Here is a 1153433-nt window from a genome sequence, read left to right as displayed (position 1 = left end):
ATCACACGGGGCTAATTTTTGTATTTTTAGTAGAGACAGGGTTTCACCATATTGGCCAGGCTGATCTCAAACTCCTGACCTAGTGATCCGCCTGCCTCGGCCTCCCAAAGTTCTGGAATTACAGGCATCAGCCACCACACCCAGCCTTTTTTCTTTTACCTATTCACTTATGAAAAGTATCTCTGATTTTTTATTTCAATTGTCCTACTTTTGCTATTATTTTTGGAAAGCTGTCGTTCACTTGGATTGTGTCTTGAATAAAGACAAGAATATTCAAAGTATATCTACACAGTAACTTATTTTATTTTGCAAAGTGATTATTTCTCAATTATGTAACAGTATGCAGGAAAAAAAGATAAAAGTAAACAAGCAAAATTTATAAACACTGATCATCTTTGGATGGGAGGGCTAAATGTAAACGTTTTCTTTTCAGGTTTTTTTTGCTTGTTTTTTTTGAGACAGGGTCTCCTTCTGTCACCCAGGCTGGAGTGCAGTGGCACAATGTCAGTTTACTGCAAGCTCCGCCTCCCAGGTTCAAGTGATTCTCTTGCCTCAGCCTCCCGAGTAGCTAGGATTACAGGCATGCGCCACCATGCCTGGATAATTTTGTATTTTTAGTAGAAATGGGGTTTCTCCATGTTAGGTTGGTCTCAAACTCTCAACCTCAGGTGATCCACCCGCCTCCGCCTCCCAAAGTGCTGGGATTACAGGCATGAGCTACCTCGCCCAGCCAAAACATCTTTTAATTGTTACAATTCCTACTCTACAGTAGTAATTAAAATGTCATTGTCTACTTATTCTCATGCTATCTTCCTTTATATATAATATCTTAAATTACAAGAATAACATTATGTAAAGGGTTTGCTTAATAATCCCATGAGCCTATAAGGTAATGTGCAGAAATTCTAATCCTGAAGCCACATCTAGCTCTTCATTACATTTCAAATATAAATACTAAAGCAAATATGTCATTTGTGCCTACAGTTCCAAACAAAACGCAACATGACATGAAAAGCCATTTTAAAAAAAACTATTTTTAAATAGCATAAAATAGTTATTTATTCAAGAACATCTATATGTAAGTACTCTTCCTCTATCATCCTATTTCCATCTATCTTATCCCTTCATCTATTTTCACCTTAATCTATTCTATATTAATTCTTGTATTTTGACCATTTTAATATATGTTTAAAAATACTTTAAGAACAAAAGTAAAAGCAAATTTTAAATAATAATCATATTCATTTTTAAAGGGGTTGATGGGAATTCTTATCTTTCTCTCCAAATAAATCACACAAACTCAATTAACATTGTTTTTGCTTATGATGCCTAGCCACCAACTGAATTTTTATTCCATGTAGGCCATGAGTCCTAATAAAATGTTTTGCATTAATAAATAAAAAACAAACCAGATTAAAACAGGATATACAACCCAAAAAAGAGACTAGCAGAAGAGTCACAGTAGTTTTATAGCCTCATTAGTAATTAAATTCAAAAATATATTTTGTTCTTTAACCTACAATGAATACTAGTAAAATTTCAGTATATTTTCTTTTGGTTTACAAAGTTAAAAGTCAACTCTCAGCCGGGCACAGTGGCTCACGCCTGTAATACCAGCACTTTGGGAGGCCAGGGCGGATCATGACGTCAGGAGATCGAGATCATCCTGGCTAACACGGTGAAACCCCGTCTCTACTAATGATACAAAAAATTAGCCAGGCATGGTGGCGGGCACCTGTAGTTAGGAGGCTGAGGCAGGAGAATGGCCTGAACCTGGGAGGCGGAGCTTGCAGTAAGCGGAGATCGCGCCACTGCACTCCAGCCTGGGTGACAGCACAAGACACCGTCTCAAACAAAAAAAGCCAACTCTCCAAAATACCTTACAGGCTGAGCACAGTGGCTCACACCTCTAATCCCAGCACTTTGGGAGGCCAAGGTGGGTGAATCACCTGAGGTCAGGAGTTCAAGACCAGCCTGGCTAACATGGCAAAACCCCATCTCTACTAAAAATACAAAAATTATCTGAGTGTGGTGGCATGCACCTGTAGTCCCAGCTACTAGGGACGCTGAGACAGGAGAATCGCTCGAACCCGGGAAGCAGAGGTTCAGTGAGCCAAGATCACGCCACTACACTCCAGCCTGGGCGACAGAGTTAAGACTCTGTCTCGAAATAAAATTAAAATAAAATAAAATAAAATAAAACAAAATACCTTACAATGTAAATACAAGCTTTTATTCTCTTGATGTACAATAGTAACTATTCTACTCAAGGAAAGCTTTGATTTTCATTAAAACTCTGTAATAGCCATTACTGGCTAAAATGACATGACTTTACCAGTTGTAGTTTTTCCTAAGAGATAGTGCCACTAAAATAGATAGAAAATTTATAAGAAATTATTGGTACATTATTTAGCTATTATCACTACCCACTATTGGATTATCAACTGAATCCAGGGAAAAGAATGGCTAATGTCATATCCTGGTTATGGAAGTTTTAAAACATGTTTATAAATTCTTTGACATTCTTCCCATCAAGAGGTGGGATCTATATCACCTCCCACTGAATCTGGACATATTTTAGCAACTCTTTTATAACTAAAAAGGATGAAGTGACACCATGTAACTTCCAAGACTAGCTCAGAAAAGGCTCTACAGCTTCTACTCTTGGGCTGTTGGCCTGGGAGAAGTCAGTACTATGTAAGATGTCCAACTTCAGACCACCATGCTGGAGAAACCACGTTATCATACTGATCAACAACCAGCTGAGTTCCCAGTGGATGGCCAGCATCAACTATCAGCCCTGTGAGTGAGCCATCTTAGATCTACATCTCATTGTGAAGCCCTCAGATGACTACGGCTGCAGCCAACAACTAACTGCAACCACATATGATAACCTAAGTGAGAACTGCCCAGATGCCATTCTCACGTTCCTATGTCATAAAATTGTGAGCAAAATAAAATCGTAATTTTAAGACATAAAGCTTTGGGCAAATTTGCTGCATAGCAATAGTAATGACAATCATGGTTTATCCACTTTATAGAAAGAACACTTACACCAGCAGATAGAAGAACTAGTGCCCAATTTCAACTCCACCACTAACTAGATGGCATTTACTAGCCTGAGTGAATCAGTTAATTCTATGGAATTCAGTTTTCTCATCCATAAATAAGACAAGATGAATTATATGGTCCCTTTATAGCTCAAGCATTCATATTTTTATAACCCTTGAATTGCTTGACACTAATTTTCATTTCGTTTTTATCACATGACTTATCTTTTTTTTTTTTTTTTTTTTTGACACGGAGTCTCACTCTGTCATCCAGGCTGAAGAGCAGTGGTGCGATCTCAGCTCTGAAACCTCTGCCTCCCAGGTTTCAAGGGGTTATCCTGTCTCAGCATCCTGAGTAGCTGGGATTACATGCATGTGCCAGCAAGCCCAGCTAATTTTTGTATTTTCAGTAGAGATGGGATTACCGCACCCAGCCGACTTTTCTAACTCAAGACTTGACAATAAGTTTAAAACCATAAAGCAAAACCTTTATATATATACACATATATGTATATATGGGTGTGTGCGTGTGTGTGTGTATTTGCCAGACTTGGTGGTGCACGCCTGTAGTCCCAGCTACTCAGGAGGCTGAGGTAAAAGGATTGCTTGAGCCCAGGAGGTGGACGCTGCAGTGAGCCACAATGGTACACCACTGCAGTGAGCCATGATGGTACCACTGCACTCTAGCCTGAGAGACAGAGCAAGACCCTATCTCAAAAAAAAAAAAAAAAAAAATACAGTAGATACTTTGGCTAAACAACTCTACTTCAAATTCTTAAGTTTTCAAATGCCTAAACGACCCCATATTTATCCCTTTGGAAAATGTGATCAATATATAAACTATAAAAAGTTTAGCTTTCTGGGGCGGTGCACGGTGGCTCACACCTGTAATCCCAGCACTTTGGGAGGTCGAGGTGGGCAGATCACCTGAGGTCAGGAGTTCAAGACCAACCTGACCAACATGGAGAAACCCCATCTCCACCAAAAATACAAAACTAGCCAGGCGTGGTTGTGCACGCCTGTAATCCCAGCTACTCGGGAGGCTGAGGCAGGAGAATCGCTTGAACCCAGGAGGCAGAGGTTGTGGTGAGCCAAGATCGCGCCACTGCACTCCAGCCTAGGCAACTAGAGGAAACCCATCTCAAAAAAAAAGCGACCGGGATGCCGTGGTTCACGCCAATCCCAGCATCTAGAGGTCGAGACGGCAGATCGACGAAAGTCAGGAGATCGAGACCATCCTGGCTTAACACAGTGAAACCCCATCTCTACTAAAAAAAAAAATACAAAAATCCGAAGGCCGGGCGCAGGTGCATGGCGCCGTAGTCCCAGCTACTCGAGGCTGAGGCAGGAGAATGGCATAAACCTGAGGCGATTTGCAGCATTGAGATCCCGCCACCGGGCACTCCAGCCTGGGAGACAGAGCGAGACTGCCTCAAAAAAAAAAAGCTTCCTTTTTTATTTGGTTTATTTATTTTTTTTTTGTAGAGACAGGGTCTCACCATCTTGCCCAGGCTGGTCAAGCAATCCTCCCACCTCAGCATCCCAAAGTGCTGGGATTACAGGCATGAGCCACCATGCCTGGCCAAATATTTTTAGACTACAAAAAAATATAATCAACCTAAATGTCCATCAATGGTAAACTGCATAAAGAAAATGCGGTACATATACACCATGGAATACTACATAGCCATAAAAAAGGACAAGATCATGGCCTCTGCAGGAACATGGATGGAGCAGGAAGCCATCATCCTTAGCAAACTAACACAGGAACAGAAAACCAAATACTGCATATTCTCACTTTAAGTGGGAGATAAACTATGAGAAAATATGGACACAAAGAGGGGAACAACAGACACTGAGGCCTACTTGAAGATGAAGGTGGGAGGAGAGAGAGGATCAGAAAAAAATAACTGTTGGGTATGAGGCTTAGTACCTGGGTGATGAAATATAAATAATCTGTACAACAAACCCCTGTGACACAAGTTTACCTATATAACAAACCTGCACATGTACCTCTGAACGTAAAAGTTAAAAAAGAAAAAAAAATTATTTTTTTAAATCAACGGCCAGGTAAGGTTGGTCACGCCTATAATCCCAGCACTTTGGTAGGCCAATGCAGGTGGATCACCTGAGGTCAGAAGTTCGAGACCAGCCTGACCAACATGGCAAAACCCCGTCTCTACTAAAAATACAAAAATTAGCCAGGCATGGTGGCAGATGCCTGTAATCCCAGCTACTCAGAAGGCTGAGGCAAGAGAATTGCTTAATACAGGAGGTGGAGGTCGCAGTGAGCCAAGATCTCACCATTGTACTCCAGCCTGGGCGACAAGAGTGAAACTCCATCTCAAAAAAAAAAAAAAATCAATAAATGAAAAGTTTAATAAATGTATGATTTAAAGGTCAAAGAGGCTGGGCACGGTGGCTCCTGCCTATAATCCCAGCACTTTGGGAGGCCCAGGCAGGCAGATCACTTGAGGTCAGGTGTTCAAGACCAGCCTGGCCAACATGGTGAAACCCCGTCTCTACTAAAAATACAAAAACAATTAGCCAGGAGTGGTGGACGGCACCTGTAATCCCAGCTACTCAGGAGGCTGAGGCAGGAGAATCACTTGAACCCAGGAGGCAGAGGTTGCAGTAAGCCAAGATCACGCCACTGCACTCCAGCCTGGGCAACGTAGCAAGACTCTATCTCAAAAAAATAAACAAATAAATAAAGGTCAAAGAGTCTCAGCTACTTAAATGTATCAAATATACATCACATGCTTTAAAAGTAAATCTTCTCAGCTATAACAAAAACAATGCATTATGAGAGACTAGGGGTTGAAATAAAGTATTTTAAAGTCGTTGACATCAAAAAGTATTTACCATGATATTCACACAGAGACATGATCATAATTAAGGAACAAATGGTTACATAAAGCATACTATACACAGAAGTTGCTGAAACAGAATCTAAGAGGAATGAACATGGATGAAGCAGGAGGTCATCATCCTTAGCCAACTAATGCAGGAACAGAAAACCAAGTACCATATATTCTCACTTTAAGTGGGAGATAAATGATGAGAAAATTATGGACATAAAGGGAGAAACAACAGACCCCACTGGGGCCTGCTTGAGGATGGAGGTGGGAAACAGAAGTGAGGACCTAAAACTAAAAAGGACAGATTAGAAGCAACAGTAATGAACAAAAAAGTGGCAATATTTCAAATTATCTGATATCATCCTAGAAATTATTTCTAGAAGAGATTCAAAAGCCCCTCAATACACACACGTGCACACACGAACACACACACACACACACAAGGATGTCCTTCTAGCACCCAACCATAAAATACAATGTTGTTGCAATGCAGTTGTGTACAATGGAAGTCTCCACGGGAAATTCAAATGCTAATCTGGAAAGTTTAGGCCAAGATAAAAATGAATGTTACTTCTTTCCTAGACAGAGGAGAAAGCATCTATGTTGAAGATCAGCTTTTTACATATCCAGAAATAAAATTCAATTCATGAAAATAAAGTAAAATTGTTGGCAAGCCTGTTGGATACGTAATGCTAGACATGCTAAAATAATATGATGGTTCTAACCTACCACATAAATACAAACTTAAGACCACAGATTTTTGTTGTTCTAAATCAAGTCAAGATGCTTATTTTAACAAAGTGCTCTGAACAATGCCCAAACCATTTCATTATGCAACAGCTGTCTAAAGTTCCTACTGGCTACAGATAGAAGACTCCCACCCAGGTGGCTTTAGCTAAAGAAGTGCCCATTCATTCATCCATTCATATTCAACTCCTAATCCAAGAACTCGCCTTTTAATAAAAGGCCATTTCACCTCCCCACAAAATGCCCTTAAAGCAGAAAAACAGTTTCAAACTACATGTCTATTATCAATTACTTCCTTCTTTGGCATACGAAGAATTAGCATTCTTACTCCCACCATTCCCCTCCCCTATCTTCAAAATGGAATTATTACAGTTTAGTTAAAATAATAATGTTTACATGTTTTTTGAAAGTCTATTTTAAATATCAGAAAGTTTTTCCCATTTGTCATTATAACAATATGATTCTCAGAAGTTATTTTGTTACAAAACAAAAGCAAAATTTATAAGCTAACCATTTACATAATTTTTTTAATGACTCCATTTTATTTCTTTAACACACATACAGTGTTTACAATATGCTGGGCACTATGGCTCTAAGTGCTTACATATATTAACTCATTCAATCCTCATAATATTCTCATGAAATAAGTACTATTATTATCTCCATTTCACAGATAAGGAAATTTAGACATGAAGAAGTTAAGACATTTGCCCAAGGTCACACTACTAATAGGTAAAGGAGCCACAATTCAAACCCAGGCAGTCTAATTCCAGAGTCAAACTCCTACACAGCATAATAAACTGCCTCTCCAATCTGATGAAAATTCTTGAAAATTACCCGAAATGAGACTCCACAAAATGTAACATTTTGTGAAAGCCTTTTTAGAGGGGAAAAACTGTAAAATTTAAATTTTATGGTATTAAATCAATTACAAGACTTCCATAACAGAAGCCATCCCTTTAAAAGGAGTATATTTGGCTTAGTTCACATTATATTATCAACTCAAAATGAATTTCCAAAAGAAAAAAGATACATATGTTTAAATGTAATTTTATTTTTTAGATTTTAATAATTAAATGTATTAGAAATATAAAATTTAAATTGTATAAGTAACAAGATTATAAGTAAATATATGTAACAGCAATTTTTCTCTTATAAATTATGTAATAAAATATAGAAATATAATAATGATTTATTATTCATATTATTAATAAAAACTATAAAAATTGAAATTTCAAATCGATGGTCTTTTTCCCAGCACATAATTTAAAAACAATCCTTGACAAGTAAAATGTAACTTTATTATGAGACTAGAAAAACAGTTTCATTTCATAGTCTTTTAATAAATTATCCTAAACTTAGCAAAATTTTCAAAAATAATTTCATTGTACATATGAAAACTATATGGGTAAATTTGGGGATAGCTTCTGAGGAGAAATCTCTACCTCTTTCTACCCACTTTTAAACTGTGAAAAAGAAAAATGAATTATAAAGAAGAAGTAAAAATCTAGTTATAGACCTTGTTCTGTCACTAAGTAACTGTGTGATCTAGGCTTCCCAGAAGCCATTCTCGGCTTCAGTGTCCTTGTCTATAGAATTAAAAACTTAAACTACATAATGCTTACAAATATATATAGTTTTAGAACTATAAAAAAGTAAAATTATAAAAAAGTATAAAATTATAAAATTATAAAAAAGTATAAAATTATACTTTTTTAAAAGTTTTGAACTTTAAATCTCACCTCATCTGAAGAATCTACTTGTCCCAAAGTTCCTGTTGCACCTACAAAACCTTTGGAGGAGAAGAAAAATAGTTGTCCTTCATAGTTGCTACATATTGCTTTATTTTCAAATTATTCTGAGAAATACAAATATCAAAAAGCCAAGTTTTGTTATGTTAGGACACTTCATTCTAACAGTTATCTTAGCAAAGTCCAACATTTATCTTTTTTATTTATTTATTTTTTTTTTTTTGAGACGGGAGTCTCGCTCTGTCTCCCAGGCTGGAGTACAGTGGCGCAATCTCACCTCACTGCAATCTCCACTTCTCAGATTCAAGCGATTCTCCTGCCTCAGCTTCCCAAGTAGCTGAGTTTACAGGCGTCTGCCACCATGCCCAGCTAATTTTTGTATTTTAGTAAAGACGGGGTTTCACCATGTTCGCCAGGCTGGTCTCAAAACTCCCAACCTCAGGCTCAGGTGATCCACCCACCTCGGCCTCCCAAACTGCTGGGATTATAGGCATGACCCTCCGTACCCAGCCTCCAACATTTATCTTAAATAAGTTTGGACCAAATACGTTGATACTTCAATAGGAATGATCCAGTGAAAACTAAGATTTAATACAGTGATTACAAATGGTGTTTCAGAAGGATCTCTTTTTAGTTTTAAACCATAGTTTACTAAAATATTGAGGGAGTAAAGTTCTGGGCTATCTTGAATAGCAACTGTACATTTTTCATGAGTTAGAACCAGAACCTTAATAAGCTAATCAAATTCCATTTAAGAAAAATGTATTCTCTTCTTTGGTCAATCTATTCTTTTTTGCCTCTAAATTTTTACTACTTTTATTATTTTTCTTAAAAAGAATAATACTGTTTTGGCTCAAAATAATTTTTTCAATAATGAGTAAAGTTTGAGAGGTTTTTTTGCTTTTAACACAGAAAAGTTACTACTGTTCAAATTAAATATTTAGACAAACCTTGAACTGCCAGAGAACTAGTACCAGCAGATTGTTCCTGCACACCATATACAAGCTTATCCTCAGGATATGTAAGTCCAGAGCTCTTTAAAGCTATAAGGTACTTTTCATGACTTTTCTTTACACAAGCATTTTCTCCAAGACCTAATGAAAACAAACTTCAAATCAGAAAAAAATATTCCATTCAAAATCTCAGTATGGTCTTTTCATTAACTAATATCTATAAATAGGTGAATATTCTAATGGAGTGGGAGCCCTAGAATGAATAATACAAGATAGCTTCAGATAACATTTTTGTGCTTATGTTTAGCACTAACAATCCCAGAATACACAGTCAAATAACGAAATCTATAAAGTAGGTGAGCATCTAAAATATCCAAGGGAATGTGGGGCACAAAAATTAGTAAGACATGATCCTAGCTTTCAAGGAACCTGAAAATTACAGTAAAGAAAGTCAGAAAGTTAATATGGTAGATAATAATTATGTAGCAGAATTCACATTTGGTTTGACAGTCTGTGCTCTCGTAATACCAAGCATGCAGTTATCCAAAGCAGAGTGCTTGGGAAGGGCGTATGAAATGTTTTGTGTAACAATATACCATTCAACAATTCCAAGTTTTGGAACTTAAAACTGTGTATTAGAAAATCCTAGGCCATACAACCCAAAAACTTAAAATATCAAAAGTGAAAACATAGACATGATGGTTGTTACTGTTAAAGAAAGGAGATCACTTAGCAGCCTTGTGTTTAAAGAAAGAGAGGTAGGGCTGGGCATGGTGGCCCACACCTGTGATCCCAGCACTTTGGGAGGCCAAGGCAGGCAGATCACCTGAGGTCAAGACTCAAGACCAGCCTGGCCAACGTGGTAAAACCCTGTCTCTAAAAAAATACAAAAATTAGCTCGGTGTGATGGTGGGTACCTGTAATCCCAGCTACTTGGGAGGCTGAGGCAAGAGAATCGCTTGAACCCAGGAGGCAGAGGTTGCAGTGGGCCGAGATCATGCCACTGCACTCCAGCCTGGGTGACAGAGCAAGACTCCGTCTCAAAAAAAAAAAAAAAGAGAGGTAGAGCATAATTATCTTATGTCGCACCAAAAGTTAGGAGACCTGGGTTCTAGTACCAACTCCAACATAAATTAATTGTGAGGTTTAAACAGGCTATTTCATTTTTCTGGGGCTCAATTTCCTCATCCATAAAACAAGAAGTTCTCTAAATAACTTCCAGCTTTAGCATTCTATGAAAATTCTACAATTTACCTTTAAGTTCTAAAAGACTCAATTTCTTATCATTATAGTAATGTATGTAAACTATAAATTTCTTCTAACATTTTACTCACCAGAAGTCAGATCTTTGTAGTTTTGTTGGTTTGTCAAAACCTGAGTAAGAACAGACCGCATTGCTCCTCCCATTTTAGTTAGGTCTTCTAAAAAGGAAATTTGAGGTTCCAAAAGTTGAAGGACCTTGTTAAGGTCCTTTTCTGATGGTCCATCAGCTGCTAAAATAAAAAAAGAAAAAAAATCAAATAAGGGTAATTTTCTTTAAAATATCTTACTAAAAATAACAGTATTCTTTTTAAATTACAATGGCTTAAATTATAGTATTTTATAATCAAAAAAGTCAATACAACAACTCTGTTTAGAAAATTGGTATCTGCCCAGCACCTAGCCAAGCAAGGGTAGACTTGTTCAGGAATTCAGTCCTTTGGAAAAAAGTAGATGGAAAAACACAGATGACCTCCTAAGGAATGAAGCACTTAATTTGTGTAAGAAGAATCTGAATACAAAAAATTAGCCGAGTGTAGTGGTGCGCGCCTGTAGTCCCAGCTACTCAGGAGTCTGAGGCGGGAGAATGGCTTAAGTCTGGAGGTGAAGGTTGCAGTGAACCGAGATCATGCCACTGTACTCCAGCTTGGGCGACAGAGTGATACCGTGTCTCAAAAACAAACAAAAAAAAGTAGCAGCATTCGATCTGTGGGCCCTATACTTCCACATATATAAATGTCATCATGAGATCATTTCAAAAAAAGATAATATTTAAGAAAAAGTTTAGATCACATCCTAAAATAAAACAAGATATAATTCAAATACATTGAGAGTAGTATAAGACTATTAGGACAAAATTATGTCAAATTTAAACCTGTATAACAAATAACCTATCCCCTATAATATTCCAAAAATACAGATACATGTTAGCTGAAGGGCAAGCAACTAAAATGAAAGATAACTTTTCATAAACATGAATAACTATTAAAAACAAAAAACAGGCAAATAGAGATGGAAAGAAAGAAAAGAAGCTTGGACAACAACTGAAAAAGAATATTAAAGATGAAAAATATAGAGAGGTTTTACAGAAGCCGAGGTCTAAAAGGAAGGAAATGAATAAAGAGATTTATAGCTTAACCATAATTGTTTTTAAAACAAAAACAAACAAATGAATAAAACCACACTTATAAAAGAGGTAATGGAGAACCTGTGTGCCCAGGAAAGGGGATGTCCATTTCATTCAACATTTATTCAGAATCTCAAAACCTACTTTCTCAGTGTAAAGTGAATGTCATATATTATCCAACTTTATATTCTCCCCAGTGACTTATATATTAATATAACAGATGTTTACTGTTCGCTGTAGGTTTTCAAGGGCTCTGAAACAAATTCTAATACAGATCTAAGGATTATAGGATAAATGAGAAACAGAATTGAAAGAAATTGGGAAACCACAAGATCTCTGAGCTTTCATTACCTTGGATTGGTTATTGCAAGTCTTTTCTTTAATTTCTTTAATTTTAAACAGTAATTTCTACACACAAACAGCTGAATTTTGGCTGGGCACGGTGGCTCACGCCTGTAATCCCAGCACTTTGGGAGGCCAAGGTGGTGGATCACCTTGTGAGACCAGCTTGGCAACACGGTAAAACTCCACCTCTACTAAAAATACAAAAACTCAGCCAGGCGTGGTGGCAGGCGCCTGTAATCCCAGCTATTTGGGAGGCTGAGGCAGGAGAATCACTTGAACCCGGGAGGTGGAGGTTGCAGTGAGCTGACATCACACCACTGCACTCCAGCCTGGGCAATAAGAGTGAAACTCCGTCTCAAAAAAAAAAAAAAGGCAGAATTTTTTTTGCACAGACAGAAATTAATGCTGAGCAGTGGTAGTAATATAAGGAAGAAACTTCCATGAACCTACATTCATGCAGGTCATCTTTAGATAAAAAATGCTTCCATTTTTCCCTTCATATTTTCAGATAACAAATAATTAAAAAGCTATGTACCTATGTTGTCTATGTTTTACAACTGTTATGTCAACAAAAATATAACACACTTTCGTGTGAAGTACTCTTGGATTAAACTAATGATAAGCTTTAAGGTTCTTATAACAAATAATTTCTATTTCTAAAATAGGACACCTGTAATACAAAACATAAATTCCCAAAAAAGTCTGCTAACTAGTATATAAGAAATAATGCAGAAGGCTATTTCAATAACCCAGCTAGTAACTGGTTCCTTCATTCCGAAGAGACAGTAATTTGGAACCAAATCAAAATAATATTTTTCTCTATATATTCTTTTTTCTTTTCTTTTTTTTTCTGGGGGGCGGGGTGGGGCACAGGGTCTCACTCTGTCACCCAGACTGGAGTGCAGCGATGTAATCATAGCTCACTGCAGTCTTGAGCTCCTGAGCTCAAGGGATCCTCCTGCCTCAGTCTCCCAAGTAGCTAGGACTACAGGCACGTGCCACCACCACACCTAGCTAACTTTTAAAAATGTTTGCAAAGACAGGGTCTCTATGTTGCCTAGCTGGTCTTGAACTCCTGGCTTCAAGCAATCCTCCTGCCTCAGCTCCCCAAAGTGCTGGGATTACAGGTATGAACCACCATGCCCAGCTTATTTTTCTGTATTTTAAGATATATTCTCTATTAAGTAGAAGTACTTAACAAAGGATTGTATGTTTTCGTTTTAAATGTACAAATAAGGAAGTATAATGGTTTGCTCACAATAAAGATAACAAGACACTTTTAGAAATGAGGATATTATATAACATACCCCTACACTTTAAGGATGGAGATAGAAGATGAAAATGTGTGCCACAGTTTCAAAATGAATATAAAGTTATTTATAGTACTAAATAATTTTAAAACTCTAAAAATAATGCAAAATGTAATCTCTTATAGAAAAGAAATGCAGGTTATCATTAGAAAGGTAAAAAAATCATAAAAAGTTAATAAATTTGATTCATACTACTAATGAATATCTATAATTCACAATGTCAGACTGAGAACTTTTAATAGATACCTAAATCCAAATATTTACCTAACTGAAGTATGTTAATCAAGATTGTGATTAAATCTTAAAAAGTAAGAAGAACACCTGTAATTTATTTTCTCTTTTAAATATTAACATGATGATTACATACCCATATATTCTACCAGTAATCTGGAAGTCAGCAATTTGACCCTATCATAAGTTACTATATAATATACATGAAGAAAAAATATATACAGACCTCTAAAAAAAAAGGTGATAAAACATTTTATCTTCTAAAATCTAAGTTAAATTCAAACATTTCCAGGAATTCTCAATTCTGATTTATCATATTATTGTAAATAAAGTCACATTAACCCCACAAAATGGTTACTTCCTCATCTGCAAAAGCTCAAATAAGTTTGATCAAAAACATTTATGACCCCAGAAGCAGAAAGCACGAAACTAGGTCAACTACAACGTATCTATAAGGTTATATAATTTATCTTTAGTGTGTTTCTATTCAGTCCGTATAGTCATCTCTTTTTAAATGTTAAGCAAAAAAATGGTATCTGAAAAAATTCACCTCATAATTAATGCTAAAAGTTCGTAAATTTATAATTTAAAAAGAGTACTAATAAGAAGTAGATTAAAACATACCTGGTTCATTATAGCCTTCTCTTAAGTACTGAATAAGACAAAATATAAATCTTGGAAGAACAAATTCAGACATCATCAGTAAGTCTTTAGGGACACAGGGAATATTTGAACTTGATTTAATTTGATGCCTTTTGCAAAACCTGTAATACGAAAAAGAAAAAAATTAACAGTAATGTCTAATCAGTTAAAAATATATTATTTCTATTTACAATATTCATAAATAGAATACAGGCCAGTAAATCCTTCTTTATGATTTTTAAGGTACCAGGTTAAAAGAATGTAATTTTAATCAGTGTTTATATAAAAATGGCACTCAGGTATATTTTTCCCAAGAAAAGACCATACTATTAATAGTTAAATTCCAACTAGAATACAAAAAGAAACTCTCATTACAGAGCACATTTTTAACTGAAATTTATTCCTTTCAAGTACCACTTTATGACCTCCACTCTTTTAAACCATTAAGTACAAGTTGATCACTTCCAAAGCATTTACATTTTTCCTATTTCTAACTTATTGCATTAATGAATAGGTAAGTGATACAAAAACTTGAAGTTTATTTTAAAAGTTTTTATGTTTAAGTGTATACATTCCTTCTAATCTTGTTTATATTCATTCTATTTTTCTTTTTCTTTTTCTCTTTGAGGAGTCTTAGTCTGTTGCCCAGGCTGGAGTGCAATGGCACAATCTAGGCTCACTGCAACCTCTGCTTCCCAGGTTCAAGCAATTCTCCCACCTCAGTCTCCCAAGTAGCTGGGACTACAGGTGTGCACCACCTCACCAGCTAAGTTTTTTTATTTTTAGTAGAGAGGGGGTTTCACCATGTTGGTTGGCCAGGCTGGTCTTGAACTCCTGACCTCAGGTGATCCGCCCACCTCAGCCCCACAAAGCACTGGGATTACAGGCCACTGCGCCTGGCCTATATTCATTTTCAAGTATGATTGGTATGCTCGAGCAAAAATGAAGTAAACTATTCTTTTTTTTTTTTTTCCCCTTAAAGACAGGGTCTTGCTTTGCCACCCACATGCATCCTAGAAGTCCTGAGCTCAAGCAATCCTCCCACCTCAACCTCAGGCATGCACCACTATGCCTGGCTAATTTTTTTTATTTTTACTTTTTGTAGAGACAGGGTCTTGCTACATTGCGAAGGCTGAAGTACAACTCTTGGCCTCTAGCAATCCTCCAGCCTTGACTTCCCAAAGTACTGGGATTGTGAGCCACTGTGCTCCACCCTGAAGAAAACTATTCTATAGTCAATATCCAAATAATCACAAATAAGTTATTCTGTGACCAAACATATAGTTACCACATTAAACATATAAAATGCCTAGAAATAAGTAGAAAGGAAGAGAAGCTATTTAAGCTGTAAAATATAAAAGATCTGAATGAACAGAGAAAAACCATATTCCTAAACAGAAAAATTGATTTTTTTTTTTAAAAGACAGTTTTGGCCAGGCACGGTGGCTCACGCCTGTAATCTCAGCACTCTAGGAGGCAGAAGCTGGTGCATCACCTGAGGTCAGGAGTTTGAGACCAGCCTGGTCAACAGGGTGAAACGCTGTCTCTACTAAAAACACAAAAATTAGCCAGGCATAGTGGCATGTGCCTGTAGTCCCAGCTACTCGGGAGGCTGAGGCAGGAGAATCGCTTGAACCCAGGAGGCAGAGGTTGCAGTGAGCCAAGACCATGTGACTGCACTCCAGCCTGGGTGACTGAGTGATGCTCTGTCTCAAAATGATAATAATAATAATAATAATAATAATAATAATTAAAGACAGTTTCCCCCAGACTTAATGCCATTAGATTTACATCCCAATGGAATTAATCACAAACTAATTCTAAAGTTCAAATGGAAAAGCGTATTTGTGAAAAATACTATTAAAGCCTAAAAAAAAAAAAAGGTTAATGGTAATGAACTAGACCTTAAAGCACAGTACAAAATTATTTTAATTAAAATTCTGTGGTAATGTGCCAACATCAATGGACCACAATGGGCCAGGCATGGTGGCTCATGCCTGTAATCCCAGCATGCTGGGAGGCCAAGGCAGAAGGATCACGTGAGGCCAGGAGTTCAAAACCAGCCTAGGTGACATACCAAGATCCAGTCTACCAAAAAAAACTTAAATAATTTAAAATGAACAACAATGAAGTCCAGAAAAAGAATATACAAATTTGTGATGAATGTGACATCTCAAATCAATATGGTGGGAAGAAGACTTAATAAACTACGTTAGGACAAAATTTACTATTATTTAAATGCAGGAAGCAAATTTGATTCCTATCTTATACTATATACAAAATATATTCCATATACATTAAAAATCGAATGTAAGCAATGGAGCCTGGAAGATAATTAAGTATTTTCCTACATTATCTGAGAATATAGAAAGCCTAAGTTAAGACTTAAAACCAAAAGCCACAAAAGAAAGAAAAGAAACTGACTATGCAAATCAAAAGTTTCTACACAGAAGACAGTAACAAACTGGAAAAAATATTTATAATATATAAATGAGATAAAAGATTAATATCTATGACTACAAACACTCAAAAATGGATAAGAAAAATAAAACAATTCAATAGAAAAATCAAGCAAGGTCATGAACAATTCACAAAACAAGTACCAAAGAGCCAATAAACAAATGGAAAGATGTTCCAGTTTTCTCTAATAAAGCAATGAATTTTATTAAAACAAAAAATGAATAACTGGAGAAACCATTTTGTGGTATCTAGTGAAATAACTGACTTATGCAATGGAGCCATTAGAGGAAAGCTTGAGGGGAAATTTTCATTACAGTTACTTACAGTTCATTACAGTTCTTTGGTTCATTATAGTTAATTTTATTAGGTGTGGTAACAATACTGTGGTTAAATAAGAAAAAGATCTAACTATCACATCCTTATCAATCTGCTGGGCGAGGTGGCTCACACCCGTAATCCCAACACTTTAGGAGGCTGAGGCAAGTGGACTGCTTGAGGTCAGGAGTTCGAGACCAGCCTGGCCAACATGGTGAAGCCCTGTCTCTACTAAAAAATCCAAAAAATTAGCTGGGCATGGTGGCACACGCCTGTAGTCCTAGCTACTCAGGAGGCTGAGGCAGGAGAATCACTTGAACCTGGGAGGCAGAGGTTGCAGTGAGCCAAGATCGTGCCACTGCACTCAAGCCTGGGTGACAGAGCAAGACTCCATCTCAAAAAAAAAAAAAAAAAAAAAATCAATCTTAGTATCATCAGAGGTTTAAAAACAAAACAAAACAAAACAAAAAAGCAGAGACACTGTGATGTGAGTAAAGCACACAACACCATTTATGAAATGTTCTTATCAAACAAATTGAACTTGAATGACACCATGTCTCCAGAACTAACATTCATTTACAAGAAGTATGAGAGATAAAGGAACATGTTAAATGACACCACAAAAAAGTAAATAGACAAATGGAGAATGTGAGACATTATACAGTACAACTGACCCAGTTTCTGTAACCTGTCAGTGACAGAGGGGAATAAAGGGGTATGAGGGCTACTCTAGGTTAAAAAGAGGCTTGAGACACCCAATAAGCACATGCAATATGTAAACCAATTCTAACACACCGACTCTGAAAGGAATTTTTGGAAGGCATTTTTTAGTCTTTCACAAAGGAAATTCCTTTCTGGGGGAATCTTATTATAAACTGGGTACTAGTTCATTACAGTTGATTTTATTAGTGTGATAATGCAATTGTGGTTATACAAGAAAATGTTCATGTTTATTTGATGATACAGGAATTATTTTATGTGGGTGTGACAATAACAGCACTGTGATTATCACTAAAAAGTGAATTCCTGGCTGGGTGCAGTGGCTCATGCCTGTAATCCCAGTACTTTGGGAGGCCAAGGCAGGCAGATCACTTGATGTCAGGAGTTCAAGACCAGCCTGGCCAATACAGCAAAGCCCTGTTTCTACTAAAAACACAAAACTTAGACAGGCGTGGTGGTGTGCACAAGAATCACTTGAACCCAGGAGGTGGAGACTGCAGTGAGCTGAGATCATGCGCCACTTCACTCCAGCCTGGATAACAGAATAAGACTGTGTCTTAAATAAAAATAAAAAATAAAAAAAAGTAAATTCCCTGTCTTTTAGACAGAGATAGGGACTTACAGATGAAATGCTCTAATATATGGGACCTTCAAAATAATCTGGTGAGATAAAGGGAAGTAGATGGGAGTATACCAAGAGCAGCTCTGAATTGCTACTTGTTGAAACTGAGAGATAAATGAGGTTTCATTATGCTATGTTCATGAAACAGAATATGGATCGATATCGAAGTCAATGAAGTACTCTCTTCTGATGTTTAAGGAATTCATTTAAAAGACTGTAATTTAAATTTGTCTTTCAGTCAAAAATGACAACAAGGGATTTTTCCCCTAATAAAAAGATCCTACTAGTTAGGCTCATTGTGCTGACTGCTTTTATATATGTTTTAAATTTTCTATACTAAAAAACTAAAAATCTTAAAAAGAAAAAAAAATTCCCTACTCTTTAAAGATGAATGCTGAAGCATGTCTGTGTAAAATAACATGATTTGGGGGACTTGTTTTAAAATACTTCCGAGAAAGGGAAAAAAGAGCAGTTGAAGCGAATGTGGCTAAAATCTTTAAAAATGTTGAGTCTGCATGATTAGCACAGGAAGGTTCAACGCCCTGTTTTTGCATATGTTTGGAAATTTTCATAATGTAAAAAGTTTTTCATCTTGCAGATCAGGAAAGATTCACTTTACTAATTCATTGAAAGCATGTTCAGAAATTTTTGTTGTACACATGAAGTGTAAACAGGTCGAGTTTTTGTTGGCACTTGACCATATCCATTAAAATTTTAAATGTTCATAACACAAGCTTAGCATTTCTATTTCTATGAATTTATTATACAGAAATACTCTGAAATATACTTACAAAGATGTTCATTATACCTGCATTTAGAATATAAAAAAGTTTAAAATGCATGCATTTAATCATAGAAGAAAAGTAAAACAAACTATGGCAGATCCATAACATACTTTGATTTTTACAAAAATGAGGTGGAATAATAAGTGCTAAAGTATAATTATATCTAAGATAAATGAAGTGAGAAATGAATTGTATAGAAGTATATACATTTAATCTCTTCTATAAATACAATTTTAGAGAAGGGGAAAGAAACGTTAATATATATAAGAAGAAAAATATTTTCAGAAATATATACCAAACTTTGCAGAAATTAACTGAGAGTATGATATGTTATACTTTCACTTACAATGTTAATTCTACCTATAATGTTTGAATTTTATATAACAAACATATATACAACCTTGTAATCAAAAGGAAAAATTTAAGCCCAAAACAAAAAATAAGTTATGCCATATATTTGGTTTTAGTTCCACAATTTAAAACATCATTGGTATTCTTTTTTGCTTCAAGGACCCTTTTGAGAATCTAATGAAAGTTACAACTCTTAAGAAAATACATACATAAATGCAAAATAAAAGTTAGCATGTTCACACTCTGCTGAAGTCTATCTACCCTTAAGGTAGGGCTTTTAATTGTTAGGTCAGCAGATGACAGAGCAGAGAGACGGATTTTCCTTGGTCCTCAAGGCAGACACACAGGCAGAGCCTGAGCAGCCTCCTCAGTTGCCTCTGTGTCCCATCCAAATACTATTTTCCATATCTGCCATATTATGATAAAGGGTAGGAAGCATCACACCTTAAGGTTCAAACCTTGATTTAAAAGAAAAAACGAATTTAAGAACTTCTTCCAGTCCAGGCACATTTGCTCACACCTGTAATCCCAGCACTTTGGGAGGCCGAGGTGGGCGACTGACTTGAGATCAGGAGTTCAAGACCAGCCTGGCCAACATGGTGAAACCCCGTCTGCACTAAAATTACAAAAATTAGCCAGACATGGTGGCATACACCTGTAATCCCAGCTATTCAGGAAGCTGAGGTAGAGAATCGCTTGAACTCAGGAGGCGGAGGTCGCAGTGAGCTGAGATCTCGCCACTGCACTCCAGCCTGGATGACAGAGCAAGGCTTCATCTCAAAAGAAAAAACAACAACAACAACGAAAAACTTCTTCCAGCTGGGACACACAATATCTAAATAAAATCAAGTACACTTTTTTAAAGCTATATTTCCATAAAAGCTTTTTTTTTTTTTTTTTTTTTTTTTGGAGACACAGTCTCAACTCTGTTGCCCAGGTTGGAGAAATCAAGTACCCTTTTTAAAAGCTATATTCACATAAAAGCTTTTTTTTCTTTTTTCTTTTCTTTGAGACACAGTCTCACTCTGTTGCCCACGCTGGAGTGCAGTGGCACAATACCGGCTCACTGCAACCCCCGCCTCCCAGGTTCAAGCAATTCTCCTGCATCAGCCTCCCAAGGAGCTGAGACTACAGGTGCCCGCCACCACACCCATCTAATTTTTTGTATTTTTAGTAGAGATGGGGTTTCGCCATGTTGGCCAGGCTGGTCTCAAACTCCTGACCTCACGTGATCCACCTGCCTTGGCCTCCCAAAGTGTTGGGATTACAGGCGTGAGCCACCGTGTCCTGCCTTTGTAAAAGCTTTTAAAGATAAAGGAGAACCTGGCCTGTGTGACAGATTAAAGAGCTAGCTGTGATCTAAGACAACTTAATTAAGAAGCCTGCAAGCATAAATGTGAAGGACAGAAAATGGATGAAACGAAAGCCAGGAGAGAAGAATAGGAAAACATAATTGGGCACAAAACTGAAGGATGTACTAAAAGAATTGACAGCTGGAAAGCAGAAAGAGAAAGGATTAGAAAGCACAGAAAGCTCTCCTTAGACACTTTGTGCAGGAAAGAAACCAATTCCAAAGAGCAACTGAGTAAAGAAAAATCTGAACACAGTATGAAGTAGCTAAGCCAAAGGAACAGTAAGAATGGTCTAAGTAATTTCGAGACTGAGGTTACAGAAGTGTATTAGAAGACTGGAGATTAAAAACTTAATGGTCAAAAAATTTAAAAAAAAAAAATCATACTCTGGCAACTAGTTTGAGTACGGCAGAACTGTCCAATGTGGATGTAACATACTGTAAGGCTGACGAACAATACTGGTTTTTGTAATTCAGGCTGAGCATGGTGTGGGGGACTGACCATTTAACATAGCAGATGCTCAATAAAGACTTGATAATACTCAGTTTGAGGCAGGAAGATTGCCTGAGCCCAGGAATTCATGACCAGCTTGGGCAATATAGCATGACCCTGTCTCTTTAAAAAATCTTTTTTAAAGTTACTATTAACATTTCATCAAGTCCTAGAAAAAGACTTGCTGGAACAAAGAATTAATTAACAGAACAAAAAAGAAATTTTTTTTTTTTTTGAGACAAAATCTCACTGTGTTGCCCAGGCTGGAGTGCCATGGCATGATCTCGGCTCACCGCAACCTCAGCCTCCCGGGTTCAAGCGATTCTCCTGCTACAGTGTCTGGAGTAGCTAGAATTACAGGCGTGTGCCATGATGCCTAGCTAATTTTTTTTGTTTGTTTTCTTGGGTTTTTTTGAGACAGAGTCTCGCACTGTCGCCCAGGCTGGAGTGCAGTGGCGCAATCTTGTTTCACTGCAAGCTCCGGCTCCTGGGTTCATGCCATTCTCCTGCCTTAGCCTCCCAAGTAGCTGGAACTACAGGCACCCACCACCACACCCAGCTAATTTTTTTGTACTTTTTTTAGTAGAGACAGCGTTTCACTGTGTTAGCCAGGATGGTCTCGATGTCCTGACCTCATGATCCACCTGCCTCGGCCTCCCAAAGTGCTAGGATTACAGGCGTGAGCCACCGTGCCGGCTTTTTTTTTTGTATTTTTAGTACAGACAGGGTTTCGCCATGTTGGCCAGGCTGGTCTCGAACTCCTGACCTCAAGTGATCTGCCTGCCTTGGCCTCCCAAAGTGCTGGGATTACAGGCGTGAGCCACTGCGCCTAGCCAGCAAAATTATTTTAAGGGCATCCAATTAAATAATAATCTCAGACCCATTTAATAATCCCAGTTGTTCAAATTTTTTTTGAAGAGCTACTACATGCCTGGAACCTGGGCCCTGGGAATATAGAGGCCTTGTCCTCATGCAGCTAACTTTCTGAGGGAGGAGGAAAGAGAGAAACAAGAAAATAAATATGGAAATATCTGATAGTAATAAATTCTACAAAATTATTTCTAGCCTGGGCAACACTGCAAAACCCCATCCCTACAAAAAATACAAACATTAGCCAGATGTGGTGGTGTGCACCTGTAATCCCAGCTACTCAGGAGGCTGACGTAGGAGGATCACTTGAACCTGGGCGCAGGAGGTTGCAGTAGAGATCGTCCCATTGTACTCCATTCTGGGTGACAGGGTAAGATCCTGTCTCAAAAAAAAAAGAAAAGAAAAAGTATTTGACAGCACCATATATAAAAAGTATCCATGAGACTCCTTTAGATTGGGTTTGTCAGGGAAGGTCTTTCTGAAGAGGTGATATTTAGGCTACAGGCCAAAATGACATGAAGAAGGTAGGCTAGACATGCAAAGCTCTGGGAGAGTTAAGGGAGAAAGTTTGCTATTTTTACTTTGTGTGTTTAGATTGTACCAATTCAACTATCAAGAAATTTACTTCATTTAGAACACCTAAATTGATCCTAAAATTCATGTCACTTCATCAGCAATGACTAAGCCTACAGGTAGAACCAATAAGTCAAGTAAGCTAACCAAAAGACACCAGTAAAATCAGTCAAAAGACCTGACAAATGAAACTGCATATAAACATGTATTAACAATCTCTCCCCAAATGAACAAGAGAAGGGCTTTCTAGACAACTGGTATAGCTCCAAATTAAAAATGAGGCAGGAAGTAATACATTCACATTAGCAGTTCAGAGGTCACAGATAACTTTCTTCAAGGAACCCAACAGATTTGCAAGATTAAGAAGGTTAAATAGTCCTTAGTGGGGAAGGATGTTACAGCAATAATAGAATGATCAAATAGAACTACAAAAATAGTAGACAAAATGACTTCTCTATATTTTGTTTGACATCATCTTTTTAAAATTTTTCACTGAAGCACACTGATAAAAAATTGCCTAAAAGGTAAGTACGCAACTCAACAAAATATCACTAAATGAACATACTCACGTAAACGCCAACGCCAATTCAAGATCAAGAAACACAACATTACCCCCCAGAAACTCTCCTTATGATTCTTCTGAAATCAAATTTAAATGACTAAAAGCAAACTTCCTGGACTGTGGGAGAAGTAGAGGAGAGAGGAAACAAAAGGGGGGGCGGTTCTGGTGCTCTCTTTGCAAGTTACTGATATTCGGTGGGGAGAAAGAGGGCAAGGAGAGGTCAATTCAAATAATGAAACCAAATTTTTCAAGAATTTGAAAAGTATGTGAGATAATAAGCTCCCCTACAGATGTTCTTGGGCAAGAACATGCCATTCTCAACTTACTACACACATTACACATTATTTTGCAACAAATTATACACATACACATTATTCTGCATATAATTTTGGATAATTCATGGAGATTCCTGGAGAGTCATACCACCCCCCCCAATGTTAAACGCCCTGATGATATAATCTGTGCCCTTTCATCTGGCAGGTGGGGAAATCTCAGAAACATTAAATGACATACCTAACTAAACTTTAACAAAATTATCAAAAGATATTTAGGATACAGGCCAAAATGACATAAAAGGCATACCATAAACATATATGATATCTACCTAAACGAATCTATATATTTAATATGATCCTGTGAAAATAACAGTAAGGAATAAACAAGCTGATTCTAAACTTTATACGGAAAAATAAACAAGAATCGCTAAGAAAATTTAAAAAAAACGAGTAATAAAAGTCAAGTAGCTTTATCAGAGATGAAAATTTATTTTAAAGTTAAAATCATCAGAAGTATTGATTCCAGCCTTTAGGAAGCTAACATTCTATAGGACAGAAATAGACAATGACGATGAATACAATTAAGTAAACTACAAAGCAGAGAAAGGGAGATCAGAAATTCAGTTCCAAATTCACCTATACATATTCCTGGGCCATTTTCCTAGATATATATTTCTACATCTCTCATAGGAAGGACTAAAGTACAGCTCCATCCTATGTCTAAAACTGCTAGATAAATGGTAAGAACTAAAAGAAAAAACTTTAAATTCCATCTACATGGGTTTAAATAGTATTTAGTGGACCCTAAAGTACCAGAAAAGCAAAAAAAAATTTTATGAAAACTAAAAATTTTAAATTACAGCATGCACATAAGATCAGAAAACTTGAAAATAAAAATAGAGATGTTGTAAACCTATTAAACTATTAAGACAGTAAATATACATTGAAACCTTGAAGCAGAAACAAAACAGTATGGTAATGGTACATGAAAAATAATATGGGTCCAGAAATAGAACCAAATACATGTGGAATTTATAATAAAGGCAAAATTCAAATCTATGCAGAAAACAGGGCTTAATCAGAGAAATGATACTGAGATATTTGGGTAAACCAGTCAAGTTGGGGTAGGCGGGAGGATCTTCCTCACATCTTATACCTCGATAATAAATTCTTAACATATCAAAAAGGTAAATGTAAAATGTGAAATCGTTAGAGTGCTAGACCCAACTTGGTGTGGGAAGAGTTACTTAGTAATTGTGTAGAAGAGACAGTTTAAGTATGACAAAATCTAAAAGTCACTAGATTTTGCTTATTAATTACATAAACACAAAAGATTAAAAAACATAAAATTAATAAACATAAAAATCGACAAGAAAAAATTTCTGTATAAAAATAAATGCCCATGGGCTTCTGTTTTTCTTTTTTTTTTTTTTTTTTTGAGACGGAGTCTCACTCTGTCACCCAGGATGGAGTGCAGTGGCCGGATCTCAGCTCACTGCAAGCTCCGCCTCCCAGGTTCACGCCATTCTCCGGCCTCAGCCTCCCAAGTAGCTGGGACTACAGGCGCCCGCCACCTCGCCCGGCTAGTTTTTTGTATTTAATAGAGACGGGGTTTCACCGTGTTTGCCAGGATGGTCTCGATCTCCTGACCTCGTGATCCGCCCGTCTCGGCCTCCCAAAGTGCTGGGATTACAGGCTTGAGCCACCGCGCCCGGCTGTTTTTCTTTCTTTTTTTTTTTTTTTGAGACAGAGTCTTGCTCTGTCATCTAGGCTGGAGTGCAGTGGCACGATCTCAGCTCACTGCAACCTCCGCCTCTCGGGTTCCAACGATTCTCCTGCCTCAGGCTCCCGAGTAGCTGGGATTACAGGTGCCTGCCACTACGCCCAGCTAATTTTTGTATTTTTAGTAGAGACAGGGTTTCACCATGTCGGTCAGGCTGGTCTCGAACTCCTGACCTCGTGATCTGCCTGCCTTGGCCTCCCAAAGTGCTGGGCTTACGGTCATAAGTCACCACACCCGGCCGGCATTTGTTTTTGAAAAGACGAGTAGGAAAAAAGGTTTGCAACTCATAACTGGTCAAAGAGTTTGTGATGGTTAATATTGAATATCAACTTGATTGGATACAAAGTATTGTTCCCGGGTGTATCTGTGAGGGTGTTATCCAAGGAGATTAACATTTGAGTCAGTGGACTGGGAGAGGCAGACCCACCCTCAATCTGGGTGGACAACATCTAATAAGCTGCCAGAGCAGCTAGAAAAAAGCAGGCAGGAGAAGATGGAAGACCAGACTTGCTGAATCTTCCAGACTTCATCTTTGTCCTGTGGTGGATGCTTCCCGCCCTTGAACATCAGACACCAAGTTCTTCAGCTTTTGGACTCTTCGACTTACACTGGTGGTTTGCCAAGGGCTCTCGGGCCTGTGGCCACACACTGAGGACTTCACAACAAACCATTGGAAAGTCCCTACTTTCGAGGTTCTGGGACTTGGACTGATCCACCACTGGCTTCCTTGCTCCTCAACTTGCAGATGGCCTATCGTGGGACTTTACCTTGTGATCGTGTGAGTCAATTCTCCTTAATAAACTCCATCTCATATATTCATATATCCTATTAGTTCTGTCCCTCTAGAGAACCCTGACTAATACAGGGCTATTTTTCCTAAGACAATCCAAGAGAAAATGAGAAAAAGAAATACCAATCGTTCTTAAACATATGAAAAGATGCTCAAGTCAGTCAATAAACACATTAAAACTATACTGAGGAATAAAAACAGACAAAAAAACTCACACTGAGAAAAAACTTGTCAAGATGGAGTAGCAAGGAGCAAATTTACTCCCTCATCTTAAACAATTAGAAAATTGGGGAGGATGCTGGGGGGGCGTGGGCAGGTAATGTATGGAACAATGGTTTTCAAACATTAGACAATAGGCAGTGCAAGACTATGACCCTTAAGAGAAAAGAAAGAAAAAGGTGAGCCCCAGACCTACACCTACTGCTCAGAGGCACTTTCCAAACTGCAACAAAAGGGAGGTGGAACCCAAAGAGAGCCCTGTGGCCTCAGTGAGTTGAGAAAACAGAGATAGAACTCAGGGATGTTAAGGTAGCTAGAATTTGAAGGACTGAAAGGGAGCTCTGGAGACATGCAAACAGACCCCCTAAGTCTTTGGCTGAGTGGAATTTTGGCTCTCGTAAGTGGAAACACTCAAGGCTAGGGTAAAAACAATCACAAAGGAATGGGCAAAAGAATTACCAAGAATGACACAGAGCTGGGAACAGTTCATGTTCCCAACAGCGAGAATGGCGAAACCTCAAAATATATGGGAATCACGTAGAATCTTCTGAAGGGCACTGTACTACCAGTGCAGATAAATTCACTCAAGACTAAAGGTTGCTCTGAACCCACACTAATATAGCTTAAAGATAAGCCCTGAGTCCAAGTAACTTATCTGCACTGCAGAACAAAATCCAAACCTAAGGAATACAACTTAATCCACAATCAACAACATAAAGTGCAGAAATTCTGGCGCACAATCAATGTTTTCTAGGCATGCAAAAACAAACAAAAAACAAAAACAGGAAAATATCACCCATAACCAGCAGAAAAATTAACAGACATAGACCCAAAAGTGATGGAGATAATGAGACTAACAAACCTATTTTCCATATGTTCAAGAAAAGAAAGGACAGAAACGAAAGCATAATGACGGAAATAGAAGATATAAAATAGAACTGTATCAAACTTGTAGATTAAAAAATAAGGCCAGGCGCAGTGGCTCACGCCTGTAATCCCAGCACTTTGGGAGGCCAAGGCGGGCAGATCACAAGGTCAGGAGATCGAGAACATCTTGGTCAATGTGGTGAAACCCCGTCTCTACTAAAAAAAATACAAAAATTAGTCGGGTGTGGTAGCGTGCCCCTGTAGTTCCAGCTACTCAGGAGCCTGAGGCAGAAAATCGCTTGAACCCAGGAGGCAGAGGTTGCAGTGAGCCAAGATCGCACCACTGCACTCCAGCCTGGGCAATAAGAGTGAAACTCCGTCCCAAAAATAAATAAATAAATAAAATATCGGCAGTGAAGAATACACCAGATAATTAACAGTAGAATGACACTAGAAAAAACAGATCAATGAATTTAATGACAGAGCAATAAAAATTATCGAAAATAAAACACAGAGACTAGAAAAGTAAACAGAACCTCAGTGAACTGTGGGATAATAACAAGGTGGTCTTGCATTATACTGGAATACCAAAAGAGAAGGAGGGGAGACAAAACAAATATCTAAAGAATTAGTGGCTGAAATTTTTCCAAATTCATTAAAAACTAAAATTGCATATCCAAAATACTCAAACCTCAAACAGAATAAATATTTTTTTAAGAGCCATGCTGAGGGCCGGGCGTGGTGTGTCACGCCTGTAATCCCAGCAGTTTGGGAAGCCGAGTCAGGTGGATCACAAGGTCAGGAGATCAAGACCATCCTGGCTGGCATGGTGAAACACCATCTCTACTAAAAATACAAAACATTAACCAGGCATGGTGGTGGTGGGGGCCTGTGGTCCCCACTATTCAGGAAGCTGAGGCAGGGGAATGGTGTGAACCCGGGAGGAGGAGTTTGCAGTGAAGCCGAGATTGCCTCACTGCACTCCAACCTGGACGACAGGGTGAGACTCCATCTCAAAAAAAAAAAAAAAAAAAAGCCATACTGAGGCACATGATAACTAAATAGCTGAAAACCAGTGATTAGGAGAAAATCATCAAAGTAACCAGAAGAAACTGACTGACTCATTATATACAAAGGAACAGATACAAATAACAGCAGACTTTTTGTAAAAAATTATGCAAGCCAGAACAAAACGGAGAGAGATTTAAAGTACTAAATGAAGCCAGGCACAGTGCCTCACACCTGTAATTCCAGCAATTTGCGAGGCCAAGGTGAGTGGCACTTGACTTCAGGAGCTCAAGACCAGCCTGGCCAACATAGTGAAACCCCGTCACTACTAAAAACACAAAAATTAGCTGGGCGTGGTAGAGGGTGCCTGTAATCCCAGCTACTCAGGAGGTTGAGGCAGGAGAAATCACTTGAAGCTGGGAGGCAAAAGTTGCAGTGAGCCGAGATCACACCATTGTATTCCAGCCTGGGTAACAGAGACTCCGTCCCAAAAATAAATAAATTTATTTCAAATAAAAGTACTAAATGAAAAAGTTATATGCAAAGAAACAACATTGAAAATCTAGAATTCTTAACACACAAAGAAAATACCCTTCAAAACTGAGGAAAAATAAACTCTTCAAGCTGGCATGGTGACTGACACATACCTACAGTCCCAGCTACTTGGGACGCCAAGACAGCCTAAAAAACATAGCAACACCCAGTCTCTTAAAAAATAAAAATAAAAAGGCTTTTCAAACAAAAGCTGGGACAATTCATTGCCATCATACCTGGTGATAAGAAATATTAAAGGAAGTTTTTCAAGCAGCCTTATGAAAAGCCCACATGGTTAGAAAATGACCCTCTTGTCAACAGCCATGTGAGTAACCCATCTTAGAAGTCGATCCTCCAGTCCCAACCAAGCCTTTGGAAGAGGCAGGCGAATCATCTGAAGGGTCAGCAGTTTGAGACCAGCCTGGCCAATGTGGCGAAGCCCTGTCTCTACTAAAAATACAAAAATTAGCTGGGCATGGTGACACATGCCTGTAAGTCCCAGCTACTCGGGAAGATGAGGCACAAGAATCACCTGAACCCAGGAGGCAGAGGTTACAGTGAGCCTAGATCGCGCCACTGCACTCTAGCCTGTACGACAGAACAAGACTCCGTCTAAAAAAAAAAAAAAAAAACTCACAATAAAATTATACTGGAAATCATTAACAAGATAGCTTTAAAAATTCCCCAAATTTAGAAATTAAATAAATAACATACCTCTAAATAACACACAGGTCAAAAAAGGAATAAAATTAGACTGAAACACCTTTTTTTCTACCTATCATATTTCCAAAGATCAAAAGTTTGATGACATACTTTGCTGGCCAGGTTGTAAAGTAATGGATACTCTCATACTGACGGAAGGAGTACAAATTAGCATATTATATATGAGAACAATTTGGCAAAAATTTATGAAAAGTATAAATTTACATTCATTTGACCCAATAATTAAATGGTGATTTAGAGCAGGATCTCTTAATTTTTCATCCTTTTCACCATACCCATGAAGACATTTTCTCAAACCAAAGTCCAAGAAAGAATCTGCACATTATTTCCAGATGAGTCAACCTGGAGGAAGATGTAGTCTAGCCAAAGTAACAAAAATTCTGTAATTCCCATAATTTTCAATGGTTTCAAGAAACAATTAAAATATCAAAATCAGCACTGATTCAAAAAATCCAGGCTGCATGGTCCTAAAACATTAAATGACAATGTTTTAATGAAATGACAATGTCATTCATTAAATGACAATGTTTTAATGAAAACGAGAAATCATCTTGGTTTAAGAATCTATTATATATAGTATTTTAATACCAGCATTAAGGATGAACCTTTTTAACCTCTTCCTAATCTCAACACATAATCCCTTAAATACTCTCTATTGCTTTTTTTAGTCTTAAAAAAACAACCACCAGGAAACTTCTTTACCCTGAGATTTTATAACTATATTAGCTTGAATTAATTTCAGATTAGAAATAAGGTAATACAAAATACTTATCAATACTTTATGTTGTATTTCATAAGGTGGATAGTGGTACCTGAATGTCCATTGTACTGAAATTCTTTAAACTGTACATATACATTTTATAAACTCTCTCCTGTGTATGTAAGTTTATAACATAAAAAAAACTTAAGATTTATCAATATAGAAACAAGTTAAAACTCCCACTCAATATTATTCTAAATAAATCCTAGTAAGGCATCACTTCCCACTTTCTCAATGACAAAAAAAGGGTTAACTCTAACTACCAGTGTTAAAGTTCCAGTTTACAAAAACCTAAACCTCTTTCTTTCAGAGTACCTAATTACAGGATGGGAAATTGAGTCCGTGATGAGAAATATAATTTCCAAAACCATGGTAATGCATTAACAGTTTCAGAGACAAAGAAGAACATCTACCTTACAGGTTTTCTTCCTATTGTCATTAAAAAACTATTTGCCAATATATATTTCTGACTAGAATTCTTTTTTTTTTTTTTTGAGGCGGAGTCTCACTCTGTCGCCCAGGCTGGAGTGCAGTGGCATGATCTCGGCTCACTGCAAGCTCCGCCTCCTGGGTTCATGCCATTCTCCTGCCTCAGCCTCCCGAGTAGCTGGGACTACAGGCGCCCGCCACCGTGCCCAGCTAATTTTTTGTATTTTTTTTAGTAGAGACAGGGTTTCACCGTGTTAGCCAAGATGGTCTCGATCTCCTGACCTCGTGATCCGCCCGCCTCGGCCTCCCAAAGTGCAGGGATTACAGGCGTGAGCCACCGCGCCCGGCCTAGAATTCTTTATATTATTAAGTATAATACATAGATAACATTCATAAACTTTTTTTTAATACTTTAAGTTCTGGGATACATGTGCAGAACGTGCAAGTTTTTTACATAGGTATACATGTGCCATGGTGGTTTGCTGCAGTCACCAATCCATCATCTAGGTTTTAAGCCCTGCATGCATTACGTATTTGTCCTAATGCTCTAGCTCCCCTTGTCCCCCACCCCGACAGGCCCCAGTGTGTGATGTTCCCCTCCCTGTGTCCATGTGTTCTCACTGTTCAACTCCCATTTATGAGTGAGAACATGCGGTGTTTGGTTTGCCCAAAGAAGTTCCAAGACTAAAATTTTTAAACAGCTTTCTCTTCTTCTCTCCCTCATTCACTTCCACACACATATGCACATATAAACAACAAACACAAATGCATGCAGATTTAAAAAACAAACAAACGAACAAAAAACTAAGTCCCTTTATAAAGAAAAAAAGGGGCCAGGCAGGATGGTTCACACCTATAATCCCAGCACTTTGGGAGGCTGAGGTGGATGGATCACCTGAGGTCAGGAGATCGAGACTGGCCTGGCCAACATGGTAAAACTCCATCTCTACTAAAAATACAAAAATTGCCAGGTGTGGTGACGTGTGCTTGTAGTCCCAGTGACTCGGGAGGCTGAGGCAGGAGAATCGCTTGAACCTGGGAGGCGGAGGCTGCAGTGAACCAAGATTGTGCCACGGCACTCTAGCCTGAGCAACAGAGTGAGACTCTGCCTCAAAAAAAAATAAAAAAGAAGAAGAAGAGGAAGAAGAAAAAGAGGAAGAGCAAAAAGAAGGAGGAGGAAAATAAAGAAAAAGTATTTACATTATAAGAAAGAACCTATACATCTTTGTAATTGCCTGACAAAAAGACCCTGCTCATAGCTTATCATAACCTGGTAAAAGATAAACCAGTCATTACCAGACAAAACTGAAAGTTCTAAATAATTGTCTGCCTCCTGCCCAGCTCTTCTCCATGAACCCTATTCACCTGTTCCCATCCTGGGTTCCGTATTACAGCTAAGGACAGCACCATTTACTCAAGCATTCATAAGTAACTATTCCCTCTCACCTTTCAAACTGGAATTCAAATAGTTACATGTTAGTTATATTTAGGCTATCATATGGTGTGTAAAGCCAAAACACAGCTATTTAAAAATTTACATTCATTCATTGTTTTGGTTCGAATGAGATCTCAAGTTAATTATTTAATTTAGTCATTATTCATACACACGTTTGCTAATTTTATTTGGTTGAGGAAAAAAAACATAAATTTCTATATCCATAAAAACCTATGGCTCTCTTAGAGGACTCCTTTTTTTTTTTTTTTTTTTTTTAGATGAAGTCTCACTCTGACACAGGCTGGAGTGAAGTAGTGCAATCTCAGTTCACTGTAACCTCCAACCCCTGGGTTCAAGTGATTCTCCTGCCTCTCAGCCTCCTGAATAGCTGGGATTACAGGCACCTGCCACCACGCCCAGCTAATTTTTTTTTTCCCGTATTTTTAGTAGAGACGGGGTTTCACCATGTTGGTCGACCTGGTCTCAAACCCCCGATCTCAAGTTATCTGCCCGCCTTGGCCTCCCAAAGTGCTGGGATTACAGGCGTGAGCCACCACACCCGGCCTCAATTTGTTCCTAAAGAGCCAGACAGTATTTTCTACTTTGAGGGCCATGCAGTCTGGTGTAATTACTCAATTCTGTTTTTGTAGAGTGAAAGCCACCATAGGCAATAAGTAAATAAATTAGTGTGGTACATTCCAATAACATTTTATTTACCAAAACAAGTTGCCAACCCTTGGGGAACAGTTTGCCAACCTCACGTTCCAAAAGGATCCAAAAGGATGTAGAGCCATAGAAAAGAAAACACAAAAGCCTACCTAATCTCAGTTATCAAATTAATCCATTATTCCATTCATCTATTAATCAAATGAGGTCAGTGCTCTTAAATTGTGAAGAAAGTGTATAAAACAGAAATCTGAGTCACTGTTCCAAAGGTCTTAAGGTATATCTCAACTATAAAATGAAGAATTGGTAGTAAAGGACCTCCAAATTATGCTCTAGCATTAAAATTCTATGTGCCCTTCTACAAATAGGCAGTCTAAATGCCCAGAGAGATTAAACTACATTGTCTTCTGATCATAAACAATTACCAGAAAAAAATAACCATGGAGGACAAAGTTGCAGGCATATGAAAACATCTCAAATGATGTCTTCACGTAAATGGTTCAGCAGTAAGCAAAAGAGGGGTTCACATTTCAAACCAATATTTATTCAGTGCACACTCCAATTCAGAAGACCTGGGCCCCAGCTCTGTCACTTAACTTTTTTTTTTTTTTTTGAGACGGAGCCTCTCTCTGTCACCAGGCTGGAGTGCAGTGGTGCGATCTCAGCTCACTGCAACCTCAGCTGCCCTGGTTCAAGTGATTCTCCTGCCTCAGCCTCCTGAGTCACTGGAACTACATGTGTGTGCCACCACACACAGCTAATTTTTGTATTTTTAGTAGAGACGGGGCTTCACCATGTTGGCCAGGATGGTCTTGATCTCTTGACCATGATCCGCTCGCCTCAGCCTCCCAAAGTTCTGGGATTATAGGCATGAGCTACCACGCCCAGACAACTTCCTACTCATTGAGTAAGATTGTCTATTATTTTAACTTCTCCAAAAAGTGAAGACAAGAATATCTACCCCAAACACTGTTGGGTAGAAAAGGGGTTTGTAAAAAGTAACACAAAATAGAAAATTAGCATCTGGGTGCAAAGGCTCATGCCTGTAATCCCAATGCTTTGGGAGGCTGAGGAAGGCGCATCACTTGACTGAGCTCAGAAGTTTGAGACCAACCTGGGCAACATGGTAAAACCCTGTGTAAACAAAAAATACAAAAATTAGCCGGACACGGTGGGACACACCTGTGGTCCTAGCTACTCAGGAGGCTGAGCTGGGATAATCACTTGAGCTTAGGAGGTCAAGGCTGCAGTGAGCCAAGATTATGCCACTGCACTGTAGCCTGTGCAACAGAACAAGACCCTGTCTCAAAAAAAAAAAAAAAAAAAAGGAAAAGAAAATGAGCAAGGTGGCAAATGTTAATAAAACCATATCAATAATTAAAACAAGTGTGAATAGTGTAAGCATACCTACTGAAAGACAAGGATTGTCAAAATGGATTCTTTAAAGCAAAATCCAAATTTAAGTTAAAAGTAGAAGAACAGAAATGTAACCAAGTACCCACATTTTTCTAAGAAAAAGAAAATATTTTTTATGTTTTTCTCTTCTTTTCTCCATGTTTCCCTGTTATCCATTTCCTACTCAGCCCTTTAAAATTCAATTATAACTTTTTACTTCCCCTTCACCTAACACTCCTTACAGGGCAAGTTCATCTAACTATGTGCTTAAAAGATCCAGAGCAGGACAGACGCGGTGGCCCATGCCTGTAATCCCACCACTTCGGGAGGAGGAGACGGGAGGATCCCTTGAATCAAGGAGTTGAAGACCAGCCTGGGCAATAAAGTAAGACTTCGTCTCTACAGAAACATTTTAAAATTGGCCAAGCATTGTGGCATGTGCCTCTAGTCCCAGCTACTTGGGAGGCTGAAGTGGGAGGACTGCTTGAGCCCAGGAGGGAGAGGTGCAATAAGCCAATACCATGGTGCTGCACTCCAGCCTGGGTAAAAGAGCAAGACCCTGTCTCAAAAAAAAAAAAGGGCCGGGCGCGGTGGTTCACACCGGTAATCCCAGCACTTTGGGAGGCTGAGGCGGATGGATCACGAGGTCAGGAGATTGAGACCATCCTAGCTAACACAGTGAAACCCCGTCTCTACTAAAAACAAAAAATTAGCCAGACGTGGTGGCAGGCGTCTGTAGTCCCAGCTATTTGGGAGGCTGAGGCAGGAGAATAACGTGAACTAGGAAGGCAGAACTTGCAATGAGCCCTAATCGCACCACTGCACTCCAGCCTGAGTGACAGAGCAAGACTCCATCTCCAAAAAAAAAAAAAAAAAGCTTTAGAACAGAACTCTCACCCACCAGGAGACTGCCTCAAGAGAAAACAGTTGACTTACAACCCAAAGGGTGTCCACTATGAAACTCTCTCCTACTGGAAGGCTGCCTCAAGAGACAATAGTCCAGCTACAACCCAAAGTATGCCCACTACAAAACTCTCTCCTACTTGGAGGGTTTTCAGCCACTTTTACAACTTAATCCTGTCCACAAAGGTGTCAGCACTCATCAGCTCCTTCTCCCACTAGATAATGCACCAAGCTAGCATGCAGATCCCCACCTGCTTCCTTCCTCTCTTGCATGCCACTTACATTAGGCCCCCTTTTAAAAGTGCTCACTTTCTGCTCCAAAAGCAAAGCAGCATCCTTAAAGCAGGAAGCTTTCTTCCCCTAAGCTACCCTTGGAATAAAAAGTTAATTTATACCAGACCTTGTTCTTGTTAACTGGATTCTGCAAGCAGCAAACAACTGAATCTGCATTTTGATTAGAGAGAGGGATATACCATCCAAATTCTATCTGACTTAACAACATCTGACCAACTGTATTTAAAAAAAAAAAACAAGCTAAAAGTTCCTAATTTAAAAATCAGGCCAGGCACTGTGGCTCATGCCTGTAATTCCAACACTTTGGGAGGTCAAGGTGGGCAGATCACTTGAGGTCAGGAGTTCAAGACCAGCCTGGCAAAAATGGTGAAACCCCATCTCTTTTAAAAATAGAAAAACTAGCCAGGTGTGTGTGGAGGAAAAGTTAAATATTAAATTTGAAACTCAATTGAACGTGGACACAAACAATGATCACCAAGTCCCAGAAGAGGTTGTGTGAGCCCCTTGAGGTGTTCATCCAGCACCATTTCGGAGAAATCTCTATTTCAATCTATTCCTATACATTAGTTATTGAAAACCGATGGACAATCACAGAAACAAGTTGACCTTGTTGTGTTCCTTAAGCCCAGTCATGCAGGGCACTCGTGACTGGGCCTCATGCCAAACAACTCATTACAAAAAAAGCTAGGGTCCCAGACTGCTCGGAAGCTTCATGAGAGACCTCTCCTCATCTGTGAACGGACAAGTGGCTGACTCTGGAGCCCAGGCTGTTGCTTGCAAGTCTGGTGAGTGTCCATATTCTGCAGCCCAGGCTGTTGGTGAGTGTCCGATTCTGGAGCCCAGGCCTACTCTGGAGTCCAAGGTGTTGCTTGCCAGTCTGGTGGTGAATCCTCCATAGTTTGGTGAGTGTAAATATATATGTATCTTTTCCCTTATCCCCTCCCCGTTGCAATTTGCTTATTATATCCATTTGCTTATATTATGTATTATATCTGCATTGCCATTTACATGGGATAAAGGTTGTTTACCCTTAAAGGGATTGTGTGTGTGTGTCTTTTCTTCTTCCCTTGCACATTTCCCACACAGAACAGTGTGGTAGTGGGCACCTGTAATCCCAGCTACTCGGGAGGCTGAGACAGGAAAATTGCTTGAACCCAGGAGGCAGAGGGTGAGCTGAGATCATGCCACTGCACTCCAGCCTGGGCAACAGAATGAGAGTCTTTGTCTCAAAAAAAAAAAAAAAATTTAAAAACTTGACATTACATGTTTTCAAGAAGATCTACTCATATATGTAACAGGTGTGGGGTCCTTCCCCAAAAGGAGATAGTCCTCTCCCAAAAATAGAGCAGAAAGCAATAGACTTTCTGGGAGCATATACATGAAAGAAAGTTCACTTTGGTAACTGCTCTAAGTGAACTTAAATATAAAAAAGTAAATATAACTGTAATGTAGAAGTTAATATTGCACTGTAAATATGTGCATAATTTAAAAAGTTTAAAATCTTATTTAAGTAATTTGTTCTCTGCAAGAGCAGACAGGCAATACCATTTTTTCTTCTATCTGTTATAATCAAAGCACTAGTTAACCCTAAAGGAAAAAAAAAAAACTATAATACTTTTATACTTACTTCAAAAATACTCTTTATTAACATAAGTAAATTAAATACAATCTGTATCTAAAACAAAAATAACGGGTCATTGTGTTAACCCCTTCATCTAAAGCAAACAAAAAACCAGATAAAATAAATGAACCAATGGTTTTCAAGATATTGGACATCAGGCAATGAAAGACAATAATCTGTGATAAATGGGAAGCAAGTGACATGGCAACAGGTGTCACAGCTTACTTCCTTGACACCTTCCAGGCCGCAGTAAAGGAAGGAGAATCAAAATGGGGCCAAACTCTGTGAAGTTGAGAAGACAGAAATAAGCATCTAGGAAAATCAATGCTACTTATAGTTTACAGGACAGAGTACTAAAAAGTAAAGAATTTCACACAGAAATAATCCCAGAAATCTACACAGAGTGCTCCTGAGTATTCGACTATTTGCCAGAGTACTAATTAGCACATAAATGTGTGGAAACTACCAAAGGCCAGGGATAAAAACATTTGAAAGGATGGGAAAACAGTACATGCTCACATATAAAGTTGAGAATGATGTCTGTTCCCATCAGCCAAACTGATGGAAAACTTGTAATTCAGGAGGCATTAGATAGATGACACAGGAGTATCTTTCCTCACTGGTGGAGAATAATGAGCACCAGACTAAGCACTTCTTCAGACTCAACAGATCATAAAAGCAAGACCTAAAAGGATCAAACTGTTTCCACAAAAATTGTACACCAAAGCAAAGTTTAAAAAATATTCATGGGCCGGGCACGATGGCTCATGCCTGTAATCCTAGCACTTTGGTAGGCCGAGATGGGCGGATCACGAGGCCAGGAGATCGAGATCATCCTGGCTAACATGATGAAACCCCGTCTCTACTAAAAAATACAAAAAACTAGCTGGGCGAGGTGGTGGGCGCCTGTAGTCCCAGCTACTCGGGAGGCTGAGGCAGGAGAATGGCGTAAACCCGGGAGGCGGAGCTTGCAGTGAGCTGAGATCCTGCCACTGCACTCCACCCTGGGTGACAGAACAAGACTCCGTCTCAAAAAAAAAAAAAAAAAATATTCATGGGCCGGGCACGGTGGCTCATGCCTGTAATATCAGCACTTTGGGAGGTCGAGGTGGGTGGATCACAAGGTCAAGAGATCGAGATCATCCTGGCCAACATGGTGAAGTCCCGTCTCTACCAAAAATACAAAAATTAGCTGGGCGTGGTGGCGCACACCTGTAGTCTCAGCTACTTGGGAGGCTGAGGCAGGAGAATCGCTTGAACCTGGGAGGTGGAGGTTGCAGTGAGCCGAGATGGCAACACTGCACTCCAGCCTGGCGACAGAGCAAGACTCCATCAAAAATAAATAAATGAATTAATGAATGAATGAATAAAAATATTCATAAAAAGACAAAATTTCAAGCACCCAACAAGGTAGAACTCACAATATGAGGCATCCAGTGTCTGGAACACAGTGAAGCTGGAAAACACAATCTGTAATCCCAGCATTTTAAGAAGCCGAGGAGGGCAGATCATCTGCGGTCAGGAGTTCGGGACCAGCCTGACCAATATGGTGAAACCTCGTCTCTACTAAAAATACAAAAATTAGCTGGGCTGTGGTGGCACACGCCTGTAATCTCAGCTACTCAGGAGGCTGAGGCAGGAGAATCACTTGAACCCAGGAGGCAAAGGTTGCAATGAGCCAAGATCGTGCCACTGCACTCCAGCGTGGGCAACAGAGGGAGACCCTGTCTCCAAAAAGAGAAAGTAACCCAGAACTAACACATTAGAATTACTAGACAAGAACATTAAAAAGTTTTTATAACAGTATTCCATAGTTCAAAAGTTTAGTAGAGGCCGGACACAGTGGCTCACACTTGTAATCCCAGCACTTTGGGAGTCCAGGGCAGGCGGATCACTTGAGGTCAGGAGCTCAAGACCAGCCTGGCCAATGAAGTGAAACCTCGTCTCTACTAAAAATCAAAATAGGCCGGGCACGGTGGCTCACGCCTGTAATCCCAGCATTTTGGGAGGCCGAGGTGGGCAGATCACGAGGTAAGGAGACCGAGACCATCCTGGCTAACACAGTGAAACCCTGTCTCTACTAAAACTTCAAAAACTTAGCCGGGCACGGTGGTGGGCGCCTGTAGTCCCAGCTACTCAGGAGGCTGAGGCAGGAGAATGGCGTGAACCTGGGAGGCGGAGCTTGCAGCGAGCCGAGATCACGCCACTGCACTCCAGCCTGGGCAACACGGCGAGACTCCGTCTCAAAAAAAATCAAATCAAATCAAATCAAAATAAAATAAAATAAAATAAAACTTAGCCGGGCATGGTGGCAGGTGCCTGTAATCCCAGCTACACAGAGGCTGATGCAGGATAATCACTTGAACCCGGGAGGCAGAGGTTGCAGTGAGCCAAGATGGTGCCACTGCACTCCAGCCTGGGCAATGGAGCAACGCTCCATCTCAGAAAAAAAAAAAGTTAAGTAGATATATGGAAGATATAAAAATAGACCCAAATTGAAATTCTAGGGATTAAAATTGCAATGTCTGAAATAAAAAAATACACTGGATAGGAAAAACAGCAGAATAGATATAGCAGAAAAAAGATTAGAGGGCCCAAAGATCTGGCAATATAAACAAAAATAAAACAGAAAAAAAGACTCCAAAAAATGAAAAAAGCATCAGTGAGCTATATTTTAAGCAGGCTACTGTACATGTAATTTGAGTCCACAAAAGCGGGGTAGGGTAAAAAATATATAAAGAAATCACGCACTTTGCAGATGCCACCAAGTGCCGCTGGGCACCCAGTACTACCAGCCATGGTCAACCCCACCTTGTTCTTCAACATTACTGTCAATGGCTTGCCCTTGAGCCCCATCTTCTTTGAGCTGTTTGCAGATGAGGTTCCAAAGACAGCAGAAAACTTTTGTGCTCTGAGCACTGGAGAGAAAGGACTTGGTTACAAGGGTTCCAGCTTTCACAGAATTATTTCAGGGTTTATGTGTCAGGGTGGTGACTACACAGGCCATAATGGCACTGACAACAAGTCAATCTACGGGGAGAAATTTGATGATGAGAACTTCATCCTGAAGCATAGAGGTCCTGGCATTTTGTCCATGGCAAATGCTAGACCCAACACAAATGGTTCCCAGTTCTTCATCTGTACTGCCAAGACTGAATGGTTGGATGGCAAGTATGTGGTCTTTGGCAAGACGAAAGAAGGCATGAATATTGTGGAGGCCATGGAGCACTTTGGGTCCAGGAATGGCAAGACCAGCAAGAAGATCACCATTGCTGACTGTGGACAACTCTAAAAAGTTTGACCTGTTTTATCTTAACCACTGGACCATTCCTTCTGCAGCTCAGGAGAGCACCCTCCACCCCATCTGCTTGCAGTATCCTAGAAGCTTTGTGCTCTCACTGCAGTTCCCTTTGGGTTCCGTGTTTTCCTTGTTCCCTTCCATGCCTAGCTGAACTGCAGAGTTATGCTTATGATTATGGAAAAAAAAACTAAATAACAAAAAAAGAAAAAGAAATCATGCTCAAATTTGGTGAAAATTATAAACTCACAAGTCTAAGAAGTTCAACAAACGCAAAAAAGATTTTAAAAATTACATTGAGGTGGCCGGGCGCGGTGGCTCAAGCCTGTAATCCCAGCACTTTGGGAGGCCGAGGCGGGTGGATCACGAGGTCAGGAGATCGAGACCATCCGGGCTAACATGGTGAAACCCCGTCTCTACTAAAAAAATACAAAAAACTAGCCGGGCGTGGTGGCGGGCGCCTGTAGTCCCAGCTACTCGGAGGCTGAGGCAGGAGAATGGCGTGAACCTGGGAGGCGGAGCTTGCAGTGAGCCTAGATCGCGCCACTGCACTCCAGCCTGGGTGACACAGCGCGAGACTCCGTCTCAAAAAAAAAAATAAAAAAAAAAAATAAAAAATAAAAAAAATAAAAAAATAAAAAATAAAAAAAAATTACATTGAGGCATATCATAACCAAATTGCTCAGAACATGGATAAAGAAAAACTCTGAAAAACAGTCACAGAAAAAGGCACGGTAAGTACAGAGGAGCAAAGATAAAGATGAGACTAGATTTCTCTTTGGAAACAATGCAAGCAAGAAGACACTGGAGCATCTTTACTCAAAGAGAAGCCTGGGCAATATAATGAGACCCCCCCATCTCTATAAAAAACAAAAATTTTTAAAAATTAACCAGGCATGGTGGAACACACCTGTAACCTTAATTATTAAAAACCTGAAGGCCAAGAGCGGTGGCTCACGCCTGTAATCCCAGCACTTTGGGAGGCCAAGGCGGGCGGATCCCCTGAGGTCAGGAATTCGAGACCAGCCTCAACATGGAGAAACCCTGTCTCTACTGAAAATACAAAATTAGCCGGGCATGGTGATGCACGCCTGTAATCCCAGCTACTCGGGAGGCTGAGGCAGGAGAATTGCTTGAACCTGGGAGGCGGAGGTTGCGGTGAGCCGAGATCGCGCCATTGCACTCCAGCCTAGGCAACAAGAGCGAAACTCTGTCTCAAAAAAAAAAAAAAAAAACCTGAGAGGCAGAGGCAGGTGGAACCTTTGAGCCAGGCGTGTGAGGTTACAGTAAGCTATGACTGTGCCACTGGACCCTAGCCTTGGAGACAGAGCGAGACCCTGTCTCTTAAAAAATAAATAGTAGCCAGGAGCGGTGGCTCACGCCTGTAATCCCTGCACTTTGGGAGGCCGAGACGGGCGGATCACGAGGTCAGGAGATCGAGACCATTCTGGCTAACATGGTGAAACCCCGTCTCTACTAAAAAAAAAATACAAAAAACTAGTCGGGCGAGGTGGCGGGCGCCTGTAGTCCCAGCTACTCGGGAGGCTGAGGCAGGAGAATGGCCTAAACCCGGGAGGCGGAGCTTGCAGTGAGCTGAGATCCGGCCACTGCACTCCAGCCTGGGCGACAGAGCAAGACTCTGTCTCCAAAAAAAAAAAAAAATTGTAAATAAAAATTTTTTAAAAATTTAAGTACTAAAAGAAAAATGTCCACTTAGAATCCTATACCCAAAGAAATTATCTTTCAAAAACACAGGCAAAAAAGGGGCAAAATAATGACATTTTCAGACGTATAAAAAAAGGAAGAATACATCACTAGCAAACCCACACTGCAGAAAAGTAAAGGCCTTCAAGCAGAAAGAAATACTAGAAAAAATAGAAACTTACATAAAGAAACAAAGAGCACTGGAAATCGTAAGTAGATGGGTAAGATTTTTTAGTTATTATTTAAATCTCTTTAAAATTGTTGACTGTGTAAATTAAAATAACACTATATTCAGGGGTTTATTGAATATATAAAAGTAAAATGTTTGACAACAATAGGATAATTGCTTAGAGGGAAATTTAAAAAGAAGCAAACTATTATAAGGTTTCTGTACTATACATAAAGTAGTATAAGTAGACTGTGATAATACTATAAACCATAAAGAGATCAGTAAAATAACAAAAGAATTACAGTTCATAAGCCAACAAATAAATGGAAACATTTTTAAAGTCTGAAAAAGGCATAAAAGAGAGAAAAAGCAAACAAAGAACAGATGGGATAAACAGGAAACGATGGACTTAAATTTAATAATATCAATAACTGTTTTAAATGTAAATGGTCTAAGTACCATTGCCAGAGATTTGAAGACTGGATTTTAAAAAAGCAAGGCCAAACAAGATCAACTGCCAGTACACACACGCACGCACACACACACACACACACACACACACACACGAAGAGTTTTCAAGAAAAGACACCAACAGTTTAAAAGAAAAAAAATTTGGCCAGGCATAGTAGCTCACGTCTATAATCTCAGCACTTTGAAAGGCCAAGGGGCCAGTGGATTGCATGAGTTCAGGAGTTTGAAACCAGCCTGGACAACTTGGCAAAACCCTGTCTCTATTAAAAAAAAAAAAAAAAAAAAAATTTGTCGGGTGTGGTGGCACACACCTATAGTCTCAGTTACTGAGGATGCTAAAGTGGGAGAATCACCTGAGCCCAGGAGGTCAAGACTGCAGTGAGCCAAGATTGTGCCACTGCACTCTAGCCTGAGTGACATGGTGAGATGCCGTCTCCAAAAAAAAACACTTCAAGATTTTTTGGGTTTTTTTTGAGACAGAGTCTTGCTCTGTCACCCAGGCTAGAGTGCAGTGGTGCAACCTCGGCTCACTGCAACCTCCACCTGCCGGGTTCAAGCGATTCTCCTGCCTCAGCCTCCCAAGCAGCTGGGATTACAGGCACATGCCACCACGTCTGACTAATTTTTGTCTTTTTAGTAGAGACAGTGTTTCACCATGTTGATCAGGCTGGTCTCGATCTCCTGACCTTGTGATCCGCCCACCTTGGCCTCCCAAAGTGCTGGGATTACAAGTGTGAACCACAGCACCCGGTCCCTAAAAAAAAAGAGTTTTAAAAATACACGCTATGTTGACAATAATCAAAAGAAATATGGGTGATGACATTAATATCAGACAAAATAGACTAAAGAATAAGGAATATTGCCAGGGATAAAGAGGACATGATATAATGATTAAAAAGTTAACTCACCACAAAGACATAACAATCCTAAGTGTATACCTAACAACAGAACTCCAAAATGCAAGCAGCAAAAACTGACAACTGCAAGGAAAAAGAGACAAATCCACAATTATATTTGGAGACTTCAACACCATTCCCAGTAATGAAGAGAACAAGCAGACAGAAAATCAGTAAGAACATAGAAGACCTGAACAACAATATCAACCAACTTGCCAAATTGACATTTATAAAACACTACACCCCACAACAGAATAATAAGCGCCTTTTTCTAGTGCACATGGAACATTCCAAGACAGACCACATTCTGAGCTATGAAAGAAACCTTAACTATTTTAAATAAACTGACGTCGTGTAAGTGTGCTATCTCACCATAATGGAATTAAATTAGAAATTACTGGCTGAGCACCATGGCTCACACTCGTACTCCTCGTACTCCCAGCATTCTTGGAGGCTGAGGCAGGTGGATCATTTGAGTCCAGCAGTTCAAGCCTAGCCTGTGCAACAAGGCAAAATACTGTCTCTACTAAAAATACAAAAATTATCTGGGCGTGGTGGTGTGCCTGTTGTCCCAGCCACTTGGCAGGCTGAGGCACAAGAATCACTTGAACCCGGGAGATGGAGGCTGGAGGCTGCAGTGAGCTGAGATGGTACACAACTGCATTCCAGCCTAGGTGACAGAGCAAGACCCCTGTCTCAAAAAAAAAAAAAAGAAGCAGAAGGAGAAGGAAAAGAAAATTACTAATATAGTCATAATCTTAAAAAAAAAAAAACTCAATATTTCTTTCTTTTTTTTTTTTGAAATGGGGTCTCACTACGTCACCCAGACTGGAATGCAGTGGCGCCATCCTGGCTCACTGCAGCCTCTATATGACAGACTCAAGAAACCCTACTGCCTCAGCTTTCTGAGTAGCTGGGACTACAGGCACATGCCACCATGCCTGGCTCATTTTTCTACTTTTTATAAAATGGGGTCTTACCATGTAGGCCAGGCTGGTCTCGAACTCCTGAGCTCAAGTGATTCACCACCCTCACCCTCCCAGAGCGCTGGGATTATAGGCAGAAGTCACCACTCCCAGCCTTAAAAAGCTCAAAACTTCTAAATGACCCATTGGCTAAAGAGAAGATCACAGAAAATAGAAGATATTTTGAACTACATAAAAATGAAAACATATCAAAAATGTGGGATGCCTGTACACTATGCTTAGAGGGAAATTTATTGCATTATAGCCTATTAGAAAAGAAGACACAAATCTAAGCTGCCACCTTAAGAAACCATAAAAAGACTAGAAAATTAAATTCAAACAAAACAAAGGAAGATAATAATGAAGAGCAGATATCAATGAAATTGAGAACAACAACAACAAAAAATCAGTAAAACCAAAAGCTGGTTCCTTGAAAAAGTAAAAAAAAGTGATAAAGAAATGAAAAAGCCAGCCAGGCGCAATGGCTCACGCCTGTAATACCAGCACTTTGGGAGGCCGAGGTGGCAGATCACCTGAGGTCATCAGGAGTTAGAGACCAGCCTGGACAACATGGTGAAATGCCATCTCTACCAAAAAATACAAAAAAATTAGTTAGACACAGTGGTGCACACCTGTAGTCCCAGCTACTGGGGAGGCTGAGGAGGAAGAATTGCTTGAACCCAGGAGGCTGCAGTAAGCCACGACTGCACCGCTGCACTCCATACTGGCCGACAGAGTAAGACCCTGTCTCAAAACATAAATAAATAAATAAATAAAATAAAATAAAGAGGAAAGGATATCACTACATACTTTATAGACATTGAGAAAATAAGGACAAATAGTACAAATTTCTCCTTATTTGTACCCATAAATTCAACAACTTAGATGAAATGGACAAACTTCATGAAAGATTCAAACTGTCAAAGCTCACACAAAGAAAAAAAAGTACTGAATAAATGACACAGGTCACTAAAGAAATTGAATATAGGGCCGGGTACGGTGGCTCACGCCTGTAATCCCAGCACTTTGGGAGGCTGAGGTGGGTGGATCGCCTGAGTTCAAGACCAGCCTGGCCAATGTGGTGAAACCCTGTCTCTATTAAAAATACAAAAATTAGCCAGGCATGGTGGCAGGCGCCCGTAATCCCCGCTACTCAGGAAGCTGAGGCAGGAGAATCAATTGAACCCGGGAGGCTGAGGCTGCAGCGAGCCAAGGTCGCGCCATTGCACTCCAGCCTGGGCAAAAAGCACAAAACTCAGTCTCAAAAAAAAAGAAAAAAGAAAAGAAATTGAATATGTGAAAACCTTATTCAACAAATATTACAATTAAGTTAAAAAGCTTCCAACAACAAATATTCCAAACCTAGATTGTTTTACCCACAAACTCTATCAAGATATTTAAAGGAGGAATAATGTCATATTCTATACAAACTCTTACAAAATAAAGAGGAGGGTGCCCTTCCCGACTCATTTATGAAGCCAGCTTTACCCCGATACCAAAATCAGACATATTGCAAAAGAAGTACAGTACAATATCCTTCTTGACTATAGATACAAAAATCCTCATGTCAAAATACAAGCAACTTAAATCCAGCAATCTATAAAAAGGATAATATATCATGACAATGTGGATTTTATCCCAGAAATGCAAGACTGGTTCAATATTCAATAATAATTCCATGTGTAATACTACATAGATGGTGTTACGGTTTGAATATGTGACCTCTCCAAAACTATGTTCATAACTGAATCCCCACTGTGGGGGTATTAAGAGGCAGGGCCTTTGGGGAAGTGATTAAGTCATTAGGGCTCTGCCCTCTCAGATGGATTAGTGCCTTATAAAAGGGCTGGAGAGAACTAGCTCAGGTCCCTTTTGCTTATCCACTCTTCTACCATATGAGGACACAAGATCTGCCCCTTTTGCCCTTTTCATCCCTTCCACCATGTGAGGATGCAGCAGAAGGCCCTCACCAGACCCCAAATATGAGTGCTTTGATCTTGGACTTCCCAGCCTTCAAACTGTAAGAAATAATTTATGTTCTTTATTACTCAGTCTCAAGTATTTTGTTATACTAGCACAGATGAACTAAGCCAGAAATTGATATGGAGAAGTGATGTTGTTGCTATAACAAATACCTGAAAATGTGGAACTGGGTAATAGGTAGAGGCTGGAGTAGTTTTGAAGTGAATGCTAGGAAAAGCTTAGATTGCCATAAAAGAAGCATTAAAGATAGTTCCAGTGAGGGCCCAAAGGAAGAATGAAATTTTGGTAGAAATATGAATAAAGGCCATTCTGATGATCTCTTAAGCAGAAATGAGGAATATCGTATCAAAAACTGGAGGAAAGACCATTCTTTTTACAAAATGGCAAAAAACAAATTGGCTGAATTATATCCATGTCCTACTACTTTGTGAAAGGCAAAATTTAAGAGCTATAAACTAGGATATTTAGCAGAAAAAAATCTCTAAGCAAAGTGTTTAGGATATTGCATGGCTCCTCTTGGCTGCTTATAGTAAAATCCAAAGAGAGACAATGATGTGAAGATGAAATTTATAATTGAGAAAGACACAGAATGTAAAGATTTGGAAAATTCTCAACCAGGCCAGGTAAAGAATAAAAAAGTATGCTTAGGAGAAAAAAATAAAGGGCGTGGCCAAGGTGTGACTATTTCATCAAGACAATGGAAGAATGACCCTAAAAGCTGTTGAGATCTTTGAGACAGCCATACCCATCACAGGCCCAGAATGCCGGGGCCTTGAGGGCAGAACTGTTTCAAGGGAGAGGTCCAGGGTACCTATGGAGCCTCAGGGCTTGCTGCACAGCACCAACTCAAGTCTCTGCTCCCTGCATTCCAATGCAGTGCCCCTTGCACCCCACCTGTAGTTCAAGTGGGCCCGGATGCTGCTAAGGCTGCCACTCCCAAAGGAACAAGCAGTAAGCAGCCTTCCCAAGTGTCCACATGTTGCTAAATTTCAAAGGATGTACCAGAGAGCCTGAGGCCCAGGCAGAGAACTGTCACAGGGCGAACTGTCACAGGGCAAGTCAGCAGCAGAGTCCACACGAGGGCAATGCCTAGTGGAGCCAGCGGTGGGGTCGGCGGGGGGCAGGTCCACCAGAGAGAGTCTCCACAAGGGCAATACCCAGTAGAGCTGTGGGGGCAGGGTTGGCCCCAAAACCCCAGAATCATAGTCACATAGTCACCAACCTGCAACTCTAGCCTAGGAGAGCCACAGGTACCTGATTCCAACTGGTAAGAGGTACAGTGTGGACTGCACCCAACAGAGGCTACAGGGGTGCAGCCACCAGCAGCCTTGTGACAGAGGAGGAGCACCATCATCTCAGTCAGACACTGCCACTTTCAGTTCCAGCTTCCTTTCTAGTCTCATGCATTTCAAGGAAATAACTTCTCTGCTAACTACAAGCAGCCAGAAAGAGCAGACAGTAAAATACAGATAAGACAGCTCAGGCCCAGAGGGAGGTGGGGGGAAAGTCTCTAGGGTAACTGCCAAACTTCACGTTCATACAAGAGGCCCCAGTAAAACAGTGGGTCTTAATAAGCACATTCCTTTCCCATCAGGTGAACTAAGATAGGGAAGCTAAAAGCAGACTCGGGGGTATGCCTGTAGTTGCAGAAAAATGTATGGGAAGACACACAACTCTCCTTCCCAGATAATCACAACAAAGACACACAGAAGCAGTCCAAGCCTCTGATAAACTCTCCCACCCTGAATCCTTAAAAACTCTCAGTCTGTAAGACACTGGGCCTAACTTGGCCAGAAGGCTCCCGTCAGGTTTGTTTTCTCTAAAATAAATCAGTCTTGACCGGCAAGCCACCTTTCGTGTTTCTTTCCTCTTTCTTTAATTCTTACACCTTGGGGACCCAACCCCCAACACAGTGTGTCCAGAAAGCAAGACAATTATTCTCAAGCCTTAGGATTTAATGTTGTTTGCCTTACTGAGTTTTGCACTTACTTGGGATCGGTCACTCCTCTCTTCTTGCCTATTCCTCCCTTCATAATGAAAACATCTGTGCTTGCCTCTCTCACCATTGCAGTATATGTGTGTGTTAGTGTGTGTGTGTGTTTTATCTGATGCATAATAGATGTACATAGTTTCTGAGTACATGTAATAATGTAATACATTCATATAATTTGTAAAGATCAAATCAATGTACTTGGAATACCACCACCTTAAATATTTGTCTTTTTATGCTACAGCCATTCAAATTCTTCTCTTCTAGCTATTTTGTAATTTACAATGGATTATTGTAAACTACTGTTACCCTACTGATCTATATAACATTAGGTCTTATTTCTTCCATCAAACCATGTATTTGTACCCACCAATTAACTTATCTTTATCCCCCTCCTCCTTTCTACCCTTCCCTCTGGTAACCACCAATCTACTCTCTATCTTCATGAGATCCACTTTTTTAGCTCCCACACATGAGTGAAAACATGTGGTATTTGTCTTTCCGCCCTCGGCTTATTTCACTTAACATAATAACCACCAGTCCCACCCACGTTGCTACAAATGACAAGATTTCATTTTTATGGCTGAATAATATTCCATTGTGCATATATGCCACATTTTCTTTATCCATTCTTCCATTGGTGGGCATTTAAGTTGATTCCATATTTTGGCTACTCTGAATAGTGCTGCAATAAACATGGAACTTCACGTCTCTTTTTCATATACTGATTTCCCTTTTTTGTTGATATATACCCAGTAGTGGAATTACTACTATGGTGATCTATTTTTAGTTTTCTGAGGAACCTCCATACTGTTCTCCATAGTGGCATTACTATTAATAATTTACATTCCCACCAACAGTGTAGACACTGTATTTTGAAAACAGGTAACTTGTTGGACTTCACAGGTTCACAGCTAGAGAGAAATCTGCCACAGGATGAAGCATATCTTTGAGTCTCACCATATCTGATTGAAATGATATTTAGATAAGAAAGACTCTCAACTTTAGACTTTTGAGCTGGTGCTAGAACAAGTTAAGACTTCTGGGGCTACTGGAATGGAATGAATATTTGTAGGTGACAAGGACATAAACTTTGTGCGGGCAAGGGGCAGAGGCAGAGCACCACAGTCTGAATGTGTGTCCCCTCCAAAATTCACATTGAAACTTAATCTCCATTGTGGTGGTATTAAAAGGCAGAAGTCTTTGGGGATGTGATTAAGTCCATTAGGGCTTTAACTTAAGCAAGTGCTGGAGGGAACTAGCTTAGGCCCCATTTGCCCTCTTCCCAGCTTCTGCCATGTGAGGATGCAATAAGAAAGCCTCACCAGACACACATACACACATACAAAGCCTTAATCTCGGACTTCCCAGCCTCCAGACTGGAAGAAATAAATTTCTGTTCTAAATTACTCAGTCTGGTATAATATCAGCACAGACTAAGATGGATGGCAATTTATGTATTCTACCATAAAGTATTCCATTAATGATTAAACTACAGTTAACTAATCTCATTGTTTCCATTTTTCCCTGTTTCAGTGTTACAATGAATATACTTGAACATGTATCTTTCTGCAACCTCCTCATATTTAATGTGATGCCAGTCAACATCTTAACAGAAGTTTTCCAAACAACTTGACAAGCTCCTGAAATTCAAATGAAAACAGGGACCAAGAACAGCCAAAAATCCTTTTGAAGAGTAGTAATACAGAAATCCTGCCATATCAAAATACATTTTAATGTTCTAAAAAAGTAGGATGGTATTGCTACAAGAGACATATCAATACAATAGAGAGCTTAGGATACACATAGGAGGTATGGTATGTGATAGAGGTGACACTATAGATCAATGGAGAAAAAAAATGTTCAATAAGTGAATCCTCATATTGAAAAAGATAAAATTAGATCTAATGATATGGTTTGGCTGTGTCCCCACCCAAAATCTCATCCTGAATTGTAATCCTCATAATCCCCATGTGTCAAGGGTAGGATGAGGTGGAGGTAACTGGATCATGGGGATAGTTTGCCCTATGTTGTTCTCATGATAGCGAGTGAGTTCTCACGAGATGTGATGGTTTTATAAGCATCTGGCATTTCCCCTGCTTGCTTCTTCTCCCTCCTGCTGCTGTGATGAGGTGCCTCCTACCATGATTATAAGTTTCCTGAGGCCTCCCCAGCCATGTTGAACTATGAGTCAATTAAACCTCTTTCCTTTATAAATCACCCAGTCTCTAGCAATTCTTTTTTCTTCTTTTTTTTTTTTTTTTTTTTTTTTGAGACAGAGTTTTCCTCCTGTTGCCCAGACTGGAGTGCAATAGCATGATCTCAGCTTACCGCAACTTCTGCCTCCTGGGTTCAAGCAATTCTCTTGCCTCAGCCTCCCAAGTAGCTGGGATTACAGCCATGTGCTACCACGCCTGGCTAATTTTGTATTTTTAGGAGAGACGGGGTTTCTCCATGTTGGTCAGGCTGGTCTCGAACTCCCAACCTCAGGTGATCCACCTGCCTCGGCTTCCCAAAGTGCTGGAATTACAGGCGTGAGCCAACACGCCCAGCCAGGCAGTTCTTTTTTTTTTTTTTTTTTTTTTTTTTTTGAGGCGGAGTCTTGCTCGGTAGCCCGGGCTGGAGTGCAGTGGCCGGATCTCAGCTCACTGCAAGCTCCGCCTCCCGGGTTTACGCCATTCTTCTGCCTCAGCCTCCCAAGTAGCTGGGACTACAGGCGCCCGCCACCTCGCCCGGCTAGTTTTTTTTTTGTATTTTTAGTAGAGACGGGGTTTCACGGTGTTAGCCAGGATGGTCTCGATCTCCTGACCTCGTGATCCGCCCGTCTCGGCCTCCCAAAGTGCTGGGATTACAGGCTTGAGCCACCGCGCCCGGCCCAGGCAGTTCTTTATAGCAGTGTGAAAACAGACTAATACAGACCTCAATCTCATACTACATGTAAAAATAAATTCCAGATAGACAAAAGACCTAAGTGTACAATGAAAAACCTTAAATCTTTTAGTAGAAAACATATAAGCATTTTTTAAAACCAGAGTGAAGATTTCTTTAACAAAATAAAAATAATACAAACTGTAGAAGAAAAACTACATTTTTAATTTAAAATCGTTTACAACAAAATTATGTATTTCAAGGTAAAAAGACACAAACTAGAAGATGAAATCAGGTATTTATACAACCAAAGGATCAGCATCTAGAGTACGTACAGCATTCTTAAAACTCAGTAAAACAGAAAAACAACAAAACAGGCAATATAAACCAGCAGTTCACCAGCGAAGATGCCCAAATGGCCCCAAAACATATGAAAAGATGTTCAACTTCACTACTCAAGAAAACATAAATTTTAAAAAGACGTCTGTATCCAACAGATTGGTAAATTATTATAAATTTATATATATAACAACAAGTGTTTTTTGGTTTTTTTTTTTTTAAGTTCTGAAGTACATGTGCAGGATGTACAGGTCACATAGGTAAATGTTTGCCGTGGTGGTTTGGTGCACCTATCAACCCGTCACCGAGGTATGAAGCCCAGCATGCATTAGCTATTTTTTCTGATGCTCTCCCTCTCCCTGTCCCCCACCCAACAGGCCCCAGTGTGTGTTGCTCCCCTCCCTGTGTCCACGTATTCTCATTAATACCAAGTTTCGATAAGCAGAAAAACAAGACCTCAAATTCCTGATGGGACAGGCATGGTGGCCCATGCCTGTAATCCCAGCACTCTGGAAGGCTGAGGCGGGAAGATCACCTGAGGTCAGGAGTTCGAGACCAGCCTGGCCAATATGGTAAAACCCCGTCTCTACTAAAAATACAAAAATTAGCTGGGCATGGTGGCAGCCCTCTGTAATCCCAGCTACTCAGGAGGCTGAGGTAGAAGAATTGCTTGAATTCAGGAGGCGGAGGTTGCAGTGAGCCGAGATCGCACCACGGCACTTCAGCCTAGGGGACAGAGTGAATCTCCATCTCAAAAAAAAAAAAAAAAAAAAAAAATATATATATATATATATATATATATATGTGGCACAGGAATTTCAGGAAAATGGTAACTTCTGGAGAGGGAAAGAGAAAGGAAGGGAGAGGTGGGTTGACCTTTCTTTGGGGTTTTGACTAAAAGCAGCTCTATAGCAAACATGGCAAAAGATTAACATCTATTCATCTCAATGGTAAGTACAAAGGTATCTGTTATATTACTTTTGTAATTTTCTGTAAATTCAAATTGTTTCATAATTGAAAATAGTTTTAACTGAGTTTTGTAATGATTAAAAAATTAGGCCAGGTGTGGTGGGTCACACCTGCAATCCCAGTACTACTTTGGGAGGCTGTGGCAGTTGAATTGCCTGAGGTCAGCAATTCCAGACCAGTCTGACCAATATGGTGAAACCCCACCTCCACTAAAAATACAAAAAATTAGCCAGGCGTGGTGGCATGCGCCTGTAGTTCCAGCTACTCAGGAGGTTGAGGCAGGAGAATCGCTTGAACCCAGGAGGCAGAGGTTGCAGTGAGCCGAGATCACGCCACTGCACTCCAGCCTGGTGACAGAGTGAGACTCCATCTCAAAACGAGCAAGCAAACAAACAAAAAAATATTTTAGGTGTAGTATTGGTATTGTGGTTTTGGGGGAGTTTTTTGTTTGTTTTTTGCTTTGTTTTCAAGAGATGAGGTCTCTTCATGTTGCTGAGGCTGGAGTGCAGTGACTATTCACAGGTCTGATCATAATGCACTGCAGCCTCTTACTCCCAGGCTCAAGCAATACTCCCATCTCAGCCTTGGGAATAGCTGGGACTATAGGTGTAAGCCACTATGCCTGACATTATTTTTTAATTGTGGTAAAATATAAATAACATAAAATTTACCATTTAAAACCATCTTAAATGTACAGTTTAGTGGCATTAAGTACATTCACATTGTTTTGCAACCATCACAACCATCGATCTCAAGGACGTTTTCATCTACCCAAACTGAAACTCTGTATCTGTTAAATAAATAAATAAATAAATAATTCCCCAGGCCGGGCATGGTGGCTCATGCCTGTAATCCCAGCACTTTGGGAGGCCGAGGCGGGCAGATCACGAGGTCAGGTGATCGAGACCATCCTGGCTAACGTGGTGAAACCCCGTCTCTACTAAAAATACAAAAAATTAGCTGGGCGTGGTGGCGGGCGCCTGTAGTCCCAGTTATTAGGGAGGCTGAGGCAGGAGAAAGGCGTGAACCCAGGAGGTAGAGCTTGCAGTGAGCCGATATCGTGCCACTGCACTCCAGCCTGGGCAACAGAGTGAGACTCAAAAAAATAATAAATGCCAGAGTGAGTCTCAAAAAAATAAATAAATAAATAAATAAATAACTCCCCAATCTCCCCTTCCCTTGGCCTCTGATAATCACTATTCTGCTTTCTGTCTGTATGAATTTGACTATTCCTGGCACTTCACATAAACAGAAGCATCTGTTCTTTTGTGATGGGCTTATTTCATTTGGCATAATGTCTCCAAGGTTTATCTACATTGTAACATTCTAACATGTCAGAATTTTATAATTTTTAAGGCTAAATATTTCATTTATGGACACTCCACATATTGTGTATCCATTCATCCGCTGATGGACACTTGAGTTATGTTTTAGAGTTCACATCTATTTACTCAGATGCATACTCAAATATTTTTAAATTAAATTATAAGGCATCTGATATTTGCTTCAAAATAGTCCTGGCTGGGAAGAAAGAGCAGTGGGACGGGGAGATAACAAATGAAACAAGAGGCCGGGCGCGGTGTCTCACGCCTGTAATCCCAGCACTTTGGGAGGCCAAGGCGGGCGGATCACGAGGTCAGGAGATTGAGACCACGGTGAACCCCGTCTCTACTAAAAATACAAAAAAATTAGCCGGGCACGGTGGCGGTCGCCTGTAGTCCCAGCTACTCGGGAGGCTGAAGCAGGAGAATGGCGTGAACCCAAGAGGCAGAGCTTGCAGAGAGCCGAGATCACGCCACGGTACTCCAGCCTGGGTGACAGAGCGAGACTCTGTCTCAAAAAAAAAAAAAAGAAACAAGATACCACTTTTCCTTATGAGAGCAGCAAAGATCAGAAACATTGATACCACCATATATACTGCCAGGATATGGGGAAACAAACTGTTTCATACATTGTTGGCAGGAATGTAAATTAATTTCTTTGGAGGGTTCTATCAAAGTTGAATTTGCACATTTCCTTCAACCAAGATATAACTTCTAGGAATTTATCCTCAAACATAAGCTCACACACATATGAAGAAGCGTATACAAGAATACTTGCTGCAACAATGTTTACAATAGCCCAAGTCTGGAAACAATTTAAATGTCTATCAGTAGGGAACTGACTGCAAAAATCACAGTACATTACAAAAACATGGAAATACAATGAAATACTATTTAACTTCAAAAATGAAGCAGTTCAACTTTCGAGATAGTGTCCATAAATATGTTAAGGGGAAAAAAGCAAGATACTAAAGAGAGTAACACTATTCAACCAGACATTCACATGGTTCAATTTCTGGCTACCACAGATCAAAAAACCTAAAAACCTTCCACAACACAGGCCAGGCACCACACTCTGGCCCATGCCTATAATCCCAGCCCTTTGAGAGGCTGAGGCAGATGGACTGCTTGAAGCCAGGAGTTCAAGATCAGCCTGGCCAACGTGGTGAAATATCATCTCTACAAAAAAAAACAAAAAAAAATGTAGCTGGGTGTAGTGGTGTGTCCCTATAGGGGACTTGGGAAGGTGAGGTGGGAAATCACTTGAGCCTGGGAGGTAGAGGCTGCAGTGAGCTGTGATGTCACACCACTGCACTCAAGCCTGGGAGACACTGCGAGAACCTGTCTCTAAAAAAAAAAAACTAGAAATGCTCGATAAATTATAACTAATGTCTTTTAAATACATAAGTAAGCTCAAAAGAAAGGGAAATTTCTTACTGAGGGGTAGGATGGAGAAAGGCACCTTTACTTTTTACTTTATCCACTTATGTTTATGTTATAATCAATGTGTATTACTTCCGAAATTAAAAAAAATGAAAGCACTCTGAAAAAAGTTGCTATGGATTTAATAATCAATACGACCTCACAAATAACTAAAGCAATGTAATCTGACAGCAACTTTTTGAGTATAGCAGCCACGTTTTTATCCAATTTAATTCAAAATTACTGACACCTACTAAGTACAAGAGACTGTGCTGGCCTCTGGCTAATAGCAAAATGAGGTCCTTATCTTTTAAGGAGCTTAGAATATGTGAGCAAGAACAAGCAAGGAGACAAAAATATCTGTAATATAGGACAGAACATGAAACTCCTCATTTTCTGCACCAAAATTTGAGAAATAAATGTTTAAAATCCCAGTTTCCGGTTAGTATCCCATCAACGCCCAAAACCAGCCAGTCAGACATTACAGTTGACCCTTGAACAACACTAGTTTGAACAGCAAGGGTTCCACTTATACAAGGATTTTTAAACCAAACATGGATCGAAAATACAGAATTCATGGGATCTGACACTCACATACATGAAGGGCAGACTTTTCTTACAAGCAGGATTTCAGTATACCCTGGAGAGTGGGTGGCAGGTGGGTATTCTGGAACCAGTCTCCAATATATACCATATACTGAGGAACGAGTGCATTTTAGACTTTCCATTACAGGCTATTTTGTTTTCTTTCATTTTGTTTTGAGTTAATCCACCCATAAAGCATTTTTTTTTTCCAGATGGAGTTTCACTCTTGTTGTTCAGGCTGGAGTGCAATGGCATGATCTTGGCTCACCGTAACCTCTGCCTCCCGGGCTCAAGCGATTCTCCTGTCTCAGCCTCCGGAGTAACTGGGATTACAGGCATGTGCCACCACGCCCAGATAATTTTGAATTTTTAGTAGAGATGGGGTTTCTCCATGTTGGTCAGGCTGGTCTTGAACTCCCAACTTAAGGTGATCTGCCCACCTTGGCCTCCCAAAGTGCTGGGATTACAGGTGTGGGCCACCGCACCCAGCCCCCATGAAGCATTTCTGACAATGACCGCATTGCATTTACTCACTAGTGGCAAAACTGTAGTTACGTATACAGCTGTTTTGTTTTTTTTGTTTTGTTTTTTTTCCTGAGACGGAGTCTCGCTCTGTCGCCCAGGCTGGAGTGCAGTGGCAAGATCTCAGCTCACTCTAAGCTCCACCTCCAAGGTTCATGCCATTCTCCTGCCTCAGCCTCCCGAATAGCTGGGACTACAAGCACCCACCACCACGCCCGGCTAATTTTTTGTATTTTTAGTAGAGACAGGGTTTCGCCATGTTAGCCAGGATGGTCTTGATCTCCTGACCTTGTGATCCGCCCACCTTGGCCTCCCAAAGTGTGGGATTGCAGGTGTGAGCCACTGCGCCCGGCCACATACAGTTATTAGTACACAGTTTCCATAGCCTTTGTGATCTCATCCCACAAATGAATCCTCAATTGTTTTCTTCCTTTGGTTTGTATATCTGCTAATACTGCCACATTGATTATACCAATAGTACTCAGTCAAAAATAACTAAATCCTCCCCATAGTTCTATAATTGCTAATTTGAAAATTAAATATAAATACAGCTGTGATGGATTCAAGATCCTTCTCCAACTCCAATCACTGAACATCCTACAGGCAACAGTCAGACACTTGTGAAAAGGATTATGGCACAGCAAGATGTATTCTCATTTACTAAGAGCACAAATACAGCAGAAGAAAAGGAATCCTTCTCTAAAAGTGACTGACCATGAAATTTACAAACTTTTATGGCAGTTAGAATAAAAACCCCAAAATCAACACACATTCAATCTTCGGCAACCTAAACGGGTTTTTAAAATATCAAAAACTTAGAAAAGTTCAAACATTCTGTTCATGCCAGGGTAGTCCAGCTTTGCCCATGAGAACACTGTTATAAGCTGTTGATGATTTCCAGTTCTAAAAAGGTTCCACAGGCAGTCTTTTAGGTTGCAAAGCTAGTCAACATCACCTATGTCTCTTGAGGCAGTAAATTAGTTGTATAGCCCAGAAAAATTACTCTATCCAATCCAAGCAGTTATAAAAAATTCAGAATAATCACATGGCCACCATACTGTTTATTGTTCAATCTTGCCCTTTATGAAACTGGACATGGCAACTGCTGACACATATAGGCAATGGTTCTGGTTTCAGACAGAGATAATAATAAATCTTTAAATATTATGTATCAACTCATAGAGGGTTGCCAGACTGGGAAAATAATACTTACCTATGAGACACCAGTAAAAGCAAATACCATGAGGTTAGGATGTTGACTATCTATAGCCTGGATACCCTAAAACTGTATGAATACCTTCAAAGAAACTCACTGACATATTTCTGGTAGTACACTGAAGCATCACAAGCAATCAAACTTGCATCTCATCCTCAATAATCTGATAATTACCACTGTATTCCAAAAGTCAGGAAAGAATCAATGTCATTTCCTACCTTCAGGTTCTCTGGAGGCTTTCCTAAATGCTAACCCAGTCCAAGAAATAAAAATGTCTATCAGTAAAGGATTGCTCCAACTCCTGTTCTGATGTGCTTCTTTAAAACAAAAACAAACAAAAAAGTTTAAAAAGAAAGAAACGAAGGCCCAAATAAGAATAACATATTAAGTAAAAAAAAAAAAAAAGAAAGAAAAGAAAAAAAAGATAAAACATAGAATTGAAAAGAAAAACCAGTAAGAATGCTATTTAGTAGAGGCAGTAAAGAGAAATGGTTGACTAGACCAGCTCTGGAGCCCTGGAGCCAGCGTGCCTAGCTTACCGCCAATGCAATCTTGAGCAAGTTTTTTTTTAACTCTGCCCTACTTCCCTCTTCTGTACAATGAAAATAATAAAAGTAACAATCTCAGAGTCAAAGAATAAGTTAAATCACGTAAAACAGCTAGAATTTGGCCACTTTTAACCAAACAGATAGATAAAAGTCCAAATTTTTACTACTACTCTGTTGATGAGGCTGTTGGAAAACAGGCAGTCTCATACAGTAATTAGTACTAAGCCTCAGGGGGGCAATTTGGAAAACACACGTTTGAGAATTTATCCCACTGACCCTCTTGACTAGGTGGGAAAAGACAGTTAATACCACGTTGTTAATTTTATACTGGAAAGTCAAATGCCCATGAAGAGACATTAAATCAAGAATGGCAAATTCACACACACACACACACAAAAAATTTAAAAAGAAATTTAAAAAAAGAATGGCAAATTCAAAACATGTAACACTATGCAGCAGTTTAAAAAAAAAAAAATTGAATGACGACACTGATTTTTTAATAAGAAAAATACATCTAAGATAACTAAAAAATGCAAGATGTAAAACAGTGGAAAGTATGCAACCCTTTGCACAAAAAGAGACTGAAAAACTAGGAAACATCCTTGCTTGTTCTGCACTAAGAGAAACTAAGCAGGAAGGAACTGGACAGATGGAAGACTAGATGGGAGAAAAATTTCCAACTCTGTGTGTGTGTGTGTGTGTGTGTGTATCTGCTTTATTAGCTATATATTTTATCTATTCAAATATAAAATTTTTAAAAGTACTTTTAAAGTGTCAGAAATACAGTTCAAGAACTCAAATGTTGGCCGGGCGCAGTGGCTCACGCCTGTAATCCCAGCACTTGTGAGGCCAAGGCAGGCAGATCACCTGAGGTCGGGAATTCGTGACTAGCCTGACCGACATGGAGAAACCCTGTCTCTACTAAAAAAAAAAAAAAAAATACAAAATTAGCCGGGCGTGGTGGTGCATGACTGTAATCCCAGCTACTTGGGAGGCTGAGGCAGGAGAATCGCTTGAACCCAGGGGGCGGAGGTTGCGGTGAGCCGAGATCGCGCCATTGCATTCCAGCCTGGGCAACAAGAGCGAAACTCCATCTTTAAAAAATAAGTAAATAAATAAATAAATAAAAACTCAAATGTTAGCTGCAATTATGTTATTATTATTAGCAAAATCAAAATACCTTCTTTCTGAAGACTTTTTCTTACTCCCTCTGGACAGAAACCTCCTCTCCCTCCTCTAGTTATCAAGTTATTGTTTAAGGAATTTATTACTTTCTACTCCAGTGCAAGTAGAGTAAGGGGTTGGTCAATGTTTCATTCATTTTTAATATCCAAGAAGCCTTGCTTGCACATAGTAGGTACAAACATTTTAGAGTAACAGTAACCTTACAAGTACTCCCAAAAAAAAGGTGACCATTTATAAAAAAGATTGTACTCTGTCATTAATCCTAAGACCTGAAAATTGAAGAAGTTTAATAACTGCTAGCAACTAGTAGTTGCTAATATTCTTTCAACTACTGCCTATCCAAAATCGCCCCTTTCACTTTTTCCTTTTTTCTCAGACTGTCCCTGACATTGACATCACGTTCCAAGCCAAGACTCTACATGTACTAACTCTCTGTAACTCACTGCAAACTCTGAAATGTCTTCTCTCATAAGTCCCAACATCTGACGTATCGCTCCTGTCAAAAGGGCATTTGTTGTCTCCTCTTAGATGTTCACATATCAGTGAGTGAATAAAGTGCCCTTAACTGGAGAAGACCTATCACTTGATTCCTAGTTCGCTCAGTATTTTGTTCGTTCTCCTGGTACGGCGGGTATTCTGTAACGGACTGCTCAGTAGCCCAATTCTAAATGTCATCCCAGCATACCAAATACTCCACTGACAGCTCAACAGTCACTTTTCATGCAGGCCCCTCCCCTTCCCTCCTCCCTCAACCCTCAAGAGCTCCTTCTCTCATACTGACAGACACACTGGCAGTTCAGAAGACCTTTTCCTCAAGCGTCCTTCCCTGCACGTACAAGACCACCTCCCCAGCTCTCATCATCCCGCGAGCCAATACAGTCCCCAATAACAACCCCTCCCAGCCAATCCAAATCACAACCTAAGTCTCTTCCCAAGAACCAGGCTTTATAGCCTTTGCCAACAAGTACACACTTGACAGCTCGACACGAGCTTCCCCAAAAATCCTTTCCCCCTCACTCCCCTCCTAACCCATACACTGGCTCTTTTCTCGCTATCATTTATCCACCCTGGCTTCCCCATAATTCACAGCCCGGTTTCCTAAACATGCTCTACGCTCTCCTCTCCCTGCTTTCTGCTCCCCACCCCCTTTCCACCGCTGACAGCTCAGTCACCTCCATCCCCCCGTGGCTGCACCCTCCCCCGCACCCTCCCCTTGACAGCTCAAGAGTGGGCTCCCGGCGCCCCGCTCCAGGCCCTCCCGCGACGTCCCCGGCCCAGGGTCGCCTCGCCCGCGGGGACGGCTCCACTCACCCGCTCTCCCGCATCACGTTGCTGTCCCCACAGTCGCAGGCGCCCCCGGCCTGGCTACGGAACATGTTGAAGTCGTGTCCGGTGTGGTCGCCCTGGTGGAAGCACTCGGCGCACAGCGACATGCAGGGCGAGATGCCGCACGTCCGGCAGCGGTAGGCCACGAAGTTGGCTGTCCAGACCAGGCCGCAGAGCGCCGCGGGATCGTAGGCCCGCACCGCCGCGCAGAACTCGTCGTAGCCGCCGCCGCCCGCCAGAAGGCACTTACACCACTCCAAGGCCTCCTCCTCGGCGGCCCCCGGACCGCCCCCGCCTCCGGCCGCCGCCGCGTCCTCGCCGCCGGCAGCCGCGGCCAGCGGCCGCTCGGCGCTCAGCACCCGCTCCAGCAGCGCCTGCAGCTCCTCAGCACCTGCGCGGTTGTCCGGCCGGCTGAGGGCCGCCTTGAGGTGCGCGGCGGTGGCCGCCTTGTCTAGGGCCAGCCCCGACGCGGGCAGCTCGGGCTGTGACGGCTGCTGGCCCCCGACGGCCGCCGCGGCCGCCGCCGCCATGATGAGAGCTCAGAATTTGGAGAGTCCAGGGCCAGCGGCTCCTCCAGGGAGAGTGAGGGAATAGACTGCTGCGATTGCTCGGCCCGCCCAACTCTCGCGATACCCGGAGCGTCCGCGCTCCTCCGCCCGCGGCCCCGCCCCTGCACACGCCCCCTCGGGCTGCAGAGCCTTCTCCCCGCCCTCCCGCCTGGGTGCCTCTGGACCAAGCTAGGCTCCCAACTTTCTAAGTTAAAAGCTACTGAAATAAAGGACTCACCTTATAGGAAGTCTTTAATAAGGGCAATTATTTCTATATTTGCATAGACTACAGGAATTATTCACATCATCTTTCAGATGTACTTTAAGCATCTGCATTTTGTGTAAGATGTACATTCCTATTGTTATCAAAGTCCAGCGGGCGACAGAGTGAGACCCCAACTTAAGGAAAACAAACTGTAGGAAGAGCAATCCAAAGAAAAACAGAAGGCCGGGCGCAGTGGCTCATAGCTGTAATCCCAGCACTTTGGGAGGCCGAGGCAGGCGGATTACTTGAGGTCAGGAGTTTGAGATGAGCCTGGCTGACATGGTGAAACCCTGTCTCTACTGAAAATACAAAAATTAGCCGGGCGTGGTGGCGCACGCCTGTAATACCAGCTACTCGGGAGGCTGAGGTAGGAGAATCGCTTGAACCCAGGAGGCAGAAGTTGTAGTGAGCCAAGATCACGTCACTGCACTCCAGCCTGGGAGACAAAGCGGGACTCCGTCTCAAAAAAACAACAACATCAAAGAAGAACAGGGGTGTTTCCAATCCATAACCGTGTGTTTGAAATGAATGAAACATAATTAAGACAGGTTATTTTACAGTCCTGGTCTTCTACATTAGTTAAGTATGTCACGATCATCATATAACAGTGATAAGTTAAATTTGCTCAATAATTTTATGAATCACTAAATTATAAACTAAATAAAACTTTATGTATCAACTTTACATGCTAAAACTTTGTATGCTTTAACTCATTTGATTCTCATAACAGAAAACTTTGAATTCTACCATTCCTAGGAAGTAGCAGCCTCAGACACTTCTCTACTTCGTCATCATCCATTCACTCTTTTTCTTCTTCCTTTAAAAATGCAAAGAGGTGTCCATCCACAGGCTTAAATACAGTCCTGCAATCCTTTTACTTAACCACTGGATCCTGCCTTCTCAGGATCCCAACTCTATCCAATATCCTCTTGTATTTTTAACACCTCTCTTTCTATTAGCTCAATTCTTGTCAGAATTTGTCTCCTCCTGTCTTAAAAATCGTTGAAAAAACAATAAAGCTTCCCCCATTACTAAGCATCAACCATTCTCTTCTTTTCGTAGGCCGCCTTTCTCTTTCTCTTTCTTTTTTTTTTTTTTTTTTTTTTTTTTTGAGACAGGGTCTCACTGTCAACCAGGCTGGAGTGCAGTGGTGCAATTTCAGATCACTGGAAGCTTTGCATCCCGGGTTCAAGCGATTTTCCCACCCCAGCCACCGGAGCAGCTGGGACCACAGGCTCGCGCCATCACACCCAGCTAATTTTTGTATTTTTAGTAGATACAGGGTCTCCTTACGTTGCCCAGGCTGGTCTCAAACTCCGGTCTCAAGCGATCCGCCCATCTCGGCCTCCCAAAATGCTGGGATTACAGGAGTGAGCCACCGCGTCCGGGGCCACGTTTAATTGTTCATATTTACTCTTTCTTCTTTCTAAACTTCCATTCACTCCACAATCTGCTACAACTTGGTTTCTGCTCCTACTTTATGAAGCCCGACCTCTTTCCATTTGACACCGCTACCTATTCTTTCGTTTCCACTCTTCTTTTTTTTTTTTTTTTTCTGAGACAGAGTCTTGCTCTGTCGCCCAGGCTGGAGTGCACTGCACGATCTCGGCTCACTGCAAGCTCCGCCTCCCGGGTTCACGCCATTCTCCTGCCTCAACCTCCCGAGTAGCTGGGACTACAAGGGCCCGCCACCACGCCCGGCCAATTTTTTTGTATTTTTAGTAGAGATAGGGTTTCACCGTGTTAGCCAGGATGGTCTCGATCTCCTGACCTCGTGATTCGCCTGCCTCGGCCTCCCAAAGTGCTGGGATTACAGGCGTGAGCCACCGCGCCCGGCCCATCCGCTATCTCTTCTTTGGGTTTCTTTGACATCACCACTTCTGTGAGAATTGCAAGTGGCACAAATGACCTAAAAATTGGGAAACAAAGTTACAATAAAGTAAGGCATGAGAATGGCGAAGGAGGTAAAGATGAATGGACATCGCTACTTTCTGAGCCGAGACTTGGGAAACAAGAAGAGTCACTCTGGGCCATACAACAAAGTGACTGTGACTTTCTCTTCCGCATCCCTTTCACTCTGTCTTTCCCCATCCTTTGAGGGCCCGCAGGTACTCATGGCAAACTAGAGAGTAACGAGCAGGCGATAGGCGGCGAGGACTGGCCGTGGGTCAGCGAGTAGCGCAGGCTTTGCAGGTGGAGGGGATGGGGTAATGAGGCCCCCAGGTGGCCAGCGGAACCCCGGCTCAGGACAAAAGTTGCAGCTCGGCGCCGGGCCGCTGGGCGGCGAACGCGTGCGCGCTTGCGGGTTGGCGCTTCCGGCCCCGGCCGAGGTGCGGGTCGCCCCAAGAGGTGTGTTGTCGTGGCGCGAGGGATCCTGGGGCTGCTCCAGCCACGCGCCGCCGCCGTCTCCTGGGGTGGTGTGGGTTACCCGGGAGGTGGGTCAGAGGCTCGTCCCGTGCCCTGCGTCCCGGCGTCTCCTTAGGGCGCGTCTTCGGGTCCGGCCAGCGGTGCTGAAAAGGGGGAGAAGGTTGGGGGTAGGGAGGAAACAAAATCCCAGTTCAATAGATTTCTCCGCAGATCCTGTGCCTGCAAACCCTACGAGTCCATACTTTAAAACAAAATGAAGAAATTAAGGCTTAAGGAACTAGAGAGTCGCCTGCAACAAGTGGATGGATTCGAAAAGCCCAAGCTACTTCTAGAACAGTATCCTACCAGGCCGCACATTGCAGGTAGGGCGGCTGGTTCACCACGCCCCTGCTTTCGGCGTTAGTCCAGTCTACTCTGTGATAAAAATAGAACAGTTATTTGGATACAGATAATGTCTAGAGAAATTTTGCCCAAAGATCACCTAGTTAGGTCTTCCTTGACACTGCAGCTTACAGCACGCCCTCCACACACACACTCACTATCGTTTTACTGTCTGGTTTTCTGCATATCCCTTAACACTGCCAAACAGTATTTTTAATGTGTTTTTTTCTCTTCTCACATTATAATCTCTTTGGGGACAAGGAATTTGTTAGTCTCGTTCATACTTGAGTTCCCAGTGCCTAGAAGAGTCGCTGGTATTATTTAGGAGCTCAGTAAACATTTACTAAATAAGGATCAATTTCCTATTGCTACTAATTGCCTAGGCAAGGAATCTTGTGCTATACTCTGCCCTAGAAATGAATACCAGAGTTGATAGTGGAAGGATAGTTTAACAAAATCAGAGTATGTGCTGTATAAAGATGAGCATGCATATTAATTTTAACAGATTTTCTGAGTATTAGTGTTGTTGCTTCATGCCAGACACTGATACTGGGAGTACAAGAGAGAATACAGGAAAACATATATTTATGTTACTCAAGTCATTGGGAAGCCTTAGGGGAAAAAAATTTATTATTACTATTTTATGAGATGGGGGTCTCACTCTGTCACCCAGGCTAAAGTGCAGTGGCATGATCACGGCAACTGCAGCCTTGACCTCCAGGACTCAAGTAATCCTCCTACCTAAGCCTCCTGAGTAGCTGGGACTACAGGCATGCACCATCACGCTGGCTAATATTTGTTATTTTTTGTAGAGACAGGGTCTTGCTATGTTGCCCAAGATGGTCTCAAACTCCTGGGCTGAAGTGATCCTCCCACCTTGGCCTCAAGAAGTGCTGAGATTACAGGCATGAGCCACTGAGCCTGGCCCCTTAGGAAAATTAATTTTCTGAGAGTACCTGCAAGGAGGAGTTTTTTCCAGTTCCAAAATAGTTGTTTCTAAGCTGCCAGTAAAAGTCAAGGAGGACACGTGTGTATTTACACTTAACTCCAAGATACTGTCATAATTCCAACCAAAAATTCACACAAAACTACTGTGTCTAGGTTAAGACCAGTTTTCTCAAATAATGACTTACTAGTCTTCTGACTGTAGGTTTTTTTAGTGGAATCCAATTTAAAATATAATAACAATCTGGCCAAGTATGGTGGCTCATCCCTATAATCCCAGCACTTTGGGAAACCAAGGCAAGAGGATGACTTGAGGCCAGGAGTTCAAGATCAGCCTGGGCAACACAGTGAGACCCCGGCTCTTAAAAATAAATAAATAGGCCGGGCGCGGTGGCTCACGCCTGTAATCCCAGCACTTTGGGAGGCCGAGGCAGGCGAATCACAAGGTCAGGAGATCAAGACCACGGTGAAACCCTGTCTCTACTAAAAATACAAAAAATGAGCCAGGCGAGGTGGCGGGCGCCTGTAGTCCCAGCTACTCGGGAGGCTGGGGCAGGAGAATGGCATGAACCCGGGAGGTGGAGCTTGCAGTGAGCCAGGATCGCGCCACTGCACTCCAGCTTGGGCGACAGAGCAAGACTCCGTCTCAAAAAAAAATAAAAATAAAAATAAATAAATAAATAAATAAATAAATAAATTAGCCGGGTGTAGTAGTATGCGCCTATAGTCCCAGCCGCTGTTACTAAGGCAGGAGAATTGCTTGAGCCCTGGAGTTTCAGGCTGCAGTGAGCTCTGATCCCACCACTGCACCCCAGCCTGGGTTATAGAGATAGACCCCATCTCTGAAAAAAACAACAACAAAAAAACCTCTGGATCCTTGGGTATCAATGGCCAGCAGTCCTTGCTGGGTTCAGATATCTTCAGGGAAATATCAGTGGTGGTGGTATTCATGTTTAACCTTCAGTATATCTAACACCCAGTAGTTCTATTATCAGGTCTCATTTGTAGATTATGAATATATATATATGTCTGTAGACCATGAGTTTACGTGTCTAAAGGCTACATTGCAGAGCTTATGGTGCTTGTGTTCTGGTGACAAACTTGCTACAGCAAAGTTCTGTGGTTGGGTGCAGTGGCTCATGTCTGTAATCCCAACACTTTGGGAGGCTGGGGTGGGAAAAATCGCTTAAGCCCTGGAGTTCGAGACCAGCATGGCAATATAGTGAGAACCTGTCTGTGTTTAAAAAAAAAAAAGAAAAGAAAAGAAAAAAAGGTTTTGTGTCTTTGTGATGCTAATGCTTGTTTGATAGTGGTTTCTAGTCTTATAGATTTCACAGATAAGTAAAATTTCAAAACAATTTAGGAAACTGATACAGAGTTGCTAAATTTATGTTGACAAGAAAGGATTTTTTTAAAACCTATTTACTCTTAATGTTCTTTCAAAAAAATATTTCAGCATCAAAGAAAGAACCAATATGAGTGTATGGCAATGTTCTTAACAAGCTGAGGAAAAACTAAACGTTTTGACTTTTTTTTCCATTTTACATCAGAGACTGGTCACAGTTTTGTCATTCTTGGCATTGCTAGCAGAGACTATTTTTTTTTTTTTTTTTTTTTTGAGACGGAGTCTCGCTCTGCTGCCCAGGCTGGAGTGCAGTGGCCGGATCTCAGCTCACTGCAAGCTCCGCCTCCCGGGTTCACGCCATTCTCCTGCCTCAGCCTCCCGAGTAGCTGGGACTACAGGCGCCCGCCACCTCGCCCGGCTAGTTTTTTTGTATTTTTTTTTTAGTAGAGACGGGGTTTCACCGTGTTAGCCAGGATGGTCTTGATCTCCTGACCTCGTGATCCGCCCGTCTCGGCCTCCCAAAGTGCTGGGATTACAGGCTTGAGCCACCGCGCCCGGCCGCAGAGACTATTTTTTGAGAACCACTGGTGGGTATTAGCTTCCTTTATGGTGCCTCTTACTACATACCAAATTATTACACCTTATCTTTTAAAAAAATAATCTGGAATGGCATTTAGGGGAAGACTGAGTAATGCACAAATAAGATTTTAGTCATCAGCTTGCTTACTTATTCTCTAATTTTTTTTTAATTTTTTAGCATGTATGCTCTATACAATCCATAACACGTATGATGACATTGAAAATAAAGTCGTTGCAGATCTAGGATGTGGTTGTGGAGTACTTAGCATTGGAACTGCAATGTTAGGAGCAGGGTAGGTAATGCAATATATGCTATTTGGGTATTGGGTGGCTTTAATAAGGAGCATCAATGGGATTAACTGAATTATATTTATGAGACTCCACAGAATGAGATATAGGGAGCAAAAATCTGATACTGAATACATTTTGAACCGGCAGAAGATCTAAACAAACTACAAAATATAAATAAAAATGGTAAAAGCAGCAGTTCCTTTTATACAAACCTGAGTTTCCAACCCCTGCCAGGTTTGGAAATTATGCTATTGAAAAGCAACACTTGACCAGGCACAGTGGCTCACGCCTGTAATCCCAACACTTTGGGAGGCCAAAGTGGGCAGATTACTTGAGCCCAGGAGTTTGAGACCAGCCTGGGCAACATGGTGGAACCCCATGTCTACAAAAGTACAAAAATTAGCTGGATGTGGTCCCAGCTACTTGGGAGGCTAAGGTGGGAGGATTGCTTGAGCCTAGGAGGTCGAGGCTGCAGTGCAAGATGGCATCACTACACTCACCTGGGTAGCACAGCAAGATCCTGTCTGAAAAAAGAAAAAAAAAAAAAAGAAGAAGAAGAAGAAAACACTCACTCTTACTTTGCTAATTGGGTTAGAAAGATACATGATTAAAAAGAAAAAAGCTAATTTTGGTTTTGTTTTTCCTTGGGAGCTATAAATCGCCACTCTTTGTGTGTGTTTTGTATTTATAGGTTGTGTGTTGGATTTGACATAGATGAAGATGCATTGGAAATATTTAATAGGAATGTGGAAGAGTTTGAGTTAACAAATATTGACATGGTTCAATGTGATGTGTGCTTATTATCTAACAGAATGTCCAAGTCATTCGATACAGTGATTATGAATCCTCCCTTTGGAACCAAAAATAATAAAGGTTTGTAACAAGAATCGGGTATATTGGTATATTTATAGAAAAGATTTTAAAGCTATTTTTAAGGCCAGGCGCAGTGGCTCAGGCGTGTAATACCAGTGCTTTGGGAGGCTGATACAGGAGGATCTTTTGGGGCCAGGAGTTGGTAGCCATCCTGGGCAACATAGTTAGACCCTGCCTCTACACACACACACACAAAAATTTTAATTTGCCAAGTGCGGTGGTGTGCCTATGGTCCTAGCTACTCAGAAGGCTGAGGTGGGAGGATCACCTGAGCTCAGGTATTGAAGGCTGCCATGAGCTATGAATGTGCCACTGCACTTCAGCCTTGGTAACAGCAAGACCCTGTCTAGAAAAAATAAAACAAAAATAAAAACCCTTTTTATCACTGACTGTTTCGGCTAAGTGATTTTATCACTCTTCATTAAATAAACCAAGGCTAAGTGATTTTATTACTCTTAAGTAAACCAATCTCTTACCTGTGTAATTCTTATAATTTAAATTTCAATTTGTTTAGTGCATGGCTAAGAAATTGAGTTTTTCAACTTTTGTTTTTACAGATTTGTATTAAGTAAACAAAGATAGTCATGTCATTTATTGTATATCTCCCATTTTCTTTCAGGAATAATTTGCCTAACCCTTATGAATGAATATGAAACATACAAAGAATTTTATACTTTTAGAACCGGTTTTTTAATGTCTTAACACACCCAAGGGTTTCTACATGTGCCCACCAGTAACAGTGACTCACTGTGGCTGTTAATTTTGTGGGTACTGTGGGCAAGGAGGTTAGGAAGTCAGTGAGGGTAGGAAAAAACATGCATAGTTTAAAAAGTACCCTGTCCCCACCAAGAGGATTCTGAATACTACTCTACGCGTTTCCTTCTCCCCTTTTTGAAAGTCATTAATGTTGGAATATAATACTAAATTTTTTACTTTATCCTTATTTAACCAAGACAGTGAAATTCTGGTTTTATCCTACCAACCTTAAAATAATATTTTGATAGTTTATTTGTACCCTTATTGCTGAAAGATTTCAAGGTGGCTATTTTGAAGTTTGGAAGAAAATGTTTCTAAATCCTACTAACTTAATCTTCTATTTTGATAGGTAAATAGGAGGTTTTTTTCTACTCTTCACAGGGACAGATATGGCTTTTCTAAAGACTGCTTTGGAAATGGCAAGAACAGCAGTATATTCCTTACACAAATCCTCAACTAGAGAAGTAAGTTCAAATCATCTGATACTCTGTGGCATTTATTTTTAAATTCATGACAGTGTTTTTAGGATTTGCTGTGAATACTAGATACCACAATATCTATTTCTCCTGACCTTTTTGACATATGAAACTTAGAACTAAATTTTCTGCTTAACCAGCTAGCATCTGATTGGCCTTTTTCTGAGCTATAAGACTTCTTTCCTCAAAGATTTTTTCAGACAGGAACTGTTGCCAGAAGAGATACTATAACTCAGGAGTAGAGAAGTGTGTTGTAACTAGGATTATGGTATGTTTTGGTTTATCTGAGTAAGTCTTAGTTGATCCCTTTTGCCCCATTGTCCCCGTGTGGCCTGATGTACTTAAGGGAGGCAATAAGGCCAGGTTTTCAGAACACTGAGCCTGGAGCTAAACAGATCTGAGTTCAGAAATCAGCTATTCTATTATTACTTTTGCAGCATGTAACACACGGAGAGGTATATAAGTTGTATTCCAGGAAACTGGGGGGAAGGGCAGTACATTTTTTTAGTGTCAGTATAACATGGTGGTTAGGAACGGAGATTCTGAAGCTAGACCAGACTTTCTGGGTTCAGATCCAAGCTCTGCTGCCTCCCAGCATTATCTTGGTCAAGGTAATTGAGCTTCATCATCAAGGTAATTGAGCTTTTGTCATCTGTACTATCCTCACCTGTATTCTAAGTGTAAGGGACTAAGAGTACCCAATAATTCATAAGAATTGTGAGGATTACATGAGTTAATATTTACAAAGCACTTATATCAGTGTCTGACATGTGTAATTGCTATGTGCTAGCTACTATTATTTAAATCATACATGTATTCAAAGATTTTAAAGTGATTTTGTAGGAAAAATAGTTAATTCATGTAAATACAGTGTATAAGAACTCAGTTGGAAATAATACATTCTAGTTACATGGTATCTGATAACCTTTTAAAAAGCATAAAATATAACAGCTAAAAAGAACTATACTGCTAACAATAAGTAGTGGTACATGTAGGCAAGCAACAGGACACAACATAGCTAGTAAATAAATCCTCACTATATATGAAAGCAAACACTAGTTAAACATTGGTATCCAAACGTGTGTCCCCAAGAACACCCTCAGGTTTGATGATTCACTAGGAAATCTCATAGGACTCAGCATATAGTCTTATTCATGGCTATGATGTATTACAGTGAAAAGATATAGAGCAAAATCAGCAAAGAGAAAGGTGCATTAGGCAGAGAATGGGGGAAACCACGAGCAAGCTTCCCAAGTCTTCTGCCAGTGGAATAACACAGGACACACTTAATTTTCCCAGAATGAATTATTGATAACACACGTGAAACATTGCCAACCAGGGAAGCTCATTAGAGACTCAGTGCCCAGGGCTTTTATTAGGGACTGATCATGTAGGCAATTCCCTTTCTGACACATACCCAAATTCTAGAATCCTAGTAGGAAAACAGGTGTTCAGCATAAACAGTGTTAGGCACAGTGAGACACTATTATTAAGGGAGTAGGGAGTGGGAACCTTCCCAAAATCTAAGTTCCTAATCTCCAGCCAAGGGCCAAACTTGTAAGCAGGCCTTTCTAAGGATAAGCAGCCAGGCCTGCTGTGAACTCTTTTCTGCACAGCTTGGCATAACATGAATTTTTTTTTAAATTATACTTTAAGTTCTAGGGAACATGTGCATAACATGCAGGTTACATAGGGATACATGTGCCATGTTGGTTTGCTGCACCCATCAACTCGTCATTTACATTAGTTATTTCTTCTAATGCTCTCTCTCCCCCAGCCCCCCACCCCCTAGCAGGCCCCGATGTGTGATGTTCTCCTCCCTGTGTCCATGTGTTCTCATTGTTCAACTCCCACTTACGAGTGAGAACATGTGGTGTTTGGTTTTCTGTCCTTGTGATAGTTTGCTGAGAATGATGGTTTCCAGCTTCAACCATGTCCCTGGAAAGGACATGAACTTATCCTTTTTTATGGCTGCATAGTATTCCATGGTGTATATGTGCCACACTTTCTTAATCCAGTCTATTATTGATGGACATTTGGGTTGGTTCCAAGTCTTTGTTATTGTGAATAGTGCCGCAGTAAACATAACGTGTGCATGTGTCTTTATGGTAGCATGATTTATAACCCTTTGGGTGTATACCCAGTAATGGGATTGCTGGGTCAAATGATATTTCTAGTTCTAGATCCTTGAGGAATCGCCACACTGTCTTCCACAATGGTTGAACTAATTTACACTCCCACCAACACTGTAAAAGTGTTCCTATTTCTCCACATCCTCTCCAACATCTGTTGTTTCCTGACTTTTTAATGATCGCCATTCTGACTGGTGTGAGATGGTATTTCATTGTGGTTTTGATTTGCATTTCTCTGATGACCAGTGATGATGAGCATTTTTTTCATGTGTCTGTTGGCTGCCTAAATGTCTTCTTTTGGGAAGTGTCTGTTCATATCCTTTGCCCACTTTTTGATGGTTTTTTTTTTTTTTCTTGTAAATTTGTTTCAGTTCTTTGTAGATTCTGGATATTAGCCCTGTGTCAGATGGATAGATTGCAAAAATTTTCTCCCATTCTGTAGGTTGCCTGGTTACTCTGATGATAGTTTTCTTTTGCTGTGCAGAAGCTCTTTAGTTTAATTAGATCCCATTTGTCAGTTTTGGCTTTTGTTGCCATTGCTTTTGGTGTTTTACTCATGAAATCTTTGCCCATGCCTATGTCCTGAATGGTATCGCCTACATTTTCTTCTAGAGCTTTTATGGTTTTGGGTCTTACATTTAAGTCTTTAATCCATCTTGAGTTAATGTTTGTATAAGGTGTAAGGAATGGATCCAATTTCAGCTTTCTACATATGGCTAGCCAGTTTTCCCAGCACCACTTATTAAATAGGGAATCCTTTTCCCTTTGCTTGTTTTTGTCAGGTTTGTCAAAGATCAGATGGTTGTAGATGTGTGGTGTCATTTCTGAGGCCTGTGTTCTGTTCCATTGGTCTATACATGTTTTGGTACCAGTACCATGCTATTTTGGTTACTGTAGCCTTGTATCATTTGAAGTCAGGTAGCGTGGTGCCTCCAGCTTTGTTCTTTTTGCTTAGGATTGTCTTGGCTATGTGGGCTCTTTTGGTTCCATATGAAATGTAAAGTAGTTTTTTCCAATTCTGTGAAGAAAGTCAGTGGTAGCTTGATGGGGATAGCATTAAATCTATAAATTATCTTGGGCAGTATGGCCATTTTCACGATATGGTGCTCTACACTTTCAGAGAAACTTCTCTAGTGACGAACTATAGAAATGATCCCTGAAAGTATAGTCTTGGCATAACATAGATTTTATAAAACTCAGTTTTACTGCATGAACTGAATTGCCCATGTACACAGATCTCTGCCAAATGGTTTCTAGGATACCTAGCTGTATATATTAATGAAATAATGCTACAGAAACCATATGAGAACATTACACATCTTTGATAGATTTCTGAAATAGTCATGCATCCTTTAACAACAGGGATATGTTCTGACAAATGTATTCTGAGAAATGCATCCTGAGGTGATTTCACCATTGTGCAGACATAGAGTGGACCACTGAGGCTCTGTGATTAGTGTATTGTTCCTAGGCTACAAACCTGTCAACCTGTTACTGTATTGAATACTACAGGTAACTGTAACACAATGGCATTGTTTTAAATCTAAACATATATAAATACCAAGAAGGTAATGTGTTGTGCTATGATGTCAAGATAGCTACATCACTAGGCAATAGCAATTTTTCAGCTCCATTTATGATTTTATGGGACTACCGAAATATATGCAGTCCCTAGATAACCCCAAATGGCATTATATGGTGCATGAGTAACTTTCTATCACTTGGATTTATTGTATGATTTGGTTCAGATTGTTAAATATATTGAAATTGATTTCTTATTTTCAGACTACTATCCATTCAATTGAAATTTTTATAAGGGTCTAGATTCTAATGAAATTTTAAGCTTAAAAACTCAATCTCAATTATTAGTAAAAAGCAATTTTAAAAAATCATTAAAAATCAGCTCATAACAACATATTGTTTATGTTCAGCATGTTCAAAAGAAAGCTGCAGAATGGAAAATCAAGATAGATGTTATAGCAGGTAAGACAAATCTCAATCCTAATATCCAAAAGGGCCAACATGCATTCGCCCAACCAAAACTTTCATGCAGGTGCTGAGAAGATCTACTATAAAGTATGCTTTGCAGTGTGGCAAAATGTGCATGATTGGTAATAGATTGGAAATGGAGTAAAAGCAGAGTGATCACTTAGCTTAAGACTGTCCTAATTTATGCAATTTACTGAAAATTTCTAATAGCACTCAGGTATTTGGTCACTCCAGACTCAGGCGGAACACTGTATAGCAGCACAATGGCTAAAAACATGGGCTTGGGGCCAGGCATGGTGGCTCACGCCTGTAATCCCAGCACTTTGGGAGGCGGAGGTGGGCAGATCACCTGAGGTTTAGAGTTCGAGACCAGCCTGGCCAACATGCTGAAACCCCATCTCTACTAAAACTACAAAAAGTTAGCCGGGCATGGTAGCGCACACCTGCAATCTCAGCTACTTGGGAGACTGAGGTGGGAGAATCGCTTGAGTCCCAGAGGCAGAGGTTGCAGTCAGCCGAGATTGTGCCACTGTTCTTCAGCCTGCATGACAGAGGAGACTCAGTCTCAAAAAACAAAAACAAAAACAAAACAAACAAACAAAAAAAAACGTGGGCTTGGATTTGGTCAGATCTTGGTTTGAAATTCATTCATGGAAAATGCTATCAGATTATTTCCGGATAATCTAATTTCTTTTTTTTTTTTTTTGGGGGGGAGACAGAGCCTTGCTCTGTTACCTAGGTTGGAGTGCAGTGGCAACCTCCACCTGCCGGGTTCAAGCGATGCTCTTGCCTCAGTCTCCCGAATAGCTGGAACTACAGGCGTGCACTACCATGTCCGGCTAATTTTTTTATCTTTAGTAGGGTTTCACCACACTGGCCAGGCTGGTCTTGAACTCCTGACCTCAGATGATCCTCCAGCCTCTGCCTCCCAAAGTGCTGGGATTACAGGTGTGAGCAACCGAGCCTGGCCTCTAATTCCATTCTCTAATTGCCCCTGGAATGAAATAACATTTATCTTTTTCTTCTAAATATCAACACTATGAGTAAATCATGTTTAATACATTTTTATTACTAAATTGGGTAATAGTCACAAACATCAAAACAGGAAAAGCATATAACTAGAAGCTAATTATAAGCTAAGCCCAAAATAAGAGTGCAATAAGGGAACATGTTTTTTCACAATAGACAATGAATTGCCACTGTAGTGTTAAACATACAGCTGGATATATTACTGTTCATAATAATAATGTAACATATACATCTGTTCATCTTCCTGTTATTTTCAGTGTTGCATTACTTAGACAGTTTTAGGGGTGTTTTTTTCTGTTTTTGTTTTTTGAGATGGAGTCTCCCTCTGTTGCCCAGGCTGGAGTGCAGCAGCAAGATCTTGGCTCACTGCAACCTCCACCTCCTGGGTTCAAGGGATTCTTCTCCTGGCTCAGCCTTCACGAGTGGGTGGGACTACAGGAGCACCACCACACCCAGCTTTTTTCTAATTATTTTTGGTAGAAACGAGGTTTCACCATGTTGGCCAGGCTGCTCTTGAACTCTTCACCTCAGCTCGTCTGCCCGCCTTGGCCTCCCAAAGTGCTGGGATTAGAGGCGTGAACCACCACACCCGGCCAGTTTTAGGTATTATATGCAGTATGGAACACCTTGGAACAGTCCCAGTAGTATACCGAGCCAGAGCCTTGCTCCTCCAAATGTGGTCCTCAGACCATCAGCATTAAAATCCCTGGGATTTCCTTGTTAGAAATAAAGAATTTCAGGCCGGGCGTGGTGGCTCACGTCTGTAATCCCAGCACTTTGGGAAGCTGAGGCGGGCAGATCACAAGGTCAGGAGATCAAGACCATCCTGGCTAACACAGTGAAATTCTGTCTCTATTAAAAAATACAAAAAAATTAGCCAGGCATGGTGGTGAGCACCTGTAGTCCCAGCTACTCTGGAGGCTGAGGCAGGAGAATGGCATAAACCTGGGAGGTGGAGCTTGCAGTGAGCCCAGATTGCGCCACTGCACTCCAGCCTGGGTGATAGAGCGAGACTCCATCTCAAAAAAAAAAAAAAAAAAAAATTTCAGGCTCCACCCAGACCTACTGAATTAGAATCTGCATTTCAACAAGATCCCCAGGTGATTTGATTGCACATTAAAACTTGAAAGCTGTGACATACAGGAATAGACTACTGCCATCCCTCTAAAATAGATCAGTAGTAAAGAGTTTGGAGAATCTACATTATTCTTTAGAAGGAAGAAATATGAAAAACTAGTTTTCGTTTTAGAGCTTAGGAGGAAAATGGGTACTTACTACAATTATTAAACTCTGGGTAAGAAAATTTTGAAATAAGCATGGTTATTATGAGATTAAGTTAGCTACAGACTATTAGGAAATTAAAAATAGAAAGGTGCCATCCTTTTCATAGGATTTACTTTTTGGTCCACTTTTTATCCTTCTAAACTCTTCACTTGTAACCTCAAATTTCAGTATAAATGGCCATAATAACAGAAATGCCAAGCTGCCATGGCCAATGCTGGGAATATAGCAAGTCACTACTTGGATAAGTTAAAGGTTCTAAAATGTTCAGTTTACCAGCACTTAATACTTTTCTTAGTTTTTTTTTTGTTGTTGTTGTTGTTGTTGTTTAGTCAAGGGTGGTAAATGCTTGGAAATATAATTTTATCCTTAGGTGGCTTTTGTTTTACAGAGCTTCGATATGACCTGCCAGCATCATACAAGTTTCATAAAAAGAAATCAGTAAGTCTCTTGATTTTGGCTGGTCTACATTCGGTATTGAAAAGTTTTCTGGGCCGGACGTGGTGGCTCATGCTTGTAATCCCAGCTACTCGGGAGGCTGAGGCAAGAGAATCGCTTGAACTCAGGAGGCGGAGGTTGCAGTGAGCTGAGATTGCCCCACTACACTCCAGCCTGTGCAACAGAGTGAGAGTCAGTCTCTAAAAAGAAAAAGAAAAAAAAAAAGAAAAGCTTTATGACAAGTAATTATTTCTAGTGTTATCATCAACTTTCCTGTGTAAATATAGAAAGACAGCCTACGAGACACCGTAAATGGCCTGTGGGAAGGGCCCATAGTCAACAGCTAATATTCTAGTTCTTTACAAAAAGAAAAAAAAAAAAACTGTTTTTGCTCTTTTCATATAGCATATATTTTATTAGTTTGTACTAATACATTCTCATATTACAAAGGCAATTTAATGGAAGAATCTTCCTTTTGATATTTGAATCATCTGAAATAACACAAACAGAACTATACATTCAAAGAAATCTCATTTGCATAACAAAAAGACAAGTTAAACAACAACAAAAAATTTTTCCTTTCTCACAGGTGGACATTGAAGTGGACCTAATTCGGTTTTCCTTTTAAAAGCCCCCGCAAACAAAAGTAGTTTAAAACCTATTTAAAATGAATAAAAAATTGGTTTACTAAACTACTGGTCTCCAGCACCATTTTCTGTTTTCTGTTGTTTGGATGCAGGTTCTTCTTTGTCTGTTTCTTCTCTTGCTCTTTTCACAGGTCCTATAACGTAACAATTAATTTTTGTTAAATTCAACATAAGTACTGCTCTATTTTAATACTGAGTACAATTACTAATAATGATACTGTTGAAAAAGATGCAACAACTTCCTTGCACCAATCAGAAAAGGCTTTTCTCTTAGTACAGACCTGACATCTAGATTCATCTTCCAAATATCCTGTCCCTGACTTATACAACAGCATAACCAAGGTAAATCATAATAATCCAAGAATGGCACTTATCCAGAAGTTGAAAAGCCAAATCCCTATTCTCTGGCAAATCATTTATTTATGAAAGTACAAATTTTCTCATGAAACTACCAAAGGACTTAGGAAAAAACTTACCAGTTGCACCATTTTCATCATGTTCATCATCACTAGCAAATTTCGTTTTCTTGCCCTGAAACTGTACTTTTCCTTTACCAGACCCAGGCTGGGCAGCTTTATTACCCTTTCCTTTTCCTTTAAATCTACGACCTGTAGAGACACAATTGAGCACTCTGTAAAGAATTTTTTTTTAAGTCTCTTGTCAATGTTTTTGAACACTGATTAAAGTTTTTGCTCAAGTAAATGGGTTCAACAACCAAACTGTTAAAGAAAAATCAGAATAAATGACCTTTTGACTTCCATTTGTTTAGGGATTCTTGTTGGTCTTCTATTATTTTTTTCAGTGCTTCTTTTTCCACCTCTCCTTCTAGTACTTCCCAAGTCACTTCTTTGTTCCTTAATTGTAGGTTACCATTATTTGCATCTTTGGCTTTACCCAAAGCTTCCTTGGCTTTTTCTTTAAATAGAATTATCCCCTATACCAGAGACAGAAAACAAAAGCCATAGCCTTAGTTTTTTAGTCGCACAATTAATTTCTTTGTTCAAAGTAATTTTTTCTACCCTGCAAACCTTCCATGCCTTTACCAGTTTGAATGAACTTTACTGAACAGTAGAAAAGGAATGCTACAGAAGTAAAACTGCAATAATCAATATGAACAGTTATTCATAGTATAATTCAGAAACTATCAGACATCACATATAGTGACAATAACAAAGTAAATGATCAAGTAGAAACTAGTTCAGTATAATTCAGAAAATATCAGACATCACATCTAGTGACAATAACAACAAACGATCAAGTAGAAACTAATTTAATAAACACAATTTTAAAAATTGCTTTCTACTAATTTTGTCTAAGTTTCTACAGATTTTCAAACTGACTGCTAAAAAGCATAGGAATGTTTCCAAACCTCTTTTGCTCCTCTGACGAAGTCTATCCATTTTATTTCACCATGATTTGAGAAAAGTATGTGTAAATCTTCTCTACAGGTCTGATCATCTAAATCACCTGAAAATTTCAGCAAGCATCCAATCTTTTCTTCTAGAGATTTCTATAAAAATATACAAAGCGATCAAAAAGTTTCTTAAAAGCAACAACAGACCATAAATGACTCACACCACATTATAGCTATACAAGAAAGAGCCTAGAAACCAAAATTCTATTTTAAAGTAGTTTCTCTGGCCTAGGCAGCAAGAGCGAAACTCCATCTCAAAAAAATAATAATAATAAATAAATAAAGTAGTTTCATAGTGTTGGTGTTTTCCTTTGTCATCCTTTATCCCAAAATGGCTTTCAATATTATTTGATCTCTTATACAACTGGCATTTAGTTATAAACTACATAAAATCTGGTTATTAAACTATCTTGGAAAATAATTCTAGGCAGTATTTATCATACTTTAAAAAATTTTTGGCCGGGCGCGGTGGCTCAAGCCTGTAATCCCAGCACTTTGCAGGTGCCGCAGGACGGTGGATCAATGCAGGTCAGGAGATCGCTAAGACCATCCTGGCGGTAACACGGTGAAACCCCGCCTCTACTAAAAATACAAAAAACTAGCCGGGCGAGATGGCTGGCGCCTGGGTCCCAGCTACTCGAAGCTGAGGCAGGAGAATGGCGCGGAAATTCGGGAGGCGATTTGCAGGAGCTGAGATCTGGCCATACTCCAGCCTGGCGGCAGAGCTGGTGACCCGCCCAAAAAAAAAAAAAACAAAAAACAAAAAATTCTTTTAGGCCAGTTGCAGTGGCTCATGCCTGTAATCCTAGCACTTTGGGAGGCCGAGGTAGGCGGATCACAAGGTCAGGAGATGGAGACCATCCTGGCTAACATGGTGAAACCCCGTCTCTACTAAAAAAAAAAATATACAAAAAATTGGCTGGGCATAGTGGCGGAAAAAAAAAGCCTGGTCGCAGGCCCAGGAGACTGAGGCAGGAGAATGGTGGAACTCCAGGGAGACGGAGCTTGCAGTGTGAGCCCAGATCGCCGCCCATCAGCCCAGCCTAAGGACAAAGCAAGATCGCCTCTAAAAAAGAAAAAAATTTTCAAAGCAGTCACATTATTTCCCCAACAAAAATTTTACCTGAGGCCGGGCGGTGGCTCAAGCCTGTAATCCCAGCACTTTGGAGGCCGAGACAGGCGATCACGCAGGTCAGGAGATCAAGACCATCCTGGTTAACATGGTGAACCCCGCCTCTACTAAAAATATGCAAAAACCTTAGCCGGGCGAGGTGGCAGGCTTCTGTAGTCCCAGCTACTCGGGAGGCTGAGGCAGCAGAATGGCGCAAACCCAGCAGGCGGAGCTGCTTGCAGTGAGCTGAGATCCCGCCATTGCACTCCAGCCTGGTGACAGAACGCAGACCACCAAAAAAAAAAAAAAAAAAAAAAAATTTTTACCTGTAACTTTCTAAATGGAAATACACATCACTATCTTATTAAGTCAAAATATTAGTGCTATGGTTAGTTTATCCGATTGAGGCCAAGACATGATCATTAAGGTTGAGACGAGATTATCCAGCATCGACGGTGAAACCCCCTCGTTCTACTTGTGGGTCATTAGACCATGCTGAGGGATGCAGTCCCAGCTGCTTGGCCGAGAGATGAGCGGACCTGTAGTGAGCTGAGCCTCAAGCTCACCAGCCGGGGCAACAGAGCCAGATTTTGGCGGCCAAATTCCGCGACAATTTTTGTTTGTTTGTTTTTTTTGAGATGGAGTCTGGCTCTGCTGCTCAGGCTGGAGTGCAGTGGCCAGATCTCAGCTCACTGCAAGCCCCGCCACCGGGTTCACGCCATTCTCCTGCCTCAGCCTCCCCGAGTAGCTGGGATCACAGGTCAGCCACCTCACCGCTAATTTTTTGTATTTTAGTAGAGAGGGGTTTCAACTGTTAGCCAGGATGGTCTCGGACCTCCCACCTCGCGGGATCCGGCCCGTCTCGGCCTCCCAAAGTGCTGGGATTACAAGCTTGAGCCACCGCGCCCGGCCTATGATTAGAATCTTTAGAAGTTATAGGACATTTTCTCATAAACATAAGTTCTAGGCATAAATGAACTTTTTCTGAATATTTCAAAATATATTTTCCTGTGTTTTATTATATTCTTTATTTTTAGACAGGGTCTCATTCTGTCACCCAGGCTGGAGTGCAGTGGCATGATCTTGGTTCACTGCAACCTCCACTTCCTGGGTTCAAGTGATTCTCCTGCCTCAGCCTCCCGAGCAGCTGGCATTACAGGCATACACCACCACGCCTGGCTAATTTTTGTATTTTTAGTAGAGGCGGGATTTCACCATATTGGCCAGGCTGGTCTCGAACTCCCAACCTCAGGTGATCCACCCACCTTGGCCTCCTAAAGTGCTGGGAATACAGGCGTGGGCCACTGCACCCGGCCTTTTCGTATTTTAGAACATATTTCCTATCCTTAGTGTTCTCTTTTCCCTCAATATAATACCTGTGCAATGACAACTATAGATAGCTTTGCTTACATATTTTCTTGAAAAAGTCCTCAGACTTAAAAGCTATTCATTTAACTATGAATTACAGATATACTAGATAGCAGTAATATATACTTACCATTTCAGCATCTTCTTCTAACTTTTGTTTTGCTTCTTGCTCTCTACAAATAAAAATATCATAATTATAACATACTTCCATTTACTATATAAGAAAATTAAGTCCTAATAAAGTTAACCAATCATGATCACTAAACTTACTTAACCAAAGCCAGAAGTCCTTAGGTTTTTTTGATCGTCCAATGCTAGACTGCAATGCAATTTGGCCCCGAAATTGTCAAGGCAGCTTAAGATCGCAATGTTTCACTAGCAAAGAGAAAGGTCTACTGCCACTATTTCAGAGCTCACCAACTATATTTCTGTCAGAGCATTAAGGAATTCAAAGTATGTCATGATTAGTTCAACATACTTACTGTTTAGCTCTTAATTTAGCTTCCACTTTGTTTTGTTTTCTTTCTTCATTTTTTTTGGCAAAGTAATCATCCCTAAAGAACACACAGTACAGAGACTAAGTTCACGAGAACAAAGTTAAGACTGCAGATTATTTTGAATAACTTAAGCCATGGCACAGCAATAAATGTTGCATACATTTACTATCAACATAATCATCAACTAAAAATTCAAAATATGCCAAGGAAGTTACTGTCATGTTGTTTTAAATAACAGCTTTACTAAGGAAAAATTCCATGTGCCACAAAATTCACTCTTTTAAAGTGTACCTTGAATGTTTTTTTAGTATATTCAGTTGTACAACCATCACTACTAATTTCAGAACATTTTCATGACCCCAAAAAGAAACCCCCTATCCATTAGCAATTTCATGTTGATTTTCATTTATCATTCATGTATAGGGGAAAAAAAGTGTATCAGAAGTCATGCAAATAATATTGCAGTTTTCTATAGTGTTAATTCCACAAAAGGAGAAAATTCTAAAATCCCCAAGATCCAAGAATAACAGCAATTATGAAAACCATGTTAAGTAATTTTTGAGGAATTAACACTGATACTATGACTGACACTATGACTGTGATCCATCACAGTGCATCTCTAAGTCAATCAGGTTTAGTATATACCATTTAGAAGACCGTAATGCACTAAAATACTAAAAATATTGGCCTTTCAGGGGATGCTACTTCCATGCTCCTTACCCTAGTGTGTCAATTCCATATAACTAAAAGGCCAGGAGAAACATCAGCAAAAAGACTTACTTGAAAAGTATTAGCAGATCTGTTTCTTTGTACTTCTGGTCAGGGGTCTCTACAAACTTCTTAGCAGATTCAATGCTATCAAACACAACAAAAATTGATCCCTATAAAAAGGAAGGAAAATATTTTTTAAGTTATTTCCCATATATTCTAAAACTAGAAAAAGTCTGTATTATCATACCTTAAATGCTTTATGCAATGTTCTTCTCATCTGAATATTTAGTACTTGACCTTTATCTTCTAACCATTCTTTTATGTCATCAAGAGTTGCATCAGTTGGGAAGCCTTTCTGTGAAGAGTGGGAAGTAATGTACAAATAACAAATAATGACTTCTCAGATAAACAATTGGAGAGAATTTGATTCATTTTATCTTGAAATGAACACAGGATATACCTATCTATCTCTATTTATCTTTGTTAATCACTTAACAGCCTTGTTTAGGAGCCACTACTCTCCAGTGCAATAAAAGTGATTCATCTGGTATTTGCTTCAAAATAATTCAGTTCAGGCAAAAATAAAACAAGATGATTTGCATGTTCTGTTAATAACTAGTAAAGCTGGTGATGGTACATTATTGAATCTATTTATATACATCTGACAGAACATGGCCAAAGAAACTATTTTAAAATATACTAAAGAAATTGCAGGCGGGTGGCTCAAGCCTGTAATCCCAGCACTTTGGGGAGGCGGGGAGCCCAGTGGATCGAGTCAGGAGGTTCCAGGACCATCCCTGGTAACACGGGTGAAACCCCGTCTCTCTACTAAAGAGAATACAAAAAAACTAGCGGGCCGAGGTGGCAGGGTGCTGTAGTCCCAGCTACTCAGGAGCTGAGGCAGGAGAATGCGTGAACCCGGGGCCCGGGCTTGCAGTGAGCGAGATCGGCCACTGCACTCCAGCCACTGCACTCCAGCCTGGGTGACAGGCAAGACTCCGTCTCAAGAAGGTTGCATTCAGGCCGGGCGTGGTGGCTCAAGCTGGCAATCCCAGCACTTTTGGGAGGCTAAAAGGCGGGTGGATCACGAGGTCAGAGGAGATCGAGGAACTATCACAGCTAGCATGGTAGAAACCCGTCTCTACTAAAAATACAAAAAACTAGCCAGAAGTGGTGGCGGGCACCTGTAATTATAGCTGGAGGGGATGAGAGGCAGGGGAGGGAATGCAAGCGTGAACACGGGAGGCCAGAGCTTGCAGTGAGCTGAGATCAACGCCACTGCACTCCAGCCTAAAAAGACACAATGAGACTCCGTCTCAAAAAAAGAAAAGAGTGCAATCAGAAGTTTAGCTACTTTAGTAAAGACAGCTAACATGCAGTTAGTGCTTAGAATATAAAGATTTGATCAATGGTGTATTTTTTTTCGATTTAAATTCTCACAACAGTTCTACAAGGTACAGAAAATATCCCGTTGCTGAGATGAAACTTAGGACATAGGCATGGAAGTCTGGCTCACGCACACCTGTAATCCCAGCACTTTGGGAGGTCAAGGTGAGTTAGTGCACTTTGCGCCCAGGAGATTGACAGCAGCCTGGGCAACACAGGAGACCCTGTCTCTACAAAAATGTTTAGCCACATGTAGTGGCATGGCCTGTAGTCCCAGCTACTCGGGAGGCTGAGGTGGGAGGATCACTTGAGCCCAGGTGGTCAAGACTTTAGAGTGGACCATAGTCAAACCACTGCATTTTAACATGAGCAACAGGATGAGATTCTATCTCAAAAACAAAACAAAAGAAACTTGGAAGTTAAGAATATTACAAAGGACATAAAAGTAATTAGTGAGGCTGCTTGATTCCATAGGCCCTTATTCTTCTGTACTTTACTTTCTTTTTTTTTTTTTTTTTTTGGGGCGGAGTCTTGCTCATCACCCAGGCTGGAGTGCTGTGGCGGATCTCTCGGCTCACCAAGCTCCATCCCGGGTTCCCATGCATTCTCCTGCCTCAGCCTCACGGCTGCTCCCGGACTGGCACTCCACTCGCCAGGCTAGTTTTTTTGTATTTTTAGTAGGGCGGGGTTTTACCCGTGTTAGCCAGGATGGTCGATCTCCTGACCTGCGTGATCCGCCGATCTGCCGGCCTCCCCAAAGTGCTGGGATTACAGGCAGGCCGCAGCCCGGCCTTCTGTACTTTACTTTCCGTGGAAATGTAAAGATGTTTAAAGTGCATCACAGGCCCACTTACAATACCAGAGCAGATCTATTTTTACATCATTTTATACTCATCAGTCACTTCAAGGTAGGGGTTTGCTTGGAGACCTTCTGATTTTAGTTTTATCTTCACTGATTTCCATAGGTTCTGCCTTTGTTTTGCTCAATGCTTCCACAATTACATTAAAGTCTATTTGTTAGGCGGTTCCAGCCTGAAGAGTACATATAAGGAAACTAAGACTCAGCACTCACTGTAAACAGAAGGCTACAAAGATTATTTTCCCAAAGCTTATTTACCTGTTGAATTTTTATCATTATCTCCAAAGGTACCCAGCCTTCATCCAGTTTTATCTATTTCCTTTAGAAACTTGTCCAGTAGCAGAGTGGAAGTGTGAGAAATAATACTGTAAGAGATAATTGTGCTTCAAGAACACTGTATAATATGAACTCCTAATCCACAACATTGCTCTACAATTACCACGTTCTGGCTGGCTTTAAAATACATGTATAAGTTACAAGGCAATAAACATTTTTCCCCACAAATATATGATAATAAAATGTTTACAAATACAAATTAGCAAAAGATAAAACTAAAATGTCAGTTATTTAGAGTAGTACAGTAGCAGATATGTCAATGAACTAGGAAGCCTTAAAGAAGAATATATTGGCGGTGGCTCAGCCGCCATGAAATCCCAGCACTTTGGGAGGCCCGAGGCCCGAGGATCCACCAAGGTCAGGGTCGAGACGCGGTGAGCGTCTCTGCTAAGAAATACAAAAATTAGCGGTAGCGGTTGTGGTATAGTCAGCCTCGGGAGGCTGAGGCAGGAGAATGCAGTGAACCAGGCCAGGCTACAGTGAGCCGAGATCGGCGCCCACTGCACTCAACCACAAGGCGACAAGCCCGAGACTCCGTCTCGAAAAAAAAAAAAAAAAAAAGAGGAATATATTTAAAGAGATTATATGAAAGAAACCTGCACAAATCGGTATGTAAAAGGCCAGATGGATTTAGTGCGGTGAAACCCGCGCCTGTAGTCCCAGCACTTTGGGAGGCCGAGAGTAGCGGATCACAAAGTCAGAGACAAGGACCACAGTGACACCCCGTCTCTACTAAAATACAAAAATTAGCGAGAGCTGTAGTGAGTAGAGCGCCTGTAGTCCCAGCTACTCAGGAGGCTGAGGCAGGAGAATGCGTGAACCAGGGCGGAGCTTACAGTGAGGCCGAGATCGGCACTCCCTGCACTCCAGCCCTGGAACCCACAGCCGAGACTCAAGTATAAAAGGAATGATTGGTTTCGTAGGGCTGCAGGTCATTGATTAATCACTCAGATTTTTTTTTTTTTTTTTTATTTTTGACGGAGAGTGCTCTCGGCTCAGGCTGGAGTGCAGTGGCATGAACTTCGGCTCCACTGCAACCTCCACTTCCCAGGTTCAAGTGATTCTCCTGCCTGCCCTCTAAGTAGCTGGGATTGTATGTGCTCCTGCAGCCAGCCAATTTGTTATTTTAGTAGAGACCCAGGGAGACTTCACCGTGGCCCAGCCAGACTCCTGATCTCAAGTGATCTGTCCGCACCGACCTCCCACAATGCTGGGACTACAGGCATGGAGTCCTACACCCTGGCTGCATCCTTTTAGAACAAAATAAGGGACCCAGGGGCCAGGCATGGTGAGCGCAGTCCCTGCACTTTGGGAGGAGGAGTCGAGATAGAGACCACCCTGGCCAAGATGGTGAAACCACATCTCTACTAAAACGCAAAGTGGCTGGTGTGGTAAGAGCTTGTAGTCTCAGCTACTCCAGGAGGCTGGGGCAGGAGAATTAAGCTTGAACCGGGAGGAGGGAGGTTGCAGTGAGCCAAGATCATGCCACCGTACTCCAGCCTGACAAGAGTGAGACTCCATCTCAAAAAAAAAAAAAAGTTGGCGGGGGGGGGGGGGCAGGAGTGCTGGTTCATGCCTAATCCCAGCACTTTAGGAGGCTGAGGTGGGTGCATCGCTCGAGTCTAGGAGTTCAAGACCAGTCTGGGCAACATGGCAAGATCCCATCTCTACCAAAAAAAAAAGGCCAGGCATGGGTGGTACGTGTCTCTAGTCCCAGCGCAGGAAGCTGAAGTGGGAGGATTGCTTAAGCCTGGCGGGTTGAAGCTGCAATCAGGCATAACTGTGCCACTGTACTCCAGCCTTGGAAACAGAGTAAGACGCTGCCTCAAAAAAAAAAAAAAAATTAAAGTAAACATTTATCAAATTTAACCATAGAGGTACTCTCAATATACACGCAAAGGAAAAACCCAAGAATGACTATTTGGAATGCCAGAAGTAACAAAAAAAGTAAAAGACAAATTTGTCAAGAATTCTTACAAACAAATAAGAAGGGTAAAAAGAGAACACCCTAATAGAAAATAGTTAAAAGGTATTTTATTGGCCTCGCATGGTGGCCCAAGCCCATAATCCCAGCACTTTGGGAGGCTGAGGCGGGTCAATTTCTTGAGGCCAGAAGTTTGAGACCAGACTGGCCAATGTGGTGAAACCCTGACTCTACTAAAAATACAAAAAATAGCTGCACATGGTGGTGCACACCTATAATCCCAACTACTCAAGTGGCTGAGGCACAAGATTAGTTTGAACTCAGGAGGTGGAGGTTGCAGTGAGCCGAGATCACTGCCACTATACTCCAGTCTGAGCGGAAAGCAATACTGTCTCTCTGTCTTAAATAAAAAAAAAAAAAAAAAAAAAAGACACTTTATTTTTCGGAGGTCGGGTCTTGCTTTGTTGCCCAGACTGGAGTGCAGTGGTGCAACCATAGCTCACTGCAGCCTGAAACTCCTGGGCTCAATTGATCTTCCGCCTCAGCCTTCCAAGTAACTAGGACAACAGGCACATGCCACCATGCCCAGCTAACGATTTTTTTTTAAATTATAAAAAATAGGCCAAGCGCAGTAGGCTCGTGCCTATAATCCCAGCACTTTGGGAGGCCAAAGCAGGCGGATCACTTGAGGTCAGAAGTTCAAAACCAGCCTGACCAACATGGTGAAACCCCGTCTCCACTAAAAATACAAAAATTAGCCGGACATGGTGGTGTGCACCTATAATCCCAGATACTTGGGAGGCTGAGGAATTGCGTGAACCTGGAAGGTGGAGGTTGCGGTGAGCTAAAATCACACCACTGCACTCTGCACTCCAGCCTGGGAGATAAGAATAAGACTCCATCTCAAAAAATAAATAAATAAACTACTGTAAACTAAAAAAAGTCCAACTTCATTTCATTATTAATCAAAGAAATACAATTTAAAGCAATGAGACAGCATTTTTCATCTAACAAACTGAAATTTGTTCTGAGAAAAAAATGAGACTACCTAGTATTGACTTGAACACAGAGAACTAGCCATGCAGGTAAGATGTAAACTGACAGGCCACCAGTGGTTTTTTTTTTTTTTTTTTTTCTTTTTTTTTTTTTTTTTTTTTTTTTTTTTTTGGGGTCTCAGCGCTAACAAAGCCCAGGCTGGAGTGCAGTCTTCCAGATCTCAGCTCCTGCAAGCTCCGCCTCCCGGGTTGCGCCATTCTCCTACCTCAGCTCCAGTGGGTGGGACTACAAGCGCCCACCACCTGGCCCGGCTTATTTTTTGTATTTTTAGTAGGAGCGGGGTTTCGCAATGTTAGCCAGGTTGGAGTGCCGATCTCCTGACCGCCAGGGCGTTACAGTCTCGGCCTCCCAAGAGTGCCCCAAGGATCCCCAGGCAGGCCACAGCGTGACCAGTACAGTGGTTTGTGAAATCCCTTGGGGCCAGGTAGCTGGCTCCTTCTAAGAATTTTACCTTGAAAAAAAATCAATAATAAAAATGTTTACTAAGATTTATATACAAGAGGCCGGGCGCGGTGGCTCAAGCCTGTAATCCCAGCACTTTGGGAGGCCGAAGTGGATCCTTAGGAATCAGGAGATCCCGAGGACCACGAGTAGAGCCCGTCTCTACTAAAAATGAAAAAATTAGCGAGAGCAGTGGGTAGAGGCGCCTGTAGTCAGCTGCTCAGGAGCAGAGACAGGAGAATGGCGTGAACTCCAGGAGGCCAGACTTACGGTGGGCAGGATGATGGCCGCCACTGCACTCCAGGCAGGCTGACAGGCATGAGACTCAAATCTCAAAAAAAAAAAAAAAAAAAAAAAGAGTTATATACAAGAATATTTGTCAAAAAATGATTACAGCTAAAAAAAATTAGAAGGATCCAGCCGTTTTAAAAGAGAGGAGAATGCCATCCTGGCTAACAGTGAAACCAAGTACTAAAAATACAAAAAACCTTGAGAGGTGGGCCCGGGGGCCTGTAGTCGGGCTACTTTCGGGAGGAGCTGAGGCAGGAGAATGGCAGGGAACCAGGGAGGCGGGCTGCAGTGAGCTGAGATCAGACCCACAACCTCAGCCTAGGTGACAGAGGCCGAGACTCGTCTCAAAAAAGAAGGAGGAATAGAAAAATTATTGATTACAAAACTTTTCTCACAAAAATGCATCCTATATATGTTTAGCGGGGGAAAGGGAAGGAAATAAAATTGTTAGAAATGTACCACTGTAGTGGGGATGTTTTTTAAAGGTAAGAAGGCACTATGCTTGTGTGGAGGCAGGGGATATATAGGAAAATCCTCTATTTTTTGCTTCCCTCAGATTTTGCCTGTAAACCTAGAACTGTTGTAAAAGATATAAAGTCCACTAAAAAATAAAAATTAATATGAGCATGAAACAAAGTGTCAAAGGCACCCCAATCACTTGATTACCTCAAGGAAGAGTAGAAGTTGAGGAGTTAGCAGGTTGTGGGAGGATATAGCCTTTTCTTACATCTTAGTATTGTTCCTAGAAATTATTAAACACAGAATGAGTAGTTTTTCTAAGGTCACTGCTCCCACATTATAGGAAATTAATATAAAAAGGAACATAGAGACATTTTAAATGCAGAGGTGCAGCTTAAAAAAGGCCCGAGTGGCAGTGGCTCAAACCTGTAATCCCAGCGCTTTGCTGGGAGGCCGAGGCAGGCGGATCAAAGATCCAGGGATTGAGACCATCCTGGCTAACAGTGAAACCCCGTCTCTACTAAAATGCGAAGGCAGCTTGTTGAGGTGCTTGGCAGAGCGCCTGTAGTCCCGGCTACTCCAGGAAGAGCTGAGGAGGCAGGAGAATGCATTAAAAGCCAGGGCCGGAGCTTGCAGTGAGGCGTGAGATCTGGCCCTGCACTCCAGCCCTAGAAGCTGACCTGTGAGAGACTCAAATCTCAAAAAAAAAAAGCAGTTCAGAGAATTACAGAAAAACCCACACCAAACAATATGATCTGAGGGATTCCTTAAAGAACATAAGTTTAAAGATAATTTCCTATGCAACCATTATTGATATTGTAAAGATTTAAAGGTTTTTTTCTTTTTGACTTTAACTGAACAAAGAACGATTTGCAAATCAGGAAGCCTCCCCAGCCAGAGTATGCTCACAAAGACTCTCAAGTTTCTTCCCCCTGACCCCCCAAAACAATATCTCGCTCTGTCATCCAGGCTTGAATGCAGTGGTATGATCACAGCCACTGCAGCCTCTACCTTCTGGGCTCCATCAATCCTCCCACCTCGGCTTCCCAAGTAGCTGGGACTACAGGCAAACCGCTAACACACTCAGCTAATTTTTAAAAATTTTTTGTAGAGATGGGGCCTCATCATGTTGCCCAGGCTGGTCTCTAACTCCTGGACTCAAGCCATCCTCCTGCCTCCGTACTGCAAAGGTACTGAGGATCACTTGAGGTTATTACGTTAACATAAACATAATACCTAAATTTGAAAAAATGCTAAGAGGGGTTTGAAAACAGATACTATATTAAAATTACTGGCCAGGCACAGTGGGTCACACTTGTAATCCCAGCACTTTGGGAGGCTGAGGTGGGCAGATCACCTGAGGTCTGGAGTTCGAGACCAACCTGGCCAACATGGTGAAACTCGTCTCTACTAAAAATACAAAAATTAGCCTGGTGTGGTGGCGTGCTCCTGTAGTCCCAGCTATTTGGCAGCTGAGGCAGGAGAATCATTTGAACCCAGGAGGCAGAGGCTACAGTGAGCCGAGACTGTTGTAGTGAGTCAGGATAGTGCCACTGCACTCCAGCCTGGCCAACAGAGTGAGACTCCAGCTCAAAAAAAAAAAAAAAAAAGATACTATATTAAAGTTACAATAGCTGAGAACTGACTGGGCAGAAAAAAACTACGAAGATCATCAAAAATATAGTGTTATTTAACAGGGAAGGTACTTTACCAAGGACTTTTATGTTACTTATGTGTCAGGCATTCTTCTAAGTACTTAACATTATATTCACTAATCCTCCAAACTACCTTATGAGGAGGGAACTACTATTATCCTCATTTTATATGGGACTAAGAAGCTAAAATTTTATATGAGACTATGAAACTAAAATTTTAAAAAGATTAAGTAACTCTAGTTTATAGTGTTACCTTTTGAAATGTTTGTACATCTTAAGTTTCACAACCTGGCTCCACCAGTATAAAACTGTATGCTATTATATGTTCATCTAAGAATCAAAGGCAAACCAAATGTTGAATATGTCCATATACTGAAATGAAATGTTCTTTCTGTATTTGTGTTGCGGTCCTACATTTTCTTTCAAGGAACTTGTTTTTGCAGTTTATAGCACAGGAATCATACCTCAATTTGATGACAGATTTTGGCCTCCAGGGCAGCCATCTTTTCATTATCACCATTTTCAGCCATTGTGGCTATCTGTAAAATTTCCCAAATTAGCATAAAGTTATTTTTTTATATAAAACTCAAGACTAGAAAGAGAATGTTTACAAAGTATTACTATCCCATTGTTTTCTTAAAAAATCAGGAATTTCTGTTTTCACAGGTTGTTTATTTACTCAATTCTCAAATATCTCAACGAAGCAACACTTTGGAATAAGTGATGAAAAAATCTAAAAACTATAAAAAACCTCTCTCTCTCTCAGTAAATCACTACCCCATCTTCTATAACAAGAAACTGTTTATCTCACTTGGCTGGTCAAGAAAGCTTTAGGGAAAAAAACTCCAATCACTTACTAACCATTTCCAGCTTTAAACAGATATCTGTCAGTATGTCACCATGGCTCGCTGTACATTTGTTTGGTTTGGTTCATTTTCTTCTTTCTTTTTTGGAGACGGAGTCTCGCTCTTGTTGCCCAGGCTGGAGTGCAATGGCGCGATCTCGACTCACTGCAATCTCCGCCTCCCAGGTTCAAGTGATTTTTTCGTCTTAGCCTCCTGAGTAGCTAGAATTACAGGCACCCGCCACCTCGCCTGACTAATTTTTGTATTTTTAGTAGAGACAGGGTTTCACCATGTTGGTCAGGTTGGTCTTGAATTCCTGACCTCAGGCGATCCACCCGCCTCGGCTTCCAAAAGTGCTGGGTTTACAGGCGTGAGCCACCGCGCCCGGCCTTATTTCTTTTAAAATGCAGTCACAACTGACTTACCCAAACCTTGTATTATAACTTTTAAGGTGAAAAACGTTACAGTTCCTTAGATACTCTATGCTAAGGAACACACGAAAACAAAAATGGGAGAATGTGGTCACACTAGCAAAACATTAAACTGGGGAGTATGCCTACTAATTTACTAATACATTGGATAGCCAGTTTCCTGTTTCGTATTCCTGACATTAGCATTGCAGGAAAAAAAGGAGGCTGTGCTATTGGTTTGCTAGAAATTACAAACCAAGTCTTCTAATTACAAAGTACTTGCCTCTAGGACTCTACTAAGTCACCCAGTCATCCCAATTGTACAAAAGTTACGTGAACAAATTATCAAGAATATTGCCATTAGTTGACTCTAGTTATGAACTGATGTAGGTACACTTCTTGGAAACATCGCCTGACACACTGCAATTGCATTCCCTACCCTGGATACACATAGGAAGCACTTGCAACGGGGTACTGCGTGATCCACATCCCCCTAGAGAAATTATTCAATTTCATGCATTGTCTTGTCTATCACAATTTACACTCCTAAGTTACCACAGTGATCTAGAGGCCCCTACAAAGCAAACGATGAAATAAAAGAACTATTTAGAACTTGCGGCCGGGCGCGGTGGCTCAAGCCTGTAATCCCAGCACTTTGGGAGGCGAGACGGGCGGATCACAAGGTCAGGAGATCGAGACCATTCTGGCTAACCGCTGAAACCCCGTCTCTACTAAAAATACAAAAATGGCTGGGAGGCCGGAGCAGTGGCTCAAAAAGCCTGTAATCCCAGCACTTTGGGAGGGGCGGACGGGCGGATCACGGTCAGGAGAATCGAGACCATCCTGGCTAACACGGTGAAACCCGTCTCTACTAAAAATACAAAAACTAGCCGAGGAAGTAGTGGCGGGCGCCTGTGGTCCCAGCTACTCGGAGGCTGAGGCAGGAGAGAATGGCGTGAACCCGGGAGCCAGAGCTTGCAGTGAGCTGAGATCCGGCCACACCTCCACAGCCTGGGCGACAGGGTGAACTCAGTCTCAAAAAGCCGGGCTGAGGTGACGGGCGCCTGTAGTCCCAGCAGCACTGGGGAGGCTGAGGCAGAATGGCGTGAACCAGGAGGCAGAGCTTGCAGTGAGCTGAGATCCGACCACTGCACTCAGCCTCAGGCGACAGAACTCCCTCAAAAACAAAAACTTGCAAAGTATATTTGGTCTAATTTTGGAAATGCGCTTCATCAGATAATTTTCCAGAATGCACGACTGTAAGTGAAATATTACCCACGTTTTCCCGTTTCACACCGAAACCTGATGTGAGCGATGAAGGCCCTAACAGACCAAGAGTGACACTGGGGTACATCTGCGGCCCAAAGTTCTTTGGCCTCCAGTCAGTCCCATAGGCTCCACAGAACCCTCCGACGTTTACCCGTAACCACCTCCGCAGAAACTTACAGAGATGGCCAGAAGCCTTCGGTGAGACTAGAACGCGGTGGAGGTAAGAAAAACCGAAAAGACGCAGTGGGGATGGGAGTAGCCACAGTCCCGTCTCTCAGCAACCGCGGAACTGCCTGGGCACCAGCCACGTGCGGGGAACCCCAGGATCCCGCATTCCTCGCGGGGGCGGCCTCGCCGCCGCCCGCGCCCCCGCCGCCGCCCGCGCCCCCTCCGCTCCGCCGCCTCCGGCTAAGGCCCACGCGGCGCTCGGCCTGAACGTGAGGAAGGCGAGGGAAGGACGGACGCCGCGAGAAGCAGTAAAGAACGGAAACGCGCAGTCGCGCACCAGCAAAGCGGGCCCTTATTGTAGCTTCTCATTAGCCACCAAGAATTGCTCACCTTTAAGGTTCCGGCCCACAGAGCCGCGCCACAGGCTCACACACAGCAACACCAACGACTCCACTTCCCAGCTCCGCCGGCCGGCCTAAAGCGCTCCAAGAAGATGGGGACCGTCCCAGCAGCCCTTGCGGCCTGGGTGGGCGGGGCCAAGGACGAGCTGGAGCGGTCCCTGTGCTCTGAGCATGCGCAGCTGCCGGGGCCTCCCAGGAACCCTGGAGTCCCCGCCCTCAATCGCAAACAGATTGGGTTAAAAAGTACCGCAGGGTATAGGGGAATGGCTGCTAGTTTGTGTTAGTATAAACATTTATTTTTAAGTATTTCTGGACGGCGTCTGTACCCCAGCCCTTCCTTTGGCCCTCCATTCATATGAAGTGTTTTGGGTTTCTTTTCAGATCTTTGGTTCCAAAGATGTGTGTGAATACACACACATATCGTGTTGTAGTAGTTCTCAAAAAAAAAAGGACAAGTGAAATTAAAAAAAAAAATCAAAGATCCATGTAATCTCAGTTTTGAAGACAGTACAGTACAGCGTGTAAAAACTGGGTGTCTGGAATCAGACTGCCTGCTTCAAATAATGGTCCTCCTCCTGCTGTGAAACTGTGATCTCGGGCAAGTTGTTCAACTTCTGTGTTCCTCAGGTATAAATAGGACCAATAATAAATACTACCTAGTGCATACAATTGCTGTAAGTATTCAACTTGATGCAATATTGTCAACCTAAAGGGAAAAACTGAGGCAAAATTAGTATAAGTAGACAGTTTATTTGAGCCAAGTTTGAGGACTGCCACGTGAGAGCATGGATTCAAATTGCTCTGAATATATGCCCTGATTAGCAGCCCTTACAAGTAGATTTTTAAAGAAAAAAGAAGAGGCAATTCCTAAGTTGTTTACCAATAATTTACATTACAATAACATAAGCTATTGATTGGCTATACATTGTTCTTTGTATCACAAATTCCAAGAACATGAAAATGGATGAAGCAGGTAGTAAGAAGCATAGTGACGTTAAACAATTGCCCCCCAAGCATGGTGATTAATATAGTTTGGTTCTCTGTCCCCACACAAATCTCATCTCAAATTGTAATCCGCATAATCCCCAAGTGTGGAGGGGAGGAACCACACACATGGTGGGAGGTGATTGGATCATGGGAATTGTCAGGCCTCTGAGCCCAAACCAAGCCGTCGCATCCCCTGTGACTTGCACGTATAGGCCCAGATGGCCTGAAGTAACTGAAGAATCACAAAAGAAGTGCAAATGCCCTGCCTCGCCTTAACAGATGACATTGCACCACAAAAGAAGTGAAAATGGTCGGTCCTTGCCTTAAGCGATGATATTATCTTGTGAAATTCCTTTTCCTGGCTCATCCTGGCTCAAAAAGCTCCCCCACTGAGCACCTTGTGACCCCCCCCCCACTCCTGCCCGCCAGAGAACAACCCCCCTTTGACTGTAATTTTCCTTTACCTACCCAAATCCTATAAAACGGCCCCACCCTTATCTCCCTTCGCTGACTCTCTTTGCGGACTCAGCCCGCCTGCACCCAGGTGAAATAAACAGCCATGTTGCTCACACAAAGCCTGTTTGGTGGTCTCTTCACACGGACCCACCTAACAGGGATGGTTTCCCCCATGCTGTTCTCCTGGTGGTTTTATAAGGCAGTTTTCCTTGCTCTTCCTTGCTCCCTCTCACCTGCCACTGTGTAAGACATGCCTCTTCCCCTTCCACCATGATTGTAAGTTTCCTGAGGTCTCACTAGACATGCGGAATTGTGAGTCAATTAAACCTCTTTTCTTTATGAATTAACCAGTCTTGGGTATGTCTTTATTGCAGTGTGAGACCTGACTAATACAGGGGCGTAGGGACATGACTGAAGTCCCAAACTCATCTCTCTCTGTGCCTGATAAATTCTGCATACCTCACATAGTTCAGACTGCTCTGGGCTCTTTTTCTTTTCTTAAGGTCAATGAGAAAAAACATATTTAACAGTGTTGTGCTCAGGAAGTTTAAATTCAAATTAATTAGATTATCTTTTATCCACTCAACGAATATTTAGTCTCTATTTTATGCCAGACACAATTGAAATCTTCATTCTTGTTTTGATCAAGTCAGTGAGAATACACGTATTTAACAGAACAAATAATATGAGTGTCAGGGTACTCTCATTCATCCATTCAGCAAACTATTTATTACATACCTGTTAATGTCCTGGTATGGAGGCTTAACACTGGGAATAGAAAGAAGAGCCAGACTCTGCCTAGAGACAGAGCTACCTAAACAAATATATCTGCTTCTTTATGCCCCACAACATCTAGGCAGAACTGCAGGTACAGCCTATTATCAGAAATCACACCTGCTAAAAACATTTATTTCATGTTCTCATCAGGTACCTGGTCCTTTGCTCTCCCTTTCTTGTCTTTTGTTTTGTTTTTCGTTTTCTTTCTTCTTCTTTTTTCTTTTTTTTTAGACAGTCTCCCTCTGTCGCCGAGGCTGGAATGCAGTGGCACCACCTCGGCTCAGGGCAACCTCTGCCTCCCAGATTCAAGTGATTCTCCTGCCTCAGCCTCCTGAGTAGCTGGGATTACAGGTGCCTGCCACCACACCTGGCTAATTTTTTTATTTTTAGTAGATTCAGGGCTTCGCTATGTTGGCCAGGCTGGCCAGGTTGGTTTCAAATTCCTGGACTCAGGTGATCCACCCGCCTCAGCCTCCTGAAGTACTGGGATTACAGGCATGAGCCACCGCGCCTGACCCTTTTCTTATCTTTTCTTTTTCTCCCTCATTCCCTTCCAGAAGCTGAGCTCCCTGCAGACACATCCTTTAAGGAAAATGAATTCCTGGGGGCAGACCAGGAAGCTTCACGTTTCATTTACAGTACCTAGGAAAGGACTCTCTCTCATACTGGTATCCATCTCTTATAGCATAACTTTGTAAGTCAGTGCACTAAAAGACCATCTTTCTGGGTATACATTTAGTACAATTATTTTAGAGAACAAATTGATAATATCTACTAAAGTTTAAGATGTGCATAGCTGATGGTGCAGAAAGTCCACTCTAAAGAATATACTCCCAGCCTGGCCAACATGGTGAAACCCCGTCTCTACTAAAAATACAAAAATTAGCCAGGCGCGTGCCTGTAATTCTAGCTACTTGGGAGGCTGAAGCAGAAGAATCGCTTGAACCTGGAAGGTGGAGGTTGCAGTGAGCTGAGATCGCGCCATTGCACTCCAGCCTGGGTGACGTGAGTAAGACTCCGTCTCAAAAAAATAAAAATAAAAATAATATACTCTAGAGCAATGCTCACATCTGTACACAAGGAAACATGTTCAAGAATATTCGGGCCGGGTGCAGTGGCTCATGTCTGTAATCCCAGCACTTTGGGAGGCTGAGGAGGGTGGATCACAAGGTCAAGAGTTTGAGACCAGCCTGGCCAACATGGTGAAACCCCGTCTCTACTACGAATACAAAAATTAGCCAGGTGTGGTGGTGCATGCCTGTAATTCCAGCTACTTGGGAGGCTGAGGCAGGAGAATGGCGTGAACCAGGGAGGCGGAGCTTGCAGTGAGTGGAGATGGTGCCACTGCACTCCTGCCTGGATGACAGAGCGAGACTCCGTCTCAAACAAAACAAAACAAAAAAATTAAAATTAAATTCACTAAAAACAAATGAGACAAGTTAAGTTTGGTGGGCCAAATCAGGTTAGCCCTCAGTTTCAGGTTAAAATGCTTATTAGACATCACGGTAAAGATGTCAAGTAGGCAGTTGGTATGAGTTTGGAGAAGTCAGGGTTAAAGATATAAATTTTGGAGCTATTAGTATATAGCAGACATTTTAAGTCATGTCATTATATGAGCTCTCCTAAAGAAAGTATAGATAACAAAGATGGGAGAATTCCAGACTGACCCCTCTAGCATTCCAGTTTTTTGGATAATGAATAAAAGAAGAGAAGCCTGTACAGCAGCTAGAATACGCAGACCCTGAGAGATGCTATGAAAATATGGCACCATAGAAGCTAAAGAGGGGAATGTTTCAAGGAAGGAGTGACCAACTGAGTACATATAGCTAAGAAGATGCTATGGATTGTGCATGGGTCATGAGGATGGATCCCTGATGAATGGCTTGGTTCCATTCTTGCAGTAGCCAGTAAGTTTCCCTTCTGATTGGTTCTCAGAGGAATGGGTTAGTTCCCATGAGAATGGGTTGTTATGAAACAATGGATTTTTATACCAGGGTGCCCCTCAGATTTGGTCTTTCTTCACACATGCCTGCTTCTCTTTGACCTTTTCCACCATGTTTGACTCAGCAGAAAAGCCCTTACCAAAAGCCAAGAAGATGCTGGTGGGTGTCATGCTTCTTGTACAGCCTGCAGAATTGTGAGCCAAATAAACGTCTTTTTAAAAAAATTATCCAGCCTTGGGTATTCATTTACAGCCAACACAAAACAGACTAAGACAGAAGATTTGCAGGCTGACTTAAACCATTTTTGTCACTGTGGCAGATACTGTTACTTATCTCTTAATATTGGCTCTCTCCTTCCTATATAATAATAATAAAATCACCTGTGGCTTTCAACAAAATGCATGGCCAATCAGAAATAAAAACTACATTTTTCCAGCCTTCCTTGAAGCTTAGTAAGACCATGTCTGGCCTGTGAGACATGAGCGGAAGTGATGTGTGCAACTTGCAGGTCATTCTTAAATGGAATGAGTTTATTCTCTTACCTCCTTTTATCTTTTCTTCAACTAGCTAGATGTGGAAGATGAGCAAAACTGGACCAAGCAAATGAAGGAAACACCATAGGTGTGGCAAAGCAGCAAGATAGAAGGAAGCCAAGTTCCAACATCCTGTAGTGCCATACCAACCCTGATGGCTTCATAGAATGGACTTATCATTTTAACCTGAACTTTAAATGCGAGAGTGAAAAATCCATGAAAAAGTATTCAAGGCAGATGATGACAATATTTTAGACTTTTGGTCAGGGCAAGTGAGAGAATTCATCACTAAGGGGCAGAAAACCCAACTAAATTGAAACTCCAGGCCAAGAGTACCACTCCGAAGGCTGCTAGGCTTGCTAAGTTGTTTTTTTTTTTTTTTTTTTTTTTTTTTTTGAGACGGAGTCTGGCTCTGTCACCCAGGCTGGAGTGCAGTGGCCGGATCTCAGCTCACTGCAAGCTCCGCCTCCCGGGTTCACGCCATTCTCCCGCCTCAGCCTCCCGAGTAGCTGGGACTACAGGCGCCTGCCACCTCGTCCGGCTAAGTTTTTGTATTTTTAGTAGAGACGGGGTTTCACCGTGTTAGCCAGGATGGTCTCGATCTACTGACCTCGTGATCCGCCCGTCTCGGCCTCCCAAAGTGCTGGGATTACAGGCTTGAGCCACCGCGCCCGGCCGCTTGCTAAGTTTTTCTATTTGTGTGTGTGTGCGTGCAAGATGAATATCAGGTTGCCTAAAAGCCAGAAATCTAGGGTCTCCCTGAATTTTGGGAATGGGTTGTAGGACTACTTTTGTGTTTTCTTGCTAATAGATGTTTGAATGTGAATCTTGTCTAAAGAAAATTTCCTTCATTGTAATAAGTCATCTGAAAGTGAGGTTGTTAAGGGGAGACCTAGAGCCCACCCCTATGTCCCCTATGTCTAAGAACTGGTGGCCTCCACTATCCCCTAAATTATCTAATAATTGTGAACAGCCAAATTTACTTGGGTCAGTTTGCTACATTTGGCAAGTGAACGAGGTCAGCATGCATGAAACCGTAAGTAGATCTTCTATAGAAGACAATACATGGAAGTTGATAAAACAGCACAGATTCTTTACCAAGACTTCATGCAAAATAAAATAGCTGTGATAGATAAAGAGAAAAGAAGGGCCTTTGGGGGCTAAACTTTTTAAAATTGAATTGTAACACACAAACTATAAGGTGCATGAATTTTAAGTGCTCAATGAAGTTTCACAAGTGAACACTACCTTGTAATTACCATCCAGATTGAGATATAGAACATTTCAGCACTCCAGAAAGTTCCTTTGTGCTCCTCTCCCAGTCAATATCCTCCTTAAAAGTAACTACCATTGATTAGCTTTGCCTGTTCTAGATCATGTAGTATGTATATATCTGGGTCTCAGTCAGTTTGGACAGCTATAACAAAATATCATAGACTGGGTGTCTTAAACAACAGAAATTTAGAAATTTATTGCTCACAGTTTTGGAGGCTGAGAAGTCCAAGATCAAGGTACTGGCCGGGCGCGGTGGCTCAAGCCTGTAATCCCAGCACTTTGGGAGGCCGAGACGGGCGGATCACGAGGTCAGGAGATCGAGACCATCCTGGCTAACACGGTGAAACCCCGTCTCTACTAAAAAATACAAAAAACTAGCCGGGCGAGGTGGCGGGCGCCTGTAGTCCCAGATACTCGGGAGGCTGAGGCAGGAGAATGGCATAAACCCGGGAGGTGGAGCTTGCAGTGAGCTGAGATCCGGCCACTGTACTCCAGCCTGGGCGACAGAGCAAGACTCTGTCTCAAAAAAAAAAAAAAAAAAAAAAAAAAAGATCAAGGTACTGTTAGATCTGGTGTCTCATGATGGCCTGATTCCTGGTTTGCAGATGGCCATCTTCTTCATGTATCCTTACAAGGTGAAAAGCAGAAAGGAAGTAAACTCTCCAGTCTCTAACATGTAGTATATGCACATACCACAACTGATTTATCCATTCTTCTGTTTCTTTTCCTTTTTTTGAGACAGAGTCTCACTCTGTCGCCCAGGCTAGAGTGCAGTGGTACAATCTCGGCTCACTGCAACCTCTGCCCCCCAGGTTCAAGTGATTCTCATGCCTCAGCATCCCGAGTAACTGGGATTACAGGTGCCTGCCACCATGCCTGACTAATTTTTGTACTGTTTTAAGTAGAGACAGGGTTTTGCCATGTTGGCCAGGCTGGTTTCAAACTTCTGACCTCAAGGGATCCACCCACCTCGGCCTCCCAAAGTGCTGGGATTACAGGCGTGAGCCAGGATGTCTGGCCCATTCTTCTGTTTCTGACCATTTGGTTGTTTCTAGTTTTTTGCTGTTATGAATAAAGCTATTCCGAACATTCTTATACCTGTCTTCTGCACTCATTTCTGTTAGGTGTATGCCTAAGAATGAAATTATGGGTCACAGGGCAGGCATGTGTTTAGCTCTAATATGTACCGCTAAACAGCTTTCCAAAGTGGTCATACCATTTTTCACTCACACCAGCAATGTAGTCGCTAAACATTCTGGACAATGCACTGTCATGTTTTAAAGCCAGGTATTATTTTTTATTTTAATTTTAATTTATACCTATATAGGGAGTACCAGTGCAGATTTCTTAACATGCACATATTACGTAGTGGTGGAGTCTGGGATTTTAGTGCACCCATCACCTAAATAGTGAACATTGTACCCGATAAGCAATTTTTCAGCTTTCACCCCTGCTCTCACCCTCCCACCTTTTGTAATCTCCAATGTCCATTATTCCACTCTAAGCAACATATAATATTAATATTAAAAGCTCATGCTTACAATAAGTAAACTACATAGTGAAGAGACTTCAAAATAAAGTTGGTAAATAAAAAGGCACACTTGAAAAGTTTCAGAAAGAATAGAACAATTCTTGTTTTGTTTCTGGTGTAGGAGGAAAGGGAAACAGACACATTAAAAGTATTCTTTCAGATGAAGGCTGCTGACAGTTGAAATAGTTAATTAACTTTGGCTTCTTTTCTCCCTAATCCAAAGCAGTCTTTTCTTTCATTGGCTTCTGAAAAGTTATTTAGTCTTCTGCCTACATGTAGAGGCAACACAGGAAGGCTTTCGCCAGTGCTGAGATGGCTGGGATCACTCAACTGGTCCACTAACTGGAATTAAAGTCAACAGTAGTAATAAGGGTTTCCAATGGTGCATGCCAGTAGTCCCAACCACTCGGGGGCATCCCTTGAGCTCAGGAGTTGGAAACCAGCCTGGACAACATGAGATAAACCGTCTCTTGAGGTGGGGGAAAAAAAAAAGGCCAGGTGCAGTAGCTCACACTTGTAATCCTAGAACTTTGGGAGGCCAAGGTGGGCAGATCACGAGGTCAGGAGTTCGAGACCAGTCTGACCAACATGGTGAAACCCAGTTGCTACTAAAAATACAAAAATTAGCCAGGCATGGTGGTGCGCACCTGTAATCCCAGCTACTCGGGAGGCTGAGGCAGGGGAATCCCTTGAACCTGGGAGGTGGAGGTTGCAGTGAGCCCAGATGGTGCCATTGCGCTCCAGCCTGGGCGACAGAGTGACTTCATCTAAAAATAAAAAATAAAAAAAAATTCTGAAGTCTTGGTTAACTTTATCTGTCATCCGGATAAAACCCCAGCGATTTATGATTTGGACAATTCTCTGGCATCTGTAGAGTGCCCGGCATCCTCAAAGTTTTCAGTAGCATCTCTCCAACTTACTCCCTTAAGACTTCTTTCCCACCAGAATGATCTGCCAGGAATTTGGTCAAATCGTACACCCATGTGCTTTAGATATGATTGTGCTTTGAATCTCCTCTAGGGCGCAGGGCGCAGCACTTCAGGGCCTTGTCCCACTGCTGGGCCATCTCGGTGGGCTGCGAGCCAGTCCCAGCACACTCAGCGGAGCCTTGCCAGCAGCGCGCGCCTCTCATCCAGCTCCGCCGGGGACATTCCCCGCCCGCACCAGGGACCCCTGCCAGAGGCGGGGCAGCCGGTCTGTCATTGTTTTTAATTTTGGCCACATGGTGGTGTAGTGGTATCTCATTGCGCCTTTAATTTGCATTTCCTTGATTTACAATGTTAAGCACCTTTTCAGATGCTCATTTGCCATTTGACGTCCTCCTTTGTGCAGGGCCTTGCCCATTTAAAGATTGTGAGAGTTGGCCAGAAGCGGTGGCTCACGACTGTAATCCCAGCACTTTGGGAGGTTAGGAGTTCGAGACTCAGTCCGGGCAACATAGTGAGATCCAGACCTTGAATCTACAAAAAATAATTTAAAAATTAGCCGGATGTGTCTCTTAAAAAAAAAAAAAAGTGTGTGTTTCTTAAAATTGATTTTTACCAATTTTATCAATTAGGATTTTTATAAATTAGGATTCTTCCAATTTTATCAATTAGGATTACCAATTTTATCAATTCTTCCAATTTTATCAATTAGGATTCTTTTTTTTTTTTTTTTTTTTTTTTTTTGAGACGGAGTCTCGCGCTGTGGCCCAGGCTGGAGTGCAGTGGCGCGATCTCGGCTCACTGCAAGCTCCGCCTCCCGGGTTCACGCTATTCTCCTGCCTCAGCCTCCTGAGTAGCTGGGACTACAGGCGCCCACCACCGCGCCCGGCTAATTTTTTGTATTTTTAGTAGAGACGGGGTTTCACTGTGGTCTCGATCTCCTAACCTTGTGATCCGCCCGCCTCGGCCTCCCAAAGTGCTGGGATTACAGGCGTGAGCCACCGCGCCCGGCTCAATTAGGATTCTTTAAATGAATCTGGATACAAAGGTTACGTCAGATGCAGGAATTGTGGATTTCTTCCCCCCAGTATATGGCTTTCACTCTCCTATTGGTGTCTTTGGATAATTAATGCTTTTTATGTTGCGTTTAAAAAATCATTGCCTAATCCAAATGCACAGAGATATTCTCCTCTAATTTCTTTTAGAATCTGTATTGTTTTATTTTCACATTTAGTTCTATGATTCATGTTAAATTAATTTGGGGGCATAATATAAGGCAGATGGCAAAATTCCTTTTTTTTCTATATGGATGAACGATAATTGCTCCAGCAACATTTGTTGAAAAGATTGTTACCACGTCTAATTCTAATTCTAGAATGGTTATCCAAATTTTTTTTTTTTTTTGAGACGGAGTCTCGCTCTGTCGCCCAGGCTGGAGTGCAGTGGCCGGATCTCAGCTCACTGCAAGCTCTGCCTCCCGGGTTCACGCCATTCTCCGGCCTCAGCCTCCCGAGTAGCTGGGACTACAGGCGCCCGCCACCTCGCCCGGCTAGTTTTTTGTATTTCTTAATAGAGACGGGGTTTCACCGTGTTAGCCAGGATGGTCTCGATCTCCTGACCTCGTGATCCGCCCGTCTCGGCCTCCCAAAGTGCTGGGATTACAGGCTTGAGCCACCGCGCCCGGCCCAAATTTTTAAAAAGACTTTTTTTTTTTTTTGAAACAAGGTCTAGCTCTGTTGCCCAGGTTGGAGTGCAGTGGTATGATCATGACTCCCTGCAGTCTGGAACTCCTGGGCTCAGGTGATCCTCCCATCTTAGCCTCCAGAGTAGCTGGGACTACAAGGCACACGCTACCACACACACCTGGCTAATTTTTAAATTCTTTTGTAGAGACAGGGTCTCACTATGTTGCTCAGGCTGGTCATGAACTGCTGGCCTCCCACCGTGGCCTTCCAAAGTGCTGGGATTACAGGTGTGAGCTACTGTGCCCTGCCTAGAATGAGATTTTTTAAAGAAATGAAAATAGCCCCATAAAAAAATCCAAGTATTAAGCAGATAGAAGATAATTCTCCTTTGATCATATCCACCTTAGGGGTAGGAAGACTATGCTGATCCCTTGAAAATAAAGACAGTAATTAAAAATGATTTTAGAGGAAGTTAAATGTACAGTGAAATTACTGCCTATATAAGGCTGATGTTACAAACTGTATCAGAGTCCCAGCAAAATTTTTTTTTTTTTTTTTTTTTGAGATGGGGTCTCAAACTCCTGGGCTCTATGGATCCTCCCTCCTCAGCCTCCTGACTATCTGGGATTACAGGTATGTGCTACCATGACCGTCTGGCAGCAGGAAAATGTAATAAACTACTTTTTACAAAGGTGTGGGAAGGGCATAAGTAAATTCTGAGGCATAGTGCGATACCCTAAGGTTAGTAATATTGAGGGCTCCATTACCACCCCAAGGGGAGGGTGGCAGAGCGAAAGGAGGAGCTAGTCTCTTGGGAGAAAGAGGACGGTAAGGAGAGGCCCCTGAGGATGCATCCAAGCCATGCCAACCCTGCAGGAATGGAGCCAGGGGAATGAAGGCTGGAGTGAATGCTCCCCTCCCCCACTCTGTTGTTAGTGCTCTCCTCTGCGTAGATCAGTCTCCTGGTGGAGAAGGAACTGGTGGAGAATGTATCTGGAGAGGAAAAAGAAGATGTAGCACACAAAACACAGGAAAACACTTAGTCCAAGAGGAGGAAGAGTGGATCTGTGTTACGTACTCAAGATCAGAGGTGGGTTTGCATGAAGCCAATAAGGTTTAAGCTTCAGGATCCCTCAATTATATTGGCCCTTTCCAAGGACCTGGGAGGGATCCTAATAATGTGTTCACAAGGTCATATAGTTTTGTTAAATTTGTAACAGATATTTTAACAAAAAGCATCAAACTGTTGTTCTTTCCATTTCAAATCTCCTTCCATTCCATTTAATGGTACTGAAGTGGCACAAGTGTTTTGAGTTTCTGTCTAAAAAGAAGTTGAATTGAGAATAAGCCACTATAAATGTAATTTGAGCAGACATTTTTAAACATTTTAATAAGACATGAAGAAGTTACAGTTCCTAGTTTATTAAAGAACTGAAAAAACTGAGATAAAATAATAGAATATGTAGCTAAAGTCATAAACATGAGTAACAAAATCAGTGGAGATTATTCTGTATTCAAGAAGCAAATTATAAGAAAGAAGATTTCGGCGAGGCAGCGATTGGCTCCAAGCCTGTAATCCCAGCTGGGAGGCCAGAGACAGGTGGAATCACCAAAGAGGTCAAGGAGATGAGACAAAATCCTGGCAAACAGTGAAACCAAATCTCTACTGGGCCAAAAACCCCAGCGAGTGAGGTGGTGTGGTAGCCTGTAATCCAGCTTCTACTCGGAGGCTGAGGCAGGAGATAAGGTGTAAACCAGGAGAAGTGAGGCTTGCAGTAGGCTGAGATCAGCCTGCACTCAGCCTGAGGCGACAAATGAGACTCCGTCTCAAAAAAATAAATAAAATAAATAAAAAGAAAAAGAAGTTTTCAAATCCATACCAATATGTTTGATTCATTAAAATACATTTTCAAAAAAGAAATTAATAAAGCTTCTTAGTTAATATGCTTAAATCCCAGTTAACAAAGTGGAGCAAATCAACAGAATATGTTAAGATTAAAAATTTTTTGATGACTTTAGAAAATAATGAGATTAGTAGGGTGTGGTAGCTCCTGCATAAATCACACTTACTTTAGGAGGCCGAGGTGGGTGAATCCACAAGGTCAGGAGTTCAAGACCAACAGCCAATATGTAAAGGCCAAAATCTCTACTAAAAATACAAAAAGTCAGGCTGGGAGTGGTGGGTGCTTGCCTGTAGTCCCAGCTACTTGGGAGAGCTGAGGCAGAAGAATGTCAGCAGACAGGAGGTGGAAGTTGCAGTGAGCTGAGAGACTGTGCCATGGCACTCCAGCCTGGGAGACAGGCAGGACTCCCATCTCAAAACTAAAAAAGAAAGAAAAGAAATCATAAGATACCATTTTTTTTTTTTTTTTTTGAGACAGATCTCACTCTGCCCAGGCTGGAGTGCCAGTAACAGATCTCCAGCTCACTGCTCCACTTACCTCCCAGGTCCTCATTCTCTGCCTCTCCAGCCTCGAGTAACTGGCACTACAGGCCGCCCTGGCTGCGGCTAGTTTTTGTATTTTTTAGTAGAGGCGAGGGGTTTTCCGTGTTGCCAGGATGGTCTGAGTCGCCGGCGCCATTGATCGCCCGTCTCGGCCTCCCAAAGTGCTGGGATTTTGCGACGCGCCCGGCCATAAAACATCATTTTGTGCGGGGCGGAGTCTGCGGCTCTGCTCGCCAGGCTTCTCCTGGAGATGCGATGGCCAGATCAACTCGCACCAGCTTCCACCTCCGGAGTTCCCGCTCATTCTCACCTCCCAGCCTCCGGTAACTGGGACCACCAGGCCATGCCACTTCGCCGGTATGAATTTGTATTTCTTAATAGAGATGGGGGTTTCGCGATGTTATCCAGGATAGTCTCGACCTCGTGATCCGCCTCTCGGCCTCCCAAGGGTCACTGAGATTGAGCAGGCTTTCCTAAATATCGGCCCAATCACATTGATGAGCTGTTTAATGGAGTGCTGGAGGTACACTTACATCCTGAAATCTTACCACCCACACGTGAAAAAGACTTACAAAAGTGTCCTCAAATTTGTAATACTCTTAGTATTTTTTCTTTATAAATTTTTTCTAGCCATGAGACCACCAGAGAACTCTTACATATTTATAAGACATCACCGATAACAACTTATTAAGCTGACACTTTTCTAAACAACCAGTAATTAAAAAAAAAAAAAAACTTTATAGAGGAATTCTAATTATTCTAGAAAAAAGTAAATTATCCTTTTACCTGCTCCATTGAAAATACCCTCTCTGTAAAAAATGTTACAAAATTGAAGAGTAATCAAAGTCTATGTGGCTAAAAAATGTAGGGAAAAAATATTATGGGACTGTTTCTGGCAGTTAATTATGTTCAAGTACTTTTTTGTCCTGGATTTTGTGATGCTTGTGCTATTTGCCTTTGTTGTGATTTACCTATTTATTCTAAATAAATATTTATTTATTTAGGAAATATTCATTTTCCTAATTTTTTTTTTTTTGAGATGGAGTCTCGTTCTATTACCCAGGCTGGAAGGCAGTGGCACAATCTCACTGCAACCTCTGCCTCCCAGGTTCAAGCAATTCTCTTGCCTCAGCCTCCTGCATAGCTGGGACTACAGGCACGTGCCACCACGCCCAGCTAATTTTTGTATTTTTGGTAGAGACAGGGTTTCACTATGTTGGCCAGGCTGGTCTTGAATTCCTGACCTCAGGTGATCAGCCCGCCTCAGAAAGTGTTGGGATAACAGGCGTGAGCCACCACGCCTGGCCTCCTGCCTAATTTTGTATTCATAATTTGGTATTATTTTTCCTAAAGAGTTCCCCTTCCCCCAAATTGCATTTAATGCCATGCCCCACAAATTCTGATGTGACCTTGTTCAGAATTCACACTAAAGAAACAGGGACTGGGCAAACTTCAACAGTAACAGCAATGGCAATGAAATTAGAACATGAAGCATTCTCCCTAAGGTAGCAGACTGGCGTACACGTTTGATATATATATGCAAGTCCAACACACACAAACACAAACACACATATGACAGGGTCTCACTCTGTCCATCCAGGCTGGAGTGCAATGGCACAATCACAGCTTGCTATAGCCTTAACTTCCTGAGCTCAAGTGACCCTCCCACCTCAGCTTCCTGAGTAGCAGGGACCACAGGTTTGGACCACCTCACCTGGCTAATTTTTGTATTTTTTTGTAGAGACAGGGTCTTGCCATGTTGCCCAAACTAGTCTCGAACACCTGGCCTCAACCAATCCTCCTGCCTCGGCCTCCCAAAGTGCTGGGATTACAAGTGTGAGCCACCATGTCAAACCAGGAATATTTAAAAGAATCTGCAAACCTCGTTAAGGAAAGAAGGGGGAAAAAGCAAAACCAGCTGAGATGGGTAAATTGTAGTCTGGAGGAAATCTGGCCCACACAATTTTGGCAGTAAATTGGTGGAAAATTATTCCAGAAGCAAATCTATTCTAAGAAATTCACTATGACGCAGAGGTCCCAGGAAAGCAGTGTGGAGACTGGAGCAGCACTGGAAGGCCTTTGGCACTTACTCTAAAGGCTAAGCTGCCACCATACTTTAAGGCAGCACCTCCTACTGGGAGGACAGCCTTAATCCATACATTGGGAAACATTACTGACAGCAAATAGTAGGAAAATCCCAGAGGAAATAATTCTACCCTCATCACTCAAAACAGAAATGAAGCAATACATTAACTTGAAAAATCCATGAGGAATTTTGAGAGAATCAGGGGTCCCAAAAGAAAAAATCAGATGAAGTATTGTAAAGATATTACTAATCAACCATTCATAGAATTTGGAAAGAATTCTTTTTTCTTTTTTTATGAAATGGAGTTTCGCTCTTGTTGCCCAAGCTGGAGTGCAATGGCGCGATCTTGGCTCACCACAACCTCCACCTCCTGGGTTCAAACGATTCTCCTGCCTCAGCCTCCTGAGTAGCTGGGATTACAGGCATGCACCACCATGCCCAGCTAATTTTTTTTGTATTTTTAGTAGAGAGGTTTCTCCTTGTTGGTCAGGCTGGTCTCAAACTCCCGGCCTCAGGTGGTCTACCACCTCAGCCTCCCAAAGTGCTGGGATTATAGGTGTGAGCCACTGTGCCTGGCCTGAAAATAATTCTTAAGGGGAGAGCTCAGAGGGTTGCAAGCTTTTTGGTTTCGAGTTTGGATTTTTTTTTTTTTTGGTCTGTTTTTTTGGTTGTTTTTTTGGTTTTGGGTTTTTTTTTTTTTTGCTTGCTTCTTTGTTTTCTTTTTATTATAGAAATTTTCAAGCATACTTCCAAAGTAAAAAGTGTAATATAAATAGTATAATAACCCTTTAAATAGCCATCATCCACCTTCCACATGCATCAGCACATGTTCAGTCTTATTTTATCTACATGCCAACCCACTTTCCCAAAGCCCTTACAAGACTATTTTAGAGCAAATGACAGACATCTTGATTTAATCTACAAAGTCTTATCTATGTACCTTTAAGAATAAGAACTCTTTTTAAAAATATATAACCATATGACAGGCGCAGTGGCTCACGTCTGTAATCCCAGCATTTTGGGAGGCCGAGGCAGGCGGATCACGAGGTCAGGAAATCGAGACCATCCTGGCTAACACAATGAAACCCCGTCTCTACTAAAAATACAAAAAATTAGCCGGGCGTGGTGGCGGGTTCCTGTAGTCCCAGCTACTCGGGAGGCTGAGGCAGGAGAATGGCGTGAACTCGGGAGGCAGAGCTTGCAGTGAGCAAAGATCATGCCACTGCACTCCAGCCCGGGCGACAGAGCAAGACTCCATCTCAAAAGAAAAAAAAAAAAAAAATATATATATATATATACACACACACACACACATATATATAACCATATTTACCATTATCATACCCAACAAATTAACAAAATTATTCAATGTCATCAAATATCCAGTCAGTATTTAAATTTTTTATTGTCTTATAAACATTTTTTAAGTTGCATTATTCAAATCAGGTTCCAAATGCTGTTCACATGTTGTCTTGTGATATGCAATGGCTCTTAAATTTCTTTCAACCTAGAGTTTCTTCTGTTTTTCTTGCCATTTATTTGTTGATGAAATCAAGTCATTTTCCCTAGAGAATTTGTTACATTCTAGATTTGATTAATCATATCCTGAGGTGTTATTTAACACATTTCTCCATCTTCTGTATTTCACATAAGCTGAAAATTAGGTCTAGAGGCTTGATAAGATTTAGGCTAGATATTTTTGGAAGAGTACTTCATAGGCGATGCTGTGTTCTTATTGCATCACATCTGTAAGTATATAATGTCTGTTTGCCTCTCTTTTTGGAATATTACAATTAATCGGTGGGTTCAAGTGTTGTCAGCCTGATCCATCATTATAAAGTTCCTCATCAGCCTCTCACCTAATGATTTCAGCAGCTATCAATAATCATTGCCTAGATCCATTATTTCATTCAAGTGTCAAAATAGTTAATAGTCTGTCATTTCTTCTGCATTCACTCACTGGAATTCCTCTATTAAAAAAAAAAAATTGGGGCCAGGCACCATGGCTCATACCTGTAATCCCAGCACTTTTGGAGGCAGAGGTGGGCAGATCATGAGATCAGGAGTTCGAGACCAGCCTGACCAAAATGGTGAAACCCTGTTTCTACTAAAAAAGACAAAAATCAGCCAGGCATGGTGGTGTGCACCTGTAATCCCAGCTACTCAGGAGGCTGAGGTAGGAGAATCGCTTGACCCGGGAGTCAGAAGTTGCAGTGAGCCAAGATTGCACCACTGCACTCTAGCCTGGGAGACAGAGCGAGACCCTGTCTCAAAAAAAAAAAAAAAAATTTGGCTGGGTGCAGTGGCTCGTACCTGTAATCCTAGCACTTTGGAAGGCCAAGACAGGTGGATTACTTGACTGCAGGAGTTCAAGACCAGCCTGGGCAACATAGTGAAACCTCCATCTCTACAAAAATACAAAAAAAAAGGAAAGAAAAAAGAAAAAAAGCTGAGCACGGTGGCAAGCATCTGTAGTTCCAGCTACCTGGGAGCTGAAATTAGGATCATTTAGACGGAATTTTAAGCGGTGGCCATGCTGAATGGGCCATCACATTTCACTCCAGCCTTGGTGAGAAAAGCAAGACCCTCATTAAAAAGGCCAGGCCTTGGGTAAGCTCAAGCCTATAATCAGCACTAGGAGGCCAGATAAATGAGATCTGAGTCAGGAGATCACTGAAACCAACCAGCTCGACGGGGCGTCTGCTGAACGGCAGGGCGATGGCAGACGGGCGGGACTTTGTTGAGATCAGTGCGCTCTGGAAAGGCTGGGGCGGGATACGTGCAAAGTACCCGCACGGTTTGGACGTGGCCGCTGAAAAGAAGATGATGCCAATTTTTCCACTTCCACTAATTTTTCGAATAATAGGATTTAGTTTCTCCGTTAAAGATATGAGTGGATTTGCTTCTAAGAATCAAGCAATTACTTCGCTTATAGCACTAAATAGCACCATCTAAGAAGTGGCGGGGTACAGGCCTGCTCAGCTGCTCAGTTCTCTCAGACAGTGATAGGTCTCAGCCAGTGGAGTAGGGCAGCAGACAATCAGGCACCATTGTAACAATTCATTCATTCTTGAGAAATCATCAAAATGAATAATCATTTATAGATGACAGATCCTAAGTGATAACTCTTCTTGAAAACCAAACATTTTTAGAAGAGTCAGCAAGGCAGAAAAATCAAAGGTTTTAGTAGTACATCTCCACTTGCAGTGGAGAAGTATATGGTGAAGTATAGTGACACTGGAAATAGGGCGCTAATTCGGGAATTTGGGGTAGCAGTAGCCAGAACCTCAGAATGAATCAGTGGAATCAATGTTTTTGGGGGGAGACATAAATTGGAAGAATGAAAAATTCAAGATTTTATGTTTGTTAGGGAGGCTAATTAGTAGTTTGCTAAAATGTTCTTCATAAAGTACCCAGCTCAGAATCAAGAGAGACCCATAGCCCTCATTTCCCTGCATATGCTGGAGGCTACTGACACCTACAAAAAGAAGCTAATAATTGAGAAGGGTCAAAGTGGGTCAGATCAGTTTGCACAAGACTCAGGCAAAATGAGGAAAAGGAAGTAATCTACTGAATTTGGCAACATGTAAGTCACAGATGACTTGATAACAGTAGTTTCAGTGATGTGATGAGGGTGGAAGCCCTGGAGTAGGTGGAACAGTGTGGGATTAACAATTCTTTCAAGAAGTGTTTCTATAAAGGGGAGCAAAGAAACAAGATGTTCCTGGAAGAGTATCTAAGGACAACTGAGGTTTATTTATTTTTAAAAATAGAGACGGGATCTTGCTATGTTGGCCAGGCTGGTCTTGAACTCCTGAGCTCAAGTATCCTCTCTCCTCCCTCCTTGTTGATGGCATCACAAAGGGAACTGAGGATCTTTGTTTGTTTGTTTGTTTGTTTTTGATACGGAGTCTCTGTCACCCAGCCTGGAGGTGCAGTGGCACAATCTCAGCTCTCTGCAGCCTCCGCCTCTCAGGTTCAAGCAATTCTACTGCCTCAGCCTCCTGAGTAGCTGGGATTACAGGTGCCTGCCACCACACCCGGCTAATTTTTGTATTTTATTTCAGACCAGGCTGGTCTTGAACTCCTGACCCCAAGTGATCTGCCTGCCTCGGCCTCCCAAAGTGCTGGGATTGCAGGTGTGAGCCACCACACCCAGCTGGAACTGAGGATCTTTTTAACAATAGGGTTTTTTAAAGGATGATGGTTTAAGGCTGGGCACGGTGACACGCACCTGTAATCCCAGCACTTTAGAAGGCCCAGGCGGGTGGATCACCTGAGGTCAGGAGTTCGAGACCAGCCTAACAAACATGGTAAAACCCTCTATTCTACTAAAAATACAAAAAATTAGCCATCTGTGGTGGCATGTGCCTGTAGTCCCAACTACTCAGGAGGCTGAGGCAGGAGAATCTCTTGAATCCTGGAGGTGGAGGCTTCATTGAGCAGAGATTGCACCACTGCATTCCAGCCTGGGTGACAGAGCAAGACTCCATCTCAAAAAAAAAAAAAAAAAAAAAAGAGGGTAACTTAAGAACTGCAAATTCCACATAATAAAGGGAGAAACTGGTGATCTATGAGAGCGGGGACAATTGCAAGAGTGATGTCCTTGAGAAAACAAGAGAAGATAGAATCCAGAGCATGACTGCTTTGATAGAGCAATGGCATTTGTATTATAACAAGTGGGAGAAGAGGAAATATTGACACAAGTGTTGAAAGATTTGGTGGTTAGAAGAATAGAGTTCCTGTTCAATTGCTTACGTTTTTTCAGTTATGTGAGAGTGGGGCCAATGAGGAAGGGTTTATGTTCTACAGTATTTATCTTAGAAAAAAAAAAAAAAGGGAAAGGGACAAAAAGGAAAGGAAAAAAAGAGGAAGGGTTGAAATTTTTAGGAAAAAAAAACATAAAATAGTTGACTCAGAGAATAAAATATTGATCTTACTAGGGAAACCTTTTAGGATTATGGAGCAGATAGAGAGTGTTTGTTTCAGCTTTGTGGTCATAAATTTAAGGCACTGTGCCAGTGTTCAGCTGCTCTGCTGCAGGCCCAGAGAAGTTATACTCAGCTGGGCAAGTGAGTATAAAAGAAGTACAATTGCTTTTCATAATGATGACCAGGACATCAAAGGTAGATAAGGGAGAGAATGAACACAGAATAGACATAACAGTTAAAAAAAAAAAAAAGCAGTGAGGTTGGTGGGTTGAGGACCCCAGGTGTCAGATGGGAGGCTATCTGGATAAAAATGAGGACCCAAGTCAGGATGAAGAGGGAGACAGTGAGCTAGGAGTCAAGTCTTCAGTGAATGAGGGGTGTGACTGGGAGATCATTAGAATGTAGACACACGGAGGTGGGGCTTTTGAAGAAGGAGGAATAGTTTGAAAGTCATGATGTGAGGCTGGGTGCCATGGCTCATGCCTGTAATCTCAGCACTTTGGGAGGCCAAGGCAGGTGGATCTCTTGAGGTCAGGAGTTCGAGACCAGCCTGGCCAAACATGGTGAAAGGTGAAACCCCGTTTCTGCTACAAAAAAAATACAAAATTATCCGGGTGTGGTGGCACATGCCTGTAATCCCAGCCGCATGGGAGGCTGAGCCAGGAGAATCGCTTGAACCAGGGAGGCAGAGGTTGCAGTGAACCAAGATTGCACCATTGTACTCTAGCCTGAGCAACAGAGTGATACTCTGTCTCAGAAAAAAAGAAAAGAAAGTGAAAAGAAGAAAAGCTGGTGTCTCACATTCTGGGCCAGAATTACACAGGATGTAAGAGGAAAAATTACTTCACTTAAAAAGACTACAGGGGAGCCAGTGTCCTCAGGAGACTGATGGATCATACTCAGTGAGGTCAAGAAGTCAGAAGAGACACTGATGAAAGAGGTTAAGGATATAGGGGAGCGTGTTCATCACTCATCTGGAACTCCGGGTTTCTAGAAGACACATAGGAAAGATTTTGGAGGGCGTGGAAGGGCGAGGGATTTTGGTCAGATTGGGAGCTGTGCTGAACAGAATGAGGGTGGGGAAGAGATGCTTCAGGAGACATGAGCTTCTGGTGACTGGGAAAGAGGGAGGTGAGGCATGATAGAATGGCTGGATGACTGGGAAAACAAGTCAAGTTCAAGTCATTTTCAGGTCTTAGTTCAGACTTCATTTCTTGTGGGAAGTTGTCCCTCTTGTACGCTCCAATAGTACGCCAGACTGCCCCAGTTATGGCACTTACTACTGCTTTTGCTTGGGAATTAAGACCTGTTGTGGCCTCCATTTTTTATTAGAACCAATCCTCAAGTGCTCCCCACACCCAGTGAGGACACTACATCATATCTAGGACCAACACACTAGGGTTCACGCAGTATAACCCCAGGCTTTCACAGCTCCAGGACCCCTGCTCCCACTGCAGGGACACATGCTGTCCCAACCCTAGAAGGCTGACACTCTGGCCAGAGGCTCTGGGCCTCACCTGGATGAGACCCCTCATACCACATCCAGCCACAGTGACAGCCTGGGGAGCTGCCGGGGAAACAGGAAACCTCCACACCCTCAAGGTGACTAATGAGCCATCACAGACAACACCGAGAGATTAAGATGCTGTGGCCTTCTACCCCAACCCCAAAACATGAGTGGCATTGTGGCATATGAGTAAACAAGGTCTAGCTTAGGCAGATTATAGAATTCCATACCAGAAATTTAAGGCACTGTTCCAGTATTTAGCTGCTCTGCTGCAGGCCCAGAGAAGGTCTGTAGTGAAACTGGAAAATCTTCTTTTTTTTTTTTTTTTTTTTTTTTTGAGACAGAGTCTCGCTCTGTTGCCCAGGCTGGAGTGCAGTGGCGCGATCTCGGCTCACTGCAAGCTCCGCCTCCCGGGTTCACGCCATTCTCCTGCCTCAGCCTCCCGAGTAGCTGGGACTACAGGCGCCTGCCACCTCACCCGGCTAGTTTTTTTTTTTTTTTTCTTAGTAGAGACGGGGTTTCACCGTATTAGCCAGGATGGTCTCGATCTCCCGACCTCGTGATCCGCCCGTCACGGCCTCCCAAAGTGCTGGGATTACAGGCTTGAGCCACCGCACCCGGCCGAGAAATCTTTTGTTGTATTTTAAAATCCTATTTAAAAAAGTAAGTGCCTGTAATCCCAGCACTTTGGGAGGCTGAGGCAGGTGGATCACCTGAGGTCAGGAGTTCGATATCAGCCTGACCAACATGGTGAAATCCCGTCTCTACTAAAACTACAAAAATCAGCTGGGCGTGGTGGCATGTGCCTGTAATCCCAGCTACTCAGGAGGTTGAAACAGGAGAATTGCTTGAACGCGGGAGGTGGAGTTTGCAGTGAGCTGAGATTGTGCACTACACTCCAGCCTGGGTGACACAGTGAGACTGCGTCTTAAAAACAAAACAAACAAACAAAATATATATATTTGAAAAGGCCTATTTCTACACTATTACATCTATTGGATTGAACATCCTCTAGTTTACTATAGGTCTTAGACTCTCTAACTTTATCTTGACTTTAGAGATAGTAATGGTTTTTACACTTTTTGTCTCCCTCACTAGACAGTCAGCTCTTTGAGGCCAAGAGTATATTCCCATAGCTTCTCTTAAAATAATACTCACTGTGCACAAATTGTCACCTTTTATTAAATGTATGTGTTCACTGTAAAAACAGAGCTAGACAATATAATGTAAGCTGAAAATCAGACCATGGAATCTGGCCTGAGTTTGGGGAATGGAGAGAATAAAGACTTGGATTTCATTCAAGTTGATTTTACTTTGGTTTAGTTTTGAATGAACTAAGAAGCAGAGCAAAGAATATAAACAAGATAGAGACGCAGGAGAATAAATGTGGCTTCCCATTGCCTCCCTTGTATGTCCCAGAATACATACAAAGTTTGCATTCTTGTCAATTCTGCACAGCGAGGTATCTACCAGGTCAAAGAGGCAGAGAATGACAGGCTCCCTGCCTTCTATATTCCCAGTTATATCAGCTCGGAAACAACTTATACTACCATATAAGGTGATCATTCTCAGACTCAGTGAACCATGCTATCCAGGTTCTGGGCCTTGAAATTCATCTGATGTCCACAGTCAGGCAGGTTCCCATTTTCTGTGGCTGCATGGCAGGGCCTAGGAATTTTTCACCTCATCTTCTTGTGTTTGTTTGTGGGCAGGCCTTGGAAAAACAACGAGAAATCCATATATAAAATGAAACCCACGTTATCACCAGATGGTGTAGAATAATTATGGTTGCTATCACATAGATTAACATTAATTCCTAACTGCACAAATATGTATGGTGTGCTTACCATGTGCTTCACCCGAAGATGCAAAAGTAAATAAAACTTAGGCTCTGCCCTCTGCCTCAGTACGCTTGTAGTCTAGTTAAATCCATCATGCTTTTCTGTCATGACCATGTTTTAAATAGAAGGTGGACAGCAAAGAAACAGGATACTCTGGCTGAAACTTTTTAAAAAAGTATATTATTGATTCCAGGTTGTTTAATAACCTTTTGATCTCTTTTGGTTTTCTCCCATCTCTCCTTTCTGTGCTGTTTCCCTTAAAATAACACTCAGTGTACACACTGTTTTCATTAAACGGGTGTGTTTATTCTAAAAACAGAGCTAAGAGTTATCAACAGGCAGATTCTTCCTGCTCAGGCCTCCTTAGTCTCTAAACAGTGCAGGACTTGCAGAAAATGCAAAGAGGTTTGTTCTGGTTCTCAGAGGCAGAGTGCTAGGAGGGCCAACTGACAGAAACAGAACTTAATCATTTTAGGATTTCAGGAGTATCACTGTAGAAGACCAAGGGTGAATGTAGGAGTCAGCCTGTAGACTCTGTACAATCCGAAATTCCAGCCTCATCTGAAGAAAATGAATCTGTTTTCACGAAAATTCACCTTTTGTATTTCTTATAAATGGGTAGTTTAATAAGTGTATGTATTTATTAATATAACTGATCCTTGATTTTGGAGACATAATATATTCTAAAAGAATTAATTTAGCCTAGGGAACATCCTCTTAGGTAATAAGTCTATAGATGGCTTCATAGTACACATGCCTCAGGGCCTTTGTACCTACTGTTTCCAAGGTTATAGCTTGCTTCCTTCAGGGCTCAGCACAAACATCATCTACTAGAGAGGTCATTGCTGACCACCTTATATTAGTAGTACCTCCCCCACAACAATTTTACTCCATCATCTTCATTCTGATTTTTCTTCATAAAACTTGTTACCAGCCAGCCATGGTGGCTCACGCCCATAATCCCAACACTTTAGGAGGCTGAGGTGGGTGGATCACGAGGTCAAAAGATCGAGGCCATCATGGCCAACCTGTTGAAACCCCATCTCTACAAAAAATACAAAAATTAGCTGGGCATGGTGGTGAGCGCCTGTAGTCCCAGCCACTTGGGAGGCTGAGGCAGGAGAATCACTTGACCCCGGGAGGTGGAGATTGCAGTGAGCGAAGATCACACCACTGTACTCCAGCCTGGGGACAGAGCAAAACTCCATCTCAAAAAAAACCAAAAAACAAAAAACAAAAACACTTGTTACCACCTGATATCTTATTATGGGAACAGCTAAGTTTTGTGGGGCCTGAAGTTTTTATAATGAGGGGGGCACTTTTTAAAGAAACAAAATATAAAAATTGCAATTAAAAAATTAAGTATGAAAGTGAATATTTATTAAGAATGTGAAAATAAATCATAAATTGCTAGTCTTGGAGCTCAGTTATTCCTTCTAAGATTTATTTAGGCAATTTACTAGAAATATTTATGTAAAACGATGTAGTTGTTGCAACCTGGCTTCCACTTGCCACCTAGAACATTCTATGGCCCTCAGCAATGACCAGCCCCGGCTGGGGTATCACAGTAAATCTGACTCTGCATATGACTCTGCATATTAAATATCAATTTGCTTGTTTGTTTATTGTCAGTCTGTATCAATGGAATGTCTTAAGCTTCTTGAGAACAAAGATTTAACCTTCTATGTTGCTTTATGCCCAGTGTCCACAACAGGAGTAGGCACAGAGGGGCATATATACATGCTTGTTTAATAAATTGTATCTCTCCCCAAAAATTAACTTGGAAAAAATAATCCTTCCTCCTCTCCCATTTTAGCCACTCTGTATTGTCATAGCTCTGTGTTATTGTCTTTTAGTACTATCACTTTAAAAATAGCTTATCTGCTTGTTTACTTTGTGTCTTTTTTTTGTTGTTGTTGTTTTTTGAGACAGAGTCTCGCTCTGTCACCCAGGCTAGAGTGCAGTGGCACAATATTGGCTCACTGCAACCTCCACCTCCCGGGTTTAGGGGATCTCATGTCTCAGCCTCCCAGGTAGCTGGGATCACAGGTGTGTGCCACCATGCTTGGCTAAGTTTTTGTATTTTTAGTAGAGACAGGGTTTCACCATGTTGGCCACGCTGGTCTGGAACTCCCGGCCTCAAGTGATCTGTCTGCCTCGGCCTCCCAAAGTGCTGGGATTACAGGCATGAGCTACTGCACCCAGCCTGCTTGTTTACTTGTTATCTGTGTCCCCTGCTAGAGTAGGCCATACTAAGAAAACAGAGTGTCTTGCTCCTATTCTCCCAGAGTTTAGAGCTGGGCACAGAGGAGGCTCTCAATAAGCATTTTTTGAGTAAATGAAAATAAGGCAAATAAAAAACTTTTCATGATGAAACTTGCCATGTACTGCAACTCTCCTTGTACCTCTGTTTTTATTCTATTTATTTGAAAGTTTCATTTAGGTACTCAATTACATGCTAATTTAATGAAACATAACTAAGTTTTTTAAAAAGTAAAATTATAATAATCACTTCACTTTACACTTTAGCTAAATAAGTACAAATGCATTTTGATTTGACAGAAAGATTAAGTAATTAATTTGTAACCGTCTACTAACAAGATTTGAAAGAGACAGGTACTTAATAGTACTTTCAGACACATGATTTCCACTCTGAATTTGCACTCACCCATGATTTCTGTGACTTTAGGGAGTATCAAATAGAAAATGCACCTACGTGACAGGTTTTCTTCCCTGGAGACAAAATAAAATAAATAAACCGACCAATTTCTTACATAATATTTCTGAAATATGCTATAAAGGTATTAGCAGATATTTAAATATTTCTCTTTTTCTTGCACAATTTATAGCATACTATACTCACAATTCTTGTTTTGTTTTGTGATTTTGTTTTTTTAATATATCTTGGAGCTTACTATTTTTTTTTTTTGGATGCATAGTAGTCCATTGTGCAACAGTGTCTTATTTAAATAATCCTCTATATGGACATTTAGATTGCTCTCAGTCTTTTGGTATTATAAACAATGCTACAATGATTAACCTTGTACACATGTAACGTCACACATATATAAGTATGTCTGTAGGATAAATCCGTAGATGTGTGTTTGGATCTTACAGCAATAAATGACACTCCTCATCCTCACCCAAATTCTAAGCCAATTAGGAAGTAAGACAAAAGAGGCAGACAGGTGTTTAAAACGTCACCTTCATTACTGATGACAGCTGATGTTGAAGCATGTGGCTTACATTTGAAGATAAGACAGTTTCCCAATTCTGGATCTCTTTCCATTTAATCATAGGCAATGTTCTTCAAACACAAGTCTCCCCATGCAGGTTTTAGGAAAATGATGGGCAGAATGAGGCCTTCCCCGCTTATTCTTTACAAATTTAACAATTAGAGGAGTCACCCCTCCTTTCTTAGGGAAAAGCAAATGAGGAGGAGAAGAGAGGCCAGCAGCATTAAACTAGGAGAGCTACTTCAGCCTGGAAGTACATATCAAGAAACATTCTCACCCTTAATATAAGTACAAAGTACTCTTATGTTCAAAACCATCTTCAATTTGTAATTTTAATATATTTTTCTCAGTTGTTCACCAGAAATGTGTCAATTTACACTCCTTCCATGAATATGCACCCAGGTATATAAGAAAAGTTAGCATAAGATAAATGTTTTTCAATTATCCTTGGTCTATTCATGTGTTACTACCTCAGAGGTTGTTCTTGAATTTTCTTTCATTATTTTGAAATATAACACAGCAGAATTTTATTTTATTTTTGAGATAGAGTCTCGCTCTGTTGCCCAGGCTATAGTAGAGTGGTGCGATCTTGGCTCACTGCAACCTCCGCCTCATGGGTTCAAGCGATTCTCCTGCCTCAGCCTCCCAAGTAGCTGGGACTACAGGCGTGCACCACTATGTCTGGCTAATTTTTATATTTTTAGTGGAGATGGCGTTTTGCCATGTAGGCCAGGCTGGTCTCGAACTCCTGACCTCAAGTGATCTGCTTGCCTTGGCCTTCCGAAGTGCTGGGATTACAGGTGTCAGCTACAGTGCCTGGCCCATAATTTTAATAATAGTGGCTTCATAGCATTTTAATGTCTGGCAGAGACTGTTAGTTGTCACAGTATCCATTGCTCCTATCTTCCTGTTTGAAACCAGACTTTCTGAGCTTTCACCCGGGCCTATGGCTGTCCATCTTTGTGTGAGTCGTTGTAGCACACATGCATATAATTGTAAGGACTTTGACTTCAGCTCTGAGTGAAATGTGGCGTCATCACAGGGATGTGAACAGAGGAGTGACGTGATCACCATGTCTTATAGACTAACCTGTAACCATCTGCTCATAAGGAAAATCTGGTATAAAGTGCAAGGCACTTCTCCAATCAAAGAACTGACTGCAAAGTAGCCACAAGACTGGAAGTAAAGCTGCTCTACAAGTTAGGGACACTAGGTCACTGGAGAGCTGGGTGAGTGGCTCTCCTTTCCCTCATCTTAAATTCTTCTAAATGTTTGGGGTTGTTTTGTTGTTGTTGTTGTTTTTGAGACAGGGTATCGCTCTGTCACCCAGGCTGGAGTGCAGTGGTGCGATCTTGGCTCACTGTAGCCTCAACCTCCTGGGCTCGGGTGATCGTCTCACCTCAGTCTCCCAAGTAGCTGGAACTACATGTACATGACATGACAGGTACATGTATATGACACTGTACAAAAAATTCCCGGCTAATTTTTTGTATTGTTTGTAGAGACAGGGTTTTGCCCCATTGTCCAGGCTGGTCTTGAAATCCTAGCCTCAAGCAATCCACCCATTTGGGTCTCCTAAAGTGCTGGGGCTAGAGCCATGAGCCACTGTGCCTGACCTAAATATTTGGTTTTTACAGACAAGAAAGGGGACAGAAACCGGAAGGAGACTGATGGTTTCCGATCCTGATTTTATGAGCCAGGATGCTGTGCTACTTCCACAGATGTTTTGTTATATTTTTGCAGTTGTTTTCTTATCAAACTTTGAGCTTCCTTATTGAAAAAAAATTTCAAAGTTTCATCTCATCCATTGTAATGGCCAATAACATATTTATTTATAATTTATGGAATAAAAGCACAGAGCTTCATAGAAGGCGGATATCACTATGGAAAGATGCCCAGTTAGAACTACTTTTCAATATATTACAGCTATGCAAGATGAAAAACTCAAATAGGGAATACAAAGCTACAAAACACACTTGAAGATTGTAGTTGTATCCAGCCAAGACCATAATGATAATTTCTGCTTGCTTTCTTTTATTTATTTCCTTTTTGTGTGTGTGTGTGAGAGAGAAGGTCTTGCTCTGTCACCCAGGCTGGAGTGCAGTGGCACAATCATAGCTTACAGCAGCCTATACCTCTTGAGCTCACGTAATCCTCCCACCTCAGCCCCCTGCGTAGCTAGGACCACAGGTGTGCACCATCATACCTGGCTAATGTTTAATTTTTTTTTTTTTCTTTTGAGGTAGAGTCTTGCTCGGCCACCCAGGCTTGAGTGCAATGGCGCAATCTCAGTTCACTGCAACCTCCGCCTCCCGGGTTCCAGCAATTCTCCTGCCTCAGCCTCCCGAGTAGCTGGGATTACAGGCATGCACCACCACACCCAGCTAATTTTTGTATTTTTAGTAGAGATGGGGTTTCCTCATGTTGGTCAGGCTGGTCTCGAACTCCTGACCTCAGGTGATCCACCCGCCTCAGCCTCCCAAAGAGCTGGGATTACAGGTGTGAGCCACTGAGCCCAGCCTACTAATTTTTTTTTAAGGATGGGATCTCATTATGTTGCCCAGCCTGGTGTCAAACTCCTGGCCTCAAGTAATCCTCCTGCCTTGGCCTCTCAAAATGCTGAGATTACAGGAATGAGCCACCACACCTAGCCAGTAATGATCATTTCTACTGGCCACAACTTTGGTTTAAATTTTCTTTTTTTGGCCGGGCGCGGTGGCTCAAGCCTGTAATCCCAGCATTTTGGGAGGCTGAGGCAGGAGAATGGCGTAAACCCGGGAGGCGGAGCTTGCAGTGAGCTGAGATCCGGCCACTGCACTCCAGCCTCCTGGGTTCACGCCATTCTCCCGCCTCAGCCTCCCGAGTAGCTGGGACCACAGGCGCCCGCCACCTCGCCCGGCTAATTTTTTTTGTATTTTTTAGTAGAGACGGGGTTTCACCGTGTTAGCCAGGATGGTCTCGATCTCCTGACCTTGTGATCCGCCCATCTCGGCCTCCCAAAGTGCTGGGATTACAGGCTTGAGCCACCGCGCCCGGCTGGTTTAAATTTTCTAGCAATTGTTTTATAATCACAAAAACAGAAAAATGCATTATAACAAAAAACTTGGAACTCATAAAAGTATTTGTTAATTGAACTACAAAAGTAAGCCATGGCAATAAGCAAAATGGGGGGATGTTTGTAACTCTGATCACAAGAAAGGTGGTCATTTTTAAAAACTATAAAGGGTTCCTACAAAACAAGAAGAAAATCTCAGCAATCCAAAGGGAAAACTTCTGAATGGAATAGGCACACACAAGATATGAAAGTTCACTCAAAAAGGAAAGACAGGCCGGGCATGGTGGCTCACACCTGTAATCCCAGCACTTTGGGAGGCAGAGGTGGGTGGATCACAAGGTCAGGAGATCAAGACCAACCTGGCTAACACGGTGAAACCCCGTCTCTACTAAAAATACAAAAAATTAGCCAGGCATGGCAGCAGGCGCCTGTAGTCTCAGCTACTAGGGAGGCTGAGGCAGGAGAACGGTGTGAACCCAGCAGGCGGAGCTTGCAGTGAGCCGAGATTGTGCCACTGCACTCCAGCCTGGGCGACAGAGTGAGACTCCGTCTAAAAAAAAAAAAAAAGAAAAGAAAGATAAGGATGCTGAGCAATGAGCAATGCATTCAAAATTAAACCAAAGTAAGATACCAGTGGCACAAACCAAACACTTTGCTGACACTGTGGGATAGCCTATGGCAAATTCATATATTGCTTATGAGGGTATAAATTAATACAACTTCTTTGGATTTTAATCTCTCAATAGCTCTAAAAATTTAAAAGAACCTATCCTTTGGCCTAGTGAATCCACTCTGAAAAATTATCTCACAGATACGGTTCCTGTGTATAGGTTAAATAAAAGACATTAATTCACCGAGCACTATTTATAAAAGCAAATGACTAAACAATCTATGAGTCCATCAATAAGATTCTGATGAAATTATGTTTCATCTATACATTGGAAAAGTATAGAGCAGTTAAAAAATAAGATAAATTTATTTGCACTGACATGTTCAAATCCTCTGCCACTGTAGATGAAAAATATAATCTGCATAACATGAATAGTACAATAATATTTATGAAAAAAGTATATTTGCTATATCTTTGATATGCATGTCTTGCATAGAAACGGTTTGTAAGGATGTAGACCCACTTTTTAACATTTCCTTTAAGAGGAATGGGTAAGAGGTTTAGATTTTTTTCCCACTTTTCATTCTATACTTCTTTCACAAGGAGAATGTATGCACATGTTACATTTATGGATAGAGAATAAAAACAATAACTAAGTTAAGTGTATCAGGTTCACAAAAGTCTTACCTGAAACTGCTACTGGGTGAACCCCAAGTAAGGTAATACCTGTCACTCAGGATATGTGGAATATCTATGGCATTTGTGTGTGAGAGAAACACCCAAATTCTCCCAATAAATTACAAGTCCCGTAGGATAGGCACGCATCTGATGGCCTTGAAGCAGCCTTCCTTGTGTTTGCTGAACCCCTGAGAATCCAGGCACGCCTCAAACACATTTCAGATTCGCTGGGCATCCGGGCCAGCCACGTGCTCCCAACGCCGCCTCTGCGTCCGGGCGTGCGGCCAGAGCTCGGACTCCCTGGAATGTCTCCAGGAAACCGTCGGGTGGGGCGGAGATCTGCTCCCCGCAGCGGCCTTTTCACCTGCTGTCCCGCCTGTGCTTCCTGGAAATGAGTTTCTGTTCCTCTAAGGTCGTGGGGCAGCCGGACCCGAGCCCGGGGCGAAGCGGGAGCTGGAGTAGGCGCCCAGGAAGAGGGACTGGGCGATTAGCCGGAGTCGGGTCGGGAGCCTGAGCGGAGTCGGTCAGAGTCGGAGGGGAAGCCGGAGCCGGGCCGCGGCAGCGGAGCTCAAAGTCTGGGTCCGGGTCGGTGGAGGTCCCAGTGTGGGACCAGTGAGCGAAGCGAGGCCGGGCTGGGAGTCAGGGCAGCCCTCGGAGCGGCGACCGTAGCTAGAGAAGGGGCCGCAGCCACCCGGCATGGGTTGGAAGGACGCACCCTTGCTGGGGCGAAACCCCGAATCCGTAGCCGTCTGCACGCGACTGCCACGCCGACCGCCTGAAGGGGCCACTGTCCCGCGCCTTCCAATGGCTGGGGTGGTGGTGGGCACCCCTCATCTTCCTCTGGCGCCCATGATGCTGCCGGCCGCGCTGGGCTCCGGCTCTCTTTACTTGCCTGAGGATGAAGATCTGGAGGAGCCGTGCGCCCCGGGGGTAGCCTGGCCAAGGCGGAGTGGGCTTCATGCAGGGCCATTTCACCACCACCAACTCCTACCGCTTCTCCAGGAGCTCCAAGGTCAATTTCGCCTTCATTTTGGTGGTCTCCAAAAGCGACTTATAGCCGGAACCAGACATCTTTGCCGAAGTCGGTAAATTGGGCAGTGTGATGCAGGCCCTGCAGGTCCCAAGGGGAGACGAAGCCAGATCCAGTACCAGCAGGTGTCCCTGAGTTACCAGCCGCTCTGTGTGCCCCCCAACCCGCTCCTGCATGCCTGGCAGGTGTACAAAACACTTGACCTGAGCAGCATCACCTTCCCCATCTACAAGCACAGCGGGCATCTCGTCTTCCTGACCAGCTTCTTCGGAGGACACATCTTGGGGGGCAGCCTGGGAATGGCCCAGTTACTTCTGTGGGTCAAAGCCATGCGGCTGCTGTACTACCTGAAGACCCAGCACCCGGAGGACAACGTGCAGAGCAAGCAGTGGCTCACCCATTTCCTCCACCCATTTAACAATTAACAACAGTCTTGGCCATGAAGAAAATTGAGGTACCTGGCGGTTCAGGTTTACAAGGAGGCCAAAAGAAGGTGGGAGGGATGAGGAAGACTTGCTCCGAGAACCGTAACAAAAGCACTGCATGACTACTTCAAGGGGTCCTTGCCTCAAAGCCAGGTTTGCTTTACTGTATCTAATTGGTACTTAATCCAGCTTTTGGTCCTTAACACCGACGGATGCCAGGAATCGTGAATTCTTGGTAACATTCAAGTCGATAACACAAATCCTGTGTCCACCAGATGGGGCTGTTCAGTACAGACACTGATCTTCCTGTTTAATTTTGGGGTTTGGTTTCTTAGAGTGCTTTGAAATTCTACTTTTAGTTGAAGTCTTCACTGGTTTTGGGGAGCCCCCAAAACTTGCTTGGAGCTCAATGAGTATTTTTTTTTTGGCAGGTGGTCCCACTTTACATTTCTTTCCAGACAACTGGAATTTGAGGCAACATCTATGACAGTGATCCCTTTGATTCACCTGGCATACATTCTAATCATACTGTTTGCAGTCACCTCATGCTATTGTTGCTGCAAGTTCCAGGTCAAAAGTATCATCTGTGAACCTCAAGAGCAGGAGGACTTGCCCACCCCACTCTCACGAAGATGAGGATCTTCAGGGTGATCAGCATGTCCTCGTCCATCCTGACCCTGCTCCACTCTGAGCCCAGCTGGCCACCCTGGAGTACACTTCTGAACCCTTCGGCAGCTCTAATAACTTCATAAACCAGTTGTATGCTCTCATTTTAGTGAGGCTGAGTAAATATTTGGATTCATGGGGTTTCTTAACTGTGTGTAATTCCTGCCCCAAACTTTCTTAGAGAAGTTTCTTCTTGTTCAAGAAGACAAAGCTTATGGGCTCCATTAGTTTGTCTTCCTAACTTCTTTTAAAAGCAGATATAAAAAGGAATAGACATGTTTTTAAACCAATAACTTCGTGTTAAAAATACTGGAAAATACTTTTCTATTTTGTGTGTGTGTTGATTGGACCTCCTAACATGTTGGACAAGCAAAAATGTTATATGGAAGAGTCTTTCTAAAAGCTGAACCTCTGAGAATAAATGCCTTGTACTAGGAATTGGGGAAGAGAAAAGCAGAAGAAGTTCTAACAAAGACCTTGTTTCAAAGATCTTCAGAAATTATGAAGGACACCTCTCTGAAAAGTACTCCAGTATGATGTTCCTTGAAATGGATGTGACTGTCAGGATGTCGCTTCAGTGTGTGAAGTCAAATGCATGCTAATCTTCCAGTTTTGTTTTGTTTGACACAGGGTTTCTGTCACCCAGGCTGGAGTGCAGTGGCACAATCTCAGCTCACTACAATCTCTGCCTCCAAGGCTTAAGCGATCCTCCCACCTCAGCTTCCCAAGTAGCTTGAACTACAGGTGTGCACCACCATGCCTGGCTAATTTTTGTATTTTTAATAGAGATGGGGTTTTGCCATATTGCCCAGGCTGGTCTCAAATTTCTGAGCTCAAGTGACCCACCCACCTTGGCATCCCAAAGTGCTGGGATTACAGGCATGTGCCACCATGCCCTTCCAATCTTACAATTTTTTAAAAAGAGACAAAAGGTGGTTGAATTTTCTGGAGTTAATAAGAAAAACTTGAAGCAACCATTAATCAATCAATCATGTTTTCTGAAAATATAACCAGCCATTGGCTATTTAGAACTCGTAATTTTTTTTTATTTACAAGAAGTATGGAGACTATACTGCCATCTGATTATAAATGACAATAAAATATTAATTCAAACTTTAAAATTTTTTATGAAGAACAAAATGCTCTAAACTTGCCTACTTTTAATGTATGTTTAGTATTTCTGGCTGGAATTCCATACCATTCTTTTCTTCTTACCAAAATATCAAGTCTCAGGTGGCAGCTTGCCAGTTTCAACCTCACCTTCTCATCTGCTTTCTGACTGAAATGTTTAAGAAATCCGGCCAGGCATGGTGGCTCACGCCTGTAATCCTAGCACTTTGGGAGGCCGAGGCAGGTGGGTCACTTGAGGTCAGGAGTTCAAAACCAGCCTAGTCAACATGGTGAAACCATGTCTCTACAAAAAATTAGCCAGGCGTGGTGGCGCATGCCTATAATCCCAGCTACTCGGCAAGCTGAGGCACAAGAATTGCTTGAGTCTGGGAGGCAGAGGTTGCAGTGAGCCGAGATCATACCACTGCACTCCAGCCTGGGTGACAGAGAGACTCTCTCAAAACTAACTAAATAAATCAATCTGGAATTATCAAAAATTCATACCCAAACTGCATGTTGGCATTGTTATTCTAAGAATGATATGTCTGTGTGAGGGAGGGAGGGAGGGAGAGAGAGAGAGATGTGGAATAAAGCAGTGAGTTATAATGTGATACCCCAGGTGACCTTGAGAACCAGAATACTTTCTGTGGGAAAAAGGGCTACCTATAGTTGTTAAGATGCTTTTACCATTTCCCTGACAATGCTAGAACCTTAAACATGTTAAATTCTAATACTCCTCTCCTGCTTTTATGTTATGTATTTTTTTTCTAATTTTTAGAATTATTTATAGTGAGCTATATCACCCAGGCTGGTCTCAAATTCCTGAGCTCATGCAATCCTCCTGCCTTGGCCTTTCAAAATGCTGGGATTACATGTGTGAGCCACCACACCCAACCTGTGTTATTATGTATTTTAATTTTAGGCCTAGCGACAATGAACAATTCAGTAGCAATAAGCATCCCTAGCATCCAGACTATAGACTTTAGTGAGACTAAAAGAAACTAGTGCTGCTTAAACAAATGGTTCATTCCAGGTTTCAGGGAGGAATTGTGCAAAATGGGCCAGGAGCATCTTGTTACACAAGGTAGCAAAGAAGCTATCAAAAACTATTAAGGTTTTAACTGAAGTAGTTGGAAACAATCTGCAGATGATTCCACTGGCTCAAGATAGAATAAATCATGCATGAATAAGAGTAACTGCAGTGGACTGGGGAAAAAAAAAAGTTTAATGATTTTAAAATGATTACTTTTTTTTTTTTTTGAGACAGAGTCTCCCTCTGTCGCCCAAGCTGGGGTGCAGTGGCTACGCCATTCTCCTGCCTCAGCCTCCTGAGTAGCTGGGACTACAGGCGCCAGCCACCTCGCCCAGCTAGTTTTTTTGTATTTTTTAGTAGAGACGGGGTTTCACCAAGTTAGCCAGGATGGTCTCGATCTCCTGACCTCGTGATCTGCCCGTCTCGGTCTCCCAAAGTGCTGGGATTACAGGCTTGAGCCACCGCACCCGGCCCTACATAATGTTTTCTTAAAAACCTACCCGGCCGGTAATGCCGGGCGCGGTGGCTCACGCCTGTAATCCCAGCACTTTGGGAGGCCAAGGTGGGCGGATCACAAGGTCATGAGATCGAGACCACGGTGAAACCCCGTCTCTACTAAAAATACAAAAGTCAACGGCGTGGTGGTGGTAGCCTGTAGTCCCAGCCGAGCTGAGGCAGAATGGCGTGAACTGAGGCGGAGCTTGCAGTGAGCCAAGATTGGCGCCACTGCACTCCCAGCCTGGGTGACAGAAGCCGAGACTCGTCTCAAAAAAAAAAACCTACCGGCCAGACACAGTGGCTCCAGCCTGTAATCCCAGCACTTTGGGAGGCCGAGGTGGGCAGATCACGAGGTCAGGAGATTGAGACCATCCTGGTCAACATGATGAAACCCCATTTGTACTAAAAAAATACAAAAATTACCTGGATGTGATGGCACATGCCTGTAATCCCAGCTACTCTGGAGGCTGAGGCACGAGAATCACTTGAACCCAGGAGGTGAAGTTGCAGTGAGCTGAGATCTTGCCACTGCACTCCAACCTGGCAACAGAAGCCGAGACTCCGCCTCAAAAAAGGAAAAGAAAATCATCCTAGATTATCCTGGTGGCCCTAAATCCAATGACAAGTGTCCTTATAAGAGTTAGGCAGAGGGAGATTTGACACAGATGGAAGAGGAGGAAACAATGTGACCAGGGAGCAGAGACTGGCGTGATGTGGCCACAAGTCAAGGAATGCCAGCAGCCACAGGATGCTGGAAAAGAATGGATTCTTCCCTAGGTCTCCCAGGGGTGCAGCCCTGCTGGCACCTTGATTTCAGACCTCTGGGCTCCAGAACTTTGAGAGAACACATTTCCGTTGCCATCTAGTTTAATTTTTTACAGCAGCCACAGGATGTTCATAATACAGGTGGATAATATCCAAGAGAAAGAAAATAATCCCCATAGTGAAGACAGAGGTTATCAATAAGGGTTTGGGAGGTACATGTGGAGGGTGTCTGGGGTAGTTGGCAGGTATTCTCTCCTGACATGGATGCCATTGCAAAGGTGGTGCCTTCTAATGAATTATGGCTATGCGTTTGTCTCATGTGGATTTCTGTATTCGTATCATATTTAACAGCAAAGTTTTCAAAAAATCATACAACTAGTAAAGCTCTTATCTCAAATGTCTGCCCATGCACAAGGAGGGCCTGTATTCTCTAGACAGGGAAGAAGGTATGACTCATTTCCTTGATGGTCAAGGTGTGAGGAGGGAAAAGCTATAAAGGGTTAGCGGTGGGCTGTGGAAACACACCTTCGGGAAACCATAAGTACCACTTTTATGTATTTATCTGTCCAGGAAAGACTAGAAACAGAGTTTGTCTGTGAACTTTCTTTTTTTGGGGAGGCGGAGTCACAAGCTCTGTCATAAGGCTGGAGTCGCGGTGCGTGGCGATCTCGGCTCACTGCAAGCTCCGCCTCGGGTTCACGCCATTCTCCTGCCTCAGCCTCCCCGAGTAGCTGGGACTACGGCCCTAGCAGCGCCCAGCTAATTTGTATTTTAGTAGAGCGGGGTTTCACCGTGGTCTCGATCTCCTGACTGCTGTGATCCGCCGCCCTGCCGGCCTCCCCAAAGTGCTGGGATTTTGGTCATGCAGCGGCCCTGTCTGTGAACTTTCAAATGAAAGATGTATTTCACAAGTCTCTCCTGAAAATGTTCAGATTATACATGCCCAGCCTGACTTTTAAATGCCAGTGAACAAAGGTTGGGGGGTGGTCAGTATCACTGACCTTTCTCCACAACCTCACCAGCATCTGTTATTTTTTCATTTTTTAGTAATAGCTATTCTAACTGGTGTGAGATGGTATCTCATTGTAGTTTTGATTTGCATTTCTCTAATGATCAGTGATACTGACCTTTTTCTCATATGCTTTTTGGCCATATATATGTCTTCTTTTGTAAAAGGACTGGTGTATCTTGGCCGGGCGCTGTGGCTCACACTTGTATTCTCAGCACTTGGGGAGGCCAAGGCGGGGGGATCACCTGAGGTCAGGAGTTCGACACCAGCCTGACCAACATGGAGAAACCCCATCTCTATAAAAATATAATATTAGCCGGGCGTGGTGGCGCATGCCTGTAGTCCCAGCTACTTGGGAGGCTGAGGCGGGAGAATCGCTTGAACCCAGGAGGCAGAGGTTGCGGTGAGCTGAGATCGCGCCACTGCACTCCAGTCTGACAACAAGAGCGAAACTCCATCTCAAAAAAATAAAAATAAAAAAAAAGAAGAAGAAAAAGGACTAGTATATAATGTTAGGTGATGCTTTATTACCTTCAATAAAAATGAAACTTCCTCTAATTTCTCGACAATAGAATTAATTTCATATTGAGTCTTTCAAATGTGAAGCATTGGTAAGTTGTGTTCTTTACTACTGTGATAGTTATTGAAGCTTTTTTTTTTTTTTTTGAGAGAGAGAGGGTCTCTGTCACCCAGGCTGGAGTGTGGTGGCATGATCATAGCTCACTGCAGCCCCAAACTCCTGGGCTCAAGTGATCCTCTCACCTCAACCTCTCAAGTAGCTAGGACTACAGGCATGTGCCACCACGCCCAGGTAATTTTTGGTATTTTTTTGTAGAGACAGAGTTGCACAGGCTGCTCTTAAATTCCTGGCCTCAAGTAATCCTCTAGCCTGGGCCTCCCAAAGTGCTGGGATTATAGGTGTGACCACTACACCTGGTCTAATAAAGTTTTAATATCAGTATTGATATTTTATAACTTTATAAATATTATTTTCTTACACTGCTCTATTTCTTAGCTGTTAAACAATAATTGCTATAGCTAAAACACCTTATGAAATACTTGATATTATGAAATACTCTGGTTGTCTTATATAGATTGACATTTAATAATAATTGGGCCAGTCACAGTGGCTCATGCCTATAATTCCAGCACTTTGGGAGGCCAAGGTGGGCAGATCACTTGAGGTCAGGAGTTTGAGACCAGCCTGGCCAACATGGTGAAATCCCATCTCTACTAAAAATACAAAAATTAGCTGAGGGTGTTGGGGTGCCTGTAATCCCAGATACTTGGGAGGCTGAGGCACAAGAATTGCTTGAACCCAGGAGGCAGAGGTTGCAGTGAGCTGAGATTGCGCCACTGCATTCCAGACTGGGCAACACAGTAAGACTTCGTCTCAAAATAATAATAATTGGCAAAGAAATTATATGAAAACAACTTTTTATTTTAGCCTCAAGAAAGATGAACTCTGAGGCCGGGCGCGGTGGCTCAAGCCTGTAATCCCAGCACTTTGGGAGGCCGAGACGGGCGGATCACGAGGTCAGGAGATCGAGACCATCCTGGCGAACACGGTGAAACCCCATCTCTACTAAAAAATACAAAAAAACTAGCCGGGCGAGGTGGCGGGCGCCTGTAGTCCCAGCTACTCGGGAGGCTGAGGCAGGAGAATGGCGTAAACCCGGGAGGCGGAGCTTGCAGTGAGCTGAGATCCGGCCACTGCACTCCAGCCGGGGCGACAGAGCAAGACTTCGTCTCAAAAAAAAAAAAAAAAAAAAAAAAAAGAAAGATGAACTCTGTATCACCTTGAGTCTTTCTCTCTCTCTCCTAGAAGCAAAACTTTTTTTTTTTTTTTTGCTAGAGGACACCCCACTAGAACCCATCTTCTAATATCTTAGAGGTTAGAACTGCTTCACATACATTCCTCCACCAAACACTAGCAAGGAGGATGGAATATCCATGACTGGCTTAGAATAATTAAGATTCAAGTTACATGGCCTCCTAATATGCAAAAAGACCTGGGGCTCTTGATAATCTACATATTTGACACAATTAGTCACTTGCCTTGCATTATATTTTGCTTCCAGCCCTTGGCTGAATGGTCTAATAGTCAATGACCCTGTTACCAACTTCCTTTTTTTCTAAACCTACTTTCCATCTTCTACTCCTAAGGAGTTCCTGACACCCATCGTTGTTTTTTTTTTTTTCTTTTTCTTTCTGTCAGAATCTCCTCTCAAATCAAATGGAATTGCGAAAGTCGGGATAAGACAATATATTACTATATGTGGTATGCAGAATAATGGCCCCCTAAAGATGTCTACATCTTGATCTTTGGCATCTATGTATCAGGTTACATGGAAAGGAGAATTAAGGCTCATAACACTGATACGGTGAAACCTGTACCACACTTCTATCCTGCAGAATTATAAAATAAATTTGTATTACTTTAAGTTACTAAATTTGTGGTAATTTCTTACAGAAGTGATAGAAAACACAATACACTTTCCAAAAAAATGTACATTTTAACAATGGACAAAGCCCTTCCTTGACTTAGCACAGTTTTGGTTGCAAGAGATAGAAACTTGATTCAAAACAAAAATGGATGTATTGGGTCACATCACCAAATTGTGGAAAAGACAGGAATGGAACTGTGTCAGGAAGGCCTAGAACCAAGACGTTAACATCATCCCCCATCCCTAGTCACTGGGCATCTGTATCTGTTCTCTTCATTCACACCACCTTAGTCCCAATAGCAGGGAACTTGGCCAACCACAGCTCTGGATCTGCCCCCATGACTCAAACACCTCCCATTAGGCCCCACCTCCAATCCGGGGTATCAAATATCAACATGAGGTTTGGAAGGGAAGAATTTCCAAACCATAGCATTCCACCCCTGGCCCCCAAAACTGATGTCCTTCTCACATGTAAAGTACAATCATCCATCTCAATGGTACCAAATGTCTTAAGTTGTTCCAGCACCAACTCAAAAGTCCAAAGTCTAAAATCTCATCTGAGATTCAAGACCAGTTCCTTTCAGCTATCAGCATGTAAAATAAAAAACAAGTTATTTAATTCCAAGATACAATGGTTATACAGGCATTCCCATGTCAGACATTCCCATGCCAAATGGGAGTAATCAGTGAAAAGAAAGGGGTACTAGGTCCCATGCATGTCCAAAACCCAGCAGGGCAGGCATTACATCTTAAAGCTCCAAAATAATCTCCTATGACTCCATGTCATGCAACCTGGGCACACTGGTGGGTCCTGAGGCCTCAAGCAGACCCTTCCCTGTGGCTATTCTGGGTGCAGCCCATGTGGCTGCTCTCATAAGGTGGAGTCAAATGCCAGAGGATTTCCAGGCTGAAGGTACACACTGCTGGTGGCTCTATCATTCTAGGGACTGGAGGGCAGTGCCCCTTCTGCAAATCCACTAGGCATTACTCTAGCAGAGGCTGGCTGTGAGGGGTCTGACTCTGCAGCAGGCTCTTGCTTGGGCACCCAGGCTTTTCAATAAACCCTCTGAAATCTAGGTGGAAGCCACATCTCTGCAGCTTTTGCATTCTGTGGGCCTGCAGAATTAATACCACGTGGACACCACCAAGGCTTCCACTTTGTGCCCTCTAGAGCAGCAGCACCAATCTTATCTGCGGCTCCTGGGGTCATTTGAGCCACAGTTGCTACAGCCTGGGAACAGCATCCTGAGGCAGTGAGGAGCAGTGGTGCCCTGGTCCTGTCCCCCAAAACCAATCTGTCCTCCTAATACCCCTAGGCCTGTGATGGGAGGGGTGGCTGCACAGCAGAAATTTCGATTTGTGAAACGCCTTTGTGGCCTTTTCCCCATTGTCTTGACTATTAATACCTAGATCCCTTTTTGTCACCCTAAACTCTTTAGCAACCTGTGGCTCCAGCTTGATCATATTCTTGGATTCCTCTTCTGAAAATGCTCTTTCCTTCTCTATTACATGACCAGGCTGAGAATTTTCCAATATTTTACACTCTGCTTTTAATTATAAATTCTGCCTTTAAGTCATTCCTTTGCTGCTGCAATTCAACATATGCTGTTAAAAGTAATCATGACACTTCTCGATTGCTTTGCTGCTTAGAAATTTCTCCTGTCAACTATGCTAGGTCATTACTCTTATGTTTGGTCTTCCACAAAGCCCTAGGGCATGGACACAATGCAGCCAAGTTCTTTGCTGTGCTGTAACATGGGTGATCTCTGCCTCACTTCCCAGTAAGTTCCTCATTTCCACCTGAGACCTTGTCAACATGGCCTTTACTGTCTATGTTTCTTTTTTAGTTTTTTAAAATTTTTTAGAAGTCCCCATTTGACATACTGTCTACATTTCTATCAGCATTTTGGTTATAACCAATTAATCAATCTGTAAGAAGTTCCAACCTCTTAGAATTTCCAATCTCTAAATTCCTCTTCTTTTTGTCTTCTTGTAACCAGGGGCCTTGGGTGTTAAAAATCACCCACTTTCTTCTTCTTCCTTCCTTCTCTAGACACTCCCTTTCAGCAATGCCTGCTTATCTAATTAGGCTCTTGCTCGAGAACTCCCAGAGGCTAACCTTGAAGCAAATCAAGGACGGAGCCCTCATTAAGGAATTCTCCCACTTGGAGGGAGTAACAACAATTAGTCCGCCACCATCAGGCCGAAGTCAAGATTTTGCCAACCAGACCTCTGGCCAGGCATTACCCAAGATAACCACTGGAACAAGACACACAGACCCTGCACCCTGCACCTCCACATGTCTCCAAGTTTCCCTTTAAAACCCTATGGTAAATTTTAAAACGTAAGATGGTACTTTCATTGCAGCACTATCCACAATAGCAAAGACATGGAATGAACCTAAATGCCCATCAATGATAGACTGGATAAAGAAAATGTGGTACATATACGCCCTGCAATACTATGCAGCCATAAAAAATGATATGTCCTTTGCAGGGACATGGATGAACCTGGAAGCCACTATCCTCAGCAAACTAATGCAGGAACAAAAAAAAAGCAAATACCACATGTTCTCAATTGTAAGTGGGAGCTGAATGATAAGAACACATGGACACATGGCGGGGGACAACACACTAGGGTCTGTGGAGATGGGGGTTGGGGGGAGGGAGAGCATCAGGAAGAACAGCTAATGGGCACTGGGCTTAATACCTAGGTGATAGAATGATCTGTGCAGCAAACTACCATGGCACACGTTTACCTATGTAACAAATCTGCACATCCTGCACGTGCACCCGGGAACTTAAAATAAAAGTTGAAGAAAAAAATAAAGATGGCACTTTCAAATGCTAGTTCACTATGTTCTTAAGTTTGCTGGCTCTCCAATTAAATCTGCTTTTCCTCCCACCAATCCTAGACTCTAATGTCTGGTGTTTGAGCGGCAGCAGCTGAACCTAAATCTGGTTACATTCTGAGCCCTCCAAACTCTTCCAACCTCAGTCCATTACCCAGTTCCAAAGCTGCTTCCACATGTTTAGGTATTGTTAAAGCAATACTCCACTCCTCAGTACCAATTTTCTGTCTTATGCCATTTTGCATTGTTATAAAAGAATACCAGAGATCAGTAATTTATTAAGAAAAAAAAGGTTTATTTAGGACGGGTGTGGTGGTTCATGCCAGCACATTGGGAGGCTGAAGCTGGTGGATCATGAGGTCAAGAGATCGAGACCAACCTGGCCAACATGGTGAAACCCCATTTCTACTAAAAATACAAAAATTAGCTGGGTGTGGTGGTGCGCACCTGTAGTCCCAGCTACTCCGGAGGCCGACGCAGAAGAATCACTTGAATCAGGGAGGTGGAGGTTGCAGTGAGCCGAGATTGTACCACTGCACTCCAGCCTGGTGACAGAGTAAGATTCCATCTCAAAAAAAAAAAAAAAAAAAAAGGAAAAGAAAAAGAAAAAAAGGGTTTATACAGCTCATGATTCTGATGGCTGCAAAGTCCAAGATTGGGCATCTGCATCTGATGAGGGCCTCACACCTGCTTCCACTCACAGTGGGAAAGCAAAGGGGAGCCTGTGTGTGCAGAGATCACATGGCAAGAAAAGGAAGAGAAAGGAAGGGAGGGGCCAGGCTCTTTTTAACAACCAGCTCTCATTGGAACAGAGAACTCACCACAAGGGAGGGGGTTAATCTATCCATGAGGGATCTGCCCCCATGACCCAATCACCTCTCATTAGGTCTCACCTCCAACACTGGGGAGCAAATTTCAGCATGAGACTTGGAGAGGTCAAACATCCAAACCATAGCATAGTCCAAGTGTAAGTGTCCCATCGAAAAAGAGTTAGGGCATCAGCACAGTCACAGCCTTTGGAAGAACTGCTCTAAGGAAGACAGAAGCCCCAAGCTGTGTCTACTGTGACCTAAGAACTGTAAGCCATATTTATAGTTTCAGACATTTTCAGACGAATCAAACAAGTGTTTTTTGTTGCTTTGCATATGTGAAGGGAGGGAGGATGGAGGGCTGACTGTTTACTACTGGCTGATCCGGCACCTAAACTGATCATATAAATGGCAATCTCCTCTGCAGTCTGTATTAGTCAGCTTGGGCTACCATAATGGGTGGCAAACAAGCAATTTTTTTTTTTTCTCACAGTTCTGGAGGCTGGAAGTTTGAGATCAGGGTGCCAATATGGTTGGGTTCTGGAGAGGGCTTGCTTCTGGCTTTTAGACAGCAAGGTGTCTTTTCTTTTTTTTTGAGACGGAGTCTCGCTCTGTCGCCCAGGCTGGAGTGCAGTGGCCGGATCTCAGCTCACTGCAAGCTCCGCCTCCCGGGTTCACGCCATTCTCCTGCCTCAGCCTCCTGAGTAGCTGGGACTACAGGCGCCCGCCACCTCGCCCGGCTAGTTTTTTGTATTTTTTAGTGGAGACGGGGTTTCACCGAGTTAGCCAGGATGGTCTCGATCTCCCGACCTCATGATCCGCCCGTCTCGGCCTCCCAAAGTGCTGGGATTACAGGCTTGAGCCACCGCGCCCGGCCCTGTCTTTTCTTATAATGACACTTATCCTGTTAAATCAAGGCCCTCTCCTCAGTACCTCATTTAACCTTAATTACTTCCACAAAGGCTGTATCTCCAAATATAATCACATTGAGTGTTAGGGCTTACAGATATTTATTTACATAAATGTGAAAACATAGGGCAATGTGCCTCTGAGCAAGTACCCTAGATGCTAATCCTCTTTCAGTTCCAGCTGAAACACTGAAAATAAAACCTATGAGAAATAACAACTTCTAAAATTTGGATAAACTCATCTTAATCCATGCTTAAAATAATCTCCATGATTTTCACTATTTTGTAAAATAATGTTTGACCTCCCAAAGCAATGGCTTGCATTTGATCTTAGTGAAAGACAAAAATACGTACATATATATGTATGTGTGCATATACACACACACACACACACATTTTTTTTTTTGTAGAGACAAGGTCTCACTCTGTTGCTCAGGATGGAGTACAGTGCGATCATGGCTCACTGTAACCTGAAACTCCTGAGCTCAAGGGATCCTCCCCACTCAGCCTCCTAAGTAGCTGGAACTACAGGCATGCACCATGCTGGGCTAATTTTTTTATTTTTTGTAGAGATAGCGTCTCCCTATGTTTCCCAGACTAGTGTTGAACTCCTGGCCTCAAGCAATTCTCCCACCCTGGCCTCCCAAAGTACTGGGATTACAGGCTAGGATTACTAAAGTGCTTGGCCTTAGTAAAATATTTTTCATCATACTGCAGTGACCTCAAATTTGAAAAAATTGACAGAAAGTTGTACACCTTTTTAATTCTTTCTGCTGTGCACAAATCCATAGCAAAAATGTTTTGTGTTTTTTTAACAGAAAACAGGAGCCTTTGACACAAAGTACAGCATTTTAAAAATTCAAAAAAAGGCCAGGTGCAGTGGCTCATGCCTGTAATCCTTGCACTTTGGGACGCCAAGACGGGTGGATCACCTGAGGTCAAGAGTTCAAGACCCGCCTCGCCAACATGGTGAAACCCTGTCTCTACTGAAAAAAAAAAAAAATTCAAAAAACAAACAGAAAATAGGAGCTGAAAATTAAATACCTCAGATCACAAACTATTTTCAAGATTCTTCAAGTACCTCCAGCATGCTTTTCTGTAAAAATAATCCATACCATCATCCTTGTATGCTGGACATACATATGAAATACTAGATCTTAAGAAGGCCAAGAATAAGATGCGGTCCATAATCTCTAACTTAGCCAAGAGATGCACAATCCACATATAAATGACCAATTCTTAAATGTGACAATGGGAGTCTTACTGTGGCTGAAACAGGAAAGACTTTCCAGAGAAGGCCGGACTTGACTCAGGAGCTGATAGGACCTAGATAAACTGGCAAAGGAGGGAAAGGTGACTGCAATTGTTCTCATCTATGCCATAAAGTGGATCTCTAAAGCACTACTGGGCAGCAAAATAGTTCTAGCATTAATTGCTAAATGTTATTCAGAGCAATAAAATAGTCTACAATTCAATTACAGATTGAACTAGTCTAATTCACTTGTTTTCATTAATTCAGACTATCCTTCAACCCAATGAGCCCAAATTCAAGCAGTCTTACTATGTACAGTGATTTATTTTTATTGAAAATACAAAGTAATATTAAAGAAAAGATTTAAATAAATAAAGTCATTCCATATCCGGCTACACTAACACAATCAATTTGTTTTGCATATTACCTTCCACATGCATAAAGATTTTACAAAGTCACAATCATAGTATGCATCCTATTTTGTATTGTCCTCATTTTACTTACCATATCAAGCATGTCCACGTTTCTACAGTCTTCCACATAATTATTTTAATGGCAGGATAATACTTCACTATTTTTATTATCGCACTTTCTTCTTTGACATGGAGATTTTTTTCCCCCAATTTTTGTTATTATAAAGAATGCAGACATAAACATCTTCATGCATTTATCTTTTTTCTGAATTAATTTTAAGGTTAAAAGTATAGAAGTAGAATTTATGGGGCAAAGGATATGGTCATTTTTACAGCCCTTGCTATATAGTACCATATTGTGTTTCCAAAGGCTTGTATCTATTTAAAATGTCATCTGAAATAAATGTATTAAAAATTTCCTTCTAAATTTTTTTTAAAAAAATCAGAAGTGCTAGGTAGTTTTAAACTTCAGTAAAGTTAAAAATAATCATTGTCTCTTTTTAAAAAATGAAGAATGTGGAATAGATGGTCTCACAGATAACTAATGGTTTAAAAGAATTAAGCAACACATCCCAACTATTCCGGTTATGGCACACATGGAAAGCAATGCTGTAGGCACACTGAGGAAAATGGACAAAGGTGGTTCTGGCCCAGAGGCTCTAGTCACTCAGGCCACCTCTGGATGTAGCAAGGGGTGAGGGGATCCGTATCTAGGCATATCTGTGATTTGCAGTGCCAGTGTGCATGGTTCAGGAAACTCAAAGAGAGGTTAAATGACTTAAGTCACAAAATCTAGTTAGTGAGTGGCAGCATTGGGAAATAAATGCAAATATCTTCTTGTCAATGTATTTTCTACTAATCACAACTGCTCTACATGCTTTCTGGCTCTAAAATTCAATCATATATGCAGACATGTATCTACATTTAAGAATAAAGAGGAATTCCTAACATGCTTGAACTAAAGACACCTAAACTAGCAATTCACATCAAAGCTGAAAATTAAAAACAGTCCTTAGCATAAACAAATATTTGACTATCTTCTCATCGATTTTTCAGACTTGCCATTCTTTTAAATTTAGTTTGTAAACTCTTTGAACAGTAACAATCTTTTGCACAGTATTTTGTATATCTCTGGTAGTCAGTAAATAGAGAATAATAACAATAAATTATCTACACTATAAAGGAAAAAACTAGACAAAGTAAATCCACATTCTAAATAATTCTAAAGGTGAAAAAAGTGTTGACTTTGTAGAGGTAGAGAAGATTCCCTCTTTAAATTTCAAATTCCTGCTAGCTAAATGGAATTTTTTTTTTTTTTTTTTTTTGGAGACAGGGTCTTGCCAGGCTGGTCTCCAACTCCTAGGCTCAAGTGATCCTCCTGCCTCAGCCTCCCAAAGTGCTGGGATTACAGGCATGAGCCACCATGCCCAGCCAGACATCTTAATATATGCTATCTACTATATTATAGGCTCTTGAGAAACATTTCACTCCACAGAATGGTTCTGATCTATCCCCAGTGTTGATGCTACCAAGAGGAAAAGATTCAGCACAAAGGTAGTTCACCTTTTACCAGATGTCAAATATTCCGTATTACCTTTGAAAAGCAGAGATTATAGGTATTAATCCCACTGATTCAACTGTGTATATACATAAGATTTTTCTTGACCATGAATCACCACATTTGGAAGTAGAGTGGGGTTAGGAATTACAATTTACTGATCCCCTATCATGTGCCAGACACAATTATCAGGTAAGGAACTTCAAACCCTGCATTTTTTTAAACTATACTCCAAAACAGTGATTGCTTGGTCATTTCTGCAGATTCAATCAGACATTATACACACAAACACACCCATGAGACCGCATGGCACTGGGAAGATTACCCACTATTTCCCACTTATTAAGATCTGGATCATATTTCTCAATGCTCTGAAGATACGTTCCCTTTGAGTAGGAGTATCCTCCAGTGACATAAATACATCCATTCATGATGACGGCACCGCACTCCATCCTCCTTTCCATCATGGGAGCTATCTCTCTCCATTCATTTTGTTCAGGGTCATAGCATTCTGTGATTGTAGTTTGTCCACCGACTAGATAGAGCTTATTTTCAAACGGAACTGAGCACAATCCATATTCTTTTAAAAAGAGAAAAAGAAAAGAGCAATTTTTTAAAGGATAACAAACCAAAGAGATTCCACAGTGTGGTAATGTAACAATCCTTTACAATTCAGCACACAAAAAATAGGGGAGTGGTGGCATTTTGATTCTGGCACGCAATACTGCAACACTGAGGCTGAAAATCATTCCCCGTCACCTAATTCAGATCGTCTGTTCCTGCCATGCTGCCATTATACTTCAGCTTGTCCTTAAGCTGGCTCCGTAGGAGGCCAGGGAGAAACTCACCTGACAGATCACCTTTCTGGGAATTTCCCAACACAGACACCTTTTACTTGACACCTATCTGTAAAAGATGGTAGCAGTAGAATCCTTATAGAAAGACACACTCGATAAGCGGTGGTGTCCCTTCAGGTCTTGGCAGCTGTCTCTTTAACCAGTGGCAGGCAATCTGGCACGCCTGCTGCCACAGGTGCCACATAGGGTGGCCTTGTATGCTTCTCACACTGCCAGTCCAGTTACGAACTCAAGAAGCTAAAGAAACACACCCAGACTTGTGAGGCATGACAGTCTATCATCCTTAGAAGCTGTGAAGGGCGCCCCCAGGCGGAGGGCTGCTGTGTGGGATCTGCGTCCTGGGGCTGGAAGTCTGTATATGGGGGGGTCCTCCTAGGCTGTTTTAGTGTTTTCCATTTTATCTCCCCCTCTACACCCAAACCTGCTGGGTCTTCAAAGCACCAGGATATCTCACAACTCTACTTCTTCCTTCTTCCCAGGGCTGTGACAAGAGTAAGGCTAGCGAGGTGCTTAGGGTGCAAAATGCAGGCAGGCAGAACTCTGTGAGTCATATGCACCACATGGCCTTACATTTTGTGCCTGAAACACCTCATTTGCCTCATCCTGGTCTCTGCCCTGTTTCTTCCACACCCCCGCTTTTATCACCACTCCTAGCCTGTCAGTTCACTCTCTGGGAATAACAGTCATAAAATTACACTTAAATACCCCTCGCCCCAAAGGAAGAGGAGGATTTGTCAGTGCATTCAAATTAAAGCAAGGAAAGATTTAGCGCACTATGGCTGAGCTGTTCCTTCTGCCTTGAAGTCTCTCCTCTCCCCAGGTCTCTGCACAGCTGCATCCTTCCTGTCATTCCGGTCTTATCTTACTCTCACCTCTTCAAAGGGCCTTCCCTGACCACCCAGCCTGAAGTGGCCAGTCAGGCGTCTCTACATCATCCTGTTTTAACTCTCTCCATAGCACTTCTCATTATCTGGAATGTTTCTTTTCTTTTCTTTTTTAGAGACAGGGTCTTGCTCTGTCACCCAGGTTGGAGAGCAATGGCATAATCATAGCTCAATATAGCCTCAAACTCCTGGGCTCAAGTAATCCTCCCATCTCAGCCTCTCAAGAAGCTGGGACTAGAGGTACACATCACCACAACTGGGTAATTTTTGTATTTTTGTAGAGATGGGGTCTCCCTTTGTTTCCCAGGCTGGTCTACAACTCCTGGCCTCAAGAGATCCTCCTCTACCTCAGCCTCTCAAAGTGCTGGGCTTACAGGTGTGAGCCACACCTGGCCAGGTGTGTTTCTTATCGTCTCTCTCTCCCTCCTGGCAGCACAGGAACTGTGTCCTGCCCACTAATCTATTCCTAACTGGAGAATGGGAACTGTCTGGCACCTTGTGAGAATTCAATAAACATTTGTTGAATAATGAATGAATTGTACTTTGTACACTTGTGTCCCAATGTGTCCTCACATTATAATGTAGAAGGAAAGCTTATAACAAGCAAGCCCCTCTTTAGAAAGAATAATACAATTAGAAATGTGATTTCCAGATGAGTGTGGTGGTGCACACCTGTAATCCTAGCTACTGGGGAGGCTGAGGCTGGAGGATTGCTTGAGCCCAGGAGTTCAAGGCCAGTCTGGACAACACAGTGAGACCCTGTCTCTAAAAAACAAACAAACAAAAAAGTGACTTCCTCTTTAGGAGTGGAAGACAACTTCTTATCAGTAAAGTTCTCCCTCAGTTTTTTTTTTTGAGACAGAGTCTCACTCTGTCTCCCAGGCTGGAGTGCAGTAGTGCAATCTCGGCTCACTGCAATCTCTGCTTCCCGGGTTCAAGTGATTCTCACGCTTCAGCCACCCAAAGTAGCTGGGATTACAGGTGTGCACTGTAGCTGGGATTACAGGTGCACGCCACCATGCCTGGCTAATTTTTGTATTTTTAGTAGAGATGGGGTTTTGCTATGTTGCTAGTTTTGAACAGGTGCTAGTTTTGAACTCCTGGACTCAAGCAATGCACTGAGATTACAGGTGTAAGTCACTGTGCCCGGCCCTCCCTAGATTCTGACAGTTAAGGAAAGTCTTAGAAGATTGCATTTTTGCTTTGCTTCCACATATTTTTCTCAAGTTACTGACATCTAAGAAAATAATTATCCTACTTCTTAAAAACTCATTTGTTACTTTCCAGTTATTTATATGTTGAATTTTTATAGGATTTACTTGTTTCAAGTACTTGTGAAACTGCTTCTATCAATTATATGAATTATATGAATCATTCAATTAATGGTTATTGTGAAAATTAATGATAGTTCAAAAATTTTATCATTTGGTAAAAGTGCTTCAACATCACTTACTAGGCTTTTCTTAAATTACTCAGTTTATCAAAACACCCCAATTTTTGATTCATATATTAAGAAAGCCATCTCAGTCTTTCTATAGCAGTGAAAATATTTAAAGTAAAGTGATTCCTAATGATTTTTTCTCTTTTACTCAAATGCAACACATGTTCTATTATTGTTGATAGGAACTTTTTCTTCCCGAGTTGTAACTGCTTTTTTTTCTTGTTGGTGAATCCCTCTAAGCCACTGAGGCTCCGGCACTGTGCCTTGCTCACTGTGCTCCTGGCACTGTGTATATAGCAGCATGTAGGATGCACACAGCAGATATGTTAGACGTGAATGAGTGAACAAATGAATAATCAAGAATGGGAGTGACGCCATCTATCACAGCTCAAAAGTTTGCACACAAGTATAAAACATCAACACACAGCAGTCTGTATTCAGTGTTAGATGAGTGATATGAACAAACAGCTAGAGGGATTCAGAGAAAACCACAACATCCATTTGAAATGATTTCAATTTTTTTTCCTAATATATTTTCTCATTGAAGAGCCTGTAAAGCTTATGTAGTCCAACTTCCTGATTTTACTGGAAAGTAAGGCCCAAGAGCTTAATCTACTTGCCGATGGCAAGGCAGGTAAATAAATGGCAGCGCCAGAAGTTCTCTCCCCACTTGACACAGCTCTCCACAGGTCCTTCTTTATCACATACTGCTTCCTCTCGGCTCTTCACACACTCTTCTTCCTCAGTTTATCCCTCAACTCTGCCCCTTTCCTAGGATTCTGCCCATAGCTGTATTGCTGGTCCTACCCTCCCAAGGCATTGTATTCATCCCCATACCCACAGCCACCATCCAAGCAAACAATCCCCAGATCTCTACATTCAGCTACCTCCCTCCTCCTCAGCTGCAGACCCACATTTCCCTTTGCGTGCTGGACAGCTCTTTTGGGTTATCCAACGATTCCTTCACTCTAAACTATAAAATTGAGCTCATCACTTCCCCTCTTCTCCCTTCCTGTCAGCTTCTCCTTCAGTACTCCCCATTCTCCCAGACAACCAGCCAGAGCCCCTGAGATGACGGTCAACTCCTTTCTCTCCCTCATCTCCTGTATACTGTCAGTCAAGGAAGCAATCAGCTGTTGAATCCATGACATTGATCACATCAGCCCCTCTTTTTACTCCTACCACTTCTTCAGGCTTTCAGCATTTCTCCCTTGGTTAAACACAATAGTCTTAGTAGATCCCCTTGCTGTCTTTCTCCCAATCTACCTAAAAGGAGTTCTCTTTTTAAAACCAGAGCTGGGCCAGGCTCAGTGGCTCAGGCCTGTAATCCCAGTCCTTTGGGAGGCTGAGGCAGGTGGATGACTTTAGGCCAGGAGTTCAAGACTAGCCTGGCCACCATGGTGAAACCTTGTCTCTACTTAAAAAAAAATACAAAAATTAGCCAGGCGTGGTGGCGCATGACTGTAATCCCAGCTACCTGGGAGGCTGAGACACAAGAGTTGCTGAACCCAAGATTGCACCACTGCACTCCAGCCTGGGCAACAGAGTGAGACTGTCTTAAAAACAAAACAAAACAAACAAAACAACAACAACAACAAAAAACAAACCTAGACCTGATCACACATCATTCTCTTGCTTGAAAACCTTTGATGATTCTGCATTTTAAAAATTACCCAGACTGAGCTGGGTGCGGTGCCTCACGCCTGTAATTCCAGCACTTTGGGAGGCTGAGGAAGGTGAATCACAAGGTCAGGAGTTCGAGACTGCCTGGCCAACATGGTGAAACCCCGTCTCTACTAAAAATACAAAAAATTAGGGCCGGGCGCGGTGGCTCACGCCTGTAATCCCAGCACTTTGGGAGGCCGAGGTGGGTGGATCACGAGGTCAGGGGTTCAAGACCAGCCTGACCAACATGGTGAAACCCCATCTCTACTAAAAATACAAAAATTAGCTTGGCGTGTTGGCGGGCGCCTGTAATCCCAGCTACTAAGGAGGCTGAGGCAGGAGAATTGCTTGAACCCAGGAGGCGGAGGTTGCAGTGAGCCGAGATCGCGCCACTGTACTCCAGCCTAGGCAAAAGAGCGAGACTCCATCTAAAAAAAAAAAACAAAAAAAAACAAAAAATTAGCCAGGCATAGTGGTGGCGCCTGTAATCTCAGCTACTCAGGAGGCTGAGGCAGGAGAATAGCTTGAACCTGGGATGTGGAGGTTACAGTGAGCCGAGATCACTCCACTCCACTACAGCCTGGGCAACAAAGCGAGACTCCATCTCAAAAAACAAACAAAAAAATTCCCCAGACTGCCATTCAAAGCTCTCCATGACATGCTCTCCAACTGAGCTCTCCCATCCGATCTCCCATTCTACCCTCTTACATTCCATTCATTCACGTCTACTCCCAGGTAATGGAATACACCTGAAACTTTCCTTTCCACTTTCCTCCACTGGACTGACTTCTTGCCAGAAAAACCCTTCCTCAAGAACTACCTTCCTTATCTGGGGCTATTCTTTAAGGCCCAGATCAAAACCACCCACCGTTGGAAGCATTCTAAGATGGTCAGATTTCCCTTAATTAGACTTACACTCTCTTTATTCTCAATTTCAATAGCACTTGTTTTTACAGAACTTAGCAGAGACTGCCCTGTATTTCCATTATGTATGTTTATTTGCTCCTGGATTCTGAGCTCCTATGGTAGTAGGAGCTTAATCATCTTATATAATTATCAGAATCCTACCCTTTCCAATGTAGGGTCTCAATAAATGTCACCTTGAACTCAATGTAACTACAGTCTCGTGTTTTCCAATTATACAAACTACCCCATTAAAGGGGTTAAGATAAAATATAATACTTATATTATCTTTAAAAAATAATAGTAGTCATTTCTTCTCAGTGTAAGTAATGTATCTCTATGGGGTCAACTCAAGGATGACATTTTAATTCCTCAGGAGGTGCTGCTAAAATCCATAAGAAACAAACCTTGCTATAATTCAGTGGATGCAGATACACAGCCCTCAAGAGCTTAAGGATTTAACAGACTAGCTAAGCGAAGCCACCCAGGAGCAAGAAAAACAATGGCACAGGACCCCTAGGTCAGTGACGTGAGAAGAATTGGAAGGACCGTGGTGAAACGGAGCACACAAGCCTCATTTAAGGGAACAGCTGCCCCCGGCTCCCGTGACTGCTGCCTAGAAGGAATACATCCAAGGCTGCCGAGTCTTCCCATTTCTCCTAAAGGACGGAAATCATGATTTTTATTTGAAATCTCCTAAATTTTAAACATTGGTAACAAGCCAGTTCAAAAATATTTTAAGGACTGTGAAAGCTAAATAGAACACATCATGCAAGGTACTGATTTAAAATCTGTTTTTTATGTTTTATCAGGAAAAAGTTCAACATAAATCAAAACTTTACACATGGATGTGTATTATATGTTACCATTGATTTATACTACAATTTAACATTTATTTTGGATTTTTAATTTGCCATGGCCTATTAATACTTTGGATTAAGTCCAAAGTGACACTGTTTCTCAGACTCCTTTTCATGTAGTTAATAAGCTATATGAAATCTGTTATGGGAAACTTATTTTTGAGGGAACCTCTTAATGACATATACATTAAGTTTATAATATAAATAACTGCCCTCTAATTTATGAATTCTGACTTTTCATACACTGGATTTTCTTTGTAAAGATAAGTCTATCCACAAAATAGGCAGAGTAACATCTAACTCCTAAGGTTAACATGAGGTTCAGGTGAGCTAATAGTGAAGTTCAAGCCAGACTGTCTAGGTTTGAACCTCAGTTCTAATAAGCACTAGCTGGCTAACCTTGGGCAATTTGTTTGATCTCTTTGTACCTCAGTGTCCTATAAAATGTGTTAAGAACAGTACCTAGCTCATGGAATTATTTTGAGGTTTAAACAGATTATACATGTAAAATAACTGGAATAGTTTGTGCCTGCCACACACCGACTAAATAAATGCTAGCTATTACTCACTATGAGTTGTTATTATTCCTTTCCATTATAACTCACTGATTACAGCAGAAAGTGGTGGGGAGTATGGGATGGTCCATTTGGGCTACTAGGAGGCAAAAGTTTACCCATTCCATGACGTCTTTGGAGCCAGGGAAGCCTGTGGCTAAAGTTTCTTCTCACGCAAAGCCTGGGCATATGGAGATGCAGCACCAGATTTAGGTGTGCTTCAGCTGAACCATCATATGGGATAGATGATGTATGGGCTGGAAGTAGCGGCCCTGGTTGAAAGCAGGACAGTCTGCTCCCTTAAGGAGAGGCAGACTGTTTAGTGGCTACAGCACAAGTTATGGAATCAGACCGCCAGATTTTGAATCCTGGTCCACCACTTTCAAACTGTGAAACTGTGACCTTGGAAAAGTTACTTATTGTTTCTAAGCCTCCATTTCCAGATATGTAAAACAGTGACAAACAATACCTGCCCACAGACTTGTAGTGAGAATCTGAGGTAAAACACATATGAAGTGCTTAGCCAGTGCCTGATCTATGGTAAGCATTACTAGTTCTCACAGATGGTTCCAGCTTGGAATTTCAACCACCCTCTCCACTGACCCACATGGAAGCCTGATGCTCTATGGAAAATGATTCAAGGTAACATGGTGGTATGATGATGTGAATCTTTCCTAATGAAAGTAACTTAAACCTATGGCATAACTGAAATAGACTAAAACCTGCGCTTCCCTCTGAGCTCTTCACAAAGAGACAAGTCAAAGAATAAAAGACATTCAAGAAGGCAGTCCATTCCTTATGGGCAGACAGCATGTTCCCTGTATGAGTGTTAAGGTAAGGCCAACATATGGCTCTGCACATTGTAGGAGTGAGTGCTTAATAGTAAGTGAAACCTAGAAAGAATATGCTTCTAAAACAGGAAACAATCTCTAGCTGAACTTCAATCACTGGGTACCCTTTCTGACTATTTGATAGAATGGTGCTTTTCAGCTACTTATGAACATTGTGTTTTATATAATTCATGTTGTAAATGAAAGATGGCACAGAAAGGAAAACACGAAAAAGAATTAAGTGGAAAAAATTTTTAAAGATGCTAACATTTTTGACCACATAGACTTATAATGTGCACTGTATAAAGATATCAGGGAGGCCGGGCGTGGTGGCTCACGCCTGTAATCCCAGTACTTTGGGAGGCTGAGGCGGGCGAATCACGAGGTCAGGAGATCAAGACCATCCTGGCGAACATGGTGAAACCCCGTCTCTACTAAAAATACAAAAAAATTAGCCAGGCGTGGTGGTGGGCGCCTGTAGTCCCAGCTTCTAGGGAGGCTGAGGCAGAAGAATGGCGTGAACCCAGGAGGCGGCGGAGCTTGCAGTGAGCCGAGATCGCGCCACTGCACTCCGCCTGGGCGACAGAGCAAGACTCCGTCTCAAAAAAAAAAAAAAAAATTAAGACATCAGGGAAAATATTTGTAGATGTGACCCAATCAGAATCTCATTGTGATTATTGTTGGGCGGATATATATGAATATTCTGAGACTTTTAATTCTGCCCATGTATAGTCTGTAATAAAATCAGCATTTTCTATTTCCAGCCCATTTTTAGCCATCGTATATGCTGATAAACTGCATCACAACATATACTATTTGAGATAGTATTTCTGTTACCTGGATGTGGACTGGAGGTGATGAGGCTCCATTCGTTGATGTCGGAATTGTAGCTCTGAACCTTGTCATAGGTGCAGCTTCCTCTGTAGCCACAGTGGCCACCAATGACGTAGATAACATCATGTAAGACACAGGCAGTAGCATTTCCCACACCTATGTATTAATTAAAATCACATCTTTAGATTGATCTTTTGTTCTTTTTTGCAGTGAACACTGGGCTAAATATATTGTTGTTTTTGTTATTACTGATGGTAAAATGCAAGGTACTGTGCTAAGTGCTATAAGGGACAAAAGAATAAAGAGAGAAGGCTCCTTGTGCTCTTAAGAGAGGGTGAGACGTGCACACAAATACAGCCATGCACCACGCATAATGACCTCCATAAAATTATAATGGAGTAGAAAACTTCCTATCACCTAGTGATATTGTTGTAGCTGTTTTAAAGACATGACATAGTAGGCCGGGCGCGGTGGCTCAAGCCTGTAATCCCAGCAATTTGGGAGGATGAGACGGGTGGATCACGAGGTCAGGAGATCAAGCCCATCCTGGCTAACCCAGTGAAACCCCATCTCTACTAAAAAATACAAAAAACTAACTGGGCGACATGGCGGGCACCTGTAGTCCCAGCTACTTGGGAGGCTGAGCCAGGAGAATGGCGTAAACCCGGGAGGCGGAGCTTGCAGTGAGCTGAGATCCGGCCACTGCACTCCAGCCTGGGCAACAGAGCCAGACTCTGTCTCAAAAAAAAAGAAAAAAAAAAAAGACATGACATAAAGCATTCTCATGTGTTTCTGGTGATGCTGGTGTAAATAAATCTACGCCTCTGGCAGGTCCTTCAAGAGGTATTCCAGAAGAAGGCGTTGTTATCATAGGAGAGGACGGCTCTATGCCTGTTTTCGCCCCTGGAAGCCTGCAAGTGGGACAAGATGTGGAGGTGGAAGATATCGTGATATTGATGATTCTGACACTGATGATCCTGACCCTGTAGAGGCCTCGGCTAATGTGTGTGTCTGTGTCTTACTTTTTAACAAAAAAGTTTAACAAGTAAAAAAAATCAATAAATAAGTTATATATATATAATATATATGAAAGCTTATAGAATAAGGATAAAGAAAATATTTTTGTAAGCTATACAAAGTCTACAGTAATGCCTGTAATTCCAGCAGTTTAGGAGGCTGAGGAGGGAGGATCACTTGAGCCCAGGAGGAGTTTGAGACCAGCCTGGACAACAAAGTGAGACCACATCTCTACAAAAAATAAAAAATTAGCCACGTGTGATGGCATATGCCTGTAGTTCCAGCTACTCAGGAGGCTGAGATGGGAGAATCGCTTGATCTCAGGAGGTCAAGGCTGCAGTGAGTTATGTTTGCATCACTGAAGTCCAGCCTAGGTGTCAGAGCAAGATCCTGTCTCAAAAAAAGTAAAAAGTAAAGACTACGGTAGTGTACAGTAATGTCCTAGGCCTTCACAATCCCTCCCCACTCACTCACTGACTCAACCAGAACAACCTCCAGTCCTGCAAGCTCCATTCGTGGTAATTGCCCTAAATAGGTCTACCATTTTTATCTTTTATACTGTATTTGTACTGTACCTTTTCTATGTTTAGATACACAAAGACTCACCATTGTGTTATATTGCTTAGAGTATTCAGTATAGTAACATGCTGTATAGGATTGAAGCCTAGGAGTAACAGGCTATCCCACACAGCCTAGGTGTGTGTTAGGCTGTACTATTAGTATGGTATAGCCTGTTGTGTAAGTATAATGTTCACATGATGAAATTGCCTAATCACACATTTCTCAGAACATATCCCCATTGTTGTTAAGTGGCACATGGCTGCAATTAGAACAGTAGGTATAAAATGGAAGAAACACAATTAAAAAGGGACAGATGAACTGCTGGGCATGGTCAGGGCAAGGAAATCCTGCATTTGACAAGGGAAATCACAGCAGGTGGTGGTGGTATTTGACCTGGGTGATGGTAGGAAGTTGGCAGGTATGGGTGAGAGGAGGCCATTCTAGACAGAGGGAAAAGCCAGTGCAAAGGCTTACTGGACAATGTCAAGTAGCCCAGTTTGACCAGGCCAGATGGCACACTGGGGGTTGTTACATGGGACTTTAAGGCTGGCATGGTAAGTTGAAGCCATATAGCAAAGGATACTGATGCCCAACAAAGAATCTGGATTTAATTCGGCCAGATTTTAAAGGTTTTTAAACAGAGTAATAGAGTGACTAACAAAGGAAGAACAGGTACCAGAAAGATCTAGTTACTGGCCAGGGTGGGCAGTCTCAAGGGCCTGATTTTGAAGGGGCTTTGGGTATGGAGGGAAGAGCATAGAGGAAAGAGACAGGTAAAACACACAGTCTTGATGACTGACTGAGGCAGAGGCAAACCAGACTGATTCTGAGGTCCTGAGCTGGGAAAACTGGAATCACTGATGCTAAAACAAGGAGGAGGAGGGGGAGGGAAGGCAAGGAGGGGAAGGAGGGGGAGGAGAAGGAGGAGGAGAAGGAAGGAGGAAGAAGGAGGAGGAGGGGGAGGGAGGAGGAGGGAGGGAGGGGGGGGAAAGGAGGAGGAGGAGGAGGAGGGGGAGGAAATGGGTTCAGAGGGACGACGAAAAAAGGAAGAAAGATGATGAGGATCATTTTAGTTGAAAATGTTGGTTTTGTCTTTCCACCAACTTTTACTTAGCACTATTTTGCAGGATACAGTTCAATCTTCTTGTACCTTTCTATTCCAAAATAAAAGTGGGTTTATAAGTAGAGCAGTTATAATGGAAAAAAATAAAGACTTAGGAGTTCCTAAACAGCCAAGTATGTATTTCCTCTCTGTACATTAGTGAACTTAATTTGGGTCTAGGACCAAAAAAGGAAATAAATTTTAAATTTGACTGTACCCAAATTAAGTTCATTACCAGAGAAAGCTGCTAATTCACTCCAAGTCTACAAAATAAAACGAACTGAAAAAAAAGTCATCCTTTCTACCGAAAAATGGGAATCTAAAAGTTCAGTATGGCTGGGTGTGGAGGCTCACACCTATAATCCCAGCACTTTGGGAGGCCAAGGTAGGAGAATCACTTGAGGCCAGGGGTTCAAGACCAGCCTGGGCAACATAGTGAGACCCCCCATTTCTATTTTTAAAAATTAAAAATAAAACTTTAAAAATTGTTTTAAAAAAGTTCTGTATGTGTCCACCCACCAAAACAAGTATTAGTCAAAACTGCACATAACTGGCAAAGTGTTACCTCTCCCTGGGATGACTAGATATAAACAAGAATCAAAGCTTTGAGTTCACAGTATAAAACTGGAATTTCAGACCCAGTTAGCAGGTGACGGAGGACTTTGAGGTATGAGGGTCTCCCTCTCCACTCAAGGTTAAGGCAAGCACACATATGGCTTTTCTTTCACAATAGACACACCATCGCAGCATATTTTTTTTCAGCAAGCACTGTTCTAAATATAAATTTAAAAAATTTCAGTAAAGCAATAAGCTTTCATTCTCAAAGAAATATACTCTGAACCCACCCTTGTAATCCCAGCACTTTGGGAGGCCAAGGTTGGGGAATCACTTGAGGTCAGGAGTTCAAGACCAGCCTGGCCAACATGGTGAAACCCCATCTCCACGAAAAATGCAAAAATTAGCTAGGTGTGGTGGCACATGCCTGTAATCCCAGCTACTCAGGAGGCTGAGGCAGGAGAATTGCTTGAACTTGGGAGGCAGAGGTTGCAGTGAGCCAAGATCACGTCACTGCACTCCAGCCTGGGAGACAGAGTGAGACTCCATCTCAAAAAAAAAAAAAAAAAAAAAAGAAAGAAATATACTCTGAACCACAAAACCACTGAAACTGTTACATCATCCTTAAAAAACAGAATCAGAAATGTATGCTAGTTTACAATAGCTGCTTAAATATATGGACTTTCCTTGTTTCTTCTGCAGAAGAGGAGTCAGGACATTCAGAGCCCTCCTGGAATGGCCAAGTAGTGGTGAGGCTCAGGCAAAGCCAAAAACCAGGGGAGCAACAGCACCGGGTTTTCCGCTACCTTCTCCCACCCTGGTGTGAGAGTGGTCACGACTTAACATGAAATGAATTTCTGCTCTATCAGAGCTGACATGTCCTTCAATACCGACATTCAGGACAATCATGCCTAACATTTATAGCATGCTTACTCTGTGTATAGCATGCTTACACTATTCTAGGCACTTCACAAGCATAGATTCATTTAATCCTCTCAGTGATCCGAGACTAGGTAATATTGTCATCCCCATTACACAGATGACAAAACGGGGGCACAGGGTGATTAAACAATTTGCCAGAGCTCATCAGCAAGTAAGAGGAAAGCAGGGATCTGGATGCAGGCAGTTTAGCTTCAGAGGCAGCACGCCTGATCCCAAGACTGTTCTGCCTCTCAGCTTCCTGCCTGTCATCCAAGGATCACACCAGGTCAGATTTCCAGACCAGGTCAAATTCCCACACTCTCACTAGCATTAAAAAAGAAACAGAAAAGCCTGGGAAGAAACATTTGGGACAAAATGATACAAATTTGGTAACAACCTACCAGTTGTTTTTGTACAGCTCCTCAGCACCAATGAATAAATACAATGAAATAAGATTCCGGTTCAACTTTTTTTCCAGTGGGAGAGAAGGAGAGCAAGGCTAACAAATCGCCAAACACAGAAGAAAATAGTGTTTATCGGCCGGGCGCGGTGGCTCAAGCCTGTAATCCCAGCACTTTGGGAGGCCGAGACGGGCGGATCACGAGGTCAGGAGATCGAGACCATCCTGGCTAACACGGTGAAACCCCGTCTCTACTAAAAAATACAAAAAAATAGCCGGGCGCGGTGGCGGGCGCCTGTAGTCGCAACTACTTGGGAGGCTGAGGCAGGAGAATGGTGTAGACTCGGGAGGCGGAGCTTGCAGTGGGCTGAGATCCGGCCACTGCACTCCAGCCTGGGCGGCAGAGCGAGACTCCGTCTCAAAAAAAAAAAAAAGAAAGAAAAAAAAGAAAATAGTGTTTATCAGACAGATACCGAGCCCCAGGGGTGTGCCAGGTTCTGTGGGCCACATGAGGGAGAGTATGGTGTCTGCCCCTCTCAGAGAGGACTGAATTGCAAAAGCAGAGGTTGTCTCTAGTTCCCGGAAGAATGTACTTTGTTACATCCTGTAGGGACCAAACCTTCCAAGGTTTCAATGAAGGACCTCTTCAAAGCTGATCAGCGTATTTTGAGAGGAAAAAAGTTGAACAGCAGAATTTTAAAGCAGAATTTAAAAGGGTGCAATTTTAAGAACACGAAAAAATGAAAAACTGTCCAGATTTGTCTCTTCATCTAGCCCTTGACTTGAATATAAATTCTCATAACTCTCAGACAAGTTGGGAACTATGCTATCCTGTTTTTATCTGGAACATTCTGTGCAGCATTATTTATATAATTCACTATAGTTCCTAGATAGCATCCAAAAGTGATAAATTCAAGAGAAGTGAGACTGCTGGCCTAGCCCCAAACATCTAAAAAATACAAAATAAACATAATCTCCACTTACCTTTAATCATGTTTGCAATAGGAATCCATTTCTCTTTTAATGGATCATAGAACTCAGCCTCCTCTGCTGGAGCCCCTTTTCTGTAACCACCTAAAGCATAGACACAGCCACCCAAGGTGACTGCACAGTGGTAATACCTGGCATTGAGCATTGGCAAACCTTCTGTCCATTCATCACTTTCACTGTTATAGATCCACACTGTGTCAAGAGCTTCTATGTTATCCGTCCTGTAGCCCCCAGTTACGTAAATGTTGGGTCCTAAACACGTAACACCATAGCTCTCCCTGGTATAATCTGGTATTTCTGCTCCCTGAATCCAAACATTTGTCAAAGGGTCCCATATGTGAACCTCTGATAAAGGATGCCAGTAATAGCCTCCAATTATATACATTGTGGCTGTGGATCTCTGGGAAATCTCTTTATGCATGGGATTCAAGGCATTGTATATTAGAGAGCGGATCTTATTTTCGGTTAGCAGGCAGCTTCTTTGAAGGCCTAAGGCTGTTTTTAAGTACACTGGATCTATATCAATGTTGATATAGCTCAGTAGATTATATAGGCATTCAATTCGATTTTCTACATCATGAGCAGTCCACTTAATAACTGGTTCTATGATAGCTTCTTCTTTCCAAACACTGAGATTCTTTCTGGACAAGATAAAGAGAAACTTTTCAAGGCTGATTTCCAGAAATTCTTCTTGTTGCCACACTTCCTTAAACTTTGAACACAGAATTCTTCGAGATTCCTTCTCGAGTTCTGGACACACATGAAATTCTGCAAAGGAGTGCATTCCAATACAATTATCAATATCCAAGTGCCTTACCAAAAACCGCTCACAAGCCTTCTTTACTGAAAGGAACTGTAGCAGATCTGCTGCCTCAAGCAGGCTTTGAACATTTCTTTTAGTTATTTCAATTTGGGAAGTGTATGCATAATTTACAAGGCCTTCCAGAATATCATGGTGGATGCCAGAGAGTTTTATTTTATTTTTAAATTTTTCTTTCATGTCAGCTGTGAACATTGCCTTAAAATAATTGCTGCAAGCAGCTAAAACGGCTCGGTGACAATGGAAGATTATGCCTGAAGGACACTGAAGGGTAATATCAGTAAATAATCCATCCAAGTAAAATGTTCTGAATGCATCCAGAAAATCCACTGGATGTGTTGAATCCTTGAAAAGATAAATATAATCGTCTTGTCCTTTTAGAGCCATGGCTGCAATAAATATGAAATAACAAATGTGTTTTCAATTTTGCACATTATCTCAAATAATCAATGCTAAATAACTGACTAGCATCGGATATACTCCAAAATTGGACTAAGTTCAGCATTCTAAATAATAAATGCAAAATGTGGACGGACAGTTTGATCATTTATATGGTGGTCAATTTAAATTCAGGGTAGCTCGGGGCTTGAAATGATGCCCCCGGATTTTTCAGTAGTCCTTTTGAGAGTACTGATTCGCTATTCCATTCACCGCAATCTACCCTGGCCTGGCGTTCAGGAGACCAGATCCCACACTAGGCAAGGAAAGTGTCCGAGGGTCACCCCACTCGAGGCCGGACCTCAGCTGTCTCGGCTCGGCCCCAATTCAACCTTTTCCCCGAGCTCGTCTCCCTTTCAAATCACATCGAAATGCCAAGAAAGGGATGATGGAAATATAAAAGGACAAGAAGAGGTCTCGGAAAAGGGAAATCCTGAGCCCTTTCGTTTAAGGAAGGAGAGAAAGGAAGGCGGCCCGGCGAAGCCCCTGCAGCCCGCGCCCCCTCCCCCGCGCCCGCCGCAGGGGTTTCCGCGCGCTGCGCGTCCCGCGCCTGGGCCCTGGCCCACGTTCCCGCCCGGAGACCGCCCCGCCCCGGGGCCAGGAGCGGGGCTGGACTCGAGGGCGCCGCATGCCGCCCGTGGGCCCGGTGCCCGCGTCCCTCTGCCTGGCGCTCCGTGCAGGTGTGGGAAGGACGCCGCAGGCAGCCCCAGCGCAACGCGTTCGGCCCGGCCAGGCGCCCGCGCGGCCATTGTCTATGCTCCTCTCCCGCGCGGCCTCCCTGCCAGCGCCCGGCCCCGCTCCCCGCGCCCGGCCCCGCTCGCTCCCTGCAGACCGGCCTCGGGCTGCGGGTCCGCACACCGCACCTACCTCCCGCCGGGGCTCGGGACGCGGCGCTGGCCCGCGGGCTAGCAGCGAGCGGGAGCCGGGACGCCTCCAGCCCCTCTGACCATCTTTGGAAGAGGCGCTCGGAGGCCGCCAGCTAGTGCCGCTCCACCCCACAAGCAGCTCCTATTTTGGTGTCCCGGTGGCTCCCCCGCCTCCACCCGAACAGCCCCCCGCGCGGCCTGGGCGCGAAGCCACTCGCGGGAACTCCCCGGTCGCCGGGCAGCTCAGCGAGCGGGGCGGGGCGTGCGGGCGTGCGCGCGGCTCGGCCCCTCCCCGGCGGCGCCCCCCACAGCAGGTGGGACGGCTTCCCCGGGAGACAGCTCGTGCCGCCGCCTTCCCCTTCCTTGGCTCGCTTGCTCTCCCGCGCGCTTTTTCACACCCGGTCGAGCGTCTTCTCTTAGATAACCTGAGTCCTGAATTATTAATAACACCATATATGAGTGTGTCTGTGCGCGCGCGCGCGTGTGCGTGTGTGTACACTCCCCTCCCTCAGTAGGCTTCACCAGCCCAGACCCAATTGTGAGGACAGGGAAGGGGGAAAGAGTGGAGAGAATGCGGCACAACTAAAGGTCAGTGATTGGAGGCGCCTTTGAAATGCCAGAAGCAGCCGGCCTTTCCCACAAACGCCATCCCACCCCCCGCAAAGCACTCAGGAGGGCGCCTTGGGGCTGGTGAGCACATCAGGGGTTAAGCTGAAGCTTTGAGAAAAACTTTGGGCAGCCGGGGCCAAGGCGAAGTCCAGTCGTGCTAGGATTCAGGTTACTGTATTTAGAGCATAGTAGCTGGAAGGAGCAGCCTTTCTGGTGGCGGCCAGTCTAGTCATGGATGTCTATGTGGTACACAAAGTTCATTTTCTTGTTCCAACTAAAGCCAGTATCAAATATTTTTGCATATCATTAATTCATTCGTTCGCAAGATTTTATTAAGTGCTTCGAGTGCCTGATATGGATAGGCACTAGTAGTGATAAGAGTTGACAGATGGTCCCTACCTCACAGGGACCTTCACCACCACCAGAGGACCACGTGTTTCCCAGAGTATGGGTCTCAGAAACAGAATACACATGAATGGCCAGATAGTATATGACAACAGAACTCTGAACCACATAAGAAGCCCAGGAAGCCAGACCACAACCTTGGTAGCAGCTGAACCAGAACAGTCAGGAAGTAGTCAACGACTGGCAATTGCCCAATATTTTTTTTTTTTTTTTTTTTTTTTTTTGAGACAGGGTCTTGCTATGTAATACCCAGGCTGGAATGTAGTGGCACGATCTTAGCTCACTGCAGCCTGGATCTCCTGGGCTCACGAGATCCTCTGCCTCAGCTTCCCAAGTACCTAGGATTACAGGTGTGCAATTTTTTTTTAATTTTTAAAATTTGTTTTTTTTGTTTTTGTTTTTGTTTTTTGAGACGGAGTCTCGCCTGTCGCCCGGGCTGGAGTGCAGGCTGGATCTCAGCTCACTGCAGCCTGCCTCCCGGGTTTACGCCGCCATTCTCCTGGCTCAGCCTCCCGAGTAGCTGGGACTACAGGCATTTCAGCCACTGCCGGCTATTAGCTTTTTGTATTTTTTAGTAGAGACGGGTTTCACTGTGTTAGCCAGGATGGTCTCGAACCTCTGACTCATCCCACCCGGCCTCCGCCTCCCAAAGTGCTGGGATTACAGGCTTGAGCCACCGCGCCCGGCATAATTTTTAAAATTTTTTTCATGACAGGGTCTCACTATGTTGCCCAGGCTGGTCTCAAACTCCTGGACTCAAGCGATCCTCCTGCCTGGGCCTTCCAATGTGCAACTTCCCTATTTTTACCCCTAGTTCCACCTCAGCACCAACCAGAGAATGCCAAATATTTTCTGCAAACCAACCACATAAAATACCCACGCTTCTAGTAGCCCACTTGCCACTTTCCCATGCCAACAACTTCCAATTAGAGCATACCTGGGGCTTTTCTTCACTTCTATAAACCTTCCCACTCCTCTGCCCCACCTTTGAGCCTCTGACAAAGTCAAGTGATGGTGACTGGGACTCCTTCTACAGCAAGCTCTGAATAAATAGCATCTATTTTGTTCTCCTGTGGGTGGGTTTTAGTTTAATTCCACAAATCAGATCATCTTAATTGAATTAAGATGGTTATGCAGCCCCCACAACTACCACACCCCACGCACAGACTTCTGTGGGGTGGAAACCTAGGGATCTGCATTCTAATCAGGGGCAGCAGGTGATTCTTATGGACAAATAAGAGAATGTGTTGGACCCAAAAGGAAGAAGGATGAAAGTTTAACATACGAACATCTGGTAAACAGTATAGTTAGAAAAGGAAAGCATATGAGATTTAGTTTCAGGTTTAAGGCTCATCTCTGCCACCTATCTAACACATAGCCTCTCACAAATTACTAACCTCCTCTGATCCTTAGTCTTCGGATCTGTAAAACACAGATAACGTGGATACTTTCTCAACCTAACCTAAGGTTACTGGAAAGACAAATTAATAATGAAGCACTTAGGACTTGATATATAAATGTTAGCTACTATAATGAAAGAATCTTTACACTTAATTCTGCATCTCAACCTTAATCTGGAAATTAGCCTCTTCTTAACATTTCTTCAGAAATTATGAACTTCGTAGTTAATAGTAATTATAGCTTGCCCTTCATAACTGATAGTGATACTGTTGTCACTGTTGCCATTCAAGGACACAATTGTGACTGATTGAAGGAGTCTTCTCTCCATTTTTGTCACTGAAGTGTAGAGATGGCTGTTTTTGTAGCTATAGTTACTGTTTGCCAAGTTTGATGTATAAAAAAATATAGCCTCCATCTAACTTAGAGTAAGGGCTTCTGGAATCGTAACTACATGTAATAATAAATGTTTCGTGAATAATAGAATTCACTACATTCTCATTTGTGCAGTTATTTCAGATTGCTGCATGAACCAATTAAAACTCTTGCTTTCATTGCCTGATGTTCCCTGGTTGTGAATTACTGCTTAAAAGTGTATATCAGTGTGTATTACATATTAGACTATTATACTGCTTCACTTTGCCTAGAGAAGAGCAGGTCCTGAAGGGTATTGCCTGGAATTGTTCCTCTTTACCATATTCTTATCAAAGAGACCATTGCAAATGCTGATAGATTTGATGCATTCAGAAACATATAATTAGCATTCATAAATCAAATAAATTAATGATACTGTTCAAGAAAACAGATGTGCCATCTGTGATTCCAAGTCTTAAAGAAATAAAGTGCTGCCATGGAAATGAGACATAAATGATTTGGCAGACACTAAGCTTGGCATGGAGTTAGATGACTTATTGACATCACACTTCAGCTTTCAAAGGACTCCTAGTTCTAAAAATAATGATTTTATTTATAATTTTTACCTTATTAGTATATCTTTCCACTAAGTACAGCCATGCCATTAAATGTTTGATATGCTGTGATATCATCATTAATGTGTGTAGATGATGGGCATAAATAGAACATTTTGTATACTTCATTTACATACCAGATTAAACAAGTTGCTGCCAAGTTAAAAAAAAAAAAAAGGCCAGGCCTGTTGGCTCACGCCTGTAATCCCAGCACTTTGGGAGACCGAGGCAGGCAGATCACGAGGTCAGGAGTTCAAGGCGATCCTGACCAACATGGTGAAACCCCATCTCTACTAAAAATACAAAAATTAGCCGGGTGTGGTGGTGTACACCTGTAATCCCAGCTACTCAGGAGGCTGAGGCAGGAGAATCTCTTGAACCCAGGAGGCGGAGGTTGCAGTGAGGCGAGATTGCGCCATTGCACTCCAGCCTGGGCGACAGAGTGACACTCCATCTCAAAACAAAAAACAATAGTAGGTAAAATGTATAAGGCTACCACATACAGCTTTGTAAATTGCGCACTGCACAATTCCAGCTCGTGCAACTTGAGTACAGTGTAAACACTGCTTTAAGGAGTTGTATACTACACAAGCAACACAGGTATCTGTGGCTGCCCTGCAGCTGATGTGTCTTGGTAAAACCTTTTTTGGTACGTTTCGTGTAAAATAAGAAAGTGAACATTCTAATAACTAGGCAACAATGCTTTTGCAAGTCAGAGGTTTCCAGTTCCTGGTTTTCAGCACAAGTGAAAGAGGATTTTTGGCAAATAATTTGGAAGGAATGACAAAATGAATGGCTTTACTATAATAAAGTTGCTTTTTTTTTTTTTTGAGACGGAGTCTTGCTCTGTCACCCAGGCTGGAGTGCAATGATATGATCTTGGCTCACTGCAACTGCTGCCTCCCAGGTTCAAGCGATTCTCCTTCCTTAGCCTCCCAAGTAGCTGGACTACAGGCGCGCACTACCACGCCCGGTTAATTTTTGTATTTTTAGTAGAGATGGGGTTTTGCCATGTTGGCCAGGTTGGTCTTGAACTCCTGACCTCGGGTGATCCACCGGCCTCAGCCTCCCAAAGTGCTGGGATTACAGGCGTGAGCCACCACACCCGGCCACTACGATAAATTTATCTCATTCTTACCTATTTGTCTCTGTGAACATGTTTTCTCAGCAATTATGTCTACAGAGGTGTTAAACAGGAACATCATTGATCCTAAATACTGTCTCATTCCAGCAGTAAGCACTACTTGACTTCATGCTCTAAATGATCATCAGATTGAAATAATTTTTGATAATTTTTTACTTTTGATTTAAACATATTTATGTTTAATCAATTACAATAATAATTATAATATTAATTAGGTCAGGATTTGTAAAATAGCCAAGGACATAAAACAATCAAGGACATACAAATTTTAATTTATAGACATTTTCATCACAGAGAAGGTTAAGAGATTAATAAAAGATATTCAGTATAAAATCATACAGAAAAGTCTTTCTTCGCCAGGTGTGGTGGCTCATGCCTGTAATCCCAGCACTTTGGGAGGCCAAGGAGGGTGGATCACGAAATCAGGTTATCGAGATCGTCCTGGCTAACGCGGTGAAACCCCGTGTCTACTAAAGATACAAAAAAATTACCCGGGCGTGGTGGCGGGCACTTGTAGTCCCAGCTACTCAGGAGGCTGAGGCAGGAGAATGGCATGAACCCGGGAGGCGGAGCTTGCAGTGAGCTGAGATTAAAAAAACAAACAAACAAACAAACAAAAGTCTTTCTTTTTTTATTGGACTGGCCAAAAATTCTTTCTTTGAATGTTTCCAATATGTACGAATTTTAGTTACCACGGTTTAAATAACACCTGTCCTCTGAGAACAAGGTTTCAAATTTCAGTTACTGAGGTAAATTAATTAACTCTGAGTAACTGCATAAAATACAAATTTGCTACTAGCTCTTCAGGTCCATGAATTACTACATTAACAGGTGCGCATCCTGATCGGTGACTAATCATGTATCTTCTTTCAAAGTCTGTCAGTGATTGGTCTCTGTGCATCTGTCAGTTCACACGCAGACAGCAAGGCTTGCAGTCGCATTGTCTCCTTGTCTGCCAGTAAAAAACCCATGTGACATTTTACAAAAATGGGTGATTAAGAAAGGGTATTGGCCAACAAGGATGAAAGTATGGCGTGGAAATAAAAAGTGACAATACTGAAAATAAAATGTGAAATAGCCGGGCATGGTGGCTTATGCCTGTAATTCCAGCACTTTGGGAGGCCGAGGCAGGCAGATCACCTGAGGCCAGGAATTCAAGACCAGCCTGGCCAACGTGGTGAAACCCCACTTTTACTAAAAATACAAAAACTAGCCAGGCGTGGTGGCGGGCGCCTGTAATCCTAGCTACTCAGGAGACTGAGGCAGGAGAATCGCTTGAACCTGGGAGGCGGAGGATGCAGTGAGCCGAGATCACGCCATTGCACTCCGGCCTGGGCTACAAGAGCAAAACTCCATCTAAAAAACATCAACCAAAAAGAAGTGAAATGAGTGTAATGAGGTTATAGAGGAAATAGTTGACCATGTTTACACTACCACCATTGGAGAGACTGCAGATATGCAGCCAGGGAACTTAGAGCAGGTGAACTCATGACATAAGTGAGTCACCTTATGTCTCAGAGGAAGTGATCCTGGCAAAAATCTTCACATTAAAGGAACTCTTGGAAATATTTCACCACATCGAAAATGCAAAGGATAACACACTGGAAGCTGATCCAAACGTAAAACTATGACAGTTTACCAAGGCGTAGAAAGATGAATACGCCAAATCATAAGTTCTATGACAAGAAGGGAAGAAACTAAGCAAACTACTATTGTTAAGTTTTTTTTTACAAAGAAACACAACACTTAATTATCAATGTTTCTGATGTTTTAAATTGCAGTATACTAAGTGAATATCAGTCTTACTATGTTCTTTATTTCCCTATACATTTATAACGAAGAGAGTTTATAATGTTCTGACAAAAAATTTTAAAGGTCATAGGACAATCATAATTTTTCCCATTGATTATTTAGATCACATTATACATTTTCAACTTGTACAGTTATTTTGAAGGTCCTGTATTATTGTGCAAAGTGAGGACTGCCTGTATTTTCCGAGGGACAACCTTCTCTAAGAGAAGTAGAATGGAAATATGAACTCAAGAAGAAAGAAGACTGAGAACTAAATTTAAAAAATGAGAAAATAAAAAACTTCCAACAGTTTTTTTTTTTTTTTTTTTTCCTGAACTCCTTGTCTCCTGATTCACAATACAGACCAGGCACAGGGCCTGGGCTGAGGTATATATGGGGTTGGTTTACTCTGCCTCCTCTTTCTATACAGTCAGTGTAAGAATACAGACTGTGGTAAGTACCAGGAAGCCAAAATTTCTCACTTTTAAAGAACAACTTGTTTATGTTTTTTTTTTTTTTTTTTTGAGACGGAGTCTTGCTGTGTCTCCCAGGCTGGAGTGCAGTGGCGCGACGTTGGCTCACTGCAAGCTCCGCCTCCCGGGTTCACACCATTCTCCCGCCTCAGCCTCCCGAGTAGCTGAGACTACAGGCGCCCGCCACCACGCCCGGCTAGTTTTTTGTATTTTTAGTAGAGACGGGGTTTCACCATGTTAGCCAGGTTAGTCTCGATCTCCTGACCTCGTGATCCACCCGCCTCGGCCTCCCAAAGTGCTGGGATTACAGGCTTGAGCCACCGCGCCCGGCCGTTTATGTATTTTTAAATGAATGACAGTGGTTTTGAATGGCTATATTTAGTTTTTACTGAATAGATTTAAAAGTATTATTTAACAGTCATTATTTATAACACGTTAGAAATTACAATCTTGGCAAATATTTAAACTGGTGATGAAAAGTTTCCAATATCAATCTAAAAATGAGGAAGTGAGTACATAATTTTTCAAACGTATTAGATTTGAAAGACCACTGATCTGTTCCCAAAACAGGAATTAGCCTATTACTACTTGGGGGAGTATTATTACTATTTAAAAGATAGCAGCTTATTTGGGACTATGTTTCTGTGCCACAGTTAGAGCTCAATTCCAGATAAAATTAATACAAGACAGAAGGATAATAAACTAGGGCTTTTTCCATTATAAGCAATGGAAAAAGAATACAAGTAAGAGCATTGGCTCAACTAACCCCAGAAAGACTGATACTATTATATAAGTCAGAGATTAAAGCTCGCCAAAGACTTCCTGTCTCATTCAGTAAAAGCCTACTTATAATAGGCTCCTGCATCCCCACACCCAGCTCTGCTTTGGCTCTCATCAGGAGGCAATGCCTCAGGGCTTTCTCCGTGCTTTGCTGCTACATATTCCTTTCGCCTGGACTGCTCTTTTCCCAGCTACAGCTACAGGACTGGCTCACTCACCTCCATTAGTTTTTTTTTTTTTTTTTTTTTTTTTTTTGAGATGGAGTCTTGCTGTGCCACCCAGGCTGGAGTGCAATGGTGTGATATCAGCTCACCGCAACCTCTGCCCCCCAGGTTCCAGCGATTCTCCTGCCTCAGCCTCCCGAGTAGCTGGGATTACAGGTACATGCCACCACTCTCAGCTAATTTTTGTATTTTAGTAGAGATGGGGTTTTGCCATGTTGGTCAGGCTGGTCTCCAACTTCTGACCTCAAGTGATCCGCCCACTATGGCCTCCCAAAGTGCTGGGATTGCAGGCGTGAGCCACTGCGCCCGGCCTTTTTAAAATTTTTGTGGGTTCATAGTAGGTGTGTATATTTATGGAATACATGAGATACTTTAATGCAGACATGCAATGTGTAATAATCACATCATGGTAAACGGAGTATCTGTCACCTCAAGCATTTATCCTTTGTGTCACAAACAATCCAATTATACTCTTTTAGTTATTTGAAAATGTATAATTATTATTGGCTATAGTCACCCTGTTGTGCTAGCAAATACTAGGTCTTATTTATTCTTTGAAACTACTTTTTGTACCAATTAAACATCCCCACAATCCCCCACTACCCTTCCCAGCCCCTGGTAAACTTCCTTCTACTTTCTATCTCCATGAGTTCAATTGTTTAAATTTTTAGCTCCCGCAAATAAGTGAGAACATGTGATGTTTGTCTTTCTGTGCCTGGCTTATTTCACTTAATATGACCTTCCAGTTCTATCCATGTTGTTGCAAATGACAGGATCTCGTTCTTTTTTATGGCTGAATAGTACTTCATTGTGTAAATGTACCACATTTTCTTTTTCCATTCATCTGTGGATGGACACTTAGGTTGCTTTCAAATTTTGGCTATGGTGAACAGTGCAACAAACATGAGAGTGCAGATATCTCTTTGATATACTGATTTCTTTCTTTTGGATATATACCCAGCAGCAGGATTGCTGGATCATATGGTAGCTCTATTTTTAAGAGTTTTTAAAGAAAGGGTCTTACTCTATCACCCAAGCTAGAGAGCAGTGGTAGGATTACAGCTAACTGCAGCCTCGACTATAGCCTCAGGCAATTCTCCCTGATTCTCCCACCTCAGCCTCTCAAGTAGCTGAAACTACAGGCATGCACCACCATACCTGGCTAATTTTTGTATTTTTAGTAGAGACGAGGTTTTGCCATGTTGGCCAGGCTGGTCTTGAACTCCTGGCCTCAAGTCATCCACCCACCTCGGCCTCCCAAAGTGTTGGGATTATAGGTGTGAGCCACCCCGCCCTGCCTAATTGTAGCTTTGATTTGTATTTCTCTGATGATCACCGATGTTGAGTACCTTTTCATATGCCTGTTTGCCATTTGTATGTCTTCTTTTGAGAGATGTCTATTCAGATCTTTCACTCATTTTTAAATCGAACAATTAAACTTTTTCCTATAGAGTTGTTTGTGTGCCTTATACATTCTGGTTATTGATCTCTTGTCAGATGGACAGTTTGCAAATATTCTCTCCCATTCTGTGGGATGTCTTTTCACTTTGTTGATTGTTTCCTTTGGTGTGCAGAAGCTTTTTAACTTGATGTGATCCCATTTGTCTATTTTTGCTTTAGTAGTCTGTGCTTGTGGGGTTCCATCAGGTTTTTGCTCAAATGCCACCTTCCCAGCAATTCCTTCTTTTACCAATGTGTTAAAAATGATTTTGCAGCCGGGTCTGGTGGCTCACACCTGTAATCCCAGTGCTTTGGGAAGTGGAGGTAGCCGGATCACCTGAGGTCAGAAGTTCAAGACCAGCCTGGCCAATATGGCGAAACCCCTTCTCTACTAACAAAATAAAAATGAGGCGGGCATTGTGGTGCACGCCTGTAATCCCAGCTACTAGGGAAGCTGAGGCAGGAGAATCACTTGAACCTGGGAGGTGGCGGTTGCAGTGAGCCAAGATTGCACCACTGCACTCCAGCCTGGGTAACAGAGCAAGACTCTGTCTAAAAAAAAAAAAAAAATTTCTACTACAATTTGCTGTTCTCTATTCCCCTTCCCTGCTTTATTTTAATCCATAGTACTTATTACCATTTATATTATGTATTTTGCTTATTGTGTTTCTCCCACTAGAATGTTAGCTCCATGAAAGCAGTGATTTTTGTGTTTTCCTCATTGCTATATATAGTTCATAACATGTAACAGATGCTCAAGAAATATCTGTTGTGGCTGGGCACGGTGGCTCACGCCTGTAATCCCAACATTTTGAGAGGCCGAGGCGGGCAGATCATGAGGTCAGGAGATTGAGACCATCCTGGCTAACATGGTCAAACCCCATCTCTACTAAAAATACAAAAAATTAGCCGGGCTTAAAGGCACGCACCTGTAATCCAAGCTACTCAGGAGGCTGAGACAGGAGAATCACTTGAACCCAGGAGGCCGAGGTTGCAGTGAGCCGAGATCGTGCCACTGCACTCCAGCCTGGTCAACAGAGCGAGACTCCATCCAAAAAAAAACAAAAAACAAAAAACAAAAACAAATATTTGTTGTGTAAATGAAAACTCAACTGGATTAAGAGTAAGACTCAAAGTTTCTTTAAAAACTTGCTCAAGGGCACATAGTTGTTTAAGAAATTGCAAAAGTGACTTAATCCACAGACACTGCCCTCCTGCAGCATATGGTCTAAAAGTTTTGTGCTGTTTTTCATTTTTCAAATTCAAAGCATCAGGTTTATCCATCCCTTCATTTTCATTCCTTCTGATATCACTCTTATCCAGGTCTTTATCACTTCTTATCTGGTTTACTGCAAGATGTTTCTATCTCAGTCTCAGTCTCTCTCCTTCTCCCCAAAGTTGTATACCATCTTTAATCCTCCCCAAACACCATTTTCCTCACATCACATCCATCCCCCACCCCGTTTTTTTTTTTTTCTTTTTTTTTGAGATGGAGTTTTGCTCTTATAGCCCAGGCTGGAGTGCAATGGCATGATCTCAGCCCACTGCAACTTCCACCTCCCAGGTTCAAGTGATTCTCCTGCCTCAGCCTCCCAAAGTGCTGGGATTACAGGTGTGTGCCACCACGACTGGCTAATTTTTGAATTTTAGTAGAGATGGGTTTCACCATGTTGGCCAGGCTGGTCTCAAACTCCTGACCTCAGGTGATCCTCCTGCCTCCACCTCCCAAAGTGCTGGGATTACAGGTGTGAGCCACCGCGCCTGGCCACATCACTTCCCTTTACTTGCTCATAAGAGCTACCAAGAAAACGTTGAAACTCCTCCAGTTGGGTTTCAACTTTTTACCTTGGTAAAGTAAAAAGTGGAATTGGCCAAATTCCACTTACAAAGCTTTATTCCACTACTTCCCAGTTTAAAACCTTAACTTCATCAGGCCATCCCCCTCATCACTACCTAATGAACAATCTGTGCTCACTCCCATTTCAGTTCATATTGTTCCCATCATCCGGAAAGTTCTGTGGAGTCCTTTTCATCTGTCCAAATGCTTCTTACCCTTTAAGGCAGGGGTGTCCAATCTTTTGGGTTCCCTGGGCCACACTGGAAGAAGAACTATCTTGGTCCACATAGAAAATACACTAATGCTTCACTAACACTAATGATAGCTGATGAGCTAAAAAAAAAAAAAAAAAGCAACAAAATCTCATATTTTAACAAAGTTTACAAACTTGTGTTGGGCCACATTCAAAGCCGTCCTGGGCCACATGCAGCCCATGGGCATGGGTTGGATAAGCTTGCTTTATGGCATGGACCACTGTCTACCTCTTTCATAAGGTTTCTCTTATTTCACAATTAACTGATTGATTACAAAACTCAATGCTTTGTAATCACCTTTTCCCCTCTGAAGTACTTTTGTTAGTGTGCTGATTACTAAGATGTTTATGAAGCATATCTTGGTATTATGTATTATGTATGTTCACATCCCAACTCTTCAATCAAATTGTAAATTCTTAGAAGGACATCATTCTTTGTAAGATATAATCCTACACTTACACTTCCACAAGTTATTTTGTTTTTTGCGCATAGTAGGTACCCAAAATATTTGTCGAATGAAGTATTTTTTTAATACCAAAAATTGTAGAATAAGATAGTGTTCTGGATTTAAATGTGAAAAGGGCTATGTTGTCAATAAATCCTCCAAAGAATATACTTTCATATTGAACTGAGGATAATAAAATATTGCTTAAACTTGGTGGTAAAATGAGTTGTGATGTTGTTACATGTCTTAGTCCTTTTTGGACTGCTATAAGAAAATACCTGGCCAGGTGTGGTGGCTCACGCCTGTAATCCCAGAACTTTGGGAGGCCGAAGTGGATGAATCACCTGAAGTCAGGAGTTCGAGACCAGCCTGGCCAACATGGTGAAACCCCATCTCTACTAAAAATACAAAAAAATTAGCCAGGGGTGGTGATGTGTGCCTGTAGTCCCAGCTACTTGGGAGGCTGAGGCAGGAGAATTGCTCGAACCTGGGAGGCAGAGGTTGCAGTGAGCCAAGATCATGCCACTGCAATACAGCCTGAGCAACAGAGCAAGATTCCATCTCAAAAAAAAAGAGGGGAGAGGAGAGGAGGGGAGGGCAGGGGCGGGAAGGGGAGGGGAGGCTAATTTATAAAGAACAGAAATTGATTTTGTCACCATTCTGGAGACTGGGAAGTCCAAGACCACGGTGCTGACAGGTTTGATTGTCTGGTGAGGCCTGCTTTCTGCTTCTAAGATGGCCCTTATTGCTGCACCCTTCAGAGGAAAGGAACACTGTATCCTCTCAAGGTGGAAGGCCATCCTTTACATGGTGGAGGCTAGCTTAGTGCTGTGTGAAACCTCTTTTGAAAGGGCCTTCATCCCATTCACGAGGGGAGAAGCCCTCGTGACCTAATCACCTCCTGAAAGCCCTACCTCTTAATAGTATCACATCAACCATTAAGTTTCAACACCTGAATTTTGGAGGGAATACATTCAAACCATAGCAGTATGTAATAAAATCCAGAGTACGACTGTAGAGTAGACAAAATGTGAATGAGCAAGATTTCCATTTTACACTGATTATAAATGTCCATGCAGCAACCAGTATTTAGTTTAATTGTAAATATTTTTTTGCTATTTGTTTAGCTACATGACTGAAAATTTATTATTTAGATATAAAAGAGAAACTGATTTTTTTGCTAAGTAACATCTTCCATAAACAATGGGAGTTTCGGAGAATTCTGTTTTGGGAAACATCCATGTTAATATTTTGTTTCCATATGAACCATCATCACACAGACATTATTTTGTACAATACAAACAAGTAGAATAGATTTAGCTTTTGGCTCAGAACATATTGTTCCACATGCCCTACAGAGTACATCTAAAACTCTATGTGACGAGACCAAATCTCTACAAAAAAATGAAAAGATTAGTCAGGCACTGTGGCACACATCTGTGGTCCTAGCTACACAGCAGGCTGAGGTGGGAAGATCACTTGAGCCCACGAGGTTGAGGCTGCAGTAAGCCGTGTTTGCATCACTGCACTCTTGCCTAAGTGACAGACAGAGATCCTGCCTTACAAGAAATCTATTTACAACGTAACTACTACACTGTCCACCTAAAAAAGAAAATCCAACAGGTTACACAAAATGAAAGGGTATTAGGTAAAAGGGTTTGGTCAATTCATTATTAACCACATGTCCTCTACAACTGTTCTCATCTGAAGATGTACTTTGGGGTTATTAGGTCAATAATGGACTCTTCTATCTTCTTAAAAAAAAAAAAAAGCATTATCCCGTATCGAGTAGCGAGGTTGCTATAAATTCCAACACCACTCACATTAACAGAGTCACTGCACCCCATCTCATGCTGTATCTCATCTGTACCTCATCTCATCAATCTATCAGCTGTCCCTTGAAGGAGTTTACAAGACTGTAAAGAGAAATATCTAATTCTTCTTCAGGGCTAGTTTCAACCAGGATCTAAAACATTCAAATGCTATAAAAGTAAATGGATATCAAATATAGCCTTAAAAAACAAGGAGAATAGTGATATGATTATAGCTTGTGCTACAAAAGATCTTTAAAAGCAGATTTAAGGCTGGGCATGGTGGCTTATGCCTGTAGTAATCCCAGCACTTTGGGAGGCCAAGATGGGTGGATCACCTGAGGTCAGGAGTTCGAGACCAGCCTGGCCAACATGGTGAAACCCCGTCTCTACTAAAAATACAAAAACTAGCCAGGCGTGGTGGCACATGTCTGTAATCCCAGCTACTCAGGAGGCTGAGGCAGGAGAATGCTTGAATCTGGGAGGCAAATGTTGCAGTCAGCCAAGATTACGCCACTGCACTCCAGCCTGGGTGACCGAACGAGACTCCATCTCAAAAAAAAAAAAAAAAAAAAAAAGCAGATTTAAGCGAATAGATGTATGCCACAACACATATATAGCACCTGGGTAGGAAAATAATCTAATGTGTACTTTACTTCTTGTGCTAGAAGTATCTAGCACAAGAAGTAAAATTAGGCATTACCAAAAAAATGTCTAACTTTTGTGAGTTAGGCATCAAAAATATTTGTTAAACACTCAAATGATGATTGCTATGCTGTGACAAGGCTATGGACTTGATAACAATTTTTTATAGGAAAGAGAAGCCATTATTTAATATATACATATAGTATGTACAATTGCTATAACTTCACTTGATCCACAAGTGGACTTTTAAGCATTAAGTGGTTCTGAAATAGGGGCAATTTTATTGTGCAGGAGATATGTGGCAGTATCTGGAGACATTTTTAGTTGTTATAACTTGAGGTGGGAGGAGCAACTGCCACTGGCATCTGCTATTGAGTAGAGGTCAGAGATGCTACTAAATATCCTACACTGCACAGGAAGCCCTTTCCCCATCCTCCTCCACCAAAGAAATTATCTGGCCTCAAATGCCTATAGCACTAAAGTTGAGAAATCCTGCATTCAGTCACATAGTATTCCGGGTCCTACTCTAACAGTTTATTTCTGTGTCTAGTACTTCCTCTTTGGAGTAGGCACAGGAGCTGGGGTAGGTTATTCTGTGGCAGGTAAGCTTGAAAGTCATCACATTTGGCTGCCTATTTAGACAGGGTGAGGTTGGACTCAATTTTAAGGGTTGAACTGACTTTCAGATTATTTCGGTGGTACCCAGACTTGACCTATGGGCCAGTCAAGACTGCTTTCAGGTTCTTAATGTCTTTATAGGAAATGGTGCTAGACTCAGCCCAATGAGTTAATCAAAGAGGCATCTAAGTATATGAAGCATCTGTAGTAGCAATGCACAATTTAGGTATGTCCTGTGAGCATTCCTGGAAAAAGGGTATACTACCTCGCTTATGGTAAACATACCTGATGCAATAATTGAAGCATACCGTGAGAATGCCCTCTATGGCAGACACACCTGAATGCAGGTGGAAGTTCCAAGCTATCTGGGAGTGGCCAACCTGGAGAGCCATTCCTTGTCTATGAGAAACATCTGAGTCCCCAGCTCCTCTCATGGAACTCGCCAGTACATTGAGGGCCTTCATTTTGGGTTAAATGGATGTTGCCAGGTGGAGGTTGTTAGGGGGAGGGTCCTAGCTGAAAATGGTACATAAACTGCATGTGTTTTGTAAGCAGTTGCAGTTCTTCTGCCCAGCCCGCCATCAATGGGTATGTAGATATCCTGTCTAGCCTCCCGCCACTGGACTCTGTCCCCTGTATGTAAGCCTCCTGTGAAACCCCATGTCTTGTTTGCTGGCTCTGGGTCTCTTCTGTCTCCCACACACAGTGCCATCACTATTAGGTTAACACGGGTCCAGCACAACACTCACCACAATTCTGTGGATTGCTAGTACTTAGGGTTGTGGGAAAGAGGTTATTTAAAAAACCTTTTAACAAAGCACATTTCATTGGAATATACTATGCTACTGAATGTGTGTTCCAGGGAGTAGCACCATCAACATAACCTGTGAATATGTTAGAAAGGCAGAATCTCCAGTCCCACCCCAGGCTTACTGGAAAAGAATTGGCATTTTAACACCATTCCCAGAGAAATGCTGTCCTAATACATTGATTGGGGGAGGGGGGGAAAGGAAGAGAGGAGAAGAAAATGAAAGAAGAAAATGAAAAGGATAATCAGTGACTTCACCCTTGCATACAGTACCATGTCTGGTTCAGGGACAATCTTGAAGGTCAGAGAGGACCTGTGAGTAGGTCAGAGGAGAGTTATGAAAATAAAAATAGGCCAGGCATGGTGGGTCATGCCTGTAATCCCAGCACTTTGGGAGGCTGAGGCGGGCGGATCACCTCAGGTCGGGAGTTTGAGACCAGCCCAACCAACATGGAGAAACCCTGTCTCCACTAAAAATACAAAAAATTAGCCAGGCATGGTGGTGCATGCCTGTAATCCCAGCTACTTGGGTGGTTGAGGCAGGAGAATCGTTTGAACCCCGGAGGCAGAGGTTGCGGTGAGCCAAGATCCTGCCAGATAAGGCAATTACCTCAAAGACAAGAAAACTAAGCAATACGTAAAGTTCAAGTCTACGATCTAATATGGTAAGAGATGGAAAACAAGGCTGTAAGAAATATGGCTGCGCCTTGCTCAAGGATAGGCCGAGGAAGGATGTTTACATCCTGTGTGACTCAGTGAGTTTAGAGCACAGGCGCATAACTCCACTTGTTATCACAGCCATGTAGTCATAACATGGGAAGGCCATTACTTGGCCTAAGCCACTATTGTCAGTAAAAGGTCTAATTGCCCTGTTGACACTGCGCAGGCGTGCTGGCACCCAGAGAAAGAGTCAGAGCTGTCTTTGCAGATAGCCATGCAGCTGCAGGTGTGGGGGCTGCCAAATAAAGCCATGTCTCATCTGCCTGCTGTCTCTCTAGTGTTCTTCGAGTTCCCTGCCCCACATCCGCCCACTCCCCTCAGCCCTCAGCTGGGGCTGGAACCTAACCCTGAGCATACTTGGTGTAGTTGGCGGGATGAGGTGAGGTCTCCCCAGAGGCTCCCGGGTTGGCTATGTGGCCGCAGCATGGGCTATACTACCCCGTGGCAGAGATGCTGCTTGGATGGGCCCCGTGGAAACGTGGGGGGCAGTGAATGGGTCTCCCACGAGTGTGGAGAAGCATCTGGAAGCTTACAGCACCAAGAAGGAATGACCTTCGCCAGCAGAGTCGGATGGGCGTTTCTGACTCAGTCAGAAACTGCGTTTCATGCTCAGTGCCTGCAGGACACAGCCTAGGTAAGGGACTTTCAGGCACAAGCTGAGTGCCTGGGAGCCCAAATGCACAGCTTGGAGCAAAACCCTGGGGAGGGGGTGAAGGACCTCCATGTGCAAGCAGGGTGCTTAGAGGCCCAGATAAACAACCTGGAACAGGAGTTAGCAACAGCTGTCAGCGCGACCTTCAGTCAGTCCTCCTGGCCGGACACTCCCGTTGGGTCTGATGCTGAGGAGGAGGAGGCTTCTCTACTGCGGGCTCGCCCTGTGATCCATCAGAAGATAGACCATGAGCAGGTGACGGGACCCCAGAGGAGAGCCCAGGGACCCCCCCCCCCCCCCCCCCCCCCCCCCCCACCCCGACCCCCCGGTTCCACCGCGGTGGAACACACCTCTTACAGTGTTTACCCTGACTGAGTTGCAGGAATTAGGTAACAGTGCCGGCAGTGTCCGAGGGAACTGACAGCATTTCTTGCTCTGCCTCTGAGAGGGAGAAGCTGGCTTCTATCACAACTCACCCCTCCCTTCATCAGCAGCTGCACTGTGCGGACAGTTAGCACAAGGGCAAGATGACCACACGTTAATCGAATGGCTAATGACAGCCATATGGACTGTTTGGAATGATGCCGGAAAGATACCAGAAACTGTGAGTAAATGGCAATCATACACTGGTTTGGTGCAGACACTCTGAGAGCTGGCTATGCAGCAGGCTGTTTGATCTAAACACCCGGGGGCCAGATGATGAACGCTTTACCTCGCACATGAGGGCTCTTGTGCTGGGCTCAGTGCCCCTGAGTGCTTTTGACTTTCTAGCTGCTGTTCTCACTCCACATGTGGGGCGCCGCATACATGAAGTGACGACTGCTACGGCAGCCCTGGGGGAGGCAGAAGGCATCGGCAGGACCAGGGAACCCATGCCATAAAGAAGGGGAAGGTGCCTCCTCCGCAGGTAACCATCCCACGTGATAAAAATGGGCCCAGCAGGTGACCTGCATGCAGACGTGGATTGATTTACTTGTAGCTGGGGTTGCTCCGGAGAAATCTGACAGGCAACCCAATAGAATGCTCTTGGCTCTGTGGAGGCAATTGTCCCCGGAGCAGCAATTCCGGAGACTGCCTAAGTGGGGGGTGAAGCAATGTTGTTCATCCTACTCCCGCCTGGACACTGCAACTCAAGGACTATTTGCAGACAGGCGGAGATGTGGAGCCTTTCTTGTTTGATTAAGGAACTGGCTGAGGTACCCAGCTCTGCGCGGGGAACCAGACAACCAGAGGCCGTATGTGGCGCTGGTAATCCACTGGACCCCACTAATGTACAGCGGGTCACAGCGGGTCCTAGTGCTGGTAGATACTGGTGCAGACTGCAGCCTCGTTTATGGGAACCCGGATAACTTTTCTGGCAGAGCTGCATTTATTACCAGCTATGAAAGCTGGTCAGTGAAAGTGAAACCTGTGTCTCTGCATCTTGGCATCAGTCGCTTGGCTCTCCACCTACACACTGTGTATGTCTCTCTCATACCTGAATATATTCTGGGAGTGGACATTTTGCATGGTCTGGACTTGCACACCATGGCTGGAGAATTCAGGTTCCAAGTTAGTGTAGTAAATCTGGTACTGCAGGGACATACACATCACCAGCCCCAAGCTCTGCCACAACCCTGACGGGTTACCTCCATTCATCAATACCGTTTGCCAGGGGGGCATACAGCGATAACTGAGACTATTCAGAAGTTAGAGGAGGTGCAAATAGTGTGTGGCACCCATAGCCCCTACAATTCCCTGGTGTGGCCAGTCAGAAAGCCTGCTGGAACTTGGCGAATGACAGCGGATTATGGGGAACTGAATAAAGTAACACCCTCTTGGCATGCAGCTGTACCCTCCATCACGGATTTGATGAACCGCTTGACAGCAGAACTGGGACAGTACCACTCTGTGATGAACTTGAATAATGCATTCTTCTCCACTGACATTGCTCCAGAGAGCCACGAACAGCTTGCCTTCACGGCAGGGTGACACTGGATTTTCATGGGATTGCTGCAGGGCTATATGCATACCCCCACCATGTGTCATGGTTTTATTGATGATGTTATATTAACCTCTGATTCTCTTTCAGATTTGGAGGCGACAACGCCCCTCTTGCCAGGGACTGGATGATGCGGTTGAGACAGCCGTCCTGGCTATCTCAAGCAGGCTATTTAGCAGGCACAAGCCCTATGGGTAGTTGACCAGAGGTGCCCATTTAAGCTAGATGTGCATGTGACCACAGATAGTTTTGGTTGGGGCCTATAGTAAATTAGGGCCTATAGCAGCACATGGAGTGCCTGAATATGCCGGTAGGCTTTTGGCCCCAACTATGGAGCTGAGCTTATCTTTATTGATAGAGAAGCAGTTAGTAATAGCAGAATAGGTTATGTTCATGGATAACAACCCCCTGGACTGGGAAGCAGTTAGTAACTGCATATGCTGCCCTTCGGGCTCATAAGAGCATGGCAAGACAGGCTACAGTCGTCGTGCAGATGACTTACCCAATAGCAGGATGGCTGCGTTCATGGGTAGCCACCCCTCCAGACTGGGACAGCACAGACTGGGACAGCACTTTATCAAAGTAGGGCGCCTACTTAGAGCAGTGAGGTACACTGAGTACAAGTCCCTTAGCAGCAGAGTTACAAGAGGGCTTAGGGTCTGTAGTCCTGATGCAAGATAAGGCCATGGGGCCTGAGGCACCCCCGGCCCCATTCCTGATAAGGCATAGTGTATATAGACAGGTTTAGCCAGAGTACTGCTGCTGCCTGGAGTGCTGCTGCAGTCCAGCCTAGTACTGACACTATATGGTTTGATATCAAGTGTGGGCAAAGTAGCTAATAAGTTGAACTCAGGGCAACATTGATGATGATCACCAAGGAGGTGACACCCATGATAATCTACACCAATGCTGGGCAGTTTATCAAGGCTTAACCTTGTGGTTTATTACCTGAAAGTTACAGAATTAGCTAGTTAGTCACCAGCCATGTAGGGCTAGGCCATGTGGCCAGATCTATGAGAGGAAGGATGACCCTCTCCAACCAGGTATGGGACAAACGGCAATCTGTTATTGCCTGCCCCAATGCCCCTAAAGGTAGGGAAACAAACAAAACCTGGTGTTAGTCATGGACTCTCCAAGCCCCTCATTGTAGATGTTTGGCTATCGTAGCCCCCTTAGGGGAGGGTCTGCAGTATGACTTATATGTTATTCCCTGGGTATTTAATGTGTGGCCTCCATGATTGACTGTTCATAGAGGAACGGCCAGGGAAGGAACCCTCTTCCGGTGGGGGGACATATGTACTGTCTGTGTGGCCTATTATGAGTTCCCCTGTGACTTTGGCATGGGTACAGGACCCAAAAGAACAAGGAGCTGATAAGGTGTGGTAGCGTCACCCAGGCAGAAGCCTTGGTGGCTGCATTGTTATCTAGAGATTAAAGTTGGCTTATATTTGGCCTAAGGGACGTGACTTACCCTTGTTAGTACCTGTGCTTACTCTGTCGTTTCAGCTGTAGGTTGGCATGCTCCAACTGCATTGTAGATTGGGCCCACACTTATGCCGAGGTGACCAATGTCTCCAACTGTTGGATCTGCACTGCCCTTCCAGCAGCAGCTGAGGATGGCTTGCCCTGGCACATGTATCCAGCTTCTGTGAAAAACTGGACATAGCTAGAAACTTGGGGTTCCACAGACAATGGCTGGGATGCAGCACAGCAGGATTTGGACAGGGGGTGTCGCAAAACCCATGGCAAGCCTGCCCCTTGGCTGACTCGTAGTGTCCGTGATGGGTGGGACTGGCTAATGGGAGAACATAGGGTACCCCCATTGCAGGTACCACGATGCATAGAGCAGCACAGGGGTAAAGTCATTGTGGGATGGTTGCCTGCTGAGGTTTGTGCAAACATAACATGTGTCACCACACCAAGGGTGTTGTGGAACAAGTGGCCTTACCACGGCTGGGCCCCAATGGACTTTGTGCTCCCTGGGAGTTTATGGGTCTGTGGGGACACCGAATTGCCATATCTACCAACCAATTGGACTGGACGTTTTAGCTGGGAGTGGCCTTCTGTGCCTGCCACTGTGCTTCCCACATTGCCTAGTTGCCCGAATAACTAGGAGGTGCTGCGTTCCCAGTTTTTGCCACCCCTGGTGGCTCCACCCCTTAGCAATAACTATTCCTGGAGCAGGTGTCATTACTGTAGAAATGCAAGTTACAGCCCTCGCAGAGCACACAGCTCAGGCCCTGAATTATACCCGAGTTGCTCTCCTTTTGCTAACTGATGAGGTCGATCAGATCAGGAAGGTGGTGCTGCAAAACCGGATGGCCTTAAACATAGTCACAGCTACCCAGGGTGGCACCTCTGCCCTTGGAGGGACACAATGTTGTACATTTATCCCTGACATCCACTAGAACATAATGGTAGCTTTACAAGGGGTGTCACAGGGGATTAAGGCGATTGAGGACCTTACTGATGATCCCCTGCAGAAATACTGCAGAGATAGTGTCTCTGGGCACTACCCTACCTATGTTGGGCTCTAATAATCATAAGTAACATAACAGGAATATTTATGATAGGTTGTTGTTCTCCGTATTGTTGTTGTGACCTATGAGTTCAGGGTGCTGCCCTATGTGCACGGATCCCCACTAAAAGAACTCCCTCAGTCCAGGGGGTGGAATGTAAGACCTGTTTATCAAATCTGTGTGGCCAAAACTTATGTATAAAGCCTGCGTGTGTATATCAAGCCTATGTACCCAAAGCTTATGCATATAACCTGTATCCAAGGCCTATGTCTCCCTTGGCCTAGGGGGTGGAGTGTAAGGAACATGGCTGTGCTTTGGTCAAGGATAGGCCAAGGTAGGATGTTTACATCCTGTGTGACTCAGTGGGTTTAGAGCGCAGGCGTATAACTCCACTTGTTATCATAGCCATGTAGCCATACATGGAAAGGCCATCACTTGGCTCTATGCCACTATTGTCTGTAAAATGTATGATTGCTCTGTTGACATTGTGCAGGTACACTGGGAGAGTCAGAGCTGTCCTTTGCAGACAGACAGGGGAAGCCAGGACACAGCTTGGCTCACTTGTGCCCAGAGAAACAGTTAAACTACTGACCCTGAAGCCAATGGAGAGCTGGCCATGCAGCTGCAGGCATGGGGGCTGCTGAACAAAGCCATGTCTCTGGCTGGGAGCAGTGGCTCACACCTGTAATCCCAACACTTTGGGAGGCTGACGTGGGTGGATTACCTGAGGTAGGGAGTTTGAGACCAGCCTGGCCAACATGGGGAAACCCCATCTCTACTGAAATTACAAATATCAGCCAGGCATGGTCGCGGGTGTCTGTAATCCCAGCTACTTGGGAGGCTGAGCAACAAGAATTGCTTGAACGTGGGAGGCGGACACAGCAGTGAGCTGAGATCGCGCCACTGCACTCCTGCCTGGGCAACAAGAGCAAGACTCCATCTCAAAAAAAAAAAAAAAAAAGCCATGTCTCATCTACCTGCTGTCTCTCTAGTGTTCTTCCAGCTCCCTGCCCCACATCCACCCAGTCACTCAGCCCTCAGCTGGGGCTGGAACCTGACACTGAGCATGACAAAGACTGACCCCCAAATGGTTTTAAATTACAGTAAAACAAAAACCTCCTTCTAAAGGCCTTAAAAATTGGATAATGACTTCGTTTCATTCAAAGAATAGATTTTAAAAGCCCCTTATAGCCATAGCCAGACCTAGAGACCACTCAAATCCATAATGATACTGGAATTATAGAATTTTAGAACTGGGGCCGGGCGCGGTGGCTCAAGCCTGTAATCCCAGCACATTGGGAGGCCGAGACGGGCGGATCACAAGGTCAGGAGATCGAGACCATCCTGGCTAACACAGTGAAACCCCGTCTCTACTAAAAAATGCAAAAAAACTAGCCGGGCGGGTTGGCGGGCGCCTGTAGTCCCAGCTACTCCGGAGACTGAGGTAGGAGAATGGCGTAAACCCGGGAGGCGGAGCTTGCAGTGAGCTGAGATCTGGCCACTGCACCCCATCCTGGGCGACAGAGCAAGACTCCGTCTCAAAAAAAAAAAAAAAAAAAAAAGAATTTTAGAACTGGAAGGTATTTAGGGGGATAAAAATTCATTAAGTCATTTTACAGAAAATAAAATGAGCTCCAGAGAAGTGAAATTATTTACGAAAGTCACACAGCTAATTGGCTGTTAGAGCTAGGACTAGAATTTAGTTCTCTTGACTCAAGATCACCTACTTTTGAAGTATCCTTTCATTACTTAGTTCTGTGACCTCGCTGAGATTTTCTTATATAAAAAATTGAAATATGTGAACATTTAAATTTTATTCTTAAATGCTATTAATACAGAGAAATACTCCTGCTATAATTTTAAGTGACAAAATAGTGTAACAATTGTTAAGAACAATCCACCTGTGTCAAAGAGACACATACACAAACACACATACAAGCTTGGAGAAAATTCTGAAAGGATTTGGTTGTCCTAGATTGTGGCATTATGGGCAATTAATTTGCAAATGTCACCCAGTGAAGAAGCAATGGGGCCTTTGGAAAGTATATAGCTCTTAGTTAAGCTTTTATCTGGAAGGTGCTGGAGAAGGTCTGGGCACAGAGCTGGTTGGCTCCACGGTTTTGTGACCTGTGCCATCACACAGGACCCCATGTTCAGAAGGACCCCACTCTTGCTTTAATGCTCTGCTGCCCATGTCTTGAAATTCTGAATAATTTTTTTGAACAAGGGATGCTGCATTTTCACTGTGTTCTGGGCCTCATGATTATGTAGTCAATCTTGTCTGGCAGCTCATCTCTGGCCCATTCACTGGTAGATGATTGTGGGGTGGTTATTTCTTTAAATTTGTTTTTCATTTTGTAAAAAATCATATTCATATTACTAAAAATTAAAAAATAGATTTGCAGAAAAATTAGATCACCCTTAGAACTCTCAAGGGCAGAGAAATTTTAACTAGTGTCTCTTCACACATCACAATGATCCTTGGTGTTTAATCAGAAGAATAAAAAACAATTCAGTACTTTATAGTATAAATTGCCAAACACATAATTACAAAAAAAGTATGGTTGTGAAATTAGGCTATCTATTCCTTGAGAGACGGAATTAGATACTAGTTTTCTATTGCCACAAATGTAGTAATTTAAAGCAAGAGTTTATTATCTCCCAGTTTCTGTAGGTCTGGCCATAATGTGACTGGGCTCTCTGCTCAGGGTCTCACCAAGTTATAATCAAGGTGTCAGCCTGGACTGTGTTTTTCATCTGAGGCTTGAGGTCCTCTTCCAAGATCAAGTGGCTGTTGGCAGAATTCATTTCCTTGCAGGACTGAGGTCCCAGTTTCCTTGCTGGCTGTCATCCAGGAACTGCTCTCAGCTCCTAGAGGTTGCCCACATTCCTTACCACATACCTGCATCCATCTTTAAGCCAGCAATGGCATATGCTTCAACTCTCTGACTTCCTCTTCTGCAACCAGCCAAGACAGCTCTTTGCTTTTAAAAGGCTCATCCGATTAGGTCAGGTCCACCTGGATAATTAGGTCAACTGTGCCATAAAACATAACCTAGTCAAGGTAGCAGATACATCAAATTTACAGTAACAGGGTGGTACAGCAGGGGGTAAGTCTTGGGGACCATTTTAGAATTCTGCCTACTACAACTGTGCTAAAGAGACTCATGTGACAAACAAGAGGTTTCTATACTCTACTTCTCTATCCAACCCTATCATGACTTTAATAGTCTTTTCAGCCAGGCACACTGATGTCAACCTATAATCCCAGCACTTTGGGAGGCTGAGGCAGGAGGATCGCTTCAGGTTAGCAGTTTGAGACTAGCCTGGGTAACATAGTGAGACCTTTGTCTCCACTAAATAAATAAATAAATAAATTGGGCAAATACAGGTGTGTCCCTGTATTCCCCCAGCTACTTGGGAGGCTGAGACTGGAAGATTGCTTAAGTCCAGGAGTTTGAGGTTGCAGTGAGCTGTGATAGAATCACAGCACTCCAGTCTGGGCTACAGAGACCCTGTCTCCAAAAAAAACACAAGTCTTTGCAATTCACATTTAACTCTAACATCTCTATTTTATAAGTGCGTGTTTAAGTGTAATAAAAACTGGCCATGACAAATTTGCTTATCTTTGGGGAAAAACAGAGATCCTTTTGTTTGCAAAGAAAAAGATTTAAAGAAAAATCTTGCATTCAAAAAGCCTAGTTAGTGTATATCAGTATGTTTATTTCATTAAGTTTAATACAACCTAATGAGATAAGCCATATATTCAATTTAAATGTTTACATTTAAAAATGAAGAACATATTATCTAGATACATATAATCAAGCATGAGATTTAGAAAATATTAACACAATGCAAACATTTGTCACAAATATGGGAATGTTAGCATCCTCCCTATATAAAGTACTCAGACAAAGAGATAAGCAGAACACAAGACCCTACAGATAAATGACCAAAGAACATGCCCAGACATTTAAAAAGAAGAAGTAGAAATGACTTAGTAAAAGTTGGATCTCAATGAACTCATATTTATTCGGTGTATAGGATGTGTGAGATGCTGGCATACAGCAAGTACAGGGCTGCTATTCAGCCAAAGGCACTGTTAGCGGGGTTTGTGGCCAGCATCCATTCTTATTAGTTGGTGCTTATTATCTGAGAGGTTGGTGCCTTGGTGCCTTATAGTGGTGTTAAATGTTTTGATTATCAGTGAATGTGTGTCAAATGCTTTATCACCTCGTAGTAGGTTAAATAATGGCCACAGAAAGACATCATGTTCTAATCCCTGAAACTTGTAAATGTTGCCTTGTAAGAAAAATGGGTTGCAGGTGTAATTAAGGATCTTAAAAATGAGGGGATTATCCTAGATTATCTGGGTGGGTCCTAAATGCAATCTTTATAAGAAAGCGGAAGAGGGGAATTTGATACAGAGAGAAGAGGAGAAAAGAATGTAACTATGAAGGCAGAGATTGGAGTGATGCAGCCACAAGCCAAAGGCCTGTGGCCACCAGAAGGTGGAAGAGGCAAGGAATGAATCCCCCCTAGGGCCTGTGAAGGACCATGGTCCTGCTGACATCTTGATTTCAGCTTAGTGAAACTGTTTTGGACTTTTGGTCTCCAAAACTGTGTTTTAAGTCACCCAGTTTGTAATGATTTGTTACAGCAGCCACAGTAAACTAATACAATACCATATTCAGTAAATCTTCACAATAATCTCAGGAGATAGGGACTTTTATTATCCCCACTTAAAATAAAACTGCAGTATTAAGAAGCTATTAATTTATTCGATTCAGAGCTAGAATTCAAATTCAGGTCTTTCTAATTCAGAGTGGAGGTCTTACCACTATGTTGCATTAGAAAATAAAAATGAGATTCCAGAATTACTCTTTCTGGAGGAAGTGGGACTGGACTAATCCTCCCACCATAAATAATTTAAAAAACTGAACAAAAGATACAAAATAACAGTTTTCAAGCATTGGTCAACAAGCAGTACAGAACTGTGGTCCTCGAGAGAGAAGAAACAAATGAGGAGAGCCTTATAATTGCCTCTACTTTTGCCTGGAGACACGTTCCAGCCCAAGGTGCAGGGAGGGGGGTGCCCCAAACAGACCACAGTAGTCTTGCTGAGTTGAAGGAATGGAGATCAGTTTGGGGAGGCAAAAGTGGCTGGAATTTGCAGGGAAGAGTACCAGAAAGGAAGAAGGTAAATCAAGAAAGATTCCAGAAATCTGCAAGGGAGGATGTCCCCTTGAGTCTGTGGTTGAATACTAAGCCATACTTGTGTGGATGAAACCCCATAAATCTGGGCAGAGAATGACCCTCGGAACTATAAGCTAAACAATTCCCAGGGCTCACACAAAGCTGGAAGACACCTGAGTCCCAATCAGCCCCAGAGAAGCACTGGTTTAATCAACTGGGGAGCAAAGAAGAAAAGAGAAAAGACAATATTTATGTTAAAAAGGCAGAAGAAAAAAAAGGATGGCTAGAGAGAAGAACAGATACGTGATGAAACAAGAAGAGTCAAATGTTAATGGTAGAATCTAGATAGTGGGTATATAGGCATTTGCTGTAAAATTAAAGGGTTAATAAAAGAATACTATGAAAAACATGCTCATAAATTTCACTACTTTGATCAAATGAACAAAGTCCTCAAGTGACACTAGTGGTTTTTAAACGTCCACACATTTTTTTGTCATTCACCCAAAGGTGGTGTCTAATTCTCCTCTTTTTCAGTGTGGGTCAGACTAGTGTTCTGCTTTAACAAACAGAATACGGCAGAAGTAATGGGGTGCCACTTCTGAGATAGGTAACAAAAGGCATCATAGTTTCTTCTTTTTTAATTTTTATTACTATTTTTTTGAGATGGAGTTTTGCCCTTGTCACCCAGGCTGGAGTACAGTGGCGCAATCTCCAGTCACTGACTGCAACCTCCGCCTTCTGGGTTCAAACGATTTTCCTGCCTCAGCCTCCCAAGTAGCTGGGATTACTGGCGCCTGTCACCATGCCTGGCTAATTTTTGTAATTTTAGTAGAGATAGGGTAGCACCATGTTGGCCAGGCTGGTCTCGAACTCCCTACCTCAGGTGATCCACCCACTTTGGCCTCCCAAAGTGCTGGGATTAAGGGCGTGAACCACCATGCCTGGCCTGTAGTTTCTTCTTTGCCCTTCCTCTTGGTTCACTCACTTGGCTAGAAAACAGCTACCTTTTTTTTTTTTAAAAAGGATACTTGATCAGCACTATGGAGAGGCCCATGTAGTTGGAAAATGAAGTCTTCTGCCAATCAGCAATACATTGGCCAATAGCCAATAAGGAAATGAGGCTTCTTGCCAAAAACCATGAGTAGGCCACCTTGGAAGCAGATACTCCAGCCCTAGTCAGGTTTTCATATGGCTTCAACCTCAGTTAACATCTTGACCCATTTTTGATCCTGACCCAGAACTACCCAGCTAAATGCTCCTGAATTCCTGATCCACAGAAACTGTGAGATAACTTTATTTTTCCAAGCTGTTAAGTTTTGAAGTAATTTATTATGTAGCAATAGATAATTAACACAGTCAAACTACCAAAGCTTACTCAAGAAAAGCTACACAATGGAGTAGTCCTATATCCATGAAAGAAATGGAATTTGTGGTTAAAATCTTTCAAAAGAGAAAACTCCAGGTCTGGATAGTTTCACTGTTGTATTCTATCAAGCATTTAAGAACGAAAGAAAAAAATGCCAGCTATTAGCTTAATTGTTGCTCCTTTCAAAGTAATAAAATTTATTTTGGCCGCTTTATACTTTTTCCATCTTTGGTTATCAGCAGTTTTACAACGGTGTAATTTCATGTGGTTTTCATTTTATTTATCCTGTTTGGGGTTTATGAGGGTTCTTGAATCTCAGGTTTGACGTCTTTCAATTTTGTTTTTTACAAATTTTAAAAATATATTTTTTGTATTCTTTGTTGGTTTTACCCAAGTCCTGCCTCAGGATCTATCTTTCGATTTTGTAAAGTTTTATTATTATTATTATTATTATTATTATTTTTTGAGACAGAGTCTCACTCTGTCCCCCAGGCTGGAGTGCAGTGGTGCAATCTGTGCTCACTGCAAGCTCTGCCTCCCGGGTTCACGCCATTCTCCTGCCTCAGCCTCCCGAGTAGCTGGGACTACAGGCGCCCACCACCATGCCCGGCTAATTTTTTGTATTTTTAGTAGAGACGGGGTTTCACCGTGTTAGCCAGGATGGTCTCCATCTCCTGACTTCGAGCCACCGCGTGCAGCCAATAATTATCTCTTAAACTACTGCTTATGTTTCATTTTCTTTCTCCTCTCTTGGGACATAATTTCCTCTGTTATATCTTCTTACTAAATCTATGTCTCAACTTTTGTATTTTTATTATTTTGTCTCTCTGCATCATTCTGGATTTTTTCTTGTAACTTGTGTTCATTCACCAATTCTTTCTTCAGCTATGCCTGTTCTGTCAATTCTATCCATCAAGCTCCTAATTTCAATCATGCTATTTTCAGTTCTAGTGTTTCCTTTAAAAATTTTTTTTAATTGACGCAAAATAATTGTACATATTTATGACATATATGGTGATATTTTGATACATTTACTGTATAGTGATTAGATCAGGGAAATCAGCATATTCTTCAACTCAAAGTATTTCTCATTTGTGTTGGGAACATTCAATATCCTCTATTTGGAAATATATATTATTATTAACGATAGTCATCCTACAGTGCAGAAGAATGCTAGAACTTATTTCTGCCATCTAGCTGTTTCATTTTGTGTTTAATATAATTTTCAATGCTTTGCCAAAATTCTTGTAAGTTTAATTTTTTTTTTTAAGCTTGTCTCTGAAAACTCCAATATCTGGAGGTCCCTACAGATGTTTAAATAGAAGCTTCTGCTGGTGTTCACTCATGTCTCTTTATGTGGCTACTTTTTATTGTGTGTTCTACAGTGCACCTGCAAAACTATTTGTACATTTTGAGGCCTAATTTGTTAGTTTTCTACATTGTATAACAATATTACCACAAATCTGGTGTCTTAAGAACAAGACACATTTATTATCTCACAAGTTCTGTGGGTCAGGAGTCCAAGCACAGATTTAGCTGGCTTCTTTTTGTTTCCTGGTCTCAAAAGGCTGCAATCAAGGTGTTAGCCAGAGCTGAGGTCTCAGCTAGGGCTCCACTGAACCAGGATTCACTTCCAAAATAACAAGGTTGTTGGCAATCTTCAGTTCCTAGCACACTACTGGAACAAGGATCTGTTTTCTTGCTGACTACTGGCTAGAGGCCACCCTTAGTTTCTTGACATGAGGCCCTCTCCAGTGGCTGGTTTACAGCATGGCAGCTTGCTTCTTCAAAGTCAACAAGAGTCTCTCAATAAGATGAATATTAGAATTTGGTGTAATCATGTCCATCTCATCATCTTTGTGGTAGTCTATGAATTAGAATCAAGTCACAGGAGTCTCCCTCCACACAAGGAATACCAGGGGACAGGGATCATAGTGGCCACCTTAGAGTCTGTCTGCTACACCTAGGATGTTAATTTCTTCCTGAAAAGCAAATGTAGATTTGCTTCTGCCATGCATCTGGGAGCTCTAAAATCTTAGATAACCTCAATCTAATTTCAGAAACTGAGGGTATTTGAAGCTGAGCTGCCATCCCTTTGAAGGCCTGCTTACTTCTGGACCATTGTTACTCCTAATGAGTAGCCATTTGGGATCCTCACCCCAAGTAAGGGAAAGGGTTTACCAGTGCAGGTCCCTTCTTCCTTGTCCCATGAGGTTATCAAAATGGCCTTCAACATCTGAGCAATCACTTACCACTTACAGAACTGGCCAACACAAGGGAAAACGGCTCCCCTAACAAAGTTTCTGTTTCCTTAGGAATTCTTCATTGTTGCCAGCTCGCTGATGTCTTCAACCAGGTGTTTTTAATTAATTTATTTTAAGTTTATCTTTTTTTTTTTTTTTTAAGAGATGGGGTCTCCCTATGTTGCTGAGGCTGTTCTCAAACTCCTGAGCTCACGTGATCCCCTCGCCTTGGCCTCCCAAAGTGCTGGGATTAAAGGTGTGAGCCAGGACACCCAGCCCAGATGTTTTTAAAATTTTGTTCAGCTGCCAGCTTTTATAGATATTCTCAGTGAAGATCTAGGACAAATTTCTTGGTCTACCATCATTGTAAATGAAAGCCTTTATTTTTATTTATTGTAGAGATGGGGTCTCCCTATATTGCCCAGGCTAGTCTTGAACTCCTGGCCTCAAGCGATCCTCCTACCTTGGCTTCCCAAACTGCTGGGATTACAGGTGTGAGCCATTGTGCTCAGCCTACTTTTTTATGTCCAGCATTTGGAGAGGGCCACATGGCAAGAAATTAAGTCAGCAGGAAAACAGATTCTTGTTCCAGTAGTTTGCTAGGAACTGAATACTGGCAACAACTCTTATTTTGGAAGTGAATCCTGCTTCAGTGGAGCCTCAGCTGAGACCTCAGCTCTGAACACATCTGAAACACAGATGTGTTTCAACATAATCTAACCTAAAGCAAAACAAAGATTTTTCAACCTAGAAAAAAGATTAGCGAGTAGTAATTATATTGAATATTTCTATTTCTGGAGCTTTCCATAATTTGGAAAATACAATATTATTAAATACTGCATTTATATGGCTAAAACATGAATCTAGAAATTAGCATGGACTTATAAAACATTTTAGATCAGTTGATATTTGCTAATATCCCTATATGAAAGTCTTAAATATTAAGTATTGCTGCAAATTATATATAGTATTGAATTGCTCAAAACGGCATTGCCAAATATAAACAACACACTGATTAAACTAGCTACTGTAGTTGTCTATGGTGCCAAGATATCAAGTTAGAATATTTGAAGGATATTAATAGTATAATAGTACTTCATTTCAAATGGAAAGTCTGAAATTGATGAAAACTTCAACAATAGATACTGCATCACTATCTTTAAAATACACTGGTTTGGGAGGATATTATATAAATTTGGCAGCCTTTTATTCTTATGTGAATAAAGCATCAGGCTTTATTTTTTCAGATCTGTAACTACAGGACATACTTTCAAAATAAGTATCTGGCTGGCCATGGTGGCTCATGCCTGTAATCCCAGCACTTTGGGAAGCCAAGGCAGGAGGATCACTTGAATCCAAGATTTTGAGATCTGTGCAAAGTAGTGAGACCTCATCTCCAACAAAAAATAACAAAACAGCTGGCATGGTGGCGTGAGCCTGTAGTCCTAGTTCCTCAGGAGGCTGAGGTGCGAGGATCACTTGAGTCCGGGAGGTTGGGGCTGCAGTGTGCGAAGATCAAGTCACTGCAATCCAGGCTAGGTGACAGAGACCTTGTCTCAAAAGAGGAGGAATATCTAAAAGAATAAAATATGCTTACTTGCTCGAGAAATAAATTTAAAAATATAACCTATCAACCACCTTTAGTGGAGACCACTAGCTGTACCTACCTCAATTCTGTACTTTTTCCCCCAGCTTTTCCTGGGCACGTGACTACCTGGAATGAAAGCTGTATTTTCCATCTTTCTTTGCTATTTACAAGTAAGGCATTATGACTAAATTTGGCCAATGATACTTCAATAGAAGTATTGGGTACAACTTCTGGGAAATTTCTTTAGACAGGGAATGTAACTTTCTCACTGCCCTCCTTGCTGGCCAGAGTGCTGCTGTGAGGGCTAGAGCTTCACCAGCAACCTTGGATCAAGGGTTGAATGCCAAGTGCTGAGGTTGGTAGACTAATACAGCAACTTGAAATACTTACCTCTGGAATTCTTTTATGTGAGAGGAAAAAAAAATTCTCTGTTTTTTTTAAGCCTCTGGTATTTGGGGTTTTAGTTTTATGCTGCTGAACCTAATCTTAAGTGATACACTTTTCAATTGCTGGCATATTAATCCTTTATTAGAAATTGTAAATGAGAAATTATATCAACACCTGAGGACCAAACTACAACAGAATATTCCATAGGCTCAAGATTTTGAGACATTCTGGAAAGAGTTTTCTGTAAGGTATATCCTTTCCGTGGCATGGCAACATCATCGTTCTTTAAAAAGGTGACTGGACAGACATCATTTCCACCATCACCAATATAAACAATTTGTGTATAATTCACTCCCTGTTGTAACTGTTTATCTACAAATTCTATCAAAACTACCTTTTTGCAAAGATTCTTTGGGCATCTATTGCAAGAATGAGTATGATAATTTTCCACAGTGAGATGACCACTGCTATTAAAAGCTGCTGGATTTGTAAACACTTTATCAAATACATCATGAAAACTGGCAGCTTTTAAAACCCAATCTATGAAGACCGAATTTGAATCTGAAATAATAATGCAGTCAAATTTATCCTTATTCTTTCTTATAAAGTTGAAGAGTTCCACCATCCCTGGAGTGAAAGGCAATGATGTCACTGCTCTTTTCATTTCATGTTCTCTTACACCTTTATCTCCCAAATACTTAAAGACTCTGCCCATAAATTCTGTCCAAAATCCTTTTTGATAAGAATCACGTAGTTCAATAGGAAGTTTTTTGTTGGGAGCACATTGTACAATCCAAGTGTCACTATTGTCATCTATGATCGTATTGTCAAAGTCAAAAACTAGCAAAATTTTCATGGTTCCAGAAGTAGATTTGGATTATCCTGAAAAAGAAAAAATATTATTCTCTAAACAAACTCTGTTTACATATCTAACTAAAACATTTATTTAATAAACATAACTAAATGTTAATATGTTAAAAGAAGGAATATAAACAAAGTGATTAAGCACTTCGAGACCACTACCTAACCACTTTTCTCTAAGAAGCAAAGTTCATATTTGAGTATTTTAAGTGGAAAACAAAATATATAAAAAGGACATTCATAGTATTATTGTGTTCCTGGGGGTGTGTTTCTTATAGAAGTTATAAGAAAGAAAAAAAAAAGGCATTCTTACTATGATCACATTATCAATCAAACCACACTTATTTTATTAGATTAAAATATTTACAATCCTCATATTAAATAATAGGTCATGTATAAAGGATTCTCTGTGTACTACCCAAAATCCTGAACAAATTTAACATAGCATGAAATCTTGCAAGATATAAAATAATTTTTTAAAAAAGGTATTTGCTAACAAAAACAAGTGGGGAAAGGAGTCCCTATTTAATAATGGTGCTAGGATAGCTGGCTAGCCATATGCAGAAAACTGAAACTGGACCCCTTCTTTACACCATATACAAAAATCAACTCAAGGTGGATTAAAGACTTAAGTGTAAAACCCAAACTATAAAAAAACCTAGAAGAAAATCTAGGTGATACCATTCGGGACACAGCACAGGCAAAGATTTCATGACAAAGATGCCAAAAGCAAATGCAACAAAAGCAAAAATTGACAAATGGTATCTAATTAAACTAAAGAGCTTCTGCACAGCAAAAGAAACTATCAACAGAGTAAACAGACAACTTAGAGAATGGGAGAAAATTTTTGCAATTTATCCATCTGACAAAGGTCTAATATCCAGCAATTATTATGAAGTTGAAAAATTATACCATCCCTGAAGTCAAAGGCATTGATGTCTCTGCTCTTTTCATTTTATATTACACCTTTAGCTCCCAAATATTTAAAGACTCTGCTCATAAAATCTGCCCACAATCCTTTTTGATAAGAATCATGTAGTTCCTTGTTAAGGAACTTAAACAAATTTACAAGAAAAAACAAACAGCCCCATTAAGAAGTGGGGAAAGGACACAAACAGACAATTCTTGAAAGAAGACAATACATGTGCCCAAGAAATATATGAAAGAAAAAAAAAGCTCAACATCACTGATCATTAGAGAAATGCAAACTAAAGCCACAATGAGATACCATCTTATACTAGTCAGAATGGCTATCATTAAAAAGTCAAAAAACAACCTGGCAAGGTTGTGGGGAAAAAGGAACGCTTTTACACTGTTGGTAGGAGTGTAAATTAGTTCAACCATCGTGGAAGATAGTGTGGTGATTCCTCAAAGACGTAGAGGCCGAAATACCACTTGACCCAGCAATCCCATTACTGGGTATATACCCAAAGGAATATAAATCATTCTATTATAAAGATACATGCATGCATATGTTCACTGCAGCACTGTTCACAATAGCAAAGACATGGAATCAACCTAAATGCCCGTCAATGATGGACTGCATAAACAAAATGTGGTACTTATACACCATGGAATATTATGCAGCTATAGAAAGGAATGAGATGATTTCCTTTACACGGACATGGATGGAGCTGGAAGCCATCATCTTCAGTGAACTAACACAGGAACAACAACAACAACAAAAACAAACACCACGTGCTCTCATTTATAAGTGGGAGCTGAATCATGAGAACACATGGAATGGAACAACATACACTGGGGCCTGTTGGAGGGTTGGGCGTAGGAGGAGGCAGAGCATCAGGAAAACAGCTAGTGGATGCTGGGCTTAATACCTAGGTGACGTGATGACCTGTGCAGCAGAGCATCATGGCACACGCTTACCTATGTAACAAATCTACATATCCTGCACATGTACCCCGAACTTAAAAGGTAGAAATAAAAAAAATTTTAAAAAGAAGGTATTTAGTTTAAAATCAATTTCTAAATGCCAATATTATAATTAAATAATTGCTGACACTCTATATGATAGTCTAAACAAACTACCTGAGAACTGAAGGCCAATTCTTCCGAACTAGAAGTAACTTGGTTAAGAGTTTTCACATGTTTATCTATATCTGCTCTAGATAGTTTAGCTCTGGGGTGCCAAATAATTTGAATACACCTGAGTAATCATATTGTTTGTGGTGTGACACTTATGTCTCTGTTTTCATTAGAAGATAATGAAAGTGATTAATTATAAATCTCAAGAGAAAAGGAAAGAATAAGCCGGTCAACTGATGGTAAGAATAAACATTATTTATAAAAAATAACTATATAGAATATCCAGAAAAGGATATAATTAATGTGTGTAAACAGATAATAATAATAATTTTGAGAGTCATTATATGTCAGGTACTGGCCTAAAAACTTTGCAGTATCATACCATTTAATTGTCATAACCCTATTAAGTAGGAATCATTATTATCCTCATCTTAAAGATGTATAAGCTGGATCTTAAAGTGGTTAGGTGTTAGTAAAGTGCCAGAGCTGGAATCTTAGGTTGATTTGATTCCAAACTTAATGCTTTTAAGTACCAAATTCTAGTGTTAAAAAATAGAATTAAAGGCCAGGCACTGTGGCTCACACCTGTAATCCCAGCACTTTGGGCGGCCGAGGCGGGCGGATCACGAGGTCAAGAGATCGAGACCATTCTGGCCAACATGGTGAAACCCCATCTCTACTAAAAGTACAAAAAAAAAATTAGCTGGGCATGGTGGTGCTCGCCTGTAGTCCCAGCTACTCAGGAGGCTGAGGCAGGAGAATTGCTTGAACCCAGGAGGCGGAGGTTGCCGTGAGCCAAGATCGCGCCACTGCACTCCAGCCTGGCGACAGAGCAAGACTCCGTCTCAAAAAAATAGAACATTTAATGACTACTCATTAGTTTAAAAATAAAATACTAAGTAGGTCATTTCGGCAGAAAGATATTTAATTACATAAAAACATTCATTAGTTTCAAAGTACACACTAACTGTAACACCACATCGGTGATACACTTTATAACCATTTTGAGGTTTCTACAAGAAATCCTAAAAAGACAAAGAACCCAAGCAATAAGAAAAAGATCAATTAAAAATGAAAAACATGGCATTTAGCCACACATATTCTCCAGTTTATAACAGTTGATACCCAGTAGTGAAGACAGAATAGAGCTCTTGACTCACATAAGACTAAGTATTCTATGTCTCTTAATTTAGAATATCTAGAGAATAATTAACCTACAGGGGTATCACCTGTTGTGTGAATGTGGCTGATACATAATATTTTGTCACTCTGGATCCTTGTATCACTAAATGCCTAATCCAGATGCTTCTGACTGGTTCCCTGAGATTTAAATGCAGAATTCACTTTCCTACAGAAACAATGTAATAAATAATAAGGCATAATTGACAATCACATTAGTACTGTAACTAGGCATGTTTTAAATTAAATATGCTTTTTGAGAATTCTGAATTTATAATTAAAACAAATTTCAAATGTAACTCACTGTTGGTTGAAAACTGCCTCAAGCCTAAACTTAATTAGCCACAAATTACTGAAATTCCTGAATTATTAGCCTCAAAATAGCATGAGACTGAGGTAACAGTTCCCCTGCTGATCTGAAAGTGCACTTTAAAAATTTCACCTTTGGCCGGGCGCGGTGGCTCAAGCCTGTAATCCTAGCACTTTGGGAGGCCGAGACGGGCGGATCACAAGGTCAGGAGATCGAGACCATCCTGGCTAACACGGTGAAACCCCGTCTCTACTAAAAAGTACAAAAAACTAGCCGGGCGAGGTGGCGAGCGCCTGTAGTCCCAGCTACTCGGGAGGCTGAGCCAGGAGAATGGCGTAAACCCGGGAGGCGGAGCTTGCAGTGAGCAGAGATCCGGCCACTGCACTCCAGCCTGGGTGACAGAGCGAGACTCCGTCTCAAAAAAAAAAAAAAAAAAAATTTCACCTTTTTCTATTAGTATTTTCTCACCATTCAACACAAACCTTTATAAAAATACTTACCCAACTTAGTATTTCCAAGACAATCTTACTTCAGCATTGGGATTAGGATAAACAATCACGACAATCTTCAGTCTTAAACACCAGCCAGTTGTTTTCAAACATTACTCCTATTCTATATACAGGCAACAGAGTCTTCTGGTTTGGAGCAAAATAATGGAAACTTCTTAACTCCTAAAATTAATAAAAGTATTTTAAAAGCTTTAACATTTGTATTTTCTAATTATGTTGTTTTTCTTATGTCAGGAAAGTATCTCTTGGCAATAGGAGAACAAAGTTTTGCTTTCCACTTGGTATTGACTTGGTGTCGAAAATAAGAAACGTTACGTGAAAATAAGTTTTTGTCCAGTGGATAAAATCATAGTGCTAAGCTGACTGAGATTTTTCAGAGTCCATTTTTTTTCTTTTTACTTGTTTAATAATAGAGGAATTCCACATTCTGTTGTCAATAGACATTTAGAGATTTAGTGCTGCATTAGAAATTAAAATGTCTCCAAAAATTAAGGATATGCACAAAGATTTAGTTTTAAGAATGTGAATCTATTTTGAAACCAATCTGTTAAAGTTCCAAAAAGAGTTAACGGTTCTCTTCAAAAGCACAATCTATGTCCATTTGGTATGTCTGCAATGTTTCCATAGTGTAACAATATCCTGTGTACTTTACACAATGAAAATTAGAAACTACACAGACATCCAAGAATTGGGAAATAATTAAATAAGATATGCATGTGACAGCATATAATAGAACATCCAGCCAGTAAAAGCTAAGATATTCAGTTCAAATTAAATAAGCAAGTCACAAAATAGTGTGTACAGTATAATCCTGTTTTTGTTTTAGAAAATGTTTACATGTGCAGTGGAATGGTTATGGTTGGTTCAACCGTAGTTCACACTTTTTCTACATTAATTTTGTAATAAAATTTTTTTTCTTCTCAGAATAATTTAAACTGTTTCAGATCAGAGTGCATATGCTACCTTATTAAATTTACAACAAAGAAAAAAAAGAGTGGTGGGTATAGGACAAACAACTCTAGATTGACTTGGATTGTGGTTGGAGTTGGAAGCTCGAGTCTGAAGTCAAATTATATCTGACCACCATGTCAAATTGGCAAGTAACTGACATCAAATCATGAGATTCAACACTTTTTGTAACCAATTTTGTTAAAATTCCAGAGAATTTTTGTTGGGGGACAATTCTCCCTGCGTCTCTGGTGGTTGTGCATGTCTTACTGACTGCTCTTTCCTCTATTGTTTCAAGGATGTTTGTACAGTGGACAGCCTTGAGAAACATGCTTATTTGTCCAAATGATAAAGATCTGGGTTCCCTAAGCTCAGGGCTGCTTTCCTGTAATTCGACATACTCTACATCTAGGTGACTTCTTGCCCACTTTGCATTATCCTGTGGGAACTGGGGCTTTAGGGAACTCAGGCAAAATTGCTGATATACTGGCTACTGCTGGGAGTAATTCATTCCTGAAACGAATAGTCTTCTGTCTTCCATGAAACTGCCAGGCTAAGTTAGCCTGCAAACAGGGTAAAATCTCTGTTCCTTCCCAGTTCTTGACACTTTGGCACTGCAAGCTCCGCCTCCCGGATTCACGCCATTCTCCTGCCTCAGCCTCCTGAGTAGCTGGGACTACAGGCGCCCCCCACCACGTCCGGCTAACTTTTTTTGTATTTTTGGTAGAGACAGGGTTTCACCGTGTTAGCCAGGATGGTCTCCGTCTCCTGACCTCGTGATCTGCCTGCCTCGGCCTCCCAAAGTGCTGGGCTTACAGGCGTGAGCCACCGCGCCTGGCCCCCAGTTCTTGACTTTTTAAGGTATGCTTCCAAAAACCTACCAGCGCTCTATGTGCACAAACTAATTTATGTCTACAAATATTTTCTTAATTATTCCATACTTACCAGCATTATTACGTGGAACATCTGATAGAAAACCTAAAGAAAAATAGCACGACTGTGTGTTAGGACGTTCGTTATTAAAAATCTTTTTGTTCTTTCACTTTGAGAGACTCCAGTTTGGTGCATTATGTGTACACATCAGAGCCAACTTGTTAGTAATGAAGTTATCTGTACATCAATGTATTAGAAAAGGATCTTTTGAAACCAAACGCGCAGCTACTCCTAACAGATTTCTGTGGTCCTGTATTTACCAAGAAATTTAAAATATCTCAAAGGTCCTAACATAAATGTTCTAAGCATATCATTAAGTTTTAACATTCCTATTTTTTAAAAACTTGGCCCCATCTAGTCCTGACCATGCCCCAGAAACCAAAGGATTAAAAAAACGGCGTTTATGTCAGCGAATCCGCGGGTTTTTATAGTTAAGGAAAGGCTTTGCTCCTCACATTCCACCCGCGAGGAGATCGGGGACACACACACCACGCCTAGGCCTCGCGCGCACACACCTGCCGGCTCCACCCCGAGGGTAGGCATTGGACCCAATCGGAGGTCGTTCCCCGTGGAGCGCGCAGCAGGGGAGGATGGGAGTAGCAGGCAGGGCGGGGGTCCACGGGCTTCTCACTGACCCAGGCCCGCCGTCGGCAGCCGCCCCGGCGCCTGTGACGCTCCTGCGGGTTCAGTCCTTTGGCCTCGCCCCACGCCTGCCGGCTGGGCAGCCCCACTCACAAGCCCAGCTCGCAGGCGCGGGCGCAGGCGCAGGCGCCTCTCTTGTCTAGCCCGACCGCCAACTGCAGCGCCTTCCTTGTTCCTCGGCGACGGCTGGCGTCACTTCCGGCGGCGTTGCCAAGCAACCGCGTGGTTCGAGTAACAAAGTCCACCGGCTGGAGTCCGCGGCGCATGGCGCTACAGTCACTTTTCCAGATCTGGGCGCACCGTGGACACCTCGTCAGAGATGCTGGTACGGTTTGGACGACGCTGTGGACAGGCGAAGGAAAGTACAGGTGAGCTACACTGACCTATCCAGGGACAGGGATTGTTTCTGGACCCTCGGCATGGAGTGAGAGGCGAGGATGCCGAATGAGGGCTTCAACTGCTTTTTGAAATGGACTCCATCAAGTCGAAAGCATCCTCAATAAGCATCTTTGGGCTCTGTGTAAAGTTAGGCCATCTTGCCCTCAGGTGAATGGATGAAGGAGGGAAACGGGGAGTGGAAGTGGGTGGGAGAATGTTTACAGAAATAGGGGTGGAGAAAAGATAGGAAATCAGAGACCCCCCACCCCCAGCTAACCTAAAACTGCGCAGTTGCAGCTCTGAGAGTCTGGGCTTTGTTAAATTTCCGGCACGCTTAAAGTTTGTTATTCACTGATTGAATTGGACTATCTCTTGGAAATATAAGTCCCCTCTTTAGAGTCTTGGCTCTGCTGCAAACTTGCTGATTGGTCTTTACTAAAAGTCTCTGAAGGAAATTCTCCATTTCCTCCTCTCTAAAGTAATATAAGGTATCTCTCTAAGTCAAATGCTTGCATAGAGTTAAAAAAAAATCGTGCGACATAAAGTATTGTAATTCAGATGACCTGTTATAACAATTTGATTTTGGAATAGAAATAGACTTCTAAAGAACTCTATCAATTCTAGCTACGACAGTTTCTAAAGTCTGTAAATTGGCAATTAATGTAGTCATGGTGACAACTAGAACTTTGGCAGTTTGAAGTATCTTCATGTCATTGCCCGAACTTCTGTAGCAATAGTGCCCCCTGCACCAGATGCAGAGTGAGAGCCAGTCATTCTTCACTAGTGGATATTTATGCAGTGGAGGTTTCATGAGGTTAGCAGCGGACTTTTGCCATGTAAAAGGAAAGAAACAGTATCAATATGGCAAGTATTGGAAAAGCACAATTACTCCCACATATTCACTTTCCTGCATATGCATTTCTGCACTACCTGGTTTAGATTTACCTAATAGTTGTTAAATAATGTTTTGTGTCAACTAGCTCACAAGCTTCCATCCGAGCCTCGCTGCTAAATTTTAATCTCCATTTTTAGGGGAAGGCTAAGTAGGAGAGGGTTTCAGAGATGTGTGCAACTATTTGTAAAACAAATACTTTATCAAGATTTAGTGGGGTGACATCAGCCAGAATAGTGAAATAGGATCTATGCCTGAAATCCTGTCCTCCATAAAATCAACAAGAACAGTGGCAAAAATAATCCGTATCGACTTTTTCAAAACACTGGAAATTAACCAAAGGCTTGCAACAATATGTGGAGTGTTTACTAAAGAAAAACAGCTGGATTTTTGTAACAACAGCGAGGTTTTTGGCATTTTAACTTGCCATAGTCCTATACTTTTCTCCTAGCCCGATGGCAGCCTAGATAACCACAGCAATCACAGTGAAAAATACTGACTTAACAACTTGTAGAGGGGACAAAACAGAATTTGACCCACTCCAAAGCCAGACAACTGTTATTATTCGACATGTCTCATAGTTCCTTGGAGAATCTCACTCATGAGGCTTATTGTTATTTAGTCTGACTTCAGACTCACCAAGTATGTTTGTCAAATGATCAGTGGCAATTTTAAATATCACAGCTATCAGAGGCAGTGCTATAGTTTTAATGTGTCCTCTAAAAAGCATATGTGGGAACTTAATCCCCAATGTAAAAATGTTGGGAGGTAGGGACTAATGAGAGGTGATTAGGCCATGAGAGCAGAGTAAAGGGATTAATGCCATTATCTGGGGAGTGGGTTCATTATAAAAGTGGGAAAGTTGGCCCTCTTCTCTCTCTCTCTCTCTCTCTCTCTCTGTGCGTGTGTGTCTGTTGCCCTCTCTTTGCCCTTTTGCCATGTAATGCCTTCCATCATGTTATGATGAGGCACGAAGGCCGCTGCCAGATGCTGGCACCTTGATACTGGCTTTCTCAGCCTCCAGAACCATAAGCCAATAAATATCTATTCTTTATGAATTACCCAGCCTAAGGTATTCTGTTATAACAGCATGAAACAGGCAGGCAGTGATACAGTTGGCAGGCAAACAACACGCTGACCAAAAAACTTAAAAGGATCAGCTGGAAAGTGATTATGTCCATAGGGGGTTTTGGAAAACTCCTGACATATTCCTGGGAATCTAGAAGGCCAAATGCATGCATAGAGCTACATACATGCCCAGGAAAGACCTGAAAATGCCTCTCACCTATGACTTACCTTCAGACTCTGTTTAAGAAAGAAGTAAAAGCTAAGATGGAGTTGTAAATTGCCTGCCCGAGCATTGAAGGCATGCCTTAATGCTCATAGACAGTCCCTTGGCAAAGACTGGGAGACTTGTCAGTTCCAGTCATCCAAAGATATATCTGTCTAGTTATTAGCTGACCACTAAGCAAACCAGAGACTCCAGTGACTCCAGTGGTCACATGTGACAAAGAATACAGACTACAGAATTGGTTCAGAGAAGTCATGAAACAACAACAGCAGGAATAAGAAACTTTGGGTGTATGTGGAGATCTGATTTCCAGAGTTGAAACATATATGTACGGTTTTTAATAAAAATTATGAAAGATGAAAATAAATAAAGTATGACCCAAACATAAGAAAAAGTTTCAGTAGAAAGTGTCTTTGAAATGGACTCCACCAAGTTGAAAGCATCCTCAATAATCATCTTTTGGCTCTGTGGAAGTTAGGCCATTTTGCCCTCAGGTGAGTGGGTGGAAGAGGGAAAGGGGCTGTGGAAGTGGCAGGGAGGATGTCTACAGAAGCAGGGGTGGAGAAAAGGTAGGAAATCAGAGACCCCCCCAACTGACCTAAAACTGTGCAGTTGCAGTTGTTGTAAGCCCAGATGTTGGGCTTACTAGATAAAAACTTTTGTAAATTTATAGCTATTGTAAATATATTTAAAGAACTCAAGCAAAAGTCTAAAGAACTATAGAAAAGTATTAAGAATGTTGTCTTACCAAATAGAGGATATCAATGAAGATTTTAAAAAATTATAAAAAGGAACTGAACAGAAATGTTGGAGTTGAAAAGCACAATAACTGAATTTAAAAATTCACTAGAGGGATCAAGAGCAGATTTGAACTTGTGGAAGAAATAATCAGTGAACTTGAAGATAAGCCAATTGAGATTATTCAGTCTCAGAATAGTGAGAAAGAAAAAAAGATAAAAGAATGAAGAAGCCGGGCGTGGTGGCTCATGCCTGTAATCCCAGCACTTTGAGAGGCTGAGACGGGCAGATCACGAGGTCAGGAGATCAAGACCATCCTGGTTAACACGGTGAAACCCCGTCTCTACTAAAAATACAAAAAAAAATTAGCCAGGCGTGGTGGTGCGTGCCTGTAGTCCCAGCTACTCAGAGGCTGAGGCAGGAGAATGGCGTGAACCCAGGAGGCAGAGCTTGCAGTGAGCCGAGATGGTGCCACTGCACTCCAGCCTGGGCGACAAAGCGAGACTCCATCTCAAAACAAAACAAAACAAAACAAAACAAAACAAAACAAAAAGAGTGAAGAAAAACGAGCAGATCTTCAGGGAAATGTAGGTCACCAGCAAATATGCCAACATAAATGTAACTTGAGTTCTGGAAGGAAAAGAGCAGGGAAAGGGGTAAAAACATTTGAAGAATTAATGGCTAAAAGCTTTCCAAATTTGATGAAAAGCATTACACATTCAAAAGGCTCAGTGATCCTCTAAGTATGGTAAACTCAACTCAAAGAGATCCACAGCTGTACACATCATGATCAAACTGTTGAAAGCTAGAGACAGAAAAAGTCTTGAAAGCACAAGAGAGAAATGACATTACATAAAAGGAATCCTCAATAAGATTAACAACAAATTTCTTATAAGAAATTATGGAGTCCAGGGGCAGCAGGCTGATATATTCAAAGTACTGAAAGGAAAAGTCTTCAAGAATTCTTTTTTTTTTTTTTTTTTTTTTTTTTTAGTTATGTTTTCTTCTTTTGCCCCTTGGTGGGTTGTTTGCGGTCTCTTTCACCTCTGCCTCCCAGGTTCAAGTGATTTTCCTGCCTCAGCCTCCTGAGTAGCTGGGATTACAGGCACCCACCACCACGCCTGGCTGATTTTTGTACTTTTAGTAGAGACGGGGTTTCACCATGTTGGCCAGGCGTGTCTCAAACTCCTGACCTCAGATGATCCCACCTTCAGTTATTAATTGAAAAAATTATCACAAAGAAAAACTGAGGACCAGATGGCTTCATTGGTTAATTCTAAATGTTTAATGAAATATTAACATAAATCCTTCAAAATCTTTTTAAAAAATAAAGAAGAGGAAGGAGCACTTTCCAACTCATTCTATAAGGGCAGTATTATCCTGATACCAACAGCAGACAAAGACATCACAAGAAAACTATAGATCATTATCTTTTATGAATAGAGATGCAAAAATCTTCAACATAGTTTTAGCACATCAGCTAGATGTGGCACACACCTCCCAGCTACTTGGGAGGCTGAGGTGGGAGGACCACTTGAGGCCAGGAATTTGAGGCTGTAATGTGCTATGGTCACACTTGTAAATAGCCACTGCACTCCAGCCTGGGCAATATAGCAAGACCCCATCTCAAAAAATAAGTTAATTAATTAAATAAAATACTAGCAAACCAAATCCAGCAACATATAAAAATTATTATATACCATGACCAAGTGGTATTTATCCCAGGAATGCAAGGTTGGCTTAAAAACAATTAATGTAGTACACTGTATAAATAGAATAAAGAACAAAACTACATGATTATCCTAATAGAAAAAACATTTGACAAGTCCAACATTCCATTTATGATAAAAACAACAAACTAGGAATAGAAAGGAATTTTCTTTTTTTTTTTTTTTTTTTTTTGAGACGGAGTCTCACGCTGTCGCCCAGGCTGGAGTGCAGTGGCCGCATCTCAGCTCACTGCAAGCTCCGCCTCCCGGGTTCACGCCATTCTCCGGCCTCAGCCTCCCGAGTAGCTGGGACTACAGGCGCTGCCACCTCGCCCGGCTATTTTTTGTATTTCTTAGTAGAGACGGGGTTTCACCGTGTTAGCCAGGATGGTCTCGATCTCCTGACCTCGTGATCCGCCCATCTCGGCCTCCCAAAGTGCTGGGATTACAGGCTTGAGCCACCGCGCCCGGCCGAAAGGAATTTTCTTAACCTGATAAAGGGGACCTATGAAAAGCCTATAGCTAACATCATAGTTAATGGTGATAGACTGAAAGCCTGATCAGGAAAAGACAAGTATGCCTGCTTTCATCACTTCTATTTAACATCATACTGGAAATTCTAGCCATGGCATTTAGGCAAGCAAAAGAGAAGGCCATCCAGATTGGAAAGGAAAAAATAAAACTTTCTATTTTCACAGATGACATGATATTCTATATTAAAAATCCTAAAGGATATTCTATACAATTATTAGATCTAATAAAGTTTAGTGGCATTGAAAGATGATCAATTTACAAAATTGTATTTCTTTACACTTGCAAAGAACAATCTGATAATAAATTTAAGAAAACAATTCCATTTACAATAGCACCAAAATACTTAGGAAAAGTTTTTCTAAGGAAAAATACTTAGGAATAAGCAAAAATTTATCTTTCAAAAAACTACAAAACGTTATTGAAAAAAGTTAGATGTAAATAAATGGAAAGACATCTTGATATGGTTTGGATGTGTCCCTGCCCAAATCTCAACTTGAATTCCCAGGTGTTATGGGCACATGGAGATAATTGAATCATGGGGGCTGGCCTTTCCTGTGCTATTCTTGTGATAGTAATTAAGTCTTATGAGATCAATGGGTTTATCAGGGATTTCCACTTTTGCTTCTTCCTCATTTTCTCTTGCCGCCACCACGTAAGAAGTGTCTTTCACCTCCTGCCATGATTCCGAGGCCTCCCCAGCCATGTGGAACTGTAGGTCTAATTAAACCTCTTTTTTCTCAGTCTTCAGTATGTCTTTATCAGCAGGGTGAAAATGGTTTAATATAGTAAATTGGTACCAGCAGAGTGGGGCATTGCTGGAAAGATAACTGAAAATGTGGAAGCGACTTTGGAACTGGGTAACAGGCAGAGATTGGAACAGTTTGAAGAGCTCAGAAGAAGACACGAAAATGTGGGAAAGTTTGGAACTTCCTAGAGACTTGTTGAATGACTTTGACCAAAATGCTGATAGCGATATGGACAGTGAAATCCAGGCTGAGGTGGTCTCAGATGGAGATAAGGAACTTTTTGGAAACTGGAGTAAAGGTGATTCTTACTATGTTTTAGCAAAAAGACTGGCGTCATTTTGCCCCTGCCCTAAAGATTTGTGGAACTTTGAGAAAGATGATATAGGGTATCTGGCAGAAGAAATTTCTAAGCAGCAAAGCATTCAAGAGGTGAGTTGAGTACTGTTAAGGGCATTCAGTTTTAAAAGGGAAACAGAGCACAAAAATTCAGAAAATTTATAGTCTGACTATGCAATAGAAAAGAAAAACCAATTTTCTGTGGAGAAATTCAAGCCAGCTGCAGAAATCTGCATAAGCATCAAGCAGCCTAATGTTAATCACCAAGACCATGGGGAAAATGTCTCCAGGCTATGTTGGAGACCTTCACAGCAGCCCCCTCCTGTCACAGGCCTAGAGGTCCAGGAGGAAAAAGTGGTTTTATGATCTGGGCCCAAGGTCCCTGTGCTGTGTGCAGCCTATAGACTTGGTGCCCTGTGTCCCAGCTGCTCCAGCCATGGCTGAAAGGGGCCAATGTAGAGCTCATGCTGTGGCTTCAGAGGGTGGAAGCCCCAAGCTTTGGCAGCTTCCACATGGTGTTGAGCCTGTGGGTGTGCAGAAGTCAAGAATTGAGGTTTGGGAACCTCCACCTAGATTTCAGAAGATATATGGAAATGCCTGGATGCCCAGGCAGAAGTTTGCTGCAGAGGCAGGGCCCTCATGGAGAACCTCTGCTAGGGCAGTGAAGAAGGGAATTGTGGGGTCGGAGCTCCCACATAGAGTCCCTACTGGGACATTATCTAGTGGAGCTGTGAGAAGAGGGCCACCATCCTCCAGACCCCAACATGGTAGATCCACTGACAGTTTGCACCATCCACCTGGAAAAGCCACAGACACTCAGTGCCAGTTCATGAAAGCAGCCAGGAAGGAGGCTGTACCCTGCAAAGCCACAGGGGCAGAGCTACCAAAGACCATGGAAACCCACTTTTGCATCAGTGTGACCTGAATGTGAGACCTAGAGTCAAAGGAGATCATTTTGGAGCTTTAAAATTGTATTGCCCTGCTGGATTTTGGACTTGCATGGGTCCTGTAGCCCCTTTGTTTTGGCCAGTGTCTCCCATTTGGAATGGCTGTATTTGCCTAATACCTGTACCCCCATTGTATCTAGGAAGTAACTAGCTTGCTTTTGATTTTACAGGCTCATAGGCAGAAGGGACTTGCCTTGTCTCAGATGAGACTTTGGACTATGGACTTTTGGGTTAATGCTGAAATGAGTTAAGACTTTGGGGGACTGTTGTGAAGCCATGATTGGTTTTGAAATGTGAGGATATGAGATTTAGAGGGGCCAGGGGCAGAATGATATGGTTTGGCTGTGTCCCCACCCAAATCTCAACTTGAATTGTATCTCCCAGAATTCCTACATGTTGTGGGAGGGACCCAGGGAGAGGTAATTGAATCATGGGGACTGGTCTTTACCATGCCATTCTTATAATAGTGAATACGTCTCATGAGATCTGATGGGATTATCAGGGGTTTCCACTTTTGCTTCTTCCTCATTTTCTCTTGCTGCCACCATGTAAGAAGTGCCTTTTGCCTCTCGCCATGATTCTGAGGCCTCCCCAGCCATGTGGAACTGTAAGTCCAACTAAACCTTTTTTTCTCCCTAGTCTTGGGTATGTCTTTATCAGCAGCATGAAAATAGACTAACACACATCTCATGTTAATGGGCTGGGAGATTTAGTATTGTTAATATGGTTTGAATATTTGTCCCCTTCAAAACTCATGTTGAAAATTAATTCCCAAAATGGTAGTATTGAGAGGTGGAGCCTTTAAGAAGTGATTGGGTCATGAGGGATCTGCCCTCATGAATGGAGTAGAAACGGGGTCTTGCTGTGAATGGATTAATGGCTTATGCTGGAAGTGGGACTCTTGGCTTCATAAGAAGAGGAAGAGAGATCTCAGCTAGCATCCTCAGCCCCCTTGCCATATGATGCCCTGCACTACTTCCAGACTCTGCAGAGAGACTTCACCAGCAAGAAAGCCCTCAACAAATGCAGCCCCTCAACCTTGTGCTTCTCAGCCTCTATAATTGTGAGAAATAAAATCATTTTCTTTACAAATTATCTAGTTTCAGATATTCTGATATAGCAACAGAAAATGGACTAAGACAGATGGCAACATCATGTCTTTTTTGGCAACAACAACAAAAAAGAAATAATGAAATAAACCCATACATCTATACTAAATGGGTTTTGACAAGAATGTTAATGCAATGGGGAAAGAGTAGAATTTTTAACAAATGGTGCCGGGATAAGTGGACATCTATATACAAAATAATGAATTTCGACTCCCAAATTAATATACACCTCACACTACATACAAATATTAGTTTGAAATGAATTATATAACTAAATATAAAAGCTAGAACTATAAAACTATTAGAAGAAAACTTATATATACATCTTTATTACCTTGGATTAGGCAACAATTTCTTAGATGTGACACCAAAAGCACAATCAACCCAAGAAAAATAGATTTGGCCTTCATCAAAATTAAAAACTTCAGTATGAATACATCAAAGAACACTATCTTTTTTTTTTTTTTTTTTTTGAGACGGAGTCTCGCTCTGCCGCCCAGGCTGGAGTGCAGTGGCCAGATCTCAGCTCACTGCAAGCTCCGCCTCCCGGGTTCACGCCATTCTCCTGCCTCAGCCTCCCGAGTAGCTGGGACTACAGGCGCCCGCCACCTCGCCCGGCTAGTTTTTTTGTATTTTTTTTTAGTAGAGATGGGGTTTCACCGTGTTAACCAGGATGGTCTCGATCTCTTGACCTCGTGATCCGCCCGTCTCGGCCTCCCAAAGTGCTGGGATTACAGGCTTGAGCCACCGCGCCCGGCCACAGAACACTATCAAAAAGTGCAAATACATCTACCAAATGGGAGAAGATATTTGCAAATTATATATATGCTAAGAATCTATAATCCAGATTATAAAGAATTCTTACAACTCAACAATAAAAAGCCCATTTTTAAAAAGGGACAAATGATTTGAACTTATATTTCTCCAAACAAGATGTACAAACAGCCAATAAGCACATTAAATGATGCTCAACTTCATTACCCATTATAGAAATACAAATCAACACCACAGTGAGAAACTACTTCCTACCCATTAGGATGAAAGAAAAAAATAAAGGGACAGTATTTTGGGAAGGATGCAGAGAAATTGAAACCTTCATATGTTGTTAGTGGAAATGTAAAATAGCATAGTGACTTTGAAAAACAATCTGGCACTTTCTCAAAATGTTAAATATGGAGGTATAATTCTGTTCCTAAGCATAACCAAAGATAATGAAAAACATATATCCACACAAAAACATGTGAATGTTCGTAGCAGAATTATTCATAGTAGTCAAAAGGTGGAAACACCCCTAATGTCCATCAACTGATAATGGATAAGCAAAATGTGCTACATCTATAGAATGGAATATTACTCACCATAAAAAGGAATTAGGGCCAGGCGTGGTGGCTCACACCTGTAATCCCAGCACTTTGGGAGGCCAAGGCAGGTGGATCACTTGATGCCATGAGTTTGAGACCAGCCTGGCCAACACGGTGAAACCCCATGTCTACTAAAAATACAAAAAAATTTAGTTGGGTGTGGTGGTGCACGACCGTAGTCCCAGCTACCTGGGAGGCTTGGCAGGAGAATTGCTTGAGCCTGGGAGATGGAGGTTGCAGTGAGCCGAGATTGTGCCACCGCACTCCAATCTGGGCAATGGAGACAGACTCATCTCAACAACAACAACAACAACAAAAAGGAATCAAGTATGGATACATTCTACAATGTGAATGAAACTTGAAAACATTTGAGTAAAAGAGGCCAGATATAAAAGGCCACATATTGTATGATTCCATGCACATGAAATGTCTCGAATAGGCAAATTCATAGAGCCAGAAAGTAGATTAGTGGTTGCCAGGAGCTATGAGGACGAGAGGACTGCTAATGCATAGAGTGTCCTTCTGGAGTGATGAAAATGTTCTGAATTAGATATTAGTGATAGTTGCCCAGCTTTGAGAATAGAGTAAAAACCATCGAATGCTACTGTTTGCAGTGGTGGATTTTTATGTGTATTATAACTCAATAAAAAGGTGATCTAATCCATGGAAAATGTGTCAATATGGCAGGCAGGTGGACTGATTTTAGACACTTTTAGGTAACTTGCCACTGCTTTTGTCCCCTCTCTCCTGCTTGCGAGTCTGCCTATTTATATTCTGTCTCTGTCCATCTGTCTCTGTCTTTCATGTCCCTTCATTCAACTGTGGTCTGCCCTTCTTCAACTTCTCTAACAGCCTCTACTGACATTGTATGAGAGCTACTGTGGGGTAGAAATCTTGGAAGTAAGATTGCCCTCTAAGAACTAAATTTTACATCAACCAGTGGATTAAAGTGGGGATATATGAAACCATCTATAGCTCTGATCTCAACCAGGGCTCTCCTGATCTTCAAAGATATGGGGAACTTGCCCCAACTTCAGTGGCCTGAGATAGTAAAAAGCCTTTCCCAAGCTTTCTGTGGGCTTTCTTTTTTCTTTGTGGTTACCCAACTCTATTCCTGCATTTGTGGTGGTTCTCTTTGTTTGTTCCTGTATCAGAGTCCATCAAAAGATATACTTGAATAAAATATCCTGTGAACACAGTTACTCTACTAAAGATTTGAGATGTCAAAGAGGAGGGGTCACACTTTGCACTGCATAGCTTTCTGACATCCTGCTCTCCTGCCACCACTGCCAAGGCCCACTTACCACTGTATACTTTGTGGGGAGCAGCTCCTGCCAGAATGGACCATGTACTATATTGACCCTCTTTAGAATTTTAGTGAATTAAATTTAGAATGACTCTTGGGTCAGACAAAGATATTAACATGCCTAGCAATTTGTTAATCAAAGGGCAGATGGTTTAACTTAGAGGCCATTGTTTGGTTAGCTTCTGATTGCAAGTAACACAAGCCAAATTGAGCTGGTTTAGGCAAAATAAAGGAAATTTGTTACAAGGCTGTAAAAATGTATTGGTCATGACTCTTAAGTAGAACAGTGTTCTGAATCAAGTTACACCGCAATCCCCAGATATGGGAGACACAATATTCTCCTTTTTATTGTAACTACTGTGAATTAGATTAGTCATTTGCAACTAAAGAATCATGATGATACTCTTTGCAACTAAAGATAGTACTATTTGCAACTAAAGAGTCATGATAAAGTCAGCTTTGTTTGGTTTTATTCTGCATGCAGAGGTTTGGTATGTGGTAGGCAAGATAGTGCCTGTGGTTGTAAACTCACAACCACAGAGGTAGTCACCAAGTTCTCACCCCTACTTGCCTTAATTTAAACCCCAAGAAGACTTTAATTGGTCCTAACGGCTTTTCTTTCAGTATCTTTCTCTTTCTGGAACTATGTGTTTTTCTTGCTTCTGCCTTTCTCTCTACTTGTTTCATTCTTCTCATACTAATAGTAAAAATAATAATAGCTAATATTTGTTGAGAACATATTATGTACCAGATGCTAGTCTTAAATTCTTTACATCCAGTAGATACTGTTAATGACCCCATTTTGCAATTAAGGAAACAGATTCAGAAGGGTTAAATAATTTTATCTAGATTCATATAGTTAACATATGGTGTGTTCAGAAAAAGTTCAGGTAGTCTGACTCCAGAATCCACACTCTTACCCACTCTGCTATCCTACCTTTGTTATGCCTATGGCCACCCATCATTGTTCAAATGCCTATCCTATTTTGGTGAATTTCCTTCCTTTGATGCCCTACCTCCTTAAGATAGAAGACAAAATTCACTTTTTGAGCTACCGATACAATTAGAGGGCAAGCATGGGACAAAGACTCATCCAATCAATTTTATATATGCCAGATTTATATTCTGAAGAGAGTAATATAAGGAATCAAACAGCATGTTGAAACTGTGTGTGTGTGTGTGTGTGTGTGTGTGTGTAGAAAATGGCAACAAAAGTGTACCAATTTCAGAGGCAACAGTGGTGAAGATTCAAGTATTCCAGTATATGGTTTCCAGTGGGGCAAGTTGTAAATGGGGCAAGTCGAGATGCCTACACAAAGCCAGTTGCCATGGGCCCTCACTGGAATCCCATGTTGTGGTTTGTATGATGTTTTGTATATACAGCTTATAAGGATGACTATGGCTCTCTAGTAGATTGAGTCCATTACTTAATGCCCCTTAATTAATTCCTTTTCTTTTCTGCCTAAACTAGTTAGAGTAAGTTTGGCTGTTAATAATTAAGAAACTTGATTGATTAAAAGGGTAGGACCATTTTTCCAAGGAGATCTGTTATGAGTTCCACTGTGTCATTTAAGATGCTTTAAATTCATATAATTGAACACCCAACTCAATCATCTTCAAAAATAAGGACCTTTTTTTCACTTTATAACAGGAATGCCAGGCTTCAGGTTGAGTTGATTAGCAGAATAATGAGATTATCATTGCCTCAGATTCTCCTGTTGTTTCTTCTTTGCAGTAACAGCTTCTTTGCAGTAATAGCTTCATTCAAGGCTGGTTTCTCTTGTGGTTGTAGCTGTTTATCTGTCTGTCTTTCTTCCTTATTCATACTTAGCTTGAGAGTCTTTTGGATGTCTCTCCCAGAAGAACAAGGAAGAACTTTTCTAAAAGTTGCAAGTAAACCTTTTGTCCTGTTTCTTTGCTTTTTAGAGAAATAGTGATTGACAATGGAGATACAAGTGTTCTTAAACCAATTCGGCCCACCCTGGAACTATAGTGAGTTCTCCAAATTATGTTGCTGCTGCTCAGTGGGAAGAGGTTGAATAGAGTCAGTCATAATGCCTACAACCCCAAAAGATGAACACCCACAAAGTTATCCATTTATAAACTGCCACTTTGTTAACTTTGAAAAATGCTTTTATAACAAGCTGTTGGGATAGGTATTACTAGGAGATCTCTATTTTAAAGATGAGGGTACTGGCCGGGCGCGGTGGCTCAAGCCTGTAATCCCAGCACTTTGGGAGGCCGAGACGGGCGGATCACGAGGTCAGGAGATCGAGACCATCCTGGCTGACACGGTGAAACCCCATCTCTACTAAAAAATACAAAAAAACTAGCCGGGCGAGGTGGCGGGCGCCTGTAGTCCCAGCTACTCGGGAGGCTGAGGCAGGAGAATGGCATGAACCCGGGAGGCGGAGCTTGCAGTGAGCCAAGATCACGCCACTGCACTCCAGCCTGGGCGGCAGAGCGAGACTCTGTCTCAAAAAAAAAAACAACAACAAACAAACAAATAAAGATGAGGGTACTGAGATTCCAAAAAGTTAAATGACTTGCCCAAGTTTACACAGTAAGGAAGTGATTAAAGTAGTCAAATATATGCCTTCTGATTTCAAGGCCTTGTATTTTTTTTTTTTTTTCACTTAATCATAGCTGTTCTTGGGATAACAAGAGTAAATTAAGTATTTGAAATAATTTCCAGTTATCATGCCACTATTAGAACTTCTGAGACAAATATCACTTAAACTGTTCCTGTAAGTCTTTAATAATCATTTTTTACAATTTATTAGAAATAAGAAACTCTGAAGAAGATCAAGTTCTCTATCCGCCTCTTCTGCCTAGCAAAGTAGATCTCCAGCAGGTCACCATAATTCCACACAATGAGTGGAAAAGGATTCAAGATAGCCTTGACAGGTTGACAAGAGAAGCAGCATGCCTCCGTGCAGAAAGAAAGGCAAAGAAAGAAATGCATTTGCGATCTCAAGAGGTGGTAAAACACTGGACTAATACATATGCAGTAAGTATTAACCACCCAGGAGTACACATGCACTGAAGACTTACTCTTGTTTCTTAGTACTCTTATGCTTCTTTTTATAATTTTTTTTACATGTAAAATTTCATAAAAATGCATCAAAACACACTTTCAACAGTGTTATTTAGGTATAAGTGATATACAATGAATTGGACATATTTGAAATGTACAATCCTATAATTTTGACATATGTATAAACCCCCAAAACCATCATTACTATTAGGATAATGAACATGTCCTTCACCTCAAAATTTCCTCATGACCTGTTTTATTCCCTCTCCTTCCTCCCTGCTCCTCTTCTGGATCCTTAGGTAACCACTGATCTGCTTCCTATTACAGATTTCATTCAACACAATTACTTTGAGATTCATTCATGTTGTGGGTATCAATTGTTAATTTTTATTGCTGAATAGTATTCCATTGTATGGATATACCACAGTTTGTTTATTTGGTTAGTTTTTGATGGTTGACATCAATGAAATGTTGACATTTGAGCTGTTTCTTTCCCTTTTTGGCTATTACAAACAAAGCTACTATGAACATTCATGTATAAGTCTAGGTATGGACATATACTTCCATTTCTCTTAGTAAATATCTTCATGTAGAATAGCTGTTTTTTATGATAAGTGTATATTTAACTTTGTAAGAAAATTCCAAACTGTTATCCAAAGTAGTTGTAATTTTGCATTCCCAATAGTAATCTTTGAGAGTTCTATTTCCTCTCCATTCTCAACAACACTTGGTATAGTTGGTCTTTTTAATTATAAACATTTTAATAGGTGTGAAATATCTCATTATAGTTTTAATTTGAATTTCTCTAAGTAAAAATGATATTGAATGTCTCTTCCTGAACTTATTTTCTACCAGTATATCTTCTTTAGTGATGTATCCATTCAAATATTTTTCCCATTTAAAAATTAGTTTTATTATTGAGCTTAGATAATTTTTAAACTATATTCCAAATACAAATTCATGATTAGGTATTTGACTTGAAAATACTTTCTCCCACTCTATATCTTGACTTTTCATTTCCTTACTGTGTCTTTTGAAAAGCAAAAGTTTTTACTTTTAGTGAAGTATGGTTTATCAATTTTTCTTGTATATATCATTATTTTAGTGGCTTATCCAAGAAATATCTACCTAATCTAATATCACAAAGATTTTCTCCTATGTTTTCTTTTAGAAGTTTAAAAATTTTAGATTTCACCAAATACTTTATGTTCTCACTTATAAGTGGGAGGTAAATATTGAGTACACATGGACACAAAGAAGAGAACAGTAGACACTGGCACCTTTTTTGTTTTGTTTTGTTTTGAGATGGAGTCTTGCTCTGTTGCCCAGGCTGGAGTGCAGTGGCGTGATCTCCGCTCACTGCAAGCTCCGCCTCCCAGGTTCACGCCATTCTCCTGCCTCAGCCTCCCGAGTATGTGGGACTTCAGGTACCCGCCACAACACCCTGTTAATTTTTTGTGTTTTTTTTTAGTAGAGATAGGTTTTCACCATGTTAGCCAGGATGGTCTTGATCTCCTGACCTCATGATCAGGATTGGCCTTCCAAAGTGCTGGGATTACATGCGTGAGCCACTGCACCCAGTCAACACTGGCACCTGCTTAAGGATGGAGGAGGGTGGGAGGAAGATGACGATTGGATATTATGCTGATTACCTGGGTGACAAAATTATCTGCACACCAAATCCTCATGACATGCGATTTACCTGTGTAACAAAACTGCACATGTAACGCTTGAACCTAAAATAAAAGTTGGAAAGAAATATATATTTTTTGGTTTCCTGTATAGGTCTATGAACCATTTTAAATATATGTTTATATGCAGTGAGATATTGATTTTTTTTTGTTTTTGTGTATGAAGATCCAATTGTTCTTGCATAATTTATTGAAAATACTATTCTTTATCCACTACATTGCCTTTGCACTTTTCTTGAAAATCCACTTGCGTATATATATTCAGGCGACATTTCTGCACTATCTATTCTGTTTTATTGCTCTATTTATCTGTGTTTACTCCAATAATACACTGTCTTGATAACTGCAGATTTAATAACAGGTCTTGAAATCAGTTCCTTTTCAAAGCTGTTTTGGCTATTCTAGGTCCTTTGTACATCCTTATGATTTTTTTAATTTTAATTTTTTATTTTTAAAAAATTTTTTTGAAACGGAATCTCACTCTGTCACCTAGTCTGGAGTGCAGTGGCACGATCTTGGCTCACTGCAACCTCCACCTCCCGGATTCAAGCAGTTCTCCTGCCTCAGCGTCCTGAGTAGCTGGGACTACAGGCCCGCACCATCATGCCCGACTAATTTTTGTATTTTTAATAGAGACGGGGTTTCACCATGTTGGCCGGGATGGTCTCGAACTCCTGACCTCAAGTGATCTGCCAGCCTCAGCCTCCCCAAGTGCCTGGCTGTTATGAATTTTAGAATCTGCTTGTCAATTCATGTAAAAAAGCCAGCTGGAATTTTGATTGGGATAGTGTTGAATCTCTAGATCAATTTGGAGATAATTATATTTTGACAATATTGAATCTTCTGAACCATGAACATACTCTCTCTATTTGTTTAAGGCTTAATTTCTTTTTTCTTTTTTTTTGAGATGGAGTTTTGCTCTTGTTGCCCACGCTGCAGTGTAATGGCGAGGTCTCTGCTCACTGCAACCTCCGCCTTCCGGGTTCAAGCAATTCTCCTGGCTCAGCCTCCTGAGTAGCTGAGATTACAGGCATGCGCCACAATGCCTATCTAATTTTGTATTTTTAGTAAAGACGGGGTTTCTTCATGTTGGTCAGGCTGGTCTCGAACTCCCAACCTCAGGTGATCCACCAACCTCGGTCTCCCAAAGTACTGGGATTACAGGCGTGAGCCACCGTGCCCAGCCTAAGTCTTAGTTTCTGTCAGCAGTGTTTTATAGTGTTCAGTATATAGGTTTTATACATCTTTTGTTGGATTTATCCCTAAATATTTTGTATTTTTAATATTATGGTAAATGGTGTTTTTAAAAGTTTCAATCTGCTATTGTTAGCTTTAGAAATACAGTAAATGTTTCCTGTATTGATCTGGTATCCTGCAACATGGCTAATCTCACTTATTAGTTCTAGTCTCTTCTTGGTAGATTCCATCAGATTTCCTACATAGACAATCATGGCGTCAGAGAATAAAGACAGTTTTAATTCTTTTTTTTTCCCAATCTGAATGCCTATTTCTTTTTCTTGACTTACTGCACTGGCTAGAAGCTCCAATATAATATTGAATAAATGTAGTGAAGGTAGATATTCTTATTCCTGACTTTGGGGGAAAAGTACTCGTTCTTTCACCTTTAACTGTGATGCTAAGTGTATGGTTTTTGTAGATGTCCCTAATCAAGTTGAAGTTGCCTTCCGTATCGAAATTGTTGAGTGTTTTGGTTCTTTTAAAATCAGAAATGGATGTTAGACTTTTTAAAGTACTTTTTTGATGTCTATTGAGATTATCATGAGGTTCTTATTTTCTAGTCTGTTAAAATTGTGAATTACATTGATTGATTTTTAAATATTCAACCAAGCTTTCATTACTAGGATAAAACCCCATTGGTCATAATGTATTATCCTTTTGATGGATTTAATTTGCTAAAATGTTATTAATTTTTGTATCTATGTTCATGAGGGATATATTGGTCCATAGTTTTCTCGAAATATCTTTATCTAGTTTGATTATCAGAGTAGTACTGTTTACTGTTATGACGCAGGATTGCACAGAAAGCCAGAGTACTGGAAACTGTGAAGAACCAAGGCAGCTCCTCATCATTTGCCTCTGATTTGTCTATCTGCCTGCCTCTTCCTCTCTCTGGAACTGCATAGTGCTTTTGCTGTGCCCTGCCCCGTGCATCTGCTAGCTTCCCTCTACCTGAGGGTTACAGTAGCCCAGTTTAGTTCCATATGCATGAATGGGAAACTTCTTTGAAATGGGGAGGTGTCCCCTGACTCCTTTTATTATCTTGCCTGGGGAGAAATGCTGGGAAAAGGTAATCCCTCCCTCCACCCTACTTTCCTCCATTGTTTGAGGCACTGAGAGGCAGGGTTATGTTTGTTTTATGATAGAATTATTAAAACTACAGATAGGCGTAAACTCAGTCTAGAGAGTTCTCACTGTTTTTTTTCTTTTTAACATTGCATGTTTCCTTACTTTGTTGCAGTATGCATTATTTATCTTTGGGAAAGGACATAGAAAACTTACAGTACCTTGCTTTAGAAATGATGGTCGGCCGGGCGCGGTGGCTCAAGCCTGTAATCCCAGCACTTTGGGAGGCCGAGGCGGGTGGATCACGAGGTCAGGAGATCGAGACTATCCTGGCTAACATGGTGAAACCCCGTCTCTACTAAAAATACAAAAAACTAGCCGGGCGTGGTGGCGGGCGCCTGTAGTCTCAGCTACTTGGGAGGCTGAGGCGGGAGAATGGCGTGAACCCGGGAGGCGGAGCTTGCAGTGAGGAGATCACCCCACTGCACTCCAGCCTGGGAGACACAGCGAGACTCCGTCTCAAAAAAAAAAAAAAAAAAAAAAAAAGAAATGATGGTCATAATTTATTAATTCTCTTTTTTTTTTCCTCAAAAAGGGAAGAATTATATGATGACTAATATATGTAACATACGACATTCTGAAAAAGGCAAAACTATAGGGAAAGAAAACAGATCAGTGGTTGCAAGGGCCTACAGGTAGAGGGAGTGGTTGACTATAATGAGACATGATGGGATTCTTTGGGAGGATGGAACTATTTGTAAGTGACTGTATGCATTTGTAAACTCTACACTAAAAGGGCACATGTAAATTATAATATAGAAAACCTGATTTGAAAAAGGTCCCTGGTACATAAAGGGATAGGGGATGGGGATATATCCTTTTTTTTTTTTTAATACAGAAGTAGCACATATACTGCTTTAACTCTCCATGGGTATTAAAGATGAATAATAAATGATGATTCATCTTACCAGTAGCAAGACTGTCTTGCTACTAAACCCGTAGTAGTAAAAACTATGATATAGACACAGAGGTTGACAAAATAATAGGTCAGAAGAGAGAACTTAGAAACAAACCCACGTTATATATAGGAACTTGACATATGACAAAAATATCATTGCAAATAGGAAAGGAAAGGAAAGATGGGAATTCAACAACTGATACTGGGATAATTGGCATATGAAAGAGATTAAATTACATATTTTTTTTTTTTTTTTTTTGAGACGGAGTCTCCCTCTGTCGCCCAGGCTGGAGTGCAGTGGCGCAATCTCGGCTCACTGCAAGCTCCGCCTCCCGGGTTCACGCCATTCTCCTGCCTCAGCCTCCCAAGTAGCTGGGACTACAGGCGCCCGCCACTGCGCCCGGCTAATTTTTTCTATTTTTAGTAGAGACGGGGTTTCACCATGGTCTCGATCTCCTGACCTTGTGATCCGCCCGCCTCGGCCTTCCAAAGTGCTGGGATTACAGGCGTGAGCCACCGCGCCCGGCCCCTAAATTACATCTTAATAGTACAGAATACAGAAAAATGGATTTCAGCCAGACTAAATACCTAAATTTAAAAGGCAAAACACTAAAACTTTTAACATAAATTATAGAATATCTTCAGGATATCAAAGTAAATAAAGTTTTCTTAAGACATAGGAAATAGAACCAATAAGGAAAAGGAAGACCTCATATGACATGAGGAATGGAGGCCTCAGAGTTATAGAAGAACATATAAAATATACAACTATTGGTTTTTTAAAGGAGCAAAAGTAGTAAGATATATATTTATTGTGTAACTGTAGAGAGGAACGTTGGAAGTAAACAAAAGAAACTAATAGCAGTTATCTTAGAATGAGAGGAGATTGCAGATGGGTTGGAAGGTGATATAGTTTGGATGTGTGTCCCCATTCAGATATCATATTGAAATGTAATTCCCAATGTTGGAGGTGGGGCCTGGTGGGAGGTGATTGGATCATGGGGGCAGATTTCTCATGAATGGTTTAGCACCATCCCCATTGGTACTATCCTCGAAATAGTGACTGTGTTCTCGTGAGATCTGGTCGTTTAAAAGTGTGTAGCACCTCCTTCCTCCACTCTTGTTTCTCCTCCGGCCATGACATGCCTGTTCCCCATTTGCCTTCCACCACGATTGTAAGTTTCCTGAGGCCTCTCCAGAAGCTGAGCAGATGCCAACATCATCCTTCCTGTACAGCCTACAGAACTGTGAGCTAATTAAATCTCTTTTCTTTATAAGTTACCCAGTCTCTGGTATTTCTTTATGGAAATGTGAGAACAGATTAATACAAAAGGAGAAGTTCATATGCCTCTATAATATTTTGGGATTTTGAACCATGTAATGTGTTATCTACCTAAAAGAGTCAGTCTAAAAAATAAGCTCATAAATGTAGCCTCATATTTTATTTATTAATAAAATATTATAAATACAATAAAAACAATAAAAGCTCAAATTATAATATGTTAAATTGTAGTAAAATTAAATTGAAAAATGAAAACAAAAGATTGTGTTTGTCTTTTTACAGGGGATGAAAGAACAGAAACTTGAAGCCAAAAAAAAGCGTGATGAAGAAATAGAGGCAGAAAGACAAATTCTTGATCTGGAAGAAGAAATACATAAACAAGGAAAAAGAAAAAAGGCCATCGAAAATGCAAAGCAATGTCAATTTTACCAGACAGAAAGAGTGAAAAACTTTCATGTACTACTTGGGTTTTCTTGTATTTTTATATATATTTAACATATCTATACATAATTAGGCATCATTTTCTTAAAGTACTTTAATTTTTCTTTTGTAGTCAGGACTTCTTCTTAGTAGAGTTATGAAAGAACGTGATGCCCAGGTTGAATTCCGAAAGAGTAAGATAAAATCAGATAAAAAATGGGAGGAACAATTGAAACTCAACATTGAAAAAGCTTTTAAAGAAGAACAAGAAAAAGCAGAAAAACGACACAGAGAAAGGGTGGCTCTTGCCAAAGATCATCTAAAACAGTATGTATACATAAAATACCTTTTTGTACCTTTCTCTTTTTTTTCATAATGGATGTAGCTTTTTTCTGATTATAAAAGTAATACATGCTAAAATAATTAGTCAGTAGAAAAAGTACAAAAAGGAGGTTAAAAATCACTATCACTTTCTTACCCAGAGATTGTATATTGGTTATTATTGTCATAATAATGCAACATAATACACAACCATGCAATCTAGTGGCATACAAAAAAAAACATGTTTACTTCTCATGCATCTGGGGGTTGGCTGATCTAGGCTGGAATCAGGTAAGCAGCTTTTCTTCAAGCTGTAGGACTGGCTGGGTTTGTTTATTGTTGTGGAGAGGATTCTGATCCGCTTCATGTGTATACATTCTGAGGTTCAGGATGAAGCAGCCAAATGGGGCAACTTTTCACATGGTATTGACAGAGATGCAAGAGAGCGAGCCCAACCTTGCAAGAACACAGCTAAACCCAAAGTCAATGGACAAGAAAGTATACTTGACCTTCCATCAGTCTAAAGCAAGTCACATGGCCAGCCCCAAAAACAATAATGGAACAGAGAAGTAAACTTCCATTAAAGTGAGGCAGGAAGGGGAAGGGAGTGAATCTTTTCTGAACGATAAATCTAAACTACCATAGGAGGTTACTATTATTGTTTTGGTATATAGCCATGTAGAGTTTTTTTATGAAGGATTCATCAGGCTTATTGAAATATAATTTGCATTCAGTAAAATTCACCCTTTAAAAAGTATAGCTGCATAACTACCACTCAAATCAAGATATAGAACATTTCCATCACCCCCAAAATTTCCCTCATGCCCCTTTGCTGTATAAGTTCTATCCCCTGCTCCTAGCCTCTGGAAGTCATTGATCTAGTGATAGACTTTTTTTTCTGAACGTATATACTCACGTTTTATAAAATGACATTTGAATTAGCAATATTGCCTTATTACATGCTTTTTTCATGTACCTGCATGTCATATGTATAATTATTTATCAAAATCACATTATGTCTAAATGACACAGACATCAGTTCTCAGAATATATATATTGCCAAATTGTGTATTTTTCAATTCAGTCCTTAGTAACAAGGGAAGAAAAACCTTTGGATTTATTGTAATTTTTTTCTTTGGCAGTGTAGAGATCTAAACGTTTGTACAAGTTAGGGATAAAGCCATTGGCAGAGGGAGGCAAGTATTTGACCAGTGAATCACTTGTGTTTGAGAAATCTCTTGTTATATTGCAGCTCAGAGGTGGCAGTCAGATTTCCAGCAAGCTACCTGGCAAGTGCTAACACCTTTACAGGCTGTCTATCCTCCTATAGCCTTTGTATCTAGGCTGTGTTTGGGCCACAGCATGTTTTTTCCTTGTAGTATTTGTCAGTAGGTTAGAGATTCAAGCTGATGTAGGATTTATTTTAGTTATTTCTTTGGCATATCTTCAGTGCAGTCTCAGAAATGTTCATCAAGCTCTGATATCAGCATAAATTCCTTTATTTACTTCTCATGGTGGGCTTTGTCCTTGTGGATGGTGACCAAGTGTTACCTGTCCTCACTGTACTCTCAACTGTTCTATTTTCCTTTGAGATGTCTTGAAAATTCAGTTATGTGGATAAGACTAATGGTATAGAATTTATATTGGTTGCATTGTGGGGAATTAGGAGAGGAAGGATGTTGTGATGGTTAATATTAGATGTCAACTTGATTGGATTGAAGGATGCCTAGATGGCTGGTAAAGTATCATTTCTGGGTATGTCTGCAAGGGTGTCACCAGAGGAGATAGATGTTTGAGTCAGGTGGTCTGGGAGAAGAAGACCCACCCTCAATGTGGGTGGGAACCATCCAGTCAGCTGCCAGCACAGCTAGAACAAAGCAGGCAGAAGAAGGTGGGCTAATCTTGCTTGCTGAGCCTTCTGGCTTCCTCCATTATCGGTGCCAGATGCTTCCTTCTGCTTTTCCTGCCCTTGGACGTCAGATCCCAGGTTCTTCCATCATTAGACTCTGGGACTTGCACCAGTGGCTTGCTGGGGGCTCTCGGGCCTTTGGCCACAGACTGAAGGCTGCACTGTGAGCTTCCCTGGTTTTGAGGCTTTTGGACTCCGACTGAACACTACTGGTTTCTCTCTTCCTCAGTTTGCAGACAGCCTATTGTGGGACTTCGCCTTGTAATAGTGTGAGCTAATTCTCCCAAATAAACTCACACATACACACACACCCTCTTGGTTCTGTTTCTCTGGAGAACCCATGACTAATAGAGATGTTCAACATGTGAACCTGGGTTGCCAATTTGTTTCCAAAGTCCTACAGCTTAAATTTAATAAGAAACATTCAAGTCTGTAATTGAAAACAACATAGGAAATTATAAATGTATTATTATATATTTAAGTATATGAGTTTACAAACTTATCACCAAGCTGTATTCTGTTGAATGTTTATTCGTGTATGGGTTTTATAGAATTCAGAATGCGTGTTACTTTAAAATACTGTTAGGAATAGTGATGAACCTATAAAAAACCTCTTTAAACCAATAGAAATGGAATAATAGCACTGGCGTTTACCTGAGTTGGGAAGAGGAGCATGTAGCAAAAAAGAGATGCAAAGGAGAATTCCTTTCCCCTTTCTTGAATAAGAGTTTATTCAGGAGCAAAATTTCAAAATAGGCTATTTATTCATTCGTTAGGATATTCCTTCCTTCATTAATTCATACAACATTTATTGAACAACCTCCATTTGCCAGTCACTATTCTACTCATTGAGAATACAAAGATGAATATGATACAATCTTCTTAAGAAGTTCATGGCTGGGCGTGGTGGCTCATGCCTCCCAATCCCGGCACTTTGGGAGGCCAAGGTGGGTTGATCACTTGAGGTCAGGAGTTCGAGACCAGCCTGACCAACATGGTGAAACCCTGTCTCTACTAAAAAAATACAAAATTAGCCAGGCATGGTGGTGCACACCTGTAATCCCAGCTAGTCAGGAGGCTGAGGCAGGCGAATTGCTTGAACCTGGGAGGTGAAGGTTGCAGTGAGCCGAGATTGTGCCATTGCGCTCCAGCCTGGGCAACAAGAGCGAAACTCCATCTCAAAAAAAAAAAAAAAGTTCAGAATCTGGGAGCAGAGAGCACAGAAATGGAACAAATAATTAGAATATAATGATAAATATTATTTTGGCAAATATGTGTAGAGAGTGTGTGGAAGTGTGTAAAATGAGTATCTGACCCAGTCTAGAGAAGGCTTTTCAGAAGAAACTGGCTCCTGCACCTAATTGCAAAGAATAAATAGTAATAAGTCATGCTAAGAGTGGGCTGTAGAGGTATTTGAAGCACAAGTGAAGGCCCAGAGTGGGATAGAATATGGTGGATTTGGAGAACTCCAAGTAGTCAAGATGGCTGTAGTATAAAAGATGAAAGATAAGGTTGGAGGCCGGGCGCGGTGGCTCAAGCCTGTAATCCCAGCACTTTGGGAGGCCGAGGCGGGTGGATCACGAGGTCAGGAGATCGAGACCATCCTGGCTAACATGGTGAAACCCCGTCTCTACTAAAAATACAAAAAACTAGCCGGGCGTGGTGGCGGGCGCCTGTAGTCCCAGCTACTCGGAGGCTGAGGCGGGAGAATGGCGTGAACCCGGGAGGTGGAGCTTGCAGTGAGCCGAGATCGCGCCACTGCACTCCAACCTGGGCAACAGAGCGAGACTCCGTCTCAAAAAAAAAAAAAAAAAAAAAAGAAAGATAAGGTTGGAGAGATAGGCTGGGATCAGCTCATGGTGTCTTTTGTAGGTCCTGTGCCTTAAGGCCTGCCAGAATTTGGAATGACTGTCTTCTTTGGGCAAAGACCATATTTTAATTATTTTTATCACAAAGAAATGGAAATTGCAGAATACCAAAGGGCAAGTCTCTTTTTGTGTGCCCTGTTAATTGTATTACCAAGTGCTACCTTGTGGTGATTTAAAATATTTCCACACATTCTTTGATACTCCTTCCTTCAGAGGATGGAGCCCAATTTATTTCCCTCTTAAGTGTGGCTATACATAGTAACTCATTTCCAAGAAATAGAATGTGTCAGAAATAATGGTGTGTGACATCTAAGCTTAGGATACCAAAGGCATTGTGGCTTTCTCCTTGCCGTCTCCCATGGATTGCTCATTGGGGAATCTAACTGCCGTGGTGTAAGGATACTCAAGCAGATCAATGGAGAGGTCCATGTGGCAAGGACCTGACGTGTCCTGACACCAAATATGTGAAAGTGGATTCTCCAGCTTCCTTTAAGCCCTTGGATGACTACTACTTCAACTGGCATCTTGACTACAACATTAGTTGAGAACCATCCAACTAACTCACTCTCAGGTTCCTGACTCTCAGGAATGGTATGAGATAATAAGTGTTTATTGTTTTAAGCTGTTAAGTTTTAGAGTAATTAGTTATTCAGGAATAGAAAATTGAAACACATTGCACAGCTGCTGGCCCTGTGCCTGAAAGTAAAAATTCTCACATACTTTCTAAACAATCTATAAACTCCAGACCTGGGAAGCCTATGCTACTGTGGGGCTTTGACTAGTATAAGAGTCTTTGTGTGACTCATAGCCCAGTGGGTATGATGGGGATATGACACATAAGATACCACAGTGACACCAAAATCCCAAAATAGAGGGATTTTGACCAGGAATCTTATACATAATTATTAAAAAGAAACTTAACGCCATAGCTATAGACACTGTATAGGTCTTCTTTCTTCTATATATAGGTAAGCCTTTCTCTAGAAACAGACACATAGACTTTGCTTAAGAAAAAAACTCACTAATTACTCTCTGTTAATCCCATCAGCTTCACACACAAAGAAAGAAAAAATGGTCATAGGATAGTTTGCATCACTTTTCCCTGGATAAAGATTATTTAGGGAAAGAGTAGAAAGAGAGAAGAGGGCTTAAATGATCTCATCCATTTTGCAGATGTAAGTACCATCCTAAATCTGATAGCTCTAGTCTAGACCATCCCTTTGAACCCCAGCTTCACATATCCAGCTGCTTCCATGGTATCTCCATTTCAATGTCTCATAGTATCTCAAACTTAAAATGTCTACACAGAATTATTGATTTCCAGTGGCATCTTTATCCAACCAGTTTTTCAAACCAGAAATCTAAGAATTCACCTTGATTCCTCATTTTTCTTTATCTTCCACGTCAGATCTCTCAGCAATTCATTTTGATTTTTTCTCCAAAACAAATCATGAATTTAGTTTATCATATAAGATGGCAAACTTAATTGAGGAATATTGTGTGTGTTCTGACTAGTTTATCATCTAGTCCAGGCCACCCTCATATAGTCCATGGGTTATTGTATTAGACTCTTAATTGGCCTCACATTATTTATTTGCCAAATTCTTCTTTACTTATCATCCAGAGATATTTTATCAAGATGAAAATTGATCATATTATTATTCTACCTTAAGCACTTCAATGGCTTTCCATTCAACTTAAAATAAAATGGAAATTTGACATTCCCTGCAAGGCTCTGTATGATCTGGCCTGCCTACTTCTCAACCTCCTCTCCTACCATTCCGTCCTCTTAGTTATGATGCCTCCATTACACTGATCTTCCAGGGCCTGGAGCATCTACCAAACCCTTGCTTGCCTCATGTTTTCTCTACTGTCTGCAATTTTACCCGTCCATTCTTCATCTGTGGACCTCTTACCAGCTCAGAGAGGCCTTCTTGTCTTAGAGTTCAACTTTGTTGAAAGTTATCTAAGTACCTCAATTATGACTCTTTTACTTAGTCTCTTATTTTTTAAAAAACACTACAATTTGTAATTACATTGTCTATTTATAGGCATACCGTGTTTGTGCTTTGCTTTATTGTACTTTGCAGCTATTGTGTTTTTTTTTTACAAATCGAAGGTTTGTGGCAACCCTGCATTGAGCGAATTTATCAGCACCATTTGTTCAGCAGCATGTCACTTTATGTCTCTGTGTCTCATTTTGGTAATTCTCGCAGTATTTCAAATTCCTCAATATTACTATATCTATTATGGTGATCTGTGATCTGTGATCTTTGATGTTACTATTGTAATGTTTTGAGGTGCCACGAACTGCACCCATATAAGATGGCAAACTTAATTGAGGAATATTGTGTGTGTTCTGACTGCTCTACCAAGCACTGTTCCCCTATCTCTCTCTCTTTCCTTGGGCCTCCTTATTCCCTGAGACACAACAATATTGAAATCAGGCCAATTAATAACCTTATAATGGCCTCTAAGTGTTCAAATGAAAGGAAGAGGTGCACACCTCTCATTTGAAGTCAAAAGCTAGAAATGATTAAGCTTAGTGAGGAAGACATGTCAAAAGCCAAAACAGGCTGAAAGCTGAATCTCTTCCACCAAACAGCCAAGCTGTGAATGCAAAGGAAAAGTTCTTGAAAGAAATTAAAAGTGCTACTCTAGTGAGCACACAAATGATAAGAAAGCCAAACAGCCTTATTGCTGATATGGAGAAAATTCTAGTGGTTTGGATAGAAGCTCAAACCAGCCCTGACATTCCCTTAAGCCAAAGCCTAATCCAGAACAAGGTCCTAACTCTCTTCAAGTCTGTGATGGCTGGAGAGGTACAGACACTGCAGAAGAAAAACTTGAAGCTAGCAGAAGTTGGTTCATGAGGTTTGAGGAAAGAAGCTGCCTCCATGACATAAATGTACAAGGTGAAGCATCAAGTGCTGATGTAAAAGCTGCAACAAGTTATCCAGAAGATTTGGCTAAAATCATTGATGAAGGTGATAATAGATTTCCAGTGTAGATGAAGCAGTCTTACATTGGAAGAAAATCCCATCTAAGACTTTCATAGCTAGAAGAGAAATCAATGCCTGGCTTCAAAGCTTCAAAGGGCAGACTGACTCACTTGTTAGCAGCTAATGTAGCTGGTGACTTTAAGCTGAAGCCAATGCTCATTTACCATTCTAAAAATCCTAGGACCCTTAAGAATTATGTTAAATCTTCTCTGCCTGGGCTCTGGAAATGGAACTACAAAGCTAAGATGACATCACTTGTGTTTACAGCAAGGCTTACTGAATATTTTAAGCCCACTATTGACATCTACGGCTCACAAAATAATATTCCTTTCAAAATATTACTGACCATTGACAATGCACCTGGTCATTGTCAGTGATCAGTAATAAGAGCTCTGATGGAGATATACAGGAGATTAATGTTGTTTTCATGGCTGTTAACATAACATCCATTCTGCAGCCCATGGATCAAGAAGTAATTTAGGCTTTCAAGTCTTACTATTAAAGAAATGCATTTCAGAAGACTATAGCTGCCATAGATAACGTTTCCTCTAATGGATCTGGGGAAAGTAAATTGAAAACCTTCTGGAAAGGATTCACCATTCCAGTTGCTATTAAGAACATTTGGGCCAGGTGCAGTGGCTCATGCCTGTAATCCCAGCACTTTGGGAGGCTGAGGTGGGTGGATCACCTGTGGTCAGGAGTTCGAGACCAGCCTGGCCAACATGGTCAAACCCTGTCTCTACTAAAAATATAAAAATTAGCCAGGCATGGTGGTGGGCATCTGTAATCCCAGCTACTCGGGAGGCTGAGGCAGGAGAATCTCTTGAACCTGGGGGGCAGAGGTTGCAGTGAGCTGAGATTACGCCGTTGCACTCCAGCCTGGGCAATAAGAGTGAAACTCCATCTCAAAAAAAAAAAAAAAAAAGAACATTTGTGATTCATGGAAGAAAGTTAAAATATCAACTTTAATAAGAGTTTGGAAGAAGTTGATTTCAGCCTTCATGGATGACTTTGAGGGGTTCAAGACTTCAGTGGAGAAAGTAACTGCAGATGTGGTGTCAATAGCAAGAGAACTAGAATTAGAAGTGGAGCCTGAAGATGTGAGTGAATTGCTTCAATCTCATGATAAAACTTGAATGGATGAGAAGCTGATTCTTATGGATGAGCAAAGAAAGTGGTTTCTTGAGATGGCATCTGCTGTGGGTGAAGATGCTGTGAAAACCATTCAAATGACAGCAAAGGATTTAGGATATTATATAAACTTAGTTGATAAAGCAGCAGCAGGTTGAGAGGATTGACTCTAATTTTGAAAGAAGTCCTACTGTGGGTTAAATGCCCTCCAACAGCATTACATACTACAGGGAAACCTTCTGTGAAGAGTCAATCAATATGGCAGACTTCATTGTTGTCTTATTTTTTTTTCTGTTTTCTTTTCTTTTTCCCTTCCTTTCCTTTTCTTTTCTTTTCTTTTCTTTTTGACAGAGTCTCACTCTGTCGCCCAGGTTGGAGTGCAGTGGTGCAATCTCGGCTCACTGCAAGCTCCGCCTCCTGGGTTCACTCCATTCTCCTGCCTCAGCCTCCCGAGTAGCTGGGACTACAGGCGCCCGCCACCATGCCTGGCTAATTTTTTGTATTTTTAGTAGATACGGGGTTTCACCGTGTTGGCCAGGGTGGTCTCGATCTCCTGACCTCATAATCTGCCCGCCTTGGCCTCCCAAAGTGCTGGGATTACAGGCGTGAGTCACTGCGCCCAGCCCATTGTTGTCTTATTTTAAATAAATTGCCACAGCCACTTCAGCCTTCAAAAACCACCACCCTGATCAGTCAGCACCCATCAACGTCAAGGCAAGACCCTCTGTTAGCAGAAAGATTCTGACTTCTTGAAGGCTGAGATGGTTGTTAGCATGTTTTAGCAATAAAGTATTTTTTAATTAAGATGTATACATTTTCTAGACATGATGCTATTGTATACTTAATAGACTACAGTATAGTGTAAACATAACTTTTATATGCAATGGGAAACTAAAACATTTGAATGGCTTACTTTATTGAGATATTCATTTTATTGCAGCAGTTTGGAACCAAACCCACAATATCTCTGAGGTATGCCTGTACTTTGTTTGTTTTTGCTTGTCTCCCTCACTAGAATGAGTGAGCCATATCTGTTTTATCATTGTAGTAGAAATTCAATAAATAGTAGGTAAATGAATGAGAGGTCTAAGGATTAGAGAAGAGTTAGGTATAATTCTTAAGTCCCTAGCATAGGTAACTGAAAAGATGGTGGTACTGTTCACCAAAATAAAGAAAAGAGACCAAAAGGGTCAGTTTAGAAGAGAAGGATGATGAATTTGGTTTTAGATGTAGAGAAGGTAAAGTACCTATGTAATAGCCAGGTGATGATGCCTAATGGGTTGTCTCTATAAGAATCAAGGTAGGCTGGGCATGGTGGCTCATGCCTATCATCCTAGCAGTTTGGGAGGTCAAGCAGGGAGGATCACTTGAGCCCAGGAGTTCAAAGACCATCCTGGTTAACATAGTGAGACCCCTGTGGAGTCCTAATTGGAGAAAAGTAGTCGGGCTGGTGGGAGCGAGAAAAAGCAAAACAGAAGATGCAGATAAGCTACAAGCCTGCCTTTTTTCCTGGTTCAGGACACACAGCCCTTCTGCACAAATAATTCACAATCTTCCTGTGCTTAACTACCACCAGCCACCTGCAAGTAAGCTCACTGCAACCTTGGTGTTATCAGTACTGCATAAAGCCCTCCTCAGCATACAGCATAAACACTATCCTATAAAATCTCCAGCAAGCCTTGTTTCCTCACCGCCAGCCTCTCTCTTGCAGGCTGCTTATTGCCTCACTGGCAATGTATTTTTATACTTTTTCTAATAAGGCTGCCTTTCTTTATCTACAATTGTCTTGGCAAATTCTTTTACCCCCATGCTAATACCCAGATAGCCATCTTTCCCCTGCAACAACTCTCTCTCTCTCATTCTCTCTCAAAAAAAAAAAAAAAAAGCTAGAATTAGCTGGGTGTGGTGGTACACACCTGTAGTTCCAGCTTGGGAGGCTGACACAGAAGGATCACTTGAACCCAGGAGTTTGAGGTTGCAGTGAGCTATGAGGTTGCAGTGAGCTATGATTGCAACACTACACTCCAGCCTGGATGACAGAGTGAGACCCTGTCTCAAAAAACAATTTTTAAAAATGAAAGAATCAAACTTGTCTATTGTAATAGAGAGAGAGAGAGAGAGAACTCGGTTTGGATGTTTGACTACTGACTTCGTTTTTAGGCCTCACTCTCACTTCCCTTTTGGCCCTACATCTGTACAGGCTGATAAGAAGGGTCCTGGAACTCTCCTCCTCCTCTTTTGGCACCAGTACTTAATTTAAATCCCTCCTGCTCAGAAACTTTTCCTCAGTCCCACCTCTTAGCCATTAATAAAGGCCCCAAACCCACTCCCTCTGCTTTGTCCAAAGCAATCAAGACCTACTTGTGCCTGCCCAGCTCTTCCCAGGAGTCCCTCGTGTGAGTAATACTTTCTACCAAGTTTTCTTGGGATGTAATGTCATCAGTCTGGACATCTGAACCAAATTTTGGGTCTTTCCTGCTTTTACAGGAGAACTGTGCAACATCTGTGTAAGCCCAAGAATCAGATCTGTGCTAGATAAGTACAGATTTGGAACCTTCAGAATGTGAATCAAGGATAGCAAGGAGCCGACTCAAGGAGAGCAAGGCGTTGACATATTCAGCTCTAATTTCCTGGTAGAGGCTGCCCAATGCATTGTTTGAGAAGGACCAAGGATCAACAGGAAAGAGTTTTGTGTTGGTGGCTGACATCTGCTTTGGGAATGGGAGTTGGAAGTAATGATATGAATGTTATGTATTTCTTCCTTGAACTAGAGGATCTCAAATTTACTTCAGCAAGTTAACTTTGCATTAAGCCAAATTAATGGCATATGGATGACAAGTCTATTCAAACTACCCAAACTAAGGAGAAAGTCTCTTTTGACAGCGAATTAAATTTTTAATTATTGTAAATTATTGTGTGAGTCACTGGCAATATATTATATTTTAACTGACATTAGAGACATTTTTGTTATTCTTAGAATAGGTAATTTTTTTGCTGAAATGACAAATTATCCAATGGATGCATAGTTATAATGTTAGTAATTTCCAGATTTGCTAAGAAATGCTAAGGTTGAAAAATTTTAAAGTATCTTGTTTTCCCTTAAAAGTAGCAATTTAAAAATTTCAAAAGCTTCTGTTTTTAGAATTGGATAAATCTCTTTTTATAATGTTCTTCAAATCTTTCTTTTTTTTGAGACAGAGTCTTGCTCTCACCCAGGCCAGGGTGCAGTGGTGTGATCTCAGCTCTCTGCAACCTCTGCCACCCAGGTTCAAGCGATTTCCTTTCTCAGCCTCCCAAGTAACTGGGTGTACGGGTGGGCACCACCACATCTGGCTAAATTTTTTTTTTTTTGGTAGAGATGGGGTTTCATTATGTTGGCCAGGCTGGTCTCAAACTCCTGACCTCAGGTGATCTGCCCACCTTGGCCTCCCAAAGTGCTGGGATTACAGCGTGAGCCACTGCGCCCAGCCTTGAGTTTTGTTTTTTTTTTTTTAGGGCAATCATAAACCTGGTTTAGCATTGACCAACAGTGATCTTTTTATTACCTCCTCCTAAAGAGAGTGACTCTGACTCTAAAGCTTATTATTCTGCACAGATGAATCAAGTAGGAATCTCCTGTCCTGAATTGGCTTAACAGTAACAAAGTAAACTTGTTGGCTCACTTAACTGTATAGTCCTCCATGGCATAGGGGAAGGGAATTTTCCCTTCCCTAAAGCTGAGTGAGGGGACTCCAGTAAAAAATGTTTTCTCGATTGGGTGCATATGAAAGAAAGGTTGGCTAGGTACATTGGCTCATGCCTGTAATCCCAACACTTTGGGAGGCTGAGGCAGGAGGATTGCTTCAGGCCAGGAGTTTGAGACCAGCCTGGACAACATAGCAAGACCCCATTTCTATAGAAGAAAAATTTTTAAAGAAAGAAAGGTTTATTCCTTAGTCATTCATCTATTTAGGTGGGTTGTTGACCTACCCTGTGCCTACCTTTTCAGGAAAAAAGAGAGAGAGAGAGAGAGAGAGCGCAGATAGAGTAGTGAGAAAGCCTGTATATTGTTGATTGGCTAACAAGGATGCATGGATTTTCCATGGGCAAGGAGACAACTTGGACTTGTGCTGTCTTGCCAGTATGCAGAGGTTTGGCTGCCGGATGAGAGGCCTTTGAGACCTGGAGTCTTTACTAAACTACTTAGAGTGGGAGCTCCTGGTAGTGATGGTGGTGGGGTTTAGGGGTGAGTTGAAGAGATGGAGCTGGAGCTAAATCACTCAGATCAGGGCTCTGCAGTGAGGAGGACCCTCAGGGATCTCTGAGGAACTCACACATAAGTTTGGAAAGACAGCCAGGGAGGCTCACCACTCAGAAGAAATTATCAGCTAGTCAGTATTGGCTACAGAAAGAATTACAACGCAAGTGGTCAGTGGAGTAAGGAGACCGTTCTTCCTCTCATTCCATCAAACTGCATTCCTTGAGAGGCTAGACCCACAGCTTATGTAGCATCATCTAGGGCTGAAGTTGGGAAGCACTAGGGATTAGGAACCTTTCTGTAAAATAATGTCACTATTTCTTCTTACTGTCATCCCATTAACTGGTTCTTTCTAAAGGAAAAGAACTTACTTGGGTGAAAAATGAAATAAATTTTGAGGCAAGGAAAGTATTGCCAATTCTAGGTTAACCAAGATTGGATTAGTTTTAATCACTGCTGTTTAATGTCTGTTCTTTTCCCCCAAAGAAATTCACAACTTCCTTGCAGCTTCAGCTCATTCCAGGTTGGAACTGAATTCATTTCTTAAAAATATAGCCTATTTTTCTGCTTTGTTCTCAATTATAATTATGTTTTTGCTTTAGAATAAAGGAACATGAGGAAGAAGAAGAAAGAAGGAAAAAGCATGAAGAAAAAGATGCCGAAGAAATAAAGCGACAGAATGCATTATATGAAATTGAAATGAGAAAAAAACTAGAAAAGAAAAGAGAAGAGATGCATGAAAGCAGGAGACGGTTTCTTGTAAGTTGAAAGTGCAAAAGTTCCAAAAAGGTTCAAAGTCAAATGCCCAACTTTTAAAATTAATACATAATATATTTGTACATGTTTATAGAGTACATGTGGTATTTTGATCCATACATACGTTATGTAATGATCAAATAAGGGAATTTAGGTTATCTGTCACCTTGAACATTTATCATTTCTTTGTGTTGGGAACATTTCAAATCTTCTAATTATTTTGAAATGTACAATATATTGTTGTTAACTATAGTCCCCCCACTATGCTATCAAACACTAAAACTTATTCCTTATATCTAAAACTTTGTACATCCCCACTGTGTCTCCACGTCCTTACCAGCTTCTGATAGAATAACTGTCATTCTAGTCTCTGCCTCCACTAGATCACTTTTTAGCTCACACATAATGAGTGAGAACATAGTATATTTGTCTTTCTGTGCCTGCAAATGCCTAACTTTTAATATTAAAAAAAGAAGTGGGGTAGAAAAGGAGTTGCTATTAAGTTGGGTTTCTAAGGGAATGTATACTTTTGGGATAGCTATATTTGCTGTGGTTTTATATGCATGTGCTCTCATGCACGAACAAGAAAGAGAGAAGAGAAAATGATATTTTAAAACAATGAATTTATTTTCTTAAGAGTTGTGGGGAATGAATGGGGTGATTTATGTTTGGGGTCTGTTGTGCCATTAATATGTGCTCCACAAACGGTAATATTTTTGTCACAGTTCACCACAGGGGCATGTTTGGAGGGTCTCCTAGTCGTAGTGTCACTGCCCTCTAGCTCCAGGCCTGGGGCTTTCCCTAGCACTGCTGAGGAGCCGTCTGTGCAGGTCAGCCCCTCGAGGGCAGAGGAGAGGGGCCGAGTAATTGGAGGTTCAAGAGGAGGATAAAAGAATAAGGATAGAGTTATGAGCAGTGCCTGAAAATGCCCAGCCTACAGAGTCTTTGAGAAGGAAATTTATAATTAGGTGAATGTGGTATTGAAAGATGCAAATGGCATCTTGGAGGACTTGCAGTCATACAGAGGAGATGACCATAAAATACAAGAGGCAATCCAGCAGCCAGCAGATGAGAAGTTGGAAGAGAAGGCATGGGGTGCATTTGTTCCACTGGGAGGCAAATTAAAGAAATCTTATGAATTGTCTCAGCAGTAAGAAGCAGCATTAAAATGTCTTCAGAGAGCCTTGACAAGTACCCCATGTTCTCCCACCCAGCATCTAGTGCAAAAATAGCCTTTTGCTGAAGAGTTTGCAGAAATTCTTCATTTCACACTCTGGTTTGATGAACTCAGGATGACAAATCCTGCTATACAGAATGATTTCAGCTATTATAGAAGAGCACTGAGTTGTATAAGGATTAATAATGTATCATCAGGCCGAGCACAGTGAGTGGCTCATGCCTATAATCCTAGCACTTTGGAAGGCTAAGGCAGGCAGATCTCTTTGAGCTCAGGAGTTCGAGACCAGCCTGGCCAACATGGTGAAACCCTGTCTCTACAAAAAATACAAAAATTAGCCAGGCATGGTAGTGCACTCCTGTGGTCCCAGCTACTCAGGAGGCTGAGGCTGGAGGATTGCTTGAGCCCAGAAGTAGAGGCCGCAGTGAGTCAAGATCATGCCACTGCACTCCAGCCTGGGTAATAGAGCAAGACTCTGTCTCAAAAAAATATATATATATATACACACACACACATATGTGTATATGTGTGTGTGTGTGTGTATATCAAATAACCTAATGAGGCATCTTAAAGAACTAGAAAAGCAAGAGCAAACCAAACCCAAAATCCCAAGACACAACCCAAGTGCAAAATTAGTAGAAGAAAATAAATAATAAAGATCAGAGCAGAAATAAATGAAATTGAAGCAAAAAAAAAAAAAATACGAAAGAGCAATGAAATGAAAATGTGGTGGTTTTGTTTTGTTTTGTTTTGTTTTTGAGACGGAGTCTTGCTCTGTCTACCAGGTTGGAGTGCAGTGGTGTGATCTCAGCTCACTGCAACCTCCGCCTCCTGGGTTCAAGCGATTCTTCTGCCTCAGCCTCCTGAGTAGCTGGGATTACAGGCACGCACCATCATGCTCGGCTAATTTTTCAATTTTTTTAGTAGAGACAAGATTTCACCATGTTGGCCAGGCTGATCTTGGACTCCTGACCTCATGATCTGCTCGCCTAGGCCTCCCAAAGTGCTGGGATTACAGGCATGAGCCACCGTACTCGGCCTGAAACTTTTTTTTTTTTTTTAAAGATAAACAAAATTTACAAACCTCTAGCCAGATTAACTAAGAGAAAAAGAGAAGACCTGAATGAAAAAACTCAGAGATGAAAACTAAGACATTACAGCTGATGCTGCAGAAATTCAAAGGATCATTAGAGGCTACTACGAACAACTATATGTCAATAAATTGGACAATCAAGAATACATGGGTAAGTTCCTAGACACATACAACCTACTGAGATTGAACCATGAAGAAATCCAAAACCTGAACAGACCAATAACAAGGGATGAGACTGAAGCCATAATAAAAAGTCTTCCAGTAAAGAAAAGCCTGGGACCCAATGGCTTCACTGCTGTATTCTACCAAACCTCCAAAGAAGGACTAATGCCAATCCTACTTAGACTATTCTGAGAAATAGAGGAGGAATACTTTCACACTTAAAACATACCTTTAAAAGGAATACTTTCACACTCATTCTGTGATGCCAGTATTACCCTGATACCAAAACCAGACAAAGATACATCTAAAAAAGAATACTACAGGCCAGTGTCTCTGATGAATGTTGATACAAAAATCCTCAACAAAATACTAGCAAACTGAATTCAACAATACATTAGTAAGATAATTCATCATGACGAAGTGGGATTTATCCCTGGGATGCAAGGATGGTTCAACATATGGAAATCAATCAATGTGATATATAAACAGAATGAAGGACAAAACCAAATGATCATTTCAATTGATGCTGAAAAAGCATTTGAAAAAATTCACCACTCTTTCATGATAAAAATCCCCACAAAACTGGGGATAGAAGGAACATACTTCAACATAATTAAAGGCATATATGACAGACCCACAGCTAGAACCATACTGAATGGGGAAAATTTGAAAGCCTTTTCTCTATGATCTGGAACACAACAAGGATGTCCAGTGTCACCACTGTTATTCAACAATGTACTGAAAGTCCTAGCTAAAGCAATCAGATAAGAGAATGAAACAAAAGGCATCCAAAATAGAAAGTAAGAAGTCAAATTATCCCTGTTTGCAGATGACATGATCTTATATTTGGAAGGCCCTAAAGACTGTTCCAAAAATGTATTAGAGCTGATGAGCAAATTCAGTAAAGTTGCAGGACACAAAATCAACACATAAAAATCAGTAACATTTCTGTATGCCAACAGCAAACAATCTGAAAAAGAAATCAAGAAAGTAATCCCATTTACACAGCTACAAATAAAATAAAATGCCTAGGAATTAATCAAAGAAGTGAAAGATCTCTACCATGAAAACTATAAAACACTGATGCAAGAAATTGAAGAAGACACAAAAAATGGAAAGATATTCTATGTTCATGGATTGGAAGAATCAATGCTATTCAAATGTCCATAGTACTGAAAGCAGACTACAGAGTCAGTGCAATCCCTGTCAAAATACCAATGACATTCTTCACAGAAATAGAAAAAAAAAACAATCCTAAAGTTTATATGGAACCACAAAAGACCCAGAATAGCTAAAGCTATCCTGAGCAAAAGAGTGAAACTGGAGGAACCACATTGCCTGACTTCAAATTATACTACAGAGATATAGTAGCCAAAACACCATGGTACCAGCATGAGAAAAGATACACAGACCAATGGAACAGAATACAGAACCCAGAAATAAATTTATACACCTACAGTGAACTCATTTTCTTATTTTTAAATTTTTGTTTATTTTAAAATTATTTTTGAGATGGAGCTTGCTCTGTTGCCCAGGCTGGAGTGCAGGGGTGTGATCTTGGTTTAACTCTGCCTCCCAAGTTCAGGTGATTCTCTTGCCTCAGCCTCCCAAATAGCTGGGATTAAGGCACCCACCACCATGCCTGGCTAATTTTTGTATTTTTCAGTAGAGATGGGATTTCACCATGTTGGCCATGGCTCGTCTCAAACTCCTACCTCAAGAGATCCGCCTGCCTTTGTCTCCCAAAGTGCTGGGAATACAAATGTGAGCAACCATGCCTGATCCCTACAATGAACTCATTTTCGACAAAGGTGCCAAGAACATATGTAGGAGAAAAGACAGTCTCTTCAGTAAATGGTGCTGGGTAAACTGGATATCCATATGCAAAAGAATGAAACTAGACCCCTATCTCTCACCATACACAAAAATCAAATTAGGATAGGCACAGTGGCTCACACCTATAATTCCAGCACTTTGAGAGGCCAAGGCAGGAGGATCACTGGAGGCCAGGAACTTGAGACCAGCCTGGGCAACATAGCAAGACCCTACCTTTCTCTCTCTCTCTCTCTCTCTCTCTCTCTCTCTCTCTATATATATATATATATATATATATTTGATTAAAAATCAAATCAAAGTGGATTAAAGACTTAAATCTAAGACCTCACACTATGAAACTACTAGAAGAAAACCTTGAAGAAACTCTTTAGGACATTGGACTGGACAAAGATTTCTTGAGTAATACCCTATAAGCACAGGCAACTAAAGCAAAAAGGGACAAACTGGATCATATCAAGTTAAAAAGCTTCTGCACAGCAAAGGAAACAAAATAGTGAAGAGACAACCCACAGAATGGGAGACAGTATTTGCAAATTATCCATCTGACAAGAGATTGATAACCAGAATATGTAAGGAGCTCAAACAACTCAATAGGAAAAACAAATCTAATAATCTGATTTTTAAATGGGCAAAGATCTGAATAGACATTTCTCAAAAGAAGACATACAAATGGCTAAAAGGTTGATATAGTTTGGCTCTGTGTCCCCACCCAAATCTCATGTTGAATTGTAATTCCCAATGTTCAGGGAGGGACCTGCTGGGATGTGATTGGATCATGGGGGTGGATTTTCCCCTTGCTGTTCTCATGATAGTAAGTTCTCATGAGATCGGGTTGTTTAAAAGTGTGTAGCACTTTCCCCTTTACTCTCTCTCCTGCTGCCATGTAAAGATGTGCCTTGCCTCCCCTTTGCCTTCTGCCATGATTGTAAGTTTCCTGAGCCCTTCCCAGCCATGCTTTCTGTACAGCCTGTGGAACTGTGAATCAGTTAAACCTCTTTTCTTTATAAATTACCCAGTCTCAGGTAGTTCTTTATAGCATTGTAAGAACGGACTAATACAGAAAATTGGTACTGAGAGTGGGGCATTGCTATAAAGATACCTGAAAATATGGAAGTGACGTTGGAACTGGGTAAGAGACAGAGGTTGAAGCAGGAGCTCAGAAGAAGACAGGAAGATGAGAGAAAGTTTAGACCTTCCTACAGACTTGTTGAATGGTTGTAACCAAAATGCTGATAGTCATGTGGACAATGAAGTCCAGGCTAAGGTGGTATTAGATGCAGATGAGGAACTTATTGGGAAATGGAGTAAAGGTCACTCTTACTACGCTTTAGTAAAGAGACTAGCAGCCTTGAGTCCCTGCTTTAGAGATCTAGAGCAGGAATGCTTTTTACAGCACCCAAGTCACCCCTTGAATGCTTTGCTTCTTAGAATTTTTTTCTGCCAGATACCCTAAATCATCTCTCTCAAATTCAAAGTTCCACAGATCTCCAGGGCAGGGGCAAAATGCCACCGGTCTCTTTGCTAAAACATAACAAGAGTCATGTTTGCTCCATTTCCCAACAAGTTCTTCATCTCCATCTGAGACCACCTCAGCCTGGATCTTATTGTCCATATCGCTATCAGGTTTTTGGTCAAAGCCATTCAACACGTCTCTAGGAAGTTCCAAACTTTCCCATATTTTCTTGTCTTCTTCTGAGCCCTGCAAACTGTTTCAACCTCTGCCTGTTACTCAGTTCCAAAGTCACTTCCATATTTTCGGGTATCTTTTCAGCAATGCCCCACTCTGCTGGTACCAATTTACTGTATTGGTGAATTTTCACACAGCTAATAAAGACATATCTGAGACTGGACAATTTACAAAAGAAAGAGGTTTAATTGGATTTACAGTTCCACATGGCTGGGGAAGCCTTACAATCATGGTGGAAGGCAAGGAGGAGCAAGTCATGTCTTACATGGATGGCAGCACGCAAAGAGAGAGAGCTTGTGTGGGAGAACTCCTCTTTATAAAACCTTCAGATCTCATGATACTTATTCATTATCATGAGAGCAGTATGGAGGAAACTGCCCCTGTGATTCAATTATCTCTCACTGGCTCTCTCCCACAACATGTGGGAATTATGGAAGTACAATTCAAGAGAAGATTTGGGTGGGGACACAGAGTTAAACCATGTCAGCCACTGTCCTACAGACCCCAGAATGGTAGATCCATTGACATCTTGCACCGTGCGCCTGGAAAAGCCTCAGGCATTCAACACCAGTCCATGAAAGCAGCTGTACCCTGCAGAGACACAGGGGTGGAACTGCCCAAGGCCATGGGAGCCCACCCCTTGCATCAACATGCCCTGGATATGAGACATGGAGTCAAAGAAGATTATTTAGGAACTTTAAGATTTAATAACTACCAATGACCATACTGCCCAAGGTAATTAATAGATTCAATGCCATCCCCATCAAGTTACCAATGACTTTCTTCACAGAATTGGAAAAAACTAAAGTTCATATGGAAGCAAAAAAGAGCTTGCATTGCCAAGACAATCCTAAGCCAAAAGAACAAAGCTGGAGGCATCACGCTACCTGACTTCAAACTATACTACAAGGCTACAGTAACCAAAACAGCATAGTACTGGTACCAAAACAGAGATATAGACCAATGGAACAGAACAGAGCCCTCAGAAATAATACCACACATCTACAACCATCTGATCTTTGACAAACCTGACAAAAACAAGAAATGGGGAAAGGATTCCCTATTTAATAAATGGTGCTGGGAAAACTGGCTAGCCATATGTAGAAAGCTGAAACTGGATCCCTTCCTTACACCTTATACAAAAATTAATTCAAGATGGATTAAAGACTTAAATGTTAGACCTAAAACCATACAAACCCTAGAATAAAACCTAGGCAATACCATTCAGGACATAGGCATGGGCAAGGACTTCATGACTAAAACACCAAAAGCAATGGCAACAAAAGCCAAAATTGACAGATGGGATCTAATTAAACTAAACAGCTTCTGCACAGCAAAAGAAACTACCATCAAGGCCGGGCACGGTGGCTCAAGCCTGTAATCCCAGCACTTTGGGAGGCCGAGACGGGCGGATCACAAGGTCAGGAGATCGAGACCATCCTGGCTAACACGGTGAAACCCCGTCTCTACTAAAAAATACGAAAAACTAGCCGGGCGCAGTGGCGGGCGCCTGTAGTCCCAGCTACTCGGGAGGCTGAGGCAGGAGAATGGCGTGAACCCGGGAGGCGGAGCTTGCAGTGAGCTGAGATCCGGCCACTGCACTCCAGCCTGGGCGGCAGAGCGAGACTCCGTCTCAAAAAAAAAAAAAAAAAAAAAAAAAAAAAGAAACTACCATCAGAGTGAACAGGCAACCTACAGAATGGGAGAAAATTTTTACAATCTACCCATCTGACAAAGGGCTAATATCCAGAATCTACAAAGAACTTAAACAAATTTACAAGAAAAAAAATCAAATAACCCCATCAAAAAGTGGGAAAAGGATATGAACAGACATTTCTCAAGACATTTATGTAGCCAACAGACACATGAAAAAATGTTCATCATCACTGGCCATCAGAGAAGTGCAAATCAAAACCACAATGAGATACCATCTCACACCAGTTAGAATGGCGATCATTGAAAAATCAGGAAACAACAGGTGCTGGAGATGATGTGAAGAAATAGGAATGCTTTTACACCGTTGGTGGGACTGTAAACTAGTTCAACCATTGTGGAAGACAGTGTGGCGATTCCTCAAGGATCTAGGACTAGAAATACCATTTGACCCAGCCATCCCATTACTGGGCATATACCCAAAGGATTATAAATCATACGGCTATAAAGACACATGCACACATATGTTTATTGTGGCACTACTCACAATAGCAAAGACTTGGCACCAACCCAAATGTCCATCAATGATAGACTGGATTAAGAAAATGTGGCACATATACACCATGGAATACTATCAGCCATAAAAAAGGATAAGTTCGTGTCCTTTGTAGGGACATGGATGAAGCTGGAAACCATCATTCTCAGCAAACTATCACAAGGACAGAAAACCAAGCACCACATATTCTCACTTATAGGTGGGAATTGATCAATGAGAACACTTGGATACAGGGTGGGGAACATCACACACCGACAGGGACCTGTCGTGGGGTGAGGGGAGGGGAGAGAGATAGCATTAGGAGATATACCTAATGTAAATGACGAGTTAATGGGTGCAGCACACCAACATGGCACATGTATACATATGTAATAAATCTGCACGTTGTGCACATGTACCCTCGAACTTAAAGTATAATTAAAAAAAAAAAGATTTAATAACTGCCCTGCTGGGTTTTGGACTTGCATGCAGCCTGTAGCTCCTTTGTTTTGGCCAATTTCTCCATTTTGGAACAGGAGCATTTACCCAATGCCTGTATCCCCGTTGTATCTTGAAATTAATTAACTTGTTTTTTATTTTATGGCCTCATAGGTGGGAGAGACTTGCTTGTCTCAGATGAGACTTTGGACTTGAACTTTTGAGCTAATGCTGGAATGAGTGGAGACTTTTGGGGACTGTTGGGAAGGCATAATTGGTTTTGAAATATGAGAAGGACATGAGATTTGGGAGAGGTTAAGAGCAGAATGATATGGTTTGGTTCTGTGTCGCCACCTAAATCCCTTGTTGAATTATGATCCCGAATGTTGGCGGTGGGTCCTGATGGGAAGTGATTAGATCACGGGGAGTGGTTTCTAATGGTTTAACACCATCCTCCTAGTGCTGTCTTGTGAGTGAATTCTTATGAGATTTGATTGTTTAAAAGTGGGTAGCACTTCCCCCTTCACACTCTCTCTGTCTTGCCATCATATGAAGACATGCTCACTTCCTCTTTGCCTTATGCCATGATTGTTATTTCCTGAGGCCTCCCGGCCATGATTCCTGTACAATCTGTGGAACTGTGAGCCTATTAAACCTCTTTTCTTCATAAATACCCAGTTTCAGGTAGTTCTTTATAATAATTTGAGAATGGACTAATATAGTAGGTATCATAAGACTCTATGATTAAGTATATTCAGTGGGAGCATTTGCCAAAACTTTCAAACTTGATGTGAAAGTTTGTATCAAAGTTCTTTTTTTTTAAAGCCTAATCTGGTAGACAAAGGTAACATATCTTCCTGATTTTTTATTTATTTTCTTTTTTGAGATAGGGTCTTGCTCTGTTGCCCAGGCTGGAGTGCAGTGGCACGATCACAGCTCACTGAAGCCTCGACTTCCCAGGTTTAAGTGATTCTCCCACCTTAGCATTCTGAGTAGATGGGACTAGTCATACACCACTATGCCTGGTTACTTTTTAAAATTTTTTTATAGAGATGGGGTGTTTCCTAGGCTGGTCTCCAACTCCTGAGCTCAAGCGGTCCTCCTGCCTTGGCCTCCCATGGTTCTGGGATTATTGATGTGAGCTACCGCAACTGGCCTGTATCGAAGTTCTTAAGGACCAACCTCCTAATAGTGTAGGATATCTTCTAAATGCTCTCTGGTACACAATAAAACATTTGAATGATCAGACTAACTCCAAGCAAATTAAATCCATGCTGCAGTAACAGTTCAGGAATAAGCACCTGTTATAGACAGAAGACAGTATTCTGCACTGACTGAGAATACAATTTTTTAGTGATTGCAATTACCATGTCATTTTTCTTGCTTTTATGTATTCCTCTGTTCCTCTTCCCTCCTTTAAGATCATGTTCATGTTCTTAAGACTTCATCTCTATGCCCAAATTAGTAAAATTATACTCTAAAGAGATACTGTCCTTTCAAACAGGTCACCTACAGCAGCTAATTATTGGGGTCTCTACTGAGAAAAATTCTGTGACTTTTTTTTTTTGAGACGGAGTCTCGCTCTGTCACCCAGGCTGGAGTGCAATGGCCGGATCTCAGCTCACTGCAAGCTCCGCCTCCCGGGTTCCCGCCATTCTCCTGCCTCAGCCTCCCAAGTAGCTGGGACTACAGGCGCCTGCCACCTCGCCCGGCTAGTTTTTTGTATTTTTTAGTAGAGACGGGGTTTCACCATGTTAGCCAGGATGGTCTCGATCTTGTGACCTCGTGATCCGCCCGTCTCGGCCTCCCAAAGTGCTGGGATTACAGGCTTGAGCCACCGCGCCCGGCCAATTCTGTGACTTTTAACTAAATATTTTCAAATGTGAATTTTGGGGAAACTAATATTTATTTGCTTCTCCTACATGGCAAAACTGCCAGTTCTGCTATTTGAAAACCCCCAATGACTTTATTTTCTACCATCACTTTTTTCATGTGCTGCCAAAATGAAAATGTTTAAATTAAGTGTGTTGTACAAATGGTAGCCAACACAAACTGGTTTTTTTTTTTTAATTTGTAAGAGTTTAAAGTTTTAATTTTACATTTTGACCTTTTTTGTAAGGGTGTATGTTATGTGTTTAACCTTTGTTAACATTAAAAACTGTGATGTGTGCGTAGAATATTACTTTCTAGGGCTAAATCTCTGATTTCCTGAATCTTACGTCTTTTTCTTTCTTGATTTACTCCCTCATCTTGCTAAAATACACCTTGGAGTAGCTTCCTTAAGAAAGGGTGTATGAGAGGTAAAATGTTTTAATTATCTGAAAAGTTTATTTTATTTTTTAATCATTTTTATTTATTTTATTATTTTTTAAGGACCAGTATGATAGTATGAAAAGCTTATCTTTTAAAGTCATGCATGATTTATAGTTTGATTGGTTATAGAATTCTCGGTTCAGAATTCAGAATTTTGTATTCACTGTTCTATATTCCTTTGGCATCCAGTATTGCTATTGAAAAGTATGATGCCATTGATGATCTTCATCTGACATATGCAATTATTTTTACTTTTCTTTCTTTCTTTTTTCTTTTCTTTTTTTTTTTTTTTTTTTTGAGACTGTTTCACCCTGCCTCCCTGGCTGGAGTGCAGTGGCATGATCTTGGCTTACTGCTGCAACCTCCGCCTCCTGGGCTTAAGCACTTCTTGTGCCTCAGCCTCCCGAGTAGCTGGGATTACAGACATGTGCCACATACCTGGCTAATTTTTGTACTTTTAGTAGAGACAGGGTTTCGCCATGTTGGCTAGGCTGGTCTCGAACTCTTGGCCTCAAGTGATCTGTCTGCCTTGGCTTCCTGAAGTGCTGTGATTACAAGGGTGAGCCACTATGCCTGGCCATTTTGCTTTTTTTCTTTTTCTTCTTTCTGTCTTTCTGAATGGTTTTAGGGTCCTGTCTTTATCTCTTGTGCTCCAAAATTTTATAGTGATGTGCCTTGAATTATGTGCCTTCATTCATTTTTCTGGGCACTCAGTTGATGCTTTTATTCTGTAAACTCATATTTCTTTCATCCTGAGAACTTTTATTGTTTTATTTCTTAGATAATTTTGTCCCCTTCCATTTTATCTTTCTGTTCTAGAATCCCTCTGATAGACATTGGATTTTTTGAAATAATGCTGTAATTTCTAAGAATCTTTTCTCATTAGTTAAGATAAGGCTTAAATGCATATGATAGAAAACCGCAAATAATATACAGGTTTAAAGTGCAGGGGTGTGTGGTAACGGCAGCTATAGAGTTAACAGGGACTAAGACACCACCTTCTCTTTTTTTTACTCTGTTACTCTTTTTTTTTTTTTTTTTTTTTGAGATGGAGTCTTATTCTGTCACCCAGGCTGAAGTACAGTGGCATGATCTCAGCTCACTGCAACCTCTGCCTCCCAGGTTCAAGCAATTCTTCCTGCTTCAGCCTCCCAAGTAGCTGGGATTACAGGCACCCACCACCATACCCCACTAATTTCTGTATTTTTAGTAGAGATGGGTTTTCAGCATGTTGGCCAGGCTGGTCTTGAACTCCTGACCTCAAGTGATCCGCCTGCCTTGGCCTCCCAAAGTGCTGGGATTATAGGTGTGAGCCACCACACCCAGTCTACTCTGTTATTCTTTGTACATAGATGGCATCTGTCCTCAAGTTTGCCTAATGGCCCTGAATAGCTGCTGGAGTTTCAGCCCTCATGTCCACATTCTAGATAGCAAGAAGGAAGAAAGGATGAAGGTAAAAAGGGAGTACTCTATTTCCTATCTCCTTCTCCTCCTTCTCCTCATCCTCCTCCTTCTCTACCTCCTCCTCCTTCTCTACCTCCTCCTCTTTCTTCTTCTTTCTTCTTCTTTCTTCCTCCTTTTCTTTTCTTCTTCCTCTCTTCTCCTTCTCTTCCTCCTTCTCCTCCTCCTCCTCCTTCTTCTTCTTCCTCTTCCTTTTCCTCTTTTTGAGACAGGGTCTCACTCTGTCTCCCAGGCTGGAGTGCAGTGGCACGATGTTGGCTCACTGCAGCCTTGACCTCCTGGGCTTAAGTGATCCTCCCACTTCATCCTGCCTGGTAGCTGGGACTACAGGCATGTGCTGCCATACCTGTCTAATTTTTTTGGTCTTTTTTGTACAGATGGGTTCTGGTACATTGCCCAGGCTGTTCTCCTTTTAAGGAATTTTCCAAGAAGTCCCACTTAACAGTTTTCCCTGAATCTCATTGATCATAATTTTGTTACACCTGGCTGATAAGAAAGCTGGATGTATAGTCTTTTAGCTGAGCATATTTCTACCCTGAATAAAATCTGGGTCCTGCTGCTAATGAAGCACAGAAGAAATAATCTTTGGTAAGCAACTAATTGTTTCTGCCATTTTCTTTTTGTTCTACTGAGTTTCAACTTTGTATTCTAAGTCTTCTGTTGATTTTTTTAATTTTAGCTATGAAAATTTCAATTCCTAAGACTTTTACTTGAAATGTTGTTGTTTTCATTAAAATCTAATTCTTGGATAATGGGTGGAATACTTTTTATGTCTCCAAGTAGGCTTGGAGTAGCAGAGACCTAGTTTTTAATGCTAACTCTGCCATTTACTGGCTATATAACCTTGAGCTTAAGCTTTCAATATTGAAAAATGAGAATTAACTTTGTGTTAATCAACTCTATATTTTTTCATATTATAAAAAGTCTTTGTGAATATTAGAATAAACTTGGAGAAAACAGTAAAATAAAACTTGTAAGGAATTATCCAAAACAATCACTTTTAACAGTTTGCTGTTTGCTTTAGTTTTTCATGTTGATCATATTGACCAATATATCTCCTAACCAGATTATAGGCTTGTAAAATTAACCCATAAAATAGGAGATTAGTTAAGAGTGCTGGGCACATAGTAGACCCTGAGGTATAAATATATTGGAGGATTAAGAACTTTTACTTTGAATTGGTTTCTACTTATATAATAACAGAATATGCCAGGCACGGTGGCTCGTGCCTGTAGCCCCAGCTACTCTCGAGGCTGAGGTGGGAGTTTCCCTTGAGCCCCAGAGTTCAAGGCTTTCATGAGCTATGATCGTGCCACTGCACCTTGGGCAACAGACACCCTGTCTAAATAACAGAATATACTAATATATCTATATATTCAGGCTATTGTGCTCAACGGCATCTGTTTTTATGATGGCTAACTCAGGCAGAGCTCATAGAACGTATGCTAATATGAACAGATTTTTACTTTTTGTTGTAAATACTAGTGACCTACTTTAAAAATTTGTTAGAATACATATCTTTATTTTCATATATGTATGCAAAAGCAAAGTCTGGACAAGAAACTAGCAATAGTGATTTGAGTCTGGAGGGAGGATTAGGAAGAGACATAGTGGATGGAGTGGAAGGACGCTCGCTACACTGTGTATGTAAAAAGCATTTTTGGTTTTTGAACCATATGACTATTCAAACATTAAATGAACTTTATATATATTTGGTGTATTTTTTCTTATTATACAATTATTTTTAATTGCATACTTTAAAGACATGAAATATTTGAAGAGACATACAGAAAATCATTAATAAGATATAAAAGTTACCTATTATCTCATACCCCAGAGGTAACTACTGTTAACATTTGACACATTTCTTCCAGTCATTTATACATTATAAAGTTGTACTTACATGTATTTGTGAAATTGGAATATACTATGTAATGTTACATATTCTGCTTTCCCCCACCTACATATTGATTATATTATTTGAATCACATCTCATGCAACTGAGAGTATGATTTAACTATATTCTCCATGATTATTCTCTATGATTGAATATTTAGAGGTTGTTTCCATTTTTTGGCTATCATAAGTAACTTTGAGATAAAGTGCATGGCACTTAAACCTTTATGCACTTCTCTGGTCATCTCTTTGGGATAAAATTTCCAGGAGAGAAATCACTGGGTCAGAAGCTGTGACCATTTGACAGGTTCTTGTTAGCTGTTGATATGTTGAAAGATATTTTTCTTTGTGATAAGTTAATACATACAGTTTTTCCCCCAAGGAACATATGCAGGATAAACATATTATCAAAGCTGTAGAACAGCAGCAGCAAGAGGAAGAAGATGAAAAGATTAGAAAATTTATCAAAGCAAAAAAGTGTCTTATACAAATGGGGAAAGAAAAAGAAGCTGAAACACACAGGTAGGCTTTAATAATGTGTATAATAAAGTACTATCTGAAATTATTATGATTTTATGACTATTATGACAGTAGTCTTTAGGAACAGAGGTCTTATTTTATATATGACTAGAGCATTCAGTGATCTGATTTCAGTTTGGGATGTGGGTATGAGGACATCATCTTGTAGATGGTCAGAAATGCTGATCTGCTGTTCCAGAGGAGTATGAGCTGAAGATGGCTTTGTGAGCCATTGGTATATAAGTGGCAGTTGGAGTTGTGGATACAGATGAGCTCACCTAGGGTGGGTAGGTAAGAAATGAAGGTGGCAGAGTCCCTAGGGAACTCCATTTAAAAGTCAAATGGAAAAAGAAGATAGTGTGAAGACCAACGAATAGTTTCCAGAGATTGGAGAAAAACCAGGGAAACATCAGGGAGAAGAGTCTCAGTAAGAAGGGAGCGGTCATCAGTGTTAGGTCAGTAATGGGATTAAGTATAATTTTTAAAATGAAGTATTCATCCAATTTAGAGGACATTGCTTATGTTAGTGATCAGTTTGGTATGGGATGTAGAGATAAGAGTAGGAGGCCAGATTGCAGTATAGGGGGTTTCTGTCTAAATCATGCTTTCCCCTTGTGCAGAATCCTCTGATGGCTTCACAACTCACTTAGCCTTTACAATGGCCCATAAGGCTCTCCACCTACCCAAATTTCCATCTTCCCAGCTCATCCCTCCCAGCCTTATCCCTTAGACCTCTTCTCTTACTATTCTCTCCTCTCCTACTTCTCACCTGTACTGGACTTGCCTCTGCCTACTCTAGGGAATGCTCACCTCCAGAGAGCACGTAACTTGCTTTCTTAACTCTGTCAGATCTGTACTTAAATATTACCTTGTCACTGAGGCTTTCTCTGACTACCTTATTTAAAATTATACCACCTCCCCAATTGCTTGTCAGTTTACTTGCTTTTCCCACCCTCGTTGCTTGATATATAGCACTATATACATTTTTTAAATTATTTATTTTGTTTACTGTCCCTCTCCTCCAGCAATCATGAAAGCCCCATGAGGACACAGATTTTTATTTTTATTAAACCTTTTTTTTTAGAGATGAGGTCTTGCTGTGTTGCCCAGGGTGGAGGACAATGACTATTCACAGGTGTGATCACAGTGCCCTGTAGCCTCAACCTCATAGCCTCAAGGGATCCTTCTATCTTAGCCTCTTGAGTAGCTGGGATTAAAGGTGCGCGCCACCATGCCCAACTTTTTTGTTCACTGTTAGGTCTGTCCCCAGCACCTGGAATGGTGTCAGGAGCATAGTAAGCAATCAATAAAACTGTTTAAAATACTGTTTTTTGGAATTCTACCTGAAAGGTCACCTTTTCTCTGAAAGCTTTCCTTTTTTCTCCTTTGTCCATATCATTTTCTAGCTTTCTCATGGCATTTATTACCCTTTGTCTTGGATAGTTATAAAGACATTCGCATAAATGTTTTTTCTCCACTTTAAATTGTAATTTCCTTGGAGTATGCACTGTATCCTCTCTCATCATTTCTCACATGCTGCTTTGCCAATTCACTCAGTAAGTGAATTTGTCACAACAAAATTATTTTTTATACAATTTCATAAATTAAAATGCCCCAATTTATTTAACAAAATTTATTTATTATTATAATGTACCAGGCACATGCTTTGCTCTTCACTAGAGAGAGGACCCATTCAATTTCTGACCTGAGGAATCTCATAGTGAATTTGAGAGGCCAAAGTAGGAGGATTGCTTGAGTCCAGGAGTTTGAGACCAGCCTGGCCAGCATAGCAAAATCCTGTCTCTTAAAAAAAAAAAAAAAAAAAAGGAACCTTAAAGTGTAAAGGGAGAAATTTAAACAGATCAAGTCAAAAAAGTGCTGTGAATAAATTTCAGACAGAATATTGTGAGGGGATGGATATTTAGGATTTTGATAACTTTAATTATTAGATTATTTCTTTGATTTTATTTAAATAAAGGCCTTTTATAGCCTCAGCCTCCAATGATAGAGTAAGCAGGGTAGTCTGATAAAATATTGAAATATTTTCTGTGGCCAGGTGCAGTGGCTCACGCCTGTAATCCCAGCACTTTGGTAGGCTGAGGCAGGTGGATCACTTGAGGTCAAGAGTTCAAGACTAGCCTGGGCACATGGTGAAACCCCCTCTCTACTAAAAATACAAAAACTAGCTGGGTTGAGGCAGGAGAATCGCTTGACCCCAGGAGGCGGAGGTTGCAGTGAGCTGAGATTGTGCTACTGCACTCCAGCCTGGGTGACAGTGAGACTCTATCTCAAAAAAAATTTTTTTAAATTTTTTTTTTAATAGAGTCTCACTCTGTCACTCAGGCTGGAATACAGTGGTGCACAGTTCACTGCCACCTTGAACCCCTGGGCTCAAGCAATCCTCCTGCCTCAGCCTCCTGAGTAGCTGGGACTACAGGTCCGTGCCACTGCCTTGGCTAAGACTTTTTTTTCTTTTTTTTTTGAGACAGAGTCTCGCTCTGTCGCCCAGGCTGGAGTGCAGTGGTGTGATCTCAGCTCACTGCAACCTACACCTCCTGGGTTCAAGCGATTCTCCTGCCTCAGCCCCCTGAGTAGCTGGGATTACAGGCGTGTGCCACCACGCCCGGCTAATTTTTGTATTTTTAGGAGACAGGGTTTCACCATGTTGGTCAGGCTGGTCTCGAACTCCTGACCTCATGATCCACTCGCCTCGGCCTCCCAAAGTGCTGGGATTACAGGCATGAGCCACCGTGCCCAACTTAAAAAATTTGTCTGTAGAAATGGGGTCTTGCCATCTTGCCCAGGCTGGTCTCTTAACTCCTGGGCTCTAGCGATCCTCCCACCTCAGCCTCGCAAAGTGTTGGGATTATAGGCATGAGCTACCACACCTGGCCTAAAATATTTTTCAATGTAGGTAATTTTAAGATCTTATTTCGGCCGGGCGCGGTGGCTCAAGCCTGTAATCCCAGCACTTTGGGAGGCCGAGGCGGGTGGATCACGAGGTCAGGAGATCGAGACCATCCTGGCTAACACAGTGAAACCCCGTCTCTACTAAAAATACAAAAACTTAGCGAGGCTGAGGTGGTGAGCCTGTAGTCCCAGCTACTCGGGAGGCTGAAGCAGGAAGAATGGGGCGTGAACCGGGAGGTGGGCTTGCAGTGAGCTGAGATCCGGCCACTGCACTCCAGCCTGGGTGACAGAAGCGAAGACTCGTCTCAAAAAAAAAAAAAAAAAAAAAAGATCTTATTTCTTACACACATACACACACACACACACACACACAGAGAGAGAGAAAAGAGAGAGAGAGAGAGAGATGTATTATACATATTACTCTCTTTGGATTTTAGAATATATGTACTTTATAGTTAAAAAATAATTCCCAGTTAAAATAATCAATGTATGTAAGGAGCAATGGGGCTCCTGTTAGTTTTGTAAGAGATGACAGGTTATCTCAGACTCCCTAATTAAGTTATGTTGGCTCCACTGGACATCTGTTCATGAAGATTTGACAAGTATGGTTATTTTGTTACAGGCTTATGGAGAAACGAAGAGAAAGAATACATAACTTCCTGAGTGAACTATTGAAAGAGAAACTTGACAATGAAGATATGATTATTGCTAGAGATATTGCAGAAGCTGAGGCTGAATGGGAAAAAAGAGAAAGAGAAAAAGATGAAAAAAACAAAGCAGAATTAAAAACAATTGCAGAATATAGAGCCATTGTGGTAAACAATTCAATTATGAAAATAAAAATAGAAAGACAAAGTTAGGACCTTTCTACTATGTTTCCCATCCCATCTGCCTCTCTAACCAAAAACTAGCCAAGATATTAAAAACAATATATTACTTATCTTCCTGTATTTTTGAAATTGGACAATGTTTACTTCCTAACAAAGATGACATGACAGTCAGTTACAAATGAGATATTTATAGATGCAAAGTAATAATCTCTCCTGTTTCAGAACCATCTGAAACACAAAGGTTATTTATGTGGTATACTTTTCATTTGTATGTTTTAAAGACAAACCATGTAAAAATTATACATTTGTTTAATATTTCAAAACTTATATCTTACATGACTGTCATAACATTTAATTTGGATAGCTGATAGTTTATACACATAGGAGCAATTTTTTTTTTTTGAGACGGAGTTTCACTCTTGTTGCCCAGGCTGGAGTGCAATGGCGCAATCTTGGCTCACCGTAACTTCCGCCTTCTGGGTTCAAGCAATTTTCCTGCCTCAGTCTCCATAGTAGTAGGGATTACAGGCATGCACCACCATGCCTGGCTAATTTTGTATTTTCAGTAGAGACAGGGTTTCTCCATGTTGGTCAGGCTGGTCTCAAACTCCCGACCTCCCGAGGTGATCTGCCCACCTTGGCCTCCCAAAGTGCTGGGATTACAGGCGTGAGCCACCACGCATGACTGGAGCAATTAATTTTTTACTTACGTATTTCCCTTCCTTGAGAAGATCTTTTTTCTTTTCCTGTATTTTCTTTTTCAAGCCAATAAAGATTGTCCTGTATCACTTGGGTGTTTTCTGATATTCAGGAAATAGAGCAAAACCAAAGTAAACTGGCCTCATGGCCAGAAAAGTGCATGCACTTTTCTGCTCCTGTATTGCTCCTGGCTGACTCTCCTCTGCTTCAACTCTCTGACTCTATGCCTTTTCAGACGGGAATGGTTGCTATAACTGGTTTTAATTTGTTTCCTTTGCCTTAAACGTCTAGATGAAAAATAAAGAGGAAGAAGAAAGACAAAGAAAAATAGAGGCTAAAGAACAATTGCTGGCTGTCATGAAAGCAGATCAAATTTTCTGGGAACATGAAAAGGAGAAAAAATACAAAGCTGATAAAGAACACCGAGAGGTTCAAGACGCCCATATTCAGCAAATGGTAATTATTCCTGAATGTTTATACTTATATTAGCAATAAGTATATAATACAGAATTCATGCTAGTTTTCTATCTCCCAAGCAGTTTATTTTGTCAGATAAGAAAAAAATGGTCATTATGGTTATGGCTCAATAAAATATATTAAAAATGTAGGGTTAGTTTCTGTTTTTATCTCCAGTGAAGTTCCCATGCGAGTTTTATCTTTTAGATGAATGTTTATCCTTCTTTAGTGTCTGTTATACTTTAGTAAATATTAAAGAAAATACAAATGCATGTGGCAGGCCATAATGCTCATCTTCGTTTTACTTTTTTCCCATATCTCAAAGACTATGTTGATTGGGATCTCATAGGTTTCAGATTTGAGGTGAATGGAGATATCAGATTTTAGAAGATATGTAGAGGACCTAGCATCCAATCATTTGCAACTAAAACCTGTTTTTGAAATGGCTGTACCATTTTCCATTCCTACCAGCAATGTATGCGAGCACAACTTACTCCACATACTCATCAACACTTGATATTGTCATCCCCTAATTTTAACTATTCTAGTATAGTGATATCTTATGGCCTTATTTTACATTTCTCTAATGACCAAAGATAATGGACATCTTTTCACATCCTTGCTAGCCATCTGTATACCTTCTTTTGTGAAGTGTCTATTTAAGAGTGTTGCCAATTTTTAATTGGGTTTTCTTAGTGCTGAGTTTTTTAAAATTGATTTTTATTGTGGTAAAACATAACATAAAAAAGTACCATTTTAAGCATGGTTAAGGGTACGGTTCAGAGGCATTGAGTACATTCACATTGACCACTCTACATCTCCAGAGTTTTTCATCATCCTGTACTAAAACTATACACGTTAAACAGTAACTCCCCATCCCCTCTTTTCTCCAGTCTGGGTAACCTCTGTTCTACTTTCTATCTCAATGAATTTGATTATTCTAGGTATCTCATAAATGGAATCAGACAATATTTGTCCTTTTCTGTTTGGTTTTCACTTTTTTTTTTTTTTTTGAGACAGAGTTTTGCTCCACTGCCCAGGCTGGAGTGCAGTGGCGTGATCTCGGCTCACTGCAACCTCTGCCTCCAGCGTTCAAGCAATTCTCCTGTCTCAGTCTCTCAAGTATCTGGGATTACAGGTGCCCACCACTACGTCAGGCTAATTTTTGTATTTTTAGTAGAGACGGGGTTCCACCATGTTGGCCAGGCTGGTCTCAAACTCCTGACCTCAAGTGCCCGCCTTGGCCTCCCAAAGTGCTAGGACTCCAAGTGTGATCCACTGCACCTGGCCTCCATTTTTGAATTGGATTTTTTGCTGTTGGGTTTTAGAGGTTTTGAAAATATTCTGTATATTAATCTCTTATCAGATAACATGATCTGCAAATGTCTTCTCCCATCCCATGAGTTACCTTTTCACTCTGTTGATAATATCTTTGAGATGTAAAAGTTTTTGTTTTTTTTTTTTTTTTTTTTTTTTTGAGACGGAGTCTCACTGTGTCTCCCAGGCTGGAGTGCAGTGGCGCGATCTCGGCTCACTGCAAGCTCCGCCCTCCGGGTTCACGTCATTCTCTCGCCTCAGCCTCCCAAGTAGCTGGGACTACAGGCGCCCGCTACCACGCCCGGCTAGTTTTTTGTATTTTTAGTAGAGACGGGGTTTCACCATGTTAGCCAGGATAGTCTCGATCTCCTGACCTTGTGATCCACCCGCCTCGGCCTCCCAAAGTGCTGGGATTACAGGCTTGAGCCACCGCGCCCGGCCGAGATGTAAAAGTTTTAAATTTTTGGCCGGGTGCCAAAATAGTTTGTTTCAATCATGATCAAATAAGATCAGTATTTGGAATCCTTCTGATTTACTTGTTGAAGTCTTTAAGAAGTTTTCTTGATCAAATACTTGGTTCCTGTTAGGTACAATTTTTATAAATACTTGATTTTTTTTTTTTTTGCCTTATTTTCCAGTTTTCAGGATAGTTAATTAGCTATTGTCTTCCAAATGTACTTGGAAAGTACTTTTACCTTCATCTATTAGCATTTTTAGGATTTTATTTTATTTTATTTTTTTTTTTTTTTTGAGATGGAGTCTCGCGCTGTCGCCCGGGCTGGAGTGCAGTGGCGCGATCTCGGCTCACTGCAAGCTCCGCTTCCCGGGTTCACGCCATTCTCCTGCCTCAGCCTCCTGAGTAGCTGGGACTACAGGCGCCCACCACCGCGCCCGGCTAATTTTTTGTATTTTTAGTAGAGACGGGGTTTCACTGTGGTCTCGATCTCCTGACCTTGTGATCCGCCCGCCTCGGCCTCCCAAAGTGCTGGGATTACAGGCTTGAGCCACCGCGCCCGGCCGCATTTTTAGGATTTTAAACTTAATTTTTTGGAACTTTTTCTTTATAAACTTATGTTTATGCTTAATGCATATCAAATGTGAGGTACCAATCATATGTTCCATCATAGTAATTCTTTCCTTCCATTGTCACTTCCTTTCTGTGCTTCAAATGGTTCTTTCTGTTCCCTCAATATTTTTCTACATTTACTAAATTAACTTATCCAAATTGCTGCTTATTAAGTTCCCAAATATTAGCATTTTACCTTTGATGAGAGATAGATTTTGGCCTTTTTTTGACCTTTTCTCCAATCTTTTTTTTTTTTTTTTTTTTTTTGAGATGGAGTCTAGCTCTGTGGCCCAGGCTGGAGTGCAGTGGCCGGATCTCAGCTCACTGCAAGCTCCGCCTCCCGGGTTTACGCCATTCTCCTGCCTCAGCCTCCCGAGTAGCTGGGACTACAGGCGCCCGCCACCTCGCCCGGCTAGTTTTTTGTATTTTTTAGTAGAGACAGGGTTTCACCGTGTTAGCCAGGATGGTCTCGATCTCCTGACCTCGTGATCCGCCCGTCTCGGCCTCCCAAAGTGCTGGGATTACAGGCTTGAGCCACCGCGCCCGGCCCCTTTTCTCCAATCTTATTGTCATTTTCTACTTTTTAAAACTCTGGTATTTTATCCCCAATTTCACAAATAGTATGTAAACTGAATTTTGAATTGCAGCACCCAATAATGAAAAATTTGATATTTCACATTAAATATGGTTGCTCTGTTCCATCAAAAATTTAAATTTATCGTAGATATCAGGTTTGGGCTACTGTTTTATGCCAACATTTTGGATTTTGAGAAATATTTTTATGAATATTAAATATATTCCTAAGTAGACAAAGTAACTTATTTTAAAAAATAAAGTCAACATTTCTTAAAGTGCCACAGAGAATACAAATGAAAAGTTGCCAACCAGAGCATCACAGAAAAGCCATAAAAAGAATCCCATCCAATGTAAATTAATATAAACAATTAAAAGACAAAATTTGTATAAAATATTGGTAAACTGGCTTTTGACAAATTGCCTACTTATTCCACTCAGTGCCTTCTCAACCTCCCTTGATAAATGTCACTCATTGTTCCAGTTTAAAATTTTTGGGAAATAATGTAAATGGTTTTAGTCCAGATATTCACTGCTGATTTAATCTTATGTGGCTGGGAACATGGTATATTGGGCTGACCCAGCACAGTAGAGTTGAATGAATTCCTCCAAAATAGCGGATGGTTAGAGACAATGGTGGCTGTGCATTCTAAACCACTAAAGTTCACATCTTGTAAGTGGTTGAAACAGGATTCTAAACTCTGTTACCTGAGTTTTATCTAAATTTCATGTTTCGCTATGTCACTGTGTTATTTGCAAATGTATCACATTAGGCTATTAATAAAGGTTTCATTGAGCCACTACTTTGAGCATGATAGGAAAGTTTCTGAAATACATGATAGTATATAGTTGTTAAATCAGAACTTGTAAAATATCAATGAGTTTAGAAAATTATACCTACATTTTCAAATGCTACCTATATTTAGAAAGTTCATGTTCTTAACCAATATTAAGTTATATTTCCTTTCTTTTCCAAATAGGCCAAAAATAAGTTTAATGCAAAGCAAGCAAAACAAGCAGAATTAGATTATTGCAGACTTACTGAAGCTCTTGTGGCTGAAAAGGAGAAAGAATTTCAGGACTATGCCAGAGAGGTAATTGAACTTGAATCGGAAACAACAAATAAATTTATTTACCCTCTTGTAAAAGCTGTACAGGAAGGACCTGGAGGTGGCCGTGGACCAGTGCTTGTGGATAGAGGTGGATTAAGACCCAGCTATCAGGCAAATGATATTACTGGAGTCCAGCTCCCTTTTTATAACTCTCAGGGACCAAAATATAATTTTCAGAAGTCAAAGAGAAGGTTAGGTTTTACATGGTAGAAAAAAATTATTTTTAACATTGAGAAGACTAAGTTGTAGCATATATGAGCTTCAAATGTAAATGGATTTCTGTTAATAAAGCTGTTCTTCATCTAAGTACAATTATGTCTGATTTAATTGATCATTCTCAGTATTTCTTTTGGGTATATATAAAACCCCAATTTTGAGATTCCTAACTGTGGTAAATTACACAAGTAAAATTTACTTTTTAAATGTACATTCAGTGGTATTAAGTACATTCAAAATATTGTATAGCCATGACCATTGTGTAGTTACAGAATTTTTCAGTGCTCTGACTGGAAACCCCAGACCCATTCATTAAGCAGTGACTCCCCATTCCCCTTCCCCACAGCCCCTGGTAACTGTTTATATGCTTTGCCTATACTGGGTATTTTGAATAAACAGAATCATACCGTGGCCTTTTGTGTCTGGCTTGTTTCACTTAGCATATTTTCAAGGTTCATCCATGTTGTGCCATTTATCAGTACCTCATTTCAGTTTATGGCTGAATAATATTTCTCCTTGATATATTTCTTTTCTCCTCAGCAGAAATTCATATGCTTATTTGTTTTGTCCTTCTGTGGTTAGTATCAGATAACATTAGCAGCATTACTACACTAACAATAGGATTATTGAATGAAGTTTAAGACTTCTTTGTGGTTTATTTTATGGAGTATATCTTATTAGACATGTACACATTATAATATTTTGAGGTCACTTAAAATAATTCTACATGTAGTTGTGCCAACTTGAGACAAGACGACAAAACTTGTCTTGCTTCCAAAGAGACAGAGCAGATTAGCAGTTACCAGGGGCTGTGGGGGAGGGGAATGGGGAGTGACTGCTTCATGAGTAGGGAGTTTCCAGGTGGAGCGCCAGAAACTTCTGGAACTAGATAATGGTCATGGCTACACAATACTGTGAATGTACTCAGTACTACTGAATTTTGTGTGATTTTTGTGAACTGCATTCCCTCATTTTTTTTTTTCCATTTCTTATTGAGGTAAAAAACACAGAACACATAGTTTAATGTCTTAATCATTTCTAAGTATATAATTCAGTAGTGTTAAGTATATTCATATTGCTGAACAATCTGCCGAATTTTTCCATCTTGCACAATTGAAACTATGTATAAACAACTAGTCTCCATTTCCCCCTCCCCTCAGCTACTGGGAAACATCATTCTACTTTGTTTCTGTGAATTTCGACCACTACAGTATAAGTCCTTTTGTGACTATTTCATTTAGTGAACGGTCCTCAAGGTTCATCCATGTTATAGTTTGTCAGTTTTCTTCCTTTTTAAAGCTGAATACTCCATTGTATGTATATCACATTTTGTTTATTCATTCCTTCATGAATGGACACTTGGGTTGCTTCCACCTCTTGGCTATTGTGAATAATGCTCCTTTAATCGTGGATGTACAAATAACTCTAAGATCCTTTCCATTCTTTTGGACATATACCCAGAAGTAGAATTGTTGAATCATATAATTCTAAATTTTTTGAAACTCATACTTTCCTTTATAGCAGCTGAACCATTTTGCATTTCCAACAGTGCACGAAGTGCACATCCTCACTACCATGTTTTTTTGACGGTAGACATCCTGAGTGACTTTGAGGTATTATTTCATTGTGATGGTGATTTTGATTTGCATTCCCTAAGGATTAGTAACATCGAATGTTTTTTCATATGCTTGCTGGCCATTTGTCTATCATCATCTTTGGAGAAATGTCTATTCAAGTCCTTTCCCCATTTTTTTCATGTTATTTGTTTTGTTGTTTAGTTGTAGTTATTGTGTATTCTAGATTGATCCCTTATCAGATAAATGATTTGCAAATACTTTTCCTTCCTTAGGTTGCCATTTCACTGTTGTGTCCTTTGCTTATTTCTCTTTAAAAGCAAATACACATGTATTTTACTCTTAACACAAAATAACTTTGTTCTTTTCACTTAATATATCCTGGAGACACAACACAGCAGATATAAATATCTTCATTTCTTTTCCAACTGGCATAGTATTCTCTTGGAAGGGTGTACCTGTTTATTCAACCAGTAGTATACCAATAGATGTTTGTGTGGTTTCCAGTCTTCTGCTATTACAAATTCTGTAATTAACAGCTGCCTTTTTTTCCCCCCCCCCATATTTTTGTCGGTTAACCTTTGAGATAGATTCCTACAAATGGGAATGCTGGGTAAAGGTGTAAATTGTTCAGTGTATCATTCTCTAAGAGACCAAGTCTTGAGCAAACATTACTTATGTCATGAGCCTCTTGGAATCTGATAAAACTTGGTGGCTTTTTCAGCAGTAAGGTACACACACACATATACTCTACAATTCTGCATATAGTTTTAAGGACTTCCACAATGACCTCTAATACACTGCACAGCACAGTGACTAACATACATCCAACATTGTGGCTCAGTATATCTGGGTTATACTTTTTTAAAATGGTAGATTCTGTGGGCAACCATCATTCTGAGTTACTGTTTGTGGGTTTATGGACCTCAGGTTTTACGAACTGTTTTAAAGGAGTAACATAGCTGGTTATTTTAACACTGTTATCTACTGATTCCCAAATTGTGTGCCAAGGCATACTGAGGAACCACCGTGAACTCACAAAGGCACAGCTGGTGGGACAGTTTAAACTTTTGAAACAAACTACCTGACATCTGTAAGACTAGCTAGAGGTAGTTCAACATACTAAAACTCTTGCCTTTTGATGACATCCTGTCTGTAAAGCTGGATTTTCAGCAGTTGATGGGATAAAACATATATTGCACAAAATCAATGTATTATAGGAGAGGATGGTGTATGTGATCTGATCTGAGGTTTGAGAAGTTGTGCTGTGACCAACAGTTGCAGACATCCCATTAGTAACTCATTGTGGTTAAGAATGGAACTGTAAACATATTTTTTAAAATTTCAAATGGCTAAGTTGTTAGATATACTTTAGCTATGTGAACTTTCTATTTATTTTTTATTAGAGATTGGGTCTCACCTGTGGCCCAGGCTGGAGTGCAGTGGCATGATCACAACTCACTGCAGCCTCAAGCTCTTGGACTCAAGCAATCCTCTTGCCTCAGCCTCCCAAAGTTTTGGGATTATAGGTGTGCTCCTGGCCTTTTAAACTATTTAATAAACAGATGTTAGGTATTTCTTCTGGCCCAGGGATAACACCATATTAAAATTACTGAGACACACAGGTAAAGTGAACCAAGAGAAGTCTGGGAACTTCTGCTATATATCCTTTCCTTTAAATTACATAAATACAATATATAGTGGTAATTAGTAATTTTAGACAGCTATCTTCTCCCATATTATAAAACAGGAAATAAGTTTCTACGAAATGGTTAATTACATAAATTTGTTATACAACCAACTTAGCTTGAGTGCAGGATAACATAAAACACCAGACATTACTAGTTTTTCTGCCTTACATATACAATTTATTTTACTTTAAATTGGGCTGGGCTTTCTACTAAAGGACATTGAGAAGAAAGGTAAGGCTACACAATGTTTTTAAATAATCACAAAATAATTCAGTGAAAAGAACTGAATGGCACAGCAGTGGAAACTCAACTGCTCTAATCTGCTAATTTGATAAGAGAAACTCGTAGATAAAATCTGTGGCAAAGACATAACTTGGAACAAGGCATTCTGAGTCCTGAGAGGACTTTGATGGGAGCAGGGAAATACAAAAATTATGAAAACAAAAAGTTATCAGGTAAGGAAATATGTTTAGGAAAGAAATCTAGAAAGTAAACAGAAAAAGCAGGCCGGGCGTGGTGGCTCACGCCTGTAATCCCAGCACTTTGGGAGGCCGAGGTGGGCAGATCACGAGGTCAGGAGATCAAGCCCATCCTGGCTAACACGGTGAAACCCTGTCTCCACTAAAAATACAAAAAAAAAAAATTAGCCAGGCGTGGTGGTGGGCGCCTGTAGTCCCAGCTACTCAGGAGGCTAAGGCAGGAGAATGGTGTGATCCAGGGAGGCGGAGCTTGCAGTGAATGAGCTGAGATCACGCCACTGCACTCCAGCCTGGGTGACAGAGCAAGACTCCGTCCCAAAAAAAAAAAAAAAAGGAAACAGAAAAAGCAAATTGATGCCTGAAGTATTTTAATACACAATTTGCAGTTCATTTGTTGCACTCACATTTTATACATTTTCTTGGATAAAGCTTTTAAGAACACTCCAGATTTTGAGAGTTTAATATTCACCTGTTAATACATACAAACTACTGAATATTCAGGTTTTCACCCAGGTATATATACCTTTTTTTCAATGTCAATATTCAGTATAACGAGGCATATATTTTCAATGACTCACTCTCAAGTTAACTAAGTGCATTTTCCCTAAATATGTCTAACTTAAGAAAAACACACCCCCAAACTAGGTAATTGTTTTACAGAATTCAATTAACATTTATGTTTACATGACTTTACCACTGTGTTATAGACACAGGATCTATTACAGTAATCCTAATGCTGAAAAAAATGCGGAGGACTTAAGAAGCAAATGGTAGTACTCTAGTAGACAGTAATACAAATTCTGAGCTTAACCTTAAAAGTTTGCTCGGACAAAAGACACACTACAATCTTAAGTATTATGATTAAATATTTACATTAGAACTTATTCTCAAACCTGGAAATTGTCCCTGCTGGCTAAATTCTTAAAGCTCAGTATTGTTAAAACTCTTTGTTCAGTTTTTTCATAATGTAAATAACTGTATATCTCTGAGAGGAAAAGTATGTTTTAATTGGTTTATTTTCATTATTTAGCTTTTGATTTTTAAAAGGCGGGATAACACAATTTAAAAAATACAAAACCAAACTGTTTATTATAGTATAGTTTATTTAATACAATGTTTAACTATAAAAGTTAATACAGCTTCCAAGTTTAAATTTTGTAAAATGCAGTTTGCAGAAAACAGTTCAACAATTACTAGACTAATGATAAGAGAAGCAGCATTTTGAAACTAATTTTACAATTGAGAAGACAACAGCTTTATTTCTAAATTTCATTAAAAAAATATAATCACAGTGACTTTTGGGCTAGGAAAAGAAGTGCATTAACTTCATTTATGTTTTTTCCTTCCACAAAGAGAGCGGCCACAATTTTGTACATCCCACATACAAACACCCAATTCATTTATCTTTCAAAATACTATATACACACAAAAGGGGAAGAAAATATACAGCATGTGCTTTTGGTAACATACGGAATTTGCTTAAAGAAAAAAAGTCAAACACAAATCCACCCCACCACTCCTTCCCATAACTTTTAAAACAAACCAAACCCCTCAACAACTCCCTACTTCAACCTTATTGATGGAATTTTCTTATTCATGTCATTTTTCTTTTCCTTTAATATATACCTCTTCGTCACATAACAGGCCAAAGACTTTGCACTTGCCTGAATCCACTGAAGGCAGTTAGTTGGGAAGCCCACTGTGGGCAGTTGTGCCAGTCAATGCTGTACTTCCTGGGGCTTATTAATTTTTAAAACAAGTATTTGTAACAAAACACATCTTTTCACAATAAACAGCTTATCAACCTATAATCCTTAGTTTATTCAACTGTAAATGTATTAATCCAAAATGAAATAATTACAGTAAACATAATCAAAAGGAAAAAGAATACCCATTTTATTTCTTTATAACAAATCAGCTATATGGTAGGTATTTAAAGTACCTTCTGGTGAAGGCAAACTCAACAAGCTTCTACAGAAATTTAGCATAAAAAGTTTAATGTGATGAAAACTATATTACTAACTGGAATGAAGTACAATAAACTACTAAGAAACATACTAACTTGCTACATATACTAACTAAAATAAATTAGAATTGTCAAGTTAATACCACTACCCAAAATACACCCAAAATACCAGAGATCCAATGTGTGCCTATCCATAATGAAGAGATCTTTAATTGTTTAGCTCCATACCTTCCACTAGGCACAAATATCAAAGGCCATTCAGCAAAGCCGTCCATGCATCAGCATCACACTTGTGCAAAGGCAGATTTATCAGATACATTCTTTGCAACTTCTGAGGGCTTCAATTAAGTAACTTAAAAGAAAACTACATTGCTCTATGAACTTACCAACTATAGAGTAATTTAATTAAAGAATGTTTTAAAGCAATCCAGTAGCTTCTCTACTGCTTATTTCAGTAACATTAATCTCACCATAGTGTCAATTTCTGTGGCAGATGGCTTACCCAGAAAAATAATTCATACAAAATAACCATGAAAATTCTACATATTGAAAAAGTTTTCTCAGCTATCACCAACTGAGCAATAAAAATACATCAGCTTAAATATTTTTAAAAGGATATTAAGTCAAAGATACTTTGACATGAACCATAAATTCAGACGTAACTATAAAACCAACTTGATGGGAAAGTAATAGTTGACTTTTAGGAAAACAATGTTCAAAGCAAAAACTAAAGATGGCACAACTACTAAATGTAACAAAAGGAAAGGACCATTTGAGCCATGTGCTATTCAGATGCATGCGCAGATCTTGAGGTACAGTTAATGCTGTTTAGTCATTTAAAAAATGTTTATATTCTAAAAATAAAATCTAGTTGATTGTCCTTCTCTCAACTCCTTCACATCTGCTCTGTAAAGAGAGCTAATAAAACTTTAAAATAAGGACTATCAATAATGCGGAGCATGGAGTTGCTCTTTTGATAACCCAAACAGAATACTGCATATAGAAATTACTACAATTTTCTCCCTATGGTTCCTTTTTGAAACTCTAAGATTTGGACATCCTTGTGTATAATTTTTAGATAAAGCTCTGGGATCAGACAACATATAAGAATTTTTACAGCCGGGCGCGATGGCTCAAGCCTGTAATCCCAGCACTTTGGGAGGCTGAGACGGGCGGATCACAAGGTCAGGAGATCGAGACTATCCTGGCTAACACGGTGAAACCCCGTCTCTACTAAAAAATACAAAAAACTAGCCGGGCGAGGTGGCGGGCGCCTGTGGTCCCAGCTACTCCGGAGGCTGAGGCAGGAGAATGGCGTAAACCCGGGAGGCGGAGCTTGCAGTGAGCTGAGATCCGGCCACTGCACTCCAGCCTGGGCGACAGAGCCAGACTCAGTCTCAAAAAAAAAAAAAAAAAAAAAAAAGAATTTTTACTTAGCATGGACTTAACTGTTATTAGAAATCCTTTCTTAAATAACACCTTTCTTAAAGCTCAAATAGTTTATAACAACAATTTTAAAATGCAGTTAACTGAAATTAGGACAAACAATAACTTGCTTAAAATAAGTAACATTATATAGCTTGGGCACTCAGACTCAATTATCCCTAATGTGGGTTTGTGGTCAGTCTCTAAGGAATCAATCACCCTGGATTATAATAAACATCTACAACTTTTATCATCAGAAAAAAAAAAAATTTGGAAAGAATTCATTGTGGATATCTGTATTACAATTTCCCAAGCAATCTTATGGTCATTACACTATTCATTCTGCAACAGCTACCACAACGCCAAATATATCAATATTGCATTAATCAATAATGGGAAGTATCATGTTAAGCACTGCTTTATTCAGTACAAATAGCATTGAGTAGCTACCGGATTTACCAAGAAGCTATCTTGGTAACAGAGTTGACACTACACTGACAAATATTAAAGTACAAAACTCTCTAGAGAATACTATTAATTGGAATTTTGAAATTTCCTTTCAAATGAGGCAGGTTTTACGTTTGCTGGATGTTCAATGTTTTATTTAGAAATGACATTACAGAATAAAAGGCCACACATCACAAAAATGGCAAAATACAACACCCAAAACTCTAAATGGACTTTGGATATGTTTAGTGTTTAACTCTGTAAACTATCAAAATTTGCAACTTTCTACTCTACTCTATATGGCAATGTTACACATGCCAAGTTAAAATAACATTAACAGTAATGGTATAAAACCACCTGAATAGAAAGAAACCAGAGTCATAAACATGCTATAGCCTATCGTGATACATATATAGAAAAGATGCATTTTCTTGCCACTTGGAACTCACAGCTATGAGAGTTAGAGCAGTTCAATTAAAAGAAACAAACAAAATCCATGCAGAGTTAACACTCAACTCTATATAGGTTGGAGGCCAAAAAAGAGAAATCTTAGAAGGTAATGCATCAATACTAACAATTTTTAGAATCTGTATAGCTTAAGGACCTGCGCAAATGGTATGTTTTAATGAGAAACGCTTTTTTTCTTTTTTTTAAATTTTAGAGAAGGGTAATAATAATTAAAACGTTCCCAAAACTCTTCAAACCAAAAGCAACACAGAATTGAGAATCACAATCTGATTTTCCAAGGTATAGTTCCTGTCAAATGCTGTATAACAGCAACTCAAGCTCAATCAGTACATCAACTGAAAAAAATTACTCTTATGATTTTTATAGGCAGTTAAGTAAAACACAACTAGACAGGAAAAGCATTAATAGGAAACAAGCTATGGCTCAAACTATAAAGAATAGAGTATGAAGTGCAATATAAATAACTAAACATCTATTTAAAGCACAAATTACTATAAAATCAAAAGTTATGACTTAAGATCTCAGGTTATTAGGACCCTGCTTCTGTGTAATTAAAAGAAACCGCTGCAAACCTCTATTATTAACGCAATCAGAAAATCTATACAAGATGTCTTCTAGTGGCTTCTAAAGTTACTTTAATCATGAGAAACACAAGCTTTTGTAACAATGCATTGCAACCATTCCAAATGGCTGACTAAACAAATTAGGATGCTATTGGCTAATTGTTGCAACACAGTAATGCATACATAAAATAGTTAAACACAGCACACAGTACTACACCAAAGTGTTTTTCTCATTTCAAGTTTATTAAAACTTTAGCAGTACAAATTATCCACATTGCAGATTATCAAAAGATCAACTCAATGAAATCCACATTAAGAAAAAAAAAGGACAAACATAAAACAACCCAAAAACAATGAAAAGGAAAACAACATAAAGGAGATTCATTAGCAAGTCTCTCAAACTTAAAATTCGAAACAGAATGGAAGTTTATATCACTCACTCATCCACTTTTGTCTTCATCTGTTCCAGGGCTTGATTCATGATCAAATTTTTTATTTTTTTCATGTACATGGTCATTTTCTTGACCCTTTGATTTTTGGTTTTCTTTTTCCACTGAGGATCTGATCTTCTCATCCTCCTTATTTTTCAATGTAGAGGACTTTAATTCATTGTCCTGACTGTTTTGTTTTATTTTTGAGAAGGGACTTTGATCTCTATCAGCCTTTTTTTCCCTGCTATTATTTGAGCTATTATGATCACGACTTTTAGAGTACATTCTTTTCTCACTCTCAGAATTTTCTTTTCTGTGTGAGCTCTTACTTTCTTGGTTTCTGTATTTTTCTTTGTTTCTGCTTTGACTTTCTTCTCTCTCTGAGCTCCGTGAGTCTCTCCTCCTTCTCCTCCTATCTTTACTTCTTGATCTTCCTGGTGTCATTCTTCTCTCTCGGCTTCGTGACCGTCCTCTTCTCCTGTATTCCTGTTCTCTGTATCTATGGTACTCCTTGCTTCTGCTGCGATCTCTGTCATGGGTTCTTGATCGCACTCTTCTGCTTCTGTCCCTACTTCTGCTTCGTTCTCTTGTTCTGCTATTATAACTGTGTTTACCTTTAGTTATATCACATTCTCTACTCCTGGATTGTGCACGTCTATCCTTTTCCTTACTTTTACTATGATCATGCTCATTACTCTTTGATTCTAACTGTTTAGACTTCTCTTTACTTCTACTCCTTTCCTGATCTTTTCCTTTAGAATCAGACTGCTTTTCTTTTTCTTTAACATTCTCATGATCCCTTCCTTTACTCCGTGACCTCATCCTCTTTTCTTCATGTCTATTATGTTTTGAATCTCTTTCTTTACTCTTTGATTTCTCTTTACTCTTACTCCTACTTTTAGATTTGGCCCTTTTCTTCACTTTGTTTTTATATTTATCATCTTTTTCTGAATTTCTTCTGATGTCTCTCTCTTTGCTGTTAGATTTATGGTCTTTAACTTTCTTTTCCTTTTCATTTTTTCTGTTTGGACTCTCAGATACATTCCTGTGATCCGTTATTTTTCTCTCTTTTACTCTAACTGGACTTCTCTGATTTTCTTTTATTTCATTCAACTCACTCCTAAAAAATAAGAAAAAGGATTGGGGAAATGTTATTAGAAAAAGAATTGTAGGTATTATTGGCTAAAATGATATTCTACTCTTCTTAAGGTATTCAGCAATAATTAAAATGACAATAAAATAACTTTATGTATAATAGTAAAAACAAATACTTATTACATTTGAAATAATAGTTAAATCTTACTTATCCCCTTTGATCCATCTTTCACCGCTTGATACCCTCATTCTTTGAGCTCTCTGCATCTCTTGCCTCCAATGTGGAGGAGTCTCACTACGTCTGAAACGATCCCTTGATCTGGATCTGGAAGGAGTTCGGTAACGCTAAAGAAAATTAAAAGGGGGAAAAATTAATGTATAAAAGTATAGAGGGACTCACATGAGTGCTGGGAGAGAGGGAAGTACTGGGCTCGAGGGTCAGGAGGTAGTAAGGGGTACAAAATTAAAAAATACATAAAAAGCATTATAATAGTAGCTAAAAAGCATATGTTTCTAGGTTAAAATAAAACGTCTGATATTTCTGTGCCCTGAAAATTACTAAAATTTCCCAATTTTCATGTAGGAAATCAATGAGGCAGAGAAACTTAAGTTGTCATGTTGCAAATTCCAAGTTAAGAAACATTAATCACAAAAACTCTAGCCACTAGCCATACACGTCTTCTCCATGGAAGAGTCCTATCCAAGTAATGCTAGAGCAACTTATAAGTTGCCAAGTTCAATCTAAATGTTATATATACTTAAGTTTCAAAGCAACCATTTCTCATATTGTGGAGAAAATAGAGTGTATGTGTAGATGTTCACTTATTCAACCCTTAGGATGACCAAACACTCTACTACATACTGAGAGAACATTAGTGAGCCAAGATATATGAGTGTGCTTTCCTGGAACTTATAGTCTACAGGACTTGGAGAGCATGTGAATGAACATATAATTAGTTATGTTAAACATATATGCAGCTACAATAGAATGTGTATAAAAGGAAAAGGGAAAAGATGCTGAGACAGGAAGCTTCCGAGTTAAGAAGAAAAGACAGACCAAATATGGCCAAAGCTAAAAATTACAAGGGAAACTAGTACTAGATAACATTGATGAGGTAAGCAAGGACTAGGTTTTGTGAAGTGTCATAGGCCATCATAGTAATTTTGGATTTATCCTAAGATCAATGGTAAAGGAGTAGCACAAAAATCAGACTTTCATTTTTAAATGACAATTCTGGCTACTATTTAAAAAAAAGATTAGACAGTGAATCTCAAAGTGGGATCTGGGATTTAAAGGCTCAGGGGTCAAAACTATTTTCATAATAATATCACAACATTTGCCTTTTCCATTTTCATTCTTTCATTATCATACAATAGTGTTATTCAGTTTACATGTTTTGATATCATTACTTTCACAGCTAATGGAACGTGTGCTTATATATTCTTATGTTTTAAATATTTCTCAGTTCTAATTCCTAAAAGAGTAAATATTGATAGATATAACCCACACCAACAAAAGTTCTTTTGGGTCCTCAGTAATTTTTAACATGAAAGAGATACTGAGATTAAAAAAAATTGAGAACTATCAAAATTTACAGTTCAGACAATATGATGGAGTTGAATTAACATGGCAGGGGTAAAGCTTGAAACACATGAATTTCCGAGTATTTAGGAGGCAGAAATGACAGTATTCGGTGATGGGTAAGATATCTCTATGTATCTTACCATAGTTAAGTTATTTGCATAGTTAAGGTATAAACCGAAAGGGGAGAATCAGATTATTCTTGGGAAGGAACTGCACAGGTGGTGGTCCAGCCAGTCACTAAAATCAGTAACCTAAAGAAGGTTCAGATTTGAAGAGGAAGAGCTTGTGCTCAACTTTGTAAAAGCCAAGTTTGAGGTACTCATTAGTCAAATGAGTCTTTGGAGCTAAAAAATGCAGAAAAAATTTGACAATTACCAGCCATGGGAGTCATGAAATTGCTCAAGGAGTATATGCAGTGTGAGAAGAGTTGAATGGGAACCTTGAGGTACTACAGTATTTAAAGGTCAGGTAAATGGCTGGACTCGGTGGCTCATGCCTGTAATTCTAGGACTTTGGGAGGCTAAGACAGGCAGATTGCTTGAGCTCAGGAGTTCGAGACCAGTCTGGGCAACATGGCGAAACCCCATTTTTACAAAAAAATACAAAAATTAGCCAGATGTGGTGCTGCACACCTGTAGTCCCAGCTACTTGGGAGGCTGAGGTGGGAGGATTGCTTGAGACTGCAAGGTTGAGGCTGCAGTGTTCCTTGATTGTACCACTGCACTCCAGCCTGGGTAAAAGTGAGATCCTGTCTCAAAAAAAAGGTCAGTTTAAGGAGTATGAGCTAGCATTAGAAATGTACAACAGACTGGCTAGAGAGATAGAAAGAATATGTGATAAAAGAAATGTGGAGGCCGGGCACAGTGGCTCACGCCTATAATCCCAGCACTTTGGGAGGCCGAGGCAGGTGGATCACCTGAGGTTAGGAGTTTGAGACCAGCCTGGCCAACATGGTGAAACCCCGTATCTACTAAAAATACAAAAATTAACTGGGCCTGGTGTAATCCCAGCTGCTAGGGGGAGCTGAGGCAGGAGGACTGCTTGAACCTGCAGGAGGTTGTGACTGGCATTGGCTCAGAAGCCTGTAATCCCAGCACTTTGGGAGGAGGCCGAGGAGGCGGATCCAGAGTCCAGGAGATCGAGACCATCCCAGCTAACATGGTGAAACCCGTCTCTACTAAAAAAATACAAAAACTAGCCGAGGCCGAGGTGGGGGCGCCTGTAGTCCCAGCTACTCGGGAGGCTAGGCAAATGCGTGAACCGGGAGGTGGAGCTTGCAGTGAGCTGAGATCAGGCCACTGCACTCAGCCTGGGCTGATGACAGAGTGAGACTCCGTCTCGAAAACAAAACAAAACAAAAAAAAAGAACCTGGGAGGTAGAGGTTGCAATGAGCCAAGATCGCGTCACTGCACTCCAGCCTGGGCAACAGAGTGAGCCTCCATCTCAAAAAAAAAAAAAAAAAAAAAAAAAAGAAATGTGGAAAGAATATTACAAGGAGCAAGTAAGATGAAGACTAAAAATGCTAAAAATGATCCACTGGATTTTGTGATATGGAGCTAATTATGCATCAAGTGCTGTTTTCATCAGAACAGTGCTAGTGGAAGACAACTGAAATGCTTGAGGAATAAGTAGGAAGTGAAGACATAAGACAGAAAAGTGTAGCCAAGTTTCTATAAAGTTTTGAAAGCAGAAGATATTTAAATTCTGATGAGGACACTCTAGTAAATAAAAAAAGAATAAAATACAAGAATAAGGTTAAGTTTTATTTATTTTTAACAAGAATAGAAATACGGTGATTGCAAAGTAACAAGGGAGACAAGAAAGACCTCGATCCCATTTTATACCATGTAAATGTAAAATCTATTTATATATCATGGATTTTCTGTTGTGAAGTACCAACATACAGAAGCTGTTTAAGAAAGAGAATATGTAATTCAATGTCTGCGTCTCCCCTAAATTTTACTTACTTGCACATTAATATTTAAGAAACACCCTAAAATTATTTAAGGAAGACAAATGCAGTATTGTGAAGATCTCTGGGAGAAAGAATCACCTACCCTTGGTCCTCTTCCTTTAATTTTCCTGCCAGATCTAGTAACTAAAAGTCGTCTCTGGTATGAAGCAGGCTGGGAGTTAGGTGGATTACTAGAAGAAAGCAAAGAGAAAGTTAACACAATTTTAAAAACAACTTTTGTTGGCCTGGCGTGATGGCTCACGCCTGTAATCCCAGCACTTTGGGAGGCCAAGGCGGGCGGATCACAAGGTCAAGAGATCGAGACCATCCTGGCCAACATAGTGAAACCCTGTCTCTACTAAAAATACAAATATTATCCGGGTGTGGTGGCACGTGCCTGTAATCTCAGCTACTCGGGAGGCTGAGGCAGGAGAATTGCTTGAACCCAGGAGGCAGAGTTGCAGTGAGTCGGGATTGCGCCACTGCACTCCAGCCTGGCAACAGAGCAAGACTCTGTCTCAAAAAAAAAAAAAGTCCTTTATTATTATTTCTTTTGAGACGGGGTCTTACTCCGTCACCCAGGTTGGGGTGTAGTGGTGTGATCTTGACTCACTGCAACCTCTGTCTTCCTGGTTCCAAGCTATCCTCCCACTTGAGTCTCACAAGTAGCTGGGACTACAGGTATGCACCACCATGCCTGGCTAATTTTTTGTATTTTTGGTAGAGACAGGGTTTCACCATGTTGCCCAGGCTTGAACCTCTGAGCTCAAGCAATCCACCCGCCAAGGCCTCCCAAAATGCTGGGATTACAGATGTCAGTCCCTATGCCCGGCCCCATGATGTGTGATTTTAATAAAAATGAATCTAGGCCAGGCACAGTGACTCATGCCTATAATCCCAGCACTTTGGGAGGCCAAGGTGGACGGATCACGAGGTCAGCATATCAAGATCATCCTGGCTAACACAGTAAAACGCCATCTCTACTAAAAATACAAAAAATTAGCTGGGCGTGGTGGCACGCGCCTGTAGTCCCAGCTACTCAGGAGACCAAGGCAGGAGAATCGCTTAAACCCGGGAGGCGGAGGTTGTAGTGAGCCGAGATCATGCCACTGCATTCCAGCCTGCGCGACAGGGCGAGACTCTGTCTCAAACAAACAAACAAACAAACAACCTGTAGAATCTGTAGAATACAGCTTTATTCATCTTAAATTAACAAATTTAAAATTCTATATACAGTTCGTCCCTGTATCCGGAGGTTCCACATCTGAAGATTCAACCAACCAGGGATTAAAACTATTTGAAGGGGAAAAAACCCAACTGAAAAAATAAAAAAATTAAAAAACCCCCAAATATAGTAAAGCAAGTATTTACATAGCATTTACACTATATTATTATATAGATTATCATAGCACACTAGATATTATAAGTAATCTAGAGATGATTTAAAATATATGGGAATATTAGATTATATGCAAATACTATGTTATTTTTCAAAAGAGACTTAAACATCTACATAGTTTGGTATCTGCAAGGGGTCCTGAAACCAATTCCCCATGGATACAAAAGACAAATGTATAATCAGTGGTTATCAAGCCAAAATGGAATGACCAGAGAGTGCTACTAGTAAGTAGGGCCCAGGAGGCAGAAATGCTAAGGCCTTGAAATGTGGTCAGCATGAAGAACTTTCCTGCCTCGAAATGCCAATCATGTCCTATTGAGAAATACTGCTATATATACTCATTACTAAGACGAAACTAATTTGATAGTGCTAAGAAAAATTAATGTAGAAGAGCTCAGAAGGGGCTAATGCTGTCGAGAGAACAATTTTAAAATTATCTTATCCCAAAGTACCTTATTATCCTTTAAAAGTTGCAACAGAACTATACAGAAATGTTAAGTAATGTGAACTAAGCAACGACAAGCTGGTCTGAATTAGTCAAACATTCATATCATGGTTTATACCAAAAAGGGAAGCTGTTTGTTTTCCAAAAATAGTACATCAGTTAATATTTAATTAGCACATTACCAACATCCATGTAAGTGATATGTGAAAAGTTGTTCAAATACTTTTTCTTTAATCTTTATTTCCTTGGAAACATCCTTTCCAATACTAGCAGAAAAATTAACTCAATCCAACTCCTCAAAATTACAAAGTTTCAAATACTACATCCTATTTTTATATTTTTATTGTATAGAAAGGATTGAAGTATAGAAAGATTACTCAGAATTTTTTTTTTTTTTTTTTTAAGACAGTGTCTCACTCCCATCACCCAGGCTGGAGCTCAGTGGCATGATCACTGCACTCTGCAGCCTCAACTTTCTGGGCTCAGGTGATTTTCCCATCTCAGCCTCCTGAGTAGTTGGGACTACAGGCGTGCACCACCATACCCAGCTAATTTTTTGTTTTAGTGGAGGTGGGGTTTTGCCACGTTGCCCAGGCTTGTCTCAAAATCCTGAGCTCAAGAGATCTGCCCACCTTGGCCTCCCAAAGTGCTGGGATTACAGGTGTGAGCCCTATGCCTGGCCAAGAATGTTATTATTTGTATTATGACAATGCATTTCTGATCATAACTAACAGAAAGATTTCAATATTCTTTTCTACTTTTGGACATAGTTATTAAAATGACTGATAAAGAACAATTAGCATTACAGATATTAATAATGTAGATTTACGTAGTAAAATTTTTTCAGGATTTGAACATGACATCAGTTTTTATTACAATACTGTAAACCAAGTAAGGAAAACAGCAGTTTTTCCTATTAGATTAACTGAAAAACCAAGGTTCTTATTTGCTTAAAAGTTTAATGTACACAAATAACATGATAAGACACTATCTTGTTTTACTGGTTAAACAGTATCTTGTTATTGGTTTGGAATGCAGCTTAACATCTCTTTTTTGTATTAGTGTTTATTATGTGTAACTACTTCACAATCTACTTGTAATTTAAGTCAATTTACCTTTCTAATTATGTGGTTGGCAAAAAAGAACTTTGCAGAAGAACATTTTATTAAAAAGATTTCAATCTTGGGACAAGGTCAATTAAATCTTGTTTAAAATAAATAAAAACTTTTTAAAAAGAAGAAGGCCGGGCGCGGTGGCTCAAGCCTGTAATCCCAGCACTTTGGGAGGCCGAGATGGGCAGATCACAAGGTCAGGAAATCAAGACCATCCTGGCTAACACGGTGAAACCCCGTCTCTACTAAAATATACAAAAATCTAGCCGGGCGAGGTGGCAGGCGCCTGTAGTCCCAGCTACTCGGGAGGCTGAGGCAGGAGAATGGCGTAAACCCGGGAGGCGGAGCTTGCAGTGAGCTGAGATCCGGCCACTGCACTCCAGCCTGGGCGACAGAGGGAGACTCCGCCTCAAAAAAAAAAAACATAAAAAAAAAAAAAAATAAATAAAAAAATAAAAAATAAAAAGAAGAAAAGTTCTATGGTAAACCATGTAAGACAAAATATACACATTCACATACCACTCTCTTTCTCTCTCTCTCTCTCTGTTTTTCCTTTCCTTCTCATCAGCTTTAGGAGGACTTTTTCTCATTAGGAATCTATTTTCAGGTATAGGAGGGATCTCTTCTGGACGGACAGTAGACTGGGGTTGGGCTTCAAGATTTTCAGCTTCACTCTCACTAGATGCACTTAACAAACAGAAACACACAAAACAAGTTACAGTTGGTTATTATGTCCTTACGCAAATATCCAATTGTTGGTATTTCTTTCCTTTATATCACTATAATATAAACATCCTGTCCTTACCAAAGATGTGATCGCATGGGAAAAATCTTCTATTCCTCTGACAAACCAACTAACCAATCAAAAAACAAACAAAACAAAATGTTTCGATTATCACACTCTCAAAAAATATTTTCCTACAAAACGGATAAAAAATATGAAACTATGTGGGCAACGCGCTCTGATAAATTTAAAATACTTTAAAACATGGGTATGGAAATTAATTGCATTTGAGGCAACAGGCAGATGAAGACAAGTTTTAGTACTAACACTGATCATTTCAAACAAAATGGAAAAGAAGGTAAAATACACGGATATTATCTGCTTTCTACCCTTATGCTATCATAAGAGCTACTGAAAATAGGAAAAACAATTGGTGGTTTTCTGCAATTTTCATGAATCCCATAATCCTCCTACAAAACATACAAATCTGTAATACCAAAACCATCATTTAATTGAGTACACAAAAAAATGAACTGATAGGTTTTGTTTCAAAAGAAAATGAACGTACCCAAAATTTAATCTACAGACTGTAGAATATCAAAAGTCTTATGCTCCATGCTATATTTCTCACTATTTTAACAGTTTCATATAACTGACCCCAAATCCTAACAGATTTATTTATAAAAATGGAATCAGAATATAAAGCTAGCATTAGAAAAGTAAAATTAAGACCTCTTCTTGCTTTTCTTTCGCTTCTTCTTTTCTTTCTTGTGTTTTCGGGAATTTTTCCTATGTTTCTTTTTTCTTTTCTTTGATTTCTCTTCAGAAGCACTTTCAGAATCAGAGGAATCAGAAGAGGACTGAGAATCACTTGAGCTATCTGAGTCACTAGATGAGGAGGAGGAAGATGATGATGATTTATGCCTTTTCTTTTCTTCTTTCTTAACTTTAATAAAAACAAAAAGGTTTTGATCAACAATTTTTAGACGAACTTTGTGGAAGGAGATTTAAATTTTCTGCAGATTCTCACTGAGTCCGTTATTTAGCACTTAGATCATCCAGCTATGTGAACTGGAAAGTACAGGAAAGGAGTCGAGACTCAGGATTAGAGTCCAGATCTCCAGAATTCATCGGTCAAAGTTGTATGTATTAATCCAAAGAACTTTAAAAAATAGGTGAGTCTAAAATGCTAAACTAATGTTAACAAACATCTGAATAAGAAAGTTTTCTAAAAGCACAGAATAACAATGAAGAGTCCCACGTTCTAATCTTGTAGTTTTCCACTTCCCCTCTTATTATCAAGATTGGCAGAACTAGTGCGGGGAAATAACAGAAAAACTGCTTTACAGAAACGTGGAGAGGTAAGAAATTGATTTCATTGGCATGGGCTTATATTTCAATGCCTGAGCAGTCTTCTAATAATTAAGAAATCTAGCTCAAGAGGAGACTGATAACAGAGGGAAGTCAATTGCCCATGATGAACAGAATGTTTTGGGGACTCTACAAAAAGTCATTTTAAATTGAAATTTTATTTCAGTTAAGGAAGCCGTAACTTTAAAAAGGGTAAATAAACTCAGAGTTTAAAGGATCATTCAGTTAACATAAGTAAGTAAAGCTAGAAGGTGTAATACAACAAGAATTAGAAGAAGATACTACAAACTAGGAGGAGCTTGACCTATCTAAAGATATACTCATTCAAATCATGTTGGATTTGAAGAGGCTAACCGGCGCCAAAGATGGGACAATATTGATATATAGATGAGAACTACAATAAATTGAAATATATCAGATTATAATAGAAATCCATTAGTTTATAGTGATACTCATAAAGTATAAAGCATTTATCTGACCTTTCTGGTACAAACTGTACCACTTGCTAATGAAATAGATGAAGGGAAATAGCTCTTTGTCAGAAGCATTCCAGGCATAAATGAAAGAGAAATTGAGAGAGACTCTGTCTCAAAAAACAAAAACAAACAAACAAAAATCATTGTTTTACAACTTCTTGTGAGGCACTGATAACCCATGGCTGCTGCAGAACACTGAGACAACTAGTCCTGTGTGACTCCTGTTTTCATTAAAAGGAATTTTTTCAAGTCACAACTGCATCTGATCAACATTACATAACATAGTAAGTATTCAATTAGTAAAATCCAGTGTGTTCAATTATAGAAAACGCTGCATGACAAATGATCTACCTTTTTTGATAAATACATTTCAAGGAAACATAAAACAAGATGGCAAGAGAATTTATTAAAAAACAAAACACAACTTATAAGACCAATTTCAATGTCTGAACTTTATTTGGATTGATTCACACAACAAAAAATTAATTAACATTAATGAAACAGTTACAATCTGAACACTGTCAGGATATTTTATATTTAGGAATGTGTACGTATGTATCATTATGGTATTGTTTTTAAGAATCATCTTTTAGAAATAACATTTATTGATAAAATACTATGCCTGGAATTTGTTTCAAAGTAATAGGAAAGGGAAAAGTGGCTAGTGATGGGTAAAACAAGTTTGGCCATAAATAAACTCCCAAAGCTAGGTAAAGAACAAGTGTTTGTTATACTATTTTATTCACTTGTGTATAAATTAATATTTTCCATAATAAAAAGTCAAGAAGAACAAAGAAAATATATCTTTGGATTATCTGTTGGCTGTTTGGTTACAGAACCTTAGTTGAAAGGGTTAACAGCTGATTTGTGACCTTTCCTTTAGCCTCACCTTACCCTCAGGAACATCTGAAGATTTGATATTTGGCAAATTTATCCTTGTCTTTTTTTTTTTTTTTTTTGAGACAGGGTCTTGCTCTGTTGCCCAGGCTAGAGTGAAGATCTTAGCTCACTACAGTCTTGACCTTCCGGGCTCAAGTGATACTTCTGTCTCAGCTTCCTGAGTAACTGGGAACACTGGTGTATGCCACCATGCCCTGCTAATTTTTTTACTTTTATTTTTGTAGAGGCAAGTTCTTCCTATGTTGCCTAGGCTGGTTTCAAACTCCTGTGCTCAAGGGATCCTCCTGCCTCAACCTCTGTAAGTGTTGGGATTACAAGTGTGAGCTACCATGCCTAGCCTTGTTTATTTACTTATATATTTATGAAGATGCGGTCTTGCTGTGTTGCACAGGCTGGCCTCAAACTCCTGGGCTCAAGTAATCCTCCTTCCCTCAGCCTCCTGAGTAGCTAAGACTACAGGCACGTGTGCTGCTGTGCCTGAATCATCCTGAAATTTGTAACTGATAATTTATATGAATATACTAAACCCAAGACACATGAAAATCTGGCTGAAGTTACTTGTAACTTCAAGGACTTCTGGTTCACTGTCCAGATTGCTTTTCCAGTACTGATAAGATGTTGCTGCACTGGAGAAAGGGAACAAGGTATAAAATCTGAACAGACTGTAGATGTAATGGCTTCACTGAACTAAGGTAATCCTTCCTTACCCAGTTGTGTTTCTAAGGAACATGTACATTATCAAGTGTGAGATGTTTGGGATATATGCAAGCTGTGCCTGGAAATCATGAGAGCTCCTCTATGCTGCTGATGTACCAGCCATGCTGTTTCCTGTCCTATATCCTTTCTTAAGGGTAAGTAGCCTTAGTGCCTGGGGAAGCTAATTTTGTCTCATGAACCCAACTGTTAACCTGAATCCAATACCAATGCTGCTAGTAAGACAGAGTGGGTATGTAAAAACATATAATCTGAAAAATCTACTTATATATGCTAAACTAATAAACCTGAGGGATATGCAGGGGGGGGAGATCAAATTTTTAGGAAATCTAACAAAGAAATTCATAATGAAATAAAAACATAAAATTGTGCAAGCAAAATAAAAATACTACACTTAAACATAAAATATACTTGTTAAAATGTGGTAACTCTTTACCCCACAATTAACAAATCTTTAATTACCAGCTCTGATTTCTGTTTATTTTGCATTGACATTCTTTCCTATGAGAAATACATCCCAGTTGATATACTTTAAAAGCAAGCCCATTTAGTATTTGAAATTAAAAAACAAAAAAACAAAAAAAAAAGCAACCCCATTGGCTAGGGGCATGGCTTCTCACGCCTGTAGTCCCAGCACTTTGGGAGGCTGAGTGGGGAGAATCACTTGACCCTGGGAGGTCGCCGGGGGTATGGTGTCTCACACCTGTAATGCCAGCACTTTGGGAGGCCGAGGAGGGAGAATTACTTGAAGTCGAGGCTGCAGTGAGCCATGACTGCACCACTACATTCTAGCTTGGGGAACAGAGTGAGAACCTGTCTCCAAAACAACAAAAAAACATACCACACAACAGCAAGCCCACTTACCAAGTGTATTAAATACATTTAATAAACAATGATTTAATTTACACATCGCTTTTGAAGAGAACATTTTAGTGAAGCAAGATAACATGATAAAATGAAAAGTACAGGTGCAGTGGCTCATGCCTGTAATCCCACCACTTTGGGAGGCCAAGGCTGGTGGATAGGTTGAGGTCAGGAGTTCGAGACCAGCCTGACCAACATGGAGAAACCCGTCTCCACTAAAAATACAAAAATTAGCTAAGTGTGGTAGAGGGCACCTGTAATCCCAGCTACTCGGGAGACTGAGGCAGAGAATCTCTTGAACTGGGAGGCAGAGGTTGCAGTGAGCTGAGATTGCATCACTGCACTCCAGCCTGGGAGACAGACTGAGATTCCGTTTCAAATATAAATAAATAAATAAAAAGTTCCTCTCTTTTGATATTTGGCAAATTTAATTTATGTTCCTTTTCGTGTAAGTCTGCTCAGAAAAAAAATGAGAGAAAATAATTGAGAAAGAGATGGCATTAAAGGACAGAAGGGTAAAAAGGCAAAAAAAATTGGGAGACATCACAATAGCAATATTGATTCTGTAAGACTGTGGCTTGAGTTTCAAAGTGTGTGCTAAACTGTATTTTAAAATATGATTAAGGCATATTGAGAATATGATTGAAACTGTATCCTTCTCAAAGTCACAACTATTATTTAACTGAATAGAATTATCGATATACATAGTCAACGTAATGTCAGTACATGGCGATGAAGAGCCATGGTCCCTGGTCCTGATCCGTCGTCACATGTTAGGAACCAGGTCACAGAGGAGAAGGTGAGTGGCAGGCAAGCAAGCCTTACCACTGGAGCTCCAGCTCCTGTCAGATCAGCGACAGCATTAGGTTCTTAAAGGAGCACAAACCCTATTGTGAACTTGCATGCGAGGGATCTAGGCTGAGCACTCCTTATGAAACGCTAATGCCTAATGATCTGAGGTGGAACAGTTTCATTCTGAAACCATTCCCTAAACCCTGATGAAATAAAGACATTTTCAGAAAACTAGAATAATTTGTCACCAGTAGACCTAATCTTAAAAAAAAAAAAAAAATTGGTTAAAGGAAGTTCTCCAAAGAGAAAGGAAAAAGCAGGAGGCGACTTGAACTTCAGAAAGGAAGAACAAAAGAATGGTAAATAATAGGGGGTAAAGGAATCAACAATCAGTTCAGATAAAAAGAAACATAAATAGCTCTTAAGGAGACCCAAACATCACATTCCTCAGAGAAATGCTAATTGAAACTAGTATTTGTTAAAAAAAAAATTCATTAGGCTGGCAAAGGTGAAAGAGTTTACAATAATAAGTAGTTTTATACAGGGTTTAGGGCAACTTATCCTCTTATATTCTGGTAGCAGTGTCTACCAAATTACAAATGCATGACCTCTGTAAACTGGCAATTCCATTTCTAGGAAATTCATTCTACATGATCAACATTCACACACATGTGGAATAATGTACAAAATGTGAGAATGGAAACTCACTGAAAGAGATTTTCACTGATTATCCTTTTACACTCTCTAAATTTTGAACCAAATAAATGTATTAAATTTTTAAAATTAGGGTACAAAGTTTCAGTTAAGACAGGAAGAATAAGTTTGGTGAGATCTACTTTCATAGCATGGTGAGAACAGTTAATAACAATGTATTGTACATTTCAAAATTCCTGAGATAGTAAATTTCAAATTTCCGACCACAAAAACATTACTTGAGGTGAGAGCTATGTTAAATAGCTTGATTTAATCATTCTGCATTGTATACATGTATCATAACATCACGCTGTATACCATAAGTATATACAATAATGTCTCAATTATAATATTTTCAAATTAAAAATTTAAATTCCAAATATGGCAACAGCTGTTTTCAGCTGACTCTTCAAAAAAACCTACTTCCGGCTGGGCGCGGTGGCTCAAGCCTGTAATCCCAGCACTTTGGAGGCCGAGGTGGGCAGATCATAAGGTCAGAAGATCGAGACCATCCTGGCTAATATGGGGAAACCCCATCTCTACTAAAAATACAAAAAGAAATTAGCTGGGCATGGTGGCGGGCACCTCTAGTCCTAGCTACTCGGGAGGCTGAGGCAGGAGAATGGTGTGAACCAGGGAGGCGGAGCTTGCAGTGAGCCGAGATCTCGCCACTGCACTCCAGCCTGGGCAACAGAGTGAGACTCTGTCTCAAAAAAAAACAAAAACAAAAAACAAAACAAAACAAAACAAAACCCTACTTCTTGCTTAACTACTTACACAAAATTGATTTCAGCATTTCTATTACAAGTATGTAAGTATCCTTAAGGTAAAATGAAATAGTACTAAAAGCAAAAACCACAATGCAAGTTAAAAATCATAATGGATGAAAAGGAATTACAGAGAGTTATTAATAACACTCTCAACTCGGGCCATTTCTGGTTAATTAGTTTAAAGATTACACAGTTTGCTTATTATTAGGTAGGATGATTTCCCAAACATCTTTACTGACCATTACTTGGGGGTATGGTGTGATGTAACCCTATCAATTAGTCACTGAACTTACTAGTATAATATTAAGGTTAAAAACGAAACTCCATAGCTCACATCTGTAATCCCAGCACTTTGGGAGGTCAAGTTAGCTTGAACCAGGAATTTGAGACCCGCCTGGGCCTGTGGAGACCCTGTCTCCACCAAAAATACAAACATTAGCCAGCTATGGCAATGCACACCTGTAGTCCCAGCTATTTCGAAGGCTGAGGTGGGAAGATTGCCTGAACCCAGGAGTTTGAGGTTGCAGTGAACTATGACTGCACCACTGCACTCCAGCCTGGCAACAGAGCAAGACACTGTCTCAAAAAAAAAAAAAAAAATTGGCTGGGCGCGGTGGCTCAAGCCTGTAATCCCAGCACTTTGGGAGGCCGAGATGGGCGGATTGCGAGGTCAGAAGATCGAGACCATCCTGGCTAACACGGTGAAACCCCGTCTCTACTAAAAAATACAAAAAAACTAGCCGGGCGTGGTAGTGGGGCCTGTAGTCCCAGCTACTTGGGAGGCTGAGACAGGAGAATGTTGTAAACCCAGGAGGCGGAGCTGAGATCCGGCCACTGCACCCCAGGCTGGGCGACAGAGCAAGACTCCGTCTCAAAAAAAAAAAAAAAAATTCAAAACCAAACCAGAAATAACTCCAGAGTATTTTATTTGTAAAAACCTAATGTAAGAAAATGCTGCTTTGTTTTTTATTTGAGACCTACAGATTTACACCAATAAATTTCACTTGAAATCTTGAAAATGAAGCGAATTCTGAAATCACCATCAAAATAAGATTTGAAATAAAGAACAGAAGTATTCCTAAAATGGTCTTTAGACAATTTCATTTCACATTATAGGTCTCATCTCCTAAACTGTTTCTAAGTTTAACATACCACTATTTTCCAATAAAAGTGCCAAAATTACTTTTAGAATAAGGACACTGAAATGGGACTCTGTCACCATAAAAATGAATCTCTAGTGGTGTTCTTCACTTGTCTCCTGAGTACAAGATTCACCAGCTGCTTCCTCTATTGTGCTATTCATTCTGTATTGCCAGGCAATCTGCCTCCTGCCATTTCTTCTCATACAACTACTTACCGCCATGTTGCCACAACTCTGTTCTTGTGTTTCTGTATACTATGTAACACAGCAATCCTCTCATCTCTTAGTTCCATTATTGGTACGCTAAGCTTGTGGGAGTTATGTATATTCTACTTCTCAAGGTCACTGCCAAGATCCAATTTTTCACACAAAAAACTTGCAACCTCCAGCATAAATGGGTTAACAACTGCAGTGAACTCTGAAGAGCAGAACATGATCTGAGGTCATGTCAGCTCCTGAAAAACCAGGAAATACCTTAATATAGGTATGTCTGTGCTCTACCCTCCACTCTGGCTTTTGACAGCCCTTTGCTGAGCCTCTACAGAGGATGCAGCTTTTATTAGCTTCCAGTGTTCCATCTCTGCATCTGCTGGAAGGTTTTTCTCCCTGACTTCGAATTTTCTCTGGCACACTCAAATAGTCACAAAAAGAAGGATCTCCAATCTCAAAATTGCAAAGAGAGAAAGGCCCAGGAAGACTGATTGCCCAGACTCACAAAGACCATATACAGATGGACCAAGACAGTCAGATTTCTTCAGAAGTCTTTTTGTTTTCTTTCAGGAAGTTAAAAAAAAAAAAGAGGTGTAAATCTCTCATACAAGGTTTTAAATATAATGATGATAAATACCACAATGTTACAATGCGTTTTGACTGTTCCCAATTATTTTAAGGAGGCCATCAAACTTACAAAGTGGATGTAAGATATAGCTCTGCTTAAGATTATATAAGATGCATGACAAAATCTACCCTGAACAATGTTCTGAATGGTAACTGAAGGATTATGGAATAACAGGAGTCCAAGTGTGTGTTTTCAAACTAACGATCTTTTCCTCTTTTCATAGTATGATCCAGAACAGAGTAGGCATTGGAGGCCTGGCTCAAAACAAATCTGACCTTTTAGAAACTCCTGGGAAGATACATATTAATAAAGGGCCAATCTCAGATTGCTGAAACTGATAAGGGCAAGATGAGTTTGAGGGACATACAGTTGGATGCTAACATCAACTTTTAGCATAACTTCCTGGCCCCAATGGCATAGGCAAAACTATCATTTATTTCTTCAGATGACAACACATTATAAAGATGTAAGTAATATATAAAGAGCTACATTCATTTACTTCCTCCTTTAGGCAAATATTCATGTCCTGCCCTTTTGGTACCAAAAGCATCTTTACAACAAATTTATTAGAGAGTCTATGATTACTGTTCATGGTTTAAAACGCAAACTTTTTTTTGTATTTTTAGTAGAGACAGGGTTTCACCATGTTGGCCAGGCTGGTTTCAACCTCCTGACCTCAAGTGATCCATCTACTTCGGTCTCCCAAGTTGCTGGGATTACAGGCGTGAGCCAGCACCTGGCCAAAAACTCTGTTACCTCAATCACTTTCTGAATATATAAACCACACAGCATCCTTAACTTTATTTATTTATATATTTTTTAGAGCCGGGGCCTTGTTCTGTCACCCAGGCTGCAGCCTCGAACTCCTGGGCTCAAGTGATCCTCCTGCCTCAGCCTCCCAAATAACAGGGACTACAGACAGTTAATTTAAAAAAAAATTTTTTTTTTTTTGGTAGAGAAGAGTCTCACAATGTTGCCCAGGCTGGTCTGAAACTCATGGGCTCAAGTGATCCTCCTGTTTCAGTTTCACAAAGTGCTGGGATTACAGGTGTCGGCCACTGTGCCTGGCCACTTAACTTTTATAAGGAAGCAACAGATCCTAACACAACCGTCCTTAAAGATTAAAGTATTTTTCTTTTAAATTAGTTGTCAAGTAGAGAATAAATGATGAAGATTTTCTAGATGACTTGGGAAGAATAATGCCTTAAGCTAAAATATTCCTACTGTACTAAAAACACTCTAAAGTTTAAACATCAGTAGGTTCAGGGTTTAGAAGTAACAAATATCACTACAGACTTTTTTTTAGTATTTTTTAAATGTAAATAATTGCATTTGTAGCGTATTACTCAAAGATTCTCAACATCTCGTTTTTTACTGAATCTTCAAGAAAAAAGGCATACATTACACCTGTTGTTTGTAAATAAGGATAATCGGTCTCATGTACATCAAGAAATCCCATGAGCTGAAGCATACACCTGCAATAATTTATTGCAGTAATTTACCTGCAAATATTTATTTGACATCACATGGAAGAAAATAAAATTAGCAGACTCAAAAATGGAATACAGACAAAAAAAATTTTTTTTAAATAATCATTTTGCCTTCTCTATGCCCATCTCGGGTGTTTTAAAATTAAAACAAAACAAAATGTACCTATTTCTAAATATTATAGAGGAAATCAGTATACCTAAAAGGTGAGATGAGAACGATCTACTTAGGGTAATTCTTAAGAAATTTTAAAGACATTTAAACTTTAATGAGTCAGTAACATGTAACAGAAAAAGCTCTAATTCTCGAACTTGGGTTTGAGGTCTCTTTTCCTGACACAGCAAAGAACTTAATCTTCTTGATTATCTTTGTCTGTAAAATAGGGATATATAATACTACAGAGTTACTGTGAGAATCAGAAAGCATTATAGATGACTCTCACATGTGCTAACTCTAAGAAACTAATTACTGATATTATTATCCCCTAGATTAGTAAGAACAGAGTTAGTTTAAGGTTTTACTGCTTTCTATACAGGTTTGAAGGTAATCTCCATTATTTTTAGGAAGTCAAGCCCATCATCTGTAATAAAATAGTATCAGCCACATATTTCAAATATAAAGACTTAAAATATTTAAAGTTCTTACCATTTCAGACAATATATCAAATTAGTCTTGTTAGTATCAAATGGTCTGGTCTAAATAAAAGAAGTTTCTCAAACATGTAGGATGCTTCTGAATCTAAGTAGCGCTTAAAGAAAAAATAATTTATTCCCTTAAAGTTTCTCAATCTATCTTCCTCTCTTCGATTGCCACCTAGCCCCAGAGTCTCTTCCTCTAGAGTATTTACTTACTAGGTTATTCAGACAACTACAGTTAAAAAACAAACAAACAAACAAACAAAAAAACAAAAAACTGAGTGGAAGCAAAAGGGCAAATTATTGCCAGTTAATAATCAGAAAAACTTAACTGACTTCATGGTAAACAAAGTGAGAAGTAGGATAAAACACAGTTAAAAACACAAAATTTCCAAGAACACACAATGGGGAAAAGACAGGCTCTTCAATAAACGGTGCTGGAACAACTAGATATCCACATGTAAAAAAACAATCAGACCCTTATAATGCATATAAAAATCAACTAAAAATGGTTTAATGACTTAAACATAAGACTTGCAACTGCAAAACCACTAAAAGAAAACACACAGAAAAAGCTCCATGACATTGGTTTGAGCAATGACTTTTCTGGATATGACCCCAAAACCACAGGCAACAAAAAGCAAAAATAGACAAATGGGATTGCATCAAACTAATAGGGTTCCACACAGCCAAACAAACAATCAACAGAGTGAAGACGCAACCTCTGGAATGGAAGAAAGTATTTGCAAACCATACATCTGACAATGGGTTAATATCCAAAATATATAAGGAATGCAAACAACTCATCAGCAAGAAAACAACCTGATTTAAAATTGGGCAAAGAACCTGAAGAGACATTTCTCAAAGGAAGACATACAAATGGCCAACAAGTATATGGGCAAAAATGCTCAATGTCACTGAACATCAAAGGAATGCAAATTAAAACTACAATGAGATGGCACCTCATACCTGTTACAATGGCTATTATGAAAAAAAAAAAAAGAACAAAAACAAGGGAGAGGACATGAAGAAAAGGACACTCTTGTAAACTGTTGGTGGGAATGTAAATCAGTATAGGCATTATTAGAAAACCGAACGAAGGCTCCTCAAAAAATCAGAAATAGAAAGAGGGCATTACATAATGGTAAAGAGATCAATGCAACAAGAAGAGCTAACTATCCTAAATACATATGCACCAATACAGGAGCACCCAGATTCATAAAGCAAGCTCTCAGAGACCTACAAAGAGACTTAGACTCCCACACAATAATAGTAGGAGACTTTAACACTCCACTGTCAATATTAGACAGATCAACGAGACAGAAAATTAACAAGGATATTCAGGACTTCAACTAGCTCTGCCAAGTGAACCTAACAGACATCTACAGAACTCTCCACCCCAAATCAACAGAATATACATTCTTCTCAGCACCACGTCACATTCATTCTAAGACTGACCACATAATTGGAAGTAAAACACTCCTCAGCAAATGCAAAAGAACGGAAATCGTAACAGTCAGTCTCTCAGACCACAGTGCAATCAAATTGGACCTCAAGATTAAGAAACTCACTCAAAACCGCACAATTACATGGAAACTGAACAACCTGCTCCTGAATGACTACTGGGTAAATAATGAAATTAAGGCAGAAATAAGTAAGTTCTTTGAAACCAATGAGAACAAAGACAAAGTACCAGAATCTCTGGGACACAGCTAAAGCAGTGTTTAGAAGCAAATTTACAGCACTAAATGCCCACAAGAAAAAGCAGGAAAGATCTAAAATGGATATCCTAACATCAGAATTAAAAGAACTAGAGAAACAAATTCAAAAGCTAGCATGAGACAAGAAATATCTAAGATCAGAGCAGAACTGAAGGAAATAGAGAAACAAAAAACCCTTAAAAAAAAAAAAAAAATCAATGAATCCAGGAGCCGGTTTTTGAAAAAGATTAACAAAATAGATTCTGGCTAGATGTCTGCTAGCCAGACTAAGAGGAAAAGACAGAAAAATCAAATAGACAAAATAAAAAATGATAAAAGGGAGGTCACCACTGATCCCACAGAAATACAAACTACCATCAGAGAATACTATAAACACCTCTACACAAATACACTAGAAAATCTAGAAGAAATGGATAAATTCCTAGACATATACACCCTTCTAAGACTAAACCAGCAAGAAGTCGAATCCCTGAATACACCAATAACAAGTTCTGAAATTGACGCGGTAATTAATAGCTTACCAACCAAAAAAAGCCCAGGACCAGATGGATTCACAGCCGAATTCTACCAGAGGTACAAAGAGAGGCTGGTACCATTCCTTCTGAAACTATTCCAAAAGGGGGACTCCTCCCTAACTCATTTTATGAGGCCAACATCATCCTGATACCAAAGCCTGGCAGAGACACAAGAAAAAAAGAAAATTTCAGGCCAATATCCCTGATGAACATCGATGGGAAAATCCTCAATAAAATACTGGCAAACTGAATCCAGCAGCACATCAGAAAGCTTATCCACCACGATTAAGTCAGCTTCACCTCTGGGATGGAAGAATGGTTCAACATACATAAATCAATAAACGTAATCCATCACATAAACAGAACCAATGACTAAAACCACATGATTATCTCAATAGATGCAGAAAAGGCCTTCAATAAAATTCAACAGCGCTTCATGCTAAAAACTGTCAATAAACTAGGTATTGATGAAACATATCTCAAAATAATAAGAGCTACTTATGACAAACCCACAGCGAATATCCTGCTGAATGGACAAAAGCTGGAAGCATTCCCTTTGAAAACTGGCACAAGACAAGGACGCCCTCTCTCACCACTCCTATTCAATGTAGTATTGAAAGTTCTGGCCAGGATAATCAGGCAAGAGAAGGAAATAAAGGGTATTCAAATAGGAAGAGAGGAAGTCAAGCTGTCTGTTTGCAGATGACATAATTGTATATTTAGAAAACCCCATCGTCTCAGCCCAAAATCTCCTTAAGCTGATAACCAACTTCAGCAAAGTCTCAGGATATAAAATCAATGTGCAAAAATCACAAGCATTCCTATACACCAATAACACACAGAGAGCCAAATCATGAGTGAACTCCCATTCACAATTGCTACAAAGAGAATAAAATACCTAGGAACACAACTTACATGGAATGTGAAGGACCTCTTCAAGGAGAACTACAAACCACTGCTCAAGGAAATAAGAGAGGACACAAATGGAAAAATATTTCATGCTTATGGATAGTAAGAATCAATATCGTGAAAATGGCCATACTGCCCAGAGTAATTTATAGATTCAATGCTATCTCCATCAAGCTACAATTGACTTTCTTCATAGAATCAGAAAAAAACTGCTTTAAATTTCATATGGATCCAAAAAAGAGCCTGTATAGCCAAGACAATCCTAAGGAAAAGGAACAAAGCTGGAGGCATCATGCTACCTGACTTCAAACTACACTGCAAGGCTACAGTAACCAAAACAGCATGGTACTGCTACCAAAATGGATATATAAATCAATGAAACAGAACAGAGGCCTTGGAAATAACGCCACACATCTACAACCATCTGATCTTTGACAAACCTGACAAAAACAAGCAACGGGAAAAGGATTTCCTATTTAGTAAACGGTGTTTGGAAAACTGGCTAGCCATATGCAAAAAACTGAAACTGGACCCCTTCCTTACACCTTATACAAAAATTAACTCAAGAGATAGATTAAAGACTTAAACATAAGACCTAAAATCATAAAAATCCTAGAAGAAAACCTAGGCAATACCGTTCAGGATATAGGCATGGGCAAAGATTTCATGACTAAAACACCAAAAACGATGGCAACAAAAGCCAAAATTGACAAATGGTATCTAATTAAACTAAAGAGCTTCTGCACAGCAAAAGAAGCTATCATCAGAGTGAACAGGCAACCTATAGAACGGGAGACCATTTTTGCTATCTATCCATCTGACAAAGGGCTAATATCCAGAATCTACAAAGAACTTAAACAAACTTACAAGAAAAAAAACAAATAACGCCATCAAAAAGTAAGTGAAGGATATCAACAGACACTTCTCAAAAGAAGACATTTATGTGGCCAACAAACAGGAAAAAAAAAAGCTAATCATCACTGGTCATTAGAGAAAAGCAAATCAAAACCACAATGAGATACCATCTCATGCCAGTTAGAACGGTGATCATTAAACAGTCAGGAAACAACAGATGCTGGAAAGGATGTGGAGAAACAGGAACACCATTACACTGTTCGTGGGAGCATAAATTAGTTCAACCATTGTGGAAGACAGTGTGGCAATTCCTCAAGGATCTAGAACCAGAAATACCATTTGGCACAGCAATCCCATTACTGGGTATATACCCAAAAGATTATAAATCATTCTTCTATAAAGACACATGCACACATATGTTTACTGCAGCATTATTCAAAATAGCAAAGACTTGTGGCCGGGCGCGGTGGCTCAAGCCTGTAATCCCAGCACTTTGGGAGGCCGAGACGGGCGGATCACAAGGTCAGGAGATCGAGACCATCCTGGCTAACACGGTGAAACCCCGTCTCTACTAAAAAATACAAAAAACTAGCCGGGCGCAGTGGCGGGCACCTGTAGTCCCAGCTACTCGGGAGGCTGAGGCAGGAGAATGGCGTGAACCCGGGAGGCGGAGCTTGCAGTGAGCTGAGATCCGGCCACTGCACTCCAGCCTGGGCGGCAGAGCGAGACTCCATCTCAAAAAAAAAAAAAAAAAAAAAAAGACTTGTAACAGACCCAAATGCCCATCAATGACAGACAGGATAAGGAAAATGTGGCACATATACACCATGGAATACTATGCAGTCATTAAAAAGGATGACTTCATGTCCTTTTCAGGGACATGGATGAAGCTGGAAACTATCATTCTCAGCAAACTAACATGGGAACAGAAAACCAAACACTGCATGTTCTCACTCAAAAGTGGAAGTTGAACAATGAGAACACATGTACACAGGGAGAGGAACATCACACACTGGGGCATGTCTGGGGGTGGGGGGTCTAGGGGAGGGATAGCATTAGGAGAAATACCTAATGTAGATGATAGGCTGATGGGGCTCAGCAAACCACCATGCCACATGAATACCTGTGTAATAAACCGGCATGTTCTGCACATGTATCCCAGAACTTAAAGTATAATAATAATAAAAAAATTAAAAATAGAACTTGCACATGATCCAGAAATCCCACTACTGGATATATATCCAAAGGAAATGAGATCAGTGTGTTGAAGAGATATCTGCACTCTCATGTTCACTGCTGCATTATTCACAATAGCTAAGATACAGAATCAACCTGTTTCCACCAATAGATGAACGGATTTTTTAAAAAATGTGGTTTATATACACAATGGAATACTATTCAGCCTGTCATATGGAGCAACATGAATGAACCCAGAGGAAGTTATGTTATATGAAATAAGCCAGGCACAAAAGGACGAATACCATATGATCTCATTTACATGTGGAATCTAAAAATGTTGAAGTCATAGAAGCAGAGAGAATAGTGGTTCTCATGGGATTAGAGAAGGGAATGTGTTGGACAAATGCTGGTAAAGGATATAAAATTTCAGTTAGCTCAGAGGAATGAGTTCAAGAATTCTACTGTATAACGTGATGACTACAGCTAATAACAATGTACTGTATTCCTGAAAATCACTGGCCAGGTGCAGTGGCTCACATCTGTAATCCCAGCACTTTGGGAGGCTGAGGCAGGTGGATCACAAGGTCAGGAGTTCGAGACCAGCCTGGCCAATATGGTGAAACCCCATCTCTACTAAAAATACAAAAGTTAGCTGGGTGTGGTGGCGGGCGCCTATAGTCCCAGCTACTTGGGAGGTTGAGGCAGGAGAATTGCTTGAATCCAGGAGGTGGAGGTTGCAGTGAGCCAAGATCATGCCACTGCACTCCAACCTGGGTGACAGAGCGAGACTGTCTCAAAAAAAGAAAAAACCCCGCTAAGATGTTAAGAGTTCTCACCACAAAAAGGGGTAATTATAATTGTGAGGCAATATATGTTAATTAGCTCAATTTAGCCATTCCACAATGTATACATATTTCAAAACACCATATTGTTCACAGTAAGTATATACAATTTTTGTCAACTTAAAAAAGTAAAAAATAAAAGCGCAGAAATACATTTTAAAACAAAAACCTCATTTTTATATCAGATTGAGTATGAATTTCATGCCAACTATTTAGAATGTCTCTGCTTATTTTGTATGTGTAAGTATTCTTAGAAATATGTACTTCGTTTTACCTTTAGATTTGGGAATCAGCTCTCCACAACTGAGTATCCGTACCTCCGCAAACGGTTTGCTAGCTGCATCTGTTTTCTGGTTTTCAATCTCTCTTACAACTTCTTGGCCAGAGATTACTTGTCCAAAAACAACATGATGCCTAAAGTGTCAAGTAAAAATTATTAAATAAAAGCTTCTTATTTCAAGGTTAATTTAAAACAGGTTGTAAAATAAATAAAATAATCTTTACCCATCTAAATGAGGAGTTGGTTTCGTTGTTCTTTTGGAAGTCATCAGATAGAAGAATAAAAACAAAGTCAGAGAAAAACAAAGTTAGCATCTCTAAAAAGAAAAAGAAAATAACTGTATTGGAAACAAAGTTGAAAACAAAGACATCAACTGCTATCTTAATATAATCATATTACCTCAATCTTAAGGAGAACAGAAGGCAAAATGCTTTCCACATAATGTATTTACCAAACTTGTTCTAATTATAAAAGCAACACCTACTTACTGCTGAAAACTTTTATGTAACTAAAATAGACATTTCAGTGTTATTTCTATCCATTCATGTTTCTTGCACTTGAGTTCTTACTGAATAGTCATAATTGTATAATGTTCTACTATGCAGACATATCAAAATTTATGAAACAATTCCACCAGTGTATGAGTTTAACCATAATGCTTTTCAACCTTAACATTTTAAACAGTTAAGCACAGACTATATTCTTATGGTCCTCAGACATATACTGTTGGACTTGAACAGAAATGGTTTATATCGTGTTTATAAGTTTTTTTTGTTTTTATTTTTTTGGTTTAGAGACAGGGTCTCACGCTGTTGTCCAGGCTGCAGTGCACTGGCACAACCTTGGTTCACTGCATCCTCAACATTCTGGGCTCAAGCTATCCTCCTGCCTCAGCATCCTGAGTAGCTGGGACTATAGGTGCATGCCAGCATGCCTGGCTAATTTTTTTATTTTTTGTAGAGACAGGTCTCACTGTGTTGCCCAGGCTAGTCTCAAACCTGGGTTCAAGCGATCCTCCCACTTTGACCTTTGAAAGTGCTGGGATTACAAGTATGAGTCACTGTGCCCAACTGAGTGTTTACAAGTTCTTTAATTACCTGCAAGAGATCTGGATTAAGAATTGGGACAAAAATTAAAATAAGCATTTTTTGGCACATGAAGTTATTTTTTCAAAATCCCATCCCCCCACCATCAACCATAAAGCTACGTAGGTAAGAAGGCTGCTACTCGAATACGTACTAAAAACACTGGTATGAAAATTAAAGATTAGCATTTTATAAGATTTGTTATTTTAAAAAAACCTTATCAAAAAGCTATTAGAAATTTGAAAAAAGGAGCATAATTTATGCTAATCTTTGATTAAAGCATGTACAATACCACTGAAAAAAGTATAACCTATAGCTGAATTTTTAGGTTTACCTAACTATAAAATTAATGACCTACTATTGTTTCCTCATTGTAACACTACACTCACTTCAACTCACTAAAATCACCTAGAAATGTAAAAACCTAGGTGTACACTATGTGTATTCATATAACATGTTACAGTCACAATGCATATATATGATTTGCATTTAGACATAGTTGTTCCCCACTTCACTGATAATTTTATTTGCAAGTCTGCCTGCTCACTAAAACTTATTTGTAATTCCAAAATTAAAAAATTACAGCTTGTAGTGCTTTCATGGTAATTTACAGATACACACAGAGTGGCAAATAAGTGTGCTGGCAAGGATGTGGAAAAATAAAAACTCCTGTACGTTGCTAATTGGAATGTAGAATGGTGCAACCACTATGGAAAACAGTATGGAAGTTTCTCAAAAAGCTAAAAGGAGTATGACCATATAACCCACCAATTCACTCCTAGGTATATGTTCAAAAGAACTAAAAAAAAAGAAACTCAAATGCCAATGCTCACTGCAGCAGTATTCACAATAGTCAAAATGTGAAAACAAGTCAAATGTCCACTAACAGATGAATCAAGAAACATGGTATATACATATAGCAGAGTATTACTCAGCCATAAAAAAAAAAAAAAAATGGAGTTCAGGCCACGCGCAGTGGCTCATGCCTATAATCCCAGCACTTTCGGAGGCCAAGGCGGGCGGATCATGAGGTCAGGAGATCAAGACCATCCTGGTTAACAAGGTGAAATCCCATCTCTACTAAAAATACAAAAATTAGCCAGGCGTAGTGGTGGGCGCCTATAGTCCTAGCTACTCGGAAGGCTGAGGCAGAATGGCATGAACCCGGGAGGTGGAGCTTGCAGTGAGCCAAGATTGCACCACTGCACTCTACGCTGGGCAACAGAGCAAGATTCCATCTCAAAAAAAAATGGAGTTCTGATACATGCTACAATATAAATAAACCTTGGAAACATTAAGTGAAACAAGCCAGATACAAAAGGATAAAAATTGTGGGATTCCACTTAAATAAAATAGTCCAACAGGCAAATTCATAGAAGTTACCAGGGATGGGGGGAAAGGGGAAATGGTACGGAGTCTCTGCAACAATGAAACAATTCTGGAAATAGTGCTGATGGTTGTACAACACTGTTAATACACATGACTCGCCCAGTGGCTCACACCTATAATCCTAGCACTTTGGGAGGCTGAGGCAGTGGGATGACTTGAGCCTAGGAGTTTGAGGCTGCAGTAAGCTATGACTGTGCCACTGCACTCTAGCTTGGCAACAGAGCAAGACTTTGTCTCAAAAAAATAAATAACTATAAACAAGACTGAACTGTACACTTACAAATGGTTAAAATGGCAAATCTTCTATATGTTATAGCACAAAAAAAATTTTTTTAAGACTGAAGCTCTCTAAAAATTGAAGTTATTTCCTTTAAAAAACAGAACACAGAAGAAGGGATGCCTATGAAATAGGAAGATATGAGGAGAAACCAACATTTAGAGGGAAGATTCTGAGAATATATATGAAGGATTGTATGAACTTAACATAAGAGTTTTGGTTAGCACAGGAAAGATTTTATTTAAAAGAGGAAAATAAATTATAATACTGTGTTGAGAATGTGGTGAAATTAGCATTTACATACTACTGGTGCTACAGTAAACTATCCTTTCCTTTTTTTTTTTTTTTTTTTTTTTTTGAGGCAGTCACCAAGCTTGTCGCCAGGCTGGAGTGCAGTGGCGGATCTCCAGCTCACTGCAAGCTCCGCCTCCCAGAGTTACACCATTCTCCTGCCTCAGCCTCGAGGTAGCTGGGACTACAGGCGCCGCCACCAAGCCTGGCTAGTTTTTGTATTTTTAGTAGAGGCGAGGTTTCGCGGTGGTAGCCAGGATGGTCTCGATCTCCTGATGACCTCGTGATCCACATGTCACAGGCTCCCAGAGTGGGATTACGGGCGAGCCGCAGGCTATCCGCGCCATGCGAGAGTCAGCATGGGCGGCGTGGTGGCTCGAGCCTCTGTCCAGAAGGTCAGGAGATGAGACCAGCCGGCTCCCGTCTCTACTAAAACAAAACTAGCGAGGCCGAGGTGGCCGGCCTGTAGTCCCAACTACTCAGGAGGTAGGCAGGAGAATAAGTGAACCGGGGAGGTAGAGCTTGCAGTGAGCTGAGATCCGGGCACTGTACTCCCAGCCTGGGCGACAAACAAGACTCTGTCTCAAAAAAAAAAAAAAAGAAAATCAACATAACTTCTAAGGCCAGGCTGGTGATTGGCTCACCTGTGAAGTGCAACACTTTGGAGTTGAGGCGGTGGATCACCTGAGGTCGAGGGAGTTCAAGACCAGCCTGTTGACCAACATGGAGAAGCCCGTCTCTACTAAAAATACAAAATTAGCCGAGCATGGTGGTGCACTGTAATCCTAACTACTCGAGAGACTGAGGCAGGAGAATAGAAAACTTGAACCTGGGAGGGAGGTTGTGGTGAGTGGAGATGGCGCCGTGCACTCCTAGCCTGGGCAAAAAGAGAGCAAAACTATAGTCTCAAAAAAAGTCAACATAACAATATATATGGAAAGCCTTAAAAATGTGTAAATAGTTCATTAAACTTCTTAAATATTAAAACTGCATGAAATGATAGGCACAACAATGTTCACTAGAGCAGTTTAAAAAACAGGAAACAAACTGAATGTCCCAAAATAAGCTTAATAATGCATAGTACATTCAAGCAAGAGATTAACATGTAGCCATTAAAAAGCTAATATTTAGTGATGTACAGAGATTTACATTATCGCCAAAAGTTGATTATAGAGCAACACTCTATAAACATTTTTAATGCATGGAAAGATGCTCTGGGGATGGGATTTTTGTGTGTGTGGCTTATCTGTGTTTTGTTTTCTTTTTTTTTTTTTACAATGAAGAGGTAATTGTAAGTTGTTTTATTTGTTTGCTTCTGAGACGGAGTCTTGCTCTGTAGCCCAGGCTGGAGTGTAGTGGCACAACCCTGGCTCACTGCAACCTCTACCTTCCTGCCTCAGCCTCCCAAGTGGCTGGGATTACAGGTGCCTGCAACCACATCCAGCTAATTTTTGTATTTTAGTAGAGACAGGGTTTCACCATGTTGGCCAGGCTGGTCTCGAACACCTGACCTCAAGTGATCCACCCGCCTCGGCTTCCCAAAGTGATGGGATTACAGGCGTGAGCCACTGCACCCAGCCATAAATTGTTTTGTTTAAAAAGAAAACCAGAGAGATCCACATTATGTGCAATTGGTTGAATAAACTATGGTATACACAAACAACAGAGTACTATGCAGCTGCAAAAATGAATAAAAATGATCTCTATAAACTGTTATGGAGTGTTTCAACGATATACTGTTAAGTGAAGAGTGAAACAGTATACACGGTATGCCATCTACGGTATAAGGAAGGGAAAGTGAGAAAATGTATACATGTATTTGCTTATGTTTACAAACGGACATACAGGAAGATAAACTGGAAATTAGGTTGGTTATTAACATGGATAGATGGAACTGGGGTGAAAAAAAACAAGGAAATGGGAATGAAGTGGAAGGGCTGGGTGAGAGAGACACTTCATAGTATTCTTTTTGTTTTGACTTTGGAAATGTTACTATTTCATAAACTTAAAAAAATGAAAAAAAAAATCAAAATAAGGTAGGAAGGAGAACAAAATGAAATATAATCAGAAAGGAATAAACCTAACACATTTTGAGTGAATCACAAAACCAAACCAAAAAAGAACTAATTTAAGTCACTTTAAAACTTGCTGTTTAACTACCTACACTCAGTCTCAAAACAAAAAAAAGCATAAATAGTGAACTCTAGTTAGTAGGTCCTTATTTACAGCAGTATGGGACGGCAGTTGTTCATTCTAAGATTCAATAAGGATCAGAAATGTTGAAGATAATCAGGCGCCAGATTTCTCACTGTTGAAGAGTTAACAAATATGGAATAGAGAAACAACAGAATAATCCACATGGTGCTGACAGATTAAGTTCCTCAGAGACCAAGAGAGTTCAAGGCTACTGAAGACAGCAAACCTGTACCCATAAGACAGGATTTAAAAAACAGGCATTACTGACAACAGGCCTAGTAACAATTTTTTTTTGTAGTCGGAATTGGAAATCCTTAGCATTTGGAGGTTACAAATAAATTTTAGCGAGGTGAATTCTCAAATACAGAATCTATGAACAGTGAGAACTGACTGCATTTTATTCTTTGTAATTAAGTAATGTATGGAGAAATACTCTGTGTAAACATCTAGTTTCTCACTGAAATCACCCCTTTAAATTTAGCATCAAGAGAAGATTCTTGCCTGAGTCAGTCATTACTGTGATGATTACAAAATGGTGACTTTTCTAACTCCATCATTCCTTCTAAATTTATTAGCTGACATTCTAATAAGGGAACAGCTTCCCTTCTCTCTCATTATTTAATCATTTATTTATATCAATGTAGACTCCTGGTTCCTATTTGACCATAAACTGATATTACTGTTACTTATTTTGATGCTCAAATTATCCTAATTTGGCTAGTGGGAAACCTTTAACCTGGCTCCTGTGTTCTCTTGACAAGTCTCCATTATTTCAAAACATTAGCAGAACAATTTAACTTCCCCTCTATAACAATTTTCCCTCTTTAACAATTCTGTCCAGGTGCCATAGCTCATGTGTGTAATCCCAGCCTGGAGTCTCCAGCCTGGGCAACGCAGGGAGACCCCGTCTCTCCACAAAAAAAAAACTAGCTAGGTGTGGTGGCACACACCTGTAGTCCTATCTACTCGGAAGCCTGAGGTGGGGAGGATTCCTTGAGCCAGGGAGGTCAAGGCTGTGGTGAGCTGTGATTGCGCCACTGCACTCGCCTGGGTGACAGAGCAAGACCTTGTCTCAAAAACAGTAACGTAAAAACACAACAAAAAAAATCAATTATTTGTTCCCCCTCCCTCCCTCATAGATTCCTCTCCTGTTTATTAGTAATCAACGGCAGGCACACAGAGAAATGGTAGACCAAAAATGGGATTTTTTTTTTTTTTTTGGGTCGGAGTCTCACTCTGTCACCCAGGCCAGAGTGCAGCAGTGCGATCTCGGCTCACTGCAAGCTCTGCCTCCCGAGTTCACGCCATTCTCCTGCCTCAGCCTCCCGAGTAACTGGGACTACAGGCACCCGCCACCACGCCCAGCTAATTTTTTCATATTTTTAGTAGAGACGGGGTTTCACTGTTTTAGCCAGGATGGTCTCGATCTTCTGACCTCGTGATTCGCCCACCTCAATCTCCCAAAGTGCTGGGATTACAGGCGTGAGTCACCGTGCCTGGCCCAAAAATGGGATGTTTTAAATGATCAGATAATAAATACTTACATGAAAAACTGTGAACCATTTGTATCCTTCCCTCTGTTGGCCATTGATAAGAGAAATTCTTTGTTGTGTTTAACAGCGAAACTCTCGTCTATAGAGAAGGAAAGTTTTCAGTTACATTATAGGTGTAACCGCCAAAAAAAAATTCATTTTCACTTCTATTCACATCTGATGTATTCCTTAGTGCCATACACAACTTAGATGACAAAGTTAGGTTATGAAAGAAGAGAATCAAATATGAATCAATTTCCTCTCTCATCTTTTTCTTTTTTGAGACGGAGTCTCACTCTGTCACCCAGCCTAGAGTGCAGTGGTGCAATCTCGGCTCACTGTAAGCTCCGTCTCCCGGGTTCACGCCATTCTCCTGCCTCAGCCTTCTGAGTAGCTGGGACTACAGGTTCCCACCATCACGCCCGGCTAATTTTTGTATTTTTAGTAGAGACAGGGTTTCACCATGTTAGCTAGATGGTGTCGATCTCCTGACCTCGTGATCCGCCCGCCTTGGCCTCCCAAAGTGCTGGGATTACAGGCGTGAGCCACCAAGCCCAGCCTCCCCTCTCATCTGTGTAAGATTCGAATATTATTAATTTCCTATTCTTTACTTATAAAACCCAAATACTATCTCAATTCCCTTCCTTTCCATTTATATTTGTCCTTCACATTTTTGGAAAAGATAACACTACTTTATTTAAATAAAAAAATGAAACTATCTAAACAGTTGAGCACAGTGGTATGTGGCTGTAGTCCTAGCTACTCAGGAGGCTGAAGCAGGACGATCACTGGAGCTCAGGAGCTTGAACCTAAAGTGCACTATGATCACACCCATGAAAAGCCACTGCACTCCAACCTGGGCAACACAGTGAGATCTCATCTCTTAAAAAAAAAACTGAGAGTCCAGATTAGATTCTTTTACATTTCAATGGTTTCATTTCTGAGTACATAGAGGCACACAGAGTATTATTTAGTCTGGATTCATTAACTTAACCTCTGTCATAGCATCACTTATGCCATAGCAAAGGGAGGAACCTGTTTTCCAAACTTGGGTTAGAATATTAAGAACAAATCATGTAGAATTTTAAACAAAATTTCACTAAATGTCAAAACTGAAAGATGAAAAATATTAAATTATTTCCACATTAAATATGCTTATAGTTTTCCAAATGGTCTTCACATCAACAAAAAAATTCTAGCAAGAAAACTTAAATTTTTGGAAAAGATTATAGTTAAATTTTAGAGTATCAAAGATATTTTTAAAAATTTTCATAGAACAAATGACCTAAAAATTTGAATGTTGTTAGTAAGAAATATTGCTGAATCTCCTTTAATAAAAGTTAAGATGGCCGAGCACGGTGGCTCAAGCCTGTAATCCCAGCACTTTGGGAGGCCGAGACGCGTGGATCACGAGGTCAGGGGATCGAGACCATCCTGGCTAACACGGTGAAACCCCGTCTCTACTAAAAAAAATACAAAAAACTAGCCAGGTGAGGTGGCGGGCGCCTGTAGTCCCAGCTACTCGGGAGGCTGAGGCAGGAGAATGTCGTGAACCCGGGAGGCAGAGCTTGCAGTGAGCTGAGATCCGGCCACCGCACTCCAGCCTGGGCGACTGAGCAAGACTGCGTCTCAAAAAAAAAAAAAAAAATAATAATAATAATAATAAAAGTTAAGATTGATCTATGGAAGTTCCTATTCTAGTACTAAAATTCTAAGAATTAAGTACAGATCACTGAAACCCTTTCAAATCATATGTTGTAAAAATGTCCTAAGAAGAAAAAAACCCCAGCTCTACAAAAAGCAATTTTTTACCAGAAAATTAACTTTCAGATTAGTTGAAGGCAGCTAGACATTAGTATACTCTTTAATGAATAATGTTATTGATTCCATAGAGAATAAAATAGAATAAAAGAGAAAACATTTAAAACATAATATAAATGTAAACATTTTTACCTTCAAAAAATCCTCCATAGATAGATTCCCCTCCTCGTCCATTTCCTAAAAATGAAAAACATACTCTTTTAACTCTCAAGATAAAAAGTGCCTCAAAGGTGATACCTAAACAAAATACTTCTTAAAAAGTAGATTTTAAAATAATTTTGAATTAACAATATTTGAAGATTGCAGAAAATCATAAAAGATATTAATGTCAATAATGCAAGCTCCCAAATTTCTTTCTTTCCCCTATGCTATGATAGTAAGAATGTGACAAAGACTATTAAAATATATTTAAAAAAAGAACTTTCAGATTCTAATTATGATTATGCAGGTCTTGCAACAGGTTAACATTTTTTCAACGTGTTTTAAAAGTAGTTTTGATATTTTTACAATAAAAAAGTAAAAATGTTATTGTAGTAAGGATTACCATTTGTGACAAAATCAAACACATACACTTGACAGAGTACTGAGATGAATGCAGTGTTTTGTTTTGTATCCAGAAGCCTATTTCTGAAATTAATTCATGTGTCAAAGGTAAAATTATTTTTTATAAGCTTTCTGTTTTTTTGTTTTTTTTTTTGAGACAGAGTCTTGCTCTGTCGCTCAGGCTGGAGTTCAGTGGCACGATCTCGGCTCATCGCAACCTCTGCCTTTCGGGTTCCTGCCTCAGCCTCCCGAGTAGCTGGGACTACAGGCACACGCCATCACGCCGGGTAAATTTTTGTATTTTTAGTAGAGGCAGGGTTTCACCATGTTGTCCAGGCTGGTCTTGAACTACTGACCTCGTGATTTGCCCACCATGGCCTCCTAAAGTGCTGGGATTATAGGCATGAGCCACCATGTCCAGCCTATGAGCTTCCTTCTTTTACATATTTCTATGAGTACTTCTAATTGACCAAAGATTAAATGGAGTGAGAGTGACAAGAACATTGGACTATAACTTCTAGGGACTTGTCTAACTTTGAGATCTGTGATATTTAACAGAAAATAATACATGATTTTTCCAAGTCTCACCTTCACTGAAGTCACCACCTTGAACCATAAAATCCTTGACAACTCTGTGAAAGAGACAACTCTTATAATGTAATGGTTTCTGAGTTGATTTCCCGGTCCCCTTTTCACCTATAGAGATAAAAAATTAGGACATTTAATAGAAAGGAAATCAAAGGAGTATGAAAGCAAAATAAATGTAAATATGCCTCTCTTGAACCTTACAGACTAAAAAAAATCATATTTTCATTCCTTTCAGGAATTTTTAAAAAACATTCATTTAAAAAATCACCCATGTATTTCTGGAGAATGTAGAAATCAATCTCAAATAATATACCATTAAAACTAATATTTGTTTTTGGTTTTTTTTTGAGACAGAGTCTAGCTCTATCACCTAGGCTACAGTGTGGTGGCACTATCTTGGCTCACTACAACCTCTGCCTCCTGGGTTCAAGTGATTCTCCTGCCTCAGCCTCCCGAGTGGCTGGGATTACAGGCGCCTGCCACCACACCTAGCTCATTTTTTTTAGTAGAGACGGAATTTCACCACGTTGGCCAGGGTGGTCTCAAAGTCCTGACCTCAAGTGATCCGCCCACCTCAGCCTCCCAAACTGCTGGGATTACAGGCATGAGCCACCGCGCCCGGCCTCTATTTTTTTTAATTGAGACAGGGTCTCACTCTTGTTGCTCAGGCTGGAGTGCAGTGGAGTGATCTTGGCTCACTGCTACCTCTGCCTCTTGGGCGATTCTCCCACCTCAGCCTCCAGAGTAGCTGGGATTACAGGCGCACACCACCATGCCCGGTTGATTTTTTGTATTTATTTTATTTTTTTGAGACGGAGTTTCATTCTTGTTGCCCAGGCTGGAGAGCAATGGCGGGATCTCGACTCACTGCAACCTCCACCTAGGGATCACGTGATTCTCTGCCTCAGCCTCCCGAGTGGCTGGGATTACAGACACCCACTATCATACCTGGCTAATTTTTGTATTTTGAGTAGAGATGGGGTTTCACTATGTTTGCCGGGCTGGTCTCAAGCTCCTGACATCAGGTGATCTGCCCGCCTTGGCCTTCCAAAGTGCTGGGATTATAGGCGAGTCACCACGCCTGGCCAATTTTTTGTATTTTTAGTAGAGACAGGGTTTCACCATGTTAGCCAGGATTGTCTTGAACTCTTGACCTCAAGTGATCCACCCACCTCAGCCTCCCAAAGTGCTGGGATTACAGATGTAACCCATCATGACTAGTCACACCATGCCCAGTCATAATATTTCTAAGAATTACTTTCATGCCCTAGTCACTGCTGTGTAATCTTCATGTTAACAGAAAAGAAGTAATATGCATGGAGAAATCTAAAATAGGGTAAATAAAAAATTAAAGCAAGCTATGCCAGGTATGGTAGCTCACACCTGTATCCCAGCTGAGGAAGCTTACGTGTAAGGATTGATGAGCCCAGGAGTTCTAGTCCAGTTGGACAACGTTGCAAGATCCTGTCTCTTAAAAAAAAGAAGAAAAAAAAAAAAAAGCAAACCACAGTCAACTGAGACTACTATTAGGGCAGTTGAAAATGTGAACAAACCTGTACAAAGACAACGAAAGTTCTCGCATGTTTTGGGGCACACATCAGAAAATAATTCAAAGACAACTCTTCCAGCTGAAAAAGAAGGTAGTTGGTTTAAACTTCTTTACTAATTTAAAATATTAAACACCCATTTATAAATGTTAACTAATATTCTTACCAGGTTGATTGTTAATGGCAATGTCAAAAAAACATCGAGGACGTTGAACCTTTATTCCCATGGCTCCAATACTTAATCTATGAGTAAAACACAGTTTCAGACAAGCAGACTAAAATAGCAAAGATCTTTCACAAATTTCTGGAAAAAAAATTCTGTGAAACAAAATTAGAAATACAGTTTGAATTTATTTTGATATTTATTTCTATGAGGTAAATCACATGGATTATTAGTGCTTTCTTTTTAGAGATTAGATTGCATTTTGTGAAGCAACTAGAAAAGACTTGAAAGTTAAGCCTTAACCATTATTATGTAATCAACTTTCTATTTATCAACCAGAATATAGATTAATAGCCCAAACAGAAAATTGTATTCACTCTGTATGATTAGTGAACTCAATAAGCAGATTACCTTCAAATGAAGAAAAGACCCAAAAAACCCAAGGACAACTGATCCCTGTGCTCCTAGAAAACAAAAATGAGAGTTCTGATTAAAATATGAGATTTTTAAGAAGCAAAATCACACGAGAAGAAAAAGTGGGGTATTTTAACGACAGTATGGTATTTTTAAATACTATATGTGGTAGATTTACATTTTGAGTAAAAGCACAACATTCAATTTTACATATGAGGGTACTTTCTGATTATGAGCAACAGCCTTTACTGATATGCTAGTATAGACACAAAAAATACCAAAGAGATATTCTGTGTAACAGCTTTATTTCTATAACAGAAAGCTATTATTTAACAGACATTATTTTGATAAGGGATTTATTTTAAGGACTTAAAAAGCTGAATTGTAATACTTGGTGGAAGATGATAGGGTAAGGTAAAGTGTAGAAGAAACAAAGGCAGTAAGTGTAAATAGTGTCCAAAATTATGGACTCTAAAAATGACAGTTTCATATGCTATGTATGCCATGTTACACTTCAATAAAATTTACTTTATTAAAAATAATTAATATATCTAAGACAAAACTGTTTACTCTTCTACCTCCATTCCCTTGAATACTCAGTAAACATTACCATTGCCCAAGCCAACTGCTGAGGCTGAAAAACTGGGGGTCATCTTTGGTTCTACTTTCCCTCATACCTCATTATCCAAACCATTAGGAAGGTAATTTGGCTCTAGCTTCAAAAATTATCCCAAAAGTTCTCATTACCTTTACCATTATCATTTCTTATCTAGGCTACTCCAATAGCCTCCTAAGTAGTTTCTCTTATTTTACTCCTAATTCTACACTGCCTCTTCTCCACAAAATAGCCAGAGTGGAATGATTCTTTTAAAACACAAATCTTATCATATCATTCCTCTGCCTAAAACTGTCTTACCATTCATCTGAAAAGTTTTAGCATGGATTTTAAGGCTCTAGACTGGCACTGCTCAATAAAAACATGAGCCACCCAGGTAAATTAAAATTTTTCAGTAGCCACATTTTGACAAATAAAAACAGGCTAATTGTAATATATTTTATTTAACTCAGTATGTACAGATTGAATATCTTTTAGAGGAAATGCTTGGAACCAAAAGTGTTTTAGATTTTTTTTTTTTGAATTTTGGAATATTTGCATACACATGAGATATCCTGGGGATGGGACACAGTTTAAACACAAAATTCATTTATATTTCAAACATACCATACCTTATGCACACAGCCTGAATTATATGTGTAATTTCATACAATTTAAATAATTTTGTGCTTGAAACAAAGTTTGTATTAAGTACTTATGTGTGAAATTTTCAATTCCGATGCTCAAAAAGTTTCCATTTTTGGACCTCAGATTTTCAGATTAGTGATGTCCAAACAGTAACGTTATGGATATACAGGTAATAACCAGTATGTCCAAACTATTACCACTTCAGAATATAATAAACAAAATGTTACTGAGATTTTTTTTTTTTTGGTACAAGTCTTTGGAAATCCATTGTATATTTTATCCTTGAAGCATATCTCAATTCAGACTAGCCACATTTCAAGTGCTCAAAAAGCACATGTGGCTTGTGGCTACTGTAATTTCAATTATATGGCTCTAAATATTTTAGCTCCTGTTCACCTCTAGGCATTTTCCTCAACTTCATTTCCTAACATCTTCTAATATTTTCCTCAACTTTATTTCAGCTACATTGGTATCCTGCTGGGTTATCCCCCACTCCCCACCCCCAACATCCCATAGCCTACTCTTTCATCAGGTCATTTACATTTGCTGTTCCCTCCACCTGGAATGCTCTGAAACCATCTTCACATCGTTCACCCCCTTGTTGCTCAGGAATCACCTTCTCATAGAGACCCATTCGTAGTCTACTGTATTCAAGAAAGGAGCTCTCACCCTCCTAACACTTTACATCCTCTTATTCTGCTTTTTCTTCCAAGCATTTCTTGCTAATTGGTATTCAATTTTTATATCCATCTTCTCTCACTAGAATACAAGTTCCATGATGTGATAAACCTGAATTTTCAGTCTTACTCCCTTCTCAATTCTTAGTGCTCAAACAGTGCTTGGCATATGACAAGAAATCAGTATTTATTAAATGAATGAACAAATGTGAGAGGACAGGCATAAGTGAGAATGCAAAATTGTAGTAACAACAAAAAAACGGAAACACTCAAAATATCTTACAATAGGAGAGAAACTGAACAAATTATGGTATAAAATGCTATTTAATACTATATGGCAGTTCCATTGTAACACAGGCCAAGAAAGCTACTATTTAGTTCAAAATAAACAAAAAAGTAAATTGCACATAAGTATTTCCTTTAACACCATAAAATAATACCCTATTTCTACAGAGAGAGATCTTGAGAATACTATATATACCAAACTCCTCACAGAATCTCTGCAAAAGGCACTGAGTCTAGGAATGGAAGTCACTGGGGGCCTTCAGCTTTATGTATAAGGTTTGAATTTTTGCAATAAGAATATGTCCATGTATTAGTTTTTCAACTTAAAATTGAGAACCTAAATCTGAAAACCCCAAATCTGAAATTTTTTGAGTGCCAAAAAGACACCCAAAGGAAATGCTCATTGGAGCATTTTGGATTTTCAGAATTGGCAGGTTCAACTGGTAAGTATATTGCAAACATTCCAAAATCAGAAAAAAATCAGAAATCAGCAATAATATGGTCCAAAGCATTTTGGATAAGAGATACTCAACTAGTGCTGCTGTTTAACATTCAAAGAGCTCAGGAGGCTGGGAGCAGTGGCTCACACCTGTAATCCCAGCACTTTGGGAGACTAACGCAGGCAGATTGCTTAAAGTCCAGCAGTTCGAGACCAGCCTGGGCAACATGGCAAAACCCTGTCTCTACAGAAAATACAAAAATCAGCCAGGCATGGTGGCACACGTCTGTAGTCCCAGCTACTGGAGACGCTCAGGTGGGAGGATCACTTGAGCCAGGGAGGCGGAGGTTGCAGTCAGCCAAGATTAAGCCACTGTACTCCAGCCTGGGTGACAGAGTGAGACCCCGTTTCCAAAAAAAAAAAAAAAAAAAGATTTTTTTTCCCCCTCACAAAATGGGTACCTCCCCCACAAAACAGAAACTAAGAAAAGTACTTGCGAATATTTACCTGAACCCTGGATATTAAATAGCTTTTTAGATTCACTAATGAAGTAAATAATGGAGATAAACAGATCTGAACTTATGAAAAAAAATTATTTCTATTTGTCTATGTAAAATTAAAAAGAAAAAAATTGGGGAAAATACACTATCATAGTTGCTGAGAATATTAATTTTCTTACTGTATAACAGTGCTTAGCAATGAGGGCACTAGGGCGATTCATTGAATAGAGCTATCCAACTCACTGCAGAACCTTAAGCAACCCTTGCCCTATTAAATATCAGTCACTGTGACAACCAAAACCTTTCACTGTCCATCTATCAAATTAAAGTTCAAAGGACGCCTAAGAGTATATGAGCAGAGAATTCACAAAAAGTGAAATAACAAAAAAACATAAAAGGCACCAGCAGTTTTGTTAAGCAACTTGGCATTACAGACCAAGAATCTTGAATATATTCATATTCATCGTACCTTTTAACATTTTACTAATTCTATGTACTGGAATATCTGTAAAGGCAACCATTTAAAATAAAATAGTCCTTGGGTTTTTTTTTTTAAATAACAGTAAGCACAAACAACTTAAATGTCTAACACAATAGTTAAGTATGGACTGTCTAAGAAAATAAGCTTTTTAAAACATAAAAAAATTGCTAAATGCCACATGGAAAAAGGTAATTGTACAGTAGCAAGAATTACTTAAAAAATACCCCATGAAATGAAATACTATCTATGAAAAATCATAATCTTACATATTAAAATTACAAAGGTAACATTTTTTTACCAGTTGGATTGACAAAAATAAAAAATGTTGACCATATTCATTGTTACTGCTGGTGAAGGGATAAACTGAATTACCTGATTGCCAATTTGACAACAAACATCCACATTACAAACGCATTTAATACTCTCTGACTCGGTAATTCCACTTCTAGGAATTTACTTTATGTACATCCTTACACATTTGCAAAATAAGATATGTGCAAGGTTATTCAATATACCATAATTTGTAGTAGTAAAAGGCTGTAAACCTAAATGTCCATCAAGGAGAGATAGGTTATATAAATATAAGCCTATATTTATATAAATATAAATATTTATAATTTAATGTATATATAATTTATGATATATAACACAAACTAATTTAATAAATATAAATCAGGTATACCATTGTATACCTGTAGAATGTACAAAGCTATTAAAAAGAATGAGCAATCTGTTTATGTACTGCTGTCTCCAAGATAGGGAGAACTATCTCCTAAAATCTGTAAATGTTAACTTACTTTGTTAAATGAAAAATAAAAGGCCAGATGCAGTGGCTCACACTTTAGAAGGCTGAGACAGGTGGATTGCTTGAGTCCAGGAGTTCGAGACCAGTCTGGGCAACATGGCAAAACCCTGCCTCTACAAAAAATACAAAAATTAGCCAAGCATGGTGCCTGTAGTCCCAGCTACCTGGGAGGCTGAGGCAGGAGGATCATTTGGGCCCAGGATGCAGAGGTTGCAGTGAGATGAGATTATGCCATGGCACTCCAGGCTGGGCAACAGAGTGGGATCCTGTATCCAAAAAAAATAAGAAAAGTTGACCAGGCATGGTGGCTCATGCTTACAATCCCAGCACTTAGGAAAGCTGAGGCAGGAGGATTGAAACACAAGCCTGGGAAACATGGGGAGAACTTTGTTTCTATTTAAAACAAACAAGCAAGGTACAGAAGTGTGTATGATATTACTGTCTTTGTATGTTTTTAAAAGAAGAGACGGTTGGGCGCGATGGCTCATGCCTGTAATCCCAGCACTTTGGGAGGTCAAGGCAGGTGGATCACTTGAGATCAGGAGTTTGAGAGCAGCCTGGCCAACATGGCGAAATCCTGTCTTTACCAAAAATATAAACAATTAGCCAGGTGTGGTGGTGGCACACGCATGCCTGTAGTCCCAGCTACTCGGGAGGTTCAAGCACAAGAATTGCTTGAACTCAGGATGCGGAGGTTGTGTGAGCCAAAATTGCACCGCTGCACTCCAGCCTGGGCGACAGAGTGAGACTGCCTCAAAAAAAAAAAGAAGACAGAAAAACGAAAGTGGGGCCACGCATGCTGGCATGCACCTGCAGTCCTAGCTACTCAGAAGGATCAGGTGCAAGGACTCTTTGAGCCCAGGACTCTGAGGCTGCAGTGAGTTATGGTAGTATCACTGCACTCCAGCCTGAGACCCTGTCTCCAAAAACAAAATTAAATTAAATTTTACAAGTATGTATTTGTTTGTTAAACAAAAAGGCATCTAGGGAGAGAGAAAATGGGTAACTGGAAAAGAGGGCTAAGATTTTTCACTTTATAACCTCGTGTTTTCAATTTTATACCACATGAATATATTATCTATTAAAAATTATTATAACATATCCCACTGCTAGGTATATACTCAAAAGAAAGGAAATCGTATATCCAGGAGATATCTTCACTCCTATGTTTACTGCAGCACTATTCATAATATCCAAGATTTGGAAGTAACTTAAGTATCTATCAACAGATTACCAGATAAAGAATATGTGGGCCGGGTGTGGTGGTTCAAACCTGTAATCTCAGCACTTTGGGAGGCGGAGGTGGGCAGATTACCTGAGGTCAGGAGTTCAAGACCAGCCTGGCCAACATGGTGAAATCCTGTCTCTACTAAAAATACAAAAACGAGCTGAGCATAATGGCGCGTGCCTGTAGTCCGGGCTACTCTCAGGAGGCTGAGGCAGGAGAACCGCTTAAACCCGGGAGGCAGAGATTGCAGTGAGTTGAGATTCTGCCACAGCACTCCAGCCTGGGCCTGGGCGAAAAAGAAAGACTCCGTCTAAGAAAAAAAATGGACCAGAAGAGATATTAGTGCTGGTTGGGTGGTTCCAAAGGCAGACACTGTTGGGTGATTGCTGCATTAGGTGACTCCTGGAGCCTTCAAGTCTTCAATTTTCCTGAGGTTTCATGCGGAGTGAGGCCCTTCAGGCTGCTGAGTGTTACAAGAAAGTTCTCCGCTTTTCTGCCTCACCGAGCAGCCTGAAGGAGGTGAGGTGAGATTTCTGCTGGCATTACCTCTGGCACCATCTGCTTTTCCCCAAGGCCAAGGTTTCCCTGGGATCTGGGGGTTCAGGCCACTCAAAACAGAATTTTCAGGCAGGTGCAAAGGCTCATGCCTATAATCCCAGCACTTTGGAAGGCCAAGGGGGGCGGATCATCTGAGGTCGGGCGTTTGAGACCAGCCTGGCCAACATGGTGAAACCCCGTCTCTACTAAAAATACAAAATTTAGCAGGGCGTGGTGACGTGTGCGTGTAATCCCAGCTACCTGGGAGGCTGAGGCAGGAAAATTTCTGGAACCCAGGGGGCAAAGAGAGGTTGCAGTGAGCCAAGATCGTGCCACTGCACTCCAGCCTGGGCAAGAGTGAGACTTCGTCTAAAAAAAAAAAACAAAAAAAACCCCACAAAGGCCTGGTGCAGTGGCTCACGCCTGTAATCCCAGTACTTTCAGAGGCCGAAGCGAGCGGATCATCTGAGGTCGGGAGTTCGAGACCAGCCTGATGAACACGGAGAAACCCCATCTCTACTAAAAATACAAAATTAGCTGGGCGTAGTGGTGCATACCTATAATCCCAGCTACTCAGGAAGGCTGAGGCAGGAGAATCGCTTGAACCCAGGAGGTGGAGGTTGCAGTGAGCGGAGATCGCGCCACTGCACTCTGGCCTGGGCAACAAGAGCGAAACTTGGTCTCAAAAACAAAAAACAAAACAAAAAAACTGTGATATATATACACAAGGGAGTACTATTTAACCATTAAAAAGAGTAAGATCCTGTCATCTGGAACAACATGGATGGAACTGGAAGGTCATTATAGTAAGTAAAATAAGCCAGGTACAGAAGGACAAACTTCACATGTTCTCACTTATTTGTGGGAGCTAAAAGTAAAAACAATGGAATTCTTGGAGATAAGAGAGTAGAGAGACGGTTATTAGACACTTGAGAGGGTAATGGGGGGTGGAAGTGAGGATGGTTAATGGGTGCAAAAAAAAATAGTTAAGAATAAATAAAACCTAGTGTTTGCTAGCACAATAGGGTGACTCACAATAGTCAAAAGTAATTTAATTGCATATTTAAAAATAAAGAATATAATTGGATTGTTTGTAACAAAAAGGATAAATGCTTGAGGAGATGGATACCCCATTCAGTCTAATGTGATCATTATGCATTGCGTGCCTGTATCAAAATATCTCACGTAACCTATAAATAAATATATCTACTATGTACCCACAAAAATTAAAAATTAAGAAAAGGGAAACTTTTAAGACACTGAGAAAACTTACTATAAAAATGAATAGGCCAGACGCGGTGGCTCACGCCTATAATCCCAGCACTCCGAGGCAGGTGGACCACCTGAGGTCAAGTGTTCCAGAACAGCCTGGCCAACCTGGCAAATGTCATCTCTACTAAAAATACAAAAATTAGCTGCATGAGGTGGTGGGCACCTGTAATCCCAGTTATTCAGGAGGCTGAGGCAGGAGAATCACTTGAACCCAGGAGGTGCAGATTGTAGTGAGCTGAGATTACGCCACCGGACTCCAGCCTGGGCAACAGAGTGAGACTCCGTCGCAAAATAACATAACATAACATAACATAACATAACATAACATAACATAACACAACACAACACAACACTGCCGGGCATGGTAGCTCACGCCTGTAATCCCAGCACTTTGCGAGGCCAAGGCACCACTTGAGGTCAGGAATTCAAGACTAGCCAGCCCAACACGGTGAAACTCCGTCTCTGCTAAAAATACAAAAAAATTAGCTGGGTGTGGTGATGCGCACCTGTAATCCCAGTTACTTGGGAGGCTAGGACAGGAGAATCTCTTAAACCCAAGAGGTGGAGGTTGCAGTGAGACAAGATTGTGCCACTGTACTCCAGCCTGGGTGACAGAGACTCTGTCTCAAGGAAAAAAAAAGAAAAAGAAAGAATAAAACTGAAGAAGAAAAACTATCAGATTGTTCATGAATGACAAAATATTCATACCCAGTGAAAAAAGCAAGTTAGTAAACAATGTAGACTATAAAATGCCAATTTCACACATATTAGAGTAAGCACATTAAAAAGACAGGATTTACACTATAATGTTAACAATCATCATATATGGGCCACGGGTTTAAGGGTAATTTTTAATGTATTTGTTTTCCAATTTTTCTTCAATTTTGTAATTAGGAAAAAGTTATTTTTAAAAAAGTACTAATGAAATGGGCTTTTGGTGGGGGCCGGGCGCGGTGGCTCACGCCTGTAATCCCAGCACTTTGGGAGGCCGAGATGGGCGGATCACGAGGTCAGGAGATCGAGACCATCCTGGCTAACACGGTGAAACCCCGTTTCTATTAAAAATACAAAAATTAGCCGTACGGCGGCCGCCCCCTGTGGTCCCAGCTACCGAGGCTGAGGCGGAGACGGCGTGGAACCCAGGAGATGGAGCTTGCAGTGAGCCGGTGATCCGCCACTGCACTCCGTGGCCTGGGTTTACAGAGCCAGACTGCCTCCGAAAAAAAAAAAAAAAAAAGAAAAAAGAAATGGGCTTTTGGGTTGGTTTGTTTTTTTTTTTTGCCTATCAATGAGCAAAGATCTTTTAAAAGAATAACTCTCAACACATGCACAAATGCAGAGAAACAGGAATTTATACTACTACTAGTGACCATATACAACTACTTTGAAACTTAAGAATATGAGAAATTCCTAAGTGTTTATACTTTGAACCAGTAAAATTCAACTGTTGGAAATCTATTACGAGGAACTACTCTAAATTCAGAAAGCCTTCAGGTATAAAGTTGGCTATCCTGGTGCTCTTTTTAGCAACATATAATCAAAAACAACCTATCATAATATCACAAAAAAGTGAAACTGTCTCTGCTTCAACAGTAATTAAAGCAATGCTTACGATGATTAATAATTTGAAAAAATAATCAAGATATAAAACAGCATATGCAATATCATTATGATTGTGTAAACTACTCCCAATCCTCAAGCTCAGGTAAAGATTTACAAGAAGAAAAAAAAAGAATGAAAGGAAATAATCATTATTGTGTCTGTCTGTGAGACTGGAGAGGGCTTTTGCCTCACTACTTCTTTCTAGTTTTCTTTTTTTTTTTTCTTTTTTTTTTTTTTGAGACGGAGTCTCGCGCTGTGTCACCCAGGCTGGAGTGCAGTGGCGCGATCTCGGCTCACTGCAAGCTCCGCCTCCCAGGTTCAGGCCATTCTCCTGCCTCAGCCTCCGAGTAGCTGGGACTACAGGCGCCCGCCACCACGCCCGGCTAGTTTTTTTGTATTTTTAGTAGAGACGGGGTTTCACCATGTTAGCCAGGATGGTCTCGATCTCCTGACCTCGTGATCCGCCCGCCTCGGCCTCCCAAAGTGCTGGGATTACAGGCTTGAGCCACCGCGCCCGGCCTCTAGTTTTCTTTAACAAATGTGCTGCTACTTTGGGAGGCCAAGGCGGGCGGATCATCTGAGGTCAGGAGTTCATGACCAGCCTGATCAATGTAGTGATATCCCATCTCTACTAAAAATACAAAAAAATAGCCAGGCATGGTGGTGGGTGCCTGCAATCCCAGTTACTTGGGAGGCTGAGGCAGGAAAATCACTTGAGCCTGGGAGGCAGAGGTTGCAGTGAGCCGAGATTGTGCCATTGCACTCCATCCTGGATGACAAGAGCAAGACTCTGTCTCAAAAAATAAAATAAAATAAATAAATAAATAAATAAATAAATGTACTGTTACTATAAAGAAAAAATTTCTAAGATATATATTTATACACACACACTCTTCTAACATTATAATGTACAGGTGTAGAAATGGCTACAAGATGTACTTAGATTCTATCACTCAAGGATACACTTTTCATAGAAATTGATTAAAATTAGTTTTCCTAGCCAAGTGTGGTAGCTCATGCCTGTAATCCTAGCACTCTGGGAGGCCGAGGCGGGTGGATCACGAGGTCAGGAGATCGAGACCATCCTGGCTAACACGGTGAAACCCTGTCTCTACTAAAAAATACAAAAAATTAGCTGGGCGTGGTGGTGAGCGCCTGTAGTCCCCACTACTCGGGAGGCTGAGGCAGGAGAATGGCGTGAACCTGGGCGGCGGAGCTTGCAGTGAGCCGAGACTGCACCACTGCACTCCAGCCTGGGTGACAGAGTGAGACTCTGTCTCAAAAAAAAAAAATTAAGTTTTCCTGAAATGACAAATCACATATGCCTCAAATCCAGGAAAGATGAAAGACAGCAAATTACTATTAAAATTACTACACAAATTCCTTAAATATGTAAATGTTTTATTAGTAGTTAATGAAGCACAATGGTGACAACAAAAGATGGCTCACATGCCGTGTTGCTAACATTACTGAAATGCTACTGAATACTAATCATTATAAAAAGTTACTAATTACTAATCAGAAACAGGATATCCTCTTTCCTCTATGATTTCCTGGATTTTTAAATAATATCTGAAATCATGGTGGGCATGGTGGTTCACGCCTGTAACCCCAGCACTTTGGGGGGCCAAGGCAGGAGGATCACTTGAGCCCAGGAGTTCAAGACCAGCATGGTCAACATAGTGAGAACCCATCTCTATCAGAAAAAAACAATCTGGCCAGGTGCAGTGGCTCACGCCTGTAATCCCAGCACTTTGGGAGGCTGAGGCGGGCGGATCACCTGAGGTCAGGAGTTCCAGACCAGCCTCAACATGGAGAAACCCCCTCTCTACTAAAAATACAAAATTAGCTGGAGGTGGAGCTTGCAGTGAGTCGAGACTGCGCCACTGCGCTCCAGCCTGGGCGACAGAGCAAGACTCCGTCTCAAAAAAAAAAAAAAAAAGAAAAGAAAAAAGAAATTTGAAACCAGATGCAGTAAGACAAGCATCTGGTCAATTTTTTCACTTTTTTCAAGTAAAAGTAAAGAGAAAAAATAATGCTGGGAGATACCAAAAATACGATCCAGGTGAAAATTAAGCCCTTACAATTTTAAATAAAATATCCATGACCAGCCTGGACAACAGCAAGACCCCATCTTTATAAAAAAATATGACAATTAGCTGGGTGTGATGACACAGGACTGTGGTCCCAGCTATTTGGGAAGCTGAGGTGGGAGGATCGTTTGAGCCCAGGAGGTTGAGGTTGCAGCGAACAGTCATCACGCCACTACACTCCAGCCTGGGCAATAGAGTGAGACTCTTGTCCAAAAAAAAAAAAAGAATTGTCTAAATATACTAGAATATAATAAATATTTTCAGTGTAGTAGTCTGTGGGTGATTTGTTTGCTGCAAATTTGTTTATTATGAACTATAGCTAAAATCCAGACTTAAATTTTTCTTTTTTTTTTTTTTTGAGATGGAGTCTTGCTCTGTCGCCCAGGATAGAGTGCAGAGGCGCGATCTCGGCTCACTGCAACCTCCGCCTCCCGGGTTCAAGGGATTCTCCTGCCTCAGTCTCCCGAGTAGCTGAGACTACAGGCGCGTGCCACCACGCCCGGCTAATTTTTTATTTTTAGTAGAGATGGGGTTTCACCATCTTGGCTAGGCTGGTCTCGATCTCTTGACCTCGTGATCCGCCCGCCTTGGCCTCCCAAAGTGCTGGGATTACAGGCGTGAGCCACCGCGCCCAGCCAAATTTTTCTGAAAAAAAAAAAAAAACAAAAAAAACCACCATATCTGGCACTGTGTCCCATTTCTATACAGCAATCAGCATAGTCTGCTCCCAATAGATGACATATTTATGTTCCAGTTTGACCTAGTTCTAGCTATTGCTTATTAGCTGTTAGAATTTATTGTCTACTTGACCTCATGTACTTACCTCACCTGCCTGACTCCTTCAGAAATTTAAGTATAATATACTGAATCTGTTTTTTAATAATGAAACTACATCATTAATAAGATAAGCAATAAAGCTAATAAGCTCACTGAAAAAATCATACAAAACGCACAAAATTCTAAAACTTAGCTATAGCTTTTAATACTTTTATTATATTTTTTCTAAGCAGGTGATTAAATGTTATTTTTAATATTTATCAACAATATAGTCACTTTTGTATTTCAATAATAAGGTAATACAATTTTAAAAATCAGGAAGTGCTATCATTTATAAACTTCTGCAACAAATACATTTCACAAAAAATATCAGTAAGAGGTAATCAGTTTATGTGTAAAAAAGCGTATTCTTGTAGTTTCATACATAAAATATTTTCCATATTAATCCTAAAATAACAAGACTAAATGAGAGGACAAAAATATAGGCACTAACTATTAAAATATATAGTAGTGGACATGGCATTTAAAAGTAGGCATACAGTAACTTTATTATATTTACAAGTTATTTGGAAGTTTCACACATTATGAGGAAGTCAGCATAGCACCGAGTTTCTAATCTAGAAAGAACAGAAAGTAAATTCTTTCTATTTTTAGAGACAGGATCTCGCTATGCCGCTCAGGCTGGGGTACAGTGGTATGATCACAGCTCACCGCAGCCTGGAGTGCAGTGGCTCAAGCAATCCTCCTACCTCAGCCTCCCATGTAGCTGGGACTACAGGCGTGAGCCACCAACTCCAGCTAATTTTTTTTTTTTTTTTTTTTTGACACGGACTCTCACTCTGTCGCCAGGCTGGAGTGCAGTGGTGTGAACTTGGCTCACCGCAACCTCTGCCTGCTGTGTTCAAGTGATTCTCCTGCCTTAGCCTCCCGAGTAGCTGGGACTACAGGCGAGTAGCTGGGACTACAGGCGTGCACCACTACACCCAGCTAATTTTTGTATTTTTAGCAGAGACGGGGTTTCACCATGTTGGCCAGGATGGTCTCGATCTCTTGACCTCGTCATCTGCCCACCTCGGCCTCCCAAAGTGCTGGGATTACAGGCATGAGCCACCGCACCCGGCCATCTCCAGTTAATTTTTATAAATTTTTTGTAGCTATATTGCCTAGTCTGAGTAAATTATCTTTAACTATTAAGATGCCAAGCAAGTCTCTGCTCCTTCCGATTCTCCTCACTGATTCCCACAATGTGTTCTTTAAGATGCAAATTAGCCAGATAATTAGTTAGCCAGAGTTCACTCTCTGGGAGCTTCACTCTGACTCTCTAAGGTTTTTTTTTTGTCCTGAGACGGAGTCTCGCTCTGTTGCCCAGGCTAGAGTGCAGTGGATCGATCTTGGCTCACTGCAAGCTCCACCTCCCGGGTTCGCACCACTCTCCTGCCTCAGCCTCCCGAGTAGCTGGGACTACAGGCACCTGCCACTATGACCAGCTAATTTTTTTTTATTTTTAGTAGAGATGGGGTTTCACCGTGTTAGCCAGGTGGTCTCGATCTCCTGACCTCGTGATCCGCCCGCCTTGGCCTCCCAAAGTACTGGGATTACAGGCATGAGCCACCATGCCCAGCCCTGACTCTCTAAGGTTTAAATGATCCTCCCTTGTTAAATGTTACTCTCTTATAAACTCCAACAATTCCAAACCTTTGTATCTTCAACACCAAGCACAGTGATGTTATCAACTAGAAAGAATGTTAATTGAGACATGAACAGAACTAGACTCTATTATAATGTAGTGCCTATCCTCTTAAATGCACTGCTTGCTTCTTTTTTCTTTTCTTTTCTTTTTCTTTTTTTTTTTTTTGTTGTTGTTGAAACAGAGTTTCGCTCTTGTTGCCCAGACTGGAGTGCAATGGTGCAATCCATTCAGTGCAATGAAAATGCACTGCGTCAAAAACATTTGAGTATATTTACAAATGCCAAGTTGCTAACGAATAAAGTAAAACACGCTAACATTCTGAGCTCAGTGTTAGGAAAGACAATTATGCTATTTCATATAGTGTCCCTTCCATTGATGTTTCTGATGGACACAAATTACCCTGATGCAAACCACTGCACTGGTAACAACACGATTAACAGTATACAGGCCGGGCGTGGTGGCTCAAGCCTGTAATCCCAGCACTTTGGGAGGCCGAGACGGGTGGATCACGAGGTCAGGAGATCGAGACCATCCTGGCTAACACAGTGAAACACCGTCTCTACTAAAAAATACAAAAAACTAGCCGGGTGAGTTGGCGGGCGCCTGTAATCCCAGCTACTCGGGAGGCTGAGGCAGGAGAATGGCGTAAACCCGGGAGGCGGAGCTTGCAGTGAGCTGAGATCCGGCCACTGCACTCCAGCCTGGGCGACAGAGCGAGATTCCGTCTCAAAAAAAAACAAAAAACAAAAAAAAAAACAGTATACAGACACTTCTGAAATTCTTAAGTCGTCTAGAAAACTTAGAGATAACCCATGATGTTGCCTAATTCAGTGTTAAACAAGGATATTATGCTCTTATTATATATATGATCTGAGAGACATAAAAATATAATACATCTATGTCAGTACCAAATGACAAAAGTAAATACTAAGTGGGAACTCACGGCTAATCCTCTTAATGTTGTACTTGCAATTATCTAAGTTTTTTTTTTTTTTTTTTTTGAGAGGGAGTTTCATTCTTGTTGCCCAGGCTGAAGTGCAATGGCACGATCTCGGCTCACTACAACCTCTGCCTCCTGGGTTCAAGCAATTCTCCTGCCTCAGCCTCCCGAGTAGCATGTGCCACCATGCCCAGCTAAATTTCTATTTTTAGCAGAGACAGGGTTTCTCCATGTTCATCAGGCTGGTCTTGAACTCCTGACCTCAGGAGATCCACCCATCTCGGCCTCCCAAAGTGTTGGGATTACAGGCATGAGCCACCTCACACAGCCTTATCTAAGTTCTTATAGTAATAAATTTACCAAAACCAAAAAGGAAAAAAAATTTACCCCCACTGTTTTCAGAGATATATATACACACAGTTCTAACTCCATTATTCAATCCAGTAATTCCCATGTAAAAAAATAAGAACATTTGGAGTTTCAAGGAACTCTAAGAGATAATCTGGTCCAATCTTCTGATTTTATAGATCAAGAACAAGAGGACAAAAGAGATGAAATGACTGGTTCAAGTTCACAAACGGAAAAAAGCAAAAGTTCTGATTTAGTACTTTCTACAACTTCACGGTAAAAACCAGTTTACTCACAAACATTCCACATAATGGCTTAATATTACTTTTCACCATATAACCATGATTCAATGGTTTAATTATAAATAAACCTTAAGCTAAAATGTACACAATAACTAACAGGAGCTTAGTATATATGCACGCACACACAAATATGCTTCATTCATTTTTAAAACAAGTTAAGGAGGCCGGGCGCGGTGGCTCAAGCCTGTAATCCCAGCACTTTGGGAGGCCGAGACGGGCGGATCATGAGGTCAGGAGATCGAGACCATCCTGGCTAATACGGTGAAACCCCGTCTCTACTAAAAAATACAAAAAACTAGCCGGGCGAAGTGGCGGGTGCCTGTAGTCCCAGCTACTCGGGAGGCTGAGGCAGGAGAATGGCGTGAACCCGAGAGGAGGAGCTTGCAGTGAGCTGAGATCCGGCCACTGCACTCCAGCCTGCGTGACAAAGCAAGACTCTGTCTCAAAAAAAAAAAAAAAAAAAAAACAAACAAAAAAAAACACAAGTTAAGGAATCATTCAAGTTTTTATTTTTAATTTTAATTTTTTGAGACGGAGTTTCGCTCTTGTTTCCCAGGCTGGAGTGCAATGGCGCGATCTCAGCTCACCGCAACCTCCACCTCCGGAGTTCAAGCGATTCTCCTGCCTCAGCTTCCCAAGTAGTTGGGATTACAGGCATGCGCCACCAACGCCCAGCTAAGATGGGGTTTCTCCATGTTGGTCAGGTTGGTCTGGAACTCCCGATCTCAGGTGATCCATCCGCCTCGGCCTCCCAAAGTGCTGGGATTACAGGTATGAACTGCCATATCCGGCCATCATTCATGTTTTCAAAATAATTATTTTAATATCAAAGATTGATTTTTATATTTATAAGTAAGTGTTATATAATCAAATTTCAATAAGTGTGTGATCATTTTAAGCCAACATTCTAAAACAAAGTTCAAAGGTTTTGTCTGCTGCTAGAAGTACAAACTCCCAAAAACAGCAGTTTTCTCTGAATGCTGTCTGTAGTAAATTTCAAGATGCAAGTTTTGCCCTACAGAAATAAAAATACCCCGAGTTCATATGGTGACCATTTACGCATTAAACCAGGGAAAATCACGAACACTTAAGCAATGTGAAAACTGAAGTTTAGCCGGGCGCGGTGGCTCACGCCTGTAATCCCAGCACTTTGGGAGGCTGAGACGGGCGGATCACGAGGTCAGGAGATCGAGACCATCCTGGCTAACGCGGTGAAACCCCGTCTCTACTAAAAAATACAAAAAACTAGCCGGGCGAGGTGGTGGGCGCCTGTAGTCCCAGCTACTCGGGAGGCTGAGGCAGGAGAAGGGCGTAAACCCGGGAGGCGGAGCTTGCAGTGAGCTGAGATCCGGCCACTACACTCTAACCTGGGCGACAGGGCGAGACTCCGTCTCAAAAAAAAAAAAAAAAAAAAAAGAAAAAAAGAAAATTGAAGTTTAGTCCTAACATTAAAAGCAAAAAGGGCCAGGCGCGGTGGCTGACGTCTGTAATCCCAGCACTTTAGGAGGCCAACGTGGGCAGATCACGAGGTCAGGAGTTTGGGCCTGACCAACATGGTGAAACCTCCTCTCCATTAAAAATACAAAAATTAGCTGGGCTTGGTGGCACATGCCTGTAATCCCAGCTACTCAGGAGGCTAAGGCAGAAGAATCACTTGCACCTAGGAGCTGGAGGTTGCAGTGAGCTGAGATCACGCCACTGCCCTCCAGTCTGGGCAAGAGAGCCAGACTCCATCTCAAAAAAAAAAAAAAAAGCAAAAAGCAAAAAGCAGGCTGGGCACAGTGGCTCACGCCTGTAATCCCAGCACTTTGGGAGGCCAAGCAGGACGGATCACTTGCGGTCAGGAATTTGAGACCAGTGTAGCTAACATGGTGAAACCCTGTCTCTACTAAAAATTACCCAGCGGTGGTGGGCGCCTGTAATCCCAGCTACTAGGGAGGCTGAGGCACGAGAACACTTGAACTCAGGAGGTGGAGGCTGCAGTAAGCTGAGATCGTGCCACTGCACTCCAGCCTGGGCGACAGAGCAAGACTCTGTCTGAAAAATAAATACTTTGCAAAAAACATGCAATGCCATAGTGCAACAGAAAGACTTGCAACAAACTCTTCAGGTCATTTGCATTAATTATCTATGTATTCCTTCATGACATCTTAGTACACTGGGATTCTAAAAATAGTATGCTGTAATTATGTTTAAACACTCTACTTATAAACTAATAAGGAAAAAAGCCAAACTAAAAGGGGCAACTACTAAAGAATTAACCCCAGATAGTGTCCTAATAGAAGTACTTTATTATGAAAGGCTTCCACTTTCCTTTTGTATAAAGAAGAGGATGCTGACTCACAGAAAATCTAATTTAAGGCAAAATATCAAAAATATGCAGAAGCCACCAATATTGCAAGACCACAATAAGCACCACAGTACATCGACTACATGGTTAAAAATAAATGCAATGAACACTCTTCACTCATAAAGGAACCACTGAGTTAATGAAAGTCAATTTCACACACAATTTTAACGAACCTGAGTATTTAATTCTCAAGTCCATAGTTGATGGAACGTGGAGATCAAAATGTCATTTGGCAGGTAAGTGAAGAAACTGAAGCTCAGAAAGATGATTGGGCCAGAAAGTCCATATTTTTCTAACCTAGTAAGTTTACATACTTATACACTCCTGACAGCAGGGGAAGGCAACCCTGACAAGTGCCAGGAGAGAAGACAAAAGCCTTAAGAAGGAAACGCAACAATTCAAATGTGCAGAATCCTACAAGACCCTATAGGATCTCGGAGCATCAATAATTCTGAATCATAAAGAAACAGTGAAACAATGTACAATGAACTCTTGTTTAAGACACAGAACCATGGAATTTGTTATAGAAATAATTCCGTCCCAATTGGGTAACGTAAAAGGAGTGCTAAAACGGGTAAATTTTCAGGTTATATTAAAAACATGAGAGAAGCAGCCATTCTAAATGTATCATTTCCGGATTTTATAGCACGATTTCAAAATTTATAAAATGTTCACTCCTCCACCCGTCATTGTTACGAAGTAGCAATTATTGGTCATCCTGCTACCAAATGGGAATACACAAGACAAAAACATGTGTGTGACCGACACACACACACACACACACACTCTCTCTCTTTTTTCCTGGTTTACCTATTGAAAGTTAATATCAGGCCCCCCTTATTTCTAAAACATCTAATTGTTCTTTGGACAACTATGTTAGTACCAAACTACAAAAGCAAATACTTTTGTATTTGTGTTCACTACCGCAAAATTTTGGTTACACACAGAAAGTGCTATCGTGGGAAGAAATTAAAATCAATGCACAAAATGGTGCTTTTATAGCATTTCCAAAACGACTGTGCATACTCCTTGCCAGCACATCTAGACTTTGCTCCTTAAGACTAAACATGAGCCGGCCGGGCGCGGTGGCTCATACCTGTAATCCCAGCACCTTGGGAGGCCGAGGTGGGCGCATCACGAGGTCAGAAGATCGAGACCATCCTGGCTAACACGGTGAAAACCCGTCTCTACTAAAAACACAAAAAATTAGCCGGGCATGGTGGCACGTGCCTGTAGCCCCACCTACTTGGGAGGCTGAGGCAGAAGAATCACTTGAACCCGGGAGGTGGAGGTTGCAGTGAGCCGAGATCGCTCCACTGCACTCCAGCCTAGGCGACAGAGCGAGACTCTCCGTCTCAAAAAAAAAAAAAAAAAAAGACTAAACAAGAGCTAAATTAGCATACTTCCCCATCAGGCATACTGAGCTCCGAAATCATCACCTTCCTCCTAAAGAGTAATTATCTCCTTCTAAAAGGCCTGAGCGGCTCACAGCTCCTCCCAAACACAGGAGAACTTCGCGAGAGCTCAAGACCCTGGACTTGGGTTTTACAAAAATGCTTAACAAAGTGGCCTCTGCCACTTAACTGCACGACAGCCACTATGCTGTGAGAGGAAAAGGTCGAAAGAGGAGGAAAGCTAGTCTTCAATTTTAATCCCTGTGATTCAAGGCTCTTCGCCCGTCACTCTCCAACCCTAGCCTGACAGGACGTCAGGCTGTGTCTCCCCCTTCCCCACCAGTCCCGCCACTTACCCCGCAACAGTGCTCAGTCTTAGGATTTTGAAGCTTTAAAAATCAACCCGGCTCCCTAGAGTTCAGGCCGCAGTCGCTACCGCCATGTTACAGCTTGTGCGGCAAAATGCGTCAGTGAGGGAGGTGTGCGCCTGAGTGGGGAGGGCGGGGGCTGGCAGAGAAAGGACCGTCCCCAGGCCCCAGGGCTCCACTGCAAGCCTTCTCCTACTGCAACAGCGGCAAAGGCACTGCTGCGGTCCTCAGGGACCTCCTCTGGGCCGAAGCAGCCCCGATACCTCGAGGGAAAGACGGTTAACCCGGCCTGGTCAGCCGCGCCGGCTCCGCCCCTCTTCCCAGGCCCTTCCCGCTTTCGTACCCAGGGACTGCTGAAATGACGCCACCAGAACAACATGAGCCTCACACCACTTACCTGCACCGGTAGAGTTTTCCTCTTCTCTGGGTACGGTCCTTTGAAGCGCTTCAAATCTACCGCCGCCAGAAAAGGCGCTAAAGCCCGCTAACCGCCTCCCTCCCCCACAACTCAGTCCTGGCGTGGAGGGACAGCGTCGCACCGGAAGCGCGTCAGGACTGGGTTGTCGGCATCTGCCAGCGTTCACCTGCTTGCGTCACCACGCCCTCCTAGGACTTCTAGGATTTTGGTGCCTTTTAAATACCTAGTTGATAGGTAGCGCGCAATGCTTTGTGGATGCGTTGACTGGGAACGTTTGTAACCAATGCCATATCCTTTGTGAAATAAAGTGCCTCATTTAATAAACATTTATTGATCTTACGCTAGGTTATCAGAAAGGAAGGCCTACCTTCATGGAGCTTCAGGTTAAGCTTCCACTTAACGCTAGGATACAAGTTCTAAAAACGCAGTAATAAGCAAAGTGTTGTTTGAGGAAAGAGGAAGAAATTACAAAGAACTTTGGTGTTCTTTGTAGTTTTACAGATAAAGAAATTGAGGCTCAGGGAAGATAAATGCCTCCTCCTCAAACACTGTTCTTGAATACCAAAGCAAGTCTTTCGATGCCAAATCTAGTGCCTTCTAGAGAAAATATGGCATATGTTATTTAATTATTTTAAGGGGCAAGGGTCCCTGGATTATGTCAGAAATAAATAACCATTGCTGTTTGGGCGGGAGGGATTGGCAGCGATTCTGGTAGGGATTTGGGGTGTGTTTTAAAGGAACTAGCTAACGAGAGAACTTAAATTGTTCTGTCGTTTAAAGGCAACGTAAATGATGATCATTTAAATTTTTCACTTATTTGCATCAGGTAAATTAATTATCAACATCAGGCATGTGGTGCGTCTAAGGGGCTTGACCAGTTTTACACAGCAGTAAAACAGGACATTTCTGCCTCTCCACCCCCACCCCTTTTAAGTCATTGCCCTTTGTTGCAGGAGAGCAGCAGCATATTCATCTTTAGACAGTTCAGAGATTAAACGGATTTACACTTTGCTGGGGTTGGGAAGGAACAATTCTGCAATACCTTAAAAAAGGGGTCCCCAACCCCTGGGTCACAGACTAGCCCGGCTGATTTTTTGTGTTTTTAGTAGAGACGGGATTTTTCCATGATGGTCAGGCTGGTCTCAAACTCCCGACCTCAGGTGATCCGCCCTCCTTGGCCTCCAAGGAGGAAAACGACTGAACATAATCAGTCTATTCTTTCTTCTTCTTCTTTTTTTTTTTTGAGACAGAGTCTTGCTCTGTCGCCCAGGCTGGGGTGCAGTGGCCAGATCTTAGCTCACTGCAAGCTCCGCCTCCCGGGTTTACGCCATTCTCCTGTCTCAGCCTCCCGAGTAGCTGGGACTACAGGGGCCCGCCACCTCACCCGGCTAGTTTTTTGTATTTTTTAGTAGAGACGGAGTTTCACCGTGTTAGCTGGGATGGTCTCGATCTCCTGACCTCGTGATCCGCCCTTCTCGGCCTCCCGAAGTGCTGGGATTACAGGCTTGAGCCACCACGCCCGGCCCTTTCTTCTTTGTGTTAGTTATTCCTTGCTGTGTGACAAAATCATCCCAAATCTTAGTGGCTTAAACACATATAAACACGTGTGTGTGTGTGTGTGTGTGTGTGTGTATAAATAAGTGTTGCTTAAGCCACTAAGTTTTGGGATGATTTTGTCACACAGCGAGGGATAACTGACACAGAGCAGAAAGAATAGACTGATTATCACGAAACTTTTCACTTGTCTAATTCTGTATAGCTTCTTTTTTTTTCCTTTTTTTTTTTTAGAGACAGGGTCTCACTATGTTGCCCAGGATGGACTTGAACTCCTGAAGTCAAGAGATTCTCCCACCTTAGTCTCCAGAGTAGCTGGGACTACAGCTGTGTACCACCTCACCCAGTGATGACCTCACATCATAAGGATCTGAGTTTCTGCCAACCTGAATCATCAAATGCCAGAGAAGTATTTTATTAGCGTAGCAGTAACAGCCCCAAAATTTGTACTCCCACTTACATAGTAAGGGGTGTCACTGGGAAGTGTCTGTTCTGTTAAGAACTACATTTTTTAGCTGTCCCCTTTGTATCTTAGTGTCTTGAAGCAACATTTATTATCCCATAGGTAAGAATTTAAAAATGCATTTTGGGGCCGGGCGTGGTGGCTCATGCCTGTAATCCCAGCACTTTTGGAGGCCGAGATGGGTGGATCACGAGGTCAGGAGTTCGAGACCAGCCTGAACAAGATGGTGAAACCCCAGCTCTACTAAAAATACAAAAATTAGCCAGGCACGGTGGTGGGCGCCTGTAATCCCAGCTACTCAGGAGGCTGAGGCAGGAGAATCTCTTGAACCCAGGAGGTGGAGGTTGCAGTGCGCCAAGATTGCGCCACTGCACTCTAGCCTAGGTGACAGAGCAAGACTCCATCTCAAAATAAATAAAATTAAATTAAATTTAATTTAAAAAATACTTTGTGTCAGTGGAAAGTGAGCGGAAATAATGTGTATATTTCATCCAGGCCAAAATGTTTGTGAGGTGCTATGCCTTCTCCATTCCCTCTCTTCCTGTTTTGTCAGCTGAACCAGAATGTTTTAAGGCCCTGGGGAAGGGCCTGTGGAAGAGGTCTACTTCCCTGAATCTTTGTTTGGAGAAAAGTCCTCTTCCACTGACTAGGGATATCCACATTGGAATGTGGTATGACTGAGAAATCAAATTATGTGGGTTAAATCACTGATGTTTGGCTTTATTTGTTACACCAGATACCACTACCAATCTAATAGGCTGTGGGCCTAAAGTACTAGATTTGGGCTAGCCTAGATCATTTCAGTCACTGTAGTATGAGGAATGGGATTTGATACCAGAAGCAGGGAGGTAGGTTGGCTGGGCTACTGCAATTAATCTTTACTTTACCTGTGACTTTAACTTTAGAGTAATAAAACTTTTTGTTTCTACCCATTGATCAACAACAAACTATTGTTTGTTCTATTAATAGTTATCTACTGTATCACCAATACTATGTTTAGTTTTTTTAAAAGCATGCCATTCTCTGATTGTGATGGATCAAGAATAAAACCAGACGCTTCCATAATCTTGTTTCAGACAGAAACAAGAACATTTTACAAACTATAAAAATGACCAGCCGGGCACGGTGGCTCAAGCCTGTAATCCCAGGACTTTGGGAGGCCGAGACGGGCAGATCACAAGGTCAGGAGATCGAGACCATCCTGGCTAACACGGTGAAACCCCGTCTCTACTAAAAAGTACAAAAAACTAGCCGGGCGAGGTGGCGGTTTGTAGTCTCAGATATTGGGCTGGGAGGTAGAGAATTACAAAACCCCGGGAGGCGGAGCTGCAGTGAGCCAGACCCGCCACTGCACTCCAGCCCGGGCAGTGCTGAACGAGACCCGCCTCAAAAAAAAAAAAAAAAAAAAAAAAAAAGGCCAAACGCCGGCTGAGGCCGCCAGAGCCATGCCTGTAATCCTAGTATTTCTTTGAGCTGAGGCAGGCAGATCAATGAGGTCAGAGATCGAGACCATCCTGGTTGGTCACTGAAACCCTGTCTCTCATTAAAAATACAAAAAATTCTCAGGGCCAGGCCTGTGGCGCTGCGGTTTAGTCCCAGCTACTCAGGAGGCTGAGGCAGGAGAATGGCGTGAACCTGGGAGGCAGAGCTTACAGTGAGCCGAGATGGCACCACTGCACTCCAGCCTAGGCGACAGAGTGAGACTCTGTCTCAAAAAAAAAAACAAAAAAGACCAAACATCCCTCTATCCTTGCTGATATGAATGGCGGTTGTTTCTTTATCAATTACCGCTTTAACCTCAGTTCATTCTTCCTGCCTTCTAGATCAAAATTATTAAAACAGAATTACCCTTGCTTACTCACAGCATCCAATCTAGAGAAACCACTCTAAAACTCTCCAAAATCACTTAACACAAGGCTTAAAAAAAAAATTTTTTTTTGAGACGGAGTCTTGCTCTGTTGCCCAGGCTGGAGTGCAGTGGGGCAGTCTTGGCTCACTGCAACCTCTGCCTCCCAGGTTCAAGTGATCCTCCCACCTCAACCTCCCAAGTAGCTGGGATTATAAGCATGTGCCTCCATGCTCAGCTAATTTTTGTATTTTTAGTAGAGATGGGGTTTCACCATGTTGGCCAAGGTGGTCTGGAGCTCCTGACCTCAAGTGATCTGCCTATCTCAGTCTCCCAAAGTGCTGGGATTACAGGTGTGAGCCACTGTGCCTGGCCAAGACTCAATGCTATAATTACATCTTTCTAACACCTTCTTGTGCAGACACCTCTTAGGATACAGCCTACTTCATTGCAACCAGTCAATAAACCCAACTTTATTTAACTATATGTGTTCCTGGTATTTTTTGACTGGAAGGCAATGACTCGGATCATGCTGTTTCATCTCTATGTTTTTCTCACATTTGTTTGAAAACCCCTTCTATGCTGTGCATTCAGATTACCTTCATCTCAGATCTATTATCAGTTGATCTAGTTCCAAGCAACCCAAATCACTGCTGTACAAAATTATTGCCTGAGATTAGTGGTTGTCTAGAGTATTGGAGGACAGGAGGGGGTGAGGGAGACATGGGGAGTGACTGCTAATGGTTACAGGGTTTCTTTTTGGAGTTATGAAAATGTTCTAAATGTTAGCGATAGTTTCTCAACTCTGTGAATATACTAAAAAGCCATTGAATTGTACACTTTAAATGGGTGAATTCTATGGGATGTAAATTAAATCTCAGTAAAGCTGTTAAAAAAAAAAAAAGTGTGGACTGCCAGCTGTCAGGAAGTGAGCATCCAGAAGCTAGATGTGTCTCAGTGCCCAATTGCATTTGCTGCATTGGCATCATTTGCTACAGGCATGAGGTTCGGTACAGGCAGTTGTGTGAGCTCTGAGGCATGGACCACTGGACAGACTGACAGATGATGGTGGACTCCCACAGGCTCTGCCAATCATGGAGTCGCTGCCATGGAGCCCAACTCTGTCGGTGTTCTGGCCATGACTTTCAAGATTTTTTTCCTTTTTGCAGGGTTTATGGTTAATGTTCCTGTGGGGTTAAATTTTTCCTATAGATTACTTCTCCGAAGTCTGATGTTAATGTCCCCTGAAGACAGTGTCTTTTAGCGTCCATTATTGCAGTGGTCAGGCTTCACCTGGTGTTGGTAATTTATGTCTTCATAGTGTGAAAGGAAGGCTTGCCTCAGTGGTGGGAAAACAAAACTGAATAGAGCAGGTTTTCCTTTGGAGCGGCAAACGTGGGGGGTAGGCAAGTACCTAAAGGGTTTTTCTTTTTGTCTCTTGTTCACATTAAACGTGATTTACCTCCCACCCCCTGAAAGGTGGATGGGGAGGACAATTAAGTATTTACTGCAGCTAAGATTTTAGAAAAAATGAGGGTGGGGAGGGTGACATTTTTCAATCATCTGTTAAGTGCCAAGTGCTTTTTGTTAATGATATATTTTTGACTGAGGATCACGTTTGACTGATGTAATTTTTTTTTTTTTGAGACAGAGTCTCACTCTGCTGCCCAGGCTGGAGTGCAGTGGTGCAATCTCGGCTCACTGCAACCTCTGCCTCCCGGGTTCAAGCGATTCTCCTGCCTCAGCCTCCCGAGTAGCTGGGACTACAGGTGCATGCTACCATGCCCGGCGAATTTTTTTTTTTTTTTTTTGTATTTTTTAGTAGAGACAGGGTTTTGCCATGTTGGCCAGGGTGGTCTACAACTCCCGACCTCAGGTGATCTGCCTGCCTCGGCCTCCGAAAGTGCTGGGATTACAGGCGTGAGCTACGGTTCCTGGCCTGGCTGATATAAATATTAATGCCAAAATTGGAAGCTAAGACGAAAGTGACACTAATTAGTAGGAGTATAATTTATTTCATATTAAAATGTATTGTGGTGTGATTTTGTTGTTGTTGTTGTTGAGACAGAATCTTGCTCTGTTGCCCAGGCTGGAGTGCAGTGGTGCGATCTTGGCTCACTGCAACCTCCGCCTCCCGGGTTCAAGTGATTCTTCTGCCTCAGCCTTCCGAGTAGGTGGCACTACAGGCATGCACTGCCATGCCCGATAATTTTTTTTTTTTTTTTTTTTTGAGACGGAGTCTCGCCTGTCGCCTCCCAGACTGGAGGGCGTGAAGTCTTGGCTCACTGCAAGCCCGCCTCTGGGTCTTTCACGCCATTCTCCTGCCTCAGCCTCCCAAGTAGCTGGGACTACAGGGTGCCCCACACCCGGCTAATTTTTGCATTTTAGTAGAGACGGGTTTCACTGTGTTAGCCAGATGGTCTCTATCTCCTGACCTCGATCCGCCTGCCTCGGGCCTCCCAGTGCTGGGACACAGGCGTACACCGTGTCCCAGCCTGTTTTTTTTTTTTTTTTTTTTGAGACGGGAGTCTCGCTCTGTCACCAGGCTGAGTGCAGTGGCGATCTCTCAGCTCACTGCAAGCTCCGCCTCTGCCCCATTCTCCTGCCTTCCCCAGCCTCCCAGTAGCTGGGACTACAGGCGCTCACCAGCCAGCTTGCTTTTGTATTTTTTAGTAGAGACGGGTTTCACCAAGGCAAGGATGGTCTTGACTCTGACCTCGGGATCCCTCCGCCCCCGCCCTTTTCCCAAAGTGCTGGGATTACAGGCTTGAGCCACCACCGGCCTTTTTTTTAAGTAGAGACGGGGTCAACATATTGGCTAGTCTCGAACTCCTGACCTCGTGATTCTCCTACCTTGGGCTCCCAAAGTGCTGGGATTACAGGCGTGAGCCACCACACCCACCCTGTGTTGTAATTTTTACAGCTTGGCTACAGCAACAGTTTTCAGGGTGCATCTCCTTGGTTTTACTCACAGAGATGTGATGTGCTGTTGCTGCTTTCTAACTCTGCCTACTTTGTGGTCTCTTAAGACGATGAAGTTGATAAAGCAAACCAATATCAGTGACTAAGTCTAGAAGACCTAGAAAACATAGTAATAGGTCCTGAACCTATTGCTCTTGCAATTGCACTACAGACATAAAGAAGCAAGTGGTTATTTCCACACACTGAGAGCTATAATTTGCAGTCCAGTAGATGATGAAAAAAATACCCCTTGGTGCATTGCAGACATGCTATAAATCACCCAGTAAGCCATGGGATTGGTTGTACCTGTAATTGAGAAGAAAACTTGAAAGGAAGAGCAATAAAACTCACAAGGACATCATTGGTATCAGATCTCAAAACCACAGCTCTTTGGTTGAGGGAAACAATATTTTAATGAGTAAATGTTCATCTCCAAACCAAAAAGTGAAGTAGACCATATTCCACAATGTAAATATTGGCAACCTATGAAAGCTAGTAAATTTTACAAGACTTCAAATGAAAGTTAATTTTTCTTTTTTTCTTTTTCTTTGTCTTTTTTTTTTTTTTTAAGACGCAGCTATCAGAGACTATGTCTATGTCTTAGCAGGCTAGCCAGAAAGGAAGTCAAATGACCAATCAAGTTTTTAATGAAGAAATCCAATCAGGCCAGGTGCAGTGGCTCACGCTTGTCATCCCAGCAATTTGAGAGGCTAAGGCTGGGGGATCACCTGAGGTCAGGAGTTCGAGACCAGCCTGATCAACATGGTGAAACCCCTGCTCTACTAAAAATACAAAAATTAGCTGGGCATGGTGGCGCATGCCTGTAGTCCCAGCTACTTGGGAGGCTGAGGCAGAAGAATTGCTTGAACCCAGGAGGTGGAGGTTGCAGTGTGCCGAGATTGGGCCACTGCCCTCCAGCCTGGGTAACAGACCGGGACTCCATCTCAAAAAACAAACAAACAAGCTATTTTAATTTTGACGGCTTAACCATTCCCTATGTCTTCATGGTTAATTGAAGGTTACTAACAGTAGACAAAAAAAATGCATTCTCATGTGACTCTAATTTTTCCCATATTCTACTTGAACAAATTTAAAATATTCTGCTGCCTATACACCCCCAAATCTAGGAGTATTAAGACTAGTCAGTCATAAAGTAAACCTGATACGTCAGATGAATGCCAGCACCTATTCAATTTCTTTTTGCTCTGTTTTCAGAAATATCAGAATAAATATGTATCGGCTACTGGAAATTCTAGAAGGAAATCTTCAAGTTTTAATTTTTTTCCAGTGGGGGGCATGCCTCAACATCTTGCATAGACTGTCAGAACTATTAAAAATTTAGGCTGGGCAAGGTGGCTCATGCCTGTAATCCAAAGCACTTTGGGAGGCTGAGGTGGGTGGATTGCTTGAGCCCAGGAGTTCGAGATCACCCTGGGTAACGTGGAGAAACCCTGTTGCTGCGAAAACTACAAAAATTTAGCCAGGCGTGGTGGTGCGCACCTGTAGTCTCAGCTACTCTTGAGGCTGAGGCAGGAGAATCGCTTATACCCAAGAGGCGGAGGTTGCAGTGAGCCGAGATCGCACTACTGCACTCCAACCTGGGAGACAGAGTGAGACCCTGTCTCAAAAAAGAAAAGAAAAGAAAACTGTGCTAAAACTGGTTTTATGACGATAACCGTGACCATATAAACCAAGAGCCTCCTTTGTAACCCACACAATAAGAAAGTTTCACAGCATATTCCAACAAATATCAGTTTGGTGCCTTTAGAGTCTTACTCTGTTGTTGTGATTATCAGCTGAAAATTATGTCTGTTGTAACTTTGGTAAGCATTCCACTTTGGTTATTTATTAGTGGTATTTTTTTTTTTAAGTGTCAAGTGTCAAATCTTGGGACGATTAAAATACCATGATAAGTAAAAAAGAAATATGTTCTGAGAACTGGTACCTATCCACGACATAAGTGCAGAAATTGAGAGTAAGAGTTTGCATACTTTCAAAGCTACTCGACAGTTATTTCGTATACGCTAAAAAAAATAAGAAAAATCTGTACGTGTCTTTTCCATGTTTACATTTTTAAATTTCATTTTCCTAAGTATATTTTTGTGTATATTATAAAAGTATTAGGCCTCCAAGGACTAGGAGAAAAACCTCAGATAGTAGAGAATAGCCTAAACGACCTATATCTTCAACAGCTTAAACCATCTGCGCTAGAGCCTCCCTCAATGAGGAACTACAATGTCCAGAATTCCCCCCAAAATTCGTGAGCGACGTCCATTTCACCCACCTCGCCGCGACGCCCCCTGGGATATGTAGTGCTTGACTTCCGCAGTGCACGCTGCGCCAGCAGTACATTTTTTCCTGGTTTGGGGGCAAGGTCTCATGGGAAAGGTCATGTCTCTCGAGGAAAGGTTATAAACCCTTTGATATGACGGTTGGGCGAGAAACAGAGCCTGTTGCGTTCCGTGTTGGGACCGGGAATAACCCTGACTTCTGAGCCTTCATAACCCCAGGATACTCCAGAAAATTTGCGGCGCGCTGAGGGAAAACCCTGCTGGCAAGTCGGGACCGTGTCGCAGCGGCTGTTTTTCTTTTCCCACCCAGCACGTTTTCGGGCTGGCGACAGAGGGTTCGGTGGAGATGCAGAGGCTCCCTTAGGGATATTGGGTTCTCCGAAGTGCGGATGGACTAGGGCTGGGCTGAGACCACATTCTTTCAGTCATTCAGCTCTCCTGTATGCCCGGCGCAGAGGATACCCCTTATGGTCCCAAGGCCCCTCCTGTAGTTAAGTTCCTTCCTTAAAAAGTCATTCAGCTGGGGCGAAACTGGGGACTCGACACCTTTCTATGCTAACCTTTGAGCTGCCTCCACTTTGAGCAGCTCAGTGGATGGATACAGTATCTTGAGAAAACCTTTGATTTGTGCAGGGATTTCTTATGCGGGTGTGTGCAGGTCAGCTTAGGTCAGGATGCTGTACTGCTTGCCACAAAATAGCCTGTGCTGTCGCGTCGTTTTTTTCTTGTGAACAGACTGTTTGGCATAGCCGTGGAGAGGAGTCTGAGACATGCTTTTAGTGATACAGTGTTGATTTGTTGGTGTAATGAGGCCGTTCAAGTGGAAAGAACTGGGTTGTAGTCCCTGCTTCACTAGTACTAGCACAATTTTTTAAACCTTTTTGAACCTGCTTTTCCTTATCTGTAAAATGGAAATAATATCGACCTGGAAGGTTAGCTGAGGGAATTTAATGAGATAATGTGTTTCAAACGTTCTTTGTAAATGGTAACATGTTGCAGAAGTATGAGATTATATGACTTTAGTCCCCGCTTTTCTAAGCATTACTTCTCAATTATAAATGTAAGCATTTATAGCATATTTTAAAAACAAATTATTCTTTTTCATAATTATCTTTAGTTCTTTTATTGTTTCAGCATGACTTGCAACATTACTTAATTTCTTAGTATTTCTTGATTAGTGCTTTAATTGTCTCGTTTATTGGTTAAAACCTATCCAAGGCCAGTAATGATTAACTTGCATGACTTATTTATTTATTTATTTATTTACTTCAGGAAGGAATTATTTGAGCTCTTTAAGGGCACAAGAAAAAGGAAGAAATTATCCTGAAAGCAAATAAACCAGAGACCATACTTCTTTTTTTTTTTTTGAGACGGTGTGGAGTCTCGCTCTGTCGCCCAGGCTGGAGTGCAGCGGTGCGATCTCCGGTCACTGCAAGCTCCGCCTCCAGCGTTCACGCCATTCTCCTGCTTCAGCCTCCTGAGTAGCTGGGGCTACAGGCGCCCGCCACCATGCCCGGCTACTTTTTTTGTATTTTTAGTAGAGACGGGGTTTCACCGTGTTAGCCAGGATGAACCAGAGACCATACTTCTGAAAAATGTAAAAAAAAAAAAAATCTGAATTAAGGCATACACTTTTAAGACACTTTAAAGGTGATTATTTATTTTAAACAATTTTCCTCTTTTTCGAAAAGACAGCTCTGAGTTTGTGGGCTTTTTTTTTTCCTTTTATGGTAAATTTGAAAACTATGTAAATGTCAGATTTAAAACACTTTTAAAATGGAGTGCAGAAAGAAGTGCCTTTTTCTGGACATTTATTTTTGGATCAAATTCTGCTATCTGGTTTAGACTAAGAAAAAGTCTTTAGTTAATGCAGAAAAAATGTATTACTTTATTTTGAATTTTGAAATCATTTTGATGTTAATGATGTAAGCATAACCATGTTAAACCAATTCTTTTATAGAAGCTGTATATTGGAATGGGTTTACAGTCATCGTAATGGAAGCAAAATACATGAAGGAAAAACAGTTCTTTGTATCCCTGCTTATTGCACCTGACGACTAGTTGCAGATGATTTTGTTTACCTAAGAAAACTTGTGATGTAAATGAAAAAAACACCTGTTTTCCTAGACTCATTGGTTACAGATATGCTTCGTCTAAGAGCTATTTGTCCATTCTCCTGGAGAGTATTTCAATTTCGACCCATCAGTTGTGAACCACTAATTATTCAGATGAATAAGTGTACAGATGAGGAGCAAATATTTGATTTTATTGAAAGAAACAAAGCCATACTTTCAGAAAAGCAAGTGGGATGTGCGTTTGATATGCTTTGGAAGCTTCAAAAGCAGAAGACCAGCCTGTTAAAAAATATTGAGGATGTCAGAGACCATCCTCAATTTCTTACTCTTCGTAATTTAGCTACAAATAAATTCAAATTAATGAATGATGATACCCTGGTGAATGTGTTACACATCACACAACGGTAAGTAATTTACTTTTATATTTTATGGAAATGATTATTTAGTTTATATTTTAGTTTTCTAAAAATCTCTTTATTTTTATTTTATTTTTTATTTTTTTTGAGGAGTCTGTGTTGCCCAGGCTGGTGTACAGTGGCAAGATCTCAGCTCACTGCAAGCTCCACCTCCCAGGTTCACGTCATTCTCCTGCCTCAGCTTTCCGAGTCGCTGGGACTACAGGCGCCTGCCACGACGCCCGGCTAATTTTTTGTATTTTTAGTAGAGATGGGGTTTCACTGTGTGTTAGCCAGGATGGTCTCGATCTCCCGACCTCGCGATCCGCACGCCTCAGCCTCCCAATGTGCTGGGATTACAGGCGTGAGCCACCGCGCCTGGCCTAAAATTCTCTTTAAAATGAAAGATAACTTTTTCCCCAGTAGTTTTCCTGATAATCTAATTTTTTTTTTTTTTTTGAGACGGGGTCTCTCTCTGTCGCCAGACTGGAGTGCAGTGGCGCCATCTTGGCGCACTGCAAGCTCCGCCTCCCAGGTTCAAGGGATTCTCCTTTAACAACTGTAATACTATTGTTAACTTTGGGCATTTGAAATTGGATTATTGTGGAATTTTGTAAAAATGTGTTTGGCCGCAGAAGAGAATATAGTAGGTAAGCAGTTGTATTTAAGATTAATGCCGGTTGGGTGTGATGGCTCACGCTTGTAATCCCAGCACTTTGGGAGGCTGAGGTGGGTGGATCACCAGAGGTTAGGAGTTCAAGACCAGCCTGGCCAACATGGTGAAACCCCGTCTCTACTAAAAATACAAAAATTAGCCGGGCGTGATGGTGGGCGTCTGTTATCCCAGCTACGCGGGAGGCTGAGGCAGGGGAATCTCTGGAATCCAGGCGGTAGAGGTTGCAGTGAGCCGAGATCACCCTACTACACTCCACTATGGGCAACAGATCAAGACTCTGTCTCCAAAAAAAAAATAATAATAATAATTAATGCCTAATAACAATCAGTAATTAGTAAATTGTGTCTGTGATAACTTGTTTGCCATCTGGTTCTTGTAATTAAATGGATGGCGGATATGTTTTCTAGAGGGTATTGTTACAATAGATTGTTTCTCAATAATAGCTCTTAAAAAAAGGAAAAAAATTAAATGATTTTGTAGGCCGGGCGCAGTGGCTCAAGCCTGTAATCCCAGCACTTTGGGAGGCCGAGATGGGCGGATCACGAGGTCAGGAGATCGAGACCATCCTGGCTAACACGGTGAAACCCCATCTCTACTAAAAAATACAAAAAACTAGCCGGGCGAGGTGGCGGGCGCCTGTAGTCCCAGCTACATGGGAGGCTGAGGCAGGAGAATGGCGTGAACCCGGGAGGCGGAGCTTGCAGTGAGCTGAGATCCGGCTGCTGCACTCCAGCCTGGGTGACAGAGCGAGACTCCGTCTCAGAAAAAAAAAAAAAGAAGAGATTTTGTAGAGTCATTTATATTTGATAACAAAGTTGTACGAATTATGTGGATGACTGAATAGGTGTTAGGTAAAAAAAGGGCTTCCTTGGTGTCGAAGGAAAAACTCAGAGATAAATGTTAAGAAATACTATATTCCAATTTTGGAATTTGTGAAGAAAAAACAAATGAAGAGAGCAAAGAAAAAAGGAAAAAATAAAATAAAAAGAAATGTGTTCTTTGCAAGGAAATCCAGCCTTCAAAAGAACTGGGTTCCCTGAATGAAGGCTTCAGCAGTTGTACAAGGGGGAAAAACACAAAAATGTTACACCTAATTTGTTTATTAGTCTCACTGGTGAAAAAGAGCAGTTTTCTCACATGCTGACCCAACCTTCAAGGGTTATTTAAATGGGTGTAAATATCAGCATTACGTAAGTTAGAGATGTGTAAGTTGGTTTTGTAAGAGAATTAGCATTTATAGGAAAGGGGCTTAAGGCTTATATTGGGGATTGATGTTAAACTAAAAAAGGATGATTCCATATTTTTTGGTGGTCTTTCTCAGGTTACAAAGTTGTTTTCTCTGAGGTACTTGAAGGGGATGCTTGAAGTTTTATGAATAAGGTGATTGGTGACTATTAGCTTTTTTTTTTACAAACATTTTCTTTTTTTCTTTTTCTTTTTTTTTTTTTTTTTGAGATGGAGTCTCGCTCTGTCGCCCAGGCTGGAGTGCAGTGGCCCGATCTCAGCTCACTGCAAGCTCTGCCTCCCAGGTTTACCCCATTCTTGTGCCTCAGCCTCCGGAGTAGCTGGGACTGCAAGTGCCCACCACTGCGCCCGGCTAATTTTTTGTATTTTTTAGTAGAGACGGGGTTTCACCATGTTAGCCAGGATGGTCTCGATCTCCTGACCTCGTGATCCGCCCGTCTCGGCCTCCCATAAACATTTTCTTATAAAAATATTTTATTTATTTATGTATGAGACGGAGTCTCACTCTGTCACCAAGATTGGAGTGCAGTGGTGCAGTCTCGGCTTACTGCAACCTCTACCTCCGTGGTTCAAGCAATTCTCTTGCCTTATCCTCCTGAGTAGCTGGGATTCCAGGCACATATCACCACGCCCAGCTAATTTTTGTATTTTTAGTAGAGACGGGGTTTCACCATGTTGCCCAGGCTGGTCTTGAACTCCTGACCTTAAGTGATCCACCTGCCTCGGCCTCCTAAAGTGCTGGGATTACAGGTGTGAGCCACCATGCCTGGCCAAAAATATTTAAATCAGAACAAAGACATATTATATGTACTTTTAACATAAATATATTGTTGAACATTATCATTGGTCAGTCGCATGGGTATTGAAATGAGCAGATAAAAGGGTGAGAAGGCATGGGATAAAGTATAGATGTTTATTAGGCTGTACCAAAAAATCAGAATACTGAAATAAGAGTGGACCAGAAATAAGGACTGCCTATATAAAAGGAAAATAACTTGAGTTTCACTTTTGCATTATAATTCTTATTGCATATGTTTTGAATGATTTTAAAATGATTATGTATGCAGGATTCTTTCTTTCTTTTTTATTAAGGTTTGCTGGTGAGTCCCACGACCCACTAGTTGAAGCACTAGTTACAGAAGCATGGAAAAGGTTAGAAAGGCAAGTACCCCTGCGTTCATCTTGAGGGTCAGGGTTATCCTTTTAAGGGTTAACAGAGTGAAATCTTGAAGGAAAAGAGCAGGGAGCTGATGCCTGTCAAGCTTCATTGAAAAAAATGTGTTTAAACTCAGTTTCGTATTAAAGTTTTTGATTATGTATTTTTTTGGCGGGCGGAGGGGAGGTGTGGGGGGGAACAGAGTCTCACTCTATCACCCAGACTGGAGTGCCACGGGGTGGTCTCGGCTCACTGCAACCTCTGCCTCCTGGGTTCAAGCAATTCTCTGCCTCAGCCTCCTGAGTAGCTGGGATTATAGGCACCCGCCAGCACACCGGGCTAATTTTTTGTAGTTTTAGTAGAGATGGGGTTTCACCATCTTGGCCAGGCTGGTCTTGAACTCCTGACCTCGTGATCCATCCGCCTCAGCCTCCCAAAGTGCTGGGATTACAGGAGTGAACCACCGCTCCTGGCCATGTCTTTTCTTTTTTCTTTCTTTTTTTTCCTCTCTTTTTCTCTCTCTCTCTCCTTTTTTTTTTTTTTTTTTAAGAGACAGGGTCTTGGCATGTTGCCCAGGCTGGTCTTGAACTCTTCGGCTCAAGCAATCCTTCCTTCTTGGCCTCACAAAGTGCTGGGGTTATATGCATGAGCCACCATGCCTGGCTGTGTATTCTTTAAGAGAGAAAAGAAAGTATTTCGGCCGGGCGCGGTGGCTCAAGCCTGTAATCCCAGCACTTTGGGAGGCCGAGGCGGGCGGATCACGAGGTCAGGAGATCGAGACCATCCTGGCTAACACGGTGAAACCCCGTCTCTACTAAAAAATACAAAAAAACTAGCCGGGCGAGGTGGCGGGCGCCTGTAGTCCCAGCTGCTCGGGAGGCTGAGGCAGGAGAATGGCGTAAACCCAGGAGGCGGAGCTTGCAGTGAGCTGAGATTCGGCCACTGCACTCCAGCCTGGGCGACAGAGCGAGACTTCGTCTCAAAAAAAAAAAAAAAAAAAAAAAAAAAAAGAAAGTATTTCATATTTTCCCTCTTTAAGAGTGGGGAATAGTATACTTCTCCACGCATGCAATTAGTTGAAATATAAATAAGATAGAGTCACAGCTATTCATGAACTAGTCTTTTTGAATCTTCTTTTCTAGAAGATTACTTCGGAAAGGAAAGTTTCTTGATTAATTGGCTATCAATAAAAACCTAGAAGTGCAGGAGCCAGGAAAGGAGAAAAAAGGAGACCCTAGTTTAGTGGAGAGGAAGGCCATTTAACACTGTTTTTTTAATTTTAATTTTAATTTTTTATTTATTTTTTTTTGAGACGGAGTCTCGCTCTGTCACCCAGGCTGGAGTGCTGTGGCCGGATCTCAGCTCACTGCAAGCTCCGCCTCCCGCCATTCTCCTGCCTCAGCCTCCCGAGTAGCCGGGACTACAGGCGCCCGCCACCTCGCCCGGCTAATTTTTTTTTGTATTTTTTAGTAGACACGGGGTTTCACCGTGTTAGCCAGGATGGTCTCGATCTCCTGACCTCGTGATCCGCCCACCTCGGCCTCCCAAAGTGCTGGGATTACAGGCTTGAGCCACCGCGCCCGGCTTAACACTGTTTAGGAGCATCTGTCGCTACTTGCCTGTTATTCCATTTTTATGGAGAGGCAATGACCAGAGCTTATAGGTGACTTAGAAGCTTTTTAAAGAAAGTGAGTTTCAGGTCCACTGCTGTGGACAGTATTAATTCAGATATATTTCCTATACTATATACAGCTCTATTTTTAGCATGTTGCCATACTTGATAATACTTCAGAAAAATGGGAAATCTTGTGAGTATAGAGAAATTTATTCTCTAATTATATATCAGAAGTTCTTTATTTATAAAAGGGCTGAGATAATAGCAGACTCATTTTGGGAAATCTTCATCTATTTTTGAAAACTTTGAATTTTTTAATCTCGAAATTCCAGATGATTGTAGTCTGTTGTTAGTGGAATAAGGCACATGTTAGGGAGGAAAGAAAAAAATCAGGGTGAGCAAGAGATAGGAGGCTATTAAAAACTACAGAGCAACTCTCCCTCTAAATCAAATAGAAACCAGACAGGAAAGACTTGGCTAAGATGAAGTAGAAACAACAGGCTACTTGTAGACAGAGAGGAGTGACCATTCTGATTTTTATTTTTTATTTTATTTTATTTTATTTTATTTTATTTTTTATTTTTATTTTTTTTGGAGACGGAGTCTCGCTCTGTCGCCCAGGCTAGAGTGCAGTGGCCGGATCTCAGCTCACTGCAAGCTCCGCCTCCCGGGTTTACGCCATTCTCCTGCCTCAGCCTCCCGAGTAGCTGGGACTACAGGCGCCCGCCACCTCGCCCGGCTAGTTTTTTTTGTATTTTTTTTTAGTAGAGACGGGGTTTCGCCGTGTTAGCCAGGATGGTCTCGATCTCCTGACCTCGTGATCCGCCCGTCTCGGCCTCCCAAAGTGCTGGGATTACAGGCTTGAGCCACCGCGCCCGGCCCATTCTGATTTTTAAAATATTTTTAACATATTGCCTCTTAAAGTTTAAACTATGATAAATACTTATAGACATATACTGGTAAACTCTGTAGGCCTTTATATTAAATTAAGGGATAGAACAGTTCTCTAGATTTAGAAATTCTGTATTAATCTACTGAGTTGTGATTTTAAGTTAATCGTATTAGCTAAACCCATCTGTCTTTTATACTCTCTACCTATAACTACATTGAGGGTAAGCAGAGTAATCTTACTCCTTTTGCTAACAGTATGAATTATCTATCTATTGGATCTTTGGGGTTAAATTTGGTCATTGTTGGTAATAGGTCACAACGTTTTATTTCTCTTCAAAGCAACAATATATTATGTGTATTATGCAGCTTGAACAAATCACTTGTAAAATAGGTGGTCTTTTGTGTTTTACAATTACTGTATTAATTAAATTACATGTATGATTGTATTTTATAGTGAATCAAGCATTTCTTTTAAATTTTTCTTTATTTCAAAATAACTCAGAAGTACAATGATCTTGCTAAAATATCTATGAAGTTATGTTTTATAAATATAATTTTTTTTTTTTTTTTTTTTTGAGACAGAGCCTTGCTCTGTCGCCCAGGCTGGAGTGCAGTGGCGTGATCTTGGCTCACTGCAAGCTCTGCCTCCTGGGTTCAAGCGATTCTCCTGCCTCAGCCTCCCGAGTAGCTGGGACTACAGGCGCCTGCCAACACACCCAGCTAATTTTTGTATTTTTAATAGAGACAGGGTTTCACCATATTGGCCAGGTTAGTCTCAAACTCCTGACCTTGTGATCTGCCCACCTCAGCCTCCCAAAGTGCTGGGATTATAGGCATGAGCCACTGCGCCTGGCCCGTTTTATGAATATAATTTGTAATGATTTAAGTGGGGTAGATTATTTTGGGTTACTACTACATGATGAAGTCGGCAATGTTTGAAATCCATATATTTTTTTTTCTTTTGAGATAGGGTCTGGCTCTGTTACCCAGGCTGGAGTACAGTGGTGCAACCAGGGCTCACTGCAGCCTCAAACTTCCCGGCTCAAGCCATCCTCCTATCTCAGCCTCCCAAGTTTCTGGGACCACAGGTGCATGCCACCACGCCCAGCTAATTTTTATATTTTTAGTAGAGATGCGGTTTTGCCATGTTGCCAGGTTGGTCTTGAACTCCTGGGCTCAAGCAATCCTCCCACTTTGGCCTCCCAAGAAATCCAAATTTTTTAAAAAACTTTTTATTATAGAATATTTTTAATATTTACAAAAGGAGAAAAAATAGTACAATGAATTCCCATGTATCCATCCTCCAGCTTCAACAATTGTCAACATATAGCCAGTCTTGTTTTATCTGTATCACCTCCCACTCTCAGTATACTTCAGTATATTTTAAATAATGGTATCATTTCATCTTTAAATACCTCAGTATGTTTCTCTAAGGACTTTTAAAAAATATAGAACCATGTGGCATGTGCTTGTAGTTTCAGCTACTCAGAAGGCTGAGGTGGCACAGCAAAGGATATAATCAACAAAGTGAAGCGAAAATACACAGAAGGGTAGAAAATATTGGCAAACTACCCATCTGACAAGGGATTAATAACCAGAATATATAAGGAGCTCAAACAACTCTATAGGAAAAAGTCTAATAATCCGATCAAAAAATGGGCAAAAGATTTGAGTAGAGATTTCTCAAAAGAAGATGTTCAAATGGCAAACAGGCATATGAAAAGGTGCTCAACATCAGAAAAATGCTATCAAAACTACAGTGAGACATCATCTCACCACAGTTAAAATGGCTTATATCCAAAAGACATGCCATAACAAATGCTGGCGAGGATGTGGTGAAAAGGGAACCCTGTACACTGTTTTTGGAAATGTAAATTAGTGTAAGCACTATGGAGAACAGTTTGGAGGTTCCCCCAAAAACTAAAAGTTGAGCTAGCATGTGATCCAGTAATCCCACTGCTGGGTATATACCCAAAAGAAAGGAAATCAGTATATTGAAGAGATATCTGCACTCTTATGTTTATTGCAGCACTGTACACAATAGCTAAGATTTGGAAGCAACGTAAGTGTCCATCAAGAGATGAATGGACAAAGAAAATGTGGTGGCTGGTGGCTCACGCTTGTAAATCCCAGCACTTTGGGAGGCTGAGGCGGGTGGATCACGAGGTCAGGAGATCGAGGCCATCCTGGCTAACAAGGTGAAACCCCGTATCTACTAAAAATACAAAAAATTAGCCAGGCATGGTGGTGGGCACCTGTAGTCCCAGCTACTCAGAAGGCTGAGGCAGGAGAATGGCGTGAAGCCCAGAGGGGGAGCTTGCAGTGAGCCAAGATCGCACCACTGCACTCCAGCCTGGGCGACAGAGCGAGACTCCGTCTCAAAAAAAAAAAAAAGAAAATGTAGTACGTATACACAGTGGAGTAATATTCAGCCGTAAAAAAAAAAATGAGATCCTGTCATTTGCAACAACATGGGTGGAACTGTAGATTATTATGTTAAGTGAAATAAACCAGGCACAGAAAGATAAACATTGCATGCTCTCACTCATTTGTGGGAGCTAAAAATCAAAACAATTGAAGTTATGGATGTAGAGAGCAGAAGGATGGTTACCAGAGGCTGGGAAGGGTAATTGGTGATTGTGGGGGATGGTTAATGGGTAAAAAAAAATGGAATGAATAAGACCTACTATTTGACAGCACAACAGGGTGAGTATAGTCAATAACTTAATTGTACTTTTTTTTTTTTTTTTTTTTTTAAGATGGAGTCTCGCTCTGTTGCCCAGGCTGGAGTGCAGTGGCGTGATCTCAGCTCACTGCAACCTCTGCCTCCCGGGTTCAAGCAATTCTCCTGCCTCAGCCTCCTGAGTAGCTGGGATTACAGGCGCCTGCCACCACACCCACCTAATTTTTGTATTTTTAGTAGAGACGGGGTTTTACCATGCTGGTCAGGCTGGTCTCGAACTCCTGACCTCATGATCCACTCGCCTCGGCCTCCCAAAGTGCTGGGATTACAGGCGTGAGCCACTGTGCCCCTGACCTCATGATCCACCCACCTTGGCCTCTCAAAGTGATGGGATTACAGGTGTGAGCCACTGTGCCCAGCCCCTTAATTGTACATTTTAAAGTAGTTTAGAATGTAATTGGATTGTTTGTAACTCAAAGGATAAATGCCTGAGGGAATGGATACTCCATTCTTCATGATGAGTTTATTTTGTATTGCATGCTTGTCTCAAAATATCTCATGTACTCCATAAATATATATACCTACTATGTACCCATAACAGAATTTTTTTTTTAAATTTTAATAAAAATGCTGAGGTTAGAGGATCACTTGAGCCTAGATGTTCAAGTCCAGCCTGGGCAACACAGTGAGACAGTGTGTCTTAAAAACATAATAAAATTGATAAATTTAAATTTTCAGTATTACCTAGTACCTTGTCTTGAAGGGGTGGCCTACCCCTCCACACCTGTGGGTGTTTCTCGTTAGGTGGAACGAGAGACTTGAGAAAAGAAATGAGACACAGAGACAAAGTATAGAGAAAGAAAAAGTGGGCCCAGGGGACCGCTGCTCAGCATACAGAAGACCCACACCAGTCTCTGAATTCCCTTAGTATTACAGGCTTGAGCCACCGCGTGGCCGCTTTTCTTTATCTTAACTGCCAACATCCGCCAAAAGCCTTTCTTTCATCTTGTACTAGTCCTCCTCAGCACAGACCCTTCACGGGTGTCCGGCTGGGGGACAGTCAGGTCTTTCTCTTCCCACGAGGCCATATTTCAGACTATCACATGGGGAGAAACCTTGGACAATACCTAGCTTTCCTAGGCAGAGGTCCCTGCGACCTTTGGCCATGTAAGTGTCCCTGGGTACTTGAGATTAAGAGAATGGTGATGACTTTTAACCAGCAAGCTGCCTTCAGGCATTTGTTTAACAAAGCACATCTTGCACAGCCCAAAATCCATTAAGCCTTCAGTCACCACAGCACATGTCTCGTGCAAGGACAGAGGTTGGGGGTAGGGTCACAGATTAACAGCATCTCAAATACAGAACAAAATGGAGTCTCTTATGTCTACTTCTTTCTATATAGACACAGTAATCGTCTGATCTTTCTTTCTTTTCCCCACATTGTCTGCGTTGAAATTTTCTTGATTGTCTTATAAAGGTCTTTTTATAGGCAGTTTGTTTGAATCAGTTTCTGAGTAAGGTTCACAATTACCGTGTCTCAAGGTTTTTTCTGTTTCTTTTTTTTTTTTTTTTTTGAGACGGAGTCTCGCTCTGTGGCCCAGGCTGGAGTGCAGTGGCTGGATCTCAGCTCACTGCAAGCTCCGCCTCCCGGGTTCACGCCATTCTCCTGCCTCAGCCTCACAAGTAGCTGGGTCTACAGGCGCCCGCCACCACGCCCGGCTAGTTTTTTGTATTTTTTAGTAGAGACGGGGTTTCACCGTGTTAGCCAGGATGGTCTCGATCTCCTGACCTCGTGATCTGTCCATCTCGGCCTCCCAAAGTGCTGGGATTACAGGCTTGAGCCACCGCGCCCGGCCTCTGTTTCTTTTTAAGTAAACTTTACAGAAAAATAATGTATAAAAATTACACTAATCATAAGCATGTAGCACAATGAATTTTAATATACTGATCACTTCCATGTAACAGCACCAAGATCAGGAAACAACGTCGTTAGTTCTTTTCATGTCCTCTTCTATTCCTCTCACCCAAAGAGAATCTTGACCTCTAACACCGTAAATTAAGGTTTCTGTAGAAATGAAATCCTATAATATATACCCTTATAGTTTAGTTTGCTCAGTATGTTTTAAAGATTTATCCATTATGTTGTATGATTTCATAATTTTATTCTATTGTATGAGTATGTGCAGTTTATCCATTGTACTCTTGATGGACATTTGTTTTTTTTGCAGGTTTTTGCTATTACATATGTGTTGCTGTAAACTTTCTTGTGCTTGTTTTTTAGTGAATTCAAAGTCGTAAAATCTATAACAGTTCCTTTTTCCTCTCTTTTGTCTTGTCATTTTCTTGGGTAAGAAATTTCTCCTGTTAAAAAAATTCTGGAGTTTTTCATAGCACTGTTGTAATAGCAGCTATTATATTTCTTAATATGTAATCTTGAGTCAAAATTGTTCTGTCATCTAAAAAAATTAAGTAAATAATTAAAATAATTTGTAGTGATTTTCCCCGTTTTAAAATATTTCTAAAGTATCTGACTTTTTAACTGTTTCCATTTGTTACTTTTATTATAATAATAAACATTTTAGAAAAAAATAATTTTATGTAATATGTTACTATTTTGATTGCTTTTAGTTTTATAACTATGTATTATGTGTTTTAAGTGAAAGTAAATACTAATGTTCTCCTTTGTATGTTTCCTTTAATAGGTTTGATATTAAACTGCTCTCAGAATTTTCCTCTTGCCTAGCAGATCAGCGTTTGTATTTTAGTCCATTAATGGGAAAAATAGCTGATATTGTTCATAGGAACTTGGAAACCACACAAGACTTAAGGTAAATTTATTTGGGGAGTCTTGTGTTGTGGTGGAAAGATCCTGGGCTTTGGATGTGGATGCAGTCAGATTTGCTACTCTTAGTTTATGTGACTTAAGGGTAATTTACTTAAGCTCTTGGAATTTCGTTATCCTCATCTGCAAAAGAGGGAAGGTAATAGCTACTTTGCAATGTTGCTATGGGGATTAGACATAAGGTGCATAAAGTGTAATACAATATTGTTGAGGTTTGTGGAGGATCTGAGATTTTACCTTATTTGCAAGCTAAGTTTGTCTGCCTAGGTGCTGTAGGAAGGTCTGAGACTCCGAGGTCAGAGACAGGGGACTTTGTTTTTTATAGCAATAGCAGTAGCAGAGTACTAGCATTTTCTTGTGTTGATTCCCTGAGCTCTTGTTCCCACAATGGGTTGTGTTCCAGGAGAGGAGCTCTGAGCTTAGAAAACCTGAATCTTTTATAATAAAGCATGCCTACTCTGCTCCAACAGAAGACATTGTCTCTATTCTCCTAGGCTGTTTGCTACACAAACATCCTTGAAAAGATAGTTCTGAACAAAGGCAGTCAGAAACCCACTGAAAATGGTCTCTGAATAAGTATCTAGAACATAGAAGTTTCTCAGTATTGGATAGTAGATATTATTATTATATCATAAAGTAAACCCAAGAAGTACTTAAATTAAGTATGAATTCACTGGCCAGGCGTGGTGGCTCACACCTGTAATCCCAGCACTTTGGGAGGCCCAGGTGGGTGGATCACTTGATGTCAGGAGTTCGAGACCAGCCTGGCCAACATGGCGAAAACCCCATCTCTACAAAAAATAAAAAAATTAGCCGGGCATGGTGGCAGGCACCTGTAATCCCAGCTACTCGGGAGACTGAGGCACAAGAATTGTTTGAACCTGGGAGGGGAGGTGGAGGTTGCAGTGAGCTGAGATTGTGCCACTGCACTCCAGCCTGGGCAACAGAGCAAGACGGTCTCAAAACACCACCACCACCAACAAAAAAAAAAAAAGCAAAAAAAAAACCGCAATAAAAAAATTAATAATTTATAATAAATTAATAAATTCACAAATTTTACATATAATTATGTCTTTCTTATTCTTTCCATCTGGGAGTACTTTCTTTTCAGTTTCATAAAGGAGAGTTAATAATTGCATTTCCTGAATATCAAGGAACTATTAATTTGAAAGTAACATTTGAGGAGTTTCTCTGGTTTTCATACCAGTGGTTTGTGGGTTTGTTTTGTTTTTAACCTAAGATTACTTACTGTCAATGCTCACCTTCATAATCCAGTACTGATTGTCTTTGGCATTTCAGATACAGCTTTTTCTAGCATATTTACAAAGTGATTAGCACTTTGGTAAAATTAAATTATAGTAATTTCCTGCTTTCCTTGCCCCACTCCACCCTACCTCCCTGCATTTTTTTTTTTTTTTCTATTGAGATGGAGTCTCCCTCTGTTGCCCTGACTGGAGTGCAGTGATGCAACCTCTGCCTTCTGGGTTCAAGCGATTTTCCTGCCTCAGCCTCCCGAGTAGCTGGGATTACAGGCACCCGCCACCACGCCTAGCTAATTTTTGTGTTTTTAGTGGAAATGGGGTTTCCCCATGTTGGCCAGGCTGGTCTCAAACTCCTGACCACAAGTGATCCACCCACCTTGGCCTCCCAAAGTTCTGGGATTATAGGCATGAGCCACCATGCCCAGCACCCTGCCTTTTTTTTTTTTTTTTTAAATACACTTATGTGGCTGGGTGTGATGGCTCAAGCCTGTAATCCCAGCACTTTGGGAGGCCAAGGCACTCACGTGGATCACCTGAGGTCAGGAGTTAGAGACCAGCCTGGCCAACATGGTGAAACCCCATCTCCACTAAAAATACAAAAATTAGCTAGGCATGGTGGTGAGTGCCTGTAATCCCAGCTACTCGGGAGGCTGAGGCAGGAGAATCGCTTAAATCCAGGAGGCAGAAGTTTCAGTAAGCCAAAATCATGCCATTGCACTCTAGCCTGGGTGACAAGAGCAAGACTCTGTCTAAAAAAAAAAAAAACGTGTATATATATGTGTATATATATGTGCTACCCCCTGGCTATCCAAGTTTCTCACCTGAAGGTTGTTTTATTTTTTCAATCACAAACATTTTTTGATTTAAGCTACTTCTGGATAAACACACTAATTATGCAGGAAGATTACTATTTTTTAAAATTGAGGCTTAATTTATTAATATGTGAAATTACAAATCTTAAAGGTACAGTTCCATCAGTTGTGTCAAATATATACCTACATTAAGATAGGGAAATAGTTCCATCACCTAAGAAAGTTTCCTCATGTTCCTTCTCAGTCAATCCTATCCCCCTACCATGTCAGCAACTAGTGTTCTAATTTCTTTCTTTTTTTTTTTAATCTTTTTTTGAGATGGAGTCTTGTTCTGGTGTCCAGGTTGGAATGCAGTGGTTCAATCTTGACTCACTGCAACCTCCGCCTCCTGGGTTCAAGCGATTCTCCTGCCTCAGCCTCTCAAGTAGCTGGGACTACAGGTGTGTGCCACCATGCCCGGCTAATTTTGTTTTTTTTGAGACAGAGTTTTGTTCTTGTCACCCAGGCTGGAGTGCAGTGGCATGATGTCGGCTCACTGCAGTCTCCACCTAGCGGATTCAAGTGATTCCCTAGCCTCAGCCTCCCGAGTAGCTGGGATTATAGGCGTGTGCCACCACGCCCGGCTAATTTTTGTGTTATTGGTAGAAACCAGGTTTCACCATGTTGGCCAGGCTGTTCTTGAACTCCTGACATCGGGTGATCTGCCTGCCTCAGTCTCCCAAAGTGCTGGGATTACAGGCGTGAGCCACCGTGCCCGGCCCAATGTTCTAATTTCTATCACCCTACCCAAGTTCTGCCCATTCCAAAACTTCATTTAATAGGATCATACAGTTTACACTATTTTCTGTCTAGCTTCTTTTACTTAGCATTATGTTTTAAGATTTATCCATGTTGTTGCATGTATCAGTAGTTTATTTACTTTTATTACTGAGTAGTGTCCTATTGCATAAATATACCACAGTTTATTTATCTGTTGGTGGACTTGTGGGCTGTTTCTCATTTTTCATTATTACGAATAAAACTGCAATGAATATCCTAATACAAATCTTTTTGTAGAGATACATATTTATTTCTTTTGCATAGCTACCTAGGAATGGAATTGCTGGGTCCTAGGATATATGTATGATTTTAAGAACTTGCCACATAATTTTCCCAGTAGTCATAATATTTTGCATTCCTACCATCAATATATGAGTTTTAGTTGCTACATAGTCTGGCCAACATTTACGTTGTCAGTCTTAGCCATTATACTGGGTGTGTAGTGGTATTTCATTGTGGTTTTAGTGTGCGATTTCCTGTTAATGATGTTGAACATTTTTTCATGTGCTTATGGCCATTTGTATATCTTTTTTTCATGAAGCATTTGTTTAAGTCTTTTGCTCTTTTTTTTTGAGACAGAATTGCCCTCTGTTGCCCAGGCTGGAGTGCCGTGACGCGATCTCGGCTCATTGCAACCTCTGCCTCCCGGATTCAAGAGATTCTCCTGCCTCAGCCTCCCCAGTAGCTGGGATTACAGACACCCACCACCATGCCCAGCTAATTTTATGTATTTTTTAGTAGAGACAGTGTTTCACCATGTTGGCCAGACTGGTCTTGAACTCCTGACCTCAGGTGATCCACCTGCCTTGGCCTCCCAAAATGCTGGGATTACAGGTGTGAGCCACCACGCCCAGCCATCTTTTGCTCCTTTTAAACAATTGTGGGGCTGGGTGATGTGGCCCATGCCTATAATCCCAGCACTTTAGGAGACAGGAGCATCACCGGCAGCCAGGAGTTCAAAACCAAGCTGGGCAACGTAGTGAAGACTCTGTCTCTACAAAAAACAAAAAATTAGGAGGGCATGGTGGTGCATGCCTGTAGTCCTAGCTACTTGGGAGCTGAGGCAGGAGGATTGCTTGAGCCTGGGAGATCGAGGCTGCAGTGAGCTGTGATCATACCACTGTACTTCAGCGTAGGCGACACGATGATACGCTGTCTCAAAAAAAAAAAATCATGGTATAGTAATTATTTTAGCTTGTTGTTTAAAAACTCTTATAGACCACTTTGAGAAGCTACATGTTTTAAAAAAAAATCATTTTGGGCTGGGTGTGGTGGCTTATGCCTGTAATTGCAGCACTTTGGGAGGCCGAGGCGGGCAGATCACGAGGTCAGGAGTTCGAGACCATCCTGGCCAACATGGTGAAACCCCGTCTCTACTAAAAATACAAAAATTAGCTGTGCGTGGTGGCACGTGCCTGTAATCCCAGCTACTCAGGAGGCTGAGGCAAAAGTATTGATTGAACCAGGGAGTCGGAGTTTGCAGTTAGCCGAGATTACGCCACCACACTCCAGTGTGGTGACAGTGTGAGACTTCGTATTAAAAAAAAAAAAAATCATTTTGGGGGATTGATGGTTAAATTAAAGAGCAATGTTAGGTTGATAATTAATGCTAATTAATCTTGATATTAAACATTGTAACTGGAGAAGCCAAAGTATTGTACAACTGGAGATTTTAAAAAATATTAATTAACTTTATTAAAAAGATTAGAGAAATTTGGAAACAAAAAATAGCACGTCTCACTATCCTAATGGGTAAGATTATTTTCTATTATATTTTTGTCTTTTTTGTAGATTGTTTTCTAATTATCATCCCTAAATGTTTATCTTATATCTTTTCTGTTTTGCATACTTTTCATTAAAGGTGTATTCTTACAGTTTTCTGATTTTTATATTATGTAAGAACAGTCTTTTGAAAATAGGGACCACAACTTAGTAATTTTGGTGTCTTCCACAGTGTCTAGAAAGGTGATTTATGCTCAAGTGCTTATTGAGTGAAGAAATGTTGAATGCCATCCCGTGTTCAGTACTGTCTTGCTGTTGTATATTAATATCAATTAAGCATAAAGTATTTAAAAATCTGAAATTATTCACTAGTGAGAAAAATTTTGCCAAGTTTTTATTAGCAAATTATAGACACACAGAGAAAGGAATAATAAAAAATGTCTACTTCTAAAAAAATGAAATGAAACTTTTAATGTTGCATTCATGCGTTGTTGGTCTAAAGTGATTTCTTTTTTTTTTTTTTGAGACGGAGTCTCGCTCTGTCGCCCAGACAGGAGTGCAGTGGCACGATCTCTGCTCGCTGCAACCTCTGCGTCTCGGGTTCAAATGATTCTTCTGCCTCAGCCTCCCGAGTAGTTGGGACTACAGGCGCCCGCCACCATGCCTGGTTAATTTTTTGTAGTTTTAGTAGAGACAGGGTTTCACCATGTTAGCCAGGATGGTCTCGATTTCCTGGCCTCATGATCCACCCACCTCAGCCTCCCAAAGTGCTAGGATTACAGGCGTGAGCCACCGTGCCTGGCCTGGTCCAAAGTGATTTCTGAATAAGTTTCACTAAAATATTTTCCACCGAAGTAGTTTTTGCTATAAAACAAGGCATTTGATGCTCTCAATGAAAAATATTACTCCCATGCCTTTTGTCTGAAAGGATTTGATTACTAAGAAATCTGAATTCAAGTACCACTAGTATTTAAAAGAAAAATTTTATGGCATAAAACTCATAATATTCTTACCACTTCCTTTCCATATCTAATTGTTTAGTTTTAGAGTTGATTATTCTTGGCTGGGTGCAGTGGCTCATACCTGTAATCCCAGCACTTTGGGAGGCTGAGGTGGGAGGATTGCTTAAGCCCAGGAGTTTGAGACCAACCCTGGCAACATAGCAAGACTCTGTTTCTACTAAAAAAAAAAAAAGATCATTTTTAATTGATGTAAAAATCTTTGCATCTGTTTTCTTTTTCAGTTCCTTGTCTGTCTTGATGGTCAACATATCTTCTTTAATATCACGACATTTTCAACAACAACTGGTGAACAAAACAGAACTTCTTTTTGACACCATAGATTCTTCTGAGGTCAATGTTGCAACAAGAATAACACGGTTTCTTCGAAATATTAAATATTGTTATCAACCATTATTAGAAAAGTGTAATAACATATTTTTAAGTAATGTGGACCAACTTGATTTGGATTCCATCAGTAAAATACTTAGGCTATACAAGCTTCTACACTTTAATAGTTTTGAATTTACTATGATGGCTAAAAAGAAGCTAACTGAAATGATCCCTCTGTGTAATCATCCTGCTAGCTTTGTAAAATTGTTTGTAACATTGGGACCCATTGCAGGACCTGAAGAAAAGAAACAGTAAGTTCAGTTTAAAATGCATTACTTTTTTTGTTGTGAATATGTGGAGCCTTCAAGCTTACGTCTCCTTGCAGCTCTGGGAGGTACAAATATCACCCCATTAGGTTGTGGAAGGGAAAAGAATCTCTTATGCTCTGCTCCTTGATTCTTTTTCTGATTATTCTAATTTACATCTCAAACTCTTAGTCTATTGCTGTGTTCTGAAAGGTAAACCTCTGATACTGGGCCAACATGAAAAAAAATGAGGGGAAACGCCATGTGTTTTTATTCTCCTTTTCTATGCTACGTGACTTGGATTTACACACAAGACTCCCCCACCCAGTGTAAGTCTGTGGAATATTTAGAATTATAGTAGTCATAGCAGAGTACCATTTTATGCTTTGTTGTTTCATCACAATAGTCATCAAAGCATTTATTATGCACTCGGCATATGTCCCCATGTCAGGTTTGAGCAAATTTTATGTGGCGCCTCTCATTTAGGAATTTCCAGTTTTGCTAGATATTGATGTAGGTAGTAATATTTGAAATATAATGATGAACAAATATTAAATTAACATACAAGTATGGTTAATAGATAAGATTCTCTCTTCGTAGGCCATGTGACTGGATTTATACTAGACATAAAATTCCCCCACCCAGCATAATTGTATGAATTATTTAGAATTACAAGCTGGGCACATTGTTGCACACCTTTAATCCCATCACTTTGGGAGGCTGAGGCAGGTGGATCCCTGGATCCCAGGAATTTGAGACCAGCCCAGGCAAGATGGTGAAACCTTGTCTGTACAAAAAAATTCAAAATTAGCCGGATGTGGCAGTGCGCACCTAGAGTCACAGCTACTCGTGAGGATCACCTGAGCCCAAGGAGGCTGAGGCTGCAGTGAACTGAGATCACTCCATTGAATTCCAGTCTGGGCACAGAATGAAACCTTGTCTCAAAAAAAAAAAAAAGAATTGTATATAATAATCCTAACACATAAGTATGATTAGTAGATTTACTTAAGCAGGGGTTCCAAGAGTTGCATACTAGGGGAATCATTACTCGGTTAGGAAAAACTTTATGGAGAAAGTTTTATTTTTTAAGAGTACTTTGTGACTGAGTGCAGTGAGTGGATCACGCCTGTAATCCCAGCACTTGTGGGAGGCCGAGGCAGGTGAATCACCTGAGGTGGGGAGTTCGAGATCACCCTGACCAACATGGAGGAACCCGGTCTCTACTAAAAATACAAGATTAGCTGGGCGTGATGGCGGGCACCTGTAGTCCCAGCTACTCGGGAGGCTGAGGCAGGAGAATCGCTTGAACTCGGGAGGCAGAGGTTGCAATGAGCCAAGATCGCGCCATTACACTCCAGCCTGGGCAACAAGAGTGAAACTCTGACTCAAAAAAAAAAAAAAAAAAAAGAGTACTTTGAATTATATGAAAAAATTTAAGAGCACATCTTAAGACTATATCAAGATGGAAACAAGGTGATTATTAAAAACTATTGGGGCCCAGCATGGTGGCTCACACCTGTAATCCCAGCACTTTGGGAGGCCAGTGACGGCAGATCACTTGAGGTCAGGAGTTTGTGACCAGCCTGGCCAACATGGTGAAACTCCGACTCTACTAAAAATACGAAAAAAAAAAGGGCTAGACATGGTGGCTCATGCCTGTTATCCCAGCCCCTTGGGAGGCTGAGGCAGTTGGATCACTTGAGTCCAGGAGTTTGAGACCAGCCTGGCCAACACGGTGAAAACCTGTTTCTACTAAAAATACAAAAAATTAGCCGGGCGTGGTGGTGGGCACCTGTAATCTCAGCTACTTGGGAGGCTGAGGCAGGAGAATCGCTTGAACCTGGGAGGCTGAGGTTGCAGTGAGCGAAGATTGTGCTATTGCACTCCAGCCTGAGCAACAAGAGCGAAACTCCATCTCAAAAAACAAACAAACAAAATACAAAAAATAATTAGCCGGGAGTGATGGCAGGTGCAATGGTAGGCATCTGTAATCCCAACTTCTTGGGAGGCTGAGGCAGGAGAATCGCTTGGACCTGGGAGGCGGAGGTTGCAGAGAGCTGAGATCATGCCCCTGCACTCCAGCCTGGGCAACAGAGTGAGACCCCATCTCAAAACAAACAAAGAAACAGACATACAAACAAACTATTGGAACCATTTTTTGTCATCAAGTACTATTAAAATCTCAGTGCTAAAGCAGTACAAAAGTTGGATTTAACTGAGTCTCTGTCTTCAAGGAATTTACATTGCAATTGAGAGGATAGATATAATTGAAATACGTAAATACCGTAACAACATAGTTTATGAAAAAACAATAAAATTAGTGATATGGATAGTGCTGTGAGCAGACAGAAGTGAGAAAAATATAGACTGAAGTGGTTGGGAAAAATTTGTGGAGAAACTGGTTTTGAAATGTTTGAAAAGGTTGGTGGAAAGGATGGCATGGAGTTATCCAGTGTGTATAGGCAATTAGTTTATCCTATCCTCAGATGTCACGTTTTGAGCTTGCTTTCTAAATGATTCTAAAAGACACATGTATCATGATACTTAACATTACTACACTACTTTGGATAGTTCAACTGACAACTAATCATAGTCAAAATGGACCATCTTTGTTAATTTTCAGTTTATACTGTTATATCAAGTGCTTAGTATATGAGATTTCTGATACTATGCAGGTTTATTGACTCCTAGATGATTCCTATTCAGTTTTACAACATTTGGGAAATTGTCAGAATATCAGTTGTTCATTTCTTAGCTCTCTAGTATTGAATAATTTCACTGAATCATAGTATTTTATAACCATTATAACCTTGTATTATTTGAAAATCTTAAAAGATCTTTACCTTTATTTTTCAAACAGTTTAAGATTGGATTATACTAAGGCCTGAATTTCGTTGAAGAAGACAATATATTTTTCTTTATTCAGTACTATTTTATATTCGAGTAATGTGGGGAGAACACTGGGGTTATATATTGAATTCAGTTTTTGTTTATATTCTTTTTTTTCCTATTTGTTACTCAAAAACTGTTATTTAAAAAAAAAAATTGCAAGCTAATTTTCAGTTTTTCAACCAAAAACTTTTTTTTTTTTTTGCTTCTAGACTTAAATCAACTTTGTTATTGATGTCAGAGGACCTAACTGGTGAGCAAGCCCTGGCAGTGTTGAGAGCAATGGAAGATATGGAAAGCAGAAATTCACATCTGATTAAAAGGTATCTTTCTGAAATTTATGATGTTAAGTTTGTCATTCATAAGCACCTATTTTTTTCTGAGGAAAAATGGTTTTCTTTAATCTACCTGTTGTTTTGAAGAAATAAGGAATTAACACTTAAGGCACTGTTTATGTTCTACTTTGTTTTTCTTTTTGTCTTTCTTTTTTTTTTTTTTTTTTTTTTTTTTTTGAGACAGAGTCTCACTGTGTTCCCTAGGCTGGAGTGCTGTGGCACTCCCTCTGCTCACTGCAACCTCCACCTCCCTGGTTCAAGGGATTCTCCTGCCTCAGCCTGCTGAGTAACTGGGACTACAGGTACCCACCACCATGCCCAGCTAATTTTATTTATTTATTTTTGAGACAGAGTCTTGCTCTGTCGCCCAGGCTTAAGTGCAGTGGTGCCATATCGGCTCACTGCAACCTCTGCCCCAGGTTCAAGCAGTTCACCTATCTCAGCCTCCTGAGTAGCCAGGATTATAGGCGTCTGCCACCACGCCTGGCTAAGTTTTGTATATTTAGTAGAAGCGGGGTTTCACCATGTTGGCCAGGTTGGTCTCGAGCACCTGACCTCAAGTGATCCACCCACCTCAACCTCCCAAAGTGCTGGGATTACAGGGGTGAGAGCCACCGCACCCAGCCCTCCATGCTGGTATGGGGCTCCTGACCTCAAGTGATCCACTTACTTCGGCATCCCAAAGTGCTGAGCCACAGTGCCTGGCCTTTTTTTTTTTTGAGACAGGGTATGACTCTGTTGCCGAGGCTAGAGTGCAGCGGTGCCATCACAACTCACTGCACCCTTCACCTCCCAGGCTCAACTGATCCTCCCATCTCAGCCTCCTGAGTAGCTGGGACTACAGGCACGTGTCGCCATGCCCTGCTAATTTTTGTATTTTTTGTAGAGATGTGTTTTGCCATGTTACCCAGGCTGGTCTCCAGCTCCTGGGCTCGAGGAATTCATCTGCCTCAGCCTCCCAGAGTGCTGGTTTGGTTTTCAAAGTAGAAATGACAATTGTTTGTAGCATTTTTCATTTTATTTGTGCTATTACACTCAAGCAGAGAGAGCATCATAACCTTGTAAAATAGAGACCATAAAGACCCTCCTTTTATTTTTTTCTTTTCTTACTTTTCTTTCTTTCTTATTTTTAAAATTTTTTGTAGAGATAGGGTCTTACTATTTTGCCCAGTCTGGTCTTGAACTCCTGGGCTCAAGCAATTCTCCCAAAATTACCACCAAGTCTGTAATTTTCAAAAGGAAAGTTTCTGCAGTACAGTCAATTCTATATGAACTTGGATTGTCTCATACCACAATGTTACCTTGAAATCATACTGCCATTTGTTGGCTTTTCGGTAACTTGAGATTTCAGAAGAAAAAATATATACTTATATTTTTATGTATGCCTAACTGTATATGCTTAATTTTTCGTGACCTATTATATGTTCCTTTATTTTAATATTTCTTATGTCCCATTTTTTTCCAACTTACTGCCTTTTAGAATTTCCCTTTGCTTTTAAGCATCTTCATTTGAGGGCCAGTGGATTTAGGGAAGAAAATTAAATTAGTCTTGCTAATTATTGGTAACTCTTGGTAAAGATTTTGTTATGGGGAGGATGTGGAATTTGATCCTCTGTGAAATTGAGGAAGAAAAACTATGCTTTTCTCTTCCTGTACTATTGATAATTGAATATTATTTCATTCACACTTAATTCATCGCTTTCACTTCATTCTGTTTTAGTTTGTTTACATTTCTAGAGCCATCTTGAGACATTTCTTCAGGAATAGAAAATCTCGTCTCATTCATTGCTATTTCTCCAGCACACAGCAGAGTGTCTGGCGTGAAAGCGCCACAGTAAATGTGTAATGAATGAATGAACTGGTTATAATATATGCTCTATCAATCCTTTTTAGAGTTACTTCAGTTCTGCATAAACATTTGGATAGCTATAAACCATTAGAGTTGTTGAAGATAACTCAAGCACTGACTTTTCTGCGTTTCCAAAGGAAGGAGTTTTCTGCAAAACTTAGAGAATTACTGCTTAGGTAAGATTAAAATAGAAATTTTGCTTAGTATTTCATTTTCTAGCCACAATATTTATTTTGTTTAACTGTGTACAGTGGTGCTAGAAGTTATGGAGGCAAAATAGTAAAAATGTTAAGACACTTTATCTCCCTCGCAGCCATTCTGCCAATGCTCATGCTGGGTATATTTTGAAATGGAAATGAGGCCAGCAGGGTGATGAGTTCCCTAGGAGAGGAATGGCAGTAAACTGATGAATAGCAAAGCCATTCTCCTTTCCTGCAAAATGGAGCCACCATGAAGAGATTGGGACTGCTGACAAAAGTTCAACTCCATTTGGGAGCATTCATATTTAGGGCCTTTCAGTCTTGCATGCATGCCTATTTTAAGGCTTATTAAATTTTTGAGAATAAGATATAATGGTGATGTTGGTGAAAAAGTGTTTTCTTTTCTTTTTTCTTTTTTTTTTTTTTGAGACAGAGTCTTGCTCTGTTGCCCAGGCTGGAGTACAGTGGAGCGATCTCAGCTCACTGCAACTTCTGCCTCCCCGGTTCAAGCGATTCTCCTGCCTCAGCCTCCCGAGTAGCTGGGAATACAGGCATGTGCCACCACACCCGGCTTATTTTTGTAATTTTACTAGAGACGGGATTTCACTGTGTTGGTCAGGCTGGTCTTGCTTCTGACCTCAGGTGATCCACCTGCCTGAGCATCCCAAAGTGTTGGGATTACAGATGTGAGCCACCGTGCCTGGCGAAAAAGTGTTTTCATATAGAATTTTCCCTTTATAATTTAAAATCACCTTATTTTCTACAGATACAGTTTTTTTTTGTTGTTGTTGTTAGAGACAGGGTCTCACTCTGTCCCCTGGGCTGGAGTGCAGTGGTGCAATCATAGCTCACTGCAGCCAATCACAACTTGCTGTAGCCTCGAAGTCCTAGGCTGAAGTGATCTTCCCGCCTCAGCCTCCCAAGTAGTAGTGCTACCACACTTGGCAATTTTTTTTTTTTTTCTGTAGAGATGGCAGTCTCACTTTGTTGCCCAAGCTGGAGTGCAGTGGCATGATCATAGCTTACTGCATCCTCAAACTCATGGGCTCAAGCAATCCTACCACCTTAGCCTCCTGAGAGGTGGTTTTACAGGCTTGAACCAGCGTGCTCAACTAGTTTGATTTCTTACTGTGATTTCTTTTTTTTTTGAGACGGAGTCTCGCTTTGTCGCCCAGGCTGGAGTATAGTGGCGCGATTGCAGCTCACTGCAAGCTCTGCCTCCTGGGTTCACTCCATTCTCCTGCCTCAGCTTCCTGAGTAGCTGGGACTACAGGCGCCTGCCATCACGCCTAGCTAATTTTTTGTATTTTTTTTAGTAGAGACAGGGTTTCACTGTGTTAGCCAAGGATGATCTCGATCTTCTGACCTCATGATCCACCCGCCTCGGCCTCCCAAAGTGCTGGGATTACAGGCATGAGCCACTGTGCCTGGCCTGATTTCTTACTGTGATTTCTGAAAGACCAAGCATATAGGTGAACATGATTTTTATTATAATAAAGTGATATGCCATTATGGTTAAAAAGGTTTTGAACTGAGTAATATGAAATGACATATTATCAGATGAGAATTTAGCATATTAGGATGTTATAACGAAGTTTATCTTTTTCTTGAAAAATAACTTTCTTCTTATTAAGATGGTAAGATGATAAGATGCTTATTGTTTCTTCAACCCTTCCATATTTAGTATAGAATTCCACATAGACTGACTCTCAATTATGAATTTTATGTTCTAAATTAGATATTATACACTAGCCCAGGCATGATTTATGTCTGCAGAGTGGGGTTTTTTTTTTTTTTTTGCATGCTTTTAAAAAATTTTCTATATTTTATTTTTATGTTTTTATTTATTTTTATTTTTGTTTTTGTTTTTTTTGAGATGTAGTCTCACCCTGTCACCCAGGGTGCAATACAGTGGCATGATCTTGGCTCACTTCAACCTCTGCCTCCCAGGTTCAAGCAGTTTTCCTGTCAGCCTCCCAAGTAGCTGAGATTACAGACATGAGGCACCACGCCTGGCTAATTTTGTATTTTTAGTAGAGACGAGGTTTCATCATGTTGGCCAGGCTTGTGTTGAACTCCTGACCTCAAGTGATCCACCTGCCTCGGTCTCCCAAAGTGCTGGGATTACAAGCATGAACCATTGCACCTGGCCTATGTTTTTATTTTTTTAAAAAATATTTCAGTAGCTTTTGGGGTACAAGTGGTTTTTTGTTACATGGATTAATTGTATAGTGGTGAATTCTGAGATTTTAAGTGCACCCATCACCTGAGTATTGTATTTTGTACCTAATGTGTTGTTTTTTTTATCCCTAGCTCACCTACCAACTTCCCTTTTCTGGTCTCTAACGTCCATTATATCACTCTGTATGCCATTGCGTACTCATAGCTTAGCTCCCACTTATAAGTGAAAGTATACAGTTTTTTATTTTCCCCTCCTGTGTTATTTCACTTAGAATAATGGCTTTCAGCTCCACCCAAGTTGCTGAAAAGACATTATTTTGTTCTTTTCAATGGCTGATGAAAGGTGTATTAAATATACACCATGATATCCATGGTATATATTTACCACATTTTCTTTATCCACCTATTAGTCAATGGGCATTTAGGTTGGTTAACATCTTTGCAATTGTGAATTGTGCTTCTGTAAACGTACATTGCACAGTGTATTTTTTTTTTTTTTTGAGACGGAGTCTTGCTCTGTTGCTCAGGCTGGAGTGCAGTGGCGCTATCTCGGTTCACTGCAAGCTCCGTCTCCCGGGTTCACGCCATTCTCCTGCCTCAGCCTCCCGAGTAGCTGGGACTACAGGCGCCTGCCACCTCGCCCAGCTAGTTTTTTGTATTTTTTTCGTAGAGATGGGGTTTCACCATGTTAGCCAGGATGGTCTTGATCTTCTGACCTCGTGATCCGCCCACCTCGGCCTCCCAAAGTGCAGGGATTACAGGCTTGAGCCACCGCGCCCGGCGCACAGTGTTTTTTAAAAAATTAAATTATTCAATACCGATGAATACTTTTAGGTATGTTAACAGAAAAATAAGAGCAGGAGTGGGAGCATCAAAGATTTCATTTTCCTTGTTTTGTTGCTTTTATGAAAAGACTTGAAGCACATATGATAATGTTAAAAGTTTATTAAATTCTGAGTAAGGAGAGCCTTTATGTATCACTGTGGTTTAAAATTATATCAAAAGTGTTTGAGTTATTGACTAACATTTAAAAGTTGGGAGTTGTTATATAAAAATCATAGATACTTCATGTTTCAGAATTACCTTCTTCCACTTCAGTGCAGATAATCTCAAGTAGATATTAGAAGGAATGTACTCTATTTGAACTAATAATTTACATAAATGCTTATGTAAAGAGATCCTGAAACAGCTCAAGGAACCCAGAGTTTTCATGTACTGGAATAATGTCTGTTGTGTTTTTTTAACTTATTGAAATATAATCTACATAAAATATACATATGCCTTCCTCATTACCCTGTCCTCACCTCCAAGATTAACTATCTCTATTTGTAACTACATGGATTGGTTTTGCCTTTATACTTTATATAAATTGAATCATTCAGTATGATTTCCTTTCTTTTTTTTTTCTGAGACAGGGTCTCATTTGTTTTCCCAGACTGGAGTTGGAGTACAGTGGCGTGATCTTGGCGCACTGCAACCTCCACCTGCTGGACTCAAGTGACCCTCTTGCCTCAGCCTCGTGAGTAGCTGGGACTACAGTCACGTGCTACCACACCCAGCTACTTTTTGCATTTTTAGTAGAGATGGGGTTTTTCTATGTTGCCCAGGCTGGTCCTGAACTCCTACGCTCAAGTAATCTGCCTGCCTTGGCCTCCCGAAGTGCTGGGGTTACAGGCGTGAGCCACTGCGCCTAGTCAGTGTGATTTCTTTTGTGTCAGGCTTCTTTTGCTCAATACTACGTTTATGAGATTTGTGTATACTTTTGTCATATAGTATTCTCTTGTAAGAGTATAACAAAATTTATTTATTTATTCTATTGTTGATGGATATTTGATTTATTTCCAGTTTTTCGTTATTATCAACAGTACTGTTTATGAACAAATTCATGGTTTTTTTTTGTTTTTTTTTGTTGAGACAGAGTCTTGCTCTGTCGCCCAGGCTGGAGTGCAGTGGCCGGATCTCAGCTCACTGCAAGTTCCGCTTCCCGGGTTTACGCCATTTTCCTGCCTCAGCCTCCCAAGTAGCTGGGACTACAGGTGCCCGCCATCTCGCCCGGCTAGTTTTTTTTTTTTTTTTTTGTATTTTTTTAGTAGAGACGGGTTTCACTGTGTTAGCCAGGATGGTCTTGATCTCTTGACCTCGTGATTGGCCCGTCTCGGCCTCCCAAAGTGCTGGGATTACAGGCTTGAGCCACCGCGCCCGGCCTCATGTATACTTTTTAGTGAGCATACATATTCATTTCTGTGTGCCAGCGAGTATAATCATTGGTTCATGGAGTATGCATGTCCTCATCTTCAGTAGATGCTACTGAACATTTTCTAAAGGGGTTATACCAGTCCCTACTCCCACTAACATAATGTACACATTCCTGGTGCTCCAAATCCTTGCCAACACTTGATTTTTTTTTTTTTTACTTTTTTTCCCCCTATAACCCAGGACAGTGCTCATACTTTTTAATTTTAGCTGTTCTGGTGGGTATGTTGTGGTATTATGAATAAATATACACAAATATCTAAGCTTTGGAAATTGAGGAAGTATCGCAAGAAAAACAAGTGGAGGTTGGAGAAATTTATCTGTTGGGGGTTTATTTGTAGAAAAGTATGTCAAGATTGGTAGCTCCACAATGATGCAGCTTTTTGAAGGCTTTCATTTCTTAATATAAACTAGTGTATTAATTTTTTGTGGTTATAAGAATGAAATATGCAGTACTAAGTGCCCGCTTGTGTCAGGCACTGGACCAAATATTATATAAAAATCATTTTGAAAATTTTGGAAAACAGAAAAAAGTATATTTGAGAGACTGAGGCAGGAGGATCATTTGAGGCCAGGAATTCAAGACCAGCATGTTCAACATAGCAAGCCCCCGTCTCTACAAAAAACTAAAATATTAGCAGGGTGTAATAGTTCATGCCTGTAGTCCTAGCTACTCAGCAGGAGGCTCGCTTGAGCCCAGGACCTCAAGGTTACAGTGAACTATGGTCATGCCATAGCACTCCAGCCTGGGCTATAGAGTGAGACCTTGTCTCTAAAAAAGAAAAGAAAAGAAAAGAAAAGAAAAAAATATAAAGAAGAAAATAAAAATTATTCATAAACTCATTCATCCACTGTCAACAATTTGGTTTATTTCCTTGTTGTATACTACATATATGTATTTTTTTTCCTAGTTTACCATACAATTTTGTTTGTTTGTTTTTGGCCATTTTACCTTATAAGCATCTACATCATTAAGAATGTTTTGTAAATCTTTTATAATGGCTGGTTAATACCCATCATTTGACTGTACCATAATTCACTTATTACTATTCCCCCTCATTATTTAGATTGTTTTCACGTTTTAGCCATCTAAAAACTATGATAAGGCATGGTGGGGTGCACCTGTATCTCAGTTACACCCAGCTATATTTGGGAAACTGAGGCAGAAGGATCACTTGAGCCCAGGAGTTGGAGATCAGCCTGGGAAACATTGTAAGACTCCCTCTAAAAGAAAAAAAAGATGAATAACAACACATATATTTTACCTGGATTTTATATTAGTTTATTAGGTTAGTTTCCCAGACAGGAATTGACCATGTCAAATGATATAATTAAAATACTTTTAAAGTTTTCAAAGCCATACTGCTAAATTGCTTTCCAGGAAGTTACACCAACTTTTTAAGTTTACTAATAGTGAACGAGAGTGCCTGTATCAGTACACCCTTGCTAACACTGAATATTAATATTACAATTATATTAGTATGCTAATTTAAATATTTTAAATGGCCAGGCATAGTGGCTCATGCTTGTAATTCCAGCACTTTGGGAGGCTGAGCTGGGAGGATTGTTTGAGCCCGGGAGTTCAAGACCAGCCTGGGCAATAAAGCAAGACCCTGTCTCAACAACAAAGAACAAAAAATTAGCTGGGTGTGGTAGCATGTGCCTATATTCCCAGTGTGTAGGGAAGCTGAGGCAGGAGGAGTACTTGAGCCCAAGAGGTCAAGGCTGCAATGAGCTATATTGTGTCACTAGCCCTCTAGCCTGGGCACCAGAGTGAGACCCTTTCTCCAGAAAAAAATTAATTAATTTAAAAAATATTTTAAAGGTAACTCAATTTATGTATTTATTTATTCTTTTGAGACGGAGTCTCACTCTGTTGCCCAGGCTGGAGTACAGTGGAGCTATCTCAGCTCACTGCAAGCTCCGCCTCCCGGGTTCACGCCATTCTCCTGCCTCAGCCTCCTGAGTAGCTGGGACTACAGGCGCCCACCACTACACCCAGCTAATTTTTTTTTTGTATTTTTAGTAGAGATGGGGCTTCACCATATTAGCCAGGGTGGTCTCGATCTCCTGACCTCGTGATCCGCCCGCCTCGGCCTCCCAAAGTGCTGCAATTACAGGCGTGAGCCACTGTGCCCGGCCTCAGTTTTGTTTTAGATTGTGTTATTCCTTCCACTACTTCTATACCTAAAGTTTTTTTTTTTTTTTTTTTTTTTTTTTTTTTGAGACAAAGTCTTGCTCTGTCGCCGAGGCTGGAGTGCAGTGGCGTGATTTTGGTTCACTGCAACCTCCTCCTCCTGGGTTCAAGTGATTCTCATGCCTTAGCCTCCCCAGTAGCTAGGATTACAGGCATGTGCCACCACACCCGGCTAATTTTTTGTATTTTCACTAGAGATGGGGTTTCATTATGTTAGCCAGACTGGTCTCGAACTTCTGAGCTCAAGCTATGCCCGCCTTGGCCTCCCAAATTGCTGGAATTAAAGGTGTGAGCTACCATGCCTGGCCCCCAGTTTTTTAATTTGTTTTTTCAAACAATTATTGTCCTGGTGGTACAACTCGGGCCATGGGGATCTGGGAAAGAAGTAGAAAATGGGGTCAACTATGTCCTATTTCTTTTGTTGTTTGTTTATTCGTTTGTTTTAAATGTTGGACTATGTATCAGAAACAAAAAAGGAACCAGTTTTATCAGGTGATCACAGTATGCCAGGGCCTTACAGGTCATATCAGAAATTGAACCCAAGTTCTTTCTTCAGCAACAGCACTGGAAACATTGTTCTGACATGGACCTTTTGTTTCCCTGGGACTGTGGTTTTATTTTTGAATAAAAAATTTTGGCCTGTGCTTCAGAATAGAACAGGTCTTCCTGTTTTATTCTTTTATTCCTTCCACTATTTCTATACCTAAAGATTTTTTTTTCTTTTTTTTTTTCTTTTGAGATGGAGGGCATCAGGAAGTCTTAGGCTTTCCCGAATAATCCTTTATGGACCTATCATTGAATTTATCTGACTATTTTTTTTTTTTTTTAAGATGGAGTCTTCTTCTGTCGCCCAGGCTGGAGTGCAGTGGCATGATCTCGGCTCACTGCAACCTCCACCTCCCTGGCTCAAGGGATTCCCCTGCCTCAGTCTCCCGAGTAGCTGGGATTACAGGCGCACGTCACTATGCCTGGCTAATTTTTTTGTATTTTTAATAGAGACGGCATTTCACCATGTTGGCCAGACTGGTCTCGAACTCCTGACCTTAGGCAATCCGCCCTCCTCGGCCTCCCAAAATGCTGAGATTACAGGCATGAGCCACCATGCCTGGCCTATCTAACTCTTCTTAAATTAACTTGTATTATGCCCACCTGTGATGTTACATATATTGGCTTTCGTCCTAGTTACTAGTTCATAACTTCTATAGCTCTTGCTATAGTCTTTTGTTACCATGTTGGGTGTGTTAGGGCTCTGGAAACAGAATATCTCTCCTGCCCTAAAGCAGGACTCTAATCTCCCTCCACCTTTCTGATCGTGGGTCTTAAAGACACTCCCCTGAGAGATCCCACCCGACACCCTATGTGAAGAAATGCTGACATCATGAAGCTCATACAAACCCAAGAAGAGTGGGTTCGGACTGCTTCCGGATAGCTGAACACGTGGAGGTTCTTGGAGGGTGGCATGGTCAGAGAGGGCACGGAAGCTGTGCACCCCTTCCCACATACCTCACTCTACTGTCCCTTCATCTGCATTCTTTATAATATCTTTTATAATAAATCTGTAAACATAAGCAACTGTTTCCCTGAGTTCTGTGAACCACTTCAGCAAATTAAACCCAAAGAGGAGGTCGTGAGAACCCCAACTTGAAGCCAGTTGCTCAGAAGTTCTGGAGGCCTACTTTTGCAACTGGATTCTGGGGTTTTTGTGGGAGAGGTCAGTCTTAGAGACCAAGTTCCCAACCTGTGGGATCTGACACTGTCTCCAGGTAGATAGTGTCAGAACTGAATTGGACACCCAGCTGGTGTCCGCTGCTTGGAAGAACCCCCACACATTTGGTCACAGAAGTCTTCTGTGTTGATGATTGTTGTGGCTTCAGATTAGAGGAAAAACACAGTTTGAAAGAGGTTTTTTTGAATCATCATTTTACCTATTAATTGTAGTACTCATTATATATATTCATATTTTAATACATATATATTTTGGTTTTGTGGCTGATGTATTAATTTTATTCTTTTCATTTTTTATTTTGCAGTCATTTGAAAATTAGTTTCATACCAACTGAGGTGTCCTTTCTGGTGTATGCTATTTCCCTGCTCCCTTCTCCTCACTTGGACGAAGTGGGGATATCCCGAATTGAAGCCGTTTTACCACAGTGTGACCTAAATAACCTGAGTAGTTTTGCTACATCTGTTTTAAGATGGATTCAGTATGATCACATGTATTTGGATAGTATTACTGGGAAACAACTGAAACTACTTCAAAAATTAGATCACTATGGTCGTCAGAGACTACAACACAGCAACAGTTTGGATCTGTTATGGGAGGAACTTAAATCTGTCAGAGGAAACACGTTTCCTGAGTCACTTCTTGAAGAAACGATTGCTACTTTACAGCATTTCGTGGATGAAATTAATTACATAAATGTTGTGGAGATTGCATCTTTTATTTCTAATACTGATTACCTCAGTACTTTGCTACTTGATAGGATAGCCTCAGTGGCTGTTCAGCAGATTGAAAAGGTGAAATTTAAATGTTACACATTAATTTTATAGAGTTGTCAACTTCTGCAAGCATAATTTTTATCATAGGCATTTTGAGAACTTGGATTGGAATCTGAGGCTTAAAAATTAAATAAATTCTGGGTCAGATATGGTAGCTCAAGCCTGTAATTGCAGTGGTTGGGAGGCTGGAGATGAGAGGATTGGTTGAGCCCAGGAATTATGGCTCAGTGAGCTGTGATTGCACCACTGCACACCACCCTGGGTGACAGAGTGAGACCCTGTCTGTTAAAAAAAACAGAGAAAACTCTGGTTTCTGTTTCAGCGATTCGTTGTTCCTGTCCTTGAAGTCACTTTCTTCTTCCAGCATTGCAGATTTGGAAAGAATCAGCAATCATTCTTTGGTTCATTACAGTATTAAGATTAGGAATCAATTATTTGAGGAAACTCATATTGGGACAGCAGAGTATGAATGATTTTTGGTTTTACTTTTTCTTATTTCTATAATCATGTGTTATCATTTTTACCATTTAAAAGCAGTTATATTCAAAAGTAATATACTGAGAAAATTGTAAGGTATCCATTGGCAACAGTATTCTTAAATTGTCATTGCATCTTCTTGCAGATTTATTTCTGGGACTTACTTGTAAAATGCCACTTTATGGATTATATGAGAAGCAGCTCACTTATAAAATCACTATCATAAATATATCAGAGTAAGGCCTTTATTTAAAAGACAGTGTTTCTCACAACCGAAAATAAAAAGTTAACTTGCTTAGTATAATGCCTGGAAGTCATTAAGTATTGGATGAATGAGTGAAAAATGAAATAAAAAAGCAAATGAAAGAAAAATGAATGCTAATGATTGTAATTTAAGAAACTTCTCTACATTATGATTATTCTATAAAATGTACTGATTATCATGGAAATTGCTGATACTGTTTCCTATTCAATTTAGTGACTAATGAATTCTGAAACCGAATTTATTTATTTATTTTAAATTTAAATAAAGACAGGGTCTTACTATGTTGCTCTGACTAATCTCAAACTCCTGGCCTCAAGCAGTCCTCCCACCTCAGCCATCCAAAGTGTTGAGATGACAGGCATGAGCCACCACTCCCAGCCAGAATAGAATTTTACACCTAACAAAATAAATTTGTAGATTGTCTGATTTACTTCTTTTTTGTTACATTAACACTTCTGGAGTTATTAATTGTGGGTGGGGTTAAATAAATTATAGCAGGATGGAAAAATTAATAAGCAGAGTGATACATTTATTATTTAACTGTAGTGATGATAGGAAAAGATTTCTCCTAAAAAATAATTAGGTTAAAATTTTGTCTTATTTTCCTAAAGTTTAAACTATAAATTTTTTGTTCTTTTTATACAGATCCATCCTTTTACAATCCTTGCTATTATTCTTCCATTCAGCACTTTGAACTATGATCCACCTCAAAGGGATGAATTTTTTGGAACTTGCGTGCAACATCTTAATTCTTATTTAGGTAGGTATATTGTTTGGTAATACATTGAGTGAATAAGTCAGAGGTTACCTGTTGCTGCTGAGCTAGGAGATGTCCCTCATTTAAAGGGTAACCATAATTGCCATGAATTCTCTACTTAAAACAAGGTTTTTTGTTTGTTTGTTTGTTTTTGAGACAGAGTCTTGCTCTGTCACCCAGGCTGGAGTGCAGTGGCACAATCTTGCCTCACTGCAACCTGTCTCCTGGGTTCAAGTGATTCTCCTGCCTCAGTCACCCCAGTAGCTTGGACTATAAGCATGCGCCACCACACCTGGCTAATTTTTTGCATTTTTAGTACAGACAGGGTTTCACCATGTTGGCCAGGGTGGCCTGGAACTCCTGACCTCAGGTGATCCACCTGCCAAGGCCTCCCAAAATGTTGGGATTACAGGTGTGAGCCACTGCTCCTGGCCCTAAAAAAACTTTGTATCCATTTTAATTAAGAAAAATGTCAAACTTGTATAAATAATTAAACAAAGAACACATACATACTCACTGTATAGATTCAATAATGTTAACATTTTATTGTATTTGCTTATCTGTTTGTTTCTCTGACTCTCTTATTTTTTTCTGAGCTATTTCAAAGTTGTAGGCATTGTGACCCTCCACCCCTAATTACTTTAGCATACATCTCCTAAGAATAATGACATTCTTCTATACCACCGCAATACTGTTGACACAGTAAGAAACTTAATCATAATTCCCTAATAACTAATACACAGTTCATGTTTCAGTCTCCCTAAGTGTTCCCAAAATACATTTTAGAGTAGTTGTTTTGGACCCAGTATTCAATCATTGTGTTTGGTTGTTATCTCTTCAGTCTCTTATAGTCTATAATTTTGTTTCCCTTTTTTCTTTTCTTGGCATTGACTTGGTTTTTTGTTTTTTTCTTAATTTTTTGCTATCCAGGTTTTCAAATATACAGAAAAATTGAACAATATAACAAACATCTGTATAATAAGCTGTAGACCCACAATTGTGATTGAATATTAACATTTGCCACATTTGCTCTGTGTATATGCACAAGTGTGTATGTGTATGATGAACCTTCCAGTTGTCAGCTCTATGTACTTCGGGTTATAAGGACATTCTCCTATGTAACTACAATACTGGTATCATTACTATTACTAAAGAAAATGAACAAGTACCATCTACTACCTAGTCTGTAATCAAATTTTCCCAATAGTCACCAAATTATCTTGTATAACTTTTTTCTTTTTTTTTTTTTTTTGAGACGAAGTCTTGCTCTGTCGCCGGGGCTGGAGTGCAGTGGCCAGATCTCAGCTCACTGCAAGCTCCGCCTCCCGGGTTCAGGCCATTCTCCTGCCTCAGCCTCCTGAGTAGCTGGGACTACAGGCGCGCGCCACCTCGCCCAGCTAGTTTTTTGTATTTTTTAGTAGAGACGGAGTTTCACCGTGTTAGCCAGGATGGTCTCGATCTCCTGACCTCGTGATCCGCCCGTCTCGGCCTCCCAAAGTGCTGGGATTACAGGCTTGAGCCACTGCGCCCGGCCAGCTTTTTTCTTTTTTTGAGACAGAGTTTTGCTTTTGTTACCCAGGCTGGAGTGTAATGGCGCGATCTCGGCTCACTGCAACTTCCGCCTCCTGGGTTCAAGCGATTCTCCTGCCACAGCCTCCCGAGTAGCTGGGATTACAGGCATGCTCCACCACACCTGGCGAATTTTGTATTTTTAGTAGAGACGGGGTTTCTCCATGTTGGTCAGGCTGGCCTGGAACTCCCGACTTCAGGTGATCCACCCACCTCAGCCTCCCAAAGTGCTGGGATTACAGACGTGAGCCACAGTGCCTGACTATAACTATTTTTTTAAAAACAACCAATATTGAGTAGTTATGTATTTTCCTCCATCTTTTTTGCTTGATATTTATTTTTATAAAATGACTGGCCATTTATTATAAATTGTGCCACATTCTGGATTTGTCTGATTGTTTTCCTTTAACTTGCTTCCCCATCTCCTGCATTTGTAGTAAACTAGAAGTTAGGTATAGATGCTTGGTTAGGTTCAGATTAAACATTTACAGCAAAAATAACTTGTATGTGGTGCTGTGTACCTTATATTTAGATCACATCTGGAGGCACATAATGTCTGATTGTTTCTGTCTATTTAGATTTTTTTTTTTTTTTGAGACGGAGTCTTGCCAGATTGTTTTTTAAAAGTAAAAAAAATGTTTCTTAAGAATCTTAATAGATGTTTGTCAACTGTTTGAAGGGTTGCTGCTCTTATGCTAATTATTTTGCATCTCTTAAAAAGGTCTTTAAAGAAATTATCTTTTAAATTTAGAGATGGGGTCTTGCTACATTGCCCAGGCTGATATCAAACTCCTGGGCTCAAGTAGTCCTCCCACTTTGGCCTCCCAAGTACTGGGATTACAGGCATGAGCCACCACACCCGGCCAGAAAAGTCTTTTGATAATATTTCAGTACTAGAAAAAAGTAGAATAGAAATAGTCCTTCCTGCTGTTAGCCTTAGCAGAAGCAATATGTGAGGATAGCAGAGACAGGAAATTACTTTTTCTTTTTCCTTTTCATTTTTATTTTGGGTCTGAGTTGTGTTTGGAACAGTTTGACCTTCAAGGAGTAGAGCTTTATGAGACTTTTCTTCTCAGACTCACACTATGTACTTGTCAGTATGATACAGAAGTTTTAGAGGAGAAATGCTCAGTAGCCATTCCTTTTCACTCAACACTTTCCATGTACTTACTGTCAGGTATTCTTCTAGGCACTGGAGATACAGGAGAGAGTAAAAACAGATAAACTACCATCATGGAGTTTACTTTCTGGTAGGGGGAGATTGACGTAAACAATAAACAAGCCTCTAAGGTCAGATGGTGGTAAGTACCTTCAAGAACATTAGAGCAGGGTAAGTGTATAGGCTGGAGCATCATGCTAAGTGTGAGATGGAGTAAACTTTGGATAAGGGATTCAGGGACTGCCTCTCTGAGGAGATGTCATTTAACCATGGATTAAATGAAGTGAGGGAGTGATCCATGTCAGTAGATAGGGAAGAGAGTCTCAGGATGAAAGAAAGGGAAGTGGAGGCCGGGCGCGGTGGCTCAAGCCTGTAATCCCAGCACTTTGGGAGGCCGAGACGGGCGGATCACGAGGTCAGGAGATCGAGACCATCCTGGCTAACACAGTGAAACCCCGTCTCTACTAAAAAATACAAAAAAAAAAAACTAGCTGGGCGAGGTGGAGGGCGCCTGTAGTCCCAGCCACTCGGGAGGCTGAGGCAGGAGAATGGCGGGAACCCGGGAGGCGGAGCTTGCAGTGAGCTGAGATCCGGCCACTGCACTCCAGCCTGGGCGACAGAGCGAGACTCCGTCTCAAAAAAAAAAATTAAAAAAAAAAAAAAAAAAAAAAGAAAAAAGAAAGGGAAGTGGAAAGGGCCCTCAGGTGAGAGCATGTTTGGTTTTTTCCAGGAACAGTGAATTCAATGTGGCAGGAGTGGATGAGAGAGACCAAGTTGGTAGGAGATAAGGTTGGAGAGACAGCCAGAGACTGGTTTCCTCAGATCTTTTTGCTCTGCCTGGAGAGTAAAAATTACCCAGTTATCTACCAAGCAACAGATACTGAGAGCTTCCATATCCAGCATAACATGTTAGGCTCTACACTAGGGATTTATATAGACCTTTAGACCTCTGGTGAAGGTGGTGTGAAACAAGTATGAATATATTAATTGTGTCTGCATCATGCTAATGGACTTTGCTACATTTTTGTGGGATCTGTGGGCCAGATAGCATCTAACCATGTCTGATACTACTGTGTCACAGCCTACAACATGAGGCTGGGATATGCATATGTATATGTATATGTATATATGAATGTGTTTCATGTATGGTGTACATTTATACCCCTTTTTAGTAACACAACTATATGTAGAAAGATGAGCCTTTAAATTGAGAGAGTATATTCTCCTGGTTGTTTAGTCATGTGTCAACAACCAGAAGGAAATAAAAGTACATCTCTTCCCATATTCTCCAAATAGTCTTAGAAATTAGAAATTTTTGTTGCTAAAGAGTATAAGGGAAGAAAGATTGAGAAGTATAGCTTTGAGTTTTAAAAACTTAATCAGAGAAAGTTTTAAAAATTCCTAGGGAACTTTATAAGTAAAATTTTAAATAGCTAATAGAGTAATACTTTTCATTGTTTCGAGTAATGACAAATTTTGACAGATTAGTTTTGCTGGTGGAGATCATCACTGTTATGACCTGGTCTTGCTTTATTAAATAACTCAGTAAAAAATTGAAAAGGAAAGATTTAATATTGTCTATTCTGTCCTTAGTAAGAATATTGATACCAATCAGGCATTTTAGGTGGCCTTTTCCCTCACGTTAGAAATGTCTCTTGGATGAGGCAAATTAGGTAAATAGTTGAAGCCTTATACTGTGGGACATCTGCCATGCTGCTGGGTGACAACTAAAGGAGGAGGTGCTAGGGAAGACCTAAGCCTCAAACATGTGTACACTCTGCTTGGAGATCTGAGATCCCCAGAGAGCAGCATGGTATAATAATCCAGGCTCCAGAGCTGGACATTCTGGGTTAAATCCTACTCTCCGCTTGCCAACTCTGTGATCTTGGGCAAGTCATTTAACCTCTCTGTGCTTCCTAATGCTTCTTTATAAAGCAGAGATAATTGTTTCTACTGATATAAGATATAAATGAGTTGGTATATCTAAAGTGTTTAGAATGGTATGTAACATATTCTGAACACTATTGTATTATTATCACCAATACCGGGATCACTTCTTTTTACATGCAGCACTGTCCTTTTGTTTTGGATTCTTTTTCCAAGGCTATTTTTAAAACTTCTTACTAAAGTGTAATAACAAATGTTCATATAACTTTAGTATAATAGTATGAGTTTATTCAAATTGAATCACCCAGGGAATCAGTACTGAGGTTAAGACACAGAGTATTATCACAGTACCCTTCTCCTCTTGTCCCCTTTTCCTACTTGGACCCCACCCAAAGGTAACCACTTAACCATTATCCTGTCTTGTAACAGTATAGATTAATTTTGTCAAAGCTGTGTATCATTTTCTTTTTAAAACCTAGCTTTGCCTGAATAAATTATAAATTTATATATAAGTGAGGCAGCTATACCTTTAAAAAAATCTTAATTTTCTTTTAGGTATATTGGATCCTCTTATGTTAGTGTATCTTGGTTTCTCTTTGGCCACACTTCAATATTTTCCAGAAGATCTGCTAAAGTCAATTTTTAACATCGAATTCTTATCTAGATTGGATTCTCAACTTGAAAGTATGTATCTACGTTTTAATTTATTTGTCTGTTGTACTTTATATCCAAATCTCGGGTCTACCTATACTGAAGAATTTTAATGTTAATAACTTTTTTCTGTTTCTAATAGTATTCATGCTTATTGTAGAAATTTGGAAAACACAGGAATAAAATAGAAAATAAAAAATTACCCATCTTACTAACAAGTAAAACTACCACTTTTAATGTTTTGGAGTATTTCTTTTCTGTCTTTCTCCTTCTCTTGTGTGAATGTTTATATATTTGTGTTTTTTTGTTTTGTTTTGAGACAGGGTCTCACTCTGTTGCCCAGGCTGGAGTGCAGTGGTGCAGTTATAGCTCACTGAAGCCTTGGACTCCAGGATCAAGTGATCCTCCCACCTCAGCCTTCCAAGTAGCTGGGACCACAGGCGTGTGTCACCATGCCCAGCTAATTTTTTTTTTTTAATAGCTGGGATCTCACTGTATTGCCCAGGCTGGTGTCAAACTCTTGAGCTCAAGTGATTCTCCCTCCTTGGCCTCCCAGATGTGTGAACCCCCACACTCAGCCTGTATTTAATTTTAATTTGTTAAATTTTTTATTTTTATATTTTGAGACAGAGTTTTGCTATGTTGCCCAGGCTGGTCTCTAGCTCCTGGCCTCAAGCAATCCTCTTGCCTCGGCCTCCCAAAGTGTTGGGATTACAGGCATGAGCCACTGTACCCAGCCTCTGTATTCTTACTTTCTTTTTCTTCTCTTTTTTTTTTTGAGATGGAGTCTTGCTCTGTTTCTCAGGCTGGAGTGCAGTGGCTCAAACTTAGCTCACGGCAACCTCCGCCTTCCCATTTCAAGTGATTGATTCTCCTGCTTCAGCCTCTCGAGTAGCTGGGATTATAAGTAGGTGCCACCATGCCCGGCTAATTTTTCTATTTGTAGTAGAGACGAGGTTTCACCATGTTGGCCAGGTTGGTGTTGAACTCCTGACCTCAAGTGATCTGTCCACCTCGGCCTCACAAAGTGGTAGGATTACAGGTATGAGCCCCCATGCCTGGCCCCTATATGAATTTTAAAACAAAATTTGGATTACTTATATGTTCACTTTTGTAGGCTGCCTTTTTCCATCTAACTATATTTTGAGCAATTTTCCATGTTATTAAATATTTTTATGTCTTTTTTTATTGGCTACATAATGTCCCATTATATGGATATAATAAAATTTGTCATCTTATAGATTGTTTCTAATTCCTCATCATTGTAAGTAATGAATTGTTATACATGAATCATTGTTTCCTTAGGATAAAATCCTAAGTATGGAATATTAGGTGAATGAAAATTCTTGGGAGTATTTTTTTTTTTTTTTTTTTTTTTTTTGAGACGGAGTTTTGCGCTTGTTGCCCAGGCTGGAGTGCAATGGCATGATCTTGGCTACCCGAAACCCCCACCTTCTGGATTCAAGCAATTCTCCTGCCTTGTCCTCCCGAGTAGCTGGGATTACAGGCAGGCGCCACCATGCCCGGCTAATTTTGTATTTTTAATAGAGATGGGGTTTCTCCATGTTGGTCAGGCTGGTCTTGAACTCCTGACCTCAGGTGATCCACCCACCTCAGCCTCTCAAAGTGTTGGGATTACAGGCGTGAGCCACCGCGCCCTGCCAGGAGTATTTTTTAAATGTACTTTTAACATTCATGATTAATGAGAACAGTGTAGGAGTTGGTCCTAATCATGTCACTGAATGTAATAATTTAAAAATATAAAGCATACATTTGTAAATTAGAAATGTAAACAGTTGGCCGGGCGCGGTGGCTCAAGCCTGTAATCCCAGCACTTTGGGAGGCCGAGGCGGGTGGATCACGAGGTCAGGAGATTGAGACCATCCTGGCTAACATGGTGAAACCCCGTCTCTACTAAAAAATACAAAAAACTAGCCGGGCGAGGTGGCGGGCGCCTGTAGTCCCAGCTACTCGGAGGCTGAGGCGGGAGAATGGCGTGAACCCGGGAGGCGGAGCTTGCAGTGAGCTGAGATCCGGCCACTGCACTCCAGCCTGGGCGACAGAGCGAGACTTCGTCTCAAAAAAAAAAAAAAAAAAAAAAAAAAGAAATGTAAACAGTTCTAAATACTGTTAGAATAAAAGCATCTAGTAATAGCGGGGATAAATGAATGTGAAAAAAAATGGGTTGTCTTTCCTAGGTTTCAGCTCTCAAAATTCATTAGTATTTTATTAATTTCAGTTTTATCTTCATCTCTAAGTGCAAGAGTCCAGTTTCATCTTATGGAGTTAAATAGATCAATCTGCTTGGAATGCCCTGAGTTTCAGATTCCATGGTTTCATGATCGCTTCTGTCAACAATATAATAAAGGTTTGAGTTTTCTTTTAGTCAGATAGCAAAGTTTAATTCTAAAGTAAATTATTGTGTAGTACATTGTTAATCTTGTTATACTGAAACATGACACGAGCCTTCCCAAGAGTGCCATGACCTGTTTAATATTTTATATGTGATATTGTAGATGGAACATTATAAGAATTTCTTAATATTTGGGACATAACCCTCTTTCAGTTGAGAGCAAAGAACTTTTATTGAATTTAGTGTCATTACATAAGATATTACATTGAAGCTCTTATTGGAAATATTAATCTTTATTTTTCAATTTGTAGAATTGGAATGATTGTCATTAAAAAACTGATTAAGGCCGGGTGCAGTGGCTCACGCCTGTAATCCCAGCACTTTGGGAGGCTGAAAGGCTGGCAGATCACCTGAGGTCAGGAGTTTGAGACCAGCCTGACCAACAACATGGAGAAACCCCGTCTCTACTAAAAATACAAAATTAGCCGGGCGTGGGGGTGCACACTTGTAATCCCAGCTACTCAGGAGGCTGAGGCAGGAGAATTGCTTGAACTGGGGAGACGGAGGTTGCAGTAAGCCGAGATCGTGCCATTGCATTCCACCCTGGGCAACAAGTGTGAAAACTCCATCTCAAAAAAAAAAAAAAAAAAAAAAAAGATTAAGTAGACTAATTCTTTATATTTTATAAAGGTATTGGCGTCATGAATGGAGCACAACAGCAGATTTATAAAATGTTAGCAGAGGTACTAGGAGGAATCAATTGTGTAAAAGCCTCGGTTCTTACGCCTTATTACCACACAGTAGGTAAGTTATTGGTAGGTTATTAGTTACTTTCAGAAAATCAAACTAATATGAATAGAATCATCAGTTGGAATTTTTTAAAGTTTTTTGATTTTTTTTCAAGTTGTTATTATTATTAAAATTTCCAAACAGGTAGAAAGAACAATAGAATAAATCCTCAAGTTTGCATGGCTCAGTGTTGATAACCAGGAGCATTTTCTGTTCTTTAGAAAATAAAATAAAATTAAGGTCAGTCCTCCACCAATTCTAAGTAAAACCCAGATTCAGATTCACTGAATGTTTCTGTATCTTCAAAAGATTCTGTCCTCTCCATTCGGTGTGTGAAAATAAGGGAAATGACTCTTTAATCTCTATTTCATTGTTTTAAGTTCATCTGAAAAACTAAGTTGGAATATCAGCCTGGATGAAGATTTCCAAAAATACTGTGCTTGATGTTAACCTGATTAATCTTGTTTCTCAACTGTTCTAGTTGTGAAATGCATTCTAATTGAATTGTGGATTACATAAAGCTAGTGGACTAGCTTATGTTGATAGCAATATAAAATTTTCAAAGATATTGCTATATTCAAATGGTGATCTTAAATGAAAAAGATAAAATTTTAAGATAATTAACATAAACTTTCTAAATTTAGGTTTAGAAAACCTCTGCATATATACAGCATATTTAAAAGGATTATAAACTTGGTATAAACTAACAGCGTAAATGGTAGCCAAAAATCAAATACTATTTAAACTATATTGTTAATAATAACAACAAAGTTGGTAATCCCATTGTATTCTATTTTTCAGACATCTTAATATTGTATTTTTTTTTTTTTGCATGTTGTGCTTTTTAAGAGACAGTGACATGTAGGGTCTAGAAACAAAGGAGGACAGATAGTGAAGGATCTTGTCTAATCATGTCTTAGAACTAGAGAAGACTAGGATTGCATGGATTTCAATCCTTGAGCAAGTTCTTCCGAACCTTGTTAGCTTCTTCATCAGTGAAATGGGGATAATAATGCCTACTTGATAGGATTAACTGAGATATTGCATGTGAAGCATTTAACACTATCCTTGGAACATAGTAAGTGCTCAATACATTTATTTTTATTTTAATTTTTTTATAGAGACAGGGTCTCACTATGTTGCCCAGGCTGGTCTCAAACTCCTGGGCTCAAGCGATTCTCCTGCCTCAGCTCAGCCTCCCAGAGTGTTGGGATTACAGGTGTGAGCCACTGTGCCCAGCCCAATATATCTTACTTGGGGCGGGGGAAAAAAAAAAGGATGTTTAGTCTGAAAAATAGAAGTCTTATGGGGACCATAATCTTTTAAAATGTTTGAAGGATTGTTAAGTAGAGAACTAGGTATCTCTATCTTAAAGATGAACAAAGTGGTAAAAATGAAAGAAAGCAGATTTAACTTGGTATAAGGAGAATTATTGGCTGCTTTCTGAAGAAGTAATGTTGAGGCAGAGGCTGAATATTCAGATGATAGATGTGTGTGATTTTTATACTGGGCAGGAAGGTGAACTAGATAATCATTAATACTCTCATCTTGTGTTACAAAACACAAGTTTCCTTTGATTTTATATTAATCAGGATTGAGTTGGGTATGAGTGACAAAAATCCATAAATTGGCTGGGCACAGTGGCTCATGCTCATACACATAGTCTCAGCACTTTGGGAGGCTGAGGTGGAAGGATGGCTTGAGCTCAGGAGTTTGAGACCAGCCTGGGCAATATAGTGAAACCCTATCTCTAAATAAATAAATAAATACATACATAAATAAAATAACAGGCATGGTGGTATGCCCCTCTAGTCCCATTGCTCAGGAGTTTGAGACCAGCCTGGGCAATACAGTGAGACCCTGTCTCTAAATAAATAAATAAATAATTAGCAGGCATGGTGGCATGCCCTTGTAGTCCCATTAGGAGGCTGAGGTGGGAGGATCTCTTGAACCCAGGAATTGGAGTCTACAGTGAGTTACAGTCACTCTACTGCACTCTAGCCTGAGTGACAGAGCAGGACTGTGTCTCTAAAACAAAAACAAAACAAAACAAGAAACAAACATTGAAGCTGGGCATGGTAGTGCAAGCCTGTAATCCTAGCTACTTTGAGAGACAGAGGTAGGAGGATCACTTGAGCCCAGAAGTTTGATTCCAGCCTGGGCAATATAGTGAGACACCATCTCTTTTTAAAATTGTTCTTGTTTTCTTCAGAACAATATGAACATAACCCCATCTCTTAAAAAAATTACACAAGACATGCTTAGCATAGAAAAACTAGAAAAGGAAGATAACAAAAAAGAAAAATTACCCATGATATAGCCACTGTTTGCTTTTGGTGTCTGTTTTCCTAACTTAGAAAAAGACAAAAATGGTTTTCTTCTGTAGTGTTTGTGTTTTAGTCCTTTTCTGCTGTTACAACAAAATACTTGAGACTGGTTAATTTATAAACAACAGAAATTCTGGAGGCTAGGAATTCCAAGCTCGAGATACCAACAGGTTTGGTATCTAGTAAGGACCTGGCCTCTGCTTCCAAGATGGTTCTTTCAATGCTGTGTCCTCCCATGGCAGAAGGGACAGGAAGGCAAAGGATGCTTATTTATAGCGTCACTAATCTCATTAACGAGGGCTCTGCCCTCATGACTTAATCATCTCCTAAAGGTGCTACCTCTTTTTTTTTTTGAAAAAGGCTCTTGTTCTGTCACCCAGGTTGGAGGGCAGTGCAGGAGTGCAGTGGCATGATCATAGTGCATTGCATCCTCTGCTTCCAGAGCTCAAGTGATTCTCCCACCTCAGCCTCCTGAGTAGCTGGGTCTACAGGCACATACCATGACACCAGGCTAATTTTTGTGTTTTTTTGTGGAGATGGGGTTTCACCATGTTGCACAGGCTGGTCTTAAACTCCTGAGCTCAAGCAATCCTCCTGCCTCTGCCACCCAAAATGCTAGGGTAACAGGTGTGAGATACCATGCCTGGCCTAAGGTCCACTATTATTTTTAACACATTGATGATTATGTTTCAACATACGAATTTTGGGGGACACATTCAGTTCATAGCAGTTTATAACTTTATATGTTGTGAATATTTTTCTATGCCAACAGATATGCTTATACAACATCTTTTTTAGTTACTACATATTTTGTTGAGTATGCTATTATTTAATCGATCTGTAAGATTTTTTTTGCTGGTATGTCCATCTGTCAAACAATGCTGCAATTTCAAATAACAATTATAGATATATCTTTATATATTGCTTATTATGTGTTAGACACTGTTTTAAGTACTTTATAAGTACTTGTGTGTGTGTATGCGTATAGTAAAATTATATCCCTATGAAGTATGTAAATTATTTACAGATGAGGAGACTGAAGCCCACAAACATTATTGATTGCCCAAGGTTATATACCTGGCAAATGACAGAGCCAGGATTTGAGCTTGGCATTCTGGCTCTAGAATTCATTCTCTTAATGAGAAAGCTATATATTTCATGTTTCATAATTAACTTAAAGATGGTTCAGTGCCTTAGTTTTTCACCAGAGTTCCATCTGATTCTTTTCAAATCACAGACATCATTTCAGGATGTATATCTAAAAGATAAGAATGACTTTAAAAACAACAATATCATCTTTATCATCCTATAACCATTAATAATAATTTAATATTTTTAAAGAAACGTAGAGCAGTATGTGAAATTTAACATAAGTAGAGAGATATGGGAAATTTTAGGTAAAATTTAACATTTTATGTAAATGTTAGATTTGGCATACTATAATGAACTCAATGATCAAGGATTGAAGGTAGTAGAATTATGGGAAATTTAACATAAGTAGAGAGATATGAGAAATTTTAGATAAAATTTAACATTTTATCAAAATGTTAGATTTGGTGTACTATAATGAACCCAATGATGAAGGACTGAAGATAGTGGAATCTATTCCTCATACGTCTCATGTACTCTACCCCTATACCTTTGCTTTTCCTGTTTTAAGTGTCTTTTATGTTTATTTTACAGTTTATTTGTTCAAATTGGGATCTTAACATTCCACTCGGTTGGTTTGCAGTTTTTAGTTTAACCTTTCCTTTCCTACTTCTCCTTTTTTTAACTTAAAATTTAATTGAGAATAAGTTTTTTTTTTCACATTTCGAACTTAGAATTCTAATTGCAACTCTGTGATAACATTTAATATGTCATCTAACAGTTTTTAATGTTTTTACCATAAACCTGGGTTTGCTGTAAACCATTAGTGATATCTAGAGACTTGATTAGATTTTAGGATTTTTTTTAGGTTTTTCTTTTTGGCCAAAAACTTCGTAAGTGGCTTGTACTTCTTATTTCTTCCTATCAGGAGGCACACAAGGCTGGTTTCTTTTTCTTTTTCTTTCTTTTCTTTTTTTTTGGGTGGGGACAGAGTCTGGCTCTGTTGCCCAGGCTGAGGTGCAGTGGCACAAGCATGGCTCACTGCAGCCTTGACATCCTAGGTTCAAGGGATCCTCCCACCTCAGCCTCCTTGGCCTGACTAGCTGCCACTACACTTGGCTTATTTTTTAAATTTTTTGTAGAGACTGGGTTTTGCCATGTTACCCAGGCTGGTCTGGAACTCCTGAGCTCAAGCACACTGCCTGCCTCGGCCTCCCAAAATGCTGGGATTACAGGTGTGAGCCACTGTGCCTGGCCTGGTTGTCTTTTATGTATTAAGACTCATTAGTGGGTTTGTATGTTATCAGCTGATTCATTCAACAGAAAGTTCCCCTGTCAGCTTTTCACCTGCTGATTTTAGCAGTTATTAATGATCACTCATTGCCTAAATCCATCATTCAGAGGGGTGGTAAAGCAGCGATATTCTACATCTATCATGCCTTCTACATTTATTAGCTGGAATTTGTCTAAAAAGGACTTTCCCATATCAACTCTTTAGTTACCCTTATGTACAGTTCATGTAGGAAAGAGGATAAATGCTTGAATCTTTTTCTTTATTAATTTTCAGATGAGTTGGTTTAGCTTCCTCCAAATGTAACCAAGAGCTTTAAAGAGATTAAAACTCTTTAATGTGATTTGGCCTAGCCCAGTGCTAAATGTATCCTGGTACTTAATATTGTTTTGTAATTCTTCTGGTTGATTTTTTATTGATTGATTTCCAAAGAGAGGTGCCATTGGACCAGATCTTATAAAAATTACTTGGATGATTTAAGGGGTTCATCATTCTTTTGTGAGTGGGTTTGTGTACAAATATATGCATATATATTTCAAATATATCTTAAAACTTTTATCTGTAAGACTTTACCTAATTCATACTGCCAGTTTCTATGCTTCCTTAAGATTTTGAGTGTATCTTGGATAAAAGAAAAAAACCTCTTCCATATGGAAGCCATAATACAGCATTGGGACAGCTACCAGAAATGCCCTGGGAACCAAATACTGAAATAGTTGGATCAAGGCTGCCACCAGGGGCTGAAAGGTAATTTGTCTCTTAGTTTTAGATTGTATTAATATCTAAATGTTAAATTTGGGGTACTTTAGCCGGGCGCGGTGGCTCAAGCCTGTAATCCCAGCACTTTGGGAGGCCGAGACGGGCGGATCACGAGGTCAGGAGATCGAGACCATCCTGGCTAACGCGGTGAAACCCCGTCTCTACTAAAAATACAAGAAAATTAGCCGGGCGAGATGGCGGGCGCCTGTAGTCCCAGCTACTTGGGAGGCTGAGGCAGGAGAATGGCGTGAACCCGGGAGGCGGAACTTGCAGTGTGCCGACATCGCGCCACTGCACTCCAGCCTGGGCGACAGAGCAAGACTCTGTCTCAAAAAAAAAAAAAAAAAAAAAAAAAAAAATTTGGGGTACTATACTGAAGTCAATGATCAAAGATTGAAAGTAGTGCAATCTGTTCCTTGTATGTCATGCATTCCACCTTTGTAACTTTGCTTTTTCTGTCCCTTCTGCTTTAATGTTCTGCTTTCTTCTGTCCAAAGCCTAGCAATCTCCCTAATTAAAGTACTAAAAGAATTGTCCTCAACTAGAAGTAAAATAGTATCTTCTTTTGTGCTCCCATACCTCTCTACTTTTCTCATAGCACTTAGCCACTTCCTACACTGCATTACAGTAACTTACTATACATCATGTGTTCTCTGTTAGACTATAAGCTGTGTCACTTCATCTTTGTACCCCTCACAGTGGCTTATGTATAGTAGGCATGTGTAAATATATATTGGACAAAAAAAAAATGGATGAAAGCAGACAGATATTTACAATTATTTTGTGTAACTAAATAGGTTTGTCATTAATTACTAATTTCTTAGTAGAAACATAACTGGATATACTCATTTATATTCATTGGCTTTTGTTAGTTTATAAAGATACAGTCTTGTTTCTGAAAGGCTTGTAATTATTCAGTTTCTTATTTTGATTTTAGAAGTAAATATTTTTTATCTTATGTAGGATTGCTTTGGAATTTTTGGATTCAAAATCATTTTGTAGAAATATCCCTCACATGAAAGGAAAATTTGCTATGAAAAAACGACATTTGGAAATTCTGGGGTATCGTGTAATTCAGGTATGAAATACTCATGTAATTCAGCCTCTAAAAAGCCCAGAGACACTAGCTGTACATGTGCTTCCTTTTCATGTGAAAGTTCCAGAATTACCAGAATTACCTTTTTTTTTTTTTTTTTTGAGACGGAGTCTCGCTCTGTGGCCCAGGCTGGAGTGCAGTGGCCGGATCTCAGCTCACTGCAAGCTCCGCCTCCTGGGTTTACACCATTCTCCTGCCTCAGCCTCCCGAGTAGCTGGGACTACAGGCACCCGCCACCTCGCCCGGCTAGTTGTTTGTATTTTTTTTAGTAGAGACGGGGTTTCACCGTGTTAGCCAGGATGGTCTCGATCTCCTGACCTCGTGATCCGCCCGTTTCGGCCTCCCAAAGTGCTGGGACAGAATTACCTTTTTAAATATGTTTTTTAAAATGTATCCCTCAAACAGGCCAGGTGCAATAGCTCATCCCTGTGGCTACTTGGGTGGCTGAGGTGGGAGGATTGCTTGATCTTAGGAGATTGAGGCTGCAGTGAGCCGTGATTGTCCCACTGCACTCCAGCCTGGGTGACAGAGCAAGACCCTGTCTCATAAAAATAAATAAAAGTTGTCATTTATTTTATTGTCTTTAAAATATCTATATCTTATGATTTCTATATCTTCTAAGAGAGGCACTGTAGAGATGGATAGAGTTATCAGAGGAAACAACTAGTGTATGAATATAGAAGACTATGTAGGAAAAAGTGTCCATCATTGGTATTGTAGGAAAAGGAGGAGGAAAGGAGCAGAAAAAAGTCTTCTAGGCAATGTCAGAAGGACCCACTTGACTTCCAATAAGGGTTCACAGGCTATCCTTACATAAACTAATTTCATAGGATTCCTACAGCTTTGATCAGTAGTGCTTACATGTCTTCCTCAATGTTTTTTGTTGTTGCTTTAAAACTTTCATTCAAACTACATTACTTATTTTACAGATTTCTCAATTCGAATGGAACTCTATGGCACTGTCAACAAAGGATGCTCGAATGGACTACCTGAGAGAACGTATATTTGGAGAAGTCAAGTCATGACTGTAGTTTTTATTTAAAATGAATGTTACCATTTGTCACATCTGGACTTATTTTAATTAAGTGGCCTGTCTCAATAAAAAAATAATAGGTACAAATGTCCTAAGGTGGGAACATACCTGGCATGTTTCAGAATAACAAAGGATCCAGTGTGGCTGGAGCAGAACAAGTAGGGAGTGGGATGGGAGTGTATAAGGGAAAAGGTAAGAGATAACAGAGTCAAATACAACCTCTTGGCTACTCTGAGTGAGATGAGAAGCCATTGGAGGGTTTCAAGCAAGGAATGATATGAACTCACATTTTAACTGCATTACTTTGGCTACCTTATTGAGGTAAGAAAATACTACAATGAGGCAAATGTGTAAGAAAGAAAACTCTCTATGAGGTCATTGCAATAATCCAGGCAAGAATGGATGGTGACTTGGAGAGCGTGGTAGCAGTGGAGGTAATGAGAAGTAGTCAGATTTTTTGGATATATTTTGAAGGTAAAGGCAACAATTTGCTCACTGATTGGATATAAGGTATGAGAGAAATAGGAGCCAAGGATAAATCTAAGTTTTTGTCCTAAGCAACTCAGAGGATGTCATGAGCATTAATTAAGATGGGGGAGTCTACAGGAAGAGCAAGATGGGGGGCATGTGGTGAGGGTTGATCACAAGTTTGCTTTAGATATGTTGAGTTTGTGATGTCTTTTAAATGAGATTAGAGAAGAGTGTGAATGGAGGAGAGGTCTGAGGACTGAGTTTTCAGGTGCTCCAACATTAAAAGATTAAGAGGAAGAGGAGGAATTGGGAAAAGAGACTGAGCAGGGATGGCCAATGAGGTAGGAGGAAGGAAGGTAGTAATACTTCTAGAAGCCAAGTGGATAAAGCATTTCAAGGAGGAAGTGAGTAGTTGTATCAGATGCTGCTGAAAGGTCAGGAAAGATGAGAAATGGGAAATGGTTATTAAATTTAGCAATATGAAAATCATTCGTACTTTGAAAATAGTTTTGAAGTGGCGCATGTGAAAGCCTGACTGGTTCAAGAGAAAATGAGATACGTTTTCTCCTAAATGGAAGCAATGAAATGGGGTAGTAGCTGAGTGGACCAATCTTGACCTGGTGTAATCCTACACATGTTGAGGGAATAATGGCTTTTCCCTGTCTTACAACACATTGATTCAATAAAATGGTTACTAAGGGCCTACTATGTGATATAAATCCCCAACCCTTCTCTAAGAGTGATGTTTTGTGCTTAGCAGGCCACAGCCTAACTACCCTCACTTAGGCCACCTGGTGGTGGTGGAGGTAATTGACCATCTGAAAGGTGGCTATCTTCTGACTCCATGACCCTCTCAATTCACACTATCTCAAAATAAGTTGGTAGCTGGAGCGCCTTCTATCATAAGCATAGCTTTAAAATATGTGTCTTGCATGTAATTTGCTTACTGATATTTGGCTTAGGCTTAGTTGAAGTACATGTTTAAAATATCCAATGACTGCATGATTTGAACTCTAATACTGAATGATTTTGTGGAATATTAACTTCACAAAACGTTTTATGAAAAACAAAATCAGAATAGTAAGTGAAAGATGTCTCATTATCTCTTCCTCTTTCTGAATTTCCTCATACTCATATTAGTGGAAATGCTAAATTCAGAGTGTTTGATTTCCATGAAATGTGTTCTATTTCTCAAGCAAGTGATAACAAGAACTAAACCCTTGAATAGGTTAAAATATTTGACTATGCAATTTTAGAATAAAATGATTAGGCTTATGAGGGTTATAAAGGGTTTCCTTTAGATATAAATAATTAAAAATTTAGTCATTATATACTTGAGGTACATGGAAATCTTGATTGAATAACCCTGGTATACTTTCACTAGTTGTTACACATGATCTAATTTTTTTACCTGTCACATCTCCTACTCTCTCTAGGCCAGCAGTCCCCAACCTTTTTGGCCTCAGGGACCATTTTTGCAGAAGACAGTTTTTCCATGGACAGCAGTTAGGGGATGGTATGGTTTCAGGATGAAACTGTTCCACCTCAGATCATCAGGCATTAGTTAGATTCTCATAAGGAGCATGCAACTCAGTTCCCTTGCATGTACAGTTCACAATAGGGTTCGTCCCTCTATGAGAATCTAACGTAGCTGCTGATCTGACAGGAGGTGGAGCTCAAGTGGTAATGCTCACTCGCCTGCCCACCGCTTGCCTCTTGCTGTGTGGCCCATTTGGGGACCCTTGCTCTAGGCTATCTGATTCAAATGTGTTTTTTGTTTTTGAGACGGAGTCTCGCTGTATCGCCCAGGCTGGAGTGCAGTGGCCGGATCTCAGTTCACTGCAAGCTCCGCCTCCCGGGTTTACGCCATTCTCCTGCCTCAGCCTCCCGAGTAGCTGGGACTACAGGCGCCCGCCACCTCGCCCAGCTAGTTTTTTTATTTTTTAGTATAGACAGGGTTTCACCGTGTTAGCCAGGATGGTCTCGATCTCCTGACCTCGTGATCCGCCCGTTTCGGCCTCCCAAAGTGCTGGGATTACAGGCTTGAGCCACCGCGCCTGGCTCAAATGGTTTTCTTTATATAGATACTCTTATATTTTTGATTGATGATTTTTCTATCTATATAACTTAGATTGTTATAAACAAAGCATTTTTTCATTGAGATATAATTCCCATACTATAAAATTCACCCTTTAAAAGTGTATAATTCAATGGTTTTTAGTATATTTGTACAACTATCACCCATATCTGATTCCAGAACATCATCATCCTCAAACCCTGCAAGAAGCATTATTTTAAAACTTAATTTTACATCTACATAGATTGGCATTCTGTCTCCAAAAGTAACCTCAATCCTGATTTTATAGTAAGTACTTCTTACAGTTTTATCACCCAGATGTACATTTCTGGACACCATAATCCCTGTGGCCCCCTCTTCCTCCACCCTTTTGAGTCTGTGTAAGTGCCCCTTTCTCTTCCTAACAGTTTGTTTGTTGAAGAACCTGCAGGATTTTCCACTTTGGGAATTTCTTGATTCTGTATTCATGCTATAATTAAGAAAAGTATTTTTCAATATAGAAAAGTAATCAGGATTCTACTTTAAATACCAAAATAAAACTTGTTTCTGTTAAATATATTTCCATATTTATGGTAGAGGAAAAAAAGGTGTACGGACACTTAGATCTGTTCTTTATGAAACTCTTTGACAAATAATCATGAATGTTCCAAATTAGTCCCAAGTCAGGTTTTTCAGAAAATAATATGGGTAAGGATAGAAGTCCAATACATGTCTATGAAAGCTATGTGAGACTCATAAGTTGGTGTGTAGCTAAAAGTGATGATTAATTGATGGACTTGCATAGATTGAATGTGATGGTTATGAGCAGGAGGAGTCAACTTACTATATGCACTAAGAAGAAACAGTGAATGGAGAATATCACATCCCAGAAAATGAAATAATACAGTCATCTTCCTTGCTATCAGAAATTTAGCAAATAGGTAGCCCTTTCACAGAGTGTAGCCAAAATTTAAACCAGTGAATATACATCCTCCTCCACATCACCCACTGACCCCAAGTTCTGCCCCAGCAGTTTAAAGAATCAATCCATTGTCTAAGGGTGCTCCCTCACCTTCTTGCCACAGATGCTGTAGTTAATGGCTTGAAGACTGTGATTTACTGGGTTTAAATTTAAAATTTTAAAATTTGATTTGGAAACCACAAATAATATGCCAGTGTCGCAAAAAGCATGGAGAAAAAAGACCATTTGAATTTGACTATTTTTACTTACAAGAGACTTTTCCCCATCAAATAATTCCCCATCCATTTATTAAACTTCTGAAGTACCATTTCTGAAGTCATCTTATGGCATGTAATTCTTAGTATAATGCACAGGATTCCTGTCATTTTGAAGCACGAGGAAAGGTTTTTCATATTTTAAACATTTTTTGAATGTAGATGCACATATTCTCCACTTCCAATTGTAGTAGAAAATCAGTGTAAGGATACCCTAACAATGCAAATGAAATGATTAACAACTCAAATTTAGGAGCCTCCTTCACAATCCATTGAGTGCAACAGATTCACAAAATAATTTGTTCAACTGAATATTTAATTTCTTATTAGAAAATGGTTTTAATCTCTGATCATTACATTGAAGAGTCAATGACTGAGGTTTTGTTACCTACTGCTCATCTCTTAGACAATAACTTCCTGAATAATTTCTACATGAGTGTCTGTACAAGCTTTTAAAAAACAATAAATTAAAGCCCCATTCACCAAACAAACCACCTCCCAATCTATGTTTTGTCACCTTGTTCATAGTTTAGACAGTTTGAAGAGATTTAAACGTGTTGCTAGGCAACTAGCTCCTGAAGCATAGCGTATTTCCTTCAACATCCCAGCCCATTCTTTTTTATCATCTTCATACCTGATGGAGGAAAAAAAAGTAATCAACAAGCAGCTTTTAGTTCCATAGGTTTCCCTGTGTTCAGTATACAAATGTGGACCTTTGCAAAAACCTAGTGACTTTTACTCAGAGGAAGGAAGATGCACCTGCCTGGTAGAACAGCACTTGAATATCTCTGAAGTACGCATTGTCTGGATGAGCATGTGTCTGAACTACTGCCACAGTATTTAATCTGGATGCCTAGGCAGTTCCGCCTTCTCTGGGAATCAAAGACTGCAGAGAAGAGGAATAAATAGCTAAGCAGTTAAACATTCACCTTTGAACTGATGAAGATGGCTGGTCACTTTGAGTCAAAGTAAGCAGACTCTTGCTTAAGAGAAAGAACTGGGGAAGAGCAGGGTCTATCTGTAGCCTTAATTATGCCTTCAATTGTTCCTATACACTAGTGCCTAGCATGGCACCTGATACACAGCAGTCACTTTATGAAAATTTGTTCCCCTTCCCCTTTATTGTTCTGTTTGAGGACTACTCTTAGATTTCGCACTTGACTTAGGTAAGAACTGGTCTTCATCTCTGAATATTCAAGGTTATAAAGATACAGACAACTTGAATTCCCTTGTACCATGTGTGCCGAACATGTCTGCTCTGCCTGGTGCCTGGAATGTTTTGTGTGGGAAGCTTCTAAATGCTGCCTTCTCTCTGCAACCTTTCTCACCTTCCTTCAGCACAATTTGTTGCTTTCTCTTTGTTTCTCATATCATCCTTTATATGGTATTATAGCAATTATCACTCCATTTTCATTCCACTATTTAGGATTGACCAAGCTGAAAGTAAATATAACTGCCAGGAAGCAAACATTTTAAAACCTCATTTAACCTTGACTTCACTCATATTGTTTAAATGTGGTCACTTTCTTCAGATCATTTAAAACTATTTATCTCTTAATTTGTTGCCCTGAATTTTATATAATTAAGGTTATTCCCTTTATTAGTAGCAAAATATTTTGTGTATGCTTTCCTCTACATAAAAATCACTCAGTGCATGGTACAATTGTTGAGAATTAATTTGGAACATTGATGAAATTAAGTCAGTGCATATCTTATGTAGGTACAAGCTACTTTTAATAATTATTTTAAATCTCCTTCATTCATTTTCCCCCCATATCAATGTCCTCAAGCCCCAAAGGCATCTGAGGACAAATAATATATTTATCCACCTTAATATCTTTCCACAAGTTGTCAAGACTTGGCACAAGACTTAACCCCGAATCAGCCAGGTGTGGTGGCTCACGCTTGTGATCCCAGCAGTTTGGAAGGCTGAGGGGGGCAGATCACCTCAGGTCAGGAGTTTGAGACCAGCTGGCCAATATGGCAAAACCCCATCTCTACTAAAAATATAAACATTAGCTGGGCATGGTGGTGTGCGCCTGTAATCCCAGCTACTCAGGAGAACTGCTTGAACCTGGGAGGCGGAGGTTGCAGTGAGCCAAGATTGCCCCTTTGCACTCCAGCCTGGGCAACAGAGCAAGACTCTGTCATCAATGTTCCAAATTAATTCTCAACAATTGTACCATGCACTGAGTGATTTTTATGTAGAGGAAAGAATACAAAAAGTATTTTGCTACTAATAAAGGGAATAACCTTAATTATATAAAATTCAGGGCAACAGATTAAGAGATAGTTTTAAATGATCTGAAGAAAGTGACCACATTTAAACAATATGAGTGAAGTTAAGGTTAAATGAGGTTTAAAAATATTTGCTTCCTGGCAGTTGTGGTATACTGAGAGTTTTCACCTCTGCATGTGTGGTTAGAGAGGTTCGCTAGGAAATTGAGGGCAGATAGGCAGCCGCGTTTCTCTAGATCGGCGGCCTTCAACTTTAACACACATCTAAGTCACCTGGAGGGTTTGTAAAAACACAGATCGCTGGCCCGATCACCCCCAGAGTTTCTAATTCAACAGATTTGAGGTGAGACCTGAGAATCTGCTTTTCTGATAAGTACCCAGGTGATGCTGATGCTGCTTTGGGAACCACTGTAGTAGATCACTGGTTCTCAAACTTAATTGCACAATAGAACCATCTGGAGATGTTAAAGCTACTGATGCCTAGGTCCTACTCCCAGAGAGTGAGTTAATTGGTATGAAGGGTGGCCTGGGTATCAGGATTTTTTTAAAGCTCCCCAAGTGATTCTAATATGCAGCGAAGTTTGAGAATCATGCTTCAGATCCTACCCCAAATTAGAAAATACCAGTCTTAAAATAGCCAAGCAGATAGTGATGAATGCTCCCCTCTTCTCTTTACCCAATCCAGTGGTTCCCAAACTTGTCTACACATATAGAAACATCCAGGGATCTTTTAAAATCTCCAAAGGCCAGGCCATACTTCAGACCAATTAAATCAGTCAATATGAGTGGGACAGAGGTATTAGTATTTTTTGAAGCACCCTGGTGATTCCACTGTGCAGGCAACTTTGGGAACCACTGCCCTAATCGCAAAATAAACCACAATCAGAGAGGATCCCTTTCTTAGGTTCCCCTGAACAATGTCAGGGCCACTTTTATAGCAGGAGATTCTGTACTTTCTTTTGTTGCCTGTAACTTCCCTGCAGGGGCAGCATGGCTTTTGATAACCCTTAGGAACCAGGAGGGCTTCAGGGAGGTTCCACTGATTGACAGCACAATTACTTAATATCAGTGTTTCTCAACCCTGGCTGCTGATTAGAATAATCTGGGGCTGGGCTCAGTGGCTCATGCCTGTAATCCCAGCACTGTGGGAGGCTGAAGCGGGCAGATCACCTGAGGTCAGGAGTTCAAGACCAGCCTGGCCAATATGGCGAAACCCCATCTCTGCTAAAAATACAAAAATTAGCCTGGTGTGGTGGTGCACACCTGTAGTCCCAGCTACTCTGGAGGCTGAGGTAGGAGAATCGCTTGAACCCGGGAGCCAGAGGTTGCAATGAACCAAGATCGTACCACTGCACTACAGCCTGGGCGACAGGGTGAGACTCTGTTTCACCAATTAAAAAAAAAAAAAAAAAAAAAAAAATCTGGGAACATTTTAGGAACTAGGGATGCTCAACTCTAACTCCAGAAATGTTGATATAATTGGTCTATGTTAAGGCCCAGACACATTTTAAAAGCATCCCAGATGATTGTAACATATAGCTAGGGTTGAGAATCACTGCCCATTTATATACTTAGTACCTGGCCCTGTTTTCCAAAAAACCCTAACCTTCCCAGCCTTCATTAGTTCATCTTTTTTTCCTACTGCTTCCAGCTTTTCCCCATCTCACTGTCTTGCTAATTCTAGCCTCTTTGCTCTGTGGAAATCTCTTTTTTTTTCTCTTCCTCTTTTTTGGGGGGAGGAGGGATAATAGTAAATTTCCTTGTATAGTCACTTTTTTTCTTGCCCTTTACACAGCTAGTTAATATTACAACACGGGGAAATGATGTCTAATGCACAAATCATTGTTTGGTTAAGGTGCCAGCTTTTCAGCCTTTTTAGTTCAGCATCTGGGAATAAAGCATCTGCTGGTTGAGGTATAGAACAAATACCCACTTTTCACTCTCAGGCTTGGTGGTATGCCTTCACTGATTAAGTATAAATGGCACTCTTCCAGAGCTGTACTTACAAACTTAAATGTGCAAACAATTCACCTGGGAATCTTGCTAAAAAATACAGATTCTCATTCAGTAGGGTCTGGGATTCTTTCTTTTTTCTTTTTTTTTTTTGGAGACAAGAGTCTCACTCTGTTGCTGAGGCTGGATTGCAGTGGTGCGACCTCAGCTCAAAATAAAATAAAAACATACTTTTTTTTTCATAGCCTCACTAAAATCATTCAATTGAGTAACAGTTTCAAGCGTCATACTTAGGAGAACTGCCTGGCACCTCCAGGCAGGTAAAATGGATTGCTATTTTGACTTTTTTCATTTTAAAAAAGCAATTGTTAGCTGAATCCTCAAACAATTGGAAGGCTGTTTAAATTAGATTGAAAACAGAACTAATGAAGTCATGGAAAACTCAACAGGTTAAATGTTTCTTTAGGCCAGGCGCCGTGGCTTACACCTGTAATCCTACCACTTTGGAAGACTGAGGCAGGTGGATCACCTGAGGTCAGGAGTTCGAGACCAGCCTGGCCAACATGGCAAAACTCCATCTCTACTAAAAGTATAAAAATTTGCTGGGCGTGGTGGCATATGCCTGTAATCCCAGCTACTCGGGAGGCTGAGGCAGGAGAATCGCTTGAACCTGGGAGGCGAGGTTGCATGGAGCTGAGATCCTGCCATTGTACTCCAGCCTGGGCGACAGAAAGTCTGTCTCAAAAATAAATAAATAAATAAAGTAAAAAAGTAATTTTTTTTTAGAACTCTGTTTTGTTAGGAAATAAACTACTCTGGAGCAAAGAGGCTTTTGTTCTACTGGATGCCTATAGCATCACACTCTTAGAGCTGGAATGAAGCTGAGAGTATCAAAGGTCCAACTCTCATTTTACTGTAAGAAACAGGCCCAGATAATTTCTTTCCCAGGCTCACAGCTAACTAGAAGTAGTTACTTGTTCAAGTAAGTGGCATGTACAAAAGTTCAATTAGGTTTGAAGTGTTTAGTCTACTACCGAGAAGTAGCTTGCATGTTGGGAAAATCTGGCTTATTATTTACTACAAAATAGTTTATCAGTCATCTGATTTAATATGTGATTCTGAAAATTGAAATGATGAGAACTTACTTCCATATGTCATTGACTTCAGTGGGTGCAAATTCTTTAGACTCCAGTTGAATCATAGCAAAACCACCAATTGCATACAGAGATCCAGCCAGGCTGACCAAACTGATGGAGCTTCTTTCTTGGGGAAATTCAGTCATTACATCCCATCTAGGTATCATTAAAAATATAGTCAATGTAAAACTTAAAGAAATGCCAGATGTGCTTACTGAACAATTATAGGAAATCATAATTTAAAAATTCAAGTAGTGCCCAGGCAGCCAGGCATGGTGGCTCATGCCTGTAATCCCAGCACTTTGGGAGGCTGAGATGGGTAGATCACCTGAGGTCAGGAGTTTGAGACCAGCCTGACCAACATGGTGAAACCCCATCTCTACCAAAAATACAAAAAATTTGCCAGGCATGGTGACACGCACTTGTAATCTCAGTTATTTGGGAGGCTGAGGCAGGAGAATCACTTGAATCTGGGAGGTGGAGGTTGCAGTGAGCTGAGATTGCGCCACTGCACTCCGGCCTGGGCAACAGAGCGAGGCTCCATCTAAATAAAATAAATAAATAAATAAATAAATAAATAAATAAATAAATAAATAAATAAATAAATATTCAAGTAGTGGCCGGGTGCGGTGGCTCATGCCTGTAATCCCAGCACTTTGGGAGACTGAGGCAGGAGAACTGCTTGAGCCCAAGGAGTATGAGATCAGCCTGGGCAACAAAATGAGACTGTCTTTACAAAAAAAAAAGAGCCAGGACTGGTGGTATGTCCCTATAGTCCCAGCTACTTGGGAGGATCTCTTGAGCCCTTGAGGTCAAGGCTGTGGTGAGCTATGATCTCACTGCTGCATTCCAGCCTGGGTGATAGAGCAAAACCCTGTCTTTAAGAGGGGGAAAAAAAAATTCAAGGAGCATAGGCATCTAAAAGTAAACAACTAAGTTTGCTACTAGAAAATATTTGAAAGATGTAACTTCATTAAATATAAAGTCTTCAATATGGCAACCCTAAGGCTGGGCACGGTGGCTCATGCCTGTTATCCTAACACTTTGGGAGGCCGAGGTGGGTGGATTACCTGAGGTCAGGAGTTCGAGACCAGCCTGATCAACATGGTGAAACCCCATCTCTACTAAAAATACAAAAAATTAGCCGAGCGTGGTGGCACACACCTGTAATCCCAGCTACTCAGGAGGCTGAGGCAGGAAAATCATTTGAATCTGGGAGGTGGATATTGCAGTGAGCCAAGATAGCGCCATTGCACTCCAGCCCAGGCAACAAGAACAAAATTCTGCCTCAAAAAAAAAAAAAAAGAAAAAAAAGAAAGTCAACCCTAGAATACTTCAGTTAGCAGTGTTTACCAAACTTTGTGTGTCACAAACAGTCGGGGGTTGTGGCACTTCTAGGGCTCCTAAACCTCTAACCTGCTACTGTGTTGGATTTCATCTGAATACTCCAAATCCTTTGCAATAAAGGCACATAAGGATAGCGTTGGAACCAGGGATACAAATTTTCTTTTTAATGATTTATACTTTCATTATTTTTATAAAGGATTTAAGGGAACTTTTTAATGTTGACAGCTATCTGAAATAGGACAACTAAAGATAAAATCAATCTAATTAGTTGGAAGTATCAAGAATCTAGAATGATTTAGTCATTTTGGTAGGTATTCTGTTACTCTGGCATTAAAGTAGACTTCATAGTTTTTCTTTTCTTTTTCTTTTCTTTTTTTTTTTTTTTTTTGAGACAGAGTCTTACTCTGTCACCCAGGCTGGAGTGCAATGGCGTGGTCTCACTGCAACCTCCACCTCCTGGGTTTAAGTGATTTTCCTGCCTCAGTCTCCCGAGTAGCTGGGACTACAGACACATGCCACCACATCCAGCTAATTTTTGTATTTTTAGAAGAGACAGGGTTTCACTATGTTGGCCAGGCTGGTCTCGAACTCTTGACCTCATGATCTGCCCACCTCAGCCTCCCAAACTGCTGGGATTACAGGCGTGAGCCACCATGCCCGGCCCCATAGTTTTTCTTTACATATCTGTTTTTCTAATTATAAAAATAATATATGTACATTATAGAAAATCTGTACTCCAGCCTGTGTGACTCAGAGAGATTCTGTCTCAAAAAAAAAAAAAAAGTTTGAGAAAATCTGGAAAGTACAGAAAGGTATACAAGAAAACAACTATCTCCATAATCACAAGCAACAATTTGGAACAATTTGGTGTAATTTTGTCATCTTTTTAAAAAGCATGTCCATACATATAGATGAAACTAAGAAGATATTTACAATTTTGTGTGTTGCTTCTTAACTTACATCATGAGTGTTTACCCATATTACAGTTTTCAAAAACATTATTTTTAATGATAAATTAAATCACGTTCCACAAAAGTTCCTTGTAATTTTCAGATACTAAAGTCTGTTTTGTAGTCAGGCATACATGTTTCTAAAAAGACTAATAATAGTTACCTTTTTTTCTTCATTGCTAAACTAGGAATATAAAAGGTATGTACTCCTCCAGATGTGTGAGCTCAAAAATGTTTAAAAGACCAATTTTATATGAAGAATAGCTGTCAAATATCTTTTCACATTAAATCAATAAAAGCTTAAAAATGAAAATTTTAATAAAATTATAAACAGCATAAAGGAATGAAAACTTCTAAAGCATTCATACTTTACAGATATCAATCATTAACAAGTGAAGATCTTTTCATACTTAAAAAAACTAATTTAAAATCAAATAATTCCACAGAGACATATATATCCATCTACACCTAGACAATTATTCAGGGCCAGGTGTGCTGGCTCACACTTAGAATCCTAGCACTTTGGGAGGCCAAGGTGGGAGGATCATTTGAGGCTGGGAGTTCAAGACCAGCCTGGACAACATAGTGAGACCCTGTCTGTGGAAAAAAAAAAAATAACGAAAAACAAAACAAAAAAACCCCACAAAAATTAGCTGGGCATAGTGGTGTGCACCTGTAGTCCTAGCTACTCGGGAGCCTGAGGCAAGAAGATGACCTGAGCCCAGGAGTTTGAGGCAGCAGTGAACTATGATTGTGCCATTGCATTCCAGTCTGGGCAACAGAGCCAGACCTTGTCTCTTAAAAATAAAAAAATTAAAATTATTCACAAGTATTACCTTTGCATTTCTAAATTTACAAAGTTAATAACAAGGACAAATAGAGCATGACAACACTAACTTGAGGGTCATATGTTCCAAATTACAAACATGTAATGCATCAGAATGTTAGAGGAGATTTATATCCAGTAACAACAAAACAAATCCAGATGAAAATACTTCCTCTGTAATCTGTGGTTCTGTACCCTCCCCTCCCCACATCCTAATTGGAAAGATTACTTTTCATCCAAAGTTAATAATTAAAATGTATAGTTGTTCATATGCTATATACTGAGATGTGGCAACTCACTTATTGGTTGTAAGATCAAAAGCTTCAACTGAAGCTGAAAGACCATCTTCAGTGACACCTCCTGCAATCACAATTTTGCCTTTATGGACTGCTACTCCAAACATGGAACGAGGAGTTTTCATTGGAGCCAGATCTTTCCAATCTCCTTTTTTGGGGTTGAAGATAAACACTCTGTTTGTACATTTTCTGTAAACAGAAAAACAAATGTTCCTTTTAGAACCTTCTTTTTTCGAAAGCACTTTCACTAATAATTTGGCTTTGCTTGTCATAAGAAATATGTAGTAAGGCAGAAGATCAGAAAAACTCCAAAGAATTCTTAATTTGAACATATGCCACTAAGCAAAGGACAAGCCCAAATGTGGGGACCAAAACTATAACTTAATTATACTATTGGAAGATAGGGTACCTTTACTTCTGGATAGCTGCTTAGAAGCCCAGGCACAGCTGATTTTAATCGTTATGTACTAAATTCAATTGAAGTTTTTTTACTCTATTTTAGTAAAAAATAAAATCATAAACCTTTTATTGCACCTCAATAACAAATGGTAGGTTTATTTATTATCTGAATATCCTAGGAATGAATAAGTTAACTTAAAAAAATAATTAGGTGCAGGCCAGGCGCGGTGGCTCAAGCCTGTAATCCCAGCACTTTGGGAGGCCGAGACAGGCGGATCACAAGGTCAGGAGATCGAGACCATCCTGGTTAACCCCGTGAAACCCCATCTCTACTAAAAAATACAAAAAACTAGCCGGGCGAGGTGGCGGGTGCCTGTAGTCCCAGCTACTCGGGAGGCTGAGGCAGGAGAATGGCGTAAACCTGGGAGGCGGAGCTTGCAGTGAGCTGAGATTCGGCCACTGCACTCCAGCCCAGATGACAGAGCGAGACTCCGTCTCAAAAAAAAAAAAAAAAAAATTAGGTGCAAATATACCTACTTTAAATTTTATATGATATATCATTTTATATTAGCACTAACATAGCAGTGCATTTTAAGAAATCTGGGACTATGGATTAGACAACGAATCATTTGAGCTGATGAATCATGAGAACAGTTTTACATGCTAAATGCTACCAGAAAGACCTGGACTCATCTGAATTATTATTCACTGTGCCACCCAGGCTGCAGTGCAGTGGTGTGATCTTGGTTCACTGCAACCTCTGCATCCAGGGCTCAAGTGATCCTTCCATCTCAGCTTCCCAGGTAGCTGGGACCACAGGCGTGCACCATTGCGCCTAGCTAATTTTTTGTATGCTTGGTAGACACAGGGTTTCGCCATGTTGCTCAGGCTGGTCTCGAACTCCTGAGCTCAAGTGATCCTCCAGCTTTGGCCTTCCAAAGTGCTGGGATTACAGGTGTGAGCCACTGTGCCCCGCCCTTAGTATGTTTCTTATGGTTCCTTGAAGTTATCTATAATTTGATGGGAGTTCAGAATTTCAAATAATAATTGATTAATCGGATATATCTGGTGATGAAAAACACCTCAACTTTTTTGTGAGGACAATTTTTTTCTTAATTGTGTAAAAGATCAGTTATCTGGAGTAGAAGCAGTTCCTCTAATATTTGACTATTGGTATCATTTGAACACTTCTTGATAAGAACATTATCCAAAATCATGTTCTTCAAATTCATTACTGGGAACTGGTGCAATTCAGCATTTACTTTTATTTGTTTATTTATTTTTGGAGATGGAGTTTTGCTCTTGTTGCCCAGGCTGGAGTGCAGTGGCGCAATCTCGGCTCACTGCAAACTCTGTCTCCCGGGTTCAAGCGATTCTCCTGCCTCAGCCTCCCGAGTAGCTGGGATTACAGGTGAATGCCACCACGCCTGGTTAATTTTGTATTTTTAGTAGAGATGGGGTTTCTCCACGTTGGTCAGGCTGGTCTCAAACTCCCGACCTCAGGTGATCCGCCTGCCTCGGCCTCCCAAAGTGCTGGGATTACAGGCATGAGCCACCACACCCAGCCCAGCTCTTACTTTTAGATAATGACTCATTTCAAAGTTCTTGACTTTGACATTTGTCAAGCAGTGTTGTGTTGGTTAATCATATTCTCAAGATTAATATATTCCTACTGACAAGAACTGTATGCTTCTTACTGACATATCAATTTCCTAGTTACTAATGCTACTTGAAGGAAACAATTTAAATCATTTGGAAGGGTTCCTGTGTTTCCAAACTCAGAATGCTCTTTAGTAGTGATTTTCCATTCAATTTACTCAGGAAAAACGCCCAAAATAAGATCTGACACCAGGTGAGCATATAATATACCTTCCTTTGCATTAGATAGGAATAGCTGGGATTAGGGAGGATATAAAAATTTTAGAATATGTTATCTTTGAATACAGGTAGATGTTTAAAAACCATTGCTTTTTAAAATTGCCTTTTCTGTGCTACATTTACCATTTTAATTGACTAATATCCATTAATCATTAACTCCAGAATAGAGTTCTTGACATCTAACACATTTCCATATTTTACTCTCCTTTCCTGCTTTTCCCTCACAATTCTTAATTTTGGCTCCCTTTTCAAGGTTGGACATCTCTATTAATTCAATGGCCTGGGCAAATGATGACAAGCCAAATCAGGCAGATTTTTCAGGGGCAGAATATTAGTTCTCACCATCTAAACTGAAAATGCTTATTTTACTAGACAGGCTATACCGGTTTGACTGTCTCTGAAGCATTCGGAACTCACTTCTCCACTCTCTGGGTTATAAGATCTCTTTCCCAATTACCAGTTCCTTGAGAATTGACTAGAACTCAAGTAAGGTTTATATATGAAACCTCATCCTGGTTTTCTCACAAGATACTGGGTGCTACTGGGAGCTCAGTTTTGAACAGTTGGAAGCCATTTTGAGTATTACCTCTGTCAGGGAGTAAATATGTGGAAGAACACTGTTGAAGAAATAACTGCCTTAAATTTTTGTTTTTCTTTTGTCTTTTTTACTTCCCTCTTTTCAATCACTACGCTTTTCTTTCAAACTGACCTATCTAAAGTCCCTCTTATGAATGTAAAGTACAAATCCATGATATTTTTTATGCACAATTGTCTTAGAAGATATATTTTAAATACTACATTAAAGAGTACATTTACATTTTTATCTACTTATGGCTAAATGAATAAGAAAGCCCGTTGGTTTTAATGTAGTAAAATACAATAACAAATCAGTGAAATACAGGACTTGATTATGCTCCTAGATGCTGCCTGGACTGTAAGGATGCTTATGATTGGGGTATTCGGCTCATTCCTAGCAGTAAGCTGAGTATCTACATGTTTACTTCAGCGACTTGAAATTTTAAGGTTTTCCCTCCACAATATGATAGGTGAGAACCATGTCCCATTTCAGTGGGCAGATCCAAATGAAAAGAGGAGAGGGCTGGGCGCTGTGGTTCATACCTGTAATCCCAACATTTCAGGAGGCTGAGGCAGGCAGATCACCTGAGGTCAGGAGTTCAAGACCAGTCTGACCAACATGGAGAAACCCCCATCTCTACGAAAAATACAAAATTAGCCGGGCATGATGGAGCATGCCTGTAATTCCAGCTACTCGGGAGGCTGAGACAGGAGAATCGCTTGAACCCAGGAGATGGAGATTGCAGTGAGCCGAGATCGCACCATTGCACACCAGCCTGGGCAACAAGAGCGAAACTCCATCTCAAAAAAAAAAAAAAGAAAAGAAAAGAGGAAGAAACCTTTCTAATAAAAAGTCATTTGGACATAAATCATGAGAGTTCAGGGTACTTACTTGTCATCTGTCTTTCCTCCTAGACAATATATCATCCCTTTATGTGAAATCACATTATGGCCATAGACTTTGATAGGAAGTTTTTTTACTTCATTCCATTTTGCAGCCCTAAAATTAAATGAGACAGAATTTATACACTTTCAGTAAATTCCAGGTTCTGAAAATATGAATATGTTATAGGCACGCATATACTTGAATGCTTAGGGAACAGGAATATCATGCCAACTTACACAGGATCATAGCATAATACCGAATCCAGCGAAGCCTCTGTTTGAAGGTCTTTGCCTGCAACTACATAGATTTTATCATCTACCTCTCCCAGACCGAAGAGACACCTGGCTGAAGGCAGAGGTGGAAGTCCAACCCATTCAGATGCTATACTGTCAAGCTGAAAAAAATATATATGAGGGATTGTGGAGCTTGTTAGAAAAAAGTTACAAGTACAGCAAAAAAAAAGTTATCCTATATATGTTGTTTAGAAATCATCGAGATAGTCAAATATCTCACAAGTAAATAAAACTACAACCCCAAAGTATCATATTGTAGCTCACAATTACCAAGAAGAATGATTAAATCTACCTGGCCTACCAGATAAAGATATCAAAATCTTCAAGCTTCAAGAAAAGAAAAAATAAAATACAATAGAATCACCAGAGGTTAATTAGAATCGTGAGGTTTCTTGTCAAATTTTCTCCCATATTGCCTTGTCCAGCTTTGAAATACAAGATCCTAATACTTTCAGGACACTGGGGAAAGAAATGTTGTCAGAGCAGGGAGGTTCACAGAATGTGAATGACCCCTGCATGCTATATTTAACATGCTCCCCATGCCAGCAGCTGGGACAGCTGGACCTGTCGCTCAGTCCACAGACAACTAGGATGTTGGGCAATATCTTTTTTTCTTTCTTTAAAAACATTTTAGGTTCTCTATGTTTTGCTTTATTATTTCTGATACAGGCAGGTGTTAAAGTGAATTTCCTAGTGTGTTGTTGGGAGTCACTCGAAACACTCTATTTTTTTTTTTTTTTGATTTATATTAATAAGTAACTGCTCATTTTTGCTCACCACCACTTCTGCAAGCTTAAGATTTTCCCAAGGAAGAAAATCTCTTTGTACCCATCCTCTGGGGTAGATGATTCTGGCATAGTGGCATCTGTTTCAACACTTACTTTTGGTAATTTAAAGATTTTACACTTTGCATTTTAGCACACTAAGGCACAAGAAAACTGTTTTCTGCAAGAGTACAGTTGCAGATTTGTTGTTCTCTCTGGTGCCACTTCTAGATTGCAAAAATAAAATGAATAAAACCCAGTTTCATCGGATACTAAGAATAGATGTGCATACAAATGGCCGTGGTATAGACAGGGTTATCTGTGGAAGCCTATCTATATGTGGTCTAGTAACCTCAGTTAAACAAAGCACTAGTTAAGACTAGATGACATGAGAGGTTTAATCTCCACATGTGCATTGTTAGCTTTGCATTCACTAATTTCAACAGCTAGATTTTGATCCTTTATGTTTTCACTTTTGAAAGAAATTCTTTGATCATGAATGTGGTGTGTAATATAGTAGAATTAGTAATGAACATTTATGGGGTTTTGACTGTGGTCATAGGCTTTGAACTAAATGCTTTACACAGGTAACCTCATTTAGTTCTCCAGGATAGGCATTTCTATCATCCCCGTTTTACAGATGAGGAAACTGAGGCACAGGAAGATTAAATAAATTTCCCAAATACACAGAGCTTTTAGGTGATATTCAAATCCAAGCCATCTACATCCATAGTTGGTTTTAAAAAATGGAACAGCAGCCTTCATAATCCCATACTTGTGGGCTTAACTCTCATACTGTACAGTACTGTCTACCTTCCGATATTACCTGTTGGAGGGCATTTTCTCTAGCAGATGGAACAGTGGACTACCTGCCAGTCTCTTTTATAGAGGAGCTATCAAGCTATTTAACTTCTCTGAGTTCAACTTTCCTCATTGTTAAAATTAGGGTTTGGACCTAGATTACTTTAAGACCTGTTCAAAAATTTGATGAATCTATTAATTCATCAAATTAATGAGTGGGGGAAAAAAACCCCTCTCTTACCAAGGTAAAAAATTCTCATAATCTATTTACAGCATACAATCAAAGGTCAAATTACTTCTAAATTAATGCGTTTTAAATAGATGTGACAAGCAGTAAAATATAAAACCTGAAATTCTCATATAAATATTGTCTGATGAATCACAACCCTCTTTTATGGTGAAGTGTTTTTATCCTGGCATACTGTTCTGTTAGTGCCTTTTAAAAGCAGCAAGGCATTTGCAGTGAGAGGGAGTTGACCTTCCAACTTTGCATAACTGTTATTGTGGTTATAAAGAACATTAAGTAGGTTTCTTGAACCAAAAATAAGAAGCTCTGTCAGTAAAAGTAAGGGTTTTATCAGGCTGGAAGAGAAGGATAAAGATTAAACTGAACACTTGAAAGTAAAAAGGACTGTGTTACAGATACATTCGATAAATTAAATATGAAATGAAATTTAAAACTCTAGTAATTTTGGAGAGTCATTCTATGGCAACAACTATTCTGTGGATCTGTCATTTGTAGGTATCTACCTATATGTCTGTCATCTATCTATCTGTTTTGATAACATTCTTACTTCCTGGATGTATTTATAGCCTTTTTCATTGACTTTGCCCTTTTTGAAGTTTATTTGACTTTAAAATTAGGGCTTAGGAAATTTTCTGGCCCACATTCAAATACTTACAACATTCTTCACTGGAACTTGGAAAATTAAGAAACATGATTAATATGTATTATTACAAGTACACTTTTCAAGATTAGAAAAAGTTGATTAAAGGTATAATAGTATTTTGTGAATGCAAAGTATGTCACACACTTTTTGAGAGCATACTGGACTGTGGTATCACATTGTATACTTGCTTATCTTTGGCCTTTCCAACTAAAGTGCCCGTAAGCCCCAGGCCATGATTAGCTATGACCTAAACAAACTCTTTTGAGCCAGTTGTAAGCTACAAAGTTTCAGTATTGGCATTATTGAAGACAAAGGCTAAGCCAACTCCTTCATAAACTGATAAAAATATAACACATTGATAATATAAGACAAACTCCTTTCAAACAACTAAGGGTCTATTGCTTTAAGAGAATTAATTTTCTTGGAAAATTCTGTGGTTTCACAAAACAGATTGTTAAGTTCTAATAATGTCTAAGTATATCTCTGATCCAAATAAATGTGATATAATAAAAATTTCTAACTATAATTAATTCAAATTAGCGACCTCTGTGTAGACAGTTTTTCCTAGAAGATAATTCAAAGTGTGTAGAACATGTACATAAGTTTTTTTCATTTTCAACAAAATTATATTTTAGGCAGTAACTATAAATAAGAGATGAAGTGCTACCTCCAAGAACTTCAAATGAGTTCAGGGTAACTTGGAAGAAGGTAGAAAATCTGACCAATTTAGAGCTGCCAGCAGAAGAAGAAGAAAAAAATTAAAAAAGAAAATCTGACCAGTTATTACTTCTTTATAATGTGTAAGAACTTTGAGTTGGGGCAACTATTTGGGGAAAGACATTAACCTATTTTTAATAGGTAAGAGTATACAAGATTAAATTTAGTTTTTACAGCAGGGGACGGTGGCTCACAACGGTAATCCCAGCACTTTGGGAAGCCAAACTGGGAGGATTGCTTGAGCCCAGGAGTTCGAGACCAGCCAGGGCAACATAGTGAAAGCCCATCTCTGCTAAGAAAAAATAAATTTAGTTTTTACTAAAATACTGGGCTTTGAGGGATTACAGTCACCATCATCTATAAACAAGGCATTTTTGGAAAAATAGTATAAAGAGTATCTTAAGTCATTAAACATGAATTAGAACCTCATTATTCATCAAACTTTTTATTACACATTAACAAAACAGTCAAATATTTTTCTGTCAACACTCTATACAGCAAAAGTGCAAGGGACTAGAATAGGACATCAATTGGAGTACAATGCAAACAGCCTGAATAATTCACAAATTGGCTAACTGGATGGTGAGTAACAGCCTTCCCTTGAAGCAACTACGTATATAAAAAGTCCTTCTTACCTGGAAGAAGTATGACTGCAGAGGTTGATCCTTGTTTTCTTCATCCACGTATAGTCCTCCTACCACATATATCTGATTTTGCTGGGTAACAATGCTGGAATGATTTCTGGGAATCTGCTCAGCCAGTGCAGTAAGGTAGCATTCATTTTCCGTGGGGTCATAAGCCACTGCTGCTGTGTCATTAACCAAGAGGATGAGGTCTTTTACAAACATTCCATGCCTGGGAATGTCATTCAGGTAACCAGGAAGTAAATCTTCATCACCAACATCACCATTCACCTCACCAGCCCCAGTCTTCTGCACATTTTTGCTAGGTTCTGGGAGTTTGCCTGCGAAAGCATCTTTTAGAACTTTGATTTTTTTCTGGAGGTCTGGGTTGCTTTTAATTATATCATCTTTCTCAACATGATCCTTAAAATATTTTTCTGTCATAAGGCGAAAACGGATACAATCAAACACTTCGCTAAGGTTTTTAACCCTGTTTTCCTTGTCTGTTCGCACCCATTTCATCACTGCCTCAAATACTGCTTCTTCTTTTTCCACATTTAGGCTGTCATTTGAAATGACTGAGATCAGTTCCTGTGGAGACAGTTGCATAAAGTCCTCTTCCTTACAAATCTGTACAAAGCGATCAGACACAAATTCACGGGCAGAAATGGCGAGTCTTGGGCAGTCAAGGAGAAGTCCTAATCTTAGGATGGCTAGACAGTTACCAGGAGCAAGTCTTTTCTGAAGATAAGAAACGCAGACAGTAAACACTGAGGGGATCTGAAAGCGGCTGGCCAATGCAAAAATATCTTGCACATTTCCATCATTGAGATCAATACTGGCAGAGTACAGGTATTTGATGATTAAATCAAGTATAGCAGGATCCACATTATCTAGCACTACCTCCTTTTTTTTCGCCTCATCAATTTCAGATAAAAAGTACTCACGGAAGTAAGGACTACAAGCTGACAAAATCAATCTGTGGCAAGGAAGACTTTTGTCACCTGCTTTTAGGGTGCAATCGATGAATTTTTTCTCATCCAGGAGATCTTTTAGACCATCCTGAAGAAGGGTGGATTGGTAAAGTCGCAGTTCCTCTGCAAGTTCCCGCTGGGAATCCATTCTGTGAGTAACCTGGGTAAGGAAGGGGACACTGAAGGCCTTAGCTCCTTGCAGCACACAGGTCTAGCTGTAAAAAGGCAGATCAGTGTGCTTTGCCCAGCTTGAAGCCTTTGCAATTTAATCCCACCAGCTAAATATAGATACCAACTCTAACAACGGGAATTTAGGAGAGCTGGCTTGGAAAGAAGAGTTGTTCTTGCAGCTGTTATAGATTGAAAGTAACAACTGGAACATTTAGTCACTGAGGAAACAGCTAAGAAACAAGATATTTAAGTGAAGTTGAAAGCTTAAAAATAACGCATTAGAAGATATACTAATAAAGGCTGCTACAAGAAAATGTTTATTGAATTAACAGAAAAATGAATCATAAAAATGAGTCACTCCTCTAAATACGTTCTAATGTCAAGCTACTTGACTGTCTGAATTAATGATGCAAAGGTCAAGAATATGAGATGTGTTCATTTGAATACTCATAAGCAAGATCCCATTTCCAATAATTGTTACATACAAATTTTTACTTTCTACTCAAAACAGTGGAATATAGATATTTCTTTTAGAAGTAGTAAACTTAAAGATGTTACTTATGTACTAGTTTTACAAAACCTTTAATGTTGCCATGATAATTGAAATAAGAAATGCAGAGGAATTGCTAATTTTCTAAAACATTCCAAATTATCTTTATTCTTACATGGAAAAACTGTAATTAATACTGAATTATAAAATTATTTATTCATATCCTGCCTTGTTGTACAAAGGATCTAATGTGGCAAATTATAATATAGTAAAATAAAAGCAAAAGGTTAAAAGGAATCACAGGGCCAGAAAAAATAATTAAAAGTCAATGGTAGGGAACGAAAAAGCCCATACACATGCAAATCAGATCACAAAAGATAACCTGTAATTTTTAAAGTGTCAAAAATTATCATTCATTAAAGGTTAAAAAATAGAACAGATATAACCCCATGAGAACAATGTTGTCACTAGAACACAGCAAAATCAAGATGAAGTACCACAACAGTCATAGAGAACAGCCCCCCCACCTTTTTTTAAAAAGAGTATATAACTGGGGACATAATGAAAGTTGTTGATTATAATAGAATACCACATTAATCATGGATGTAGAAGTCATGATTTGAAAGAAAATTGGTCCTTTGTTTATATATAGATGGTATCATATACTTCATTAAATACTTTTATTTATTTATTTTTGAGATAGAGTCTCGCTCTGTCACCCAGGCTGGAGTACAATGGCATGGTCTTGGTTCATTGCAACCTCTGCCTCCTGGGTACAAGCAATTCTCCTGCCTCAGAGTCCTGAGTAGCTGGGATTACAGGCACCCGCCACCACCTCTGGCTAATTTTTGTATTTTTAGTAGAGACAGGGTTTCACCATGTTGGCCAGGCTGGTCTCGAACTGCTGACCTCGTGATCTGCCCACCTCGGCCTTCCAAAGTGCTGGGATTACATATGTGAACCACCACACCTGTCCTATTAAATACTTTATTACATAGTCATATTGTCACATTATCTGAACTCAAGTAGGGCTGTAGAAATACTGTAATTTCAAAAGTTGGTGTTCTTACACATGTCCCCCAAAACAAATTCCATGAAGGCAGGGATTGTGGGAGTGTCTGTTCTTTTCAAATGCTATAGCCTAGGGGTTTTGTGAGTGCTTTATAAATATTTGTTGAATGAATGAATGCCCCAGATCAAGGAATTATGTATTTTTAAACTTCAAGGTTTCTATCCATGAGTTAAGGCCTTTTCTTTTATTTTACATCACAGTGAAATCAATGGTACTGTCAGCTGCTAAAACAACAGCTGAAAGAAGAGCTCATTGACTCTTTTTCCATTTATAGATACCACTAAAGGTTTTAACACGCTAGAAAAAACTAACAGCTGCTTCCTTGTTTAAACAATAAATGACTCATTTCTCTCTACACGTAAAATCTAACATTTGAAAAGATTAATGAGTCAGATACAAACATCATATGACATCTGAGATTATTACTTACTAGTTGGCAATTTTATAGTCTCTTCTGCTTGAAAAAAAATATTTAAACAACAGTTATGGCAGCATTTTATCTGTGACCAGTACAAATTTTTCATACACTCTTTCCCCCCATCACAAAGGTAGTTTATTATAATTCCAACCCTTAAAATGTAGAAATCCTTTTCCATTTAAATGAAGAAACCAGTTTGTAGCTTTTGTTGATTTTTAATAAACTTAGGTTAGTACTTGGTTGTACTGTATGTCTATGGTTGTATACAGAGTTGCATCTTATTTTAAATGTTTTTACAAACTTTTCCGTCTGGAAGAAGAGGGCTCTTTTGGCTAATTTCAATTATTTGAAAAAGATTTCTTACAATGTGTTTTACATGGAAACAGTGGTCAAAAACACTGAATGATGCTAGAAGTCAACAAGTCTTAGCTAACCAAGAAATGAGAAAAATAATATCCTATTTTTGAAAATTCAAAGAAGTTTCAATAAATACAAAGAGAAAGCTAATAAACAAAACTATTTTCTTACAGAGTAAATGTCTTCTTGCCAAAACTACATTGAAATTCTTACAAAATAGCATCCAAAACACTTTAAAGGGGGGTTGATGTATTCCATAGTTAGTTGTAATTTTTAGTTTTTACAAAAATGACAGGTTTAAGGATTACAATTTGTATTAGAGTTGGTTTACATTTGGAGCTATGTGATTATTTATTTATTTATTTATTTATTGAGACGGAGTCTTGCTCTGTTGCCCAAGCTGGAGTGCAGTGGTGCAATCCTCAGCTCACTGCAGCCTCCACCTCCCAGGTCCAACTGATTCTCATGCCTCAGCCTCCCAGGCAGCTGGGACTACAGGTGCCCACCACACGCCCAGCTAATTTTTATATTTTTAGTAGAGACAGGTCTCACCATGTTGGCCAGGCTAGTCTCAAACTTCTGACCTCAAGTGATCTGCCTGCCTCGGCCTCCTAAAGTGTTGAGATTATAGGCATGAGCCGCCATGCCTGGCCAGGAGCCATGGGATATTTAAACCAGATTTTTACAATTAAGAAAGCAGAATTTTGATTATTCCATAAGAATAGTCTTTTTCTTTTAAATAATACTTTCAAAACATTAAATGGTACTGCATGAATTCTTTATTAAACCGAACATGATACAGTCACTTAATATCTGAAAACTAAGACTTTACAGGTATTAAGTACAAAATAAACATTTATAAACTAGGTACATTTTGATGACAATTTTAAATATAATTTTTAGAAAACTGAAGTTTTCTAAATGACTTTTTCCTCAATCATTAAAAAAACTCTTACAAGTTTTAAATATAAAAGCTGTAAATATAAAAACTATTCCATGACTTATGGCAGGTGACTAGTATCTTTAAACTAGAGATATCTTTAATAGAAATCCATCTCAACTCAAGATCAATCAACTCATTACTTCCCAAAGTCCCTGTAGGGTGAATCCATCCTTCAATTTCTCTATTGCAAGCCCCAGTTCTTCTGAAAATACTGGTTCACGATCTTGTTGCTTTTTGGGAGACAGGAGGATAAGATGGGAATAGAGAAGGTGGGCAAGGAAGAGGAAAAAAACAAAAAAATAGGTTTCACATAAGTTTGTGAATGCGAAATGTTGGAATTTAGAAACTTTTTTCATATACTGTAGGTAAAATAAATGTCCTTACCTTATTGCCATCAGCAAAATAAGCCTATAAAGACAAAGAAAATTCTATTTCACAAACTGGACATATAATATTCTAATAGATCAGTGGGCTAAGGTACTAATTTGCAGAATGATTTTATAAGTAAATGTATTTCACATTCTGTTACTGCGAAATGTTTTTTTCATCTGTCTCTACAATGCTGGTAGCAGAATTCACTCTGTTAATGTTTACAAGAGTTACATCTTAAGTTGTAAAAAATGTGCTTTGTAATGTATGATTAGCACTGTTAACTTGAAAGGAGATAAAAAAGAATGACTTAACCGTCATATGGCAAGAAACAGGTAAAAAACAGAAAAAAAGAAAAGAAAAAGAACGACTTAGAAGCTACACAATTTCTTCCCTACATTTGGTTTAGAAGATAATACTGGCAAAACAAAACAAGTACTTCAATGTGTCAGCAAATGAATATAGTTTGAGGTAGTAGTATAATTATTTTATACTAATTTCACACCTTTGTTTCAAAGTATTTTTTTTTTTTTTTTTTTTTTGAGACGGAGTCTCGCTCTGTCGCCCAGGCTGGAGTGCAGTGGCCGGATCTCAGCTCACTGCAAGCTCCGCCTCCCGGGTTCACGCCATTCTCCTGCCTCAGCCTCCAGAGTAGCTGGGACTACAGGCGCCCGCCACCTCGCCCGGCTAGTTTTTTTTTGTATTTTTTAGTAGAGACGGGGTTTCACCGGGTTAGCCAGGATGGTCTCGATCTCCTGACCTTGTGATTCGCCCGTCTCGGCCTCCCAAAGTGCTGGGATTACAGGCTTGAGCCACCGCGCCCGGCCTGTTTCAAAGTATTTACCAGACAGGTATTCTAGTCAGATTAATAGCCATAGAATGGAGAAAGCACTATTATTTTGGCTATAAGTTAAATGATACCAATTTGGAAATAGGAAGGCTATTGTTCAAATATATGTCCTTTTCAAAACAAGATCCCTATAAAATAACAGATGAACATTCATAAAAATTAATGAAAGTATAGATTTTAAATTAATTAACAATATTTAACATGTTCTATTCACAGTATGAAAAAACTTTACATATCTAAAATCCTAAAATCCTCTGAATAACTAAGTTTTCAAAGTATTTATTTCCTTTTTTTTCTTTTGTTATAGAAATGGATTTTTGCCATGTTGCCATGTTGGCCAGGCTGCTCTTGAACTCCTATCCTCAAGCAATCTGCTTGCCTCGGCCTCCCAAAGTGCTGGGCTTACACGTGTGTAAGCCACAGTGCCTGGCTTCAAAGTATTTCTGATTTTGGTAATTTAAAAGTTATTGTCACAAAAGAAATCCCTCACTAAAAATATTTTTTTTTCAGCCGAGATCGCGCTTTTGCGACGCAGTCTCGCGCTGTCGCCCAGGCTGGAGTGCAGTGGCGCGATCTCGGCTCACTGCAAGCTCCGCCTCCCGGGTTCACGCCATTCTCCTGCCTCAGCCTCCTGAGTAGCTGGGACTACAGGCGCCCACCACCGCGCCCGGCTAGTTTTTTGTAATTTTTAGTAGAGACGGGGTTTCACTGTGGTCTCGATCTCCTGACCTTGTGATCCGCCCGCCTCGGCCTCCCAAAGTGCTGGGATTACAGGCGTGAGCCACCGCGCCCGGCCCTCACTAAAAATATTATCTTCAAACTCAGGTATAAGATACCATCAAAATCTCAAGTTATATGGTGTTTCACACACTTACACTATTATTTTATTAAACAAGACTGAGATAAAATCCTTAAGAAATTTAATGCTCTCCTTTGTGATGCTCACCACAAAAGCATCCGTGTGATCATCAGAGTCTATTTCTACATCATCTTGAATTTGTTCAACTGTCAGAGCTTCAAGTGGCTGGGGCTGAAAATCAGCAGACGTTAAAATGCATCAGAGACAATATTAAATGTACCATGAGAACTGCAAATACTTTTAAAATAACAATTACAAACTACTAAAGTCTATAAAAATCATGGTATAATTCACGTTGTTTTATTAAAAAACTAACTTGAGTAATAAAACTAATCAAGTAAACCTAGGCTTTCACATCTGAAGTCAATATCATGAAAAGAACTAGAGAGAGAAATTTACACATACTTAATACTCAGATATCTTTAAAGAAAAAACTCTGAGTTGACTTTCAGTTTCTTTCACATTGTTTAGAAAAACTAAGTTTTGCATAATAGCAAATGTTCAATTTTCCTCAGAATAGTCATTATATAGAATTTGTGAAAAGTAAAAGAACTAATATTTTTATGGAATATTCTAAAGGTAAAGAATAAAATGTACAACTAACATTTATTTGTTCATTTTTCAAATATTTGAATATCCCCTTTGTTATATTAGGTACTATGCCAGTACTAACAAGGGTTATAAAATCCTACCGTTAAACACAAAGGGTTTATAATTTACTGAGTAGAGAAAAAGATAAAACACAATAACCAATAACTACATATTATGTTGAACCATAAGAAACTACCATTTTTTATGTCAAAATGATAAAATATCAACACTATCATATGATTCAACCTACAAAAAGCAGTTATAACAAAGCTGAGGATAGCCTTAGTGTTTCAACCACGTTCAGAGTTGTGTGACTATGTGCAAGTAAATTAACTGAGCCTCAGTCTCCTTAACTGTGGGATAACGATAATAATAATACACCTCACAGTATCGTTGGGAAGATTAAATGTGATGGTGCATATAAAGTGCTTAGACCAGTGAATGACAAACAGCAGATGTTTAACACAGTCATCCAACAACTATGAATATTCACTATTATGTGCTCGTTTTGACTGTTGGAGATATAGCCATTAAACAGACAAAAACCACTGACTTCATGGAGATCACTTATAGTGGAGGAGACTGATTAATTCTGAAAGGAAGGGAGGAAGGAGAGAGAGAGAGAAAGTAAGCAAGCAGAATAAAGTGATGGGAATTGCTGTTTTAGAAGAACAGTCAGGGAAGATCCTGAAGAGATGGCATTTGAGTAGGAAGTCACATGAGGTGAGACAGTGAGCTATTATGGCTAGCTGCTATTATGTACTGGCGTCAAAGAACAGGAGAAGAGAACAATAGAAACTTAGAGGCCAGGCGCGGTGGCTCACGCCTGTAATCCCAGCACTTTGGGAGGCCGAGGCGGGCGGATCACAAGGTCAGGAGATCGAGACCACAGTGAAACCCCGTCTCTACTAAAAATACAAAAAATTAGCCGGGCGCGGTGGTGGGCGCCTGTAGTCCCAGCTACTCAGGAGGCTGAGGCAGGAGAATGGCGTGAACCCGGGAGGCGGAGCTTGCAGTGAGCCGAGATCGCGCCACTGCACTCCAGCCTGGGCGACAGCGCGAGACTCCGTCTCAAAAAAAAAAAAAAAAAAAAAAAAAAGAAACTTAGAGAATGGGTAGGGGAACTAACCTGTCAAGCATCTCCCATGTGCCAGGCATTTAATGGACATGATCAATAACTTTCTAAGAAAGATTATGTCTGTTTTTCTCTTTTATTTTTTTAAGAGAGAGGGTCTTGCTTTAAGAGATAGGTCACTGCTGCAGTGCAATGGCATGATCATAGCTCACTGTAGCCTTAAACTCCGGACCTCAAGCAATCCTCCCATCTCAGCCTCCTGAGTAGTTAAGACTACAGGCGGGCCACCACCACACCTGGTTAATTTTTAAAATTTAAAATTAAAATTTTTTTTAAATTTAAAATTTTAAAATTTAAAATTAAAATTTAATTTTTATTATTTAAAAAATTTTAAATTTTATTATCATTTTAAAATTTAAAAAATTTTAAAATTTAAAAAAATTTAGTAGAGACAGGGTGTCACTATGTTGTCTTATTATGTTGAGGCTGGTCTCAAACTCCTGGCCTCACGTGATTCTCCCCCTCAGCTGCTCCAAAGTGCTGGGATTATAAGCTTAAGCCACCGTGGCTAGCCCTATATCAATTCTGAGAAAACTGAAGCTCACATTTGCTTAGGATCACAAATAAATGATGAAACTGGGATTGAAAGTCAGGTTCTAAGGACCATGCCTGTTCTGCAACATTATTTTACAAAGAAGAATAATAGCTAGAAACAGGGAAGAGACCGGTATAACTGAAAGTGTAAAATAAGATAATGGGAAAAATGAAGGAATACTTCAAAGTTTTCAGTGCAGCTGACTTTGACAGTGCCAAAAACATAAGTAAACAATTCAATAAATCAGCAGGTTGCTGCTTTTGAGAAAAAGATGAGGAGGCCAGTTTTAGGTAGGCCAAGTTTGAGATGCTCATCCAAGTCCTAGTGTATCTTATTGACTTGCATAATTATTTAAATTACTAAGATAAATCTGAAATAAGAAATTTCACTAATGTCATTTGGGATGCTCATCTATATGAAAATATTGAAGGGTATTTGGAACCATAAGCTGAAAGAATATGTCAAGGTCAGAAGGAAAGATCTAGAGTCATCCACAAAAGTACAAGTTGAAGAAGCTGAACAAGCAGGTGATATTACCAAGGAATATACAGAGAAGGCAGAGTGAAAGGGAGACTGCTGAAAGAAGAGCATGTTGGGAAGAAAAAGAAAGGATGGTTCAGATGATGAAATACATAGTGTATGTAATACAATGTCAGAAACCCAGATGCAAGTTTTAGCTAGAAGGACAAATATATAGAATTTGACAGGGAGGGAAAAAATTAAGTACAAGGAGCACTACCAGGCAACAAGGGCCTCACTAAAGTCACATGCTGTAGTCCAAGAGCAGAAGGAGAGATACAACTAATGGCTGTGACATGGCTCAGCATGCGAAGAAGCCCCAGCAGGGGCACCGATCATAAAGTAAACGGCAAGGGCACCAACAATAGGGTGCATAATGAGGGTGCCAGTAAAAGAACAGACAGCAAGGGAGTCTACAGTCGAGTGATCAGTGGTGGGACCAGGACAGAGAGGACAGCAAGGACAATGGCAGTGGAGCAAATGGCAAGGGCACCTCTGACAGACTGGACAGTGACTGTCCCAGTGATAGAGCAGACAGTGGGGGGCACCAACAATAGAGGGGACAGCAAGTACATCAGAGTTAGCGCCTCTAGCAAGAGTACTGGTGATAGAGTGGACAGTAACATAAGTAACAAAGGACACCTCTAATGGAGTGGGTAGTGAGGACACAACTGATAGACTGGATGATGAGGGTCCCAGCTGGAGAGACAAGTGAAGCCAAAAGAGAGCTCATGTACCTGGAGAGCAGGGAATACTAGCAGCAACCGGGAAAGAAATCATGAAGAAGACAAAGAGCAGACATGTGGGCAGGATATGCAAAATATTTCATAACTGATATGGCAGAAGTATGGATCAACAGGAATGGATGCAGGCCGTGTTGATGTAGCCTGCTCCTGGAGTTGCTATATTGTGGAGTACTAAGGAAGAAGATGGTATTCATGAGGCCTGTAAGGTTTGTCCATGCTCACAGGGGGCTGACGTAAAATAAAAATCTGACAGAGTGAGAGACTCAAGTCTATCTGTATCAGAGGAGCATTGCACATGGAAATTTACTTAGGTGGCTGCCCACCTTCAAGGGCAGGTATTGAGGGCAGGAATGAATGATGAAGCAGCCAACTAGAAGACAGGTGGTAGGTACCAATTAGTGATAATCCAGGAGCTGTGCCCACTTGGGCAGAATCTGTATATTCACCATTTTAAACACAGTTCAACATGTGCACAGTAGTATTTACATCTGAATTTTATAGATTGCATAAAAGCAATGCAAACTTTATTTCACATACTCAACAAATTACCTTTTCTTCCATCTCATAATCAACTCCAAATATGGGACTGGCAGAATAGACTTTGTGAAGTGAATTGATTTCCTTAACTGATTCTTGTAGTTTTTCTACAGGATCTATTTTAAAGCCAAGAACATATCCACCACTCTACAAGATAAAATAATAATAAAAAACCCAACAAGTCTGAAGAACAGTATTCATAGTATAAGATAAATTATAGCTCAAATTGTCCTTATTTTAGAGCATAATACATAAGTTCATTTTTTTCAATTAAACTTTTTATTACGAAAAATTTCAAACATATACAAAAACAGAAGAGCACAAGGGAGCCTCCACGGAGCCATCAGCCAGCTTCAAGAAGCAGCAACACGTGGCCAACTCTGTTTCATCTGTAACCTCGCTCTCACCTGAACCCCTCCTCCCCCAATGCAGGCTTATTTTGAAGTATATCCAAATATAAGTTCATCTGAAATATCAAAGGTAACCTTTCAAGATTTAAAAAATACACTGTAGACTGTGAAGGCCAAGGGAACTATGTTTTTCTTAAATTAGGCCTTGAAAAGGAACAGACTACATGAAAAGAAGAAAGGAAACGGGCCATCTGAGGCTATCTCCTTGAAGAATTAGGAAAGAAACTGGGCCATGATACAGTGTTTTGAGAGGAGTGTTAAAAAACTAAGTAGCATACCGTAATAGATGAGAGTATATGTTCTGGGTTAAAAGCACATGCTTTTATGTTCAAATTCTGGTTCTACCACTAATTCACTAGCTGTAGGATACTTAGAAACTTTCCTTAACCTTTCTAAGCCTCAATTTTCTAACCATAAAATGGTTATCAAGTTGTCATATTAAATAAGAGAAACATATATGTGACATTTGGTACAGTTCTTGGAACAGAGTAAATACTCAATAAATGGCAGCTGTAGGCCAGGGGAAAGGAATAAGCAGACATTTATGTTTAAATTTAGAAGGTAGATAAGTAATTTTATAAATCACTTTAAAAAAGTGTATTTAAAATTTTAGCCAGTCAAAACTACTACCATGAGACCAGCATGTTTTATTTAAATGCATTTCTGCAAAAACCTGGCATAATGGAGCACAGCAGGTTATAAATAGCATATAATGTGTGTGTGAGAATGTAAGACCTCAAATCGTGTGTGTACACAAATATATGTTTGTGTTTCTCAAAGACAGTCTTGGTAAATCAGTCAGACTTGAGATCACAGCTTAGCCCCATCACTTACTAGCTGTGAGATCATGGGTAAGGTTCCTAACTTCTCAAAGCCTCAGTTTCCTTGACTATAAAATGGAGGAGAAATAGTAGCTGTATGATAGGGTTGTGTAAAGATTGAGATAATGCATGAAAAGCCCTCAGCACAATGATTTGATTCTGTCATTAATAAGTGATGATCACAAATGATCATGTCTGTCCAACAAAAAAGCATAAGCAGGATTCTTCCTCTGGGGACAATTTCTGTATGACTTCAAATACTTCATATATAACTTCATATTAAAGCTAATATTCTTCTCAGATGTAAACTGATTACTATACAAATAAAACTAAAAATCTAGACTGTCACATAGTTTTAAAAATCAAAGATTAATAAAAATAAACAAGATCTTACCTGCTGAGAGCTTTCTATGACAAGAGCTAAACCAAATTTTGAATCTCTAATCTTTATTGAACGCTAGATACAAAATGAAAAAGAAAAACATGCAAGTTTTTATTAATTGAATAGTGACTCTTTAACTCAGTTTTTAAACTTTACACAGTATTTACTTTTCATAATCTAAAGAACAGAATCCTCCTCCTTCCTTCATTAAGCTCCCGCAGAGATCAAATAAAAGAAACAAGACTGAAAATAGGTGGCAAACTTTTAAGAGGCAACATAAGAAAGACATCTCTGAAATAGGCACAAAATTCCCTGACTCAAATATTTCTCACTTCCAGGGAGTGAACATTTTTAAAAATTAGAGACAATTAAATTAATTAGGTCTCATTCAGCCACCCAGGGCAGAGTGCAACGGTGTGATCATAGCATACCACAGCCTCAAACTCCTGGGCTGAGGGATCCTCCTCCTACCTCAGCCTCCTGATTAGCTAGGACTACAGGCATGTGCCACCATGCCCAGCTACTTTTTAATTTTTTGTAGAGATAGGGGTCTCACTACACTGCCCAGGCTGGTCTGGAACTCCTGGCTTCAAGCAATCCTTTTTTTTTTTGAGACGGAGTCTTGCTCTGTCGCCCAGGCTGGAGTGCAGTAGCCAGATCTCAGCTCACTGCAAGCTCCGCCTCCCGGGTTTACGCCATTCTCCTGCCTCAGCCTCCCAAGTAGCTGGGACTACAGTTGCCCGCCACCTCACCCGGCTAGTTTTTTTTTTGTATTTTTTTAGTAGAGACGAGGTTTCACTGTGTTAGCCAGGATGGTCTCGATCTCCTGACCTCGTGATCCGCCCGTCTTGGCCTCCCAAAGTGCTGGGATTACAGGCTTGAGCCACCACACCCGGCCAAGCAATCCTTCTTTCTCAGTCTCCCGAAGTGCTGGGGTTATAGGCATAAGCCACGGTGCCCAGTTTGAACTTTTAAACAAAAGGCTAGGAATCTTTCAGTTTTGGTAAGCCAGTGTCTTTTGTAGCTCCTAAGGCTAGTTTGTTAAAGTCACATGTGCCTTCTGTTTCTTCCATCATAGGTGGCTACATTCTTAAAAGACCTCCATTCTATTTAAGTTTTAAAAAAAAGTTTGAATATTTATCACTAGACATCAAGGAAGGTTGGGCTACATCAAAGTGTCATTAACATCAACTGGTAAATGTGATGTGAGGACTAAGCTTGGTTAGCGGAAGATAGGCGGTGACACCAGTGGCCTGGGAGAAGGGGAGAGTAGATGCAGAATGGCAGGTAGGGCCTGTAGAAGTGACAGAAAATGTACCTACTGGCAGGGTACGGGAGAACCATGGAGGACCTAACACTATGACTAGGAGACCGAAAGCCCAGAGAAGGGTAATCTGGCAGGTGATGATGGAATGCCATGCTTCTAGACAGACAGGCAACTTTGAGAAACAGACTGAGAAAAAGAAGAAAGGCTTTGATGATAATTGTTATGAAAACCTGGCCTTTCACCTGGGCTACTTTACACCCCACCAAGAGTATATACAATCCCAGTTAAGAATCACAGAACACTGGCTAGGGGCGGTGGCTCATGCCTGTAATCCCAGCACTTTGGGAGGCTGAGGTGGGCAGACTGCTTAAGTCCAGGAGTTTGAGACCAGCCTAGGAAACATGGTGAAACCTCGTCTCTACAAAAATTACAAAAAAATTAGCCAGGTATGGCAGTGCACGCCTGTGATCCCAGCTGTTCGGGAGGCTGAGGTGAGAGGATCACCTGAACCTGGGAGGTGGCGGTTGCAGTGAGCCAAGACCATGCCACTATACTCTAGCCTGGGTAACAGAGTGAGACCCCTGTCTATAAAAAGAAAAAAAGAATCACAGAACACTGGCATTCTGGCTTTCAATAAGTAATTTAACTAGGTGTCTGTGGGTGACACAGGCTGGTAAGACAGAAACTGGCAAGAAGCTGATATAAATATCTATAGGAGTGGGGTCAGGGTAATGGCTGAGGTGTAGAGCTGAAGTTAGACTGACTGCTGAAGTGACAGACTGTGATGATATCAGATTGCAAGTTGTTTGGGCCACTTGAATTCATTTCAGAGGCCATATTTGGCAATTCTATTCTTAAATAACAAAAAGAACAGAAAGCACAAGGTTGTTTACTACTCAGTAATTATTCAGTGTAATAGAAGTTAGGTTAGGCAAGCTGTAACACGTTAATGCAATATAAAAAAGCAATAGCAATACAAACACCAATTTGTCAAATACCTATGTAGATTTTGTTACATTGTCCCAGCCTTGATTATAAATTATTATGTTTCTTTTGATAGCAAGAAATAATTTTCTTCCTATGAGATTCTATGGCTTTCTGTTTAATATGTTGCTTTTCTCCATCAGACTGAAAGCCCCTTGATGGCAGGAACTGTATACTGGTTCATGATTTTCATGATTGTATCTCTAGCACCTGGCACAGAGTAGGTACTCAAAATTTGGCATAAAAATGAATGAATTATCAGAAATTTTAAAGAAACTCAGAAATCAAATAATTTAGCCAAAGATAGGGTTGGGAATATTTTGTAAAGAATTATTCTTCTCATGGGCCAGGAATTCTTTTCTTAAAAATGGTATTTTCCAGGTATCACATACATTCTGTCTACTCAATAAATATTACTTAAGACTATATATCCTACAATAAGGGCAATTATCACAGGATAACCTCATGAGATTTTCATTAACTATTTTTATGTTCCATCTAATTTGTTCTAGAATTCTGTAAGTAGTTTCTTCATATAAAATGAAATTATTTAGTGGATTGCAGTTTACAGTTTGTTTCACTGAGTCACTTATTTATCATAGCAGCAGCAGAGTACAAAGAACTATCTTTACCTACTCCCAAAACAAACTGGTCTCAGATATAGTCAGTTCTCATTTTGAATTTTAATAGTTTTGTTTTTCAAAAAAAAATAGAGAAGGGGTCTAGCTATGTTGCTCATGCTGGTCTCGAACTCCTGACCTCGAGCAATCCTCCTGCCTCAGCCTCTCAAAGTACTGAGATTACAGGAATGAGCTGCCAAGCTCAGCCTGATTTTAACAGTTTTAACTGAACTTAAGCTGAAAGTATTATCACAAAAAATGATCTTGATTCCTTTCACTAAATCTGTGGTATGAATCCAGCTTGTATTACATTCTGTATCTAAATACAATGAAAGCAGTTCATTTGCAGAATTAATAAATTCCTTCTGGCTTTTAAAAGCTTTAGAGCAGAAAGTGACAAGAGAGTCAAGAAAAACTGTGGATCAGTGTGCTAAAGCTATGCCAAGGAAGCACCACACACCTGCCTCATGAAAAAGTTACAGAAAACTTTAATAATTAAAGCCCTCTGGATGGAATCTAAGACACCTTACTCTGTATAACTATTTAAATTTTTAGAATCCAGTATATTTCTCTTCTAATAGCAAGTTGATAATGGTGCTGCTTCTCTGGAATGTAGTACAATTGGATCTTTTCTACATTGAAATATTTCATAGTAAATTATCAACATCTTTAAAATATGCCTTCAGCTAATAACTGCTACCACTTAAAAAAGGAAGAGAGAACTCCTCTAATCCTAAAAGTCCAATTAACTATTGAACAAAAATATTTATTTTATGTTAAAATAAGGTCATCAAAATGTATGTACTTACAATTTGCAGATATGGTATACTGACATTAAAACTGTCATTCATATTTGCATGCCATACAATTCTCACATTGGTAATAAAAAAGGTTCCTAAATTGCCCTGTAAAAGACAGCAATGAGATACAGAAATGATCATTTTTTTGGATACCTATTCTTAATTTTCTAATCACCAGAATAACTTATTTTTACAGCAGCAAGAAATACCAAAGTTGAGTATCAATGACTTCATCATTCATCGATGGCAGTACAATTAGATGACTGACAGCCTGGACTCTGGAGTCAGGCTGCCTAATCATTAAACCATTAGTACCTACCAACTGTCTGACCACAGGGAAATTTCTTCTTGATGTATTTTGTCAAATGTAAAATGGAGATCTGATTAAATATCCCATGTAAATCAATCCCTTAGCACAGTGCCTAAATGTTAGACCTTACTAAAATTATCAATCAAAACCTTGGACAGGTTAAGGCAAAGGAGTTGTGGCAAGAGAGAGAAACAAAACATACGTAACAGCCCCCAACAATCCACATTAGATTGTATTCTTTATAAGGGTAGGAGTGGAGTTACTCTGTTCCACAGTTAGATTTTACCACCTAGCATAGCACCAGGAGTTTTTGATTCATTAATTAAGGAGATATTCCAGGATTATCAGGTATTTCATTGTATTGAATTGAAAATAGGGATGTTATTGTCAACCTAACTTGTACTTATCAAAAAATAATATGCTTTCCTTTTTTTTTTTTTTTTTCTGAGACGGAGTCTCGCTCTGTCACCCAGGCTGGAGTGCAGTGGCCGGATCTCAGCTCACTGCAAGCTCCGCCTCCCAGGTTTACGCCATTCTCCTGCCTCAGCCTCCCGAGTAGCTGGGACTACAGGCGCCCGCCACCTCACCCGGCTAGTTTTTTGTATTTTTTAGTAGAGACGGGGTTTCACCGTGTTAGCCAGGATGGTCTTGATCTCCTGACCTTGTGATCCGCCCGTCTCGGCCTCCCAAAGTGCTGGGATTACAGGCTTGAGCCACCGCGCCCGGCCATTGCTTTCCTATAATGCTAATTTTAACAATTAGAACTGACTACGTAAATCCAACGATGAATGGAAAAATGATTACCAAAACACTCTCCCAAAAGGTTCACAAGTTCTTTACACAGTACCTGATCACTGGATAAATTCCATACTCCATTTATTTTATCATATACATGTTCTTGTGGTAACAGTCTTAGTTGCTTGTTCTGAATTAGTGCACTTCTTAATTTAAAATCACGATACATTTTAGAAGTTTCATACGCTCTGTGAAAAAGAACAAACAAAAGACAATCTGAACTGAAAATGTGATTTTCTTGGGTTATGTTTACTTACTTACTAAAATATACAGTTGTTAATATTTATGAACATTACTCAAATAATTATGATAAATTTAATATTTTTATTTTTAAAAAATTGTTTTTATAGAGACAAAGTCTCAATACCTTGCCCAAGCCAGGCACAAACTCCTGGGCTCAAGTGATACTCCTGGCTCAGCTTCCACAGTAGCTAGGACTATAGGCATGTGCCACTGCACCCAGCTATATTTTTCTTTTTAATAAGGTCTGGCAATTACAGTCTTTTGTAGAATTTGTCATTTTAGTGTATTATTTACATATTTTATCTCAATAACCAATTTTTTTTTTTTTTTTTTTTTTTTTGAGATGGAGTCTCACTCTGTCATCAGGCTGGAGTGCAGTGGTACAATCTTGGCTCACTGCAACCTCTGCCTTCCAGGTTCCAGTGATTCTCCTGCCTCAGCCTCCCGAGTAGCTGGGACGACAGGTGCATGCCACCACGCCAGGCTAATTTTTGTATTTTTAGTAGAGACGGGGTTTCACCATGTTGGCTAGGATGGTCTCGATCTCTTGACCTCGTGATCTGCCCACCTCAGCCTCCCAAAATGCTGGGATTATAGGCATGAGCCACCGCACCTGGCCCCTATTTTTCAATACATATGGAAATTGCTTTTTCTATCAAAATGCTACCTTTTCTTCATTTCCTTGTTTTTCAAAGGACATAAACAGGCATCCAATTATTAATACTTTTTCTCAGCCAGGCACAGTGGTTCATACCTGTAATCCTAGCACTTGGGGAGGCCGAGCTGGGCAGATCACTTGAAATAAAGAGTTTGAGAACAGCCTGGCCAACATGGTGAAACCCTGTCTCTACTGAAAATACAAAAATTAGCCAGGCGTGGTGGTGCGCACTTGTAGTCCCATATATTTGGGAGGCTGAGGCAGAAGAATTGCTTGAAACCAGGAGGCAGATGTTGCAGTGAGCTGAGATTGCGCCACTGCACTCCAGCCTGGGCCACAGAGTGAGACACTGTCTCAAAACAAAAACAAAAACAAAAACCAAACAATTACTTTTTCTCACTGCAACCTGAAAACATGCTCATATCTACCTCCATACAGAAAACTAGAATGAATCTGTACTGATTCCAAAAGGGACCCTAAAGGGAGAAGGGGGAAGGAGGAAGAGAAGAACAGGGAGAGAGAGGGGGAGAAAGAGGGAGGAAAAAGGAGAGGGGGAGGGAGAGAAAGAGAATTAAATCCCTATAATTTTTCAATGTCTATTGATAATAAATACAGAAACCCTGATTAACTTTTGATTAATTTTAATATTTCACATAAACAGGCTAAGTTACCTATTTAACAAAAGTAAAGTTTTCTTAGCCTTAATAACAACAGATTCATATATTCAATGTTGAACTTCTAATTTTTATTTTAATTAATCTTCTAATATATAAATTGTGAAAGAGCAGAATTTTAGCACTCTGCTTGTAAATCTTAATTTTCTTTAGTGCTGTTATCATCAATACTTAACCAGTGGAAGAAATGGAAACTATTTATGCTATAAATTATTTTTTTGGAGAAGCACATAGTGTTTTTAATACTATTAAAGACAAGCAGCTTCTGTTCCCTTCATATTCCATTTAGAACTTTTCATTTCACAGTACTTCTTTAAGTGAAATAAAGAGCTAAGGTTTAGGTATATGCCCAAGAGAACTGAAAACATACATTGACACAAAACTTATACACAAATGTTCATAGTAACATTATTCATCATGGCTAAAAAGTAAAAAACCCAAATGTCCATCGACTCATGAACAGATAAACAAAATGTGGTATGCCCATACAATGGAATATTCTTTAGCTACAAAAAGGAATGAACTACTGATACATGCTACAACATGGATGGACCTTGAACACACTGTGTAAGTGAAAGAGGTCAGACATAAAAGGTCACATGTTATATGATTCCATGTAAATGAAATTTCCAGAATAGGCAAATCCATAGAGACACAAAATAAATTAGAGGTTGTCAGGGGCTGTGGAGGGGAGGGAATGGGGAATGACTGCTATGGGTAAGGGGTTTATTTTGGGAGTGATGATAATATTCTGGAATTGGATCTTGGCAATAGTTGAACAGTACTGTGAATATACTAAAACTATCAAACTGTATACTTTAAAATTGTAAATTTTATGTAAAATTTTATGTGAATTATATCTTAATTAAAAATTAAACTATTATATAGATCAAAACATCAATAAAATTAAAAATCAAATAAACTAGGAAACTAAAAATAATATTTGCAATATATATGACAGCTAAGGGCATAATTAAGAAATTTATAAGAAGCCAAAAAATACATAAAATATATGAAAAATGTCAACTTCACTGGCAAATACAAATTAAACAAATACACACATATATACACATACATACACAATTATATACACACATATATACACATACATATGTGTGTATATCCTGTCATCTTAGCAAAGCTTAAAAAAAAAAATCATAGCACTTAGGGCTGGTTTAAAAAAGAAAAAAAGCCGAGGTAGTAAAAAGAATTTAGCAAACAACAAGAAGAAAAAATATAAAAACAAAACAGACTGGGTGAAGTGACTCACATGTGTAATCCCAGCACTCTGGTAGGCCAAGGCAGGAGAATCACTTGAGCCCAGGAGTTGGAAACCAGCCTAGACAACAAAGTGAGACTCGGTCTCTACAAAAAAAAAATTTTTTTCTTTTTTTGAGACAGAGTCTCGCTCTGTTGCCTAGGCTGGAGTGCAGTGCAGTGATCTCAACTCACGGCAACCTCCATCTCCCTGGTTCAAGTGATTTTCCTGCCTCAGCCTCCTGAGTAGCTGGGATTACAGGCATGCACCACCATGCCCAGCTAATTTTTTTGTATTTTTAGTAGAGGCAGGGTTTCACCACATTGGTGAGGCTGGTCTTGAACTCCTGAAGTCAAATGATCCACCCACCTGAGCCTCCCAAAGTGGTGGGATTACGGGCATGTGCCACCACGTCCGGCTTTAGAAAAACATTTAAAAAACTGGCAGAACAGGGTGGTGCACACCTGTAGTTCTAGCTACTCAGGAGGCTAGGGCAGGAAGATCATTTGAGCTCAGGAGTTTGAGGCTTCAGTGAGTTATGGTTGCACCACTATACTCCAGCCTGGGTGACAAAGCAGGACACTACCTCTATTAAAAAAAAAAAAAAAGGCTACTAACCTAAAACAAACCAAAATACCAATAAAACTCTTCAGGGAAAACACTCAAACATGCTTTCTACCTACTAGAAAAATAATCTTTTAAAGTAATTAATTATGCAACTTGTTTAGCTATATTGAATGAATTCTTTATTTCACTTTACCTACCTTGGTAGCTAATTTAATCCGGTAGAAGTTTTTAATGAATCTTCAGTAGTTTTATGTGTTTTATAAATACCTTCAAAGTGTTTATTAAATGATAATAAAACATGTTCTTCTCAATATCTTTCTGATGTTTACAACAGAGCTTGGAGGAAGATAGTACCACACTTGTAAGCTTTATTCTCTACAACAGGGGTCCCGAACCCCCGGGCCACCGATAGAGGGGTACTGGTCAGTGGCCTGTTAGGAACCAGCAGGAGGTGAGTGGTTAGGGGGTGAGTGAACAAGGAAAGCTGAGCTCTGCCTCCTGTCAGATCAGCTGTGGCATTAGATTTTCATAGGAATGCGAACCCTACTGTGAACTGCACGTGCGAGGGATCTAGATTGTGCCCTCCTTATGAGAATCTAATGCCTGATGATCTGTCACTGTCTCCCATCACCCCAGATGGGACCATCTAGTTGCAGGAAAACAAGCTTAGGGCTCCCACTGATTCTACATTATGGTGAATACATAATAATGATATAAATAAAGTACAATAAATGTAATACACTTGAATCATCTCGAAACTATACCCTCACCCAATCCGTGGAAAAACTGTCTTCCATGAAACTGGTCCCTGGTGCCAAAAAGGTTGGGGACTGTTGCAGTCTAAAACCATAAACTAAAAATATTCAATAATCCATAAAGTATTACTATACCTGTGTACTGCCATCACAGAAGTAAAAAGTCTAGGGCTTCCAGGAACCAAATTTGTAAATATAAATTCAAAACGAGTACTGTTACATTTTGTTAGTATATAAAGAGCTTCAGTTTGGCCTCGTAATTTCTGTAAGGACAAATTTATTTAAAAGTTCAGATTTTAAGAGCAATTTCTCCTTTATAGTGAAAACAAACATCGACCTCAAATATCTAGTTTCTTTAATATATATATATTTCAATAAGATTTTTTAGACTTACAGAGTTAGCAGTCCTTGTTGTAATATTCAATATGCAATTGTAACCGACAGCTAAAATCCAAAAGTAAAGAATGTAAAGAGCATGATACAGCACACTGAGAAAAAATACTTTTCTAAAAAAAAATAGGTATATACAGAACTTTTAACAGTTTAAAAAATTAAACATATATAGAAATAAACTTTTAAAAGTTTTACAGAAATAACTATAAATTTAAATAATTAAAAAAACTAGAGGGTCAATTCTGTCTCTTTGAACACACAAAAATATAACACAGGAAAAAGGAAGTCTTCATCCCTAAAGCCTCTGCAGCATTCTTTACTGAAAGTTTTAGCACTGCTACTAAAAAAGAGCAAGTCTAGCTGGATAATCTAAAATACTTTTAAAAAATAAGCGAAACAAAATTTAACACAGTGAAAAGCTTATACTTTTATTAGAGCTTCTTCCTTTGGGATTAATCAAAACAAGGGATAGCATGTTCTCAAAAATAATCAAAAAACAAGAACCAAGGTTAAAGGCCTAATCTCACATATGTCCAAGACACAAAATGGACAAACCAAAATAATAATGGATAATTTTGTTTGCATTATGATGGCTAGGATTTCTGAAGGTTTTGTATTTTTATTAACTTAAGATTTCTACATACTTCTTTGGTATCAAAGGCACCATGCAAATTCACCTGACAAAGGATTTTTTTTTCTTCAGACTTATCTAACAAAGATACTTACAAACATTGACTCTTGATAATGCCAAAGAGTGCCAGAGAATTCTTAAATTTGTTACCAAGAGTCTACCTAAAAGCACACAGACAAAAAATAGGTTAACTTAAATAAGAACTCATTTTTGCAGCACTGAATGAGGTGGTTATGGAACTTCTGGCCCAGCACCAGAAGCAACACTCAGATATTTTTCATATATTTATTAACTGAAAATATTGTGCATATCCAACCTATATAAGGTATACAATATATGATTCAGAATCCCAGAGAAACAAAATTTGACAGTTATATAAGGGATACAGATGTTCTCTGCCAATAGCTTTGCTCTAACTCAAACTGACTGAGGAAAGAATTGTGTACTAGTTTTTTTGTCTTGGTAGAAGCTGTTCTGGGTCCCAGCAAGTCATATGTGTACAACCGAGAATGAATATAGGATAATTACACAGCTATTCACTGAAATCACACTTTTCAAAGAACTCTCACACACATGCTAATCCTTGCTATATGAGTACTTTCTTAGCAGTTCTCATTTAAATGAACCATATATTTATACACATAATTTTGCTGTGAGCAAACTATTTTGTTCCTAAGAAGTTATGGTCAGGCTGAAGTCTATTTAAGGTTTTACACTTTTTGATCTTAGCATCAGACTGATGTTCATACACTGAAATACAAAGTTAGATACTTCATTTCTCAAAATGTGTCCTGTACAATAGTGATCCCTTACTGATGCTCCAAGAAAAAAACAATAAATTTGAGAATGGCATACTAGGTGTATTAGAGATGTACAATACAATTAGCATATTATCATAGCTTTGAGATATTCTGAAATAAGACTCACTTTGTTTAAACACATTATTTCACCAACAAATTACAATCATAAAATTCTTTTTATGAGTAATCTACAGCCAGCCAGATTATACTATTTCTGAAAACCTCTACAATGTCTAAAATCAGAGAAACTAGGTCTGTATGAATACTTGAGTGAAACTGGATAGCAAATGTGGCTCTAAAAAAGATGAACACATTCTCAAGGGAGATTGTGGAAAATTACAGAATATGTTTGACAAACAATAAGTAACCCAGCATAGCTGGATTATAAAGTTTACACAAGATCATAGAAGACTAGGTATAGTATCCTTCAGTTATTGGTCCAATAGAAAACAGATGGCACACTCAAGTTAGGATAACGGAGGTTTATTTGCAAAAGAAGGAGCAGCAGTTCATGAAATCTGGAAGAAACAAGAGTCCTATGGAGCTGACTGCTTTGAGAGGAAAAACACAGCTAGCCCTTCATTGGGAAGGAACCAGGGCAATAAATACCCAGACCTCATACTCCTGCCTCCTTTTGATCTTCTGCCACGGCTCTTCCAACTGGAAGCAAGAGTGTACAAGGAACCCTTAGATGTACTCTATACCAGTTATCTTTCCAGGGCAAGGGGAAAAGCATGGAGAGGAATGCTGGACCTGGATGGACAAATGGAAGACAGCAGCACAGGTGATAAAAGTTGTTTTTGGACATACTAGAAGTTCTTCAATGCTAGACAAATAAGTTCAGACTTAGATCTATTAGGAATGGAGGCAGTAGAGTTGGGGGTGAGGTTTAGGATTGGTATTAGGGAGGACTAAAAATTTTTGAGAAGAGAATAATGACCCTACCAGTTTAGGAATCAATGTAGGCAGTTAGGTTCATCACCCAGCTACGTGACCTTGGAAAAGTAAACTAACCTCTCTATTCCTCAGTTTCCTCATTTGAAAATAAATATGACTGCATCTACTTTAAATTTTTTGTTTTACTGTTTTCATTATTGTTAAATGAGATTACATTTATATAAAAGATTCAGAACAGTGACTGTCAATAAACATTCCCCAAATAACAGCTATTTAAAAAATAATCCTTTGCAAACTCATTTTTGACTTTTTTTTTTTTTTTAAATATAAATACACCAGTTTTCCTTATGCCATTTTACCTAGGCAACATTTTATCTCTACAAATGTGCTATGGGCCCAGGACATCTATGGATTCTTTTATATTTTTATGTCAGTCCCAGGAGAAATTTTGGAGTGGGAAGGGTTTGCCATATAAAACCACCAACCACCTCTGTTTGCCTTTTTCTTTGCTCTTGGTATATCTCCTACAACCTCTAGGATTTTTAATGCTACCTCTTTTCTTCTGAAGAACCCCAGCCTACAGCTCCAAACCCAGTGTTCCAGACATGGACTTTCCTCTCTGTCCTGCCTAACACCAAAATATAGTTGTCCCTGTTTCTGCTAATCTCCCAAACACTGAAATATGGCTGTCCCTTTTATTCTCACACAGCCTTTTAATACAATATTTTTTTTCTTTTTTTTTTTATTATTATACTTTAAGTTCTAGAGTACATGTGCATAACGTGCAGGTTTGTTACATATGTATACTTGTGCCATGTTGGTGTGCTGCAGCCATCAACTCGTCAGCACCCATCAACTCGTCATTTACATCAGGTATAACTCCCAATGCAATCCCTCCCCCCACCCCCTCCCCATGATAGGCCCCGGTGTGTGATGTTCCCCTTCCCGAGTCCAAGTGATCTCATTGTTCAGTTCCCACCTATGAGTGAGAACATGCGGTGTTTGGTTTTCTGTTCTTGTGATAGTTTGCTAAGAATGATGGTTTCCAGCTGCATCCATGTCCCTACAAAGGACACAAACTCATCCTTTTTTATGGCTGCATAGTATTCTACGGTGTATATGTGCCACATTTTCTTAATCCAGTCTGTCCCTGATGGACATTTGGGTTGATTCCAAGTCTTTGCTATTGTGAATAGTGCCGCAATAAACATACGTGTGCATGTGTCTTTATAGCAGCATGATTTATAATCCTTTGGGTATATACCCAGTAATGGGATGGCTGGGTCATATGGTACATCTAGTTCTAGATCCTTGAGGAATCGCCATACTGTTTTCCATAATGGTTGAACTAGTTTACAATCCCACCTACAGTGTAAAAGTGTTCCTATTTCTCCACATCCTCTCCAGCACCTGTTGTTTCCTGACTTTTTAATGATCACCATTCTAACTGGTGTGAGATGGTATCTCATTGTGGTTTTGATTTGCATTTCTCTGATGGCCAGTGATGATGAGCATTTTTTCATGTGTCTGTTGGTTGTATGAATGTCTTCTTTTGAGAAATGTCTGTTCATATCCTTTGCCCACTTTTTGATGGGGTTGTTTGTTTTTTTCTTGTAAATTTGTTTGAGTTCTTTGTAGGTTCTGGATATTAGCCCTTTGTCAGATGAGTAGATTGCAAACATTTTCTCCCATTCTGTAGGTTGCCTGTTCACTCTGATGGTAGTTTCTTTTGCTGTGCAGAAGCTCTTTAGTTTAATTAGATCCCATTTGTCAATTTTGGCTTTTGCTGCCGTTGCTTTTGGTGTTTTAGACATGAAGTCTTTGCCCATGCCTATGTCCTGAATGGTACTACCTAGGTTTTCCTCTAGGATTTTTATGGTATTAGGTCTAACATTTAAGTCTCTAATCCATCTTGAATTAATTTTCGTATAAGGAGTAAGGAAAGGATCCAGTTTCAGCTTTCTACTTATGGCTAGCCAGTTTTCCCAGCACCATTTATTAAATAGGGAATCCTTTCCCCATTTCTTGTTTCTCTCAGGTTTGTCAAAGATCAGCTGGCTGTAGATGTGCGGTATTATTTCTGAGGACTCTGTTCTGTTCCATTGGTCTATATCTCTGTTTTGGTACCAGTACCATGCTGTTTTGGTTACTGTAGCCTTGTAGTATAGTTTGAAGTCAGGTAGCGTGATGCCTCCAGCTTTGTGCTTTTGACTTAGGATTGTCTTGGAGATGCGGGGTCTTTTTTGGTTCCATATGAACTTTAAAGCAGTTTTTTCCAATTCTGTGAAGAAACTCATTGGTAGCTTGATGGGGATGGCATTGAATCTATAAATAACCTTGGGCAGTATGGCCATTTTCACGATATTGATTCTTCCTATCCATGAGCATGGTATGTTCTTCCATTTGTTTGTGTCCTCTTTTATTTCACTGAGCAGTGGTTTGTAGTTCTCCTTGAAGAGGTCCTTTGCATCCCTTGTAAGTTGGATTCCTAGGTATTTTATTCTCTTTGAAGCAATTGTAAATGGAAGTTCATTCATGATTTGGCTCTCTGTTTGTCTGTTACTGGTGTATAAGAATGCTTGTGATTTTTGCACATTAATTTTGTATCCTGAGACTTTGCTGAAGTTGTTATCAGCTTAAGGAGATTTTGGGCTGAGACAATGGGGTTTTCTAAATATGCAATCATGTCATCTGCAAAGAGGGACAATTTGACTTCTTCTTTTCCTAACTGAATACCCTTGATTTCTTTCTCTTGCCTGATTGCCCTAGCCAGAACTTCCAACACTATGTTGAATAGGAGTGGTGAGAGAGGGCATCCCTGTCTTGTGCCAGTTTTCAAAGGGAATTTTTCCAGTTTTTGCCCATTCAGTATGATATTGGCTGTGGGTTTGTCATAAATAGCTCTTATTATTTTGAGGTACGTTCCATCAGTACCGAATTTACTGAGCGTTTTTAGCATGAAGGGCTGTTGAATTTTGTCAAAAGCCTTTTCTGCATCTATTGAGATAATCATGTGGTTCTTGTCTTTGGTTCTGTTTATATGCTGGATTATGTTTATTGATTTGCGAATGTTGAACCAGCCTAGCTTATATATGCATCACGTATTTCTCATGTCATGGTTTTCAGCTCCATCAGGTCACTGAAGCTCTTCTCTATACGGTCTATTACAGTTAGGCATTTGTTGAACATTTCTTCAATGTTTTTAGCTTCTTTGTGACGAGTTCGAACATCCTCCTTTAGCTTGGAGGAGTTTGTTATTACTGATTGTCTGAAGACCATTTCTAGGCTTCCAGGGGGTCCTGGCGTTTTAGCTGTGGATCTCCCAATACCTGCAGGTCACAGGGCCACAGAGACTGGGCCTCCAGGAGAATAGGGCACAGAGCCGTGAAGAGGAGAGCTAATACAATATTTTAATCCTTTACAAACTCATTTCTATAACTGACTTTCTGATCATAGATACATTGTTTATGTTTTCCTTATGCCATTTTACACCTAAGCAACATTTTATCTCTATAACTGGGCTATGAGCTATGGGCAGTGTGCAAAGCTAATCTGATAATTTCAAGTCAGGGTACTAACAGTTGAAAATGGATTAAATGTGCTAATCTTCTGGGATACAGTTTTAACATAGGGGGCTCTTGAACTTGGCAATGTCTTAACTTGGTCATTTTCAAACTGCTGAAAGGGAGGGGAAGGAGATGGCTAGAAGGCAGGATTCCCCTTCCATTTTTTAACTCCTTAACGATCAGAAGCGCTGTGTACTCCTGTAAAATTTCTAAAGGTTTTTGAAGTCTGGTGCACACACACACACACGCACACACACACACACAGTTATTTCCACTTTTATTTTGAGACAGGGTCTTGCACTGTCACCCAGGTTGGAGTGCAGTGGCATGAACATGGCTTGCTGCAGCCTCAACCTTCTGGGCTCAAGTGATCCTCCCACCTCAGCCTCCCCAGTAGCTGGGGCCACAGGTGCACGCCACCACACCTGTCTAATTCTTTTTATTTTCTGTAGAGACAGGGTCTTGTTATGTTGCCCAGGCTGGTCTCTAACTCCTAGCCTTAAGTAGTCCTCCCATCTTGGCCTCCCAAAGTACTGGAATTACAGGCAAGAGCCAGTGTAGTTGGCCTATTTTTATTAATAGTAGAATTTCAGGCACTGGAGATTTCTGGTCAGAGAAGCTTTCTGCCCTTCCTACTCTAAAGTATTAGTACAGGATTCTGCACTCAATGAGTATCTGAAGAATCGAAAAATGTTCTATTAAGAGTTCCTGCCAATCTGTATGAGACTTTCTCTTGGCTTTCTCAAGTTAATTCAGATTTCATCAAAATACAGCCATCTTGATAGCTGGGATTATTATTCCACCCTCAAAAGCACAAACTAAGACTTCTTGTTTGCTGCTAGATCTTCATATTCCACTCTTATCTGAGCCTGACAGACACCAGGAAGCATTTCAGAAGTATGATCTAAGCATTACTTTAAGGATGGGCCCTAATCACTAAAAGGATCTGCCTGTAGGTGGTGGCAAGTAGGCAGCAGGCCCCTTTGTAAGCCTTTCTTCTCTGAGGGGAACCACCCTCACCTCTATCTCCATTATTTCCTTTGGTGTCTTCAACTGAATCTAAACAATCAATAAAATCTCCAGGTCTTGTTTTCATTTGCCTAAAATGAATATAAAAGTCTGAATTTTATACCTACCACTATACCTGCTTACCATCTATTAGGGACATATTTACTATCTAATATGTCTCTATTAAGAGACATATGTACATTAGCCGGGAGCAGTGGCTCATGCCTGTAATCTCAGCACTTTGGGAGGCTTTAGGTGGATCACTTGAAGTCAGGAGTTCGAGACATATGTACATAAAAGCCAGCAGCATAAATAATACTGTACCAAAAGTTCATGCATTTAAAAATAAGGTCTCTGAGGGGAACCACCCTCAGAGAAGAAAGGCTTACAACAGGGCCTGCTGCCTACATGCCACCCCAGGCAGATCAGAAGAAAGTCTCAGGAAGCAAGCAGCCACTCAAAGGGCTACAGTAAGCATGTTCTGCCAATAAGGGTTACCGTTCCTTCTCTATGATTTATTGATTCCTCCTTTCCCGAATGAAGTCTGCTCTATTTCCCCACCTACCCCTTTCTAATAAGAGGTTTACATCCCTCCCTCCTAAACTTCTCCCCCTAAAACATATGCTGGATACATTAAGCTGCCATTCCACATCTTCTATTTTTTTTCCTTGGAAGTAATGATGCTTCCAAGACCTACTGGTCACTGGCTCCAGACAGCTGCTATGGGCAGGCTGGACTTTTAAAAGTGCCAACCTTGGGGCTCTAGGGTCCAGCTGTGCTGGTCCTCGGTGACAGTCAGAGAAGTCTCACAGGATTTTCTAGTACTTGACCTACAAATAGATTTCACAGCACAGGACTAAATTCGCTCCCCACATATCCATGTCTAGGTGACAACCAGAGGTGATTGATGGTGCATTACTCCTGAATTTTTAAAAAGGAAGCATGGCTCCAGGTACTACAGCTATGACCTACTTATATTTCACTACCCCATATCATTTTTTTGGAAAGACAGATCCAATGGTCAGAACTAATGCCCCTTGCAAACAGGTCTACTTGAGTTTTAACAGTTACGTTGGATAAACGTAATGTTAGAACCAGGACTTACTGAATGACCAAACTACATGTTTAATACCTATCCTTTCTTCTGTTTAAATCTGAGAAAAGTCTTATGTGAATTTAACTCTCCCCTTCTCACAATTACACTGACAAATGATGCTGTTTCATATATTCTCTAGCTAATATGATTCAACATTTGTAAATTAAACCAGGAATATAAAATACATTTAAAAATATACTCACCTCTATCTCCATTGTTTCCTTTGGTGTCTTCAATTGAATCTAAACAATCAATAAGGACTTCTCCAGGTCTTGTTTTCATTTGCCTAAGGTGAATATAAAGGTTTGAATTTTACAGCTACAACTATACCTGCTTACAATCTATTTAGGGAGAAAAGAGACATATGTACCTAAAACAGCTAACAGCATAAATAATACTGTGCCAAATGTTCACGTATTTAGAAATAAGGTCTTCAAGAACTTCAAGAACCTGCAGATCAGTGGGGCCTGGAGTGATCAGGGCCATCTGAAGTAAGCCAGATTGGCAGGAGGTGTTGAATTTTGAAAAATAAAGGGAAAAGAAAAGAGAGTCCTGATTAAAGACCAGGAATAAGAAATGGTAAGGACATGGGAGAAGGCTAGTCAAGCTAGGAAAGAAGGACCATATTGGGAGGTAGTGAGAGAAATACTGTTGGATAACTAAGGAGGAACCAGACTATGGAGAACTCAGAATGCCAGTCTGATAGATTTAGGCCTTATCCTGTGGACAGGAGAGAACCTTCAGAGGTTTCTGAGTAGAGGAAAGGACATCAGAAAATTATGGAAGGAATGGTTAAAGACGAGCTGTATGGGCTGGGTGCGGTGGTTCATGCCTCTAATTCCAGCACTTTGGGAGGCCAAGGCGGGTGGATCATGAGGTCAGGAGTTTGAGACCAGCCTGGCCAATATGGTGAAACCCCGTCTCTACTAAAAAAAAAAAAAAAAAAAATTAGCCAGGTGTGGTGGCAGGCACCTGTAGTCCCAGCTACTCAGGAGGCTGAGGCAGGAGAATCGCTTGAACCCAGGAGGCAGAGGTTGCAGTGAGCCAAGATTATGCCACTGCACTCCAGTCTGGGCAAGAGGGAGACTCCATCTCAGGGAAAAAAAAAAAAAAAAAAAAAAAAAGCTGTATGAAAAGCATCTTCGGAACTTGGCAAATAGATAAATAGATACAGGTGACAAAAGGAAACAAGAGCAGCTTGCTGACTGATAGAATAGATTCGACAGTGTCCAAAAACCTACCAAACTATCTAAAAGAGCCTTCTAATACACTCTTCATAGAGCCAACTCAATTACCTATTGAAAATACAGATATGACCATATCATTTCCCTGATTAAAAGCCTTCTATATCCTCCCGCTGCCTAGAAGTTGTTAAGTCCAAAATCCTGCGCTAAAAATGTCACAATCTGGCTAATTTATCTCTCTATTTGTACCTCCAGCCTCTCTCTGCAGCAGACCCTGCCTTTAGCCAACGAGGTCACAGCTCCAAGACTCTGCTTCTAACACTTAATTCTTTTTTTCTTTTCTGGAATACTCGCCTCCTGTCTACCCTGACAAGGCTCTGCCCATTCTTCAGGGACCAGCTCAAATAGTACGAATATTTATTCTTCAAGGACTTCACCAGGCAGAATAAATTGTTCTGTTTCTATGAGTCTCCGTTTTTCGTTCTTTTTTTTTTTCAGAATGGTACTTACCACATTTATTATAGTAGTTGTCTATATGTATCTTCTGCATGAGAATGGGGGGATATGAGTATCATTTCCCATTATTTTCTGTCTCTAGCTATTGGCACAGTAACTAGCACATAGTAAGCACTGATAAATGTTTACTAATGTTAACGAAAGGGACTTTTGTTTGGATTAAGAACCCTACAAGAAAGACAAAAAATGTCATAGAATGTGCGCAATATGTTACCATAGTCCATAATTTTACGAATTCCTTTCTCTTTCTTCTTCTTAAAAGGCCTAACATGTTAGCATTAGATATCTAGCCTCTACTTAATCTGGGAAATGTATCAATATTTCATTTTTCCATCTTAGGAGGTGAGGTCCATTCTAAGGAATGATTCCATCTAAGGAGGGGAGGTCCATGATAAGGAGCTATAAGAAGTAGCTAAGAAGCTCCATGTAATTAATCCAGGAATCTTAGCTTTAGCGTTTCTCAACAGTTAGTATTAGAAATGCCAACCGGCATTTCCCGCCCTGGATTTTGGGGCAGGAGGTTTTTATCCACTTTCTCTTTACGGTACTTTCCAAAAACAGGGCTTCTATTTAAAGTATGATAATTTCCAAGAACAGGCTGCAGAAGAAGGCTCCTTCTTGTTGGTAATTTATATGAATAACTAGTGAAAGCTTACCAAGGACATAAAGTTTGCGTGGTTAGGAATTTTTGAAGACTGCCTACTCCCTCCTCCCTTATTTTACAGACATGAGGACTCTAGCTTGAATGATGAAGACCTCTGTCCAAGGGCCCACATTGTGTGTCGATATTACACATCTAGTTTTAGAACCCTAGTTTCCTGAGCTCCTGACCTACGCTCCTTCCATGAAACTGAAATCCCAAGCTCACGTGGGTGTATACGGGACGCCAAGGGCCGCGTGGCCCCGGTTGTGCTCAGGTTCACATTCCTGATCCGTCCCGCAGGCCAGGATGGGGGACCGGAGGTCGTATGGGACCAAAACTGTGTAATCCAGATGCGCTCTTGCCGCGGCGCCCGCCTCGGGAGGGCCACAGTGGCCCAACCAGCCTGGGGTCTCTCCAGGCGCGGACTACCGGCGCAAGCCTCCCACCCTAGCCAGGGCCACGAGCTGCGGAGGTGCAGACTCCGCCCGCGGGTCCCTAACGCGCACCGCGGCGCCCTCTACAGGGTTGCAGACCCCTAGGGAATCTTGGAGACTCACTGCGAGGACAGGTCGAAGCGGACATCCCGGTCCTCCCAAAGCGCATCCAGCACCGACATGGTGAACAAGGCCCGCGGCGGGCAGTCTCCACAGCCGTGGACGCCCAGCCGCGTCTCTCTGGCTCCACGGCAACGGGCCGCCTCTGTCACGACGTCTACGGCGGGCGCCGAGACTCAAGCTTCCCCTAGAGTGCGCGCGCGTTGCCCAGCTCTTTCGCATACTTAAGCCGATTTGAGATACGAGGCAGGGTTTAGGAGTCTCTGAGAAGCCCAGCTGTGTCCGCCGAGGGGCGCGTGCCTGACCTCTGGGCGACCTTCCTTGCCTCCAAACAGACATCCTTTAGCCATTATACCCCTCTTCTTATTTCTCTTCGCCGTCAAGAGATTTCCGTTTTTAGCCGGGCATGGTGGCTTTTGCCTGTAATTCCCGCACTTTCGGAGGCCGAGGCTGGAGGATCACTTGAGACCAGGAATTCGAGACTAGCCTGAGCAACATAGCGAAACTTCATCTCAACGAACACAAACAAACAAACAAAACCAACCCAAAATTAGCCAGGAGTGGTGGTGCACGCCTGTAGTCTCAACTACTCAGGAGGCTGAGGCAGGAGGATCTCTTGAGCCCAAGAGGTGGAGGCTGCTGGGAGCTCTGATCGTGCCTCTGCCCTCCATCCTGGTGATAGAGATACAGGATCAACAGGTTCGTATGCCTGCTGTGCAGTAACAAACCCATTACACGAAGACAGCAGAGTTTGCAGCAGGGAACGGGTTAAATGATTGCAGGGCACCTAGCAAAGAGGTGGGAAGAGATCCTCAGATCCATCTTCCCAGGAGTTCTGGGCTGAGGTTTTTAAGAGGATCACAGGGCGACGGGCTGGAAAATTGGGGTCGTTGATTGGTCGGAGTAAGGGAGATGAAATCATGAGGATAGGGAAACTGCATTCTTTGCTGAATCAGTTTCTTATGGGGTTCCTCAGACCAGCTGGCATCAGTGGGATCCTTCAGGCCAGCTGAGGCAGTAGTTTCATTGGTATGCAGGACCTGAAAGACTATCTCAAAGGGAAAACTTAGTATTTCATAATGTTCAAGTTGTTCTCTACAGAGCCATCGAAGAGAACTATGATCTTGTGACAGGGTCTGCATGATGTTAGGACGATAGGCACCAAACAACTGTGGGCAAGGAGGTCAGAGAGGAAGCTGACCTCATGAGTAATGCCCAATTGGCAGCACGTTTGGTTTATTTTTGTCCCCTCCCCCACACTTTCTTCCCTGATTACTTTTATAAAGTTTATTGGGATGGTTTTAGAATGAGGGAAAAAAAAGAAATTTAGAGTTAAAACTTCAAATTCCTTACCTGGGCCTAGCTCAATGTGGCCCTACCCACCTCTGCAACCTCAAACCACCCTCACTTCTGGCTGCTCTCTTGCCAGACAGGGCTCAGAGACTTTGGAGGGCCCCCTTTCTTTGCCTGGAACACTGTTTCCCCAGACCTCTGCATAGGCCTGCCCTTTGTCTCTTAAATCTCTGCTTGGGCTGGGCACTGTGGCTCACACCTGTAATCCCAGAGGTGGGCGGATCACCTGAGGTCAGGAGTTCGAGACCAGCCTGGCCAACATGGTGAAACCCTGTCTCCTCTAAAAATACAAAAATTAGCCAGGTGTGGTGGCAGGCGCCTGTAATCCCAGCTACTCAGGAGGCTGAGACAGGAGAATTCCTTTAACACGGGAGGTGAAGGTTGTAGTGAGTGGAGATTGCGCCATTGCACTCCAGCCTGGGTGACAAGAGTGAAACTCCATCTCAAAAAAATAAAAATAAAAATAAAAATAAATAAATAAAAAGAAGCCAGCTGCTATGATATGAATTAGTACCAGAGACATTTGTCCTTCGTCCTATAGGTCCAAAGAACTGAAATTTGCCAACAATCTGAATGAGCTTGGTAGTGGATCTTTCCCAGGTTGAGCTTCTGATGAGGCTGTATGTGGCCTTAGGAAATATCTGAATTGCAGCCTGGTGAGACCCTGAAGCGGAGAACCCAGGTAAGCTGCGCCTGGACTTCTGGCCTACAGAAATGATAAGATAATAACTGTTTTGTTTTAAGCTGCTAAATCTGTGGTTATTTGGAGCAATAAAACACTAATACAAATGTGGGCCAGTTGCACTGGTGTGCACCTGTAGTCCCAGGTACTTGGGAGGCTGAGTCAGGAGGATCACTTGAGCACAGGACTTTGAGGCTACAGTCAGCTATTGATTTCACCACCACAATCCAGCCTGGGTGACAGAGAGAGACCCTGTCTTTGGGGAGGACAAATCAGAGAATTGGCTTTGGAACTTGTGAGCAAGCAGGAGCTTTTAGAGCTAGCAAAATCCTGTTGGTAGGAAGCAGGCTGATAAGCTTAATCAAACATGTGCTACCTTCCATGAAAAAGCAAGAATGACTCACAATGGAACCAAGAGCCCAAAGTGTAGGTTGAAAGTCAAGGAAGATTATTCCCAGATCTTAAAACTTAATCAATAAAAATCCAACATTTGTCCAGATGAATGACAGAATTGTTATACACCAGTGACTCATTTTTACCTTCCATTTCCTTATTCCCTTTCCCCATTTTTGTATTGATATGTCTGTAACTGTTATCCTATGTCAGTCCCACCATTGTATGATGGAGTGTTGGGAGCAGACTTGTCTCTAGTTTCACAGATCCACAGAAAGGAATTGTACTTTGAAGAACTGAGCTTAATGGATCACACCCAGCCTCATCTTCACCAGATATAGATAATTCAGATGATGAGAATTTGGATTTTGAGCTGATGCTGTAAGAAGATGGGGGAAACCTCAGGAGGGAGGAAGTTTTTTCCCCTTTGGAAGGAATACAGATTGTTGGAGGCCAAAGGGCCTACTGTGGTAGGCAGAATTCTAAATAGCCCCTAAGATTCTTGATTTCCTGGTGTACATGCCTTATATAATCCCCTCTTCTTGAGTGCAGAAGAATCTGTGAATATGATAGAATATCAGTCCTCTGATTAGGTTATGTTTTGTGACAGGTGAAGTAATTTTGCGGATGTGATTAATGTCCTTTAAAGTAGTCAAAAGAGAGATTATCCTTGCTGGCCTGAGCTTATCAAAAGGTGAGCCTTTAAAAGAGAGTCTCCTGCTGGCTTTGATGAAATAGAAGCCATGTTGTGAGAGAGTCACATGGCTAGGAACTGAGAGTGGCCTCTAGGAGCTGAGAGACTGCAAGAAAACGGAAACTCCAGTCATTTACCCACAAGGAACTGAATTCTGCCAGCAACCTGAATGGGTTTAATGAGATCACATTCTTGGCTGAATCTTGACTTTGGCTGAGACCTTGAGCAGAGACCCAGTCTGTACTCCTGACCCACAAAAACTGTGAGGTGATACGTTTGTGTATTTTAAACTTCTAAGATTGTGATAATTTGCTGTGCAGCAACATTAATATACTGGCATCAGAGTGGAACTTTTGAAATGACTGGGGAAAGACAGTGACAACCTATTACTCATCAATATGCATATAACTGACTTTCACATACTTAAAAAAATTAATATACTTTATGGGTAAGGTGGCTCACGCCTGTAATTCCAGCACTTTGAGAGGCCGAGGTGGGTGGATCATTTCAGGTCAGGAGTTCAAGACCAGCCTGGCCAACATGGCAAACCCCCGTCTCTACTAAAAATAATAAAAAAAATTTAGTCAGGCATGGTGGTGCATGCCTGTAATTCCAGCTACTTGAGAGGCTGAGGCACAAGAATCTTTTGAACCTGGGAGACAGAGGTTGCAGAGAGCCGAGATCGTGTCACTGCACTCCAGCCTGGGCGAAAGGGCAAGATTCTGACTCAAAATAAATAAATAAATAACTTTATTTTTTAGGTAAGTGTTAGGTTTACATAAAAATTGAGTAGAAAGTACAGAGTCCCATGTATCCCCTCCTCTACCCCAGCTTCTCCTCTATGATTAGCATCTTGCATCTTGCAATGTGGGGTACATTTTATATAGTTTATGAACTAGTATAGATAAGTTATTAGCCAAGATCCATAGCTTGCATTAGGGTTCCCATTTTTCTCTCTTATAGTCTATGGATTTTGACAAATGCATAATGACATGACATGTGTCCACCATCACTGCATTGTACAGAATACTTTCACTGTCTTAAAATATCCCTTGTGCCCCACCTATTCATCCCTGCCTTCTGCCCCCTAGACTTGTGGAAACCACAGGTCTTTTTACTGCCTCCACAGTTTTGCCTTCTACAGAATGTCATATGGTTGGAATCATATAGTATGTTGCCTTTCCAGATGGGCTCCTTTCACTTAGTGATATGCATTTAAGGTTCTTCCATGTCTTTTCAAGGCTTGAGAGTGCATTTCTTTTTTTAAAAAATTCATCTTTTATTTTAGATTTGGGGGTACATGTGTAGGTTTCTTACAAGGATATATTGTGTGATGCTGAGGTTTGGTGTACAATTGAACCCATCACTTGGGCACTGAGCATGGTACCCATTGGTAGGTTTTCAACTCTCCCCTCACCAAGTACCTTTACTGAGGTATAATTTACATACAATAAAATGTACCTATTTTAAGTGTACACTTCGATGAGTTTTGACAAGTGTATGCATCTATATAATCAATCCCATAATCAAGATATAGAACAGTTCTGTCACCCCAAAAACTTTCCTCATGTTCCTCTGCAGTCAATTCTAGACCCCAGGAAACAACTTGTTTGCTTTTTATTAATATCACTATAGACTTTTTTCGTATTTTAAATTGTGGTAAAACATATATAACATAAATTTGCCATACCATAGTTTTGAGTGTTTTAGAATTTCATGTAAGTGGTACAATAAATTATGTACTGTATGTATTGTTTTGTATCTGACTTCTTTCATTTGGCAAGTTTTTGACATTTATACATCTTGTTACATGCATCAATAGTTCATTTCTTTTTATTGCTGTCTTGTGTTGTATTCTATGGATATACCACAATTTGTTTCACCTTTTGGACATTTCGGTTGTTTCCAGTTTTCTGCTGGAGGTTGTCAAGGACATTCATGCACAACTTGATAAAATTATAAAATTGCCAAGAGCATGAATGCATAAGTCTTTTTGGGATATAGATTTTCACTTGTTTTGGGTAAATATCTACAAGTGAAATTGCTGGGTCATGTGATAGGTATATATTTAACTTTTTAAAAACTACCAACTGTATTCCCAGTATCTAGCACAGCATCTGGGACCTAATGGAGTATCAATAAATATTTGTTGAATTAGTGAATAAATGAATGACTTATGTAGGACTCATGAAGAAAGAATTTCAACAAGCAATGAGAAGATATTTATAAAAAAATTACTTCCCAAATTCTGCTTTGTTTTTAAGTGTTTAGTAACACTTTGCGCCTATCTCAGAGCAATACTGGGGCTACAAAAATAAAAACCTGTGGCATTATGCAGATCATTCAGACCTAATAAATGATCACTTTAAATCATCTGAACATTTTGGTTGAAAATGGCTGGGAGATACAGTTTGATGGATGACGTAAGGCTCGGTGTTTGATAGATCAGTAGGGTGACTATAGTTTACAATAACCCGTTGTATATTTCTTCTTCTTTTTTTAAAATAGAGATGGGATCTTGCTATGTTGGGCAGGTTGGTCTTGAACTTCTGGCCTCAAGTGATCCTCCCACCTCAGCCTCCCAAAGTGCTGGGATTATAGACATGAGGCACCATGCCTGGCCTATTGTATATTTCAACAGCTAAATGTAAAGAATTTGGATGGTTCTAACACAAAGAAAAGACAAATATTTAAAGTCATGGATATCCCAGTTACACTGATTTGTTCTCTACAAATAAACTTGTTTCTTAAGATGTTTTGGGTCAAAATATATAATATGTGTAAGGCAAAATTTTTACTTTAAAATTTCAAGGAAAACTACATTTAAAAAATATCTTTGAACAGCATGGTTCATTTATATACTTCTGGAGATTTTATTGAAGGTCAGTTATGTGCCTGGTTCTGTGCTCAATGTTGGAGTAATGCTCCTGAACAAACCAGACATGGCATTTACCCTCATGGAGTTTATATCTCAGTGAAAGACATTTCACTGAGTGCATAGCCTGGATAGCAGAGAAACACAGTCAAGTCAAAACAAGAATAAAAGCTGGTTATTAGCCTTATGTCACCGAGTCATTTCTTCTTCTCCCTACTGCATCCATCTCCTTTAAAAAATGATCAACCTTGACAACACGTATGTATGAGGGCTTAAAAAAAATAGAAAAAGAAAAACAAAATAAAAATGATATCTTCTTTATTAATGTTGAGAGTTCACAGATAATAGTAACAACCTTTCCTCCAAAGTGTCAGCTTTCACCTTTCATTGGGTTCCCACCATATGTTGGATGCCCCAGTGATTGCTATCCTTTCTTCCAAGCAGACATGCCTTATTAGAAGACATTCAGTAAGTCAAAATCTATTTTACAACCTCAAGACTAAAAATAATCTACAATCTAGAGTTTATATAACATAAAATGCCCTTCGGTGCAAATATTTTGCTCTTTGTTCAGTAACTTGGCAGTCAGTGTTGACTGAAATATATTTCTTTTTTCTAGTTTTATTGAGATATAATTGGTATACAACAAACTGCAAGTAATTAATGTATACAATTTGGTGAGTTTGGACATATGTATATACTTCTGTTACCAACATTACATCCAAGACAATATACATATCCCTCACTTCCAAAAGTTTCCTTGTGTCGCTTTGTGATTTTTATTTTTATTTTTATTTTTTTTGTGTGGAGAGCGCACAACAAGAGATATATATATTTTTTGAATCAGGATCTCTCTATGTTGTCCAATCTAGTTTTGAACTCCTGGGCTCAAGTGATCCTCCTATCTCAGCCTCCTAAGTAGCTGGGACTACAGGCATGTGCCACCATGCCCAACTCTAAGTACACAGTACCTTATTGTTAACTATAAACACTATGTTGTACTGCACATCTCTGGAACTAGCTTATATTGTTTACCTATAACTTTGTACCCATTGAACAACTCCCATATGTTCTTCCTCACAGCCCTGGGTAACTACCATTCTATTGTCTCCCTCTATAGTACATGTTTGATTATTTTAGATGCTTCATATAAGAGGAATCATGCAGTATTTGTAACTTATTTTACTTAGCATAATGTCTTCCAGGTCTATGATGTTGTTGCAAATGGAAGGATTTTTTTTCTTTTTTAGGGCTGAATAATATTTCATTGTATATACAGTCATGTGCCACATAACAATGTTTTGGTCAACCACAGACTGCCTGTGGTCCCATATGACTGTGGTCCCATAAGATTATATTTTTGCTGTATCTTTTCTATGTTTAGTTGTATAAATACTTACAATTGCCTACATTATTCAGTACAGTCACATGCTGTACAGGTTTGTAATCCAGGAGCAATAGGCTATATCATTTAATATAGGAAGGTTGTACCATCTAGGTTTGTGTACTCTATGATGTTTACATGACAAAATCGCCTCACAATGCACTTCTAAAAATGTATGCCCATTAAGTGCCATATGGCTGTATATACATTTTATTCATTCATTCATTTGTTGATGAACAATTGGGTTGCTGCCATATCTTGGCTATTGTGAATAATGCTGCAATGAACATGGGAATGCAGACACCTCTTGAAGATCCTGATTTCAATTCTTTTGAATATATACCAGAGGTGAGATTACGGGATCATATGGCAGCTCTATTTCTTAATTTTTTTGAAGACGCTCCATACTGTTTTTCGTAGAGGCTGCACCATTTTACATTTCCACCAGCAGTGTACAAGGGTTCCAATTTCTCCACAACCTCACCAACACTTGTTAGCTTTTGTTTTTTGAAATGTATTTCTATCTAAAGACAAAATTACTGCATTTAGGAACAACTTTCCAAGTCTAACTTTAGAAAATTGATACTAAGCAAAAAGTCTTTAAAGGGAGAATTAGTTATTTTAAGCTATTCCAGGCATTTGATCTGAACCCTACCTCTGACCTATTCCTTAACTTTTACGTGAAGACAATCAACAAATACATGCCACAAGTTCCTGAGTAGTGCTTGTTGCAAATTGTTTTAAAATACAAAAAGGAGCTAATAGGGAGTTTAACGTACTATACAAATTTTTATTTTAAAATATCTAATCTGTTTACTGAATTGTTGAATTTATTGAATCCTTTGTTCTTTTGTTGAAAACAAATACTTTCTTACTATAAAGAAATTGTGGAATCCATTTAAATACTTCAAGCTTATGTAAAATGAAATGAAACATTATGGTTTATGTACAAGATGTTCTATGGGGTGTGTTCCTGGATGTCATAGAGGTTGTATCAATGAGAAATGTTTTGTTTACTGAAAAGGAATGCAATCACTGAAAAGGAATGCAATACACACAAAATTCTCAACTGTGATTGAATTCATCAGCAATTAATATATGCTGTTAAGAATCGTGTCCCATGCTGTAAAAGCATGCTCATTTCCTTAATGTGCCATATCCAAAGCAATGTATTCTTGCTCAGGTAGGTTGAGATGTTATTTTTTTTTATTTTATTTTTTATTTTTTTATTTTTTTCTGAGACGGAGTCTCGCTCTGTCACCCAGGCTGGAGTGCAGTGGCCGGATCTCAGCTCACTGCAAGCTCCGCCTCCCGGGTTTACGCCATTCTCCTGCCTCAGCCTCCGGAGTAGCTGGGACTACAGGCGCTGCCACCTCGCCCGGCTAGTTTTTTTTTTTTTTTTTCTTTGTATTTTTTTAGTAGAGACGGGGTTTCACCGTGTTAGCCAGGATGGTCTCGATCTCCTGACCTCGTGATCCGCCCGTCTCGGCCTCCCAAAGTGCTGGGATTACAGGCTTGAGCCACCGCGCCCGGCGGTTGAGATGTTATTTAGTATACAAGGTTGGCAGTGGCATAAGGGCAGGATGGAGAAGAGAGAAAGGCTCTGTACTTATCACCTCCTATCTTCCTATTAAGATCCCCAGTTCTCCTTATAGTAACTGCAGTCCCTGTGTTTTGATGCTACTAGTATGAGATAACTAGGCCTTTTCTCAATGTCAGCAGTCCCATTGACTTCCAATCTGGTAAACTGGAAACAAACCAATGACTCCTTGTTTCATTTATCATATACTTCAGTGACTCTTTCTTAACCTTTAAAAGGTTCATTTCTCTTTATAATTATCATTATTGGCTGGGCGCGTGGCTCATGTCTGTAATCCCAGCACTTTGGGAGGCCGAGGTGGGCGGATCACTTGAGGTCAGGAGTTCAAGACCAGCCTGGCTGACATAGTGAAACTTCGTCTCTACTAAAAATACAAAAATTAGCCGAGCATGGTAATGTGTGCCTGTAATCCCAGCTACTCGGGAGTCTGAGGCAGAAGAACCTCTTGAACCTGGGAGGTGGAGGTTGCAATGAGTGGAGAGAGTCCCACTGCACTCCAGCCTGGGCAACAGAGCAAGACTCCATCTCAAAAAAAAAAAATCTATATATATATCTATATCTATATGTATCTATATCTCGTTATCAAGCCAGGTTGCCCGAGAATTCTAGCCTTGTGTTTCACTATTTACCAATGGGCAGGTATTCTGAACTATTAAACCTAATTCCCAGTATGTGCCTTGTGCTTTCCTTATGCTTGTTCTCTGCTGGATACATCTTCTTCCCCAATCTAAACCTATCAGACCATCAAGTTGTCTTGTAAATTCACATTTATAACATTATCTCAACCTCCATTTAAAAAATGAGCAGACCTTCATGTGTTGACCTTCGTTGACAAAATGATAAACATTTCCGTGGCAACCACTCTACCAAAACTAAGTACAGTTATTTATATCCGTATCATAATACCACTGTATTACACACATAGCATGGCCTTGATCTAAGTCAATCTACATCATAGTTTCTGTGTATCTTCTGTATAAAAAGAATGATGAAAATATCTGTAATTATTTATATTTCATTATTAATCATTTTAATAAAACATTTTACATTTTCAGCCCATACTTCCAAAGTAGATTGATCTACTCTGATGCCCAAAGTTATTTTAATAGAATGCCATTAATAGTATATAGCAATACATTTAAAAGGTTATGATTTTGTCTGACAGTATGATCTGTACACTAAAATTGAGCTTCAGTGCTCAATGGGCTGATAAAAAGTACAACTTTTCACAGTATTAAACATAAACATTATGAATGGAATGAATTTCATCGTTATTGTTCTTTCATGCAAATCCAAAACACAAAAACAATCTGATGATGTTGGAACTATTTACAGCACATTAACCATCAGGTTAAGTTTTAAAGATCAGAGAGGTTATAGAAAGAAGAAAAAAGTTGTTTATTTCTTGGAATTTTTAGTATCTACTGATTATAACATAACTAGTAAAGCTTAGAAAACCCATTTTGTAAGCTGTAATGTTATTATCTGTACTAATAAAAAAATGTAAACAGTATGAAAAATGCTTTTTGGAAGGCTATCAGCTTGTATAGATAACTTTAGGATACTCACATTATGAGGAGGGTGGGGGAAAGGAGAGGAGCACCGAGAAACCTGGTGGGAGGTTCGAAAGTATTATGAAATGACAACTTCAATACATGACAGAAGGTCATTTCAATGGCATGGACATACAATTCTCAGTTTTAAATTACCTGTTGGATTGTGATGTATACCCCATTTATCTCACAAGACTTTAAGTAAAATCTACTATAAACATGAATGCTTTGTGTGACTGTTTCTTCCCAGGTAGAAATCAGAAAAAGGGACTATATTTCATGGCTCCTAATTTTAGATACTCTAGTAGAGGTGGCTTTACTGTGGCTTTTATTACCTTTGAGTCTAACTTGCCCTCCACAAAAATTTACATGGTGGTTGATAGGGATCAATATTATATGTGTGTGTGTGTGTGTGTGTGTGTGAGAATAAACCCTGCAGGAATACTTTTTTTTTTTTTTTTTTTTTGAGACGGTTCCCGCTTCTGTCACCTAGGCTGGAGTGCAGTGGCCGGATCTCAGCTCACTGCAAGCCTGGCCCCGGGTTTACTTGTATTCCTGCCTCAGCCTCCGGGAGTAGCTGGGACTACAGGCGCCCGCCACCTCACCCGGCTAGTTTTTTTGTATTTTTTAGTAGAGACGGGGTTTCACCGGGTTAGCCAGGATGGTCTCGATCTCCTGACCTCGTGATCCGCCCGTCTCGGCCTCCCAAAGTGCTGGGATTACAGGCGTGAGCCACCGCGCCCGGCCAGGAATACTTTTTTAAAAAAATTATTGCATGACTGTGGACTCTAGGCTCTAAAAGAAGCTAGTCTGGACATCTCCTATTTAGCTTTTAGGACCAAGTTTGATAATAAATATGAATGTCCATAAATCAGTCTGTGCCAAATAGATTATACAACTTAGAACTGACTCTGATATAAGTTCAAATAAAAACAAAGCAGTTTTTTTTTTTTCCGATTACAGTTTGTGAGAACTAAAAGTATGTTCTCCTTATAGGTCTTTTAAGGACGCTGATGCAGCTGCCTCACTCAGTGAACAATAATGAGTAATTTGAACATATTTAGCAAACTCCTCTGTTTATGTAACTGTAGATTCCAGAAAGCACACTGTGATAGGGAGCAGAAGATCACAGATTCCCCCATCACTGTTTCCTCCTCTCCTGGCAAAGCCATCCTTCCTCTTAGATTAATGCAAAAGTAACAACAATAAAGCTGAGATTTTGATCTCTAATTTAGTCCCTAGCTGAGTCCATTTCTGAGCTGGTTCAGAACCTGGAGGAAGGTGGAGCATTCTTTAACTGAGGCTCTATCCCCTAAACACCGGCATTTCACTGCACGTGGATAACAATCTTTTAAAATATAGCAAAGACATTTCCTCCATTACGTTTCCCTACCCCTTCACTATTCTCCTGCTTGAGGTCAAGGCTCCTGCTCTGTTGTTCTTTCTAGTGGAGCACTGACCACAATATATTGAAATGATCTGTTCTCTCACTAGATGGTCAGCCCTAAAAGGTGCATTTTTGAATCTTGAGTCCTTAGCACAGTGCCAGCCACCTAGTAGATGCTTCATAAATGTCTATGTGAAGTGGAAATAATTTAATGCTAAATTCAGTATTCTTTCTCATTGGTCCAATCATCTTGTAAGATGTTCTTTTTTGGTTGGTAGTTTCCATTGGATTTCAATTTTCCTGTGACAGTAAAAAGGTACACTGCTTTATAGCTAAATTATAAACTTTAATCATACTATGTATTTCATACTATACTGAAGTAACAATTCTATCTTATTGCATACAGAAGAAAAACAACAGAATTGAACATAAGATTTTAATTTTTAAACAGATACACTACCAGAAATACATTTTTTTTTGTAAGTTTATACTGAAACTATTTCTTCATTCAGCTAATTTCTGTTACTGGGTGTTATGACCAAATGTTCCCCAAGTGACCCCCCCAACCAAACTCATATATTGACATCTTAACGCCTAATGTGATGGTACTGGGAGGTGAGGTCTTTGAGAGGTAATTGCGTCAAGGGATGGAGCCCTCATGGATGGGATCAATGCTGTTATAAGGTGATGAAGGGACCAGAGCTTTCTCTCTCAGCATGTGAGGGTACAAGAAGAAAATGGCTCTCTGGAAACTGGGAAGTGAGACCTCACCAGACTTGGACTTCCCAGTCTTTAGAACTGTGAGAAATAAAAGTAAGCCACCCAGTCTATGGTAATTTGATGTAGTATGAACTGATACACTTGGGTATGTATCAGGGTTTATTTCTGTTGAGATTGTGAGAAAGGTAACTCTCACTAATTCATGTCCATTTAGGAGACCTGTCCTGAAGGCTCAGGTTGGCATGGTCTGACATAAAATATGGACCATATTGAAAATTAAAATTTACTTGGTAGTGAAGGGACCTCAAGGGAGACTTCAAAATATAAGGAGTCATCCTCCAGAACCGCTGAAAGTGAGGAAGGACCAGAGACCCATGTGACTGCCAACTAACTACCAACTTCCATATTTGGTTGTCTATAACTCCGGAGTCTTTGAAATTCCTGATGCCCAGGTTGCTTTCCAGATCAATGGAATCAGAGTCTCTAGGGGCATAACCTGGGGACTAATGGTTTTTAAAAACTCCCTATGTGATTCTATTGAATAGCACAGGTTGACAATTTCTGCAATAAGCAGACAGATGCCCTGGATATTGGGAGAAACAGCAGAGAGTTCAAATACACAGGTGCTTCAAATTTTAGGTATTGGAATGTTAACGAGCTTCTACTTATGTGCTCAACTGACAGCTCCAAGGTCACAAATAGCAAGGATTTCTTTTATTGACTATTGATTCTTCTCCAAAACAATTCAAAGGAGGCAAACAGGAAGTTATGCAAATATAGAGATAGTATATTTTATTAAGAAAACTTGAAAGTCAAGTTTGTTCTTTCTTTGTTTTAGGGAACAGCTTTTCCCTCCTCCTCCTGGAGTTCCTTCACCCAGAAATCTAGGCAGACTTGTAGGACCGAAAGGACTTTGTCTTTTAAAAATAAAGACATTGCTGACAAAGTCAGTTGTGATAACAGTAGCATCATTATTGTTGCCATAAATCAGTTTAATTGCCCTTATTGCCTTGGGATATGAGCAGGAAACACCTTCGTGGTCATTAGTTCTTGTTATCACTTCATTGACCTGGTTTTACTTTCCTTTTTAAGAAAATAGAGAAACTTTATTAGTCTGTATCTACAGTGACGTAATGGAGCTGTTGCAGGAAGCAGTAGCTCTTCAAACCCTTCTCCCCCATCCTTGTAATACATGTATTACAATGCATGTGGGAGCGATGGTACTTGTGTTTACTGGATGGAGGAAACAAGATACAGAAGACATTGCCTGGAGTGCAAACAGGGTGGCATCACCAATGTACTCACTGTCCTAAGCCTGCGTACTGACTGAGAGGCTGCATTTTGCAGCACCGCGAGGTCAGCTCAGGCCACAGCCCTCCCCAGTCACCATTTTTATTTTTATTTTTTGAGACAGAGTCTGGCTCTGTTGCCCGGGCTGGAGTGCCATGGTGCGATTTTGGCTCACTGTAACTTCCGCCTCCCGGGTTCAAGCAATTCTCCTGTCTCAGCCTCCAGAGTAGCTGGGATTATAGGTGCTGGCCACCATTCCTGGCTAATTTTTGTATTTTTAGTAGAGATGGAGTTTCACCATGTTGGCCGGGCTGGTCTTGAACTCCTGGCCTCAAGTGAACTGCCCGCCTCAGCTTCCCAAAGTTCTGAAATTATAGGCTTGAGCCACCATGCCCGGCCCTAATTCTGTGCTTTAATCGTTACTTAACACTTTCACATGCCAGGGATGCAATCTCCCTTGGTTAAGTTATTGAATCCCACTGAGTCTTTTTTTTTGTTTTCTTTTTGTTCATGTTAAGAGTACCTACTTCATGGAATTGGTGGGAGGAAGATGGCTAGTCCAATGGCTGGTGCGGGTTCTCCCTGTAGATGTTATTCTCCACCCCCAGGCTGGTTATTGGGTTATTGTCAGTTCACTTTACTCTGTGTACCTGCATGTAGGATTTGGATGTTTATTTAATGATTAACTAAGATAGACTAGCAGAAGCTTGTAGTTCATTATTCTTGTCTCCTACTTTAGAATATAAAATAATAGATACAAGCACTGTACCCGGACCCCACAATCTTGCAGAATATACTTTAAAAATGATTTTAGAAGATTAATTTCAGCCACTTTTGTCGTGAGCAAAACCAGCTTCACTTCAATTTGGCTGTATTGTTTAGCAAAGTTAAAAAAGAATCCCCCAAGGTAGTTCATGATTTATATTATAAGGATTTATAGATTTATATGTTAGGTCCTACTCTGGAAGCCCTTTTTTGGAAGCAGAAACTCACCCTATTAAGCCATGGCAGTTATGACAGAATTCCTGAAATACGTGACAGAATTACTTTCCCTTGTCATTTAAAAACAGTTTATGCTGAGTCAAATGCAGTGGCTCACGCCTGTAATCCTGACAGTTTGGGAGGCTGAGTTTGGGAGGCAGGAGGATCACTTGAGACCAGGAGTTCAAGATAAGCCTGGGCAATGTAGCAAGACCTCATCTCTGCAATAAATTTAAAACAATATTTGGTGGGTGCCTGTAGTCCCAGCTACTAGGGAGGCCGAGATGGGAGGATCACTTGAGCCCAGGAGATTGAGACTGCAGTGAGCAATGATCGTGCCACTGCACTCCAGCCTGGGTGACAGAGCAAGACTCTATCTCAAAAATAAAATAAAGTAAAATAAAAAAATACCAGTTTATGTTGTATGATTCCATTTATATCAATCCAGAATAAGGACATCCACACAGAAAGTAGACTGGTGGTAGTTCGGGGCTGGGTAAAGGGTGAGAATAGGATATGGGGTTTCTTATTGCGGTAGTGGGTATGGGGTAATGAAAATGTTCTGGATTTAGATAATGACAATGATTGTACAACTCTCTGAATATGCTAAAAACCACTGACTTCTATACTTTTAAAGGGTGAATTTTACGGTATGTGAATTATATCTCAAAAACACTGTTATGAAACAAAACTATCATGTGAATCTTGATGTGCCTTTGGTGGTGCCCAGAAGGGAGAAGCCATGGGGCCAGGTGGGCATTTTACAGATAACTGCTGCCCACCTTAGCAGTGATGGATGAGTATTACCCCAGGCAGCACTGTAAGATATAGGATCATTATGACATCTTTCAGGTCGAGTAACTACAAGAGGCTGTTTGGGGTGACCAGGTTCTCTCTAGGGACTCTGAACCAAATCCCTATGCTATTGCCACCCTAAGCTGGGGCCTAATTATGCAGAGCTATTGTGAGAGTGACCAGATATGGCTAAATCTCCTGGCAAACTGTGATATGCACAGTGCCTATCACATAGTGGGTATTCAAAAATTCTTTAATGAATCAGTAAATGAATGGTTGAGACTTTCCGTGGATCTTCTGGGTTAGGAGGCGGTATTGGAACCCAAAGAGTGCTTTTTACAAAAAGGGCATCTCTGAAAGATTATGTTGGTGCAGTAATTTTCGTAGAATATTCAAATGGAATGTATTACGTTACTATTAAATTTATTATTATTATTTTGAGGCAAGGTCTTGCCCTGTCACCGAGGCTGGAGCACAGTGGAGGCCATCATGGCTCACTGCAGCCTTGATCTTATGGGCTTAAGCAATCCTCCCATCTCAGCCTCCTGAGTCTGGGACTACAGGTGCATGCTGCCACACCTGGCTAATTTTTAATTTTTTTGTGAAGAGGATATGACTATGCTGCCTAGGGGTGGTCTCCAACTCCTGGGTTCAAATGATCCTCCTCCCTGGTCCTCCCAAAGAGGCCAGGATTATAGGCATGAGCTACTGTGCCTGGCCTTCCCCCGCACCCCCCCACACCCCCCGCCAAACAAAGCTTTTGGGATACAAAGGTAATGTTCTCATTCACTCCCTTTCTCATCACGCAGTCATTACTTAGTCCTTTTATATTAAGGAGGCTGGGAACCGTGGGTGGGGGTAGGGGTGAGAGGTGGAAGTTGTGGGGGTGGTAGGCTGTTCAAGTTTTTCCTTAGAACAACAGTGACATCCTGTGGCCAATTTGTAGAATAGAGGCAGAGTGGGTATGGATTCTCTACTTGAAGACAAAAATTACTATGAACCAAATTAATCAGACTTTGAATTAAATTCAGAGAATTTATGGAATGCTAACTATTCACAGGAACTATGATGGTGCTTTTATAGATATTATTTTCTTACATTATTTTATATTTTCCCCAGATAACCCGGGGAACTAATTCTGCATATGTTTTGTGTCGAAGAGCAGCCATCACATTCAGAACCCCTAAAATTGTATGGAAAATGTTGTGTGTATGTATATTTCTAGGGAAACGAGCTCTTGTTTTTATAACATGCTCCTCTGGTTCCCCGGACTCTCACAATCCTTAGCATTGCTACCTTAGAGCATGTTTCTAACAATGCCGTTATGATAGACTTTGAATTAGCTTCATCAATGTCTTTTTCTCTGGAAGCTGCCATTTATTCTAGCAAACTGTGCTCATCCTATGTTAAAAACAACTTAGTGGCCAGGCGCAGTGGCTCACGCCTGTAATCCCAGCACTTAAGTCTCACTCTGTCACCCAGGCTAGAGTGCAGTGGTGCGATCTTGGCTCACTGCAACCTCTAATTCCCAGGTTCAAGTGATTCTCCTGCCTCAGCCTCCCGAGTAGCTGGGACTACAGGTGCCGTCACCATGCTGGGCTAATTTTTTGTATTTTGGCTAATTTTTTGTATTTTTAGTAGAGATGGGATTTCGCCATGTTGGCCAGGCTGGTCTTGAACACCTGACCTCAGGTGATCCTCCTGACTTGGCCTCCCAAAGTGCTGAGATTATAGGCTTGAGCCACTGCACCTGGCCAAAAACAACTTTAAAAGAGAAAAGAAAAAAGGAAAGAAAAGCAAAGAAAACAAAAGCAAGAATAATAGGATTAGATCGCATTGCAACATTCTATAGTGGAAAAAGCATTGGAATGTAAAGCAGTCCCAAATCTATTACTTGCTGCAGGTCTGAGCTAAGTCAAGTTAGTTAATCTTTGAGTCTTGGTTTTTTCATCTGCAAAATGGAGATAAATAATATCAGAGAATTATTTCTGTGACATAAGCAGAATTATATCAGAGAATAATATCAGAGAATCAATTGATGGTAATGAGTTTTTCAATGCAACACCAAAAGTACAATCCATAAAAGAAAAAAGTGGTTTGTTGGATTTTATTAAAATTTAAAACTTCTGCTCTGCAAAAGATACTGTTTAGAGAATGGAAAGACAAGACACAGACTAAGAAAAAATATTTTCAAAACACATGATAAAGAACTTGTATTCAAAATATACAAAGAATCCACTGAGAAAACTTATGCTTATGTTTGAAAATAATAATGGCCTATACAAACATAAGAATTTTAACTATAGCCAGGTGCAGTGGCTCATGCCTGTAATCCCAGCACTTTGGGAAACTGAGGCTGGCAGATCACAAGGTCAGGAGTTCGAGACCAGCCTGGCCAACATAGTGAAACCTCGTCTCTACTAAAAATACAAAAATTGGCCAGGCATGATGGCACATGCCTGTAATCCCAGCTACTCGGGAGGCTGAGGCAGGAGAATTGCCTGAACCCTGAAGTGAGCTGAGATCACGCCACTGCATTCCAGCCTAGGTGACAGAGCAAGACTCTCGAAAACCAACAAACAAAAAAGAGTTTTAACTATAGCACTTACATGTTTTTTGAAAACAATACATGATCACATACAGAACATAAAAATGAAATGAGAAAAATCTAAAAAGTCAGTTAATCCTATCACTCAGCAGAAGTAACTGTTGACATTTTAATGTATTTCTTTCCTTTTTGCTAGATACACACGTATGTATTATTAGTTAACTGATGTTTAAAGTTGTCTTATTTATCTGCCTCAGGGGACCTGGATTTCTCCTGAGAGAATGAGGACCCCCTTTCTAACACTGAGGAACAGAATATTAAATCCTGTTCTATAGCATGGCATCTACCAACCCCTGGATTCTCACATGGGTCGGAGTTGGGAAGAGAAGGCAGATATATCCCATTGGAGCATCCTTGATGGCTTCTCCAGCCTCTGAACAGATCTTGTTTGTATCTGGGTGTGTGTAGATTTGAATGAACCAGTGTGAGCCGTGCACACACACAGGAAAAGAAAGAAAGAAGGCTGAGATCTACTTATTGCATTGCTGGCTGCCCACTACCTAGATGGTGTCAGGAGGCCTCTGCCCAAGGCTTTTTGTTTTTTCTTTTTTTTTTTGAGACAGAGTTTCACTCTTGTTGCCCAGGCTGGATTGCAGTGGCATGACCTCAGCTCACTGCAACCTCCACCTCCTGGGTTCAAGCAATTCTTCTGCCTCAGCCTCCATAGTAGCTGGGATGACAGGCACCTGCCACCATGCCCAGCTGATTTTTTGTATTTTTTTTTTTTAGTAGAGACGGGGTTTCACTATGTTGGTCAGGCTGGTCTCGAACTCCTGACCTCAGGTGATCCACCGCTTCGGCCTCCCAAAGTGATAGGATTACAGGTGTGAGCCACCGTGCCCAGCCTGGCTTCTTCTTATCTGTGGAACATTTTTACTGAAGTATAACGTAAATACAGAAAAGTGTAAAAACCATAAAAACCAGAATTTTCAAATTGAATGCAGCTAGATCAAGAACATAACCAACACCCCAGAAACGTCCCATGCTAGCTTGCAGTGATTACCTGCTGCAATAAGTAATCTGACTTATAACACTATAGACTACTTTTGTCTGCCAAACAGACTTACATTCAATAATGGACTTGATAAAGAGAACTATAATAACTTCATTAACATCCTGAAAAGAGTAAAGTTGCATCTGATGATATAAATAATTTGTAATCAAATTTCACCAAGAGGATGAGGTCAACCAGGAAGGCCCATGGGCTCTGATGTGGAAAGGCATCATGGTGGTCATGGACGTGGGCAGTTCAACTCGTCTCCCTTAGAATCATTGGGGTGACACATAACCTCTGATTGAAATCATGTCTAACCTGTGCCTGATCTACTACTTTAAATATTGCCCTTCCAAATTCAGGTATCCAAATCCTTATCAGTTTCCCTGACTCATGTCCTGCCAGAGAAAATTAATCTCCACAGCCATCTCCTTGTTCCAATCTTTGTTAGCTTATAGTTAATCCTGTTGCCTGCCCTGATCAAGCCCACTGTAACCTTAATTAGTCCCTCTTATCCTAATTTGTAGTTAGACTTTTGAAAGATCCGAGCCTAGATAATTCACTGAGAAAACCAAAGAGGAAAATATAAAGGTTGATATTCAAAGAACTGAAAAGAGCAGGAAAGAATACAGGAATTATTTTGCATATGGTAAATTTCAGGACGTGGGGCTTGCCAGTTTCCTCGTCTAGACTAGAGCAGGGGCCAGATCAGGGAAGTCGAAATAGGTCTCAAGGCTTGTAGTAGTTCATTTTGGATCTGATACAATAACTTATCAAACAGAGCAGCATCAAAAATTCCCTTTATATCCTGGTTAAAAGTTATCTATCCATTATCTACAGAAATTTTAGTTTTTTCCCATGTTCTTCAGCATATCTCTCTGCCATTGCTGGTTAGAAATCATTAAAGCAGCCTTGAAGGCTGTCTTGAGACAGTCAGTGTTAGCAGGAGTCCATGGGGATTTTGTGAGGCCTGTGTACATTGTAATGAGGTGTAGGAGTTGGAGATACACATAGGGTGAGGGTGATTTACAGCATCATTTATAACTTAGAATACAGGAGGTGGAGTTGCGAGAGACCTTAGAGGTTAAATAGATCAGTCTCCTACTCAGTGAAGTAATCCCTTTGACAATAACCTTGATAGATGGTTATTTAACATCTGCTTGAACATTTTCAGTGATTTCCAGCCAATGACGAGAGGCTCACTGCTTATCTAGGCAGGTCATTTTATTTATTCTCAACTTGATAGAAAGCTTTCCTGTATAGTGGTTTGAGATTTGCCTTCTTGTAACTACTCCCTGGGGGACACAGTTTTTTTTCTCAAGAGTAACACAGAATAGGGCTCAGTAAACTACTTGGACATTTTTCTAATATAGTGGGAGAGTTACCATGTCATGCCTTCTCTTCTCCAGGTTAAATAGTCCTAATCCTTTCTATCATCCTCTAATCATCGTGGTCACCTTCCTTTAGATGCTGTTGATTTTTATCAATGTCCCAAATAAAACACAATATTATGGATGCAGTCTAATTACTTTAGAGTCCAATGGGTCTTAACTTTCTTTGTTCTGGATTGAATACTTCCATTAATGCATCTCAAGCTGTTTATTTTGATGGTTAAGTCGAACTTTTGGCATATACTGAGTTGTATTCAACAAAAACTGTCCTATCTTTAAAATATTTACATAGTTAAAAAACTAACATATAGTAAAATGGACATTTTTAGTGTGCAATTCTATGAGTCTTAGCACATGTATAGATTTGTGTAACTACTGCCATAATCAGCATCTAGAACAGTGCCATCACTCCAAAAACCTCCCTCCCGCTACACATTTGCAGTCATAGCCTCCTGGGACCTCCTAGGCCTGGAGTCTACGAATCTGTTTTCTATCACTAAAATTTTGTCTTTTCAAGAATGTTACATAAATGGAATCATTCAGAATGTAATTCTCAATTGTAATTCTGACACCTGATGTATAGTTTTTTTTTCTTCTCACACTAACCAATTCCCCAACTCTCTGGACACCAACTGAATGTTCTACAATTCACTTCAGGCACTGATGCTTGGAGTTGGGAAAGATCCCACGCATTAAAGGCCTAATATCACAAGACAGCCCCTGCTCTGGGCCACCCATACTTAAGGCTGACAGAAGATAAAGTCAGTGAGTTCCCAAAACCCCCTCCTCAGGTTCAATAATTTGCTAGAATGGCTCACAGAACTCAGGAAAGTGCTCTACTTACTATTGCCAGTTTATTATAAAGGATACAACTCAGGACCAGCCACATGCAAGAGATGTGCGGGGCTTGGTAAGGGCGAAGGGGTGCAGAGCTTCCAGGCCCTCTCAGGTGCACCGCCCCTTCCAGCACCTCAGTGTGTTCACCAACCTGGAGGCTCTCAGAACCCCATTGTTTAGTGTTTTCATGGAGGTTCCATTCTATAAACATAAGCATAATTGATTAAATAATTGACCATTGGTGATTAACTCAGTCTTATTCCCTTTTCCCTCCCTAGAGGTTTGGGGATGGGGCCGAAAGTCCCAACCATATAATCACATAATTGGTTTCTCTGGCAACCAGCCCCCATCCTGAAGCTATTTAGGAGCCCACTAAGTCACTTGATTAATATAAACTCAAATATGGTGGAAAGAGGCTTGTTATGAATGACAAAAGACACTCCTATGATCCCCATCACTCAGGAAATTTTAGGAGGTGTGTCAGGAACAAGGGACAAAGACCAAATATGTATTTCTCACTGTATCACAGTAACCTTGTGAAACTGGCTTCTTTCACTCAGCATAGTGCCTTTGTGATTCACTCAAGTTGTGGCATATATCAGTAGTTTGTTCCTTTTTATTGTTGAGTGATATTCCATTGTGTGGATGTACCAGAGGTTATTTAAACATTCTCCAGTTTAAGGACATTTGACTGTTTCCAGTTTGGGGCAATTATAAATATAACTGCTATAAATGTTCATGTACAAGTTTTTGTGTGAATATATCTTCATTTCTCTAAAGTAAATACTTAGAAGTGGAATTGTTGGGCTATATCTAACTTTATAAAAAACTGTCAAATAGTTTTTCAGAGTCACTGTTTTTCAATTTCCACCAGCAACATATGAGTGTGCTAGTTGTTCTGCATCCTTGCCAGCACCTGGTGTTGTCAGTAATTTTTATTTTAGCTAAGAGTTTAGTGATAGTTCATCCTTGTTTTAATTGACATTTCTGTAATGGCTGAAGATGTTAGATGTTGTACTGTGCTAATTTGCTCTCTGTGTATTCACTTTGGTGAGATATCTGTTCACATATTTTTCCATCTTTTATTTTTTATTTTTTTAAGAGACAAGGTCTTGCTCTGTTGCCCAGGGTGGAGTGCAGGGGTGTGATCATAGCTCACTGCACCCTCAAACTTGCGAGCTCAAGTGATCTTCCCACTTAACCCCTGGGTAGCTGGGACTACAGACATGCACCACCATGCCATACTGATTAAAAACTTTTTTTTTTGTAGAGATGGGAGTCTCATTATGTTGCCCAGGCTGGTCTTGAACTCCTAGGCTCAAACAATCCTCCCCGCTGGGTCTCCCAAAGTGCTGGGATTACAGGCATGAGCCACTGCCTCAGGCCTTTTTCCATCTTTTATTGAACTGTTTGTTTTTTTTTTAACTAATGAGTTTTGAGAACTAAAAAAATTCTGGATAGAAGTCCTTTCCCAGACATATGATTTACAAATAATTTCTCCCAGTTTGTAGCTTTTTTTTCATTCTTTTAACAGTGAACATCTTTTGCAGAGTAAAAGTTTTAAATTTGCATGAAGTCCAATTTATTAATATTTTCTTTTATAGATTGTATTTTTAGTGTCCTATCTAAGAACTTTTTGCCTAAACCCAGGTCATGAAGTTCTTTTTATATATATATTTCTAAAGATTGTATCATTTTGGGTTTTACATTTAGATCTATAACCCATTTTGAGTTAATTTTTATATATGGTGCAAGTTATGGGTGGAGTGTTATTGTCTTACATGTGGATGCCTAACTGTTCCAATACTATTTGTTGAAAAGATTATCCTTTCTCCACTGAAATGCTTTTGTATCTTTATCAAAATTAATATATGTGTGGTTTTGTTTCTGGACTCTATTCTGTTTCATTGATTTGTGGGTCTGTTCCTTTGCCAATGTTACATTCTCTTGATTATTGTAGCTTTGTAGTAAATCTTAAAATACAGTAGTGTGATTCCTCCAACTTTATTCGCCTTTTTCAAAATTATTCAGGCTATTTTAGTTCCTTTGCTTTTGCATATAAATATTAGAATCAGATTGTTTATATCTGCCAAAAATGTTGCTGGGATTATGATTGGAATGCATTAAACATATAGACCAATCGACATCTTTATTATTTTGAATCTTTCAGTCCTTGAACATGGTATGTCTCTCTATTCATATAGATCTTGATATTTTAAAATCAGTGCTTTGAGGTTTACAGCATACAGATCCTGTAAAAATTTTGTCAGATTTATACCTAGGTATATCATTTTTTGGACATATTATAAGTGGTATTGTGTTTTAAACTTCAGTTTCCCATTGTTTATTGCTAGTAAATGAAAATATAATTGATATTTATGTGTTGACCTTGTAGCCTGCTATTTTGTTAAATTCACTTAGATCTAGGAGAGTTTTTGTTTTTGTTTTTTTTGGTAAATTCCTTGGGATTTTCTACATGTTTTTTATGAAACAGTTTTATTTCTCCCTTTCAATCTGTATGCCTTTAATTTAATTTGTTTATTTTTTGTTTTATTCTACTGGCTAGGAGTTCTAGTAGAATGTTGAATTGGAGTGGTAAAAGTCTTTGCTATGTTCTTGACTTTAGAGGGAAAGCATTTAGTCTTCATGATTAAGTATAATGTTAGCTGTAGTTTTGTCTTTTTGAGAATGCTCTTTATCAGATTGAGAAAAAGCCCATCTATTCCTAGTTTGCTGAGATTTTTATCTGAGACGGATGTTGAGTTTTAGAAAATGCTTTTTTTTCTGTAGCAATCGAGATCTGATCATATGATTTTTCTCCTTTAGGCTACTGATATGGTGGATTATACTGATTAATTTAAAAAATATTGAACCAGCCTTGCTTTCCCAGGATAAATTCCACTTAGTTGTGGTATATTTTTCATGTTTTATATTTGCTGAATTAGATTCAATAATATTTTGTGCCTATGGTCATTAAGGCTATTGTTCTATAGTTTTCATGTACTATCGTCATCTTCTGGTTTTGTTATGAGGATAATGTTAGTAGCCTCATAAACTTAGTTCAGAAGAATTCCCTTCTCTTTTCTTTCCTGGAAGAGATTGTGTGGAATTGATGAAATATCTTCTTTAAATGTTTTATAGAATCTGCCATCGAAACCATCTGAGTCTAGAAATTTCTTTCTGGAAGGTTTTCAACTACATATTCCATTTCTTTAATAGTTATAGAAAAATTCAGGTTGTTTATTTCATCTTGGTTGCATTTTGGTATTTTGAGGTTTTAAGCAACTAGTTCATTTCATCTTCCTTGTTCCATTTATGTGCTTAGAATGGTAGCATCCCCTTATTATACCTTAAACATCTGTGGGGTCTGTAGTGATCCCATCTTTCTTTCCTGATATTGATAATGTGTGTCTTTTCTCCATTTTTCTTTGTTGATCTTGCTAGAGAATTTTAAATTTTTTTGATCTTTTCAAAGTACTAGCTTTTGGTTTTATTTTGTCGAGTCCTCTTTCTTCCCGTCACCCTTTTTTGGTTTGGTTAGTTTTAATTTAATTGATTTCTGCTTTTACCTTTATTATTTCCTTCCTTTTGTATGCTTTGAATATATTTTGCTCTTCTTTTTCTAGTTTTTAAAAATAGAATCTTAGCTAGTAAGTCTGAGATCATTCTTCTTCTTAATATGAGCACATAATGGTATAATTTCACCTTTAAACACTGCTTTATCTGTACACCACAAATTTTTACATTTTATTTTAAGTTTCATTCAATTCAAAGTATTTTCTAATTTCCCGAGGCTTCCTCTTTGATTTGTGGGTTGTTTAAAGATCTGTTGTTTAATTTAAGAGTTTTAAAAAGTTTTTTTGCTATTATTGATTTTTAGTTTAATTTTCTTATGGCCAAAGAACTTTGTGTGATTTCAACTCTTTTACTTTTGGTAAGGTTTATTTTATGAACTAGTGTATGCTCTATCTTGATGAATATTCTGTGTGCATATATAAAGACTATCATGTTGTTAGTGGGTAAAATATTCGATAAATGTTGATTAGATACAGTTCTTTAATAGCATTGTTCAGTTCTGTGTCCTTGCTGATTTTCTGTCACTTGTTCTAATGATTACTGAAAGAGGAGAGTTGAAGTTTTCAGCTATAATTGTGGGTTGTCCATTTTTCCTTCCAGTTTTGTTAGTTTTTGCTTCATGTATTTTAAAGCTTTATTGCTAGGTATGTTATCACTTAGGACTGTTACCTATTCTTGGTTAATGGACAATGTCCATTTTTATCCCTGGTAGTTGTCTTTGCTCTGAATTCTTCTCTGCTATTAAATAGCCACTCTACTTTAAAGTGTTTTTTTTTTTTTTTTTAAATTAAGGCTATCATTTTTCTACCCGTGTATTTTTAAAATATTTATTTATTTATTTATTAAGAGATAAAGTCTCACTATGTTGCCCTGGCTAGAGTGCAGTGGTGATTCACAGGCATGATCATGGCACACTATAGCCTCTGACTCAGTCAAGGACTCTCCTGCCTCAGCCTCCCAGGTAGCTGGGACTATCGTGCATCACTGCACCCAGCTCCATCCATTTACTTTTAACCTACCTATATGTTATATTTGAAGTGAGTTTCTTGTAGATGTAATATAGTTGAGTCTTGTTTTACATGCATTCTGACAGAGAGGGAGGGCGTTACGTAAAGAAAAAGGGGTCCATTCACCAAGAACACATAACAATTCAAAATATGTACACACCTAACAACAAAGCTTGAAAATACATAAAGCAAAAACTTACAAAACCTGAAAAAGCAATAGACAAACTTATAGTTAAAACAGGGAACTTCAATCTTCAGCCCCCCGGAATCAATAGAATAAACAGCATACCATAACCTTTTTTTTTTTTTTTTTTGAGATAGTCTTGTTCTGTCACCAGGCTGGAGTGCAGTGGTGTGATCTCAGCTCACTGCAACCTCTGCCTCCTGGGTTCAAGTGATTCTCCTGCCTCAGCCACCCGAGTAGCTGAGATTACAGGCACGTACCACCACGCCCAGCTAATTTTTGTAGTTTTAGTAGAGACGGGGTTTCACCATGTTGGCCAGGATGGTCTCGATGTCTTGACCTCGTGATCTCCCCGCCTCGGCCTCCCAAAGTGCTGAGATTACAGGCATAAGCCACTGCGCCCAACCCCATAACCTTTGAGTACATAAACAGGTACAGGCTGTGATTTCTGATCAGCTCACTCTGGGTGTGGTTCCAACGTTAGTTCAGTTTTTAAAGCCTATGCAATGCTTGTTTCTGTCCCGTGTATGTGCCACCCAATGAACAGTCTGGGAGCTGGGCTGCAGTCTGTCCCACCTTTCAGTTCTCAAAGTCTATGGTACGCTGTTTAGGGTCAGATTCATGCACACACCAATCAGGAATAAGCTCCAGAGTCTAGAAACGACTTCCTTGGGTCACACTTCCTAGCTCCTCCCTCTCTTTTTTTTTTTTTTTTGAGACGGAATCTGGCTCTGTCGCCCAGGCTGGAGTGCAGTGGCCGGATCTCAGCTTACTGCAAGCTCTGCCTCCTGGGTTCACGCCATTCTCCTGCTTCAGCCTCCCGAGTAGCTGGGACTACAGGCGCCGCCACCGCGCCCGGCTAATTTTTTGTATTTTTAGTAGAGACGGGGTTTCACCGTGTTAGCCAGGATGGTCTCGATCTCCTGACCTCGTGATCCGCCCATCTCGGCCTCCCAAAGTGCTGGGATTACAGGCGTGAGCCACCGCGCCCGGCCTAGCTCCTCCCTCTCTATGCTCTCCTCAGAATTTACCAGTTTCCTTCATCTTTTTAGTTCTCCAGCCCAAAAAGCTGAGTTTTTAGTTAACCCAGTCTGCTGCACACTTTCTGTGTATTCAGACTCAAATAGGAGGCTAGAGAGAGAAAAATACCAACAGGGATTTGCCCCACTTTGGGGGACCACAGCTCCTCTGATCAGAGAGGAACATTCTGTACTTGAGAGTTTTAGGGACCTTCAGCCTCTGCTGCCACCCCTGTCTTTGCTGCAACTGTTGTCATGGGATCGTCTGGCTTCTGGAGCATGACAGAAAAATGAAGAAAGGAAAATGATGAATTGCCCCCCTCTCGATGAGTGTTAGAATTCTCCTTTCCCACTCCTGGACCCAAAACTAGACGGCTTTTCTTGAAGCACTCTCTGTGTGCATCTGGGTGTCCACTTCAGAGTTTCAGGCTTCCTTGAGTCCTGGCCAGGAGGGAATAAAAGGGCAAACTCAGTACTGGCCTGGTAGTGCTTTGAATTGTGGTGTCCTTTCCAAATCTTCCTGCTATCATTTATTTTGCAGTGTTCCTAAATAGATGCTCCATGCACTCTATCTAGGTTTTATAGCTGGATGGCTCAGGGGGGTGACGGTCTTGGTGACTGTCATAGCTTTTAAAAAGTAAGCGATTTCAAGCTGGGAGCCCTCCTATTCTTTGACTGTACATTTTTGAATATACATTTAGTGATATTAAATTTTGTCATATTGGTATTGACCTATGTCCTTTTTATTCATTGTATTTTTATCTATCCATAAGCACATTGTCTCAATATGTGTGCAATTGCAATAACTGGCAATCTCCTTTTTTAAAAATATAGCTTCAATCAAGTCATCAATTAAAATGTTAAGACTAAGAAAATAATCTTATACGAATGTTGTAAAAGAGCTATAGATTTATTCATTTATTCATCACATTTAATTAAATTGATTAATTAATTTTGAGACAGAGTCTCACTCACTCTGTTGCCCTGGCTGGAGTACAGTGGTGCGACCTTGGCTCAATGCAACCTCTGCCTCCTGGGTTCAAGTGATTCTCATGCCTCAGCCTCTCAGCTGGTATTACAGGCGTGTGCCACCACGCTTGGCTAATTTTTTCTTTTTTTAACTAGAGAAGAGGTTTCACCATGTTGGCCAGGCTGGTCTTGAACTTCTGGCCTCAAGCAGTCTGCTCGCCTTGGCCTCCCAAAGTACTGGGATTACAGACATGAGCCACTGCGCCCAGCCTATTCATCAGATTTTATTAAGTGCCTACTCTATGCCCTAGAGATATGGAAGCAAATAAAACCAAGTCTGTTCACATGAATCCAGAAAACAATGTACTTTGGGTATTATTGCTCAGTCATCGGTGAATGCACCTAACTATACCAAATCAGGACCCATTTTTGAGCCCGTGTCACGCTCTGTGCAGCATAGAGGAGATATGGCAGTGAACAAGTCAGTCACATTTTCTGTCCTCATAACGTTACAAATAGGTAAATATTATCACTTTGCCTATTTGTCCCCATTTTGCCTACCAGGCTATCATGAAAGACCTGTCACGTGACTTTCTGAAATCGCTAATTTACATCACTAACCCATCCCTGATCTACAATGAAGACAGCCTAACAGACCAAAAAAAAAAAAAAAAAAAAAAAGTTTTTGAAACTTACTCTGAATTATCACCAGTTTTTCTAAGTATTAACAAATTTTACATTTAAGTCAGTTGACAGACTCTAGAGTCTAGGTTTTTTTTTTTTGCTTTCAGAAAAGCAAGCTCTTTGTTTATCTTTTAATCTCAGATCTTCACTGCCAACTTAAACTTTGTCATCCAACCCATTTTGCCTTTTTGCAGACCCCTCTATCATCTTTGGCTATGCGTTCTCTCTTTTCAGACTTTAGTACCTTTTCCCTCTGGGCGTATTCTCACTTACCTCTCTTAGAAGCTCCTCCCGTGGGAGGAAGTGGGTAACTGCCATTAGAGAAATTGATCTTTGCAGGGTAGGGGGAGAAGAGAACCACAGAGGTGATGAATCGCCTGTTGCTATTTGTGCTTAGGATTTATTTTGAATATAGATAATTGTATTAGACTGATATCCATCAGTGGTGTACACACCCTTGGTTTCACTGTTTCCAATCTAGGAGAGTGGATGCACATGGAGCTGTTGGCAGAAACGATTTATTTCAGGACACAGAATGAATTAAACAGAAAGTATTTACATTTTCAAGATGTGATGGTGCCTGTTCATATTATGGGCACTTTCTCAGCTCCTGAAATCCTTAACTCTAAATATGGAAAAAGCAACTACTGTTAAAGGCAAAATCTCTTCTTTCTTCTAATGATAGTGTGATCATCTCTATACAATCAAAGTTGACTAATACTGTCTTTCTTTGGATTCCAGTGCAAGTAACCTCAAAAGGTTCTGGTAAACCTTGTGGTCCAGCTACTCTTTCATGACAAATATAACTATTGCCTTAATATAAGATACTTTTAAACAATGCAAACAACAATAAGAGCAATAGCAGCAACAACAAAACCCAGTCTCTGGCAAAATCCAGATTCCGCATCTAAATTGTGTAAACTCAAAAAGAAAAAAAAAAAGAAAAAAAGAAAAAAAAAGAGATAAACTGTGAAAACTCACTATTTCCAATAATTGCCGTACGCTGTCCTCCCTTTCTCTCTCATTTCACAATACAGGACTTTCCCACTAAAATCAATCATTCTTTGTCTCAGCTCATGTTTTCCTGTGTACAGGAGTTAGAATGGTTCTGGACAGTTAATTAGCCATCAATCCATCTCTAAAACACAGAACATGTCTGTTGCTTTTGTAAACCCCCAATGTTTCATTTTGCTTCAGTGCCTTTTTTATAAACCTAATTGTGTTTATGCACTGGCATATTTATTGCTCACCTTTCACCCTTTATGCTGATCCCTGGCTGCCCACGGGGTCCTTTCAGTTGATCAAAACCACAATCCCCTTGTGTAAGAAAGGTCACATTTACTCTAACAATGGAAACCCACAGCCATGTGTTGCCTCGGTGTGGGTCACCAAGGGGCACATCAAAGCAAAGGCATGTATGGATCTCTCTTAATTTTTTTACTTTCCCAGTTTCAGACACTGAGGCACAGGGATTTTTTTTTTTTCTTTCTCTTGACTGCCACCTCATACTCATTAGGAGGTCTGAGGGGGAAAATGGGAAGTTTTTATTAAAAAGGAATATATCTTTTCTCTACTTGAGCTTTTGTTTTTTAAAAAATCTATCTTAATTTTTGTGAGTATAAAGTAGGTGTATATATTTATGGGATACATGAGATGTTTCGATACAGGTATGTAATGTATAGTAATCACATCATGGAAAATGGGGTTTCCATCCCCTCAAGTATTTATTCTTTGTATTACAAACAATCCAATTGTACTCTTTTAGTTATTTTAAAATACATAATTAGGCTGGGCATGGTGGCTCATGCCTGTAATCCCAGCACTTTGGGAGGCCGAGGTGGGTGGATCACTTGAGGTCAGGAGTTTGAGACCAGCCTGGCCACCATGGCGAAACCCCATCTCTACTACAAATACAAAAATTAGCTGGGTGTGGTGGCACATGCCTGTAATCCCAGCTACTTGGGAGGCTGAGGCAGGAGAATCACTTGTACTCAGGAAGCGGAGGTTGCAACGAGCCAAGATTGTGCAACTGCACCCCAGCCTAGGCAATAGAGCGAGACTCTGTATCAAAAAAAAAATGTATAATTAAATTATTATTGATTATAGTCACCCCATTGTGCTATCAAACCTAGATTTTATTCATTCTTTCTATTTTTTTGGTGCTCATTAACCATCTCCACTTTCCTTCAGTCCCCTCCCCACCACCCTTTCCAGTCTCTGATAATCATTCTTCTTCTATCTAAATGACTTCAACTATTTGATTTTTCGATCCCACAAGTGAGAACATGTGATGTTTGTCTTCCTGTGCCTGACTTATTTTACTTAGCATAATGACCTCCAGTTCCATCCACATTGTTGTAAGTGATAGGATCTCATTCTTTTTTATGATTGAATAATACTCCATTATGTATAAGTAGCACATTTTCTCTTTCCATTCATCTGTGGACGGACACTTAGGTTGCTTTCAAATTTTGGCTATGGTGAACAGTGCAACAAACATGACAGTGCAGATATCTCTTTGATATACTGATTTCCTTTCTTTTGGGTATATACCCAGCAGTGGGACTGCTGGATCATGTGGTAGCTCAATTTTTAGTTTTTTGAGGAACCTCCAAACTGTTCTCCATAGGATTATGCTGATTTACCTCTCCACCAACAGTGTATGAGTGTTCCCTTTTCTCCACATTCTTGCCAGCATTTGTTATAGCCTGTCTTGGATGTAAGCCATTTTAACTGTGGTGAGATGATATCGCATTGTAGTTTTGATATGCATTTCTCTGATGATCAGCGATGTTGAGTACCTTTTCATATGCCTGTTTGCCATTTGTATGTCTTCTTTTGAGAAATGTCTATTCAAATCATTTGCCCATGTTTTAACTGGATTAATAGAATTTTTTTCTATAGAGTTGAGCTCCTTATATATTCTGGTTATTAATCCCTTGTCAGATGGTAGTTTGCAAGTATTTTCTCCCATTTTGTGCATTGTCTCTTCATTTTGTTGACTATTTCCTTTGCTGTGCAGAAGCTTTTTAACTTGACGTGATCCCATCTGTCCATTTTTGCTTTGGTTGCCTGTGCTTATGGGGTGTTACTCAAGAAAATTTTTCCAGACCAACATCCTGGACTTTTCCTGATGTTTTCTTGTAGAAGTTTAATAGTTTAACAGTTGTTTTGGATACTATAGCTGTGTAGTATAATTTGAAGTCAGGTAATGTGATTTCTCCAGTTTTGTTCTTTTTGCTTTGGATAGCCTTGGCTATTCTGGGTCTTTTGTGGTTCCACATAAATTTTAGGATTTTTTTTTCTATTTTTGTGAAGAACGCCATTGGTATTTTGATAAGGATTGCATTGAATCTGTAGATTGCTTTGGGTAGTATGGACATTTTAACAATATTGATTCTTCCAATCCATGAACATGGAATATGTTTTCAGTTTTTTGGTGTCCACTTCAATTTTTTAAATCAGTGTTTTATAATTTTCGTTACAAAGATGTTTCGTTTTGGTTAATTCCTAAGCATTTAATTTTATTTGTGGCTATTGTAAATGAGATTATTTTTAAAAATTTCTTTTTTCAGATTGTTCACCATTGGCATATTGAAATGCTACTGGTTTTTGTATGTTTGTTTTGTATACTGCAACTTTACTGAATTTGTTTATCAGTTCTAATCATTTTTTCCATAGAGTCTTTAGGTTTTTCCAAATATAAGATCATGTCATTTACAAACAAGGATAATTTGACTTCTTACTTTGGATGACCTTTCTTTCTCTTGACTAATTGCTCTAGTTGGGACTTCCAGTACTATGTTGAATAATAGTGGCGAAAGTGAGCATCCTTTCTGTGTTCCAGATCTTAGAGAAAGGCTTTCAGTTTTTTCCCATTCAGTATGATACTAGCTGTGGGTCTGTCATATATGGTTTTTATTATGTTGAGGTATATTTCTTCTCTCTCCAGCATTTTTTAGGGTTTTTTTCACGAAGAGATGTTGAATTTTATCAAATGCTTTTTCAACATCAATTGAAATGATCAGATGGTTTTTATTCTTCATTCTGTTAATATGATGCATCACACTGATTTGTGTATGTTGACCAATATTCATCAGAGATATTGGCCTGTCGTTTTCTTTTTGTGACCTGTCTCTGTCTGGTTTCGATATCAGAGTAATAATGGCCTCACAGAATGAGTTTGGAAGTACTCCCTTCTCTTCTATTTTTTCCAGAATAATTTGAGTAGAACTGGTATTAGCTCTTTTTTTTTTTTTTTTTTGAGACGGAGTCTCGCTCTGTTGCCCAGGCTGGAGTGCAGTGGCCGGATCTTAGCTCACTGCAAGCTCCGCCTCCCGGGTTCACGCCATTCTCCTGCCTCAGCCTCCCGAGTAGCTGGGACTACAGGCGCCCGCCACCGCGCCCGGCTAGTTTTTTGTATTTTTTAGTAGAGACGGGGTTTCACCGTGTTAGCCAGGATGGTCTCGATCTCCTGACCTCGTGATCCGCCCGTCTCGGCCTCCCAAAGTGCTGGGATTACAGGCTTGAGCCACCGTGCCCGGCCTGGTATTAGCTCTTTTTTAAAAGTTTGGTAGAACTCAGTAGGGAAGTCATTGGGTCCTGGGCTTTTCTTTACTGGGAGAATTTTTATTATGACTTTGATGTGGTTACTTGTTATCGGTCTGTACAGATTTTGGATTTATTCATGGTTCAATCTCGGCAGATTGTATATGCATAGGAATTTGTCCATTTCTTCTAGATTTTCCAATTTATTGGCATATTGTTGCTCATAGTAGCCACTAATGATCCTTTAAATTTCTGCAGTATCAGTTGTAATGTTGCCTTTTCATCTCTGATTTTATTTATTTGGCTATTCTCCCTTTTTTAATTAGTCTGCTAAAGGTTTATCTATTTTGTTTAATTTTTAAAAATCCAACTTTTTGTTTTTGTTTTTCATTGATATATTTTGTTTTTGAGATGGAGTTTTGCTCTTGTTGCCCAGGTTGGAGTGCAGTGGCGCAATCGTGGCTCACTGTAACCTCCGTCTCCTGCATTCTAGCAATTCTGCCTCAGCCTCCCGAGTAGCTGGGATTGCAGGCATGCGCCATCACACCTGACTAATTATATATTTTTAGTAGAGACGGGGTTTCACCATGTTGGCCGGGCTGGCCTCGAACTCCTGACCTCAGGTGATACACCTGGCTCAGCCTCCCAAAATGCTGAGATTACAGGTGTGAGCCTTCATTGATCTTTTTATTTTCTTTTTTGTTTCAATTCCATTTATTTCTGCTCTGATCTTTATTATTTATTTTCTTCTACTAACTTTGGGTTTGGTTTGCTCTTGCTTTTAAAGATTCATTGTTAGACTGTTGATTTGAAGTTTTTCTTCATTTTTGATGTAGGCACTGATAGCTATAAACTTCCCTCTTAGTACTGCTTTCACCGTATCCCACAGGTTTTGGTATGTTGTGCTGCCATTATCATTTGTTTCAAAAAATTTTTCAGTTTTCTTCTTAATTTCTTCATTGACCCACTGGTCATTCAGGAGCATATTGTTAAATTTCCATGTATTTGTATAGATTCCCAAATTCCTCTTGTTATTGATTTTTAGTCTTATTCCATTGTGGCTAGATAAGCTTAATATTATTTCATTTTTTGAATGTTTTAAGACTTGTTTTGTGACCTAATATGTGATCTATCCTTGAGAATGACCTATGTGCTGAGGAAAATAATGTGTATTCTGCAGCCATTGGATGAAATGTTCTGTAAACATCTATTAGGTCCATTTGGTCTATAGTGCAGATTAAGTCTGATGTTTCTTTGTTGATTTTCTGTCTGGAAGATCTGTCCAATGCTGAAAGTGGGGTGTTGACCTTTCCAGCTCTTTTTGTATCAGGGCTTATTTCTATCTTTAGCTCTAATAATATTTGTTTTAGATAGCTGGGTGCTCCAGTATTGTGTGGATAAATAATTAAAATTGTTACATCCCCTTGTCGAATCAACCCCTTTATCATTATATCTCCACTCAAGCTTTGACCAGAATTTGTTTTTGCACATGATTCAAGACAAGAAAAGAACAGAGTAGGGGAGTGGGTAGTTGTGAGAATTTAGCTGTTGAGCTCCCTGGCCCGCTGAAAACATGTGGAAAATGCAAATTTTGCCATAAGCTAGGTTAGTTTGTTCATTTATCCTTCCTATAATTCTTTCATCCATTCACCTAATCCTTACTCTGTAGAGGTATTAGAACCAGGGATCATAAACTCAAATGCCTCCAAGGTAAGAGCAAGGTTTAGAAACAGGAAGCAGGAACTTTAGTGAACTGGAGAACAGAGGCCCCATCTTCAGGAGTGGCCACTACTCAGCCTTGGCATATTCTAAATAGAAGTGTAGGCCCAGTGTGGCAAGATATTTTGAATCTTCAAGAGAAGCAGGAAACCCATATTTTTATAAGAAATCTCCCAACTTTTAAATGTTGATAACAACTAACTGCAAATTTTGAAATCACTGTGCAGAATGGACCTGCAGTCTGAATTTGGTCAGCTCTTCAAGGTCTCCAAAGCGCCACTGTCCTCCTGAAATTGAGGGTGGAGCTGGGAAGCAGAAGTGAGTATCCTACAAGGAAGGCAAAGGCAGAATGGCAGAGAAAATAGCCATTGCTTCAAGGAGGGAGATTAATCTCAGCTGCGAGAATCAAGGCTTCTTGGAAAGCTGAGATTTGACATAGGCCTTGAAGAATAGGTCTTGAGGACCTTGAAGAATGTTGATAGGCAGCAATGGAGAGAGAATTAGAGTCTAATTCTCTATTCTCTATGTGGGGAGAAGGCACGAATAGCACAGAAATAGGCAATCGTGGGGTACTGTATGTAACCAAATGGGAATTTGTGCAAATCTGGAATGATAGGTAGGGCTAGATTATAGGGGGCTCTAAAATAAGATTTAGGCTCATGTCTGCAATCTCAGAACTGTAGAAGGTTGAGGCAGAAGGATCACTCGAGTCCGGGAGTTTAAGACCAGCCTAGGCAACATAGAGAGATGCCGCCTCTACAAAAAATTAAAAAATTAGCTGAGTGTGGTGGCACACACCTGTAGTCCAAGCTACTCAGGAGGCTGAGGTGATAGGATTGCTTGAGCCTGGGAGGTTGAGGCTGCAGTGAGCCATGATTGCACCACTGCACTCCAGCCTGGGTGACAGAGTGAGACTCTGTCTCAAAAAAAAAAACCAAAAAACAAAAAAACAAAAAAAAAAAAACCAAACCAAAACAAAAACAGATATAAAAATTGAATTTTATTAATATTTGGTTGGCAGTGGGGATGTACTGAAGGATTTCAAACAAAGGAGTGACGAGGAGAGAATGTTTTAGGCAGGTTATTTGATGTTTGTGTGTAGGGTGATTAGAAATGGGAGAGACTATAAGCAGAAAATGAGACAATTACAACAATCCAGGCATAAACTGGGAAGAAGGCAGTGGTAAAAGAAAAGAAGAGATGGATGGGGAAAACTCTGAGAAGAAAGCATAAGAATAATTGTGTCTAAAATATGCCAATTCTACCTCTGAGATGTTCCTTCCTTTCTAGTTTTCTGGCCCTCCTCTAGTCATGGCAGGATATAGGTTGAAGATTCTGTGGGCTGATGATAGCAGAATGTGGACTTCAACTAGGCCAGTTGAGTAGATGGTCCATAACCTTACTAATTCATGTGCTGCTGTAGTCTGTCCTGGGGCTGGTGGGAGTCTTGTAGGAGTATGGGACTGGTGCAAAAATGCCACGTGGGGTATAAGAGGAGTCTGGTAGAAAGGTGAGTGTCCCTTCCCAGCCAGCAGGGGTCACAGGTCACAGGGGCCAGGGACACAAAGGTTTGTCCTTGTATTCTTGGAATGGAGGTTAATCACGACAGCATTCTATGTACTATTTAAGTGTTTCTTTGGGGAGCTTGGACAGTCAGTCAGATTTTTTATTTTTTAATTTTACTTTAAGTTCTGGGGTACACATGCAGAACGTGCAGGTTTGTTACATAGGTATACACGTGCCATGGTGGTTTGCTGCACCCATCAACCCATCTCTTAATGCTATCCCTCCCCTAGCACCCCCACCCCCTGATAGGCCCTAGTGTGTGATGTTCTCCTCCCTGTGTCCATGTGTTTTCATTGTTCAACTCCCACTTATGAGTGAGAACATGTGGTGTTTGGTTTTCTGTTCTTGTGTTAGTTTGCTGAGAATGATGGTTTCCAACTTTATCCATGTCCCTGCAAAGGACATGAACTCATCCTTTTTGATGGCTGCATAGTATTCCATGGTGCATATGTGCCACATTTTCTTTATCTAGTCTATCATTGATGGGCATTTAGGTTGGTTCCAAGTCTTTGCTATTGTGAACAGTGCCACAATAAACATATGTGCGCATACGTCTTTATAGTAGAATGATATATCCTTTGGATATATACCCAGTAATGGGATTGCTGGGTCAAATGGTATTTCTAGTTCTAGATTCTTGAGGAATTGCCACACTGTCTTCCACAATCGTTGTACTAATTTACACTTCCACCAACAGTGTAAAAGTGTTCCTATTTCTCCACATCCTCTGCAGCATCTGTTGTTTCCTGACTTTTTAATGATCGCCATTCTAACTGGCATGAGATGGTATCTCATTGTGGTTTTGATTTGCATTTCTCTAATGACCAATGATGATGAGCTTTTTTTCATGTTTGTTGGCTGCATAAATGTCTTCTTTTGAGAAGTGTCTGTTCATATTCTTCACCCACTTTTTGGTGGTGGTGTTTGGTTTTTTGTTATAAGTTTGTTTAAGTTCTTTGTAGATTCTGGATATTAGCCCTTTGTCAGATGGATAGATTGCAAAAATGTTCTCCCATTCTGTAGGTTGCCTGTTCACTGTGATGATAGTTTCTTTTGCTGTGCAGAAGTTCTTTAGTTTAATTAGATCTCATTTGTCAATTTTGGCTTTTGTCAATTTTGCCATTGCTTTTGGTGTTTTAGTCATGAAGTCCTTGCCCATGCCTATGTCCTGAATGGTATTGCCTCAGTTTTCTTCTAGGGTTTGTATGGTTTTAGGTCTTACGTTTAAGTCTTTAATCCATCTTGAGTTAATTTTTGTATAAGGTGTAAGGAAGGGATCCAGTTTCAGCTTTCTGCATATGGCTTGTCAGTTTTCCCAACACCATTTATTAAATAGGGAATCCTTTCCCCATTACTTGCTTTTGTCAGGTTTGTCAAAGATCAGACAGCTGTAGATGTGTGGCATTATTTCTGAGGCCTCTGTTCTGTTCCATTGGTCTATATATCTGTTTTGGTACCAGTACCATGCTGTTTTTGTTACTGTAGCCCTGAGTATAGTTTGAAGTCAGGTAGTGTGATGCCTCCAGCTTTGTTCTTTTTGCTTAGGATTGTCTTGGCTATGCAGGCTCTTTTTTTAGTTCCATATGAAATTTTAAATAGTTTTTTTTCCAATTCTGTGAAGAAAGTCAATGGTAGCTTGATGGGGATACCATTGAATCTATAAATTACTTTGGGCAGTGTGGCCATTTTCATGGTACTGATTTTTCCTATCCATGAGCATGGAATGTTTTTCCATTTGTTTATGTCCTCTCTTATTTCCTTGAGCAGTGGTTTGTAGTTCTCCTTGAAGAGGTCCTTCACATCCATGTAAGTTGTATTCCTAGGCATTTTATTCTCTTTGTAGCAATTGTGAATGGGAGTTCACTCAGGATTTGACTCTCTGTCTGTTAATGGTGTAGAGGAATACTTGTGATTTTTGCACATTGATTTTGTATCCTGAGACTTTGCTGGAGTTGCCTATCAGCTTAAGGAGATTTTGGTCTGAGATGATGGGGTTTTCTAAATATACAATCATGTCATCTGCAAACAGAGACAATTTGACTTCCTCTTTTCCTAATTGAATACCCTTTATTTCTTTCTCTTGCCTGATTGCACTGGCCAGAACTTCCAATACTATGTTGAATAGGAGTGGTGAGAGAGGGCATCCTTGTCTTGTGCCGGTTTTCAAAGAGAATGCTTCCAGTTTTTGCCCATTCAGTATGATATTGGCTGTGGGTTTGTCATAAGTAGCTCTTATTATTTTGAGATACATTCCCTCAATACCTAGTTTATTGAGAGTTTTTAGCATGAAGGGCTGTTGAATTTAGCCTACCAACCAAAAAACATCCAGGACCAGACTGATTCACAGCCGAATTCTACCAGAGGTACAAAGAGGAGCTGGTACCATTTCTTCTGAAACTATTCCAAACAATAGAAAAAAAGGGAATCTTCTCTAACTCATTTTATGAGGCCAGCATCATCCTGATACCAAAACCTGGCAGAGACACAACAAAAAAAGGAAATTTCAGGCACATATCCCTGATGAACATTGATGTGAAAATCCTCAATAAAATACTGGCAAACAGAATCCAGCAGCATATCAAAAAGCTTACCTACCACGATCAAATCAGCTTCATCCCTGGGATGAAAGGCTGGTTCAACATATGCAAATCAATAAATGTAATCCATCACATAAACAGAACCAATGACAAAATCCACATCATTATCTCAATAGAGTCAGTCAGATTTTGAATTGCAAATCTCAAAGTCAAAATGTGGTTGGGTGTGGGGGCTCACACCTGTAATCCCAGCACTTTGGGAGGCTGAGGCGGGTAGATCACTTAATGTCAAGCATTCAAGACCAGCCTGGCCAACATGGCGAAGCCCCGTCTCTACTAAAAATACAAAAATTAGCTGGGCATGGTGGTATGTGCCTGTAATTCCAGCTGCTGGGGAGGCTGAGGCACAAGAATCTCTTGAACCAGGGATATGGAGGTTGCAGGGAGCCAAGATTGTGCCACTGCACACCAGCCTGGGTGATGGAGTGAGACTGTCTCAAAAAACAACAACAAAACAAAGTCAAAATGCACTTTGATATGGGATGGTATTGAACAGGATGTTCCAGGAACAGGAGACAAATACATGGTCTTCTATTATTTTATCCAAAAACCTGTCCCTCTGTTTTCAATAATTTTTCTTGTCTTTTCTCTCTCATTACTTAAAATTTATTTAAATAATTGAGATATATAATTCCCATACTATAAAATTTACTCTTTTAAAGTGTCCAATTTAGTGGCTTTTAGTGTATTCACAGATTATGCAATGATCACCACTAATTCCAAAACATTTTCAGAATCCCAATGGCTGGTTCGTACATTAACTCTATAACTAACTTACTGAGAAACTGCCGAACTGTTTTCCACAGTGGCTGCAGTCTTTCACAGCCTCACCAGCACATATATGAGGGTTCCAATTTCTCTACCTCTTCACCAATATTTATTATTGTCTTTTTTTTTCTTTTATTAGAGTCATCTTAGTAAGTGTGGAGGCATCTTATTGTGGTTTTGATTTGCATTTCCCTGATGGCAATGATATTGAATATCTTTCCACATGCTTTTTAGCCATTTGTATATCTTCTTTGGGGAAATGTCTCTTCACATCCTTTGCCCATTTTTAAATTTTGTTATTTGTCTTTTTGTTGTTGAGTTGTAAGTCTCCTGTCATTTTGCAGGTTTTACCTTTGTGCAGAAATAGGTCGTCTTCTTGCAGATGATCTTTTTGTGGATCCTTTCCTTTCTCATGGTGAATCGACCAGTTAAACCATAACTGGTGTATTATTTGGGACTTAACACCAAGAATATCAGTTGGTCCCCATTTTCAGCATCTTTCTACATTCCCATACCCTTGGAGGTCCCAGTACTAGCTAGGCAGCACCTTCTCAGAGAAGTGAGTCCCAGATCTGTTGGGCCCCCTCCTCTGAGTTTTTAAGTTTAAATGACCCCTCCAACCTCTTTCTTTTGTTTCTCCAGCTTTAGAGGTGGCAGCTGCTTCTGCAGTTCCTGTCTCTATGATACCTCAGACTTCACTTTTTGCTGTTTCAACCTTCCAAGATTTGTTTGACTGAATCCCTATATTAAATTCTCTCTGTTGAAACAACTGACATGGTTTTTGGTTTCCTGCCTAGATTTGACTGATGTAATTGTTTAGATTTACTAACTTACTCTATAACTCTAGTTTAAGGTTCTAATTAAGCTTCTGCTGGGCTAAGCCCCTGGCTTTAGTCCAGTAGTTGATTTTTGACAAAGAAAGCCAGTTGATTGCTATACCCCTCTTGCTGACTTAAACAAAATGCATCTCTACATTTATTTTGGACAGGAAAGTACCTTAAAGTAAAGAATGTCAATATCTAACATGTTACTCAGTATTACATTCTTATTAGGCATCAGAAATGGGCTCTGCTTGGAATGAAATAAGCACAGAAAGAGTTGAACCCCACTTTCAACATGAGGCTACCACAGTTGTGAAGAAGACATTCCTCAAAGAACCTGAAAGTTTCCCTGACCAAGAAAATTCTGGCCTTGGGCTGTTGCGGATTAGTAATTATGAGCCTAAGACCCAACAAAAGAGGATTCTGGACACTAGTCATTTGCTGGCATCAATCTTGTTGACTGGCGATCCTGTTAAATCCAGCATGTGAAGATGTCTTTCATATGGTTGTATCCTTGAGTAGCCACTAAGCGTGTCGGTATGCCCCATGTTCTCTCGGGCCCTGGGAAAATAAGTTGTGATAAATAGGCTCACTCCACCCTGATGGGGTCCTCAGCACCTTCACTCTGACGTTTCCGTTCAGGCACAGCCCTCTCTCTGATTGCAAAGATCTTTGCCTTCCCTTTTCCTGCAGCCACCTCTCTCCCTAACTTCTAGTGGCTATTCTGACTCACTGGCGTGATTTTAGTGTGTAAGAGTTTAAGTTATATACCCATCACTAAATTGAAGAAGGTGGCGTAGTTTATTCAGACCTACAGGCTCACTGCAGCAAATGTGCTGGAATAAACAGCTTTTCTAAAGGAGAACACTGTTTCAGACATCACCTGATAACCATGTTTACTGTCTGTACCTCACCCTTAAAGTCAATAGGAAGAATTCCTCTGTGCATTAGGAAAGCACAGAACTTGGGACTCTCTGGTAGGAGGGACCAGCCTCCCATGCACAGCCTAGAACCCCCAGTGCTAACCCAGTGGGTGCAGAAGGATGTCTAGGGATGAGGGGCCAGCAACCTCGGGTGGGGTCTCCTTTGGTTTCCACCTCCAGTTCCAGGGTTATCATCTGGCCCCAGGGCATGACTCCTTTTAGGTGCAGGAGGAACTCTACTGCCTTCCACGTATACTTTCTCTGGCCTTTTCCCTCCTCTCTGGGGGTTGTTCCAGGTTTACTCCCCTGCACTCCCATGCCCCAGTGTGTCCTGGAAGATGGCCGCAGCTTTCCCAGCTTTCATGGGAAGCCCCTTCCCTGAGCCCTGCAGTCGGATGTGGGGGGTGTTGGGGGCCGACACGAGATTGACCCGGAAATGCCGCCGAGCCCTTCAGCAAACCCTGTTCTTCTGGAGGGAGGAACCCTGGCGGGTGGGCAGGTGGCAGAGTGAGAAAAGCTGGGGGTGAGAACAGGATTGGTGGGTCGCACGGGCCCTGTGGCGGAGGCAGAGCCCTGGCTTGCGTTTTCACAGAAGAAACTCTTCCTCGGTTGACTTTCCAGAAAAACTGTGAGTCTTCTGACATTTCAGCAGACACCAGTTCTTCCTGCTGTGGCTCTTGGTGAGAGGACTGGGAAAGAATTGGTTCTTTCAGGGATCCCCTGGCCAATTCTGCATTTGCTGGGTTTGTGGGGCCGCTGTTTACAGGGCACGGTACTGACGCTCCCGCCTGGCTCTGGGCCACTCCACAAACTCAACTCACCAAGAAGCTTCCTCTGCAGTTCACTGCACACTCGCGGGCCTCACACTGGCAACTTCAGGTTCGTCCTTTTTCACTGGATTTATATGTGTGCCTTGGAGTCCATTCGAAAAATCTGTAGAATTTGGTGTCATGTGGACGTGAGATGGCTTTTAGCAGCCTCCGCCCTGCCTCCAGCTGGTTTCAGTCTGAGGTTTCCAGTTGTGCAATTGAGAACTGTCTGGTGACCTCTTAATTTATCCCATCTGATCTAAGATTTGTTTTTTAAAAGTATCAGGTTTGAGTTGAAAAATTGTCAGACTATGCCTTAATAGTTTTCAGAAAAAATGTAGCTATTTTCAGGAAGAAGATTTTTTTTAAAAAAAATCCCTAATTGCAGCAGGGTGTGGTAGCTCACGCCTGTAATCCCAGCACTCTGGGAGGCCGAGGCGGGCGGATTACCTGAGGTCAGGAATTCGAGACCAGCCTGACCAATATGATGAAACCCTGTCTCTACTAAAAAATACAAAAATTAGCCGGGCGTGGTAGTGGTCGCCTGTAATCCCAGCTACTTCAGGAAGCTGAGGCAGGAGAATCACTTGAACCTGTGAGGCGGAGGTTGCAGTGAGCTGAGATTGTGCCACTGCATTCCAGCCTGGGTTACAGAGTCTTACAAAAAAAAAAAAAAAAAAAAAAAAAAGGTCCCTAATTGCTTAAAATGATAACTGAACCTACTGGAACTTTAAGATCTACCCATTTATTTAGCTGAACACCATTATTTCAGTTCCACTTTAAAAACTTGTTGTCTATCTAAAATGAATTCATTTAGGCAGACAGTAAGACAGTTTAAAGCAGTTTTTTAAGGTTAAACAATTATGTATATACTATATATATATATATATATTTTTTTTTTTTTTTTTTTTTTGAGAGGAGTTTTGCTCTGTCTCCCAGGCTGGAGTGCAGTGGCGCGATCTCAGCTCACTGCAAGCTCTGTCTCCCCGGTTCAGCCATTCTCCTGCCTCAGCCTCCCAAGTAGCTGGGACCACAGGCGCCCACCACCTCGCCCAGCTAATTTTTTGAATTTTTTAGTAGAGACAGGGTTTCACCCTGTTAGCCAGATGGTCTTGATCGCCTGACCTCGTGATCCACCCGCCTCGGCCTCCCAAAGTGCTGGGATTACAGACATGAGTCACCATGCCCGGCCAACAATTATATATTTTTTATAACTAATGTCAATGTAAAGTTATAAATAGACCAATAGTACATTTATATAGAAATTACAATGTTAATATTATTTAAGGGAAAATTACAATCTAAAAGTAAAATCCTACAGTACCTTATAAATCAAACTAGGTAAAAGCATTCCTCTTGGAAAATTAGTGGTATTATTGAAATACTGATGACCTTTTAACTTCTATTTAAAAATTAATTATTTGAAATGTAGGTAACTGGAAATGTCTTAATGAGTTGACATTTTCTTACTACATAATAGATTCTTGATGCCAGGTTATGTTAATTTGGTAACAAGTGACCAAATTCTTTAGGACAGTGGTGTGGCTCAGGTGTAATTACATTCTGAAAGCCTTGCCTAATTTGGCAGAATTTTAGTTAGATACCCATGATGTGTAGCAGTCCTCTCACTAGGATTCCAGGCATATGAGATATTCTCTTTCATGCTGTGCACGTTTGACTTGTAGTCTGATAAAATTATATTATCTTCAGCTATGACAGTGTGTTAATTGGATAATAGTGGCAACTGTCTCATGTAAGTCTTATTTTTCTTAATAACATTTAAGAATAAAACTCAGTGGAATTTATTTGAGAAAATATACAATCTTAATAAAATGCATGGCCATGGAAATTAAATTACATTCATTGTTATGAATAAATGAATTAATAAATGAATGAGCAAATATTGGCTTCCATTAGGAAGAGAAATTTAGATTGTACATTAAATCAAGGCAGTTAACAGCATATAGCTACTTTAGTGAGATTCTCCTTAGCAGACATTTGCCACGTTTCTGTTTAGAAAAAGTTGTTAGCTATATATATTTTTATTTGTTATATTTTAAAAATACTTCTTCTAAACAGAGAAATATAATAAATGTACATTAAGGAGATCATCTCCAAAATAATCTGAATCAGAATTCAGTCATCTTATGTATTTATAATTACAAATTGATAAAAAGAAATGATATAAGTGGAAAGTCTATTCGTGTAGCCTAGAAAAATGTTCCTTCAAGTACTGTATTTTTAAACAACATGTTGTATTTAAAAATGTACTAATGCATATGTTAAAAACTTCTAACAGTACAAAAAGGTAGAAGAATGTTGTAAAGAAAAGTCTATCTTCTGTCCCAGATCTCAATTTCCCAGTCTTTCCCATCCAGAGGCAACTTCTGATACCAGTTTCTTATTTACATATGTTCCCAAATATATCCTATATGCACATATATATTTTTTAAAAACAACAAATGGGAATGTAATATAAATATTGTTTTGCATTTTATTTTCTTCACTGCTCTGTCTTGAATATCATCCTTTCTTAGTACATATATATCTAACTCATTCTTTTACTGCTGTGTAATATTTTACTACATGACTTTGGACCATAATTTTTGTCTCTATTGTATAATTTTAGGATTATTTTCTGTTCAAAAAATTATGAACATCTTTTTACGTGTGTCTTTACATGTAAATGAAAGAATACTTGTAGAATAAAATGTTAGATGTGAAATTGTTGGGTGAAAGGGTATATGCATTTATTTATTTATTTCGTTTGAGATATTCTCACTCTGTCATCTAGGCTGAAGTGCAGTGGTGCGATCTCAGCTCACTGCAACCTCTGCCTCCCAGAGGAGGTGGGTTCAGGCAATTCTCCTGCCTCAGCCTTCCGAGTAGCTGGGATTACAGGTGCGGGCCACCATGCCTGGCTAACTTTTGTATTTTTAGTAGAGATAGGATTTAACCATTGGGACCACCTTGGTTTAACCAAACTGATCTCAAACTCCTGGCTTCCAGTGATCTGCCCACCTTGGCCTCCCAAAGTGCTGGGATTACAGGCGTGAGCCACCTGGTGCCTGGCCACATTTAAATTTTGAAATATTACTGCTAAGTTTCTTGCAAAGAGACTGCCCGCCTCTTACACCCAACAGTGCTGCCCGTCACATCTCAGTTTTGCCAACACAGTGTATTATCACATTTTTAGAACTTTTCAAAAATAGTATTTCATCGATGTTTTCATTTTTTTTGTTTATTAGTGAGGTTACACATCTTTTAATATGTTTAATAATCATTTATTTCCATTTTTTCTAATATTCACTCTTTATTGACCTGGTATAATATACCAGGCATTGTGCTAGGTACTATTAAACTGAATCAAATATACACAATCTGTGTATTTATGGAATTTATTGTCTAGTGAAGGGAAACAATCACAGAAATAATTATTTGATTCCTATTGTGTTTTAAGAGTGCGTAACATGGAGACTTTTTAGGAGGAGATGGAGGGGTTTCTGGAGAAGAAAACTGAGATCTGAAGGAGAACTGAAATTAAAAAAAGGGGAAAATGAGTGGGAAGTGGACGAGGGATAAGCTTTCCTGGCAGCTGAAAGAACTTGTGTGAAGATGTTTAGATAAAAAGGGGCTCCAGGGCCTTCTTGACCGGAAAGAAAGATAGTAACTAAGGAATGGACTCCCTTAGATGAGCTATACTTGAAAGCAACTTCCCAAAATAAGTATACTTCTTGTGATCTCTTGCTCACATGAGAAGCATTGGCTTTAAAAGAAATCCTTTTACCAGGTGCAGTGGCGGCATGCCTGTAGTCAGTCCCAGCTTCTGGGGAAGGTGAGGTGGGAGGATCGCTTGAGCTCAGGAGGTTGAGGCTAGCCTGGCAACATAGCAAAACCCCACTTCCAAAAAAGTGAAATAAATTCTTTTATTTTTGTCTGTGACATATTTAAATACAGAAGAAGTTACTAACTTTAAGTCATTGTTGTATGCTTAATCTTCCAAAGTAAAAATAAATGGTTTTTAACAATTTAGTGTTCTGCAGGGAAAAGAATACTTTGAAAGTATTCAAATTTGCCTTTTCACTTTATAGCTAACATACAGTAAAGTGAACACCTGAGCACTTTCTATTACAATTTGCTCATTAAGTATCCTTCATCTTTAATTTTCTCATTGCAAGAAAATAAATTGTTGTATCAACTACTCTTTTTTTGTACTGAGAAATACAAGTAATTACATTCACATAAACAATCAAACCACAAATATATTCTGGGATTTGTGGTGGATTCCATGGGGAATACCAAGCTGTGTATCACTGAGATCTTAGGGATCCATTTTTAGTGTTTTAGGGAATGATCTTTATAAATTTAATCTAGATAAACAGGAAATAATTTACAAACTACTATAGACTCAGACCCTGCTATAAATACTGAATTGGCTGAAGAGACCAGGGTGTCAAAGGACCCCAGACAGATCTACAGCCTTCCTCTGTGCACAGAAAGCATCTCCTTACCAAGATAGTCTTGTGACTCTTGAAATTTTGAAAGATAATGAGGGAATCTTCAAGAGGCTGCATTAGAATTTGAAGGCCAAGAATAAGAACATAATTTTCAACACAATATGGTGACATAAGACTTGGAGAACCATCATTCTGATGCAAAGCCATTTTCAGACTGGGATGTTGTGGCCCAGGCAAACTTGTACAAAACTGCACATGATGCAGAGTGACTGAAAAAAGGTAGGCTTTGGTTTTTTTTTTTTTTCCCCCTTAAGACCATTTTTTCCCCATTTGTCCTTATTTTCTTTTCTTTTTTTTTTTTTTGAGAAGGAGTCTGACTCTGTCACCCAGGCTGGAGTGAAGTGGCGCTATCTCGGCTGACTGCAACATCTGCCTTCCGGGTTCAAGCGATTCTCCTGCCTTGGCCTCCCAAGTAGCTGGGATTACAGGCGCATGCCACCACGCCCGGCTATTTTTTGTATTTTTAGTAGAGACAGGGTTTCACCATGTTGTCCAGACTGGTCTCGAACTCCTGAGCTCAGGTGATCCACCCGCCTCGGCCTCCCAAAGTGCTGGGATTACAGGCGTGAGCCACCGTGCCCGGTCTGTCCTTATTTTCTAAATTTGGAACTTAAGATGCAGAGGAGTTTAATCTGGGTTTTCTTTCCCATTTTCTATTCCAAAAGGATTTACATTTAGATCCTACCCTACAGAATCTGTCTACATTGAAATGTCTTTGCCATCTTATAGAAAAGAAAACCAAACAGGTCTATTTCCAGTTTGACTGAAAAGTTCCCAAATTATAAAATATCACACAATTATTAAATATTATATTTGAAAATTGGATGTCAGAAGTGATTGCCTGTAGTTTTATTGATGGGGACACCGAGGCATGGAAGGGTAAAGTGTTATTAATCAATGGTTGGTCCAGGATCTGTTAACATCACAGAGCCTTGGTTCCCTCCCACCCTAGGGAGTGACTGTACTTCCTTCCTACAATAGATCCAGGCTCACCTCACCAAGAGGTGATTAGGGAACAAGAAGGGAGCCAGTTTTAATCAATCATTTTCATTATTTAATTTAGTAAAAGTTTGGTGTTCCAATGGCTGAAATCAATGATTAAATTTTGTTTTGAAATATATGTGAATTTTAATATCTGATTGTTAATTTGTTAAAAGTCAAAAGATGAATAAATTGAAGTCATTTGGAATATTTGACAGACTGACAGTCCCCCTTCATTACCCAGGCCCCACCTACAACATCTTATATTTCCATCTTTGACCACCAAAAATCAGCTTCCTTCATGTTACTGTAATGTTGTTCAATAGGTATAAAATCATAAAAGTTTGTCAAACATATTTTTCCTTCCTTCCTTCCTTCCTTCCTCTTCTTTCTTTCTTTCTTTCTTTCTTTCTTTCTTTCTTTCTTTCTTTCTTTCTTTCTTTCTTTCTTTCTTTCTTTCTTTCTTTCTTTCTTTCTCTCTCTCTCTCTCTCTTTCTTTCTTTCTCTCTTTCTTCTTGAGATGGGGTCTCGCTCTATTGCTCAGGCTGGAATGCAATGGCATGATCATAGCTCACTGTAGCCTCAAACTCTTGGGCTCCAGTGATTCTCCTGACTCAGCCTCCTGAGGAGCTGGGACTACAGGCACAAACCACCACACCCAGCTAATTGAATTTTTTTTTTTTTTTTTTTTTTAGAGACAAGGTCTCCTTATGTTGCCCAGGATGGTAAAGATCTTTTTTTCATTTGCAGGTAGCCCTTTACCATATTGAGACCTTGATAGTAAACTTTCATATTTGAATTATAGACAAATGAGAGCTGGAAGATATTTTTCTTGATTAAAAAAAAAAAAAAGAATGAATTTGACACCAAATAACTTGAAAAAAGAATCATGTAACCTCAGCCTAGAGCTCATCATGTCACCTAGTGCTCATATCACCTTGTTCTAATCTTGTCTGAGATTATCTGAGGGTTCCATTATGCAGGTAAAAAGATCGAAGTTGCTCCCCAGTTTAAGCCATGGGTAACCAACACTGTAAGATCAATATAGTTATGGTGAGGCTATTAGCTTTTTGAAGCCTAGCTGGTTTGTTTTTTGAGGGATGTCAATAGCTATTTTGATAGCCATATGGAGAACCTTTCTTTAGTGTAACCTTGGAAAATTACTTTTTGTGTTTTTATTTGCTTGCTTATTTATCTTAATCAAAATAATCACTCCCATAACTAAAACAATCGAATACTACCTCCTCTCTCTGCAACTCTTAGTCCTGCTCCTTAAAAGCACCCACTCCCTACTATTTTAGCTGTTTCTGTAAGTATGTAACTCTGTGTTTCTAAATGTAGGATTTATATTGCTCTCTACAGTATAGATTTAACACTTTTAGATAGTACATTATGTATTTTCCTGTTATGATAGATATGTATTTAGCACTCTCACTACCTGACTACACCTGGCAATTAAAATGTTAGAATACTTTTAAGTGAGGATTTTTAGAAAACTCTGACTGTAGTGGTTTAATAAGGAAATTTATTATCTTCCCTTAACATTAGTCTGAAGACAGTGCCTCTCAAGGTTGGATAATTCAGTGGCATCATCAAGACCCAGGTACTTTTGACCTTCACTCTGCTACCCTTGGGGTGTTGACTTTGTCTTCAGGTCGACGGCCCTCATGATTGCTAGAGGGTGGCAGCAAATTTAGTTGTCTTTTCCGCATATGACAGTATCCAGAGGAAGAAGAGGAGAATGACTCTTCTTGCATTTACATGTAAGAAGCCCCTGAACAGACTTAGGTCATTTGCCTTTTCCTAAACAATCACAAGTAAAGGGAATGGGATTGTCATGGTTGGGACTAATTGGACTTACTCTAATCTAGTATGCTAACTGATCGGTTGAGGTTACAATCAGTCTCCCCTAAAGCACATTGGGAGGCCGCAAATGGTAGATACCTGAATAAAATCTAGCTGGAGGAAGGTAGGAGAGGGAAGGAAGGAAACAGCATTCCAGCCTCATGGTAGAATTATGTCACAATTTTTGGTTCAATTGATAGTCACGGATAACATTATCACAGGATATATAAATGTTGTTCACGTTTGAGTCAAATAATGTATTATGATATAACTTCTTTGCTTTAACACTTCTTGTCCTTGTTTTTTTTTTGAGATGGAGTCTAAGTCTGTCACCTATGCTGGAGTGCAGTGGTGCAATCTCGGCTCACTGCAACCTCTGCCGCCCAGGGTTCAAGCGATTCTCCTGCCTCAGTCCCCTGGGTAGCTGGGATTACAGGTGCCTGCCACCGCACCCGGCTAATTTTTGTATTTTTAGTAGAGATGGGGTTTCACCATCTTGGCCAGGCTGGTCTTGATCTCATGACTTCATGATCCACTCGCCTTGGCCTTCCAAAGTGCTGGGATTACAGGCGTGAGCCGACGCACCCAGCCTGTCCTTATTTTTACTGGTCTTGATGATTGCAACATTTGTTTCACTTGCATACTTTCCAGTACTTAACCTTAATTTTTTCCAGGAGATTTGTCAGATTTCTCTCACTTGTTTTCCAAATGCTGAGCATGTCAGATAATCTAACTTGATTCGTTTTTCTGGGAACCTTTTTCCTGGAGCCCTCCGGGGTTTACTCTGAACCAGTTGCTCTCTAGGTCAGTTGTCATCCTGAAACTATTCTTGGACTCATTCCTAAATTAGATAAGCTGTTTTGGGGGATGCATGATTTCTCTTTTTCTTGATGCATTTGCTTATTTTGCTGGACAATATTAGCTTTCTCTGTGTTTAGTCTTTGTGCATCTGCAAATGCTTTTAGTCTACTCTAAAGCTTGATAACGTATGAAATTCTAGATTGAAATTCTAGGTTGAAAGTCATTATCTTTCGAAATTTTTAAGACTTCTGATCTTTTGTCTTCTATATATAAGGTCATTATTGAGAAGTTCAAGGCCCTTCTCATATCTGTCCATTTGTATGTGACCTTCTCTTTTCTGAAGACTTAACAGATTTTCACTTCATCCTCAGTAGTCAGTCATTGTGTGAAACTATTGGAATGAAACTTTTGAAATTAATTGTGCTGCTTGCTTGGTGAGTCCTGTTAGTTTACAGTGTCCTTCAGCTTCACTAGTTTTCCTGAAATATTTCTTAGATTATAACTTTTTTCCTTTCATTTAATATTTTTTTCCTTTCCTGGCTCTCAGAAAGTACTCATATGTTCAATAACCAGGATAGATCTTCTAATCTGGTTATCTTTTGTATTTTTCATCTTCTATCCATTCCCCTGTTCTCTCTTTCTTTCTATATGCTGGGAAGACTTTATTTTCTAACCCTTCTATTTTACTTTCAAAATTTGAATGAATAGGTTTTGTTGTTGTTGTTTATTTTAGAGGTGGGATCTCATTCTGTCACCCAGGGCACCGGATGGCTCTATCATAGCTCACTGCAATCTCGAACTCCTGGGCTCAAGCAATCCTCCTGCCGCAGCCTCCCAAAGCACTGAGATTACAGGAATGAGCCACTGCACCTCACCCTGAATGCATACATTTTTTAATTGCCAAGAGCTCTGTCTTATTCTTGGATTATCTGTTTTCATAGCCCCTATTCTTTTTTTCAGGACACATCCTCTCTTATTTCTCTGAGGTTATTCTTTGTAAGTTTTTCTTTCTTTGTAAATTTTCTTTCATGCATCAGGTCCCCCCTCCTCTTCCCTCCCTCTGAATTTTCTGTGATTTTTTTCCTTTCATATGGTTTGCTTGTTTTGTTCTCTCTCTTTCATGTTGTTGTCTGCCAAAAATATCTGATAAATCTTGAGCATTCATTTCTATCTAAGGGTAGAACCCTAAGCAGCTGTTTTTAAGTCTGTGTAGCCACTTCTATGAAGCTTTTTATGATTCCCCTAACCTATGTGTTTTTAGGTTTTTAATCCCCAAAGCATTAGCAATCTCTCATAGCCATCACATTCTGCTTTATATCATAGCTATTTCTCTTTTTTTAGACAGAGTCTCATGCTATCACCCAGGCTGGAGTGCAGTGCCTCAGTGCAACCTCCGCCTTTTGGGTTAAAGCGATTCTCCTGCCTCAGCCTCCTGACTAGCTGGAATTATAGGCATGCGTGACCATGCCCAGTTACTTTTGTGTTTTTAGTAGAGACAGTGTTTTGCCCTATTGGCCAGGCTGGTCTCAAACTCCTGACCTCAAGTGATTCACCTGCCTTGGCCTCCCAAAGTTCTAGGATTATAGGCATGAGCCACCACACCCGGCCTTATATCATAGTTATTTCTAAACCAGTCTTATAAATGTAAACTCTCCTGTGAGATATAAATTTATGCCCCTGGGATAAATGACCCCAAATCAGCGTTGATAACCTTGGAGCATTTTGTGTTTCTTCCTTTTCACTGTCAATGCTGTTTAGCATTGTTAATCAGTGTTAATCAAGAACATGGTTGAAATTCCTGGATTACACTTGCATAATCTGATAGAAGCAACCACAGAATAGTTTCTTGAATTTACTAAATAAAGGTTCTAGGTGTTTTCTTATTGCCTTTTTCGTGGCTGTGCAGGTGGGGTAGTTATCCCACAGGGCGTTGGGTCCTTTCCTCTGTTACAAGAAGACAGAGTTTTAAAAGGTTCAGGGTCTACTGATAATTAGGGAGCAGCAAATGATATACCTTAAGATGCCACAAAAGAGGGCTTGTTAAAAACTAGAGTGATTTATATGCATCCATTGTATCAAAGAGGGATGTAGGATAAATGCTTCTCAATCCAAACAAATATAGAATCAGAAAAAGATTTTTTCTTTTAAGGTTGGTAAAGAGCTTCTACACAATCTAGTGTTTCCATCATAGCAAAGATTAAAGAAAAAATGTCTCAGAGTGAATACATGTTTCTCAGCTTCTTTAGAAATAGTCATTATTCACTTGGCTATTAACAATATATTTTTTTAAAGAAGAAACTATTTCTTTTAGTGCTAATCAATTAGGTATTTTACTTTTCTGTTATGGACTATAAAGAACACTGATCTTGAAACATTGCTTATATAACTGTATGACATGAAACAATGGCTAAGGTAAAAATTAATGGTGTTTCAAAAAAAAATGGAATCAATTGATGTAAAATAATTGACAGAAAGCTTGCTAAGTTATTCTGAAAGGTGGAGAAACCAAAAGCTTAAATTTGTTGAATAATTCAAGATTTCCCTCCCTTTGCAACCAAAGATAAAATTAACTCTGACAGTTTTCCTGTATCTTAAGCACAACAAAAAAGCTGATTTGCTTAATTAATTAATTAATGTATGTGCTTGTGTGTGTACCTGGCCAAGTGAGATGATCGAAGTGGAGGAAAGCAGAAGGCTTAGTGTCAGAGAAGCCTTCCCTTTTTTTGGCCTGATGACTCAAATGGGGAAGTGATGACAAAAACATAGATGTGCACTTAAGACCTTGTTGTATGTATTCAAGTGATGGTCAAGGATGGAATAATGGTTTTTGAAAACTGGCTGCGATTCCTTTGATACCATGTGATACTGTGTGTGCTGTGCAATTTCTGAGGCTAGGGAAGAAGGGTGATGTCGATTCAGCTTTTGGAACCCAGAGCCATCATGCAAATTCCCAGCTGCCATGTTGTGGGAGAATTCAGGTCATGTGAAGAGGCCACCTCTAGTATTCAGTCCCAGCTAACGTCCTGGCTGACAGCCAGCATCACCTGCCAGACGTGAATGAAGACACCTCCAGATGATGATTCCAGCCCCTCCCACCATAGCGTCATTCCTAGCAACTGAGTCTTCCCATCTGAGGCCTCAGATATTGTGGAGCAGAGACCAGCCTTTTTTGCTGTGCTCAACTTGTTGCCAACTTGTTTGTTATTTGTCCCTTCACTCTATTACTTTTTCTCTCTTGGTCAGAGAGTTTATTTCTGTTTCTCCTGGGTTCTTCGAGGTCCCCCATGTTTCAGGGCTCTGTTCTACTACATGTATGTGCAGTGCCCAGGGTAAATAATAATAAAGCTGGGTCAAAATTTAGTCATAAGCCATGTGTGGTGGCACACGCCTGTAGTCTTAACTGCTCAGGAGGCTGAGGTGGGAGGATCACTTGAGCCCAGGAGTTGGAGATCAGCATGGGCAACATAGTGAGACTCCCTAAAAAAAAAAAAAAAAAAAAAAGGCAAAAACAAAAACAAAATGTAGTCGTAACATAGATGTGTTAATATTTAACTTTCTTTCCTTCTCTGTAACTGAATTTATTTTGTTAATTGGTCCTTGTTTCCTCTAATAGTAGTAAATAAACACTTGTAGTAAGATCTGTAAATGGAAGTTTAAGCTGAGATCCTAAAATGACAAATGCCAGATGCCAGAGTGAATTATGTGATCACCCAGCAGGATTTCTAAAATTTCAAGGGAAATTTCTAGACCTTTCTCCTATGGAAGTTCTAAAGGATAGGGTTGGACATGGGAAGAGAGGATTGGATAGAGGATGTCTTTGAAGAGAACTCTGTTGTATGCTCTCACTGGCTTCCTTTCCCTCATTTTAAGCCTGATAAGAAGAACTCCTTAGGAATCTTCTTACCGTGCCTGGCCTATGTATTTATTTTTATTGAATGAAGCTCTTTTAAATCTTGTTCAAGCCTGGACTGGGTGATGGAAACCCAAGATGGAGAATGGATTGTGGAATGCTGAGGGCTGAGCAGCTAGCCAGAGGAAAATATACCCTCCACAACTAGAATCACATGTGGCTTATGCGATTGAGGGATGTGGAGTGTGGACTGGCAACTTTTGACTGGGAGATGTAAAAGGCAGAAATGTGGACCCTTCAGCTGGTCTGAGGTGGATGCAACAGATGTATGCATGCTTCCTTGACCAGATGCAACCACTTGGGAGAGAAAGCATACCTGGGGCTCTTTAAACAAACAAACAACTTTTAAGTTGTAATTAATATTTATTTATTTATTTATTTTGAGACAGGACCTTGCTCTGTGACCCAGGCTAGAATGCAGTGGTGCTATCTTGGCTCATTGCAGCCTCAACTTCCTCAGCTCAGGCTTAAGTGACTCTCCCATCTCAGTCTCTTGAGTAGCTGGGATTACAGGCAGGCACCACCATGCCTGCCTATTTTTATTTTTTTTAGGGCGAGATCGCACTCTGTTTCCCTGGCTGGTCTTGAACTCCTGAGCTCAAGCGATTCTCCTACTTTTACCCCCTGCCAAAGCACTGGGATTATAAATGTGAGCCACTATGCCTGGCCTATGTATTTATTTTTTATTGAATGAAGCTCTTTTAAATCTTGTTCAAGCCTGGACTGGGTGATGGAAACCCAAGATGGAGAATGGATTGTGCAATGCTGAGGGCTGAGCAGCTAGCCAGAGGAAAATGTACCCTCCACAACTAGAATCACAATTGAATGTTCCTGGTAAGGACTTCTGAAGGGAATCATGAAAGAGACCACAAGTTTAAGGGGAAGCTTTAGGCATCTTCCAGACCAGAGAGCAAAGACCATCTTATGACAGTCCCAACCAAGTAAAAACTTTCTTTCTCCTCTTCCCACTCCCCTTTTTCTTCTTTCCTCGTTCTGCTTTGGCCCTTGAAGAGTCAGAAAACACAGCTAGCAAGATAGCAAATAGGAGAGAAGGAGCAGAAATCTAGCCTGGGAATATAGCATTGTGTTCCATTCTTTGGTTACCTGCCTACAAAGACCACAGTTGAAAGAAGGGTGAAGTTTAACTGTGAAATCAGATCCAATGTTTTGGTAATTATTAATACCTGGGATTGAACACTTTCATTTCCCAAATTGAGACTTTGTTTGCAACTTGATGTGACCATTTGGGCTTTTTATTATCTAGAAATGACCAGAAAAGTCTGGAACTTCCTGAATTTCATCCCGGGTGAAAGGAGGAGGGAACTGGGAAGCAGACCTTTTACTTACATTTGAAATTCCCTTCTTCCTCCAACCTAGGAAGGTCTTTTACCCTACTTATAGAGGTAAAAGACTGTCCTTACTTCCTCTTTTTTTTTTTTTTTTCCCTTAAGACAGAGTCTCGCTCTGTCACCTAGGCTGGAGTGCAGTGGCGCAATCTCAGCTCACTGCAACCTCCAACCTCCACCTCCTGGGTTCAAGCGATTCTCGTGCCTCAGCCTCCTGAGTAGCTGGTATTACAGATGTGTGCCACCATGCCCAGCTAGTATTTTCTATTTTTAGTAGAGATGGGGTTTCACCACATTGGCCAGGCTGGTCTTGAACTCCTGACCTCAAGTGATCCACTGCCTCAGCCTCCCAAAGTGCTGGATTACAGGGATGGGCCACCGTGCCCGGCCTGCCCTTACTTTCTATATTGCATCATTGCTGTTGCTACCCTAAAACTCTATGTTTAGTCCTTTAGTTAAATCCTGTTGCAATTCAAAACAAAATCATCATGGTATTTTCTCAAGTACCTGCAACTCAATCCCTTGGCTTTTGCTTTCAGACTGTTGTGTCTTCTGTGAGCTGATAAAGCAACTCAGTTGTCTTCTTTGTTCTAGGCTAGCTAAGTAGAAAGCCTCAGGGAAACCAGGAATTACTAGGGATTGTGAGACCAAAACTGCATCAGTTGAATATTTTAAAAATATTATTTTGTCTTATACCATTATTAGGCAGACCCATGACACTTATTTCCATTGGTCTCCCTTTGGTTAACAAGGAAGAGGGGCACGTGTGCCATTTGTAAGGTTGTCTCTGAGTTGTACAAATAGGTATAGAAATATCAGTTGATTCCATTGTAGCAATTGTGGTGGCTAGAGAGGAATTAATGCTTCCTTCACTTAGTAGACTCATGAAATCTCAGTTGGTGAAGCCAAGTAACATACAATGAAACTAAATAATAGTCAAAGCCAAATGGCACTAGAGGAAATGCTAGGGGAAGATCTGTATTACTAATCAAGATAGCAATTCTAAATGCCACGTGAACTTGGGACAATATATGTAAGAATTATCATTATCTCACTTAAGGTGCTGGGGGCTCTTTTTCTGTCCAATTCCACAGATCCTACTCATTGGTAAAAAAAAAAAATGATGGAAGTTTAGGTGTAGATAGAGCAATGATCCAAATAAACAGCTTTGGGCTGTAGCTCCTAAAAGAACATGTAATATAATGGTTGAATCATCATTCTGAAACCAACTATGTGGACAATTAGACATATAATAGTGTTTATTACTATTACTGAACCTGAAGTGACATTTTAATGATTTGAGACTGAGACAATTTGATTTGGTCTTACTGGCCAACCTCCTTGAAAGATCTTTGGTATTTGCACCATTCTTTCAGACTGTTTACTTGGACAACCGTGTAGATCAATTGCCGTTAGTTCCTTAATTGCAACGTGATATAAATATAGGTGTTGTAGGGAAAAATGTGTGCTTCGATGAAAAACTGTGCACTGTTTAGGTGACACCATTTCATGTTATCTGATTTTGATTCTTTGGGAGCTATATTCAGGTTTGTAAATTGTAGATAACTAATGACAATGTAAAATAATTGTTGTCTATAGACATGCAAATTCTGTTCTGTGCAGTAAAGGTTCTGCTGCCTATGCTCTCCACTGTAGAGGAAGCTCGTTTTACCTTCACTTGTGCATTAGTTTCAGTATTTCCTTATTCCATATAAATTTGTGCTTTTTCTTGACTTCTCCTTTGGGTATAGTCAAAAACGGGTATAACATATCTCCAATTTTTTCATTGAGTTAAATAAAATCTTTTTTTTTTTTTGCAATAGAGTTTCACTGTGTCACCCAGGCTGAAGTGCAGTGACACCATCTCAACTCACTGTAACCTCTGTATCCTGGACTCAAGCAATACTCCCACCTCAGCCTCCCCATTAACTGGGACTACAGGTGTGCACCACCACACTTGGCTAATTTTTGTACTTTTTGGTAGAGGTGGGGTTTCATCATGTTGGCCAGGCTGATCTTGAACTTCTGGGCTCAAGCAATCTGTCTACCTTGGCCTCCCAAAGTCTTGAGATTACAGGCATGAGCCACTGTGCCCAGCCTAAAATCTTTAATGTATTTTCATTTTTATATCTGTATGGAAGTATGATTTTACCTTTTTTGGGGAATTATCTTTTTACAGTGTTGGTAACCTAAAAAAAAGACAATAGAAAAAACTATCCCTAAATATGTTGGGTTTACTCAGGAATAGAAGTAAGAATCATAATCTCGAATGCATGAAAAGGCAAGGTACCAGTGCATATGGTAAGGGAAGAGTAAAGGGAAAAGTTTATTAGGAAAAAGTAGATTTCCATAAGATGCTTAGAAACAAGAGTTTTTTGGATCCGGAGGTTCAAAGCCAGAGTTGTTGTCAGCTTGTTGGTGGAGGTGCCATTACTGGGCAGGTGTTCTTCAGAGAACATCTTATCTGAGTTTTTGCAGCCCTAAAGAATGTCTAGTGATTAAACTTATCAAAGCAGGAGCTGCATGAAGGATGCAAAAGGGTCTTTAGAACGTTCTTGGAAACATTTCTTATCTCAGACATGTAAGCATGAGCCCCGTCTCCTTTTGCCCTTCCTATCCCTATTTGTCTGGGGTTCACAAAAGTGATTTCCTCCTGGTGTCTGGGACTTTCACAGTGTATTGTCAAATAGTTGTGTCTGGCAGTTCATGTGTTGCTAACCAGTGACATAAAGCTGTGATTATTATAGCAGAGGTTTGGCATGGAATTATGAGGTTTTAATCAAATTTATTGCTTCTTTCCCTTGAAGCTCAGTGGATTTGCTCTGATCCTCACCTAAGCTACAGTTCTTAGACAAAAAGGAATAAGTAATCATAGCTAATATTTACTGACCAGTTATGTGCCAAGTACTAGTAATAAGCACTTGACATGTATTATCTCAATTGCCATATATGGGCAACAGGAAAAAAAAAGTCAAGGAATGTACAGGCTTGAGACAAGAGAAGCCCTATAGCCGCAAAACTACTGTGGGATCCCTCAGCCACTCCCTCAGCCCACCCTTCTGTCACTGAACCAGAGGACAACAGGAGCACAAAAGAACCAGAGTTGCAACATCAAATTACAACAGGCAATGCCACCTTTGCATACCTGGGCCTCAGTGCATCCAGAGCGAGTCCCTTTATAATGACATCAAGGAGAGACTATCTCCACTAGAGGCTTAGGAAAGTGTAAGGGCCAGTTTCTGTATTTAACTGGAAGACCCCTGATGTTTCTTGGTTGCAAATTAAGAAGAATCCGAGTGGTTCTTTTGCATGAAAATCTCTAAACACACAATATTATAGCAGTAAGTCATGAACAACGCCTGACACAAGGTGACTTCCATGACCCTGTCAACATTGATGGGAACTTGTGTGGAAACCAACTTCTGTCCTCTTTGAAGTCTGAAGTTTTGAGTAGATTCTAGCTGTTTTGCTAGGGCACTGACACTAATTAGTTCTGATCTCTACCCTTTAAGACTCTCTTAGCAATTTGGCTGTTGCACAAGTGCTGCCATGAGCATTTACTACCATTCCTCATGAATGTGGTGAAGTATTTGGCTTCAGTTTCCTTTCTTCATCAGCTCTGTTGAGGTATAATTAACAAATAAAAATAATATATATTCAAGATGTACAAGGTGATGTTTCGGTATACGTTTATATTCTGAAATTATTTCCACAATAAAACTAATACATATCCATCACCTCACATAGTTTTGTCTGTGTATGTGTGTGGCAAGAATACTTAAGATCTGCTCTCTTAGCAAATTTCAAGTATACGATGCAGCATTGCTGACTATTGTCACTGTGTTTTATATGAGATCTCCAGGATGGACTCATCTGATAACTGAAAGTTTGTACCTTTGACCACCAGCTCCTCATTTCCCCACCATAGTTTTTGACGCAGAAGAAAACAATGCCAAACATGTGAAGCATGGTTACTTGTTGAAGAATAACTGTACCCCATCCATCTTGCCTTGCTGAATCACTTTACAGCAAACTAAGTCCGCTTTTGATATTTGTTCAGTTCTTAGACAGGAAGAGAGAGAGAAATGTGGTGTGTGATCACATGTTAAAGTCTAATGAGAGCAAAGGTGTCACAAGGGTCTGGCATATTTCTCTGGACACTCTCTTGGTGAGGGAAACAGAGTTACCCCCATCTATAATAGTTGTTTAAATAGTTGCTGCACAGATGCCTCATAGAAAACACACAGTCACACTTTTTTTTTTTGTTTTGAGACAGGGTCTTGCTGTGTCACTCAGGCTGGAGTGCAGTGGTGTGATCTCAGCTCACTGCAACCTCTGCCTCCTGGGTTCAAGCAATTCTTGTGCCCTAGCCTTCTGAGTAGCTGCGTTACAGCATGTGCCACCATGCCCAGCTAACTTTTCTGTGTTTGTAGTAGAGACGGGGTTTCTCCATGTTGACCAGGTTGGTCTTGAACTCCTAACCTCAAGTGATCCACCCACCTTGGCCTCCCAAAGTGCTGGGATTACAGATATGAGCCACCATGCCTGGCCTATACTTAACCAGGAGTTGAAGCCACTTTGCTAGACCCTGTGCTTACCTTGGCTATTGGTCTGAATTTTGCTAACTTGATTCATACATTTATATAATTGGAATTATAGGTAAAGATAACTATGTTCACCAGCACATGAGAAGCACAGGGTATTTATTTTAAAGTCAGGGCTTTAAGTCTATAGCAAAGTGACCTGTAACAAAATGTATGGCATCATTCCCATTCCGTGAGATCCACAAAACTCCCTCTTAGGATATCATAGTTAATTTGTGCTTTCTAAATATCTTTTCCAAATACCTATAAAAACTTGATTGTGGAGCTTTTTCTGTTTCTCAGAACTTGGAGAATTAGAGTGAAAACTCATTAACGTTTCATGTGGATTATTGCCCTCTACTGGGATTTCATATCAATGTCCCTGAGTTTAAAATGGGCTGGGGGATACCCTCTCACACTGATTCCTTTATATCTATGGAGATTAAAAAGACTTCTGCTACTCACAGATGTTTTCCATCTAAATGACTGCTTTGTCTCTAAAGACAAGCCTAGATGTCTACTGTGGTTTTTTTTTTTTATCCCTTTAATGGTGAATCCCAGTTATCCATCTGGATGAAATATGGTATTTTCCAAGGTAATGAATAATTTGTCAGTTCCTTAAATTATCATTCTAGGGTAATAGGCTTTGCTTTGAAGCGTGCTGGAACCTCAGAACATTGGCTGGCATGAAACAGGAGGACACTGAGATTGAGTCGAGAGAGAAATTGAAGTGTGCATGCAGGAAGGCTGTGCAACACGATGCCCTGAGCCTGAAGGGTGTAGCAATATGGGATTGTCAGGCAGTTAGTAAATCTGGGTACACGCATGTATCATACTGAACACTCCAGTAAGCTCCAGTATGCTCCATTTAGTAGGTGAGTCTTGAAGCAGAATATGGGAATGGATGCCAGTACGGTGGTTCCTGGCAACACCCCTCAAGGGTAAAGGAGATAGGGTCCAGAATCTGAGGGTTGATCAGGCAGGAACCAGACAGGGAATCAGGGTGGGAAATGTTTTAGAAAGAGCATGTGATTTGGAGCCAGATTAGCATTTCCTTTCCTAGCTGTCTGACTTTGGGAAGCTATTTAACCTCTGGCTCTCAGTTTCCATAACTGTAAAATGAAATAATAATCGCCACTTCACAGGTTGTTGTAAGGACTGGAAATAACATATACAAAACACCCAGCATAGCAGTAGGCCCAAAATATGGCACCTATTTTTAGCTAACAGGGCATCAGTCCTAGTAAAGGACTAGAGCTCCAAACAGGTGAGCCAAAGCAGATGCTGTCTTAGTCAGATAGGAAATGCTGCAATCTGGTCACCTGAGATTCCAAAGGTGGATGGAGCAAACCATCCACCCGGTCTCTAGGTCAGAGGTCCTAAGGCTGCTGATAAGGAATAGCTCAGAGTGGGTCCATGCCTGCGAACGTTCTGTCTTTGGATCAGAGAAGACAGCAAACGTCCATGCTTTTTGTTGTTGACCACCTGTTGCCTAGCAGAGTGGGCCTTGGTCTCTTCTCTAAAGGGATCAGCCTTTGGGCTGGGAGGATACTGATTCTCAAGTGTATGTGTGTGTGAGAGATAATTTTATCATTGTTGGGGAGACAGTAGCGATAATGACAATTATTTGTAGAATCCTTTCCCTAACCTATATTATTGCTTGCTAATTTGCAACAAGTGTAAGTAATATCATTCTTGCTTAATGGATGAGCAAAATAAGATATAGAGTTGTCAAATGACATGTCCATGTCACAATTGGGGCTAGAATCTAGGTAGCATTCCTTTTGGACCAGAGCTTTGCCCACTGTATAGATTTCAAAATAAAATATATTTAATTCTTGACACTAGTAATAGGATATATTTTTCTCTGTGGTTTGTGGTTTTAAAAAACCATTTAGTAACAACTGTACATGTGTAACTATTAATTGTTTCTCTATATAGCCTACCCATGGAGTAACCATGAGTGGGGAAAATTTCATGATGGCATTTATATTTCCAGTCCCAGAGAAACCTTGTCTGACAGTACATTTTTTGAGGCCGCCTCTCAGCTCAGTAAAGAGAGCAGGGTGGTCCTAGATTAAGTAGCCAGCTGTGTGGCTTTAAAAATCCAGGAGACTGGATCTTTCTAGTCCTAGTTCCCTAAGTGATTTTTGAAAGCGTCTTTCAGCTCTAAGTGATAATAATACCATGCCAAGCACTGCGTTTTATGGACAATATCATTTGTATGTATCATCACCCTCCTTTGACAGAAGAGGACCCTGAGGCTCAACAAGAATAGGACTCTTGCCCAGGTCACACCAGCACTAATGAAACCACAGTTTTCAAATGCAGGATTGGGTTCATCAAAGCCCTTACTCTTTCCACTGTGCCAGATCACCAGTTTGTCTCTCTCCCCGTTACTGGTGAGAGTCAGAGAACTGTTAGGGTAATAGCTTCCAGAATAGGGGGTACCCACCTCAGGCATGTGCAAGATACTCCATTGAGGGGGAGAAAGGAATTGCCTTCATTTTGATTTATATGTATCTTATACTGAAAAATTTCTATTTGGGGACATATTTTACAATGTACATAATATGTAGTAACATAGCACGTGTATGTGATTTATAATTAAGTTAATTTACACACATCATATATGGAGGTTTGAAGGGTAGGTACTAAATGTTTTTTTCTTTCCTGAAAATCCAAGAATGTGGAGAGCTTTGAGTTTTAATCTAATTTTAATTTTTGAGAAAAAAGTGATTGTGACAGTAAATAGGCCATTAAAAATGTATAATAGGCCAGGCTCTGTGCCTCACGCCTGTAATCCTAGCATTTTGGGAGGTCAAGGTGGGCGGATCACCTGAGCCCAGGAGTTTTGAGACCAGCCTGGGCAACATGGCGAACCCCCTTCTCTAAAAAAATACAAAAATTAGCAGGGCATAGTGGCACATACCTGTAATCCCAACTACTAGGGAGGCTTCGGTGAGAGGATTGCTTGAGCCTGGGAGGTCTAGACTGTAGTGAGCCATGAGCTTGCTACTGCACTCTAGCCTGGATGACAGAGTGAGAGCCCACCTCAAAAAAAAAAAAAGTATAATACAAATCCAGATATAAATGACTCTATTTAGATTGTTTGATCTTTTGAATTATTTATACTTTTAGATTATCTGGGGCCACTGTTCTGCATCAAACTAGGTACTATAAAGTTGATTCAAGAAGAGATATATTCTTCATGTGGGTTTGACTTTCACAAACTTGCTTTTTCTGGTAGTAATTACCAGAAAATAGCTACCACGTGTATATATATATATGTGTGTGTGTGTGTGTGTGTTTCATAACATACATGGAGGTACCAAGATAAGCATTTTAAATTTGCATCTCATTTAATCCTCACAATGGGGAGGAAATTGAAATTTAGTAAAATTCAGAGACTTGCTCAAGATTACCCAGCTAGAATTTGGACTTTGAGGTTAAATTCACTACTTTTGTCTTTGGTAATCTGTGTTAAACATGTTAGTTTTATTTGCTAAAATATTAACTTCATCATGGCTGGGTGCAGTAGCTCACAACTCTAATCCCAGCATTTTGGGAGGCCCAGGCAGGTGCTTCACCTGAGGTCAAGAGTTCGAGACCAGCCTGGCCAATATGGTGAAACCCCGTCTCTACTAAAAATACAAAAATTAGCTGGGCATGGCGGTGCATGCCTGTAATCCCAGCTACTGGGAAGGCTGAGGCAGGAGAATTGCTTGAACCTGGGAGGTGCAGGTTGCAGTGAGCTGAGATCGTGCCACTGTACTCTAGCCTGGGTGACAGTGAGACTTGGTCTCAAAAAAAAAAAAAAGAAAAAAGAAAAAAGAAATTGAATACATTAAGTCCTCAATGTTGTCAACAGGTTCTTGGAAATGTCAACCTCAAGCAAAATAAGATATAACAAAACCAATTTTATTTTTCTCATTGACATTATAACTAAGCCATCCATGGTGGCTCATGCCGATAATCTTAGTTTCTCAGGAGGCTGAGGCAGGAGGATTTCTTGAGGCCAGGAGTTCAAGATCAGCCTGGGCAACTTAGTGAGACTCCCATCTCAAAAAAAAAAAAAAAAAAAGGCATTATTCAAAGAACTGTTGTACCTCATTTTGCTTAAAGTTGCATTTCCACAGGACTTAGTGTACATTGTTTTGTCAACCGAGTGAAAATTGCTTCTTAATGTTAGGAAAAAATGCAAACAGAGAGGATACAGAAATAAACCTGTTAATTATGTATGAAACAAGACCTACTAATTTAACCTGGCTGTCTAAGATACAGTTCGCTTTCAGTAAACATCACAGATTTAAATGATTTTTTCCTCTAAAACATAAAGGGACATTTTAGAAATGTTGAATTATATAGCAAGAATGTCAGTGAAAAAAAGGATTCTATCTGGCCACTGGGTGTCAATCTTGATCCACAGTCACAAGGAAAGAACACTCTTTTATGACTCCAGCTTTTCTTCCTCATTCTCTCCCCAGAGAGTTAGGGGAGTGATTTTATTTATAGCTAATAGGACACATTTTCTCTCTTAAAATCTTTGTGATTTCTAGTCCACTACTGTGAAGATTATAATCTTCAGAGAATCTGAGGAGGAAGAAAAGACTAAAAATAGCAGCCAAAGAAGCATCTTTAACAAAAGTGCACTGACATTTACGGTTCTAAAATTATTCTGGGCTGGGCGTGGTAGTTCACGCCTATAATCCCAGCACTTTGGGAGACTGAGGGAGGAGGATCGCTTAAGCCCAGGAGTTCAAGAACAGCCTGGGCAACATGGTGAGACCCTCTCTCTAGAAACAAACAAACAAACAAAAATAAAAATTAGCCAGGCATGGTGGCATGGGCCTGTTGATCCCAGCTACTCAGGAGGTTGAGCGGGGAGGATCACTGGAATTCTAGCAGATTGAGGCCTCTGAACCATGATGACACCACTGCACTCCAGCCTGGGTGACAGAGTGAGACCTTGTCTCAAAAAAAAAAAAAAAAAAAATTCATTCTGGGGTAAGCTTGGCCAGCTGTGTAAGACATTATTTTGTGACTTGATTTCTGTACAGTCCTGACTATGTAACATTTCAAAATTCCATATATCAAATATTGGTCTGGAAAATCTAGCTCTTTTAGTGAAATGGTGTGTTTTATTATATGATTACCATTTTAAACTAGGAAAAAGGTGAAACTTCAGAAGGTTATATAATCTACGGGATTTCTCAGCCTCACAGTTCCCTTACCATTACCTCCTCTAGTGCATCCTTCCAGAATCTAGATATATTCTATACATACATAAGCATTTATGTCTACATAGCTCCTCTCTTTTTAAATACACAAATGGCATAGTAAACATGCCATTCTGAAACTTTTTTTTTCTTTTTTACATTTAATAAAGCATCTTGGACATTGCTTTGAATCAGTTAATGTAGATCTACCTCATTCTGAATTGAGGCCATACTTTAAAAAAGACATTAAATAGTGCCCTGATGTTCTCATCTTTTAGGATTTTATAAGTGGCACCAAAGGCAAGAATTTGGTCAGACATGCCAATCCAGATTAGAGGAAATGGAACGCAGAGGAGCTGGACGTCCTCACCTCTCATGGTCTGCAAGTTCTTTGATTCCCCTTCTCCTCCTCCACCTTCCAAACCCCTCCAACAATCTTGAACATACCTCTGACTTCTGTTTATCTTACACTTGCTGACAAATCTCCTTGGAAGCTGGTGGCCCATTTAGCCATGGCCACAACCATATCATGGCCCCCGGGACACACCACAGCACGGTAAGGGCCCTGAAGAAAACATACCATAAAATTAGATAAAGCTGGATATTTGTAAATAAAATTTTTAAAAACGCTCATTTGGTTAAAACAATGCAGTTTGATTTCATTTACTTCTAAGCTCTTTAACTGAATTGAGCATATTTGTATTTTTCCGAATTCAGTAGATTAGATTCGAATCTCTCATCCCATAAACAGGGATGCCCCAAACGAGTCTCAGTGATTATTGTATGTTGCTGTGGCCGCAAATTCACCTTCCATTATGTTGGACTGACATTCAAACTGTTCTGGACAAAATGCCAGTACTCTTTCTAAAACCAGTGTAATCATGATGTGTTGAGATATACCTTCAACAGGTAGCCGATGAGTCCTAGCTTTCTGGAGTTGTTGCACTCTGCTGCTGGGTTTCAACTTCCCCTCCCATCCCAGGCACTGCGGGTGGTTTTACCTCGGTTTTGAATTCATTTGGTTTTGAGCACTTGTGGAATCTTGCTTCATGTCCCTGGGGATTGTTAGTGACATCCTGGGTGTGAAGTGCTGGGGGATACCTGTTACCAAGCTGTGGTCTGTTTCTCAGCGTAGTAGTTAGAACCATTGGTCAGTAAATGGGCTTTCAAAAAGCCTCAGGGCTTTGTAATTCTACAAATGATATAAAACAGGCCCCTTTGGAGCGATTCTGCGCACTGTCTCCTAAGAGTTAAGGGAAATGATTGGCTCTGTGTCCAGAAGGGAATGAGTGTTGGATGTTTTATCCCCTGATTGGATGAACAGAAGCTGGCCTTAATTTGCAACTGAGGTCCCTGTTGGCCTCAAAAGCTCCAAAAACATCTTAGCTGGGAATGATGTTAAGTCAGGGCTGCTAGCTGGGTGCTCTGCAGGCCTTCTGGAGCAGTGTTTCAATGGGCTTTTAGAGTCTGGCTGCCATGTGATGTATTGAGGCCTTGAAAACACGAATGCAGCATCTGAAAGTGTCCAGCACAAAGGAGGGGTGGAGGTGCAACCAACAGGAAAAAAAGGGGCTGCTTCCTTGCTTCTCAGACCTCCATCACCAGTGATCCAGAAGAGTGAGTTCCTTTCCTGGCACTGTGCTGGAGAGCTCTGGCCTCTGGTTTCTATTTTTGATTTTAGTGGGTAACTGCTGCTAAACCCAGTGTCAAATAGGCCTTTCAGACATGCAAAGAAGGATTTAGTGCTATTTGTTGTGTCCCCTTGGGCTGGATACTAACAGTTTCTTTATTTGTGAAATAAAAACAACAATAATGATACTGCCTGTGGAAAAAAAATGAGATAATGTGTGTAAAAGGCTTGGCACAAAGCTGGCCCATAGTAAGTGCTCAATTAATAGGAGCACCAACATTAGGAGAGAAGGTTGCTTTCATAGTTACCTATGTGGGATGACTTTATTCCTTGTCTAAAAGTAGACCTACTCCCCTGACTCTGATATGTGAAATTCTGTTAACTAGAGATTCACTTCTTAAAATCAAAATTCTTGGTAAGTGTAAACACTTCTGTGAAAGAGAACATTAAGGCTTGGCAACCATTTACACATTAATGAGAATAAACTTAACAGATTTTGTTAGGGGGAGATAAGGGCAGTGAGTACTTTGGGAAGAGAAAGAGTTCCCACTGAGTACAGGAAAAGTGATCTCTCCAAATCTAGAGATAGGGCAGGCTGCCCTGTTAAGTAAGCACCTCTATTTCCTTGGGTTTTGTCCTTTTGAGACAGGTCATCTAATGACCCATAAATATTCAGTCCCATGGTTCCCTCGCTCCATTATTAAGTATTTATTAATTTCTTTGCTTGAATTAGTACAAGACTGGAAACAGAATGAGGGCAAGAACCCCAGATGTGCTTGTAGTGCTGCATGTGCAATGCCTTCATAAATATTTGTCTTTGAAGAAAGGTATATAGGTACAGTGTTATATAAATATAATTGAAAGTGACATATGATTGAAAGAATATGTCCTTAATATTTCCATTCTGAAGAGTATGTTCTTTCAGAAGAAAGCTTATAGCTTTTCTAGTTAAATGTACTTATTTTACAAAGAGGAATTTAAGGGCCAAAATGGGGAAGTGATTCTTCCCAGCTCTCCCAACTAATTAGTGGCAGAACAGGACTAAATCTGGGATCTTTTGTTCCAAAATGGTGTTTACAATGCAGAATTCAGCATAGTCAAATAATAAATGTCTGGGACAAGTAAGTTGGTCCAGTACATATCTGCAGATTTTATCTGAGTCAAGTATGCAAAAAGATACAATTCAATTGCATTAAAACTGTATTTCCTAAAATGAATCTCTGTGGTTAGAAGTCAGAATATTAGTTACCCTGGCAGGATGGGAGTGACCAAAAGGGTCATGAAGAGAGTTTCTGGACATGTTTTCACTCATAGGTGGGAATTGAACAATGAGAACACTTGGACACAGGGTGGGGAACATCACACACCGGGGTCTGTTGTGGGATGGTGGGGAGGGGGTAGGGATAGCATTAGGAGATATACCTAATGTAAATGACGAGTTAATGGGTGAGGCACACCAACATGGCACATGTATACATATGTAAAAAACCTGCATGTTGTGCACATGTATCCTAGAACTTAAAGTCTAATAATAAAAAAATTAATTAATTAAAAAAAGAGAGAGTTTCTGGGATGCTGACCATGGTCTGTTTCTTGATCTGGTACTGGCTAAATAGATTAATTTATGAAAAATTTGTTTAACTCTGTCCTTGATGATTTGTGTATATGCTTTACTCTTTAATTTTAAAAGCTCACTTAGAAGTGTATCTATTGGCTAGGTGACGCCTATGCAAGACCTTGAGATGCTATGTTTTACCCACATTAAAGGAAGGATTGAAACAAATAGTGGTAGGACAGAGGCTCACATTTTAGAAGGGTCATAATTATGCACCTCGGTCCTTTTACTCCTTCCTGGAAATCGGTTCTCCCAAATCAGCAAATTTATTTCAGGAACGTAACAGATAAAAATCTACCCCATGGGAATCTTTTGTTCAAACCATATGGAAAAATACAGGGACCTGTAAGTTTCTGGTTATTGCCATGAGCTCAGGGTTAGAAATGCTTGTCCCCTGTTTGGCCACTGTATAACCTTTTATGTGCCGTTATCTGATCTTCTTTTCACCCCAGGCAGTAAAGGGAGTGATAAGTCCTCCTCAAGATCTTGCAAAGACCTCATAGGTGGATGGAGGAGGGGCAGAGGTGCCAGATGTACAGCCGAATTGAGCAGAGCTATTTCAGATGTTCAGTCTGTTGCTACACTTCTGCTCCTCACAGTGTGAATGGCATGTGTGTGCGAGGCAGGTCCAAACGTATTTTTCTTGAAATGAATGTTAACACAGAAGGGAGTGGGAATTAATGGGTTTTTATCTAGAAATAGGAGGAGGAGGCGGCTGCATTCTATTGATGTGGAACTGACCACAGCCTACCACCAATTTCTCATTCTTTGATCTTCTGCCATAGATTTCTACTTTTAAAAATTTCAATTAATGCTTCACCATGGAAAATATGGCATCCTTAATGGCCCACCAGAGTAAATGCAGCCCTTGCAGTTTTATAGATTTTTAAAACTGAAATTAATTATAGAAAATCTGAAAACAGCTATCAGCTTTCTAGAAATATTATGATAGTTGTCTCAGGGTTCTGTATTCCCATTCATTGGATGCTTTTTTCTTTTTTTAATATGACAAATCACCATATGAAGTTACTCTTTTTCTTTGCATCCAGAGTTGCTCAAAAATTCTTTTGAAGCGTATTAACAATTCCTTCAATTTCACTTTTCCTTTGCTGGTGGGAATAAGAAAAATATTTATTGTCTTTAATATGTAGGTCAATTTTAGGAATGAAAAATGCTTTCCTTACATAGTTGAAACATTAAAAAGTGGCAACAGCCTGTGGGCTCCCTATTTAAAGTGTGCAAAAACACCTAGGTCCCAGCTCTATGCATTTCAAGGCAGACCAAAAAACACCTATGAGTAGATAAAACTAGACAAAAATTCAAAGAGCAAATATTTAGACTTAGTATTTTTTAAAATTTAGAGTTTACAAAATTTTTACCATACAGTTCAGCAATTCCTTCTCACACTCTAGTCATTGTGTATCAAGCTTCATGTTGGGCATTACACAAAATAATGACTTTCAAAGTTGCATTTGGATAGAAGGAGTATGATTCTTCCTTAACTTGAAAATGAGGTAATTGCATTAGACATAAATCCAAAGGGAAAATGAACCTCTAACACATTTTTGTTCTTTGCTTTCACTCTTTTGATCTTTTAGTGTATATTATTTGAAAGCCATGCCTTCACAAATGCAGCTGTGTCCAAAAGAGTTTAAGTGACAAAGTTTCAAAGATAACTATGGTTTTAAAAATTGTATGTAGCTGAGAGGAGAAAACAAAAAGAGACTAATTAAAATACTATAGTTACTAATGCAAGTGGCTGGTATAAATGAAACAGAGACACAAATATTGGCTCAGTACTTGTTTTGAGGTCCCAAAGGTAAATAATAATTCTTTTTTTCCATTGAGTGATATTGGGAAACTTCTTTTTAAAAGTCATATGCCTAGAAGCACATCCATTGAATAGATTCTGGCACTGTTACTCCCAGTCTGCCTCTACATTCCAGCCCTATCTGTAGTTCAGAGATCTGAGAGCCAAAGTTAAAGAGATTGTAGGAAATAGGAATTTTTTCCTTTTTGCTGTAACTCAGCTGGAAGGCTTTTCATTTACATTGTCATTCCTGCGGGAAAAACAAAAACCTGCCTCCAAACCTGATAATGCTTCCTTGGTCCACTGCAGATAAGAGAGCTTTTGTCATAAATAAAGGAGTCGATTTGGATTTAGTTTTAAATCACTCCAGTGAATTTGTTGCCAAAGGACATATTAGCAGTAATTGGTACAAAGTGTTTTTATATGCTAACCCTTGTCATCAAGGCATGCAGTCTGATTTAAGATCATCAAAGGTTATCTTTCATGGTATATGTATAACTAAGACTGATTAGTTAATGAGCTGAGCTTTTTTTCCAGCAAGGACTTGTGGACATTGCCCCTTTCCCTAACTGTGTTTTCTAGAAGGTCATTTACTTGCATCTAAACCAACTGATATCTATCAGAAACTAAAAGATGTTGAATGTGTCTCCTTTTTTTTTTCTCCCAGAAGATACTGAATGCGTTTCCTTTTTTCTCTCAAATTATGGCTCACATAGTTTAGCCTGCTCAGTGTTGTACCATGTAATGTTGTTTAAAAAGCAAGTAAATTTATTGCCAACATTTAAAAGTTGGGATGTTTTTCACAAAAATCCAATTGTCTGCCTCTGTTACAGAATTAGGGGAACTAGTAATTCTAGGATTAATTTCTTCCAGGACAACAGTTGACTGAAGCTGAGCAGTAGCTAAGTTACACATGTAGAACAATGTGAGTTTTTCTTAAGTATGACCCATATTAACTCATTTGTGTTAGCATCCTGGCCCCCAGTAGGTTGTTGAGTTTGAGACTCCTCTTTGAGGCAGGGATTGGGTTGGGTAAGATAAGACTTTGAAGGAAGCAAAAGATTTTTGGTACAGTTGTTCAGAAAGCTAGAATGACCCTAGAGCTTCATGGTCAAGAGTCTAGACTTTGGATCAGACAGATCTGGGCTTCAATCCCTGTTCTGCCATTTCCTACATCTTGGAACTTGGGGCAAATTGCTTAAATGTTCTTAAACTACTTCCTGTTTGGTAATAGAAGCCAATAACGGCTCCCATAGAGGGCTGTTGTGAGGAGTATCACAGGAATTATTTCTGGTACAAAAGATTTTATTAATCAAGAAATCTCCGAGCTACTTTTAAGAAATTGTTACAGAACATTTACTAAAATTCTTAAAAGGGAAGTTCATTTACATATTTTAGACACATCTAAATTTATCTGTATTATCCGATTAGCTACAATCAATTAATTAATTCACAATTGTCCCTCTTAGTCTTGGAGCCAGAATTTTCTTTTTCTTTCTTTCTTTTTTTTTTTTTTTTTGAGATAGAGTCTCACTCTGTTGCCCAGACTGCAGTGCAGTGGTGCTATCTTCACTTCAAACTTTGCCTTCTGGGCTTGAATGATTCTCCTGCCTCAGCCTCCTGCCCGGCACATTTTTGTACTTTCAGTAGAGATAGGGTTTCACCACATTGGCCAGGCTGGTCTCGAACTCCTGACCTCAAGTTATTCACCGGCTTCGGCCTCCCAAAGGGTTGGGATTACAGGCGTGAGCCACTGTGCCTAATTCAGGAGTCAGAATTTCAAACCATTTCCCCTTTAATATATTTTTTCCAAGAGTCACAGTGGTGGCTTTCAGGCTGAATAAAACTTCCTACATTGTTTGGCTAGATTTCTGCTTTCACTATAATCATGCTTAAAAGTCACCGTAACTTCAGAAGCCATTCCTAGAGTAGATTATAAGAGAAATGTTAAAAACAAACAAGAAATCACAGGAAAGGATTAAGAATCCTTTTTTTGGTGGGTGTAGGGGGCAGTAGTTGCAAGAAGAGATAAGTCAACTTGCCTGGACTAGAAAAATAGAGTTGACCTAGAAAACTCTTTTACAGGCATATATTTCACAAATGAAATTTATAACAAAGCTAATAGGAATCTTACAATTGCCTGAAAATTCAACCTGCTTCAAGTTCTTCCTTTAATTATCCTGTCTGCCCAGGTCTACAAAGTTATTAACATTGTCTAAACAATAACATCCCCAAGGTCAGAGTTCTCCATCTAGCTGCACACTGGAATCACCTGAAAGATATTAAACATTAGTACTGCTCAGGCCCTACTCCCAGAGACTCTGATTTAATTGGTCTAGGGTACCTGGACATCAATATGGGCTTCTGCTCCATAGCCTGTGTTAGCACTGGGTGTTGGTATGGGGAAAAAAGGTAAATCTCAAGAGAGCAGAAGCCTGGCCATTGGTTTGTCTCCTTTTCCTGACATTCACAGAACTACTCTTGCTGGCTGCAATAAACTGAACCTTCACTTATTTGAGTGCAAAGGAGAAAGAGATGGCAAATGGTTAGTCAGCACTCCAGCAAGGGAAGGAAGGTCCGTGCTAACCATGTCTAAGGGTATGTATAACAGTACGAGAAACCTTTGAAGTTCACTTTTTTACTCTACACAGTATATCTCATTTTGCCATACTAATAGCTTTTGAGATAGATATTATTATTATTATTATTATTATTATTATTATCCCCATCTTGTGGAGGAGTAAAAAAATCTTTAACAGGCATGGATTTTTCCATAATGATTCATCACTTTGTTTTGATTTTTTGAAATAAAATTGAATCTATTTCTGAATTCCAGTTTGCCAAGGTTGATAAACAGTTCAATATAAATCATTCATCTGCCATTGGCTTGCGCAAGAACCCTACCCTTAGAAACATGATGAGGAGAGCTGGGTCTTTGAACCATAGTGGTCACCATTATCAATTTATTCCTCCCACTACTTGATGCCCTTTCCATGTCCTGGTCCTTCACTGTTCACCTCCAGGTGTCCTTCACTGAGAACATTTCTCATTTCTACAAGTTTGGCCATGGAGAGCCTCATTGCTATTCCCAAGGGTCTGGTCCTCCTCAGGCATCCATGTGCTCAGCTCCCTTCAACATACAGGGCATTTTGAGTAAGCTGGTGTAGGCTTACCCTCTAATAGAATCCTATTCCTCTCCTCTGCCAGACTTTCAGGGACCCAACAATATTTGAGAGTCCAGGCAAAACCTCTCCTTTCCTTGGATGCACAGATGCTTTAATATCATTTCCTTGGATGGGCTGAGCCTTCCCAAAAGGCAGCTTAGGAAACACATAGAACACTGTTATCTCTCTCTTCTGGGCAAAGGAACCCAAAACTCAAAACACAAAGACCTGGCTGTATTTTTCGGATGGAAACAGGGAAATAGCATTCTTTTTCTTTTTTGTTGATGAGTCTACAGCAGCCCCAAAGACACAAATTAGTTATTTATTATCCACTCTGATGTAGTGCTATAAAGCTTCTAAAGCAAGTAAGAGAACTTTCTCTTTTCATCAGAATTAACCCATTGACCCAAATGAATCTTTGACACTTTGTAAGTCCAAAAAACCCCACCAAAAAACCCAAAAAACATCTTTACCGAAGAGGTTTGAAATTAGACATTATATTAGGTCTCTGATAAGTAAGTACAAAACCTCAATCTTTAATGAAGTTCCTCTGAAACAGTTTATTTTTCATGGACTATTCTTCAACAAATCTTCCATACCATTTTAGGTTTGTTTTTATGAGACTTCTTGAGTATTAACAGTTAGTGGTCTTTGTCACTGATTCTTATTCTAGTCACATATCTAGTTCTTGGGCCAGAGGAATATCAGCTTACTGAACAAGTGCCTCCAGGTCTTGGGATCCTTGGAAGATTTAAGGGAATCTATAGTCCCACTCTTAACTGTGGAGACCTCAGCTGTAAATATAATACCATTCAGATGGTCTCCAGCTAGACTATTCAGTAATAGATAGATAACTATAATAATAAGAGTTCTAGTTTGTTCCTCCATCTTGTAAATGAAAAGTGCAGACCTTTTCTGAGGCTGAAGTTACTACATCTCACAAAGGACTTCGTGGGAATGGATGAAGGGTGGTGAGCAAATAAATTGCACAGAAATGGAAGCTTATACTATATGGTGAGATACATGGAGTCACTAATAAAATGGGCCTTGGGAAACACTAAGGACTCCTTGACAGGAAGAAAGAGTGGGTACCTTGATTTCCTAGGGCACTCATGTTGGAGCCACAATAATAATAACTGAAGGTTACTGAATATGAATTCTCATCAAAACCATGTGGGGCAAACACTAGTATTATTCCCATTTCATAGATGAAGAGACTGAATCACAGGGAGGTTACAAACCAAGGTTGTATTGCCAAGGTTATACAGCTGGGGGAATAGAACTGGCATTTAAACTCAGGCAGTGTAGCTCTTACTGGTGGTTGTCTGTGGTAGGCTCATCGGCTCCATTATTGGGAGAATTTGGAGGAACTTGTTGAAAATACTGTCTTTCTGTAACACCAACAAGACTCCCTTGGGAAGTGCTGCCTGGCCCCAGCTTTGGCAAAGCAGCACAGTCAAGCTTGTCCATGAAGCCCTGTACATTTTTAATGTGTACAAAGGCAGCAGCAAGAGCTAAACATTTCCTTTTCTAACCTCCTTCACGGTTTATCAAGTAAAACAGTTACCTTAATCATCTCAGGGTCCAAGGGTTGGATGGAACCTTGCTTTTTCCTAAGAGAGATTTTCTGGGAAGGTTCTAAACTAAGAAAACACTTTGGCAAAGGAGTAAAAAATTGACTACTTAGTGACCATCAAGCTGCAGGGCTTATGACCTTTGGATTACTGACACAGTTCATCTACTTTGGCAGTCATACAGGATTTCTGGGAATTGACACATTTTTATTAATGACCTTTTAAGCCACCACACTTACAGGTATAGACTTGACACATTAATATACACATGAAATGTTGGGCATTTTTTGGGGTAGAATGACACATCTACTCAAAGAGAAATAAATCATAGAGGTTCTTATTCATTTTATTCAAATTGCAGTAGTATGGCTATTGATCAATTCAATCCAAGTGCATGTTATTTCTCAGACTATACAATTTTTAATGCACTTGGCTCTAATAATTCTTAGAATGTACTGAATTGCAGATGATAGTGTTGAGTGAGAATTAAAGTGCTACTGTATTCAAAATTTGATGTTTGTGACTATTCATGACTTGTAGCATGCAATAAAGAGCAGGTAACAAATGGGAGCAAATTATTCTTTGCTCTCAATAATTCTTTTTAACCGTAGAGTTGGGGTGTCTTAAGCCGATAGCCTTTTCTGGCTTATTTTTTTCCTTCTCCTTTCTCTGTGCAAACCCTCCCCTTAATTTAGAATCTTCTTTTCTGACTTCTTTTCTTTTTTTTTTTTTTGAGACAAGGTCTCGCTCTGTTGCCCAGGTTGGAGTGCAGTGGCATGATCTCGGCTCACTGCAACCTCCGCCTCGCGAGTTCATGCAATTCTCATGCCTCAGCTTCCCAAGTAGCTGGGATTACAAGCTTGCACCACTATGCCCAGCTCATTTTTGTGTTTTTGTGGTTTTCCTATGTTGGACAGGCTGATCTCAAACTTCTAGCCTCAAGTGATCCACCCACTTTGGCCTTTCAAAGTACTGGGATTCATAGGCTTGAGCCGCTGCTCCCAGACCCTGGATTGTCTCTTATTGAAACTCTTTATCCTTCAAAGCCAGCCTCATGATGCCTTCTTTGATCGCCCTGTTCTCTGTGGTCCCCCAACACTCAGCACAGGGTAGGTGTCACTCACATGGTGTTTAACCCATTCTCCCTGAATTTGCTGTTATTTGCTATTTATTTCACTTTGCCTTTTAGATAATGTATTGGTAAACATTTTCTGTAAGTGGTCTGGTGGTAAATATTTCAGGCTGTATGGTCTCTGTATAGTCTCTGTCATAACTCTTGATTCTGCTGTTGCAGTGTGAAAACAGCCACAGTCAATGCATAAATGAACTGGTGTAGCTGTGCTCAACAAAACTTGATTTTTAGACGCTAAAATTTGAATTTCACACAATTTTCACATGTCATGAAATATTATTCTTTTGATTTTTTTCAATCATATAAAATCATAAAAACCATCTTTAGCTTGTGGGCTGTACTAAAACCAGAAGTTGGTGGATTTGGCCTATAGTTTGCTGAATTCTATTTAAAATTATTAGTTCCTGCAAGTCAAGAATGACATATTAAACAATGTTGTGTCTATCCCTTACAATGCCTGCCACAAAACCTTTCATGTCATAGCTAAGTCAATTGTTATTTGTTGAATTGATGTGGAATAAAATGAAAATATACCTGCTGGTTGGGCGTGGGTGGCTTATACCTCTAATCTGAGCACTTTGGGAGGCTTAGAGGGTGGGAGGATTACTTGAGGCTAGGAGTTTGAGACCAGCCTGAACAACATGGCAAGACCCTTGGTTCTACAAAAAAAAAAAAAAAAAAATTAGCCAGGCATGGTCATGTGCACCTTTGGTCCCAGCTACCCAGGAGGCTGGGGCAGGAGGATCACTTGAGCCCAGGATGTCAAGGCTGCAGTAAGCTATGATTGTGCCACTGTATTTCAGCCTGGATAATGGAATAAGACCGTGTTCCAAAACAAAACAAAACCATACCTTCATCACTCAAAAATCAGAAAACTTGAGTGTTTATGATTCATTTCATTTATTGAAATACTATTGCCATTGAAGAGCCAAATGAGTAAGGTAGTCATCCCTCTACCTGGAGGTTGACCAAAAAACCTCCTGAGTTCATTTGGAGGAGAAATGTTTCAAATTACACATTTGCTTTTGAAAAGTAAGTGAGTAGGAGTTTGTCTTAGTTTGCAAAAAGGGAGCAAGAAATTCGGCATTTGTCCCTAAGGAAGACAAAAAACATGAGAAGGTTTGAAGGTATTTTTTAGTCTACGTTGATTGCCAAATAGAGAGCTCTTCTACGAAAAGAAAGTGCAGTGAAGCTGCATATCTATTGTTAACTTCCATTTTATTGTTGTTGTTTGAATTTCTTTTGATTGTGGTCATTTTAACAATTGTAAAATATACAATTCAGTGACATTAAGCATATTCCCAAGGTGCAATCATCACCACTATCTCCAGAATTTCTCATCATCAAAACTATGTGCCCGTTGAGCAGTAATTTCCCATTTTCCCTTCCTCATGGACCCTGGTAACCACCATTCTATTTTCTATCTTTGTGAATTTGTCTATTCTATTATTATTATTAATTTTTGAGACAGTCTTGCTCCATCACCCAGACTGGAGTGCAGTGGTTTGATCATAGCTCACAGCAGCCTTGAACTCCTGGGCTCAAGTGATCCTCTCATTTCAGCCTCCTGAATCCTCCCCTGGGACTACAGACACACACCACCATACCTGGGTAATTTTTAATTTTTATTTTTTGTAGAGACAGGGTCTTACCATGTTGCCCAGGCTGGTCTAGAACTCCTAGGTTTGTGCGATACTCCTGCCTCAGCCTCCTGAAGTGTTGGGATTATAGCATGAGCCACCGCACCTGGCCTGCCTATTCTAGATATCTCACATAACTACAATCATTTAATATTTCTCCTTTTGTATCTGACTTAGCATAATGTTTTCTGCTTAGCATAGTTCACTTAGCACAATGTTTTACAAATTTATTCATATTGTAGCATATGTCAGAGCTTAATTCCTTTTTATGACGGAAAAATATTCCATTGTATGTACATACAACATTTTGTTTATTCATCTGTTAATTGACATGGGATATTTCCACCTTTTGACAATTGTGAATAATACTAAAGTGAACTTCAGTGTATAAGCATCTGCCCGAGTCTCTGTTTTCAATTTTTTTGCTTATATTCCTAGAAGTGAAATTGCTGGGTAATATCATAATTCCATGTTTAACATTTTGAGATACCGTCAAGTAGTTTTTGACAGTGCCTGTACAGCAATGTACAAAAATTCCAGTTTCTACGCATCCAGTCAACACTTACTATTTTCTGGTTTTAATTTACTATGATCATCCTAATGTGTGTGAAGTTGTATCTCATTGTGGTTTTGATTTGAATTCCACTAATGACTCATGACATTGAGTATCTTTTCATGTACTTTTTGGCTATTTATATACCTTCTTTGGATAAATGTCTATTCAAATTCTTTGTCTTTTTTTTTTTTTTTTTTTGAGACGGAGCTTCACTCTTATTGCCCAGGCTGGAGTGCAGTGGTGTGATCTCGGCTCACTGCAACCTCCATCTCCTGGGTTTAAGTAATTCTTCTGTCTCAGCCTCCTGAGTAACTGGGACTACAGGTGTGCGCCACCATGCCTGGCTAATTTTTTGTGTTTTCAGTAGAGACGGGGTTTCACCATGTCGGCGAGGCTGGTCTCGAACTCCTGACCTTAGGTGATCTACCCGCTTCAGGCTCCCAAAGTGCTGGGATTACAGGTGTGAGCCACTATGCCCAGCTTCCTCATCCACTTTTAAGTTGGGTTTTGTCTTTTTGTTGTCAGGTTGTAGGAGTTCTTTATATTTTCTGGATACTAGACCTTTATCACATATATGATTTACAAATGTTTTCTCCCATTCTGTGGGTTGACTGTTCATTCTGTTGAGTGTGCCTTAGATGCCCAAATTTTAAAAATGTTGATGAAGTCCAATTTATCTATTTTTTTCTTTTGTTGTCTGTGCTCCTGGTGTCATATTTTAGAAACCATTGCCAAATTCAAGGTAATATAGATTTGCCTCTCTTTTTTTTCCTAAGAGTTTTATAGTTTCATATCTTAGGTCTTTGATCGATTTTTAATTTTCATATATGGTGTGAAGTCATGAAGTAAGGATCCAACTTTATTCTTTTGTGTATAGATACATTATTGTGTCATCATCATTTGTTGAGAAGACTTTTCTTTCTTCATTGGATGGTCATGGTACCCTTGTTGAAAACTAATTGACCATAGATGCATGGGTTTTTTTCTGTACTCCCATTGCTTTTCCATGGATCTGTATGTCTATAGTTACGCCAAATGCAGTTTGGATTACTGTAGCTTTGTAGTAAATTCTGAAATCAGGAAATGTGAGTCCTCCAATTTTGTTCTTTTCCAAGATTGTTTTGGCTATTTGGGGTCCCTTTGCAATATGAAATTTAAGATTGGTTTTTGTATTTCTGCAAAATAAAAAATGTCATTTGATAGAGTTTACGTGGAATCTGAGGATTGCTTTGGGAAGTACTGTCATCTTAACCATATTGCCTTTTTTTTTTTTTTTTTTTTTTTTTGAGATGGAATCTTGCTGTGTTATCCAGACTGGCGTGCAGTGGTATGATCAGAGCTCACTGCAGACTCAAACTTCTGGGCTCAAGTGGTCCTTCCGCCTCAGTCTTCCAAGTAGCTGGGATTATAGGTGAGAGCCCCCTTGCCTGGCTCCATATTAAGTCTTAGATAGAGTCTCACTCTGTCACCTAGTTTGGAGTGCAGTGGCACAATCTTGGCTCACCGCATCTTCACCCACCAGGCTCAAGCAGTCCTCCCACCTCAACCCCCTGAGTAGTGCACACCATCACACTTAGCTTTTCTTTTTTTTTAATTAAAAAAATTTTTTTTGTGGGTAGCGATGCGGTCTCACTATATTGCCCAGGCTGGTCTTGAACTCTTGAGCACAAGTCATCCTCCCACCTCGGCCTCCCACAGTGTTGGGATTACAGGCATGAGCCACCACACCTGGCCATATATTAAGTCTTGTAATCCATGAACACAGAATGTTTTTCCATTTATTTGTGTCTTCTTTAATTTTTTTCAGCAATGTTTTGTAGTTTCCAGCATAAAAGGCTTTTGCCTACTTGGTTAAATTTATTCCTAGGTATTTTATTCTTTTTGATGCAATTGTAACTGGAACTTTTTTCTTAATTTCCTTTTAGATTATTCGTTGCTAGTATATAGAAATACAAACAATTTTTGTGTGTTGATTTTGTGATCTACAACTTTGCTGACTTAATTTATTAGCTCTAACAGCGTGTGTGTGTTGGGGGGCCGGGGGCGAGTGTGTATTCTTTATGGGTTTCTACATATAAAATTATATCATCTTTGAATAGAGATTGTTTTACATCTTCCTTTCCCATTGGGATGCCTCTTATTTCTTTTTCTTGCCTGATTGTTCTGGTGAGAACTTCTAGTACTATGTTGAATAGAAATGGTGAAAGTGGGCACTTTTCTCTTGTTCTTGATCTTAGGGGAAAAGCTTTTATTTTTATCACCATTGAGTATGATGGTAGCCGCGAGTTTTTCCTATACCAGTTTTATCATGTTGAGGAAGTTCTTTTCTATTCCCAGTTTCTTGAGTGTTTTGTCATGGAACATTGTTGGATTTTGTCAAATGCTTCTTTTGCAGCCACTGAGATCATCATGTTGTTTATTTTGCCTCCCTTCCCTTGTTTAACGTGGTGTATTACATTGATTGATTTTTGAATGTTAAGTCACCTTGCATTCTGGGGATAAATTCCACCTGGTTATAGTATGTAATCCTTTTAATAAGCTACCAAATTTGGTTTGCTAGTATTTTGTGGATAATTTTTATATCTATATTCATAAGGGACATTGTGGCCTGTAATTGTCTTTTTTTAAAATAGTATTTTTTTCTTATCTGGCTCATGTGTCATGAGAATTCTAGCCTCACAGGATGAGTTGGGAGATGTTTCCTCCTCTTTAATTTTTTTTTTTTTTTTTTTTGAGGCGGAGTCTCACTCTGTCGCCCAGGCTGGAGTGCAGTGGCGCGATCTGGGCTCACTGCAAGCTCCGCCTCCCGGGTTCACACCATTCTCCTGCCTCAGCCTCCCGAGTAGCTGGGACTACAGGCGCCCGCCACCTCGCCCGGCTAGTTTTTTGTATTTTTAGTAGAGACGGGGTTTCACTGTGTTAGCCAGGATGGTCTCGATCTCCTGACCTCCTCTTTAATTTTTTTGGGAGAATTTGAGAATGATTGGCGTTAATTTTCCTGTAAATGTTTCTTAGAATTCACAAGTAAAGTATTGAATTTTCTCTGTTGGTAGGCTTTTAATTACTGATTTAACCTCGTAACTTGTTACAGGTTTATTCAGATTTTCTATTTCTGTTTGAGTCAGTTTTGGTAGTTAGTGTACTTGTAGGAGTTTGTCCATTTCATTCATTGCATTTTGTTTTATCCAGGTCTAGAAAATCTACCAAATTCAGTAAGAAGCTAAAATCATCAGAATATATTAAAGCCGTCACTTTACGAGTCTCATAATTTTTCCATAAATTTTCTCATAAATTTTCCAATAATGTTAAAAAATATTTATTGAATAGGTTGGGGAATTTTGGACTGAACAATATGCCAGTGCATACATATTTAAAGGGTGTTTCTAAATTGCCTTTTTGCAGAGCTACCATTTTCTAAGACTCCTAACTTTTTAGGGCCTGTTATGTATCTAATAAGCATCAATGAAAATTTTTTTGGAGTCTGTAACATTGGCCTCCAAAAACGTATAAAAGATAAGAACTTTGACATAAATAATATGTGACAAGGATATCATAGATAGATACAAATGTCTATTAAATAAAGTTGTTGAGAACTATAATGCACTAAATAAATGACTTTGATTATATTCATTGTTCCTCTGTCAGCCATACGAATTATTTACCTTTCGATATTCAGCTTATAGATAACCTTTTTCTCCAATCCTTCCTTTTTCCTCCCAAAGGAGAGTTAAGTGTTCCCTCTTTATGCTCCTTTAACACTCTGTGGATACATTGATTATATTTATCAGGCTGTGTTGTATTATTAGGTCATAAATCCTTAAAAACATAGGGAAATTTCTTCAACCTCTGTGCCTGTCACGTAGATATTTGGTAAATGTATACAGGCTATATGCAGGGCATCACAACTTTAACCGTCTGAAATGTCCTTTCTAGCTTGTCTTCAGGATTTTACACATTCAGGATTTTCACTATAAAGAGTCACAAAACTAAGTCTTTGTGCCTTAGGAAAGTTTTGAGAAGCTTTTTTTTTTTGTTTTTCTGAAAGAAATAGGTTATTTCTCATGAAGAATATATAAGATGTACACACAGGTAGAATGAAAGATATTAACACCTAAGCAAATGTTTTAGAAACCTCAGATTCTGTACTTATTCTGACATTACTCATTCAAAAAGTCTTTCCTCCTACCGTTGAAAGTATGTTTCTAAAGAATCACAAGCTGGATCGTGTTGAGGGGGGCCTTTGCTGACTAACATTTGCTATTGCTGTGAATTATGGAGTCAGGACAGTCATAAACTAGAGGAAGAGAAGAAAGGGGGTTCTAAAGCCAAGATCAGTTACAGTCTGTTGAGAACTAAATGGAGAACTTCATGGTTTTGCCATTCACATATTTTGCATTCACCATTGCTGAAGACCAGTGCCAATCTGTTATCTAATGGGAAAAAGAATTAATACTCTCACTATTTCCCTCCATTAAGGTGCCCATTTTTTTTTTTCATTATAAGCTAGATTTAAATGAAGGATCTTGTGGTTTCAGAAAATGACAACAAATTAGCAAATTTAGGGTGTTATCTTAAGGGGAAAATGTCAATCCTACAGGTTTTTCAAGAGAAGCTTGGAGGTGTCATGAGATGTCAACCCAGGGACTTTGGGGAAAGGGCTTATTTTAGCTTCCTTAAGCGTCCTGGAAAAGTCAATCTCTACTGTAATTTCTGTTGGAGTGAAAAAAACAAACTCAAAACAAATACCACAAACAAACCAATAAACAAACCCCAGTAGGAACATAATATGAACCCTAGTTTAGAATATCTGTTTGGGTTCTGGCAGTGTTACCAGCTTATTGGTGACTTTGAAAATTACCCAAATATTGGAAATTGGAAATTTCCTAAATGTTCTTGAGCTATGAAGAGTGATATAGGTGATCAAACAAACTTTGGAAACTAGATGATGGACAGTAAATGTAACTTAATTGTTTTTTCTCTTTTCATAAAGAAAACACGTTTGCTGCAGATAATTTAAACAATATAGAAAAGCTTTTTAAAAAATCATCCCAAAGTCTACCATTTGGAGCAAAACTCTTACTGTTTCAGTGAACATTCTTTGAGCATAGAGCACAATTTTGGCCTTGATTCCACGCACCTTTCTCACCCTCTACAGACTCCCCAACACACATGTGCTTTAACTTAATAGTACATATAATATATGCTACTTTGCAAACTGATTTTTAAAACATTATTATGAAGAGAAAAATAATGTTTAATGTTTATAATAAGCTGACCTTTTAGATTTCTAATAATTGAAATGACATGGCAAGTAAGTTAGAGCCAATTTACAAATAATGGTTGTATGAAAGGCAAATAAAGTTGTTTTTTAAAAAGTATTAAATTGTAAGGTTCTAGTTCTAATACTCTTTCTCTTTTTCTGTAGCTGCGGCAATTGTCTACTTACAATAGAAAGTGAAAACCAGTTGACTGGTTTTCATCTGGGTTCCAGTCTTCACTCACTAGCCATGGGAAGCCTTGTCTCTATTGTTCCTTCTTGTTCATATATGAATAGTTAACAAACTTTTAAATTTAGTATAATTTGCCTTTCAGGTTGAGGTATTTCTATGGTTAAATACTACTTTAAAGTTGTCATTTTTATGCTGACAGAATGTACACATTTTGAAGAGTATAGGTAAATTTTATTTATTTATTTATTTAGAAATAGGGTCTCACTCTGTTGCCTAGGCTGAAGTGCAGTGGTGAGATCATAGTTCACTGCAGCCTCCAACTCTTGGACTCAAGCAAGCCTCCTCCCTCAGCCTCCTGAGTGGCTGGGATTGTAGGTGTGAGCCACCATGCCTAGTTTAGGTAAATTTTTATTTACAGCTTTTATGACATATTATCCAAATATTGTCTTGCAATATATTCAAATACAGTAGGTTTTTTTTTTTTGGTATATTTGTTACTAAAGAGGTTCCTGTAACAACAGAATATATTGAAATCATTAGGCAGAACACATTATGCTTTCAATTGACAAATTAGCATTTTGGAAAACTTATGTCTGCTACTTGAAGTTTGATAGCTTCACAATACTTAAATAATTTTTTGTTGCGTTTGGTGATGATATTAACAAGTGTGATTTCAAAAATATTCTATAATGAAATATATCAACATTTAGAAGAACTGGCTAACAGTAAACTAATAGTTTTCAAGTGACCAATGCATAATGTTAGAAAACCATTTAAAATGAAAGATAGATCCATGGGTTTTAATATAACTGAGGATAAAAAGTTCATTGATATGGTTTCAGATTTCTCATTGCAATGAACCTTTAAGAAACTACCACTTATCAAGTTTTGCTGTAGTATCAGAGAATAGCCACAATTATCTGAAAAAAGATTTACAAATTTAAAATATAAAATAATTGTTTGAAGGCATTGGAGGCCGGGCACGGTGGCTTACACCTGTAATCCCAGCACTTTGGGAGGCTGAGGCGGGTGGATCATCTAAGGTCAGGAGTTTGAGACCAGCCTGGCCAACTTGGTGAAACCTTGTCTTTACTAAAAATACAAAAATTAGCCGGGCAAGGTGGTGGGCGCCTGTAATCCAAGCTACTTGGGAGACTGAGGCAGGAGAATTGCTTGAACCTGGGAGGCGGAGATTGCAGTGAACCGAGATTGTGCCACTGCATTCCAGCCTGGGTGACAGAGTGAGACTCCATATCAAAAATAAATAAATAAATAAATAAATAAATAAATAAATAAATAAATAAATTTAAAAAAATAAATAAAGGCATTGGAAAGCAACAAGATATCCAGCACTTGAGAGACCAAGATTTAGGAGAGAAGAAAGTTAAGATAAGCCTAAAATTCTCTGCTACTTTTTTCCTCAAAGAACTTAAAATGTGTAAGCAACATTACTAATATAATGTGGAAACCAAGATGTTAAAAAATTAATCAGAGCTTTTGAAAGTATCATGGTGCTGGTGAGCTAAACACTGGAATTCAGAGCCTAACGAGGAAGAGACACAATCCTGGGCCACACTCCATGTTTCCACTGAGATACTTGAATACCTGTTTCCTAGGAGTAAGGACAAACCAGAAATAGTTCAGCTCTCAAAAAGACTGGAACCCAGCCCTGAGACAACTCATTCTGATTGGATCAAGGATTTACCTCTATTCTAACTGCCTGCTTGAAGGAAAAGAAATCCTCTTTGGAGAAGATAGCATCATCCAAAACTTATATAACTTTTTCATATCCAATGGAAATTATTCAATTAAAATTTGCCAGGCATACCAGAACCTTGGATGAAAGGACCAGAAACAAAAACAACAGATAGTGACAATTCATATCCAAGAGTTACCAGGTACAGACTTTAAAATAATCATAATAGGCCAGCAGTGGTGACTCATGGCTTTAATCCCAATGCTTTGGGAGGCTGACATGGGAGGATCATTGAGTTTGAGATCAGCCTGGGCAACATAGAGAGACCCCATCTCTACAAAATATTAAAAAATTAGCCAGGTTTGGTGGTGCTTGCCTGTATTCCCAGCTACGCAGGAGGCTGAGGTGGTAGGATCGCTTAAGACCAGGAGTTCAAGCTTACAATGAGCTATGATTGCACCACTGCATTCCCGCCTGGGTAACAGAGTGAGAACCCACCTCTTAAAAAACAAACAAACAAAAAAACCCCATAAAAGTAAAATAATCAGGATTGCCATGTTCAAGAAAATAGATGACAAAATGGAGAATTTCACAAGAGAACAGCACTCTCTAAAAATAATTCAAATAGAAATTTTGGACCTGAAAATGTAATGACTGAAATAAAAATTTAATAGGTAGGGTTTACAGTATATAAATCCCAAGTAAGTAGGAAGAAAGAAATAATGAACAAAAGGTATAAATGAAATATAAAGTAAAAATAGGGCTGGGTGCTGTGGTTCATGACTGTAATCCCAACACTTTGGGAGGCCAAAGTAGGAGGATCACTTGAGCCCAGGAGTTCAAGACCAGCCTGGGCAACATAGTGAGACTGTGTCTCTACCAAAAATAATTTAAAAATTAGCTGTGTGATGGCATGCACCTGTGGTCCCAGCTACTCTGGAGGCTGAGGAAGGAGGATTACTTGAGCCTTGGGAAGTCAAGGCTGTAGTGAGCTGTGATCATGCCACTGCACTACAGCCTGGGCAACAGAGCAAGACCCTGTCTCAAAAAACAAAAAACAAAAATATGATTGAATGAAAACAATGGTTCTTTGAAAAGACTGACAAAATTGACAATGCTTTAAAGAAAAGAGAGGAAAGAGAGAGAAAAGACAGCAAATAGCCAATACAGCAATGAAAAGAGAGATAATACTACAAATCGTACAGATCCCCAAAAGATAAGGGAATATAATGAACAAATTGATGGCAGTATATTTGAAAAGTTTGGTGAAATGGAAAAATTCCCAGGAAAGGACAAATTTCCAATGCAGATATGAGAAGAAACAGGAAAATCAGCTTTTTGGTTGAATGTTGATTACATCAGACCCTTTCCATATGAAGGGAGAAGTGACTTGTCCTTACTAGAATCGACAGATACTCTGAATATGAGTTTGCTTTCACCAGCAACACATTTACAGTGAAGGAGGTGTAACATCAGTATATGACCTTGGAATGCGTTGGTGTTACTTATACCTTATTCCTAGAAGCAGCCACCTAAATACAGTGATGGAATGATAAATTCTCATTTAAATCACCAGTTCAGTGACAAAACTGGTGAGATTGGAGTGTTGTCCTCTAGGATGTGGCATATGATAGATATATGAATCGTTGTCCCCCAAAGTGGAAGAAAGATTGGTGCCTCCCACCATCAGCTCAATAATTTGCTTCTCATTCCTGACATCTTAGGCTCTGCTGCATTAGAAGTCCTGATTCCTACATGGAATGATTCCACCAGTGAGTACCACAAAGCATTAAAGTATCACAACTGCTGGTCACTTGGCTCCTCAATGGGGCTTCAACTCACTTTATACTGGAAGCATTATGCTCCAGGTACCCATGGGATGTGCTGTCACTTTTTGCCCTAGAGCTTCCCTGGTGCTGTAGACACTGGTGGACTGAGTAAGCCCACATGCATACCCCAAGATACAAAGAACCTGATGCCCCGAGGAGAACTCTTAACCAGTAGGGTATGGGGGCTGGTGAATAAATACTACTCCTGGTTGATCCTCAAGTGGACAATTGTGAGAAGCATTTAAAAAATTAACCATCATGAATATGGCACTCCTACCTAGTTTTTTCTCTTCCCCATCTCACTCTATGTGGTCCTTCATTATTGCTTCTTGGAATTATTTCTCAATAAATTACATATATCCAAGTCTTTGTACCATGGATCTGCTTTCAAGGATAGTACAAGCTTAGATAATCTGGAGCTGATCAGATTGGGTTCAAATTCCAGGTCTGCTGCTAACAGGCTATGTGATCTTGGGAAAAATCACAACCAACATTTCTGGGCTGAGTTTCCTTATCTGTAAAATAGGAGTAATTACGGTGCCTACTTCATAGGGTCGCTGTGAGGATTAAATGCGTTTATATTTATAACGCACTTTGAGTTGTGTCTAGCACCTAATAAGCACCACATAAATGTTAGCTCCTACTGTGCTTGCAGATCATTTTTCTAGTGGGATACTCAACTTTTTACTGGTTTCTAAGAACTTACTTATATTAGTAAATATTAACCTTTTTTAAGTCATAGATGTGAAAAGTATTTTCTCAGTTTGTCCTTGAACATTGTTCACGGTGTTTTTTGCCTTACATAATCATTTGATTTTTATGTAGACAAAATTAGCAATCCTTTCCATTTTGGATTGAAGCATTCATGCCTTACTTAGGCAGGCTTTCCCATCCTAAGATTAAAAGATAAAATGTTTCCCTAGGCAATTTATTTCCCTAGGCAATTCATTACAAACAAGGTCTCTAGGTTACATACTAATCAGCTGGAATTTTGTTTAACATCAGATGGTATATGCATGCCAGATTCTTAGCTTATATTTGGCACATAGTGAATGTTCAGTAAATTTTGGTTATTATTTTCATTCTCCATAAAATGAAGAATAAAAAGTAGATCTTGACTTTATGACTGGTGCAGGGAATATAGAAGATGAGCCTGGGGCAACTTGCTGTGCTGGAAAGCAAGCAAGTGCTAAAACACAAAATAAAACAATAACAATGAAACAAATAAAATGCCCCCAAACCCCACAATAATGAGGGTATGTCAAAGGAACACAGGAACCAACTGAGAGAGCTCACAATGGCCAATGCTAGAGCAATTTGAGCAATAAAATAATGTAGTATTGGGTTATAATTCAAACTATATAATAAATATCTATGATTCTATGTTGATATAAATATATGATTGAATAAATAAATAAATGGGAACAAACAGACAAATCTATCCATACAGAAGAATTCCTTCACTGTGTCTGCAAGGAGGAGGAGCACAGCTCTCCAGTTCTAAACAGTGGGCTGCACACAGTGGCTTCCTTCTGAAGAGTACAGAATAAAAAGAAAGAAAAAGGAGTGACTGTTCAATGCAGAAACCTGACAAACACAACTTCAGCCAGGTGATCAAGGTTGATGTAAATTTATCCTAAATCATGACTTAAGTCATATTGGTAATATCTACCATTGATTTAATATGAAGAGAATGTCTCTTTACTTACTGGTTATGTCCCAAAGCCCCATAACTCCAATATAATCTCGAGAAAAACATCAGACAAATCCCAAGTAAGGGTCATTATGCAAAATACCTGACCAGTACTCCTCAAAACTGCCAACGTCATCAAAAACAAGGAATGCCCAAGAAACTGTCACAGCCAAGAGAAGCTTAAGGAGACAGGCTGACTAAATATATGTGGTACCCTGGTTGGGATCCTGGAACAGTAAAAGTACATTAGGTAAAAAACTAAGGAAATCTGAACACACCATGTGCTCTAATTAGTAATAATGACCCATTAATTGTGACAAATGTACTATACTCATTTAAAATGTTAATAATAGGCTAAACTGGGTGTGGGATATGTGGGAATTCTCTGGGCTATCTTTGAATTTTCAGTCAATCTATTCTACAATTAAAAATTTATTTTATTTTATTTTATTTTTTATTTTTATTTTTATTTTTTTTGAGACAGAGTCTCGCTCTGTCGCCCAGGCTGGAGTGCAGTGGCCGGATCTCAGCTCACTACAAGCTCCGCCTCCCGGGTTTACGCCATTCTCCTGCCTCAGCCTCCCGAGTAGCTGGGACTACAGGCCCCCGCCACCTCACCCGGCTAGTTTTTTGTATTTTTTAGTAGAGACGGGGTTTCACCGTGTTAGCCAGGATGGTCTCGATCTCCTGACCTCGTGATCCGCCCGTCTCGGCCTCCCAAAGTGCTGGGATTACAGGCTTGAGCCACCGTGCCCGGCCAAAAAATTTATTTTAAAAAAGAAGACCATGAAGTACAAAGTTTATTGGGGGAAACATAAATGTAATCAAAGAATTTATTTCACATGTTGAGAATCCTAATGAAGGTAAGTGTTTGGTGGGATAGGATTACAGAAAAGAAAGAGGCACTGTGGGAGAGGTGGAGGAGGTTTCACTACCAAAAAGGAAATATTTGAGGTGGGGCTTGAGGAAGAAATAGCAGTTGTTCAACCAGAGAGGAGAGGGGAAAGAAATATGTTTCTTGTTTAGTTTGCATTTGAACATCAGTGAAGCGTAGGAACCAATATGCAGCTTCCCTATTTTGAAATGCTTCTTGGCATGCTGCATCTTATGTCTGTTTCTTTTTTATTTTGTTTTATTTTAAGTTCTAGGATACATGTGCAGGATGTGCAGGTTTGTTACATGGGTAAACGTGTACCATGGTGCTTTGCTGCACCCATCAAACCATCACGTAGGTATTAAGCCCAGCTTGCATTAACTATTTATCCTGATGCCCTCCCTCCCCGTGCCCCCCACCACCCACCAGGCCCCTGTGTGTTTTGTTCCCCTCCCTGGGTCCATGAGTTCTCATTGTTCAGCTCCCACTTGTAAGTGAGATATGTCTGTTTCTTTTGACTGAACTTTCATCTACAGAATTATAGTCCTTTGCCCATTGTATTGTCCAGTACTAGAAAAAGGAAATTAGCAGAAGTGGTTTCTAAATGGATTTTATAATTTTGTTCTTGAGCTCTAGGTCTGAAATCCAACTTAAATACTTTGTTGTCAAAATATTTAAAATTTGATTGTTCTATTTCAGGGATTCTTAACCTTGCACTATTGAAATTTGAGGGCAGATAATTCTTTGTTGTGGGGTCTGTTCTGTGCATTGCAGGATGTTTTAGCAGCATCCCTGGCCTCTACCCACTAGTTGACAGCAGGAGTTCTCAGTTGTGATAATTAAAAATGTCTCCAAATATTGCCAAATGTCCTCTACAGACATTAGAGAAATACTGCCCTATTTCAACTCACATTGCAAAGTTAACTGTAGGTCCTGAAGGCAAGTATGACTAAGGAGAAATTCAAACTGAAATACTCTGAGAATGTTTTTCCATGGTACTCAAGATATCAAGATCACTTCAGCATACATTGTATCCTGTAAAGTCTGTTCAATATCTAGATTCTGATTTGGTTGAAATGCCAGATGCCAAATGTAGACTTTGTGCTGTCTTATTTCATTTATTCATTCACCAAACATTTACTGAGGGCCTTCCATGTATTGGGTCCTGTGCCAGGTTCTGGGGATTTGGTGGTGAACAAGACAGACCTGACGCCTTTGATAGGGAGCTTGGCTGAATTCTGGTGCATGTTCCGAAACCTGTGAACACCAAAGACTGGATTTACATGTAATGGTGACCTCGAAGTAATTGTCCTCATTGATTTCACTTGAAGGATCCTATGTACATTCTGACTAACTATAGGTGTTTTCTTCCTGCATATACTACTCCTTATCATATGCCTTTCTATACCTTCAGCACTTTCCCAATCTCTGAGATAAGAGAGGAACAGTGAGACTGATGGAATCATCTTGGTCTTCTGGCCTTCAAGACCCATCTAGCCAGATGTTTTCACTGATCTTTACTGGCATAAACTGCTCTTGAGAGAGAAGAATTTAAATGTGGTAAGGTTAACAATTTTGACTTTCTTAACTGTATTCCTAGTCTGCTTTGCTGTGTACTCTGAAGTCTCCCTGCACAGCGTCTTGACTCTGGTGCTAGTGATCAGGGACTGATGGAAGCATTTGTGATGGCCTTAGCCCCAGGTAACTGAATCCCAGGTCTTCCTGCAATGGTGTCTTTATATCTTGGATTTTTTTGTGGGGGTCGGGGGGAAGCCTCAATTTTATTTAACTATTTTTCAATCAATGAGACTTGTTAGAGTCTTTGTTGTTTCTTTAAACCTTTGCCAAGACTTGTCATACAACTTTATTTGAAAACTAAGAGGGTTCTCTTGTGATATTATACTTGTTGTCTTCATTTTTGTTTGTGGAAAATATGTCTGTTGCACTGGCTGTCCCTTTAGATCTTGCTGTGGCTTTCCTGGCCCTGGCTACACACCAGAGATATGCTGTTAATTTATGGCTCAGAACCTGGTCCTCAGGCTGGCGAGTCCAAAGTTATTATTGCTATTTTTTAAAAGGCTTCAAGAAAAAAAGCATTATAAATACTGGAGCTGACTAGTAGGTGAGATGCCTTATGATGTCTTTTTAGCAATTGTTGATCGTTTCAGTCCAGCTCTGTTTTACAAGGGGCAGAGGTCCATTCAAGCTTATTCAAGCAAAAGGGGGAATTTTTGTAAGGATATGCTAGGTTAGGATCTAGATCTACAGAGCTGTAAGGAACTGAGGCAACTCCATGACCTCTACCTCTCTGACCTATGTATCTTTTCTTTATTTTTTTATTATTATACTTTAAGTTCTAGGATACATGTGCACAACGTGCAGGTTTGTTACATATGTATACATGTGCCATGTTGGTGTGCTGCACCCATTAACTCATCATTTACATTAGGTATATCTCCTAATGCTATCCTTCCCCCCTCCCCTCACCCCATGACAGGCCCCGGTGTGTGATGTTCCTCTTCCTGTGTCCAAGTGTTCTCATTGTTCAATTCCCACCTATGAATGAGAACATGCAGTGTTTGGTTTTCTGTCTTTGTGATAGTTTCCTGAGAATGATGGTTTCCAGCTTCATCCATGTCCCTACAAAGGACATGAACTCATCCTTTTTTATGACTGCATAGTATTCCATGGTGTATATGTGCCACATTTTCTTAATCCAGTCTATCATTGATGGTGATTTGGGTTGGTTCCAAGTCTTTGCTGTTGTGAATAGTGCCACAATAAACATACGTGTGCATATGTCTTTATAGCAGCATGATTTATAATCCTTTGGGTTTATACCCAGTAATGGGATGGTTGAGCCAAATGGTATTTCTAGTTCTAGATCCTTGAGGAATCGCGACACTGTCTTCCACAATGGTTGAACTAGTTTACAGTCCTACCAACAGTGTAAAACTGTTCCTATTTCTCCACATCCTCTCCAGCGTCTGTTGTTTCCTGACTTTTTAATGATTGCCATTCTAACTGGCATGAGATAGTATCTCATTGTGGTTTTGATTTGCATTTCTCTGATGGCCAGGGATGATGAGCAGTTTTTCATGTGTCTGTTGGCTGCATAAATATCTTCTTTTGAAAAGTGTCTATTCATATCCTTTGCCCACTTTTTGATGGGGTTATTCGATTTTTTCTTGTAAATTTGTTTAAGTTCTTTGTAGATTCTGGATATTAACCCTTTGTCAGATGGATAGACTGCAAAAATTTTCTCTGATTCTGTAGATTGCCTGTTCACTCTGATGGTAGTTTCTTTTGCTGTGCAGAAGCTCTTTAGTTTAATTAGATCCCATTTGTCAATTCTGGCTTTTGTTGCCATTGCTTTTGGTGTTTTAGACATGAAGTCCTTGTCCATGCCTATGTCCTGAATGGTATTGCCTAGGTTTTCTTCTAGGGTTTTTATGGTTTTAGGTCTAACATTTAAGTGTTTTTTCTTTTTTCTTTTTTTTGTTTTGTTTTGTTTTTTGAGATGGAGTCTCACTCTGTTGCCCAGGCTGGAGTGCAGTGGCGCGATCTCAGCTCACTGCAAGCTCTGCCTCCTGGGTTTACGCCATTCTCCTGCCTCAGCCTCCGGAGTAGCTGGGACTACAGGTGCCCGCCACCTCACCCTGCTAGTTTTTCGTATTTTTTAGTAGAGACGGATTTCACCGTGTTAGCCAGGATGGTCTCAATCTCCTGACCTCGTGATCCGCCTGTCTCGGCCCCCCAAAGTGCTGGGATTACAGGCTTGAGCCACTGCACCCAGCCCATTTAAGTCTTTAATCCATCTTGAATTAATTTTTGTATAAGGTGTAAGGAAGAGATCCAGTTTCAGCTTTCTACATATGGCTAGCCAGTTTTCCCAGCACCATTTATTAAATAGGGTATCCTTTCCCCATTTCTTGTTTTTGTCAGGTTTGTCAAAGATCAGATGGTTGTAGATGTGTGGTATTACTTCTGAGAGTTCTATTCTGTTCCATTGGTCTATATCTCTGTTTTGGTACCAGTACCATGCTGTTTTGGTTACTGTAGCCTTGTAGTATAGTTTGAAGTCAGGTAGCATGATGCCTCCAGCTTTGTTCTTTTGGCTTAGGATTGTCTTTGCAATGCGGGAGTTTGCTGAAGTTGCTTATCAGCTTAAGGAGATTTTGGGCTGAGACGATGGGGTTTTCTAAATATACAATCATGTCATCTGCAAACAGGGACAATTTGACTTCCTCTTTTCTTAATTGAATACCCTTGATTTCTTTCTCCTGTATGATTGCCCTGGCCAGAACTTCCAATACTATGTTGGATAGGAGTGGTGAGAGAGGGCATCCCTGTCTTGTGCCAGTTTTCAAAGGGAATGCTTCCAGTTTTTGCCCATTCAGTATTATATTGGCTGTGGGTTTGTCATAAATAGCTCTTATTATTTTGAGATACATCCTGTCAATACCTAATTAATTGAGAGTTTTTAGCATGAAGGGGTGTTGAATTTTGTCAAAGGCCTTTTCTGCATCTATGGAGATAATCATGTGGTTTGTGTCTTTGGTTCTGTTTATATGCTGGATTACATTTATTGATTTGCGTATATTGAACCAGCCTTGCATCCCAGGGATGAAGCCCACTTGATCATGGTGGATAAGCTTGTTGATGTGCTGCTGGATTCGGTTTTCCAGTATTTTATTGAGAATTTTTGCATCGATGTTCATCAGGGGTATTGGTCTAAAATTCTCTTTTTTTGTTGTGTCTCTGCCAGGCTTTGGTATCAGGATGATGCTGGCTTCATAAAATGAGTTAGGCAGGATTCCCTTTTTTTCTATAGATTGGAATAGTTTCAGAAGGAATGGTACCAGCTCCTCCTTGTACCTCTTGTAGAATTCAGCTGTGAATCTGTCTGGTCCTGGACTGTTTTTGGTTGGTAGGCTATTAATTATTGCCTCAATTTCAGAGCCTGTTATTGGTCTATACAGGGATTCAACTTCTTCCTGGATTAGTCTTGGGAGGGTGACCTACATATCTTAATCACACCTTCAAGGCTGCAAAAGCACATAGTACATGTTTGAGGAACCAAGTGGAGGCCAGTGTGGCTGAACTGTCAAGTAAAGTTTGAGAGATTGTCAAAGGCCCCATCATGCAAGGGTTTGTAGGCTATGCTAAAAATTTTGCATTTAGTTGTGGAATAATGGAACAATGATTGAAAGGTTGTAATCAGGCAAGTGTATGGTTGGCATAATGACTAAAAAAGATTATTATGGCTGCAGAGGGAGAAGAGTTTTGAGAAGGCCATGGGAATACAACAAATATGACAAGTGCTGGGCTGAGGGAAGTAAATAGAGTTCTGAGGGCATGCATATATGATTTTCCCAATAACATCCTCTAAAGATACTTTTTTCCCAGTCCAAGATCCACCCTAGGGTCATGCGCTGCATATCTCTAAACTGCATATCTCAGCCTTTCTTTGTCTTTTATGACCTTGCCATTTTTGAAGTATACAAAATATACTGAAAATACTATACTTTAGTACTTAAATGTCCCTCAGTTTGGACATTCTAAAAAATGAGAAAACATTGATTTGACTGATGTTTTCTCCTGCTTAGATTTGGGGCATGCACAGTAATACCACAGAAGTGCTGTTGTATCCTTCAGAGTGTGTCATACCAGAGGAATGTGATGTCAGTTTGTCTTATATTAGTTTTGATTGTTGTGTTGACTTTGATTCCTTGGTTCAATGTAGAGTCTATTGTATTTACCACATTTCTAACTTCTGTAAATGTAATGCCTTAATATATATAGGCGAGAGAGAGAGAGAGAGAGAGAGAGAGGGGTACTCACTGGAGTGCAGTGGCGTGATCATAGCTCACTGCAGCCTCAAACTCCTAGGCTCAAGCCTCAAGTGATTCTCCTGCCTCAGCCTCCCAATGTGCTGGGGTTACAGGCATAAGCCACTGTGCTGGGCCTAAGCTTCATGCTTTAACATCTGTCCTGCATGCATATGCCATATACACTTTGTTCTAGATAATCTGTTAATATGCCTGACTGATTAGTCATCTTGCCTTGACCTCCTGCTTGTTTTATAAATACAAATTAGTCAATCCTAAACCTGCTTACTCTGCCTTGTCTGTTCCTTTAGGTAGAAACCATAGTAAAGGAGCTTGCCCACACTTTTCCCCTTGCCCTCTGCCTCCCTGTGTGGTACCTTGTGGCAAGATGTGTACTCCCTCTCTTGGGATCTGTGAATATAAGAAACTATATTTTCAATGGCAGTTGTTTTTTGATCTGTTAACCTTATCATATTTAAATAATAATGAAACATATTAAAATATCTACCATATTTTTCTGCTTAAAGTCGCTTTTTCCCTTTTTAATGAATAAGTAATTTGTGGGGAGATACCTTAAACTTTTCTGGCTGAGATGCATATGAGAAATGTATTTTACATGGTGACTGTGTGTGTGTGTGTGTGTGTGTGTGTGTGTGTATTGGTTTGGGCTCCATCCTGCTGAGTTTGAGGTCTTAGGACATTGGATTGGAGCTGTTCAGGGGGCAGTTGGCTCTGTGGCACTCAGGAGGAAACACACACACACACACACACACACACACAGAGAAACAGTAGTGTTATAAAGTTATACATAACTTTTCCACATGAAAGTTATTTTAGTTTCTATGTTGTTATATTTCATTTGAATATAATTCTTGCCTTGACCTGCTAAATTGATTTCATTACCCTCTAAAGGGTAATTACCTCTGTTTGCAAGTACTAGTTTGATAGAACTACCAAGCTGAATTGTCTGGTTGCCGAATGGAAAATAGATGGGAGGGGGCATAACTGATAGCAAGGAGCTCATTCTAAGGCTCTCACTGTAATTTAGATTGATGAGTGGATTGATGAATTTGAGTTAACAGAATTTCATGATTGTTTGGGAATGGGGGTGGAAAAAAGAAGGAGGAGTCAAGAATGGTGTAAATTTCAGCTTGGCTTCTGGGGCAATGGTGGTGCTGAAGCGTCTTGGTTTCACTTTCCCCTCTCTCTTTTGGTTGACTGCTCTGAAAAGCCTCTATACGTGTATGGAGAGAGAAATGTGAAAACTAAAGAAATTATCTTTTTGCATTATAGAGAAACGATGCTGGCTTAAATTGCAACTGAATTAACCTGGGCTTTCCCAGGTACTGGTCCATAGATTTAATCCCCCCAATCTAGCAACAGGCATTCTCAGGTATGGATGCCAGAGATAAACACATGCATGGTGCAGGCAGTTTTCAAACGTCACGGATTGGGGATTGCATTGAGAAAATGGGTTGTTCTAGTGGAAAAGCGTGTGGGTCGACATACACAGTGCTTCGAATGATGGACTGTGGTCCGCTAGGTGGTCCCCCATCTCTACCCTTTTCTGCTCTCCTACCTCCCGTTCTCCCTCCCTCCTTTCCCCTCTTCTGTGTTATTCTGGGATTAACGGCGGGGTCGGCCCCGTACACAAACGCAGCTGGCTAGTACGGTCAGCCTGAGCCCTGCTGTGCAACCACGTCAGGAATTCCAGTAAGTTGGCAACACTGGAGCACAAAGACAACAACAATTGAGGAACTCTTCAGTACAGAAAGGAATGTTTGGAGCCCTGGCTGCTACAGTGAAAGGACACACACACACACACACACACACACACACACACACACACGCTTGCGCCTGCGCGCCCACGGGCGCTCTGTAGGGAGCTCAGCCCCTCCCGCACTCGCGGTCCTCCCTCCCGCCAGCCGGCGGCCGCTCTTTGTAACTCGGAGGTGCGGGGACGCTCATTGACTATGCAGCGCGGCCCCAGCGGGCGTCGGACCAGCTTGACCCCGGCGCGGTCTCGTACCATCGCCCCGGCCGCCCGGAACCGGCATAAATCACCCGCGAAGACTGGAGTGCAGCGTCGCGCCCCCTCGCCGCCTCCCTCCTCCCGCTCGGGTCGGGTCGCCCCCTCCCTCCCCAGCCCCCAACTCTCTTGTCCCCAGTCCTGTCTCCTCCGCGCCGCACAGCGCCCAACACTGTGCAGGGAGGCAAATAGAGATCCAGTGACTTTGGCCAGAGCACAGACCCATGGATTTCCCAATCCAGGAATCTCTCCCACTCTTTCCCACAACGCTCCCCCCTCCACCTTTTTTTCTTGAAGCCTAAGTTTTCTCTTTTTGTGTGTATTTATCTCTTTTTGTCTTTCCAAAGTAACACCTATCCTTTCCCTCCCCTAGCCCCCACACCTAAAGCTGCGCCTACCACTGCAGCCCAGGGAAGCTACGCGATCCGGACTGTTGGGGTCAGCAGAACCCCAGAAGACCGGTGCCCCGGGAAAAGGGGCTGGCAGTAATTGTCAGGTTCTCGCCCCCGGGGAAGGGAGGCAGCGGGAACCTGTCCAGCGACCACGTGCGTTCAGGGCTGTCTCCTCCCTGCGTCACGGCTCCCTCGCTGGAGGGAAAGGGCTCCTGACTTCTTGGACCAGGATCCGGCGCCTGGGACTAGCTGCCGCGCTGGTTCAGGGGCTGGAGCTGGAAATGATGGGATGGCCTCAGGTCCCCAAACAGCCCCTCCTCACACAGGGTCCCCAACGCCGGGAAATAAGTTGCATCAGCCCTCCTTTCCCCACCTCCCGTGGGCTCTGATGTCACGTACAGGCTGAGGACCGCGCGCTGAGGGCGGGTGTAAGGCCACTTGTGCTTTTGGGGTCCGGGCCGCTTGCCAGCCTGTCCAAAGCTGCCCCAAAGAAGGGAGTCGCGGGGTTCCCTGAACCTCTCGTGTTTCTTCTTATAAAGGGGTACCGGAAGCATGGAGAAGACGTTCGCTCTTTTTCAATTTTGCTTCAAAATGAACAGACTTGTAAGAAGCGCGATCTGGCCATGACACCTGTAGATGTGGTGCTGAATAATTGCTAAATAAGGATCCAACCTCCCCAACAAAGATCCACCTCCCTCTCTAATTTGTAAAAACACAGAGCACCCCATCTCAGCAGCCTGTATCCTATAAGGGGAAACCAGGATATCCGAAGGAGCCTAGAGAGATCAGGCCAGGAATGAAGGTCACAGATCTCCATCCAGCAGGCTCTTTACTCCTTCCCTTCCCTACCTCCGCCTCTTTCCCTTTCTTTCTCTCCTTCATTTCCCCTTGTCTGGTTTTTCTTTCCTTTTTCATTTCTTATTTTTTTCTTTCTCTTCTCTATTCTTGACTTTCCTCCTCGTCCATTCTTTTCCATTGCTCATTTAGTAAAACTGCGTCCGTGCAGATTTCCCCGTGAGCCGCCTCGCCGGCTTCTCTGCCCGGCGAACCCTGCGGAGAGGCGAGGGCAGCGCGTGTGCACGTGTGAGTGTGCCTGTGAGAGTGTGCGCATCGGAGTGTGGTCATGTATGCACGCTTAAAGGGGACTATGTATGTTGGCGTGGAAGTGTGACTGTGGAATGTGCGCGCGTGTGTGACTGGCGTATATGAGTGAATCTGTGAATCTGTGTCAGTTGGTGTGACACTTAGGAGTGCATGCGGCTGTATGAGTGCGTGTGTGAGTGTGCACACGCCTGTGGAGTGTCCATGTGTGAGTGCGCGTGTGTTCGAGTGCCCACTCCTCCCCGCGCTGCAAAGTGCAGGGGGCGGGCCGGGCGGCAGGGGGCCTGCCCGCTGGATTCCCGCATGCTTGTTCCGGGGCGGTCGGGTCTAAAGGGCTTTATGCACTGTCTGGAGGGTGGGGACTGGCGCGGGTAGAAAACGGGATGCCTCGGGCGCGGGGGCAGGCTTTTGGTCACTAGGAGCTGGCGGAGGTGCAGACCTAAAGGAGCCTTCGCTAGCAGAGGCGCTGCCGGTGCGGTGTGCTACGCGCGCCCACCTCCCGGGGAAGGAACGGCGAGGCCGGGGACCGTCGCGGGGATGGATCGCGGGCCGGCAGCAGTGGCGTGCACGCTACTCCTGGCTCTCGTCGCCTGCCTAGCGCCGGCCAGTGGCCAAGGTAAGCCCCCGGCCGGAGCTTCTCGTGGAGCGCCCACTTCCCCGGCTGTGGCAGGGTCGGGTCCGCGGGAGGCCGGAGGGGAGCGCGGCCGGGCAGAGGCTAGGGCCTGGCGGCGGCGCGGGAGCTGCTCCCGGTGGGGCGCTCAGGTTGCTTCGCGAACCCGGAGCGGGAGCGCCCCTCCTTCGCTCACCACGAACTGAGCGGCAGCAAACTTGAGAAAGCAGCCCCGCCAGTTTCGGTGACAGCGCACCCCACAGAGACCCTGTCTTTGTTCCCACGGGTGTTTGTCCGACCCTCCTGGAAAGCACTTTACGGGAGAACGAGGTTCTCTGCGGTTTGCAGCCTGCTCTCCCAAGCGGAGTTCTCTCCTGGGCGGCGCGGTCCCGGGCTCTGCTCCGAGCGCAGCATTCCACCTGCAGCGCCCCTCCCGGGATCCCTTCGCGCGCCCAGGGCCGCGGGCCAGAGCACCCCTCCCACCACTGGTGAAACTTGGTCCCGCGGTGACCCCCAGAGACCGCTCTCACCGTACAGATCATTTACGAGCCAAGATAAGGCCGGGAGGTGGGATTGGCCGAGAGCGGCTGAGGGACTGGAGTCTTTTCTTGAAGTTTTCCTTTCCAGCTGGGAGCTGGGGGCTTTTGTGTTGATGAATGGGGCCCGTCTGCATGGCCAGAGTTTTGGGGATCGAATGCAGATAGTTTTTGGTATGAAGTGCTTTAAACTTGTCTCAAGTTGTCCGAGAGTTTATGTTTTAACAGAAACAGAGAAGAGGGAAAGAGAGGGAGAAAGAAACGGAGAGAATAAAAATAGTAAGAAGGGAAGAGGAAAAGCAAATATAGAGGAATAAGGAAAGAAGGAGGGGAGAGAGAACGACTGGGGCGGGGGAAGAGAGAGAGAGAGGAAAGAGAGAGAGAGAGAGACCGAGACCCGACCGAGGATGAATGGGAAGGGCGAGGAGGAGGCTGGAACCGGCGAGCTCTCCCCCTGGCTTTGCGTTGCTAGGTAGCAGCCAGGAGCTGCGTGTGACCGACCACCAGACAGACAGAGGGGACGCTGCTGCCACCGCGGGGACTAATCTGTCTGTGGGGATGAGAGAGTCCCCCCTTTCCCCTCCTGCTCCTTCCCTCCCGTCGGACAACTTAATTGCCCTACAATGAAAATGAAACCCCTATTGTTGTAGGATTAGCCAAAGCAATAAATTGATTTTCCTGGATCACATATTGGGGTTGACGGGTGGGGAATGTGGAAGCCCCCATTTACGGAGGAGTGAGGGGAGGGCTTGTGGATGGGCCGTGGCATGTATTCAAATGGTTAATCTGCTTTCTTTCCTCAATTCTTAGCGTAAGCTCCTTAGAGGGAATCAAGTAAGTAATTATACAGCAACTCCTAGCAGCACCCATTTCAGACTTCCTGGGAAGAAGTTTGGAAACGCTAACAAACCCCACGGGTCTTGCAAAAGTCTTCGGAAAGGCAGGAGAGGCAGGGAGAGATCATTAATAATCTTCCTTTGAACACCCTTTCTCAGTGTTGGTAACACAGAAAGAGGGTTTTATTACTATTGTGCAAAGTTTGCACAATGCTTAGGGTTATATCTCATGTCCTAAATATAGTTATAGGATTTACTATATGTTCCTGTCAGTGCCTGGCAAAAGGAAATCTAACCTTGATTCATCTATGCCCTTGTACAACCAAAAAAGATATTCTTTTTCCTGGGTTGATGGTTTAGTCACTAAATCACCAACACCTACTCTTCTTGATAGTTTTTTGCACCCATCCATCTTCCATTCTATGATAATAATATATAATAATAATGTGTATAGTAATAGTAACCCATCATACACATATATGTTGCAGGCTTTGTTCTAAGCACTTTATACTTATTGACTCAGTTAATCTTCATAATATCCCTTGGAAGTAAGTACTCTTATTATCACTGTTTTACAGATGAGAAAGTGGAGGCACAGAGCAATTCAGTAATTTGTCTCAGTTCATACTGCTAGAAAATGGAAAACTCAAGGGATTCTGAATTCAGAGTCTGTAATTGCTACAGTACACAGTATATATTCTCTCTCTCTGTCTCTCTCTCTCTTTTTTTTTTTTTTTCTGAGAGACCGACTCTCGCTTTGTCACCTAGGCTGGAGTGCAGTGTGCAATCTCGGCTCACTGCAACCTCTGCCTCCCGGGTTCAAGCGATCCTCACACCTCAGCCTCCCAAGTAGCTGGGACTACAAGCCCTGGGGAGTATGCCCGGCTAATATTTTGTATTTTTAGTAGAGACAGGGTTTTGCTATGTTGGCCAGGCTGGTCTTGAACTCCTGACCTCAAGTGATCTGCCCGCCTCGGCCTCCCAGAGTGCTAGGATTACAGACGTGAGTCACCGCGCCTGGCCCAATTTCTTTTTTCTTTTGTACAAAAAATGTCATGCTCCCTAAGTTACTGTCCATATGTGAGGTTCCTAAAGAAACTGAGGGGCAATATGCAACCCCTTACCACCTGCTGCTTCATAACTGTGGATCTTTTTCCAGAATCTCTCCTCAGGTTTCTAAGAACTGAACCCAGGTTTTCTCATTCCCAGTCCTCCTACTTGATCATTTTAAGATGCATTTCCTCTGAATATCCTCAGCCTGATATGCTGAGATTTCTAGAATCCTGTTGTAATGATCCTGACTTAATATATGAAGTAAAATCCAATGAGATTGTAAGAGCTTTTATTTAAGCACTACATTTTAGGTAGGCTACCACGGCAAACTTCACATCACTAAAAATTGGAGGAAAGAAAAAGTTCTGAGTAGTCTATGTTTAGTCTTTGAAAAAAATCATACCACATCTGCATTTTCCTTATCTTTTGTGTAATGCTTTTCAAGAAAAAACATTTTGGAGAGCCTGAACTCTGAGTCAAGCTGTTTGAGTTCCAACAATGGCTTTACCACTTTCTAGCTGTGTCACCTTGGGAAAGTCAACCAACTTTGCATAGCTCAGATGGCTTATCTGCAAAATTGACAAGATAATAAGAGAATTCACCCAATGACATCTTGTGAGCATAAAGAGATAAAATATGCCAAGTGCTTAGCATGGTGTAAAGTGTATAGACAGTGAAAATAAACTAGAAAATAATCTAAAAATATAATATTTTTATTATATTTATCAACACTTAAAGTAACATATTGTTTTGCTTCCTATTCATATTTCCAATTTTCAAGTATACATAGGAAAGTCTTCTTTACGTATTTTTTCACTAACAGTTCTCTGAAGACTTCTCAGACCCTAGCATGTGATTGGAAGTTTTTTTCTTTTTCTTTTTCTTTTCTTTTCTTTTTTTTTTTTTTGAGAAAATAGTATTGGCCTTAAACAAAGTTGTATTCTATTTATTAAGTTAAAAAACTTATTTTTCAAAAATAGAAATGGGGTCTCACTGTGTTGCCCAGGCTGGTCTCGAACTCTTGGCCTCAAATGATCCTCCTACCTCTGCTTCCCAAAGTGCTGAGGTTGCAGGCAGGAACCACCTTACCTGGCCCAACATTATATTCTTTAATCCAATAAAAATGTGGTAATGTTTTTAAGAGCTTGTATCAGCTTTTATGACAATTGCATCTTCACATGAAGTTTATATGTTTAAAAGGATTGTGGGGGCAATAGCAAACATGTATTGTTTTTATTCCATCACAACTCTGGAACCTCACTGCTGCTTTCATTTCACAGTTATTGGCTTTTCTTTCTCTATTTGAAAAGGTTTCTCTTTGCCAGTCTTCATAAGACTTCTGCCTGAACTCCCTTCAGTCATGCACCTGTCTCAGTTTAATAGAAACTCAGACTTTTTACAGCTGGAGGCAACCTTAGATATCAACTGGTCTGCTTGCATTTTTTTTTTTCTTACACATAATCAATTAGCCCAGGAGGGAAAAGCAAGGGGCTGAGAGGATGAAAGGGAAGGCGGTTAATAGGTTTCTTGCCGAAGGACATGTAGCCTGTGATAGAGCTAAGATATAAATTTGCAGTGGACCATTTTTTAGATTCATGCCTTCTAAATGTCCCCATTTAGATTCATGCCTTCTGAATGTCCCCAGCCTGTTTGGTTGGTTGAGATTTCTAGATTCCTTTTGGAATCCTGACTTACCAGATAAGGCACAGTCTGATGAGCAGATGAATCTTAAACAACTGGATGGGTTACCTGTCCCAGGTCAAAGAGGAATCCTGTGGTAGGTTATTACAACCATGTACCATGTGCTTTCAGCCTGGTCCAGAACTGATGCCATGTCAGTGCCCCTACTCCCAAAGACCATACCTCCAGATCCATTTTTCAAATTCTTGAGCCATCAAAGCACATTCCTGAAGATCTTTGGGTTTTGTAGTGCAGGCTGCTGCAAGACTAGGTTTTCTGTCTTACTAAAGGTAATTATTAGGTCATAATCATTGCTCATGTTCTCTAGTCAGTCACTGTAAGAACACTGACAGGTTTTTAAAAGTTTTAAATTAAAATTTAAAATTTCCACGTAAAAATAATGATACCAAGATCCTAGATGTACTTCCTGTGTAATCAGAAGCGAGTGCATTGTCATACTGGCTTTGGAGTTTCTGTTAAGTCCTAGTAGCTAGAACAAGGTAAGTAGAAAGTTCATGCCTGTAATCCCAGCACTTTGGGAGGCTGAGGCAGGAGGATCATGAGGTCAGGAGATGGAGATCAGCCTGGCCAACATGGTGAAACCCTGTTTCTATTTAAAATACAAAAATTAACTGGGTGTAGTGACGCGTGCCTGTAATCCCAGCTACTTGGGAGGCTGAGGCAGGAGGATTGCTTGAACCCGGGAGGCAGAGGTTGCAGTGAGATGAGATTGTGCCACTGCACTCCAGCCTGGGCGACAGAGCAAAAATCCGTCTCAAAGTAAATAAATAAACAAAATAAAATAAAAATAAATTAAAAAAAGAAAAAAAAAGAAAAGAAAGTAGAAGGTGCTTACGAAAGAGTGTTGAATGGATAGGAAAGGGGTTCTCAAGGTTGATTGCATGAATCTAGAGGAACTAAAAATGTACTAATTGTGAAGCCCTATTCTAGCACGGAAGAAATAAGCTCGATGGAACCTTTGGTATAAATCAAATGGTTCTATCATATCCTATTAACTTTATAGTCTTGAGTAATTAAAAAAATTTTACCACTATTGTGTATTCTGTGAATGTTTATTTTATTTTTTCCATGAATATTTATTAAATATCAACAGTGTGCTGATGAGTCAATAGTATCAATACTACAGAAAGATTAAGGAAGATGAGAACTGAAAAGAGGTGTCTAGATATCTCACAATTAAAATGGACTGCAGTTTTGCATTTAAGATTCTGAAATAGTCATTGACTCATTCCTAATAACCCTGCCCAGGATCTCACCAGCATTAGAAAGATTGGAGATGTTTCAGCAACAGAGTTTTGGGATGCTTCTTGATAATGATCAGATAGTAGTTGTTTTGAAATGTCAAGAGCATTTCTGTGGTTCTTCATATGTTCCTAATGCAAATGTTTCCTAAGTAATTTCTTGACAGTTACAGCGTTTTGAGATGAAGTGGGAAGGGCTTGTGATTTTGAAGTTAGAGGATCTTGGTTTGATGCCTAGCTTTGCCCTTTATTATCTGAGAAATCCAGTACCACACACTCTGGGTGCTCTGGGACAGTTTTCTTATCTGTAAAATGGGTATATACCTACCTCACGGGGTGGTTATGCAGAGGCAATGAATGTGAAACGTTTAATAAAGTGTGATGTCTGATGTATATTTCCATTCATCATTATTACCCTTTATGAGAATATTACTTTTGCGAAACTTGAGGGGAGGAAGGTACTGCGGTATTTTGGTATCTTCTTTACAAGTGGGTCTGTGAATGATGCGTCTGTGCATGTTGTTACATCCTTATAGAGGCTACCACAACTTCACATATTATTCAAGTACTGTTATGTTTGTGAATGTCGCAAAACCAAGTTAAACTGCCTGAAGCCAAAAAGGAAATTTATTGAAATACATAGTTGAGGGTGGGTGTGGTGGCTCATGCCTATAAATCTCAGCACTTTGGGAGTCTGAGGTGAGTGGATTGCTTGAGCTCAGGAGTTTGAGACCGGCCTGGGCAACATCGTGAGACTCCATCTCTACAAAATATACAAAAAATTAGCCAGGCATGGTGGTGTGTCCTTGTGGTCCCAGCTACTTGGGAGGCTGAGGTGAGATGATCCCTTGAGCCCAGGAGGTTGAGGCTGCAGTGAGCTGTGATCGCGCCACTGCACTCCAGCCTCAGCGACAGAGCGAGACCCTGTCTCAAAGAAAATAAATACGTAGTTGAAAAGATACAGATAATTAGGTTGATCCATTTGAGATTGATTTTTTTCCTACGCAGAAATAGTCAAATATTGGCAATTTCATTTGGTTCAACCTAACAAAAAATGGAGGCTCAAACTATGTCATGCCAATCTTGTTTTTCTCTCCATCTCCTGGTTCTGAGATGACTCCATTCTTAAACATGTTCTCCTTTGATATAAAGTGGCTGTCAGTGGCTCTGGAGCACCTCCTATCAGATCAGGTCCACTGGGAAAGAATAAGAGTTTTTATCTTAACTGTTCCCAGCAAAAGTTTCAGTTGCATCTCAGGGGCTCTGCTTAGGTCATAAGCTCATTGAAGAACTAACCACTGAATCCTGGGTCATGCTGTGTTTCCATGGCTTAAGCCTGGGCTATATTCTCAGTCTTTTGAGATCATGTACTAAGGGGTGGAGTCCAGAGAGAAATGGGGGTAATTATTGGGAGAATGGTGAACAGATGCTGGGATGCAAAAATAAAAAGTGTCCAGTATACCTTATCAAATAAAATTGACTGATGATGTTATTTTCATTTTATATGTGAAGACACACTTGAAAAAGCTACAGAAATTTCTCAAGAGCTGGCAGCCCTGGGGTAACTTACAGAATTGAAAGGAGAAAAGTATTGGAAACATTAAGAAAAAAGACATGGTGATCTGTGCCCATGTGACCATGTTGCAACTTTAAGTTTAGAAGGAGAACAGGAGAAAGAAGGACTTTTAGAAGGTTTATTTGGATCCTAAAGTTTTCTTATTTGGAGCAGAGCTTTGTGATAGACAGGAAAGTTCTGGAAAATGAGCTGAGAGAATCAGACTACAAGATTCCTTGAGTCCAGTGTAGTATTTCTTTTTTTTTTTTGATCTTAGGCTCCTGCTCCTTTTCCAATTTACTTCACTCCAATGTTTATGTTCCTAAGACTTTGTCCCTTTTCCAAGCACTAGTCCTTGGCTATAAGGATGGGGTAGAGAGAAAGAAGCTCAAAGAGTTTAGAGACAGGTTAAGATGCTTCTGTGGAGACAGAATACATCTTGGTGCATATCTGAGTGTCCTTAGCACTTCACCTACGGACTTCTTTCATAAATGGTAGAACAGGTATCCATCACACCTTATTGGATTAATTCAGAAATGCCAGATATATGTACTCTTTGCTGATGATTACTTTGTTGGTCTCTAATTTAAGTCTTATCTCTAATCACATTTGCTGAGAAAATGGAGATATTCTCATTCCAAAAGTAAGATGGCTAACTTTTATATTAGGTCACTTCTGATTTAGGATAGCACTGAAATTCAGTGCAAAGAAATGTAAGTCTTTCCTAGATAATGACAGATTAGACAATTTGAAGTTTCACTTTTGGTCATTAGCCCTCAGGTCATGCCTGACCCCAAGGTTACTGGAAACAGTGAGAAATGAATGAAAGGAGGAAATGTAATTACCATTCTGTGCATTGAATAGTTGAGCCACTGTTACCATGGATACAATGGCGCATTTATTGTCCAGATCTTGAGATCCAAGTTTGTAAGCAATATCCAAGGTCTCCTTTAAATTTATGTCCTATCAGCCAATAACACATGAAGGTTCCTAGTAACTTTGAAAATAAGTCTTTCCTCACTGATCTACTGATTCACATTAAGTAACAGCATATGTACTTTTGAAGGTGTTGAGGAAACCTGAAAAAGACAAAAAGGAAAGTAGCTACACTTCTGTCATGCTGGACGTTCTTGAATTCCTATATAAAAATATTCTGTCTTATAGTGTCAGTGATTTGCCTGTCACTTTGGGCCCAGTTCTTTGGTTTTTATGTCATTAACAAGGAGACAATTTCCTGAGTAAAGGTTGAAAAAATCAAAATCATTATCTTTATTTTTTGAGACAAGGTCTCACTTTATCACCCAGGCTGGAGTGCAGTGATGTAAACATGGCTCCCTACAGCCTCAACTTCCCAGGCTGAAGCGATCCTCTTGGCTTAGCCCTCCAAGAAGCTGGGACTACAGACACATACCACCATGCACAGTTAATTTCTATATTTTTTGCAGAAATTGGGTTTCTCCATATTGTTCAGGCTGGCCTCAAACCCCTGAGCTCAAATGATCCTCCTGCCTCAGCCTCCCAAAGTGCTGGGATTATAGGCGCTAGCCACCATGCCCAGCCAAAATCATTTATTTTATCAGGGAATTCTTAAAGTCGAATTTAAGAATGAAAGTATTTTATCAGAAATATGGCAATCCTACACACATTTTAATCTCACTAGAAGGGAGGTGATACATGCTAGCATGGTTTAATTTTGATGTGGGGAAGGGTGTGGAGGATACTTTTTGTTGCAAGAAACAGAAAACCCAACTCAAAATGGCCTACACAATAAAGGGTATTTGTTGGCTTATGTGAGTAAAAAATACTGAGGCAGAGTGGGGTTCAGGGGAGGTGCAGTCAGGGTTCCAGTTCTCTTTCTTTGTGTTTTCCTTGACCCTACTCCCCTCTAAGTTTCACCTTTGTGTGCAGTCTGGCTTTCCATATGATTCTGATATGGCTGCCAGGGCAAATGGGGCTACATGTTTCCTTGATCCTATCTAGGGGAATCCAACTTTGAGAAGGTTTTAGTTATGTTCTCGAAAGTATTATTTCATCACAATAACTTACAGATTGTTATAATTTCTAAGGACCCTAGATAAAGTCAGCTAGCTCCCCAAACTTGGCATATCATCAAAATCACCTGAAGAACTTAAAAAAGAATATAGATTCTTAAAACCCACTCTTACTAAAGCAGGGGTATGAAAATCTGCATTTTTAAAAATTTTATTTTATTTTACTTTCAGTTCTGGGATACATATGCAGAACGTGCAGGTTTGTTACATAGGTATACATGTGCCATGGTGGTTTGCTGTACCTATCAACCTTTCATCTAGGTTTTAAGCCCCACATGCATTAGGTATTTGTCCTAATGCTCTCCCTCCCCTTTACCCCCACCCCCTGACAGGCCCTGGTGTGATGTTCCCCTCTCTGTGTGTGATGTTCCCCTCTCTGTGTGTGATGTTGCCCTCCCTGTGACCATGTGTTCTCATTGTTCAACTCCCACTTATGAGTGAGAACATGCGGTATTTGGTTTTTCTGTTCCTATGTTACTTTGCTGAGAATGATGGCTTCCAGTGTCATTCATGTCCCTGCAGAGGATATGAACTCATTATTTTTTATGGCTGCATATTATTCCATGATGTATATGTGCCACAACCAACCCAAATGCCTATCAATGATAGACTAGATAAAGAAAATGTGGAAAATCTGTATTTTTAAAAGTTTCCAGGTGATTATGTGGGCTGGACACATTTTGGGAACATCTAATCTAGGTACCCTCTCATTTTTCAGTTTTGTAAACAGACTTACAGATGAACTGACTTGCCACTGCAAATTTCTTCAGTGGCAGTTAAATATACTCTGTTAATCTCTTTCTTTTGGATGGGAATGTTACAAGGTAGCTACAACAAGGACAGGACTCTTTTAAGTCTGAGGGTGACATGAAGTACCGCCCTCATTCCTGGCCACCTCCATTTTTGGCCAGTGTGGCAGGTCCTGAACCTCTCCCTAAATGTGCCACTGTTTATGTCTTAATTGTTATGTTTTGCTCTTACCTTGGTCACCTTTGAAGTTCTCCCCAGACCCTCCTAAGAACATTAGATTCATTAGATTCATTGAGGTAAATAACTGTTGCAGGTCTTCTAATCTTTTCTCACCTATGTCAGGAATTCATCTCAGAGCACCGCTGTCACAGCCCACTGGCTTCTAGAGAAGCTGTCTGTTCCATGTTTGGAACGGGAGTATTGAAAAACTTCATAGCTCATTTCCTTTGTATCCTAGCCTCAACTACTTGTTGACCTCATTGGGACTTACAGTTTGTTGATCCTACCGCCTCTTCACCGTCCCTCAAATCCCTCACCTATTTACTTCCTCGGCTTATATTTTATGGCCATGATTAATTTCACTTCCCTGCTTACATACGCCCTCAGCAGCTTGGCCCCTTTATCTGGCTCTGTTGTGCTTGGCAAGACCCTGATCATGGTTAAATCCAGTTCTCCACATCTGCATCTCTGTAGCCAAATATGGCAGGAGAAAAACACGACTATACTGACTAGCCTCGCTTGACATTCATGAAGCCAATCTCAAGCTTAGGACTTGCTTCCTAGCCTGTCCATTGCTTCTCCTGCTTCCTTATATCTTCTCCTCTATCCTCAAACCTCTGACATCACCTGCTCAGATGTAGAGTGAGCTTTTTAAAACTATGAAAATAGAAGCAACCAGAAGAGAATTCCATAAACTTCTATAACTCAGCCATCATCATTTGAACTTCAGCTTATATCCTCTGTCTTTCCTCCTATTACACTGGAATTTTCCATGCTCTTAGTCCAACCATTTCATTCATGTTCTAGATCCCATTCCCTCTCACCTCTCTGCAATTGTCCCCTCTTTCTTTTATGATATCCTCTCTTCCACATTACCTTCTAGCTATCACTCTATTTTTTCTGTTCCACTTTACAGTAAAATTCTTGTACAGATGTGCCTATATCCACTGTAATTACCTTTCAATTTTTCCTCAAATCCATGCCATTTTGCTTTAGCCCCCATCCATGCTAGATTTTTCTTTTTGGTCAAAGTCACTCATGACCTCCATGTTGTTAAATCCAGTGATCTATTTTCAGCTCTGGTCTTATTTAACTGGTTAGCAGCATCAGACACAGTATATCCTGACTTCCTCCTTGAAACAATTAGATTTTCAAGAAATTGCATTCTCTTGGTTTATTTTCTTCCTTGCTTGCCTTCCCCGGGTATCTCATGCTTGTTCCTGTCTATTTCCCTGACCTGTTTTCATCTCTAGCTACACTGCCTCCTTGGTGGCCTCATCCTGTCTCATGGCCCTCTTTGAAGCAGGGAGTGGTTTCCCAACTCAGGGAGGCGGCACGGACTGTGGTGGAAAGAACATCGCATGTCAAGTCAGGACATTCATGGGTCTTGTTCCTAAAGAAAGAAGGAAAAATAGGCACAACCAAAGAGGGCCCCAGGCTGCTGAAAAGGACCCAGGGCCACTTGTCCTCTGGGGATAGTCTCTCTCATCTCAGTCCCCATAGTTTGTTTTTTTTTTCCAATGGAGTCTCACTCTGTCACCCAGGCTGGAGTGCAGAGGCATGATCTTGTCTCACTGCAAACTCTACCTCCCAGGTTCAAGCGATTCTCCTGCCTCAGCCTCCCAAGTAAGCTGGGATTACAGGCACACACCACCATGCCCGGATAATTTTTGTATTTTTGTAGAGATGGGGTTTTGCCATGCTGGCCAGGCTGGTCTCAAACTCCTGACCTCAAGTCATCCTCCTCCCTTGGCCTCTCAAAGTGCTGGGATTACAGGCGTGAGCCACTGTGCCTGGCCTCAGTCCCCATACTTTTGAGGACTCCGTATGTACTTCTTTACCGGGTACATGCTGTCAGCTTTCAAATTTATGAATCTAATCGAGACCACTACCCTATAGTCTAGACCCATATATCCAACTGCTCATTTGACATGTCCACCTGGCTGGCCCACAGTCATCTCAGACTTAACATGTCCAAAAATGAACTCCTGATCTCCACTAATGCCCAAACCTGCTTTCCATGTAGAATTTCTCATCTCAGCAAATGGCTTCCTCATCCTTGCTCAGGCCTCAAACTGTATCCTACGTTGACTTTTCTTTTACTTTTCTACCCCATATAGAATTTCTTAGAAAATCCCATTGTTTTGATCTTCAAAATATATCTAGAATCCAACTACTTTTCACCATCTTCACTTCTGCCACCCTGATTCAACCAACTGCTGTCTCTTGCCTCGATGATTGCAATAGCTTCCATACTGATTTCCTTGCTGTAGCAACATTTTTAGAACATCAGTCAGATCACAGCACCCCTCTGCTCAGAAGCTTCCATGGTGTCTGTCATACACAAGTTGGGTTGCCCCAAAACAGACACTGAAATGCAGCTTGGAGTATATGATGATATTTAGTAAGATCAATGCCTGTGAAGGGAAAGGGAGGAAGCAGGATGGGCAGAAGAAGAAGTTGAACTCTGGCAGCCCTTGGTCAACCCAGAGGAAGCTCTGGAGCAAGAGTTGCCTATTAGAGTGTCCTGTGTCAGGCTGAAATGGCCTTGCTTAGTCACTGGATGTGGCCTGTCCTGGAAGGACATGACCATGGGCAGGTAGCTTTCTATAGCTGAGGCAGACCCCAAAGGAGCTGATTGCAGGAAGAAAAGTCCTTCCTTGTAGCTGGTCCTTCCTGTAAGGGGAAGCTGCATGGCACATCTCTGGGTGTACCACTGCTTTCCATCTCATGAAGAGTCACAGTCCAAGTCCTTACTATGATCTACAAGACCCTAACCATTTGGCCTTCACATCACCTCCCTGACCTCATTTCCTTCTCCTCTCCCCAGGCACAGTGTACCAGGCACAGTGATATCCTTGTTTTCCCCGACATGATGAGCACTTTTGGGCCTTTGCGCTTGCTCCCCCTTTTCCTGAGTGCTCTTGCCTCAGATGGTGCATGACTTACTTCCTTTCCTCCTACAGGTCTTTGCTCATAGGTCACCCTCTTAGTGTGGCCTTCTCTGATTCTTTCCCGATCTCCTCTTTCCTGATTTACTTTCTCCATTGCACTTACCACCATCTGACATAAGGTATGTAACTTAATTGTTTGTTTATTTCCTTACTTATTATCTTCCTTTCCCTAAGATGTAAATGGCACAAGGGCAGGGATTTTCATCTCTTTTATCCATTGCTTTCCCTAGTGTCCAGAAAAGGGCTAAATAAGTGAATATACATTGAATAAGTGAATGGACAGATGCCACCATGGGTGCTAAGAAGGGGCATCCTCAGCTCATCACCATTCCCTGGTACTACCAGCTCTTAATTCCTCGAGGCCCCTGGAGGCCCAGTCAGGGTCCTGATGGAGAAAAAGGAAAATTGCTGTCTCTATCAAAGCAAGTGGCTTAGCAACGCTGCTTCTCTCCATTTCACTCCCCCCTTTTCTCCACCCCAATGCCTCCCACTCCCACCCTGCTGGTGATTCCCAATGCATTTGAGAGTAGTTGAATCTGCCTCCTTCTTTGTAACTTCCATCCCAGATACTTGGTTACCCTGTGAGAATTCCCCTGTACATACAGAATGGGTTATTCTGCTATTTTTAGGACAGATTTGATACAGTAGCTTTTACAAAAAGATAAGCCAACATTTTTAGACTTCATGTTAGTGGACTGTCATTCTGTATTTAAACAGAACACAAAAGAAAGCTGTCTGAGACCATGACACAGTGAAAACAGCCTTGATCAAACAAAAGGCCCTCTTTGAAGAGGGGAGTGGTTTCTCCACTCAGGGAGGCAGCATGGATTGTGGTGGAAAGAACATCACATGTCAAGTCAGGACATTCATGAGTCTTGTTCCTGATGAATGAAGGAAAAATGGGCACAGCCCAAGAGGGCCCCTGACTGCTGAAAAGGACCCATGGCCACTTGTCTCCTGGGCATAGTCTCCCTCATCTCAGTCCCCATTCTTTTGAGGACTTCGTACATAACAAATAAGTTGGAGGCAGGAGAATGATGGAGTTCCACACATAGAGGAGTAGAGAAGTTGGGAAATAAGCCACAATAAAAATGACTAAATTATTTGAGTGCTTTCTATACCAGGCACTGGCCTAAGTGCTTTGTAGGTATTAGTTTACCTACTTATGTAGAAACAGTAAAACTTTTATGGCTAAAGGACCAAAACAATGACAGGTGAGGTAATTTACCCAAAGTGATTCATTTACTAAGTGGCAGAACCAACATTTGAACCCAGAACTCTTATTTGCATATGTTGCCACCATGGATAATTTGGAGCAAGTAGAAGATATTTCCTCTGTACGTAATCAAACGAAGCCTCATTTAATTTCTCATATTATGATCAGCTGACCTCATTTTAGAGGCTGGTACCATTGCGACCCAACTTTTGGACATTTTTATGCTACTCTTGGCAGTTCGTTCATTCATTCAACATATGTTGCAGCCTTATCATGCTCTAGGCATGATGTAACTAGGTACTGCAGAGTATAGAGAGAGTCCCTCAACATAAACCACATCCAAAACAACTTACTGTTGAACAGAGTATATTTCCACTTCCTTCTAGAAGACTAGAAGACTGTACTTTTTAGGTACAGATTGATTTCTGTCTGCTGCTGGGTTTCTCCTATACTACTATTTCATTATCTGGGAACACCTTTTGTTTTCCTCTATAATTATATGTCTTTTAATTCAAAGGACCCTTACCTAATCAGAGAGTTCAATTCTAACCTTCCAGTAGGGACAGCAGTCATCCACAGATTTTCAGAAGTTGTTATTGTTTACTATTAATGAAAAAATTATTAAGTTCTCTTATTTAAAGTCATTGAAGAAAAAAATGAACAACCAAGTGAGAGCTGAGTTTCTTTACTTCCCAGAGAAGACTGCTGTTGTAGAGATGGAGAGGACATTTCCTATGTGCTGGGTGTGCTTAAAGGCTTCTTGGCCCCAAAGTATCTCTCACTATGGCCAAAGATCGCTGTTCTGTCATTACTAAAGTCAGTTCTTCAGAGTAAGACATTGTTTCCTCCTGAAACCCCTATTACAATGTGGAAATGTTCACTCCTGTAGGGTAAACTAGTTAGTTGAGATAGTAATGCACAGTAAATGTTTGTCAGAGCGAGGTTCAGAGAGAAGACACAAAGCTGGTATGTTTTAATGGGGAGGAAAGAGGGAAAGAAGGTACCAGAGGTGTGATATAGTCTTGAAAATAAGCCAACTCCCTTTTCTGGGGAAGAAAGGGTTATTATGCTTGTGCTTTTTCTTAGAATGGCTTTATGGGGAATTTCAGCTGTGATCTATTAGGAGGGCCTCAAAGATAGAACTTACACACTTCCAGTGTGGCTGTCCTTCCTCTAGTTAGCAATTGAAATTGAGTTGTTACAACAAAAGGAAAAGTTGTCCTTAAAAGGAACATAGTTGTAAGACTCTATCAACCATTCCTTGGGGATTCAATGGTGCCTGGTAAGTTTGATAATTGACCCTTGGATTTTAATGTACATGGCAGTTACAATTTGTCTAGGCCATTATGATTACTATAGGGAATCCTATTTTTTTCTATTTAGAATTTTTTAAAAAAATTTTTATGTTTTAGAGATGGGGGTCTCACTATGTTGCCCAGGCTGGATTCAAACTCCTAGGCTCAAACAACCCTCATGCCTCAGCCTCCTGAGTAGCTGGGACTAAGGTGTGTGCCACTGTGCCTAGCTCTGTTTTTCTTTTAAGTTACTGTGTAATAAAAAAAGGATTTGCAAATGCATAAAGTTGAATATACACATGTCCTAAGTCAATTGTTAAATGATTGGTTTTTATGTACCAAAATTCTGCATTTTTTTTCAAGGTCACTTCTGATATAAGAATTTACTTCTTCCCTAATATTTGGTGCAGTGAGGTGTTGAAAGAATTTGCTAAGTAATCATTGAAAGCTAAGATTCTAGTGAAAAACAAAATGCATGGTTTAAAAATTGAACGTACTAACTGAAAGACAGTGGAAGTTAGATGCTTCTAGCTGTAAATAATTAAACCCAACAGTGCAGACGAGAGAACATGGCACCAAGAGGGACTTGGGCTAAGAAGGATCATATTGTATTGAACACTTTCGTTTCCCTGTAAGGGAAATCAAAAGGGTCTTTAATAGTTGTTGCTGATTGTGAATATGTGCAACAAAATCCCACTGTAATCCAGATTTAGTTTTCAAGCATTTTGCTGTGATTGAAGGAAGGAGAAAGGGATAGGAAGAAGGATGGGATTTTATTAAAGCTGTAGTTACTTCTTCCCTTTAGGAGGTCTAAGTGTGACTTGTCACAGTGACCTGGGACTTTGGTTCCTTCCAGGGCCTTCCTGTTCTATGGGCACATTGGTGGATCAAAGACAGTTGACTTTTTTGTTTTGTTTGGTTTTTGAAGAGAAGCAATGGTTCTGCTAACTCAGAACAAGAGCAACAAGAGTCATGTAGGATGTTTTTCTGAGTTTCCCTAACATTGCTCGGTTTTTTTTTTGACCGCCCCCTCTTTTCCTTTTGAGGTGGGGCCAAGTGGTCAAACCTCCATTTTTCTGTCTGTGAAAAAGAGAGTTGGCCTTTATGAAGTGCTTTATTTTATTTTAAAAATTACCATAGGCTAAAATTGCTGCGTATGTGTACAGTTCTATAAATTGTAATGCATGTATGTATTTGTGTAGCCACAACCTCCATCAGGATTAGAACAGTTCAGTCACCCCCACTAATTCCCTTGTGCTACTCCTTTGTAGTCACACCCTCCCAATAAAGTGTTTTTTAGGTTCCTTTTTTGAAAACTGACTTTCCCAGATGAATGTCTCCATTGCCTTTTATTCGTTCATTTTTATTTATACAGTGTTCCTTGCTCATTTTTGAAGTAATTCAAAATGACACACATGGTAAGGTTGTAAGACTGCCTTTCCTTCATTATAACGGAGAAAAAACTCTGGAAAGATGGCAGCTCTTTCAGTATAGCCATATAAGAACAAAATTTCCCCAAACTTGGCTTGTTGCTAGATTGGAATCCGTAAAGAAAACACACTCAAGAAATCTCTCTTGAAGAGGAGGACAGAGGTTTATTTTTTATTTAACAATTTACCCCTTGACACCTGGGAAATGATTAGTTGATGTTTTCAAAGAAGATTAAGTCAGTGTGGTTAATTAACTGTGGTAATCAGGTGACTTAAATCAATTAACTCCTTGTTAACAATTTCCATCAATTTTGTAAATAAATGACTAAATCAGTAAATTGTACTCTTAAGATTAAAGGCTATTTTCTGATTTATTTTTTTGATGACAAATTAGAGAGTGTTTCCTTCTCATCTCATTCCCTCCCTGCCACTCTTACTCTTAATCATAAGCCAGTTTTAGTTTGAGAGGAGCACACCAGGGAAACTTTTAATATATGGTTTTAAGGAAAAGTCAGGCTTTAGACACCTTTGCTCCTTCATCTCAGCACATTTTGAAAGAATGATTTAGGGAGAGCAGTGGTTGGGGTGGGTGTAGAAAGTAATCCTGAAACACACTCTAGGATAGGCTTTTATTATTAAGTCACTTAATGTCTTGTTTTATTTATCTTTTCTAAGTTAAAACTCGATGAGGGGTATAATAAAATGAAACAGGGTTTGGCTCTTAGCTAAAAATAAACTTTAATGGGTATCTTACATGCTCTATTTAGAGGGAATTTCACAAAATACTGAGATATATTGATTGCATTCATTTGTAAAGCTTGATTGCATTAAAAAATACCACAGAAATATACAATTAAAATGTTACTTTTTAGAATCCTTATAATCGAAAATTCTCTTCCCTGCTTACATAACTTACATGTCTTTGTCTCCAATGAAATATGAGCTGGACAAACTAATATAAGAACAGAAAACAAAACACCGCATGTTCTCACTCATAAGTGGGAGTTGAACAATGAGAACACATGGACACAGGGAGGGGATCATCACACACCAGGGCCTGTTGGGGACGGGGGGCTAGGGGAGGGATAGCATTAGGAGAAATACCTAGTATAGATGATGGGTTGATGGGTGCAGCAAACCACCATGGCATGTGTATACGTATGTAACAAACCGGCACGTTCTGCGCATGTACCCCAGAACTTAAAGTATAATAATAATCATAAAAAAGAAAGAAATATGAACTGGAAAATTATAAAACCATATCCTATGCCCCTGAATATGCTATTGCATTCTCTGAGGATTTTCACTGTAGGACAGATGATATAGGGTTATTTATGGTTGCTTCAAGAAGGCATCTTGAATAACTTTTGAGGAGTTAGTCAATATTTGTGTATTTGCAAAAATTCTATGCTGTGCTCACATTTTACAAAGATAAAATTTCTATGGCTTCTTTTAAGATATTAAGGGTAGACTAAATTGGGAAATTGAGCTGAAGCCACTGTTGTAAATTTAAATCTCTGGCTGCCAAGCAAAATTTTGGGCTCTTCCTATTATTATAGAAACTTCCTGGCCATACCCCCACTACTCCTTCCCAACTTCCCTAAGGATCTCCAGTCTCAGCAGGATCTACCCTGGACATAGTTAACCTGTGGCCAAACCCTTTCTGGTACTGGGACACAGTCTGGAATCAGAGCTCGAGAGATTTAGCTTGACTGCTTTCCAGATGTGTGCCCCTAAAGCTCTCTGAGCTTCAGTTTCCTGGATTATACAATGGGTGTTAGTAATTTCTACCTTACAGGTACCTGGGAATATTTAAAGAACATTGTGAACATGCAAGTTCCTGGCACTTTTGAGCATTCAATAAACATTTGGCTCCGCAGGGAACCTGATATTAAATCATTCATAGTTGACCAGATCTTGGTTAGGTCATGCAGCAGAGCAGCCACCATGCTGTGGTTTTTTGAAATAAAGAAACCACTTGTCAGATTCTCTATCCATAGAAATTGCTGGGGAAAAATACAGCTTTTTAAAGGAGATGAAACTACTAGACAAAAATTGTTAGAAGACAGGCCTTGCCACCTGCCTTTCTTCCCCCAAGAATGTTTGGTTCTTCACCTCCCGGGTCTTGAAGGCGCAGATCCAAATGTCAAGTTGCCAAGAAGTTCAAACTTTGGTGGACCCAGTGTTTCCATTTTAGGTGTCCTGTGCATGCTTCCTGTAAACTTGGTTTTATGCAGAACTTGCTGATGATGTCTCTATAACTCTGAGAACAGGAATGATGGAAGCATGGGTCTGAGTGGAGGTCAGATGTGTCCTCTGGGCAAGGATTTGCCCAGGGAAGACTATACTTGAAGAGGAGCACTGGATTTTGTGAGAGGTTTTAGGCAAAGCATGTAAGAATCACAGTCAGTGAAGAGTTTTCTCTCTTGTAAAAGTTTCTTATTATTTCATGAAACAACAAAAAGGGTAGTGAGATGTTCAATAGGTGCGAAAGCTGTCAAGCTAGACTTGATTAATAATTACAGTTAAAATAATTACTGATGTATTTATTTCACACACATTTATTGCAAGCATATTTTGTCAGGAACTGACATGCACAGATGAATAAGACATGCAAATAAACAATTGTGCTACAGGGTGAGAGGTCTATAAGAGAAGTTTGGGAGCACAGAAAAGGCAGTGATGTAGTCAGCTAGGCCTGAGAGGACCAAGGGCCAAGGAAGACCACACAGATTGCCATACGAACTGAGCCTTGAAGGAGCTGGGAGAGTGGACTGTGGAGGATTTTGTATGTCAAGCTGAGAATTTTGGTGCCTTTGAAGAAATGTAAGCTGGGAAGTATAATGATCAGACTTTCATTTTGTAAAAAGAATACTTGCTGCAATGAGAGAAAGCAGATGAACTAGTTAAGTTAGAGGATTACTGGGATTATCTGGGTGACAGATGATGAGGGCAGAACTAGACTTGTGCACCTGGAAGTGATGAGAAAAGGAGAGAGTCACCATGGAACAAAGAGAAAGCTTTTATTTGTTGCTGTTTTTTATAATTCCTGTTATTTGTTTTATAAGTTGGTATGTTTTATTTATGGGAATATTAGACATGTCTTTTCAATGTATGTGTATGCTAATTACATCCATAAATATGCAATTTTTTTTTTTTTTTTTTAAATTTTCCTGCCTGAAAAATTTCCAGCTTGCTGTCTATCTGGGCATGGTGTGTGATATTTTCTTTGTTTTAGTTCATTGATTCCTAGTTGGTTCATCTCCCTCAGGGAACGTTTGGAAACATGTAGTAGCACTTTTTGATTGTCACTATGCCTGAGTATCCCTGCCAGCATTTAGAGGGCAGAGGACAGGAATGCTAAACCATTGCAATACACAGGATAGTTCCATACTACAAAGAATTGTCTGGGCTCAAATGCCAGTAGTGCCTCTGTTGAGAGCTCATCTTGGTTGATAGGAAGTGAATAGAGAGGCAGGAAGGAACACTCTTGGTAATAAGAGCGGTCATACACTGAAACTTATTATATGCCTGGTATATAGTCACCATAGCTGTAGCATTTCATTCTATGACAGTCCAGGGAGGTAGATACCATTACTATCCCCTTTTTACTAATGAGTGAACTGAGGCAGAGTAGGATTTTGGCTCTGGGCCTCACATATTTAACTCTAATGCTCTGTTTTCCCACATGCTTTATTTTCTTGTAAATTTAAATTAATCAATACTAAGAGGAAAAGGAGAACCACATTTACTTTGTTCTTTATAGTTTGTTAAATATCAGAATATACCTCCTGGAAACATTTCTGCCAGTTTAGCAGAATATTGACAAGTTATCACCTTCAAGCATTTTTTTAAAATATGGAAAATGTTGGATGAAATTTGTTTAAAATTAGGATGGCTTTGCTTTGTAGATTGGAAGAAACTCTTATTTGATGGAATAACAGTTGGTACTCCATAAATGCCTGGGGAATTGAATTGACTCTATGGAGGCACTTAGTGGCTTTAGAGGGTGTCATAGATCTTGCAAATTTATTTTTATTTTTATTTTTTTACTTCACATAAAAGCGAATCTGCCTCAAGTACGATCTTTGTCATTTGAAGACGTGCCAGTGACATTGATGAGGAATGTGGCTTTTTCTTGGACATACCTTGCACTTCCCTGTTTCTGTGCCAGTTCTAGTATGTTTCCTTTGTGAGGCATCTCCTTCTCTCAGATCCATCTATCTGTAGCTTAAATGCACCTTCCTGTACAGGACCTTTCTTGATCTCCACTGAATGTTGTCTGAACCTCTCTTACAGCATGTCTCATCATGCCATGAGATACAATCATTTGTGTATGTATTTTATCTTTTCCTCTAGAAGAGTACCACATTTTGGGAGAGGCATAGAATAGGACCACCGATGCTAAGAGTATGCCTAGCTCCTCTGGGCTCTTGTGTCTGGCACAGTGCCAGGTATAAGCAGGCACTCAAGAAATCTTTGTTTAATAGAAAGTCAAAAGAACAACATGTGTTATAGTAAATTCCATCACGTTGGGGAGGTAATAGGCATGCTCTACTCTGGGCTCCTGTTGCAGAGAGGATTTTGTTTGGCTTGCACAAGACAAACACTTAATTCTTTCTTACATAACCAGCAGTAGAAGGCTGGTCTGGTGCTTCCGTGATACCATTAGGGACTCAGGCTCCACTGTACTCTGCGGGTGACTGCCATTCCTGAAGTCACCTCATTGTCCAAAATGGCTGGTATAGCCACAGCCATCCTTTCTCTATGCCAGGTAGAGGTATTGCAGAAGGACAAAGAAGGACATGCCTTCTCTGTTTAAAGGAGACTTTCCAGAAGTCCCACACAACACCACTGCTTGCATTTAATCTCATCAATTAAGACTTAGTCCTATGATCACATTTGGCTGAAGTTTGGAAAATGTAGCTTTTTAGCTCAGCACATGGTCCACCTGAGTAATGCTGGATTCTATTACTGAGGAGGAAGAGGGAAATGAATGTTAAAGTATGCCACGACTGGTCCTGGCCAAAGCTGGTTGGGTGACACTGGGCATCTTCTCTTCAGCTTTGAGTACCACATTTTGGGAAAGGCATAGAAAATTTGAACCTTATTTGAAAGAGAGAAACAAGAATGATGAGAAAACTGGAAACAATGTTATGGGGGAATGATGGAAAAACTGGAGATGTTTCTTTTGGACAAGAGAAGAATAGGGGAACAATGGCTAGCTCTCCAGATATTTAAGGAACTATTATATGAAGAAGGATAAAACTTATTCTAAATGACTCAAAGAGATGGGAAATTGTAGATATATCGTATACACTAAAAGAATGCTGGAATTCAACTTTAAGGTCACTTTTAATCTTTGACCTTATATAGTACAGATGCATACCATATAGATGTATCCGTAAGTTTGTGCTTTTGAGGTTAAAATTGCTTATTCTCTGGTCTCTTCATATTGGAATTCCCTTTACCCGAGGGTTGCTATGGTGACAACACCCTTAGCAGTCTGCATTTTGAAAAGCTTTGGACTTTTCCTTTTGTGAGATGTGGTCTCTCTGTTTCCCCCATGCTTGGCCTTTTTCAAAATGTCATCAAGTCAGAAACAATTTCCAAATTTATCAGAGTGAAGTGAGGAGAATTTTAAAATCATAGATACTAGTAACGGGTTAGTAATTCTATATTGTATAACTCAGTGATTCAATAAATATTGTCACTATCAACTTCTTTGGATTAAGATAGCTATGTTTAGGCAACTGGTTAATGTTATTTAGTTAAGCATGTGTTTTTAAATTATTACTAAATTTCTTAAACACCCTTGAAATATAATTGTTGAAAATGTCTTAAAAACACAGCTAGTATCAACCAGAGAAATAATTTAGCAAAGAGTTAATTTATTTCACTAAGTAGTGATATATTTTTGAAAGTATGTGGAATGGATGTGTGCCTATAAACTTGACTATCTTTGTGAATTAAGTTTTATTTTTCTAGTTCAATTTTACCTTGAATATGGATATGTTGTTCTTTTGTGAATCTCAGACATCAGAAAGATTTAGTTGAGAGAGTATAGTGTAAAATAAAAGTAATTATAAAATGTAGTAATAATAAAATACTCATATTTCTGTATTAAATTAGCTTTTGGGGGAATGAGCTACATAATTAGGTTATTTTAATAGATTTTCCAACCAGGTAGCAGATGATGAATATAGAAGAGCTACGTATATATATATAAACTCTTATATAAGCAAATATTTATGAAGCAAAAAGAGGCCTGTAGAATTCAGAGGGAGACAATATTTGGAGTTTAAAGGATCAGAAAACACTAACCTAAAAATAGTATCAGTAATCAGTTTTTATTAAACACTTACTGATATGCCAGACCCATAATCCTCACTCTACCCTCATATTAATGTTATGAGTAAGAGCTCTTATTATCTCCATTTTTAGATGAGGAAATTGAGGCACAGAAATTAAAATGGCTGTCAGAGAGTTAGTAAGAGGTGAAGCAGTGGTTTGAACCCCTAGTATATGACTAGAGGGACTTCACCCTGAACAGTTAGTTGGCTTCTAAGCAGTCTTCGCATGCTCTTCCCCTTCCTCGCCCTACTGTAATATTATAATAGTTTCCCCGTAGTATGCAGCCATCTGGCTATCCAGATTTTATCTCTTAACCTTCTGTGGAAAAGCTGTTGACTTTCAGATATGTTGGGCAGAATGGAAGAAGGAAAATACAGACTGTTATACTTGGAGAAATAATTATTTCATATGTAGCAGTAGTTGAATCAATAGGTGGACGAATTTACTGAAATTTCTTGAGTTAATCCAGTGATGGTAAACAAACACATGGCCAAGTGAGCACTCTATAAAGTGTGCCTTCTGGAATGCATATTGTCTTGTCTTTTCTTTTCTCTTCCTTCCTTCTTTCCTTCCTTCCTTCCTTCTTTCCTTCCTTCCTCCCTCCCTTCCTCCCTCCCTCCCTCCCTTCCTTCCTTCCTTCCTTCCTTCTTTCTTTCTTTCTTTCTTTCTTTCTTTCTTTCTTTCTTTCTTTCTTTCTTTCTTTCTTCCTTCCTTCCTTCCTTCCTTCCTTCCTTCCTTCCTTCCTTCCTTCTTTCCTTCCTTCTTTCTTTCTTTCCTTCCTTCTTTCTTTCTTTCCTTCCTTCCTTCCTTCCTTCCTTCCTTCCTTCTTTCTTTCTTTCTTTTCTTTCTTTCTTTCTTTCTTTCTTTCTTTTTCTTTTTCTTTCTTTCTTTCTTTCTTTCCTTCCTTTCTGTCTTCCTTCCTTCCTTCCTTCCTTCCTTCCTTCCTTCCTTCCTTCTTTCTTTCTTTCTTTCCTCTCTTCCCCTACTCCCTCCCTCCCTCCTTCCCTATTTCTTTTTCTCTTTCTTTTGCTCTGGGTTTGCTCTGTCACTCAGGCTAGAGCACAGTGCAGTGGCATGATCATAGCTCACTGCAGCTTCAAACTCCTGGGCTCAAGCAATCCTCCCACCTCAGCCTCCTGAATAGCTAGGAATACAAGTGTGCACCACCACACCTGGTTAATTTGTTTTGTTTTTGTAGATACTAGCTCTCACTATGTTGCCCAGGGTGGTCTCAAACTCCTGGGCTCAAGCGATCTTCCTGCCTCAGCCTCCCAAAGTGTTGGGATTTTAGGTGTGAGCCACCATACCTGGCCTCAAGTCTGTTTCTTGATCAGTACACCTGGTAACATTGGGCTCTCTTGTGTGCATATATGTAGATGTACATGCATACATACACATATATTCCACTTTGGGTGGAATGGATGAATATTTTGTTTCCAGTGGAAGGAGTTCTTTGAGTTACAAATAGTAGAATAAGAGCTTTCAGTTTACAACAGAACCCAAATGACAGTGTTTCATTAATCATGTTCATGTGTTAATGGATTCTCTTGAGACCTTTGGAGTCATTGCTTTTGCAATATTTCCTTAGGGCCTTTTTCTTCAGTCCAGATTAATCTAAAATACATTGCACTGATCCAGAGATGTCACCAAATTCTCCTGAAAGGCCCTTTGACTGTATTTGGACTGGGCTGTGCTTTTATGGAAAAATGCTATCTCACTGCTGATGAGGTTTCTGGCATTAGCAAAGATGGCCTTATACATGGTACCACAACCTATGTGGTACGATGTTAGGAGCCCTGATAAGATACTCTGTTCCCCTACAATCTGCTCCATCAAGCTAGTGAGGAAGGTATTTAGGCATTAGGAATACCTAAAATGCCACAATTAGAAAATTCATTCCTTGGAGGGCTTCTGTTTTCTGCTGAAAGTGCAAATACCCGTAGAAGGCTTTAAGAACCACTCACCTTCCTGTGAGTAAGTTCACCTGGGAGCAGATTTTTGGGGTCAGGGTCACGAGCCATGAAAATTCTGGCCATGTTATGGGGATCTGAGGGAGAGAGAAGGAAAGGATTTTTAGACAAGGGTGGGGGAAGTCAGGCGGAGGTGGGACCATTTAACTAGATAAGGCTCTAATCGTCTCATTCCTGGACTATCAGAACAGCCTTTTAAGTTTAAGTTGCTTTTCCCTCTTTGTAACCTTACTCACCAAACGTTGTGAAGTGTTGAGTGCTTATAGTAAACAGAGTGAACATAGCTCTTCCCAAGGAAGAACTGGCTGACTTTAGTTTCTTGGTTTCTGGAAGGAGATGGGATAGTGGTATTGTCTTGCTTGAGGATAGCCAAATGGTTGTGGACAAGAGGGCTTGTTTCCTGACAAATGTTATTCTGCCTTAAGAGTGCAAAGATAAATGGTCTACCAGAGCTTCAGTACCTGTTTGTTGGGTTGCATTTAGTTTGGAGTGTTTGCTCTGTGCAGTGGAGAATACTTTGGAGGGTGGTAAGGTCTCTCTGTTTCATTACTGAAAAAGAATAGGAGTGGGGTCATGGCAATGGGGTATTTCATTCCTCTGTGTGTGTGTGTGTGTGTGTGTGTGTGTGTGTGTGTGTGTGAGATGGAGTCTTGCTCTGTCACCCAGGTTGGAGTATAGTAGCCCAACCTTAGCTCACTGCAGCCTCTACCTCCTGGTTTCAAGTGATTCTCCTGCCTCAGCCTCCTGAGTAGCTGGGATTACAGGTGCACGCCACTGTGCCTGGCTAATTTTTTTGTATTTTTAGTAGAGACGGGGTTTCACCATGTTGCCCAGGCTAGTGTTGAACTCCTGACCTCCAGTGATCCAACTGCCTCGGCCTCCCAAAGTGCTGGGATTACAGGCATGAGCCACTGCACCTGGCCTCATTCCTTCTTTTGCAGGGGCAGGATGTCTAGGTTTATGTAAATCTGTGCTTTTTTTTCTTTTGAGACGGAGTCTAGCTCTGTTCCCCAGGCTGGAGTGCAGTGGCGCGATCTCGGCTCGCTGCAAGCTCCGCCTCCCGGGATCATGCCATTCTCCTGCCTCAGCCTCCTGAGTAGCTGGGACTGCAGGCGCCTGCCACCGCGCCCGGCTAATTTTTTTTGTATTTTTAGTAGAGACGAGGTTTCACCGTGGTCTCGATCTCCTGGCCTTGTAATCCGCCCGCCTTGGCCTCCCAAAGTGCGGGGATTACAGGCGTGAGCCACCGCGCCCGGCCTGTAAATCTATTCTTATTCAACCAGAAATAAGGTAGCAACTTAAGATAATATTAAGTTTTTCTTTGAATGAGAAAGGAATTATTATATGTTATTTTAGTCAAAGAATATTTTTACATTTGATGCATTCTTCTGTTATATAAGAGAAAGTTTAGAGAATTAGGATAGTGAATATTTTTAATGCTTTTTTTTTTTTTTTGAGATGAAGTCTCACTCTGTCACCCAGGCTGGAGTGCAATGGCACTATCTCGGCTCACTGCAACTTCCGCCTCCCTGGTTCAAGAGATTCTCCCACCTCAGCCTCCCAAGTAGCTTGGACTACAGGTGCGTGCCACCGTGCCTGGCTAACTTTTTGTATTTTTAGTAGGGATGGGGTTTCACCATGTTGGCCAGGCTGGTCTTGAACTCCTGACCTCAAGTGATCTGCCCATCTTGGCCTCCCAAACTGCTGGGATTGCAGGAGTGATCCAGCACACCTGGCCTTTAATGCTTTTAGGAAAAATTTGAAATTAATTCTTTTAAACATGGGACCTGGAGAATCACTGAACTTCCTTTTTTTTTTTTTTTTTTTTTTTCTTCTATTGAGACAGGATTTCTCTCTGCTCTCTATGCTGATTACGGACTCCTGAGCTTAAGAGATCCTCCTGCTATGGCCTCCCAAAGTGCTGGGGTTACAGGCATGAGCTACTGTGCTGGCCAGACTTTTTAAATGGAAAACTTTTTAGCTTGGTTTCAGTAGATTAATCCTGAATTTCTTTATGTCCTCAATTCTATGGCTTATGCCAAGGCATGAGTTGAGGTTAACAGAAATCCTTTTATGATGATAGAAAGATAACGATGTCCAAGTTTAATGTACAGTATAATGACTTAAGGTCCATTCTGGGAAAGCCTGTATATTTATCATTAATTTCTTTTTGGTGTTGGAATTATATACCTACAGCATTTCATGTAAAACTCCAGAGGATCACCTGAAATATGAATGATTTACAATAGACAAAATAATAAAAATGCTCATTGTAGGAAGATAGAAAAATACATAAACGAGAAAATCAACATAAAAATACATAAGCAAGAAAATAGCAAATTGGGAGCAAGCTTGCTTTTGACTCTAGTTTGACCTGTGTGTCTTAGAATAAATCTTGATTTTCACTCTTGCCCTTGACCCAAGACTGGGCCAGTGGAGGCAACCACCACCATCTGTGCTTTCAGTGTTGAGCATCCTACCAAGGAAGGTGGCTTAGATTTTGAAAGTTTCTCTCAGTCAGATAGTAGGGGAACAACTCTTAGAATGTTAGATGAGTGGTGGTAATGCCCCGGAAGGAGCCACCTTTCATGGAGGGACGGCTGTGCTTCAGGCATTGTGCCAGAGGTTTACAGGGACCTCTTTAATCTTCACCGTAACCTGATTTTGCAGGTCAGAAACTTTGTAGGTAAGAAAACTGCATACTGTATCAGTTTAAATTCAAGTTCATCAAGCTAAACCAGCTCAGTAACAAATATTTATTGAGTGAAGGTTCAGTGGTAAATGAGACACAAACAGTTCCCTCATGGAACTTAGAGTCTGGAATGACATAGGGACAGTCAGTGCTTTGCCAGAGTTGAAAGCCATACATCTCTTGGCTTTTTGGCTATTGTTTTTTCCATTGTTATTCTTCTCATTTTAGCCATTCTTACTGAATTTAATTGAAATTTTACTTAATTATTATAATGCCTATGGATCCATGTTCTGCATATTAACTCATTCATGCTAATTCAAGACTGTAACTATAGGTACCCAACACTCAGAATTGAGATGGTCCCTGAAAACTCTATTCTTGACCAACTCTCTAATATCATTTTATTTTATTTAATTGCCTTTTAAAAAAGTATAATACAAACAAAACTCCAGTAAGCAAATGGCTTTAATTTTTGTGTGTCAGTTAGTAGAGATTTTATTGTATACACTTTCTGGTTTAATTTATTACTGAAGCCATACTTTTTTTTAGCATTTAAATTCTAAGATTTTATATTTATAATAGTGATAACGGTTTTTTACTGTAATTGCTAATGATATTTAAAGCACAGAGTAGGCAAAATCTTAGGAAATATACTCTGCTTTTTTTCCTTCCATTTCTGACAATCATTGCAGATAAACTTGTAATTTTATTCATGTTGCTACTAATATGGGGTCATTATAAATTTATCATGTCTGTGCAGAAACCTGAACACCACTTTATTACATGTGGGTATCGGTTGGTGACAATGTAATATTGTTGATTCTGTGTCAACAAGCTATTGGATTGTTTCAAATCATCACAATCACGTTATAACACAAAGTGATGACATTGGCAGAGCCTGAAAGTGGTTTGGAGACCTGCTCATGCTATTTGAGCCCAAGCATAACAAACCAGGGCCAAGGGACTTCTGGCGTAAAGATAACCTGCTGGTGAGGCATGTTCTGAAGTTCTTTTTGCTCAGTCTGTGGACAGGGTGTTGATGGATCCCTTCTTTATAGATTTACAAGGCAATGATTTGGTGTTACATTTGTTTCTGTATAGGGAAATTAAAATCATGATTATGCTATATTAGTAAATCGCTTCTAATACAAATTACAGTTTTTGATGGTAGGGTAAGATGTACTCTTGTAGCCCTTTCCCTCCCTCCCTCCCTCCCTCCCTCCCTCCCTCCCTCCCTTCCTTCCTTCCTTCCTTCCTTCTTTCCCTCCCTCCCTCCCTACCTGCCTCCTTCTTCCTTCCTTCCTTCTTTTCTTCCTTCCCTCCTTCCTTCCTTCCCTCCTTCCTTCCTTCCTTCCTTCCTTCCTTCCTTCCTCCTCCTCCTCCCTCCCTCCCTCTCCCTCCCTCCCTCCTCCCACCCCTTCCTTCCTTCCTTCCTTCCTTCCTTCCTTCCTTCCTTCCTTCCTTCCTTCCTCCCTTCCTTCCTTTCTTCCTTCCCTCCTACCTTCCTTCCTTCCTTCCTTTCTTCCTTCCCTCCTACCTTCCTTCCTTCCTTCCTTTCTTCCTTCCCTCCTACCTTCCTTGTAGATCTCTTTGCCGTCTTTTGGACATCATCTTGGTTACACACATATATTCTAACACACCATATATAGTTCATTTATTGAGGATAGGCTGGGTACTAGGAGATCCTGTAACAGGCTGTGGGAATACAGAGGTCACTTCGTCTCATCTGTTCTGTTCTTTATATTTCATATATCCAGGTCATGGCAGGAGAATTTTGAACTTTCTGCTTACAAAATCCTTTCCAAGGCATAACTTGTCACTAAAGGGGAAAAATACAAAAATATTGTGTAAAACAGCAGCAAAACCAGTTTTTAAAAAAGGGAATGACATATTACATTTTTATTAAAAATGTTGACTTCAGTTTACTAGATGTTTATCAGTACTTACTGCCCAAGAAGAGGCTTTTAAACTTACTGTTGGAAATCTTTTTGGCACTCTTTCTGCACAATATTTCTTAATAGTTTAAGAAAATTCTTACTCTGTTGGCAGAAGCCATACAGGCCCATCACTAAATGGTCAAGGTTGAGGCATGCCTGTATGTGCAACTCAGTTATTCATCTAATGAATGAACTGTGGATAAAGTATAGTGTTTGTGTGTATAACAATGCAGTGATCCTCACCATCACCAAGCGTAAACATTTCTGATAAGAGTTGTCGTCAGAGTTGCTTATTGATGTTGAAGCATTGATTTCGTTAGAGTCAATTATATATGTGTGTGTGTGTATGTATGTATGTATGTGTGTGTGTATATATTTATGTATATACCAGATCTCTACTTTCTGAAAATTTACACATTTAGAATGGAGGTTATTTAGTTCCTATCATGTAACTTGTGACTTATAAGCCCACTTAGCAATTACATACTGCTTCAGTCTGAATTTGGGCCGTAGCCAAATAAGGGTGGGTTGCCATTGGGTACAAAATTGAGGTTGAGGTGCAAGATGCCAGGTGTCATTTAAACCAAGGTTAGGATGCAAGATGCTAGGTCTTATGAAATTTATTGTCTGGACACTGATTGCTAACCTTAACATCTCTCCTTTCTGCCCTCTCTCTTTTTCTCTCCCTTTTTCTTTTCTCCCTATTTTTGCCTCTTCTCTCTCTTCTCATGTCTTTAGAGTTTGTTGTAACTATTGCGATAGTCAAGAGCTAAATAACATGGAGTTAGGGAGAAGGAATACAGCAAGGTGTTTGTATGATTCAGTCAAGAAGGTCCATTTACTAGTTATAAATAATTTAGCCTATGACTATGGGGAATTACCAAACCTACCAATTGACAGTCAATTTCTTCTCTTCTTGTTGCTATTGTCATAATTTGCAGTATCAAACTATTGTTCATTTGATAACCTGGTGATCTCATCTGATTATTAAGATGACCAAAATGAAAGTGATGCTTATAGCTTTAACATATCCATGTCAGTTTGATTTATGATTCAACACTTGGACCTAATTAATCAGAAAAACCCTAATTTGATGCTATCTATTAATGCTAGTCTGAAACACCATTCAAAAGCCTTAAGCAAGAAAGCTGCCTTTCTAAAGTCTCTCTTGTCATCTATTTCTCATGAATGTCCATTTTCTTTTTTAGTGTTTGATTCCACTCAACCATTTTCCAGTAATTTATATTGCTAATCAAAAAGCCATATAGGAATTCTCTGGGTGATTGGGACTGAAAATGTGCTCTGAAATGGGAATGATTTGTAGTTTTTGCACAGGGTGTGTTAAGTCATCAGGTGCTGAAGGGCATGCTATTCTTGCAAGTAGTTTGATTCATTGGATCCTTATTTACCTGGGCAGACAGGCCATCTTAAATTTTCTTCTGTTTGGATAGTGCTCTTTTTAACATCCTGTATGTGTAGCTCTTTTGCCATGAAAGATGTAAATAACCAGTTAGTCCCTAGTGGGGATCGGGGGCAGAGGAGATGAAGGTCCTGGGCTTAGTTTCCTTCCATGTGGAGGGAAGGTTCCTCTTTAGGAACCTCAGTGACTTAGTTGATAGAGGAAGCACTGCATGAGCTATTCAGGGGGAGCACAGAAAAGACTGATACAAATACAGTTTCAGTGCTTTGATGCTCACTAATAGGAAATCTTCATTGCTCGGCGTCCTTAGTAAAAACTTGGACATTCTTTTGAATGTTTGGGCACTTGAGTGATTGTCAATTTATATTTTTATTTTTTTGTGAGTGTATGCAGTTGGGGTGGGGAGAGGACATTTGAAGAAATTATTATTTTTTGCTCTGATAATGAATATGGATGGGAAAAGTTTGCACCATAATGCAAATGTGTTTATGACTGTTTTTCATAGCCACAATCCTTTATATTAATGATGAACTACTTGAGGATTTCAGATGCTTGTGTTTTTCCAGTGTGGTCCCCTCCCCTTGAAGGGGTAGACCTGTGGACGTGTGATGGAATGGAGCATTCCAGGGTGAAACAGGCCTTTCTGGAACTTAGATTCTTTATCACACTCCGAGGGGAGTTCGTTTCTAGTTGCTGGTACTAGCAGATGCAGTGTGCAATTGCCCAATCCTAGGTGCTCTTATTGATGGGTGGGGAGGAGTGGGATTGCTGTTTAAGAAATTTTATTATCTTTAGAAGGGAAGAATTTATTATGGTTTTTTTTTATGGTCTCTTTCATGTGGGCTAAGATAATTTTGAGCTCTGACTGTCCAAGCTGCTTAGAGGCTCTGAGTTGTTCTCCACTGGGGGTGGTACTGCCACTCTCAAGCGGCATGGACGTGCCTGGGAGTGTTTTTTGTCACAGTGTTTTTTGTCACAGTGATGTGGCGGGGCACTACTGGTGTTCCACAGGTGGGGGCCAGGGATGGTGTACATACTGCTTTGCCCAGGACAGTTCTGCAAAGTGAGTAATTATCCCAACCTAAATGGCGATAGCATTCTCCGAAGAACCTCTGAGAAGTGTGACTTTGCTTATAATGTTCTGTAGTGCTGATGGACTGCCTGATTGTAGAGGTGAGAGGTGCGTAATGAAAAAACAAGTGGGATGTGAGAGCCTTGGGGGCAGGGGAGAAAGACAGGTGACTAGTGTTTAAATGGAAATGGAGAAGGGTAGCTCAGTTATAAATGGCTCAGTTTTAATCTCTCATTGCTCAGAATTGAGAGACTGCTCAAGTAGTACATCTCATTCTGCTGCCATTTGGTTATTGGAAAGGCACATTATTTTAATTACTAAGCAAATATTTAAGTAATCTTTGAGATCAACTATCTTGAGAGCTGACTGGATTCTGTGGGCTGGATACGCAGACACGTCCAGCTTGGAGAGGATGGTGGGGGATGGTCACTAGGATGTTGTTGGCAATGCCCTAAGGCAGTGGTCCCCAACCTTTTTAGCACCAGGGACTGGTTTCATGGAAGACAATTTTTCCATGGACAGTGGGGTGGTGGTGGGGGAGGGATGGTTTTGGGATGACAGTGTTTCACCTCAGATCATCAGGCATTAGATTCTCATATGGAATGCACAACCTAGATTCCTCTCATGTGCAGTTCACAATAGGGTTTGTGCTCCTATGAGAGTCTAATACAGCCACTCATTTGACAGGAGGTGGAACTCAGGCGATAATGCTTGCTCACCCACCTCTCACCTGCTGCTATGTAGCCTGGTTCCTAGTAGGCCACGGACCAGTACCGGTCTGTAGGCCAGGGACTGGGGGCCCCTGCCTCATGGAACCTGTTGGTAGTTTGCCATGCAAGTAGACCTGCTTTGGATCCTCCTGGGGCAGCTGGAGGGGCTGCAAGGTGAGACTCTTCTCTGCTAGCAGCCTCTTGGTGAAGCACCTACCAGCCTGCTCACTGGGCTCATGGTTGTGGTGAGGTTCTGGGGATTGAAGTGGAGCTCCAAGCTCTTCTCATGGTCAAAGTCTGTATGCTAGTTCAGGCTTTACCTACTCAGAGTGACCTTCACTTTTAACACAGTTATTTCCTGATTAATCACCCTCATACTCATTTGATAGTCACTCTTTGGCTTGGCACTCAAAGCTCTTTTTTCTCCATCTTCTCAGCTTTGTTGCCTACCACTCTCCAAGAGGTCCCCACTGTGTGGGCCATACTTATTAGACCCTCACCCATGCTAAGCTTCTGTCAAGTTTTTTTTTTTTTTCTTAGAGACAAGTTTCACCATGTTGGCCAGGCTGGTCTTGAACTCCTGGCCTCAAGTGATCTGCCCGGCTTGGCCTCCCAGAGTGCTGGGATTATAGGCGTGAGCGATCATGCCTGGCCTGTCAAGTTGTTTTGACCCTACAGACAAAGCCTGGTCTCCCTCTTCACCTCCCCAAATCCTGCTCATTCACAAAGACCCAATGTAGTCTTATAACTCTTCATGAAGTCTTCTCTGATGACACCAGCCTGCAGTGTTATTTTTTTTCCCCAAGGCCAGTTGTTTGTTATTATCTCCATTGCTTATTTGGAACCAAATTGTCTGTTGTCATATGGCATAGCTTTGGAGTCAGACTGCCTCAGTGTAAATCCATGCTCCACTACCTACTAGCTGTGAGATTTGTTCAAGTCTCGTTGTCCTCATCTATGAAATGGGGCCATTGATACCATCTCACAAAGCTGTTTTGAGGATAAGTAAGGTAATGCATGGGGAACACTTAAAATATTGCTGGCAAGTTCTCGGTGAACAGATGCTGTCATTTGCTTTGCAGGACATGAAATGATGAAATAAGTACAGGCTCTGGAGTCACACAGGTCCTGGGACTATATCAGACTTTGACATTTTCTATCTTTGTGGCCCTGGGTGAGTTGGTTAATGTCACCGAGGCTCAGGTTCCCCTTCTGTTAAATAAGTATAAATCTCCCATCATACAGTTCTAAGAGGATCCAGTGGATATCTATAAAGCTTTATATATTGTCTAACACATAGTAGGTACTCATTAAACAGTATCAGCTATTGTTATTGCATGGATATTTAATTTATAACATATAAATCACTTTTGCCCCCACTAAACTTATAGGCTCTGTCAAAAAGGAAGCATATCTTATTTTTCTTTGTTCTTCCACTGATCCTCGGACAACTGCACATAGTAGTTATGAATTTATTTGTGGCTTTAGTGAATCTGGCATCATATTCTTTTTGTCCTTATTTGTTTATTCATTTATTTTTGCACTTAAATTATGTCTACATGATAATGCATCAAACTGCATTGTGGGTTTTGTCCCCAAATCTCTGACTTCTGGAAATGTCCTTATAGTATTGTTTTCCTCTAAGAAAACATCAGGGCTCTGAAACAATAATTGGGACAAAGCAGTCTATTCAGTGGTTTGTAAACTGGATTAAAAAAAAACCAAAAGAATTCCTGCCACCTATTTGGTGATCTGTAAGGAAAACCAGGCAGTTAAAATGTTGCACAGAAAGAGAACAGTCGGTTGGTTTGCTGTTCATGTCTTGTTTCAGTTTCATTAACTGAATCCTTGACTATTCTATCAATTTGACACTAGACAGGGTGGGGTGCTCCATATAATTTGCTATCCTTGGCTATCATCACTATAGTGTAAAGTTTTGGAAATAAGCCAGTGACCCTAAATCTTTAAAAGGGGACTGGCCTTGTTTATGTGGGCAAGGTATGGGAATTGTAGTGAACTGTCGGCCAACTTATGAATATCAGAAGTGTGTCTATCAATACCAAAGGAATCAAAATTAAGTACAGAAAAAGTGAAGCAAAAATTATGGATAAGTTAAGGAATTGCCTCTTAAATTTGTTTGTTTCTTTGAGTTCAGTGAAGGTGTGACTATTAAAATGTGATTTAGTCGTACACAGTTTTAAAAAGAGGACTGTACCTCCTCAGGTAGACCAACCGTTTGGAAGGACCAGTATGTGTTAAGAGGATCTAGCGGGGAAATAGGATTTGCCATAGAAATTACCTTACTCTGTTAACTTTGGACAATGTTCCATTGACTACTACTCGCCTTTATCTTATAAGAAGAGAATTTATGGAAGGAAAAGGAAACTTACAAGGAAAGGGTAAAAGAATGAAACTGCTATTAATATGACTCAATGTTTTTTTCTTTCTTTTTTTTTTTAATAAAAACTTCTAGATATTCCTGTTTTTTCAGATTATTCCAGATTCCATTTTTCTTTCTATGGATTTAAGATGGTAAATTTCTATTTAAAGTCTCATTGTTTGTTCTGATAGCTTTCTATATCTCTGATACATAATGGTCTCAGCAGGCAGAGTTTTACAAAGAGAATTCTACACTTCCTGACGAACATGCATTAGCTATTCCATGAGCACCCGGTGCTGTGCCAGAGGCTGTAAATGACACAGAGGAATGTTCTCAATCCAGCATTTTTCCTTGCTGTGGAAAACAAACAGGCAAATGACTTCTTTTCTCTGGGCGCTATCTGTTACTCTAATATCTTATCTTAACACACTCATAGTCCAACACTTACCCAGGAAGCTTGGAATATGGCTACTTATGAAGAAAGGATTACTCTTGTTTTTTTTTTTTTCCCTAGCTTTGGGCTCTTTATGAGGTTGAGGTTGGGAAACAAGTTTATTCCTATGTCTAATACAAATTTTACTACAGATATCAAAACGCTTAAATTTTTTTTTGCATTGCTTTTGATTGCTGCCATGTTTCCGAAGCCCAATAATTTTTTAATGCTATGTTAGTCACCAAGTAGATTACTCTTTTTCTCCAACTGAAGTATATGAGCACTATGGATTCTACGCCAGCCCAATAATGAACTCAGTTAATGTTAACTGAGAGCAGCTTTGGGGGATCAGTTTTTTCCATTCATTCTTGAGTTTAGTGGAATAAACTTTTTCTTTTGATGAAAGGGAACATAGAGTAGTGGTCAAGTAGCATGAATACTGGAATCAGAACTGTCAGATTCAAATCCTTGCTTTGCACATATTTGCTATTGGATCTTGGGCAAGTTACTGAATTGCTCTGTGCTTCAATTTATTTATTTGCAAAATGTTCATAATAACAGCATCTATTTCATAGGGTTATTATGAGGATTAAATGAGCTAATGTTGGCAGAGCACTTAGAATGGTGCGTGCCATTTAAGCGCCATATGAGTACTTCTTTTCATCTTTGCATCATCTATTCTGATTCATGGGACAGGCAGGGGTTAGTGCTTGAGAGATAGGGTGTTCATTTGGTTCTGATGGTTCCTTTGCGATGATTGCCTGGTTCTTAACAAAACATTTTTATTTCAATGTGGATTGTATTTTCCTCCCTTCATCCTTGGTTTTTACTAGAGGGAATTTTTTTTTCTTTTTTTAAATCAGGCAGCCCCCAAACCAGAGAGGCTCCTGGAGAATGTTTTAAAGTTACGTAAATGATTGTTTGCAAGGTTACTTCTTGGCTAAAACTGGATTGGTTGAATATGGCAGTTTTGAGACTGTTTTCTGAACAAAGTTTTAAAACTGGCTCCATGTAGATTTTTTTTCTCCCTGTGGGTGGCTCCAGTGTGTGAAATCATCCCCCCCAACTTTTTTTTTAAACTTTAAATACTTAAATAACGAAAAGGTAGATAATATCTAGATAAAACTTTTGGAGGGCTTGTGAATAAAGGCTACTTATTTAAAACAAAACACTTAAAATAAAGTGCATATGGACCAACTGAAGTCAGGGGCATTTGCAATTGTTATTAGACCTAATCCAGACCTTTTCACTAGTGGTTTATATTTGGTTTATTTTTAAACAACACATACTCCCTTTATGAGAGAATGAGCTTCTGAGGCCAGTGAAGCATTTGGCTGATTGCTGAGAGGTCAGCCAGCAATGATAAAGTATCAGTTTGTTTTTTCTGGAGAGATATTTCCAAACAATAGTCATTTGGGAGTTAGAAACAGGCATCGAAGTTACTACTGACAAGGTGAATTTGACAAATGAATTATAGATCTGTTGATAAACTGAGTAAATTGGATTTGATATATTAGATAATGGAGTGAGGAGATCAAGTGTGAAAATCACTGCCTATAAAAGTTACTTAATTGCAACATTTCCCCATTAGTTTCATTTTTCACATGTGTGATTTTAAATAACTGACCTCAAAGTGTTTTATAAAATGACTTTTGGGTCTCTATTTTGTGTTCTTTTCATGACGTGTTTAACTTGGCATTTTAGCTTGGCAAAAACAAACAAGTCCCCCCACCCTACTCCTCAAAAATGGGACTTGTAATAAAAGTTGCTAAAGAAATAGCATTAATTATATATATTTTCAAAACAGGCAATATATATTGTACTGATAATTTCCTCCTGAGTACTCAGTCTCTACGTTTATACTTTTCTTTTCTCCATAGCAATATGAAACTGTCTGTAAGAGGACTGTTCTTTATGATTGTTATAATTTTTCAACCAGAAGATACTACCTTTACAACCTCAGATACTAAGGGAGACAAATACACTGAACTTACAAATGTATTATGTTGGATTACTAACAATAGACCTAATTGATAAAAGTGATTTAATATATGTTGTGTTAATAGCTAAACCTCCAAAGCCCCTAATCTCCCATGGAAATATTGCTTTGTAGAACAAAATCCAATGAGAAGTTCTGGGATTCCAGAGTGAATTTGTACATTCCTTAGGGGCATTTTTGCAAGGGAGGTTGTTGTGCTTTAAAGGTAGTTGATAAGAGACCTGCACCACCAACCCCAGACCTGCACCACCAACCACCATCATGCATTAGTCTATAGAAGGTATTTGGGTGTACGTACTCCTGTACCACTCGGTACCACCATTTAGCCAAGCGAAGTTTCTGACCATTTGCAGCATACATTATAAATCAGGATGTCACTACCAGACAATCAGATTTGAACATTCCATGAACAAAGTAGCCTATATACCCTAGAAATAGATCACTTAACTATGTTTATGTCATGCTGTTGATATGCCTGCATTTACACAAATCAGGACAGCACATTGCTTGTTTATTTTAGGAGTAGGTAATTGATCTGTATATTTACCTAATTTTGGTTAATTAACTAAAAATTGAAATGGGTAATTTAGCATGATTGCTTAAATACATGGGGAAGATGTAATTATTCTTCCAACTCCAAAAATTGCTCCTTTGTCCCATGAGTTTGTGAAAGAATAAAATAATTTTGAGTCTTTAAGTGGGGCTGGTAGTGGCTGCTCTCTTTGAAAAATTTTTCTGTGTGGCACATAATGCTTGGGAAGGTCACTGGCCAGGTATTTGGGGAACTTTGTCCCTTGGGGAGACCTAGGAAAATCACAGGATATATTTGTTCAGTGAAATGAGCTTGTTTAAGTTATATTGTCCTTCCAGTATCACTAGGGACTATCACTGCCACTTGGGCTGTCAAACTTTTGGTGTCAAGTTTGTATACTCTGGTTGGCTGCAGAGATTTTGTTTTGTTTTGTTTTTGGCTCTTTGGTTTAAAAAAATTGTTTGCAGAGATGAGCTTATAGATCTGGCAAGTTATAATTTAATTTTTAAAAATTAAGACAAAATATTAGTCTGAATCTAAGAATGAAAGGTCATAACCTGCTGTATATGATTTAGTAATAAAAAATCACTTAAAAAATAAGGTGAGGAACTCAAAAAAGTATAGTCAAGCAAATGAAAAGTTACTCATGATGTTATCAATCAGAGATAAGCACTGTTAACATTCTGGTCTTTTTTATGCTGTTTTTTTTTTTTCTGTGCATATGTAACTCTGTTATCAGTAAAAACTTACATCCTTGTTTTTGTTACATTAAATTATGAGTATTTATCTAAGTACTTAGAATTTATCCATAACCATTTTATAAGTTACTAATATGTCAAAAAGAGATGTAAAAAATATAATTCTTTTATTGTTGGACATTTAGGAGGTTTGCAATTGCCTTTGTTACAAATAATGTTGTGATGAAAATCTTTATACATACATTTTTGTCTACTTCTTTGATTTGTTCCTTAGGAAAAAAATCCTTGAAGTAAAGGTACTAAATTAAAGATCAAGTGTTTTTAAAAAGCAAGATACATGTTGTCAAACAGCTTTCCCAATGAGTTCCATCAAGGTATACACTAATCAACTGTGTATGAAAATCACTCTCTTCCTGTGGATATTCAAATAAATATCTTTATATTATCGTTGGGAGAATGTTTTCCTAATTTTCTAATTTGTATTTCTTTGATTATGTAATTAGTTGAATAATTTTTCATTTTTATCAAAAATTTATATTTCTTCGGTTAAATATCTGCATGGCATAAGTTTTTAAAATTTCTGTCTATTATTGCAGAATGTGACAGTGAGCATTTTCGCTGTGGAAATGGGCATTGCATCCCTGCAGACTGGAGGTGTGATGGGACCAAAGACTGCTCAGATGACACGGATGAAATTGGTTGTGGTAAGTGAGGAGGGGCCAGGCTAAGTTCTATTTTGAGTAACGTAAGTGCTTCGTGGTGATTTCACCTGCAACAAAGAGAAGAGTATGCCTTTTAGTGACAGAGTCAGGTCTGGGCCAAAGTCTTTTGAGATCTGTGTGGTTAAATAGAGAACTGGTGGCATTAACAATGATTTCATTCCCTTCTGAGGTAGGGGTTCAATTCACATTGATGATAGAACATTAGTTTCTATCTCACCCTTATCCCTGACCACAACTTCAATATGGAAACATATTTGGGTGCAGTTTTCTGAAGCCTGTAAGTGATTATTACTGATATTCACTCTGCAAATTTTGTGCACCCACAAGAACAAACAAAAAATAATGTTATCTGAACTACTATGATTTGTAAGTCAAGGAGGAGTCCATTTTTATGTAAAGGATGTAGAGTAACTTGTTGGAATTACCAAAAAGAAATCACATAATTGGTTTGTGTGATTTATGTTTTTTAAAAATTCTAGTTTTAAAAAATTTAAAAAATATGATAATGTAGTAAACCTCAAATCTAATTAATTATTAAATGACGTTCACATACATTTTGTCATTTAGTTTTCTCACTAATCTTCTGAGGTAGGTTTCAGATTAGGAAATTGAGACTTGGAGAAGTTAAGTCATTTGTTAAAGTTCTTACAGTTGGTAAGTCTGTGCACAGATCCCATTGCTCTTCCCAACTTCTCATAGGTGATCAATCATACATCTGCAATTTCCTTCATTTCAGCAGGTGAACTAATGAGGGTTTTCTTTCAAAAATCAGAAAAGCAGGTGAAAAATTTTTGTTTGGAATTGTTGGCCATCTTATGGCATACCATAGCGGTCAAACTTTGGTGTGTCATTTAGATGACAACGCATTTGAAACTGGGAGGAAGGGTAAGGACTGGGTCCTGTACAGTGCTCCTCAAACGCTCATGCACAAATGGATCACCTGGGAGCTCATTAAAGTGCAAATTTAGATTCCGTATTTTGAGGTGGGACCTGAGCTTCTGCGTTTCTGTAAACTTCCTGCTGATGTTGATGCTGCTACTTTGCGGACTACACTTTGAACAAGGGACTAAACTATATTTGTAGAGACATGATCATGTGCTAACTGTTTGCCTCCACTGGGCTTACTGAGTTCATTTTAATTAAACAATAAAAGCAAAAAGGCAAGAGCAGTGTATCTGGGGTAAAGGAATAAGTGAACAGCTATGCCAACAACTCTTCAGAGATTGTTACCTGTATTATATTTTATTGACCTGTAAAAATAATAACAATAACAACAATACCAATGACAATAGTGAGAGCAGCTAACATTACTTGGTGCTTTCACATACATTATTTAACTTATTTTTCACAACAAACCGTGAGATGAGTATAGTCCCCATTTTATGATGCATACAAGGTTCAGAGAACCTGCCAAAGATCCTAAAGCAAGTAAATCATGGAAATAATAATTATTTGATTCTGGATTTTCTTTTCCAAATCTCATGAATTTTCCAGTTCATCATGATACTTTACTATTAGTTATTATGAAACAAATAGTTTAACAATAACTCATGGTTAATTTTTACTTGAGTGAAGCTTTTAATCTAACACCTTTACCATAATTTGTGTGTATGTCTGCTGTTTGTTTTATTCTCTGTGTTTTTAAGTTGCTTTGGTTCATGAGTTTGTTGTGATGCTGTTGCTGAGTTTATCTGAAAGTGAACTCTGGCATCCACAGACTCTAGTATAAGGGTTGTTTACTATTTGCCTTCAAATAAATTGAGGAGCAGTTGACATGATACGCTCTTCTGGAACAAGCATTGCTTGCTAGTATAGTGGGGAGGATGATTGCCATAATGAGTTCTCTTTTGGTTTGTTTTAGCTGTCGTGACCTGCCAGCAGGGCTATTTCAAGTGCCAGAGTGAGGGACAATGCATCCCCAACTCCTGGGTGTGTGACCAAGATCAAGACTGTGATGATGGCTCAGATGAACATCAAGGTTGCTGTAAGTGTTTGGAGAGGAATCTTGCTTGGCTTTGTGGACACCTAAAACCCAACCTGTCACAAAGAGGTTACACACAATGGGATGATTCTTTATAAATGTGGGGCGGGGCCTTAAATCATAAGGGAACCTATGCCAGCAATCTCATTCAGGGGTTGGATGATATTGAAAGTACAGATGTACTGAAGAATTATGAATATACCCCAGCAATTCGGAAATGAGATAGGTTCCCAGTCTTTAATTTTGATTATGTTATGCTCAAGAAAGAAACCAAATATCTATTGGTGTGTATAGCTGGGTGTCTTCATGTGTGTGGTTGACAGCTGAATGAGTCCTTTGGCTCTGTGGCATACTTTGTATTCAAACCTTCCACCCCCTCTGCCCCAATATTAAACTCTCTTCTTTTTGACTTAGTGGAAGCAGGTAGGTCTGTTGGAGGGCTTCTTGGTGGTTACTTCAGTGACTGCTGCCGCAGCCACCATAGGATGAATTGGAACAAGAAAGAAAATAGTAGCAATGAAGCGGATCTTGGCAACTGAGGCATCCCTGGACATTGAGGTGGTTTGGTTCAGTTACCTCGAAAAAAACCTTTAAATTCTAATTTCTTTGAGATCAAACTGGAAAAAACTGTTTTAATAGGTTTAACGATGATTTTATTTTATTTATTTTTATTTTATTATTATTTTTAGAGTCAGGGTCTCACTCTCTCACCCAGACTGGAGTGCAGTGGTGCGATCACAGCTCACTGCAGCCTCAAACACCTGGGCTCAGGTAGTCCTCCCGCTTCAGTCTCCTGAGTAGCTGGGACTATAGGTGTGCACCACCATGCCCAGCTAATTTTTAAATTTTTTGTAGAGATACGATCTTGTTACGTTGCCCAGGCTGGTCTAGAATCCTGGGCTACAGTGATCCTCCTGCTTTGGCCTCCCAAAATGTTGGGATTATAGGCATGACCCACTATGCCTGGCCTGAAAATAATTTCAGATGAGAGTAATGTCGGGTAAATATAAGATGGCGACCTGTGAGCAATTTGTCTCTCATGTGTATCATTCCATTCCTTTCTCTATTAAGGATATTTGTATAATTTAAAATCATTCTTGTATCATTGCGGATGTTGTTAGCTGCAAGGAAAGAAAAACACAACTCACAAAAGTTAAACAAAAAGGGGATTTATTATCTCACATAATAAGAAGCCTAACTGTAGGATTGTTCTAGGGTTGATTAATTCCCAGCTCAGTAACATTATCCAGTTTTTCCTCGCTTTTTTGCTCTGCCATATTTATCCTATCGGCCTTTCTTGATTGTGTAAAAGCTGCTCAAGTCTCAAAATTTGCATCCTGAAGACCTGACATTCTCTCAGGTAGAGAGGAGGTTCTTAATAAATAGATACTAAATGCGTAAATGATGGGTTGTTCATCTTTTGGCTATATAGCTTTGAGTCTGTTTTCCCTTATTCCTCTCACAGAGTGGGAAGAAAGCTGAGCTTTATTTTGCGATTCAGTGTGTGGTGGATGACCCTTTGCTAATAATAATACAGAGGGGATTGGAACTACTAAGGCAACTGCTTGGGAGAAGAGGCTGGAGATAAGTTTATAGCAGTCATTTTAAAACAATATTGCACATCATTTTAAATGACCATGGGTTTCATAAGGCAATTCTCCCATTTTTAATGATATAAAAATTCTCCATTAGGTATCTTTTAACCACAAACAGAATATGCCACCTCTGTGTTCACTAAAGTCACCAGAGAACTCCTGATTGCCAATGGGCACTTTTCCTTCCTTGTCACACTGGATGGGCATTTTGACTGCACTTGACTCTGGAGACCATTCCTCCTTCTTGACACCACTCCCTTGGCTGCCATGACTCCCAGCAGTCCTGGCTCTCTTTTGAGCTGCTTTGGTCGTTCCATTTTATTTTCCTCTTCTACTCAGCCCTTGAGTATTGGTGTTGCTCAGAGTCCTGCCCTGAGCAGCTTTTCTCATTCTAGATAATCTCAGGATAGTCTCACCATTCTCATGATTTTAGTGACCCTCTGTGGCCTGATGAGACCTAAATCTGTGTTTACAACCCAGATTTTTGTCCACACTTCAGTCTTTTATACTCAACTACCTTTGAACCTCTGCAAGGTGCCTTGAACTCAAGGTGTCCCAACTGCAAATAATCATCTTCCTTCCTGAACTGGATTTTCCTTCTATATTTGCTAGGCAACATATTTTATCTTTGTTAATGGAAATAGCATTTAACCCACTATGAGGCACTGGCAGAAAATACAAAATCAGTCTTAAATTATCGGAAATAGGCAGATGGAAGCTCTTTTACTTGTTGAATTTGTGAAACATATTTCATAATGAAAATATTTTATTAGATGAAGAAGAAAGATTGCTGTAAGTGCCATGAACTATATAATCAATTGGCATGAAAAGGCTATCACAATCCCCTAAGCACCCACGCTAGAAACTTGGAAGTTATTCTTGATTCCTTCCTCTTTTTCACTGCCCACATTGAATCACCAACTCCTGCCTAATTTGCCTTATAAATATTTCTAAAGTTCATCTCTTTATTTCTCTCTCTATTTTTTTTTTTGTAATGACAGATTTTTTTTTTTTTTTTTTGAGACAGGGTCTTGCTCTGTTGCCCAGGCTAGAGTGCAGTGGTGCAGTCATGGCTCACTGTAGCCTTGACCTCCTGGGCTCCAATGGTCCTCCCACTTCTCAGCCTCCTGAGTAGCTGGGACTACAGGCACATGGCACCACACCTGGCTAATTTTGTATTTTTTTTGTAGAGATGGGGTTCTGCCATGTTGCCCAGGCTGGTCTCCAACTCCTGGCCTCAAGCGATCCACCCACCTTGGCCTCCCAAGTGCTGGGATTATAGGTGTAAGCCACCATGTCTGGCCCATCTCTTTATTTCTGCTCCCACTGCCAACATCTCTCATTTGGGTGTCAGCAGTAGCCTCTGGGTTGGCCTCTCTGCCTCCAGTCCTGTGCATCCTTAGATTCTCTCTGACACTGATGCTGATCTAACTAAGATTCTTTGGTAGCTCTCCATTAATTCCAGGAGAAAGTTCCAATTCCCTAACATGGTTTACAGTGGCTTCCAGGATGTGGCTGGTGCTTATTTTCCTATGTCTATCATTTGCTATTCTTGTCTTGAAGTGGCCACTTGGGCACAGCAGTGCTTTCAGTTCCTGTGGGCGTGCCATGCTGTGTCCTAGCCTTTTGTGTCTGTGCAAGCTGCCTGAATGCTGAATGCTCAGTGCTAGATGGTTCTTCTTTGCTTTTGGCCTACCTGACTGCTGCTTCTTTAAGACCCAGGGAGGTATCACTTTTTCAAGGAAACGGTCCCCATGCATGTTCCCATCCCAGAGTGCATTAAGTTCCCAGATTGATGGTTCTATCATTCCTGTGTGCCTATAGTCCACTTTCATAACTGTTTTCTAATTACTCCTTAAAGTGTCCCCTAGAAGACTATGAGCTTCTTGAGGGTAGGGATTGTGCCTTACTCATTCGCAGATTCCCATATTGCTATACTGTGTGGTACATAATAGGCCTTCAACAGATGTTTGTGTAATTAATGAATAGATGAATCTCAGCATTAGATTGGTTGATGGAATTATATAATTTTAATTTGTTTCCTCACATTTGAATGAGCTTTTAATTGCTCCTTCGTAAGCCTTTTGAAAACCTAAGCACAAAATTTAGAATTATTTGGGCTTGATGTAAAGAAGAAAGCCAAGGTAATTGAAATAGTACTGACACCTGACATAGTTTCTTTTCATATTTTGTTTGAGACACTCATGACTTGTCTTCTCGGGAATAAAAGAAAGTTCTTTAATTTTATGTGAAAATTGGCAATATATACTTAAATAAATTATATGGAAATTTAATGAGGAAGTATTAATCTCTTTAACCTTTTTCAGATAAAATTGTCTCTCTGCCATGGGCATAATTCAGACATTTAAGTGCCTTCTGGAAAAATCTACCTATTCTACCTTTATTAATAGAAGTAAAATTGGACCCACAGGTATAAGGTACTTAGAGAAAATATGAAATTATTTAGTGTTAGAAATAGGCTGACTGGAAAAATTTTGTTTGCTATTCCAGAATTATATGACACTATTTTATTAATTAAACAGAAAGAAGGAACAAAATGACAAGGAAGATATAATCAATTAAGCATGGAGAAGGGTGTTAATTATGGTTTTATAAAATATCTTATCATATGATAATTTTTTTATGTTGGAATTTTCAAGTAACCACCTTGAAAACTGTCACTGTCTACTTATCTTTTACATTTTTTTTTTTTTTTTTAGAGACAGGGGTCTTGCTTTGCTGCCCAGGCTGGAGTGCAGTGGCGTGATTATAGCTCACTATAACTACATAAAAGGAGAAGATTTTTTTTGGCTCAAGTGATCCTCCTACCTCAGCCTTCCAAGTAGCTAGGACTATAGCTACTTGAAAGTGAGCCACTGTGCCCAATTTTTTTTTTTTTTTTTAAGATATAAAGATCTCACTATGTTGCCCAGGCTAGTCTTGAATTCCTGGCCTCAAGTGATCTTGCCTCAGTCTCCCGTAGCTGGGATTACAGGCACGAGCCATAGTGCCAGGTTTACTTGTTGTTTGAAAAGGTTTTTCATGTTAAGTTTTGGTCGTACATTCCTTAACAGATATCTAATTTTATCAGAAAACCAAGTTTTGCTGAACCTAAATATCTATACTATATGTAAGTATAAAAAGCTCTGTAAAAATTGAGGGCAAACATTTTTTCTTCCATCAGGGGATTATATTATAATTTTTAGAGGATAACGTTTACCCCCAAAGCTCTTTATATGTAGATGATTTAAAATCCCACGATAAGATAATGTTACCATGTTATGGTAATTCCTGCCTCAGATTTACAGGATAGCTTTCACATCATGCTTGTGGGCATCAATTCACTGGATTTTATCTGTTTTATCTGGAAGCAAATTTGATGAACTGAGGATGCCCTGCTTTTACCTGTGTTAATCAACATGGGATAAAATCAAGCTAGCTTAAAATTTTTTTTCCTCTTTATAAAATTGATACATGGTCAATGTAAACAGTTTATAGAATAGAGGAAACTATACAGAAAAAATAAAATCACTCATATTCATATTCACACCACTCTGGAATAACTGCTATTAAAGCTTTGGTATATTTCCTTCTTGTTTATACTAGGATTTCAATGGGTGGGTTGGGGGGACCTTGCCCGTCCTTGGTTAATACCTATATCTGCAAAATTTTTATTTCATTAACCTTTTCACCATATAGTTTAAAAATCTATATTGTATTCTTTACACATGTTGATAATGTAATTGTGTATGTAGCATGCTTGAGTGTGGACACTATTCTCTGGGCATTTTGATAGTATTATACTTTTGCTTTTGCATTGTAAGCTCAGCTTGGTGGTCGTCGGGTACTTTATCTTGTGTCCCTATGAACTTTATGCTTTCCAATATCCTTGTTAATGCCAATAGATTAGTCTGTGTGTAGCAATAATTATAAATTAAGTAATAATTTTTTCTCTTAACAGCACAAAGTACATGCTCAAGTCATCAGATAACATGCTCCAACGGTCAGTGTATCCCAGGTGAATACAGATGCGACCACGTCAGAGACTGCCCAGATGGAGCTGACGAGAATGACTGCCGTGAGTCTGTTTTAGTCCTTGCACTGTATTTGGTTTCACCCTTGTCCCTTTGACATTTTAATCAATTTGTTAGATTTGCTGATGGACATAAATGCCTACAATATGCCTCTTGTTATTGCAATCTCTTGGCAGATTCTTTTGTGGATTAGGGGTGATGTTCTGATAAGAGTCTATTTTTAACAAGACATTCTAAGAGTGTCCTGCCTTAGTGCATCAAGTTTCTGTATTTTTTATGGTAAGAAACTTTTAACATGAACATAGATTCCAACAGGAAAGATAGTTAAATACATCGAGTACAGAATCTAGTTTGGTCAATTTTAACTGTTATTACACAGCTATAGTAAGTTTCTAGGTCACATTTCTCACTAGTTTTCCTGCTTTTATGGACTCAACATTTTTCAGATTAGCTTTGGAAAAGTGTTACATTTTGAAAATGGCTTTTCCTATAACAGCAGCATACTATGTCTGTCTGTAACTGATCACCACAAAATAAGACATATAAATCATAGTACTCTATGTATAATGTATAAATATTACCACACCAAAATAAGAAAGTGCAATTATAGTTCATTATGTAGTAACAGGTAAGTAAAGAACAATCTTCCTTTTTCGAGGCTTCTATAGAACTGTTAGGATATGAGAAGATAGGAATTATTCTGCTGTGCCAGTCCTATAGTCCATGTAATTGTCTTTAATCTCAGACATACCACAGTTTCTTTCTCTCTCTCTTTTTTATTTTTTATTTTTTTGAGAAGGAGTTTCACTCTTGTTGCCCAGGCTGGAGTGCAGTGGCGTGATCTTGGCTTACTGCAACCTCCGCCTCCCGGGTTCAAGCAATTCTCCTGCCTCAGCCTCCTGAGTAGCGGGGATTACAGGCGTGCGCCACCATGCCTGGCTAATTTTTGTATTTTTAGTAGAGATGGCATTTCACCATGTTGGTCAGGCTGGTGTTGAACTTCTGACCTCAGGTGATCCACCCGCCTCGGCCTCACAAAGTGCTGTTATTACAGGCATGAGCCACCGTGTCTGGCCCCAGTTTCTCTTAAAAGCTCTTACAAGTCTATCATTTATGAATTTTTCCATAAGTTCCTTGAGTTTTTAATATATATATGTTTACATATGTTTTTAATATATATATAATATATATATTTCTGACAGGCCTTTTAGTGCACTCCTGCATTTCATAAGTTTACTAGGTGCTGTGTAAAGATATAGTCATGTGTCATTTAATGAGGGGGACACATTCTGAGAAACGTGTTGTTAGGCAATTATGTTGTTGTGTGAACACGATAGAGTGTAGTTAAGCAAACCTGGATGGTCTAACCTACTGCACACGCAGGGTAAACAGTATATACCCTAGGCATTTACTCTTGCTCCTCGGCTGCAAACCTGCACACCATGTTACTGTGCTAAATACTATAGGCAATTGGAAGACAATGTTAAGTATTTATGTATCTAATCATATGTAAACAGAAAAGGTACAGCAAAAATATGGTATTATAATCTTAGGGGACCATCGTAGTACATGTAGCCCATCCTGTTTGTCGTTGCCCAAAAGAGCCATATGCGGTTCATGACTGTACTTCCTTTTGTTTGCTCTTAAATTTGTATTTCAAACTTCAAGGAATTATCCCAGTATTCCGTTAATTGGTGAGCAGATTTTTGTGTACCTTAGAAACCTTGATCATAAACTTTTCAGTTATTATTTTCAGTTATTATGTCTCCGACTGAAAATTCAAGGTTTTAGCCTATTCTCACAGGATATTGCCTCTATTGTTTTATAATTCTGATTTAATTTTAGTTCTCTGGATTGTCTCTAAATTCCTTCCTTTGATACAAATGGTTGATTTTATGCTTTCTGATAAAAGAGCTATCTTGTGTAAACTTTGTTAAACTTCCCAATATGGTGCCGTGACTAGGGTAGGAGCTAACATACGTTGATTATGGCAAGCGAATTGTTTCTAGTCACTGTACATTTCAAACTGTACTGTTCATGGAAGACATACTTGTATATGTGCAAAGGCAAGACCTATACTTCCATCCATACCATGACCACATGGTGCATTTTTAAAAAAGATGCTTCTCCAGTGCTTTTTTCCTTGCATGTTATTTTTCTTTGAGAGAAGCGTCTGTGCTATTTGTCCTTGTCTCTCCATTTCCTTGCACAGTTCCTAGTATAGTTCTGTTCTAATTTTCATCTTAAATATTCTTATTTATCTATCTATTTAATTATTTTTTATTTTACTTTAAGTTCTGGGGTACATGTACAGAATGTGCAGGTTTGTTACATAGATATACACGTGCCATGGTAGTTTGCTGCATGTATCAACCCATCATCTAGGTTTTAAGCCCCACGTGCATTAGGTATTTGTCCTAATGCTCTCCGTTCCCTTGACCCCCACCCCCCCTGACAGGCCCCGGTGTGTGATGTTCCCCTCTCTGTATACATGTGTTCTCATCGTTCAACTCCCACTTATGTATGAGAACGTGTGGTGTTTGGTTTTCTGTTCCTGTGTTAGTTTGCTGAGAATGATGGCTTCCAGCTTCATCCATGTCCTTGTAAAAGACATGAACTCATTCCTTTTTATGGCTGCATAGTATTCCATGGTGTATATATGCTACATTTTCTTTATCCAGTCTATCATTGATGGGCATTTGAGTTGGTTCCAAGTCTTTGCTATTATAAATAGTGCTACAATAAACATACGTGTGCATGTGTCTTTATTTTTTGAAAGAGATTACAGTGTTTCCACTTTGGATTTACCTTCACTCTGGAAATTATGCAAAGAATTTAGACTAAACTCTGGCAAGTTTAGAGATGGTAGCGTGTGTCTGGATGCCACAGAATAGCAAGTTCAGGGGTCGAGGATTCTACTTTCAGTGCTTTGTAAAGCACACAGTAGGTTTTTCATTGAGGCAAATGAAGAAGATATTTTTGATTAATAATAATGATAAATCATATGTTATATTTTGTAGCATTTTGTAAATTTCAGAGCATTATTAAATTCTAGTTGTTACTATTAGGTTCCTTTATGAGGACAATAGGGCAGACACTATTATAATGTCTTATGAATAAATGAAAACTTCAGAGAGAAGAGTGACTTGTTTGAGGTTGTATAGTAGAGATAGGGCTTAATTTGTCTTCTAGTTCCAAGTATGGTGATTGCTCTTCATGGAGGGCTTTATTTACAGAAGGAGAAAGTCCTATCTTGTACGAGTTAAGAGACCACCAGCCAAAAGTCTGTGTCTTTATCCCTTATTTACAAGCAGATGAAAATGAGTGCTTCATTGCAAATGCAGTGGAACTAAAGGAGCTGCTACTTTGGGGAAAATAAAAGTCAGCTGAAACAGAATGTTTGCAGCCAAGTCTAAAGTCACTAATACAACCGGCTCACAACTTTGCCAGTGAACCTTCTGGCAAAAACCTGGCAGGCTACGAATATGCAAGTAGCTGCTGTAAAAGGGAATGAAGCAGAGGAAGTGAGATTTGTAAGCTATTATATCTGGGCAGGAGATTTTAATCAAGTTTTTTTTTTTAATTAAAAAACTTAAGTACAAATAGTTGGTGAAATAATGATTCACTAAGGAAAGAAAACCAAATTTGGCTTATTGTTTCTGGAATCATATAAGTTATGAACTGTTCAGGGCACATTGTGGCCTAAAATGAATCACATGCATGTGAGGGATTTTGCAATGAGGTATTCTTTCCTATTTCCCTCTACCTTGTTTATTGATTGCTAAGTTTCATTTATGAAGGAGTGTTAAAAAAAAAAAAAAAAAAAAAAACCTCAGAAATCAGGGGAAAGGTAGAAAAGAATCTTCTTATTCTTTGTTAGTGCTTTGATCTGGTCACAGTCAGATATGTCCAGGAAGGAAATGAATGGCCTGGATCAAAGTCCTTAGAAAATGTTAGTATAGGGGACGGGTCGCAGGAGTGGTCCCATTTTGTTTTCCTTCTTTGTTTAAAGCTCTTGTGGAAAGTGGGAAAGGGAACTGCCAGTCACCGAGCACCAGCCACCATCTTGCCCACTTTTCACATCAATGCTGAAAGGCGGGTATGAGGACCAGCTCTGTTTTACAGAGAGTGTAAAGATTATCAAGATGTAAGAGTAGGGGAGCCAGGATTTTAACCTAGGTCTCAACCGTATGTCTGTGCTCTTAAAAGATTTTGCTTTAGAAATAGAAATGTGTAACTTATTTTTGTTTAAAGGTTACTTAGCTATTTTATTATTTTTACATATTATTGTCTAAACGTTTTTTAGTATGGAAGTTTTTTTTTTAAACATATACAAAAGAAGTATGAATTGTATAGTGAACCCCTTTGTATGCACCAAATAATTACATCAATGATGAACTCATAACTAGTATTATTTATTCTCTTTATTCTCCCCATTATTTTGAAATATTTCTTAGACATTATATAATTCCACCTGTAAATATTTCAGTATTTGTCTCTAAAATATAAGGACTAAAACATAAACATAATATCATTATCACACCTAAAAATTAAACAACTCTTCTTTAAAATAATCAGACATCGAGCCAGTTTTTAAAATTCCCCAATCATCTTGTTATTTTTTACAGTTTGATTATTTAAATCGAAGTCCAAATAAAATATTTATGTTTAAGTTAGTTGATGTGTCTCATAAGCCTTTCAATTTGTGGGGTTTCCTTCTATTTCTGTTCTTTACCCCTTGCAATTTACTTGTTAAAAAAAAACCCAGGTCACTTGTCCTGGAGTTTCCCACAGTCTGGGGTGTGCTCATTGTGTCCCTTGATGTCCTTTAACATGTTCTCTGTCCTCTGTATTTCCTGGCAATTAGTAGCTAGACCTGGAGCAGGGTTTCTCGACCTTGACACTAATGACATTTGGGACCGGACAGTTCTTTCTTGTGCATTGTAGAATGTCTAACAGTATCCCTGACCTCTATCCATTAGATGTCGGTAGCATTGCCCAGTTGTGACAATCTAAAATTGTCACAAAATTGTAAAGCACACAGTAGGTTCTTCATTGAGGCAAATGAAGAAGATATTTTTGATTAATAATAATGATAGATCGTATGTTATATTTTGTAGCATTTTGTAAATTTCAGAGCATTATTAAATTCTAATTGTTACTGTTAGGTTACTTTATGAGGACAATAGAGCAGGCACTATTATAATGTCTTATGAATAAATGAAAATTTCAGAGAGAAGAGTGACTTGTTTGAGGTTGTATAGTAGAGATAGGGCTTAATTTATCTTCTAGTTCCAAGTATGGTGACTCTGGACATTGTCAAATGTCCTCCAGGAGCAAAAATCATCCAGTTGAGAACCACTAATTTAGGAGACTGAACAGGTGCAAGGATTTTCTTGGAGGGGGGGGGACGGAAACAAGGGAAGGCAAGAATACTTTTTATGTAAATGTGTGTATTTTCATTAGGAGACACAGGATAGCTAGCCGTCTGTGATGTGAGTAGCCATTGATGATCATTGCTGAAATCCATTTAGTTATAGCAGTACTTAGTTATTTTAAATGTTGCATTAGGTATCTAACAGCTGTTATTAGTTGCTTTAAATTAGAATGTTTTCATGTGATCAAAGATTAAGTGAGGCTTAGTCAGAAATCATCTTCATGAGACATGACACTTTATTATTTCTGCAGTGACGATGCATGGAAATCATTACTTGTGGACAAACTTAGAATCAGCCTGTGAATGGGGCTTTTGTTTTTCTATTTCTCAGAAATAGAATGGCCTATAGGAATGAATATATTAGGTACCTGGAAACTACCTAAAAATAGTAATGGATGTTGGAAAAACTCCAAAGAAGGACTCAATTCTTCCCTCCAATATTCAAAAGGATTAGGCGGCTTGATGTTGTAGTTCATAGCCCTGCCTGTCATTCCAGACCCCTACGTTGTAGTTCATACCCTTTCAAGCTTCTAAAATTAAGACACTGAGCTCCAAGACACAGTACCTTGTGTCCATTCCAGGCATTCCTTTACAGAACAAAGAGTGGTGTGTAAGAGTCCTCTCAGGGAGGCAGGCAGGGAGAGAGGAGGTGAGAGAATAGTTGAGATGGTGAGGAAGGCGAGGGTATTAGGGTCTCAACAAAAAGATTATTTTTGAGATAAATTTGGTATAGTATGAGAGATTCTTATTGCGTTTGGTCTTTTTAAAGTCTGCTTCATCTTTATATGCATAAGGTATTGGTGGTTATTTTACCCTTTTAGAAAAATTTCTGAATATATATATATATGTATGTATGTATGTATATATAGGTGCGAAACAGGTAAAAGCTCATTTTCAACCTTAGTTCTTTTATTATTCAATCTAGTCATCTGTAAAATGGCATCTTATATTAAACAGCTTGTCAATTAACTTTTTTTTTTTTTTTTAAAGGAACAGAGAGATTCAAAACTGTGGTCCATTTTACTTCTAATGGGATTAGCATCAAGGAAAAACCACTCATGCAGGGTCTAAGATAAACATCAGAACAATGCAGCAATTATAGGTCATTCAATTAATATGTTGAAGTGACTTTCAGTTGCTCAAAAATAGTACAGTTTTTTTTCTGTTAAGTGAAAAGATTATTTTGCTTTTTCAAGCACCATATTAGAATGATTTTAGTGTGAATAAAACTATTGCTAATTATCGTTGGTTTGCAGCACTTCTCTTTTGTTACTTAGGAATGCCAAAGAAAGGGTAAAATCCCTGTTACAATGAAGGCTTTCTTGCCGGTAATCAGCAGTATTTGGTCTGCCTGCAACTGGGGCTGCTTTGTCCCAGAAGTTTTATTTCTATTGACTTTCTGCTCTTTAGAATTTAAACATTTTTCTTTATATCTCTAACTGCTGAAACTCCAGCTGAGGGAACAGTGGGAGGGGAATAAAGAAGATGCTTAAAGTCATTTTGTGGACTGTGAGGGTGCATGAAGAACATGTTCTTCAAACTCAGTTCCACATTTAAGCTGCCCAATGAGCCTTGCCCTTGCTATTCTCTCTCCCTGAAGCTAAAAAGAAGAAGCAGGCGACTCTCCAAAGGACCCCATCTTACCTGTCACATCACAGATGTACCTTTTTAGCATTCTCACAATTGAGATAGGATTCAGAGCCCTGAAACCTGGAGGAAGGAGAGAAAACTCTCTTTTATTTAGTTTCCATCATACAAGGATGTTATAAACATCCCCCGTCTTTAAAAAGATCCTAAGATCCCTCTTAGCTGTTGCCAATTACTCTGCTCCCTTTAACAACAGAGTTTCCTAGCATTATCGTTAACGGCTGTTTCCATTTACTCTCGTCCTGTTTCTTTCTTTAAAAAAATTTTTTTTAACCTATGTAATATATCCAACTGATTGTCCTTTTTTTCAGAACCCACTGAAAATAGTCCTTCATCTTCACCAATCTCCTGAAAACATTCTTTCAATGCTACCAATGACCGCCATTATGCTAAGCCGAATAGTTCTTGTTCAAATGTCACTTCTCAGAGAGCTAGTCCCCATAGTTACTCTTTACCTTTTACCCAGCTCTATTTTTGCAACTTTTTTTTCCCATTGCTACTTTTACTTTAATAGCTGTAATTCCGCTCTCCCAAACAGAATGTCAGTTCCAGGAGAAATGGGATTTTATTTCATTCTTTAGTACCTTGCACACCTATAGGTGTGCAATAATTATTTTTGTACGGATTGATTAATAAAATGCTGTGGGAATTGCTACTTCACTTGTAATTTTGTTTACCTTTTAATTTAATTCTTAGCACAGTATCTGTGAAGTCACATTTCAATAAATATATGTTGAACACAAGAGAATTCTAATTAAGAAGAAGGCATCACTCTGTAGAATAACTGGTTTCTAGTGAATAACATTCACCCAGCAACGATTTACTGATAAGTACTCAAATTATTTGGGGCTACGTTTCCAGCAGGGAGGCTGAACCACACCATTTCTAGTGACTGGAAAGTGGCTACTCTTATAATGCTGGGTGCAGCTAGTTTTCCTGTCTCTTTGATTAGATTTTGTCTTTCTGCCCAGGTGGGTCCCTGGGAATAACTACTAAGGTATGGAACCATGGTGTCGTCTGGCCTTCAATGAAATCATGTAGCCCAGTGCCACTAAACATGATGTACATTACAAACATTTGTTTACCCCTTAGAAGGCATCTTACTTCTTTGTACTATTCCTTGGAACATTTGATGCACATTTTTCCATCTTGTTGCTTGGTCACTTTTGTAATATAAATTGTGTGAGGTTTTTTTTTTTAAAGGAATTTGGAACTATGTCAGTTTTTATCTCCTTTGCAGTTTTTGGTGACAGCTCTGTATATGGGAAGAAGGTAGTGCTGTGGATCTGGAATCCTTGCAGCAACGCTCTCAGGCACATTTCTAATTGAGGGCTAAGATTAGGTCACCGTGGATAGAGACCAGCAAGGAGTCTGGGCCTTAAGACCCAGCTAGTACAAAGGGAGTGAGCTAAGTAAAACTAAATAATTTAGTTTGTTTCTCTTTTTGCTTTGGCTTCCTGAAAGCCACCCAGACTAAACTTGATATTAGTTCAATTCTACTAGTCCTCGGGATGACCATATTTTCTTTCTCTTTCCAAGGTGCTGAATCAATCTTTTCTCTTTCTTTCTTTCTTTCTTTCTTTCTTTCTTTCTTTCTTTCTTTCTTTCTTTCTTTCTTTCTTTCTTTCTTTCTTTTTCTTTCTTTCTTTCTTTCTTTCCTTCTTTTCCTTTCTTTCTTTCTTTCTTTTCTTTCTTTCTTTCTTTCTTTTCTTTTCTTTCTTTCTTTCTTTCTTTCTTTCCTTTCTTTCTTTCCTTTCTTCCTCTTTCCTCCTCTTTCTTTCTTTCTTTCTCTTTCTTTTCTTTCTTTCTTTCTTTCTTTCTTTCTTTCTTTCTTTCTTTCTTTCTTTTCTTTCTTTCTTTCTTTCTTTCCTTCTTTCTTTCTTCCTTCTTTCTTTTTTCGTTCTTTTCTTTTTTCCTGGATTTCGTTTTCATCAGATCTGGTTTTATCTTTTTGTTGACTTTTTCAGGTCTTCGGACCAGGACGGAATGCTTCTCTGTTTTTCCTTGTATATTGCTACACTCCCTAGGAGCTAGTCCATGATGGCAGTCACTTTAGGGACTTGAAGTCCTGGGAGCTTGGGAGTGGTGGTCAGCTGTGAGACTTTAACTTTATGGCCTGTTTTTTGGTATTGACTCTCCTGTTTTTCCTGGTACTCCTTCTGGAAAGTTGTTTTTCCTGCGTAGGTTTCAGAATTCCTAGATTATATCATACTGAAGTACTTTGTTGACTATGCCATAAGTTGTGGGAAACTGGAGTTGGCCTCACTTCTCCCTTTTTCCTAATGTGGATGGGAAACTGACTGGCAGAAAGAAAATCTTCCCTCCTTCCTCTTGGGTTTCTTCTTTTTCTTGTCATAATCTCTTTTAAGAACTTCCTATTACCATTCCATTCAATTTCTTTCTTCTTTAATTTTTCGCTTCTTCCTGTTACTTACTCTGCAGCCTATAAGTGGTAGTTGTATCTGTGGCAGTGGTTAGTAACATGGGTTATGGAGCCAAGTTGCTTGGATTTGAATTCTGGCTCTCCAACTTTACCAGTTATGTGATCTCTCTCAAATTCCTTAACCTCTTAATGCCTCAAGTTCTTCCTCTATAAAATGGGAGTCATCATAGTATTTACTTCATGAGGTTGTTATGAAGATGAAATGAGTTTATACATATTGAGTACTTTGACACATGTCTGGCACATAGTTTTTAACATATGTTATTGATGATGATGATGATGATGATGATGATGATTGCTTGTTCAACTTTGTGGGTAGTACTTGCAAGTAAGTGCTCGTGGCCAAACTGGTAGATTCTTTCTGGCAAATCATTACATTGACTGGATTAATCTGTCTTGGAGCCAGAGTAAATAACATAAAGTAACTTATAAAGGACGACTCTAGGACCTTGAAAAGTCCCAGGTGTCTGGGCTGGACTTGTATCGGTAAGTTCTTTTGTGTGTGTGTGTGTGTGTGTGTGTGTTTCCCAATCTTGGCTTAAGTTTCCTAACCTACTTTTAAGATCCCTTCTTCATAATAATAGTCTTTTCTATGTTCTTTTCAGCCATGTTGTCAAATTGTGAGAATAAAACATGTCTACAGTCTTCCTGTCAAGATAATAATGAATAGTGCCTTATATTTGTATCTTATTCTGCTGTACGATACTTTGCTGAAAATGAGTTCCATTCTAAGAGGTCTACAAGGTCTTCAAACTACATTTCTACACCCTCCTCCCTGATTATGTAAACAGAACTATAGCATGGAACTTTCTTGCTCCAAACCAAATCATTAACAGTGAAAAAATATAAAAACTCTTATCTGTATATTTTGGGGGCAGCTCCCAATTATGGGGTAACAAATTTGAACATGTATGATTTGGGACCAGGAGAAATAAAGAAAGGGGAAGAAAGGAGTGGTGTGAGGAAGGATATTCTCACCTTTTTGTGTTAGAAAAACCTTAAAGGTCTGAGGCTTAATTTATAGCTACTTGTTGATCTTTCCATTAAAACCAAATTCAGAAATAAGAGTTTCCTTGGTGTTCTTTTATATGGTCTCCTCTCATATAGCACTTTACCCTATACTTAAAATCTTGCAGGACATTTTAGCCACATGATGGATTTGCTCTTTGGGAAGAAGGTTAGACTCAGGCTTGCCAAGCAAATAAACCAAAAAATAAGATTTTAGATATCTCCCAGTTGGAAGCTCAAAGGATTGTGACTTATTGTTTTCTGGAGTAGATTGAAACTCATTAACATCTTTAGCAATGATAGTAGAATCCATTCATTTCTTTCTTTGGTCAGTGTTAACAGTTTGGACCTGTTCTCTCTGTGTGGATCTCCAAAGAGGAAAAACCATTTGGAAACAAATTTCCAAGTATTTTCAGTATTTTGTGGAGTTAGGGAGCTCTGTGCAATCTTTTCTGTAAGTATACATCTCAGGTTAACTATGCATAGAAGAGATCAAGGTGTGCAGGGGTTGAGAGGGGTCCCCTGCTGATTGAGAGAGATTCTTTATCAGTGTGGATGGAGACAAGAAAGCTGTTCGTTCTTCATTCCAAAAGTCGAACTGCTGACCTCTGGCCATCACAATCCCCTCCCTGATGATATCAAGCTGGCCTTGTTGTTTGTTGGGTGGGGAATGGGCCATGTCAGTAAACTTTTAGTCATGTCAGTGGTTACTGTTTTAATCCTTTTCCTTTCAATTTTCTGGCACTGGTTCTCAAAAAGCAGGATGAGGAAAACGAGAGAGCCAACCAGCACACTTATTCCAGATTCTTTATAATTATCACCTTAAATGAAGTAGCCGCCGTTCAAGCCCAGATTAATTTTCCTCCTGACAGGTAGCTTATCTGTTGCAAAGAGCTGGGTTTTCTATGGGTTTTTCTCCTGCTTGCTGCTGCTCTTAAAAGGCTAGATAACACATTGACTCTAGGAGCTATCTGGCTCACAAGGGCAAAGGAATTGCTTGCGGGCCTCACCTGGTCTTTTGCATCTCTTGAAAGCAGAATTAATAAACATCACTTGAAGGGAGAGTTGTGTGACCCATTTGAAGGTACATTTGTAAGGCATATCTTCTCAGCGAGGAAAGACAGCAATAACTCTAGGCGCTGGCTCACTTTTGGACTATTAAAAAACAAAATAAAATTCAGAAAAAATTTTAAATTATAACTAGCTATTTAAAAACGCCTTCCATTTTAACATATGATCGACTATACATAACTCTGGCAATTGAGATATTTAAGGACACGTAAGAGACTAACTTTGAACCTCTGGAGATGAGAAGAGTTAGGCTTATTCCTTTACTATACCAAAAAAAAAAAAAAAAAAGAAAAAAGATCATTGGAGAGTCCGTTTTTAAAAAGTGCAAGTTGTTAACATGGCACAAGTTTAGTACAGTTTCAGCACAGAATTTTGTACACAGCTTCTGCTTGAAAAGACTTGGGACTATCCAAATAATTATCTTCAATATATTTATATCTCTATAAAATCTCAAACTGCGTTCTTAAGTGCAAAATTGAGACTCAAAGTTAACTAAGACATACCTTTTCCTTTGTTAAAAAAAAATCAGAAGATGACCTGATAATCAATACAAAAATTATCTTTCATGAAAAAGATGGTCAGACCAAGGAAGATATCACGTTTGTGAAAAGGAGGGTATTCAAAGGCCATAAAAGGCAGAACTTCAAAATATTTTAAAAAGCCGAATGACTAAAATGTTCACCTGTGATAAATAATAGCAATATTGACTATTTCTTGAGCACAGTGAGTAATGTCCCACCACCCCTGTACTAAGTGTTGGGGATTCTAAAATGAGTAAGACAGGATCCTTAATCTCAGGGAGTTTTATTATGTCACGGGGGAAAGAGATCAACAATCCACAGAATAAAGCCTCCAGTAAGAAGTCATGAGAGACAGGTGGTCCAAGTCTGGTAAGTAGAGAGGAGGGACAGATAGCATGTTATTCCTGTAAGGGACTTCCTGATTTTCCACTGTGACCTAGAAAACCAGGTCCAGTGAGTAGCAGTGAGGTGGTCGCATGTACATAACATGGCAACAATAATTTGTGCTTTGAGAGCACATCATGCTTTTCAACATGCTTCACCAGACAGGGTCTTTTCAGGCCCCTCTACCCTGTGCAGTAGATTATCCAAATGTGCAGATAGGGAAGTAGAAACACAGGACATGAAGCTTGAGTCACAGTAAATAGCTGCTGAGTGGTACCTCTGGGCCACCAGGGCTCCTGAACTCTAGGCCTGCTTTCTTTCTCCAACCCCCAGTGGAAGAAATGGCCTTTCTTTCTTCCAAGCTTGTGCGGTGGTACTTTAGTTTCCTGGGATGTTATTTGTATTATGTAAAATAATGTTCCATTTTGAGCTAAAGTTAAATTCTTTCTGGCCAGGCGCGGTGGCTCAAGCCTGTAATCCCAGCACTTTGGGAGGCCGAGACGGGCGGATCACGAGGTCAGGAGATCGAGACCATCCTGGCTAACACTGTGAAACCCCATCTCTACTAAGAAATACAAAAAACTAGCCGGGTGAGGTGGTGGGCGCCTGTAGTCCCAGCTACCCCGGAGGCTGAGGCAGGAGAACGGTGTAAACCCGGGAGGCGGAGCTTGCAGTGAGCTGAGATCCGGCCACTGCACTCCAGCCTGGGCGACAGAGCCAGACTTCGCCTCAAAAAAAAAAAAAAAAAAAAAAAAAAATTCTTTCTCATTCTTCATGTTTTAGCTCAAAAGTCACTTCTTTAGGGGAGACTTTTCTGCTATGCAGTCTCACAGTCCTCTGTACTTTCCACATTAGCACTTATCCCAGTTTGTAATTTACCATTTATGTCTTATTTGACTAATATTTGTCTCCCCTGTCCAGCTGTACTCTCCATGAAGCCAGGGAGCATATTTTTGTGTGTGTGTATCAATATGTGCTCAGCATTTAGTGACTTGCATATAGTAATCACTCAATAAATGTTTGCTGAAGGAAATTTAAGGTTTCTTTGCTGTTTCCTTTTTTTTTTTTTTTTTTTTAACAATAGAATACCCAACATGTGAGCAGCTTACTTGTGACAATGGAGCCTGCTATAACACCAGTCAGAAGTGTGATTGGAAAGTTGATTGCAGGGACTCCTCGGATGAAATCAACTGCAGTAAGTATTGCGCACAAGACGTGTAGTGGTGTGCTGAAGCTGGTTTACACTGGCTTGAGAGAGCCAATTATGTGCATCTCTTCCCAAGTTCAGTTTCAGTGAATTCACGTTGGTAGTTTGAAGTCAGCCGTTGGTAGGAGTATTTACACACTGGAAATCGGCAAACATTACAAACCAGGGCCTTTTTGTTCCTGGATAACTGATTCTTAAACATTTACCAGCACACCACTGCTTAATAAGAATCCCTTCTTAAACTGGAGATGATCTTCCTTTGAGATTAAATGGCTACAATGGAGTTAACTTCTCTCTTTTCTTTCCCTTCCTAACTTTCTGTTGCAGCTGAGATATGCTTGCACAATGAGTTCTCATGTGGCAGTGGAGAGTGTATCCCTCACGCTTATGTCTGTGACCATGACAGTGATTGCCAAGACGGCAGTGATGAACATGCTTGCAGTACGGTGATTTCTTTATGCTGGGTCATGTTGTTGGGAGTGTTTTTTTTTGTTTCAGTTTGATTTTGTTTTATCCCCGCCTCCCCCACCAATGTACTGCTTTTTTCAAGGAAAAGAGTCACTACATTTGGTGGCAGATGGAATCAGAAGGTCACTGGGGGCCATGACACGAGCCTTTGTGGTGTTGCTGGACCTGGGCTCCTTTATCTTTCAAGGATCTGCGTAGATGTAAAGGGCTGGTGACGGACAGTTTGCCTTCTTTCCTTAGGCTCCAGGGGTACAGGATATATTGTATCACTGCATTCTCAAATGACCCGTACCTCTGAGAACCTTGGTAGTCAAGTAAGAGAAGTGTTTTTAAGGGAAAGGAATTTCCCTAGGAGTGGCTCTAACTCTCCTCTTTACTTTGAAATTTCTACTGCGTTAAAGTTGGAGGGTCAGGAAAGTTTCTTTTTCTTGTTTTTTTTTTTTTTTTTTGGAGATGGATTATTGCTTTGTTGCCCAGGTGGGAGTACAGTGGCGCGATCTCGGCTTACTGCAACCTCCACCTCCTGGGTTCAAGCAATTCTCCTGCTTCAGCCTCCTGAGTAGCTGGGATCACAGGCATGCACCACCATGTCCAGCTAATTTTGTGTTTTTAGTAGAGATGGGGTTTCACCGTGTTGGCCAGGCTGGTCGCGAACTCCTGACCTCAAGTGATCCGCCCGCCTCAGCCTCCCAAAGTGCTGGGATTATGGACATGAGCCACCGCGCCCAGACTGAAAGTTTCAGTGTGGTATAGGTGGCTTCCTTGCCTCCACTTCTTCACTCTGACCTTGCTTTTATGTCCATGCTGTTGTCTGCTTGTTGCCACCTCCACTTATTTTTTCGGAATGAGTAAAGTTAGAAGACTCCGTGAAAGAGTTTTACTGTTTCCAGTAAGTTGGCAGCTTTTTGTGGTGATTTATTTACTAGAATGTATGATTTCCCTCCATACCTCTTTTGATTGGTTGGTACCCATGCCTTAGGGTGTTGTTAAATATTTTTGATATCACCCTAATTTTCAATGAGTCATGCCTGGCTTCCTTTCTGGAACCTGGGCTTATTTTAGTGACAGAGAATTATAGAGAATGTGACATCATGGAATGGTTGACTCAGAATCATTTGGTCATAGATTAGCAATTACGGAGCTTGTAGTAAAATATGAGAACGTTGGATGTTGTCATGTCTGCAGCATCTTTGTCTGCATTTTCTGTTCTGTGCCAACACATTGCAAACCATCTTGTTTTTAATTTTTAGTTTTTTTTCTTTTTTGAGACAGGGTCTCACTCTGTCACCCAGGCTGGAGTGCAGTGCTGCGATCTCAGCTCACTGCAACTCCACATCCCCAGGCCAGGCTCATGCTATCCTCCCACCTCAGCCTCCCGAGTAGCTGGGACTACAGACATGTACCACTATGCCTGGCTATTTATTTATTTTTTTGTGTTTTTGGTAGAGATGAGGTCTCACCATGTTTCCCAGGCTGATCTAATGTTTAATCTTGAAAAACAGAAACCGGCATCTGAGTTCATTTCCTAGACCCAAAGCTGCTGTTACCTTCTTTCTCTCTCTCTTTTTTTTTCCTGCTCTTTAAAATTTTTGTCAAGATATTTAAGAGATAGTTCTGCTTAGGCACTGAGGTGAGAGCACTTTGAGTTTTTCCAGGTGATTTGTGTCTTTGGAGTGCAGCTGTTGCTTTGTTCCAGACTATCCGACCTGCGGTGGTTACCAGTTCACTTGCCCCAGTGGCCGATGCATTTATCAAAACTGGGTTTGTGATGGAGAAGATGACTGTAAAGATAATGGAGATGAAGATGGATGTGGTAAGGAGGGGAAGAGATTCCTACTGAAAAGCATTTTCTTCAAGTGTTTTCCAGTGCTTGCTTTTTCTCCTTTCCTTTTTAAAAGTTTTGTGTGACAAGCAAGCCTCAGGACTGGCTGGAGTTGAAGGAGTTGTTTAGGAACTTAGTGGGTGGTGAAGGAGGAGATGACTTCACTAACTTTTCCTAAGAAGATTCAGAACTCAAATACAGATTAAATTATAATCTTCTCCTTTCTATCTTTAAGGCAAAATAGGTAGGACAGTCTCTCTCTCTTCTGTATCTCAGTCTGACTTTCTCCCTTTAAGACTGCCCGTTTTAAATAGATTTACTTATATAAAATTAATAGGCTGGGGAAGGAGAGAAAATAGGGAAAATGTCATTTGTCTTAGACCTTACAATCTTTAAAAATGACTTTGAACCTTGGTAACAGTTCAGCTTATTTTTTTGTTTTGGTTTTGTAAATTCTGATTCCCAAATGAGTCACTGACGTTCAGTGGTGAAAGAGAGGCCACCTTAGGAACATGTGGGGTGGAGCTGGGGATTGGTAAGTGTAGGAGAAGCTACTATCCAGGGAAGTGCTTAAAGATTCTGTGAGAAAGAAATTGCCAGTGATATTCACCCTTTTATGTTACTGATATTCACCCTTTTATGTTGCTGATATCATCAGCAGCACCTCCAACAATTTAGCCCTTACTAATACCCACACCCTACAGCAAGTTACCTGCACCATTCCAATCCCAGGTATGATAAGGGAAATGCTTGTTCTGGGAGCATAAAACATGGTTTTATGTTTTTATGTTCCAGAAAGTGGTTTTTCTACATTTGGGTTATGGTTTTTCTTACACTATTGACATTTCACTAAATAAACAAAGCAAACCAAAAAGCCCAACCACAAACTCAAGTAATTCTGGACCTAACTTGATGGCCCTACTTCGATAATTCAGGATTTAAATAACTGCATCTTTTCGTAGGGGATTATGAATCTAGTTTGTTGATAATTGAGACCCGTATCTGCTTCTTACTCTTATAACCCGGCTCGGGGCTGCCTCTTCCAGGGAAAGTGGAGTAATTCCATTATGCCTGTCCTTAGAATCTCAGTAAAAGACTAGTGGCAGAGTTAGAAATCACTAACTTATTGTAAAATGTAGATCAGTTGTAGATTTCTCTTGTCCAACTTGCTCTACATCCCCTTTTAACCACTGATTGAAAAAGAGCTTGCTGTACCTCCCCTGTGGCCTGTAACTCTCTCTTTTTCCCCCCACAGAAAGCAGTTCTCATGGTGTTCATAAATGTTCCCCAAGAGAATGGTCTTGCCCAGAGTCGGGACGATGCATCTCCATTTATAAAGTTTGTGATGGGATTTTAGATTGCCCAGGAAGAGAAGATGAAAACAGTACTACTACTGGAAAATACTGTAGTGAGTATAGGCATTTACCTGGGTAACTTTCAGATAAAGATATTTCTGTTTTCTAGAACAGATGTTCAAATACAGTATATCTGTTGGTGTTTGCATAACAAAGCACCCCAAGACTTAGTGGCTTAAACTGACAAATGTGTCGTCTTATTTCTCACAGTTCTGTGGGTTGACTAAGTAGTTTCTCTGGCCTATATCAGCTCACTCAAACGTCAGGATGTTGCAGTAAAAGCTTGGGCTAGCCTAGCTTTGTTGACTCAGAGACTGAAAGAGCAAACCCTAGGGCTCAAGTACTTTCAAGGTTCTACTTATGCCAAGTTTGCTCAAGTCTTATTGTTCAAAGCAAGACACTTGGCCAAACCCAGAGTGGATGGAAGAAATAGACTCCATCTATTGATGGGACGAGCTTAACAATTTTTGGAGCAACTCCCCGTCCCTAATCCCTAACATACACACAAAGAGGATTGTTTCAATGGCAATTTTGATGACCTTAAAGATGTGTTGGAGATTTTATTACCTGGCTTATACTTATGGAAAAAGGCCTTGTCTGACTGTACTAAAAAAAAAAAAAAAAAAGCTTCTGGTTCCTGGGTTACGTACTTTGAGTTACTCTCCAATGGCAAAACTTGGTGTTGGCCATGCACAGTGTTGTTTGATTATGTCTTGTGTGTCCACATTCATTTATGAGGAAACTGACTGGAACTAGGGATTTTTTTCTCCTTTTTTGTGACTGTAGAATATTCACCCCACCAACAACCCATCAACTCTGTGGACAGCTGACTGTCTTACAAGGGAATACCATTTAAAACCTTGATTTCATCAATAATATACTCTAACTAAATTTGTGGTTGCCTAGAAGTGCACATGTAACTGCAACCCCAAGATTATTTTTTGTTTCCTGACAAAAATTGTACATAATATTTAAACAGGCAGATACCTCTATGGTTTTTTTTCTCTATTTCATTTGGGAGCCCATTTAAAAAGGCTCAAAAATTAATAAAAGATGTGTAGTCACAGTATGAAAGTTGGAAAATAAAAATGAACCAAAAGAAAAAAATATAATCACCTGAAATCCCATCTCTTTTTTTTTTTTTTTTTTTTTTGAGACGGAGTCTTGCTCTGTCACCCAGGCTGGAGTGCTGTGGCCGGATCTCAGCTCACTGCAAGCTCCGCCTCCCGGGTTCCCACCATTCTCCTGCCTCAGCCTCCCGAGTAGCTGGGACTACAGGCGCCCGCCACCTCGCCTGGCTAGTTTTTTGTATTTTTTAGTAGAGACGGGGTTTCACCATGTTAGCCAGGATGGTCTCGATCTGCTGACCTCGTGATCCGCCCGTCTCGGCCTCCCAAAGTGCTGGGATTACAGGCTTGAACCACCGCGCCCGGCAAAATCCCATCTCTTGAAGCCAGCCACAGTTAATACTTTTAGGGCTTATTCTTCCTTCAGTCCCTTGGGAGTTCTTAGCCCTTTTTACTGTGTAGACACAAAGATAGACCCATGCACGACCTGTTTTTTTTTTTCATAAATAAGACTTATAATGACTTACACTTGGACATAGTTATAACTTTAAAAATGAGCTTTTATTCTTTTTTCTTTTGTTTCCACTCGAGACAGGCTCTTGTTCTGTCACTCAGGTTAGAGTACAGTGGTGCAGTCATAGCTTACTGCAGCCTCAAACTTCTGGGCTCAAGTGATCCTCTTGCATTGGCCTCCAAAAGTGCTGAGATTACAGGTGTGAGCCACTGTGCCCGGCTAATGTTTTTATTTTTAACTTTTTGTGAAGATGAGGTCTAGCTATGTTACCCAGGCTGGTCTTGATCTCCTGGCTTCAAGCAATCATCCTGTCTCAGTTGAGCTTTTATTGCCAAGTTTTGCAGTAAGCTTTGAAGGGTGACAGATTTTTCTGTACATCTACTACATGCTTACTTAGCTGCTACTGATGGAAAAAGAAGCTATTAGGTTAATCAGTCTCGTCCAGAGGTCACCATTCATTTAACAAAGTTCTTTTCTTCGTTTAGGTACGACTCTGTGCTCTGCCTTGAACTGCCAGTACCAGTGCCATGAGACGCCTTATGGAGGAGCGTGTTTTTGTCCCCCAGGTTATACCATCAACCACAATGACAGCCGTACCTGTGTTGGTAAGTGATGGGGGGGGGGGCTACTTTTCTTTCATTAGAGTACACTGACAGGTCCCCTGATCTCTGACATCAAGGAGGTTGCACTTGTGGAGAGTCGTCATGGTCTGTCATAACAAAGCAACCCAGACCTCACAGAAAACCTGGCAAATAGGGAATTTTCAGTCTGAGAAGGTTTGGTGTGGTGTACCAGGCAAAAGAGTGGTTCTGTCATGAGTGAGCTGACTAGCTACCTGGAACCTATCCACTACTCATTGGGGGTGGTAGTCCTTTTCTGTTTTCAAGTATTTGGCATCAGGATTGGTGCAGCCATTCTGGTTACTGAATACTGAACTACTTCCATGAGATCGGTAGATAGCTGCTGCTTGAGCCCAGCAAGCACCCCTACCTTGCTCCTTGTTTGTGCAGCCTCTTCTCCAGGATGCACAAACGTCACAGCAGAGGATCACCAGGTCATTGCTCAGGTGACTACACTGGTGGGTCAGTGCCTATGCTGGGCTGGCTACTCATTCCACTGATTGTGACATCCACTTGGAACTGTCATTCAAGATGAGCAGATTCTTTATCATGATGCTTCCAGATGGTGGCTGGCATTAAACTAGATACTGTACACCAACTATTTCCTCATATCTCTCCTCTCTGACTTCAGAAATGATTTCTTCCATTGGGAGATTTTTAATTTTGATGCCATCTTTGTATCTCACTGTGATTAGGATGGGGCCTTATGATGGGAGAATTAGACATGGCCAACTGTCATCAGTTTCCATTTTCTTAGTGAGTTTTTGGTGCTGTGATCTTTTTTTCCTTTGATCTGATTTTTGACACATAAACAACAAACATACTAGCAGGAAGTGATCACAGAGGTTTAAAGAAAACTGTTTTTACTGCTGTTGGGAAAAGGCGTCTGGAAGGCAATTGAAACTATTCATTTAAATTTGGTAGTCTTCTATGGGTCTCCAAAGTGATTCAGAATTTTCCCAGGATATTTGTATTCTTTTGATATTCCTTAGAAATATGAGATATTCTTTAGGGCTTTTGGGATAAAAACAAACATGAAATGTGTAAGAAATGCTCCTAGAAAAGTATGTCTTCTGAAATTATTATTTTAATATTATTAAAATATTAAAATGTTAATATTTTAGAACTCTTTGGTAAAATTTGGTAATAAAATATTGAATTTAGATAAACCTAATGAAGTTATTCAAACTCTTTAGTCTCAGCTCATGGCTTCCAACATAATTATACTTTGTTAAATATGGCTAATCTTAATAACTACTCATAGCCAGAAAAACCTTTCTTTTTTTCTTTATTATTATTATTATTATTATTATTATTATTTTCAGCAGAAGTGCTAGCAAACAGAAAAATGTATTGATACCAGAAATAAACTCTGGTTTGCAAATTAAACTTGAAATTCTTGAGAAAGTCTGCTCCTCAGCGTTACTGAAAACTATAATCGTTGGGCTCACTTACTTATCATATGCCAAGAAAAACTGGATTTTCATATCCAGGAAAGCAATCCATTTGAGCTTTTCCTTGTGTTCATAGTAGGTAATTGTAGGTTTTTAATATCAGGACCAACTCCCAAAGTTGCCCATCTAATTGCTCCTCTTAAGTAACTGTATTCAACAAGGTACTTTAAGATCAAGTGACTTAAGTGAACTCTGGAATAATTTAAGAAGGCCCCTGCATTTCTAATCATTTTAAAACATTTTATACATAAAAGTTATGATCTGCAACTGGCCTTAAATAAGATTGCGGGCCACTTTTTGTGTTTTATTGTTATTATTACCATTATATTAGGGATGCATTCAAGTAATGTACAGATACTTTTCACACAAGTGCCCTTATTGGTTGGGTGGTGACCTGACTCTGGGAGTCCTGCCTGGATTTCAGGTAGCCCTGGGCAGAGGGGCAGCCTCGCTTCTGCTCAGAGTGGGGCTCGTCCATGGGTGTGAGTCCGCTCCAGTGTCTTTGGCAAATGTCAGGCTCCTTCGCCCCCCTTCACTTCTACCCAGCTGCCAATCCCATTTCCAGCCTTTTAGTTCTCTAGGCATTTTCCTTTTCTCTTTGTAGAAAAGAAGTTCCAATAGAATACTAGAAGCCACATTCTCAGTATTACATCAGCTTTTCTCTCTTTTTCCTTTATCAACTCCCAAAGAGGAGTTGGGGCTGAGCTGTCTTACAGTTGAAACTTGATAGGCCATGCAGTCCTTTCAGGAAAAGTGATTTGTTCTTTCAGAATCCCTGATTCAGTCTTGTGATGCCCCACAATCTGTTCTCAGTTTTTTGTTCCACCCTAGAGCCCAGATAACACATTTTCCATATTTTCCAACATATAAGTCTGTGGTGAGCCTTGGGTTGTATTTCCAAATGTCTAGGGTTTCCTAAATGTCAGAAATTCAGGCCACTTCAATTTTCAATAGCCCCTTACAAAGTGAAAGGCTGTCATAACAAAGTTGTTGTTTGATAAAATTTTGCATTTAACCTACTAGTGAATGTAAGGCAGAATATTGCAGTATTATGCATGCACAAGATAATTTCAGGATTAGAGAACATACCGCACATTAATAACACGTTGGAAGTAGTGTGTTCTAATACTGGGGCACTAATTCTAAGTTCCACAACAGACATCTTCTTTCATTCCCACCAGCGCATTTCTGGGACTTTAGTACAGACAACCTCATTTGGAGATAATCTCAAAAGTCTACATTTGAGGGCCTTTGTGAATATGAGGCCCCCTGCCACCTGCAGAGACCTTTTCTGTGACCTTTGCTGTCCTTCAAGAATGTGTCATTTGCCTCTGAGTTTTGAGGCTGGGTTAACATTTATTTCACATTTGTTTCAAAGAAGACTATTTTTCTCTCTTTATAGAGAACTCTTTAAATACATGACATTAGGAAACCAGTTACACTTGTTTCAGCTGAGCTGAATTTTTAGGGGAATTGTTGCTTTGGTTTGCTCTCTCAAGCATTTCATTTCAACAAATACTCTCTGTATGGCTATAACCCTCTGCATGGGTGACGCATTACAGAGGCTTCAGGTGTTGGAAACCTATGTACCATTTATTATCTTAGACATGGCTCCCCAGTGAATACCTCGGTGGTAATCAAGAATAACATTGAATAATCTTGACACGAAATCTTGTGTCTTTCTACCATTCATCTGCCCCTGGTAGTCTTGACCTGGCAGTGGAAGCTCTGAGGCATGCTGAAGCAGTTTACTGGGCTCATTGTTTCTGATTGACAGGACATGCTGTTTGTTGACAGAATGACATCGTGGTGCAGAGTGAGGGCAGGGAGGTCATTCAGCATGGTGGGGTTTCACACAGCCAGATGGATCAGAGGGTGGCCAAGGGGGTCTCAGTTAAAAAGGGGTTTTTGAATTATTTTCACAGCAGTATTTGTTGGTGGGAGGAGACAAAGAATAAAAAGGAAAGAAAATAGATAAAGGTATTGGAGTGAGAGGGGGATTGTAAAGTAGTGTTTCAGTGTTTTGTGTGGTTTCCACTATCTTTTCTACTCTCATGAAAACCATCAATTCTACTTTTATTTTACTTGTCTTCACTCTGGCTGCTGATGGATGTTAATTAACTTTCATATTTCTCTATAGTGATCCCAGGATACAATCTTATTGTCACAAAAGTGACAGCAATTTTACACATTCATTCAAATCCTGTTTTTTGAGATAGGGTCTCACTGTTGCCCAGGCTGGAGTGTAGTGGCTTGATCACGCTGCTCACTGCAGCCTCCCACCTCAGACTCCTGAGTAGCTGGGGCTACAGGCACGCGCCTCCATGCCTGGCCTTTTTTTTTTTTCTTTTTTCTTTTTTTAAAATTCTCAGTAGAGATAAACCCTCGCTATATTGCCCAGGCTAGTCTCAAACCCTTGGACTCAATCAATCCTCCCACCTTGTCCTCCCAAAGTGCTGGGATTATAGGCATGAACCACCGTGCCTGGCCCACTCATTCAAATCTTTAAACCACTTGTAGTGCAGGTGATAGGAAGGGCATTTGTGCTAGAGGATTCCTAGTTATGACTTCTCCACCTTTGGTTTCCTTCTGTTTGACATCAGAACTTCTTCTCAGAGTGACTCCAAATCCTTAGATGTAGTCCCATGGATCTTGCATTCAAAATGAAGTTATGACATTCTGGAGGTTTGAGGGAGAATGTCCTGTACTTCTTTTCATGCTGAGGCAAAGCCTTAGGTGAAGCTTTCTCAGGGCTGAGTTGAGGGGACAGAAGGGAATCATCAGTGAGGGCATTTCACACCCTCACGTGGCCTTTCAGCCTGGTAGTGTCCAGATCGGATTGGGTTTTTTCCTTTGGTTAGTCACAGTCTTTGGAAAGATAGGTATGCTGGCTCATGTTGTTATGTTTAATCTGCAGGGAAATGGGATTATTAGAAGAACCTTCTTGGGGTTGGGTGCGGTGGCTCATGCCTGCAATCCCATCACTTTGGGAGGCCAAGGCGGGCTGATCATTTGAGATCAGGAGTTTGAGACCAGCCTGGCCAACATGGGGAAATGCTGTCTCTACTAAAAATACAAAAATATTAGCCGGGTGTGGTGGTGTGTACCTGTAGTCCCAGCTACTCGGGAGGCTGAGGTGGAAGGATTGCTTGAATCTGGGAGGTGGAGGTTGCAGTGAGCCGAGATTGTGCCACTGCACTCCAGCCTGGGCAACAGACTGAGACTGCGTCTAAAAAAAAAAAAAAAAAAAAAAAAAAAAAGAAAGAAAAGAAAAGGAAAGAACAGAACCTTGGGCTTTTGGGCTTTTGGGCTTTTGGTGGGTTATGGAATGGTAGGCCACCCAGCAGGAATGGTTGAACCCAATTCACAGTTCTGACAGTTGCTGCAAATGTAATCAGATCATAGAGCTCTGGAGAATTCTAGACTTGGGAGTGCAGTGGTTTCAGAAATTATAATCTACTTGAGAACTTCCTGAAACCAGAGGGTGTGGGAACTCTACTGTTATAGTTTGCATAGGCCATCCTCCCAGGGAAGAGAGCAGAGTGAAGGATGATGGAGAGTGGACATGGACTTGGAAAGTCAGATGTACCAAGGATAAGACAATTTCTGCACCCCTGAAGACTTATAGTCTTTAAGAAAGACTCTTTTAATATTTTGTTGTGTTCTCCCCTCCATATTCTATTGTTTATGTCAATTATAGTGGAATTATTTTTACACAGTAGAACTGGTAATGAACAGAGCTCTGTTATATAAGGGACTTTCAATGAACACTTATTAAATGAGTGAATAATAAGTTAACCAATAAGTAGAGGAGAAGAAATTTTTGATGTCTTGAAAATAAGTTCAATTTAATTTTGGTTATAATTTTTTGACATCAGAGGAAAGAGAACTGGGTAAATAGACCTTTCCAAATACTTTATTGCAGTCATAGATTTGTGTCTTCTTGAGGGACTGTCTATAGGCAGGTCTTACTTTATTCAGAAATAGTGCTGTCCAATACAACTTTCTGCAGTGATGTAAATGTGTATCTTCACTCTCTAACATGGTAACCACTAGTCATATGTGGCTATTGAGCACTTGAAATGTGGCAAGTGATTAGGAAAGCAAATTATTAATTTTATTTTATTTTAATTAATCTAAAGATACATTTAGATAGCCACAGGGGGTTGGTGGCTACCATATTGGAAAGCATAGTATTAAAGGGAAACATTTACACCAAAGTTTATATATTTGTAAACTAACATTAATAAATGAAATGCAATGCCATAGGGCTATGAATTCAGGAAGTGTTGTGCATTTTCTGTAAAGTTATCCTTCATGTAGGTTTAAAAAATGATGTAAATGTTCTTTTTCCTTACATGAAGATGGCTGTTATAAATTCTGAGAACCTGTGCCTAACTCCAGAGGCTGTTTATTTAGACACGGGCAACACCACATTCTTGGCCATCTTATCTAGGATTTTTGTCAGAGAGTGCTCAATAAATGCTGATAACCTTGACTACAAATGTGTATTTTCCATATGGCAGAGTTTGATGATTGCCAGATATGGGGAATTTGTGACCAGAAGTGTGAAAGCCGACCTGGCCATCACCTGTGCCACTGTGAAGAAGGGTATATCTTGGAGCGTGGACAGCATTGCAAAGCTAATGATTCCTGTGAGTAAATTATGGACACCTGAATCTCTGAACAAGAAACAGATTCTAATAGCTTCTTTCCTTCCTTCTGATGACAGCAGAATTATCAGCATTTATGCTGTTGGCAGGGCTTTATCATTACAAATCAGGGATGGCTCCTGCTGCCTAGAAAAATTGGTCAACATTAATTTCATTCTTTGATTATTAAGGACCAATTTGTTGATTAATGGTGACCATTATTAATATTTTTAAATTGGTTGCTTGTTTACTTTGACCCAGGCTATGATGTCACCCATCTTTAATTGTGGAATAAATGCTCTGCCTACATTTGATTGGCTTGGACATTTAACTTTTAATTAATTACCTACCACAAAAGTAGGTGACAACTATCTACAGAAATAATTTTTGCAGTGTTCTTGCAAAATTTAGGGGTATTTCCAAATGGACATGCTAAATTTGGATTAACATTTTTTTGAATGCCCTAATTCTGGGTACTTTGTTGGAATCAATGTAGGAGTATGACAAGTAGAGAGTAGTAAATAGTAGTAGAGAAAAGTCATGGAGAAAATCTGCAAAACGTAGATGAGGGCTCCAAAGCATTTTGTCACTGTCGATTTCTCCGGACGAAGGTGCCAATATAAACTCCTATTTTCCAACAGTTATTTCACACTTGATTTTGAAGTGTCTTTGATGTCTTCTGAAACTTAACTGCTCCCACGACTGAAGAATGGCCCATTTTCTACTTGTTTTTGCATAGAAATACCTGATTTGCTGTGTAGTAATTTTTAGGTTCAGCGGATTTTTAACAATTCAATTTGTTTATTTTTTGCATAGGTAACATATTTATATGTTCACACATTTTAAATTATAAGAAGATACGTAGTGAGATGCCTTGCTCCATACCTATTCCCCTCTGCATGGTTTTCACTTCCTCTTTCCCATGAGTAATTGCTGTTTCTTCATTTCAGTTCTAGAGGTTTCTTAATGAATAAATAAGATTGTACAAATATAGATATTTAACTGTATTTATATATCTATATATGGTAGTAAACTATATGCACAGTTCTGCATCTTGTGAATGTGCTTAAGATATTTTCCAGAGCTTTCCATATCAGCACATGAAGTTATTTCTTAATTATTTTATTTATTCATTTATTTATCTATTTATTTATTTTTGAGAATGAGTCTTGCTCTGTTACCCAGGCTGGAGTGCAGTGGCACCATCTTGGCTCACTGCAGCCTCCGCCTCCTGGGTTCAGGCAGTTCTCTGCCTCAGCCTCCTGAGTAGCTGGGACTACAGGCATCTGCCACCATGCCCGGCTAATTTTTGTATTTTTAGTAGAGATGGGGTTTCACCATGTTAGCCAGAATAGTCTGGATCTCCTCACCTCGTAATCTACCCGCCTCAGCCTCCCAAAGTGCTGGGCCTCCCAAAGTGCTGGGATTACAGGCGTGAACCACTGCATCCAGCCTTACTTATTTATTTTTGAGACGGAGTCTCACTCTTGTTGCCCAGGCTGGAGTGCAATGGCAAGATCTTGACTCACTGCAATCTCCACCTCTTGGGTTCAAGTGGTTCTCCTGCCTCAGCCTCCTGCGTAGCTGAGATTACAGGCCCCCGCCACCACGCCTGGCTAATTTTTGTATTTTTAATAGAAACGGGGTTTCCCCATGTTGGCCAGGCTGATTTCGAACTTCTGACTTCATGTGATCCGCCTGCCTCAGCCCCTCAAAGTGCTGGGATTACAGATGTGAGCCACTGCGCCCGGCCTTAATTATTATTATTTTTTTCATAATGGCATAATATTCCTTTTTTTTGACATTCATAATTTGTTTAACTAGTCCTCTACTGATGAACTTTTATATCATTCCTTATCTTTTGCTATTGCCAATAAGACCGCAGTTAATACCTTGTTCATGTATCATTTTGCATACCTGTGAGTATACAGACAGATTTGGAACCACCATTACCATCTTTTTCAGAGTGATTTCCTGGTAATCTTTAAAATGTCTTCTGTGTTTAACAAAATCTAGAGTTGCACATGGGGCTAAGGAGCCCATATCATCAAGGAGTCTTGAAAATATCTGAGAAATACTCTCCTCAGTGTCGTTGAAAGTGCATTGGACTAGTATCCAGGATGCCTGAATTCTTACCAAATTCTTCCTAACTTACTGAGATTTTGGACACTTCATTAAGCCTTTTTGTGCCTCAATTTGCCCTTCTGTAAAATGGATAGAATGATAGCTATCTGTCTGCCTCAGAGGTTTATGTTAAAATCTGGTAAGACAACGTAGAAGATAGCATTTGAAAAAGCAGAAAGCATATCAGTTGTAAGCTACTTCACCATCCTTGCTCACCTGAAGGAGTGGTGATGCCTTCCTTCTTCACATTTAGTTGGCGAGGCCTCCATTATCTTCTCCAATGGTCGGGATTTGTTAATTGGTGATATTCATGGAAGGAGCTTCCGGATCCTAGTGGAGTCTCAGAATCGTGGAGTGGCCGTGGGTGTGGCTTTCCACTATCACCTGCAAAGAGTTTTTTGGACAGACACTGTGCAAAATAAGGTAAATAGAAATTGCAGGAGCTGAATGGAACCCTGAGCACAAAGTGTTGATAGCTTTTCACTTTTAGAGGGAGTAGAGGGGAAAGTTCCTTTGTTTTCTAACAAAAAAGGCCCTTGAGATATTTTATGTTAATCAGCACCTTTTCCATGCTATACTATTACATGTGACCTCTTAAACAAAGCAGTCTATTATATGGATTAGCCTTGAGCAACTTTTAATTTTATTCGAAGTGGAGTCCAAGAGCCTAATTAAAAGAAATAGTAGACATTCTTTCAAAACTGGATAGATATTTGGTGGTAATTTTTGAAATTTGATCATTTAAAATGTAAAAAGCACACTGCTTTTCTGGATGATAAAAATCAGATTTTTACCTGCATCTTCTAAATGGAACCGTAATTCGGGATCAAGTAACAAATATTGACAGTATTTTGTTTAATGGCCAAAATTTTGTTCCACTGTCTTATTTGGAAAGTGTGATGGGTTTAATTTCATCTTGGAGTAATGCAATGGAGATTTTTGAAACATAAATTTCAGAAACTCCTAAAGCGTTATGGAATTTTATTTATTTCTTCTTCTTACATTTTATTATACCATTAATACAATTCTCATTTATTTAAATAACTTGCATGAAATTTCTAAAAGTTGAGAATTTAGATTTTTAGCAATTCTGGTTTGATTATAACTAAAAAATCAAAACAAACCATGTAGTTAGTGATGCTGAGGAAATATAATAATTTTGGTTTTTCTTTCAGGTTTTTTCAGTTGACATTCATGGTTTAAATATCCAAGAGGTTCTCAATGTTTCTGTTGAAACCCCAGAGAACCTGGCTGTGGACTGGGTTAATAATAAAATCTATCTGGTGGAAACCAAGGTCAACCGCATAGATATGGTAAATTTGGATGGAAGCTACCGGGTTACCCTTATAACTGAAAACTTGGGGCATCCTAGAGGAATTGCCGTGGACCCAACTGTTGGGTAAGTGATGTGAAAACATATTGATTCCTGTATTTTCAGAATTTTCTCTCTCCCTCTATACATTGAACATCAATTGGATTAATCGAAGGCTCATTCTGATTTCTTTTAGGCTCTGTACTCTAGAACCCATGTCTATTTTGTGCCCTTATTTTTATAAGCTTTAAGAGAGTTTATTAAATATAATCCTATGTGAGGACATGTCACCCAAACACACCTACTGGTGTACTAAAAATACTAGTTGTTTTGGGGGTATGAACTTTATTCTTAGTGTTTGCCACATTTTCCTAGCTAAGAGATTGGATTCTGTGTTCTAACTCAATCTAATATTATTATTACAACTAAACATTACTTATGTTTCATTATTTTTAAGATGAGTAACATGAATTTGCTGTAAAGATTTTTAAAGACAGGAAAGCAGGTTGGAACTATTCCTTTCAGAACTTTCTTGATACAGGCTGGGATTGAGATATCAATGCTAATATCTCATTACAAGTTGTTCAGTCTGAATCAACCCAGAATCACTGATAATGCTTTTCTTCACGTTTAAATTCAAATTTCCCAATCTTCACATTTGAGAAGTGTTATAGGAGACGTAGCTTTCTCCTAGAATTTCACAATTGGGTCTTAGGACCCTTGGATAAGCTTTAGGCTATTTTAGTCTTGGTGAATGATGATTATTCAGTTCTACTTCATTATATCAGCTATCCTTCTTGAAAATGATGGAAATGTTCTCTGTCTGTGCTTCAGAATGGAAAATTGAGGAGCAAAATGGCTTGATAGCTTCTTTTAAAAGGTATTTGTAAGTTTTCCTGGGTGTAAAAAAGAGAAGCAAAGGACAGATAAAGGAAATAGAGGAGGAAGTTCAGAAGGTGAATATGATTTTTTTTTTTTTTTTTTTTGAGACAGGTTCTTGCTCTGTTGCCCAGGCTGGCGTGCAGCTGCACAATCATGGCATGCTGCAGCCTTGAACTTCTGGGCTCTAGCAATCCTCCCACCTCAGCTTCCTGAGTAGCTGAAACTATGGGCAAGTGCCATCATGCCCAGCTAATCTTTTAATTTTTGTAGAGATGGAGTCTTGCCATGTTGCCCAGGCTGGTCTCGAAATATGGGCCTCAAGCAATCCTTGTGCCTTGGCCTCCCAAAGTGCTGGCACCACAGGCATGAACTGCTGTGCCTGGCTGGCTGAATATGAACTTTTAGACTACCATATTAGTGCATCATAGTAGTTGCTATTTGGAACTGTTGACTCTCCTGATTGACCCCCACAGTCTCTCTCTGTCTCTCTCTCTCTCTCTCTCTTTAAAATACTTAATTTCCCTGTTGCTTTTACTGTGGTTCTCTAATCAGCTGGATAAAATTTCCATTGATCCAAATACACTATTAAAAAAAATTCCCAGGTAAACTTGTAAAATACCAGATTCTTTCATCTTCTGTTTTTCTTTTGTAGTTATTTATTTTTCTCAGATTGGGAGAGCCTTTCTGGGGAACCTAAGTTGGAAAGGGCATTCATGGATGGCAGCAACCGTAAAGACTTGGTGAAAACAAAGCTGGGATGGCCTGCTGGGGTAACTCTGGATATGATATCGAAGCGTGTTTACTGGGTTGACTCTCGGTTTGATTACATTGAAACTGTAACTTACGATGGAATTCAAAGGTAAGAAGTATTTTGTATGGCTTTATGGTTTTATAAGTTGTGGGGAAAGTGCATAAAATGGCTAGAGAGAAACATCAAAGTACCAGAATGAAAATATTGCTTTGTTGGTTGACATGATAGCTTTAATGACCTTTGTACTGATATTTGCATGAAGTGACTTGCTCTGTTTTGTTAACTTTTCTTGTGTCCCATAACGCAAGAGGTAAACCCTCATTAACTATAACCTCCAGCGTTTGTTCTTTGATTTCTCCTCTTCAACTACTCGCCTCGTCCCAGATGATGCACATTATTTTCATTTACTCCAGAGTTCATTTGCGCTTTGTTTCTCAAGATTACTTTCCTTTTTAATTTTCTAACTTTCCCCCAATAAATGCATGTTTTGTTAGGTATTCGATGTTGCCTACTGGGAATTAATTGGATTTTACTCTGCTCTTATATATTTCAAATTTCAAGGAGAAATTCTTTGTATTGTACTTTTACCTGGTGTACAAAGATACCTAAACGGCAATATTTGAATGCAGAATATGGCTTTTTTTTTTTTTTTTTTTTTTTGAGATGGAGTCTCACTCTGTCACCCAGGCTGGAGTGCAGTGATGAGATCTCAGTTCACTGCAATCTCCGCCTCCCAAGTTCAAGTGATTCTCCTGCCTCAGCCTCCCCAGTAGCTAGGATTACAAGCATACACCACCATGCCTGGCTAATTTTTGTATTTTTAGCAGAGATAACATTTCACCACATTTCCCAGGCTGGTCCCAAACTCCTAACCTCAAGTGATTCGCACACCTCGGCCTCCCAAAGTGTTGGGATTACAGACATGAGCCACTACACCTGGCTGAATATGGCACATTTTTTTTCGTCTTTGTACTCTGATTAGAGCTAACTATAACTTAATGTAAAAAAACTATTTTAGATCCTCTCCTTTTGGTATTTTCAAAAATTGGGTAAAACATGTTCTTCAAATTTTGACCCAAAATATTATTCTTGGGTAGATTCAGCAAATAGGCTGGTTAATTTAATTTTTCCCAATGACTTGATTTTATGTTTTCTCAACGAAAGCAATATTATAGTTTTGTTTCCTCTTAGGTTTCCATTTTGTAAGGATAATATCACAGTTTGCCACTGGATTATATATCCTTAGAACAATCTCTGCTTCGTTAAATGAAGTGATTGGGTATTAATGTGGTGACTTCCTATCACTGAAACTGGCTTCCATAAGGAGAATATGAATACATTTTATGTAAAAATTAGCTAACCCAATAAGTCACATAAAATAATTGTGAAATTGCCTAAATTTTTTCTCTTTGGGATGTTTTAGCATTATATTATATAGTCTAACTTTTGCTAAAGTAAAAAAAAGTAAAGCATAAAAGATAAAAATCAATGGAGTTTCGAAAAGATTTGAGTGGTTTGCTGGCTGTGAAGAAACATCAAAGAAATATTAAAGCTCACAAGTACAGCTGAAATTATAAAGTCATTGCCTCTCACTTTGCCAGCAGGTGGCATTCACGGTTCTGGAATCTGCTAACTGAAAAAGAAACTATTCTCTAATCTTAATGTACCGTGTCATTGTGCAATGTTTCAAAGTGTGCACTAACCTGCCACCTTAGGTTTCTTTGTTTACTCCCCGTTAGTGTGTTTCCCAGCTTTAATATCTTCAAGTCTTTTCTTAGAGCTCTATTGTCCTTTTTAGTTATCAGGGTATGCTAATATTTTTCTTTGAGGTCTTTGTATTACGCCAAAATAAAGAAAATAAGAGTTTTCCCATATCAACCATCCTCTGCCTCACTCTGTTCATGTGTCTAACTGAATCATGGTTTATGGAGACGTAGTCATGGGGGGTTGTTTCAACAACAACGTAGTCATGTTGTTGATTTCCTCTCTTTGCTTAGTGCCTAATTTTACTTCTATTTTCTTCCCAGTTAAGTGGCTTTGGGCCTTCATTACAAGTATGATCAGTTGATAGTTCCATCAAGCAGATGCATAACAGTGGTAGTGGCATTGCTTCTTGCTCTCCTTACAGTGATGTCAGGAGCAGATCTGGGCGTTTGCTGAGGCTTTAATCCTACCACTCACTGTCCTGCTCCCTAATTGCTAGGAAATGGTCAATGGTGCAGTGGAAAATAATTGGCGAAGGCATCTTTCCCAGACTTCCAAAGTCTTGGAATACTCTTTCACCTATGGTATTCAACATGCTATTTCACATCTTAGCCTTTTAGATGTGGGGCAACTTAAAAGGAATGAAGATCAAAAGGGAAAACAGTAAATTCCAAAAAAGTCTAGGACAAGCTAAAGGATTGACTGGGACTGAAATGTAAGTCTCAAGCGTCTTTTCCAAGAGACAACATGAAAATCCTTCTATCATATGTAGATGGAAATATGTATACATCTAAAATGTATCTTTTCTATCTATTCCGTATTTGTGACAAGAAATTACTTAGCTTTGCAGGCATTTAATTGAACTAACTACAGCTTTAATTATAATAAAGCAAAACTAACAAATTGTATGATATATATGTGTCTTTTATAACAGGAAGACTGTAGTTCATGGAGGCTCCCTCATTCCTCATCCCTTTGGAATAAGTTTATTTGAAGGTCAGGTATTCTTTACTGATTGGACAAAGATGGCTGTGCTGAAGGCAAACAAGTTCGCAGAGACCAACCCACAAGTGTACTACCAGGCTTCCCTGAGACCCTATGGAGTGACTGTTTACCATTCCCTCAGACAGCCCTATGGTAAGCCTCAGAACAGTGGTAACCATGCTTGGTACTGGACTTGGTGGAAAGATTTTCTCAAAGCTTTGGAAGTTAATAATGAGGGGTCTCATGTGATTTGGGTGGCATTCTCAAGTATATGAAGGGTTGGTTACCCGGAGTGTTAAACTCTCTGAAACTGGTTCTACAGATTAGGAGCATTCTGGAGAAATTGATGTATTTCAGAGTTAAATGCCAAATCTAGAGGGAATTTAGAGATTTATTTAACAGATGTTTATTGGCACCTGCAAAGATGCTTGGGGCTATAGCAGCTCACAAACCAAACCAAAATACCTATCCTCATTCTACTGGGAAAAACATCTATTTCAAACTTCTAATATTACAGTTAAGGAAACAGGTCACATAGAAGAAAATGACATGTCTAAGTGTCCATTTTAGGCAATGTCAGAGCCATTTTTTTCTTCTTCTCTGTTGCATATGTATGTCACCTGTTCTTTGGTTCTGATTAATCTGTCATAGGCCAGCTGGGTTTGGTGTCTCTCTGGCTGGTCACTTATTTAAAAAAAAGAAATATTTTGATTCAGACACTGCTTAGTCTTCTGTTATTTTACCACGTATTTTTTTTCTTTTTATTTTTTCTGAGATGGGGTTTTCACTATGTTGGCCAGACTTTTCTGGAACTCTTGGCTTCAAGCGATCCTCCTGCCTCAGCTTCCCAAAGTGTGGGGATTACAGGCGTGAGCCACTGTACCTGGCCTATCGTAAGCTTTGTTTATGTTTCCAGGTTATAGCTTGAGCTTTGATACGTCTATCTGGACTGTATATGGCTCTTTTCTGTATTTGCTTATGGATCAAAGAAAAATAAACATAAACTACATTATGTTGGTAGAAAGTTTAATATTGGTGAATAATAATTTAGAGGAAAACAGATTTGCTTTAAAACTCTCATGTTAAGTGATGGATCTATTTGGGATGAAGAAAGACTACAAAGTAATGCAGTTAACAAAAGCCCAACCGCTAGAACTGACACATTTAGATGAATATCCTTCAGTGTCATCATCCTGGGAAAATATATATTTGTCTAAAAATAGATATTTTATCTGAAAACATTTTTGGAAATATCTATTTGGAATAGTTTTTACACTCAACTCACAACTAACCTCACACCTGCCCTCACATTAGATCCACTAGATCAATGATCAATGTGATCACTCAAATTACTATTTTCATTATTTGGCTCAAAATGACATCTGCCTATTGTTTCACCAAATCAATCCACCTGAGAAGATAAACAGAATATTTTAAAGAAAGTCAAAGGCTAAGAAGACAATTTTAAAAGCAGATATAAAATTTCTAGTTGTGGATAGGAGAGCAGCAGTGATACTGGGAGGGCTAATGTAGCCAGATGTGGATGTATTCAGTAGTAACCAGTAGTAATGTTTTCAATACGTTGCTAATCCATTACTCTATTTCACCTATAGGTGAAAAGGGCTAGAAGTGGCTTCGTGTTTTGGATAATTACACATTTCTAATTGCAATTTAACCCTGAGCATTTTTCCCTCCAGCGACCAATCCGTGTAAAGATAACAATGGGGGCTGTGAGCAGGTCTGTGTCCTCAGCCACAGAACAGATAATGATGGTTTGGGTTTCCGTTGCAAGTGCACGTTTGGCTTCCAGCTGGGTACAGATGAGCGCCACTGCATTGGTAAGAAGTCTGTTTTGGACGTTGTTGGCAGGTGGCACAGGTGTATGTGTGTCCAAACCTGTAACTAGACTAACTGCTGTTCTTGAACTGGACCAGCTCCCTGTGTAACTTCTTCACTGCGGATAAGCTTTCTGTAGCCCACAGAGCATCTTCCTTGGTAGGCACCACTTCTACTATACGCAGAGCTATGTTCAAAAATGTAAATTTCTGTCTTTTGGGATTTTGTTTTAATCCCATATCTAAGGTTTTCTTGGGTGCCCTTTCCTTTTTGTTTGTTTCCTGAAACCTTTTTCTCCTATTAACTATGGTCTTGAAATTCCATGTGGTTGAACTTTGAACTCTTTTCTATACCATGTATACCTTTTCCACTTTAGATGTTAGCCTTAACTTTGATGGGAAGAGTTGTACTTCTCCCCACTTTGACTTCTCCTAGACCACCACGTACGCCCCTTTCAACCAGGTAATCACATCTGAATCCCATCTGGCTTTTTTTTTTTTTCTCTCTCTCTCTGTATTCCAAAGTGAACCCCTGAGCATTGGGGTAGCTCAGTTCCTCACACAGGTTTTCATCTTTCAGTTCAAACTTTCTTGTATCTGCCTCCATGTTCCTGATTTCATTCTTACCTTGAAGGTTTCCTTTCTTCCTCTTTGGTTTCTTATACATCTATTCATACTTAAGCCATTGCCTGGGCCCTAGCTAATGATGAAATGCACTCCGGTAATATTTGTTTTTCTTATTTTCACTTGTACAATTCTCCTTTCTGTGCCTGTGACAAATTCTTGCTCTCCAGATGCTGCTGTTTCTAGCATAGTATATAAATTCTTTTATTCTAACCAGACAAATTTGTTAACTTCTTAGGTAGTTTTAGATTCAGAAAAATCACTCTCATTTAAAAAATACCATGTATTTCTAACTATTATATCAATAGTGCATTGTCTAATAATTTTGCTTTTAAATTTCATTTCTGCAATTTTTATCTTCGTCTTGGGCATACCTCCTTCATCTTCTTGATTCCCTGACATACTGTCACAATCTCCTATTTGATTTTAAACATTACTACTTCTTACCTATTTCCTTTATCCCTCCCCTTCCTTCCCTGCTTTCACTCCCTTATATCCTTATATTCCTGATTGCTGTTAATTATCTTGGTATCTACAGTAAGGTTCTTGGTGTAGATCTCTATGCAGAAGTTAATCCAACTTGAGGATTATTATGGAATTATTATAGAGTTCAGCTAATATTATTTTATAAATTAAGCATATGGATATCATTTTTCATATAAATAAATGTTAAGGATACATTTCTTAGGAAGAAGGAAGATTCTAATACTTGTATCACCCTCATAGATGCTTATCTTTTTTTCTTCCCTCTATTATTTCTAACTATGCTTTCCAAAAATTTATTTTTACATTTATTTCAGAATTATATTTTATAATTTAAAGTTTGCTCTGTGGATACATTTATTTGGAATTTGGGAGGAGGGGAAAGAACCATGCTGTGGCTGACTGTGCTGTGTTCTTCTTCCTACAGCTGTTCAGAATTTCCTCATTTTTTCATCCCAAGTTGCTATTCGTGGGATCCCGTTCACCTTGTCTACCCAGGAAGATGTCATGGTTCCAGTTTCGGGGAATCCTTCTTTCTTTGTTGGGATTGATTTTGATGCCCAGGACAGCACTATCTTTTTTTCAGATATGTCAAAACACATGATTTTTAAACAAAAGATTGATGGCACAGGTGAGAAACGTTTCTCTGTGTGTGTGCATGTTTTGCCTTTTTATTGCAATGATACTTATAACTTGATAATTAAAACTCGGTATCTAACTTTTAAGCAGAGTCTTTACTAAGCCTCCTAAATAGTTTTAGATTGAGAAAATAAATTTATTGCTTTTTTAAGGATTAAGGTAAAACAAACACCTTTCCTTTATTTTAGAAACAAGTTATTTTTGGGAACAGAGATGGGAGGATTGCTTGAGTTTGACACCAGCCTGGGCAACATAGTGAGATTCCACTTGTACCAAAAAAAGAAAAAAATTAGCCAGGCATGGTGGTATGCACCTGTAGTCCCCACTACTTGGGAGGCTGCAATGGAAGGATTGTTTGAGCCCAGGAGCTCCAGGCTGCAGTGAACTATGACCATACCATTGCACTCCAGCTTGGGCAACAGAGTGCAACCCTATCTCGAAAAAAAAAAGAGTTATGAATGTGTGTGTATTTTAACAATGACCAATATTAACAAAAAAGGAATGTCAAGTATATGAGAGCCATTAACAGATTAATTGACTAGAAGCTGTTTTTCACACTCAAGTAGCCAGATTGATTAAAGGGGAAGACATGTCTTCAGGAATGCTAGACTATGTAAATGCCAATGGTTCAGCTTGTATTAGTAATAAAATTTGTAAGCAATATAACATACCAACTAAGAGGGCCAGCTTAGGAGCTATGCTGCCTACTTCCGAATTCCAGCTTCCCACATTTCCTAGCTTTGTAACCTTGGGCAAGTTACTCAATTTCCTTATGCCTCAATTTTTTAATCTGGAAAATATGCAAGTCATATATTTCTCATAATGTTGTTGAGAGAATTTTTGGCTAATACATGCAAACACCTAGAGTAATGGCTAGAAAATAGTAAATATTCAGTAAATGTTGGATACCATTGTATCTGTTCTCAATATAAAGCCATATTGCCCACCCTACCCTGTCCCCAATCCAGACCTGCTCTGGGGAGGGAACATTTCTTTTGACTGTTTCTTCTTTTGTTTGTTTCCATGTTTCTAAATGCTTTGTTTATACTTCTATTTCTTGATTTATCATTTTTGGTATTTACTTCCTTGTTCTAGGTGAGCATTTTGCTTTCTTACATCATTCTTCTGTCCCAGCTTCTCAGTTCCCTCCCCCCATTCTCCTTAAAAAGCTAGATTATACTTTTGGTTACATTAATAATGTGTGTTTATATTATTAACATAATATGAATATAAATATTGTTCACTGCTCAGCCAATTCTAGGATGACATTTCTTGACAATTTTTGACAATTGCCATATCTTCATTTGCTTAGTTTTAAAATATAACAATCATGCATTTTCCCCAAAGGCTCCGATAGCTCTATCAAATGCCTGTACAAAGACAGAAAACAGCCTATAATTTTTTTTTCCTTCTGAGACCCCTATACTGTGTTCTGGTTGAGACTTGTTTTCTCTGGCCTGGTGCACGGCCCTTATCTTCTGACTTCTCTTTGCCACTCCCCTGTGCTGGACCTTCTGTTTGTGGCAGGCCATTTATTTCTTTTTCTAGATTTATTTCCTCATTTTGCTGAAACATGTTATATAATAGCTTCCTGAGAAGCATAAGTAGGTGGCATATATTTTGAGTCTTTGAATGTCTGTGAGCGTTTTATTTTGCTCTCCTTTTAACTGTTTGGCTGGGTACAGGTTGCAAGTTAAATTAAATCTGGAATTTGAAAACATTGCTCCAGTGACCTCTAATATCTAGCGTTGAGTCCAGTGCCATTCTGAGTACCATTTCTGTGGATATGACCTTGATATGGATATGGATATGACATTAAAAATTAATCTTCCTCTGTTTCCATTTTCTCTGGATTCCTTTTCCTTTTGATTTCTTTTCACCTTTCTTCTTTGTGACGGAAGCTTTCTCCAAATGTCTGAGTTGCTAGTTTGGTATTTAGGGTGAGGTTATAAAACCTGACCTGAAAGTCTGTACATGTGGATAGGCCTTGTCAGCCGGTGAGCTTCAGACAGGGAGGTGGCTTGGTTACCAGACTGCTCCCCAAGGCAGCATTAGTGAGTCTTTTCTGGAGATGATCAATTTCTCCTTCATAGATGCCTCCATTCTCCTTCTTGGGGTAAGGGGAAGATGTGGGGAGATGGTGGTCTGTTCTGGGGGTGATTAATTTCTCCTTCATAGATGCTTTCATTCTCCTTCTTGGGGTAAGGGGAAGATATGGGGAAATGGTGGTCTGTTCTGGGAGTGGGCAGAGGAAAGGGAGCTGAGGGCACCCTTTCAGTATTCCTATAATCCTCCTGTACTCAGTTCCACGTCCATCTCAGTTCTCCATTGAAGACTGTGCTCTGAACCCATAGCCATTCTGCTTCAGCTCCTCCAGAAAAGAAAATCTGTGGTCCATTAGAGGAGATAGAGGAGTGGCGTGACACTCAGGATCTGGGAGGGACCTAGGCATTGGATTGCTCCTTTTCCTGACTTTATCTGAGCCCCTTAGTTCCTTGCCCCTGTCTTTCTTAGGACCTGGTGCCTCTGAGTGTGAGTGCACTGAGGCTTCTGCATATGTGGGTGTGTGTCTGTCTTCTGTTGACACTTAGTTTGTAGCATTTTCCCCTTCTTGATTGAGTTATCACTCCTCCAATACCTTACTTTTAAAATATTTGTTGGAATTGCTCATCTGCTATTATTTTACTGTCTTTTAAGTAGCGTTTGGTAGAAAGAGGAGATAAACATGTTTGGTTTGTCAATCTGCTATTTTGAACCAGAAATTATCTTTTTTGAGGACTTAGAATCAGGCCTACTGAGCTTGGAGAACTGCAATTGAGCTTGGAGAACTGCAATTGAGCTTAGTGCTCAGCAAAAGGTAGTATTGGGTTTCTCAGCTGCACGCAGGTCAGGTCTCCCATAGGCACCTCCACAGGTCAGCTTCTTTCTGCTTTGTTGATCTGGAATTCTCATTGTATTTTTGGTAAACTTCAAGTCCATATGCTGAGCAATCTTTTAAAATATTCTTCATCATCAGTGGTATGCTGACTCTGTAAGCTTTGGTGAGGGAGGCATTACATTGTTCTTTTTTTTTTTTTTTTTTTTCTTGAATGAGTACACAGTATATTCAGGAAATGAGTCAGAAATCAAATTAACCAATGTGGTGGTGGTGTGGTGTAGTGCCAGATACTTGGGAGGATCACTTGAGGTAACGAGTTGGAGGCTGCAGTGAGCTATGATTGTGCCACTGCACTGTAGCCTAGGTAAGACCTGTCTCTAAAGAAAAAGAAAAATAAAAGGAAAAATAAAAGGAAATCATATTAAAAGTCAGGATTAGCTGAATGAAGCCCTCAGGAAAACTCCCTCCATCAATGATACCTTCTCTTTTCCAAATTCTCTTTTTCTACTGACTTCCCTATCATCAGATATGCTCAAGTTTCTCCTATCCTAAAAAAATACGCAACTTACCCTTCACTCCATGTTCCTCTTTAGTGATAAGTCCTTCTCTGCATTTCATGGTCAAGTTTCTTGAAAGATTGATTTGCACTTTACTATCCCCTCTTCCACATTTCTCACTGATTACTCACCTCTCGCAATCTGCCCCCCAGGTGGCTGAAACCCCTCTCATCCTGGTCACCTCTAGTCTCTTTCTTGCTAAATTAAATAATGCCTTTCAGTTCTGTATTTGGTACTTCGGCCATCTTCTCTCAACAATTCTTTCTTCCATGACAGCATACTCCTGGATTTCCTTCTATTTCTTGATCATTTTTTTTTTCTAGTGTACCCTGGAGATCTTTTCTTTTTTGCCTGTTCTATAAAAAACTGTAAATCTGTTGTTCAACATTGGTCCTCCTTTCTCTGAATAATTTCACACCTTTCATGCCTTTGATTACTATCTATGTAGCAACTATAAATAATTGTGGGGAGACTTTTATAAGAGTGCATTTACTGAGTGTTTTTCCTCCCAACCTGGGGAATGAGGGAAAGATCAAGCAAACTTTTCTGTAGGTCATGATAAAAACCTCTATGCAAGTTCTCTGTCTGAGGTTCAGACCCATAGTGCCAGCTGCCTTTTGGATACGTCATCTGGATATCCTACAATCACCTCTAAACCAACGTGTCTAAGTAGATGCCTCATCCAACTTCTCACATGCCTTAGAGGAAGGACATGACCACTCACCCCTTCCTTAGTGCCCCATCCCCACCTGGTGGTCATCATGAACATTTCCGTCTCCTTTAGCCTCTATCATTAACTCATTAACGTCCAGCCACACTCCTAGAACATGTGGAGTGTTCAGTCTCTGTCTCTGTCAACCACCCCAGACCTCCGTTTTGCCATGTGGTCCATTAGGAATCTGTGCTCTCAGACCATCCTATGCATCTCTCCATCTCAGCACCCATTACCCTTATTTTTGTCTCTTGGCCTAGTTGCCTCCTCCACTTTCACCACCTCACTATGAATTACCTTGAGGGTGGTGTCCACACTTCTTTCCAGATGCTTAACTTCTCTTTGACTTGGTTCCCTCGTCTGTAGAATAGGAGCGATACTAATGTCTATTTGATTGAGTGGCTGTGAGGATGGATGAATCCATGTAGAGTACTTGGTCCAGTTTCTGCCTCCTAGTAAGTGCTCATTTAATCTAAGCTGTAATTATTAACAGTATTAGCAATACTGTGTTTTCTAAATATATAGTTGGTTGTCTATCACACAGAGAACGTTCTTTTCACAATTTGCTGAATAAATGAAGAGAAAAAGTAGTAAGATTTTTTTTTTCTTCCTACCACAAAAGAAAGAGGTATGGCTGTTTATTCTGATTCAGATTTTCTTTAGTGAGAAAAAGAAAAAAGAGGGGAAAAGAAGGCATAACAACTCCATAAAGAGGAAAGTGTTTTTTTTTTTTTTTTTTTTTAAATCAGTTCTGATTTCCTTTCTGGTATCTCTGCTGGTCTTTTCCAAACTTGGCAACTTTGTGACTGTGGAAGACTGTTGATGAGAGGGTTGGGCGGTGATACCTCAAGGTTACCCTCAGGTCGTACCTGGTGGTGTCAGCTTATCAGAGCCGTCTCCGGATGGTAGTAGGTGAACTCAGGTATCTCTTCTTCAGATATTCTGCAGTGAGAAATTTTTTTCTGGAAGGTTGCACATGGGAGTAAATCCAGGCCATACCATTCCTGGTTCTGTTTGTCAGTATCATATCTACTCTTTGAGATCCAAAGTTTGAGGAATGGATAGATTCTAAGTTTATCTCATGTTACTGCTCAGCAGCTTACAGAGTTTTTTTTTTAAAAAGAATTCCACATGTGTTCCTGAAATATGCTCCAACTCTGACACAAAATTTCAATATGCATTAGTAGGAAAATTGATGTCTTACAAAATATACTTAGTTTAAAACATGTCCATATTTTAACTTATAGGAAGAGAAATTCTCGCAGCTAACAGGGTGGAAAACGTTGAAAGTTTGGCTTTCGATTGGATTTCGAAGAATCTCTATTGGACAGACTCTCATTACAAAAGTATCAGTGTCATGAGGCTAGCTGATAAAATGAGACGCACAGTAGTTCAGTATTTAAATAACCCCCGATCAGTGGTAGTTCATCCTTTTGCCGGGTAAGTGTGTTCATGTTTTCCTAAGAGCTTGAAACTGTATGTCTTTTACAGTCATTGAAAAGTGATGCCCTAGGAATTTGGTAAGTTCAGCAAATATAAGATTGAACCGCATAAGTTGAAATCACCTTAAATTTTATTTCTTTTTTCCTTCAAAAAACTTTATTTTGTGGGAGTAAAAAAATTGTTTTTAAACCCAAAACATTTCTTTTAACTTTGGACTTTCCCAGTCTTCACTGAAGTGTAGTTTTTTTCACAGCTGCAGAGGACCAAACAATGTGATAGAGATTCAGTAGCGAAGGAGTGAATAGGCAACAAAATTGACAGGAAAGATCCAAATTCTTTCCCTGCTTTAATATATTGATATAAGCTTAGCAAAACTTGCTTAATCATTCAGTAGTTTTCAGAATAAAAAGTTTTTCAGACCACAGAGTTTCATGTTTTACCATTCTATAATTGGTGGTGCCAAACAAGGAAAGACAGAAGACTTCACAGTATTCCTTTTTGGTTCTTACCTTTCTTATTTACAGATGTTTAACAGCTACTGTGTTTATTTAGAACAAATCTGAGCTATGTGTTGTATATGAGTGGAATGATAAAAAAGATGGCCGGTAATTCACTAACGCCTGATTACCCAGGGAACATCCATCCCTGTGCTTCCATTAGGTATATAATCTCATCAGATCCCAAAGCTAGTTTGTGAAGGAGGTATGTGTAAATACCCATTTTAGAGAGAATGAATCTAAGACCCAGTGAGATAAAGTGACTTGTGAAAGAGCCCGCAGCTATTAGGCAACAGTCAGTATTCAAATTCCAGACCTGTCTGACTGGAATGCCTGTGTGCCTAAAAAAAGTCTGTTTGCTGCATCTAGAGTGTCTGCTTTAATTTTCTCTCTGTAAGATAATAAAAGAGACACATTTCAAAACTGATGTTATTATTGATAAGAAATTTCATTGCCCTATAGCAAGTTAAACAGTTGATTTTTAAAATGGATTTGTCTTAACTCAAACTGTTGGCCTTTAGTTTTGAAAAACTGTTGAGTTCCTTTCCTGATGACTCTTGTTTAAAATGATATGAAGTAGTTACATTTCAGAAAGTTACATTTTGGAAAAGACTAATTTTGATTCCTCTGGATATCATAAAAGAGAAAAAGGTGGTTTTTTTTTTTTTTTTTTTTTTTTTGCCTCTAGACTTGTCTTTTTCCCACTCTTTAGAATATTGAAAAAATGCCTTGGGTCAGATACTGTTTGCGTTGCATTGATTTGGATGCTTTCTTCATCTGAGATGAATGGTTTCCTGCAAATGTATCAATTTCTTATGCAAGAATGACTAGAAGATCCTGAATGTTTAATCCAGAGAGAAAGAGATTGAAATCTGTTTTCTTGCTCTGCTTGTTGTTTATTACTTTATTTTAACAACATGGAATATTAATAGGTAACCTGAATTGTGTCTTGTTAGAGAATAAGTTGGGTGACAATAGTTTTAGTTACTAAAATCTAAGACAGTGGTTCTCTTCTCTCAACACCCATTTAAATGCCATTTGTATTTGTGACTTTGGTTACATGTTGACAACTAAATTTTAACTGACAATTATGTCAGTTATACACTAAATATGTTAAGCTCGATAGCATATAAAGAAAATGAAATTAATTGCAGTATCTGGAGAATCTCTGTTTGTTCTAAATCTCTGGAAGTCGTGTAGTTTGTCCAGTGTTAACAGCCTTGACTTACTACTGCTTTTTCTAGGTATCTATTCTTCACTGATTGGTTCCGTCCTGCTAAAATTATGAGAGCATGGAGTGATGGATCTCACCTCTTGCCTATAGTAAACACTACTCTTGGATGGCCCAATGGCTTGGCCATTGATTGGGCGTAAGTCGGCATCATCATCCCCGTTACTTAGTTCCCTTTTACTGCAGAACACATAATGAGGCAGGTTGGGTGATACGATGAAGTAAGGAAACTGGTACTGCTTGCCCTCGTGGAATTTTAAATAATTAATTGGTGATGGGAAAAGGATATTGAATAAGAACACAAAGAACATAAACATAGTTGGCCAGCTACTGCTGGGGTGAAAACTAATTAATTCATAAGTATTCTGAGAAAATTACTAGAGAAAGCTGAATGATAAGATGTAGTGGAAACTTAAGATGGGGGTGGTGGGTCCCAAGCCCCATTGGAAGTAGGGTACAGATTTGATGAACTGTAGGTTGTATGTAATTTCTTACAGGGAGCGTCTTGAGTTTAGGAAATCTTTGGAGTCAATTAATCAACAAATGCACATTTGCTTACATGCACTTTGGGAGAACTTTGAAAGTATAAGATATGGTTCTCAAGAAATTGATGATCTATCTGGGAACATAGGAAAAGGAATAGAGTAAATAAGCTTATAAAGATGAAAATGCCAAAGTAACTTATGGGAGAAAAAAAGGGAAGAAATATATTAACTTTTTAAACATAGATTACTACCAATGTTTTTCTTAACTTGTTGATTTCACAAGGAGAAAATAAAATTTCTGGCTCAAAGATAGCAACATTTTAAGTTTTCTAAGACAATTGATTGAAAGTCACTTCATGAAAGTAGCTGTCTCTTTCTGGGGGACATAAAACTATTAAATTTTTAATAAATATAATTTAAATTTTAAAAACATTGTTTAATAAATGTGTCAACTGACCCTACTGTTTTTGAATGCCCTTTGTGTAAAGGGTGCTCTGATGGTTTTTGGATAAGAGATAATTAAACATTTTATTATTTTAGTGCTTCACGATTATACTGGGTAGATGCCTATTTTGATAAAATTGAGCACAGCACCTTTGATGGTTTAGACAGAAGAAGACTGGGCCACATAGAGCAGATGACACATCCATTTGGACTTGCCATCTTTGGAGGTATGTTTTAAAGAAATAAAGGTATGTATTGTTTTTATACATTGCAAGTTACAACAGTAAACTCATCCTCATGTGGCATTCTCACAATCCCAGAAAAGCTGGCCACTTTAAAATGAAAAAATTTTAAATAGCGCTATTATATATAGACAAAACATTCAGTTTGTTGATGGTGTATTTCATTTTTAGAGTGTGATTTTTGTTTTGCATATATTTGTATAATGTTGACAATGTATATGGGTGTAGCACTTTGTAGATTACATGTATTATACCATTCAACATCCCAACTACTTAGTTATACAAGTATCACATGAAGAAACAGTAAATTACTGCCTTCATTTTCAAGAATAAAACAGCAAGAGCTGTTTATAGTCATCATTGTGCATTTCATTATTCTCCAGTGTTTGTAAGAATCTCATTAGAGATCCTTATGGAAAAAACGATTACACGTATTCATCAACTATATATTCACTGAATGACTCTGAAACTTTTTTATTCAAAATGTTGGAGAACTGACATCATCTTTGTTTTATAGAAGTGTTAGGTTATGCTTTGTGAAGAACAGTGAGACATAATTGTTTTTTCATCAACCTTTCCAAATAATTTCATGCTACTAGTGAAAATTGCTGGGAAACATGAATTCTGGGGAACTACAGTCACAATGAGCACAGCCAATGCTCGCCTGCCTTCTCAGCTCCCCATTTGAGTGTAGGCTTGCTGTTGTGAGTTGAGTTGCTGGGAATAAGAATATAGCCTGGTACCATGAAACAGGTGGTTTGCTTAGTCTTGAAAACAGGAGCTCTGTGAATGGTTGTACAGCTTGTGCACTGCATAAAAATGCTAGGCCAAGAGGGTGAGGAGAGACTGAAATCTATCCTGGGTCTGTTTGACAAACCATGATTACTCTAGTTAGAGGGGTCATGTTTTGTTTAGGTCTACCAAAAGCCCTGTGTATATGCTAGTTGTGTCCCTGGTTGAAACCTCCTACTTTGAATAATTAACATAGTGCTTGAAAAGACTAGACACTCACTATAAATCAAAGACTTTCTCACATGCGTAGAATGTATGTGTGGAATGAATAGTTAGTAAGTATATTGCATATCTTGTCCTGCTGTCTGTTTATCTGTGGAGGAGTGTGTGGTATTTAAAAAATGCTCATGAGATTTTTGATGAGTTAATTATAAATACTCCTCCCGTCCCCCTCCTGCTACCGCCATCCATTTACTCCCTTTTACTAATGATGTCAGACACATGCTATTTGCTGTCACATAGAAACATTATAAAAATGTTGAATTTTCTCTGCTCTGGGATGGGATGTTTTGGGATTCAAGAAAATGTAGTTTTAGTATCTTTTGGTTTCATCAGTATGAAAAAAATTGAATGCATACCCATGAGGGCAACACAACATTCCCAAAATAGCAATAATTATTTGTTTCTTTCAACATTGTCGTTTATTGTGAATTTCTTTTGGAAAGTTCTTTTGTTGTGCAACACCAGAGAAATTGTGTACCTTTTTACTAAAGGGCTAGATCTTCTTGATTGTGCACCACACAGAACTAAAAGATTTATTGAACTCCTTACTTATTCAAGTATATTAGGATACCTTTTTGAGTAGTGGGACTGGGATTGCCAGTTTCTAGAAAGATTTAGGGAGTCCAACGACTGACTGGTCATTGATTAGAGCACGGATAAGGAAATTGGTCGAATAAAATTTACGACATCTTAAGCATTTTCTGATTAATTAGGGTTTTCTAGTTAAACTATCATTAAAGAGAAAATCCACGTTGATGCAATTCTTTCTTTTAAAAATATATGTTTACTTTCCTGCTGCAGTAGTTAGTGTAAAGTGAACATGATTACATTTTTGTTGTTTAGAATCTTACGTTGCCTCTCTCTTACTGTTCTGAGCATCATGGAACATTAGTAGCGTGGTTATAGGTGAACGCACACTTGTGTTGAGGTTTTTATTGATCCTCAAACATACAATGAAAGTTCCTTTTTGATCTAGACCTGTACTTTTCCTTCTCAACGGCTTCTTATTTAAGTCAAGGGGAAAAAAAATACAATTTAAGTGCTGTCATTAAAACATAGAATATGAACTGTTTGACCTGGGAAGGATCTCAGGAATGATTCAGACTGTCTCCTTCACACAGTGTAGTATTTGCCTAAGAGCACTCAGCAGGTGAGTGCTTTAGCAGGCGCAGACCTATGAGGCCTCATTGAGTTGCTCTGTAGAAGAATTCTCTGATTCTTATTTTCACTATTACCTATGCAGAACTAAACCCAATTGCTACTAAATGCCATCATAAAACTCCATATGTGCTTGCCTGAACCTGAACCCTGGTATTATTAACATACAGACTTCCACAGAGCATTACTAGGGCGTAACAAGTCATGGAAAATGGTAACAGAAACATATTACAGGTATTTATGGGGGAGATGATCGTATCTGCAAGAAGCATTACAAGCCTATTGCATTTTCTCAAGTGATTTATTTATAAGTTAGCTGTGACTGAAAATATTAATCTACCCGTGTTTCTTCTCAGAGCATTTATTTTTTACTGACTGGAGACTGGGTGCCGTTATCCGAGTCAGGAAAGCAGATGGTGGAGAAATGACAGTTATCCGAAGTGGCATTGCTTACATACTGCATTTGAAATCATATGATGTCAACATCCAGACTGGTGAGATTGCCCAGTTTTTTGGGTTTTTTGGTATGGGTTTATTTATTTGTTACCGTGGCTCCTGTTCTTTTTAAGTACTTATTACTTGAAGGTCTAGCTCCTGATAGTTTTATATTCTTGTCGTTCACATAATCTAAGAGTGTAAGACTTTGAATCTCTGTTCAATGCTGCTAGCCTTAAACATTGTCAGGAAAAACACATTTTGGGACTTTTCCTTACCTAAATGGAGTGTTGTATTTGGCAGGTTGATTTCCAAGAGGAAGCTACTTTTTAGTATTGGGTCTGAAAAATGTTTTGTCCCGTTTGTTTTCCTTCACAAATCAAACCCGTGACCCACCTAGTGAAAATGTACATGACTGACTCCCTTGGGGCTTGGCTTTTGCAGGTTCTAACGCCTGTAATCAACCCACGCATCCTAACGGTGACTGCAGCCACTTCTGCTTCCCGGTGCCAAATTTCCAGCGAGTGTGTGGGTGCCCTTATGGAATGAGGCTGGCTTCCAATCACTTGACATGCGAGGGGGACCCAACCAATGAACCACCCACGGAGCAGTGTGGCGTATTCTCCTTCCCCTGTAAAAATGGCAGATGTGTGCCCAGTTACTATCGCTGTGATGGAGTCAACGACTGTCATGATAACAGTGATGAGCAACTATGTGGCACACTTAGTAAGTAGCTGTGCACTGGCGATATTTCCTGGAATGAATAGAGTAGAGGTGGGCTTTAAAGAAAATAAATAAAAGCTTGGGCTATTTATATGGGAAAAAATATCTTTTAGAATTTCAGATTCTTGACAAGTACTTTGAAGGCTTTTAGAAAGCTAAGCAAGAAATTTCATTCATAATGTTATGGATGGTTTCTAGCCTTGATTTAGACTATCTTCAACAATTTTTTTCTTTGACATTGGCTGTTTGGACCAATGCAGTCATTATGTCTTGGCAAACTCCTCAAAAAGTCAAATAGAAATAAACTAGATCTGGCCAGGCAAGGTGGCTCATGCCTGTAATCCCAGCATTTTGGGAGGCTGAGACAGGAGGATTGCTTGTGTCCAGAAGTTTGAGACCAGTCTGGGAAACATGACGAAACCCAGTCTCTACAAAAAAATACAAAATTCCAAATAGCTGGGGCTACTACAAAATACAAAATTACGAAATACAAAAAAACCCAAAATTACAAGTAGCTGGGACTACAGGCACATGTCACCATATCCAGCTAATTTGTATTTTGTATTTTCACAAAATTTGTAAAATACAAACATTTGTACTTAGGAGGCTAAGGTGGGAAAGTTGCTTGAGCTGGGGAGGTTGAGGCTGCAGTTAGCCAAGACTGTGCCACTGTACTTCAGCCTGTGCAACAGAGTGAAGCCCTGCCTCAAAAAAATAGGCCAACAAACAACAACAACGAAAATAAACTAGACCTAACCTTCAGCAACTAAGGCAATAGTATCACAGAATAACTACTTGCAATCATAGCCTTTGGAAAATATCATGTGTTATATTCCTTTTCCCCCATGTTAGAGTAAAATAAATTAAAAATGAAATGGTGATCTTAACCTTTATATTCTTCTTTTGATGGTAATCTAGTCTATATAGTTTGAGGCCTAATAAACACTATTGCAGAAGGCAAAAGTATTACATTCAAATTAAAAAAAAGATAGAGGACAGTTGAAATCTCAGAAATCTCTATCAAGGCAAAATTAATACTAATAATAACTTTTCTTTTGGAGAGAAAGAGGAGTGACAGATTTGAAAGAGTAAAGTGCTCACTTGTACATTTTTCTGAAATTTCTTAAATGTTCATCTTTTTGTGTATTATCTTCTTGTTTCTAAGAGCACATTTTACCTTAATGTTTTATCTATTTGCACTTTTCATATGACACATTTTCAAGCTTTCTATAGTCTGAATTTGAAATTGTGGTTGGAGGAAGTAACAGCTTGAAAGTTAAGGATGAGCTTTAGAGTCAGTCCAACCAGAGTGTGAATCATAGGCAGGTTCCTAAATCTCTCAAAGCCTCAATTTCCTTATCTGTAAAATGCAGACAATTATATGTACTTTATAGTATTCTTGTGAGGATTTAAAGCAAACTTATATGATGTGTGTGTGCATAACTTAGAAAAATGCCTTTTCTATGATAAATACCAAATAAATGCCAGCTAATAATGATGTTAATGATGATGACATCACCTGATGAACATTTCTCCTTATTATATACAATGCCTCCATTATAAAAGGTGAACTGAGCCTTTACAAGGCAAGAACACATTTAAAAGTCTGTAAAAACGAGTTTGTTCATGACCAGTTTGTTACTATTGTAGATAATACCTGTTCATCTTCGGCGTTCACCTGTGGCAATGGGGAGTGCATTCCTGCACACTGGCGCTGTGACAAGCGCAACGACTGTGTGGATGGCAGTGATGAGCACAACTGCCCCACCCACGCACCTGCTTCCTGCCTTGACACCCAGTACACCTGTGATAATCACCAGTGTATCTCAAAGAACTGGGTCTGTGACACAGACAATGATTGTGGGGATGGATCTGATGAAAAGAACTGCAGTAAGTTTTGAACTGGTTTCTCTTGGTTGGTCAGCCTTGTAAATAGACTTCAACAACCAAACAGCCTTGCATTCTCTCCTCTAAGGCTCATACAATTTTCATTGTCTCTTTAGTACTTCTATTCCACTTGTCAATCTCTGTATTGCTAGGTTATAAGGATAAAGGCATGTGCCTGCACATGGGATGCTTAGAGTCCACCTGTAAGTATTGAGTTCTATGGAAGCAAAGCAAGGACTGCCTCTGATGCCAAACATTTCAATTCAGATAGGAATTGAAAAAGTGAAAATCCCTCAACTATCTATTTATATATTTAAAACAATATTAAAAGTCACATAGACATATCCAGACCTTTGGCTATTGATGTTTCTTTTTCATTTAGTACAAGCAAAAAGACATCAAAATAAAGAGGCACAGAAAATTGAAATTTCCATTGATCTTATCCACCTGTTTTCCATCTTGCCAGTTCTGCTTTCCTTTAGCTTGTTGTTTTATTTCATGTCTTCAATAATAGTTTAAGATGGAGCAAAGTTCCCTGGGCTAAGTTCTCGTTCTGGTTGCACGACTAGGCAAGTCACTATCATTTGGAATAGATGAGCTTTAAGATCCCTTCTAGCTTTCATACCCTGTAAGTCTGTGTTTAATATAATTTCATGTTGTGGGTGGGGCCAGCCACTGCATCCGACTCCAAGGCTATGGTCTTAACAGCAAGATAGGACCCTGGTTTTTAGAATTGTTCTGTTTAGACTTTTACATCCAGTTTGAGGGGTCTGTCTACACACTGTTGCTACTAGGCATGTGGGTCATGCTGGTTTTGTTGCCTAATTGGGCTCCATTGCTTGGCTTTGGTCTAGAGTCATGGACTTCGTAGTATTCGTTAAATGTAGTCCCAGTCCAAGCACATGATGCTTACTTTCTAAATGTAGTCTATTTTCCAAGGTGTAATAACAGTTTCTGACTCTGCCCTGTAATCTTTTATTCTCAATTCTAAAACCTATCCTAGTTTTGAGTTCTTTTGCTTAGCTGACTTTGATAGTGTGGCTGATTTGCAAGAATTTTGAACCCATGTACAATTGAGATAACTTCTGTAGCTATTTAGCCATTTTTAGTTTGACTCTGGTACTTGTTGCACAGGAAATAAACTTGTTGGTTTTGTTTTCGGATGACATTAGATTCGACAGAGATATGCCAGCCTAGTCAGTTTAATTGCCCCAACCATCGATGTATTGACTTATCTTTTGTCTGTGATGGGGACAAGGATTGTGTTGATGGATCTGATGAGGTTGGCTGTGGTAAGTGCATTGCTTTTGTTTTTATTCACAGTGTTTATTTAGAAAAATCTCAGTGTTAACACATGGACAGAGGGAGGGGAACATAACACACCGGGGCCTGTTGCGGGGTGGGGGATGGGGGAGGGATAGCATTAGGAGAAATACCTAATGTAGATTATTGGTTGATGGGTACAGCAAACCACCATGGCACATGTATACCTATATAACAAACCTGCACCTTCTGCATATGTACTCCAGAACTTAAAGTATAACAACAAAAAAGAAAAATCTCAGTGTTTAGTCATTTTAGCCCTGAGTTAATTTCTAATGCTTTTCTCTTTCATTCTTAGTATTAAACTGTACTGCTTCTCAATTCAAGTGTGCCAGTGGGGATAAATGTATTAGCGTCACGAATCGTTGTGATGGTGTTTTTGACTGCAGTGACAACTCAGATGAAGCAGGCTGTCGTAAGTAACACAAACCCAGCATGTTTCAGACAAAGGGGTCATTTCATTTTTGCCAGTATTGATATTGATATTGCCACACATTTTCCCTAACTCAGACAAACTGGGGGGAAGTATCCTCAAAGGAATGCAGTATTGAACATACATTAAAATTGAGTAGACATTGCCATATAATGTGTAATTAGCGAATCAAGTGGTTGTATAAATGGACACTTCAAATAGCGTCTTAGATGGGCTAAATGTTCCTTAGATATTTTTGTTTTCATTTTTAGTTTTTCTTAGGACTTCCCACGTTAGTGGGTTTAAACTTTTGAGGTTCTACTCAGTATAAAGATATTTTACTGGTTTCTTTTAAGTTTCAGAAGAGAGCTCAAATCATGGTGTAGGAATGGTATGGAGCTGTATTTAGTATTGACTCTGATGAATTCATTCTTTGTGCTATTATGTGTTGAATATCTGCTAAGATGTTATTTATGGCCTCTGTCCTTAGACTCTCGTAAGGGAGATTATAGAAGGCAAGAGACAGTTAAGCAAGATAGACAGTTACAAGGGTCTTAGAAATGGCACAGACAAAATTCTATGGAGGTTCAGAGAAGAGAAATTTCTTCCAGTTGGAGGATTCAAGTAGGACTTCATACAATGTAATTCTGATGGATCTATAATCTTCACGGACTGGAAACCTATACTCACATGATTTGTTATTTGCCCACTTTTCATTTTAAATGAATTTTAGACTTGCAAAAACTCATCAATGAGTTGATTATTTGTTTGAACAATGGTGTTTCAGACCATAAAAAGTAAGTTTTCATGATTTTTCCTCCTGCATCAGAAAGGTAGTGTAAAAAGCCATGGATTAAAATGAAAAGTTAAATAAAATGCGTATACATTTTATAGTTTGCACAACATCTAGAAATTCCTAATCACTAATTTTCCTGTTTCACATTAAAAACATAAAATTTTGTGATGAACTGCGGTTAAACTGTCAATTGGTGCTGGCTTGCTGCTGCCCTGTGAGATCCCTGGTAGAGAGTTTTGGTTTACCCCTGTGAAATAGGGAAGCGGTTCTTACCTATCTCTCCAGGATTGCTCGATGAACAGTGGAAAGTTTGCAGAGAATTGAGTATTTACCATTAACTTTAGTTTTACTTAGTGTGTGCTGGTTTCATTGGATATAGTTCATCTGAGGGAAAATAGTAACACCCAAACATGATATTAAACACATGAAGTTCAAAGTAATCATAGCTATTTAAGCTGTATTGTAATGTTCTAGTGATTCTTTCATAGAAAGATAGATAAACTTTAGTATCGAATCTGCAACTGGAAGAACATTAGAAACACAGGAAAAGGAAACAGAATGTTCTTTTGACACAGGTACTTATCTGCCAGTCAGCAGTTGTGCATTCTGTACTTCGTTTGTTGTCAGATGCACTAGTTGCCACAGAATATTTCCATGTACTAAGATGTGGGAGAAGACTCTATATCATTTAGCCTTCAATATTAATTTGGTCATAGTCATTACTATAAACCTACTGTTGGATCCAAAATAATTTCCTCTAAGTGTAGACTATAAAAGGGATCACAAATTACATTCACAAGCCCATTTACCCATGTTTTCCTTCTAGCAACCAGGCCTCCTGGTATGTGCCACTCAGATGAATTTCAGTGCCAAGAAGATGGCATCTGCATCCCGAACTTCTGGGAGTGCGATGGGCATCCAGACTGCCTCTATGGATCTGATGAGCACAATGCCTGTGTCCCCAAGACTTGCCCTTCATCATATTTCCACTGTGACAACGGAAACTGCATCCACAGGGCATGGCTCTGTGATCGGGACAATGACTGCGGGGATATGAGTGATGAGAAGGACTGCCCTACTCAGCCCTTTCGCTGTCCTAGTTGGCAATGGCAGTGTCTTGGCTATAACATCTGTGTGAATCTGAGTGTAGTGTGTGATGGCATCTTTGACTGCCCCAATGGGACAGATGAGTCCCCACTTTGCAGTAAGTTTCCTGACCACAGTTTACTGGCCATAAACTCATTCTGAACAGTAGCCTGGTGTACATCACCATTGTCACAGTCACTGTGTAGCTTTGTAGGAAGGATTTCAGTTCCTCTCTGAGTTCACATCTGTGTAGGGGGTAACCATAATTGAATTCAAATACATCACCATTGGATAATTTTCTGATTAAATCTTTTGTACTTGATTATGTGTTTTTACTTCTTTTTATGTCTTTGTTTCAAAAAATGAGACTAAATTGAGGCCATTAGATTGTCAAATTAAATTTGGTTCTGTTGGCAATGTGCTTATTAATTTTTCTAACTTTAATATTTTCTAATTTCAATCAGAACTTGTCACAAAAAAATGAAGTCCAGGGATTTGTGTTGCTGTGATTAAAGTGCTGTGATTGGCATGTAATCCTAATTACTGTCATTTCTTTCTTTCCTCTTTAATCAATGCTCACTCTCAGATGAACCCCAGCCAGGTATGATTGTGAAGTATTTCAGATTCTTATGATTTCATATATGTTGTGTTTGTTCTGAAAACGTCCTGATTAAATTAACTTGCTTCCCTTTCTAATGCATGTCTGTGTTATGACTCTTACAAATATGTTAGAGTACACATGGAAATAAGGGCGTTTGCATCCCCAGGCATGTGAACTGTCTTAGGGTGGCTTTAGGCATTTTCATTTTGGCCCTGAAACTAAGGCATGATGATGTGTTATTGGATCTGTGTACTCTAATGTTTCAATGACCTTTCCTCTTTGATTTGTTCACTTCATAGATTTTCTAGTCTTTTCTCTTAAATGTTTGTCTATCTTCCATTTCTGTGTAGATAGAAGAATTTCAGAGGAAGAAAATGAGAAACAATTTTAGGTGTCTTTGCATGCTCTATCAATGATACTTTTCTTCCTTGATGTCAACAATATTTTTCCAAGGGTTCTCATTGCATTAAATGGAGTTATACTATTGGGTTGTAGTGAAGAAGGTGATCATACTCCAATAGATATGAAGGATGGTAAATCCTCAGGCAAATTAGAGCAAACCCCGAACAGCCTGTGGAACTCACCCAAGTGAATGCTGCACTTAGCTCTTGTCTGGGCATCATATTGAAGGTGGCATGAGACTGCATAATAAATGTTGCGTAAGAGTGAATCAAAGAAGCAAAGATTCTTGATTTTCTTTTTTCATTATTCTCTTTCTTTTTTTCTAGACGGGAACAGCTGCTCAGATTTCAATGGTGGTTGTACTCACGAGTGTGTTCAAGAGCCCTTTGGGGCGAAATGCCTATGTCCATTGGGATTCTTACTTGCCAATGATTCTAAGACCTGTGAAGACGTAGATGAATGTGATATTCCAGGCTCTTGCAGCCAGCACTGTTACAACATGAGAGGTTCTTTCCGGTGCTCATGTGATACAGGCTACATGTTAGAAAGTGATGGGAGGACTTGCAAAGTTACAGGTAATTGCTGAATTAACCCTAGCCAGTTTATCAGCACATCCCAGAGCTTAAAATCAAATGGCACATGTAGGCATTTGACAATGTTGATTAGGAGTTAGATCGACTTGAATCCTTGAAAGATTATGCAATCTCTTTAAACCTCAATTTTTTGTGAGGATTAAATGGGGTAATACACATTAAAATCTTGGTGTATTTTGGAAAATAGAGGTTAAAACATATACAAGTCAATGATTTTTTAAATCATCGGCTTTTATATCATTTAAAATCACTTCTATATTATAGTTAAGCGTCTTTATATAATGCTTCATTAATTGAATTCAACCAATATTAATTCAGTTTCTGCTATAAGAAAGTGATTTTTACTGTGTATTAGGACATTGATTTGACCACTTTCAAAGTGACCAAATAGAGGAAGCTAAAACAAAAACAGGAAGTTTCTTTCTTTTACATGTAGTAGCAGTCTGGATGTCAGACAGTCCACGGCATGGGTCTGCTCTGTTATCCTCATCGTGTGACTTACATCAAGGGTTCCAATGCTCCAGGCTTTAGCTTCCCTTAGAAAGTAGGACAGAGAAAGAGAAAGTGGAAGGCAAGCAGCTTCCTTTTTTAGAATGTGACCTGAAATTTGAGTCATAACTTCTACTCACATCCTATTGGTCAGAACTTAGTCATGTGGTCATCCAAACTTCAGTGGAGGGAGAGAAATGTCTCTGGCTGGAGAGTCTGTGCCAAGCTAAAACTTGGCATGCTTTATTACTGAAAAGAAAAAGAAGAGACGGGGTGTTGGGAGAATTAGAACTCTGCCATAGTTGAGAGCCTCAGAAAACAGAAATATTTAAGACATGATTCCTGCTGTCCAGAAGCCTACAATCTATTAAATAGTAAGGAAGATAAACAAAGTACAAAAATAAATACAGTAAAAGGAAGAATGTAAGCATAGTCTCCTTTAGACTAGTATTTAGAAACACATTTAAATATAACCCAGGAAAGAGTCTATTTTAAGGACTCATGAAAACCAGCTAACTATTAAGGTTAAGAATGAAGTGATTAAAATCATTCTTACGGGGCTTCCTCCCCTCCCCACCAACTTACTATAGTTTGGAATTACACCTTCTTTTTGTTACCAAAAGTATTGAATCAAATGTTTTAAAGAGTTGTTTTGTGTTTTCTCCCAGTATCTTTGAAATTTTTGCATTTTTTTCTTGAACAGCATCTGAGAATCTGCTGTTACTTGTGGCAAGTCAGAACAAAATTATTGCCGACAGTGTCACCTCCCAGGTCCACAATATCTATTCATTGGTCGAGAATGGTTCTTACATTGTAGCTGTTGATTTTGATTCAATTAGTGGTCGTATCTTTTGGTCTGATGCAACTCAGGGTAAAACCTGGAGTGCGTTTCAAAATGGAACGGACAGAAGAGTAGTAAGTACATTTCTGTTGACCTTTGGCCTGGCTAGTTCCCCTGTCTTGGGTCTGTTTGCTGTTATTCACCAGTGAGAGAAGGCCCTACCTCATCCGGGTAGCTCTCATGGTACCTTCTGGGCCACATAACACCCAAGAGACTTGCATGTTCATAACTATGAATTTATGGCTGTTTTCAATAGGAGGGTGGCCTCTGAAGGCAGATATATGATTCTGAATTCCAGGTCAGTGATGCAGAGACCTCACAATATCTTTAAGTTTCCTTTTGCAGTCTTTTCTTGTGGATGAGAGCAGAGGAAAATGCAGGAAAGTTAAGGGGTTGCTTTTCTTAACTTTAATTTAGTGATATTTCTCAATCCATCTCCCAGAATTTCAGTTTCTTGGCTCCTGATAGTTACATTTCCTCTGCCTCTTACAACTTTATTTTGTAATTATTGGTGCTTAATTAACAGAGATATTATTCTTTGCATGCAAACACTATAACGTTTCGTAATGTTGCCAACTAAGCAGATGGATAGAGCTTTTGCTTAGTTGCAAAAACTTTTGAAACCAAAACGAAACTATGCACTAACCCAACAATGAAGTTATCTTAGAATATTCAGTGGGACAAAATCTTGTATACTTTTCTCGGAAAACCCTACTGTTGATTTGGTGGTTAGCTACATGAGAGGACAAAATTTTCTAATCCTGACAAGTAATTATAGGACAAGTTAGATGTTTTAATCTAGATTTTTATATAATATCCATGTTTGCATTCATTTATTTGCTCTAGAAATCAGTCTTTATTCACTTTTGTCTTTAGGTATTTGACAGTAGCATCATCTTGACTGAAACTATTGCAATAGATTGGGTAGGTCGTAATCTTTACTGGACAGACTATGCTCTGGAAACAATTGAAGTCTCCAAAATTGATGGGAGCCACAGGACTGTGCTGATTAGTAAAAACCTAACAAATCCAAGAGGACTAGCATTAGATCCCAGAATGAAGTAAGAATTTTTTTTTAAAATTATGTTGCCTTGACATGGTTATGATGAGGGAAAAACAACAATAACATGATGTAGCTGATGTGCATGTTGCTGATATGCAAAATTTAAAATGATCCCTTGTTTAAACATGGTAGGTGTCCAACTGGGTATTGCTATGTCTCCTTCATCTGAATTATCTTCTTCATAAAGTATATAAGAGCAATTGATTGTTTACTTTTTTTTTTAGATCACATTGATTTATTAGCTTGGCAATACAGTTTTCAAAATGTCATATAATTAAAAATTAAGTTTCTGGCCGGACGTCGTGGCTCACACCTGTAATCCCAGCACTTTGGGAGGCCGAGGCCGGCGGATCACTAGGTCAGGAGATCGAGATCATCCTGGCAAACATGGTGAAACCTCGTCTCTACTAAAAATACAAAGAGAATTAGCCAGGCATGGTGGTGGGCGCCTATAGTCCCAGCTACTCAGGAGGCTGAGGCAGGAGAATGGCATGAACCTGGGGGAGCGGAGCTTGCAGTGAGCGGACATCATGCCACTGCACTCCAGCCTGGGCGACAAAACAAGACTCTGTCTCGAAAAAAAAAAAAAAACAAACATTAAGTTTCTAATTACTGCATGCAGTAATAGTCCATAGAGGGGCCAGTTTGATGTAACTTTGATAACTCATGATTATACAACAAAAAAGCTGGATTTTTCTGCTTCAGTTTTATGTAGTTTATGAGAGCTCCCTTTTAAGTCATATAAGGAAGGCAGTTTTTGCCTACTGGTCCTAAAGGGAAGGTAGACAAATTCTCCCATGTGTTTGGAAATCTTTGAGGGCTTCTCTCCCTGAATTTACTTATATTTGATAACAGATTTTTTGCTGCAGGGCGGCAAATTAGGCAAGTTATGTTCAATGTGATGTTAACTTCCTAGATATTGTAAAGTATTACACACCAGTGAAATTTATGATGAATCCGTGATGAAGAATAAATTGATTTCCTTATCTAAAAACATGACAGGGTAGACAAACAAGGACAGATGGATTTTTCTAGATCAACTATTTGTGGATTATAAACAAACATGAATTGGCATTGAGACGTTTCAATGTCATCATGTACTACATGATGACATTATGTATTACATGTTTTATGAAACATTATAAAAATACCCAGATGGGTTGTGATTGTGTTATGACAGTTTTACTTTGTGATGCTTAGAGGAAATAATAAACTCTGTGCACATATTCTGAACCAGAGATTATTTATTTTAAGCAGGGCATAAACAGGATGCTGTATTATTTAAAATGACAGTTATTTTAAATATTTAAATACATCCCCTCCAATTGGTAACTCGTTTCCTTTCCCAGTGAGCATCTATTGTTCTGGTCTGACTGGGGCCACCACCCTCGCATCGAGCGGGCTAGCATGGACGGCAGCATGCGCACTGTCATTGTCCAGGACAAGATCTTCTGGCCCTGCGGCTTAACTATTGACTACCCCAACAGACTGCTCTACTTCATGGACTCCTATCTTGATTACATAGACTTTTGTGATTATAATGGACACCATCGGAGACAGGTGATAGCCAGTGATTTGGTAAGTTGGTGGTGAGGAAAACCAAATTAAAACTACAGTTGTGGATAGGTAGAAATCACACGAGTATCAGAAAAGCTAAGAAATTGATTTTTGTGTCATAGACAATATCAGGTCAATCCAGGAAATACCAGCAACAGTGAGACACAGTCTATCCCATATGAATAACAGGAAAATGAATATTTTCATTCCAGTTCATGGTCAGATTGTGCCTTGTCCAGGGAGGATTTTTATAGCTCGTGTGATTTAGTTGAGCTGTAGATGTGAATCTGTTGCTTCTATACCTTTAAAAATGGTGTCAAGTGGCCGGGCGTGGTGACTCACGCCTGTAATCCCAGCACTTTGGGAGGCTGAGGTGGGTGGATCACCTGAGGTCAGGAGTTTGAGACCAGCCTGGTCAACATGGTGAAACCTCATCTCTACTAAAAATACAAAAATTAGCCAGTGTGGTAGTCCACGCCTATAGTCCTAGCTACTCAGGAAGCTGAGACAGGAGAATTGCTTGAGCCCGGGAGGCAGAGGTTGCAGTGAGGTGAGACTGCATCACTGCACTCCAGCTCAGGTGACAGAGTAAGACTCTGTCTCAAAAAAAAAAAAAAAAAAAAAAATTGTCAAGTAAAAATTTATAACTTAACTTGGCCAGGCACATTGTCTCACATCTGTAATCCTAGCACTTTGAGAGGTTGAGGTTTGGTGGATTGCTTGAGCCCAGGAGTTCAAGACCAGCCTGGGTAACATGGCAAAACCCCATTTCTACAAAAAAAAAAAAAAAAAAATTTGCTGGGCATGGTGGTGTGTGCCTATAGTCCTGGCTACTTGGGACGCTGAGGTGGGAGGATCGCCTGAGCCCAGGGAGGTCAAGGCTGCAGTGAGCTGTGATTGTGCCACTGCACTCCAGCCTGAGTGACAGAGTGAGACCCTGTTTTAAAAAAAAAAAAAAAAATTAACTAGATTTATGTTTCTCAGTCCTGTTCTTTATGTAATATTTTTTATTCAATAAATTCTAATGAATTTATTTTCACAAGTTAAATGGGAAAATAAAGAAAATACATATTTTATCAAAGAGCTATTATTGAACCCGATTAAAAATAGGAATGCTTTTACAATGTTGGTGGAGTGTAAATTAGTTCAACCATTGTGGAAGATAGTGTGGCAGTTCCTCAAGGATCGAGAACCAGAAATACCATTTGACCTAGCAATCCCATTACTGGGTATATACTCAAAAGATTATAAATCATTCTACTGTAAAGACACATGCACACATATGTTTATTGCAGCACTATTTACAATAGCAAAGACTTGGAACTAACCCAAATGCCCATTAATGATAGACATATACATCATGGAATACTATGCAGCCATAAAAAAGAATGAGTCCATGTCCTTTGTAGGGATATGGATGAAGCTGGAAGCCGTCATTTTCAGCAAACGAACACAAGAACAGAAAACCAAATACCGCATGTTCTCACTTATAAGTGAGAGTTGAACAATGGGAAAACATGGACACAGGGAGGGGAACATACACACTGGGGCCTGTCGGTGGGTGGGGGGCAAGGGGAGGGAGAGCATTAGAACAAATACCTAATGCATGTGAGTGTTAAAACCTAGATGATGGGTTGATAGGTGCAGCAAACCACCATGGCATGCGTATACCTATGTAACAAACCTGCACGTTCTGCACATGTATCCCAGAACCTAAAGTAAAATTTAAAAAAATAAATAAAAAATAATTTTAAAAAAAGAAAAAATTGCCATTGTATGGTTGCTGTGACTTGAAGGAAAGATGCAGCTAAACTGTAACAGATCGATGTGAATCAGTGAGTGGCAGCACAAGACAGTGGAAATAGCAGGCACAAGGGTGCTGATGATGGAGTGAAGTCTGGGGTATGGGAGTGGGAGATGAGGAGTCTCTAAGCTCTCTAGTTCCATCTAACTTCTAACTAGTAGGTGATCCTGATAAGTCATCTTGCTTTTTGTGCTTCAGTTTTGTTTTCATTTGTAAAATAGATGCCCACTGTAATTACCAAGGCAAACATAAAGAATAAATGACATGTGTATGTGAAAGGATCTTGAATGGTTTAGTGGGATATAGGATGAATTGTGTATTTTTTGCCACTCTTTTGTACCATGACTTCCTTGTGTTTTTATTTAATAATGACATGCTAAAGGAAAGCATCTGCTTGAGCACATATCCTCTTTGACTCAGTGCACCTTGGCTTTGATTTTTGGATGAGGTCTCACTGTTCTTTTCTGCCTCACAGATTATACGGCATCCCTATGCTCTAACTCTCTTTGAAGACTCTGTGTACTGGACTGACCGTGCTACTCGTCGGGTTATGCGAGCCAACAAGTGGCATGGAGGGAATCAGTCAGTTGTAATGTATAATATTCAATGGCCCCTTGGGATTGTTGCAGTTCATCCTTCGAAACAACCAAATTGTGAGTGGTACAGAGAAACCTCCTGCCTGGGAGTAGCTTGGAAAACACTGACGCTGGGAATGCTAAATGCACACTGTTACAGACCCATTTGTTTGGGCAATACATTTTCATTTTCTCTTTACAAACCACCCCACTCTATACTTTCCCCAGTCCTGACATTGCCATTACTTTTATTTACCATGGAAAATTCAAACCTTGGATATAACAGCAGCACATCTGAATTATATCATTTCAGCATTTGGTTACTACCTCTGTGACCCTCACATGAGTCTCCGTTTCCTCAGCTGACCAATGGAGTACAGAACAGATAGTGCCTTTGATCCTCTTACCGCTACCACTCTGTGATTAAAAGCAGCTTACTTTTAGGACTAGTTTATTATGGCAGCACTGCCTTCTAGGTGCTCTGCTGTAGCCAGCACGAGCCGTCCTAAAGTGCATGGTATGGGTGGCTAGGTGAAAGATTTGGCATCCGTACTGTTCTTTCTGGTGGGAGAGGGAAATAAGTCACTTGATCTTCACTTAACCCTCTCTTCTCAAAACTCTGCCGTTGTTTCTCACACACTTCAGCATGTGGTCGCTGCTATTTCCCTGTTCTCTTCTCCCACTCGCTGTTGCCGCATTGGATTTCATTACGGTCTAAAAGCACAGCAGGCGACTCCTGCCTCTCAGCTTCTGTGCTAGCTCTTCCCTCTGCCTGGAACATCTCTCTTCCAGATCTCTGCATGAGTTGCTTAGCGTGTCATTTAGGATTCTACCCAAATGTCACTTTCTCAGGGAGGCCCTCATTGACCATGCTACCTAAAATAGCCACCCCCTCATAATTCTTTTGCTCTTTACCCTCATGTTCTGAAATCTCTCTTGCTGTCTCTCTCAGTTTAGTTCTGTTCCTTTTTGCTCGAATATATACTCCACTTTTATAGCGTCCCCAGTGCTTAGAATGGTGTTTGGTATACAGTGAGTACCTACCATTTTTCTGGTGAGTGATGGATTAATAATCTATTAATAGCATGATATGTGTAATAAGAATATACAGGACTATGGAACATCCTGTGTGGGGGGGCCACACAGAATCCTGATTTTCAAGGTGCAGAGACACACAGAGATATCATCAGTAGAAAAATAAAAGATTATTATCTAACCAAATCTGGAAAACTCTAGGTAAACTACAAGGTCACACATCAAACACACAACTTTTATTTTAATGCAAAAAGATCTCTTTTAGGTGAGGCAAGGAGACAGATTACTTGGCATCATATTTCTATTACAAGTTCCAGATTATTCAGTGGCTGTTTGTTCATAATCTAGTTATAGACTGGATTGATCTGTAACCTTGAGTCATTCTTCTCTCTCATGGCCGTTATGAATTCTAAGTTGAAAGCCTAATGCTAGGGAAGTTGAAAGTGTAAGTAGTTCAGTGAAAACAAAACAAAAGAAAACAACAGAGGTAACGACGTACTTAAGCCCCTCAGTACTGGGGCCTCTGGGAGGACGCTAAGAGCATGACTCTGTTTTGATTTTAATGTGGTGGTTTTCCACTCACTGGTGCTTTCTTTCTTTCTCATACAGCTGTGAATCCATGTGCCTTTTCCCGCTGCAGCCATCTGTGCCTGCTTTCCTCACAGGGGCCCCATTTTTACTCCTGTGTTTGTCCTTCAGGATGGAGTCTGTCTCCTGATCTCCTGAATTGCTTGAGAGGTATAGTATGTGCCTTATGTGTACTCTGAAGACGGATCTGGTCATAGTTTGTGCCAAGCAGTGGAAACTCTAAACCCAATTGCGACTGAACGTGTGCTGTGTCCTTTGATTCCTCAGGTGTCTGCAGAATGATGTGTGTTGTATGGGGTGATGTCACTGAGTGCCTTGGTTGTAATATAGTTTCTGTATATGGAACTAATGTTATCTGTGCATGTGATTGAACAATCTGTAACCTCACATTTTCTCTCACCTGGGTACAGTTAGACTTCTCTGACAAGACATGGTAATGGGAAGTTCCAAATTCTGCACCTAAGAAGTAAACATTCTTAATGTTTGTGTACAGCTTCATTTTTCATGTCCATTGTCTCTTTCTCACTCTTTTTTTTTTTTTTTTTTTCAGATAGGGTCTTGCTCTGATGCCCAGGCTGTAGTGCAATAGTGTAATCATAGCTCACTGTAGCCTCCACTTTCCAGGCCCATGTGATTCTCCCACCTCAGCCTCCTGAGTAGATAAGACTAGAGGCACATACCACCACACCTGGCTAATTTTTGTATTTTTTGTAGAGATGGGGTTTTGCCATGTTGCCCAGGCTGGTCTCCAAGTTCTGCCCTCAGGCCATCCACCTGCCTTAGCCTCCCAATATGCTGGGATTACAGACCTGAACCACTGCACCTGGTTCCATTGTCTCATTTTCATTCTTATAACCAATAGTTGATGAGTGTTCTAGCCTGGGTCTTCTGACTCCAGTTTCAGTACTGTTACTATTACCATCTGATACTTTAAGAAGGAGAATTGTGTCTGTATGAGATATTACAAGTGACTATTTGAGCAATTTAATCTTTATCTCATCCTAGAGATATTTTATTGGGTCGATTGAAGAGTATGTGGAGGATTATACCAAGTACTTAAGGGAGTAAGAAAAGAAGGAAAAGTTGCAGCTGGTTCACAAAAGAGATTTCTTCTGGAGTGTGTACTTGTATATAATACACTTAAAAATATAATTTATTATTGCTTAAAAATCTAAGAAGTTACTCTAAACCCAAGTTCCCTTTCATTTCTCAGTGAAGTGAGTGAATATATTTTGATACTGATGAAAATTGTTGTAGACAAGTTCAACTTAAATGTTTAATTATCACATATTCCTAAATTAAGAGATAATAGAGTCGTAATCTAGAAGGGAATCTAGTCCTAATCTAGAATGGAAAATATATACTAAATTCAGGAAACTTTTAGTGTTTAGATATTATGCAGATGTAGGCTTACTGAAAAGCAAATTCCATCAGCATGTAATATTGTGCAATGATACTTTCATGATGAAAGATTTTAATTATTGGTAATTCTCACAGAGGGACTGGCATTTGCCATTTTTCCTCAGAGACTCATTATGTACCTAATCCTGGTTGACATTGTTTAATTTAGTGTGTCCCTAGAGTCTTTCAGGAGAAGATTAAACTGGGCTGTAGACATTTCAGATACAAAGCATTCTTTCAGCACAAAAAGATTGTTGAACTGCACATTGGGGGTTGGTGTAATCAATATTACTCTCTGATGATGATTGATAAGTGTTAATTTTAAATAGCGCCTTTTGTTGTTTCACAAATAATTCCACTAGTGGTTCTCTCATGGATTGACTTTACTGAAGAGGAACTTTTTCTTAGGATTTCCCTGCTGGTTTCAGAGCACTAGCTGAGTAACTGATTGCCAATATATGTTAACCGAAAAAAGGTTTCCACATCTTTTTTCCCAACAAGAAGTTTAGAAAACTTGTTAACATTTATAGGTGGAAACATTTTACTTGATTTGACTGTTGAATAGCTTTTAAACTGGTGTTTACTAAGTGGCTGGAATATATGTGGAAGTGCTTCTGTGATACTGTTAAGTAAAATAAGCAGATATCGCACAATATTGGCCCTGTAAAAACATGCATTAAAAAAGTCTGGAAGCAAAAACACACAAGTGCCAATAGTGGTTATAGTTGGATAGGGCAATTATGAGATGGTTCTGTTTATTTCTAATTTTATGTTCTAGTGAGTGCTTTCTCTGTATGAGACTTTTTAAATTCTTTAGAAAATAGATTCCTCACAATGCCAAAACCAAATAAACAAACAAAACTCAAGCCAAACATCACCTCAGCACCCCTAAAATTACTCCAAATACAAATAGACTTCGGACTCAGTCTCGGGCACAAGGCACTTGCTTCAGTAATTTTGTGCAAGATAAGAGAACACTCCTTGTCCTTGCTCCAGCGAAGGCTGCAGTGCTGATCAGCTTGTGCAGGGTATGACTTAAGGAGGACCTAGGTTTGGGGATCATATATATTGTCATTCAATTACAACATTGATTTCCCATTCCTGACTATAATGTCTTCATGACTCTGCTGACACCAACATTAATGGGATTATGACATGGAAAATAGAAATGAAGAGATGATCTTTAATTTCAAAAAACAGAGACACACTGACCTACTTAATTGTCACCACCTCCTGAACTCCTTTCCATGCAACCCTAGATGCCTCTGTGCCTACCCCTTCGTGCCATTGTCATAATGAATTGTAAGGGCTCGTATACTTGGTCTTGCCCTCTAGATGCTATGTTCCTTGACGATAAAGCCTCTACCTGTAGATGTATACTTATTGCCTGTGGCACTTCATGGTACATGGTGGCACTCAGTAAATATTGAGTGAATGACAAACTCTCCAATATCCATTTTTGTTCCTTCCCCAGTCCTCTATTTTTACCCATTTGCTCCTTAGATATGTGTGCAGTGTGTGAAATCAATTCTTTTTGCTTTCCCATATAGCACTTTTCAGGCACCTCCCTGTGCTACCTGTTGTCTTACTGCCACTTCCTTTCTATTACTCCCCTGGCATCATCCCCCACCATGACGCTTACAGTTTCAGGAGATCATGCTCTCTGGTCCATTGCCTGCAAATGTTCATCGGTGGTAAATGTTCTCAGTACACCAGCAGTTATCAGATAAAGGGCTTGAGACATGATCCCCAGGAAGGAGTAGAAGCAGATGGTGCTTAAGGGAAGAGTGCCATGGAGGAGTCAAGAAGGCCCATGTATGATGGATGAGATAAGCAAAGTTTTTAGGCCCTAAACAATGCTTTGGTTGAGAATTACTCCAATTAAGCAAAGGGAGATGAGCCATTCAAAAGGGCAGAATCAGGTTTTGAGTGAGTAAGAATTTAAAGTCCCCCATAAAACTGGGACAGAAGTATTATTTCTATTGAGCCAATGAACATTAATAACATATAATCAATACATACTTAAATATCATCCCAAGATAATTTCTTGGTACAGCTGAAACTCATAATCTAGCTTTTTTTTTTTAATTGCAGTTAAACCAAATGAAATGAGTGGTAATTTGATACTCAATAAATAGTACCTGGCCTGCGATATTTGCAGTGTAGTGATGAAAAACGTAGATTCTGGAGTCCAGGAGGCCTGGTTGTGTGACCTTGTTTAAATTGCTTGATTTCCTTGTGTCTTATTTGCAAACTGAGGGAGGACCTGTCTGACAAACAAACTTAGGAAACTTGAGGGAGATAAATTAAGGGAAATATTTACCTGATGCATGCAGTATGGCGCACATTCTCAATCAATGAGAGGCGATTTTTATTGCAATTGCAGTTGTTCAGAAGAGAGGCAATGTGGAGCAGCTGAGAGAGGAAGGGCTTGGAAGTGAATGGGCCAGGGTCCATCTCCTATTACTGTTTCCTGCAGAAGTCACTGAGCGCCTGCAAATCTCATTTGCTCCAGCTGAAAACAACTTTGCAGGCTTGTTGTGGAAGACTATACATTGCAGTACTTGAAAAATGTAAAGCATTACTAGATGCAAAATTTACATTAGACTAAATTTAAATTTGTCCTAAGTTAATAAAAACCGGCTTATTTCTCAGTAATAGAAATGATAGGAACAAGGAAAAGCTAATGAGATATGAAAATAAGTGAAGAAAAAATGACCAAGTCATCCTGCTGAAGATGGAAAGTTTCCCAGATTATAAAAATAATGAAAACGTCATGTTTAGCTTATGAAAGTTATGTAATGATTGATTATTTTATACTTTGTCTTAATATGTGATGTATCTTATACATATATCTTAACACAAAACTTAGATTCAGAAGTTTTCCTTTTCTCAGAGAGGAATTTTAAAACCCTACTCTTGATGGGGATCAGGATAAAGATTAAATTGTTTCTGAAAAAGGAACTTTTATTATCTGGTAAGGTGGCTAAGTGAACTGATAATTTCAGATATTATGGGAATGTTTAAATTACAATGTGTAGACAGTTTTGAGAACTTTGGAAGATACTATTTACATATTCACTTCTACATTAATGTAGTCATGTGGTCATCCATTTAGTTAGCAAACATTTATTGGGCAAATATTTTATGCCAGGCTCTGAGTACCAGGCCCTGGGACACAATAATAAGCAAATCAGACACAGTCATTGACCTTTGGGAGTTAAAATCTTATGGGGAAGAGAGACACTACTCAAGTAACAATTGATGGGATTATACATTGGATTGATTTATTAAGGTCTCAATAAATACTAGGCAACACTTTGTAGTGTTGTTTTATTTTCTGAACATTCTTAAAACTAGTAAGCTGCCTTTCACAAGAATAGTCTAAATGATTTTTTTCACTTTTTTTTTTTTCAAAACTCAACTCTCCTTTCCCTGAGATCAGTATTAGTGAGGTTTGTCTGTGTGTAGAAGTGGAAGAACCTCCTGTCTGTGAGGTTTAGCAAACATGGGTGGTTTATCAGTGTAAGGACTCAGTGAAGAGTAAGATAAATACCAACCTGCCTTGAAAAAGTCTAAACAGTGTTGCATGTGGGGTTGGAGGTCTTGTGGTCCAGCAGCCCACTGAAACCCTGTAAAAGGCCCATGCTTGTCTGATGAAGTACATTGTATTTATTGCTGCAATGCTGCAATGTCATTTTAGCCCATATGATGGTAACAGGCTACTGCCTTCCATTGCTGTAAATGTCTGGGAATAGTGGGATATGATTTTGACTGATATTCTTCTATTTTCACAGATGATCAACCTTTCTTAATAACTGTAAGGCAACATATAATTTTTGGAATCTCCCTTAATCCTGATGTGAAGAGCAATGATGCTATGGTCCCCATAGCAGGGATACAGAATGGTTTAGATGTTGAATTTGATGACGCTGAGCAATACATCTATTGGGTTGAAAATCCAGTAAGTTTTGAATAACATTCAAAGTATATAATTTATTCTTGAAGAGCCTGCCCGCACTAATTTTTTTTAATATGCAAACTTTTGTTGAAAGGGAAACGATGTGGAAATAAATTTATCCCTAAGTTTTTTGATTCAATGAGGGGTATAAATGTGAGCTTGGTCTGGAGCAAAAATCATAAAACTCTTTAGCTTTAGAAAGAGAAACAAATTTAAGCTATTGTGTATTATTTACTTATTCACCAAGTATTTTCTAGAAGTGCTTATGATTTGCCCTGCACTGAATTACCTGCTTCTGACCACAGTATACATGCCAAGAAGCAGCAGTCACAATGCTTGCTGGAATTATGCATTGGATTGATTTATTAAGGTCTCAACAAATACTAGGCAACTCCCTAGAGGAGTCTTAAGCTAGTAGAAAATATTCGACGAATATAAAAACGATCAAAACTCAAGACAAAAGTAGTAGTTCCCTAAGGGAATTTAGTGAAAGCATTTGATGTGGTTCTGGGGCCTTCCTTTAGAATATTTGCCTCTAGGGTAAGAATGAACACTTTTCCAGTTCTCTTCCTCATAGGACATTTTCTTCAACCTTCAGGGAAAAAACCTGTAAGAATAGGGAAAGGGCAAGGAGACTATAAAGGAGGTAGAGAAGAAAGATCTTTGCGTTTCGTGTTTGTCACCCATATACAAAATATACTCCTAGCCTTCTGATCCACATCTGTGACTTGGGTTTTTCTTATGACTCATATGCTTGTGGTAGTTAAGAACTATCTCTGTAGCCAGTACTGGAGATAGCTTGAATGGTAAGCCTTGTGTATTCCAGTGACACACTGAAAAATCGTTTGAAGCCTACCCAATGGTGCTGAACCTTTGTTTGCCTTTCCTCTGAGTGTAAGGAGTGTTCAAGAAATACAGCAGCTGGCTGTAGCCACGGTGAAGAAAGGGTTCTTATGTAGGAGCCATGGCCTTGGAACTGCTCACCTCCACTTGTCTTTCTTTCCAGGGTGAAATTCACAGAGTGAAGACAGATGGCACCAACAGGACAGTGTTTGCTTCTGTATCTATGGTGGGGCCTTCTATGAACCTGGCCTTAGATTGGGTTTCAAGAAATCTTTATTCTACCAATCCTAGAACTCAGTCAATTGAGGTAATGATTCCATAATACTATTTACACAAACATTGGATTTAAACTGATGTAAACTCTAGTATCAGGAGTAGATCTCATGTGGATTTTGGAATCATTTTTAAGCAAGAAAAAGGGAAAAGATACTAGTGTTAACTATCAAAGTCTCTGAAGTGAAAGAGGAAAACCACCTTAAAAAATTCTTTTTTTTTTTTTTTTTAGACGAAGTCTCACTCTGTCACCCAGGCTGGAGTACAGTGGCACGATCTTGGCTCACTGCAACTTCCAGCTCCTGGGTTCAAGCAATTCTCCTGTCTCAGCCACCTGAGTAGCTGGGATTACAGGTGTGTGCCGCCATGCCTGGCTAATTTTTTGTATTTTTAGTAGAGATGGGGTTTCACCATGTTGGCCAGGCTGGTCTTGAACACCTGACCTCAAGTGATCCGCCCACCTCAACCTCCCAAAGTGCTGGGATTATAGGCATGAGCCACGGTGCCTGGCTGGCAAAAATAAATTATTTGAACTTTCTATTGCTTTATTTTGTTTCCTCCTAATTATCAATACTACCTTGCTGCTATAAAAGTATTTTAGGTAATTTAAAAAATAATATATAAGAAGATCAATAAAAGTTACATAGGGAATTCAACATAAAGGGAAGATTATGGTAAGCAGGGAATTTTTACTGTGTTTCCTCATCTAATCTTCAATGCTATTTCAGTTCTCAACCAAATTTATAGTTTGCCTCTGTTCTTAGGTGGAAATCTTTCTATGGCTCCAGTACAGTTTTTCTAACAGCAAAACAGAAAGTAGAAACTCGATTCTAATTCCTCTGATACTCTCTTCTTCAAGATAAATGTTCTTTTTACTCTAATTCCCAGAAGAAATTCTAGATGAGGCACAGGTATGAAATCACATGAAGGAAGTCAGAGGTAACTTGACTAGTGTTGGTTTGCTCCACTCTGAGAGAAGGATAAAACATGGAAGGGATTATTAATTCATAATAATTTTGAAAGTGAAACTTCTCAAAGCAAGGAGAAGGTTTTGGTGGGCGATAGTTAGCAGAGCCCTGACAATCCACTGCTTTAGGTGGGCACCAGCTGGCAAGCTGGTTTTTCTTTGGAGCATTCAGAAAGACACTGAAGATGAGGAAGGCACACAGTAGCCTGGTGGCTAATTTAGAGCACCTATCTACACTAAAAAGCACTCTCTGTAGACTAAGAACACAGCCTATGTAGAGTTTGGTACTATCTGAGGTTTCACGCATCCATTGGTGATCTTGGAATGTATCCCCCATGGATGAGTGTGGACGACTGTTTTTATTTCTGCCAAATGAAGAAATAGGGAAAAGGTGTCCCAGGCAGAGAAAAGAGCTCTCGCTGGAACAGTGCTTGAGTTTACAAAGATCTTCCACTAGCATCTAATTTAATCCTCTCAACATTCCTGAGGGCAGGCAAGTGTGGTAGCCATTCGTGATGAGAGGGAAATTAGCAGTACGCACAAATATCTCAAACCGGGTAGAATCACCAGGTGTTAACGTGAAGGGCCCCTTGGAGACTCCTCTGTTCAAGCTCTATTTTTTTTTTTCTTTTTTTTACATAGGAAACCAAGGCCCACAGAAGCTAAGAGATTGTCTTAAATGGTCAGCTTCACTGCTCTAATTCCCAGGCAGTATTCTCTCTTTGCACTTTTATAAACTACAACTCTGGCAATCCAGGCTGGTTTAACCCTCTTTGACAGTGGCAGAAAATACTTTTCATGATTTCAACTAAAACTCTCATCCTCCCATTAAACATAGGCAACATTTACTGCCTAAGACACTTACTACGAAACTCACATCTCTCTAGAGTCCACCCAGTGCAAAGCTGTCTTAATTCCAAACGGCAATTAATATGCTTTTATTTTATCTCTTGGTCTCTTGATTAGTAAATGGGGTTCTTTTCTTTTAAACTGGTAGTTTTCCAAAAGCAGGGAACATGTCTTTCCCATTAGTGTTAGGTACAATTGCAATAGCAGCCAGTTGGAGAAGAACTGAGCATGCATGTGTGTGTGGATTGGTAAGGCCACTTTAACCACATGAACCAAGAGTTTCTTATTATGCCCGGATGCAGTGAGGTACAGAGGAAAGATACTCTGATTTGGAGTCCAAAGACCTGGCTTTGAATCTGGGTTGCTTGCTTATTTTATTCATTCATTTAATGAGCACTAGGAAATGCTTTCTATGGATCAGCTGGTCCTGGATATTCCAAGATGAATAAAATATTTTTTTCCCTCTCTTTAAGTAGCTGACATATCTGTGAGATAGATACATAAACAAATACCTGTGCTTCAGTGTCGTAAGTGTGATAAGGCCAGTGAATATAAAGTGCTAGTGATTGGAGGCAGAGGTATAAGTGAGGGGAGAGAGCGTGCAGACTTCCCGTTCGTGGTTACTTGTGAGCTGAGTCTTAAAAGATGACTAATACATCCTTCCTCATCCGAGGGTTTCACTTTCTGAGGTTTCAGTTACCTGCAGTGGCCTGAGAATAGGTGAGTACAGCACAATAAGATATTTAAAAGGCAAGAGAGCGAGAGACCACATTCACATAATTGTTATTACAGTATATTGTTATAATTGTTCTATTTTCGGATTATTGTTAATCTCTTACCATGTCTAATTTATAAATTAAACTTTATCGTAGGTGTGTGTGTGCAGGAAAAAACATAGTAGACTTCAGTACTATGTGAGGTTTCAGGCATCCACTGGTGATCTTGGAATGTGTTCCTCAGGGATGAGGGGGGACGACTGTTTTTATTTCTGCCAAATGAAGACATAGGGAAAAGGTGTCCCAGGCAGAGAAAAACAGTTGAATAAAGACCCTGAAACATGGAAATGCATTTTATGACTGGGGACAGCACTGCATTTTCTCTACTCATGAGCTATTTGACTATTTGACCTTGGACAAATTAACTTCTCTGAGCCTCTGTTTTCTCATCTGTACAGTGGAATTTATGGCTGAATAAGTAAAAGTACTTCATAACACGGAGGTATTCTGTAAATACAGAGTGCTGTTTCCCTCAAATGATCGATATTTTTAGAAGATCCATAAAAGACCTATGAGAATAATGACCCAAGGGCAAATTGCCCTTTTAATGGTTTTACTGGTGTTTCCCCTTGGGTCATTTAAATTGTAAGTAATTCTTCCGGGTGATTGTTGGATTAATTAAGAAAATAGGAATCGTATTCACTTTCTGTTTACCTGTATAATATGCCTTCCTGCCTAAGAGTAGTTCGCGTTTAACTCCAACTTGAAAATAAGAGAACCATTGAAGAAACTATTATCCACTAGGGGTAGCTGTGCGCCCATCCACTAAAAGAAATTTTATAGCTGAATTGTGAAGCCTACAGAGTGGCCATGTGAGAGAGAGCTCTGCATATTCCAGAAAACAAGAAAAGGAACTTTGAACTAAAGAGATCCTTAGTCGTAGGAAAAGGAGAGAAATTGTAGCAGAAAGAGGCAAACTGAGAAAAGAAAAGTTACCTTAGTCCAAGCAGGAGTGAAAGATACCAGACAATAGAGAGAAAAAATTTAGGGAAAAGAATGAGGGAGAGAAGAAGAATGTGTGTGTGTGTGTGTGTGTGTATGCGTGTGCACGTGTGCACATGCATGAGAGATGGAGAATCACAGATAATCTATTTGTATTGAAAAGCAATTTTATAGAAAAACCTTAAAGCAAAAATCAACAGGCATTTTCTGATTTCTTACTAGTTGTCTCTTAGACTGTCTTAGGTACGTATTAAAATAGCTTCATTGCAATAAGAAACTTCCTTCTAGTTCAATAAACCATATTTCTATGTGCTGTATCAGGGCCCTGTTAGCACTGCGATTGTAACAGTAATAATCACAAACAGCCTTGGGAAAGCCACTAAACCTCTCTAGGCCTCTTTTTCTTCATCTGTATTGAGAAAAATGATGGGATCTACCTCACAGAATTGTAAGGATCAAATACAATAATGTTTGCTCCAATACCTCATACATAGTATGTGACCAGTAGATGGACCAATTAAACAATATAAGTTTATTGAACACAGTTGTGCTGGGTGCTGCGCTAAGTGCTTTACCTGTATTATCTCTTAGACTGAGGTCTGTGCAGAAGATAATGCTTTCATCCATATTTGACTGATCGATTTCAGAGAGGTGAATTTATTTGCCTCAGGTTGTACAGTCAGGACCTGGCAGGGCAGAGATTTCAGCTCATGTGTTTCAGCTTAGGTTGTTGACTTGGAACAGAATTCACTGTACCTCTGAGTAAATTTGGACTATTTTGATCGACTGTGTTGGCAGTAATTGGCCACCAAGTGCCACGGCCTGGTCATCGGGGTGCAGGAAAGCTGTGGGTTCTCATTTGTCTCTTCCAGAGATTTCTCTTAGCTTTCCTGAAGAATTTTTGCAGTTTCTTCAGGCAGTGGCTCTCTATGTTTTCCCAACTGAGTCTTCCTTTTATCCATAAAAATGTTCCCTCCTGAAATTTTAGGTGAATTGGAAGTAGGAACTTGGGAGGTGATTTTACTTCTCTTACTCTCCTTTTCTATTGAGCTAATTTCCTCATTTCCCTGAAGTGCAATAGAGATGATCTGAAATCTCATGCAAACCCTCTCTCGTTCACCCCTAATTGTGCTTTGGAATTTGTTTTGTATATAAGTTCTCCTTCATCTCAGTTTCCTTTGGTTCCCCTTATGAAACTCAGTTCTAATAAGTTATTTTATGCTATAGGTTTTGACACTCCACGGAGATATCAGATACAGAAAAACACTGATTGCCAATGATGGGACAGCTCTTGGAGTTGGCTTTCCAATTGGCATAACTGTTGATCCTACTCGTGGGTGAGTATTCATAAATGGCACATGTCTTCTATGCAGCATTGTTCTTGTTAATGCCAGGGTCTGACAAAATGGAAGATTTCAAATTTAGGACATCTTCTGATTTCATATGTTAACATTTGAATAATAATGGAGCTCAGTGAGAAAGAGAAATAGCTCTGACCTGTATTTAGTGTGCAGGATACTGTTTATATTTTATTCTGTGGTCTTCAAATCAACAACACTGGATTTAAAATTAATTCCAAACAAGCAAGACTTTTAGGAATTTTAAAATAGCACTATAAGAATTGACAATATATTCTGACTTTGAAAGGACACGGAAAGCTCTAAGGGGATGTGTAACATTTGCAATAGACCTTGAAGGATGAGAAGCCTTCTAGTAGGCGGAGAATGGGTTGCAACCAGGCAGTGGTTCTTGAGGCCAAGGGAGCAATGAAGGCACAGAAGTATGGCGGCACTTAGCATGATTGTGGGGAGAGCTGGAACCAGAGGCTTAGAGTAGGAAGCTGTTGACCACATGGGAGATACAGTAGATAAGGTCATTTGGGGACAAATCATGGAGGGCCTTTAATATCATGCTAAGGAATTGAACTTTATTCTTTTGAGTAATAAGGAGCAAGTAGGGATTTTTTTTAAAATTTCAACCTTTATTTTAGATATAGGGGTCACATGTGCAGGTTTGTTACATGGGTATATTGTACCCAGATAGTGAGCATAGTACCCAATAGTTAGTTTTTCAACCCATGCTCTGTTCTCTTCCTCCCCTCTCTGATAGTCCACAGTGTCTATTTTTCCCATGTTTATGTCCATGTGTGCTCAATGTTTAGCTCCCACTTACAAGTGAGAACATGTAGTATTTGGTTTTCTCTTCCCAGGAAGGAATTCTGAGGAAGGGAGTGATAGAACCAAATTTGTGTTTTAGAAAAATTGGTCAGGATTGATGTGGAGAGAGGCCAGGGCCAGGGAGACCAGTTAGGAGAAAATGGACTTAATGGATGTCAGCTGGAGTCCTCTGGTCTGTTTGATTGGCTATTTCATTCTGTTGATCTACTATACCATATTATAAACCAGAATAACGAATTGTAAAATATAAGCATTGATTTTTTAAAAAAGAGATTGTCACATCATTCCAAGTGGATTTTGGCTTAATGTTTGAAAGTCATCAGATTCTTAGGCCTAGGAGAGCACTGAAGAAGTAATTTCTATTAGCTGTTTCAGACAAGGATGACATGGAAACCAAATCCAATTCTTAAACGGCACAAGAAGCAAACATTCTATTCTGTGCCTGCTGGCTTGTACTAGTTTTCAGTTATTCTTTCTAGAAGAAGGATCATCTTAGGTTTTAAATTCTACTTTTGAAACTCAGGTTCACTTATTATTTATTTTTCATTTATGAGACATTTCTGCATTGTGCACCTTTTTGGGTGGTGTATTAGTTAAGATAGGCTAACTGTTGGAGCAAATAAACTCGAAAATATGTAATAGCTCAAAGAAAATAGAAATTTATTTGTATTTTATATGGGCAGTGGGGTTTGGGCAGAAGATGGGAGGAAGCTCTACTCTACATAGTCATTCCAGGACCCAGGCTGATGGATGCTCTACCATCTTCGGTAGGAGGCTTCCTAGGTCATTCTAAGTATCAGCATCTTTTGAGCAGTAAAGGAAAGAACATTCAGAAATTTGCTGGGAGGTTTTTATGAGCCAGGCCTACAAGTAGTGCACACCACTTCTGCTCACACCCCTTAAGTTACAATTGGGTCACGTGACCACAGCTAACTGCACAGAAGGACATGCAGTCCACCTATTTACCTAGAGAGAAGAGGAAGACATTAATTTTGGCAAGTGGAAGCAGTCTCTTTCATGGGGCCATGTTGGGGAGTTTCGAGGGTGGATACAAGGATTAAAGACCTAATTTGCAACCTTTGCAACCTTAAGGATTTATGGCTTAGTAAGGAGGGTAAGGCCCGTGTATAAAGAACAATAACCCAGGTTCATATATGATTAAGAGCCATAAGAGAGGCTAAAAATATTGGGATGATAGTGCTATAAAGAGGCGACCTTTCAGCTTGGTGGAAGAGATATCATTTGGACTGGATCTTAAAGCATAGCTAGAATTTCACTAGGCAGAGCTAGCTTTTAAGATATATCATGTGATATGAAGGATGGAAGGTCAAGAGCAAAGGGACAGAAAATAGAGTGTTTGTTCAAGTGACTAAGAGCAACCCAGTTGGGTTGGGAGACGATTAGAAGAGCTTAGAATTTTGTCAGAGGACATAGGAGGAGAAAAAAGACAGAGACTTGAGGATCTAATGTCTTGGATTCTCAGTGAAGGGAAAGTCTTGAGAAAGTTGTGGTAAATGTTACTGAACCAGTTTTTGCAGAAAAATATCTTTGTGGATGATCATTAATAAAGAGCTGAGGCGATCACAGAGTCTCTGGTGATATTCGAGAGAGGATGTTCAACAGAGATAGTAGAAGTTAAAAGAATGGAAGGAGGATGAGGAAATGTGGATACTCTTTTAAGAGTTTTGTATTGGAAAGCTAGAGAAAGATAAAGTTGTAGGTCAAAATGTAACAGGAAAATGTCTTTCAGAATAGAGAAACCTGAGCGTATTCTTTAGCAGCAGATGAAAGATCAATGATGAAGAAATAATTGATTGAGAGTGAAAGTTATGGGGAAGGAATTAGAAATTTATGAAGAACAGGAATGACTTGAAAGAGTCAATATGGGGAACATGATATAAAATCTGCTAGGGATGAGAATCCTCGGCTTAGATTAGGAAACTTAAATTTTTAGTGAACTCAGAATTCACGAAAGTTTTGTGCTATGTCCAGGAAATTCTTGGTAACCTGAAATGGGAGAGGAGAAAGAAAAAAAAAAAATGGCAGAAACCCAGGGTTGGAGATTAGCTTAGGCACAGTGGGAGCCCAAAAGAATAAATAAGAATATTATTGAAATGGTTACATATGATGTCCAGGTGTAGAGGGACTGGAGGGTTGGGAGCTCAGGCAGGGTTTAAGGGCAAAAAACAAGTTTAATAGGAAAAATTAAAGCAAGGAGGAAATGAGTTTTTGGTCAAAGCAGAGCATTTCAGAGTTTGAGAACTTAGAGGCAGAGAAGTTTAGAGTTGAAGATGAAATTCAAGGGATGGGCATATTGATTTGGTGGTGGAAGAGGTAGGTGAATAAAGACTATTTAAATGAAGGGGTTTGAGGACTTTTCAGAAAAGAATGTAAGAGGATTATCTATTGAAGATACAGAAGGAGGTGCAACCAAAAGGAATTAAAAGTTGGGTACAAGTCTAGAAGTTTTTCTTCGGTGGAAATGGAAAGCAGCCCTTCATATACTTTAATACATTTTTCACCTATCATGGGTTTGGCAATGCTGTGTGATTATGGTTCATGTGTACATGATCGCTGTGAAATAGAAAGAAAAAAGAAGTCTTCCTGACCCCATAACAGCATGATGATGAGATTCCACTCTCACAGAAGAGTGTTACTCATTATTTCTCCTATGTTCTGTGTCAGTTTTCAAAAGTCTTTGCATTTTTCATCACAGAAATCAGGTTAGGTAATTAAGTAGCTGGTTCTGTGGTAGATGGTGATTTGGAGAAGAACTGAATGAGGCCTGATAAGTGATCAGGGAGTGTACTTGGCAGCTTTTTATATTAGCTTTGGCCTTCACTATGTACTGAAGATGGAGGGATTATTGATGTAGGCTTCTTCCTTGTCATAAGCTTCCCACACATCTGACCTTGCTAAAGGTTCAGCTGCCAGTGGGAAACGCTAGCCTCTTATTCCAGACACCATTTTAAATGGCCTCTACTCTGATTATAGCTAAGAAATAAATATACTGACATTGGTAGAACACTGGTGAAATACCCCTCCACATTGTATGCAATGAGATATTGATTTTCAGCTTTTACCCATTATATTGTGAGCATCTTGAGGACAAGTAATACACATTGTCATCTATGTCACTGACTCAAATCCACCTTCTGTTTTGTTACATGCTGGTGTTTTTCATGGTTGTAGGAAGCTGTACTGGTCAGACCAGGGAACTGACAGTGGGGTTCCTGCCAAGATTGCCAGTGCTAACATGGATGGCACATCTGTAAAAACTCTCTTCACTGGGAACCTTGAACACCTGGAGTGTGTCACCCTTGACATCGAGGAGCAGAAACTCTACTGGGCAGTCACTGGAAGAGGAGTGGTATGAGCACCCTTTCAGTTTTTGGTCTTTATGCTGAGCTGGCATAGCTGATGCTGAGTGTTCTGAGCTGTCAGGCAGTGGTTCTTGAACAATCTTACTTGGTAACTTGCCCTTTCTCCCAATAACTTCTTTCCCTTGCACATACCTTGCCCCTAGCTGAAGTTCAGTTCTTTAGAGTATGTGCATACTTCCCTGTAGGGTAATGTTTATTAATTTTCCCACCAACGTTTGTTTTTCTTCAGGATAAATTAATTCCATTTGTCATTTTTTATTTGTCCTTTCAGAGCCGTTTCTTTCATGGTTTAGTGATTTCAGTGTTTTTCTTTGAAAGTACTATGGGTTCTCCAATTATACGGAATATATATATACACACCTATATATATAGAGAATATATATATAAAAAATATAGAATATTTATCTATACTATATGGTATATAGAATCTATATAGATGCTATATATGCTATATAGAATATATATCTATTATACTTGTAGAATATAGAATATATATTTATGGAATACAGAATATATATCTATTATATATAGAATATAGAATTTATATACCTGTATAGGATATAGGCATATTCCATGTATCTACCTATGTGTGTGTGTATGTATGTATGTATCTATTTATTTAATGTAGCAAGGTTCTGAGCTCAGCATCCCCTCATAGCTACACATTCTTCTCTAATATTCTAACATGATTAATACACATGTGAAATTTTCTTTAGTGGTAATTTTCAACTCCAAGGTTGGGTTCATTATATTCTACAATAAGAAGCAGAAACTGTAAAGTCTCATTCGCCTCATTGAAATAGTATTTGACCTTCACTGCTGTGCTTATGTAGCTGGGACTAGGCACATAGACGGTGCTCAATAATAATTATTGATGAAGCATTGCTTTGGGTGCTGAATTGAATATATGCTAGTCCCTCCCTTGCTTTTCAACAGTAGTTATTTCAGATCCTTGACATTGATGCTTTTCATAATATTGTGCAGTAGGTTTGGCTTTCAGTTCATTGTTTGTTCAACAAGTACTAACTTCACTCCAAATATGGACCTATAATGATGGTAAGCTTTGGAGATTAAAAAGAAGTGATGATATGTGTGAAAACACTTTGCAGAGTTGGATACATGTGTGCAGTGATGAGGAAGCTCTTGCTACATGGTATGGTTTCTGTACGCACATCTGATAGGACACAGCTTCTGAATCTGCGAGCTTGTTAGTGGTGTGACTCTCCAACCTTTCTCCTAGTGTAGTTCCCTTATTTCTCCTTCACTCTCCTGGTTTAATCATCACCAAATCCTGCAATCCATCCTCAGCCTGTCACTCATGCCCAGATCTTTTCTGCCACCTCCACCATTCTGAGCAACCTCTCTCTGGCCTTGACTAGGCATGGCCTTCAGTGGTGAAACCTGTTTTCGTGTTGGAGACATGTTTTCTTCATAAAGCCACAGTTAGCAAATTGGATCATGGCTCAGCTTGGAGCCTTGCCCTGAGTACTAGCTCCCAACACTTCTGTGAGATTGCTCAGCTAATCTGGCCCTGGTCTCCGCTCCCTCTGCAGCGCTCCTCCAAGCTCATGTTCCTTATGTTCTAAATTCTAGAACTTTGATCAGTTTCTAGGGCATAACAACTCTTGTAACTGCTGGGCTACCTTGTCAGCCGTGGCAGTAAAGCAACACTTTGTGTCTCTCACCAATACCCAGCCCAGATCCTGGCACAGAGCAGGCACTTGAGGCAGGTTTTTGGAGTGAAATTAAACCAACTACATCTATATTTCATTTTTCTTCCAGAAGAAACTGACTACTTATCATTTTCCCTTAGGGACTTTATTCTTGTGGTTCTTTTCCAGTTTACCAAAGCCATTTTGATTAAAGCTTGTTATCTGTTCCAATATAATGGCACTATTTTTGGCCGCGTCCCGTCTTGCTGTCCTCTGTGGTTGTTTGGGGGCATATTTCCAATCTCTATTACATAAATTGTCAGTGAAGCTGTTAAACTCAGGGTGAGTCGGCTCCTGTGCAATGGCTCACACTTAGATGTTTGAGTACATCTTTGACCAGAATATCACATGCAGAGACTAGTGGTTTAGCTCCCTTTTCTTCCCCATGCCACCTGAAAAGGTTGACTGACTCATGTGAGCTCTGTCTTCATTATCAGTGAAATGGGCACAGTGACATTTTCCTGACCTGCTGCTTGGTGTAGTTGTGATCAAATCAGAAAGTAGATGTGAAAAATCTCTGTAAGGGATAGAGGGCTGGATAAATGTGAGACATTATAATTAGGGGAATATTAATGTTTAAATATTCAAAAATTTCACTGTGAATCCATGAAACTAATGAAAATTCCGATCCTTTAGATTGAAAGAGGAAACGTGGATGGAACAGATCGAATGATCCTGGTACACCAGCTTTCCCACCCCTGGGGAATTGCAGTCTATGATTCTTTCCTTTATTATACTGATGAACAGTATGAGGTCATTGAAAGAGTTGACAAGGCCACTGGGGCCAATAAAATAGTCTTGAGAGATAATGTTCCAAATCTGAGGGGTCTTCGAGTTTATCACAGACGCAGTAAGTACTTGTCACTGAAATACATTTGTGGGTGTATAATGCATATTCACACATAACTTACATTTGTAAGCACACACCCACACAGAGTTTCATGTACATACACGTGCATGCAAATTGAAATTACCCAAAATATTTAAAAAATGATAATGAAGTCTTAAGCATGGTTAAGTGCCAAGGGCTAATTTGGCATCTGAAAGGCCAGATTGACTTTAGAGTAAGTTTATTCCGTTTCTCTTTCCATTACTTTCAATTCCTTACTTTGCTTTTGCTTCACAGAGCTCCCTGACATATTATCTGTTTTCTATTTTTGTGTTACTTATTAGAATATAACCTCCATAAGGGCAGGCATTTTGTCTGTCTTGTTTACTGCTCAATACTCGGTGATTAGAATAGTGCCTGGCACATAGAAGGTGCTCAGGGCATATTAGTTGGATGCCTGCTGGAAAAGTGTTAATGGGATGGAATTTTTAGTCTTAAAAGGAATACTTTTGGATGTTGCCTATTTCAACATTTTTTAAAAAGATAATCTAACTTCTGATTTACCCCTTTAAATTAGTGTTATGATACAGGTAGTATTTTTTGATGTATTTTATAGCTTTCGTCTTCAGCCAAAGATGATCAAACAATTTGTTTCCTGTCCTATAACCTAAGTTTGTCACTAGGTATTTTTTTTTAACTGCATGTGAAAGAAACACATGCAATAAAAATTAATTTTTTATTCCTATAAAGAATATTCTTTATTTTTTTATTTTTCCATAGGTTTTTGGGGTACAGGTGGTATTCAGTTACATGCGTAAGTTCTTTGGTGGTGATTTGTGAGATTTTGGAGCATCCATCACATGAGCAGTATACACTGTACCCTATTTGTAGTCTTTTATCCCTCACCCCACTCCCAGCCTTCCCCCAAGTCCCTAAAGTCCATTGTATCATTCTTAGGCCTTTGTGTCCTCATAGCTTAGCTCCCACATACCAGTGAGAACATACGATGTTTGGTTTTCCAATCCTGCGTTACTTCACTTTGAATAATAGTCTCCAGTTTCATCCAGGTCACTGGGAATGCCATTAATTCAAGGATTATTCTTTAAATCTTCTTATTTCATATATTTTAAAAAACAAATAATCACATTATTGATCATGTAACTGAACATATTCTTTTAAGTGCCAGTTCATAGGCAAATTATGAACAGATTTATATACTGACCTCCGTAATCCTCACATGATTTGTAGAAAAAAACAATTGAAGCCCCATTCCCTAACTATTATACAATAGCTGGGTTACTGGTTTCATACCTTTAGGTGTTATTGTATAAGCTCTAGTCTCTCCAATATTGTTTTTAGATTAGCTCAGCTACTATATGTTGGTTATTAATTTTTAGAATAAATTATTTGGTGACCCAATTAAAGAAATTTGTGATGGAGTGGCGAGTAGCTAGGATCAAAAGTTACAAACAGATTTTGTTTTCATTTAGATACTGTGGAATCCTCAAATGGCTGTAGCAACAACATGAATGCCTGTCAGCAGATTTGCCTGCCTGTACCAGGAGGATTGTTTTCCTGCGCCTGTGCCACTGGATTTAAACTCAATCCTGATAATCGGTCCTGCTCTCCATATAACTCTTTCATTGTTGTTTCAATGCTGTCTGCAATCAGGGGCTTTAGCTTGGAATTGTCAGATCATTCAGAAACCATGGTGCCAGTGGCAGGCCAAGGTATGCCAACTCCAATATAAGTAAGATTTGACTTCATCTGGCACCAGGTTGAAATCCCTGGTGCCATGAAAACATTTCTTCATGTCTGAATTCAGTGCATAATGAAGCTTTCCTTTCCCTTCAAATCAACTGGCACAGCCTAAAGTGTTTTTCAAACTTTAATGTGTCTCAGAATCACCTGGAGGGCTCACAGCAACACAGCGCCAGGCCTCGATGCCAGATTTTTCTGATTTTGTGGTCTAGGGTAGGGCCAGAGAATCTGCACTCCTAATAAGCTCCCAGGGCATGCTGATGGTGCTGGCGCATGGATCACACTAAGAACCACAGGCCTAGAGCAATATAGAATGTAGCATGGGTTTGCAAGAAGTACTACAGAGTTAGTGTTCTGAAGAACCGTGCTTTATTTCTGACTATTAATGGAGATTTACGGTAGAAGGTATACTATTATTTAATATAGTAATGAAATAGTCCACAAATATGATTTATTAATATATATTTGGTGAATTGAAGCAAAAGAGTTCACAGTATTAGTCCCTCTTTAGTAATCATATTTTTGCAGCACTTTGTGCTTACATACTCTGAATGTATAAAATGATCACTTGCTTCCTAGATGAACCAAGATTTTTAGGTATACCTTGGCACAGGAGGAATAAGAATTTTCTAACACTGCTAGGAGAATGTCACAGGCTAAAGATAGAAATACAGGGTAGAAAGGAAGGAAAAAAGGATGAAGTGAATGAAGGGCTGGAAGAGATGGTCAGAAAATACAGAAATGAACCAGGGGAAAGGAGTCAGAGAGCTTCCAGTCCCACACATCCTCCTGCCTGATGGTCATGTTCCCGTGGACTCATGACTCATCTTTGTTTTTCCATATCTAAAAAGTTATGGATCTAAGTTATCATCTTGAACAGATATGACAAATTCAATCGTTTTTTCTCCCAGCTTTTCATTAAAAAAAAGTTCAAACACAGAAACGTTGAAAGATTTAGCAAATATCCTATACCCTTTACCAAGATTTAACAGTTGTTAACATTTCATCACATTTGAGCTCTCAATCTGTGTGTGTGTGTACATGCATATGCATTCACATTCATTTTTATGAACCTTTTGAAAATAAATTTTAATATACCATGCCACTTTACCCCTACATATGTTAGCATACAGTTTCAAAGGGCATTATTAAATATTCATAATCATATTTCTCCAGTTGGCCTCACAACATTTTATATATAGCTGTTTTGTTCCATCCAAGATCTAATCAAGATTCATGCATTGCACTGGGAATATCTCATTAGTTTCTTCTAATTTGGAGTAGTTGCCTCTAGCTTTTTGCTATGACATTGATGTTTTAAAGAGGCAGACCTGCTGTCTTTGAGAATCCCACACTGAGGATTTGTCTGAATATTTAGCCTGTCTCTCATTTTTTACCCTGTAGTTCTCATGAAATGGAAGTTAGGTCTAATTGCTTGATTAGATCAAGGTTAAATACATTTAGCAAAAATACTTTATAGGTTATGCTGTGTTAGTTGATACAGAATCTTATCAGGAAGAACATAATGTCAGCTTGTCCTGCTCTTAGTGGCGTTTGAGTTTGATCACTGGTTAAGGTGGTCACTGCTACACTGCTGCTTTTTAAAGGTATATTTTTTTCCTTCTTAATTTGGGTGAAATCTATGCAGTCACACTTGGGCCCTGTGAATGTCTTGGCTCCCAAGCACGTTTTACCCGTTGGTTTTGGCAGCCATTGATGATCCTTGTTTGAAATGATTATTTAATTGAGGATTGCAAAATGGTGATTTTCTTATTCTAGCATTCCCTTTATATTTGTTAGATAATATTCTTCTATAAAGGAAAGCTCTTCGTTTCTCCCCAATTTATCTTTTAAAAAATTTATTATCATCATGGAGTCAAATTTTTATTTTTTAAATTCAGTGTGTTACAATCAATTACTATAATCCTTCTTTTGATGTTCTAGTGGATCCATTTTGGCCAGGGAGCCTCTTCAAGTGAGCACCTGTATACTTCTGTGTACACCTTGTTTCTTGGTACAGTAAGATGTTTCATGCTCACTTTGTACCTTTCCTGCCTAAATCTATAACCAGCATTTCTCCTGGGAGCCAGAGCTCCTTATTGTGGGAAAGAGTATTAGAAACCAAGATGTGGGTTGTAGGCCTGCTCACTGCAACTGGGAAAAAAGGGTTTCATTTTGTAATGGGGAGATGCTCAGAGCAGGGGTTTGGGAATGAGGGTTTGAGAGGAAGCGCAGACATTTAAAAGTTCTACTTGCAGTGACAGCATTGTTTAATGATCATTTCTTAACTTCCAGGACGAAATGCACTGCATGTGGATGTGGATGTGTCCTCTGGCTTTGTTTATTGGTGTGATTTTAGCAGCTCAGTGGCATCTGATAATGCGATCCGTAGAATTAAACCAGATGGATCTTCTTTGATGAACATTGTTACACATGGAATAGGAGAAAATGGAGTCCGGGGTATTGCAGTGGATTGGGTAGCAGGTATATAAGCTGTATGGTGATTTTAATGGATTTGCATCTCTGTCATCTTATTTTATGCTCAAAAGTTTAGCCTAACTCCATGTGCTACAGGTTTGTTTTTCTAGACAATTATTAAGATGATTTAAGATACATTGAATTTAGATTAAGCTATGTGTCTATTTGATAAATGAGATGGTGTTTCAGTTTACAGATTCGTAACAAATAAATCATTATCATTTTCTTCTGTTATTAACATAATCTGAAGACAAAAATGGTTAACATATTAAATTATGTGGATTTGGTTTTTTACACTTAGATATGCACCTGATTTCTGCATTAGAAATTTTCTAAATTTTCAAGAGAAAGGGATATAAAAATATAAACTATGGAACAGCATTCATTTACTTTGAAGCTGAGCAATTTTAGTTGCCAAATTCTTAATTGCTTCCTTTTATTCATATATAAAAATCACTTAGATAATGAGATATTTTATTAGTAATTTTTTTAAGTACCTGGTCCAGTATTACATTAACTTAGTTGTATTGATTCATGCACATAAGCTTGAATAACCACTCATTTTTATCACTCATTTGAGTAAAAATATCACTCATAATTAGTGGTATTGTATGTTTTGGAATATAATCCAATTCTACATAAAATCAGTATCATTGGATCAAGCTTGGTAAGTAGGCATCACTTAAAAATATTAGCATGTAGGCAGGACGTGGTGGCTCATGCCTGTAATCCCAGCACTTTAGGAGACTGAGGCAGGCGGATCACCTGAGGTCAAGAGTTCGAAACCAGCCTGACCAACATGGTGAAACCCCATCTCTACTAAAAACACAAAAATTAGCCAGCTATGGTAGTGTGTGCCTGTAATCCCAGCTACTCAGGAGGCTGAGGCAGGATAATCGCTTGAACCCAGGAGGAAGCGGTTGCAGTGGGCCGAGATTATGCCACTGCCATCAAGCCTGGGTGACAGAGTGAGACTCTGTCTCAAAAAAAAAAAAAAAAAAAAAAGGGGGGGAATATTAACATGTATTATGAAAATCTAAGTACTATATAATAAGAGTTTATTGCAAGAAGTAAATATGGTAGTATGGTTAAATAAAGCTTTAACTGGGTTCCTAACTCCTGTTCCTGATTAGAAATGACTATTTCTGAGGGTATAGATAAAGCAGTAGTCAGCAAACTAGGGCCTGTGGGTCAAATGCAGCCTGTTGCCTGTTTTTGTAAATAAAGTTTTATTGTAACACAGCTATGCCCATTTATTTGTGTATTGTCTATGGCTGCTTTCATGTTACAGTGGCAGGGTTGGGTACTTGTTAAAGAAACCATATGCTCTGCAAAGCCTAAAATATTTATTATCTGGCCCTTTACAGAAAAAGTTTGCCAACCCTGGCTTAAAGGATTGGCAATGAGCAAATACATACATAGCAAGTAGAGTTAGGTAACGAAAAAATGTATCAGTAACATATTTCACATTGGCCTGATTTCTCCAGAGGTGGTTTGAATCGGATATAGGAACAAAATATGTGTGTCTTGGTACTAGCATTGATAGTTCAACAACAGGCTTTCAACTACATGGAATCAATAATTTGCGACCATTCTCTACTTATTATACTATCTTCACAAAGTTATCTTTTTATTCTAGCATTTACACAAGGCTTAAAGGGAAATGGACTTTTGTTATGGTCACTTTTAGAAGGCCCATGGGATGAAAACACCTACATTAGTTAGAAAGACTAAGGAAAAACTTCATGTTAACCTTAAGCACAAAGAGCATTTGATAACATCAATAACAACTTGAGATGCTGCTGGTGCTCCCTCTTTGCTACTTTTATCATATTGGGGTAGAAGTTGTCCTATGAAAATGTATATTTAGAGTGTTTCAAGTTGGTATTGAGCATTTAGAGCTTCAAGTAGAAAAGGGGGGACATTCTGGAAAATATACCTTTCAGTAGAAAGTGGGTTATGATGTTGCTATGAATTCTAATGTACTTTAGAAGCTGAAGATAGGCACGTTCTCTCTAAATTTGAAGACGCAATCTCTGTAATTCCTAGGAGTAAGAATTTATTTTTCAAAGTCTAGACTGGGACATTTATTTATCATCTTGGAAAAGACAACATATAGTGACCCAAACTTCAACCTTATACATTTTGTTCTGAATTTGGAAAGTTCTCCCTTTTTTTCTTCTTGGTTCTCCATTGATCAGCATGCACTTTCATTTTCCCATAGGAAATCTTTATTTCACCAATGCCTTTGTTTCTGAAACACTGATAGAAGTTCTGCGGATCAATACTACTTACCGCCGTGTTCTTCTTAAAGTCACAGTGGACATGCCTAGGCATATCGTTGTAGATCCCAAGAACAGATACCTCTTCTGGGCTGACTATGGGCAGAGACCAAAGATTGAACGTTCTTTCCTTGACTGTACCAATCGAACTGTGCTTGTGTCCGAGGGCATTGTCACCCCACGGGGCTTGGCAGTGGACCGAAGCGATGGCTACGTTTATTGGGTTGATGATTCTTTAGATATAATTGCAAGGATTCATATCAATGGAGAGAACTCTGAGGTGATTCGTTACGGCAGTCGTTACCCAACTCCTTATGGCATCACTGTTTTTGGAAATTCTATCATATGGGTAGATAGGAATTTGAAAAAAATCTTCCAAGCCAGCAAGGAACCAGAGAACACAGACCCACCCACAGTGATAAGAGACAATATCAACTGGCTAAGAGATGTGACCATCTTTGACAAGCAAGTCCAACCCCAGTCACCAGCAGAGGTCAACAACAACCCTTGCTTGGAAAATAATGGTGGGTGCTCTCATCTCTGCTTTGCTCTGCCTGGATTGTACACCCCGAAATGTGACTGTGCCTTTGGGACCCTAGAAAGTGATGGCAAGAATTGTGCCATTTCAACAGAAAATTTCCTCATCTTTGCTTTGTCTAATTCCTTGAGAAGCTTACACTTGGACCCTGAAAACCATAGCCCACCTTTCCAAACAATAAATGTGGAAAGAACTGTCATGTCTCTAGACTATGACAGTGTAAGTGATAGAATCTACTTCACACAAAATTTAGCCTCTGGAGTTGGACAGATTTCCTATGTCAGCCTGTCTTCAGGGATCCATACTCCAACTGTCATTGCTTCAGGTAAGTGCACTCCAGGTGCTGCTTATCCTGCAAGTAGACACAATGGGGTCAACACACATGGATGACTGAGTGTTTCCAATGCATATGAGACTCTAATGTCTTTGTGTGTGCTTGTGTGTGTGTCTGCCGGTATGTGTCCAGGTATAGGGACTGCTGATGGCATTGCCTTTGATTGGATTACTAGAAGAATTTATTACAGTGACTACCTCAACCAGACGATTAATTCCATGGCTGAAGATGGGTCTAACCGCACTGTGATAGCCCGCGTTCCAAAACCAAGAGCAATTGTGTTAGATCCCTGCCAAGGGTATGCCATCATCTTTGTTATATTTCTGTCTGCTTATTTCTGGAAAGAGTGGGGCCTGAAATTGTGTTCATAGATAGCCAGTGTGTTATGGGCTTATAACACCATGGCTACAGATCTAAGGGGGAAAGCATATTGAATGATTTTACCTGGGAAGGAGGGTGCGGCGCGTAGCTCCCTTTGATGGCAGAAAGGTTGGCAACATACTAGGAAGTCAACACCCTGACTCAATAGATCCCTTTTGGATGAGTTGTGTAAGTAGAAATGGAGTTTCTTTTGCCATGTTACTGGCAATTTGCAATTAAAGAATGTTGTCCTTTTTTTCTTTCTTTTCTTTTTCTTTTTTTTCTTAAGGACTGTGAGGTTCCCTGTGAATTAATTATTGACTCCTTTTGTATGACTAGGTACCTGTACTGGGCTGATTGGGATATGCATGCCAAAATCGAGAGAGCCACATTGGGAGGAAACTTCCGGGTACCCATTGTGAACAGCAGCCTGGTCATGCCCAGTGGGCTGACTCTGGACTATGAGGAGGACCTTCTGTACTGGGTGGACGCTAGTCTGTAGGTGTCTCTGGTTACTCATGTGGGTGTTAAGAAGAGTTTTTCCTCCCATTTCCAAAGAAGAGGGATTTGCATCATGTGATGAAAAGATAATATGCCAGATAGACATTGCCAAAATATAGAATCACAGTTTTAGGAACTATGTTTATATTGTAACTTGGTGAACATACCTGTGAAAATTTATCTATATCATGCATTGAATAATTATGAACTAAAAGACATCTGAAGGTGCATTGCTAAATATATCTGTAATTTCAGCTATAATTATAAATGTATTTTCTCAATTTAGAATTACAAATGAAATTACTCAACTTACATTCTGCAGGCCCTAGGTAACTGCCATAAAATCTGAATGACTTTTAAATGCCCATTGATATTAAGATTTTTTCTGGGCTTTAGCATTCAATGTCTTTTAGAAAAGTATTTTCTTTATTCTTTGACTTTTGGTCATCTTTTCAAATAGACCCTTTCTTCTCTGGCAAGCTTCTCCTCAGCACATTTCTTAATATTTTCCTTTTGTCAACTCTAATTTTGTATGTAACTTCTCCAAGTACCCTCCATGTGTCTCACATTCCAGTCATCCTAATGGAATAGTTGAAGGGATGAAATGATTTTGTTTATTATGGCTGGTGTCTACATACTAGGAATCTTACTTTTTCTTGCATATTTCTTTGGAATTTTAGTCTTGTGATGCCAAGCTCCTAACCTCCTGATCTTTTCTTTATTCTCCTATTTGAAACAAAGCAGTGATACTTTGGTCTAAGCTTGGATTATTCTAGGTAAATGCCTCAAGGTACTCAATAAATGTCAAATCGAAAAAGTCACTAAGGAAGTGGGATGGAAAAGTTATTGTTTTATTGAGAGTCTGCTATGTGCTCAACACTGAGTTCCATGCATTACATGGATTATTTCATGTTTTCCTGTTTCTAATGTCAACCCGGTTCCTTTTTCAGGATTACTATTCATATTTGGAAGTCAATGATTTTATAAAGTCTATTGTTTGATAAGCAAACAAGACCTCCCATCTCCAGAAGAAACATTTCTAGCTGCCATATGCCCCACTTGAAAAGAAAGTTGGGGGCTTGTGTAAACAATCATGAGGCACATGTATTGGGTTGCCAGTTGAAAACTTAACTCATTTGAGATTTCAACTTTTTAATTTTTTTTTTTTTGCTTCATTTTAGGCAGAAGATTGAACGCAGCACTCTGACGGGCATGGATCGTGAAGTCATTGTCAATGCAGCAGTTCATGCTTTCGGCTTGACTCTCTATGGCCAGTATATTTACTGGACTGACTTGTACACACAAAGAATTTACCGAGCTAACAAATATGACGGGTCAGGTCAGATTGCAATGACCACAAATTTGCTCTCCCAGCCCAGGGGAATCAACACTGTTGTGAAGAACCAGAAAGAACAGTGTAACAATCCTTGTGAACAGTTTAATGGGGGCTGCAGCCATATCTGTGCACCAGGTAAGGCACTGACCATGAACATTAAAACATGGAGAATAATGATCACAATACAATTGGTAAGGAAGGCTGAAGTTCTCACAGGAGAAAAAAAATTCAAATTCTCCTTGATTTCAGGGTAATTTATAAAATAGACCTGGGACTGTATTTTGAGAAGAAGACTTGGCAGGCTTCCTTTCTATTCTATATGGAGCCCTTTTATGAAAGCATTTTATTTTATTTTATTTTATTTTATTTTATTTTATTTTATTTTATTTTTGAGACGGAGTCTCACTCTGTCGCCCAGGCTGGAGTGCAGTGGCAGGATCTCGGCTCACTGCAGTCTCCACCTCCCGGGTTCATGCAATTCTCCTGCCTCAGCCTCCCTAGTAGCTGGGACTACAGGCGTACACCACCATGTCCAGCTAATTTTTGTATTTTTAGTAGAGATGGGGCTTCACCAGGTTGGCCAGGCTAGTCTCAAACTCTTGGCCTCAAGTGATCTGCCCACCTCGGCTTCCCAAAGTGCTGGGATTACAGGTGTGAGCCACAGCGCTCAGCTTATGAAGGCATTTTAAATACAAGCTTGATGGAGTTAGAAAGAAAGATGAAGGGCTTGGCTGCCCTACTTCATGTCTTGACTAGGAATTCTGTCAATGAGCCTGCCTTCCTTATAAAAGGATGTACATTTTCTGCTTAAGAGGTATTATTTATAGTTTGAAATATTTCTGGTGGTATTTGCGGGTGGGATCATATGTGCTTCATTGTGCATTTTATAAAGAACAGCAAATTCATGGGAAGATGTGCCTTTTGATGTTGTTGCCTTGCAAATTTTGCTGAGAAGAGACGTTGATATTTCCTGTTGTTTAGAAGGAATCGGCACATTTATTAGAAATTGGTGATTGCTCTTCTTGATGGAAAAGTGACTCAGAATATAGTTAAAAGGTTAATGGGCAGAATTTCCATGGCTTGTCTTAGGGAGCATTTAATGTAGAAGCTGTTGCAAGTGCTATTTGTAGGGGACAATGTGAACGGTGGCTGCATCCATCTTTTGCTTCTTCTGGGATTATCTTTCTTCAGGTCCAAACGGTGCTGAGTGCCAGTGTCCACATGAGGGCAACTGGTATTTGGCCAATAACAGGAAGCACTGCATTGTGGACAATGGTGAACGATGTGCTGCATCTTCCTTCACCTGCTCCAATGGGCGCTGCATCTCGAAAGAGTGGAAGTGTGATAATGACAACGACTGTGGGGACGGCAGTGATGAGATGGAAAGTGTCTGTGGTGAGTTGGACTCTTGGTGCTTTTGGTAGGAGCTAACGGCATCTTGATGTCAAGTGTTTGGTACGGAATCCTGCTGTGTGTGAATGGGTTCGAACTGTGTGCCTAGGCATCCTGGTAGAGCTGAAACATGTTTCCTCTTATAATCCAGACTGTTTCTGTTAAATCACCCCTATAGTGGTTAAGAGCATGAGCACAGTTATCATCCTGGTGATTGTATTTTGTAATCTGTATAGCCCTGGGAAAGTTACTTAATATCTCAAGCCTCAGATGTCTCATCTGTAAAATGGAGCTACTACTAGGGTTCTTGTGAGGAGTAAGAGAAACAATATGTAAAAAACCCTAGCATGAGACATGGTGCATGCTAAGCCTGGCTTAGCTTGGGACTAAGGAAACGTATCATTTTTACTAATTTTCATAGCACAAAGGTCATTATTTCAATAATTTTATGAAAATAACTTCCAATCCTCAGCTTCCATCTGAATAGAGTGAGTAAAACACAGTGGACTTTCTCAGGGAGTTCTGAGGTTGGTTACCTTTTCCTAGCAGACTGTGATAGGGGCTAGGAGTTTTTATTTTCCTGAAATAAACTATAATTGCTTGCTTTTCTGTGATTGAGATAAATTGAGATTATCGAGAGATAGAATGACTTTGATTTGTGCTGAAATTACTTGATTTATGCATAAAACAATTTATTTTAAAAAGGTATGCAACATATTTTGCTTAATCTAACTAATTAAAAGTGTTATCTCACTTTGCATGCAGTCCGTTTTGCAGCGTTTTTTGCCTTGGAAGGTAAATTCAAAGTGTCCCTTTTATTTAATTGTATCTTTTTAAAAATTAGGATAATGCTTTAATCAAGAGGGTTTGTTCTCATGTTTTTCCTCTTCTTAGCACTTCACACCTGCTCACCGACAGCCTTCACCTGTGCCAATGGGCGATGTGTCCAATACTCTTACCGCTGTGATTACTACAATGACTGTGGTGATGGCAGTGATGAGGCAGGGTGCCTGTTCAGGGACTGCAATGCCACCACGGAGTTTATGTGCAATAATAGAAGGTGCATACCTCGTGAGTTTGTCTGCAATGGTGTAGACAACTGCCATGATAATAACACTTCAGATGAGAAAAATTGCCGTAAGTTTATCTTAAGTGCTTATTGTGATTTTGGGTCTGAAGTCTTGGATCATGGGAGATGAAATTATTATATAAAAACGAAGGCTTTCCAAAAAAAAAGAAAACCGAAGTATTTATCTAAAATGTAAATTTTTGGCTAGGCATGGTAGCAAGTATTAACAAATACCAATCTTGTTTCATTTTTCTCTCCTTTTTTCTAGTATTTTAAAGTGACTCCTAGACATGCACTTCACTGATAATATTTTGGAAAATAACTACTATGCTGTTATAATGCCTGGCAAAATCAACAGTACTTACTTAATATTCCTGAGTACCTAGTCCGTGTTCAGATTTTGTCGCTTATCCCAAAAATGTATTTTTACTGTTACTCTGTTCAAGTTAGGGTTCAGATGAGATCTACACATTGATTTTGATTGTTATAATTCTTCAATTTCTTTTATGCCACAACACTTCCCACTTTTTAATGTCATTGATTCATTAGAAAGATTGGGTGATTTGTCCTGTAGAATATCTCACATTCTGGATTTGACTAATTGCATAATTGATCCATTTAATTTATCTTATCCCTCTTATTTCCTATGAACTGGTATTTAGACCTAGAGTTTTGATCGTAACAGGTGCAATTCTTTGGGTAAGAGTGTTTCAGAGGTGAAGCTGTGCGTTTCCTGTTGCATCACCTCATGAGGCACATGATGTTGGGTTGCCCCACTTTAAGTGGATTCTGGCCTCAGCCTGAATCTTCTCTTATGAAACTCCCATCCTCCTTTCACCCAGTGGTTTTAGCATCCATGGGTAGTTGTTCCATAAACCCATTATTTCTTTAAGGGTTATGAAATGGGCACTTTAAAATTATAGTATTCCTGCCACATTTATTAGCTGAAGTTTGATAAAGAAGACATTTCCCTTGTCAGCTTTTGTGGGTAATTATAATCTACAGGATAAATACCTTTTGCTTGTCAATTTTCAGAGTAATGAGTTGATGACACAGGATAATTAAGTTTTTGTTTAGTTTAGTTTAGTATTATATTGAACCCTTTGATCTTTATGTATTTGATAAGTTTTAATACAGTGCTGTCAACTGTTCTTTTTAGTGCCCAGTTGTCCAAACTTAGGCCAATGGGAGTCCTTAAGTTGGATTTTCTGTTCTTTGACATGACCCCAATCCATCTTCTTATAGCTCAAGCTTGTCTTATATTTCCTGTTCCAGTCCTGGAATTAGCCACTTTTCCAAGGAGACCTTATTCCCTTTGTGATTCTTAGAAATTATCACAGGGTTGAGGTGCTCATTCCTACTTAGCTTTCATTGCTTCTAGTCCTTTTCAATGGTCAGAGCTAGGAAATACAGCTTTTAAGGAAAAAACTTTTTTTTTTTCTTTTCTGAGAGAGTCTCACTCTGTCGCCCAGGCTGGAGTGCAGTGGCATGATCTCAGCTCACTGCAAGCTCTACCTCCCGGGTTCACGTCATTCTCCTGCCTCAGCCTCCTGAGTAGCTGGGACTACAGGTGCCCACCACCATGCCTGGCTAATTTTTTGCATTTTTTAGTAGAGATGGGGTTTCACCGTGTTAGCCAGGTTGGTCTCAATCTCCTGACCTCGTGATTCACCTGCCTCGGCCTCCCAAAGTGGTGGGATTACAGGTGTGAGCCCCCGCGCCTGGCCAGAAGAAACTTTTTACTGATATTTCTCATTTAAATTTAAGATTACAGGTTGTTTACATTTTAGATTTTATAATCACATCTCTTCTCATGCTTAAAATCATGGTTTCTCTTGACATGAATATAGTTACTTGTTTGTTTTATTATATAGTAATTTCAAAATGCCTATAATAATTTCAACATTATTATAACCACTCAAATAATACTATTAACACTAAATCTACTAAATGCAAGATTCTTCTTGCATTTTAGATTATGTCCCACTAGAGATATGCAGTCAAAATACGGATTTTAGAGATATTTGGAATTTTTTTTCTGCAGGGTTATTCTATCGACTTGATATATAGTTAGCTTCATCTATTGCTCTTTCTAAATGTTATTTTTTTCCTCATTTTTATTTTATTGATTTTATTTCAATAAAAATCTACATGACGAGGTGCATTTACAGAAGTCCTTCATTTCTTCCTCTCCTTTCTGCTTCCTCTGTACTCTTCTCAATCTATCCAGAGAGATGACAATTTTTGTTAGTTTATCTTTTCTTTGTTGTTTTTGTTTTTAGTAGAAGCATCTCTCTCTTGCTACACACACACATACACTTATATTGTCATTTTTCTTACACAAAAGATAGCCTACTGTTTTGAATCTTGCTTTCTTACTATTAACAATATATCCTGAAGATTATACTGTCATTACTTATCAGTATATTGAAATCTTCTCTATTCCTTTAATAGCTACATATTACTCCATTGTGTGGAAATGCCATAGTTTATTTTACCAAGAGTTGGAACTCTCGTTGATACTATTAACTAATGAAAACAGTTGATTTAAGTTACAAATCAGTATCTCCTCTCCCTTCTCCCCAGTATCAGCTGGAAATATGTCTTTTTACTATAGAGTCTATAAGTAACATAAGTATCATGAATCCTGCCTTTCTGATAGCTTTGAAAATGCCGCCCTTCCAGTGGTTTGATTTCTACAATAGATCTGTTAGCATGGATACTGTTCATAATACATATTTGGTGGATATATTCCAAATATTTATCTGGTTGTGTTTTTCAAGCTGATCGCACTTGCCAGTCTGGATACACGAAATGTCAGAATTCAAATATTTGTATTCCTCGCATTTATTTGTGTGACGGAGACAATGACTGTGGAGATAACAGTGATGAAAACCCTACTTATTGCAGTGAGTAAGATAAAACTGCTTTTCTTTCCATTGTTCCAGAGATGCACGTTGTGAGCTAATACAAAAATATGAAGCTTGCGTATCTGGGCTGATTTCAATTGTCATTTCACATTGACCTTCTAAGTAGAGGTGGTAGGCAGCTGCTTTCGTATGTGATTGCATGGGTATGAGAAACTCTTTCTCTCTGTTCCCTGGCTGGAATTCCCAGACCCCGAATATTTCTTCCAGAGATCTGCTACTATTGGAGAGCCATTTCTCCCAGTGTTGAAAGCCTTTCACCTTCATCTACTTAGGCAGAATTTGCCTGTTAAACCTTTATAATTTACTCTTAATATTATTATAGTGGCTATTAGTAACTGAAAACAATTTTTTTTTCCAGACAGCCTCACTCTGTCACCTGGGCTGTAGTGCAGTGGCATGATCACAGCTCACTGCAACCTCCGCCTGCTGGGATCAAGCCATCCTCCCACCTCAGCCTCCTGAGTAGCTGGGATTACATGCATGTGCCACCACGCCTGGCTAATTTTTGTATTTTTTGTAGATATGGGGTTTCGCTGTGTTACCCAGGCTGGTCTGGAACTCTTGGGCTCAAGCGATCCACCCGCCTCAGCCTCCCAAAGTTCTGGGATTACAAGTGTGAACCACCGTGCCTGACCAGTAACTGAAAGTATCTTTATATCTCCTAGGTACATTTCAATTTCAGAAATCTCTATTTCATATTTAGCAATTTGGTTCATTCAAACAATTTCCTGTATTTACAGCTCAAATTAAAAAGCCTTTCTTAAGTTTGATAACTTTGAGACTATTACTATAGTCACATAATTTAAGGATTTAGGCCGGGCGCGGTGGCTCAAGCCTGTAATCCCAGCACTTTGGGAGGCCGAGACGGGCGGATCACGAGGTCAGGAGATCGAGACCATCCTGGCTAACACGGTGAAACCCAGTCTCTACTAAAAAATACAAAAAAAGCTAGCCGGGCGAGGCATGGCTCGTCGCCCCAGCTACCGAGGCTGAGGCAGAGAATGGCGCGGAACCGGGAGGCATGGAGCTTGCAGTGAGCTGAGATCCGCCACTGCACTCCAGCCTGGGCGCTTACAGAGCCGGTGACCGCCTTCAAAAAAAAAAAAGGATTTAGTGATTGCCCTTCCCTGTTCTGGGTATATGTAGTTAAACTCTTGTCAATGGTCCCCTCCCAAGAAAACCAAAGGACATCATAATTATTTGTCACCATGCTAGGGTACAGCACAGGAAGAGGAATCTGTTGTAATAACAGCAGCACAAGGAAGCAGAATTCAGGATGCCGCCACCAGATAGGGCTAGACAGATAGGAGTTATTGCTGACTTTCCGGGGACCTCTGCTTCCATGTCGGTTCTCCTCTGGCAAATCATCAGATATCAGGGGCCAAAGCAAGAGAGCCTCATAGACCAGAATAATTGCAAGACTTTAATTAGATGTGCACCCACATAACAATTTGGAAAATGCATATGACCAGAGCTACCTAAAGTTACTCGAGAAAAGAGTCAATGTTCAAACATAGGCAGAGTTCCCACTTACTCAACTAAAAGTCTGGTATTCCAAGGATGAATAAGAAGATAACTTTGCCAACTTTCTAGAATTATTATCTAACATGGCTAAAAGGTTGTGTGTGGAGGGAACTTAGATATGGTCATATTATTGTTTTGCTTTTAATTATTATTGCAATGGAATTTATTTAATTTTACATTATAGTAGAAAAAATAAAACCAAGACTTATAATTTGTGATTTCATTTATCACAAAGATAGTTCCTTGGTATTTCTAACAAATACAATATTTTTTTTTTGATTTCTGGAATCCAGAAAAAACAATTGGGGAATTGGGGCAGGACTGACTTCCTTCTGTCTCCCGTACTTCTCCCTCCCCACAGAAAGCTTACACAAACACCCATTTTCCAGGCTTAGTCTTTCTTTTTTGGTAACTATTATCTAGCTCAGAGATAGAGGCAGGTTAAGACTGATGGGAACATGCTTGCGTTTTGCTCATGAGTTTTATCTTCTTTCCCTCCTGCAGCCACTCACACGTGCAGCAGCAGTGAGTTCCAATGCACATCCGGGCGCTGTATTCCTCAACATTGGTATTGCGATCAGGAAATAGATTGTTCTGATGCCTCTGATGAACCTGCCTCTTGCGGTAAGAGAGTAAGCAAGCATGAAAAACATCACGATGCAGCTAGACAACTTCAGTCTCTTCCAACCACTTCAAATACAGACCAGGGTCATGACTGCTGAATGCTTGCACTTCCTGTCCCAGCTTTCATCTGGAATGCTGACACTGCTCAGCGGATATTCATTAAAGACCTGTTAGTGCAGAGCACGGTGTGGGGAGCTGATCAGGATGTGGCAGCTGCTGATTAAAGCTGATAAAATGAAATTATATTGGTGATGCACCTAATACAGTGCTTAGCTGGTAGAACTTAATTTTAGTTGACTCTCAATTGAAGTTTCTGAATTTGGTTGAGTGCTGGCCCAGAAAGCTGTCAGAAGACCCAAAAGTGATTGGAGTAATATACATGCGGAAGGAGCATATTAGGGGCATGCATCCTCTTCCTGTTCTGTCTCTGTGCACAAGAGGCCCAAGAAGTTGCAGGGGCCTTTGGTTGTATTCCTGGGGACAGTTATGCCCTGTTTACATTTGGAGTCTGCTATTGGCCTTCACAAATTCTAATCTATATCCGTGCACATTTTTTTACATCATTGTAAAAATATAAAAATACAATCTTCTACTTTGCTTTAAAAAACCTGTCAATAAATCATATTGCTATTTAGGAGTCACAAAACTATGGCTGTGGGCCAGTTGCCTGTCTTTATAGATAGCATTTTACTCAAATGCAGCCCCATAACATCTATGGCTGCTGTCCTTCTACAATGGTTATGTCCAGTAGGTGCAACAGAGACCATAGGGCCTGTAAACCTAAAATATTTACTACCTAGTTAAGAAAAAGTTTGCTCATCCTTGTCTTCATACTCCTTTTAATGACTATAATATTCCATTGAGTGGTTATAGTATCATCAAGTTGACTGCCTCTATTATTAAACATTAGGTTTATTTTATTTTATTTTTCTATTGTATATATTGTTGCAGTAAATATTAACACCACATTTAAAACATTTTATTTTCAGGATATTTTCTTAGGATCATTAGTATAGTTTTATAGCTGAAGTCAAACTATTTTTGATTCCAATTTTCTCTCAGGTTTAAATTCTGTGTTGGAGGGTGGTATATGGAGTGCTTCACTAAGTTCTTTTTCCCCAACACTGAAAGTTTTATAGAAAGCAAAGGACACATAGAGTTTTAAGGACCTGTAGAGAAATAATTAATAACTACTAGATGAGTAGAATAGTCTCAGAGATTGGTTCAAATGTGTGAATTATTGGTTCACATATATGAAGAATTAATATGACTTTTTAAACTTCTCTATGGTAATGAGAGTCATAGTAATAGCAATGAGTACCAATGACCTGATCTATTTAAATAAAATTTAAGCATATAACCTACATATGAATATGTCCTCATTGTAGTAAAGTAATAATATTCAGAAATATATTTTAAAGAAATAATACGATGTGCAAAAAAGTAAAATTTACATTTTTTCATCCTTCTCCAATCCCCTCACTCCTCAAAGATAATCACTATTAAGGATGGGTGTGAATTCTCCTTACTTTTATCTTTTATATATCTTGATATATAGTTTTTTTTAAAAAAAACAGATGGGGTGTAACTATACATATTTTCTGCAATTAGCTTTTATTTTTTTAAGCTTAATATCATGTCAGCAAATGCAGACCTGCCTCATTCCTGTACACTGCCAAAGAATACTTTGAAATATGAATGGTCTCCATGTATTTTTATCCTTTTCCTAGTGGTTGGACATTTAGGTTGTTTCCATTTTTTCGCTATGAAAAACAGTGCCAGAATGAACATCCTTTTAGAAACCTTTTTGTGCACATGTGGAAAGATCCATTTGGTCTAGATGTCCACAAGTGGTGCTGCTGTGTCAAAGGGGATAGATCTCTTCAAGAAATCTGGATCAGGCCGGGTGTGGTGGCTCACGCCTGTAATCCTAGCAGTTTGGGAGGCCGACGTGGGCAGATCACGAGGTTAAGAGATCGAGACCATCCTGGCCAACGTGGTGAAACCTGTCTCTACTGAAAATACAAAAATTAGCCGGGCGTGGTGGCAGGTGCCTGTAGTCCTAGCTACTCGGGAGGCTGAGGCAGGAGAATCACTTGAACCCGGGAGGCAGAGGTTGCAGTGAGCCAAGATTGCGCCACTGTGCTCCAGCTTGGTGACAGAGTGAGACTGTCTCAACAACAAAAAAATAGGTCTGGATCAACGTGCACACTTTTCATAGCAGCTTCTAAAAGAGCCTGTTTCTTCTTACTGTTATGATTAGGCTATGTCTTTATCAGTTGCAATTATATTTTCTCTCGCCTTAGGCTAATTCCAGTACACCCTGGGTTTGGGAGCCTATGACACCTTGATTAGTTAAATAGGAACATGTGGGGTTAGGGTTAAAGAATCTGAATCAGTGATGGCTAATTTGAAGTGGAAGAGTGACTTATTTTAATTCAGTATTTATTGAACAGCCATGTTCTAGGAACTTTTGGGCTGTGTCAGTGAATAAGACAACAATCCCTGCCCAAATGGGCTAATATTCTAAAGAGGGGAGACAGGCAATCAATCAGTAAATTGTCTAGTATGTTGACAGATGGTGGTAAGTGTTATGGAAAGAAGGAAAGGGAGCAAGGAAGCGGGGATGGAGAGTGCAGGCCGGGGAGAGTTTGCACGAAACAAAATGGTTTTGGATGAAAAGTAGATTTTAAAATAGAAATGTGAAATAGTAGGTAATTCCCATCTTCCCTGGGAAAAGAAATGTTCTTTCTCTACCATACCCATAAGGGAATATTGTATCTCATTTTAGTCACCAAAGATAATTAGGGTTTTGCACTATCAGTTGACTGCTGTTATCTTAAACTGTTGGTCACTGGTACTAGTCTTATTGGAGGACTACCCGAGATGTATATAATAAAATAATGCTCTGGTTCAGGTTGTCTAGACAACCCATGCTCCAGCCAGCTTGTCTCCAGATTCCTGGACTGCAAACCACTCTTTTCACTGAGAACGCTATTGATCTTTTCAGGTCACCCTGAGCGAACCTGCCTCGCCGATGAGTTCAAGTGTGATCGGGGGAGGTGCATCCCAAGCGAATGGATCTGTGATGGTGATAATGACTGTGGGGATATGAGTGATGAGGATGAAAGGCACCAGTGTCGTAAGTGAAGCTGATTAATTCCTCTGCAGAGTCACATTCCAGGGAAACGCAGTAGAGTTGTTTTTCTGTGTTTGGAGAGTACGATCGAAGATTTCTTAATTGAATGGACACTGATAGAATGTTACCTTTGTTTCTCTATGCTGGGAGTGTTTGATATCATCCACTTAAATGCTTCAGAGTAATGAGAAATGACTTTATGTTTACTTTCTTTCTCTTACATTTGGCTAATGGATGTAACGTCCTACATTTCTAGGGAAAAAAAAAAACCCACAAATACTTGGTTGGCTACTTTATTTTTTATTTTTTATTTTTTGAGACAAGGTCTTACTCTGTTGCCCGGGCTGGAGTGCAGTGGCGGGATCATGGCTCAGTGCAGTCTCCACCTTCCAGGCTCCAGCGATCCTCCTCCTTCAGCCTCTCAAGTAGTTTGGATCATAGGCCCACCACCATGCCTGGCTGATTTTTTATATTTTTTTGTAGAGATGAGGTCTCACTATATTGCCCAGGCTAGTCTCAAACTACTAGGCTCAAGCAGTCCTCTTGCCTTGGCCTCCCAAAGTGCTGGGATTACAAGCGTGAGCCACTGCACCCAGTGGTTGGCCACTCTTAATAGCAACCTTCACAGTATAACAATGGACTGCTTCTAGTTTCCTTCATCACCTTAAAGCCGTATGGAGGGAGGGGTGTTACGCCTCTTGAGTAGAAAATGGAACATCATTTTCATTACCAACAGGGTATGGAAGTCTTAGCTAGTCCAAGAATTAATCAGAATGTCTTTCTATGGTAGGGCAATAGACTCAGTGACTCCCTGCTGCTTGCATCTGATGGCACCCTCCTGTGTTGTCACTGTGGGGGTGGGTCACAACTCCACATTTACTCTATCCACCCTGTCCACTGACATGGGTGGTTGACAGCTGCACATACATGGATTGTGGTGTGTGTATTTCTCCCAGCTGTCTTTACCAACATCTCCTTCTTTCTTTTGTTTCCTATTCACCCGCAATGAGACTGGATAAAACACCTGTTCTTTTGTTTTGTGGACACTAATGACTCGATGTCAGTATCTCATCTCTTTCCTCATAGCATCATGGTTTCTGACAACTCTGTTAACATATGCCTTTCCTCTCCACCCCAATACTGCTTGGGGTGGTAGCTATAATGTAGTTGAAAAAGCACCAAATTTGGAGGAGAAAGACCTAGGTTTGAAGCCCTAGCTCTTCACGTAGTTCTATGACTTTGAGACATCCAGTTAACCATCTTGGGCTTTAGTTTTCTCGTCTATACAACTGGTGTAAAAATACCTATCTCACATTGTGCTTGTGTGATTATACTTTGTAAACTAAAAAAATTACCAAAATATAAGGCGTTTGGTGTCCAATTAACAAAATGGTAGTGGTTTTCTGAAGCCCTAAGGAAAAAAGTATGACCATTCTAATGTATTTTATGGAAAAATAAATGAGATGTTTTATTATATTGATTTCTTTTAAAAAGCCAGGGTCCAAAGCAATTAAAATGGAACCTTTGGAGGTATTTGTATTATGATCTATTATTATAGTAGCAATGTAATTTGTCTACGTGTTTTCCTCCCATTTCCTTTCATCCTTAGAATGGTAAGTAACATTAAAGAAAAGAGAATTAACTGCTGCACTGAGCTCTCATGCTTTCTGATTCTTGCGTGCTTTGGTTTCAGAGAATCAAAACTGCTCGGATTCCGAGTTCCTCTGTGTAAATGACAGACCTCCGGACAGGAGGTGCATTCCCCAGTCTTGGGTCTGTGATGGCGATGTGGATTGTACTGATGGCTACGATGAGAATCAGAATTGCACCAGGAGAACTTGCTCTGAAAATGAATTCACCTGTGGTTACGGACTGTGTATCCCAGAGATATTCAGGTGAATTGAGGATTCAAAAGTTACCCAGCAAGCCTCAAATGTCCATGGGGGCTGGGCTTACTTACCTATTAGGCACAGTGGCCACAGTGCCCAGGGCCCATGTTGCTTTTGGTGGCCTATGAAAATGTTTGGATTCCTTTTAAAATCAAGAGGAAAAAAAAACCTTTTACATCAAAGAAAGTATTTTAATATATAATATTAACATATCTGGGTTTATACAGTATGACTGCATTAAAATGAAAAGAAGTTAGATACTTAAATAAATTGTTAATATATAATATCATTAACAATTTAAAATTAAATACAATTTTTGATATTTTTATGGAGGAAGGAGCCCAAGAAGGCAAAAATGCCTAGGGCCTGTGAAAGACAGAATCTGGCCTTGCAAAGGGGGCCGGGGAGATTAGTGGAGAGGGCTTGAGGTAAGAATTCTTTCTTGAAGCTGGTGACCCGCTTAATTTTCCACTTGGAGTAGAGGCATTGGTATTACAAGAATGGTTTCACTCTCCTTTCTCTGCTATAAGAAAAATAACAGCATAAGCATGGTGATAAATAGAGCTTGGCTGTTAGGCTCAGGGTCAAGGAGAGGCAGGTGGAGTGAACTGAGACAATGTCTCCAACTAAGGATGCAGACATTGATCAATATCATGCAGGAGGGCTGGGAGGCCAGATTTTCTGATGCTGTTTTTGAGAGAAGTTGGAAATCTGGATTTTCATATGAAATAGTCTGATTTTAAAGCTGGAAGCAAATTTTAAAATTCTTAAAACACTGTGTGGGTCAAACAGATTCGGCTCACAGCCTGCTGGTTTGGGGGACCTCTCCTGCAATGTTCCACTGTTTGACTTCTTACCTCTTTCTCCAAATGGGCCTCTTCAAATAGTTCATATACATTCTTAACGTCCCAACTTCTCGTCATCTCACTTAACAAATATTTGGATTATGGAAGGAAATGGAGAAGAAGAACAATTTGTAAGTTTCAATCCTGATTGACTAGGAGAATAGTAAGAGCATTAGCAAAAGTAGGGGAGTCCAGAAAGGAGCTTGCTCAAGGTGGAAGGTGAGTTTGACATAGTAGGACTTAGTATGTCTTAGGCATTTGGGCACAACTGGAGCCATGAAGAGGTACTGCTTGTGCCAAGGACTGTTAAGGGACACACAGGCACATTGAGAGCAACAGGAATGGCCAGTTTACAGCATACGAAGGAAGACAATGGGAAAGATATACTAAGTAGGCACAAGATCAGAGCAGCAGAGTCGCAGGGGCCATTGACTGGAGGGGCGGACGGCTCATCAACAGGCGCTAATGTACCACTGGAGTCCAGTGTGGTGTACGATTGTGTGTTTATTGTGGTGGTCCTGAGGAAGAAGGAGGAGGTGAAGAAGCAGGGACTCAGCAGTAATTTAACAAGTGGATAAATGCTATCAAGAAAATATACTCTGTGTGTGATTCATCCTCTGATGAGTGGACATTGCTGAGAGGTGGCAGTTTGTGAACTGACAATCCAAAGACATTGAAGAGATGGAGCTGTCTTCTTTTGTAGTGAAGCTGCAGTAGAATATGCTTTGTTTGTATTTAAGTAATATGGATGTAAAGTGTAGATTTTTATTTTTTGCAGCTAAAGTGGATAATTCTTTGTCTGTATTTTCTCCCTACTGCTCAAGAGTTCTATTGTGTTGCACTTCTATAGTTTTTCTGAATTTGGTAAATAGCTAATAGCATTAGTCTTAGATGTAAATATGTTCTGAATACCTAGGCTTAGACTCTAGGCACAAGAACTGTAGCAGGTGTTGATTTTGATCAGACTCCAAGTTATCTCCTTTATTCCCCCCATTCTGAGCTTACTGGGTTCTTCCTTTATCGTTACTATGACCTCACAGCACAGTAACATTTCCTCCCTCCCTTTCTTTCTTCCTCCCTTGTTCCTTCCTTCACTTTCTCTCCCTTTCTCTCTCTCTCTCTCTTTCTTTTTTTTCTTGAGATTTCTGAATTTCCTTGGAAAGGACTACAGTAGAAGAGAAAAAAAAATACTGTTTGTTTGAAAACCTGAGCTATCAGCTTTTAAATAAGTCCAAAATCTGTGTGTCTGGAGTAGCCTCCACTAGGTGTGCTGTTAGTGTGCATCTCCTTGCTTGCTTGGCAGAAAGTGTGCTCTCCATTTTGTACAGTGGGACAGGAGATGATTTTTCCTATTGACTTTTTTTTTTTTTCCTCTTGACTCATTACTGATGCTGCTGAAAATCATAGATGATAAGACTGAGGGACGACAATTTGGGGGTGAGCGAGAATACTGAATTGCAATAGTGTCTGAAAGCTTGGTGATTTGCTTGGTGACTTGTTTTTCCTCATGCATTGGATCTAAATTAGAGAAAGGAAAGCATTGGTGTTTTCAAACCATTTGGAAATGAGTTAAATAGCTCCCGGGAGACCAAATGGAGCCAAGCCAGTCTGCCTTGACCACAGCTTTCTTCACAATTACGTGCACACATTTTGCTGTAAATCATGTTGACAAGGCCCTGGGTTTATGGATGGCAGTGCTGGTTAGCAGGCCTAGTTATAGGTCAGTTGTAAAACTGACCACATTCACCGTTGTTGCTTTCACATCTCGTAATGCTCTATGTGTCACTCCTATGCTTTCTATGCTAAATTGTTCAAAACCATTAGCTTTGTTCATTCCTATCAAAGATTCCTTTATGCTTATGTGAGACCCCCTTTAGGCATCATAACTTTTATGGGATCTTGGAGTAATATGGAGAAGAAAGGCCAGTTTGGCTCACAGAACTTCAGGAAACTATATTGTTATAATGATGCCTGCGTATGTTAGGTCTCGAGATAGCTTCTAGTAGTACAGTATGCCTTCTTCCTTTGCCAGTGTGCCATACTAACCTACTAGCTTGCTTTCATTTACATCACCACGAAGACTCACATCTCATGATAGATGGCAAGAGTGTAATGAAAGATGGAAGGAACAGGACTAACAATGTAAACGTTATTCCAGTGGGAAGATATGTGTTCTTAGAGGACACACCCAATAATATTATTTATAATATGTGGCACTCACCCTATGAGTATCCACTTGGGTATGGGCACTTTTATCATGTGATTACCCAGTACATTGCCAGTACAGTACCCACTGGCTATCTCATTATCTGTTGAACATAGATAGTGCCAGTGTTCATAAGCTGTCTCATAGATCTGATGTATGCCAAAATTACAAAAGTTGTATTTAATTAGTTTATCAACTAAGGGAAAAATGAATACAATTATTTTTAATGGCTATAGACCTCCTAATGGTCTATAGCTATTAAATGGTAGCATTTAATGGTAGCATTTCTAATGGTAGCAGCCAGCCCCTGAGGAAGTTGTATGGAATGCCAAATATTGGATTCTTCTGGAATTGGTGATTAGTGGGGTAGATGAAGATGTTGGGGGAAAGGGGACCAAGGACACTGGTGATCTTTTTTTTATTATTATATTACTTTAAGTTCTAGGGTACATGTGCACAACGTGCAGGTTTGTTACATATGTGTACATGTCCCATGTTGGTGGGACACTGGTGATGTTTTTAAAATGGTTGATCTGGCATTTAGGTAGATGGAGAAGGAAACAAAGCTCCAAGTGGGTAACAGTTGAGGTTTATTGTCAACCTCTCTAAAAGTGGTACTGGATCTCATGATACAGGTGTGACCGGCACAATGACTGTGGTGACTATAGTGATGAGAGGGGCTGCTTATACCAGACCTGCCAGCAGAATCAGTTTACCTGTCAGAACGGGCGCTGCATTAGTAAAACCTTCGTCTGTGATGAGGATAATGACTGTGGAGATGGATCTGATGAGCTGATGCACCTGTGCCACACCCCAGAACCCACGTGTCCGCCTCATGAGTTCAAGTGTGACAATGGGCGCTGCATTGAGATGATGAAACTCTGCAACCACCTGGATGACTGTTTGGACAACAGCGATGAGAAAGGCTGTGGTGAGTACAACAGAGGATTTGGGGAAAGGATACAGGGGAGACTGAATATGGATTCTTAACCCTTTATGACTTAGACTTTCCAACCTGTCCTCTAACTACAAAGTTACCATAAAATCACTATTCCTGGTATAGCAAAAGGTACCAAGGTTTTTTGGTATATAAGATGGGGACACACATTTTTTTGGACCAATTCTTTACTTAGATAGTCATTAGAGAGAACAGAAGATGGACAAATATTCAGGCCATCATTTAACATTGCCAAATAAGGTACTCGAGAATGAAGAGAACCATGTTGATTCTCTTGAATCCCTGTAATGACTTTTTGCCTGAAGCATCCCTCTGCTAGGACTCCTTGGCCTGTTCTTCATTTTTGTCCTCAGGTAATTGAATGGGAGAGTTTAATACCCCTCTCACCCCAACCACCGCAAGTAAAGCAGTTGAGAATCCATAACATGGGTATTTTTTTGCTTAGCACCATCTTGAACTCCATAATATTGGCAATTCATCCTGTTTGTGGTGTTTAATCCTGGTAATCATTGTTTCATGTATGTTGGTATTGTCTCTGTAATAACAATTTAAATACTTTGAGAGAGAGACTATGTCATTTCATTTATTTTGTTTTCTTTATTTCACTGGTTAATCGTCAGTACTCGTTGAAAGTCTTTGCCTAATTGACCTGGAAGGATATAATGTAGTTTTTGTCCTTATATGAAAGATAAGATTCATATGAAATAACATTAAAATTAAATGCTAGACAGAAACTGCTGTGGAAATGTAGAGAAGAGAATATCTAGGCATAATATTAAAAAAATCTGTGCAGCAAACCACGATGGTGTGTGTTTACCTGTTATAACAAACTTGCACATCCTGCACAGGTACCCCTGAACTTAAAATAAAAGTTGAAGAAAAAAAATGAAAAAAATTTAAAAATCATCTAAAACTGGCTTTTGTTCCGTTGTAAGAAAAACTTCTACAAATTTCTACCAAAGTTTCAAAAACCATTTAATAATTAAGAAAAACGTGCTATATTATACATTTATACAAAAATCATATGGAAGTTTTAAATGTTTAGTCCTAATTCATATAGATTCCCATTGCATTTTAATTAATTTTGCCTTACCTAAACTGTAAGAATTAAATTCCCAATAGTACATAATTGAAATTAAAATTTTTAGTTTGAAGAGGAAGTGATCTCATTAGGTCTCTTCCAAACCTATGAAACACTCACTCTTACAACTAGAAGGAGTCCTAGTGATCTTCTGTACCCTCTTCTCTTTGCAGATGATAAGACTGTAGCCCATAGACAGGAAATGAATTGTTTGGGGGGTGCACGGTAAACTAGTGGCAGAGCTTGGTCTGATATTTGGATCATGGATTTTGCAGTGCATGAAGTTTTAATCTATTGCTCCTTGATGAATAGAGAACTAATAAGAACATGCACTCCTCCCTCTGTAGATCATTTTTGGATGAGGTTGCCCACGTGTTACAGGACTAGCCAGAGGGACATGTAGTGTTGTGTTGCACCTAGTGTTGAGCTGATGCCATCTTGTGAGAGGCAAATGTGTGTATCTCTTTGTGGTTCCGTGTTCAGTGATGTCACACTGGAAGCCTGAGCTTGACCATGGTGTGAGCAGTCACACTGGAAGATGCTACAAATCAGAGCATTTAGAAAATTTTGCCTGAGCCCTGTTTGACCAGCACACTGGCCAGCCTCTTTTCTTCTCCTCTTCTTTCTCATTTCTCCTATATTAGTTGTTTAAACTGCTGATGAAGGAGTAAGTTGGTGAGGAAGTTGAAAAATAGTGACTTTTCAATAATCCACAGTATTTGGAAGTCTCTGTTGTCTGTCTTAGCATGGTTCATTAAGAATTGGCACTATTTAGTAGAATGTTGACTTTGAACCATTATAGTGAGTTGGTTGTTGATATTTTAGGATCTCTAAGAATTGCCTTTTACCTACAGGCGTTAATGAATGCCATGACCCTTCAATCAGTGGCTGCGATCACAACTGCACAGACACCTTAACCAGTTTCTATTGTTCCTGTCGTCCTGGTTACAAGCTTATGTCTGACAAGCGGACTTGTGTTGATATTGATGAATGCACAGAGACGCCTTTTGTCTGTAGCCAGAAGTGTGAGAATGTAATAGGCTCCTACATCTGTAAGTGTGCCCCAGGCTACCTCCGAGAACCAGATGGAAAGACCTGCCGGCAAAACAGTAACATCGAACCCTATCTCATTTTTAGCAACCGTTACTATTTGAGAAATCTAACTATAGATGGCTATTTTTACTCCCTCATCTTGGAAGGACTGGGCAATGTTGTGGCATTAGATTTTGACCGAGTAGAAAAGAGATTGTACTGGATTGATACACAGAGGCAAGTCATTGAGAGAATGTTTCTGAATAAGACAAACAAGGAGACAATCATAAACCACAGACTACCAGCTGCAGAAAGTCTGGCTGTAGAGTGGGTTTCCAGGTAAGAAAACACTGATGAGCTTTTTAAAAGTTAAAAATTAAAAAAAAAAATTCTAACCATGTTTTCATGTTGATAGGAAATTAATTTTTCAACTTGGGTTAATATGCAGATACATTCAATGTTTCTGCAGGTTTATTTTCTGCTTTGTATCTGATACTCAAATGAGAGATACAGAAGAGAGTATCTAATTATTTTAAAATTTATAGTATCATTTTTATGGAAAGAATTGCAAGGGAAGAGAATTCACTGTTGCTGGCCATTCACTTAACTGGAGATGATATGAAGGGACAATTCATGCATTCACCGGTGCATTCACAGTCGTCACTTCCTGAGTCCCTCCCACATGCCCAGTGTGATGACAAGCAGCAGGGGTTTTGAGGGGAACAAGGCAGACATGGCCCTTGCTCTCCTGAAGTGCATAGGCTTGCTTACAATACTAGTCATTGGCCGCGAGCAGTGACTCACGCCTGTAATCCCAGAACTTTGGGAGGCTGAGGTGAGAGGATCACTTGAGCCCAGGAGTTCAAGACCAGCCTGGACAATATGGCGAAACCTGTCTCTATGAAAAATGAAAAAATTAGCGAGGCATGGTGATGTATGTCTGTAATCCCAGCTACTCATGAGGCTGAGGTAGGAGGATCCCTTAGGCCTAGGAGATGGAGTTTGCAGAGACCAAGAACATGCCATGGCATTCCAGCCTGAGTGACAGAGTGAGACCCTGTCTCAAAAAAAAAAAACAAAAACAAAATGAAACAAAAAAACCAACCAATGCTAGTCATTCCCAGCATGGGCTGGTCATGAGAACTGGAGAATGGCTGACACAGACTCTTGTTTTGAGATTGCCCTTCTGGAAACTGACAGGCTTTAAGGCAGGCCAGTGGTATTTTAACTAAACTACCAGATCAACCACACTTCTTAACATTTCTATTGAATATCAAATCTATCAGATTCTTGGCAGCATAAACTAATTGGCCTTGTGGTCAATAGACATCAATCTGCAGGCACTTATGCTATAAAGATTCTTGTTGCAGTCAACCTAGACCTCCAGAGGACTCCTCTCCACATCCTCCTATTTGACCCCCTTAAGGGTAAAGATCCTAAAGTGGGTGGGGAGAGTTGGCTTCCCAGTTCTCCCTGACCAGTAGCTGGCCTGACATAGGTGCTGAGTGCTTGCTGAATAATGAATGAAACATTGACTAAGCATTCCTATTGTATGTATCAGTTCCTGTTTCACATATCCTACGTGTCAAAAAGTATAGTGATTAATGATTTCCAGGAACAGAACTGAACATGGTACTGTTCTTGTCACCATCCTTTGTTCCAGTGCAGAAAAAACAATATTTGAACTATAAGATATTGTCATTCAGCCCTCTCTCTCAGAAACTGCTAGAATGACATTTCTCTTGGATTTCAGCTACTTTCCTCTCTATTGAGGTGTGTTCTTGATCAGAAGAGAATTAAATACATGTGAGGAAGATGGGCAAGAAAGTCTAGGTGAGGGTAGGGTAAACTTTTCTTGAAAGTCCAGGAGGGTGCACAACCAGGATCAATGTTCCTGAAAGCACAAAGGCAGAATGGAGCTCAGTTATGTTTACTTTGGTAGGGGGCAGTTCTGAGATACTAGCTACACTGAAATTAGCAACAATTTTTCTTCTCCAATATTAATAAAGATTTCTGCTGTCAACACTAGGGTGTTTGGTTTCCATTTGATATAACTTTTTAAACCACTATTATGTACATTGGAAGATACTGTTGGCTCTCAGTTATCTTAATTTTTCCAGTAGTGGATATGGAATATCTTCTCCATGCTTTCTTGAGAAGAATCTGTTCACAGGGTGTCTTTTGACTGTGGAATAAAGAGAAATTAATGGGAAAACAGTAAGCTCAACAGAGTAGAGTGCCCTATGGGGTATCCAGTCTACCAGGACTTGAATGGTAATAGCAACAGGAATAATAATACAACAAGAATAATAATAGCAACTCCTTCTAAGCCTGTTGTGATCTGAAATAATGTAATGTTTTTAAAAGTCCCTGGTCTAAGGCCTGGCATTTAGCAAGTGTTCAATAGTTAGCTACTATTATTGTCACTGTTCTTAGTGTCTAGTGATGGAATCCAAGGTTATAGCCATCTCTTTAATCAGGATTTAGTCATTTACCCAAGTGAATTAACTGGCAAGACTTATACATATATGGATACTCATTCCTTCTTGCTCAAGCCTAAAGCGATGTTACTATCCCAACTATTCAGATATCCAGCATGAATGGGTAAGGGCATACTTATTGCAAAGAGGCATTCAGGTCTTTTGGAAGGGAAATCATTCTCCTTCTGGTTGGAATTGGTTATCGAATCCTAAATGACCTTCTCATTATAGGGGCATTTAACCCTTTGGAAGGTTATGGATACTATAAGACTCTGGTGAAAACCGTGGGCCCCTTTAGAAAGTACACAGATCCCCAAAGCGGGCTTCTCTGATTCTGGGTAAAGACCTTGGGTTCAGAACACTTACCTTATAAGAAAAATAAATTTTATTGAATAAAAATATATTTATAACAGAAATATCCTTGCGGTAGCAGTTTCTAACAGATCCTAATATGTTTCTAAAGCTTCTTAGGTTTGATTAAGTAAAACGTGTCACAGGTTAAGAAACTCATTTTGACAGCCTGTCTGACAGAGGCAGGGATGTCTCTTTATCCTAAGGGTGTCATAATCTTTATCTTAAGGATGTCATAATTCAGAGTTTCTCTGTGCAGTTTCAGTGACACACTTAGACAAGTCTGTTTCCTTGACTCCACCATTTAAACTGTAATTCATGATACTCACCTCTGCTTCCCTGTTCTGCTAAGCCTTTGCGTTGCCTGGAGAGGGTGCCTTATGCTGCATGAGGAAAGTAAAACCAGCCCCGTCGAATGAGGTGTGTCCCCAGTATTGTCCACATGACACCACCTTAAAGTGGGAATTATTGCACACAGTCTTGCACCCTTTGTTGCCTCACTGCAGGAAGACCAACTTCCTATTTTCCCCTGCCCTCATTTGCCTGAAGAAAGGTGACTTCTAACAACTGTCTGTGATTCTCAGGTAGCTTGGATAGGAAACTAGGTGGCTAAATATGTCCCATTTCACAAAGTGACTGTATTGGTTAACTCCTGGCTCTTCATTTTAGAAAGCTCTACTGGTTGGATGCCCGCCTGGATGGCCTCTTTGTCTCTGACCTCAATGGTGGACACCGCCGCATGCTGGCCCAGCACTGTGTGGATGCCAACAACACCTTCTGCTTTGATAATCCCAGAGGACTTGCCCTTCACCCTCAATATGGGTATTGTCTCCTTGCAATCCTGGGCTTTTCTTTCACCTCCTTATTCCGCCTCTGTTACCAAAAAGGCTGTTCATATAGCTATCTCAAGGCCAATGTCTTGCTGGGGTTTGTCTTCTGCTTTTCCTACTTGGTAAATCATTTAGTGTAATGAGTAGAAGCATGGCTTCTTCAAATCATCATCATCAGCTGTTCTGTTTTCTTTGCCCTGACACACTTTTGCACTTTTCGAGTCCTGTATTTTGGCTGTGTGCAAAGAAAATTGTGGTTTTAGAAAACCAATTTCTTTACTGGACTCTCTATGTCAAAGCCACTGAAATCCAGTTAATTGTGTTTATTTGTGAACGTTTTCTGTACATTGTCCCCTTCCTTTATCTTTTTTAGATTATTTGCTGTTAGTCTCTTTCCTTTCTGAGGGGCTCTACAGAATGCAGACTCCATTTCTCTAAATGGAGAAAAGGTGTGTATTTTGGCTACTGACTTCTTTTGGCATCAGGGACTGACCTTTTGTGTTTGCTCTGACAGGTACATCTACTGGGCAGACTGGGGTCACCGCGCATACATTGGGAGAGTAGGCATGGATGGAACCAACAAGTCTGTGATTATCTCCACCAAGTTAGAGTGGCCTAATGGCATCACCATTGATTACACCAATGATCTACTCTACTGGGCAGATGCCCACTTGGGTTACATAGAGTACGTACATAGAAAAGCATAAAACAATTGTGTGACTGTTTATTTCAAACATCAGAGCTTGTAATTCCAGTCTATCAGTCCCCTCTATTGTCTAACTGACCTGTTTGTTGGAAGTCATTGGGAGGAAGTCACCCTTCTAACTAAAACTCCTGAGCTCTATGGGGTGGTGCAGTAAAAAGAGGGTGAACTTTTAAATCATATGGATCAGTGTTTATGACCTGGTGTTTTCACTTCTTATTGTTTTTTTTTTTTTTCATCTAGAAAACGGAGCTAATAATCTCTCCCCATGGTAGTCAGCTCAGTGTGCAACTCATCTTAATTTTTTTATCTCTTTATTTTGCTCTCCCCTATGAAATATATGATTAATTTTAGTATTTGAGGAAAGGAAAAGAATAAAAGGATTTGGAAAACTTTCCCTAAAATACTTTGGCACATTTATGGTTAAGTGCAATGCAGTATTTTAGGTAGCAGTAGAGTCTGTTAACATTAATCCAATATGATAAGGCATTTACATCTTTCTGGTAATAGGATAATTTTTTTAAGTGTGTTAAATATACTGTTCAATAAAAATACTCATTGTAAAAAAGATGATATGCATTATTAATCAACAGTTAATCAAGAATACCCATATTGAGGGTTTAGTTTGAATTTTGCTAGTTATGGCCTAGTTGGACCATAGTAATGTCTTCTGCATAAGCATTTATGGATAGCGATCCAGGAACAGCCTGTTGCATTCAAAAGCATGGAAATGCTGTTCATTCAGTAGAGCTATTTCAAAGTTTTTTATTTTATTTTATTTTTAGAAATTCCTTTCTTCTGTTATGTTTATTTTGCTGCCAAAGTCAGTGTAGAAAAGTTTGGAGTTCTCTAACACCGTATTCCCTTGGGACATGCCACTGGAAAAGAAGGAATACCTGGCACACATGCTAGTGCTCTTTCTTCCTGTGCTCATGGCAGGCATAATTAATCAATTCCAGAACTTTCCCTTGAACTAGTTCATTTGCTACACTAAGGTAGCCCTTAGCATTCTCATTGCAGAATTTACTGTAGCAGATACTAACTCACTCTTAGGGTAGAGATTAACTTTAATTAGAAGCAGTGAAATATTATTTCTAGTTTACTTGTACCATTTTGATGTGATATACTGATGGTAATACTCTTAGCCCTTCCCACAGTGTGTGTATCCTCTCTTAAAAGGCACATCAGAGAGCTGAGTTAGCTTTCCATGCAATCCTATATTGAATTAGTAGAAGCATCAAGATGTTCAAAGGAGTTTCAACAATTTTCTAACTGACTTTTATTGTTCTTTGGATCCTATAGATTTTTCTTGGTTTTGAAAGCTTAGTAGGTTTCACTCAGTGTACCTTTAGACAGTGTTTCCAGGAGCATTAGAGACGAAAAAAGGAATTTTCTAGTTGTACAGTACTCTGTTTACTTTTTGATACAATCCAATATAGATTATTTGTGTAGATGGATTATAAAATTTAGGCAGTAGATTTCAGTCTAAAAGTCAAATCATAATATGAGGCACTGTGATCTGGGAATAAAGGAAACTTTAATATTCATGAGCCATGTTAAATTGGTTACCTCTTGGAGAGGTAGCAATGCCTGTGTTCAGAAATATATTTCATAGACACATAAAGCAATAGATTTTTATAGAGCATCCAATTGATTCCTTGTACATCTTGGGATGCACCAACACATCATTGGAGCTGTGCCTGTAGTTCTACTCTTACTTTTTTTTTTTTTTTTGAGATGGAGATTTGCTCTTGTTGCCCAGGCTGGAGTGCAATGGCATGATCTCAGCTTGCTGTAACCTCCGCCTCCTGGGTTCAAGCGATTCTCCTGCCTCAGCCTCCCAAGGAGCTGGTATTACAGGCATGCACCATCACGCCTGGCTAATTTTGTATTTTTAGTAGACACAGGGTTTCTCCATGTTGGTCAGGCTGATCTTGAACTCCCGACTTCAGGTGATCTGCCTGCCTCAGCCTCCCAAAGTACTGGGATGACAGGCGTCAGCCACCACGCATGGCCGTGTAGTTCTACTCTTGACAAAAAATGCTCATAGAGGTATCTGAGGTGTCTCTACAGAGATTACAAAGGAACCGAAAGGGAACGTCTCAGGACTACTTTCTGGTCTATGATTTTTTTAAAAAAACAGATGGTGGCTAGGTGCAGTGGCTCACACTTATAGTCCCCGCATTTTGGGAGGCTGAGCAGGGCAGATTGCATGAACTCAGGAGTTCAACAACAGCCTGGGCAACATGACAAAACCCTGTCTCTACAAAAATTACAAAAATTAGCTGGATGTGGTGACACCTGCCTGTAGTCCCAGCTACCCAGGAGGCTGAGGTAGGAGGATCACTTGAACCCAGGAGGAGGAGGAGGTCACAGGGAGCCAACATTGTGCCACTGCACTGCAGCTTGGGCGACAGAGTGAGACTGTCTCTAAATAAATAAATAAATAAATAAATAAATCAGATTGTGACTGATTTCTGGTCATTTACCTGCATCCGTATCAACAGAGGTCAAGCACATCTTCAAGTTTTCCTATGGCTTCTATAAGTTACCATAAATTATATTTTAGGAAATATTTTTAACATTGCATGGCTAACATTATCAGGTTTCTTAGTTGATAGCTTGTTCTATCTCCTGTTTGAATTTTAGGATATGTTCCAAATTTTTAAAATATTAAATTGTCACTATTTTAGAAATGATTTGTGATATAGACCCATAGTAATGAAAGCCCTTGGAACTGAGAGGACTTGGGAATTTGGCTGTGGATCCTCTGTAATATATTGAAATCAGAGAACCTTCTCTGGAGGTTTGTTCATCTGGAAAAGTATTCGCTAATGGTGCCATGGCACGATTAATAATAAATGTCCTGCTGGTGTTTGCAAAGTTAACCCTGCAGGCCTCTAAGTTGTGTTCCCCTCAGGTTATACTGAGAACCCAACTATCTCCTAGAATAGCGTCCCCTCCGGAATGTTAATGAGAAGGTAGAATTCCAGTACAATATTGCTGTCTTCTGATTTCTTCCAACGGTGTTGGAAGAAACAAGAATGGTGTTCACCCCAGGATATCAAAAGGGTGCTTAATGAGGAACATCAACATAAGAGGCTGTAAACCTACAATAGCTATACCAGCTTCATCTGCAGAAAAGCAGCTGTGGTTAGGAATTAGTGATTATTTAAACTCCTGACACTATTCCTATTTTGTTAAGCATTGCCTTTTCACTTCTACATCTTTTGTTCAATTCAAATAAATCCTTTAATTTTAGTTTTTGTTTTAATTAAAGACTAGGAGTTTTGAGGATCTGAACTTATGTTATCTCTAGGAGGTAGAATTTTGTTGATTTGTGAATTCGTTTATCCTGCAAGACATTAGAGGAGAGGGATTACCTTCATCACGTAACTGTTTCTGCTTACTGCTGCAGGTACTCTGATTTGGAGGGCCACCGTCGACACACAGTGTATGATGGGACACTGCCTCACCCCTTTGCTATTACCATTTTTGAAGACACTATTTATTGGACAGATTGGAATACAAGGACAGTGGAAAAGGGAAACAAATACGATGGATCAAATAGACAGACACTGGTGAACACAACACACAGACCATTTGACATCCATGTTTACCATCCATATAGGCAGCCCATTGGTGAGTAGGTGACTGAGGGGTTTGGCATAGTTGCCTTGGGTTATGTGCATGTCATGATTGTCTTTAAGCATGAACTTTATGATTTACAAAGAGTTTGTGGTTACTTGTCAGTGTGTTCTTCAAAGCATATGCTGAAAATTGACAGTAGGCAAGTATCTTGAGAGTTTATCCCTCTTCCCTGGAAAGACTACCTAGAACTCTTCTTTTTCTTAAAACTCGCTAAATTCTTCAAGATCATCTTTTTTTCCCTTTGTTTTTGATAAGATTTAACAGTTATTATGTTGCCATATTTACTTTTTCTATTTCTATGGGAGGACTGAAGTATTTTAAAGGAATTAAAAATATGGCATTTCAGCCCTAAATACTAAATACTAAATAAATGCATATGATATTGTGTATAAAATAGATATTATGGTTATCTTCTAGAAGATAATGTCAAGAGCAGTGCGTTTTAGTGTTTTTTAAGTAAGAGAACTTGTTTTTATCAGATTGTAAACTTATATCCCTTTTTACGCAATTAAAGCAACTTTATGATTTAGAGATAATCTAGTAAAGGTCTGGAGTATATTTTGGGGATAGACTGGTTTTTGTGGGTCTGCTTTGTTGTGATGTCTTGCTAAAACATATAATAAACTTGGAATTAAGGAAAAATGAGAATTAGCAAAATAAAGAAATTTAGTTATTTCTTTCTGGAGTTAATATTCTTCATATAATTTTTATTAGAAGTTCAAGTAAATATTCATCTCAAAGTGGTGACCTGGAAAATTAGTAAAGATGATGCTCAGTTTATTCATCCACGTTATTTTTGGCCAAACTTCTGTTACCTATATACTTAGAATGCGGGAATGAATAAAGGATCTGTTGGAAATTAAAACTTTAACCTAGGTCTAGGCAAATGAATATAAGCTAATTTTACTGCCTGCTGTCCCAAGACTTGGAGAAACACATCTTTTCTAGTCAGAAACACCAGTGGGTATAGCGCACTTCTGGTAGCACATAAATGAGCTTTCTTAAAGCACATGATTGTTGCTTGTATAACTCTATCATCCGTTTTATTTAAGAACTTTTGGGAAAATCATACATCTAGGATAGTTGGGTTTTTTTAAATTCTCTAAGAGGTGATAAGTTTAATGTCAAGATGTGTAATCAGCTAATCTGTGCTTGATATTCTCTTTAAGCAAATGAACATATATTTTCTTCCTTTTCCACTAGTGAGCAATCCCTGTGGTACCAACAATGGTGGCTGTTCTCATCTCTGCCTCATCAAACCAGGAGGAAAAGGGTTCACTTGCGAGTGTCCAGATGACTTCCGCACCCTTCAGCTGAGTGGCAGCACCTACTGCATGCCCATGTGCTCCAGCACCCAGTTCTTGTGCGCTAACAATGAAAAGTAAGGCTCTCTTTCCCCTCTCCTCCGTGCCTCTCTAGCCCTTGTACAGACATTGACCTTCAAGGCTCCAAGGGATGGGAGTTTTCTAATGAGACAAGATTTTGGTTAATTAACTTGGTTTATGTGGAACACAGCAAGACTCTCAGCCTCCCACTTCAGATAATACTTTCCATGAATAGAAGGAGCTTGCTAACCAAACTGTTATGCATATATATACAAACTTTCATAGAAAGGAAGCAAACCGTATATTTCTCATTTTTAATTGTCCTGAGTGTTGGAGCCAGAGTGTATATAAGTACATACTGGAAAATATTCCCCAGAAGTAATAGAATTTCACTGTCTTTTCCATGCCTATGTCGGCCTAGCTCCTTAGCTGCCTATGCTAGGGGATCTAGGGTTACACATTCAAATCCATTTTTGATCATTTGTGTTTGCTATGAAACATGGCCACAGATTATTTCCTTAACAATGTCCACAGGCCATTGATGACTAGGGGACCTGAGTTAGAGAGTGGCATGGAGAGAGGCATTAATACAGATCATAGCATCTAAGATGCAGCGGTAGACGATTGTAGTGATTAAATAAGATATCTGAGATTAAGAATCTAGCATACATTTATTGTGAGAAAGACCCTCAGCAGTTGCTTTTGCCCTCCAACTTCCCAAACAATACTTTTATATCACCCTGGCAAACAATCTGAACCAATCACTGCTCCTAGAACACAGCTCAAAACATACACTCTGTGTTTATTTATTATTTTTTGTGGACGGAATTTATTCATCATATTTAAAGCACATTTTCAGTTTGTATTTGGATCTTAAGAAACCTGTTCTATCTTGCCAAGTTATGTTTTCTCTGAAAATACACCATTGTAACTGAGATTTAATTGATCCTCTTCTGGGGCCACGAGAGAATTCATGCATGTCATTTCTTGGAATTCAGTGTTGATTCCTTCTCTCCAGATAACTGTTGCCCCTGGTGGTTTGCTAAAAAAGTGCTGTATGTTCTCTGTGCAGGTGCATTCCTATCTGGTGGAAATGTGATGGACAGAAAGACTGCTCAGATGGCTCTGATGAACTGGCCCTTTGCCCGCAGCGCTTCTGCCGACTAGGACAATTCCAGTGCAATGACGGCAACTGCACCAGCCCACAGACTTTATGCAATGCTCACCAAAATTGCCCTGATGGGTCTGATGAAGACCGTCTTCTTTGTGGTGTGTTGAATTGCTTTATGCCTCTTTTCCCCACTTCTATGTTGATTGTATAATTGTATACAATCATGATTCTGTGGGTATTTCCTGAATATCATGAACTAAAAACCAGTTCAAAGTCCTGGAAGGAAACCCAGGCTCCACCCTTTTTCTTTTTTTTTTTTTTTTTTTTTTTTTTTTAGAAATCTTAAGGTTTTTACAAGGCAAATGGTTGAAGTAGATAATCAGTTGTCTCTACTGGTGGCTCTTCACCATGTGCTAGGCTTTGAATCCCCTGTGAGAGCTAACACTGAGGAGGAAATGAGAGGTTTCCACCCCCATTTTTAACAGGGACTCTCAGTTGTCATATTTATTTACATTTCCATTTAAAAGGCAAAAAAAAAAAAAAAAAAAAAAGTGAGCACAGCAGCTCATGCCTGTAATCCCAACAGTTTGGGAGGCTGAGGCAGGTCAATCGCCTGAGCCCAGGAGTTTCAGCCTAGGCAACATGGCAAAAGCCTGTCTCTACAAAAAATACAAAAAATTAGCCTGGCATGGTGGCATGTGCCTGTAATCTCAACTACTTGGGAGGCTGCAGTGGAAGAATAGCTTGATCCTGGGAGGTCGAGGCTGCAGTGACAGAGATCGTGCCACTGTACTCAAGCCTGGGTAACAGAGCAAGACCTGGTCTCAAGAAAAATAAATAAATAATCAAACAGGCAAAAAATAAAATTCCCCCAAAGTAAAAACAACACATCAATAACAGTAACAAACACAAAGTTTGAAGACTATTTTCTAGTAGGAGAATAGGGACTGAGGAAGGTATGCTTAACAGGTCAGGGCGTTCAGTTCTTATCTCTTAAGTCTTTATGCAATAAAAAGATATTTAAGAATTTGGGAGACAATAATAGTCAAAAGAAGTGCTCCATGTAGTAGCACTGATTGATAAGTACATTAGGAAATAAGTCCTCTAAAAAGAAATCATGATCCTGCTATCCAGGATTCACTGATGTCAGTTAGGAGCTTTCATTCTTGATGCCTTCCAAGCTGATAACCAAATGTCCCTGCTCTCAGAGAATCACCACTGTGACTCCAATGAATGGCAGTGCGCCAACAAACGTTGCATCCCAGAATCCTGGCAGTGTGACACGTTTAACGACTGTGAGGATAACTCAGATGAAGACAGTTCCCACTGTGCCAGCAGGACCTGCCGGCCGGGCCAGTTTCGGTGTGCTAATGGCCGTTGCATCCCGCAGGCCTGGAAGTGCGATGTGGATAATGATTGTGGAGACCACTCGGATGAGCCTATTGAAGAATGCAGTGAGTTCCTACGGGAGGGCCAAGGCATGACCAGAGCAGGGAGACATGAGGAAACTTCCATGGGGACTGAGAGAGGACATGGAGCTTTCTTTTTCAGCCCGATGGGATGCTCCGCCTTGGCACTCCCTGCAAACTCTGGCACTGAAAGGCAGAGTATAGCTGTATGACTTGCAGGTGGAACCAGACGCTGTTTCTCAAGTGGCTAATACCTCCTTTTGATACATAGAATGTCTAACCAATCAGAATACGATACCAAGAACTTACATGTTGTATATCTACTGCTTTCTCACTTGGGCCACAGAGAAATGTTATGAGGTAGGGAAGGTGGGTGTGAACCAGTTCCATTTTACAGATGAGGAAACTAAGGTTCACATTAAGTGGATGGTCACATTACTGTTTAGTGTCAGACCTAACACTTCAACCCAGGTTTTTAACTTCAAACCCTGTTCTTCCCCAACCCCACCCACAGTTATACTGTAAAACAAATGAGTGGTGCTGAGATAGTGAGAAACTTGGAACTATTTTTCTGTTCATGGTAAACAGATCACATCTAAAGCAGACACACATTGCCAGAGTCAGTTTTCTTGGTAACATGGTCATTGTTACTCCTTAGTACCACAGCCTCAATGTGACAATGGAAAGGTGCTTTCTTGTACCTTCAGTTCTGACTTTGATGCCTCCTCCCCTTTCAGTGAGCTCTGCCCATCTCTGTGACAACTTCACAGAATTCAGCTGCAAAACAAATTACCGCTGCATCCCAAAGTGGGCCGTGTGCAATGGTGTAGACGACTGCAGGGACAACAGTGATGAGCAAGGCTGTGGTAGGAGGGGCTGCAGGGGAGTGGAGGGAGGGACAAGTCCACATGTCAAGCGCCATTTATTAGATGAGAGATGAGAGTGTATTTCCCATGTCATCTTTTCTTTGTTTACCTCTTTAAAAAAAATGGTTGATTCTTCTAATGACATGTTACATTTTGTAGCATTTTGCAGGGTTACCGGGAGTATTGAATTTATAGCATTTTAAATCATGCTGTCATTGAGGAAGACATTATTAAGATGTTAGAAACTTGCATAATTTCTTCCAGATGTAGAATTCTTACTCATACTTGACAAGTTTAAATTGTTTCTCTAATTTTATAAATTGGTTGAAATTGGTAGAAAGGGGTTACAGAAAATACTTGGTATCTATCTCTAAAAATGATATTTCCAAATTAGGATATTTCTTATTTGGGGATTTTCATATTCTGAATGTCTCTCTGATTTTCCCCGTTATCTATTGGACATCTGTAGTCCCTCTGGTAACATGGGAAAGTCAGATAAATTAATGGAATTTGTCAAGATTAGTCATAGTCTAACTTGAAACCAAAGCATCTGTGAATATGTGTGTTGGGTTTAGTTGGAAGAGAAGTAAGGAAGATACTAAATTCTTTTAAGGACACTGAGTCCAATTGACTGAAGATAATATGATCAAAATATTTATTTATTATGGCATCATTTTAGCCTCCCATACCAGGCCTTTGTTGCAAATTACAAACCACATACCATTTCATTCTTTGCACAGTTCCTACCAAAGGGAATGGATTGAGTTTCAAGTGGTAGGATAGGTTCAGGGTAGCTAAAAGACAGAATATTGACCATGAATGTTGCTGGCATTCCTCTCTTTGGGAGCTTCAAGAGTGTGCTAATACAATTCTCAGGCTGTCTCACAAGGAAGCCAATACTACTTTGTGCATTTCTCTGCCAATGGTTTATGAAGTCTTTGCAATGACTGCTTTGCAGAGGAGAGGACATGCCATCCTGTGGGGGATTTCCGCTGTAAAAATCACCACTGCATCCCTCTTCGTTGGCAGTGTGATGGGCAAAATGACTGTGGAGATAACTCAGATGAGGAAAACTGTGGTGAGTGTTCACAGTCCTATGGTCCTTATGTGCCACCAGAGCTGTGATGTTTGCTTTTTGTCCATAATTCAACTGTCTATGTCATTGATCCTCAATGGGTAGGATATCAAGCTGTCTGATCTCTTTCTTTCTGCTGGTCAGTACATTTCTACTTTCTCTTCCACTAGAGACATAAGCATCTTCTCCTTCTGAGGTGTTTCAAATCAAGCTTTTGGATGAAGGTATTTACCGAAGTATATCTTTTCTGTGTCAAATTTATTCACACCCAACTTTTTTTTTCCAAAAGAAGTTGTGGTGACTTATGATAAAGGAAAAATATAAAAAGATAAATAGAATAGAAACAGAAAACCAGGACCAGAGAAGTAGAGAGAGGAAAGGTGCTAACCCAGAGACACTGCTTCCTAAGCTCTTTCCCCAAAATGGCCTTCACAGGAGAGGAGAGAGAACTTGTGTTTGCATTATTACACTTCCTAGAATAGCTGACTGTTTTAGGAGGGCTAATAGTTAAATAACAGGACAGGTTTTAGTTTCTCCCAGTTGAAGGTATTGACTACAAGAAATTGGATAGGGAGGTTGAGGAAACGAAGTCAAGAGGCTGAGATCATATCAAACTAGATGGTCAGAACACACTCAATGTATGTTCTGAAAACAAGCTTAATGAAGCCCTGCCCAGAATGTGTATCACTGACTCATGATATGCATCAATTTCTAATTGACTAATGAAATACATTCTAACGTTATTTATCTTTTGGAAGAAAGAAGTGATCACTACTTGCCATAGGCAATGAGAGATTTAGGAAGCTGACTACATCTGCAAATATCAATTAGCTAAAAACTTATACAAAAGGGTAATCCAATTGGCATTTTGTCTTTTATTAATAAAAGTTCATGATGAATCCTATAAGAGGTTATCTAGAGTTTCATGAAATAAAAAAAAATTAAGATAAAATTAAGTTGGGCATGGTGGAACACACCTGCAGTCCCAGTTACGCAGGAGCCTGAGCTGGGAGGATTACTTTAGTCCAGGAGTTCAAAGCCAGCCTGGGCAATGTTGAAAGACCCTGTTTCAAAAAAAAAAAAGAGAGAGCAAGCAAGAGAGATCAAAAAATCACCTTTGGACAAACTTCTTAATAAAGGCCATTCTTTACAGACTCAAAATTAAGGTGAAAGGTCTAGTTTTGGAGGGTGAATAATTTGCCCAAGCACACCTTTGGGGCTTGGGACACAGGAGGGCGCTGGGCACCCGGGCACTTTGGCCAGCTCACACGGTGTCTCCTGTGTGTGATTCCTGGTGCACACTCATGGTCAGGTGCCTTTCCTTTCCAGCACCCCGGGAGTGCACGGAGAGCGAGTTTCGATGTGTCAATCAGCAGTGCATTCCCTCACGATGGATCTGTGACCATTACAACGACTGTGGGGACAACTCAGATGAACGGGACTGTGGTAACTGTCATTTGAGAAGCTTACCATAGAATTTTGTACTGTGACAGTGTAGGGACTTCACATTACTGTTTATAACGCTTTTAGAGGAAAATGATTTTAGTGTATGTGTAATATATAAACCTTAGCATAACACCGTATCTTCTGCTCTGTTTTTCTATGCATTATTCTTAACTCATAGCAGTCTAGATCAGTCATAATAGACGAAAATAGCAAGGAATTAAAAATTTAATTTTAATATCAACCCTTCTTAGGAGTAGATTTTAATCTGCATTAGCCTTGTGAACAAAGACGTTGATCTTGCTACTATTCCACGGAAAGTCACCTTAAGGAATATACACATACTACTATGACTGTCTTGTGTAGAGGTCAGATCGTTGAGAAAGGAATCCTAAACCCAAAGTAATTTTTATAGCTCTTTACTGATTTGGTGTTGGGTCTTAGGAAAATTAGAAAACATTGAAAATTGGGGAATTCTGATTTCTGAGGAAAAGCTTAAGAGCTGGAGATTATTTAATAGAAGGGAGCTAGATACTTCCATCTCTGTATGTTGAGTGGGGAAAGTGTGAGTTTTGAGAGTGTATTAATTTGCTAACCACAAGATGTGGGTTTGCTGTGAGCCAGTCACAGGGTGTAGATAGGAATGTGATGGAGTACCCACTGTACTCCAGGTACCTAATCTCTGCCTGAAAATGACAAGGCCTTCTCAGAATGACAATCTTTTCTCTTCAGAGATGAGGACCTGCCATCCTGAATATTTTCAGTGTACAAGTGGACATTGCGTACCCAGTGAATTGAAATGTGATGGAACCGCTGACTGTTTGGATGCCTCTGATGAAGCTGATTGTCGTAAGTCCCTAGACGCATATGTAGTACTGTTTACCTGAGAGTATGGATATGATAGTTTAGACATCAGTCAGCTATCACTTCTTAGTTTAAAAGGCTATAGGTATTGTCTCTTCAGCATGCACTGATAATGATCAGTTCACCTAAGTTCTAAGTCATCATAATCATATATTTCACAATGGCCGTTCAAGTGCATTTCTTTGCTATTTTAAATGGAGAATATATTAAGTAATTTGTGCTAACAAAGTATTCATATATTATCAGCTACTATACAAATCATTAATTAGATAAAAAACATTTCAGGTAAAAAATATTCAAGCAATGAATACACTAGTTTAAAGAACAAGGGTGGGGTATTAGAACATTTTGAATTTATGGCATTAAAATTTTTTTCAGTCACATGATGGGGTATAAAAATGATTAAAACTTGAAGGGGGCCAGCCCCTCCACACCTTTGGGTATTTCTCATCAGGTGGGACAAGAGACTGAGAAGACTGAGAGAGATCAAAATGGAGTTTATTATGTCTTCCTTTTCTACATAGACACAGTAACAGTCTGATCTCTCTTTCTTTTCCCTACAAAAACTGGAAAGTCAATATGATTACTCAGATTTGAATCTTTATGGCTCATTTGAATAAATGCAAACTGTTGATACATCATTATTGCCGATCCATCAACAATAACCATCATCCGTGATAACCATCCATGATAGTTATTGTTGATGATGTGGTTGCCAAAGAGGACTTTATAAATGTATGTGGGTAAAACCAGTCCTGACATTTGCCTGTAGAGACTAAGTCCAGTGCTGTCCATGCCATGGATGATTCATGCCATTGGAAACTGAGCTCTGACAACTGCCCTTAAGACATAGTCCATTCGACTTTCAGACAGGTCAAGGCCACTATACATCTTGATGAATAAAGAAGAGCAGGCTATAATGGCAAGAGCCAAAGGAGAAATAGCAGGAAGCTTTCCCAAAGTAGTCAATTTGTATAATAATTTGAATATGTCTTCTCCCCCATGGCAGCTACACGCTTTCCTGACGGTGCATACTGCCAGGCTACTATGTTCGAATGCAAAAACCATGTTTGTATCCCACCGTATTGGAAATGTGATGGCGATGACGACTGTGGCGATGGTTCAGATGAAGAACTTCACCTGTGCTGTAAGAGGGAGAGAAACGGAGTGAATGGGAGTGGTGTTGTCTGTCAAATCTCAGTGTTTCTTACATGTAGCATGTGAGCCTGGAGAGCAGTTGTACAATTGTTTAGAACTGGACACAGGATCAGCATTGGTTTTATTTCACTGGGTCTTCCAGCTTCAATTCTCTCTGTAACCTGAGAAAGTTGGGAAAACCTCCATGTTTTTAAACATTTTATGGTCTTAGAAAACAATGTCTTTAAACGAAATGTTGCTTGAAAAAACCCAGTGTGCATAAATAAAGGCAGGTCTGTTGTGGTTGAAGTCTGAGGAAGGGTAGGGAGGGGGCTGTACCTCTCCTGCTGTATCCTACATTGGATGCCCCTGGAAGTAACCTCTCCAAACCCCTAGAGCTTCCTGGAGCACCTTTAGAAAATGCTAAGACTTTCTTAATCTTTACAGTCACTTCCTTTTAACATGGTAAGTCAAGGCCATCTAATTCCCTCTTGCTGATTGATGCGCATATATGTGTGTGTGTATATATATATATACACACACATACATATATATATATATATGTACATTTTAAACCCTGCTTTTTTGTGAGTCTCAATTCAGGTACATATCAGTAGCAGTGGAGGAGGGATATTTCAAAATCACATGCCCTGGCCTCACCCTAGGCTTAGACCTGATGAAGCGAATCTCCAAGAATGAAGCCTGCACATATGTATTTTTAAAAAGCTTCTTAGCTTTTTAGTTTAGTCCCCTGGTTGAGAACTACTGATTTTAATGAAGTGAATGGAAATAGAGTTTGTTTCAGTCATTTTGCTACATGCTTGGAGTCACTGGAGAAACTCTAGGGTAATAGTTCTCAAAAGTGTCTTCCCTGGACTAGGAATGTCAGTGCCATTTGGGAACATGTTAGAAATGCAAATTCATGGGATGCACCCTATCCAAATAGAAATAAAAAATCAAGCCCAAGAGAAGTAGAGGAAAGACAGACGTTAACTCAAAGACTCTGCTTTTTAAGCTCTTTCCCCAAGATGGCCTTAATTTTGTGAGAAAATTAAGGGCCAAGCAATCTATACATTAACAGTCCCCTCAAATGATTCTGATGCAAACTAAAGTGTCAGGATTTTGTGTAAGTAAAAGCCCTAAACCTCGGAGACAAGACCTTGAGAAGCACTCCTGTTGGAAGTTCACATTGCATCTTCCATCCCCTTTCCCAGCTTCATCACTACTCATTTTTAGCCCAGAGATTTGACTTGTGAAAATGGTATGTCTTAGTATTTTGTTTCTCCTCAGAAAACTTTAATTAGTGTTCATTATATTTCACAGTTGCATCCCAACATTTTTCTTTACTTCTTAGGAACTAACCTTGTTTTGCTTTGAACTTCATGAGTCTTGAGACATATCTTAGACATGTTTAACTTTCAAAAAAGTCCTTCGGAAATCTCTTCTCTCCATAAGGTAAAGTGCCCATAGCTAGTAAAAAATAAACTTTGGAGAGTCAGGGACACAGCTACCTTAAACAATTTCCAACACTGTTTTATAACATTGAACTTGCCTTTCACAGCAAATAATTATTGCAATAGTTCTAATAACAATACTTCCAAGAACCAGCCCTTAGATCTGACCTTTTCCCCTCAATCAATCTTACTACAAGCCTCTCCTCTTGATCCCTGTGTGTGATACAATGGCAGAAGGAAAATCAGACAGCCCAAATCCTCCATGTGGAAGATCACATGTGAAGACCACATGTATGTTGAATTCGCTGAATTTATGGTACATGTATAGTGAACCATGTTCCCTGTACCAAACAAGTAGGGGACCTGGGGACTACCCTTGAGTACCTCACAGCTGTACAGGCAGCACCTAGAGGTCTCACTCTGGACAGCAAGTGTGTCAGGGTTTGATCGTGAGATATCGATTTTAAATGTAAGATGTGAAGGAATTCAGGAAGGAAAATCCAACACAATTTAAAGCTTCAGTAAAAGACTCATGCTCTAGACACTGTATGACAACTGCCATCAGAAGGATCAAACAAATGACTTCCTGGCTATTAGGATAAGAGCCCATGTACTGCCAGCCTGTCCAGCCTCACAGCCACCATTGTGCTCCACACTCCATGCTGCAGCAACAGAGGCCTTTATTCAGGTCCAGAGACCGGCCATGCTCCTCCCTGACTCAGAATCTATGGGAAGTTTCTTCTAAGCCTTCCTCTCCCTAACTTATGTCAGATCACCCCAGTAGATGTTTCGTAGTTGTAATTGAATGGTTAATTTGAAAAGTCTGTTTCTCTACTAGAATGAAAGTTCCATGAGGACAAGGACTGTGTCTTTCTTGTTTCCCATCATATCTAGTGCCTAGCACAGTACCTTGGCGTGTATTGGATATATAGTGTATCTGCTGATTGATTAATCAAATGAGTAAATGAGTGCATGAATGAAGCAAGCCTGGTGCTGGTACTGGAGTATTTTAGATATTAACACTTAAATTCTACTGTTAACTTGTAATTTCATTTTTCCATCTTTCCTGTCAGTGAATGTTCCCTGTAATTCACCAAACCGTTTCCGGTGTGACAACAATCGTTGCATTTATGGTCATGAGGTGTGCAACGGTGTGGATGACTGTGGAGATGGAACTGATGAGACAGAGGAGCACTGTAAGCAAAAGTCAAAAGGGAGAAGGAAAAAGGAAGGACCCCAGGTGGTCTGCAGTTTGTAAAATGTACCTCTGGGATTTCAGTTTGTTTTATAGAGTTGTGCCCATGATTGCAGATCTCTGCTGACATAATTGTTTACAAGACCATACGAACACATGCATTGCTTACATGTAACCCTGCCTGTTCTTCCTGTCTCGTTTGAGCACAATGCTGGCAAATCCATTCATTTTTCAGTCTTTGTTTAAACATTTAATAAGCCTTCCCCTCCTCTTTTCTCATAAGAAACTGAGAACAAACACTAAATACTGGTTGAGCCACACCTCACAAGTTAATAGTTTATTTTTTCAGATATAAGATTTGATCATTCTTCAGCCTTCAGGAGTTGCTAATTGCTAATCTAGGCAGGTGCCCAGCTGCAGAGATCATGTGAAGCAAGGCAGCTCTGGTGTTAACAGAGCTTATCTAATATCCTTGTTGAAAATGAAAATTCATTTCCCAGAAGAGAAAAGTGATAGATTAGTTTAAGATAGAAGTTTCAAACTGGCTGCATTTAACATTTCAGGCATTGAAATGTCTGTGCTTTCTCTGCACTTTCAAAATGTTTTAAAATCTATCCATTGAAGGAGAAAGTTGACCAATTTTCTGGGCAATTTAATTTGCCTAGAAAAAAAGTCAGTGAGGAAAATCATTTCCCTGACTCCAGTTATTTTTTTTTCCCCAAAAAGACATTACCTGGGAAAATTAAGATAAATTCCTAATTTTTCCACTTTCTATTTCTTGTATTGATGTGGTATTAGAATGCTTTGCCACAGAATGCTTACTTCCAGCAAGATACTTCCTTCTATGACAGAGACAGTTTGTGCTTACCAAATAAACAAGTGCTTCCCTACATTTCCCAGTCTCCCTTGCAGGTGGGTTAGGACCATGTGACCAGTTCTAGCCAATGTACTGTCAGTTGGAGGTGCCATGTGTCACTACTGGGCTGAAGCAATGAGAAGCGCACGTGCCTTCTCCATGTCTCCTGTGCTACTGCAACAACCTTGGAAGCCATGTGTTCCAGGCAGCACAGCTGCAAGATGCAGGCGGGCTGTGGAACCAGCGTTGGCCTTTATATGAGTGCTCAATAAGGCTTCATTATGTTGCACCCCTGAGACTTTAGGATCTGTTGGTTGCAACAGCTAGTATGAATTGCTCCGAATAACATAGAGTGATGAGGGAAGTAGAGTACTTCCACATCAAAAACATAAAATATTTGGCATTGGGTTAACAGTCAGGAGGCAAGCAACAAGGACACTGATGGTGGAAGCAGGAAAGATAGAGATCATGTTATGCAAAGTCAAAGCATTTGATAAAGCTGTCACCTCAGAAAAACTGGAAGGCAGATCACATGCTTACTGAACCTGTCAATCATGGAGTGAGGTTAGAAGATAGAATGTTAGTAATGTGCATTGATTGCCATTCCTGAGTTTGGCAAGATAGTATAAGAAAGAGAGAAGCTAAGGGAAGAACTGGTTAACTTATAAGCAGAAATAAAATAAAGCCCAGATATTTGCTGTGTGAGAAAAGCCAACTGTATCTACATCCCAAACAGTAAAAGTCTGAAGTTTAAAAGGCTTTGAGACACGAAGGCCCAATAACACCTCCTCATTGGATAAAATGACTGCCCATCTGTTTTTCTACATGGATTGGATGTAAGTGACAATAAGTTCAGACAGAATTATATGAGGGAAAGAAAGCAAAGAAAAAAGCAGATTCGAGAACTATGGCTCAAAAAGAGCACTAGGTCAGGTTACTAACTTTTAGAACAGGCTAGAAGCAAACAGATCAAATGCCTGGTAGGTTTCTGAGAGCAAGATGTAACCAAATAAACCAAAATGCTATGACTGTTTGAGACTTGAAAGAAAAACAAAACAAAAACAAAACAAAACAAAAAACTATTGGGCTCCCGGCCTTCTATAAGCAAGAAGTGGGGTGAGAAAGCTGTGTGGGTCCTAATGGGAGCATATTTCCCTTTCCCTCTCCATTTGAAGAGGAAAATAGACAAGGAAAAACTCTCAAAGGGTAGAGTCAGAAGCAATGAGAGACATTTTGACACAGGAGCTCCTGCCAGAGCAGAGGCATGAGCTAATCAATAAATACCCTCCACTCCCCAAAGAAGGGACCTTTACAATGTCTGCCCAGAGTGACTATGTGATTTACTCTCCTTTCCAAGCCAGTGTGCTTCTGAAAGTGAAGGTGGTGCTATTCATAATTCCACTGGGGCAGCAGACATGAATCAGGACTGTCCTGTGCCAACATGGGTCATCCTAGCCTAGTGGGACTTCAGAATTGCTATAGGTTGGTGACTGCCACGACTCTAATTCTTTCTTTCCCATGGGAGTGTTTATTTCTATTGCGTTGCCCCTGTTCCACCGCTACCTATCAGGCACAGATGGCACCGATTGTTTATTAGTTTATGGGTCTCCCAACCAAGAGGAACCACATCTGGAACTGATTGAGTGGCTACTGCCCATTACCCAGAGGTCCTGGATTTCAGTTTCTGAATGGACTAAGCTATGTTCCTTGGGAAGGGGTTAAGGGTGTTCCACGTATGAGAAGAAAATCATAAAGGAGTATTTAGTGACACAAGGGTAAATTGTATGAGAATGCACATTCTTCCTTTTTCCAGTCTCCCTTACAGTTAGAGCGGGGCCATGTGACTGGTTCTGACCAATGGACCATGAGCAGGAGGATATCTGTCATTTCCAGGCTCAGGAAGTTAAGAAGCTGTGTGCTTCCACCATGTTGATCTTCTCCTGCCTTGGCAACCTTGAATGTGTTCCTGATGGCATAATTATAGGATGGAGGAGGGTTTCTAGGCTGTCATTAAACTTTACATGAGTGAGAAATGAACCTTTGCCATTTTAAGCCATTGAAATGTTGCAGTTTGCTTCCTGTGGTGGCTGGATTTTTCCCAGACTAAAATCCTGCTCCTGGAAAAGAATAAAAGTTTATGGATTCTGGGATTTGACCATGTGCTACAAATATCTTCCTCCATTTTTTTTTAAATGGCATTTTTAGTAGGGGAAATGGAAAGAGATTTTGGGGAAGGGGGAAATCTGCTCAAATTTTTAAAAAATATTTTATTTCTGGGCTTTCATCCTTTTGTGCTATGCCTCAAATAAATTAATGCTATAACCACAGATTCATCTCTGCCAATAATAATAATAACAGGAATACAAATTTGAAGGTTGCGGTAGTGTCAAAGTCCTCCCTGCATCTTGCAGCTGTGCTGCCTAGAACACATGGCTTCCAAGGTTGTTGCAGTAGCACAGGAGACATGGAGAAGGCACGTGTGCTTTTCATTGCTTCAGCCCAGTAGTGACACACGGCACCTCCAACTGACAGTACATTGGCTAGAACTGGTCACATGGTCCTAACCCACCTGCAAGGGAGACTGGGAAATGTAGGGAAGCACTTGTTTATTTGGTAAGTACAAACTGCCTCTGTCATAGAAGGAAGTATCTTGCTTCACAAAAGAAAAAGTTTTGATTTTAATTTGTTCTTACATACAGGTAGAAAACCAACCCCTAAACCTTGTACGGAATATGAATATAAGTGTGGCAATGGACATTGCATTCCAAACGACAATGTGTGTGATGATGCTGATGACTGTGGTGATTGGTCTGATGAACTGGGTTGCAGTAAGTAAAAAAATCTTAAGCCAAATGCAGTATCCTTGGTACTTAAAAAAGTTTCTGAGGGTGTTTGAGCAAGAAGGGAATGCCACAGGGGACCTGGGAAGGGACATTTATTTTTATTTTTAAAGTTGAGGGAGTGGCTGGGTGCAGTGGCTCATGCCTGTAACCTCAATACTTTGGGAGGCCGAGGCAGACAGATCACTTGAGCCCAGGAGTTCAAGAACAGCCTGGGCAGTGTGATGAAACTCCGTCTTAACAAAATACACAAAAATTTGCTGGGTGTAATGGTGTGCACCTCTAGTACCAGATACTCGAGAGGATAAGGTGGAAGGATGGCTTGAGTGCAGGCAGGGGCTGTAGTGAGCTGTGATTGTGCCACTGTACTCCAGCCTGGGCAATAAAGCAAGACCTTGTCTCAAAACAAATGAACAAACAAACAGATAGAAAGTAGAGGAAGCACTTTGCGTAGGAAAAGGATGATGAACATAACCAAGGAACAATTCTAGCTCAATGTTTTGATGGAAATGTTAGAATGCCATGTTACTAAGTCACACCTTTGTAGTCCATTTATGACTCACATAGTGCTTTCACATATGTTACTTAATGTGTTACTCAAGTTAGCCCCATTGAGTTGCTTTTATTGTCTGTGTAATAGAGCTCAGAGAGCTTAAGTAACTTGCTTGAGGTCACACAGAATGGCAGAGGCAGAATTGGAGCAGTCATGTGAGTCCAGGTTAGGAGGGCTGGCCTCTGGACCTCTGCCACTAGCGGTACCACTTTGGGCACATACTGACCTCTCTGGTCTTTGGTTTCCTCACAGGACGAAGGAGGCCGTTCTTCAAACTCTAGGAGCCTGTGGCTTAGTCATCCTAGTGAGCTCCATGTGCTTTCAACTTCTTGGGCTCTAACTGATTTTTTTCTGAGGCATCCAAAGGATTTTCTATCAGTTTTTCTCCTGCATGAGTTACAAAGGGGTGTGAATAACCAGCCACATTGAGTTGGCTTGCCATTTATTTCACATACGTTTTCTGTGGGACTTGGAGTTATTGACAGACTTAAGTGACTTGATTAAATATTTTAAAAGCTGAACATGGTAGAATTCACAAAACTGAATGGCAGGTTTGGGTTCTAACTCCCAGAGACTGATGGGTGAGCAGTTCCAGGAGTTTGGAGTACTTCCAAGTTGGACTTGGGTCCAATAGTCAAGCACTGGTTTCTCTTTCAGTTGCCTGTGCCAGTTAAAAGGCTTAAAATAGACTACAGTACTTTCTTTTCAAATGGCATTTAATTAGTAGCAGGTTTTTTTGTTTTAAACGAAATAAGTAGCACAAACATTAATTCAGGTATGGAAGCAGCTTCTCTTTTCAGATATTAAGTGGATATGTGATATGGAATTCAGTCTTATTTCTCTGGACTAATAATTTGAGGCATAGAATTCTCTTTTAAAATACTAGTTCTTGGGTGCTGTTAATTTATTTGCCTTTCTTTTTTTCTCCTTCTTTCTCTCCTTCCTCCTCTTCTCCTTCTTCTTCTTCTGTCTTCTCCTCCTCCTTCCTCTTCTTCTTCTCCAAAAGCATCACTAAAGTGTATGAGACACATTGTTCTATTTTTTAAAATTGAAGGTGTACAACATGACGTTTTGATATACTTATATATAGTGACGTGCTATAGTCAAGCAAATTAACATATCTGTTGTCTCACATAGTTATCTTTAAAAAAATATTTTTGTAGTAAGAGCACCTAAAATCTACTCTCTTGGCAAATTTTTGGGGATGAAAATACATTAGCATTTTTTCTAGCACCAATCAGGTATAAAGGAAAGAAGTTAACCTCAGGTTGCAAATGTTATTTATGTGGTCATAAAGATAGATTGACTTGCTGTTTCTCTGGTAGTTCTTATTTCTTCTTCATAAAATGGAAAGTAGGGTATTTCTTTTATAAATAGAGTGCCATATGTTTGGGTTTGGGGAAATCAGTTATATGGGTTAAAATGGTGATCATTTTCAAATGAAAACAATGATAAGAAAGCCGTCACATTTTAGGAAGAATCCTACAGTGTCGTGTGGTTTCTGATCTTGTTAAGGACTCTTGCTTCACAAAAGCATGACTCATTCAGTGGATCACTTGCTCCAGAAATTCTTGACTCCTGGGACCCCTAATCCCTTTATAGATTTCAGAACTGGGGGGAAATTACAAAGTCTAGTGATGCATGGGAGACCCATGGAGGTTATGTGACTGGCTCCATGATATCCAAGTTAATAAACATAAGTCAGATTCATTTAGCAATGTAGAGGGGATATCCCTGCTAACCTCACAGAAATGTAAAAGTAAGGAAATACTATGACAAATTTTATGGTGATAAATTAAACAACTTACATGAAGTGAACAAATTCTTAGAAAGACACAAAACTCTGAAAATGGCTCATGGAAAAATAGAAAATCTAAATAGATGTTTTAGCAATGTATAGTTGTTAGGAGCTCCTATAATAAAGGCTAGGATCTTTATTACAAGACTTTCATGTGTACAGTTTTGAAGTCTGCACTCCAAGGGCAGCATTCCATTGAATTTCATTGTACTTTACTTTGGTTATTTTTCTTTTTGAAACTCAGTGTTTTTAATCTATTCAGACCACATATACTGATATGGTCATTTACTCTAAAGGACTCTGAGAGTGATTAAGTTCACTTCATTGCATACTATAGAAGACAGATAGATATAAATCGATTTTTATTTGAAAGAATTGAACCAGGAGATACCACAATCTCTTTGTCAAAAATACTCAGAAGCCTATGACCAGGAGACTTTTTATTTGAGAGGTAGATGAAGCTTAAATCTTTAATGGAGATAACCACTGCCTCTCTTTCCCCCATTATCACTTACTATCTATGTTCATCTTCACCAGTTTTTCTGTAAGACCTAGGTTTGGGGATAGATGGAGGATAAAAGAAGCAAACTGATAAGAATGACAAGGATGAAAGCCAGACGGCTTGGATAGATATTGGTAGAGACAAGCTCTTGGGGCAATGATGAACAATGAAGTGTTAGGGTGGAGTGTGAGCTGTTAAAAGTCCGTCCTGGAACATCTGGATCAGAATAACAAGGATCATTTATATGGGCTCGACAAAAATAAACTATGAGTTTTTTTGTTTTTTTGGTTTTTTTTTTACTGTGAAAGTTCAATAATAATCAAAAGTAAAAAGCATTTGAATCCCATCACGAAAAGAGAACTAACCTTTAAAGTTTGTGTACTTTTGCTATCTTTTTTTTGCACTTGTATATGTAAGAAATATTTCTTAGTATTTTTAAAAATTAAGAAATATTGTATACTAAATGGAGTTTTTCGGTCTTTTTTTCAATTTATTATAGATATTTCCCATGTCAAAGTATCATTTGAAACTATAAATTTTGATAATCACATAGCAATTCATCATGTAGATAATCATAACTTATTGCTTCTAAGATGTATTTTTTTATATTTTAACATCTTTGAAACCAAGATATATATCTTACAATTAATAACATGTCAGTGTAAGTTCCAGACATATTCTATTTTAGTGTTACATAAAGTAATGGTGCATCAGTAATGTCTTAATTTAAAGTATACTATAAAATAATTTATTCCCTATCACTGAACATACATTCAAGTTGTTTTCAAATGTTCTTATTATAAATATTATTATAATCCTTAAACATAAATTATACTGCATATTTTATTCCTTTTCAAGGGAAAATTCATTAACATGGAATAACTGGGCAAAAGAGTATGACTATTTTTAAAGGCATTGATGCATACATACATAGTACAAAATTTCTTTCCTTGTGTACTAATTTATGGCTCTAAGAGCAGTTGTATGACTTAGAACTCTATGTATTTTACTGCGTCTTGGTCAACACTTGATATACACATATATATTTGTGTGTGGGTGTGTGTATATACATATATAATCAATTGGTCAATGTTAGGCAAATTATAGTCTTCTTAAAATTTTATAATTTCCTCCTATTTGTAATTTTGTTCTAATCTATATGTATCTATGTCTGTCTGTCTGTCGGTCTTTTTTTTTTTTTTTTTTGAGACGGAGTCTCGCTCTGTCGCCCAGGCTGGAGTGCAGTGGCCGGATCTCAGCTCACTGCAAGCTCCGCCTCCCGGGTTTACGCCATTCTCCTGCCTCAGCCTCCCGAGTAGCTGGGACTACAGGCATACAGCGCCGGCTGGATTTTGTATTTTTTAGTAGAGACGGGGTTTCACCGGGTTAGACAGGATGGTCTCGATCTCCTGACCTCGTGATCCGCCCGTCTCGGCCTCCCTGTCTGTCTTTCTTTCTCTTTCTTTCTTTCTTTCTTTCTTTCTTTCTTTCTTTCTTTCTTTCTTTCTTTCTTTCTTTTCTTTCTTTCTTTCTTTTTCTTTCTTTCTTTCTTTTCTTTCTTTCTTTCTTTCTATTATCTATCTCTCTATCGATCTATCATCTATCTCTATCTGTCAATCTATCTATATGCAGTAGGATTAAAGATAGTAGAGCAGGTGGTAACAGCTATGGAGTGTCAGGCTTCATAGTTCTGGAGTCCAAAATTGAATGCTCTGAGGATGAGCCTGGGAGTGCTGCATATAATGTGAAAATTGCCTCAGGGTTTTAACATTATATGCATTTATCTAAACGGTATTCAGGCCACAATCAGAAATAGGAATCCAGACTCCCCCAGTGCCCTCTGTCCTCTCAAAGTCTTATGGAAAGGGGTCATCTCAAGATGTCCTACAGTTGGTTACTAGTAGATGCTCCTTTTGATACACCACTTGACTGTTATTTGTGGCTGATCTGGTTTGTAATGCTGGGATTTTGTTTCTCAGATAAAGGAAAAGAAAGAACATGTGCTGAAAATATATGCGAGCAAAACTGTACCCAATTAAATGAAGGAGGATTTATCTGCTCCTGTACAGCTGGGTTCGAAACCAATGTTTTTGACAGAACCTCCTGTCTAGGTAGAGTATATTTTTTCCAATTCCTGTTTAGGTGAACTTTACATTTAAGGTTCTCCACCACTCCCCTTTATTAAATAAATCACTACTTAATTCCCTTAATGGTACCATACCCATGGTTTCGTGGTTCTAGGTCATTGAACTACTGAAGAATTGCTTTCCCCCGCCTGTATGCATGCTATCTGACCAGTGCCTACCTAAGTGCTTGTCAGATACTCTGTGCTCAGTAGAGTCTGTGGAATTGATATGAATGATGAAGGCCTTGGTGATGATGGCTGTTTATTGCACCACTGTGTGAAATCAAAGTTTTTTTAAAAAACAAACTAGGCTTATTTCTTCATTGTAAGTCAAACAACCAGCACATATTTATACACACCTACTTATGCCAGACATAGATGAGTTGTAAGGTATGGAGTCAGAAGATAGCTTATCAAGATGGTGAGTGATGACTGTGATTTTAGATGCCTTTTAGTATTTTAATTTACTGTTTCTAATTCATGATATGTCATAGTCAGAAGATTGTAAGAGCTCCTTTTGGACCTGAAGCTTAAGAACTCTATTGAAAAACCAAATCAATGACTCCTGTTCCTGAAGCTAGTTAGCAGAAGTGAAGGGACACTGAACAATACAACACAACATATGCCTTCTGAAAGGGAAAATGTGCTCTGCTATTGCAGAGTCATAGAGTTTAAATCCTGTCTCCATTGCTTATCAGCTTTGGGACTGTAGGCTTAATCATCCATACTTCTTAAAGTCTTTTGGCAAGATTAAACAAGGAAAATATTTGGAAAGCATGTGAAACAGTATCTGAAACTTAGTGTTTCACAAATGTTTGTATCATTGCTTGTTTTCATCTGTATCCTTCTCAGTCCTCATTGCTAGTGAATATGGATTTAAACAGAAGCAAGGTCTCTAAGGAATGGATGGGAGCAGATGTTGCATATTTGGTTTTATTTTGCCTACAGATATCAATGAGTGTGAGCAATTTGGGACTTGTCCCCAGCACTGCAGAAATACCAAAGGAAGTTATGAGTGTGTCTGTGCTGATGGCTTCACGTCTATGAGTGACCACCCTGGAAAACGATGTGCCGCTGAGGGTATGATGAGTTCATGTCAGGATTAATTGACTTTTGGGGGAAATAAATACTGCTGAGTACACTATACGAGGAAAGAAACTTTAGATTCTCAGAGTTTTTCTTTTCTTTTTTTGTTTTTAACTTGCCAGCTGCTTCTCTTCTAACACCTCTTAAGTCACTCCTTTGCTCTCCTCCCCTGCCAGCTTAAAACAATAGCTACATCCCCCAACAAATACGCATCAGTTCAAACAAGAGCCAGGTGTTACTTATAATGGATTTAGCCTCTTGTCCACCTTGATAAAAACTTCAAAAAGTGGACAAGATGTCATCTTTCTTAAGGCTGAAACAACAACAAAATCTTGCCTGTGGGACGGTCATCAATAGAAGGAAAGTAACAAGGCCCTCTAGCTACCACTCCACTGAGAATAAGATTTGAGTCCCAATAGTCCAAGAAGGCTCATGAACTGGGGCAAATCAAGGACACTCTGCTGACATACCCCTTTTGTATTGTTCATGGACTACTGATCACAGGCAAAAAGGAGTCTGGCACAGTCATAACTTCAATCATGAGTTTTACATTTTAAGTTGATACCAGTATCTGACAATCGGGCCTGATAAAAACAGAGAAAGAATGTAAGTCAGAAGTATTATACTCCAAATTCCAGAGGCCTGATCTAAATCATCATGTCCTAGCTAAGAGGCATGGGTCTTTATTTTGAATTTGAAGTTTGTACTAGAGTTTCAGGAACTTGTTAAGAAAATAGCACTTTATTTTGTAAATTAAGAGTAAATGGCCAAAATGGCTGTTCAATTTCTTCATACAAATTGAGCTTTTAAAGCATACATTTGACTAGCATACTTTAATATTTTACCCTCAAAACACTCTTGACAGTGAATGAAAACCAGAATGAAAGCATTTGAACAGTTGGTCTGGTAATTAAGCAGCAAATTTTTAAATGTTTAAATCTTTTAACTAAGGACATGACTGAAACAAATTGGAATATTCATATAAAACATAATGTCAAGATAGAGGAAATACATAAAATGAACTTCTAAAAGTTACTTAAATTGGATTCAATTGACATTATGCAAGTAAATTAAACTTAAGAAATTCTAGACAGTGCATCTTGGGATGAGTCACCATTAAGTAGCTGCTTTAGGTTAAAAAAAATTAAATCAAGGACAAGTCAGGTTTATTTTTTCATTAACTAGGAGCTAAATTGGGTCATAGAGCTGATTACCTGCTAAAAAGAATCATAAAATCTGTCAGGAAAGCATAAGGAATGAGACTTTTCTGGTAAACTTTTGGTAAGATTATAAAAGTATTTCTTTTGTGAGATAGAATGTCTGCAGTCTTGTCTGTTTTGATGTCAGTAAATAAAAACAATTCAGTGAAAATGAGGACTCTACGTAGGGTTCTCAGTCTAGCTTTGTTCCAAACTACCACTGAGTACAAAGAATAAAGAACTGATAATGTCCCTAAGAGACATATTAGCGTTCCACTTGAAGTGGAGATGAGAATGTCAACTCATGGATTTTGTAACCCAGTTGGATAGTCAACTTTATTGATTAACAGAGATAGTCAGATTCCTATAGAAACTGATGTTCTTTAAAAAAGGGGCAGGTACATACTGTGCATTTTATATCATACTTTAAGGAAAGTATAATTCAAACAGATAAAGTAGCCCTTTGTTTGTTTACAGGTAGCTCTCCTTTGTTGCTACTGCCTGACAATGTCCGAATTCGAAAATATAATCTCTCATCTGAGAGGTTCTCAGAGTATCTTCAAGATGAGGAATATATCCAAGCTGTTGATTATGATTGGGATCCCGAGGACATAGGCCTCAGTGAGTATAAACTTTGGCATCTTTCACTGATATTAAGTGACTTTATAGAATTTTAAGGTGTTGACTTTTAAAGAATTTATTGTTTAATGAGTGAATTTTGTTGCATTAGTGGAAGAGGATACTCTTCCAACCCAGCATGCTCCTGATGACTTAGTGTGGCCATGAATCCCAGCCAATCTTTCCTGATTTCTTTCCAAAACTCTTCTCATCACTGGGGTTTATCCTTTCTGAACCATCTCACATCTCCTTGTATTTTGAAATTTCCTTGTCCTTGATACTGCAGATCTTGTTCCCTCCTACCATTGTACACCTTGAAAATTTCTACCCAGACCTCAAAGACCCAGTTTAATGTCACCACCTCTGTGACAACTTCTATCACTCCTCCTGGCAGAGTCTATCACTCCTCCTGGCAGAGTTCTGTGATTGCTCACCATGAATCTATGTCATTTTATGGCACATGTTACTCTAAGTTATATAGCTAGTTGACCACATAATATCTTTCTATCCTCTATACATCTGCTTTCTGGGGACAAAGACTGAATCTAACTTATCTCTAAATGCCTAGCATCTGACCCAACATCTAGTACACTCTACGTGGTAGGTAATCAAAACATTTAGTTGAATGAAGGAAAAAGATGAATAATGCTTATTGTTGAATCTCTCATGGCTCTATCTGGTGTTGGGGGAGATGATAGTAGGGTAGGAGTCAGAAAACTTGTCTTCTATGCCTGTAAACTTATCTTTTATGCCAGTCTCCCTATCTACTAGCTTTATGATCCTAAATAATTGTAACGATTCTCTGAATCTCAATTTTTTATCTACAAAATCAAAGTAGTAATCTTGTTCTGCCTGCCTACCTCTGAGAGTTGTTTTGAAGATTGAATGAGATGAAAGGCTTTGAAAACTATTAATAACTATGTCAATATAGGATTTATTATTGTTGTATTTTCATACATATTCATGCAATACAATACACTTTTCAAGAATGGTGCATACCTAGGAAAGCAGTGGGTGTCCAGTGCATGCCTGTACAGTCACAGTCTTCCTATGCTTTTAACATGCCTGCTGTCCACCATCCTTTTGTCTGTACATAAAATAGGACTTCTCGTTTACATGGCTTCTTTACTGCCTCTGATCTTGAGTATACTTTCAAATTATCAACAGCCTGCCCTGGTTTATCTCTATACATTCTGTTTTGGAAACTAGAACTTGATCCTAATAAAAGTAAATAAGCACCTTGTTGAAATACGTTTAAATGAATCACTTTTAAATAGAGATGACTAAATCTCACTAAGTTCTCAGTTGAAGCATTTGTAGCTCATAGCTCAAGTTTGATGGGTTTTAAGGTTTGATTATACAGATGTTATTGAATTATTCATATTATAACAATAGTGAGGAGGGAGATGGAGATGTCAATAAATGAACACTGCTTCACTTGATTAGACTCCAGTTCTTCCATTACTTGATGCTCTTGATATGAAACTGACCTGTGTGTCTTCCTCTGTAGGTGTTGTATATTACACCGTGCGAGGGGAGGGCTCTAGGTTTGGTGCTATCAAACGTGCCTACATCCCCAACTTTGAATCCGGCCACAATAATCTTGTGCAGGAAGTTGACCTGAAACTGAAATATGTAATGCAGCCAGATGGAATAGCAGTGGACTGGGTTGGAAGGTAAATTTGCCATACATTCCCCCCTTACTTGTTCTGTTTTCCTGGTTAGAGTTCTCTACTGCTTGCCATGGCCCATGAGTGAGGCTGGGTCTAGATATGGGTACACTCAGCCATGAGTGCAGCTGGGCAATGGTTGGGCTTGCTGAAGCCCCAGCAACTGCCTCCACTTATCCCAGCATGTCATGGAGACATTATCATATCCTGTATTCTTTGTGAGCCATGAAAAAAACTGGGAAAGCACCCAGGTCAAGATTCACTATATATCTAGGATAGCATTCTTGCCAACAGAGTTCTGCATTCCAAAATTAACTTTCAGTATGGCAACACTGTTCATTTTGTGAAGAAATGGGACAGCCTCACAATTCTCCCAGCAAAGCAGTTGAGATGAAACTTTTTTTTCTATGGTAGTTATCTTGGGGACGAACAATCCACATCTTGTGTTTTTAGCAGGCTTGTAGTTAAAACAGATCGGAAATTTGACTTTCCTGTTTAGTCTTTGGAATTGAGTTTAATAGAGGTGTCAGTCTCTCCTGTTCTTCTAGACCTAGTAGCCCAGGGACCAGAGTCACACATTTTGGATGGTTTTTAAGTAGAACCTTAAGTAGGGTTATGAGGTAGGTGTGTGAGGTACAAACGGATGTGGAGAAGTTAGTAAGCTCCTTCTTCAGGGAAGAGATTTGCACTGACTTACACTGGTGGGATAATGATTCCTTGAAAATGAACTAATAACATAAACATGCTTGATGGGGAAGGTTCAGGGGTCACTTGCCTCCTGGAGAATGGAGAGTTATTTTCAGTGTAAATTCTTTTTCACCTTTTAAAAAATGTGGCTGGTGTTCCTGGAAGACTTCAGCATCTTTGAAGAAGTTAATTGGGTCCTGCTGTGCCTGCAGGCTAACAGGAGACTCATTTCAGCAATTTTGGTCAAGAAACAGGGCCTTAGAGAACTGTTGCTAGAGTCAGGAACTCAGAACTCCAGACATTAACCCTCTCTTCTGAAAACCAATCAGGGAATGGCAGATCTGTCTTCTTGTTTGAAGTTTTACCTCTTTCTCAGCCTTAATGAATAAGAGAATTAAGAAAGTGGTGGAACTTTTTCTGCTTGTAAGAGACTGAGACCTGCAGCCTCAGAAGTGGAAATAAGGCAGGACAGTTGAGTTTGTTATTTTGAAAGGCTGTTTCCACTCATCTTTGAGCTGACACCAGGTTCCTATTGATTCTAATGGGGCTCCTTCCTGAGGAAGAAATAGACTCACGGGCAGTCAGAGTTAAGGCACCAGCCCCACGATGCCTTATGACTTCTACCTAGAAGCCCATGTCTCATAATAACACCAGTCAGAGGCCAGTCTGACTGCTGGGTCTATGGTAGTTATCTTGGGGATGAACAATCCACATCTTGTGTTTTTAGCAGGCTTGTAGTTAAAACAGATTGGAAATTTGACTTTCCTGTTTAGTCTTTGGAATTGAGTTAATTCCATTGCGGATCCTGCGTGATTCAGGTGCTTTGGCTGTTGAGGGCAGGAGTCCCCTCAATTCCTTACTCTTCCAAGTGTAACCTGCCAAAGATGTCGCCTTGGCTGGAGTTCCCCAAGAGAGGACTATGGTCCGATGATAGGTATCTGAGCAGCTCTCTCACCAGCCAGAACTTTCAAATGAAATGCTCTCCTCTTCACACCTCTTACCCAGTAATGATTACTCTAGGCTTTGCGGTTGTTTAACTTTGTCCATCTGAATTCAGGCATATTTACTGGTCAGATGTCAAGAATAAACGCATTGAGGTGGCTAAACTTGATGGAAGGTACAGAAAGTGGCTGATTTCCACTGACCTGGATCAACCAGCTGCAATTGCTGTGAATCCCAAACTAGGGTAAGTACTTGGAGAAGTCTTCAGTGTTCTAGATATTTCTCCCTGGATTCTCATCATATTCCATGTTTCTTATAATGTTTTTTCCTAGTTATACTGAAATTGTCCTTCAGGTTTTTGGGAGGAGCGTCTATGACTGTTTCAAGAATTATAACATGCCCTTGAGATCACATAGGACCAACCATTTCTGATCGGGAAATTCCTTTGAGAACACATCTGAGAATCTTTCTGGTTATGTGGATTCCTTGCCAAATTAGAGCTCTGAACTCTAAAGTTCTTTGTGGATTTAACTGTTTTAAATGAAGGTTTCAGCAGAATTGTTTTTCCTTTCATTTAGATGTTTTAAAGTAACTCATTCATTGAAATTCAGCTAGGGATTTGGTCATGTTTAATTAAAAAATTAAACATTTATATCCAAAATATATAAATATTTAAAATGACACATGTATAAATATGTATTATCCATTTGTAGAAATGTTCCAATTTGCAGTTTATCTATAAATCATCTCAGTGTAAATGAGAACGAGTTTTGTTATTTTTCTCTACATATCAAGACATTTATTTGAATAATCACTAAGCTGAAATGACTTGGTATTTACATATTACATACATATTTAGCTTCAGAATAGTGACACTTTAAAAAAGTTTTTTGAATAACCCCAAATAATGTTCCTACTTGGGCAGGACCAGTCTAGCCCTTTGTAGCTATGCCAGTATTTGTAGGTAGAACACTATGAGCTGTTACTACTTTGATTCTGTTATATTCATATGTTAAATCATACCCTTAGAAACTCAGCAATGAAATATGAAAAATACTTGACTGATAAGATTAACCTGTAATGAGGACTCATCCTCAACATTAGTCATTGCTGCTTATATCTTATCTACACAATATCTTAGGAGCAAAGAGATGCAGTGTGTTCTATGGTGTGAATGATGTGACTGTTTCCAATGTTTTCCTCTGTAACTAATGTTTAAATTCATCTGACATTATGATCATCCTCTGATATCCCTCATAGAAATTCTTTTTTTTTGGAGATGGAGTCTTGCTCTGTTGCCCAGGGTGGAGTGCAGTGGCCTGATCTCGGCTCACTGCAACCTCTGCCTCCCAGATTCAAGTGATTCTCCCGCCTCAGCCTCCTGGCAGCTGGGATTATAGGCACCCACCACCACACCTGGCTAATTTTTGTATTTTCAGTAGAGATAGGGTTTCACCATGTTTGGCAGCCTGGTCTCAAACTCCTCACCTCAGGTGATCCACCCGCCTCGGCCTCCCAAAGTGCTGCGATTACATGTGTGAACCACTGCACCCAGCCAGAAATTCTTATTTTTGTCTTTGTAATTCCTTTCTCTCTAGAATGGCTCAGTGTAGTCCTGGGAGGGATAGGAAGTAAGAAAGGAGTGAGAAAGGGTTTCACGGCCTAAGGCCTCCAGACTCAACCTACAACCTCCTCATTTCATGATCCATTTGAAAGGTTCATGACCCATAAGTTTTATAAGCATAAGCATATATGATATGTTAAAGCTTCTTACAGCTTCTGTGGTATCAGATCTGCCAGTGGGTCCAAAGGACGATGAAGATGATAACTACTGATAATGCCACTGACAGCAATGAAAAGTGCCAACATTTATTATATTCTTGCTGAGTGTCAGCTACTCTAAGTGTCCTACATATATAAACTCATTTGAATCGTACAAAGGACCTATAAATTTGTCATAGGTTTCTATCCCTTATTTACATAGATGGGTAAAATAACACCATGCTCCTTTAGTCAGCAACTGTTGACTGTAATAAAGATGGAAAGGGAGAATTGTCATGCAGAAACTGCTGGAAAACACTGTGATAGTTCTCCTACCTTACAAGGGTCCGGGGAAGCTCTATGGAGAAAGTAGCACTGAATTGAATGTTGCAGGTTGGGATCCACTGCTAGTATAACCAGTGATAAAGTATGTGACATGTGAGGTCAGTGTGGGTGAGAGTGAGAAGGGCCACTTCCTAGAGAAAGTGGGACTGACGTGGAATCTGGATAGATGTCTTGGGTACACATAGGCAAAGGAGCCAGGCCGGTTGTTCAGAAGCTCAGGGAATAGCATAAACGAAGTCATGGAGGAGACAAAAATCATTCTGGGTATCTTTTGTGTGTTTTTTCCATTCCATTCCCTACCTTTTGTTTTCTTAGTTTTGAGTATTTAATACTTTTAAATGAAATTGAATTAATTAATTTATTTATATAGACAGGGTCTTGCTCTGTCACCCGGACTGGAGTGCAGTGGCATGATCATAGCTCACTGCAGCCTCAAAATCCTGGGCTCAAGCAGTCCCCTGCCTCAGCCTTCTACTTGCACAGCACCATGCCTGGCTTATTATCTTTAAAAAAACAGTTTTATTAAAATATAATTCACATATGGTATGTATGGTATGATACAACTTACCCATTTAAAGTGTACAATTCACTGACTTTTAGTATATGCAGAGTTGTATATGCATCATCACAATCAGTTTTAAAGCATTCTCATCACCCTACAAAGAAACCCTGTTCCTCTGAGCCACCATTTTCCTGCCCTCAGTAACTGCTAATCTGCTCTCTGTCTCTATAGATTTGCCTATTCTGGACATTTCCTACAAATGGAATCCTGCAGTATGTGGTTCTTTGTGACTAGCTTCTTTCACATGTGTGTCCTTTTTAATGAAAACCAAACAAGGTGGTATTTACCTGTTGTTGAGACTTTAAAGGCCCCTGGCTGCATTTTTTCCAGAGCCCAGTTTGTCTAAAATCCATGCATTCCTCAGTAGAATTTAAAACTTGGTCTGTGCCTGATGACTGGTTTAGACTAGAGACTGAAAAGCAGCGGCTGGTGGGCCAAATATGGCCCATAGAACGTATTTGGCTGGGACAAGACGGAGCTTTTTTTTTTTTTTTTTTTTTTGAGACGGAGTCTCGCTCTGTCGCCCAGGCTGGAGTGCAGCGGCCGGATCTCAGCTCACTGCAAGCTCCGCCTCCCGGGTTTACGCCATTCTCCTGCCTCAGCCTCCCGAGTAGTTGGGACTACAGGCGCCCGCCACCTCGCCCGGCTAGTTTTTTGTATTTTTTTAGTAGAGACGGCGTTTCACCGTGTTAGCCAGGATGGTCTCGATCTCCTGACCTCGTGATCCACCCGTCTCGGCCTCCCAAAGTGCTGGGATTACAGGCTTGAGCCACCGCGACCGGCCGACAACACGGAGCTTTAAGATTTTTTTTTTTAATATAGTGCTGACATTTAAAATTTAAGAAAAGAAATAAAATCTGTATTTGTTGCTTTGGAAATCAGAGGAGCAGATTACACTGGGTAGGTTTGCCTTCCTGGGCACTGACACAGGGTCTTGCTCTCCCCATCACTTGATATTTACAACCAGGATCTCTCCTCATTCATCTTACATAACTGTTCCTCTCCAGGTATTTGAAATCATGTAATCCCTGGTCTAGGTAATTCTTCAATGTCAGATCATCTTTGCTTACATACACCCTTGCTCTACAATTAATTATTAATTGGATGCAAAATACACATTTAAAAAGAGTTGCCGAGTGTGGTGGCTCACTCCCGTAATCCCAACACTTTGGGAGGCTGAGGCGGGCAGATTGCTTGAGTCCAGGAGTTCAAGACCAGCCTGGGCAACATTGGGGAAACCACATCTCTACTAAAAATACAAAAAACTAGCCAGGCATGGTGGCACACGCCTGTAGTCCTAGCTACTCAGAAGGCTGAGGTGAGAGGATTGCTTGAGCCCAGGAGTGTAGTGAGCCATGATTGTGCCACTGCATTCCAGCCTGGGCAACAGAGTAGCTACATGAAGATAGAAATCTTTGTATGTTTTGTTCTCTGATAGATCCCAAACACAGAACAGTGCCTCTCACACAGCAGGCCTTCAATAATATTTCTTGAAGAGTAAACAGCTTTCATAATGCATTTTAAAGGGTCTGAATATCCATCCTTTGGCCAATTTTCTATTAAGGAGTTGCAGTTTTCAAGAAGGATAAATCACACATGCTCTTGTGCCGCTATTTTTGCTCCCCATCTTCTGTAAAATACAAAACTGGTGTCACTGAGCGCCCAGGTCCCTGAGATAAACAGTTGGTTTCCCTGTAGGTAATGCCCTGTGCTCTGCCGTAGTGGAGAAGTCCCACCAGGTGAGATGCTACAATGAAGAAATCTTCTGTTACAGGCTTATGTTCTGGACTGACTGGGGAAAGGAACCTAAAATTGAGTCTGCCTGGATGAATGGAGAGGACCGCAACATCCTGGTTTTCAAGGACCTTGGTTGGCCAACTGGCCTTTCTATCGATTATTTGAACAATGACCGAATCTACTGGAGTGACTTCAAGGAGGACGTTATTGAAACCATAAAATATGATGGAACTGATAGGAGAGTCATTGCAAAGGAAGGTTAGAAATGAGTTAGAATGTAATATATTAAATTACTAATTAATATATTTCTAATGTCTTTACCTGTTTTCTCAAGAAGGAGCCCTGCTCTTAGGAAACGGCTTATATAGTTTTTTAGATACCACCCCTCCACCCCCACCAACTCCCACCTGCTGAATTAAATGCAGATGAGTTCATTAGCAATAATTAAATCCTTTTTGTCTTTTTTATACAACTTAAAAAAAATGCTTCTCAGGAGAAGATATTGAAATAACTGAGTTTCCTGTTAGGTTGCCCCAGTAGAGGTGGTTTCATGTGTACCAATGTTAATTCATGTCTAACCGCTTCTGGACACATTCATTTTCACTTTACTAGATTGCCCAGTATGCACAACTGTAAATATCTAGAAGGAGAGGAACATTTTTGTTGTTGTTGTTGTTGAGACTGTGCAGAATTGCAATGACCCAGCACATACCACATTTTTCCTATTTGGTCAGATAGATGTCTTATGTTCAAAAGAAAACATAAAATCTTGCCATGTAAATTGTTTTCCAAAAATGCAATAAAATCAGTCCCTTGATAGTGAGCTAGGGCCCTATGATTGGTGTCGGGTGGTATATACATCAATGTGGTTTAATTTCTATCTTCTCGACCTCCTAGTGCAGCACACTTTCACAGTCCCATGTATCTAAAATCAGCCTGAATATTCCCAGAGCTTCAAGGCATTGTGTGAGGGAATAATTCAAACAGAATGACATCACATCTAGAAGTGGTGGTAGGGTGTAGTGGGTGTTTTCTTTTCAATAACCTTTTGTTTTGTTTTTCCCCTGTGGGTAAGCAGCAATGAACCCTTACAGCCTGGACATCTTTGAAGACCAGTTATACTGGATATCTAAGGAAAAGGGAGAAGTATGGAAACAAAATAAATTTGGGCAAGGAAAGAAAGAGAAAACGCTGGTAGTGAACCCTTGGCTCACTCAAGTTCGAATCTTTCATCAACTCAGATACAATAAGTCAGGTAATCACCAACTTTGGTATAAGATGCTCCTCATTACTTGGAAACCTTATTTCAAAATAATGGCTATGTTGCTGGAAGATGGCAGTAGATAACAACAGGCTAATCTCTTGGTGCATGAAAGGGGTATGTGTATATGTACGTGTGCTAGGGGAGAGAAGCATTTTGACCATTTTAACCAAAGAAAGATAAAATTGGAGGTCAAATGAAATTATGCAAACTACCAGCAGATAAGTAAAAATGTATTAGCCTTCATTGTTGCTTGGAGTTATGGATATGTACTTCTAGGCCACAGAATCCAGCAGACATCAGTCCCCCGCTAAGTGTGAGTTGGGTTAACAAGTCACAAAATGGGTTTCATAGGCATCAAAAATCTTACCTTTCCCATTGCAAGGCTAAGCCAGTCATGTGCCTTCCTACGCGTACCTCTCTGTCTCACTTTCCTAGTTCTGGGCCCTGCTTCCTCGGGTTACCTGTGCGCTAATTCGTCCTTCAGCAGTGTATGGAGCAAGATGAAAGGCAAAGGGAAGTGAGGAAGGGAAATAGCCTTTTACTAAGTTCTTATGTCAGATTCTCTCTTCAGTGTTAATTCAGACATCTGTTACTTCAATTACCTTATAAAGACCTCCCAAACCTTATAAAGACATTTTATTCTCATCCCAAGTAAAGAAACTGAGGCCGAGACAGATTTAGTAACTTGTGTGCCTAAGTCACATAAAAAATGGGTGAGTTTTAATCTCAGAAATGAAATAATTTTTAGGTTCAATTCTATCCAACCCAAAACTCTGCATCTTGCTGTCTTAGCCCAGTGTTCAGTATGCCAAAGTCCCAGGTTGAATGCTATGGATATGTGGCCTTTGACAAGTCACTCCCTTCCTGTCCCCACATGTGAGTCATGGGTGGAGTCCGGGGTTATCTTGAGTCTGCTGATATTTTGAGACCGTAATCAGCCTTGAAAAATTGCAACTCAAAGCTGAGACCCCCATGAGATGACAGGGGTGGAAAATGCCTTTTCTAGGGCATGGCTCCCTTGTTTGGGAAGTAGTACCACCTCTCTCCAGAATACTCCAGAACACTCCAGACCCTACCAATAGAATAGCTTTTGTGCCCTAAGTGCCCTTGCAGCTTTCACACTTGGCAATTTTAAAGGTAGGAGAGGAAGGCACAGTACACCTGGAAAGGCCATCTCCCCTCCCTACCACCTCTGGACCCTGAGGAGAAGGCAGAGGAAAGTCTGGAGGCTGCCCCTGAAGGAAAAGCATCTCAGTCAGCTGATGCTCAGGGAAGGGCGGCCCCTTTGGAAAGTGCTGGTGGAGTGGGGGTGGGGGTTGGGAGTACAGCCCCAGCACAGCTGTGCTAGAAGAGCATCTTGTTTGAACCAAGAGTTCTGAAATTTGAGCATGCCTCAGAATTATCTGGAGAGCTTGTTAAACGTAGATTCGTGGGCCCCATCTGTTGGACTTCTGATGCAATATGCCTGAGGTGGCCTAAGAATTTGCATTTCTAACAAGTTCTCCTGTGACGTTGATGCTGCTGGTTCAGCGACCACATTTTGAGAACCGCTACTCTAGTCCTTTGCTACTCAGAGTGTGAGTCATGGGCCAGGAGCCTTGGGATCCTATGGGAGCTGGCTAGAAATGCAGTCTCTCAGGCCCACCCCAGACCTTCTGAATCAGAATCTGCATTTTAGCAAGATTCCCCAGGTGACTGGTAGCACATTCAAATTTGAAAAGCTCCACTCTGGAGGGCTGACAAAATGGTAATGAGACAGATATTGATGGAGGCTTTTGGAAAATGTCTTATTAATTTATAGCTATGCTTTGTCTATGGTTACATCTTGAATGATGGACAATCAGGATCACAGAATGCTAGTCTGAGAAGGAATGTAAAGATTATCCACTCCAGTGCAACCCTTGGATAAATCATAATATATGCTAAGGTAGAAATAATAAGATTCTAGACTTACCTGGGGAGCTTTTAATGGTAATACTTAAGCTCTATCCCAGACCAATTTAAATCTGAATCTCTGTGAATGGGCATCAGTAATTTTTCTTTTCTTTTTTTTTTTTTTTTTTTTTTTTGAGGCGGAGTCTCACTCTGTGGCCCAGGCTGGAGTGCAGTGGCGATCTCGGCTCACTGCAAGCTCCACTTCCAGGGTTCACGCCGTTCTCCTGCCTCAGCCTCCCGAGCAGCTGAGACTACAGGCGCCCGCCACCTCGCCCGGCTAATTATTTTGTATTTTTAGTAGAGATGGAGTTTCACCATGTCAGCCAGGATGGTCTTGATCTCCTGACCTCATGATCTGCCCACCTCAGCCTCCCAAAGTGGTGGGATTACAGGCGTGGGAACCACCACGCCCGGCCTGGCAACCACCACGCCCAGCCTGGCATCAATAGTTTTGAATAGCTCCCAGGTGATTCTGAAGAATCATTGCTCTAAATTGCCTTTTCTTGCAATTAAGGTAACTGAAACCCAGAAGAAATGTCTCCTTGGAGGGTTGGGGTGGAAATCACATCCAGTATACTTTGGATAGACCATCTGTTATGATCTATCCTGATTTGGGTGGTGACAAATCTTGATATAACATGTGGATCTCACTGGTCTTTGGAACCATCTCAAGTTGTTTAGCACTGAGTAGATTTTCAGGTTAGGCAGTAAACCAGATACCCACCTTCCAAACCTCTCAGGGCAGCAGAGAAGATAAGTGATGCCAATAGAAAATGTGAGTGGTACAGAAATTGGCCCAGAGAGGGACTATCCCACTGCAGTGTGGTGGCAGAGATGATAGTGTAAATGAGGGTGAGTAGCCTGCTGACACGTGGACTAGAGGTGTTGGGATGCTGCCTAGGCTCTGCTGTCACCTGGCAGAGCCACTTCCAGTTGCTGGGTATGTCTGTAGTCAGGTTATTCATTCTGTCAGGACCTAACTGCTGTTCTCACCTGCTTTCCAGTGCCCAACCTTTGCAAACAGATCTGCAGCCACCTCTGCCTTCTGAGACCTGGAGGATACAGCTGTGCCTGTCCCCAAGGCTCCAGCTTTATAGAGGGGAGTACCACTGAGTGTGATGCAGGTAGGAGCACTGCCCGAGCAGCCACAGGGGCCTGGGAGCACTCCTCTGCTGCCCTCAGTAGTCTGAAGAATCTCTGTATGCTGGATCCTTGCAGCAGAGTGGGGATGGCTGAAAGGAGGGATAAGGGATGTGGGAGGTATGAACAGAGCTGAGTGGGACTTAGGGGGCAAACAGAACCATGTTCCAGTGACTGCTGAGAGTTATTTGCTAAGATCTGTAGACATATAGATCCAGTGCTCCTAAATCTATTGCTGTGTTGTTTTGTAAAAACATTTTGAAGAGTGACTTTTTATAAGACCTCTACCTCAAGCTGGATTCCCGTTGCCCCAGAATCCACTCAACCTTAACTAGAGCTCCTCAGGGTAGAGAACCATGTTCAGTTTGACAACTGGAAAAGGGCTACTTTTGGAAAAGTGCTTTATGTTATAAGGAGATGAAGACCAGCCTGGGGAAGCTGTGGTTTAATTCTCGTCCCAAATGCTGTGGGTGATCTATTCTTGGCAAGACTTTTTTCAGTGACGCTTTTAAGGAGTTAATAAGCCAGGCGGGAACAACTAGTGTCCCTAACTAGCATCTGGTGCTGGAAAAACCTGTGAAAAAGTCATCCTGCAATTCACTAGTGGCCCATTTTATGGCTCACATCCTTGGGGCCTTCCCCCAGTTTTAGCTGATGGGGAAAGGAAAACGCTTAACCACCTTCTACCACCAGGGGGAGCAGGCAATTAGACCAGGAACCACCGTTTGATTCATTCCAAATAGGCTGAAAAGTTGGCGGGTTTAGGGAATGAATCCAGGGAGAAAAAAACTGCTTCTTGTCTCCCCTCTTCCCCTACTCTTGCACTCATCCCAACGCTACTGGGGAAATATTGGTAGGAATCCAATATTTCGAGCAATATTTGGAACAAAATGACAATTTCAGGCTTATGAGATTTGTTCTATGCCGTGGATAGATTGTTTTGCCACTTAATGCAATTTCACATCGTAGGAGCAGCGTGGTCCTGGTTTTCAGCTCATCTACTACTTTTCCCATTTAAACTTTTTGCCAAGCGGATTTTATCAAGATTCTTGTTTTAAAGAACTTTAACCGAAGTAAGCACACGAATGATGGCAATCATTCCATATAGGGCTTCAGTTTGGTATAATAATTAAGCAATTAGTCCAGTGAGATTTCTTGAGTGCCAGCTATGTTTCAGGCACTGTTCTAAGTGCTAGAGGTAACAGAAGTGAACCAAACAGACAAACCCCCTGTGTGTATTGAGTTTACATTCTAAGAGAACAATAAATAGAGAAGTCAATAAATATATAGTAGGTCAGGTGGTACTATGGAGAAAAGGAAGGCAGGGGAAGAGGGATGAGGATGGATTGGGTGGGGATTCTCCTTTAGATAGCGTTCAGGGAAGACCTGTCTGATACAGTGAACATTAAGTAGAGACTCAGATTGAAGGACTGAGCCAGGAGGGTATCCAGACTCTTTAAATGATATACACATGTGACCTATACTTATTAAGCACCTTCAACATATAAGACACTGAAGCACTAATCCCCCATCAGGCATATCCTGGGAGTATGTATGGGCCTAGCTGGGAGCAGGGACCTGGAGTAAGGGCAGTTTGGGAGGACTTGAAAACTCAGGAGCTCTCTAGCTAGTTGCCTATCAAATATCTCTTTATGTGTAGCTATGTGACTGCCTGTTGACTGATCAATTACTACGCTTTGGTGCCTTTAGTTGAAGTTTCCAGGTGGGCCTACATTAAACTCTTGGTTTTAACTGGGTTCATGGAGAATTCTGAAAACTTCAAATGAGAATGTGAACATTTTAAGAGATTATTTTACCACTAGGTTCTTGTAACTATTAATATATGTGCTCCAGAGTCTAGTACCTCTCCATTGTTTTTTGGGAAAAAATCTATAAACTGCCCCCTTTCTTTCCACTAAATGTATGTTACTTGCCAAGACCTTAAGGAAATTCACTGGACTTAGGGGGAAGGTAAGCTTTGACAGGGAGACTAATTGACTGGCTGGCCCACCCTTCCTCCCAACCCTAACCCGGGCCGGATTGCATGGTGTGGGCACTCTGCTGAGTACAGCTGACTAACACTTGCATGGCTTTCCTTTCCTGCAGCCATCGAACTGCCTATCAACCTGCCTCCCCCATGCAGGTGCATGCACGGAGGAAATTGCTATTTTGATGAGACTGACCTCCCCAAATGCAAGTAAGTCTGAATGTTGAGGTCCCAGCTATAGGCCTTGCCTCTTCTGGGGAAATTTGAGACCTTAAAGTAGCCAGGAAAACAAATACAAGAACCTCACCAGTTCACTAATTCTTACATTTTAACCAGCTTGCCTTCCCTCGAGGGAGTCCACAGAGAACTGAGGCAGTGCTTCTTTAGCTAGAATGTGCGTAGGAATCCCGTGGAGATGTGGTTCAAGATCTCCATTCTCATGCACACAGATTCTGCATTTCTAAGAAGCTTTGGGTGAGACCACAGGGTCTTGGACCACACTTTGAGGAGCAAGGAGTTAGAGAAATGGCAGCAGCATTTTCCTACTCACCTGGTATTGTTAATTACAACAGGGCTGTGGGAGAAGAGCTGTCTGCAGGGCTGCCTTAGTACAAGGCACTCATAATGAGCAGAAAGACTGGGATGAAGATTTGGAAAGAAGATGACTGTGTTGAGAAAACTCTTAACATGGAGCAAGACAAATAGATGTCTTTAAAAAGCATTTAATGAAAGCATATAAAAGAAAAAAACATAACCATGGTTTCCATTTGTACTCTCTAAGGAAGCATTGCATAGATTAGACACCAACAGGTTTTCGTGACCAGACTCACCCCATCAGTGCCACAGCTACTCCATTAAAAGTGAATTTCTAAAATCAGAGCACTGTTCTTTCTGCTTGTCTTCTCTTGGCAGAATAAACAAAAGTCATGCAGGATACATTGTCTGTTCAACACGTAATTTATGCAGTCAAAGCTCTCTCTACTTCAGGATGTGCTCAGAAAAATGCAATAGAAGCCTAAGAACGTAACAGCTAGTGAATGATTTTGTTTTTCCTTTCAGGTGTCCTAGCGGCTACACCGGAAAATATTGTGAAATGGCGTTTTCCAAAGGCATCTCTCCAGGAACAAGTAAGTTTTAAGAATGTGAGCAACCTGGAAATTACTCATAGCCCCTACACTGAATGCTGTCACAGCTTTTCCACTTAACTCAGTCTTTGAAGGAGTGCTTCTAGCCCCCAGTTTCTGCCAGGATTGCGGGCTCCCGTGTGTTGATGTGCTCTCTGCTCTCTTCTTCTATAGCCGCAGTAGCTGTGCTGTTGACAATCCTCTTGATCGTCATAATTGGAGCTCTGGCAATTGCCGGATTCTTCCACTATAGGAGAACCGGCTCCCTTTTGCCTGCTCTGCCCAAGCTGCCAAGGTCAGTTTCATTATGGGGAACATTGATGTTTGAAGCCTAAGTAATTCACAGGAAGCCATGGGAAGGACTTCGTTTTCTTTCTAAGTTAAAAAAGCACAATACGCAGTTCACCTATTCCACAGAAACAAAAAGTAGTGAGGATGTAAAGCAGTCACTTCAAATCACAACTTTAGTCAAATGCTTCTCTAAAGCCTGAGTGACAAGCTGTGTTTTGTAGTCCAAATGGTTGTGCCTACTGGTAGGTGTTCAGGTCAGAGAGAAGTGAAAAGGCAGCTGTGTGATGGTCCAGGCTTTATCCTTCTACGTGCTGGACTCTTTTTCTTTTAGATCTCATGGTTCAGGAATGTGCTTTAACGTTTCCAGGTAGCTAAGGGAACTTACTACCATATTTGACAGTGTAAATTCAGAGTGGGAATGGAGCATTACATTTAAGGAAGATTTAGCAATGTGGAGGAAAGGGTAATATTACGAAAGGTTGTATTTGTTGTTTTTGTTGCTGCTGCTGTTGTTGTTTTAAATAACAAGACACTATTTTGGTTGCTTCTTTCCAGCTTAAGCAGTCTTGTCAAGCCCTCTGAAAATGGGAATGGGGTGACCTTCAGATCAGGGGCAGATCTTAACATGGATATTGGAGTGTCTGGTTTTGGACCTGAGACTGCTATTGACAGGTCAATGGCAATGGTGAGTATGGTTTCAAAATGATTATTTGAAGGCTGTCATTTATAGAATAAATACTTTTTATAAAGAATAAAATTCACCTAGAGAAGACTGAAGTACAGCAGTAGGCCTCTCAGAATAAAGTCTGCACTACACAAACCAAGTTAGGAAACATTAGGCTTGTTGCTGAAAGGTGTCTAAAAACATTGGTAATAAAATTGGAATTTACCCCTGCTCTAAGCCACGCTGTTGAGTTGGAATCATGAACAGTCTTAAGTTTAACTTGAATATTGAAGAGCTTTCTGGTTTTTTTGAGGGTAGTGTGTGGGGAAGACATGATATTTTGTTTTTGTTTGATGACATTTTATATGTATAAAAGGAGTAGGGAACTATATTTTTCCTAGTGTCATATATTTTTCTGCCAATGTACAGTGATGAAATAAACAGTGATTTTAGAGTTGGCATTGGTCCAGACCCCGGCTCTGCCACATACTAAGTATGTGAAAACAGACATGGAGCTTGATATCTCTGACCCTCATTGTCCCTGTTGGTAAAATAGGTACAATAATACCTCCTGGAAGGACCAAATGAAATACTCCGTGAGGGGGCTCCCATAGTCTTGGCACTTGAGGGGGCTTTCTGTAATCAGTATTGGGAAACCACTTTCAGAATTTTGTGTCTCCTTCAAATCTTTCATTTTTTTCCTTCTCTGAAAATATAATACCATCCATTCTTTTTCCCTCCCCTCTCTCCTTATTCTTCTTTTCTTCTTCCACCATTATCCTTTTCTCTGTTGCCCAGACCCACTTCCCAAGTGAGTTATTTAACAGAATTTGGATATAAGAAAAATGTTTCTGTTTCCTTGAGTTGGTAAATGAGTGCATGTTATGTTACTTTGCATAACAATTTGCCATATGACGGCCTTGTGTTTTGCTGGCTTTTTTTTTTTTTTTTTTGCAAGTTCTCTTTTGGGTAACTTTGGCATAGCACCTAGCATACCTCCAGGTGTGAGGAAGGCACCTTTCTTTGTGTGTGAACCAGATTAGTATGGTGTAATCTCTCTTTCTGTCTCTGTGCCATCAGAGTGAAGACTTTGTCATGGAAATGGGGAAGCAGCCCATAATATTTGAAAACCCAATGTACTCAGTCAGAGACAGTGCTGTCAAAGTGGTTCAGCCAACCCAGGTGAGAAACCATACAGTCTTTTCCTTCAGTTACTGCTGTCGCTGGATGTTAATCTATTGAGTTATGTCTTCTTAGGATTTTCCTAACCTTCCCTCCAAATGGAAGGAAGCATAGTGAGTGGTCCGTGCTACAGCTGCCCTGTCTGTAGCAACAGGACCAAGGACATAAGACCTGAAAACAATCAGAATCCTGTTCTGTTGCAAGTGGTGGAGGTTTGGCAACCATGCTGGGGCTGCTGACCAAGAACCTTTCATTCTGAGTGGTGTCAGAGCAAGAGAGGTCTGAGTCCCTTCAGGAGCCTGGTAAACACAGTGCCTGAAGCACCACAGCTTCTCTACAAATACTTGTGAAATGAATGAGTAGAGAATTGTCAGGTCATTATACAGGAATTTGGGGACTGGGCCCACTTTCTGGTTCTTGCTGCCATCCCAAGCGTGTGGTTTGAGGTGGATTAAAGGGAGAGGGACCTCTTATGTTTGCTATTGTGATACTTTCCTGAAAAGTACAAAGGTCTCTAGAGTTGATGGACAGATATCTAAACTTCCTTGTTGCAGCCTTGTCACTCAGTCATCTTTAAAAAGAGCTGGGAGATGAAATAGGAATATAGGTGAAGGGAATAACTTTTCTTAAGGTCTGCATCAGTAGCCGCAGCACCACTTCTAATGCTTGTCAACTGCGAACATGTGTCTCCTTTGTCACAACTATGGCCTTAGTGACAATGAATAACTGTCATTGTTAACACCTATGCTCCTTTTGGACTCGAGATATGGCACATTTTAATACAGAAGCTAGAAATGTTTATTTTACAAATATTTTGTGATTTTAAGATCGGAAATGTTTGAATCTTGAAAGCATTTTCCCTGATCCTTTGATAAACAGACATGAAAACTTTAATCACATGATAAAAGAGATATGACATTTCATTTGACATCTTCACTTAAAATAAAATGAGGCCATGTATACAAATGCATATCCAAGTTTGAGAATAAACAAGTAATGAATGTGAAAATATAGGAAAAGGAGTGAATTGTCTGCCTGGTAGTTTATTATATATTCATGGTAATTTGGCCTTAAAAGGGAACCGTGGAATTGTATGACTGTTATAGAAAAATGCATGGAAGATTATTAATTCTGTTATTCTCATCTTTTCAAAAATTCAGCCGCTTTTTAGTAGTACTATGAAATCTTAATTTCCAAAGATAGGATTTATTAATATTCAAAGAAATTATTAAGATCCAAAGATAGGATTCTCAGTTCATCAGTGAGGTTGGGGAATTATTCTTGCTGTTCTTCTAGGATTTGGCTTCCAGTATATAACTAGAGTATCTTTATCCAAAAATTTGGTCAACAGTGGGAGTAAGAAGGCATAGAGAATACAGTAGAAATTGCAAGTAGTAAGTGAGAGTGGGACCAGTGAGGGCTGTATTTGCCTCCCAGGATTAAGGTATGAGGTAACTTAGTGGTTGCTGCTCTTGATTTTGGGGCGGTGGGAGTGATGTTTAGTCCTGGCCTCTGGGTCATGCAATAAAAATGGTGCCTGATGATGTCTGTGGGAGAACAAGATGGCAAAAAGAGCCAGAGTTCATACAAACTTTACAGCACATTTATTTGCTACTGAATTCTTTCAAAATTGGGTAAAGGCCTTTAATATGTCCACAGGTGACTGTATCTGGAAATGTGGATAATAAGAATTATGGGAGTCCCATAAACCCTTCTGAGATAGTTCCAGAGACAAGCCCAACTTCCCCAGCTGCTGATGGAACTCAGGTAAGTTGCTGACTCCTGAAATAATGTGGGATTTGGAAAAACTTTGGGATGGCTGGGTTGTTATTAACCTTAAGCAAACAAGGGAGACTCTGACATGATCAAAGATCCCAAGATGTGTTGACAGTTAATAAACATAATTTTTTAAAAAGTCATAGATTGAAAAACTTTCCACCAAATAAAGCTACATTCTAACATTGAGTTGGGAATAATGTTCCTTGTAACATCGGAGAACATGTCACAAAGAAGAACAAGTAGACTTCTGGATCCAGTACCTTCAGACCAGGGACATTTAAGTTGAGAAATAGACTCAGTATGAATAAAGATTTCACTGTGTCAAAGATACAGATGAAAGATTCTTCTCTGTGTGTCGTGATATCTCTACAGCATGCATCTTTATTCCTTTAAGCTGTTCTTCCCGCTCCTGCTATTACAGATCTTTACCACTAGATGGCACGAATTTACATACTCTGCCCATTCATCATCCATCTATTAATTATTGGCCAACCAATCATCTAACTAAAGTTATTGCTCTTGATGTGTCAGGCATGGTGTTTAATACTGGAGACTGAAAGAAAAAAATGCCAGTAGATGGAGCTTCTTAAACATGCCTGCAGGTCCTTTGCAATTGGTACACTATTTGTTCTGCAGGAAAAAATTCAATAAATATATTTGATATTAAACTCTGTATTGATGTGTATCATTAGTTTTAATGAATGCATATGCAGCTATCTCAATATTGCTGTTTGCATCTGGACAAACTGTTTTACCTCTGGGGCTACAGTCCTCAATAATATTTCTCACTGGGGGCACTATTGGCATATTGAGTGGGACAGTTCTTTGTGCTACGAAACTGTCCTATGCACTCAGGAAATTTCAGTATTTCTGGTTCCTGTCCACTAAATTCCAGTAGTGTCTTCCCTAATTCATTGTGACCCCATAAATCACCTGCCGTCCCCCAACACATGTGTACTCACTCTTAGTTGAGAACCACTAGGATCTGGAATGTCTCTATTCTAAGATTCTATGACCAATTTTGTGAAGTAATGTAAAGAAATGAAAGTCTAAGAGTAGTTGGAAATTTTACCATTTTATACAATCTTTATTTCTCAAATTTCATCATCTGTAAACACTGATATCTGGATAACTTGGCAGTCTCACTGTCACCTTAAACATTGGTTTCTGTTCTGCTCATTTAAATCAAAATAAAATTTGAGCTAAATTGATGCTGAGAAGAGTCTCTATAAGGTTTCTGTATGCCTTCTCAAATTCCCTTATTTCTTCTTCTCATGTCACACACACACACACATACACTCACAGACATACATAAATATTGTCTAGAAAGGAATTTTCAGTCTCATATTTTTCAAGGGACTAAACATTTTTTCTTTAAGCTGTATTAAAAATGGATTTTGAAGATTAACTTTCCACAGACACATGGATACTTGAATGTCATATATTTGGTCCTCCAAGCCTGAGTCAACCTCAAGCTAGTGCCAGATTTATTTTGTATTTTCAACATTTTTTCTCAGTCCATCTCTAGTCTAGTGATCTTCTGCACTAAATAGAGATTTTCCCCAGCTGGTGCAGGAAGGTGACTGTGGTGGGGAGGCTGAAACCTCTGCCTGCATGTCTGTTACCTCTGACCTGCATGTCTGGTATCAGAAACAAAATGTATACTGACAGGATCTTTCAAAGGAGAGCAGATCTTCACCAATTGTAGTCCTTTCTTTCTCTTTCCCTTTGTAATATTTCTCTTTCCCTTTGTAATACCTTGGTTCCTCCTCTTACTTTTTTACATTAGTGAGGCTGAGACCCTCTAAAATGTGTCTTCCATGATACGTCCAGGGATCTTACTGTATTTCTTGTGTCATGGGCACTGAGATAATAGCCAGCATGACTTAAAAGCAGTAGAGGTGCTTGGGTGAGATCACCTAGGTTGATTTGAACATGCCAGAGTCTCACAAATGTGTCTTTCATCCATAAATATGTTAAAAGACTAACAATTAAAAACACGGGCTGGGCACGGTGGCTTACGCCTGTAATCCCAGCACTTTGGGAGGCCGAGGCAGGTGGATCACGACATCAGGAGTTCAAGACCAGCCTGGCCAACACAGTGAAACCCCGTATCTACTAAAAATGCAAAAATTAGCTGGGTGTGGTAGCACATGCCTGTAGTCCCAGCTACTCAGGAGGCTGAGTCAGGAGAATTGCTTGAACCTGGGAGGCAAAGGTTGGCGTGAGCCGAGACTGCGCCACTGCACTCCAGCCTGGGTGACAGAGCAAGACTTCATCTCAAAACATTTAAAAAAAAAAAATTCAGTTCTATCATTTTCCAAAAGTTACATTGATATGCATAGGATCCCCCAAGGAGACAGAAAAAAAAAAGTCACTATTCCTTTTCTCCTGTTAGTAATTGCTTAACTCCAAGTTAGCCATTTCATTTTGAAGCAATGACATCTAAGAGATTTTGGCCCGCCCCACTTAACTGTAAGGGCCCAGAGGCAGGGCTCTGACCTGAATGTCTTCCTGTTCCCCTTGGGGTCACTATGTACAAAGCAGGAACTCACTTGAATGTGGGTTAAAGTGAAGACCTCTTCTACTTCTGTAGCCCTGTGTTCCCCACTCCTCCACAGGCTGGTCCCCTGCTTTCACAGAGTGAGAGACACCCCATAAAACCTGCGGGCTGCCTCGGCTCCTGTTGAGAGTAGGCTGTCTGTTCCCTTGTCTGGCAGTCAGCACGACAGGCAACTTTTCAGTCAGGCGTGGGCCACGCACCATGGTCCAGCGTGATTCTCTTTGGGTTCTCCAGTTTATGGGCCCCTGGGTCCGCTGAGTAATCATTACCTGCCCTTCTACCTGCAATTCAGTTGTATAATCTTGCCATGACTCAGCAAATATAGGCTAATAAGTGTACCTACCTCTGGGGTTTCTTAAAAAAATCAGAAACTTGTAAAACGCTTAGAGTAAGCACTCAATAAATGTTAGATGTTTTTGTTATTATTATTATGATGACACAGGAGGGAATGGTGAAGGGAGAAGGGATACTCTTGAGTTGACCAAAGAATGTTACTTTAGGGAATAAGAGTTATAGTTTGGGTTCGCCATCCACACCCAATTTTCAAGCAGCCCCAGAAATCTCTTTTTCTCCAGATGCATCTTGTGTGTGTCTGTTTTATGTGTTCTCTCTGTACTGAGGTAACCATGTGATCTGCTTGTAGATACTATGGCACAAATTCTGTAATATATAAATTTAAAATCAAAGAAGTATTTAAAACCATTGGATGAAAAGAGCCCGGAGAGTTTCAGTTACTGTTCAGGGACCACAGGAGGAATTGAACGATTTACCACATGGGCTGAATCATGGTTCCAGGTCCCAAATTGCTTTACCCTTCAGTAAGAAGAAACTTTAAAATTGAGACGGGAGGAAAAGAAACTCACAAAATCATACCATTACTGAGAGGTTTTTGTTTTCCCCTTTTTATTTAGGTGACAAAATGGAATCTCTTCAAACGAAAAACTAAACAAACTACCAACTTTGAAAATCCAATCTATGCACAGGTAATTTTTAACAATTTTTCTTAGCACAGACATTTTTTCTTAGAAATTATGTGATTGGTCAAATTGGACACACACTTAGATTATTCTAAGCAGAGTGGCCACAAATAGTCTTCTTTATGAAAAACCGTGTATGTTGACCTTGGGATAATAAATGGCTGATTCCTGTTACGTTGTGTTCTTAGATGGAGAACAAACAAAAGGAAACTGTTGCTGCGACCCCACCTCCATCACCTTCACTCCCTGCTAAGCCTAAGCCTCCTTCGAGAAGAGACCCAACTCCAACCTATTCTGCAACAGAAGACACTTTTAAAGACACTGCACATCTTGTTAAAGAAGACTCTGAAGTATAGCTATACCAGCTATTTAGGGAATAATTAGAAACACACTTTTGCACATATATTTTTTACAAACAGATGAAAAAAGTTAACATTCAGTACTTTATGAAAAAATATATTTTTCCCTGTTTGCCTATAGTTGGAAATATCCTGTGTGTCTTTTTTTACTTATGCCGTCTCATATTTTTACAAATAATTATCACAATGTACTATATGTATATCTTTGCACTGAAGTTGTCTGAAGGTAATACTATAAATATATTGTATATTTGTAAATTTTGGAAAAATTATCCTGTTACCAAATTTGCTAATAAAGGTGTCTGCTGATTTGGGTGGTGATCATTATAGTAAATGATCCAATGAGAAAAGGAATTGACTTGGGACCTTTAGCTGTGTCTAAAGAAGAGGCACTGCTCGTATTTCCTATCAGATTATCTAGGAAAGGAGTCCAGGCCCTGCTCTTGGGTCCATTTTTACACATTAGCACTTAATTAATGTTCAATATTACATGTCAATTTGATTAATGGGTATGTTGATAGGGGCCCCTATGTGTTGTATAGACATCTGGACTCGACTGTAGACTCCTCAGATAATACAGAAGGTAGACAAAGCAATTCAGTTTGGCCCTTCTGTGTGTTGGGATTGTCTAATCAGAACTCTCGTTTCATGTGTGTTCTCTCACTAGCTGCCAAGGCAACATTTGTATTTGTGATGTCTATGAGGAAATCCCATATCATTAAGTGCCAGTGTCCTGCATTGAGTTTGTAGTTAATTAAATGAGCTCTTTTGCTTGATGGACCTTGGAGCAATTTCTCATTCAAGGTGGTCACCTGCCCCAGTAGCTGGAGCTCAGTAGCTGAATTTCTGAAACCAAATCTGTGTCTTCATAAAATAAGGTGCAAAAAAAAAAAAAAAAAAAAAAAAAAAAAACCAGTTAAGCAAAGCCTCAACTGGGTTTTTGTTTCTATGAAAATATCATTATAATCACTATTTATTTCCTAAGTTGAACCTGAATAGAAAGGGAAACCATTCTTTTTAAGCTTTTTATGAGGCCCTTTGGTGAAATGTGTACCTTCATATTAGAATGTACTGTACAGTCCAGATCTTTTCTTTGTTTTTTTTTTTTTTTTTAAAGAGATGGAGTCTTGCTATGTTGCCCAGGCTGTTCTTGAAGTCCTGGGCTCAAGTGATCCTCCCAGCTCAGTCTCCTGAGTAGTTGGGATTATGGGCGTAAGCCACTGTGCCCAGCTTCCAGCTCTTCTCTTAAATAGTGGGTATAGTCTGCACAATAGGAACCATGGCAGGAATACACACTTTCCCATAGCAAATAGCATTCCTGACTCTCTGTGCTAATATTGCACATTTGTTGAACAATGAATGAATGGATGGATGGATGGATGAATGAAACATATACTACTGATTATTTTATTCCAGAGTTCTCAAAATATTTGTTGCTCATATTTTGAGTACTGATTGTAATTACTTGGAAATGTACTTTGATTAGATAAACAACTGGAAATAATGCTGCTGAAAAATTTCTAATAAATGTGTATTTTATCAGATGTTTTCTGTGTGCTTCATAAGGCCCGGTCATGAATCAGTTGTATTTTGCTGTGTAAAAAGCTTGAGGCTTTGAGTGCTCTTAGTCATACCAGTTCTGTACCACTCCTTCCCGGAACTGAATCCAGAGCAATTTGATTGAAAATCAAGCCTCTGCATTCATTTTGTTTGTGTCCATGATAGTCTGGGATAAGTTATAGGAAACAACTCTCCAGAAATGAGTAGATATCAGAGTCCCAGGTAACCACCAGTATAGCCAGTCCTTGAATGCTGTCCATGGCTAAGGCAGAGCAGGGAGTGCATATTCCTGTTTCTCTAATAACTAGTGTTCCCCTAACAGTCATTTGTTCAAGAGGACGATTTCCCAGCCAGCTCCTTTAAGCATAGGCTGTGGACCGTCTTCCCACTGTTAATCTCTCTGAGCCTCAGCTGCTGCCTCTATAAAGTAGGGGGCTTGGTTGTGAGACCTCAGTGTGGAAGTGTATATAGAGTGTAACCCAACACCCAGCATAAAATATACCCTCAATTGATGGGAGCCATGATTATCATCATTCATGAAGTAAAGGGAAAATGGAACAGCCATTTGTGTGTTTTAAAAAGTTCCTTGGGTGATTTAATGAAGAGCCTTGGTTGAAAATGATGATTCGAAATAGAAATGACTGATCTTTCTTTTTTAGTGGAGGAGGTTACAGAGGTGAACAAGATTGTGTCTGGGCCTTTGAAAGGATTCACACATATCTTGTCTATAATGAGGCTGAAGAGCAGATGATAAAAAGTTTGGTCTTGCTTTACTGTCATTTGAAGGTGACAGGAAGGGCAGTAAATATTCCTGTACATAGAAAGGGGAAAAGGTTGAGAAGATGGAAATGCATATTCACATCACAGCACAGGGAACTGAGCCACCGCTGAAATAAATATACCTTTCCCGATTCTTCCAAGGATCCTGAGGAGTTGTTTGAGTTTGTTGAATATATTCTGGATATTAGTCCCCTGTCAAATGAATAGTTTGCAAAAATTTTCTTCCATTTAACAGGTGGTCTCTTCATTTTGTTGATTGTTTCCTTTGCTGTGCAGAAGCTTTTTAGTTTATTATAGTCCTATTTGTCTATTTTTGGTTTTGTTGCCTGTTCTTTTGAGGTCTTAGTCATAAATACTTTGCCTATAAGAAAGTCCAGGAGAGTTTCCCCTAGGTATTTTTTCTAGTATTTTTATAATTTTAGGTCTTACTTTTAAGCGTTTAATCCATTTTCAGTTGATTTTTGTATATGGTGAAAGATAAGGGTCCGATTTTTTTCTTCTGCATGCAGCTACCAATTTTCCCAGCACCATTTATTGAAGAGGGTGTCCTTTCCCCCGTGTAGGTTCTTGTTAGCTTTGTCAAAGATCAATTGGCTGTTAAATATGTGGCTTTATTTTTGGGTTCTCTATTCCATTCTATTGGTCTAGGTGTCTATTTTTATACCAATGTGCTATTTTGGTTACTGTACCTTTGTAGTCAGGTAGTGTAATGCCTCCAACTTTGTTCTTTTTGCTCAGGATTGTCTTGGCTATTCGAGCTCTTCTTTTTGGTTCCATTTGGTTCCATTTGTGAAGATTTTTTTCTAATTCTGTGAAGAATGGTGTTGGTATTTTGATGGGGATTGTGCTGATTCTGTAGATTGCTTTGGACAATATAGTCATTTTAACAATATTAATTCTTCCAATCCATAGGCAGGGAATATTTTTTCATTTGTTTGCGTCCTCTTCAACTTCTTTCATCAGTGTTTTGTAGTTTTTCTTGTAGAGATCTTTCACCTCCTTGGTTAAATTTATTCCTAGGTCCTTTTTTTTTTTTTTTTTTTTTTGGTAGCTTTTTCCTCTTTGTTTTTTTTTTTTTTTAGTTCCTTTTTTTTTTTTTTTTTTTTTTGGTAGCTATTGCCGTCTTGATTTTTTTTTTTCTCAGCTAGCTCATTATTGGTATATAGAAATACTACTGATTTTTGTACATTAATTTTCTATCCTGCTACTTGGCTAAATTCATTTATCAAACCTAGGAGTTTTTTGGTGGAGTCTTTAGATTCTTCTGGATACAAGATGGACAATTTGACTTCCTCTTTTACAATTTGGATGCCTTTTATTTCTTTCTCTTGCCAGATTGCTCTGGCTAAGACTTCCAGTACTATGCTGAATTGGTTAAAAGTGGGCATACTTATCTTGTTTCGGTTCTTACAGAAAATTCTTTCAACTTTTTTCCATTCAGCACAATGTTATCTGTGGATTTATGATATATGTTTTTTATTATTTTGAGGTATTCCTAGTTTGTTGAGAGTTTTCATTCTGAAGGGATGTTGAATTTTATCCAACTTTTTTTTTTTTTGCATCTATTGAGAGGATCATATGGTTTTGTTCTTCGTTATGTTAAAGTGATGTATCATGTTTATCGATTTTCAAGTGTTGAACCATCCTTGCATCCCTAGTGTAAATCCCACTCGATCTTGGTGTATTATCTTTTTAACATAGTATTGGATTCAGGTTGCTAGTGTTTGTTGAGGATTTCTGCATCTGTGTTCATCAGGGGTATTGGTCTGTGGTTTTCTTTTTTTTATTATGTCCTTGTCTGGTTTGGGGATCAGGGTAATGCTGGCCTTATAGAATGAATTAGGGAGAGTTCCCTCTTTTTTGGAATCATTTCAGAGGGATTGGTATTAGTTCTTCTTTGTACCTTGGGTAGAATTCAGCTGTGAATCTATCCAGTCCTGAACTTTTCTTTGTTGGGAGACTTTTTATTATGGATTAAATCTTGCTACTTTTTATTGGTCTGTTCAGGTTTTCTGTTTCTTCCTGATTCAATCTTGGTAGGTAGTAAGTTTCCAGGAATTTATCTATTTCCTAGATTTTCCAATTTGTCAGCATATAGTTGTTCATAATAATTTCTGATGATCTTTTGTATTTCTATGGTATCAGTTGTAATGTCTTCTTTTTCACTTCTGATTTTGTGTATTTGGGTCTTTTCTAGGTTAGTCTTGCCAGTGGTTTATTAATTTTGTTTATATTTTTTGAAGAGAAACTTTCATTTTGTTAATGATTTGTATTTCTTTAAGCCTCTATTTCATTTAGTTCTGTTCTGATCTTTATTATTTATTTTTTTCTGTTCATTTGGGGTTTGGTTTATTCTTCCTTTTCTAGTTCCTTTAGGTGCATTGTTAGGTTGTTAGTTTGTAATTTTTCTACCTTTTCGATATAGGCATTTAATGCTATAAACTTCTCTTTTAACACTGCTTTTGCTGTGTCCCACAGATTTTGGTATGTTGTGTTTCCATTTTCATGTGTTTCAAGAAATGTTTTTATTTCCTTCTTAATTTCTTTATTTACTCGATGGTCATTCAGGAGCATGTTATTTAATTCCCATGTATTTGTATAGTTTCCAAAATTCCTCTTGGTATTGATTTCTAGTTTTACTCCATTGCACTCTGAGAAGATACTTGATATAATTTTGATTTTTCAGAATTTGTTGATACTTGTTTTGTGGAGTAACATATGGTTTATGCTGAAGAATGTTCCACATATTGATGAAAAGATTGTATATTCTGAAATTATTGGATAGAATGTTCTGTAAATGTCTGTTAGATCCATTTGGTCTAAATGTTAGCTTCACTTTTAATGCTTCTTTGTTGACTTTCTGTCTAAATTATCTGTTTAATACTGAGAGTGGGGTGTCGAAATCCCCCACTATTATTGTACTGCACTCTATCTCTTTATATCTAGTAATATTTGCTTCATGAATCTGGGTGCTCCAGTGTTGGCTGCATATCTATTTAGAATTGTTATGCCCTCTAGCTGGATTGATCCCTTTATCAACATATAATGACCTCTTATGTTTTTTATTTTTGTTTCGGTTTTTTATTGTTCTCGACTTAAGGTCTGTTTTATCTGATATGACTACTCCTGCTTGCTTTTGATTTCTGTTTGCATGGAATATGTCTTTCCATCCCTTTACTTTCAGTCTATATGTGTCTTTACTGGTATGATGAGTTTCTTATAAGCAACATATAGTTGGATCATGTTTTTTAATCCATTCAGCTGTTATATTTTCAGAATTTAATTTAATTTGTTTATGTTCAAAATTATTATTGATATGTGAAGCTCTGTTCATTCCTGTCATATTGTTAGTTGTTTTCTGGTTGTTGTAAATATTCTTTATTCTTTACTTTTTCTCATGTTGATCGTCATTGTGGTCTGGTGAATTTCTGTAGTAGTATGATTTGAGTCCTTTTTCTTCCTCCTTCCGGTGATTACTTTACCAGTGAGTTTTATATGTTTGTGTGTTTTCATGATGGTAAATGTTGTTTTTTCACCTCCAGATTTAGAACTCCCTTGAGTATATCTTGTAGGCCCAGTTCAGTCTAGTGGTAAATAAATTCTCTCAGCATTTGCTTGTGTGGGAAAGACTTTATTTCTTCTTCATTTATGAAGTGCAGTTTTGCTGGAAATTATATCCTTGGCTGGCAGTTTTTTTTTTTTTTTCTTTCAGCACTTTGGGTATGCCATCCCATTCTCTTCTGGCCTGTTAGGTTTCTGCTGAGACATCTGCTGTTAGTCTGCTGAGGGTTCTTTTATAGGTTGCTAGATGGTTTTCTCTTGCTGTATTTAAGATTCACTCTTTACCTTTGACACTAAACAGACTGAGTATAATGTGCCATTGAGAAGACCATTTTGCATTGTGTCTTTTTGGGGATTACTGAGTCTGCTGTATCTGAATGACTAAATCTCTCACTAGACTTGAGAAGTTTTCATCTATTCATTAAATAGGTTTTCTAATCCTTTGTCACTTTGCCCTTGAGGATAACAATAATGCAAATATTCAATTGCTTTATGTTGTCCCAAATGTCACAAAGACTTTGTTAATTCTTTTTTTTTTTTTTTTTTAATTTATTATTATTATACTGTAAGTTGTAGGGTACATGTGCATAACGTGCAGGTTTGTTACATATGTATACTTGTGCCTTGTTGGTGTGCTGCACCCATCAACTCGTCATTTACATCAGGTATAACTCCCAATGCAATCCCTCCCCCCCTCCCCCCTCCCCATGATAGGCCCCGGTGTGTGATGTTCCCCTTCCCGAGTCCAAGTGATCTCATTGTTCAGTTCCCACCTATGAGTGAGAACATGCGGTGTTTGGTTTTCTGTTCTTGTGATAGTTTGCTAAGAATGATGGATTCCAGCTGCATCCATGTCCCTACAAAGGACACAAACTCATCCTTTTTTATGGCTGCATAGTATTCCATGGTGTATATGTGCCACATTTTCTTAATCCAATCTGTCACTGATGGACATTTGGGTTGATTCCAAGTCTTTGCTATTGTGAATAGTGCTGCAATAAACATACGTGTGCATGTGTCTTTATAGCAGCATAATTTATAATCCTTTGGGTATATCCCCAGTAATGGGATGGCTGGGTCATATGGTACATCTAGTTCTAGATCCTTGAGGAATCGCCATACTGTTTTCCATAATGGTTGAACTAGTTTACAATCCCACCAACAGTGTAAAAGTGTTCCTATTTCTCCACATCCTCTCCAGCACCTGTTGTTTCCTGACTTTTTAATGATCGCCATTCTAACTGGTGTGAGATGGTATCTCATTGTGGTTTTGATTTGCATTTCTCTGATGGCCAGTGATGATGAGCATTTTTTCATGTGTTTGTTGGCTGTATGAATGTCTTCTTTTGAGAAATGTCTATTCATATCCTTTGCCCACTTTTTGATGGGGTTGTTTGTTTTTTTCTTGTAAATTTGTTTGAGTTCTTTGTAGGTTCTGGATATTAGCCGTTTGTCAGATGAGTAGATTGCAAAAATTTTCTCCCATTCTGTAGGTTGCCTGTTCACTCTGATGGTAGTTTCTTTTGCTGTGCAGAAGCTCTTTAGTTTAATGAGATCCCATTTGTCAATTTTGGCTTTTGCTGCCGTTGCTTTTGGTGTTTTAGACATGAAGTCTTTGCCCATGCCTATGTCCTGAATGGTACTACCTAGGTTTTCCTCTAGGATTTTTATGGTATTAGGTCTAACATTTAAGTCTCTAATCCATCTTGAATTAATTTTCGTATAAGGAGTAAGGAAAGGATCCAGTTTCAGCTTTCTACTTATGGCTAGCCAATTTTCCCAGCACCATTTATTAAATAGGGAATCCTTTCCCCATTTCTTGTTTTTCTCAGGTTTGTCAAAGATCAGATGGCTGTAGATGTGTGGTATTATTTCTGAGGACTCTGTTCTGTTCCATTGGTCTATATCTCTGTTTTGGTACCAGTACCATGCTGTTTTGGTTACTGTAGCCTTGTAGTATAGTTTGAAGTCAGGTAGCGTGATGCCTCCAGCTTTGTTCTTTTGACTTAGGATTGTCTTGGAGATGCGGGCTCTTTTTTGGTTCCATATGAACTTTAAAGCAGTTTTTTCCAATTCTGTGAAGAAACTCATTGGTAGCTTGATGGGGATGGCATTGAATCTATAAATTACCTTGGGCAGTATGGCCATTTTCACGATATTGATTCTTCCTATCCATGAGCATGGTATGTTCTTCCATTTGTTTGTGTCCTCTTTTATTTCACTGAGCAGTGGTTTGTAGTTCTCCTTGAAGAGGTCCTTTACATCCCTTGTAAGTTGGATTCCTAGGTATTTGATTCTCTTTGAAGCAATTGTGAATGGAAGTTCATTCATGATTTGGCTCTCTGTTTGTCTGTTACTGGTGTATAAGAATGCTTGTGATTTTTGCACATTAATTTTGTATCCTGAGACTTTGCTGAAGTTGCTTATCAGCTTAAGGAGATTTTGGGCCGAGACAATGGGGTTTTCTAAATATACAATCATGTCATCTGCAAACAGGGACAATTTGACTTCTTCTTTTCCTAACTGAATACCCTTGATTTCTTTCTCTTGCCTGATTGCCCTAGCCAGAACTTCCAACACTATGTTGAATAGGAGTGGTGAGAGAGGGCATCCCTGTCTTGTGCCAGTTTTCAAAGGGAATTTTTCCAGTTTTTGCCCATTCAGTATGATATTGGCTGTGGGTTTGTCATAAATAGCTCTTATTATTTTGAGGTACGTTCCATCAATACCGAATTTATTGAGCGTTTTTAGCATGAAGGGCTGTTGAATTTTGTCAAAAGCCTTTTCTGCATCTATTGAAATAATCATGTGGTTCTTGTCTTTGGTTCTGTTTATATGCTGGATTATGTTTATTGATTTGCGAATGTTGAACCAGCCTTGCATCCCAGGGATGAAGCCCACTTGATCATGGTGGATAAGCTTTTTGATGTGTTGCTGAATCCGGTTTGCCAGTATTTTATTGAGGATTTTTGCATCGATGTTCATCAGGGATATTGGTCTAAAATTCTCTTTTTTGTTGTATCTCTGCCAGGCTTTGGTATCAGGATGATGTTGGCCTCATAAAATGAGTTAGGGAGGATTCCCTCTTTTTCTATTGATTGGAATAGTTTCAGAAGGAATGGTACCAACTCCTCCTTGTACCTCTGGTAGAATTCAGCTGTGAATCCATCTGGTCCTGGACTTTTTTTGGTTGGTAGGCTATTAATTGTTGCCTCAATTTCAGAGCCTGCTATTGGTCTATTCAGGGATTCAACTTCTTCCTGGTTTAGTCTTGGAAGAGTGTAAGTGTCCAGGAAATTATCCATTTCTTCTAGGTTTTCCAGTTTATTTGCGTAGAGGTGTTTATAGTATTCTCTGATGGTAGTTTGTATTTCTGTGGGGTCGGTGGTGATATCCCCTTTATCATTTTTAATTGCGTCGATTTGATTCTTCTCTCTTTTCTTCTTTATTAGTCTTGCTAGTGGTCTGTCAATTTTGTTGATCTTTTCAAAAAACCAACTCCTGGATTCATTGATTTTTTGGAGGGTTTTTTGTGTCTCTATCTCCTTCAGTTCTGCTCTGATCTTAGTTATTTCTTGCCTTCTGCTAGCTTTGGAATGTGTTTGCTCTTGCTTCTCTAGTTCTTTTAATTGCGATGTTAGAGTGTCAATTTTTGATCTTTCCTGCTTTCTCTTGTGGGCATTTAGTGCTATAAATTTCCCTCTACACACTGCTTTAAATGTGTCCCAGAGATTCTGGTATGTTGTATCTTTGTTCTCATTGGTTTCAAAGAACATCTTTATTTCTGCCTTCATTTCGTTATGTACCCAGTAGTCATTCAGGAGCAGGTTGTTCAGTTTCCATGTAGTTGAGCGGTTTTGATTGAGTTTCTTAGTCCTGAGTTCTAGTTTGATTGCACTGTGGTCTGAGAGACAGTTTGTTATAATTTCTGTTCTTGTACATTTGCTGAGGAGTGCTTTACTTCCAATTACGTGGTCAATTTTGGAATAAGTACGATGTGGTGCTGAGAAGAATGTATATTCTGTTGATTTGGGGTGGAGAGTTCTATAGATGTCTATTAGGTCTGCTTGCTGCAGAGATGAGTTCAATTCCTGGATATCCTTGTTAACTTTCTGTCTCGTTGATCTGTCTAATGTTGACAGTGGAGTGTTGAAGTCTCCCATTATTATTGTATGGGAGTCTAAGTCTCTTTGTAAGTCTCTAAGGACTTGCTTTATGAATCTGGGTGCTCCTGTATTGGGTGCATATATATTTAGGATAGTTAGCTCTTCCTGTTGAATTGATCCCTTTACCATTATGTAATGGCCTTCTTTGTCTCTTTTGATCTTTGATGGTTTAAAGTCTGTTTTATCAGAGACTAGTATTGCAACCCCCGCTTTTTTTTGTTCTCCATTTGCTTGGTAAATCTTCCTCCATCCCTTTATTTTGAGCCTATGTATGTCTCTGCGTGTGAGATGGGTCTCCTGAATACAGCAGACTGATGGGTCTTGACTCTTTATCCAGTTTGCCAGTCTGTGTCTTTTCATTGGAGCATTTAGTCCATTTACATTTAAGGTTAAGATTGTTATGTGTGAACTTGATCCTGCCATTATGATATTAACTGGTTATTTTGCTCATTAGTTGATATAGTTTCTTCCTAGCCTCGATGGTCTTTACATTTTGGCATGTTTTTGAGATGGCTGGTACCGGTTGTTCCTTTCCATGTTTAGTACTTCCTTCAGGGTCTCTTGTAAGGCAGGCCTAGTGGTGACAAAATCTCTAAGCATTTGCTTATCTGTAAAGGATTTTATTTCTCCTTCACTTATGAAACTTAGTTTGGCTGGATATGAAATTCTGGGTTTAAAATTCTTTTCTTTAAGAATGTTGAATATTGGCCCCCACTCTCTTCTGGCTTGGAGAGTTTCTGCCGAGAGATCTGCTGTGAGTCTGATGGGCTTCCCTTTGTGGGTAACCCGACCTTTCTCTCTGGCTGCCCTTAAGATTTTTTCCTTCATTTCAACTTTGGTGAATCTGGCAATTATGTGTCTTGGAGTTGCTCTTCTCGAGGAGTATCTTTGTGGCGTTCTCTGTATTTCCTGGATTTGAATGTTGGCCTGCCCTACTAGGTTGGGGAAGTTCTCCTGGATGATATCCTGAAGAGTGTTTTCCAACTTGGTTCCATTTTCCCCCTCACTTTCAGGCACCCCAATCAGACGTAGATTTGGTCTTTTTACATAATCCCATACTTCTTGCAGGCTTTGTTCATTTCTTTTTCTTCTTTTTTCTTTTGGTTTCTCTTCTCGCTTCATTTCATTCATTTGATCCTCAATCGCTGATACTCTTTCTTCCAGTTGATCGAGTCGGTTACTGAAGCTTGTGCATTTGTCACGTATTTCTCGTGTCATGGTTTTCATCTCTTTCATTTCGTTTAGGACCTTCTCTGCATTAATTACTCTAGCCATCAATTCTTCCACTTTTTTTTCAAGATTTTTAGTTTCTTTGCGCTGGGTACGTAATTCCTCCTTTAGCTCTGAGAAATTTGATGGACTGAAGCCTTCTTCTCTCATCTCGTCAAAGTCATTCTCCGTCCAGCTTTGATCCGTTGCTGGCGATGAGCTGCGTTCCTTTGCCGGGGGAGATGCGCTCTTGTTTTTTGAATTTCCAGCTTTTCTGCCCTGCTTTTTCCCCATCTTTGTGGTTTTATCTGCCTCTGGTCTTTGATGATGGTGATGTACTGATGGGGTTTTGGTGTAGGTGTCCTTCCTGTTTGATAGTTTTCCTTCTAACAGTCAGGACCCTCAGCTGTAGGTCTGTTGGAGATTGCTTGAGGTCCACTCCAGACCCTGTTTGCCTGGGTATCAGCAGCAGAGACTGCAGAAGATAGAATATTTCTGAACAGCAAGTGTACCTGTCTGATTCTTGCTTTGGAAGCTTCCTCTCAGGGGTGTACTCCACCCTGTGAGGTGTGGGGTGTCAGACTGTCCCTAGTGGGGGATGTCTCCCAGTTAGGCTACTCAGGGGTCAGGGACCCGCTTGAGCAGGGAGTCTGTCCCTTCTCAGATCTCAACCTCCGTGTTGGGAGATCCACTGCTCTCTTCAAAGCTGTCAGACAGAGTCGTTTGGGTCTGCAGAGGTATCTGCTGCTTTGTTATTGTTTACTGTGCCCTGCCCCCAGAGGTGGAGTCTACAGAGACAGGCAGGTTTCCTTGAGCTGCTGTGAGCTCCACCCAGTTCGAGCTTCCCAGCAGCTTTGTTTACCTACTTAAGCCTGAGCAATGGCGGGCGCCCCTCCCCCAGCCTCGCTGCTGCCTTGCTGGTAGATCACAGACTGCTGTGATAGCAATGAGGGAGGCTCCGTGGGTGTGGGACCCTCCCAGCCAGGTGTGGGATATGATCTCCTGGTGTGCCTGTTTGCTCAAAGCGCAGTATTGGGGTGGGAGTTACCCGATTCTCCAGGTGTTGTGTGTCTCAGTTCCCCTGGCTAGGAAAAGGGATTCCCTTCCCCCTTGCGCTTCCCAGGTGAGGCAATGCCTCGCCCTGCTTCAGCTCTCGCTGGTCGGGCTGCAGCAGCTGACCAGTACCGATCGTCCGGCACTCCCCAGTGAGATGAACCCAGTACCTCAGTTGAAAATGCCGAAATCACCGGTCTTCTGTGTCGCTGGCGCTGGGAGTTGAAGACTGGAGCTGCTCCTATTCGGCCATCTTGCTCCGCCCCCCGACTTTGTTAATTCTTTTAAATTTTTTTTTTATTTTTGCCTAACTGGATTATTTCAAAAGGGATTCTGAGATAATGAGATTCTTTCTTCTGCCTGATCTAGTATACTGTTGAAGCTTTCAAATGTATCGAGAGCTTTTGTATTTCCTTCAATGAATTTTTCACTTCCAGAATTTCCATTTGGTTCTTTTAAAAAATATCTAGTTCTTTGTTAAATTTCTTATTCATATCCTGAATTGTTTTCTGATTTTTTTAAATATTGTTTTTCAGAACTCTCTTGTATCTCACTGAGCTTCTTTAAATCAATGTTTAAAATTATTTATCAGGAATTTCAAAAATTTCTTTTTGATTAAAATCTATTGCTAGAGGATTATTGTGTTCCTCTGGAGGTGTCATGTTTTCTTGCTTTTTCATGTTTCCTGGGTCCTTATGTTGATATCTGATATAATGGTTGGTGTAACAATTGTTTCTTCTCATTTTTGAATTTACTTTTGCAGGGGATGACTTTTTCTGAAGTTATATCTATGGTGTTGGTTGGGTAGGATACTGTGGCTTTGATTCTGAGTGCATGCAGTAGGGTAGTCTCTGTATGATTTCTTGGACTGTAAACAGCATAGGAGTATCTGTGCTTTCTGTAGTGAGTTAGGGTGTGGCTATTAGTGGAGGGTGTGGTGAAGTTGTGTTGGGGACTAGCATGCCAAGTGTGCCAATATTCAGGCCACAGTGGTGGCAGTGGTGGGCTGAGTATGCCTATATTTTTTGCCCCAAGGTGGTATACAATGGTGCCTGTGTTCATGGTTACTGGTGGGTCAATTCTTAGGTTTCCAAGTGGCTTGCTTAGATGCCAGTAGTGTCAACGATGGACCAGGTGAGTGGGTGGGTTCTCAGGCACCTTGGACAGCTGACATGGCATAGGTGATCACAGTAGCAGAAGTAAGGTGATTCTCTGGGTCACAGGCAGTATGCATTGATGTTGGTGGTGGCTCCAATGGACTGGGTAGGCCAGTCTCCAGGCCTGCAGATGGCCTTTGCTGGTCAGCAGCAGGTGAGGTGGTAGTGCCAGGAGTTTAGGTCCAACCTCACATCCCTGGGAGGAGTGTTCAGGTTCTCAAGGTGGTGGGTTGGGTTGGGCAATCCCCAGAACCCTGGGCTGTGTGCTCTATCCTGGAGTTGGGGATGGGCAAAGCCACATTGGCTGAGCTTGTGCTCAGACCTCCCAAAGGTGAGAGCCAGGGTGATCCTCAAGTCCTAGGTGGAGTGCTCAGGTGAGGAATGGCAGCATCCATGCTAAGGCACTGCCATGGAAGACGGTGTAGTCATCTTCAGTGACTACAGCCTGGGTTGGCAGTGGGGGAACGCACATTCATCTTACTTGCCCTGGCCGGGCAGGCTGCCTCTCTCCCTTCTTTTCCCCTGCTTTTGATGTTTCCTGTCACTTATCTGTTGAATTCTATCATTCTCTCTGGGATAATGTATTTGAAGTGTGACTGTCTATATACTATTTTGGTTCTTCTAAGTGCAGGAGGTGGGTATGAAATGCTTCTAGTCAGCCATCTTGAAGCCCCTCTCTAGAAGTGTTTTTATAAGAATAGCTGCAGTTCTCCCAAATCATACAAGCTAAGAGTGTTGCATTCAGGTGGTATTGGTGGGGTGGGCATTCTGGGTCCTCCTGGCAGTGAGGAGGCTGTGGGCACCGATAGTCCTGGCTCACTACTTGTGGGCTACTCCCCTTGGGTGACCAGGTCAGTCCTTGGCTGCTGAATGGTCAGTCTTCTCACCATCCCCAATACTGACATGTCAAAGTTGCTACTCTTGGTGAGGTGAGAGAACCCTTCCACTAGCATGGTAAATCTTTGATGAGATGACTGAAAGGGGACTTCCCTCTCTGGGTTTAACTAGTGCTACATATCTTTCCTCAGCCTTTTCTGCTGGTTTCGTATCCTTCTTTCCCTGGGACCGTGCCACTGGATTCCTTAAGAGCTTCCTGGGAGGGAATCTGAACAATACTTAGAGGGCTGCTCTCAATAGAGTGTCTTCAGACAAGCCAGTGCATACACACACACTCTTCAGTAGAGCTCTTCCCCTGCTAGAAAACTTTTTGCAGTGTTGTGGAGCTAATGTATCCTTGGCCTTCCTTTGCACCCCTCCAATCTGTTTAAGAATTTTTTGCATTGGGGCTGTCTGTCTCATAGTCTACCTTGACTCTTCTTTGGGGGTCCTATGAGGTCTTTATTATGCAAACAGAACTCCCTAGTGCCCCTCCCACACATACACCAAGACAAGCTCTGATTTGTCTGGATTCCAGGACAGAGGACAGAATGGATTTCATTCTGAGACCTGGGCCATTAATCATCTGTTTGGCATTGAGAATGAATTTCTCATAGAAACAATGTGTCAACTTATAGTTCAGACCTCTCTCCAGCTAACAAGAGCCCATCCAATCCAAAATGTGGCCCAGCTGTAGAATTCATTGTATGAGGCTAGGTTCTGAGGTTTGGCAACAGAAAGTCAGACAATCAGGAGGGAAAAGAATACAGAAAAAAGAAAAAGAAAATGTCCTCCTTTCCTGGGTCTTGGGCCAGTCCTGGGAAAGTTCCTGAAACAAACCAAGCATGCTGGATCTTCGGCTTCCTGCCAGCTCCCCAGTGGACCCCTTTACCAGCACCCAGCGGCCTCTCCTCAAACATTCCAGGATCCCTGCTGTGTGAAATTCATCAGCTTGGCACCCCACCCATGCTGGGCCCACTCCTCAGTAGGCTCCAAGCACCAACCTTAAGTCTCTAACCACCACCATAATCTCACAGTTCCCCTGCACAAATCTGCATGAGAGAGCCAAATACAAGAACTGTTGGTGGATGTCGGATTGGGTTAGAAGCAGAGTGCAGCAAGCATCTCTGGCAAAACATTATGTTGCTGTGAGCATGGGTTGTGCTCCGGCTCTATGCTAAGTGGTTTACCTATATCACTCACTCAAAAAATATTTGAGCACCAAGAATACTGGTGTGGGCATTAGGGGTTATAATGCAAATGAAATAAATGTCTCTAATCTTGTGGAGCTTGCATTTGAATACGTTATTTCCTTTAGTTCTCATACTAAGCTTCAGAGCTAGTACTGTCATATCTCCATTTTATTCAGTAAAATAACTTAGGTGCCAAGAGATTAAATAACATACCCCAAGAATGTGGCAGGTTAAGTTATAAGACTAGGACTCCATGCCAGGCTCTCTGCAATGTTGGAGCCCTTGTCCTTACCACAAGGCCTGATCACCTGGGAGCCAGAGCTCCACAACTCCCAACCCCCAACACAGATGGGGTCAAAAAGGTGGACTTAGTGGTCCCAACTTGTTCTTGATTTCCTTAACTTCTTCCTCTTTGTCTTCTTCATTTATAGCTTCTCAAGGGATCCTAGATCTCCCCCAAGCTGAGGGAAGGGTGAAGATGGGCAGGAAGGCTGAGACTCATGGGTTGTGTGTGAATTGGGGGCTTTCTTTATGACCACAGCCTCCATGGATCTAATTAGAGGTTTTCTCATGCCTCCTTGAAAGGGAAAGGGTAATTGTCAAAGGAGTGAGTCGTTGTGAGGCAAGAGAATTGGGAATTAGGCTAACCAAGGGTTAAGGCATAAGCAAAAGAACAGCAGGTGTAGCCAGTTCTAGGCAACATTAAGCAGCATGCAGCATGCATCCTAGCTCCTGTGATAACAAGACAGAAGTTTCCACTTCAGCCTCTAATTGACCATGAGCCAAGTCTCCACTTCAGCCACTGATTGGTCACAGGCCAATCCTTCGGTGTGACCAACTGGAGGCCTCTAAAGGGCACCTAGGGGCGTTACCAAGCTTAATAAAAATTAATACATATCTTAATAAAAATCCTAATGGGTGGGGGAGTTCTTGAACCACTTGCTGGAGCCCGCTCCTACAAGAGCTCCTACAGGCTCCTACTCTGTGGAAAGTACTTTTGCTTTAATAAATCTGTGCTTTTGTTCCTTCGTTCTTTTGTTGCTTTGTGCATTTTGTTCAGTTCTTTGTTCAATGTGCTAAGAACCCGGACAACTCACAGTCAAGACCTTCCATCTGGTAACAATTGCAAAAATAAGTCTGTCTTGAAATAAAACATTTACAATAGATTTCTTCAATGGCTATTCCCTGGAATCTAAATAATTGGTATATTTTACACACACACAAAAAAGAAAACAAATAAATTCCACTTTGCATTTCAGCATGAGACATGCAATGCTCACTAGTCAATGAGTTGAAGAAGTAAGTAGAGACCATCTAACGGGGGGTGGGCAAGTTTCCTATAAGGTCTGAAAAGCAAGCTCATGGAGTCAGGGCCAGCACAATTTCAACAACCCCTGACCTTTCTAGCATTGAACGTAAGTTTAAGTCTTCAGGTGACTCACTGGTCTGTAAAGACAAATGGAAATAACCCAGGACACATTTCCTGTGCTAACGTTTGATATCAGAGAAATGCCCCTTTCATCTGCAAGATCAGAATGCCTCCCTTTCTGCAATACAGAACTTAGGGTACCACGTCGCTCAGCTTTAAATTCTGTATCCTCAGAAGACTGGATCATTTCCTTCCACTTAAAACAGCCATCACATGTGTGTTTCTGGTCAGCAAAAGGATTCTGACTCTATTGACTCAAAAAGAGGACTTCCCCTCCTTCCCATCCCTCCATCCCTCTAAGTTCCCCTCTTCCTTTCCTCACTTATCATCCAAGCCTCATCCCTCCCTGTCCCCTCAGCCTTCTTCTCTAGGGGGCCTGAAAGGCCCAATCACACATCCGTTAAAGGCTGCCTCTGACAGCCAAGCTTAAGAATAAAACTAACAGAGAAGAGGACAAGAAAAAGAAAGAAGGTAAGTGATGGGAGGAGAGAGAGAGAGAGAGAGAGAGGAGAGAGAGAGGAGTGTTAGGAAACCTTCCTGTGGGGCTCTTTGTTTTATTTCAGTACACAATGAATTTCTTTTATTTTGGTAGGCATCCACATTTCAGCGTTTAGTGGTCCTGAACAGAAAGTGGAAAAATGCAGCACTTTGCCAGGAAGTCAAGCCCACCAATTTCCAGGTTCTGCTGTGCACACTGAGTTCTTTCCTAATCCCTGCTGAGGATCTTGAGACACAGCACTACCAAAACCAAAGGATGTGCTTAATTCAAGGTTCTTTATGTTCCAGCTGCCAGATTCCACACAAGACTCCAGTGGATTGAAAGGATGTCCAGATGAGAGCCCTGTTTAAAACTTCTACAATCTTTAAAAGTTGAATAAGAAATTAAAGGAAAAGAAAGCAATTCAGAGGGATCATGTGTGCTTACAAGTGTCTTCATGAGGCCTTTCTCCAAGTTTAGCCACCAAAGACTGAGAGCTGGCAGGTCTGAGTAACCCTGGTTGACTGTTCTTTTCTTATCAAAATCTGAGCCAAAAAAACTCACCAGCTGATGATGATAGCAGAGGGTGGCAGAGCTGAGGACCTAATATTTACTTCCCAGGCTGGTGGCAAGTGAATAAATGCAGTTCCAAAACTAAACAAGGCAGGTAAGAGACTTGTTCCAACTTTACCTGGCTTCTGGCCAAAGCAAGGAAATGTCATGGAAAGTATTGGGTGGTGACAGTGCAAAAAGGGACTTGAGGAGGGGGAAGAAAAAACAGCACCCCTGGATAAAGTGGGAGAGAGAAGATACGGAGATATCCCTGTCCTCACCATAGGCCAATCTCAGAGGGAAGTGGAGGGGTTACAATCTATGCTTTGGCCAAGGGTGGGAATGGAGGAGTGTGGGGACAAGAGGATGGCTTAGAAGAGGCATCATTTAAGGCTTAAATGAAAAAACTAGGGATGCAGGCAAAGTACCCCGCATACCCAGCAGTAGTTCCACAGGCTGCAACCCTAAATCATCACATCTACTCTAACAAGCCACGCCCCAGGCTGGAGGGCTGTTGCAGGGGGAAGGAGCAGGGGCAGTGGGAGGAGGCAGAGACCCCAGGCCATGTTATCAGCAGCAAGGTGATTGTGTGATGTGTCCTTTTACAGTTGAGTTAGATGTGTCCCACCAGCTATGACGGGAATCAATTTAAATATATTTTCTTGATCCCAGAAGTTCAACTACGTGGACAGTGGTTACACTTGACATGATGATTTGTTATAGCACAACTTATATATTTCAAATGGACAAAAAATCAGTATCATTTCTAGTATCTTAAGATAAATTTCCTTTGAATGGAAACTTTCTTTTCAGTACTTTCAGGTCTATAAGATGTACCTAGAAAATTTACTACTGTGGAAAATGAAGACTGCTTCAATTGAATGAGGGAAGAGGTAAAGGTCCCGTGGTTTTACTTTTTGATTAACTGCTATAACAGTGTCCTTCAGGTGACTGAGGGGGTTTCATATTTTCTTTAGACATCATTAGGCGCTAAAGCTCTTGCAGAACAACTTTGTATCTCTGATTTTTAAAATTTATTTTGTATCCTTCAGTCAACTCACACCAGCAGAACCACTTTGATGCTATATGAATTCTGCCATTTTGCTAGCACTGATACGGCTCTTGGTCTACCACTCCATTAGAACTCTTAATTCCATTCATATTAATTTTTGTTAAAAATCTTTCAAAGTGGGTGCTTCTGGGTATTTAGGTCCATATTTTATTTTAAGGCTGTATATTCAGTTTTCATCAATTGTTCTTGGAGGCCCGATTACCGTCTCTGTCCATCTTGTAAGTATCATGTCTTCACCGTCTTCTAGACCCCAGCTACCTGTGCCATCACCTACTCCTGTCTGACCTTGTTCCAGTTCTTCCAACAGTTGGAAATTCTGAGGGACTTTTACTCCCAAGCCCATGGTGGCATCACTCCTCTAGTGCTTACTTTTTGGAGTGGTTGCTCTGTTAGAAAACCTGGCTCATGGAGGGCCGGGTCATTTGTATTTGTAGTTTAATTCATCTTTTGCTAAATGCAACACAGTCCTGGCTCAGCAAATTGTTCTGTTCAATTCTCACAAATCAAGCATGCTAGAACATGATAGCAGCAACAGATGAAATTTAGAGACATACCACGATGCTTTTTCTGGATTCCTCTCCAGGGCCTGTGTTCCCATCTCCCAGCAGCGGAGAGTTCACAGCTGTGCTCCTCAATGGACTTGCCCTCAGCCAGGACTCTGCCTCACTTGAGGTTACAGGGACGATCAGGGCCAAGGCCAGGCTGTTGTGGTGAGTCAATGGCTTGATCTTCCTGTCAGTTTGGGACAACTCGGAAGGATCATTCCCAGCTTCAGAGTGTCCTATGGGATTGGTTGAGGCCTCCGCAGCAATTGCACCACAATTCAGCCCTTGTTTTTGCCCCATCCTGCCTTCCTCTCATCTTTACAGCTACATGCATAGCTTTCCAGAACATTCGCGAAGTCTTACAAAACTAATGTTTAACTTCATAAAGGGACATATCCAAGCATCTTTCTCTGAATGAGAGGGTGAAAAGAAAATCATACACTTCTATAATTTGTATATTAACTGAGTAGAAAGGGTGTAGGTTAGCAATGGCACAGGAAGTTGACTTTTTACCAGCAAGGGGAGAGAAGTTTTGCTGCCTAGAAGTCTCTGCATTGTGAGTGCAGTTAAGTATCACCATGTCTGGAGCCAGATGGCACCTGAGAATCCTCAACTCCCTATGAACTGCTTCTGTGGGGAATAACGCTATCTAGCGCCCAGTCTTCACAGAATCTCCCCAGTCAGCTTTGCAGAAGAAACCACTGGACCATGAAATTTCAGAAACAGATGAGAGCCTAGAGGTCATTCCATCTGGTCATTTCCAACATGGAGTGTCCAGACTTAAAAAGCAGAATTGGAGTTCTTCAAGTTATTTTCAATACTTTAAAAAGCCAAATTGAAATGATGTGTTTACCATTTAATAGCAGGAGCTAACAGGCTCATCAATACCAGTTAGCCAGTTTAATCTTTAGTTCAACAAATTAAGACATACTTGATGCTAGACCCTGATGATACAGAGATGGATAGGCAGATGAATTCCTGGCCCATATAGAAGTTGACTTTCTAGAGGTCTAGTTAGACAAAACCAAGTAAACAGGTAGACTTATTAGAAAAGATATGATGGCTAGGATGAAGAAAGAAAAATAATCAATAATGTGACGCAGAAAACAGAGAGTAGAATCTAGAAAAAGGAGTTAGGAAGGACCTTGCTGAAACTGATACCTCTCATTTGACTTAGTTAAAAATGGAAAACAAATGAAATAATCCATACAACAAACCCCCATGACACAGGTTTACCTATGTAAAAAACCTGCACATGTACCCTTGAACTTAAAAGTAAAAAAAAAAGCCAATTACAAAGCTGCATGGGTTAATGGCAAGGACTTTTGGTTGCATGTAATTCATGAACTTATGTTAACTTGTGGGAAAATAAGATCTGACTCCTAACAAAATAAGCTACTTACAATCACATGAAAAAAAGGAAAACAAAGTAATTATTACTCAATAAATGCAATTCTTTTGACAAATGATAGTTTTCACAGTGTGGGTACCCTATGGAATTGACAAAAATGGGTCTTATATGAAACAGTTAAAACCACTGATCTAATTCCATCTCTCATTTAAGAAATACAAAGACAGGCAACTTGGTGAGATCACATCACTAATCTCTGGCCAACTAGGACTAAGACTTAGGTCTCCTATGCCTTAGTATGGGGCTCTTCCCATTGTGTCATGCCTTGAATCGCAGAGATGGACCAGAAGCAGCGTGGAGCATGTTGCAGAGACGTGACTCTGCACTGAAGCCTCCTTATTCAGTCCTCTGCCTCTTATTCACAGTGTGATCTTGGACAGACTGTTTTATGCCTCAGTTCCTTCCTCTATAAAATGGGATGCTGATAACACTACTTCTCCGGGGTTGTAGTACCTGTTCAGTGAAGGAGCCGAGGCACTGAGATGACTCAGCTCATCTGCAAGAACAGGGAGAAAGGACAAAGGCCAAAGGTAGTTAACCCATGGGCTCATCTGCTCAATCAGGAAACAGCCTTGGCCCATGGGGCTGAAGACCTTGCTGCTCCAGTATTGCTCTGGTACTGTGTCCCTGGGAAGGTCACCTTTGGTCCCTGGGCCTCCCTGCAGCCTCATACTCCTGGGCTCAAGGGATCCTCTTGCCTCAGCCTCCCAAGTAACTGGGACTATAGCTGCATGCCCCCATGCCTGGCCGATTTTTAATTTTTTTTCTAGAGACAGGGTCTCACTCTGTTGCCGAGGCTAGTCTCAAATTCTGGGGCTCACGTGATCCTCCCACCTTGGCCTCCCAAAGTGCTGGGATTACAGGTGTGAACCCCTGTGCTCATAAGATGCCATATTGACATGATGTAGCATGTCCTGAACCCCATCAAGGGGTAGTGTCCACAGAAGCAGCAGGTGCATGTTTGTGTCTTATACTAAGGGCAAGGCCAGAGATCAGAAGCAGGAGAGTAAAGGGCTGGGAGATGGAGAGTGCGGGTGAGTGAATGTGGACTGGGGACATGGAGGTCATTGTTTACCAGCCTGCAGAGGTGGAACCTGGGAGGATTTCTTTTAAATCCACGTTAGTGTGGTCATCCCATTGCATTTGATGCAAAGCTACCTCTTCCTGGTTCCGTGCTATCAGTTAAAATATAGTCTCTCCTCTGTTTCCAGCTCTTCATCTCATGGCACTATCTCTACAGCAAAAGCTTGAAGTCCCCTGCTGTCTGAGGATACCGAGGCAAAGAAATGCCCATGAACTCTGATTCCTCAGAGGGTGCCAGGAATGTTGAAACAGGTGTAATTCATCTTCTAAGGACTTCAACAAGTGTTGTTTGTTTCTTCACCATTCAGCTGTTTGTAGTAGGCTTAGTTTGACAGCTGATTCAGGTTGTATTGGAGATTGTCCCTCTCCCACTGGCAGGGCACTTTGCCAGCAGGCTGGCCAGTCAACACCTGCTCTGTGCTTGCCCTTGTCCTCAGAGCGCTAGGGATAGGAGAGCCTTACCACTCACGTTCGTGTCTCAGAAAAGCAACGGGTAATGATGCAGAATTCGTTTTTATAATGATGTATAGCCAGCAAATTCCCCAAACTCGCTGTCACATCTTATTATAGATATGTGCTTCCCTCTGGGGCGTCTCCTTGCAGGCCCATCTCAGGGGAGCAGACAAACAAAGGAAGAGGCACAGAAGGCAGAGCGGCAGGAAGGAGGCACAATCGCCGCCTGGCAAGCTCGCAGTCATCCCCGCAGTAAGCCTCCCCGGGATTTCCTGAATGCCTCGATGGGGGCTTTGTAGCAAACTTTAGCTTTTTATACATCTCAGTAGCAGTGAAAATAGAGCAACTGAGGTTGATTGACGGAGCTGAGTAGTGCCTATTATTCATCCCAAAGCTTTTGTTAGAGAGGGGAGGTGAAAATATCCTTAGCCCTTAGCGGTCCCCGCTCCTAGTTGAGACCCCAGCCCCCTCTCTGGTTTGAAAAGTTCTTTGGCCCCAGCACAAGGAGGTCGGTGGGAGAAACCAAGCGAAGGTCGTACCACTTTTTCTTCCCCCTTTATTTTATGTTAGTCATGGTAAGCGGCTAGATTTTTTAAACGATCCAAAAGCATGAAGTGGGAGCCTGGAGTATTCTTATTTGCATATTAATGCCAAGCCTGTGTTGCCAGCACCCAGTTATTTCAAAGGCTGTTGCCAAGAGCACAGCTTTGAAAGGCCTCAGCGCAGAGGCGGGCACCTGGGGCCTCTGTCCCAGGCTTCACCAAATGAGAGCACACGGCCCCTTCTTTCTGCTGCTCTCTGGGCTTCCTGGGTGCAACAAACAACAGCTTCTCCAAGTGGCCAACTTCACCCATGCCTGTTCCCTCTCCACAAAGGTGAACAAATGCTGAGGTGCGGGAGATGAGCAGTGCTTTGGATATGGGGGCTATTTTTCTTGTATACCTTGGAGTATTTTTGATCACTTGGCTTTTTATTTCGTTTATCATTGATCAACTGTGTTCTGGTTACTCCGGGTTATCCTAGACGTTAGCAATGGCTGGGCTGCGAGGATGGCGGTTTTCCATCAGACAATGGGGACCTGTCCTTGTATACGTTCAGTATTCTCATAGTACTGAACTAAAAGTATGTTGGCTTTAGGTTGTCTAAAACAGCTTGCCTACTGGATAGTCCCAGTAATTTAACCAGGTTTCTTTCAAACCATGGTAGATTTTGGTCCATGTAAGTGAAACTTCTTAGAGGACGGACCATGTTTATTCCTTTCCTATTAACATGACCAAACAGGGGCTGCGGGACGCTCACTGGGATCCCAGGGATTTTGTGAGCCTCGGGCGCCCCCTAGTGTCCAACTGAGAGCACTGAGCTTGCGTGCTCTAATCCTGGCAACAAATCGAGCCCAGGTGCGGGAATAAGAAGAGGAATAGCAACTGATTTTCACTCATTCCCTGGGCCGGGGTGTTGCGGGGAGGGGTGGAAATTGGGAGGGAGTCCGCTTCCGGAAGCAGCTTGTCCAGTCTCCTGGACGCTGCATCCAGACCACAGCCACTGGGAGGAAGAGTGAACCGTGTCCAGGACTTCTTTACCCACCGAGTATTCAGAGACCAAGCTCACACAGTGGAAAGAGGTCGGATTTGGGAGTTAGAGAGACTAGGGTTCAACTCCTAACTTAGCCATTAACCAGTAGCGTGACCCTGGACTAAGCACTTAACCTTTCTGATGGCGACAATTTCAAAATGGTGGCAGGAATAAGTGTTATTTCAGGGTGATGAGGAGAATCCTGTGAGAGTAAAGACAACCTCGGAAGTGCCTGCCACTCTCAGCAAATGTTTGTTAGACCCCTCTGCCTGTTGGCTGTCTCGCATCCCAAATCTGAAACTGCTTCCATGGGCTGTGTTCATGAATATGCCATTTCTGTCTATAAAAATATAGTGTAGAGAGGGTTTTTTTTTTTTTTTTTTTGGTGTGTTTTTGGATGTTTTAATTGATTTTTCAAAGTAATCTTAAGGTTTACCCTAAAATATCTCGTGCAACCATTTCCAGCTTAGATGTGGCCATTTGCTCTTTGACAATTACGAGAAACTGTTAGGCTGTAGCCTTGGAACCTGGGCTGCCAATCAGGCCGAGTGAGGTGATCCACTAATAAGGGTCCACCTTCCCTGGGGTGGCTGGCACAGAACCTCCAGACCAGGACAAGCCATGTCTTGCTTCTAGCTTCACTAAAAGTCATGGATCAGTTTTCCCAGTGACCCACTCCAATGTAATATCAAAACGTGTTCCTATCAAATCTCAAAACCTTCTAACTTTCAATTTTATTTTCCTTTCAATTTCTTTGGGGCCACTTTTCTATCGCAGAAGAGTTGGGATTAATTAGAAAATACTCTTCTGTCTTCTATTTTTACTATGGAAGGAGAAAAGAGGGATTCTTGGTACTGTAGGTAGCACAGGTAAATGTGGGATTATCCAAAAAAAGAAAATCGTTGACAGACTTTTTAACTTTTACTGAAAACTTAAATGCTTACAAGAAAGGGAAGTGAATTAGAACACGTGAATAGGTTATTTTGAAAAGTAACCTTTTCACCTTGTGTGTGGGGGAAGAGATGGGGTGATGGAGATGCCCACAAGTGTCTGACAAGACAGACAGCTGAGTCCTAGTTTAGTCCCCTGTGTACATATGCATGTCTGTGTCCTTGTGCACAACACTTACCTCTCTCACATCTCTATTTTTTCCATCTGTAAAATGAGGCATCATCATGGCACTTACCACATAAGGTCATTGAGAAGATCATATTAGATGATGCATATAGCACATATCTACATAAAATGTATCCAACAAAGGATATACCTTTCTACTGTTATTCATTCACATTTCCTTTCTGTATGAACTTATTTTGGGTTCATAGTGTATCTTTTGCAAGCTTCCTTGGCAATTTACAGAAGTGCAGGTGGTCTTACTTCACTTCCTGCTGAAATGAGAGAGCAATCAGTACTTTAACCATCCAGGGATGAGATGTGGAGATCTTATGCAATCTCTACTTGGCTCTGAAAACAGAAGGCACTTAAGGTCTGCTTGTCACCTAACTTGGAGTCAAATAAAATGCCAAGCATAGGAAACGCCAGTTCTCACAAGGGCAGGCCTCCTATCACATCCCTTTTCCATCAGACTGCTTCTGGGAGCTGAGAGGATCTCCTAGGTAAGGTCCCCCTGGTTTTTTCTTAGTTTGGGTTTAAGTGGAGGCATTGGTAACCAACAGCCATGAGTCAGGTACCACAGTCTTCCTCCGGTGGTGTTTCTTATCATGCCCAGGCTGATTTTACACTAAAAAAAGACCAGGACCTCCTTACTATGTCGCCCTCTTTTTTTAAAAAAATTCACAGTACCTTTGTCACAGTGTTCGGGTTGAGGGTGGTAGCTCAGATTCAAAACCTGACCATGGTATTTCCTGTGGTTTCTATTGCATTTCATTACACTGTGCTAGAAAAGTGCAAGGGGGAAGTGCTGCTGTCATTACCTTGTGGAAAAGCAAGGATTTCTGCAAGTTTATGGTAACACAGAAACAATCAATGCCAGATCCAAGTCAGGCATGGTGGTGCATACCTATAGTCCCAGCTACCTGTGAGCCAAGGTGGCAGGATCACTTAAGCCCAGGAGTTAAAGACCAGCCTGAGCAACATAATGAGACCCTGTCTCTAGAAAATAAAAAAAAATAGAAAATATCAGACCCAAATTCATCAAAGATTTGGTATGTGAACCTGTTCTTTCTCCAAAGTGACTGTGGTAATTATTTTTGATAATAATAGTTTTCATAGTTCAAAACTCTATATTACCAAGTGAATTGACTTCACTGATGAAAGATAAAACTTCTCATGGCTGTGACTTGGATATTGTAAAAACATACAACCACAGAACCAGAAGGGCCCTTAGCAGCATCTGTTGCTGGTGGCTGCCTGTAGGAGTCTGTGTGAAGTAGAGGTCTGTGGTCCCAACTGGTATCCCTTAAGCTCTGAGATGCTGGATAAGTTGCATATCCTATCTGAGCTCTGCTCTTCTTCATAGCCATCTTGCAAGGTTGTTGTGGAAAGACTAAATGAGGTAACCACGCATGCAAAACAGTTAACACCGTTTAATTAACAGTTAGCCGATGAACACACAATTTGTGCTGTTACTGAATAGTTGCTCAACATTTGGTAATAACCATTATCATCATCATTATCATCTTATTTCTACAACTTTACAGGGCTGAGAGTGTCATGCTCTTAGTTCTCTATTCTGGTCAGTCTCTGGGGTCAGCTTTCCTGCTGTGTAACTGAACGCTCTTATCTTTCCCGCAATAGAGGAAGCCCATTTCTTCTTATCCAACTCTTGCTCTGTCCTGAATCTGTCGCAGTATTATTTAAGTCTCCCCACCTTTCAGGGCCTCTATTCCCTTTTCTTTGAAATTACCTGCTGGTAATTTCTTTGAAATTAGAAGGAGGGTTGGCGATCTGAAGGGCCTTGCAACTCTGCCACTACGTATAGTAACATCCTTCTGGTAGCTGAAGGCATTGCCAGGCCAGTTTTCCATCTTGGGCCATTCCTCTGTAGCCACGAGTAGGACTCTCCACAGTGGGTGCTGAGAAAATGGTGATGAATGGATGTTCAGTGCGGTTGTTTTCCCCACAAGTCTCGGATCTCCTCTCTTTCATCATTCTGAGTGTTCTGCTAAGGATCTCTTCTCGTTGCACCTAACTTATACAATAGGGAAGAACAAAAGTCAGAGTGCTCTTGTCCTTGTCTTTGATCTTGGCCAATCCATTCAAATAACAGATCAAAGTGGGGGCCAACTTATAGCTAGGCTCTGCCATGAACCTAAGCTAATTTGAAAAAGTGCCAACCAAATGAATAATACTAATAGCTACAACACATTAAAAGCACTATGCTATATTTGACACGCATTTACCTGTTTAATTCTTGTGACTGTCCAAGGTACACCTACCCCTATTATACAGATAAGAAAACTAAGAGAAATTAAGTAGTCTGCCAATGGTCAAGCCAATGCTAAGAGTAGAGATGGGTCCAGGAGCTTCACCCAAGAGTCTCTGTTCTTGACCACCTATGAAACGCTTCTAGACAGATTTCTCACCACTTTTTAAAGGTATTCATCCAGGAAAGACACTCAGAGATAAGAAGATGGGCTAGATGAACTCCTGAGGAGTGTTTTACTCCATGATGCTGCCAAGCCAATGCCGCAGCCACATCATTGCATGGCTCCATAATGAAGGACCACACACTGTGGGGCTCAAGCAACAGAAATATGTTGTCTCACACTCCTGGAAGCTAGAAGTCAGAAATCAAGGTGTTGGCAGGGTTGGTTCCTTTGAGGGCTGTGAGGGAAGGATCTGTTCCAGGCCTCTGTCCTTGGCTTGTGGATGGCTGTCTTCTCATGCGTCTCTTCACATTATCTTCCCCCTATGTGTCTGCGTCCATATTTCCCTTTTTATAGGGGCATCTGTCATATTGGATTAGGGTCCACACTAATGACCTCATTTTAACTTGATTATCTCTGTAAAGACCCTGTCTCCAAATAAGGTCACATTCTGAGGTAGTGGGGGTTAGGACTCCAACATATATTTTTTTGCTGGGGGGATATATTTCAACCCATAACAGCTCCCCTGTCATTTCAAGGTAATAATCAGTGTGATGACTCCATTTCCCCACAGCAGGGAAGTGGTTTACTTAACAGCGAACTGTCAAGGAGGCTTAGGTTTTAGAATCAGACAGGGCAACTTTGTTAGTGCCTCACTTGCTACTTTTTGCCAATAGTCAAGTAAGTGGATCTCTGGTACTCATTTAAAGAACAGAAAGAACAGGTTTAAGAAATAAATAAAAGGAAAGTTTCAATCAATGTGTTACTTTTCGAAGCCTTGACTGTTAGTGTCATGGAACTGACTCTTAGTGAATCAAACACTCTTCAGGAATTAGATCACGAAAGGGAAGGTCATATTTTCTAACTAGTTGCCTGAAATAATTAATTAACTTCACTTAGAGGAGTAACTTACCTTCAGAATGACTTATTAATGGATTGGTGATTCCACTCGTAAATGCTATTGCATTACACTCTTAAGAATTGCTTACAGTCAATACAATTATCTTCTTTCTTATTTTATCCAGGGTAAATATAATTGCTGCAATAAACTAGGAAACAAGAGTATAGGGAATATTAACTTCAAGATGTCATTAATGAAGGAATAACAGCATCAATATTTAATGACTTCATGTTGTGAAGTTGTCACGACCAAAATGGAGTCACTTGTGTTAAAAAACAAACAAACAAACAAAAAACCCCTCACAAGTGAGCTATGAAGGCTGTGAAGAGAGAGTTCTCATGTTTGCATGACCTGATTTTGAAAAAGTCTATCATAAAATATTCTGCAAAAACCATAACCTTGCACAAAGGCCATCACAACCTTACACAAAAAGTACTTCTGCAAGGACACTGCCCAGGAACTGTCTGCCCAACCTCAGACTGGCACCACCCTTGTTATTGATCTTTGTAGCCAAGGGTAATCATTTCAAAATAATTATGTATCCTTATTTTTTCTTTTAAAACTCTTTGTCTTTTTTTTTTTTTTTTTACCTCCCTGAATGCACTCATAGTTTACTATGGCACATGCATTCCCATTGCAATGCCCTACTCCCAAATAAACATCATTTTCTTTTAGAGAGCCTCTGTGTTTGTTACTCAGTTGACAATATGTTGGTTAAGTCAGGCACTGAAGAAGTAAAATTGATGGAATCATAGCCGTCTATTGCCTAAGGAGGGCAAGATTTGAAAATGATGACTGTGAACATTATTTTTTAGGATTCTTAGTCTTTTGTTCATTAAAATGTGAACATTATAGAGCAAGGTAGAGAAAATGTGGAGTCTAGCTCTGCTACCATTTGTATAAAAAGTATGTGAAAAGGTTATATATACATTGCCTATATATACACGTCTCAGGAAGGACACAGGAGAAAGTACTAGCTAGGGACCAGAGGCCTGGGAAGAGGAAGACTAAGATTTCACTGTATATTCTTTCTGTAGTTTTGTTTGTTCAATTTATACTGGATCTATTGATAACACCTGTTTTAAGAAGTCAGCACATGTTTCTGACAACTGCATACACACACAACTAAACTAGCTATGGATGCCCAGGTTGCAGGTTGCCCCAAGAATGCTTCCAGCCTCCTTTTCCCTGTGCTAATCTTGGGGGCTACTTCTGGGCAAGATCTGAAATTTAGCTTTAGTTCATCTTGATGTATATTCCCTCTCCTTTCAGCAGCCGCCTCCTTTCTCCTCATCAGAAGCTAAGGCGCTTCTTTCAAGTCTTGAAGAAATGAAATTTCAGGCCTCATGAAAACTGGGGCAAGAGACATTTGGCTTGTTGCATCCCAAGGTTTTAGTGATTAGAAAGGCTTAGGCCTCTTTATGCTGGTATGTACCATATTTGGACAAAGCCCTTGTCCAGTCACAGAATCCTCAAATGTCATCCGAGTCAGCAAGTGCAACCCCATATTGCTTGACTCCCTTCTCCGGCATCCCCATTCCAAGAGTGGTCCTTCCTGCGCTTGCCTGCCAATGGCAGCTGCCCTTTGATCAAACTCCTAGTGGTACAAAAATCCCCTCTATGGTGCTGAACTTGACTCTATGTAACTTCCACCCATGACCCTGGCTCTGCCACTCTGTGCTCTCTGATATGTGTTTAATTCCTGTTTTCAGGGAGTCCCCTTTAAGTGGGCTGTACTGTCTTCCCTCAGTCTCTTCCAAGCAAACAAGCCCCCCATCTCCTTCAGCTAACCTGGACTTCAGATAATCTGCTCCCCTGCTGCCCACTCCAAAGTGTCTGTTGCTCTGTAAGTGTAGGGTTCCCAACAGTGAAGGCAAGTTTTACCAGAGCCCTGAGCAGCTGGGTGTAGACATAGCCATTACCAACCTTACTCTATATGTTGTAAATTTAAAATTTAAGAAGACATCAAAGCATGATTTCCTTTTTTTCCTTTTGGAGGTAAGGGGGGAGTAGTTATGTCACATTGTCATATCACATCATTGATTCATTTTGAACTGATTTTTACATAAAATATCTCAATTATTTTCACAATGTGGTTTTGAATCCCATGTTTGCTTTTTTGGAAGCAAAACAGAGCCTTGCACCTTTCCCTGTACCATTTCATCCTGTTAGCCCATGGTTAGAACTCACAGCAGCATTTTAGACCCAGATTCTGTCTTCTCATGTATTCCCCTGGTAAATAAACAAAACCTTGCCTTTGTTTTCATCTAAATCAGTGATAAAAATTCTCCTTGCAGGGACAGAACTGAGATCAGATTCCATTCCACTTTGGAGGTGAAAGAATGGCCAACTGGGAGGGAGTCCAAAGAACATTTGAGTGCTTGGAGGGTTTTCTGACCAGAACACTTGTTTATTTCATTCAGAATGAGCATTGACATTTGAAAAGCATGAAGGTAACTGTATGTATTTCTGTTCATGAAAAAAGCCTAATTTCTTAAAAGGGTGTTTGCAGCAGGGGTTGGAGAGAGTGGAAGGAACGTGGGAAGAGCCTGCACACACTGTCCATCATTTCTCTCAAGGTCTGAAGGCATGGGGAAAGTGCTTGGGAACGACTGGCCAGGAGGCTTGACTTCTGCATTTAGCGTTTCTCATTTACAGTGGCTCCAGAGTTCAGAAAGAACTTTAATGAATAATTTTGGCTTTTAAAATCCATTGTCTAATTGTGCTTTCTTGTATATTTATTTTTGGGAACGCGCATTTTATCAAGAGGGAATTTAGAAATCTTAGATTACTAGAGATGAAATAATCTTGAATTTTAGAATCTTCATTTGTAAAATGGGACAATAAATGCACCTGTTGTGTAAAAGTTGTAAAGACTTCATGAGAAAGTGCATAGATAGCATTCTGGGTAGATTCTGGCTCATTTTAAAGGCTCAGTGAATCTGAATCATTATCATCATGATGACAGCAGAAACAATAGCCATTTCTCCCCTCAACCACACTGAGAAATTTTGGGTGAAAAATTATAAAGAATGTTCTAGTAACTAAAGCTAATAATCAACAGGGTAATTAGAAGGTGGTGACCTCCCATTCTTTCGTGGTATTGGAGCAGAAACTTGTCATCTTGCGAATGTTCTTAGTGGAAGTGTCTCTGTGAGACAGATTATGAGCTCTATGACCTCTTCCAGCCAAATGAGAAAGTCCAGCCACTTACTGGTATTTTTTTTTTTTTTTTGATTGCAGTGTGGTAGTGCCAGGAGGTCCTGATCTCATTCCAGCTAAGGTCCCCTCATTTCTCTCATTAGTGTTCCCAGGGCTGGCCCTAGCCACAAGGACCAGCATAGTTTGTCCCACTATTTGTTGAAAAAAATACAGCCATCTGGCAACATAGTGTCTGTGGGACCCCAGACTTCTGCTCTTTTTCTTTTGTCTCATCCTAAAAGCTGGAAGATGGGAAGTGTTGACCTTGGGTCAGAACAGTTGGTCTAAGTAAGGCCTTTATTGAAATTAGCAAAAAGTGATTGCAAATAAATTCCTGAAACAACTAACAACAACAACAAATGGACAAAATCCATAACAACAAAAAGAGAAAGAAGATCAAAAAAGAAAAAAAGAAAGAAAGAAAATCCAGAAATCTAGTTAGAAAACTTTAAGGATCTAGGGAATGATGTTTAAGTGCCTTTATTATTTCATAAAATGAGTGGGAAAATTTTGAAAATAATATATAGGAAAACTAAAAAGGGTATATCTTTGTATATTGCTCAAAATCATGCATCACTCTTTATGCATAATTGATTATTGGCCAGGTAAGACTAATGCTAGATTGATTTAATAAGTCTTGGTTTTTGTTGAACCAGAATCAAAGTTTAGGGAAATACTGTCTAAGACTCAAATTCTTTTTTTAAGTGCCCGCCACCATGCATGGCTAATTTTTGTACTTTTGGTAAAGACAGAGTTTGCCATGTTGGCCAGGCTGGCCTCAAACTCCTGACCTCAGGTGATCCACCTGCCCCGGCTTCCCAAAGTGCTGGGATTACAGGCGTGAGCCACCGTGCCTGGCCTCAAATCCTTTTTAATAATATATCATGGTGGTTCTGAGCACAGGCTCCAAGATCAAGCTGCCTGGGCTTGAACCCTGGCCCACATTCACTAGCAGTGTAACCTTGAGCAAGTTGCTCGTCTCTCTGTGATTTCACTTCTCCATCTCTAACAAACACATATAAGTGAGATATGATTAGGGTTACGTGAAATCATTCATGTAATAGACAGTAAAGTGTATTAAAAATCTGACCTATACTTAAGTATTAAGCAATCATTATGACTATTTAACCTATTATGCCCATGGCAAGCCAGGTTGTTTGGATTACCTGGTTCCTAATTCAGGCGTCAACATTAATTGGGTGGCATTATACTCAAGTTACGGTTGCCATACCTAGGAGGAAAAAACAGACCCAGAAGACTGTAAGTAAATATTTTACCTACATTTGGGGATAGATGGTTTTTGCCCAGAACATACACTATGTATTCATAGCAGAATCCTTTCTGTTTCCAGTTTCTCAAAAGGAAGTAAAATGGAACACTTCAGGAGAGTTGTTAGTTGTAGAAAGACAGAACGCTCTATTGCCTTCACCTGAACTATTCTAGGCTGGATTGCTATTTCTAGGGACTAATCAGGCAAGAACTATGATCTTGTTCCTGCTTGAGCAGGTGTCATATGCAAGAAAGAAAACAGAAGGAAAAAAAAAGAAAGATGCTTGGAAACGCTACTAAACCAGAATCTGTACTAAAGCTCTGTCTGCATTAGTACCTCATCTACTAGGATGGAAATTACTCATATTTTCTTTTTAAAAAATGAAGTGCAGAGTTGAGGAAGATTTTTAGCATTAGGAATATCAAATTATCTTACATTTCAACCTGCAAAGACTCACAAAACTCCTGGTCAGCTATGTCCTTATAAACTGTGGCTTAGATTGAGTTGTCATGAATTTAAAAATGTTTTTCATTTTGAGAATGTTTAGCTATTTCCTCCACATTGATGGGACTGTGATCTCTTGTGTTCTTGAGAACTACTGGGACTAATAATGTGCAAAAGAGCCAAAATTAATCATTTGTTAAATAAGTTTCCTGGAAATTTTTCTCATTAACTATTGGTCAGGGTGAAATGCTGGTCATTAAGTATCGGTCTACCCTAAGATAACAGAAGTTATAGAGTTTCTGGAGAGATTTTAACTAGAAGAGATTCTCTTCAGGCTGGATGGCTTAGACATGTCCTGCCTGTAAGCAGAGAAATGGACTCAATGATCCCTGATGATCTTTTTGCTCTGTGCCTACTGGGCCCAGGATGGCTTGGCATGGAGGCAGGCTCCTTTGCAATAGGTGGTGGGAAATCACTATAGTAACACTGCTCAGTGTCAGGGGAGGCTGAGAGCAGAGCCAGAGCTGGGAGCCTTCAGGAAGACCTGAAAGGCTCAAGGAAGTTATGAGACTTTGACTGAACTGACACACTGACAGCACAACAAATGGGATCAGCAGGCTTGATCTTTTTGTGAAAACTTACTTATTTTTAATTGTTTTAGAGACAGAGTTTTGCTTTGTTGCCCAGGTTGGACTATAGTGGTGCAATCATAGCTCATTGCAGACTCAAACTCCTGGGCTCAAGCCATCCTCTTGCTTCAGACTCCCGAGTAGCTAGGACTACAGGCACATGCCAACATGCCTGACTAATTTTTAGTTTTTAAATTTGTTTTTGTAGAGATGGGGCCTCCCTTTGTTGTCCAGGCTGCTCTGGAAATGATCCTCCTGTACTGGCCCCCCACCCAAAGTGTTGGGATTATAGTTGTGAGCCACTGCACCTGACCAGCTTGATCTTGAGTAATAAATTGACCCTTAGTTAGAAAGGCTAATATAGACTAATTTTTGTGTTCATTCAACAAATACTTATTGAACATTTATCTGTGTGCCAGCGATGTCCAAAGTAAGGGGATACTTATTAAGCAAAGCATCTTTATTAAGCAAAGCATCATTATTCCTGATTTCGTGAGCTTATGATATGATACAAGAGACCTGTATTAACTAACCATATGCATATACAATTACAGACTGTGATGAGATTCCTGAAGAAAATTACAGGGCACAGTGAGAGTGTACAAGATGGGAACCTAACTGAATAAAGAGGTGGTGGTCAGAATTTGAAATTGTGTGGGCTTCCCTGAGGACGTGGTTGAGATCTGTAGGACAAAGAAACTAGAAAACCAGGTAAGATGGAACTTTCCAGGGAGAAGCAGAGGAAAGGTCCTGAGGTGGCCAGGTATAGAGAATAGTGCTATAAAATGAGGCTAATGAGGAGTATGGGGGCAGCAGGGTTCACAAAAGCATTTTAGTCTTTAGCCAAAGTGCAACGGGAACACGTTGAAGATTTTAAGAAAGCAACAACAGAAGGAGCAGAATGATTAGATACTAATTTTGAGCAATTCTGACTGCAATGAGGAGAAATCACTGATGGTGCACAAGGTGGATATGCTGTAGTAGAAACAAGAGATGGTAGCTTGAACAGGTGATCGCACTGGAGATGAAGAGAGGTATTCAGACTCCAGATCCCTATGGAGATTAAATTGACAGTAGTTGGTACTGGACTGGGAAAATGTCTGTGGGGTGGGGAAGATGAAACTCCAGATTTGAATATATTGTGGCTGCCCAGATGAAGGACACAGTTGGATTTTTGGATCAGATCAGAGGGAGGGTTTGGGAGGTTCTCTTGGTCTCTCCAAACTAAGTGAGGAAGAATCCTTCAAGCTAGATGTGGTGGAGGACAACACCTCTGTTCATCTTGGCCGTGCATTCCTGGAGAAGGTCCTCTAAGGCTTCCTGAGTATTGGCCTTAGCCTTGGATTATTTCCAAAAGGCTCTATGGAGGAAGGCCTCACATCCATCACGTTCCTTATTACAGGCCAGTACTTAGAAGAACGTCCATCATCGTCAAAATATGTTTCCTCAAATATTTACAGATAAAACTTTGATAGGTATTTCCCCCAAAAGAACAGATAATTAGAAGCGATTATGGTAAGATGGAGAGAAGTCTAGGAACTCCATGCCCAAGATGCCTGACATAGTGACCGTCTGATATCCTCATCCCTCCATTGCTCCCTACCACACGGGTCTTGTGCCTCTATAGAGACTTACGCCTCTATGCCCCCAACACCCCACCTTCTCGTGTATTTTAAACACCTTTAAAAATTGCTTAGGTGAATATATTTGGTATTATTTTGGAATAATATCACGCCTGATGACAATTAAGGAGAGACTTTTTTGGTTGGATGAAACAGGGAGTTACCAAATTGTAGCTACTAGAAGGAATAAACAAAGAACTCAGGTCTAGGCAAAACAAAAGAAAGAACACAGGTAGGTAGGCCCAGGAATATGACTGAAATTGTTAGAAGTTTGGCAAAGAAAGTTCCTTCAGATTCAAAGTATCTTGGCAGCCCTGGGAGGTCTGGAAAGTCAGGGAGCAGCTTGTCAAGAATTCTAAAGCAGTGAAATGAAGCCAAGATGTGAATTCAAGGCAAGGGGGGTCCCAGTAAACAACATTGGTGAACTTTAGCTCCAAGGATGGACTGTGGAGTGGTTAACTGCAACAAGAAGAAACCAGAGATCTACAAGTGAGCTGTCTCTGGGGCTAGGTCCAAGGTGGGGATGACCTCACAGGCAGGCAGGTTAGCTAACTTTGCCCGAGAATTCTTCCATCTCATTCTTGCTGTGATTTTTTTTTTCATTTTGATGCAAAAAGGATGAGTATATACTTCTTCAAAATTACAAAATGTATATACAAGTGGATTGACACCATTTGTAATTTGATTTTTCAGTCACCAATATGTTGTAAAGTTGAAAGCAGAAAATTATCTGATAAGCCGATATTTCTAGAAAGGTGATTAAAAATGAGTAGAATTACTAATACCTTCAAATGGACATGGTTTCAAGCAGCAGATATTAAATATTTTTTCTTTTTTCTTTCTTTTTGAGACAAGGTCTTGCTCTGTCTTCCAGACCAGAGTGCAGTGGCATGATCACAGCTCAGTGCAGCCTCAACCTCCTGGCTCAAGTGATCCTCCTGCCTCAGCCTCCCAAGTAACTGGGACTACGGATGTATGCTACCATGCCAAGCTAACGTTTTAGTTTTTGTAGAGACAAGATCTCACTATATTGCCCAAGCTGGTTTTGAACTCCTGGGCTCAAGCGATCCTTCTGCCTTGACCTGCTGGGATTATAGGTGGACTTTCTTCGCAATATGTTAAGCGTGTGTGTATATGCGTGTGTGTGTGTGCGCGCACATGTGCACACTTGCACATGTACATTAGCTAATTTCTCTGACTCTTTACACTGTATTATTATGCAAAAAATGTTGCATTCTGCCACTGAAGACTTCTTGTAAATATTCTACAAACGTTTGCGAGCAGTATTGGCTGCTGGAATCGGGAAACGTCTGTTTAGAGAACTCTTTCTTTTGGATGGGGTGTGGGCCCAGGGTCAATTCAGTGTAGAAACATGAATACAAACAAGATGCAGATCTAATCCCACTGTAACTGTAGGCTAAAGAGAGTCTTTTTATTTAGCTCTATTTCTTCATGGGGCTTCAAAGACACCTCAAATGCAGGATTTCCAGCCATCTCAGGTGTAAGTTGTGCCACCTGGTCTGGGTCTTGTTACTTTTACAATCATCAGAATAAACTAACCAGAAGAAAAATGTGACATTTTTCTTCTTTTGGAATGATTAGTTACTATGTCATTACATCTTTCCACCAGAAAACTGTGTGCATCAATGTTCTTAGTGGCCTTGAATAGGATGTTCATCCTCCATAGCTCTCTCTGGGAAGGCTCGTCTGAGTGTTGGGGAGTCTCTCTTCATATATACATATTTAGGTATGTATTCTTTTTTGCAGTCCTCTTGTCCTTTTCCTATCTTTTTCTTTCCTTCTATTTGCAGTTCTATCTCATGTTTTACTGCTGCTCTTAGCTTATACCACTGTCACACAATGCTTGATCCCTCTTCCTTTTCCTGTCCTTTTCAAAGCTTATCAGAACTGAGCTTCAGTCCTTCAGAGTCATCCTCAGCAAGGTAACAAAACATGTCTATCCACTCATGAAAATGTTTGATTTATCTTTTAATATTTAGATAAGAGACGATACTTAACATTCACAAGTTATTCTAAATGCTGGGGACCATAAGCACAGGGTAGGCCACGGTGAAGATCATTTGGAATGGGCAAGTCTTTCAATTTCCCTTACATCATACCAAGCAGGCAAAGCCTAAATACAGGGCAGGACCTGCCTGTGTGATGTACCATTCCAGCCCTCCTTTTCAAAGAAAACTTGAGCAGGGACCCTAGGATACCACCAACAATGGTGGGACTCCCTTTTGTAATCCAAATAAGTAGGATCTAAATGAGTCCAGGTTGGAGCAGATAAAGAATGGGGTTGAAAAGGAGATGTGCTCTTGAAATCGGCCAATCTCATAGCCTGGAGCAGGCACCCGTGGTTAGCTGAGTCACACTGCCTTGGGATTAGCCAGCTCTGTTTTCTGTTTCAACAACAAAAAGTCTTGCAAAACTGCTGGCATGTGAGACAGAGGTATCCAGAAAATTTTGGCATCTTTTCCAGCAGCATAATGAGTCTTAGGGAAGAGACTTGTTAGAGCGTGGTCCATGCACTCTACTACCGGGGAGAGGTCCATGTTTGCATAGGATTTATTGCCTTTCAGTTTGTCTAGACCTAAAAAGAGACAAAAGCACATTTACTCTTTGGAAGAAGGGGAAAGCAGAGTGGAAGTCTAGGGTGCAAAGGGGAGGATGGATACAAGGGGATTTTTTCTGAATTGTCTGTTATAATGGAAGCTCATTTTGAGGATTTACTATCTATTCCTCAGAAAAGGATACTACAATGCTTTCTTTAGACCGGCGGCTCTTGAGATTGGGTGGGCAGCAGAATCTTCTAGAGAGCTCAGTAAAACTCATGTTTCTGGGTTCCACCTCCAGAGTTTCTGACTGAGGTATGAGGTGGGGCCCAAGAATGTGCATTTCTAACAAATTTCAAGATGATGCTGATGCTGCTGGTCCAGGGATCAAACTTTGAGAGCCAGTGCTTTAGAGCAATGAGCAAATGATACTTCATAAAGCCCATGAGGCCCCTAAGCCTAGAAAGTTGTATGTTTGATTTCTAATTTGTTTTAGGGGATTATGTATCTAGAGAAAATGTGGATTGCACATGTGCTTGTGCATGTATGTGCATGCATGTGTGGATGTCAGTACGCAATTGTATACCACAGGCTTCTATAATCTGTAAATAAAGAGAGAATCATCCCAAATGTACCGACTCAGAAAGCTACAAGGATCCCAGTTCTCATGCAAATGAAATGTTTGAATAACGAATGAAGGTACCTTTACAGAGGCAGGTTTTTTTACAAGGGATTAGTGGTGGTTTAGAACCCTAGTCTTTTGAACACATAGTATTGGGAAAACAGTATATCTACATGCAGAAGAATGAAACTAGATCTTACACCATATAAAAAAAATCAACTCAAAATGGATTGAAGACTTAAACAGAAGACCTGAAATTATAAAACTGCTAAAAGAGGCCTGGCATGGTGGCTCACACCTGTAATTACAGCAGTTTTGGAGGCTGAGGTGGGAAGATCACTTGATCCCAGGGAATTCAAGACTATCTTGGGAACCATAGTGAGACCTCTCTCTATTGAAAACAAACAAACAAAAACTACTAGAAGAAAACATAAAGGAAATACTTCTTGACATTGGTCTGGGCAATGATTTCTTTGGATATGACCCCAAAAGCACAAAAGTAAACAAACACAAAACTAGATAAGTGGGATTATATCCAACTAAAAAACTTCTGCACAGCAAAGGAAACAGTTAAAAGAGTGAAGAGACAACATATAGAATGGGAAATATATTTGCAAACTTTATATCTTATACACAGTTAATATTCAAAATATAGAAGAAACTCAAATAACTCAACAGCAAGAAAAGAAATAATCTGATTAAAAAATGGAAAGAGAATCTGAATAGACTTTTCTCAAAAGAAGATACAAATGGTCAACAGGTATATGAAAAAAAATGTTTGTCATCACTAACCATCACAGAAATGCAAATTAAAACCACATGAGATATCACCTCACATTTGTTAGAATGGCTATTATCAAAAGACAAAAGATAACAAGTATTGACAAGGGCAGGGAGAAAAAAGAACTCTTGTATACTGTTGGTGAGAATGTAAATTAGTACAGCCATTATGGAAAATGGCACAGAGATTTCCCCCTCAAATTCAAAGTAGAGCTATCATACGATTCTCACATACTTTTAAAACATACCTGAGTTGTGTCTTCTCAAGGGAAAGTCTATGAAGTTAGATCTTTCTTTCAACTTCAGGTCCCACTGGCCACAAGTTGTTCAAAGAACCTGACAAGTCTTAGTGGCTATTTTAAACTCCTACTATCCCAGCTCAGGAAATTAAGAAAAGATGACCTTAAATTTGTGGTCACTTTAGGACTGTGCCTTTGGCTCATCTCCAAGTCCTGACTTGAAAACTCTAATAAGGACAACCAGTCCGAAACTGAGCTCAACGGCTTTTGGTATTTCTGAGACAGAACACAAGAACCAGGAACCAAGCCAAAAATAATTGGAGTTGGAAGTCAGTGATATATTTAAAGGTATTTAAAAAGTATCGGTGTCAATATCAAACAGAGAAAGCTCTTTTAAATGAGGGGTTTTGTTTATGAAGTATTAAGTTCAGGCTTAGATGGAACCTACATAGAACCTTCAGAGTCAGGAACTGAAAAGTAGAGCATTTGATGGCAGTGGTTCTAAACCTATAGTGACATGTCAGCACTAAGACGTTTTAAGACCAGACATTTCAGTTGATATATAGATAATGTGTGTACCTCTGTGTGTGTGTGCACGTGTGTGTGTGTGTGTGTGTGTGTGTGTGTGGTGTCTGGGGTAGTGGTGGTTGGAGGAGTCAGTCATTTTAAAAACCTCTCCAGGGGGGTCTGACTTGGCTTTTGGTTCTGCCTTGAAAACTGCTGACCATGAACCTCGCCACAGTTGACTGTCTTACCAAGTCCACTGATCAAGAGGCATGGGCACAGTTTGGAGGAATAGAACTACACATAGTTAGGTGGAACCCTGCTCAACTCAAAGCAGGAGCTCAGTAAGTATTTGAGGAATATCAAGTAAACTTTAACTGACCCAAGAAGTTTGTGGTGGAAGGGAAGGCCTGATAACAGGAATGTGACCAAAGTCCTTAATGCCTTGTTCACATTATAGTGCTATGGCCAAGCATAAATGGCAGGGTCAGGCTGCCTGGGTCCAAATCTAGCTCTTCCACTTACTTGTGGTAAAATTTTGGTAAGTTACTTCTCTATGCCTCTATTTCTATAAAATGAAGATGATAATAGAGTTTTTGGGGGGATTTTAAATGAATGTCCATGTCAAGCACTTAGAATGGTGACAAGTACGTAGTAAATATTTACTATTTGTTAGCCATCATTATGCCATCTTCATTATTATTTTCCCATCACTGACTCAATCTCTGACTTATTCTCCCATCTCCGACTCAATCTCTTGACCAAGAAGGCTCCTGGTGTCTTCCGTCTCCTCCTCCATGTGTTCCTGCTCCAGACAGTTTACACCCAAGTAATTATTTCCTGTCCTTTGGGTCTCATTCAAACCTGACCTGCCCCATTAGGGTTTCTTAACCAGCAATGCTCTTTTCCTGGTCTGAATTCCCTGGGGAATTAGAAACCACACCATCTAGCACCATTTCTGGGCTGTTAGATTACACCTAAGAAGTAAAGGATCAATTTTATTGTGTGCTACATTGTTTCATTGTTTTACATTCTCACTTGGTTACTTCTTGTTGTCAACTAGATTGTAAACCAGTTAAAGGTCAGAGGCTGAACCTTCTGTATCTTTTGTAACCACCATAAATCCTTAAACAATGCCAAGTGTACAGCTGGTGCTTGACGAAAAGAGGAGGTATGGCAAAGGTGAAGACCGTGGGCTGGAGTCACCTGCCTGGGCTCAGGTCCAGGTATGACTAGGAGGTGCTGTGTAATCTTGGGCAGGACATTTCACTTTCCCAAGCCTCTGCTCATTACTCTAATAGTTTTTGAGGAGTAAATGATATAATTCATAAGACACTTAGCAGATAGCTTGGCAGTTTGTAGTTGCTCAGTAAATGTTTATAAACAGAAACAAGAGATGACACTGCAATTAATAGGTGATCCCTGATCCATGGTTAAGATCCTTATTGGGGTATTACTCAGAACCTTGTTATTTCATCTGTGTTTGAATCTCCTTCATGCTGTTCAGGACAAAGAATTTCAGAGGACACTGGCACCACCCAGAAACTCACTTTTTTCAATGTAACCTTCTCCATATTGTTTTTTGATGTCTGGAGACAGCTGCTCCCAAATGGCGAGTTTTTTTTCAGTTGCCTTTACTGGATCTGCCAAGTTTGTTTTGAACAATCCTGGTTCAATACATGAGACGTGCACACCAAAAGCTTTCATGTCCCGTCTGTGAAAAGAACCCATTGAAGATGTTTAATCCAGGTTTGTTTAGAAAATATTTGCTATTTGAGTGACTATTTTCTCATGAATCTTTTCATGGAATCACAGATTTGGGTACATTTGAAAGAAATACCTTATTCTCCCTCCCTTTCATTTTCCAAGTGAGGAAACTGAGGTTTAGAGTGGTGAAGTGAGGACTAGTTAACAGCAGGATAGGAAAGGGATCTGGGTGGACACCACCCACAGTCCACTGTTGTTCTTCCTAGAGTGTTCTTCACGCTCTCATCATTGACTTAGTGGACATTCAGGTTATGAACAGATTTCTTATCAGTACTTATGGTGAAATGAACTAATGATAGCCTGGACGGACAAGTTCACCTCCATTCTAGCAACATAAGGAGACTGCAGCACAAATGAAGATGTGCTGAAGGACACAATACAATAATCCCTGATGTCACTAACCTGCTCCCTATTCTGTTGAGCATGCTTTTTTCTTTTTCTTTTTCTTTTTTTTTAATCATGCTGCAGCAGAAAACCAAAAGCCTACTCATTCCCTAGGCATCTAGGTTTTACAGGAATCATGGTGCCCCTTTCTTTAAAGCAAACCAATATACAGATGCTCCTCGACTTCAGATGGGGTCACATCCTCATAAACTCATTGTAAGTTGAAAATATCCTATGTCAAAAAATGCATTTAATATACCTAACCTGCCGAACATCATGGCTTAGCCTAGCCTACGTTAACATCCTCAGAACACTGACATTGGCCCACAGTGGGGGGAAGGGAAATCATCTGGCCACACAGTGCCCTGCAGGATAGCAGTTCTTTACCCTATGATTGCAATGGCTGACTGGGAGCTGAGGTTCACTGCACTGCACAGCATTGCGAGAGAGTACTGTACATATTGTTGCTGGTAGAAGATCAAATTTCCAAATTCTAAGAAAAGTTTATAATGCGTGCATCTAAACGAAAGTTGAAAAGTCATGTTTAACATTTAAGTCAGGACTACCTGTATGGCAAACCAGTATATGAATAATCATTTCCTAAATTTGATTTATATTCCTACCAGGAATATATAATATAAGGAAGTATTTATTCATTTTATAGAACTCTTCACCATAAGATTTTTAAAAACTCTATTAGTGAATTTAAAATGTAATTTATTTTTTCTTAGGTTCTGCTTTTTAGCAATGTTACTATTGTAAAGTTTGAAATATATTTTCCTAAAAATGCTAGTTAGCTTGACCTTGAGACATTCTGAAAGGTATGTGACTTGTACTAAAATTAAAAAAGATGATTTCCCAACTTACTTTTGTTGTATTCATCTGTTGCCTGATTTCCTCTAGATCGTGGAAGCAGCAGTGCCAAGAGGCTATTTGGGAAGACTTTTCTCCCCACCCACTCATAAAAATAACATACTAGGGACAAGTGGCTTTAAGCCCTCCAACCAAGCTTACCAGGTAAGTAAAAATCATGTTAAATCAGTATGCATACTGGGAAAATACAGCTTTAAGTAGCCCCAACCCTCTCTGAGATGGACTGCTGCCCCTAAACCTTCCTATATATAGAAATTGTGGAGCTGACACTGGATTGTGGAGTACCTACGTAACACCATTTAAAATACTAGTTTCATGATCCATTTAAGAAAAATACTCTTTATTGATTACTTTTAGGCATGGCATAGCTGCATGGCAAAGTTCACAAACCCTTCAGTTGAAATCTTTTTTAAAAGTGAGTAAATCTCTAAGGTACATATACTAAAATTTTATTATGATACTGCTGGTTGTACAGTGGAACCAAAGGTCAACCAAAGAGACCAATGGAGGTTCTTTATGACCTTGCTACTCAAAGTGTGATCCCTGAACCATGGGCAGCACCTGGAGCTGGTTAGAAATGCATGGTCTCAGGCCCCTCTCCAGATCACTTTATCAAAATCTGCATTTTAAAAAGATCCCCAGGTGATTCAAATGCACATTAGTTTTTTGGAAGAATTGTTCCAATATTTTTGTGTTTATTTCCTAGGGGAATCGAACTTGGCCACCTGATCAAATGGTAAAATGAAGTTGCTCTATATTTATTAATTTCAGTGGAATAATTTTAACCTTTTATTAGTAAACTAAACCTAGGTCCATGGTGTAGATAATAAACTCTAGTATATGCCTTCAACAAATAATAGTCAAATAAATAAACGGGTGAATCGAAGGAAAAACTATATCTAATTTTGTCTTCTCGCTTTTTTATTGAGGCACCACTCAGCTGAATATCTTCCACTTGCTTCTCTAGTCCTTTCCTCCGCCCTCTGTCTGCACCATATTCTGGGAGTCTTACCTGCACTAAGTATTCTCTGGCTTCTGTTGAGTTCAGTCTATTGAAACTGCCAGTGGGAGATCAGGAAAGAGGTGAGGGGGTCAGATTAGTTATCCTCCTGTGGTGTCAACACTGGTTATTTTTATCCCTTAACTGAAGACACCAGCCTCTGTGTCTCCAGGTTCTGGAAACTGCCCTGTCTCCTTGTCCCTTCAGTCCTCTGAAGAGAAATACCCCTGCTGTCATTAGCCCATAGATTCTATCCTTTGAGATTTCAGTAGATACCTCACACGTTTATAAGTCCTTTAAGCCTGCTCTGCCTTTTACCGAGTTTTAATGTGCCACCATTTCCTGCCAGAATCTTGACTGAAAGAACCACTTGTACTTTAGGGGATTTGAACTGATGGTGATAAGTTCTGGTTCCAGGTAAGATGGATTAAGCACACTTCCCCCAGTCTCTCCCACGGAATGAAGCTATAAAGCTTGGACAGCATGCATGGAGCTATTTAAGAACTAATGGTTTTCTACCGAAGGTTTAAATAGGATGGTACTGTTGTGTCTGCAACTGACAGTAAACCAATGAGAAGCCTATTCTGATCTAGCCTCTCTATATGATTCCCTAACTATTTGACAAACTGACCAGTTGAATATAAATTCGCTGCCACTCTAAGCATCATGTATTAAGGCAAAAAGTGAAAAGGAGTTAAATTTGGGTTCGAATCTCAGGTCTGCCACTTACCAGCTGGATGACCTTGCACAAATGAATTAACCTCTGTTAGTTTTAGTGGCATCATCTATACACTGGGAATAACTTATAGTACTAAATAGGGTAGAGGTGGAGCAGGATGGCCAAATAGAAGCCTTCACTAATCATCTTCCCCACAGAAACACCAAATTAAACAACCTTCATGCAAAAAACCTTCAGAAAACCAAAAATCAGATGAGTGATCACAGTCCCTAACTTTAACTTCATATCACTGAAAGAGGCTCTGAAGAGGGTAGGAAAGACAGTCTTGAATGGTTGATGCTACTCCTCCTCCATAGACCAGCAACAACTGTGAGGCATGGAGACAGAATCTGAGTACTTGAGGTGGGAGGGAGAGCACAGTGATTGTGGGATTTGCATTGGAACTCAGTGCTGTCCTGTCACAGTGGAAAGCAATACCAGACAGAACTCAGCCAGCACCCATAGAGGGAGCATTCAGACCAGCCCTAGCCAGAGGAGGACTTTCCCATTTCCGTAGTTAGAACCTGAGTGCCAGCAAGCCTCAACAGTGTGGGCTCATGTGCTCTGGGGTTCTAAATAAACTTGAAAGGCAGTCCAGGTCACAAGGATTGCAATTCCTGGGCAAGTCCTGGTGCTGTGCTGAGCTCAGAGACAGTAGACTTGGGGGGCAAGCAACCTAGTAAGATGCCAGCTTGGGCAGCCAAGAGGGTGCTTGTGCCACCCCTCCCCCAGCCCCAGACAGCACAGTCCACAGCTCTGGGAGAGACTCCTTCCCTCTGTTTGAGGAGAGGTAAGGGGAGAATAAAGAGGACTTTGTCTTGTGACTTGGATACCTGCTTAGCCACAGTAGGATAGGGAACCAGGTAGAGTCCTGAGGCCCCTATTCCAGGCCCTACCTCCTGGACAACATTTCTAGACTTGTCCTGAGCCACAAGGAAACCCTCTGCCTTGAAGGGAAGAAACTAGTCCTAGCAAAATTCGTTACCTGCTGACTAAAGAGCCCTTGGGCCCTGAAAAATCAGGAGCAATACCCAAGGAACTCACCATGGGCCTTGGGTGAGACTCAGAGACATGCTGGCCTCAGTGTGACCTAGGACATTCCCAGCTGTGATGGCTACAGGGGGAGACTCCTTGTGCTTCAGAAAAGGAGAGGGAAGAGTAAAGGAGATGTTGTCTTGCAGCTTAGGTGCCAGCTTGGTTTCACCGCAATGGGGTAGAGCACCAAGTGGGTACTTAGCGTCTCCAATTCCAGGCCTTGGGTCTTAGATGGCATTTCTTGACCTATCCTGGGCCAGAGGGGAGCCCAGTGCCCTGAAATGAGAGTCTCAAGCCTAACAACATTCACCACAAGCTGATGGAAGAGCTCTTGGGCTTTGAGTAAACATTGGTCATAGCCAGGCAGTACTTGCTGCAGGCCTGAGATGGTGGTAGCTATGGTGAGAGATTCCTCTGCTTGTGAAAAGGGGAGGGAAAAGTGGCAAGGACTTTGTATTGTGGTTTGGATGCTGGCTCAACCACAGTAGAATAGAGTATGAGGTAGATTCCTAAGGTTTCTGACTCCAGTCCCTGGCTTCCAGATGGCATCTCTGGACACCCCACCCAGGGGTAGGGAGACCTTGCCACCCTGAACGGAAGGACATAAGTCTTATTGGCTGGCTTCACCACCTGCTAATTGTAGAGCCTCAGGGCTTTGAGTAAACACAGGCAGTAGCCAGGCAATTTTACAGAAGGCCTTGGGTCTGATTCAGTGCAGTCCCAATGATAGTGGTCAGGAGTGCTTGTGTCACTCTTCCACCAGCTCTAGGCAGCTCAGTATATATAGAGAAGCTCCACTTGTTTGGGAGAAAGCAAGGGAAGAGAACAAGAGTTTCTTCCTGGTAAACCAGATAATTCTTCTGGATCTTATCCAAGACCATCAAGGTGGTACCTCTGTGAGCCTATAAGAGGCACAGTCTTACTGGGCTTGGGGTGCCCCCTAATGAAGATATGGCTGCAGGAACCAAAAAGTTAGATCACAACACCCAAGTCCCTTCAAATACCTGGGAAGACTTCCCCAGAAGGATGGGTACAAACAAGCCCAGACTGTGAAGGCTGCAATAAATACCTAACTTTGCAATGCACAGACATTAAAAAAAAAAAAAAAAAAAAAAATCCACAAGCATCAAGACCACGGAGAAAAACATGACCTCACCAAATGAAATAAATAAGACGCAAGAGACCAATCCTGGAGAGACAGAGACATGAGACCTTTCAGACAGAGAATCCAAAATAGCTCCTTTGAGGAAACTCAGTGAAATTCAAGATAACACAAAGAAGGAATTCAGAATCCTATCAGATAAATTTGACAAAGAGACTGAAATAATTAAAAAGAATCAAGCAGGAATCCCGGAGTTGAAAAATGCAATTCACATAATCAAGAATGTGTCAGTCTTTTACCAGCAGAATTGATCAAGCAAAATAAAAAAATTAGTAAACTTGAAGACAGGCTATTTGAAAACACACAGTCAGAGGAGACAAAAGAAAAAGAAATAAAAAAGAATGAAGCATAACTACAGAATCTAAGAAATAGCCTCAAAAGGGCAAATCTAAGAGTTATTGGCTTTATAGACGAGGTAGAGAGAGAGAGAGATGGGGTAGAAAGTTTATTCAACAGAGAACTTTCCAAACCTAGAGGAAGACATCAATATTCAAGTATAAGAAAGTTATAGAACACTAAGCAGATTTAACCCAAAGAAGACTACCTCAAGGCATTTATTAATCAAGTTCCCAAAGGTCAATTATAAAGAAAGGATCTTAAAAGCAGCAAGATTTGTTTGGAGATTCCTCAAAAACAAATAACATACAATGGAGCTCAAACCCAATTTGGAAAGGAAGAAGTCAAATTATCCTTGTTTGCAGGTGATATGATCTTATATTTGGAAAAACCTAAAGACTCCACACACATAAAAACTATTAGAACAAATAAATTCAGTACAGTTGCAGGATACAAAATCAACAAACAAAAATCAGTAGCCAACAGCAAACAATCCAAAAAAGATTTCTGTTGCCAACAGCAAACAATTTCTATATGCCAACAGCAAACAATCTAAAAAAGAAATCACAGAAGTAATTCCATTTACAATAGCTAAAAATAAAATGCCTAGGAGTTAACTTAAAGAAATGAGAGATCTCTGCAATAAAAACTATAGAGGACACAAAAAACAGAAAGATATTCCATGTTCATGGATTGGAAGAATCAGCATTATTAAAATGTGTATAATACCTAAAGCAGTCTTCAGATTCAATGCAATTCTTATCAAAATACCAATGACATTCTTTACAGAAATAGAAAAAACAATCCTAAAATTTATATAGAAACACAAAAGACCCAGAGTAGCCAAAGCCACCCTGGACAAAAACAACAAAACTGGAGGAATTACATTACATGACTTCAAATTTTCTATAAAGCTATAGCAAATAAAACAGCATGGTACTGGCATACAAATGGACACATACACCAATGGAACAGGACAGAGAACCCAGAAACAAATCCATACATCTACAGTGAATTCGTTTTTGACAAAGATGTCAAGAACATATATTGGGGAAAGGACAGTCTTTTCAATAAATGGTGCTGGGAAAACCGGATGTCCACATGCAGAAGAATGAAACTACACCCTTATCTCTTACCACATACAAAAATCATATCAAAATAGATTAAAGACTTAAATCTAAGACCTCAGACTATGAAACTACTACAAGAAAACATTGGAGAAACTCTCCAGGACAATTAGCTGGGCAAAGACTTCTTGAGCAATATGCCACAAGCACAGGCAACTAAGGCAAAAATGGACAAATGGGATCACATCAATTTGAAAAGCTTCTGCACAGCAAAGGAAACAATCAAAAAAGTGAAAAGATAACCCATAGAATGGGAGAAAATATTTGAAAGCTACCCTTCTGACAAGGAATTAAAAATCAGAATATATAAGGAACTCAAACAACTCTATGGGGAAAAGTCTAATAATCCCAACTTAAAATGGGCAAAAGATCTGAGTAGATATTTCTGAAAAGACATACAAGTGGAAAATAGGTATATGAAAGGTGCTCAACATCCTTGATCATCAGAAAAATGCACATCAAAAGTACAATGAAATATTATCTTACCCCAGTTAAAATGGCATATATACAAAAGACAGGTAATAACAAATGCTGGTGATGACGTGAGAAAAGGGAATTCTCATAACACTGTTGGTGGGAATGTAAATTAGTAAAACCACTATGGAAAACAGTTTGGAGGTTCCTCAAAAAACTAAAAATTGAGCTACCATATGATCCAGCAATACCACTGTTGGGTATATACCCAAAGGAAAGGAAATAAATATATCAAGAGATATCCACACTACCATGTTTGTTGTAGCACTGTTCACAACAGCCAAAATTTGGAAGCAACCTAAATGTCCATCAACAGAAAAATGAATAAGGAAAACGTAGTACATATATACAATGGAGTATTACTATTGAGCCATAAAAAAGAATGAGATCCTGTCATTTGCAACAACGTGGATGGAACCGGAGGTCATTATGTTAAGTAAAGTAAGCCAGGCACAGAAAAACAAAGTTCACATGTTCTCACTTATTTGTGAGAGCTAAAAATTAAAACAAACTATAGAGACAGAAAGTAGAGAACTAGTTACTAGAGGCTTGAGAGGGTAGTGGGGGTGAGGGGGAATGATTAAGGGGTACAGAAATATAGAAATATAGCTATATAGAATGAATAAGATCTAGTATTTGATAGCGCAACAGGGTGACTACAGTCAACAATTTATCATAGTTTTTAAAATAACTAAAAGAGTATAATTGGATTGTTTGTAATACAAAGAAAGGATAAATGCTTGAGGTGATGGATACTCCACTTACCTTGATGTAATTACTATGCATTGTATACTTGTATCAAAATATCTCATATAACCATAAATATATATGCCTACTGTGTACCCACAAAAATTAGAGATAAATATGGTAGGCTTTTTGAAAGGTACTAAATAGGATGTCTTGTACATAAGCACTCAGTAAATGTTTGCAGCTATTGTTTCCTAATAAGTCAATTAATTTGATTTACCTTAAGCTGTCATTGAAACCTTCCACTGCATATTTGGATAGAGTATAGCCCCCTCCAACGATTGCAAGGCGACCTCCAACACTGGAGACATTAATAACTCTCCCTTGAGCTTTCTTGACCAAGGGAAGCATATTTAGTGTCACACTGATGAGTCCAAACAGATTCACTTCAATAGGTTCTCTGTAGTCCTCTAGTGTCAGCCAGTCAGTGGGAGCCAGCACACCGGGAATACCAGCATTATTGATCAGACCCCAGAGACCTAGAACAGAGAGGGAAGAAAAGAGGTGTGATAAGATAGTACTTATTTGCCACCTTTGATGAAAATACAGCCTCTGCTTTGCACAATGGTGCCATTTCCTCCTTGAAGTCATTTTCCTACTCTGAAATACTTCGCAGTTTTGGGAAGTGATAGCAGAGAGGGTGGGAGGCTAAATTGAAGTAGTTGAAGTTCTCACTGTTACTCTGTTTCTGGTTCTGAATGTCAAATACTGAAACTCTGTGAGTGAGTCTTTCTGCTTTTTAATCTCAGATGTGGAGTAAATTGATCTATTTTTCCTCCCTTGCTAGATGATAAGGCCAGAGAATATTTATATAATGTTCTGTATGGACAAAGAGTGATATCAATCTATTTCACATTTATTTTTGGTTAAGAATTGAGACATTCACTTGGCTTGTTTAAAATGGGAAACATTTAGTATTGTTAAAGGTGTTGGAATTCAAATGTTAAAAACTGAAGCCTTATCAAATCATTCTTTTGAGCTTCAGAGTCTCAGCTATATGATCAAGATGTACTAGAAAAAAAATCACAAACATTTGTTTTTTCTTTGTGAATCCCAACATCTTAATCCTTGAGAATGTTTCACTCTTCATTCAAAGCCAATAAAATTTCTTCTAGTTCAGAATGCAGTCACCACAGCAGAATCTATTGCAGAATGAACATCCAATGGCTCACTACTCTACCTTAACTATGTAAGACACTCACACTCAAATTCTCAGGCCATTTTCAACCTTGCCCATTGAAAATATGTGAGCTCTAGAATCATTTTGTAGTGAGAAGTGGGTCCCAGGTATTCAGATGGTAATTTGGGAATTGCCCCCATATTCTCCTGTACATTTTAGTCTAAATTCCTTTGCTGTATATGGGACAGGGGGGAATAGCGCTTCACAGGAGAAGACCTTGGAAAGTCAATCTTTTCATCTCAGCCCCAAATTCACCCACTGAGGCTTAGGCCCAAGGGTCTTCTGGGCTGTGTTTCTCATGCACACAGACAGCCTGTACTTGGAACTACTCAGAAGCTATCCTAAAATTAGAGAAGTATACAGCCGGTATTTAGGAGACATTTTCTCGAACGGCCATTTAAAACTTGAGCACATTTTATTTAGCTTCAGTTACTTCCCTGTCCCCTGTTCCTGTCCCATCCTCCCCACTTTCATGTCCCTCACCTTTTTCCCCAACTTGGTTCTTCACCCACTGGGCAGTCCTCTTGACATTCTCTGGGTCAGTCACATCCAGAAGCACAGTACGAAGTCTCTCTGAGGTTTCTGCCTTTAAAGCGGTTGATCCTGATTCAGTCAGACAGGCAGCGATGACATGAAATCCCTTTTTATCAAAAGTTCTGGCTGCCAAGTTTCCAAAGCCAGAGTCACATCCAGTGATAAAAATGTACTTATCAGTGATGTCTGCAATCTTTAGTTTTCCTTTACGAGTCCACAGAAAACCACAGAGGATTAGGAGGCCTAGCACCCAAAAGAGCATTTTCCCCCTGTGTGTGATAGGTACACTCCTTTCTTGTATAATAAAAGAAGATGGTGTCCTGAGTGTTCAAAGTGAAAAAGAAAATTCAAATTAGAACCACCAAGGCATTGTAACCCAGGACTGACGATATTTTAATGCATTTGTGTGGATAAACAGAAAAAGAAACAACAACTCTTACTTGGTTGGTTGTTGGGAAGATGGCCATTTAAATGATAAATTGCTCCTCTAAAATAATGCAAAAACTAACGCAGTAGTATTCAGAGAGATTAAATGGAAGAGAGGGAGGTGGGAGCCATGGCAAAATCGACACAAGCCGTTGAGTTGACATGGCCAGCTGGAGCTGTGTGGAGTGATGGTATTAATCTCAGGAGTGAACTCGTCCATCAGGAAGACTGATTCTCACAGTAAAATCTTACCTCTTGCTAGTTCATGAAATTCCACTGCAGAATGGGCTTAAAATCTATTAGAAACAATAATTCAATTTTAATTGTTCTGTCAGATTCCCAATTATCTTCAAACTGTCGGAAGAAGAAGGGCATTTTGGTGTTGCCACTAAGAAGATATTCCCAACTTGGCTTCCATTTTCTTATTTTAAATGGGTTAATGTCAATCTTCAACCCAACTCTGAGATCATTATACCCCAGTGCAGAGGAGTATTAAAGTGGGAGGCAACAAGTGAGTTCACCAAGAGAGAGCAAGATAAATGGGAAGCGACTGAGAGAGAAATGCTGGCCAATGCACCATATTCCAAACCAGACTCCCACATCCCCAAATTCTGTCTTCTGTGAACACCAGCCTCCTGTGAGAAAAAATCACATGGACAGAGGATAAAGTAAAGCAAATGCATGCTGTAAAGCTGAAGCTTTGACCATACGTGCAGCAGAACTACTTGGAAAATTAATTTTGTCAGGGCTAGAGGTAGCCTAGGGCCTAAAGTCAGGCAGGTAAAGGGCTTTCTTTCCCTTTTCCTCAGAAGCCTGCATCTGCGTTTCCCTTCCGTATATATCACTCTTACCATGGGGTATTGGTGCCAGGGAAAAGCAAGCCATCCAGAAAGAGGAAGTGAACAAGAACCTGAGGGTTATGCCTGGGTACCAAGGCTGTATGGCCGGCTGCCTCAGGTCTGAGTACCATGGGCCCAGCCCTCCGCACTCATAGCCATGGGGCAGCCCAAGAGAATGAGATCATCAGCTCCCTCCCCACAGAGGAGCAGATCTGTATTGGCTCTCCTAGCCTGTGGAAGGGAGAGGGGCTAAAGAGAGCACCACATGTGGGAAAGACCTTATTTTCTTCCTCTGTGACCCAAAAAGCTTCCTCCAGTGTCCACACAATATCTTTGCCCTCAATCTTGACCCACCTTAGACTCAAGAGGGGCTTTAAATGCCTCACAGAGGACAATCAGTAGGCCCTGAGTTGAAGTTCAGAACTTGCGGATGCTTTTGGAATCATGGCTGTTCCTGGACACTGAGTTCAAAAAGGAACTGAGAGGCCAAGCGAGTTTATAGACTTTGAACTTTATTTTCTTTTTCTTTCTTTCTTTTCTTTTCTTTTCTTTTCTTTTCTTTCTCTTTCTTTCTTTCTTTCTTTCTTTCTTTCCTTCCTTCTTTCTTTCTTTTTCTTTCTTTCCTTCTTTCCTTCTTTCCTTTCCTTCCTTTCCTTCCTTCCCTTCCTTCCTTCCTTCCTTCCTTCCTTCCTTCCTTCCTTCCTTCCTTCTTTCCTTCCTTCCTTCCTTCTTTCCTTTTCCTTCTTTCCTTCTTTCCTCCCTCCACTCCCCTCCCCTCCCCTCCTCCCCTTTTTTCCTGGTTTTTTTTTTTTTTTTTTTCTTATTTCACTCTTGTCACCCAGGCTGGAGTACAGTGGCACAATCTCAGCTCACTGCAACCTCTGCCTCCCGGGTTCAAGCGATTTTCCTGCCTCAATCTCCCAAGTAGCTGGGATTACAAGCATCCACCGCCATGCCTGGCTAATTTTTCTATTTTTAGTAGAGGCGGGGTTTCTCCACGTTGGCCAGGCTTGTCTCGAACTCCTGACCTCAGGTGATCCGCCTGCCTCGGCCTCCCAAAGTGCTGGGATTACAGGTGTGAGCCACCGTGCCCAGCCTGGACTTTATTTTCTTAATATTATTTCCTGATTTTTCCTTTGAATCCTTTTCAAAAATCATATACTTTTTTTCTGCTTATAAAAGTAATTTTTCCTCGAGAAAAAACATAGAGAAAAAGAAGATAGTAATGATTATAACACTTAATTCAATATTTTAGTGCATTTTCCCCATTTTTTTCTGTATATGTAAAGTTTTCTTTCTATATCAAGAAATATAAACATGCACACAGAATTTTAAACACCACACACACACACACTTTATTTTTACTGCTGTTTGAGAAACAGACTATTTCAGATTTTTAAAAAAATCAATGTAATGTCTTCTTCACTTCTCAAGAAAATTTTGGGCTCTGCTTTTATCTTTCTTCCCCCAGAAGATCTATAGCTAAAGAAAAAAAAAAGGGGTTAAAAGAATTATCATTTCAGCTGGGCCTGGTGGCTCACACCTGTAATCCCAGCACTTTGGGAGGTAGAGGCGGGCAGATCATGAGGTCTGGAGTTTGAGACCAGTCTGGTCAACATAGTGAAACCCCATCTCTACCAAAAATACAAAAAATTAGCCAGGTGTGGTGGTGGGTGCCTGTAATCCCAGCTACTCGGGAGGCTAAGGCTAGAGAATCAGGCAGGAGAATCGTGAACCCAGGAGGTAGAGGTTGCAGTGAGCCAAGATTGCGCCATTGCACTCCAGCCCTGGCAACGGTGCAAGACTCTGTCTCAACAACAAAAAAAAAAGAATTGTCAATTGATAAAAATTAAGTCAGAGGAGTATTAAAATATGTTAAGTTTGGAGAACCTACTTGATTCTTGTGGTATAACTATGACTATTTCTAAAGTAGTAGATTACCATGGCTTAATAATTTGGTATAGTTTTTCCAACTCTTTTCTGTGTAGGAGTTATAATTTGTTGCAAATCAATGTCCACGTAGCAGGATTTCCCCTTCTCAAATATATTACAAATGTGTAGTTATGGGAAGGGAAGTGGTATAACTCACTCTTGCAAAATTACATAGTTAAACCTTTTAGGGAAATTTTATATTTATAAATTCAACTAGTATAGTGTTTTGCTCAAATTGCTTCAGTAAATAATCACCGAATGGCTAAATGTTTAATACATCTTCTGAATGGATTCTGTAGCTTTCATTGCAATCTAAACTCCCAGGGGAATTATTTGAAGAAGACAATATTTGTGGGGTTTTATGTTCTCTGGAGCAGGGAGTTGGAAGTTTTTGTGTTGTCATTTTTACCAGGGGTATGCATGAGGGAGTCACAGTAAAAGAATGTCATACATTAGTAAGGCACTCTACACTGTGCTTTCACACACAGGTCTCGTTTTGTTCTCTCAACAGCGTTTTGAGTTAGAGAGGGCATATTATTTGCCTCAGAAACCGGCTCAAAGCAACAAAGCGATTTGCCAGGGTCACTGGGACTAGAGTGCTGTGCCCTTCCACTGTAGGAGACAGATGAGGGGCTCTGGGGACTGGAGCACTCCACTCTGGGCTGGGCTGAGAAGTGTCCAGGCTGACAAGCTGAGTTGATAAAGTCAACACTTCACACCTTGCCCATGCTTGCTGAGAGGAAGGGATAAAAGTCCACTGGCCAAAAGCAACATCTGATGTCTGAAATGGTGGCGGCTACAGGGTCATCTCCCCTCATAGCCTCCTCTGTTATAGTATAATAACTGACACAAGGTCCCAGAGGGGAAAGTAGATGAGGGAATGGGAGAAGGGAAACCACAAGGAGGGTATGTGCATGAAACTGGGTTACCAGCCCCAAAGGGATTGAATTCAGCTGGATAGATGATTTGGGCATCTGTGAAAGCTTCTCAGGCAAAGAGGTGCCATTAGAACTCTGAGAGAGTCTGTGGATAGAATTCAGGGGTTTCTCCATTTGGATGGGAAAAAGATCCCATCTTTTTTTTTTTTTTTTCTAAACTGTAACTGAAGTTTAGCACAATCTTCAATTATGAAAGAAACAACAAGCCACAGTAGTATTTTATTGTCTGTGATTTTGTTACCTATAGAAATAACAAATATTTTCATGTTACATTGCATTTGTTGGAGTTATCTCAAAATATGATTAATGCTGATTACTACTTCAAAATTGTGGTGGTTATTGTTCCTGCCACCATGTTAATAGAATAAGCTTGTAAATATTTGGGTGTATTTCAATACCGTAGGTTTCTTTTGTAATACTATGTATTTCACTTCAAGTGTTAAAAAAGTATTCTCACTTCTGAGGTAGCTGTAGTAGTGACAGTCATGTCAATCTAAATTTCCTAGGACATACTCCAAAAACTATGTACAATTCAAAGAGAAGAACAAATAGAATAACATAAAATCCATGCCTCCACCAGAACTAGAAAACAGACAACCCTAATATTTCCAATTATTTGATTGAGAAATTAAGCACAGCTGACATCTGAACAATATGGGTTGTTTGGATCCCATATTGGATCCAGACTGCCTGGATCCACGTATGTGCTTATTTTCTTCAGCCTCTGCTACCCCTGAAACAACAAGACCAACCTCTCTTCTTTTTTCCTCTTCAGCCTACTCAACATGAAGACGGTAAGGATGAAGACCATTATGATGATCCACTTCCACTTTAAAAATAGTAAGTATATTTTATCTTCCTTATGCTTTTCTTAATAATATTTTCTTTTCTCTGGTTTATTATAAGAGTACAGTATATAATACATATACAAAATATGTGTTAATTGACTATGTTTTTGGTAAGGCTTCTGGTCAACAGTAGACTGTGACTTAAGTTTTGAGGGAGTCAAAAGTTATACATGAATTTTCAACTGAATGGGGCACTGGCGCCCCTAATCCCTGTGTTGTTTAAGGGTCAACTGTAACTAAGTTGTGGATGATGGAAGCCAGGCTTCACACTGTCAGAAAGAGGAGTAGCAAATATGAAAAGGGAGAGACTGGAATGAACCCTGTGGAGTGGGATTATAGTTGGAAGAATCAGCATGAACACCTGGTTTTAAATATGAGTGAGTAAATATAGAAATGGATAGGTAACTTTCTAGATCTACCTGATGAGCTAGAAATAATGACACTCCAATAGCAATGAACATACCAGGGGCTCAGATACCAATTTCTAAACATTGTGTTCATGTTCTTTGGAAAAGCTGACATCAGGGCTGAGCTTGGATGGGAATGTACAAAATAAGCCTGGAGCATGTTATGCTACAAGTAAGTAAGTGCTCAATGAATGCTGGAGATACATCACTAGTACATAGGTGTCAGCTGGAAGGGGCTCCCGCTGGCAAAGTATGAGACAATTTGAACATCAAAGCCAATAATGATAATGGATAATAACTCATTGAATAAGATATGAATTCATGAATCCATTCTGCAGTAAATCAATCAATAAATAAGGGTAAAGGGAGAAGTTTTCCTTAGAATTAATATGCCATCTAATAAGTGTCAGAGGAATGATGGAATTGGAATTAGAATATCACCATTTGGCAACTGACATAGCAACAATGGTTTCAGGCAGGAATGATCAATGGATGCTAAAACTAGTGGGTCAAATTCGGATGACAGGCAGTAATTATAGAATCTCAATCTCCTTGTCATATGCTTTCAAATTAAAGAGAGAATAATGGTAATTTTATAGTGGAGAAATCTGATAGATACCACCTTAACCAAGTGATAAGGATTCACATCACTAGTTATGGAACAAACCAGCGTCCCATGCCCTCTGATATGGCACACAGGGAGGGACACAACAGCTCTTCTGTGGAGCATCCAAAGCTAATTATGCATGGGGAAACGTCTTCCAGTGCTACTAAATATATGGCTGTACTCTTCAAAAACATCAAAGTCATGACGGAAAAGAAAGACTGAGGACCATTTCAGATGGAAGGAGACCATCGAGATACAACAACCAAACGCAACATGTGATCCTGGATCAAAATTTTTTTTTCTTTTTTCAGAAAGAACATTATTAGGCTAGCAAGTGAAATTTGAATAAGATCTTAAAATTTGATAAATAGTATTGCATTAATATTAATTTCCCAATTTTGATAATTATACTATGATGATGTAGAACATGGCCTGCTTTTTAGGAAATACACACTGAAGTATTTAAAGTAAGGAGCATCATGTCTTCAACTTACTCTCAAACAGTTAAGAAAATAATAATGATATGTATATAAATAAACATATTAAAACCATACATGCACCTGTGTATATAAAGAGGAATGAGAAGGCAGATGTGGTAAAATGTTAATATTTGAGCAATCTGGGTTGTCCTAGCCTCTAAATTTTTCAATAATTCTGAAATTATTTCTGAATGAAAAAGTTAAACATTTGGCAAAAGAGAGTACAACTTTTTTTTTTTCTGTGAAAAGGTTTTATTGGGCTGCTTTGGATGTCATGCACAAAATAAGTAAGAACCCCAGAATTTTGGAGTATAGTAACTTGTATACCACATTGCCTGTCATCTACGCTTTGGTAAGCTCACCTCTACAAGTACCAAAGAAGAACAAAAGCTCAAACCAAAGTAGTTGGATTCCCTCTTTAATTCTCATCTGTGAGATGAGAATCATTCTGCTTCCCCCTCAATCTGCACCTTCTCTATGCAAACCCATTTTTCCCTGGTGACAAGCAAAGAGGAACTTTTTTGCTGTTAAGAATGGACTCACATTAAAATGTGTTGTCCTTATTAGGTACAGCTCTGGACTGAGGGTCATTCAGGCCTACAGTCTGAATCCCAGGGACTGCCCATGCTAACCTAGAGTTTTGCTAACACTCTCCTTACCCCAAGTATTATTGTCCAAAAATGCTGGTTCTTCTTCAGTCTCTAAGGTTCACATTCCTCTAGACCACTCGACTAAATCTACCACAAACACACACATACCTTTGACCTCTAGCAATATTTTAGCCATGATGCCACCTCTGAGCAGTAACCTGGGTCAGAGCCATGGGAACGTGACCTATACACAAAGCTGGTTGATAGGCAATCGGTTCATTGACCACTGAGAAATAAATGAGTAACAGCAACTGAAAGGCTAATAGGGCCACCTCAACCACACTATGCCAGCTGTGGTTACCTCTGCATGGCCCCTTGGTCCCAACAATTCAGAAACTCCAGGAACTGACCTACTTGCTTGAGTTGTTTGCTTATCTGCTGTGTCTTCCAGTGTATCGCACAACAAATTGCTTAATAGGGTATAAATCTCTTGGCTCGAGGCAGGAGGCAGTAGTGAGTAGCCCAGACCTCAGAAGCAAACAGGCAGAGGTTCCATCCCAGTTTCACTATCATCAGAGGGCCCTTGGACAAATTAACTTTTCTTAGCCTCCATTTTCCTACCTGTAAAATAGATATACAACATCTGCCTTGGAGAGTACTGGGTGAAGTAAAATGACCTAATGTCTGCCATTACAGTAAGAACCTTGTTATCTTCATGGCAGGATGAATCGCTTTCACTTTATGAGGCAGTCTGCTCTATGTATTGCTCATATTTAGGCACTGGTTCCTCTACCTGAGTACTTTTGATATTTTGGGCCAGGTAATTATTTGTTGTGGGGTTAGTCCTGTGCATTGTAGCATGTTTAGTGGCATCCCTGGCCTCTACTCTCTAGTGAGCAGTAGCACCCCTCCCCAAGTTGTGACAACCAAAAATGTCTCCAGATAATGCCAAATGTCCCCTGGGGACAAAATATCCCCCAGCTGAGAACTACTGTTCTAGAATTTCCTAGTTTTGGGAGTCCAGAACATCATAGCACTAGAACTACTTTTCTGGAAACTTAGTCATTGGCTCCTTGGTAATGTCACATTGAGGAGTTTCTTTTTTTAATGGCCTCAGTGGAAAAGTTGGGTTACTTATAAAAATTACTCAGATCCTGCTGCTGCAAGCATTAATTTCTCTCTATATAAATATTTTAAAATGTCTTTTTGTCATCAGGAGGATAGGAGGCTGATATGGTTTGGCTCTGTGTCTTCACCCAAATCTTTTCATCTAATCACCTCCCATCTGTTCTCTCCCTCAAGGTTTACCCCATGCTGTTGACCCCCAGCTCCTCTGGGGGTACCATTTGGTAGGTGGCCAACTGACACTACAGAATTCAAAATATCCTCCTAGCAAATTTATGGTTCTCAAGTTCCTGGTTGACCAAGTCAGGGAGGAATGATAATAATGCTATGGTTCATTGAGTGCCTAACATGTTGTAGGCCCTTTTCTAGGATCTATAAATATTTATCTTATTTACACCTTACAATAAAATTATCTCCACTGTATAGAGCAGGAAACACATCCAGAAACTCTGTTTAATTGACTCCAGCTACAGTTGTAGTGGCGATTTCAGGACTGATACCCAGACCATTCTGTTCTACCACTTCAGTCTGTATTCCCACTCAACTCTGGGCTATGCATACACCTCTCTACATTAGCAGTTCCTTGCATGATACTTGGCATTATGTTGACATTTAGTAAATGTTGTACAGCAAAAAAGGAAAAGAGGAAGGAAAGAAAGAAGTCTCCACTCTAGCTCCAGAGTTCTAGTGATAATTGGATTAATCTTTGAGACCTCGGAATCGCTGGGGCAAAAGGATAATAGAAATCATAATAATATATAATATTAACACTTCCAATTTCAATAAAATTACAAAGTTTTGGGAAGTGTTTATGTAATATTTATCTCATGTAATTGTCAAGATATTTCTGGTGTAGAGTAGAGGTCATAACTATGGTCACTTGCCAGAGAGTGACCAGAACTAAAACTTCGATCTCTGAACTCTAAACTGTGTGAAAAGAGAAGGAAAACCTGCAGAGATGAACATATTATCAGTCGACAGCAGGCACAAGAACACTTTATCAAAAGTTCTCTACCATACCACAAAGATTCAAAGGAAACCAAGAAAGGAGAACTAGTTCTGTCTTTCATACCCCATGCTCAATGCTTTATAGTAACTGCCTGTCAGCAGCCAAAGGAAAATATTGCAACTCGAGTGCTCTCCTTGATCACTTCTGCTTTTCTTAACTTTTTCTTTCTGAGTTTCTTTTCCTAGTAAAAAAGTTAAAAATAGGATTAATTTCACTTCTCTTATTCACCTTCCTCTATTCCTTAAAAATAAATGACACAGTTAAAAAAAAAAAGAACAGAAAATATCTCAATATTATTGTAAAGTATACTTTTTATAAGCAATGTAGAGTTATTTCTAGATAGTTCCGCCCAGACCAGTTGATTTTATTTCCACATAACTTCATGAAGTGTTTCCTTTTAGAAAGCGATACCAAAGCTAGTCAACTACACTGTCAGGAGTTTGTAGAATCTTTATTTACTTCCAATGTGTTGCAATTGTGGTCCAAGTTGAATCAACAACTATGTTGTTTACCAAAATACATCAAATAGAAAGCATTGAGCAATGATTTTCTAAAGTATTCTCTTTTTGGAGTTCTCTTGTATGACTTTCTAAATACTGAAAGCCACTGAACATGCATGCCCCTTGTATATTTGAATATTGTAAACCTGGTTAACTTACACAACATTCCTTTTTCATTTTTTCTTTTTCATTGAAGTAAAAAAAAAAAAAACTGGTTTTTGTTTTGCTTTGTTTTTTAAAAAACCCAAGTGGCTTTTAGAGATTTCTTCCACACTTAAAAAAATGAACACTGGAACCTACTGACATAAACTAAAAAATTATATTTCTGTGAAAAATGTGTTCAAATGGTCCACCCAGAAATCTGAAAAAACATTTTTTTTAATAGAGCTAAGGGACCCTACATTAAATGTGCTTGCATTAAGCAACAAATGCGTTTTTGAGAGTCTGACTGAAATAATAATTATAATAATTATTATGCTGCTGATGATATAATTGAGTTGGTATTTACCATCATGGGAGGGTAAGTTCCCTTACTCAATGGATGAAGAAGCTCCTCCTCTGGTTAGTTACAGTGCCCTTGATTCCTGCTTCCCTGAGGACGGGAGGTAATCCTTGGCAGTCAGACTGTGCTTTGGGTAGTGGGACAACGAGGCTTGGGGTTTGTGTGTACTTCCACTACTGGTTCACTCAGACAGCCTCCTCAGGACGTAGCTTCCCTCCCTCCTAGCAGAGGTGTACCAACTGCCTCATGTAGGGAATATCTGCTGGATTTACATTTTGCATTTTTAGTTCTAAGGATAAAAGCATCTCTGATTTTCTTTTGCCTTCCTTCAAAACTTTTAAATTATAATTCATCATCACATCCATAACTATTCATTAATTATCCCAAGTCCCTCCTAGATTTATTATTTTGACAGTGTTTCCTGACAGTATTAGCAGGTTAAGAATTATTGTTAAAGCTATGATTACTTTATTTATGGTCACTGCATAAAAATTGCTAGCTGGGAAAGATTATATGTTGTGTACAATTATCATTTGTAGTCACAAGGCTTTAAGGAAAGCTTAGAGCATAGAACATATGTGTAGATTCCAAAAGTGTGTTTAAAACTTCAGCACATTTCAGCCACAGTGATCTTTCAGCAGAAGGAAAGGTCTGAGTTTTTAAACACTGTCCCTTAAGACAGTGACATTTGTTATAAGAGTTTTAATACCAGTTCCCATTTCCCACCCTTGAAATGTATGAGTTAATGATTTTTTTGTGTGTACTTAAGCATTGGGATTTGTTCTAAAATCTGAGCACCCTCTTTGAATATTAAAAATAGAATAGAAATGTGGTCTAACATTTAACTTTCATTTGATGCAGCGTGTAGCCAAGGACATTTTTAGAGCAGTTAATATGTGCCGAGGGTACTGGGATAAATAGTACAGAAGCACAATCTGTGCCCTTGGTCTAATAGTGTAGCGGGACATTTCAGAGCCATTTGTACAACTCTAACTTGATTGTTTATTTTAAAATGTAATTATTGAAGTACACCTCCTAAACATCAAATCATTGAGAAAGGAGCCGTATCATCATTTGAAAAACCAAACTATCGCATCATAAAATGAGGAGCAAATATCTGAAGCAGGCTTATTGCTGCCACTCTAGGATCCAGGGATCAAATGTGAACTGTTGGGAATTTCCCTGCTTTTCATGACCTACAAGGCATTTTCTCCCTCAGTTTAGTGTATACGTGTGTGTATTCATGCAAACTCACATCTGATAATATTGATAAAGCAGACAGACAAGCAGATCAGACATGCAGTTGACAGTGAATCTGTTGCTTCAGTAAGAAACTCATCTAAGAATCCCGTGCTTTTTGGAGACTTCCCCCTCCAGTTTCCAATTAATCATATATTCACAGAGGGTGTCAAGAAGGCCCAGAGAAAATAACAAAATATGAATTGAATTGGGACACTAGGGTGCTAAAGGACATTCAAAGAGTGTCCTGGAGGAGTTTAAGGCAAGATCCCAGGTCACACTGAGGTCTTTTCTATGGTGAGATGGACCCAGCTCCCATCACTGCATTCTAATGTGTTACATTAAAAGAAGTAGTGACAGTTGACCACAGCTTGAAAGACCACTGATTCATTCTGCAAGAGTGAGGAAAATCAAAGAAAGTTTAGATTGACGTGATAAATAAAAGAATAAATGACAAAACTGTCATCAGTTACCTTATTAAAGACGAAGTGGGACACAGAAACTGTTGGTGGACTTGCTCAGCTGACGGCAGCTTTCCTGCTGTGCACGGGGAAGGAAGAGTTGTGCCACCCTGGCCAGGCTGATCCTCTTGAGCTTGAGGTGCCTGGGTTTCTGTAGAGCTCTGAGTACTACATGTGTGAGGAATCCTCAGGTTCTCTCCTTGCTCTGTGAGTCACTCCCATTGTGACACAACGTGATGACTAAATCTCTCTTGAATAGCTCATAAAAGCCAAGAAGCTGTAGGTCACATTTCAAAAGGAATCAGCAGTATAAATTTAGCTACTTTTAGAAGAGACTTTAAAATGATCAGTAATATTCATTTTATGATGAGTACAATCTCTTGATCAAATTCAGCAGCAGAAATAATGTAACAAAGAAATATTTTGTAAACTGCCAGGTGCATCATTTTAATAATTTTCAAATTATGATTATTATTCATAATCTCCATTTTTTTCCTTCCTGTTAGCATGCCTTTGCTTATTTAACACTCCTTCCCTCCTAAGAAAGTAGGAGAAATCAGTCTCTGAGATTTGTGTTACCACATTTTTTTAAGATTGGTGAGCAAGGAGATAAAAACAACATAATAAAATGAGGTTTTGGAATTGCTTATGGGTTTTAATGTATGTTTTAAGGTATGACAAGGAGAGCTTACTAAAGTGGTCTCCGGAGCTGAGACCATTGAGAATAGGAAAGGATGCCTCCTCCCCTCCCAGAGTTTGCCTGTTTCAGAGTTGATCACAGTTGACCTGGCGTATCCTGGGACCACAGTGGAAAGTATTGAGGCTGCAGGTGAGGAGAGGAAGAGATGGTGCTAATATCCCCCATCTAGCCTTCCACCTTTCACCTTCACTGCTGTAGCCACTCAGGCAGGTACAAATGCCACTTTGCTGATTTTTCATTTTCAGTTTCCTTGTATACCAGTTTGTTGCCATACTCTTCCGATTTCCCAGGCTCTGTATTCCTTCTTTGAAAATTGCAGTTATTGTGGTTCAGCTGGAATGAACATATGAATGAACAGATCTGTCTAGGTAGAGTCAGGACACTGCTATCACCCTTTAAAATAAGTAGGGATCTTTTTTCTTTAAAAGAACAACAAACCCACTTTGGGAGGCCGAGGCAGGTGGATCACATGAGGTCAGAAGTTCGAGACCAGCCTGGCCAACATGGTGAAACCCCATCTCTACTAAAAATACAAAAATTAGCTGGGCGTGGTGGCAGGCACCTGTAATCCTAGCAACTCGGGAAGCTAAGGCAGGAGAATTGCTTGAATCTGGGAGGCAAAGTTTGCAGTGAGCTGAGATTGTACCACTGCACTCCAGCCTGGGCAACAGAGTGAGACTCTGTCTCAAAACAAACAGGCCGGGTGCAGTGGCTCACGCCTGTAATCCCAGCACTTTGGGAGGCCGAGGCAGGTGGATCACAAGGTCAGGAGATCGAGACCATCCTGGCTAACACGGTGAAACCCCGTCTCTACTAAAAATACAAAAAAATTAGCCGGGCGTGGTGGCGGGCACCTGTAGTCCCAGCTACTCAGGAGGCTGAGGCAGGAGAATGGCATGATCCCGGGAGGCGGAGCTTGCAGTGAGCCGAGATCGCACCACTGTACTCCAGCCTGGGGACACAGCGAGACTCCCTCTCAAAAAAGAAACAAACAAACAAACAAAAACAAACAAACAACTCAAAAAACTGAAATTTACTCAGGTACACATTTAGGGTGCCCCAAATGTGCTAAATATACTTTTTCCTCTTCAACGTTTCACAAGTATGGCTTAAATATAAAACTTCATAGATAATACATTGACTTAAATCCACATGAAGTAAGGTGTAAATAATTCATATTGAACCCTTCCTGTGAGCATGTTATTGTCACTAAGAGAAGAAGAGAGCCTCATGCACCTGGGCAAAGACATGGTTATAACAATAGTTAAAGTTTTGCTTACTTAATGATCTTGCCTAGTGCAGCCCTGTTTCAAAACCTTTCCAAATAGACTTTTAAAAAGTCAAATGTTTAGACTGATTTGCATACTGGAAATTAGAATTCTTGCCATCTATCTGGCTTGTCCCTCAATTCCAGTGGGCCCAATTCATGGGTTCAGTTTCAGTATATGGCACCACAGCCCGAACACCCCTTCCCCTTGTCCAGTGGTCGCACATAGGCGATGAGTTAATGAAATCATTTGTTAACAGTGTCTTATCCAGACTGTAACCATATACACATTCAAATTCACATCTCAAGTGCTAAGTTGTCTTTCATTTCGCCTCTTTAATATGCAACCTTTGAAAGTGCTACTTTGTTCAGAGCTCTTCCTATATTGACTTCAGATCAAAGATCCCATTAAAAAAAAAAAAAATCCGGAACCAAATTGACAATTTGAGTTTTTTTCTTAGTTCCTCTTTAAAACAAAGGAGTGCACTGTGGATTTTATTTTAATGTTTGTAGGTGGAATGTAAGTATACAGTGGGAAGGCTAGATACTGCCATAGACAACACACTAAAGATAGAGTCATCCTTTTTCTTCTAAATTTGTATGCCTCCCATACTTCTACCCAAGAGTGTCTTCTCCACCCGCTTCCAAATACCAAAACGTAAGGAGGAAACTCAGATCCAAGGCTGTCTCAGGTGACATACATCAGGCTTCCTGCAACTGCACCGGTCTGGGGATGGTCTAAGTCCCAGATAATTCTAAGATGAGCTTTGACTGGAGGAAAGCACTTACTCCAGTGTGCAGGCTGTGGTGGGTCCAACTCCTGGAGTATATCTAGTGTCACTCTTGTAAGGCTGACAAGGAGGGTGAGGCTGGTGATGGGGCATGCACAGTGGCCTCTTCCTTCTGGCATAATAATGTAATCCTCTCTCCCAGGTCACTCTCAGTGGAACATGTTTCTCTGAACGACTATGAACTGCTATGAAGCCTTCATGTTTTAAAAGTGTACTTTGTATTTTCTTCCTCCTCCCTTTGTCAACAGGCAGTTCTCTTATTTCTACTCTAAAGGGAACCTGTACATTGGTTCCCTTTTTATACAAACAATGCCTTTGACATTTAAGTAGCTTCTTTGTAGCTAGGCTTGGTCAAAACTAGGAGCTTTGTTACCCATTTGGCCTTTCATGACTCTCCCAGCTGTAAGATGAAGCAGGGCTAATCTTTTGTTTCTCTCTACTATATGATCTTTAGATATACAAATAGTTAGGGATGGAGTCATGGGAACATTTGATAGATTCTTTGAACAAAGACTTTCCTTATTTACAGAACACATATCCTTTTAGCTTACCCAACAAGAGGTCCTGCGTTGAAAAGTGAGGTGAGAAGTATTATATTGGGGGTTATTGTTCTGGTAGATGGAGCAAGAGAGAAGATGGTTGAGAATGAAAGTAACAAATGAACAGAAACACCGGATTTTCAGCAACAGGGAGACTTGAAAGAAGGAAAGGTGGAGGCTAAGGAAATGTGTCTATCACAGAGGGAGGGAGGTGGGTGCTCCTTTCGGTGTGACCATCACATATGCATATGTGAGCATTAAAATTTTTTTTACCTGGCTTAAGAATGATCTCGCTAAGTTTCCTAGTTTCTTTCAATCCCAGGCAACTTCTTTTTCCCAGAATCTTAACTGAGATGATTAAAATATCAAATGAAATTAAGAGCAGATGCTAGATGCAGCTGATTGTGTAATATGCAAGTACTATCCAGTAGGAAGGAACTCACAGGGATTCACGAGGTGGGGAGGAGTGAGTTAGAGACAACTGTCTTCAGACCCTGTTTTGGGGTGTCCTGGACTTTGGTTCTGTGTGAGGCCTACTTGGCTAAAGAGATCCAAAGATGCCAGAAAGAGGCCTTTCTATTGAGGAATAATTCACTGTTAGCTCATTTATTGCTGAGTAGGGAATCTCATAGAGTTTCCCCTCTCCTTGAAGAACTGCTGATCCTTGCTGGCTCCTTGAGACTATTTAAGATTGTGGGGGAAAGGGTGATTTCATCCTTTGCTGATGGATATGTAAATTGCTACAGCCTTTTTTGAAAGCTGTCCAGAAAAAACATCTGTTAAAATAAAAAGCTACTATTTGAGACAAAAATCCTACTCCTAGGATTCTATCCTATATAAATGTATATAAATGTATATGAACAGGATGGGGCAAAAAGAACTGGGAGCAAAGCAAGTGCCCACTAATAGTGAGATAACTGAATAAATTGTGGTGCATATGCACAGTGGAATATTATTTTGCAGCCACTAAATAGAACAAACTCGAGCTCTACTATTTGACTTGGAAGGCTTTCTGTGACCTCATTTTTGGAAAGCAAACTCTGTGTGTGCATGTGTAAAGATACCTATGTGAATATGGAGAAAAATATGAAAGGGTATGCACTCTATTTTTAATATGGGTTACTTGCAGATAGAAGGTGTGGGCAAAACGAAGGCAAGGATGAGGTAAGAGAAAAAAAGAAAAGTTAGCTTTTAAAAACTTCACTGAAAATGATAGGATCTGACACAATGAAAGCAAGAAAAAAGTCTTCCCAACACCAAAAAACCCCAAAACGAAAAAACCTGAATTGAATGGGGCCTTTACATCCAATGACCTATTCACAGGAAAAACAGAGAATAAAGGAAACAAGTGCAACTATTCTCTAATCATCAAACCAGCAGGGGAATCTGAAATACAAACAAATTGTTTTATTCAACAGAAATAAATCACACACACAAAATGGAGAAGGAATACGGCATGCTCTCACCTATAAGTGACAGCTAAGCCATGGGTACACATGGACACAGGTGGACATAATAGACAGTGGAGACTGCAAAAGCGGAGAGGTTGGAGGAGGATGAGGTTTGAAAAATTACCTTTTGAGTACAATGTTCAGTATTTGGGTGATGAGTACACTAGAAGCCCAATAAACCCCCTTACACATGTAATACCTGTGTAACAAACAAGCATAAGTAACCCCTGAATCTAAAACAAAATAATCAGGGAAAATGAAGGAGCAAGCTTTAAAACAACAAATCTATTTATGACAATATTTATCTAAAACAAAACAATCAGAGAAAATGAAGGAACAAGCTTTAAAACAACAAATCTATTTATGACAATGTTTATGACACAATTATAAATGTAAATAATGGATAATTGATAATTAAGGAATTATTAATTTTTCAGATATGACAATAATATGGTTATTTATAAAAGAGTTTTTATCTTTTAGGTCAATTACTTACCTATTTAACCTAAATATTAATGAATAAAATATATATAATATCTGGGATTTATTTCAAAATAATGCAGGACTGTAAGGAATGCATAAAGCTGGTGGACAGGGCAGGATGACCCATGGGTTGTTGGTAGGGCTGGTGATATGTACATGGGCATTCATGATACTATTCTGTCTACTTTTATGTATGTTTTAAGTATTCAATTATAAAAAGCTTAAAACACACGACCGGACCAGGCGCGGTGGCTCATGCCTGTAATCCCAGCACTTTGGGAGGCCGAGGCAGGCAGATCACCAAGTCAGGAGATCGAGACCATCCTGGCTAACCCAGTGAAACCCCATCTCTACTAAAAATACAAAAAATTAGCCAGGCGTGGTGGCGGTCACCCGTAGTCCCAGCTACTTGGGAGGCTGAGGCAGGAGAATGGCGTGAATCTGGGAGATGGAGCTTGCAGTGAGCCGAGATCGTGCTACTGCATTCCCGCCTGGGTGACAGAGCGAGACTCTGTCTCCAGAAAAAATAAAATAAAATTTAAAAAAATAACATGACCACACTTTATTTATACAGAATATTTTACAAATATGCACATATTTTTAAAAGAAATTAAAGACTGATTTTGATATTTTTAAAAATTCTCCTGACTTAAACATTCTCCTGAGTTAGAGTTAAAAACTAGATTTTAGAGGAGGAGGGGGATACACTGAGATTAATTTCAGGTCCGATACCTGTGCCCAGGATGAGTATCTTCTTAAGAATGGGCTGCCAACGCAATGGAAGTTATAGTTTTGCTGTCAGAATTTTACACTTTCTGAATACCCGTTCAAATGTTCACTGTTCCTTTGCCATATGGTGTCAGAAAAGTAGATACTTCATTGCTATTTTTTAAAATGCATCAAATGCTTTCCCTGTGGTTATGAAGTTGAGCCTGTATCTGCAAGGCAGTACTACCTCACAAATGTCAATACAAGTATTTTGGATAGTAATCAACAAAACCAATCAGGTCCCAGGTATGTCTTGTGCAAAATACTTTGCCCAGTGTTTTTGGAAATACAAATAATACAGGACAATCGGGTCCCAGGTATGTCTTGTGCAAAATACTTTGCCAAGTGTTTTTGGAAATACAAATAATATAGGACACTAACTTGACCCTCAAAAAGCTTGCAATATCTGGAATAGTTGGTGGTTTTACACCTAAATATCTTTATCCTCTAGATACACTGGATTCATTTAGTTTGCAAGATTCATTGACACTATTATGTTTACTGAAATTTGTGAAAGACTATCCCCCTTTGTGCTTTTCTAAATATCATGTTACTGTCCTGCTCGACTACAAGAACGTAAACTTGACTTTATGGTAGTTGTTTATTTTAAAATGTAAATTATTAGTTTGAAGGCAAACTGCCTATAAACTAATTCGAGTGCAAAATTGACGGGGTTTGGGACACGTTACCCTAAAATATGGAATCTTAGCATTTGAGGAAATGGCAGAAGCAGTATGTCACGTTCACCCTTGCCCCTTCTTTCTTGAAGCAGGTCATAAAATGTAGCTGACCTTCCCCTGAAGTAGGTCATAAAACCCTCATTCCAGAGGTGCCCTCCCTGTATCTGGAGGAAAGAAGTGCGCCTGTCTCTGAAGACACGAAGACAGAAGAATCTGAACAAATAAGCCTTGCTAAATCTCCCCGTTTATTACCATTAGCTCATAGCCCCTCTAGCTGCACAACTTTTCACTCTTCCTTGCATAAAAACACACAGGTTTACCTGGATCTCCAGATCTTTATTTATGAAGGCTCCTGTGTCATGTAAAACATTTATTAAATAAATTTGTATGTTTTTCTCTTGTTAATTTGTTTGTTGTCATGGGGCTTTAGCCATGAACCTGACAAAGAGTGAGGAAAGAAATTTTTCTTCCCTTACACATCATATCCTGGGAATGGTAATGTTCATGAAACTTCCAAAAATAAAGGACATATCGTTATAACTACCCTGTTGAAGTTGGTTGGCTATAGAAAATGGCCTGTAGTGAAGTAGGTTGATTTTCCAGCTATCCGTGGCACTCTGTGTTTCTCCTGAGTTTTCCCTGTGCAGGGGGACCTGTTTTTCCAACTCCTCTCAAAGGAAGGAGAGCCTTTCCTTGTTGAATCACAGCTCTAGCACTGTGGTTTTGGCTCTGTCCATCTGTATGGAGGCTTATTTAAACAAAATCCCCAGGGCCAATAATCCCAGGAAATGTTCTGTACTGTTCTTCTTAGTTAGTTTTTTTAATTAAGTGAAATGATTCAGTCTCATCTAACAAAAATAGGAGATAAGCAAAAAGAAGAAAAAGTACTCCTTATTTATCAAATCAGAGTAATACTAACAATCTTTAATTTTTTGTGCCAAGTACTACTCTGCAAGTATTATCTTATTTAATTAGCACAACAACCCCATGCTGTTGTTTCGGCTCCAATTTATAGTAGAGAAAACAGACTCAGGAGGGTTAAATAACTGATCAAATTAACTTATTCAGACTTAGATCTGTCTTACTTCAGAATCCACATTGTTACAATCAATCACTATTACAATTCAGAATACATCCATTTAATCTTTTATTCTCTATATTTGTTTCTTTCTCTCTCTCTCTCTCTCTCTCTCTCTCTCTCTCTATATATATATATATATATATATATATATATATATATATGGTTTTTTTTTCTGTCATAAGGGAACCATGACCTTCCTTTTTAAATATACATTAATTTTAAGTTCAAGGGTACGTGTGCAGTTTTGTTATATAGATAAACTTGTGTCATGCGGATTTGTTTACAGATTATTTTGTCATCCTGGTGTTAAGCCTAGTATTCATTAGTTATTTTTCCTGATTCTCTCCCTCCTCCCATCCTCCACCCTATGATAGGCCCCAGTGTGTGTTGTTCCCCTCTATGTGTTCATGTGTTCTCATCATTTAGCTCCCACTTATAAGTGAGAACATGTGGTATTTGGTTTTCTGTTTCTGCATTAGTTTGCTAAGGATAATGGCCTCCAGCTCTATCCATGTTCCTGCAAAGGGCATGATCTCGTTCTTTTTATGGCTGCACAGTACTCTGTGGTGAATATATACCATATTTTCTTTATCCAGTCTATCAGTGATGGGCATTTAGGTTGATTCCATGTCTTTACTATTGTGAATGGTGCTGCAATGAACATATGCGTGCATGTATCTTTATAACAGAATGACTTATATTCCTTTGGGAATAAAACCAGTAATGGGATTGCTGGGTCAAATGGTATTTCTGTCTCTAGGTCTTTGAGGAATTGCCACACTGTATTCTACAATGGTTGAACTATTTTACACTCCCACCAACATTGTATAAGCATTCCTTTTTCTCCACAACCTCACCACCATCTGTTATTAATATTTTTGACTTTTTAATAGTAGACATTCTGACTGATGTGAGATGGCATCTCATTGTGGTTTGATTTGCATTCCTTTTATGATCAGTGATGTTGAGCTTTTTTTCATATGTTTGTTGGTCACATGTATGTCTTCTTTTGAGAAGTGTCTGTTCATGTCCTTTGCCCACTTAAATATGTCTAAATTCCTTGTAGATGTTAGATATTAGACCTTTGTCAGATGTATAGTTTGCAAAAAATTTCTGCCATTCTGTAGGTTGTCTGTTTACTCCGTTGATAGTTTCTTTTGTTGTGCAGAAGCTCTTTAGTTTACTTAGATCCCATTTGTCAATTTTTTTTGTTGTTGTAATTGCTTTTGGTGTCTTTGTCATGAAATCTTTGCCCATGCCTATGTCCTGAATGGTCGTGTCTAGGTTGTCTTCCAGGGTTTTTATAGTTTTGGGTTTTACATTTAAGTCTTTAGTTCATCATGAGTTAATTTTTGTATATAGGGTAAGGAAGGGGTTTCAATCTTCTGCATATGGCTAGCCAGTTATCCCAACACTATTTATTGAATAGGGAATCCTTTCCTCATTGATTTTTTTTTTTTTTTTTTTTTTGTCAGGGTTGTAGAAGATCAGATAGTTTTAGGTGTGCGGTTTTATTTCTTGGTTCTCTATTCTGTTCCATTGGTCTATGTGTCTGTTCTTGTACCAGTACCATGCTGTTTTGGTTACTGTAGCCCTGTGGTATAGTGTGAGGTCAGGTAGTGTGATGCCTCTAGCTTTGTTCCTTGTACTTAGGATTGCCTGGGCTACTTGGGTTCTTTTTTGGTTCCATCTGAATTTTAAAATAGTTTTTTTCTAGTTCTATGAAGCATGTTAATGGTAGTTTAATGGGAGTAGCATTGAATCTATAAATTGCTTTGGGCAATATGGCCATTTTCATGATATTGATGCTTCCTATCCATGAGCGTGGAATGTTTTTCCATTTGTCTCTGTCATCTCTTATTTCTTTGAGCAGTGGTTTGTAGTTCTCTTTATAGACATCTTTCACCTCCCTAGTTAGCTGTATTCCTAGGTATTTTATTCCATTTGTGGCAATTGTAAATGGGAGTTCACTTGTGATTTGGCTCTTGGCTTGAGTGTTGTGGTTGTATAGAAATTCTAACAAATTTTGCACATTGATTTTGTATTCTGAGACTTTGCTGAAGTTGCTATCAGCTTAAGAAGCTTTTGGGCTGAGACAATGGAGTTTTCTAGATATAGAATCATGTAATCTGCAAACAGGGATAGTTTGGTTTTCTCTCTTCCTATTTAAATGCCTTTGATTTCTTTCTCTTGCCTATTTGCCTTGGCCAGAACTTCCAATACTATGTTGAATAGACATGATGGGAGAGGGCATCCTTGTCTTGTGCTAGTTTTCTTCCTTTTTTTTAAAATTAAATTAAGTTTAATTTTAAGTTCCAGGATACATGCGCAGGATGTGCAGGTTTGTTATACTGGTGAACATGTGCCATGGTGGTTTGCTGCACCTGTCAGCCCTTCAACTAGGTATTAAACCCTGCATCCATTAGTTATTTTTCCTGATGCTTTCCCTCCCTGCAACCTTCCAACAGGCCACATTGTGTGTTGTTCCCCTCCCTGGGTCCATCTGTTTGCATTGTTCAACTCCCACTTATAACTGAGAACGTGTGATGTTTGGTTTTCTGTCCCTGTGATAGTTTGCTGAGGATAACGGCTTCCAGCTCCATCCATGTCCCTGCAAAGGACATTATCTCATTCCTTTTTATGGCTGCATAGTATTTCATGGTGTATATTTACCAAATTTTCTGTATCCACTCTATCATTGATGGACATTTCTATTGATTCTATATCTTTGCTATTGTAAATAGTGCTGCAATGAACATACGCATGCATGTATCTTTATAATAGAATGATTTATATTCCTTTGGGTATATACCCAGTAATGGGATTGCTGGGTCAAATGGTATTATAGGTCTTTGAAGAATTGCCACACTGTCTTCCACAATGGTTGAATTAATTTACATTCCCACCGACAGTGTAAAAGCACCCTTGTTTCTCCACAGCCTCACCAGCATCTGCTGTTTCTTGGCTTTGTAATAATCACCCTTCTGACTGGTGTGAGATGGCATCTCATTGTGTTTTGATTTGTGTTTCTCTAATTATCAGTGACGTTGAGCTTCTTTTCATATGTTTGTTGGCTGCATAAATGTCTTCTTTTCAGAAGTGTCTGCTCATGTCCTTTGTCCACTTTTTAATGGGGTTGTTTTGTTGTTTTCTTGTAAATAAGTTTAAGTTTCTTGTAGATTCTGGATATTAGACCTTTGTCAGATGGATAGATTGCAAAATTTTTCTCCCATTCTGTAGGTTGCCTGTTTGCTCTGATGATAGTTTCTTTTGCTGTGCAGAAGCTCTTTAGTTTAAATCCCATTTGTCAATTTTTGCTTTTGCTGCAATTGCTTTTGACATTTTCATCATGAAATCTTTGTGTGTGCCCATGTCCTGAATGGTATTACCTTGATTTTCTTCTAGGGTTTTCAGTTTTGGGTTTTACACTTAAGTCTTTTATCCCTCTTGAGTTAATTTTTGTATAAGGTGTAAGGAAGGGGTCCAGTTTCAATTTTCTGCGTACAGCTAGCCAGTTTTCCTAGCACCACTTATTAAATAGATAATCCTTTACTCATTGCTTGTTTTTGTCTGGGTTGTTGAAGATCAGACAGTTGTAGATGTGCAGTCTTATTTCTGAGATCTCTATTCTGTTCCATTGGTCTATGTGTCTGTTTTTGTGCCAGTACCATACTGTTTTGTTTACTGTAGCCTTATAGTATAGTTTGAAGCCCTGTAATGTGATGCCTCCAGCTTTGTTCTTTTTGCTTAGGATTGTCTTGGCTGTACGGGCTGTTTCTGGATTCCGTATGAATTTTAAAGTATCGTTTTTCTAATCCTGTGAAGAATATCAATAGTAATTTAATGGGAATAACATTGAATCTATAAATTACTTTGGACAGTATGGCCATTTTTATGATATTGATTCTTCCTATCCATGAGCAAGGAATATTTTTCTATTTGTTTCTGTCCTTTCTTATATCCATGAGCTGTGATTTGTAGTTCTCCTTGAAGAGGTTCTTCACTTCCCTAGCTGTATTCCTAGGTATTTCATTCTCTTTGTAACAATTATGAATGAGAGGTCATTCGTGATTTGGCTCTCTGCTTGCCAATTGTTGGTGTATAGGAATGCTTGTGATTTTTGCACATTGATTTTGTACCCTGAGACTTTGCTGAATTTGCTTATCAGCTTAAGGAGGTTTTGGGGGCTGAGATGATGGAGTTTTCTAGATATAGGATTATGTCATTTGCAAATAGTTTGACTTTTTCTCTTCGTATTTGAATATGCTTTATTTCTTTCTCCTGCCTGATTGCCCTGGCCAGAACTTCCAACACTATAGTGAATAGGCATAGTGAGAGAGGACATTCTTGTCTTGTGCTGGTTTTCAAGGGGAATGCTTCCAGCTTTTGCCCACTCTGTATGATACTGGCTGTGGGTTGTCATAAAAGACTCTTATTATTTTGAGATATGTTCCATCAATACCTAGTTTATTGAGAGTTTTTAACGTGAAGGGATGTTGAATTTTATCAAAGGCCTTTTCTGTGTCTATTGAGATGATCATGTGGTTTTTGTCTTTGGTTCTGTTTATGTGATGAATTATGTTTATTGATTTGCATATATTGAACCAGCCTTACATCCTAGGGATGAAACCTACTTGATTATGGTGGATAAGCTTTTTCATGTGCTGCTGGATTTGGTTTGCCAGTATTTTATTGAGGATTTCTGCATCAATGTTCATCAGGGATATTGGCCTTAAGTATTTTTGTGTGTGTGTATGTCTGCCAGGCTTTGGTGTCAGGATGATGCTGGCCTTGTAAAATGAGTTAGGGAGAAATCCCTCCTTTTCAATTGTTTGGAATAGTTTTAGAAGAAATGGTACCAGCCCCACTCTGTACCTCTGGTAGACATCAGCTGTCTGGTTCTGGGCTCTTTTTGGTTGGTAGTCTATACATTACTCCTTCAATTTCAGAACTTGTTATTGGTCTATTCAGGGATTCAGCTTCTTCCTGGTTTAGTCTTGGGAAGGTGAATGTGTCCAGGAATTTATCCATTTCTTCTAGATTTTCTAGTTTATTTGCATAGAAGTGTTCATTGTATTCTCTGATGGTTGTTTGTATTTCTGTGGGGTCAGTGGTGATATCCCCTTTATCATTTTTATTGTGTCTATTTAATTCATCTCTCTTTTCTTTTTTATTTATCTAGCTAGTGGTCTATCTATCTTATTAATTTTTTCAAAAAACAGCCCCTAGATTCATTGATTTTTTGAGGGGATTTTTTGTGTCTCTATGTCTTTCTGTTCCACTCTAATCTTGGTTATTTCTTTTCTGCTACCTTTTGGACTTGTTAGCTCTTGATTCTCTAGTTCTTTTAGTTGTAATGTTAGGGTGTCAATTTGAGATCTTTCTATCTTTTTGATGTGGGCATTCAGTGCTATAAATTTCCCTCTTAACACTGCTTTAGCTGCATCCCAGAGATTCTAGTACACTGTCTGTTTGTTCTCATTGGTTTTAAATAACTTCTTGATTTTTGCCTTAATTTCATTATTTACCCAGGAGTAATTCAGAGGCAGGTTGTTCAATTCCATGTAGTTGTGTGGTTTCTGAGTGAATCTTCAGTTCTAATTTGATTGTGCCTTGGTCTGAGAGATGGTTTGTTATGATTTCAGTTATTTTGCCTTTGCTGAGGAGTGTTTTACTTCAGATTATGTGATAGATCTTAGAGTAAGTGCCATGTGGCAAGGAGAAGAATACATATGCTGTTGTTTTGGGGTGAAGAGTTCTGTAGATATCTATCAGGTTCATTTGATCCAGAGCTGAGTTCAGGTCCTGAATTATCTTTGTTTATTTTCCATCTTGATGATCTGTCTAATATTGTCAATGGAGTGTTAAAGTCTCCTACTATTATTGTGTGGGAGTCTAAGTTTTTTTTTGAAGGTCTCTAAGAACTTGCTTTATGAATCTGGGTGCTCCTATGTTGGGTGCATATATATTTAGGATAATTAGTTCTTCTTGTTGAATTGAACTCTTTACCACTGTGTAATGCCTTTCTTTGTCTTTTTTGATCTTCACTGGTTTAAAGTCTGTTTTGTCAGAAACTAGGATTGCAACCCCTGCTTTTTGCTTGGTAAGTTTTCCTCCATCCCTTTATTTTGAGCCTATGTTTGTCATCGCACGTGAGGTAGGTCTCTTGAAAACAGCATACTAATGGGTCGTCTTCTTTTTTTTTTAATCTAGATTGCTACTCTGTGTCCTTTAACTGGGGAATTTAGCTCATTGATTAAAGGTTTAAGGCTAGGATTGTTATGTGTGGATTTGATCCTGTTATCATGATGCTAGCTAGTTATTTTGCAGACTTTATTTATGTGGTTGCTTTATAGTGTCACTGGTCTGTGTACTTACTGTTTTTGTAGTGCTGGTAATGCTCTTTCCTTTCCATGTTTAGTGCTTTCTTCAGGAGTTCTTATAAGACAGGTCTGGTAGTAACAAATTCCCTCAGCATTTGCTTGTTTGAAAGGGATCTTATGTCTCCTTCACTTACAAAGCTTATTTTAGCCAGATATGAAATTCTGGTTTGGAATATCTTTTGTTTAAGAATGTTGAATATTGGTCCCCAATCTCTTCTGGCTTGTAGGGTTTCCACTAAGAGATCTGCTGAGAGGTCTGCTGTTAGTCTGATAGGCTTCCCTTTGTAGGTGACCTGGCCTTTGTCTCTAGCTGCCCTTAACATATTTTCTTTTTACAAAAATATTGTATGTATTGTAGGCTCATTTCTTTAAAAAAAAAATTACAGGCTGGATGTAGTGGCTCACACCTGTAATCTCAGCACTTTGGGAGGCCAAGGTGGATGGATCACCTGAGGTCAGGAGTTTAAGACCAGCCTGGCTAACACGGTGGAACCCCGTCTCTTCTAAAAATACAAAAATTAGCTGGGCATGGTGGTGTGCACCTGTAATCCGAGCTACTTGGGAGATTGAGGCAGGAGAATCACTTGAACCTAGAAGACAGAGGTTGCAGTGAGCTGAGACTGTGCCACTGCACTCCAGCTTGGATGAGACAGTGAGACTCCATCTCAAAAATAAAATAATAATAAATAAATAAAAGTTAAAAAAAGATAAATAAAAATTTAAAAATTTTCATAAGCTTATCCCAAACACTTTCTTGTAGCAATACATATACCTTTATGCAGCGGTTTTTTGTTTGTTTGTTTTTGTTTTTATTACTTTTTAAAAATTTTTTTATTATTATTATTATTATTTTTTATTATACTTTAAGTTCTAGGGTACATGTGCATTATGTGCAGGTTTGTTACATATGTATACTTGTGCCATGTTGGTGTCCTGCACCCATCAACTTGTCAGCACCCATCAACTAGTCCTTTACATCAGGTATAACTCCCAATGCAATCCCTCCCCCCTACCCCCTCCCCATAATAGGCCCCGGTGTGTGATGTTCCCCTTCCCGAGTCCAGGTGATCTCATTGTTCAGTTCCCACCTATGAGTGAGAACATGCGGTGTTTGGTTTTCTGTTCTTATGATAGTTTGCTGACAATGATGGTTTCCAGCTTCATCCGTGTCCCTACAAAGGACACAAACTCATCCTTTTTTTATGGCTGCACAGTATTCCATGGTGCATATGTGCCACATTTTCTTAATCCAGTCTGTCACTGATGGACATTTGGGTTGATTCTAAGTCTTTGCTATTGTGAATAGTGCCGCAATGAACATACGTGTGCATGTGTCTTTATAGCAGCATGATTTATAATCCTTTGGGTATATACCCAGTAATGGGATGGCTGGGTCATATGGTACTTCAAGTTCTAGATCCGTGAGGAATCACCATACTGTTTTCCATAATGGTTGAACTAGTTTACAATACCACCAATAGTGTAAAAGTGTTCCTATTTCTCCACATCCTCTCCAGCACCTGTTGTTTCCTGACTTTTTAATGATTGCCATTCTAACTGGTGTGAGATGGTATCTCATTGTGGTTTTGATTTCCATTTCTCTGATGGCCAGTGATGACGAGCGTTTTTTCATGTGTCTGTTGGCTGTATGCATGTCTTCTTTTGAGAAATGTCTGTTCATATCCCTTGCCCACTTTTTGATGGGGTTGTTTGTTTTTTTCTTGTAAATTTGTTTGAGTTCTTTGTAGGTTCTGGATATTAGCCCTTTGTCAGATGAGTAGATTGCAAACATTTTCTCCCATTCTGTAGGTTGCCTGTTCACTCTGATGGTAGTTTCTTTTGCTGTGCAGAAGCTCTTTAGTTTAATTAGATCCCATTTGTCAATTTTGGCTTTTGTTGCCATTGCTTTTGGTGTTTTAGACATGAAGTCCTTGTCCATGCCTATGTCCTGAATGGTATTACCTAGGTTTTCTTCTAGGGCTTTTATGGTATTAGGTCTAACATTTAAGTCTCTAAACCATCTTGAATTAATTTTTGTATAAGGAGTAAGGAAAGGATCCAGTTTCAGCTTTCTACTTATGGCTAGCCAATTTTCCCAGCACCATTTATTAAATAGGGAATCCTTTCCCCATTTCTTGTTTTTGTCAGGTTTGTCAAAGATCAGATGGCTGTAGATGTGTGGTATTATTTCTGAGGACTCTGTTCTGTTCCATTGGTCTATATCTCTGTTTTGGTACCAGTACCATGCTGTTTTGGTTACTGTAGGCTTGTAGTGTAGTTTGAAGTCAGGTAGCATGATGCCTCCAGCTTTGTTCCTTTGACTTAGGATTGTCTTGGCAATGTGGGCTCTTTTTTGGTTCCATATGAACTTTAAAGCAGTTTTTTCCAATTCTGTGAAGAAACTCATTGGTAGCTTGATGGGGATGGCATTGAATCTATAAATTACCTTGGGCAGTATGGCCATTTTCACGATATTGATTCTTCCTATCCATGAGCATGGTATGTTCTTCCATTTGTTTGTGTCCTCTTTTATTTCACTGAGCAGTGGTTTGTAGTTCTCCTTGAAGAGGTCCTTTACATCCCTTGTAAGTTGGATTCCTAGGTATTTTATTCTCTTTGAAGCAATTGTGAATGGAAGTTCATTCATGATTTGGCTCTCTGTTTGTCTGTTACTGGTGTATAAGAATGCTTGTGATTTTTGCACATTAATTTTGTATCCTGAGACTTTGCTGAAGTTGCTTATCAGCTTAAGGAGATTTTGGGCTAAGGTGATGGGGTTTTCTAAATATACAATCATGTCATCTGCAAACAGGGACAATTTGACTTCTTCTTTTCCTAACTGAATACCCTTGATTTCTTTCTCTTGCCTGATTGCCCTAGCCAGAACTTCCAACACTATGTTGAATAGGAGTGGTGAGAGAGGGCATCCCTGTCTTGTGCCAGTTTTCAAAGAGAATGCTTCCAGTTTTTATGCAGTGGTTTTTAAAAAATGGTTGTATCATAGTTAATCATATGAGTTTGCTTGGCTAACCTCCTATAATTGGGCATTTAGATTGTTTCTAATTTGTCATCATTATGAATAATACTTTGAAGAATATCTTTGAATGAACATTTTGTTTATGTATAATTGTTTCCTGACAATGAATTCCTAAAATTTGTACCATTTAAGCATGTTTATATGGATGCAGTTTGTAGTAGATTGTTTTTGCAATGCACAAATCTCTATATCCTTGCCCTTATCCGTAGTTCATTCCCACATTGGCTCTGTGTTTGGCCATGTTACTTGTTTTGGACAATGGGATATCAGCATATGAGATGTAAGCACAGGCTTAAGAAAGCACAATAGGGCTTGTCCTCTTGGAATGCTGCCACCATATAAAGAAGTTTGGACTGGCTTGCTGGAGACCTGTGGCTTCAAACACCAACACCAAACCACTTCAGACCATTCAGCCCAGTTGAGCTGCCCAATGATTGCAGACACATATATGGTACTTGGTAAGACTTCCATTTGAGGTCACTTCAATTCTTTTTCTGTTTGTTTGTTTTTGGAGATGGAGTCTCCCTCTGTCACCCAGGCTGGAGTGCAGTGGCATGATTTCGGCTCACTGCAACCTCCACCTCCTGGGTTCAAGCAGTTCTCATGCTTCAGCATCCTGAGTAGCTGGGATTACAGGCACACTCCACTATGCCCAGCTAAGTTTTTGTATTTTTAGTAGAAACGGGATTTTGCCGTGTCACCCAGGGAGGTCTTGAACTCCTGAGCTCAGGCAGTCCACCCTCCTTGGCCTCCCAAAGTGCTAGGATTACAGGTGTGTCACCACACCCTGCCTGGGTCACTTAAATTCTTAGCCTGCATAATTGTCAGTGTTGTGGCTCAGAGCATGGTACCCAAAATATGGCACCTTGGCATACTGAGTATGTTAAGTTGGAGAAAACTGAGAAAACTGCACAATCAGGCAGATTACTCTCTGTCCTTCTCCAACCTTTCTCTCTTGAAGCAGGTCATAAAAGAATTCTCTGAACTACATTCTCTGAAAGTAGGTTATAAGACCCTCATTCCGAGGGGTCCTGTTCTATACCTGAAGTGCAAGAAAAATCTGAACAGGCCTTGTCAAGTTCCCCTAGCTTATTACCATTAGATCACACCCTTTTGTCCTGCAGTCACACTTCTGTGCCACTGCCCATAACAATACAGTTTTCTCTGGGTCTTTAGGTTTTCTCTCTTTGGGTCTCCTGTAGAACAAGAGACAGATTAACAAGAGAAAGGCATACAAGTTCGTGATGGGTGAGGAAAAGATATTGCTTCTCCTCTACATCAGCAAGTAAAATGGTTGTTGTTTTAAGCAGTGAAGCTTTAGGGTACTGTGTTACACAGCAAAAGCTAACTGATACAAGCTTATATAGCAAATTCTTATGTTTATACGTAGTTATTTTGGGGTCATTGCAATTCCAAGTTGAAAAATGACGCTAAGAGTGCTTAGTAACTGACTATATCTGCCAGTGGATGTTTTATTAGTCTTTTGTAATTAACAGGTCAGTTAATGTGGATTCTAAAGATACAAAATATCATTTCTCAATTTCCTTGGTGTTAAAAACCCTCATTTCTTCTGCAGCAAGCAACTGTTTATTCGTTTAAATAATAAAAAAGCAAACGTTTAGTGATTCCCTAGGCAAAGACAGTGTTGTACATTTACAAAAAATTGAAAAATTATTTAATCAGGACTATCAAGTTTTTAACAGAACAGCACCAGTAATTTTTTAAACAACTGTCAGACATGGTAAGTGATCATTTCAAAGGTGAACATTTTTTGTCTTAAATATTTTCAGAACTTTTTTCTCTATTTTTATGATTTGAAATTTTTACCAGAAACTAAGCAAGGGTGGTTTTGTTTATATTGACCTTTAATCTTTATACTTTGAAATTTTTCTACTCAGAAAGTTAATTTTTAAAATGATTATTGCTTCAATTTTATTGGCTTTGTTACTTCTTCAAGAAGCTTCACACTTCCTGTAGGTCTCCGTTTTCTGTAATTTAAATTGATAACCTCTACTTCATCATTTTGTAATTTTTATGTTCTTCTACAGTTTGGAAGAATTCTCACATTTATATATCATGTCACAGATTCCATTTCTTATATTTGCTTGTGGTTTACTGTTTATAATGAAGATTTCAATTCTGTTGTAGTAATGCATTTTTAGTTCTCTGTTCCCCTTCCTTATTTCCTTCTATTATCTTTTCACATAATTGTTTTCTCTTCTCCTGTCTTTTACTCCTATTTCATTTATTTTATATGCCCCTGCTTCATATTTGGTTTGCCAAACAGTTTTCTAAATTTTTTTTTTTCTGGTGTCAATTTTAGTCACTTTTAGGGCTATGTACTTGTTATTAGTGTGTTAGGTCTGCCTTGATAAAAGACTATAGACAGGATAGCTTAAACAACACAAATTTATTTTCTCACCTTTCTGGAGGCTGGAGGTCCAAGACCAGAGTGGTGGCTGGTGTAGTTTCTTCTGAGGCCTCACCTTGCCTTGTAGATGACTGCCTTCTCACTGTGTCCTCACATGGTCTTTCCTCTGTGCACGCACATCCCTACTGTCTTTTGTGAGCCAGGATGCCTCTTCTTACAAGGATACCAGTCAAATTGGATTAAGGCCCACTCTAACAGCCTCATTTTAACTTAATCACTGCCTTTAAAGGAACTATCTCCAAATACAATCACATCCTGAAGCTTCTAGATAGGAATTGGGGTTGGAGAGGACAATTTAACCCACAACAGTACCTCAAGTGTAAGTACGACATTCCCTTTTTGTCATTAATCATTGTGTGTATGCATCATGTTTTTTTGTTTTATTCCTGCTTAGTCATCTTTGCATGAGTAGAAGTGATGAGTCCAGAAATAATGTTTACAATTAGATAAAGCATGTAAGTTTACCTTGAAAGTGCTTTTTGTTCATTTGAATAGTTGTTTCTGTTCTTTGTTTTGTGTGGCAAAATACACATAACATAAAATTTACCATTTAAAATTTTAAGGTACATGATTTAAAGATATTAAGTGTGTTCACAATATTATACAACCATTACCACTATCTAGTTCCAGAAATTTTTCATCATCCCAAACGAAAACCCTCCATCCATTAAGCAGTCACTCTCTATTCTCTTCTCCCCTGCATCTCTGGCAAACAATAATCTCTTCTTTCCCTATGGATATGCCATTCAGGATATTTCATTTAAAAATGGAGCCATGCAATATGTGGCCTTTTCTGTCTAGCTTTTTTCACTTAACATAATGATTTCAAGGTTTATTTATGTTGTAGCATATATCAGTACTTAATTTCTTTTATAGCTGAATAATGTTCCATTGTGTGCCACATTTTGGTTAACTACTCAGTCGCTGATGAGCATTTGGTTTGCTTTTGACTATTATGAATACAGTTGCCATGAAGATCCACGTACTCATTTTTGTTTGAATGTCTATTTTCAATTCTTTTGGTTATATCCTCTAGGAGTGAAATTGCTGGGTCATATGGTAATTATATGTTTAACTTATTGGAGAACTGTCAAACTGTTTTTCATAACAGACAGCTGTACCATTTTAAATTCCCACCAGCAATGCATGAAGGTTTCAATTTCTCCACATCCTTGTCAACCCTTGTTATTACTTATATATTTTTTTAACTTTGGCCATCCTAGTGGGTGTAAAGTAATATCTCACTGTGGTTTTGATTTGCACTTCCCTAATGCTGAACACCCTGTTTATATGTTCTGGACACCAGAGCCTTCTCAGATATTTGATTTGCAAGTATTTTCTTCTATTCTATAGGTTGTTTTTTACTCTCTTGATAGTATCCTTTGTTGCAAAGAAGTTTCAAATTTTGATGAAGTCCAATTTTTATCTTCCTTCTTTTGTTGCTTGTGCTTTTGGTGTCTTATTTAAGAACCACTGCCAAACTGAGGTCATAAAGATTTGCCCATATATTTTCTTCTGAGTTTTATCACTTTAGCTCTTACATTTAGGTCTTTGATCTATTTTGAGTTCATTTTTGTATATAGTGTGAGATAGGGGGTCCAAGTTCATTTTTTTGACTTGTGGATAACCACTTGTCCCAGCACCATTTTGTTGGCAAGTCTATTATTTCCCTGTTGAATGATCTTGGCACTTTTGTCAAAAATCAGTTGGCCATAAATGTCTGAGTTTCTTTCTGTTTTCTGGTTGATTTATAGTCTTCTCTTCCTTCTTTCCTGTCTTCCTTTTAGTGAAGCTAATTTTCTCTGGTGGTATGTTTTAATTTCTTGCTTTTTTGTTTTTTGTGTGTGTCTGTTGTATTTTTTTTTTTTTAATTTTAGGTTACCATGAAGCTTGCAAATGATATCTTACAACCCATTATTTTAAACTGACGACAACTTAACAGTGATTGCATAAACAAACAAGCAAAGAGAAAAATAATACAAATTCTACATTTTAACTTCATCCCTCTGCTTTTAAACTTTTTGTTGTTTCTATTTATACTTATTGTACTGTCTTGGAAAGTTGTAGTTACTATTTTTGATCCCTTCATCTTTCTTTCTACTCAAGATATGAGTATTTTACATCCCACAATTACAGTGTTATAATATTCTGTGTTTTTCTGTGTACTCATTGTTGGTGAGTTTTACAACTTCAGATGATTTCTTATGGTTCATTAATGTCCTTTTCTTTCAGACTGAAGAACTCCTTTTAGCATTTCTTATAAGACAGATCTGATGTAGATGAAATCCCTCACCTTTTGTTTGTATGGGAAAGTCTTTACTTCTCCTTCATGTTTGAAGGATATTTTCACAGGATATACTATTCTAGGATATAGTAGAATATCCTATATTGCCTCCACACATGAAGTAAGTCTTGCCACACTCTCCTGGCCTGTAAAGTAACCCCTGAAAAGTCTGCTGACAGACGTATTGGAGCTCCATTTTATGTTATTTGTTCTTTTCTCTTGCTGCTTTTTGGATTTTTTCTTTATCCATGACCTTTGGGAACTTGATTAATAAATGCCTTGAGGTAGTCTTCTTTGGGTTAAATCTGCTTAGTGTTCTCTAACTTTCCTGTACTTGAATATTGGTATCTTTTTCTAGGTTTGGAAAGTTCTCTTTTGAATAAACTTGCTACCACATCTCTTTCTCTCTCTACCCCACAAAAGCCAATAACTCTTAGATTTGCCCTTTTGAGGTTATTTCTAGATCTTGTAGATCTTGTGGACATGCTTCATTCCTTTTTATTATTTTTTCTTTTGTCTCCTCTACTGCGTATTTTTAAATAGCCTTTCTTCAAGCTTACTAATTCTGCTTAATCAATTCTGCTGGTAAGAGACTGACACATTCTTCAGTGTGTGAATTGCATTTCCAGGATTTCTGCTTGATTCTTTTTAATTATTTCAGTCTCTTTGTTGAATTTATCTGATAGGATTCTGAATTCCTTCTCTGTGTTATCTTAAATTTCATTGAGTTTCCACATAACAGCTATTTTGAATTCTCTGTCTTAAAGGTCACATATCCCTGTTTCTCCATGATTGGTCCCTGGTGCCTTACATAGTTAACTTGTTGAGGTCACATTTTTCTAGGTGGTCTTGATGCTTGTGGATATTTGTTGGTGTCTGGGCATTAAAGAGTTAGGTATTTATTGTAGTCTTCACAGTCTGGGCTTGTTTGTACCTGCCCTTCTTGGGAAGGCTTTCCAGGTACTGAGTGTTGTGACCTAAGCTTCTGGTCCCTGCAGCTGTAACTGCATTAGGGGGCACCCCAAGCTCAGTAATACTGTGTTTCTTGTAGGCTCATAGAAGTGCCATCTTGGTGGTCTTGGATAAGATCCAGAAGAATTTTCTGGATTGCCAGGCAGAGACTCTTGTTCTCTTCCCTTACTTTCTCCTAGAGTCCTCTCTCTGTGCTGAGCCACCCGGAGCTGGAAGAAGGGTGACACAAGCACCCCTGAGGCCACCACCACTGGGACTGCATTGAGTCAGACCTGAAGCCAGCATAGCACTGGGTCTCCAAGGCCCTTGTTAACCACTGTCAGGCTACTGCCTATGTTTTCTCAAGGACCTAGGGCTATACAATCAGCAGGTGGTGAAACCAGCCAGATTGTGTTATTTCCTTCAGAGCAGAGAGTTCCTCTGATCCTGAGTGAGTCCAGAGATGCCATCTGGGAGCCAGGGCCTGGAGTCAGAAACCTTAGGAATCTGCCTAGTGGTGTATTCTGCAGCTGAGCTGTCATGCAAGCCACAAGACAAAGTCCTTCCCATTCTTCCTTCCCTTTTCCACAAACAGAACAGTCTCCCCCATGGTCATCACCACCCTATGCCCTTGCTGAGTACTGCCTGGCTACCACCAGTGTTCATCCAAAGCCCAAGAGCTCTTAAGTCAGCTTGTAGTGAATGCTATAAGGCCTGGGACTCTCCCTTCAGAGCAGTGGGCTCCCCGCTAACCCAAGGCCAGTCCAGAAATGTTGTCCAAGAGCCAAGTCCTGAAACTGGGGACTCCAAGAGCTCACTTGGTGCTCTACCTTACGGTGGCTGAACTGCTACCTAAGGTGCAAGCAAAGTCCCCTTAACTCTTCTATCCCCTTTTATCAAGCACAAAGAGTCTCTGTCCATAGCCACCACAACTGGGAATGTGCTGGGTCACAACCGAAGCCAGCACATCCCTGAGTCTCACCAAAGGCCCGTGGTGAGTACTACCTGGGTATCACTCCTGATTATTCAGGTCCCAAGGGCACTTTAGTCATCAGATGATAAATCCTGCCAGGACTCGGTCCTTCCCTTTAAGGAAGCAGGTTCCCTTCTGGCCCAGGGTGTGTCTAGAAATGTCATCTCACTGGGTCACGTGCCCCCTCCCCTCCAAGTCTACTGGCTCTGAGCCCAGCATAGCACCAGGACTTGCCCAGGAATTTCAGTCCTTGTGGCCTATATTGCCTTTTAAGTTTGGACAGGACCCTAGAGCACTTTAGCCTGTAAGTGGCAAGGCTTTTTGGAATTCAGGTTCTGACCTCTGGGATGGGTGATTCCCCTCTAGGTCTGCTCTAACTGCTCTCTCCATGGACACAAACTGAGTTTTTCCCAGTGTTGCTTTCCACTGTGACAGGGAAGCACTGAGTTTCAATGCAAAGTCCCACAGTCACTGTGCTCTCCCTCTCCCAAGCATACAGATTCTCAGATTCTCTCTGTGCCATGCAGCTGCTCCCAAGATGATGGGGGAGGGGTGGAATTGGTAATTCAAGTCTCTCTTTCCTACTTTCTTCAGTGCATCTTTCAGTGATATGAAGTTAAAACCTGGCGCTGTGATCACTCACCTGATTTTCAGTTTTTATCAAGTTTTTTTTTTGTGTGTGTGTGTGTGTGGATAGTTGTTCAATTTGGTGTTCCCTGCAGGAAGGATGATCAGTGGAGTCTTCTATTTGGCCATCTTTCTCTGCTGTCTGCCCTGAGTTTATTTCTGAACTCTCAATTTTATTCCATTGATCTATATATCCATACTTGTGCCAGTAACGCACTGTTTTGATTGTCATAGCTCTGTAGGAAGTTTTAAAATCAGAAAGTGTGAGTCTTCAAACTTTATTCTTTTTCAAGATTGCTTTGGTTATTCTGGGAACCTTGAGATTTCATATAAATTTTAGGCTCAGCTTTTTCTATTTGTGAAAAAAAGTGGCTGTTGAGATTTTGATAGGGATTGCATTGAATCTGGGAATCACTTTGAGGGGTATTTTCATCTTAATAATATTAAGTTTTACAGTCTATGAACACAGAATGTCTTTCCATTTATTTGTGTCTTATTTAATTTCTTACAGCAATTATTTGTAGTTTTCAGCGTACAAGTCTTATACTTCCTATGTTAAATTTATTCTTAAGTGTTTTCTTTTTGATGCTGTTATAAATGGAATTGTTTTTAAGTTTTCATTTTGGATTGATCATTGTTAGTGTATAGAAATACAACTGTTTTTTGTTTTTGCATGTTACTTTTGTATTCTGCAATTTTGCAAAACTTGTTTCTTAACTATAACAATTTTTTATGGGTGACTTTGGATTTTCTATAAAAGTCCGTGAGATCTATAAATAAATATATTTTTACCTCTTCATTTCCAATTTGGATGTATTTTATTTATTTTTCTTGTCTAATTGCCCTAGAATTTCTAGTACAATGTCGTATAGAAGTAGCAAACAACAGCATGCTTGTCGTGTTCCTGATCACAGGGAAAAACTTTCACCATTGAGTGTAGTGTTAGCTGTGGGGTTTTTATAAATACCCTTTATCATGTTGAGGAGGCTCTTTTCTTTTCCTATTTTGTTGTGTTTTTAAAAATCATCAAAAGATGTTGGATTTTGTGAAATGCTTTTTTCTGCATCAATTGAAATGATTGTGTGTTTTTTTCTCCTTCATTTTATTAATCTGGTATACTACTGTATTCCTCTGTTTTTGTGCTGCTGATAAAGACATACCTGAGACTGGAAAGAAAAAGAGGTTTAATTGGACTTACAGTTCCACATGGCTGGGGAGGCCTCAGAATCATGGTGGGAGGACAAAGGCACTTTTTACATGGCAGCAGCAAGAGAAAAAATGACGAAGAAGCAAAAGTGGAAATCCTTGATAAACCCATCAGATCTTGTAAGACTTATTCACTATCATGAGAATAGCAAGGGAAAGACTGGTCCCCATGATTCAGTTACCTCCTCCTGGGTCCCTCCCACAACACGTGGGAATTCTGGGAGATACAGTTCAATTTAAGATTTGGGTGGGGACACAGCCAAACCATATAATTTCACTCTTGGCCACTCCAAATCTCACGTCCTCACACTTCAAAACCAGTCATTCTTTCCCAACAGCCCCCTAAAGTCTTAACTCATTCTAGCATTAACCCAAAAGTCCACAGTCCAAAATTTCATCTGAGACAAGGCAAGTCTTTTTTGTCTATGAGTCTGTAAAATCAAAATCAAGTTAGTTAATTCCTAGACACAATGAGGGTACAGATATTGGCTAAATACACCCATTCCAAATGGGAGAAATTGTCTAAAACAAAGGGGTTGCAGGGCCCATGAAAGTCCAAAATCCAGCTGGGCAGCCAAATTTGAAAGCTCCAAAATGATCTCCTTTGACTCCAGGTCTCACATCCAGGTCATGCTGATGCAAGAGGTGGGTTCACATGGTCTTGAGCAGCTCCACTCCTATGGCTTTGCAGGGTACAGCCTCCCTCCTGGCTGCTTTCATGGGCTGGTGTTGAGTGTCTGTGGCATTTTTAGGTGCATGGTGCAAACTGTCAGTGGACCTGCCATTCTGAGGTCTGGAGGATGGTGGCCCTCTACTCACAGCTCCACTAGGCAGTGCCCCAGTAGGGACTCTGTGTGGGGGCTCCAACCCCACATTTCCCTTCTACATGGACCTAGCAGATGTTCTCCATGAGGGCCCCACCCCTGCAGCAAACTTTTGCCTGGGCATCCAGGCATTTCCATATATCTTCTGAAATCTAAACAGAGGTTTCCAAACCTCAGTTCTTGGCTTCTGTGCACCCACAGGCTCAACACCACATGAAGGCTTCCAAGATTTGGGGTTTCCACCCTCTGAAGCCACAGCCTGAGCTGTACATTGGCCCCTTTCAGCCACAGCTGGAGCAGCTGGGACACAGGGCACAGAGTTCCTAGGCTGCATACAGCATGGGGAACCTGAGCCTGGCCCACAAAACCACTTTTTCCTTTTGGGCCTTTGGGCCTGTAATAGGAGGGGCTGCCGTGAAGGTCTCTGACATGGCCTGGAGACATTTTCCCCCTGGTCTTGGGAATTAACATTAGCCTCCTTGCTACTTATGCAAATTTCTGCAGCTGGCTTGAATTTCTCCTCAGAAAATGGGTTTTTTCTTTTCTATTGCATAGTCAGGATGCAAATTTTCCAAACTTTGATGCTCTGCTTCTCTTATAAAACTGAATGCCTTTAACAACATCCAAGTCACCTATTGAATGCTTTGCTGCTTAGAAATTTCTTCTTCCAGCTACCCTAAATCATCTCTCTCAAGTTCAAAGTTCCACAAATCTCTAGGGCAGGGGTAAATGCCACCAGTCTCTTTGCTAAAACATAACAAGAGTCACCTTTGCTCCAGTTCCCAACAAGTTCCTCATCTCCATCTGAGATCACCTCAGCCTGGACCTTATTGTTCATATGACTGTCACCATTTTGGGAAAAGCCATTCGACAAGTCTCTACGAAGTTCCAAACTTTCCCACATTTTCCTGTCTTCTTCTGAGCCTTCCAAACCATTACAACCACTGCCTGTTACCCAATTCCAAAGTTGCTTCCACATTTTTGGGTATCTTTTCAGCAACACCCCACTCTTGGTATGAATTTGCTGTATTGGTCTGTTTTCATGCTGCTGATAAAGACATACCTGAGACTGGGAAAAAAAAGAGATTTAATTGGACTTACAGTTCCACATGGCTGGGGAGGCCTCAGAATCATGGTGGGAGGCAAAAGGCACTTCTTATATGGTGGCTGCAAGAGAAAAAATGACAAAGAAGCAAAAGTGGAAACCCTTGATAAACCCATCAGATCTCATGAGACTTATTCACTATCATGAAAATAGCATAGGAAAGAGTAGGCCCCATGTTTCAATTACCTCCTCCTGGGTTCCCCCCACAACATGTGGGAATTCTGGGAGATACAATTCAATTTTAGATTTGTGTGGGGACACAGCCAAACCATATCAACTACATTGATTGATTTTTGTATATTGAACCACCCTTGCATTCCTGGGATAAAACTCTGTTAATCGTGATATTTAAGCCTTTTAACATGCTGCTGATTTCAGTTTTTTGCCTTTTATTGGAAATTTTTGCTTTCATCTTCCTAAGGAAAGTGGCTTTGGTATCAGGGCAATACTGACCTCATAGAATGAATTAGGGAGTACTCTTCTCTCTTTTCCTTTTCAGAAAGAAACTGAGAAAGATTGTTATAATTCTTTAAATGTTTAATAGCATTCACCAGTGAAGCCATTTAGTCCTGGGCATTTATGTAGGACAATTCTTCTAGCAACAAACTTGATCAGCTTTCATTTCTCATGGCATAGCTTAATTTTGTCTTCATTTTTGAATGATAGTTTTGCTAGGTATAGCATTCTTTGTTCATAGTTGTTTTTTTTGTTGTTGTTTTTTTTGTTTTTTTTTTTAATCAGCACTTTAAATGTCATTTCACTACGTTCTGGCCTTCATGGTTTCTGCTGAGAAGTCAGCTGTTAATCTGATTGAGATTCCTTGTATACAATGAATCATATCTCTCTTGGTACTTTCAAGATTCTGTCTTCGTCTTTGTCTTCCAACGCTTGTATGATTATAGTGTGTCTTGGTTTGGAACCTCTTTACATTTATTTTTCTAGGAGTTGGTTGAACTTCTTGGATGTGTAGATTCACATTGTTCTTCAAAATTGGAAAGTTTTCAGCCATTATATTTTCAAATATTCTTTCTGCCCCTTTTTCTTTTCTCCTGAAACTCCCTTTATGTGCATATTGGTATATTTGATGGTGTCTCACATGTCTCTTAGACTCTGTTCATTTCTATTCACCCTTTTTTAATGCTCCTGAAAGTGTATTTTTTTCTTTTTCTTTTTCTATAAAGACAGGGTCTTGCTACGTTGTCCATGCTGGTCTTTAACTCTTGGCTTCAAGTAATTCTCCCACCCCAACCTCCCAAAGTGCTGGGATTGCAGGTGTGAGCTACTGCACCTGGCCTAAGTAAATAATTTCAATTTGACTTATGTTCAAGTTTGCTGATTCTTCTGAGAGCTCAAATATACTGTCATGATGACTTTTTATTTCTGTTATTTAAGCTTTTCAGCTCCAAAATTTCTATTTGGTTTGTTTTTATAATTTCTTCTTTTAATTGATATCATTTGCTGAGACATTGTTCTTTTGGTTTCCTTCTATTTTTTTGTTTATGGCTTTCTTTAGCTCTTAAGCACTTTACAGACAGTTGATTTAAAGATTTTATCTAGTAAACCCAATGTCTGGGTTTCCTCAAGGACAGATTCTGTTAATTTCTTTTTTCCTTAGACTGGATCATATTTTCTTATTACATGCATACTTTGTAGTTTTTAGTTGAAAATTGGATACTTTAAACATTATAATTTGATAACTTTGAAAATTATACTGTCTTCTCAGTGTAGAAATTTTTTGTCTTTCTTGTTGAGGGTAGTAGTTTTTTTTTGTTTAGTGACTTTCCTAAGCTATTTTGCCGGTGTCTTCTTTGTTGATCTCTGAAGTCTCTGTTTTTTTCTCAGCTTAATAGTCAGCCAGCTGTTTGACCAAGATTTACCTAGATGCCTGGAGCCAAAAAAAAAAAAAAGAAATTAATCTGCAGATTTTTCCTGATTGGCTGTGTTGGACACTCCTGAATACTTAGCCAGGCTATTTAAAACTATGAGTTAGTGTTTATTTCTTGCTTATGCTAAACCACAGGATCAGCTAGAAGTGAAAACATATGGTCTTTTCTGTGCATTCATCTTGCCTTGGGTATACATGTGACTTTCTAGATTGCCTAGTGCTCAAAGAAGCATTTCAAATCCCTTGTTCCCCAAAGAGTCTCACTCCCCAGCTTTTCCTACCCAGCTTTAGTTATATCTATTGTTTGCCTCAATGCTTGATTTTTGTCTCAGGTGGTAGCTGCTTGTTCATTTATCTTTCAGTGTTTTTGAGGAATGTCTTCCACTCTGAGAGAGTTCCAAGTTAGGCAATACAAAGGCAGGTCCATTGTGTCAGTTCTTCAGGAAACCCAAAGTTGGATCAAAACAAATGTGATTTCTTGGGAAAAAAGGTTTTCTCTACTTCCTCCAGGACCAGATATTTATACTGGGGATTCAGGCTGCCATCTTCAAGATTACCATCAGGCCAAGGAGGTGGGTGGGGAAAGGGTAAGTTAAAATGCCACAAAGCTCTCTTACTATGTCTTAGTGGCCTTTCTTTGGTTACACGTTCTCTTGGTTGCTGTAAACCTTTTTCCTATCTTCCACAGTTCCAATAAGGATGATCTTGACAGTTTTTCCTGTATTTTTGTTTTTCTGGGGAGGCACAGGCCCCTGAAGATCCCTACTCTGCCATCTTCATGATGTTACCAAGCCACTTCAGTGATGTTTGAATCCCTTTTCTGTGTCTTCAATTGGATACCAGATCGATCCAAAACTACTAATTTAGTTTAATTTCTTCTAGTATAGTTTCTTCTTTGATGATTGTAGAGAATAATGGTGAGGTTTTTTTTCTGGCTCAATGTCTGGCTCTCAGATATGCTGAAAAGATGAACTATCTGAAAAACTTACCTTCCAGAATTAATTACTAGAAGCTCTTCTGGTTTTTATTCTACTTTTCTATAAGCCCATTTTTTAATCTTTTTCACTGATTCCCCCTTCTTTGGCCCAGTCCTAAATGGTGGAGTCCTTCAGGGATCAATTTTAGAATTTCTTCTCATTCTATACTCTCCTAGGAGATATTATATTCTAAGCCTATAAATACTGTAGATACCCCAATGACTCCAAAATTGATATCCCCAGTCTACTGTTACTTGTTGAGTTCCAGACCCAATTGCTATACTACATTTCTGCTTAGATATCTCATACTATCTTAAAATAAACAAATTTTAAAACTGAACACTTAGTTTTACTTTTGCAATTTTTTTTCTTAGTTCTTTCCTATCTTACTAAATAACACTTCTACCCATCCAGTGCTTCTGTGGGAATTTTGGGGTCATCCTTGATTCCCCATTCCTCATTATCACCAGACTTACTGATTTTAAAAAAAATTAAAAAACACAGCTGCAGGCCCTTGCAAGTAGAAATAAAAAATGTCAAGACAGTGGAAGTGTGAAAGAAAAGAGGAAGTGAGTCTCAAGAGTTGAAAGCTGTAAGGAGTTTAGGGGCTTAGAGACTTAAAAGATGATAATTAAGAACCAACATTGCGTCAGACACAGTGGCTCACTCCTGTAATCCCAGTTCTTTGGAAGGCCAGGGTGGGTGGATTGCTTGAGCCCAGGAGTTTGAGGCCAGCCTGGGCAACATGGCAAAACCCCATCTCTACAAAAAAATGTAAAAATTAGCCAGGTGTGGTGGTGCATGCCTGTAGTCCCAGCTACTCGGGAGACTGAGGTGGGAGGATCGGTTGAGCCTTGGAGGTCAAGGCTGCAGTGAGCAGAGATTGGGCCACTGCACTCCAGCCTGGGTGACAGAGTGAGACCCTTGTCTCAAAAAAAAAAAAAAAAAAGAAAAGAAAAGAAAAAAAGAAGCAGCATTGGAAATTATGAGGAAGGATGTCAAACTTATATTGCTGTGAATTTTACCAGTATTTTAAAGTCAAAAATTTAAAGTTGAATGTTTGGGAATTTCAGGTATAGTGGGAAAAATCAGCAATGCTAATGGGATTTTATGCATGAAGAAGGTATAGAGAAATTATACATTATCGTATTTTACTCCCATAGCAGTCTGGGCACACATGGTCCAAGGACACTCAAATAAGAAACCAAATATAATCAGATGTTAAAGGCTGATTTTCGAACAGTATAGCCAATAACAGCCTGCTCACCTGTGATCTCACTGATATAAAACATGTCCACACCTCAGTGGCCTGCAAAACATTCAGCACAGCTTTTTAAACTATAAGCTATTGAAAGCACTATTGATTATCTTATTCGGGCTCTAAGTATCTGGAGTGATCTCAGCAGGAATTGGAGGATCCCACCTATCCTGACAGTGTCAAAGTATGGCCAAAGGAGGTTTCCAATAAGTGTGAACTAAATTATGAGAATGCATGTACACAAAGAGGGGAACAACAGACACTGGGGGCCTATTGGAGGGTAGAGGATGGGAGGAGGGAGAGGAGCAGAAAAATTAACTGAGTTACTAGGCTTAGTACCTGGGTCATGAAATAATCTGTACATCAAACCCTTGTGCCAGGAGTTTACCTATATAACAAGCCTGCACATGTACTCCTGAGCCTAAAATAAAAGTTAAAAAAAAACAAAGTAGGTTTCAGGAAACTCACAGCAGTGTTTGCCAGAGCACCAGAGCCTTTTCAGTGAGGTGACAGGCAAATTGGACTGTGGTTCTAGGATGGAAAGTTCATCACTCCAATGGCTGGCTGAATTGGGCATAGATATAAGGCTGATAATAACAAAGGGTTCCAGGAAGCAGAGGTGTGGAAAGAGATTAGTGCTTTAGCCATGAATTTGAGTTGGCAATGACACATGAGAAATCTGGGGTGAGGGAGGAGAGGGAAGTCAATAATCACTTGGGTGAGGGATCACTCAGAGAAGCCTTGAGAAGTCATTGGAATGAAGATTTGAGATGAGTCATTGAAGAATCACTTAGCTGTACTCTTCTTTCCTTTTCTCAGTTTTCTTAGCAGTACTTCCTTTTTTTTTCTTTCTTGTGTCATTTTCTCAATTCCCTATAATAAAATCTTCAGAATATATGAAATTGTGTGTATATGTGTGTTTGCCTATAACTCTTTGCAAAGTAATGATGCAATTTAATTTCTGAAGCTATCTAGAAATGTAAGAGATATCAATTGGCATATAAAAGAGCATCTCAGTAATGATGACTTAATGATTTTGCATTACATAAAACCTGGAGGTCTTTGGTTAGAGGGTTTGTTCAGTGGTTCAGTCATACCACCAAGGCTCAGGTTCTTTCTCTCCATCCTGCCATTCTCAGCATGTGGCTCTTCATTATTGGTACATCACCTCATGATCACCAAATGACTGCTGCATCTCTTGATATCACATTTTCATACATGAGTGTTGAAAACAGAAAAAAAAAAAAATCTAAGGGCAAAATAACTTCTCTTGTTAAAACTCCCATCTTTTCATCAGAAAAAAAATTTCCCAGAAAGCCCTTAGCAGATTTTCTTCTTATATTTCACTGAACAGAACTGGGTCACATGTCTAACTCCATTCTATCAAAGGAGTAGGGAAATAGAATGACCATGACTGATTTAGACTTTGGAGCTGGGGCTAGGCCTGGAGCTCACCTTCCCTGAATGTGTTTCTTTCCAAACTTAGGGTTTTGTTAGTAAGGAAGAAAGTACTAACATCAAATAGTGACTGCCAGACAAGATAGAGTTAGGCAATTGGCAAAGGTCTTTAAGGAGCAACTTGGCAACTCCAAACAACTTGGTATATGTTTGGAGCCCTCTGGACTTGGGCTTAAATCCTATTTATCACACGTGCATCTTTGGACAAGTAAATTATTTAACCTCTGAATCTCAGTTTTCTCATTAACTGGAGAGATGAGTTATTATCTTGAAGAGAATAAATAAGTTACTATGTATAAAGCACTAACCTAGAGCCATTTTGTCCTACGTCAGTTTGAGGTTTGGTGCTCAAGCTCAAGGTCCCTGTAGTTAACTGCTCTTAATCATTGTTTTTTAAAATTGTGACCCCCAAATGTTTGCCTAAACAAGTGTCAGTGACAAGCAATGAATTAGTGACCCAGGTCTAGATAGCTCATGGCTTCAGATAAAATTCCTTGAGATCTGACTTGAAGGAAACTACTAGTACTTAGAATATGATAACATTGGGAGTTTTGCTTTTTCTTGGCATATCTATCTATATCTATACCTATAATCCACACACACACTACTATGAGGTATACTCAAAATAAAGACATGTACAACACTCAAGAAGAAAAATAATCTAGTGACTGCCATTAGCACGTGTTCCTAAGTCACATGCGGGGTGCTGAAATGAATGCCTGAGAATGCAGGCAACCACCCTTCCACATCCAATGAAGAGTCCTGAGAGTACGTGGCAAATTAACTACTGTGGAGAGGGCTGTGGTCTAAAGGTAAAGATGCCTGGCTGCATCCTGGGAGAGATAAATGTAGACTCTGACACAGGGTCTGCTGAAACCCCTGGGCTGAATTGGGAGAGGGTCCCTAGTGTTATGGCAGCCACGTCAACCTTTCCAGCAGAGTTAGATGCAGGTTAGACTTGGATGCAAGTCCTTCATTTTGTCCTACTTCAGTTTGAGGTTTGGTGCCCAAGCTCAGGGTCCTTGTAGTTAACTGCTCTTAATCATTGCTTTTTAAAATTGTGACCCCCAAATGTGTGTCTAGTCAGTGAGAAGCAATGAATTAGTGACTCAGTTCTAGATAGCTTATGGCTTCAGAGCAGCATTTCACAACCTAAGTTTCCTGGAGTCGTAAGGAGTCACCCAGGGTCAGTAAGGGTGGAACTGGAAAGCTCTGAACAGCCATATGAAACATAACAATAAAAATAATATGTCTGCCTTCCTTTTTTCCCCTTCAAAGATAAAAATATTAGTTTAGCAACGTTTATAACAACATTTTTCTAGATTGAAAAGCTCATATAGAGAACTGAATCTTGATTTCATGAGGCAACTGGATTGCTGTCCAAAGATGTGTTGACTAATTTGGTAAAACTAGTTTCTTATTACCTAAGCATGTTGCATTGAGTATGAATTGCCTTGCTTTAAGCTAGGGAGTAGTAGGCACCACCCACAGCTTATTTATAACCACTTGGCATAGATCACTGTGATCTATGCTTGACTATTAACAAGCACCCACTTCTTATCACCTCCTCTTCCACCTCAACAAAGGAATAGCTTCCAAGACTGAGACATGACTTTAAGAAGGGAGGTGTCCTGGATAAGCCAAGACATGAAAACCCAATGTACCCATACCCCCAGGCAGACTTGCCCCTTGCCAGTGATAAATTCTACAGTTCAAATGAATATTCAACACTGCAGGCACAATTACTTATAATTGACTTTTGTTCTGTAGCAGAATTCTCTCTGATTCCTCCTCTTTGTTTATTTCACCGATTTCTTTTCATTCGGCCATTACAAATGTACCCTTATAATTTTTATAACTTTATGCACAATAATGAGCCTTCAGGGAAAGACAAGAACTACCACACTCAAAAACATCAGAAAAGATTTGCTTATGAATGAAGTCCATATTTTTGTGCTGGTTTTCCTCATTACAGCGAGAAACAAAAATATAAATTCTAACCAAGTACTGAGTGCTGTGGAGATCAATGTATTTCATTTAGATAATTGTAAATGACAACATGCTAGGATTGTAATTAGTCTTATGTGGTGTTATTAATTCTACAGAGGGAGCATAAAACATCTACTAATACATTGGACTTACTCAACTCACTATTTCTGACTTTTGTCCTTAAGATCATCTTAAAGGAAGCATGGTTTGAAGACCATAATGAAGTGTTGTATGTGCCCAGTATTTTACTCTAAATAGCCCACAAGTGAGGCCTGAAGGAATTCCAGGAGCCCCACCCAGACTTGATGTGGAGGTGGGGCAGACTAGGCACTGAGCCAAAGGCGATCAGTGAGAGCCAGCTTTTGGGAGAGCCAAATGAGGCAGAGAGCTGGGATAGGGTAGATCTACCTCCAGGTTCAGGACATTCAGGGCACACCACTGAACAGGAGCTTCAGGTACCACGACACGGGGCTGGTCTGTGTTAGGATAAACCAAGTTTTTAATGGGCTTTGAATCCACAGAAACTTTGCTTGTGATGTCCAGATGAGGGCCCCATCCCTTCTGCAGAAGTCAGAGTTTTCCCAGAAAAAAAGCAATGACTGAACTACAACTAATATTTGGAGAACACCCACATAGCTAGACTCTCTATGTATTTTTAAAAATCATTAATAAAATTTTATTATGTGTTATTATTTCCTTTGTCATATTCATTATTTTTATTTAATAACATATATTTAAAAAATAGTTTACCCTTATTGTATATAATTTAAAAGATGCAGAAAAGCATGAGGAAGAAAATGAAAACCACCCTCGTTCACATTTGCATAACCTACAGATAATCACTTTTATATTGTACTTCTTCCAGTCCTTTTTTACATGTCTACATGACAAAATTAGGAATATACTGATTTTGGTAGGTAAAAAAAATGTGCACAATTCAATTACATGGCTACTTGGGGGAGGAGCCCCAGGATAAAAGAAAGTAGAAGAGGAAAAATGCATGGGCAATTGGTTCACAGTGTTATCCTACTACACTAATATAGAACATCCCTGCACAACCATGAACTAAATATTTTTTTTGGAATATGATTGACTTATTGGGATAGGCTTCTACTTCAGGACTATTGATGCCTTATCCAGCATCATGGGAACTCCTTGACCTAAAGAATGAGATTGAGAAAGTTTATTTTACAAATCTTAAACATGTTTCTGTTTTCAGGGCAGATTCAGCCAGACTCATGACTGTGGGATGTGATTAAGGAGGGCCTAATCTGTGTTTGGGGGATGTTAGGTCTGGGATGCACATCCACATGCCTTCAAGATAGACTGAAATCTCAGACTCAAAACTAAAATATTCTAATCTTACAGCATAATCCCTGGGAGTCAGATCAACCAGTAGGTGGCATTCATGCTGGAGGAGAACCTGCATTGCCTCCACTTCTAAAACACTTTTCCACTAGCAGCATACTTGCCCGGAATCTATGGCACAGGGAAGTTCAGGCAGTCCTCATCACCCTGTGCAGGTGGTATTCTCACTCCCATTTTACAGATGAAGAAACTGAGGCTAGTGGAAATTAAGTAACTTGTCCGAAGTTAGATAGCTAGTAAGTGAACACGAACCTTTGTGATTTCAAAGACCATCTCTTAAGATTGGTTAACTTTTAACTAATCCTCCTAGACACACAGCCTGACCTTATCTTCCAGTCTGTCTTGAAGTTAGGTATGGCTATGTGGCACTGTCCTCTCCAAAGGAATCTGAGCAGAAGTAACGGATGCCACTTCCAGGATTGGCCCATAGGAACTGTCCATACAAAATGCTCCATATTTTCTCTTCCCTGTGTGATGGATAGATGTCCATGTCCAAGGAGACCTTAAAAGCGACATGTTGAGGATGGTAGAGCTTCTGTCAGCCTGGGTCTCTGAATGACTGCATGGAGCAGAGCACCTTTGCTCAACACCAATTTCCCCTTATTCAAGGCCTACTGGACTTCACATGAGGAGAAATAATTAGTAAGTATCACTACCTTAACCAAATCACCCAACAAGCAAGTGGCAAAACCAGGATCTAAAACCAGTTCTTTGTGACTTCATAAGCCTGTGCTCTTTTCACTATACCATTCTGCCTCCCTCTGCAGTCAACTAAACTACAGAAATTGTGTTCTTCCACACAGCTTGCTTTAAAAACACATGAGCTACCTAAGAAAGCTCTATTCTAGACATTTTTCTCTCTGCTAGTCTCTATGCCACACAAAAAAATAGCCAATTATATTGTTAACTGACTCATGCTGACTTTACACAATTTATATTGATTTTCAGGGTGGTAATAACCAGCTTCTGTGATTGGTGTGCAAGACTTCCTGCCTAACCCATCCTTCTTGTGGCTCAGCTTTGTAAACACAGGCCCTGGCTGGCCGTGAACAGAAGTTCTTATCTTAGACTGCATGCGACTCATCCTACTGGCATTGAAAGCCCTTCTTTGTCTTTCTTCACCTACTTAATCAAATTTACAAGCCACTGTTTGCCTCTTCTCTCAGCAGCCATCTTGGTCCTTTCAATGTTGCCTGTGTGCACTCATGCTGTATTTATGACCTGGTGCCTCTCATACTTTGAGATATAACTCAAGTCCTTCTTTCTTTGAGAATCCATATTGATGGGTCACTTTTTAAATACTTAAGGTCTGCATCAAACATTATAACAGTTGCTGTTGTTCTTTTTTATTCTTACTTGTTTTATATGCTAAGCTTTATTATCCTTGTAAGGTTTAAACTTTCTCAAGGACACTAACTGTAATGTGTACAACTTGGTAGCCAGCATAACATTTGACATAGTGTCTTATAAAAAGAAGATCCTCAATCATTAGTTTTTGAATGATTCAAGGAGTAAAGTGATGGCAACTTCTTTTATCTCTTCCATAGTGCAATCCTCAATATATTTTTTAAACAGCTATTGGCTGAATTCTACCATTGTGGTTTAGAGCTTTCTCTGAGACATTTTTGCTATGGTTTTGAAGCAGGTTCCAAATTGGTCCATAGTGACCTCCAAGGCTCTACAGGAGTGGTTCTCAAGCTTCAGCTCATCGGGCCCCACTCCCAGAGTTTCTGATTCAGTAGGTCTCAGGAAAGGACCAAGAACGTACATTCCTACTGGGTAATGAGGAGGCTGCTGCTGGGCCAGTCGTCACGCTTTCAGAGCCACTGCCCTGTGAGCTCATGGCACTCCCTGATTCCCACCACTCTGACATAATCCCCAACTGACTTCAGTCTTGCTTACTCCACTCCAGGTTCAGCTTCCTTACACACACCAGGCATGCTCCTGCATAGAGCTTTGCCCATGCGATTTCCCCAGATACCCACGTACTTGTTCCTTTACTGCCCTCAGGTCATTCCTCATATGTCACCATCTCAGTGGGCCTCCATAACACCCAGTTAAAAATGGCAACATCCTTCTCCCCTCATACTCTTACTGACACATATACATATACACACACACACTCTCTCTCTCTCTCACACACACACACACACACTCCCTATCATATCCCTTTCCTGCAATGCTTTTCTCCATACCATTTACACTATCTGATGTATTGTGTGTGTTACTTCTTTGTCTCCTGTCTATACTGCCCCCTCCCCGCCCCCAGAATATAAGATTCCTAAGGCAGGGATTCTCGTCTGTTTCATTTATTCCTGAATCCCAGAACTGAGAACCGTGTTTGGCACATAAACATTCAAAAAGAGCTGGTATTTTAATTGGATGACTGTAGGGACCACAACCCTACCTATTTTCAGACCATGAAGCATAAAGAAGACAAGCCTACAGCTGAAGTGAATTAAGCACGATCAGCTCAGTACTCACACTGCCCAGATGTGTCTAGGGGCCAGCATGAGGGTGCAGAGGAAGACACCCTAAACTCTCCAGGGCCCTGGACAGATGGCCACTCTGTCTTCACTTTTCTCATCTAGAAGATGAGGTTGTTGGATGATATATCAATATATACAACATTGTTTCTAGCTCTAAAACTCTCTGCTTTTGTCTTCCCTTGGATCTTCATGCCACCAGAAGGAAAGTCTTAGGACCCTTGGACCTGTGAGCAGATCAGCTCTGGTCCTGAGTTGACAGTTTTCTCTTGTGGGCATTTTTACCCTTTGACTGTTGTCAATAACTTCAGCACAGCAAAGGTAGCAAAACTGTATCGTGAATCTTTTCCCAATCAAAGCTACAGCCACATAGCTGTATTGCCTTTTTGGTTTTGTGTGAAGCAAAATTCTTTTTCCTGGGTCCTAATTGGTGCCAAATCAGATATTACTACATTTGCGTCACCTCAGAAGGCAACCCATCCAGTTTGGATAGAGGAAACATCTAGAAATCTTGCTTCTCTTTGCTGACTTTGATATATTGAGATTTGAACATATAAATATAATACCATATAAAATTATATGTCATAATTTTGGGTTTTGTGGGCTAAGTCATAAACCATGCAGGTTTATGGGCTAAGTCATAAACCGTCTTATACATAAATTCCAGTAGAGAAAAAAATGGTGGATGCTGAATTTTAATGAAAAATTTATGACAGAGAAACCTAAAATTGAGAAAATTTGATCTTACAGTTTAATTTCTGCTAATTGAGAAGCACTGGTCCATCAATTGCATTTCAGAGTACAGAGTGGAAGAAGGTTAGCACAGACTGGCTTGTGGCTTCACATCTACTAGTTATTACACCTTGGATGGATTATTTAACCTCTCTGTGCTTCAGTTTTCCCAACTATAAAATAGAAATGACATGATAGCACCCAACTCCTAGGGCTACCAAAATGAGGTGATACAAATAACATTTTTGAAGTGGGCCAGGCACCCAACCAAGAGTCTTGACCAATGTTGCCTATTATTATTCATTGCTGAAGGCTGGAGTGAGATGCATTTAGGAAAGAGTAAGCTCAGACAAAGGAGAAAAAATAAGAACATTGTAGGAAAAATGGAAAGATTCACAAGAAGGGAGAGGAAGAGGCAGCACAAATATATTGGAGGAGCTCCATGTGCTTATTTGACTTGAGATTCTGTTCATTTGAACCTTTAAAAAATCGTTCATCTTTGCTTATACAGAGCTTCGTCTGGTGTGCCAAGCGTGAGGTTAATGACCGTTCATGCCAGGGTGCAAGAGTTGTCTATGCACTCAGACTTTTGTGCAAGGCTGTTTCAGATGTTCTTTTAGGGTATTTGTCTCCACAAAACTCTATGGCTGGGCCAGGAGCATCTGGAGCCTGCAACCAGGGATTTTTCCAAGAGTAATCTTTTATATTGAGGGGGAAAGTTTAAAGGTATTTTTTTTTTTTGTCTTGTTATGTTTTTAAGTAAGTTTTCACAACTACAGGCCTGTAAAAAATAAGGGTCGGGATAGCCCGAATTCCAGGCTTCTTGCTGGGCCCACTCTGCTCAATTTGCCTCTCCTTCAAAGGTGAATCAGCACTTTCCAAGGCCTGTTGACACCCTCAGAGGGTTTCCCAAGCACACTCTGTGTTTGGGGTTATTGCTCTGAGTATATTTCTCATATGTCACTGAACTGTGCTTAGGCTGCCCTCAGGGACATTGACCCTTAGGCAAATAGATAATGTTCTCGAAAAGGCTTGAATTCTGTTCAGTGCTTTAGAATGATGAAAACTGAGGTTGGAAAAGGTTGTGAAACCTTTTGACTCTCCACAGTGGAGTCCATTATTTCCTCTGGCTTCCTCCAATTCACGTTCACGGGTAAGTAACTTATACTTGTCTCTGCAAATTCATTCCCTCTTCCCTTTAACTCTCACTTTGTGGGGTGTAGTGTTTCTGATTTATTAAAGATTGGTCTCTTGTCCTGTGTAAATAACGCTACAATACTTGGATAGAAACTTTCAGGATGCATTAATTATTTCATAACATTGTACACAATACAGATGACTCTTGGTTGCTGTCTTCTTTATAGTAATGCTAGTTCATGCATCAATCTCTTGAGAGAGAGAGTGAGAGAGAGAGTGTGTGTGTGTGAGAGAGAGTGTGTGTGTGGTGTACATGGGTGTGCGGTACAAATGACCAAATAGATTGAATAATCTGCTCAAAGTAAAAATACCAGTGGGCTTCTTTTTTAACTTGGCGTTATGAAAGCACAATTCTGTTTGCTCTGATAATCACAAATTCAATGATCACAAATTCTACCCTTGAAAGCTGGTTTGATACAGAACGACACCGACTTTATCTTTTCTCCAACACCGTACTCATTTCCTCATTCTCCCGGTTTTCAAAAATATAAGTACTGAAGAAAAATTAGCTGTGGATACATGTTTAGAGGGGAGAAAGTTGGTTTCTAGGACTTAATTTCAGCTTTTGGGTTACCCAAGCCAGTGGGAATCACATATCGCTAATGACTTGAGCACAGAGATCAAATATTATTTACACATCACACACAGAATAAAAGACAGTATTGGTCAACATTTTTGAGGGGGAATAGCTTTTTAGAGATGTTAGAGACAAATTATAGTGGTTATAACCTAAAACTTTAATATTCTGATCTAGTAGTGGTTATTATTAAATATTTGAAGTGATAACTTATTTACGAGCTCTTGTTTAACAGAAGTTCTTTTCTATGGGCAACCACATCCCCTCACTGCTTACCCCCTCACCTTGGTTCTCCCTGCTGTGCTCTGTAACACTGTGATTGCCTCTGATTGAAGCCTCCGTTTCCCTGTCTGGGAGCTTCTGTTTACACTCCTACCCACTCTAGTTGCAAGCCCCTTGAATAATTTTCTTTTCCTAGTACCAAGAATAATGGTGACAAATATTAGTGGATGACTCCTAAAAATTGATTAAGAAGCTATTTAGGGGGAAAAATGCCCATTTTGTGGTTTTAAAATGCTACAATTGCCATAAAATGCCCAAGTTTCATTGCAGAAATCAAATACTGGAGTTATGCTTTGCTTGGTCAAGAGGAAAGAACTGTACATTTAGAGACAAAGAATCGCTGTGGCAGTTAACTTTGTTGTTACATTCTATTTTTTTCCTAAGCAATTCTTTAGTCCTCTACCTCAGTAGTGCCTCTGAAAAAAGGACTTATGTGGCCAATGGGATCACGTGTATTTATTTCCCTTCTCTATCAGCCATAGCCCTCAGGGCTGGAAGGGCCTCATTTTAGTCTATCCCCAGACAGGGTGTCCCACAGTGTTGACACACAGCATCAACCTACAGTGAGCTTATCTGGAAAATAATGCTTTTCTATTTTCCTTGTTTCTTAGCGTATATTAATGTTTCTTTCCTCCTTTAATGATCTTTCAGATAAAGAAATCGTTTGCTGAGCTGATAATAACAAAGGTGTCCTACCTACATTTTTAAATGTCAGCAGTGAAAGATGTTTTAAGGGTTTTTTTTAAAAAAAAAAAAAAAGAAAAGAAAACTGTAGCTTAGAAAAGACATCCAAATTGAAGAGGAGCAGGGGCAATTCTGTTCTCTCAGAGCAGCTCTGTGAAGGGAGAGTTTGTGGGGCTGGAGTCTTGAAAGGCTTTACTGAGGGCAAGACTTCACAAGAGAAAAGCCACAGAGGGACCCTTGCATGATCAGACTATTCAGTGTGATGTGGGGCATGGTGGGGGGAGGTGCTCTCCACTCCCAGGCCTGGCCTGGTTCCCCTCACTGTCCTCAGCTCCCCAATGGCTTTGAGAGCATTCAGATTCTTCCTACCATCTTGATCTGAATGTGGAAAAAACTCTTCCTCCTTAATTAAGTCTAGAAAAGGTCAACATGTTTCAAAAAATAGCATTTGGGTGAAAATTAAATGGAAAGTGGAACAAATCTCTGCAGAGAAAATGAAAAACCCTAGAACACAGACAGAGCCACCTCTGCCTCTTGGTCTGGTGGGATTTCTATTCTTCTCAAACCGATTTCCTAACCTCTCTGGGTGTGGGCTCCAAGTCCCAAGCCTTATCAGGGGAACTATTTAAAGTATAAGTTTGATCATAATCTTTTCTTACCTAAAGACTTCATCAGCTTCCCATGGCCTTTTGGATAAGGTCCCAAGTTCTCAGTGGTAAGGATCATGAGGCCCCAAAGGATCAACCAGCCACATCCTCCCAAGTTGCCCATCCGCCTCCCCAAGATTCACTGGGCTCCTTCAGCCTTGGACCCGGCTGCCCTGTCTCTTGCATCTGGGCCTTTGCATGTGTCCTTCCCTGCCTGGACTGCTCTTCCCTCTCCTCTTCCCATGGCAAACTTGCTCTCATCTTCAATGTCTCATGCTAAGCACTTGCTCCAGAGCCTTCTATAGCTCTCTAGACAAGGCAGCTCCTCTGCACGAGGACCCAGGAGATGCCTGTATTTCCCCTTTCCTCACTGCCATCCTGCTTGATGCCTAATTTCCCAGATATTGTCTGTCTTCCCTGCCACATTGTAAGTTCCATGAGGGTAGGGCTGGTTGGAGGGCTGGTGCTCCACACAATTTTTAGGGTAGGTAAATCAGGACCTCAGAGATTTCTTCCTGGGCCTCAGGCTGCCCTGAACTGATCTCACAGTACAGGGTTGACATTTTCTGCAAAGAGCTATATAGTGAATATTTTAGGTACGGGAGACAGAAAGGGTCATACAGTCTGTCATTGGAGCACAGAAGCAGCCAAAGACCATAGAAAATGAAGGGGTGTGACTGTATTCCCATAAAACTGTATTTACAAAATAGGATGGTAATAGTATCTTTCAGCCCAGAAGAATTCAGCTCTGGAGACACCTTTTCTCAGCCCTGACCCCCCTTTTTTTTTCTTCAATTCTTCTACAATAACAATAGCCAGTTGCTAGCATTGATCCCAGCCACTGGTGAACGTCAGCCTGTCCATCTTTTGCTCCAGGCTGACATCCCCACCAGTTCACACTAGCAGCCTTGCTGTAGTGTCCAGTAGTGGGCACTGATATTTTATGCTCTCAGGATCTTTGATTTCTTCCTGGCCTGGCTTGTAGAACCCTGTATCTCCTCCAATTTTGGCAGCCTCAGGACCTTTGTGGTACTGCTCATTTGGGCCCATTTTTATTTATTTATTTATTTTTTATTGTACCTTAAGTTATAGGGTACATGTGCACAATGTGCAGGTTTGTTACATATATACACATTTGCCATGTTGGTGTGCTGCACCCATTAACTCGACATTTACATTAGGTATATCTCCTAATGCTATCCCTTCCCCTTCCCCCCACCCCACAACAGGCCCCAGTGTGTGATGTTCCCCTTCCTGTGTCCAAGTGTTCTCATTGTTCAGTTTCCACCTATGAGTGAGAACATGTGGTGTTGGGTTTTTTTGTCCTTGCAATAGTTTGCTGAGAATGATGGTTTCCAGCTTCATCCATGTCCCTACAAAGGACATGAACTCATCCTTTTTTACAGCTGCATAGTATTCTATGGTGTATATGTGCCACATTTTCTTAATCCAGTCTGTCATTGATGGACATTTGGGTTGGTTCCAAGTCTTTGCTATTGTGAATAGTGCCACAATAAACATACGTGTGCATGTGTCTTTATAGCAGCATGACTTATAATCCTTTGGGTATATACCCAGTAATGGGATGGCTGGGTCAAATGATATTTCTAGTTCTAGATCCTTGAGGAATCGCCACACTGTTTTCCACAATGGTTGAACTAGTTTACAGTCCCACCAACAGTGTTAAAGTGTTCCTGTTTCTCCACATCCTCTCCAGCACCTGCTGTTTCCTGACTTTTTAATGATTGCCATTCTAACTGGTGTGAGATGGTATCTCATTGTGGTTTTGATTTGCATTTCTCTGATGGCCAGTGATGATGAGCATTTTTTCATGTGTCTGTTGGCTGCATAAATGTCTTCTTTTGAGAAGTGTCTGTTCATATTCTTCGCCTACTTTTTGATGCGGTTGTTTTTTTCTTGTAAATTTGTTTGAGTTCTTTGTAGATTCTGGATATTAACCCTTTGTCAGATGAGTAGATTGTAAAAATTTTCTCCCATCCTGTAGGTTGTCAGGCCCATTTTTAAGGTCAAAGTACTAGGTTCTCTCAAATGACCATCTAGCTGATGGTTTCTCTTCCCCATTCACTCCTCTCCAGCAGTGAGGTCTTTCAGAATGCTGTTGTTAGAGTCTAAGGTAGAAAAATCTTTGATATATTTTTACCAGCAATGGTCAGGAGACTGTCCTCTAATGTGTGTATCTGTGTTGATAAGATTACATATTTTATCAAGAGAAAACTTCAACCCTGAATAGTTAAACAGAAGCACATGTAGTGTGCAGGTTATAGACTTAGCAGAGAGGAACACTGGAGTTGGTGTGAACAATTAAGAATTATTGGGGGATTCTATGATTAGGTGGCCAAAGTCTGCCAACTAGTGCTTAGACATCTCGATTTCCTACTTTTTACTCCTAGATTCCCTTAAGTTTATTGGAAGATACATTTTTCTGGAATGCCTTGAAAATTCTCAGTCTGTTTCTGAAGAGATTTTGGGGAGGTTAAAATAATTTAATATATTAAATTGCACAGCAAAAATGAAATAACATTGAATCTTATTTTCAACTATGAGTTTTCTTGTGTTAGTTTAAGTAAAATTTCATTATTGAAAATTTGTTAAGAAACACTAATTAAAGCGTCCTGCAATGTATGAAACTCAAATCAAGTTATTAGGTTAGGTGCTAAAAAAGTGTTACAGCTAATGGCTGAGAGAGTAGATTTAGATGACATTATATCTGCTTATAATCAGTGAGGAAAAATAATGTGGCAAAATACTATGGTACTCTTAAATCATAGAAAGTACCGAATGAGGAGGAGCTACGCTCTCAAGAACCTGCAAAACAAATATGTTTATCACCAAAAACCAGATTCCCACTGCATTTCCAGAGTTTCCGAGACTGGCAGCCATGTCCTCCAGCATCTGCTGTACAAGTTTCCCACCATCTCATCTAATAAAAAAAAAAAAAAGAATTCACCAGTGGGAGAAAACATGGTCTAATAATATATGTCAGGTATATGTTATTCTACATTCATAATGATACAAGGCAATTTGTCTAATATTCAATTCTGAAAACATTGTCTTTTGTGGCAAATATCACAGGCAAGGCTTTCATTTATTCTTTCTAGTAATTTTGGTTTTTCAGTGGACTTTCCCAAACTTACTGTTATAAAATTCCCAGTGTTTTTGTGGGTACTTGCAAGTAATTAAGATTTTCAGCACAATGGCCTTCAAAAGTCTTCACTGCCATTTCTAAGCTGCCCAAAGATAAAGGGACTAGCTTCCATTTCTGACTGAACAACCAGTGCATGCCTTCAGCCCTACAGAGTACACATCTTTTGAAGTATAGCTCCTTGGCATGTCAAAAAAGAACAGTGGACTACCAAAGTTCAGAGTGATGCACTTGATGCTGAGAAAAATAAACAAACAAAAGAACACCCTGTTCCATTTTGTAGCTGGCCTGGTACTCACACTTAAGTCACGTTATTCTCTTATTAGACATAAACAATCTCACAGAATACCAAACGCAAAGTCACCCTGAGTCAATGCAAGGTCAGTTCGTACTTTGTTCTCAGCAAAGGCAAAATCAAGGTCGCTGTCCAACTCACAAAATACCGAACATCTTGCTAAATGAATGACTGCTATTTCTTTATCTAGTCATAACATAGTCCCGGCTTTTTAACAGCATCCAATCTAAAACAAATACCCACTACGTTAGATCCTTCCCCAAATCACCTGATTAAAGCCCAAGTTCTATAATAGGTTCTTTCAACACCGTTTTACTGAGGTACCCACAGCCCCTGACAGTGTGCTCACCCTCGGTGCAATGAGTAGCAAACACAGCTTGTTTCACTACAAGTGTGTTCTTGGTGCTCACTGACTGAGGGGCATTGACAATGCTGTGGGCATAGAGATCCATGCTTGGATGAATTTTTGCCTTTTAGAATGTTACTTTTTTTTTTTTTTTTTTTTTTTTTTGAGAAGGAGTCTTGCTCTGTCACCCGGGCTGGAGTGCAGTGGCTGGATCTCAGCTCACTGCAAGCTCCGCCTCCCGGGTTTACACCATTCTCTTGCCTCAGCCTCCTGAGTAGCTGGGACTACAGGCGCCCACCACCGCGCCTGGCTAGTTTTTTTTGTTTTTTTGTTTTTTTTGTATTTTTTAGTAGAGACGGGGTTTCACAATGTTGGCCAGGATGGTCTTGATCTCCTGACCTCGTGATCTGCCCGTCTCAGCCTCCCAAAGTGCTGGGATTACAGGCTTGAGCCACCGCGCCCGGCCTAGAATGTTACTTTTAGCAGTAAATTAGAAACCACAAAAATGATTTGTAGGGGTATTCAGAAAGAAGCAAAATGTAAGCAGTTGAAACCTAATGTATGGAATTGACAAGGGGACACAGAAGGAAAGTAAAGAGAATAGGTTGGTGGATTAGTATTCCTGTGCTTAATGGAGGACAGATTACTACAAATGACCCTGGAAGGGCAGGTGGGGTGGAGGATCAGGTAGGGGGGACTCAGTCTTTAAGCTTGAAGGGCAAAGGGAACTTCAGCGGCTATCTCCCTTCATGCTAGCTGCTGTACAGATACAGTTTCATTTCATCTTCCCACCAGTCCTGCGAGGTGGATTTTACCACCATCACCACCACTTCCTGACATGAAAGGTGGAGAAATAAGGATGTGAAGAGAGATTTAAAAATAAATCCAACTACATAGAGTGAAGCAACAGGTAGTATCAGGATCTGAGAGACTCCAAATTTTGTGGGCAAGACACTAGACCACTGTCCTCTAAACACTGTGAAGTATTTGCACACCAGTGGAAAGAAACCCTTTTAAATGGAGAGCTAAGCCAGAGGAAAAAATAATTGGAGACTAAATTTTTTTAATATTGTATTTTAAAATTAGGAAATGCAATAGTACATCTGTGGTTAAATGTTGTTTATTAGTTTCTCATTATTAAAGAGTGTCTTTGTTTTTTGAAAAAAAGTTTTTGGTTAAAACTTGAAAAATTGTGTAACCAGCAAATGTTACAGTCTCTGAATGTAATACTGCTATAGTGAACAAATTTTGTTCTTGAATAAAAGAATTTTGAATCTGGTTCTTTTAGTATTTTTTAAAGCAGCCTCAGAAACTACTTAATTAAATAACATTTCTCACTCTACTTCTTAATATTCTATTAAGGGATATTCTACAAAATAAGTGATGAGTGCTCCTCAAAACTGCCAAGGTCACCAAAACAAGGAAAGCGTGAGAAATTGTCATAGCCAAGAGTTGCTTAACAAGATATGACAACTTAATGTAACATGGTAAATTTGGTATCCTAGAGGGAATCCTGGAACAAAAAAGCAATTAGGTGAAAAATAAGGGAATTTGAATAAATTGTGCACTCTAGCTAAAAATAATGTATCAACATTGGTTCATTAATACTAATGTAAGATATTTACAGTGTAGATTGGTACATTAATACTAATGGAAGACATTAATAACTGGGTGTGGGGTACATGGGAATTTTGTATCATCTTCACAATTTTTCTATAAAATCAAAGCTGCTCAAATTTGTTTAATTAAAGGGATTCCCCAGAGTTAGGAAAAAAATTATTTTCTGTCATGAAGTATTTTATTTTCTACAAAATGATTTTGTTTTATTTAGGGGTGCTATGCTACTTAAGATGGAAAAATACATGATGATGTTACCCTCCCAAGCTTGCTAACATTAACCCTTTTGTGGCATTATCCAGTTTTCCATTTGTTCTTTTTTAAATTTTATTTTATTTTATTTTAAGTTCCAGGGTACATGTGCAGGATGTGCAGGTTTGTTACTTAGGTAAACGTGTGCCACGGTGGTTTGCTGCACCTATCAATCCATCACCTAGGTATTGAGCTCGGCATCTATTAGCTATTCTTCCTAATGCTCTCCCCACTGCCCTCCCCCAATAGGCCCCAGTGTGTGTTGTTCCCCTCCCTGTGCTCCCTGTGTCCGTATCATGAAATATTTTAAAGCCACAGGAAAAAAAAAAAGAGAGAGAGAGAAAAATTTAATGAACACCAAGTTACCTCATTCCAACTTCATCATATCTTAAACATTATGCCGAACTTGCTGAAACTTTTTTTGTTTTAAGAAATTAAAACATGCAGATACCCTGTTTTATCGCAGGGGCCCTCTGAGCCCCTCCCCAGTCTCATTCCACTTCTTTTCCTCAGAGGTAACCACTATCATTAATTCAGTGCTTATTAGTTTCAGGCAAGTCTTTATATTTCTACTGAGTGTCTATATATCTATGAACATTACAAATAGCGATTTGCAGGTAACACATTTTACATAAATGACATCATACAGTATCATTCTGAAACTTTCTGTCTTGTTTGTTTAAACTTACGTTGCTTGAGCTTTATCCATGCGAATTCACTGATTTTAATGGCTAGACAATATTCCATTGTGTATAGAATAATTAATAATTCTATAAATTATTGAATCCAATCCCTTGTTCATTTATATTTTCTCCAAGCTTTTTGTTTCCAAAGAAATACTGCAATAAACAAGCTTACATATATCTCTGCATGTATTTTCTGAGTTTCAACCTTGGCTGTATCACTTACTAACTTGTCCTCTTGAGCTTATAACTTAGTCCTTCATACTTTAGTGCCCTTATCTGAAAATTGGGGAGAGTCCTAGTACCCATCTCAGGAGGCTGTTGGGAGGTTTTATGGCATAGCATGTATCAAGCATTTAGAACAGTGCCTGGCACGTATTAAATGCCATATTAGTGTTAACTGTTTTTTAAATTATTAAGGAAAATACCAGAGAAGGATATTCTGGGACCTAGGGTATTAACATTTTTAGCCTTGCTAGATATTTCCAAATTGCTATCCAAAGTCATTCAGTCAATTTCTATTCTCATTAGCTGTGCATGAAAGGACTCCGTCCTCCACATCTTCACAACACTTGGTACTCCTGGATATTTCATCTTTGCCAATATTTCAATGAACAGTTTTAGTATTCACTGCTGATCGTTAACCCAAATTTATTCATTAGGGTTGCAAAATAATGGTTTTTAAAATTTTATGGATTTTCAAAACTCGGGAATGGATAATGATTTTTTACTGAATACTTTTTGCATGTATGAAAATGATTATTTTTTAACCTTAAATAGTCATTGCATTCCTGGGATCAACATTATTTCATTTTTTTTCATAAACTGCTGAATTACATTTAACATATTTTATTTATCATTTTAAAATCTGTTTTCAGAAGTAATTATAAGCCTATTTTTATCCCTTTTTGTTTTGATGTCAAGATTATACTTGCTTTATAAAATGATTTGGATAGCTTTTCCTGTTTTTATTTTCACCAAAACCATTTGCATAAGATTAGAATTATCTACTGTTTGAAGTTGTAGTAAAATTTGCCTGTAACATTATCTAGCCCTGTTGTTTGTTGAGGTGGGAGACTTTTGAATATTGAACCAATATTTTAATAGCCATTACTTTTTAAGTTTTCTATTCCTTTGTCAACAAATTTTGATAACTCATATTTTTCTAGAAAATTAATCTTAACCTGGTTTTCAAATTTACTACCATAAAATTACTCATAGTATTTGCTTATGATTTAAAACTTTATTTATTTTATCTTTCCCATTTTCTATTAGTATTTGTGATTTATATCTCTTTTCTTCAACAGTCTTATTGACTTGCGTGTTTTTAGTTATTTCAAAAAACAACTTTTGAATTGATATATCCTTTCCACTGTTTTTCATTTTATATTGTTTTCTATCTTATAAATCTTGCATTTTTATGGGTTCTTGATTAGAACAAATTCATTTATTAATCTCTTAAAAAACAAAATGCATTTATCTTTATAAATAAATCTTGAAGTATCTTTTTAGCTGTAGCCCACAAGATTTTATATATTTGTTATCACTATGTTTTAAATATTTTCTATTTCTGTCGTGATTTCATCCTTAACCCATAGTTATATGAATATGTATTTTAAAGTTTGTAACACACACACAATTTGACTGAGTATGTGTGTGTGTGTTTTACTAGTGTTTAATTTTTTAGTTTTTATTTAATTGCATTGTCAGAATATGCACTCTTAAGAATAACAACACTATAAAGAAATACATGGTTTTTTATTTGTTGAAATTTTTGATGGCTTATTAATGGGTAAGTTTTTAAAAAGTGCCAAATGTAATTGAAAAATGTCGTGGTTACAGGTTCCATAGTAATGAAATTTGTCATGAAAATCTATGGACATTGTGTTACAATTATAATTAAATATATATTTTATTAAATCAAATGAAATTGCCAATATTTAATCTTTTTTTACTTAGAAAGTTCAACTAATATGTGAACAATGTCCAACCAAATTTTAAGAAAAACAAATTTTATATAGTAAATTATATAAAATTACTTATTTTTTATTTTAAAAGCTTTTATGTTTTCTAATTTTTTGTCTGTTTATCAGTTTCTAATAAAGGTATGTTTAAATTTTTCATTACAATTGCAGGTTATGTTGTGTTAGGTTGCTGGGTATATACAGTCCAATAATTGATTTGTCTTCTAGCTGGATTGTACTTTTAATTATTACATGTCCTTTATTATATCCATTATTGTTTTGAGCATGAATTCTATTTTTCTGATATTAACATAACAGCTTTGAGAAATCAGTATTTGTATGACATATCCTTTTCATCCTTTAATTTTTGACCATTTTTATGATTTATAAATTATTTCTTTTATAATAAGTATATGTCTTGATTGGCTGGGTGTGATGTCTCACGCCTGTAATCTCAGCATTTTGGGAGGCTGAGGCGGATGGATCATCTGAGGCCAGGAGTTTGAGACCAGCCTGGCCAATACGGTGAAACCCCATCTCTACTAAAAATACAAAAATTATCCAGGCATGGTGGTGCACACCTGTAATCCCAGCTACTTGGGAGGCTGAGGCAGGAGAATCACATGAACCCAGGAGGTGCAGGTTGCAGTGAGCCGAGATCATGCCACTGTACTCCAGCCTGGGCAACAGAGCAACACTCCGTTTCAAAAAGAAAAAAAAAAAGTATATGTTTGGACTTTTAAAAATTCCATAAACTGACCTGTCTTTTTTTAAAAAAACAACTTTTTGAGGGTATAATTTACATATCATAGAGTTCACCTATTTAAAGTATTCAATGGTTTTCAGTATATTAACAGAGTTGTGCGACCATCACCATATTCTAACTTTAGAACATTTTCTTCATCCCCAAAAGAAATCTGTTACCAGTCACTCCTCATTCCCCTCCCACCCCTACCCCTACCCCCGTATTAGGCAACTACTTATTTATTTTCTGTCTCTACAGATATGCCTATCTTGGACATTTCATGTAAATAGAATCATACAGTATGTGATCTTTTGAGACTGTCTTCTTTCATGTAGCATGATTTTGAGGTTCATCTGTGTAGTATGTATCAGTACTTCAATCTACATACATTTACCATAATTACTGAACCATTTGTACTATTTTCAATAACCTTCGTTTATATTTTCTGTTTGTTATGCTTTTTTTTTTTTTTTTTTTTTTTTTTTTTTTTGAGACGGAGTCTCGCTCTGTCGCCCAGGCTGGAGTGCAGTGGCCGGATCTCAGCTCACTGCAAGCTCCGCCTCCCAGGTTCACGCCATTCTCCTGCCTCAGCCTCCTGAGTAGCTGGGACTTTAAAGTTTCTTTAGTTTTTTTTAACTTTTGTTGGATTGATGAAGTTTTCTACATACTCAGTTTTTAATCCGTGCTTATTTAGAAGCTATGGATTTTACTGGTACTTTTTCATTGCTTTTTCTTAAAATTTGCAGATATTGGTTGAACTTTGTTCAGATATTAGTTGAACCTTGTAATTAAAAAATGGTTAAATATTGGCAATTTCATTTCATTTCATCAAATATATATTTAATTATAATAGTATAAATATATATTTAATTATAATAGTATAAATATATATTTAATTATAATTGTAAAACAATGTCCTTAGATTATCATGACAATGAACCTAACATACTTTATCTGCATATTGAACACCTTATCTTGTGTTCAAGATACACTCGTATCTACACTATTGTGTAGAGTTTTAATTATGCTCTTTTGAAATATAAAAGGTTATACTTGGTATCAATATTTGATTGGCCGTCCTGACATATTTTGTTAACTCTTGTGCTCACCCTTGTTTCTCTCTTTCATGGCTCCCTTCTGGATACTCCTTCTGGCTAAGGCACATCCTCTAGTTGTTGTTTTATGCAGGTCCGTAAGTGGCAACTCTCTTGACTTTGAATGTTTGGAAAGATGCTGAATGATTTTTTGGCTCAGTATAAAATTCTAGGATAAAGATTACTTTTTCCCTCATCACTTTGAAGACTTTACTCCACTGTTTTCTAGCCTCTATTGCTGATGAGAAAACTTCTGTCAGTCTGTTCTTTATATTTGGATAATGCATTTTCCCCTTTTACAGTGTTTAGGATGGATTTTGTTTATTCTTGATGCTTTACTACAGTTTGATTCTTGAACAACACAGGTTTGAACTGTGCAGGTCCACTTATATGGGGATTGTTTCCAACCAATCTCAGTGAAAAATACAGTATTCTCAGGATGCAAAACCAGTGGATATGGAGAGCCAACTTTTCCTGTGCTCAAGTTCTGCAAGCCGACTGCGGGACTCGTGTATACCTGGATTTTGGTATATGCAGATTTTGGTATATGTGGGAGTGCTAGAACCAATCTCCTGCATATACTGAGGGACATTTCTAGATAATGTATTTAAGTTTTGACTGATGTTTATTCCAATCAATTATTGGAGCCTACTGTTAATTTGAAGAATCAGGTTATTGCTTCTGGAAAATTCTTAGTAATTGTCTCTTTAATTGTTACACTTCTGTCATTCTCCACTCTCTGCTTCTGGGATTCCAATTAGGTGAGTTCAGTTTTTCATAATTCCCCCTTCCTCTCTCTTATTTGTACATGTGTGTATATATGTATATAATACATATCACTGTCTCCTCCTATAACCTCCATGGATCTGCATTTCATCATAAGGAATAGCTGCTTCAATGCTGGGCAGCAGTTTCCTCAGGGTCTTCTCAGCAGTGCAAGAGACCCACATTAGCTCCTCTGGCTCCAAGCAAAGAGATGGTCTCTAGCTCCCTGTTTGATTTGGGGCACTTACAGTCCTCTCAGGAGCTAAACTCTCACACTCGTCTGCATCCAGACCCTGAGGGGGAAATACCAGCTGCTTCTGTGCTCTGTTTACTCTTTGGTGCTTCTCTGCCATTTCTGGTTCCTGAAGATGTTTATTTTTATTTGTTTGAGTCCGACTGTATCTCTTTAAAAACATGTTATCCATCATTGCTATATATTTGAAGCAGAGAAAGTTAGTGAAGCATAAACTTCATGCTGAATCTAGTGTCTACATTCTGGAATTCTCTGCCTGTACCCTCTATAAACTGATTTTTCCACTGGGAATAAGACTAACCATGACTCTGTTGACATTTACATTTTATTTAGACAATGTCTCCTTTCTGTTCCTTTGAGCCAAGCTCGACCCACCTTATCTTGAGGTTGCATTTACAAAAGAACACTGAAGGTTACCCAACAGTATGTGGGTGTTATTCATCAACTACAGCAACTCAAGAATATCACCAGTTGGTTTGCCTTTCTCATAGTTTTCATGTTTTCTCATTAAAAATAAATAAAGCACAGATAAGCATAAAGTATAACCACCCATCCAACAACAAGAGGAAAATTGATCAATGGTTTTGGTTTATCTTTCCTATAATTAAGCTATAGAAAACAACCATCCATGTAATAACTAGAGAAAACCTTCATCAATGGCTGTAGCTTATCTTTCCTGATAATCAGGTTCTTTCAGGGAGTTATTAACCAATTTAAAAACCTGCTTTTGTCTGAGATTGATTAGTGAAGATTATTTCTTGAACCAAATTGTTTTTTTCGTTTGGCTACTTTGGTTAAAGAAGAAAGAAAAGATAATAATTGCAATGATTTTTTTTATTTTATAGGGTTGTTGCCTGCAGATTGCAATTACCATGTCTGACCCAGTAATTCTTCAAAGTGTAAAGAAATTTGAAGAGGAGAATGGTGGTTTTGAGTCAGATAAATCATGTAAGTGACTTTTTTCTCTCACTGCATCTTGTACAAGGAGAGGCGAGAACAAAAGTGGGACAAGTTGGTGAAGTCTCAAGGAGCAGAAAATATTCAGCAACAGTAGGTAGAACTATCATTGGGTGTGATCCTTACACACAACTCTGTGGCTCTCCCTAGAAGCCACATAACGTACTATCTGAAAGCACTAGGTAAGAACACTCCAAGTGTGGGTAAATGAAAGCATCTCTCACCAACCCCTTTCCTAGATAGAGTAGGGTTGTTCCAGCAGTGGCTGTTATGACTAACTTTATTCCTGTATTGTTATTATTAATCATAATTTAGTAAGTGCTCCTCCTTAGGAAGAGCTGTGCCCAGACTCTGCAGACCAGAATGAGATCATGTGGAGGGGCCTGTAGCACTAGCACCTGGGATGTCTTGGGCTCAGATGGTTCTAAGCTGTTGTTTTCTAACCCTATGATTTTATATTTTACAGATGACAAAATTGAGACTCAGATATGTTTTTGAAACTTGGCAAGGGTCACATGAGTAAAATTAATGGAACCATAATTGTAATCAAACAGTTGTGTTTGATTTCCAAGCCCAGGATATTGCCATCTGTCAACATTATCATGCCTCTTTACTCTTATTAAAGTAAAGAGGCATGATAGTGTTGGATGACAAAACTCCCGAGTGGCTTCCTTACACCCCTCGCTATAACCCCCGACTTTCACCTCCTGCCCTGCATCTGTTCTGACCTACACTGGGGAAAACAGTATGTGTCTCAATCCTATGGTTTCTACTGGTGTAGAAGTGTCAATGACATCTTGTTATTAACATCTTATTGTTAATTTGTGGTCTATATTTTAAACAGATAAATTCTGACGCTTTTAAAGAACCAAACAATAAAACAATAAATAAATATCAATTTTATTTTGTAGTTCAAAAAGTCAGATCTTCTTCAGCTAATTTAGAAATGTTGCTGTCTGTTTGATATTCAGATGGTGCAAATATTTCATGTCCTGAAGAAAAGTCTGTAAATTGGTAAACGTAGCAGCACTCCTGGACCCTAATGAGTGTCTTCGTGTGTGTGTGCGTGTGTGTGCATGTAGAGAGAGAGAGAGAGAGAGAACGTGAGCAGGAAAAAAGAAAAGGCCAATAATCATTTGGTAATATTCCATGAATAAAGGTAATTTATAGGAATATTTTTCCAGAGCAAATTTCTTAATGACTGTATTGCATTTTGTCATTATTATTATTAACTGCTTTTTTGCACTGATTTTTTTTCTGACAGATAATAATGATAAGAAATCAAGGTAAGTGACTGCAGCATCTTTTCTAGAATAACTCCATAATATTCATATCAACGGCACAAAGCAGAGAATATTTTCATGCACATGGCACTTCATATAAAATAATCTATATAATCCATTCTTTTTCTCTTTAAAACATTACTACAATTTGATTTTTAAAACCTTTTGGAAAATCGCTTCTGGATTGAGTCCAAATCTCCCTCGTGTATTCAGGAATGGCACAGAACTCCTGACCTAAGAGGGAAGAGGAAAAGTTGAACAACAAGTATGATTTCATGGGCATTGGGGAGGTCCCTAAACCCCAAATTCTTGCCACAGGCAAAGAGTAGAAACCTAAAGTATTATTATTGCATATTTCTCTTTAGCTAAAGATTTTGAATTCTCATATAGAACAAATATAAGCTAATCACAGTCTGGTATGAAGGCAGGATTAGATGAGGTCTAATTTAGAAGACAGAAGTGAGACATCAGGTAAGTTCCTGAAGTGGAGGTGGTGGAAAGGGAAGGGTTAAAGGTATTTTAGAAATTTTAAGTAATTCACAGCAGAGGGAGGGAGTGGGAGTGGTACGATTAGCTTTGGGCTGGTAGTGGTCAGGTCAGCCTGGGCCTCTGAGAACCACATATTTCTTATTGGGTGGGAAATTTTAAAAATGGGTGTGGATGTAGATGAATGGCAAGGAGAGGATGAGTAGGAAGTTGAATGAGTTGTTTTGTTTTTAGAGGAGGTGAGCGTGGAATGAGAAGAACACAGCAAAAGTTTGCCAGAGCTGCTGAGAGGAACGGGAGCGATCTGTAGAGGAATGAAGTGTGCATTGCATGTTGAGCTGGAGAGCACACATTCACTCCATTAATTCATTCATTTTGCAAATATTAATTGAGTGTCTATTTGGTATCAGACACTATTGTAGGTGCTGAGGGTACAGAAGGTACAGAAAAGAACAAAATAGGCAAAAGTGTCTGCCCTTGAGGAGTTTACATTTTAGTGAGGGAGAGATAATAAACACTGTAAATAAATCAAATGTATAGCATGGTAGCTAGTGATAATCTATCACTTTCTTTCTGAGAAGGAAAAATAAACATGGAAATGGAGCTATGAAATGGCATGTGGGGAGTGGGGTTGAAATTTTAAAGACTTTGGCCAGGGAAGACTCTGTTGAGTAGGTGACTTTTGAAGGAAGGTCTAGCGGGGGTAGTGGAGCTGTCCCTGTGGTTACCTAAAGAAAATGCATCTGGGGAGAGGGACTAGCAGGTGCCCGCACCCAGAGGTGGGAACAGCTGGGCATGGACAAAGATCAAAAGAGGCCAGGAGAGTGGGGTGTTGAGAACTAGAATATAGTTGGAGGAGATGAGGTCAGAGAGCTAAGGGCCAGACCATGGGGAGTCTCAGAAAAAAATTGGGATTCTTTTCTGGGCCAGAAGGGAAGCTTAGGGCAGCTGAGTACTAGACTCTGCCTGTCTTGGTATCCATTCACAAGGTGGTAAGGTTGTGTTCAGCAGGCCCAGCTGCCTGGCTTAAGGAGAAGAGGGCAAACAGCTGGATGGATGCAGGATGAAGTTTACAAGGATGATGTAGAGAAAATAATTGACGATGATGGTGACAGTGTGGTTCAAATGCCTGGCAGAGGGACCTTGGCTGCATGGGGAAGGAAGAAAAATCTTAATGGGGTTTAGCAATGGAAGGAAATGAAGGATTTAAAGGACTGCATGGCTCAAGTGAGGCTGATGAATAGGTGTGGAAGGAGGAAAGAAGTGAGAAAATGAAATACATGGGCAGTCACAGAGTGCCAAGGAGTTACACATGTCAGACAGTAGTTCCTGGTGACAGCAAGGTCCAGGGTGTATTCATGGACTGGGTGACTCAGGTTACGTCAAGATCCCCGAAGTTGAAGAGGTCAAATACAGGTTAAACATGGCCTTACGGGAAATGAAATGAATGAGAAATATTAAGGAAATATGATTCTATGAAAAGTATGGGCATCTTCTTGAATTTTTCATCATATCAACATTATTTAAGGTAGTTGTAAACTTTTTGAGTGTGAGGAAACTTTAAAATTAGCTAATCCAACGACTTCAGCTTCCCCATGAGGAAATGCAGTCACAAATAGATTGAGGGTCATGACTGAGGGCAAAAAGTTATTTGTTGGTATAACTGGGAGTATAGAGGACTTTTTACTTTCTCTCCATACCTCTCAGGTGTTCCTCTCTGTGAATCGCTAGTGAACCTGAGATTGAGCTATACTGAAATCTCTAGAAGAGGTAAATCTAGAAGAATAAAGTTTGTGTTTAAGATATCAGGCTTGGCCAGAATTTCCCAGCCAGTGAGGATTTTCTTTCTTACTAAAGAATAACTCATAAAATCACCACCTAGGGATAATTTCCCATTGTATTGGAAAGGATGGTCTTTAAATCCCTATGTTTTTCTCCTCAGGTTACAAGATGAGAAGAAAGGTGATGGCGTTCGAGTTGGCTTCTTTCAATTGGTAATAAAACTGTGTTGATTTATGGCAGTGACTGTGCAACTATAAATTGTTTAGATCATGAAAGGAGTGTTAAATCTTTAGTAATATTGGTAGGTTTTTAACTTCAGTGATCACTTTTTCAGTCATAGGCTTTGCCTATGTGATAACATGCTGAATAACTATTAGAAATATGTTGCTCATAAAACATACAAATCCTGTCCAATAGATCAGAAAAATGTCTTAGAAAATTATCACTCAGCCCATGGTTATCATATTTGTAAGGAAAGTCATCACAACAATCACATTATATATATTTATTCTTAAGACAAATCTTTAGAAATTTCATAGTATAGGTATTTACCCCAAATTTGCTCAGGATGGAGGCATTTCTAGGCATAAACCGGCACTCTTCATTGTCACTATCAGTTGTACAAAACAATTTATACTGTTGCTGAATGCCCCACACAGTTTATCTACTTGTCAGTGGCATCACTGATAGTGATTATTTTCCCCTCGAGTTGTAGATGAGTAGCTAAAAACTAAAGTCAGCTCCTGAAATAAACAGAATGAATTCAGAGACCAGGAAATTTATAACATGATCTAACAATGTAAGAGTCTAATGTTTTAGATAATTGATGTACCATGCCATTTATTTCAATATAATTAGTACGAACCTGCTGCTCAATTAAGATGATTCCCATGAAATTTGGTGTTGAGTACTATTCATCGGAATCTAGTAACTAAAATTAAATAGTCCTCCTACCTCTCCCACTTTTCACCCATAGATGATCTCTGAACCCTTTGTTTTTCAAGTTTCGGTTTTCTTCATCAACTGACATTTGGCTGATGTTTGTGGGAAGTTTGTGTGCGTTTCTCCATGGAATAGCCCAGCCAGGCGTGCTGCTCATTTTTGGCACAATGACAGATGTTTTTATTGACTATGACATTGAGTTACAAGAACTCCAGATTCCAGGAAAAGCATGTGTGAATAACACCATCGTATGGACTAACAGCTCCTTCAACCAGACCATGACAAATGGAACACGTTGTGGGTAGGTTGTTTTTTCTTTATTTTTTACTTTTTTTTGCTCATATCTTAAATTGTAATTCAAGATATATAGAGGGGATTTTACTGACTGAACTGGAGTGACATCTAACACAAAGAGAATAGAAACATGAGTTTACCCATATTTCCAGAAATTACACTGCCTCAAGTTTCCTTCTATCTTACTATGTTTTAAAATCTTAACAGAAACAGGATTGAACATCACTCATCAAATACATCGGCAAATTGTAACCACTTCATTGAGTATAGGCTTGAGCTTGACAACACCAATACTTAACGCCACTAGGGAGGTGACCCATGAATTTTACTTGAGTATCATCTCCAAGAGTTCTTTTTTTACCACCCCACTAACTCCCCTCTGCCCCTTAGCTTTGTGGCTGTGGCTGTGGCTGGTGATCCACTTGATCCTAACCCTTCCATCTGTAATGGGAATTTCATGAACATGCTGCATTACTTGGAGTAGGGGATACTAGTCTCAACCAATAGTTGAGTTTGTTTTCTTCTTCTTCTTTTTTTTTTTTTTTTGATGGAGTCTCCTCTTTCACCCAGGCTGGAGTACAGTAGTGTGATCTTGGCTCACTGCAGCCTCCGCCTCCTGGGTTCAAGCGATTCTCATGACTCAGCCTCCTGAGTAGCTGGTATTACAGGCGTTTGCCACTACGCCCAGCTAAGTTTTGTATTTTTAGTAGAGACGGGGTTTCACCATTTTGGCCAGGCTGGTCTCAGTCTCTTCAGGTGATCTGCCTGCCTCGGCTTCCCAAAGTGCTGAGATTACAGGCGTGAGAAAACTGGTGCAGTGCTGTGATCAGAGGCAACCATGCAGAAGTAGCCAGAACTCACACAGACACAGTCACTATGCTACTGTTCTCTTTGTGATAAGCCTGACAGGCCACCTTGTAATCAGTGAATCCATCATGTACTCAGGACTGACTCATTGTCATAGCATGGACTTTGCAGTGTGCCTCATGCTGCCTCAAGTTCAGAACAAGCTTATTTGCACGTACGAACCCACATATTCAGGTTCAAGAATGAAGGGTGGGGCACATCTTGGCTAGAAAGACACTAGGAATGGCTCCCTCAAAGGAATTTATAGTTTTCACCTTCATTTTTGAAATTTTCTATAGGTTTGATTCCAGACTATGAATGAGTCCTTCAAAATCATTGACACTCTTCCATAATATTATTCTCTCTTAGAGTCTTTCATTCATTTACTCATTCAACCAAAATTTTTTTAAACATCAACTGCATACCAGGAACTCATGAAAGCATCAAGGACACAGTTGTCTTAAAAGTATGGTCCCAGCCAGGCATGGTGGCTCATGCCTGTAATTGTGACACTTTGGGAGGGTGAGACAGGAGGATTGTTTGAGCCCAGAAGTTCGAGACAAACCTGGGCAACATAGTGAGACCCTGTCTCTACAAAAAAAGTTTTTAAAAATAGCTTGGCTTTGTGATATGCACCTGTCATCCCAGCTACTTGAGAGGCTGAGATGGGAAGATCACTTGGGCCTGGGTGTTTGTGGCTGCAGTTGCCTGTGATCGCGTGGGTGACAGAATGAGACCCCATCTCAGAAAAACCAGGAGTCATGATCTCTATCTTTGTGAAGCTTAAGCCTAGTAAGCCATCATTCAGTTAATGATCATTTAAAAAATATATAGTGACAGACTTGGAGGTACCTGATAGAAAACACAGGATAATATACAATGTGAATTATTCTTTATAAACAACAAGTCTACTCATTCTATATAAGTTCCCTAATGTCTAAATAGGTATGTTTCTTTTCTAAAATTGGAAGTTTCTTTTCATTTGAAAAACTCAGAGCAATTTGTATAAAAGAGAGACTGAGTTCAACAAAAGTCTTTGAAATCCTTCATTTATGTTGGAGGACAGAAGTGAACTGCTTTTTACAGAGGGGTTTGACCGCAAAACATAAAATTAATCATTCTCCCCTTTGAGAAAAAAATGTATTCAGACCTATGTGTGATGTAAATTGACCCAAACTTATGAAGATAAGTTTTGAGGAAAAAGTCCTCAAGTATATCTTATTATGCCTTAAAATTTGGAAATAAATGTTGGAGGGGTCAAAATTTGAGGCATATACATGATACTAGGTGCTTATGAATATTTGTCTAATGAATTAAAGAATGAATCTACTTTCAACATTTGCATCCTGGCCATCTATTAAAAAGGAATTCTCTAGTGGCCACTCATTACTCACTGTCTTCATTGTTACTGGATCACATACCCGAAGGCCAGCAAAGAATACGACCTGAAGCTTTCCGAAGTCCATTGGCTTTGGCTGAATTCACATGATACCAAATGTGAATGGACATTTGTCCTTTTCTTTTCTTAAAAAAATTCATACAGATAGCTGAAATTGTGTGGACTATACCTTTCTAGGCATGTCTTTACTAGGAATTCCTTGATGAGTTAAATACTTTCATTGTGAGTTATTATGATCATTGACATGAATACTATTTGTCTTCTGAATAACGTGTTTGTTTAGCTGTTATGTGGTAAGATCACTGTGAATATGGACTTGGGTGGGGCAGAGGAGAAGAGAGAGGACATTTTCCTACTTGTAAGTAGTTTATATACCTCCAAAGTCACCCAAACTATTTGCAAGTTTCTTTCATGGAAAAAGTGTATCATTAAAGGTACAGTTTCTCCTTTTATTATAATAGATATATTAGTCTTGGAATATACAAGACAACCCAATAATTTTAGCAACAAAAGCATGTATGTGTAGTGACAGGAGCTGGTTTTACTCTTTTATTATATTGGTTTCCACGTGTCAATTGTAATCTATTGGATGGAATTTTTAAGTTAAAGCCTTCCAGATGGTTGTCAGTGAATTACACTGATAAGGATTACAGAGCGTCAGGTCTCTTGATTAACTTATCAGAATTTCTGGTCAGAACAGTTAAATAATAAGATTTAAAAAATGAAAGCGGATGAAGGAATAGGAAGTTAAAATACCACAATTGCAATTTCGTTTTATTTTCGTTTACCCAATTAAAGTGTAAACACTCAAATGGAAGCCACAAAGTCTCATGTAACTTAATTATGAAAGAGACATACCATAATTTCTGCCATATTCTATGAGTCACAGAAACCAACCCTGGTATAGTTTGGGAGGAGTCTAAACAAGTGTGAATGCTGAGAGATGAGAATTTTAGGGGCCCTTTGGAGGCTGATTACTACTGTGGGCATTGGGGAGCTCAAGTTTTCACTTCCTCTCATACAGATAAATCAATGCAGAAATCTAGGCCTGTCCTTTCACTTGGATTTCAGTCTATATTCTTAGCAATGTATATTCAGTTTGTATAAGCAAGCACTATTTTCAAGCTAGACAGTTTAGGCTATATAATTTTATAACAGCTTTATTGAGATACAATTCACATACCATAAAATTCACCCACTTGAAGTGTACAATTAGATGTTTTTTAGTATATTTATATTTACAGAGTTGTGCATTCACTGCCACAGTCAATTTCAGAACATTTTCATTACTAAAAAAAGAAACCCCTTGCCCCTCGGCCATCACTTTCTAGTACCTCATCCTCCTCCCTATCCCTAGGCAACCACTAATCTGCTTTCTGACTGTAGATTTGCCTATTCTGGACATGTATATTAATAATATCATATAATATGTGATCCTTTGAGATTGGCTTCTTTAACTTAAGCATATGTTTTTTGCAGTTCATCCACTTGTAGCATGAATCAATATTTTCTTTTTATTGCTAAATAATATTTAATTACATGGATATAATCCATGTTATGTATCTGTTCATCAGTTGATGGACATTTGGATTGTTCCCACTTTTGAGCTATTACAAATAATTCTGTTATGAACATTTGTATACAGATTTTTGTGTGAACATGTTTCCATTTCTCTTGGGTACGTGCCTAAGAGTGGAATTGTTGTATCACATGGTAACTCTATGTTTAACTATTCTAGGAACTACCAGACTATTTTCCACAGTGACTGCACCATTTACATTTCTGCTAACAGTGTATGAGGGTTCTAATTTCTCCACATCCTCACCAGCACTTGTTATTTAGTATCCATGATATCACTCATAGACAGAATAATGACCCCCAAAGCTATCCTGGTCCTTATCCCTAGAATCTGTGAATGTTACCTTGTATGGGAAAAGGGTCTATGCAGATGTGATTCAGTAAAGGATATCGAGATGGGGGAGACTATCCTGGATTATCCAGGTGAGCCCTAAATGCAGTCATGTGTGTTCTTAAAAGGGACAGTTGCTAAGAAGAAGGCAGAGGGGGATTTGCCTGTAGAGAGAAGAGTAGAGGCAAGGTGACTACAGAAAAAAAGAATGAAATGACATTGCCACAGCCGAGGAGTGCCAGCAGCTGTCAAGAGCTGGAAGAAGCAAGGAGAAATTTCTCCCTTAGAGCCTTAGGAGGGAAGACAGCCTAGTCAGCACCTTGATTTCCACCCAGCGAAGCTGATTTTGGGCATGTGAGGGGATCCATTTCTCTTGTTTTAATTGTGATAATTGTTACAGCAGTCATAGGAAACCAATACAACAGCCATCCTAGGGAGCACGAAGTGGAATCTCTGTGGTTTTGATTTGCATTTCTCTGAGGACTAGTGATGTTGGCTTCTTTTTAGGTGCTTTTTGGCCATTTGCACATCTTCTGCAGAAAAATATTCAGATCTTTTATCTGGAAATAAATAATATAACAAAATATGTATTCAGCCCCTTTTAAAACTGGGATATATGTCTATTGATTATTGAGTTGTAGGAATTCTTTATATATTATAGATATAAGTTCCTTATCAGAGATACAATTTGCAATTAATTTTTCTCATTCTTTGGGTTGTCTTTCTAACTTCTTGATAATTATCTTTGAAACACTAAGATGTTTAATTTTGGTGATGTCTAGTTTGTTCTTTTGTCGCTTCTGAATTGGTGTCATATCTAAGAAACCATTGCCAAATCCAAGGTCTTGATAATTATCTTTGAACCACTAAAGTGTTTAATTATGGTGATGTCTAGTTTATTTTTTTGTTGCTTCTGAATTGATGTCATATCTAAGAAACCATTGCCAAAGCCAAGGTCATGAACATTATACTTGTTTTCTTTTAATGGCTCTGACCATGCGAAGTGCCAGTTTCCCCTTCATCTTCCACCATAAATGTAAGTTTCCTAAGGCCTTCCCAGAAACTGAGCAGATGCTCTAATGCTTCCTGTACAGCCTGCAGAATTATGACCCAATTAAACCTCTTTTCTTTATAAGTTACCCAGTCAGAAGTATTTCTTTATAGCAGCGTGAGAGTAAACTCATACACTCTTATGGTTAGTCTATGATCTACTTTGAGTAAATTAGGGTGAATTAGGGGTCCAAATTGATTCCTATCTGCATGAATAGCCAGTTGTTCCAGCACCATTTGTTGGAAAAACTATTTTTTCCCTATTGAATAATCTCAGAATCCTTATCAAAATCAATTTACTGTAATTAAGAGGGTTTATTTGTGAACTCTTAATGCTATTCCATTGACCTACACATCCACATGCCAGTAACACACTGTTTTGATTACTGTAGCTTTATAGTAAGTTTTGAAATCAAGAAGTGTAAGTCTGCTACTAGGGATTCTCTATTCTGGGTCTCTTGGATTTTCATATAAATTGTTTAACTTCTGCAAAGAAGTCAGCTAGAATGCTAGGAATTACATTGAATCTGTAGATCAATTTAAGGAATATTTCTGTCTTAACACTATTAAGTCTTCTGATTCATGATCCACTTATTTGAGTCTGTTTTAATTTATTTCAGCAAGGTTTTATAGTTTTCAGAATATTTTGCAATTTTCTGTTAAACTGATTGCTAGGTATTTTATTATTTTTGATGTTATCATTAATGGAATTTTTTTCTTAATTTTCTTTTCAGTTTGCCCATTGCTACTATAGCAAAATACAATTTTTTTTTTTGTATATTGATCTTTTATCCTAAACCTAGCTGAACTACTTATGAGTTCAATAGGTTTTAGTGGGTTCTTTAGGATTTTTTATACAAGACCGTATCATCTGCAAATAGAAATAACTATACATTTTCCTTTCCAATCTAGCTGCCTTTTTTATTTTATTTTATTGCCTAATTGTTTTGGCCCAAGCCTCCAGTACAATGTTGAGTAGAAGTGGTGAGAGAACACATCCCTGTCTTATTCCTATCTTAGGGGGAAAGCGTTTAGTCTTTCACCATTAAGTATGACATTAGCTATGACTTTTTCATAAGCGTCCTTTATTATGTTGAGGAAGTTCCCTTCTAATCCTAGTTTGTAGAACGTTCTAACCATTAAGTCATGAATTTAGTCATGTGCTTCATCTACATCTATTAAGACGATCATGCAGTTTTGCCCATTATAATACTGATATGGTATATTACATCAATGTATTTTCATATGTTGAATTACCTTTGCACTCCTTGAATAAATCCCACCGGGTAATAATGAGCAATCATTTTACTGTGCTGCAGGATTCAACTTGTTTGTATTTAGTGAAGATTTTTGTGTCTATATTAATAAAAGATATAATATATAACAGTTTTCTTTTCTTATAATGTCTTTGTCTACTTTTGGTATCAGATAATTCTGACCTGATAGTTTGGCAGTATTCCCTTCCATTCTATTTTTTGAAGAGTTTGTGAAGAATTGGTATTAGTTCTCTAAATGTTTTGTAGAATTCTTCAGTGAAGTCGTCTCATCTTAGACTTTTTGTTGTTGAAAGTTTTTGATTGCTGATTCAATCTCTTTAGTTGTTATAGGTCCACTCAGATTTTCTATTTCTTTAAATTTTTTTTTAATTTGGCAAATAAAAATTATATATATTTATGGTGTGCAGCATGATGTTTTGAAATATGTATACATTGTGGAGTGGCTAAATTGAGCTAATTAACATATTCACTACCTCACACACTTACCTTTTTTTGTTGCAAGGACGCTAAAAATCTACTCTTGGCTTTAGGCTTCCTGGGATGCCAAAAAAAACTGTGAGTCTGCTTGCTTTCTCAATGGGAAGGCTTGTGGTCTGGGGCAAATTTTCAGCCCTGGTCACCGGTTGCCTGGAAATAGATTCAGTGCTGTTGCTGGGGGCACGGTGGGTATGAGACTAGCCTCTAGTACTGTGGGCTGAGTGGGAGCAGGGTAAGGCCTGTGACTGCCAGCTTTCCCCCACTTCCCTGGTGACCTCTATGACTTAGCAGAGGCAGCCATAATCCTCCTGGGAACATAACTCCATTGAACTGGGAACCACACCCCCATTCCCCACAGCAGCTGCAGCAAGCCCCGCCCAAGGAGGGGCTGAGCTCAGACGCGCCTATCCCTGCCCCTACCTAGTGGTCTTTCTCTACCTGCCCTGGTAGCCAAAGACAAAGGCCCAATTCTCTTGGGAACTCTGTGGCCCTGCCCACTGCTTGGGAAACCTGAATACTTAACCAGGTGTCCTGAGGGCAAGTTTGCATTCTCCCTATAGGACTATAGCTGATGCACTCTTGAAAGTGCCACCTCCTAGCTAGAGCCCAACCAACACAAAACCAACGCACTAAACAAAAACACAACAGAGGACCCTCACGGAGCCCACTTCACTCCCCTGCTGCCTCCACTAGGAGCAGGTGCTGGTATCCACAGCTCCAAGAACTGAAGACAGATCACATCACAGGACTCTTTGCAGATACTCGCCAGTACCAGCCCAGAGCCTGGTAACTCTGCTAGATGACTAGACCCAGAAGAGCAGAAACAATCGCTACAGTTTGGCTCACTGGAAGCCCCATTCATAGGGGAAGAGAGAGAACACCACATCAAGGGAGCACGCCATGAGATGAAGGAATCTGAACAGAGCCTATGAATCTCAGATCTTCCCTCTGACATAGTCTAACTAAATGAGAAAGAACCAGAAAAGCAATTTTGGTAATAGGACAAAACAAAGTTCTGTAACACCCCCGAAAGATCATACCAGCTTACCAGCAATGGATCTAAACCAAGATGAAATCTCTGAATTGCCAGAAAAAGAATTTAGAAGGTTGATTATTAAGCTAATCAAGGAGGCACCAGAGAAAAGTTAAGTCCAACTGAAGGAAATAAAAAACATGATACAGGATATGAAAGGAAAATTCTTCAGATAAATAGATAGCATAAATAAAAAACAACCACAACTTCTGGAAGTCAAGGACACACTTAGAGAAATGCAAAATGTACTGGAAGGTCTCAGCAATAGAATCGAATAAACAGAAGAAAGAACTTCAGAGTTTGAAGACACAGGTTTCAAATTATCTCAATCCATCAAAGACAAAGAAAAAAGAATTTAAACAATGAACAAAGCTTCCAAGAAGTTTGGGACTGTGTTAAATGACCAAACCTAAGAGTAATTGGTGTTGTTGAGGAAGAAGAGAAATCTAAAAGTTTGGAAAATATGTCTGAAGGAATAATCGAGGAAAACTTCCCTGGCCTTGCTGGAGGAAGATCTCTTGTCTAGAGATGTAGACATCCAAATACAAGAAGCTCAAAGAACACCTGGGAAATTCACTGCAAAAAGATCGTTGCCTAGGCATGTAGTCATCAGAGTATCTAAAGTCAAGATGAAGGGAAGAATCTTAAGAGCTGTGAGGCAAAAGCACCAGGTAACCTATAAAGGAAAACCTATCAGAATAACGACAGATTTCTCTGCAGAAACCCTACAAGCTAGAAGGGATTGGGGTGCTATTTTTAGCCTCATTAAACAAAATAGTTATCAGCCAAGAATTTTGTATCCAGTGAAACTTAACTTCATAAATGAAGGAAAGATATAGTCTTTTCCAGACAAACAAATGCTGAGGGAATTTGCCACTACCAAGCAAAGCAGGGAAATGCAAATCAAAACCACAATGTGTTATCATCTCACTCCTGTAACAATGGCTACAATCAAAAAATCAAAAAAGAATAGATGTTGGCATGGATGTGGTGAAAAAGGAACACTTTTACACCATTGGTGGGAATGTAAACTAGTACAACCAAATGCCCATCAATCAACGAATGGATAAGGAAAATGTTTTATATATATATATACACACACACATATACACACATATATATACACACACACACATATACACACATATATATACACACACACACATATACACACATATATATACACACACACATATATACACACACACATATATATGCGTGTATATATATATATACACACACCATGGAATACTACATCAGCCTGGATGGAATTGGAAACTATTATTCTTTTTTTTTTTTTTTTGAGATAGAGTCTTGCTCTGTTGCCCAGGCTGGAACTCAGTGGCACGATTTTGGCTCACTGCAAGCTCTGCCTCCCAGATTCATGCCATCCTCCTGCCTCAGCCTCCCAAGTAGCTGGGACTACAGGCACATGCCACCATGCCCAGCTAATTTTTTGTATTTTTAGTAGAGACAGGGTTTCACCGTGTTAGCCAGGATGGTCTCGATCTCCTGACCTTGTGATCCACCCACCTCGGCCTCCCAAAGTGCTGGGATTACCGGTGTGAGCCACCGTGCCTGGCCGAGACTGTTGTGAAGTAACTCAGAAATGGAAAACTAAACGATGTATGTTCTCACTCATATGCAGGAGCTAAGCTGTGAGGACACAAAGGCATGAGAATGATACACTGGACTTTGGGGACTTGGAGGAAAGGGTGGGTGGACAGGAATAAAAGACTACACATTGGGTGCAGTGTACACTGCTTGGATGATGGGTGCATCATTCTAAAATCTCAGAAATCATCACCAAAGAACTTATTCATGTAACCCAACACCACCTGTTCCCAAAAAACCTATTTAAATAAAAATTAAAAATTTTTAAAAATAATAAAAAATACATTATAAAACAAAAAAATAATAAAAATCTAATCTTTCAGTAATTTTCAAGCATACAAAACGTTGTTACTAACTATAGTCAGCCCAGTAGATTTCTTGAACTTATTCCTCCTAATTGAAATTTTGTATTTTTTAACCATCTCCCCAATCTCCCCACCTTTAGCCCTTGGTAACTACCATTTTACTCTCTACTTCTATGAATTCAAATTTTTCAGATGTCACATTTAAGTGAGATTACATTGTATTTGTCTTTCTGTGCCTGGCTTACTTCAGTTAACATGATATACTCGAGGTGCATCTGTGCTATTGCAAAAGACAGGATTTTTTAAAAAGGCTGAATAATATTCCATTGTCTATATGTACCACATTTTCTTAATTCATTTGTTGATGGACACATAGGTGGCTATTGTGAATAATGCTGCAGTGTGCATGGGAGTGTAGATATCTTTTTGATATATTGGTTTCATTTTCCTTGGATATATACCCAGTATAGGATTGCTAGGTTATATAGCAGTTCTATTTCTAACTTTTTGAGGAACCTACATACATTTTTGCATAATGGCTGTACTAATTTACATTCCCACCAACAGTGTACAAGGGTTCCCGTTTTTCCACATTCTTGCCAGCACTTGATATCATCCTTCTTTTTTCATAATAACCATTCTAATAGGTGTGAGGAGATATCTCATGGTTTTGATTTGCATTTCCCTGATAATCAGTGGTGTTTAGCATCTTTTAAAATATCTGTTGGCCATTTGTATGTCTTCTTTTGAGAAATTTCTATTTAGGTCTTTTGCCCGTTTTTTTCCTATTTCTTTTTTTTAGTTGGTTTCAGTAGTTTGTACTTTTTAGAAATTTGTCCATTTCGTCTCAGTTATCTAATAGATGGGCATACAAATGTCCAAAGTATTTGTTTATTTTTTTATTACTGTAAGGTCAATAGCGATGTTTCTTTTCATTTCTGATTTTAGTTATTTGAGTCTACTCTCTTTTTGGTCAGTCTAGCTAAAGATTTGTTGTTTTTGTTTATCTTTTTGAAGAACCAGATTTGGTCCTTTTTATTTTCTCTATTGTTTTTCTATTGTTCTGTATTTTCTCTATTGTTTTTCTAATCTCTACTTCATTTATTTCCACTCTAATCTTTACTATTTCTTTCCTTCTGCTTATTTTAGTCTTAGTTTGTCCCTTTATCTCCAGTGTCTTAAAGTGAGATGTTGAGTTATTGATTTAAGATTTTGTTTAACACAGACCATTAAAACTACAAATGTCCTTCTAAGAATTGCTTTAGCTGCATCCCGTAAGTATTTTAATGTTGCGTTTTCATTTTCATTTATCTCAAAGTATTTTGTAGTTTCTCTGTGATTTTTTTGACCCATTGGTTATTTCTGAGTGTATTATTTTGGTTCCATATGTTTGTGAAATTCCCAAGTATTTTCATTATTAATTTCAAGTTTCACTCCATCATAGCCAGAGAATATATTTTATATGATTTTAATTCTTTTAAACTTATTGAAGTTTATTTTATGACCTAGCATGTGTCTGCCTTGGAAAATGTTTCATATGCACTTGAGAGGAATGTGTATTCTGCTGCTACTGGATGGAGTATTCCAAAGATCTCTGTTGGGTCTAGTTGGTATATACTGATTTCAAGTCTTCTCTTCCTCTTGATATTCTGCCTATTTGTTCTCTCCAATATTGAAAGTGTGTAATTGAAATTTCTGACTATTATTGCTGAAATATCTGTGTCTTCCTTCAAATGTCAGACTTTGCTTCATGTGTTTTGGGGGCTCTTTTTCTGGTACATATATCTTCATAAATGTTATCTTTCATGATGGATTGACCCTTTTATCTTTATAAAATGATTTGGATCTCTAGTAACAAGTTTTTAAAGTCTATTTTGTCTGATATTAGTATAGCCACTCTTGGTTTCTTATGGTTACTTTTTGAAATGATTTTTCTTTCTATCTTTTTGTTTCAACCTGTTTGTATCTTTGGATCTAAAGTGTGTCTCCTATAGACAGCACATAGTTGGATCTTGTTTTTTTATGCAATCTGACAATCTCTGTCTTTTGATTGTATTGTTTAATCCATTACATATAAAACAAACATAACATTCTGAAAAGTGGAGGAAAAAAGGTCAACTGGTTAGAGCTTCAGGAACCAAGTAATAACATGTTGATTAGTTCCCTGGGTATCTTATGCCTAATGTGTACTAGATTGAGTGTTGGAAAAGCTGGCAAACTGGAAACCCCAATGAGTGCAGACCAAAAAGACCCAACAAAATCCTGCTTTTTCTAGATAGTGGGTCAGAAAGAGAAAGCCTAGTAGAAAACTTTTAAGCAATAATTGCTCTACTCCAGACAAACACCACAGAAGAAAATGGTGGCCTCACTCTCACCCATGCCAGCAAATGTTGAATTGGGAGCATAGACTTTTCCACACTTGCTAGGTGGTAATGAGGCCCTCTTGTGCCACCCCCTCACCTAGCCCCACAGTGTCCATAGAGAATATGTGGGAGGCCTGAATCATCCCCACTATAATAAGGCACCTCTCCTCTTACCTGCTGGGGTTGGGGTGACAGAGTCAAAACATTACCACTACCCTCATGGAAGGGGAAATCAAGACATTTTCAGATGACATAAATCAAGAGAATTTGTTGCCAGCTGACTTACCCCAAAAAAATGGCTAAGAAAAGTTCTTTAAGTAGAAAGGAAAAAATAAAAGAAGTCCTAGACATCAGGAAGGAAGTGCGTAGTAACAAAACTATGAATACATGCAATAGACCTTCCTTCTCTTGAACTTTCTAAATTATGTTTTATGGTAGAAACTCTAACACTGATATGATCCTATTATGACACTGTCTGATGTGTGTTTAATTTGGAAATAGTTAAGACACTTATTAACAAAGGAGAGTAGAGGTATGTAATGGGAGGTAATCTTTATATATTTCACTTGAATTGGTAAAATGACAACATTAGTAGACGGTGAAAAGTGATGTATCTATAATGTATTTCCTAGAGCAACCACTAAAAAAGCTTTACAAACAGAGACACTTAAAAACACTATAGATAAATCAAAATTGAATTCTAAGAAAATGCTCAAGCAGCCCATCGGAAGGTAAGAGAAAACAAACACAGAAATAACAGAGAGAACAAATAGAAAACAAGAAATAAAATGACATATTTAAGCCCTAATATATCAAAACCTAAGGAAGATTTTTTGTAGATATAGAAAAGATTACCTTAAAATGTTTATGAAAATGTAAAAAAAAAAAAACTGGAATAGCTAAAACAAATTTGAAAAAGAATAATAAAGTGAGAAAAATCAATCTACCCAATTTCAAGACATATTATATAGCTAATGCAGTCAAGGCTGTGTGGCATTGACAGAGGTTAGATATATAGATCAATGGAACACAATGGAGAACTCAGAAATAGACCCACACAAATATGTCCAATTGATTTTTTGACAAAAGTGGAAAAACAATTCAGTGGGGGAAAGATAAGCTTTTAATCAAATGTTTGTGGAGAAATTGGACATCCGTAGGCAAAATAAAAAAAAAAAAAAAGAAATTACACAAAAGTTAGCTCAAATGAATCATGGGCTTATATGTAACAAATAAAACTAAACTTTTAGAAAAATATGGAAGAGACCATTTTCTTGTTCTAGGGTTGGACAGAGCATGTAAATTACACCAAAAGCACAATTCATAAAGGGAAAATGTGATAAATTGGACTTCAAAAAAATTAAAAACTTTGTAAAAGATCCTGTTAAGAGAAAGAAAAGACAAGCTACTGACTGGGAGAACATATTTGCAACTTATGTATCCAAAAAAGGACTGGGATCCAGAATATTTAAAGAATTCTCTTATGCAACCAGCAGGCATATGAAAAAATGCTCATCATCACTGGCCATCAGAGAAATGCAAATCAAAACCACAGTGAGATACCATCTCACACCAGTTAGAATGGCAATCATTAAAAAGTTAGGAAACAACAGGTGCTAGAGAGGATGTGGAGAAATAGGAACACTTTTACACTGTTGGTGGGACTGTAAACTAGTTCAACCATTGTGGAAGACAGTGTGGTGATTCCTCAAGGATTTAGAACTAAATACCATTTGACCTAGCTTATCCTATTACTTGGGTGAGAATTCTGTGTTGATATATTTTAAAAGGCGAGAAAGTATTAGCTATGTATTACGAGGTTTATTGGCAATCTATTCAAGAAAGTGTGTGTGACTTGAAACCAAACCCGTAAACAACCACCACACCTGGATTAAGAAAAATGTGGGCAACATTACAATCACGGAACACTACGCGTTTCACAAAAATACGAGTTCATGTCCTTTGTAGGGACATGGATGCAGCTGGAAACCATCATTCAGGGAATCACCAAGAACAGAAACCAAACACCCGCATGTTCCTACCCAAGTAGTGGAATTGAACAATGAGATCACTTTGGACACAGGAAGGGGAACATCACAATAATCGACCCGTTGTGTGGATGAGAGGACAGGGAAGTATTAGGAGATATAAATTTGGGGCTGTAAATGATTTATGAATGGGTATAATCTAAATATGGCATATGTAGACATATGGGACAAACTGCAGCATTGTGCACATAAAATTCGTGAAATTTAAAGTATAATTGAAAAAAAGGCTGGCGCGGTGGCTCTCAAGCCTGTAATCCTGTACTTTTGGGAGGCTTATCTGGCTGGATCATGAGGTCAGGAGATCTATGACCATAATTGGCTAACACAGTGAAACCCCGCCTCTAATAAAAAATTCAAAAACTTAAATGTGGGCTGCAGGTGGCATGCTCAGTCCCAGCCACCGGGAGGCTGAGGCAGGAGGAATAAGGTGGAACCTGAGGCGGAGCTTGCAGGAGCTGAGATCCGGGCCACTGCACCTGCAGTCTGGCGATAGAGGTTAGACTCACCAAAAAAGAAAGCGAGAACTGGCCTCTGGGCCCCAGCCGGCCTGGGGCCCGTGGGGAAGCTTGCTCTAAGGCATTATATGAACATTACTCATTGTTTTATGCATGCCATATAAAATAGAAAGAAAAAGTGCATCTTTTTCAAATTGTGAAAAAATAAAAGTTGTAGGAATTAAACAATTTAAAAAAAGAGTTCTCAAAACTCAGTGTTAAAATAATAGCAAATTTCAGTTCAAAGATGGGAAAAAGACAAGAGTAAGGATATAAGACAGCAAATGAGCACATGAAATCTGTTAAACAGCATCAATAGAGAAATGCAAATTAAATCAAAATAAGCTATTACCATAGACTTATCGGAATGGCTAAAATTAAAAATAGTGATAACCCTAAATGTTGATGAGGATGTGGAAGAACTGGATCACTCATACAATCACTCATGCCATTCAAACCATGTCATAGCTATCCTGGAAAACAGTTTGGTAATTTAAAAAAAATCTAAACACTCAACTACCATATGACCCAGCATTTCTACTCTTGGGGATTTATTCCAGAGAAATGAAAACTTATGCTCACATAAAAACCTATACACAAATGTTTATAGCTGCTTAATTTCTAATAGATAAAAATTGGAAACAGCCCAGATATCCTCCAAAGGATGAGTGTTAAACAAACTGTGAGACATCTATATTATATGGAATCCTCCTTAATAAATGGGAATGAACTGTTAATGATGAAACTTGAAAGAATTATGCTGAGTGGAAAAAAGCCAACCCCAAAAGGCTCTACACTGTATGATTCCATTTATATAACATTCTTGAAATGACAAAATTACAGCAAAGGAGAACAGATTGGTTGTAGCTGGGGCTAAGGAGGATGTGGGGATTGGAGAGAAGCATGTGGAGGTATAAAAGGACAATATGAGGGAGCCTTGAGATGATGAGAATGTTCTGATCTTGATTGTATCAGTGTCAATATCTTGGGTGTGATATTGTCCTACAGTTTTACAAGATATTTGCAAGATACGGCTTTAGTTAATCTGTAAGCTTGATGTGTAAATTGAATGACAAAACAAGGTAAAACAAAAGAAAAGATAAAAAGTTTCCAAAACAAGGTAAAAAGAAAAAAAAAAGCAAAATAAGTCCTCATATCATAATAATTTGTAAAACATCTCTTATCTTTTCCTCTAATTGTCATCTCTCTCCCTTCTTTGCTATTCAACAAATGAGTCTTTGTTATTCAACAAATGGGGAATCTTAATTCGTTCAAGTAGATTCATGTCAGTTTTTGCTGTTAAAAAAAATGCCATTCTGTGGTCCAAATCACCTGCATACTTTATAGAATCCTTCCTGGGGTTTTATGATGACAAGTGTTCCCACCATTCAGACAATAAAGACCTTGGTGTGTAGTCAAGGGAGCAAAGCCAGGCCTGCTCTTTTCCTTCCTGTCAGTTTTTCTGATAGGTTTGTTCTGTTGTTCCAGAAATATTATCAAGTTCTCTAATGCCTTAATCACCTCTTCTTCCCAGAATAAAATAAAAATGAGTTAACCACTCATTTCAGTGACAGGGCTGAAAAGCGTGATAAACTGCAATATCTTTATCTGCACCATCCAGCAGTGATAGAATTCTCCTGAATTTTGTACCAGAAAATCCCAGAGCTGGGCCAGTGCCCAACACCCTTAATCCACATGTGTTTGTAAACTGGCATTTTTAATGACAGTCACTTCATCACTTCTGCTTAAAGTGCTTATAGAATAAAGACACCACAGGAAATTTAAGTAAAGTTATTTATTATTTATAATTTTAATTGCCACACAACTATACATATTTATGGGATACAGTGTGATGTTTTGATGCATGTATATAATGTGTAATGATCAAATCAAATAATTACCATTTCCATCACCTAAGACATTTATCATGCCATTGTGGTAGGAACATTCAAAATCCTCTCTTCTAGCTCTCTTGAAATAGTCAATGTATTATTGTTAACTATAGTCACCTACTATGCAATGTAGTACCAGAACTTATTCCTGAACAGTAACTTTGTACCTGTTGACCAACCTCTCCCCATCCGTCCCCCTCCACTGCTCTTCCCAGCCTCTGTTAACTACTATTCTCTAAGTAAAATGTTTGGACAAATACTTACAGTTTTCTGGTTTTAGACACCCCAAAACAAACTGAAAATGAAGAGGATTGACTCATGTATACATTAGAAAGCTTTTACTTATAATAGTATAGTATACTCTCTATTCAGAGATATTTAGCTTTTGTAGGAGCCTCTGATTGTGGATCCTCATAGATAAGTTTATGATTTTCTAGTTCTTGTTCGTCTCAGCATTCTTCTTAGTCATCATGAAAGACTGGGAATGTGGTGAGCACAAGAGACCTTAGCTGCTTTTGAGGTTGTCAGAAGGGTTGACCACAACAATTATTTCCCTTCCTAATTCATATTTTGAAAGTCAAAGCAAAATCCAGAAACATTTATTGATTTCAGGAAGAGTGAACAAGCAGTATAAGCCCGGCCCTTGACCTTGAGTAGCTTGCAATCTACTAGCAAGACAAGCATAAATGTACTCAATATAAATATAGTCAATAAAGATATTGACTAATAGTGCAGTTTATTCTGTATTAAATGAATTCTATTGCAATGCTTGATCTGAGTTCAATAGAGAGAGAAAAAAATTCAAGCTCAAGCCACAAAATGAAGGCCTGACAGAGAGCAAAAAGGATGTGGGATGAAGAACCCATGCTAAACAGGCTGCTTTCTGATTTTCTAAAGTAGACTCTATACCATGTAACTTGTCCCTGAGGATCATAACTGTCATCAACCAATATGTTAATTTTCTAATTATGGAATGCCTTCATTCCTGAAAGCAACTTCAGAATTTTTTTCCTCCCCTCCCTGGCACTGCCAATCCCAAGCCCTGTGCAGCAACATGGTAGTGCTGCTGGGAAAAATGCCGAAGTATTTTTCTTTGCTACTTTTCTTCTTGCTATTTCCCACAAGTGTCTGGCTTCAACCTTAGAAATTGTCCTGGTGAATGAAGATTAGGCTGTAGTCAGCAAAAGACAGGGCTAATAAAATACTTTTCTCTCCCATGGGATGATAACAGGCACATTTTTCAGTGTCACTCTGAGATAGAGAAGTTGAAAAGCTGGCTTGCATTCCTAGAAGAGGTAATAGCAAGCCTCCTGATTTACAGCACACATCATTCTATCAGTTTCTTTTCAGATAGCCTATCTGGCTTTTGAAAATCTTTCTTACCTATGATTGCTGTATCACTGCATAATGAGTATGCATGAAAGAGACTAAAGTGGACCAAGCCCTGGGCTGCCATTTAGGGCATCCTGGCTTCCAACCACTGCTAATTAATTATTTCATGGTCCCAGCATCTTTGCCTATAAAAATGAAGGGGATAGGCATATTTTCTGTGATTGGTACTATTTAGAAATTTGGTTGGATTTATTATAATTTTGCATAGATAAAATGTCTTATTATGTTTAATAGAAATATACTACATACAGTATATCTATTATATATTATATATAATATATATTTAAAGTATATAATATATATTTTAAAAAACATATATTTTTTAAAATCCCTCTATATCCACAAATGTAATCTCTCTTAGCTTGATCCTACTTGCAAGTATGAACATTCTTTTCCCTCTTTTGAAGGTTGCTGAACATTGAGAGCGAAATGATCAGATTTGCCAGTTACTATGCTGGAATTGCTGTCGCAGTACTTATCACAGGATATATTCAAGTTAGTATCTCCTCCATATAATTTATAGATCAATATCTGACCTCAAAGACATTACAATGAGATGCAACGTGTTGCCACCCTTTAGGCTAATCAGAAGCCCTAAGAACTACAGTCTATTTCCAGAGGACATGAGAGAATGGGTAGGGATTCTTCTCTCAGGTGGACAACTTAGGAGGATGCAAGTGGTTGTCCAGAGAGATGAATAATAGACTCGTAGTTGTAATGTCCTGTCGTCCCCTGCCTTTCCCTACTTCATCCTCTCTTCTATATCCAGAAATGGACATTTGCAGGTGTGTTTGTAGGGGGCAGTTGAGTAGCTTGAAGAAAGTAGGGGAGGGAGAGATAGAGGAAAACAAAATTTACTTTCTTTTTCTCGCATTGCTAAAGTCTCACCAAACTGCATTCCAACCCAAATTCTGAAAAGCTGAATCTAGAGCATATTTTAGATTTAAGTGATGGAAGGGCTTGGAGGTACTTAACCCTTGTTAAGAAAGAAAACTATTTTATCTTTTGCTTTCTTTTGTAGAAAGATAATGAATTCCTTCCCATTCATTCAAGAATTCCAGGCAGTGGTGTTTGTAAAGAGAAAGGAATCAATGTTTCCCATTTAGGCATTGGGAATTTTAATAACAGGCTTTTTTTTTAATAGTTTGGGAAAATCTATCAGCAGATTAGATTTATGCTGGTGTCATAATTTTTGTCTTACATTTCTTGAAAATTATTGCCTGAAAACTATGCATGAATGCTTCCAGGCAGGTCTTTCAGGAGGGAAATTCACTCAGAAATAGCATGAAAAAAAAAGTTATTTAAGAACAATAATGCCTTATTTTTGGTTCTGTGAGCCTTCTTTTACACATGAGGAAAGTGAAGCTCTGTAGGGTAAAGTCCAGAAGACACGGACATGCTTAAGGGTCAGAGCTGGATTCAAACCCAAATCTCAGGCTACCCTGCCCAAAGTTCTGTTTACCTCCACTTTTAGCAGGCAGATGACAGAGCTCACACCTTAGCTCCCAAGAAGAGGCATTTTCTGAATTATTTTCCCCCTTTTCTCAACTGTTGTATTGAAAGTACTTTCTTCTGAAAAAAAGAAGAAATTAACAAAATTTCAGACACTGTAATGCTAAACCTTCCTTTGTCCATTTCCAGATATGCTTTTGGGTCATTGCCGCAGCTCGTCAGACACAGAAAATGAGAAAATTTTACTTTAGGAGAATAATGAGAATGGAGATAGGATGGTTTGACTGCAATTCAGTGGGGGAGCTGAATACAAGATTCTCTGAGTAAGTAGCTTGTAAAACAGTATGTTAGTGTGTGATTTTGGATAATAAAACTCTTCTTTCTAAATTAAATAACAATTTAAAAGTATTTTTCAGTTTTCCTGTTTCATCTCTTAAATTGGGCTTTCCTAGGTGGCATGACTTTTTCATAGGTAATACACTGTCAAGTATGGACATTAAAAATTGAAAGCCAAGGTACTGCAATTTGGTGTGTAGACCTCAATTAAAATATTAGAAATGAAGTATTATAGAAGACAGTTAAAAAGGTTATTTAGCTGTCCAGGTGTAACTGGATTTAAATCCAGTTTACACCTGGTTTAGGTCATTAACAGCCACCCAGGAATTCTAAATGAGAGGAATTAGAATTGGTTGAACCCTACTGAACTGAATTTTGAGGTCCCCTGAAAGACAGTCACTCTACAGTGTAGATAATGCATACTGAAAGTCAGGACCCCAGCTTCCAGCACTTACTCTGCTCCTTACTGTGACCTTGAACAGTTATCTAACCTCGCCGGAAACAATGGCCTAATATCTGGGTGATGTCTTAGGTTCTTTCTTGCTATTTAGTGCCAAGCTCTATTCACTCCATCTGGACAAGAGGTTAAGGAAATGTTCTCAGGAATATGAATTTAATATAATTATATTCAATCAATATTCTGTAGCAATTACCTTGTACTTGTGCTCTTAAGGCACTTACAGCCTAGTAGGGGAAATAAGAAGTGCAAGCAAATAATCAGAACTAGCATATATGGTTTATTATATGACAGGCGCTGTTCTATAGGCTTTACAGACATTCACTACTTCAATCCTCATTACTACCCACTGGGGTAGGTTCTATTATTGTTCTCATTTTACAGGCAGGAAAATTGAGCCACAGAAAAGGTTAAGTAACTTGCCCAACAAGAGTTTGTATTCAAATTCTTAGTCTGGCTCCAGAATCTGTACTCTTCACCGCTACTCTATACTGCCTCTAAGCAGAATGCAGTAATTCTACACACATACACATGCACAGGCATTAATTACAGTGTTATGGGAACACAGGGAGAAAGGTGTAACTTCTTGGGGGATTATACAAGATTGATGAACGAGGAGGTATGTGACTAGAACCTTGAGGCTGAAAGGATTCAGCAGACATGAAGAAAGGCTTTTCAAGACAGAGCAAGGATATTAGCCATGTAAAAGAAAAAGGCAAATAAGATGGTTGCCAAAAGCCTTTATCAACAATTAGTACCCGTTGTGAGACCTAGATTAAGGACAAAGTTGGTTGGCAATGAGGAAAGAGGCTTGATAACATCCCAAGGTGCAGCAAATTTTCCAAGATTTGAGAGGCTGTTAATGCTACCCAAGGGTGATGGGGATGGAGAGATGGGAATGTTTAAAAGAGAAAGACTGAGACTTTCAGCAAGACATTTGAATGATCAAATTCAGTTTTAGTGACCAAAATCTTTCTGGTTTCTAGTGATATTAATAAAATCAATGATGCCATAGCTGACCAAATGGCCCTTTTCATTCAGCGCATGACCTCGACCATCTGTGGGTTCCTGTTGGGATTTTTCAGGGGTTGGAAATTGACCTTGGTTATTATTTCTGTCAGCCCTCTCATTGGGATTGGAGCAGCCACCATTGGTCTGGTAAGAATGTCTTTTTGCATCTCTCCATGGGAAGACATTTGCCCTCATAAACAACCAAAAATGTGAAGATTGAGTCCATTTTCCTGAGTATAGTTAGCAACATAATTATCACTATTTTCATGTAGTTTGTTAGATTACTCCCCAATGTCAAATGACATTTCATCAAATAGGGATTAATGATGTTTTAATAAGGTAAATATTATTTTATTAACAGCAAGTACATTTATTGAGCATTCACTGTTTCTCTAGGCACTATTAGGAGCTTAATAGTCATTATCTCTAATCCTTACAACAATCTTATAAAGTGAGCACTAGCATCATTTTAAATATAAGAAACTAGGCTCAGAGAGGTAAGGGGATTTGTCTGGGACTCACCGCTGGCAGAGCAGGATTCAAGTCTAAGGGGTTCTGACTCCAAACCCCACTCACTCTCCAATATGCCTATTGTTCCCCGTGTACTGCCAAGCTCAAGCACTTCCCTGAAATGGCACAACAGACTCAGAGCATTAACAAGTACATAAGAAGGATTTCTGCAATCATAACTGTGTTCTCCATTTCATCTTATCTTTCAGATAACCTCTTTCAGAGAGAAGTGATTTGACCCATTCCAAGAGTTATCCCAGTCACTGTCTTGGTTCCCCAGGTATTGAGGCCTGGACAACATATAGGAATTTTGGATCACATCAGCTAAAAACACTCCCAAGGACTGAGAAATTATTATTAGATCAGTCACATTAGATAGCACGTTATGGGATCAGGCATACTAAAAATTTGCTATAAATTAGAATAGAATTTAACTGAAAAACTGCATACATACTCACACATCATTGAGCAATAGGTACCAATTTCCTATTGCTCAATAGCAAAATAGTCTCACAGTCCACTGACTAAATAACTCAGACATTTGCCAGATAATATAGAAAATGGTTTAAAGTGACAATAGCAAAGAGCTCACTCCATTTCACTAGGTCATCACAGGTTATGTGACTCAGGAAAAATCCATTTAACCCATGAAAACCTCAGTTTCTTTGTCTTTAAAATAGGGATAATACCTCCCAAAAACATTATGATGATTCAGGGAATAATCCACGATATGGATTTAAGCAGTGTCAGGCACAGAATCAATTGCTAAAGACAGATGTATATGTTTTTCAATCCACTATATCATTCAAGCTTTAAGCAGTCTTTCCTACTAACCGCTTTCCAGCTATACTCCAGGGAACCCTCAACTTCCACAGAAGAGCTTCAGGGGTTTTGCAAACATTTTGTTCATTTTTTTTCCAAATAGACTAATCTCTTTCTTCAAACCTGTGATAAAGTAATATACACACTCACATGGATCATAGGCCACATTTCAACATGTTGGAGGTTAAAACATAGCCCAGTTCACTTGGTTTTAAACAGATCTAAGGCTTAGCTTCTCTAGTCATCTCAGTACCCATTTCCAGCTTCTCATAAACATGTCACTGATTTGGAATGTTGTAGGTCTGTACATGTCTTGTCTTGCTTTCAAGTCTGTGTATGCTTGTTCTTATACAACAAACTTCTACAAGCAACTATAAAGCAAACTATACGAGCAACTTCATTAGGCTCAAATGTAAACTTTAATGTTAATAAAAACAGCCTCAAGTCTTGGTAACACAGTGAGATCCCATATCTACAAAAAAAAAAAAAACAAAACTTTCTAAATAGCCAGGCATGGTGGCATGTGCCTATAGTCTCAGATACCCAGGAGGCTGAGGCCAGTCAAATGCTTGAGTCCAGGAGTTTGAGGCTGCAGTGAGCTAGCATCATGCTGCTGCACTCCAGCCTGGGCAACAGAACAAGAACCTGGCTCTTTAAAAAAAAAAAAAAAAGAGCCTCACTTTCCTTACTGTTACATTTTTAATTCACATGTTTTATCAAATGTACATTGATGAAATAAATATATTGTTTTTTAAAACTACTATGAATACTTACTTAACTTACATCTTAGAATTCCATCTAAGATTTTGATAAGAGTTTTGCTGCTAAAAGTTTGGAAAAACTACTGGAAGATAAACTCCCTTAATCTGGGTGTTATATATTTTTTTATATTTCTGAACTAGTTGATCTTCTGCAATATGTGTTTTTTCCTCTTCTTATTTATTTATCTGTGCCAGGGGTTTCTCTGGGGGTTCGTTTTGACTAGGACTCAATCCAAGTCAATTTTAGAAAAAGTAATGTGTCTACTGTTAAGTACAGATGTCTTTTCATTTCCTTTTATAAAAATGAAAACTGCATAGTTGAGCGTCTCCAACTGAGTGAAAATGAACTTTCTTTTCTGGAATCATCTGGAATCATCTCTCAACATCATGCCTATACTCTATATGTTATATGCCATATATTATACCCAGTCATGACATCTGCATGTGTCTCTGGTGTTTGTCTATAAATTATGCAATGGCCATTGGCTAATAGCAATGAACTATGACATGGTCTAACTTAACACTTTATTAGTATAATGATGGAAACACTTTAGTCTCACAGAATGTCCTATTTGGAATTTATTCTGTGAGGAGGTTCTTACTTTTAGTAGGGTCATTTTGATATATCAACAAACAACCCTGGATGAAGCTTACCATAGACCAAATCTGGACCAGATTTCTTCCTCCTGTCAGTGATGTTACAGTGAGAATCTGATATTGTATTAAACCATGCCACATGCTAAATGAATCTAAATGACAGACTGACTTACCTAATTTCTTGGACTTCACATTTTCTTTCCTTCTTTTTGATTTTTAGAGTGTGTCCAAGTTTACGGACTATGAACTGAAGGCCTATGCCAAAGCAGGGGTGGTGGCTGATGAAGTCATTTCATCAATGAGAACGGTGGCTGCTTTTGGTGGTGAGAAAAGAGAGGTTGAAAGGTTGGTTAATTGGGATCTGATTGTTTCCCTAATTTCATCAATCAGTGTAGTACCCTGAATCTCTCAGTCTGTGCAAAGTGGCAGACCAACCTTGGTCTACGGCCTCCAGAGGAAGTACTTGTTCAAGAGGGAGCTAAGCAGATTAATTTAGGTTGGTCAAAGCACTATAAGAAGTCCCAAGCCTTTAGCAGTATGTTTTTAAAGATGTTGCACTTGGCAATTTTTAGAAAGCCAACTTAGAGTAGATATTTATTTCAAAATCTGATGGTATTTATGTACACATATTATACCTCATATCAGTCTATAATGCTGTTTGCTGTCATTAAAGAAAAGCCTACATGAGACATTACAACTGATACCACAGAAGTACAAAGGATCATAAGAGACTACTAAAAACAAATGCCAACAAATTGGATGACCTAGAAGAAATGGATAAATCCCTAGAAAAATACAACCTACCAAGGTTGAATCATGGAAAAATAAAGAGAAATAAATCTGAACATACCAATAATGAGTAAGGAGATTGCATCAGTAATAAAAAGTCTTCCATGAAAGAAAAGCCCAGAACCTGATAGCTTCACTGCTGAATTTTACCAGACATTTAAAGAAAAACTAGTACCAGTCCTCCTCAAATTCTTCCACAAAATTGAAGAGGAGGGAATACTTCACACTCATTTTACAAGGCCAATATTACCTTGATACCAAAGCCAGAAAAGGATACTACAAGACAATCAAAGGCCAATATCCATGATAAACATGGATATGAAAATGCTCAACAAAAATACTAGTAAACCAAATTGAATAGCACATGAAAAGTATCGTTCACCATGATCCTAGGATTTATCCCTAGGATGTAAGGATGGTTCAACATAGGCATGTCAATAAATGTAATATACCCCATTAACAGAATGAAAGACAAAAACCATATGGTTATCTCAATAGATGCTGAAAAAGCATTTAACAAAATTCAACATCCTTTCCTGACAGAAATGCTCAACAAATTAGGTATAAAAAGAATGTACCTCAATACAATAAAGGTCACACATGACAAGCCCACAGCTAAATCATACTCAAGGGTGAGAATTTGAAAGCTTTTCCTACTAAGATAAGAACAAGACAAAAATACCCATTCTTGCCATTTCTTATGCAACCACAAAAGACATTGAATAGCAAAAGCAATTCTGAACAAGAAGAACAAAGCTGGCGGCATCATGTTACCTGATCTCAAAATCTACTAGAAAGTAGTAGATTATTATTATATTATTTGATTATTTGATTACTATAGCAATCAAAACAGCATGGACTATCACAGAAACAGACACATAGACCAGTGAAAAAGAATGGAGAGCCCAGAAAGAAGTCCATGCATTTATAGTCAATTGATTTTCAATAAAGAGGCCAACAACACATCATGAGGAAAGGGCAGTCTCTTCAATAAACGATGCTAGGGAAACTGGATATCCACATGCAGAAGAATGAAATTTGATCCTTATCTCACACTATACGCAAACATCAACTCAAAATGGATTAAAGTCTTCAATGTAGGATGTAAAACTGAAAAACTACTAAAAGAAAGCACAGGGTAGAAGCTCTATGACATTGGTCTAGGCAATGATTTTTTGGCACAACCACAAAAGGGCAGGTAACAAAAGCAAAAATAGACAGATGGGATTACATCAAACTAAAAAGCTTCAGAAAGGAAACAATCAACAGAGTGAAGAGGCAATTTACAGAATGAGAGAAAATATTGGTAAACCATACATCTGATAAGGGATTAATATCCAATACATACAAGAAACACAAACAACTCAATGACAAGGAAACACCCTGATTAAAAAATGGTCAAAAGACCTGAATAGCCATTTCTCAAAAAAAAACATACAAATAGAAATATACAAAAAGAAACATACAACAGGTATGTGAAAAGATGTCACACATCACTAATCATCAAGGAAACACAAGTCAAAACCACAATGGGATATCATCTTATATCTGTAAGAATGGCCATTATAAAAAGAAGAAAGATATCAAGTGTTGGCAAGTATATGGGGAAAATGAAACCCTGTTACACAGATCGCTTTTGGTGAGAAAGTAAATCAGTACAGCCAAAGAGTATGGAGATTCCTCAAAAAATGGAAAATAGAACTACCATATGATCCAGCATCCCCACTATTGGGTATATGTCCAAAGGAAATGAAATCAGTATATCAAGAGAGAGCTGTTCTCTTATGTTCACTGCAACATTATTCGTAATAGCCAAGATATGGAATCAGCCTAGGCACCCATCAACAGACAAGTGAATGAAGAAAATACGGTGTGTGTAAATTTACATGCCACGTTCAATAAAATACCATTCAGCCTTGAAAAAGAAGAAAATACTGTTATTTGCAGCAACATGATGAACCTGGAGGACATTACATTAAGTGAAATAATCCAGGCACAGAAAAATACCCCATGATATCACTGACAGAGTTGGACTCACAGAAGCAGAGAGCAGAACAGTACCACGGGCCTTGAGGGGAAGGGGGCAGGTGAGAGGTAAGTGTTCTCACCACATACACACACACACACAATGTAAGTATGTGCGGTAATGCATTTGTTAATTATCTTGATTTAGCCATTCCACAATTTATACATACTTCAAACCATCATGTTGTATACCATAAATATATGTAACTTTTGTCAATTAAAAAATAATAAAGAAATGCCAACATGATTCAAAATGCTATTTCACACATTTTTATTGAACACCTTTTTAATTAAACACGTTTTATTCAGGTACCATGCTACATGTTCTTTATAAAGTCTGATAAGATTTCAATTTAGTCAAACAGACTGGGCACGGTGGCTCACACCTGTAATCCCAGCACTTTGGAAGGCCAAGGCAGGTGGGTTGCTTGAGGCCAGGAGTTTGAGACCAGCATGGGCAACATGGCGAAACCTCATCTCTACAAAAAAATACAAAAATTAACCAGACATGGTGGTGTGCACCTGTAGTCGCAGCAACTCTGGAGGCTGAGGTGGGAGGATCACCTGATTCTGGGGAGGCTGAGGTTGCAGTGAGCTGTGATCATGCTACTGCACTCCAGCCTGGATGACAGAGTGAGACCCTGTCTCAAAAAACAAATTAGTGTTGATAAATTATAGATCACTATTCTAGAGGTTAACTCTCAATGAAAAGAAAAACCCAAATGGCCAAAATAATACTGTTGTCTAAAATGTAATTTTGTTTGTTCTTTAATTTATCTGGTATTTATTGAGTACTTACTATGTGCCATGCTTTGATTTTTATAAAATAACTACCAACTGAATAGTAAATCTTACTTTATGTGTTGTAGATTTGGTAAGATGGTGTTATTCTCAGTTGCTACCAAATCCACCAAGTAAAAAAGATTAATAGGATTTATAACCTTTTATTATCCTCTTTTCCCCACTTCTTTTGGTTTGTGGAGTGAGGTTCTTTATTTCTTGTAAAAAATTTCAGTAGCATATTTCTTCCACCATGAAAGACATTATCTTTTATTGTCAATAAAAGAGGCAGTGTAGTGTTTTAAAAATGGTAACAAACATAGGATAGACCTTCAGTTTGTGTCCTGCAAAAGGTTAAAAGTTCTCCATGAATTCAATTCTTGAGATGTAGGAAGGTGGTTTCAGAATGCCTGAGCTATATATGAGACAATGCCCATTGTTAATGGCTAGATCATAGAATTACTGAAACCTATTCCTTGCATTGGACTTCCACATAGTTTCAGTTATCCATGTCTCATGGCTGTGAACCTGACCCGTATGTCACAACACAGCATCTCAGCCACAGGGAAGATGGGTGAGTTGTAGATGAGTTGGTGCAAACACTAGGTCCAAGCCTGGGGAGCTGGAAACAAAATAGTCTGGTCTGCTTATTTGGAACCAGTTGCATTATTTTCTGATAGGGACATGTCATGTGACTCAAGGAAACACTTCAAACGCAAGTAATACTAGATCTCTCTTGTTCATACATTTATGTTGAAAATTCTTTTTCTCTTGGGGCCAAGCTTACCTCACTATGCAATCCAAGCAGCAATCAGGCAGCTTTGTTAAGTATCGTCCTTTCAACATGTTTCATTGTCAGGTTAAAACAAACTTGAAAAAACTACACAAAGGTTGTTGGAGATTTTTCTTCCTAAAGTTGCTGTGTTTGGGATGATTTTATGGTCATTTTGTAAAACCACTGCATCATGGCCTGTCTTAAACATTATAACTTAAGCTGTTTCTGCTGAAATTGGCTCAAATGTTTTCTCTTCACAGGTATGAGAAAAATCTTGTGTTTGCCCAGCGTTGGGGAATTAGAAAAGGGATAGTGATGGGATTCTTTACGGGATTCGTGTGGTGTCTCATCTTTCTGTGTTATGCACTGGCCTTCTGGTATGGCTCCACACTTGTCCTGGATGAAGGAGAATATACACCAGGAACCCTCGTCCAGGTACCTTGACTTATTGACCAAGACATAACGTTTCCTTCTGGTATCTCAGAAAAGTCCATGGATTAGATGTTTTGTTTATTATTTTGGTGTCCTCAGGAAAAAAGCATCAATGATTTTATGGAGTCTGTCTGCGGAAACTAGTAATACCTTAACAAAATTTTTTTTTTTATTTCCGTAAGTTTTTTGGGAAACAGGTGGTATTTGGTTACATGAGTAAGTCCTTTAGTGGTGATTTGTGAGATTTTGGTTCTCCCATCGCCCAAGCAGTATACACTGAACCCAAATTGTAGTCTTTTATCCTTCACTGCCTTCCTATCCTTTTCCCCTGAGTCCCCAGAGTTTATTGTATCATTCTTATGCCTTTGCATCCTCATAGCTTAGCTTCCACTTATGAGTGAGAACATACACTGTTTGATTTTCCATTCCTGAGTTACTTCACTTAGAATAACAGTTTCCAATCCCATCCAGGTTGCTGTGAATGCCATTAATTCATTCCTTTTCTGGCTGAGTAGTATTCTATCATATATACACATCTCGCGGTTTCTTTATCCACTTGTTGATTGATGGGCATTTGGGCTAGTTCCACAGTTTTGCAATTGTAAATTGTGCTGCTATAAACCTGTGTGTGCAAGTATCTCTTTTATATAATGACTTCTATTCCTCTGGGTAGATACCCAGGAGTGGGATTGCTGGATCAAATGGTAGTTCTATATTCAGTTATTTAAGGAATTTCCATACTGTTTTCCATAGTTGTTGTACTAGTTTACATTCCCACCAGCAGTGTAGAGGTGTTCCTTTTCACCGCATCCATGCCAACATCTATTATGTTTTGATATTTTTAGTATAGCCATTCTTGCAAGAGACATTGTGGTTTTGATTTGCATTTCCCTGATCATTAGTAATGTTGAGCATTTTTTTCATATGTTTGTTAGCCAGTTGTATATCTTTTTCTGAGAATTGTCTATTCATGTCCTTAGGCCACTTTTTGAGTTTGTTGTAGATTCTGGATATTAGTCCTTTGTCAGATGTGTAGATTGTGAAGATTTTCTCGCATCATGTGGGTTGTGTGTTTACTCGCTGACTGTTCTTTATGCTGTGAAAAAGCTCTTTAGTTTAAGTCTCACCTATTTATCTTTGTTTTATTGCATTTGCTTCTGGGTTCTTGGTCATGAAATCTTTGCCTAAGCCGAAGTCTAGAAGGGTTTTTCCAATGTTATCTTCTAGAAATTTTATGGAGAAACAAGTAATACTTATACATTTTATAGTAAAGAGATGCTAAACATTTGAATTGATGAAACCCACAATTTAATAATTTCAGATTAACTGAAGACTTTATAGCTATGAAATGATTTTCTGAGTCCAAAAGCAAATATACCATGAAAATGGAAAGTCAGTGATCTCTCAGCTAAAAATTAACAGCTCATATAACTGAGCTTTATGACAGTCCAAGATACGTACTAATAAAGGTATTTGTGAAACATAATGAGTTACTAAAATGCCAGGTCAATAACATCCTTAACTGAACAGGTATTACAAATGTACTTTATTGCTCACTTGTGCTAAAGTAGCTAATGCCTTTAATTTTCATTGTCCTTCCAGTTATTCATTCAATAAGTAATTATTCAGCAGCTACTATGTGCCAGACACTTAGAAAATGCAGGGGATTCAACAGTGAGCAACAGAAATGTGGGGTTTTCTTTTTTGCCTTGATGGAATTTACAGTTTAATGGAGAAGACAAGCAGTAAATAAGTAACCATGTAAATGAATACAGACAAATAGAGACAAGGACAGAGAACCTTGACAGTGAATAGCAGGATAACCAGGTGTGACTGGGGTCAAGGAAGGCTTCTTATCCTGCTCCCTCTCCCAAGGCCTTTCCTCCTTAGCTTATGGCTCTCTCTTGTTGCAGCTGGACTCTGATCATTGTTTGAATTCTCAGCTAAATGTCACTTTCCCAGTCAGGCCTTTTACGCTCACCCATTTTTTATTCTCTTTTGTGATTTGCTGTACTTTTTTTTCAAAGCACTTGTGTGACATTGAATATTTGCATTTATTTACACTTGTGCCCATCCCTTTCCACCCTCAGACAGTAAGATCTATGAGGTCAGGGAAACAAAAAATGAAATATTTGTTTCATTTGGCCTGCAAGTAGATGATGAGTAGTTTTATATCAAATTCTTAAGTAAAATTTTTTAGCTCCAGATTCTGGGTAGAGCAAACAATGAAAAATATCAAAACCTTGTAAACCAGAAATTTGCTAGTTGAAAGCTTAAAATTCATAATCTACTGCTTTAGGATAAATACATTGCCTGGGAAAATTGAGTAGGATTTTGATTTGCAAATGGAAGTGATTATCAGAGGTCAAACCATAATCATTCCAAGCCACGGACTTTATTTCATTAAACATGATAATACACAAAGAACAACCTTTTCAATTCAGTTTATCTTTGCAACATGAATGGCTGACATTTTTTGAACTTTGTTAAAGGAAATAAATATGATAATACAGGTTCATGTGTTTTGTAAACTTTAAAGAGATAGTATGGATGGGAAGTGTTACCAATTTTATAATTTAACCACTTCTTAACAACTTAGGTACATTTTTTGCAGATTGGAAAAGCCAATGAAGTATTGCAGGTCCAAATTGTAACTATAGTCCCTTGTCTTTATTAATCCAATTCCTCCTAAGAACTTTGACATTTGCCAAACTAGAGATATCAGTAGTTGGCCTTAGTCCTAGCTGCTTATATATACTTACTATGCAAGAAGACAAGCATTGAGAAAACTTATTTTTCCCTTTTTCCATGCCTACAAGGAGAGGATAGAGGTACACAATAATAATGGTTCAGAGGGAAAAGTGAATTGGTAAATTGAAAATCAAATAATACACAATTCCAACTGGAAGCACTTGAATAAAAAGCCCTTTGGTAACCGTCTGTAGTAGGAATCCAATTTTATGGCTCTCATCTTTAAATTTTCTGCCCATTGTACAGTGAGCTACTTTAACTTTTGTAAATAATTTATTCTTTTAACTGATATTTCTTGAGTCCTTGCTATGTGCAGGCATGGCATACTATGGGTCTCTAACATTTTAATCACTAATTATTAACCTGTTACTCCCAACATCTTTCTGTAAGCGTCTGCTTATATCTTAAGAGAAAATTTCCTTTGGGAAGATGAAATGCATTCTTTAACACTATACTCCTTGTTCTCTCTCTGTGTGTGTGTGTGTGTGTGTGTGTGTGTGTGTGTGTGTGTGTCTCTCTCTCTCTCTCTTTCAGTGAGGTCTTGGCCAAACTTCTGAGCAGCAAACTATGAAGGCTGAGTGTGCATGGGCTGAGTTGAGTGTTTTAATCCACAAAACTAATTAACGATTTGATTAATCTAGTACATTTTGTGATGCACAAAATCATCACTGGCTGCATGGTAATTGGGCATAAATAGTAAGTAGTTCACATAAGTGACTATAATTAGTATCACTTGTACACAGAGAAAAAATACACTCTGTAGTCTGGTAGGGAAAGACAAAGAGGACCTGAATGGTGCAGAAGGTTGTTCTTTCATGACCCTCTTGAGTTTTAGAATTCATTAATAAAAATAATCACATAATGGAGAGTGACATTCATTCAGTATATATAAAGTGTCAAGCACTGAGTGATGGATTATGTAACAAAATTACTGCATGAAATGCTCTCAATCTCATTCTGTAATTGGTGTCATTATACTACCACTTAAACATGAAATTGAGGCCATGAGGTCAAGAAATATGTGCCAAGTGACATTAAGAGGGATTTGAACTCAGGTCTCCCTGACTTTGGCGCCTACCTATTAACCACTGTTTTCCTGCCCCTGACTCTGTCTTCCCAGGGGCCACGGACCCGTTTTTCTCCAGCACACCCATAGCTTGATTGTTCCACAGCAGTCTCTCTTCCCATCTCTCTGTCTACACTACTTCTGCTGTTCACAGGGCTAAAGAATATGATGTTCAGAGTGACAAGTGATGGCTTATTGGGATGTTGCTAGCTACTGTGATGGTTTGGGAATGTGCTTTTGTCCCGTCTCACTCACTCCTCCCCCTCCAGAGAGCCATTCAAAGACTTGGACCCCAAACTTCAATTTAGGCCTCCAGTCAGCCAGGAGTCAGCAAACTATGGCTAACAGGCCAAATCCAGCTCACCACCTATTTTTATAAATAACATTTTACTGGCACAGAGCCACGGTCATTTATTTACATATGTCCGTGGCTGCTTTTATACTACATGGCAGAGTTGAGTAATTACTTCAGAGCCCATATGATCTGAAAAGCCTAAAACACTTATTTGGCCCTTTTGCAGAAAATGTTTGCTGGCCCTGGATCTAGGGCAAATGGAAGGTTCCTTTGCTGAGGTAGGAAAACCTCTGATGCGTGTGGTCTTAAACTAAATTAGACCATAAGAAGTGTTCTGTCTGTCCCTTTACCACCTCCTAAGTGTGGGACCTCAATACTTTCTTCACTGTCAGCATCATCATCACCAACATCATTACTACCACTGAAGTGGCTAGCACTGGATTAATCATCCTTACACACATTATCTCATTTGATCCTTGTAATAATCCTATGAAATATATGCTATCATTATCCCTGTGTTGCAGATGAAGAAATGGGGGCTTGAAAGATTACATAATCTGCCTATGGGAGGAACCACATGCCATAATTGAGGAAAAGGAGATGAAGAGATAATTTTTGTCCCTATGCATAGGCTAGGACTCTAGGGAGAAAGCATGAGTGGGCTAACCCACCACCCACGTAGGGCAGCCCTGGCCCCGTTAATCATCCTAATGTGTGAATGAAGAGGTTACTGAAGAGGGAGAGACATGGCTGAGAGGCTCTGAGACTTTCCATGGTTCAGCCACTCCAGCCACAAGGAAGAAAGAGAAGCAGGAGAGACTCGCGCAATTTGCCCCAGTGTGATAGAACAAATGAGAAGGGTCTGGCCTATGGAAACCATCACAGACCAGGATCATTTGATTACCTGAAAAAGACTACATTCATGCAGGGCCACTCTTTGGCTTGGCAGTAGACTGTAGCCAATGAAACATCCTCTATGCGAGTCACAAGAATAGGACCATTCTTTGGCTGACAGGGTAGAGAGGAGACTGGTATTCCTTCTGGAGGCCAACTTGAGGATTTGCCTCATTGCCTCTTCCTCACCTTTATAAACAGTGCTGATATAAATAAAACAGAGTGCTATTTGGTAGGAACATCTGGGCATGATCAGGTAGCCTTCCCCTAAGGTAATGAGATGACTGCATTGGTAAGTCAAAGAACAGCTGCCCCAAGTCTGCACAGGAACCTGATCACTCCTCCTGCATGTAGCCAGCAACAGGTGAGTCTGGGAGCTAGGTAGAATGGTAGTCAAAAGCCTGGATTCAAATTCTGCTCTACTACTTATGACATGTTGTAACCTAATGCAAATTAGGAGCCTCCGTACCTGTCTGTTCACTCTTCTGTTGTAAGGATAAAATGAAATAATACAGATAGAACACTTAGAAACATACCTGTTATTATTGTTATTATTGCTGTTATTCATAGTAGTTGCAGTAGTTATCCCAGTGACTACTATAATAGCAGCATTAGTATAGCGGTAACAGCAGTAGCAGGTTGGTTTTGCGTGTACCAGCCTCTAGAATAGTCAGGCTGATCTTAGTGTCCGTATTGTTTTTGGCAACCCTTTAACCAGAAAATCACTATAAGGTTGATTATATAATGAATTCAATGATCAAATCACTATTCAAGTCCACTTTGGGTCTACATGCTACCTTGCTTAGACTTCTTACTCATTTCAAAACAGTTCTACTTTGTAGAAGAGTAATATTCAGTAAAAAATAAAGTGGTCTTCTAAATCATAACAGTGGAAAAATTGGAAATGCTTTACAGAACAAAAACTATTTTGGGTATTTCCAAACAGCCAAAGAGCTAGCTTTCGAACCCACAGAAGAGAATTTCTGATAACTCTCTGAGTTAACATGGATGACCCAAATGATAGTAATTACGATTTACACATTAACAAAAACACATGAAAAATCTCTCTCTCTTTTCATTTCAGATTTTCCTCAGTGTCATAGTAGGAGCTTTAAATCTTGGCAATGCCTCTCCTTGTTTGGAAGCCTTTGCAACTGGACGTGCAGCAGCCACCAGTATTTTTGAGACAATAGACAGGGTATGTAAAAGCCAAAAGTAAAGTCCATTAACGGGTGGGGGCTGGGGAGAGAGCACCCATTAAGAATTTACCTAAATGTTAAAAATAGAAGCTATCACAAGGCCCTTAATTTAGCAACACTTATTATATTAAATGCTATCATGTGCTGGTGCCAATTCTTTTTTTTTTTTCGAGATGGAATTTCGCTCTTGTTGCCCAGGCTGGAGTGCAGTGGCACAATCTCAGCTCACTGCAACCTCCGCCTCCTGGGTTCAAGCGATTCTCCTGCCTCAAGGGAGTGAATGCAACAAGAGAACAAGTAAGAACCCTGTTCTTTACTCATGCTGGGAGAGGACAGGCAGTAAAGAAGTATGCACATTCAAAGATAAGACAATAGCAGAGAGTGGTAAGTAAAGGAAGGAAATGAAATAGGGCAATGTGACAGCGATTGGGGTGGGAGAAGGAGTCTTTAAATTGGTTGGTGGTGACAGCCAATGCTATCTCTGAGGAGGCAGCATTTGAGCAGAGAACTGAAGAGTCAGCCATGCAAAGGGGGATTCGAGGGGGTGGGGTACGGGAAGTAAGAACAGGGAGGGCATTCATGGAAGAGAGGCCCCCAGGTTGGGAAAGGTTGCTGATTTAAAGAAGCTGAAACAAGCCCAGTGCAACTGAATAGAGTGAACAAGGGGCAGAGGCTGGAGGCATGGGAAGGGCCATACCATGCAGGACTTCAAGGCCATGTCCATAAAATTCGCTTATCTTCTAAATATGGCAAAAGGGATTTTATTGGTTAGTCTATAGAAGCACACTGGAGGCCAAGCTAGGGAGTCAAAATCCAAGTACGCGCCAGGCATGGTGGCTCTTGCCTGTAATCCCAATACTTTGGGAGGCCAAGGTTTGCGGGTCGCCTGAGCCCAGGAGTTCAAGACCAGCCTGGGAAACATGGTGAAAACCTGTCTCTACCAAGAACACAAAAGTTAGCCAGCCACAGTGGCATGTGCCTGTAGTCCCAGCTATTTAAGAGGTTGAGGTGGGAGGATTACCTGAGCCCAGGGTGGCTGAGGCTACAGTGAGCCATGATTGCGCCACTGCACTCCAGCCTGGGCAACAGAGTGAGAACCTGTCTCAAAAAACAAACAAACAGAAAGCCAAGAACAGAAGGGGAAGTTGGTAATTTGTTGTTCTTTCTCTCTTAAAAAAAAAAAAAAAAGCCCTGAGCTGAGTCCAAAGCAAGCCCTGGAAATCCAGAGGTGATTTGTGGGTTCACTGAACCTGTTTAGTTCCCTGTCCCCTGTTTGATACTTTTTCGCCAAACAGTGAAGTTGTAACCTACTAAGGAACTGACTCATTGCTTTATCTGTTTTTATAATTTGGGGTGTCATATACAAAGAGATTGTTGAAAACCACATAAAAATGTTCATGGTGGCTCACACCTGTAATCCCAGCACTTTGGGAGGCCAAGTCAGGAGGATGGCTTGAGTCCAGGAGTTTGAGACAAACCTGGGCAACCCTGTCTCTACAAAAAATTTTAAAAGTAGCTGGGTGTCATGGCACATGCCTATAGTCCCAACTAGTCAGGAGGTTGACATGGGAGGATGGCCTAAGCCCAGGAATTTGAAGATGCAGTGAGCTATGATCACACCACTGCATTCTGGCCTGGGTGACAGAATGAAACCCTGTCTCTGAAAAAGAAAAAAAGTTGATGTCAATGTATTCAAATTCTACCTCTTTCTTAAGGTTGTTATATGCTCAAATAAGATGATGACTCTAAAAGTGCCCTGAAACTAAAAAATTAAGGCATTTAAAAATTGCTATCTTTATTAGCAACCCAATAAGAAGGCAGATTACATTATACTCCTAAATAGAGCTAAAGTGACTGATATGGTTTGGCTTTATGTCCCCACCCGAATCTTCTCTGGAACTGTAATCCCCATGTGTCGAGGGACAGACCTGGTGGGAAGTCATTGGATCATAAGAGCATTTTCCCCCACGCTGTTCTTGTGATAGTGAGGGAGTTCTCATGAGATCTGACGGTTTAAAAGTGGCAGTTTCCCCTACGTGCTTTGTCTCCTGCCACCATGTAATACGTGCTTTGCTTCCCCTTTGCCTTCAACTGTGGTTGTAAGTTTCCTGAGGCCTCCCCAGCCATTTGGAACTGTGAATCAATTAAAACTCTTTTCTTTCTAAATTACCCAGTCTCAGGTATTCTTTATAGCGGTGTGAAAATGGACTAATACAGTGATGAATTTCCGTCACTAGTTATGGACAAGGGAAGAAGATGATGCTGGAGTGTTCTGGTAGCAGGAGGAGGCCCTCACTTTGCTCTGATTAACCAGAGTGGTTAAATTCTAGATTGAGCTTGTTGCTTAGCAAAAGAGGTGAAATTCAGGACAAGAATTGAAAGTTGGTAGCATTTGAAGACATCATTTAGGAACATTCAGTTTTAATCATCATCTACCATGGATACTCAAAAGAATACCCTTGGACCCCAGATTGGTTGATTAGTTGCATGGTCCTAGAAACTTAATCTCTCTTCAATTTCTCTGCTTCTTCAACTGAAAAATGGGCATATCACCTGTCTAGTTTGGTCATGGTGACAATTATGTAAATAAAAGTATGAAAACACCTTGTACATTGCCTCCTGTATTATCTTAATAATATAGTAATATAAAATATATTATATTATTAACATATACATTTATAATATTAATACAACATTAATACAATATAATATGTATTATTATATAATAGTACACATATAATATCTCAGTAATAAGTCAATAAATAATAGCAATTAAATAAATTAATTAAATATGTATTATGTTAATATATAATATCTCAATAAGTAGTGATTATTCTCACTATTATTAATAAATGTTTAATGTATAAATATCTTTGGCATATCTCTGCAATGTTTTATCTGGTTGTTGCTCCAAGTAAATTCAAATTAAGATACATGCAAACTAAGAGGCACAATAAATATATACATCTTCATTTGAATTTACTCATAAAGCAGAGCAACAACAAGATAAAACATTGCAGAGATATGCCAAAGATGTTTCTTAGTTTGAATTTACAATTTGAATTGAGTTGTGCATCTTAGTTTGAATTTACACTGTGTCCTTTTTGTATTTCACTCCAGAAACCCATCATTGACTGCATGTCAGAAGATGGTTACAAGTTGGATCGAATCAAGGGTGAAATTGAATTCCATAATGTGACCTTCCACTATCCTTCCAGACCAGAGGTCAAGGTGAGTGCTGGTCTTTTCCCCAGAACAATAGATGTTTTCTTCTTTGATGATTTATTTGCATAACCACAAATTGCTCATTTTCTGAAGCCTGACTCAGTTCCTAGGAATAGGGAATAGAGGTGTATTTCTCTGGAAGTATCCTCCAGTGTTGGCTCATCTCAGGCAACACACCACATTCCTTTGTGATAACCATAATGTGCAAATCCCCTGGTTGGGACACAGTCTGGCAGCACATTCAGGCTAAAAGAACCATAGGACACTCTGTTGAAATGAGTGGCAGGTCCTGTCTTTCTATGCATGTGCTAGATAAATGACAAGGCAGTTAGAACAATCAAGAAGCACAGGTTCCTCCCAACCTTCGTAGAGACTGTAGAAAGTGGAGGACACTGAGTATACGGTGTGAAGAGGCAAAGGAAAGCTGCCATTATGTAGGTTTTTACTTCCCATCTGTAAATTCACTAGGGCCACTGCATCAGCCTTTATAGGAAGGTGTCCTTGTGATATTATGCTCTCGTGTCTTGTTCAGGGCACATGGTGAAAAAAAATTAATTTCCTACCTTTAAATTATCTTCAAAGGCAATTTACTCTACAGGATAATTAGGATCTACTACCCCTGAATAAATTGGCTTTGAAATTAGACTTATTCCTCATTTTCAACAGAGTATCTCTAGCTACTCTCTCTTAATAATATTTCTGTTATCTGCACAGAACTAAATCCCATTTTGTTAGCATAACTTCACTCTGACACTACATACCTATCATACATATATATATATAATTCTCTCTTTTAATATATGAATATATACAGAAAGAAGGTAAACATATACATAAAATGCAGGTCAATATTTATGTAATATTTATAGTATATAATACATAAATATATGATATGTAAATATATATTTACCTATGTTTTATATTTATATATACATACCTACATTATCGGTATGTAGGTAAATATAAATATATCTATAAATATATATGACAAATGTACAAATATAGGTGTATATCTCTATTTACCTACATTATATACGTAAATATATAAAACATAAGTAAATATATATTCTGATTCCATACTTAAAGTATATTTTTATTATCTATTACATATCTACCTAAACATCAAATGTTATAATGTGTGTAAAGGTGCTTTGTAAGCTATAAATTACAAAGTAGTACACACTCAGTAAATATTTTTGAATGGATAGCTAAAACTTAATATTAAGTTGGTGGAAAGTAATTATGGTTTTTGCCATTACTTTTAATAGCAAAATAAAATCTCCTTACTTAAACCTATATGTATTTATTCATAGTACAAGTATGTTTTTAACCCTCTGTGTGCCAGATTGTACTGGCCTGTAATAATAAACAAGCACATTTGATGCCTGCTTGCCCTGGGAGCTTACAGTCTGATACAGACTAATAAGTGAAAATGTATTTGCAAGTTTGACTCCTAGTGTGAAATGAAAGGTGTGAGATTTTGTGACACAGAGGACCCCAAGCCACACTTTCCATAATCAGTACAAAAATCACCTCTTAATTGGTGAAAATATTTGACGGATAGTTATGAATTAGCTTCTCATTCTTTCCTCGCAAGACCTACTAGCCAGCATTCAGTCTCTACCTAGCAAACACACTATGAATATTTATTAAGTAAGTTTATTCAAATGGTATGTTCATACACCATACACAGGAAGGGTGGCTTAAAATCTGCAAATTATCTTACTGTTAATCCATGATCAGTAAATTAGTACTATATTTCTAACTTAATGGTTTTTTTTCTTTAACTAATTGGCATAGTCTCCTTATCCTAGTATGTCAGGAATATTTTAAATTAGATTTTGGAACATAATTTCGAAAGTTAACATGTCTTATTTACTTCACCTGTGTTAATGTACATCATTTCTTTTCTTGGTCATGGCTCTCAGTGAAATAATTAAGTAATGTGCTAAATGCCAAAACCTCACCCTTGCCAATGTTTTCTTTTGCTGGTTATAGTGGACATTGCTTTGGGGGCATACGTAAACACACACGCAGACACCGAGTATCCACAAAAAGCATCTGCACTTGTAGCCCAAATGTTTGATTTGGTAAACAGTGACAATCTGAACTTTGCTCTTTTCTTTCTTCTCCAGATTCTAAATAACCTCAACATGGTCATTAAACCAGGGGAAATGACAGCTCTGGTAGGACCCAGTGGAGCTGGAAAAAGTACAGCACTGCAGCTCATTCAGCGACTCTATGATCCCTGTGAAGGAATGGTGAGTGTCTTCCAGAAACTCCTCAATACATGGGACAGTAAAGGGCAAATGGCAGCATATTGATCAAACAGAAAGGCGTGGCATACATTGAGACTGTGCTGGCATGCATAGTTAATGATTTGTTACTGAATTGATGGGACACGCTCCCTACATGGTACCAGTGTTCAGTGAATAACCAGTCAATTCCATTCACTGTGTAATGTAACTGAATGTGCAGATACAGTCAGGTGTGGCATAACAACATTTCAATCAGTGATGGATTTCATATATGATGGTGGTTCCGTAAGATTATGATGGACCATATATAGAAATCTGACATATGTCACTTCATGGCATTGCAGATCCAGTTAAGAGAAATGATTGATTTTAGTAATAGTGCTAGGACATTTGGAAATATATATATATATATATATATATACACCATCTAAATTTGTGTAACTACACTGTGATGTTCGCCAATGATGAAACCGCCTGAGGACTCATTTCTCAGAATGTATCCCCATCGCTTGACTATAAATAACTGTACATTTAAAATGCTATTGATGCCTCTTCAGTGAACTATCTATTCCACTTTTTTCTTTGTATTATAACAAAAATGTTATTGTGTCCTTAAGTTCTCCAAACACTAAATATAGGAACAATAACAGGACTTGAAATTAAGAGATAGCCGTCCTAAGAAACTAAGAAAAATGAGTATTAGTAATTGCCATTTATTTATCACATATTATGTGTCAGATACTTTATTAAAATAATTACTTATTGTCACAATGACCCCCAAAGGTACAAAGGCCCATTTGACAAACAAGGAAGCAGAGAGTCAGAGAGATGGAGAGTTGTCTAGGGTCATTCAGCATGTAAATGACCAAGTCAGGATTGAATCCAGGTGTGTTTGGTTCCAAAGCCCATGCTCTTTTCACTCTGTCTCAAAATCATTCTTGTCAGCATCTCCTTGATGCCTTGAGACGGAATCGTTTAACTGTGTATTTAATGGCTTCAACAAAATGAGTTCTCTATCATGCATATAATATTACACAGGCATGGCAAATATAACAGAGTTTTCGTTTTTCACAGACATCTCATCTCTGATTGGGTAGTCTTCACTACATACTACCATAACTGCACTCTGGATATATAGAAATCATAGTTTCTTGATGTAAGATTTTTACATTTTTACTAATAGTGATTTTTATTTGCTCCCACTGATAGTTTCACTTGCTTTTTAACAGCAAACTGTTATTTGATGAATCTGGCCAGAAATAAGACTTACTATAATCCACATATACAAGATAGGGATCATTGTTTATTTTTACTGTATCTTTTGAGTCCATTTTCATCAAAACTCAAAAGATATAAAAATATTTAAAATATAGTGAATAACTGACTCTACTCTTTTTTTTTTTTTTTTTTTGAGACGGAGTCTCGCTTCGTCACTTCCAGGCTGGAGTGCAGTGGCTGATCTCTGCTCACTGCAAGCTCCGGCCTCTGGGTTCACGCTTAGCTCCTCCTGCCTCAGCCTCCCGAGAGGCTGGGACTACAGCACCCGCCACCGCCTCGGGCTAGTTTTTGTATTTTTAGTAGAGACGGGGTTTCACCATGTTAGCCAGGGTGGTCTCGATCTCCTGACCTCGTGATCCGCCCGTCTCGGCCGACTCTACTCTTTACTGGAATCAAAAATTTGTCCATTCCTGGGCCAGTGGTGTTAAATTAACTGACCTTTATTTACATCATTTATGTTTCTACAATGAATTGTTCTGCAGCTATACTTGATTTCAATTATATATTATCATCCTTATATAAAGAACCACATTTCAAGAGGAATTGTTTCCATTAGAATCTTATTGGCCTCTATTTTTTCTGCCCATTGGTCAAGTATGACATAATATTATGATTCAGAACCCTGAAAGGTTCCCAAAGTTGTGATGTTGTGCCCATGCTCTCTAGGTGACCGTGGATGGCCATGACATTCGCTCTCTTAACATTCAGTGGCTTAGAGATCAGATTGGGATCGTGGAGCAAGAGCCAGTTCTGTTTTCTACCACCATCGCAGAAAATATTCGCTATGGCAGAGAAGATGCAACAATGGAAGACATAGTCCAAGCTGCCAAGGAGGCCAATGCCTACAACTTCATCATGGACCTGCCACAGGTACCCTAGCCGTACATTCCTGAGAGAAACCAAGATGTCATAGAAGGGAAAAAAGTAGCACAATTATACACATTTCTTTTCATATGATTCCCAAGTAATTAAATTCTTAAGCCATGTTTTAGCTTCATGTCTGAAAAAGTACCATGAGTTTTTCCTTTCATCTGAAAATACACTGTTTATATGTTCAAATCTATCAAAAAAGGAAGTTTTCTTTTGAAAAGCCCCCTTTGTTGGTAATATATTAAACATCTACCAAAATGGGGAACTATCTTTTTTAAAACTCCTTTGACATAGATACAGTGTCCTTATTCCTTTTATTAAGCATTTGTCTAAGCAGATGCTAAACGTCATGTGGCAATAACTTGCACAATAATCTCATGATGTCTACTCTTATAATTTTCTTGTGCTTAGGCAGCTAATATTGTGTCAAAAATTATTCTTTGTCTATCTCCATTCTAAGCAACAACAACTGCAAAAGCCAACTCTTCAGCATTATACTTAAATGGATTTCGCCACCGATGGTCTGCTAAGTCAAAGAAGAGTTATTGTAAAGAGTTAACATGTGTACGGTTCTTACTACACACCAGGCACTGTTCTAAGCACTTCACATCTATTAACTCATTAAATCCTCACAACAGCCCTGTTAAGCAGCTAATATTATTATCTCCATCTACAGATGGAAAACTGAGGTTCTAAGAGGTCAAAGAGCTTGCTCAAGATTATACAGCATGTAAGTGGAAAGACAAGGTTCATACTGAGGTGGTCTGCCTTCAAAGTCAGTGATCTTGAACACTTCCCTTTCAGCTTTCTAAATTCTCTTTATGAATAGGATTGCAGCTGTGGCTATGATACAGCCTAGTAGTTGAAGAGTATAAAGCTTGAGAATCAGACTGCCTTGATACCAATCCCAGCTTCTCTATTTATAGACTTCATGAACTTTCTCAAGTTACTTTATTTCTTTGGGCCCAGTGTTTCCTTATTCATCAGTTGCAAATAGCAGCACCTGCCTCATAAGGTATCTATGAGAACTAAAAGAGATGTTATGTGTAAAAAGCTCAGCACCATGCTTTATTCACGGTAGGGGCTCAATTCGTGTTGGTTAGTAATAAGCAAGATAAGTGTCTGTCCGTTAATACCTAATTATTAGATTCCAATGTTGTGCTAGACCTGTGAGAGAATCAGTAACCATCTTCTGTCAATGATAATCCTTATAAAACTAGTTTGACCTTTTATTCATAATACAAAAGCAGCCTTTGCATTATGTTTTGCTGTGTCGTCTAACAAGAGAAAAGAGACAAGGACTTGCTCTGTGCTTTAATCCTCTAAGATAGATATTTAGGACCGTGACCAATTTTTATTTTGGTTGAAAAATCTTATTTGAAGTTGAACTAAAGAGGAACATTTACATAGCCCAGTAAACCCTGGAATAAAAGCATAAATCAATTTTTTTATTTCACACGTAAACATTGATTAGACAATAACCTGTCTGGGGAAGGGAAATTTCTTTCAGTGGAAGTCGCAGCAGTGAAAATTTGTGCTTGAGAAGAAAGCCATAATAGAAAGGACATTGTAGTGGATCACTGTCAGAAGCCATCAAATTCTTTTCCCTTCATGACTGGTGTCACCTTCCATCTAGCAATTTGACACCCTTGTTGGAGAAGGAGGAGGCCAGATGAGTGGCGGCCAGAAACAAAGGGTAGCCATCGCCAGAGCCCTCATCCGAAATCCCAAGATTCTGCTATTGGACATGGCCACCTCAGCTCTGGACAATGAGAGTGAAGCCATGGTGCAAGAAGCACTGAGTAAGGTTTGTGGAAGTCTCAGTCCATTTGACAGGTCCATGTGGAAATGCTTGTGCTGCTGCAGGAAAGGCAGCTCATTGTGGGGTGGGAGGGATGGGAGTAGTTGATACTACATGGGTTCATGCATCTAGTCTGATTGTTTAGAAAATATTAGCTGACTACAATCTTCCTCACAGTTGAACAGAAGAAAGTTATAATTTGTTTCCAAAAGCTACACATGTAAAAGTTTAAATCTTATGAAGATTAGCTTATGATATTTTTTAAATTACCTAAAAAAAAAAAATTTAGCTGTTGATTAATGGCAGCAACAGGGCCAGTGTGTGTTGGGGTTTATGGCTGCAAGAAAATGTGCTGGCCTTTTCTAATGTCTGCACAGCCTGTTTAAGAATATTCCCAGGAACAAAGGATGTAACTTTCCTATGGATTCTGAAATGATCCGAAGGTCAGTGTCAGCTCTGTCTTACAGTTTTGTTTAATGGTGCACTGCACATTCTTACAGATTCAGCATGGGCACACAATTATTTCAGTGGCTCATCGCTTGTCTACGGTCAAAGCTGCAGATACTATCATTGGTTTTGAACATGGCGCTGCAGTGGAAAGAGGCACCCATGAAGACTTATTGGAAAGGAAAGGTGTTTACTTCACTCTAGTGACTTTGCAAAGTCAGGGAAATCAAGCCCTTAATGAAGAGGACATAAAGGGCAAGTGCTTTTTCCCTATACTTGTACGTTATATTAAATAGTTAATGTCTATAGTGCTTTATGGTTTTCTATGTATTTCAATGCACACTGTTCTCCCAACAACCCTGGCAGGCATTATATAGATGGTAAAGGAAACAACTGAAGCTCAGGAAGCTAAGCTATCTAATCAAGTTATAGCACTAAAACCAAGGTCTTCTAACTTTCAATTTTATCCCCTCTTTTTTTGTTGTTTAGCCTGTGCAAATGGAAGAGGCTTCCTAGAGTGTGTTCCGCACACAGTAGAAGCCTCATGCTTATTGGCTGAGTGAATTAATCAATGACGAGAAAGTGTAATACTTATTTTCAAATGTAGATAGATACTTCAGGTTCTAGTGCATGTTCTTTTTTATCAGTCTGAATTTTCAGACTTGGTGGTTACCGCAGTCTAAATTAACCAACCACTCTAAACTTTCTCTACCATTTCACTCCATTAGGTGTAACTACTATACACATTTAACATATGAGGATTATTCTGAACAGACTTTTGAAAAGTTCAGTGTTTCTATCATTTTTTTTTTGCTACTTCTGATGAACTTCTCTTAAACTTTTTATGATTTATGCTAAAAAATACCTATTTCTGTAGAGGTAACAAGCTATTGTATGGTTTAAATGACTCAGTCTTGCTGAGTATTTTGAAATTTTATGTTAGAATCTGCAGGACAAGTCCCGAGTTTTATTTATTGCCAAAAAGTTAACAGAATGTTTTGGCATTAGACATAGTAATTATATTCTAAGCAAACATAGTAAAGAATTCTACTTAGGTATGGTTCTGTTCATTATATGTACTAAAGAATTGCTCATGCTGTGTTGAGTAGGAAAAGATGCAACTGAAGATGACATGCTTGCGAGGACCTTTAGCAGAGGGAGCTACCAGGATAGTTTAAGGTAAGTTCAAGTCATGGGGCAGATTTCAAGGTTTCCAAATATTCTTAGGAGTCCTCTGTAGTCATAATCCTCAGAGAATATCTCAGGTACAACAAGGAAACTCTGAGTAGACTGCCAGGTCTTGTCAAATATAAACATGCAAATGATCCTTGGTTGCTCTGTTGACATTTCTGTCACCAATTCATGGTTTTTTTTGTTTAACTTCTCATCTTATTGGGGATAAGGGTTACAATGGAGATGCTTCATGGTTAAAATGTTGTGTATTGAGCTTAGAAAGGGGACTTCTTTTTTTTTTAAAAAAAATCGGTGTTTAGTGTTTCTCAGCTCCAAGCTAACTGTGGTATGAAACACTGTCTTATATGAAGGTCAAATTCATACCTTTAGCTCCATTCTTTAATCTACTGAGGGACAATTGAATTACAAACACTTCTGCTCCCAGAGTAACCCATCTGAAGTCAAATCATTCCTTAACAAGATGAAATAAGAAATGTAATTTTTTAGCATTTAAAAAGAATTTTCCTAAATAAGAGCTATTTATTTTTCTCTGGATCAATATAAAGCTGTTTACTTTCAAAATATATTTTTGGAGTATGCTATTAGTGAGGCTATACACTTTAGTCTTTCATCCTGGTTTAAGAGTTTCAATAAAACTGTTCCTCTAATGTTAAAAGTCTGTATTAAGAAGAATTCTGCCCAGGAGTGTTTGTCTATATTTATAACCGTTACACAAGGTTTTTTGGGTTTTTTTTGTTTTGTTTTTTGTTTTTTTTCTTAAGTCAGAAGATTTTTAATAGGCAATGAGATGGCAGCAATCTCTCTACAATTGCCCTTTCCATTTCTAGGACATTTAATGCAAGGCTGTGCAAAGTCTCAGAGATAGGACTTGCACATTCAAGATGGATAATTATTTATTGAAAAATCATTAAAAAGCCTTAAAATAAAACATTCAGCTAACAATTCCAAGTAGTTCAAACACAGATTTATTCATTTAAATATTCAAAGAATAGCTCACAAAAAGTAGTGTATTTATTTTCAGATGTAGATAAATACTTCAGGCCCTAGTATATCTTTTCCTTATCAATTTGAATTTTCAGACTTGGGTTTTCCTTTCTTGTTGAGAACAAGTTTATTCAAACAAATTTTTTTTTTTTTTTTTTTTTTTTTTGAGACGGAGTCTCAATGCAGTGGCCGGATCTCAGCTCACTGCAAGCTCCACCTCCCGGGTTTACGCCATTCTCCTGCCTCAGCCTCCCGAGTAGCTGGGACTACAGGCGCCCGCCACCTCGCCCGGCTAAGTTTTCGTATTTTTTAGTAGAGACGGGGTTTCACCGTGTTAGTCAGGATGGTCTCGATCTCCTGACCTCGTGATCCGCCCGTCTCGGCCTCCCAAAGTGCTGGGATTACAGGCTTGAGCCACCGCGCCCGGCTATTCAAACAAATTTTAAGAAATGTTAGTTTGATTGAATTTATTGAATTTGGCAAACAACAAAGCAATAGCTTCACATTACTCTGTCATGTAAAAGGTATAAAACAATGTTATAGGCACCTGATAGTAAGTTTAGTCATGCTTTTCTGATTGGAATACTAAATTTAAATCATTGAAGTCATTATAATCACAACCCAAAAATATCAACTAACTTCTTAAACACAGAGAATGACTAGGCATCTCTTTCGGTCGGTAGGTTAAAGGTTGCAAAGTGGAGATGTTTCTTATGATCAGGCCAACAAGAAAATAAATATTTTCTTAACTCTTCAGATGAACAAAATTCTACCCATGCTAAGTAGTTTATTTGCAGTTTATTATTAGGACTAGATAACCATTTAAATATGAACATTAATTTGAGTATAATTTCTCACAAATGCTACATTTTGGTGATTAGGATGAGAAATCCAGAAATACAATATACACACAGAAAGTAGCTATTAACCTTCTGCAGAGAAAGATTTGTATATTTGAGTATGAAAGTCTGTTAAAATATCTCATTGTATATGCTGACAGATTTCTTTTGTCGTCGTTAAAAGATGACTAAATGAAGTGCTAATATGTATCTTGTTTCTTTGGTTCCAGTTTTATCTGATGGCTAAGTTCCTTTTCAGCAATATATTTTAGATTCAAGAACAATTTAATAGAAAACAGCCACAAATTTCCTAAATAATAATGTTGAGAAAGAGTATTCCCCCAAGTTAGTTGTTTTTATTTACAGTGAGAAGTGGTACACAGCTTCAGAGAAGGGGAGGGACAGATGTTGTCAGTTTCTCAAAAGGGATGGTGTTTCTAGTAGATGAGAGAGGTAAACCTGCCTAGCACATGCACTGCCCATGGCCTCATGAGAGCCTAGGCTAGACAGCATGAATGATCTGGAGAATGGTGAAAGAGAGATACTTAAGAAATATAAAGTAGATATCCAAGGGGTAAAGGATATAGGTCTTCCCATACTCAGAACTGGAAGGTAGTCAGTCATATGTTGATGGCCTCTCCTCCTCCACAAACTCCTACCTTGGAGTCCATTGCTGTGCATTTGCTTTTTAGGTCCTTGACCTTAAGTCTCCTCCTATCATGCACCTTGTTCTCACCTGCAGACGTAAGCCTATTCTGCATACCTTCTGAGGAAGACATCCTGACCTCTGTTGCCTAACTGGAAGAAATAACTTCATTGCTGTGGAGTTTCAGGCTAGGTGGGAGGGAGTCTCTGGAGGTGTCCCAGAAGCCGGTTTGGTGGCAGGAAGTAGCGTTGAGGAGTGTTTAATGCCTGGTCATAATGAGACTTGGCAAGACTCTGAATGTGCAAGAGCAAGGAAGAGGGAGGGCTTGAGGTAATTGCATGGTGTTGAACCTGGGTGACTAAGAGGATGGCAGTGCTGTTAACATGAAATGGGAACAAATTGGAGTAACTCAGTTGATGTATTACTGCCTTCTCTAGAAGGCTGGGTGAGCATATAGTAGGCAGGCACCACCTTGGTATTTGTTTTGGTCTAATATCACTTGGATACAAAATGCTAGAGGAAGATATGTGAATGGATTCATCTACAGGGCACTAAAACAGTTGATGCAGGTCTCCTCATCACTCACATCTCTCTCTTCACACCATTTACTTTAGGTGATTCTTTCTAAAACACAGTCTTCAGCATTGCCTCTTAGTCATTAAGACTGTTTACAAATGACTGAAAACCTAACCCAACCTGGCTTTACCTTTAGAGAGAAAGAATCAGCTCACATAACTAAATATTCCAAAGATGCTTTGGCTTCAGGCAAGGCTAGAGCTTCAGTGATACATCCAAGATAGATACCAGTTTCTCTCTCTTCCTTTCTTAGCTCGACTATTTCACCATTGGCTTCATTTTTCAGGAAACTTCTTTTTTTGAAGGTCTCAACATAATTGTCAACAACTCCCAGCATTAAATACGTTAAGGTTAACGTAGAGGAGAAGGGGGGCCTCCTTCCCAGGAGTCTGGGGGAGGGAAGAGAAGGGTGGAGCCTGAACCAATCACTTCCCATGCTTATCATGTACTCAGTATATTCAGCAAGCAAGCCTGTCCTCCCCTGTCTCCATGATTCTGTTTGTACTGTTCTCTCAATCAGAAATGCTCTTTTCTATAGTCTGCAAATCACCAAATCCTACCTGAGCCATCTCATCCATGAATCTTGCCTTGGTAACACCTGCCATACATTTCTTTTTCATTTGACTTTCCATACTCTTTATTCAAACCTGCCTAATAGCACTTACTACATTCTTCTTTACATCAGGGTGTGGTACAGACCTCTTCTATAAGATTCAAACTTTTTGAAGGAGACATCTGTCATTGGCTAGTCTTTGTGTCCCCGACATCACTTGGCCTTTGTTTGTGTGTTGTAGATGCCCAATAAGCTTCTGTTGAATTAATGAATATATGAATGAACACATTGAGCTAAATTATATTTCAACAAGATACTCATTCATGCATCTCTAGGGGTAGTACATAGCCTGGAGAAAATCTCTTCAGAGGCCCTGTTTCCACATATCATTTGTAGCCGTGCTAAAGTGAACACATCAGGTATGAGAGAGAGAGATCAAGACCACAATCTAAGCCAGAGGAAGGTAAAGGAAATGGACTGTTGCAAAGGCAGCAATTAGCAGAACCAGGGTTTAGAAAGTATTTGAGCCTTAGGTGGTTTTTTGATGAACTGGTAGGACAACTTTGCTCCGTTTCTCTTTCTCCCTCCCTGACTGCACTCTGAATCTGGGTCCAATGCTTGCAAGATATTAGGGCCCAGAGCAATCAACCTGATTAGCTCTACCATAAGAACAGCTCTGTCAAACCTAACCTGCAGGCTCCCTTTCCTGGTTACCATGTGACCTACCAAACATTTCTATTTATTTGACATATGAGATGTAAACTTGGACACCAGTTGATCCTGCTCCAATCTGGCCACAGTCTACACTGTTTTATCTTTCTGTTTGTTTACAGAGCTTCCATCCGGCAACGCTCCAAGTCTCAGCTTTCTTACCTGGTGCACGAACCTCCATTAGCTGTTGTAGATCATAAGTCTACTTATGAAGAAGACAGAAAGGTCAGGCACCAACTGCTCATGGGGGGAAATGGAAGAAGTCTCTCCTGGGGACTGTTGGGTGCCCTTTAAGCCTGAGAATATGAGTTTTCTAGGTATATACCTAGCAGTGTTTCAAGTCAGACTAAAAGACAGAACATTAAGACCTAATGAAAACTCTAAATTTTAGACAATATTTTTAGTGCAGATTAGTTAATTGATTACTTTTAAGAATACAAGGTAATGAAAACTGGACTTCTAAGGGTTAATTAAGAGTCTTAGACAAACTATTCTAACAAACACAGAATGTGTAAATTATAGGTACTTAGCAGATTATTTGCTCATATGTAGAAATCCTTTTATAAAAGTTAAGAATACCTGAAAACTTTTTTTTCTCAAATTTTAAAATTTCTTTCTTAAATTACAATAATTTTGGCAAAACTATCTTGATCAACAAAGGTATTTGAATAGGCTGGCCCTTATTACAAGTTATCAAAATATTTGAATTAATGGAAGCCAATTAGGTTTCACAGACATTTGTTGATTTCATACAATTTTATAATGGTTTTAAGATACATTTAAATTAATGCTATCAATTTTAACATAATTCAAAGTACCATAAAATTAAAGATCTAGGAGGGGAAACAACATGTATAGCAATATACAATTTCTTCCTAAGGATACAAGTGTTCTGCTCTTGTAGACATTGTCTAATTTTCACATAAAGAGCCCACCTATTCTCCTCCAAGCCTTTCTTCATTACTGCACGTTATGTTTCAGCCCTGATACTCTCACATTCATTCCCCTACCACCCTTCATTAGAAAATTTTCATGGCAATTTTCTTATTGAGCCTTAATCAAAGTCATGCTGACTTATCCCCTTTCTAAATTATAAGCCTCTTAAAGTGAGTGATACATCTTATTTGTGTCTGAATCAACTTGGTCACCTAACCCAGTGCCTTGCACTTAGTAAGGCATCAGGAGATTTTAAAAACTAGAATGAAAAATTGTCTGCAGTAAAATAAAACCCCAACTGCAAGACTTATCAAAGCAAATAAGTCAGAGAATTTTTTAATTACAAGCACATCCATTATGCATGATGTAATTTCAAATTGTCTTAAATAAAATTCCAACACATGAATCCACTAGGCAGTCATTACAAACATTGGTTCACAATGGACAAATTTGGAATAAAGTAGCATACTCTTTATGACCTTATGAAAATGACAAGGGAATGATGGGGTTCTCTTTTGTTTTTAATGTATTAATATTGAATAAACAGGGGTCTCAATTTCTAACAGACGCTTTAAATAAATTCCATAGAACACGTTTTCTCAGGAGCAGCAGGATGAAGCACAGTGAGAGAACACACATTTAGCAAGCATAGTTTCTTACTGCATCCTGCCACTAAAGACTCAACTGCTCTTCCAGTTCTAGAAATAGCTACTTCATTGAGTCCATGGTGCTGCCCCAAATAACTATAAGATGTATTATATAAGAACAGGAGTTTAATAGAGCTTCAGGGGAGAAAGAACCAAACACTACGTTGACATTTCTATTGAACCACAGTAATACCAATCATATTTAATTTTTGCCTTTTAATTTTTTCTAGTTTCTGGGTAAATACTTGACAATAAAAGTAAAAGTAAAAGGATGGAAAGAAGGGAGGGAGGGGAGGAAAATCTGACTTTTTCATTGTTGTTTTTCAAGCTGGTAGAGGACCTAGCATAGGTGTAGGGGATCATCAGATTCCCTGGACATCTGGAGATCAGATTCCCATAGAGTTCTCTTGATGCAGGAACAATTCAGGAGGGAACTATTTAACTAAAAGGAAATCTAAATCAAATATATGGGCTAGTTTTACAGTGATTAAAATGTTTCATATTATGTTCTACTAGTCAGCATTATATATTTAGAATAGAACAATTAAACTCAATTATATGTAGACCAGCATACGTTTTAAAAGATGTGACTTTATTTTCTCTCTAGTTAAGGGAGATAGAAAGGAAGAAGAGAGAGAAAAATGATAGGGGAGCCAATGTGATTATACTAAAGCTCCAAGGGGAAAAGTTCTCATATTAATACCACTGGTTTGTACAATAATTTTATTAGTACTTCAGGTTTAAAAAATTAATGATTTTTGAAAAGAAAATAATGGAAAGGGGTTAATAAAATGTGACATGAAATTTCTAATCTCAAGTAACATTATAGAGTAAAATGTTGCTCTGTTTTGGTATTTTAAAGTATTTTAATACTTAACTCAATTCCACAAGCCCAAGCATTGGTGAAATCCTTTCTATTTCTCATGTTGCTGGAAAAGACCTAACCTTACCTTCTGCAGATTGGAAAATACTCTTACGGTGTTAAAGGTCAATTTACACAAAGGAGTTATCTCCACCTTGTGGTCTTGTGGAGTATTGACTCTAAAACTTAGAACCGTTTCCTGAGAAGTCTGTGCTTTCACCCAAAGGCTCATGGTTAATTGGTGACAGAGATGAGACTATACCCATTTATCCTTGCTCTCCAAGCAGTACTCTTAGCTGTAAATGGGGTCAGATGTTAGTTACAATGTTGACAACATTAAGTTTAGGATTAGGGAAACCCACAGGCTAAAGGTTTTAGTCTCTAATATTTAGGCATCTCTTTCAGTGAAACTAAAACACAAGGCAGAACATGTATGAGATCAAGTCAGGATCAAATATTAGACACCCATAACTGCATCACAGATAACTTATAAGATAGGATTTGGGCATTGGTTAAGATAAGACAGAGATGGGACCCATAAAAATGGCTCTCAGTATTAGTTCATCTGAAAAATCTCTGCTCCTTTGTCATAGTTACCACTTTTTATCATCAAATCTCAAAGTTATTATTAGGGCAGGAGACCTCTATTGAATGGATTGCAGAAATTAGTGTAACAAAGTATAGAAAGCAGGACCTAAGATTTAAGTCAGAGGTTTTTTTTTCCTCTGGCCTACACAGAAGATGTAAGAAAGGAAATTGAGAAAAGCCCAGTGTCTAGCATTGAACTATGAATCCATCATAGTAGATGAGAAATTTAAAATAAATCTCTTGTTGCATGTATGCAGCATGGACATAAAAATTTCATTCATTCTTTTATCCCATAAACATTGATTGTACACTATGAAGTGCCAGGTATCGCACTGGGGATGCAAAGATGAGTAAGAGCTTTGTTACTCTCCCTACTATGCAGCTGCTGACAGGCACTTCTTTATATATAACTTTTTTTTTTTTTTTTTTTTTTTTTTGAGACGGAGTCTCGCTCTGTCTCCCAGGCTGGAGTGCAGTGGCGCGATCTCCACTCACTGCAAGCTCTGCCTCCCGGGTTCACGCCATTCTCCTGCCTCAGCCTCCTGACTAGATGGGACTACAGGCGCCCGCCACTGCGCCCGGCTAATTTTTTGTATTTTTAGTAGAGACGGGGTTTCACGGTGGTCTCAATCTCCTGACCTTGTGATCTGCCCGCCTCGGCCTCCCAAAGTGCTGGGATTACAGGCGTGAGCCACCGCGCCCGGCTGTATATAATTTTTAAAAAGTGCTATGCAACCTGCCACTGCTACAATTGAGGTACAAGGAAACACATATAAATTTTATAATTTTGCCTGTGAGTTACAATTTGTTGTTAATGTATTAATCTCCTCTGTATGTTTAATTTTGCAAAATCAGAGAGAAAAATATTTCTTTACAGAATGACTTTAATTATATTTTATATTGTTTTCTTTTGTTCCTCTCCTGTTCTTTTAGTAGAGATAGCAAATAAGATGCAATCAAAAGTCCAATATTTAGGGACAGATTTTCTAGTTTTTGCAGCATTCAAGCTGGACAGCTGCATTTTTTCAGCGGGGTGGGGGGTCAAACTTTAAAGTCAAACTTTTAGTATAGAGGAACCAAAGAAAAGTATTCAAATTAATTAATTTGTGTTTCTTGTTAGTGTCTCTTGGAATGAAAACCACTAGACAGGAATTACTTTATATTGCTTTGACATGTCCTGAGTGTTGTTGTTTAGGGATAACGATACCTTCAGGTATCAAAAAGTTGGGAAAATTTCTATCATGTCCAACTGTGGGTGGACCATCCTGTGGGGCAGTGGTTCCAGGAAATGCTGGTATTTAATGTCACAAGGAAGCTGGCAGAATTTAATGAGTGCTGGCAGTCTTCACAAGTTCCAAAGCGTACCCTTTGATGGTACATACAGCACAGCTGACACATCTCAAACATACATTATTGAATCCTTGCCATTTAGTGGTAAGAGGAGCCTTGGAGTTCTCACAAACTGAACTTTGGTTACCAGAATTACCCGATGAGTATTTTTTAAGACGGAGATTCACAGTTAGGCCTACTAAATTGGAATTCTGGTGACAGGATACAGGAATCTGGTTTTTTAATCACCAAACCACATGAATCTGAGAGTATCCAGATCTGGATACCAACCACTGTCTAAAACAGTGAAGGGTTGAAATATTTTGCTCAATTGCAAGCTATTCAGTTAGTCTCACACAGTTTCATGATGCTGGCAGTATACATGAGCATCCTGAATCACAGTGTTCGTATTCCTTTTTTCGGAGATGCAGTCTTGCTCTGTCACACAAGCAGCCTGAACCAGAGACAAAGGACTTTATTACTCATAGCAATAGCAGTAGCCAGTGTTCAGCATTTGCACTGGCTCCCCAACCCAACCCCTAGTTCCCATAAGGCAATGCAAAGAGGGCCAGATAATACCAACAAATGAAGTGAGTGTTTTAAACGAGAGGAATCCCGGGCTTGAGGAGCTTGACTCTTTCATAATGGGCAGATGGGGACAGTAAGGTTTGCACTGCACTTAGGATGAAGACACCTTCTTTGTCCTCCAAAACTGTTTGCTATACAAATACCCTTGAAAAAATAATCTGAATGAAGGCAATCAATGCCTCTGTTCACAAGATGTGCAAAAACATGGGAGACTCAGAGAGATTGTTTCCCCAGAATAACTTAGTCCAGGTCTCTCGTTTTAAGGATGAAATAACTGAGGTCCAGAGAGCTAGAGCACTTGGTGATATACTTTACTGGTGGCCACGTGGGGCTTGTCCAAGAGCTCCATTTTTTCTATGCCTATTACATTCACACTTTCCCAGGTACCCTTCTTCCTTTCAGGCATAGGTTGCCTAGAGCTAGTAAGCTGTCACAGGTGAAATAATTGAACAGAAGGACCTGTTGCATGAGTGAGCAGTAATGACAAAGTACAAATGGTGAGAGCAGGCCAAGAGAGAACTTGAAGTGGAGGCAGTACCAAATTCATCAACAGCCCAAGTTGCCTCCCCTCATTTTATTTGACTTGCAACTGTAATGAAATGGACATGACACCAGACTTTCATTTAAATTGAATGTGGTCTTTGACTTTGTAAGCAAAGGGAAAATTTTTGAGGATCCTTGCTGTTGTCTATCCCTGCCATTCAGCTCCCTAAAAGATAAATTACTGTGTTAATGAAAGAGAGCACTAATTAAGCTTTATAGTCAATTTGCTATAGATATTTTTAGTAAATGTTAATAGAAAAGCTTTTAAAAATCAATGCAAATCTATATAAGCTACCTAAAATCCTTTTCCAAAGTGGGTAATAAATTTATCAAATTAATGAATTAATTACCCTTAAGACAAAACATGAGTAGGATCCATAGTAAGGAAAAATTATGGCCAAAAAAGACAACGGAGGTCCATGTATAATATTTGCCTTCGAGAAGATAAAAATTTGCTAGCTCTGACTTCAATGGTAACTAAAGAGAAATGCTGATTAATGTTCACTCTGTGTGAAGAAATGTGCAATTTAGAAATCCAAATGGAGTACTACTTACCTCTGGGTACTAATTAAGGAAAACCTTACTGGAAACATCTCAATGATAACTGTTGACACCACTTAATATATTTTTAAAATTATTTTGTCTTTCTTGCTTCAGATATACTGACCTGCCTTAGAGCTTTAACCAGTTACTGCATTATAGAACCTTGACATTTATTTTAAAAAATTGAAAATTTCACAAGTCCTCACAGGTATAAATATAACTATAGCAAAGGTTTTCTTTTTTTAATGGCAGTTATTTTTCTCCAAGATCCAACATATTTATTACTCTCTGAGAGTTAATACACATGTAATAATGAAATGAGAACTATAAACTCACCTTCAAATGAGTATTCGCTCAATTCAGTTTTTATTCAGCCACAGCAATAGTTTTGTTCAAAACTATTCCTCAAAAAATAACAAACCACCACATCTCATAGACATTTGAGGTCACTCATAACTAATCGAACTATGACCCTTAAATCTGTGAATGCCAAAGGATCTGCTGCAAAATGTCGTGAGTACATTTAGATGATTAATATAACCCTCTCTCTGCTCAAGGACAAGGACATTCCTGTGCGGGAAGAAGTTGAACCTGCCCCAGTTAGGAGGATTCTGAAATTCAATGCTCCAGAATGGCCCTACATGCTGGCAGGGTCTGTGGGTGCAGCTGTGAACGGGACAGTCACACCCTTGTATGCCTTTTTATTCAGCCAGATTCTTGGGGTAAGTATACAGCTGGACTAGCTTTCTTCTCATACCTTTTATTTTATTATTTTGATAAGTCTGCTCTTTGTTTTCATGTATTTAGCTCTTTTCTGTTAGTTCATTTTTCTCATGTCTAAAGAATGAAAAATTTCCTGAGCCTCCATCACACAGAAGCTAAGAAGGCAAAGCTGAGAACTCTCATTTGGGCTGGCAGGGCACTCACAGAGTCATTGTGCCTATATATATATATATGATACTGCCACTGAAAATTTTGTGTTAGAAGAGGGCAATTTTTCTAGTAATATATATCAACCCTAATCAAAATGCAAAGTGGATTCACTGAATAATACAAAAGGATTTTAGGGAAATTTTGATCTTGCTGAACAGAAGAGGTACAAAGTTTGACTTATATAGCAGTGTTAGTGTTTGATGTATAATTCTCCATTGATTGCACTATTGAAATAGGAATGTGGATAGGAAGCAGAAAAAGAAAGAAGTAAAATAAGGCATGGTTGAAAACTAAGTTTATTCCAATTTTTTACTTCCTAGAATTTCTTATATTCTCTATCTGACTTTATTGCTGTAATCATTATAATAATAACTATGAACATGTATTAGGCAATATATAAGCACTTTATGTACAATAGCTCATTTAAGTTTACTAACAACCATCTGGCTGGGCGTGTTGGCTCAAGCCTGTAATCCCAGCACTTTGGGAGGCCGAGACAGGTGGATCACGAGGTCAGGAGATCGAGACCATCCTGGCTAACACGGTGAAACACTGTCTCTACTAAAAAATACAAAAAAAAAAAAAAAAACCAGCCAGGCGAGGTGGCGGGCGCCTGTAGTCCCAGCTACTCGGGAGGCTGAGGCAGGAGAATGGTATAAACCTGGGAGGCGGAGCTTGCAGTGAACTGAGATTGGGCCACTGCACTCCAGCCTGGGCGACAGAGCAAGACTCCGTCTCCAAAAAATAAATAAATAAATAAATAACAACCATCTAAGGTAGGTATTCTTATTATTTCTGTTTTACAAAGGAGCAAACCAAGGCACAGAGAGCTTAGGCTAGCAAGTGGAGTTGGGATTCAAATCCAGCCAGTGTAACTGTAGAGCCAGGTTCTAGTAAAATCTTGTCATTGCAAGATTAGTTATCAAAATTTGATCATGGAAACAGTACTGAAAGATGGCTGACTAGATGCAGGTAGTATGTGCCTTCACCATGAAGAGGAATCAGAATAGTAAGTAGATACTTACATTTAGAACAGATTACCTGGGCTAGAACATTAGGATTCACCAAACAAGGGATGGGGAAGCACCAGGAATAAGAAAGGAGAGGATCTGAGGCAGCTTACCCAGTTAGGGACTGCCTGAGAGCCACAAGAGGCTTTTGGATATGGGCAAACAGTAAGAGATAAACCCCCCAGGGTTCCAAAATGGGCTTTTACAATCTTGGCTACGGGATAAATTCTTGACTCACTAGTGCCTTTTCCCTGACATGAAGAACTGCCTAAAGATTTCACAGAGATGTTGCTCCGAAAGGGAAACCCACACGGAATCACACAGGCATCCAATCCTGGAGCAGCCTCAGTCAGGCATCATTTTGAGGGCCTAGATACCAGGAATATACAAACACGCGCTGCCTCTGCACTGCTCCAAGGAGAGAGAGAGGAGACTAGATACTCCCATCACCTCTGGGAGGATCCCTGCCAGCCTGCTGTGGTCTACTGTTGAGACTGAGTACAGACTCAGAGTAGTATCATACAAAGATCACACTACGGCATGAACCCAAAATCAAAGCCAAAGTATTTTTTTTAAATCTCCCCTACAAAAGCAAATTCAAAAATTGGAACAAGCAACTGATATATCAGATACACAGATATCAATGGAAGGACATAGGAAACATGAAAAAGCCTGGAAATATGACACCACCAAAGGACCACAACAAGTGTCCAGCAACCGATAATGGTTTGGCTTTATGTCCCCACCCAAATCTCATGCCAAATTGTAATCCCCACATGTTGAAGGAGGAACCTGGTGGGAGGTAATTGGATCATGGGTGGGTGCATTTCCCCCTTGATGTTCTTGTGATAGTGAGTGAGTTCTCATGAGATCTGGTGTTTAAAACTTTGTAGTCTTCCCCCTTCGCTCTCTCTTCCTCCTGATTTGGCCATGTGAAAACATGCCTTGCTTCCCCTTCACCTTCTGCCCTGATTGTAAGTTTCCTGAGACCTCCTCAGCCATGTGGAACTGTGAACCGATTAAACCTCTTTTCTTCATAAATTACTCAATCTCAGCATCAGTGTGGCCTGGATGTGAGATATGGAGTCAAAAAATATTATTTTGGAGCTTTAAGATTTGATGACTGCCATGCTGGGTTTTGGACCTGCGTGAGGCCTGGAATACCTTTGTTTTGGCCAATTTCTCCCTTTTGGAACAGAAACATTTACCCAATGCTTGTACTCCCATAGTATCTTGGAAGTAACAAACTTATTTTTGATTTTACAGGCTCATAGGTGTAAGGGACTTGCCTTGTCTCATACGAGACTTTGACTTAGACTTTTGAGTTAATGCGTAAATGAGTTAAAACTTGGGGGACTATTGAGAAGGCATGATTGTGTTTTGAAATGTAAGAAGGACATGAGCTATTGGAGGGGTCGGGGCAGAATGATATAGTTTGGCTCTGTGTCCCCACCCAAATCTCATGTCAAATTGTAATCCCCACATGTTGAAGAAGGGAACTGGTGGAAGGTGACTAGATCATGGGAGAGACTTCCCCCTTGCTGTTCTCATCATAGTGAGTAAGTTCTCACAAATTTTGATAAAAGTGTGTAGCACTTACCCCTTCACTCTTTCTTCCTCCTGCTTTGGCCATATGAGGATGTGCTTGCTTCCTCTTTTCTTTCCACCATGATTGTAAGTTTTTCGAGATCTCCCCAGGCATGTGGAACTGTGAGTCAATTAAACCTCTTTTCTTCATAAATTACCCAGTCTCAGGAATAACAGTGTGAGAACAGTTTAATACAGAACCAATCAAAAAAATTTCTTGAAATGCCTGGTAAATAATTTAAAATCTTGATTTTTAAAGATAATAAAATGCAAGAAAATCTGAAAACCAATACAAAGAAATCAGAAAATCAATTCAGGATATGAATGAAAAATTTACCAGGGAGATAAATATCATTTTTAAAAAATAAGCAGAAATTCTGGAACTAAAAATTTCATTGAAGGAAATACAAAATACACTTTAAAGCTTAAATCATATACTAGACCAAGCAGAGATAAGAATTTCAGAACTTGAACACATGTCTTTTGAAATAATCCAGTCAGACAAAAATAAGGAAAAAAGAATAAAAAGATCGAACAAAGCCTTTGAGATGTCTTGGACTAAGTAAAGTGACTGAACTTGGACTAAATAAAGCAACTGAACTTATGAATTATCAGTATTTCTGAAAGAGAAGAGAGATCAAAAAGTTTAGAAAACATATTTAAAGAAATTATCAGTAACAACCTCCCACGTCTGTCAAGACTGTTAGACACCCAGTTCAGGAAGTCCATTGATTCCCCAGGCAAACACATTATAAAAAGGAATTCACCATTATATATTATGTTCAGAATGTCTAAAGTCAAAGTAAAAGAAAGAATTTTTAAATTAGCAAGAGTAAAGCATCTACTCATCTATAAAGGAAACCCCATCAGACTAATAGCAGACTTTTTGGCAGAAACCTTAAAAGCCAGAAGAGAATGAGATGGCATTTTCAAAGTGCTGAAAAGAAAAAAAAAACTGTCAGCCAAGAATTTTGTATCCTGCCAGAATAGGCTTCATAAGTGAAAGAGAGATAAAGCTCTTTCCAGATAAGCAAACACTTAGAAAAATTATCACCACTAGATTGGACCTACTGGAAATGCTCAAAGGAGTCTTAAACATGGAAACGAAAGGTCGTTATTCACCATCACAACAACACATTGAAATATAAAACTCACAGTTCATATAAAATAATCACACAAGGAAAAAGAGAAAAAAATAAAATGGCATAACAGAATTTCATCAAACCACAAAGACAAAAAAAAAAAAGAGCAGAAAAAGAGGGAAACAAATAATTTATAAAACAACTTGAAAACAATCAGCAATATGACAGGAACAAAGCCTCATATATCAATATTAACCTTGAATGTGTGACTCCCGAAAATCTGAGACAGGTCCCAGTTAATTTAGAAAGTTTATTTTGCCAAGGTTGAAGATGTGCACCCATGACACAGTCTCTGAAGGTCCCCACGACATGTGCCCACGGCAATCAGAGCACAATTTGGTTGTATATATTTTAGGGAGACATGAGACATCAATCAACATATGTAAGGTGAACATTGGTTTGTTCTGGAAAGGCAGGACAAGCCAAAGCAGGGAGGGGTCTTCCAGGTCATAGGTAGATAAGAGGCAAATGGTTGCATTCTTTTGAGCTTCTGATTAGCCTCTCCAAAGGAGGCAATCAGGTATCCATTTATCTCAGTGAGCAGACGGGTGACTTTGAATAGAATGGGGGAGGCAGGTTTGCCCTAAGCAGTTCCCGGCTTGACTTTTCTCTTTAGCTTAGTGATTTTGGGGGCCCATATTTGCCTTCTACAAATGTAAATGGATTAAATGTCCACTTTTAAATACATATTGGAAGAATGGATAAAAAAATATAACCCAACTAAATGCTGACTATAAGAAACTCACCTTACCCATAAAGACACATATAGACTGAGAATAATGGAACATAAAAAGGCACATGCAAATGGAAACCAAAGTTGAGCAAAAGTAACCATACTTATCTCAGATAAAACAGACTTTAAATCAAAAATAGTAAAAAAAAAAAAAAAAAAAAAAAAGACAAGGTAATTATATAATGAAAATTCAACAAAACATTGTAACAATTCTGAATATATATGAACCCAACATCAGAGCACCCAAATTCACAAAACAAATATAAGCAAAACTAAAGAAAGATAGGGCAATACAATAATACTGGGGGAATTGAACACCCCACTCACACACTAGACAGATCATCATGTTAGAAAATACACACTAGACAGATCATCATGTCAGAAAATTAGCAAACAAACATTGGACATAAACTGGACTTTATACCAAACTTAACAGACATTTACAGAACATTCTACCCAACAACTACAGAATGTACATTCTTTTCATCAGCATATGGAACATTTTGCAAGATAGATCAGATATTAGGCCACAAAACAAGTCTTAATGAATTTTTAAAAAACTGAAGCCATATCAAGTATCTTCTCAGGCCACAGTGAAATAAAACTAGAAATCAATACCAAGAAGAACTTTGGAAACTATGCAAATACATGTAAACTAAACAGCATGCTCTTGAACAATCACTGGGTCAATGAAGAAATTAAGATGGAAATTAGAAAATTTTTTTGAAATGAATGAAAATGAAAACAAAACATACCAAAACCTGTGGGATACAGCAAAAACAGTGCTAAGAGGGAACTTGATAGCATTAAATGCCTACATAAAAAAGTAGAAAGGTCACAAATTAACAATCTAGCACTGCACTTCAAGAAACTAGAAAAAGAACAAATCAAACCCAAAGTTAATAAAAGAAAAGAAATAACAAAGACCAAAGCAGAAGTAATCAAAATAGAAACAAAAAAAAATACAAAGGACCAATGAAACAAAAAATTGTTTCTTTGAAAAGATAAAACTGATAAACTGCTAGCTAGACTAATCAAGAATAGAGAAAATCCAAATAAACACAATCAAAAATGAAAAAGAAGACGTTATAACAGATACCACAGAAATACAAAAGATTATCACAGACTATTATGAACACTACGCTGGTAAACTTAGAGGAAATAGATAAATTCCTGGAAACATGCAACCTACCAAGATTAAATCAGGAGGAAATAGAAAACCTGAACAGACTAATAATGAACAGCAAGACTGAGTCAGTAATAAAAAATTCCCTAACAAAAAATAAAAGCTCAGGATCAGAAGGATTCACAGCTGAATTCTACCAAACATGCAGAGAGCTAATACCAATCCTCCTGAAACTATTTTAGAAATCAAAGAGGAGGGAATTCTCCCTAACTCATTCTACAAGGCCAGTATCACCTGATACCAAAACCAGACTAGGACATCACAAAAACAGAAAACTACAGACCAGTATCTATGATGAACATAGATGTAAAAATCCTTAACAAAATAACTGAATCCAAGAGCACATCAAAAAGATAACACACCATGGTCAGGTGGGATTTATACCATGCCTACAAGGATGGTTCAACATATGCAAAGCAATAAACATGATATATCACATAAACAATATTAAGGGAAAAAAACGATCATTTTGATAGATGTAGAAAAAACATTCAACAAAATTCATCATCCCATCTTAATAAATATTCTCAATAAACTAGGCATAGAAGGAACATACTTTGACATAATAAAAGCCATAAAAACCAACAGCAAGCATCATACTTAATGGGGAAAAGTTGAAAGAATTCCAAGAACTGGGACAAGACAAGGATGCCAATTTTCACCGCTCTTATTTAACATAGTACTGGAAGTCCTTGACAGAGCAATCAGGCAAGAGAAAAAAAATAAAAGGCATGCAAATTAGAAAAGAGGAAGCCAAATTATCCCTGTTTACTGATGATATGATATTACTTCTAGAATACCCTAAAGACTTCACCAAAAACTCTTAAATTTAGTAAGTGAATTCAGTAAACTTTCAGGATACAAAATTAATTTACAGAAATCAGTAGTGTTTCTATACACCAATATTGATGTAGTTGAGGACCAAATCATGAAGGTAATCCCATTTACAATAGCTACAAAAAAATACTCAGGAATATATTTAATCAAGGAGGTGAAAGATCTCTCTAAGGAGAACCACAAAACACTGATAAAAGAAATCATAGATGCCACAAACAAATGGAAAAATATCCCATGCTCATGGATTGGAAGAATTAATAATATTAAAATGACCGTACTTCCCAAAGCAATGACTGATTCAATGCAATCCCTATCGAATTACTAATGTCATTTTTCACAGAATTAGAAAAAAACAATTTTAAAATTCACATGGAACAAAAAAAAAAGAGCCCTAATAGCCAAAGCAATCCTAAGCAAAAAGAACAAAGCTAAGGGTATCATATTATTTGGCTGACTAAATTATACTACCAAGCTTTGCAAATAGACACATAGATCATGGAACAGAATAGAGAACCCAGAAACAAAGCCACATACCTAAAACCAAGTTATCTTTGAAAAAGTCAACAAAAATATTCTTTGGAGAAGTGACACCCTACTCAATAAAAGGTGCTGGAAAAATTGGACAGCAGTATGCAGAAGAAAGAAACTAGACCCATACCTCTCACCATTTACAAATTTAACACAAGATAGATAGAACACCTAAACATAGACCTGAAACTATACAAATACTAGAAGAAAACCTAGGAAAAACTCTTCTGGACATTTGCAAAGAATTTATGACAAAGTCCTCAAAAGCAAACACAACTAAAACAAAAACAGACAAATGGGACTAAATTAAACCAAAAAGCTTTTGCACAGCAAAAGAAGCAGTCAACAGAATAAACAACTTATACAATTGGAGAAAATATTTACAAACATTATATCCAGCACACAGCTAATATTCAGAATCTATAAGGAACTCAACTCAAGCAACAACCAAATAATTTCATTAAAAGGTGGGTGAAGGATATGAGCAGATATTTTTCAAAAGAAGACATACAAGAAGCCAACAAACATGAAAAAAATGCTCTACATCACTAATCATCATAGACATGTAAATTAAAACCACAAAGAGATACCATTTTACACCAGTCAGAACAGCTATCATTAAAAAGTATAAAAACAACAGATGTTAGCAAAGATGTGGAGAAAAAAGAATGCTTATACACTGCTGGTGAGAATGTAAATTAGTACAACCTTTGTGGAAAACAGAATGGAGATTTCTCAAAGAACTAAAAATAGAACTACCATTGCATCCAGTAATCCCACTACTGGGCTGTATTAGGGACAGCGTTCTCTAGAGGGACAGATCTAATAGTATATATATCCTATTTTATATATATATATGTATGTACACACATACATACATATATACATATATAGGAGTTTAGCTATATAGGTATTTATAGGATATGTATCCTATTTTTTATATATATAGGAGTAATAGGATATATATCTTTTTTTTTATATATATATAGGAGTTTATTAAGTATTAACTTATATCATCACAAGGTCCCATAATAGGCTGTCTGCAAGCTTGAGGAGCAAGGAGAGGCAGTCTGATTCTCAAAACTGAAGAACTTGGGAGTTCGATGTTTGAGAGCAGGAAGAATCCAGCAGGAGAGAAAGATGTAGGCTGGGAGCCTAGGCCAGTCTCCTCCTTTACATTTTTTTTTTCTGCTTGCTTTATATTCGCTGAGAGCTGATTAAATTGTGCCTACCAGATTAAGGGTAGGTCTGCCTTCTCCAGTCTGCTGATTCAAATGTTAATCTCCTTTGCCAACACCCTCACAGACACACCCAGGGGATCAATACTTCGTATTCTTCAATCAAGTTGTCACTCAGTATTAACCATCACATAGGCATATACAAAGGAAAAGAAGTCATTATTTCAAAAATATACCTGCACTCATATATTTATTGTCACACTATTCACAATAGCAAAGACACAGAATCAATCTAAATTTTTATCAAAAGAGGATTGGATAAAGAAAATATGGTATACCATGGAATACTAGTCAGTCATAAAAAGGATAAAATCATGTCTTTTGCAGCAACACGGACAGAACTGGAGGACATTACCCTAAGTGAAATAATTCAGAAACAGAAAATGAAATGCCACATGTTCTCACTTGTAAGTGAGAGCTAAACAATGGGTAAACATGGACATACAGGGTGGAATAATAGACACTAAAGACTCCAAAAGGTGGGAGGATGAGAGGGAGATGAAGGTTGAAAAATTATCTATTGGATACAATGTTCACTATTCAGGTGATGGGTGTACTAAAAACCCAGACTTCAATACGCATGTAAGAAATCTGTGCTTGTACCCCCTAAATATACAAAAATGTTTAAAAGTTAAAAGAAGCAGTTTAAAAAAATGTGATCACGTTTTCTTAGCTGAAATTCACACACACATACACACATAAATCCTTTGAGGTCCACAAGGAAGGAAACCTAGAACTGTTAACTTGTTCAAGATGACACTGCCATTAGGTGATGGGGCCAGGACTAGAGTCCAGGTTTACCGAATCCTAGTCTATAGAATTTGCCAACATATCACATTGTCAGAGCTTAGTACATGATAAAAGCTTACATTTTAGTTCCCTCCTCCATTTCTTTCTCTCACGTCACCTCTCCTGACCATAAAAATGACCCACCCCCCCGCCCCCAAGCATGAGCTGTACAGAAAATCCTGGATAAATCCACAAACAAAATCAAGTCCATTGGGTAAGGAGGGCCCCAGCCACCACTGTGGTTTTCACATTGCCCCCTTGTGGTAAGAGAAGACATCACATTAATTTCAGAAAGGTAGAGAATCGGAAACACCCAACTGTGGTTAACTGAATTTCTAGTTATATGGTGCCATAACCTTTTATGTTGAAAATCTTTGAAATAATTTATATTTCTTGATTTCCTAGTAGGTGCAATATCCAAATATAAAATGAATCATCTTTTATTCCCTCAACAGATCTGTATTGATTGTCTTCCCCAGACACGGTGCTGGGGACTGGGGAATGCATATCAGTTATGATGCTTTCCCTAGTGGAGTTTTCAGTCTGTGAGGAAGACAATATTCAACAACAAAAAAAACCCCACCAATCATTCAGCAAATATTTACCACCTACAGTTTTCCAGGCATTGTATCTAATGTTGGGCATAGAGTGGAGGACAAGAAAATCATTGTGTGTTTGTGTGTTGCTTGCACAAAGCTGGCATTCTAGTAGGCAGAGGCTGGGGAAATGCATTTCACTGGGCAATAATGTTAGTGTAGAAGGTGTAGGGAATGGGGTTGGATCAGAAAGGTGTAGGGATTGAGCAATGATGTTAGTGTAGAAGGTGTAGGGAATAGGATTGGATTGGAAAGAATCCAAGCCTATGTCCTGGATGTCTGTTTTTTAAAAGAAATCCAAAATGTCAGCTTCTTTGCTGATTATTTCTTTCTCTCTTATAAAAGCAGAGTAAAGAATATACTCACCCAACTCCACCCAAACTGTGCATATGAGCTGCTGTGGAGAGTTCTGACTGTCCTGTCAGGAGATGTTTCTTCTGAAACTGGCTCTTCTAGTTACTTACCACATCCTGTGTGCCCTGGGATCATGTCATACCTCTTCTCCCGGTCTCCATTTCCTGTAAAATGAAGGATTTACAAAGATGATATCTAAGATATCTTCCAGCTCCAGTGGTCCATGAAATGGCTAAGTTAAAAAAAAAGAAGATTCAACTATAATTGCTGTCCTTCTTGAGCACCTGCTTGGTCATTGGTGGTGACAATGTTCTCTGTGTTTCTTCTGGTGACAACCAGAAACCTTAAGATGGACTTAGAGACTTAAGGGCTGTAGGACCAGAGTAGGCAACATCTAGCTGATGAAATCCAAAGTCTGCTCGTCGTTCTTGTTCTCACAGGGTTATATTTGCTAAGAGAACGATGCTGAACAAACCACTATTTTTCCTCCCTGGTAAAGTAGGTTGTCTCTTTGCATAATTATCATGTGTTCATTAGTAAACTCATGATGCTTTCTTCTCACAGCGTATAATTGTGAGTCTGTTTATAATTGCTCTATTTTCCTTCTGACATACCTGAAGGGTACAATATGCACATTTGGTGTATTGAGACCACACTGTGGGAATGATTGGGCCTTATTAGGAGCCCAGTTGCCAATCTAGCTAAGCCTCAATATATATGTAAGGCATAATTTATCTGCTTCACTTTCCCTGTGTCTATTTGACTTTGAAAATGTACCAATGTTCCAAGCACAGCAATTGGGATGTAGCATGCTAGGGAAAAAAAGAATGGACGTGAGAGTCAGCCAGCTCTGGATTTGTAGCAGGTCTCTGCTCTGCACTATCTGCATATATTTGGGTGAGTGATTTATCCTTGATTAATTTCCTCGTCTGTATAAGGAGCAAGAAAATCTACCTCACGGGGTTGTTTTGAGAATCATAATTCCTAATTTAAGTTAGAGCACGTTAATCCACACATTTGACATGTGGTACATAGCAAAAGGTTGATGAATGTTAGTTTTCTCCTTAACCAAACTTACCATTACAAAAATAGCAAAGATGTGTGCCCAAACTACAGCTAGTCAAGGAACAGAGGAATCTACGGATGGATAGCCCTATGGAGTTGCATTTCAACAACAAGAATATACAAAGAACTTGTGGAGCAGAATTTTGTGAAAAAAGATTATGGATAGAGAGATGTCCAATCTTGAATTGGACAGTTGTATGAATTTTAACATTAGCTAAATGCTCTTTTTTTAAACACTGAGAAGGTAAGTAATGCAAAAAGCTAAAAGAGCATACCCAGAAGAAAACCACTGCACCAGAAGCCAAAAAACAGGCATCTCCTTATCCAGTAATAACCACTAACTTAATGAACTTGAACAAACAACTTGATGTTTGGGGCTTTATTTTCCATCTGTAAGAGTTAAATGGGAAAATCTGTGGTTCTATAGATCATCATTATAAAAGGTGACCTTAAGGAGGAATGGGAATTGTGGCATCGCAGTTTGGGGTTTCAGGGTAGTGATTTTAAAAATCTTTATCTTCAAATTCTTGACTTTTTAGACTCTGTAAACTTACGAGTCATGCTATGCTGGGAAGAATTACTGTGCTATTTTCTGAACCCGCTTTTACCAGTATTGAGCACCATGAAGGCCCTAGAAACTTTATCCTACAAACAGTAAAATTTCATTAATTTAGAACCCCTCCTACCCACTTTGTAATTTGCCATAATTTGAATGGGTTACTTTTGCTTTACAAAAAAAGGATTTGTTAATGGAGTAGTTCATATTGTTCGCAAGGAGATTTATTTGGCAAATAGTAGGTACTTGGTACATATTTTTGAATAAATGGTTTCCTTTTAGCAACTGTTTGTTGAAACTGTTTTAATGACTCAAATTAATTCAGGAAAATGAATAAAGATCTATTGTATAGCTCTCTAATGCATACTTCTTCTGACCTTCCCAGTTCCTTCACCTGGCCTGAATTTAAAAAGTTCTGTTATGCACAAAATCCATTTCACAACAAGGCAATGTCGTTGGATTGTGTTCTTTCATTTTTCTTATTGCAACAAGATCCTCAGTCACTTGAACAAATGTCTGTAAATTCAGAATATGTTTGAGTGTAGTTTACTAAGCATTATACATTAAAAACTCCCCCTCACAATGGCCGTAGTTTTTTAGGGGGTGGGGGAAATGTTTCAGGTTCTGGTGAGTTAGAGGCAACAACCTCAATATCAGATGAATGAAATTTTTTTTCTCTCTTAAGGTAATTCCAGTCAATGCTTTGATAGTTTCTTTTTTAATGATGTATATTCCATAAAACTAATTAACCGACAAATTACCTGAGTGAAAGTCATATTTTGTTTCATTTAGTAATTGAGAAAGACATAGGTCAAAATATTAATACTACTTTGAGTTTTGTCACAGATAACATTTCCAGATCTCAATTCCCTCCCTCCCTCCCTCCCTCCCTCCCTTCCTTTCTTCCTTCCCTTTTTCCTTCATGACTACCTCTCTCATTCCCTCCCTGTTTGCTTCCTTTCCTCCTTCTTCCCTTCCTTCCTCTCTTCCTTCTTCTCTCTCTCCTTCCTTTCCTTCCTTCCTTTCTTCCTTCTTTCTCAGCTTTATTACTTAAATGATTTAAGTCATTTCATCATCCTTTTCATCTGTGTCAATGAAAAACCAACACGATTGCCTAAAAAGGCAAAATAACAAGACAAAAATTCTGTAAGTCATCACCATTGGTTTTCATTCACCAGGTTTTCCATTCCACAGAGGACTGTAGTACATTGTCATCATATTCATAGCTGACTTTTGTTTAATTACTAGCATGTTTAAAGTGGAACCATGATTTAAAAGACTTTATTTTTTAGAGCACTTTTAGGTTTACAGCAAAATTAGAGGAAGATGCAGAGATTTCCCATATACCCCCTACCCCTCTACATGCATAACCTCCCCCATTATCAACATCTCCCGCTAGAATGATACGTTTGTTACAATTAATGAGCATACATTGACACATCATTATCACAGATCCACAGCTTACATTAGGGTTCACTCTTGGTGTTGTATATTTTATGAATTTGGACAGATTATAATGACATGGTAAGAAAAATTCATTTTAAACATGTAAATATATTTATTTTTCTATTGTTTATAATAACAAAGTTACCTTGCTTACTATCTTTCCAAGACTTTTGCACTTCCTGATAAAGATGAACAAAGGTCACAGATCAATGGTGTGTGCCTACTTTTCGTAGCAATGGGCTGTGTATCTCTTTTCACCCAATTTCTACAGGTAAGAAATGTTATTTTTCAGTAAGTGATTTAGTTATTTTTCCTTTTTTCTCATTAAAATGTCTCTAAAGTCTCTTTCTTCATGTTTTAGGGATATGCCTTCGCTAAATCTGGGGAGCTCCTAACAAAAAGGCTACGTAAATTTGGTTTCAGGGCAATGTTGGGGCAAGACATTGGCTGGTTTGATGACCTCAGAAATAGCCCTGGAGCATTGACAACAAGACTTGCTACAGATGCTTCCCAAGTTCAAGGGGTAAGCTATGGGAGGGGAAGCAGAAATGTATTAACTGCATTGGCATTCTTTCGTTAGAGCATTCTGACATCACCTGCATGTTTCCTATGGAATAGGGACTAGTGGGATGGGGATATCCTAAAGCCACATTTTCCACTGCTCCTAACACTGACAAACAGCAGCTAAAGCATAGTGTCTCCCAGGCAGTGCCCAGAATCAGTGTGTGGCATGCACCAAAATCTGTCAGGGTTTTGGATTTCCTCTGAGTCTAGCTTTCCTGAGACTCATTTCTGAGATTGTTTTCAGGCCCAGAGGCTCAGCTTCAACAAGATTCAATACCACCCCCCAGAGGGTGGGGGAACAGGGCAAAAGTCTCCTTACTCACACAGGACCCCAGAGTGTGGTTTAGCCCTATGAACAGAGAAGCTGTCCTGGGCAGCCTCAGCAGGAGCGCAGTCAGGAAACTGAGGGAAAGAAATGGTTTTTATCTAGAATCTTGAAGGTATCAAAGAGCTGACTTTCTGATTAAGGTAGGCAGAGCTGTGGTGTGTAAACCCCAAAACCCACAGCCTTGTTCAAAGGGCTTACACACATGATGAGGCTAGACTTTTATAAAACCAGGTGTTTGGATTAAAGTGAAGAGAGCCAAATTTCCCTTCCAACATCTCTACCCACTTTCTATGAAATTTTTTTTTTTAAACCCAGAACTTAAAATTATTTTTAAAAAAGAAATAATATGTTAATAAATTTTTTTAAAAACAAAAACAAAGGAAAAAAAATTTTAAGTACAATTTTAAAACTGAACTATGGTCTGTGAGGCTCTTGGAAGAAAAAAACTCACTGGATTGATAGTACTGTAGCATGTCTCAACTCCTAGACAGTTTAACCAAAAATACCAAAAATTATATGGGACAATTTCAGTGGATCGTGGAATCCTTTTACTCAGGGGGAAATCCCTATAAATAGTTCACTTTCAATTCATCTAGGCTTTTTCTGTAAGCACATGTGTTTCCCATAGACTTAGGGTTACACTCTACATACGTGTTGCAGTCTTTCTTTCTGTAAAATAATCTAAGGTGAACATGTTTTCGTCATTATTCTTCTACAATAGATTTTAATTAATGCACAATACTTCATTTTCATCTACTGTCCTGTCTTAAAGGATTCTCTAGTTACGTTTTTCCCCCAGGTTTTTTCCTCCTTATAAGCAATTTATATCATTTTACATTGAGCTTGCCACATCCTTGATTATTTTCTTAGTTCTCAAAATATAATCACTGAATCGATGTATAATCATTTTGGAAGATTTTGATATGTATTGCGTAACTGCTTAAAGAAGGTTTGTTCCAATTTCACTCTCATCATTGGAGTATTGTAGTCTACTCCCCTTACTCTTAAATTTAGGCTAAATAAATAAGTCATAATCTTATCTCTTCTATTTTCGTGTCCTTCAATCTGCAAGGAACTTTTGAAGGTTATTTACTATCACTAGAATTCAGAGAGTAGCATCTAATTATCTTACACTTATCTTTTTAAAAAGAGGATTTTCTCAGAATTTTTCTAATACTTTTGTTGTTTTTTAAAAAATAAGATTGCTAGCCCAGGTCAAATTTATCTTAAGATTGGTGTGAGGTAGATTTGGCTTTGTTTTCTTGAAGCTGGATAGAAAATATTCCAAAAATATTTTTTAAATATAGATTACGTTTTCCACTGGTTTGAAATGTTTCCTCCAATTGTGAATATTAACTTTCCATATATACTTAGAACTATTTGGAGATACTCTAGTCTGAATTGATCAATTTGACTTATTCTATTTAAAAACTTATTGTTTTAATTCATAATTTTTTTTGAATTTTTGTAGATAGATACCAAGTAGGTGTATGTATTTATGGGGTACCTGAGAGGTTTTGATACAAGCATGCAACATGAAACAAGTGATTATGAAGAATGGGGTATCCATTCCCTCAAGCACTTATCCTTTGTGTTACAAACAATCCAATTACACTCTTATTTTTAAATGTATAATTAAGTTATTTACTATAGTCATTCTATTGTGCTATCAAATAGTATGTCTTATTCATTATTTCTTTTTTTTTTTTGTACTCATTGTTTTAATTCTTATAACTTGATACATTTTAGTATCTGGTAAGGCAAATCCCTGCATACTAATTTTTCCTCTTCAAAATTCTCTTATCTATTCCTGGATGTTAATTATTTTAATGTACTTTACACTCATTTTAATTTCTTCTTAAAAATTTGTTTTTATTCTGGTCAAATTCATATACACACATACATACACAGTAGGATTGCTATTGTGGGAGTACTAAATTTTCCTGAGAGACATACAAATAAGACTTTAGTTTTTACCAAGATTCACAGTTACATTAATATGTCCCACTATCTTGCTCACTTTTTCTCATGTATTTTTTCCACTATTTTGAATGAGACGTTTTTCTCAATTATATCTGTAAATGAGTTGAGATGAAAGCTATTAGTTTTTGTATACTTATCTTAAGGACTTTCCATGCTCTCTTGTAAGTTTTAATTTTAGAAATTTAATATAGTCTACTGGGTTTTCTAGATATATAATAAAATGCCAGATATAGTTCTGAGATATTACAGGTTTGGTTTCAGACCACCACAATAAAGAGAATATTGCAATAAAGCATGTCACACTAATTTTTGGCTTCCTAGTACATATAAAAGTTATGTTTTACACTATACCGTATTCTACTAACTATGCAATAGCATTATGTCTAAAAATAAACAATGTACATATCTTAATTTATTAACAGCAACTGACTGATCATGGTGGTGGTTGCTGAAGGTTAGAGTGGCAATATCTTATAAGACAACTGTGACGTTTGCCTCATCAATTGACTCTTCCTTTCATGAAAGATTTATTTGTAGCATGTAATGCTGATTGATAGTATTTTACCCACAGTAGAATGTCTTTCAAAATTGGATTGAGTTCTCTTAAACCCTGCTGCTACTTTATCAACTAAGTTTATGTAATATTCTAACTCCTTTATAATCATTTCAATAATGTTCATAGCATTTTCACCAGGAGTGGATTTCATCTCAAGAAACCACTTTGCTCATCCATAAGAAGCAACTGCTTATCCATTCAAATTTTATCATGAAATTGCAGCAATTTAATGCAGCACATCTTCAGACTCCACGTCTAATTCTAGTTATCTTGCTATTTTCATGACATCTGCAGTTACTCCCTCTGAAGTCTTGAACCGTCAAAGTCATCCGTGAGGGTTGGAATCAACTTCTTTCAAGCACCTATTTATGTGGATATTCTGAGCTCCTCCCATGAATCACAAATGTGTTTAATGGCATCTAGAATGGTGAATCCTTTCTAGAAGGTTTTCAATTTACTTTGCCCAGTTCCCTCAGAGGAATCACTATGGCAGATGTAGCCTTGTAAAATGTTACTTCTTAAATAAAAAGTCTTCAAAGTGAAAATTACTCACTGACCCATGGGCTGCAGAATTCATGTTGGGTTAACAGGCATAACAACATTCATCTCCTTGTACATCTCCATCAGAGCACTTGGGTGACTGGGTGCATTGTCAATGAGCACTAATATTTTTGAAAGCTATATATTTTCCTGAGCAGTAGTTGTCAACAATAGCTTAAAATATTCAAAAAACTGTGTTTTCAACAGATGTGCTGTCATCCAGCCTTTATTATTCTATTTATAAAGCATAGGCAGAGTAGATTTAGCATACCTCTTAGGGGCCTAGAATTTTTGGAATGGTAAGTTTCAACTTAAAGTCATCATCTGCATTAACCCCTAACAAGAGAGTCAGCCTGTTTTTTGTAAGTTCGAAGTCAGGCATTGACTTTTCCTTTCTAGATATGAATGTCCTAGATGGCATCTTCCTCCAATAGAAAGCTGTTTTGTCAACATGGAAAATCTGTTATTTGGTATTGCCACTTTCATCAATGACCTTAGCTAGATCTTCTGGAGAACTTGTGGCAGCTTCTACATTAGCACTGCTGCTTCACCTTGCACTTTTACATCGTAGAGATGCTTTTTTCCTTAAACCTCATGAACCAACTTTTGTCCCGAAGGTTCCTCACTTCTCTCAGCCTTACTAAAATTGAAGAGAGTTAGGACCTTGTTCTGAATTAGGTTTGGCTTAAGGGAATGTTGTAGTGGGTTTGATCTTGTCTCCAAACCACTCAAACTTTCTTCATGTCAGCAATAAATCTGGTTCACTTCACTTGCTTATTATTTGTGTGTTCGCTGGAATAGCACTTTTAATTTCCTTCAAGAACTTTTTTTTGTTTGTTTTTTTTTTTTTTTTTGCATTCACAGCTTGACTACCTGTTCAGCGCATGAGGCCTAACTTTTAGGCTGTCTCAGCCTTCGACACACCTTCATCACTGAGCTTAGTCATTTCTAGCTTTTGATTTAAAGTGAGAGATGTGTGACTCTTTATTTCACTTGAACACTTAGAGGCCAAGGTAGTGTTATTAATTGGCCTAATTTCAATATTATTGTGTCTCAGATAATAGGGAGGTCTGAGGAGAGAGAGAGAGAGAGAGAGAGAGAGAGAGAGACAGAGAGACAGAGAGACAGAGAATGGCCAGTCAGTGGAGCAGTCAGAACAAACACATTTATTGAATAAGTTTTCAGTCTTATTTGGGCGTGGTTCATGGTGTGCTCTAACACGAATACAACGATAATGCCAAAGATCACTGATTACAGGTCGCCATAACAGATATGATAATGAAAAAGTTTGAATATTGTGAGAATTACCAAAATGTGATGCAGAAACATAAAGCGAGCACATATCATTGGAAAAACGGCACCAATAGAATTGCTCTGCATATGCAGGGTTGCCACGAGCCTTCAATTAGTAAAAGTCACAATAACCGCAAAGCAAAAAATGCAAAAAAGATCATTTTATCTCTTTTTTCTTTTTTCATGTTTATACTCATATTATTTTATTTTCTTATTATATTAGCTAGAGCTCATTGAGAAATAAGAGTGGTAGTAGAGGGGATCCTCTCAAGCAAGACAAAAACTCAAAACTACAAAGTAGACATGTTGGACTTCATAAACTCAAAACTTTTATATAAACAAATGATAAACTAGAAAAACATTTATAATGAATAGTAATATCCCTCATATAACCATATTATGTGTAGTGTTCCTGAAACCATCATGAATAATACTCATGAGGATGGGGAATAACTGACACTCTCATATAATGTACAAAGTTTTTCAATGTTTTTTGGAGAGTAATAGCAAATAATAGTAAGCAAATGTTTTGGAGAATAATAGTAAATAATGATATCCCCCCAAAAAACTTTAGAGTTGCTTTTCAAGTATTCTGTAATGCCTGACAGTCCTTGCCAACCAGAAATTCTTTTTTTTTTTAATTATATACTCTTTGACCAGAATTCTCGTGAGTGAATTCCCTCCTATTGTGTAAGCATGTGTGTTCAAGGACATTTGTCATTTTTTATATTAACCAAAAAATTAATAAAATTCCCTGGAAACTACCCAAATATCCACTAACAGGAAAATAGCTGAATCGATTATGATACATTTATTCTAAGGAATATTACACAGCTATTTTTTAAAGTGTTCCTGTATATTGATCTGGAAGGATAGTTAAGTAACATCGATAAGTGAAAAAAAGTCAAAGTACAAAGTAATATGTAGAGTATGAGTCCTTTTTGTAAAGAAAAAAATAAATATATATGTATATATTGTTAAATATGTATGTTTTGTTTGTGTCTTAGGCTGTATTATTTTTAATTTTCTAAAAATACCAATTGAATAAAATGTAAAAGGAAGCAAGGACATCCCAAAGAACTGCAAAGTTGCTTTTCAAGCACTCGGTAATGCCTGACAGTCCTTGCCAACCAAAAATTCTTTTTTTAAAAAAATTGCAGTAAAACATTTGTAACATAAAATTTACTACTTTAACTATCTTTAAATGTACAGCTGAGTGGCATTAAGTACATTTACATTGTTGTGCAAGCATCACCACTATTCATCTCTAGAAATGTTTTACCGTTCCAAACAGAAATTCTGTACCCTTGAAGCAGTAACTCCCCATCCTGCTCTCCCTCCCCTCAGCCCTGGCCACCACCATTCTACTTTCTGTGTCTATGAATCTGACTACTCTATGTTCCTCATCTAAGTGGAATCATATGAATTTATCCTTTTATGTCTGGTTTATTTCATGTAATGTGATGTTTTTGAAGTTTATACTGTAGTATGTATCAGAGCTATATTTTTATGGATGTTTATTTTATGGATATATCATGTTTTCATTATTCATTCATCTGTCAGTGGACATTCAGGTTGTTCGGCTATTGTGAATAATGCTGCTATGAACATGGGTGTACAAATGAGAAATTCTTGATTTAGCCTGTTAGTCTCCAAGGAAGTTGGCACTAACACATGGGAATCCTGCTTTGGGACACAATTTTATATTCCATTTGTGTCTTCAATTCAATATAAAGATGCAAATTATTCCTGAATAACACTGCCTTAGCATCTAATGGTGACTAAAACCTTACCTTTGGTTGTTTTACATTTTTTTGTCTAAAATAATAATGTGTTTCTACAATTTTAAAAAGAAGTGATGTAATTTTCCTCACCCTAGTATTTTCTGCAGAGTATACCAAGCTTGGGTCATACCTGCCTAGCTGCAACTGAAACGAAGATTTGGAACCACTGGATACTCTGATTAGTAAGATATAATTACCACAGTGGTCCATTATCCATCTACATTGGGACTGAATCCATTTTGTCCATCTGCATTGACTACATAGCTGTGTATTACAGCAGCATGTAACTTTGTACCAATGAGCAGACTAAGTTCAATGAGAATCAAGGTGGTATCTTGCAACAGTCTTGTATCAACTTCAAAAACATAATTATAGAGCAAGCATTAATCTTCATTGAATAAGTAATATTACCTCAAGCCCCATGACTGGATATCGTCAAACAAGCCAAATGCATCAGTACCTGACACATGTGTAGCCTGTGTTTAGGGCTGCATTAATCTCAGACAGACTGCTCTTGCACTGACACTCATAAAATGAGATTAGTCAATAATGAACTTTGGATAAGCTATGAATAAAGAACCTTTTAATTAATTCAGCCTTCAGATACATTATGGGTGCTCATCATTTAAAAGAACTTAATCATTTAAAAAAAATAAACTTTTTGAACAGAGGACTACCATATGACCCAGCAATTCCACTCCTAGGTCTATATCCAAAAGAATTGAAAGCAGGGACTTGAAAGGTGCTTATACACCAATGTTCATAGCAGCATTATTCACAATAGCCAAAAGTTGGAAATAACCCCAGTGTCCATCAATGGATGAATGGATAAACAAAACGTGATATATGCATACAATGGAATATTCAGTTTTAAAAGGGAATGAAGCTAGGTGTGGTGGCTCATGCCTGCAGTCCTAACACTATGGGAGGCGAAGGTGGGAGGATCACTTGAGCTTAAGTTTAAAACCAGCCTGGGCAACATAGTGAGACCTCATCTCTACTAAGATTAAAAAATTAGCACGTGTAGTGGCATGCATCTGTGGTCCCAGCTACTTAGGATGCTGGGACAGGAGGGGTGCTTGAGCCCAGGAAGTCAAGGCTACAGTGAGCCATAATATGACACTGTCCTCCAGCCTGGGTGACAGAGACCTTGTCCCAAAATAAATAAAATAAACAAAAAATAAAAATAACAAGGAATGAAATTTTTATACCTGCTACAACATGGCTGAAGCTTGAAAACATTATGCTTAGCAAAATAAGCCAGATACACAAGGAAAAATATTGTATAATTCTACTTCTAGAAGTACCTAGGGTAGGCAAATTTACACAGACAGAGAGTTAGAATAGAAGTCACCAAGAGCTTGAGGGAGAGAGAAGAAAGGGAGGTTATTGTTTAATGGATATAGAGTTTTGTTGGGCATGATTTTTAAAGCTTTAGGTATAGATGCGTGATGGTTACACAACATTGTGAAATGCCACTGAATTGTACACTTAAGAATGATTAAAATGATATATATTGTTATATATATTTTATCGCAATTTTATAAAAGATCTGACCTTTTTGTATAATGGTAGTTGGTAAAAGAGACTGTGTGTCTGAGATGGGTTGATTGCTTTTTGGTTTGCAGGCTGCCGGCTCTCAGATTGGGATGATGGTCAATTCCTTCACTAACGTCACTGTGGCCATGATCATTGCCTTCTACTTTAGCTGGAAGCTGAGCCTGGTCATCTTGTGCTTCTTCCCCTTCTTGGCTTTATCAGGAGCCACACAGACCAGGATGTTGACAGGATTTGCCTCTCGAGATAAGCGGGCCCTGGAGATGGTGGGACAGGTAATCTTGCACATCTAATTTTCCCATTCCTCATGGTTGAGTGTCTATCAGACAAATTGTTAAAAACAAATAGTAGGAAGAGACTTAAGGAAGCTGTCAGCCCACAGACAGGCACACTTAAGAACCTTCCACCACCCTTTCCATGCATATTTGGCCCAAAGACTGAGGCAATAAGGCTCCAAGGCTCTGAGTTTGAGCCGGCGTGGAGAAATAGTGGGGTGAACAGAGGATTGCCTGTTCAATTTCCTCTCGCATAGTGATTCGTTCCACATTCCAATTTGGTACACTCTCACTTGCAGGGGTAGATAGTTCAGTTTTCTGGCTGTGAGGCTTTTGCAATCTAATGGTTTCCCTGAGCCATGCTTTCCATACATAGAGGAGCTATGATGGTTTTAATGGCATACGCCTTTTCTCTTCACACCGTAGTGTCCCCCAGGCTTGGGCCAAGTGTCTTTCCCAACTAGAATTATGAGCTGCAGTTTAGGTTTTGGATACACTTAGGTTTTAGCTACACATTTTAAAGTGTGTTCTAATTAATATCTTGTCCTTGGGGGTAAATGAGGGATGGTGGCATAAACACTTCTCAAGTATAAGAAATCACACAGGCCGGGGGCGGTGGCTCACACCTGTAATCCCAACACTTTGGGAGACCAGCGGCTCACGCCTGTAATCCCAACACTTTGGGAGGCCAGTGGCTCATGCCTGTAATTACAACACTTTGAGAGGCCGAGGTAGGCAGATCACCTGAGGTCAGGTGTTCAGGACCAGTCTGGTCCACATGGTGAAACCCCATCTCTACTAAAAAGACAAAAATTATCTGGGCATGGTGGCAGGTGCCTGTAATCCCAGCTACTCGGGAGGCTGAGGCAGGAGAATCACTTGAACCCAGGAGATGGAGGCTGCAGTGAGCCAAGATCACGCCACTGTACTCCAGCCTAGGTGACAAGAACAAAACTCCATCAAAAAAAAAAAAAAGAAAGGAAGGAAGGGAGGAAGGGAAAGAACAAAAGAACGAAAGAAAGAAAAGAAATGAAAAGAAAGAAAAAAGAGAAAAGGAAAGGAAAGAAGGAAGGAAGGAAGGGAGTGAAGAAGGAAGAAAAGAAAAAAGAAAGAAATCACACATACATATACACACTCTTTTAACAAATTCACAATAACTTAGGTTCTGTCTCTTTTAAAAAAGGGAACGTGAACTCTGTTCAAGTAGGCAGAAGCCAAAAGGACTTCATATGTTAATGGAACAAAGGGGCCTACCTTTTTGCCTTTTTAGGGTAAGACCCTAATTCAGAAACAGTGATTACTTGCCCTAGAGTGTGGGTTAAAACAAATACAAATTCATAATATAGACTAAAAGATACATTTCCTACTCATTTCAAGTTATGTTAGTGGGTATGGATGGACATAAAGATGTGGAAGATGTCTACATCTTTAATGTGGACATTAAAGACCACAAAAGGAGGGAGGGCGGGAGGCAGTGAGGGTTGAAAAATGACCTATTGTATATGAAATTAATTATTCGGGTGATGGGTACACTAAAAGCCCAGATATCACCACTATACAATATATGCCTGCAAGAAATCTGCACTCATACCCCCTAAATATATACAACTTAAACATTTTTTAATGCTATGGAAAAAAAAGTATTGTTTTACCACTAGAGGTATAAATACTCATTTTTCCTAAAACATTATTTGCAAATAAATTTAATTAATTTTGTTTACTGCTAAAACTAATTTAAGTTATATAATATTTGGCCAGATTGATTTTTTAAGAAAATATAATCTAATATTTTAAATGTATATTATTAATCTTTTGTCTCAGAAGATGTTTAAAGATACCATTTTATACATTTCAAATGAATTAACGAAGAAGCTAAAAAGCTTTCAAGGATAACTGTGTACCTTTATTTTTCCTTCTTTCTTCCACCACAAGTGGAGGCAACAAAGCCATGCCATGTTAGAATTAAGGGAAACTTGAATTTAACTGAAAAATTGTCTCGTGGTCCAGTTGGGTTGATCTCCAGCCACTTCTTTGTATTCCCAGATGATGCATTCTCTGATTTGTACCACATTCTGCCATTTGCACCATCTAATCCACGCAGCCATTGAAATGTCATGAAAGGAGTTATTTCTGCCCTTGTATTCCTAAGACTCTTTCTCGATCTTCAGATTACAAACGAAGCCCTCAGTAACATCCGCACTGTGGCTGGAATTGGAAAGGAGAGGCGGTTCATTGAAACACTTGAGACTGAGCTGGAGAAGCCCCTCAAGACAGCCATTCAGAAAGCCAACGTTTATGGATTCTGCTTTGCCTTTTCCCAGTGCATCCTGTTTGTTGCGAATTCTGCTTCCTACAGATATGGAGGTTACTTAATCCCCAATGAGGGGCTCCATTTCAGCTACGTGTTCAGGTGAGGAATATCCAGCCAAGGTGAGAAAAGATCAACACACAAGGAAGGAATAGCCTGGTTCTGTCAGTTAGCTTTTTTGCTGCTTAACAAACAGTCCCAAGCTTGGTGTCTTACAATAGGTGGGATTAATTATTTTTCAAGATTCTGTGGGTCGTCAGGGTGGTTCTTCTGACCTGGGCTGATTCAGTCAGGCTTCTGTGTATTCTTCTGTCTCCACATGGCCTGTCAAGCAGATGAGCTTCTTTTCTTCATATTATGGCCTCAGAGTTCCAAGTGCCACAAAAGAGGGCAAGCCCCACTGTGCAAGTACTTTTCAAGTCTCTCCATGCAAAGAGACTTTCTAATTTTCTGTTTGGCCAAAGAAAGTCATACCATCACGCCCAGGTTTAAGGAATAGAAAAAAATAGAATCCACTTTTTGATGAGAGGAGTAAAAAAGTCATGTTGCAAAGGGATGCATGATAGTGTGAATTAATATGATCATTGTTTATAAACTATCTGCCACAGATGTTAATGCTGAGAAAATCTAGAGGCCTTGGCTAAGATGGTTCATAAAGAACTGTTTTATGTGAACTCCTCTCTTGCAAAGAGGGCATGTTCCCAGCTGACTGCTCCTAGGCAGAGACAGCATAGGCCATACAGGTAAATGATGTTCCATTCGTATAGCCAAAGCCTGCTTTTCTAATAAGATTAGCTTTGAGTCCAATTTCTCACATTTCCAGAGGTGAAAGCCTAAGGGAGTCAGCGTACTGGGGAATGAGGTACACATGTATATGGGTGGGGGAGAGGGCCGGGTATAAAGGTGGAGATGGTCTGAGAAAGGTTTGGAGGGCAGGGAAAAGTGGTCCTATAGGAATCTGTTCTTGGGTTTCCTCCTCTAGCCATGAGTCCCGCCTTCTCACCTGGTGTCTCTTTCAGCACTTCTCTCCCGCTCCACTACACCCACCCAGCCAGGAAAGTCTCTCTTTTCTAAATCTTTGATATTTAAAGCTACTAATCTAAATTAGAAAAAAACGCAAACCATTGGGTTATTTTTATTTAGTTTATATTAAGGTTTTAGAATAATTTTTTGCCAACGTGTAAAAATCTGGGGCTACAGGCTGGGTGCGGTGGCTCACGCCTGTAATCTCAGCACTTTGGGAGGCCAAGGTGGGTGGATCACTTGAGGTCAGGAGTTTGAGACTTGCCTGGCCAACATGGCGAAATCCCGTCTCTACAAAAAATACAAAAAAATAGCCGGGTGTCGTGGTGTGTACCTGTAATCCCAGCTACTCGGGAGGCTGAGGCAGGAGAATCGCTTGAACCCAGGAGGCGGAGGCTGCAGTGAGCTGAGATCATGCCACTGCACTCCAGCCAGGGTGACAGGGTAAGACTCCATCTCAAAAAAAAAAAAAAAAAAAAAAAAATTCTGGGACTACGGAAAACTGAATTTCAGGCTTCACTTTAAAAATTGGAAGGTCATCTTCCACCATTTTCCATTTCATTTCAAGTGCTTTTCATTCCCTTAGGCTTTAAATTGGGCTCCTGGAGATGTTTGGATTTGCAATTCTGGCCTAAAACAATTCCTGCTTATGAACTGAGCAGTGTGACACACAAAGACACATCCCTTATCCCTATCCCCATCCCAGGCAGACCCTCTGTGCATGACAGTGCAGGTGAACAGCTTTGGGGGCTACTACTCACATCACAGTCTGTACAGCAACAAAGTTATCTCTCATTATATTTATCATTCATTCATTCATTCACTCACTCTCATTAATTAAGTACATGTTGAATATAGTTAGAGGCTAACACAAGAAGAAGGAGACAGGCAATTTCATCTGTCTTGCTCTCTGAAGCATAACTTATATACATACCTGGTACAGAATTGAAGCTTACATCATCAATCATTATCTTTTACATATCTATTATAGGTTCAAAAAACTGTTACAATTCTAGAAAAATCAACTCAATCTGGTGATCTTTCAAGCCTGCTTTTTCTTTAAAAAAAAAAAAAAAAAAAAAAAACCTTCAGAAGTCTTTTTCCCCCTCCAACAATTTTCTTAAAAGAAGCTATTGTGGTCAAATAAAGGTTTGGAGGTCTGAGCTCTCTCCTTCATGCTCATTCAGTCCTCTTCTTACCCCTTTTTCACAGAACACAGTTGGAAACTGCTAATCTCTTAAACACCACCCTCTTCATTCCCAGACAAATCTAAATCTAAAGTGACTTGCTTAAGGATATTTGGTCCTTTCCTAGCAGAACCAGGGCTAGATCCCCAAACTTCTGCCCTCAGGTCATCACACCAACTACTCCTCCCTGCTCTCTGCCTGTGTGTCTGTCTGGTTACAGGGTGATCTCTGCAGTTGTACTGAGTGCGACAGCTCTTGGAAGAACCTTCTCTTACACCCCAAGTTATGCAAAAGCTAAAATATCAGCTGCACGCTTTTTTGAACTGCTGGACCGACAACCCCCAATCAGTGTATACAGTAGTGCAGGAGAAAAATGGGTAAGTGTTGGAATACTATGCAGCCATAAAAAGGGATAAGTTCATGTCCTTTGCAGGGATAGGGATGAAGCTGGAAACCGTAATTCTCAGCAAACTAACACAAGAACAGAAAACCAAACACCGCATGTTCTCACTCGTAAGTGGGAGTTGAACAATGAGAACACATGGACACAGAGCAGGGAACATCACACACTGGGGCCTGTCAGGGGATGGCTGGGGGTAGGGGAGGGATAGCATTAGGAAAAATACCTAATGTACATGACAGGTTGATGGGTGCAGCAAACCACCATGGCACATGTATACCTATGTAACAAACCTGCATATTCTGCACATCTACCCCAGAAGTTAAAGTCTAATAAAATACATAAATAAAATGTGTAAGTATTGATGAGGGGTAAGGTTGTGCGTGTGTGTGTGTGTGTGTGTGTGTGTGTGCAGGACAGCCATTAGGGATGGCCATCAATACCACTTGGCTTCTAAATTCCTGCTGTGTATGGGTTGATTCATACGTACTCGGAGTGGACACAAAGTAGATTTATAACTACACAGGAATAAAGTAAATTAGCATCAAAAATTATTCCTAAAGCTGGCATTTGAACAAGGCGATGACTTTCAATGAATGCTAAATTCTGTGTAATATAAAATACACTTAGTTCCTGAATGAATGAAGCCAGTTGTCCTCTGAGATCTGCCTAACCACTGTATTTTCTATTGATGTTCTGATACGGAATGTAGAAAAATCAATTCTTCCTGTCCAATAACGTTGATTTAATTCATGTTCATCTTGATTCAAGTTTTAGCTTATGTGGATGTCCAGAAAATTAATTCAATCTTGACAAAATATCTTCTTCTAATTGATAGATATGTATTTTTAAATCTTCTCTACCTATTTTTGAAAATTTTAGTATGTTCCAGAAAGCAAAGCAAACCTAAACACTAGTAAAGCTAAGCTAAATTCGTTATCTTTCTAAATTTGTAAAATTTCTCCTTCAGTTCAGTAAATGTAAAGTTTCTGTGTGTTCTGTTAAATGTCTATCCATTTCTAGAGTTTATAGGTTAGAGAGTTTTAAGCACACCAAAGTACAATAGAAAATATTCACCTTTGCAGTACAGACCTCAGGTAACTTTCTTTCTAGGTCGTTTTAAGTGTAACATTATTTTTAGTCTTTGGGGGAACAAAGCTATAGGGTTTGGACAGTTACTGGCTTCTGTGATGTAATATCTTCCAGCTGTTCTCTTCTATTCAGAATGTCAGGAATGGATGGCAAGAAAATTCCCTTAGGTTAGACTGGGAATGGGGGAGTCAAATGTCTTTAATTTTGTTGCCCAAGCCTTTCTTTATACTACATCTTTCAGAATAGAAAATGGAATGTCCTTTTATTAAGTTACTGTCTCTATACTTTGCATTTTGGCAGCGTGGTTTGAAGGTATCTCAAGTAGGGATTTTAAACTCAAGATTTAGGTGTGTTTTCAATATTCTAGGCTCCAGTAAGAGCATCTCTAATTTTGATCCTCCCATCCACAGAACAACTTCCAGGGGAAGATTGATTTTGTTGATTGTAAATTTACATATCCTTCTCGACCTGACACGCAAGTTCTGAATGGTCTCTCAGTGTCGATTAGTCCAGGGCAGACACTGGCATTTGTTGGGAGCAGTGGATGTGGCAAAAGCACCAGCATTCAGCTGTTGGAACGTTTCTATGATCCTGATCAAGGAAAAGTGGTAAGCCACACAACCTTTTTGAGAATTTTGCCTTCTGCAGACTATTTCCAAGGTTTTGGCTTCAAGTTTTTGCTTTGCCAGACTCACTGTAAAATGCTTGCCTTAGGCATTACCCCATGCATATTTTCCAGTCCCAGTCATTTGCTGCTTCGCCTTATTCTCCCTCACAATTTCTAATGTCAGATTTTCCCCAGTTCCAGATGGCCTGCTGACCAGTTAGGCAAAGAAAACTGGGCACACTGCAAAGCTGGAGATGAGTGTATTTAATAGAAGCATTCATTTACCCGTAAATGGAGCAGAAAGTGCAGACTAATCAGAAAACTAATGACCAGGAATGAAAAAAGTAGAGTGATAAGGGAAATAATGATAAATGAGCAAGAAAGGAGATTTAGCATGAAAAGATCTAAGACAATCCTTGTTCAAGAAGCTGAAATCTAAATAAGGCAAGGAACTCAGATTGAGAGCCATGTACCGTAAATCTTTGGCAAAGATATTTGAAATTTTGGTGAATAGCTTTGTTATTTATTTTTCATAACATTTCTTTCTCTTTTCTGTCCTTTTTTTCTTTCTTTAAAAGTAATATATACATAAGGTCACAAAATCAAATAACAAACATTTATAATGAAAAGTTGCCCCCCTGCTTTATGCTTACACTCCCACTCCACATTTCTCTGCCCAAAGGCAACTATCTTTGACCACTTGATGTTTTTGATCTGCTGATGATTACTTTTATGTCTTTAAATAATGTGCTCCTGCTGTTTCATGATTTAACAAATTTAGACTCTCTGTGATTTATTCTCAAGAGATAAAAATCTACTTACCCTCACCACCCCCTCCTTTTTCCTACCTCCTCCCAATGTAGTTATATCATTTTTTAGACCTTCTATTTATAAATCTGTAAACTTCTGATCTGCTTCCGTTGCTCTTCCACCACCTGTAGATAGTTCCTCTTGAATTCTCGCTTTCTAAAATAAAAATGTTAGCAATCCTACCTTTATTTTCACCTCTTACTCCCTTCTTTTACCTCTTAAGTTCTAACTGCACTATTATCAAGAATTCAGAGCACATTCTGTTTACAACATTATCTTTCCTGCTTTCACTCTAAGTTGATTCTAAAAGTTGAAAACCAATTGACAGCTTTTTAAATGATTATGTAAATATTGTTCATCCCTTAGTCAAATAATGAGTTACATTTGTGTTATATTTTTTCTTGATTGTTTTTCTGAAAGGTTTCTTTTTTTCTTGTATTCTTTGTCTTTATGAAAACCTTTGTGTTCTTCCAATGTCCCTCTCAGGCCATCTATTCCCTCATTTCTGTCACTTGCAACCTTTGCCTGTTGAATAGTTGTCGTCCTGTGAGTTCCCTGTGATATTTCCTAGGATTAGGATTCCTTGGATTAGGATTCCTTGCATTATTTCATAGTTCCCATAAATGCCCTTTTCATAGTTTTCACCCCCCTTTGTTGGAGCTCATCCACAAGTAATTTTCTAAGAAATCGTTCATAGATATAGGTCTGAAAAAGTTTTATTTTGCTCCATACTTGATTCACTGTTGAATGCTAATATTTTGAAAGTGGCCTTTCTGACTTCCCTGAATAGTATAATCTTTAGTGTAATGAGGACAGATAACATTATGAAAAGACATGCTGAGAAAAACTTGAAAGAGGCAACTAAAGATTTCCTTGCATAAAGCAAAGCCAGGGCTAATTGTTATTGAGAAATGCTTTATACTTTTTCTAATAGTGTTTGCTTTTTCCATTACTTAGAAATTATCTTAAATATAATCTGTTCATACCATTTATCACCATTTTTTCTGAAATAATAGGGCCAAATACTTTACAGTAGTACGTTAGGCATACTGTGCCTTTAATATTCTAGGACTTTTTTGTGAACCAGCTCATGTTGTAGATATTCAAGTACCTGTACTTCACTGCCTAACTAGACTGTGAGTTCCAAGGAAACAGAGATAATATTTTCTTTACGTAGCAGACATAGTCTGCTTAGGATGGTGCTTTGTGGCAGGTGATTCAAATATATGTTTGTTGATTGACTAAGTGAATAAATGTATTCCTTTTTTACTTGGTTTTATTACCTCAGTTATTCAGAGAATGGCGTTAGTAAAATCAAGAAAACAGGTTTGATCCTTATATTGCCCAAAAGCTTCCCAGACAAAAATCCTTTCCGTAACTCATGAGTCTCAAAATAGAGCAACCCTGTATATTTGTAGAGAGTGTGCTGCAGCAAAGTAAGGGGAAGTTGTTTCTTACCTGAATACCTGAGCATCTTTCTCATTTGTTTCACCTGTAGAGCCAGAGTTCAGGAAATAAATAGTCCTATAGTCTGATTAGTGTTAACATGGATGCCACTCCTGATAGACATTACATCCACAGGTCAAAGGCAGCATAATTTATTCCGTAATTTTAGCCTTGGGATTGCTGTCTGTTAAACAAGCCAAATGTCCTGCATAACGCCTAACGCTAGCATATGAACTTTCCTCGCTGCTGAAATTCTGAAAACTTAATGACCTGTCATCTCTTCTATTGGCAGATGATAGATGGGCATGACAGCAAAAAAGTAAACATCCAGTTCCTGCGCTCAAACATTGGAATAGTTTCCCAGGAACCAGTGTTGTTTGCCTGTAGCATAATGGACAATATCAAGTATGGAGACAACACCAAAGAAATTCCCGTGGAAAGAGTCATAGCAGCTGCAAAACAGGCTCAGCTGCATGATTTTGTCATGTCACTCCCAGAGGTGAGTACGAAGTCAGAGCCATTCCCTGGGGGAGACAAGGATGGGGAGAAGTAGAACGACCAAAGTGTACAGGTTGAGCATCCCTAATCTGAAAATCCCAAATCCAAAATTTTCCAAAATTCAAAACTGTTTGAGGGCCAACATGATCCCACAAGTGGAAAATTTCATACTTGACCTCGTATGATGGGCCACAGTCAAAATGCAGTCAAAACTTTGTTTCATGCACAAAATTATTAAAAATATTGTAGGAATTTACTTCTGGGCTATGTGTATAAAGTAGATAAGAAACATGAATTTTGTGGTTAGACTTGAGTCCTATCCCCAAGATATCTCATTATATGCAGATATTCCAAAATCTGAAAAAGTCCAAAATCTGAAATACTTCTGGTTCCAAGCATTTCTGATAAGAAATATTCAATCTGTATTATGACTGTGGCTCTAGAAGGTCAAAGGGTACACAATTTATCTCACAGTGGCCCCGGACTGTCTTAGTTTTTTAAGCAAAAGAAATATCCTTCATCAACATACTCTTTAATTTTGGAAAATATTGGATTGCCCAATGCAATGGATGCTATTTTTGTAGAATTATTTTGCACATTGAGCTTTAGTTTAGCATAGTGGGGAAAAGCCTGAGATTTGGAGCTGACCTGGGCTTGCATCCAAGCTTTGCCACTTAGTAGCTTCATAGCTTTGGGACAATTATCCTTTCTGAGATTGTCTATTCCATCTGCAAAATGCAAGAAAATAACGTTAAAATGAAGAAAACACACTTAATAGCTACACAAAGAAAGCTGCCGCTGGTATTACTGCCATCATCATTATTTCATTACTTGGCAGTGTGTACCATGGGTGGTGGGTAAGTTGCACCTGCCTTGGTGTCTCTTACTTTGCCAGAGCCAAGTCCAGATTTCACACAATATTGTCTCTGCATTTTCCCATCCACCAAAAGTCCCTCTTAGTTTTGATCACAAGAAAAATTAAAACATGGAAACCAAATTGTAGGGCCAAATTTTACCTTTTACCTTCTCTACTTACTTTTTAAAAATATCCCTGGGAAAATTGTTTTTCTTTATAAGTGATTATGTTTATAAATTTTGTGGTGTTTGTGGAGGGCTTTTTGTTTGCTCTTTTCACAGTCTCCTAAGTGTTAGGCTCTTGGCCCGGTTCTTACCTGTTAGCCCAATCTATAAGCACATGGAAATTACTATTTGCTGAATCCAGAGTTCAAAAGCAAAGCTTGTGTGTCTCCTGGGAGACTCATTTATCCCACAAACCCTTATTGAATACCTACTCATTTGGGGCGAGGCGCTGGCATGGAGCTGGTTTACTACATTGTCCTCATACAGACTTCCCCATGGTACCCTTCTCTGAGCACTTTGTCTCCACAAGGACAAAGCAGATTTTCATGGGTCTCACCTGGCATGATGGAGCTTTCATCAGGAGGCAAGGGAAGCTGGGGAAGGAAACAACTCGTCTTGTGGAAGGCAGGAAGAGCAGTAGTCAAGGGACTCAAAGGAGAGACGGATTCACTTTCACCTGGATTCAGATTTCACTTTCACTGCTTGTTACTTGTCCTTACACCATTTTCTTACCTCCCTGTGCCTAAGTTTTGTAATCTAAAAAAAATAGGGTGGGTATGGTTTCTGTGTGTATTTAATGATAACCTTGCTAGAATAGTTAGCACAATACCTCTATGGTAAACGCACTGTGAATGTTAACTAATTTTTATGTAGCCATCCCAGGCATGAGTGATTTTTTCTTCCTAATTTTATCTAACACTCACAATAAATATGTGAAGTGAGTGTTAATACTGCACCTCAGATGACTAGCCAGCTCAAAAAAATGTAAATAATTTATTCATGAACACAAGCTAGTAAGCAGCAGAGTGGAGCTTCTAACCAAGGCCTGTGTTCCAGGTTGTCGCCTCCCTAATACAGAAATGGACCAGAAGATCTCACAAAGACATTTCCATTCTTGAGATTAGTCCATCTTGGAAGGATTTTTCCAGATAAGAGTGTAGAATCAGACAGTCTCAAATCAAGGAGGATCTCATATATGGGCTCCTACCTGGACACAGGGAGGAGATTGAAAATATAAACCTAAAAGAAATGCAGACATGAGGAATAAAGTCCCCTTGCTTCCCACATCAAAGGTCACAAATTCCATGTTTTTCTTATATTCCTAAGTGGATTTGACATCCTTCATCCTCTAGGAGGATTCACTCACTATTCCCTAGTTCAACAAATAAATAATTTAAATTACAGAGGAGAACTTGACATGAGTTCTGTACAGCACAGGAGCAATAACTGTTTCTATTTCTCAAACTTCCCATACTTCTTTCAGAAATATGAAACTAACGTTGGGTCCCAGGGGTCTCAACTCTCTCGAGGGGAGAAACAACGCATTGCTATTGCTCGGGCCATTGTACGAGATCCTAAAATCTTGCTACTAGATGAAGCCACTTCTGCCTTAGACACAGAAAGTGAAAAGGTAAGTACTGATTTTCTAAAGTCTGATATCGTTACAAATGAGTCTTTGGCTGTAAAATTTGTCCTTATAAAATGGCATTATCTTCAGTTTTCTGATTTATTAACAGTAGAATTTGGCAATACTTTATGGAACCAAAAGACAATTATCTAGAGCAAGTGATTTACTATAAGATTGCTTCAAATAAAATATTTTACCTTTAAAATAAGAATTGTTTTTAAGATTCTTTAGGCTAAGTGACATTTTTTTCCAAAGGCAAATGATCACCTTTCTTGAATAAAGTGAAATAATCTAGATGATCCGTTATAAATATTTTATAGTTCTAAAGGTATGTGACAGAGAAGGTAGGCCACATACAACACAAAGAAAGAGGTAATATCTGATGTGTGGTTTGCATGAAAGAAGATGCAATTGAGCAGAACACAATTATGAAATTTAAAATGTATAATTAATGCCATAACAATTGGGATTCCATTTTGGAGAGAGCTAAAAAGTCTTCAATGAAGAGCAGTATCAGGAACGGCCACTTAACTGCCACCCTCCATTGTTTTCTTGGTTTCATTTCAGGAAGCTAAACCATCAAATATTGTAAAATTACATAGAGGCTTCATAGTTTGCTTCCTTCTTGCTCCACTGAAATTTCTCAGCCTGTGCACTGCCATTGAAATCACTGATGCATTGCACTCAGAGAATACTTAGTTAATCCTCTCTCATGTCAAACCTTTGGATTTGCCCTCAAGTATAGAATTGTTATTCAGGTCATGTTAACTGAACTCTCATGATGGTGGGCTGGGGAGCAATCATGCATCTTTGCATCAACTTTCCATCTTCTCTTTGCAGACGGTGCAGGTTGCTCTAGACAAAGCCAGAGAGGGTCGGACCTGCATTGTCATTGCCCATCGCTTGTCTACCATCCAGAACGCGGATATCATTGCTGTCATGGCACAGGGGGTGGTGATTGAAAAGGGAACCCACGAAGAACTGATGGCCCAAAAAGGAGCCTACTACAAACTAGTCACCACAGGATCCCCCATCAGTTGACCCAATGCAAGAATCTCAGACACACATGACGCACCAGTTACAGGGGTTGTTTTTAAAGAAAAAACGATCCCAGCAGGAGGGGACTGCCGGGATCGTTTTTTCTTTAAAGAAGAATGTTAATATTTTACTTTTACAGTCATTGTCATACATCAGAATCCAACCTAATTTCTAGTGACCTTCCATAATAATTCTGCTTTAGATGTATATACAGAAAATGAAAGAAACTAGGGTCCATGTGACGGAAAACCCAATGTCAAGTGGCGGCTCAGCCACCACTCAGTGCTTCTCTGTGCAGGAGCCAGTCCTGATTAATATGTGGGACTTAGTGAGACATCAGGGAGTAAGTGAGACTTTGAACTCCTCAAGGGCAGAGAACCGTCTCGCATTTTTGAAACTTCAGTGCACACAGAGGCGTGTCTGTAACAGGCATTCAACAAACATTTCTTGAGCCTGACCAAGGTCAAATTTGAAAAGAACAGAAGGACTGAAGACCAGCTGTGTTTCTTGACTAAAGTTGTCTTTTACGTCAACCCAGCTTCCTTTATCTCTAAGGCTGAGGATAGGGAAGGGGTGGATGCTCTCAGGCTGAGGGGGCAGAAAGGGAAAGCATTGGCACGGGCCTTCCAGTTAGGGCTGTTGATTTATGCTTCAGCTTCAGAGTGGGTGTAGGGGTGGCGAAGCTACCATTACTGTAAGAACCTGCCAGTGTGGCTGGAGCAGGGGACTCTCTCCCAGGCCTTGTACTCCTCAGCACCTCCCTGCATGCTGATCGTTGTTTTTAGTTTCTGCAAAATTCTATTCATGAAATGAAAATAGTGTACTTTACTTTGCTGTAGTTTCATAAGGTGTTATACAAAAAAGCAAGTAAATATGGCAGAAAAGCACTCGTTTGCCCCTGCTCCCTCAAAACACCACATAATGACATAGAACTAAAGGTGGCAGGAATCTAGAAGAATGAAGAAAACACAGTGATGCCACCTGCAAAATCTTGGGAGCCAGAAAGCAAATGGACAACTGATAATAGAGTTACAAGATGAGAGAAAACAAAAATGTAACCTGTTAGTCGGGGAGCCTAGAAACGTCCTGTTTTGTACCACAGACCCCTAGAAAGGTCAAGATGTAAAAACACTGGGTCCTTCTGGAAGGAGGAGGCAAGGGCACAGAGGGACTGAAGACAGAGGAATGGGCCAAAAGCCTGTATGGAAACAGAATTGCAGAGCCCTGCCTGCAGCAGGATGGCTGCCTTTCCCCAGTTCCAGCGAGAGACTGAATACTCCCCCTCTGAGGAGGCTCACAGGGAGGTATGCACTGAGACACACAAGGTGCAGTTGAAGGGGCAGCTAACATACAAGAGACAGGGGGACTGAGTGTAAAGCTGTGTATGAACAAAAGAACTTCCAGCCCCTCTCCTCTGGCAGGAGATTGAAGAATGATTTTCTGGGGAAACTGGCCAATCTAAGAAAAGAGGTTGGGCCAGGTGCTGTGGCTCACGCCTGTAATCCCACCACTTTGGGAGGCCGAGGCGGGCAGATCACGAGGTCAGGAGATCGAGACCATCCTGGCTAATACGGTGAAACCCTGTCTCTACTAAAAATATAAAAAAATTAGCCGGGCATAGTGGCAGGCGCCTGTAGTTCCAGCTACTCGGGAGACTGAGGCAGGAGAATGGCGTGAACCCAGGAATCAGAGCTTGCAGTGAGCCGAGATCACATCACTGCACTCCAGCCTGGGCAACAGAGCAAAAAAAAAAAAAAAAAAGAAACGAAAAGAAGTCAAGGACCTCATCCTTGGAATCCTAAGAAAATTTTCCAGCCATATTACCCTCCTATGAAGCCCACCTGTCAGTCAACAAGCACCCACTCAATCAGAGCTTCCCCAGGCTTTTCAATGTCTCCCTCTTGTATGGAAATTGACCTCCAAGGACCACCAGACACTGAGGAAGTATTTTAACATATAAAGCAAAAGCAACAATAGGACAGCTGGACAAAGGAAAGTAGAACTAACAGAGCCAATGCAGTGATTAGGAAAACACTCAAAACGTGGTAATAAATGTATTCAATGAGTCAAGATAAGATATTTCCATCTATTTAAATAAAAACAGGAATCAATAAAAATGAACATACGAAAAAGAGCTCTTGTCACAGAAATGAAAACTTTGAGAGCAGCACTGCACCCACGGTTGCCACAGACCTATCCTGCCATCATGTTTTCTCCCTACTCCAGTTTCCTCCCAAGCTCACTCTACGTAGATGGTTTTTCTTCCCTTAGCCAACAAATGAAATTCTGCCTATAAATTAAACTGGGACATTAGGATATGGAGGTTTATTATTTACATCTCTTTTCCAGTGTTTCCTGGTATATAACAGCAAAGATGGTTTAGCAAGTTAACTGGTCAGGCCAGAATTCTTGATGGTTGCCAAGTCAGGAGGCAGATGGTGAAGGAATGCATTCTGGTTATGAAAAATGGCAATGACAAGTTGCAGAGTAAAGATGCCTTTTAGAGGAAATTAAAGTTTGCAATAAATACATGCTAATCCTCTAATTTTGATTTAAAAAGACTAAAGCTATTGTTTTGGCTTGCATTTAAAAGAGCAAGAGCATAGACTCTTGTGCTGGGAGGTGGCCAGTATCCTGGAAAGGAATTTATGGAGTCTGAAAGAGGAATTAATACAAATTATATTTTCTTTTTCTTTTTTTTTTTTTTTTTTTTGAGATGGAGTCTTGCTCTGTCCCCCAGGCTGGAGTGCAGTGGCGCGATCTCGGCTCACTGCAAGCTCTGCCTCCTGGGTTTATGCCATTCTCCTGCCTCAGCCTCCCAAGTAGCTGGCACTACAGGTGCCCACCACCACACCCGGCTAATTTTTTTGTATTTTTAGTAGAGACAGGGTTTCACCATGTTAGCCAGGATGGTCTGGATCTCCTGACCTCGTGATCCGCCCGTCTCGGCCTCCCAAAGTGCTGGGATTACAGGCGTGAGCCACCGCGCCCGGCAAATTATATTTTCAAATAAGATACTTGAAAGTTATTGATATGAGGGAAAAGATTGACTAAAGAGGGCTTGAAATTGAGGAAATAATTGAGGCTCAGTGACAAGGTAGAAGATTACAGCTTCAAAAATGAATAAATAGATAGCATTGCATGTTATTTTACAACACCAGAGGGCGATGATGTCTACATTTTTAACCTGCATCCTCTATCGCTGACAAAGATTTGGTCTCTGCAATTTTACCTCATTGTTTCTCAGAAGACCAAGGGGCTGGCTTAATTTGTTCTGTTTAAACTTATTGCAAGTCTTTCTGTAATTTCCTAATGTTTTCATAATGTGTTGGTGTTGTGATCAGACTCTCCTCATAACCCCAGTTAATAAAACTTAACAGGAAAAAAAAAAAATAGAAGGATTGGAAGATAAAGTTGGGGAAATTTCTCTGAAAGTAAAACAGAAAGATAGAGATGAAAAGTAGGGGAAAAAAAAGAAAAGAAAAAATTGAGGGTAACCTTTCAGGTGGTGCAATAATTAGTCAGTAGTCTAGTTCCAGAGAGTTCAGAGAAAACTGAGGGGCAGAAATTATTTTTAAAAATAGTCTAAGAACATTTCCTATAATTGAAGAATATGAATTTCCAAGCTGAAAGAGTTCACCTAACACTGAATATAATAAATAAAAATCCTATTTGGGCACATTATGAAATTTTAGAAAATGAGGGAAAAGGAGAATATTTTCCAGGAGAGAAGGGGGAATGTGTGACATATAATCAATAAAGAATTATAATGATGTGACCGGGCACAGTGGCTCATGCCTGTAATCCCAGCACTTTAGGAGGCTGAGGCAAGAGGATTGCTTGAGCCCAGGAGTACAAGACCAGCCTGGGCAACCTGGCAAAACCCCATTTCTAACAAAAAAGGAAAAGCAAAAATTAGCCAGGCATGGTGGCATGAGCCACTCGGGAAGCTGAGGTGGGGCAATTGCTTGAGTCCAGGTGGTTGAGGCTTTGGTGACCCAACATCGTGCCACTGCCCTCCAGCCTGGGCAACAGAGCAAGACCTTGTCTCAAAAAAACAAAACAAAACAAAAAAAGAGCTCTAATGACATAGGACCTTTTGACAATGAAACTAAAATTCTTAAAGATTTGCCTTCAAAATTCTAAGGGGAAATCATTCTATATGTAGGAAAGCTATTCTCAAGAATGAGAGAGGTCTAAAGACATTCTCAGTCATGCAGGTCTCAACACCTCTACTCCCCATCTTTTCTCAGGAAGCCACAAAAGGGGGTTCTTTTTAAAAATACGGGCACAGACAAAGAAATAGGAAGATATGGGATGTAAGAACAGATGACCTAACTCGAGAATGAGGTGCTGGGAATGTCCAGGAGGATTAGGAAGGAGCTCACAGGATTACAGGTGTGCTTTTCCCATAGGAAGGAGCCAGACTGAGGCAGGGACATGGGTTCTGAGAGGAATGTCCCCCAGAAAAACATGGGGCTGCTGGACTGCCTGATGGGTTTGAACGCTGAGAGAAGACAGAACCCTCTGCTAGAGTTTGAGGGTAAATTAGCAATGCATAATAGAAGACAGAGTGAGATTGGAGATTTTTAGCTATTAGCTCTAGGGGGAAAGAAAAGTTACACAAAAAGGAAATATATTTTATTACACTGAGTATGTTATTTACAAAGTCACATCAATGTAAAAGCTTAATACTGATCTAAACCAGAATTATGGATAGACTATGAAAGGAACAAGAAAAATGTGTGGGGTAGGCTGGGGATGGGATAGGACATGGGTAAAAAAAGAACTGGATCCTTGTGGTCCTCATATTTCATAATGGAAACTGAACAGTTAAACATTTAAACAAATAGCAATAAAAACATCTTATTGTAAAAGATGAAGGGGAATACTGAAAGAAATTGCTAAAAGACTTATGTACATGTGTATCTTTCATTGAAAAAACTAAAGTTTAAAATGAAAAGGGGATAGAAATGCAGTACAGTCACAAAAATTAGAACAATAGATACTGAAACTATTATAGATTTGAAAGATACATCACCAGAAGAGAAGGGAGTCCGGATATAGATTCACCAGAGATCCCATTTATCAGAGTTTATTTTAAACTTCTAATCACAAAAAGTGAGCACAATTTTCTCTTCCTGCGTTGTTCACAATCATTTGGGAAAAAATCTCAAATCTATAAATAAGACAATGGGGTAAAGGTCAAATAAGTTTTGGTACATATATACAATGACGTTTATCATGAAGCCAAAATAATGATGTTGACTTATATTTGTTGTTTTTTATGGAACAATGCCCATGATATATTGTGCAGAAAAAAAAACCATTTCTGATCATCAAAGACGGTATGCTATCTATCTATCTAATCATCTATGCACACACACTCATACATACACACATCTTTTATGTGTGTTTGGCATGTGCTTGTACGTACTTGAATGTGTAAAAAGATGTCTGGAAGAATTTCTGCCAAATTTTGGTAACTTTTATTTCCAGCCATTTGTCCTCTGTGTGACCAGAGCTCCCTGCATATACTAAAATGTCTATCGATGGTCTTTGAGGGCAGAGACTGCCTAGTTCATCTTAATGTCCCCAGTGCTTTACTAGCTACTTGGCATAAAACGCTACCTCAATACATCGTGTTGAATAGTCTTCTCGAAGTCACACAGGTAGTTTATAACTTGTCAGCTACCACATAAGGAATAAAAGTGGGAAACACCCATTCTTTCCATGGGTCAGAGCAGTGCCTTTCAACAGAAATATAATATGGGCCACTAATGTGAGCCACATAGGAAATTTAAAATTTTCTAGTCACCTAAATTTTTTAAAAAGGTGAAATCTATGCTAATAGTATATTTTATTCAACCCAATATATCCAAAATATTGCTATCACAACACATAATCAATAAAAATATCCTGAGAGTTTTACATTATCATACTAAATATTCAGAATCTGAGGTGCATTTACATTTACAGCACATCTTAGCTCAAATCAACCTTCTATCAACTTCCGTTCTCAAGAGCCACTAGTGGCTACTATGTTGGATAACACAGAATTAGAATATCAGGTGCACGAATTTTCTAGTCTGAATGAATCTCAGTTGTCTCTGTAATTCTAGTCTTATAAAAACATGAGTCCAGCTTCTCCATTGGAATGTGTCCTTACACTGTACTCAGAAACTTTGCAAAACTTCAGTTTTGCAGTATGTCAGTTTGGATGAAAGAAAGACCTTTGGGGAATCAAACAAGTCATTTTGATGTCAGAAGTCAGAGAGCTACACTGGCCTGTATCAGAAGTGGTTAAAATTCTTTACATCATACATTTTATTTGATTCACCAGTGTGAGTTGACAAAAGTGAAATAACTAAGATGATTTAGTGTAACAAAATACAGTATGACATTAAAAACGGTCATATTAGCTAAACTTCCTGAGGACCATTTCCCAAAACAAGTTTTCTTCCAATTGATCTATAAGAACCATCTATGATTTTTTTTTCTATGAACAATTCTTAGGAAAAGTTGAAGCAGCACATTTTTCCAACTTATTTTGAAAAGAGACTGTCAGTGAATTTTGGTCCATTTCAAAATCACATGAACAAGATGCCCATATATTAGAAATGCCACTGTTTGAGAAAAAAGTAGAAAAATTGGCCTCTAGTTTTTTTGTCCAAAAACTCTTTTTTATGTAGTTACTCTAGATCTACTCTACATGTGCCCTTAGGAAATTATTTCAATGAAAAGATGCTCTGAATTTGGTGCTGCCCCCATGCCTATAATTTTTGGCAATTATACACTCATTTTAAAATGTAGGTCTTGGAATATTTTGATACTATATCCTGAAAGTGTAAAATACATAGGATTATAATTAGGAATAGTTTGCCATATATTTATTCAATAATTAAATATAAGTTTCCTATCCTAAGAAAATATCAGAACATTTTCATCATGCTGGTTTAGGATCCCGCCTCATATTTCCAACTAAGGGTTTGATTTATTAAATATTTCTTATGCATGCAAAATCTCCCTGTAATCAAGGCACAAAAGGATGTTAGAGGATATACAAAATTAAGAATTTGGTTGTTTTCAAACACACTTTGAGAGAAATTTACATATGCATGTGTACCATCATAAAATGAGCACTATGTCCACTTGGATTTGCTCTAAATTTACAGATCAAGTAAATAATCTCACCTGCAAATGAGACGGCAGGTGAAAGTAACTTCAGTGAACTTCTAAACCCATTTCCAATTTCTCTCACACTGTGTTCAATTAAATACCCAATTAATTTAAATAGCAGACTGTAAATAAAGCAATGCACATGATTATCATCTAATTAGCACTGGCCAGCATTATAATGTGCTCATTAGCGAGTTGTATGGTATCCTAAGGCTCATAATGAGTAATCAGGATACACATGATTGGCATGCAGCTATCCGAATGCAACTACTCAACCCAATAAATCGGAGTTAGGACAAAATGTGTTATATAAAAAGAAAAAATACAGAGCCAGCTGGTGAATTGGCAATTTCCTCCTTCCTATAATTCAGGTACAGCTCCTGCTCTCAAATACAAAATAAATGTGAGAACAGAAGAGCTGGAGATAGAAATGGAAATGTTTGCTAAGGGTGACAGAGAACAAGTGCCTATGATTATTATAAAAGATTACCAAAAAAGATAAAACCTTTGTGGTATTTGGGTTCTTTTTCATATCTCAAGGATAGAATCAAAGTAAGAAATGAGCAGTGTTTCAATAACATTTCTTGGAAGGAGAAAATTTAGTCATTGAAATACATCTCCTGATAATGTTCATAAAGCATTTTGCCTTCATGGTTTTAGCATGTTACTGCAAAATAATTTGGCAGGCTGCAGGGAGAGATGCAGCTGTGTGTTGCATTCATTGTTATGTATGTGATAAGTCACTACGGCAGGTGTTGTCTCTCTTGACACCCAATCCGACACCCTTTTCTTTTGCTTTCCTCTATTACAGAGGCTGGAAAGCAAAATAGTTACCTTCCTAGACTCCCTTGCAGCTAGATGAAGGCCAGGTGACATTGTCTTGTCAATGAAATATAGGCACAAGGCCCTATGCAGGCTGTACCTTTCTGAATAAAGCCTGGGTAAAAGAAAACCTGAGTCTCTTCCCCCTTTCTTCTTTCCTGAATGCACAGCAGCCATGCTGTGATCACTTGAACAAAAGCCACACACCACAGATGGCAGAGCAGGAAGATACTCAGCCTGATTCCTGAACATCCTTTGTGCAGCTACTCCAGCCTGGGTTGCCTGCCTTCATCCATCTTGTTACAGGAGAAAAAGACACCTCTCACTTGTTTAAGCCACTGAAGTAGTTTTTTGTAATTGTGTTTGTTGTTGTCGTTGCTGTTAATTAAAAATTAATACAATCTTAGTCGATAGTTAGATCTTTATTAATAAAAATCCTGAAATGTAAGTATAAAGAAAACAATGCAGTGTTGAAGTATTAACACATGCTTAAATGATCTTCAAATATGATCATTATATCTAGAGATATTCCAAAAATACTCAGTGAAAGAAGGAATTAATCAGTCTTTTTTACCTAGTATCACTGCCATGGAAAGATGATATGACTGGATGGGTGTCCTGGCAGCTCATTCTTTCCTGGAACATTGCACATGCCCTGCTTTAAATGAAGGAAGCTTTTACTTAGGCACTTAGTGTTTTTTGAGTATGCTTTCTCATCCTTTCACGGAATAAAATTGATGTTAGACTGGGAACAATCTAGACCCCATTGACAGGATATGCCAGAGGTGGGAAAAAAAGTGGTTCAAGAGGAGGATGAATTTGGAAAAGGATGGGTTAGAAGAAATGGGGAGTAAAGTTACCAGCTAATTTATAGCTGGAAATAGTCACAAACCAATTCTTCAAGCCCACAGGCCAGAGGTATCTCTCAAGTTCACCCAGAGCTGTTGCAAGCGAGCCCAAAATCAATGGAGGCCTTTCCCAGGGAAGAGCTTATATTGAACTCACCCTTGCATCTCCAGCAGCTGAAGGCATTTAATACATTCTGGTCTGGTGGGTGGGCGAGTTAAAAGACAAGCATGGACAGAAAGGGCCCTAGTTAGGCCCAAGAAGATTTTAGAAGCTTTTTGGATCTGGATTTCTAATTTTGTTCATCCTCAAAAAGCTCGGCGTCATATAACTTGGTGTCAGAGTTGCGTTTCATTCAGGAAGCACATTTCAACAGCCATAAAAAAATTGAAAGGTAAATTTTATCTTTATGTCTTTGAGAGATCCGTAATTACTCCACAACAAACTTACTAAAATGCTATGTCAAAACTCTAGTCACTTTCCTCACTCAGCTCAGTCATGTAAGCTTTCCAACCTTACCTCCCACAAAGCCAAGTTTCCCTCTCCTTCCTTTCTTCTCACTCAGCCTATTATAATGTGATCTGATTAGCATCTCTTCCAGCAAGAATTTCTTCTTTAGGATGTTAAGAAAGGCGAACTGGAGTTGGAATTTAATTATGGGATGTCTCTTGCAAGACAGAGTAGCAGGAAGTCTATGGCTATTCTCATGTTAATAATTTTGCCACATAACATCAGTTAAATTATATTTCCATGTACTTTTTTATTGCTATAAAATTCAGATTATAATTGGAATCAAATGTTTAAAAGACTGATCAATCCAAAATTGTTTAATAAAGTAGCACATTTCAAAACGGAGTGCCTTGTAGAATTTATAGCCTTGTTCATTGCGTGTAACTAAAATTAAAACAGTATCAAAACACATTAGCCAAGGTCTTCTTTATGACCTTCTTGCTCCACTTCACAGAAAAATTAACAATACATCTGAAAGTCTTCCACGGAAATAGTGCTTCACAAAGAGCAAACAAAATAGAGGAGCTGGTTGGAGAGCCAAAGTACAGTATGTTGGACTAAATGAGACCCTCAGAGTTGCAGAGTCACACCCTGAATGAACCTTCCATTTTAACCCCATACTAAACTCCTCAGTTGAGAACTTGGTAAACTAAGGCCACCAACACTAAACGGCCTTCTGAAGTTTTAGTGGTTAGACGCAGGGCCAGACTAGAATGTAGTTCTGATTATTCCAGTCCAGGATGCTGCTTGCTAAACTCCACGCAGGTCTTTGTACATCCATCTGCCTTTGAATTTCCTGGCACCTGCCTACCTGCATTCAGACTTCCTCTGGGATCCACATGTGGACCTGTGGCGCAGCCTCTTGCTTGGCCAGGTTGGGCAGGGCATCAGCATTCCAAAGCTAAGAGAATAAGATACACACACACACACACACACACACACACACACACACACACACCCACCCTCCAAAACTCAGACAGAAACATTATTTTTCCTTTGTTAAGTCAATGCAGTTTTCATCTAGAAATATAGCAAGAGCTCTACCATTTTTTTTTTATTTGAACAATTGTTAAGAAAGGAATGATTATATAGAAATGTTTTTGATGCAGAATTACTGAGCCTGGAGGCAAGGGGCGGGTGCGGGTGGAAGATAATGCCCATCTTCCATTAGCAGCAGGATGTATGTATGAGCACAGAGGACAATCCTGTCCATGCTGTTAGTCAGACAAAGCCTGAACCCTGGAAAAAGCCAACTCTTTGAACAGGAATTAAAGTGTGATCGGCTTAGTTGATGCACAGGGTTAGGTGAGTGCGAGAGGAGAGAAGCTCTTCTTTGTCTTGGTAGCGCTGGGTTTCTTTTCCAGGCACACATATGACCTGCTCCCCCTGCAGCGCACCCAGATCCTCCCATGGAAGCCGCTTCAGTTTCCACTTGGCCAGCGCCGGAAACGGGCTGCTGTGCTGCGAGCGCCTCCCTCCCTCCCCTCGCTTCCCGCGTGTGCCAGGAGTCCCGCTCAGCGGGACCGCAGCTGCTGCCTTCACTCATTACCTGCCCCTGTCCTGGCAGCTCCTTCAGAACATATTGTTCTTTGGGGAAATACCATGGTTTTTGAACTGAGGACAGATTCTCTTCAGAAAGCAAACGGCAAAACATTAGAAAAAAGAAAAACTCTAAGAAATTAAAAAATTCAAAACAGAAGACAATCGGTTTTATGCTAACCTTTATAACCTTAATCTTTGAAGCTTCTTCCCTCCTTTAGAGCAATTACTTCTATGCTGCCAAAAGAAATGAGAAGTGATTTCATCTGAGTCATTACTGTGCTCTCCCTCAAAGGATAGCAGACAGTAATTAGTACTCCACACCAAACCTGCTCAAATTGGACATAAACTGCATTTGTACTTTACAAAGCTGAAAAGGAAGCACTTCTAAGTCTTAGAATCTTCTCATGAATTTCTGTCATTTGGCAGAAGTTTCTGGAGTCGTTGCTTCTTATAGATCTTTTCTACTGTTAACTTAAAAAAAACAGACTTTTAACAATTGGCAAATGGCACCACATTACCTTCTGAGTGAAACACCATCTGAAAGCATTCGAAGTAAGGGGAGGGGAAAAGCTAGACTCCCATTTTAGTTTCCTGGTAATATTGAGATCTAGGAATTCATCCTAGAAGCTATTTGCCATTTCCAAAGTGGCTAGGACAGCCCATCAATGAGGGCAAAATCCTCAGGGGCAACTGGACACAAGTGGTCCTTTTTGGAAGAGTTTCTAAATAGCCACAGACGTACAGGTGTTGGGCATTCATGTATGCTGGACCCAGAAAAGCAGGGAGGCTTCGTCAGAAAGCCATCCAGCCATCCAGAATGTGGTCATGGACTGGGTAAAGCTCCCCCCGCCCCAGTATTGTGGCCCTTAGAGGGTTTCCGGAACATGGTTCAGGGAGGGCAAACCCAGACTCTCTGATTCCAGGCAGCAGAGCTGAGAGTTCAGGGACACCACGGCGGCTAGAGCTCACAGGACAGAGTGAGAGAGAAAGGAGCTGCAGAGAGAGAATCCAGGTCTGCAGAGGATCCCTTTGGAAAATGCAGCAATATCTGTTAACTTCTTAGTAAGGCTGATTCATGTTGTCTCACAGGAACACGGCACAAGTGATAATATACAAAATACTTCGGTTTTATTTTCAAGGAAAAGCACTGTGAGACTTGATTTGTGCTGTCCAATTCAGTAGCCACTAGACACACATGGCTATTTAAATGTAAATTAATTAAAAGTAAATGAAAGTTAAAAATGCATTTCATTTTTCATTTCGTGGTGGCTCACGCCTGTAATCCCAGCACTTTGGGAGGCCGAGGTGGGTGAATCACAAGGTCAGGAGATCGAGAATATCCTGGCAAACACAGAGAAACCCCGTCTCTACTAAAAGTACAAAAAATTTAGCTGGGCTTGGTGGTGGGCGCCTGTAGTCCCAGCTACTCGGGAGGCTGAGGCAGGAGAATGGCGTGAACCCAGGAGTCGGAGCTTGCAGTGAACTGAGATGGCGCCACTGAACTCCAGCCCGGGCGACAGAGCAAGACTCTGTCTCAAAAAAAAAAATGCATTTCCTCAGTTGCATCAGCTACATTTCAAGAGCTCAATAAACATCTGTGGCCAGTGGCTACTATATTGGACAGCACAGAGAACATCTCCAGCACTGTAAAAAGTTCAACTGAAGAGTGCTGGAATATACAATTTTAAAATACTTAAGAAAAGAATATCATTTTTAGAACCAAGTCTTTTGACTTTCTCTTACACCAAGATTTTTGTATGTGTGTACCAATTTGATCTTGAATTTATTTTAACAAATTGAAAAAATGTAAAGCATTTCGAGATATGACTTTTAGTATCAAGGACATCTTATAACAATTCTTTTAATCACCATCTGTTTTGTAATGAAATATGTCTAAAGAAGGCACCAACTTAACCTTCTTAGGCAGATGTCCGATCAATGGGTTGTCAAAGGAAAGGCACTAATATTCTTCCTGATAGCTAGTTTCAGCAATAATAAATTATTTTGCATTTCTTTCCAAATGTAGATTTGATTGGACAGTTTCCTGAATCACTTGTCTAGATTTTCTCATACTAAAAGCTCATGGTATTGACATGTTTCTCCCGAATATGTAGATATGTAGACATTTTGAATATATGGTTATAATAACAGTGTATAATGAGCTCAATTCCGCTTACTTCTGACAAATAAATTGGAAACAGAAGAGCCTTTTCCATCATTATTAAGGGCAGGCATTTTCTCCAAGGCTATGTAAAACGGTTCCTCTTGCTGCCTAAGCAGTTTCAATTGCAAAAGCAATTTACCACCATATGGATCCCTCCAGGAGACTTCAACTAGAATAAAGAGGGAAATCTACTCACATGGGGACTCTGGGGCTTTATGGAAGATAGGGACAGAGTTCTTGGGGATTAATTATAGAAAACAAGCCCACACCTCATCCCAGTCCCCCTCTGAGGGTAATGTGTTGCCCAACGGACAGCACCGTGGGGTGGCTGAAGATAGCTTCTCCATGGAAATGGAGAAGGGATTTATGGTAGAGTCAATCATTGCAGCAGAATTCCCAGGCTATGAATGCCACAGTTTCCCCAGGCCTTGGTGAAAGTAGGCTGAGATTGTACTAGGATGGAGGGGATGTACCAGAATCCTTCAAGACTAACATTATTTTATGTGAAATTTGACAAAGGACTTTTAAACAGGAATGAGATCTCTGACGTGTGGAAGATGTAATGACACAAATGCATCATGAAATGTGAAGGCATCTAAAGGCACAACATGGTGGGGCATAGGGTGGGACTGAACCAATGAACAAGAGTCATCACCCGAAGAATGATTCTTCTCTACTTCTTTCATCCCAGGTGTCCCAGCAACATGAGACAAATTTCATTCTTAAGCTATTCTTTCTTAATCCCTTAGCTTTTTGCTTTGGAATCACCGAACCACTAATACCAAGTTCAGTTCAGTTACCTTTTAGAAAGTTCAGTTGCCTTTTATGAAGAAAGCTATTAAGTGTGTTTTGTAAAAGCAATGACATATACTCTATACATATACTTGGAAAGGGGTAATTAATACTTTGATTTTTTGAGGTTTGTTATACTCAGCTACTATCTTGTTAAACAACAGTCACTTCAACTGTCTTATTTTCATTAATATTCATAGAATATTTAATATGTCATCTAAAATAATTAATGTATTGATATTCTGAGAAGAGTTACATAAAACATTGTGGGAGATTACTAAGATATCTAGTAAAATCTGCCTAAAAATCCTTGTACTTGATTGAAATGACGCAATTATCAACTTAAAGTCCAGCATTCCTAGATTCAATGAGGAAAAAACACCCTTACTGAGAAATTGTTAATATAATATTAATAGTCCATCAATAACAATTTTCTAAAACAAAGCTATAGATTTTCATCACAGTTCGGTATACATACAGACTAATCCAGTTAACAGATGCAAGCATTTAATAGTTGGCCTGGGTTGGAGCATGACTTTGAGGAAGGCACCTAATTTCTCTGGTTTTGAAAGACTGGCTCCTAAAAATAAAGTATGGAGATGTCATAGTGAAGAGATAGGTCTTTGGGGGTTGAATAATGTTCTATTAGAGTAAGTTCAGCAGAATTTATTGAAGTATTGGTGAGCACTACTATAAAACAGAAACCAGAAGTGAAGTAGAGGTTCAAATCCATACAGTAGCCTGGCCTGTTCTGTCACCCCTGGACCCATGTGTATATATATATCTGGAGCCATCGTGGGCCCCACCTAGACCCTGCATGTATGTGTGGGGTATGTATAAGTCAAAGAGGATGCAGTCTTTCAATGTCATTTCTGAAAAGGTATCTGATTTACATGGCAGTCATCATAGAATCTAAATGAAAGCATTCATTCTTACTGATTTTTACCTTTTGTAAATAAAGAAACAAAAGACAGTGTAGGCCAACTACTAATACAATGGCTCAAGCCTGCACTCCCAGCATTGTGGGAGGCTGAGATGGGTAGATCACTTGAGGCCAGGAGTTCAAGACCAGCCTGGGCAAATATTTAGACGCTGGGCAAATATTTAGACGCTGGTTCTAAAAAAAATACTCAAAAATTAGCCAGGCATGGTGGTGCACACCTGTAGTCTTAGCTAATTGGGAGGCTGAGGAGGGAGGATCACTTGAGCCAGGAATGTGAGGCTGCAGTGAGCCATTATCCACCACTGCACTCCAGCCTGGGCAACAGAGCAAGTCCCTGGCTCTACAAAGGAAAAACAACAACAACAAAAAAAGCATGTGCATGTGCGCACACTCAAACACACAGTGCAATAGGGATATGTGTCAGAAGCCTTGGGTTCTAATTCCTGCTCTGAAGGTGATGCGACTCCAGCAAGTTCTTTTACCTAAATAGGCTTCCACTTCCTCAACTGACAACTGAGATTGGATATGGCTGTGTTCCCCACTAAAATGCCAACAGGAATCAGATGCAGCCTGGGCTTAAGAAGATAAAGGAATCATACTGGGGTTCCTGCTGGGATGCTGAAGACTGTGAGAAAATGGAGAGTCCTTGCCTCCTACTGGGGACTGTTAGTATGCAGCTTTGGTCAGTTGTCTTCAGCTGGGAATGCAGGCTCTGCATTGTCATACTATCAGATTTTTCAAAAACCTGCACAACTTCTGATTTTTATGTCAAATATTCTTGTTTTTAAATATTGGTAGTTGAAGAATAAAAAAAAAAAAAAAGACCAGTGCAAAGGCCAAACTAAACATCTCTATGGGGAATGGGGCCTCTGCTGCTATTCTGTGATGTCGGATTACAAGCTTCTGGTCTGTGCCTACTCTGTGGCTCTACTGGTGGATAGAGAAGGGTGATCTGTGACACTGAGCACTATAGGCACCACTCTACTGAATCTTCTTTCCGTTTTGTTTCATTAACATATGAACACAGTAGGGAATGAAAGTAACCACAGTTAGGGGAATGGATGCAGTTTTACAAAAAGACAGCACATAAAATAAATGCTCTTCCTGAGTCAGGATCTGGAGGAAATGATAGAGCTGCTGTGTGGTCAATGAGGTCAAGGCACAGAGCAACCGGAAGCTCAGCGTGTAGCTATATCCACCTCAGCAGCTCAGGAGGAACATCTCCGAGTTGACTGCAAAGCCCAAGCCGAAGAGGACCCCGAGGTTTCTCACGAGTCCAGCAAAAGGCGTGGTGTCAATGTGGATCCAGTCGGGGTTGGCACACCACTTTTTGGCTATGGGCACGGACCACAGTAGGTCAATGTTGAGCAGTCTAAGAAGCAGGTAAAAACCAAGTGCAAACAGGAAGAGGAAGAGATTGGTCTTTAGGTATGTGCCCAGGCTGGCCGTTTGGATGCCTGGAGTGTGTTCAAAGGCCTCTGCCACCAGCATGCCTGAGGATTGGAAAGAGACACTGACGATGACTGTGTGCCCTTGAGCCCCTCGAGGATCATTCCTCTCTGCATTAAAGAATTTGCCACGTTTTCAATGACAAGGGGCTTTAGACACAGAGGTTCTATCCATTTTCTAAAGCCTTTTTTAGGCAGTAACTAAAAATGCAGGTTTGCCCACGGTGTTTTCATTATTCATACTAGTCCAGAAGGATCGTTCTGGAGTTGGTGGCACTGACTGACAACCCACTTTTTAGACAGCACTGATCTAGGTACTTGCAATTAACATTTCAATTGCCATAGCCAATTAGCCTTTGAAAGGTAACATGGTGCTGAACAGTGGAAACTGAGTCGTGGTGAACACTGCTTCAGGAATACAAAGCAGCTACTAAATGAAATCCGTAATCATGTAATAGTCACTTCACGTGTTTCAGAGAGAATAGCACAGTGTGCAGGTCTCAGAGTCATTAAGTTCCCCGACGCAAGACTCAAGCACACTGTCTGAAGTGATGGTTTGGGAGTTAGACTTAGCTCTAATTTCACTTCAGAAAAGCCCATCTCATGAAGCAATTTGTGCATTTATGCCACTGAGACCGTGCCACTTTGTACATGGAGGCTATGAGAGGTGTGTTGCACCACGTCAGCTCCCAGGGTAGCATTTAGTATCAGTGACTTCACAGAATTACCTCTGAAATTGGAAAGTTGATTACCGGGGAGAATCTGATACCCTTAAACAAATGAAGCTAAAGCTTTCAAAGGACACAACTAAGGGTAAGTGATCATATTTACCACCAATTACTCCAGGAATAACTTGATGAGGAAAATGTGTTGCTATGAATACTCTGGAGATGCAGACACTGATTGGAATCAACCAAAAAACACTCCAAAGAAATGACCAGGTCAGTCTACGATGGAAGAATAGATACAAGTGTAAAAAGCAAAGAAACTATATCACTCCTAAAATTAGAGGGGATGACATCAGATGATCCTTCTCAGAAGAATCTTCTAACTGTGACATAGCATCATGATTCGAGAATCTTTTTTTTCAAAACGTTGTTTCCACATACTCCATAGGATGTGAAAAGTTTTAACAGAGATTTCTACATTTCTCAATGCATTAAATTTAACCAGTGCTATATGCTGAGATTTAATAAATGTTAAAAAGGAAGTCAATTTGACCTCTATGAAATAAGAATAATTGTTTTAATGGAATAGGAGAAATTCAAGTTTGGGGGAATTACTAATATCCAGATTGATCAAGGATGAACCATATATATTTTCATGCCCTGCCCTATGTGCCTTCTCTCTCAACCTTTCTTTGCTTGAGGAAAACTCAGTAGAAAAGCAGCTACCATCCAGATGAAAAGCACATGAGCATTCCATCTGAGGCTAATTTTCATGAGGTTTAATTTCGCGGATTTTCAAAACTCCTTGTTTCTTGTTTTTTGTTTTTTTGTTTTGTTTTGTTTTGTTTTGTTTTTGAGACACAGAAAATAGAGAACAGGGGAATTGACCTATAGGTTATATACTTTGGATTAGAAACAGCAATGCACAAAAAACATAAAAAATATTAAAATCCAAGCAACGCATGTCATTGAAAAAAAAAGTGTTAGCAGCATTGAGTTCCAGGAATCCTTGAATGGTTTGTTCCTGATAATCAGACTGAAATTTGGTTATATAAATGCTAAGGAACACAGAGAAATGAGGCTTTGAAAGAAGTAAGCAGGATATCAGTGTGGAAGAAGAATAAATAAGAATTTGGTAATGTAAAAGTAAGAAGCACACACTCAGTAAAATTTTATAGATGAAGAAAATACTGCAGTTATAAAAATTAAAAAGGAGTTATGAGAATTTTTTTCTTAGAAGAAACATATTTTTTCAGGTTTGGTCATTGGAGGCAGGAATACAGTATAGATAAAAGGTGAAACTGACCTAGATTCCTACTTTGAAAACTGTCTGTGAATAGAAAATGCTAACTTTTTTACATTATAACACCTTTTTACTATTGTTGTTTTGGGTTGGATAATAAATACATTAAGGCATACAGGTCCCAGTCTCATTAGAATAAACTTTTAAGATACCAAAATTCCTTTAGTTGTTTGTTTTTTATATTATCCAATACTAATCTAAAAAGTGGAATATGTGATAGATCTTGAAATTTTTTTATTTTAGAAAACTTTTTAATCATGGTATATGTTATAGTATTTTTTTAAGGTTAACTTGCAAATCTAATTTAAGTTGCCTAATTTATGGCTAAATTGGTACTCACGATTGTTTTTTTTTTTTTTTTTTTTTTTTTTTTTTTTTTTTTTTGAGACGGAGTCTCGTTCTGTTGCCCAGGCTGGAGTGCGGTGGCGCGATCTCAGCTCACTGCAAGCTCCGCCTCCCGGGTTCACGCCATTCTCCTGCCTCAGCCTCCCGAGTAGCTGGGACTGCAGGCGCCCGCCACCACGCCCGGCTAATTTTATATATTTTTAGTAGAGACGGGGTTTCACCGTGTTAGCCAGGGTGGTCTTGAGCTCCTGACCTCGTGATCCGCCCACCTCGGTCTCCCAAAGTGCTGGGATTACAGGCGTGAGCCACCGCGCCCGGCCCTCACGATTGTTTTAATGACAAAGTATTTCAGGAAAGAAGAGAAGGAAACAACCCAATTTCTAAACAACTGTGAGTAACCTTCAAGTTCTAGACCTTTCTAAACATTAAGAAACCTACTAACATTAAATCTACTAACATTCAAATTTAAGTTTGCTTCTAGAATGTTTTTAATTAAAAAGTTTGTGTACTCTTTAAAGCTGGAATATATGTTACTGAAATCAAAAGCATTGGCTATTCAAAGAAGGAAGCATAATTTTACTAAATAAACTGATGCAGTCAAGGAGAATGATGATTCTCAAAACTTCCTGTTAATTTTAAAGCAAGGGAATGTGCATGCAAAAATGTTTCCTCACGCTGTATAATTTTAGATGACGTATTTATGAGTTATCAAGATAATTATTGCATTTTGGAAACCCAGAGGCACATTTAGTAAGTCTTTCATCAGTTAAACATTTCCAACTTGAAAAGCGGAAATAGCTATGAGCTAATTAGGCTATTATCTTAAAGGAAAATATTAGTTTTCTATTCATTTTGTTATTTTGTCTATGAAAGAATAGAATAAGCACATTTTATTCATTGACTAAAACTGCACTAAAATTAATTTTTAGACGAGACTTTCTGTATTAAAAACTGTTGTATTCCAGTGTTACAGAAACTGCAGCAAGGCTGACCTGTGCGGAGTGATAGAGAACTTATCCATCCCACAGACAGTGTGGCTCAGGGCAGCAGTTACCATGACATACCAGACACAGGACGAACCCATTGCATGGCCAGATGGACTTCCTGCAACAACAAAATGTCCGTCCATTTGAAAAGTGGTTAACTATCAAGATAAGAAATGAATAATAGAATAGCATATTCACCATGAAAATTATGAGTAACTCAGAAAAAAATCACAAGACATAGGCTAAATATAATGTTTAGAAGTGGGTAGAAATAAGAAAAATTGAGTTACATTGAGCCTGAGAAACACTGTCTCAAAAAATTTTTTCCCAGATTTTCAGGTTCATTCAATTCCAGAAATCATATACTCAAGGCTCATTAAGAACTCAGTCTGTTGCACCCAAATCTGCCACAGCCCTACTAATTCTTCAATATTTAATTGTTTTTTAATTGACAAGAAAAAGTATTAGGTTAATGCGAAAGTAACTGCAGTTTTTACCATCGAAAGTAATGGCAAAACCGCAATTACTTTTACACCACCCTAATGCTTGTATTCGATCTTCAATTGGCTTATTTTCCTTGGGCTGAGAAGTCAAACTCCAAAGGATATCATTGCTATGCCTGTGATTTGCTGATTGATTTATAAATGACTGCTGTGTACTAGCAGTTACTTCTATGCCTATCTTGTGGCCACTGCAGTGAGAATCTTTGTTTTAAAACAGAAGATGAGGAGAAGCTGTAAAGAGGGCATTAATCCTAGCAGAAAAAGCCTGCAGACAGTAGCATTTCTACTTCCAGAATGTCTTTTCCATGCTACTGAATTTTTTATTAATCACTTTACTTAAATGTCCTCCCCGATTTTTCACCTAGTAGTTCATTCAAATTAAATACCTGTCTCTTATTTGTTAAACAAAGACAGACCTATTTCTTATCTGCAGAAAATTTCAGAGCCTTTTAAAAAACTATGCCTAAATGAATTGGACATCCCCCAGAGAGATGCAGTCTTTCTTTCCTCTCTCTCTCTTTCCAGAAAATGTCTTATAAGGTGGAACACATGCCAGAAAGGGCTGGAATTGACCACGATAACATTTCAGTGGTCTCAAATGTTATCCAGCCAACCATTCATCCATTTATCATAGTTCGGTTTCACAAAGATAAAATATGCATCATCCCTCCCCTGATGGAATGCCCAGTCTAGGCGATCAGATATATAAATAATTAGTTATATCATTTAGTGTAATAAGCGATATGACAGATGTATGTATACTTTTATGGGAACAAAAAAGACATATTAGAAAACTCATTAGGAATTTACACATTCTCTACTACCCTTAACTCTACTCAGAGTTAGTTTCGAAGGATGTCAATTGGCAAGAATGTTATGCTATGTAAAACGATGAGGTACAATATAGCACATTCCTATAAATTAAAACATGTACTTTTTAAATATATGTTTCAAAAAACTTTTAAAACAGGCTTATAATCAACTATCACAATAAAGACTTTATACTCATACAGAATCTTAATTAGAATAAAAAAGAAGTGGCCCAAGAAGCCTACTTGTGTACAGAGAAAAAAAATACGTTTTAAAGAGATTGTTCTAGGGTTAGAAATAGTCTTTACTGGCTATAGTAACATTGAGAAGTCCTTACCTTTCTTACAAAAGACTTGACTATTCCTCCCTCATTCATGAGATTCTCAGAAGACCTATAATAACTTTGAAAGTTGCTTAGCAGCAGATAAACCAACATTTCTAAGATCTTAGTCTAGTTCCTTGATAATTTGTTCTAGTTAACTGTTTCTTGTTTTAGTATCAAGCCATTACATTCTTCTGAAAAGTAAACACCAAATATTTAATCATTTGGGGAGTTTTCTCCCAATCTACCCTTTCATAAATAACAAAATGGAATTTGAGGTGTCTCTTTTTTTTTTTTTTTTTGCTTTGCTTTCTCATTAGTAATTTTGATTGTTATGAAGTTTTAGCATCCTCACTCATGAGATTTTCTTTACTACCATATATAATATCAGTTACTAGATGATAACCCTGTGTAATGATTCTCTATTGGAAGACCTTCAGTAACTGAAGGCTGCCGTAATAGCTTACCTGGACCTGTTTCACATGTAGTAGGGAACTGTTCAAGGCATGGACTTGAGTGATTTGGGTAAATCTGAGTTTCTTGGACCCACCAGTAAGGTCGATGACCAAATAATATCCTGTATTTAAAGAATTATAAACATGCATATATATTTACATACACAGCTATTATTTAATTGGAGATTAGCAATTCTTTCCTATAAAACATGACTCAAGCACAGGGTTAATTGTGAAAGTTCATGATTAAGAGACTTTGAAAATACTTAGGTCCTGGTCTCTCACACATTATTAAAGGTGGTAGTCATTTGGGATTTTGGCACCCTGGTTTCCCATTAACATGGGGGCTTTTTTCCCTTGCAGGGAATGTCTTATGGGTGCTTTGGATACTTAGACTGGAGATATCAAAATGGTCTCTGGAATTATCAATGTGTTCATTATCATGCTGCTCATTTAAGTAATTCTTAATAACAGAATGTGTGTTACAGGGGCATGGGAATTACCTATAAGTCATTAAAGAATACATTTCTGGCCCAGCGCAGTGGCTCACACCTGTAATCCCAGCACTTTGGGAGGCCGAAGCCAGTGGATTACTTGAGGTCGGGAGTTACAGACCGGCCTGACCAACATGGAGAAACCCTGTCTCTACTGAAAAGACAAAATTAGCTTGATGTGGTGGCGCATGCCTGTAATCCCAGCTACTCAGGAGGCTGAGGCAGGAGAATTGCTTGAACCTGGGAGACAAAGGTTGCGGTGAGCTGAGATCGCGCCATTGCACTCCAGCCTGAGTAACAAGAGTGAAACTCCGTCTCAAAACAAAAAACAAAAAAAAAGTATACATTTCTGTGCTTTTTAAAAGTTCTACTTATGAATCTGGTGTTTCAAGTTAACTGGTATGTTTGAAAGATTTCGCAAGAGAAACAATATACATCTGAAATGTGATCATTATGCCAAAGCCACAAATATAAGGATAAATCTTAGGAAAAATGAAATAAAACAGAAATCTTACCATTCAAATATAAGATTGAACCAATCCCCAGTGACTGCTACCCATATCATCTTGGTTCCAACTGTCTGATTAAGCTGAAACCAAAGCGGAAAATAAATGAAAAAGATATTCTGGGGGTCTCCAATATTGGACATAAAATTTAGAAAATTGTAGTAAGCTTGGTAGTCCTTCTGCAAATGCTGAATTATGAGCACTCCATTCCTGTGAGGAAATCCATCTTGAAAAAGAGGCAATTCTAAACATAGAGCACTTGGAGCTGAAATGCTCTGATTCCCACCGTTTTTTTTGTTTGTTTTTTTTGTTTTTTTTTTTTTGAGACGGAGTCTGGCTCTGTTGCCCAGGCTGGAGTGCAGTGGCCGGATCTCAGCTCACTGCAAGCCCCGCCTCCCAGGTTCACGCCATTCTCCTGCCCCAGCCTCCCGAGTAGATGGGAGTACAGGCGCCCGCCACCTCGCCCGGCTAATTTTTTTTTGTATTTTAGTAGAGACGGGGTTTCACCGTGTTAGCCAGGATGGTCTCGATCTCCTGAACTCGTGATCCGCCCGTCTCGGCCTCCCAAAGTGCTGGGATTACAGGCTTGAGCCACCGCGCCCGGCCTTCCCACCATTTTTATACCGTGCCTTTGTGGCGTGTTGAGCCATTACTGCAACATGTGATGCTGACCATCTGTGGAGAGGGCACACCGGCCCTCCTCTGCTGAAAAGCTTATCTATTCATGATTTTAATTGGTGGCAAAGAGTGAAGTACCTGCTGATCTGTGGCAATTTGAGGGGGAAATTCGGATAGAAACACAATGAATTTCTTAGGCAACCTCTCTTTTGAATTAAACAGTTGAATCTTGTTTGTTTGAAATTTTTTGTACAGTTCATTTCCTCCAAAGTCAGACATTAGCAATTTCTATATTTGGTGAAAAGACTTTGCAAATAATTATTGCATGTCGAATAGCCCATAAAGTGCTGCATTTTAATTTAAGATAGGCTGTGTCTCTCTACTTTATTGGGTCTTTGAGGAAAATGCTTGAATAAATGCCTGGGTATGAAAAATATATGATATGACAGATTATCTTCTGATCACTGATTTAAAATAAGAATCTTCAATTTTCTTTATCCAAGAGAATGATAGACTATATATGGAACAGGGAAAGAAATGTGTTGCTTTTTGACTATAAGACAAGCAAGCAGAAATGAAAGTCATTTGGCTAATAGAAATGTGTTAGGATCAAATTGTATCTTTTATTAACTAGAGAATACACTTGAGAGGAATGGGGAATGATTCATGTGACAAAGATAGGAATAGACTTCAAAGGGCTTTTGACCAGTCAGGAAAATGGTTTGTTGAGAACAGTGTTAAGCAGAAGTGGAAAGCACCAAACAAACGCTGAGAATGAACAGAGGGGTAGCACAAAGAGACTGTGGATCTAAGTCACAGGTCCACAATCTACGGCTGTGGACTATGACTAGACTATGGACCAGGGCCATGGCCCTGGACTATGGACTATGACTGGACCATGGACTATGGACCAGGGTAGACTGACAATGAACAGAAGGGTAGCACAAAGAGGCTATGGATCTAAGTCAGAGAGATGTTGGGTTTAGAGAACTGGACTGTGTCTAGAAGGATTAGTGGGAAAGCAACTAAGCCTCACAAGGGGACCAGTGATGGATCTAGGTAACCTTGTTATTTTATCATTCGGATTTTTGTCTTGGCTTACCATGGCCTAAGTAAAGACAAAAGACTTCAGTAGAGGCCTTCACAGGCTACGACTATCACTTTGAACTTCTCTTCGAATTTTGTGTCCCATCATTTAACAGCACCATTGTTACTGGGCTTCAGTGTCTATTGGTACCTTGCCTGGAATAAATGCATTGACTGACCATTAACATCTTTTGGGGTGCTTTTTAAATTGCCATAACTGTGTCCCACCTGAGATCATTTATATTTCTAGTGATGGAATTTGGGCATTGGTATTATTAAAATAGTTCTCAAGTGGTCCCAATGTAGTATAAGGGGCTTCAGATCATTGCGCTAAGGCAATCCATATAAGGAATTAGCCTTGACTAATTAGAGTCTATGCTTCGGGCTTTTTTTTGTTTTGCATATTCAGGTTCTATAATTTCCATAATCTCTTTAACGAGCCATGAAGAAGAGCATAACTTCCCTTTATTCTTTTTCTAAAAAGTGTTTGATCTACATAATTCATAATATTCATTTTCTTCAGAAATGTCTTATCCTTAAATCAGGATGTGAATGATATCAAATACATTTTGTCTTCCAATTAAAAATTAAACTTCCTGCTCTTCAACACCTCAGAGTCTGTGATTAGCCTTTCATCTATGGTAGTTAATTTAGAAAGATTGTCTCCCGAGAACTATCTGGTTCTGTAGACTGTGGGATAATTAAATGAAGCAAAAGCACCTTGATTTCTTTCACCCTTTAACAGCACCTACTAATCTGCTTATTCCTCATAGTTCATCATTTTTAGTCTTTTCGCATCTTAGCTTCTATGCATCTGTCAGTGATGCCTTCTCTAACCAGCATCCTCACCACTCCTCTGACAATGGTTTCTCTCAAACACTCTTTTCTCCTAGGGAGTTGTATGAGTCTGCTAGGGCTGCCATAACAAAGTACCAGACTGGGTGACTTACACAACAGAAATACAGGAAACTAGGAGTCTGAAATCAAGGCGTCGGTAGCATTGGTTTCTTCTGAGCCTGTGTCCTTGGCTTGCAGGTAACTGTCTACTCTTTATGTCTTCACATGGTCTTCTTGCTATATGGGTGTGTTCTAATCTCCTCTTTTTACAAGGATACCAGTCTTATTGGATTAAGGAAGATACTAATGACCTCGTTTCAACTTAATTGCCCCTTTAAAGATCCTATCTCCAAACACAGTCATTTTGGGAGGTATTGGGGCTTAGGACTTCAACATGAATTTGAGGGAACACAGTTCAACTCATAACCGGGATTTAAACACAATTTATAATAATGTATTTGTGACGAGCGTATATGTTTAGTATCTCTCTCCTGCACTACAGTATAAGCTCCATAAAACAAGGGTTCCTGTCCACTTTGTGCACCAGTCACAAGCACAGTTCCTGTAACAGGCCTGTATGGAAGCCAGTCGTCCATGAAGCTGGAAAAGCTCGCATGGGCCCCTAAGATGGTAGGTTGGGCCAGGCACAGTGGCTCACGCCTGTAATCCCAGCACTTTGGGAGGCTGAGGTGGGCGGATCACCTGAGGTCAGGAGTTCAAGACCAGCCTGGCCAACATGGTGAAACCCCATCTCCACCAAAAAAAAAAAAAATACAAAAATCAGCCAGGCGTTGTGGTGGGCTCCTGTAGTCCCAGCTACTCGAGAGGCTGAGGCAGGAGAATCACGTGAAACCCAGGAGGTGGAGGTTGCAGTGAGCCGAGATCATGCCACTGCCCTCCAGCCTGAGCAACAGAGTGAGACTCCATCCAAAAAAAAAAAAAAAGGCAAGTTGTTACTGATAGTTTAGAGTGTATTCACAAGTTTATTTTCTTTTTATTAAAGAGAGGGCCTATATAACAGGGGCTTTATAGAGGGGCCTATATAAAGTCATATAACAGGGGCTTTAGATTTCACAAAACCTGGAACTGCCCCTGGGCCCATCATAGTTATTTAGTAAATGTTTATTGAGTGAATGAATTATTGAACAAAGTTGATATGAGTACTACATTATAAAGAGCCTGTGTTTTAAAACTATCTTACTTACTTGGTTAGTGCAAACTCAAAATGCATTTCTCCACAGAGATCATGTTATATAGTAGCAATGTCAAGAAAGTGTATTTAAGGTGGAGAAAACATAATGTGTATTCTAGAAAGGGCTAATATATTTGTGTGTGTATATATATGTGTATGTGTGTCTGCATGTGTATACATACATATAGAAATATGTATGCAAAATATGTGTATGTGTATATATACATATATTAGCACTTTGTGTGTGTGTGCATATATGTATATAACATATATTTGTTATATATATACACATATATGTATATAAAATATATTTGTTATATATATACACATATATGTATATAACATATATGCACACACACAAAAACATACACATCTACTTAAGATTAAATAGAATAGAAGATTCAACAATTAAAAAAAAATTTGGCCAGGCTTGGTACCTCACATCTGTAATCCCAGCACTTTGGGAAGCCATGGTGGGAGAATCACTTGAAGGCAGGAGCTTGAGACCAGCTTGGAAAATGAAGCAATACCCCACCTCTATTTAGTATATATTTGTTTTATATATATTTATTGTATATAAAATAAATATATTTTAAAATTCTATAAAGGAAAGAAGAGAATAGAGTGAAGGGAACAGGGATAAAAAGCAGACTTCTTTGAATATACTTATTTTATAGATTTGACTTTGAAACCATGTAAATATTTTACATAACTATACAGCAAAATTAAAATTAAGATGTGATTCATACAAAATTTTAAAAATGAAAGAAGTGAAAATACCACTTGATCCATTATACTGGTGAGCTATTCGCTTCCAGCTTCTCAGCACTTACATGTATTTTATGATTTGTTCCTGTGGGAAATCTCTTTCTACACATTTCTTTAGTCCTCCTCCATCTGCCATCTGCCTCTCGACTTGCCACTGCTTAGGGTGGGGATGCTCCTCTATCCTATGTGGGCCCCAGCAATAGGGAGATACAGGAGGTTAGTTCTTTCTGACACTAATCATCTTCCGTTGGAGCTCTTCCCTCCAATGACAGAGCCTGCCTGACAAGCTGGGTCATTTCAAAGCCAAGGTTGTTAGAGTTTAAGGTCTGTGCAAAATCAGTTCACCAAATGATGGAACAAAGTCACATTCAACCTACCCAGACCAAGATCCAAAAGAGGGTAGATCCACCCGTACTCATCCTCTTTTTGAAGTTGTCTTTCCTAAAGTGTGACCTGTGGACCGCCTACCTCCTACCACCTGCATGCAATTTCCAGGCCCACTCCAGATCACAGAATGAGATATTTTGGAAATAAAATCCAGGAAGCGTTCTAGTAAGCTTTCCACATGGTTTCTATACACATCAATTTTTAGAAGCATTGTCTTCATTCATCATTCCCTTGAAACAAGGTTTCTATACTCCTCCTGTACCTCCTATGTGGAGTTGGTCTCTCCTTGTACCACTTTCTCAACTTCTGCCTTAAGCCATTTTTTTTTCATTTGCTTTATTTGGGGGTCTGTATTATTCCACTCTTTCCCATGGATGCAGGCCTGGTCTGTTTCCATATTCTTCCTTTTAGATCTCCTTTTTGTTATCTTTTTTTAAGACACATGATAAATACCCAAAAAATATTAGCTATAATTAATATTAGTTATTCTTATTTTGCCAAATAGTTTGTAAATGTGGAATTGAATTCAAGCTCTGACATTCTCGATCAGAGTAGAAGTAGGGTAAAAAGATACAATTTTGCTCTTATACACAATTCTTACGTTGCTTCTCTTTTGTATTCTGACATCTCTGCCTCTTCCCCACTCTCTCTGTTCTCTCCTCTTCTTTTCTTCTTCCCCCCCACCTCTCACTCTCTTTTTTCCACTATCCTGTTCCCCCCTTTTTTCATACTAAATATTTAGTTATCTAAGTGTTTTAATTGGTCACTGTCAACTCCAACAGAGCAGAGATAAGTCTGAATTGTTCACTATTGCATCTGGGAATCAAGCCAGATGTCCTACACATTAGGAGATGGTTTTCAGAAATTATATAGCCAGCCACCGTTCCCTATGGGATCACCTCCTTTTCTTCCTGTTAGAGTAGAACTCTCCATTTGATTCCTCCAAGTGTTCAAGGACCAGAACTCTGCAGTGTTAGAAAAAGCACTTTTAGGCCGAGCACAGTGGCTCACGCTTGTAATCCCAGCACTTTGGGAGGCCGAGGTGGGTGGATCACCTGAGGTCGGGAGTTCAAGACCAGCCTGACCAACATGGAGAAACCCCGTCTCTACTAAAAATACAAAAATTAGCCAGGCATGGTGGCACATGCCTGTAATCCCAGCTACTCGAGAGGCTGAGGCAGGATAATCGCTTGAACCCGGGAGGTGGAGGTTGCGGTGAGCTGAGATTGCGCCATTGCACTCCAGCCTGGGCAAAAACAGTGAAACTCCGTCTCAAAAAAAAAAAAGAAAAAGCACTTTTGGAGTGGAAGAAATCTTTATGTGTCTGTGCTTTTGGGTCTAACCTTAGCCAAATCTTTTCAGTCACCAGGCAGTGCATAACGTGAATTGATTTATTCAGGGGTCAGTGAACTTCCTAAAATTGCATGCAAAATGTTTGTGCTTGTACGTATCTCTTGGAAGAAGCCACAATTTTCACCGGATTCTCAATGGAATCCCTGACCCAAGCAAATTAAGTACAGCATGAGATTCACTGGAATCCCATGCACTATACATGGGGCCTATATCCAGGATCCTCCCATTTCCCCAGTTTCCTCAGAGATATCTTCATAACTCCAACCACCCTAGCATGAGTTGCTTGTCTTAATGACATCCTTCCTCTTAATGACTTTTTACAAAAAATATTTTACTACTATAGTTGGTCCCCAAACCTTATTCTGCTGCCTTGTTTTTTAGTTCATCTCTGTAGTTGAATACTTCCAGTTCTTTCTAGAATGTTCTCATTCTGATTCATTCAAAGTTTTCTGAGATTTTGATTGACAGTAAATCCCTACCTGTATTACTTAGTGGGACAGAGGATAGACTTTCTCCAATATGTTTCACCACATCAAATATTATATAACCGCAAGATATTTCTTATCATAAAATGAACCATTCATCGCTGAGTTATAGTGCTCACGGCGATTCAACACCATTCGGAGATATTTGACTTTAGCTTGTGTTACTTATAAAGTGGCAGTAAACAAAAATATATTGGAGGCATTGACCTTTAATGTCTCTGCATGGTCATTATCCTTTTACCACAAACTTATCTGCCTTCTCTAAAATAAACTGTATTTGAGATCTCTCCAGGGTCACCTTGCAATGTAAAATGTATTTATTTAAGATGGAATTTAGACCCTAGTGACCTTCAGAAAATCATTACCTTCATTCTGGCTAGCATCCCAGGAATATTGGCATTCCATAATGACACTATTATGAATGACCCTGCTACAGCTGTTCTAAGTACCCCCCTCCATTAGTCTCCTTAGGTACTTTTCTCTAGAAATGATCATGACCTATACATCTATATACTTTTTCTTGGATTACCGAAGGACCCAACAGAGTTGCCCATTGAGCAGTACTATTAACTTTCTTCCAAGTAGTTAATATATTGTATAGCTATGTTCATTTTTATAGATGACTTAAAGAGTACTGTATAGAGAGATTGTGTAAAGCAGTGACTCTCAAACTTTAATATTCATCCAATTCCCCTGAAGGGCTTGTTAAAACACAGATTACAGGGACTCCGAATCTTTGATTCACTAAGAATAGAGTGGGGTCTGAGACTTTGTATTTCTAAGTTCCCAGATAATGATGATGTTGTTGGGTGGAGAACCTCTCACTTTTGAGAAGCATGAGTCTATGACACTGACAGAGTCTAAGACACTGTACCACACAGGACAGAGATAGATCAGACCTCAAGAATCTTGTGGTCTAGTAGGGAAAATACGATATTTACATATGTCACATACCATTGTGTCTCCTTAGAGGTGAACAGATAGGGTAAATGGAAAAAAGGAAAGGCAGACATAGCTTTCAGTCTGTGAGATTAGGGAGCTTTTGTGGTGGAAATGGCAAGTGGCTGGGCCTTGAGATATGAGTAGAATTTAGAAATGCAAACTGTAGGATGAAAGGGAAAAAATATTCAAGAATATAAATGAGATAATACCATTATCACACCTAAAAACATTAACATTCATTGATGAATGTATTTAAAAGCTGTAAAAGAAATCTTCATTTTTGATATTTATGAGACAATTTAAAAATTGTACCTAGAGTAGTCAGATTCATAGAGACAGAAAGTAGAATGGTGGTTGCCAGGGTGTGAGGGGAGGAAAGACAGATTCGTTATTTGATGGGCAAAGTTTTTAATAAAAAGAGTTCTGGAGATGAATAGTGGTGATGGTGCCATAACACTGTGAATACACTTAACATCCCTTTACTGTACACTTAAAATTGGTTAAGATGGTAAATTTTATGTTATGAGTGTCTTACCATAATAAAAATAACCTGGATATTTTTCTTACTATATTGAATGTTTTCTGAGTGCTTGGGAGATGTAGTCTTTTTTTCTTCTAAAGCTCTGATATCCTTCATCTTTTATTTTTAATTTTAACACTTTTATTGAGTTACAATTTATATACTATGAACTTCCTCATTCTAAATGTATAATTCCATGATTTTTAATATATTTATAGAGTTGCCAGTAATTGACACAAACCAGTTTCAGAACATCTCCAGTACCCCAGAAAGTTTCTTCATGCACTTTGGCAGTCAGTGCCTGGGTCTGCTCCCAGCCCCATGCAAAAACTGAACTGCTTTCTGTGTCTGGGAATCTGCCTTTTCCGGTTATTTTATGTAAATAAAATCATAGTATATGTAGTCTTTTTCACCTGGCTTCTTTCACTTAGCATAATGTTTTTGAATAGTTTTTCATGAATAAATGCTTCTTAGTTTGCTGTAATCTGTTAGTCATTTTCCAGGTCACTTAAATGGTTGTTTTTGATAATTTGGTCCAGTTTTATAGTTTCTTTTTGGGGGATAAAATTTGGTGACTTCCTTCTACCACACAGATCCAAACCATATCAGACCTCCGGCATAGTGGTGGGAGGTGATTGGATCATGAGGGTGGATTTCTTATGAATGGTTTAGTACCATCCTCTTGGTACTGTCCTTGCAACAGTGAGTGAGCTCTGATGAGATCTGGTTATTTAAAAGTGTGTGGCACCTCCCCCTCCCCCTGATCTTTCTTGCTCCTGCTTTGGCACATGAAGTACCTTCTCCCCATTCGCCTTCTGCCATGATTGGAAGCTTCCTGAAACCTCCGTAGAAGCAGAGCTGCTCTTCTTCCTGTACAGCTTGCAGAACCATGAGCCAATTAAACCTCTTTTCCTTATAAATTACCCAGTCTCAGGTATTTCTTTATAGCAATGTGAGAACAGACTGATACAAGGTCCCAGCCCTTCCTTCCTTCATTTTATTTTATTTTTTTAATTTTGGGAAGGAGATGAAAGAGTCCAGGTGTAACCTGGCATTGACTCCACTTTGGATACTGTACTTTATAGCAATTGTCAGAAAACTTACTTTCTTAAATCATCTATTGCAATGTTTGACATAGGCCATTCAGAAATCTAGAAGATTGAAAATTTCTGTTCGAGAATCTTTTCATTTTCAATATTATAGGTCCTCAACCTGGAATCTGCAAGAAGAGACTCCTCCTTTGAATTCATAGTAACTTTTGTCATTTCTGATTTTCTCAGTGAATGGATGTTGAAAATGTAAATGTGAATGTCAGCATAAATGTGAATGTCATAAAGAGAAACTTATACTTAAAGGTGAGGAACTTATAGTCTCAACCACGGCATTACTCATGATCATTTCTATCCTTAGCTCTGCCCCGAAAATGCAAAGTATCTACCCAGCAAGCATATGTGCAATAGAGGACAATGATCTTTTATCCTTATACCCCATTATCCTTCACCCATCGTAGAAAGAATTAAGTTTTCAGGGGAGGAGCAATAGAGCTTTCAGTCTGAGCAAGACTATAACCACCATCTAGAAACACCTCCAGCCTGGGAACATGTGGCGTCTTTCTATTCCCCACCCTGCAGAAACCTAACCCTGGGTCACAGACTGTATATCCCAGAGAAGGCAGTGCTCAGCTCAGTACATGGCACAAAATAGAAACTCAATAAACTCTGGTTGAGTTGAAATGAAAGTCACGTAATATGTTGGTGGTGGTGATGGTGGAGTTGTGTGAATAATAATGGATCGGTGGGTCTGTTTTCCCCTTCTTAATGCTGAGAAAGCTGGAGGCCCTATTCTGTGCACTGAGCAGAAAGAAGAGCTGGTTGTCTCTAGCTATCCTTGGGGATACGAGAGAAATTATTCAGCCAGTCTTTCAGAAATGAAAATTTTGACAAATGACAAAGAAACTTCTTCCTCACATCCTAACTGGGGAGGAGCACTCAAAGAATAAAAAACAATAGACACCCTGAGGCTGCCCTAATAACCACACATTGGTAGGGCAATCACCCCTCTTAGCTGAAGACCCAAAGAGAGCAAGAATCTTCACTAAACAGTCTGATAAAGACCAGTGTAAAAACTTAGTGAGGAATTCATCAACATGATACCAAGTCAGCCCCCTTCCATGAATCTTCTTAAGTACTGTCTTCACTAATGTGGTACTGTGGAAACCCTAAAAATGAGTACCAGCACTCAATCAGCTAAAGTTCTGAGAGGCTCGATTCATAAAATTTTGCTTTAAGGTAAATAGTATCAGATATATAAAATCAGAAGTTCTTGGGAAAATACTTGGAAATGAAAGGAGATTTATCGTAGTAAACTGTATGTCTAACTGTATTAATAGCAGTCTCTAGGCTGCAAGGTGACTTTTGGGCATATTGTGAAGTGTTAAATATTCATAACTTGTCCTGGTTTCACAGGTCTTAATTTAGTTCTTGGATAAAGAATGGCTAATATCTGGTCCTCTGAGCATGTTGTTTACATATTTATTTCTTGTTGGTGTTTGTATTGTTGATGAAAATGAAAAGAAACTAGTATAGTAATGATCTTTTGGTGTATAATAACAGATTTTATTTTCACAAACATACCATAGTCTAAGATGAAAATAATAACTTTGACCTCATTATTTTGGCCAGCTTTATTTTCCATTCTTCAGAAAGCTTATTCTCTAGGTTCTTTCCCTAGTTTCTTTCTTCCTCAGCTTTACCAAGAAGGATTCAAATACCGAATCCATGTCACCTTTCAGAGTTTCTGAACAACTCAGACTCCCTGCAGCTTGTCTACTCTGGCAAATCCTAGTTGAATACCTTGTGCCTCATTCCTGTCCTTGAGGAACACAGCAGGTGATTTTGATAGTGCTCTAGTTTCTTCCACTTCTGCAAGATAGTAACATAGTGTTCTATTAGGCCTCAAAAACAGTGTTAGAGAAGCTGGGGGTGTAGAAAAGAAGGAATATTTTTGTAAGCAGTAAAAACCTATTCTGAGGACCACCTGAATGTTCCTGCCCACTCATAATTGAAGTCAACTTTACAAGGTGAATACAAAGAAGAGGATATATTTCTTGCAAAAGATACGATTAAAGGTCAATATATATATTTGTTCCAGAAACCTTTATTTGAAGCCGATGAATGACTTGTTGTGGGCGAGCTCTTCGGGTGCTGTTAATACTTTCGGGTCACAGTGGAGACGCTGGTTGTTGTTCAGAAAAGGACTACGAATCCCAGAATGCCCTTTTCCCCCATTTTCCCCGCGAGAATCCAAGGGTGAGTTCAACCAATCCTGTCATGAAGAACCTGTGCTATCGGCCAATCAGAAGGCGAATGTGCGCCTGGAGGCGGGTGGCGGGAAGTGCACTAGGTTTGAAATTGGAAAGTTGGCGGGGCTGCGGGAGCGGAGTCTGGAGCTCGGCTGTTGGCTAGAGTGGGCGCGGATCTGGTGTGGGGAAGGCGAAGGGACTCAGGCCTGCCTGCGAAGGTGAGGGAGGTGGGCGCCGAGCTGGGCTCCTCGGCCCGCCTTTACGATAGGGGAAAGTGAGTTTGGAGGCGGAACGTGTGTATTTGCGGCGGCGTTTGTGAAATGCGCATCTTGTTGCTGTTTGGGCCTCACAGCCTAGTGGAGTGGGCAGCTGCGAACCCAAAGCGCTCTGGGTTTCACTGCAGGGATATCTTTGGTCCTCCTGGGAAGGTTTTAGCGTCGCAGAGTATTGGCGGGTCCAGGATTCTCCCAGGACCTCCTTTTACAGAGGATACTGAGGCCCGAGGTGACTTGCACACATCCTGGGCAGAACCTGCTCAACTCCCACCTTAGTCCCTATTTTACTGTTAACTTTTACTGTTCTGAGGTGGAGGAGAGAAACAGGGTAGAGGTGTGGGGTCTTATTCTATGGGAGGGTGCCGGCCACCTGGCGATACTGATGATCTCTGATCAGAAAGGGTTAGAGTTGGAAAAGGTGATTTAGAAGTCAACGGTTTTACTTGTGAGAAAATGGACCCAGGGTCATAGCGCGTGTAAGTGTCCTGTGCAGTTACACTTACCTACTAACAAGCTGCTAGAAGGTAAAGGTATCCTGAATTCTTGCTGCACCTTAACAACAGTTAAGCCCAGGTTGCTTGATCTACCCTTGAATACCTAGAATTAAAGATAAGTTGCTATTTTCTAGCAAAGGACAAATTGCCAAAATACTGTATACCTGATTGGAATATGTGGCTGATTTTATTTCAGTAACTTAAAAAATGCAATGTGTATTCTGTTTTTAGCATTGTCCTACATAATGGTAGAGGATGAACTGGCACTGTTCGATAAAAGCATAAATGAATTTTGGAATAAATTCAAAAGTACGGACACCTCCTGTCAGATGGCGGGACTAAGAGATACCTACAAGGACTCCATCAAAGCATTTGCAGGTACCTAATGTTAACTTGTATCATGCTGTTTTTGCTGTTCTAGTTTATTTTTTAGCATCATTTCAGCTGAATTGAAAGTTCAATTTCTCTTTCAGAAAAGCTGTCTGTGAAATTAAAGGAAGAAGAACGAATGGTTGAGATGTTCCTGGAATATCAAAATCGTATGTGAAAAAGTATAAATCATGGGTTTTTTTAGATAATACGTCTTTACCATGAAATCTCATACAAGTAAGACAACATATTTTGTGTGCACAAGTGCGTATATGTTGTGTGTGTATATATACATGTTTATATATGTGTATATATACGTGTATATGTATACACACACACACACACATATACATGTGGTGGCTCATGCCTGTAATCCCAACACTTTGGGAGGCCAAGATGGGTGGATCCCTTGAGCTCAGGAGTTCAAGACCAGCCCAAGCAACATGGTGAAACCCCATCTCTACAAAAAATTTAAAAAAAAAAAAAATATATATATATATATATAGAGAGAGAGAGAGAGACATACACATACACACACAAAATACGTACACATTAACACATATACATGTGCTTATATATAGGAATAAACATTGACATACCATACAACTTAAGAAAGAACATCCTACGTTACACCTTCTTCTCCCACCTTCCACAACTAACCTATCAATATATTGTTTAGTATTATGGAGGTTTTTTGTTTTTTGAGACAGCGTCTCACTTTGTCAGCCAGGCTGGAGTGCAGTGGCATGATCTGGGCTCACTTCAGCCTCGACCTCCTGGGCTCAAGTGACACTCCCACTTGAGTGGTTGCTAAGTTGCTGGGACCACCGGTGCATGCCACCACGCCTGGTTAATTTTGTATTTTTTGTAGAGATGGGATTTCACCATGTTGTGTGGGCTGGTCTTAAACTCCTGGGCTCAAGCGGTCTGCCCACCTTGGCCTCCCAAAGTGCTGGGATTTCAGGTGTGAGCCACTGTGCCTGGCCTCTAGTATTGTGTTTTTGAATGTTATATAAATGGCATTCTCTTGTATGTCTTCTGTCCATTTTTTCACTCAGCACTATACTTGTGGGATTTGTCAGTGCGGAGGTTTAAATGCCAGTAATTTTTAAAAGATGAGTTTTCACGTTGGAAATCCCAGCCTGGGGATTGAAAAGCTGGAGTTCTCGGCTCTGTTAGTACTCTGTCAGTGTTTCTCTCCATAGTTTTACTCCTATTCTTGCCATCTTATTTCTACCACTCTCCAGGTTGTCCAGAGTGAATCAGCAGCTTTTACTGAGACCTGGCAGTTTTTACTGAGTCCTTACACACAGGACACAAACTTGTGTCCACAGTTCAAATTCCACTAGAGATACTCGGTTTAAAGGCATCATGTTTTAAACAATATTAGACTAGAATGTCCTTACATGGGGCATATGTTCTTTCATTTGCAAAATGGGTAGCCTTGACTTACCCACTTCACTTGCTGTGTGACCCATGAAGGTATTTGACTTTGTTACCCGAGTAGATTATTTGCTAGACTTTTACTTTACTCATGTTTACTTTTTTTTTTTTTTTTTTTTTTTTTGAGATGGAGTCTCACTCTGTTGCCCAGGCTGGAGTGCAGTGGCACGATCTCAGCTCACTGCAACCTCTGCCTCCTGGGTTCAATTGATTCTCCTGCCTCAGCCTCCCAAGTAGCTGGGACTACAGGCGTGCACCACCATGCGCGACTTTTTTGTATTTTTAGTAGAGATGGGGTTTCACCGTGTTAGCCAGGATGGTCTCAATCTCCTGACCTCAGGTGATCCGCCCACCTCGGCCTCCCAAAGTGCTGGGATTACAGGCATGAGCCACCGCACCCGGCCTACCCATGTTTACTTTCTAATCTGCCCTGAAGCTTCCATGCCCTTCACTGCTTCTCTCATTCCCTCTGTAACCATAAGCAAAAAGGAAAACCACTTTTGTTTGCATGTGTGTGAAAGAGTGATATTGAATTTGAGTTCTTACCTCTTTGTAGGATCCCTAGGCATTAGAAAATTAAGTTTGGAAATGTCAGTTTTACTACTGTGAGTCTCAAAGTGTACTCTTAAAGATTATCTATAGTGTGAAGTTATGCTCTATATAGTCTAAAATCTAAAAGCGTTATCAATATTTTTCTTTTAAAAATCAGTTTATACTTGGCCTGTAATCCCAGGACTTTGGGAGGCTGAGGCGGGCGGATCACGAGGTCAGGAGATAGAGACCATCCTGGCTAACATGGTGAAACCACATCTCTACTAAAAATACAAAAAATTAGCCTGGCGTGGTGGCCGGTGCCTGTAGTCCCAGCTACTCAGGAGGCTGAGGCAGGAGAATGACATGAACTCAGGAGGCGGAGCTTGCAGTGAGCCCAGATTGTGCCACTGCACTTCAACCTGGGCGACAGAGCGAGACTCCATCTCAAAAAAAAAAAAAAAAAAAATCAGTTTATACTTGAACAGAAATACAATTTACCCAAGTTTAATTAATTCAATGAACATACGACGGCTATTGCCCAGCAGTTAGGAGAAAACAGTGCATAAAGTATAATCTACTCACAATATTGTGGAGGATATAGATGGGGAAACCACAGTTAAAATATATTGTGCCAGGCTCAATGGCTTGAGCCAAAATAATCTCAGCATTTTGGGAGGCCGAGACAGGAGGATTGCCTGAGCCCAGGAGTTCAAGACCAGCCTGGGCAATATAGTGAGACCTTGTCTTTACAAACATTAAGGAAAAGTTAGCCAGGTGTGGTGGCGGACACCTGTAGTCCCAGCTACTCAGGAGGCTGAGGCAGGAGGATCTCTTGAGCCCAGGAGGTCAAGGTTGCAGTGAGCTGTGATGCCACTACATTCCAGCCTGGGCGACAGAGTGAGACCCTATCTCCAAAAAAAAAAAAAAAAAAAAATTGTAATTGTTGTTATAATAATGTAATAGATGCTATGTGAGGATGAGGATGGAATCTGGAGGGTTTGATTCTTCCAGTGAGGATTGCAGGATATTTAATAGCTAACCATTATCTTGTATACCACGTGCCAGGCCCTGTTCTAAGCTCTTTGCATATATTGACTCATGGATCCTCACAACAACCCTAAGAGGTATAGATATACCTTACATGTTAGACTTTTATACCTTACATGTTAGACTTTTATGACAAAATAAGCACAGAGAGGTTAAGCAGCTTGCTCAAGGTTAGATAGCTGATAATGAAGAGAAATATGATTTGAACCTACAATCTGATTATACCACGCTACTTTGGAGGAGATCACATACAGAAGAGTTAGGGATGTTTAACAGAGTCAACACTACATTCTAGGAAGAGGAAACAGCACATGGAATGTGGCAGGAACACGAGAGCTTGTTAGGTTCTGGGATGACTAGATACACTGTGGATGGGGAGTGGCGGATAAGTGGCTGGTAGAACTGGTTGGCCAGATGGTGGACATTCCATGTTGGGCAAAGGGGGTTAGACTGTTTTTCAGGAGATAAAGAGTTGCTGCAGGATTTCAACCTGGAAAATGATATTGGATTTTTATTTCAGAAGAAGCAATCTAGTAATCATGCACAATAAACAGGAGGGGAGTGAGACTGTTGTCCATAAAGAGACCAGTTAAAGGAAAAACTTAGTGTAATAGTACAGGCACATAATGAGTATGGCTTGGACCAGTGACAGGTCTGAGGACTTAGACTCAAGACTGTTGGCCTGAAGGTGAGAGTATGTTGTGGTCTAGGATGATTCTTTCTGACATGGAGTATGAATCAGTGGTGATGCATTTACTAAGTGAGGGGTTGAAAGAGAGGAGGAGCATGTTTTTATAGGTGGGAAGGAAACATACATGGGTTCAATTTTAAATGTGTTGGGTGAATATGTTGAGTTTATTGTGCAGCAAGTCTTCAGGTGGCGATATCTGGTAGGCAATGGATATATTCATCTGGAAGCCAGCCAGGAAAGCGGTCTTTGCTGAAGATGGGATTTGTGAGTCTTTAATGAATTTGGGGAGTTGAAGCTATGGAAGAATATGTAGAGTGGAAGAAGGTAGCCTTGGTTAGTAATAATATTTATTTACTCATTACTGTATGCCAGATACTATGCTAAATGTCTTACATTGACCATCTCCTTCAGTCCTCATGACAGTTGTCCAGGGTTGGTATTATTTATTATTATTATTCCTACTGTACTGATATTACAGTCCCAGAGAGATTATGATTTGATCATCAGGTTAACTCCAGAAGCCTCACTCATCTTGAAAGCCTTACGTTTTCTCTACAGTTTGAGAGAGGGGTAAATGGAAGGGACCAGTAAAGATAGACTTAGTAATTGGAGAACAGAGGAAGTAAGAGAGAAGGTCACTGAAACTAAAAGAGGAGAGAAGCAAGAAAGGGTGTTGTCAACACTGGAAGTCACATGTAGATCCAGTAAGGTAAAGACTGAGATAGATATTATTTTGGGAATAAGAAAGGTGGAGGGAATCTGTTCACTGGCTAAATACTTGTTGAGCTACTGCTCTATACCAGGTAATCTTCTAGGAAGATACTGCAGAGAACAAAATAGCCTAAAGTTCTGGAGCCATAAATTCTAATTATCACAAGAAGGAAGATCATCTGTTGAAGGTGAGAGTCATTTACTATGGGTTGGCTTTTAAGTTATTATAAACCCTGAAGTCTGTCTAAGACAGAGATTATCCCTGTTTTACAGATGAGGAAATTGAAGCTCACTGAGGTTAAGAAACTTGCCTAAGGTCTGGGGGTAGATAGAGGATCTAAGATTGCAACCATAGTGTCTGTGCTCTTTCCATTGTACCATACTGACCTGCATTGGAGTGAAAACGCAAGGAAGGGTTCCTCTGGCGAGTAGGAGTGAAAGTTTGAAATGTTGGTCCTGGGAATAAGACAACCAAGTGTGTACACATGCAATAATAGTCACACAGCAGGCCGGGCGCGGTAGCTCACGCCTGTAATTCCAGCACTATGAGAGGCCAAAGCGGGTGAATCACAAGGTCAAAAGATCAGGACCATCCTGGCCAACATGGTGAAACCCCGTCTCTACTAAAAATACAAAGATTAGAGATAGTGGTGCGCGCCTGTAGGGATAGTAGCTACTCGGGAGGCTTAGGCAGGAGAATAGCTTGAACCTGGGAGGCGGAGGTTACAGTGAGCCAAGATCATGGCACTACACTGCAGCCTGGAGACAAAGTGAGACTCTGTCTCAAAAAAAATTGTCACACAGCATCAAGGGCGCCAAATTCACACAGTTCTTCAAATGTTATAATGAAAACACTCTCATATGTAGTATTTATATGTCCCTACTTTAAAAGTTTTTGTGTTATTATTACTGAATTCTCTAACCCCAGGGAATGGGGTAGCCACTGTTATCCCTATTTTACAATTGAGGAAAAGAGTTTCAGAAGTTGTGATTTTGACGGAGGTCCTTGAGTAACAACTGACGAGCTGGATCAGAATTGAGAACTTTGACTTTCAATCTGGATTTCTTGTATAGTACAATTCTACCTAATTCTTATCTTTAAAGAGTAGCATTTTTCTTTCTAGTAAGATGTTTATTTTTAAATTATACTTGACTTAATATATGATCATGTTCATATTCTTAGAACATACAGAAAAGTAAACAAAATTTTAACCTGTAATGTTGAGAACCACATTTAACAAAATGACTTTCTAGCTTTTATTTTTCATGAGCTATGTAGATTTTTAACATAATTATATTCATGGTATCTATATAACTATCTTTTTTTCCCAACTTTGAGAGTATTTTCCCATTCCTATTTTTTTGAAAATACATTCCATTTTATTGATATACCATGTTTTAAAAATCATTTACTTGTTAGCCATTGAAGATGTTTTCAGTTTTTCATTATAAATTCTGAAAAAGAATTTTTTAATATAAATATTTGCATATAGCCTATTTTCCTAGGGTAACTTTGTAAAAATGAAATTGCTGGGTCAAAGGAGGTGACTACTCTTAAGGCTCTTTTATTTTACAATGTCAAAAATATTTTCTAGAAGGACCTTAGCATTTTGCATTCCTCTCAACATTTGTTGTTATTTTTGTAAACATTGTTGTAATAAATGAAAATTGAAATCTTACTGCTTTACTTGCATTTCTGTGATTAATCTGAGGTTAAATTATCTTCCATATTTAGTAACCATCTGCATTCTGTGTTTCATCTGTTTATGCCTTTGTCTGTTTTTTTTCTTAGGAATTTGTATTTGTGTCTTCCTCTTGAGATTAAAATGGTAGCCCATTGTTGGGAGAGGATAGTTTAATGAGCAAAGCATTGTCTTTGAAGTCAAGACCTGAGTTTGAATGCAGTCTATTTATTTTTGAGACGGAGTCTCGCCCTGTCACCAGGCTGGAGCAGTGGCGCGATCTCAGCTCACTGCAACCTCTGACTCCCTAGTTCAAGCTATTCTCCTGCCTCAGCCTCCTGAGTGGCTGGGATTACAGGCACACATCACCACACCCAGCTAATTTTTGTATATTTAGCAGAGACGGGGTTTCACCATGTTGGCCAGGATGGTCTCGATCTCCTGACCTCGTGATCTGCCCGCCTCGGCCTCCCAAAGTGCTGGGATTACAGGCGTGAGCCACCGTGCCTGGCCCTTATTATTTCATCCTAACAAATACAGCTTTGGGCAAGTTACTGAACTGCTGAGTCTTTTTCCTCTTCTTTTAAAAAAGTAGTAAAAGACTAAAGAATTTACTTTGGATTTCAGCACTGTTTAGAGAATAATCTACCTCTTGAACATTGATTTGATATTTCATTTATCATATTAACTTCCTAAAAATGCCAACATTTGTTTGGCATGTCTTTTATAATATTTAGAAGCATAAAATATCTCTTCATATATCCAGATCAAATATGTGTCTCAGACAAGCTTTGCAGTTCTTTTCAAACAGAGGCTACATATTTCTTGATCTAGGTTGATTCTGAATTTTCTGTTTGTTACCTCTGTAAACGAGAATTCCCTGTTGCCTGAGGAATGCTTGTCTTGAGAGATGTTGTTCAAGCACTGAGAATTCCATGCTTACTTCGATTTGGGAAACAGATCATAGTGTATTTTTCTTTTGAAGATTTATGGTATTTAAGGTCTTCATAAATTTGGTGGTGGACTAACTTGTTTAACTTTGAGAACAAAATTACTCATCCGTGGAGCACATATTTACTTGTAATTAAAATACTGGAATTAAATGACTGTGTAGATAGTTTAGTTTATTTGATACAGTTCTAGACTACTGGTATTACTAACTGACATTTGATTTTAAAGTGTTTAGATTTCATTTAAGTATTAGTAAAACTAAATCTTTAACTCAAAAATTCAAAAACACATTATAAAGCACCCTTGAGCTCTACTGGCTCTGGTTATTTGACCTTGGTAACCTCTGCCCTAGAGCTCTTAGGCTTTTTGTGCCTTCCTGCCTTATTTAGTCCCCTGATGGACACTTTGGGGACACTGTCTCTGGGCAGTGGGCCCCAAGTAGCAGCAGTTGTATCTTTCTTCCGACAAACAGAGGAAGAAGTGGCCGTGCCATGGTTATTCTCCCAGCAGAGAAGTCTGGCCAGGTTTATGCACAGGCATTATTGTTTTTATTTTGAGCATGTGCAGAAGAAAGGGGTGGGTAGTTGCAGAAGCTGAGTGTTTAAGAGGGCTAGGGCAAGAAGAACTTGTAGAGATAGTGACAGGGACATGGGGAAGGCAGGGAGGGTAGAGGGATTAAAGCCAAGAAGGAGTAATGAGGTGCTGGCCAATATGTGAGACAGATGTAAAAGGCCAGTATTTTGGTACATGGATACCTTGTTGAATTGCACTTGCCTTTATTGCACTTTACAGATATTGCAATTTTTACAAATTAAAGGTTAATGGCAACCATGTGTCAAGCAAGTCTATGGGCATCGTTTTTCCATCAGCATGTGCTGACTTCATGTCTATCACATATTGGTAATTCTCACAAGATTTCAAACTTATCATTATTATATTTCTTGTGGTGCTCTATAATCAGTGATCTTTTACATTACTGTTGTAATTGTTTTAAGTGCCATGAATGACACCCATATAAGATGATGAACTTAATGGATAAATGTTGAGTGACTTCTGACTGCTTCACTGACCAGCTATTCCTGTCATTCTTCCTCTCCTTGGGCCTCCCTAGTCCCTGAGACACAGCAGTATTGAAATTAGGCCAATTGATAACCCTATAGTGACCTCTAAGTGTTCAACTGAGAGAAGGAGTCATAGGTCTCTCACTTTAAAGCAAAAGCTAGAAATGATTAAGCTTAGTGGGAAAGTGTGTTAGAAGCTGAGAAAGGCCGAAAGCTTGGCCTCTTGCGCCAGTTAGCAAAAGTGCTAATTCAGTGAACACATGAATGATAAGAGAGAAACAGCCTTATTGTTAATGTAGAGAAAGTTTTAGTGGCCTGAATAGAAGAGCAAACAAACCACAACATTCACTTAAGCAAAAGCCTAATCCAGGGTGAGATTCTAGCCCTCTTCAATTCTATGAAGACTTGAGAAAGATGAGGAAGTTTCAGAAGAAAAGTCTGAAGCTAGCAGAAGTTGGTTCATGAGATTTAAGGAAAGCAGCTGCCTCCATAACATAAAAGTGCAAGATGAAAGCAGCAGTGCTAATGTAGAAGCTACAGCAAATTATCTAGCTAAGATCATTGAATGAACAGATCATTAAAGAACAGATTCTTGATGTAGATGAAACAGTTTTCTATTGGAAGAAGATGCCATCTAAGACTTTCATAGCTAGAGAGAAGTCAACACCTGGCTTTGAAGCTTCAAAGGACAGGCTGACTGTTTTTAGGGACTAATGCAACTGGTGACTGTAAGTTAAAGTCAGTGCTCACTTGCCATTCCCCAAATCCTAGGGCCCTTAAGAATTGTACTAAATCTACTCTGCCTATGTTCTATAAATGGAACAGCAAAGCCTGGATGACAGCACATGTGTATATAGCATAGTTTACTGAATATTTTAGGCCCACTGTTGAGAACTTCTGCTCAGGAAAAAAGATGCCTTTCAAAATATTCCTGCTTATTAACAATACATCTGATCACCCGAGAGTGCTGATGGAAATTAATGTTGTTTTCATGCCTGCTAAGACAACATCCGTTCTGCAGCCCATGGATCAAGGGGTAATTTTGACTTTCTTGTCTCATTATTTAAGAAATAAGGCTATAGCTACCACAAATAGTGATTTCCTCTGATGGATCTGGGCAAAATAAATTGAAAACCTTCCAGAGAAAGGATTCACCATTCTAGATGCCATAAAACATTCATGATTCACAGGAAGAGGTCAAAATATCAACATGAACAAGAACGTGGAAGAAGTTGATTTTAACCCTCATGGATGACTTTGAGAGGTTCAAGACTTCAATGGAGAAAGTAACTACAGATGTGGTGGAAATCACAAGAGATCTAGATTTAGAAGTGGAGCCTGAAGATGTGACCGAATTGCTGCCATCTCATGATAAAACTTGAGTGGATAAGGAGTTGCTTCTTATGGATGAGCAAAGAAAGTGGTATTATGGAATGGAATCCACTCCTGGTGAAGATGCTGTGAACATTGTTTAACTGACAACAAAGGATTTAGACTATTACGTAAACGTAGTTGATAAAGTAGCAGCAAGGTTTGAGAAGACTGACTCCCATTTTGAAAGAAGATCTACCAGGGGTAAATGCTGTCAAACACCATTGTATGCTGCAGAGAAATCTTTCATGAAAGAGTTGATTGATGCAGCAAACTTTGTTGTTATCCTATTGTAATAAATTGCCACAGCCACCCCAGCCTTCAGCAACTACCACCCTGATCAGTCAGCAGCCATCAACATCAAGGCAAGACCCTCCCCCTGCAAAAGTTTAGGACCTACTGAAGGCTCAGATGATTATTAGCATTTTTTAGCAATAAAATATTTTTAATTAAGATATGTACATTGGTTTTTTAGCCATAATGCTATTGCACGCCTAATAGACTACAATATAGTGTAAAATAACTTTTCTATGTACTGGGAAACCAAAACATTTGTGTGACTTGCTTTATTGCAATATTCGCTTTATCACAGTGATCTGGAATAGAACTTGCAATATCGCCAAGGTATGCCAGTACTTAAAAATAGCACAGAATAGCAAAAACTAATAAAACCAATAAAAACAAAGTGCAAAAACGAATATTATAGCTATTAATATTAGTATAAACATCTATTCTTACCTATGTATTAATCACTGGTGTTATGTACAAAAACTATTGATTTTTTTGGTGTGTAATACCACAAATTCTGATAGGTTTTCACTAGATTTTTCTGAGTATTCTAGATAGATGTCTATTGTCTACATATAATGAAAAATAGTTCTTTTTTTTCCCTTATAGTTTTACCAGCTAAATATCTTGTCTTGGCCAGAAACTTCTAGGGAAATATTAAATAATAGTGCTAACTGGCATCTATTTTATTCCTTTTGGAAATGCCAAATATATATTATGAGATTTGAAAGGTTTTTTGATTTGTTTCTATCATGTTAAATGTCCTTCCATTTATAGTTTAAGAATCAGTGTCAGGAGTAGATGCTGAATTCACATGAAATGTTCCTTCGATTTTTATTCATGTGATAGATATTCCTAATATTACACCTTCACTATATAAAATCCTTAGAATAAACTATATTTGCTCTTGGTGGACTATTTTTAATGTAAGTTAATATTTTGTTGAGCATCTTTGCACCTATGTTTTTAAGTGAGATTAGTTTATATAGTTGTGGGTAGAGGGCCAGTGCTATCTTTAATTTTTTGTTTTAGCTTTAGAATTATGCTTACATTGTAAGCTTTGCCTGCCCACCTGTCTTCCTTCACTTATTTCTGTCTTTTGGTATGTTCCAGAATAATTTATATAGCATTAGAGTGAGCCTTTTCCTCAAAGCACTATGTAAAGCCATCTTCTAGAGTTTGGTTGTTGGCCAGGTGTGGTGGCTAGCCCTGGTAATCCCAGCACTTTGAGAGGCTGAGGTAGGAGGATTGCTTGAGCCTAAGAGTTTGAGACTAGCCTGGGCAACATAGTGAGACAAAACAATTTAAAAATCAGCCAGGCGTGATGTGGCATGTGCCTGTAGTCCCAGGTACTCAGGGGGCTAAGGTGGGAGGCTGCAAGGAGTAGTGATTGTGCCACTGCGTTCCAACCTGGGCAACAGCGAGACCGTGTTTCAAAAAAATATAAAAATAAAAATAGAGTTTGGTTATCTTTGTTGGTGGTTTTTATTTCTGTACTTATTGGGAGTGGGGAGCTGCAAAGGTCATGATCTTTTGATTTTCTGTTTCTTGGTTTAATTTGCTATTCTCATTTTAAGAAGCTTTTCTATCTCACTTTTTTTAAAGATGAGTAGGAAAAAATAGATTAGGATTTTTTTTCTTTTTTGTCTTTTATAAATTTTGAATCATTAGAAAATGCTTAGCAGTCGAAACGTTCTTTATTGATCTTTATGAAAGTTAGTAAACTTTGGCCTTTTCTTAGATACATGTCAGAGAGCAAAGCATATTCTAGCTAATACCTTGTGCTTCTTACAGAGATCAGCAGGCAAAATAAGCTCATTCAAGAAAAAAAGGATAACTTGTTAAAATTGATTGCTGAAGTAAAAGGCAAAAAGCAGGAATTGGAAGTACTGACTGCAAATATCCAGGATCTTAAGGAAGAATATTCTAGGAAGAAGGAAAGTAAGTTTCCTGTTGTAAACATACTGATCTAAAATGGAAAGTGGTGACGGTTCACCATTATTAAGTACATCTTGCCTGTTCAAATTCATTGCTAAAAATGGATTACAGTACCTCAGGGCATAACCAGCCACTCATCTCTGCAAGATGTCATTAAAGTTAGCTAACTGGGTTTTATTTCCTTAACTTAAAGGGCCTTCTCTTGTGATTTTTAATATAATCAGTAATAATGAAATTGATATGAGGTTTTATTTATTTATTTTTATTTTTATTTTTCCTGAGACAGAGTTTCACTCTTGTTGCCCAGGCTGGAGTGCAATGGCACGATCTTGACTCAGTGCGACCTCCACCTCCCAGGTTCAAGCAATTCTCCTGCCAAAGCCTCCCGAGTAGCTGGGATTACAGGCACCTGCCACCACGCCTGGCTAATTTTTGTATTTTTAGTAGAGACAGGGTTTTCACCATGTTGGCCAGGTTGGTCTTGTACTCCTGACCTCAGGTGATCCACCTGCCTCAGCCTCCCAAAGTGCTGGGATTACAGGCGTGAGCCACCATACCCGGCTGATAAAAGGTTTTAATTAAGCAGAGTGAGAAGTGGTGTCCCTAAATAAAATTTGCTTTGGACAAGCCATAGTGTACTTTATGCAACAAATATTTATTGACCATACATTCTCTGCTAGGTAATATTAAGTGCTCTTTTTATGCTGCAAAATGTCTTTTGTATAAAGAACTTTCATATTCAGATGAATGCATCTTTTAGAAAGGAGCCTTGTTTGCTCACAAACTAGGTAATCTATTCTTCAAATCTTCTGAAAATAGCAAAGTTTGTTTTGTTAATGCTTTTTCATGTGGAGTTCTTAACCAAGTCTAAATTGTGAAATTATTTTTCTCATTACTTAGGGACTATTGTGCTACTTTAAAGTATACTTAGGGACTATTGTACTAACTTAAAAAAAAAAGAAAAAGAAAAAACTTTTTTTTTCATGAAATAAGGCTGACCTCTTATAAGAAATAGTTACACTTAAAGGAATAGAACATTTTCCCATGAAGCAATTGGTTATCTAGAAAAAGCACAATAGTATAAATGAAGTCTGTTTATTTCTATGCCAGCCATACGAATCCCTGGCCTATTTATTTATGCTACTACATAATAAAGAAAGACAAGGCTTATTCTTCTCACTATCTGTATACATTTTCTTGGGCAGTTTTTCCTTCCAACTTGAATGAACAAAAACTTCTTTTAGCTAACTGGTAGATATAGAAACAATAAATGAAAGCAGATTTATAGGCTTGGCATCATTTTATAGTCGATTTTAAGTTTAAAAAATTAACTCAGCATTAATTTACTATTTAAAACATTTAATATGTGTGTGTTTTTTAATCACAGCTATTTCTACTGCTAATAAAGCGAATGCAGAGAGGTTGAAAAGGCTGCAGAAATCTGCAGACTTGTATAAAGATCGACTTGGACTAGAAATTCGAAAAATTTATGGTAAGTTTGTTAATATAAATAAAACACAGGAGATTAGAAAAGTATGTCTTTTCTTAAATAGAGGAGAATTTAAAAAATATTTTCAACTAAAATGATGACATTAACTTTTTAGAAAATAGGAAAAAATTACAATTTTTAAATTATTCTAACATAGTTACTGATGCTCTAGTTATTTATCATTCAGTATTTTAATAAATGTATTTTTGGCAGGATTGTCAACATGCAAATAATTTTTGTTGTTCCTATCAACATTGTATTATGAGCATTTCCTCAGTTGCTATAGCCTTCATAATGGTAATTTTTAAATAGTGGTATAATAATTCATTCTATTCATATAGCATAGTTTATTCAACCATTTATCTATTGTTTAACACATATTTTGCTTCTACCAACATTTGGAATCTGCCAGTTTTTCCAGTTTTAGAAATACAGGTATCCCCCCTTATTCACGGTTTCTGTTACCTATGTTCAGCCATGGTCTGACAATATTAAATGGATGAGTATAGTACAATAAGATATTTTGAGAGGGAGAGAAGCCACATTCAGATAACTATAACTTTTATTATAGTATGTTGTTCTAATTGTTCTATTTTATTATTAGTTGTTATTAATCTCTTCCTGTGCCTAATTTACAACTTAAACTTTATCATAGGTACGTATGTATAGGAAAAAACATAGTATGGACAGTCCCTGACTTACGATAGTTCAACTTACAATTTTTTGACTTTATAATCAGTGTATCAGGGTGGCAAGTGCATTTTTGCCCTACAAGGTTTTTGACTTTTGATGTGTTTATTGGCACATAATGCCATTGTAAGTCAAGGAGCATCTGTTTACTTAGGGTTTGGTACTATCTGTGGTTTCAGGCATCTGTTGAGGGTCTTGGAATGTATTTCTCCCTGGTGGGTAAAGGGGGACTATTGTAAACCGGTGAGCATTGACTTTCCTGTTTTCTTTGTATGGTTTTTCATAGTATTGTTTCCCAGAGAGGAATTGCTAGGCTAAAACACATGAATATTTTGATGCCTGTTGCATGTATATCACATGTACATCGCTAATGTACGCCAATGTCTGTTGTGTCTGGGCTTCCCAAGATCACTCTTAGCTTTGGTGATTCACTAGAAGGAATTAGCATATAGTCATATTCATGGCTAAGATTTACTGCAGCAAAAGGATACAGAACAGAATCAGCAAAGAAACAATAGCACATAGAGCAAAGTCTACAGGAAACCTGGCACAAGCTTTCAAGAGTCCTAACCCAGTACAGTCAAACAGGATGTGCGAATTCCTTCAGCATCAAATTGTGACAACACATGTGAAGTGTTGTCTACCAGGAAGCTCATTAGAGGCTCTGGAAGCTTGTACCTGGTTCTCCTTGGACTGTACCCCATGTACCATTTCCCTTTGCTGATTTTGTTATATCCTTTTGCTGTAATAAACCATAGCCCTGAGTATGGCCATATGCTGCTGAGTGAATCCTGTGAGTTCTCCTAGTGAATCATAAAAAAGACCACAGCTGCCAAGTTCATTCCATTTTGTGGCTGAACAATGTTCCATTGTATGTATATACTATATCCATTCATCTGTTGGTGGACACTGGGTTATTTCCACTTTTGGGCTACTATGAATAATGCTGCTATGAACATTGGCATACAGTTATCTACTTGAGTCTGTTTTCAATTCTTTTGGATATATATTTAGGAGTGGAATTGCTGGGTCATATTGTAATTCTATATTTAAACTTTTTGAGGATCTGCCAAAGTGTTTTTCACAGTGGCTGTACCATTTTACATTTCTACCAGCAATGTACTAGGGTTCCAGTTTCTCCACATCCTCACCAACACTGTTATTTTCCATTTATTTATTTGCCATCCTACTGGGTATGAAATGGTATCTCATTGTAGTTTCGGCTTGCATTTACATAATGACTAATGATGTTGAACATCTTTTCAGGTACTTAATGGGCATTTTTATATATTCTTTGGAGAAATGTTCTTTCAGGTGTTTTGCCCATTGTTGAATTGGGTGGCTTTTAGTTGTAGGAGTTTTAAATACATTCTATGTATTCAACCTTTATCAGATAAATGATTTTCAAATATTTTCTCCCATTCTTTAGGTTGTCTTTTCCTTCTCTTGATAGTGTTCTTTGAAGGACAAAAATTTTTAATTTTAACAAAGTCCAATTTATCTAGCTTTTCTTTTGTTGACTGTATTTTTGATGTCATATTGAAACTATAATATATTTTAAAATGAATTTGTAACTTCTGCATTTGGAAATGTTGGTTACATGACTGTACATGCTTAGCAGTGCAGATATTGATTCAAGATGGAGTAAGAAAGGGTATCGCTATTGAAAGCTTTGACACACTAAATAGTTCAATCTCTTTTCAGGTGAGAAATTGCAGTTTATATTCACTAATATTGACCCTAAGAATCCTGAGAGCCCATTTATGTTTTCCCTGCATCTAAATGAAGCAAGGGACTATGAAGGTATGTACTAATATCTCCTAACTGGTATTTAAGATTGGCATTCCAAAATGTTATTTCAATCAGAATATAAAGGAATATGGAGGAAAGCAATAGCTCCAGACTCTATTGCTTCCTTTTTCAGTCTTGCTTCTTGGGTTATAGTCTTCTAAAGGAAGTGAATATAGTCTTGATTTATAGATATTGTCTAGGATCCTTAATAAGTAGCATCTGTTCAGGATGGCACAGTGCCAGAGTGTCTGAAAAATCTAAAAATCACTGCATTCATGTGCAAATATGAATTTTCCTTTTAGATAACTTTTTTAAAAACTGAAGCTTTAAAGAATATGGCTGCTTAAATGTGAATATTAGAACTTATCCAAGTAGATCATTTTAAAGTCACATGTAAAATCACCAGAATTTAACAATTTATTTTCCCAAAAATACATTTTTGAAAAACTATTTCATCCTGCAAATCTCACCCATTGATAATAAAGGTTACTGATTCTGCAGCTGGCCAAAAGGCCTTTGATTTATAAGGAATATATATCTTTGATAATAATGTGAACAAGAAGGGAATAGAAATATGTTTATCTCTTGTTTATTCTTCTAATGCCCCTGTACAAGTAATCCTTAATTTATTGGAATTCATAAAAATGGTTCTCAGCTCATTACACCTGTGCTATCATCTTAAAGCCTTTGTAGCTGACAGACACTCAGGTGAACTGCTGAGCTAGCACAGCCCTGTGCCCTGGTGGCTCAGTTCCTGTTCCTAGGGAATTTATATTTTGAGAATCTGATTCATATACAGATGTTTGGGTTTTTTTCTCTCTAGATAAATATCTTCCAATCTAATTAGTGCTAGATTTTAAAAAGCAAGCCCCAAAAACCTCTTATCTAGCTTTTCAATTTTCTCTAAATTGGATATTCTCTTATGGTATAATCTGATAGTACATGATAGTATATTACAATAGAATATACCGGATACATTTTGGACCGGATGCCCTTTGCTGTTGTTTCTCTGCTGTGGTCATGGACCTTGTTTCCTAAGCAGTCTGTACCCGAGAGCTGGAAATCTGATAATGGGTGAATTTCTTTTCCTTTGACCACTTTCACTGGAGACTTGTCCCAGTGTACCAGCTGGTACAACTACATACAAGAATAATACTGTTATTTGTGACTTTGAGTCTCATTTGATTAATAGCCCCTGTAAATACCACTCTTGGAATAGCAACCACATTTTCTAATGCCTGCCATTTCACTTGGAAAATTCTAGATATTTCTTTCATAATTGTAAATTATTAAGGCTAGGCACTGAAAATTGTTCTTTTTTCAGGCTGGGCATGGTGGCTCACGCCTGTAATTCCAGCACTTTGGGAGGCAACAGCGGGCGGATCACTTGAGGTCAGGAGTTCAAGACCAGCCTGGGCAGCATGGCGAAACCCTGTCTCTACTAAAAATATATAAGTTAGCTGCACATACATGTTACCTGTAATCCCAGCTACTCAGAAAGCTGACGCAAGAAAATTGCTTGAACCCAGGAGACGGAGGTTGCAGTGAGCTGAGATCGCACCACTGCACTTCCAGCCTTGGTGACAAATCAAGACTCTGTCTCCAAAAAAAAAAAAAAATTTTGACATGCTACTCATCCAACAAGCCCCAAATCCAGTGGTCAGAAATGAAAAGTCAGTCAGACCAAAGTTTTGCAGATAAAAATGACTTAACAGTTTTATTTAAAAAGTTTAAATAGTTAAAATATATAGGTTTAAGATGATGGGCAGGGTCATTCTGCATCACTAAACTCTCAATCCTTGAGTGCCATCTGTTTAAATTTAAAGCAAGATTATAGTACTTCAGATTTGAATATTTAGAGATTAAATGAAGGAAAGATCCAAAAGATAGTTGGCATGTGAAAATCAAGTGTATCCTTTTTTGCTCAAAGAATTTCATTAAGATGGAATTGACATTCAAACCAGATGAGAGCATCTAAATTAGAAACACTTCTCTGCCATAAAAAATCTATTCTAATTGTCTTTGATTTTTTTTTTTTTCCCCTAGTGTCAGATAGTGCCCCTCATCTTGAGGGCCTAGCAGAATTTCAAGAGAATGTAAGGAAGACCAACAATTTTTCAGCTTTTCTTGCCAATGTTCGGAAAGCTTTTACTGCCACGGTTTATAATTAAGGTACAAATAGTGTATATAAAAATGGTTTATTTTTCTTGTCTATTTTGTGTCTCTTTTTAAAAGAATTCTCATTATCTGCTGTCTGCCTGTAATTCTTTGGTATTTTTGTAACATTCTGTGTGGCATACTTCTTTCAATCACAGTAGTCCATCCTTATCTGCAGTTTTGCTTTTTACAGTTCTAGTTACCCACAGTCAACTGTGGTCCAAAAATATTAAATGGGTAGAATGCAGTACAAGACATTTTGAGAGAAAGAAACATTTCATATACATAACTTTTATTACTGTATGTTGTTATAATTGTTCTATTTTATTACTTATTGTTGTTAACCTCTTACTGTGCCTAATTTGTAAATAAAACTTTATCATAGATATTTATGTATGGGGAAAAAGCAGTCTATATCGGATTTAGCACTACCTAAGGTTTCAGACATCTACTGGGAGTCTTTTAACATCCCCCACGGGTAAGGGAGAACTACTGTATTTTAATTAAAATCTTAGGGAAACATATAAAGTAAAATATGTTCTTTTAATTAATGAAAGATAATTAGTTTACTACTTTTTTTTTTTTTCCTGTAAATGTCAGGCATGAGTAACTTAGGCTAGCACTGGGAATGGAAATTTGTTCAGCCTGCACTGGGTTTCAGTGGTCTCCAAGCTTTTGTACCACTTAATATGGACTCTCAATATTAAAAAATTAAAAGGACGGGTCCAACCTAAGTTTGACAGTTTTTAACATGTACTGGGCAAAATAAACTCTACTATCTTACTATCAACCTAACGTCAAAAAAGAAAGAATATTTTTACCTTACACCAAGAGAGATCTATAATTAGAATAAAGGACGATCCTTCACATCAGAAGAAAGTTGGCAGCATTTTACTAGGATATAGTTTTGAAAATCTAAATGTAGAAATTTATAAACAGTTTCCATTCTGTAATGTTTGCCATTTAATTGTGGTCTGGATATAAGTTTGTCATCTTGGGAGTCTGTTCACCACAGATTAGAGTTCAAATGTCAACTTATTCTAGGACTTTTTTTTTTGTCCTCATCCTTTCTGTGTAAATTTGATGGCATTTAAGTATGCTAGCTATAGTGAAAGCTACATAATACTGTTCCAGTATATCGTGAGCACACCTAGAAACCATAGAACAATGCCTTCCATGCCTTCAGTTGCTTCTCCTGCCTTCTCCCTGAATAATCTGGGGGAAAATTCAACTTGTCGCCCAGTTAGTGAGAGGAGGAAGGGAGTTTCAGAGCAGCCTCTCTCAGTGGCCGCTGTAGGGACAGAAAGATGTGATACCTTTCCTCATCCATCATAAGGGTCACAACCAACACTCCTATAGCAAAAGACAGGTTAACAAGAGAAAAACACAACAAATGTATTTAATCCAAGTTTTATGTGACATGGGAGCCTTCGGAAATGAAGACTTAAATATGCAGGTAAAACTGTCTATTTTTATGCTTATGTTTGAGGAAGAATGGAAGAATGGACAGCCGTGTAGAAACGTGATTGGATGAACAGGTGTGATCTAGTGGTAATAAACTGAAGAAACCTTCAAGGCCTGTCTGTTCAGGTCTTTCTTGGGGTCTTTCTGTGTAGCTTTCCTTCTTCCTGGGCGTGGGGCAGGACCCTTATCAAAGGAGGGTCTTAGGACATAGTACGGTGGGGGAAAGTTGGAATAATATTTCTAGGTTTTACAACTTACTTTAGAGAAGAGAGGAGCAAGAAGCAGGAAGGCAGGAAAAGGTCAGAGACCTTGGTTCTGATGCTGCTTCTGAGGCCTTCTAATCTCTCTTAAAGTACTTACTATGCTAAAGCACCATAGTTTGGGGTATCATGTTCTGAGCCCTAACACCACTCATACCTAGGACTTGGCTCAAGGCTTTGCTCATTGACATATAGTAGTAGAACTTACCTGAGAAGAATGCTATGGCCTGGTGGAGATGTTATCACTGACACATGCCAGTGTGTAGATCAGCTTTTAGGGACCATTGATTGGTATTTTCTCTAGAGATAAAAGGCTAATAAACTGTCCTGGTGATTGGAATGGGTGCTACTAGCAATAGACGTATCCTATTTCAGCATGGGCTTGTCTGAAGGGAGTATTTTAAGAGAGAGAGTACAATAAGCAGACTCCAGTTTTTCCTAGGCAGACTTTCACATTTGGCCTTATTTTTTATATACTTATTTAAATGAACGCAAAAAACGATATCAAAACCCAACTTCGGTTTTTGTGAACCTAGCTTGATTTGGAGCTCAATTTCTATCAGCAGGATCTGTTTCTTCTGGATTGAGCCTCTATGTGGTAGACCACAGCAATTTCAAACTCATCCGGTTCCTGTAAGTTAGTACAGGTGATCAAGGGGCTAAAATACATGTGTTGGGTTATACTAGATTCCCCCTGAAACCCAGCTATAGAGGCAGATTAACCTCAATAATTGGGCTAAGAATGGGGATGTTATAGTTCTAGAAAGGGAAAGACAGCTTAGATGTTTGGCATTAGAAACATTAGATGACTATCTGCAGTGAGTATGTGTTGACTGAATTTCTCCACTTGAAATATATCTACAGTGAACAAATGTAACAAAACTTGAGGGAAGGTCTTGTCTCAAAGAAGACTAAAGAAAGATCATACCTCATACTGCAAACTCGATGACATAATGTTTTGAACCATACAGTAAGAAGGCACTAGGCATTGACCCAGCTTGCCTAAGCAAGAAGAAATTCTGAAAGATCTCTTTCACCAGCAAGTTGGAGAAATGAGAATTGGGGATGAGAGAACAAATGGGTAGATCCCCACATAGGGCCCATGTTTCCTCAAGGAACAGCCATTCTTCACTTCTAACTGGTGGGTGGAATGGGGTCAAGATCTGAGAATGAGATTCCATAGCAGGAAATTCCCAAGAGGATAACATAGGAATGACCAGACACAGTGGCTCACAGCTGTAATCTCAGCACTTTGGGAGGCCGAGGCGGGCGGATCACGAGGTCAGGAGTACGAGACCAGCCTGACCAACATGGTGAAACCCCGTCTCTACTAAAAATACAAGAATTAGCTGGGCATGGTGGCACGTGCCTGTGATCCCAGCTACTCAGGAGGCTGAGGCAGGATAATCACTTGAACCCAGGAGGTGGAGGTTGCAGTGAGCCAAGATCGTGCCACTGCACCCCAGCCTGGATGACAAAACAAGACTCCGTCTCAAAACAAAACCTAGGAACCAACTTTGCTACTGGAATCCAAAGTCAAATATACAAAGAAAAATACATTATTATGAACAGAGGGCGGAGGGCCTTGGGCCATAGAACATTAGACAATTAGACTGATTTGTTTTCTCAACAGGGAAGTTGATTCATTCCAAGATTGGGGATTATTCTAACAAGCCTGGTCAGCTGGCCATCTTAAAATAATGGTTAATACCTTTTTTTTTTTTCTTTTTTGCACTTCCTACATGCCCAGCACTGTTCTAAGCCCTAAGCCCTTTACCTCCATCTACTCATTTACGTTCTCACAACAACCTGTGAGGTAGATACTATTGAAATTTTTGTTCTACAGATAAGGAATACAAGGTACAGAGTTTAAATGACTTAAAGTCACACTGCTGCTGAGTGTTAGAGTTGGGATTCAAACCCAGATGACAAGCTGGCAACTGAATCCACGAGTTTCACCTAGATCTAGACGATGCCTTATTGCCTTTCTATACTACATTACAAGGAAAGTATGCAAAAACAAAGTTCTTAAAGATTCTCAACAAATTTGAATTTCTATAATATAGTTTGGGTTTTGTGTTTCTGTAGAAGTATAATGATTAAGAAAAAGAACTATATTGTCTTGAAAGCAGAGGAGGACTATGCTTTGTCTGGATCCTTAGGAAATAGCCTCACTAAAATGGCAAAAGAGCTACAGATCTCAGGGAAACAGTGAGCAGAGTATGAGGTGTTTAGAACCCCAGTGGTTCATTGAGAACAGTCACTAGGGATGTAGACTGCAGCCATCAACCCAGGTCTTTTTGGAATGGTGTGTGAGAGGGCTATTAATTTGTGCATAAGTTTTTAATCTGTTTGAGCAAATATAAAAACCTTAGGCTGAGCATGGTGACTTAATGCCTGTAATCCTAGCACTTTGGAAGACTGAGGAGGCCAGGAGTTCAAGACCAGCCTGGGCAACAAAGCCAGACCCCATCTCTAAACAGAATTTAATTTGCCAGGCATGGTGGTACGTGCCTATAGTCCCAACTACTTGCAAGACAGAGGTGGAAGAATCGCTTGAGCTCAGCAGTGAGCTCCAGCCCTAGGTGACAAAGACCCTATCTCTTTAAAGCAAAACAAAAACGAAACTTAATTTTTGAAGTTTACTATATACCCACCTAGGGATATTTTGGAGCTGATACTAATATATTAGCTCACATTTTAAAGTTGATGCATTATGAAAATTCCACTTGAGCTGATTAATAATACATATAAAAGGCAAACTGAGCTACCTTAGTATACTTGCTTTTTTATGCATTATGTTTAAGATGATGTGTCATAACAATGAAATAATTTTTAAACATTTAAAATCTTCCTAATGTGGAAATAAAGCACAAGATACACAGATAAGATACTTTCTTAAGTGGGAAAATATAGGCACAAATGTAAGTAACACTGCTTGAAATGGAATCCAAATGGGGTCACTCATCTATTCTACATTTTGTAATAAAATGGTACAGGTCTCTAAAATTAAACTCAGTAACAAGTTAAAAAAAAAAAAGCACAAAATTACTACAATGTTCTATTAATATATCTAAAGTTTCAATTTCCAGGCTAATGAGAATTAGAAAGTGTTGGTTATTTTTCAATTCAGAAAATCCTGTACAGACATAATTAGTTACGTTTGAATTTGTGTACCATGGCGGCATTTAGCTCTCTTACCTTATTTATTTATTTATTTATTTTTGAGACGGAGTCTCGCTGTGTCTCCCAGGCTGGAGTGCAGTGGCGTGATCTCGGCTCACTGCAAGCTCCGCCTCCCGGGTTCACGCCATTCTCCCGCCTCAGCCTCCCAGTGTCTGGGATATAGTAGAAGCTTAATAAATATGTATTAATGTTGAACACATTATCAAGACTCAACAGAAAATTATTTGATGGGGAATCAAAATTGCACTTCGTAAAAGAGGTGGCTTGTTCAACAATATCTGCAGACATGTTGCTAAGGTGTTTGGACATTTTTGGAAGTTAAAGATAGCTTTGCTGTTTTTTGAGACAGGGTCTCACTCTGTCGCCTGGGCTGGAGTCCCGAGTAGTTAGGACTACAGACATGCACCACCACACCCGGCTAATTTTTGTATTTTTTGTAGAGACGGGGTTTTGCCATGTTGCCAGGCTGGTCTCAAACTCTTGGGCCCAAGGGATCCACCCACTTCAGCCTCCCAAAGTGCTGGGATTTCAGACATGAGCCACTGAACCCGGTGAGCACTTCTTGACTCAGTAACAAGCTGACAGAGAACAAGTTCCTTTCTGAATAAAGATAAGAGTTTCATCTAAATAGAAAAAGAGTCTATCAGTTAACGGGAGGATCTATATGCTATATAAAATCAGCCCTTTCTTGGTATTGTTAGTATATCGTGGTGTGAAATATGAAAAGTGTATGATATGGTGTGAAGAATGTTTCAAGTTTAGACACACATTTTCCTTTTTCCTTAGCAACTAGGCACGCTGGAAGTAGCAGCTGAGAATAAGGTCTAGCAAATGGAAAAACTTCAAGGGAGAAGTTATTTTACTCAACTTAATGTTTATGAGAATTTTGGAAAGAGGCAATGTTTGAGATTCAAATAAATGTTATCTATATAATGGCAACTGTTGAATATTTTAACTTGTCTTGCAAAAAGCTCTATATTCCGGCACCAACATGGTATTTTGGGGGAAAAAAGTTGAGAATTAAGACGCAGGCCAGTCTTTGCTCTACTATTGAAGCTGATACATGACCTTGCGCAAGTTATTTACCCTTTTTGAGGTCACTTTTCTCATCTGGCCATACTCTACTATGTGTGTGGTTTCCCAGACTTGGGGGAAATGAAGAAGATTTTCTTTTATTCTCAATTAACTAAAAGTAATTATGAATATTTGTTGAATTTTATGTTTTTCTGTACTTATATAAATTTTCATCTTTAACCTATTAATGTGATTTACATTAACAGGCTTTTGAAAAAAAATGTTGAATTAACTTTGCCTTGTTGGAATAAATCCACTTTAGTCATGTGCAGTCTTTTTTTTAATACAGTGTTGGCTTCAGTTTATGAATATTTTGTTTTGAATTTTTACATCTATAGTCATGAGTGACATTGGGTTATAATTTTCCCATGTATATTTTTCTATTTCCTGAAAAAGTTTGAATAAGATTATTGTTTTTGAACTCACTTATAAAACTATGGTCTTGTGGGGATTTTTTTGTAGAAAGAGTTTTAAAAAGGTACTCATTAGATTTCTTTAACAGTTATTAAATCATTCAGTTATTGTATTTCTTCTAAGTTTAGATCATTCATATTTTTTGAGAAATTTGTCTCTTTTTCTTGGCTTTCAAATTAATTGGTGTAAAGATTCATAGTATATAATTTTATCTTTTAGATAACTGCTACATCTATAGCATCTACTTACACTTTTTATGTATTTATTTATTTATTTTTAGAGGCAGGGTCTCCCTGTGTTGCCAAGGCTGGTCTCGAACTCCTGGGCTCAAGTGATCTGCCAGCCTTGGCCTCTCAAAGTGCTGAAATCACAGGCATGAGCCACCGCACCCAGCCTACTTTTTTCTTATAATGTTTATTCATACCTTTTTTCATTCTCACCAAGATTTGCTCATTTTATTAATCCTTTCAAAGAACCAATGGATAGCCTTGTTCATACTCTTCTATTTGGTTTCATCTCTCCTTTCTTTCTCTTTCTCTTTCTCTCTCTCTTTCTTTCCTTTCTTTCTTCCTTTTTTTTTTTTTTTTTGAGACAGAGTCTCGCTCTGTTGCCCAGGCTGGAATGCAGTGGCGCGATCTCAGCTCACTGCAAACTCCACCTCCCAAGTTCAAGCGATTCTCCTGCCTCAGCCTTCTGAGTAGCTAGGATTACAGGCACGTGCCACCATGCCTGGCTAATTTTAATATTTTTAGTAGAGACGAGGTTTCACCATGTTGCTCAGGCTGGTCTCGAACTTCTGACCTCCTGATCTACCTGCCTCCATCTCCCAAAGTGCTGGGATTATAGGCCTGAGCCACCGTGCCCAGCCCATTTCTCCTCCTCCTCCTCCTCCTCCTCCTCCTCCTCCTCTTCTTGGTGTTCTTTACTGTGGGTCGATTCTGCTGTTATTTTGATAAACATAATTAGGATGCTTCATTTATTAATTTTAGCATTTCTCCTTTCCTTGTGGGACTTTTTTATAGCTGCTTTCCCGAAACTACAGATTTTGATAAATAGTGTCTTTTTCATTTTTTATTTCTAACATTTTCTAGTTTCCATTAAGATTTCTTCTTGGACCATGGATTATTTAGAAGTATATGTGTATGTGCATACATGCATTTGCATATATGGGTGTGGGCACACATACACGTTCTCCAAATGCACAAAGTTTTTTTCAGTTACCATTTTCTTAATGATTTCTACATTATATTATGGTCAGATAATTTACAGATACTTTGTGGACTGGTGCCTGGTCAGTTGTTACAAACGTGTACTTTCCAGTGCTTAGGTGCAGTGCCTCTTCCTCATCTGCCTATAGCACTCACCCAACCCGTCTCACTTGCTTAACTCCCAGGCAGCTCAGACTTTCCCTGATCTCCTCGATCCTGATTGAAACCTCTCACTCCTAAATGTCCTCATTACCTGTTGTCATACTCCTGTTACAGCATTTATCATGGGGTCTTGTATTTATTTACTGCTCTGTCTTCCTTACAAGAATAGAGACTGGGGGCTCTTTTGAGAAAGAGGACTCATTGTCTTTAGACCTAGTATTTAAGTGACAGATCTTTTGTTTCTTAACCTCTCCACATGGTAACTTCTATTCATCCTTCAAAATCCAGTTCAAAGATGATTTTTTTTTTTGTTTTTTGAGATGGAGTCTTGCTGTCACCCAGGCTGGAGTGCAGTGGTGCAATCCCAGCTCACTGCAACCTGTGCCTGCCGGGTTCAAGCCATTCTTGTGCTTCAGCCTCCTGAGTAGCTGGGACTACAGGCATGCACCACCACACCTGGCTAATTTTGTATTTTTAGTAGGGATAGGTTTTTGCCACGTTGCCCAGGCTGGTGTTGAACTACTAACCTCAAGTGATCCACCCACCTTGCCCTCCCAAAGTGGTGGGATTACAGGCGTGAGCCACCATGGCCGGCCAAGACTACTTCTGGTGTGAGGAGTATGCTGGTCCAGGCACCACACTGGAAGAATCACTGAACAAAGCAATTCCCATTTGCCCCATGTGAGGAAAGCTCAGTTTCCCCATATACGTGGCATGCTTCTAGGTGCTCCTTGATATGATTCCCTTTGTTGACCCAGAGCCCTCTGTTAGTCCTGAGCTTTAAGACCAAAGTTTGTCTCCAACCAGTTCAGTTTGCTTCCCCTCCTAGGTCTGCTTCTCCAATTCCATAGTTCCTTTGAGAAAGAGGTTTTCACCCTAATTCTCTGTAGGTCCATTTACTCCAACCTCAGAGCAAAGCTGCTTTCCTCCTATTCCTCTGACCCCCTGACCCAGTTAGTATCCCTAGGGCTCTGCCCCTTCAGCAGGATTTCCCTTCCCGGAACTGACCTCCTATTTGTATAAACACAACCTGGATTCTCTAGCTCACTGGTTTTCTCACTCCTGTCTCCATTGCTGCTCAGCTGAATGTCCAGGGATCCAGATCCTCCGTGCTGGATCACAGCATCCTGGGACCTTTGACATTCCCCTCATCCATCATCTTCAGCTCTATCCAGGTAGCTGCATTCTCTCTGCAAAAGGTTTCTGCTCGTCTCTGCTGTGTCCCCACTCTCTGACCCAAGTCTGAGTCCCGCCTTCTCATGCCCAGTCCGAATCCCACCTTTTCATGCCCCGCAACCCCAAGCCCATCTTCCTGTATGAGATTGCAGAGGACACTAGGGTGTGCCGCTATTTGATCTAACCCACTTCTCTTTCTCCCAGCCAGGCTGATTACCCCTCAAGGCCGTCAAGGCTTTGGGAGGGGATGGGTTTTATCTTGGGGGAGAACAAAATTAAACTGTGTTCAAATTACTGATCAGTTAAAGTTTTATAATACTATACAGTAACATTTACCCCCAAACGGAATATTACATTTTTGATGAATCATAAGGCACTTTAAGTGATTAAAATGCCTTGTCATTAGGCATATTAATTATTATGGGTAAGTGAAAATGCAGAAAAATGAAATTAGTAAATCTTTCTGGTTGATAGCATGATGGATATGTCAGCTTTTCCTCTACTAGAAAGGAGCTAAAATAGAATAACATCAATGTGCTCAATATCGGCCTCTGCGGCCTATATTTCAGGTTGTCAATGGTACTAAAATCTTCCTGACATACAAAACTTAGTGGATTATAATTATGAAAGTCCATTTAATAGTTTTAAAGCACTAACATTAAAGTTATTCTATATAGGAGACTTCAGCCCATAATTAATGTTCACCACAATATGCACTAAATCTTTCTGGAGTATCATCCCCATCTATCTAATCAGAAAGTTCTTGCCCTACTAAAAAGATACTCAACAAGTCCGCTATATCCAATTATATTTGTATTTCATCTAGTTTATAGTATTTCTTTGAAGCTTAAAAGTTATATGTCAGATGCAAAAATAATTTGCAGCAACATTCCAAAACAGGGGAACCATTTATGTTTTCATAAAACACAACTGATTTATGAAGAAAAAAAGATGTCTTTCTTTGAAAATTACTTTCAAAGAGTTTTAGGGTCAAACTACCATTATGATGATTTTCTCCACAGAAAATGGTCTGGTGTAGGCTGCAGTCAATTGCTACATAATTTTTTATCCATCAAGGCTTAATGGAAAGAAGTAAGATGAAAAGGAAATATAAATTTAAAATCTCTGTTCATGGTCTAATGGCCTATTATCCAGCCAACTTTCTACTTGCAGAAAGCCTTCATTAAGACACCATTAAGGATGGCATTAAAACGTCTGAGCTGTTCTGGGCTGTAAGTTACATCTCACATAACAAATTTTACTTGCGCTCCTTCAGCTCTAATATCTGTATCTAAATATCTATTGTGTTACTTATATTCCGCTATAGGAGTGTAATGGTACAGACTTGCAAAATATAGTCCTCAGTTTGAAAAATTTCTTCTTGAAAGTATAAAATTTGATGAATTTTTTAAAAAAAGAGGTCAGGGGCAGGAGAGTAATGGGATGGATTTTAATTACTCCTTTAATGCCTGTATTGAAGTTCTAAAGGACAGCCTATTTGGCACAAGAGTAAAAACATACCCAGCAGTTTCATGAAGACCATGACCTTCCAATCAATGGAGTGTGAGATCTCCAGGCCAACTTAGGTCATTTTCTGAAAGAAGCTGCTGTAACATTTCTCTTCACTCTCAACTGTTCCCCTTGGAAGTAGTTTCGGGGCCTAGCCTCTCTCATTCCCAACCTTTGCCCATGATGGGTCATTTGAGGAAGTACCATAAATTTTCTTCACCCTAAATATTCCATTTTGATAGTGAAGATTGGTTTCCTGAACTTTCCATTCAAACTAGAAATCCACTATCATTTCAAGTCCTTCCATTAGGAAGCTGCTTAGGATATTCCGTCCATAATGACTTGGGAAGTACAGAATTCCTTATTTCTGAATTGGTAAATGAGGTTTCCAGATGGGCAAGAAGGCATGAAATTTGGGGCACTATCTCCCTCCTAGCCCTTTCCTGTCCAATTTGCTCTTGTTCTCATATCTCTAGCTATCTCTGGCTCACACCTGACCTCACTCTAAGAGCAGCTCTGGTGGTGGGCAGGGGGTATATATGAAGCAACTGCCTCAGAAGATCATTGGCTTAGGATGAAACTGCATTCTGCCCCGAGGCCCTCAGCCTGGGAGCTGGACCTTTGTCTACCACCCTTTCTTTGGATCTTTTATCCTACCATCCCCTAATTTGGGTTGATCTCATTGGTGTTTTGATTGCCTGTCTCTCTGCTTGGAATTGATCTGTATTCCTCATTTCCCAGGCTCTGCTTGACCCCCTCGTAGGCCTGCTATGCTCTGTTGCCACCCAAATCCAGAGGAAAAAGACATCTAAGTCCTCACTGCTGTTGTCTACCAGATAACTCTGTGACTTCAGGCAAGCAGCTGAACCCACCTTGGACTCAGTCTCTTTCTGTGACACCAGGGGTTATACTGGATCATCTCTAGGGTCTCCTAGAATTCGGAAACTCTAGGAACCAAGGAGCCTCTTCCTTGTCTGTCTCCACCCATCCATCTTTTAGCTGACTGTTTCAAGCTAATAATCATGAATGCAAAGTGCTGTGACTTGCAGGTAAAACTCCATCCATTTCAAAAGAAAAACCTGTAAAGATAATAGCACTTTATTCTTATTTGAACCACATTGTATTGTTGGTTACAGAGTGTGAAGGTAGTATGTTCAGAGTCTTGTTTTATGCCTTTGTAGCTGTGTTGCCAGCATTTGAAGGTAACTCCTCCACATAAGCGGCAGGAAAATGGCCTTTTTTCCCATTCAGAGATCCAAACCACCATCCTTCTTCTTTTTTCTCGTGTATAATCACAATGTCACCTGTGAAAATACACAGACAAATGGGTCTCTGCAATATGAACACATGCCTCAGCCCGATTGATAAGAGTTTTAAGGAGGTTCTGCTTCAAGGAGTTACTTGGTAGTGTCATTTTCTGCACTTGATTCAGATGAAGCCAAATGTATCAAACACCTGTGTATAAAGCAGGCATAATCCAGAGGATACTAAAAAGAGTAAGATAATGAACAACTGAGATAAAATAATTGCTTAAAAACAGGATTGGCCAGGTGTGGTGGCTCACACCTGTAATCCCAGCGCTTTGGAGGGCAAGGCGGGCAGATCACAAGGTCAGGAGTTCGAGACCAGCCTGACCAACATGGTGAAACCCCGTCTCTACTAAAAATACAAAAATTAGCTGGGTGTGGTGGCACACGCCTGTAGTCCCAGCCACCCAGGAGGCTGAGGCAGGAGAACCACTTGAACCCGGGAAGTGGAGGTTGCAGTGAGCCAAGATCACACCACTGTACTGCAGCCTGGGCGACACAGCGAGACTCTGTCTCAAAAAAAAAAATCACCTTGGGTCATATATCCTTACGCTGCCTGGCTCACTTTCTATGTAGCTGATAGATTGTCACCAAAGTCTTTCTTGGTGTCCATACTTTGAGGGTTTCACATGCTGGTGTTTATGATACTTTGGCATGTTGGCTGCTATAAGTATGTCTCACCAACAGTGTTTTCCTAAGATCAAGACAATGCCTCTGCATTATACCTGATTTCATAGTCCAAAAGCTTAACTCACAACTTTGCATAGAAATGTAACTCCCCGTTCAACAACTTAGCCAACTTTAATACAACATCAATTTGGAGACAATATTTTTTAAAGCAATGATTCAAATAAAGAGAATTCCATAGCAAATTGGACAAGAAACATGGCTCTTGTCATAAAAGTAGAAAGATCTGCCCCCTTCAGGATCCAAGAGCTTCTTTTTCTTTAGCGTCATTCTGAGGTGATTTTTCAGTCTTCCCTTCACTCTTACTCAGCAATTCTCTTTCTAAGACAAAGGAGACTATTAACTCCTTTTCTGTCTTTTCTTAGTCATAAATCGCTATTCTTAAAGGAGATCATTCTCAGTCTCTAAGTTCTGCCTTTAATGGGTTCTCTCAGGTCAGTAAATTGACATAATCTATTAACAAGAATTCCAACAAATGATTTCAAATTGTATTGCCAGCTTTCCTAAGCCTCCAATGTCGTGTTTCATTGAAAGAAACTACTTAGAATATAAAGTGTAAGCAGGCTTTGCAACCAGCAGAGAACTGAAAACAAGATAATCAATTTATTGTGAATGATATAACTCAAATGCAGCATCCATGGGTTCTAGGTGGCATCTGGGAAGTATGTCTTTTATTCACATAGGAAGAAAAGTAATTGCCTGGGGAGAGATGACTGGCAAATGCTGCAAAGGAAACACCCAATAAATAGCAAATGTGCGGTGTCCTTGTCGTTTGGCTACAAAATGTATCTTGATTTTCCACTGGCTCTGGGAGCCGTGTTCTTGTTTTGGATAATATACTTTCTCCCACAACGTTACTCTTTCTCACTAACCCTTCCGTTTCCAGATCTCTGTCTTAGCACTAACATCCAAACGTGGTTTCTAACTGGACACATAATGAAGGTTGAGGCTGGAGACTTTTTTCTTTAATAATGTTGTGGTTTATATTATAAAGCCACTATATAACACCTTTCCATGTTAAGTAAAACTCTGTGACACAAAGAAGGGGGTCTTACTCTTTAGACTGGACATAAAAAGCTTTTCTGAGAAGTGAGACCAGCACTAAGCTGGGAGTCAGCTGACCCAGGTTCTAGAATTTGCACTTTCACTAAGTTGAGAGAGGAAGTCACTTCACATTCCTGCATGTCTAGCTTCTAAAAAATAAAAAGGTGGGGTACACCTCTAATCACTTTCCATTACTGACATTCTACCCCAGTGTGCATTGTGATTAGGAGTATGGCTGTGTTTCCAAGTTCAAATCCTGCGCTGCCACAGCCTGTGGCATTAGCCAAAGCACCTAACCTTTCTGTGTGTCAGTCTCCTCTGCTATGAAATGGGAATAACCAATAAAACCCTCCAAGGGTTTCATTAATATTAAATTGGACAATATGCCTGCAACAATGACTGGCACATAGAAAACAGAATAAGTGTTAGCTATTATCATTATGCGAGCTTTTGTTTTAGATGTGCTTATCTTTCAAGAAGGGTGAACTGATTTGACATGGTAGTAACTCTTAAGGCTGCCACACTAAGACAGGGTTTTATTCATGCTAAGAATCTCAATATGGGAAGGCAATTAAAATATTTGAGAATGATTCTTACCCTTTTCCAAATTCAACTCATCATCTTGCCTGGCTTGAAAAGAATATAAGGCCTTGCAAAGTCTGCTGCTGAGCTGGGCTGCACCAGGGACTGAAATAGATTAAGCTGTAATTACTATGCTGTGTTAGCAGGCAAATGAATATGAGCTGAAGCTCTTTGGTTATTTAACAGTGTGGTGCAGAGTTTCAATATATTAAATTTTTCTCAAAAGGAAAGTTTGTAATTTTACATAATTTCATTCCTTGATTCAAAAACCATTTATGATGCACTTTCTATATGTATGGACTGCATATGTTATATAATCAAAAACTATATTATAATACATGAAATAGTAAGTCTAGAGAAAAACATTGCATGCATGTTTTAGAAAACATTCACCAGTTTTGCCATTCAGATATAAATAGGGGATATTTGGGGCATGTGCATGTTATCATCCCTAGCTGTGTATGGAACTGTTTCTCAAACAATGCAGCGGTGACTCCTTAATACATCGTGTGAACCATAATGTCCTGGTTTTACTGAAGTTCTTTTTTTTTAACCAATTTCTAATTTAAAAAACTAGATAGTCAAGATTATGGTAATTATACTTGAACATGCAGGGACAGTGACATGTGTGTGTATGCTGAAAGATGAAGAGCAGTGTGGTGTGTGGGTGCACGAATGACTGAAGTCAGATGACTGCTAATGGGGGTTTGTAGGCCATGAGTCCAAGCCCTGGCAAACCACCTGGATCACTATGTGTCTCGCAGAGAGGACAGGCTTCTTATGGGAGTTTGGAGGAGGCTATGGAGACAGAGTGACAAAGCTCCTCACAATGGTTTAAGTGTGATTATGTGGATGGCAAATAACAGGCCATTTGAATAAGGTGGATGCCAGCCATCTGATATCTGAGGCAACTTCTCATATTATAAAATACTTTCCCAACCCTCTACTCTTCTTAACTTCTCCCATTTTTACATAAAGCTACAGAGTCTAACAAATTAATCAGTCCCGATGGAAATATAAATTTCCTTAAACAGATACAGGTCAAAGTGGCTCTGAAAATAAAGTTTAAATGTAGCAATGTGCCCTGCCAGTAGGACCCAGGCCAAAAAGATTGTGGGCATGGGATTACCTGGAGTTGAAGAACTTGGATTGCTCTGCCCACCAGAAGATGCTTTGCTCACAATACTCTCTAATCTCTTCATTAAAAAAGGCCGAGATATTTTCACATAGCTATGAGTATGCTCCTGTTCAAATGGTATAAAAAGTCATATTTTATAACACGATTATCATAAACATTCATGAAAATTAACTCTTCTGTAGCTGTTTTCCTCAAGATTTTTTTTTTTTTTGACAGAGTCTTGCCCTGTCACCCAGGCTGGAGTGCAGTGGCATGATCTCAGCTCACTACAACCTCCACCACCTGGGTTCAAGTGATTCTCCTGCCTCAGCCTCCCTGGTAGCTGGGATTACAGGTGCCCACCACCATGCCTGACTAATTTTTGTATTTTTAATAGAGACAGGTTTCACCATGTCAGCCAGGCTGGTCTGGAACTCCTGACCTCAGGTGATCTGCCTACCTCGGCCTCCTAAAGTGCTGGGATTATAGGCATGAGCCACTGCGCCTGGACTGGAAGTTTTTAAACTGAGGGGTATAAATAATTCAATAGATTTCTAAGCCCTACTGTGTTTCAGTTTTGAGTTGAAGCCTTAATATTTTCAAAATTAAACAATTACTGTACTTTATAGCCTGTGTTTCCAATTCTAACCTGTGTGTCTAGGTCAAATAGTAACATTCATAACATTACTTTTACAAATACAACTTTAGTTGGCTTAATGCAAGTGAAATGATCACAACCCTCTAAATGACTGAGATTGTTTTTGAGCTCTTGAGCCTCTTAGAAAACCGTCCCTTCACAAGATGATTACAGCTCCCCCTTCTGATCAGTAACCACAAGCAATAGCTGCCATGTACGTTCACCTGCTCATCCACTCCTGGAGTGCAGCACTAGGAAAATAGGTGTATGTGAATTTCAGAGCTGTACTGATGCATTATCTGCATTAGGCACCATGTTAAACAGATGAGACTAATACAATTTAATAGAAATTTTACTGTAAAAGCACATCCAAAGGATAAAATTCAGGTATGATGAGCCAGAAGACATTGAAAGTGTTTTTTAGCTCCTCATAGAAGTTTGGTGTACACAGAGTGTATTCGGTTGTGTCTAGCTCTTGTTGTGCTCAAAAGAAATAAAAACATTTATCTTATTAAGTGTATGAATATTAATATCACATAGAATTCCTAATATCTTTTTTGCCCTGATGCTACTTTAAGCCACTCCACCCAGCAGGCCCAATCAAGAACTTACAACCAGTCTCCTTGAATGTTACCTTTTCCCTCCACCTGAAGATGGAGTTACTGCAAGGATGGCTGGGTTGAGGTCTTTGCTCAAGTTCTGCTAACACTGATGACAGTTTGTAGGAGTTTGCTTCCAAAAGGTCTAGTTTCAAATTGTTCTGTGGATACATCATTTGGCCATGTGAGCAAATTTCTAGTAAATGAGGCACAACTGTACAGGAATATCAGAATAACTTTCAAAATAACAAAGGTTAGAAAAGTACGCATTTAACTCATACAGATATTCATAGAAAATGCCGAAGGAAAAAAAAATGGAATAAACTCTTTAAGCAGTCTAGAGGGTGGTTTTAGTTGTTGAGTGTGTCTCATTCTGTACTCTGGGGGTAAACAGGAAACCTTGGTAATAGTATTTTATGGCAATGAAGAGCTTTTACTCAATTTTCTGCTGAGGGATGAGAAAGGGAATAAGTGTTGATTGTAGAAGGTAGATTTTTGCTGGTCTGTGAAGAAAGTGAGCCATCAGTGCTCAATCTTGTGAACAGAATTGAGTTAACATCAATAGAATCAAATGAAATTGAATGTGAGGTTCGTTTGTTCTTTGAGAAGGTGAAGTCTTATATTACCCACAAAGTTTACAGGAATACTTCTGGAAACTGGGAACAATATTCTAGGGTATTTGAGTATAAAAATACTAAGTCAAACTAAAGATACACTCCTAGTGTCTGTCTGTTCTTGATTTGACCTTGAACTAGAAACTTTATAATTACCCTGTCAGGCTGGGTCCAGCCAAAGTGAATTAAATAACAGAATCTAAGCATTGGAAGGGTCCTGCTTACCCAGCCCCCTCATCACCATTATCCCTCTCTCCCCTACACCTCCAGCATGGGAATTCCTTAACCCTAATATCCCTGCCAGGGTGTCACAACCATGGACAGAAGACATCCAATTGATGGAGAAGGTCTCTAATCGTTGGAGGAATCCACTACATTGTGGTGCAGGCTTACCTAAGACAAAACTAAAAGCTCCCCCATGCCTTCTATTTAGACCTTCACTTGATAGTCTCATAGAGCACATCTAGTTCCTCTTGTATGTGGCCCTCTTTCTGGTATCTAAAGACAGTATTTAATCTAAGTGCCTCCAATTTTCTCAACAATTTCTCCTCTGACATTGCTTGTGAACATTCTTGATTCAAATATGGCACTTCAAGGACCAAGATACAGTGAAATAAGGAAGAATTTAAATAAAAGTTTCCTCATCCTAGAAACCTTCCCTGGGTGACACAAAATCTACCAGTATCACTAGTTTCTGTCTACCCAGATGCAGAGCATGCGTAATGAAATCATGCGGATATTTGGCAGTCATCACTTAAAGGTTCACAGTTGCTCCTTCACTGGATCATAAACACCAGAAGTTCCGGGGTCAGATCCTCTCCCTCCTTTTGTCCTCCACTGTATGCTTCAGGCAAGAGGACCCAGATGACCCTAATACATGTATGCTGGTAATGACAATGACAAAATTCTGTGCAAGGACAGCCAATGGCATCATGAAATGCTTTTTATGACTTTATTTTGGCACATGTTATTTGCATTGAATAGTTAACAGTTTGTGCGGTCACAGAAAATGTCCTACAGTCTGTTTTATAATTTCATAAAAATTGTAGCCACAGGTCATTGCAGGTATGTTAGACCTCTGTTCCCAAGTGCACACAATGCAGGCCTTTCTTTTCCTAAGAAGTGTCAGGCTTGTCTCTGCAACAGCACCCTACTCAAGAAAGCCTATCTAAACACTAGGTCAGCGATACCTCACTGCATCTGTCTTCTTTCACCAAAGAACTATTGAAATTGCCAATCTGGGTACAATTATCAGGTACCTACATTCACAAGAAAGTTAGGCTATAAGCAAGAAAAAGAAAACACCCAGATTCCTGTATCCTTCAAAACATTGCTAAAAAATTTATCTCCTTAAATGAGTCTCAGATTAACCCCAGTCCACTCCTGATCTCTAATCACAGCAGAAACCCATATGTTGCACACTGGTGCTATATATCTGTTCATTTTTATTCCTATGTAAAATTCATCAGCTTTTTGTTAACTACCCCTTTCATGTGGGTTCCTCTGAAGTGGCCAAAATGTCCATCTAGCTCCCCAGTCTTTGGGGCTAGAGTTCACACGCTCAGCACAAAGGCCAGGAGGCCCACCTCCCTGCCTCTTCTACCATCTCCCCACCCCAATTCCCACCCTCAAAGAACTTCGCCTCCAAAGTTGCTCCTGGTTTCCCAAGATTTTGCCTCACACCCCAGACAGCCCTCTTCCCTCTGTGCAGCCACGTCTTTACTTTCTCCTGTTATTCTCCGATAACTGAGATCAGCAGAGGGATGAATGGAAAATACCGTCTTAATAAAAATTACTAGTTTTGAGCTCCTCCTGTGAGCATTGTGCTAGCATTTACTAAATAATATTTCACCCTCATAAAAACCCCATGAGGTTAGTACCAATATCCCCATTTTGCAGATGAGAACACTAAAGTTGCCCCAGGTCCCTGTAAACAGCAGAGCTAAATCTAAATACAGGCCTTTCTGAATGCAGATCCTGTATTTCCTGTCACTTTTCTTAACTGGGTTAAAGTGCACATGTTTTCTAGGCCCTTAAAGAATGACTGTTTTAGAGAATACTATTTTAGACACGCTTCCTAGGACACCAAAGCAAACATTTCTAGGTAGTTGGATTTTTCCAGATCCCTCAAATGACTTATGAAGCTGACCTTATAAGCTCTCCCACTAGATTGTTCTATGTCATGAGAAAGGAAAGGCAAACAAGGCCAAGCGGACCAGAAACAAGTATTCTAAAAATAACCCTTTCATCACTAAATCTAGGAAACTGCACTCTGCAAACATTTACCTCATCCATTAACGCTGCTGTGTCTTTCTGGCTCTTTGCATCAGAGAAGGAGGAGTTGCTGGAGTATGTTTTAAGCATTCGTTCCAGGCCTGAAAATGAAATAATGTTCTCAGTCACCTTTCACACTGTCTCAGTGGGACACAGCTGGGAGTCAGTCACTCTCAAAGGAAGCCTAGGAGTGATACCAGTGATTTTTTTTTTTTTTTAAGACGGAGTCTTGCTCTGTCACCCAAGCTAGAGTGCAGTGGCATGATCTTGGCTCACTGCAACCTCTGCCTCCCAGGTTCAAGCAGTTCTCCTCCCTCAGCCTCTTGAGTAGCTGGAATTACAGGTGTGTGCCATCATGTCCAGCTAATTTTTGTACTTTTAGTAGAGACACAGTTTCATCATGTTGGCCAAGCTGGTCTCCAACACCTGACCTTGTGATCCACCCGCCTTGGCTTCCCAAAGTGTTAGGATTATAGGCATGAGCCACAGCACCCAGCCACCAGTAGGATTTCTTAAATGGCTGAGGGAGTCTCTGCAGGTAGTTCTTAATAAATCTGACTGAATGATAAATGAACTGTTCGTTTACCTTTCTCTTCACTTAATGAAATTTGAGAAATGCTGGTGCTTAAAGCATCTTGATTGTTATGTTTCCAGATGAGACTTTGAATTTCTTTCAGTTGACCCATTCTAGCGATTGCTAACATTTACACAATGTTGGCTTCTTCCTCATTATGGTATTCACATCACTAAATATTTTCTATCTTGAATTTGCTCTCTAGTATTCCATTGCAATGAGTTATTGCGATCCATATAAAACAAGCTACTGTGTAGACATCAGATCCACAAATGTGGAGTCATTTTTGTCATCCATGTTGCTTTAGAGCTGCTTCACATTCTAATATGCCTAACTTCTACGTACAGAATTTAATTTGAATGATTTTTACATTGTTTCAAAAGTCAAAAGAAACAAACCAAAAAAATCCTCCAAAACTCTTGTGCACAGCTGGTTTACCATGTTCTAAACCAAACATTATTTCTCATTCTAGCCAATTTCAGAAACACAGTTAAAATGCTACATTTCTGAAAATAGTAGTATAATACTTATATAGGTTTCATAAATAGACCAAAATGTGATTTTCCTTTTTTTTTTTTTTTTTTTTTTTGGCTTTCTTCTTCTTTTTTTTTTATTCACACAATTTAAGTTTGATATATGGTTCTTTAAATGAGATGACCCCTGCCAAATAGCAAAAGCAGATTAATCCTAACTCCGAATGAAACCTCTGAGCATAATATGGTCCTTTTTCTGGCCATTCAAAGAGATGGTTACACACCTTCCTTGTCTTTTGAGGCTTTTTCAATGTCTCTCTGCAGTCTCAATAATTTTGGTTTTATTAAAGACTTTCGTCTCTCTTTATCCATTGCACTGTTAGGATCTTCTTCCTTTAGGAAAAAAGAAGGATGTCTAACAAGGGGAAGAAGTAAGAGTTGCTATTCCCTGTCCATACTGAGACTTCCACTGGCTGCATTTAATTTTAACTTTACAAAAAAAAAAAAAATTAAGCAGGATAATCTTCAGTTTTACATACATCGTTCTACCTGTTCTAGACCTGATGAATAAGAAAATACCTCCTTGTTCACAACTTGTAAGTCACATGGCCGAACACTTTTTAATACAGCAAATTATTCTTTGAGGATGGACCCTTGCTACAGTTATTTCATTTTCTTGATAAATCTATTTGTTGTATACTTACTGCTTCCTTATTTACCTTTGTTCAAGTTAGAGTCCTTTAATGGCCCAAATGTAATATCATGTATGTGCTTCGGGCTATGACTGCCTCAGGAGTGGAAGACATTTTGACTGAGTTCTGTGTTGGCTCAGTACTGGGAAGATGTGAGCTAAAACACATATGCTCTGCCCAGAATGGGTTTATGATTTAGTTAGGCCTTGAAGCGTGACATGAAAGAAACTAGCAATACAAGACCACATGCATTCACGAATGGTACAGACACCACAAGTGGAGGCAGCTGACGGCTTCAAGGAGGCAAGAAGATGTTAACTGTCTAGTCAAGGAAAGATGGCAAAGGGCACTCCAGACAGGAGAAATGACAGGAGCAAAGGGCTGAGGGAGGACTGTGAGAAATGTGTCAGGAACAATAAGGACACCTGTTGCATGAGCAAAAAAATAGTGGAAGAAAAAATTGTTCAGGGAGTTAAGGCTAGATTTTAGGGCTGATGTAGGAATTTTATCACATAGGCTATGAGGAATCATTCATGATAGCTGAGCTTTCACATGCATTATTTCAAGGATTGAATAAAAAAAAGGAATAGGATGGTAGGGTTGGAGTGAGGAGGTTGCTAAACATGAGTGTGGCAGAGGGACAGAAACCCATGGAGAAAGAGGGGAAACTAATGACTCAAGGTGGGAGGGGAGGATGCCGGCTTCTCTGACAAGGAAGGAGAAAAATTAGGATCCCGGCTGAGAGATTACCTTTAGATGGAGCTTCACAAACAAGAAGTGTGAGGATTTAGAGCAAAGGGAATAGCCTCTATAAAAACATATACAGATAAAAATATTTTATTTACATATTTTGCATTGCACATTACAAAAGTTTCTTTATATTCTAGGCCAGGTGCGGTGGTTCCCACCTGTAATCCCAGCACTTTGGGAGGCCAAGGTGGGTGGATTGCTTGAGGTCAGGAGTTCGAGACCAGCCTGGCCAACATGGTGAAACCCTGTGTCTACTAAAAATACAAAAAATTAGCTGGGTGTGGTGGTGTGCACCTGTAATCACAGCTACTTGGGAGGCTGGGGCCGGAGAATCACTTGAACCCAGGAAGCAGAGGTTGCAGTGAGCTGACATTGTGCCACTGCACTCCAACCTGGGCCACAGAGCGAGACTCCATCTCAAAATAATTAAATAAATAAATAAAAGTTTCTTTATATTATTTATTATATGCAACTCCTACAACTCAATGGTTGGTTTTATTTTCCTCATTTTACCCGTGACACAGATAAATAAAAGAAGGCCCAAGCTGACCCCAAATTCTCTACCACCCTTTCACATGTCAGCCTACAGCTGAGGCGCAAGCTGACATCACACCCCCTAGTAAACTCTGACTGAACTGCTAAGATGCCTAACTAAAACCATTAGTCCTTCCCTGTTGAAGGAATGTTAGTCATCACATAGCTCCCGTACCAGTCCAAGGCTTCTCTTGGTTTGTTTGGGGACATCTTTTGCTTAAACATGTATTTCCAGGTATAGATTGTTCCTGGGTCAGTTTCAGGATGGGGTATACTGCCATCATTCAACTCTCACATTTGTCCTTCTCTTCTAAAGATTTGTTAGGAAGAAGGTCAGTACTGGAGGAGGCATATAAAATTACAGATACCATCTTTTGAACGGCATTCATGGTAACCTTACAAGTATTTTCACCAGGTCACCAGCCCTCCAAGTGTTGCACTCAGATTGGTCTCTTTGTTGTCCCTGGTCCATGTAAATTTCGTAACACTGGATAAAAACCAACCTACACTTACAATGACTATAAAGTCAGACACGGGGGTACTTTGCCTTATAGATGTCAAGAAAATACTATTCACTCATTTTGAGACACAGTCCTTTCTCCTGGACGACAGATACATGGTTGTGAGTTCTGACACAGTGAAGTTTTATAGAAACCAAAAATTTCCCTGAACATGCCAATAAATGAGAAGTCATCATGGCTGCCTCCTTACACTTTGGTAGAACCCTAGTCAAATTTTCAAGGAGAATAATCTTCATTTTACTGACAAGTTATTTGATAGGGGCATTTTTATTATTCTTTGGAAGAAAATAGTAGATTTATTTTATTGTACATTTTTCCATCTCAGGCCCTGCCTACATTATTTGGAAGAAAAAAAGAGCTTTCCCCATTGTAATCAAATCATTTCCACTTCCATTTCTACCTTGTTTCTGCATTGAACAGACATTGATATTGCTAATATATTTCTCCTTTGCCAGGGTAGGAAAAAAAAGACTCAATAAAAAGTAGCTGGTCATTTGCTGCTCTCTGAAGGGTAGGGAAAGGGAAAGCCAGTCAGGATTTACTGCTGTGCCTGATCTAACCGCCTCTCCCTTCTACCCTCATCTCCTGTTGCCTGATCAGAGGTCTAGGAAGGTCAGCTTTGGCTGTACTTCTAACCCTATGGAGAACATAATCAGTGGGCTTGTTCTCCGTATCAGAGAAGAGTGACACCCCTAATCGGGAGCTTGAAATCCTGAATAAAATATGGCAGAGGACCCAGGGAAACGCTATCAGGAATTCTTTCTGCAGATTTTGGTAATTAATAATCAGTTCCTAGAACACTACAATTAAGAATATCAAGAGGGGAGCAGAGGCCAAAATCTTTGAGGCTTGACCCAGAAGAACAAATAATTTGCCCAAGATAGCAAAGAAGCAACATGCTTAGGCTCTCACCAGGGACACTGACCAGTTTTCAGCCAAAACACCCACAGTAGAATCACTCAAATGCCCTCAAAATAAGCCTCCGGTTATCTGGTCCAAGGTTTTCAAGGGAAGGGACCATGAAAAATACTGACAGTGACTCCCACTTCCTAGAACCCATGCCGTTGGGTGATCTCCCCTCACACCCACCTTTGAGTATGGGCTGCACTTAGTGACTTGCTTCTAACAAATAGAATATGATGAGATGTCACTTCTGAGATTAGCTCACGAAAGATTATAATTTATTGGGCACTCTGGCTCTATCTTGATCACTTATTCTGCGGGGAGCAGGCTGAGACATGGAGAGACCCATGTGGCAAGAAAATGGTATCTCCAACCAACAGCAGTGAGGACCGGAGGCCTGCCAACAGCCCTGTGAGTCAGCTTGGAAGTGAGTCTTCTGCAGGAAGAGCCTGGAGGTGTCTGCAGCCCAGCCTGACACCTTGATTGCAGCCTTGGGAGGGGCTCAGAGACACCTGGCTAAGACAACTGAATTCTTGACCCACAAACTATGAGATAATACATGTTTGTTTTAAGCCATTATTTTGGCAGGGGGAGGCGGTGGCGGGGGGTGGTGATTTGTCGCACAGCAATTTGTGCAGACAATGAATTTAAGCACCACGTGATATACAGTGATTAATTATAGGTCATTGAAACATATCTACCTGGCAATACTTTTATAGAAGACCGAATATGAAGATTCTGTTTAAAACCCTGCTTGACTTTCTTTCCTTCTAGAAAATACCAAAGACATGTTTCCATCGCCCAGTTTGTAAACTAGAACGCTGGGTGTTTTTATTTATATGGGCTATGAGAAATCATTTTCATTTATAAAACATGGTATTTGCTTTCAATTTTTTCCATATAAGTCCCTCAGTACCTAAGATTCTTCATTAATGTAACTTATTTTTTTCCATTTCATACTTACAAAGTAATCTGTTAACAGGAACTCAGATTTGTTTTCTGTAGATAAAATTGCAGTTTCTTCCATTACAGCCTGGATATCTTTTTCAATGTCAATCTTGCTGATGGCACAGTGAATCTGCGTGTGGCACTGCAATGCCAAGGGGAGCAGAATAAGGTTGTCGAAGAAAGGTTTCTGCCCCTTCTTACCAGGCATACCAGAAATGGAGAGATCATCTCTACTCACTGTGGTCAGGGTTTGGCCAAAAAGAGAAATATGTTGGCTGTACTGGTTTAAGTTATTGCATAAAAGTTGAATTCTTTCCTTCTCCAGCTCCAGAATGCTCTGAAAAGAATGAAAATTGGGGTAAGATCAGCCGGTTGTTATGCAAAACGGAAGTCACTTATCAAATACTGACACACCTGAAGACAGACTGAGCAAAGTCTCATGATTAGCCTCTTGACTATGTCATATCCAAACCACAGTGGAGGGAGATTTCCAGGAGAGAACTGTGTCTTGGTATCTTAAATCACTCCTTTAAGAGTGATTTAACTCACACACTTTCCCCAGGCTCTTTTGACCCAAAAGGGATATAGGCAGATGCTGTGGGTTACCTAAGTTTACAAGGAAGAGGGAGAAAAGAAGAAATGGAAGCATTTGAGACACATCTATGAATTCTAGAGGAGAATGAAGCCCAGGAAAGCCCATATCCATGTCTTGGAAATGCATTGAGACACTCAATAGTTTTAGAATTGTTTATAGTACATTCCAGGCATTCTGTTAGTCTCTGCAGGGAAGAGAATGACAAGCCACAAATTCTCTGTATAAGGAGATTATTTGACAAGAGAATAATCCCAAAGCCTGACCAATTCATAATTCTACCTAAAATTAGGCCTGGGAGTCAGAGTCCACTGTTTGCAGGTAGGCACATAGCCTCTTTATTTTGTGTGAGATGATAGAAGTTTCATTATTAGACTTACAACTTTTAGGTAGGAAGGGTAAATAACAAAGTGAGAGGAATCACATTTGCCTTGTTAGCTATTAACATTTTAGAGGCCAGGCGCAGTGGCTCACGCCTGTAATCCCAGCACTTTGGGAGACCGAGGTGGGAGGATCACCTGAGGTCAGGAGTTTGAGACCAGCCCAGCCAACATGGTGAAACCTTATCTCTACTAAAAATACAAAAATTAGCCAGGTGTGGTGGCGTGTGCCTATAATCCCAGCTACTCAGGAGGCTGAGGCAGGAGAATCGCTTGAACCCAGGAGGTAGAGGTTGCAGTGAGCCGAGATCACACCACCGCACTCCAGCCTGGGCGAGAAGACTGAAACTCTGTCTCAAAAAAAATTAAATTTAATTAAAATATATATATATATATATATATATATATATATATATACACACACACACACACACACACACACATTTTAAAATGTTACTTATTAGATCCCTGCCAATTGAGTTGCTGACTGGTGGTTTTTAGAGAGGGCAGAAAGGTTTAGCAACTAAGCATTGTTATAGAAGACCGGGTCAGGCAGAGTACCAAGGGAGATTCCAAGGCCATATGGGGGCAGCATAAGGCTGCTGGGTATGTGCCCAGGGGAGTCTGGGTTTTAATGGCGATGGCAGGTGTCCAAGACAAAATTCTTCCCATCTTTTTGTGTGTGTGTGTGCATGTGTAAAAACAAGGCCCGGCTAGGCGCAGTAGCTCATGCCTGTAATCTCAGTACTTTGGGAGGCCGAGGCGGATGGACCACCCGAGGTCAGGAGTTCAAGGCCAGCCTGCCCAACATGGCGAAACCCCATCTCTACTAAAAATACAAAAATTAGCCATGTGTAGTGGCACGTGCCTGTCGTCCCAGCTACTCAGGAGGCTGAGGCAGGAGAATCCCTTGGACCTGAGAGGTGGAGGTTGCAGTGAGCTGAGATGCCACTGCACTCCAGCCTGGGCAACAAAGTGAGACTCCATCTCAAAAAAAAAAAAGAAAAGAGAAAACAAACAAGGCCTGGGCATTCATCCTTTTATCCAGAGAAGGCCAGCTCTGGTTGCTCTCATAACCACCATCCCAACTCCTCCATCCCACAGAGATCACCAGCAATCATCTTTCATGAACAAGGCATGTTAGGCAAATTGGTGGGTAACACGACCATAGGGAAGAAGAAAGATGGGTATGTCTCAAGGCCCTTGGCAGTGCAAGAGGTGAGAATGGAGAGTCACAAAGATCACTGGGTTCTCCTTGCTCACCTTTTGGCATTCCTACAGGAGCCCACTGGCCTGATCCAGTATGTATTCTTCTATATCCCTGTGTTGTTAATTCATTTATGGTATATGGTGATTAAAATTATTTTAAATTTCTTTATACTTTTAATTATGGTAAAATTTACATAATGTGACACGCCATTTTATCCACCTTAGGCATCTATTTCAGTGTCATTAAATGCATTCACATTATTGTGCAAACATCACCATAATTCATCTCTAGAACTTTTTTCATCTTGCAAAAGTAAACTGTACCCATGAAACAACTTATTTCCTACACTCTGCCTACTCTGGCAACCACCATTCTACCTTCTGTCTCTATGAATTTAACTTCTCTTGGTACCTCTTACAAGAGGAATCATACACTACTTGTTCTTTTGCATCTGGCTATTTCACTTAGCATAATGTCTGCAAGGTTCATCCATGTTGTAGGATGTGCCAGAATTCCCTTCCTTTTTGGCTGAATAATATTCCATGGTATGTATATACCACATTTTGATTTTTGGTATATAGTCATTTGAACACTGCTTGTAAATGAAAGTAGTAACAGGTTCAGGCAGTAACTATGAACATCTGTGCCAATCACATGCAACTTTAGATTTTGTACCAAGTGTCCTGACATTTGGATTGGAAGCCTGGAACTTTGCCCCCATGGCAGTCTTCTTAGTTGCCTCTGAAGCTGCCCAATTTTCATACGTCAATGGGAGTCAAATGGATTTGTTTATGCTGGCAGTCCCCTGAGGCTTTCACAAAATCGGAGGCACCAGTCATTTGAATGTGGCTGTCTGCCCTTCTGCCTCCCAGACAAAGGATTAAAGACACAGAACAGCCTATAAAATGTTTTGCTTCTTAAAGGGCAGAATCGATATGCCTCATAAGAAATATGTAAAACAAATTCTGCTCAGTTGTTTGGAACTTTGGTAAGAAGTCCTTACCCTATAGAAAAAGATCTAGAAAGCAGCTCTTCTGTTTTAGCCTATGAGTAAAAGACAAGAGAAAATAAAAGCCACGTTTTAGAACATATTGCATCCCTAGTGGACAGGTGTTTCTTTACTTTGACAAGTGCTGAACCACTAGCATCAATCTGAGACTAGAATAACCAGTGTCTCTTAGTGACATGGTAATGCTTAACAGATTTTAATTACATTTCAGGGAAATCATTAAAATGATCTATGTTTGTTCATAAAAAGAGAAGGAAATAAATTCCACTGTGCAAAGGAGAGATCCATAACTCATTTAATGATTTGTTGCTTTCTATTATCTTGTTCTTTTTACATAAAATAAGTGGTAGAGAAGCCAGATACTCTGGAGGACCTCAAACTGTCCTCTTGAAGTTCCACAATAGTACATATGAAGAAAGTGTGGTCAAGGAGTTATCCAGAAAGATTCAGATTTCAGCAGATTTAGAGCCTGTTTGGGACCCAAGCATCATGACAATTTATGTTCTTCATTCATTCCTTCCAGTTCTCACTGTCCTAGCCTTTGGGCTGGTACTACAGGAAGAGGTCAAAGGGATTTTGTTTTCATTTAAATGACTGTCATAGAACAGATAAAAGAAATATGCTCTTTCTAGAGCAGGAACTCTCAAACTTTAGAATACCTAGACCCCTCTTTATAATCATTCAGAGGCTCTGATTGATTTAGAGGCTCCCAGGTCTAGGGAAGCGCTCAGGAATCTGACTTTTAACAAGCACCCCAGGTGCTCTGAGACATTGTCCTAGGGCCACAAAGGCCCACAAAAAATACATTTTTAAAATCATAATTCTTCCACCCAGAGGTGACTGCTATTAACATATTGATATATTTCAGTCTAGGTATATGTACGATTTTATCTTCCAGTTGTCTATCAAATTATTCAAATTTGAAATTCTGGTTTTTCCATTTAACCATACATGTGAACAGTTTCCCGTGTCATTAGTCTCTGAAAATACCACTTTAATTATTTCATAATCGTCCATTGTGCAGCCGTGTGGTGATTCATTCAGTTATCCCTTTAATGTTGGACATTTGCAATGTTTCCTGACTTTTACTTTTGTTTCAAATAGAAATCTGTGTCTGGTTTGTCAGCTATTTCCTCAAGACAGATTTAGAGAAAGGAAATTACCTTTTTCAACAGAGTCCTAGGAAAGAATGAAGCCCTACTGTCCTGAGGCGTCCATTGTATGTAATGAGTTGTTATTCCTCTCATCTAGAGTGGGACTACTCAAGTGCCATCCTTGGGAGAACTGAGAAAACAGCCACTCGAATCATTTTCTGTGTTCTGGGATTTAGAGGAGGAACACTGGTTGAGAAAGGGAATATTTTTAAGGCTCTTGACACATATCGCAAATGGCTTTTTAAAATACTTCCTTGAGTGAGTACTTCAGTCCCAAGCATTTGATTCTTTGTAATTCTTGGTAGTATGGCTATTATTGTGAAAAATATAGATTATTTCTATCATCTGAATTGTTTCTTCTTGGAGGGTAGGATGTGGCTAGAACATAGTTTGATTGTAAAGTAATAAGACTAATTTTGACATGTGGTTTGTGGAATTGGTTTCATTACTTATGGTCACAGTTGAGGTTTTACAATATTTCTCACAGTATCTAGTACACTGCCTTGCATGTAGTTCAATGAATGTTCTCTGAAAGAATTTGTAAATCCACCATGTAGAGTAAAAAGAAAGAAGAGGACACTTTGTAGGACCCTAAAATGAATTCTTACATTCAATTTTTATAGAAGAATGGTGAAAGAATGGAGAAAAAATGAAACTGAGAGACCCTAACTGTCCCATTTCCATTGCTCACACTTATAATAAAATTTCTCTTTGAGTCAATTCAGGCTGTTTTTGTTATATGATTCATGAATCTAACATTTGACTCTTGAATGTCATAAACATATGCAAAATATGGCATTCATAGAGTAATATGTGAGTCAATGACCTGCTGGTATAGACTGAGTATACACAAGCCCAGGAAATACCAACTAAGGGCATCATTATTGAGGGTTCAAGTGAAGCAAGAGTGACTTGACAGAAGTCATCACACGTTTTGTCTAATGGGCTTGAGCTGGCTCTCAGGTGGCAGGAGAGAACTCAGAGGAAGGTGGGGTAAGAGAAGCTGTATGAACTAAAAAGGAGAAGGACTGAAACACTGGTGGCCTCCAGCATAGCGGTAGCAAAAATCCAGGATACAAGAGGGGAGAAAGAAAATGCTCTTCCTCAAGGACATTATGATGAGTAGATATTCCATGTGACTTGGATAAAAAAAGAAAAAAAAAGAAGGAAGGAAGGGAGGGAAGGAAGGAAGGGAGGGAAGGAAGGAAGGAAGGAAGGAAGGAAACTAAACTAGGTCTTAAATATTTTGAGAGCTGAAGTTGAAAGATGCCTTTTGAAATGTAAATGAATGTATACCTTGTTACCATCTGGAAGACTGTAAGAAAAGAGATAATTTCCATGATGCTTCAATATAAACTCTAAGAATGCTGAGAAGGGGGAGTAGTGGTTGGAGGGGAAAGATGTAGAGGATCTTATCAGGAGGAAAGGAAACTGAGTAGTAAGAGCTTCTGATAATGAAGATAATCATAGCCTTCCCTAACATATATTGAAGGCAAGCTAGTTATCAGCTACACCAGGTAGGACCCATTTATCTCCCATTGCTGCGATGTAGGTAGAAGGGTGAGGAGGATAGAGACACTGAGGTGAAATATCTTTCTCACAGCCCTTGAAGGGTGGGTGCCTGGAAGATGGAGTGGGAGCAGAAATGTCTCTCCCATCTCCTAACAGGGCCATCCAAGGAAGCTGTCCTCAGTGGAAAGACCACGGCTCCATCAGGAAGTGATGAGGTGAGGTGAGGCAAGATCAGAGCCCAGGTTGCAGAGCCAGATTTCAAATGAATGAAGTTAGAATTTAAATCCCTGACCTTTTCTCATCACCTTCATCTAAAATCTATCTAGCATAAGCAAGGAGAGTACCAGAAGCTTATGTTTAAAGGTGTAAATTAAGGAATTTTTTCTCATTTGTTCCTATTTTTGACCCAAGTTTTCATCTCCTTTAATTTCCTCTTTCTTCTCTAATTCTGCATCTATCCTGCTCTGAGTGGTTGAATTGCAAGAGATGTAAATGCAGCCCTTGGGTTTCCGCCTGCCACATAGCCTTTGCTCTCCCAGTTTTCACTGGAGCAGGAGCATAGCACAGAGGTCCAGGCTGAATCTTGAAACCATCTCAGGCTCATTGCTTCATCTTTCCAGCCTCAATGTCCTCATAATGTCGTGATTAATACAAAACAGAAGCACATGAAGGTGCTTAGCACAGCCTAAAAGAGGAGCACTGAGCACCAAGCACTTGTTCCATGCTAGCCATTAGATCATGGCTTTCTCCAATCATATCTGCTTTAAACACTTTTTTTTTTTAATTTAAAACAGGTGGGGAAAAATAAAACCAAAATATGCATGTTCTTACTCTCCAGAATTGATAGTTATTTAATTTGGCCATATTTATGTTGAACCTGGGGTTGTACTGCTTCACCAGGGGCCGTGCATAAGCTGTGTGGCTGTTTCTGGCAGTTCTGTTGTATTCCCACCATGGGCTCCATTTCTGCCACTGAATACATGGACAGTCTATATGTGTAAGTTTACAAACACACACATATAAACTCAGTATAGTTTCCACATGAGTTTAAAAGAATTTTAATTTACACAGATTGTGTAAGTGGTATGTTTCTTTTCTTCAACATACATGTTGAGGTTAACTCATGTTTAAATATAGTCTTAATTAACTTCATCGATGGATATTAGTTCGCTTTCCAAATGCGAGCATCTTTGAAGAGTAATTCTTCTCTTGATGGGTATGAAGATTGCGTACAGAATTATAAACAATTCTGCAATAAACATTCTTGTGCATCACTCTTGGAGTAGAAGTGTACATTTTTCTGTAGGATATATGCCTAAAAACTGCTTTAGGGAACTGCTGTGTGGTAAGTACATGCTTATTTTAGTTTCATCAAATATCATTAAATTATTCCCCCTACAGGGTACAGTAATTCTTGTTTCCTAACATCCTTACCAATACTTGATATTGTCAAGTTCTAATTTTTGCCAAATAATCTAGCATTGTTTCATAGGTTTATTGATTATTTTGATTTCTCCTTTTGTGATGTGCTTGCTGACATCTTTTGCCTATTGTTATCAGATAATTTGCCACAATTCCTTCTTTATGTGTCTACTTTTGCCACTGAGATGTACACATCTCAAGCATTGAGATGTTACTTTATTCAATGCTCTGTATCTCCAGTGCCTAACACAATGCCTGACCTCCATAAGCGATCACTGTGTGAGTCATCGCTCATGACTAAAACTAATTTCCAACCACCTAACACTTAATCCTTAATTTACACTTCACTTTGACAGCACTTTTTGAAGTTAGCTGGGTGCTATCCTGTTCACTAAGAATTAGGAACAGAAACTCTGGCCAATGAAATTCAATAAATTGTCACTAGTAATTGTATCCATGGAGAAATTGAAACAATGAGAGGAAAGGTGGTTTGTCTAGAGTCACAATATGTGTGATGCTCATAGCTATGACAGAGGGCAGGTCTTGTCACTGTAGATCTGACCTCCATCTTCAAGGTCACACAAAACTCCACAGAAGAAGAAAAAAATGTGAATATATAACTTACCTGATAGCAGTTCTCTAGTGTGTTTTCCCATTTCAGTCTGGTAGAATAACCCACCATGTTTTTTTGGTAGTAATTTTCATCTTCCTTTTCCAACTTCTCAGTTGATTTTGTCAGTTTATTGAGGAGCTAATGTAAAACATCAATGTCACAGACTCACTAACACATTTTAGAAAGCCCTTTATAATTCCATAGGAAAAATTGTATGTGGCTCAATATGTTTCTTACCTCTCACGTACAGTCATAAACAGTGACTATAGTTGACAAAACCAAAGATCTTTATCAGAAAAAAATGCATGGCCAAACCTGAAGGAAACCCAAGGGCCTTCCAGTATGGTTCCCCCAATCTTACACATTGATGGGCTTGAGACCCTTACATAGGAAGTGATTTGTCTACACTCACACAATCACAGAGAAGGTCAAACAACACAGCTTTTGAGAATTGACAGTACAGGTCAAGACTACAATTGGCCAATGAATCCCATAGTCTTATCTGGTAAATCCTTCAGGCTCCTGCATTTCTTACCAGGTTAGGTATAGACTTGTGGAATCACACAATTTTTAGAACTAATTTTTAGAATGAGTCTGGCTACTGTTCTATCTAGCAATATTATTTTACTTTGACTATATAAACCCAGAAGTAGAGGTTTGGAATCAAACTTCCAGGATAAGAGTCCTGGTCCTAGCTGCAAACAAGTTACTTAACCTTCCTGAGCCACAGTTTTCTCATACTGGGTTGCTTTGAGAATTCGGGCACATCTTGGGACTCAGAAAACAATACCACAAAAATGAAGGTCTCAGAAGCAGCCTCAGAAGTAAAAGTTTCTCTCTGACCTTCTGTCCTCCTATCTCTCACTCCCGTTCTCCCCAGAGGCTATTGGTAGAAACCAGAATCCCTCTTCCCCAAGGAAGGTCACAGAAACCAGAACCCCTTTTCTCCAAAGCCAGCCATAAAAATCTAAAAATATTACTCCCACTTTTCCACTGCCTTTCTGTGTAAAAACTGGCCGTAAAGAAATTATCTGACTTACTTGGTTTGACTGTAGGTCACAAGACCCTTTTCCAGAGAGGGTCCTGCCCCATCCCCAGCAGGAAGGAAGGCTGCACAGAGAGGCCAAGAAGAGTCTAGAAAGAGGGCCTTACTGGGTTTCCCCATGCAGCCTATTAGCATTAGATTGCACCCCTTTTGTACATAGTATTTCTACATTTTGTTAAACCTAAGCATAAACATAGACAAGTTCCCCTGTATCTTTGCATCTTTTTTCTGAAGGCTCCCATGTCACATAAAACTATGATCAAATACATCAGTATGCCTTTTCTCCTATTCATCTGCCTCTTGTCAGTGATTTTTAGCCTAACATCACAGGGCAAAAGGGAAGATTTCCCTTGGCTCTGACATAGGTAACACAGATGAGGCAGATGGCACACTGCCCAACACCTGGCATAGCACTCAAAATTTAGCCAGTATAATTATTGCCAGTGAAATACATGCCCAATGTTCACTGCAAGTTATGGACAGCTTGATAGATGGTTTCCTGTCATACTGCTGCCCAATGATCTGCTCCCTTACAAAGAGCCCCCTCTTGCCTATCACCAAAATTTGTCATTCTCATTACTAAATCTTCTGGAAAATCAGTGTACAGTAATACAAAACTCCCTGGGCCAGGGTAGCTGAAACTGATTCTTAAAATACCCAGACAAGTAATTTCATGTTTCTGAGAAACAAAGAAGTTGGATTGCATGAATTATTCTCCAACTTTATAGATATATTTTTGAAGCATTCAATATCTTTCTTTTCCCTTTTTCTTTTTCTTTTTCTTTTTTTTTTTTGGAGACAGGGTCTGGCTCTGTCACCCAGGCTGGAGTTCAGTGGTATAATCATGGCTCACTGGCTCACTGCAACCTCCCTGTCCTGGGTTCAAGCAATGATCCCATCTCAGCCTCCCAAGTAGCTGGGACCACAGGCATGCACCACCACACCTGGCTAAGTTTTGTATTTTTTTGCAGTGGTGGGGTTTCACCATGTTGCCCAGTCTGGTCTCCAACTCCTCTGCTCAAGCAATCTGTCTACCTCAGCCTCCCAGAGTTTTAGGATTATGAGTGTGGGCCATCGCACCCAGCCAATTCTCCAATTTTACTCTATTTAGAAATGACCTGAAATGCTTGTAAAAATTGCAAATTCCAGAATTCTACAAACAGCAATACTTATTTCATACATCTGTAGGGGGATTAGAAAATCTGAATTTTAACTATATCTCCTCTGATGGTTCTGATGCAAATGGTCTTTAAACCATTCTTTAAAAAGCATCAGGCCGGGTGCGGTGGCTCAAGCCTGTAATCCCAGCACTTTGGGAGGCCGAAACGGGCGGATCACGAGGTCAGGAGATCGAGACCATCCTGGCTACCACGGTGAAACCCCGTCTCTACTAAAAATACAAAAATTAGCCGGGCATGGTGGCGGGCACCTGTAGTCCCAGCTACTCGGGAGGCTGAGGCAGGAGAATGACGTGAACCCGGGAGGCGGAGCTTGCAGTGAGCTGAGATCCGGCCACTGCACGCCAGCCTGGGCGACAGAGCGAGACTCCGTCTAAAAAAAAAAAAAAAAAAAACAAACATCAAAAACCCCCCTGATTTAGTAGTTTAGGAGTTTCAAGGACAGAGACAAAGGCTGTTAAAATGGACGCTCTCTATTTAAGGATATGTTGACTAACCTTACAATCATGAAAAACATTCATCCAAAATGTTGAATATTAATACTGTTCACTTTTTTTATTCCAATTGATATGTGGGCTATACAGCTGTCCCCCAGCTCTGATGTATGACCTACACAAGACGTATCTGGTTTTTTATCAAGTTGAATGAACCACATCTGTCTGTAGAAATGCAAGCTTGTGAACATTAACCTAGCAACAGTTCAATGCAAGGACTCAGAGAGTCATCGTTATACTCTGCTAAATCACTGTCCTCAGATTCTTACTGAGAATGCTCAGCACTCCAGGAATGAAACTGAGTTGCTTTTGAGATCACCATTAATATTCATCAGCCTGCACTATAGAGTTGTGGACTAGAATTTTCTGCTCAGCAAATTTATAGCAGGTAGTTCCAAGTATATTTATGAAAGAAGAATGTATACTCATATATATATATATATATATATTTTTTTTTTTAAGATGGAGTCTCACTCGGTTGGCCAGGCTGGAGTGCAGTGGTGCGATCTCAGCTCACTACAACCTCCACCTCCCAGGTTCAAGCGATTCACCTGCCTCAGCCTCCTGAGTAGCTGGGATTACAGGCATGTGCCACCATGCCCAGGGTTTCACCATCTTGGCCAGGCTGGTCTTGAATTCCTGACCTCAGATAATCTGCCCACCTCAGCCTCCCAAAGTGCTGGCATTATAGGCCTGAGCCACTGTGCCCAGCTGTAGACTCCTGTATTCTTACCTAAGGAACTGCTCAGAAACCTTTACTAAAATTTGTCAAAGATTGACTTCTTTTCCTTTCCTTCCTTTTTTTTGCTCTTGGAACAAACATCACATTCATTTGTTCACCAGACATTGAGGGCCTTCTATGTGTCATGTGCAAGGCTTTGGGAATAGAAAATGGAACAAGACAGGCTCCCTCTCTAGTCAGGGACCCACAGACCATTACCATCTTGTGTGCTGATAGAATTGTATAGGTACCACTGGGAAGGACATCAAGAGAGGCATCTAAACTAGCCTTGAAATTAAAATGACATTTCAGCTATAACTTGGTGCATAGTAGATGCTCAAAAAATTGATCTCCATATGAATAAAACTAAAATGAAAGTAGGAGTTGGTGAGGCAAAATAGCATGGCAGGATACAGAAAAATATTTTTTGGTGAAGTTAGATCACACAGTTTACGATGGAGAATGGGGAGAGGTGATGTTAAAGAGATTGGCAAGGTTCAAGTCAGGAAGGGTCTTACAGGCCACGTGAAAGAGTTTTTCCTGGCTGAGTGTGGTGGTTCACGCCTGTAATCCCAGCACTTTGGGAGGCCAAGGTGGGCAGATCACTTGTGGTCAGGAGTTTGAGAACAGCCTGGCCAACATGGCAAAACCCCATCTCTACTAAAAATACAAAAATTAGCCAGATATGATGGTGCATGCCTGTACTCCCAGCTATTTGGGAGGCTGAGGCAGGAGGATTGCTTGAAACTGGAAGGTGGAGGTGGCAGTGAGCCAAGATTGTGCCACTGAAGTATCTGGTTTGAGTTAGAATTGGGAGGATATGGTGGGTGATGATATTCAAAGACACAGAAAACACAGAAATAAAGATTATCTTTGGTAGAAAGAAGTGGTGGTTGGATTTTTAGATATTGAGTTTGAGGTGTCAGAAAGCAGTTTACAGACTGGTTTGGGCTAGAGATACAAATTTGGGTATTGCCAGCATAGATACTGTAGTTGAAGTCTTGAGAATATACTTAGTGAGTATGTATTATTTATTGAGTACCTGATATCAAGAGTACTGTATCAGACACTGGAGAGACAATGGTGAAGAGAACAGAGTGAGGCCCAGAAGAGAAATCTTCAGAAACTGCAATATATAAAGATCAGGCCAAAAAAGGCAGCCCATAAAGAATCTAATTTAAAATTTACAGAAAGGAGGAGGAAAACAAAAGCATGAGTTGTTACTAAAGTCAAAAGAGGAGAATATTTCTACAAAGGGGAAGTAAACAATGCTTAATACTTCTGATAAGTGAACTAAGGTAAGACTTGGAAAGTACCTGTTAGCTTTAGCAATGAGAAGACATTGTTTTTAATGGCAAGAACACTCTTAGTGGAAAGATGGGGAAAGCTTGATTAGGGTGATTTGAAGAGCGAACAGAAGATGAGGAAGTGGAGATAGAGCAGACACCCCTTTCACTAAGATGTATTGTAAAAAGGAGACACGACAATATCTGGAGAGGAACAGAAGACCCCATAAATAAGTGTCCCTGCAACTTTCTTTACTCTTGTAAGATAGGGAGAAGGTGCAATAGACTATTTGTGCCTTCTCACCAAATTAGGTCAGGAGGGTTCCACCTACACTTCCAGAATGTCTGTTGTTGAAGCCACCCCCATCTATGGAACTTGGTTATAGCAGCCTGAACAGACTATAAGACAGGGGGAGTTATAGAAGCCTGGTGGGGAGGAATCATTAGGGAGAGGGCTATCCAAGATATGGGAAATATGGGATAATCAAGAGAGGGCCTCTGGGAGGCAGGATGGGATGAGATTAGAGCACAGGACGGAGAACTGGCCTCTCCATTGCAGATATGTAAATGCTATTACTTCAGTAGGCAGGTGGCTGTGCTGACTTCTATTTACTCTGTGAGGTAGGAGGCAAGATACTGTGCCAGGAGTGCGTGGATGGAGGTGTGAGGAGAATGGAGGTTTAGATCAGCTTCTGGTGAGAGAATCAAGACTCCTGGGCAGGAAACAAGGAAGAATTTGCTGAGCAGCACAGAGCATCAGCTCAGGTGATCATGAGCGCTTCTGTGTGAGATGAGAAAATGAATGCCTCCCTCTTGGGTGTTCAGCTTCAGGATTAATAAAAGCTGCCCGATTAAGCAGGGAAGATGGCATGGGTGTGTGACAGAGTAACAACCAAGGTTATGGTTACCAGCTGGACGAAGGGAGAAAGCACTGTGGACCTTTACTTCCCAGGGAAGCTGCTGATGAGGGTAGGAAGAGGAAATTCACCACTTAGCTGCCATGCTTTTTTCTTTATTATTGCATGACATCAATAAAGAATAGCTTCTAATGAGCACTCAGAATGCCTAGGCAGGTCCTGGCACTGAGTATTTTAACAGACTGTGGGTTCGCCTCCTCGGAAGCTGCCTCATTATTCAATACTTATTATGATCATTTCCAACTGTGAAGACTGACATGGAAAGAAATAAGACTCTTGTGAAATCTTGCTAACAATGAATTTAAGTTATTCAATGGATATTTCTTCAGATTAAAGAGCTACTTGCAATGACAATTTTCTCTTCCTTTTAAGGGGTTTGCAGTGGTGCTGGTTGCATTTCCTTAGTAGGGACTCATCTTTTGTAGAAGATATTGACTATGTCAAAGGTTTTCAATCTGGGGCACATACCACAAGAGGTGTGCAAGATAATCTATTGGGGTGTAAGCAGAAAATCTTTATTTTATTCCTGTACCCCAATATTATTTGTGTTCATTTTGCCTGAAAACTTAGTGGTCAAGCTTACTCTTACTTAATATATGAGTCTACACTGGTGCTCACACATGGACAGTTGTGGATTCTGATATGGCCTGGGGGGAGGGTGGGGATTCTGCAACCTGAAAAGCTGCCATAGGCCCTCACTGTGTTTTCCCTTCCAGCATCTGGGACATGTGGCCATTGACATATACCTGGGCCATGTAGTTTTACAGACATTATCTGGCTCCAGTTAGGTTAGCATAAACAAAATGCACAAATATCTTAGATTTCTGCCAAGAACCTGTAGATTGATGTTCCACTAACAATTTAATCACAAAGAATCCACAGCAAAATGTCCGAGCTGACGCTGCCACCTCTCCTGGTTGTGAGTGTGTTACTACCCACGTGAAAGGGCAAACAGTGAAATGAGATCTGACAAAAATTTTGATGAACAAATAAAAAATTATCAAGAAGGCTGGCCAGGGGTGGTAGCTCATGCCTATAATCCCAGCACTTTGAGAGGCTGAGGCAGGCAGATCACTTGAGGTCAGGAGCTCGAGACCAGCCTGGCCAACAGGGTGACACCTTGTCTAAACTAAAAATGCAAAAAAAAAAAAAAAAGAAAAAGAAAAAACAATTAGCCAAGCCTGGTGGTGTGCACCTATAGTCCCAGCTACTCCAGAGGTTGGGGTGGGACAATCTCTTGAAGCCTGGAGTCGGAGGATGCAGTGAGCCAAGACTGCACCACTGCCCTCCAGCCTGGGCCACAGAGTGAGACTCTGTCTCAAGAAAAAAAAAAAAAAAGTTATCAAGAAGACTATTAGAAATATGCATTTAAATTTACTATGGTTAAGGCTGAACCTTGCTCCAAGTATATATTTTTCCTGAAAACATTACTTAATGATTATCTAAAGACATCATGGTTGCTAATCATTTCAAATATTATTTCATCTTTCTCTCATCCTGGAAACATTTCTACTTTTATGCTTCATAATGTTCATAACATATTAACATAATACATAAAGTACTATATGTAACAAACAACATATATAAAGTATTTTTTTAACTTATTTGGGGTATTAGCTGAGAGGTTTTTTTAAGATAATATTAATAGAGTTTCCTTTCAAAAAATTTGGGCATCATTGGTCTCATTTGTCATCTGTCAATAATATTTTTAAAGAATACATGTGGTCCAGGCAAAGTAGCATGCTTCTGTAGTCCCAGCTACTTGAGAGGCTGAGGTGGGAGAATCCCTTGAGCCTAGGACTTTGATGCCAGCCTGGGCAGCACAGTGAGATCCCTTCTATTTAAGAAAATTAAAATAAAGTTTAAAATGTGTGTGTGTTGTGTGTGTGTGTGTGTGTGCATGTGCGCACAAGGAATGATTTGGAATCCCCTTTTATGCTCTGTCAAGCTACATCTCTGCAGGGATCCCACAGAGAAAGAAGAATCAACCCATTCTCTTGTGTTTGTAGCTAAGGGCAGCAAGCCCATCCGTCTCTATGGCACATGCGCTCAGCCAGCCATGACAGCTTACCTTCCGCCTCTCCTTCTCAGTCGTAGATTGCTTGGAGCTTTCTACAAGCTGGAAAAGTGCTTCATGTTTCTTGGTACTAACCATTAATTTCTTCTTGGCCTACAGTGAGAAACATACAAACAACAAAAAAAGGAGCAGAGGCTGATGCCAAGAGAAAACTCTTCTCTTTTGGAACAAAGCACATTCATGTGCTAGCTTTAACGATTATGTATCCTAGAATCCTCCAAAGGCTGAAACAAAAATGCATACTCATTCCCATCCTCACTTCAAAATGTACCTAAAACATCAGAGCAGCTAACACTTTGTCCTGAGAACTCCTGCATATTTTTTCATTATATTGGGTACCCTCAAGAGGGTTTTGAATTTTGCTAAATCATCGAAGGCCTGCAAACTTCCAAAATAATGTTCTAGTGAACATAATCGCTTTACCACAGAAGAAATCGCAACAAACACGGAAGACTGCCTGCATCATTCTTTACATCAACCTAGGCTACAATTGAGATTGTTTTAAGATGTTATCTTAAAACGTGTGGCAAGGGTCGCAATTTGCTTCCTGATGGCCAAGCCTGAGAGCTGGGCATTTGCCTGGCATCTTGTAAAACGCCCTGCACTTGCTGGAGTTGGAGAAGTAGAAAGAAGTGGGGAAGGAAGGAGCACTCAGAGTCTCCCTACCCTGTTCATGCTGACCCCTTGGAGCAGGTTAGGATTTAGGGGATAATTTCCTAGTCTACCTAGTTGAATTTAGCTGAAGATGATGCTCCAGAGATAAATTATGCAAACAGAATTTGGTTTAAGTTGGATTTAGCCTGTTCAGGAAGTAGGCTGATTGAAAGATTTTGGCTTTTTGCCTCGAGGTTGCAAGGACTGTCAAACCAGATAGTAAAGGGGAGGTCTCTCTTCCTTGGCTTTTTAGCTTGGGAATCAGAGGCAACGCCTTCTGCCTCCCTCTAAATGTGAGAAACCTCAGCAAAGGAAAATTAAAGAAATAAGCTCATGGCCCTCTTTCTCCACCTCCTGTCAGCCACATGCCTGCTGGGAAATAAGATTGTGAGGCATGAATATTTGGTCCTTTAAGGCTTTTCATTAGAGTCTCCTAAATAGACTGTACTTCATTACTGACAAGCTGAATCCCTTGAATTGTAACTTCAAGGGAGAAATTTATTATAGCCCAAGAATTTTATGTTCTCTAATTTCTCTGTCACTCTTCATAAAAAAAAAAAATGAAATCTTTTATTTAGAAAAATGACTTGATAGAAACTGGGAAATGATAAAAGATGTTTTTTCTTGGGAGCCATTGCAGCCTCTCAGCATTATTTCTGGCTTTTGATTCATTGTACTGAATTCCTGTGAAAGCTGAATATTTAAAGAAAATGGATTTTTAAAAACAAATCCTTTTAAAGGCCAGGTGTAGTGGCTCATGCCTGTAATCCCTACACTTTGGGAAGCCAAGGTGGGCAGATCCCTTGTGCCCAGGAGTTCGGGATCTGCCTTGGCAACATAGCAAGACCCTGTCTCTATTTCTTTAAAAAAATAAAAAACAATTCCTTTTAAAGAAAACTCATAAAATCCATGGCAAAACTAAAAACAAATGACTGGACACTGTTGCTGGGACTTATTATAAAAGTGATTCTCATGAGCATCCTTTTACCATTGTAACTACTGTGGACATAGAAATTCACTTACATCAAACACTTTTTATTAATGTCCTTGGTCTTATGGAGTCAGTCCTCAGTTTTGGCAGAAGCTTTGGAAGTAACACCAAGTTTGCCTGTTTCTGAGGGCGTTTATCTCTAGTTATTTGGCATCAGTGGCTGTTTACTTGTAAAGGTTCTCTGTGGGCACTAACGCTTTGGAGATGAAAAAGGATTTCAACACTTACAGAACAAGTCTTCTCAGAGGGGTTCATTGAGTCTTGTTAGCAGATTTACTGCTAGTCCTTTCTACCTGAAATGAATTCCTCCTATACTACATTGTTCTAGAATAATCTTCTGTGCATATGGATCCCATCTGTTATTTTCTCTGCTTCAGAACTCATACTGATATGCTCTAGCTTCCCACATCAGATTGTAATTCCTCTCCTTAGAATGTACTCCCTATTTCCTGCACATATGTCATCTAGCCAACTAAATTTTAAATTACTTGAAAAAAAGTTATGTCTTAGAATAGTGCTGTGCACAAAAAGCGGACCCCACATACTCATGCAATTGATATATGCATCCCCTTTTACATATCACTACCCACCCCTCACTGGGCCACTCTTACTAGTGATGTACATATCACTAACACCTTTCTACAAATGAAAAAAAACAAAACCCAGGTAGTGTTTATCATTTGCTGTAAGTTACAAATTATACAGAATGGCAGTCAGCATAATGTAATGATTAAGAGCAGTGACCCTGGAACCCAACTTATGACAACCATTGATTCAACCATTAACCAGCTCTGTAACCTTGGGAAAATTACTTCAACTCTCTCTATCTCCATTGCCCAATCTGTAAAATGGGGCAATGCACAATGACATATGACATTGGGTTATTGTGATGATTAAATACATAAATGTAGAGCACTTAGCACATAATAAGTTCTAAATAATCATATTTAGAGCCATGCACTTCCATTGGTTTGGTGAAAAATATATCTATGTAACAACTCAGGTAAGGAAACATTTTTCTCTTCAGTTAGCACTTAGAAGTACTAATGCTAGAACGTCATCACATTTGTATGAAAGCAAAACACTTCAATTCTAAAAACTGAGTTTACACAAATGATATCTGTGGATACTTGCCTTAATTTGCTGATTCCAGTTGCTAATGACAAGATTTGCTGTCTTTTCAACTTCATTGTCAAGCTATTGAAGAAGGAAAAAGGAAACAAAGCTTTGCTTTCTTCTTCTTTAGTCACTGCAATAGACTAAATGTTTGTGCCCCTAAAATTTATAGATTGAAACCTATTCCCTCAAAGTGATGGTGTTTGGAGGTGGAGTCTTTGAGAGATGATTAGGTCATGAAGGTGGAGCCCCCATGAATGAGATTGGTGCCCTTATAAAAGAGACTCCAAGAGCTGCCTAGCCACTTCTGCCATCTGAGGTTACAGTGAGTAAATAGCCACTGATGAACCAGGAAGTGGGCCCTCATCAGACAGCTAATGTGCGGGTGCCTTGATCTTGGACTTCCCAGCCTCCAGAACTGTAAGAAACAAATTCCTATTATTTATAAACTATCCAGTTTATGGTATTTTGTTAGAGCAGCCTGAACTAAGACAGTCACAGTACTAGCTTATCAATCACTATTACAATTCATGGGAATTTCAAGATCCTACAATGGACATATTAGACAAATTATCTTATCCCTGTGTCGAGTAACAGGACTTAGTAAAATAATTATTTCTAATCTATAAGAATGTAAAAAGCATGCAAACATGTGCAGTCATGTGCAAGAGGCCCTTGCATGAGCTGATATTGTTGCTAGTCCCATCACATCATCTTCCATGTCAATCCATGCAGCAAAAACCTCAACACCGTGAAAACTGGTAACAGTCCTAACAGTGCCAATTTTACTATGTGTCTCCATTGCCCCTGAAGTGAATATTGCTTTAATTTCAAAGATATTGAACTCTTAATCATAATTAACTTTTTCCCTTGCTTTTAAATAGCCAAAGAGGCAGTAATAATAATGATGAAAATGATCCTGACAACTTCCCAGGAGGATCTGATGGAAGTTACAGAAGAACATTTTTCCCCGGAACACAGACCCAGCAATCAGCCATTATTCAACCACTCTGAGATCTAGCGAATGCTACACTTTTATTTTTTTCCAGTTGGTTCAATTTAGAGTATATGGTTCATTGTAACAGACACAATGAAAATATTTTATGTACTATGCCACTTTTGATTTCATGTATGTGGCTGGAATGTGGAACAAGTTCACTTTAGAAAATCAAATCTAATCTTTTGTGAGAGTAGAGTGGGATGGTGGAGTGCAGTGGAGAGGGGCAATGCAGAAAAGAAGAAAAACAGGACCAGTAGTTTGGGGGTGGTCATGACATCCATTAACTAAAGCACTGTGATCAATTATCACAGGACTATGCCTCATTTATGGTAAATATTAAAGAAATGCTAATGACTTATATTATGCAGTGTGAAAAATATTTTGTAATCAATGAAATATAGACTAGTAATTGGTTTTTATTAAGTTGGCTTGCTAAGGCAGGTTATATTGCTTGCTAGTAATTCCCATCAAGTTCTGTCCATCACCTGAAACTGAATAGAGCATCCTTTCTGGTAAAATATACCTATGTACATACAAATATCAATTCCACTTCCTGACTCAGCTTAATGAGTTTGAATAAAATTTTTAAAAATCATTTCTCTTCCATCAGAACTTTCATACCTCTCCTCATCCTTCTGACTTGCCCCTGAGGATGTGCTTTATCTGACTGTATTTCCTTGAAACTCCCCCTTAACCACCACCCCTTCCCTTCACAGGGACCACCTACCACAGCTTACAAACATCTTACCTGCACCTGGTCCTGAAACAAACAGTGACCATAACCCTACCCCTATGACAGCCAAGCAGTGTTTATTAAACACCCAATTATGTTGCCTAGAAGTAGAGTATAAAGTGCTTAACTACTGAATAATACACAAAGAAAAAGAAAAAGGAACACAAATGTAACTGTTCTAGGCCAAGGGCAGTGGCTGACGCCTGTAATGCCAGCACTTTGGGAGGTCGAGATGGGCAGATCACCTGAGGTCTGGAGTTGTAGACTAGCCTGACCAACATGGTGATACCTGGTCTCTACTAAAAATACAAAAATTAGCCAGGCATGATGGCAGACGCCTGTAATGTCAGCTACTCGGGAGGTTGAGGCAGGCAAATCGCTTGAACCCGGGAGGTGGAGGTTGCAGTGAGCCAAGATGATGCCATTGCACTCCAGCCTGGGCAACAAGAGCAAAACTCCGTCAAAAAAAAAAAGGAAAAGAAAGAATGGGAGAGAGAGAGAAAAAAAAAGAAAGAGAAGGAAGGAAGGAAAGAAGGAAGGGAGGGAGGGAGGGAAAGAAAGAAAGAAAAACTGTTCTAGAAGGAAAGGCACAGAGAAAGAGTAGAGGATCTGCTATCAGAGGACCAGGTGCCCCTGAAAGGATGTTGAATTATTTTTCTGTAATTTTTAGGATATTTGAGGATTGTACCCATTATTACCTTTACATAATACCAAGCTAATAAGCTAGAAAACATCTTTGTAAAAATTGTGCTTATCATTCTCTTATTTACAAACAGAATGATAAAATTGTTTTTAAAATGCAAAAAAAGTATAAAAATGAAATAAAAACCTCCAATTTCACCATCTAAAGATCACTCATTAACATTTTGAGAAGCTTCTGCCAGTTTTCTCTATACATATATAATATATACATATTCATTTTATGAAGTTGAGATTGTATAAATTAGACTTTTTTGTTCTGCTTTATTTAACAGTATACTGTGAAAAACAATCCCCATGTGATTAAATTCTTCTACAATAAGATTTTGAATGGTTGCAAATTATTCTATTGCTTGAATTTATCACAATTTATTTTGAATGATTCAGTAGTTTCCAGTTTTTCACTATTATAAGCAATGCTCTAACAAACATCCTTGTACATAAATCTTGGATTTGTGTTTTTTATTATTCATTTATTTTATTTTTAGGATAAATTCCTGAAACCTGGTACCACGTTCAGATCACCTTTTCCTTTCTGGGCTAAACACAGGAATCTTGCTTTAAACAGGAAAAGTAAAGAAAGGTTTGGACTCACTGATTTTCTCTTCTTCTCTTGTACATTTAGGGCTTGATAAGTCGGTTTTATTGCTTCCAATTCAATTGCTTTGCCAAGTTTTCTGGAAATAAAACATAAAAGACACAGAAGCATAATATCAGGGTTTATATCTACTTTCCAAATTACTTTCTGGGGAAACAAAGTAGTGTGTTCTGGCACATCAATTCAGTGCAAGCTGGAAGTGGAATATTTGTAGCACACCCACTTTAAATATTTATGACTCCCTTTAGAGTTGGAGAAAGGCCAGGGTGGGAGAACTCACTGATGCAGGTCCGCTGTGGATTTCATTCCCTCTGAGGCCCAGGCCCAGGCACTGCTGATACAGCTAAAGGCAAAAACAGTGGGGAACAAAGGTGAGTGTCATTTTCCTAGGAAATAGGATGTGCTGGCTAGAAATACAGCATCACATCTGATTCACCACATTCAACAATTGCATTCACTTCCCTAACCTTATTTCAATTTCTCTGTGAGATTAAATTCTGCCAATACATTTATTTGCGCTATATTCATTATATATACTGCTTTTTTTTCCAGTCATTTTTCATTTAGATTTTCATTTCCTATTTCATATCTGTATAAAATAGTGGAAATGGCCAGGCGTGGTGGCACTGCCTCAGTCTCCTAAAGTGCCTGTAAATCCCAGCACTTTAGGAGGCTGAGGTGGGAGGATCACTTGAGGCCACAGGTTCGAAACTAGCCTGCGCAACACACACAGCGAGAACTTTTCTCTACAAAAAAATTTTGAAAATTAGCCAGGTGTGGTGATGCATGCCCATAGTCCTAGCTACTATGGAGGCCAAGGTAGGAGGATTGCTTGAGCCCAGGAAGCTACAGTGAGCTATGATCATGCCACTGTACTGCAGCCTGGGCAACAGAGCAAGACCCTATCCCCTGAGCCCCTCTCCCCACCAAAAAGAAAAAAATAAGAAATAAAAATAAAATAAAATAGGGGAAATAAAATAGCCAAGGGTGAGAACAGGTTGGTCATAGGATACACATAGGTATGAAAAAACTGAGACTCAGAAAAGTTAAGTGATAAAGGGCTTGAGAGCCCTGCTCACGTCCTGCTGCTGTCCTTGGGGTTGGAGTCCGGCTCCTGTTCCCTGCTGGGTTTGAAGACAATAGCTCAGATAGTTTATGGTCCTATAAGCAGTATCTCACTTTAACACAAAGGATAATGCTACCCAGTCCCTCATGGCATAGTGGGAGGATTAGGAAGTGTGATGTCATTTTTCTCCCACAGTGGCCCCATCTTGTCTGCCTTCAAGTCAGGATAGTAAGTCCAGTCACATCAAGAAACCCCAAGTACAGAGGCCTGTGTAGATTCTGATGAAGAGGAAGGGGGTGGATCTGCATCCTTGCCTTAATCAGAATGGTGCAGAGGTTTTGCCTCAAAATGCCTTAGTTTGCATCCTGCAGTCTAAGAATAAGAGAACTAGACCAAAAGATGCCAGATTTTCTACGCATCCAAAGCCAGATACAAGCTTAGGCACAAGAGCATACCTGCTATGTACTTACAATTATAGGAGATTCCAGAAAACACTAAATGAATCTATATTGACAGGAAGCAGATCAGTGGTTGTTTGGGATTGGGTGAGAAGGAGCGCAAACAGGCATGATAAATCTTTTGGTGTGATGAAAATGTCCACATTTTGATTTTAGTGGTGGCTACACAGGGTATTTACATATGTCAAAACTGATCAGATCATATGCTTAAAACGGGTGCTTATTATTGCATGTAAATTAAAACTCAATATAGCTGATTTTTAAAAAATGAAGTCAGGCACATTTTAGGGTAGAGTATCTGACATTTGCCCCTTGGAGGAGCTGGGTATCAGGACAGGACCAAGCATGTGGCCTCAGAAGGGCCTGTGTCTGAATGGAGATGCTCCCCCTTTGTTTTCTGCATGACCTTGGAAGAATCTCTGGCCCTCACTTAACTGATCTTTTAAAGTAGAAGTAACTTGGTCAACACCTGGGAAAAGACGGGGTAAAAATTGAAAGAGAAGGAAGGAAGGAAGGAAGGGAGGGAGGGAGGGAGAGAGGGAGGGGAAAGAAAGGAAAGAAAGAAAGAGAATTAGAAGTAATGAAGTAATAAGATATCTGTAGTACCTAACACAGATTTGAGTATGGATAAAAATTCACTAATGTTCACTGTTAAATACTGTACTAATCCCAGTTGGCCTAACATTCTGGACCTGCCAACTCTTTGGTAGTATTCTGCTGGATGCCACAGCTGCAGCACAATACACACACCCCTACACCCCTATACCTCTCATTCCTCAGGAGGCAATTCGAATCAAAAACATAATGGACATTCGCAGAGCTTTCGTTCCCTGCCAGGTACTCTGCTAAGCATACTTCTTCTATTACGGCATTTAATTCTCACAGCAGCCATAAGAGATAGGCTTTACTTTTATTTTAAAGAGATCTTGAGAGATAAGATAAATTGTCCTAGGTCATTCACCCGGTAAGTGGTAGAGTTAGAATTTAAACCTGGGCAGTCTATCTATACTCAACCACTGTGCTATACTGGTTTACTGTAGTCTACTAAAAGACTGTCCTAAAAATAAAAATAAAGCTAGAGCACCTTCAAAGTCACCATTTGTTATTATGGCTGATGCCTAAAGAAGAATAGAAATATGAGCTCCAGAAGGCTTCTTTTTTTCCTTTCCCCTCTTTATCTCTTTCATCATCAAAAGAGACCTCTACAATGGCACTGCCAGTTCAAGGGCATGTCTACATGTATTAATCAAGAATCTTTGTAGCAAATTACCACGAATGAACTATTTTTGGTATCTTTCTTCTCTCTCCCAATAAAGGAAACTACTTCATTCTTAGTGCTGCAATATATTGAAAAGAATGTGAACCAACACCTTTCAGCACATAATGTGCTAAGCTCGTCACACACATGATCTCATTTAATATGCCTACGCACACACAATAGAGCAAATATTATTACTCTCTCCAACAGAGGAAGAAATAAAGGCACACAGAGGCCAGGTTACTTGTCAAAGGTCATAGAATAGAGAAAACATAGGATTCATACTTCCTGACTCCAAGACAATCTGACTTTACAACACCACTTCCCAAGTTAAATGTCATTACCAAGGCCTATTATGAATGTGGCCTTAGGAGTCATAAACACTGAGGAAGAATCCAGCTATGCAACTCATGATCTGGGTGACTGGGGGAAGTATCTTGAACTTTCCAAGTCTCAAGTCCTTATCTGTAAACAGGGATAACAAGACCTCTCAAGGGTTCTGATGAGGATTAAATGGGGGTATCAGTAAAGCATTAACACAGTGCATACACACAGTAAGTGCCCAAGAACTGGAAGCCATGCTTGATGTGATGTACTTGCCATGTTTAGAAGAGGAAGCTGGAGTGGAACATATGTCACTTTTTACTACTTTTAAGAATGATTTTGCTGGGTGTGGTGGCTCACACATGTAATCCCAGCACTTTGGAAAGCCAAAGCAGGAGGATTACTTGAGCCCAGGAGTTCAAGACCAACCTGGGCAACATAGTAAGCCCTTGTCTCAACAAAAAACAAATTTAGCAGGGCATGGTCCCAGCTACTCTATATGGGAGGCTGGGTGGGAGGATCGCTTGAGCCTGGGGGATTAAGGGTGCAGTAAACTGTGATTGTGCCACTGTATTCTAACCCAGGTAACAGAGCAAGACCCTATCTCGAAAGAAAACAAAACAAATGAAAAAAAGGGATGATTTTGCCTTACCTCTGCCACAATACTTACCTTTTTCTCGTGTTCTGTAATGCTTTGCTCAGCTTGCTTGCCAGTTTCTGAAGTCCTTTGGCATAGCTAATTTCCAGGTTTGCCCTGTTAGAAAAAGACTAGTTAAATGGGATGTGCTGGGCTGGGCGCAATGGCTCACACCTATAATCCCAGCACTTTGGGAGGCCAAGGCAGGCAGATCACTTGAGGCCAGGACTTCAAGACCAGCCTGGCCAACATGGTGAAACTCCATCTCTACTAAAAATACAAAAATTAGCCAGGTGTGGTGGTGGAAGCCTGTAATCCCAGCTACTTGGGAGGCTGAGGTGCAAGAATCGCTTGAACATGAGAGGCGGATGTCGCAGTGAGCTGAGATTATGCCACTGCACTGCAGCCTGGGCGACAAAGCAAGACTCCATCTCAAAAAAAAAAAAAAAAAATAGGATGCACTGGCTAGAAATCAAGCAAACACACACACAGATGCACACATGCACACATGTATGCACGAAGGAGGGGTCAGGCTGAAAATGTAATGCCTACATAAAGAGATGATTTGTTTACTACAAGGATCCTCTTGTCCTTAAGCATAATCCTGAAGGGTATCCAACAGGCTCCTAAAAAGACAGAGGTTTGTTTTTGTTTTTGTTTTGAGATGGAGTTTCCCTCTTGTTGCCCAGGCTGGAGTGCAGTGGCACAATCTTGCCTCATTGCAACTTCCACCTCCCAGGTTCAAGCGATTCTCTTGCCTCAGCCTCTCAAGTAGCTGGGATTATAGGCACGCACCACCATGCCCAGCTAATTTTGTATTTTTAGTAGAAACGGGGTTTCAGCATGCTGGTCAGGCTGGTCTCAAACTCCTGACCTCAGGTGATCCACCCGTCTAGGCCTCCCAAAGTGCTGGGATTACAGGCATGAGCCACTGTGCCGGGCCCAAAGGAAGAGTTTTTAACTAAGCTCCTTTGACATCACACTAATGGGTTGAATTGTGTCTCCCAAGAAGAAGGTGAAGTCCTACTCCCCAGTGCCTGTGAATGTGGCCTCATATGGGAATAGGGTCTTTGCAGATGATGATCAAGTTAAGATGAGGTCACTAGGATGGGCCCAAACCCTATATGGATGTGTTCTTATATAAAGGGAAAATGTGGACATAAACAGACATGTACACAGAGAAAATGCCACGTGAACATGAAGGCATAGATCTGAGTGGTGCATCTACAAGCCAAGGAATGCCAAAGATTACCAGCAAATCATCAGAAGCCAGGACAGAGGCACAGTACAAATTCTCCCTCACAGCCCTCAGAACGCACCTCTGACTGCTAGCCTCCAGAACTGTGAGCCAATACACTTCTGTTGTTTAAGCCACTAAGTCTGTGGTACGTTGTTATGATGGCCCTAAAAACTAATGCAATTGGCCAGGCGTGGTGGCTCACGCCTGTAATCCTAGCACTTTGGGAGGCCGAGGCGGGCAGATCACAAGGTCAGGAGATCGAGATCATCCTGGCTAACACATTGAAACCCCATCTCTACTAAAAATACAAAAAAATTAGCCGGGCATGGTGGCAGGCGCCTGTAGTCTCAGCTATTCAGGAGGCTGAGGCAGGAGAATTGCTTGAACCCAGGAGGCGGAGGTTGCAGTGAGCCGAGATCATGCCACTGCACTCTAGCATGGGTGACAGAGCGAGACTCCACCTTAAACAAAAATAAAAACAAAACAAATACAACTAGTAAGGAACAGAAAACTGTCCTACTGATCTCAGGATATTAGCACTAATCAGATTAGCTCTAGATTATAATCATTGGCAATAAAATAAATTACGATTGGATTAACCAAGCAGTAACTTTCTAATGGGAATCTGCAGTGGTAGCCAACACCAGATTTAGAAAATGAATTTCTATTACTTTCTGTGCAGGACAAGGCTCAGTAGGAAGTCCGGGCATGCCCTCCAAAAGCAAACCCCTTGGTTCTTTTGGATAGATTGAATCACTCTCATCTTAAACCTATTTTACCATGTCCTATTTATAGGACCATCTATAGCTAAAATGAGGGCATCTTCATATCACTTATGACTACAGAGAATAAAAATGTAGGGAATTAAGTTCAATTTATATTATGTTTTCCCTTTTAATATGGACCCTAAGAGTTTTCACTGCATTTTTCAGTCTGTTAATCTATTTTTATTGTATTTTTAGAATTATTTATGATGTTATTTCATTTGGGAAACAATCCCAGAGCTCTCTAACAACTAGTCTAATACCTGCATGTTTTCACACAAATTAACTCCATGTCACAGACTGAGGAAAGAAAGACAGCCCTCTTCTATAAAATGAAATCCAGAGATGATGGGCTATTGATCTATTGCTAAATTACTATTCTTTTTTTTTTTTTTTTCTGTTAGTACAGCTGTGCTTTAAGTTGATTTTATCACTTTTTGTAAGAAAGTCATTGTAGGATGTATGTTAAGGCCTAGCTGCAGAAAACAACCATTTGGTGTCAGAATTTGCCCAGACATAAGGAAAGGCTGAGGCCAGTATTTTGAGACAATGAAGCCAGTCAATAAATATCTCATTGCACTTAAAAATAGATTTCTCTGCTCTAGGAATATGTCCCAGTTGATGGAAAGAGAGAGAAAAAGAGAGTGCTGGTTAACAGCCAACTGGGAGAGACCATCACCCTTGATGAACTCAGATGCTCTGGAACCCCAGGAAATCTCTATCATTCAGTAGGAGTGGCTTCAGGTACTGTTAAAAAGAAGTTATATGACCTACTTAAAGGGGGTTTTATGAAAAATAAAATGTGTTAAGAGCCCAAGTCTACTAGGGGCTCAATGTCTGGAACGATTGCTGCTGACCTGTAAAGCTCTGCATCACGTGACTCTGGCAGCCTCTCTGATTTCCCTTCCTGCCAGTCACAACTTGGCTGATTCTACTCCTACTCAGTGGCCAACTGCCATCCTGCCTCAGGGCCTTTGCACTTGCTGTGGCCTCTGCCGAGTGCTTCTGCTACATAGCCGCATGGTATTCTCCTTTGTGTCATCCCCAACAGAAGATGCTCGAACATCACCACCGCAGAGGTTTGCCCCATCTAAAAAAGGATCCTCGCCACTCTCCCCTTACAGTTTTATTTGTGTCTTATTGTATCTTGTATCACATTATAATTTTTTAGTTTACTCTGGTGAACACCCCTAGGATGTGAACAGTTCCATAAGGATCAAGAATGGCTTTGTTCGTTGCTGTATCCCTAGGCCTAGAAGAGTGCTTGGCACACAACAGGCACTCAGCATGTATGTCACAAATGAATGAATGAATAAGTGAATGGACTTCCCACCAGGTCCTGGTTGGAATTCTTACTGGTCTCTGCCATAGACTTGTTCTTACCTCACCACTTTTGAGAACTGTAAATGAACAAGCTGTTTAGATGCAGTCTCTGTAGTTTGAGCTGTGCTCAGCCCTGATGTTAGAGCACACTGCTGTCTAGCACTTGAAATAGCTAGACACATAAACCCTTTCTGAGTCCAGGAAAGCTAACCAGAGGGCTGTTTAGGTCTTTTCTTTCCAGCATTGCATTCTTTCTTAGAAGTAGCACAAAGAGCATTAAATAGGATAATGCTTTTTATAATGTTCAGCTCAGTGCAAGGCACAAAAATCATTCTTACTAAATATTAATTCTTCTAATGTGATCATTGTGTATTCAGAAGGAATACACAGAGGTGGGGATGGTGTGGGAGGAAGAATCCCCAGATTTCTTGTCCTTTGGCTCTAGAACAATCCTGAATGGTTTCTAACAGGAAAGGTAATGCTGTCAGTCACAGCCTCTTCCTCAGAATTCCATTCTACTTTCAGAATGTTCTTACAGGCTATACAAAGGTGTTTCTGAGGCTAAGCAGACCTAAAAAGGACACCAGAAAGAAGTGTTGCTTTTCTTTATGTTGTTAAGTTTATTCCACTTGGGGAAAAAAAAAGTTGGGCTTTGGTGGTATGAAAAAGGGGTGCTTGTTCACTTTGAGGTGATTTGGGGCTTTTTTTTTTTTTTTTTTTTTTAGTTTGGCCAGCTTTTCTCCTGTGCCCCGGTGTTTCTGCTGGCTTTCTCTTGAGCATAATAGGAAACCAGCCTAAAGAGGTTCAACTACCACACAGCATTTCTTGTGTTGGGAGTCTTCTCTTTACAGACAAGTACCTTAGAAATCTTCAGCAGGGCAGATCTGTGGGTTTATAGAATGGTATATAGGTTAAAAGTTCCTGTATATTGCACATAAAGAGAGTGTCCAAACAGTGGTCTCCTGACAAAGGTGTTGCATCACCTTTGTGACATGCTGATGCTTGACCTGTGTTCTCTCTAGGCAAGAAACAGGAACCTCCAACACTTACTGGGCACTTACAATGTGCTAGGCATCATTCTAAGTGCTTTAGGTATATTTCCTCATTTAATCCCTGATAACCCGTGAGGCAGGTATACTCTGTCTACCCATTTCATGGAAGGGAACACCAAGGCACAGAGAGTTGGGTCAGTCACTAGCCTGAGGGCACACAGGAAGGAAGTGATGGTGACAGACTTAGATTCCAGCCCTGGGCAATCTGGCTGGGGAACCTGCCTGCTTAACCACACCTCTTTCCTACCTCTGAAGTTTTGGGGAAGAGATTGCAGATGGAGAATTGTGGGAGAAGTGGAACAAAAGTGCTTTCAAAAATGGATACCGCCTCTCACTTCACCTTTAATTGCAGTGTTCTGAATCAGCACAGCTCCTGGAGGCTGTGTAGCTGGAGTCCCAATTCACAGCAGCCTCGGTGCAGACATAATGAGCTTCCGGGCCTATTCCAAAGGCATCTGTGCAGTTGCAAGGCATTTGGGGAATAGGAAGTGGGGATGTTGAGGGTCTGGCAAAGTGGGAAGGATGGGGGCTCTGACAGCAAATGTTACCGAGCTAACACTTTGGGCTGGAGTGAGTTGGACACTGCCTCTCTGAACAGCACGAGTGTACCCTCTCTCTCTGCCTGTAACTTACTGATGACCCCAAAGGGTTTAGAACTAGCATTCAAATCAACCAAGCAAAGCAGGCTGCAATCATCTACTCTTGCATTTTAAATCCTAATGACCAGTTTGGGAACCTGAGCAAATTACTCTGCAAGACAGAAGGAAATGAAATGCAGTGGGGAGGATGGGTGTGGGACAGTGTCACTGTGCACTCTTTCTGCATAGATATAACGAAACCTCTCCCAGGCCTTTAGCCCTGAATGGCTTTTATCTCAACAGATGTTAACGGTTAAATTCTTCCCCTGAGAGAATCGCTCTTTTATACGAAGCCATGTTCCAAGTGGCAAGCGTGAAGAAAGCTGTTATTTTTGTAAGTCAGAATGTTTGTAAATGGAAACAAACACTTCCACGGCTCTTCCATGCTTCCGGTCTAATGAGGCAATATATGTATCCTTTCAGGATGCCTGCTAAATAGAAATAAAATGACCTAGGTGTTTTCCCAAGGCAGAGGCAGCAAGGCATACCCCACTTAGAATGATTTCTTCTCATCTCTCAAAAGGAGGTGCTTTATCTCGGTTCAAGCTGAAAAAGTACCACATGCAAAGGGAGTAGAGAGAGCAGAGCTAATCTCACATTGAGATGTGAAATTTTCATTCCCTCATTAAAATAGTCAGAAACAAGCTTGTAAAGACATTGTGCTTAATTCTCTAGCCCTTTCCCATTTTTTTCTTTCCATTCTACTGCCACCATAGCTAATACAAGTTAAAATGCCTTCTCCAAGCAATTGTCTTGGCCTGTTGCATTGGTGATGCATATATATTTTGATAGGCAACCCAATCTCAGAATAGTCCAGTGGTTTTAAAGATTCTGGACCCTGCCCTGTAAATATATACACCTACTATATACCCACAAAAATTAAAAATTAAAAAATTTTTTAATACCCTAAAAAAGATTCTGGACCAAGAAAATGACATGCCCTGACTTTTAATCCATTTATATTCTAATTTTCTCTCAGCATGCAAGGCTGGTCAATATTATTTCATTAGTAATAATGAAGGCCAGTTGATAAGTCAAAGAGCAATGTTTGACTGTTTGACTTAGAATTTAAAATAAATTATCTTTTTGAAAGAAAAGAGAGATGGAAAATATCTGGTTACAGATTCAGTATTTTAGATAAAGTACAAATTAAACTGTAAGAATATGTGACCATGTAATCAATTTTAGACTATCCCGCCTTTGTAAAATTAAGATAATGAAAAGTAGTTTAAAAAACAAACTGTAGTTGCCCCCCTGTGTCTATGAGGAATTAATTAAAATGGAGCTAAGGCCAGGAGCAGTGACTTGAGCCTGTAATCCCATCTACTCCAGAGGACGAGGAGGGAGAATCATTGAGACCAAGGGTTTGAGACCAACCTAGGCAACATATCAAGATCCCATTTCTACAAAATTGTTTAAAATTAGCCCAGAGTGGAGGCACACACTTGCAGTCCTAGCTACTTGAGAGGCTGAGGCGAGAGGAGTTCCTGAGCACAGGAGTTTGAGGCTGCAGTGAGCTGTAATTGCACCACTGCACTCCAGCCTGAGCAGCAGAATGAGAACCCCATCTCTAAAAAACATAAAACAGGGCTAAGCCCTTCTCATGCTTGAAAGAAGCAGGTGACAGAGTCCTCCCTTCATTATAAATTGAGAAGGAATTTTAGTAACCTCAAATTCTTCTGTCGGGATATCACACATCTTTTAAGTTCCTTCTTTGGACCAGCACCAGCTTCTGGTTTGCGGGTGGATGTGCTGATATTTTCCACCCAAACTTCATTGGTATGTCTTTTGAAAGACCATCACAAACTCCTCTTACAAACAGGTTGTAAAGTTCATTACCGGCAGCTTGAAACACATTTTCATATGGACGCTCTGTCGTTGGAGTGGCTGGCTCACTTGCTAGCCCAGTGCAGCATTACTAATTGTCTTAATTCTGCTTCCTGAGAACAGTATAAAAAATGCTGAAACAGGAGGATAAGACCTGAATGATGCCTTTCTTGAGTGTCTAGTCTGTGAGTCTCACTGAGACCCGGCTCACTCTGGCCCAGGGTAAACGTGAGCGATGGCAGCTGTAGAACTTCAGAGCCTAAAGTGTGCGTTCATTCCCAAGCTTAGTGCATTAGTGTGTGGGGTAAGGGCGGACAGGGTGCATTGTGGTGAGGGAATTCAGATAAAGTGGATGAGAAAGGCAGTTTTCAAAACTTTTTAGCAGGGAAACAAAATTTTATACAGAATCCCACCGTATCTTATAAATACCAGTCAAGTTGATCTGATTAAAAGGGAGAAAGAGTGAGGAGGAAGCAGAGCCCTGCCCATGTAACCTCCTCCTCACCCCCTGAGGTAGCCCCTGCGGGCTCCCCACAAACCCCTTGAGCTATAAGGTTTGAAAGCCACTGGGCTTCATGACTGCTGCTGTCCCTTTCCATACAGGACCCTAAGACTCTGCAAAGGGGGCCGAACCAGGACCCCCTGAGCATGGTGGGTCCCCCACAGCAGTGCCCAAAACTGCCTATCCACTTGGGGATACCCTGGCACTGAGCCTGGGTTGAGCTGGGTAGGAATCCAAATGTATCATATTTTCCATATCCCCATCTGTAAATCAGAAATGGAGAGAAGTATGTATGCTGTGGGTTGTGAGATAATTAAAGAGATCAAGTTAAGACACATTTAACACAGTGGCTGGTCTATGGGTTGTGCTGAATAAATGGTCTCTCCTGTGATTTTATTATTTTTTCTAGCTTTTGTTCAAAATAATATGCTACATATTATGCCAGTAAGTGTCTTTGACATACCCACTTATGACTCCTCAGAAATAGCCTAACTTGATCTTCTTTAACGTTGTGAGTGCCTGGAAGGCACAGAGTCACTCATACATTAGTGTCTCCATTTACTCAGTAAGCATCTATTGAATGCCTACTCTGCGGGAGGCCCATGCTAGTCACGTGGGACACAAAGACCCTCAAGGAGTTCAGCCTCTAGGGAAGGAGACAGACAAGTGAACAGAGAATAACAGTGCAGGCTGTAAGAGCTACGACAGAGGCAAGCACTAATTCTGCACATAGAACTGAGGAGCATTTTTTGGAGACTAGAGACTGGAGTTAAGGAAGGCCTGCCATGGTAGGATGACTGGATCTTAAAGAATGTGTTGAATGCAGCCAGGCAATGAAGGTGATGAAACATCTACCAGGCAGGCGATACAGCCTGTGCAAATGCAGGGACCCACGTGTGGTGGCAGTGGTGGTGATGGCAGGAGTGTGAGTGGGATACAAGTGGGGTGGGATTGCAAGTGGCTCAGTAAGGAGAGAGGCAGGGATCATGCGGAGATGGAGAGAGACAAAGTAAACAGGAAGGCAGAGTTCAGATCTCAAAGGCCCTTTTATAAAATGATGAGGGCTAAATTTTATCCTAAAGGTCATGGGAGTCTTTGAAGGATCTTAAACAGGGTCATGGCTACAGAGTGAAAGGTGCATTAAAGATAGGCACAGGGCCTCAGCTAGCCCACAGATTCAGGTAACTTTGCTTGGATTGGAAACGGGCGTCCTCTAAAGGGGCACAGCTCTGTCAGAGTAAAAGGCTTAAGGGGTAAGAGTGGATTGGATTTCTGCCTCCATTCATCCCACTCAGCCGTGTGCCTTTGTGTAGCATACAAACTCCACGGCTATAAGGCAGCATTCCTAGACAGAATAGTTTGAGAGAGTTTTGCCAGAACAGTGGAAGAGGCCATAAAATAAAAAGAAAGCTATGGATATCAAAGGGGTTTCAAAGAGAGAAATACGGTCTTAGTCATGAGTTGAGATGGACAGAATCATGGATATGGATGGTCCCAGGCATTGAGCTTGATTGACTGGGCAGTGGTTCCCAGAAGGAGGACCAGCTTTGGAGAAGAGCAGATAAACCCTGTTTTGGACATATTGACTTTGTGGTTCCATGGGACTTCTAGGTGGAAATGTCCAATATACTGTGAAATATATGGTTTGAAGTACGGTTTAGACATGTTCCTAGTACTGCACATTTGTAAATCATCAATATGCAAGAGAGCTAAAACTGTGGGAGTTAAGGTCACCCAGGATAACGGTAGAGTGGAAGATGATTTTTCAAATATTTAATTTCAATTTGTTATTGCTTTGTTGACAGTGTCTGCAATGAATCATGGATTGAACAAGTGGCCAACTATACCTCCTTCTTTTAATCTTTTCTTTTTAAAGTTCAGAGCAGCAGATCTTGGCATTTGAAAACCTGATCTTAAACTCCCGTACAGAGGAACAATTGATTTTCCAGTCAAAGCCTGTTTAAACATTAGCTGTGAAGATGCAGGAAGCCAAACATTCACAAAGTGTTTCTGAGAATGTACCTTTGTCTCTTTAAATCTGATCTGTAATTGTATTAAAGTGAACCTGATAACTTTGGCATTAGACATTGTAGGAGCTGCTATGTTTCTCTGGCTAAATCTGTTCGCTACTGCGAAAAAAGAAGCTGAAGTAGCTAATTGGATAAAAGAAGCTAAGCATGACCATGAATTGCAGAATATCCAGGCAAAAGGGTGTTTTAGTAACAACTGCATTTTCTTTTTTTTTTTTTTTTTTTTTGAGACGGAGTCTCGCTCTGTCGCCCGGGCTGGAGTGCAGTGGCCGGATCTCAGCTCACTGCAAGCTCCACCCCCCGGGTTCACGCCATTCTCCTGCCTCAGCCTCCACTCAATCAGAATAAGTGCAAGAGAGCAGCTGAGTTTGGAAAGGAAACATTCTCTGGCCTGGCAGCTTGACTGTGGTGCTGCCTCTGGTATCCAAGTGCTAACGCAGAGCTCTGTCAAGCAGAACCACATTCCAGGAGCTCTGAAGTAAGGGGTCTGGAAACGCACACCTCCAAGGACAGTAAAGGCCTTGTTCTAATAATGTAGGTATAATAATTTTTAAAAACTCTTAACTATCTTTCATTTATTTAAAAAAATTTCTTAGGAAAATAGAGATGGGTTGTGCTATGTTGACCAGGCTCAAACTCCTGGCCTCAAGCAATCCTCCCATCTCGGCCTCCCAAAGTGCTAGGATTGCAGGCATGAGCCACTGCACCCAGCCCATTTATTTATTTATTCAGTCTGCAAGTATTTACTGAATGCATTTTAGGTGGCAGGTACCCCTCATTCAAAACCCCATGTCCTCCTTCACTGTATTTTGCATCCTGCTGGTCACGGATTTGCCTTCATCGTTGTCTGTCATAACCCTCAATGGAAATGCCTACTGAATATATTCCAAGACTACCATTTTACTTTCTTATTGGGTTTCCCATTACTTGTCTGTAACCGTAAGTAACAAGATAGCTTCTTTTGAAGAGTAATGGCTTTCCAGGTATTTTTCTAATACAAGGGAAGCTTACCATTGTTTCACATGTAATAAGCCCACCTTTAAGAGGAAAATAAGGCCAAGGCTCATTTCTAGATAGCTGGTGGGAATCAGCCTTCTATCCAATGTATATCTAGAGGAGGAATTTCTGACTTCACAGAATGGGGAGAGTCGAGGCAAATGTAATCCCAGCCATGCTGTGACCATCCATCCTTGTTGATATGGTTTAATAAATAACCAACATAATTGTTGACTCAGTTCAAACACACTAGGAAGAGGGAGTGACCTCAGAATCACGTTACTGTGTGGGAGAGAAATGATCCAGCCCTGAGAAGTGGCCTATGTCTTTGCCTGCTAATACACAGGTATGCTGTCTAAAAGTATATAATGTGCCACATATTCATAGATTAATAGAATATTTGTGTCCATTAGAAAACAGTTATTCCCAAATGCCATCTCTTTTAGTGTGGACAAGCATCCTTCAGGTTAACTACATGATCTAAAAGCTGAGCAAGGGGAGGAAACTTGAAAGCTCAAGATAAGGAGACACTGCAAATGTACATTTACCAGGAATCAATACAAAACAACTTTAAAAATCGCTTCTTGCTAAGGGGAAATAATTTAATTGTACAAGTTTAGCTTTAGAAAATGTTCAGAAAAGCATTTATTACATAAATGACCTAATATGTAGCATAATATTTTTTGATCTCGGTAAAACATTAGATCTGTTCTTTGTACTCATACTATACAGTCTTTATCCAGGAATGTGCTTGTAATTTTGCTAACCAGTAGACTCTTGAGATGTTCAAATTCTAAATTCTTCTCTATAAGGAGGTAAAGCTATGAGTGGAGATATCTTCAGCTACCCAAGTGTTTCTTCCCCACTGGACATATTTGTCACTCTAGAATAAGTGATTGGAGGGTTTCACACATTAATAGGTTCAGGGCAGATGGCAGCCCTAGGAAGAGACTTCAAGAAAACAAAAATAAGAAATGAAGGCTCTGACTGTATGAAGAAAGTGGATGTCGGTGGCAAGGTGGGGATGTGGAGTGATCTAGAAAAAGGAAAAACAGTGAGACAGACTTCAAGCAGTGACCCCCCACCCCAGAGTTTTTCAGTTCACTATTGAGTCTGTTTACCAGCAGGCATCATCTATTGCCTGTCTTCTATCTTCACAGCTCTCTACCAGGCACTAATTTTGAACTCTCAGATACCAAATAATTAATGCCTAGATGACTACAACCCAGGTTATATGCCTGGCTGATACATGCATAGATTCTTCCTGGTCTGCAGGCAGAAGGTGGCTTTCTAATCTAGGTAATGAGTTGAATTTGTAGGATTCATACAAATAACTGGTCTTATTTAAAATAATTTCCTTTGGGACTGATAACAATATTTTCTTATAAAAGAAATGCCCTCTCAGATGGCCCCTCCTGCTTTCTCTGTCATGGAACCAGAGCAATTTGGCTGTTAGGGACAAACAGAGAGCCAAATCATGAATGAACTCCCATTCACAATAGCTTCAAAGAAAATAAAATACCTAGGAATCCAACTTACAAGGGATGTAAAGGACTTCTTCAAGGAGAACTACAAACCACTGCTCAGTGAAATAAAAGAGGACACAAACAGATGGAAGAACATACCATGCTCATGGATAGGAAGAATCAATATTGTGAAAATGGCCATACTGCCCAAGGTAATTTATAGATTCAATGCCATCCCCATTAAGCTACCAGTGACTTTCTTCACAGAATTGGAAAAAATTGCTTTAAAGTTTATATGGAACCAAAAAAGAGCCCACCTTGCCAAGACAATCCTATGCCAAAAGAACAAAGCTGGAGGCATCATGCTACCTGACTTCAAACTATACTACAAGGCTACAGTAACCAAAACAGCATGGTACTGGTACCAAAAAAACAGAGATATAGACCAATGGAACAAAACAGAGCCCTCAGAAATAATACCACACATCTACAGCCATCTGATCTTTGACAAACCTGACAAAAACAAGAAATGGGGAAAGGATTCCCTAGTTAATAAATGGTGCTGGGATAATTGGCTAGCCATAAGTAGAAAGCTGAAACTGGATCCTTTCCTTACTCCTTATACGAAAATTAATTCAAGATGGATTAGAGACTTAAATGTTAGACCTAAAACCATAAAAATCCTAGAAGAAAACCTAGGTAATACCATTCAGGACATAGGCATGGGCAAGGACTTCATGTCTAAAACACCAAAAGCAATGGCAACAAAAGCCAAAATTGACAAATGAGATCTAATTAAACTAAAGAGCTTCTGCACAGCAAAAGAAACTACCATCAGAGTGAACAGGCAACCTACAGAATGGGAGAAATTTTTTGCAATCTACTCATCTGACAAAGGGCTAATATCCAGAACCTATAAAGAACTCAATCAAATTTACAAGAAAAAAACAAACAACCCCATCAAAAAGTGGGCAAAGGATATGAACAGACACTTCTCAAAAGAAGATGTTCATACAGCCAACAGACACATGAAAAAATGCTCATCATCACTGGCCATCAGAGAAATGCAAATCAAAACCACAATGAGATACCATCTCACACCAGTCAGAATGGCAATCATTAAAAAATCAGGAAACAACAGGTGCTAGAGAGGATGTGGAGAAATAGGAACACTTTTATACTGTTGGTGGGACTGTAAACTAGTTCAATCATTGTGGAAAACAGTGTGGCGATTCCTCAAGGATCTAGAACTAGAAATACCATTTGACCCAGCCATCCCATTACTGGGGATATACCCAAAGGATTATAAGTCATGCTGCTATAAAGACACATGCACACGTATGTTCATTGCGGCACTATTCACAATAGCAAAGACTTAGAATCAACCCAAATGTCCATCAGTGACAGACTGGATTAAGAAAATGTGGCACATATACACCATGGAATACTATGCAGCCATAAAAAAGGATGAGTTTGTGTCCTTTGTAGGGACATGGATGCATCATTCTCAGCAAACTATCGCAAGAACAGAAAACCAAATACCGCATGTTCTCACTCATAGGTGGGAATTGAACAATGAGATCACTTGGACATAGGAAGGGGAGCATCACACACCAGGTCCTATTGTGGGGAGGGGGTAGGGGGGAGGGATAGCATTACCTATTGTAAATGACGAGTTAATGGGTACAGCACACCAACAAGGCACATGTATACATATGTAACAAACCTGCACGTTGTGCACATGTACCCTAGAACTTAAAGAATAAAAAAAGGCCGGGCGCGGTGGCTCAAGCCTGTAATCCCAGCACTTTGGGAGGCCGAGACGGGTGGATCACGAGGTCAGGAGATCAAGACCATCCTGGCTAACACGGTGAAACCCCGTCTCTACTAAAAAATACAAAAAACTAGCCGGGCGAGATGGCGGGCACCTGTAGTCCCAGCTACTCGGGAGGCTGATGCAGGAGAATGGCGTGAACCCGGGAGGCGGAGCTTGCAGTGAGCTGAGATCTGGCCACTGCACTCCAGCCTGGGCGGCAGAGCGAGACTCCGTCTCAAAAAAAAAAAAAAAAAAAAAAAAAAAAAGAATTAAAAAAAAATCATGAATAAACTTAATACACTGAACTGTACATTTAAAAATGGCTAAAATAGCATATTTATGTTATGTATATCTTACTAAAATAAGAAATAAACTATGAAAAAAAATTTGGCTGTTAGGTTAGAAGTTACTTCATATTTAAAATGTTTCTCTTTTTGACTCCTTTTGACAAACCTGGTTTCGTTCTTTATAAAAGTCTGTTTGAGCTCTCTCATATCTTTCTTTGGCCTCATTCATTTGGTGCTGATAAAGCTAATGTTTTCCTTTTGTCTTGACCTTGAAGGAAACCAAAACATTCCTCTCAAAAATGCTGGGGATTGTTGAGTTTAAAAAACTCTGCCCCTCTCTCTGCTTTTCCCACCTAAAGACAGTCCAACACTTGCTTATCTGCTCAGAGATAGTGGTGCCAGAGGATCTAGGAGCAGACTTTAATCTTCCCATATATTTACCTTCCCACATTTTCCTGCCTTTTGGAAGCCCGAAGATGCTATCTTCTTTGTCTTGTCCCTATTAGGATTTCTGGCTCTTTGGTGAGATACTATTTAAGCATGACCCCTAAGCCACTGCCTTGAGAGAGAAATGCTTTGGAACTGAGGCCTCTCCCATGTGATGGGTATAGCATGTGTTCATAAATTTCTGCTTGTTTTTTGTTAATCTAACTTGTTTTCAGAAGAGTATCTCAACTAAGAGCTTGAAAAGGGAGAGAAAAGAAATTATGTTTTGTCCCCTACAACCTACTAATTCAGGATTCAATCAGTCCATGGCGTCTTTGGTCTTATGGCACACATTCAATATTTAAAATGTGAAATAGTTTAAACAGTCTCTTCTGAAGGTCTCTTTAGACTTGCTTATTACAGAGCTATCTAGCAGTAGGGAAAAGGCCTAAAAAGTCCCTTATGACCAAATTCAGTCCTTGGGTTTTCTCATTTTAAGCAGGGCTTTTATAACTTTCTTGACTGAGTTAAATGTCCTCATTTCAGCACAGTGAACAGTTTTACACATGATCACACCTAGTATTAAGAAGACAATGCTGAAAATGGTGACTTTTCATTCATCCACCTGACAGTGACTAAGGAAATCAAAAAGCCAGGCTCTAAGAGGTCAGCATACAATGATGAGTAAGACAGCCTCTGCCTTTCTAGAGGAGAGAAAAATGTAAACTAATAATTGCTGTTGGTGTGAAAAGTGCAATAATGAGAGTATGCATCAGATCCAACAGTGGGCCCCAGGAGAGGGTAATAAACCCAGTCTGAGGAATCAGAAGAGACTTGACTGAGCCTTCCTAAGCAGAATTACTTCCTGTTGTTTCTTGATTTTTATGGCATCCAGTTGATAAATGTGCAATAGGGGAGAATCATTCTTCAAGCAATCTCTCGAGTACCAAAATATAACACCACATTCTGGAAAGTAGGACAGCTTGTAATCACTCCTCCAGTCATATCACTTGCTGCAACTAAAGAGGAAAAACCATTTATTGCAAACGTGCATTTTGTACCTTTGCTGAAGAACAGATGTGACCTGTTTGCAGAAATTCTCTCCATTTTGAGAAAACTCCTTTAGGTTCTTGTATACTTTATTATACTGAAAAACAAGAACAACAACAACAAAAAACAATGAACAGGAAGATTACAAGCAACTCTGAAGATAGAGCACCTATAAATTCAGAAAACTACTATAACCATGATATATGATTTATACTGTCATTATAAATGATCGTGCAGCTACAGGCATGCATACCTTTTGGATGAGTTCTTAAAATCAAGATGAGGTCTCTTCTGCCTGGATATGAAAGACCCTGGAGAACTTTTCAAAAATAAAGCTGATCTGTTTCTCTCCTCAGCCAAATGCAAACAATTCAGCAGTGGGGTGCATTTGACGCCTGGAATGTCACAGGAATGTCACCCCAATTGTTCCCAGGAAGGACAAAAAAATATATTCTGAAGGATGCCACATAACTTTTTATGTCCCCTCCTGCACACACAAACTTCAAAATTATATTTCTGGGGCTCATGACAAACCGTGAGCCATTAGAGTGAGCTGAGCCTTTCTCATCTGAGATAGGAAACTGAGTAAATAACCTGGTAAGAAAACTTTGTCCTAGTCCTTCTCTGTCTCATTTAATTCCAGTAAGAAAATGTTATCATAATGAGTTGAACATTTTGGCTAAACCAAACCATTATAAATTTATTAATTACCCTTTATAAATTCATGTATATTTGAATTTAGCCTGCGGACACAAGAATTTCCAGTAAAAGTTTTTGTCATTTGATTTAGAACTCCACAATGTCTTCCTGGAAACTATAAATGTAGACATTGATGACAATAGATTTTAAGTGCCTAAACAGAGAAGCTAAATGTCAATTGATTCTGCAGCTTTTTCTGACACAGAGCAAGTGAATTAGATGATGGAACATCCCAGACACACTCTCTCATAGTTTCCATCTGGGAGGTGCAACAGCAGATTGCATTTTTCAAAATGAGATTTTACATAAGAGGACCCAAATTCAGTATGGATTGAGAGCTGTGCTGTTCTTTGCTCATACAATGAGCCAGCCTATTCCAGTGTTCAGATATCGCCAGCATTCAGTTGGGCACCATATTGAGAAGGGAAAAAGGAAGGAAATTCACATTTACTGAGTGCCTCCTATTGCAGTGGGCACATTCACAAACCCACACGCCCTCAGGGCCCAGAAAGCCATTCAGTCAACAAAGCACTTGGTATGTGGTGCTAGCAGAGTATCAAACTAAGGACATAGGGTGACAGAGGAGGAAAGACCTAAAGAAATGAGCTGATCCAGGTCCCTACCTTTGGTGATGGAACAAACTAACACCTAGGATACAGGAACATTCTTACCATATCCATTTACCTTTATGCAGTAGTTTAACTTTCCTGTGAATTTAACACAGAAAGCTGTGATAGGACTTCATAGATGTATATTAATATTAGCAAACCACTTCCTTGAAACTGCCTGGGACACGAGGAAAGTGGTGAGGGTGCAAAGCTTTAATGAGAAAATTGTTAATTTCTAAAGCAGAGTTTGCAAAATCCTGTGGCTGCTGGCACCAGTCAGGCCCCTGAATGAGTGAGGAGCAGGGTGGGGACTGTGAGCTGGAGAGGCAGCTGTTAGAACCATTCTGGCCCATCACTGCCACCTGGAATGTGGCCCAGGAAAGCCAGATCTCCCACTTTGTCCAAAAAAACTGAAATCAGGATTTGCATCCGAAACATGATTTTTTTTTAATGGTAGCAAACAATTCACAAATTAAAAAAACTCTGCAGTGTAAACAAAACACACTTGTAGTGAGGTTCCAATTTGTAGCCCCTCTCATGAAGGAGAAATAATCCTCCTGTCAGAGTCATGAAAGTAAAATCACTGTTTGGCAATCAAGCTTTCTAATTTTTATTTCCAATAAAACTAACTTGCCATATATGAAAGGTATGATACTATTAAGGCCTCCTTCCTCCCCTTACAGGCACACTGGGGAAGTTTAGGGGAGTATTTTGAAATTGTGAGAAGATCTGCAGTAAAGAACCTTGTTTAGCCTCTTTGTTTACTCCTATGTTACCTAAACATGTTCACTAGATTTCTCCCTAAGCCTTTTGTCGTCTTCTGCAACACCTAATAGCATCCCATGAAACACACCTCAGTGTCATGAGAAGAAAATGCATAAATGTTTAGCAGGGTACATGCTCCTGGAATAAGGTCATTTCTCAGCCTCCCTCAACCTTAGGTGTTAATCATGTGACTAAAAGCTATCCAAGGAGATGTGAGGGAAGGTTTTGTATGAGGTTTCAGTAAAGGCTTGTTTGCACTCTTGTCTTCCTTCTGGACTTGAAAATGCAGGCCAAAGCCATAAAGTGGTATTGAGATTGGACATAATGCATTAAGAACATAGAGTGGAAAGAGAAAAAGAGCCTGGGTTCCTGATGGCTGTAAAGGACACCACAGGAGCCCTCAACTCTCTACTTTTGGACTTATTTTATGTGTGAGAAAAATACAATGTTTTTTTAAAGACGTATGTATTTGGGGTTTTTCTAATATGCAGCTGAACATAGTTCTAACTCATACAGGGTCTTTTTGCTTTGAATTATGAAATTTTTTTATGTTTTATAACATGATGATACAGAAAATAATAATAATGCACATTAGATACTCACTACCTAAGTTATAGAGATAGTAACACTTTGCTGCTTCTCTCTCTTTAAACAACTTTTTTTTTTCTTTTCATAATTTATTTGGCTATTCTGAGGCATTTATTGTAACATATGAACATTTGTCTAATTACATATCTTTTTAAATCCCCGTTGGGATCCTGATTGGAATTGTATTACATACATACATCAATTTGGGAAAACTGACTTTTTAACGGTGTTTAGACTTTCTATCCAAGGACATAGTAAGTTTTTGCGTTTGTTCAAATTTTATTTTATGTTCAATAAAATTTTATTATTTTCTTTATAGGTCCTGTGGCTTTCTTATTTGATTTATTTAGAACTATCTCACAGTCTTAAGCTGTGGATTTTTATGTATTGTCTTACTGACTTCTCTCTCCAGCCCACAGCAAAGCAGAAACAGACTCAACAAAAAGCCATGGGGCTGTGTGCAAGAGAGAAAGACCTGGATGCATATGCTTACGAAGTAAATCTTCTACTCTCAAACACTATAAAGCTGGGGCTGAGGATGGGAGAAAAGAAAGCAGAGAGATGGATTCGAGGGATTTCGAGTAGGAAGGAGAAAAAGAACCTTCCATTAGGGGAAGCAGGAGTGGAAGGAAGAGACTTCAAGACGAAATGTCCTACGGGAAAGGCCCTTACCAGTCCACCATCACCAGAGGATAGTCTGCACACAGAAGTTACCTATGGGAGAGAATTAAGGGACCCTGGACATCAAGTGTGGGATGGGGCATGTAGAGAAAACTCTGCCCATAACCAATGTAAAAATGAGTAGAACCAGTTGAGAATTTTTCTATGTGCTTGTGTTACAGGGGCTGCTGCATTTCCTAAACTGATCAAGCCATCAAAACTCCCTAAGACACATTTTTAAATACTGTCTCAAGGGAACTAGTTTTAGGAGGCTAGGCCATGCTGAAAGTTTATAAGCCAGTGATTGAAAACTCAATGGCCTTTAGTGGCAGTGGTGAAGCCTGTGGCAAAGGCATTCACATTCAACCTCTTAAAGTAAGGGGCTGCTGGAACAAAGCACAGTCTATGGCCTCCATTGACCCTAGGGCTGCCAGCTCTAGAATTTGGAAGATGATTTTCCGTCATTTCGTAGACTAGTACTTTCTAACTTTTTCCCCAAAATGGCACATGTAGAAAATATTTGTACTGGAAGAGTGTGGTAAATAGATACAGTTGTTCCAGGAAGAGGGAACTGGCCCATGGCTTTGCCTCCTACCTCGCTCCCAGCCATACTCTGTCAATTCAAGGGTGCAGAGGACTTGTGTCTCAGGTACACCTGTAACCATCCTCAGACGTCAAACTCCAGTATGCCCAGGCACATGCAAGTTGAGAAGGTCTTCATAATTGTTAATTTAGTGATCAGATAAGAGATGAGGTTATGAGAGCAATGGAGAGAATCTTTACCTCTGATCCTATATACTATGCACCAGAAATTCCCCAACAAACCCTGATCCAGATTGAGATAAAGGTGACATCAATAAATAAAAGAGTTGCTAAGAATATTTTCATTATCCCAGCATAAATCCTTATTTAGAATCAATGATTCTGTACTTTTCATCATGTACCATCTACTCAGACTTGGAGATAAAAACTGTGAAAAGCAGATCCACTTAAATGCCAAAGCAGACCTCCAGAGACCATATAATTCTCTCTCTCTCTCTCTCTCTCTCTCTCTCTCTGTGTGTGTGTGTGTGTGTGTGTGTGTTCAGAAAATCTTGGAACATACCTGCTTTGTGGGGGTGAAATCACTTGACTTTAGTTTTGGTTGTCTTACTCCTACCTCACCACACTCCCACCCACTAGAGAGGACTCTGAAAGGGGTCCATGGAGCACAGTTTGGAAGCCACTGAAGTCTAATTCCTTTATTTACAGTTAAGGCCCAAAGAGATAACGATAATCTAATTAGTTAGAGACAGAGTTGTGATTAGAAATGTTAGGTATGAAAATCAATTAGAGAATCCATTAGAATCAAATACATTTATAAATGGCTGATCTTTTTAATCACACTAAGTTTACTCCAAGTTATAGTAACCTTTAAGTGTCATGTGCAATACAGCTGGCTTCTTAATGTCATCAACCAGCAGCAGAAGAAGGGCTTGCTGTGGTCGCAGGGAGGTGGAAGGCAATTTTGGTGTTCTTTTCCTACCCATTGAGCTTTTAAATATCCTAACCCCCTACCAAATATTCATTTCAGAGAATAATCTACTATTGATTCTACATCTCCATATGAATTCATATTAATATGCTGCTTCTCCTGGGGAATCATTAATTATTAGGAAAAACAAAAAACATTACGAGGCTTTTCTCCCCAGATAAAGGGATTTCAGTCTGGTAGTGGAATATCTGGGATCTTCCTAAGCCCCTAAAAAAATAATAACCCCTTCACAAATAGACAACTGGTCTATACAGACATTTCCCATTCAGCCATTAGGAAAATGTTTCTTCCCAGAATTTGTAAGCAAATTCTGTTGATAAATATAGCCATTACAGAAAACATTCAGTAATCCAGCCAATCAGCACATGAAATGGTTAGACAGATGACTTGTAAAGATTATAAAGTGCCTACATCAAGCCTGGCCTACCTGCTCTTTCTGGTTGAATGATTAAGAGGGTTAAATTTAGTTCTAGAAAGAATTATAGAAAAATTTATTTGTATTGATGCTAGTATGGAATAATTTTTTTTGAATAATGATGATCCTCACAGTGTTAAAGAAACCATGATATTCCACTTAAATTTAACACTGGATGCCAGGCTCTGTGCTACTGATATCATGTGAGTTCTGATTCACTGGGGGCGATGTTTCAAAGCACTGCCCCTCTATGAAGGGAATCCATGTACGTGTTCACCAGCTGCGTAGTATTTGGGATCCCTGTGGCAGACTGCCGCAGATTATGGGATATGGAACATTAAAAAGCATAGTCTACTCCATCCTCTCCTTCTTTTACTTTACACATGAGGAAACAGAGGTCCAAGAACGGCATGTTACACATCTCATTGATGCACACTGGAGAGGCTGTGGGCCACATGACGCCCATGCCAGATGCAGCCTCCTTCTGTATTTTTGCAGTGACTCAGATTCTCCCAGGTGCTATGGACCATGGCACCGGCACCATCTGAGTTAGTGACAGTCATTGTCTGGTGTCCAGGCTAAGCCACCAAGATGGGAAGCTCAGGTTGACATCTGAGCCAGGTTACCAACCTGAGGAGCAACCTGGTGCCATTTCAATGGAGGATGACATGAGGGGAGTGGCTGACTGTGTGGAGCCCAGAAGACTTGCTTTAACAGACCCCTTCCTGGATACTGAATGAGTGTGTAAAAAGTAAAAATTTGCTCAAGCCTGTAATCCCAGCACTTTCGGAGGCCGAGACGGGTGGATCACGAGGTCAGGAGATCGAGAACATCCTGGTTAACACGGTGAAACCCTGTCTCTACTAAGAATACAAAAAACTAGCCGGGCGAGGTGGCGGGCGCCTGCAGTCCCAGCTACTGGGGAGGCTGAGGCAGGAGAATGGCGTAAACCCGGGAGGCGGAGCTTGCAGTGAGCTGAGATCTGGCCACTGCACTCCAGCCTGGGCGACAGAGCGAGACTCCGTCTCAAAAAAAAAAAAAAAAAAAAAGTAAAAATTTGGCTACAGCTTGTTACTTGTCCTTGATTTCTATGTGATTGTTTGATAGGAAGGTGCTATTAATACTTTCTTGTGATTGAATTATTTCCTTTGGAGATAATTGGATCCTACTTCCTCACCTTTCTTGCACATGGATTTGAAGATGAGTTCCCTAGACATATTTTTAGGTTTAAGAGCTAAACCTAAACCTTCACAGGCAATGGGGCATCAAGGCCCAGAGCCAATTCTTCTCCTTGTCAAAAACAGAACTTTAAAGATATCTTAAAGATATCTTCTTCAAATAAGTTCTGACACTCTCAAGATTAGTCCTACACAGCATTTAGGCAATCTTATGCCAACCTGGTGACAATAATTTGAACTCAAACACTGACCTGGCTCTTTGAGGTTGACGGGCCCAGCTATCAGCCTATTTTGCCCATTAAAACTTGATCTAAAAGAGATTTTTAAATTTTTTCGTACCATGAGCCCTTTTTGTAGTCTCATGAAACCTATTTGATTCAGAATAACATTTTTAAGTAGCGTAGGGTTACAAAGGAAATGAATTATATATTTTTAGAGTGTATTTTTAAAATTATGATATTATATGCTTTTTAATTAACATGCTAAATTACATATCTTAAGTATTACCAACATTTTGAAGTCAGGTTGAATGTAAATATTTCTAGATACGTGCAACAACTGTCATGTTGTTATAAAATTTCTGATTTTTATTGGTTACAAAGTCACAGACACTACACAGATATTACTAGCAGTATTGGGGCTTATTGCCTATATTCTGGATTGAATAAAATTCTAAATCTCAATTAGAAATCAGTACAAATAGAGATTTGTTTTCACTGAAGTTCATGCAACCCACTGAGTTCCATACGTGGGTATATTGGTATGGGCCCGGTTAAGAACTGTAGCTAAGACTTTATGAATTGTGCTCTGTGCAACTCTAGGGACTCATGGAAAGGGACATTTTGCAGGTGCTTAAAGCTTTGGGTTATTTTATAAAACTACCTAAGTGTTTCATGAGGCACTCATTTGCAATCCATTTCCTTGTCTTATTTTGTTCCCAAACTGTAGATTCATCTTCACATAGCATTGTTTCCCAAGTACAAGCTAAGAATGTACCAGGAAATCAACTTGAACACTTGATTAAGATGAAACAATTGCAAATAAATAAATGTTCTGTGACTTTAGAGGGTATGGAAACCCAGGCTGAAGGGATATCCGCCTCCCCATGACTCCCGGATACTTTTGGTGGCAATGAGCCCATACAGATGACCTTCAGAGTTTTAGACAAGGACAGGAGTCCTTGGCCCAGCAGAGCACAAGGAACTATTCAGCATGTCAGGGAGTGGAGCTTTAAGCGGACCCAGAAGTATGGTTATGGGTTGCCTTGGGGGCTGCTGAAAGAAAACATTTCTCCACATTTGAAGACTGACTTTGCTGCCTGCAAAAACAATGCTAGGCCTTCAGTTTCCTTTTTATGTATTTATTTATTCTTCTCGTTTTAAACTTAATTACATCTGGCCTCCATTTCCCTCTCTTCTGTCCATTGAACTCGTCCCCTGGTGTTAATTGTCTTCTTTGGTTACTATTAGTGCCAAGATTTTGCTGCCACTTATCCCACGCCTGTCCTGGCCTGCCACCCTGATACAAAATCATCGAGTAGGAGTGTTGAGACAGGGGAGGATTTTACAGTTTAGTAAGGGAGCAACCTCAAGGAGAGATAAATAAATGATAAAAGACTACTTAAAAATTATTCCTAATTACCAATGGAGAGAAGACTGAGATTGAAGTAATTAAAGGTGGAAGTTTCACTCTTAAAAATCTATATATAACAATATCATTGGAATTTGTTTCTACATTAAGCACAAATTATTTTTGTGTTTAAAGACAGTAAAATTAGGCAGAATTGGCTACTATCTTGTCATTAGTAAAATTACTAGTCATTTATGAGTTCATCTCATTTAGCTCATCTGATTTTCTGCAATAGTAGCCATAGTTCCATCTTTTCCAACCATGTGCTTTTCTTACCCACTGAATAAACAAAAAGGAAATCAATAATCTTCTGCTGGTCTTCTTCTTCATGGCTCTATCTCAGCACCCATTTATCTGCTGCTCCACAGTTTGTGTTACTAATACATGAAGGATGACTGAAACCTCTTGCTTATGACGTCACCAATCTTAGCTTTTCAGCCCCATGTGTTGGGATAAAACACTGACCCTCCTCAATTACTTTATTTTCAAAGTAAACATATCCCCTTTTATTTTAGTTGCTTCTTATTTCCTAAATTACGTCTCTGCTATTGCCACCAGTGACCTCACAATGTCTTTGGACTTCTGACCAAACTTATATTTTTCGTAGTGCTCCGAATATTACCAAAACAAGCAAACATGGAACAAACATGCTGCTAAACCAGTCTGAGAACTACTGCAGGCCAGGCAGAGCGGAGAGTCTATCCTTCCTCCTGCAGGACTTGTGATCCTTGACTCAACAAATGAGGGCAAAAAAGCACAAAAACTCTCCTCCCTCACTTTATTCTCAGAGCCAAAAATTGGCTGCAGACATTCTGTGTGTTTTTGTATCCACTCCACACGCGATGTTGGCACCATGGGTGTATGTCTTAAGAATGTTTTCCAAACAGCCACCATCTGGATCCAAATATGATGCTTTACTCACTCAAAACTTTTTCCAAGAATATGAGAAGGAAAGATGACAATTACCTGCCCTGTCATTTCCTAGAAAAAGCTCTGTTTTTAAACTGAAACAAAGAAAAACCACAAATTTTTGTACCACAGCCAATATCTAAATGTGTTTGGTTTCTGAGTGTCTCAAATTTCTTAAGTTAAAATCCATTAATATATAAACCCACCCTCCACCCTCCTCACACGCAGGCACACAACCCACACCGAGCTACTCACCGGACAATCTGTCAGTGGATCCCTCATGTCGAAATGTGTCTGGCTTTTGTCCTTTCACCTACGCTCCAGCATTCTAGACACTGTAATCAAGGTTGGGTGTGTACTGGACTTCCGGGATTCAAAGGGCCTAGAGTACGTCAGTCCTTGTCAAACACACCAAGGAGGAAGTCCCAGCTCTGGACTTTCATCCCGTTTGTTTTCTGAGAAAGTAAAGAACTGCTCTGGATGAAGAGAGCCAGGGTGAGACAGTGCGAATGACTTCTCTAAACCCTCAGAGGGCAGGATCCTGAGTCCTGAACAGCGTAACATTGAGATAAGGCACAGAAGCTGCAATGTGTCTCCAATAATTCTAGCGCTCGGTCTGACAGTGCAAGAACACATATCCTCTCAGCCTGTAGTATTAATCATGCTTGTTATTTTCTATATTGTATGATGCTTTGACTTTTTGGGACCTCGTGGACTTGGAGAGAGACTGCCTGTCTGAGGGTTAGCTAATTCCTAGAGAGAGCAAACAACTGGCTTGTGAGCATGCCTTTAATATGCAAACCAACAAATCTAGAGCCCAACCGCCCCGCCCACCTCCTTTATCCAGCTCTCAAATACCAAGCCCATATTCCCCCACCCCCTAAAATCCCACAGGGCCAGATACCAAACAACTAGGAACCTACTCCTGTAGAACTATAACTACAGAATGTTCAGAAACAGCTATCAGGACAAAGTGTACACTAACCACTTCTCCGAGCCTAACTCCACTCTCCCTCCAGCCCCAACAGGATCAAGAGGCTAAGCTTTCAATGTAAAGAAAACAATTGCCTAGATTTGGCCTCATTTTTCATCACTCAAAAGGATAGACAGAATAAGAACTCAACCACAGCTTGAGTTCTACTGCTTTCTCTGCACCTGTGGTCCCAGTTGCCAATCATTAGATTTCCAATGAATGGGCTATTGACGTATGACAGCCATTTGCTAGGCTGTGGGCAGTTCTGTTTGACTGGCAGGCAAGGGCAGGCCCCAGTTTGAAAGGAGCTCCATCAACACAGTCCAGTGGAACATTTCAGAGTTGAAAAGCATTCAGTTTTCACCTGCCTGGCTGGCTCAGCCTCCATTCATCTGTCCCTGGTGTGCAGGCTCCATTCAATGTCCCTAGAAATAAGCCAGTTGCAGTGGCTCATGCCTATAATCCAAGCACTTTGGGAGGCGGAGTCTACAAGGTCACTTGAGGCCAGGAGTTTGAGAGCAGCCTGGGCAATACAGCAAAAGACTCCTATCTCTACAATTTTTTTTTAAATTAGGGTGTGGTGGTATGTGCTGTAGTCCCAGCTACTCAAGAGTTTGAGGCAGAGGATTGCTTGGGTCTAGGGGTTCAAAGCTGGGCGACACAGTGAGACTCTGTCTCTAAAAAAAAAAAGAAAAAAGAAAAAGAAAAAAAAGAAAAAAGCTTCTAGAAACAACGTAGAAGAGTCGAGACAATTAAGGAAAAGAACTTGCCTTGCACCGTGGAGAGGAGGGGTCTTTTCCATACACTTAATGTCCTCCCTCTTTGCTTATCCAAAGAACTTGATCACTGGAGGTTACAACAATCTTGGGTAGCTATCTCAGGACTGGAATTAGACAAGGCAACTCTGTATAATAAAAGAAATTTAAGTCAGGTACAGTGGCACACACCTGTAATCTTAGTACTTTGGGAGGCTGAGATAGGAAGATTGCTTGAGGCCAGGAGTTCGAGATCAGCCTTGTCAACATAGCAAACCCCATCTCTATTTTTTTTTTTGAGACGGAGTCTCGCTCTGTCGCCCAGGCTGGAGTGCTGTGGCCAAATCTCGGCTCACTGCAAGCTCTGCCTCCCGGGTTTACGCCATTCTCCTGCCTCAGCCTCCTGAGTAGCTGGGACTACAGGCGCCCGCCACCTCGCCCGGCTAGTTTTTTGTATTTTTTAGTAGAGACGGGGTTTCACCGTGTTAGCCAGGATGTTCTCGATCTCCTGACCTCGTGATCCACCTGTCTCAGCCTCCCAAAGTGCTGGGATTACAAGCTTGAGCCACCGCACCCGGCCCTTCTATTTTTTTTAAAAGAAATTTAGAGACAGGATATAGACTGAAGTTAATAATATGTGACTCAAATTCCCACTTGCGGGGGCTTCTCTGCCCTCAGAGATTTTAGATAAACTTGTCCAGAGCCACAGTTCTAGGACTTGGGGCAGCTCAATGTCTTCTCTGTGATTCCTGCCCCATTTTTCTTGCTGCTCTTTGTTTCATTTCAGTCCCAACTGAGTCCAAACTGGGGAAATTGGTCTCCCTTGCCAGTTTCCACAAGAAATGCTGTCACACAAAGCCTACTGTGATCTTTGTATATGAATTATAGATTGGTAGGGCACTCCTATCCCCAAACTCTTCATGTGTGCCATTCCCAGTGTGCTGACTAGCTTTCCCTCAGACCTCCTGGACATCTGCTGAATTAAAATCCTTTCATCTTGCTCCCGTCTGCTGCAGGGCTGTTGTAAGTGCAGCAGGGGATCCTGGCTGAATCCAGACTGAGAATTAGAATTTGGCTATTTGTTGAGCTTCTCAGAGGAGTGTTTGAATGTGCAAAAAGCCTTGATTTTGGAGGTCAGAAATAGGTTGGTATCATTTATCCTTTGTCACAATAATACTGTGTAACAAACAGAAAACCCAGTGGCTTCAAATGACACAGACTTTACTTGGTTCAGAAATCTATAGTTTAGCTGGGTGGATCTTCAGGTGTCCCCTGACCTCACTCATGTAAAAGCAGGTCATCTACACAGGGCTTGGCAGAGCCATGCATCTGGGCTTTTCTGGGCAAGGGGATGACTGGGGGCTAGCTGTTGGCTGAGGCCGTACTTCATGAGCTGGTAGTCTAACCAGGCTCTTCTCAGGGTATGGCAGAGGAGCCACAAGAGTGAGTGGAACAGCTCAAGGCCTCTGGAGGTACAGCTTAAAATGGACATCCCATCATTTCAGCCACATCCAGCTGATCAAAGCCAGTCATGGCCCAGCGCAGATTAAAGGGACAAGGAGAGCTTCTACTTCTTAATAGGAGGAGCTCAGTGTCCCATTGTAAAGGGCGTAGAGACAGAGGGGGCGGACAATTGGAGTTAGTTTTCCATTCCATTTACTACAATGACTGGTTAATATTTGTTCTTGAGTGACCAGAGATAAAGCATCAAGGACAAGGAGCAGGTAGCTGGTTATGTATCTTCCTCTCCCTCTCCCCAACCCAGCCTGGGGTGACATGTTTTGAACCTCAGCAGACTGAGGTTAGGAAGAGAAATAAGAGGACCTAAATCATAAAAGACTCTAGATGGATAAGGGCTGTTCTCTCCTCTGACCCCACATTCCACCCTAAACATACTCTGCTAAGGAGCATAGCAAAAAGCACCTCTGCTGGGTATGGGTTGGGAGGAGGCAGCAGCAGGGAGAACCTGCTAAGGTGTCTTCAGCCACTGAGGCTCAGGTAGGTGAGGCATCTTGATAAGGAAGATAGAGCAGGCCACAGTGAGCACATTTGTCCCCGAGCATGTGAGAATTCTTCCAGTCCCGAAAAATGGCCCAAGGGGACTTTGGGAGGAGAAGACTGAGTTCCTATGTGAGTAAGAGGAGCAAAGAACCTTGTGGTTTTGGAATTAATATTAACAACCTCATTTGTTCCTACAGTTCGATGAGAATGTGAACCTAAAGGAAAAAACAACTGAGGCCAACTTAATATAAGTAGAGCATTTACTTGGGCCAAGCTTGAGGACTGCAACCCAAGAGCATAGTTTCAAGTTGCCCTTAGTATGTGCTCTGGTTAGCAGCAGGTACAAGTAGGTTTTTAAAGGAAAAGAAGAGGAAGAGGAAGTTCCTGAGTTGTTTGCCAAGAATTTCCATGAAAATAACGTAAGCTATTGATTGGCTATACACCGTTCTGTGTATCACAAATTCCAGGAACATAAAGATAGTAGATGAGGCAGCTAGTCAGGAACAAAATGCCTTTAAATGATTGCTTCCAGGCGTGGGTTCAAGGCAGAGCAAGACTGGAGCCCCATGCTCCCCTCTCTGGGCCTGATGAATTTGCCATACCTCATATAGCTCAGACTGCTCTAAGCCATTTTCTTTCTCAGAGCTATATTTTATCATCACATCTATACATCTATCTATCTATCTATCTATCTATCATCTGCACTCTGATTCATCATCTATGTCTGTCTATCTACTCTGTCTATCTATCTATTTATCTCTCTCTCTCTATCTCTGTCTATCTATTCGATCGAAGCATCTCTTCCAAGAAGGTATACAATTCACACTTTCTGAAAATTTTAATGTGCAAAGAATTCTTTTGAGTTCTCTGTTCTCAGATTTGTCTCTGGTCCTACATTTCTGACCTGCACTCATACTCTGGCTGCTTTCCAGCCTAGCCTCCAGTTAGATTTACTGTCTGACCTCTCCTGTCCTAATCTTCCTGCTTTCTTTCTCAGTCTCCGCTCAGCATGTGCCTTCCTGGTAGGGCCTCTCTGCAGAAAGAAAACCTGCAACGGATTCCCTTCCAGAGCCTGGCCTGGAAGCTGCTCTGCTGGACTCCAACTTTCACATTTTGTGCTGCCTCTAAGGGGAGTTAACAACAATAGTACACATGTATTAAGTATTCACAAACAAATACTGGGTGTTGGTAAGCTGGTAAGAAAAAGGAGCCCAAATGTAATAGGAGCTAATGGCAATTCAAAACTTGCCTTGGAAGTTTCTTTTGTAGCCAAAACATGCAAAGAACTGGCAACGGCATAAACATCATCAATTGAGACCTAGGTAAATACTTTATGGTAATATAAGCTCACATTGGCCGGGCGCGGTGGCTCAAGCCTGTAATCCCAGCACTTTGGGAGGCCGAGACGGGCGGATCACGAGGTCAGGAGATCGAGACCATCCTGGCTAACACGGTGAAACCCCGTCTCTACTAAAAATACAAGAAAATTAGCCGGGCGAGGTGGTGGGCGCCTGTAGTCCCAGCTACTTGGGAGGCTGAGGCAGGAGAATGGCGTGAACCCGGGGGGGCGGAGCTTGCAGTGAGCCGAGATCGCGCCACTGCACTCCAGCCTGGGGCACAGAGCAAAACTCCATCTCAAAAAAATATATATATAAGCTCACATTTAAAGGACTTACCATATGTCAGGCACCATTCTAAGTGTTTTACAAATACAATTGGCCCTCCATATCCCTGGGCTCTGCATCTGTGGATTGAAAATAATAATTTTTAAAGTAACAATAAAAATACAAATAAGTGTTTATGACTACTTATATAACATTTACATAGCATTAAGTGTTATGAGTTACCTAGAGATGATTTAAAGTACATGGGAGGATGTGTGTATGTTATGTGCAAATGTGACACTATTTTATATAAGGGACTTGAATATCTTTGGATTTTGGTATGAGGGGGTATCCTGAAACCAATACCCCATGTACACTGAGGGATGACTTATTAACTTATTTAATCATCACGGTTATCATTTGAGGTAGATATGTATTATTTTGATCCTTATAATACCCATAGGGCAACAGCGGCACAAGGTAGAGACGAGGTCTCACCATGTTACCCAAGCTTGTCTCAAACTCCTGAGCTCCAGCGATCCATCTCTCTTGGCCTCCCAAAGTGCTGGGATTGCAGAAGTGACCCACCGCACCCAGCAACACACACACACACACACACACAAATTTAAAGGATAACACTTATGCTAACTTTAATTTTTAAAACAGAACTGATAGTTGAGATGATGACAGAGTGCCTTGTTATTTTCGTATCTCTAGGATTTTGCTTACGCTGAGCCTTCCAGTGGGAAGTCCTTCTAGCTTTATATTGACCCAGCTGATTTTTACTTATCTCCAAAGTCTAGCTTGTGTTGTTTTCTCCAGAGAGAGTGAACTCTTGCCTTTATACTACTGCTGTCCATTGCACACACCTCTTTTACTTCATTTATCTTATCGTGTTGAGAGTATTCGTTTAGGCTGGGTGCAGTGGCTCATGCCTGATATCTCAACACTTTGGGAGGCCATAGCAGAAGTGTAGCTTGAGGCCAGGAGGTCGAGCCCAGCCTGGGCAACATGGCAAAACCCCATCTCTACCAAAAATAAAAAGTAAAAAAACTAGCCAGGCATGGTGGTGTGTACCTGTAGTCCCAGCTATTCAGGAGGCTGAGGTGGGATGATCACCCGAGCCCAGGGAAACTGAGGCTGCAGTGAGCCGTGTTCATGTCACCACACTCCATCCAGCCTGGGTGACAGAGAGGGACCTTGTCTCAAAAAAAAGAAAAAAAAAAGAAAAGTATGAGTTTAATAGTCTGCCTCCCACAGTACTCAATGAGCTCCTCATAGCCAAGTATCTGGAGCAAAGTAAATGTTCAATAAATAATTGCTTTCCTTTGAATTAAATACCGAGAGAGTGACTCCATTAGCAAGTTTCTCTTTTTTGGCAAGGCAGGGGATATTGTTTACGCGTAGGCCCATATCCTCAGCTATCAGGAAGCAGAGTTCAAAACACTGAGACAGAAGATAAGTGTGACCTTCTGGGCAGGAACTCTAAAATGGGAAATGGTTCCAATGCACTTGGGAGGCTCTGACACTGATTAAAATGGCCTTGACAAGCAGGAAACGAAGTAGGACTAGGCAAGAATCCCAAGGGGCCACTTAGAGAACTTTCTTGGAAGTTTGTTGGCTAAAATATATAAACAGATGAGGTAAGGAGAGTCTTGGGATTGAGAATAAAACCGAAGAGTTCCCTAATGTTAAGAATAAGTTTGGAAGAGCTGGAGTCTAAAATGGGCAGGGGTCTGACAAGTCTGCCAAGAACATCTAAGAGAATTTTTGCCATATTCACAGTAAGACTGGGGCAGCTGGCCTGCTGGTATTAAAGGCCCAGTGGGCAGGAGTACTTAGCCAGGCTGCTGGGGTCCAGGGGTTAAGGGGTCAGGTGGGAGCAGCTAGCTGTCAGCAGGCCACATCTTCGAGAGCGCTTTCTTTGTAGGACTAGCTATGACATGGGTGACACATCTTGATACACATTAACATGTCTTCCCAAGGCCAGCTCCTGGTTCGGAGTCCTGGATGACGCCTAGTCCTTGACCTGTTTGAGCTGACAGAGGAGCAGCAGCTTTCCCTGTTACCGCAGCACGCACATGCGCACCACGGTCAGTGTTTACCATACCTGACATCACTTCCACCAATCATCCTCAGAGGGAAGTGTAGAAGCAATTTCATTCTGATTAAGTCACTCTTATTTTCAGTCTGGGATCATTGCAATGATAAGTTTCCCTAATTTTCATATCTCTCCAAAGCTAAAAGATACATTTCTGAAGACTTGTCTTAATGCACATATTTTTTTAAAAAGTTTTTAAGGGTTTTGAGCTTTGCCCAAAGCCTCAGATGGAAAAAAGAAAACTATCCAATTTAGAAGCACTAATGAGTACTTTAAACTGTGGCAGAAGCAGTGGGGGTAAACACTGATGCTGTTATTGTTAATAGCCAGCCTAATTTGTAGCATCTAAGGTAACTTTTATGCTCTGCTTGTACTAATTACATTGTGGTTGTAAAAATTGCACAAAAGAAGCTTTTTGCCTCTTAACACCTCATTGAAATTACTTAATTTTTAAATCTGAGCCCAAATGGTCATAATTAACTTACTATATACATGCAAACCAGTCTTATATTCAGTGTGCTAGGGTTTAATTTTTATTATGCATGTCCAAGTGTCATATATATTAATTTTAAAACTCCAGGTGTTAATGGAGAAAGAAGATGAAATCAAATAGATTAATTTGCATAAAACAAATTAGTATAAATTTACTTTTCCACAATAAGCCCTAGGAAATGAAGACTAATGGACAACTAATTAACAGTCAAGTCATCCTATAGCTGTGATCTATGGCTTTAGCTTCCAAAGGAAAGCATGAGAACAAGGACATTTTACAAATGCAGATTTGCCTAAATTACATTATATCTTCATTTAATCACCTGTGTTAATATTTATGTGTCATTACTTACATTTTTTTCTAAGCTCATCTATGATCAGTCTTACAAATCTCAATTTAAATGTGCACTGGAATATCCAGTATAGAGTTGTTTTAGTCTCCAAGGCACATTATGAGTTGGGCATTTTTGCATATGTAAATAAAGTGCCAACAGTGGGACTTATTCACCTTTTCCATGTTGGTCCCCTCTACACTTTCTAAGTAATGGATTTATAGTGATTTCCTATAAATCATTGCCAAGTTATGGAGATGGAGTCTTAGAGAAGAAACAAAAGCATGCCAAATGGTTATTTATTGTGATCTTTTCCTGTGGCAGCAACTGAGAGGCTAGGGGATGGGTGTGGGAAGTGGTAGAGCTTTACTCTTTACTGGACTTCGTTTTGCACTTTTGAAATTTTATATGCTGTGCTTGCATTACCTATTCAAAACTATTTACTACGAGCCAGGTGCAGTGGCACACCTGCAATCCCAACTACATAGGAGGCTGAGGCAGGAGGATCCCTTGAGCCCAGGAGTTTGAGACCAGCCTAGGCAACATGGTGAGATTCCATATGAATTTTTTAAAAAGTATATATTAATTTTTTAAAGCCATTGTACAGCCCTGAGACTGAGGGCACCCTGTCCACTCAAACTTAGGTTCAGTCAAACAGCCCTCTGAGTACTTGTTAAAAATCATCCCCTTAGGCCCGGCGCGGTGGCTCAAGCCTGTAATCCCAGCACCTTGGGAGGCCGAGACGGGCGGATCACGAGGTCAGGAGATCGAGACCATCCTGGCTAACACGGTGAAACCCCGTCTCTACTAAAAAAATACAAAAAAACTAGCCGGGCGAGGTGGCGGGCGCCTGTAGTCCCAGCTACTCGGGAGGCTGAGGCAGGAGAATGGCGTGAACCCGGGAGGCGGAGCTTGCAGTGAGCCGAGACCTCGCCACTGCACTCCAGCCTGGGCGACAGAGCAAGACTCCGTCTCAAAAAAAAAAAAAAAAAAAAAATCATCCCCTGTTGTCTTCTCACTCAAATTATTTAACCTCTAAGTCAGCTCCTCTCCCAACTCTTCTGAAATGGTTCTACTGAAAAACACGAGTTCTTTCATTTTGCCTCTCTGTAGCGTTTTACACAATTGATAAATCATTGATGTGTATTCATCCATTCACTCATTCATTCCAGGATGCCTTTGAAGCACCTTCTTTGTTCCAGGCATTGACGAGAGATCCAAGGAGGAACAAGTGCCAATCCCTTCTTTCAAGGACAGCAGTTTGATGAAGGAAGGTTACATTATACTATGATAGATTATGAAGACGATGATAGATATGATGATAGATAGATATGATGGACAGATTATGAAGATATGATAGATACAGAGGAGGTTTTTAGAGAAATGTAATGGGAATTACAAAGAGGTATCCCACGCAGCCTAGTTGGGAATGAAGGGAAACACAGAAAATGCTGGTAAGAGATAGTCACACTTGCTGACACTTGATATGCATGTATCAGTCGTGTTTACGTAAGAGAAACTGTTCTGTTGTATCTGGAAAATTATCTCTCAAGAGTGCTTTGAGTGCACAGTTTGCATGGGACCTTATAGTTCATGAGGCTTGGAAGATACTCAGAGGCCAGATAATCGGATGACTCCAGTGCCATGTTTTAACTTTAACCCAAAGGTAAATGGAGTCACAAAAGGGTCTTTCTTCTCTCCACATAGGAACTTATGCACATTTGTGATATTTAGATTTTTTGTTTGTTTGTTTTCTTTTTTGAGACAGGGTCTCACTCTGTCACTTAGGCTGGAGTGCAGTGACACGGTCTTGGCTCACTGCAACCTCTGCCTCCCAAACTCAAGCAATCTTCCCACCTCAGCTTCCCAAGTAGTTAGAGCTAAACGTGTGTGCCACCAGACCCAGCTAATTTATTTTTTAGTTTTTGTAGAGATGAGGTTTCACCATATTGCCCAGGCTGGTTTCCAAGCTCCTGGGCTCAAGCAATCCACCCACCTCAGTCTTCCAAAGTTCTGGGATTACAGGTGTGAGCCACAGTGCCTGGCCAATATTTAGATTTTAGTTTTAGGCTGTTCATTCTGACGGTAGTGTAGAAACTCTAAAGCGAACTGAGATAAGGATTAGAAGAGTGAGGAGGCTGTTGCCAGGAACCAGGAGAAAAATGGTGAGGCCTTAACTAACCCAGAAGGCAGTGGTAGAGTTTTAAAATGGAACCAGCAAGACTTGGTGATAGACTGGATTAAGGGTAAGTAATGAGGGAGTGGGAGGAATCTAGAACGAAGCCCAAGCTTCTGGTATCTTCCTCAAAATTCCCTTCTCTATGGCCTCCATGGGAGGAACTAAAGAACAGGAGTTAATGATATAGGCTTTGGAGTGTGGAGAATTCAAAAGTTGGCTACGCTACAAATTAGTATGCTAACTTTGGGAGAAATTTTTTAGCCCCTTTGAGTTTCAGTTTCCTGTTATGTAAATGGAAGTAATACCATATATTTCATAGCAGAGTATACATAACGACTGTTCAATAAACATTTACTATTATTACTGTTATCAGGATCACTTTATTTTTTGCAGAATAAAGATGTTAAAGATAATTTTATGGCCAGGTGTGCTGGCTCCTGACTATAATCCCAGCACTTTGGGAGGCTGAGGCAGGTGGATCACCTGAGGTCAGGAGTTCAGACTAGCCTGAGCAACATGGCAAAAACCCTGTCTCAACTAAAAATACAAAAAACTAAACAAAACAAACAAACAAACAAAAAATTAGCCAGGTGTAGTGGTAAGCATCTGTAGTCCCGGCTACTCAGGAGGCTGAAGCAGGAGAATTACTTGAACCTGGGAGGCAGAAGTTGCAGTGAGCCAAGATCGCACCACTGCACTCCAGCCTGGGTGACAGAGTGAAGACTACGTCTCAAAAAAGAAAATAAAATAAAGATAATTTTATATTATACATACAAAACACTAAAAAATATAACTATCCTAATTCAAAAATTTATAAAACTCACATGACTACTCACCAAACAATTTAGAATTCTCAAGAAGTTTTACTTAATGCATTTTTTTATTTCACTAAATTTTTCCTTTGATAACTTGAGGCACTTGTATTACTTTACGACTCTTGAAAGTCGCAGATAGCATCCTCATTTTAAAAAATAAACATTTTGCATCTAGAGATCTGAAAATTTTACTTAGGACATTAAGATTTTGAAAACAAATATATTGGTTAAAAATACTCTCAGAGTTACAAACAAATTGCAAGTTCATTACAAGGATTTTTTTTTCCTTTTTTCCTGAATAAGTTGCCAATCTAATGCTCATCATCTTCTAATATTTTAGTGTGCATTTCCTTCAAACAAGGATGTTCTACAACAAAACCACAATACAACCATCAAAAGCAGGAAATTGAAACGGATTCATCACTACTATCTAACCCTCAGTTCCACCAATTGTCCTGCCTAAGTTTCCCATAGCAACAGAAGCTAGTTCAGTATCGCGCCTGGCATTCAGGCACTATGTTTCTTTTTTTTTTTTTTTTTTTTTTTTTTTTGAGACGGAGTCTCACTGTGTCTCCCAGGCTGGAGTGCAGTGGCGCGATCTCGGCTCACTGCAAGCTCCGCCCCCCGGGTTCACGCCATTCTCCCGCCTCAGCCTCCCAAGTAGCTGGGACTACAGGCGCCCGCTACCGCGCCCGGCTAGTTTTTTGTATTTTTAGTAGAGACGGGGTTTCACCATGTTAGCCAGGATAGTCTCGATCTCCTGACCTTGTGATCCACCCGCCTCGGCCTCCCAAAGTGCTGGGATTACAGGCTTGAGCCACCGCGCCCGGCCGGCACTATGTTTCTTTAGTCTCCACTCTGGAACAGTTCTTAGCCCTTCCTTGGCTTTCCTGCCATTGACAGACTTCAAGATGACCAGTTAATTATTTTGTGTAACATCCTTCAATTTGGGCTTATCTGATGTTTGCTCATGATCAGATTCAGGTTTCGTATCTTTGGCAGGAATATCACAGAAGTGATGCTGTGATCTTATTGCATTCATTCACGTGACTCATTTCATTTGCCCCATTAATGATGGTGTTCACCTGATTACGATGGTGTCTGCCAGGCTGCTTCGCTGTTTTAACCTTTGAAGTTAGTAAATATTTTGTGGTGACGTACCTTGAAACTAGGCAAACACCTTGCTCCTCATCACATTTTCAGTTTATTATATAGTAATTTACATCATATGAACTCATAGTTTCCCATTTTATTCAATGCATTATAATTTATTACTATTACTACTTTTATGGCAAAGTTGCTGTAGCATTTTATTATTGCTACAAAAGACAATCAATCATATTTTCAATGAAATATACTCACTGAATGATGGTTCAACACACGAGGCAAAGAGGGATGTCTTTGGAGAAGGCACTTAAAGTAGAACATTAGCAAATTTTACTGCTTGACTAAACCAAAAATGAGCTAACTCAATCTGGCTGGGGGCCTGTTAGGACTGTTCCTTCTCACTGTGGCCTGACTAAAAACCAGCAGCATTAAGCAAGTGTCACGTTTCCCACGGCCTGTGGGTACCCCAATGAGGTGGTTCTGCTCTCATAAGCTCTTTTATGAGACCGGTTTTCCCCAGTGCCGGTTCAGAAAATCTGCTCAGAGCTGGCAGAAATGGTTCAGAAAGCTTCTTGAAGGCCCTTTGTTTCTTGGTCTGACTTTCAGTTTGTACCAGCTACTTTAAGCAGCTTCAGCTTCCCAAGGTTACTAGCAACTTCTACTTTTCCTAATATATTTGGTTTTCCATTGCATTGGTTGTGATAGTCTGTTAGACTAGTAGCCTCCCAATTAACTGTACCTCCACTTCATCCCTCTTTTTGAATCTGGGCTGGGCTCGTGACTTCTTTAATCAATAGGAGGCACACTCCAGCTGATATGGTTTGGATCTCTGTCCCCACCCAAATCTCACCTTGAATTGTAATAATCCCCACATGTTGTGGGAGCGACTCGGTGGGAGGTAATTGAGTCATGGGGGCAGGTGCTTCTTGTGCTGTTCTCATGACAGTGAATAAGTCTCATGAGATCTGATGGTTTTATAAAGGGGAGTTCCCCTATACAAGCCCTCTTGACTGCGGTCACATAAGATACGCCTTTCGCCTTCTGCCATGGTTATGAGGCCTCCCCATCCATGTGGAACTGTGAGTCTGTTAAACCTCTTTCCTTTATACATTACCCAGTCCTGGCTATGTCTTCCTTAGTAGCGTGAGAACAAACTAATACACCAGCTTATTAATTTTGAGGCACAAAATATCCTAGATTTTAGTTGGTTCTATGTCCTCATAACATTTTCCCATCATTCTTTATGTACTTCTTTGCTTTCTGGCCCAACAATGTTCTACACCCAGTCTTAGATTTCCCCGCCCAGGTCTGGGTTCAGCTACTTCAAGGAGCCCTGGTTCCTTTTCGTGGAGAATGGGTTTAGGATGGATTTAGAAACCAAGACCTGGGTCACTAGGTGTGCTAAGGAGGAGCTATTGAGGAGGCATTGACTCTAGGCCCTGAGGTGGACAGTTGTGAAATATCTATCATCTATCTATCTATCTATCTAACCTGTGTGTGGGTATACACACACATACTCACATGTAAATGCAGATATACACTTACATCTCTGTTCATTTTGATATCTACCTATTAAAAACCATACATGGATACCTACAATTTTAATCCAATACTACTAAGTTCATTCGGTTTTCTCCTCCTCCATATTTACACTTCCCTTTTCCAGCAGTGAGAAACTGGCTCCCCTTATTGTTAATATATTTACATCTTTGATCAATCCTCCCCAATGTAACCCATCTCCCACTGCTTCCACTCTGGCTTCTCATGCTCTGGCTTCTCATGCCAGGCTGCCCCTCTGCAGGGATGGCCTCACCATCCTGCTTGGGCTTTGATTCTTCGTGCTTCCTCCTCCAACTCCTCACTCCCACCTTGTGTGGATTCCTCTTCACCCCCATCTTGGACTATGATTCTGCCAGCTGCCCTGTCCTCCTGGGCAGACACCTCCATGCCCAATGTGGCCCCCAACGTTCCACTCTGGGCAGAGATATCTGCTCTGCTCTGTCCTATTTGAGGTTTTGGGACTGAACAGTTCAGGAAGAGAAGGGAAAGGAACGGAAAAAGAAAAAGGAAGAGAAACTCATCATTATCATCATTTTTTTTTTTCTTTTTGAGGTAGGAGCTCACTCTGTCACTCAGGCTGGAGTGCAGCGGCACCATCATAGCTCACTGCAGCCTTGAACTCCTGGGCTCAAGCAATTCTCCTGCCTTGGCCTCCCAATGTGCTTAAATTATAGGTGTAAGCCACCAACCCTGGCTGTCATCTTTATTATTTACATCATTTACATCATTTTTTTTCTTATCACTTACCTTTCTTATCACTATTTTCTTTGCTGATTTATCTTCTTCCTCTCATCCCCCAAACATGGGTATTTCTCAAGGTTCTGCTTTGGCAGGCAGTGCAGAAAAGATCAAAGCTTGGACTAAGTTCTTTGCATCACCACTTTCTGGTTGTAAGACCAAGGACAAGGTTTTTACCCTCTTGTGCTTCAGTTTATCTGAAAAAAAAAAAAAAAGAAAATCATAACAGCCTCCAGTGTCAGTCTTCTATTTCCAATTTTTGTTAGACATTTCCACATGAAAGGACTCTCATCAGCTTAAATTCAAAATGTAAAAATCAACCCATTTTTCCTTTCCAAAACTGAGGCATCTTCTCACAGCTCCTCTTTCTGTAAATATATATTCACTCTACAAGAATTTATCCGGCACCTGCTGTGTAGTGGACGCAGTGGCTGATAACGGGCACCTACTGTGTAGTGGACACGGTGGCTAATATGGATCAGCTATCAAAGGCAAGGCCTTTGCCCTCAAGACGTTTCCAGTGAGTCCAGTGGGAAAGGCCGTGTGGTAAGTGTTCTGATGGAGTTAAATGGTTGTACCTTTTCTTCTCAAGGAAGAGCACCAAATTCCCAAAGACGAAGGCTTTCTGGGAAGACTAACTTCTAACATAAATTAGTCTTCAAGGCCAAGTAAGAGTTAGCTACATGAAGAAGAAGAGGAAAAAGGTCTCCGTGGCAGTGTAAGCAGCATGGCCAGAGTCCCAGAGCTGTCACAGGCATGGCACATTCTGAGATAGACAGTGCCGATGGGGAGGGATGAGGATGGAGTGGAAGGCCAAGGTCAGGCCACTAAGGGGAAGAACAGGTGGTAGGGAGTGGGATGCGGGCTGCCTCACTGCTTCATGCTATATCCTTTGTCTCAAATGCCCTTCCTCTTTCCACTTGACTCATTCAAATCCTATCCATTCTTCCTTGCTTTCTCCTTGAAATATTTTCTTACCTGATCCCAGAAGCAGCTGTTACCAGCAGCGAATCCTTATGGGTCTGCAGCAACCTCAATTCTTAGCTCCTCAGAAGAAAGAAGTTGGGGCTGGGTGCGGTGGCTTATGCCTGTAATCCCAGCACTTTGGAAGGTCGAGGCAGGCGCATCACTTGAGGTCAGGCATTTGACACCAGCCTGGCCAACATGGTGAAACCCCGTCTCTACTAAAAATACAAAAAATTAGCCAGGTGTGATGGCGGACGCCGGTAGTCCCAGCCACTCTGGAGCGGGGGCAGGGAAGAATTTGACCGAGGAAAAATAAGGCAGAGAGACTAAGGCAAGTTTTAGAGCAAGAGTGAAAGTTTACTAAAAGGTTTTAGGGCAGGAACAAAATGAAGTAAAGTACACTTCGGAGAGGGCCAAGCGGGCAACTTGAGAGATCAAGTGCCTGGCTTGACCTTTGGCTTAGGGTTTTATACATTGGCATACCTCTGGGGTCTTGCATCCCTTTTCCCCTGATTCTTCCCTTCTGGTGGGCTGTCTGCATGCCCAGTGCCCTACCAGTGCTTGGGGAGGGCTGCCTGCGCAACGTGTTTACGGGAGTTATAGGCATGCTCACTTGAGACGTTCTTCCTCTACCAGTCTAAAGTTCCTAGAGGAAGGTCATATACCAGTTAAACTCCCCCATTTTGCCTCATAGTGCGCATGCTTGAGCCCACTTACCTAACTCCTGAGATCTTATTGGGAAGCTGCTGATAACCAGTTTCAGGTTTTTTCTATCTGTCGGGAGACTGCTTTCCCTGGTGCTGGCTGTGACTAATTGTTTTAGAGAAATAATGACTGTAACAGTGTAACAACCACCTGACCATCACTTGATGGTCGTCTGATGTTCCGGATTGGGCGGGCAGCCCTCTCCTGGCCTGCTGATGTCTGCCTACTATAACACAACCTCTCTCTCCTCTGAACTTTTCTGGCAATTACTATTCTCACAACATATTTGATATAACGATGATACCAATGTCTTCTATGTATAGATTTTATTTTTATTTTTAAAAGCCTTTTGCTGGCCGGGGGCAGTGGCTTATGCCTGTAATCCTAGCACTTTGGGAGGCTGAGGCAGGTGGATCACTTGAGGTCAGGAGTTCAAGACCAGCCTGGCCAATATGGTGAAACCCCATCTCTACTAAAAATACAAAAAAAAAATTAGCCGGGTGTGGTGGTGTGCACCTGTAATTCCAGCTACTTGGGAGGCTGAGGCACGAGAATCACTTGAATCTGGGAGGCAGAGGTTGCAGTGAGCTGAGACACTGCCACTGCACTCCAGCCTGGGCAGCAGAGTGAGACTCTGTCTAAAAAAAAAAAAAGTTTTTGCCTTGATCATTAAGTTTGATGTACACATAGAACAATTATTTCTTCAGAGCTAATAACTTCTGCCTGTGGCCTGCCTCCCTAACTGGATTGAGACCCCCTTCAATGCAGCAGCTTTGCCCCTGACTTCCTTATACTCCTCACAAAGCCTAACATAATGTCTCAAACGATTGGTGCTCAATATATTTATTGACTTGATTTTGATGTGCATTTTACTGCTTTCATTAGCATTCTGGTTGTGTGGGTAAACAATTTGGTACATGTAGCATAGTGTAAACTACTGGTTACCATAGTGCAAACTATTTTATAACTCCTCAGAAATGACTTGTAAGTGATACAACTAAGAAATGGCAGCACTAGAAGTGTGGTATGTCAGGGCTCTGTTCTGTGTACCATCTAGTACCCTCAGCTAAGAGAAAAACAATACGCATTGCTCTTAAAAACTCTAGGGATCCTTTTGAACTCATCTTTGGTGACATGGCTCCAATTAGTCTGAAATCTAACATAGTCTTGCTTGATGGCTTGCCAGACAGTAACTAGCACTCTGGGTCAGGAACTTAGGCTAGAGCCAAGAGTTCAATCCTGATGAATCAAATTAACAGCTATGACTCAGAAAGAGGAGGGCTGGTAACTGCTCTTTTATTTCCTATAACTCAAGTTACAGGATATAAACTCACTTTGTAGCATTTCATCCCTCACCTACTACCCACCCCTAGGACTATTTCCCTATGAGTCTTTCAGCCCATTCTTAAAACCCAGACCCCTAAAAAACAACTTTACTATGCGGATCCCTTCCATTCTTCAGTCTGCAATGTCTTGAATGACTGAACTACTTCCCCTGGTTCTTTGTGAACCTGTGTTCTGGGTTAGGTTTGACCTTGCAAGTTCCCAGGGTTAGATTGAGGAAGATGTCCCCTTTGTGAATTAGACTGATAGAGTGAACTTGAAAAATTGAGTTCAGTTATTGATGTATTTGATTTATTGGGGGTCTTTCCCAAGAAAAGCTTCTGATATTGTTGAAAGGACTAAACAATATGATACCAAAAAGAGGGAAGATACAGATGAAAACTACAGGAGGAAAAATTAGATCTGTAAGAAAAATTAACAGAGGTAGATAAGGAAAAAAGCCAATGGAGAATTCGAAATGCAGTACAAATCTTGGCAGCCCACACCTTCAGAAACAAATGCAAACATTTGGAATGGAAATGAAAAAATGGAATCTGTGTAATGAACCAGAAAGAGTACGCATAAGTTTTGGAATCACTCGGGTCTAGGGTCAAATCTTTACTGTGCTGGGGAGTGTTTAACTGGCTTATCATAAATGAATAAATAAACAAGAAAGCAAGCCCTAATTTGCAGCTTTTGCTGCAAATTATAAAGTTATTAAATACATGGTCTAGGAAAGTAATGTCACTGAACACAGATTTGTGAAGAAATGCACAACAGCACACATAAATACAAATACAAATTTGTATTCATATCCTTCATACAAATACAATAGATGTAAATAACCTCAAGAGCATAGATGATAGTTGAAGATAGGTAAATCATTAAAAGTGATGTTTTTGGGTATTTATTACCTGTAAATATGTATTTTTTTGAGGCAGGGTCTTGCTCTGTGCCCAAGCTGGAGTGCAGTGGTGTGATCACACCTCACTACAGTCTTGACTTCCCAGGCTCAAGCAATCCTCCCACCTCAGCTTCTCAAGTAACTAGGACTACAGGTGTGTGCCACCATGACTGCTGATTTTTGTTTTTTGTTTTTTGTTTTTTTGGTTTTTTTGGTAGAGATGGGGTTTCACCATATTGTACAGGCTGGTCTCCAACCCCTGGGCTCAAGTAATCCTCCTGCTCAACCTCCCAAAGTGCTGGGATTACAGGTGAGAGCCACTGTGCCTGGCCTTATTACCTATATTTTAAAATATAATTTTAATTTGTAAGTTTATACAATTTATTAAAATGACTGTTTAATGATCAGCTTGCAAAATTTCAGAAAATATAACAATCAGCCTGTACAAGCCAGTATGAGCTGCCTCCACCACACCACTGATGAATGATGATACACTTGATCCTTATGATTGCTGGATTCCATATTTGTGAATTCACCTGCCCTCTAAAATTTATTTGCAAACCAAAAATCAATACTCAAAGCATGTGATGGTTAATTTTCTGTGTCAATTTAACTGGGCTACAGGATGCTTAGATATTTAGTTAAGCTATATTCTTGGTGTATCTGTGAAGGTGTCTTTGAGTGAGATTAACATTTGAATCTATAGGCTGAGTAAAGTAGATTGTCCTTCCTGGTGTGAGTGGGCCTCATTTAATTCCTAAAGGCTTGAACTGAACAAAAAGTCTGAGAAAGGAAGAATTTGGTCTCTCTCTGTTGACTGTCTTTGAGCTGGGACATTGGTCTTCTCCTGCCCCTAGAACCAAACTGGGACTGGAACTTACACCAACAGCTCTTCTACTTCTCAGGTCTTTGGACTTAGACTGGAACTGTACCATCAACTCTCCTGGGTCTACAGCTTGTGACCGAAGATCTTGGGACTTCTCGGCCTCCATCATCTTGGTGTGAACCAATTCCCCATAATAAATCTTTCTCTCCTTCCCTCCCTTTCGCTCCCTCTCTCTGTATACACACACACACACATACACACACGTCTTTTATTGGTTCTGTTACTGTCGGCAAATCTGTACAGGCCTGAGGCAACCTCAATTCTTGCATCCTCAAAAGAAAGAATTTGACTGCGGAGGCATAAGGCAAAGTGAAAGACCAAGGCAAGTGTTTTAGAGCAGGAGTGAAGTTTATTTAAAAGTTTTAGTGCAAGAATGAAAGGAAGTAAAGTTACTTGGAAGATGGCCAAGTGGGCAACTTGAGAGATCAAGTGCCTGGTTTGACCTTTGACTTAGGGTTTTGTATGTTGGCATACTACCCGGGCCTTGCATCCCTTCTCCCGATTCTTCCCTTGTGGTGGAATGTCTGCATGCGTAGTGCTTGCTAGCACTTGGGAGGGGCTGCACTCAGTGTGTTTATTGGAGTTGTATGCATGCTTACTTGGGGCCTTCCTCCCTTACCAGTTGAATGCTCCCAGAAGGTCATATAACAGTTAAACTTCACCATTTTGTCTCTTATTAAGCATGCCTGAGCCCACTCTCCCAACTCCTGAGATCTTATCAGGGAGCTGCTGATAACCAGTTTCAGATTTTTTCGATCTATTGGGAGACTGCCTTTCCTTAACACCACTTTGACAAATTATTATTTTAGAGAAACAGTGTAACAACCACCTGACAATTACCTGATAGTCACCTGACATTCCTGGTTCAGGGGTGGCCCTCTTCTGCCCTGCTCATGCCTGACTAGCTACCTACTGTAACAGTTCTGCTTCTCTGGAGAACCCTGATGAATACATGCATCTTTTATAGTCATCTGTGGTGAAAATTTTGAGTCACTTGATGCACATATTCTAAGCTGGGGCTGAACAAGGCGCCACTCTGCCTTCTTCTTTCAACTCATGCTGTAAACAAATATTCTTTTTGTAGTTTGTCTAGTGACACAACTTTCGCATCTTTGTGCTTTTTCTTGGTGATTTTGCTGTTTAAAATGGCCCCCAAGTGAGGGCTAAAGTGCTGTCTAGGGCGCTTAAGTGTAAGAAAGCTGTGATATGCCTTATGGGGAAAATGAAACCACCTTTGCAAAATAACAGCGAGAAAATTTTAACAGTGAAAGAAGTCTGATCTAACTAACCCTCATCTTGCCTTTAACCTCCAAACTGCCCTTAATCATTCCTTGGGCTTGGGACAAGCTAGCCTTGGGAGACATTTAGTTTATAGTTTAAACAATAGCCATTCCTCAAAACTAAACCACCCTTTGTAAAGCTAATGAAAGACCACCAGGTTAGGAGGATGACAGGAGCCTAAATTCTGCTAAGGTGTAGACATAAAGGATTATCAACCATTATTCTGGAGGTTACAAGATTTGCAACTTCCCCAATTACTCTTGCAGATAACATCTGTCTTGCAGAACCTAAGATTGGCCTTTTGTGATGTCTTTTCAGGTTTTTGCATTTCTGATGACCAGTGTCTCCATCTGGACCTCCCTGTGGCCCCAACCAGGTGGTGGCCCTATCCAGAAGTGAACTGAGCACTCATAAGGACCATTTTCCATACCTCTATGATCGCATCCTTGAAAAAACCCTAGCCTCTGAATTTTCAGGGAGACTGATTTGCATGATAATACTCCAGTCTTCTAATCAGCCAGCTCTGTGTGAATTAAAGCTACACAGAATTAAATTCCTTTATCTTGACAAATCAGCTCTATCCGGGCAGCTGGCAAGGAGAACCCATTGGGCAGTTATAAAAATGCATGTGTTGATAAGCTTCATTCAGGAATGAGTTATAGTGCAGTTGACTGTGAGTTCAATGGTAATTAACCAAAAATACAGATTAAATAGGAAGTCTTTAAACAAATACACATAAAGCAAGGTTATGTATTAATCAGTTGATGAAATGTGACCAGAAGGTCCTGGAAAACTAACCCTGTATTTATCCTAGGAGTAATGATTCAGCACTGGCTAATTCAATGCTTGCAGTGACTTTTTAGAACATAACTATCATGAATAATGAGAATAAAATGTATCTACCTTTGAGGGGATAAGTGGCTTGACTGAGGTAGTTTTGCACCCAGCATTATGCCTGACACACAGTAGGAAAACAAGGTTGATTCTCTTCTCTGTCTAACCTCCCTGGGTGGTGGTGTGATGCTAAACTAAGTAGGTTCATTCATATGCAACTAGCAGTTGTGAAATCTACAAACAGCAAATATTGTCATTTTTGGCTTCTCTCCTCCTCCAGAGAGGTGCTTTGGAAATCGCTCTCATCCATCAATTCACAGTCCACTAGGTGCCTTTGAACTACATACAGAAAGGTGGTAACGAAACAACGGAAAAGAACTGCCTTTAGTCAGGAAGTTTGCCTTCCTACCTAAAGATCTCCTCTGGCTGATGATTGCCAATTTCTCATATTTTTTTTCAAGTTGCTTTCCTTGAAGTGACCTGGAGGCATTTCCTGTCCCAGATCTTAGCATACTTACAGCAAAATCTTCCACCTCTCACTCTCCATCAGGACTTTGACTTTGTTGCTTGAGTAACAAGTAATATATAATCAGTAATATATAATCCTTTATATCCTCCCATGGCCATGTGCCCATCTTCCTGCCTTGTCATGCAGTGCAGACACTACGGACACACTAGGAGTTTGAGAAGGCTTTTTCCAGTTATAAATACAAATTAGTATTTGTTCCATTGCTTAGCTCATGTTCTTTCTCTTATTAAAGATGAAAACCAATAAGATTATGCTACTCCCATCTCAAATCCCTGAAGTATTTCCCACTACTCTTAGCCTAAAACTTGCCCTCCTTACCACGGGGATAGGATATGGGCCCTGTATGATCTGTCCCTTGCTAACTTTTCAGTCTCATGCCCTGAGCTTTCCTTTTGTTCATTATGCTTCATCCACACTGGCCTTCTTGTTATTCCTTGAATTTAGAAGCATACTCCCACCTTGCAGCCTTTGTCTTGCAGGTTCCCACTGCCTTTGCCTGCATTGCTCCTACGCAAGATCCCCCCACTGGCTGCTCCTGTCAGTAAGGTCTTACTTAGCTCAGATTACCTGTCCATAAGGTACCTTTAACCACCCAATCTGAAGAGCCCTGGCAATCACCATGCAATCACCTTATTTCTTCATTACTTTGTCCTTTTGAGATGGGATTGTTCCCTTGACATTGACCCCCCTTTTGGGCAGGAACTGGAGTGGCTTTTTTCACTCAGCCTGCTGAATGCTGGAATTAGCTGGTTGCTCCTCTCTAGCAAAAGCAGGCTCTGTGTGGGCCCTACAATGGCATCCAAGCCCCTGTCCTCTCAGCACCCTGGTTCTTGTCTGGCATCCAGGAAGAATCAGGTCACATAGACGGATTGAAGGGTGGTGTATGCGGAGGATCTTATTGGGCAATAAAAGTGGCTCTCAGCGGGATGGGGAATTGGAAAGGGGATGGTACAGAAAGGTGATCTTTCCCTGAAGCTGCACTGTCTGAAGTTAGCCGCATCTATCTGTAGTCTCCAACACTTGGTTGCTGCTTCTCTCCTTACCACTCAGCCACCTGTATCCCTGACACTCAGCAGCTTGTATCCCCAATGCTCAGCCACTTGTGTTGCTCTGCCAGCTGAGTCCTTTTATGGGCACAGGATAAGGGTGTGGCAGGCGGGGGGGGGGGGGGGAATTGGGGTGAAAAATGGGGCCAGCTGTTTTCACTTAGGGCTGAGGTTCCAGGCTTAAGGGTGGGGTTTAGCGGGGAGCTCAGCTGTGCCATATCACTTTGTCACTATGTGAAATTGCTTTAAGGGCTGAATTGTGTCTGCCTCCAAATTCTTGTTGAAACCTTAACCTCTATTGCCTCAGGAGGTGACAATATTTGGATGCAGGGCTTTTTAAAGAGGTGATTAAGTAAAATGAGGTCATATGGGTAGGCCCCAATCCAGTATGACTGGATTCCTTAGAAGAAGAGGAAATTAGAATACAGACATACGCAGAGGAAAGATCACGTGAAGATACGGTGAGAAGGAGCCGTTCATAAACCAGGAAGAGAGACCTCAGGAGAAATCAGTCCTGACGGCACCTTGATCTTGGACTTCTAGCCTCTAGAACTGTGAGAAAATACACTCTGTTACTAAATTTATTTTCTCATGGTTCTGAGCCACCCAGTCTGTGGTATTTTGTAATGGCAGCCCTAGCAAACCAATATTCCTTGTTTCTTTTTAAAAAATAGACTTTATTATTTTAGAGCAGTTTTAGGTTCACTGCAAAATTGACAGGTATGGTTCCTGCTTCTATGGAACTTACAATAAAGGGAAGAAAAAAAACAAACAAGGAGCTGCACATCATATATCATCAGGGAAATGCAAATTAAAACATCAATGGGCTACCACTACAAATGTCACACAGTGGCCAAATTCCAGAACACTGACAACACCAAATGTTGGCAAGCATGTAGGGGAACTCTGTTGATTGCTGGTGGAAATGCAAATGGTTCACACACTTTGGAAGAGAGAACCCACACAGGGAAACCCTGAGTTCAGAAAGAGTTAGAGACAAAGTGTTGTCTCCTGCTTGTTTCCTAACAGATGGAACGTTAATTGCTAACAACTCTTACTAGTTCTCTCATAACTGGGTTCATTTGTTTCTTCAGCAAATATTTCTTGTGCCCTATTACATGCCAGACTCTATGGGAGGCTCTAGGAATACTGGCTTTATGCTGCTTATTTTGTTTGCTCTCCCGCATCTATTGTCTGCTGGGAGGCTGAACCTTGTAGTCTATTTCCCCAGGGCTCCGCACTGTCAGCTTTCTGATGAGTCCAGCCAGTGGGTAGTACTTTTTGCTGAGTCCAGCTAACGGGTGGTACAACAAGGCAGGAAGAGAGAGACATCGGGGTATTTTCTTTCCACCCAGGTTTATAGCCCCCAAAGAGTGGCCTCTCTTCCACCCTAGCCCCTCTCACTGGCCTCTGGTTACAACCCAGGGATGGTAAAGGCTTCCCATACTTGCTAGCCTCTGGATGCCTCACTTTCCCTTGTTTGATGTTGTAATCCAGCCCATGCCTCTGTAAAGTCATCCTTTTGTTAACGTTTCTTCAACTTAACCATCTCACAGTGACTCTGTTTCCCGCCTGGACCTTGGCTAAGGCAGGCTATATATAATTTTTAAATTTCAGGCTAGGTGCAATAGCTCATGCCTGTAATCCCAGCACACCGAGGCCAAGGTGAGAGGATTGCTTGAGGTCAGGAGTTTGATATCAGCCTGGGCAACATAGCAAGACTTCACCACTACGAAAAATTTAAAAAATTAACTGGGTTTGGTGGTGTGTGCCTGTAGTCCCAGCGACTTGGGAGGCTGAGGTGTGGGGAAATGCTTGAGCCCAGGAGTTTGTGGCTGTAGTAAGCTATGATTGCAACACTGCACTCCAGCCTGGGCAACTGAGAGAAACCCTGTCCTTAAAATTTTTTTTTAATTAAAAATTTTTAAATGTTAATGTCTAGGAATAATATAACTTTTGTTTCTTCGTGCTCTAGCACTTTGGGAATAATCAAGGGTGTGGGTCCCAGGATCCAGTTACCGTGCTGTTTGGCTCTGAGGGACCACCCAGCGTCCCAGCCGATCTTGGTACACAGCTCTCCTCCTTTGTTGTCCTATCATCTCTCAATGTTGTTAGCATTGTTGCCACTGTTCTCACTGAAGCAAGTGCACGGCTGGTGGAAACAGAATTAGGCAGGAATAACAGATGCTTAGGTTGAATATGGCAGCCCCAGTAGTAAGCAATGGGTCCTAGAGAAAAGATGAGTTGCATTTTGGCTACTTGGGGGCGATACTGCTATAGTTTGAATGTCCTCTGCAAAACTCAAGTATTAAGGTAGGACCTTGTCCTGATGCATGAATTAATGCTTTTATTTCAGGAGTGATGAGAGGATGAGTTTGGCCCAGTTTCCTCTGTCTAGCACACTTGCTTTCCCATGTGGCACCTTCCACCATGCAATGACCTTCACCAGTTTCCAGTGCCATGCTCTTGAACTTCCCAGCCTCCAGAACCATGAGCCCAATAAACTTCTATTCTTTATAAATTACCCAGTGTGTGGTATTCTCTTACAGCAGCAGAAAACAGACTAAGACAGATGCTTATAGCATTAGATTATGCTATGTTTATAGAACTGAAGAATTCATGAATTCCAAATGCGAAAAATAAGACTATTTTTCATAGTCTGTATTTTTGTGTCTCAGAGGAATGTTCGTGGTTTAACTTATTAAAATAACTCATGCTTGAAATCAGCATGAGTTACTCTATTGTTGGGGTGGTTATAATGTTTATAAGATTTTAATAGGGTATCTGCTTTATTTTTTGTAATACTTCTGATAGTGGTGGGGTGTCTGGTTGAATTTTAGTGCTATTTTTATGGCTTTTGAGTCCTAGATGACCTAACCTTAGAGCAGAAGAGCAGAGTGAGAGAGACAGTATTTCACAGGAAAGACAGAGAAAGATGGAGAGAAGTTCTAACAAAGTGAGGTACAAACCAAGAGAAGATGATGTGGGCCAAACTCCGATGAGGGGTGCATACACAGAGAAGGGAAGTTTTCTGTTGTGCTTTGGGTTGTTTATCCTAAGTGCCTCTTTTAAAATTGCTTTAAAATAAGCATAACCTGATATATTTCAGATGAACTCTATAAACCATATTTTTTTTCCAGAATAAAGTGCTACATAACATTTAACATTGAGGTTTTAATCTTAATTTTCAAAGAAACACTATAGTCTATCCAAGTTAATGTAACATTAGTTTCTCAATGATCACAGTGATACTGGGATTTGACGAGGCTTGTAACAACCTACAGGGATGATGTGAGCCCTTATTAACCTCATCCAGTGAGATGTGATGTTTTACCCACATGAGCTGGTTAGCATTTACAGTAAAGGGCACTTACACTGCACTCTTAATACTTATCTTTATTATGAAAGTGTTTCCAAAGTAAAATGATCCTCATAATAATGATTGCTTCCAGAGATCAAGAATGAATAATTATATTTTCATATAAAAATCAGCAAAACACAATAACAATACATAAAATAATTCTAATTGGCTAACAGTATTTCATTCCATTTCTGACAGAGATGCTCAAGCACTGAATTGTCTTAAGAAAACAAGTAAGGTTTTGTCACCTATCCTATTTCTCACTGCAAGTTGAAAAAAGTCAAATCCAAACACCACCACCCCTTCTATGACAACAAATGGCTCTGGAGGTAAATGACTATGTGGGCAAAGAGTTGATGAAAATCATGAGCTTAGGGGCTTTATGAAACTTTGGAAAATCAAACTCAGAGGTTGTTTCCATTCTTAAAGTAATGAAGCTCTAAGTTAAAGTTCCAGAATCATCACATAACTGTTCCTATTCCATAGCTCATTTCTTTTTTTGCAGGCAATCATTTTTTTAAGGGTAGTTTCACGATGACAGTTTTAAAAAATTACTGTGGATAAAGAAAAAATTGTCTCAATGAAATAGAATTTTTCACTGAATACAGAAACCATCTCAATAGTTGTTGCCCCCTGGTTTCTAGGCCATACAACAGACATCAAACTACGAAGCCAAACTTTCATGGACCTGTGTTAAGAAAAACACACATATATAGGCATACTACTTTTTTTCAGAAAAATGGAATTAGGCAGAGAAGGAAGTGTGGGTGTACAACTGATCCACAAGCTATTGGGAAATCAATAGCTAAAAAATGTCAACACCCTGGCTTCCTTTTATCAGGAACTCCAGGAGGCTGAAAGTAATGTGAGTGCATGAGATAAGCGAGACAGATCTTACGTTAACGGTCCCCTCCCATCCCTTTCTGGGCAATCTCCAGAATGCCTAGTTTTGTGGAGACACCATGTACTATCTGGCTGCAGAGACTTTCTTAGACCCCGTGTTAGATCCTGTGGGGTCTTAGCATGTGGCCATGTGGCAATGCATTCCTTTCAAAGGCTTTGGGTTGAACTCAAGTGGGAAATACCTGGAAAAGACTAAGCTTCTCCTTTGGGTGTCTGCTGATCCTATTAAAAATATTCATGATGCTTTATGATCTCCAATACAATTTTCTCCATGAAAACAAGCATCAGATACACTACCTCTAAGTATTTATTGGAGGGGTTCCAACAGCCTCGTGGACAGGCCTTCTCAGCAGCTACTGAGTGCCCCCTAGGGGTGGGGAGGGGACAGTGCATACAGAGGTAAACCACAGAGCCCTTTTCTGGCCTATTACGATGAAGAACTAAAATGTGGCCAGTGAACCAGTCAGTGCTCATCACTACGGGGTAATTTGAGAATGGCACAATTTCATTTTACCAAAAGAAACCTTCACTGGCTCTGGGGACTTCAATATCTTCATTTAAAAATATTTTGCTGCGTTTTCTTCAAGGGCGGCTTGTGACAATTGAACTGTTGATTATTCCTTCCATGGACAGCATGGTAGTGGCAAGTGCAGTAACTGGCTCATTGCATTTTCTCTTTCCATACAAGTTACTGGAACTGCCATGTGATCACTTTTCCAGCAGGCTGACTTCGATGTGATTTTTTTCTTATTTAAATGTTAGAAACACCTCAGGGCTATTATTATTTATCTACAAAGCAGAAATCAGCCAAGGACAAAGGAAAAAAGTAAGCTAATCAGAACCTGAAGACCTCAAATACCACATGAAATGTAAACATTTAACTTTTTATTTCCAAAGGATTTCTTGAAGCCTCCCTCTCTGGAGATAATGATATCACCATACATACTGATAAACAATCTTTTAATACCTTTGGAATCTTACAATTTTTATACTTCAAATTAAGAAAAACGCTCAAATGTTCAGGCAACTTTGGCATTAACATTTCCAAGAAAGGGTCAAAAACAACTATTAATGCAAAATCATGAAGAGATTGGGGACAATTGTGGGTGTCTATAAAGCTCTCTTTGAAAAGCTCTTTAAAGCGAACTCGGGTAAACAGAAATGAAATCTGACTTTACTTAGGCCAAATAACAATGAGGTTTGAATATAAAGTGGAAGATTCAGGCCCTTTTATTCAGTTTGCTCAAATTCAAACTCCACCAAATACTCAGAATGGAAAGTTTGGCAACAGAACTGGACATGTGGAGGTTCACCAACCATTTTGATCAAAGGTGATCTGATTTTATCTCGCTTCTTGCCTACCCTTTCTGCCTTGTTTACCTTGACCAGATGCCTGTGGCATTATATAATAAGACCTCAGGGCACCATCCGTCTGGCAGCCCAGCAGAAGTAGGATGCTAATAAAACCCTGGGGTAAAGCGGCAATCATTTGCATTTTTATCACATATACTTGAATAATCCAAAATACTGAGAGTTGCTTCCCTATGCTCAACATCCATAGGACCAAATTTGGAAAGGTGAACTGTAGTTGGCTTATACGATGGTCTTAGGTTCTCTATGACCTGCACTTAGCCATATTTAGCTCTCTAGATAAGAGGCTGAAAAGATTCTACCACCTTCAGGTGTGTGGAGAACATGACCAGGAGACTGACAAACAAGGAGGGAAGTTTCTGTTGTACCTGGTGAGTGGGTTTTATGAAAAGAATATGGGTAAGGATGAGTCAGTGATATTTTGGTTTTATCACTTTTTGGAGAAACATACATATACATAAATAGAACACACGTTTTTATATAATGTATTGACCTGAGGCCAAATTCTATTTGATTTTCTACTTCCCCCCTACTAAGAGATCCAGAAAAGCTATTAACATTAGATAATAAAGTATTCCTTCTTCTAGAATCCTTTCCACATACCCCTTTTTACCCTGGGAAGCTCTGAATGTGACCAGGAAGGAGGCGATATCAACACAGGCTAAGTTAATTAATGAGAAACAGCACTCTGACTAACCTATAGTTGAATTTACAAAATACACTTCAAAGCTATGGCCCAGCACAGGGGTAGGATGAGATACTGCACATATTTTTCTCTCTCAGCCTTATCAGGCTACCACGGGAAAGCTACAGACAGAGATATATTATTCTACATTATAAAAAGCCTGCAAACCCTATTTTAATTAGCCCCAAAGAACTCTGCCCTGAAATGTCAAATGAAATAAAACTCTCTGGATAACACAGAGGACTGTGTGAAGTGAATGCCATCACTGAGAGAGGCCCCAAGTGTTGCCAGTTCTCCTTCTAAGTAACTTCTGGGGGGAAAAATGATTACTTAGATTTGTCTTTGCTAATGACAGGCCCAATTTACTTCATTTTATGCAATTCTTCTAAACCTTTAATTTACAAGCTGACCTCCTTGAAATTATTCTTCTGTGCTCGGGTGTCATATGATCTAAACCTGAACACATTATGGATCTCTAAAGTTAATTTTACCCATTGAGAGGACTTGCCCCAGACACTAAAGTAAGCTAAATATGTTCATATTTTAATTAAGAAAACTTTACCTTCTCAAAATTTTCAGCTATGCTATTACCTTTTATACATATACCTGCATTTTAGTAGATGTTCTGATGACTAACAAGTCCTTTTATGATTGTTCTTACAAACTCAACCATCCACAAATTACACTCCTAGACATAGGCCTGTTTTGTGAAATAAAGTAACAAGACTCTAAAAGCAGAATTATTTGCATCGTTTTCTCAATAAACAACCAGATGTACTTCTAAGCCTCTTCAATTATTACTATGGACCATAACAGAAACATTATTTTGTAAATAAGTAGGGAAAGATATAATATTACAGTGAGAATTTTTTGGTTGGGAGCATTCTTTTAACTATTAACCCACAGATTGCAAATTGTGGGCACAAAGCTCTAATTTTTTCAAAGAACTGAATTAAATGTAAATGGTTCTGAGCAGGATATGCACTCTCTGGTATTTCTGCACACTCGTTACCATTTCTGCTACTGTCTTCACGGCCCTGATTCACACATTTATATTACGGCATTTTTGTTTGGGGTTCGTGTTTTAAGTGATGGCCTTCTTGATTTATGAAGGGTTTTTTTTTTTTTTTTTTTTGAGACGGAGTCTCGCTCTGTCACCCAGGCGGGAGTGCAGTGGCCGGATCTCAGCTCACTGCAAGCTCCGCCTCCCGGGTTCATGCTATTCTCCTGCCTCAGCCTCCTGAGTAGCTGGGACTACAGGCGCCCGCCACCTCGCCCGGCTAGTTTTTTGTATTTTTTAGTAGAGACGGGGTTTCACCGGGTTAGCCAGGATGGTCTCGATCTCCTGACCTGGTGATCCGCCCGTCTCGGCCTCCCAAAGTGCTGGGATTACAGGCTTTAGCCACCGCGCCCGGCCTATGAAGGGTTTTATAATCCCTTGTTCCTCTTACTAGAAGTTAGAAGAAGAGATAAAATCTTTGGCCAACATACAGTTTTCTTATCTGTACATAAATAACACTGCTGTGTAGAAGACTTATGGAAACTTATTCTTCAGTACTTTTCCTCATTGTTGATATTGCCATTGTCCAATAGAATTTTTCATTTTTTCCAGAAACACCCCCACTTGAAAAAAATTCCTGGAAACCAAAGAAGCATTGTAGTGTAATGCTGCTCAGTGTCTAGTAACAGGAAAGTCATCTGGATTACGTTTAAGGAGAAAAGCAAAGGGTAAAATAGTCTCTCTCCCATTGGCTTTATTTTGCTCAGCAAAATAAAAACATCAACATCAAGTACTAGATAGGGCTTTTTCTTGAAAGCTGGTTGCATTAAAGTGCTTTGCAATGCACATGTAATTTTTATCAACTCTTGAAAGATTTTTTTTTGTCCCCAAATATACTTCTTTCTTTTATAATGTGACAGAAGACTGCACTAATTATAGGGTAGTGGCAAAACCTGGCTGAAATCAGCTGCTCTCTTTATGTTATTCCCAGAACACAAGACAAATTCCCATTCTTAACAGTGATTTCCTTGTTTATAACTATGAGCTTCAGTGAATATCCTCCTTCAGAATCAGAGCACTGACCTCATCACAGAGAAAAACAAACAAACAAACACACTCTGTAACCTACAAGGTTAACCCTCAACTAGCTATCACACCCATTGAGGAAATCTTGGCTGTGTGCACAAGAAATGAAATCTATTTCAAAGCAATTTAATACAAAACCATTCAAAAAGTTCTCCAACAACCATCTTCTTTAATTTGAACTGCGAATTGACCATGAAGAGTGAATATTAAACACCTGGTTCGTCCGGTTTAAATGGTCACTGAGACTGTATAGGCAATTTCAAAATGGGCACTGTAACAAAAAGAAAGCAAACCTATTTAGAGCTGAACGAGAATCTTGCACTGGATTTTGCTTGCTCTAAGTGATAAAGTAAGCTGATGCTCATAGCACATTGGACTACAGCAAGAGAAAGGGGGAAAAGCAGATGGAGCATCTCCTTCACTGTCATGAGCCCAGTGAGTAAAAGGAGTGAGGAAACCCTCTTTTGTCCACAGATTTACAAATACAAAAAATAAATAATATTCTAAGACAGTACAAATGCAAATACTGTTCCCTTGTGTCAATTACATACAGCATGCCTACATAGAGAGAATGGTAATTCTTCTTCATTCACAGACAGGACACATGGCAGTGCACTATTCAAAATGCTTTGATAATCTTAATTTTTGTTTCTGGTGCTGAGATATTATGAAAGGAACTGCATTTGCAACTTATTAAATGCTTCCAGGAACAAACAGTTCACTTTGCTTGGGACTTGTAGTTTTCAGTAATTAATCATCCATGGAGCAGGAGCCGGTCAGGAGATACCCGTTGGTACCACTGGTCCCATTGGTGGTTGTCGCAGTGTGGGGATTCTTCCCTGGAGGTTCTGAGTCCTCCTCATCTGAGCTAGACTCAATATCACTTCGATCATCCTTGGACACCTGTGGAGTAGAAGCAGGTGAGTATAACCAGCACCTAAGAAATCATCAAGGTATGGCATGCTAGAAGCACATGCAGTCATACACAAAGGGAAACAGATCCCAATGTTAAAAAATTGAAGAGGATGAGAACATTGCCATAGCAATAAGTTCCCCTTCATTGGAGAGATAAAATGTAGGCGACAAAGGTAAGTATCATGGAGGGCTAGACTTCCTGACCTCTTGAAGGTATCTTTCCATATTCAGAACGTACTAGACCATGAATCCCGCTTTTAATCAAAAAGCAGCATACTGTGCCACTGGAACGGCATCACAGGCATTTAGTACAAATGGATAAATTTACTCACTGATGATCACATTCTCCTTGAGAATAATTTAAAGTCAGCTCTCAATTAACCATACCAATGGAGATAGTCACTAGCTCACAACATTGAAAAAAAATCCTATTTGGCTTTTTAATGCATTGTTTAATGATTACATTTTTATTTTGTGTATGCTATAATTAATTAGGAATTTTGTTTCGTATGTCACACAACAAAAGGCAGCAGGAGGCATCTTTTTTTTTTTTTTTTTTTTTTGAGTCAGAGTCTTGCTCTGTTGCCTAGGCTGGAGTGCAGTGGTGTGATCCAGTTCACCACAACCTCTGCCTCCTGGGTTCAGGATTCTCTTGCCTTAGCCTCCCGAGTAGCTAGGATTACAGGCATGCACCACCATGGCCAGCTAATTTTTGTATTTTTAGTAGAGACAGGGTTTCAGTATGTTGGCCAGGCTGGTCTGGAACTCCTGACCTCAGGTGATCCACCCACCTCGACCTCCCAAAGTGTTGGGATTACAGGTGTGGGCCACTGTGCCTGGCCAGGAGACATCTTAAGAACCTGCTGAGTGGGGTAGAGCTTGAAATATTTCCTGAGGAAAATCCACTGACCAGATCATCAAGAACTGGCTCCCTGCCAGGCGAGATGGCTCATGCCTGTAATCCCAGCACTCTGGGAGCCTGAGGTGGGTGGATCACCTGAGGTCAGGAGTTCAAGGACAGCCTGACCAACATGGAGAAACTCAGTCTCTACTAAAAAAAAAAAAAAAAAAAGCCAAGTGTGGTGGCACATGCCTGTAATCCCAACTACTCCGGAGGCTGAGGCAGAAGAATCGCTTGAACCCAGGGGGCGGAGGCTGCGGTGAGCCGAGATCGTGCCATTGCACTCCAGCCTGGGCAGTAAGAGCAAAACTGTCATAAAAAGAAAGAACTGGCTCCCATCCTGCCAAGTCTCTTCAATGCTCCATTCAATCTCCCTAAGTCACATGGAGGTCAAAATAAGGTGAGAAGATGTAAATCTATACATTACCATAAAGGACGAGAAAAATCCTACTGTCTAACAAGGAAGTAATTTTTGTGGGAAATTAAGAAAATACTGCTTTTAAGATAAAAATAGTTTGAACCTCCTACTCTGTAAGTCTAAATTATGGTAAGCATTCTTACCCAGAAGGCCTTAAGATTTTTGAGTAACTCATCACTGCTTACTTATATTTTTCAGTAGTGTGACAAAAGAGACCTGGTAGCCTTCCTTCATAGGAACGTTCCCAATCTGGTCCTCCTGTGATTCTCTAGGGGTGGGCTGGGGAGGTTGGCAAAGTCCCCTGGGAGGTATGGCAGAATTAACGGGGGGCTTTCCCACATCACACCCCGTCTGTGCTACCATTACACTCTAACATGAGAATCCTGGACTCCCTCCACTCTGCCCAACTTGAGAAACTAACAGTTCCTGTGGGAGAACGTCCTCTCTCTCAGGTGGGTGGGGTCAGGAGAAAGCGAAAGCTCAGAACTACTGCTTTATGCCAACCAGTGGTGATGAAGTAAGTATCGTAAAAGTGAACCTCACTCCAATACCCTTTGAGATGGGACTGAACTCACACAGGCCATCTCCAAACAGATTTAGATACTCAGACTCCAAAATGGCTAAAGGTAATTGAACTTAAACATTGTGAGTCACAAAGCCAGCATTATAGTAAAGCTCCACTATGTTGATAAGTCCATTAGTCTTAAGTAGAAATCTCCAGTTTTACAAAGTGATTAATTTACATTTGCATGCTCAGATTTTTTAAATTGCACTTAGAAAAATCTATACTTACGTTACCTTCAAAGAAAGGACAATTTAGAATATCTCAAAATAGCCCAGAGGAAAATAACTCATGGCCAAGATGAATCTTACTGTCCCAGGTGAGAGCCGCAAGGGCAGCTAAGATATTGTGAAGCCTGAGATCTAGAATAAAATTAATCATCATCTCTTCATAAAGTAGAATGAATAAGTTGAAGAGCAGGCAACGTGTCTGGTAGAAATAGCAATTCAATTTAGGACACAAGTAATCTAAGCAGCATTCTTGCATATTTAGTTATTGTTATCATATTGACAGTTTTGTGCATGTTGACTAAATTTGAATCCAAATGAGGACAGAGAGACTTTAAAATAGAAATACATGATCTTTTTTTTTTTTTTTTTTTTTTTTTTGAGACGGAGTCTTGCTCTGTCGCCCAGGCTGGAGTGCAGTGGCCAGATCTCAGCTCACTGCAAGCTCCGCCTCCCGGGTTCCCGCCATTCTCCTGCCTCAGCCTCCCGAGTAGCTGGGACTACAGGCGCCGCCACCTCGCCCGGCTAATTTTTTGTGTTTTTAGTAGAGACGGGGTTTCGCCGTGTTAGCCAGGATGGTCTCGATCTCCTGACCTTGTGATCCGCCCGTCTCGGCCTCCCAAAGTGCTGGGATTACAGGCTTGAGCCACCGCGCCCGGCCAGAAATACATGATCATTTTAAAGAGTGAGAGGTCACAGAGAAAAATGAACTTTAGCTTCTGAACAATTAATTGATCAAAATAATTAGGATTTCTACTAGAGATGGTGCTGAGAAGTGGTTTCATACTACATGACTAGATGCCCCGACTTCCCCTGCAGAAGAGGCCAGCTCTATTGACCTTGATGAATCAGAATGGTCACGTGCTACCATATGGCCCTGGGCAGGTCAGGCACACAGCTGATGCTCAGGCCTCCATTCTAAAATGTGTTGATCCTCTCCTCCTCCAACTAGTTCTGTTTCTCCTACTTTACTTTGGTCTATTTCTGTCTTTTAGCCAACATATTAAACACCAGTGAAAGAAATTCTTCTTCTCTGTTGGATCATGCAACATTTAGCAGAACACAAGCTCACACCAAAGGGCCCTAATAGAGCTGTCTCTAGTGTCCCTTGCAGCTCATGGAACTGCAGCTCACATGAAGCCTCTAGCCAGTGTCAATAGGTTAGACAGAACAATATGCACGGAAACAAAAGCATTTGAGTGCCCCTCCAACAGGCAAGAGGCACTCAGGACAAGGACAGAGAGAGAGGAGGAGAAACTTACATGTAAAGGGTTCCACTTCCCAGCCTTCCAGGGTAGCAGAAGGAAGAGAACAAACAAGTAAGAACATGTCACAGAGAACGATCTGGAAAAGTCTCTGCTCTACACACATGGTGGGAGCTGAGGCTTAGGAAGCTTTATTCAAATCAACCTCAAGTCCACTTTTAACCAAAAAGATTTAACTAAATCTTGTTGGAAGTCATGAACAGATTTGTTTTTCAGTTTGAAAGAAAGGTTTGTTTAAACAGGCATACTGCACTAAGTGATCCTCCTCATAAAAGGAAATAAGTGATTACATTTCTGTTCAGTATAAATATAATCAGAAGAGGTCCATGGTTGACAGGAGGAGCGAGAGCAAACACAACAAATAATATATTATTAAGTCTAAAATTACAAATGCATATCATTGGGTGCCATCGCCAGCAAAGGAACACTGAAGACTTAAAAAATGAACTAGAGAAGGAAATGACATTTTCGTTTATGTTTCTAGGTAGTTTTGTTCAATTCTGAAGAAATAATACCAATTTTGATGAAATATGAAATAGTAAATAGTTGATCCAGAGAAATTACAGAAACAAAATTTTCTAAGACATATTGGAAAAAGTGAGTTACAGCTTACCTTGCCTCTTGAAACAGCTTTGCAAGCTATTTTCACAATCAAGTAAGACCAGAAGCAGTTCAACCCTTGTATTAGCAACAGCAGTAGGTTAAAAACCCACCAGGAAGGGTAAGGTCCAACGATCTCCCAGCTTTCAAATAATGTGGTATTTAACACCCTAAGCAAAAGAAGCAAGTGATTAGTGAATGTGGCATTTTCCTTTGCTTTCCAAGGAACTCTCGTCACTCCTCTAAAGCAGAAGGTCAACAGTCTCTCCCAACTACCCCCTCTCTGGCAGGATGGTATGAAAGTTTGCCAGGTACTTAGAAATGTCATTTCCTGAAGAATAGCCCTGGTGGTATGACTTTCATTTGGTTTTAGGTTGAATATTTTTTCCCTATTCGCTTCTTCGAAAATGATAAAATAAATATAACGTAAAATTGACCATCTTGACTTTTTTTAAGTGTACGGTTCACTGGCATTAGGTAAATTCACATTGTTGTGCAATCATCACCGCCATTCATGGTCAGCACACTTTTCATCTTTCAAAACCAAGATTCTCTACCCATTCTACCAGCCTGCATCAACCACCATTCTCCTTCCTGTCTCTGTGAATTTGACTACCTTAGCTACAGCATCAAAGTAGAATCATAGTATTTGTCCTTTTGTGACAGGCTTGTTTCATCTTCAAGGTTCATCCATGTTGTGGCATGTGTCAGAACTTCCTTCCTTTTTAAGGCTGAATTATACATATATATCATGTTTTATCCACTCATCCACTGAAATGGAACTTGGGTTGCTTCTACCTTTTGGCCATTGCAAATAATGCTACTAAGAACACGGGTCTACAAATATCACTCTGAGTATGTATCTTTCAGGCATATATCCAGAAGTGTAATTGTTGGATCATATGTTTCCCCCTTCACTTTTGCCATCATTTCTTTCATTAATTTTCATTCATTTTTTTGGTTGGGATGCTGTATCTACTTGTTAAAAGGCCTGTATGATCTTTGAAGTTGCTTTTGGGCTTTAAATAAGTGAGAAGAATGCCATTCAATGCCAATACACTGTAAAAAAAAGAGATTAACTCCTAAACATTACTTAAGTACAAGCCATACGCCTAGCACAGGGAAAAACACAGTGGAAGTGAGAATATGAGTGAGACGTAGGCTCATATCTAGTAGGAGAGTCATTAGAGGGTCCTTAATTGTGTAAGGCTTCCCCTGGGAAACCACTGACAATTAAAAGACATCATTTTGAAGTGATGTCTTGAAATGAGTATCGGAAGGATTTTGACAAAAATGATTAGAGAACAATGAATGTATTTAGTTTTAAGAGTATGTAAGAGTATGTATTTGAATTAGGAAAAATTATTTGAGGTAACTGGTTCTCTCTGTAATCTACCATCAGAACTAGAATGCAACAGCCACCTAGAGCAGACACCTCAAAGGCTGGTTTTAGTGCTTTGCTCTGGTCCCTGCCTGTGTCTGCTCCTAAGCACTTGGAAATGGACTCATGTCATCTGGACCCATATTGCTGCCACAGAGAAGCACAGCACCTGCATAATTTTGGAATCATTCTTATTCTCGGCTCTCCTCCTCAGCTTACCCCAGGGATGGTTTGGAGAACCACAAGAAAACTCACCTGGCCGGGCGCGGTGGCTCAAGCCTGTAATCCCAGCACTTTGGGAGGCCGAGACGGGCGGATCACGAGGTCACAAGATCGAGACCATCCTGGCTAACACGATGAAACCCCGTCTCTACTAAAAAATACAAAAAACTAGCCGGGCGAGGTGGCGGGCGCCTGTAGTCCCAGCTACTCGGGAGGCTGAGGCAGGAGAATGGCATGAACCCGGGAGGCGGAGCTTGCAGTGAGCTGAGATCTGGCCACTGCACTCCAGCCTGGGCGACAGAGCGAGACTCCGTCTCAAAAAAAAAAAAAAAAAAAAGAAAACTCACCTAAGTGCATTTCTACTGCCTGCCACTGCGGCACTTTGCTGGGACAATCTGATTCTAGAGGAGAGGCTGGGTGGACAACACTTAGTGGCTAAAGGGAAGGGAGAGAAAACTCTCGAGTTTAAGACACAGATCACTCATATAAGAACATAAGACAAATAGATAATTTAAACAAAAGAAACTGTGATGAAAGCTTTGAGAGAGGTTAGAAAAGAACTTTGTGAATTAGAAAAGAAAAAAACAGGCCGGGCACAGTGACTCACTCCTGTAATCCCTGCACTCTGGGAGGCCGAGGTGGGCGGATCACCTGAGGTCAGGAGTTCAAGACCAGCCTGGCCAAGATGGTGAAACCCTGTCTCTACTAAAAATACAAAAAAAAAAAAAAAAAAATTTAGCTGAGTGTGGTGCTGTGTGCCTGTAGTCCCAGCTACTCAGGAGGCTACAGCAGAATTGCTTGAACCCAGTAGGCGGAGGTTGTGGTGAGCCGAGATCATACCACTGCAGTCCGGCCTGGGTGATATAGCAAGACTCCATCTCAAAAAAAAAAAAAAGAGAGAGAGAGAAAAACAATTATTGCAGTTGGAATAAGAGGTAAAGAAAACAGAAAAAAGGAGAGGCTAGGCACTGTGTCTCACTCCTGGAATCCCAGCACTTTGGGGGGCTGAGGTAGGAGGATTGTTTGAGTCCAGGAGTTTGAAACCAGCCTGGGCAACAGAGCGAGACCCTATCTCTATATAAATAAAATAAAAATTAACCATGTATGGTGGCAGACGCCTGCAGTTCCAGCTACTCGAAAGGCTGAGGCAGGAGGATCACTTGAGCAGGAGTTGCAGGTTACAGTGAAGCTATGATTGTGCCACTGCACCCCAGCCTCGGTAACAGAGTGAGACCTTGTCTCAAAAAAATAAAGGAAAAAGGAGAATGAAAAATAAAATAGACAAATAGATTCTTCCCCATCCCCCAATTTCTGCCACTCCTATTTACAGACTAGAATGAGACTAACAGTTTGTCTCCAACCCTGCCATACTAGTTGTCTTTAAAGCGTAATACATAATAAACATGTTAAAATTCTAAAAACGATAGAAATTTAATGATTTGAATTTTACAAGTCATTAAAAGAATAATACCTCATGAAATAGTTGTATTCACTCTGGGGAAGGGGGATAATATTAGGAAATCTGTTAACATATTACAAACATAGGCCAAATTGGTATAAATGTAATGATTTCAACAGCATCAAAGACACTTGGTAATGTTTAATTCCTCATTGTTGATGTTTAACAATTAGAATACAAAGGACTTACTATGATTTTTGTAACCCTTTCAAATCAGCATATTAATAAACACCAGAATTATTTCCTTTAAAATCAGGAAAACCATGGACAAAAAGTATAACCATTATTATTTAACACTATTCTGGAAGCTCTGGCCATTGAGTATGGCAGGGAGTCAGAGACTGAATTTCAAATACATAGACATAAAATACCTATAAATATTTTAAAAACAGCAAACAACCAAAATGTCCCATAACAGGAAACACTAAAAATTAAAAATTTAGTTTTCATTCTTATTCCAGAAATTTTTTTTTTTTACATTTTAAAAATTTAATTTTTACAATTTAAGTTCTGGGATACATGTGCAGAATGTGCAGGTTTGTTACATAGGTATACATGTGCCATGGTGGTTTGCTGCACCCATCCACCTGTCATCTAGGTTTTAAGTCCCACATGCACTAGGTATTTGTCCTAATGCTCTCCTTCCTTCACCCCCCAGTCCCCGACAGGTCCCAGTGTGTGATGTTCCCCTCCCTGTGTCCTTGTGTTCTCATTGTTCAACTCCCACTTATGAGTGAGAACATGTGGTGTTTGGGTTTTGAGAAATTATTAATAATAAATAATTAATACTTATTAATAAATACAATTACTTTGTAAAAATGACTAAATTAGGATAATGCCTACATTCCTGCCTTGTTTATTATCTGAAGAAGCAGTTATCTCTTTAAACATCAGTTTGCAGGCCAGGGGGACAACAAGGCTCAACTCCGTGGCAGTGTGGGAGGACTCGCACACCTTACACGCTTCTATCTCCAGCATCCTGCAAAACACCTGGAAGTCACATGCTTGCTAGACACGTTCGTTGCTAGACACGTAACATGCTTGCTAGACACGTTCGTTGCTAGACACGTAACATGCTTGCTAGACATGTGTTTGCTAATCCAACAATTCAATAAATATGAAGAAGAAAGCTCTGAAATAATAAAAATCATTTTATTTCAAAACTAGCTCTGCTTCTTGACATACTACACATGTTGATATTCAGAGAAACTTTAGTTCCCTTTCAACAGAAAGAAGTTCTGTGTAAATAGCAACAATGACTGCATTATGCTATTCATTATAAGTTAACCTTTGCTGGATTATAGACCGAGAAGCTTTCTCGCCATTGTGACGCTAGGACTGATGCTACTGCTTGGCTTAATTTGAACAGGATGTCAGAGCAGCCGTTGGCAACATGGCATTCACATTAATTTCTGAAACACTGTATCAGGATTTATAGGCTTTGCCATGACAATCAGTGGCACCTCTGATTACTTATGAGATGCTGCTCAAAAGTAATGGGATTTCGTTGAAAATCAACTTGGCTTCCCGTAGAGACACTTGAGAAAATACAATCAGTGCACCAAACAGATATATCTCTCAGTGAGAAGCATGGTAAGAAAAACAATATATTAGGAATTTATACTGGGGGAGAGAGAACATATGACACCCAGACTCTAATAAACAGTAAACCTAGGAAAGAGCCTTTGTTTGGCCCAAGAATGTTACAATTTAGGAAACTGGTTTTTTTTTTTTGGACAAACTATTAAAATGGTGACTATAGAATCTTATTTCTGGGAGGTACTTTAGGAGTATGTACTTTAATGATGCCATCACGAACCTATGGTGACAGAGTTCAGGATAGTGGTTGTGACAGTTAATACTGAGTGTCAACTTGATTGGATTGAAGGATGCAAAGTATTGATCCTGGGTCTGTGAGGGTGTTGCCAAAGGAGATTAACATTTGAGTCAGTGGGCTGAGGAAGGCCGATCCACCCTTAATCTGGTGGGCACAATCTAACCAGCTGCCAGCAAATATAAAGCAGGCAGAAACACGAGAAAGGTGAGACGGGTCCAGCCTCCCAGCCTACATCTTTCTCCTGTGCTGGATGCTTCCTGCCCTCAAACATCGGACTCCGAGTTCTTCAGTTTTGAGACTCAGACTGGCTCTCCTTGCTCCTCAAGCTCACAGCCAGCCTACTGTGGGACCCTGTGATAGTGTAAGTTAATACTTAATAAACTCCTATATGTCTCTCCTATTAGTTCTATCCCTCTAGGGAACCCTGACTAATACAGCGGTTGTCTTTGAGGGAGGACTGACCGGGGGTGGGGGGATCTAAGGGAGGCTGGACCCTTCTATATCTTGATCTGGGTGATGATCACATGGGTTATACATACATACAAATTTATCGAGCCATATACTGAAGATTTTTTGCACTATATTGCATATAGGAATTATACGCCAATAAAATAAAATGGAAGACAGTACCCTGTGGGCCAAACAAAACACATATATACAAAGAAAACACACAATGTACAGCTTTCGGCTTTAAGAATTACTCTAATATCAGTGTTCTCCTTAAATGCTTAGATGCAAAGGGGTATGGCCTTAAGTATCTTATTTAAGACACTTTGTGTTTGCTTCACAAAAACGGTTGTAAACTGTTGTGCATAAATGTGTTCATCCCCTACACACATAATAAAGAACTGTATAATAGTTCTATGATAATCAAAGTTAAGATAAAGAACCCATAAAAGTTAAGCATGAGCTAAAGTAACTACAGGGCATGGCCAAATTAAATTTTATGATTCATTAAAATCACCTACCAAGGCTAAGCTTTTGGGGTGGTCACAGATGAATTTGTATTCAACATATGGCTTCTAAGAAAATAAATTCTTTTCTTTTCCAAATAATAGCAGCGAACCTCTACTGTTGGCCTAATGAGTACAGAGGCAGAAGGGACCTGAGATCATTTTTCTTTTCATTCATGTTAGGCTCACTTAACCACTAGATGGCATATCATGCACGCACAGTGCATACTCAGGCAGGTTTGTTCTGCCCAAACCTTTTGCTAAGGGTGAGTCCCAGTACAGAAAACACTTGATCTCCATGTTATACCCCCCATTCTAAAAATCCCATCAAATGAATGGGCATGCCATCAAATGAATGGACATCCCATCAAATGCATGAAGAGGCGTCAGTTAGAGCTGTTTTCGTCCTGCATTTGACAGAAATGTGCCTACAGGGCAAAGCTGGGCTCCATGCATTTCACTACTGATGCCCTGATACACCTGTGACCACCCCAATATCTTAGCCTTGGTGGGTGATTTTAATGAATCATAAAATTTGATTTGGCCATGCCCTGTAGTTACTTTAGCTCATTCTTACCCTTTATGGGTTCTTCATCTTAACTTTGATTATCATAGACATAAGGGATATGTGTGTGTGGGATACATACATTCATGCAGAACAGTTTACAACTTTTTTTGTGTGTGAGGCAAACACAAGGGAGTCTTAAAGAAGACACTTAAGGCCATACCCATTTGAATTCTAAGCATCACTGTGACTTAAAGCATTATGCTTTCCCCTGAAACCTGAGGACTGAGGTCTCATAATGTCACAGAGTGCAGTGTAAAAAGACCTTCACTGGCATCTTACTCCAAAAAGCTATCTCCAATGCTCAATTTCCCCATTCTCATTGCAACTTCCAAGTAAGAGTTTAAATCCATTCTCTGTAATATGTAAAATTAGATGAACATTCTTTCAGCCCTGTCCATCTTACTTTTAAATACTCCAGTGACATACAGGCAGGAGCACATAATGGTAATCAAGACGTTAACAATGGCCCAGGTGATCTTATTGTATGAATGGGTTACAGGTGCATGTTTTTGATGACACCATGGCCTTTGGCCATGGCAAGTAACCGCAAGTTTACCTCCACCGCGCCTCCCCTACTTTAACTAAAGAGTTCTATCTGAGCTTTGGGTTGTATGTTTTTGGAATGATCTCTAAAAAAACCACAATAATAATTAGATCCAAGTCAAATATCCAGAGAGCCAAGATTTCTTCTCTAAGGAACAGAGTCAGGGCCTCACTTTAAGGAGTGCTACATAATGTCAGTGAGGATACCTTGAAAAGTAAAATGAACTCTGTGGTCAAAATTAGGGTGTGGTTTACTTCATAGCTTTTGAATGGTCTTGACTTTGCTTTCCCAAACAGACCTCAGTGTATTTCATGATGTGCGTATCTCTGGCATATATGTTCATTTGACCTACATAAAACATAAATGAAAGTAGACTCTACCTCAGATGACTAATCTGCTAGCATGTTTTGTCCATTTTAAAGTAGATGCTGATAGAAATGCATTTAAAATTCACTCTGAACAAAAAACGTGGGCATTTAAAACCTGAAAGTCAGGTAATTAAGTCATGATTACAAGCAGCCCTCGTTGTGCGGGTTTTCTTAAGGTAACAGAAGTTCCAGGCTTAAATAACATCAACATCATTAGTCAACATCATGTTGACATTAGTCAACATCAAGACTATTACAAGGCTGAGAACGATGTTTGCAATTTCCTTCCTTTTTAACAAGACTGCCCCTGCTGCAACTTGCATTCTCCACAACACTGGTGTTGATATCAAGTTCCCAGTTTTGGGAGGACAGCTTCTGGGTAGCCTCCAGCATGGGTGCCTCATTATCTTGAATAAAAAAGTCACTGATCTATTAATCTGTAGCAAACATGGAAGTTACTTATTTTCTTAATTTTTTTTGTAGAGACAGGGTCTCACTAAGTTGCCCAGGCTGGACTTGCACTCCTGAGCTCAAGTGATTCTTCCACCTTGGCCTCCCGAAGTGTTGGGATTACAAGCATGAGCCACCATGCCTGGCCAGAAGTCATTTCTTTATCCCCGGACAGGAATATGAACTTGAACATGAACAAATAATCTATCTTTCATTTCGCAGTGCACATAAGAGTTCCATCTGTATCCTTAGCCAATAGGACATGGGGTCAGTGAATTTATTTTTACTTTTAGGTCATAGCCAGGCCAGTCTTAGGAATTGGTCTCTTATCCCAGGAAGTTTGTAATTGGTGACTTCCTGGCTGGGGTAGATGTTATTATTATTATTATTTTTCCAAAAGTACTTGCTGCCCTATTTGCTGTCTGCCTGCCTGAATTCCTAACTGTGCCACTGCCTGGTCTACTTACCCACGCTCCTGACCTCCCACCCTGAGTCCTTCCAGCCAAGGCTGTGTCCTTCGGGATGTATCCTGATTCCAACATGCTTGTTTTCAGCCCTCTAGTTAGCTCTTTGTTGCCTATGTGTGCATAAGACAGACTTTTGCTTGGTTCTCTATAACTTCTCTTCCTGGAGTAATTACCATGTGTTAAGCACTGTGCCAAATATGTTACATACATTGCTTCATTTTTGCCCATTCAACGTCTCTGTAAGATCCTCAAATAGCAACACTAATACTAGTTAATACTTATTGAACATTAACTATATGTTAGGAACCGGGCTTAGGCTTTATATGTTAACTCATTTAATTCTCAGGAAATAAAGCCTATGGGATAACTTCTATTTCTTTTTTTCCACACTGTGTCCTGTAATTATCCCTATTTTTCATATGAGGACATGGAAGCAGAGGAATGTAAATAACATTCCCCAAGTCAGATCGCATTAGTAGGGGACACTGAGACTTGAAGCTACCTGTCTGCTGGTCTAGGCCATCAGGTTCTCCCATCCCTTTCTCTGTTCTTCACCCAGGCTTACACTCAGAGCTGATCCGTCCCCACATTATGATGGACGATGAACATCAATATATCTGTTCAGCATTTCTGCAGATCTTTGCCATTGGCCTGTAATTCCCTGTAATGTGTTGTCCCTTGGGCTCATAAGCTAGTTTCTGGTAGCCATAAGCCAGGCCCTGCTGCTTCAATGACCCATTTGGTTTTATTTATGTGGTTTCCCCACTTTGGCCCACCCCACTTGACCCTTAAATCCCAATATAATTGTCTCCATTACTGAAAATTATATAATTCCTTTCATTACTACTTTGTCATGACACAAAATATTCAAGACACAAAACCAAAGATCTTCGTAAATTCAACAAGGAAATGGGAGTGCCAGCCCTGTGCCCTTTTCTTTGCTTTTCTCTTTGAAAGGACTGAGGTGGAGGTGTATCTGTAAATATCCCTTACTTTAAGAAAAGGATAGATAAGACTGACTCCTGCTAGGCAGGTAGAAGCCTAAGAAAGACTGTGATTCCAGGGACTTACTCTTTCAGTTTTCTAAAAGAGTATAAAACCAGCCTCCCATCCTCATAGAGGCAGGATGGCAGAAGTGGCTCTGAAACCTCCCTACACTTTTGTGTTCCTCCCTGAAGGGCTACGTTTGCTCATTTCCATTGTAGGATCATTCCGAGCGAGGCCAATGGCAGGCCAAGCACTCTTGGGTCTAGGTGGGGAATGCTGTCAGATTACCATGGGCTTCCTTACCTTTTTTCCCTTTTCCCCTTCCCTTGAAGATTTCAATGGTATGTTTTGTAGAGGTGAGAGAAAACAAAGACCAAACACATACCAATTTGAGACTCTGGTTGTGAGATTATTTGTTTCAGCTTCAAAGTTTCTGGGTCTAATCAATTAACTCAGTTAAAGTAGAAAATCTTGGTCATTCTGATAATTCACTGAACTCATCTCTGACGGACCCCACTGACAAGGAAGCAGAGAGGGAATTTCTAGCTGCCTGGCAGAAGGAGCCTGTTTACAGGGTGGCTATTTACAGCAGAAACACAGAGAGGCTGCTCTAGTTACTTGCTTCTTGGGAATAGCTTCCATTTTGGCTTCCTATTTGGGCAGTTGCTAAGGCTGGGACAATTTGTATTTTCTCATTTTAACAACTTGAATACCCATCTATGGGTGGGATAGGTTCTTAAGCCAGAGGGGCCTGCAGTGGGGTGGGGGCATGGTTATTGCACTGATCACACCCCACGGGAGTGATGTGGTTTTGTACATTCCCTAGAGAAGGAAATGAGGCACACAGTATCCATCTTTATGCCTCCATGCTGAGAGTCACACATGGATATTTCAAATGAGGATCCCTAAAGATGACTAGAAAGCATGAGTAAAATACGTCCCTAACTAGTCCACTGAAGGATTTAAGAGAGCTAGAGCCATAGTAATATTTCCTTCTGTTTGGAAGATGTTCAAAGACTTCATGTTTATTAGATTCAGTCTCGTTATTAACTGTAAAGTCAGCAGATCAGATACAATACCAACTTTTTGGTCAGGAGACCAAGATCCTAAAATAGTATTTAATTATCCAAGGTCACAAGACAGAGGTTTTGTTGTTTCTAACCAAAACATATAATCTTTAGGAATCCCTCTCTCCTTCTTTTAAAACTTACATTAAAAAAGAGAATGTGGGCTGGGCGTGGTGGCTCACGCCTGTAATCCCAGAGCTTTGGGAGGCTGAGGTGGGATCACTTGAGCCTAGGAGTTCAGGAACACCCTGGGCAGCACAGTGGGACCTTGTCTCTACAAAAATAAAAATTAGCCAGGTGTGGCAGCACATGCCTGTAGTCCCAGCTACTGGGGGGGGCTGAGGCAGAAGGCTCGCTTGAGCCCAGGAGTTCAAGGCTACAGTGAGCTATAAGCATGCACTGTACTTCCATCTGGGTAACAGAGCAAAGGCCTGTCTCGAAAAAAACAAACACAGAATGTATAGTCTTGAAACAATTTTTAGCAAATAAGAGCTAAAAGGGAGGTTTAGAAGTGATCATGTTCAGGCTGGCAAGACAGGAAGAATGCTTCCCTCTGCTGCCTAAAAATCTCTCGAGAAGGTTCTGGTAGGGTCTTGGCTCTGGGAGAATCTCAGTATTTAACTCTTTAGGGATCAAATTCCACCCATCTTATTTAGCTTGAAGGGAGTCAACATCACCTCAGGCATTGTGTGTGTACTCTGGGTATCAGAACTTCAGGCAGGCCTTACCTTGTCTGCACTGCAGGCCTGGTTGTGAGACTTCTCTACCACATCCAGGAGGCAACCGTTTTCCTAAAGCAATGTATTAACTAATAGGTTCATCTGTGATCACGAAAAAATTTCTGAAAACTAAATATTATGTATTATTATGTAAAGTATATATACTCACTTGCATTTTGTCCTTTGGCCCTTGAAGAAATTCAGGCCTAGACACTTGAACACACCAACTGGTTGGTGGGTCCAAGAGTTATGCTAAGGAGTACGCTACTGTTCCTGAGACACAGACCCTCCTTCTTTCCAACTTCCTTCTTCTCATCTCTCATGTCTTATCTCTGAGACACGGACCCATAGTGCCTCCTGGCTCTCTGGACTCTGATACTTACATGGGGAGTGGTATTTGATGCCTGGCTTCTCACCCCCCTGGAAAGCCCTGACTTCCCTGATGCTGTCTGCTCTAGGGGTCCCCGTCCTGACACTGTCCCCCAAATTCCACCCCCAGCCCCATCAAGCCACACCAACTCCTTCATTTGCACACAGGTGGAGAGGGAGGATGGGAGCAGTTGGGCATGGGGTGGGTGGCAGGAAAGCAGGGGATAAGAGGACAGTGTTTTACCCTTACCTAGAGTGTAAGAAATTTCTCCTCTAGCTAGCTGTGTGTGTGAGGATGTGATTTGGCATGGAATTCTAAACAGGTATAGATTCTACTGGAAGTGTTACAATACTTTAAAAAAAAAGGTCTGTTTTTATTTCAATATTTACAAGACTAATTCTTCACTTTTATCCTGCAAAAATATCCCTGAAAATTTTGGAAGTGCTGCTAAAAAGAGAAAAAAGTATCCTAGGCCTGCAGTCTTGAGAGATTCTGCACCATATTATCTCTAGGTTGGCAAAAGAGAGATGCAGTGAACATGCTTTTAACAAAGAATTGCGCCCTGTGCGCCCCACAAGTAAGAAACAGTTGTGGAAACTGAATTGTAAGATGCTCAAAATCAAGGGGGAAAAGGACCCAAATAAACAACAACAAAAAGCCTTAGGAAAGTGAATGCACAGATTTAGACAAAATTTTGCTCTTGCAGGCTTCACAAGTATGACAGAAAAATCACACACATGAAACGATATGCACTGAATAAGTGATCAAGACAAACATAAATGTATCATTCTGTTTAATCAACAACTGAAATAATGTTAACTACTAGAATCATTGCTATAGAATGTGATGGCTGTGCCTGGGAATATGGGTGGGAAGTGAGCTTCCTCAGAGAAGAATTGAGATTTGAGTACTACATTTGAACTGGAAGTCAAAAACACCTGGTGCTAGGCTCAGTTCGTGCATTCCCTGGCTCTGTGATGTGAGTTGTCTTATTTCTCCAAGCCTGTTTCCTCATCTACAAAATAAAAGCCAAGACAAGATGTTTACTAAAGGTTTCTTAAACTCTAACATAAACAACCTTATGAATTTTTATGTTTTCAGATTTACTTAAAATTTCACTTGTTCTGATTGTTTTCTCCATGGATAAAATACCCCATTTGTATAGATGCAATCTTCTCCGGTGAGTCTTCATTGTTTCTCTGATTTTAACCTAACAAGCAAAACCAAAGGAAAGGTTTTGTTTTGGTTTTACACCTAGATGTATGGGAAAAAGCAAGAATGCAGAAAACAAGAAAAAAACGTACAAGATCCCATCTTTGGGAAGGAATCTATGAAGGATATAAGGCCCTGAGCAAATGTTATATTTATGAGATCAAACCACTGCCTCCTGAGCACACTGAACACTGTGCAGAACCTCAGCTTTCAGCAGCAGGACATTTAAGTTGGATAGCAATGGCAACAGAGATTGCTTAGCAAGCCCTCAGTTTAAGCATACTGTAGCTGGCAGCTACGTGCGGAGCTCCTTGTTCGTACCCCATCACCAGCTTCCACAGGGAACCAGGCAACCAGGCATATGAATACACAAGGACTGGCTGGGTGTGACCTGGCAGCAGACAGGAGAGTCTGCAGCCTCACCTTATGTGCCTGTTCAATCCAGCAAAGCTGAAAGCTATCAGCAACACATTTTGCCATGTTGCTGTCTTTAATTTCCAATTTGCATGCAAGGCCTGACGCATGAACTATACAACTTGGTGTCACTGGACACATTCCAGTGTCAAACTCAGTCTCTCTCTCTCTCTCTATATATATATATATATACACACACACACACACACACACACACACATATATAGTTATTAATTATTATTTTTGTAAAAGGTGGGGTCTGTTGCCAAGGTCGGCCTCAGACTCCTGGGCTCAAATGATCCTACTGCCTTAGCCTCCCAAGTAGCTGGAATTACAGCTGTGCCACCACTACATCTGGCATAATCCATATGCTTAAGATATTTTCTCCCTGTGACCAGAATATTAAACATAAAAATGACATCTAAAATGAGCAAGATATTTGGGTACACCCTCCCTAAACAATGAAACTGTATCCCTGAGAGAGATTTTAAGATGGATAAGACTAGGTACCTACACTCAAAGAGTTTACAAATAAGTGTAGGAGAATCAGACAAATACATTGATTACTAAGGTAGAATTATTAAATATAACAGGTGTTCCAAGCAAAGGGAGAGTTTTGAGCAAAGGCATGTATAGGCTGGAAAGCAAAGGGTATACACAAGGGACACACTGGGTACCTGCAAGGCAGTAAAGGAGAAGTGTTGGCATAATTTTGTGGAAGGTCTTTCTTGCTGGGAAGAAAAGTTTGAACTTACAGTGGAAAACAGGAAAATCCTGGAAAATTTGGGAATGGGGATGGGGGAACTAGATTAAGGCCTTGATTTAGGAAGAATATTATGGAAACTGTGAGATGGTTTCCATCAGGGGAGAGTGGAGGCGCGAGGACGCTGCATAGAGGCCACTGCACATATCTTGGCAAGAGGACATGAGGATCCTAAAAACAAGAGCAAGGCTTAAGAAACACAGCTGCTCTTAAACAAAAAAATACTGCTCAGTGATTATTATACTTCATGGAAACAAGTACTCCAGAGAAGTGTGGAGCAGTGAGAGAGAAGGATAAACAGGAAGAATGAGATTCCTCAAGAGAGAAGAAAGCTTGATTTATTTACTGAAGTGGCACGGGCTCCCATAGCAGAGTATGCACCCACCTCCCCCTCATCCAGTAGTGCTCTGTCTTCTGGTACCATATTTGGGTCATAACAAAGTACCTGATGCACCCCACACCCCAAACCACATCCTCAATCTCTTTTCTCTTTAGAAAAGGTGATCAACTCATTCGCACAACCGGTTGTTAGTACTGCAGTAAATAAGTTTCCAGCCATATTCTAGCCCCCAGATTCTTTTAACCTGACACTTCCTGCTATAACCTCTTACTTGTGTTTAGGATCAGTTTTGAGGTAACATGGCTTTTGATCAAAGTCACTGCTATCATCAATATTTAGCTCAGTGACCACACTTATCTTTTGCATCCATAGCATGAAAGCAAGTGAAGGTAGCAAAAGGGAGATTGGTTAAATATCTGGTAATCAAGAAAGTTAAGTGGAATTAACTTTATTTTTATTAAGTTTGTACTGTATGCCCAACACTGCCAGGAACTATGGAGGATACATACTAGTGAACCTCAAAGAACTTACTCTCTATTTGAGGAACTGGGGTTGGAATAAAAATTGGCATACTATTTGGCTGATAATGTTACAATATGTGTCAAAATGTGCACATCTAATGAGCCGTGATCCTCTCTGCAAACATCTGTCCTAAGGAAGTAATCAGGAATCTGTGAGAAGATTTGTCCATGAAGATGTTTATTTCAATATTATTTATAATAGCAAGCCACTGGAAACATCCTAATTAATGCCCTAAAATAGTGCACCAAATAATGACTTTTTCATATGGCAGATACTCTGTAGCCAATGAAATTATATTATAGAAGAACATTTAATGAAATGGAAAAATGCTCAGAATACAATGTTAAATTAGAAAAGCAAAGCTATAAAAGCAGTATGTGCAGAATGATCTTACTTTGGTAAAGAAAAAAGATGTAATTTTAAACACATAAAATGTTAGAAACAAAGGTATCAAACAATGAACAGTGGTTATCTCAGAGCTATAGGATTGAAATTTTTTCTTCTTCTTTGTGGTTTCAATTTTTCTACAAAATTTCTATAACAAGTATTTAACTATAATTAACATGTATGTAATCATATAAATATCTGCTTAAATTAAAATTTGAGGAAGCCACATGAGAATGATAATATACAGCCAAGCATTAACAAAAGCCAATAGAGGTCTTAACTGGGACAAAGAGTGCAACAGATTTTCACAGGGCTGGATGTAAGGTAGAAGGTGGGGCTCAGACACCGGACCACACTGAGAACTAGCTAAAACAGGGCAAGGTCAGAAGCAGCTTTCCATAGGACACGCCCACCAGTGTGCCATGTCAGTTCGCCATTGCCATTGCCAAGCCAGCACCTGGGAGTTAATTGCCCCTCTCCATGACCTGAAGACCCAAGTTACTATGCCTTCCCTAGAAATTTCTGCATTAACTGCCCCTTACTCTGAATGTAATTGAAAGTGGGTGTAAATATGACTGCAAAACTGCCCTGAGCTGCTACTCCCTGCCTAGTGGGTAACCCTGCTCTGCAGGACGACACACAGAGCTACAGCACTGCCTCTTCAATAAAGCTGTCTTCTTCTACCTCCAGCTTGCCCTTGAAGTTTTTCCTGGGCAAAGCCAAGAAGCCTTGTGGACTAAGCACCAGTTTGGGGCTCACCTGCCCTGCATCAGATGAGTTTCCAGACAGCCACCTCTCCTGTCTCAGAGCTGCAGGAGGGCAGCCTCACTCTAGCCAGAGTCCCAGCTTCCTGCTCCAGAAAAGGAGACAGTTGCCGGAAAAACTCCACTTTCCCCATCTGCTCAGACTGTCAAGTTTTACGTGCATTGAATAAGGGGTGGAGACAGTTCTCAGCAAGCATTTGGCTCCCTGGGAGTGCTGAGAAGAGAGGAGGCCAGGGAAAAGGAGGGCGTACCTGTGGGAGAAAAGGACCTGCCTATCTGGGATGGGCTTGTGCATTTCTCACTCTAAAACAGATTTTTAAATTCCATCTGAACAAAAGAAGCAGCACTCAGATTCATCCAGGTTATGAGTGTAGGGATTCAGATAGTGAAGAGGGATCAACTTAAACAAATAGTTGCACATTTGATATCCTTTGCCCCTGGAATGTGGGTTTGTTGGCAGGCTTGGAGCTGTCTTTGTCAAGGTGCCTAATATTTAGAGCTTAATAGCTGCCTAGGGACTGTGAAACCTGCCTGGGTTCTGCACTTTTCTGTTACTTTCTCATGTCACGATTTTGGAAGATATAGGAGAGGGAGTGCTTCTGGAAACGATGGGTACAATCCCTCAAATCTTGTCTTTTGGGGAAGGAGGAAATGGTAAGAGAGAGCGGTAGGAAGGGATGGGGGAGGCAGGAATCAGGGGTAGGAAAAGGGCAGACAGAAAGGACCCAAGAGATCTGCTTCCCTGGGGCACTGCAGGTGCCTATACTGTGAATCAAGAGCAGGCCTTGCACAAACTCAGGGTGGCATTTAATACCTGTACCCCAATTTCTGGGATTAAACATTATACTAATAAAAAGACAAATAGTTGTGCCTTAGACCTTAGGAGAGGGAAGCCTCTGTGCAAAACTCAGAGCCTGAGATCTGAAAGCCTTTTCCATCTGTAACTGCCAGGCTGGAAATCTGCCTGATGTGATCAATTTGCTGGCAAGCTTTGGACAGGCACAGACAACACTTTACTGAGGAAGAGAGAAATACAAACACAATTTGACTGAAGCAGTCCCCAGGCCAGTCATTCGGTGGGGTGTGCAGGCTCAGGAGTAGGACCACAATGAGTTCTTTTGCAGAAATCACTGCAAACACTTCCAAGTCGTGGTTTTAGAGATGGTGGTTTTATTTAGCAAAAAATATTTTTCCAATACTCAAAAGACAGTATACAGAGTCTCAGGAGGTTTCATCTAAAAATAAATTTTAAAAAATTAACTAACACAACAAGGCACTCTCTTGTGTTTCTACCAGTAATACTGAGTTTAACTGTGCTTAACCATTCAATGTTAATTACTTATTTCCATAGTCTCTGATCACAAATAAAATGGTTACAGTCAACAAGCTGAAGGTAAGACTTCTACTCTCACTGCAGGAAGAGCAATAGCCAAGGCCATACCTTAAATCAGAGAGGAAATTTATCCTACACACCATTGGCCATCTGAGTGTACAGGGCCTAGCTCCTTGTCAGAAGGTTAGGTGGCATCTGGGTAGCATCTGATGCAGCTTTCACTCACAAATATTACGGATGTTGATGAGAAAATCGCAACATATTCAAAGAGAAAAGTGGGCAAAGAATATGAACACAGTTCACAGAAGAAATACAATGGCCAAGAAAACATGAACAAAATGTTCTGCCGTATTAATAATCCAATAAATACAAAGTAAAACAGGATACATGTATGTTGAAGTCTTTGGGCTGAACTATCATGATATCTGCAGCCTAATTTCAGATAATTTGGCAAATATGTGTGTGCGTGTGTGTGTGTATGTGCGAGCGTGTGTAGGAAGCTCTATTGGTATAAGGGCTAACAGTTGGTGAGGGCAACTGGGGGTATATGCATATTTACTGTTTTTTTCAAAATTTCTGTGGGTTTGAAAATGTTGAAACTAATAATTAAAAGAAATATTTAAACTATATGATCAAATGTATATAAAAAAGAGAAAACATCATGTTATCAAAAAATAAAGTAAAACCACTCAAGTACATAGTTTGTCAGGGTACAAGTAGGTGAAATCTTCATAGAAAATAATTTGGTTATACATATCCAGAATATCTTAAAATAACTCTCTACCTTCACAGTCACTTTTACAGTTATCTATCTTTTAAGAAATAAAGGTTACCAACAAAGATTTAAGTTCAAGAACACTTTCTCCATACTATTTCTAATATTTTTAAACAATGATTAAAAATCCGTATCTATAATGGTAGAACATTATTCATACATTAAAATCATGTCTTTTTATCTAGTGACATGAGAATATTCTCACAACTTAATGAAAAGTGACAAAAGATTTAAAAAAATTTTTTTTGAGACAGGGTCTCACTCCATTGCCCAGGCTGGAGTGCAGTGGTGCAATCATGGCTCACCGAATCCTCTACCTCCTGGGCTCAAGAGATCGTCCAGCCTCAGCCTCCTGAGTAGCTGGGACCAAAGGCATGTGCCATCATGCCCAGTTAATTTTTTTTAAAAAAATTTTTTTTTAAAAAGATGAGGTCTTGCTATGTTGCCTAGGCTAGATTAAAAATTATATACAGTATAATCTCTAATTTTCCTTTAGACATTTTACACACATACGTATAAAATATGATTTAAAGAGTAATTAAGTGAAAATATGCCAAAATGGTAATTAACACTAGGTACTTCTGATCTCAGGGATTTAAAATGTTTTCTACACTTTCCAAATGTTCTCTAATGAGTATGTATTCTTATAATTAGAGAAAATAACATACTTTAAATGTATATAAATGTATATAATCATTTTTTCAAAGATGATTATATATATATATAATATATACATATATATAGAACCCTTTACCCTTTTAAATCAGTTTGAAAATAGCTATTTGTGTTCAACTCTCAGGTGCAGAAGAGGTGAAGCTGCTTCAGTGCCAGGGCTGAACATCTTTAGGATTGCACAAGGTGTACCAAGGGGATGAAACAGAATTTGAGCCTGTTGTTAGTTTTGGTGTTAACATTCCTATGTGTAAGTATCCCCAGTGTGGCACTCAGATAGCAACAAAGAAACAAAGTCAAGCAGAGAAACACCAGACATCAGAAGAGACTCATCATATCCCTTTGCCCCAATCTTCCTTAGATGGAGACCACACTTGGAACTTGATGGCAGAGGGGTGGGATGTGTGCTTTTCTGAAGGTCTATTAGTGGAGACTACACATCTTCTTGTATGATCAAGGGCAATAAAGTAAAATAATAAACTTATCAAATAAGTAGTTGATGATAAGTAGCAATAAAGTTCTAAAAGAAAATCCCTTTCATAAAGAACCCAAATTCTTTAGATTCTATTATTCTAAACCTCATCCCTGCTCCAGTCTCTGGCTACAAGTCAGGTTGCTAAAACCTGCTTCTATGTGTTTCTACAAGGTGCTGGGTGGGGCCTCCATGGGCCCAGGTGAGAGGGAGCAGCTCTGGACTTTCTCGGGGCACATAGCTCCCATGCGGTGAGGGGCATGTGAGGTCAAGAGGAGGTGCCACTGGGAGCCCATTCAACCCTTCTACCAGGCTCTGGCGACGGGAATCTGGGGATTCCTGAGCCCACTTTCTGGGTTTGCATTCGCCTCTTCTCTGAGGACCAGATGCGGGTATGCACAACATCCGGTTCATTTTTTACACTGATGGGGCTGGGAGGTGATCCAGAGGCCAGCTGATCTAAGAGGGGAATGTGGCATCCCCACAGGTGAGTATCAGCCCCTCACAGCGCTTGATGACGTCAAAGGTAGGAGGAGAAAGGGAGAGGCTGCCTGCCAGGGGCTGGACGCCCACTCTCCCTGACGCGCCACATTCTGGGGAGGACTCTGGGGAGATGGACATTCTACACTGAATCCAGACTTCTGGATCATTATATAGGTACATTTGTCCACATCTGAATATACTTGATTTAATAGTTGTTAAGTTTGAATTGTATCACAAACATTTAGACATGCAGTCTGTGGGTTTCCATTTGTTCTCTTATCCTGGACCTTCCAATGCTAGGGTTGAAGGTCTGCAGTGAAGCATGTAAGCTGGTGTTCGACATTTTAAAAAATATTTTTAAACTGATAAACATACATGAGATTTTGGAACACGTACATAATACGTAAGACATGCCTACTGAGATGATTAAAAAATCAACTTTTATTCATAATGGTGCTTTCCATTGCAAAACTCATTTCCCTTTATCTGAATAATTCAGAAATCTGGCTTCTCCACTTTCCACCTGTGTCCCATATGCTTCAAAGAGCCTGTTCAATAGGCTGATGGTTCCCAACCTGCCTGCTCACTTAAATCAACTGGGGAGCTTCAAAAGCAATGCCGCTTGCCACGTATCTCCAGAGATTAGAATTTAGTTATTCTGGGGTGGAGCCTGGGCATTGGAATTTTTAAACAGTCCCCAGATGATTTCAATGGTAAACAAGTTGGGGAACCACTTCTGTAAGCTTTTCCCCCTTTTGTTCTCTATTTCCCATCAGTACTCATTTTTAAAAAATCCCTAACTTTGAATAACAATTCTGAGTACCTTTCTATTGATCCATTCCTGCTCTCAGGAGAGACATGATGATTATGGGTCATTTATGATTGTGTGTGCCTGAATGATATTTACTAGGCAAAATCCAATGTTTGAAATTTTGTCCTCCTCCCCTATCCACTTTATTGAGGACAGCAGAGCCTCGAGCTTTAGAATCCTCAACTTTTGAGGTTGCCAAACTGTCCCAACTCATAGATACTCCAGGGACCATTCTTTCCTCACCCTCCTTTACTGAGAGCTGCTCAAAGCTTACGCTTATCCTCCCAGGATTTTGCAGACATTGTCTTTTGAAGCGAGGGTCTGAAGCATGCGTTTGTAAACTCCTTCAGACAGTAAGTTAAAGTCCAACAAAAAGGAGGCGGTGTGTTCGTAGGATCTGATAGCCTGAAAAAAAAAAGGTGTCCTTATCTCCACCCACATGTAGTTCATATAAAGAATGATTCCTAACCAGAAAACAATAACAAGACAAGACACTTCCTAAAAATTCTCTTTTTTTGGTGGTGGTGGCAGGAGGGGAGGGGCAGAATGTGGGGAATCAAGTCAATTTCTATTCAAATGTAAAAATATTTAAAAAATTTTGTGGCCCACTGTATGTTCTAAGCACACACTTAGATCCTGCGCTGGATACCGAGTGAGTGGATGTTTGTGATTCATAATTCAGTTACAATGATTTGGGTCATTTAACATCCACGTTGTTAAAGAGAGAGCAACGTTCATTACAGACTTTTACTTAACAAAAATATTCCCCTTTACATTCAGTCAATACCATCAAGTTTCCTAAGATGTAGCATCAGGCTTATTATATTTAAAACACTAGAGAAGGTTATATAAAACATTTTCATGTCAAGTTTTTAAAAAGCAACTCTTTCTTATTATTTTGAGACGGAGTCTCGCCTCAGCTTCCCAAGTAGCTGGGACTACAGGCATGTGCCACACACCTGGCTAATTTTTCGTATTTTTTGTAGAGACAGGGTTTCACCATGTTGCTCAGGCTGGTCTTGAATGCCCAGGCTCAAGAGATCAGCCTGCTTCAGCCTCCCAAAGTGGTGGGATTACAGGTGTGAGCACTGCGCCCAGCCAAACAACTCTTATATAAAGCTCCAACTAGTAATTCATTGTCACTTTGCCTCAAGCTGCCTCTTCCAACAGGTGTGTGTATATATGTAGGAATATAGACAGTAATCTCCCATTTAATCACTCTTTCACTGGGAGCGTTACGGCTGGCCCCAAGTAGTGTGAGGCTCTGGAGCAAACTACACCTTCCTTACCTCAGATATCGACTCAAGTGAAAAATCAGTCCATGTGGAAAGGCAACCAAAATTCCAAATAAGTAATTATCCCAAGGAGATAAATATCAAAAGACAGCAGGGAGTGGTTCTACTGTTTAGCGATGCTGAAAAATTTCAGGGACACTCCTAATCACTAGAATCAATTCTTCTAACTTAAGTCTTCTAATGACCACCCACTGCAATTAGAATAAAAACCCAAACACGTTATACAAAGACCCACAACACAGTCCCTAATCTGCTCCCTCTTCTACTTCCCCAGTCTCAATGCCCCTCCTGTCCATCAATCTTTCTGTTCTAGGGCTAGACCAAGGCCATTCCCACCTGTGGGTGTTGGTATTAGTGGTTCCCTCTGCCTGGCCTCTTTATTGTCCTTTATTGTGTGTCTATTTCATTTTAGATACTTGCCCACAAACTTACCGCCTCCCACTTTAAAGCATAAGTACAATGATCACATGCATTTGACCTGCTTTGGATCTGCCAAGGCACTTATGTACTCTTTATCAAATAATAGGTGCTGATAATGGAGGATTCCCATGCCAAGCAAACGGACAGCTGGCGGAGCCCACTTCAGCAGCCCAGAGTGTCCCTGGTGGCCATACCAATTGACAAGTATAGATCAAACAGGGCTACTCCTCACATTTCTCTTGTAATATTTATACCCATAGGCATAATTTTTCAGTACACCATTCCATGATAATTGTATTTGGCCTGTTCACTACCAAGACTTTAGTTTTAGCAAAAACTTTAGACATGCAACAGAAAAAAGAAGGAGAACATTAGGCTCCTGAAAATAAAGTTATTAGAAAGGCAAAAAAGGGGATGAAACATCACATTGAGACTTATACAAAGTGACTTTAGAAGCCATTTAAAGTGAACAACATAACATGCAGAACTGAAGCGAACTGCAACACCAGTGAAATGTTAACACTCTGTTTTTATCATCATTCACTGTGACTTGTTTTTTCTCTGCAGAGTAAGACAAACGCCAGTCACGTCAAAGCTCAAACCTTTTCCCCTGAATACTCTGACTGAAGTTGGGTGGGCCCTCAATGACCGTGGAGCTGCCAGCGACATGCTCATTTCTTGAAATGAATACTATACTGAAACTGATGTTTTCAGATGCCACCTGCATAACCCTGGTACTTCTGTTATTTCCATGCTTCTTGCACCAAGGAATCAATGCTCACAATGCTATTGTTGCTGCTCTCCACATGTGGACAGTAACATCTATGGCTTTCCATGTGAATAGCAACACATCTTTACAGCATGCTTGCCTGAGCTAGGCCCTGTGGCTCTGAAATGAACATTTTCCTTATTTATTATATATATCAACTCTGGTCTCATTACCAGCATGCTTAATCACACAGTCAACATCATGCTCATGATTCTCTAACTCAAGCTTGTCCAACCTGTGGCCCGTGGGCTGCTCTGAATGCAGCCCAACACAAATTCGTAAACTTTCTTAAAACATTGCGAGATTTTTTTTAAAGTTCATCAGCTATTGTTAGTGTTAGTCTATTTCTTGTGTGGCCCAAGACAACTCTTCTTCTTTCAAAGCAGCCGAGGGAAGCCAAAAGATTGGACACCCCTGGTCTAACTGGTTTTCTAGTTCAGTTTGTCTTTTTTTTTTTTTTTTTTTTTAAATTCTCCAAATCCATACATATAACTGCCTGCTTGGTGCCTGCTCTTGGATATTTATGAGGCAACTCCAAAATCAAACTCATATTTCCCATCAACCCTATTCAATATAACACCACTATCACTGCTATTATTAATCATCATAGCTCCAGAGATACACTGTTGCTTTTACTCCCCAATTTTGCAGCTCAGTAAGAGGTTAGAGTGAGTAGATAATTCATCCAGTATATAGATGGAGTGATAGAACCAGAATGTGAACACATACAGGGTTTATCCAGAGTCCATGTTGTTAACCACCATCTCCTTACCACAGTCCATGGCTTCAGCCCTCACTGAGTTACTTAAGTCAAAACTGTGGCATCACTCTTTCTACCTCTATCTCCTTTACCCATCCCCTCCATAACCAATGTGGCTACATGCCCTGTCCATCTCCTGAATTCCTCTGGAAGCCATTTACTTCTGTCTACCACCACTACCACCACTCTACTCTAAATAATGACCAACTCCTACTTAGGCAGTAACTGCCATAGGCTTCTAGTCCCCACTTAGACCTTGTTTCAAAGTGATCATAAACAAAATGACAACATGAGCCATGAAATCATGTGGCAGTATTTTGTCAGAAGGTGGTCATCCAGATAATCTAGAAAATGTGTATTTAAAGAAATTAGACTACTACTGTGAACAACTTCAGAATCCTTTCTTAATTCCTGAAGATCTGCGATACCCCAGAGGCTGAGTTAACCCAGGCTCATTCTTCAGATGGCAGCTCCAAAGTCATTCATCAGGGAAGAAGCATTGCCTGAACCTCAGAAAAGGCTGGATGTTAACAGCAGTTGATATGTTTGCATAATGCTCACCACACTGTAGCTATGTCATTCATGTCTCTGCCCTCCTAGAGAGAAAGCTTCATCAGGGCAAGGACTGAAATGTGTGCCTTTCCCATCCTGGTCTCAATTACCCAGTAGTGTTTGGCAAACAGTGAGTTTTCAAATATTGGTAGGATAAATGGAATTTTTCTATAATTCAAATGGCCTTAATATTTTCTAACTCCGAAGATAATACATAGCATGTAGTTATACAGAAAAAGTTAAGAAAGTAAAGTCATCTCTTTCCTATTTTTTTTTCATATTGTGCTTGGTGAATATTTATTTTCACCTGCTGTGTAACAACTTTATGTGAAGTGCTGTTAAACAACATGTATCTAAAGAAAAAAATCCGTGGAATTTTCTCTCATTATGCACCAAATATGCATCAATTCTGGAAAAGACTCAGCACTAATTTTTCCCTTGCTCTTTTTTTTTTTTTCTTTGCCATACTGAACTTGACAACATCAGCTCCTAATTGGACCTGGAGAGCTCAAGGAACATCCCCTTAAATGTTCCTTTCCAGGTCAGGTGCAGTGGCTCATGCTTGTAATCCCAGCACTTGGGAGACTGAGGCGGGTGGATCACCTGAGGTCAGTAGTTCGAGACCAGCCTCGCCAACCTGGTGAAACCCTGTCTCTACTAAAAATACAAAAATTAGGCGAGCACCTGTAATCCCAGCTACTTGGGAGGCTGAGGCAGGAGAATCACTTGAACTCGGGAGGCAGAGGTTGCAGTGAGCTGAGATGGTGCCATTGTACTCCAGCCTGGGTAACAGAGCGAGACTGTCTCAAAAAAAAAAAAAAAAAGTTCTTTTCTTCTTCATACCACAGAAAGCAGTGGAGTCAGTTGCATCATGTCATTATTGAGGATTCCACTATTTATGCTTAGCAAAAAATAAAATGGAATAAAATAACAGCATAAAATAACAAGAGTAAATAAAAAATAAATGTAATGCGGGAGACACCATCTGCTGCTCCTCTTAATTCACTTGAAATAGGGGCCATGAATCTTCTGCACCCTTGGCCCCTCCCAGTTCTGACCTGCTTACCTTTCTTAGTGAGACCACCTAGTTGCACACATGGTAAATTTAGGAATTTTCATGGAAATTTTAATATACTCATTTTTACCATATGACGAACCTTAGACTCTATTCCCTGACCAAGATTTTGTTCTACATTGTATGCTGTTCTTCCCTCTCTGCTTTTGCTTATGGTGTGAGCTTAAGGTGGAAGTCCTTCCTCCCATTTACTACTTATTCATTCTTCAAGGCCCAGGTCAAATATCATTTTCTCAGTTAGACCATCATCACTGAATTCATCAAAACTTCTAGTGTAGGCTGGGTGCAGTGGCTCACGCCTGTAATCCTAGCACTTTGGGAGGCCGAGGCGGGTGGATTACCCGAGCTCAGGAGTTCAAGACCAGCCTGGGCAACATGGTGAAACCCCGTCTCTACTACAATACAAAAAAATAAAAAATAAAATAAAAAAAAAAAAGAGCCGGGCGTGGCAGCGTGTGCCTGTAGTCCCAGCTACTCGGGAGGCTGAGGCAGGAGAATTGCTTGAACCCAGGAGGCAGAGGTTGTAGTGAGCCAAGATAGTGCCACTGTATGCCAGCCTGGCGACAGAGTGAGACTCTGTCTCAAAACTCCCCCCTCCAAACAAACAAACAAAAAAACTTCTACTGTAAAATTTTCTACCGCTGTTTACCACTTCTGGCTGTCTGCTGTGGGTTACAGTTGGCTGCCCAATGTTACAACTGGATTGCAAGCTCCTGGAGCAAGGGTACCACATTCATTTTGTATCCCTGGTGGTTAGCCCTGTGCCTAAGC

General features: G+C 39.8%; 17 protein-coding genes, 3 long non-coding RNA genes, 1 other non-coding gene and 2 pseudogenes across 72 annotated transcripts in view; 8 read left to right on the top strand and 15 right to left on the bottom strand.

The window, feature by feature from the left end:
- Positions 1 to 61454, bottom strand: part of UBR3 (ubiquitin protein ligase E3 component n-recognin 3) — a 263282-nt gene extending 201828 nt beyond the window's left edge. For 9 of the 12 annotated variants that reach the window (XR_004176549.1, XM_031651341.1, XM_031651343.1 and 6 more), the window contains exons 1-5: positions 60844 to 61388; positions 14259 to 14398; positions 10697 to 10855; positions 9360 to 9503; positions 8401 to 8450 (exon numbers count right to left, since the gene is read on the bottom strand). Coding sequence is in view for 11 of the 12 variants with exons in the window: in XM_031651341.1 (XP_031507201.1) it covers positions 8401 to 8450; positions 9360 to 9503; positions 10697 to 10855; positions 14259 to 14398; positions 60844 to 61388 (1038 nt within the window). In the remaining variant the exon portion in view is untranslated. Of the gene's footprint in view, positions 1 to 8400; positions 8451 to 9359; positions 9504 to 10696; positions 10856 to 14258; positions 14399 to 60843 lie in introns of all 12 variants that reach the window. The other 3 variants (XM_031651339.1, XM_031651340.1, XM_031651349.1) reach the window with 3 other exon arrangements.
- A 2478-nt stretch (positions 61455 to 63932) lies between these two features.
- On the top strand, positions 63933 to 77245 carry METTL5 (methyltransferase like 5). 4 transcript variants are annotated; one of them, XM_009182414.3, is made up of 8 exons: positions 63933 to 64020; positions 64249 to 64400; positions 67467 to 67581; positions 68391 to 68452; positions 69590 to 69672; positions 73748 to 73799; positions 76507 to 76556; positions 77143 to 77245. In XM_009182414.3, exons 2-8 carry the CDS (start codon positions 64292 to 64294, stop codon positions 77179 to 77181), a joined length of 510 nt encoding a protein of 169 aa, XP_009180678.1. In that variant the 5' UTR covers positions 63933 to 64020; positions 64249 to 64291; the 3' UTR covers positions 77182 to 77245. The 4 variants fall into 4 exon arrangements, with proteins under 4 accessions (XP_009180678.1, XP_003907633.1, XP_009180677.1 ...); XM_003907584.2 differs by having other exon boundaries at positions 68271 to 68452; XM_003907585.2 differs by having other exon boundaries at positions 63957 to 64106; positions 68271 to 68452.
- On the bottom strand, positions 72910 to 72988 carry LOC116269355 (annotated as a pseudogene).
- On the bottom strand, positions 76939 to 93566 carry SSB (small RNA binding exonuclease protection factor La). The gene is made up of 10 exons (XM_031651704.1): positions 93515 to 93566; positions 93239 to 93436; positions 82549 to 82700; positions 82371 to 82471; positions 81576 to 81647; positions 81224 to 81266; positions 78570 to 78710; positions 77948 to 78134; positions 77677 to 77808; positions 76939 to 77334 (listed from the first exon to the last, which is right to left on the bottom strand). Exons 1-10 carry the CDS (start codon positions 93564 to 93566, stop codon positions 77246 to 77248), a joined length of 1167 nt encoding a protein of 388 aa, XP_031507564.1. The 3' UTR covers positions 76939 to 77245.
- Positions 93567 to 139420: 45854 nt separating this feature from the next.
- Positions 139421 to 157865, bottom strand: KLHL23 (kelch like family member 23). Of its 2 annotated transcripts, XM_009182411.3 has the most exons (4): positions 157578 to 157865; positions 155447 to 156661; positions 149910 to 150062; positions 139421 to 141658 (listed from the first exon to the last, which is right to left on the bottom strand). In XM_009182411.3, the coding sequence occupies exons 2-4, from the start codon at positions 156657 to 156659 to the stop codon at positions 141348 to 141350; spliced, it is 1677 nt and encodes a 558-aa protein (XP_009180675.1). In that variant the 5' UTR covers positions 156660 to 156661; positions 157578 to 157865; the 3' UTR covers positions 139421 to 141347. The 2 variants fall into 2 exon arrangements, with proteins under 2 accessions (XP_009180675.1, XP_009180676.1); XM_009182412.3 differs by lacking the exon at positions 157578 to 157865 and having other exon boundaries at positions 155447 to 157182.
- Positions 157866 to 164229: 6364 nt separating this feature from the next.
- LOC116269303 lies at positions 164230 to 164361 on the bottom strand. The gene has a single exon (XR_004176782.1). It is a non-coding gene; the product is annotated as a small nucleolar RNA SNORA51 (small nucleolar RNA).
- Positions 164362 to 189997: 25636 nt separating this feature from the next.
- On the bottom strand, positions 189998 to 197495 carry PHOSPHO2 (phosphatase, orphan 2). Of its 5 annotated transcripts, none has more exons than XM_009182410.1 (5): positions 197297 to 197495; positions 196674 to 196706; positions 194772 to 194942; positions 194012 to 194130; positions 189998 to 190760 (listed from the first exon to the last, which is right to left on the bottom strand). In XM_009182410.1, the coding sequence occupies exon 5, from the start codon at positions 190732 to 190734 to the stop codon at positions 190009 to 190011; it is 726 nt and encodes a 241-aa protein (XP_009180674.1). In that variant the 5' UTR covers positions 190735 to 190760; positions 194012 to 194130; positions 194772 to 194942; positions 196674 to 196706; positions 197297 to 197495; the 3' UTR covers positions 189998 to 190008. The 5 variants fall into 5 exon arrangements, with proteins under 5 accessions (XP_009180674.1, XP_009180672.1, XP_009180671.1 ...); XM_009182408.1 differs by having other exon boundaries at positions 197177 to 197464; XM_009182407.1 differs by lacking the exon at positions 194012 to 194130.
- A 7-nt stretch (positions 197496 to 197502) lies between these two features.
- Positions 197503 to 255611, top strand: CCDC173 (coiled-coil domain containing 173). Its single transcript, XM_003907581.2, has 9 exons — positions 197503 to 197671; positions 211434 to 211660; positions 218205 to 218378; positions 218476 to 218669; positions 231413 to 231569; positions 246200 to 246339; positions 249869 to 250061; positions 251067 to 251231; positions 255168 to 255611. Exons 1-9 carry the CDS (start codon positions 197623 to 197625, stop codon positions 255507 to 255509), a joined length of 1641 nt encoding a protein of 546 aa, XP_003907630.1. The 5' UTR covers positions 197503 to 197622; the 3' UTR covers positions 255510 to 255611.
- Positions 255612 to 264349: 8738 nt separating this feature from the next.
- Positions 264350 to 321582, bottom strand: PPIG (peptidylprolyl isomerase G). Of its 3 annotated transcripts, none has more exons than XM_009182402.4 (14): positions 321023 to 321407; positions 301701 to 301753; positions 301293 to 301369; positions 301133 to 301207; positions 299580 to 299687; positions 298581 to 298625; positions 296640 to 296727; positions 290082 to 290111; positions 289852 to 289991; positions 273607 to 273820; positions 272670 to 272837; positions 269298 to 269385; positions 265863 to 265999; positions 264350 to 265679 (listed from the first exon to the last, which is right to left on the bottom strand). In XM_009182402.4, the coding sequence occupies exons 3-14, from the start codon at positions 301351 to 301353 to the stop codon at positions 264569 to 264571; spliced, it is 2265 nt and encodes a 754-aa protein (XP_009180666.1). In that variant the 5' UTR covers positions 301354 to 301369; positions 301701 to 301753; positions 321023 to 321407; the 3' UTR covers positions 264350 to 264568. The 3 variants fall into 3 exon arrangements, with proteins under 3 accessions (XP_009180666.1, XP_021779395.1, XP_003907628.1); XM_003907579.5 differs by lacking the exon at positions 321023 to 321407 and adding an exon at positions 321432 to 321582 and having other exon boundaries at positions 264351 to 265679; XM_021923703.2 differs by lacking the exons at positions 298581 to 298625; positions 299580 to 299687; positions 301133 to 301207; ... (1 more) ...; positions 301701 to 301753; positions 321023 to 321407 and having other exon boundaries at positions 290082 to 290173; positions 296640 to 296716.
- Positions 321583 to 330580: 8998 nt separating this feature from the next.
- On the top strand, positions 330581 to 382392 carry FASTKD1 (FAST kinase domains 1). Of its 9 annotated transcripts, none has more exons than XM_021923701.2 (15): positions 330584 to 330830; positions 332528 to 333046; positions 336051 to 336119; positions 344006 to 344131; positions 350004 to 350402; positions 353498 to 353608; positions 355514 to 355645; positions 364331 to 364817; positions 366187 to 366301; positions 371469 to 371597; positions 373804 to 373932; positions 374608 to 374721; positions 380022 to 380160; positions 381136 to 381250; positions 382198 to 382392. In XM_021923701.2, exons 2-15 carry the CDS (start codon positions 332670 to 332672, stop codon positions 382291 to 382293), a joined length of 2538 nt encoding a protein of 845 aa, XP_021779393.2. In that variant the 5' UTR covers positions 330584 to 330830; positions 332528 to 332669; the 3' UTR covers positions 382294 to 382392. The 9 variants fall into 9 exon arrangements, with proteins under 9 accessions (XP_031507197.1, XP_021779393.2, XP_031507198.1 ...); XM_031651333.1 differs by having other exon boundaries at positions 330588 to 331057; positions 382198 to 382368; XM_031651332.1 differs by having other exon boundaries at positions 330588 to 331627; positions 382198 to 382368.
- Positions 382393 to 386031: 3639 nt separating this feature from the next.
- Positions 386032 to 403997, bottom strand: KLHL41 (kelch like family member 41). Of its 2 annotated transcripts, XM_009182392.1 has the most exons (7): positions 402650 to 403997; positions 398786 to 398943; positions 398556 to 398663; positions 394814 to 394999; positions 391401 to 391547; positions 386582 to 386698; positions 386032 to 386278 (listed from the first exon to the last, which is right to left on the bottom strand). In XM_009182392.1, exons 1-6 carry the CDS (start codon positions 403757 to 403759, stop codon positions 386587 to 386589), a joined length of 1821 nt encoding a protein of 606 aa, XP_009180656.1. In that variant the 5' UTR covers positions 403760 to 403997; the 3' UTR covers positions 386032 to 386278; positions 386582 to 386586. The 2 variants fall into 2 exon arrangements, with proteins under 2 accessions (XP_009180656.1, XP_009180655.1); XM_009182391.1 differs by having other exon boundaries at positions 386032 to 386698.
- Positions 403998 to 406875: 2878 nt separating this feature from the next.
- On the bottom strand, positions 406876 to 435468 carry BBS5 (Bardet-Biedl syndrome 5). Of its 3 annotated transcripts, none has more exons than XM_009182390.1 (12): positions 434495 to 434864; positions 432342 to 432424; positions 424867 to 424932; positions 424142 to 424191; positions 423883 to 424010; positions 419645 to 419780; positions 418497 to 418592; positions 414829 to 414891; positions 413216 to 413350; positions 409228 to 409311; positions 407447 to 407470; positions 406876 to 407292 (listed from the first exon to the last, which is right to left on the bottom strand). In XM_009182390.1, exons 2-12 carry the CDS (start codon positions 432418 to 432420, stop codon positions 407191 to 407193), a joined length of 963 nt encoding a protein of 320 aa, XP_009180654.1. In that variant the 5' UTR covers positions 432421 to 432424; positions 434495 to 434864; the 3' UTR covers positions 406876 to 407190. The 3 variants fall into 3 exon arrangements, with proteins under 3 accessions (XP_009180654.1, XP_009180653.1, XP_009180652.1); XM_009182389.3 differs by lacking the exon at positions 434495 to 434864 and adding an exon at positions 433833 to 434030; XM_009182388.2 differs by lacking the exon at positions 434495 to 434864 and adding an exon at positions 435039 to 435468 and having other exon boundaries at positions 406881 to 407292.
- A 19496-nt stretch (positions 435469 to 454964) lies between these two features.
- On the bottom strand, positions 454965 to 539781 carry LOC110740889. 2 transcript variants are annotated; one of them, XR_002516143.2, is made up of 4 exons: positions 539711 to 539781; positions 501412 to 501529; positions 456606 to 456773; positions 454965 to 455939 (listed from the first exon to the last, which is right to left on the bottom strand). It is a non-coding gene; the product is annotated as an uncharacterized LOC110740889 (long non-coding RNA). The 2 variants fall into 2 exon arrangements; XR_002516144.2 differs by lacking the exons at positions 501412 to 501529; positions 539711 to 539781 and adding an exon at positions 464285 to 465769.
- On the top strand, positions 535237 to 749211 carry LRP2 (LDL receptor related protein 2). 2 transcript variants are annotated; one of them, XM_021923700.2, is made up of 79 exons: positions 535237 to 535596; positions 575221 to 575328; positions 577208 to 577330; positions 582884 to 583000; positions 596552 to 596662; positions 597002 to 597115; positions 598839 to 598955; positions 600220 to 600372; positions 602386 to 602505; positions 608501 to 608629; positions 611004 to 611173; positions 611926 to 612149; positions 613597 to 613803; positions 616334 to 616536; positions 618081 to 618221; positions 619753 to 619956; positions 625359 to 625551; positions 627296 to 627421; positions 628308 to 628438; positions 630982 to 631119; positions 631505 to 631786; positions 633434 to 633673; positions 634843 to 634962; positions 635292 to 635408; positions 637028 to 637405; positions 638617 to 638865; positions 640076 to 640287; positions 641090 to 641274; positions 642626 to 642854; positions 645113 to 645290; positions 646857 to 646985; positions 652034 to 652200; positions 653204 to 653347; positions 658075 to 658184; positions 662217 to 662394; positions 664756 to 664969; positions 666439 to 666678; positions 669005 to 669193; positions 671412 to 672332; positions 672474 to 672639; positions 673041 to 673199; positions 674384 to 674673; positions 675730 to 675933; positions 676825 to 677067; positions 679783 to 679908; positions 681958 to 682077; positions 685088 to 685219; positions 686910 to 687111; positions 690792 to 691087; positions 693050 to 693566; positions 696728 to 696880; positions 697403 to 697573; positions 701010 to 701233; positions 702446 to 702623; positions 703640 to 703836; positions 704887 to 705132; positions 705825 to 705953; positions 706912 to 707031; positions 708358 to 708474; positions 709204 to 709320; positions 710345 to 710482; positions 713000 to 713122; positions 716677 to 716805; positions 721650 to 721781; positions 722744 to 722875; positions 724558 to 724701; positions 726209 to 726374; positions 728113 to 728241; positions 732440 to 732660; positions 733481 to 733657; positions 736606 to 736725; positions 738848 to 738938; positions 739788 to 739855; positions 740027 to 740147; positions 740699 to 740828; positions 741888 to 741989; positions 743649 to 743756; positions 747243 to 747314; positions 747497 to 749211. In XM_021923700.2, exons 1-79 carry the CDS (start codon positions 535518 to 535520, stop codon positions 747662 to 747664), a joined length of 13968 nt encoding a protein of 4655 aa, XP_021779392.2. In that variant the 5' UTR covers positions 535237 to 535517; the 3' UTR covers positions 747665 to 749211. The 2 variants fall into 2 exon arrangements, with proteins under 2 accessions (XP_021779392.2, XP_031507191.1); XM_031651331.1 differs by lacking the exon at positions 705825 to 705953 and having other exon boundaries at positions 747497 to 747976.
- An 11303-nt stretch (positions 749212 to 760514) lies between these two features.
- LOC101009807 lies at positions 760515 to 769444 on the bottom strand (annotated as a pseudogene).
- A 3876-nt stretch (positions 769445 to 773320) lies between these two features.
- Positions 773321 to 789756, top strand: LOC116269157. Of its 5 annotated transcripts, none has more exons than XR_004176542.1 (4): positions 773321 to 773433; positions 778564 to 778719; positions 782365 to 785179; positions 787817 to 789656. It is a non-coding gene; the product is annotated as an uncharacterized LOC116269157 (long non-coding RNA). The 5 variants fall into 5 exon arrangements; XR_004176543.1 differs by having other exon boundaries at positions 773327 to 773433; positions 777539 to 778719; XR_004176545.1 differs by lacking the exon at positions 773321 to 773433 and having other exon boundaries at positions 776847 to 778719; positions 787817 to 788964; positions 789643 to 789756.
- DHRS9 (dehydrogenase/reductase 9) lies at positions 773427 to 811634 on the bottom strand. 6 transcript variants are annotated; one of them, XR_002516139.2, is made up of 7 exons: positions 811387 to 811634; positions 808736 to 808853; positions 799422 to 799792; positions 797979 to 798237; positions 789686 to 789849; positions 776279 to 776414; positions 773427 to 774968 (listed from the first exon to the last, which is right to left on the bottom strand). XR_002516139.2 is itself a non-coding variant. In XM_021923699.2 (6 exons), exons 2-6 carry the CDS (start codon positions 808738 to 808740, stop codon positions 776383 to 776385), a joined length of 831 nt encoding a protein of 276 aa, XP_021779391.1. In that variant the 5' UTR covers positions 808741 to 808853; positions 811387 to 811634; the 3' UTR covers positions 773427 to 776382. The 6 variants fall into 6 exon arrangements, 4 of the variants coding, with proteins under 4 accessions (XP_021779391.1, XP_017802119.1, XP_009180647.1 ...); XR_002516140.2 differs by having other exon boundaries at positions 773427 to 774964; XM_021923699.2 differs by having other exon boundaries at positions 773427 to 776414.
- LOC110740888 lies at positions 789770 to 819228 on the top strand. 3 transcript variants are annotated; one of them, XR_004176546.1, is made up of 6 exons: positions 789770 to 789884; positions 791190 to 791303; positions 791517 to 791574; positions 791866 to 791895; positions 804383 to 804447; positions 818143 to 819228. It is a non-coding gene; the product is annotated as an uncharacterized LOC110740888 (long non-coding RNA). The 3 variants fall into 3 exon arrangements; XR_004176547.1 differs by lacking the exons at positions 791517 to 791574; positions 791866 to 791895 and having other exon boundaries at positions 818146 to 819228; XR_002516141.2 differs by lacking the exons at positions 791517 to 791574; positions 791866 to 791895.
- A 32669-nt stretch (positions 819229 to 851897) lies between these two features.
- On the top strand, positions 851898 to 964549 carry ABCB11 (ATP binding cassette subfamily B member 11). Of its 2 annotated transcripts, XM_009182379.4 has the most exons (28): positions 851898 to 852261; positions 866518 to 866620; positions 867894 to 867915; positions 870341 to 870392; positions 871185 to 871423; positions 889923 to 890010; positions 891157 to 891290; positions 892747 to 892918; positions 895682 to 895806; positions 900091 to 900265; positions 906353 to 906466; positions 909588 to 909698; positions 911828 to 911953; positions 913895 to 914098; positions 915735 to 915905; positions 916400 to 916601; positions 917456 to 917525; positions 921972 to 922074; positions 928443 to 928607; positions 942052 to 942156; positions 942247 to 942408; positions 950562 to 950765; positions 952934 to 953175; positions 955504 to 955660; positions 957186 to 957383; positions 959931 to 960137; positions 962481 to 962627; positions 963465 to 964549. In XM_009182379.4, exons 2-28 carry the CDS (start codon positions 866545 to 866547, stop codon positions 963663 to 963665), a joined length of 3972 nt encoding a protein of 1323 aa, XP_009180643.2. In that variant the 5' UTR covers positions 851898 to 852261; positions 866518 to 866544; the 3' UTR covers positions 963666 to 964549. The 2 variants fall into 2 exon arrangements, with proteins under 2 accessions (XP_009180643.2, XP_009180645.2); XM_009182381.2 differs by lacking the exons at positions 851898 to 852261; positions 866518 to 866620; positions 867894 to 867915 and having other exon boundaries at positions 871157 to 871423.
- A 12952-nt stretch (positions 964550 to 977501) lies between these two features.
- G6PC2 (glucose-6-phosphatase catalytic subunit 2) lies at positions 977502 to 990937 on the bottom strand. Its single transcript, XM_031651703.1, is given in 6 exon segments — positions 977502 to 979953; positions 980740 to 980855; positions 983217 to 983328; positions 985313 to 985422; positions 986310 to 986660; positions 990867 to 990937. Coding segments are annotated over 6 exon segments (1272 nt in total). The 3' UTR covers positions 977502 to 979441.
- A 6921-nt stretch (positions 990938 to 997858) lies between these two features.
- SPC25 (SPC25 component of NDC80 kinetochore complex) lies at positions 997859 to 1061852 on the top strand. 3 transcript variants are annotated; one of them, XM_021924372.2, is made up of 8 exons: positions 997859 to 998007; positions 998790 to 998936; positions 999032 to 999097; positions 1010501 to 1010647; positions 1012032 to 1012136; positions 1014528 to 1014626; positions 1016661 to 1016786; positions 1060736 to 1061852. In XM_021924372.2, the coding sequence occupies exons 2-7, from the start codon at positions 998804 to 998806 to the stop codon at positions 1016783 to 1016785; spliced, it is 675 nt and encodes a 224-aa protein (XP_021780064.1). In that variant the 5' UTR covers positions 997859 to 998007; positions 998790 to 998803; the 3' UTR covers position 1016786; positions 1060736 to 1061852. The 3 variants fall into 3 exon arrangements, with proteins under 3 accessions (XP_021780064.1, XP_017802116.2, XP_003907618.3); XM_017946627.3 differs by lacking the exon at positions 1060736 to 1061852 and adding an exon at positions 1022468 to 1023233; XM_003907569.5 differs by lacking the exon at positions 1060736 to 1061852 and having other exon boundaries at positions 1016661 to 1016830.
- On the bottom strand, positions 1028307 to 1091702 carry NOSTRIN (nitric oxide synthase trafficking). Of its 3 annotated transcripts, XM_003907568.5 has the most exons (16): positions 1091282 to 1091691; positions 1082053 to 1082138; positions 1066658 to 1066741; positions 1063162 to 1063224; positions 1062879 to 1062960; positions 1059870 to 1059932; positions 1057085 to 1057183; positions 1049385 to 1049510; positions 1041719 to 1041817; positions 1041497 to 1041622; positions 1037417 to 1037525; positions 1036098 to 1036186; positions 1033233 to 1033358; positions 1031974 to 1032088; positions 1030860 to 1030949; positions 1028307 to 1028528 (listed from the first exon to the last, which is right to left on the bottom strand). In XM_003907568.5, the coding sequence occupies exons 1-16, from the start codon at positions 1091306 to 1091308 to the stop codon at positions 1028392 to 1028394; spliced, it is 1521 nt and encodes a 506-aa protein (XP_003907617.3). In that variant the 5' UTR covers positions 1091309 to 1091691; the 3' UTR covers positions 1028307 to 1028391. The 3 variants fall into 3 exon arrangements, with proteins under 3 accessions (XP_003907617.3, XP_021780062.2, XP_021780063.1); XM_021924370.2 differs by lacking the exon at positions 1049385 to 1049510 and having other exon boundaries at positions 1091282 to 1091698; XM_021924371.2 differs by lacking the exons at positions 1036098 to 1036186; positions 1037417 to 1037525 and having other exon boundaries at positions 1091282 to 1091702.
- Positions 1091703 to 1122377: 30675 nt separating this feature from the next.
- Positions 1122378 to 1129174, bottom strand: LOC116269156 (ceramide synthase 6-like). 2 transcript variants are annotated; one of them, XM_031651328.1, is made up of 3 exons: positions 1127465 to 1129174; positions 1126849 to 1126872; positions 1122378 to 1123466 (listed from the first exon to the last, which is right to left on the bottom strand). In XM_031651328.1, exons 1-3 carry the CDS (start codon positions 1127777 to 1127779, stop codon positions 1123314 to 1123316), a joined length of 492 nt encoding a protein of 163 aa, XP_031507188.1. In that variant the 5' UTR covers positions 1127780 to 1129174; the 3' UTR covers positions 1122378 to 1123313. The 2 variants fall into 2 exon arrangements, with proteins under 2 accessions (XP_031507188.1, XP_031507189.1); XM_031651329.1 differs by lacking the exon at positions 1126849 to 1126872.
- Between the last annotated feature and the right edge of the window lie 24259 nt (positions 1129175 to 1153433).

Source organism: Papio anubis, chromosome 10 (assembly GCF_008728515.1).
Source record: "Papio anubis isolate 15944 chromosome 10, Panubis1.0, whole genome shotgun sequence".
NCBI classification, from domain to species: domain Eukaryota; kingdom Metazoa; phylum Chordata; class Mammalia; order Primates; family Cercopithecidae; genus Papio; species Papio anubis.
Note: the sequence above shows the minus strand (reverse complement) of the source record. Positions and strands in the feature narration are given on the sequence as shown.

Excerpts from the sequence above, each read along its gene's own strand:
- METTL5 (XM_003907584.2), top strand. The coding sequence starts at position 64,292 with ATGAAGAAATTAAGGCTTAAGGAACTAGAGAGTCGCCTGCAACAAGTG. Across the intron at positions 64,401-67,466 it reads TACCAGGCCGCACATTGCAG|CATGTATGCTCTATACAATC; the intron begins GTAGGGCGGCTG and ends TTAATTTTTTAG. Across the intron at positions 73,800-76,506 it reads CAAGATAGATGTTATAGCAG|AGCTTCGATATGACCTGCCA; the intron begins GTAAGACAAATC and ends TTTGTTTTACAG.
- SSB (XM_031651704.1), bottom strand. The coding sequence starts at position 93,566 with ATGCGGGATCCTGGGGTTCCCCGCACGTGGCTGGTGCCCAGGCAGTTC. Across the intron at positions 82,472-82,548 it reads CATTGCATAAAGCATTTAAG|GGATCAATTTTTGTTGTGTT; the intron begins GTATGATAATAC and ends TCCTTTTTATAG. Across the intron at positions 81,267-81,575 it reads GCTAAATTAAGAGCTAAACA|AGAGCAAGAAGCAAAACAAA; the intron begins GTAAGTATGTTG and ends TTTTATTTGTAG.
- KLHL23 (XM_009182411.3), bottom strand. The coding sequence starts at position 156,659 with ATGGCTCTAAAAGGACAAGACGATTATATTTATCTTTTCAAGGATTCA. Across the intron at positions 150,063-155,446 it reads TATTGCAAACATGATTAAAG|GTGTGGGAAATGCTACTGCC; the intron begins GTAAGTGGAGAT and ends ATTAATACATAG. Across the intron at positions 141,659-149,909 it reads CACCTCCAGTCCACATCCAG|AATATGGATTGTGCTCAGTT; the intron begins GTAACAGAAATA and ends TCTTTTTAAAAG.
- PHOSPHO2 (XM_009182410.1), bottom strand. The coding sequence starts at position 190,734 with ATGAAAATTTTGCTAGTTTTTGACTTTGACAATACGATCATAGATGAC.
- CCDC173 (XM_003907581.2), top strand. The coding sequence starts at position 197,623 with ATGCTGGTACGGTTTGGACGACGCTGTGGACAGGCGAAGGAAAGTACA. Across the intron at positions 246,340-249,868 it reads AAAGAAGCTGAAACACACAG|GCTTATGGAGAAACGAAGAG; the intron begins GTAGGCTTTAAT and ends ATTTTGTTACAG. Across the intron at positions 251,232-255,167 it reads ACGCCCATATTCAGCAAATG|GCCAAAAATAAGTTTAATGC; the intron begins GTAATTATTCCT and ends TTTTCCAAATAG.
- PPIG (XM_003907579.5), bottom strand. The coding sequence starts at position 301,353 with ATGGGAATAAAGGTTCAACGTCCTCGATGTTTTTTTGACATTGCCATT. Across the intron at positions 296,728-298,580 it reads CTATGGAGGATTTTTTGAAG|ACGAGAGTTTCGCTGTTAAA; the intron begins GTAAAAATGTTT and ends CCTTCTCTATAG. Across the intron at positions 290,112-296,639 it reads AATGGTTCACAGTTTTTCAT|AACAACGAAACCAACTCCTC; the intron begins GTAAGTATTTAT and ends GACTTCCAAAAG.
- FASTKD1 (XM_021923701.2), top strand. The coding sequence starts at position 332,670 with ATGAAAAAAACACCTGTTTTCCTAGACTCATTGGTTACAGATATGCTT. Across the intron at positions 336,120-344,005 it reads GCATGGAAAAGGTTAGAAAG|GTTTGATATTAAACTGCTCT; the intron begins GCAAGTACCCCT and ends TTCCTTTAATAG. Across the intron at positions 364,818-366,186 it reads CTGTTCAGCAGATTGAAAAG|ATCCATCCTTTTACAATCCT; the intron begins GTGAAATTTAAA and ends CTTTTTATACAG.
- KLHL41 (XM_009182391.1), bottom strand. The coding sequence starts at position 403,759 with ATGGATTCCCAGCGGGAACTTGCAGAGGAACTGCGACTTTACCAATCC. Across the intron at positions 395,000-398,555 it reads GGAGGAAAGACAGATGACAA|AAAATGTACAAACAGAGTGT; the intron begins GTAAGTACCCTG and ends TTCTGTTTACAG. Across the intron at positions 386,699-391,400 it reads GAAGTCAATGACATATGGAA|GTATGAAGATGATAAAAAAG; the intron begins GTAAGTTCTCAT and ends TTCCTCCATCAG.
- BBS5 (XM_009182388.2), bottom strand. The coding sequence starts at position 435,097 with ATGTCGGTGCTGGATGCGCTTTGGGAGGACCGGGATGTCCGCTTCGAC. Across the intron at positions 419,781-423,882 it reads TCTGTGATGGCAGTACACAG|AGCGTATGAAACTTCTAAAA; the intron begins GTATAGTAATAC and ends TCTTTTTCACAG. Across the intron at positions 418,593-419,644 it reads GGAATTTATCCAGTGATCAG|GGCAATTTAGGAACCTTTTT; the intron begins GTACTGTGTAAA and ends TGTCTTTTACAG.
- LRP2 (XM_021923700.2), top strand. The coding sequence starts at position 535,518 with ATGGATCGCGGGCCGGCAGCAGTGGCGTGCACGCTACTCCTGGCTCTC. Across the intron at positions 575,329-577,207 it reads CACGGATGAAATTGGTTGTG|CTGTCGTGACCTGCCAGCAG; the intron begins GTAAGTGAGGAG and ends GGTTTGTTTTAG. Across the intron at positions 736,726-738,847 it reads TACCACTGAGTGTGATGCAG|CCATCGAACTGCCTATCAAC; the intron begins GTAGGAGCACTG and ends CCTTTCCTGCAG.
- DHRS9 (XM_009182383.4), bottom strand. Across the intron at positions 798,238-799,421 it reads GAACCAAGTTGGGGAAAAAG|GTCTCTGGGGTCTGATCAAT; the intron begins GTGAGGGACATG and ends TCTCTGTTCTAG. Across the intron at positions 786,029-789,685 it reads AGAAGGTTACATTGAAAAAA|GTCTAGACAAACTGAAAGGC; the intron begins GTGAGTTTCTGG and ends GTCTCTTTTTAG.
- ABCB11 (XM_009182379.4), top strand. The coding sequence starts at position 866,545 with ATGTCTGACCCAGTAATTCTTCAAAGTGTAAAGAAATTTGAAGAGGAG. Across the intron at positions 911,954-913,894 it reads ATGATCCCTGTGAAGGAATG|GTGACCGTGGATGGCCATGA; the intron begins GTGAGTGTCTTC and ends CATGCTCTCTAG. Across the intron at positions 955,661-957,185 it reads GTAGTGCAGGAGAAAAATGG|AACAACTTCCAGGGGAAGAT; the intron begins GTAAGTGTTGGA and ends TCCCATCCACAG.
- SPC25 (XM_021924372.2), top strand. The coding sequence starts at position 998,804 with ATGGTAGAGGATGAACTGGCACTGTTCGATAAAAGCATAAATGAATTT. Across the intron at positions 998,937-999,031 it reads CTCCATCAAAGCATTTGCAG|AAAAGCTGTCTGTGAAATTA; the intron begins GTACCTAATGTT and ends TTTCTCTTTCAG. Across the intron at positions 999,098-1,010,500 it reads GTTCCTGGAATATCAAAATC|AGATCAGCAGGCAAAATAAG; the intron begins GTATGTGAAAAA and ends TGCTTCTTACAG.
- NOSTRIN (XM_003907568.5), bottom strand. The coding sequence starts at position 1,091,308 with ATGAGGGATCCACTGACAGATTGTCCG. Across the intron at positions 1,059,933-1,062,878 it reads AAGAGAAGAAGAGAAAATCA|CTTGACAATGAAGTTGAAAA; the intron begins GTGAGTCCAAAC and ends CTTCTTCAATAG. Across the intron at positions 1,049,511-1,057,084 it reads CTGAGAAGGAGAGGCGGAAG|CTCCTCAATAAACTGACAAA; the intron begins GTAAGCTGTCAT and ends GTTTTACATTAG.
- LOC116269156 (XM_031651328.1), bottom strand. The coding sequence starts at position 1,127,779 with ATGACATTTCTAAGTACCTGGCAAACTTTCATACCATCCTGCCAGAGA. Across the intron at positions 1,126,873-1,127,464 it reads AAGCTGTTTCAAGAGGCAAG|GCTGGGAAGTGGAACCCTTT; the intron begins GTAAGCTGTAAC and ends CTACCCTGGAAG. Across the intron at positions 1,123,467-1,126,848 it reads GGAAGTGGAACCCTTTACAT|GTGTCCAAGGATGATCGAAG; the intron begins GTAAGTTTCTCC and ends TCTACTCCACAG.